General features: G+C 41.4%; 11 protein-coding genes across 19 annotated transcripts in view; 7 read left to right on the top strand and 4 right to left on the bottom strand.

Annotated features, from left to right (window-relative positions):
• The first annotated feature begins 39,880 nt into the window (after nucleotides 1-39,880).
• On the top strand, nucleotides 39,881-165,076 carry gpr179 (G protein-coupled receptor 179). 2 transcript variants are annotated; one of them, XR_015752478.1, is made up of 12 exons: nucleotides 39,881-41,076; nucleotides 66,259-66,367; nucleotides 85,090-85,192; nucleotides 85,973-86,202; nucleotides 88,654-88,722; nucleotides 93,874-93,983; nucleotides 140,137-140,375; nucleotides 147,233-147,371; nucleotides 155,402-155,507; nucleotides 156,787-156,933; nucleotides 158,416-162,992; nucleotides 164,549-165,076. XR_015752478.1 is itself a non-coding variant. In XM_087977740.1 (11 exons), exons 1-11 carry the CDS (start codon nucleotides 40,304-40,306, stop codon nucleotides 162,742-162,744), a joined length of 6,354 nt encoding a protein of 2,117 aa, XP_087833866.1. In that variant the 5' UTR covers nucleotides 39,881-40,303; the 3' UTR covers nucleotides 162,745-163,204. The 2 variants fall into 2 exon arrangements, 1 of the variants encoding a protein (XP_087833866.1); XM_087977740.1 differs by lacking the exon at nucleotides 164,549-165,076 and having other exon boundaries at nucleotides 158,416-163,204.
• Nucleotides 165,077-170,506: 5,430 nt separating this feature from the next.
• mrpl45 (mitochondrial ribosomal protein L45) lies at nucleotides 170,507-187,686 on the bottom strand. 2 transcript variants are annotated; one of them, XM_043674812.2, is made up of 8 exons: nucleotides 187,543-187,686; nucleotides 184,524-184,725; nucleotides 182,738-182,855; nucleotides 180,129-180,227; nucleotides 177,344-177,392; nucleotides 176,998-177,147; nucleotides 173,597-173,770; nucleotides 170,507-172,079 (listed from the first exon to the last, which is right to left on the bottom strand). In XM_043674812.2, exons 1-8 carry the CDS (start codon nucleotides 187,615-187,617, stop codon nucleotides 171,981-171,983), a joined length of 966 nt encoding a protein of 321 aa, XP_043530747.2. In that variant the 5' UTR covers nucleotides 187,618-187,686; the 3' UTR covers nucleotides 170,507-171,980. The 2 variants fall into 2 exon arrangements, with proteins under 2 accessions (XP_043530747.2, XP_087833868.1); XM_087977742.1 differs by lacking the exon at nucleotides 176,998-177,147.
• A 14,267-nt stretch (nucleotides 187,687-201,953) lies between these two features.
• On the top strand, nucleotides 201,954-211,765 carry LOC122539766 (G protein-coupled receptor 39-like). The gene is made up of 3 exons (XM_043674811.2): nucleotides 201,954-202,755; nucleotides 205,548-205,933; nucleotides 207,814-211,765. Exons 1-2 carry the CDS (start codon nucleotides 201,954-201,956, stop codon nucleotides 205,907-205,909), a joined length of 1,164 nt encoding a protein of 387 aa, XP_043530746.2. The 3' UTR covers nucleotides 205,910-205,933; nucleotides 207,814-211,765.
• Nucleotides 211,766-279,968: 68,203 nt separating this feature from the next.
• On the top strand, nucleotides 279,969-513,166 carry npepps (aminopeptidase puromycin sensitive). Its single transcript, XM_043674808.2, has 23 exons — nucleotides 279,969-280,290; nucleotides 381,120-381,204; nucleotides 393,455-393,532; nucleotides 395,911-396,032; nucleotides 396,957-397,064; nucleotides 408,649-408,849; nucleotides 410,472-410,568; nucleotides 411,623-411,656; nucleotides 428,134-428,248; nucleotides 441,573-441,737; nucleotides 444,897-445,001; nucleotides 448,332-448,392; nucleotides 450,279-450,388; nucleotides 458,980-459,043; nucleotides 464,067-464,206; nucleotides 468,735-468,869; nucleotides 476,497-476,716; nucleotides 481,673-481,815; nucleotides 494,249-494,305; nucleotides 498,061-498,168; nucleotides 502,306-502,461; nucleotides 507,481-507,528; nucleotides 511,999-513,166. Exons 1-23 carry the CDS (start codon nucleotides 279,991-279,993, stop codon nucleotides 512,149-512,151), a joined length of 2,805 nt encoding a protein of 934 aa, XP_043530743.1. The 5' UTR covers nucleotides 279,969-279,990; the 3' UTR covers nucleotides 512,152-513,166.
• A 20,512-nt stretch (nucleotides 513,167-533,678) lies between these two features.
• kpnb1 (karyopherin (importin) beta 1) lies at nucleotides 533,679-576,442 on the top strand. The gene is made up of 22 exons (XM_043674807.2): nucleotides 533,679-534,025; nucleotides 534,156-534,214; nucleotides 544,719-544,901; nucleotides 548,345-548,545; nucleotides 549,782-549,934; nucleotides 550,808-550,867; nucleotides 550,954-551,043; nucleotides 552,562-552,672; nucleotides 553,342-553,443; nucleotides 555,242-555,466; nucleotides 556,268-556,459; nucleotides 558,338-558,468; nucleotides 558,834-558,981; nucleotides 559,826-559,897; nucleotides 560,288-560,432; nucleotides 562,386-562,468; nucleotides 564,161-564,268; nucleotides 564,837-564,980; nucleotides 565,298-565,403; nucleotides 565,491-565,605; nucleotides 566,127-566,288; nucleotides 574,498-576,442. Coding segments are annotated over exons 1-22 (2,646 nt in total). The 5' UTR covers nucleotides 533,679-533,970; the 3' UTR covers nucleotides 574,499-576,442.
• A 10,339-nt stretch (nucleotides 576,443-586,781) lies between these two features.
• On the top strand, nucleotides 586,782-605,796 carry LOC122539761 (uncharacterized). Its single transcript, XM_043674806.2, has 10 exons — nucleotides 586,782-586,843; nucleotides 592,226-592,316; nucleotides 593,221-593,341; nucleotides 596,284-596,447; nucleotides 598,164-598,214; nucleotides 598,589-598,737; nucleotides 599,863-600,058; nucleotides 601,997-602,124; nucleotides 603,356-603,530; nucleotides 605,620-605,796. Exons 1-10 carry the CDS (start codon nucleotides 586,782-586,784, stop codon nucleotides 605,689-605,691), a joined length of 1,209 nt encoding a protein of 402 aa, XP_043530741.2. The 3' UTR covers nucleotides 605,692-605,796.
• A 5,544-nt stretch (nucleotides 605,797-611,340) lies between these two features.
• Nucleotides 611,341-787,003, bottom strand: igf2bp1 (insulin-like growth factor 2 mRNA binding protein 1). Of its 3 annotated transcripts, XM_087977738.1 has the most exons (15): nucleotides 786,540-787,003; nucleotides 785,211-785,271; nucleotides 667,223-667,271; nucleotides 665,095-665,146; nucleotides 655,144-655,207; nucleotides 651,174-651,440; nucleotides 649,026-649,160; nucleotides 647,121-647,243; nucleotides 636,486-636,621; nucleotides 635,917-636,039; nucleotides 635,267-635,386; nucleotides 625,270-625,344; nucleotides 623,494-623,625; nucleotides 619,863-619,976; nucleotides 611,341-618,742 (listed from the first exon to the last, which is right to left on the bottom strand). In XM_087977738.1, the coding sequence occupies exons 1-15, from the start codon at nucleotides 786,718-786,720 to the stop codon at nucleotides 618,647-618,649; spliced, it is 1,728 nt and encodes a 575-aa protein (XP_087833864.1). In that variant the 5' UTR covers nucleotides 786,721-787,003; the 3' UTR covers nucleotides 611,341-618,646. The 3 variants fall into 3 exon arrangements, with proteins under 3 accessions (XP_087833864.1, XP_087833865.1, XP_043530738.1); XM_087977739.1 differs by lacking the exons at nucleotides 785,211-785,271; nucleotides 786,540-787,003 and adding an exon at nucleotides 697,878-697,994; XM_043674803.2 differs by lacking the exons at nucleotides 785,211-785,271; nucleotides 786,540-787,003 and adding an exon at nucleotides 696,683-697,077.
• Nucleotides 787,004-804,020: 17,017 nt separating this feature from the next.
• On the bottom strand, nucleotides 804,021-830,883 carry LOC122539758 (transformer-2 protein homolog alpha-like). Of its 4 annotated transcripts, none has more exons than XM_043674800.2 (8): nucleotides 830,702-830,883; nucleotides 822,344-822,495; nucleotides 818,642-818,804; nucleotides 814,628-814,816; nucleotides 807,799-807,914; nucleotides 807,631-807,663; nucleotides 806,149-806,210; nucleotides 804,021-806,061 (listed from the first exon to the last, which is right to left on the bottom strand). In XM_043674800.2, the coding sequence occupies exons 1-8, from the start codon at nucleotides 830,735-830,737 to the stop codon at nucleotides 806,051-806,053; spliced, it is 762 nt and encodes a 253-aa protein (XP_043530735.1). In that variant the 5' UTR covers nucleotides 830,738-830,883; the 3' UTR covers nucleotides 804,021-806,050. The 4 variants fall into 4 exon arrangements, with proteins under 4 accessions (XP_043530735.1, XP_043530733.1, XP_043530734.1 ...); XM_043674798.2 differs by having other exon boundaries at nucleotides 807,631-807,699; nucleotides 830,702-830,882; XM_043674799.2 differs by having other exon boundaries at nucleotides 807,631-807,696; nucleotides 830,702-830,882.
• Nucleotides 830,884-848,712: 17,829 nt separating this feature from the next.
• Nucleotides 848,713-862,276, top strand: LOC148141542 (pro-glucagon-like). The gene is made up of 6 exons (XM_087977736.1): nucleotides 848,713-848,769; nucleotides 851,195-851,280; nucleotides 852,342-852,485; nucleotides 854,597-854,722; nucleotides 856,620-856,721; nucleotides 862,076-862,276. Exons 2-6 carry the CDS (start codon nucleotides 851,207-851,209, stop codon nucleotides 862,092-862,094), a joined length of 465 nt encoding a protein of 154 aa, XP_087833862.1. The 5' UTR covers nucleotides 848,713-848,769; nucleotides 851,195-851,206; the 3' UTR covers nucleotides 862,095-862,276.
• Nucleotides 862,277-866,861: 4,585 nt separating this feature from the next.
• snf8 (SNF8 subunit of ESCRT-II) lies at nucleotides 866,862-875,661 on the top strand. 2 transcript variants are annotated; one of them, XM_043674797.2, is made up of 8 exons: nucleotides 866,862-867,002; nucleotides 867,721-867,771; nucleotides 867,914-868,052; nucleotides 869,050-869,154; nucleotides 871,269-871,341; nucleotides 872,166-872,307; nucleotides 873,620-873,691; nucleotides 874,827-875,661. In XM_043674797.2, exons 1-8 carry the CDS (start codon nucleotides 866,949-866,951, stop codon nucleotides 874,962-874,964), a joined length of 774 nt encoding a protein of 257 aa, XP_043530732.1. In that variant the 5' UTR covers nucleotides 866,862-866,948; the 3' UTR covers nucleotides 874,965-875,661. The 2 variants fall into 2 exon arrangements, with proteins under 2 accessions (XP_043530732.1, XP_043530731.1); XM_043674796.2 differs by having other exon boundaries at nucleotides 873,617-873,691.
• Nucleotides 875,662-876,454: 793 nt separating this feature from the next.
• The window catches only part of ube2z (ubiquitin-conjugating enzyme E2Z), a 47,499-nt gene continuing 7,166 nt past the window's right edge, over nucleotides 876,455-916,787 (bottom strand). The window contains 6 exon segments of the mRNA XM_043674794.2: nucleotides 876,455-883,892; nucleotides 885,112-885,202; nucleotides 887,665-887,777; nucleotides 890,842-890,953; nucleotides 891,554-891,741; nucleotides 892,627-892,699. Of these exon segments, the coding sequence (XP_043530729.2) occupies nucleotides 883,722-883,892; nucleotides 885,112-885,202; nucleotides 887,665-887,777; nucleotides 890,842-890,953; nucleotides 891,554-891,741; nucleotides 892,627-892,699 (748 nt within the window). The 3' untranslated portion in view covers nucleotides 876,455-883,721.

The raw sequence follows: 916,787 nt of genomic DNA, 5'->3' as shown, positions 1-916,787 counted from the left end.
CCCCCACCCTCCCACCCCCTCTCCCTCTCTCCCCCCACTTCCTCTCCCACCCCCTCTCCCTCTCTCCCCCACCCTCCCACCCCCTCTCCCTCTCCCCCCCCCACCCCTCCCCACCCCCTCTCTCCCTCTCCCCCACCCTCCCACCCCCTCTCCCTCTCCCCCCACCCTCCCACCCCCTCTCCCTCTCCCCCCACCCTCCCTCCCCCTCTCCTCCTCTCCCCCCACACTCCCTCCCCCTCTCCCCTCTCCCCCCACCCTCCCCTCCCCCTCTCCCTCTCCCCCCACCCTCCTCCCCCTCCCCTCTCCCCCCCCACCCTCCCTCCCCCTCTCCTCTCCCCACCACCCTCCCTCTCCCCCCCACCCTCTCCTCCCCCCTCTCCCTCTCCCCCCATCCCTCCCACCCCCTCTCCCTCTCCCCCCACCCTCCCACCCCCTCTCCCTCTCCCCCCACCCTCCCCACCCCCTCTCGCTCTCCCCCCACCCTCCCACCCCCTCTCCTCTCCCCCCACCCTCCCACCCCCTCTCGCTCTCCCCCCACCCTCCCACCCCCTCTCCCTCTCCCCCCACCCTCCCACCCCCTCTCCCTCTCCCCCCACCCTCCCACCCCCTCTCCCTCTCCCCCACCCTCCCACCCCTCTCCCTCTCCCCCCACCCTCCCACCCCCTCTCCCTCTCCCCCCACCCTCCCACCCCCTCTCCCTCTCCCCCCACCCTCCCACCCCCTCTCCCTCTCCCCCCACCCTCCCACCCCCTCTCCCTCTCCCCCCACCCTCCCACCCCCTCTCCCTCTCCCCCCACCCTCCCACCCCCTCTCCCTCTCCCCCCACCCTCCCACCCCCCTCTCCCTCTCCCCCCACCCTCCCACCCCCTCTCCCTCTCCCCCCACCCTCCCACCCCCCTCTCCCTCTCCCCCCACCCTCCACCCCCCTCTCCCTCTCCCCCCACCCTCCCACCCCCCTCTCCCTCTCCCCCCACCCTCCCACCCCCTCTCCCTCTCCCCCCACCCTCCCACCCCCTCTCCCTCTCCCCCCACCCTCCCACCCCCTCTCCCTCTCCCCCACCCTCCCACCCCCTCTCCCTCTCCCCCCACCCTCCCACCCCCTCTCCCTCTCCCCCCACCCTCCCACCCCTCTCCCTCTCCCCCACCCTCCCACCCCCTCCCCTCCCTCTCCCCCCACCCTCCCACCCCCTCTCCCTCTCCCCCCACCCTCCCACCCCCTCTCCCTCTCCCCCCACCCTCCCACCCCCTCTCCCTCTCCCCCCCCACCCCTCCACCCCCTCTCCCTCTCCCCCCACCCTCCCACCCCCTCTCCCTCTCCCCCCACCCTCCCACCCCCTCTCCCTCTCCCCCCACCCTCCCACCCCCTCTCCCTCTCCCCCACCCTCCCACCCCCTCTCCCTCTCCCCCCACCCTCCCACCCCCTCTCCCTCTCCCCCCACCCTCCCACCCCCTCTCCCTCTCCCCCCACCCTCCCACCCCCTCTCCCTCCCCCCCACCCTCCCACCCCCCTCTCCCTCCCCCACCCTCCCACCCCCCTCTCCCTCTCCCCCACCCTCCACCCCCTCTCCCTCTCCCCCCACCCTCCCACCCCCTCTCCCTCTCCCCCCACCCTCCCACCCCACTCCCCCCACCCCCCACCCCCTCTCCCTCTCCCCCCACCCCCCCACCCCCTCTCCCTCTCCCCCCCCACCCCCCCACCCCCTCTCCCTCTCCCCCCACCCCCCCCACCCCCTCTCCCTCTCCCCCCACCCCCCCACCCCCTCTCCCTCTCCCCCCACCCCCCCACCCCCTCTCCCTCTCCCCCCACCCCCCCACCCCCTCTCCCTCTCCCCCCACCCCCCCACCCCCCTCTCCCTCTCCCCCCACCCCCCCACCCCCCCACACCCCTCTCCCTCCCCCCCACCCCCTCTCCCTCTCCCCCCCACGCCCCCCCACCCCTCTCCCCTCCCCCCACCCCCCCCAACCCCCCCACCCCTCTCCCTCTCCCCCCCCACCCCCCCACCCCTCTCCCTCTCCCCCCACCCCCCCCACCCCCTCTCCCACTCCCCCCCCACCCCCCCCACCCCCTCTCCCTCTCCCCCCACCCCCCCACCCCCCACCCCCTCTCCCCCCACCCCCCCACCCCCCCACCCCCTCTCCCTCTCCCCCCACCCCCCTCCCTCTCCCTCCCCCCCACCCCCCTCTCCCTCTCCCCCCCACCCCCCCACCCCCTCTCCCTCTCCCCCCACCCCCCACCCCCTCTCCCCTCCCCCCCACCCCCCCCCACACCCCCCCCCTCTCCCACGCCCCCCACCCCCCCAACCCCCTCTCCCTCTCCCCCCACCCCCCCACCCCCACTCCCTCTCCCCCAACCCCCCCACCCCCTCTCCCTCTCCCCCCACCCCCCCACCCCCTCTCCCTCTCCCCCACCCCCCCACCCCCTCTCCCTCTCCGCCCACCCCCCTCCCTCTCCCCCCACCCCCCCACCCCCTCTCCCCCCACCCCCCCCACCCCCTCTCCCTCTCCCCCCACCCCCCCACCCCCTCTCCCCCTCCCCCCCACCCCCCCACCCCCAACTCCCTCTCACCCACCCCCACCCACCCCCCCCACCCCCTCTCCCTCCCCCCCCACCCCCCCACCCCCCTCCCCCCCACCCCCCCACCCCCTCTCCCCTCCCCCCACCCCCCCACCCCCTCTCCCTCTCCCCCCCACCCCCCCCACCCCCCTCCCCTCACCCCCCCACCCCCCCACCCCCTCTCCCTCTCCCCCCCACCCCCCCACCCCCTCTCCCTCTCCCCCCACCCCCCCACCCCCTCTCCTCTCCCCCCACCCCCCCACCCCCTCTCCCTCTCCCCCCACCCCCCCACCCCCCTCTCCCTCTCCCCCCCACCCCCCCACCCCCCTCCCTCTCCCCCCACCCCCTCTCCCTCTCCCCCCACCCCCCCACCCCCTCTCCCTCTCCCCCCACCCCCCCACCCCCCCCCCCCACCCCCCCCCTCTCCCCACACCCCTCTCCCCTCTCCCCCCCCCACCCCCCCACCCCCCTCGCCCTCTCCCCCCACCCCCCCCACCCCCTCCCCTCCTCCCCCCACCCCCCCACCCCCCTCCCTCTCCCCCCACCCCCCCCACCCCCTCTCCCTCTCCCCCCACCCCCCCACCCCCTCTCCCTCTCCCCCCACCCCCCCCCACCCCCTCTCCCTCTCCCCCCACCCCCCCACCCCCTCTCCCCCTCCCCCCCACCCCCCCACCCCCCTCTCCCCCCCCCCCCACACCCCCACCCCCCCTCTCCCACCCCCCACCCCCCCCACCCCCCTCCCCTCTCCCCCCACCCCCCCCCACCCCCCACCCACTCCCCCCCCACCCCCCCCCCCACCCCCTCTCCCCCCCCCCACCCCCCCTCCCTCTCCCCCCACCCCCCCCCTCCCTCTCCCCCCACCCCCCCCTCCCCCACTCCCCCCACCCCCCCACCCCCTCTCCCCTGCCCCCACCCCCCCCAACCCCCCTCCCCTCTGCCCCCACCCCCCCACCCCCCTCTCCCCCTCCCCCCACCCCCCCACCCCCTCTCCCTCTCCCCCCACCCCCCCACCCCCCTCCCCCCCCCCCCCCACCCCCTCTCCCCCCAACCCCCCCCACCCCCTCTCCCCCCCACCCCCTCTCCCCCACCCCCCTCTCCCCTCCCCCCCACCCCCTCTCCCTCTCCCCCCACCCCCCCACCCCCTCTCCCTCCCCCCCACCCCCCCCACCCCCACTCCCTCTCCCCCCACCCCCCCCAACCCCCCTCCCCCCCCCCCCCACCCCCCCACCCCCCCCCCCACCCCCCCACCCCCCACCCCCACCCCCCACCCCCCCCACCCCCCCTCCCTCACCCCCCACCCCCCCACCCCCTCTCCCTCTCCCCCCACCCCCCCACCCCCTCTCCCTCACCCCCCACCCTCCCACCCCCTCTCCCTCACCCCCCACCCCCCCACCCCCTCTCCTCCCCCCACCACCCCCCACCCCCTCTCCCTCTCCCCCCACCCCCCCACCCCCTCTCCCTCTCCCCCCACCCCCCCACCCCCTCTCCCTCTCCCCCCACCCCCCCCACCCCCTCCCCTCTCCCCCCACCCCCCCCACCCCCTCTCCCTCTCCCCCCACCCCCCCACCCCCTCTCCCTCTCCCCCCACCCCCCCACCCCCCCCACCCCCTCTCCCCCCCCACCCCCTCTCCCTCTCCCCCCCACCCCCTCTCCCTCTCCCCCCACCCCCCACCCCCCCCCCTCTCCCTCTCCCCCCACCCCCCCCACCCCTCTCCCCCCACCCCCCCACCCCCCTCTCCCTCTCCCCCCACCCCCCCACCCCCTCTCCCTCTCCCCCCACCCCCCCACCCCCTCTCCCTCTCCCCCCACCCCCCCACCCCCTCTCCCTCTCCCCCCACCCCCCCACCCCCTCTCCCTCTCCCCCCACCCCCCCACCCCCTCTCCCTCTCCCCCCACCCCCCCACCCCCTCTCCCTCTCCCCCACCCCCCCACCCCCTCCCCCCACCCCCCCACCCCCTCTCCCTCTCCCCCCACCCCCCCACCCCCTCTCCCTCTCCCCCCACCCCCTCACCCCCTCTCCCTCTCCCCCCCACCCCCTCCCCCCACCCCCCCCACCCCCTCTCCCTCTCCCCCCACCCCCCCACCCCCTCTCCCTCTCCCCCCACCCCCCACCCCCTCTCCCTCTCCCCCCACCCCCCCACCCCCCCACCCCCTCTCCCTCTCCCCCCACCCCCCCACTCCCTCTCCCCCCACCCCCCCACCCCCCACCCCCTCTCCCTCTCCCCCCACCCCCCCACCCCCTTTCCCTCTCCCCCCACCCCCCCACCCCCTCTCCCTCTCCCCCCACCCCCCCACCCCCTCTCCCTCTCCCCCCACTCCCCCACCCCCCCACCCCCTCTCCCTCTCCCCCCACCCCCCCCACCCCTCTCCCCCCACCCCCCCACCCCTCTCCCCCCACCCCCCCACCCCTCTCCCCCCACCCCCCCCACCCCTCTCCCCCCACCCCCCCACCCCTCTCCCTCTCCCCCCACCCCCCCACCCCTCTCCCTCTCCCCCCACCCCCCCACCCCCTCTCCCTCGCCCCCACTCCCATCACCCCCACTCCCCTCGCCCCCACTCCCCTCGCCCCCACTCCCCTCGCCCCCACTCCCCTCGCCCCCACTCCCCTCGCCCCCACTCCCCTCGCCCCCACTCCCCTCGCCCCCCTACCCCCTCCCCTCGTCCCCCCTCCCCTCGTCCCCCCTCCCCTCGCCCCTCCCCTCGCCCCCCTCCCCTCGCCCCCCTCCCCTCGCCCCCCTCCCCTCGCCCCCCTCCCCTCGCCCCCCTCCCCTCGCCCCCCTCCCCTCGCCCCCCTCCCCTCGCCCCCCTCCCCTCGCCCCCCTCCCCTCGCCCCCCTCCCCCACGCCCCCCTCCCCCACGCCCCCCTCCCCCTCGCCCCCCTCCCCCTCGCCCCCCTCGCCCCCCTCCCCCTCGCCCCCTTCCCCCTATCCTCTCCCCCTCGCCCCCCTCCCCCTCGCCCCCCTCCCCCTCGCCCCCCTCCCCCTCGCCCCCCTCCCCCTCGCCCCCCTCCCCCTCGCCCCTCTCCCCCTTCCCCTCTCCCCCTTCCCCTCTCCCCCTTCCCCTCTCCCCCTTCCCCTCTCCCCCTTCCCCCTCCACCTCCCCCTCCCCCCACCCCTCCACCTCCCCCTCCCTCACCCCTCCTCCCCCTCCCCCTCCCTCTCCCTCTCCCCCTCCCCTCCCCCTCTCCACTCCCCTCCCCTCTCCCATACCCCTCCCCCTCTCCAATTCCCTCCCCCCTCTCCCCATACCCCTCCCCCTCCCTCTCTCCCCACCCTTCCCCCTCTTACGCTCTCCCTCTCTCCCCAACCCCTCCCCTTCCCCCTCTCCCCTTCCCCCTCTCCCCCTCCCCTCCACCCCCTCCCCTCCTCCCCTCCACCCCCTCCCCTCCGCCCCTCCACCCCCTCCCCTCCGCCCCTCCACCCCCTCCCCTCCTCCTTCCTCCCCTCCCCCCCTCCTTCCTCCCCTCCACCCCCTCCCCTCCTTCCTTCCCTCCACCCCCTCCCCTCCTCCTCACTCCCCTCCTCCCCTCCCCCCTCACTCCCCCCCCCCCCCCCCCCCCCCCCCCCCCCCCACTCCCGACTGTATCCATTATAATGTACAATTGCCAGCAAGATATCCGAGAACTGTAATAGATGGAGTGGATGGCAGAGGGAGAGGAGAAAGTGTGGAGAGAGAGGGACTGATAGGGAGAGGATATGACAGAGGGAGGAACTGAGAAGAGCGTGTGTGTGGTGGGGGGGGGGGTTTCAAGAGGGAGGGGGAATAGGGGAGAAGGTCAAGATGAGAGGGTATGGGGAATTGGGACGAAGGGGATAGGCAGGGGCAGGTGATGGTTAGAGTCAGGGAGAACCAGTCTCACCCTCATTTTAGAAACAATTTACATATCCACAATCCAACAATGTACAGGATGAGTGGATTGGCCATGCCAAATTGCCCATAGTGACCAGGGGTATGCAGGCTGGGTGGGTTAGCCACAGGAAATGCAAAGCTGCAATAGAGGACATTGGTGAGGCCACTTTTGGAATATGGCATGTAACTTTGGTCTCCTTTCTATCAAAAGGATATTGTGAAACATGTAAGGGTTTAGAAAAGATTTCCAAGGATGTTGCCAGGGTTGGAGGATTTGAGCTATAAGGCGATGCTGAATAGGCTGGGGCTGTTTTCCCTGTGGCATTGGAGGCTGAGGGGTGACCTCATAGAGGACATGGACAGGATAAATAGACAAGGTCTTTTTCCAGGTGTGAGGGAGTCCAGAACCAGAGGGCATAGATTTAGGAAGAGAGGGAAAGATATAAAAGGGACCTAAGGGGCAACGTTTTCACACAGAGGATGGTGTGCATATGGAATGAGCTGCCAGAGGAAGTGGTGGAGGCTAGTACAATCACAGCATTTAAAAGACATCTGGATGGGTATATGAATAGGTAGGGTTTAGAGGGATGTGGGCCAAGTCCTGGCAAATGGGACTAGATTAGGTTAGGATATCTGGTTGGCATGGATGAGTTGGAATGGAGGGTCTGTTTCCATATATCTCTGTACATCTGTACATCTCTATGACTCTGTGACTCTATGATAGGATTGGTGGTGGTGGTGATGGTGGTGGGGGTGCGGGTTGTGGGTCTGATTGGGATATTGTTCAGAAGATTGGTGTGGACTCAATTGGCAAAATGGCCTGCTTTCACATTGTAGAGATTCTATGATTCTATGTTGATCCAGCTGTTCTGCACTTTCAATCATTGTGTCCAATAGTGGGAGTTCAGTGCATCAGGCAATAGGAGCCTCCCAGCAGTTTCCCCTGAGATACACAGGACAAATGGAGTATCCAGGAGAGATTTAAAATGGGATGCAGAACAAACAGTGAAATTATAGGACAGTTCCGACACCTACAGTCAGACCCCAAAATCAGAGATATATTTCCCTGCCTACCCCTATCAGCATTCTGCAGAGTCCATTCCCTCCAATTCCTCCCTCATTAAGTACACGCCCTCTCTTCCACCCCCACGGCCCCCCTACCCCCTCCCCCACCAGCCCACCCTCCACTCTCAGACCTTTCCTTGCATCCATAAGAGATGTAAAACCTGTGCCCACACCTCCCCTCTCACCTCTGACCAAGATCCTACAGGATCTTTTCACATCCGGTAGAGACTTTTCTGCACATCCAAACACCTCATCTACTAGGTCCGTTGCTCCCATTGTGATCTCCTCTACACTGGGGAGACAGGACACCAACTTGTGGAATGTTTCAGGAAACATCTCAGGGACACACACACCAAACAACCCCAACGCCCTGTAGCCGACCACTTCAGCTCCCCGTCCCACTCCACCAAGGTCATGCAGGTCCTGGCCTCCTCTATCACCAAATTCAACCCACCCGACACCTGGAGGAAGAGCGCCTCATCTTCCGTCTTGGAACCCTCCAATCACACAGTATCAATGTGGAGTTCATCAGCTTTCTCATTTTTCCTCCCCCCACCTCACCGCAGATCAAAGTCTCCAACTCGGCACTGCCCTCTTGAACTGTCCTACCTGTTCATCTTCCTTCCCACTTATTGGCTCCACCCTCCCCTCTGACCTATCACCATCACCCCATACCTGCATCTACCTATCGCCTTCCCAGCTACCTTCCTCTCACCCCAGCTCCACTCCCCTCGTATTCATCTTTCAGCCCCCTTCCCTGCCCACATTCGAGATGAAGGGCTTATGCCTGAAACATTAACTCTCCTGCTCCTCAGATGCTGCCTGATCAGCTGTGTTTTTCCAGCACCACACTTTTTGACTCTGATCTCCAGCATCTGCATTGCTCACTTTTTTCCTGGATGTGTAAGATACCCTGTCCAAACATTGCTGATGTGTTTGATACTGTGACACACAACAAACTTGTGAGAAACCTTTCATCTCGTAGAATAAAAGAGACAGTAACAACATGGATACAAAATTGGCTGAGGGATAGGTAATAAAGTAGTGGTTAATGGATATTTTTCTAGCCAGAAGATGATCTGTAATGGAATTCCCCATGGTTGGTTTTGGGATGCATACTCTTCCTGACAAATGTTAATGATCTAAATCTTCGCATGGAGAGGACAATTTCCAAGTTTGTAGATGAGACTAATCTTGGAAGCATTGTAAACCGTGAGGAACACAGTGTCAAATTATTAAGGGACATTAACAAGTTGGTAGAGTGGGAAGATAAGTGACAAATAAAGTTCAATACAAAGATATGTTAGGTGATACACCTTTATACAAAGAACATGCAGATACAGTATAAAACAAAGGGTGTGCAGGAACAGAGAAACCTGGCTTCAGTGTAGGTCTCCATATACTTTGCTCCTAACTCCACCCATACTGTGATATTTATGATCAGTGAGGAGCAGCTCCATGTAACCACTGCAGGGATCCTAAAGCATTTACACAACAATTAGAACAGTTGGCTAAAACTTGGTCAAAGACGTAAGTTTTAAGGAGCTTCTCAAAAGCAGAGAAAGAGAAGTGGGAAGTTTAAAGAAGGAATTCCAGAGTATAGGTCTGACGTGGCGGATGGTGGGTAGATGGTGGGTTAAGCAAATTGGGGATCTGCGTGGGCCTAGGGATGGAGGAGTTCAGAGCTCTTAGGTTGTAGGACCATGGAAGGTTATGGAGCTGTGGAGGTGAAACTATGAAATACATTGAAAATAAGGATGAGATTTTTTTAAATGGAGATGTTGCTACATTGGGGACCTTATAGTTTCACCAGGAGAGGGAGTGAGGGATAAAGGCGAGTTGTGTGAATTAAGATACGGGCAGCAATATGTGTGGATTAGCTCATGTTTTATGTGACTAGTCTCTACCTGTCATACAAAGGCCCCTTAATTCACATCAACTCACTATCACAGAGTGCTCAAAACTGGATCAAAGGTTCCTGTTTCCCAGAAACATAATCCTGCCACCTTGATAGTTCCAATATTAGAGCAACATTATGAGAGGAAGAACATTCAGGTTGTTCAATGAAAGATGGATTATTTACATTTGGCAGCCTGACTGAGATGAGGATAAACTGATTGGCCACAATATTGCAAGCAGCCTGTATCCAGGGTGTTAAAGCCAGGGTTTCTGAGTTCTTCAGTCCCAGTGATGAAGGGCAATATCTAATCTTTATTGCCTCACTGCCCTTGTGAACAATAGACATGGGTTGAAGATTGTGAATGTGGCATTTGCCAACAAAACCCTTACCAGCATGAGTTGGAAATGAGGAGAAAGGTAGAGAGGGAGAGGGCCGTAGGAATAGCAGCAGGCCATTCAGGCCCCTGAGCCTTTTACATCACTCAATCAGATCATGGTGAGTCCATGAGCGACCATTTAATTAGGAGAATGTGAAAGCAAAGAAATGGGAATAGGGGAAGGTGTGGAAAGGGGAAGATAAAAATAGGGAATGGGATAGGAAGAGAAGGAAGGGATAGGGAGGAGACAGAATGTGTGGGGAGAGGAAGATGAGAAATGGAAGATGGGAAATATAGGGAGAGGAGGAAGAATTTTATAAGAAAAAATACATTAGGTTTAAGCAAAATCAAATTCTGTAAGAGGAGACTTAGAAATCTAACCAGGAGTTGTAAATAGCATCAAGCTTGTGTTCAGGGTTATCACATTTAATAAGCAAAAACGAGTATGTATCATAAATAGATGGTCCTACTTTCACGAAATTCACATCTATGAGGTTTGACATTTCCAATATTCTTTGTTTGTTATAAAATAATAAACTGAAATGAGAAATTTCAGTGAAAATGCAAACCATAAATTGCAGTGTGAAAAGTTGGAAAAATGCCCAAACTAACAAACTCCAAGAAGCAGATAACACAATAAAACATACTGTGCACAGGAAATTATGTCACAATCAATACCCAGTCCTGGAGGCTAAAACTCAACATTTCAGTCCAAGCATTTTATATCACAGGAAAGCAAAAACAAACTGGAAAAATAAACCTCAAAATCAGAGTTATTTGGTTTCACTTATATTGTAATGAAGAATTACTCACTTTCTTCCTTCCCTGAAGGTGTGAGGTCATACAGGGATGTTATTACCCTGGAGGCAGTGCCCGCTCCATCTCTCAATCAAGACCATTCATTACAACAAGGAGCAAGAGCGGGCCATGTGGACCCTCAAGCAATTCAGTTATGTTCTTTCATACTGTCATACCCCTACTTCCATTCTCCTGGTTTGCAGAAATCCCTGTCTGGAACATCAACAATGACAGCATCCATACTCCCCTGCAGTCAAGATTTGCAAAGTTTCTCTCTGAGTCCATATCTCAGCCCACAGTGGCTGACACCTCTGACAAAGCTGCTCCTTTAACAAGATTATGTTGTCCTTAGTATGTTTTTCCAGAGAGGTCGTAAAAGACACAGACTCCGAAAAGTCTAAGTTGAAGGAGTTTAAGGCCAATTTGATAATTGCTAACAGATACTGTCTCAGGCAACAGGCTTTCAAGTTTTTATATTAAAAAAACACTTGTATAATGAAAGGGAAGTGCTCAGTTCTCCAAGCTTAGCTTTTCTCTGGTTTGGTTTGGTTTTGGCCACCAGCCAGTTGAAAAAAAAGCTGCTGGACTCAAAAGAAGCCGGCTGATCCACCTCTCTCTCAGCCACCTCTCCTGTAAGACCCTGGTTTGATTCTACCTTTTGTGTCAAGAGGTATTTATGGGGATTGTTGTGAGTATTTGGAACAGCATCATCAAGTTGGGATGATCTGTTGGGTTTCGGATAGGTTAAGTTATTCTGTTGTCTTTTGTTTGTGTTTCATTCAGTAATCTTGTAAACACATTCTGTTTTCTTTTAAACTGAATGGTTTGACCAGCTGCATCACTCCTGGAATATCCGCGACACATCTGCTTAAAACAATGAGCAAAGTTAGAGTCTGGGCTACTTCCTTGAAATGCTATGAGTGGGTCTGGCCTGGTCCATAATACCCCTTAACTAAGACTTTGACTCATTGTTCCAGGTTCCTCAGTCAGGGGAAACATCTCATTAGTATCCATCTTGTCTAATCCCATAACAATTTTCCATGTTTCAGTGAGATCGCCTCTCATCCTATTAAACTCCTGGGTGGCACAGTGGGTCAGTGGTTAGCATTGCTGCCTCACAGCTCCAGGGTCCCAGGTTCAGTTCCAGCCTTGGGCAACTGTCTGTGTGGAGTTTGCACATTCTCCCCGTGTATGCGTGGGTTTCCTCCAGGTGCTCCGGTTTCCTCCCACAGTCCAAAGATATGCAGGTGAATTGGCCTCGCTAAATTGCCCGTAGTGCTAGTGCATTAGTCGGAGGGAAATCAGTCTCGGTGGGTTACTCTTTGGAGGGTCGCTGTGGACTGGTTTCCACACTGTAGGGCATCTAATCATAATATCAACCAAGTCCATTCAATCTGCCTTCAAATATCAATACCCTCATCTCCAGAATCAGACAAGTGAATCTTCATTGCACCCATTCCAGGAACATTCTTACTTGGGTAGGAAGATCAAAACTGGCCAAATCAGTACTTCAGATGTGGTTTCAGCAAGGCTGTGTGCAATTGTAGGATTAAGTCTAATTGAGTAAGATTTTGGGGAAGAGACAATAACAACTGGATCTAACACTGTTCTCACCCGACCTTCATGCATTTACAGGGAGGACAGTGGTGTAGTATTAATGTCACCAGGCTAGTAATCCAAACGCCCAGACTAATGTTTTGGGGACATTGGTTCCAATATCATGTGGTAGCTGATGGAACTTAAGTTCAATTAACAACATCTCGAATTAAAGTTAGTTTCATTAATTGTCCTTGAAAGCATCATCGACCTCTGTAAAAACCCATCTAGTTCAGGAATGTCTTTTAGGGAAGGAAATCTGTTATCCTTACCAGGTCTGGCTGACAGATGACTCCAGATCCACAGCAATATGGTTGACTCTTAACTGCCCTTTGAAATGGTGTGGTAATCCATTCAGTTCAAGGGGCAATTAGGGATGAGCGACAAATGCTGGCTTAGCACAATAAAAGCAAAAAGTAGAGATGAAAACTAACTCCAATCATTTGTGTTCCTCAACTTCTGACCTCTCACATGTTTCTGACTTCCTTCATCCAACTGGGGACCAAGCCTTTAGTCATCTAGCCATGGGTTTTGAAATGCATTCTACAAATCCCCTCGGTATCTCCAGCATTAAAATGCTCCTTAGAAATTACCACCTCCACCATTTGGGCACCTATCCAAAAGTCTCCTTCTTTGGCTCAGCATTAAATTGTTTATATATTATACTGCTGCAAAGTATTTTAAAGGTGCTATATAAATGCAAGCTGTAGCTATTTAAGGGTTTGTCCCATGCAATCGCAGAAGGTGTAACACGTGTCCATTTACTTCCTTCCTCCTCACTATCCAAGGTCCAAGAGAGACCTTCCAAGTGAAGCAGCTCTTTATCTGCACTTCACCCAATCTAGTCTATTGTAATCACTGCTCACAATGTGGTCTACTCCACACTGGGGAGACAAGACACAGACTGGGCAATTGTTTTGTGGAACACCCACATCACATTTGCAAAAAATGATCCTGAGCTTCTAGTTGCCTGCTACCTCAACACCCCACCCTGTTCCCTAGCCAACATCTCCGTCTCAGGCTTGCTGAAGCGCTCCAGTAAACTCAGTGCAAACTGGAAGAACAGCACCTCACTTTTCACCTGGGGATCCTTCAGTCTTTGGAACTCAATATCAGGTTCAATAATTTTCAGGCCTTAGCACTTTCTTCCATATCCTTTACCCAACCTCAAACCTCTGGCCCTGTCATCACATGGGCTCCTTTCACCACAGGCTACCCATTTTCACCACTAAAGGTCCCATTAGCAGCTTTTCTTTCTCCCCAGGGTCACCTTTCTCCATTCATTCATCTACCCAACAGCTGTGTTCTTTCTCTGGGTTCCATCTCCACTTATCATTTACTCCTTTAACCTCTCTGCTACCCTCTACCACGCCCTAACAAAACTGGAACCCAAAACATTAACTTTGCATTCTCCCAGTAGATGCTGCCAGACCTGCTGAGTTTCTCCAGGAATGTATGTGTCTGTGATGACAGTGAAGTTTCCCATGAGACTGAATATGAAACGTGTTCACCACTATTGGTCTCACTGTGTACATCGTCAGATTCTTGTGTACTGATCCTTCAGCTCTTTGGCTGTAAATCCTGATTTGTTTAAATGTTTAGACATATTTAAATTCTGCCATGTATGCTAAAGTCTGTCTGCAATGTCCAAACTTAATCTGTGGACAATCTGATAAAAGACCTCTTATATTCCCTTGTTTACCATCGATCCAGCATCCACTCTAATCACCTGCCTTGCATGGTCGCGTTAAAATGGCCCCAATAACGATTTATCTACTGTTCCCATTGCACATCAAGATTTGTTTCATATACTTTAATCTGGTTTAAGATTGTTATTTAATGGAGCTAGCCCTGTTCCAATGGATGAGGTGACTGTCTGTCCCTGTACCTGGCAGCAGCATTGCAACAGAAGGTGTAGGTGAACCCCAAGTCACCGTATTGAATTGCTGAACTGCATGATAACTGAGACAGGATGTGCCATGATGATGAGGCTGGCACTTGGCCCATGCCATCCTCCATGAACAGAGGGTCCAGGTGGTCACAGACTGGGGAGCTAATGTTGAGATATTGGGGAACGTTAGTCACAACGGAGAAAGCACCAGGGGGATCCCAGGTAACCACTTAGACTTTCAAATCAGAAACCTGTGTGGTCTAGTTTCTCCCTGCTGACTGGGAAAGTAGAAATGAGGTCAGACTGGGCAATTATGAGATGTTAGTGCATGCAACTTGGCCCCTCACCATTCACTGGATAGAATCTCATTTATCCGTTCAAAAATTAAGCAAAAATTTCTCCCATGATGTTGAGATTCTCTCTATTTTCATTCTCACTGTATTTTCTCGCTGTTGACCATGCCATTTAGAGGCTGTGAAAATTTCACTCTATCAAACCAAATAAGTCACTGGGATGACAGAAGGAGATTGAAGGACTGGTGACCAAAGGCTGATTAAAAAGGTTGTTTTAAACAGCATACTCAGGTAGGAAGCTTAGAGCCAGATAACTGAAGGTGTGGTTGTCATGGTGAAGTGATTAAAACTAGGGATATGCAGAGTTCAGAATTACAGGAACAAACAGGACTCTCATAGCAGTGGGGCTTGAGGATTTTATAGAGGTGATGCCAGAGAGGGATTTTAAATCTTGAGTTCTAATTTTAAAATCAAGGTGTTCTCAGAACAGCAGCGATACTCCAGTATTACAGCACTAACACTGGTCCTTGTCAGATGGGTTTTTATTATCATGTTGTTTATTTCTCTGTTGTATGATGTGAGCTGAATACAAACAAATCCAATCATCCCAGATACACTGAAGCTTCCCAGGCACCAGTCAAAGGGTTCAAATAGAAACATTGAAAATCAAACACAGATATAAGAGACAAAATCATTTTGTTCATTCAACTCCACATTGAAAATTGCTGAGCACTTCCAAATAAAACTTTCATCAAAATGCACTCCACTGAAGCAGCTCAAAGAGGAATGAAACCAGAAGAATCACCTGGAACTGACCCTTGCAGCAGCAATGACAAAAACAGCCCTGTCAACACTCCAAAGTCCTTCTTACTAACGTCTGGGGACTAATGCCAAAACTGAGAGAGTCGAGAGTGTGATGCTGGAAAAGCATAGCAGGTCAGGTAACATCCGAGGAGCAGGAGATTCGACATTTCAAGCATAAACCTTCATCGGAATGAGGCTTGTGAGCCAAGGGGGTGAAGAGATAAATTGGGGGGAGAGGACAGGGAGTGAGGCTGTGGGGAAGGTAGCTGAGAGTGCAATAGGTAGATGAAGGTGAAAGGTCAGAGAGGAGGGTGGAGCGGATAGATGGGAAGGAAGATAGACAGGTCATGAGGACAGTGCCAAGTTGGAAAGTTGGAACTGGGATAAGGTGAGGGGAAGGGGAAATGAGGAAACTGGTGAAATCCACATTAATCCTCTGTGGTTGGAGGGTTCGAAGTTGGAAGATGAGGCATCCTTCCTCCAGGTCTCTGATAGTTATGGTTTGGTTAAAGTCACCTTCTCCAAAACCAAGAGAGCTGTATCACAGACTAGTCATGCAACAGCATGACATAATCATACTCACAGAATCATACCTTATACCCAATGTTCCAGACTACACCATCACCATCCATCAGGGCAGAGCCAGTCAAGGTGAAGGCACACTGATATACAGTCAGGAGGGAGTGGGTCAGAATTGGGGATTTTTGCTGATGACTATAAGTCTTCAGCATCATTCATGAGTCCTCAGATATTGAAGTAGTTCCCTATTTAAATCCAACAAGACGTGGACAACATCCAGGCTTGGACTGACAAGTGGCAAGCAACATTCATGCCACACGGGTGCCAGGCATTGGCTATCTCCACAAGAGAGAATCTAAATATTACCTCTTCATATTCATTAGCATTAGCATCACCGAATCCCCACTATCAACATCCTGGGGTTACTATTGACCGGAAACTGAGCTGGACTAGCCATATACATATAGTCCTCACTTCTGTCTATATACATACAGTGGCTACAAGAGCAGTACTGGGGCTAGGAATCCTACAGTGCGTAACTCACCTCCCGACTCCCAAAGCCTGTCCACCATCTACAAGGCATTAGTCAAGAGTGTGATGGAATATTCTTCACTTGTCTGGCTGTGTGCAGCTCCAACAACACTTGAGAAGCTTGGCACCATCCAGGACAAAGCAACCCATTTGATCAGCACTACAAACATCCACTCCCTCTACGACCAATGCTCAGTCGCAGCAGTGTGTACCATCTACAAAATGCACTACAAAAATTCACAAAAGCTCCGTAGAGCCTGCCTTCCAAACACTTGACCTCCACATCAAGAAGGGCAAGGGTAGCAAATACAAGAGAACACCATCACCTGCACGTTCCCCTCCAAGTCATTGGCTATCCTGACTTGGAAATATATCACCAAATCTACTTGTCCAGTAATAACATCAGATGGGATGATAACCCACATTCCCTCTCATTTTTGCTGCTGCTACACAAACTTCTGAGGTCTGGAATTGGAAATCAATGGGTCTGGGCACTAATCAACACCCACTGGTCCTCAGCGAAAATTGATCATAAGAGGAATCAGGCTTGGGGTAAAAGCTGTAACATCATAAAACTGATTTCCCAACCTTTTCTTACTGTGGAGTGCACTAGGTCCATGTTTTTATCATTATTTTGAATGAATTCATTGAATAGTGTGGATTTTAGAAATGATTATCCCTGTGGGGAATCTCATTCACTGAGAGCAAATAGCAGAAAAATCACAGGCGCCACTCACCATTATTTTACATTCATTAAAATGAAGAACAGAAAATCTTCTAACGTTCTTGTTTCAACACAGAACTTTTAATTACGTTCATTAAAATGTAAACAAGTGAGATCTTAGAGCAGCTTCTTACATAATTTATGGTCAAAACCTGGCCAATTAGCTTATACATTGCTTTGAATTCTCTTTCGTTATTTACCAAATGTGGACACAGATTGATAGCTTCCTTTCATTTTAGTCATAAATTTCCTGTGACAGATCTTTTCAAATGCATTCTGAGGATCAGATATCTAATAACAATAACATTATATGCTTCCAATTCAATTCTAGCCTCAGAAGTATTCCATTAAATTTGTTAGACAGTAACCTGCTGTTCATAAGTTGATGTTGACTTGGAATGATTGCCTCAACTGTTGTTATGTTTTCAAATTCTCTTTAAATGATTCTCAGACTTTTGTTGTATTATTGATGTCGATCATATGGGCAGATAATTCTCAGGAATATATTGCTGACCTTTTTAAAAATGTTAATGCTTTTCTAATTGTTTAGGATGACTTAATGCATTTAATGAACTGAGAAAAGTTTTTAAATACATCTCCCTGGCTCTGCCTACCTTTTGTTAACTCGCCAGCAACTCAGCAATTCTCTTTTGGTAACGCCTCCCAAACCTGCAAACTCTGTCCCCAAGAAGGTAAAGGGCAACGGACACATGGGAACATCACTGTCATATTTCCCCAGATGACCACCATTGGCACTTGGTGGTATTTCCCACCTCCACCAGCATGTGGCGCCGAGTAAGAGTTGCTTGAGGTAGTTCACTGCTGTCTCCTCCTCTGTCTTGGGCCCAACTAGTGATTAGTAGTCGAGGATACACTATTGTAGAGTATCTACAGAGAAGGAGCATTGCTCTTATTTAGCAAGAAGAGCATATTAACAATAAGTGCAACTACATCTGGACAGGCAGAAGTACTTTGTCTTTAGGGAGCTGAAACAGATCCATCTGTTCCTTCCAAACGTTGGAGTGGAATGCAACCTCTATTCACAACATCACAAAAAGGGGATTAGCATCTCAAAGCTCTTCAAATCAAATTAAATACAGCCATAATGTAGAAAATGTTGCAACTGATTTGCCTGCAAAAATTGTTCATAAGCAAAAAAGCCGTAATGGCCAAATAATATGTTTTGAGCAATGTTTAGCGATAAATATTGATCAGAACACCTGAGAGAACTCCTCTTTTTGTCGAATAGTACCATATGATCTTTTACAGCTGCAGGAACAGCATAGTTAAAGTCTTTAACATAACAAAGTATCTAAAGACTTCAGGGGAGTGTTACTGCTTGATATTTTAATATATATTGTAATATTATTACCATCTTGACAGGTTGAACATCTCAAAATGCTTCTTTTTTTTTTACTTTGTAACATACATTGATGGTTTTGCTGTCACCCACATCTCAATGATATCAGCCACAGGGATCAGTGCTAGGGCATCAATTATGTACCATCAATATTCATAACTTGGAGGAGGGGCCAGAACACACAAAAATAAGGGATGGGGATGTTGTGATGAGTCATAGAGGACATAGGAACCTTGCAATGGGAGATAAATAGTTTGAGTAACTGGGCACAGCTTTGTTAGAAGGAGTTTAATAAAGACAATTGTGAGGTCATGCACATTGATCAGAAGTCAGGCGACTGTTTAAATGGAGAGAGACTCCAAAAAGGTGCATTTCAGGGGGAATCTGGGTATTCTTGTGTTTCAAACATAAAACATTAGGGTGCTCATGCAGCAAGGAATTAAGGAGACCAATGAAACTTTGGCCTTTTTTGCTCGGGGTCAGAGTTTATAAAAGGGAGTCTTGTTAAAACTGTACAGTGTGTTGATGAGGTCACACCTAGAGTACTGTGCACAGTTTTCATCATCATATTTCAGAAAGGATATATTGTCACTGGAGGCAGCACATAAGAGACTCATGAGGCTGACATAAAACAAAGAATTGCAGATGCTGGAGATCTGAAACAAGCAAAAACAGAAATTGCTGGAGAACCTCAGCAGGTCTGGCAGCATCACTGGACAGAAAAACAGAGTTAATGTTTCAAGTCCAGTAACCCTCCTTCTGAACCAGTGTGCAGACTGGACTGTTGTTATTGGGAACTCCAGACTGACAGTGGTTGTCTCTTTTTTGGACTGAGGCCTGGCCTACACTGGTTTCCGACATGGCCATTTGGTTGAATGAGTGCTTAGTGTGTTTACCAAGCAGACAGCTGGCACATTCTGTCGGCGTTAAATTGATGTCTAATGTGTGCCATGCAGTAAGATGTCCATCCACTTCATACATGTCCCCTACTTACAAGCAGCCTGTCTATGTGCCTGCACTAAAGAGGACTTCAATTCGACTGAACTGATAGCCTTTGACTCTCTCAGAAGCACCAAATTTGCTAACAGGCACTGCACAGCATGGCAAAGCAAGGATGCTGTGGGCATGCGCTGGGCACTAACAGAGCATGAAAGGAGCCCCGAGATGCAGGCTGGTCAATCCGTGAGCTGGGCATCAGTCTGTGTGCGCATAGTGACCGTGCAGTAGCCTTTCAATTTGAACTATTGGTGAGCCCTGAAATACAAGTCTGTGCTTTGTGAATGACCTGCAAGTGGATCAGAGAGATGCCATGATGGTTACATTAGATTAGCAGATGCCCAATACCAACATCCATGGATGAGGGCTACGTTCGCGTGGTGCCTGTGGATCGTACTGTTTGATCCCAAGCAACAGGGAGATCCTTCAGAGCAAGAGGCAATCTGAAGTTTCCAGGTACCTGTTGTGGTTTCCATGGCAAAAATGTTCGATGTATAATTTGATTGGCAATTTTGGTGAGACAGGAAGCTGCATATTAATGAGGTGAATTGGGCTGTTAGCAAGATGTTTAACAAACAAAAATCCTCTTTAATTGGCTGCTCATGGCTGTCTATTGAGAAGCATGCTGCTTGTGGAAAGCATAAAAGATGGAGCGAGGTGTTCCTATTGTCTATTGGGCCTCGCTGGTGTTTTTGTCTGATTCTCCCACAAATCTCGCCATACCCCATGTAGATCGGACCCTATAAGGTTCTGCCGTGACTGTCTATTATCATTTATTGTTTTTAGGAACTTGTAGTGTTCAAATTAACTGCTGTCATTTCCACATGGCATGTGTCAAAAAGTATTTCGTTGGTTATAAAGTGCTATGGAAATCTTGGAGTTCTAAACAATGTTTAAGTAGGCATAAATTTTTTTCTACCATCCTGTCTGATATTTTTGCAAATATTTATCAACCTTTGAGTTTATAGCATTTATCCCTGATGTCTGTTCTAAATATATTTCACTCTGGTTCAGATTTCAGTATCCTGCGTCCCAATCTGTACCATAAAATGCTGCTAAAATACACTGCTTGTTGCAGAGTTGCCTGAATGCACTGGGGACTGGTTTGACAGCAGCACCTTAATCTCACTGCTGACTCTGCACCATTCAGTACTTCAGTGTGACAGAGCTTTTCACTTGCCTGAGCTTCCCTCAAGAGACTGATTCCATTTCTAACTTTAGCAAAGAGCCAATTGCTTGGTCAGCTTCTTCCTAACACAAACAATAACCATTTACTGGTTGAAGGCACTGTATTCTGTCTCACTTTCTGTAAAAACTTTCTTCTTTGACTTTCATTCCGTTACATTTTAGTTTCCTCAACGTTTTCTTATGCTTGTTGTGCTCTGTAACACTCTTTGATCTTTCAAATTGATCTGAGGACTATATTTATTTTCAGTATCTAAAAGTAGCAACTTAGGATGAGGCATCTGTGAAGAGAAAGCAGGACCTTCTGAAGAAATATCACTGGACCTGAAACATTAACGCTGTTTTCTCTCCACAGATGCTGCCAGATCTGCTGAGGTTCTCCAGCAAATTCTCTTTGTATTTCAGATTTCCAGCCTCTGGAGTTCTTTGTTTTATTTTAATTTAAGCAGAGGATTAGCCTATTCAGGCCAGCCCCACCCTGTGCCTATTCAGCCATTAAATTACATTATGGTTGATCTGCAATTTGCCTGTACTTACCAACCTTGGTTTCAAAGCCTTTACCAAAAGCGGAAAGAGCTGGAGAAACTCAACAAGTCTTCTAGGGACTGGAGAGAGAGAAATGGAGTTAATGTTTTGAGTTTAAAAGGATCACTGGATCCAAAACGTTAATTCACCAACGATGCTGCCAGACATCAAGCTTCCCAAGTACTTTCTCCTTTTATTTCAGATTTCCCACATCTTCAATTCATTGTTTTTATTCCCAAATCATTAATTCCCTTGCCTCTTAACATTCTATCCATTTCAGGTTTGAAATGTTAAATTAACCCTCAGCCTCCATTGTTTTTTGGGGAGGGAAGAGTTCCAGATTTGAGGAGGTTCAGGGAAGGTGATGGTTTAGTAGTTATGTCACTGGACTAATAATCCAGAGCCCCAGGTCAATATTCTGTAGAACATGGGTTTGATGGTGACGGCAGATGGTGAAATCTCGACTCAATAATGCCTGGAATTAAAAACTGGTCTAATTGAGACAATTGATCCATCTGGATCTTTAATGTCCTTCAGGGAAGGAAATCTGCCAGCCTTACCTGGTCTGGCCAACATGCAATTCTACATATACAGCAATGTGGTTGACTTTTAACTGCCCTCTGAACAATGAGGGATGGGCAATAAACATTAACATTACAAGTGACACCCACATCCTGTGAATGAATTATTTAAAATATATGCTTCTTGAAACCATCCTGTGCCCACACACCCTTTTGTTCCCTGCTCCCCACTAAAGGGAAGTTTGAAAGTTTATACAGTCATAGAGCCATACAGCATGGAAACAGACCCTTCAGTCCAACGTGTCCACGCTGACCAAGTTTCCCAAAGTAAACTAATCCCACCTTCCTGCATTTCTTATTCGCGTCTTTTAAATGTTGTAACTTTACCAGCATCTACCACTTCCTCCAGCAGCTCATTCTACACATGAACCAGCCTCTGTTACCTCCAAGACTTTCCTTGTTCAGTAAATCCAATCCACTGTCCTGCCACGGGGAAGGAGGCAGGTCCTGGGTGTGCCCCAACTAGGACAGGGATTGAACGTCATGCTGTTACCACCAATCTGATCCACATCAATCATCCAACCAACAGCTTTCCCCGACACTGCTCAAAACATCCATCTTTACGTGCTGCCGCAGCCTGGGCTATGAACAGCAATGGCAAAGCACCAATTTCCTTCCCATCCACTTGGCTGATCAGGAACTGCTATTGGCACTGATTGAAAAGATACACAGTTTGATTATTAACCCGATTGGCTACATCCTTGCCATCAAGTCCTGAAGGGGGACTTGAACTTGCAACCTCTGGCTCTGGGGGCAGGGATGGAAAGTACTATGTCTCAAGACCTCATTACTCTATCATAACCACTCATTCAATTAGCTTAAATGCACCCAAAACCCACTGCTTAATCCTCAATACTCAAGGGAATACAATTGTAATCTATGCAACCTATCTTCATAATTTAACCCATTTTACTTTAGAATCATTCCTTGATTTCTTGCTATTAATTTGAAGCACCTTGGGACATCTTCCCATTTCAAAGGTGCTATATAAATATGTCATTTTTGTTATAGACTGTAAAGTTTTCTGTTGGGTATTTCTATGTTTAGTAATTTTGTTTTGATAAATGTTACAATAACTTTTGAAAACATTTTACTGACACACTTGAAAATAATGCAAATGGAGTAAATAACCAATTGAGATCTGTAGTTCAGCTTGAAAAAGTAAATTTGCAGCAAATGTCAGTTATAATTCCTGAGGGGAGTTTGCAGCTCACTCCATCACTTCCTTAAGATGTCAACTGTGCTATTGCGGCTGCCTGACCATTGTTTGCTCACATTCAGGGTCCAGAGATTGACAATTAACGAAGACAATTGCTGTGAGCAACACTCAAGAGAAAACCCTTAAAGTCTTTAAAAACTTATTACTTATTGTCAATTGCTTCAAACATTTTAACTTATTTACTGCAGAAATATTGGCGTTTAGGGCTCTTTTACCAAGAGGAGCATTTGGAGGCAGGGGTCAAAGAATGAAAATCCAGGAACATAAGCAGGATAGGCAAGGACTGATTAAGTGTGTGGGAAATTGTGTCTCACTAACTTAATTGAGTGTTTTGAAGAAGTAACAAATAGGGTTGATGAGGGCAGAGTAGTGGACATTGTACATATGGACTTCAGTAAGGCATTTGACAAAGTTCCTTATGGGAGACTGGTTAGCAAGATTAGCTCATTTGGAATACAGGGAGAACTAGCTATTTGGATACAAAGCTGGCTCAAAGGTAGTAGACAGAGGGTGGTGGTGGAGGGTTGCTTTTCAGACTGGAGGCCTGTGACCTGCGGTCTGCCACAAGAATCGGTGCTGGGTCCACTGCTTTTCATCATTTATGTAAATGATTTGTATGTGAACATAGGAGATACGGTTAGTAGGTTTGCAGGTGACACCAAAATTGGTGGTGTAGTGGATATGAAGAAGGTTATCTCAGATTACAACAGGATTCTGATCAGATGGGTTGATGGGCCTAGGAATGGCAGATGGAGTTTAATTCAGATAAATGTGAGGTGCTGCATTTTGGAAAGGCAAATCAGGCAAACCTAATAATTAGATCCTGGGGAATGTTGCTAAACAAAGAGACCTTGGAGTGCAGGTTCATAGCTCCTTGAAAATGGAGTCGCAGGTAGATAGGATAGTGAAGAAGGTATTTTGATATGCTTTCCTTTATTGGTCAAAGCATTGAGTACAGGAGTTGGGAGTCATGTTGCAGCTGTACAGGACATTGGTTAGGCCACTTTTGAAATACTGCATTCAATTGTGGTCTCCCTCCTATCTGAAGGATGTTGTGAAACTTGAAAGGGTGCAGAAAGGATTTACAAGGATGTTGTCAGGGTTGGAGGATTTGAGCTATAGGGAGAGGTTGAATAGGCTGGGGCTGTTTTCCCTGGGACATCGGAGGCTGAGGGGTGACCTTATAGAGGTTTACAAAATTATGAGGGGTATGGATAGTGTAAATAGCCAATGTCTTTTTCCCAGGGTGGGAGGAGTCCAAAACTAGAGGGCATAGGTTTAAGATGAGAGAGGAAAGATTTTAAAGGGACAAAAGGGTAACTTTTTCACACAGAAGGTGGTGTGTGTATGGAATAAGCTGCCACAGGAAGTGGTGGAGTCTGGTACAATTACAAAATTCAAAAGGCATCTGGATGGGTATATGAATAGGAAGGGTCTTGGTGATATAAGCCAAATGTTGGCAAATGAGATTAGATTAACTCAGGATATCTGGTCAGCATGGACGGGTTGGACTCAAGCGCCTGTTTCCATGCTGTACAGCTCTATGACTCTATGGCAACCTAAACCACACTCCATATCCATACTGCCCTCTAGTTTAATAACCTAAACGTAAATGAAAAGTAAAGCACTCTCGACACTATCCCCATCAGTTACTCCCAGGACAGGTACAGTGGGGGTTAGGTACAGAGTAAAGCTTCCTGTACTCGTTTAAACTGAAAGATCCTTCAACCGTGTCCCATCAAACACTCCCGGACCATTCTGTCTTCTAGACTATTCAGAGGTGCCTATTTGCAGTTAACAAGTGACTTAGAATGGAAACCAACCTAAAACTTCACTTACAGTGTTTAAAAGAAATTCTGTTGCAAAACGTACATTGTTTTAAAATTTTTGGTACCTGTGTTGTATGTATTTTTTCTAGATTGTTTCATTCTAGTCTTTTTTATGTTTCCAAAATTTCCCATCCCACGAGTCCCAACAGGCTCCTAGGAGTGTTAGAAATAAAGCACAACAGCTCAGAATGCAATGAGAAAACTTGGAGGCAATTTTGTCAGAAACATCACCTGATGCCAAATCACAAATCTGAGGCATTACTGTTAATGATTTCCTGCTCATTGCTCTCAAAATTACCTCTTTGCCTGACTCAATTTGCAATATTGGCTCTGAGAGCTATGAAATACACATAATTTTATTTGTTAGCTGTTTCTCAGAACAAAACTAGAAAATAATAAAATGAAGCATTCAGTCATCTAATTAAACAGAGGTATTCAACACTCACTAAGTTTGGATAGTAGAGTTTGTTTTCAAAATCATCAAATGCTAACTAACTAACCAGATCACACCTCGAAAACGTTAAGCAGTTTGTGCAGTACAATATATCCCAGCTCTTTCTCACACTGGAAATGGTACCTCTATGGCACCTCTGCTGGCACAAACTGGAAATGCAACTCACCAAAGATCAATCTACACTTAACAAAATGTGAAAAGATTAGATTCCATACAGTGTGGAAACAGGCCCTTCGGCCCAATCAGTCTACACCAACCCTCCGAAGAGTAACCCACCCAGACCCATTTCCCTCTGACTAATGCACCTAACACTATGGGCAATTTAATATGGCCAATTCACCTGACTCGCACATCTTTGGACTGCAGGAGGAAACCCACGCAGACATGGGAGGACGTGCAAACTCCACACAGACAGTCGCCCGAGGCTGGAATTGAACCTGGGACCCTGGCGCTATGAGGCATCCGTGCTAACCACTGAGCCACCATGCTGCCCTTCTTTTAAAATGCAACTTCTTTTAAAAATGGATTCTTTCCCTTCCAATTAATTTGGAGAAAAACATTCATTGTCTCGAAGTTTATACAGAACTGCAATTTTGCAACACCTTTAGCATTGCCAACCTTGGCTCTTCACAGAATACAGTATTCAATCTGATTCCATGTCATGCAGGAAGCATGTGACCAGTACAGCCTTGATTATCTGAATGACACGGGTGGGGAGTATTTTGTTTGGTTAATCAAATCTGGATAACACAAATTAACCAAATATCGGGACCTTGCAATCTTGCCAGATAATCCAAATTCAGATAATCGAGGTTCCTCTGTATTTGTAAGTGTTAGATTTTAAAGAAGTAGAGAGATTGTGAGAAGATTACAGAGATTAGGATGTCATCAGCTGAATCCACAGTAACTAATGGTGGAAAAATTAAAATTGAGATGTGCAAAAGATTAGGATCGAAGAAGCAGAGACTGCAGAGACTGGTGAAGTGAGTGAAGGTTACAGGGAGTTCAGGAAGGAACAAGACCATGGAAGAATTTAAAAACAGGGATGAGAATTTAAAATTACTGGACCAAAAGCCAAAATAGGTCACAGGATTGATGTTTGCAAGTCATGATATAAGGACATTAGAACATAAACAGTAGCAGCAGAGTTTTGGATGAGGTCATGTTTATTGTGGCTGCAAGATATAAGATCAGCCAGGAGTTTGTAGGAATAACAAAGGTATGAATGGATACTGAAGGGTAGATACAAGGTGGTAGAGTTGGCAGATAAAGTTCTGATGCAGAGAAGTGTGAGGTGATGACCTTAATAGGAAGAAGCAAGCAGGTGGGACTAGTTTTGATTAGGATTATGGTCGTCATAGATTGGTTGGATTGAAGGATCTGTTACCATGACTCCATGACTCCATGATAACATTGAAAAACAATACAAAATAGGGGGTACAATTCTAAGGGGGGGGGGGGGGTGCAGAAGCAGAGACATCTGGATGCATATGTGCACAGGTGGTTGAAAATGTTAGGACAGTAAAGAGACCAGTAAATAAAGCATACTTTATTAATGGGACATAGACAAAAGGAGGGAGTGATGCTGCAACAAAATCAGAAATTACTGGACAAACCCAGTAGGTCTGGCAGCATCTGTGAAGAGAAAGTAGAGTTAACCTTTCGAGTCCAGTGATTATTCTTCAGAATGAGGTGACATTGAACTTGTACAAGGCACTCATTGGACCTCAACTGGAGTATTGTGTACAGTTCTAGGCACTACATTATAGGAAGGATGTGAATATAAAAGAGCGATTGCAAAAGCAGTCCACAAGTATGGTTCCAATGAAGAGAAACTTCAGTTATTTGCCTAGATTGAAGAAGTTAGGACTGTTCTCCTTGAAGAGAAGAAGGCAAAGAGGAGATCCAAAGAAAATCATGAGAGGACTAGACAGACAGATGAGACAGACTGTTCCAATTATAAAAGGAACAAGAACATGAAGATGCAGATTTCAAGTGATCTGCAAAACAAACGAGAGTGAAGTGGGAAAAAACACTTTCACTCACCAAAAGTCGGCACTCACCAAATGAGGTGGCACAGTGGCTCAGTGGTTAGCACTAATGCTTCACAATGCCAGGGACCCAAGTTCGATTCCCCCTTTGGGCGACTGTATGGAGTTTGCACATTCTCCCCGTGTCTGCGTGGGTATGCTCTGGTTTCCTCCCACAATCCAAAGATGTGCAGGCCAGGTGAATAGGTCATGTTAAACTGCCCATAGTGATAGGTACATTGGTCAGGGGTAAATATAGGGTAGGGGAATGGGTCTGGGTGGGTTATTCTTTGGAGAGTCAGTGTGGACTTGTTGGGCTGAAGGGCCTGTTTCCATACTGTATGGAATTGAATGCACTGCTTGGGAATGTGGTGGAAGCAGGTTCAATTGTAGAATTCAAGAGGACATTGGATGATTATTTGGAAAGGAACAATGTGCAAAGGCATGGAGGAAGAAGCTGAAGATTGGCATGAGGTTGTGATGATCATTTAACAAGCCAGTGCAATAATATTGGGCTGAATTGCATCCTTCTGCACCATAATAACTCAGTATTTCTGTGAATGGGGTTTTCAGCAGTAAATACACTGAGGCCAGCAAGGGATGGTGATATTTTAGAGATGGAAAACTTCTTCCTCATAGTTCATTCAGTGCAGCTGGCTTTGATTCTAGGGTGAAGTCGTCTTAACCCCATGCTGAACTGAACACAGATCAGTGAAGAAGGAAAATGTTGTTGATGGTTCCTGATTTTAACGTTAACCTGATTCATCTGTTGGTCATTGACAGGCTTCAGGCTGAATGCAGCTATAATGGCTGCACTGTCTCTCCATTCACTCAGCTCTCACACATTGAATAGTCACCCAGTCAACATGCTGAATGGAACTAAGTCAACATTACCGAGGCAATGAGAAATGAACAATGGGGAATGTTGCCAGTTTGGGTGCAATTAGGAAATTCCACAGGAGCTCCAATAAAAATAATAACCACTATAGCATCTTCCATAATTAGTCCAAATGGAAATATTGTAAGTTTCTTTTCAATTGCAAGGCATTCTTTGGTGTATTTATGAGTGGTAGCTGGATGCAGTTTTATTAATGTGGGGATTGGAATGCAGGGATGCAGAGGGAATTGCAATAATTAAGATAGCAACTCTGTATTGGAGAGATGATAGAGCATGGAAGGGAATGGAGTAATAAGGGAGGAGCAACCATCCACAGGCAGCAGCAGCTAGAGGGGAAGGTGCACTGCTGTATTTACTTAATATGCCTGGGACTCAGGGACGTAAAGTGGATGATGAAGATCCCAATAGATGGTTGGATGAGGACTTGTGGAACTTCCAAGTTGAAGGAGTCGACAGTGAGAGTTACTGATAAGGAAATATTTATATTTGAGGGTTCAACAAAAGGCTGAGCTTGAGACTCATTGCTGGAGGAGTGACTGGTGTTTCCTTCATCGTGCTGTAAATAGCAAGGGCTGTCCACCCATATAGTACAGGAGAAACTCACCAAGACCAACACACAGCATGTGAACCTTAGCATTAGCCAGCTGTGACTATATCTTGTGCCATTATGAATCGATTCCACTAATGACTGTGCTGCTATAGGAATGCTTAAGAAGGGTTATACCTGAAACATCGACTTCTCCACCTCCTGATGCTGCCGGGCTTGCTGTGTTCTTCCAAGCTCCTGCTTGTCTAAATAGTAGTGCTTTAGGCAGATTGACTCAAGTTGTCAAAGTAACCAGCATCTGCCATTTACTCAGAGTGTGAACATGGTGCAGGAGCTGCTGTCTTCACTCTGTGGCCCATCGAACACCATGTGGCATTAAGGTGTGGCTGAGCCCTGTACCATCAATGTTGCTGTTGCAGATAGACAGACCTTCACTCACATAGCTGATGGAGAAAGATGAACAGAGTTTTACAAACATGAAAGTGAATTGCCATTGATGTGTCACCATGACACCTCAGCGGCCTCAGGAAGTCTCCTTTCAATGCCTTCTACTAGTTCCCAGTGCAGTCCTGGGTTCCACAGCTGGCGGTGTTTGTGTCTGGGGGGACCCAGACACACTGAGAGTGTCCTGCCTACAGGCAGGGGGCACACTCCTGGGCTTGATCTCCAACAGGCCTAAAGGTGGTAGGCAGAGTGGAAGTGGAAGGTCCAGCTATCTCCAGAGTATCATGGGAAGAGTCATTTGGTGGTTCTTCCCCATTGGCACCGCCCTTTTGCGAAAAGAGCATAACAGTGAAGTCATGAACCCTCATTCCCCTGTCACCTTGCCTTTGGTGCTGAGCTCCAATATCTAGAACAATGGAATGTGTGTCATGCACACAACCACCACTCTCTTAAAGTCTACGTAAGTGCAAGTTCTTGATATTGTATGTGGTTGAAATGTTAAACTGACTATGTTGAATGAAATTGTTCTCCCAAACTGTGCAGATCCTGAGCAGATGGTGTCAAAAACTTAAGAACAAAACCATAGAAACTAAGATTTGGACATAAATGTGTTCTACAATTTGTCAAAATAGTTAATCTTAGTCTTGTATGTGCTGAGATCAGCAATAAGTTAAGCTTGCATAAACAAAGATGTTTCATTTTTGTCAAAATTATTTTACAGTAAATTTCACAAGTCTGGTAAAAAAGAATGGATTCATTACATCATTTAGAATGTATTCTCTTCAGTCACTAACAAGAGTCTCAGAGCCTACAATCCTGGCAGATTTCCTCACTCAACTGCCTAAGGTGTTAAAAAAAGAAACACAATCCAAATCTTCACCTTGATACTGCATTTCCTGTGAGATTTTCTGTGTTTGCCGAGTAGACAAGTACAATTGTTGGGTGTCACAAAGACGTGAAAATGTATGCAAATACTATTCCAGCGCTCCCAGATAATGTTCACATTTTTTCTTTTGCATTGCTGTGTTTCTCCTAATGCTTCCTTGAGGCTTGTCAGCTCTGTTCAGTTAGCAGCACTTGTGCCTCTGAGTCATAGGACTTCTGGTTCAAACGCCACTCCAGGAAATTAAGCTCATAATCTAGGCTGACATTTCATCACTGTATTGAGGAAGTGTTACATTGTCAGAAGTGCAATCCTTCAGATGAAATATGTGTGCTGGTGATTCTAATGGACATCACCCTATCCCAAGGCACTCTAAGTATCCTAGCTGCCATTCTTCCCTCAGTTAAAACAGCCAACGAAAGAGCAAAACAGGGTAGTCCAACACTGATAGCCTTGAGTTCCAATATATAAGTGGAATTGTGACCTTGGACAGAAAGGTTCACTTGCATTGGTCTGAATCTATTATTTACATGGCTGACTACAGAATTCCCAAATTAATCCTTTGTAGCACAGTTGAGAGTTCACAGCTATAGTGGAGTGATGAAAAGTTATAATGGCACACCAAAAGACATCTTGAAATCTTTCAAAGCCCTTTTAATAGGAATTATACCCTTAGTTTGTAAATCAGTGCATTACTAAAGAAGGATGAGATCATAAGACTATGTAACCACGAGCCTATATTAACTGAGTCAAGAAGAAATGAGAATCATCTATCATTATGTTTGGATTGAATGAGCACATGAACAAATATGAACTGATCAGAGGTACACAACAAGCTGCTGTTAATGTTAGATCACATCTAAGTTAATTGAATCTTTTGACAAGGTAATTTAAAAGGCCGATAAGGGAGTGTCAATGATGCTATTAATATGGATTTGCAGAAAAAAATTCAATGAGCTTCTACACAAGAGATTATTATCAAAAATAAATACAGAATGTCCAGAAGACTTTAAAGCAGATCTGCATTATGCTGGAAGTCCTGGCTCCAATTAACCTCAGGCTCAAACTTTGTTTAACTTGAAGAATATTTAGTCTTGACTCCCTCTATGAATTAATGTATCGCTGTTGCTGGAAAGACCAGCATTTATTGCCTATCCCTCATTGTTCTTGCAAAGGTGGTGGTGAATACAGAGCTGAATAGCCTGTGGGGTCATTTCAGAAGGCAGTCAGAAGCCAACCCCTGTGATGAACAATGTGTTAATTATGTATGTATTAACATAATCTTTTGAATTTGGATATCAAAATAGCGGCAAATAGTTATTATTTACTGTTGTGAACATTTTGCTTGAGAAAACTGGGTCAGCGGTTTTAGAACGGTTTGGAGGAGACAACTGGGGTCAGAAGCAAATATAGTTTCTCTCCTAGAAGGGAGTTTTTCAGGGCAGTTAAGAGAATTAGTTACCTCAGTAGAAAAGCTTAATTCGTACAGATTCAAGACCAAAAGCATTTGCTTGTAAATATGGAGCTTGAAGCTAAGAAAGTCTAAGCTCTCAGTTTTGTGCAAATGCATTTAAGAAGACTACACAGTTCATAGGAAAGAAGCTTAAGAATTGGTTAAGTCCAATTAAAAAGGCAGTTAGAGAAAAGAAAGGGAAAGAGAAAAAATGAAAAAAATAGAGGAATAGAGCCACAGAAAAGAATGTGAAGAAAAGGAAAAGAGAATTGGAAATAAGCAATCTTAAACTGGAACCACTACAGTCTAGTGATCAGATATAGGACATAATTGACACCTGATTCCAATGAAGCTGATTTCAGTGGTAACTATTCATTGACTGTAAATTTGCTGCTGTTCTATCAGCCAGCAGTCCTTGTTTGTTCGCAGAAACAAATGTAATTGTTTTTTGTTTGTCTTTGTTCACTTTTCCTGTTGTTCAATAGAAGGGGCAGCACAGTGACTCAGTGGTTAGCACTGCTGCCTCATAGCACCAGGGACCTGGATTCAATTCCAGCCTCTAGCAACTGTCTCACATTCTCACTGCATCTGTGTGGGTTTCCTCTACGTGCTCCGGTTTCCTCCTACAGTCCAAAGATATGCAAGTTAGGGTGGATTGGCCATGCTAAATCTTCCCATAGTGTCCAGGGAGGTGCAGGCTGGGTGGATTAGCCATGGGAAATGCACGGTTACAGGGATAGGCTCAGGAGTTGTGTCTGGATGGGATGCTGTTTAGACGGTCAGTGTGGATTTGATAGGACAAATGGCCTGCTTCCACGGATTCTGTCATTCTATGAAGAGAAGTTAACATTTTCAACAGCTTGAAGGTGTTCTATCATGGGATGCTCTCACACTGAACAATGACAGGATGTTATGCTATGCTGGGTGTTAGAGAAAGAGAACCATGCCATCAGACATGGTAGCAACATACTATGTTGCGAAGGATGAGAGCCTATTTTGCTTAAATGTTGTAATCTTGCAGTTACAATGACAGTTGGACAGGTAATGATGAAAAATAGCAATGCATTTATAAATATGAGCTTCTATGAAATGTTAACCATGCCACCTACAAGTCCTCAGAAGTTGTTCTTTTTTATTTCCCTCCTACAACGTACACTGTGATGGACTGTTTGTTGCTGGTACTGATTGACCTGGTGCACAGTCAGACTTTAACTATGACATTGATGGTGGAAATTCTGGGAGGTCCTTATAGTAGTAAGTACCTCCATCGCTTGTGAATGCATGATAGCAGAAGAGTAGCAGCATAGATGCTTGGTGAACTGAGCAGCAGAGGATTGCCGGAGATAAACCACAAAAGCTCACAGACGGTAGCCCTCCATGAACTTCATAGAAATTTACATTTGACTAACTTTGGCAAAAATTAAGCTCGATGCTTCCAGAAACGTTTTTAATTTCCAAAATTAACCAAAGCATGTGATTATACCAAAAAAAAATTAAAGAGTGCTCAATAAGGAACAAAAGCTAGATCAGATAAGAAGGCCAGACTTCAAAGTTATTGTGTTGGGGATAACTTGTTCATGTTGTTATCCTGTTTCTAGAAATCATTCAAAATAAGGTTCACTGACCTTTTCAAATCAACAAGAAATTGAAAGTGCTCTTAACAATCGGGAAAATTAGCAAATGCACCATGTTGCTACATTAAAAAGATCTAATGCAGCAAGGATAGTCAGGAAAGAAGTATACTTATATTAGTGAAAGAAATAAGGATTGAATTTTTAAAATCAAGCAATCAGAGAATCAGGAAATGAAAATTCAAAAGGGGATCCTCCAGCAATCAGATTGGACAAAGTGGAGAGGCTTAAGATATTAAATAGCATGATAATATATCTTCCAGAAAACAATAAAACTGACTTACAAAGTCTATTACAGACTCATAAACCAATTTGTGAGAATAAACCAGGAAAAATATCTTTGGTTGTTCATTATGTTGGTGTGGTGATATGTTACCTATAAAACAAAATCCTTACAGACTCAATCCAAAGAAATTACCTCAAGTGAGGGAACAGATTAAGTTCATGATGGACAATGACATTATTGAACAGAGTCATAATGGATGTAACTCACCCATTATGATGCTGCTGAAACTGGATGGGTTGCAAAGATTCTATATTGATTATCACAAAGTCACCACAAGAACAAAAGCAGACTCATTACCAATTTCAAGATTGGAATATCGCATTTTAAAAACTGAACATGCACATGTCATCACCAAAATGTACTGAGGCACATAGAAACAGGATAGACCATTCAGCCCATTGAGCCTGCCCAACATTCAATACAATCGTGATTAATCGAACACTTCAATGCTTTTTACTCACCCCCATCCCCATAACTATGCATGCCACTGGCAACTAGAAATCTATCAACCTCTACCTTAAACATTTTCAAAGACTGAGCCGCCTCAGCCCTCTGTAATAGAGTAAAATAACATCTCCTCATCTAGGACCTAAGTGGAATCCCCCTTAATTTTAAATTGTTCCTCCAGGTTTGGACCGAGCTGGGGAAAAATCTTACCTGCATCTACCCTGTTTTTCCCTTTGAGTATTTTGAAGGTTTCAGTGAGATCACCCCTCTTTCTTCAAAACTCTAGAGAATAATTTTAGCACAATGTCTCTTGAAAGGACAGCCCCTCCATCTGGGAACAGGACTGATGAACTTACATTGCACTCACTCTATGGCAAGAATATCATTCTGAGATAAAAAAAATCTCACACAGTACTCCAGATGTGGCCTAACCAAGTTCTTATACAACTGAAGCTAGACTTACTACTCCTGTACACAAATTCTCTTCCAATAAAGGCTAACATTCCATTAGCCTTCCTCATAGCTTGCTGCACCTACACGTTAGCCTGCAGTGATTTATTGACAAGTACACCTATGCCCCTTTTTTTGCATCTATACTGTCCAATTTTTGTTATCATTTATGAAATGGTAAAATAATATTTGTAAATTACAATTGCTGATAAAGCCAGAGAAATATCAGATTTTGTAACATTAGATGAACTATATTGATGTGAAATCATGCCATTTGGAATAAAAGATGCACCAGTAATTTTCCAGTGATTAAACAGCAAAGTCATTAAAATGCATTATATGTAAAAAAGGTTAAGGAGAATCCAAAGTGATTTTATAAATATATTAAGGATAAAAGAGTAACTAAGGAGAGAATACCACCTCTCAAAGATCATCAAGGCAGCCTACATGTGGAACTACAAGAGATGGGGAAGATACTAAACGAGTATTTTGTATTAGTGTTTACTGTGGAGAAAGACATGGAAGGTAATGTGGGGAAATAGATGGCGACATCTTGAAAAATGTCCATATTACAGAGGAGGAGGTGCTGGATGTCTCAAAACGCAAAAAAGTGGGTAAATTCCCAGGACATGATCAGGTGTATCCTAGAACTCTGTAGGAAGCTAGGGAAGTGATTGCTGGGCCCCTTGCTGAGATATTTGTATCATCGATAATCACAGGTGAGGTACCAGAAGACTGGACGTTGGCTAACGTGGTGCCACTATTTAAGAAAGGTGGCAAGGAAAAGCCAGGGAATTATAGACTGGTGAGCCTGTCATCAGTGATGGGCCATTTGTTGGAGGGAATCCTGAGGGATAGGATTTACATGCTTTTGGAAAGGCTAAAACTGATTAGGGATAGTCAGCGTGGCTTTGTGCATGGGAAATCATCTCTCACGAACTTGAGAGTTTTTTGAAGAAGTAACAAAGAAGATTGATGAGGGCAGAGTGGTGGACATGATCTATATGGATTTCAGTGAGGCATTCTTCAAAGTTCCCCATGGGAGACTGGTTAGCAAGGTTAGATCTCATGAAATACAGAGACAACTAGCCATTTGGACACAGAACTGGCTTGAAGGTAGAAGACAAAGGATGATGGTGGAGGGTTGCTTTTCAGACTGAAGGCCTGAGGTAATGGTGTGCCACAACGATTGGTGTTGGGTCCACTGCTTTTCATCATTTACTTAAATGACTTGGGTGTGAACATAGAAGGTTTAGTTAGTAAGTTTGCAGATGACACCGAAATTGGAGTTGTAGTGAACAGCAAAGAAGGTTACCTCAGAGCACAATGGGATCTTGATCAGATGGGCCAATGGGCTGAGAAGTGGCAGATGGAGTTTAATTTAGATAAGTGTGAGGTGCTGCATTTTGGAAAGACAAATCAGAGCAGGACTTATACATTTAATGGTAAGGTCCTGGGCTGTGTTGCTGAACAAAGAGACCTTGGAGTGCAGGTTCATAGCTCCTTGAAAGTGGAGTCACAGGTAGATAGGATAGTGAAGAAGGCATTTGGTATGCTTTCCTTTATTGGTCAGAGCATTGAGTGTAGGAGTTGGGAGGTCATGTTGCAGCTGTACAGGACATTGGTTAGGCCATTTTTGGAATATTGCAGGCAATTCTCGTCTCCTTCCCATCAGAAGGATGTTGTGACACTTCAAAGGATTCAGAAGAGATTTACAAGGATCTTGCCAGGGTTAGAGGGTTTGAACAATTGGGAGAGGCTGAATTGGCTGAGTCTATTTTCCTTGGCACGTCGAAGGCTGAGGGGTGACCATTATAGAGGTTTATAAAATCAAGAGGGGCATGGATAGAGTAAATAGACAAGGTATTTTCCCTGGTGTAGGGGAGTCCAGAACTAGAGGGCATAGGTTTCGGGTGAGAGGGGAAAAATTTAAAAGGGACCTAAGGGGCAACTTTTTCACACAGAGGGTGGTATGTGTATGGAATGAGCTGCCAGAGGAAGTGGTGGAGGTTGGTACAATTACAACTTTTAAAAGGCATCTGGATGAGTATATGAATAGGAAGGGTTTAGAAGGATATGGGCCAAGCACTGGCAAATTGGATTAGATTAGATTAGGATATCTAGTCTGCATGGATGATTTGAACCGAAGGTCTGTTTCTGTGCTATATATCTCTATGACTCCAAGTTAAATATCAATACAGTATTGCTATTAATGTAACACAGAAATAATGTTAAAAAGAACCTTTTGATTGGAAATGAAAGTATCTAAAGACAAAGTTTTGTTCTTTTTTGGGGTAAGATCTGATTAAAGGTGAGTAATTTGTATATATAGATATAATTTTTAGTGTTTAGTTGTCAGGATAGTGGCATATGGGCATTAGTTTAACAAAAAAAAACTCAAACTAGACAGTTCTTCCAGAGCATTGACCTAATCTAGTTTGTGCCAGAGAGAACAGATAACTTCAAAACCTGGAGTGTTAATGGAGTAAGGTGATTATACTGTGGTGTTTGTGACAGGAAGCGTAATACATGAAAGCTATTAGTTTGTTTCTTTTCAAAATAATCAAGTATTAATTTTCATTTAGAAAAGCTAGAGATTGAATATTTTTAGGTTAGTTCAGAGGAAACCTGACTAGGGTGAGAAATAGGTTTAGTTCCTGTCCTAGAAAGATTTTTTTTCAGGTCAATCAAGGCAGAAGTTACCACAGTGAAAGTATTTAGTTTGTGCAGGTTTCAGACCAACAGTGTTTGTTTAGAAATCTCCAGGTTATTAAACGTTGAGAAAAAGTAAACTCTGTTTCATGAGTTCTTATGTAAGAAGTAATTACACTTCACTGGACCAAAACTGTGGAGAATGAGGTTAAAGATCACACAACACCAGGTTATAGTCCAACAGGTTTAATTGGAAACACTGGCTTTCAGAGTGCCACTCCTTCACCACCTGAGGAAGGAGCGTCACTCCGAAAGCTAGTGCTTCCAATTAAACCTGTTGGACTATAACCTGGTGTTGTGTGATTTTTAACTTTGTACACCCCAGTCCAACACCGGCATCTCCAAATTGAGAATGAGGTTGAATTTAAAGATTTGATAAAGCAGTGTGATATCCCTGGATCTGTATCTCTGTAAAGTGATATTATTGGGGCATATGTTGAAAATTTTGTTTTGCTGTGTGTTTTAAGATCTTTCTAACTGTGTTGTATATCCAAATAGCTTTTTGTTTGTTTTCATCTTTGTGTGATAAACTTTGTTCTTTGGTTGAAAAAACTCTGCAGTTTCATGTGACTATGTTTCAGGGCCTAGCCACCATGTTAAACACAATAGATTAAAAAAATATGATCTATCAAGCCAGTATTCACTCAGGGATCTGACTGATCCAGTAATTCTATCAGCTGGGAATTCTGGACTGAGTAAAGATGGTCCATTTCCTTCCATAAGAGCAAGTAGTGAAAAAGGTGGAGCTTTTCTCTTTAATCATAATCTTCCAGCTTCATGGTCACTGTTACTGATTTTGTTTCGTTTTAATTCCTGATTTATTTAATTCATTGATTTGATTTCCCCCACATAAAGTGGTAAGGTTCTGCTTCTTGCTAGATTATTAGTCTAGGGTTTGTGGATGACTAGTTCAGTGCTATAACCATCATAGCAACATACCCAAAATTAACTGGCTTACTTCGAAAGGGGAATTGTCAAACGGTGGTGATATGAAAACAAACATAAAGCTGACTTATGATCATACCATGTTTCACAAATATATACAAATATGACAATCCAGAGATTGCATCAGTTACCTTACAGAGGACAAGGATTCTTTTGTCTAAAAATCCAGACTTTGCCTTCAATTGCTTTTGAAATCTTGTAATTTTTCTTTAACGCCTTAAATATGTCAAAACACATCATCAGGAAAATCCCACCTTTTCAATTGGCTGCACACTATATAATCAGGAAAAGGTATAAACAACAGCTTTTAGCTTCTTGAATTCTCAAGTCGCCCTTCTCCTCAACCCAAAATTATCAGAGCTTCCATTAAATGATACGGAAACTGTGTCCCTGAACTAAGAAGCTTTCAGATGGGATTCTAAGTTTACACAGTGAGGGGAGACCAAATTCAAATAGAAAGATTCTTCCCTTTGAATTTAATTTCAATAGCTTGAAAATGCATTTCCTTGATATTAATTGAACAATCTCACTTAAAACAAATAAGTTTAAAGTAACATCCCCATATCTTAATAAAACAAAAAAATGTTGATGTTAGAAATCAGAAACTCAACAGGTCTGGCAGCATCTGTGGAGAGAGAGGGAGACTCACACAGAGTAAATCATAGAATCCCTGTAGTGTGGAGGCAGGCCATTCAGCCCATTGAGTCCAGATCGACCCTCCGAAGAGCATCTCACCCAAACCCTTTGCCCTACATTTCCCATGGCTAATCCACACATCCCTAGACATTATGAACAATTTCACCACCGCCATGGAACCTGCATTTCGTTGGATCGTGGGAGGAAACTCACGTATACACAATGTGCCAACTCCGCACAGGCAGTGCCTGAGGCAGGAGTGCTAACCCACTGAGCCACCATGCCACAGTGCTTCGAGTCCAGTGACCCTGATGAAAAGTTATCTCAGTTTCTCCCTCCTCAGATGCTGTCGAGCTTCTCCAGCAACTTCTGGTTTTGTTTCAGATCCCCGAATCTTCCCTGTCATCTGGATTGTAAATGCTAAAATCCAGCCAACCACCCGCTGTGCAGCGCTGATTACCCCATGAGATCGAATCCAGTGTTATTACAGGCATACGGTCTGCACAGTCCCTGCTCACAGTCCCAGGGGAACACACACACACACACCCCTCTTGTTCTCACCAAAACCTCTCCAAGGGACACTGTCCAACCGACTCCGTTATCTGAAGCCTCTCATCCCTGGAAGAATTCTGGACCCTCTTATCCTCACATTCCTTCCCAGAGACAAATATTCACACAACGGGAAGGTTTGCCTCAGACTGGGGGGAACTGCTCAACTCCGTGCTGTCCATGTGCTCGGTACTTTGTAGCAATCGGCCACAGCAACGGAATAATGTGGGGTGTTGGAGATCCGAAAGCAGAGCGATCAACAAAGAGCCTGGGGAAACGTGAGCAGAGGCTGGCGAGAGAGCCAGGTTTCCGGGCTTCACCCCAGTGACCTTCCCTCCGAATGAAGGCGGGCCACGTCGATGCTTCTAGCCTTTGGGAGCTGCTTCTGCCGCTCTGTGACCCTGCCCGAGGCTCGACCCTCAGCCTAAAGCCCTCACAACACACACACCCACACACAGGACACAAATCTGCCACTGGCTGCTCTTCCTGACACCATTTCTCCTCTTACCTCGTCAGAGGCGAGCGGTAAGAGCCTGGCCTCAGCGCTGGTGCATTTTCTGCTGCGCGCATTGTCTGCTTTGATTTACAAACAAGGATGGGTCACTTATTCGACTGAATGTGGTTTTTAAAAAGCTGCAAAGTAGGCTTTGGCACATGCAGAGTCCCATCTCCATTGGGAGGGGGAGGTGTGGGCTGGGGGCTTTGTGGGGGAGAGAGAGAGAGTGGATGAATCCTGAAATGTTGTTGCCCTGAAACAGTCAAATAAGCGACAGCACCTGAGTGCGCCCTCATTGACCATGCAGTGGTGTGTTAGAGCCGAGCAGGAGACTGGGAGGGCACAGTCAGTGTGGGGCCAAGCCCAGTGCCAGTCAGTGCTGTCTGACTGAGACTCTCACTCTCTCCCGGAGTCTCCCTGTTCATTCCGCCTTCATCTCCTGTCTCCCGTTGTCATGGTGAGCGATGTGCTTTCATCACCGAGAGGATGCACTATTTGAGAATGAAAAATGTCGAGTTTTTTTTTCCCATGCCCCTATTGAAATGGTCTTTCCCACTTTTTTTTCTCTCTAATGTCTGGGCTATTTTTGTCATTCGGCTGTAACGTGCCCGGATTAAAAGGCACCAGCCCCTGACCCAGGCAGCAGCAGCACGGGCCACGCCACTCCGAGCTCTGCCAGCTGCTGCATTTGAGAGGCGCCTACTCTGAGGGACAGGGCAACGGGCCAGCCTCCGTCCGGGGGTCACAATGGCCCGGGAAGCCGAGCCCTTCAGCAGGCGGGACCAGCCCTCACCAAGTCCGTGAGCAAGCCCCTTGCGGCTCGGGCTGGCCAGCGGGAAGGAGTCACATGGAGCTGACCAGGACTACGCTGCTGCTGCTCCTGGTCGCCCAGGTCGGGCTGTGTGCCAGCCTCGGCCCGGGGCTCGGGGGCAGTGGGAGGCCGCCTGCCGAGACAGCAGAAGCGGCCAGCTCCTTCCTGTTCTCCCGGGACCCTGCCACCCTGCTGCGGGTGAACTGCACTAAGCGGCTGGAGATCCGAGCTGGCAGCAATGGGCTACCAGGTGCCAGGGTCCAGTCTCTGGTCCAGGGGGCCATCGACACCTTGGTGCACGCCACCAACTTCCTCAACCTGGTCTTCCAGACCAATGACCTCCGGGAGTCCAGTGTAAAGGATGAGATGGAGTGGTACCATGCCCTGGTGAGGAGCATCGTAGAAGCCGATGCCAACATTGACAAGGCAATGCTCATCCTGGATGTGCCCACCATCCCCTCCAAATCCCAGCTGGTCCTCCAGGCTGCCAAGCGCCAGGACGCGATCTACCTGCGGGAACTCTCCTCGATCCCAGGGGATCCGGAGAACCAGACTGTGGGCAACAATTGGTTCAGCGCGATGAAACACGAAAAGACAGCGGATCTCAACAAGAGGATCTTAACCAATGACCTGAGGACACTGGACAGCCCGAAGTGGGGGCTCGGGCACAGCTACCTGACTGACAGAGGCCACATTCAGTGGTCTAGCCCGTTCTTAGATTGCGAAGATTATCAATTCATCCCCAAGTGGATGATGAGTTTGTCTTCTTCATTCTATGGACTGAAGCCAGATCTCAGTCCCGAGTTTAAGTAAGTTTAACACATTTCTTTAATTTGCTTTCTTCCAAACTAAACAACTGCGTTTTTTATTCATCGCAAAAGAATCGTTAAAAAAAACTCAAATCTGACTAGGAATATTTAATGTTTGTTTCCGAGAAATTCTCATCCATTAGGAGTCTGAAATTCAAACAGCTTCCTGCCTTTCACTTGCGGTTTTTTTTTGTTTGAACTCTACCTCTCTCTTGTTCTTTTTTCTTTCACCTCCTGCATTGCTTTCCTCCAGCTTTCACCTTCCTTCTGCTTTTTGGTTACTCCTTCAAATCTATAAGAATGAACCAGGTGGTGAACTGCTGTTTCCATTCGATTTGACCTTGTCGCTCAAAATGGAGAATCTTCCACTTTCACTCCAGAACTCCAAAGGCAGACATTGAGCTAAAATAAAGTGAGGGGAAGTTGCTGCATCCTCAGATCTAAGCTCTTCACGAGGTACAAAGGTCTACTGAATAGTATATTTATATCACCACATCTGGTGCTGTGGTTCTACTGTGAAATGATCTTTGAAAAAAAGGAGTGTAGCTGGCTTCCTATTTAACTTGCTTCATTCTGCACATTTATTGGACATTCAGAGAACAGACTTAAGACAGAGAACAGAATATGTTTCTGCTTCCTTAAAACAGGGAACCATGTTGGACACATTGTCTGGGATTTGTAAAGAGATCGAAACAGAAAATGCTGGAAATATTCGGCAGGTTTGGCAGCCTCTGTGGAGAGTCACCTTGTCAGTTCTGTGCAGGCACGGTGGCTCAGTGGTTAGCACTGCTGCCTCACAATGCTAGGGACTGGGGTTTGATTCTACCCTTGGGCGACTGTCTGTTTGGAGTTTGCACATTCTCACTGTGTCTGTGCAGATTCCTCCCGCACTGTAAGCATGTGCAGGTTTGGTGGATTCGTCATGCTAATACTAAGCTTGGACTTTTCTCTCTGGAGAGAAGGATGAAAAGTTGTGACCTGATCGAGGTATACAAGATAATTAGAGGAATAGATATAGTCAACAGCAAGAGACTTTTCCCCAGGGCAGGATTGACTGGCACAAGGGGTCATAGTTTTAAGATATTAGGAGAAAGATATAGAGGGATGTCAGAGGCAGGTTCTTTACACAGAGAGTTGTGAATGCATGTAACGCGTTGCCAGCGGTGGTGGTGGAAGCAGAGTCATTGGGGACATTTAAGTGACCGCTGGACATGAACATGGAGAGCAGTGAGTTGAGGGGTGTGTAGGTTAAGTAATTTTATTTTACATTAGGATTAATCCTTGACACAACATCGTGGGCCAAAGGGCCTGTTCTGGGAGGCACTTTTCTATGTTCTATGTTCTAAATTGTCTGTGGTGACTAGGGATGTATGGGTCAGCCATGGGGAATACAGGGACAGAGTAGGGGTTGGGTCTGAGAGGGATGCTGTTCAGAAGGTCAGTATGGGCTGAATGGCCTATTTCAACTCTGTCGGGATTCTATCTGTGTTTTCACTCCACTCTGCTGTCTGACCTGATTATTTTCAGTTTAGATTTGAGATTTTCAGCATCCACATTATTTTGCTTTCATTTGCTAAAATCTCTTCTGACAAGCCTGTGAAAGAAAAGGCAGTTTGTTTTGATGTGTACCATGGTCAACATCATGACATCACTGTGGAAGATCATGTAGACTTTTTCTCTGCAGCTATGTCTTCCTGGAAAGAGTTGCTGCTTTATGAAAGAAAGCGTGCGAGCAATATAGTCTGTGTGGAGATATGAACAGGAATTGACTGGTCAATCACATTGAGTCTGCTCCCCCATGTAAATAAGCTGAAACTTTATTGCTGGAACAGCACAGCAGGTCAGGCAGCATCCAGGGAACAGAAGATTCGACGTTTCGGGCACATGCCCTTCTTCAGGAATGAGCAGAGAGTGTTCAGCAGGAGAAGATAAAAGGTAGGGAGGAGGGACTTGGAGGAGGGGCGTTGGAAATGTGATAGGTGGAAAGAGGTCAAGGTGAGGGTGATAGGTCGGAGTAGGGTGGAGGCGGAGAGGTCAAGAAGAAGACTGCAGGTCAGGAAGGCGGTGCCGGGCTGGAGGGATTCGGCTGAGACAAGGTGGGGGGATGAAGAAACTGGTGAAGTCCAAGTTCATCCCCTGTGGTTGGAGGGTTCCCAGTCGGAAGATAAGACGCTCCTCCTCCGACCGTCGCGTTGTTGTGGTTTGGCGGTGGATGAGTCCAATGACCTGCATATCCTCGGTGGAGTGGGAGGGGGAGTTGAAATGCTGTGCACCCGGACGAACCAACCCAATCACCCTGTAGCACAGCATTTCAACTCCCCCTCCCACTCCACCGAGGATATGCAGGTCATTGGACTCATCCACCGCCAAACCACAACAACGCGACGGTCGGAGGAGGAGCGTCTTATCTTCCGACTGGGAACCCTCCAACCACAGGGGATGAACTTGGACTTCACCAGTTTCTTCATCCCCCCTCCCCCCACCTTGTCTCAGCCGAATCCCTCCAGCCCGGCACCGCCTTCCTGACCTGCAGTCTTCTTCTTGACCTCTCCGCCTCCACCCTACTCCGACCTATCACCCTCACCTTGACCTCTTTCCACCTATCACATTTCCAACGCCCCTCCTCCAAGTCCCTCCTCCCTACCTTTTATCTTCTCCTGCTGAACACTCTCTGCTCATTCCTGAAGAAGGGCATGTGCCCGAAACGTCGAATCTTCTGTTCCCTAGATGCTGCCTGACCTGCTGTGCTGTTCCAGCAATAAAGTTTCAGCTTTGATCTCCAGCGTCTGCAGACCTCACTTTCTCCCCCATGTAAATAAACCATGGTTAACCTATTGGCAGCTTTTGAGACGTATACTTCATCACCTTTACCCAACAAAGACCTGTCATCACAGTTTTGAATATTTCAGTGGACCTCCAAAATTCATGTGGAAAACACTGAGTGTTCCAAGGTACAGGATTAAGGATCCAGTAAAAAGGCTTGGATTTCAATCCAAGTTCCAGTTCTAGGCACTGAATTTTAGGAAGGATGTAAAGTTAATAGAGAGAGTTTAGCAAAGATTCATCACAGTGTTTATAATTACTTTAATCAACATGTTTGTATGTGCAGGAGCTGCTGCCACTGGATTTGACAGAGGTGTTCAAAATCATGAGAGCCCTGGACAGTGTATATAGGCAGAAACTGTTCTTGTCGTTAAAAGAGTTGAGAGTTAGAGATGACTGGTAAAAGAAACAACAAATTTCTCCCATTCTTGGTATGAAAATGCCTTCAATCTTCATTCCCGAGGCCGAGGCTTCATTTTATCTATTCTCTTGTGGACATGAGCATCCCTGGCTGAGCCAACATTTATTGCCCGTCCCTAGTTGCCCCTTGAGAAGGTGGGGGTGAGCTGCCTTCTTGAACTGCTGCAGTCCATGTGCTGTAGGTAGACTCACAATACCCTTAGGTAGGGAGTTTCAGGAGATTTTAAGAACATGTCTTATTTTAGATTCCTCCCACAGGAGGATATAGCTCCTCATTTTAATCTTTTTCACATCCTAAACAGCTCAATAAGATCACCCACCAACCTGTTAAATTCAAGAGAATACAATCCAGGTTCATTCAATTAGCCTTCAATATTTAATATTTCAAGTCCCCTGAAACACAGACACTGGATGGAAATCAGAAATAAATGTAACAATCCAGAAACACAAAGGATACGTGGTCACTCAGCTGAAACATTAACGCCATCTTCCTCTTTGTACAGCTGCTGCCTCGCATCTGCTGAGTTATTCCAGTAATTTCTGTTTACACTCTTTCCTGTAGAAAAGAGCTTTATGATAGAAAAAGAAATGAAAGCATTGAAAAATAATACAAGGAAGTTGAATTTTTAAAAATAAATGTCTTATTTTGTGGTAAGGGGCCAACACTGGAAAAGTCAAAGTTTCTTGCCCATTCCCTTGTGCTGAGTGGCTTGCTGGCCACTCAGAGGGTATTGCTGTTAGTCAACATGTAGCCCAGGCCGGATATGACCATCAGTGAACCAGACAGGATTTACAAGGATCAATGGTAGCTTCACTGTGACCATTCCTGAGCATAGCTTTCAATTCCAGATTTCACTAATTGGATCAACTGCCATGAAGAGACTTGAACCTGTGACCCCTGACCCTTAGCTTGGAGCATTCTGGGGTAGTAGCCAAACCACCACATGCCCTGATGTTTAAATGGGAGAAGTTACACTTAGTCCCCATGTAGCAAAAGAGGCTGGGGGTAATCTGATAGAGATGTTAATCATGACAAGCTTAAATAAATTAACAGAAATAACTGTTCTCATTAACTGATAGCACAAGGGTTTGGAGACTTTCTACAAGCGAAGATTTCTACTGGAAATGGGGTGAAAGATTGAAGGAAAAAACTTGTACAGCTACAGGGTATAGAGTTTATGCTTGGACTGACTGGATTGCTCTACTGAGAACTGACATGGAGTTGTTGGGCTGAATGGCCTCCTCCTGTGCAATAATGACTCTATAACTCCACGAGAATTACACTTAAATGACATTTAGTCCTGTGTGCTCTTCTCCTGGAAAAGCTGTTGTGACCACTGATCCTTTTCTGTTCTGTAATCAACAAGATGTTAAGATCTGTATGTGGGTGTGATGCTGAATTGTCACTCCAAGCATCAACCTATCTATAAACAGATGAATCATCCACTCTCATATCAAAATAATTTTTATATTGAATTAACATACTTGCTTTAATTGCTGTCAAGTTCATTTTCAGAGATGGGATTAATATTTGTTAAGTAATATTTGCATACATCATCATGTCCCTTAAGGTGGTAATCCTGTGATTTTTCATTCGGCGTGGGAGGAAGGGAGTCTGTTTCTAAAAAATAAGTCCCTCTTCATTGCTTTCAGCTTACATCTTATGGACAATACCTCGGGGTCTCTGGCAGATGGAGCTCTGGCAGTCATTCTGTGTAATTATGAACTCCTTCCTCCCATCTCCTCCTTGATCTTTATTCCAATATTTATTCCAAGAACTGATTGTCTTGCATTTCACCTCTGAGGGCATTAAAGACCAACGGGCACATGTTAGCAATGGGTGATAAGGTTCCTTCGTGAAGGATATTTGTGAAACAATTTAATTTGACAATTGGTTATGTTGAGATTTGGGCAAGATTTTTCCCGCAGGCATCAAGACCCTGATGCTAGAATACTGTTGTGGGGGGCACGAGTCCCTGAGGCCACAGCTACTGGCATCCAGACCAGCAGAGCTTTCCTCTTCCTAACTGGCTCATTCTGTGTTTGCTGACCTATTAAGGAAGGAGGGCAGAATCTTGCCTTTGCCAAGCCAATCAGGGGGTTACCAGTTCACGGGCAGTCCCACTGGGAGAGATGGGCATTGCTGAGACAGGTCAGAGATGGCCAGGCTGACTCAATGTGGAGGCATAAATTTAATCTAAAACTTCATGGGGCCAACCAGACAGTCAGAGTGGAGAGAAACCAGTGGTTGGACTACGTGTCTAACCCCATTTTTGAGGGTACAGGATTCTGGCTCTGTTTCCAGACTGTTGCTCAGTGGATGAGTCCATTAAACTGGCAATGGGCTGCTCTGTCACTAGCAAAAGGCATTGAATGTACAATCGGCTACCTGCCTCCACGCGGTTGATGTCTGTGCCTCCCTGACGATGAGAAAATGTTAGAAAGCTGTCCCATTGAGCCTTCACCCACCATCATTCCTGAATCGCAATTTCCAAACATGTTGCACAAGGTCTGGGAAAGTTCAGGGCTCATGCTCACAACCATTGGGCCTCTCATCCAACAACCTCTCCCCAAGCCTGAGAGCCCAGGCTGTCACAGGTAATCGACTGGTACCTAGCCCAAGGCGGGGTTCAGCCTTTAACAGAGCCTTCAGGCAAACCATCTCCCAGTCAAGGAAGCCTCACAGCCAAATCCATTCCCCCTCAGCTGACATCCAAATATTTAGCAGAGATCACTGGATCTCCATTAACAGAATCAGTCTGGGTTGATTTTTCCTTCCAGTTGTAACAGCCCACTACCCAGTTTTCACTGCGAAAGCAACATAGGAATTGTAAGATGCTGCAACAGCCAAGATGCTTCTGGTTTTGCCTTCTACAGTATGGTTAACCACAGCAATCAATCTCTGTCAATGGATCTAGAACAGAGCCAGATGTGGAGTGAAGAAATCTCTTGTAAAGCATAGATCCAAAGTAATCTCCTCTGCACCTTCCACCCATCCGGAGACTGGGCCTCAAATTACTCTTATGCCAATCACAAAATGTTCACCAACATGACACAGAGACAACATGGAAAGTCAGAGTTCCTCAGTTGAGACGAAGCTGGATAGGTACATGAGAGAGAAAGGAATGGAAGGGTTATGTTGACTGGGTGAGATAATGTAAAGTGTGGGAATAGTGCTGTGCATCATTAACACTGGCATGGACCAGTTGAATTTGTTGGTGTTTTGCAAAATTCCACTGAATTCTGTGTCACTGTTTTTACCAATGTGTAACATGGTGTAGCCTAGATCAATGCCTCACCCTCTGATTATTCTTTCTGCCAAGGCAGGGGGCTATCATTTTGTTAGGGCTGAGTGGTGGGAAGGGAGGTCTTGTATCATCTGATAGTACAACCAGCAATAGGAACATAGCAAATGGAATTTCATGCAAACTCCCATCCTACTAATTTCTGGTTCTACAATAAAATGCTTCATTGCATTAGAATTCAGTGACTTCAATACATTTGAGCCCTTTCCTTCTCATTTGGAAATACTCCTGGCATGATGGGTGGAATGCTATCTTCCTCTGTAGAAAATATCTATTGTTGTAATCATCATTTGATTCTACAAGATAACAAAAGAGACAGATATCGGGGAGAAGTGAGTCAACAGATGCATTCAGGCAAAATGTGCACTCACTGCCATGTCTTTCCACCATTGTCAATCTGACAAATTAATGTTAACTATTAAGATCAAAGTGGAGTTTAAAATCAAGTGGGCTTGTTCACAGGACTGACTCAATAATGACTAGGCTGTCACCTCATGGTGCTACCTCTCTGGTTGAATTCTGTCTCATCGTTATGACCATAACTTCAGCCATCACGGGTTTAACCTCTGGAATTCCCTCTGTAAATTGCTCCAAGCCCTCTCCTTCTTTAGATACTTTTTAATCCACCCGTTCAGAAATGTTATTACCCTCCTTTTGTGCAGGTGGGACTTGAACTCAGGCTTCCTGCCCCAGAGGAAGGGACAGTACTGCTGCATCAAAATAGCTCTGTCTGCTTTTTATAAAATAGTTTTTCAAGGAATAGTGTTAATTCCAATTTATCAGCATGAAGAGTGTACCATAGACCTGAGCATTATAGGTATTTTCTCTTCATCCTGATTAAGATTCCCCCACGTCTGTAGCAGATGGAACCTGAACCTGACCATCCATTTCACTTCTCCAGAAAAGCCCCATTTCTCTTTCTTTAACACTTTCTTTAGACATTACTTCACGAGTCCTATTGTCTCCTCCATTGGTTCAATCAGTTTTTGTCTGCTTTTTTTGTAGAATCCCGACAGTGAGTAACCCACCCAGACCTATTCCCTATCTTATCACTCTATATTTCCCCTGACTAATGCACCTAACCTACACATTCCTGACCACTGTGAACAATTTAGCATGGCCAATTTACCTAACCTGCACATCTTTGGACCATGGGAGGAAACCAGAACTGAAATATTAACAAAGTACAACAGATGCTGAAGATCTGGAATAAAAACAGCAAGTGCTGGAGAAACTCAGGAGGTCTGGCAGCATCAGTGGAGAGAGAAACAAAGATACATTTCGAGTCTGTTATGAATCTCCTTTGGAGCTCCTGTCTTGAAGGAGAGACATGGGAATCAGAACATTACCTCTGTTTTTCTCTCTCCACAGATGCTGCCAGACCTGCTGAGTTTCTCCAGCAATTTCTGTTTTATATTTTCTCTGATTACACTCCTGTGATGAATCTTGGGACTTTTTGCAATGTTAAAGGAATTATATAAATGTGTATTGTTGTCTTATCTACATCCAGGAAATCAGCTGATTTCAAAGAAGGGGCAGGGTCAATAGATTTATTTGCAATTTTCACCTCTGCACATAATACAAATTAGGGATGAGAGTTTCTACCCTTTGCCAGTGCTGGTCAGGATCTGATTAAAGTGTTTTTTGATATCATAATTTAGTTCCTAACATTCACAGTGCATAACTGTCCACAATGGCACAACTGATGAATGCAATCTGGGGTGCAAAAGCAAAATGTTGCAGTGAACACTTTGAACACACCATATTGAGGCTGCAGCTGAAGCATAGCTTTGACAGTGTAGAGGGAGCTTCACTCTGCATCGAACAGTGTTATTCAGGTCCTGGAACTGAGTGATGTACTCATAGGGCGGCTGAAATGAAACATGTCTATTCTCCACCCTGACAAACTCAATAAAAGCCTTAAAAGAAATAAATTAACCTGAAATATCTTTGGTTTACACGAAAGTGACAAGTATCAAATGAAGAATACTACATAATATTCAGTGCATGTTATACCATGTTCACTGTTTTTGAAAGGGTCACCGGACCCAAAACGTTAACTTGGATTTCTCTCCACAAATGCTGCAAGACCTGCTGAGATTTTGCAGCAATTTCTCTTTTTGTTTCACATTTGTTTTATTGATTCATGGTGAGTGTGAATTGCTGGCAGGACCATTGTTTATTGCCTATTGCTGTTGAGTAGGTGGTGGTGACCTGCCTTCTGGAACCACTGCAGTCCATTTAGTGTGGGTAGACCCACAATGCAGTTAGGGAGGGGATTCCAGTGATGGTGGAGGGACAGTGATATTCAGGCCATTCTGCCACAATACAACAGTTGTGTTCCACTGCAACTTAGTGCTATAGAAAATCGCGCTATGGAAAACCCCTCTAGAAAATTGCACTGTAGGACATCGCAAATAGAAATTTGTTATACTCGATCAGCAGAAAGTTTGCGTTATCCAAACAACATCCACAATTTGTCAGTTGCGTTATAGCCAATTTGTGCTGACAAAAGGAGCGTTTTGCAGAATGGCCTGTATTTCCTTGACAGGGTGGGGTGTAACTTGGAGGAGATGTTGCATGTGTTTCCATTCCATGTGTCCTTCGAGATAATTGTGGTCGTGGGTTTGGAAGGTAGTTCCTCAGGAACCTTTGTGAATCTCTACAGTGAGATCTCTTGTAAATGGTATGCAGATCCATTCTCATATTTTGTTAGTTCCTAGAGATTTATGTATTTGTCTTGAAATGGGATCAACTTGTTGCTGATGAACAGGAATGGGCTGGAGCACAAGTACAGCAGCTGAAGTGCTGTTTGATGCACAGAGAAAAGAAGAGGTCTTGAGTTCTCAGTTGACTGATCTGTGAGGTGCGAAACTGTCCACTTGATTGGAGTTGGAACTCGCAGTTATTTTATAGCAGCCCCAAGTGTAGAATACAATCACAGTGCAGAGAAGGAGGCTCTTTAGCCCATTGCTCCTGTGCCAGCTCTTTGAAATAGCTTTCCAATTAATCCTAATCCCTCAATACTTTCCTATAGCTTGGCAAATTTATCCGTCTGAAGTACATTTGAAATTCCTTTCAAAAGGTATAATTAAATCTGCTCTCAGAGCCACCCAGGCAATTTATTACATACTCAAACTTGCTGTGGAAACATAATTCTCTTCACCACCCCTTGCATTGTTTTCCTAAGAATCTCATATTTCTTTTCTCTGGTTATCAACTCTTAGTGAAAAACAGTTTGTCCCGATTTACTCCATCAAAGCTCTATATAAATTTTGTTAAAACTCCCCTTAGCTATCTCTGGTCGGAGGAGAACAATCCCAATTTCTTCATTCTCTCCAATAACTGGAGTCCTTCATCCTTGTACCATTCTAATAAATTTCCCCTGCAGCCAGTTCAAGATCTCGATAATGCCAACAGATCCAACTTGACCTTTATTTAGAGTTATAGAATCATAGAGATGTACAACATGAAAACAGACCCTTCAGTCCAACGCGTCCATGCTGATCAGATATCCTAAACTAATCTAGTCCCATTTTCTAGCACTTGGACCTTATCCCTCTATACCCTTCCTATTCATACACCCATCCAGATGCCTTTTAAATCTTGTAATTGCACCAGCCTCCACCACTTCCTCTGGCAGCTCATTCCATATACACACCACCCTTTGCGTGAAAAAGTTACCTCTTAGGTCCCTTTTAAATTTTTCCCCTCTCACCCTAAACCTCTAGTTCTGGACTGCCCCGCCCTAGGGAAAAGATTCATTTCAGTGATATTCCTTATCACTGTTTCCACAAGTCAATGAGCAAAGTTAGCAGAACATCATTGTGGGTTTAAACAGCATTGTGAGTCTACCCACAGCGCATGGACTGTAGTGGTTCATTAAGGCAGCTCACCACCACCTTCTCAAGGGCAACTATGGAGGGACACTAAATGTGGGCCCAGCTAGTGATGCCTAAGTCCCCCTCATGAATTTTTAAAATCACTCTGTATCATCGACCAACTCTGCACTCCCAAATCAAATATCTGTGTCTCCTGATCTGAAGTGGGAGGGGATATTGAGAGAGTATGTCTCCAATTCATATGTTTTTCTCACATCCATTGAGAATTTCAAACCACAATTGTAATAGAGTCTGACTGTGGCTTACTCATTCAAATGGAGCATCCATTTGTGGTGCTTGATATATCAGCTGTAGCTCAGCCAGCAGCATACGTATTTCTGAGTACAAAACCATTGGTTTCGAGGCTCACTCCAGTGATTTGAGGACAACATGAAGGCTGACACACTTGGTGTAGTCCTGAGGGAGTGCTGCAATATTAAATGTTCAGTCTTTCAGATACAGTCATAAAGCCACACACCATGGGAACAGACCCTTCCTTCCAACCAGTCCACAATGACCATGTTCCCAGTCCCACCTGCTTGTGCTTGACCCATATCCCTCCGAAACTTTCAAATTCATTGACTTATTCAAATATCTTTTAAACATTGTAACTGTACTAGCAGCCACCACTTTCTTTAGCATTTCATTCCACATATGAACCACTCTCTATGTATAAAAGTTGTCTCTCATGTCCTTTTTAAATCCTTTCCTCTCACTTGAAAGGTACGCCTCCTAGATTTGAACTCTCCCATTTATCCATGCCCCTCATGATTTTATAAACCTCAATAAGGTCACTCCTCAACCTCCTGCACTCCAGTGAAAAAGTCCCATTTTTTCCTGTCTATTTTTATGTCTTAAACCCTCCATTCATGGAACCTTCCTGGTAACTCTTATCTGAACCCTCACCAATTTAATAATCTCCTTCCAATAACAGGGCAACCAGAGCCATACACAGTACTCCAGAAGATGCCTCACCAATGTCCTGTACAACCTCAATGCAACATCCCTGAGGTGTTAACTGGGGTCCTATCTGCTCTGTTAGGTTGGTGTAATGTTTTTCATGGCAATATTAGAAGAACAGCAGAGGTCCTTCAGTGACCTCGGACAATATCTGATCTTTAACCAACATCACTGCAATAAATTTTCTGGTCATATTTATGTTGCAGTGTGTGGAGTTTGCTATGTACATATTACATAGCATGTATTACAACATTGCAAAAATGCTTCAATAACTGTAAAACACTGAGGTCATGAAAAGTGCAATAGAAATGCAAATCTTTCTTTGAAGCCATTGATTGTTATTGACTTTCCACAGAAATTTCAATATGCAATTGTATTATTGAAAAGCTGGCTTTTAGAGTAATTGTATTTATGAAATAATTATCTATTTAATCAAATCAATCAGTGTAAAAAGTGCTCGATATAGACATAAAATGATCGCATTAATACCTGTGATTTAAAGATTATTTATTTTCAGAACATTTATTTTGAAAACAGCAAATATAACTTGCACTTAAATATGTGCTTGTTGTGTCACTTAAAAAGGAATCAAGGCTTTTCACACTAATTCATTTTGGAGTGTAGTCATTGTTACTATGTAGAGGGGAGGCTGCTGGGGAGGGATAGGAAGTGCCCAAATATACCAAGAAAACAAATTATCTTTCAACTGTGATAAAGGTTTATAACATCTTATCATTATAATTATTTGGGAACTTGGCTTCAAAAGTGAAGGAAAAAGAAATTTTAGTTTTCAGTTGGGTGCAGATGACTTGATTCTTTTAACAAAGGTCAAACAGCCATTTTTAACAGTGAGTTCAAATATTATTTCCAAAAAAGTCTGTTACTTCAGTTCAGTAAGAAGGTAAACTATCTAGGAGTTAATGAATGAAATATTGATCAAGTTGAACTTTTATGGCATACAGAAAGGACAAAGCAGGGACTACAGTCAGGGGCCAGAGTAAGGCTGCAATTGAGAAGGACAATTTCTTACCTGCAGCAGGGCACTTTCAGACAAGTTTGTGTTGTACCTTTCCAGGCATATGCAAAAAAACATGGTTTAAAACAAATTCAGCCCTAGTCTGTGTGTGCCCGTGGCCTGCTATCCAATAGTGTGAACAGGTGTCTAAGTCTATAGCTTCGAGAATAGCCACTAACTACCCCTGCACTACAGGTGGAGAAGGGAAAACACTTTCACCAAGTGCCATCAGCCAATCTCTGTTAAGAAGAACGAGGCCAAAAGAATTTCAATCAACCTGCAAAACCAAGAATCCCAGGCTTGATTGTTCAGTAACTGATGTCAATGCTACCACAACGGCCCATTGTAGCAGACACAGGATACAACGTTATACCCTTCATGAATGACTCACAGACTGAAACATATACCTTTATAACTTAATCTTGTTTTTGGACTCACTACTTATTATTCATCTGTGTGCACATGTTGTTTATTATTTATTCTCATGTTTAGTAACTAATAATTTCAGTCTTTTATTCATTCAATGAAGTCTAGTTAAATTAGTTCTTTTTAAAACATAAATTTATTGGTTTGGGGAAAAATTAACCTTTTTGCAATCAACTATAGAAAGAGGTGAATAAAGAAGGGGAGCAGTTCTTCTCAGCTCGGCTGGGAGCTGACTGATTTAGTGTATCCTGTCTATAACTGCATCAAACTGAGGACCTTACCTGGGGAGTGATCATGATAGTTGGAAAGGCACTTTTCAGCATTGACAGAGGGCATTACCATCATTAAGGAGAGAGGCACCATTTTGTGAGTGAAGAAAATCTGGTTTATTTGATGAAGTTGGTTTATAGATGGACCCAGTGGCTTCAATAAAAGTCTTGTATGCCATGTTAATTATCATACTGCTGGATCCCTTAACCTTTCTCTTCCCACCACTTATTCTTTATCTTTATCTTATCCTTTATCTTGTTGATCCATTTTTGGGCAGAGGCCTGGAATTGTTGGAATTCTGTCTCCATGGCTTGGAATCTTGGGTTGTCACCTAAGGGAGAGCCTGATGGTTTTTGTTCCAGGAGCTCTCATGTTGATCATTTCCATCAATCCTAGCTGTGGTGTTGATCATCTTCAAACCCAGTGCTCTGGGTGCAAGGGACGATTCCAGCTGACTTTATTTGATTCCACTCTCCGGAAGTTAAGTTGGGTGAGTGGGGATTTTCCAGATTCGTTGTGAACTGCTTTTGGAATTCCTTTCTTTGGTCAGGGTGACAGACAACTTGGACGGAGGCCTGTGCAGTACATTCCAGGTTTTGGCAGACATACACAGCTTAGAGGGAATGTTGCTAAAAGGCCATCTTCTCAGCGGGCCTTAGATTGTGAGTTAAAAAAAGATTTTCATTTATATAGCCCCGTTCATGACCTCAATTGTTGGATCATCCTGAACCATTTAAATTGTCCCAAGATGAGAAGAGGAATGGAGATTATTTTGAATGAATTAAAAATAAATTTATAAAGATAAAAGGGAGCACATCTTTGCAAAAGTGAAAGAAAAACATTAGCTGCACACCTCAATTGTTGCTGGATGTTATAATGAGAAAGTCAGAGGGCTCTGAGAATGATAATCATTGACATCCCAATGCTTTCCCTGTGGTATTGTTATGGATCTAATTATGGATTTTCTACATACTGCTTTCACAGTTATTGTAACAAGGTGGTAGGTATTAACTTGTAATTATAGTTTTTCAATCATCACACCACACATCTGCAGCTCACCCCTTCTAATGAAGTTAGGTGTTAACATGCAGCATTACTTGAGGAGCAAAATTATATTTTGTTTAATTATTTTATTTGAAATATTGATCAAAGAATAATCTCAAATCACTGAAATGCAGAGAGTATTACATCTGTATTTTGTGTGGATTACAGATCATATCTGATCTTTGCTTTAACTCATTACCTGACAACATCCATTGATCTCAATCTTAATATTTAAATTAGATTAGATTAGATTAGATTACTTACAGTGTGGAAACAGGCCCTTCGGCCCAACAAGTCCACACCGCCCCTCCGAAGCGCAACCCACCCATACCCCTACATTTACCCCTTACCTAACACTACGGGCTATTTAGCATGGCCAATTCACCTAACCTGCACATCTTTGGACTGTGGGAGGAAACCGGAGCACCCGGAGGAAACCCACGCAGACACGGGGAGAATGTGCAAACTCCACACAGTCAGTCGCCAGAGGCGGGAATTGAACCCGGGTCTCTAGCGCTGTGAGGCAGCAGTGCTAACCACTGTGCCACCGTGCCGCCCAGTGTGCCACCGTGCCGCCCAGCTAAATGATGCTAGCAATGCCAGCTTTTGCAGATTTGCATTGCTTTTGAGGAAGTGATTCTCATTTTCACTCTCATACAGCTGCAAGGGGCTTTTGTGGTGCAGTGATGGTGTCCCTACCTCTCAGCTAGGAGGCCTGCATTCAAGTTGCACCTGCTCCAGGTGCGTGTTGTAATATTGCTGAGCAGATTGATTAGGAAACTGTCTGCACAGTTTAATTGCAACATGATGCAGCCTTACTCTCAGTTGCCTATCTTTCAAAACTGCATTTGTTGCTACTACAAGTGCACAGGTTCCACCCATCAGCCATACAGTTGCTGCTCGTGACCCCACAGATTAATGCTTGCTGCATTAACTCAGGGATGGCCAAAGCTTTTACAGTGTGAGTCTCTGATTGTTCATTAAGCAAACACAGAATATAAGCTGCACTGTTTTGTCATGAAGATTCTACATTCCAAATATCGAAGAAAGAAACACTTGCATCCTCTCGCTGTCCCAGTCAGCACTGTACTTGCTGCTGTGGTTAGGCTGGAGGTCTTGGCTGAGGGAGCTAATGAGAGGAGTAGGAATAGACTATCAATGTGTCTATGGGCACCAACTCCCTGGTTCCAGATGCACATCAATACACCAATAGTGCAGTGGCAGGAGAGATACTGACATAGAAATGTACAATAGCCAATCAGGAGTAGGCCATTCAGCCCTGCGAGGAAAAAGTGAGGACTGCAGATGCTGGAGATCAGAGACAGCAGTGGTGTTAGAAAAGTACAGAAGGTCAGGCAGCATCCGAGGAGCAGGAGAGGGGTTTTTGCCCGAAACGTCAATTCTCCTGCTCCTCGGATGTTTCCGGACCTGCTGTGCTTTTCCAGCGCCACACTCTACCCACATTCAGCCCTTCAAGACTACTCCACCATTCGTGATGATCACGGCTGATCATCCAACTCAGTGCCCTGTTCCTGCTTTCTCCCCATACCCTTTAATCCCTCTGCCCTGAAGAACTATGCCTGACTCCTTGTTGAAAACATTCAATATTTTGGCCTCAATCACTTTCTGCGGCAGAGAATCCCACAGGCTCCCACTCTCTGGGTGAAGACATTTCTCCTCAGCTCAGTCCTAAATGGCTTACCCCATATCCTTAGACTGTCACCCCCATCCTTGCATTGATCCTTTCCAGATCTGTTACACTTATAGAACATAAAGTATAGAATGTAGACCAGTACAGCACAAAACAGGCCCTTCAGCCCTTGATGTTGTGCCAACCTTTTATCCTACCCTAAAATCAAACTAACCTACCTACTCTTCCTGTTACTATCATCCATGTGCCTATCCAAGAGTCACTTAAATGTCCTGACTGTATCTGATTGTACTACCACTGCTGGTAGTGCATTCCACGCATTCACCACTCTGTGTGTAACGAAACTATCCCTGACATCTCCCCTAAGCTTCCTCCAAACACATTAAAATTATGCACTCTTGTGACAGCCATTTCTACCCTGGGAAAAAGTCTCTGATTATCCACTCTATCTATGCCTCTCATCATCTTGTACATCTCTATCATGTCATCTCTCATCCTTCTTCACTCCAATGAGAAAAGCCCTAGCTCCTCAATCTTTCTTCATAAGACATGCCCTCCAGTCCAGGCAGTATCCTGGTAAAGCTACTCTGCATCCTCTCTAAAGCTTCCACATCCTTCCTATAATGAGGTGACCAGAACTGAACACCATATTCTAAGTGTGGTCTAACCAGGGCTGTATAGAACTGCAGCATAACCTCGCAGCTCTTAAACTCAATCCCCCTGCTAATGAAAGCTAACACACCATACGACTTCTTAACAACCCTATCAACTTGGGTGGCAACTTTGAGGGATCTATAAACATAGACCCCAAGATCCCTCTGTTCCTCCACACTGCCAAGAATCCTGTATTAATCCTGTATTCTGTATTCAAATTTGACCTTCCATAGTGGATCACTTCACACTTTTCCAGGTTGAACTCCATCTGCCACTTATCAGCCCAGTTCTGCATCCTATCAATGTCCCATTGCAACCTACAACAGCCCTCCACACTATTCCACAACTCCACCAACCTTTGTGTCATTGGCAAACTTACTAATCCACCCTTCCATTTCCTCATCCACCCTTCCATTTCCTCATCCAAATCATTTATAAAAACCACAAAGAGCAGAGGTCCCAGAACAGATCCCTGCAGAACACCACTGGTCTCCAAGATCCAGACTTAATATTTTCCATCTACTAACACCTTCTGTTTTCTATGGGACAGCCAATTCTGTATCCAGATGGCCAAATTTCCCTGTATCCTATCCTCCTTACTTTCTGAATGAGCCTACCATGGGGAACCTTATCAAACCATTTGCTAAAATCCATATACACCACATTCACTGCTCTACCTTTATCAATATGTTTTGTCACATCCTCAAAGAATTCAGGAAGGCTTGTGAGACATGACCTGCCTGTCACAAAATCATGCTGACTAGCTCTAATCAAATTTTGGTTATCCAAGTAATCATAAATCCTGTCCCTCAGAATCCTCTCCAATAATCTGCCCACCATAGACGTAAGACCAACTGGTCTGTAATTCCCAGGATTATCCCTATTCCCTTTCTTGAACAAGGGAACAACATTTGGCACCCTCCAATCATCTGGCACTACTCCAGTGGACTACTCCTGGTTTCTATGAGATTCCCTTCAGTTTTCTAAACGCCAGTGAATATAGTTCTAACCAATGTTCACCCATCAGTCCTGCCGTCCTAGGAATCAGTCCGGTAAATCTTTGCTGCATTCCCTCCATTGCCAGAACATCCTTCCTTGGATAAGAAAACCAAAACTCCACATAACAATCTAGGTAGAAAATAGAACCAGGAGTAGTTTATCCAGCCCTTAAAGCCTGCTCCACCACTCAATATGGTCATAGCTGATCATCTTGTGGATCTCCTGACATTTGAACTATATATAAGCCTTGCAATATCATTGCACCACAATTTAACAGGCCACAATATTGCAGTGAGAGAAGTATTAAAAAAGGGAGAAACAGATGTGGGTCAGGTGTAAGTAGACAAACAGGAGGCTGTATGAACACAGTAAGCATCAGGAGGTGGAGAAGTCAACGTTTCAGTCCTGAAGAAGGATTATACCTGAAACGTTGACGTCTCCACCTCCTGATGCTGCCTGCCTTGCTGTGTTCCCCCAGCCTCCTGCTTGTCTACTTTGGATTCCAGCATCTGCAGTTTTTTTTTACCTCAGTAGGTCAGGTAGCAACTGTGGAGAGAAACAGAATTCTGATGAAAGATCACATCGACCTGAAATATTGATTCGGTTTTTCTCCATACATGGTGCCAAAACTGCTGAATGCTTCCAATATTTTCTGTTTTCCAACATCTGTGGCATCTTACTTTCACATAAAGAAAGACAGTCTAGCTTCCAATTAGTTTGCCCAGGATCAGTTGGTTAGGAAATGAGCTACAGAAGACACAGCAGTTAAACTTGTTGACAGTAACATTTTTGTATTAATTTGGCAAGACTAGCATGATCAAACTTCCCAAGGTGTTTCACAGAAGTGATCTGAAACAAAATTTGACTCAAAAACATAAAACTACAAAAATGTTACAATGCAGAAAGTGTTCATTTGACCCAGCTCCAGCTCACTGAATATTTTCACTTAATCTCAATCTCCTGCTCTTTCCACGTAATCCTGCTCATTGTTTCTATTTAAGTAATCAGCCAATGCCCTCTTGAATGCCTCGACTGAACCTACCTCCACCACACCCCTAGGCAGTGTATTCTAGACACTCTGATAAAGTGTTTTGCACTTTGTTTCTTTTGGGGCAGCATGGTGGCTTCAGTGGCTAACACTGCTACCTCACAGTACCAGGGACCCAGGTACGATTCCTACCTCGGGTGATCTGTCTGTGTGGAGTTTGATTTAGAGATGCCGGTGTTGGACTGGGGCGTACAAAGTTAAAAATCACACAACACTAGCTCCGAAAGCTAGTGTGCTTCCAATTAAACCTGTTGGACTATAACCTGGTGTTGTGTGATTTTTAACTGTGTGGAGTTTGCACATTCGCCCGTGTCTGTGTGGACTTCCTCCCACAATCCAAAGACCTGCAGGTCAGGTGAATTGGCCATGCTAAATTGCCCATAGTGTTAGGTGCATGAGTTAGAAGTAAATATAGGGTATGGGAATTGGTCTGGGTGTGTTACTGTTTGGAGGGTCAGTGTGGCCTTGTTGGGCCGAAGGGCCTATTTCCATACTGTAGAGAATCTAATCTGTAAGACAGTTGAAATCCGTGCCCTCTTTCTTGATCCTTTTATGAGCCAGAACAGTTTCTTCTGATCTACTCTGTCCAGTCCATTCATGATCTTGAAAAGTTCTATTAAATCTCTCTTAGTCTTCATTTCTTTAAGGAAAACATCCCCAATCCTTCAATCTTTCCTCATAACTCAAGTTTTTCATCCCTGGATCCTCTTCTGAATTCTCTCCAATGTGTTCTCACATTTTATGCTAAACTGTGGCACCCAAAATGTACAAATTACTCCAGCTGAGGTCTAATTAATGACTCATACAGGTTCAGCATATCCTCCCTCTCTTGCACTCTATGTTGCTAATGATGAAGCATAGAATACTGAATACTTTATTAACAGTTTGCTATATCTGTCCTGCCAGCTTTAATGACTCATACACATTTTTGTTTAATTCACTCATTGGACATAGGCTTCAATGGCTGGTGTGAGCATATATTGCCCATCCCGTGTTGCCCTTGAGAAGGTGGGGGTGAGCTGCCTTCTTGAACAGCTGCAGTCCATGTGCTATGGCTAGACCCACAAAGCCATTAGGAATTTGAACCAGTGATACTGCAGGAACACCAATACATTTCCAAGTCAAGATGGAGACACCCAGGTCTCTCTGCAATACTTTTCAGAATAGCATCCTTTATTTTACCCTGTCTCTCCATGATGTTTGCACTAAAGTGTATCACCACACACTTCTCCGCATTGAATTTCATTGGCCAACCATCTCCCATTTCACCAACTCATCGAGGTCCACTGAAGTCTTCCATTTTCCTCCTCAAAGATTTGGGGGTTATTAGGACAGGTGACCAAAAGCTTGGTTATAAAGCAATGTCTCAAGGAGAGGTGAGACAAGTGGAGAGGTTTTGGGACAGAATTCTGTTGTTTAACACTTAGACAGGTGAAGGTGTGGCCACCAATTGTGGCCCAATGGAAATCATAAATTCCTAGAACAACAGAATTGGAGAAGCACACATATCTCAGAGGACGTCTTTACAGATGGAGAAGATTACAGAGTTAGGGAGAATATAACCTTGGAAGGATATGAAATATGGATAAGAGGTGAATTAACAAAATAGAAAGTCTGTACAGACTGTTTGATGGAGGGTTCCTGTCAATATGGGGCATTCATCTCAGGTTGGATAGCTGGGAGTTGGCAATTCCTCTGGGATTGTCCTCAGGTCTCCAGGAATTGAAGGTTGCTCACCAGGACATTGCTGGGGCAAGTGAACAAACCGAAGACAATAATTATAGGAGCATTAACACACAGAGTCTTCCCCTTTTATTGATTATTTAGTTATAAAAATATGAGGTTATTCCATCAGTAACACACAGTTGTGTGTGAGCTCATACATTATAATGTTGTAAGGAGTGTCTAGTGTTCATAAACATGACTATATAAATGATATTGTTTTCTTTTAATGACTCTGGCTAAGGTTTGAGGTGTTTCCAGGCAGTTTTTGTACTGATCACTTCTTTCCAGTGACACCTAATGAAAACTGTATGTGTAACAACACAGTAGGGCCCAGCCGTGATGCCCCTTCATGTTAAATAGCTTGCTGTCACTCACCGCAAATATTGTCAGTGCCCAATTAACAAAACACTGAGAAAAGTGAAAGCCTTCAGGACTGATTTGTCAAAAAGCAGAAATAAAAATGACAACACGGAGAGAAAATAAACAGTTTGGTGAGAAGCAGTAAATGATGTGAGAGAGATGTGCTTCCGGAGATTTATAAAGAGCACAGAGTCCGCTGCCAAAAGTGTTCATTTGTTTTCTATATAATTAGTACATTATTAGATTCACATTAATTATATAAATCACGTTCGAGATGACAACTTTCATAACATGCAGTCAAATTTGTAAACAAATTCCTGTACTGGTTTCCTAATTAATAGTGTAATTAAAATTCCATTTTTAATTAAAGCCGTTGGAGCGTCTGGCTTGTAGTTGTTTCCTAATGGGCAGCATGAGTCGCTCTTGTGAATGGACTGGAACTTGTGCTAGAATTACTCCAAATTCTCCAATTTTGTAATGTCACCTTTTGTAAATCTAAATGTAAGACCCCCTTATTAGTTCCAGTGATATTTAGGGGTTTCTGAGGACTGAGTAAAACAGACATCCTCCGTTACCTGTGTTAGGTACTCACCAAGATCATCCTGAAATCTCCAGGATTTAAAGAACAAGTTCCTGCATTTTATTGTAAGTCAATGTCGGATAAAATTCATCAAAAAAGGCTTTTTTTTACTTGAACACATTTTATGTTTTTAAAAAAATGACCTTTCAGAGAGGGAGAATCTGGATAGGCTTTTTGGAGGAAAGAGACCATTTGATGAGACTGTGAAGATCTCCTCCAGCCCCAGTGAGGAGCCCAGAGACTGGTCCCTGTAGGACTGAGGTCTGTCTGCATTTGCACAGACTCAACCCGTCCTTTAGATTCCACCGCACTCTAACAGGTCATTAAGGGATCACAGAATTGGCAGGAGTGATGCAGGTGGGGAAACACATGACAGACATTTCGTTTTCTCAGCTAGTTACATGAACAAGGAGGAGAAAAGAATATTCTCTCCCTTGGTGGCTCAGTGGTTAGCACTGCTGCCTCACAGCCCAGGGACCTGGGTTCAATTCCAGCCTCGGGTGACTGTCTGTGTGGAGTTTGCACATTCTCCTCGTGTCTGCACAGGTTTCCTCCCACAATCCAAAAATGTGCAGGTCAAGTGAATTGGCCATGCTAAATTGCCCACAGTGTTAGGTGCATTTGTCAGAGGGAAATACAGGGTAGGGGAATGGGTATGGGTGGGTTACTCTTCAGAGTTTGATGTGGACTTGTGGGCCAGAAGAGCCTATTTCTATCCTGTAGGGAATTTAATCTAATCTTCAGGAATGAGGAAGGGCTTATTCCTGATGAAGGGCCCCGGCCCGAAATGTCGACTTTCCCTGCTCCTTGGATTCTGCCTGACCTGCTGTGCTATTCCAGCACCTCACTCTTGACTCATTCTCTCCCAAACACCCAACATCACCCCAGGACCTACCTGAGGGCAATGATCAACATAGTAACCACCCCAACCTGTGTGGGTTTGATGACAGGTCAGAGCCAAAAATGTTATTATTGTGGAAGCTCTTTGACAACACCTTCCAAACACTGCCCTCTATCCTCTAGAAGTGCAAGGACAGCATATACAGGGGAACACCACCACCTGCAAGATTCCCCTCCAAGCCACACATCGGGGGGGGGGGTTGGTAAGTAAGTCTTCAGCTGGCATGATGATTGGCCTGGTGGTTGACAGTGAGGAACAAGGTCTCAGTCACAGATTGGTTGGATGGATAGATCAATGGCGGGTGGAATTTAACCCTGATAAGTGTGAGGTGTTGCTCGTTTGGCAGAAGTAACAAGACAAGGGAATACTCACTGAATGGCAGAACACTAGGAAACTCAGAGAAACAGAGGGATCATGGGGTTTTGTCCACAGGTTTCTGAAGGCATCAGGGCAGATAAATAGGATGGTTAAGAAGGTGTATGGTTCACTTGCCTTTATCAGTCGAGGCATAGATTCCAAGAGCAGGGCGGTTATGCTGGAGCTGTACAGGACTTCGGTGAGGCCAGAGCTGGAGTACTGTGTGCATTCTGGTCACCTCATTACAGGAAGGATGTGATTGCATTGGAGAGGGTGTAGAGGAGATTCACCAGGATGGTGCCTGGGATGAGCCGTTTAGTTATGAAGGGAAGCCGGATAAGATTGGTTTGTTTTCTTTCGAGCATAAAAGGCAGAGAGGGGCCTGATTGAGATGTGTATAATTATGAGGGACATGGAAAGGGTGGATAGAGAGCAGCTGTTACCCTTTAGGTGAAGAATCAGTAACAAGGGGCATAATTTTAAAGGGAAAGACAGGAGGTTTTGGGGGGTTTTGAGGAAATAGTTTTTCACCCAGAGGGTGGTGAGAATCTGGAATGCAATGCCTGAAAGGATAGTTGATGCAGGAAACCTCATAACCTTTAAAAAGTACTTGGATGAGCACGTGAAATGTCAAAACATTCAATGTTCTGGGCAAAGTGCTGCAAAGTGGGATTAGAGTAGAATGAGAGTAATTTTTTTGTCATTGCAGACTGGATGGGCCAAAGTGCCTTTTCTGTGCTGTCGATTCTGTGACTGCAGCAGCTCACCAGCACCTTCTGAAGAGCTAATTAGGGATGGGTTTTAAATGTTAGACCAGCCAACAAAACCCACAGCTTATGTACAAATTTCTAAAATGGATCAATAGGGTAGAGGTCTGAGATAAGTGATCAAAGCTGTAAATAGGATTTGCAAGAGACTGAAGTAATTCATCAGTGGAGAATCAAAGAGAAATACCAGAGAAAAATGCCTGTTGGCTACAACTGGCCCATGTTCGCCAGAGTAAAATATTCATCACAATCCATTTCACTCTTCATTAGCTTCAGCCGCAATGTCTTGTCAGTCTTTCTGTTCCAATCCATGTACTCATTCATCACATCTATCTACTTCTCTGCAACATTAACTCCAGGCAATTCAAATCCCTTTGCAATCTCTAATCTGTTTACATTGTCCATCACATTAAAAATCCTATGAAAATCAATGATTACTTTTTAACAGGAACACATTTCCATGATTGGCTCTGTAGAAAATCCTTTTTTAATTTATAAAGTGTTGATTTCTCTGCTCCTTTATTCGTTTCTTTTCTCTCTAAATGTTTTCAATCATTTTGCATCTTCTCTGAATGTTCCTATTGTCACATGTTATTCTGCACTAACACTTTTTTAAATTAAAATCTTTTATCTGAGACAGCTGACCTCATAAGTGTGTATGAATGATCCTCTGCCACAGTCATGGGAAAGAACAATTGGTTTGCACAGCAAACTGCCACAAACAGCAGCAAGATGATCTGTCATTCAGTGATGCAAAAACAGAAATTACTGGAGAAACTCAGCAGGTCTGGCAACATTTGTGGGGAAGGAAATCAGAATTAATGTTTTGAGTCCAGTGCCACTTTTTCAAAACTCTGCAAATGTTTTAATTCCTTTTCTATCCTCACAAGATTGATTCCAGAGATGTCCAAAATTAAAAATCACAGAACATCGGCTTATAGTCCAACAGGTTTATTTGGAAGCACTAGCTTTCGAAGCGCTGCTCCTTCATCAGGTGCTTGTGGACTATAAGATCGCAGGACACAGAACGTACATCAAAAGTTTACCCCAGCCCAACACCGGCCCCTCCAAATTATGACTATAATCTACACCACTGACTGCTGGCTCAAAGTGGAGAGGATCTCCAAGAAGATCGCACCTATCGACACAGATATCACGTTTCTACACAAATGTAGGAAAGCAGGAAAAATCCCAAAAGGATTAGGGATCATGAACCCACTCAAGTCAACCTCCACTCCAAAAGATGAGAGATTAGTTTAAATGGTGCTGCTATTACACAGTTTTCGTATAACATGGGATTGCACGAGAATGGAACTACAGTGTTATAGCTGAACTGACTGTATATAAAGAAAAACGGTGCATCATTGTTTCTATCTCTTCAGCCAGCTTCAGTACTATTAACAGGATGACTGTTTTCATTGGGGATTAGCAGATTTGGAGGAGATTTGATCGAAGTGTTCTGGTCAAAGTAAATACATAGAAGTTAAAACAGAAATTGTTGAGAAAACTCGGCAGACTAGTGTAGAGAGAAAGCAGAATGACTATTTCAGGTCCTTCTTCAGGACTGTTTTTGTTTCTGATTTCCAACATCTGCAGGTTTTTGGTCTTTTTGTTAAATATGGAGAAACTATCTTATTGATGGAAGGATCCAGGACAAGGACGCACAGTTGTAAGGTAACTGATGAAACAACGTCAAATGGTAAATTAACTGAAAATTATTAAGATTGAGATGCATTGTCTGAGCGTCAGATGGAGGCACGTTCCTTTGACAATGCAAGTGGTAGTGGAAATTGGATTATTATCTTTAAAATGGAGAATGCACAGGATCATGGTAGAAGGCAGGAGAATGATTTTAGTTGAACTGTTCAGTCAGAGACCTGGTACCGACAAGGTGAGCAGAGTAGACTCCTTCAGTGCTGTAGCAATTCTGTGAATTCTTTTAACCAGGAATTTAACTGTTTGCCTTTATATTTGTGCTTGTTGCTTTCTATTTCAGAGGAGTGATCCGAATGGATGTTAGCCTGCAGAGTGTGGATATTGACCAGTGCTCGACTGAAGACAGTTGGTTTGCAGATTCCCATCAGTGTGACGTAAACAGCACGGAGGTAGGGATGGTTGGTCGACAGCTGAGTTTGAAGTCCTTTGGTTTTATGGCTATACAGAGGAACAGTTGATAGTCTGACCATTGGTTAAAAAAAAGCAAACTCTAAAACATGAGGTTTATCGTTGTACAGACTAAAATTATTTTACAGGTTGTGGTATATTAATAGTTTGTTTCAATGCTTATTTGGTTAATGCACCATTCTCTGTGGAACAAATTTCCTTTGACCTTGCGTACAAATTCCAATTTGTGTCACATTTATTGCCCATAGGGCAGTTAAGTGTCAACTACATTACTGTGGGACTGGAGTCACATGTAGTACAGACCAGGTAAGGATGGCAGATTCCTCCCCTAAAGGACATGTGTGAACCAGATGAGTTTTTCCTGACAATGGTTTCATTGTCATTAGATCACTAACTCCAGATATTTATTGAATTCAAATTCCATCACCTGCCATGACAGGATTTGAATCCAGGCCCACAGAACATTACCACTCGGCCATCACAGCCCCTGAAGTACAAGAGGCCACAATGGGGTGGAGCACAGATATCTTCAATGATTGTTGTATTTGATGTGGTTACAGACAGTCTCAACTTAAATATTCTCACTACTGCATTTAGATTCCTGTATAGCCTTCCTCTATCCTCAAACTCTCTGAGAACTTGATGTTCCTCCATGTGTAACTTTGAAAGCATTCCTGGCTGTCCTTAATTAACTACTGGTGCCTATCTCTTTCGTTCTCTCAGTCTTAAACTTTGGAACACACTGACTCTCTCTTTCTTAAGATTGTCCTCATTCCTGAAGAAGGGCTCATGCCCGAAACATCGATTCTCCTGCTCCTTGGATGCTGCCTCACCTGCTGCGCTTTTCCAGCAACACATTTTCAGTTCTGTCCTCATCCATGCCTAACTGTCTGATCTAACTTTTGCCAGCTGACCAAATATATCCTTATTTGGGCTTGGTCAAATTTTGTTGCTAACTTTCTAATGAGGCACTGTCAGATGTTCTGCAATATGTAAAGGTGCTATATAAATGCAACCGCTTGGTGTTCAGTGTGAGGGCCCTTGTATCATTCTGCAACAATACTAGGGGATGTTTAATATTCTCTGAGACAGAACGTACAGAATCCGCGATAGTAAAGGGAATTCAATCCTGTGAATAAAACAAAACCCTGTTTTAAAATTCACTCTGAAGCAGTTTTATTTTAACTGTCAAAGATAATTTTCATAGAAATACTTATTTTCTCTGGTAAAGCTGTTTTGAAATAAAGCATCACCTTCGCCCCTGCCCTGTCTTTCCATTTGACAAACATAATAAATTCCTTTCATAAACAGAAATTATTCACAAACTCAACATGTCCACACTCCAGCTCGTAGAAAATTAGCATAATTTGCTATTGCAATTGTGTCTATTCAACATTACTCATCTCATTATAACATTGTATTCAGCAATGCTTCGGGTAGAATCTGAGATTGGGAACATTCTGGAACATTGCAAAGACAGTCTCACACGTATACGTTCTGCGCTATGAAATGACAATGAATCTTTATTCATTCAGGGAATATGGGCCTCCTCCAACAGTGAGTGTGAAATCAGGAACTTGCTCAGAGTTTCAGTTTAGAAAAAGATCAAGCAATATTGAACCAACTAAATTTAATGGACAAAAAATACCAAAGGAGCAAATTCCCAATTTACACTCCCTCTGCTGGAGTTTCCACCCCTCGTTCTGTGCAATCCTGGAGGTCTCATTACATGACAGCTTGCTTCAAACAGCTCTGCCTGGAAGCTCCCACTATTGGTCCTTCTGCGAGGGACACATCACCCACCTGTGGTCAATTGGAAAGAGGAATCTTTCATTCCCAGTGACAATCCTCAAAGCTCTGTAACCCTCCCTGGATTGAACCAACTCCTCTACTGCAGGGAGTAGGGAAAAGGGTTGAGAAATTACTTGTTGTCCCCATCCTTTCTCTCAGAAAAAGATGGAGATAAAATCAGTCAGGTTTCCTGTTCCTGTTCCCTAACTACTGCATCGTCCTCAAAGGGATCTTATAGTCCTAACTCTTTCATTTAGTGGTTGACTCTTACTATCAGAGAGTAAAACATGATGATACATTACTTGAGGGCAATGCAGCCCCAGCAAGAATCAACACCTTTGGTAAAACCTGGACAGGAACTTAGTGGGGATCCAAAACAGTGGTTTAAATACTGCGGTACGAAGCTGGTGTATTTGCAATTACAGAAACACAAATTGTCAGCCATTAGTTTCAAGATGGAGAATGTAAATGGGCAGGGAATGAGAGAGCTGGGACACGTCTCAGTGATGTCGAGGACCTCATTAATAACAAGATGACGAACATGGCAGCTTGACACATCACCAGGTCCTCGGGGAAACAGGAGACAAATTAAAATGCAGCAGGCAGTTACATGAAGAGTTTTAATAGTGTAACCTCCCCAGGTTGGGTACAATACAGCTGGCAGCCTGATATCACCTGCAGAGATGGAGTGAACAGGAGGCACACATATGATAATAGGAAAGAAATCTGAATTCTGGGCCAGTTTCTTAGTTGCTTGACAGACTGTGTCCTTGAATCTTGTAGCATTTTTTAAAAGTTTTCCAAACAGCCTCTAATTACAATGTTGTTTGAAACTCTGAGGCTCAAACCCTAACTCTTCAACCGAGAGAAACTCTGGTACAGTACACCAAATTTTGACAAAGTGTTATTTTTGGCGAGTTTCACAGAAGGGGTGTCTTCTGGAGGCCTACCTGTTTTCTCGCACTATCGTCCCCACACTTGCGTCATTAACTACTTACTCCACCCCTGTAGCATTCTCCTTGTCCAATGCTAACCCATTTCTCTGACTCATTGTAGTTGGAAGTTCCCACCTCTGCCAGGATACTCTGGGACTTACCAACATTCCTGGTGGCATTCTGAAACCCCAGCCCACTGAGTATTGGAATCTGGAGTGGTACCTCATTGCCAACCTATTGGCACAGCAACTACAAACCAATGGCCCAAGTCCACACGGCTAACACTTCCTCAGACAAACAAGTGTATATTCCTACACCAATCACTGTTGCAGCAGCAGACCACACAGTTTCTCTGTCCTTAGCCACATCCCATTGTGCAATCCTCTTGAAATCATTGTCTCTCTTCCCCCAGTGCCCACAGTAGCCGAGTATTTTATTACTGTTCAATGTGGAACCACCTCCCACAGGAAGACCTCAGTCACATATAAAAAAAATCTTTATTTACAAACATCAAAAACATCTTTACTGTAAGCCCCTGACATTCACTCTGTTGAGGACCTGAGGGGTAATCTTTTCACGCAGAGGATGATGTGTGTATGGAATGAGCTGCCAGAGGAAGTGATGGAGGCTTGTACAATTCCAACATCTAAAAGGTGTCTGGGTGGTTATATGAATAGGAAGGGTTTAGAGGGATATGGACTAAATGCTGGCAAATGGGACAAGGTCAGATTGGGATGTCTGGTCGATGTAAATGAAGGGCTATTATGTCTCAGTGACTCTGTGATCCCCAAGGACTTACAGAGTTCCACGCCACCCCCACTACCACTCACCATTAACTCTGACTGACCAGATGCATGACCAATCTCTTTGGATCTCCCTGACTAATGCTCTGCTAATCCACTGGCTGGAGCTGCAGGAGTGATGGTGGCTTATTCCTGGATCCCCTGACCCAGACCAACCCAATAGGACATTATCCCACCCCCCAACCCCCCCCCCCCCCCCCCCCCCCCACTCTGGTTCTCATTGCTTCCACTGAGAGGATTACATTGCTTCCACTGAGAAACATGGCCATTTGGATGAAACCCCAATGCAGTGTGTAAGGTGTTAGCACATGGTGTGAGTATGAGATTGACACAGCACTGTGCCTTACTGCTACCAGTCCACCCCTTAACTGATCACTGCCCACCATGACAAGCTGCCTGGCTTTGTACAGCGAGGTAGGACAGAGCACTGTTGGTCTTTAAAATGCGGCTGAGGGGGAAAAACACTGAAAGGCAGTGAATCTCGGGGTTGGGGCTAAGCGAGTGAGCCCTCGGAAAGTAAGGGAGCAGCCCTTAGATGCTCCGGTTGAGTCCATAAACTGGGAGTCTATCTCTGCCACAATATCCTTGCAGCAGCATTGCAGTGAGAGATTTCAGTGTCCTCCAGTGCAGCATTACAGTGCAGAAACCTACTGTAAGTAGGTCAGAGATGTGCCATCATAGTGTAGAGAGGTAGATGTCAGTGCAGTCGCTGCTCGTTGGGTGTGCCCTTAGATGTTGGTGCTCAGTACCTGAGGCGCACCAGGCGCCCGCTCAGACTGCAATGTCAGGAATTTTCACCACCTAGTTGCTACCTGGCAGGTGATGGAATAGGAAACTACATATTAACAAGGCAGGATTAATTAATAATGGACGATGATCCCTGTTAATAGGCCTCTCACCACTGTCAAGCAAGAGGAGAAAGTGAGGACTGCAGATGCTGGAGATCAGAGTTGAGAGTGTGGTGCTGGAAAAGCACAGCAGATCAGGCAGTATCTGAGGAGCAGGAGAATTGATGTTTCGGGCATTCCTTCATCAGGAATGAGGCTCATTCTCCTGCTCCTCGGATGCTGCCTGGCCTGCTGTGCTCTATCAGCGCCATGCTCTTGACTCTCGAACAAGAACCTTGTCTCAACATCTGGAATTCAAATTCTCACACGATTCTCCCAAATTTCTCACACAATTCTCCCAAATTTCTCACCATTCCCCACATCAGGAAGATCTGACCCAAAGAAACTCAAATACAGCAAAACTCAGGAAATATTTTTATCAATAAGTAATTCCAAGGTCTAATGCACTTACAATGCAAACACAGCTGTCAAGAGAAACAATTCCCCATTCAGTGATCATATGAGCACTGCATTCATGAGGATCAGTAGAATTGTACATCAGTGAAAACCAATTCTTCCAGTTATGTTTGACTCTATTCATTACGTTTAGCACAAAGTATGAAACCAATTTCCTAACTCATTCTCACACCTTTTAGTTTGCTAGAATTGGTGCCACAAAACCAATCATTTCAAGCAAGTTATAGGGAGAGGAGAATCCTGCAAATGGAATGGTTTTTCAAAAGATGGAATCAATTTCAAGGCAGTCCCACAGCACTCTGAAATATTTTAAGTGCACTAATTGTCTTTTGAACTGGAGAGCTTGGGAGTAAATATTTCAATTAAGGTTCAGACCTAATTTGTTACTTTTAATGTCGTCAATGGGATACAGCACTAAAGTCATAGCAACGCTATGGAATTTTCAGATGTTCCTTCAATAACTATATGGTAATATATCAAATAACTGACAACTTAATTCCAGATTGCAGCAGTCAGGATTCTGAAAGATATTTGTGAATGGAAGCTGTTATCTGGATTGTTTGAAATATTCTATTGTTTCTTGTCAACAGCAACTTGCACTAAGATAGCACCTATGACACAGAGAAACATTGCACTCCAAATGTACAGCAAACCATAAACTAACTTGAAGTAATAGTCAGTTTCCATTTAGTAGGAAAATGAGAGGCATTTGACTGGTTAGGAAATGTTGACAATTGTCCATTTCGAAACAGTGAGTGTTTTTGCAATTAGTGAGGTGAATCTGGCTGCCCTTTACATTAAGGCCGGATTTGACAATGTGTGACATCTAGGATCCCTGTTATGGAGCAGGCCAGACCACTCAAAACATTTCGAGAAAGTAGCCCAGACCCTAACCTTGCTGGTTGCTTTAAGCAGGTGTAGAGTGGATATTCCAGGAGTGATGCAGCTGGTCCAAACACTTAGTTTCAAACAAAACAGGATTTATTTACAAGATTACCGAATGGAACACAAACAACAGAGAACAGAATACAGAATAACATAACCTATACGAAAACCCAACAGACTATCCCAATTCAATGATGCTGTTCCCAATACTTGCAACAATCCCCATAAACAGCCCTTGGCACAAAAGGTAAAATCAAACACAGGGTCTTCCAGAAGAGAAGTCAGAGAGAGGTCAGCAGGGACCTGCTTCCTTGGGGTCCAGCAGATTTTATTTCAATTCTACTGTGCTAACCAAACCAAACCAGAGAAAAACTGAGCTGGGAGAACTGACCACTCCGCTTTCATTGTACAACTGTTTTATTTAAACTTAAAAGCCTTTTGCTTGAGGCAGTATCTGTTAGCTATAATCAAACTGGCCCCTAAACCTTTCAAACTTAGACTTTTCAGAACCTGTGTCTTTTACAACCTCTCTGGAAAAAAAAGGCAAGGACAACATAACCTTGTTAAAGGAGCAGCTTCATCACACTGAGCAAAACTGGAATCAATGGGAATCAGAGAAAACTCCATCTGATGGCGAGAGTCATCTCTGGCACAACAGAAGACAGTTGTTGGAGGTCAGCCATCTCAGCTCCAGGACATCTCTGCAGGAGTTCCTCAGGACAGTTTTCTAGGCCCAACCACCTTCAGCTGCTTCACCAATGACCTTCCCTCTAGAAGGTCAGAAGTGGGGATATGAATTTATTGGTGCTGACTTTTGTGCCTTCAAATGCTGATGCAGTCCATGCCAAAATGCAGAAAGATTAGACAATAGCCAGTTTTGGGGTAGCAATTGACATTCATGCCACATTAGTGACAGACAATGACATCTCCCAAGAAGGAATCCAGCCATCATCCCTTGATATTCAATGGCATCACCGTCATTGGATCCCCCACTATCAACATCTTGAAGGTTACCATTGATTGGAAACTGTGCTGGACTAGCGATATAAATACTATAGTTACAGGAGCAGGCCAGAGACTTGGAATACTGCAGCAAGTAATTCACTTCCTGACTCCCCAAAGCCTGTTCACCATCAAGACACAAATCAGGAGTGTGAGAGTAATGCCTCCGTCACCTAGATGAATGCAGCTCCGATAACACTCAAGAAGCTTGAAGCCATGCAAAACAAAGCAGCCTGCTTGGTTAGCACCACATCCACTCCCTCCACCACCAACACTCAGTAGTAACAGTGTGTACCATTTGCAAGATGCACTGCAGAAATTCACCAAAGATGATTAGACAGTGCCTTCCATACCCATGACCATTTCCATCTAAAAGGACAAAGGTAGTAAATACAGGAGAATACCATCATCTGCAACGTCTCCTCCAAGCCACTCACCATCCTGACTTGGAAACATTTCCACATTTCTTCAGCATTGTTGGTGTCCCTGCAGCCTGAGACTGCAGCAGTTCAGAAAGGCAGCTCACTGCCGCTGACAAAGGGACACTAGACTCCAAGCATTAACTGTTTTTCTCTCCTCAGATGCTGCCAGATCTGTTGAGTTTCTGTTTTTGTTTCAGATTTCCTGCATGCATGGCTCTTTGTTTTATTTTAGCAGTCTAACTATTTTGTAATGAGTTTTTCATTTGAAATAAGCTGTTTAGTACAGGAACAAAGGGTTTAGGACCAGGCATTGGCTGTTTGTGCCCTTGAACCTGTTCTGCCATTCAATACGATCAGGGGGATCTGGGTGTGGTCTCTGCTCCACTTGCCTGTCTGCACCTCCTAACCCTTAACACTATTTTGGGATGGTAAGAATCCAATTGAATGCAAAATGCTCAGAGTTATAGTCTGTCACATTCTTCAAGTGGCTGAGAGTGGGATTCCCAGACTGGCAGTGCACAGGAGGGTAACAATGAAATGGATAGGGTTTCTTTTAGTCACATTGGTTACTATAGTCTGAGGTGAAGGGCAGGGATTATCTAACACTTTGACAGATTCTGTCCTTACAAAGGCTTGACTTACATTTACAATGTAGGTTTGGAGACTGAATTCTCAATTAGCTACAAGTGAGAGTGAATCTGAAATTACATGAATATTATCAACTCGCTCCCACAATCATCGGGTTAAGGTGATTGTAATTTTTATTATTTAGTTTTTGGTTTTTCAGGAAATCATTCAAAAATTCTGATTTTCTTCTGTAAAATCTCAAATAGCTTCTGTACCTTTTCTCCTTTCCTAGTGCATTTTTTTCCACTTTCACATCAAGAAAATATATTTTGGTTCTTCTTCATCCATGAGAATAGACAGTGAGGAGCAGGATTCATTCATTACCTCCATTGCTGACACTTCCCAGAGCTGTCATAGAGTCGTAGAGATGTACAGCACAGAAACAGACCCTTTGGTCCAACTCCTCCATGCCGACCAGATATCCGAACCTAATCTAGTCCCATTTGCCAGCACTTGACCCACATTTCTCTAAACCCTTCCTATTCATATTCCCTCCAGATGCCTTTTAAATGTTGCAATTGCACAAGCCTCCACCACTTCCTCTGGCAGCTCATTCCATACTGCACCATCCTCTATATGAAAAAGTTGCCCCTTGGGTCCCTTTTATATCTTTCCCCTCTCACCCTTAAACCTATGTCCTCTAGCTTTGGACTCACCCACCCCAGGGAAAAGACCTTGTCCATTTATCCTATTCGTGCCCCTCATGATTTTATAAACCTCCATAAGATCACCCCTCAGCCTTCGACGCTCCAGGGAAAACAGCCCCAGCCTATTTTAGCCTCTCCGTATAGCTCAAATCCTCCAACCCTGGCAACATCTTTGTAAATCTTTTCTGAATCCTTTCAAGTCTCACAATATATTTCCAATAGGAAGGAGACCAGAATTGCATGCAATATTCCAAAAGTGGCCTAACCAATGTCTTGTACAGCCGCAACATGACCTCCCGACTCCTGTACTCAATACTCTGACCAATAAAGGAAAGCATACGAAATGCCTTCTTCACTATCTAGCTACCTGCGACTCCACTTTCAAGGAGCTTTGAACCTGCACTCCAAGGTCTCTTTGTTCAGCAACACTCAACAGGACCTTCCTATTAAGTGCATAGGTCCTGCTCTGATTTGCCTTTCCAAAATGCAGCACCTCACATTCATCTGCCACTTCTCAGCTCATTGGTCCATCTGATCAAGATGCCGTTGTATTCTGAGGTAACCTTTTTTGATGTCCACTATACCTCCAATTTTGGTGTCACCTTCAAACTTACTAACTACACCTCTTATGTTCACATCCAAATCATTTATATGAATGAAGAAAAGAGTGGACCTAGCACCGATCCTTGTGACACTCCATTGGTCACAGGCCTCCAGTCTGAAAAACAAACCTCCACCACCACCCTCTGCCTTCTATTTTTGAGCCAGTGCTGTATCCCAATGGCGAGTTCTCCCTGTATTCCATGAGATCTAACTTTGTCCACCGGTCTCCCATGGGAACCCTTGTCAAATGCTTTACTGAAATCCATATAGATCACATCCAGCAATATGCCCTCATCAATCCTCTATGTTACTTCTTCAAAAACCTCAATCAAGTTTCTGAGACATGACTTCCCATGCACAAAGCCATGTTGACTATTCCTAATCAGTCCTTGCCTTGCCAAATGCATACAAATCCTTTCCTCAGTATTCGCATCAACAACTTGCCCACTAACGATGTCAGGCTTATTGGTCTATAGTTCCCTGGCTTGTCCTTACCACCCTTCTTAAACAGTGGCACCACGTTAGCCAACCTCCAGTCTTCCAGCACCTCACCTGTGATTATTGATGATACAAATATCTCAGCAAGAGGCCCAGTAATCACTTCTCTAGCTTCCCACAGAGTTCTAGGGTACACCTGATCAGATCCTGGGAATTTATCCACTTTTATGCATTTCAAGACATCCAACACCTCCTCCTCTGTAATATGGACATTTTTCAAGATGTCACCATCTATTTCCCTACATTCTATACCTTTCATGTCCTTCTCCACAGTAAACACTGATGCAAAATACTCGTTTAGTATCTCCATCATCTCCTGTGACTCCACACATAGGCTGCCGCTGATCTTTGAGGGGCACTATTCTCTCCCTGATTACCCTTTTGTCCTTAATGTATTTGTAAAAACCCTTTGCATTCTCCTTAACCCAATTTGCCAAAACTATCTCATGTCCCCTTTTGCCCTCCTGATTTCCCTCTTACGTATACTCCTACTGCCTTTATACTCTTCTAAGGAATCGCCTGATCTCTGCTGTCTCTCCCTAACATATATTTCCTTCTTTTTCTTAACCAAGCCCTCAGTTTCTCTCGCCATCCAGCATTCCCTACACCTATCAGCCTTTCCTGTCACCCTAACAGGAACATACTGTCTCTGGACTCTCGTTATCTCATTTCTGAAGCCTTCCCATTTACCAGACTTCCCTTTACCTGCGAACATCTGCCTCCAATTAGCTTTCGAAAGTTCTTGCCTAACATTGTCACAAGTTGCCATTTGAAATTCAGAATTTTAACTTTTAGATCTGGTCTATCCTTTTCCATCACTATTTTAGAACTAATAGCATTATGGTCACTGTCCCCAAAGTGCTTCCCCACTGACACCTCAGTCACCTGCCCTGCCTTATTTCCCAAGAATAGGTCAAGTTTTGCACCTTCTCTAAGAGGTACATCCACATACTGAGTCAGAAAATTTCCTTACACGCATTTAGCAAATTCGTCTCCATCCAGACCTTTAACACTATGGTAGTACCAATCTATGTTTGGAAAGTTAAAATCCCCTACCATAACCACCATACTATTCTTACAGATAACTGAAATTTCCTTTCAAATTTGTTTCTTAATTTCCCGCTGATGATTAGGGGATCTATAGTACAATCCCAATAAGATGATCCTCCCTTTCTTATTTCTCAGTTCCAACCAAATAACTTCCCTGGATATATTTCCAGGAATATCCTCCCTCAGTACAGATGTAATGCTATCCCTTATCAAAAACACCACCCTCCCTTCTCTCTTGCCTCTCTTTCTGTACTTCCTGAAGCATTTGTATCCTGGAACATTAAGCTGCCAGTCCTGTCCATCCATGAGCCACATTTCTGTAATTGCTATGATATCCCAGTCCCATGTTCCTAACCATGCCCTGAATTAATCTGCCTTCCCTGTTAGGCATCTTGCAATGAAGTAAATGCAGTTTAATTTATCAGTTCTACCTTGTTCTCTGCTTTGTTCCTGCCTGCCCTGACTGTTTGACTCACTCCTTTTCTCAACTGTATCAGTCTTAGATTGGTCTCTTTGTTCACTATCTCCCTGGATCCCACCTCCCCACATCTTACTAGTTTAAATCCTCTCGAGCAGCTCTAGCAAATCTCCCTGCCAGTATATTATTCCCCTTCCAATTCAGATGCAATCCATCCTTCTTGTACAGGTCACTTCTTCCCCAGAAGAGATTTCAATGATCCAAAAATATGAATCCTTCTTCCATACACCGGCTCCTCAGCCACACATTCATCTGCTCTATTCTCCTATTCCTATTCTCACTGTCTCATAGCACCGGGAGTAATCCAGATATTACAGTCCTCGAGGACCTCCTTTTTAAATTCTTGTCTGACTCTCCATATCTGTGCCTCCGACTATAGAGTCCCCTGTCACATGATCGATCGTTTGGAACCTGACGTACCCCTTATTACATTGGAGCCTATCTCGATACCAGAAACTTGGCTGTTCATGCTACATTCCCCTGAGAGTCCATCACCCCTAACTTTTTCCAAAATAGCATACTTGATTGAAATGGGGATAGCCACAGAGGACTCCTGCACTATTTGCCTACCCCTCCTATCCACCCATCCACCTGATTGTATCTGTGGCTTTTCTCCCTTCCCATAAATGTCATCCATCACACCGCCTAACTCTTGTAAATTCCTCATTGCCTCTAACTGCCACTCCAGCCGATCAATACGATATGATAGGATTAGCAACCAAAGACATTTACCACAGACATAATCCTCAGTAACAAGAAAACTCCCTCAACTTGTAATCATGATCTTCAATCATATTTACACTTCAAGGTGATGAAGCTAATTGTAGTAGATTTACTTTCACTTTGAGGAGAAAGCACAAAGTGACCAAGGAACATGAGACTGTCCTCTCTGTATAGTTCCTTATTTTAACCAGCATCTTATTTACCAATTTTTAAACCATGAGGAGAGCTCCAAGCTGGAGAAAGTTTGAAGAGTCAAATAAAGTACATGTCGAAGTTCTTTATATTCAGTTTCAGAAATAACTTGCTTCATGTAACTGGATTCATCTCACTCCTAAGTAATTTATGTTGAATTTACAGCACCGAAGCAGGTCCAATTAGGTCAGGTTTGTTCAAGTTTCACTCCAGATGTGAATCAAGTTAATATTTTAATGTAGGGCCGATATAAAGCTAGATTTTTGAAGGTGCTGTCATTTAGGCGCAATATTAACTGAGGCTGCATCTTCCCAAATTAGTTGTATGTGAAAACTCTCAGAACATGACTTTAAAAGGACAGGAATGTCTACTGGCAATTGTTCATCATAAAAAGGCTCTCTGGTCATCACATGTGGAAGCTTGCTGTGTGCAAGCATTCAATATTACAGCAATGGACTGCTCTTTGATAGTACCGTATGTCATTGGCTGCAAAGTGCTTTAGGACATCCTATAGTTTTAAAAGGCTCCATAGAAATGAAGATTTAAGTTGGTGAACAGGATTACAGTACAAATAAGATGGATTCTGAACACTTTGTTAAACATAAGGAAGTCAGATGAAAGTTGGACAGAAACTTCCTGGCAGATTAATATCCTACTTTGTGTGAAAGAGAATCTTTGCCTTTGCATCACAGTCCACAAGGTTTCAGTCGAACTAGAATTATCCTGGGTGCTGTTGAGATGGGAGGGGAGAAGCTTCAGTCAAACTGACTATCCCGATAGTCACCAATGATGACTGCTTAAGAATAAAACTGAAAGAATTGCGGATACTGTAAATCAGCGAAAAGCATAGAAATTGCTGTAAAAGCTCAGCAGGTATGGCAGCATCTGTGGAGAGAAATCAGAGTTAACGTTTCAGGTCGAGTGAAATCCTGAGGAAGGATTGCTTGACCCGAAACATTAACTCTGATTTCTCTCCCCAGATACTACCAGACCTGCTGAGCTTTTCCAGCAATTTCTATGAGTGATGGTTGTATTGATTATTTTAAATGAATAAAATGGTGCTCAGATCTGGTACCCTTCATTGTCTTATCAGCTCGCCCACCAGGCTTACACTGAGACAGGGCATTGAGTGCTGTTCGGACCCAGAGACAGTGTCCTTGGGAAGAGGTCAGAAAAATGAAATGAACAGGAGTGAATTGGGGATCATTCCTCTGGAGCTATCTGCTATTGTACAGCCTGAAAGGCCAGTGAGAGAAGTTCCAATGGAGGCAATTGATGATGCTTGAGGAAAATTGCAGGGTTTGCGGAAGAGCGGAGGAGTGGGATCAGGCTGGCTCCGTGCTGCACCATTCTGTTATATCCTCATTGCTACTGTTTGCTGCACTGAGTTAAACAAGTAGCTGGTTGCAGAATATCGCAGTCATTAATTTCATTTAATTTCTCCCAGTTATGAATTATGGCATCGGGACTTTCAATTAAATTCTTCCTGAGTGCAGTAATGCAGGTTAATATGAAGGCCATTAAAATGAATTAGTATAGAATGTGGCATTTACAAAATTATATCTGAGAAAATCATCAGTTCCTTTATTGCTGAAGATTTACCAGACGGACTAATATTTATTGTTTTGTTTTATTCCTACCTCGTGTCAGTGAATCGTTCCACAAATTCTGGTTATATTTTGTTCAAGGTGCAGTTATGACATTGTGTGGAGGTGCCGGTGTTGGGCTGGGATTGACAAGGGCAGAAGTCACATGACATCAGGTTATAGTCCAACAGATTTATTTGAAATCACAAGCAGAATTTCAAATAAACCTGTTGGAGTATAACCTGATGCTGTGTTCCTTCTGACACAGTTTTGACATTATCATTTAACACCGTCTGCTTCCACCTCCATTGTGTTACTGAACTCTATGGTCGTCTCATTCATCTGCCGAATCCTTCATCCACACCTTTGTGACCTTCAGACGTAACAATTCCAAGACTCTCCTCGCCAACCTCCCACATTCTACCCTCAGTAAATTTGGGATCTTCCACAACCCTGCTGCAATCGTAATTCTAACTTGGATCAATTCCCTTTCATCCATCAACTCTGTGCTCACGGAGCTCCACTGGTTAACAATGAATCAATATGTCAATTTAAAACTTCTCATCCTTGTTCTCATCCTCTTTAGCCTTGCCCCTCCCTGTTTGTGTCAATGTCTGGAAACCCAAAGCTCTCTGAGAGACCAGTACTCTATTCTTGTTTCTTGAACATGGTTGATTTCGGGGGAGTGCCTCCAGCTAGGTTCCCCTCTGCTTCTTCACTTCACTTTCCATCTTGAATATATATATATCTTTTAAAAACCCTCATTTACTCTAATAGCACCGTGATTTGGCATCAGGTTTTGAAGGCTATGGAGGATTTTAGGATGTTTTCTTACTCGTTCTAATCCATTTTGCCTTTGAATGTGTAAACTGATAGCGCTTTGAGTCAGGAAGTCATGAGTTCAAATCCCACTCATGGCTAAGGTCCTCAGTGAGGTACAGGGGAGGTTCTGCACTGTTGTATGTTTCTTTTGAACAAAATGATGATCTGAGATCCTCTCAGGTGGATATAAAACAAACTCACCGTGTTATTTCAAAGACAAACTGAGAGAATTATCCCTTTACTAAGTGAGTGGTTTGGTTTTATTAAAATTGCACAGGACACTCCCACAAGCACAAATTGGCTGCTGAATCTGAATGATAATACTTATGAGAATGGGAACATTAGTGCTGTAGAAATGAGAGTGTTTCCAGCATTTAACACAAAAACATCAGCAAAAGCAATTTACTAACAGGTAAAGCCCGAACTGAATATCGCTCCTCGAGTTTTCAGTGTTGTGTTTTCGGCTCAAACCTACTTTAAAACATAATTAATGTTTAGCAACAGGCATGACCAGCGTCACAAACTGGATCACTCAATCCTTCACCACATAAAAGACAGTTAACTGCCTTGTAACCATGACAACACCCCTTTCAGCTTCGGTTGCCAGTGCAGCCGTGATTTTCCAGAAACTGCATCGCTTATAAATAGTTTCTGCATTCGCTTATTTCTAAGTGTGTCATATCGACAAGTATTCAGTAAACCAGCACACTCTGAAACATTTGTAATGTCTCAGTTCAATCCCCGAACAGCTGAATCACTCGGTCACAATAGCCTCACTTCTGCTGGCAGTAAAGTAATTAACCCTTTCATCTCAAGATTTTCCGGACATTACAATTGTTTAACAATTCTGAAGTTATTCCCATCCACAAATAAGGATCTTGTTCCCAAATTAGCTTTCCATCTGGTTCTCGGTTAAACGGTGTGGAGGTGCCGGTGTTGGACTGGGGTGGACTAAGTCAGAACTCACACCACACCACGTTCTAGTCCAAAAGGTCTATTTGAAATCACAAACTTTCAGAGTGCTGCTCTTTCTTCAGAGGCTATGCTCCAAAAGCTTGTGATTTCAAATAAACCTGTTGTACCATAATCTGTTAATTGAAGCAATGTTTGATTGTATTTTATTTCAAATGTAGTTTGCTTTTTTTAATTTACCTCATGAAATAGCTTATTGCCACCCAAAGAAGCCATTCAGCCCATTGCTCGCCTGTGCCAGCTCTTTGGGAGAGCTATTCAATTTGCCCGAGTGCCCTGCTCTTTTCCTCCATTCCTGCACATTCCTAACTTTCACAATTCTATCCAATTGCCAGTTTAAAGTCATTATTCTCCACTGTTTCAGGCTGTGCATTCTGGGATTATAATAAATAGTTGTGCATAAAAACAACTTTGCCTCTGCTCTGGTTCTTTCACTCATGTTTTGTGCTCTGCTTACTGACCCTCCTGTCAGTGGAAATACTTTCTCCTCATTTAACTACTACATTTCAAATAAAGTAGGTGTGTGCCCTATTCAGAATGGTGCAAGGTCACGGGGTTCAGGAAGGTCTACATTTGACCCCGAAGCTAAATGTCTTCACAGTGCATTTGGAACCCACCTTGTGCCTTTTAACGTTGAGGCTAATTCTATCAAGTAACATTTTCCAATCTTGCACTTTCTAGCTTTTACTCAAGTGAAGCTGATTGCTTTTGTGGTGGATACTCTTGGGATAGTGAGAGGGGTGAACCAGCAGCAAGTGCAGGCACGATCATGTTGCTGGAAAGTTGTGCCGGGAATTGGTGACTCTCAGAGCAAGTGAGAGGGAAAGAGCTGTGCAGATGGCCATGTAAATGCAATGGTCTTTGGAGAGCTATTACTGAGACTGATCCCAGTCAGAGGCAATTTTAATGAAGTGGAAATTTTACAATGGTAGCATTAAGGTCCATTTAGGTTTTAAGGAGGATTTCCCATGTTTAATTTTGATTTCCTAATGGTTGTATCACTTATCCTGGGATTTCAATAATCTCTTTAAGTGATAATAGCTTTCAAAGTTCAACTTTAACAAAGAAAATCTTCCATCAAGTTCAAAGCAGAGTGATTAAAGAGAAAACATATCTCTCTGCAGGGATTCAGTTGATGATTGGCTCTGACCTCCACACACCATCACATTCATGAACTCAAGCCCTTTGGCCGAAGATCAAGGTCAACTCAAACTCAACCTAGATCACAATTTGCTTTGATACCCCTGGGCAAATGAGGAAGAAAAATTAGTTGTAGTTGCTGCTTTTGATTACAATAGTGTGTACTGTCTACCTGTTATAGTAACTCACCAAGACTCCCTTCAACAGCACCTTCCAAACCCGCCACCCAGAAGGACAAGGACAGCAGATATATCAGAACAGCACCGTCTGCAACATCCCCTCCAGGTCACACAAGACCCTTGACTTTGAAATATATCGCTGTTACTTCACTGTGCTGGGTCATTACCTTGGAGCTGCCTCCTCACTAACGGCCCTGGGTGTCCCTATCCCCAAGGACTACAACAGCAATTCAGGGAGACAGCCCATTGTCACCTTCCCCAGTATGGTTAGTCATGATTAATAAATTCTGACCTAGCCAATGATGCTCACATTCCAAGAAAGAATTTTTAAAGATCATAAATACAGAGTGAGGATATGCCTAACTCCACTGCGGTGCCCTCCACAGAAGAATAGACATCAAATCCATATCTGGATGGGCTGGAGACAGTGACAGATACTTCTAAAACAAGCAATCAAAACTTTCAAGAGCAAAAGGGAAAGGGTTAACAAACAGAATAGCTCATTTATAAAGCTATTTTAGAGATAGAGTTTGAACAGCTCGATGAGCTGCATTTCCAACACCCTCCAGCCTGGAAGGAACTGACTTGTCAACATCTGGCACGGAGATTAAAGAGAAATATTTGTGACAAACCATCACCCAATCCCGGTTTTAATTAATCATGAGTTGATTAACAGAAAGTAGCTTTTCTCTTGTCTAAATACAATGTGACCTTTCAAATAATTTCGACATCATGGCGAGTTTAGCTATAAAGCAGGTCACTGAACGTGACTCTATCAGCTCACTGCTGTGGATAGCACACTTCTGAAGAACTCAATACATCAACCCTGGGATGGCATTCTCAGCTATTTAATATTTATACATTAACCTTTCTGCTCTGATCCCTCCAGGCTTGCTGAGAAAATTTCAGTTGATATTTCTGAGGGCAGTGCTTCTCATATCCTGTTGAAAACTATGTGCTTTCACACATCTGTCAAAATCTTGGTGCAAACTATTGTATCTCCTTGTTGCTTATGTTCAGGTTGTGCAGCCGCGACATACACTGCCCAAAGAAACAGACCCAGGTACAATCCCCAGGTTGCAGTGAAATAACAGCACTCCAGTGTGATAACAGTAAGACAATAGCAACTGGCCTCAGCACCCTGTGGTATTGTGGGAGTTAGGTACTGATAATTTTGGGGTAATATGCCAACCTTTCCATTTTTGACTAGAACCCATGACCCCACTGGAAGTTGATGTGTTCTTAATTAACAAAAATGTTAAGTCCTGCATTTCTGCTGTGTCCCTCAAATCTTTGGAATGTCCCAAATTGCTTTACAATCAATCAAACAATTCACACAGCAAGATCCCACATTGAAATAAATGATTGTCATCTGTTTTAGTGACACCTACCGATCCAATGAACAGTATCAGATCATTATTGTCCATTGGAGAGAGCAGACAGGACATTAGATTAATATTTCATTTGAAAGACAACATTATTGAGAGTGCAGTGTTGAATTAAGCTATGAGCCAAGAGTTGACTGCTTAAGACATGGGGCTCTCACCCTTCTGACTCCAAGACATCTGTACTACCAACTGAGCCACAGTCAAGCTGGAGAAGGTCAGATTCCCCACCCATCACCTTCATAAAATCATCGAATGATAAGGCAGAGTGTGATGGCATTTGGCCAATGGTGCCAGTGCTGTCTGTATGCTAAATTTAACAATGAATATTATTAAGAAACAAACCACCCAATATGAGGCTCATGAGATTAAGAGTTTCAGACTCAATATGGTCAAGTGTTGTATCAGTGTTGATCATCAGAGTTCACGCAAGAGAACCAGATAGCTTTAGAACTCTACCACAAAACACCAACAGGGAGAAGAGTTTGAAAATTGTGAGAAATAAAATGTGGTTGTTTGCCTAAATTTTAGAGTTGCTTCCTTTAACAAACAGGGAATGATGTGAATCAATACAGACACACAGAGCTGCTGGAACTAGCCCCAGCTCCACTGGAATAAAAGGATAAATTAAAGTCACTTGACATCTCTTTCAATTCCAGTGCATTCCACTCAAAGGACAAGGGTTTCAACTGGGAGCCTATCAGTGTGTCTGTAAAGAAGGATATTACAACCCGAACCTTATCTCAACCAACGGCTTCAGCAGTAAGTATCCAATCCTCCACAAGAAACAGTTATGAAGATAAGAAAGCCAGGACTCAAGATGACTTATTGATCATGTATAATCTGCCCTTGATCCAACTCATTTAATGTTCAGAAAGAATATTTTGCAAAGCTTCTTTTTAATCCCCAAAGGTAAATCAGGTAGACTCAAGAACATATAACCTTTGACCAAATATCTCAATCAACATCTCAATGATGCCTGCTTCCTTCTGCTCACATTATTCCATTGAAAACAATACTCTTCTAATCTTGATCACATTCCTAATGAAAGAGTTGTCCAGTTTTAAGTTCTATCCAATATTAACTACTTTTGCTGGGAGTGTATCTGACACACCCACTCTTTCACATTGGAATCTAACCCTAGTCTTGGTTAAGACTTGTCAACATAATCATTTTGACCTCTAGCTTGAATGGCTTTTTGGATCTGTTAAAGCTAAGCCATTTACTAAAGATAAATGTAGGGTAATCAAAATTGGGTATTAACAATGGACTTGAGTTAATTATGGGGTTTGGGACATGGGTACATAGTTAGCTGTGATTCCCCCTCCCAGTCTGGCTTCCTGTAAGAGAGTGGGGTGAGTTTAAATTAAGATGAACATTAAAAAATAACTTTCTGACTTTGTATATTTTCATGATTTGTGAATTGTGTCAATTTAATTTAATCCTGTCTATTTTAAAATAACTTGTATCTAGAGAAGGATTCACTGCTTAGGCCAATCTGTACTGCAAGGTTCAGAGTTTCTCCTTTTGGTATGATTTCAGGGCAAGATGATAAACACATATCCTACTTCAGTCGCTATGCTGCTGGGGAGCCCCAGAGACTGTTTCAGTGTCTGCCATGCAAGGAAGGTTGTGGCTCATGTGTTAGTGATGCTCCATGTCTCACCCAGGTGGATGGTCATTTAAGACTTGCTGTCCTTATCTTCCAAGCTTTATGCATGCTATTGGCATTCATCAGTATGGTCATAGTCTATCGCTTCAGAAAAAATAAGGTAAGTCACCCCGTCATCTGATTTAGGCATGTGTTATATGAGTATGTATATTTTTGAGTCTGCACAGCTAAGAGCATTTGTATGTGTGTTGGTATGCATGTGTGTTAATGAGTGTATTTATAAGTGTTTGAATTTGTGCAAGCCTGTGGGTACCTCTGCTTGTCTGTGCACTTCAGTATATGTGTATATCTCTGTGTATGCCTCTGTGTGAAAACTTTTGAGTGTATATATGTGTGTGTGTGTGGGTGTGTGCTTGTGTGTGGGTGTGTCTGTGTGTGTTTGTATAAGTGTGTATGTGTCTGTGTGTGTCTATGTGTCTGGTATATATGTACTACAACATCATCAGGATTAAATGAGTCCAATACACATACTTAAAATGTGGAAAATACCCGAAAAGCTATATAAAAAAAATGCAAATATTAAATGGTTGAAGTCATCTTGACTTTTAAGGATACATTTTGAGGAGTAGAAGCTAGAGAGTCAGTATGGTTTCGAGGAAGAATTTCTGACCATAAGATCTAAATAATTAATTAAAGGCAAGGCTGTCAATGGGGTAGTGAGGGCAGAGTGTGTAACAAGGTGTACCATTTGAATTTGTTTTCAATGCTTTTCAAGGCAGCACATACCTGATCACAATAAGCTGCTGTGTATAAATAGAACTGCACCATCAAATCCTGGAGCCATACTCAAACTCACAGATGGCTGACATTGAATGTTTAGCTTTGGCAATCAAACAACATACGCAGTTAGGAAATGCAGTCCAGTCCCTGCGGCTTATTGGTTAATCGAGCTCCACTTAAAGGGAGATACTGAGTTATTTTTAAATCAACCTGTTCAGAAATGTTATGGCACACTTCTGGAGCAGGTGGGGCTTGTAGCCAAGCCTCTTGCACACAGCAAGATCCCACAAGCAGCAATGTGATATTGATGAGATCCTCTGTTTTCTAGCTGTTGGAAATGATAGGTGTTGGCCTCAGTACCAGGAAGAATTCCCCTGTACTTCTCCGAATAGTTTTAAGGATCTTGTACCTGAGGGAACAGACAGGTTCAAATTCTAAACAGGACCTCCTAGAGTGCAGCACTCCTGCATTCCTGTACCGAGCACCTGCCTGGATGATGGAGTACCTGCAAATCTCTGGAGTGAGAGCTGACTCCACGATTGACTCAAATGTGTGACTGACACCAGCAGCAACATATACTGCAGTTATTACTAATAGAGTTATACCCATTGTTGTCTGGCTCTGTAACAGTCTTTGAAAATGTATCAAAGCATACAAAAAAGAAAATGTCTGATTCTCATGCAAGACTGATCCTGCTCTGTGTTAAATTAAGTGATCTCAGTCATGAGGGAAGTTAAGCCTCAGTTGGACTACAATTGGTGTCAGTGGGAGAGAATCAGTCAGGATTGTGCTTATGATTGCAAGCCAATGACTCCTACTGGAGATGGTAAGTGTGCATCCACCGGGTGACAAGATAATTAATCTTGTCTGTGATTAACTCTCCACCTCGTGTGCTTGCTCTTCCCCTGCCATCAAGTCACCCTACTGACATTTACTGATGAGACTCCTATGTAACGAATGCCTTTGAGGATAGTAACATCAGAGAATTCTCAGTGTTAGAAGAGGAAGGAGAGCTGAACAATGGTGACAGGCTTAGCATCAGAGTGTAGACATTGGCACCAGGACCTTCAATAGAAACATCAGAGGTTTGAATGAGTTATCAAACCAGGCACTATTTCAAAGAAAAGGAGGGAAGTTCTTTCCCAAGTCCTACCAATATTTATCCCAGATCCAACTCCTGCAGACAGGTTATCTGTCTATTACCACATGGTTGTTTGTTTGTGGGATCTTACTTTGTGTAAATTAACTGCTCCCACAACATCTACACTTCAGGAGGACTTCATTGACTGGAAAGTGCTTTGGGACAACCTGAGATCACCAAGTGTGATCTAAGTACACGATAATGTTTCTTCGCATTCATAAGCTTAGAAGAGTCGCAGTTCAGTTTGTACGTCTCGTTCTGATCATTACCATAAAACATTTAGAGAAAAAAGTGCACCATTCCAAAATTAGGACTATAGGGCACAGATTCAGAATGTGGCTAAATGAGTTTCCATCAGTTTTCTTAGTATTTTATAGTATTGTACAGACAGAATGCAAACTGACTACACAACAAACTGGTTATCTACTTTGTAAATCCATTGAAAGTGGTGAAATATTCCACTGGTTTTATTTACACACTTTTATTTCCCTAATGATGTGTACATTTTAAGTTTTTGTTATAGTTTTGTAGGTTTTCTAAGCTCAGTGGACACTGGTCTAGAAGATGTGTTGGGCAGGGATTGGAAGGGAGCAGAATTGTTGTTTGAAATGTGAGAGCCACTTCTCAATATCACTCTGCTGAAGAGACCTGATCTAGTCAGAAAATGTAAACTTTACTTTTCCTTCACAGCGAATCAGAGCATCAGGATTGCTCCTGTTGGAGACCATTCTGGGTGGATCCATCCTGCTGTATTTTCCAGTAAGTACTGAATTAGCTGCTTGGTCAGGAAGACAGACTTAAGAATCCACACCACTCAGGTATGGACAGCCCCTGTTCCAGGTACACCATACTGAGCAGTACCCTGTCCAGGTACCTAACCACTGGGCAATACCTTTCCCAGGGACGTAACCACTGGGCTAAACCTGTCCCAGGTACCCAAGCCCTGGCCAGCATCCCTCCCAGATACCCCAATACTTGACAACAAATATCCCAGATACCCCTCACCACTGCCCTAGATACCCCAGAACTAACAATAACTGTCACAAATACCAAACACTGAACAATTGTCTCAAATACCCCCACATCTGGGCAACACCTGTCCCAAATTCTACTCTTGCCTCTGCCCACAACCTTAAAATTCTGGGGAAATCCCATATGTCTGTGTTTGTGTTCCACTGCACTCTGAGGGGGTCAGGAACACCAATTTTAATTATAGGATTGTACTGCAGAAGAGATCATTTAACCCATCATACGTATGCAAGCACTTTGTAAGAACCATCCAATTAATACACTCTCCACAGTTTCCCTGTAGCCCTCCAAATGTTCAAGTATGTATCAGATTCCTGCAATCTTCACGCACTCATACCAAAAACGTAAACAGACAGGAAAATGAGCCTGTAAATTCAAACTGTTGCCCTGTTTTCCCACCTCTGGCTAATGTCTCTTCAGCAGGAACTCTGAGTGACCCTGGTCCAGTCTGTTATTGACCATTTTTTGATCCTGAAAAACAGGCAGATTTCATCAAAGTGCATTGACAGTGTAATATCGAAGCCAGCAATTATGCTGCTGGTGAATCAGTGCCTCTGTGAGAGCTTTTCTTTGTAGATGGATGACAGATGGCTCATTCTAAATTTGGAAAGTGAATTTACATGTTTGACGCATCTAATGATAATTGCTCACTTTTGTCATCTCGTTCCTGATCAAGGATTAGTCATTTTTATTTTTAACTATTAAAGCTGTAATTCCAACAGTTCATGTTGAATTTGCCTCATGTTGGAATAATGGGAAGTTGGGCTGAGTGGTAATTGTATCTCTCTCCCTTTCTTCCAATTCATTTATGTTCTTTTTCTGAGCACAATATTTTGATCTTCAAGTTATGACTGGGATATGCCATTATGTAGCATTATCATGTCAGGTGTAGTATCGACTCAATGAAGAGTAAACCAGCCTCAATATTGTCCCAATAATGTTATGATTATTTTAAGCAAATGTAAACACAAGGCTTTTTCCTGTTATACTTGTGACTCTTGGTAAATTTAGCAATCTTAGACAATACACCTGATTTTACCTTTAAATTATTCATTCAAACAGTCTTTCACTGCTTCATCATGATCTTTCATGTTCCTAAGTAGTTGAGCACACACCATTTCTACAGTTCTACCTCACTCAAATTAAATTTGGTAATTTGGCAATGCAACAGATAGTCATTAACTTCCACACAAAACAACCTTTTACACAGTCAAAGGAGATATTGACACAGTCAAACAGAAAGGAGATGCTGAATTCATTGAGAAATCTTGATGATGCTCTGATTATTGAACTCAAGTCTTCTTCCAGTTATTCTACCCAACAGAAATCACAATACCGCATGGAGGACCCAAAATTCCAATCCCTTCAAAAGAAACAGAGAGTACATTTTTGAGTGGATTAATGAACCCACCACTTCAGTTTGCTCTGTAGAAAAAATCTATTGTCAGAGAATTGGGATATGTGGCACAGAATTTAAGTCTGACTGTGTTGTACGTTAATGAGACACTGTGTAGCAATCATCACAAGAAGTGGAGTGACGTCAATTGTACCAGCTCTCCCTTACAGCCTCACAGCAAGATGAAGCCAGGTTAAGAAGTTTCTTAAATGGACGTCATGTTTCCTTACCTCAGCAGACTTTGTAATTATTCCAGTAGCAGCACAGCAAGACCAAGAACATTATATAGAATCCCTACAGTGCAGAAAGAGGCCATTTGGCCCATCAAGTCTGCACCAATCCTCGAAAGAGTATCACAATCTGATTCAGGCCCCACCCTATCCCTGTAACCCTGCATTCCCCACAACTAATCCACCCAATCCGCACATCTCTCAACACTACAAGGCAACTTAGTATGGCCAATCCACCTGACCTGCACATCTTTGGACCGTGGGAGGAAACCGGAGCACCCAGAGGAATCCATGCAAACACGAGGAGAATGTGCGAACTTCACACAGACAGTCACCCGAGGCTGAAACAAACTCGGATCCCTGGTGACGTGAGGCAGCAGTGCTAACCACTGAGCCACCGTGCCACCCTAATTATAAATTTGTGCAAGTTCAACAATGGAAAGGAGGGTTTAATCTGTCAGACTAGAATTTGGATCCCAATAAAGAAGAAAAAAAATGCATTAAACATCTTCTGCAAACTCAGGATATCTGAAAGTAACTTTATGGTCAGTGAAATGCTGCCACAGTTATAATGTAGGAAACAGAGCAGCCAATTGACCTGCAGCAAGGTCCAACAGGCAGCAACACAATTACTATCATAACTTGTTTTTATTGACATTGGTTAGGGATGAATGTTGACCAAGGAAAGCAAAAAACTCATCTGTTCTTCCCAACAGTACCAGAGGACTTGTACATCCACCTGTGAGAGCAGATGGAGCCTCAGGATTATCTTTAGCCTCCTGTGTGACTGTGCAGCACTCCGACAGCGCTGGGGGCATCAGCTCCAATTCTCTTCTTAAGTCTGGGGTGTAGGACTGAACTCAGGAGCTTGCTAAGCTGTGAAATGAAAGTGCTACTGCAATGTCCACCCTCTGCCTCCCCCCGCCCCCATTTACGACCTCAGTCAGGAGCACTTCCTCAATACGGCACAAATTCAGAAGCCATTTCTAATGTGAAGCTTAAACAAAGGAAATAGAAGGAATTTAAAACAAATCAAAAGTGAAAATATTTCCACTGTTTGTTGGATAATTATAAGTGAGCTTTTCAATCCAATTTTGTTTGAAAGTGCACGTTGTTGTTGTGCCATTTCTGGTTTGTTGAGTGTCCCTGCTGCTCAGACAGCACCAGGAACACCCTGAGACCCCACCTCGACTCGGGAAGGTGCTGATTTTTAAAGGGTACACTTCGGGCCATCCTTCATTACTGCATCCGAGTGACCAATCTAAAGTGGTTGTGGTGTTATAAAATGCAACGGTTCTGAAAGAGTGAACACTGGGTGGATCTAGTGCTATCTCAATCAAATAATATCACATTTTTTTGGGTGGAGGAGGAGACAGACCTGGCACCTGATAGTCTTTAGAATTCTGCCTAATTAATCAATTTAACTTCTACTTATTGCTATTGTGCAAGAACCGATGCCTTGTTTATTACATGTGCCTCTCCTTGTGAAGACTCACTCTCCTGGACCAATGCTAATTAGACACGCCCTTAGATTCAGCATAATGTGAAGGATAGTGGCAGTGCGATAGTGTTTTTACCTCTGAGTCAGACACCTGGGTTCAAGTCGAACCTGCCCCTGAGTCTTTAAACAACGTTTCTGAGTAGGTTGCTTAGAAAAAGGCTAATTTTAAAATAAACTATATCTTGTGCGAGACAAGTGCATCTTCTCATTAAGGGTCCATCGTAGTTTATCCTCTACCAACACTAATTAGTCAGGCCCTTAGATTCAGCATAGTGGCACTGTGGTAGTGTCCCTACTTTTGAGCCAGGAGACCCAAGTTCATGGCACATCTGCTCCAAAGGTGTGTCATAACATTTCTGAACAGATTGGTTCAAAATATCTCTATGAAGGATTCTGTGTTTCTGATGCTGAGAAACACGGTGTGGGGAGGAGTAGAAAGATCCGAGACCCTCTCATGGCTATGGCCTCTGGATTTGGCCAAGGTAGACACTAACAGTTCAGGTAGTGCACTGTGGAGGGGCTTGGTGCAGCCAGTGGCTTGCATCTCTTCAGTGGCTACTCCTGCACTTGGTGAGGGTGCATGCATTGTCCACTGGTATACTTCAGGCCTTCCATGACCAGTGGGCACCACAGGGGCTAGAGATGCTTCACCTTCCCTCCCCCCAAGAAACATAATATTGTAAATACATTTATATGTTTCATTTGTTATTTCATTTTAGTTGTGATGCCCTTTAGTCAATTCTAATTTTGTTTAATTTGATTGACTGTTTTGTCAAAAACACTAGAAAGGAGAATTGGTGGAAACACTGTAACCCCAAACGCCAGTGATTGAAAACACAAATGTGTGAAAAATGGGATAAGTCAACCATGGATGAGAAGGATCGCAGACAGGTAGATTCTGTCCTCATCAACAAGAAGACTTCTCCGTTGGGCAGTAATAATTCCCTAGATGCTGTGGCCATGTGCCCTATAGTGTTCAGGATATGTAGGTTAGGTGCATTAGTCAGGGGTAAATGTAGAGTTAAAGGGTAAGGGAATAGGTCTGGGTGGGTGACTCTTCGGAGGGTCAGTGTGCACCTGTTGGGCCAAAGGGCCTGTTTCCACACTGTAGGGATTCTATGAAAACTTATGTATAAGCTGCTGACTCCGCACAGAGCTACAAAAGCTCCCTGTCTGTGCAGCCCCTTCATAGGCACATCTCCCACATTGGGAGAAGGGACACTCCCTGGGATTTAATTGAATTGACTTGGCTGCTTCTTCACTATAGCATACTATAGCACTGTTAATGTCACATTGTGAACTTTTGCTGTGTATAAAATACAGTAAAAGAGGTGCTATAGTATGCACAGAAGAAGGATTGGAAAACAAGCAATGTTCCATCACAATATCAGTGTACATTTCCTCTTACGCCAAAGGCATTGAACAGGATCTTAGCATTTAATGAGCACTTCAACAGAAATTCGTTAACCTTTTGTTTAATTCATTCAGGGATCTGGGTGTCATTGGCTAGACCAGCACTTATTGTCCAATCAAATTGTCTTTGATAAGGTGGTGGTGAGCTGCTGTCAGCAGCTCAATGGGTGAGGGTGTTAGGATAGATAAACCCACAGTGCAAATAGGAAAGGACTTGAAGGATTTTGACCCAGTGACAGGCTTTAGGGAGTTGGGAGGTGAGTGACTCACTACAAACCTGGGCATCTACCCAATTATTAAATCAATGTTAAAGTCTGCCTGTCTTTTTGTTCATCGAACAGGTATTTATCCTATACTTTCAACCTAGTGTTTTCCGATGTGTTCTTCTGCGTTGGGTGCGAACACTGGGATTTGCCATCATCTATGGAACAGTAACATTGAAGATTTACAGGTACCTTAGGCACAGAGTGACTGGGAATCACCAAGCTCACTTCTCCTTTACTGGTCAGGTTTCGTCAGCTGATCATCGTGTTGGACAGATGTTGCATCCTTGAGGTGGATCTGAGTATCTTCCATTTATAAATGAGTCTTTGTGGGAGTACTTTCATTGGAAGAAGTTATATGAAGAATAGAACATAGGCTGAGTCTATTAATAAACAATGGTTCCTCTGATAATACCATTGGCTACACAAGGCTCCTATCACTGTTCCCATGATAAATAACCATGTTCACTTTAATCACATCTTCCTGCCAGCAGAGGTAATGTACTGCTGCCAAAAGTGCTGGAGTCTCATTACAGTTTACTTACATGACGAGTTTACATAAGCAATTTCCATTATAAATATGGACATGGGAATTTATAATTATAAAATTAAGGGCTAAAGATCCTATTATAGAATAGACGTTGTATTATGTTTATTATTTCTGGTCTAATTATTTTCCCACCTCTGAAAGTAGCTAGTATTCCCTAAACAGAGATCTGGTTAGCCCTAGTTATAGCCAAACCATTTAAGTAATTTCTCTGAAATCTATATTTCTCTTTGGATCAGGAGAAACTAATTGTCAGCACTTGTCCTTGAAGGCCATTCAGGAGAAAAGCAACAAATTCACTGCAGTTGGCTGAAAATATGTTTCGGAACTGGGAATAGAATGCAGTGTTGTCATTCCTCAGTTAGTGCTGTTTAATTATTTATTCAGCAATTTGCTTTAGACCTGAGCCTTTTACAAGGGCTTTTGAAAAGAGTACAGTTTCAGTTAGATCACTTTACTTTTTAATTGTGCTGGGCTTCGATCAGCCTGTGAGTGACATTTGTAACTAACTGTGATGTACATAATCTCTAGCCTATTTCTGTGAAACCAATCTCAGCTTGCTTACTTGAAGAACCAAGTTTTGCCTGCTGTCTACTGTTAGAAATTTTAATATCTGGTTCCTCGTGACCAGTTTCAAGTTTAAGCCACACATCGTCTCTCTGTCCTTCCGTTAGGAACAGAAGGAGGCCATTCAGCCCACGATCCTAGTCTGTTATTCCATTAGAGTTTGCCTGATTTGTATCTTAACTCCATCTGCCCTCAATGGTTTCTCAAATCCAAACACAGTTCTTAACAAAACTCTTGAAATCTCTGTTTTGAAATTGTCAATTGACCCTGAACCTTCACAGATTTTTGAAGGAGAGCCCAGATTTCTACACTGCCTTGTGTAAAGATCCAATTTCTGACATCATTCCTTGAACCACTCAGCTCCAGACCCACAACAGGAAACATCCTTTCCACATCCACCCTTGATAACATCATTTGGAACTTTATAAATTTCAATTGAATTACTCTTTACTTTCCTAAAGCCCAGTCTGTCTAATCTACCCTAACACGACTTACTCAATCCATGAATCAACCTAGTAAACCTCCTCTGAACCACCCCCAACACTTTTACATTGTTCCTTTTAGCTGTTGAGTTGCGGTCTCACCAACCCTGTCTAACTGAAGCATCCTTCCTTTAATATTCAGTTGCTCTTGTAATAAAAGTTAGCATCCCGTTAACATTTCTGATTATGCACTGTACCTGTATAAACTATTTGTAGGTCAGGCACTAGCACATCTTGAAATTCTGCAGTCACACTCCATTTAATTAATTCTTCCTGCCAAAGGGAATAAGTACACATTTCACCACATTTTACTCCATCTGCCAGGTTTTTGCCTATTCACTCTACCTATCCATATCAGTCTGCAAATTCCTTATGGCCTCTTCGTAACATACATTCCTGTGTATCTTTTTGTCATCTGAAAATTTAGCTACCATGGATTTGCATCCCTCAATGGAAGTCATGGTATAAATGGTAAAAGTTGAGGTTCCAGCACAGACCCTAGTGAGAACCCACTTTTCATAATTGTCAATCAAAAAAAGATCCATTTACACAAACTTACTGTTTACTGCCAGCAGTCAATTTTCAATCCATGCTAGTATGTTACCTTTATACCTTGAGGTCATATTTTACACAATAACATTTTATGTGGCATCTTGTTAAATGCCTTCTAGAAATCCCAGTGTGATTTCTTTTTCCAACAGGCTCCCCCAATATCTACCATGCAAGTTGCTTCTCACCAGCTCAGGTGTGAGTGAATGAATATGCAGCAATGGCTACCATAACCAAACAGCCGATCAACGAGGCTCACATGACCAATGATCATTTACGCAAAGTGCAATCAGTTTACATTCTTGTACATTTTCTGTTAATCTCTCTGTTGTGTATCTGCTGTGTATCTGCTGTGTATCTGTTGTGTATCTGCTGTGTATCTGCTGTGTATCTGCTGTGTATCTGCTGTGTATCTGCTGTGTATCTGCTGTGTATCTGTTGTGTATCTGCTGTGTATCTGCTGTGTATCTGTTGTGTATTTGCTGTGTATCTGCTGTGTATCTGCTGTGTATCTGCTGTCTATCTGCTGTCTATCTGCTGTCTATCTGCTGTCTATCAGTTGTCTACCAGTTGTCTATCTGTTGCATATCTGTAGACTATCGGAAGACTATCGGTAGTCTATCTGTTGCATATCTGTAGTCTATCTGTTGTCTATCTGTTGTCTATCTGTTGTCTATCTGTAGTCTATCTGTTGCATATCTGTTGCATATCTGTTGCATATCTGTAGTCTATCTGTTGCATATCTGTAGTCTATCTGTAGCATATCTGTTGTCTATCTGTTGTCTATCTGTTGTCTATCTGTTGTCTATCTGTTCTCTATCTGTTGTCTATCTGTTTCATAGCTGTAGTCTATCTGTAGTCTATCTGTTGCATATCTGTAGTCTATCTGTAGCATATCTGTAGCATATCTGTTGTCTATCTGTTGTCTATCTGTTGTCTATCTGTTGTCTATCTGTAGTCTATCTGTTGTCTATCTGTTCTCTATCTGTTGTCTATCTGTTGCATATCTGTAGTCTATCTGTAGCATGTCTGTAGTCTATCTGTATTCTATCTGTAGTCTATCTGTAGTCTATCTGTTGTCTATCTGTAGCATATCTGTTGCATATCTGTAGTCTATCTGTTGCATATCTGTTGTCTATCTGTTGTCTATCTGTTGTCTATCTGTTGTCTATCTGTAGTCTATCTGTTGCATATCTGTTGCATATCTGTAGTCTATCTGTTGCATATCTGTAGTCTATCTGTAGCATATCTGTAGCATATCTGTAGCATATCTGTTGTCTATCTGTTGCATATCTGTTGTCTATCTGTAGTCTATCTGTTGTCTATCTGTTCTCTATCTGTTGTCTATCTGTTGCATATCTGTAGTCTATCTGTAGCATGTCTGTAGTCTATCTGTATTCTATCTGTAGTCTATCTGTAGTCTATCTATTGTCTATCTGTAGCATATCTGTTGCATATCTGTAGTCTATCTGTTGCATATCTGTAGTCTATCTGTTGTCTATCTGTTGTCTATCTGTTGTCTATCTGTAGTCTACCTGTAGTCTACCTGTAGTCTATCTGTTGCATATCTGTTGCATATCTGTAGTCTATCTGTAGTCTATCTGTTGCATATCTGTAGTCTATCTGTAGCATGTCTGTAGTCTATCTGTAGTCTATCTGTAGTCTATCTGTTGTCTATCTGTAGTCTATCTGTTGTCTACCTGTTGTCTATCTGTAGCATATCTGTTGCATATCTGTAGTCTATCTGTTGCATATCTGTTGTTCTCTGTAGTCTTTCTGTAGCCTTTCTGCAGCCTTTCTGTAGCCTTTCTGTAGTCTTTCTGTATTCTATCAGTTGTCTATCTGTAGCATATCTGTAGCATATCTGTAGTCTATCTGTAGCATATCTGTTGCATATCTGTTGCATATCTGTAGTCTATCTGTAGTCTATCTGTAGTCTATCTGTTGCATATCTGTAGTCTATCTGTTGCATATCTCTAGTCTATCTGTTGCATATCTGTTGCATATCTGTAGTCTATCTGTAGTCTATCTGTAGTCTATCTGTTGCATATCTGTTGCATATCTATTGTCTATCTGTTGTCTATCTGTTGCATATCTGTAATCTATCTGTTGCATATCTGTAATCTATCTGTTGCATATCTGTAGTCTATCTGTTGTCTATCTGTTGTCTATCTGTTGTCTATCTGTAGTCTATCTGTTGTCTATCTGTTGTCTATCTGTTGCATATCTGTTGCATATCTGTAGTCTATCTATAGTCTATCTGTTGCATATCTGTAGTCTATCTGTTGCATATCTGTAGTCTATCTGTTGCATATCTGTAGTCTATCTGTAGTCTATCTGTAGCATATCTGTTGTCTATCTGTAGTCTATCTGTAGTCTATCTGTAGTCTATCTGTAGCATATCTGTTGTCTATCTGTTGTCTATCTGTTGTCTATCTGTTGCATATCTGTAGTCTTTCTGTAGCATGTCTGTAGTCTATCTGTTGTCTATCTGTTGTCTATCTGTAGCATATCTGTTGCATATCTGTAGTCTATCAGTAGTCTATCGGTAGTCTATCTGTTGTCTATCTGTAGTCTATCTGTAGCATATCTGTTGCATATCTGTAGTCTATCTGTTGCATATCTGTAGTCTATCTGTTGTCAATCTTTTGTCTATCCGTTGCATATCTGTCGTCTATCTGTTGCATATCTGTTGTCTATCTGTTGTCTATCTGTAGTCTATCTGTAGCATATCTGTAGCATATCTGTAGCATATCTGTAGCATATCTGTAGTCTATCTGAAGTCTATCTGTAGTCTATCTGTTGTCTATCTGTTGCATATCTGTAGTCTATCTGTTGCATATCTGTAGTCTATCTGTAGTCTATCTGTTGCATAGGTTGTCTATCTGTTGTCTATCTGTAGTCTATCTGTAGCATATCTGTAGCATATCTGTAGTCTATCTGTAGTCTATCTGTAGTCTATCTGTAGTCTATCTGTTGTCTATCTGTAGTCTATCTGTAGTCTATCTGTTGCATATCTGTTGTCTATCTGTTGCATATCTGTAGTCTATCTGTAGCATGTCTGTAGTCTATCTGTAGTCTATCTGTTGTCTACCTGTAGTCTATCTGTAGTCTATCTGTATTTTATCTGTAGTCTATCTGTTGTATATATGTTGCATATCCATAGTCTATCTGTTGCATATCTGTAGTCAATCAGTTGTCTATCTGTTGCATATCTGTTGCATATCTGTAGTCTATCTGTAGTCTATCTGTAGTCTATCTGTAGTCTATCTGTAGTCTATCTGTAGTCGATCTGTAGTCTATCTGTAGTCGATCTGTAGTCGATCTGTAGTCGATCTGTTGTCGATCTGTTGTCTACCTGTTGTCGATCTGTAGTCTATCTGTATTTTATCTGTAGTCTATCTGTAGTCTATCTGTATTTTATCTATAGTCTATCTGTAGTCTATCTGCAGTCTATCTGCTTTTTATCTGTTGTCTATCTGTTGCATATCTGTTGTCTCTCTGTAGTCTTTCGGTATTCTATCAGTTGTCTATCTGTTATCTATCTGTTATCTATCTGCAGTCTATCTGCAGTCTATCTGTTGCATATCTGTTGTCTCTCTGTAGTCTTTCTGTAGCCTATCTGTAGCCTATCTGCAGTATATTTGTAGCATATCTGTTGTATATATGTTGCATATCCATAGTCTATCTGTTGCATATCTGTAGTCTATCAGTTGTCTATCTGTTATCTATCTGTAGCATATCTGTAGCATATCTGTAGCATATCCGCAGTCTATCTGCAGTCTATCTGCAGTCTATCTGCAGTCTATCTGCAGTCTATCTGCTGTCTATCTGCTGTCTATCTGTAGTCTTTCAGTAGTCTTTCTGTAGTCTTTCTGTATTCTATCAGTTGTCTATCTGCAGTCTATCTGCAGTCTATCTGCAGTCTATCTGCAGTCTATCTGCCTTCTATCTGTTGTCTATCTGTTGTCTATCTGCTGTCTATCTGCTGTCTATTTGTTGTCTATCTGTTGTCTATCTGCTGTCTATCTGTTGCATATCTGTAGTCTATCTGTTGCATATCTGTTGTCTCTCTGTAGTCTTTCTGTATTCTATCAGTTGTCTATCTGTTTCTATCTGTTATCTATCTGTAGCATATCTGCTGTCTATCTGCATTCTATCTGCAGTCTATCTATAGCCTATCTGCAGTCTATCTGCAGTATATCTGTAGTCTCTCTGTAATCTTTCTGTATTCTATCAATTGTCTATCTGTTATCTATCTGCAGTCTCTCTGCAGTCTCTCTGCAGTCTCTCTGCAGTCTATCTGCAGTCTATCTCCTGTCTATCTGTTGTCTATCTGTTGTCTATCAGTTGTCTATCAGTTGTCTATCTGTTGTCTATCTGTTGTCTATCAGTTGTCTATCTGTTGTCTATCTGTTGTCTATCTGCTGTCTATCTGCTGTCTATCTGTTGTCTATCTGTTGCATATCTGTTGCATATCTGTTGTCTCTCTGTAGTCTTTCAGTATTCTATCTGCTGTCTATCTGCTGTCCATCTGTAGTTTATCTGTAGTCTATCTGTAGTCTATCTGCAGTCTATCTGCAGTCTATCTGCTTTCTATCTGTTGCATATCTGTTGCATATCTGTTGTCTCTCTGTAGTCTTTCTGTAGCCTTTCTGTAGCCTTTCTGTAGCCTTTCTGTAGCCTTTCTGTAGTCTTTCTGTATTCTATCAGTTGTCTATCTGTAGCATATCTGTAGCATATCTGTAGCATATCTGTAGCATATCTGCAGTCTATCTGCAGTCGATCTGCAGTCTATCTACAGTCTATCTGCAGTCTATCTGTTGTCTATCTGCTGTCTATCTGTTGCATATCTGTTGCATATCTGTTGTCTTTCTGTATTCTATCTGCTGTCTATCTGCTGTCTATCTGCTGTCTATCTGCTGTTTATCTGTTGTCTATCTGTTGTCTATCTGTTGTCTATCTGTTGTCTATCTGTAGTCTATCTGCAGTCTATCTGCTGTCTATCGGCTTTCTATCTGTTGCATATCTGTTGCATATCTGTTGTCTCTCTGTAGTCTTTCTGTATTCTATCTGCTGTCTATCTGCTGTCTATCTGCTGTCTATCTGTTGTCTATCTGTAGTCTATCTGCAGTCTATCTGCTGTCTATCGGCTTTCTATCTGTTGTCTATCTGTTGCATATCTGTTGTCTCTCTGTAGTCTTTCTGTATTCTATCAGTTGTCTATCTGTAGTCTATCTGTTGTCTATCTGTTGCATATCTGTTGTCTTTCTGTATTCTATCAGTTGTCTCTCTGTTATCTATCTGTTATCTATCTGTGGTCTATCTGTGGTCTATCTGTGGTCTATCTGTGGTCTATCTGTAGTCTATCTGTAGCATATCTGTAGCATATCTGTAGTCTATCTGTATTTTATCTGTATTTTAACTGTAGTCTATGTGTAGTCTATCTGTAGTCTATCTGTATTTTATCTGTATTCTATCCGTTGTCTATCTGTAGTCTATCTTTGGTCTATCTGTTGTCTATCTGTAGTCTATCTGCAGTCTATCTGCTGTCTATCGGCTTTCTATCTGTTGCATATCTGTTGCATATCTGTTGTCTCTCTGTAGTCTTTCTGTATTCTATCTGCTGTCTATCTGCTGTCTATCTGCTGTCTATCTGCTGTCTATCTGCTGTCTATCTGTTGTCTATCTGTAGTCTATCTGCAGTCTATCTGCTGTCTATCGGCTTTCTATCTGTTGTCTATCTGTTGCATATCTGTTGTCTCTCTGTAGTCTTTCTGTATTCTATCAGTTGTCTATCTGTAGTCTATCTGTTGTCTATCTGTTGCATATCTGTTGTCTTTCTGTATTCTATCAGTTGTCTCTCTGTTATCTATCTGTTATCTATCTGTGGTCTATCTGTGGTCTATCTGTGGTCTATCTGTGGTCTATCTGTAGTCTATCTGTGGTCTATCTTTGGTCTATCTGTGGTCTATCTGTAGTCTATCTGTAGCATATCTGTAGCATATCTGTAGTCTATCTGTATTTTATCTGTATTTTATCTGTAGTCTATGTGTAGTCTATCTGTAGTCTATCTGTCTTTTATCTGTATTCTATCCGTTGTCTATCTGTAGTCTATCTGTAGTCTATCTGTAGTCTATCTGTAGTCTATCCGTAGTCTTTCCGTAGTCTTTCCGTAGTCTACCTGCAGTCTACCTGCAGTCTACCTGCAGTCTACCTGCAGTCTATCTGCTGTCTATCTGCTGTCTATCTGGAGTCTTTCTGTAGTCTTTCTGTAGTCTTTCTGTAGTCTTTCTGTATTCTATCAGTTGTCTATCTGTTATCTATCTGCAGTCTATCTGCAGTCTATCTGCAGTCTATCTGCAGTCTATCTGTAGTCTATCTGTAGTCTATCTGTTGCATATCTGTTGTCTCTCTGGAGTCTTTCTGTAGCCTTTCTGTAGCCTTTCTGTAGCCTTTCTGTAGTCTTTCTGTAGCCTTTCTGTAGTCTTTCTGTATTCTATCAGTTGTCTATCTGTTATCTATCTGTAGCATATCTGCATTCTATCTGCAGTCTATCTGCAGTCTATCTGCAGTCTATCTGTAGTCTATCTGTAGTCTATCTGCAGTCTATCTGCAGTCTATCTGCTGTCTATCTGTTGCATATCTGTTGCATATCTGTTGTCTCTCTATTGTCTTTCTGTATTCTATCTGCTGTCTATCTGCTGTCTATCTGTTGTCTATCTGTTGTCTATCTGTTGTCTATCTGTAGTCTATCTGTTATCTATCTGTTATCTATTTGTGGTCTATCTGTGGTCTATCTGTAGTCTATCTTTGGTCTATCTTTGGTCTATCTGTAGTCTATCTGTAGTCTATCTGTAGCAAAGCTGTAGTCTATCTGTATTTTATCTGTATTTTATCTGTAGTCTATGTGTAGTCTATCTGTAGTCTATCTGTCTTTTATCTGTATTCTATCCGTTGTCTATCTGTAGTCTATCTGTAGTCTATCTGTTATCTATCTGCAGTCTATCTGTAGTCTATCTGTAGCATATCTGTATTTTATCTGTAGTCTATCCGTAGTCTTTCCGTAGTCTTTCTGTAGTCTATCTGCAGTCTATCTGCAGTCTATCTGCAGTCTATCTGCAGTCTACCTGCAGTCTATCTGCTGTCTATCTGCTGTCTATCTGCTGTCTATCTGGAGTCTTTCTGTAGCCTTTCTGTAGTCTTTCTGTATTCTATCAGTTGTCTATCTGTTATCTATCTGCAGTCTATCTGCAGTCTATCTGCAGTCTATCTGTAGTCTATCTGTAGTCTATCTGCATTCTATCTGTTGCATATCTGTTGTCTCTCTGGAGTCTTTCTGTAGCCTTTCTGTAGCCTTTCTGTAGTCTTTCTGTAGCCTTTCTGCAGCCTTTCTGTAGCCTTTCTGTAGTCTTTCTGTATTCTATCAGTTGTCTATCAGTTGTCTATCTGTAGCATATCTGCAGTCTATCTGCAGTCTATCTGCAGTCTATCTGCTGTTTATCTGTTGTCTATCTGTTGTCTATCTGTTGCATATCTGTTGTCTATCTGTTGTCTATCTGTAGTCTATCTGCAGTCTATCTGCTGTCTATCGGCTTTCTATCTGTTGCATATCTGTTGCATATCTGTTGTCTCTCTGTAGTCTTTCTGTATTCTATCTGCTGTCTATCTGCTGTCTATCTGCTGTCTATCTGCTGTCTATCTGTTGTCTATCTGCAGTCTATCTGCAGTCTATCTGCTGTCTATCGGCTTTCTATCTGTTGTCTATCTGTTGCATACCTGTTGTCTATCTGTAGTCTTTCTGTATTCTATCAGTTGTCTATCTGTTATCTATCTGTAGTCTATCTGTTGTCTATCTGTTGCATATCTGTTGTCTCTCTGTAATCTTTCTGTATTCTATCAGTTGTCTATCTGTTATCTATCTGTTATCTATCTGTGGTCTATCTGTGGTCTATCTGTAGTCTATCTGTGGTCTATCTTTGGTCTATCTGTAGTCTATCTGTAGTCTATCTGTAGCATATCTGTAGCATATCTGTAGTCTATCTGTATTTTATCTGTATTTTATCTGTAGTCTATGTGTAGTCTATCTGTAGTCTATCTGTATTTTATCTGTATTCTATCCGTTGTCTATCTGTAGTCTATCTTTGGTCTATCTGTAGTCTATCTGTAGCATATCTGTAGTCTATCTGTATTTTATCTGTAGTCTATGTGTAGTCTATCTGTAGTCTATCTGTCTTTTATCTGTAGTCTATCTGTAGTCTATCTGTAGTCTATCTGTAGTCTATCTGTTATCTATCTGTTATCTATCTGTTATCTATCTGTTGCATATCTGTTTCATATCTGTTGCATATCTGTAGTCTATCTGTAGTCTATTTGTAGTCTACTGTTGCATATCTGTTGTCTATCTGTTGTCTATCTGTTGTCTATCTGTAGTCTATCTGTAGTCATCAGTTGTCTATCTGTAGCATATCTGTAGTCTATCTATCAGTTGTCTATCAGTTGTCTATCTGCTGTCTATCTGTTATCTATCTGTAGTCTATCTGTTGTCTATCTGTTGCATATCTGTTGTCTCTCTGGAGTCTTTCTGTAGCATTTCTGTAGCCTTTCTGTAGCCTTTCTGTAGTCTTTCTGTAGCCTTTCTGCAGCCTTTCTGTAGCCTTTCTGTAGTCTTTCTGTATTCTATCAGTTGTCTATCAGTTGTCTATCTGTAGCATATCTGCAGTCTATCTGCTGTTTATCTGTTGTCTATCTGTTGTCTATCTGTTGTCTATCTGTAGTCTATCTGCAGTCTATCTGCTGTCTATCGGCTTTCTATCTGTTGCATATCTGTTGCATATCTGTTGTCTCTCTGTAGTCTTTCTGTATTCTATCTGCTGTCTATCTGCTGTCTATCTGCTGTCTATCTGCTGTCTATCTGCTGTCTATCTGTTGTCTATCTGCAGTCTATCTGCAGTCTATCTGCTGTCTATCGGCTTTCTATCTGTTGTCTATCTGTTGTCTATCTGTTGTCTATCTGTAGTCTTTCTGTATTCTATCAGTTGTCTATCTGTTATCTATCTGTAGTCTATCTGTTGTCTATCTGTTGCATATCTGTTGTCTCTCTGTAGTCTTTCTGTATTCTATCAGTTGTCTATCTGTTATCTATCTGTTATCTATCTGTGGTCTATCTGTGGTCTATCTGTGGTCTATCTGTGGTCTATCTGTGGTCTATCTTTGGTCTATCTGTAGTCTATCTGTAGTCTATCTGTAGCATATCTGTAGTCTATCTGTATTTTATCTGTATTTTATCTGTATTTTATCTTTAGTCTATGTGTAGTCTATCTGTAGTCTATCTGTATTTTATCTGTATTCTATCCGTTGTCTATCTGTAGTCTATCTTTGGTCTATCTGTAGTCTATCTGTAGTCTATCTGTAGCATATCTGTAGTCTATCTGTATTTTATCTGTAGTCTATGTGTAATCTATCTGTAGTCTATCTGTCTTTTATCTGTATTCTATCCGTTGTCTATCTGTTATCTATCTGTAGTCTATCTGTAGTCTATCTGTAGTCTATCTGTAGCCTATCTGTATTTTATCTGTAGTCTATCCGTAGTCTTTCCGTAGTCTTTCCGTAGTCTATCTGCAGTCTATCTGCAGTCTACCTGCAGTCTACCTGCAGTCTACCTGCAGTCTATCTGCTGTCTATCTGCTGTCTATCTGGAGTCTTTCTGTAGTCTTTCTGTAGTCTTTCTGTATTCTATCAGTTGTCTATCTGTTATCTATCTGTAGCATATCTGCAGTCTATCTGCAGTCTATCTGCAGTCTATCTGCAGTCTATCTGTAGTCTATCTGCCTTCTATCTGTTGCATATCTGTTGTCTGTCTGTAGTCTTTCTGTAGCCTTTCTGTAGCCTTTCTGTAGCCTTTCTGTAGTCTTTCTGTAGTCTTTCTGTATTCTATCAGTTGTCTATCTGTTATCTATCTGTAGCATATCTGCAGTCCATCTGCAGTCTATCTGCAGTCTATCTGCAGTCTATCTGCAGTCTATCTGCAGTCTATCTGCAGTCTTTCTGTAGCCTTTCTGTAGCCTTTCTGTAGCCTATCTGTAGCCTTTCTGTAGTCTTTCTGTAGTCTTTCTGTATTCTATCAGTTGTCTATCTGTTATCTATCTGTAGCATATCTGCAGTCTATCTGCAGTCTATCTGTAGTCTATCTGCCTTCTATCTGTTGCATATCTGTTGTCTGTCTGTAGCCTTTCTGTAGCCTTTCTGTAGCCTTTCTGTAGTCTTTCTGTAGTATTTCTGTATTCTATCAGTTGTCTATCTGTTATCTATCTGTAGCATATCTGCAGTCCATCTGCAGTCTATCTGCAGTCTATCTGCAGTCTATCTGCAGTCTTTCTGTAGCCTTTCTGTAGCCTTTCTGTAGCCTATCAGTTGTCTATCTGTTATCTATCTGTAGCATATCTGCAGTCTATCCGCAGTCTATCTGCAGTCTATCTGCAGTCTATCTGCAGTCTATCTGCAGTCTACCTGCAGTCTACCTGCAGTCTACCTGCAGTCTATCTGCTGTCTATCTGCTGTCTATCTGGAGTCTTTCTGTAGTCTTTCTGTAGTCTTTCTGTATTCTATCAGTTGTCTATCTGTTATCTATCTGTAGCATATCTGCAGTCTATCTGCAGTCTATCTGCAGTCTATCTGCCTTCTATCTGTTGCATATCTGTTGTCTGTCTGTAGTCTTTCTGTAGCCTTTCTGTAGCCTTTCTGTAGCCTTTCTGTAGTCTTTCTGTAGTCTTTCTGTATTCTATCAGTTGTCTATCTGTTATCTATCTGTAGCATATCTGCAGTCCATCTGCAGTCTATCTGCAGTCTATCTGCAGTCTATCTGCAGTCTATCTGCAGTCTATCTGCAGTCTATCTGCAGTCTTTCTGTAGCCTTTCTGTAGCCTATCTGTAGCCTATCTGTAGCCTATCTGTAGCCTATCTGTAGCCTTTCTGTAGCCTTTCTGTATTCTATCAGTTGTCTATCTGTTATCTATCTGTAGCATATCTGCAGTCTATCTGCAGTCTATCTGCAGTCTATCTGCAGTCTATCTGCTTTCTATCTGTTGCATATATGTTGCATATCTGTTGTCTCTCTGTAGTCTTTCTGTAGCCTTTCTGTAGTCTTTCTGTATTCTATCAGTTGTCTATCTGTAGCATATCTGCTGTTTATCTGCTGTTTATCTGCTGTTTATCTGCTGTTTATCTGCTGTTTATCTGTTGTCTATCTGTTGTCTATCTGTTGTCTATCTGTAGTCTATCTGCAGTCTATCTGCTGTCTATCGGCTTACTATCTGTTGCAAATCTGTTGCATATCTGTTGTCTATCTGTAGTCTTTCTGTATTCTATCAGTTGTCTATCTGTTATCTATCTGTAGTCTATCTGTTGTCTATCTGTTGCATATCTGTTGTCTATCTGTAGTCTTTCTGTATTCTATCAGTTGTCTATCTGTTATCTATCTGTAGTCTATCTGTTGTCTATCTGTTGCATATCTGTTGTCTCTCTGTAGTCTTTCTGTATTCTATCAGTTGTCTATCTGTTATCTATCTGTTATCTATCTGTGGTCTATCTGTGGTCTATCTGTAGTCTATCTGTGGTCTATCTTTGGTCTATCTGTAGTCTATCTGTAGCATATCTGTAGCATATCTGTAGCATATCTGTAGTCTATCTGTATTTTATCTGTATTTTATCTGTATTCTATCCGTTGTCTATCTGTAGTCTATCTTTGGTCTATCTGTAGTCTATCTGTAGTCTATCTGTAGCATATCTGTAGTCTATCTGTATTTTATCTGTATTTTATCTGTAGTCTATGTGTAGTCTATCTTTAGTTCTATCTGTCTTTTATCTGTATTCTATCCGTAGTCTATCTGTAGTCTATCTGTAGTCTATCTGTAGTCTATCTGTAGTCTATCTGTTATCTTTCTGTTATCTATCTGTTATCTATCTGTTACCTATCTGTTATCTATCTGTTGCATATCTGTTGCATATCTGTAGTCTATCGTAGTCTATTTGTAGTCTACTGTTGCATATCTGTAGTCCATCTGTTTTCCATCTGTTTTCCATCTGTTGTCTATCTGTTGTCTATCTGTTGTCTATCTGTAGTCATCAGTTGTCTATCTGTAGCATATCTGTAGTCTATCTATCAGTTGTCTATCAGTTGTCTATCAGTTGTCTATCTGCTGTCTATCTGTTATCTATCTGTAGTCTATCTGTTGTCTATCTGTTGCATATCTGTTGTCTCTCTGTAGTCTTTCTGTATTCTATCAGTTGCCTATCTGTTATCTATCTGTTATCTATTTGTGGTCTATCTGTGGTCTATCTGTGGTCTATCTGTGGTCTATCTATAGTCTATCTGTAGTCTATCTTTGGTCTATCTGTAGTCTATCTGTAGTCTATCTGTAGCAAATCTGTAGTCTATCTGTCTTTTATCTGTATTCTATCCGTTGTCTATCTGTAGGCTATCTGTAGTCTATTTGTTATCTATCTGTAGTCTATCTGTAATCTATCTGTAGTCTATCTGTAGTCTATCTGTAGCCTATCTGTATTTTATCTGTAGTCTATCCGTAGTCTTTCCGTAGTCTTTCCGTAGTCTACCTGCAGTCTACCTGCAGTCTACCTGCAGTCTACCTGCAGTCTATCTGCTGTCTATCTGCTGTCTATCTGCTGTCTATCTGCTGTCTATCTGGAGTCTTTCTGTAGTCTTTCTGTAGTCTTTCTGTATTCTATCAGTTGTCTATCTGTTATCTATCTGTAGCATATCTGCAGTCTATCTGCAGTCTATCTGCAGTCTATCTGCAGTCTATCTGTAGTCTATCTGCCTTCTATCTGTTGCATATCTGTTGTCTCTCTGTAGTCTTTCTGTAGCCTTTCTGTAGCCTTTCTGTAGCCTTTCTGTAGTCTTTCTGTAGTCTTTCTGTAGTCTTTCTGTATTCTATCAGTGGTCTATCTGTTATATCTGTAGCATATCTGCAGTCTATCTGCAGTCTATCTGCAGTCTATCTGTAGCCTATCTGCAGTCTATCTGTAGCCTATCTGTAGCCTATCTGTAGCCTATCTGTAGCCTTTCTGTAGCCTTTCTGTAGCCTTTCTGTAGTCTTTCTGTGGTCTTTCTGTATTCTATCAGTTGTCAATCTGTTATCTATCTGTAGCATATCTGCAGTCTATCTGCAGTCTATCTGCAGTCTTTCTGTAGCCTTTCTGTAGCCTTTCTGTAGCCTATCTGTAGCCTATCTGTAGCCTTTCTGTAGCCTTTCTGTAGTCGTTCTGTAGTCGTTCTGTAGTCTTTCTGTATTCTATCAGTTGTCTATCTGTTATCTATCTGTAGCATATCTGCAGTCTATCTGCAGTCTATCTGCAGTCTATCTGCAGTCTTTCTGTAGCCTTTCTGTAGCCTTTCTGTAGTCTTTCTGCAGCCTTTCTGTAGCCTATCTGTAGCCTATCTGTAGCCTATCTGTAGCCTATCTGTAGCCTATCTGTAGCCTTTCTGTAGTCTTTCTGTAGTCTTTCTGTATTCTATCAGTTGTCTATCTGTTATCTATCTGTAGCATATCTGCAGTCTATCTGCAGTCTATCTGCAGTCTATCTGCAGTCTATCTGCTTTCTATCTGTTGCATATCTGTTGTCTCTCTGTAGCCTATCTGTAGCCTTTCTGTAGCCTTTCTGTAGCCTTTCTGTAGTCGTTCTGTAGTCGTTCTGTAGTCTATCAGTTGTCTATCTGTTATCTATCTGTAGCATATCTGCAGTCTATCTGCAGTCTGTCTGCAGTCTATCTGCAGTCTTTCTGTAGCCTTTCTGTAGCCTTTCTGTAGTCTTTCTGCAGCCTTTCTGTAGCCTATCTGTAGCCTATCTGTAGCCTATCTGTAGCCTTTCTGTAGTCTTTCTGTAGTCTTTCTGTATTCTATCAGTTGTCTATCTGTTATCTATCTGTAGCATATCTGCAGTCTATCTGCAGTCTATCTGCAGTCTATCTGCAGTCTATCTGCTTTCTATCTGTTGCATATCTGTTGTCTCTCTGTAGCCGATCTGTAGCCTATCTGTAGCCTATCTGTAGCCTATCTGTAGTCTTTCTGCAGTCTTTCTGTATTCTATCAGTTGTCTATCTGTAGCATATCTGCAGTCTATCTGCAGTCTATCTGCTGTCTATCTGTAGTCTATCTGTAGTCTATCTGTAGTCTATCTGTAGTCTATCTGTAGCCTATCTGTAGTCATCAGTTGTCTATCTATAGTCTATCGGTAGTCATCAGTTGTCTATCTGCAGTCTATCTGCAGTCTATCTGCAGTCTATCTGTTATCTATCTGTAGTCTATCTGCTGTCTATCTGCTGTCTATCTGCTGTCTATCTGCTGTCTATCTGCTTTCTATCTGCTTTCTATCTGTTGCATATCTGTTGCATATCTGTTGCATATCTGTTGTCTCTCTGTAGTCTTTCTGTATTCTATCAGTTGTCTATCTGTTATCTATCTGTAGTCTATCTGTAGTCTATCTGTAGTCTATCTGTTGTCTATCTGTTGCATATCTGTTGTCTCTCTGTAGTCTTTCTGTATTCTATCAGTTGTCTATCTGTTATCTATCTGTTATCTATCTGTGGTCTATCTGTGGTCTATCTGTAGTCTATCTGTAGTCTATCTGTAGCATATCTGTAGTCTATCTGTATTTTATCTGTATTTTATCTGTATTTTATCTGTAGTCTATGTGTAGTCTATCTATAGTCTATCTGTATTTTATCTGTATTCTATCCGTTGTCTATCTGTTATCTATCTGTTGCATATCTGTAGTCTATCTGTAGTCTATTTGTAGTCTACTGTTGCATATCTGTTGTCCATCTGTTGTCCATCTGTTGTCCATCTGTTGTCTATCTGTTGTCCATCTGTTGTCTATCTGCTGTCTATCTGCTGTCTATCTGTTGTCTATCTGTTGCATATCTGTTGCATATCTGTTGTCTCTCTGTATTCTATCTGTTGTCTATCTGTTGTCTATCTGTTATCTATCTGTAGTCTATCTGTAGTCTATCTGTAGTCTATCTGTAGCCTATCTGTATTTTATCTGTAGTCTATCTGTAGTCTTTCCGTAGTCTATCTGTATTTTATCTGCAGTCTACCTGCAGTCTACCTGCAGTCTACCTGCAGTCTACCTGCAGTCTACCTGCAGTGTATCTGCAGTCTATCTGCTGTCTATCTGCTGCATATCTGTAGTCTATCTGTAGTCTATCTGTAGTCTATCTGCTGTCTATCTGCTGTCTATCTGCTTTCTATCTGTTGCATATCTGTTGCATATCTGTTGAGTCTCTGTAGTCTTTCTGTATTCTGTCAGTTGTCTATCTGTTGCATATCTGTTGTCTATCTGTTGTCTATCTGTTGCATATCTGTTGTCTCTCTGTAGTCTTTCTGTATTCTGTCAGTTGTCTATCTGTTATCTATCTGTAGTCTATCTGTAGTCTATCTGTAGTCTATCTGTAGTCTATCTGTAGTCTATCTGTGGTCTATCTTTGGTCTATCTTTGGTCTATCTGTAGTCTATCTGTAGTCTATCTGTAGCATATCTGTAGCATATCTGTAGCATATCTGTAGCATATCTGTAGTCTATCTGTATTTTATCTGTATTTTATCTGTATTTTATCTGTAGTCTATGTGTAGTCTATCTGTAGTCTATCTGTATATTATCTGTATTCTATCCGTTGTCTATCTGTTATCTATCTGTTGCATATCTGTTGCATATCTGTTGCATATCTGTAGTCTATCTGTAGTCTATTTGTAGTCTTCTGTTGCATATCTGTTGTCCATCTGTTGTCCATCTGTTGTCTATCTGTTGTCCATCTGTTGTCTATAGTCTATCAGTTGTCTATCAGTTGTCTATCTGCTGTCTATCTGCTGTCTGTCTGTTGTCTATCTGTTGCATATCTGTTGTCTCTCTGTAGTCTTTCTGTATTCTATCAGTTGTCTATCTGTTATCTATCTGTAGTCTATCTGTAGCCTATCTGTATTTTATCTGTAGTCTATCTGTAGTCTTTCCGTAGTCTATCTGTATTTTATCTGCAGTCTACCTGCAGTCTACCTGCAGTCTACCTGCAGTCTACCTGCAGTCTATCTGCAGTCTATCTGCAGTCTATCTGCTGTCTATCTGCTGTCTATCTGCTGCATATGTGTAGTCTATCTGTAGCCTATCTGTAGCCTATCTGTAGTCATCAGTTGTCTATCTATAGTCTATCGGTAGTCATCAGTTGTCTATCTATAGTCTATCTGCAGTCTATCTGCAGTCTATCTGCAGTCTATCTGTAGTCTATCTGTCGTCTATCTGTAGTCTATCTGCTGTCTATCTGCTGTCTATCAGTTGTCTATCTGTTGCATATCTGTTGCATATCTGTTGTCTCTCTGTAGTCTTTCTGTATTCTATCAGTTGTCTATCAGTAGTCTATCAGTAGTCTATCAGTAGTCTATCTGTAGTCTATCTATAGTCTATCTGTTGCATATCTGTTGCATATCTGTTGCATATCTGTAGTGTATCTGTTGCATATCTGTTGCATATCTGTAGTCTATTTGTCGTCTATTTGTAGTCTATCTGTTGCATAACTGTTGCATATCTGTAGCATATCTGTAGTCTATCTGTAGTCTATCTGTTGCATATCAGTAGCCTATCAGTAGCCTATCAGTAGTCTATTTGTTGCATATCTGTTGCATATCTGTAGTCTATCTGTAGTCTATCTGTAGTCTATCTGTTGCATATCTGTTGCATATCTGTAGTCTATTTGTAGTCTATTTGTAGTCTATCTGTTGCATATCTGTTGCATATCTGTTGCATGTCTGTTGCATATCTGTTGCATATCTGTCGTCTATCTGTAGTCTATCTGTAGTCTATCTGTTGCCTATCAGTAGCCTATCAGTAGCCTATCAGTAGCCTATCTGTAGTCTATTTGTAGCATATCTGTTGCATATCTGTTGCATATCTGTTGCATATCTGTTGCATATCTGTTGCATATCTGCTGCATATCTGTTGCATATCTGTAGTCTATCTGTTGCATATCTGTTGCATATCTGTAGTCTATCTGTTGCATATCTGTTGCATATCTGTAGTCTATTTGTAGTCTATCTGTAGTCTATCTGTTACATATCTGTTGCATGTCTGTTGCATATCTGTTGCATATCTGTAGTCTATTTGTAGTCTATTTGTAGTCTATCTGTTGCATATCTGTTGCATGTCTGTTGCATATCTGTTGCATATCTGTAGTCTATTTGTAGTCTATCTGTTGCATATCTGTTGCATATCTGTAGTCTATTTGTAGTCTATCTGTTGCATATCTGTTGCATGTCTGTTGCATGTCTGTTGCATATCTGTTGCATATCTGTAGTCTATCTGTAGTCTATCTGTTGTCTATCTGTTGCATATCTGTTGCATATCAGTAGCCTATCAGTAGCCTATCAGTAGCCTATCAGTAGTCTATTTGTAGCATATCTGTTGCATATCTGTAGTCTATCTGCTGTCTATCTGCTGTCTATCTGTTGTCTATCTGTTGCATATCTGTTGTCTCTCTGTAGTCTTTCTGTATTCTATCTGTTGTCTATCTGTTATCTATCTGTAGTCTATCTGTAGTCTATCTGTAGTCTATCTGTAGCCTATCAGTTGTCTATCTGTTGCATATCTGTTGTCTATCTGCTGTCTATCTGCTGTCTATCTGTTGTCTATCTGTTGCATATCTGTTGCATATCTGTTGTCTCTCTGTAGTCTTTCTGTATTCTATCTGTTGTCTATCTGTTATCTATCTGTAGTCTATCTGTAGTCTATCTGTAGTCTATCAGTAGCCTATCAGTTGTCTATCTGTTGCATATCTGTTGTCTATCTGCTGTCTATCTGCTGTCTATCTGTTGTCTATCTGTTGCATATCTGTTGCATATCTGTTGTCTCTCTGTAGTCTTTCTGTATTCTATCTGTTGTCTATCTGTTATCTATCTGTAGTCTATCTGTAGTCTATCTGTAGTCTATCTGTAGCCTATCTGTATTTTATCTGTAGTCTATCTGTAGTCTATCTGTAGTCTTTCCGTAGTCCATCTGTATTTTATCTGCAGTCTACCTGCAGTCTACCTGCAGTCTACCTGCAGTCTATCTGCAGTGTATCTGCAGTCTATCTGCTGTCTATCTGCTGCATATCTGTAGTCTATCTGTAGTCTATCTGTAGTCTATCTGCTGTCTATCTGCTGTCTATCTGCTTTCTATCTGTTGCATATCTGTTGCATATCTGTTGCATATCTGTTGTCTCTCTGTCGTCTTTCTGTATTCTGTCAGTTGTCTATCTGTAGTCTATCTGTAGTCTATCTGTTGTCGATCTGTTGCATATCTGTTGTCTCTCTGTAGTCTTTCTGTATTCTGTCAGTTGTCTATCTGTTATCTATCTGTAGTCTATCTGTAGTCTATCTGTGGTCTATCTTTGGTCTATCTTTGGTCTATCTGTAGTCTATCTGTAGTCTATCTGTAGCATATCTGTAGCATATCTGTAGCATATCTGTAGTCTATCTGTATTTTATCTGTATTTTATCTGTAGTCTATGTGTAGTCTATCTGTATATTATCTGTATTCTATCCGTTGTCTATCTGTTATCTATCTGTTGCATATCTGTTGCATATCTGTTGCATATCTGTAGTCTATCTGTAGTCTATTTGTAGTCTTCTGTTGCATATCTGTTGTCCATCTGTTGTCCATCTGTTGTCTATCTGTTGTCCATCTGTTGTCTATAGTCTATCAGTTGTCTATCAGTTGTCTATCAGTTGTCTATCTGCTGTCTATCTGCTGTCTATCTGTTGTCTATCTGTTGCATATCTGTTGCATATCTGTTGTCTCTCTGTAGTCTTTCTGTATTCTATCAGTTGTCTATCTGTTATCTATCTGTAGTCTATCTGTAGCCTATCTGTATTTTATCTGTAGTCTATCTGTAGTCTTTCCGTAGTCTATCTGTATTTTATCTGCAGTCTACCTGCAGTCTACCTGCAGTCTATCTGCAGTCTATCTGCAGTCTATCTGCTGTCTATCTGCTGTCTATCTGCTGTCTATCTGCTGCATATGTGTAGTCTATCTGTAGCCTATCTGTAGTCATCAGTTGTCTATCTATAGTCTATCGGTAGTCATCAGTTGTCTATCTATAGTCTATCTGCAGTCTATCTGCAGTCTATCTGCAGTCTATCTGCAGTCTATCTGTAGTCTATCTGTAGTCTATCTGCTGTCTATCTGCTGTCTATCAGTTGTCTATCTGTAGTCTATCTGTTGCATATCTGTTGTCTCTCTGTAGTCTTTCTGTATTCTATCAGTTGTCTATCAGTAGTCTATCAGTAGTCTATCAGTAGTCTATCAGTAGTCTATCTGTAGTCTATCTATAGTCTATCTGTTGCATATCTGTTGCATATCTGTTGCATATCTGTAGTGTATCTGTTGCATATCTGTTGCATATCTGTAGTCTATTTGTAGTCTATCTGTTGCATATCTGTTGCATATCTGTTGCATATCTGTAGTCTATCTGTAGTCTATCTGTTGCATATCAGTAGCCTATCAGTAGTCTATTTGTTGCATATCTGTTGCATATCTGTAGTCTATCTGTAGTCTATCTGTAGTCTATCTGTTGCATATCTGTTGCATATCTGTAGTCTATTTGTAGTCTATTTGTAGTCTATCTGTTGCATATCTGTTGCATATCTGTTGCATGTCTGTTGCATATCTGTTGCATATCTGTAGTCTATCTGTAGTCTATCTGTAGTCTATCTGTTGCCTATCAGTAGCCTATCAGTAGCCTATCAGTAGCCTATCAGTAGCCTATCTGTAGTCTATTTGTAGCATATCTGTTGCATATCTGTAGTCTATCTGTAGTCTATCTGTTGCATATCTGTTGCATATCTGTTGCATATCTGTAGTCTATCTGTAGTCTATCTGTTGTATATCTGTTGCATATCTGTAGTCTATCTGTTGCATATCTGTAGTCTATTTGTAGTCTATCTGTTGCATATCTGTTGCATGTCTGTTGCATATCTGTTGCATATCTGTAGTCTATCTGTAGTCTATCTGTTGCATATCTGTTGCATATCTGTTGCATATCTGTTGCATATCTGTAGTCTATCTGTAGTCTATCTGTTGCATATCTGTTGCATATCTGTAGTGTATCTGTTGCATATCTGTTGCATATCTGTAGTCTATCTGTAGTCTATCTGTAGTCTATCTGTTGCATATCTGTTGCATATCTGTAGTCTATTTGTAGTCTATTTGTAGTCTATCTGTTGCATATCTGTTGCATATCTGTTGCATGTCTGTTGCATATCTGTTGCATATCTGTAGTCTATCTGTAGTCTATCTGTAGTCTATCTGTTGCCTATCAGTAGCCTATCAGTAGCCTATCAGTAGCCTATCAGTAGCCTATCTGTAGTCTATTTGTAGCATATCTGTTGCATATCTGTAGTCTATCTGTAGTCTATCTGTTGCATATCTGTTGCATATCTGTAGACTATCTGTTGCATATCTGTTGCATATCTGTAGTCTATTTGTAGTCTATCTGTTGCATATCTGTTGCATGTCTGTTGCATATCTGTTGCATATCTGTAGTCTATTTGTAGTCTATCTGTTGCATATCTGTAGTCTATTTGTAGTCTATTTATAGTCTATCTGTTACATATCTGTTGCATGTCTGTTGCATATCTGTTGCATATCTGTAGTCTATTTGTAGTCTATTTGTAGTCTATCTGTTGCATATCTGTTGCATGTCTGTTGCATATCTGTTGCATATCTGTAGTCTATTTGTAGTCTATCTGTTGCATATCTGTTGCATATCTGTAGTCTATTTGTAGTCTATCTGTTGCATATCTGTTGCATGTCTGTTGCATGTCTGTTGCATATCTGTTGCATATCTGTAGTCTATCTGTAGTCTATCTGTTGTCTATCTGTTGCATATCTGTTGCATATCAGTAGCCTATCAGTAGCCTATCAGTAGCCTATCAGTAGCCTATCAGTAGCCTATCAGTAGTCTATCAGTAGTCTATTTGTAGCATATCTGTAGTCTATCTGTTGCATATCTGTTGTCTATCTGTTGTCTATCTGTTGCATATCTGTTGCATATCTGTTGCATATCTGTAGTCTATTTGTAGTCTATTTGTAGTCTATCTGTTGCATATCTGTTGCATATCTGTAGTCTATTTGTAGTCTATTTGTAGTCTATCTGTTGCATATCTGTTGCATATCTGTAGTGTATCTGTTGCATATCTGTAGTCTATTTGTCGTCTATTTGTAGTCTATCTGTTGCATATCTGTTGCATATCTGTTGCATATCTGTAGTCTATCTGTAGTCTATCTGTTGCATATCAGTAGCCTATCAGTAGCCTATCAGTAGTCTATTTGTTGCATATCTGTTGCATATCTGTAGTCTATTTGTAGTCTATTTGTAGTCTATCTGTTGCATGTCTGTTGCATATCTGTTGCATATCTGTAGTCTATCTGTAGTCTATCTGTTGCCTATCAGAAGCCTATCAGTAGCCTATCAGTAGCCTATCTGTAGTCTATTTGTAGCATATCTGTTGCATATCTGTAGTCTATCTGTAGTCTATCTGTTGCATATCTGTTGCATATCTGTAGTCTATCTGTTGCATATCTGTTGCATATCTGTAGTCTATTTGTAGTCTATTTGTAGTCTATCTGTTACATATCTGTTGCATGTCTGTTGCATATCTGTTGCATATCTGTAGTCTATTTGTAGTCTATTTGTAGTCTATCTGTTGCATATCTGTTGCATGTCTGTTGCATATCTGTTGCATATCTGTAGTCTATTTGTAGTCTATCTGTTGCATATCTGTTGCATATCTGTAGTCTATTTGTAGTCTATCTGTTACATATCTGTTGCATGTCTGTTGCATGTCTGTTGCATATCTGTTGCATATCTGTAGTCTATCTGTAGTCTATCTGTTGTCTATCTGTTGCATATCTGTTGCATATCAGTAGCCTATCAGTAGCCTATCAGTAGCCTATCAGTAGCCTATCAGTAGTCTATCAGTAGTCTATTTGTAGCATATCTGTAGTCTATCTGTTGCATATCTGTTGTCTATCTGCTGTCTATCTGCTGTCTATCTGTTGTCTATCTGTTGCATATCTGTTGCATATCTGTATTCTATCTGTTGTCTATCTGTTATCTATCTGTAGTCTATCTGTAGTCTATCTGTAGTCTATCTGTAGCCTATCTGTATTTTATCTGTAGTCTATCTGTAGTCTTTCCGTAGTCTATCTGTATTTTATCTGCAGTCTACCTGCAGTCTACCTGCAGTCTATCTGCAGTCTATCTGCAGTCTATCTGCTGTCTATCTGCTGTCTATCTGCTGTCTATCTGCTGCATATGTGTAGTCTATCTGTAGCCTATCTGTAGCCTATCTGTAGTCATCAGTTGTCTATCTATAGTCTATCGGTAGTCATCAGTTGTCTATCTATAGTCTATCTGCAGTCTATCTGCAGTCTATCTGCAGTCTATCTGCAGTCTATCTGTAGTCTATCTGTAGTCTATCTGCTGTCTATCTGCTGTCTATCAGTTGTCTATCTGTAGTCTATCTGTTGCATATCTGTTGTCTCTCTGTAGTCTTTCTGTATTCTATCAGTTGTCTATCAGTAGTCTATCAGTAGTCTATCAGTAGTCTATCAGTAGTCTATCTGTAGTCTATCTATAGTCTATCTGTTGCATATCTGTTGCATATCTGTTGCATATCTGTAGTGTATCTGTTGCATATCTGTTGCATATCTGTAGTCTATTTGTAGTCTATCTGTTGCATATCTGTTGCATATCTGTTGCATATCTGTAGTCTATCTGTAGTCTATCTGTTGCATATCAGTAGCCTATCAGTAGCCTATCAGTAGTCTATTTGTTGCATATCTGTTGCATATCTGTAGTCTATCTGTAGTCTATCTGTAGTCTATCTGTTGCATATCTGTTGCATATCTGTAGTCTATTTGTAGTCTATTTGTAGTCTATCTGTTGCATATCTGTTGCATATCTGTTGCATGTCTGTTGCATATCTGTTGCATATCTGTAGTCTATCTGTAGTCTATCTGTAGTCTATCTGTTGCCTATCAGTAGCCTATCAGTAGCCTATCAGTAGCCTATCAGTAGCCTATCTGTAGTCTATTTGTAGCATATCTGTTGCATATCTGTAGTCTATCTGTAGTCTATCTGTTGCATATCTGTTGCATATCTGTTGCATATCTGTAGTCTATCTGTAGTCTATCTGTTGTATATCTGTTGCATATCTGTAGTCTATCTGTTGCATATCTGTTGCATATCTGTAGTCTATTTGTAGTCTATCTGTTGCATATCTGTTGCATGTCTGTTGCATATCTGTTGCATATCTGTAGTCTATCTGTAGTCTATCTGTTGCATATCTGTAGCATATCTGTAGCATATCTGTAGCATATCTGTAGTCTATCTGTATTTTATCTGTATTTTATCTGTAGTCTATGTGTAGTCTATCTGTATATTATCTGTATTCTATCCGTTGTCTATCTGTTATCTATCTGTTGCATATCTGTTGCATATCTGTTGCATATCTGTAGTCTATCTGTAGTCTATTTGTAGTCTTCTGTTGCATATCTGTTGTCCATCTGTTGTCCATCTGTTGTCCATCTGTTGTCTATCTGTTGTCCATCTGTTGTCTATAGTCTATCAGTTGTCTATCAGTTGTCTATCTGCTGTCTATCTGTTGTCTATCTGTTGCATATCTGTTGCATATCTGTTGTCTCTCTGTAGTCTTTCTGTATTCTATCAGTTGTCTATCTGTTATCTATCTGTAGTCTGTCTGTAGCCTATCTGTATTTTATCTGTAGTCTATCTGTAGTCTTTCCGTAGTCTATCTGTATTTTATCTGCAGTCTACCTGCAGTCTACCTGCAGTCTACCTGCAGTCTATCTGCAGTCTATCTGCAGTCTATCTGCTGTCTATCTGCTGTCTATCTGCTGTCTATCTGCTGCATATGTGTAGTCTATCTGTAGCCTATCTGTAGCCTATCTGTAGTCATCAGTTGTCTATCTATAGTCTATCGGTAGTCATCAGTTGTCTATCTATAGTCTATCTGCAGTCTATCTGCAGTCTATCTGCAGTCTATCTGTAGTCTATCTGTAGTCTATCTGCTGTCTATCTGCTGTCTATCAGTTGTCTATCTGTTGCATATCTGTTGCATATCTGTTGTCTCTCTGTAGTCTTTCTGTATTCTATCAGTAGTCTATCAGTAGTCTATCTGTAGTCTATCTGTAGTCTATCTATAGTCTATCTGTTGCATATCTGTTGCATATCTGTAGTGTATCTGTTGCATATCTGTTGCATATCTGTAGTCTATTTGTAGTCTATCTGTTGCATATCTGTTGCATATCTGTTGCATATCTGTAGTCTATCTGTAGTCTATCTGTTGCATATCAGTAGCCTATCAGTAGCCTATCAGTAGTCTATTTGTTGCATATCTGTTGCATATCTGTAGTCTATTTGTAGTCTATCTGTTGCATATCTGTTGCATATCTATTGCATGTCTGTTGCATATCTGTTGCATATCTGTAGTCTATCTGTAGTCTATCTGTAGTCTATCTGTTGCCTATCAGTAGCCTATCAGTAGCCTATCTGTAGTCTATTTGTAGCATATCTGTTGCATATCTGTAGTCTATCTGTAGTCTATCTGTTGCATATCTGTTGCATATCTGTAGTCTATCTGTTGCATATCTGTTGCATATCTGTAGTCTATTTGTAGTCTATTTATAGTCTATCTGTTACATATCTGTTGCATGTCTGTTGCATATCTGTTGCATATCTGTAGTCTATTTGTAGTCTATTTGTAGTCTATCTGTTGCATATCTGTTGCATGTCTGTTGCATATCTGTTGCATATCTGTAGTCTATTTGTAGTCTATCTGTTGCATATCTGTTGCATATCTGTAGTCTATTTGTAGTCTATCTGTTGCATATCTGTTGCATGTCTGTTGCATGTCTGTTGCATATCTGTTGCATATCTGTAGTCTATCTGTAGTCTATCTGTTGTCTATCTGTTGCATATCTGTTGCATATCAGTAGCCTATCAGTAGCCTATCAGTAGCCTATCAGTAGCCTATCAGTAGTCTATCAGTAGTCTATTTGTAGCATATCTGTAGTCTATCTGTTGCATATCTGTTGTCTATCTGTTGTTTATCTGTTGCATATCTGTTGCATATCTGTTGCATATCTGTAGTCTATTTGTAGTCTATTTGTAGTCTATCTGTTGCATATCTGTTGCATATCTGTAGTCTATTTGTAGTCTATTTGTAGTCTATCTGTTGCATATCTGTTGCATATCTGTTGCATATCTGTAGTGTATCTGTTGCATATCTGTAGTCTATTTGTCGTCTATTTGTAGTCTATCTGTTGCATATCTGTTGCATATCTGTTGCATATCTGTAGTCTATCTGTAGTCTATCTGTTGCATATCAGTAGCCTATCAGTAGCCTATCAGTAGTCTATTTGTTGCATATCTGTTGCATATCTGTAGTCTATCTGTAGTCTATCTGTTGCATATCTGTTGCATATCTGTAGTCTATTTGTAGTCTATTTGTAGTCTATCTGTTGCATATCTGTTGCATATCTGTTGCATGTCTGTTGCATATCTGTTGCATATCTGTAGTCTATCTGTAGTCTATCTGTAGTCTATCTGTTGCCTATCAGTAGCCTATCAGTAGCCTATCAGTAGCCTATCTGTAGTCTATTTGTAGCATATCTGTTGCATATCTGTAGTCTATCTGTAGTCTATCTGTTGCATATCTGTTGCATATCTGTAGTCTATCTGTAGTCTATCTGTTGTCTATCTGTTGCATATCTGTTGCATATCAGTAGCCTATCAGTAGCCTATCAGTAGCCTATCAGTAGTCTATCAGTAGTCTATTTGTAGCATATCTGTAGTCTATCTGTTGCATATCTGTTGTCTATCTGTTGCATATCTGTTGCATATCTGTTGCATATCTGTAGTCTATTTGTAGTCTATTTGTAGTCTATCTGTTGCATATCTGTTGCATATCTGTAGTCTATTTGTAGTCTATTTGTAGTCTATCTGTTGCATATCTGTTGCATATCTGTTGCATATCTGTTGCATATCTGTAGTGTATCTGTTGCATATCTGTAGTCTATTTGTCGTCTATTTGTAGTCTATCTGTTGCATATCTGTTGCATATCTGTTGCATATCTGTAGTCTATCTGTAGTCTATCTGTTGCATATCAGTAGCCTATCAGTAGCCTATCAGTAGTCTATTTGTTGCATATCTGTTGCATATCTGTAGTCTATCTGTAGTCTATCTGTAGTCTATCTGTTGCATATCTGTTGCATATCTGTAGTCTATTTGTAGTCTATCTGTTGCCTATCTGTTGCATATCTGCTGCATGTCTGTTGCATATCTGTTGCATATCTGTAGTCTATCTGTAGTCTATCTGTTGCCTATCAGTAGCCTATCAGTAGCCTATCAGTAGCCTATCAGTAGCCTATCTGTAGTCTATTTGTAGCATATCTGTTGCATATCTGTAGTCTATCTGTAGTCTATCTGTTGCATATCTGTTGCATACCTGTTGCATATCTGTAGTCTATTTGTAGTCTATCTGTTGCCTATCAGTAGCCTATCAGTAGCCTATCAGTAGCCTATCTGTAGTCTATTTGTAGCATATCTGTTGCATATCTGTAGTCTATCTGTAGTCTATCTGTTGCATATCTGTTGCATATCTGTAGTCTATCTGTAGTCTATCTGTTGTCTATCTGTTGCATATCTGTTGCATATCAGTAGCCTATCAGTAGCCTATCAGTAGCCTATCAGTAGTCTATCAGTAGTCTATTTGTAGCAGATCTGTAGTCTATCTGTTGCATATCTGTTGTCTATCTGTTGCATATCTGTTGCATATCTGTTGCATATCTGTAGTCTATTTGTAGTCTATTTGTAGTCTATCTGTTACATATCTGTTGCATGTCTGTTGCATATCTGTTGCATATCTGTAGTCTATTTGTAGTCTATTTGTAGTCTATCTGTTGCATATCTGTTGCATGTCTGTTGCATATCTGTTGCATATCTGTAGTCTATTTGTAGTCTATCTGTTGCATATCTGTTGCATATCTGTAGTCTATTTGTAGTCTATCTGTTACATATCTGTTGCATGTCTGTTGCATGTCTGTTGCATATCTGTTGCATATCTGTAGTCTATCTGTAGTCTATCTGTTGTCTATCTGTTGCATATCTGTTGCATATCAGTAGCCTATCAGTAGCCTATCAGTAGCCTATCAGTAGCCTATCAGTAGTCTATCAGTAGTCTATTTGTAGCATATCTGTAGTCTATCTGTTGCATATCTGTTGTCTATCTGCTGTCTATCTGCTGTCTATCTGTTGTCTATCTGTTGCATATCTGTTGCATATCTGTTGTCTCTCTGTAGTCTTTCTGTATTCTATCTGTTGTCTATCTGTTATCTATCTGTAGTCTATCTGTAGTCTATCTGTAGTCTATCTGTAGCCTATCTGTATTTTATCTGTAGTCTATCTGTAGTCTTTCCGTAGTCTATCTGTATTTTATCTGCAGTCTACCTGCAGTCTACCTGCAGTCTATCTGCAGTCTATCTGCAGTCTATCTGCTGTCTATCTGCTGTCTATCTGCTGTCTATCTGCTGCATATGTGTAGTCTATCTGTAGCCTATCTGTAGCCTATCTGTAGTCATCAGTTGTCTATCTATAGTCTATCGGTAGTCATCAGTTGTCTATCTATAGTCTATCTGCAGTCTATCTGCAGTCTATCTGCAGTCTATCTGCAGTCTATCTGTAGTCTATCTGTAGTCTATCTGCTGTCTATCTGCTGTCTATCAGTTGTCTATCTGTAGTCTATCTGTTGCATATCTGTTGTCTCTCTGTAGTCTTTCTGTATTCTATCAGTTGTCTATCAGTAGTCTATCAGTAGTCTATCAGTAGTCTATCAGTAGTCTATCTGTAGTCTATCTATAGTCTATCTGTTGCATATCTGTTGCATATCTGTTGCATATCTGTAGTGTATCTGTTGCATATCTGTTGCATATCTGTAGTCTATTTGTAGTCTATCTGTTGCATATCTGTTGCATATCTGTTGCATATCTGTAGTCTATCTGTAGTCTATCTGTTGCATATCAGTAGCCTATCAGTAGCCTATCAGTAGTCTATTTGTTGCATATCTGTTGCATATCTGTAGTCTATCTGTAGTCTATCTGTAGTCTATCTGTTGCATATCTGTTGCATATCTGTAGTCTATTTGTAGTCTATTTGTAGTCTATCTGTTGCATATCTGTTGCATATCTGTTGCATGTCTGTTGCATATCTGTTGCATATCTGTAGTCTATCTGTAGTCTATCTGTAGTCTATCTGTTGCCTATCAGTAGCCTATCAGTAGCCTATCAGTAGCCTATCAGTAGCCTATCTGTAGTCTATTTGTAGCATATCTGTTGCATATCTGTAGTCTATCTGTAGTCTATCTGTTGCATATCTGTTGCATATCTGTTGCATATCTGTTGCATATCTGTAGTCTATCTGTAGTCTATCTGTTGTATATCTGTTGCATATCTGTAGTCTATCTGTTGCATATCTGTTGCATATCTGTAGTCTATTTGTAGTCTATCTGTTGCATATCTGTTGCATGTCTGTTGCATATCTGTTGCATATCTGTAGTCTATCTGTAGTCTATCTGTTGCATATCTGTAGCATATCTGTAGCATATCTGTAGCATATCTGTAGTCTATCTGTATTTTATCTGTATTTTATCTGTAGTCTATGTGTAGTCTATCTGTATATTATCTGTATTCTATCCGTTGTCTATCTGTTATCTATCTGTTGCATATCTGTTGCATATCTGTTGCATATCTGTAGTCTATCTGTAGTCTATTTGTAGTCTTCTGTTGCATATCTGTTGTCCATCTGTTGTCCATCTGTTGTCCATCTGTTGTCTATCTGTTGTCCATCTGTTGTCTATAGTCTATCAGTTGTGTATCAGTTGTCTATCTGCTGTCTATCTGTTGTCTATCTGTTGCATATCTGTTGCATATCTGTTGTCTCTCTGTAGTCTTTCTGTATTCTATCAGTTGTCTATCTGTTATCTATCTGTAGTCTGTCTGTAGCCTATCTGTATTTTATCTGTAGTCTATCTGTAGTCTTTCCGTAGTCTATCTGTATTTTATCTGCAGTCTACCTGCAGTCTACCTGCAGTCTACCTGCAGTCTATCTGCAGTCTATCTGCAGTCTATCTGCAGTCTATCTGCTGTCTATCTGCTGTCTATCTGCTGTCTATCTGCTGCATATGTGTAGTCTATCTGTAGCCTATCTGTAGCCTATCTGTAGTCATCAGTTGTCTATCTATAGTCTATCGGTAGTCATCAGTTGTCTATCTATAGTCTATCTGCAGTCTATCTGCAGTCTATCTGCAGTCTATCTGTAGTCTATCTGTAGTCTATCTGCTGTCTATCTGCTGTCTATCAGTTGTCTATCTGTTGCATATCTGTTGCATATCTGTTGTCTCTCTGTAGTCTTTCTGTATTCTATCAGTAGTCTATCAGTAGTCTATCTGTAGTCTATCTGTAGTCTATCTATAGTCTATCTGTTGCATATCTGTTGCATATCTGTAGTGTATCTGTTGCATATCTGTTGCATATCTGTAGTCTATTTGTAGTCTATCTGTTGCATATCTGTTGCATATCTGTTGCATATCTGTAGTCTATCTGTAGTCTATCTGTTGCATATCAGTAGCCTATCAGTAGCCTATCAGTAGTCTATTTGTTGCATATCTGTTGCATATCTGTAGTCTATTTGTAGTCTATCTGTTGCATATCTGTTGCATATCTATTGCATGTCTGTTGCATATCTGTTGCATATCTGTAGTCTATCTGTAGTCTATCTGTAGTCTATCTGTTGCCTATCAGTAGCCTATCAGTAGCCTATCTGTAGTCTATTTGTAGCATATCTGTTGCATATCTGTAGTCTATCTGTAGTCTATCTGTTGCATATCTGTTGCATATCTGTAGTCTATCTGTTGCATATCTGTTGCATATCTGTAGTCTATTTGTAGTCTATTTATAGTCTATCTGTTACATATCTGTTGCATGTCTGTTGCATATCTGTTGCATATCTGTAGTCTATTTGTAGTCTATTTGTAGTCTATCTGTTGCATATCTGTTGCATGTCTGTTGCATATCTATTGCATATCTGTAGTCTATTTGTAGTCTATCTGTTGCATATCTGTTGCATATCTGTAGTCTATTTGTAGTCTATCTGTTGCATATCTGTTGCATGTCTGTTGCATGTCTGTTGCATATCTGTTGCATATCTGTAGTCTATCTGTAGTCTATCTGTTGTCTATCTGTTGCATATCTGTTGCATATCAGTAGCCTATCAGTAGCCTATCAGTAGCCTATCAGTAGCCTATCAGTAGTCTATCAGTAGTCTATTTGTAGCATATCTGTAGTCTATCTGTTGCATATCTGTTGTCTATCTGTTGTTTATCTGTTGCATATCTGTTGCATATCTGTTGCATATCTGTAGTCTATTTGTAGTCTATTTGTAGTCTATCTGTTGCATATCTGTTGCATATCTGTAGTCTATTTGTAGTCTATTTGTAGTCTATCTGTTGCATATCTGTTGCATATCTGTTGCATATCTGTAGTGTATCTGTTGCATATCTGTAGTCTATTTGTCGTCTATTTGTAGTCTATCTGTTGCATATCTGTTGCATATCTGTTGCATATCTGTAGTCTATCTGTAGTCTATCTGTTGCATATCAGTAGCCTATCAGTAGCCTATCAGTAGTCTATTTGTTGCATATCTGTTGCATATCTGTAGTCTATCTGTAGTCTATCTGTAGTCTATCTGTTGCATATCTGTTGCATATCTGTAGTCTATTTGTAGTCTATTTGTAGTCTATCTGTTGCATATCTGTTGCATATCTGTTGCATGTCTGTTGCATATCTGTTGCATATCTGTAGTCTATCTGTAGTCTATCTGTAGTCTATCTGTTGCCTATCAGTAGCCTATCAGTAGCCTATCAGTAGCCTATCTGTAGTCTATTTGTAGCATATCTGTTGCATATCTGTAGTCTATCTGTAGTCTATCTGTTGCATATCTGTTGCATATCTGTAGTCTATCTGTAGTCTATCTGTTGTCTATCTGTTGCATATCTGTTGCATATCAGTAGCCTATCAGTAGCCTATCAGTAGCCTATCAGTAGTCTATCAGTAGTCTATTTGTAGCATATCTGTAGTCTATCTGTTGCATATCTGTTGTCTATCTGTTGCATATCTGTTGCATATCTGTTGCATATCTGTAGTCTATTTGTAGTCTATTTGTAGTCTATCTGTTGCATATCTGTTGCATATCTGTAGTCTATTTGTAGTCTATTTGTAGTCTATCTGTTGCATATCTGTTGCATATCTGTTGCATATCTGTTGCATATCTGTAGTGTATCTGTTGCATATCTGTAGTCTATTTGTCGTCTATTTGTAGTCTATCTGTTGCATATCTGTTGCATATCTGTTGCATATCTGTAGTCTATCTGTAGTCTATCTGTTGCATATCAGTAGCCTATCAGTAGCCTATCAGTAGTCTATTTGTTGCATATCTGTTGCATATCTGTAGTCTATCTGTAGTCTATCTGTAGTCTATCTGTTGCATATCTGTTGCATATCTGTAGTCTATTTGTAGTCTATCCGTTGCCTATCTGTTGCATATCTGCTGCATGTCTGTTGCATATCTGTTGCATATCTGTAGTCTATCTGTAGTCTATCTGTTGCCTATCAGTAGCCTATCAGTAGCCTATCAGTAGCCTATCAGTAGCCTATCTGTAGTCTATTTGTAGCATATCTGTTGCATATCTGTAGTCTATCTGTAGTCTATCTGTTGCATATCTGTTGCATATCTGTTGCATATCTGTAGTCTATCTGTAGTCTATCTGTTGCATATCTGTTGCATATCTGTAGTCTATCTGTTGCATATCTGTTGCATATCTGTAGTCTATTTGTAGTCTATTTGTAGTCTATCTGTTACATATCTGTTGCATGTCTGTTGCATATCTGTTGCATATCTGTAGTCTATTTGTAGTCTATTTGTAGTCTACCTGTTGCATATCTGTTGCATGTCTGTTGCATATCTGTTGCATATCTGTAGTCTATTTGTAGTCTATCTGTTGCATATCTGTTGCATATCTGTAGTCTATTTGTAGTCTATCTGTTGCATATCTGTTGCATGTCTGTTGCATGTCTGTTGCATATCTGTTGCATATCTGTAGTCTATCTGTAGTCTATCTGTTGTCTATCTGTTGCATATCTGTTGCATATCAGTAGCCTATCAGTAGCCTATCAGTAGCCTATCAGTAGCCTATCAGTAGCCTATCAGTAGTCTATCAGTAGTCTATTTGTAGCATATCTGTAGTCTATCTGTTGCATATCTGTTGTCTATCTGTTGTCTATCTGTTGCATATCTGTTGCATATCTGTTGCATATCTGTAGTCTATTTGTAGTCTATTTGTAGTCTATCTGTTGCATATCTGTTGCATATCTGTAGTCTATTTGTAGTCTATTTGTAGTCTATCTGTTGCATATCTGTTGCATATCTGTTGCATATCTGTAGTGTATCTGTTGCATATCTGTAGTCTATTTGTCGTCTATTTGTAGTCTATCTGTTGCATATCTGTTGCATATCTGTTGCATATCTGTAGTCTATCTGTAGTCTATCTGTTGCATATCAGTAGCCTATCAGTAGTCTATTTGTTGCATATCTGTTGCATATCTGTAGTCTATTTGTAGTCTATTTGTAGTCTATCTGTTGCATATCTGTTGCATATCTGTTGCATGTCTGTTGCATATCTGTTGCATATCTGTAGTCTATCTGTAGTCTATCTGTTGCCTATCAGAAGCCTATCAGTAGCCTATCAGTAGCCTATCTGTAGTCTATTTGTAGCATATCTGTTGCATATCTGTAGTCTATCTGTAGTCTATCTGTTGCATATCTGTTGCATATCTGTAGTCTATCTGTTGCATATCTGTTGCATATCTGTAGTCTATTTGTAGTCTATTTGTAGTCTATCTGTTACATATCTGTTGCATGTCTGTTGCATATCTGTTGCATATCTGTAGTCTATTTGTAGTCTATTTGTAGTCTATCTGTTGCATATCTGTTGCATGTCTGTTGCATATCTGTTGCATATCTGTAGTCTATTTGTAGTCTATCTGTTGCATATCTGTTGCATATCTGTAGTCTATTTGTAGTCTATCTGTTGCATATCTGTTGCATGTCTGTTGCATGTCTGTTGCATATCTGTTGCATATCTGTAGTCTATCTGTAGTCTATCTGTTGTCTATCTGTTGCATATCTGTTGCATATCAGTAGCCTATCAGTAGCCTATCAGTAGCCTATCAGTAGCCTATCAGTAGTCTATCAGTAGTCTATTTGTAGCATATCTGTAGTCTATCTGTTGCATATCTGTTGTCTATCTGCTGTCTATCTGCTGTCTATCTGTTGTCTATCTGTTGCATATCTGTTGCATATCTGTTGTCTCTCTGTAGTCTTTCTGTATTCTATCTGTTGTCTATCTGTTATCTATCTGTAGTCTATCTGTAGTCTATCTGTAGTCTATCTGTAGCCTATCTGTATTTTATCTGTAGTCTATCTGTAGTCTATCTGTAATCTTTCCGTAGTCCATCTGTATTTTATCTGCAGTCTACCTGCAGTCTACCTGCAGTCTACCTGCAGTCTATCTGCAGTGTATCTGCAGTCTATCTGCTGTCTATCTGCTGCATATCTGTAGTCTATCTGTAGTCTATCTGTAGTCTATCTGCTGTCTATCTGCTGTCTATCTGCTTTCTATCTGTTGCATATCTGTTGCATATCTGTTGCATATCTGTTGTCTCTCTGTCGTCTTTCTGTATTCTGTCAGTTGTCTATCTGTAGTCTATCTGTAGTCTATCTGTTGTCTATCTGTTGCATATCTGTTGTCTCTCTGTAGTCTTTCTGTATTCTGTCAGTTGTCTATCTGTTATCTATCTGTAGTCTATCTGTAGTCTATCTGTGGTCTATCTTTGGTCTATCTGTAGTCTATCTGTAGTCTATCTGTAGCATATCTGTAGCATATCTGTAGCATATCTGTAGCATATCTGTAGTCTATCTGTATTTTATCTGTATTTTATCTGTAGTCTATGTGTAGTCTATCTGTATATTATCTGTATTCTATCCGTTGTCTATCTGTTATCTATCTGTTGCATATCTGTTGCATATCTGTTGCATATCTGTAGTCTATCTGTAGTCTATTTGTAGTCTTCTGTTGCATATCTGTTGTCCATCTGTTGTCCATCTGTTGTCCATCTGTTGTCTATCTGTTGTCCATCTGTTGTCTATAGTCTATCAGTTGTGTATCAGTTGTCTATCTGCTGTCTATCTGTTGTCTATCTGTTGCATATCTGTTGCATATCTGTTGTCTCTCTGTAGTCTTTCTGTATTCTATCAGTTGTCTATCTGTTATCTATCTGTAGTCTGTCTGTAGCCTATCTGTATTTTATCTGTAGTCTATCTGTAGTCTTTCCGTAGTCTATCTGTATTTTATCTGCAGTCTACCTGCAGTCTACCTGCAGTCTACCTGCAGTCTATCTGCAGTCTATCTGCAGTCTATCTGCTGTCTATCTGCTGTCTATCTGCTGTCTATCTGCTGCATATGTGTAGTCTATCTGTAGCCTATCTGTAGCCTATCTGTAGTCATCAGTTGTCTATCTATAGTCTATCGGTAGTCATCAGTTGTCTATCTATAGTCTATCTGCAGTCTATCTGCAGTCTATCTGCAGTCTATCTGTAGTCTATCTGTAGTCTATCTGCTGTCTATCTGCTGTCTATCAGTTGTCTATCTGTTGCATATCTGTTGCATATCTGTTGTCTCTCTGTAGTCTTTCTGTATTCTATCAGTAGTCTATCAGTAGTCTATCTGTAGTCTATCTGTAGTCTATCTATAGTCTATCTGTTGCATATCTGTTGCATATCTGTAGTGTATCTGTTGCATATCTGTTGCATATCTGTAGTCTATTTGTAGTCTATCTGTTGCATATCTGTTGCATATCTGTTGCATATCTGTAGTCTATCTGTAGTCTATCTGTTGCATATCAGTAGCCTATCAGTAGCCTATCAGTAGTCTATTTGTTGCATATCTGTTGCATATCTGTAGTCTATTTGTAGTCTATCTGTTGCATATCTGTTGCATATCTATTGCATGTCTGTTGCATATCTGTTGCATATCTGTAGTCTATCTGTAGTCTATCTGTAGTCTATCTGTTGCCTATCAGTAGCCTATCAGTAGCCTATCTGTAGTCTATTTGTAGCATATCTGTTGCATATCTGTAGTCTATCTGTAGTCTATCTGTTGCATATCTGTTGCATATCTGTAGTCTATCTGTTGCATATCTGTTGCATATCTGTAGTCTATTTGTAGTCTATTTATAGTCTATCTGTTACATATCTGTTGCATGTCTGTTGCATATCTGTTGCATATCTGTAGTCTATTTGTAGTCTATTTGTAGTCTATCTGTTGCATATCTGTTGCATGTCTGTTGCATATCTGTTGCATATCTGTAGTCTATTTGTAGTCTATCTGTTGCATATCTGTTGCATATCTGTAGTCTATTTGTAGTCTATCTGTTGCATATCTGTTGCATGTCTGTTGCATGTCTGTTGCATATCTGTTGCATATCTGTAGTCTATCTGTAGTCTATCTGTTGTCTATCTGTTGCATATCTGTTGCATATCAGTAGCCTATCAGTAGCCTATCAGTAGCCTATCAGTAGCCTATCAGTAGTCTATCAGTAGTCTATTTGTAGCATATCTGTAGTCTATCTGTTGCATATCTGTTGTCTATCTGTTGTTTATCTGTTGCATATCTGTTGCATATCTGTTGCATATCTGTAGTCTATTTGTAGTCTATTTGTAGTCTATCTGTTGCATATCTGTTGCATATCTGTAGTCTATTTGTAGTCTATTTGTAGTCTATCTGTTGCATATCTGTTGCATATCTGTTGCATATCTGTAGTGTATCTGTTGCATATCTGTAGTCTATTTGTCGTCTATTTGTAGTCTATCTGTTGCATATCTGTTGCATATCTGTTGCATATCTGTAGTCTATCTGTAGTCTATCTGTTGCATATCAGTAGCCTATCAGTAGCCTATCAGTAGTCTATTTGTTGCATATCTGTTGCATATCTGTAGTCTATCTGTAGTCTATCTGTAGTCTATCTGTTGCATATCTGTTGCATATCTGTAGTCTATTTGTAGTCTATTTGTAGTCTATCTGTTGCATATCTGTTGCATATCTGTTGCATGTCTGTTGCATATCTGTTGCATATCTGTAGTCTATCTGTAGTCTATCTGTAGTCTATCTGTTGCCTATCAGTAGCCTATCAGTAGCCTATCAGTAGCCTATCAGTAGCCTATCTGTAGTCTATTTGGAGCATATCTGTTGCATATCTGTAGTCTATCTGTAGTCTATCTGTTGCATATCTGTTGCATATCTGTTGCATATCTGTTGCATATCTGTAGTCTATCTGTAGTCTATCTGTTGTATATCTGTTGCATATCTGTAGTCTATCTGTTGCATATCTGTTGCATATCTGTAGTCTATTTGTAGTCTATCTGTTGCATATCTGTTGCATGTCTGTTGCATATCTGTTGCATATCTGTAGTCTATCTGTAGTCTATCTGTTGCATATCTGTAGCATATCTGTAGCATATCTGTAGCATATCTGTAGTCTATCTGTATTTTATCTGTATTTTATCTGTAGTCTATGTGTAGTCTATCTGTATATTATCTGTATTCTATCCGTTGTCTATCTGTTATCTATCTGTTGCATATCTGTTGCATATCTGTTGCATATCTGTAGTCTATCTGTAGTCTATTTGTAGTCTTCTGTTGCATATCTGTTGTCCATCTGTTGTCCATCTGTTGTCCATCTGTTGTCTATAGTCTATCAGTTGTGTATCAGTTGTCTATCTGCTGTCTATCTGTTGTCTATCTGTTGCATATCTGTTGCATATCTGTTGTCTCTCTGTAGTCTTTCTGTATTCTATCAGTTGTCTATCTGTTATCTATCTGTAGTCTGTCTGTAGCCTATCTGTATTTTATCTGTAGTCTATCTGTAGTCTTTCCGTAGTCTATCTGTATTTTATCTGCAGTCTACCTGCAGTCTACCTGCAGTCTACCTGCAGTCTATCTGCAGTCTATCTGCAGTCTATCTGCTGTCTATCTGCTGTCTATCTGCTGTCTATCTGCTGCATATGTGTAGTCTATCTGTAGCCTATCTGTAGCCTATCTGTAGTCATCAGTTGTCTATCTAGAGTCTATCGGTAGTCATCAGTTGTCTATCTATAGTCTATCTGCAGTCTATCTGCAGTCTATCTGCAGTCTATCTGTAGTCTATCTGTAGTCTATCTGCTGTCTATCTGCTGTCTATCAGTTGTCTATCTGTTGCATATCTGTTGCATATCTGTTGTCTCTCTGTAGTCTTTCTGTATTCTATCAGTAGTCTATCAGTAGTCTATCTGTAGTCTATCTGTAGTCTATCTATAGTCTATCTGTTGCATATCTGTTGCATATCTGTAGTGTATCTGTTGCATATCTGTTGCATATCTGTAGTCTATTTGTAGTCTATCTGTTGCATATCTGTTGCATATCTGTTGCATATCTGTAGTCTATCTGTAGTCTATCTGTTGCATATCAGTAGCCTATCAGTAGCCTATCAGTAGTCTATTTGTTGCATATCTGTTGCATATCTGTAGTCTATTTGTAGTCTATCTGTTGCATATCTGTTGCATATCTATTGCATGTCTGTTGCATATCTGTTGCATATCTGTAGTCTATCTGTAGTCTATCTGTAGTCTATCTGTTGCCTATCAGTAGCCTATCAGTAGCCTATCTGTAGTCTATTTGTAGCATATCTGTTGCATATCTGTAGTCTATCTGTAGTCTATCTGTTGCATATCTGTTGCATATCTGTAGTCTATCTGTTGCATATCTGTTGCATATCTGTAGTCTATTTGTAGTCTATTTATAGTCTATCTGTTACATATCTGTTGCATGTCTGTTGCATATCTGTTGCATATCTGTAGTCTATTTGTAGTCTATTTGTAGTCTATCTGTTGCATATCTGTTGCATGTCTGTTGCATATCTGTTGCATATCTGTAGTCTATTTGTAGTCTATCTGTTGCATATCTGTTGCATATCTGTAGTCTATTTGTAGTCTATCTGTTGCATATCTGTTGCATGTCTGTTGCATGTCTGTTGCATATCTGTTGCATATCTGTAGTCTATCTGTAGTCTATCTGTTGTCTATCTGTTGCATATCTGTTGCATATCAGTAGCCTATCAGTAGCCTATCAGTAGCCTATCAGTAGCCTATCAGTAGTCTATCAGTAGTCTATTTGTAGCATATCTGTAGTCTATCTGTTGCATATCTGTTGTCTATCTGTTGTTTATCTGTTGCATATCTGTTGCATATCTGTTGCATATCTGTAGTCTATTTGTAGTCTATTTGTAGTCTATCTGTTGCATATCTGTTGCATATCTGTAGTCTATTTGTAGTCTATTTGTAGTCTATCTGTTGCATATCTGTTGCATATCTGTTGCATATCTGTAGTGTATCTGTTGCATATCTGTAGTCTATTTGTCGTCTATTTGTAGTCTATCTGTTGCATATCTGTTGCATATCTGTTGCATATCTGTAGTCTATCTGTAGTCTATCTGTTGCATATCAGTAGCCTATCAGTAGCCTATCAGTAGTCTATTTGTTGCATATCTGTTGCATATCTGTAGTCTATCTGTAGTCTATCTGTAGTCTATCTGTTGCATATCTGTTGCATATCTGTAGTCTATTTGTAGTCTATTTGTAGTCTATCTGTTGCATATCTGTTGCATATCTGTTGCATGTCTGTTGCATATCTGTTGCATATCTGTAGTCTATCTGTAGTCTATCTGTAGTCTATCTGTTGCCTATCAGTAGCCTATCAGTAGCCTATCAGTAGCCTATCTGTAGTCTATTTGTAGCATATCTGTTGCATATCTGTAGTCTATCTGTAGTCTATCTGTTGCATATCTGTTGCATATCTGTAGTCTATCTGTAGTCTATCTGTTGTCTATCTGTTGCATATCTGTTGCATATCAGTAGCCTATCAGTAGCCTATCAGTAGCCTATCAGTAGTCTATCAGTAGTCTATTTGTAGCATATCTGTAGTCTATCTGTTGCATATCTGTTGTCTATCTGTTGCATATCTGTTGCATATCTGTTGCATATCTGTAGTCTATTTGTAGTCTATTTGTAGTCTATCTGTTGCATATCTGTTGCATATCTGTAGTCTATTTGTAGTCTATTTGTAGTCTATCTGTTGCATATCTGTTGCATATCTGTTGCATATCTGTTGCATATCTGTAGTGTATCTGTTGCATATCTGTAGTCTATTTGTCGTCTATTTGTAGTCTATCTGTTGCATATCTGTTGCATATCTGTTGCATATCTGTAGTCTATCTGTAGTCTATCTGTTGCATATCAGTAGCCTATCAGTAGCCTATCAGTAGTCTATTTGTTGCATATCTGTTGCATATCTGTAGTCTATCTGTAGTCTATCTGTAGTCTATCTGTTGCATATCTGTTGCATATCTGTAGTCTATTTGTAGTCTATCTGTTGCCTATCTGTTGCATATCTGCTGCATGTCTGTTGCATATCTGTTGCATATCTGTAGTCTATCTGTAGTCTATCTGTTGCCTATCAGTAGCCTATCAGTAGCCTATCAGTAGCCTATCAGTAGCCTATCTGTAGTCTATTTGTAGCATATCTGTTGCATATCTGTAGTCTATCTGTAGTCTATCTGTTGCATATCTGTTGCATATCTGTTGCATATCTGTAGTCTATCTGTAGTCTATCTGTTGCATATCTGTTGCATATCTGTAGTCTATCTGTTGCATATCTGTTGCATATCTGTAGTCTATTTGTAGTCTATTTGTAGTCTATCTGTTACATATCTGTTGCATGTCTGTTGCATATCTGTTGCATATCTGTAGTCTATTTGTAGTCTATTTGTAGTCTACCTGTTGCATATCTGTTGCATGTCTGTTGCATATCTGTTGCATATCTGTAGTCTATTTGTAGTCTATCTGTTGCATATCTGTTGCATATCTGTAGTCTATTTGTAGTCTATCTGTTGCATATCTGTTGCATGTCTGTTGCATGTCTGTTGCATATCTGTTGCATATCTGTAGTCTATCTGTTGTCTATCTGTTGCATATCTGTTGCATATCAGTAGCCTATCAGTAGCCTATCAGTAGCCTATCAGTAGTCTATCAGTAGTCTATTTGTAGCATATCTGTAGTCTATCTGTTGCATATCTGTTGTCTATCTGTTGTCTATCTGTTGCATATCTGTTGCATACCTGTTGCATATCTGTAGTCTATTTGTAGTCTATCTGTTGCCTATCAGTAGCCTATCAGTAGCCTATCAGTAGCCTATCTGTAGTCTATTTGTAGCATATCTGTTGCATATCTGTAGTCTATCTGTAGTCTATCTGTTGCATATCTGTTGCATATCTGTAGTCTATCTGTAGTCTATCTGTTGTCTATCTGTTGCATATCTGTTGCATATCAGTAGCCTATCAGTAGCCTATCAGTAGCCTATCAGTAGTCTATCAGTAGTCTATTTGTAGCATTTCTGTAGTCTATCTGTTGCATATCTGTTGTCTATCTGTTGCATATCTGTTGCATATCTGTTGCATATCTGTAGTCTATTTGTAGTCTATTTGTAGTCTATCTGTTGCATATCTGTTGCATATCTGTAGTCTATTTGTAGTCTATTTGTAGTCTATCTGTTGCATATCTGTTGCATATCTGTTGCATATCTGTTGCATATCTGTAGTGTATCTGTTGCATATCTGTAGTCTATTTGTCGTCTATTTGTAGTCTATCTGTTGCATATCTGTTGCATATCTGTAGTCTATCTGTAGTCTATCTGTTGCATATCAGTAGCCTATCAGTAGCCTATCAGTAGTCTATTTGTTGCATATCTGTTGCATATCTGTAGTCTATCTGTAGTCTATCTGTAGTCTATCTGTTGCATATCTGTTGCATATCTGTAGTCTATTTGTAGTCTATCTGTTGCCTATCTGTTGCATATCTGCTGCATGTCTGTTGCATATCTGTTGCATATCTGTAGTCTATCTGTAGTCTATCTGTTGCCTATCAGTAGCCTATCAGTAGCCTATCAGTAGCCTATCAGTAGCCTATCAGTAGCCTATCAGTAGCCTATCTGTAGTCTATTTGTAGCATATCTGTTGCATATCTGTAGTCTATCTGTAGTCTATCTGTTGCATATCTGTTGCATATCTGTTGCATATCTGTAGTCTATCTGTAGTCTATCTGTTGCATATCTGTTGCATATCTGTAGTCTATCTGTTGCATATCTGTTGCATATCTGTAGTCTATTTGTAGTCTATTTGTAGTCTATCTGTTACATATCTGTTGCATGTCTGTTGCATATCTGTTGCATATCTGTAGTCTATTTGTAGTCTATTTGTAGTCTATCTGTTGCATATCTGTTGCATGTCTGTTGCATATCTGTTGCATATCTGTAGTCTATTTGTAGTCTATCTGTTGCATATCTGTTGCATATCTGTAGTCTATTTGTAGTCTATCTGTTGCATATCTGTTGCATGTCTGTTGCATGTCTGTTGCATATCTGTTGCATATCTGTAGTCTATCTGTAGTCTATCTGTTGTCTATCTGTTGCATATCTGTTGCATATCAGTAGCCTATCAGTAGCCTATCAGTAGCCTATCAGTAGTCTATCAGTAGTCTATTTGTAGCATATCTGTAGTCTATCTGTTGCATATCTGTTGTCTATCTGTTGTCTATCTGTTGCATATCTGTTGCATACCTGTTGCATATCTGTAGTCTATTTGTAGTCTATTTGTAGTCTATCTGTTGCATATCTGTTGCATATCTGTAGTCTATTTGTAGTCTATTTGTAGTCTATCTGTTGCATATCTGTTGCATATCTGTTGCATATCTGTTGCATGTCTGTTGCATATCTGTTGCATATCTGTAGTCTATCTGTAGTCTATCTGTTGTCTGTCTGTTGCATATCAGTAGTCTATCAGTAGTCTATCAGTAGTCTATCAGTAGTCTATTTGTAGCATATCTGTTGCATATCTGTAGTCTATCTGTAGTCTATCTGTTGCATATCTGTTGCATATCTGTAGTCTATCTGTTGCATATCTTTTGCATATCTGTAGTCTATTTGTAGTCTATCTGTTGCATATCTGTTGCATATCTGTTGCATGTCTGTAGCCTATCAGTAGCCTATCAGTAGTCTATCAGTAGTCTATCAGTAGTCTATTTGTAGCATATCTGTAGTCTATCTGTTGCATATCTGTTGTCTATCTGTTGTCTATCTGTTGCATATCTGTTGCATATCTGTTGCATATCTGTTGTCTATCTGTCGTCTATCTGTCGTCTAACTGTCGTCTATCTGTCGTCTATCTGTCGTCTATCTGTCGTCTATCTGTCGTCTATCAGTTGTATATATGTTGTCTATCTGTTGCATATCTGCTGTCTGTTGTCCATCAGTTGTATATCTATTGTATTTCTGTGTCTTTATGTTGTCTATCCGTTGTCTATCTGTTGTCTATGTGTTGTATGTCTGTTGTAAATCTGTTGTATATCTATTGTATTTCTATGTCTTTATGTCATCTGTCTGTTGTCTGTCTGTTGCAGATCTGTTGTGTACCTATTGTCTATCTGTTATCTGTTGTATATCTTGTCTATCTGTCATCTAGCTGTTGTCTATCTCTGTATATCTATTGTCTTATCTGTTGTCTTATCTGTTGTCTATCTGTTGTCTTGTCTGTTGTCTTGTCTGTTGTCTATCTGTTGTCTATCTGTTGTCTATCTGTTGCATATCTGCTGTCTGTTGTCCATCAGTTGTATATCTATTGTATTTCTGTGTCTTTATGTTGTCTATCCATTATCTATCTGTCCATCTCCTGGCAACCATAGAAAATGTCTGTGATCAGGTCAACATTCCCCTGGAAGCGGAGGTTAAGGAGGCGGAAGAGGGTGGGTTGCTGATAGATTTTGAAAAAGGTTTTTTTATTAATAGAATCCCTATAGTGTGTGGTAGCAGGCCCTTCGGCCCAACAAGTCCACAATGACCCTCTGAATTGTAACCCAGCCAGACCCATTCCAGTAGTCATAGAGGTACTTCATGTAAGTCCAAAACTAAGGGACATAAATATCAGTGATACATTGAATAAGGAACACAGCAGAAATATGTTGAACCAGGAAATAGTGAGGCTAGGGAATTCACCATCACAGAGAGTAGATGAGGTGAGTAGCGTTGGTACACATATGGGAAGCTAGATAGGAGAGAAAAAGGGCTAGAAAGATACATTGATATGGTTCGATGAAAAGAGGTGGGACGAGGAGATGTGTGTGGAGCATGCTGGAACACCAGCATGAACCATTTGAGCCAAATGGCCTGTTTCTCTGCAATTAAATCAATAATTCCAAGGATTAGTGTTAAACTATCATTCTACATATAGATCAAGATTCACTTGAAGTCCAAAAGTGTGATTGTGTGTGTTGCAATTTCAATGGAGTGCCAAACGTCAATGTGACATTCTGAGAGTTAATGAGTTCTCCATCAGTTCCAGAATGCAATTGAAACTTAAATAAATAAAACTACTTGGATATGACAACAGAATTTGCTGTAGCAGCAATAGCTGGCACATTATTCAGTATGTGGAATGTTACCTAGAAAATATTTTGGATTCCTGATTGAACAAAATACAACTGTCTGCCATGAGGAATGAGAATAAGATGAGAATGTTGATAGAGCTACTCGTACCTGGTCTACTAATGATTATGAGCTAAATAACATTTCCCCAATTTACCTAGTACAGTCTTTCTTTATATCGAACTTATGAATAAATTAACTTCCAGAATTCTGTTGCTGGAAAACAGTTTGAGCTGGTTTCCTACGTTAAAGGTTCTATATAAATCATTATTTTTCTGTCCCTTCCAATTATATCTTTACCTCCTCCCTTTCCATTGCTCTATTTTTAATTTTTCTTATCTCTCCCTTTTACACTCTTTACCCTCCTTTTTTTGTCTCTGATGTTTTATTCCAGAGTATTGAAGGTGTTCCTATCCCGAACTGCCCAGCGGGTACCCTACATGACATGCTGCAGGGTACTGAAAATGTTGGCTGTCATTGTGCTAATGGTCTGTTGGTTCCTCATTGCGTGGACGGTGGCTGCCTGGGAGAACATGGACAGGAAGATCCCACTGGTCATTCAGTCACAAACACCAGATGGACAGTTCTTTAACATGTGCCAACTCGATCGGTGGGACTACATGATGGCCATTGGTAGCATTTACTGTTTTATTGTCTTGTGTTTATGAGTGTTTTTGGCAATTTCTAGGCACACTATTTCAAGAGAAACATTTTAGTTCAAAGTGCTATCCAATAGCCATGTTAAAAATGTATCTGGAAAATATCAATTGATTTATCTTGGGTCCAGTGACCAAGAATTTGCTGGGAATATAGTGGAAAGCTTGATAATAGTAAACTGTAAATTGTACAGCAATTTATGGAAAGGAAGAGTTATGGCATGAATTGAGAAATGATTCAATAATATACACTGCAGCCTTGTTAGTATCATGAAAATAGCAGTGCGTTTTCAACGTTGCCGACATTTTAAAAAAGACTTCTGCATGAATGCAGTTAAAGTGAACTACCATAAAGTTAAGGTTGGCACTGAACGATGTAAGGACCTTTTTTAATGACAAGATTCATGTTCCCATAACACAAACTCTACAACTCCAAAAAGAAACAATTGGAACAATGGAATCCAATTTCTGTAGATAGTAAAAGAGAAAATGCTGGAAAATTTCAGCAGGTCTAGAGATTTTCCAGCATTTTCTCTTTTGGTTTCAGATTCCAGCATCCGTAGTAATTTGCTTTTATTCTGTAGATAGTAACTTTTTCTAGACATTTCAAGACTTTTTATTGTTATGTTTATTATAGTAAAGCCTACTTTTCCTTTCTCTTTTTTCTCTAATCCAATCTTTATTTTTAATTCTATCTCTCTGTATCTAATTTGAGTCAAATTTATCCACTTCACTGAGTGGACATAAACTCTGGCATGGATTGGTTGGATTGAGTAGCTGGTTCTGTATCGTGTGTCCCAATATAATCCTACTTCTCTGTTTCTTTCTCTGTCCTTAAATCTCATTGCTGAAAGGGAGACTATTGGCCCACCATTCACTTAAGGTTCCACTGTTCTTTAAACCATCACCTGCATTTCAACAGAGTCTACACAGTATAGTATTTAATTGGTTGTAAAGTATTTTGGGAGATCCTGAATTTAGAAAGGTGCAAGTTTCAATTTTTAAAAAAATTGTTCATATTGCAACTCTATTAACCACTGTCGGGTGCAGCAGTATGATTGACAGTAATTTATTTAAAATCTTTTCTACTTCTAACTTTCATTTACGACCTTCATGCAATAAGGAAATTGCCTGTTGTTGTGTGATCTCGGCTATTTCAATGTAGTAAAGTTACTTTTACCATTGTCATGTACATTCATGTCCAATCAGTGCACTATCTCTCATTGTTAGTCTCTGGTTCCTAGGATGGAAAGATCTCTAACTTGTTCATTGCATTCATCAAATTCCAAAAAGAGGTGTCAAATAACAAGTGTCAAATGTCATAATGATCGTCTTCAGAGTTTGAGGTTGGGACAGGTTATTTGAGCAAGGTAGAGGAGGTTTTACTCTGTGTCAAACCACATCATATCTGATCTGACACTGACAGTGAGTACTCTCCTGCAGTGAGGTCCCCCGACCTTAGGAGTTAAAAATAAATTCATAAAAATAAAGCCAGCTCACAATCTGATCTAATGATGCATGCATTGAAATCAGATGTAAACCCATCAGTGACATTCACATCTCTCCCCAGAGAGAAGGATTCGCACAAACTGCCTATAAATCCCTTAAATAGTTTTTCCATTAGCCTTCCCTTTTTTCAGACAGCTGGTAACAAATAACGTGGGACCAGGTTTGATGACAAAAGCTGTAAGATATGATGAATTGATCCTGGTGCAGCCGAAGTCACTGCAAATTGCTTGGAGCTCTCCTGTCTATCTCCAGCTGTCTGTCAAAGACTCAGTGATGCCCCTTTTTTGAAGCATTGAAGTGGAACAAAGTATTGCTGCATAAACAATCTAACCAACTCTCATTAAAGCTGCAGTTTGCTCTGTGACGGTTCTGTGCTTCCTTTGTAATAGCCCCCAAGTCTAAACCACTCAATTTAATGAGAAAGTCCTGCTCAGCAACAGAAAGGGAAACGAGGCCATTAGGGAATATGATGTGACATATGTTACAGTGAGAAAGGCTCTAAACACGCATCCCAAGCAGAGCAGACCAGTTATAAGGAATGGAGGTCACCAACCCTTCAGCAGGATTGCCTTTGGCTTGATTTAAGGTCTGATCAACTCTGGAGGAAAATTATTGGTGTGCTTAAGAAAAACATGCCTCTTATTCCTTCATTTGCTCTGACAATTTGTTTGTTAATTATAAAATGTGGGTGATAGGCGAAAAGGTTGGGATAAGGCGTCTCCATTATGAATATTTTCAACCCGCATTAAGCTCAGGGGTGGAGTCAGTAGGAACTGATGAAACAGGGTTGATGTGATGAATCTGCTTATTCATTAATCTGGGATTATTCAATTAATTGTGAATCAAAATTCATAACATTTTAAATCTTGTTGTCAATGTAAACAATATGATCACATCCAAAGAAAGACTTGCGTTTATATAGTGCCTTTCACACCCTCAGAACTTCAAAAAGTTTTTTATATCATGTCCTCACACCCTGCGTCAGAATCCTGTAGACTCATCCAGAACCTTTTCATGAAGATTTTCCCGGGATACACTCTCACAGAGTCACAATGAATATATTTTCATGGCCTTCCCGCTGATAAACTCCACTTGGTTAAATCTTACATTAATTTTATATTAATGTTGTTGCAATATTATCATGACACAAACATAACAGATGAAACGAACACTAGCATTTATACAGCAGTTTACAATATTGAAACATCTCAAAATACTTCATGTAATGCATTACATTTGGAGTGTAGTCGCTGTCATAGCTACAATTTAAGTACTGTGAACATTATTCTGCACAACTAATTTTCCATACTGATTGTCCAATTTATCAAAACAAGTCACAATATTAAAGTTCACTTCATGTGAAACAGAATGAGATCTTTTGGAGGAGAGTCATAGAGTCGGAGACCTGTACAGGCCGGCAACAAACTCTTCCATCCAACTCGTCCAAGCTGACCAGATATCTTAAATTACTCTAGTCCCATTTGCCAGCATTTGGCCCATATCCCTCTAAACCCATCCTATTCATATCCAGATGTCTTTTAAATGTTGTAATTATACCAGCCTCCACCACTTCCCTTGGCAGCTCATTCCATAAACACACCACCCTCTGTGTGAAAAAGTTTCCCCTTAGGTCCCTTTTATATCTTTCCCCTCTCACTTCAACCTATGCCCTCTAGTTCTGGACTCTGCTACCCTGGGGAAAATACCTTGGCTATTCACCCTATCTATGCCAGTCATGATTTTATAAACCTCTATGAGGTCACCCCTCAGCCTCCAACCCTCTAGGGAAATAACATAATGCTGTACAAAAGCAATTCTGTAAGTTCCACCCCTCCCTTTTCTCATTCTATTTTATTTTTGATTTGCAACTTCACTTTTGCCCCTTATTTGCCCAAACTACAGCCTCCCAAAATAACATTCCTCTCTCCCCTGGTTCCCAGGGAATTTGCTGAGTATTTGGCTGGGAATGAGTTTTAAAGAGTAGCTTTTAAGACCTTACAAATCCAAACACCAATTCCATCATCTTTTTCTCTTCCCACATTTTGTAACATCTGATTCCGAGGTTGCCATTTGGATATATTCCTGGTGGCTCTGTCACATGATGTCTGAACTCCAGTTGCCTCGCCCAATCAAATATATGCATAACTAATAAAACAAATTCAAAGAAAATGTAAAAACGATGTATTTCAGCATCTTCACGATGTTCCTTCTCAGTTAGGTCCAGTGTCTGCACCATTAATCTTTAATTCCATCATATTTCAGAATGGTTGAACCACTCTCCTATTCTTTTCCCTGTATGTCTCTTAACTTGGAATATCTTCCAACCTCAAAGCACAAGTGCCTTAAAATCATATTGCCTATCAATATAAAACATGTTTTTAATTCATTCACTTTATGTGGGATATTATTGGCGACTTCAGAATTTAATACCCATCCCAAATTGCTCTGGAAGAGGTGGTGGTGAGCTGCCTTCTTGAACCGCTGTAGTCCTGGGGATGTGGGAATGCTGTCAGGAAGAGGGTTCCAGGATTTCAAGTCAGTTAGTTAGCTACTTAACTATGTATATGACAAACTAGTAATCTGAGTATATATGTAACTCACACTGCATATGTAACATCTGAGATGTTACATTTGTGTACATCAATAATTGTTAAAGGTAAAATCACCATTGTCTTATCAGACCATAAGACTGCTCCCTTATTAGAGAGAGATGAATGGTGGTGTCTTAACGTGTGGGTCGCTGCAACTCAGATGAGGGGAGAGGTTGAGAAGGAGGTTAACCTCAGTCAGATTGGGAATTGAGTCCACACTGCTGGCATCCCTTTGCATTGAAAAGCGGCCATCCAGCCAACTGACCAGATGGCATTGCTCAAGAATAGAGTACTTTCGAAAACTAGCCACCAGTATTTTGGCAATTTATATATGACTCAATACGAATCCAGCTCTCTCTGATATAGGTTACATTAGCTAACGTAGAGAAAATCACAAAGCACATCATTGATGTTTCCCTGCACGCCCTTCTCGGTGGTAGAAATTACAGGTTTGGATTGTGTTGTGGAAGGAAATTGTATGAAGTTCCTTTACGTGCTGCATTACCTGGGATGTTGACCGAGGATGAGAATAAATAGCAAATGGGAATTTCCTGCAAATGTGTGAAAGGCTGGCCCATATTTGCACAGTGTAATTTCATTACCAATTTCAAATACCAGAATCCTAGTGGATTCCTTTACTCAGGTTTTGTGGCATTGAGAGATCCTTAACCCTGTTAGATCAGAGGTAGGAATAGATAGCTGAGAAAAGACCAAAGTCTATCTAATGTTCCTTCTGCCATCCTGGTAGACATTTGATAGAAGAATCATGGAGTTGTTGACTGTGCACCTCAATCAGCCTTCATCAATGAGTCTACAGCAGACTTAGACCTGAGGGGAGGAAATCCCCAGTGGTGGACAACTTTGGGAACCATTGGTCCAAATTCACCTGTACTCCTGTCCAACCATGTGAAAATATTACACGTTTGTATGTTGCATGTTTTTAAAATGGATACTAATGAATCGTTTAGATGGTTAATGACAGGGTCAGATGGAGGGTGGACGGGTAAAGTTTCTCAGGTGACTAACCAACCCTTCACCCCACCCTCAACCTGGTCCCTACAATATAGCTCCAAGTGACAGCCTGCCTATCATTTTGAAAACAATTGTTAACAAGCAATTGAATTTTTTAATCAACCAGCTAACCCAAATATTAAAATAGAAATATCTTGAAGTCATGTCGGACTGGAAATGTTAACACTGTTTCTCTCGCCACAGAAACGGCCAAACCTGCTGGGTTTTTCCAGCACTTTCAGTTTTTTTTTTACCTAAACATTATGCTGCCAATGCCAGTTGACGTGGGCAGGTGGGATTGAACATGGTGTCCACAATTCATCATCTGGGGTGAAAATCTGGGAAGACAATGGGATGTATCTTTCGGGAGGGGGTGGTGGGATGATGTGCACATTGAGTGTACTCCCAAGATGAATATTCCTCCCCACTTTGTGCTTCCCCATTTGCCTTCCAAACCCACCTCGCCTTAACCCCCCACCCAACTTTGTGCCCAATCCCATGTGATCTTATATGTCCAGGACTTTCCCTAGTCTCAGGGCCTTGCAATACCACCGGGCATGCTGATGGCCTGATACAGTGTTCAAACCAACGTAGTGTACTGTTGCTGTGGGGCTGGGGGATCTTCTTGTTTAAGTTGGTTCATTTAGAACTGACTTTTGTAATGCAGGCAAGAGCATGTAATAGTATCTGCCCCACCCATAGAAAATTCAGCCCACTATATTCCAAAATATCATTTTCTGAAAGAGCCCTGCAATTTCCATTTGAATGTTACTGTACAAAATGTTGCTGCCATCTTCTTAGGAAATCTATTCTGTAGCTTGACCATTCAGACACTATAGCACTTCTCCCGTGAGGTTAATTTACCCCCAATAAATGCAGGCTGCATTCTCTGGCTATGCAATTCTGAACAAGGTGTAATATCTGGTCATGGCTCCTTATATAGATCCTTTTAGATTTGTTAAATTAACAGTCATAATCCCCTGGACTTTGTTTCCTGACAAATACCCCCTCTGCAATATTACAACTGGGAAGGAAGACAATCTGCCCAAAGTGCTTGTGCAAGCTTTTTAAGAGGTTCGTGATTGGTAAAGGGATCAGGATTATAGGGAGAAGGCAGGAGAATGGGGGTGAGAAACGTATCAGACATGATTCGTATCAGGCATGAGTGGAGCAAACTCAATGGGCTGAACAGTTTAGGTTTATACTCTCTGGAATTTGGAAGAATGAGAGGAGATCAAATTGAGGTATTCAAGATGATAAAAGGTAGGGATAAAATAGATGTGGAGTGGATGTTTCCTTTTGTGGGCATTCGAGGACAAGAGGTCATAGTCTTAGGCTAAGGGGTGGCAAATTTAAAACCAAGCTGAGGAGAATCTGTGGAATTCGCTACCCAAAGTGAGTACAGTGAGTAAATTTAAGGAGGAGTTAGACAGATTTTTAATTGGTAATGGGTTAAAGGGTTACGGAGAGAAGGCAGGAAAATGGGGGTGGGGAGCATATCCGCCATGATCGAATGGTGGAGCAGACCCAATGGGCCAAATGGCCTAATTCTGCTCCTATATCCTACGAACATGTGAACTTATGCTCATATGTCTTACTTACTCAGTGAACTTTCTCCTTTATTTTGTTCCTTCAAATCTCCCCTAACCTTTTCTTTGAACTTTAACCTATAGTTTCTATAGGTTACTAATGTCTTCCTGTATTTTCTATTCTGTCTTGGCAGCTGAGTTCCTCTTGCTGTGCTGGGGAAGCTATCTCTGCTATGCCGTGCGAACAGTACCATCCACCTATCATGAGCCACGTTTCATGGGTTTTGCCATTCACAATGAAATCCTGATGTCTGCTGCCTTCTATGGTGTCAGGTACAGTAATGCCCAGTTCTGCTGTCACTCTTAACTGCCTATTGTCAGCCATTCCATTGCTATCTGAAGTCAGTTGTGGCCCAGTTTGTAGCATACAGTCTGAAGAGTTCATGCTGCAGTCCAGATGCCTGGAGTCATCGCCCACACTGATCATCCCAGTGCTGCATTGAGGACTGGCTCCACTCTCCGAAGTGAAGTCCTCCAGATGAGGCATTAATCTAATGGCCTGTCTGTCTCTCACTTGAACATAAAATATTCCACAACACTGATGGACAATTCTTCTCATACGCTGGACGATACTTACTCCTCAGTCGATGGTTAGGTTGTTTACTTAATTGCTGTTTGGATGAGCTAACCGCGCAGAGATAATCACAGTCATAGGGTTATAGAGTTTTACAGCACAGAAAGAGGCCCTTTGGCCCATTACATCTGCATCAGTCATCGAGCACCTATCTATTCTAACCCCATTTTCCAGCATTTGGCCTGTAGCCTGGGAATGCTATGATGTTTCAAGGATTCCTCAAATGTCATCTAACACATTATAAAGGTTCCACCTTAGCGAGTTTTGAGAAGATTTGTAGCTCAGGTTGAGGATCTGGATATAGGTTTTCTTGCTGACCTGGAAAGTTCATTTCCAGACGTTTCGTCACCCTACTAGGTAACATCTTCAGTGGGCCTCCGGGCAAAGCACTGCTGATGATTCCTGTTTCTATTTATATGTTTGGGTTTCTTTGGGTTGGTGATGTCATTTCCTGTGGTTATGTCATTTCCTGTTCTTTTTCTCAGAGGGTGGTAAATGGGGTCTAACTTGATGTGTTTGTTGATAGAGTTCCGGGTGGAATGCCATGCTTCTAGGAATTCTCGTTCATGTCTCATGTGAGACACGCATGAGAATTCCTAGAAGCGTGGCATTCGAACCGGAGCTCTCTCACCAACACATCAAGTTAGACCCCATTTGCCACTCCCTGAGAAAAAGGACAGGAAATGACATCACCACAGGAAATGACATCACCAACCCAAAGAAACCCAAACATATAAATAGAAACAGTAATCATCAGCAGTGTTTTGCCTGGAGGCCCACTGAAGATGTTACCTAGTAGGGTGACGAAACGTCTGGAAATGAATCTTCCAGCTCAGTGAGCAAACCTATATCCAGGTTCCACCTCTATCACCCTTTCAGGCAGTTAATTCTAGATATTCACCATCCTCTGGTGAAAACAATTTTCCATAAATCTCCTCTAAATCTTCTGCTCTTTACTTTAATTCTATGCCTCTGGTAACTGTCCCCTTCACTAAGGGGAAAGGCTTATCCCAATCTCCCCTAGTTATGCCACTCAGAGCTTTGCATCAACAGGTCCACCCTCCTGTGTATCCAGATTCTCTTCATCACTAAAAGGCTCCATCCCAGGTAACATCCTGTTGAATCTCCTCTGCCCCTCCTCCAGTGCATCCACACTCTCCCTACAGTGTGTGGGGACCAGAATGCACATTGTGCTCCAGCCTAACTAATAGTGTACAACATCATCATATCTTTCCAGCTCTTGTCTGCAATGCTTTGACTACCATATTTCCTGGATTACAGTAACAACCACACTGGGAAAGACATAAAGTGCTTTAGAAAGTCCTCAGGATGTGATAGGCACTATATAAATGCTGCCTTTGCTGTCACTATAAGCTATAGCCAATACATTATCTGCTTATGCAGTGGCAGTGCCTGTGTCTTTACAACAACAGCAGTTTCAGAACCAAAGAACAGCAGCAAAACAAAGTAATTTGAACAAGGTTCAGCGGCACGACAACCTGGCTTTGTCTTAAGTATTCTCTCTGCCACGACGGAGGATTGCAGTTTTCTCAGAATTAATCCAGGGATTGGACCTTGCTCGCTAAGCCCTTCCCAACGCATGGTCACCCACTCCAGACCCCTCAGTGCATCCATCAAGCTCAGTCCCCAGGCCCTGCTTGAATGCTCTGTGTACCACACTCTGTAAGGATGGCAGTCAGCAAGGGGGTACCCTGGATGGGGAGGGATGTGGTGAGTAGGGGTAGGGGTAAGGTGAATGAGGAGGGGTGGGTAGTGAGTGAGGAGGTTGGGAAGTGAGTGAGGGTGTGGGGGTGAGTGAGTGAGGAGGTGGGGGTAGTGAGTGAAGAGGTGGGGGGACAGTGTAAGAGGGTAGAGGGGCGTGAGTAAGGGTGTTGAGGTAGTGAGTGAGTGGGGTGAGTGAGTGAGTGAGGGTGTGGGGGGTAGTGAGTGAGTGAGGGCGTGGGAGATAGTGAGTGAGGGAGTGAGGGGTAGTGAGTGAGGGCATGGCAGAGTGAGGTGGTGGGAGGAGCCTTTGTCTATTCGGCCCCTCATTCCTATTTCCCTCTTTCAATCAGATATGGCTCATCTCAAATGTATTTTATCCAGCTCTGTTCCATGATACTCTTACTGAGAAAAATTGATCTTTGCCTTAAAACTTTCAACTTCTAACTGCTTCTTAAATGGTCCAGTTCTAATTTTAAAGATCTTGGTATTTTGCTGTTTGGGTCCATCAGCAGAGGAACTAATTTCTATGAATTTACCCAGTGAAACCTCCTTAAACATCTAATTTTGATGAACCTAGAGTATTGTGTGCAGTTGTGAAATCTGTGTTCCAGGAGGGATGTGATTGCGTTGGAGAGGATGGAGGGGAGATTTACCAGGATGTTGCCTGGGCTGGAGTGTTTAGTTATGAGGAAAGACTGAGGCTGTTTTCCATGGAGCAGAGGAGGCTGAGGGACATATGGTTGAGATGTATAAAGTGTGAGGGGCATAGACAGAAGAAACTTGGTGGAAGGATCAATGAAAGGGGGAATAGATTTAAACTAAGGGGCAGCAGGTTTAGAGAGGGTGTGAGGAAACATTTTTTCACCCAGAGTCATAGAGTCAAACTCATCCATGCAGACCAGATATCCTAACCTAATCTAGTCCCATTTGCCAGCACTTGATCCATATTCCTCTAAACTCTTCCTATTCATATACCCATCCAGATGCCTTTTAAATGTTAAAAATCATACAACAACAGGTTATAGTCCAACAGGTTTATTTGGAAGCATCAGTTTACGGAACCCTGCTCCTTCATCAGGTGGTTGTGTTGTAATTGTACCAGCCTCCACCACTTCCTCTGGCAGCTCATTCCGTATATGCACCACCCTCTGTGTGAAAAAATTGCCTCTTAGGTCCCTTTTAAATTTTTCTCCTCTGACCCTAAACCTATGCCCTCTAGTTCTGGACTCCCCCACCCAGACAAAAGACCTTGTCTATTTACCCTATCCATGCCCCTATGATTTTATAAACCTCTATAAGCTCCGATGCGCCAGGGAAAACAGCACCAGCCTATTCAGCCTCTCCCCATAGCTCAAACCCTCCAACCCTGACAACATCCTCATAAATCTTTTCTGAACCCTTTCAAGTTTCACAACATCCTTCCGATAAGAGTGTGGAGGGAATCCAGAACCCACTGCCTGTAACCTGTAAGAAATATTTGTTGCAGTTGTGATGTCAAGACATAGAAAGCTACAAACCACATGCTGGAAAATGGGATTAGAATAACCTGGGGATTATTTTTGACCAGCACAGATTCAATGGGTCAAATGGCTTCTTTCTGTGCTGTAGACCTCAATGGCACAATGCCTCTATTTTAAACTCAAGAGATGACAAACCAGGTTTGGGCAATAACTTGACCATTTAGTCCCTGGAGCTTTTCTGCTAAATCTGCCTTTGTGAAGACTCCAGGATACTGAGGCAGGAAGCCCTGCCTCTGGCATTAGGCCCTAAACATCAGAAGGTGTTGAACAAAAAGTCCCAGCTATCTCCATGGGGTTTGCTCATCTTAGCCAGCTCTGCTACAATTGCCTCACTAATTGAGGATTATCAAAGAGAAAATACCAGCTACTTCCTTCCTGCTCCTTGTCACTAACAATGACAGGCCTCATCTGTGATTCAACACGCTATTGAATAGCTAGCTGCCGAGGATCTCACATGAAGCAAGGGATGGCTCTCAGAGTCTGAGGACCTGACATGTCCATCCAGACTTCCATCTCTGAACCCATCTACTTCTCTACTTTCTCACCTACCATAACAACAACATTTTATATTTCTATAGTGCCTTTTATAGGAATTATGTGAAACAAAGTATAATGCCGAGCCACATGATGAGTATAGAAATCAGGTGACCAAACAATTGTTCAAAATTGTGGGTTTTGAAAAGAGGATGTAAGGGAAGTGGAGAAGTACAGGGATTTGGGGAGGAATTTCCAAAACATAGGGCCTTGGCAACTGAAGACACAGACACCAATGATGGAGCGATTAAAACTGGGGACGCAGAAGAATCCAAACATCGATGAGTACCAATATCTTGGAGTGTTGTGAAGCTGGACGTGATTACACAGGTGCATGGATATGTACACATGGAATTTGAATTTGAAAAGACAGTTGAAAAGTTTAAAGTCAACGTGTCACTTGAACAGGTGCAATTAGTAGGTCAGCGAACACAGGGTTTATAGGGGAATGGGATTATCTGTGAGGTAAGATGTTAGCAGCTTGATTAGGTTGCCCTCAAATTTATGATTATAACGTGAGAGACCATAAGATGCAGGAGCATTCGGAGAGAAGTCCTGTAAATGGTTTGGAAGTGTGCTATGGTGCCAATGCCCCAGGAAGTGTTGATACCCAGTGTCCAAGATGGCACTTTTGATGGAGCAAGCAGGGAGCTGGAGTTAAAGCAAATATAAATTGCTGGAGAAACTCAGCAGGTCTGGCAGCATCTAAGGAGAGAGAAACAGAGTTAATGTTTCAGATTTGGTAACCATTCTTCAGAACTGATTGTGAGTGAGCTGGAGTTGCCAGGTATCACTCAGACTTTTGCATCACTAATTCTCAGTGTCTGTGAGCAGTATGGCAGGAAACCTTGGATTCATGAGGTTAGATTTGGAGTTAATTAGGTGATAAGAAGCAATAACTCCCTTAATAGACATCTGGCAAGAATTTCACCTTGACACCTGGAGTTCTGTTGGAAAATGCAACCTCTTGCTCCCAGTGATGAGACAGGCCATGTTGGACTTTACACAATTCTTTCTGATTTCTCACTTCATTAAGGGCTTTGTAAGATTCCATGGGTCTCTGCCCATGTCTTTTCTAGGTGAAAGAGATGGAAGGTTTAGAAGATGCTCCAGGCACTGTATAGTAGAAGGTACACACTGCAGCTAACGTGCATAGGTGGTGAAGGGAGTGAATGGGGTGCCAGTCAAGTGGCTGCTTTATCCTAGAGCAAAATACAGCAGATACTGGAAACACTCAGCATCTGTGGAGAGAGAAAAACAGAGTTCATGTTTTGAGGATGATATGACTCTTCTAAAGAAAGAGTTCTTTCCTTCTCTGAAGAAGGAATCATGCCAATCTTGAAGCATCAATTCTGTTTCTCTCTCCACAGATACTGATACAGTCATAGAGTCATAGAGATGTACAGCACGGTAACAGACCCTTCGATCCAACCTGTCTGTGCCAATCAGATACCTCAACCCAATTTAGTCCCACCTGCCAGCACCCGGCCCATATCCCTCTAAACCCTTGCTATTCATATACCCATCCAGATGCCTTTTAAATGTTGCAGTCGTACCAGCCTCTACCACTTCCTCTGGCAGCTCATTCCAAACATGCACCACCCTCTGTGTGAAAAAGTTGTCCCGTTAGGTCTCTTTTATATCTTTCCCCTCTCACCCTAAACCTATGCCCTCTAGTTCTGGACTCCCCTAGCCCAGGGAAGAGACTTTGTCTATTTACCCTATCCATGCCCCTCATAATTTTATAGATCTCTATAAGGTCACCCCTCAGTCTCTGACGCTCCTGAGAGATACTGCCAGACCTGCTGAGTTTCTCCAGCTTCTTCCATTTTTGCTGCTTTATCCTCAAGCTTCTTGAGTGCTGAGTACTTCACGCTGACTTGGTCCTTCAGTTCTTAAAAGGTTAAAGTGAAGTTCCTTCTGTTGTTTTTGACCCCTGGTCTTCATTGATTTTTTAAAAAAATTACGAGTGAGAAATATTTCCAAATGATTTAGCAGAAAGTGCAGTGAAGAGGAAGTTTCACAGCAAAGCCCTCAGGCTTTCTGACAGAGAGTCTGTTAAAACCCATCTCCTTTCAAAGCAGTCACTGATGCATCGATCGTAAAGTCTGATCTAAATATCAGTTGTTTTTCTCTGTAACTCACCTGGACCTGTGACACACATTGCCCGTTCAGACCATTTGCAATCCCCTATCGGGTAAAGCAATCACTGCTGCAATTGCAAATCAACGGGTGGAGAAAAGACAATGGGCCAAATGATCCTATATCTTATGGTCTTATGCTCAATGAATATACTTAACATTCGTGTCACCTGGTTTTAATAATGATTCAGCTGAGTTCAATGATTATAATAGTGAAAAGCATTTCAATTCCAAGTATGTACCAGAAACAACTCCAAACACTCTCATCTATTGATAACTGCTCCACTCCCTACATTCGATTCACCCTTCTGTCTCAAACGAGCAGAATTTCATTATTTCTGATTAAAATGAACAGCACGATAATTTTAATCTGCCACTATTCTTCAAACTCCCAGTGCTCCCTTTTCCAATTCCAGGTCAGGCTTCCAATTCTTTATAGCTCGTTGTCTAGGAATTGAAGAAAGGAGCAGGAATGGCTGGCTGCATCTGTAAAGGGTATTGGGAGTATTGTGTGCAGTCTCGGCCCCCTTATCTGAGGAAGGATGTTCTGGCTACGGAGGGAGTGCAAAGAAGGAGAGTCTCGAGCACAAGCCCCCTTGGCCCCTCCTCCTCCTTCCTGATGAAGGACTTATGCTCGAAACATTGACTCTCCTGCTCCTCAGATGCTGCCTGACCGGCTGTGCTTTTCCAGCACCACACTTTTTGACACAGATTCCTGAGTAACAAGTGGAGACGAGATCAGTTAGGACTGTATTCACTGGAGCTTAATTGAAGAATGAGAGGGACTCTTATAGAAACCTATACATTTCTAACAGGATTAGACAGGAAGAATGTTCCTGATGACAAGGGAGTCCAGAACCAGGGTCACAGTCTAAGGATACAGGGTAGGCCATTTAGGACAGGGAGGATGAGAAATGTCTGCACCCAGAGACGCCTGAGCTTGAGGAATTCACTACCACAGGAAATTGTTGATGCCAAAATATTGAAAACTTTCAAGAAGGATGGAAATATAGCTCTTAGAACTAAAGGAATCAGAAGATGTGGGGAGCAAGTGGGAATATAAGACCTTAAGATATTTGAGTTCGATGCTCAGTTATGATCATATTGACTGGCAGAGCAGGCTCAAAAGGCTAAAGGGCATACTCCTGCTCCAACATTGTATCTCTTTGTGTCTATGTTACCTTCGTCCAGCATTAGGCTGTTATTATGTTTATGATAGCCATTGTTTAACACCTCAATCTACCACCCTATCCTAGTTTCTGTCTGTCTAATGTCACACCTTCAACCTCAAGCCTATCATTCATCCAGCAATGTTCACATCTCCTTCACAATCACGTCTCAAGAAATCAATCCTAACCCTCTCCAATCTCTGCAACCAATGCTCTGACTCACAACTTCCCTATTAAGGTCTGGAGATGGTCATTATCCATCTCTCTCTTGCCCCAACAGCAGAAATTCTGATCTACTCTGTTATCACTTTAAGGCTTGATATCCCCAGTGTCACTCTCAAACCCCCAATCATCAAAACGGTGCAGCCCAAATCTTAAAGGAGAAGGAATCTCCACTCCTTCCTCTCCAAACCTCAATGCTTCTGTAAATCTCTCCATTTTATTTCATCTCTTGCATTGAATGTCCACATACAGACTCCTCTGCATGTGTTCTGCAAGCGGATTCAATCTATTTTTAATCCAATGTTATCTTATGAAAATCCCAAACTTCATTTGATGGTGTTCCATCCTTCCTATTTACCAAAGTGTTTCTGTCATTAATCTGTGATGATTTTAAAATAAAGTTCATTTCTTTCCCTAGGTTCACCATGGCAACAACTCTTCACCCTGATTGGATGTTACTGCTCTTCTTTGCTCACTCTCACCTAACGGTCACAATGACACTAATTCTGCTTTTCATCCCCAAGGTATGAATACCTTTTCTTGAAAACAGATATACAATGAGGCTAAATTCACCATATAATGGTGAGGGCACGGTTGCTCAGCGGTTAGCACTGCTGCCTCACGGTACCAGGGACCTGGGTTAAATTCCACCCCTGGGCAACTGTCTGGAACTTGCACATTTTCCCTGTGTCTGTGTGGGTTTCCTCCCCTACTCCAAAGATGTGCAGGTTAGGTAGATTGGCCATGCTAAATTGCCCATAGTGCTAGGTACATTAGTCAGAGGGAAATGGGTCTGGGTGTGTTACTCTTGGGAGGATCGGTGTGGACTGGCTAGGCCGAAGGGCCTGTTTTCACATTGTAAGGAATCTAATCTAAATTGCCCACATATCCAGGGATGTGTAGGTTAGTTGGATCAGCCATGGGAAATGCAGGAGGCGTGGGCTGGCGTAGGCCAAATGATCTGCTTCCATGCTGTAGGGGTTGTATGATTCTACCTGACTGTGTTTTAATGGAATGAGAATTGAGACAGGATTTAGCACTATAAGCTTATCTATTCAAATATTGAAGATGAAAATGCACTTTAACTTCATGGATAGATGATTGAATTCTGTTGAGTTGCATCAAGACGCAGAATAGGTTCCCCAATAAATAGAGTCACGTCGCATGAGTTCCAAGTTGAGCTGTGCCCTACTAAGCTGTGCCCCACTGAGCACAGCTTCCACTTTTACTTGGAGCAGTTCTGCTAGAGTGTGTGAGTGTGCAGTCACACCACAGTCCAAGGTAGCCCTGGGTTGAAAGGTACTGCAAAGACCTTGTTCCAGGATAAATAATAAGTGTTTGTACCCAAACAAAAAGCTTCAAATGAATTTTTGATAAAAATGGACATATGCCCAGCAACAACTATATTTCCAAGAGAATACTGACCCAGAAAGGAGTTCACTTGCACAATTGCTACCCTGTGGAGTATTCGAGTTGAACAATGTATTTAATTGCAGGCGAGATAAATAGATGAGGAAGGAAGATAGAAGCGAAAATCCTGTTTGAATACCTAAGGTCTGATGTTATGAGGCAGGTCATATGGAGCATAAACACCAGGAGTAGAACATTTGGGTAAAATGGCTCATTTCTCTGCTGTACATAATGTATAAGTTAGGGCCAGTCTTTTGACATTTTGAGTAAACAGGTACAATATTTCTGATAAATATAACCTTTGGAGCTGTTTAACAGAAAAATACTTTGGACGAGGGAATTATTAAGAATTTTTTCCCAATTAGTTGATTCTGAGCTCCTTTCTTCTTGCAGTTTCTCCATGTGGGAACTCCCCTGAGGGAGGACATCGTAGCCGAGGTATACGAGGATGAACTTGACATGCGTTTCTCTGGCTCCTATCTCAACAGCAGTATAACGTCTGCTTGGAGTGATCACAGCCTGGAACCAGATGATATCAGGGTGAGCAAAGAGAAAAAGCTTTGAAACTAGTTTGCTCTAATGCAGAAGATAAGTAGGTCACTTTTGCAAATAGGGCTGGAGGATTAAAAAAAATTTACTTGCCATTCTAGCCCCCGGGGAACAAGTAACCTTCAACCATTAGTGAGATTTGCAGATGCTGGAGATCAAAATAAAACCAGTACGTACTGGAGAAACTCAGCATCTGTGGAAAGAAAGAGTTAACATTTCGATTTTAGTGACTCTTCATTAGCAGTGGGGCAGCCAACCTGAACCCTAATAAAATTGTGGATCAGATGCTGATGGAAGTGCTGTGCTTGGTTATCAACTTTGGTTAAATGTATTTCTGGATGCTTCACTACAGATCTCTAACCATTGATCACCAATTCACTCACAGTCGCAATGTCCAATCTTCCCACAGCCAACTGACAAACAAAACTCCTCGCTACTCAGTCAGATACTTTGGAGGGAGCATGGTGGTTCATTGGTTAACACTGCTTCCATATGGTGCCAGGAACCCAGGTTCAATTCCAACCTTGGGTGACTGTGTGGAGTTTACACATTCTCCCTGTGTCCATTTGCGTTTCTGCTGGATGCTTTAGTTTCCTCCCACAGTCCAAAGATGTGCAAATTAGGTGGGTTAGCCATGCTAAATTATCCATAGCTTGCAGGGATCCAAGTGCTAGCTGGATTAGCCATGGTAGATATGGGGTTATACAGGGATAGGGTGGGATCTGGGTCTGGGTGAGATGTTGTTCAGGGGGTCAGTGCAGACATGATGGGCCAAATAGCCCCTTTCAGCACTAAGGGAATTCTATGATACTTGACTGTTAAATGAATTTTGTTTTTCCTCAAATTTTCAATAGTTTTTTAATAAATAGAAATGTTCTAAGAGCAGGCAAAAAGAAAACCTCAATTTTGAATTTGAGGACGTTGTGATTTTTTTCTCCTTTATTTAAGTGATGTCCTAGGGATTAATCTTCACTTCTTGGACACTCCTGTATCACATGATGAAAATTGTTTTCATTCAGAGAGTGATGAACATTGGAATTCACTGCCCACTTTGGTGGTTGATGTGAAAACCCTTAACTCGCTTCAAAGGTACCTGGATCGGCACCTGAAATGTTAGAACCTACAAGGCTTTGGACCGGGTGCTGCAAGATGGAACTAGAATGGGCCACTAAGTTTTCTTCCCCCTTCTTAGCTAGCCGACATGGCAGGCTGAATGGTCTCTTTCTGTACAGTAATATTTCAATGGTGCCTGGAGGGTTGGTGACACGAGCATTGAGGTCATAAAGGGTGCTTTTTATCGCCCCCCCCCCCCCCCCTCCGCATTGCAATTCCAAAAGAAATTCAGTCCCATTTTCCCACAGAAGGTGCACTTGGAGGAAAAGTGAGGGATCAAGCTGCAAAGGAGCATGTGCTTCTTTCAAGAAACATGTGGAAAATACTAACGCTTCATTGATTGTTGTTTCCTTTCTGCAGGATGAGCTGAAGAAGCTTTATGCCCAACTGGAAGTACATAAGACAAAGAAGATGACAGCCAACAACCCACACCTGCAGAAAAAGAGGAGCTCCCGAAGAGCCCTAGGTCGCTCCATCATTAAGCGGATAACGGAAATTCCGGAGTCAATGAGCAGACAGTGCAGCCGTGATGGATCCATAGCAGGCAGCAGCTATGCGGGCTCCTACCGGAAGAAGCTTCACGATTCTGCCAGCTCTAGCTTGAAAGTGAGAGAGGACTCCATAAAACATCGTGTCTTCTCAATTCGAAAATCTCACAGCACCTACGACCACGTGAGGGAGCACCGGGATGGCCACGTCAGCAGAGCCGATTCCTCCAGAGACCCTTCCCTGTTGGATTCACTCATGAGGAAGAAGCTGGCGAAGAAGGTCTCCGAGAGATCAGACGGTGACTCGTTAGATGACGCTCCTTTAGTCTGCAAGTCCGCCAGTGCACACAACCTCACCGTGGATATGAGCCCATTACATCCCACCATGGGAGGAACATTGCAAAAATCTCTTAGTGTTGTCAGCTGTGCGAGAGGGAAGTCTCTGATGCTCCCAAAAAAGAAAGAAGAGAACTCAAATCAGTTGGGAGAGCGAGTTCAAAGGAAGCCATCAACAAGGCAGACACCAACTATGTTACAGCCTCCCACAGCTCCAGCACAACCCGGAGAGACAAATAAAACATCCGACTCAGCGCAACAAGGAGTCAGTGAGGCCCCTCAAGAGACAACAAAGCCAGCGTTACAAGATGGTCACAATAAACCTCTGGTTTGTCCCTGGGACTTTCAGAACCTGCAACCTCCGCCTTCTGAGGTCAAGGTCAACAAACAAATCACCTACTCACCAAACAAGAGGAACAGTGTTGATAGCTCACTGGGAAAGCTGCAAGCAAACAGAAGAATATTCATGGATTTGGTGAGGAAGCATCGAAGTTTGCATCAAGATAGTATCAGTTGGGATGGGAAGGAGACATCAATCACTCAATCCCAAACTGCGGACATGCAACCTGGAGCCAATACATCGCCAAGAGTTGGAAAAACAGTCGAACATTCAAGGAAAGACAGCATTAATCCAACCGCCCGTTTTGTGTCACCCAAGGCTGACAAGACACGATTATCCTCTGAAAAGATTGATCAAGTGAAAACAGATGCTCCTGTAGGTGAGAGCAAGCGGGAAAAGTATATGACACTCATGAAACATGCATCGAGCAATAGCTCAATCATTTGTCCCTGGGACAATATCGCAGATGATGCATCATCAATGGATTCTTGTATAGATCCGAAGAAGGGAAGGTCTTTGTCAGTCTGTGTTGGCTCTCCAGAGCAGCTTATGCATGGCTCCCTGAAAGTAAAGGATGCAAGTGATCAAGTGAAGCATAATAAAGGTTTTGGACATTCTTTAAAACTTCTAATGGCACCAGGGAAAATGAAGGATAGCAAGAAAGAGAAGTCAAGGAAAGTAAGTGAGAAAGTCAAGAGCAGTACAGACAAGGAAAAAGAAAAGAAAACAGGATCAGCGACTTCATTGGATAAATCTACAGCTGCAGCTGATTGTCCCTGGGAAACAGGAGAGACCAAGAACCAGGAAGAAAAATCACAGTCAACTGTTAAATCTGAAGTGGCTGATGCCTCTCCACTGCGCAAAGTGGATACAGTGGACAAGCGGCAAAAATATATGACACTCATGAAACAAGCATCGAGCAATAGCTCAATCATTTGTCCCTGGGATAATATCGCAGATGATGCATCATCAATGGATTCTACCATAGATCCGAAGAAGGGAAGGTCTTTGTCAGTCTGTGTTGGTTCTCCAGAGCAGTTTATGCATGGCTCCCTGAAAGTAAAGGATATTAATGAACCACCAAAACAACCCAAAGGTTTTGGACAGTCTTTAAAACTTCTAATGGCACCAGGGAAAATGAAGGATAGCAAGAAAGAGAAGTCAAGGAAAGTAAGTGAGAAAGTCAAGAGCAGTACAGACAAGGATAAAGAAAAGAAAACAGGATCAGCGACTTCATTGGATAAATCTTCAGCTGCAGCTGTTTGTCCCTGGGAAACAGGAGAGACCAAGAACCAGGAAGAAAAATCACAGTCAACTGTTAAATCTGAAGTGGCTGATGCCTCTCCACTGCGCAAAGTGGACGCAGGGGATAAGCGGCAAAAATATGTGTCACTGTTAAAACAGGCATCAACAAGTGCTGCAATCGTTTGTCCCTGGGATGTCATCCTAGAAGAGGCATCAGGCAATAAGGCAGATCAGAAGAAAGGAAGATCTTTATCGCTTGGTGCTAATGTTCCAGCAACAATTGTGCATGGCACCTTGAAAACCAACGATGCAAATTATTCATTGCAGCAATCTCAACAATTAGCACTGTCACTCAAATTTATGATGGCACCAGGAAAGATGTGGGATAAAGAAAAAGGTGAAGAAAAATCAATGTCCATTGATAAATCTAAGATTGCAGATATCTGTCCCTGGGATACAACTGACACTGGGAACAAAGAGGAAACATCACTATCCATTGATAAATCTAAGATTGCAGATATCTGTCCCTGGGATACAGGAAACACAGGAAACAAAGAGGAAACATCACTATCCATTGATAAATCAAAAGTCACAGATATCTGTCCCTGGGATACATCTGACACTGGGAACAAAGAGGAAACATCACTATCCATTGATAAATCTAAGATTGCAGATATCTGTCCCTGGGATACAGGAAACACAGGGAACATAGAGGAAACATCACTATCCATTGATAAATCAAAAGTCACAGATATCTGTCCCTGGGATACAACTGACACTGGGAACAAAGAGGAAACATCACTATCCATTGATAAATCAAAAGTCACAGATATCTGTCCCTGGGATACAATTGACACTGGGAACAAAGAGGAAACATCACTATCCATTGATAAATCCAAGTTCACAGATATCTGTCCCTGGGATATAACTAACACTGGGAGCAAAGAGGAAACATCACTGTCCGTTGATAAATCAAAAGTCACAGATATCTGTCCCTGGGATACAACTAACACTGGGAGCAAAGAGGAAACATTACTGTCCATTGATAAATCAAAAGTCACAGATATCTGTCCCTGGGATACAACTGACACTGGGAACAAAGAGGAGACATCACTATCCATTGATAAATCCAAGGTCACAGATATTTGTCCCTGGGATACAACTGACACTGGGAACAAAGAGGAAACATCACTATCCATTGATAAATCAAAAGTCACAGATATCTGTCCCTGGGATACAGCTAACACTGGGAGCAAAGAGGAAACATCACTATCCATTGATAAATCAAAAGTCACAGATATCTGTCCCTGGGATACAACTGACACTGGGAACAAAGAGGAAACATCACTATCCATTGATAAATCAAAAGTCACAGATATCTGTCCCTGGGATACAGCTAACACTGGGAGCAAAGAGGAAACATCACTATCCATTGATAAATCAAAAGTCACAGATATCTGTCCCTGGGATACAACTGACACTGGGAACAAAGAGGAAACATCACTATCTATTGATAAATCAAAAGTCACAGATATCTGTCCCTGGGATACAGCTAACACTGGGAGCAAAGAGGAAACATCACTATCCATTGATAAATCAAAAGTCACAGATATCTGTCCCTGGGATACAACTGACACTGGGAGCAAAGAGGAAACATCACTATCCATTGATAAATCAAAAGTCACAGATATCTGTCCCTGGGATACAACTGACACTGGGAACAAAGAGGAAGCATCACTGTCCATTGATAAATCAAAAGTCACAGATATCTGTCCCTGGGATACAACTGACACTGGGAACAAAGAGGAAACATCACTATCTATTGATAAATCAAAAGTCACAGATATCTGTCCCTGGGATATAGAGAATGCAGTGGGCAGTGAACAAAAGACATTGCCTGGTGATAAGTTGAAGATTACAGTTATCTATCCCTCAAATACAGAAAATAATGGAGGGAAAAAGAAACCATCACTGTCCTTCGATAAATCCAATGTCTCAGGTAACTGTCTCTGGGATACTGAAGATTCTGGGTGCAATGAGGGATTATCGCTGCCCATTGATAAATCTAAAGTTCCAGATATTTATCTTTGGGAGACAGAACCATCAGCAACAGGAGAAATCCAAATGGGTACAAAACCTGAAAATAATTTTACTTCAATTGCTCCTTCTGACATTGAGGTGACAGCTACAAACCAACATGAAAATAAAGAAGCTGAAAAACCAAAAGATGCCGCAAAAGTTAACAAATCAAATGTGAGCTGTCCTGTGCATTTAGTATGAGTCAGTTGAGGTGCCAAAGCTAAAGATGAAGTGACTGTGATATTTTTATGTAAAGCTTTTCCAAGGTATGGGATAAAACAAAATTCATTGATGCCAGATTTCTGATGTAAATACAAAGTGTGCTACGTAATAAACACCTTCTTCCCAAAAGAAATGGCTGAAGATACGTGTGTTCAATTAAATATTCAACCCACTGCGATACCTGAGTAATCTCAGGCAGGATTATTCATACTACATTATGAAGTGAGGTAAGAGTAACTGTCCTTAACTTAAAAACTGCATTTGAACCCTATCAAACCTAGAGTCTGTGGAAATTATGGGGAAAATTTTCTGCCAGTTGGAATTACATGTGGCAAAAGAAGATGGCTATGGTTGTTGGAGGTCAGTTGTCTCAGGTTCAGGACATCTCTGCAAGAGTTCCTCAGGGTAGTGTCCTAGGTCCAAACATCTTCAGCTGCTTCATCAATGACCTTCCCTCCATCATTATGTCAGAAGTGAGGATATTTGCCAATGATTGCACAATGTTCAATACCAATTGCTGTTTATGAAGCAGTTCATGTCTAAATGCAGTTAGACCTGGTTTGGGTTTGTGTCATGATGCACTGGGCCACCAGGCTGGAAACTACCTGAATTTCAGACCCAGGCTGACAGAGGCACAGACCGGGTTTCTGTATTTAACGAGAATCACTATCTATTACAGGCAATCGGATTCTACTTATGGACAACAATTGAACTAAATTAAGTAAACTCTACAAAATAAAACTCTAACCACCTTAAAAACTCTCCCTTATACACACAAACATAATCAGTCAACAAAACAAAAAGGACATTTTGAAAACAGTTCTAGACTTGCTTCACATAACCTATTACATTGTTTTTTTGCAATAGAAATTATTCATAGAATCCCTACAGTGTGAAAACAGGCCATTCAACCCATCGAGTCCACACCAACACTCTGAAGAGCATCCCACCCAAACCCAATAGCCTATCCCTGCAGCCCTGCATTTACCACAGCCAATTCACCTAGCCTGCACATCCCTGAACACAAAAGGGCAATTTAGCATTGCAAATCCACCCTAACATGCACGTTTGGGCAATGGGTGGAAACACATGCAGGCACAGGGAGAATGTGCAAACTCCGCACAGTTGCCCAAGAGTGGAATTGAACCCGGGTCCCTGGCACTGTGAGGCAGCAGTGGTAACCACTGTGCGACTATGCCATCCTCTGCAGGTTTCTCTTTGACTTTCCTTTTTCCGGCAGCCTCCATTGGTTTGCAAGAGGACGGGGCAGCGGGTTCACTGCTGAAAGGTCTCTGACTTCTCCAGTTTAAAGTCATAACTTTCAGTATCTGCTGAAAGAAAGATAACTCTAAAATGACTTATGACTGAGAACTGAAAGTGAGTTTTTGGCTGTTAAATATCTGCTGGTTTCTCGTCTGATCTGACTAGCATCTCTCTAAGAACTATTCTGAAGGGTCACTGAACCTGAAACATTGGTTCTGCTTTCTCTCTGTGGGTGCTGCCAGACCTGCTGAGGTTTTTTAGCAACATCTGTTTTTTGTTTTTTTTTTAGCTTCTCGATCCTGCTCACAGACCAAGCTGTTTAGCTAGCCTTGTTGTCAGGCAATGGACCTTTGTCATTCATAACTGGTCACTAATCCACACTAATCAGCTTCATTTGTAACGTATCCCTCAACTCTAATACATCTACACAGGGTTCACAAAACCTATCAAATTCCTAACTTTCAACACATGTAGACATCTTTGTAATGCCTTGGTTCAAAACAGTTCTTTCTCATTTCAGTCCACAGCTTTGAAAAAGCACAAAAATAAAGAGAGACAGTCTTTGCAGCCAACAAGCAACAGGTGTGCCACTCAATGCCAAACAAAACAGAATCTAACCATCACTGCTTGACATTCAATGGTGTTCCTATCACTGAATGGCAACGTCAACTGCAGCAATTGTCTCCAATACTGGTGTGCCCGGTGCATGGAGTGGCAAAGGTGAAAAGGCCCAGCGGCAAAAGCTGACGCCTGAGGATCAGCAATTTCAACTGGGTCTGGCAAGGCAGTGGGGATGTAAGCCAGCTCAGAACTCATATGCAGATAGAATTCTCTTTAAGCTATATTGTTTCATTTTCTCTTCTTCTTAAACTATCAAAGTGGCACCATATTATGGCTTTTCACTGGTATTTTATTGTATTTCACTGTAAAATGCACATGACAATAAATCTTTCATTCATATTGACACCATTGACCAGAAACTGAACTGCACTCGCTATATTAATACAGTGGCTACAAGAACAGGTCATAGGCTGGGAGTCTGACAGCAAGTTACTTACAGCCTGAATCTCCACTGCTTGACCACCATCGATTAGACAGGAGTCAAGAGTGTGATAGAATACTCTCCACATCTGGATGAGTGCAGCTCCTACAAACTCAAAAGGTTTGACATCATCTAGGTCGAAGTATCCATTTGCTTGGTGCCACATCCACAAACATTCAGTTATTTCACCAATGTTCAGTGACAGTAGTGCACCATCTACAAGATGTACTGCAGAAATTTACCAAGGCTCTTTTGACAATACCTTCCAAACCCACAATCACCTCCAGGTGGAAGGGCAGGGGCAGCAGATACGGGAACACCAGCACCTGCAAGTTCCCCTTCAAGTCATTCATCATCCTGATTTGGAAATATATCACAGTACGGTTTGTGGCGCTGGATTAAGATCCTGGAACCCCCTCTTTAATGACATTGTGGGTCTACCTACACCAAATGGTCCACAATATTTCAAGAGGGACAATTTGAAGGCAACTAGGGATGAGGAAGAAATGCTAACCTCGTCAGAAATACCCACAGCCATGAAAAGGTATATATCAAATAATATATATTCATTTCTGCAACATAGGCATTGCTGGCTGGGCCAGCATTTATTGCCCGTCCCTAGAATATATGCAAACATTCCCAGAAATTGTGTTGCTGATAACTTTGAGAACATATGGACTAATATAAGAGGTACTTTAAAAAGGAATCTTAAGTAAAATTACATCTCATTGATTATAAACCAATAGAAGACATGCTTCTGTTTAAACAAACAAGGTCATTTTTCTTCCTATACATGTTTTTCCTATTTTTAATCATGCTTTTATTATGATATTCCCACACAAATTTAATCAATGTTCAATGAGAAAACTAGAGATGACAGGTTATTTTTATTTTCTTCCACATGGGATTAGATGGAGGACATGCTCTTTGTCCTGATGAATACAGATGCTTTGGGTATCTGCTCCAATTGGTCACGTGTAATACAGTTTAATCTATTTACCTAACCCACTTCCCAAATATAAAGCACATTGCATGAACAGATAAAAGCCAGCATACTGAGTTATTGACATGAGGGTAATTTATCTCAGCTTATCTGACAGAAGGATGTATGCTTTCTCCAGGATAGTAATTTGGTGGAAGATCCCTGGCTGATATATCTCTGGCCAAGGTATAGAGAGGCTGATAATAGCACTCCAGCGTCCCAGCTAATTTTGTTTTTATTTTGGTCATAGAGATGTATAGCAATGGAAACAGACCCTTCGGTCCAACCTGTCCACGCCGACCAGATAGCCCAACCCAATCTCGTCCCACCTGCCAGCACCAGGCCCATATCCCTCCAAACCATTCCTATTCATATTCCCATCCAGATGCCTTTTAAATGTTGCAATCATACTCGCCTCCACCACTTCCTCTGGCAGCTCATTCCATGCACGTACCACCCTCTGCATGAAACAATTGCCCCTTAGGTCTCTTTTATATCTTTCCCCTCCTACCCTAAACCCATGCCCTCCAGTTCTGGACTTCCCCATCCCAAGGGAAGAGACTTTGTCTATTTATCCTATTCTCATGATTTTGTAAACCTCTATAAGGTCACCCCTCAGCCTCCGACACTCCAGGGAAAAAAGCCCCAGCCTGTTCAGCCTCTCCCTATAGCTCAAATCCTCCAACTCTGGCAACATCCTTGAAAATCCTTTCTGAACCCTTTCAAGTTTCACAACATCCTTCCAATAGGAGGGAGACCAGAATTGCACGCAACATTCCAAAAGTGGCCAAACCAATGTCTTGTACAGCTACAACATGACCTCTCAACTCCTGTACTCAATACTCTGACCAATAAAGGAAAGCATACCAAACGCCTTCTTCACTATCCTATCTCCCTGTGACTCCACTTTCAAGGAGCTGTGAACCTGCACTTCAAGGTCTCTTTGTTCAGCAACACTCCCTCGGACCTTACCATTAAGTGTATAAATCCTGCTAAGACTGCTTTCCCAAAATGCAGCACCTCACATTTACCTAAATTAAACTCCACCAGCCACTTCTCAGCCCATTGGCCCATCTGATCAAGATCCCGTTGTAATCTGAGATAACTTTGTTCGCTGTCCACTACACTTCCAGTTTTGGTGTCATCTGCAAACTTACAAACTATACCTCTTATGCTCACATCCAAATCATTTATATAAATGACGAATAGTGGACCCAGCACCGATCCTTGTGGCACTCCACTGGTCACAGGCCTCCAGTCTGAAAAACAACCCTCCACTACCACCCTTGGTCTTCTATCTTTGAGCCAGTTCTGTATCCAAATGGCTAGTTCTCCCTGTATTCCAATGAGATCTAACTTTGCTAACCTGTCTCCCAGGGGGAACCTTGTCGAATGCCTTACTGAAGTCCATATAGATCACAACCACCACTCTGCCCTCATCAATCCTCTTCATTACTTCCTCAAAAGACTCGGTATTTGGATTTATCAAAACTATATTGATTGCCTTGCACTAAACATGTCAGCTCTATTGTTTTCTTTAAAGGTGGTTATGTAATTTGGACATGGAGTCACATTCAGACAGATTGTTTGGATAAATTTCCTTTGCTAATGTAACAGACACCAGGAATCAACCACGCATGCTATCAGCTCAAGTGGTTTATATGAAAATAGTGTCCTTTATTATTGTTATTGGCTCTCCGATCTGGACAACTAACTAGAAAAATGTAATCATAATAGATTTGTTGGAATTTATTTTCATAGCTTGCCATTGCAGGATTTGAACCAACAACCTTTGGTTGTCTTGTCTATCTTATCCCAAACATTTCTTCATGCCTGAGCAAATCCTAGTTCATGCTTCTAAACCAGTGAACTGAATGTTTAAATGGTTATTAAACAACTCATGATTCTGCAAGGTTCTGTAGGTGCTGTACCAAAGGGAAACAAAGTGAGTTATCAAAAATATTTCTTTGCTAGCTTCAGTTTATTTCCAATATGCCTCCTGTCATTAGCAGATCTCACTTATCTTGCTACTAGAACAACTCAAGAGAATAATTCACCACGTTTAGTGTCGCTTCTTTGATTAACTGGTTATCAGGACTCTGTGACACTTAAAACTTAATTCAAACCGTATCAAGGGTGATCACTTATTAATTTGCACTCTTTTTCTCAAGCCTGAGTGGCTTCGCCAATTTATTTAAAATATTTTCTTTGGTGACGACTATGCCATAACATCCTGACAATTACCTGATGCTGAACCATTGGTTTGCATTACATGTTGTGTCGGACCACATACTGACCACATCGCCAAGACTTCCCACTTTAGATTCCATAACATCACCTGACTCCACCTCTGTTTGCTCTTGTGGGCAAGTCTAGGATAACCCCAGAGGATAATCTCAACATATGGGGTTACAACTTTAAGGCATAAATGATGAGAATTTTTTTTTTCAGAGAGTTGTGAATCTGTGGAATTTCTTTTACCAGAGGGCCATAGAGGCTGGGTCATTAAGTATATTCAAGATTGAGACAGATTCTCTGAGTAAGAGAATCAGGGAAAAGGCTCAATATGGAGTCAAGGACTATTAGGACAACTATGATCTCATTGAATGGTGGAGCAGACTCAATGGGTTGAATGGGCTTCTTCTTCTCCCATGTCTTATGCTGCTGAAACCCTCATCAAGAGGGTTCTCTTCATACTTCCAGATTTGATTATTCCAATTTATCCCTGACTGGCCTCCAATTTTCCAACCGACAAATTCAAAAACATCTGCTCTCCACGTCCAAACTCAGAATAAGTCTCACTGACCATCACCCATATGTCCTCTGACCACTATTGTCTTCTGACTCATTAATGCCTTGATTTTAAAATTCTTATCATGGTTCTCTATTCCTTCACAGTTTAGTTCTTCCCTATCTTGGTGGTCTCCTTCAGCCAACAGCTATGAGATCTCTTTGCTCATGGTCTTTTGCACATCCCCAATTCGAACTGCACCTCTGTTGGCAGCCAATCTTTTAGCTGCCATATCCCAAGATCTGAATTCCCTCCTTAAACTTTCTACCCACTCTTTCCTAGACAAACCTAACTCTGGTACCATGTTTTGGGTCATTTCTGTTATATGCCTCAGTATTTTTTTTGTTTGATAGTAGTCCACCTCAAATATATTGGAGACTGAGTGTCACAAAATACATCAAACTAATTTGAATCGGTACAGAATATCTAGTGCAGAGCTAAGGGAGGATGCATCATCTTACAGCTAAAGGATAACATTTAGTTTAGCATAAATAATCTTTGCTATGGTTATGATCTTCATGACAAACAACAGTAACCACATGTCAAAATAACCTGGCAGCTATAAAACGCTCTGGAGAACTGGGGAAACAGGAACAAAGTTCTGTATCTCTCTTTGCTCTGCTAGATGTTGGATCTGAAATCCAGCCAAATGCTGTGATGCACAGAATCTCTCTCTGTCAGAGTCACACAGCATGGAAGCAGACTCTTTGGTCCAATCAGTCCATGCCAAACACAATCCAAAACTAAACTAGCCCCATCCACCTCCTCCTGGCCCACATCGCTCCAAACCTTTTGTATTCATTTTGGGTTTATAAAATTATAGAGTAACCATATCCTTGTGAACAGCTCTGAACTATTCACAATTCAATGTTACATACCTTATATAAAAAAAAAATCAATGAAATTCACCCTCACTATTGGGGATGAGAATTAATGAACATGATTGCGTTAGAAGCCATTTACTCAGTATCTGGCTTTTGTGATACGACCTGAGAATGATTCATGCTGCAAACGAATGCTGGAAATAAAACACTTCCACTTTGTACACAAACATTCAAGAGTAAAACACCTCTCCTAAAAGTATAAACTAAGCAAAATATTAACTGCATTAATATGGAGTTTCCAATCTCAAACTCCATCAGAAGGACAAATCTAACTTCACTCAGCACTAAGAAACAATTAAGATGGGTTGTCACTAGTCAGTTCCCTGTTAATAATAAAGGGCAGAAATATTGCAACTATGGAGTTGGTTACATGTGTATTGGCCATCTCAGTATCTGTGAAAAGGCACCTACAAATAATAGATGCAAAATTGGTCAAAATACCCAATACAAATATGATGCAGCACTGATATAGCCCAGGGCAATGAAGTTTGCAATACTGACATTGCTGCGCACAAAATATCTACGCTAACCTCACATTTTAGAGTTAGCAACATAATTAAACGTATACTATCACAATGCAATTCTCCCCACCTTCAGCCAGACTGCCCCATGTCAGTACCAAGGAACTGCTACACCATTTGGAGGTGCAATCTTTCAGAAGATATGTTAAAATGAGGTCGCATCTGTCCTCTCAGCTGCAAAATATGCTACTGCACTGTTGACAAAAAGCAAATGAGACTGGGAATAACGAGATAATAAGGCAGTGTGAAACTGGAAGCTCTCGGTGGAATGTGACTTATATTTTTGTTAATTGAGGAGAAGCTTTAATGAAATCAACAAAACAAATTATCTATTTGTTATAACACTGCCAGATACACAATTGGCAACTGCATTTCTATAACAGTAAACAAATGAAATAAAGTATTTGTTTTTTTTGGCACAAGGCGTTTGATAGGTGCACATTCTTCTTTCAGTTTAGTGCCCATAATACATGGTAATGAAGTCCTCCACGCATGTGCTCAAACAACTACTGGCTCACCCACCTTCCTTCCCCATAAGGAAGCACTAAGTCTCTGATTGACAGGTTGGAAACATCACATAGGAACCGATAGATGAGAGGTTGAATCCAAGCCTCATCATTCCACTTTACAGCTTACAGTCGACACTTACATGTATTAAACCTTGTGCTTTTTACACACAATACATATACTTAAGATTTTATTCATTATTAAAGAGAAACAGTAAACCTTGAACTCCAAATCAGAGCTCTTTACCATTATTTACAAATTGGAACCCTTCATTCGATCTGGAAGTCAATCCTAGGGAATAAGTTGCAAGACTGGCACCTGATCTGAAGGTTCACCTTATTCCCTAGATCACGTAAGGTCTCCCTGAAAACCTTGAAATTCTCCACCTTTAAACTTGGCCCATTAAGCCACAACTTCAGCACTCATCCTGAGAATTAATTACTCTACAGTGGATGCAGTGAAAACCAATCCAGAATTAATACTAGAGAATAGATTCCAAACAAAAACAGAAATTACTGGCAAAGCTCAGCTGGTCTGGCAGCATCTGTGGAGAGAAATCAGAGTTAACGTTTCGGGTCGGGTCATTAACTCTGATTTCTCTCCATAAATGCTGCCAGACCTGCTGAGCTTTTCCAGCAATTTCTGCTTTTGTTTCTGATTTACTGCAATCTGCAGTTCTTTTGGTTTTGGTTTAAGATAAATTCCATGTTCTTTGTTCTCTCCTTATATAGATGTTTGAATGTATCAGTGATAAATAACCAGGAGATTTCTCTAGGTCTTTATATAAGAAACAAGTTAAAACAGTATTCACTACAATTTTAAAATAAAGCTAAAAATGTGTGTATATCTCATGTTAAACCTAGCTTTCAGTAGCCAAAAATGTTTTAGGTTGGAGCAACTGCTCAGAAATAAATACTTGGGATAATAAAAACTGAAAGAAGCTCACTCTGAAATTAGACTGAGAAAAGGGAATTCTGGCACCGATTCCAGGTTTAAGTGATCTTAGGGCTGAAGGAAAACTGATGTGTTCTGACATACATTGACTCTTAGTGGAGGGGAATTTGCATTATCCAGAATTTCCTCGCAGACAAAAGCTCATGAACAAAGGACAATGTGGTGTGTAAAAATTCAACTCATGTCCACCGTATTGAATGAAACATGAAACCCCAGGGAAAGCAGTACAGCTCAAACACAATTTCCAGTCCCTCTCACACTGCGCTGCTCCTCACTTGCTCCATTGTATGGATTCAGGTTTGGGGATTTCAATATTCTTCACCTCAATCTCTTCCCATGGCTCGAGTTTGGGTGCAGGGATCATAATGGTCTAGAATTTAAAGATAAATCAAATTTAATATTTCTTTAAATAAGATGTTAGTTGTTCTTGCTGGAATACTGTACAACTGAAAAACAGGATTCATCAGTAAGTCCAGCCACAAATACCACACACACTGACACTCAGTGATACATTTAACGTGAACGTGGCCAGGCTTTTAAAAGAAATTCATCCTTGTCACATTGCCAGATATTTCTCTTTTAGAATTTTAACAAAATATTCTCCTGTTTTAACAGACAGCACCTCATTTTCCTTTCTAGGTGCTAAGGGTGCACCAATCTTGCGAGTTTGGGAATGATTTTGCAGCCTTTTTATTCAGATTCCACAGTTTTCTGTTGCTGTTAGTAAAATTGTGCATTTTCCAAACACAGTCTCCCTGAAGTGGCCACACAAGTAGGTAGGGTGGTAAGGAAGGCATATGGCATGCATGCCTTTATTGGTCAGGGAATTGAGTACAAGAGTCAGGATGTCACGTTGCAGCTTTATAAGACTTTGGTTTGGCCACACTTCGAGCACTGATTTCAACTCAGGTTGCCATGTTAAAGGAAGGTTTAGAGGCTTTGGAGAGGGTGCAAAAGGGGTTTACCAGGATGCTGCTTAGGTTAGAGGGTATGAGCTAAAAGGAGAGGCTAGAAAAACTTGGGTTGTTTTCTCTGGAGTTGCGGAGGCTAAGGGGAGATGATAGAAGTCTATGTATAGATAGGGTTGACAATCAGAATCTTTTTCCTAGAGTTGAAATGTCCAATATCAAGGGGCATGCATTTAAGGTGAGAGGGGAAAAGGTCAAAGGAGATGTGAGGGGCAAGTTTTTTAACACAGGAAGTGGTAGGAGTAGGAACACACTGCCGGGGAGATGGTGAAGGCAGATACGATAAGGGTGTTTAAGGGACTTTTAGATAAGCACATGGATATATCAGGAATGGAGTGATACGGACCAAGGGCAGGTAAAAGGGATTAGTTTAATTTAACATCATGTTTGGCATAACATTGTGGGCTGAAGGGTCTGTTCCTGTGCTGTACTGTTCTATGTTGTAGTTGTTGTCACTATTCTGAATCATTGGTGAAACTTCATGACTGCCTCTCATGATGATGATTAGGATGAATTAAACTTCATTCTGCCTGTCATGAAACTCAATAAATTGAAAGCTTTATTTAAAGTTATAAAAAAACCCAGTAATCCCCTCCCTTCCAGAAAAACAGGAGCAAATGAAGCAGATGCAATGAAAATTAGGTTATTCAGAGCTCAGCATAATACATATAGGCTTTCCAGAGGCTACACAGACACAGAAATTAAACACTGAGGCTATTATAAACTAATGATTTCTTAGGACAGAGCTCATGAAGGAGTCAAGCATAAATAACCATTAGGTGAAGTGGTGCTAGAGGGTAAGGAATAATTAGACAGAGCTGCATACAGTTCGGTGCCTGTTTTATGGTTAGACACTCAATCCTAACTTTTATATTAGCAAACGGAGAGAGATCAGGCCATCTGAAAACACACAAATTACCTTAATGATTGGGTCTTTGGGAGGAGCCCATGCAGGTACTATCTTTCCATGCATTCTCCACAAACCATAGGGATTAACTAAATGTCTCTCAAACACTACGTACTCCAGGACATCTTTCGGTAGATCTTCATTGCCATACATCAGATGACCAAATCGATCATAAATTGCCAAGGTCTGAGGGTAGAGATAGCAGTTTATGGTTTATCTACTGTGATGGTTAATGTCCTATCAATGTCAGATCTTTTCAACTTATTGAAGAATGGATATGTGAAGGCAATTTAATGACAAAACAGAAACAAATGGATAAGGATAAACTGAAAATAATGTCTGAAATCTATCACGGTTGTCACAACTCCATTCCTTTAAGGGATACATAACCCTTTCAAAAATTTTCAAAACATAGAACATATAGATAGCTAGAACAATGACTAGTATTTAGAAAGTCTTTTAATGTTGCAAACCATCCCCAATGCTTCACAGCTGCGCACAATTTATGAAGCAAGTTCGACAACAAGCTACCTAGATTGACAGATGGGCAAACATTCAGTTAAAAGAGCAGCTTAAAAGCAAGAAAGATGTTTAGATGGGGTGCTGCTTTCATAATGTACAGCCTTGGCAACCGAAGACGTGGCCATGAGTAGAGAAGTGATTCAGATTGTGATATTGAAGAGGCTAGAATTGTACAAGTTCAGATAATTTGGATATTTGTGGAGCTGCAGGACATTAGAGAGATAGGGAGGGATTTGAAAAAGAGGGTAGAGAAAAGTGAGAAAATAATGTTAATTTAAAATTCAGCCATGATCCGCACCCAATGGATTTGTTATACACACAGAGGTATAAAACTGAATACCCACATTATAAATAGATTGTGACAAATAACGTTTACAGTTGTAATAAACAGGACAACATTAGAACTTTGGAAATGATTCATAAGCAGTTACTGAAACAAATAATCAGGCTGAACCCATTTCAGCTCTCTTTGGGGAGCTAGAGACAAAGCAGTTCCCGAAGGGGAAGAAAATCTGTTCCTCAGCAAGAACAAAAGTGTCTTCTATTATAACACCTGCTCACTTAAGTTGCTCCAAAAAAAATAGGAACTTTATGATTTTTTCTTTTATGCACATTTGATCTGAAATGCAAAAAGTGGCAGGTGAGTGAGTAACCAAAGGGCACAGATTTGAAGTAATTGGTCAAAGAACTAGAACCCAAGCAGGGAGGTGAGGAGACTTTTTTCACACAGCTAGTTATGATATGGAATACACTGCCTGAAGGAGTAAACTCAAAAATGATTTGCAGAAGAGAACTGGACAATACCAGGTAGAGAAATATTTAGGGAAAGGGTCTAATTTTCAGAGAACCAGCACAGACACAATGTGCCTAGGTCCCTAATTCTTTGTTGCAACATGATTCTTACAGATCCTGACTTAGAGACAGTGCTGTCCTGTCCTGTTCATTTCAGCAAGATGAGCAAATGGTAAGACATCAAATGTATTATTTGTAATGTTTGTTCACATTTTTGCCTAGCAAGCATTAGTCTTGCAAGTCAGCAAAATAATATTTAACCATCTGGAAACACAAAGGCAGGGACTGTTTGATGTGAAAGGCAAATATATGGTTTCTAGGTGTGACAACTTTAAACCACAATTGGCATCTGGCACTATTTCTTCGCATGTTAGTTCAAAACATCTTTAGCTTAATGGATTTACTGCTGATCAAAAACAGAAGCCCTCTTTACTTGTAGTATGTTTTGGTTCCTTCAATTCCGGTCTGGACCAATGACCCAGACATTTGGTGGTGTCTTCAAATCATTTAGAAATGGAGTGAAAAGGAGGAGAAACTAGCTAGAAAATTCCACTCGTCACAGCAAAGATTCCAGCTCTAAGCATCAACAAATGATCTAATCTACCAATGGCATCACATCAGAAACCTTGTCTTGAATGTGTCTGTGATCTTAATAAGCAGTAACTGGCATATGCAAGACTTTTGTGTGTGAAGCTATGTTTGAGCGCTGGATTTATGGAATCATGAGTCTAAAACTTTAGAGTCATTAATGTAACATGGTCATCAATAACTTTGATAATAAACACAAGAAAATGTATTTAACCAGAATGTGGTTGAATGTGGATCTTGTTAATATATGGTGTGTTTGAGGGGATTAGTATCACTGCATTTAAGGGAAGCAATGATTTGGAGATGCCGGTGTTGGACTGGGGTGTACAAAGTTAAAAATCACACAACACCGGGTTATAATCCAACAGGCTTATTTGGAAGCACTAGCTTTCGGAGCGCTGCTCCTTTATCAGGTGGTTGTATTATCAGCGACCTGAGGAAGGAGCAGCACTCTGAAAGTTAGTGCTTCCAATTAAACCTGTTGGACTATAACCTGGGTGTTGTGTGATTTTTAACTAAGGGAAGCAAGATATATATATATATGAGAGAGAAAGGAACACAGGATATGGTGATAGGTAGAGATGAAGCGGGGTAGAAGGCTGGTGCAGAACATAAACACCAACATGGACTAGTTGGGCTGAACGGCCTGCTTCTGTCCTGCAAGTTCTATCAACATTAATAAGCGAGTCTGGACAGGTTACGGAAATTTCTCTTATTGCACAACAGTCATTCAGCTGCTAATCCTATAAAATCATAGAACAATACAACACAGGAAAAGGCCATTCTATCCATCGAGTCTTTTCTGGTTCTTTCAAAGAGCATTCAGCTCTTACCCCATATCCCTGCAATGCTCTTCCCTTTCAAGTAAGCATCCCATACTCTTTGGATAGCTAACACTGAATTTGCATCCAACACTGTATCAATCAGAGCGTTCTAAATTCTAACTATTCAATGAATTTAATTTTTTTAAAATGCTCTCATTGTCTCTGGTTCTTTAGTTTATCACCCTAAAATCTGACTTATGGAGTCACAGAAAAAGCCAGTACAGAAATAGACCCTCCGGTCTAACCAGTCCATGCTGACCATAATCACAAACTAAACTAGTCCCACCTGCCTGTGATTGGCCTATGCCCTACCAAACATTTCTTTTCATGAGATTATCCAAATGTTTTTCAAACGTTGTAATGGTACCGCATCCACCACTTCCACACATGAACCACTGTATAAAATAATTTTCCCTCATCTCTTTTTTAAATCTTTTTCCTCTCACCTTAAAAATATGCTCCAATCTTGAGATCCATCCCCTCCTGTAATATTTCAGCTATCAGAAACAGTTTATCTGGATTTACACCAACTGAACCCTTCAGGATTTTAAACATCTCTTGTCAAATCAATTTTTAAACACAGCTTCTAGGGAGAATAACCCTAGCTTCTCCTTATCTTTATTTTATGATTTTCTCATTCACTGGATTCTCCTACATTCAATGCAGAACACAGCTGAGTGATGATACCTGCTGAGTGTGAAATCTTACGGTAACCTGACCGTAGAGGTTTCCTTTGCTGACCATGTCAGGACATCGGACATGCACCAACTTCGGTGCTTCCAGCGACTGCAGAAACCTCCAGCGAATGGTCTTGTACCTGTTGCCACGCACCATATCCTGATGGGAACAGCAGTGACACTTGTTTTAGCTACTCAATGGAAAGAGGGAAGGTCAATCCAGGGGACTCCAAGATCTCCTTCCAATAATTTGGATCAATCTTCTCAAGCCAATGCAAAATTATTATTTTTTAAAATAAATACATCTTAAAAAGACCTTTAAAAGATAAAATCATTAGTATGAGAAATGTACTTACCGGATAACAGCGCTCGGTTACCAACTTGTGAAGTGATACTTTGTCAAAACTGTAAACATAAAATGATTTTTAAAAAAATTTATGTTTATAATTTCTCAGGGAAACAAATTACTGAGTTCCCATCAGTTACAGTTCAATGCAGCAGGAAATAAAATTAAGGGGAGATGATGGCCTAGTGGTATTATCACTCCTAGACGGTTAATCCAAAGACCCAGGTAATGATCTGGGGACCTGGGCTCAACGCCTGCCATGACAGATGGTGGAATTTAAACTCAAGTCTGAAATTGATGGCTTGAAGGGCAGAATGGCCTACTCCTGCACCTATTGTCTATTGAGTCTAATGATGACCATGAAACCACTGCCAATTATTGAAAAATTCATCTGACTCACTAAAGTCCTTTAGGGAATGAAATTGCTATCCTTACCCAGTCTGGCCTACATATGACTGCAGACCCACAGCAATGTGCTTGACTCTTAATTAGGGATGGGCAATAAACACGGGCCTGGTCGGTGATGTCCTCATCCTTTGAATGAATTATAAAGCTAGAATCATGAATCTCACAGCTATTTAGCCCGTTGCTCTTTTGTTGGTTTCTTGAAAGGTCTTTCCAATGAGTCCGTTTCTCTGTTCTTCATCCAGTTCCTCTTCAGGTATTTATCTAACTTCCTTTTCAAAGTTAATTTAGAATGTGCTTCCACCAACCTTTTTATAGTCTCTACTTAAAAACAATTTTCAACTCCGTTTGCATTATTTTGCCCCCTCCGTCTGGAGAATCATTTTCTTAATTGTTTTGTTAAAAAGTCTCCATCAATTTCAACACATCTATTAAATCTTCCCTTAATCTCCTCTGCCCTAAGGGAAATAATCCTAGCTTCACTATTGTCTCACAAAGCTGAGGCCCTTACTCCCTGGTGGAAATTTAGTAAGTGGAACCTACACAGATTTTTACAACATTTGCTGAGTGTTCAGGCTTCAGCAAAGCAAACTCTTGAAAAAGCACCCCACGCTAAAACCCAGGAAGCCACTGTAATAAACTGCGAGGTATTCTGAGGGGCTCTTAGCCAAATGGTCCGTAGTCTACCTCAATCTCTATCCAGTAACTGCAATGGTGTACAAACTGTCTCTGCTTCATGCAGTCGAAGCAGCTGCTGGAGCTCATTGTCAGCACTCACATAAGGACTGGGCGCAGCGTACATCCAGCCCACGCCCAGCCCAGCAAATACTCTTCTGACATATAAAATAATAGCTTTGGAGATCAGAAAATGAATTTGAGATCCAGCTGGAAAAATTCCACAAACCAGAACTCAAATAAAACTACAAAACTTTTCGAATTCTGAGGCAGGATGAGGTCAAAAGCAAACCACAGGAAGAAACGTTTGGAAACATCAGCCATTTGAATCATCAATTAGTCAATGTAAAAGAAGTAACATTCAATAAAAGATTGCATGTTTGTTTTCATGTATTCAGTCATAGAGTCAGAGTCAAATACATCATTTATCGTTTTTAAAAATTTGCTTTTATACAATCTCTGAATTTCCCAAAATGCTTCACACCAAACTTAAAGCCTTGTGAGTGTAGTCATTATTGCAATGTAGGAAATGGTGCACTCTAATTTCACACAGCAAGCTTCCACACACTGCAGTGATGTAAAGACCAGATGAGGTACTGCTGACTGGATAAATATTGGCCAGACAATGAGGTGCATTTCTCTGCTTTTACTTGAAGCATGGCCATGAAATTGTTCGCCCGAGAGAGGCCTCAGTTTAATGCTGCCTTGGAAATATAGATCTCACAATGCAGTGGCCCCTGTGTAACACACAGAGTAACGGTCCAAGGTTTGGACTCAAATATTCCAGTCTCTGTCTCAGAGGCACGGACCTTCCCACTTGTGTTATGGGTGGCACATAGACATCTGCTGAGCTTGGAGTCAGAGCAGGAAAACTGCAAAACATTGATCACTGAATTTACTGAACACATGTCTGGCACAGACTTGGAAGAACACATCACAAGCAGTTTCACCTCTGGAGGCATATAACTGAGAACCTAGCAGCATCAACAACAAATGTACTGTGGCCCAGAAAACCTGCTTTTCAGACTCAGGAGAAAGCCAACAATAGTGCAACTTAGATGACAAACCCCCACAAATTAAGGTCTCCTTTTCCAAGGAGCACATCTCAGAACACCCGGTTGAAAAGCTGCTGGGATGACTCAGCATTTTATCCAACATGATGCCCTTGCAATTGGTCACTAAGAGACACAAAATAGTGCTCTTACATTTCTTCTCCCTCTCCCCTACTCTGCAGAAACCTTCCCCAGCTACACAATCAAGACTGGGGCATCAACAACAAAGTATGTTGCCTTTAATGTAGACAAATGCTCCAACACCCTTCACAGGAGCATCATTCCCATTCACAGGAATTGACAGAGCCAATATTTGACACCAAGTCACCAAGCTACTGCAGATCACCCAAACTGGCAGATGTTAAGGAGCAATTTAAAGGAGAAGAAAGAGAGATAAGCAAGTTGGAAGAAGCAATTTCTTAGCTTAGGGCATACATATCTGAAGAGCAAGATGCAATGGCAAAAATCAGGAGATGCTTGAATGACCAGGATTGGAGTATCATACTGGTCTGACTGCACAGTCAAAATGGAGGATGTGCCAGAGATAGTGACTCGTTGAATTACCTAGTGGAACCCCTTGACCCACCATAGCAAGAATAAACAGAACAATGTTTTGAAAATGCTCAGTTACTTGAGTGAAGCTTCACTGGAAATGTTACTCACTTCACAAGGCAGTTGTGTGCCTCTATATAAATATCTTGGGCCTTTGAGGCAAAGTCCTTGGAGCGGAATTCTTGATCATGTTCTTTCACCTTTCGGATTCTGTTAAAAGAAAGTCTGTTGGTCACCATTACTGAGAACTGACTTCCTTGCTGCCCAAGGACAAGACACTAAGCTGGAATAAAGGTTAAATTCCAATAATCTCCTCAACCACAGCTCAACCACATCACACTATTGACTTATCCTGCCTGCTTTTACCCATGATGCTTCAACCTCATGAATTTCATGGGGATCAATAATCCTCCAGTATCTCTTTCAAGTATGATGTTGAGGTGGCGGTGTTGGACTGGGGTGCACAAAGTCAGAAGTCACATGACACCAGGTTATAATCCAATAGGGTCATTTGAAATCACAAGCTTTCGGAGTGCAGCCCCTTTGTCCAATGCAGTGCATCATACTGTGGGCAGCTCGCATTCAATGCCACTCAACTTCCAAGAGAAGGCCGCACACAGTCGATAGGAATGTTGGCAGGAGCCTCCTCTCCCTGACCTAAGGACATTGAGGAAAATTGGAAGCACTATCATCCAACCAGCAAGACTGAGAGCAGTTTCCTCAGTACTAACTTTGGTTATGGTGGTGGTAAGGGAGGAGACATAGACAAAGTGTCTCTCTTTCTGGCTTAATAAGACATGGCAATGTGTGTCGATGCAGCAACCTCAAAGAGGCTGGTACAATTACAGCATTTAAAAGGCATCTGGAGGGATGCATGAATAGGAAGGGTTTACAGGATATGGGCCAAATGTTGGCGAATGGGACTGGATTAATTCAGGATATCTGATCAGCACGGACAAGTTGGACTGAAGGGTCTGTTTCCATGCTGTACAATTCTACATCTATGACACTATAAGTCAATGAATAATTCCATCTTTTTATGTTTGTAAACACAGACTTAACCAGTTAAGTCACAGAGGGTGCAATTGACATTTACTTTGCATTCAATTAAAGCAGGTCGATGATTGCTCAGGTGAAAGCAGGCTCCCTCTCACCACTTACACTGAATCAGCGCAAGATTCTTATTCACTACAGGATTTTACCAAGTTACCTCACATTGAGTTTCTGAAATTAACATTGATTCATTGTGAAACTGGGACAGGTCCCTGGGGATTCAATCTTCCTTAACTTATTTCTGGTGAACATTAATAGCCAAGGAAGGGATTTTATCATGTTCTACTTGGCCCATTTTCATGCCCCACTTTCAGTGATAAAACTAAACTATTAGATGCTGCACAATTCAACTATTTCAGGTCTCTACTGTTCAGGTGGGAAACCATGCATTAATTACGGACTCAGATAGTTGCAGAGCCCCTCACAACCAATTATACAAGGCAAGATTCACCCTCATAGGAGTGTGATGACCGGCCACTAACATGGATTGAGGAAGAAGTATTTACCAGGAGATCAGCATCAGTGCACTTCTCATGTTTGAACAAGTGCACTGGAACTTTCCCACCCAGCTGACAGCACAGATGGGAGCCTGACTTATACTCACATCCAAGAGGTAGCACATTGACAGAGAGGGGCTCTCTTAGTGCTGCCTCTCAGCAAGTTCAACACTCCCTCATTACCAGATTCAATGCTCAAGACTCTGGACTGGGAAATGTTCCACAACCTTCTAACTCAGAGGCAGGATGCCATTGATGGAGCTACATGCTATGCTCCAACACATCTAATGTTTCCACGTTTCCTTTTATTTGTGGAATTTTAGAAGATATTGTAATGTACACGATTCAAATTTCAGCAGCCTCACTATCAAACATTTCATGAATTGCCTGGATATAAATCACCCTTCAGCATCTCTTGCAATTAGTCACTCTTCATGTACGAACACAGGCAATGAGTGCCAACTATGGGTCACATTCCTGCCAGGTCCAGTCCTGGATTCAACAAATCCACAACTTCTAGCAGCAGGCAGCATGTGGCAAACAAGAATCCTGCAGGTCACTCTTTGACTGGGGTCTCCCCTCCTCTAGCTATAGGGTGCAATACTCGATTCTCATGTCGGGCTTCAATAATTGCCAGGAGCCTTAAAGACTAAAACAGCATGAGAAGGTTAGCAAATGTGGCAGGACACACAAGTGAGCAACTGCCTATGAAACTGTGGTCAGGGTGAATTCATGGTTAAAAGTAAGCAGTGGCCTGGAGCCAGCTGCAGAGTGGATGAAACATCACACAAAGGATCTACATACTTTACTGTGAGAAGCAGGCACATCTATTTCATTTTTTAGATCAGAGTGTTGCTGGAAAAGCACAGCAGGTCAGGCAGCATCCAAGGAGCAGGAAAATCGACGTTTCAGGCAAAAGCCCATCATCATTCCTGATAAAGGGCTTTTGCCTGAAACGTCGATGTTCCTGCTCCTCGGACGCTGCCTGACCTGCTGTGCTTTTCCAGCAAAACTCTAATCTAAACTCTGGTTTCCAGCATCTGCAGTCCTTACTTTTGTCTATATCTATTTCATTGATATCTGTTTTCTCACAAGCACTAAAAAAAAACCCCAAAAACATTTGAGAAGCGGTGCTTTGTTACTCAGTCAGATTGCACAATGGTAACTTACGCAAGCTGTGAGGCTGCCCTTTGCTTGGTCTGCTCTAAACGTTGTTTAAATCCTGCCTTTGTTAGGGAGGACATGCGAGCATCACCTTCAGGTGGAACATATGGATCAAATATTCCAGCTACAGAAAAGACGTAACAATGTGGTTAACAGCCAAGATGAATAGCAAGATGACATCAATTGGCAATTCAAGCTGCCCACACTATAACAGCCAGGGTACCAATTCCCTCTAGTCTCACACCAGTCTTGTAATCTCCTGGGAAAGACAAAAACAAATCCACTGCAAAATGTCTCATCATACATCTCAGATGATAAAACCAGTGCGCACTAATTACATGTTATCTGTAAAGAATCTTGCTTGATATGATCTCAGCCCCTGTAAGAAACCAGTCCCTTCTTAACGGCAAGACACAGAGTCAGCATCTGTCATACCAGGCAGCAATTTGTGTTAAAACTGTATAAACTTTATCCTTTCAAAACGGATCTCATGACAAACACAATGTTTTTGCATCAAAAAAAATGCACGTTGCCAGTAAGAACTATTGGTTAGAAACAAAAAAAACTGCAGATGCTGGAATCCAAAATAGCCAGGCAGGAGGCTGGAAGAACACAGTAAGCCACACAGCATCAGTAGGTGGAGAAGTTGACATTTTGAGTGTAACCCTTCTTCAGGACTGGGAGTAGGTTAAGGGGGAGCTGCAGATAAAGGGGGTGGCAAGGGCAGGATGGTGAAGTGGGGATAGGTGAAGACAGGTGGAGGGTACGACCTGGTTGGTCAATGGGAGGAATTAATCCAGTTGGTGGTAGGGAGGAGTAAAGGGCTGGGAAGGGAGGGATAAGTAGCTGGGAAAGGAGGTTATTTGAAATTGGAGAACTCAATGCGGAGTCATCCAGGCTGTAGGCTGCCCAGGTGGAAGATGGGTGTTGTTTCTTCAATTTGCAGTGTGCTTCATTGCTGCAATGGAGGAGGCCAAGGATGGTCATGTCAGAAAGGGAGTGGGAAAGGGAATAAAAATGGGTGGAGACTGAGAGGTCCGGTAGGCCCCAATGGGACTGGCTGTGATGCTCAGTGAACCCTTCCCTAAGTTTACATTCGGTCTCTCCAATGTAGAGAAGACCACACCGGGAGCACCTACTACAGTAAACTAGGTTGGAAGAGAGGCAGGTGAACCTCTGTCTCACCTGGAAAGACTACTTGGGGCTCTAGATGGAGGTGAGGTGGGTAGTGTACCAGCAGGTTTTGCATCTTTTCCAGTTGTAGGGGAAGGAGTTGGCGGAAACTCCAACTAGACCCCACCACCAAGAACATCTTCCCCTCCCCACGCCTCTCTGCTTTCCGCAAGGACTGTTCCCTTCGACAGTCATTTCTCAATAAACAATGCATAAGACCATGTACATAGATGGTCGCTTACATGGAAGGTACTGAAGAGTATCCAGTACTGGTGGGACTCTGCAATAGTGAGGATTAATGTTGTTGGATGGGAGGCAAGGAGCAGGAAAGAAATAAGGTTAAAGTTGCATCACTTCCTCCAATTAAAAAAAATCTAAAACCAAACTGTCATGACAGCATCAATCGCTGTAAAATTATATAAATGTTTCCTTTTAAAAAGAATCTCATGATAAACAAGATGATTTTGCATCAAAAATAAAAAATGACCAACTGTACAGTAAAAATAGTTTTGTCAGGTCTGGATGGGAATCATTCACTAAGCTCTTCCAACACTATTTGGTTTCTTTTGAAACTTCATGCATTGCATGTTCTGTGCTGTTAAACGTAGAGCTCCTTTACCTGTACACGATATGTTGATGGGTCGTTCCAGGTATTGCTGCCGAATCACCAGTCCTGCAGCCCGAGCTGCTTTCTCCTGATCAACGGAGCTGTCCTGTTTACGTGGTGGAACATAATGTCTCTTCTTTGTTCTCACAGTAATGATGGCAGCAGAGGCACACAGCTTTACGGGACTAAGTAGTGCTTCCAGGCCTTGGCAAACCTGTCAGGCAGACAAACATTCTTTTGTGACTTAACATTATACTTGCAACTAGTTCACTAACTGACTCAATGAAACACTGTTTATAAATCTCTGCAGTCTACTCCTTAAACCTCTTCCACCCATATGCTGCTGCTTAACATGTATCACATTTTTTGTTATTTATCAGTAAAAGGGACAGTCTTTAATCTTCACATTCCTCCACTACAGAATTCCCTTCCTTAACCTTTCCCCTCCCTCCATCCCTCCCCAGCTTTAAAGATGTCTTCAAAGTCTGCATCTTTACTGTCACCTTCAGTTCCTTCAATCAATTCTTCCAAATCTTGCTTATGGGCTGAGTTCCCCTTTTTGTAATTCCTTCAGAGAAGGAGGAATCACTGGATAGTGCAGTTTTTATGGCCTAATTCTAATTGCCTTGGAAAGGCGGTGGTGAATTGCTTTCTTAAACTGCTGCAGTCCTTGGACATACAGGGACACCGACAATGCTGTCAAAGAAGGCAGTCCATGTGACAATACTCAGTGATAATAAAATAATGGCAATGTCCTTTCAAGTGAGGATGCTGAGCAGCTTAGAGGGAAACTTGCAGGTGGTGTTCCCATCTGTTGCTTGTGTTCTTCCAGATGGGAGAGCTCATGGGTTTTGGACAGTGCTGTCAGAGGAGCTTTGGTGAGTTGCTGCAGTGAACTATACTAGTGGCAGAAATGAAAATAGACTGCTGGTCTTAGTGACAGGAGAAATCTGATACAATGAGTCAAAAGCAGCACATAACTATGGTTTTCTTATAATGTTTTGTTTTGTCCATGTTCTTACTAAGAATCACATGATAAACAACTCCCTCATCAATATTTAGAAATATGATCAAGCAGAATCAGCATGGCTTCATGAAGGACAAATCATTTATTAAAATTCTTTGAGGAGGTAACGAACAAGTTAGATAAAGGGAGAAACCTGTGGATGAAATGTATTTGTCTTTTTGAAGGTGTTTGATAAGGCAGGACATTTAATAAGGAGTCAATGGTGTTGGAGGAAATATATTAGCATGGATAGAGGATTGGATTAACTAACAGAAGACAGAACATTGGGATAAATGGGGCATTTTTCAAGATAGCAACTGTAACTAGTGGAGTTCAACAAAGGAATTGTGCTGGGAGCCACACAATTACCTACAATATATATTAATGACTTGGATAAGGAAAGCAAATATATTATGACCAAGTTCATAGATGACATAAAAACAATTGGAAAGCCAAGTGGTGAAGATGACACAAAGAGTCTGCAAAGGAATATAGACAGGTTAATTGAGTGTACAAAATTTGGCAGATGAAATATAATGTAGAAAAATGTGAGGTTATGTACTTTGGCTGGAAAAATAGAGGAGTTCAATATTACTTAAATTTAGAAAGAGTAATAAAAGCTATTGCAGAGGGAGATGTGGGACTCCTCATTAAATAAATCATAAAAATGTTAGCAGATAAGTTCAGTGGGTAATTGTGAAATGAAATTGAATGTTGGCCTTTATTTCAAAGGCAATGGAATATAAAAACAGGGAGCTGTTCCTAAAACTATACAAGGTGCGAGTGAGACTATAGCTGGAATAACGTGAACGGTTTTGGGTGGGACCTTTATGTCAGGAAACATATACTGGAGGTAATCCAGAGAAGGTTCATTTGGCTGTTAAGCTGATCCCAAGTATGGAAGGACTGTTTTAAAAGGAAAGGTTGAATATGTTGGGACTATACAAATTTCACATTTAGAAAAACGAGTGGGAACCTTATTGAAACATGCAAGATTCTTAGGAGATTTGACAGAATAGATGTGGACATGGGCAATAATCTCAGAATAAGGGATTCCCATTTAAAACAGTTGTGAGGAAGAACTTATTTTTCTGAGGGTAAGGATTCTGTGGAAGTCTTGACAGAAAAGAGCTGTTGAGGCTATAATCATTAAATATATTCAAGGCGGAGACAGATTTTTAATGAATAAGAGATGTAAGATTTGTGGAGAAAAGTTAGGAAAGTGGAGTTGATAGACAAGGTCTTTTCCCTGGGGTGGGAGAGTCCAGAACTAGAGGACATAGGTTTAGGGTGAGAGAGGAAAAACTTAAAAGGGACACATTTTTCACACGGAGGGTGGTGTGTGTGTGTGTGTGTGGAATGAGCTGCCAGAGGAATTAGTGGAGACAAAAAAACTGCAGATGCTGGAATCCAAGGTAGACAGGCAGGAGGCTGGAAGAACACAGCAAGCAGGCAGCATCAGGAGGTGAAGTCAACGTTTCTGGTGTAACCCTTTTTCAGGGCTGGGGGTGGATGTAAGGGAAGCTGCAGATAAGGGGGTGGGGGGATGCAGTAGGGATCAGTGTAGTAGAGGCTGGTACAAATACAACATGTAAAAGGCATCTGGACGGGTATATGAATAGGAAGGGTTTGGAGGAATATGGGCCAAGTGCTGACTAATAGGACTAGATTAGGTTAGGATATATGGTTGGCATGGAATAGTTGGACCGAAGGGTCTGTTTCTGTGCTGTACATGTCTATGACTCTATGATTATCACATCAGATCAGATAAGATCTCACTGAATGGAGGAGCAGGGTCAATGGACCGAATGGCTTACTGCTTCTCCTATGTCTTATTGATCGGGTTCGCCTGTTGATGGTCCTTGCAGTTGAAAAGCGGGCCGTTAAGACAGAGGGTAAACCCCAGCCAGGAGAGAGCAAAGGGGCAATGTATTCACTGATAGCTGCCGCTGGCCGAGCTCCAAGGTGATGGCCGCGGGTTTTCGCTTCACCTTTAGCCAACCCCAGCACCCGAGGCCGCCCTACCTGCCGGTTGGCGCTCAGGCCCCTGCCCAGAGGCTGCTCCACAGCCTGCAGCAGCCTTCCAATGGACGCCGCCATCTTCGCACTCCCACAGCCTGACGGGATCAGGAGGACCAGGTCCTGGAGCGCCCTCTGTGCTGGGAGTGCAGCATTGCCGCACCTTGTTGAAGTGGAGAACCTGGGGGAGGCAGCAGCTTTAGAATCTGACACTGAACCAGGCTTATTCACATTTTTGCTAAAAAAAACTGTTGAAGAAATTGCACATCTATAACAATCCTATCTTTTCTCACAGATAATGTGGACTTTTTTATTTCAGATTTCCAAGCTTTTAGCTTCCCTATAAATACATTTGCAAGACGAAAGGGAAGAGAAAGTGCAGAATTATAAAAGCATCGCTGAATCCAATAAGAAATTCTGGAGCAACTTATTTATTCAGAGAGGGTTGAGAATGTGGAGAAATTGAGGTGAGGAACAGATCCATTGAAGTGGGAGCTAGATAAGTACATGAAGAAGAAAGATTGTGAAGATCATAAGATCATAGGATAAGTAGCAGAATTAGAACATTTGGTCTATTGGGTCTGTTCCACCATTTGATCATGGCTAATACGTTTCTCGACTGCATTCTCTCCCTTAATCCCCTCATCAATCCACTTACTAATGGTATATTGCTGGGGTGAGATGTAGGCTGAGAGTAGATTTGACTATACAACTGAATAGCCACATTCTGTGCTTATTTTTATTCATTTATGGAATGAGAGCATCACTGGCTGGGCAGCATTTATTGCCCATCCCTAACTGCCCAGAGACAGTTAAGAGTCATCACATTGATGTGGTTTTGGTGTCACATGTAAGCCGGACCAGGTAAGGATGGCAGATTCCTTCTCTAAAGGACATTAGCAAACCAGATGGGTTTTTCCAACAACTCACAATGGACTCATAGTCATCATAGACTCTTAAATCCAGATTTTTTATTGAGTTCACATTTCACCATCTTCCAAGGCAGGATTTGAACCCAGATCCCCAAAACGTTGCCTGGTTTTCTGGATTAATAGTCTAGCAATAATACCAGCAGGCAATTATCTTGACAAGTTGTAAACACTAGGCAAAAATGAGGACTGCAGATGCTGGAAATCAGAGTCTAGATTAGAGTGGTGCTGGAAAAGCACAGCAGGTCAGGCAGCATTGGAGGAGCAGGAAAATCGACGTTTCAGGCAAAAGCCCTTCATCAGGACAGTTGTAAACACTGTCATTCAGTACAGGTTGGTTAGTTGACACATTTCCACAATAACTTGTCTGACATCTATCCTCTTCGCAAGAAATTGTTTAGAATTTTTTGCAAGTACAAAATTATTTGTTCACTTTTCTAAAACACTAATAATGCTGAAGAGAGACAGATGTGGATTTATAGAGTCATAGAAATGTACAGCATGGAAACAGACCCTTCAGTCCAACCCATTCATGCTAACCAGATATCCCAACCCAATCTAGTCCCACCTTCCAGCACCTGGCCCATATCCCTCCAAACCCTTCCTATTCATATACCCATCCAGATGCCTTTTAAATGTTGCAATTGTATCAGCCTCCACCACTTCCTCTGGCAGCTCATTGCTGATTACTCATTCTGCCTCAAGTTATTATTCAGACAGGGTTATAAAATATAACATATAAAATTTAACAAATATATCTACAATAATATAACATTAATTGCCACTGTTCCATATAACTTAATATTTTAGTTTACATTGTCTTGAATTGGATGGATTTCACCGGTAAGGCCAGTACTCATTGCTTATCCCTAGTTGCTGTTGAAATGGTGGGGAGTCGCTTTCTTGACCCACTCTTGTGTGAATATTCTTTACACAGTGCTGGAGGAAAGAAAGTCCAGGATGTTAATCCTGCCACATTCCAGTACTAGACTCTGTCCTGTCTGAAAGAGATGGCATGAGTAAAAAATGAACTAAACTTGTTCTTGAGTCTATGTGAAGTCCAGATGGATTTTCACCTCAGGATCAGTTCCAGCTTGACTTAAAGCATAGACAAGTGGCAAAAATCTAATTCACAAATTCTATACATTCATTCTTAAGGTGAAAATAGCATCCACAGGAAGTATATCATCACTGTGTCACTTGAGGCCAAACTACACATACAATTTAAAGAAGATCTGAACAGAAACAGTGGCAAATACAAACCCAACTTTGTTCTAATTTTTTTATTAATTTAATCAAATGTAGCTGGTTGAAAGAAATGGCTAGAGAGTGAGACTAAGTATAAAGTTTTCTCAAATCTGACTTTGACACATGGCTCAATAGTGTCCTAAAATTCTATGTCTCTTCATTGCTAAATTTAAAGGAATGTATATGTCTCCTTTTTTCTTTTCTCACCTCTTACTTCAATATGTGAAATAAATTGAAACCTTCACCAGTAACGCTCTTTCAGTAAAGGCCAGGCCACAGAGAAACTAATTAGTTATTCAATATCATCTTATTACCATTAATGAGTCCTTGGCTCAATATTGGAAGGTTCTGTAGAAAAAGGGAAGATCATGTTCATGATGAAGTTGCTGTGCTTACATGAACAGTTAGGATTTGAAGAAGAGAAGACTTGAAACAGTGAGTTGCAGTTAGGGTTCTGTATATTATAATGTAACTTAAAAGTTCGAAGGATTTACTGAGGAGTGAAGGATGGTTACTCTATGAAAGAGGGAAGATACAGATGCAGTCAGAGCAGGAGCAGTCTAACGATATAGAGCAGCCTCAATCTGTACAGTATAGGCACACAATGCCAATGGAAATCCATGGTGATTGAATCTATAAAGGGACAATGTCACAGATTAAGTCTATGGAAGTATCACAATCCATACACAGACATAGAAGCATAAAGCACACTAACAACCATATTCATTCAAAGCTGGTTCCTGTCCTAATCCAGTTGAGTGAAGGGTTGTCTTTGATTTCTGAGATATATCCAGTGGGATGACAGTGGGTGTTAGTCAATCTTATTCATCATATGAGTTAGAATCATGGAGTCATGCAAGTCTACAGCCCAACATGCCCATGACATCAAGCTTTCACAATTTAATCTTGTCCCATTTGCCTGCATTTGATCCATATTCCTCCAAATCTATCCCATCCATGCGCCAGTTTCATTGTTTCTTAAATGACAAAATTGGATTTGCTTTCACCACTACTTCTGGCAGCCTATTCCAGACACTTATCACCCTCTGTGAAAAATATCCCCTCTGGACTCCTTTGTATCTTACCCCCTCCTCACCTTAAACCTATGCCCTTTAGTTTTAGACTCCCCTAACATAGAGAAAAGGTGCCGGTTATCTACCTTATCTATGCCTCTCTTGATTATCTAGACCTTAATAATGTCACCCCCTCAGTCTCCTACACTCCAGTGATAAAAGTCCCATCCTATGCAAACTCTCCATATAACTCTAAACTTTCAGTCCAGGTAGCATCCTGGTCAATCTTTTCTGCACTCTTTCTAGTTTAATAATATCTTTTCTATAGTTGTGGAAACCCACTACATGGAAATAAGTAAGAAAGAGCCTTTTAGGCAGGCTTTAAACTAGTTGTGTTGGAGGTTACTCTGAATAAACGTGGAAAACCTTTCACTATTTTCCAAAGGTAAACACCAAATTTATCACCACCATGGGAATGTGAATGGGGTGACTGAGTCTTGTTTGCCTTGGCTTGTTTGTGATGAAGATAAAATAAGAATTGGGATTGCAAAATCTCACCCTTAAATCTTGGAACAGTACTGAAGACCTGAATAGTTTCTTGCTGGTTGTTCTAACTTGCCCCTCCCCTCCCCAATTCTCCATTCATTTTTCAGGCCACCCAAACTCAACAGCCAACATAACCAAGGTCACACCAAAAATCAGAGTGTGAGCAACCAAAGCAATGTTTAAAATGCTAATTCAATCCAGCAGAGAGTGATGATGCAACGTGTATACTCGGCTTACAGAGGGAAACGTAAAATGATTTTATACGCTGTTCTGGAATGGACCTGCTGGAGATACACCCGTATACCTGAATTCTCAAGATTCTCAAAATGACCATTGTTTCCGACCACACCTGGGCTAATCACTGAGCACAACAACAACTTATAACTTTTTTAACATAAAACATCAGAAGGCGTTTCACAGAAGCGTAACACAAAATTTATTCTAAACCACATTGCCTATATTAGGTCAAATGATGGGAGGTCTTAAGTAGCATCTTGAAGCAGTAAAGACTGTAAAGATGTTTAAGGAGGAAATTTCAGAAATGAGAGCTCAGGAAGCTAAAGGCATGGTTAGCAATGGTGGAAATATGAAAAACAGAGTTGGTTAATAGGCCAGAATTAAAGAAGAAACAGATATCTTGTCAGGTTAGTGTTGGACAAGATTCCAGATTGGGTTGGGGTGGGTTGGGATGGGTGGAGGATTGGATAAATCAGAAAACAAGGCTGAGATGCTTAGCTTTTTCCCTGGATGTACAAAATTAAAGTTAGGATTAACACAGCAACGAGCTAACAATATAATAACCAGGGAATCTGATTTTAAATTATGTTGGTTGAGAGGTAAATGTTATTGAGGAGAAATTACTTCTGAGAAAGTGCAATGGAATCTTTCAGAAAATCTTCTCATTCACTGGAAAACAGTTAGTCATAGAGTCATAGAGATGTACAGCACGGAAAGAGACCCTTCGGTCCATCTCACCCATGCTGACTAGATAGCCTAACCTAATCTAGTCCCATTTGCCAGAACTTGGCCCATATCCCTCTAAACCCTTCCTATTCATATACCCATCCAGGTGCTTTTTAAATGTTGCAATTATACCAGCCTCCACCATTTCCCCGGCAGCTCATTCCACACACATACCACGCTCTGTGTACAAAGTTGCCCCTTAGGTCTCTTTTATATCTTTCCCCTCTCACCCTGAACCTATGCACTCTAGTTCTGGACTTCCCCATCTCAGTGAAAAGGCCTTGTCTATTTATACTATCCATGCCCCTCATGATTTTATAAACTTCTTTAAGATCACACCTCAGCCTCCAACGCTCCAAGCAATACACCCCTAGCCTATTCAACCTCTCCCTATAGCTCAAATCCTCCAACCCTGGCAACATCTTTGTAAATCTTTTCTGAACCCTTTCAAGTTTCACAACATCCTTTCCATAGGAAGGAGACCAGACTTGCATGCAATATTCAAACAGTGGCCTAACCAATGTCCTGTACAGCCGCAACATGACCTTCCAACTCCTGTACTCAATACTCTGACCAATAAAGGAAAGCATACTAAATGCGTTCTTCACTATCCTATCTACCTGCGACTCCACTTTCAAGGAACTATGAAGCTGCACTCCAAGGTCTCCTTGTTCAGCAACACTCCCCAGGACCTTATCATTAAGTGTATAAGTCCTGTTAAGATTTGCTTTACCAAGTCTTAGTTTAACATTTCATTTATACGATGGCATATATGACAGGACAGTCTTCATCTGATATTGCAATGCGACTGTAGGCATAGATTACGTTTTCAAGTCTTTGGTTTGGAACCTAGATTCACAGCCTTTTGCTTTGAGGTGTGAATGCTACTAATTAACTCCTGAAAGAGATACAGAGGTCTATTGTAGCAGATCCAGCTGAGATTCCTGCCTGGTAACTAACCTGCGACTAAAACTGAGACCTCATAGTTTCTTCAACTCAACATAAGTACAAGGTGTTGACCTAGTGTCCTGTTAGGGAAAGATTCTTACACACATCATCTGTGGCATAAATGAGCCATGATCAGATGTGTAGGTTTTAATTTTTTTAAAATTCCTATTTGCAAACTGCCAAGTGCAATAAATAGAAAAACTTTGCTAGCGAGTTGGACTGAAGAGTCTGTTTCTGTGCTCTATGACTCTATGATAAAAGAATGTTAGATTGGAAGCAGGGGCAATTGTCGGCAGTAAAAATAGAAATGGAATGCTGAGACTTTGTCTGGAGGTTGTAAAACAGAAGATATTTGTTGTATGTTGTGGAACCAACAACTGACATGTTTTAGTTGGGGAATATTGCTGTCACTAATTCTTCTTTCTATGTCAAGTCAAAGGACCTATTTGGTTCACAATGATAGAGTATGTGTCACTGAAGAGTCTTTGCAAGAAGAGGAATTTGTCTTAATAACACAATGTAGTTTATTGCATGAGAACAATAGGTACAAAATACACAGTATTAGATATAGTTGCTAAGACTGAGGGGTGACCTTATACAAGTTTATAAAATCATGAGGGGCATGGATAAGGTGAATAGTCAAAGTCTTTTCCCCATGGTCAGGGAGTCCAAAACTAGAGGACATAGGTTTAAGGTGAAGAGGGGAAGGGTTTAAAATGGACTGAAGGGGTAATTTTTTCACACAGAGGGTGGCGTGTGTATGGAATGTGCTGCCAGAGGAAGTGGTGGAGGCTAGTATGATTACAACATTTAAAAGGCATCCTAATGTGTATATGATTAGTAAGGGTTTAGAGGGTGTGGGCCAAATGCTGGCAAATGGAACCAAATTCATTTAGGATATCTGATCAGCATGGATACGTTGGACCGAAGGATCTATTTCCTTGGTGGACAGCTCTATGATTCTATGACCATCAGGAGTCAGGGATGACTATGCCTGACCCCGTCAAGAAATAAGAGTTTGATTCTGTGTTTCTTCACCCAGGACTATATGACATCATCAAATTAGGTAAAGCTCAATGCAATCTCCAACATTAATCCTTTCAAAACTCATCACCTTATCCAAAACTTTTCAACAGGCTTACGTTCCAATGGTAACTACACTGTGCAATTTCTTGCATGTACCTATCTTCAACTGGAGTTGGAATGATATAATTTGGAATGATGCAGTTAAGGGGTGATTGTGTTAGTCCCCATAATGGCAGATCAATTTTGGTCACTCAGGCTAGGTCATCAATCAATGACCAGATTCCCTGAAGCAGTGTGTGACCTAGTGAGGGGTCAACACAACCAGGAGAGGAAGACAGAGGCATTTTAGCAGAGGTTTGAATGAGTCTTAACTTCCTCCAGCTAAAAATTAGGAAGATTGAGAATGGAGATTTGATCTTTCTATTTCACAAGTTTGCTGATCACTGCCTTAAAGGTGAAGCAGATGAAACAAAGGGTTACTAATAAGGTGAAGGAATGGGGCTGACAGATGATGGATGACATTCAGTGTCAATCAGTACGATATTTAAACAAAAACAGCAATATGACTGGGAATAGACTTGGGGGACTGATTCACTGGACAACAACGAGCTAATAAGATAATTGAAAGATATTGATGCAGTTTTAAGTTTTATCTCATAACATACCAAAGTATAAAGTGAAAGTGACCCCTTTTGTTGTTGCTTCAGGAATAATATTGAGTTAATGTAGAAAGTCAATTCACTTGTACTCTATAAGAAATACAGAAAATGCTGGAAAAATCAACTCAGCAGACCTGTGGCAAGAGAAACAGAGTTAATGTGTGAACTCCAATATGACTCTTGTTAGGATGAGTAGTTGAAAGAAAAGTCATATTCAACTCAAAAGTGAAAATGAGGAAGAAAGGACTTTGATTTCTATAAAAACATTTTAAGTCCAACAAAACACTTTTGAAGTATAGACCTCTTGTTTTGTGGAAATGAAGTGGCTAATTTTGTGCAAAGCAAGTTCCCACAAACAGCGATGTGATAATGACTGGATCATCTGATCTAATGATGTTTAGTGAAGGATAAATTTTGGCAGAACATTGGGGAGAACTTATTTAAATACTGCCCTGGAATCTTTCACATTCACCTGAGAGGGCAGATGAGAAGAGCAGCACTCCCTCGGTACTGCACTGAAGTGTCAGCCTATATTTTTGTACTGAGATTGGGACTTGAGCTCACAACATTGGGACTCCAACTGACTCCACTGAGTGGAAAAACCATGTCAACATTCATAGTTAGTTTGAATAGTTGAAGGAAGGGAATGAGAATAAAGAAATATAGGAGCAGAGCCAGTAAATGTGATTAACTCTATTTGCTCAAATGAAGGGTGAAGACAATCACAGACTAGTTAGAAAAATATTGCAACTTCTATATAAATAATTGGCTTTTGTATTGATTGGCTCAGAAATGATAGTTATGCTACTAATCACTAGCCAGAGAAATCTGCTGGAACAGATCTCATTTTGGAGAATTGTGATAAAGAATCCATTCCTAAAACATTAGCTCACAATCAGCCAAATGGCGTCCATCTGTGCTGTAATCTCCATGGGGCTGTGCCATTTCCATTTCAGTCTGGTGGGTGACTGGCCAAGAGGGAACTGAAAGAATATTAGAGGGGAGTAGGTGGGCCTCCTCCTGTTCAACATGAATGATGCATTATATGATGTGGAAGAAACAGACACATGAGAGTTTTGCATATTTGACTTATAGAATTTGCAGCACATTCAAGGTATTTTTGATACATGAATGTAGTAATCCACACATTTGTGCTGCTTTTTAATTATCCTAGGTCAAGTTGGTTAATATAGATCCTAAAATATGTGAGACAGTCCATCATTCTCCCGGTGTCATGAACTGTTGAAGTGTATTCTTGTCACTGACTGTGTTAAAATGTCAGACCATTCCTCTCTGATGTATCAGCTCCCAACCAATCTGAAAGGCAGAGCTTTGAATGATTCATGTTTTAGTATCAACATGTGCAGCCTGTTAACCTTCACTGAGACATTCACAAGCCAGATCTTGTGGAACTGACTGACACAGTTATTTCACACGGGGAAAAAAAACAGACTAAATGGAAAAATGAATTAATTCATATTTCAGATTCCATTTAAATGTTTTACACTTCTTGTGTGTATGTGAATGGGAGAGATTTGCACACATTACTGATGAATTGAAGCTGGAAATGTTGGTAATCACTGAGACCTCACAGGATCAAGGATTATTCAACAGGAGTCAGAGTTAAGGGAATCAAAGGAGAGGACTTATTTCATCAGATTCTGCTTGAAGAATGGGTGCATTCTCCTTAGTGCCCTTTATTTCCTCAACCAACATCACTTAAAAAAAGGTTCATCTGATAATTTATTTTATTACTGTTTGTGGAGCTTCAAGCAGATGTCATGTTTCTACACGGGCCAGTCACCAGAGCACGACCATTCATCTGGCCCAAGAGCCAACACTCAAACATGGGAGATAACCACTTCTGGGAAGTCTTAGGAATCACATGTTGAATGTTGGGATAATCGTTGGTCAATTAACATCCTGTGCCAGCCCAAATTGAACAGCTCAATGTGCACAGGGTAAACATCTCCTGAAAGAATACTACCAGCAGACAGGTGGCAAGGCACTCCTACAGACAGAGAATCCTGAAAAATTAACCATGCTCCCCACTGTCTGAAATCCCACAGCCTCTTCACAACTTACGAACTGATGGTGAAATCCTAGGTTTCAACCTTCTGTGCGAATTCTGGAGACCCTCGACCAATTGGGGATGTGCCAGAGAAAATGTGGCCATTTTTTCCGACAGTGGAAGATGGACAATAGTTCAAATTGTGACAGTGGTCATCCCAGTCAGGTCAAGCACTGACAGTCAGGTTTCTGGTATCAAGACTGGCTCTAATGTAACAAGGGGTATGTCAGGTTCCAAGCAATCGACTGTGACAGGGAACTCTCTAGTCAGAGGCACAGACGGACGTTTCTGTGGCTGTAAACAAGAAATCAGAATGGTGTGTTGCCTCACTGATGCCAGGATCAAGGATATCTCATAGAGGGTCGAGGGTGTGGTGCTGGAAAAGCACAGCAGGTCAGGCAGCATCTGAGGAGCAGGAGAATCAATATTTCGGGCATAAGCCCTGCATCAGGAATGAAGCTTGTGGGCCAGGGGGCTGAGAGATGAATGGGAGAGGGGTGGGGTTGGGGGGAACGTAGCTGATAATGTGATAGGTCAATGAAGGTGGGGGAGAAGGTGATAGGTTAGAGAGGAGGGTGGAATGGATAGATGGGAAAGCTGATGGACAGGTCAAGAAGACGGTGCTGAGTTGGAGGCTTGGGACTGGGATAATGTGGGGGGATGGGAAATGAGGAAATTGTTGAAATCCACATTGATCCCATATGGTTGCAGGGTCCCAAGGCAGAATATGAGGCATTCTTCCTCCAAATGTTGGGTGGTAAGGGTTTGGCGATGGTGAAGGCCCAGGACCTGCAAATCCTTGGCAGAGTGAGAGCGGGAGTTGAAGTGTGCAGGGCCCCCGTGCCACACCCCCTCCCCACCAATTGTAAAGAGATCTCAGTTATCTGTAAGAATAATAGACTGGTTATGGTAGGGGATTTTGACTTTCCAAACATAGTCTAGAATAGCCATATTGTTAAAGCTGAAAATCACACAACACCAGGTTATAGTCCAACAGGTTTATTTGGAAGCACTAGCTTTCAGAGTGCCACTCCAAGTCATATTGCTAAGGGTTTGGATAGAGGCAAATTTGTTAAGTGTGTACAAGAAAATTTTTAGATTAGATTACATTACAGTGTGGAAACAGGCCCTTCGGCCCAACAAGTCCACACCGACCCGTAACCCACCCATACCCCTACATTTACCCCTTACCTAACGCTACGGGCAATTTAGCATAGCCAATTCACCTGACCTGCACATTTTTGGACTGTGGGAGGAAACCCACGCAGACACTGGGAGAATGTGCAAACTCCACACAGTCAGTTGCCTGAGGCGGGAATTGAACCCGGGTCTCTGGCACTGTGAGGCAGCAGTGCTAACCACTGTGCCACCGTGCCGCCCATATTCAGTATGTGGATGTACCTACTAGAGAAGGTGTAAAACATGATCTATTCTTGGGGAATAACTCAGGGCAGGTGACTGAGGTGTCAGTAGGGGAGCACTTTGGGGCCAGTGACCATAATTCTATTAGATTTTAAATATTGATGGAAAAGGATAGACCAGATTTGAAAGTTGAAGTTTTAATTTGGAAAAAGGCCAATGTTGATGGTATTAGGCAAGAACTTTCAAAAGCTGATTGGGGTCAGATGTTCACAGGTAAAAGGACTGCTGGAAAATGGGAATCCTTCAGAAATGAGATGAGAGTCCAGAGACAGCATATTCCTGTTAGGGTGAAAGGAAAGGCTGGTAGGTGTAGGGAATGCTGGATGACGAGAGAAATTGAGGGTTTGGTTATGAAAAAGAAGGAAGCATATGTCAGGGAGAGACACACTGGTTACAAAGGCCCAACAATGTCTCTTCTTGGCATGACGACGAATACCCTTGCCAACTTTTATAGGTGCACCATCGAGAGCATTCTGTCTGGATGTATAACTCCCTGGTATGGCAACTGTACCATTCAAGATCGGAAACAGTTGCAGAGAGTGGTGTACTTGGCCTGGACAATCACAAAGGCCAACCTCCCAACTATAGAATCCATCTACCAGGCCTGCTGTGAAGGAAAGGCTGCCAGAATTCTCAAGCATCCATCCCGTCCTGGCAATGTTTTTCTACAACCTCTACCATCGGGGAGAAGGTACAGAAGCCTAAACACACACACCAGCCGATTTTGAAACAGTTTCTTCCCTACTGATGTTAGAATACCGACTGGATTCACAAACTCTTAACATTCCCCTGTACCTGTGTTTTTGTTTTTGCTGCTGTTTCCCTATTATTTACTTATCTATGCTATTTAACTCTGTGATCTGCCTGTATTGCTCGCAAGACAAAGCTTTTCACAGTGCCTTGGTACACGTGACAATAAAGTCAATTCAATTCAATTACAACATTTAAAAGCCATATGAATAGGAAGTGTTTAGAGGGGTATGGGCCAAATGCTGGCAAATAGTACTAGATTTATTTAAGACATCTGGCCAGCATGCATGAGTTGGACTGAAGGGTCTGTTTCCGTGCTGTACATCCCTATGACTATGAGTATGATCACCGACAGACTGAGCTCTCAGCTTGAAGTATTCATTCCTGGTGGCATTACAATCAATCACACCGTGTCTGCTGAAATAGCTTGTTAACTTCATCCTCCATTTGTAACTGCTTCCTCTGCATTATTGATGTACGTAAAAAGTGACAATACTTCATAGGGACTTAACTGGATACAAAATCATTTTCAGTCATCCTAGATGTCTCTGGCGCTGTATAAATGCATATAAATCTTTATCTCCACCTTCTGTACAGAAAGCAATGTTTTGATGTGTTGTACAATTCTGCCTTGCGTTCTGTCCACCACAATTAGGGTTTTGATTTTAGCTTTAGCCCAACTACATGCAGGAAAATATCTGTAAATGTTGAAGTTGTTGTTTATTCCGATGTCATAGATTGAAAACAGAAAATATGCGGTTTCAAAACCTTAAGCTCCACATATACCTCGTTTACTCCCGACGGTGTTTATGTATTTTAAAGAGCAGGGTCCTTCACTCACACTGACCCAGCTCCCTCAGAGCCAGCTCTCAGAATGAACAGCATGTCTGACCCTCCTGTTTTTGTTTATTACCCCCCACACTTTAATTACCCCCGCCTAGCTGCGGTAGTGCTTATATTTCCTGAGTCAAGATTAGAGTGGTGCTGGAAAAACACAGCCGGTCAGGCAGCATCCGAGGAGCAGGAAAATCGACGTTTCGGGCAAAAGCCCTTCATCAGGAATGAGGCTGGGAGCCTCCAGGGTGGAGAGATAATATTTCCTGACGCTGCTTAATGTTGATCCTCGCTAGAGAGTGCTGTCTATGCAACTGACTTACAGCCAGATGAACCGGAGTTATACTGCAGACTACTCTGTCTGACAGGAGGCAAGTTGAGAACGCAACACCACTCACGTAGGTGAGTTCCCAGATGGATATCTCTGTAAGACTTTGAGAGTAAAGACTTCTCAAAAATCATGAGTGCGAGGGGAGGATAATTTCAGGACATGCCGAGTCTCCCGGACTCTTTGCGAACTAGAGAGATGTCTATTGGTTTTAAATAAAGCGTCCAGGTAATCTGGATGGTTTCACACTGCACTGGATTTATATCACACTTGGTGCATGAGAGACGGAAATTCCAGCCTGAGAAATGTCAGACTGCCCCACACGAGACTCCCACAGTCACCCTACACAGGGGGATCTCACCCTTCAGAGATAAACATGTCACTGTAGACCCATACCCTATAGTTTGGAAACAGAAGGAAATATTTGCATTTAAACCGAGCCTTTGTTTTCAGCAGGTGCCTCAACGTTGCTCAGGTCCCTGGAGTAATGCAGGAAATGCGGGATCCAATCTGTGCACAGAAAGCTCCCACAAACAGCAATCTGCTGATGACCAGATAAAATGTTTTTGTGAAGTTAATGTGTGTGTGTGTGTGGGGGGGGGGGGGGGGGTGTAAAGAATGGCCATGGGACCAGAAATTGGTGATTTTTCTTACTCCCAGCGGGCACCTCAGGGGCTGCTGTCCTCTGCCTGAGAGTTCCACCTGTTACAATAACTTCACAGGAGTTTCAGATGCGCGCCATTTGAAGAGGCTGAATGGAACAGCACCATCCAAAGATGCAGCACGGAGGGAGGCCATTCAGTCGGTCAGACCTGTACCAGCCCCACTCCCTGTTGTCGGAGCCTCGGCAATGGTCTTCCTTTCAAAAAGATTTATCGCATTCTCTTGATTAAACTGGCCCCAATAAAAGGGAAATTCGACCCCCTTTCCCTTGTTTTGCAATTATTGAATGGAGTTATACCGTAACTGCCAGGAGACACGTTCAGCATAGTTTTTACTCCGATGTTTTCTCTTTTATTAATGAAAGCGCCAATAAATCCGACAATTAAAACAAAAATATCGAGAGTCGTTACTATACCCTGCAAACATTTGAGATTATGCAGGAAAGCGAACTGAAAATCCTCCTGAAAATGCAGTCCCGGCAGCTCCGCCCTCAAACTCTCTCCCCTCCCTCAAAGTTCCCGACCCAGTGGATCCCAGTGACATCGAGGGATCGCACAGAACCCACTGGGACATAGCGGAGAGATTCCCAAGGATAGATCCAGAGGGGCAGGGATCCGCTGATTGAAGACAGAGGGATCGGTTGGGATCGGGATCCCCAAGATCCCAGAGACCTTGTGGAAGGGCGAGGATCCGGTGTCCCGGCAGAAAGGGATCTGGTGTCCCGGCTTCACCGAGAGCCTGAAACCGCCTGCATCGGGGAAGATCAGAGAAACTCCGCCTTTGCCCGAAACGTCGACTCTCCTGCTCCTCGGATGCTGCCCGACCTGCTGAGCTTTTCCAGCACCACACTCTGGACAAAGATCAGAGAAAGCCCGAGATCTCAGACAAACTGAGGCGGAGGAACCCGGACGGGGGGCGGGGGTGCAACTGAAGTTCACGAAGGGGCAGCGAGTCGACACTGGCGCTGAAAGGATTGCCATTGGCACTGCCAAGGCTGGTCTACAGTCTGGGAGAGGCATGAACAGTACAGGAGGTGGAGGAGGTCTCTACCCCACTGTGGGTACAGAGAGCCCCAGCCCCATTGTGATGAGCTTCGCCGCTAAAGTGGCGACTTCGGCCACATATGGCTCCATCTTAGTTTCGGGACTGATCGGGAACGTCCTGGTGATCTGGGTCATTGGGATCTTAAAGAGTAAAGGCTGCATACAGAGCTGCTTAAGGTGCCACATGGTCAGCATGGCTTGCTCAGACCTCCTCATCCTAACCCTGGGCCTACCCATTGAGTTGTATAGCATCATCTGGTGCCCGTATCCCTGGCCCATTGGGAACGTTGGCTGCAAAGGTTTCTACTTCCTCTGGGAAGTATGCAGCTACGCGACCATCTTCAATGTCTTGGCGTTTAGTTTGGAACGTTATCTGGCTATCTGTCACCCAGTGCAAGCCAAGGTCATGGCAACATCAAGAACCAAGAAGCTAATTGGTATGGTCTGGGGAATAGCTATTATCACAGGGCTCCCTGCTGCTTTTGCAATTGGTGTGGAAGATGCTTGGAAGCCCTTCACATCTGGAAGCCAACCCTTACCGCCCTTGTACATCTGCACCAACATTTCTGGACGAAAGGCCATCTTTGATCTGGTGATTTATGTCTCCTTTTCTCTCTACATCCTCGTTCTCCTGCTCGTTGCCTTTACCTGCAGACAGATGATTAAAACCCTCCTCAAACACCGACCCGTACCTGTTGCACTTAACAGAATAAACTCCACAGGAAGACTCCTGCCCACGTTTAAAGAGATCAGGAGGCAAAATGTGGTGCTGGTGGGTGAGTATTATGTCGAGAAATTTGCAATTCATGTTCGGAAATCTTGAGCGTTTTCTTGTGGAGGGTAGGGAGCAGAACGTCTTGAGAAAACGGAGGGGAGTCAGGAAGTAGTCATGTAGCTAATTACTTTGACTGATTCTTTGGACATTTGGCATATCGAGATTAATTGTGGCAAACGATTTAACAACAGAAATTTGCATTTACAAAGCGCCTTTACTGCGGTAACGTGTGCCATACTTGATCGCTGGCGGGTTATCAGACAATAATTCATATTGAGCCACCCAAGGACAGTGGACTTTGAGGGGTGTTCTAAAGGCTGAGAAAGAGATAGAGATGCTGCACTGTCAGAGATACTGTCTTTCAAACTAGGCGCCATCTGGTCTACGAGATGGACAAGGAAGAGCATATATGTCCTGAACAATATGTATCTCTGGACCAACATCACTAAAATGTCACTAAATCTGATCACTTATACAATCGCTATTTGTGGAATCTTGCTGTGCACAAATTGGTTGCTACAGTTTTTATATTACAGCAACGATCAGATTTAAAAATTAATTCAGTGATTGTAAAGTCTTTCGAAAGCGCTATACGAATACAAGTTTTACTTTAAGTACTTAGCCACCTTCGATGTCGTTGTTTAAGTTATATGGAATAACTAATGTTTGTTGTGACAGCTGAGGGGAGGTTGAGGTAGGACATCTGGAGAATAAGAAGTATTCTGATTACTTTTGTGGTAATAGCACCATCTTCTGGAGAAATGTTAATTTGGCGCATTTACCATTACATGGGCCCCCGATTTACCAACATCCGACTGACAAATAATCATATTTACGAAAGCGATCTCACACAGGGTATAATTTTATGGAACCGACCTATGAGTGTTTCCTGTACTTACGAACAGCTGTTTTACATTCTGATGAAGAGACATCGAGACACAAAACGTTAGCTTGCTCTATCTCCATGGATGCTGTCTGGCCCGCTGTGATCGCCTCCATTTGTTGTTTTCAGCTGCTTTCCATTATCTAAAACGTGTTCCCATCTTGCTGACAAAGCGCCTTGCCAACCCAGAATGGAGCCCATTCACAACCCAGGCACTGCCTGTACTATACTGCCAATTGATTTTAAAGTACTGAAAGCATGATAGCAAGATTAAGTCGGTTTTAATCTGGCTGCGCATTAACAACACCACTACTCTTAGTCAGATGGAGATGATGGTATGGAGGGATTGTCTTATGAGCAAAGGCTAAACAGCTTGGGACTCTACTGTTTGGACTTTAGAAAACTGAGAGATGATCTTATTGAAACATATAATTCTTGAGGGGCTTGACAGGGTCAGTACTGAGAGGATGTTTTCCTCATGGGAGAGTCTAGGACCAGAGGGCATAGTCTCAGAATAAAGGGGCACCAATTTAAGACTGATGAGGAGGAATTTCTTCTCTCAGAGGTTTGTGAGTCTTTGGAACTCCTTGCCACAGGGAGCTCTGGGGCAGAATCCTTGTGTATATTTAAGGTGGAGATAGATTCTCGATCAGTTGGGGAATCAAAGTTACAGGGAAAATGCAGGAAAGTGGATGGGAGGAATGTTGGATGAGCCATGATCCTGTTGAATGGCAGAAGAGGCTCAAGGGACTGAATGGCCTGCTCCTGTCCCTATTTCTCATAGTCTTAGATTAGATTAGATTAGATTACTTACAGTGTGGAAACAGGCCCTTCGGCCCAACAAGTCCATACCATCCCGCCGAAGTGCAACCCACCCATGATCCTACCTTTACCCCTTACCTAACACTACGGGCAATTTAGCATGGCCAATTCACCTGACCTGCACATTTTTGGACTGTGGGAGGAAACCGGAGCACCCGGAGGAAACCCACGCAGACACGGGGAGAATGTGCAAACTCCACACAGTCAGTCGCCTAAGGCGGGAATTGAACCCGGGTCTCTGGCACTGTGAGGCAGCAGTGCTAACCACTGTGCCAACTTGAGTAGTTTCTATATCAGTTATGCGCAGAGACCATTTGTGACTGAGATCATTTAACCACATTTCTATTGTGTTACTGTCCTCCACTCATTGCATTTTGCTGCAGAAATAATCCTGCTTTGATTGTGAGGTGCAGTTTCATAATGAGTTCTGTTTGTCTGGCACGAGAAACCATATGGCGTGAGTGGCATATCTGGCACCCAAGCATGAAGGCATCAACTCTAGCTCAGTGCACACGCAGCTTCCTGCTTGAGCTGCATAACCAGTGACATAGCTCACTAACACGGCTTTCACAAAGTCAGCCAAGCGTGGAGCTCAGGCAGCCATGTCTGGATCTGATCACTGAGAGGTCTCGAGTGAAGTACTGGGTAATGGTCTTTCCTTGCCTGCTGTGGGAAACATCTGCTATCCTCTTTAGGGCACTTCAATAGGACATTCTTAAGACAAGGGTAAGGATTCAAGTGCCAAAGATATTGACTATCTGGCCCTATAAGACAGCCCATCAGAACACCAACAGTCTGCATAACTGTTCTTTGATTTATAACACATTTATATAATTGAGTAATGAGTTGGTTTAATCAGGGCACAATCAGAATTAGTGGCTACAAAGTAACTTTTAAAAATTCAATGCAAGTTTCATACAGAAGCTCTTATAAGCAAAAATAAAGCAGAAATAAAATGCAAAAGTACAAAACTTAAAAGAAGTGATTGCAGGGTGTAAACCTAATCTGTTAGAAAAGACGGTTTAATGAAGAAGAGTCATTTAGGTTTGGCTGCACTTACTGTAACAATGTATCGCTTTTCTGTGCAGGATGTATCGTTGCAGCCTTGGCCATTTGTTGGCTTCCATTCCAAGCCCGGCGCATAATGACGGCAATGAAATCCAAAACCCAATGGACAGAATATTACTACAGATTATATCAGACCATGCAGCCCATTACCAACACTTTCTATTACCTCAGCTCTGCAATCAACCCTCTTCTTTACAACATGACCTCGAAACAGTTCCGCAAGGTGTTTGTGCAAGTACTGAGAAGCTGCTGTCGGTCCAGCTCAGTCTCATCAAAGCAGGAGAGGAACTCACAATTAGATTTGAAACAAATGTCCACCTCATTAAGTGGGAGGCATCCTTATCCAAGATTGAAAGATCTAAGAAATCGTCTCTCTGACTAATTCCAACTTTTTCTTTTGCATGAGGTAAAGATGTTCTAAGCTTATTTAAGATACATATAACAGGCAATAATGTGGCCAAATCACACCAAGGGCTCCGTTATTGGCACTTAGCTGATTAATCATACCTTTGCAGAAGACAAACTTCCAGCCATTTAGGGAGAATAAAAAGTAAAATCAATGATTGATTAACAATGATTGTTAGTTGAGGGGAAACATAATAATACAGAGTGGGGAAAGCAGGGGAGCAAGTTTCACTTTGTGGACCTCCTGATAAACCAAGTCATCATTGTGCATTGGCTCAGTCCATGCAGTTTGCTAATGGGGATTTTAAATGCCAATAGTGTGGTTTAAACCCAAAATACAGATTTAAAGGCCCATTTTAAAAATCAAAGTAATAATATTTGAGGTCCTGAATGAGGAAAATAAATCACTATTTGGATTGGGCATTGTTGGCTATGACTACATTTATTGTTCCACCTTAATGCCCTTGAGAAGATGGTGGTGGTATGATACCAGCTGGTGGTGTTACCAGATAAGTCAGATTTCACAGTGAAATAAAAACAAAAAATGCTGGAAATCACAGCAGGTCAAGCAGCGTCCATGAAGAGAGAGAAAGCCAATGTTTCGAGTCTAGCTGACTCTTCACCAGAACTGATGTGAAGTCTAGACTTGAAACGTTAGCTTGCTTTCTCTTCAACCATGCTGCCTGACCTACTATGATTTCCTACACTGTTGTTTTCAGTACAGCTTCCAGCAACTGCAGCAATTAGCTCCTTCAGAGTGAAATGGTTTGAAGACCATAAGTTTTGCATTGTGGGGGATACTCACTGAACATTATCACACAAAAAATGTCAATGCACCTTTAATAAAATAATGTACGTTTGTTACACAAACGATCAAAATCAAAGCTATATATATATTACAATTTTAAAATATTTTATCATAAACAATAAAAAGTTTTGACCCTTTTTCCCAGTAATATCCTGTACAGAAACTCAACCCCAGCAACGTATCACTCCTAGCTTCACTTTAAAAGTTCTCACTAAACTGACAAGGTCGTAAGTTTTCCTCTTGGCAACTTACCGCACATTACCAGATGTGAGTTTCGCTCTCACTGTCTCTTCAGGAGACACCCAAACAGGCAAATTCACAGATTTTTCTCTGACTGACTACTTTCAGGTTGCTCAAATTAAACTTGTTTCCATGTTTTCTGATGGCCTGAAGACACAAACTAAAAACTGCCCTTCTGCTGGAATGAATTTTTTCTTCTGAACTCAACCTGTTTGTGGCCCCTGGCCATCTGTTTTTGTGTAGGTTGTAAGAAGTCCACATGGAAAACGCCCAGCAATTGTCTACCCATTGGCTTTCTCAAAAAGGTTGTTTTAAACTCTCGGTTCAGAAAACAATTTTCTGTCCTTCTTTAAAAAAGCAAGTCATTTTCACAGAATGAAAAACCCATTATAACTCTGGTACATGTTCAATCTAGCAACACTGATTGTACAGCCAATGTATGTCCAGGTTAGGATGTTAGGACAACTTGCAGGTGGTGGTGTTTCCGTGTGTTTCAGATTTTAGAATTTAGTAGTACAAGGATACAGGAGTACAGTGAAAAGTGTAACAAGTCACTATACCTGGCACCACCTTATTTACAAAGGTACTTGGACACAAAATCTGAGATGCAAAGTAGAAAATAAAAAAGTTGAAAGTTAAACAACCTGTCCCTTCTTAGTATAAAGTAGAACAAACATAAAGAATTACAGTCTCCTTTAACCATGGGTCTCCAGATAGGCTGGACTGGGCTTCCCCGGAAGGGCTTGCTCTCCTCTGAGTTGTCCTTCTGGATGATAGGTGTGCAGGTTTGGAAAAGTAAGTTATTTGTTAATTTTTTTTCTTTCTTATTCCAGATCTGAGTGATCAAGAGGACGACGTCATCACCTGCTTTCAATTTTCCATCTTTTGCCCGGTGTCCATTCTCTGGCCCCGATGCTGTACAGAATCTCTTGTGCCCAAAAACATGTGCTTCTGGCTTAGAAATCATTTTAGTTACCAAGGGATTAATCCTGAAGAATCTACAAAACAAACTGCTCCCTCACATCCCTGCTCCTCCCAATAGGTCCGTAGTTAGAAGCTCCACCTACTGCAATACTGAGACAAAACGACCAGAAGCTCCCAGTTTCCAGTAATTATTCTGGAATGAGCTAGCTGATATCTGCTACTGTCTTATTGTCTTATTGGTTGATGCTGCTTCCCCTGAGTTAAAAGGTCATGGATCCAAATCCCACACCCACATTTGTGCACAAACTGTGGGCTGGCAATCCAGTGCAGTCCTGAGGCAGCGCTGCACTATCAAAGGTGCAGTGCTTCAGATGAGACATAAAACTGAGGCTCTCCTTGCTCTCTAGGGCAGACAAAATATCCAATGGAAATTTTCAAAGAGCAGGGAGGTTCTTTCTTATGTCTCAGCCAATCCTCATCCCTTAATGAAAATCACTTCTACGGGAGCTTGCTGTGCAAGGTGGCTGTTACATTAGAGATTACATTTCAGAAGTACAGTATTGAACTTGGCTGCAAATTTAAGATGTTCTGAGGTCATGGAGGGTGATGTAAAAATGCAAGTTCTTTCTTTCTCAAACTATGCAGCAGTATGATCCCCAACCCTGTGTTAGGTTGTGGAGCAGGCGATTCCTGTTGGAACATTGTGAGAGAAGTGAGCAGTGTTGTCTGATGGCTTCCATGATCATAGCACCTGATACCCTTCATTCAGCCACTTGGAAGAGGGGAGAAAGTTTGTACACTATCCATGTAATTCTATCAATAGAGACTCTTCCATTTTTGGATGGGGTGAGGAGGGAAGGAAAAGCATTGGTCATGTAATTGAATTGAATTGAATTTATTGTCAGAGTTAAGTAGCACAGATAAGTAAATAATAGGTAAACAGCAGCAAAAACAAAAACACAGGTACAGGCGAGTGTTAAGAGTTTGTGAGTCCATTCAGTATTCTAACAACAACGGGTAGAGACTGTTTCGAAACTGGCTGGTGCATGTGTTCAGGCTTCTGTACCTTCTCCCCAGTGGTAGAGGTTGTAGAAAAACATTGCCAGGGTGGGATGGATCTTTGAGAATGCTGGTGGCCTTTCCTTGACAGCGGGCCTGGTGGATGGATTCTGTAGATGGGAGGTTGGCTTTTGTGATTGTCCGGGCCGAGTTCACTACTCTCTCTGTAACATTCTCCGATCTTGAATGGTACAGTTGCCATACCAGATAGTGATACATCCAGAATGCTCTCGATGGCACATCTTTAAAAGTTGGCAAGGGTATTCGCCGACATGCCAAATTTCCTCAGCTGCCTGAGGAAGAAGAGACATTTTTGGGCTTTTGTAACCAGTTTTAATGTCTGCACTAAGCCCACATTGATTGGTCCCTGAGCAATGATTCCATCAGCTGCAACATTCCCTGGATGTAAGTTTAAGACAAATCTTGGAATATAGCCAGGAAACTGCAGGTCCAAAATGATCAGTCCAGGCAGGCTATCAAATCCTGCGCTTCTGGGTGAGAACCAGCAAAGATATTTAAACTGCTGAAAGGTTTGTCGTTGCCCATCTGTTGATCAGTTTGTATTTGATTCAGTCTTTAATCTGTGGGAGATGTGTGCATAGGAGCAGAAAGAATAAAGTGGCAGAGTGCTTCATGCAGCTGCTGTGAGTTCAGATTATGTCAACATGTGGTTTCCATAGCACAATGACTCAGTACATTTATCTACCAAATATCTCCCGACACAACGCCAACTTGCATTTATCTATCACCTTTGGTGTTGTAAAATGCCCCAGTGCACTTCATGAGGTCAATTCTCAAACAAATTTGGCATAAAAACAGCTATTAGGACAGATACCAAAAAGCTTGGATAAAATAGTAGATTTTGAGGAGCATCTTAAAAGATGAAAAGGCTGGATAGAGACACAGATGTTTAGGGAAGGGAGTTCAGAGTCTAGGGCAGAGGCAGCTCAGACCACAGTCTATTGATGGTAGAGTGATTAAAATCAGGAATGCTCAAGAAACCAGAATTAGAGGAGTGCAGAAATCATGGAGGTTGTAGAGCTGGTTGGGATCACCAAGATAGGAGCGAGACCACAGAAGAATCTGCACAGAGTCAGACAGCATAGAAACAGACCCTTTGGTCCAACTAGATCCCAAACTAAACTAGTCCCAATTGTCTGCATTTGGCTCATATCCTTCCAAATCTTTCTTATTCATGAACTTATCCAAATGTCTTTTAAATGTTGTAACTGTACCCACATCCACCACTTCCTCTGGCAGTTCATTCCACACACAAATCATTCTCTGTGTAAGAACGTTGCCCCTCACGTCCTTTTTAAAAATTTCTCCTCTCACATTAAAAGTATGCCCTCTAGCTTTGAACACCCCCCACCTCAGGGAAAAGACGTTATCTATGCCCCTCATGATTTTATAAACCTCTATAAGGTCACCTCTGAATCTCCAACAATCCAGTGAAAGAAGTTCCAGCCTATTTTTATAATTGAAATCTTTCATTCCTGGTAAATCTTTTCTGAAACCTCTCCAATTTAATAATATCCTTTCTATAGCAGGGTAAACAGAACTGGACAGAGGTCTGAGCAATGAAGGATGAAAATAAAAAATTTAAAACTGAGGCATTGCTGAACTGGGAACTAGTGTAGGTCAGCTAGCATGGGGTGAAGGATGAATGTGTTTTGGTGCATGTTTGAGCAGCAGACCTTTGACAGATAGGAAAGATTTAGAAGGATACGGGTCAAATGCTGGCAAGTGGAACTAGATCAGATTGGGATGTCTGATCGGCATAGATGAGTTGGACCAAAGGATCTGTTCCTGAGCTCCATGTAAAGTTTACAGATGATAGACTTGGGAGATCTGCTAGGAGAGTATCAGGATAATCAACTCTTGAGGTAACAAGAATGTGGTTTGTGTGGATGTGATTGATCCTAGGGCTCAATTTCAACGAGAGCAATTAATTGTAACTCAGATTCCTTCCTCAACTAGCAACACTCAAATTAGAGCCTCTTGTAAAATACGTGTTACCAGGATGTCAATTCAATGTAAAAAATCAATTCACTGTAAAGGACTCTGAAGTACATTGAAGCAATGTATTCATCATACAGCAATTAGCTTTTAACTTAATGGTGAGAGGTTTATTGGCAAATATTTTTCATCTTAGTTAATGTTTGTTCTGCAAATAGAGAAAATGCATTATTGTCACAATAACTATTCTCCCAAGGTCTTCTTCTGATGTTTTTATCTCCGGTAAAGGAGGATTGCATGGTCATGGAAATTTACAAAATGTTTCAGACTCGGCGAGTGAAGCAGAGTTCGTACAGAGAGGAAAGTGTTAATATTTCAGGCAGAGCCTTTCAATTCAGCCCATTTAATTACTACCACTGGCCAGTTCAATAGGAATAATACAGCTCATCAATACCATTGTGCAAAATAAATACTTACATTTATATAGCACCTTTCACAACCTTAGGATGTTGCCCAATCCTTGACAGTCCTTGGGATAGTTTTGAAACCTAGTCACTGTCGTACTGTGGAAAATGTGACAGACAATTTGTGCACTGCAAGCTCCCAGCAATCAGATAATGACCAAATGATCCATTTGTAGTAACATCAGTTGAAGAGTACCATATTGATCCAGGTCACCAGAGAAAACAATCCCATTCTTCAAAATCTTTTACACCGGTCTGAGAGGGTCAACAGGGCTTTTCTGAAAAGTAATCTTTTCTGAAACCTCTCCAATTTAATAATATCCTTTCTATAGCAGGGTAAACAGAACTGGACAGAGGTCTGAGCAATGAAGGATGAAAATAAAAAATTTAAAACTGAGGCATTGCTGAACTGGGAACTAGTGTAGGTCAGCTAGCATGGGGTGAAGGATGAATGTGTTTTGGTGCATGAAAGTAACATTATGTTACTGTACATTTATAAGACAACAGTTTCATGGCAAAGGTAGATTTCAATTATATTTTAACTGTCAGAATGTTTTGTGTGCACTGTAACCGCCAATGAAACAAATCTATAATTGCTGCAGTCTAAACAGAAACTACTCAGCACTTGGTTCAGTGTAAATGATTTGAGCAGAGAAGCTCATGGTTATCATCTATCATCAGTCTTGCTCTCCAGCATAACAAAAAAGCTTCTCCAAAAACAGAATAACACTGTAAAAATGCTTATAAATCATAAGCTGTCTTGCATTTCAGTAACATTATCAAGCTGAAAAATCACACAACACCTGGTTTATTTGGAAGTACTAGCTTTCGGAGGTTTATTTCCAAATAAACCTGTTGGACTATAACCTGGTGTTGTGTGATTTTTAACTTTGTACAGCCCAGTCCAACACCGGCACCTCCAAACCATTATCGAGGTTGAGATTGAGGTGATGTCATGTAACACATTCTCCTCTTTACAAAGCACACATTCCAGGCAGATGTTTAGTTTTTTAAAATAAGTACTATTATTTTCCTGCAATTTTCTTTCTTCGCAATATTCTCCTTGTTTTCAGGGTGATCTGCACACAACTGCGTGACATGCAGTTTGGGAAGGTGGAATGACGTTACTTAATTAATTGTTTTCACTGTTTCAGTATGACCCATCAAACACCACCAGGACAGTGACAGCACGGGGGTTAGATACAGAGTAGTACAGAGTAAACAGAGATACAGGGCGCATGCTCACTCTCTCGCGCATGCACACACAGTAAAGTCCTTCACTGCATAACATATCACGGAATTTTACTGTCCAGAAACAGACCATTTGAAGTTTATGATTTACATGAATTTCCTTCCGACTCACTATTGTAACCCTACTAATAATTCCTTATATTCCTTTGTTCCTCATGTATTTATTTAGTTTAGGGCGCATGGTATTGGGGGCAAAGTACTGACTTGAATTGAAAATTGGTTGGCTGACAGGAAACAAAGAGTAGTGATAAACGACTCCCTTTTGGAATGGCAGGCAGTGACCAGTGGGGTACCGCAGGGATCAGTGCTGGGAGCGCAGCTTTTTACAATATATATTAATGATATAGAAGATGGTATTAATAGTAACATTAGCAAATTTGCTGATGATACCGAGCTGGTGGCTGGGTGAAATGTGAGGAGGATGTTAGGAGATTACAGGGTGACCTGGACAGGTTAGGTGAGTGGACAGATGCATGGCAGATGCAGTTTAATGTGGATAAATGTATGGTTATCCACTTTGGTGGCAAGAACAGAAAGGCAGATTACCTAAATGGAGTCAAGTTAGGTAAAGGGGCAGTACAAAGAGATCTGGGTGTTCTTGTACACCAGTCAATGAAGAATTGACGTTTCGGGCATAAGCCCGAAACATCGATTCTCCTGCTCCTTGGATGCTGCCTGACCTGCTGCGCTTTTCCAGCAACACATTTTTCAGCTCTGATCTCCAGCATCTGCAGTCCTCACTTTCACCAGTCAATGAAGGCAAGCATGCAGGTACAGCAGGTAGTGAAGAAAGCTAATAGCATGCTGGCCTTCATAACAAGAGGGATTGAGTATAGAAGCAAAGAGGTTATTCTGCAGCTGTACAGGGCCCTGGTGAGACCACACCTGGAATATTGTGTGCAGTTCTGGACTCCAAATTTGAGGAAAGACATTCTGGCTACTGAGGAAGTGCAGCGTAGGTTCACGAGGTCAATTCCTGGAATGGCGGGACTATCTTATGTTGAAAGATTGGAGCAACTGGGCTTGTATACCCTTGAGTTGAGAAGACAGAGAGGGGATCTGATTGAGACATATAAGATTATTAAAGGATTGGACACTCCGGAGGCAGGAAACATGTTTCCGCTGATGGGTGAGTGCCGAACCAGAGGACACAGCTTAAAAACAAGGGGTAGGCCATTTAGGGCAGAGATGAGGAGAAACGTCTTCACCCAGAGAGTGATGGGTGTGTGGAATGCTCTGCCCCAGAAGGTAGTGGAGGCCCAGTCTCTGGATTCGTTTAAGAAAGAGTTGGATAGAGCTCTCAAAGATAGTGGAATCAAGGATTATGGAGATAAAGCAGGAACAGGATACTGATTGAGGATGATCAGCCATGATCATAATGAATGGTGGTGCAGGCTCGAAGGGCAGAATGGCCTACTCCTGCACCTATTGTGTATTGTCTATTGTCTATGAATCTATGCCATTCATCTCAAGTACTCTTTTGGTAATGAATTTCTGAGTAAAGTTTCTTCCTGATTTTTTTTATTCGATTCGTTTGTTACTCTCTTAGATACATGGCCTAGATTTGGAATTTCCCATATTTGAAACATCTTCTCAATGACGGCAAGGCAAGTATTTATTTCTCGTGTAACTGTGCTTCAGAAAGCTGAACTACTGTTGTCCAGGCGCTGAAAATTAGGGACCAACAATGACTAAAGGACAGACATCTATTTCCGCATCAATATCGTGACCTGAGGTGGTGCTGCACCTTTTTGTCCTTTTTCTTCCAAGGAGAGGGGCCTGCAGGTTTGGAAGGGGCAGTCAGTAAAGCCTTGGCAAGCTACTGCAGAACATCTTCTAGATGGTGCATTCCAGATCCACAGTCCACCAATGGTGAAAGAAATGAAGTTTTAATTTGGTGGAAGGGGTGTCCATCAATTTTAACAGGACAGTAAGACAGAACTGTGGGATTCTAGTGAGCGGAAAAGATTTGTAGCATCAGTTACCCACATCATGGCTCTGCAATCTCAATCAATTAGGAACTGAGTCAAAGGCGGAGGGAGAATGTCATCAGGACAGGAGAAAGCCACCTCTGGCCCTTCAAGTGATCAGCTATGTTACAATAAAAGCCCATAACTGGAGCAGACAGGGGAAAAGAAATGAAATGAACATGGAAGAGATCATTTGCATTTATATAGTACCGTTTGGACATCACAAAATACTTTGCAGATAATTAAGTCGTTTTGAATTGTAGACACTGTTATCATGTAGGAAATGTGGCAGTTAATTTATACACGGCAAGTCCATGAGCAGTAATGAGATAAGTGATTAGTTTTAATGTATGATGTCAGTTAAAAGATAATTTTCAGCAGGACACCATAGAGAGCACTTCAGCTTTTTTTTTGAAATAGTGCTTTTATACCCATCTCAGAGGGCAGATGAGGTCTCGGTTTAATCTCTCATCTAGGGACAGCGCCACTGACAGTGTAGCACTGTCTCAGTTCTGCAGGGCAATGTCAGTCAATATTGTGAGTTCTAATATTCTAGAGTGGAACTTGAACCCATAATCTTGTGACTGAGAAGTGGGAATACTTCCTAGTGTCACACCTTCAATTGAATTGAATTGAATTGAATTGAATTTATTGTCACGTGTACCGAGACACAGTGAAAAGCTTTGTCTTGTGAGCAACACAGGGCAGATCACATAGTTAAGTCGCATAGATAAGTAAATAATAGGTAAACAGCAGCAAAAACAAAAACACAGGTACGGGCGAGTGTTAAGAGTTTGTGAGTCCATTCAGTATTCTAGCAACAGTATGGTAGAAACTGTTACGAAACTGGCTGGTGCGTGTGTTTAGGCTTCTTTACCTTCTCCCTGATGGTAGAGGTTGTAAAAAAACATTGCCAGGGTGGGATGGATCTTTGAGAATGCTGGTGGCCTTTCCTTGACAGTGGGCCTGGTAGATGAATTCTATCGATGTTTCTATAGATTCTATAGATTCAATAAATTTTGTCCATCTTTCCCCTGTAATCTATCACCTTCTTTGTGTTGAAGTGTTTGGATGATGCTGATTTAGGAGTCATTTTAACCTCACAAATGGTTTGAAAATTAAAAGCAAGTCGAAAGCTTCATAATATTGGACAAACCTGAAACCACTGCTTCCGGTCCAAATGAATACGGGATGAGGGACAGATATACAGCCCATCTCTAGGAGCCATTTGGTTGGTCATTTAAACCTTTCAAGGAGCTTGCGTAACAATCCTCCTGTATTTATTTCGAGTTGGTTGAGTTTTCTGAACTTCTTCTTACCTGCTGTGTTAAAGGAAGTTGGAACTGTGAGGTAAATACCTTTACAGCATTTCTTGGTGGCCAGGAGAAGATGGGGAGTGTCTCTTAAAAGCTCCCCACAAACTCATCCCTGCCTACTTGCTATGTCTCTACCATCTCCCTTGGCTGCGATTGATTGCTCCCTGCAATCTTTTCCTTTCACTCCAGGCAATCATAGTCCCCTGCTCCCTGTGACCTTGACCTGCAGCTTCACCCAGTTGACAAGCCGGCAGTTTGTCAATCAAACAAACTGTTAGAAGGAAAACTGGAGAAACATATTTGACTCACCTGCTCTCGTGAAGATGTGCAGGATGATCTGGGAATCCATACCTTCAGGTTTTTCTGTCCAAACTCTGAACTCTCAAACCTCACTCTGAATGTGAGCTTGATCCTTTAGAGTCCACTGATGAAACCTTCAAACACTGTCTGTCTGCAGTGTCTCTGAGAACCACAAGGTGGCTCATAAGTATTTTCACTGTAATCAGCAGAGTGATGAACAAAATTCAAGTTAAATTCCAAGACATAAATTGATGAGGGGAACACAAGTAGATATTAATAAACTTGCAGGATGGCTGACAAATTAATTTCAATATAGAAATAAGAGCAGTTGTGTACTTTGGTAGGAAGAACAAAGAGGCCACATGCTCTGGGAAAATAAATACAGTGGAGAAGTAATGTGTTCCTGCAATAGACATACACAAATCATCAAAAGGAAAGAGGCAGGTTAATAAAGTCATAAAAATAACAAAACTTCACAGTTCATTTCTAGATGGATAGAACTGAAAAATATGAACCTGTGAGACCTGTGTAGTGATTGTAATGAGGTCATCTCGGTGGATCTCGTGGAATATGAGTTCCCTGATTGGGGCTGATAATCTCATTCAAACAGGGAGTCCAGGCTGACAGATATGAAGAGGAGTGTCAGAGGTTCTGTTTACTCTGAGAGCTGGCTCTGATGAATCTGGCTCAGTGTCAAGGCCTGTGTGGAGTTATTTCACTTTATAAAACCAGATTAGACCACAGCCAAGAATAACATGCACAGCAGATGGTGGTAATGTGGGAAACTGTGAAGTTGTTAACTTTGGCAGGTAGAATCAACAAAGCAGAGTATAACTAAATGGAAGACGACCAAAGAAGTCTAAAACATGCCAAGCTCAAAGGCACAAGAAAAAGTATGTAGAACAACACAGAATAAAGAAGACTAATTGGATGCAATTCCTTATTGTGAGAAGAATTGAACAACAAAGTAAGGATTTTATGTTTTAGTTAAACAGACATCGGTGAGATCACAACTCAAACATTCTGTGTAGCTTTGCTGTATTTATTTAGGAGGGTATAAAGGCATTAGAGGCAATTCAGAGGAGGTTTATCGATGCTTGGGATGAGTGGATTGTCTTATGAGGTAAAGTTGGACAGACCGAGCTTGTCCAGTTTAGAAAAGTAAGGGGTGACTGGATTGAAGTGTATAAAATTCTGAATGCTCTTCACAAAGTTGACATGGAGATAATGCTTCCTCTTGAGGGGAGTCCAGACTGGAGGTACAGTTTTAAAATTAGGGGTCACCAGAGGTGGTGGTGAGCTGACTTCCTGTACTGCTGTGATGTGGAGGTGCCGATGTTGGACTGGGGTGGACAAAGTTAAAAATCACACAACTCCAGATTATAATCCAATAGGTTTATTTGAAATCACAAGCTTTCAAAGGGCTACTCCTTCATCAGGGAGCTAGTGGGGCAGGCACATAGGACACAGACTTTATAGTAAAAGATCAAAGTGTCATACAACAGATGCGATGTATTAGACAAACCTACAGGGCTATTTAGTATTTAATCACTTAGAATGGGGATGCAGGTTTCAATTCATTAATAGGTAAATCCCAGAATTTCTTTGAAGTCACAGTAGGTAGATAACAATGCAGTTAGGAAGGGAATGTCTAGAAACAAGGAAACAGACCATTTGATCCAACTCATCCATGCTGACCAGATATCTTAAATTAATCTAATTCCATTTGGCAGCACTTGGTACATATTCCTCTGAGTTGAAAGTGTGTTGCTAGAAAAGCACAGCAGCTCAGGTAGCATCCGAGGAGCAGCAAAATCGACATTTCGGGCATAAGCCCTTCATCAGGAATGAGGGCTCCATGACATAAACCTGTATAGAGAGACAGGAAATGGTGCAAAGATCTACGTGGATGATACCACACTGAGAGGTCATTTCTGGCAGGAAATATTTAATGAACTAGTTATGAAGGAGAATCATACTGGACCTGAAACATTAACTATGTTTCTCTCTCCACAGATGCTCCAGACCTGTTGAGTTTCTCCAGCAATTTCTATTTTTATTTCAGTTCTCTGGCATCTAGAGAACTTTTGTAATATTTAAATGACTGTTGTTTTCTTCAGAGAACAGAGCGAGAGGAGATCTCACAGGGGTCTTTAAAGTGTGAAAGAATTTGGTAAAGTAGACATAGAGAAGACTTTTCAATGCTTAAGGGAGACCAAAACAAGGGTCCATAAATACTAGAGTCATAACTAAACCCTTACTGAATTCATGACAAATATCCTTATCGAGTGATTGGTGAGAACATGGAACTTGATATCACAGAAGTACTTGAGGTGACTGGCTTCAATTCAATTAAGGCCAAGTTGGATAAATACATATGGGTAAAAGGTAGAAGAATTTGCCAATTATACGAACTGAAGTTAGATAGGAGGAGAGTTGAGTGAGACATAAACATGTGCATGGATCTGATGGGCTGAATGGCCTACTCCTATGCTGTAACTGGATATTATGTTTTCCATTATTCACACAGGGAATAATTGTGAGGGTGCAGTTTGAACAATAGAGATAGTTTCTGCTCTGGATCCCATGCAGAGCAGGGATTAAGGGAGTCATTAAGGGCGTAGTCTCACTGTTGACTACTGCAGCTCGTGCAGTTAGTGACCAATGTTCTTTCGCCTCTCCAACATCAGGGGCCCTTAGCTGTGCCTTTGGAAGAAGGGATTGGGAATCTAGGTTGGCACTGGGCTCCACGCAATGGGTTTTTAATTATTTAGAGGTTGAGGTAGAGGGGAACTGCTGAATATTCTGGAATAAGGCCCCACTCACCACTATTTTAGGGATGTTCACTCATGAATAAATATTGGCCAGAACATCTGGATGATGGCAGGAGGGGGTGTGGGGTTTAGAGTCACACCTAAAAGACATCTCTGACAATGCAGCACTCCCTCTGTATTATACTGCAATGTCAGCCTGACTCAGTTATGAACAAGCTCCAGGCTGAACCATGGGCATTTGTCAGAAATACATGCTTCCCTTGTTTAAACTGGGTTTAATTTCTTAAATCTCTTTTTCCTTTTACTTTATTTTCCTACAACGAACCAATTCTCATCATGTTACAAGTTGTTTGTCAACTATTCAGGATTAGAATTAGTCATTTGTTAACTATTCAGAATTAGAATTAGATCAAAATTTCTTGTTTGCTCCCAAAAACAAAAAGCCAAGTTGCTGTTCTTTCTCCTCCACCCAAGCAATCATTCATTTATCAACTTCATCCAAACAAACTTCAACAGAAAACTTTTATTCAAAGCATACGTTTACACAAACCGATTACATTATTTAAGTTCGACAGCAGTATTTGTTAGTGATAAAGCCTGTGTTTACTAATTAATATTATTTGCTGTTATCATTGATTGTTTAACAAGTTAGTGCACAGCTGTCTGTTAAACTGTGATTTGTAAATCAGAATGAATTCCACTTTAGTCATTGGTCTGGATCACATTACCCTCATTTGTGCAATGATCTGAGTCACAAAATTCATCTGCAACCTCATTTCTGAAAATGTTTCGCATTTCCATTGCTTAAAATTTCCTGTGTAATTTTGTGGCCCAGTCAGTAGCACTTTCACATCTGGGCCAGACAATTGGGTGTTCAAAGTCCTCTCCAGAGATTTGAGCATATAATCCAGTCTGGTATTCAGTGCAGTACTGAGGAAGTGCTACATGGTTAGTGGAGCCATTTTTCAGCTGAATCTGCAAATTAAGACCTTATTCTGTCTGTCCTCTCACATGGATATAAATAATCCTAGAGCACAGAAAAGGAGATCTCTTCCCGCTGTCCTAATTAGTATTTATCCATCAACCAACAGCATGGAAAAACTGAACTGGTCATTAACACATTGTTGTTTGTGGATACTTCTGCTGTGTTCTGAAACAAAAAACAGAAATTGCTGCAAAACCTCAGCTGAAGAGTCACCAGACTCTAAATGTTAACTCTGTTTTCCACCAGATGCTGCCAGACTTGCTGAGCTTCTCCAGTATTTTCTGTTTTCATTCCAGCTCTCCATCATCCACAGTTGTTTTATTATGCTGTGTTCAAATTTACTGCTGTATTTCCTTCATTATGACATTGAGCATACTTGAAAAATACTTAATTGGCATTAAACCCCTTTGGAACATCTTCAGGAAACAAAATAATTTTTTTTAATATATGGGTAGAATCTATAGGGGCTTGGACAATGTGGGCTGTGCAGGAAATCATATGAGAGTCCAGTCAGGCCGATCTCCCAACTAAGTTCTGGGTGTAAAGGCAAGATTCATGCAAGGCAGCAGCAAGTAGCCATTGAAGGGGGATTATTAACCGCAGATCTAACCTCATTAATATGCATGATTTGGAAATGCTGGTGTTGGACTGGAGTGTAACACCAGGTTATAGTCCAACAGGTTTAATTGGAAGCACACTAGCTTTCGGAGTGCCGCTCCTTCATCATGTGGATGTCATTAATATGCAGCTGTCTGGTGTACCACCTGTGGTAAGCGAACTGGCCACAAAGGATTCCCAACAGAGAAGTCAGAGCGGGCACCTGGGGACTTCAGCTCACCACTTGGTCCCAGGGAACTCAATGCTGGACACCAGGCACCAATGTCTCAGGAGAGGCACCAGTCACATGCAACCCACATCCACAGACATTGGCATCCAACACGTGCCAGCCTCTAAAGACTCTGCTGATACATCACTGACTCACTTACAGCACACTTCTGCACTGCACATTGGAACACAAACCTATTTCAGAATGTTGCAGCAAGGACACAATGCTTACATGGACAAGCAGCCAGTTCATAGCCTGGACTATGCTGACCTGTTCGCTTGCTCTCGTAATGCCTACTCACTCTGAGAATACTTGAATGCTCACATCATCCCTGCCTTGCTTTGGCCTTAACTTGCCATGCCTTGCTTTTAGTACCTTGTCCCTCAGCCAAAGATACTATGCTTACAGTACTGTTGCATTGCCATTCTGTTTAGCACAGACACAAAACCAGGAAGGCTGTCAGAAGTCCTCAGTTAAGTCAACAGATATCTTTTGGTCAGGAGATCCCAGCATAGTAAGTAAAGTGCAGGCTCCGATAAGAGTCCAGGCACTTGGACACGGTTAGTCCATGCTTGAGGCAGTTGGAGTAACGATTTTCACGTAAAGGGTAAGGAACCAAATGTCAAGCACTCATCACCTCCCTTGACCCTTTCTGCCGTTTTGGGAGCTACTTTCCTCCTAGAGTGAGAGACAAGCAAGTATTCCAGCAGATGAAAGTAGGGGAATAGAGTTGTTACAGAGTTGTGAGGTGTCAGAGAGAAGGTGGTGGCACTAACACTGGGCAAGTGGTGAAGGTAATTTAAACTTGTTCCTACATTGCTGGGCATTCCTCCAAGGTAGTAATCATGCAGCAGGCTGGCATGGTCTGGTGTTTTGGCAGTCCTCTGCCAATCTTTGGATAAGATGATATCCGGGCTCTTCACCATTCCATCCAGCAGGACCTCCAGATCCTGCCTGCATTGTGGGATGCCAGTTTCCCCTGCCTGCCATGTCCGGGGCCAAATGTCAACAACCACGCTCCACGCGGTCAGTACTGTGGGTACACAACAGTCGTTTAAAGATGGTGCTGGCATACAAATTTTGGTCCATTTTGTGATTTCCTGGCCGTAGCAAATTCTCCAGGAATGGTGAATGGTAGAATGGAGCTAGAATCAGATGATAAGAGTGCCATTGGAGCAGGGTTGTTAGTTAATGAGATGAGCTCAGTTATATAGTGAGAAAGCTTGTGGAGAGAAACTCTTCATGAAACTTGAGAAATCTGAAACTCAGCCAAAAAATGTCTCGCCCCAAGTGTTTATTTTCACTAACTGAGAAGGCGATTTCCCTTCCTAATTTAGCATGTCAAAAGAGCCTTCACACCGCACTCCAGTGTTGGGCAGGGGATGGGAAACAAATGGATAGTTCTTTTAGAAAGAAGATAGAGGCTAGGGGGCCTGAGGGGTTTGGACAAAGTACATATGGAAAAGCTATTTCCTTTTATGACAGAAATTAGGACTGGGGGTCACTGTTTAAGCATGAGGGGTCTCCCATTCAAGGCAGAGGTAAGGTAGATAGCTTCCTGATAAGAGCTGAAAATGTGTTGCTGGAAAAGCGCAGCAGGTCAGGCAGCATCCAAGGAACAGGAGAATCGACATTTCGGGCATAAGCCCTTCTTCAGGAAAGCAAGAGGGTAAATGGTCATTGGCGGGGGGGGTGGAGAGGTGACAAGAATGTGGAGTAATCAGATCAATTATGATCCTATTGAATGGTGGATTAGGCTCAAGGGACTGAGTGATCTACTCCTGCTCCTAATGAATATGACTGTATGTTAGTAAATGGCCTTCTTCACACTGTAAAGTTCTACAACTGTTTTTCATCTCCAGTCATCAAGCCGTCCCTCAGAATAACTTATTAACACTTCAAATCACTATAGTAACCGGACTGATTCCAGGCTGCTGGCTTACAATTGAGAAGCAATACAGAGTGCAGCTTTGAGAATTAACCTTTTTCCTGCCAAATCTAGGAATACAGGAGTAGTAAGTCAAAAGGACCCATCACAGGCAAAAAAATCATTTCCACATTCATTCCAAATAAGACTTCGCTCATCAGCCAGATAAGGTAACATTTGAGCCAATGAGCCTTTACAGACGGCTGTTACATAGCTAAGCAACATGTTTGAGGTCCTGGGTTTTGGAAGAACATAAAAATCAGCTGTACAAACTGAGAAAGCAGAGTGCAAGAGCAGGGAGCAAATTTCTATTCAGGATGAAAGTAGCAATGGAGAAGCTCAGACCACCCAAACTGGATCTATTGGCGAATAGAGATGAGCAAATGGTGATTGAAAGTCTATCAATGATGGACGACTCCAATTTTGGTGCTACGTGTGATGACAACAAAGCTCAAAGATGGTTCCTCTCTCTGGTCTGTGGCTAAAGACTTAATTTGGATATTAAAATCTGAATGAGGGAACACTTCGAGGTCTTGTACATGAAAAATACAATAAATTGGAATCATTATTGGATTACTTTAACTTACTTTACCCTTGTAATATTAGATTCAATGGCAAAATGTTAACTGTCACGCGTGCATGCATGCAGTATTACTTCACAGTACTAAGCAAGGCAACCAGTTACTATAGTGATTTGAAATGTTAATAAGTTGTTCTGAGAAGGGTTGATATGTATAATCTTAAACATCTGGTGCTTTTGTGAGAAGATGACTCTTTGTGACAGCTGATGCTGTAGAAGTTGTTCTACTCTATTTACACAGCAGGGGGCTTGGCTGGGCAGAAACTTGGCAAATATCCCAGTCGCACATCAAAGGGCAGGCTCACACCTTAGGATGGCAATTTTGATTGACAGCCTTGTACTTCAAAATGTAAGGGACCAGTGTAGCTAAAACAGGCCTTTCTCTCCTCTCTGTCAGGGTACAGCATGATTACAGGAAGAGGATATCTGGATTTTAAAATCTGAATCAATTAAATTTAAGTAATTGAAATAGAAAGGAGAATAATTGTGCATTTAACAAACCCACAGAGTGTAGAAGAAGAAGTTATTCTCAAGGTGAAAACTGGCTCCAGTTCATTTATGCATTGGATGTAAGTAGATCAGTTACTGGTGTGAAGCTATAGGTTGTTCTACCTTGCCCTTAGTAAAGAGTGAATTACTTTGAGCCAAATGACGTTGCTCAATTGAAATTGCACAGTGTCAATTCTTTGTGGGTTACAGTAGAATGTAAACAAATATTGGCTCAAATATTTGATCAGTCACGGAGGCAGCAGCAGCAATGGCATTGGTGTCCAGAGTCCAGAGCATGGCAACAGCTGGCGCCCATGGGACTTTAACAGTCAGTGGAGGAGCAGCTGATGAGTCCCTATGGCATTCGGTGATGAATGGCTGGTACAATTGCAACATTTAAAAGGCATTGGATGGGTATATGAACAGAAAGGGTTTGGAGGGATATGGGCCGGGTGCTGGCAGGTGGGACTAGATTTGGTTGGGATATCTGGTCGGCATGGAGGTGTTGGACCAAAGGGTCTGCTTCCGTAATGTACATCTCTATGACTGTATGATTCTATGGCTGTGAGTCCGGATGGTGTTTGGGGATAAAGTGGCTGTGAGTCCGGATGGTGTTTGGGAATGGAGTGGCTGTGAGTCCGGGTGGTGTTTGGGAATGGAGCGGCTGTGAGTCCAGATGGTGTTTAGGGATGGAGTGTCTGTGAGTCCAGGTGGTATTTGGGGATGGAGCAGCTGTGACTCCGGATGGTGTTTGGGAATGAAGTGGCTGTGAGTCCGGATGGTGTTTGGGAATGGAGTGGCTGTGAGTCCGGGTGGTGTTTGGGAATGGAGCGGCTGTGAGTCCAGATGGTGTTTAGGGATGGAGTGTCTGTGAGTCCAGGTGGTGTTTGGGGATGGAGCAGCTGTGACTCCGGATGGTGTTTGGGAATGAAGTGGCTGTGAGTCCGGATGGTGTTTGTGGATGGAGTGGCTGTGAGTCCGGTTGGTGTTTGGGGATGGAGCGGCTGTGAGTCCAGATGGTGTTTGGGAATGGAGCGGCTGTGAGTCCGGATGGTGTTTGGGGATGGAGTGGCTGTGAGTCCGGATGGTGTTTGGGAATGAAGCAGCTGTGAGTCCGGATGGTGTTTGGGAATGGAGCAGCTGTGAGTCCGGATGGTGTTTGGGAATGAAGTGGCTGTGAGTCCGGATGGTGTTAGGGGATGAAGCGGCTGTGAGTCCGGATGGTGTTTGGGAATGAAGTGGCTATGAGTCCGGATGGTGTTTGGGAATGGAGCGGCTGTGAGTCCGGATGGTGTTTGGGGATGGAGTGGCTGTGAGTCCAGATGGTGTTTGGGAATGAAGCGGCTGTGAGTCCGGGTGGTGTTTGGGAATGAAGCAGCTGTGAGTCCGGATGGTGTTTGGGAATGGAGTGGCTGTGAGTCCGGATGGTGTTTGGGAATGGAGCAGCTGTGAGTCCGGATGGTGTTTGGGAATGGAGTGGCTGTGAGTCCGGATGGTGTTTGGGAATGGAGTGGCTGTGAGTCCGGATGGTGTTTGGGAATGGAGCAGCTGTGAGTCCAGATGGTGTTTGGGAATGGAGCAGCTGTGAGTCCGGATGGTGTTTGGGAATGGAGTGGCTGTGAGTCCGGATGGTGTTTGGGAATGGAGCAGCTGTGAGTCCAGATGGTGTTTGGGAATGGAGCAGCTGTGAGTCTGGAAGGTGTTTGGGAATGAAGCAGCTGTGAGTCCGGATGGTGTTTGGGAATGGAGCAGCTGTGAGTCCGGATGGTGTTTGGGAATGGAGCAGCTGTGAGTCTGGATGGTGTTTGGGAATGAAGCGGCTGTGAGTCCGGATGGTGTTTGGGAATGGAGCAGCTGTGAGTCCGGATGGCAGTGAGCAGTGAGGGGCTCCGCCCAGTGCGGGGGGGGGGGGCGGAGTGTGCTCTTGTGGGGAAACCCCAGTGTGAAGTGAGTGCGGCCCCATGCCTGTAGAAGGACTGTAATGTGGAACTTTTAACTTATTTACTTTTCTATTTTGTACCTAAGATGGCACCGGGAATGGTAATTTTGTTGTTTTCACTGTGCTCCTGCACTTCTGCACATGAGTACATGCGACAATAAATCTAATTCTGATTCTGAAGTTCCCCCCCTGTATTAGTGAGTTTCATACCCTCGCCATCTACAGATAAGGACATTCCTCCTGAATTCCGTGTGTGATCTATTGGAATGCCTTTATGGCCTTTAAATTTAGATTTCATGACAAATGGAAAGAATGTAGAGAATGTCAAGTCCAATTCTAGGGGGACTGGTTACACTAAGCCCAAGAAAATACCGAGCTTGAAACCTCTGCAATTGCTGCAGGCCAGGCAAGGTTTCCTGTGTTGAGACAAATTATTCCACCGTCTCGATTCATGGAAAAAAGAAAAGTTACGAAACAGAAAGAGGCTATAGAGCCTACTGTGTCTGTGCCAGTCAGTGCCTGCAGATCCCCAGTGAAATGTTCAGAACCATCAAATTCTTGAGGGTAGCCTTAGATCTGACTCTGGACTAAGTTTGGCCTCTGTGTAATGCCTGAGAATAGCTGTATATCAATTCAAATGTGGCAATGTAAGTGCATCCTTAACATAATCCCTAATCTATCACCCTAGCAGCAATACAGTGAATTGAGGGAACGATTGACCTCAGTTTTGAAAGCTCTAATTGTGTCAGCATCCACAGGAATTTGGCGAGAGAGCTCCAGATTTTATGACCTAAGTGCTGCCTGATATTTGATTTTGGATGTCCCAGCTCAACTGATGTCCTTTGTTCTAGATTTCCACAGCAAAGGAAGTAATTTCTTTGCATCAAATTTATACAATCATTCCAACATCTTAAACACCTTGATCAGATTACAGCTCAATCTTCTAAACTGAGTGGAATGCAAGCCAGACTTTTCACCCTGTCCTCAAACGTTAACCCCCTACCTCAGGAGTAACAAACAATATTTTGACCACTATGACATAATAATTTGTCCCTAACTATCCTCATCAGAAGCCCTAAAGATGATGACTAAGCATAAATCAAACTAGAAATGGCCATTTCTTCCCTGCTGATGTATAACCTTTAACATTATAGAATATCCCATGATCCTTTACTGCAACATACTCAAAGTTTGGCCCTGAGATAGTAGGAACGTGGTCAAAGATGTATGTTTTAAGTAGGATTTTAAAAGAGGACAGTGAGGCGCCATGGTTTAGGGAGAGAATTCTAGAGGTTCAGGCCCAGGTGTACCTTATATTTGACAGCAGCTAATGTAAGGCACAGTTGCCAATGGTGCAATGATGAAAATATTGGGGATACACAAAAGGCCACTATTGGAATAAGCAGAGTGTCATAGGCCTGGAATAGATTACAGATAATAGAGAAAGTCAAGACCATGGACAGCGTTGAAAACCAGGAATAGAATTTTAAAATTACAATGGAAGGCGGGATGCCAGTCCTCTTGTGGAAAGCTCTCTCAAACGTAGAGGTGGCAAAGAGGGGGGGAAACAATGAATAAAATAAAGGACTGCTAATTAATCAAGATTAATGAAATAATATCAGTCAAATGTTGCCTATCTGCAAGAAGCATAATGGCAGATCTTATTGGCTGAATCAGAAAGATGGAGAAACTGGTTGTGACCTGGCAAATGTAGGGTTAACTAGAGCCTTGTTAACTTATTTTGACCCATAGGTCAAATGACATCATTGATCAATTGTTCATGAATTAAGTTTCTTGGTAAATAAATTTTAAACAATCATGATTAGATTAAAAAGATGCTGACACATCTTGTCAGCATATTTGAGCACTCCTCCCCACCCCCCGCAATAACAATCAGCTGGACTGCAACGTAAGCAATCGTGTAGAGTGATGCTTCCCTCTGCTTCGTGTTCTGATGAAACAAAAGATTCTGTCAGCAATATTTAATGGAGGTGACATTTAAAGTGAAAGCTGTCACTTTGCCCACATTATCTTCTTTATAACCATCAGTGGCTTGTAGCCAGAGCCTTGCAACTGATATTAATAGGAAGATTACAGTAAGCCCAAGGACATTAGAGGTTCACAGAAGGATACAGAACGCCATTCAGCCTATCACACTGTGTCAGCTTTTTGAAAGAACCATCCAATGACTCCCATGTATCTGTTTTCTCTCCATAGTTCTATTACAGTTTCTGCCTTCAAGTGTTCATCTAGAACCAAATGAGAGTCATATTGGCCTCAAAACTTAACCCTGTTCTTCAGTCAACATAGATGCCACCAGACCCGCTGAGTATCTCCAGCACCTCCTGTTCATTTTTATCTCATTTCCCTTTGCAAATTTATTATTTAATCAGTTTTCACTGCCTTTTCAGGCAGGAGGCTGGAAGAACATGGCAAGCCAGGCAGCATCAGGAGGTGGAGAAGCTGACATTTTGGGTGTAACCCTTCTTCAGGACTGGAGGGGTGGGTGTAGGGGGAGCTGCAGATAAAGGGAGTGGCAGATGGTGAACTGGGGATAGGTGCAGACAGGTGGAGGGTACAACCTAGTTGGTCAATGAGAGGAATGAATCCAGTTGGTGGCAGGGAGCAGTGGAAGGGACGGGGAAGGGGAGGGGCTGGGAAGGAAGTGGGGAATGGGAAGGGAGGTTATTTGAAATTGGACAACTCAATGTTGAGTCCTCCGGGCTGTAGGTTCCCCAGGAGGAAGATGAGATGTTGTTCCTCCAGTTTGTGGTTTGGTTCGTTGTGGCAATGGAGGAGGCCAAGGATGGTCACATCAGAAAGGGAGTGGGAAGGGGAATAAAAATGGGCAGTGACTGGGAAGTCCGCTGGGCCTGGCTGTGATGATCAGTGAACTGTTCCCTAAGTTTACGTTTGGTCTCCCAGATGTAGAGAAGGCCACATCGGGAACACCTGATGCAGAAAACTAGATTGGAAAAGAAGCGAGTGAATCTCTGTTTCACCAGGAAGGACTCTTTGGGGCTCTGGATGGAGGTGAGGAGAGTGGTGTACTGGCAGATTTTGCACCTTTTACAGTTGCAGGGGAAGGTACCTGGGAGTTCAGGTGGGTTTGGGGAGAGAGCGGAGCAAACCAAGGACTGTGGAAGTGAACAGTCCTTGTGGAAGGCAGAGAGGGTTAGGGAGGGTAACATGTTTCTGGAGGTGGGGTATAGTTGGAGTTGGCGGAAGTGTTTAAGGATGATACTTTGGATGCGGAGACTGGTGCGGTGGTAGGTGAGGACTAGGGGGACTCTGTCTTTCTTGTGTTGGGGAGGTGGGGGGGAGTTTAGAGCTGTGGAATGGGGAGTGGAGATAGTACGCCAGAGGGTTGTCTGGATGATGGGGAAGGAAAAGCACGTTGTTCATACTAGGTGAACTTGGGGATCTAAGATGGCGGCGATCTGAGAAGATCACACTGCAGAGCTTCGCATCGCAGCAGGAGCAGGACGGTCCTTTAACCCACCCAACCCAGGTCATCAGGATTTCTTGGGGTGTTGGAAAGATTGTGGAGCCCCAAGAAACATTTAAAAATTGACTTATCTGTATTTTCAGCTGTCCAGAAATGCCTAAAAAGGGAGGAGGAGCTTCCGAGGCCGGGCCTGCAGCTCAGCCTGCAGCAGCCTCGGAACCAATTACTCTCCAGGACCTGGTGAACCAGCTCTCAAAATCTCGCGAGATTGGGGAAACAGATTGAAGATAAGTTGGCTCCAGTCTCTCTCATGCTGCATGAGCAGCAGTTGGGAGACCTGGAGAAGAGGACGGATGAGGTGGAGCACAGGGTCACAGTGGTGGAAGCTGATGCCAGTTCATTCAAGGAAGAGATCCAAGCCCTGAAGACGCAGGTTCATAATTTGCGTGACCAAGTGGATGATCTTGAAAACAGGGGCAGGAGAAAAAATATTCGGATCATCGGTCTGCCCGAGGGTAAGGAAGGTGAGCGGCCTGCGGAATTTGTTGAAGATTGGCTTCCAAAATTCCTTAACTTGGAGACTGGCATGAGAGGATTGAAGATAGAGAGGGCTCACTGGGTTGCAACACGGAGGTCGGGTCTGGGTCAATGCCCTCGTCCTTTCCTGGTGCAGTTCCATCATTACCGGGATAAGGAGACAGTCATGGAGGCTTCCAGACTACAGGGGAAGGATCCAAAGGCTCTAATTTACGAGGGGTCTAAGATCATGTTTTTTCAGGACTTTTCAGCGGCGGTGATCCAGAAACGAAAATCGTATGATGGTGTCAAGAGAAGACTGAAGGAGCTTGGGATTCAGTACTCCCTGAGATATCCGGCAGTGCTTCAGATCACCTTAGATGGATCCATGCATCTCTTTGACACATCGGAGAAGGCAAGAGACTTTGTGGACAAACTAACCTAAGTTAAACAATTGTAGTATGTATAAATATCGTTGCTTGGGTATGAGTTTATCATTCTGTAAAAGAAATGGAGGAAATCTGGTTGGAGCTTTGTTTTTCCCCTTTTTTTTCCTCTATTGATAATAATTTGGTTCAAACTATGTCTGGCGGTGGTTAAGATGTACATTTTAAATTTCTAAGTTAGGACATACCAAAGGATGGGTGGGGTATTTATTCCCCCTTTTTTAATAACAGAATTTTGTTTTATTCATATTGATATTCTATGGGGTGTTTATTCTTTTTAGCTTGTGCTTGCAATGCGGCTCTAGCTGGGAGAAGTGAAGGTGGTTGAGATGGTTAGATGCCTATTTATGGGCAGTTCGGGGACGGGTAGTTGCCCCCTCCGGGCAGGGGGTGAGTTCCCCTACTCAGCGCTATTGGCGCTTTATATGTTGGTTTGTTTTCTGGTTTTTGTTGTTTTTTATTTTTAATAATTTTGTATGTTTGTTAAATGTAGTGGTTTTAGTTTATGTAGCTTTTATATTTGGTGGATCATGCGAAACTAAGGCTCAGCAATTTGTGGTTCGGGTTCCTCCTCTCTGGAATTTAAATGTAATTGCAGAAGATTATGGCTAATGATTTGATTAAATGGTGTACCTGGAATATCAAGGGAAGTCACTCACCAATTAAGAGGAAGAAGGTACTCTTGAGTCTTAGAAAGAAGAAGGTGGATATTGCTTTGTTACAGGAGACACATTTGGATGACAAGGAGCATCTGAAATTACAGCAGAATGGCTTTGACCGAGTTTATTTCTCATCATTTAATACTAGACGTAGGGGAGTGGCTATATTGGTTAGGAAAAATCTCTCATTTAAATTGTTGGAATGTGTTAAAGACATATACGGGAGGTTTGTAATTCTTAAAGCCTTAATAAATGGGGAAGAATATGGCATTTTAAATGTTTATTGTCCCCCAGCTCATCCTCTTAAATTCTTGGTAGATGCTTTTTCTAAACTGATCAGTCTCAAGTTTCGGCACATCATTATAGGAGGAGATTTTAACTGCCTCATGGATCCCACAGTAGACAGGTTGCCTAAAGGTCCCTCGATACCCTCTGCACAAACTAAACAGTTGTTGGGTTTGTGTGGGGAATTAGGATTGGTGGACGTCTGGAGGTGTCTCCACCCTACAGGTAGGGATTTCACGTTTTTCTCCAATCCGCACAGATGTCACACGAGGATTGATTTTTTTTCTGACCCCTGCGGTAACCCTGGATCTGGTGGCATCCTGTACAATTGGTCATATTGCCATCTCTGATCATGCTCCAGTATACCTCATGGTTAAAATTAAGGATGTTACAGTAGATTCAAGGTACTGGCAAATGGACCCCTTTATTCTCATGGACAGCAAGTTTGTGGAGTATTTCTCTAGGGAATTTCGGGCATTCCTAGACATCAACATAGGCTCGGTTGATAGCTCATCTGTTCTCTGGGAAACTGCCAAAGCTTATGCCAGAGGGTTATTTATTTCATATTCCACAAGTAGGAAGCGGCAGAAGGGTGAGCAGCAACGTCTCCTTAAAGCACGGTTGAAGGCAGCCTAGAAGGCCCTCGTTGGTCAAACTACAGAGGATTACGGCACTGCGGTCTGCACTAAATTCCGTACTCACGCAGAAGGAGCTGGCTTTTGCAAAGCAAAGGTTATACGAGCATGGTGGCAAGCCAGGCAAATACTTAGTATACCTTGCCAGAAAGAGAAGTGCCCCACAAACCATTACAGTGATTAGGGAAGGGTCTAGGAACCTAATATGTGATTCTAAAAAGATTAATGTGGCGTTCCAAGATTCTACTCTAAATTATATCAGTCTGAGAATTGTGAGGAGGGGCAGGCCAAAATGGAATCCTTTTTTAGAGATCTGAAGCTCCCGGGTGTGACTCCCGAACAACAGTCCTTTCTCAATGCCCCATTATCAGAGCAAGAAGTGCAGGAAGCTGTGAGGCAGCTTCATACAGGCCCATCTCGCTCTTAAATGTGGACTTTAAGATCCTTTCTAAGGCTTTTGCGTTAAGGCTGGAGACTGTGTTATCTTCTATTATTAAAGAGGATCAGACGGGCTTCATAAAGGGTCGCAGATGCTCCAATAACGTTAGGAGGCTGCTTAACGTAATTCAAGCATGCCAACAGCAGTCAATACAGGGATTGGTGATTTCTTTAGATGCAGAGAAGGCATTTGACCGAGTTGAGTGGCCGTACCTTTTCTATACTCTAGACCGGTTTGGTCTGGGCGAAGTTTTCATAAGATAGGTAAAGATTCTCTATAGTGTACCTCTTGCTGTGGTAATTACTAACAGGGTACGATCAAGTAATTTTAATATTTCTAGGGGCAGCCGGCAGGGCTGTTCCCTTTCACCATTACTTTTTACGTTGGTGATTGAACCGTTGGCAGAGGCTATTCGTGGGGATCTCAATATATCAGCTCCAGAAGTGGGGTCAAAATTACATAAAATCTCGCTCTTTGCAGGTGATGTTCTAATTTTCTTGACAAATACAGCAGTTTCAGTGCCTTACCTGATACAATGCATTCATGCATTTGGCGCTTTTTCAGGGTATAAGATTAATTTTGCTAAATCAGAGGCTATGCCTATGGGTGGTCTTACGAAAGAGTTGGCTCTTGAGAGTGACTATAGATTCCCATTTAGGTGGTCACAGGCATATTCATTACTCCAGTTCTGGATTGGCTGTTCAAAGCCAATTTTACTCAATTATTTGAAAAAATTAAACAAGATCTCCAAAGATGGGAGGCACTTCCAGTCTCATGGTTAGGTCGGATAGCGCTTACTAAGATGAATATTCTCCCTCGTTTGCTATACCCTACACGGATGCTCCCCCTGATTTTCAATAAACAAACACTCAGGAGACTGAACAGTTGGTTCAGCTTCTTTATCTAGCACCGTAAACGGCCCCTCATTAAATTAGCCAAACTGCAGTTGCCTCACAGACTGGGGGGAGTAGACCTTCCGGAAATTAAAAATTACCAATTAAGCTCGCTTTAGACCTACATAAGTGATTGGGTTTGTGGGGACCCTCTTTCAATATGGCTAGATATCGAAGTCTCCCAGGCAAGGTGCCCCCTTTCCAGTTTGCTGTTTTTGGACAAGGTGAGGACAGTTAGGGAATATTGCCATAACCCAATAGTCATCAATACTGTTAAAGCATGGAGGGCAATTCAGCAGAGGGAAGGTAATATTGGCAAAACATCTTTGTTTACACCTTTAGTGGGTATGCCGAGGTATGATAGATTCAGGATTTAAACGTTGGGCAGCTAGGGGTATATCTTGCATGGGTGATTTATTTGAGGGAGATGTAATGATGTCCTTCGATCAGTTAGTACGGAAGTACGAGTTACTTAATAGAGGCCTCTTTTGTTTTCTTCAAGTTAGGGATTTTATTCAAAAAATGACCACACTTTTGACTGATCCCTACAAATCTGACATAGAAAGAGGGGTACTAAGGGCTAAGAGTACTCTCTCTGTCAGTACTCTATATCACAATTGGGGGGTGCCACCTCAGATGAGTCTGATCAACTCTGCAAGATGTGGGAGAGAGACCTGGGTGTTGAAGTTTCATCAGAGACATGGGAGGATATTTGGGAGAATGTAAGGAAGATATCAATTTGCAATAGGACCCATGCTTTACAGTTGAAGATTCTCCACAGGATCCACTTAGCCCCAGACCATTTGTCAACATTTAAACCAGGGGTATCTTCAGCATGCCCCAAGTGCAAGGTCTGTACGGGTACTCTTACCCATTGTCTTTGGTCTTGTGACAGGCTTCAAACATATTGGAGCGCTGTGGTGGGTGCAATGGAGAGGATTTTAGGTGTAGGGGTGGAGAAGGACCCTATTTCACTCCTTTTGGGCCTACCCATTGTATTTCCTGAAAACTCGCATAAGGCAAAACTTTTCAGTATTCTTACATTCTGTGCAAGGAAGAATATCTTGCTAGGTTGGATATCAGAAAACCCCCCCAGGCCTGTCGGGTTGGCGGAAGATTGTTATGGAGCATATTCCCCTGGATTTTCTCACAAATATGGTACACCACAAAACTGAGAATTTTTACAAGACATGGCAACCCTTTTTGAAATACCTAGACACAGATTTATCTGCCACACCAACAAGGGCTTTTATATAGCCATAATGATTGTGTTTCATGAGTCCAATATCCAGGGAGGAGGAACTGTGAATGTATGAGTGTTTTGTTTGGCTGGGCTGAGTTATTACTATTTATTTGTTTGTTGTTAGGTATTTATTTAGTTAGTTAAATAGCTAGTTTAGATTTTTTTTAAATTTTATACTTTTCTATATATGTTTATACATTCGTATAGGAGGATGGGTCGGGGAATTTTTTTATTATTTGGGTTTAGTTTTGTACTATTTTTGTACTGTTTTGAATTGCATTGTTTTGTATTTGTTGTAATATTTAAAAGTCTATTTTTTTTAATAAAAATATATTATAAAAAAACTAGATGAATATTTGGGAAGCTCCTGAATCGAATATCTCCTCATCAGAGCAGATGCGACAGAGGCGGAGGAATTGGAAGAATGGGATGAGATGTAGTCCAGGTAGTTATGCAGAGACTGCAGCAGTTCAAAAAGGCAGCTCACCACCACCTTCTCAAGGGTAACTAGATTTAGATTTAATTGCCATGTGTCCTCAAGTACAGGGTACAGGAGTACAGGGAAAAGTGTACAATGTTGCCACACAAAGTGCCATCTTAGGTACAATGTGCCTAGATACAAAATCTTACTTAACAGAAGTAGAAAAATGAAGAAATAAGCTAAAATGTCAAACCTTACAGTCCTTTCCTTAAGCCATGGACCTGCAGATGCTCCAAGCTCAGCTTTCCCCAAGCGGGCTCAATCTCCCCTGCACTGGGCATGGTGTCACCCAAGCTGGGCTAAGACCTACCTGTATTTGCCAGCCATTTCCACCACTGACTGCTGCTGTTATACTGACACTCGCCGGGCTACACTGACACTCGCTAGGCTTCGTCCCCAACTGCCACGTTGCCACAGCTACTGCCACCATCCTTTAGGACCGTCCATCACTGCCGCCATCCTTCACTGGTGACGTCTGGGGCCCAGCTGTTAACACGCTCTGTTGCCACGTTGGCTGCCTCGCTGCAGAGTCTTGTTCTGGTACTGCTCTAAAATCGCCAGAAAGAAGCCATGATGCCACCAACCGCACCCAGCCACCTTGAGAGAAGAAGAAAGAAAATCAGTCAGAATGGACGAGCTCTGGTGAGGAGCCCTACTCTGCCGCCATCTTGCTTTTATAGTGAAGGTGAGAGTTCATCCTGACGTGGGGAAGAAATGTGTCTCAGCCATTCTCCTTCATGGTTCACAGCTCCAAGACACGGAACACAAATTGCTTTGCAACGGATAAAAATGCTGGTCAGCCAGCAACCCCCATGTCCCAAATGTGAATTTTTAAAATCCCAATAATTGTCAAGTTGACAGCTAATCCAAACATTCACTTGATTAGTTTCTTCTGAGAATCCGCTGGCACCTGTGTGAAGTATCAAACCTTTTGACCTAGAATTGCATTGAGGCCATTAATAATGAAATTTGTGGCAGATCGCATTGCCTTATCTCATTTCAAGCATCCATTCCCTCCACCACCGATGCTCAGTAGCAGCAGTGTGTACCATTTACAAGATGCATTGCAGAAATTCATCAAAATCCTCAGACAGCACCTTTCAAACCCACAACCACTTCCACTGAGAAGGAAAAGGGCAGCAGATATATGCAAACACCACTACATTTAAGCTCCCCCAAAAGCTACTCACCATCCTGACTTGGAAATAAAACGCCATTCCTTCACTGTTGCTGGGTCAAAATCCTGGAATTCCCTCCCTATTGGCATTCTGTGTCAACCAACAGCAGCAGGATTGCAGTGTTCAGGAAGGTAGCTCACCCCCACCTTCTCAAGGGCAACCAGAGATGGGCAATAAATGCTGGCCTGGCCCAGCCTGTGACACCCACATCCCACAAAATGAATAAATAAAATTTTACTATAATGAGCTCAGTGCTGCAGTTCAGGCAGTAGGCTTTGCCAACAAAGCTGGCACACCCCCCCCCCAAGTGTAGGGTGCTATAGAAATACACAAGTTGCATTCAGTGTGCCATACAATAATACAGCTGACTTCATCAACAAAAACGATTCCATTCCATCAATGCTCTAACCATCTGTGATCATCAACATCATATCTTAGAAATCTGTGGTAGGTACCCTGGGAGGTACCAAGGTGCCTATATGCTTGAAAACTCTCCAGTTCTTGTTTTGTTTCAGGGACTGGGAACCTTATACAGAAATTCCCTGAGATACAAGGCTTCCCTCTACAATCAAGAATGATGACTCTATTATACAACCCCTGACTGAGGCTGAGCTTAGATACAATGCTGCCCAGTCTTCAACCAGGACGACAGTGGGTCATACTTGCTGAGAGTGAGATTCCACTGCTTGGATTGGTCTAGATTGTGCCTTCTGTCTGTCCACCCCAGACAGGAAGGGCCACATTATCCTGGCATGCTGTGCTCTCCACAGGGAAGCAAGAGGGAATGTGATGGACTCTGAAGAACTGGAAGAGCAAGTCTCTGAAGAGAAGGATTATGACATTGAGCAGGAGAAACATCACTTTCAGTATGAGAGAGCACAACAGCATCAGGGGTATCAAACCAGCTAGGACTTACTTGATTTTCAGTTCCAATAGACGTTGGTTGGGTGCAATGATCATGCATGGACTGTAAACGTGTTGCTCTTCAAAAGGCCAGCAGCTCATTTGTTCCCAAAAGCAAGTGCAGCTTTGTTTTTTTTTCTTCATTTTTGTGATGCTGAATAAAAGGAAGTCTTGCAACTGTTTAACGATTTCCAATGTGTGATGTGTCCAGATTGAACAACGAGAAGATGTTAGCTTATCCAGGGAATTGAGGAAAATGTAGCATTCCCTTAGACAAGGTCCTAATATGGGATGGCACTAAGGATGGGTTAACTGTGTAAGCTTGCTTCATAAATAGCAATACATTTCCAAACATAGGATGTTTTTGCCCCAGCTCTGCATTCTCCGAGGTATTTCTTTTTGTTTCTCCTCCCACTGTGAAGAGGAACTCCTGGCTGACAACACTTTACTTAGTGCATGGCTGTGCTTTAACAATGGTGTCAGTGGCTGGAATCCTTGGCAGTCCCAGCAGTGGCAAGTATTCCCATTTCTGGCCAGAAGGAAGATGGCATTAGCTGGGCATCACAGAGGAGTGGTGCATAGTTAATGAGGAGAGCTGTGGGAATAGTATAAGAAAACACTGAATGAAACTCACCAAAATTGACACGTAGGCTTAGATTATGATTTACATAACAATGAAAATAATCAATTTGTTTACACAATGGAATGTGCTATGTAGCCTGCTTTTATAAGAGGAGCTAGCAATAATGTTTTTTTTCCTGAAAAGAATTTGTTCACAGTGGGAAATAAATTAGTAAATTTGCATGTGAGATAGCCAATCCTTGATCTTGTCAGTGGAAGTTGGGTTAATAAAGCAGTTTTGGCCTAAGCTCGCAAATCTGGTAGTGATTATATTTCAACCATAATTACCAGAACTCTCTTCCTGTCCTTCTTTTCAAGTTGTTCTTCATGAGATCAAATAACAGCATTTCATTTAGAAATACAAGGAAAGTTGTTGCTGTTTTTTAAAAGTGGATTTTTTAACAAGGTTTTCATTGTCGTTAACATGTTCTCAAGAAACATTCTCTCATCTTCCACTTCAACCCAATCTGAGTCACACCAGAATAAGAGTCCTTAAATTGAGGAGCATAAATATTTAGATGCATTTCACTTTTAATTATTTGTAATGTCAAGGGCAAAACAATGCAATGAGGATCTGAAAGTAGAACTCCTGTTGAAAAAGTGAAACCCATTGGTCAGAATCCCTTCCTGATTGCACTGCATGAAAACAGTTAAACAAACTTGACAGTTTTCCAAGAGTTGGTAGTCTGAGATAAATGAGAAGTATCTACTGCTTGAAAATTCACACGGTCCTCCCTGGCTATGAGCAGGAGCAGATCAGAAGACTCCCCTATTACATCATGGGAATCAGGATCTCTTTCTTGTTGCTATAGTGCAATTGTACTGTCACAGTACATTGCAGAAACTCAGCTCACCATAGTAAAGAAGTTCTATTGAACCTGAGAACTCTGCTGTATTTGAACTAAACAGAAATCCCATTGCTTTTACTGATCATTGCTGACCTTACATGGTTAACCAAAGCTCAGTGGCTATCAGTCCTCTCTGAGTCATGAGGTTGTTGGCTAATAGTCCCATGCCAGAGAATTGAATACAGAAATCTAAACTCACAACGCAGACTAAGGTTGTACTGCTATATTTCAGATGATATGTTAAGCTGAGGCCTCATTTGCCTTCGCAAGAAGACATTAAAGATCCAATAGCACTATTCCCAAGTTGAGTGGGAGGGAAGTTTTCCGTTATATACTATCTAATATTTAACACCTCAATCCACGTCACTGTCTGCCAAATTTCCCTACATTTCAAATTGCCGACATTTGGAAAGGAATTTAGTTAGTTGTGAAACACTTTAGGACATCCTGAACATGAGGAGAAATGCACACTTTCATTATACATTATGTTTTTAACACTACAATATCATAAAGTGGGGATCTTCTGTTGCGGAAGGTTTAAACTAGTATGGCAGAGGAATGGGAACCAATGCAGGAAGTCAGAGGGAAGTAAAGTGGGGACAGAGAAAAAGACAGTAAGGGGAAAAGTGAAGGCAGAGAAACCAAAGACAAAAATCAAAAAGGGCACATTACATCATAATTCTAAAAGGGTAATAAATGTCAAACAAGAAGCCTGAAGGCTGTGTCTCAATGCGAGGAGCATTTACAATAAGGTGGATGACTTAACTGTGCAGACAGTTATTATTGAATATGATGGAATTGGGATCACAGAGACCTGGGTCCAGAGTAACCAAGGATAGGAAGTCAACATCCAGGTGTATTCCATTTTGAGGAAAGATAGATGGAAAGAAAGGAAGGTGGAGTTGCGTTGCGTTGCGTAAGGAGGACATTATCATGATAGTAAGGAATGAAATTAGCCTGGATGATTTGGAATCTGTATGGGTGGAACTGCAGAACACCAAAGGTGCAAAAAGATTTTAGTAGGAGTTGTATACAGACCACCAAACAGTCGTTGTGAGTTTGGGGATGGCATCAAACAGGATATTAGAGATGTGTGCAGTCAGGCTACAGCAGTTATTATGGGTGACTTTAACCTGCATATTGATTGGACTAACCAAACTGGTAGCAATAAGATGGAGGTGGATTTCCTGGAATATATGAAGGATGATTTCCTCAACCAATATGTTATGGAACCAACTAGAGACCAGGCCATCCTTGACTGGATATTGTGTAAAGAGAGAGGATTAATTAGCAAACTTATGGTGCAAGCTCCTCTGGGGAAGAATGACCATAATATGGTAGAATTCTTCATTAAGGTGTAGAGTGACACAGTTAAATCTGAGACTCGGGTCCTGAACTTAAAGAAAGTTAACTTTGATGGTCTGAGAAATGCATTCACTAGGATAAGCTGGCCAAGGACACTTAAAGGATTAACGGTGGATAGGCAATGGTAGACATTTAAAGAATACAGAGATGAACTTCAACAATTGTACATCCCTGTCTGGTGTAAGAGTAAAACAGGGAAGGTGGTTCAATCATGGTTAACAAGGGAAATCAGGAACATGTGTTAAAGCCAAAGAGGAGGTATATAAATTGAACAGTAAAGACAGCAAACCTGAGGAATGGAAGAAATTTAAAATTCAGCAAAGGAGGACAAAGGGTTTAATTCAGAAGGGGAAAATAAAATACGAGAATAAGATTGTGGAAAACATAAAAATTGACAACAAAAGCTTCTATATATATGTGAAGAGAAAAAAACTGTAAAGACAAATGTAGGTCCTTTACAGTTAGAAACAGATGAATTCACAATGGGCACCAAAGAGATAGCATTCCTAATGAAGGGCTTATGCCTGAAACATCAACTCTCCTGCTCCTCAGACGCTGCCTGACCAGCTGTGCTTTTCCAATGCCACTTTTTCAACAAAAAGATGGCAGACCAGTTGAACAAATATTTTGGATCTGTCTTCACGAAGGAGGACACAAACAACCCTTCTGGAAATGCTGGGACAGAGGGTCAAGCATGAAGGATGAATTGAAGGACATCCTTATTGGCCAGGAAATGGTATTGGGGAAATTGATGGGATTAAAACCCAATAAGTCCCCAGGGCCTGATGCTCTGCATCCCAGAGTACTTAAGGAAGTGGCGCTAGAAATATAGGATTAATTAGTGATCATTTTCCAGCATTCTATAGAATTTGGAAGAGTTCCAATGGGCTGGAAAACAGCTAATATAACCCTGCTTTTTAAAAAAGAAGAGAGAGAAAATGGGGAATTATAGGCCAGTTAGTCTAACATCGGTGGTGAGGAAAATGCTGGAGTCATTTATTAAGAATGTAGTAACTGAACATTTAGAAAGCAGTGACAGGATCGGTCCAAGTCAGCATGGATTCACCAAAGGGAGATCATGCTTGACAAATCTTCTGGAATATTTTGAGAATGCGACCAATAGTGTGGACAAGGGAGAATCAGTGAATGTTGTGTATCTGGACTTTCAAAAGGCTTTTGACAAGGTTCCACACAAGATATTAGTAAGGAATATTAAAGCTCCTGGTATCAGAGGTAATGTATTGACATGAATAGAGAACTGGTTGGCAGACAGGAAGCAGAGAGTTGGAATAAACGGTCCTTTTCAGTGTGGCAGGCAGTGACGAGTGGGGTTCTGTAGGTTCAGTGCTGGGACCCCAGCTGTTCACAATATACATTAACGATTTAGACAATGGAATTGAATGTCATTTCTTCAAGTTAGCAGGCGATGCTAAGCTGTGTGGCAGTGAGGAGGAAGCTGAGGGGCTGCAGCATGACTTGGACAAAGTGGGCATATACTTGGCAAATGCAATATAATATGTGTACATGTGAGATTATCCACTTTGGTGGCAAAACAGGAAGGCAGATTATTATCTGAATGGTGGCAGTTTAAGAAAAGGTCAGGTGCAATGAGCCCTGGGTCTCATGGTGGAACAGTCACTGAAGGTTGGCATGCAGGTGCAGCAGGTGGTGAGGAAAGCGAATAGCATGCTGGCCTTCATAGCGAGAGGACTCAAATAAAGGAATAGGGGTGGCTTGCTGCTGTATACTGGGGCTTGGTAAGGCCGTACCTTGAATATTGGGGGCAGTTTTCTCCTAGACTGAGGAAGCACATTCTTGCTATTGAAGGAGTCCAGCGAAGGTTCACCAGACTGATTCCTGGGATGGCAGGACTGACATATGAGGAAAGACTTGATCGACTGAGCTTGTATTCACTGAAATGTAGAAGAATGAGGGGAATCTCACAGAAATCTATAAAATCCTGATGGTACTGGACAGGCTAGATGTGGGAAGAATGTTCCTGATGTTTGGGAAGTCCAAAACTATGTCAAAGTCTAAGAATAAGGGATAAGCCATTCATGACAGAGATAAGGATTTTTTTTTCACTCAAGGAGTTGTAAATCTGTGGAATTCTCTCCCACAGAAAGCTGTTGGGGCCAGTTCATTAGATACATTCAAGAGGGAGCTGGACATGGCTCTTACAGCTTAAGGGATCAAAGGGTATGGAGAGAAAGTGGGAATGGAATACTGAGATTGCATGATCAGCCATGATCATGTCAAATGGTGGTGTAGGCTTGAAGGGCCAAATGGCCTACTCCTGCACTTATTTTCTACGCTTCTTTTACTGGATCAATATATGCAATAAAATTAGCTGAAACAGACTCTCATGCTGCTTAATTGATGGATCAAGGGACCAAATGGGAATTATATCTCGATCCAGTAATGCAATTTGAATAAGTTAGTACACAGTTCTGTTCCTGCTCATGACTGAAGCTGTGACTGAGCTCCACGTCTTCTTTTTGGTTATTGTTTGCTTTAAACTACCATTTTGCTTGCACCTCTTTTCCTCTAATTTCCACTCCCTAACCTTCCTTTCCTGAAGATAGTGCTCTGTATTAAGAGTGTGTCTCCATTTCTTGTTGTTGCTTAAGTCATATGTGAACTTAGACATTCGGAGAGCTCATTGATAACGGATAATACTGTCACTGAGCATATCCAACATCTGTTTATGGGACACTTTAAAAAATTCTGGCACTTGGAAAGTCAAATTATTTTTTATTTTTGCTTGCCTGGGAACATTAAAACCAATCTTATTGTGACAGGTGTCATGATCATCTGACTTACAACCTGCAACCTTCTTGATTAATACCCCTCTGCTACCTAAAACATTAATTCATTCCAATTTTAGTGCATCATAGCTATGGAATGCACTATCAATACAGATAATTCATCAAGGCTTCTTCAGCAGTATCTCCCAAACCTTTGTCATCCAGAATAACAGAGTAGGAGCCATATGGGAACATCACCACCTCCAATGTTCCCCTCCAGGTCACACACCATCTGGACGTGAACATACGTCACCATTCCTACATTGTCTTCAGTCAAAAGCTTAGATCTCACAATCTAACATAGGCAACACCTTCAACATATGTTATGTTCTGGTTCAGAAATAAGGCCAAACTTAAGAAGCAACAAAGGCTGGCTCTGCCAGTTAAATTTACATCCCAAGATATAATTTTTTGAAATCTCTAATTTCTTCTTAATTATTTCCACTCCTTTACATAAAATTGTAGTGATTGTAATGAGGTCAGCCAGATGGACCTCATAGAATATGAGTTCCCTGATTGGGTCTTTACTCTCATTCAATCAGAGTTATATCTGGCTGACAGATATAACATGACTGTCATATATCCTGACGTTCTAACAGTTGACTCTGACAAGGCTCTACCAGAGTCAAGGACTTTGCACATGCAAATTAAGTGCGACTTGATGACAAGATACTGGACTCTGTGGAGTTATTTCAAAAATGTTGATTTATGCTGTGATACAGGCACAAGGAGCCCTCCACAGATTACCTTTCTTCATGTGTAAGCCTTATGGTGAAATTAAAATGCTGTTTTATTTTGAAAGCAGTGTAGGTCAGCTTTGTTCTTTGCCCTTCTGATATCCAGACAAAGTCTGATATCACTGGAAAGCAATTAGTAGTGAGGATCTTGTCTGACTTTTATTTTCTCTCCTCTTTAGCCCCAGGGAGCCCAAGGCAACTGTAACACTTCCAAAAACATTATCCTGACTCAACACAATATATGGATCAATACCAGGCATCCTCTGTTCTGTGTGGCTTGGTACCAAACCACATAGTACATTGACACACTGAATAACAAAAGGCCATGAATAACACAGTTTATTTAAAGATGTTGGAATTCTGCCTTGAAAGCTGCTGCTGGTAAAACATTTAACTAGAACTTAAACAAAACTGAAGGCTTTTATTGTTTTTTTGGTCTATGATTTCATTGTCATAACTATTGCAACCATTATACAGATTACCATCTTCCTTAAGACCAACAATCTTGTAAAAACAATGTTGCAATGAAACGTTGGTAGAACATCAATAAATAACAAGTGAAAAAAATGCAAAATTGCTTTGTGTGTACTGACCCAAATTCTCCAATGACTTGCTTTTGTTCATTAGTCCTCACATTTTAATTAAATATGAAGGAAGTTTTAGGCTCTAGTGCAGTATTAGAAACATGCTGCTTTTGTGCTGTTTGTATGTGCACAATTTCATTTTTATCCAATTCAATGCTATTATTTTTCAGAGTAGAAGCAGAAACACATTATAGATAAAAAGAACAGCGTTGTGGAAGCTAATTGAACCTTCATCAAATGGTTTCTATAGTTGCTGAGCTTCACACCACACCATGACTGCCTGCTTTGTAATCCTGCCAACCTCACCTTCTCCACCCACATACATGTCAGTATCTTTCTGATTTATTTCTTTGAATCAGCTATTAACAGTGTTGGAATTCTCTACCATTGAAACAAAGCTTCCTTTGACAATCAAGCCTCATCACAGCAATGCAAATTGGCTGTTTAATTTTTCAGAGACTGCACCTTCAGCTGACTTGCACTTTAGTACTAAGATTGCTCAATATTCACAAACTTTTTTTGTTTCTCTATCTCTCTGTTCTCCATTAAGACACTCCTTAGAATTTATTTCGAACCAAACCCATCTTAATATCACTTTTTTGCTTCATGTGGAGAACTGTTTGATAATGCTCCTGAGATGTTCTTCGGATGTTGGGCAATGTTAAAGCTGCTACATAAATGTCAGTTCTTACTTGTTGTAGGATTGTGCCATTAAATTTAATTTCCTACTTGAACAAAAGCAATGGGTGGAATCATTCCAAGTGCTGAATGATGTGAGCATTGGTGAGGAAGTTGGAAAAATCACGAGGTCATCAGTGGGGTGATACTTGATGCCCAGAGCAAAACGTCCCATTTTCCAACAACAGAAAGACAAGATGCTTGCTAGTCTGAGTGGTAAGAGGCCTAGTTGTATACATCAGTATGTATAACATCTCATTATTAGTTAATCTCACCTCATTGATATGCAGTTTCACATCCTCTCAGCGCTGGGTAGAAACTGGATGGCAACAATTTTTGATGTGAAAGTCAGAACAATAACGCAGTGACATTGCTGCTTGCTCCTCCAGCACTCCAACTTGGACATCGATCATCAACATCTCAGGCATGCTCCATGTACAGCAACTGCACACAATTCTTATCCATCAAGTTTGGCATCATCCTCAATGCATGTCTCCAATTCACTTACAATATGGTCTTGCACATCAATGCTGCACCTCACAGTGCATACACACCTTTTATCGCAATACTGCTGCCAGGATGCTTTGCACACGGAAACAAGCACCCATCTCATGGATTTGACCAGGGTGTAACTCAGGGCTCCTCACATTCTGTCTTAGCACTCCATCACTTTGTGCTTTCTTGGATTCTCACTGCATCTCTGCCTTGTAATGTCTTGTCTTACCTTTTTTGTACTATTTCCCTTAGCCAGAGCTTAAATACTCACAGTACTTCTGCCTTGTCTTGTTGTTTAACACATTTTTAATGCCAGGCAGCTTGTCATGGAGGTCAGCATTGTTCAAACAAAGAATGGGCATGTTACTGTGTGTCATCATATTACATCAATCTCACACCTGGAGCATGTGCCTGCAGTTTATAAATACATTGCATGTGCATCAACCAAATGGCTATGTCTCAAAGTCTCAGGGATGCAGTCCTTCGTATAGTCAAGGAAGACAGTCCTTAGTCAGAGGATCCCAGCACAGTAAGTCATCATCCAATATCAGACTAGGGGTTCCTCATGGTCAGTCCAACGTTTGGGGCAGTCAGGGTCAGGATTTTCTCCTTGTCCTGGCTCTTTCTACCCTATTGTGGGTTGCTCTCTCCTGAATAAGACAAAGGAAGGAAATGAATCAGATGGAAGTGGCTGGCCCAGCTATTAATGCTGCCACAAGCAGGAAAGGGCATGAGTGAATGAGTAGGCAACACAGAGGTTATGCAGGGTTAATGGTTTGGGGAGATTGGGTGGGTGAGGGAGGTTATTACATATGATGGTGAGAGTGATAGACTGACAGCCTTGGTGGGAAGTGAGTGCATTGGAAGAAAGACAGTGCATGAAGTCACAGAGAGGGGATGGTGTGCTTATCCTTGCACAGTGCTAAATTATGCGGTATTGTCTGCTGGTCCTGAGGGAAGACAATGTTCTTCTTCCGCAACACTCTGTCCACCTTGATCTTCAAGACCCTATCAGCAAAGCTGGATGCCAAAGTTTTGTCCAACATGTCTGTGGAAATTGCCAGGAATCACAGGACAGCGCTTGACCTGGTGCAAGGATGGACTTTAAAGATGCCGCTGGTGACAGGAATCCTGGGAAGACCCAGTAATGTCAAGTAGCTCCACTTAAAGAGCGGTAGGATACAACAAGCGAGGTGTCAGGTGTATGGTGTATAAGTAATGAGGTAAGTTTGGGAAGACAGTGTGAGAAAACCTGCTGGCCCACAACAAGAAGCCCTCTATGAAACTCACCAACATTGACAATTCACCAATTTCTGGCAAAGTTTCGCCCAGTGATTCTGGAAGTGCAATGCCTTATCTAAAAGCCCCTTCTTCAGGTTGTATTCTAAAGATAAAGCTAAATTTCTCTCATGATTTGGTGTCTTCAAGGCAGGAAAAGAGAAAGTTCAAGCAAAAAGCACATTTTTTATTTGTTTGAGATATGCAGGCAAGCAAAAGAGCTTCGAACCTATCTGAATGTATTTGTTTAAACTGGAAAATATTCAAATAATGAGTGCAAGGGAGGATGTTAGAGGGAATGTATTAAATGGAAAATAGAGCAAAGGTAATGATTTCTGGCATATGAATAGAAAACATTATTTTATATTTAAACAAACAGACTTAATTTGGGCACAGCAAATTTTTGTGCCAATCTCTTCTAATGTAAGATCAGCAACTGAAACATTAACACTATCTCTTCATTGATGCCACCAAATGTGTGGGAGGCTGAGGGATGACCTTACAGAGGCTTATAAAATCATGAGGGGGTATGGATAGGATAAATAGACAAAGTCTTTTCCCTAGGTTTGGAGAGTCCAGAACTAGAGGGCATAGGTTTCGGGTGAGAGGGAAAAGATGTCAAAGAGACCTAAGGGGCAACTTTTTCACGCAGAGGGTGGTATGTGTATGGAATGAACTGCCAGAGGAAGTGGTGGAGGCTAGTACAATTGCAACATTTAAAAGGCACCTGGATTCGTGTATGAATAGGAAGAGTTGAAGGGATATGGGTCATGTGCTGGCAGGTGGGACGAGATTGGGTTGGGATATCTGGTCGACATGGATGAATAGGACCGAAGGGTCTGTTTCCATGCTGCATATCTCTATAACTCTATCTCCAGTAATTTTCTTTGTATTTAACTTCAGCAGTGTTTTGATTTTGTATTAAGGCTAATCATACTGTATTGCAAACTAATTGGTATTTAATGAGTTCCAGTAAGGCATTGATTTTAAATCTTGCAGCGTGTAATCTTAAATTAACTATTCACACGCAAATATTTGCAGTGTTCAAGGCCATATGGACTTTTATAATTAAGGCAAAGTGATTTGCCTACAATCTGTCATTACTTTTGAAAATGTCACTTATTTACTCCTTAATCAGTTCATTCTAGAGAAATGCAACAAATGACCTTGTCAATCCATTTGCTTTGCCCATTCATCAGAGAAGACTAAGGTCGGACATGATTGAGGGCTTTAAGGTTGTGACTGATAGGGTCATCTAGAGAAAATGCCTGTACTTTTGGTAAAAACAACACGAGGTGCCATAACAATAAAGTATTCAGGAATAGCTTCTTTACACAGAGATTGGCAAGAATGGAGAAGTCATTGCCATGTGTAGTAGATGAAGAAAGTAGTGTAGATACATTTAAGAGGAAGCTAGACAAAAAAGAGAAAGGTAGAAAAGTATATGTAGATTTGCAGTGACTTATGTGGAGCATAAATATCAATATAGGATAGTTGGGTCAATTTATCTATTTCTATGCCACATATTCTACATAATTACCTTTTCTGGTAACTTGTTCTATGATTCTATTCATTGCTGGTCAAATTACAATTTCTTTCAAAACAAACCAAAATAATGACAAACCAAGTTATTGATGTCAATATTAGAGATGAGCAACCCAATGACCGTTTCACATATGCATTGTTATTCGCATGGATGTGGAGTTTGCATGAATACAATCTTCTCTACTCTACATGACTTTATCTTCCACTTAAAAAATCACATGCTTCACAATTCTGAGCAATTTTCAGTTTCAGAAAATTTCAGAAAAATTAAAATAGCAAAACTAACAGTGAAACTTCCCCAATTGTGAGCAAACAAGTGAGCATTATTCTAACCCTGTTGGCTGGATGGCCTTTTGCAATGCAGAGTAATGCCATCAAGTTTAATTCAATTCCTGCACCAGCTGAAGTCACCATGAAGGATTCTCTTTCTCTTCCTCTCCCCTCGCCTGAGGTGTGGCGATGCTCAGGTTAAACTATCACCAATCATCTCTCTGTAATGAAACAGCAACCCTATGGTACGCTTGGATGATGGCGACTTTACCTTTTTTCTATGCCTCAGTGTTTGGTTTTGTTTGATAATCCTTCTGTGAAACACCTTGGGACATTTTACTATGCCCACATTGCTATATAAGTGCAAGTTGTTGTTGTGACTTAAGATTGTGATGAATTTGCATTTTGATGACACTGGCACTTCAACAGCTGTGAATTGCATAAACTCTTGGGATCCCAGAAAAGCAATAGCAGGATGACTAATTGTATTACACAGTGTATCGACATTCCTGGTAAAAGAAGTTCAGATGTCAGCACTTCTCTGTATTTCAGAATGCAAATGATGTTTTTTCATTATTTCCTGTAAGTGATGTCACTTTCTTTTGAGTCTGTACGTAGAAACAAATGATTAAGATCCTTAGTTCCTTCCACTGTGATATGCTGCCTTAGAAAAAGTAAAAAACAGATTCCTGTCATTTTGTCGCAATTCTGACTTGGGCCAAAACTTTATCTAAATGTATGTAGCAGTTGGGAGAGAATTGTGAGCACACATCATCAGCAATAAGGGAAATATGTTTAAAGATTTAAAATATTTTAGTTCAGAGTGGCACTGACGTAACATGAAAATGTCGAGCAAGTATTTTTGTCAGATGCTTGAAATAGTCATAACAAACAACAAAGGCATGCTTCTAAAATTGTTAGCATAATTAAGCAGCCAAGTTGCTTCAGAGTAAGTTATAGGGCCATCAAAAATGAAAATAAAGTATTAGGTTTATTTCTGAAAGAACAGAATTCAAAAACAAACCTAAGTTAAACTTGGATGGAAACTGTTTAAAAATAAGGAACCTCCCATTTTGGATAGAGATGAGGAGGAACTTTTCCCCTCAGAGGGTTGTAAGTATTGAACTCTCTTCCCCAGAGATAGGTAAACACAGAGATAGATAGAAACTCCTAACAAAGGAGTCAACTTTTTTTTGGGGGGATTGGTGGAATATGTAATTGAGGCCACATTCAGATCAGTCATTAATTTATTGAGTGGTGGAGCAAGCTACTCCTGATACTAATTTATCTTTAGAGTACTGTGACCAATTCTGATCTCCAAATTCCAAAAACAGTGTATGGGGACATTGGAGAAAGTTAAAAAAATATCTTGCAGAATTGAGAGATTGTGCTAAATCTCAAGTTTGTTGGCAGTGTGACAGTTATTTTTTTGGGCAGTTTTTTGCTGTGAAGCATAATGAGATTTCTTACCACATCTTTTCAAGCCTGCCTCATTAACTACCTAGCCCACCCTACAGCATCCATCTCATTTAATTCTATTCCCATCTTACCATATATTGTTCCTGGAACAAGTAACCAATCAATAGATATTTGCCAAAAGATTGTCACCTCTTGTGCTGTGCCATCTATAAAAAGCTGCTGCACTAGCCCAACATTGAACTCTCACCCACTTGTCCTCCCTGCCCGAAACCTTGACATTACACCTTAATGATGCCAGCTTTGGTCCACTAAACCCCCTAGTGAAGTCCTGGGTGATGGTCACTGCCAATAACACTCACCCTCAGCTATTCCATCCAATTCTGTTCTGTCCACCCCATACCATCTTTGTCTCCACCAGCTACACATGCCACTGCCTCCTCCCTAAAGCCCTGCCTTGACCCTCCAATTGCCTCTACAGTCCCCTTGCACACCCTCAACAATCAATGATGGACAGCCAACATCGTATTTACCCCAGACATCTGACTGACTTTCATAAGCAACCTCTAGACATGACTGACCAGATCTCTGACTGTTGTCCAGCAGGTCTCTGGAAGATGATTTACAGATCCCCTGATGGCTTGTGATGGTTCTACAGGACAGATTGCTGCCACTCCCCAGACTGTTTTCAGGCATATCCCCTGACCATATTTAGTCTGAGCAGATGACTGACTGTGGTCAAGTCACTGGACAGTGCCGGGACCCCCTGATCTTGTTGATCCCGCAACAGGAAGTCAGGCCATTGTTGATCCAGCAGCAGGACGTGTGGGAGCATTGAGCGGGAGGCTGTCGGAGACGTCACAAAGTTACAAATTTGGGAGGCTGCTTTACCTGAAACACTACTCGGGTAGTGTCTCCCACCCATCCTCTTCCTCTGACCAAACAAAATGTTCTGTGCATCAGTTGGTAAGATAATAATTTTTTTCTTTTGTGTTTCATTTTTTTCAGTGGTTTATTTGGGAATTTAGAATAGTGGGAATGGAGGTTAGGGCAGTTGAATGTTCCTCCTGTAGTATGTGGGAGGTAAGGGCCACCTCTAATGTCCCTGCTGACTTCATTTGTGGGAAGCGCATCCAACTCCTGCTCCTCGAGAACCGTGTTAGGGAACTGGAGCTGGAGCCGGAGCCAGATGAACTTCAGATCATTCGGGAGGCAGAGGGGGCTATTGAGAGGAGTTATAGGGAGGTAGTTACTCCACAGCCACATGAAGAAGTCAGGAGTAGGAAAGGGAACCGGCATGTAGTGCAGAAATTCTCCTGTGGTGGTTTCCCTCAACAATAAGTATACTGTTGGGGAGGATGACTTACCAGGGATAAGCAGTGGGGTACAGGTCTCTGGTGCAACGTCTGTCCCTGTTGTTCAGAGGGGAAGAGGGAAGTGGAATAGAGCTTTAGTCATTGGGGGCTCCATAGTTAGGGAGACAGATAGGAGGCTTTGTGGGAATGAGAGAGACTCACAAATGGTGTGTTCCCTCCCAAGTGCCAGGGTTCGTGATGTCTCTGATAATGTTTTCAGGATCCTTGAGGGGGAGGGGGAGCAGCCCCAAGTCATGGCCCACATAGGCACCAATGACATAGGTAGGAAGAAAGGTGGGGATCCAAGGCAGAAATCAGGGAGCTAGGGTGGAAGCTTAGAGCTTGAACAAACAGAGTTGTTATCTCTGGTTTATTGACTGTGCCATGTGCTAGTGAAGTAAGGAACAGGGAGAGAGCGGAGCTGAACATGTGGCTGCAGGGATAGTGCAAGAGGGAGGGTTTTGGATTCTTGGATAATTGGAGTTCTTTCTGGGGAAGGTGGGTACTCTCCAAACAGGATGGTCTTCACCTGTACCAGAGGGATACCAAGATCCTGTGGGGGAGATTTGCTACTGCTCTTCGGGGCAGTTTAAACTAATGCAGCAGGGGATGGGAGCCTGAATTGTAGTTCCAGTGTACAGGAGGTTGAGGGTAGTGAGGTCAGGGATAGGTTTACAAGGTCATGTGAGGACACTGGCAATCAGGATGTTGGTTTGAAATGTGTGCGCTTCAATGCCAGGAGCATCCGGAATAAGGTGGATGAACTTGCAACATGAGTTGGTAGCTGGGATTTCGATGTTGTGGCCATTTCAGAGACATGGCTAGAGGAGGGACAGGAATGGTTGTTGCAGATTCCAGGATTTAGATATTTCAGTAAGAACAGAAATGATGGTAAAAAGGGTGAGCGGGGGAGGGATGTGGCATTGTTAATCAAGGGTAGTATTACAGCAACTGAGATAATGTTTAAGGATTCATCCACTGAGGTAATTTGGCCTGAGGTTAGAAACAGGAAAGGAGCGGTCACCCTATTGGGAGTTTTCTATAGGACTCCGATTTGTTCCAGGGATGTAGAGGAAAGGATAGCAAAGATGATTCTAGGTAGGAGCAAGAGTAACAGGGTAGTTGTTAAGGGGGACTTTAACTTCCCCAATATTGACTGGGAATGCTATAGTTCAAGTAGCTTAGATAGGTCAGTTTTTATTCAGTGTGTGCAGGAGGGTTTTCTGACACAGTATGTAGACAGGCCAAACAAGGGGAGATGCCATATTGAATTGGTACTGGGGAATGAACCTGGCCAGATGTTAGATTTAGAGGTAGGTGAGCACTTTGGTGATAGTGACCATAATTTGGTTATGTTTACAATTACAATGGGCAGGGATAGGTATAAAATGCAGGGAAAGAGGTATAACTGGGAGGAAGGCAATTATGATGCGTTTAGCAAGAGTTAGGATGCATAGGATGGGGAAGAAAACTGCAGGGGATGGACAGACTTGAAATATGAAGCTTATTCAAGGAACAGCTACTGCAGGTCGTTGATAGGTATATACCTATCAGGCAGGGAAGTAGTTGTCGAGAGAGGGAGGTATGGTTTACTAAAGATGTTGAAACTCTTGTCAAGAAGAAGAAAGCCTATGTGAGGATGAGGCGTGAAGGCTCAGTTAGGGGGCGCAAGAGTTATATGCTAGCCAGAAAAGATCTAAAGAGAGGGCTGAGAAGAGCCAGGAGAGGATATGAAAAGTTGTTGGTGGATAGGATCAAGGAAAACTCTAAGGCCTTCTATAGGTATATCAGGAATAAAAGAATGACTATAGTAAGATTAGGGCCAATCAAAGATAGTAGTGGAAAGTTGTGCATGTGGAATCTGAGGACTTGGGGATGCGCTGAATGAATACTTTTCGTCAGTATTCACATTGGAAAAGGGCAATGAAAGTGAGAATATGGAGATACAGGCTACAGGATTAGATGGGATTGAGTTTGACAAAGAGGAGGTTTTAGCAATTTTGGAAGCTCTGAAAATAGATAAGACTCCAGGGCGGGGCAGAGGCTGGATGGGATGTATCCTCAGATTCTCTGGGAAGCTCGGGAGGAGATTGCAGAGCCTTTGGCTTTGATCTTTATGTTATCATTGTCAACAGGAGTAGTGCCAGAAGACTGGAGATAGCAAATGTTGTTCCCTTGTTTAAGAAGGGGAGTCAGGACAATCCTGGTAATTATAGGCCAATGAACCTTAATTCGGTTGTGGGTAAGATGTTGGAAAAGTTTATAAGAGATAGGATTTATATTCATCTGGAAAGGAATAATTTGATTAGGGATTGTGAAGGGTAAGTTGTGCCTCACTAACCTTATTGAGTTCTTCGAGAAGGTGACAAAACAGGTGGATGAAGGTAAAATGGTTGATGTGATGTATATGGACTTCAGTGAGGTGTTGATAAGATTCCATACGGTAGGGTATTGCACAAAATAGAGTTTCAGGATTGAAGGTGACTTAGTGGTGTGGATCAGAAATTGTCTAGTTGAAAGAAGACAGAGGATGGTGGTTGCTGGGAAAAGTGGTGTGCCACAAGGATCTGTTTTGGGGTCACTACTGTTTATAATTTTTATAAATGATTTGGATGTGGACATAGAAAGATGGGTTAGTAAATTTGCAGATGACACTAAAGTAGGCAGAGTTGCGGATAATGCCGAAGGATGTTGTGGGTTATGGAGTGACATAGACAACAGAGAACATAGAACATTACAGGGCAATACAGGCCCTTCGGCCCTCGATGTTGCGTCGCCCTGTCATACTAATCTGAAGCCCTTCCCACCTACACTATTCCATGTACATCCATAAGCCTGTCCAATGACAACTTAAATGCACTTAAACTTAAGATGCAGAACTGGGCTGAGAAGTGGCAAGTGGAGTTTAATGTGGAAAAGTGTGAGGTAGTTCATTTCAGAAGAAGTAACAGGAATGCAGAGTACTGGGCTAATGGTAAAATTCTTGGCAGTGTAGATGAACAGAGAGAGATCTTGGAGTCCTGGTGCATGAATCCCTGAAAGTTGCCACCCAGGTCGATAGGGTTGTTAAGAAGGCATATGGCGTGTTAGTGTTTATTGGTAGGGGATTGAGTTTCAGAGCCACGAGGTCATGCTTCAGCTGTACAAGACACTGGTAAGGCCGCACCTGGAGTATTGCATGCAGTTCTGGTCACCGCATTATAGGAAGGATGTGGAAGCTTTGGGAAAGGGTTCAGAGGAGACACACTCGGATGTTGCCTGGTATGGAAGGAAGGTCTTACAAGGAAAGACTGAGGGAACTGAGGCTGCTTTTATTGGAGAGAGGAAGGTTGAGTGGTGACTTACTCGAGAAGTATAAGATAATCAGAGGGTTAGATAGGGTGGGCATTGAGAGCATTTTTCCTCAGATGGTGAAGGTTAACACAAGGGGATAATAATGGAATGGTGTAAACTAGATGGGCATCAGATTATTTTCACAGGTCGGGGCAACATTGAGGGCCAAGGGGCCTGTACTGCGCTGTAACGTTCTATGTTCTATCTCTCCTTGAGCATACTGAGGACTAGCCTCCATCCACCTTCCAACATGGCCTTTTGATTGAATAATGTGCAAAGTGTGTTTACCTCACAGGCAGCCAACACATGCTATAGGTGTTAGATTGATATCTCGGTGTCTGCAGTAAGACTTTCCACAACGGCCAATCCCAGACACATCCCCACTTACAAGCATTACAAGCAGTCGGTCTGTGTGTTTGCACACCAGAGGACCTCAATTTTACAGCACTGAGAGTGGCTCTAACTGAAGCACCAAAACACTAATAGGCAGGAAAAGGCATGGCATGGAGCTGTAAACAAACTGGTAAGCATTAAGTGACTGGACACTAAACAAGTAAGTGAGCAGCCTGGAAATGTAGCTTGGCCCAATATATGAGCTGGGTCCTGTCATGAGATAGCAGCTTTTCAGTGCTAGTTACAAGTTGGTCTCAGCAAGGAAGGTCTGTGTCTCTTCAGTATCCTGCAAGTGGATCTGAAAGGTGCCATGAGGATCATGAGGGATTGGCAAATGTTGAAGGCCAGTGTCGTGACATGTGGTGCATATGGCTGGTTGCCCTGGATCTTACATTTTGGAAAGTCAAATAAAGGTAGGATTTTCATGGTGAATGGAAAGGCCTTAAGGAGCGCAGTGGAACAGAGGGATCTTGGAGTTCAGGTTCTCAGTTCTCTGAAAGTGGAGTCACAGGTAGACAGTGCAGTGAAGAAGGCTTTTGGCACACTGGCCTTGATCAGCCAGGGCACTGAGTATACAAGTTATACTGCAATTATACAGCATATTGGTGAGGTCGCACTTGGAGTATTGTGCTCAGGTTTGGTCACCTAGTTAAACTGGAAAGAGTGCAGAAGAAATTTACAAGAATGGTGCCTGGATTCAATGGTCTGAGCTATAGGGAGAAGTTGGACAAGCTAGGACTTTTGTCGTTAGAGTGTAGGAGACTGAGGGGTGACCTCATAGAGGTGTGTAAGATCATGAGAGGCATGAATAGGTTGAATGCACTCAGTCATTTTCCCAAGGTTGGGGAATCAAGGACTAGAGGGAATCAATGTAAGGTTAGAGGGGAAAGAATAAAAGGGAACATGAGGGGCAAGTTTTTTACACAGAGGGTAGTACGCATATGGAATGAGCTGCCAGTGGACGTGATTGAGACGGGTACATTAACAATATTTAAAAGATATTTAGACAAATACATGGATAGGAAAGGATTAGAAGGATGTGGGCCAAGTGCAGGGAAATGGGTTTGCATTGATGAACATTGACGTTGAGATAGGCCTTGGCAGACCTCTCATGATTCTACCACAAAGGTGGGAATGCAAAATTTAGCACACAAACAGATCAGCCACGATTTTCTTAATGGCAGAGCAGTTTTAAAGGACGAATTGTCTATTTCTGCTTCTAATTTGTATGCTGGCATGAGTGCGGAAGTAAAAAAATGTGAAGGGTTTCACCAGCAGTCAAGCTGATACTGGGACCAAGATAGCTAAAGTATCAGTAAAGTTTATAATCATTCCACAAAAAAAACAATGATCCTTTAAAAAAACAAGTTAAAGTAGTGCTTGGTTCTTCCTTTTATCTCAAAAGGAGGTGGAGGTCTTTGTCCATCTAGGTTAAATAGTTAGGTTTAAGTGACAATGTAAGTACAGAGTTCATGGACAAAATTGTTAAACTGAGCTTTTAGTATAGAATAATTAATTTCAATGTGATTTTGTTGTGGTTGCATGCTAAAACCAGCTAACAGTATTAGATGTGTGTCCAAACTGAGAGGACAGAACCAAAGATGCTTAATTGCTTGGAACTCAAAAGGTGAAGAAAGAGACAGAGATGAACTTTTTTTCCAATTGGAGAAATAGTTCAGAGAGAATATAAATCGGGTCTGTAGAATACTATAATGTAGATGTAAGTACCTAATCTTGACAAAAATATTTCAGTCAATGTGTTAACAAGCCAAGGATCGCAAGTTAAACAGTTCAAGTATCTATGATTAGAGTGGTGCTGGAAAAGCACAGCAGTCAGGCCCTTCCACCCTACCAATCTTCGCATAAACCAAACCATCCGTTGACATTTCTGCCACCTCCAAACAGACCCCACCACCAGGGATATATTTCCCTCCCCACTCCTTTCCCCTTCCACAAAGACCATTCCCTCCATGACTACCTGGTCAGGTCCATGCCCCCCTCCCCCTACAACCCACCCTCCCATCCTGCCACCGCAGGAATTGCAAAACCTGCGCCCACACCTCCTCCCTCACCTCCATCCAAGGCCCTAAAGGAGCCTTCCACATCCAACAAAGTTTTACCTGCACATCCACCAATATCATTTAGTGTACCCGATGCAATCTCTACATTGGGGAGACTGGACGCCTCCTAGCAGAGCGCTTTAGGGAACATCTCTGGGACACCCGCACCAATCAACAACACCGCCCTGTGGCCCAACATTTCAACTCCCCCTCCCACTCTGCTGAGGACATGGAGGTCCTGGGCCTCCTTCACCGCCGCTCCCTCACCACCAGACGCCTGGAGGAAGAACGCCTCATCTTCCACCTCAGAACACAGGGCATCAATGTGGACTTCAACAGTTTCCTCATTTCCCCTTCCCCAACTCACCCCAGTTCCAAACTTCCAGCTCAGCACTGTCCCCATGACTTGTCCTACCTGCCTATCTACTTTTCCACCTATCCACTCCACCTTCCCCCCCCCCCCCCCCCCCCACCCCTGGCCTATCACTTTCATCCCTCCCCCACTCATCTATTGTACTCTGTTACTTTTTCCCCATCCCCACCCTCCTCTCACTTATCTCTCCACCCTTCAGGCTCTCTGCCTCTATTCCTGATGAAGGGCTTTTGCCCGAAATGTCGATTTTACTGCTCCTCGGATGCTGCCTGAACTGCTGTGCTTTTCCAGCACCACTCTAATGTAGTTCAAGTATCTATGTCAATGCCCTCACTTCTATGCCTTGGAACGGGGCTGCAACATTCTACCATCTATTTTTTCACAAACAACCTAAACTTCTATTTTCTTTTTGGAGTTTGCAGATGACACGAAAATTGGAGGTGTAGTGGACAGCGAAGAGGGTTACCTCAGATTACAACAGGGTCTGGACTAGATGGGCCAATGGGCTGAGAAGTGGCAGATGGGAGTTTAATTCAGATAAATGCGAGGTGCTGCATTTTGGGAAAGCAAATCTTAGCAGGACTTATACACTTATTGGTAAAGTCCTAGGGAGTGTTTCTGAACAAAGAGACCTTGGAGTGCAGGATCATAGCTCCTTGAAAGTGGAGTCACAGGGAGATAGGATGGTGAAGAAGGCGTTTGGTATGCTTTTCTTTATGGGTCAGAGTATTGAGTACAGGGGTTGGGAGGTCATGTTGCGGCTGTACAGAACATTGGTTCAGCCACTGTTGGAATATTGCGTGCAATTCTGGTCTCCTTCCTATCGGAAAGATGTTGTGAAACTCGAAAGGATTCAGAAAAGATTTACAAGGATGTTGCCAGGGTTGGAGGATTTGAGCTACAGGGAGGGTCAGAACAGGCTGAGGCTGTTTTCCCTGAAGCGTTGGAGGCTGAGGGGTGACCTTACAGAGCTTTACAAAATCATGAGGGGCATGGATAGGATAAATAGACAAAGTCTCTTCCCTGGGGTTGGAGAGACCAGAACTAAAGGGCATAGATTTAGGGTGAGAGGGGAAAGATATAAGAGAGACATAAGGGGCAACTTTTTCACGCAGAGGGTGGTACGTGTATGGAATGAGTTGCCAGAGGATGTGGTGAAGGCTGGTACGATTGCAACATTTAAGAGGCATTTGGATGGGTATACGAATAGGAAAGGTTTAGAGGGATATGGGCAGGGTGCTGGCAGGTGGGACCAGATGGAGTTGGGATTTCTGGTCGGCATGGATGGGTTGGACCGAAGAGTCTGTTTCCATGCTGTACATCTCTATGACTCTATGACTGACTTCTTATTCCTCATCTGTGTGTATTGTGTTATTACTTTTTCTTGAATTTAATAACTCATATACTCACTCTTTTATTAACTCAAGAAACCTGGCTAAATTGACTCCTTTTAAAATGTAGTTGAATTTGGTCGGGGTGGAGGTGTGGGGAGGTATCAACAAAGGAAGGGATCCTTCTTAAATTAACCTTGTTGTAAGAAATTGAGGAGCTAGGGAATAAAGGAGAGGAGCCAATTCATTACTCCTCACCCAGGAACCTAATAGCTGGAGGTGTCCTATCTGGAACCATAAAGAAATTTGGGAACCTCACCCAGGGACTGGCTGAAACACCAATGAGTGCTTTAAGAACTTTTGTCAGTTTTGATGAGATTGCTTTTCATGCATTTAAGTTTTAGAAAATACAGGTCCTATCTTAGTTTCTCTTCATTGGACTGTCATGCCATTCCAGAATATCACAAATCACAGGATATCACAAATTTCCACTGCACTTCTTTCATGGATATTACATTCTTCCTTAGGTAAGGGATCAAAACTATATAAGTATTCCAGGTGTGGCCTCAAGAAGGTTTCATACAATTGGAGAAAGGCATCTTTACTATCTACTCAAATCTTTTTGCCTTCCTAAATACTTCAGGAATGTAATACCAGTATTTTACCCCTTATCCCATGCATTCTATTTCTTTCACTAACTTTGTGTGGAACATTTTCAAAATTCTTCTGAAAATCCAGATACACGAATCAACTTCTTTTCTAATCTGCTAGTGACATCCTCAAAAAAACTCTAAAGGATGCATCAAACTCGTTTTCTCTTTTGTAAGTCCATGTTGACTCTGCCCAATCAGATTATTGTTTTCTAAGTGCCCAATTCTCACATCCTTTATAATAGATTTTAATATTTTCAAGAATATCTTGAAGAACTTATGCCCGAAACATCAATTTTCCTGCTCCTCAGAGACTGCCCGACCGGCTGTGCTTTTCTAGCAACATACTTTTTGACTCTAATATTTTCCTAATTACTGGTGTCAGACTAACAGTCTGTAGTTCTCCATTTTCACCCAACCCACTTTCTCAAATAGTGATGTTACATTTGGTTTTATTACAATTTGTAGGTAATGTTCCCAAATCTATCGAATTTTGACAGAATAATCACCAATGCATCCACAATATTTACAGCCAACTCTTTTAATATTCCAGGATTTATATCATCAGATACTGGAGATTTGTCAACTTTCAGTCCATTATTTTCTTTAACACTACATTTTTCATTTCTTTCTGTTCCTCATTTTCACTAATCTCTTGCATCACTATTATTTCTGGGAGGTTTCTTGTATCTTCCTTTGCGAAGGCAGACATAAAGTAATTATTTAGTTTCTCTGCTACTATTCTAGTTTCCATTGTATATTTCTGCCTGTAAAGAACCCACAGTTGTTTTCATTAATCTCTTCCTTTTTCCATAAATAGAGAAGCTTATACAGTCCATTTTTGAGTTTCTTACTAGTTTACATTCATATTCCATTTTCCTTTTCTTTATAAATTTCTTGGTACTTCTTTGCTGAATTCCAAAATGCTCCCAGTCCCCAAGCTTATTACGATTTTTTTGGCAACATTCTAAGTCTCTTCCTTTGTTCTAATAGAAGTTAAATTCTTTTCTGAGACACAGTCAACTTATTTTTCTTGTTGGGTTTTATGTATTAAAGGAATGTATGTTTGTCATAAACCTTGAATTAGGTATTTAAATACAAGATATTATCCATCTACATTCATAGACTTGAATGTATTTTCCTAATCCACCATAGCTAACTTGCATCTCAAACCTTCATAGCTTTCTTTGTTTAGATTTAAGACAACTGATTTAGATTGAACCTCATTAATTTCAAAGTTAATGTAAAAGTATTTTGGTCAGTCTTCCATAAAGCTTAGGCTATTACAAGATTAGTAATTAGCCCTTTTCATTGCATTATATTAGGTCCAGAATAGCCTGGTTCCTCAACATGCTGCACCAGAAAATCATCTCATTCCAGGAATTTGCCTTTCACACATTAGCACATTCGAGTTACACCGTCTACATGTAAATTGAAATCACCCATGATTACTGCCTTACCCTGTTACATGCAGCACTAATTTTCATATCTATATCACGCCCAACATTACAACATAACTCCACTACTCTTCTTCAAACTAATGTTGTGGGATTTTTACATTAACCTAAACAAGCAGATAAGGCTTTGGTTTAACATCTCACTGAATGTATAGCTCATCTGACACTGCAGTCTTTCTTCCCCCATTAAACAATTTGATTGGTTCTGGCAAAACTGAAGCGGCAGTAGTAAAATTGTACAATTCCCAATACCTGTATATTGCACAGGAGTGTCAGCTTCTTTTGTTTTTGTGCTAAAGCTCTGGAGTTGGACTTGAATATGAAAACTTGTGAGAAGTGAGCATGCTACCCACTGAACCACACAGCAATTTTTGATATTAAAATGCAGACAGATGTAGTGCCTGCTTAGAGCAGTTGGGTGCCTTGTGATTTGATGAAAATAAGGGACCTATTGCATCAATAGATTTCAATTGCATTTTCACCAGAATCTGAGTGAGGGAACAGCCAAAGATTGGGTGATGTGTGGCTACAGCAGGTATGTGGACTATAAAAAGGTTTTCCAGAGTAAGTGTGGAACTAGGAGTAGGATTCTGAGATTGTGACATTCTCTCACTATGGCTGCCCCTACTGGTCATGTTGCCCTTCCCCTGTATCAAATTCACCCCCATCCCAAACCTCCAATTCTTCAGTTATCCACAGAAGTTGGTAAATTGCTAAAATGTCATCTGACCTTTTGTTGGCAGCAGCCACTCTGTTTTCTTTTCCCACTGGAACTTGGAACAGCTGTATTATGGAGAAAAATCAAAATAAGGATAATTGTTGACATAAGACAGCAATTAACAAATTCAATAAAGAATTCAAGATAAACCTCAATACTCAGGAAAATGTGAGAACGTCAAACACATTACTGCTGAAGTCAAGGTGATAGCGTCAATGTATTTAGAAGACTGATAAAAAAAATGTAGAGAAAGGAACAGCGGATATATGGATAGGATGAGATGAAGGAAACTGAGAAGTCACTCATATGAAGCATAAGCTCAAAATGGGCCGAATGGCACTTTCAATGATATAAATTCTAAGTAATTCTCTGTAAATGGAATCCAAAATCTAAATTACTTAGACTCTGAAATACTCAACCACTTTCTCCTGAAATCTACTTAAGATTAAAATCAACTTCCAGGTTTTGTTACAATAAACAGTCAGTCTCATTTTAAATTGCTGCATTCTCTACAATGATTAAAAACTATGCTTCAAAGGTCTCCAGTCAAATAAAGTGTCTGGTTGTTACTCTGATCTCAAAATGATTGGCTACATCTCAAAAATGGATTGTGGGATGTCAAGTAGCTGACTCAAATGAACATTTTTATAAAGTATGTTTAGAGCAGTCGTGAGTCTGCCAAATTCTTTCTGGAATGAGCCAGTAATACACTGAGTATTAGGATAATAGATTGTTCGTTTTGATTCTCTACAGGTTTCTGTGTTTTTCTGTTTTTTCCATACCGTTTCTCCCCTTCTGAAGATGTGATTGATCGTGCTTTCCGGTTGCTAATAATACTCTAGTAACTCACTCAGTCACCTTTTTCTTTTCCTTGTAATTTAATGAGATCTTGGTATTACTGGCAAGACCAGTATTTGTTATCCATCTCTGACTGGTCAACCAATTGTGCAAGTGAATGACTTACTTGGCCATTTCAGAGGGCATTTGAGGGTAAGCCACATTTCCATCGGTCTGGAATTATATGCAGGTCAAACCAGATAAGGATGGCAGATTCCCAGAGCGAAAGACGGATAAATAATGCGTAATATTTGGAAATGAACAATCCAGTAAGGCTGGTCCTCCATTTTGAAATATAAAAAAATGAATCAGACCAGAGTATTTCATTTGCCAGTTTTACTACATTTTCCTTGTAGATTTCCCTCCTTAAAGAAGGTTCAAGCATATTAAGGAATGAACTTTTTACAACAATCAGTTTAATGGTCATCATTATTGGGTCTAACTACCAACTCTAGATTTTATTAACTGAATTTAATTTCCATCAACAATGAAATTTGAACTCATGTTCCCAGAAAGTTGTTAGGTCTCTGGATTACTAATCCTGTGATACTGTACAATATCATCCTACTGTCCCATGATGAACAAGGGCATTTTAGGGATATTTTAAATTTTCTGCTAATCAAGCTGCAGTGAATCCTTAGCAAGATTTATTTCCATTTTCAATACCATTCATTTCTATCTGTTGAAAAAAAACCTTAATCCCTGCCTTGTTGAGTCTATAAATACAAACAAAATCTGGGAGGTCAGACAGGAACCATTAATTCACTTTGTAATCTTTAATCTAGTTGTCTATCAACACCTGTCTTGAGTCAGTTGCTAGAATGTACATAAAATGGTAAAGTTTCTCAAATTTCTGTAATTATTTTCTCTACATTTTGTTTATATAAAAGAATGTGTGGAGAATAGATCATGCCAAGATGCCTCTACTATTACAAACATGTTACTGCACCAATATATTGTTCTGCCACTCCAACTTGTTATCAAGAAATTAAAATTAAAATTCAGGAGACTCTATATGATCGAAAAGTTTAGTACCGTGCATAAGAAAACTCACTGTATCTGTCTGTTGGAAGACCAATGTGAGTTGGTTTACTCCCAGAAACATTCCCTATATCCCGACAATATTTTCTTCAATTATTTACTCAATTCCTTTTTGAAGGTCACTGTTGAATCTTTATCCATTATCCTGTGAGGCAGTGCATTCCAATTCTTAACAATGCATTGTGTAAGAAAGCTTTGTTTCCTGTTACCTACTATCCCCCTGAGGCCGAACGGTCTGTCCTTAGGAAAGGGCTCACAATCGTAGCCCTCCACCCCCACCTCAATGAATTCTGGACCCGCCATGATGTGGAGCTCTTCTTCTGCTACCTCTGCATCTTCTTCTTTGACAATAATGCCCAATCTCCCTCTGAGGACCCCTTCTCCCACCTCCAACCTTCCTCCCCAACTTGGTCACCCCCTGCTGGTCTTGGACCCACCCTAGATCTATTCAATGCAGACTGGCGACGTGACATCGACTGCCTCAATTTCACCAACCCCCCCCCCCCCCCCTCACCCACTCCAACCTCACCCCTTCCAAACATGCAGTTCTCCACTCTCTCCACACCAATCCCTGGTTCACTATCAAACCCGCTGACAAAGGCAGGGCAGTGGTAGTCAGGAGAATGGACCTCTATGTCACAGAGGCCAAATGCCAACTCTCTGACACCACGTCCTACTCCCCCCCACCCCTCCACCCCCCTTGCCTACAGCCCAACCACAACCCATCAGGCCAAAATCACCTGCGCTGTCCGTGCTCTCATTGCCTCCGGTGATCTCTTCCACACTGCCACCAAACTCACGTCTATAGTGTTGATAAAGTGCTGGGGACCGGGGAACTGGAAGTTACTGAAGTGTTGGAGGACATGGTTTGTGTTGCGGATGTGCCTGAACCAAGGGGGATAGGATGGAATTGAAGTAGGACGGGATGAGTTCAGTGGGGCAGGAGCATTCCAAGATGATGGGTCAACCAGGGTAGTTGGGCTTGTGGATCTTGGGGAGCAAGTAGAACTGGGCAGTGTAGGGCTGGGGGGCTATGAGTTTGGAGGCAATGGGGAGAAGATCACCGGAGGCAATGAGAGCACGAACAGTGCAGGTGGTTTTGGCCTGATGGGTTGTGGTCGTGTCATGGGCAAGCCGGGGTGGGGGGGTAGGCGGGAATCGAACGTGGTGTCAGAGAGTTGGCGTTTGGCCTCTGAGACATAGAGGTCCATTCTCCAGACTACCACCCCCCTCACCTCCATCCAGGGCCCCAAACAGTCCTTTCAGGTGAGACTTAGATTCACCTGCCTCTCTTCCAACATAGTCGACTGCATCAGGTGCTCCTGATGTGGCCTTCTCTACATTAGGGAGACCGAACTTAAACTTAGGGAACAGTGCACCGTGCATCTCAGCCAGGTCTGCAGAGGTCGACTGGACCTCCCAGTCACCATCCATTTTTATTCCCCTTCTCAGTCCCTTTGGACATGACCATCCTTGGCATCCTCCATTGCCACAATGAACCAAACTGCAAATTGGAGGAACAATACCTCATCTTCTGCCTAGGCAGCCTACAGTCCAGAGGAATTCTCCAATTTCAAATAATCCCTCTTCTCATCCACTGACTTCCTTCCCAACCTCTCCCTTCCACTCCTTCCTGCCACCAACTGGATTCATTCCTCCCATTGACCAATCAGCTTGTAGCCTTTACCTGTCTTCACCTATCCTCACTTCACCACCCTGCCCCTGTCACCCCCTTTATCTGCAGCTCCCTGTACACCTACCCCCAGTCCTGAAGAAGGATTACACCTGAAACATCGACTTTCCCACTTCCTGATGCTGCCTGCTTGCTGTGTTCTTCCAGCCTCCTGCTTGTCTGCTCTGGCTCTTTTGGCAATTGCCTTACATCTATACTTTCTTCTTATTAACCTTTAAGCCACAGGAAATCATTTATCTTTATTTATTTTCTTCATTATTTAAGCACATTTACTAAATGTCCTTACTGCTCTCTGCTCTTGTGATCAACACCTACTTTTCCAATCTATTCATATAAATGTACACATAACACCCCTCACCTCTGAAATCACTCTAGAAAGTTTATTTACTCTCTCCAAGGTCTTCATATCCTTCTGAAAGTGTGATGCCAAGAGAACACAGTGTTTTAGAAAAATAGCTAAATCTATTTCAATTATGTTGTTCGCATAGAAAATTAATCACCTCAACACATTTGTTTCCATTTATTGCTGCTTTTAGTTGGTATTTATAAGGCCCTGGGTTTGAGTTGAACACCTGAGCATTTGAATGAGACTGATATTCAAATATGAAATGATGTTGACATCCAATCTTTGAACATTCTAACTCATTTGACTGAGACTTTAAATTTAATTAGGTCTCATCCATCCCACAGCAATCAAGAGTTGAAAGTTCTCAGTACCCTTGCCAAAATTCCTTCCTCAATAAGCCCCACCAAAAATCAACCTGCACTTTACCTCACTACTGTTTCCTGAATGTTATTTGTAGAATGTCTTCCATGTTTTATTAATGAAATAATAGTGTGTGCACTCCAGAAGTAATGTTACTTAAAGCTTTGAGATGTTTTGAGAGTGCAACGAGGAGCAATGTAAATGTTTCTTTGACATCACAAATTATCAACAAAGGACACTATGAACAATGTAATTTACAATCATCTACTAACCATGTGTATAATTAATAAAACAAACAACTGTTTGAATTGGTGGGTAAAGGCCCCACAGAAATAACTCCGAACAATTACTATATAGATAAAGAATACATTAAATTCAAATGTAATTTTATGGGCTGTTACTACCAACTACTGAGCAAAATATATGTAATCTACGAAGAAATATTATGCTTGATCAAGATCATAAGTGCATCAAGATTTTCCACAAACTCTTAAACAAACTGCCATCTGCTGATTTTTCACGCCTAGATCATGTAATGCTTTATTCAGTAACTTCTTTCATCAAAAAACTATTTACACCCAAACTAATTTTCCTCCAAAGCTCTGCTGCTCTTTCAAGGCATCATTTGTCTTTAAGGGTGTATTTATTAATGAACAGAGCAGATGTTCCAATATTTCGTGGATAAAAGTGTTGCATATTGTGTTAAAGAACAGACAATTTAAGTTTGAAAGTCAGTTTGCTCTGACTTAGCCAAGGTGGAAAAGTTACATGAATAACCTCAGAGTTCATGGTTTAAGGAGTGATCCCATATTCAGCCTAAGTTCTTGAAAATTGTGAAGGACAGTTGTGGATACTGCTGATCAAACACTAAAACATGACAGGCTTTCCAAAGCTCATAACCAAAGAAAAGATTGTGATAAAGAACCTCAAGTTTAAATACAGCACATTTCTGGAACACTCACTGATAAACTCGCTGTAACTAAAGTACAGTATTAAAAAAATTTGAAACCATGCCCAATGTAACTTCTGACTCATTTTGTTTCAACTATTTGCTTGAAATCTAGGTTGTGCTTTCATATTCCTGTTTCATTGCTGCTCCCTCCCAATGTCATTGGTCCCATAACAATGCCACACAGTTTTTCAAATTACCTTATTTTCCTTTGATTAAAGAAAGTAAAATTTGCCAGGGTTCTTTGTGTTATGACTGAGGCTGGAGGAGTGCAGTATTGCTCTCGTCTCACTATTCCATAGATCATTACACAAAATAAATATTTATTTCTCAGTTACCAATGACCAATTAAATATCTTACCTTTATAAAGTTTTAAATAAAGTATCAATCACTAAGTTCCTTTAATAATAGCAATTATTGAGCTATTATGAAAGCAACCAATTCAATGAAGATGCAGTAACTTGTTAACATTGTATAAATGGTTGTTCCTCTCAGTAATCTAAACGACAAATACACAGTCTTCAGCAAAAGATAAAACAACAAGTTTTTTTGTTTCAGAGGGTCTCCTTAAAAAACAACACTTTCTGACTATTAGACTTCTTGTTGAAAGCAACAACGATGACATGTAGAATGCTCTGAAGTCTGTTGTTCTGATGCTCTGGCGGGTGTGATGGAGTCCCTAATTATGCATGATTGTCTCTGAAGTCTTGCCAGATATAGTTTGCGCAGAAAATATAAGTTTTTTGATCACTCTTCCAGAAGAAACCTGAACTCAACTTTTCAGGAATAGGAGAGATCAGTTGGGTAGCACTTATAAGCGAAAGTGAGGACTGCAGATGCTGGAGATCAGAGTCAAGATTAGAGTGGTGCTGGAAAAGCAGCATGTCAGGCAGCAAGGGAGCAGGAAAATCAACGTTTTGGGCAGGAGCCTGAAACGTCAATTTTCCTACTCCTCAGATGCTGCTTGACCTGCTGTGCTTCTCCAGCACCACTTTAATCTTGAGTAGCTCTTGTACACAGGCTTCTAGTTTTTCAACTAATTCTGGATACCAAAGCTCTGTGGTGGCACTTGCAATTTAATTTAGATAAATGTTGGTGTTGCATGTTGGTAAGGCAAATCAGGGCAGGATTTATATAGTTAATGGTTAAGGTCCTGGGGAGTGTTGCCAAACAAAGAGACCATGGGTGAAGGTTCATAATTCCTTGAAAGTGGAGTCGCAGATAGATAGGGTGGTGAAGAAGTTGTCTTCATTGGTCACTGCATTGAGTATAGGAATTGGAATGTCATGTTGCAGCTGTACAGGATATTGGTGAAGCCACTTCTAGAATACTGCATTCAATTTTGGTCTCCCTGCTATAGGAAAGATGTTGTTAAACTTGAAAGATTTCAGAAAGACTTACCAGAATATGGATGGGATTGGAGGGTTTGAGCTATAGAGAGAGGATGACAGTTTTTTTTCCTGGGAGTGTTGGAGGTGGAGGGGTGACCTTATAGAGGTTTATAAAATCACAAGAAGCATGGATAGGTTGAATAGCCAAGGTCTTTGTCTCAGGGTGGGCAAATCTAAACTAGAGGGCATAGGTTTAAGGTAAGAGAGGAAAGATTTAAAGGGGGCATAAGAGATAACTTTTTCATGCAGAGGGTGGTGTATGTATGGAACAAGCTGACAGAGGAAGCAGTGAAGGCAGGTACAATTACAACATCTGGGTGGGTATATGAATAGGAAAGGTTTACAGGGATATGGGCCAAATGCTGATAAATGGGATTAGATCAGTTTATGTGTTGGATGTATTGGACCGAAGGGTCTGTTTCCATGCTGTATAACTGTGACTTCATCTGTAGGTTAGTTGCATTTGACGACAACAGATATCTAGGTTGAGAAGGCCTAAGATGAGAACATGGGTAGAACAAGAGAACCTGGTATATAAGATTTAGCAGAGTGCTTCAATCAGTAATAACAGAATAAAAAATAAGGTGGGGATGGGGATGCAAACAAGGAGGAAAGGGGAAAGGGGAAGGAGATGGGGAGCAAGTGACAGGAATGATGAGTAGAGCAAACAAGGGAAAACAAGAAAGGGGAAGGGTGCCTTGGTGATGTAGAAGGTGAATATGCCTATTTTGGCGAGCTGACACCCAGCCTGCTCCAGTGCATGCGCTGGGGCTATTTTGACATTATAGATAATCACTCAAACATTTCATTTATTAACACCACAAGGGTCTGCTAGGCAGTTGGTTAAAGTCATTACTTCTTAACATAAATATATTTGGGTCACTATTCCAGAATAACTTTGACTATAAAAATAACACTTTTATTCTGAAACAGAACTAATCAAAATCTTTCTGCCTCTATTTTAAAATCACACTTCTAAAAAATGATATGTATTATATACTTATCATTAAAATATATATTTGAAAATAAAAGATCTTTTAGAGAGAGAACTGAGGAAGCAAGTCTTTTCTTTTTACTTTAGAAATCTATTAAGACCATTTGGTCATGAAGCTATTGCAAATTCTCGTGAGAGCTTCTAAAAAACTACCTGCTTGCTGCTAAAAATAATAAAATGTTAACCAGATTTGTAGTGAGGAGGCAGAGTACTGGGCATCTAATTTCTTGATCTGAATATAACTCTAAGAAGTCTCCATATTATAAATAGTCTCATAAAATCACAACAGCAGAATCTTATCAGCTGTGGGTAATGTTCTCACCTCTGAGTCAGGAGGTTCAACTTCTGCTCATGAAACTTGAGCATGTGATCAAAGCTGACACTAACAGTTTTATTATTTTCAGATAACATGTTAATCCAAGACCTGTCTCACCTCACTGATGGAAGTTAAATAAAAGCTCAACATTATTAAAAGAAACGATGGTGGGGTGGGGGGGGGGGGGGGGGGGGGTTGTTGTCCTGATGACCTGAACAATATCTAAAATGTGTTTCCCTACAATATAACAGCACTCCGTTTCAAAATGTACTTCATTAAGTGTAAAGTGCTTTCAGATGTCCTGTGGACTCAAAAGATGCTTCAGAAATTCAAATTTGTTTTATTTATTTCTAAGTTCAGTATCAAAGCCCAATGAATTGTCAATGAGCTCATATCTGTTATAAATATTGATAGCGTGGAAAAAAAGACCTTCAGCCCAACAAGTCCACACCAACCCTCCAAAGAGTAACCCACCCAGATCCCTTCCCCTACCCAATTACTCTACATTTACCCTGACTAATGCACTTAACCTACACCTCCCTGAACACTATGGGAAATTTAGCTTGGTGAATTTACCTAAACTGCACATCTTTGTACTGTGAGGGGAAAGCAGAGCACCCAGAGGAAACCCTGGCAGACACGAGGAGAATGTGCAAACTCCACACAGACAGTCACCCAAGGGTGGAATGGAACCCAGGTCCCTGGCACTGTGAGGCAGCAGTGCTAACCACTGAGCCACCATGCTGCCCCGAAATTATTGCTAAATATAATGCGGCTGATCCCCAAAATGTGCAGTGAATAGTTGGGATCTGAAATGCACTGCCTGAGAGTGTGGTGCAGGCAGAGGCAGAGTCAACCATGGCTTTCAAGAAGAAATTGTACAGTTATCTGAAGGGAAAGAAGTTGCTGTGTCATGACAGGATACTGGGACCATGTGAATTATTTTCACACGGAACTGGCAGAGACCTAACTGACTAAATACACTCCCACCCCACTTCTGTACTGTAACCATTCAATTCTAGGTTATTAGTAAACATTGCTTTGGAGGCAGATTATAGAAGGTTTATTAAATTGAATAGAATGAGCAGTCAATTTAAAGCAAAATACTGCAGGTGCTGGAGATTTGAAATAATAAGAGAAAATGCTGTAGAAACTCAATACAACTGGCAGCACCTGACAGACAGATACAGAGTTTATGTTTTGAATCCGATATGAATTCTTTGCAATTCTGTCCTCTCTTTTTCTCTCCACTGATACAGCTTGACATTCTGAGTTTCTCCAGCATGTTTTTGTTTTTATTGCTGGAATGAGCAGGATGTCTTATGAGGAGGAGTCAGACAAATTGGACTTGTTTCTCCATAGCCTTTAAAAGGGTGAGGGACAAATTGATTTGAACATATATGAACCGAAAGGGTCGAGACAAGGTAGATGCAGAAAAGGGCTGTCATGGAAAGACTGAATTCTGAACAAGGGGGCACTATTTAAAAGTTAAGTACTGCCCATCTAGGATACAGATGAGAATTTTTTCTTTCCCTCACATGACTGAACGACTTTGGAACTCTCTCATTCAGAAATTTGTGGAGTCAGGGTAATTGAGTAATTTTAGGCTGGAGGTAGATAGAATCTTATTAGACACACAATAAAAGGTTATTGGGGGTAGATGGAAATGTGGAATTTAAAATACAATCAGATCAGCCATGATCCATTGAGTACCTGAGTAAGTTCAAGGAGCTGCATGGCCTACTCATACTGGTGTTTGCAATTGCATAATAGATGTGGCTTACATTATATCAGGTCACAGCATTCTACCAAAACTAGTACAATACCTGCTAATTCTGGTCTATAGTTGTTAATAAATAGCACCATAGTATCAAAGGGCAGCTATGAAGTACAATAAGTCATCCATGAACACATGCAGCATGCTCATTTTGTAGTGCTGTATGATTTGAGAGAGATGTTTTAAGTGGCGTGGACTCTCTCATCAGAAATAACAGCCTGCCTGGGGTGAATGATCCAGAGGCATTAGAATGAACAAGCAGTAAATTTATACCAAAACCTGTTATTTTGTTTGTATTAACTGCCGTCTGTCAAAAGCAGCATGGCCTCAAATTGCTATCTATTCCACAAAATAGGTGATGATATACACAATGCAGTGGTGAGGTAATGACTTAAAATGTTATAAAACTGTAAAGAAAAATGTAATTGGCAAGGCTTCCAAATCACAAGAGAGAAAAGCGGTGAAAATACAAGTTCTGGATACCTAGTCTTTATATTATACAAATTTCCAGAACAGATTATGAGGGAACAAAACTGAACAAGTGTCAATGTTAGCAATAGCTTGATGATTTCAGGAATTAATGACCCAATACAGCAACACAAGTGCTAAGAGTCCAGAGATGTCATCAAAATATAGAAATGTAAGGTCAGTCCAGAATTTTACAGATGCCAATTCTATTCACTTCAGGACAGGTGGACATGACATTAATGGTTGCAACGTTGCACAAAAGAAATATATTTCTGCCAACAAGTGGGAACAGCTGGGATGTAATTTTCACATCATGTGTAAGTAATACCATGACTTCTATTTTCTCAACAGCATAGTCTTTTCTTCTGACTCACAGTACAATACATTTCCACTGATGCCATGAGCATCTTGTGTCTCACACAAATAGATTAGATTAGATTATTTTACAGTGTGGAAACAGGCCCTTCGGCCCAACAAGTCCACACCGACCCGCTGAAGCGCAACATAACCATATCCCTACATTTACACCTTACCTAACACTATGGACAATTTAGCCTGGCCAATTCACCTAACCTGCACATCTTTGGACTGTGGGAGGAAACCGGAGCACCCGGAGGAAACCCACGCAGACACGGGGAGGAGGTGCAAACTCCACACAGTCAGTCGCCTGAGGCGGGAACTGAACCCGGGTCTCTGGCGCTGCGAGGCAGCAATGCTAACCACTGGGCCACCATGCCACCCACAAATAGCTTGGGGGCTTTTACAGTGAATTCTGGTAGGTTATCCAACAATCAGGAGCCCTCTTCCATACTCACTGACACCCACTCATTCACTCAAACTGCAATCAGGCTCAAACACTGCATAGATTTTCTGCTCCCGAATCTTGGGTTCTTTAGTTAATTTAATGTTGCCTTGATTAAGATTAAAGCAAGGCACAGATTAGGGGTTGAATTTATTAGCTGGCAGGTACGACACTGGGCAAACTATCCAAAACATAGCCAAGTATGGAATGTTTTATCACAAAATATTCATTGCACAAACCACAATATTGAGCAATGCATTTGAGACCCTAGCCATTCACTTGTTTTTTGCAGGTTGCTTTGCTTCTTTTGGGAGAAAGTAAGGAGTGCAGATGCAGACTGGAGATCAGAGTCAAAAAGTGTGGTACTGGAAAAGCACAGTAAGTCAGGCAACATCCGAGGAGCAGGAGATTCGACGATTTGGGCATTCCTGACTCTGTCCAGAAATTTTCTTACCCTACAAAGAAAACAGCCTTAGATTCACCAATCTTACCATGTAACTGAGGCTCCTCATTCCTCAAACTGCTGTTGTGAATCCATTCTACACAGTTTAATGCCTTTACATCCTTCCAAAAGTGTGGTGCCTAGAACTGAATACAATACTCCAGTTGAGGCCAACCCTGCATTTTATACAATATATAAATTGAGATGCAAACTGAAATCTCAGATAATAAGTCATTCAGGTTGGAGCTGAGGAATGTTGTGAAAATTTTACATATATAAATATGTTACATATCAAAGAGAAAAATTTAGATTGGCTTTACAGAATAACCATTTGAAAAGAGAGACGAGAGTGGTGAGAAAAGTTATGATGCTCAAAGAAGATGACAGAGAAGAAGGAAAACAATCCAATGGGAAATTTGTGATTAGGCCACACTGTCACTATCTGAAAATGTGTTGCTGGAAAAGCGCAGCAGGTCGGGAAGCATCCAGGGAACAGGAGAATCGACGTTTCGGGCATAAGCCTGAAGATTCCTGAAGAAGGGCTTATGCCCAAAACGTCGATTCTCCTGTTCCCTGGATGCTGCCTGACCTGCTGCGCTTTTCCAGCAACACATTTTCAGCTCTGATCTCCAGCATCTGCAGACCTCACTTTCTCCACACTGTCACAATGACAATTTGGGCAGAACAATCACTGGAAGGTATAGCCTTGAGCATGTATGATGCATAACTGATAACAACAGCTCAAATAACAGCACTCATGCCTCTAAGGCAGACATTGAGTGTTACAACACAGCAGTGAACCCCTCATGTACAATCTGTAAATTAAAAGTCTGTAACATTTGACTCCAATGAAATAGTCTGATGTTCTTTAAATCGTTCCAGGAATATAAGAGGATTGCGATCCATGTACACAACCATCTCTGACACACTGTTCATCACATAAACATTAAAATGTTGTCAGGCTAGTACCAAACTCAGCAACTCATTTTTGATGGTAGAGTATTTTCTCTGGTGGGTGTTGAGTTTCTTTGAAAAGTAGCCAATTGGCCGTTCAATTCTATCATCATCTACCTGAAGCAGTACAACTCCAATTCCAATGTCGCTAGCATTGATTCAACTTTGAAGGGTTTCAAAAGGTTTGGTGTAGCTAAAACTGTTGTGGTGGTTAATACTGCTTTTAAATTGCCAAATACCTCCTGGCATTGTTCTGTCCACCAAAAGTTTGTGTTCTTCTTCAGCAGGTCAGAAACAGTGCAAATATGTTCATCTCTTAATATTAGAGACTGATTAGACCCTGTATCCCTCAAAATTATAACTTCTTTCACTTCTCCCCTGTTCTCTCTTTACCCACAGAGGCAAATTCTTTATAGAGATCAGGCACTAGCTCCATACCCAGTCCCTGCCTAGGCTGTGCATTCTCCTGTACTTTTCTTGGGGTTTCCTTTATTACTTTCATTAATGCCACTGGGTTAGCTTCTTTTACCACATCTTTTCCCACAGTGCCTTTCTTTAACAACCAGCACTGTGACTTTAACACAGTGGAAACACCTGAGGCCTTTCACCTCCTTTCCACCCTCTTGGGCTTCATTTTTAGCCTGTGGTAAACAATTACCAGTGTTCTCTACTCTGTTTTGTAGTATAAGATCTACCTTTCTCCCCATGTCTATCCCTCACAGGATGAAATTCTTGCTGGAAGCTAAACTTTGCCACCTGCACCAATGCATATTCATCTGCCATCTCTGCTGCTTTTCTCACTTCTTGAACTTACTGTTCATCCACATGAATTTGTATAACCCCTTGAAATTACAGTGGCTCAGTGGTTAGCACTGGTGCCTCACAGCATCAGGGTCCCAGGTTCAATTCCAGCCTTGGGTGACTGTCTGTGTGGAGTTTGCACATTCTCCCTGTGTTTGTGTGGGGTTTCCTCCCACAGGCCAGGTGAATTGGCCATTCTAAATTACCCATAGTGTTAGGTGCATCAGGCAGAAGGGAATGGTTCTGGGTGGGTTACTCTTCGGAGGGTCAGTGTGGACCTGTTGGGCCGAAGAGCCTGTTTCCACACTGTAGGGAATCTAATCTAAAATGATTTTTTAAACTCCTTCAGCAGAATAATCTCTCTTAGAGCCTCATAGGTCTTATCTATTTTTAAGGCCCGCTCCCATCTATCGTAATTACGATGTTTACTTCTTTCACACTCAACATAAGTCTGACCTGGTTCCTTCTTCATGTTTTTGAATCCCTGTCTACACGCTTCAGGTACCGATTCATAAGCACTAAAAATATCCTTTTTGACATCTTCATAATTTCTTGACCCCTCATCTGACAGTACTGCAAATACCTCACTAACTCTGCCTACCAGCTTAGTATGAACAAGAATTGGACACAGTACTCCAGTTGAGGTCAACCCTGCATTTTATACAATATATAAATTGAGATGCAAACTGAAATCGCAGAAAATAAGTCATTTAATTCAATTATCCACAAGTCCTCTGATCACTCCATCTGCCTAGCCAATTTTTAAAATGAAATAAAGAGGGCTTTGACAGCTTTCTCAAAATGTGGCAGTTTTAACATATTTGTGTATATCACTACTTTCTGTCTTCATCTCCATCTGTTGACTTGACTTTCCTACTAATTCCCACCTTCTGAAGTTCAAATTCTCCCTCCCTTTCTTTTTCTTCTCACTCTTTTTCTTCTTTCTCTATTTGCTCAGCTAAGAACCTTCTCTCCCTTTCTTTTTCATCTCTCACTTTCTCTCTCTCTTTCTTTAGCTTCTAACTCCATTTCTTCAATTTTAAGTTTTTCTAACTCTACTGCATTTGTCTGATTTTTTGACACACCTAATTTTGGAGTAACTCCCTTACAACTTCAACTTTACTTTTGTCCCTGGTTAAACCCAATTCTAACCTCTTTGCTAATTCTAAAATTATGGTCTTTTTCTGTCCTTCTAAACTTTCTTGGCAAATTTGGGAACCAACTTCAAACCTCAGAACCTCTGAAGCAATTTTAAGAGCTACTTCTCTCATTTGTAATTTAACCAACTACAAGTAACCGAAGCTAAACAAATTGTCTCACCTGTGTTTTATTTAAAGATCTAGGACACTAATCAGCAAGTGTTTAAATCTGCTGGAATCTTTCTTACCCCAAATCTTTTCAAATCTGTCCAAATCTCAGATTGGATCTGTCCAAACCTATCCAAATCCCAGACGAGCCTCCAAACTGTTATGATCCGGCAGTGAACTCCTCTGCTAATTAAACAAAACACCCAGAAAAGCTCACCTTGCCTCCTAATCTGTTAAAGTATGAGTGACAGAACTCCCAAATTCCATATTTTTTTAAAAAAATCAATATATTCTTTAAAAGTGAACATTAAACAACAACTGTTTACAACTCTAAGCCTCCTTTCTCCTGACTGCTTGTTTTCTGCCACCAACTCTATAACAATCTACTGTTCCAATAACTACCCGTATTAAAATTACATCAACTTAATTTTCAAAACCAGACAGCAGCGGTCGCCTCCAGTGTCCTCTTTCCTCTGGCTGTAGATCTCCCTGGGTTGTCTTTGGACTTTTGCTGCAAAGATGTTTCATAGACAAAAGGTACTTTTGATAGAAAGTGTTTTCCTTGCAGTTACTCTGTCGATGGCAGTTGATCGCTTTCTCTGGCTAACTCTCAAAATGCTGGCTTCTTTATACCCCAAATATCAGATCATCTCATTGGTTCGATGTTGGCAAAACAGTAAAATTCAAATATGATTGGATCTTAGTATCTTGGGGCATAATTTAAACTGATTGGTTAAATTCAAACTGTTATGAAAACATAGCAATCAAAACTCGGGTACTTGTTTCACAGCCAAATGTTACATATTTTCAATTTTGCAGTACACTCTAAGGCTGCTACTAAGTCACATGATAGGTACCTGCAAGCTCTCAGTGCAAAACCGCTTTCACTCTCTCTTAAAGGTACAGTACACACATTCAACTTCTTAACAGAGAGTTCCAAGTCTTATTGTATACTTGAATACATAACTGACACTGCAGGGCAATACTGTGGAAAGACAACAATGTTGAAGGTTCTGTTCTTTAGATAAGGCTACAGTAAAGGCTTGGTGATGTGACCTGCAAACCAAGATTGTATTGGGGTAACAATGCCATCATGCCCAAGGATATATATTTGCAAAGAACGGGCATGAGTAGAGATATATTGGAACATAGTAAAAGTTGTTGATCAACTGGGAGACTCCATGGGATTAATGATGATAAAGGTAAGCAAATTGGGAAGAAGCTTGATTGAATTAATTTAGCATAGAGCTGGCACAGAGGCAACTGGCTAAATGGCCTCCTTCTGTTCTGTAACCATTCTATTCTAAGCTGTTAAGAAACATTACTTTGGTGGCGGATTACACAAAGTTTATTAAATTGATATCTGTATTGAGGAACCAAATTAAAGCAAAATACTGCGGATGCTGGAGATCTGAAATAAAAAGCGAATATGCTGTAAAAACTCAGTAGATCTGACAGCACCTGTAGAGACAAAAAACAGAGAACTGAGTTCCAAAGAAGTTATTTTGAACTCAAAATATTAACTCTATTTTTTTCTCCTCAAATCCTGCTAGACCTTCTCAGATTCTCCAGCATGTTTTTGTTTATAATTCTGGAATGAGCAGGTTGTCTTATGAGGACAAACTGGACTTGTTTCCCTCAGACTTTGGAGGGGTGAGGGGCAAGTTGATTTAAACATATATGAACTTAAAGGGTCTTGACAGGGTGGATGTGTAAAGCCTCTTTAAAAATTATGAACTGCTCATTTAGGGATGAGTTGATAAATTTTATTTCCTCTCAGATGGTTGAACAACTTTGGAACTCTCTCATTCAGAAATATGTGGAGTCAGCGTCATTGATATTTTTAAGCTGGAGGTAGGTAGAATCTTGGAGAAAGTGAGGACTTTCCTGTAAGTCCCTTCCTGAAGAAGGGCTTATGCCCGAAACATCGATTCTCCTGCTCCTTGGATGCTGCCTGACCTGCTGCGCTTTTCCAGCAACACATTTTTCAGTAGATAGAATCTTGTTAGACATAGAATGAAAGGTTATTGGGGTAGATGGAAATGTAGAATTTTAAAACACAATCAGATCAGCCATGATCCATTGAATAGCTGAGCAAGTTGAAAAAGCTGCATGGTCTACTTTTGCTCCTAACTTGTATGTCTATACTGATATTTACAATTACCTAACAGATGTGGTTTAACATAATATCTAGTCATAGCATGACAACAAAATTTGTACATTATCTGCTATTCCTGGGCTACAGTTGTTAATAAATAGCACCATAGTAATAAAAAGCAGCTATGAAGTGGAATGAGTCATCCCTGAACATGTGCAGCATGCTCATTTTGTAGTGATTTGAGAGAGATGTTTTAAGTGGTGTCGACCATCTCAATGACATCAGAAATAATAGCCTGCCTGGGGTGAATGATCCAGAGGCATAAGAATGAACAGGCAGTAAATTTATACCAAAACCTGTTATTTTGTTTGTCGCTTGTCAAAAGCAGCATGGCCTCAAATTGCTATCTATTCCACAATATCAGTCATGATATAAATTATGCTGGGGGTGAGATAATGACTTAAAATGTTACAAAACTGTAAAAAAAAAACATGTAATTGGCAAGGCTTCCATATCATAAGAGAGTAAAACAGTGAAAATATAAGTTTGGGTATCTGGTCTTCATTTTATAAAAAATTCCAGAATAGATTATGAAGCAACAAAACTAGGCAAGTGTCAATGTTAGCAATAGTTTGATGATTTCAGGAATTAATGGCCCAATACAGCAATACAAATGCTAAGAATCCAGGGATGTCACCAAAATATAGAAATGTAAGGTCAGTCCAGAATTGTACAGATGTCAATTCTATTCACTTCAGGACAGGTGGACATGCTATTAATATGTTTCTGCCAACAAGTGGGAGCAGCTGGGGTGTAATTTTCACATCATGTGTAAGTAATACCATGACTTTTACCATACCATACCATACCATACCAAGACGATGGACAGGTCAAGAGAGCGGTGCCGAGTTGAAGGCTTGGGACTGGGATGGGGGGGGGGAAATGAGGAAACTGGTGAAATCCACATTAATCCTGTGTGGTTGCAGGGTCCCAAGACGGAAGATGAGGCTTCTTACTCTAGGTGTCGGGTGGTTAGGGTTTGGCGATGGAGGCGGCCCAGGTCCTGCATTTCCTTGACGGATGGGAGGGGTAGTAGTGGCCTCCTCTATTGTCAAACCATGAAGATCCTGGGCCTCCTCCATCGTCAAACGCTAACCATTCTTTGCCTGGAGGACGAATGCCTCATCTTCCGTCTTGGGACCCTGCAACCAGACGGGATTAATGTGGATTTCACCAGTTTCCTCATTTCCCCTCCTCCCCACCTTATCCCAGTGCCAAGCCTCCAACTCAGCATCACCCTCTTGACCTATCCATCGTCTTTCCCATCCATCCACTCCACCCTCCTATCACCTCCCCCACCTTCATCTCCCTATTGCGATCTCAATTACCTTCCCCAGCCCCTCCCATTTATGTCTCAGTCCACAAGCCTCATTCCTGATGAAGGGATTATGCCCTAAACATCGATTCTCCTGCTTCCTGAGCTGCTGTGCTTTTCCAGCACCACACTCTTCGACTCTGGTCTCCAACCCTCACTCATCCATGCTGACCAGGTTTCCCAAACTAAACTAGCCCCACTACTCTTCATCTGGCCCATATCCTCGAAACCCTTCCTACTAATGTACCTATCCAAATGTCTTTTAAATGTTGTAACTGTGTCAGTATGTTCTACTTCCTCTTGCAATTCACTTCATATACACGACCTTCTGTGTGAAAACACTTCCCCTCAGATCACTTTCAAATCTTCCCCCCTCATCCTAAAACTATGTCCTCGAGTTTTGAATTCACATACCTTAGGGAAAAGATCTCAACTATTCACCTTTTCTATGGCCCTCTACAAGGTCAACCATGCACCACACTATGCGTTAGCTTTCCAAGCAACCGTACCGTCTCCCTACACTCCATCTTTGCAAGTGTTTCCCCATTCAGATAATGATACAATTTTCCGTTTAAAGCCACTGTGCCTGCCTCCCATCAGGCTCTCAGTCACCCATTAGGCCTAGGCAATGGTTTCCATGACACCCACTTCTATCTCTCCCCCCGCCCACCCACAATCACGCGCACGTAAAGATCTGTGACGACATGCGTCGCCTTGCGGATTCTCGTGCTGCGAGTCACGTCCACTGATGTCGAGCGTATACCGGGTGGCGCGCAGGGTGACGGGCGGCCGTGGGGTGGCGCGCACGCACGGACTGGCGGACGGGAGGGGGCGGTCAGTTTGTCAGCTTCATTGATGTTGTTCGGCGGCGCCACCGCGGTCCTCGCTTTCCGCCGCCTGCTCACCGCCTCGAGCTGCTGGAGAGGCCGCGTCCCTCTCATCCTTCGAGTCAGTGCCCCGACACCCGCCATCGGCAAACGAGACGGCGCATCTAGGAGGCTCCTCGGCACCCGCCCTCACTGTCCAGACAAAATGCCGGCCAAGAGACCCTTCGAGCGGCTCCCCACCGACGTGACCCCGGAGAACTACTCGCTGTGCCTGAAGCCCGACCTCATCGACTTCACTTTCGAAGGGAAGCTGGAGGCCTCTGTGGAGGTGAGAAGCAGCCTACACAAAAGATATTTTTAAATAAAAAAAAATCACTCCGTAATTGAGTCCTGGGCTCGTGGGTCGGGATCTACTTTTAAAGGCCGCAAATTTACCTCAAAATAATAACCCCTGGGGCGCAGGTTTGCAGCCAATCCGGGTGCAGGCCTTCACCTGGACTTGTGATGGGGAGTGGTGCTTCTAATTCTTGATGGTGACCACTGTAACTCTGCAAAATGAAAGGAGGAGGAGGATTTGATATAGTTTTAAACCCTGATTCCTTAGTGTATAGTCATTTTACGAAGGGGGAGACCTAAGTTTTTTTTTAGCAATAAATGCAAGACCTCTTTAAGCTGAAATACTGAATACGATTTGTGCAGAAAGTCCACCGCTCCGTCCCGCCCCGCCCCCCTTAAAATGCAAGGCCAGAAATTTGGAGAAAGTGTTGCATAAAATATAAGCGTGTTTGGGGGGGGGAGGAGAAGAAGCGCACATTTTGAGAAATGTCGAATCTGTCGCTTAATATCCTTCTATGACCAGGGCGCAGGCGCCCTGTTCAGTCTGTTGCCATTGACAGCAGTAATCTTGAGTTTAATATCTTTTTAAAAAAAAACGTAACTTTTTTTTAACAGTTGTGCTTAGAATGGTATTTTTTAAAAAAAATCATCTGTGTCAGGGTACAACAAATCGCTTGTAGCGTTAATGATTTTATATATGAGACCATAAATCATTATCTTTTGGAATAAATCTTTTTTCTAAAAGAAACAGCTAACGTATTTCCGTGTTCACAGTATTGGATTACTGCCAATTTTTATAAACAAAACGATTAATGTACACTGAATAACTAGTGAATCTTAACTCGCGTTGCTCTGTCTCTTATATTTTTGTTTCTGTTGCATTGTGCAACTTTTACTACTGATCCGGCCATTTTATCTAAATCTGCGTTCTGATCTAACGTGCTCGAAAAATTGGCAGTGTTGATCATCTCTGCGTCAAAAAGTGTGGAGCTGGAAAAGCACAGCAAGACAGGCAGCATCCGAGGAGCAAAATGTCTGAAACGTCGCCTTGGATGCTGCCTGACTTGCTGTGTTTTTCCAGCTTCACACTTTTTGACTTTGATTCCCCAGCATCTGCAGCCCTCACTTTCTACTTGATAGTCTCTGCACCTTGTTTGCTTAAATGATTTTGGCAATGGTTAGGTATTATCATATCGTGGTCTTCTAATTCCCTCTGTATCTTGGGATTTATGGTTTATATTTTATTTGAATTTTTTTTATTATTTGGCCATTTTTATATTATCATTTATAAGTCCAGGATTTTAAGATATGCTTGGCAGTCCAGATTTTTAAAGTTATTTTTACATCCCCATCCATGCTTGTAGAAAGGGCACCATGGCTTCCTTTTCAATTTTTGAGAGCCCCACTTAGAGCTTTTGGTTTATTGCACTTTTTATTTTTGGTGGTGAAACTGTCCTAATTACTGTATATTTGATTTCAATCTGGGTTTCATGGCAATTACATTTTACAGAAGCCCATTTGTACACAGCATTCAGTTTCCTTCATTTGTGCTCTTCACAAAGTGTCTTGTAGAACATTGAATTTTTCAGGCACAGAAATGATTTTTAAATTGTGTGGCCGGAGCAATGCATTCAGCTGCCTTGGCCTGATCTCTGGAACCACCCCTCTAAATACTTTCCCATCAGGATCTGTTTTAAAAAGCCTTCTCAGCAATTAATTTTCCAACTTTTCATTCAGTTATCTGGTCTAATTTTCTCCTTAGATATTCATTTCTCCATCTCCTTTTCCTCCTCTGTAAATCATCTGTGATCTAGTAAATCAGATTAGATTAGATTACTTACAGTGTAGAAACAGGCCCTTCGGCCCAAGTCCACACCGACCCTCCGAAGATCAACCCACCCAAACCCATTCCCCTACATTTACCTTTTCATCTAACATTACGGGCAATTTAGCATGGCCAATTCACCTAATCTGCACATTTTTGGACTGTGGGAGAAAACCGGAGCACCCGGAGGAAACCCACGCAGAGACAGGGAGAATGTGCAAACTCCACACAGACAGTTGTGGTCTGTGAACAGACAGTTGAACCCGGGTCTCTGGCGCTGTGAGGCAGCAGTGCTAACCACTGTGTCACTGTGCCGCCCAAAAACTGGATCAGTTTTTGTCCAATGTGTACAGAAGGGTTTCCTGACACAGTATGTTGAAGGGCTGATAAGAGGGAAGGCCACACTGGATCTGGTGCTTGGTAATGACCCAGGCCAGGTGTTTGATTTAGTTGTAGGTGAGCACTTTGGAGAGAGTGACCATAATTCAGTTACGTTTAGTTTAGCAATGGAAAGGGATAGGTACATGCCACAGGTCATGAGTTATCGATGGGGCAAGGGCAATTATAATGCGATTAGGCAAGAATTAGGATGCATTGGATGGGGTAGCAAAATGCAGGGGATGCAGACGATGGAAATGTGGAGCTAATTTAAGGAACAGATATTACGTGTCCTTGATGGGTATGACCCTGTCAGACAGGGAGGAGGTGATAAGGAAAGGGAACCGTGGTTTACTACAGAAATTGCATCTCTTGTTAAGCGGAAGAAAGAGGCTTATGTGTTGATGAGACACGATGTTTCAGATGAGGTGATGAAGAGTTACAGATCAACTAGGAAGGATTTAAAGAGAGAGTTAAGAAGTGCAAAGAGAGGACATGAGCAGTCTTTAGAAAATAGAATAAAGGAGAACCCTAAAGCTTTCTATAGGTATATAAGGAGTAAAAGGATGACTACAGTAGGAATAGGCCCAGTTAAAGACTGAAGTGGGAAGTTGAGTGTGGACCCTGTGGAGATCGGAGAGGTGCTAAACGAACATTTCTCATCAGTTTTCACTCAGGAAAAGGAGAACATTGTAGAGGAGAAGAATGAGGTATGAGATATTAGACTAGAAAAGATCAAAGTTAGTTACAAAGAGGTGTTATCAATTCTAGAAGGAGTGAAAGTAGACAAGTCCCCTGGGCCGGATGGGATTTATCCAAGAATTCTCTGGCAAGCTAGGGAGGAGATAACAGAGCCTTTGGCTTTGATTTGAGTCGTCATTGTCTACAGGTTTAGTACCAGAGGACTGGAGGATTGCAAATGTTGTGCCTTTCAAGAAGGGCAGTAGAGATGACCAGGTAATTATAGACCAGTGAGTCTTACTTCTGTTGTTGGAAAGGATTATAAGAGATGAGATTTATAATCATCTTGCAAGCAACAATTTGATTTCAGATAGTCAACATGTTTTCATCAAGGGCAGGTCGTATCTCACAAACCTCATTCAGTTTTTTGAGAAGGTGATGAAGCACATAGAGTCATAGAGATGTACAGCATGGAAACAGAACCTTCAGTCCAACCCGTCCATGCCGACCAGATATCCCAACCTAATCTAGTCCCACCTGCCAGCACCCGGCCCATATCTCTCCAAACCCTTCCTATTCATATACCCATCCAAATGCCTCTTAAATGTTGCAATTGTACCAGCCTCCACCACATCCTCTAGCAGCTCATTCCATACACGTACTACCCTCTGCGTGAAAAAGTTGCCCCTTAGGTCTCTCTCATATCTTTCCCCTCTCACCCTAAACCTATGTCCTTTAGTTCTGGACTCCCCGACCCTAGGGAAAAGACTTTGTTTATTTATCCTATCCATGCCCCTGATAATTTTGTAAACCTCTATAAGGTCACCCCTCAGATTCCGACGCTCCAGGGAAAACAGCCCCAGCCTGGTCAGCCTCTCCCTGTAGCTCAGATCCTCCAACCCTGGCAACATCCATGTAAATCTTTTCTGAACCCTTTCAAGTTTCACAACATCTTTCCGATAGGAAGGAGACCAGAATTGCACGCAATATTCCAACAGTGGCCTAACCAATGTCCTGTACAGCCACAACATGACCTTCCAACTCCTGTACTCAATACTGTGACCAATAAAGGAAAGCATACCAAACGCCTTCTTCACTATCCTATCTCCCTGCGAATCCACTTTCAAGGAGCTATGAACCTGCACTTCAAGGTCTCTTTGTTCAGCAACACTCCCTAGGACCTTACCATTAAGTGTATAAGTCCTGCTAAAATTTGCTTTCCCAAAATGCAGCACCTCGCATTTATCTGAATTAAACTCCCATCTGCCACCTCTCAGCCCATTGGCCCATCTGGCCCACATCCTGTTGTAATCTGAGGTAACCCTCTTCGCTGTCCACTACACCTCCAATTTTGATGTTATCTGCAAACTTACTAACTGTATCTCTTATGCTCGCATCCAAATCATTTATGTAAATGACAAAAAGTAGAGGGCCCAGCACCGATCCTTGTGGCACTCCACTGGTCACAGGCCTCCAGTCTGAAAAACAACCCTCCACCACCACCCTCTGTCTTCTGCCTTTGAGCCAGCTATGTATCCAAATGGCTCCCTGTATTCCATGAAATCTAATCTAGCTAATCAGGCTCCCATGGGGAACCTTGTCTAATGCCTTACTGAAGTCCATATAGGTCACATCTGCTGCTCTGCCCTCATCAATCTTCTTTGTTACTTCAAAAAAACTCAAATCAAGTTTGTGAGACATGATTTCCCACGCAGAAAGCCATGTTGACTATCCCGAATCAGTCCTTGCCTTTCCAAATACATGCACATCCTGTCCCTCAGGACTTCCCTCCAACAACTTGCCAACCACCGAGGACAGGCTCACTAGTCTATAGTTCCCTGGCTTTACCGTCCTCCTTAAACAGTGGCACCACGTTTGCCAACCTCCAGTTTTCCGGCACCTCACCTGTGACTATCGATGATACAAATATCTCAGCAAGAGGCCCAGCAATCACTTCTCTAGCTTCCCACGCGTTCTCGGGTACACCTGATCAGGTCCTGGTGATTTATCCACCTTTAACCATTTCAAGACATCCAGCACTTCCTCCTCTGTAATTGGGACATTTTGCAAGATGTCACTATCTATTTCCCTACAGTCTATATCTTCTATATCCTTTTCCACAGTAAATACTGATGCAAAATATTCATTTAGTATCTCCCCCATTTTCTGTGGCTCCACACAAAGGCCGTCTTGTTGATCTTTGAGGGGCCCTATTCTCTCCCTGGTTACCCTTTTGTCCTTTAATATATGTAGGTGAGGGTAGGGCAGTTGACATGGTATGCATGGACTTTAATAAAGCCTTTGATAACGTTCCACATGTTAGGCTTTTGGAGAAATGCAGAGGCATGAGATTGTGGGTGATTTAGCAGTTTGGTTTAAAAATTGGCTTTCTGAAAGAAGGCAGCAAGTGGTGGTTGATGGAAAATATTCAGCCTGGAGTCTGGTTACTGGTGGTGTGCCACAAGGATCTGTTTTGGGACCACTGCTGTTTGTCATTTTTATAAATGGCTTAGGCACAAGCATAGGTGGATGAATTAATAAATTTACAGATGAGACAAGTTTGGTGGAGTAGTGGGAGTGGACAGTTTGGAAGAACGTTACAGGTTGCAAGGGGACTTGGATAAATTGCAGAATTGGGCTGAGGTGGCAAATGGAGTTCAATGCAGCTAAATCTGAGGTGATGCACTTGGGAAGAATAACAGGAAGGCAGAATATTGGGTCAATGGAAAGATTCTTGGTAGTGTGGATGTACAGAGGGATCTTGGAGTCCATGTGCATAGATCCCTGAAAGTTGCCACCCAGGTGAATAATGCTGTTAAGAAGGCATGTGGTGTGTTAGGTTTCATTGGTAGAGGGATTGAGTTGCAGAGCTGCAATATCATGCTGCAACTGTCAAAACGCTAGTGCGGCCGCACTTGGAATATTGTGCAGTTCTGGTCACCATATTTCGGGAATGACGTGGAAGCATTGGAAAAGGTGCAGAGGAGAATTACCAGGATGTTGCCTGGTCTGGAGGGAAGGTGTTATGTGGAAAAGCTGAGAGATTTGGGTCTGTTCTCATTGGAAAGAAGAAGGCTGAGAGGATTTGATAGAGACATACAAGATGATCAGAGGGTTAGATTGTGTAGACAGTGAAAGTCTTTTTCCTAGTACGAGGGGGCATAACTACAAATTGAGGGGTAATAGATTTAAGACAGATATCACAGGCAGGTTCTTTACGCAGAGAGTGGTAAGGACGTGGAATTCCCTGCCTGCCAGTGTAGTTAACTCAGCCACATTAGGTAGATTTAAACAATCCTTGGATAAGCACATGGATGACGATGGGATAATGCAGGGGGATGAACTGAGAATAGTTCACAGGTTGGCGCAACATTGAGGGCCGAAGGGCCTGTTCTGCGTTGTATTGTTCTATGTTCTACATTAAAAAAAGGAAACAGTGTAGAAAGAGGTGGATTCGGGCAATTGCCGTCATGATCTTGATTTTTAAATTATTCTTATATTTTGGAAATAATCCAAAATCTTCTTTCTTGCTTTGCTTTAGAGTATTGCTTAGTTCTGTGTCTCATGAAAACTACCTTTTCAATCCTATCGCATTTGCTTGATTTACAATACTGTCTAGCAGTGAGAACTGACTTCACCTGCTTTATAAATGATTATAAAGTTAAAGTGTTCAATAGGAGGAATTGTAGAGTGTGGAATTCTCAAAATGGTCTACCAATTCACTGGTAGCTGCTGAAAATTCTCTTAAATTTTCAGTATAAATCCTTAAGGCACATAGCAAAGGTCAATAATGCAACAGCCAATGATTAGCAATAGTATTATGCATCAGGTATTGAGGTATTACAACTATTTGAATTAGAAGTGGAGTGGGTGGTGTAGTGTGGGACAGTGGTTTGATTCCAACATTGGATAGCTGACTGCATAGAGTTTGCATGTTCTCCTCATGCCTGTGTGGGTGCCCCATGGTGTCCAGGGATGTGCAGGTCAGGTGGATTAGCCATTGGAAATAAAGTTAGAGGAATAGGGTAAGGGCGGGTGAGTTTGGGTGGGATACTCTTGGGAGGGTTGGTGCAATCTCAGTGGATTGAATGGCCTCTTTCTGCACTATAGGGATTCTGCGTTTTTATATTTAATGTGTACATGCAGCTATTAATATGTAATATAGAAAAGGGTTGGGGGTCCTTGATTGTACATCCCATCCTTCACACTGAAAGGCACAATGGCCTTAATGCAGGTGTTAAGAAAAGTTACTCCATGAGGAAATGCGATTCTAATTTTTAAAAGTAATTATTATTTTGTCCCAAATGTGTGCACCTGTCTAGAGTAGGTAGTAAATGGACTGAGATTGGTCTAAGTTTATTCATGTCTTTGGTTATGTAAAACCTGGGAATATTTTTGCACTTGACTATTAAGAATTAGTAAACCATCAAAAGCTCAAGGATCAGCATTAAAATCATTTTATTTACTATATAGTATCTTTATTAACATTTTGTGAGAAATGTTTCCATTCAGTGCATTGAGCTAAAATCTGGTCTCTTGTCCCCAGTTTTTAATTGCTGCATGATCAGTACCTGCTGTTGCCTAGGCCCCAAGCTCTGGAATGCTGGCTCTACATTTCTGTTTGTTTTTTCCTTTCAGATGCTTACAAACTATCTCTTGGAATAAACTTTTGGTTTTCTGACCTAATATCTCGTGATGTGGCTTATTGTCATTTTTTACTTTGTAGTAATCTTGAGGCATCTTGGGATATTTCATTATATTAAAGATGTTCTATGAATAGGATTAGTTGTGCATGTTTGGCCATGTAAATATAATCTAATAACTATGCTGGAAAAATTACTAGACAGATGACCAAATACTATGATTGTTGGAGAAATTGTTTCTATTTGAACCTATGAAAAAAAACATTTCCTCTGTGATTATTTGTCTTTTCTTGGTACTTCTGGGTACCAAACTATACATGTATTTAAAGCAGTGACATGAGCAATTTTAATGTTTAGTTTTCCGTAGAACTTTGTAAGATAACTGGTGGAGTTGTTATCCTGTCCAGTGAGTAATATGGTTGAGTCCACTGCCGTCTCAATTAGGGCATGCACTGCGAGAGAAAAATATCAATGCACTCTGACCATTCTTTCTGTATGGAGGCTATATGATGGAATCAGGGCATTATTATGATGCATTCTAAAGTTGAAGAATCTGCAAATATTATGTCTAGTCTCCTATATGAACTTTGAGTTGTCATTGAGTTTCAGTACTATTTCTAGTCTTGTTTCCCTGAGTGGGCTTTTTTCAAGTTCTCACTCGCTGTTTGTTTGTTAAAATATGACAGTAACAAGAATATAACAGCAAATCAAAAATCATTTTTGTAAACACTGTTATTGCAAATGCAACTTATTTTGGTGTCATATTTATCTGTAGATTCCTATTTGCACTATTTTTGTTGGATTGATCTCCTAAATTCAGAGCAAATTAAGAGATTTGATCAAAGTTAACATAATGAGTGGTTTTGTTAAGTAAATAATGAGAAGTTGCTTCCAGTGGCAGAATTGGTGATTCTCAGGGCACATAGATTCAACTGGGTCAAAACTTTGGACCACCACCATCTCTTCTCCCCCCACCCCCCCCGATGTTTTTGGTCGCGTTATCCTTCCTCAAGCTCAGTCCATAAAAATGACCCTGAGCTTCCAGTTGTCTGACACTTTAACATACCACCCTTTTTCCTGGCCAACATCTCTGTCTCAGGCTTGCTGCAGTGCTCCAGTGAAGCTCAGTGCGAGTTAGAAGAAAAGCACCTCATTTTCTGCTTAGAGACCCTGCAGCCTTCTGGACTCAATAACAATTTCAATAACTTTAGGGCTTGAGCTGTCCCATGTCCTTATCCCTACCCCAACACACCAGGCCTTGTTACCACACAGTGCTAATACACACAATCCGTGGTTAGCCAGTAACAATTCCTATTAATGTTGTGGTTCTGTTCGCCGAGCTGGAAATTTTTGTTGCAAACGTTTCGTCCCCTGTCTAGGTGACATCCTCAGTGCTTGGGAGCCTCATGTGAAGCGCTTCGGTGGTGTTTCCTCCAGCATTTATAGTGGCCTGTCCCTTCCGCTGTAGTGGCCGGTATATTGGGTCCAGGTCGATGTGTTTGTTGATGGAGTTTGTGGATGAGTGCCATGCTTCTAGGAATTCCCTGGCTGTTCTTTGTTTGGCTTGCCCTATAATGGTAGTGTTGTCCCAGTCGAATTCATTTTGCTTGTCGTCTGCGTGTGTGGCTACTAAGGATAGTTGGTCATGGCGTTTCGTGGCTAGTTGGTGTTCATGGATGCGGAACGTTAGGTGTCTTCCTGTTTGTCCTATATAGTGTTTTGTGCAGTCCTTGCATGGGATTTTGTACACTACATTGGTTTTGCTCATGCTGGGTATCGGGTCCTTCGTTCTGGTGAGTTGTTGTCTGAGGGTGGCTGTTGGTTTGTGTGCTGTTATAAGTCCTAGTGGTCGCAGTAGTCTGGCTGTCAGTTCAGAAATGTTTTTGATGTATGGTAGTGTGGCTAGTCCTTTGGGTTGTGGCATGTCCTCATTCCGTTGTCTTTCTCTTAGGCATCTGTTGATGAAATTGCGCAGGTATCCGTTTTTGGCGAATATCTTGTACAGGTGTTCCTCTTCCTCTTTTTGCAGTTCTGGTGTGCTGCAGTGTGTTGTGGCCCTTTTGAATAGTGTCTTGATGCAACTTCGTTTGTGTGTGTTGAGGTGGTTGCTTTCATAGTTCAGGACTTGGTCTGTGTCTGTGGCTTTCCTGTATACCTTTGTGGTGAATTCTCCGTTCGGTGTTCTCTGTACCATGTTGTCTAGGAATGGGAGTTGGTTATCCTTTTCTTCTTCTCTCGTGAATCGGATTCCTGTTAGTGTGGCGTTGATGATCCTGTGTGTGTTCTCTATTTCTGTGTTTTTAATGATTACAAAGGTGTCATCAACATATCTGACCCAGAGTTTGGGTTGAATTTGTGTTAAGACTGTTTGTTCTAACCTTTGCATTACTGCTTCTGCTATGAGTCCAGAGATCGGTGAGCCCATGGTTGTTCCGTTGATTTGTTCGTATATCTGGTTGTTGAATGTGTAGTGTGTTGTGAGGCACAAGTCCAGTAGTTTAAGTATGCCGTCTTTGTTGATAGGTTCAACGTCCTGTTGTCTGTTCTGTATGTCCAGCAGGTTGGCTATTGTTTCTCTGGCTAGGGTTTTGTCAATAGAGGTGAACAGTGCTGTTACGTCGAATGAGACCACAGTTTTTTCCTTGTCTATGTGTATATTTCTGATGATGTCCAAGAATTCCTGTGTTGATTGTATAGATTGTCTGGATCCGCTGATCAGGTGTTTCAGTTTCTGCTGTAGTTCTTTAGCCAGTTTGTGTGATGGTGTCCCTGGTAGTGATACTATGGGTCTGAGTGGGATGTCTGGTTTGTGCACTTTAGGTAGTCCATAGAATCTGGGGGTGTTGTTGCTTTCAGGTTTCATTCTTTGTAGGTCCGACCTGGTTATCTGTCCGTTTTTTTGTAGATTCCTCAGTGTGTTATTTATCCTATTGATGAGCTGTGGGGTGGGATCAAACTCGGTAGTATCACTACCAGGGACACCATCACACAAACTGGCTAAAGAACTACAGCAGAAACTGAAACACCTGATCAGCGGATCCAGACAATCTATACAATCAACACAGGAATTCTTGGACATCATCAGAAATATACACATAGACAAGGAAGAAACTATGGTCTCATTCGACGTAACAGCACTGTTCACCTCTATTGACAAAACCCTAGCCAGAGAAACAATAGCCAACCTGCTGGACATACAGAACAGACAACAGGACGTTGAACCTATCAACAAAGACGGCATACTTAAACTACTGGACTTGTGCCTCACAACACACTTCACATTCAACAACCAGATATACGAACAAATCAACGGAACAACCATGGGCTCACCGATCTCTGGACTCATAGCAGAAGCAGTAATGCAAAGGTTAGAAAAAACAGTCTTACCACAAATTCAACCCAAACTCTGGGTCAGATATGTTGATGACACCTTTGTAATCATTAAAAACAGAAATAGAGAAAACACACCGGATCATCAACGCCACACTAACAGGAATCCGATTCACGAGAGAAGAAAAGGATAACCAACTCCCATTCCTAGACGTGATGGTACAGAGAACACCGAACAGAGAATTCGCCACAAAGGTATACAGGAAAGCCACAGAAACAGACCAAGTCCTGAACTATGAAAGCAACCACCCCAACACACACAAACGAAGTTGCATCAAGATACTATTCAAAAGGGCCACAACACACTGCAGCACACCAGAACTGCAAAAAGAGGAAGAGGAACACCTGTACAAGATATTCGCCAAAAACGGATACCTGCGCAATTTCATCAACAGATGCCTAAGAGAAAGACAACGGAACGAGGACATGCCGCAACCTAAAGGACTAGCCACACTACCACACATCAGGAGCATTTCAGAGCTGACAGCCAGACTACTGCGACCACTAGGACTTATAACAGCACACAAACCAACAGCCACCCTCAGACAACAACTCACCAGAACGAAGGACCCGATACCCAGCATGAGCAAAACCAATGTAGTGTACAAAATCCCATGCAAGGACTGCACAAAACACTATATAGGACAAACAGGAAGACACCTAACGTTCCGCATCCATGAACACCAACTAGCCACGAAACGCCATGACCAACTATCCTTAGTAGCCACACACACAGACGACAAGCAACATGAATTCGACTGGGACAACACTACCATTATAGGGCAAGCCAAACAAAGAACAGCCAGGGAATTCCTAGAAGCATGGCACTCATCCACAAACTCCATCAACAAACACATCGACCTGGACCCAATATACCGGCCACTACAGCGGACAGCTGAAACTGACAACCGGAAGCGGCAGGGACAGGCCACTATAAATGCTGGAGGAAACACCACCGAAGCGCTTCACATGAGGCTCCCAAGCACTGAGGATGTCACCTAGACAGGGGACGAAACGTTTGCAACAAAAATTTCCAGCTCGGCGAACAGAACCACAACAACGAGCACCCAAGCTACAAATCTTCACCCAAACTTTGAATTCTTATTAATAGCTATTCACCACTCCCCAGCCAGATCATTATCCACTCCTTTGATCAACTGTTCTTCTCTCTCTTTGGGCTTTGTCCCCCACCAATCATTTACTCCTTAATCCTTGACCCCCCATCCTATCTTTTGCATGTAAACTGGCATTTTTCCTAGCTACCATCAGTTTTGAGGAAGGGTTACTTGACCCAAAACATTAACTCTGATTTCTCTGCACAGATGCTGCCAGACCTGCTGAGTTTTTCCAGCAATTTGGTATAGTATTTTGATCGCAGTCAAGTTTACATTTTGAGAATTGCACCAATAAGATATTAGACGATTGCAATAATCCTAAGTGTGGCGACTTGGTCGAACTCAATAGTCAGAAAGTGACTTGATGGAGGCAATTTAATCAGAACAAGTAACAGTGGTTACCTGCTTTGCAATTAATTTTCAAAGGAGATGTTCCTGTGTTGCCTACATCAGAGGATGGCCACCTACATTGTCTCATGTGGAAAGTATTTGGAACCCAATAACACTGGGGAGAGGTGATGAAGGCTTAGGTGCTCTAACTCTTTGTATGAGTTCAATAAAGTGGATGAACTAATCGTGCAGAAAGATGTAAACAGGTACAACATCGGGATTACAGAGACATGGCTGCAGGATGACCAGGGATGGGAACTTAATGTCCCAGGGTATTCAGTATTTAGGAAGGACAGGCAAAAAGGAAAAGGTAGTAGAGTGGCATTGCTGGATAAAGAGGAAGTTAACACAGTCGTGAGAAAGGATATTAGCTTTGACAATGTGGGGTTTGTATGGGTAGAGTTGAGAAATTGCAAGGGGAACAAAGTATGAGTGGGTGACATATATAGACCCCCAAACTGCAGTGGTGATGTTGGAAATGGCACTAAACAGGAAATTAGAGATGCATGTGATAAGGGAATGTCCATGATCATGGGTGATTTTAATCTGCATATAGATTGGGCATATCTAATTAACCACAATGTCATAGAGGAGGAATTCTGGAGTGTCAACAGGTTGGTTTTCTTGAATAATATATGGAGGAGCCAACGAGTGAGCAGACCATCTTGGGTTGGGTACTGTGTAATGAGAAGGGAATCATTCGCAGTCTAGCTAGGTAAGAGCCCTTGGGGATGAGCAATCATAACATAATAGACTTTTTAAAATCAAGATGGAGAAGAAGGTAGTTGGTTTGGAGATTAGGGTACTGAATCTTAATAAAGGAAACTATGAATATATGAGGCATGAATTAGCCTTGATAGATTGGGGTGAGTTAATTAAAGGGATGACAGTGGATAGGCAACAGCAAACGTTCCAGGAATGCCTGGTGGAACTGCAACAACTGTTTATTCCTGTCTGACACGAAAAGCAAAGTGGATAAGAGGGCCAATCCATGGCTTACAAAGGAAATAGTATCCAATTCAAGAAAGAAGCATACAGGTTGGCCAAGAAAAATAATAGGTCTGAGGATTGGGAACAGTTTAGAATTCAGCAAAAGAAGACCAAGGGATTAATTAAAAATGGGAAAGTACAGTGCAAAAGTAAGCTTGCAGGAAACATAAAGATTGACACAAAGCATTTCTATAGGTACGTGAAGAGAAAGAAATTGGTGAAGACAAATGTAGATCCCCTACAAACAAATAGGGGAATGTATAATATGGGACAAGGAAATGGCTGAGCAACTGAATACATACATTTGTTGTATCTTCACAAAAGAGGACACAAATCAGATATCAGAAATGTTGGAGAATGCAAGATTTAGTGAAAGGGAAGAACTGTGGGAAATCAATTAGAGAAATGGTGCTGAGAAAATTGATGGGATTGAAGGTGCATAAATCCCCAGGGCCTGATAATCGAGAGCCCGGAGTACTTAAGGAAGTTACTCTGGAAATAGTGGATGCAGTGGTGGTCATCTTCTAGGATTCTGTTGACTCTAGAACAGTCCCTGCAGATTGGAGCGTACCTAATGTCACTCCAATATTCAGAAAGGCAGGTGGAGAGAAAACAGGGAATTATAGACCAGTAAGCTTAATATCAGTAGTGGGGAAAATTCTTGAATCCATTACCAAGGACTTTACAATGGAGCATTTAGAAAGCAGTGGCAGGATGAGATTGAGTCAGCATGGATTTATGAAGGGGAAATCATTCTTGACAGATCTATTGTAATTCTATGAAAATATAACTAGCAGAGTTGACAGGGGAAACCAGTCAATCCAGTATATTTGGACTTTTTCTGAACTTGTTTGACAAAGTCCCGCATAAGAAATTATTGTGTACAATTAAAGTGCATGGGATTGGGGGAAGTGTATTGAGATGCATAGAAAACCGATTGTCAGAGAGGAAATGGAGCAGGCAGTAGCTAGTAGGATGCCACAGGGGTTGGTGTTGGGACCCCAGCTATTCAGAATAGAGATTAATGATTTGGATGAGGGAACAAAATGTAACATCTCAAAGTTTGCACTTGATACCAAATTGAGTGGGAGCGTGAACTGTGACGAGGATGCAGAGATCCTTCAGCATGATCTAGACAGGCTGGTTGAGTGGGCAAATCGATGGCAGATGTAGTATAATTTGGATAAGCGTGAGGTAATTCACTTTGGAAACAAAAACAAGAAGGCAGATTACTATCTGAATGGCTGTAAATTGGGAGAGAGGAGTGTGCAGCAGGACCTAGGTGTCCTGTGCATCAGTCGCTGAAGGTAAGCATGCAGATGCAACAGATGGTAAAGAAGGCAAGTGGCAGAATGGCCTTCATTGTGAGAGGTTTCTAGTACAGGAGTAGGGACGTGTTGCAGTTATGCAGGGGATTCGTGAGGCCACACCTAGAATACTGTGTGCAATTTGGTCTCCTTTTCTGAGGAAGGATGCTCTTGCTCTCAAGGGAGTGCAGCGAATGTTTACCAGGTTAATTCTGGGAATGGTGGGACTGATGTCCAGGGAGAGATTGACTAGGAGTAGTCCAGATGATGAGGGGGGATTTCATAGAGACTTATAAAATTCTAACAGGCGAGACAAGGTAATGCAGGGAGGATGTTCCTGATGATGGGTGTGTGCAGAACCTGGGGTCACAGTCTGAGTAGAATGGAGATGAGACATTTCTTCACGGAAAGAATGGTGCGTGTGTGGAATTCATTACCACAGGAAGTAGTTAATGCCAACACAATGAATTTATTTAAGAGGCGGCTAGATAGAGCACTTGAGGCATGTAGGATCAAAGGTTATAAGGAGAAAGCAGGGTTAGGCTATTGAGTTGGACAATCAGCCATGATCGTGATAAATGATAGTGTAGGCTCGAATGGCCTCCTATCTTAATTGTTTCTATGATGGAAGTGTGAAAGCGTCTATTTGCATAATTTCTTTGAAAAGTGAACTAAAGAAAGAAGTGGGAGGGTGTTATGATGTGTTTGGAGGGGCTTGTGGTTGGAAGTTGCAGAAAAGGCTGAAGATATGGTAAATATGGACCTTGACAAGGTAGTTGGTCTGGACTAAACTTTAAAGTTGTAAGGAGATTGAGTGACAGAAATTGAAAGAATAGTTGGATCTGGCCAAGGGCCTTTTTGACAATTTTATAGGAAAGCTAGTTTGACTTATTGGAGTAAATGTGACAGATATACAGTAAAACTAGATGTACAGAAGTTATGAGAGGATGCAGGATGGAAAGAGTCTTGGGGAGATGCTTCTTGAAGTACTTTAAGAATTAGTGATTTATATATCTGAAGAAATATATACAATTAGAACTAAATTAATATTAAGACCTATCCCCATCAAAACACGCAAGAGCAAAAGTTTAAAATAAGTTGAGCAGAATCTGTAGAAAGAATAACCGTTCATTTTATTGAATCTGATATATCTTTGGAACTGATGAGAGGTGGAAAAGTGATGGATTTTATGATGTTGAAAGGTGTACTCCTGTCCACCATTTTTCAACTGTGTACAATCAATCACTTTTTTCTTTGGGAATGAAGATTTGTGGAAGGGTCGTATTGGGCTCAAGATATTATCTTTTCTCTTTCAAATGCTGCCTGACCTTTTTCTCCAGCACTTCCCACTTTTATGTCACATCTCCAGCACCTGCAGTATTTTGCTTTTGTTTGAGTTTGTGGGATTGGGCTGGGGAGAAAGATGGATGTAAATCAATAAGTCTCAATTGTCCTTGGGAAAAGGAGCACTATAATTTTTACAATTTAAAAATGTACAGAGATTTGAGAGCTATTTGTTGTGCAGTATTCTGGATTTTATCGAGGTAACACTGTTCTTGCTGTTTGTGAACACGTTTTTCATTGATTGACAGATACATTTGTATTTGTCGAGGGAAGATGTTGCATCAATGTATGTTTCACTTAATGTCATTGTGACCCTTTTTCAAACCTATTTAACCATGTATATTATCAAATTGTTGTAATTAATCACACCTATAATTGTCTTTGAACTGCCTGCTTAGTGAAAGATTATGTATGTTGGAGAGGTGTTAGTAAATAAGTTCCTATTTTATGTTTTTGACTCTTGAACTGGAACTAAGCTTATAAATCATAATTAAAGCAAGTATTTTCTATTTTGACTAATATTTACTTGGTGCAATAAATAATAATTGAAAGTAATAATTCACTGAGAAGTAAAGCATCCCACAAATTGGTAGGTATCAATAAGTTGGAACTAAAACACCTTGAGGGACTGGGGGTCAGATACAGGCTTTAAATTAGCCTGGACCGATAAGATAAACTCTCCCAGTTGAAATCCATGAAGACACTGAAATGTCTCTAAGAATTATTTATTCTTTGTGCTATAGACTGTCGATCACTATGTTACCTATCTATGGTTCTGGATAAATAGTCAGGGCAGGATATGAATATGTGCATCCTAATCTAAGAGTGTAGGATTTTTAGGGGTTGGTGTGAATTAACAGACTTCAACCCTGAAGGTCAAATAACTTTATAATTAATGAATAAAGATACTGGGGACTGCCATTTTTAACTTTAGGATAGAACTAAAGGCAAAAAGTAGAATGGTTAATCAAAGGAAAATAATCATACTGTGATTCTTCCTTAGGATGAATCAGCGCAGAACGTTTTACTTCAGCATAATTTCCTACTTATACAGCCTCTTTCCATTTGCTTTTCAATAAGAAAATAATAGTCAAGGAAAAATGCCTTTGGCCTTTGAATGTGTGACCCTCTCTAAGTTTATTATTCACTCATCTTTTCACCCAGTGATCCTAATATCTGAACAATAGATGATTTATAAAGAAGTGAAATTTTTGCTACATGTTGTGTACATTCCAACAAGAGTGAAAGGGAGGTAGCTAAACTCAAGTTATTGGATGAGTATACAACAAGAGTCTGTATGATGCATGTTGGATGAATTCTTTCAGTGCCAGGCCAAATTCAAAATATTGAGTGGAAGTGAAAGAGAAACCATGACTGGTTAAGTGAGAATATGAAAATAGAATGGCAGGTATAACAAAAGGAACACCATTTTTGTGTACAATATAGTATTCAGGGAAGTAGGTGGTGGGGTGGGCTAATAAAGAGAAAAGAGCATGTGAAATTCCAGGGAGCACAAGACAAAGCTAGACTACTTAATGAACACTTTGCATTGGTGTTTGTTAAGGAAAAAGGTGCTGACAAAATATCAGAAGCAACAAAAATTGATCTGAAGGTTGGACTGAAAAGGTTGATTATGATAAGAGTGGAATTTGCATCCCATATTGCTTAAAGGAAGTGGGAATGCAGTTTGTAGAATGTCTTGCCGTAGTCTTCAAATCTTTGCTGTACTGGGTAAGTTCCTGAGGATAGGGAAATGTGACACCCTTACTCGAGGAAATACATTGGGTTGTCCTAGCAACTAAAGGCTGGCCAGTTTTAAAATCACGGAGTAAAGTTTTAGAAACAATTGTGGAAGAAAAATCAATAGGCACTTCTAGAAGCTTCAGTTAAATAATGAGCTCCAGCACGAATTCCTAAATGGCAGGTCATGCTTGACTAACCTGATTGAATATCTTGAAATAAGAGATGAAAGGGAAAGCAATGGATGTTGACTTTGTAGATTTTAAAAAAATTCTTAACAAAGCACTATGTAAAAGACTGGTTAGTCAGCATGGCCCTCCTTCTGTGCCTTGTGACTGTGAAGTTTTTGCACTCCACTAATTGACCTTTTGAGGTACTGTAATTCAAATGGTTTAATCTTACATATGCCTACACAATCTGTCTCATAGCTTAATCCTTACTATCACGTGTTTCAGCAATGCTTTTAATAACTACAACAGAAACATGGGCATTTGTATGTAAATATTTTCTTATTGCACTTGGTATAGCAAATATATCTCTCAGAATGCTTTTGGAGTCAGGTCCCCAATTTATTTCCAGAACAACTGATATTTCTATTCCTAAAAGTCAAGTTTCGATAATATGTAAATATGCAATAGTTGTAAATTTTGCAGTAACCTGTAACAGTTTATCTTCTGATTCGTCTTTTATGCTTTCTGACATCTTGAATTCAAGTTTTTAATTGAAGGCCTTAAAGTTGCTTTTTTTTTGCTGAGACCTTGTTCCTCACCTAACTTGGCAGTGTCTGCACTCTGAATATGTATAAGGTTCATTCATCTTTTGGATCTATCAAAGCCAATTACTGTTGAAATTCCAGCAGTTAGTTTTTTTTGAATGAAAGCTTTATGAATTGAATTTTGAAAGCAAGCAGATAATTGTTTTGTCAATGGTTAAAAAATGTAAATGTATTAATTACTATCAGGTGTAAAACAGTTCCATGTGCAAGGATCAAATGTTTTCTGCTAACCTCATGCTGGATCCAGGAATTTCTTGCAATTTCCAGCAAAGAAAAAAAGATGTAAAGGAATATGGGGATAGTGTGGGGAAATAATATTGAGGTGGAATTTCAGTTACGACCTAGTTGAATAGCAAAACAGGTGTGATGGACTAAATGGCTTATATCCCCCCTATTTCCTATGTTTCCCTCAACGTTGACAGGCATTAAAGATGTACCAGTGAATTAAACTAATTCCATCCACAAATTCCTGCAAGCATGTGGTCAACCCCAACAGTTCTGACAATCCTATCTCAATGGAGGTCCAAACAAAGGACACACAACTGTGTTTTTTTTAAACCCAGGAGCCCTTTTTTTTTGCTAAACCCTACCCTATTGTCTAATGCTAATGAAAGCTCACTGTTGTACTCCAGTGCTGCTAAATCTCACTCTGCTAACAGTATTGCTGACTAGCAATTTGAGAAGATTTGTAGCTGACTATTTGACATTTTCCTTCCAACTGATCGTCTTGTATTTCATCTTAGAGCTCATCTTTAGCTGTAAAAAGAAAAGGGATGAGGATTAATTATTTAAAGCAATATCCATGCCACACATTATGAATCTTCCATCTGCTTTCACTTCCCAACTTCTATTGTAAATTGTTATGCTCACATTTATAGTGAAACTAAAATCCCACTTAAGTTTTCATAAACATGTAGGTAGAGCTTAAACTTCTACCACCCTTGAACCCTTTGCTTTACTTTGGGATCTTCTCCGATGCTCGGTTTTCAATTTTATCAATGTGTGCTTACATTTTCTGAAATGTGGTGAATATATCCTAACATTTAAATGTTTTTACGAGTTCTTCATTTTCTTGACAGTGAATTTATTTCCATGCTTTTTAAATTACCCTCTTATGACTGTCTTCTGTTTTTCTTATGATATTTTCATTTGTGTACACCACATTTCTTTTGTTGATTGTTCATCCAGTTAGATGTTCTCTAAGTTGCTGACTTCACTTTCTGCTTCTAAGCTCTCAGTTTTAAGATTTGCATTATTGAACATGCTTGCAGTTGGTTTCTTCATTCCAATCATTTGATATATGTATGAATGATTTATTTACATGACAATTTTTCTGTCATAATCAAATGCTTTCTGCTTTGCACCAAAAATAAAGACATATTATAAATCCAGCCTAACCCTGTATAGACGTTAAACAGTCTTAAACACCCCCTATTCTTGAATTAGGGTTGAATGAAATAATTAACTATTGTGACTTATTTGAATTTTTTTCAAAGAAGTATTCAGATAAACCTTGCATGAAAAATTCCATATACTGAACTTCCTATTATTCCTTGAGTTCTAGCCCTGACACTTTGGCTCCTTATTGATTCACTGGCTAGTGGAAAAGCTAATTCACCTGCAGTTTGGTTTAATAATATTGTCATTTCTAATTCACATGGCTGTGGTGGGTTCAAATTCGGTTCCAAGACTTAAGCACATAATGCTTGGCTGACACTTCAGTACTATCTTTGCATGAGGTTAGAAAGCAAGGTCCTATTTTCCCCCCTCTGACATAATTTAAAGTGCATCCATAGAGGATTCTTGTGTCTTGGCACCCCTAAATCAACATCACTAAAATATGTTATTGAGCCATTATCTCATTGCTATTTCTGTGTCCTCACCATAGTCAAATTGGTTATAGAGTCAGAGTCATACAGCAGAGAAACAGACCCTTTGGTCCAACCAGTCTATGCTGACCATTATCCTAAACTAAGTGAATCCCACCTGCCTGCACTTAGCCTATGGCTCTCCAAACATCTCTTCTTCATTATTTATCTAAATGTCTTTTAAACGTTGTAACTATACCTGCACCTGACACTTGTTTTTTAAAAAAATTGCCCCATATGTCTTTTTTAAATCTTGCTCATTTCCTCTTAAAAATATGACCTCTAGTCTTGAAATCCCCCACCCTAGGAAACAATACTTGCCATTCCTGATGTGTATATGCCCATCCTTATTTTATAAACATCCAAAAGGTCATCTCTCAACCTCCTATGCTGCAAAGAAAAAAGTCCCAGCCTATCTAGCCTCTCCTTATGACTCAAACCTTCCATTCTTGGCAACATCCTGGTAAATCTCTTCTGAACCCTCTCCGGCTTGATAATGTCTTTCCTATTACAGGGTGACCAGAATTGGATGCACAACTGATTGTTGGACTTACCTTCTATGACAATGCTACTTCAGTTCAAAAGTAATTAAATTTTAATGAAACACTTTGGCACCTCCTGAATGAGCAAGAGATGTTAAATAAATATGTGGAGTCGATGGCCTAGGAACATTATTGCGAGACAATTAATCCAGGGAATCCGGTAATGCTCTGGGGAACTGGGTTCAAACTCCACCATGGCAGACGATGGAATTTCAATTCAAATAAGAAAACATCTGGAATTAAGAGTCTAATGATTATCTAATGATCATGAAGCCAATTCCAATACCGAACAACCCAGATGGCCTCCTCCAAAGACCGCAATTTCCCCTCAGACGTGGTTGACGATGCTCTCCACCGCATCTCCTCCATTTCCCGCTCCTCCGCCCTTGAACCCCGCCCCTCTAATCGCCACCAGGACAGAACCCCACTAGTCCTCACCTACCACCCCACCAACCTCCAGATACATCGGATCATCCTTCGTCATTTCCGCCACCTCCAAACAGACCCCACCACCAAGGATATATTTCCTTCCCCACCCCTATCAGCGTTCCGGAAAGACCACTCCCTCCGCGACTCCCTTGTCAGATCCACACCCCCCCACCAACCCAACGTCCACTCCCGGCACCTTCCCCTGCAACCGCAAAAAATGCAAAACTTGCGCCCATACCTCCCCCCTCACTTCCCTCCAAGGCCCCAAGGGATCCTTCAATATCCGTCAGAAATTCACCTGCATCTCCACACACACCATTTACTGCATCCGCTGCATTTGATGTGGCCTCCTATACATTGGGGAGACAGGCCGCCTACTTGCGGAACGTTTCAGAGACACCTCTGGGACACCCGCACCAACCAACCCAACCGCCCCGTGGCTGAACACTTTAACTCCCCCTCCCACTCCGCCAAGGACATGCAGGTCCTTGGCTTCCTCCATCGCCAGACCATGGCAACACGACGCCTGGAGGAGGAGCGACTCATCTTCCACCTAGGAACCCTCTAGCCACAAGGGATGAATGCGGATTTCTCCAGCTTCCTCATTTCTCCTCCCCCCACCTTTTCTCAGTCGCAGCCCTCCGACTCAGCACCACCTTCTTGACCTGCAATCTTCTTCCCGACCTCTCCGCCTCCACCCCCTCTCCGGCCTATCACCCTCACCTTAACCTCCTTCCACCTATCACATTCCCAACGCCCCTCCCCCAAGTCCCTCCTCCCTACCTTTTATCTTAGCCTGCGTGGCACACCCACCTCATTCCTGAAGAAGGGCTTATGCCCAAAACACGCTGCCTGACCTGCTGCACTTTTCCAGCAACACATTTTTAAGCTCTGATCTCCAGCATCTGCAGTCCTCACTTTCTCCCTGTCAGAAAATCCCATCTGGTTCACTAATGATCTTTAAAGAAGGAACCTGTCATCGTTCCTTGGTCTGGTCTGGATGTGACTACAGACCCATAGCAATGTAGTTGACTCATAACTATCCTCTATGCAATTAGGGATGGGCAATGAATACTGGCCTAGCTGGTGATGCCTACATCTCACTTTTAAAATAAATAAGTTTGCTCTCTTGTTTACACTTACTTACATTTTCAAAACTTTGTATATCCAGTTGAACCTGTTCTGTTGTGGGAAATGTATTCTTTAATGTAGAACATAGAACATTATAGCACATTATAGGCCCTTCGGCCCTCAAGTGAAACCAATCTGAAGCCCATCTAACCTACACTATCCTATTCTCATCCCTAGGCCTATTCAAAGATCATTTAAATGCCCTTAAAATTGGCAAGTCTTCTACTGTTGCAGGCAGTGCGTTCCACACCCCTGCTACTCTAAGTAAAGAAACCACCTCTGACATCTGTGCTATATCTATCACCCCTCAATTTAAAGTTATGACCTCTCGTGTTAATCATCGCCATCCGAGGAAAAAGGCTCTCCCTGTCCACCCTGTCTAACTCTCTGATTATCTTATATGTCTCAATTAAGTCACCTCTCAACATTCTTCTCTCGAACGAAAATAGCCTCAAGTCCCTCAGCCTTTCCTCATAAGACCTTCCCTCAAAACCAAGTTTTGATGTTTCTCATTGTAACTGATCTCCTTATCCCCGCTATTCCATAGTCCAAATGTGTATTCAATAAGAACAAAGAAAATTATAGCACAGGAGCAGACCTTTCAGCCCTCCTGTTAAGTTTTTTTTTCCCTGATGTTCCTGTACACTTGATGCAACTGCAACTCACCAACTTCTGTGAGCAAGCAAAATTTATTAAGCACAGTACAATACAAGCTTTGGAGAAACCCTGAACACTCTTCGCCATGCTTGCGAAGCGTGCCCAGGGAAGCTCTCTGAACAAAGGAAACAGTCCTTCCTTTATACAAAATCTTTACATCACAGTTAGTAATGCCCACAAGACAACCTCCAGTCACATACCACTCAAGACACAATGCAATGATGACATCACCTCCAGAAGCAATCTAATGCAAATCATTCCTTTAATGGCCAGATCTGATGTGAATTGTACTTTTCTTAAACTAGAGGGCATAGTCAGAATTCCAACTGTAATGTTGTTGTTGATTTCTGAATGGGGATGAAAATATAAATAGGAGATGACAATGTAAATAGCTTTGAATGACAAGGAAATGGCCATGTAAATGGCTCTGAATAATAGGAGATGATGATAATGTAATTTCTTACAAACGATCTGTAAGTCAGAGGCATCCTACCCTAGAATTTCCTGCAGGTCAGCAGGGTAAGTTAACTCTTTAATATCACATTCCCTCCTTTTATCGTTCCATGATAACTACCTAGGTGGCACTATCTGCTTTTCATAAGACTCTGACAGCCAGTATTTAAGCAAGCTATTGACACAGCATATAATGATTCTAACAGCAAAAATTACTAGTCTATGCAGTAGATAGGATCTGCAGGATCCTCCCAAATGGAAAAAAATGTTCACCAGTAAAGTTCTTAAGTCCACATTCCTTAATGACCACTCCACTCCCTCCATGTTGAGTAGAAACGAGCCAGTTATCCAAAATCTCCTTCAGTAATAATACCCTTACTGGCATAAAATTCACTAAAGAGGAGGAAAACAACAACAAACAGCCATTCCCAGATATCACAGTAGAATGAACAGCCAATGGGCAATTTCAAACCAGTGTCTACAGGAAAACAACACATACGGACCAAATACCGAACTACCAAAGCAATCATCCCAGCATCCACAAACTAAGCTACATGAGAATATTATTTCAAGGAGCCATCACAGTGCAGCACAGAGGAACTACAAAAAGCAGAAGAAAATCACCTATACGGCATATTCAAATAGAATGGATACCCAATGAACATAATTCACCAATTTCTCAGCAACAAACCCAGACAAGCAGACAAAATGCAACCAGAAACCTTAACCACGCTCCCCTACATCAAATACATCTCTGAAATAATTGCCAGACTACTCCGACCTCTTAGCATTATTGTAACCCACAAACACACCAAAACTCTATACAAACAACAAGCAAAAGCAATGTCATCTATAAAATACCTTGCAAGAACTGTAGCGAACACTACATTGGACAAATGGGCAGAAAACTAGCCATCAGGATGCATGAACATCAACTAGCCACAAAAAGACATGACTCACTCTTACTAGTATCCTTGTATACAGATGAGGAAGCACACCACTTTGACTGGGACAACACATCCATCCTAGGACAAGCCAAACAGACAGACAAGAATTCCTTGAAGCATGGCATTTCAACTGGAACCCTATCAACAAACACATTGATTTGGGCCCCATGTACCAACCCCTGAAAAAGGACAGAAATTATGTCACCAAACCCAAGGAAACTTACCCACATAAATAGAAAGTGGGTCACTAACACCACTGCTTCACCGGAGGTTCACCAATGTTACCTATAATGGTGACAAAATGTCTGAAAATGAACCTGCCAGCTCAGCGAGCAAACTTACATCTGAACTAGTATTTTAACAAAGCAAAATTTTTAAATATCAAACACTTTCAGTATCGCATAGTTTATATCGAAACTTCCTTTTTCGACCCAAGTATTAGTACAATCTTAATTTCAGTATTTCTCTTTTTTTTTGCATTCCCTCGATGAAATTACACTTCTAAAAAGAGAAAACCCTCTGAGCAGACCTCACAGTGCTGCAGTCCAAGCCACCCCCTCCCCCAGAAGAAAGACTCACCTAGTCGAGTCCACAGCCCAGAAACTGAGACCCTCAAGACAAAAACCCGGACAAAGCTTCCCCAGTAGTCAATGCACTTCACTGTTGGGATCCGAGCGGAGTGGCTCCACTTCTTTCCCGGTGACACCATGTTATCCTAAAAGTACTTCGAGGGAGAGGTGCAGGGGATAAAGGCGATAACTTTAAGTAGTACCAAATTTTATTTCAATGTTTTTCTTTCAAGTTCCTAATTTCTAACTTTTTTTTGTATGCACTCACATTGTGTTCCAGATCCTCAAACGTAGTGTCTGTAGTCTCCACACCTTTTTCAGGGTCTTGACCTTCGCATGGGGGATTTCCTCTCTTAACAACTGGTCTAAGACAGGATGATAGAGACAGACACAGGAGCTATACCCTCTATCTTTTCTCCTTGCAGTCTAAGTTCTGGACCTTCAAACCTCACCACTAGAGGATTTGAACCCCCTTTTACCTGGGGTACTTGAACTCCCTTTTACCTGGGGGGATCTGAACTCCTGAATTCCCAGCAACTTATGATTCTGAAAGCGAGCTTGTTGGCATGTAAGTGTGTAAGTTACTTCAGAGATTCCATCACTACAGATCCTAGGGGACAAAGGGTTGTCTGAGTGGTAGGTTAAGGAGAGAGATCAAGATAAATCTGACCTTGTGGGCCCATCTGTGTCTCGCAATCGGTACTCAGATGATCACTTATTCAGGTCACCTGGAAACCCTGTATATGTTGGAATTCCATCACTGCCACCAAATGTTAAGTTCTTTTCCCCCCTGAGATTCCTGTACACTTGATGCAACTGCAACATGCCAACTTGTGTGAGCAAGCAAAATTTATTAAGCACAGTGCAATACAAGCTTTGGAGAAACCCTGAACACTCTTTGCCATGCTTGCAAAGCATGTCCAGGGAAGCTCTCTGAACAAAGGAAACAGTCCTTCCTTTCCACAAAATCTTTACGTCACAGTTAGTAATGTCCACAAGACAACCTCCAGTCACTCCCTCACAGTCACATGCCACTCGAGACACAATGCAGTGACCTCATCATCTCCAGAAGCAATGTAATGCAAATCATCCCTTAATGGCCAGATCTGCTATGAATTGTATTTTTTTAACTGCAGGGAGTAGTCAGAATTCCAACTATAATGTTATTGATTTCTGAATAGGGAGTGAAAATGTAAATAGTGGGAGATGACAATATAAATGGCTCTGAATTGCAAGGAAATGGTCACGTAAAATGGCTCTTAAATGATGCTATTGTGCCTGCCTTTACCACCTCCGCTGGTAATGCGTTCCAGGTACCCACCACCCTCTGCATAAAGTAGCTTCTACATATGTCTCTCTTAAACTTTTTCCCTCTCACTTTGAACTCGTAACCCCTAGTAATTGAGTCCCCCACTCTGGGAAGAAGTTCTTGCTTTGCACTCTGTCTCTACCTCTTATGATTTTGTAGACCTAAATCAGTTCCCCCCCAACTTCCTGACTTTGTATTACCAATAGTTAGTGTTGATTCTGCACTATTTCCCACATTTTGTATTCAATTGACTTCCAAATCCATTGACAACTTTGCCACTTGGGTCTATTTCCAGCATTTTATTTTTCCCAAAACACATTTACATAATTTTGTATTTATGTGTCTCCTAGTCTGTTGATATCTTGAATATTTACACATAATTTACTATACTTCATACCCTTCCAAGACCCAATTTTGATACTGCCTCTGTATTCTGTTGGGGTAATTACTTACTGCACTTAATTCTTTTTGTATAACAATAGCATGGCAAAATTAAAATTTTCTACCTTATTGTATGTTTGTTTAAAATGAAGGGTTTTCTACAAATGCACTGTTTTTACTCTTTTATAATTCCAATAGCTTCCTCATCCACTCATTATTGAAAATATTTCCCAAATAAAATGCAGCAGTTTTAAATGAACATGAAATGTAGCCAGACCCTGATTTTGATGTTAACTTTGGCAACTTCCCAATAACTTCGTGTCCCATAAACTTTAAAGCATATTGATGCAACCTAGGCTCGCCTAAATATTTTGATGGGAAGTGGTAACAACTTCAGTTTGTTGTTTCTTTGTTTAAGTTGCAATTGCAAATATACAAAATGTAATCATTCTCTGCTAGAAAAAACTGTTACAAGAGAACCTGTTAATTTCTGTCAAAAGCAGATCAATTGTATATTAGTCCAGGCATAGATGAAACAAATTACCTGATCTTTTCTGAATTACAATTCTATATTTGCTTCATGCTGCAAAACAAAGTGCTTCCATCAAGGAACATTTCATTTAGTATGGTTAAATTACTGATTGTACTTAACCTAAATCCTAATTTTATTTTCTGTAGATTCAACATGCTTTCACTTATTTTGTACATAATTTGCATGATGGGAATTATGTCGGTTAAAATGGTGTAGACTTGTTGGGCCGAAGGGCCTGTTCCCACACTGTAAGTAATCTAATCATCTAATCTAATCAAAAAACAAGAACATAAAGAGCTGGAACTGGTGCCCGATTTTTTTTTTACCTCAACTCCATTGTCTTACCTAATCCACATATCTCTTGATTTCTTTGTGACTAACTAATAATCACAATGTAACAAATTCAGAGCACATTGGATTGATGATTAATTAGAGAGTGCAGATTAGAATGAATATAAATGGGTTATTCTCAGCTGGCTGACTGAGATCAGTGGGGTACGACAAAGATCAATGCTTGGTCCTCGGCTATTCATAATCCGTGCCACTGATTTAGATGGGGACTAAATACAGTGAGGTCTTATTTCTAAATTTGCTGAGACAATGATGAGATGGGGGTGATGGAAGAAGGCTTCAAGTGAATTTGAAGAGGAGAGTGAATGGGTAAGAAGATGAAAGATTGACACGACATGAAGTTATCCACTTTGGTCAGTGGGGTAGAGATGGAGCTTATTTCTTTAAAGGTGACACGTTGGAAAATATGGATGTCTGAAGGAGCCCGGCTGTCCTTGTTTATGAATTGCTGGTGCAATAATCAGTTAGAAAAGCATAAGTTTCTTTGCTAGAGGATTTGAGTGGAGGAGTAAAGATATCTTGCTTCAATTGTAGAGAACCTTGGTGTGACTGCACCTAGGGCGTTGTGTGTAGTTTGGACCCCTGACCAAAGAAATGGTATAATTTGCATATAGGGACTGTAGCAGAGGGTCACCAGACTAATGCCTGGGGTGGCAAGACTGTTCTGTGAGGAAAGACAGAGGAGACAGGATCTGTATTCAAAATAGTTTGGAAGAATGAATGGTGATCTCATTGAAACCTACAAAATTCTTGAAGGGATAGGCAGGGTAGATGTAGGAAGGATATTTCCCCTGGCTGTGGGAATTCTGAAGCCAGGGGATATAATTTAGAATAAGGAACTCCGTACAGGACAACCTCTGTTATCTGAACGTCAATTATCCGAATTTCACATTATCCGAGCAAGATCTCAAGGTCCCATTAAAAACATTGTTCGGATAACGGATAATCGGTTATCTGAACAAAATACTCCCTGTCTGTCTCGCTCGGATAATTGAGGTTGTTCTGTACTTGGATTGAGATGAGGAGAAATTTCCTGTGGTAACGTTTTCATGCAGAGGGTTGTTCGTGTATGGAATGAACTGCCAGAGAAAGCAGTCAGTAGATGTAGGCACAGTTGCAATATTCAAAAGACATTTTGGAATCTACATGAATAGAAAAGATTTAGGGGGATGTGGGCCAGAAGCGGGTCAACGGGACTTGTTTAGTTTATAACCTGGTCGGCATGGACAAGTTGAGCTGAACGGTCTGTTTGCATGCTCTTTGACTTTGACTTTGACTCTGACCCAGAGAGTAGTGAAGCAATGGAATTCCAGAGGAATTCAATCATTTGTGTTCAGAGCAGAGCACAATAGTTTCTAGACATCAACAAAATTGAGGCATTGGGGGGAAATGGCATTCAGGTAGATCGTCTGTGATCTAGAATAGTGAAGCAAACTCTAGGAGCTGATGTGTTATTCCTTCTCTGTTCTTATTTATCGGTCTCCGTCTTGAATACACTGAGCATGTGTAGACCTCCTGGGGTAGAAAATTCCAATAGTTCATAACACTGAGTTAAGAAATGTTCTCTTCATCTCAGCCTGTAATGGCCATCCTCTTATCCTACAATTACATCCCTGATTCTAGATTCTCCAGTCAGGTGAAGCCGCCTTCCAGGATTTACCTTGGAAAGATTTCAGAATCTTTATTCTTGAATGGGTGCACCTTTTATTCTTTTAAATACCAGAAAGTGTGTGCTCATTGTACTCAGTCTCTTCTCATGACACCACAGGAATGAATTCAGTGAACCTTTGTTGTAACCGCTCAAAGGTGGTTATATATTTGTTTAGGTATGTAGACCAAAACTGTGTAGTTTATTCTAGATGTGACCTCACTTGAAGCAATGTATACTTGCAACAAGACTTATTTGCTGTTATTTTCCAACTCCTTTGTTCTAAAGGCCAACACACTTTACCAGTTACTTGCTGTCCTGCATGCTAATTTTGTTTTTCTTGTCCAAGCATGCCAATTGTAACTGAGCACAACATTTAATCTCCCTTCATTAAAATGTTGTTTTTATTTCCTTGCTATCTAAGTGAATGACTTCATGTTCTTGCATTATATTCCATTTACCTTCCTCATCTGCATTCACCAAACTGTTAAAAATAGCTTCCTCCCTGGTTGATTCTGGGAAAGTGTCCAATGCATCTATAAACTTGTTCTCCAAATTACATGATGTACTGGATTAATTTAATAAGTTGAAAACTGAGACTTTTCTTTACGTAAACCGTCAGCCAATTTTTCCAAAGGGGTATTAAGTGGATGTGTTGCATGTTCATTAAATGGAATGTTCTGCAATTTGGTAAGATCACATCAGGGTGAGGTGCAAGGGAGTTAGGGTGCTACAGAATGGATTTGAGGCCCTTTTTTAAAAGGAGGAAAATTGACCCTCACCTGCATTTAGAAAACAATTTGGGCAGCAAAGCTGGTTATCTGCCAATGTTTGTGATTTAGTTTTTGGATTAGGGTTTGGAAATGGATAGGGAAAGTGAAAATGACAGGCAAGTTTGGAAAGATTTTGAAATAACTGCAGCACATTCCCAGATATTGGTTGGTTGTGCAGTCTAAAAGTAAAGTTTCAATAGTCCCAGAGGATTTGAGGGCTACTTTCTCATTAGAGAGAGACAACCTGTGATGAATTTCACCTGAGGAACACTACCTGTCAGACGAGGAGCAAGGTTGAGAAGGCAAGACTTTTACAGTAACTTCAGGCAATGGTGGAATTGAACCTACACTGTTGGTATCAATCTGCAGTGTGAGCTAACTGTTCGGCCAACTGAGCTAAAGGTGTTCATTGGGATTGATTTATGCTTGGGCCTAACCCTTTTGTGAAGACGTGTCTGTATATAATCCATGTCTTTATTTTAAGCTTAGGTTAATTGTCTTTTTATTTTTTATGCTACCTAAATCTTAGAGCCAAGTCAGCAAAGCAAATGTAAGTAATGTTCACTAAATATGCTATGAGCATTTATTTAAAATTTACAGTCCAATAAATCAGTGGTGCCATCATAGGATTTTCTTTTCCGGATTGCCACCACTGAGAAGTCCTGGAAGAACATGATTTTGGAGCCCTCATAAAGATCTTATCCTGGATTCTGGAAGTTTCCACAATTCTCTCCTTAACTCTATAGCAATGAAACTGCACCAAGACAGGACAAGGACGTTGATCCAGACCTGACTTCCGCACCGTAACCCGGTGAGCCCTCTCAATCTTTGAACTTCTCATTCCAGCCTCTAAGTTAAGGAATTTCGGCAACCAGTCCTCAATAAATTCCACTGGTCTCCTGCCCCTGTTCTCAAGCTCATCAACCTGGTCAAGCAAATTACGGACCTGCGTCTCCAGGGCCTCGTTCCTATTCTTTGAGGAATCGGTATCAGCTTCCACCACTGTGACCCTGCGTTCTACCTCATCCGTCCTTTTCTCGAGGTCTCCCAGCTGCTCTTCATGCTTCTGCAGTGTGATAGAGATCGGGGCTAGCTTCTCCTCAATCTGCTTGCCCAACATGACAAATAGAATTTGCGGATACACTCCCTTTTGTTCAAAAAGCACATAATCTGTAGGCAGTCTATATATTTTATAATTCTTATGACATTTTATAAATTTCTGCTTTGGAAATAGAATTAGTCTGACTCAAGATTGGGATACATTTAGACTCTAACCTCACATTTTTAATGCATTATCTGAGTTGAGAGGTCACTTCATTTAAAATAAAACCTTAAATTATCTCAGGAATGTGACTTGAAAGAAGATCTAGGAATTATGCTAATGAATTGAAACCTGCAATCCATTCTGAAAGACTTAACAGCAGTCTCGGTTTGTTCAATGTATCGCATCAGTGTATGACATGATGATCTTTTGCTATAAGTTGTGTCCTATGATCCTACTCCACTAGCTACCTGACAAAGGAGCAGCATTCCAAAAGTTTGTACTTCCAAATAAACCTGTTGGACTATAACCTGGTGTCATGTGATTTTTAACCTAATTACTCAAAAGGATGAGTTTGATGGTCAGAGCATCAAGTTGAGAGGTCATGTTGCAGCCATACAGGACATTGATTAGTCCACATTCAGAATGTTGTGTGCAATTCTGGTCTTCCTCCTATAGGAACGATGTTGTGAAACTTCAAAAGGTTCGGAAAAGATTTACCGGAAACTTGCCAAGGCTGGAAGGATTGTGCTATAGGGAGAGGCTGAATAGATTAGATTAGGTTCCTTACAGTGCGGAAACAGGTCCTTTGGCCCAACAAGTCCACACCGACCCTCCAAAGAGTAACCTACCCAGACCCATTCCCCTACACTTAGCCCTGACTAATGCACCTAACACAACGGGCAATTTAGCATGGCCAATTCACCTGACCTGCACATCTTTATGACTGTGGGAGGAATCCGGAGCACCCGGAGGAAACCCACGAATGTGCAAACTCCACACAGACAGTCACCCAAGGCTGGAATTGAACCTGGGACCCTGGTGATGTGAGGCAGCAGTGCTAACCACTGAGCCACCGTGCCGCCCCAAATAGGCTGGGTCTATTTTCCTTGGAGCGTCGGATGCTGAGGAGTGACCTTTTAAAGGTTTATAAAATCATGAGGGGCATGGATGCGGAAAATAGAGAAGTTTTTTTTACCTCGGGTGGGGAGTCCGTAACTAGAGGGCATAGATTTAGGGGAGGGGGAAAGGTTTAAAAGGGATCTAAGGGGCAACTTTTGCACACAAATGATGGTAGGTGTATGGAATGAGCTGCCAGAGGAAGTGGTGGAGGCTGGTACAATTACAACATTTAAAAGGCATCTGGATGGGTATATGAATAGGAAGGGTTTGGAGGGATATGGCCCAAGTGCTGACAAATCGGACTAGATTAATTTAGAATATTTGGTTGGTATGGATGCGTTGGATGAAAGGGTCTCTTTCAGTGCTGTGCATCTCTATGACTCTGTGACTTTAAGCAGTCAGTTAACTGTTAGCCTGCATTAGAATAATTATCCTTAAATACGTAACACCTTTTTAAAAATAAAAGCTTATTTTGATCCATGGTTGACTGCTTCCTCCTTTCTCCTTCCTGAGTAAAGAATGGCTGACTTTTTTCACATGCTATGTTCTCCATGTTGAAATTGCTAAGTAACAGCAACACCTATATTTATGTGGAATCCTTTAACACAGAAAACAATTGGACTGAATATAAGGACAAAATTGGTCTGAGCCAAAGAAGGAGGGATGACAACTTGGTGTAAAAGTTAGCCTTCAGTGGGGGAGTAAATAGAGTCAGAGTGGGATTGCCAATGTAGAATCTTTGCACCTAAAGTATAACTGCCTGTGGATAGAAAATGAGAAACTCACGTGAGACAAAGGTTGGAGGAAGGGACAGTTGGAATGATGTGGCGCAGTGTGTCAGAGCTGAAGGAGGATGCAGAGGGAGAGAGGCCAGGCATAGAAGGCATCAATTAAATAAAAGAATGAATTTGATGTTTTGGTGACCGGACAAGGGTGTAGTTCAAGGAAGGGTGGTGGGCACAGTCAGAATAGATGTGGACAGAAGAGTTGAGAGCACGAACATCTTTAGTGAGGAAAAGCTTTGGAATAGTCTGGTCTGTAGGAATGCTTAAAATTGCAATTTAGCAACAAATTAAAAGGTAATTGCCCCTTCAGATGCAGGAATTTTTTTTATCATTCTTCTTTTGAGGCATGGGCTGCGTTTTCTGTATGTGTATGAAGGGCTAGATTTTAATGAAGGGATTTATTCTGGGTTACCACTTTGAAAAGTTATTGTTAAAAAGTTAGAATGTTACTGACTTTCTGTTGAGACAAATTGCATAAAATGTTGGTTAGGCCACTGCTAGATTATTGTGTGCAATTCTAATATCCACATTATAAGAGGAACGCAGAGGGTGTAGAGGAGATTTACCAGGACATTGCGTGGGCTGGAGAGATTTAATAGACTGGGATTGTTTCTTTTGGAGCAGAGGAGACCTAGAGGGTGGGGGAATATCATTGAAATGCATAAAATTATGAGGGCCATAGATAGGGAAGACAGAAAGGAGCTTTCTCCTTGATAGTGACATGAATGATGAGGAGGCATAGATTTAAGGTAAGGGAAAGGAGTTTTAGAGGGGTTGAGAGGGGATGTGAAGAAATTATTTTCCCCCATCCAGAAGGTAGTGGGAATCTGGAACTCACTATCTGTAAAGCTGATAGAAGCAGAAACCCTCAACGTTTAAGAAGTATTTACATATGTACCTGTGATACAAAGGCATACAAGGCTTTGTTCCCAGTGTTGGAAAATGGGATTAGAATAATTGGGTGGTTTTTAAACGAGCGCAGACTTGTTGGGTGCAAAAGCCTTTTTCTGTGCTGTAGACTTCTTTAACTCCATACTTTATGGAGTCGTTGTGTGCCTGATTTAGTTAATGTTCTTGTGATTATTACTTTTTAAAATCAACACGAGTATTTCTAGAATTTTGTTGTCCTGAATTGAGTTCTGACTGTTAAATGCACCAGTCTTACTGAACAGTGTGTTCTGGAAGGAATGTCATTGCTTGTCCACTCTTAATATATTTTCAGAGGGCAGATATTTGGATTTTATAGTATTGACTTTGCACCATTTGACTTCCTTTATGTATTACCCTTTCACTACATGTTTGGAGTCAGTTTTTCTCAGCATCATCCTCTGCAGGAGTATGTAACTTTTTTACAGCTTGACAAGTTTACATAATGTGCATTAGGAAGATGGGCATAGTGGTTTATAGTGGTAATTTAGGAGAATAATTGATTTTAAAATGGACTGAATTATGTTTATGTTCTCTTGTGCAATTATTTGCGACCAGCATGGACCAGTACTTGAAATTCTGATGTGGCCATTTCAGAGGCTTGGATACCACAGGGGCAGCAATGTTTGTTGGATGTTCCAACGTCTAGATGTTTCAACGGGAATAGGGAGGGGAGGTAAAAGAGGTGGGGGAGTAGCATTGCTAATCAGGGATAGTATGACAACTGCAGAAAGGGAGGTTGTAGAAGAGGGATTGCCTACAGAGTCAGTATGGGTGGAAGTCAAACAGGAAAGGAGCACTAATGGTATTGGGAGTTTTTTTTACAGGCCCAACCCCCCACCCCCGCCCCCGCCCCCCAAAAGAAAAGCAAAACTGGGACCAGATTGGGGAGGGGGGAGGATTTTGGAATGATGCAGAAGTAACAGGGTTGTTGTCATGGATAACTTTAATTTTCCTAATATTAATTGTAGTCGAGATTGTGGTGCTGGAAAAGTACAGCAGTTCATGCAGCATCCGAGAAGCAGAAGAATCAATGTTTCAGGCATAAGCCCTTCATCAGGAATGAGGCTATGGGCTGGGGAGGTGGGGATGGGGATGGGGGAAGGTAGCTGAGAATATGATAGGTAGCTGGGTGTAGGGGTAATGGTAATAGATCAGGGAGGAGGGTAGGGCTGATCAGGAATAGTAAAGGGAACTTGTGCCTGGGGTCCGAGGAGATTGGGGAAGTCTTAATGAATACTTTGCTTCAGTATTCACTACTGAGAGGGACCTTGTCGTTTGTGAGGACAGTGTGAAGAAGGCTGATATGCTTGAACAGGTTGATGTTAAGGAGGATGTGCTGAAAAGTTTGAAAAACATGAGTATAGATAAGACTCCTGGGCCAGATGGGATATAACTAAGGTTACTACAAAAAGTGACGGAAGAGATTGCTGCACCTTTGGCGATGATCTTTGCATCCTCCCTGTTGGCTGGAGTAGTACCAGATGATTGGAGGGTGGCAAATGTTGTTCAGTTGTTCAAGAAAGGGAATAGGGATAATCTTGGGAATTTCGGACCAGTCAGTCTTATGTCTGAGGTGGGCAAATTATTGGAGAGGATTCTGAGAGACCGGATTTATGATTACTTGGAAAACCATAGGATAAGGATTTTCTCATTGGAGCAAAGAAGTGTGAGAGGTGACTTGATAGAGGTGTACAAGATGATGGGCATAGATAGAGACTTATTACCAGGGCAGAAATGGCTATCGTGAGGGGGCATAATTTTAAGGTGATTGGAGGAAACTTTAGGGGAGATATCAGAGGTAGGTACTTTACTACCACCATTAGCAGTGCATTCCATGCACCCACCACACTGAGTAGAGTTAGATACAATAGGGTCATTTAAGTGACTCTTGGATAGGCACATGGATGTTAGTAAAATGAAGGATATGGTAGGTTAGTTTTATCTTTGAGTAGGATAAAAGGTCGACACAACATTGAGGGCCGAAGGGCCTGTACTGTACTATTGTATATTCTATGTTCAGCACGTATCACTCAAAGACTGCACTATTTCTTAATTCTGTTTCTAAAATATTCTTGACAATGACAAGGCATAACTAATACCCTGTTTGTGGGATAGTTTTTTTTTATGGTGAGTAAAGCGTTTGCAAAGGACATTTTGGAAGGGGACTAATATACTGGCAGGGAAACTTGCTAGAACTACTTGGGAGGATTTAAACTAGTAAGGTGGTGGGGGGGGGGGGGGGGGAGGGTCACCTGCCCTGCCTACTCTTGGGAAATAAGGCAGGGCAGCAGGTGACTGAGGTGTCAGTGGGGGAGCACTTTGGGGCCAGCGACCATAATTCTATTCGTTTTAAAATAGTGATGGAAAAGGATAGACCAGATCTAAAAGTTGAAGTCCTAAATTGGAGAAAGGCCAATTTTGACGGTATTAGGCAAGACCTTTTGAAAGCTGATCGGAGGCAGATGTTTGCAGGTAAAGAGGTGGCTGGAAAATGGGAAGCCTTCAGAAATGAGATAACAAGAATCCAGAGAAAGTATATTCCTGTCAGGGTGAAAGGAAAGGCTGGTAGGTATAGGGAATGCTGGATGACTAAAGAAATTGAGGGTTTGGTTAAGAAAAAGAAGGAAGCATATGTCAGGTATAGACAGTATAGATCGAGTGAATCCTTACAATATAAAGAAAGTAGAAGTATATTTGTGTTGGCAAATAGAATTAAGGAGAATTCAAAGGGTTTTTACAAATATATTAAGGACAAAAGGGTAACAAGGGAGAGAATAGGGCCCCTCAAAGATCAGCCTTTGTGTGGAGCCACAGAAAATGGGGGAGATACTAAATGAATATTTTGCATCAGTATTTACTGTGGAAAAGGATATGGAAGATACAGACTATAGGGAAATAGATGGTGACATCTTGCAAAATGTCCAGATGACAGAGGAGGAAGTGCTGGATGCCTGGAAACAGCTAAAAGTGAAGCTCTAAATTGGAGAAAGGCCAATTTTGACGATATTAGGCAAGAACTTTCGAAAGCTGATTGGAGGCAGATGTTTGCAGGTAAAATCACCAGGACCTGATCAGGTGTAGCTGAGAACTCTGGGAAGCTGGAGAAGTGATTGCTGGGCCTCTTGCTGAGATATTTGTATCATTGATAGTCACAGGTGAGGTGCCGGAAGACTGGAGGTTGGCAAACGTGGTGCTACTGTTTAAGAAGGGTAGTAAAGGCATGCCAGGGAACGATAGACCGGTGAGCCTGACCTCGGTGGTGGGCAAGTTGTTGGAGGGAATCCTGAGGGACAGGATGTGCATGTATTTGGAAAGGCAAAGACTGATTCGGAATAGTCAGCATGGCTTTGTGCGTGGGAAATCATGTCTCACAAACTTGATTTGAGTTTTTTGAAGAAGTAACAAAGAAGATTGATGAGGGCAGAGCTGTAGATGTGATCTAAATGGATTTCAGTAAGGCGTTTGACAAGGTTCCCCATGGGAGTCAGATTAGCAAGGTTAGATCTCATGGAATACAGGGAGAACTAGCCATTTGGATACAGAACTCGCTCAAAGGTAGAAGACAGAGGGTGGTGGTGGAGGGTTGTTTTCAGACTGGAGGCCTGTGACCAGTGGAGTGCCACAAGGATCGGTGCTGAGCCTTCTACTTTTTGCCATTTACATAAATGATTTGGATGCGAGCATAAGAGGGAGAGTTAGTAAGTTTGCAGATAACACCAAAATTGGAGGTGTAGTGGACAGTGAAGAGGGTTACCTCAGATTACAACAGGATCTGGACCAGATGGGCCAATGGGCTGAGAAGTGACAGATGGAGTTTAATTCAGATAAATGCGAGGTGCTGCATTTTGGGAAAGCAAATCTTAGCAGGACTTATACACTTAATGGTAAGGTCCGAGGGAGTGTTGCTGAACAAAGAGACCTTGAAGTGCAGGTTCATAGCTCCTTGAAAGTGGAGTCGCAGGGAGATAGGATAGTGAAGAAGGTGTTTGGTATGCTTTCCTTTATTGGTCAGAGTATTGAATACAGGAGTTGGGAGGTCATGTTGTGGCTGTACAGAACATTGGTTAGGCCACTGTTGGAATATTGCATGCAATTCTGGTCTCCTTCCTATAGGAAAGATGTTGTGAAACTTGAAAGGGTTTGTTTTAAAAAATTCTCAAGGTCAGGTTCGTAGGAGAGTAGTCTGACACAGAACAAACGACCAAGAGGCGAGACTGCTAGAATATGGGCATTTTATTCCCCGCAGTGTCGCACAACGGGTCTGGTTTATGCTCACTCTACATGTTACAAAAACTGGGAGCCGTCAGTTCTTGTAGAGCGGTTGCCAACAACCCACGCTCGGCGGTTAAACGTAACCCCGGAGCAGACTCACCGAACTGGAGACTTTTCCAGCTTTTTATTCTTTTCCAGATATAAACATTCATGTGAACAGCAGAGCAAGGCTAAAAAACACATTCCATTCTGGTTACATACAGATAAGAAGATTCACACGGGACTAAGCAACACCTCCATTCCGGTTAGATTCACACATGTATTGGGACATAATTTTTTAACCGTTTCACCACATTCCACTGCTTGGAATTTTACACCACATTCCACTGCTTGGCCCAATACATGTGTTACATTATGCAATTCGTTTCAGTTAATTTCAGTTCAGTCAATTCAGTGTAGTTCAATTCAGCTCAGTTCAGGTCTGTTCAGTTCAATTCAATTGTGTTCAATTCAGTTCCGTCCATTTCAATTCAATTTAGCTCAGTTCCATTTTGTTCCGTTCAATTTGATTCACTTCAGTTCCACTCAGTTCAGTTCAGTTCAATCCCATTCAATTCTGTTAACTCCGCTTCAGCCTTTTGGACATGCCCACATCCTCCGCTGTACCCCAGGCAAGGGGTTCTTCGGCAGGACTGGGATCCTTTCTCAAACAAACTGCCACGTACATGCCCACATCCATGCCATCCCGGGACGGTCGGGACCTCCACAGTTTGTTCTTCTGGTTTCTTAGTCGTTTTCCAAAACATTGTTCTGTATCAAAATCTCTCCTCAATTGCGATTGACCCTGCTCGACTACGCCAAATGTTTTAAAAAATTCTCAAGGTCAGGTTCGTAGGAGAGTAGTCTGACACAGAACAAACGACCAAGAGGCGAGACTGCTAGAATATGGGCATTTTATTCCCCGCAGTGTCGCACAACGGGTCTGGTTTATGCTCACTCTACATGTTACAAAAACTGGGAGCCGTCAGTTCTTGTAGAGCGGTTGCCAACAACCCACGCTCGGCGGTTAAACGTAACCCCGGAGCAGACTCACCGAACTGGAGACTTTTCCAGCTTTTTATTCTTTTCCAGATATAAACATTCATGTGAACAGCAGAGCAAGGCTAAAAAACACATTCCATTCTGGTTACATACAGATAAGAAGATTCACACGGGACTAAGCAACACCTCCATTCCGGTTAGATTCACACATGTATTGGGACATAATTTTTTAACCGTTTCACCACATTCCACTGCTTGGAATTTTACACCACAGGGTTCAGAAAAGATTTATAAGGATGTTGCTAGGGTTGGAGGATCTGAGCTACAGGGAGAGGCTGAACAGGCTGGGGCTGTTTTCCCTGGAGCGTCAGAGGCTGAGGGGTGACCTTATAGACGTTTACAAAATTATGAGGGGCATAGATAGGATAAATAGACAAAGTCTTTTCCCTGGGTTCGGGGAGTCCAGAACTAAAGGGCATAGGTTTAGGGTGAGAGGGGAAAGATATAAAAGAGACCTAAGGGGCAACGTTTTCATGCAGGGGGTGTATGGAATGAGCTGCCAGAGGCAGTGGTGGAGGCTGGTACAATTGCAACATTTAAGAGGATTTGGATGGGTATATGAATAGGAGGGTTTGGAGGGATATGGGTTGGGTGCTGGCAGCTGGGACTAGATTGGGTTGGGATATCTGGTCGGCATGGACAGGTTGGAGTGAAGGATCTGTTTCCATGCTGTACATCTCTATGACTCTAAAAGATATATCTTCGTGCTACGAAAGCTATTTAGAATTGCATTGTAGTCTTTTTTTTTTGTTTCACTGACTGAGTATTACAGTTGAATTTGGAAAAATCCACTGATGGCTTTCTACTGGAAATTATATTCTTGATGTGGGATTTTGAACTGAAGTCTTTCCTACCTCATTTTATCAGTGTTAAAATCCCTAGCAAAAGCCCATTGCAGGTTTCAGGAATTAGTCTAGTATTCCTCTCTCAACCAATCCAAACAAAAAGAAATCACTTGTCATTTATCTTATTGCTGTTTGTGAGAATTTGTCCCTGTATTGCATTTGGCTGCCGTTTATTTGCATAGTGACTGACATTACGTAGAATGATTCTGTGTGGAATGATTTGAGATATTTCTGAGCAATGTGATGAAGCACTATCGATATTACCTTTTCAAGTAAGTGTCAAAACATATTTAAAATCATAGAAGAATGGTCACTTTAGCCACCCACCTAGTAGTGCATGTTGGCATACTCAATAGAAATGGTAAATGGTTTGTTAAAAAAAATAAACAATTCATTATTAGTCAAGAGTTATAATTGCTGTGATCATGAATAAAAAGTGATTTTGTGAAACTATAGTGGAGCTGCCTGTTGAATATTGAATTCATGGAATAGCTGTCCCTTATTTAACGTGAACAATATAATTTTCAGAATAGTATGGAGCAGTTCAAATGAATTAAATTTTGCATTTTGTAAAATGAGCAACAGGGCAAATTCTCAATAATATAATTCATGTATCTCAGTTTTGTGTAGTTAACTTAAACTGCCAACAAGACTATGGAAATAAGCATGTTCGGATTGATATATTGTAGTCATTCAAATTGTAAGACTGACAAACTGCAATGTCATCTGGCATTTGGAAGATTAAATAACTACTTTAACTGGGTTTGACATTTTTTGACTGCTCAGATTTATGTGTGCCACTGTTTTCTCTCTCATTTGGTGACTTTCTGCTGGAATAAATTTTGACTTCTGTTTAACCTTGTATGAATCATGATCTGATTTTGTTGAGCAACATTTATAGCATTGAGGTTTCTTTGTCATAATAGAGTAGTATAACTTGAATTCACTTTCATGTTTGTATATTCTGCATTTCATTTATTGCAGCTTTGTGTTCACAGTCCGCTTTTGATTTGGCATCATTGGGAATTTTAACTCTTGTTTGTCCATTGACAATTTCTAAATCTTTTATGTCACCATATAGCATGATGCTTGTTCATATTATGGTTGTATTTGTTAATTAATGATGAATGACTGAATGCATAGGACCAAATTGCTTTGGCTGAAGCAGTTGGATAATGCATTTTGTAACATTTTGTATCTCCTGTGTACTTCAGAGCTGCTCTGCATTTTCATAAATTGCATGCACAGTCAGTCTTTGAGGATGTATTTGATGACTAGGTGATGGCAAAGTGCTAATGTCATTGGACTAATAATCCAGAGTGCCAGAGCAATGTTCTGGGGTTATGGCAGCTGGTGAAATTTTAATTCAATAAAGAAAAGGCATCAAAAATAAAGCTAGTCGAATGGTAGCCATGTAACTATTGTCAATTGTCATAAAACCTGTCTGATTCGCTGATGTCCTTTTGGGGAGGAGGAGTTGGGACTGCAATCGTGACATGGTACGCCTTCCTGCCCATCTCCCAAGGGCATTTAGGTGAGTTATAAAACCTTTATAGTGAAATGATTGAAGATTGCTTTTTTAATATGTCTATGGCTCTGTACCAACCACTGTTCGAAGATAAGACAGCAGAAGTAGGCTATTTATCCTGTTGCTTGACTTGAAACAATAACTCTCTTTCTCCACAGATGCTGACAGACTTGCTGCGTTTTGCCAGCAATTTCTGCTTTTTAAGTATTTTAATTTGGTTAAGAAGATTAATGAAAGTTGTAATTTAGGCTTTACTACTTGAAGTCATAGAGGTGTGTGGCATGGAAACAGGCTTTTCGGCGCAACTTGCCCATGCTGACCAGATTTCCTAAACTGAACTCGTCGCATTTGGCTGTGCCTCTCTAAAACGTTCCTATCCACATACCTGTTCAAATCTTTTTTTACTTGTTAGAATTGCACCCATCTTTGCCATTTCCTCTAACAGCTTGTTCCATATATGCACCACCCTCTGTGTGAAAAAGGTGCCTCTTGGTCCCTTTCAAATCTTTGCTCTGTCACCATCAATGTATGCCCTCTAGTTTTGGACTCCCCTACTCTGGGGAGAATATCAGGGTATTTACCTTATCTATGCCCCTCGTGACTTTATAAACTTCTATCAGGTCACCCCTCAGCCTCCTATTCTCTGGAGGAGAAAAGTTCCAGCCTCTCCTTGTATCTCAAACCTTCAGGTCTCAGTGACCTGCCTGTAAATTATATCTACACCCTTTCCAGTTTAATAACATCCTTTACACAGCAAGGTGACTGGAATTGTACACAATATTCCACGTGTAGTGTTCCTAATGTTCTGTACGGTTGTAACATGAAGCCCAATTCCTATGCTCAATACTCTGACCAATTAAGCCAAATGTACCAAACTTTGTCTTCACCACCCTGTAGAGCAGTGACTTCACTTTCAAAGAACTATGTGCCTTCACCCAGAGATATCTGTTCGACAACAATCAGTCATAGAGATGTACACAATGGAAGCAGACTCTTCGGTCCAACAAGTCCATACTGACCAGATATTCTAACCGAATATAGTCCCATTTGCCAGGACTTGGCCCATATCCCTCTAAACCCTTCCTATTCATATAACCGTCCAGATGCCTTTTAAATATTGTAATTGTACTAGCCTCCACCACTTCCTCTGGCAGCTCATTCCATACATGCACCACCCTCTGTGTGAAAAAGCTGCCCCTTAGGTATCTTTTGTATCTTTGCCCCTCTCACCCTACACCTATGCCCTCTAGTCTGGACTCTCCCATCTCAGGGAAAAGACCATGTCTATTTATCCTATCCATGCCCCTCATGATTTTATAAACCTTGATAAGGTCACCCCTTAGCCTCCATGCTCCAGGGACCACAGCCACAGCCTATTCAGCCTCTCACTATATCTCAAATCTTCCAACCCTGGCAACATGCTTGTAAATCTTTTCTGAACCCTTTCAAGTTTCACATAATTCCGATAGGAAGGAGACCAGAATTACACGCAATATTCCAAAAGTGGTCCAACCAATGTCCCGTACAGCCGCAACATGACGACCTAACTCCTGTATTCAATACTCTGACCAATAAAGGAAAGCATACCAAATGCCACCTTCACTATCCTATCTACCTGTGACTACTTTCAAGGAGCTATGAATCTGCACTCCAAGGTCTCTTTGTTCAGCAACACTCCCTAGGACTTTACCATTTAGTGTATAAGTCCTGCTCTGGTTTGCTTTTCCAAAATGCAACACCTCACGTTTACCTAAATTAAACTCCATCTGCCACTCCTTAGCCCATTTGCCCATCTGGTCAAGATCCCATTGTACTCTGAGGTAACCTTCTTTGCTATCCACTACACATCCAATTTTGGTGTCACCTGCAAGCTTACTAACTATACCCCTTATGTTCACATCCAAATCATTTATATAAAATGACGAAAAGTAGAGAACTCAGCACCGATCTTTGTGGCACACCACTGGTCACAGGTCTCCTGTCAGAAAAGCAACCCTCCATCACCACCCTCTGTTTTCTATCTTTGAGCCAGTCTGTATCCAAATGGCTAGTTTTCCCTATATTCCATGAGATCTAACCTTGCAAACCAGTCTCCCATGAGGAACCTTGTCAAATGCCTTACTGAAGTCCATTTAGATCATGTTTATCGCTCTCCCCATATTCAATCCTCTTTGTTACTTCTTCAAACAACTCAGTCAAGTTTGTGAGACGTGATTTCCCATGCACCTGATTAAGGATTCAGATGATATGTCAAACTAGTGATTAAACAATCAATAGATACCTGGGGGGAAAAACTGTCTGATAAACACGGTGGCTCAGTGGTTAGCACTGCTGCCTCACAGCACCAGGGACCAGGGTTCAATTCCCGCCTTGGGCAACTGTCTGTGTGGAGTTTGCACATTCCCCCCATGTTTGCATAGGTTTCCTCCTGGTGCTCCGGTTTCCTCCCACAATCCAAAGATGCGCAGGATAGGTGAATTGGTCATGTTAAATTGCCCATAGTGTTAGGTGGATTAATCGGGTAAATGTAGGGTCTTCGGAGGGTCGGTGTGGACTTGTTGGGCTGGAGGGCCTGTTTCCACACTGTAGGGAATCTTTTTAAAAAAAAAAGCCATACTGACTATGCTTAATTGATCCTTGCCTTTCCAAATACATTCCCTCCCAACAACTTGCCCACCACCAACGACAGACTCACCAGTCTGTAGTTCCCCGGCTTTTCCTTACCATCTTTCTTAAATAGTGGCACCACATTAACCAACCTCTAGTCTTCTGACACCTTCACTTGTGACTATCGATGATACATATGTCTCAGCAAGGGGCCCTGCAATTACTTCCCTAGCTTCCTGCAGAGTTCTAGAGTACAGCTGATCAGGTCTTGGGGAATTTATCCATTTTTATGCGTTTTAAGACATCCAGCACCATCACCACTGCAATGTGGACATTTTTCAAGCTGTCACCATCTCTTTCTCCACATTGGTCTATAATATAATTCCAATAAGGTGATCATCCCTTTCTTATTTCTCACTTCCACCCAAATAACTTCCCTGGATGCATTCCCTAGGAATATCCTTTCAGTACAGCAGTAATGCTATCCCTTATCAAAAACACCAATCGCCCTCCTTTCTATCCTTCCTATAGCATTTGTATCCTGGAGCACTACATTGCCAGTCCTGTCCATCCGTTTCTATAATTGCTATGATCTCCCAGTCCCATGTTCATAACCATGCCCTGAGTTCATCTGCTTCCCTGTTGGCCCTCTTGCATTGCAGTAAATGCAGTTTAATTTATCAGACCTACCTTGTTCTCTGCTTTGTTCCTACCTGCCCTGACTGTTTGACTTGCTGTCTTTCTCAACTGTACCAGTCTCAGATTGATCTTTTTCCTCACTATTTCCCTGTCTCCCACCCCCTAATCTTACCACTTTAAATCCTCTTGAAGCAGCTTGAGCAAATCTCCCTGCCAGTATATTAGTCCCCTTCCAATTCAAGTGCAATCATTCCTTTTTGTACAGGTCACTTCTACCCCAGAAGAGATTCCAATGCTCCAAAAATGTGAACCCTCCTCCCCTGTGCTAGCTCCTCAGCCATGCATTCATGTGCTCTATCCTCCTATTCCTACCCTCACTAGCTCGTAGCAACAGGTGTACTCCAGATACTGCTAACCTCAACAACCTCCTTTTTAAATTCTTGCCTAACTTTCTATATCCTCCCTTCAGAATCTCATCCTTTTCACTTCCTATGTCATTAGTTCCAATGTGTGCAATGATCTCCTGCTGGTCCCTCTCCCCTTTGAGAGCATTCTGCAGTCTCTTTGAGAAATCGTTGATCCTGGCACCAGGGGGGCAACACAACATTTTGATTTTTTTCAGTGCTGGCCGCAGAAAGCTCTGTCTGTGCCTCTGACGAGAGATTCCCCTGTCACAATCGATCGCTTGGAACCCGACATACCCTTTATTACATTAGAGCCTGTCTTGATACCAGAAATGTGGCTGTTCGTGCTACATTCCCCTGAGAGTCCATCACCCTCTACATTTTCCAAAACAGCATACTTGATTGAAATGGGGATAGCCACAGAAGACTCCTGCACTACTTGCCTACCCCTCCTACCTTTCTTGGAGTTAGCCCATCCACCTGATTTGTATCTGCAGCTTTTCCCCCTTCCCATAAGTGCCATCAATCACACCCCCTAACTCTTGTAAATTCCTCATTGCCTCTAACTGCTACTCCAACCGATCTATACGATCTGATAGGATTAGCAACCAAAGACATTTCCTGCAGGCATAATCAGTAGCATGGAAACTCTCCCTAAACTCCCACATTCGACAGGCAGAGCATATCACTCTACTGAAGGCCATCTATGCAACTTCACAATCTACAGACCCAGAAAATGGCACTGTCGTTTGCGCTAAAATATGTGCTCCTGGCTAACTTAAGTACTTAGGGTTTATATTTTTAAAATTGAATCAAGAGGCCTATTGCAATAAAACATATAATCGAGAGAGCATCCCACTCTACTCACTACTGTAGACTTACTGCAAGGATACATATTAAGAACAGATATACAGAAATTACCCTTGAATCAATAACAATAAATATACTGTACATTTTGGAGACTCGATATGAATGCAAGTTTGGTCGTCTTTACATAATATCAGTAATTATGAGCAAATTTGAGGATTGGCTCTGTCACTACCAATTAAGTAGCAACCAACAGAGTTCCATGGCTGACTGACCAGCCTTATTTTTGAGAAACTGAATTCCACAAAGGCACTAAGATTGTTGTCCACCTGAACTTACTGAAATTGTATCAGTAAAGGTTGCATGAAAACTGTTACCCAAGTTTCAGTCTCTGGTTATTCTAGCTAAGACTTGAAGGTTTTCACTAATTAAGGTTAGGTGGGCCAGATGTTAAGGGGAGTGATGCTGAGCTGCATTTAAGATATTATGTAGAATCATCCATGTACAAGTGTTAAAGCATGTCTGCTTCCAAGCTTTGAAAGCTGCACCTTTCAAAACCCACAACCACATTGGTTAAATGTATGACTCATAAATTGGGAATGGTTGAAGGGATATTGTAGCTAGAGATGGAGATTACTGATGATAATCTAGAAGACAATAGAATTTAGCCGAACGTTTGTAAGAGAACAACTGTGGCACGTGAATTTAATAATGTATAGATTGTGCATTCAAATGAACTTGCTGAAATCTTTTGTTTGAGAACCACGTTACAGATTTTCAATATCTACTTGCAAAATGTAGATAAGGTTCAAAGGTCCTTAATTATTCGGCCATAATTTTATACCATTGGCCACTGCAATAGGAATCCACCTGTTCGCAGAACCCATGAGCAGAGCAATCACTGGGGCATTCATATTTATTGTCTAAGGGATAAATTCCATATGCATAGCATATTTCACAAATTAAATGACAATGATATATAGTCCAAGCATTTACAATATAGAGATTGTAGCTGAATTGTCACTTTGAATATAGAGGCCAAATAATTAATTTGTATCCTCAGTTGTCTTTTTTTGTGGTGGCTCGCATGTTGTGTTTGAAGAATATATACTGTGGATTGCTCTAATTCTTGAACATTTCATTAAGTTGGGATTGTACTTTCGCCTCTGGAGCTGTTAATATGTATTCTTCCTGGAGAGATGAAAAGAAAATACCTTTTCTCCAACTGTCAGGCTAGAACTGTCAGTTTGAAATTGCTGTCTTCTGGTAGTTGTTCAGATTTCCACTGCACAGCTTTATTTTAAAAGTGATCAACAAATTTGCACAATGTTGAAAGTAGAAGAATGATGACATGCCTTATGGAGCATGATTCTTCCACAGTGGGCCCAAGAGTGTAAACATTTGAAAATCTTAATTTTGGCCTGGTTTTATTTCCTCACTGCTGAAATGCAGATTTTTGTTGGAGAGTATAATTCCCTGTGATTTGTTGTCGTTATGGTCATGTTATGTGTGTACGTTTTATGTTGCTTAATCTGATCTAGTGACATTTAGGACTGGATGCAGTAGAAAATTTAATTTACTTGTAGTGTTTTTATAACGTATCCAGGAAATTAAATGAAAATTGACTTGGCATATGATCTAGGGCTGATGTCACAGAAGAAAATGAAGTATATTATAGAAAGCATAAAGGGCAGCAAGAAAATAGGTATAATAAGGAGATGATTATATGGAAATGGGGACAGCAATAGGCCATTCAGACCTTTAATCCTGTTACAGAATCTTAGAGATATACAGTATAGAAATAGACCCTTTGGTTCAACTTGTCCATGAAAATCAGATATCTTAAATGGTCCCATTTGTTAGCACATGACCCATATTCCTCTAAACACTTCCTATTCATATACCCATCCAGATGCCTTTTAAATGTTGTAATTGAACTAAGCCTCCACCAGTTCCTCTGGCAGCTCATTCCATACACGCACCACTCTCTGCATGAAAAAGCTGCCCCCTTAGGTCCCTTTCAAATCTTCCTGTCCCATCTTAAAATTATGCCCTCTAGTTTTGGACTCCCTTAACCTGGGGATAAAACCTTGGCTATTCACCCTATCCATTCTTTGTTTTTCTAAACCTCTATAATGTCATCCCTCAGCCTCCGACACTCCAGGGAGAAAAGTCCCAGCCTCTTCAGCTTCTCCCTAGAGCTTAAACCCTCCGACTTTGGAGACATGCTTGTAAACCTTTTTTAAACTCTTTTCACGTTTAACAACAAGCTGCTTATAGCAAGGAGGCCAGAATTGAATGCAGTATTCCAAAAGTGGCCTAACCAATGTCCTGTACAGCCTCAACATGACCACCCAACTCCTGTACTCAATGCATTAACCAATAAAAGCAAGCGTACTGCTGTCTACCTGCGACTCCACTTTCAAGTGAGAATGTGTATAGGGTATAAGCAGGTAGGGAAAGAATTAAGTTTTGAGTTTCGTGAAACTAGAGGTTCGGCTAAGCATGACTCAGATCAGATAACTTGCAGTTAACCATGGGGTGCTGGAAGCAAAGGTAATGGGTTAGCAAGGTGGAAAAGCATTCATTGTGTAGAGCCATTTAACAATATTGGAATCATTCAGTATATAAGGTCAGTTTAACAAGGTGAAAAGTATTCATTATGTGAAGCCAGTTAAGGTTAAGAACATTCATTATGTAACACCAGATCGCTTAATCTTTGCTATTGACACTCACTGATTGTAACGGTCACCCAATCAATATGCATGATGCCTCACCTGGCTGTTCTTCTCTGTAAAATGACTATATAATTCTTTGGAACTGCAGTTTCGTAATGAAGATAGAAAGCTCATGTCTCTGTGCACATGGGCAATTGTTCTTGCTCCCTCTAGGGCCTGGAATAAAGACAAAGAAGATAAAACTATACTGTCTCTCTGAGCGTTTTGCTTCGACTGAGGGGGAAACAGGAACACAAGGAACTATGAACCTGCACTCCAAGGTCTCTTTGTGCGCAGCACTCCCGAGGACCTTGCCATTTACGATGGGTCTGGACAGATGCATGAGTAGGTGGGGAACAGAGGGATACAAATGCTTAGGAATTGACCAACAGGTTTAGACAATACATTTGGATCGGGTCAGGCTTGAAGGGCCGAAGGGCCTGTTCCTGGGCTGTAAATTTTCTTCGTTCTTTGTTCTATTTATTTAAACATTTACTACAGTATCACAGTTACAGAGTAACAAGACACCTAGCCCTATTCTAAGTAGACGTTCAAAAACTTCAGCAGAGAAGAAGTACCGGCGCTTGCCAACCTCATGCTCTGTCAGACTACTTTGAAAATGGCACTCACAATTTTAGTATTTATACAATTTTTGCCAACTAAGCATGTCAATCAAACTCATGCTGATGAATATGATGTCCTCCCCACATTCCTGCTGTGCTTGTGATGAGCTTGTTAGTCTTTTGATCGCATTACTAGAATAGCGATGACGAAACTGCTCTTGTACTGACTCAGGTGATGACATTAAGTGTTTATATCATTTAAAGTTTGGTCACATACCCATTACCTCATGTCCTTTTTTTAAACCTGATTACTGACTTTTTTTAAGCTTGGTCAGTAAACTCTTTATTCAAACCCCTATCGTCTTTGCTCTTAGGTACTTGAAGTGAACTGTCAAAGGCTTTTGTTCCTCCTTAATAACTAATTAAGTTTCATAGCAGCCTAAATTTGTTCTTGTACAGAGCTGGACTTCCTGCTTCTCCCAGCAAAGTTAGCTTACTTAATACTTTTTCCTTTTGCTTTATTTCTAACATTCTTTGGGTTCTTTAATTTGATGTCCTTTGTGTCCTTTCTCAGTACATCCTCTTCTGTTAAAAAGTAGTTCACTGATTAAGCAGCTGAAGGTTGAGCCAAGAACATAATTCTGACGATATCTTATAGTGATGTCCTCTGACAAAGGAGGAGATGGAGATAAGCCAGGTACTTAGCGATCAATCTATCAGTGAACCATTGATGGTGCATGGATTTTTACAAGCTATAAATTGGATGAAATTAATTGCTGCTTGTACCTCTAAAGTCAACCAATATGGATTTGTAGATATTAAAGGAAATATTTGGCAGCATAGATAGGAAGTTGGTAAGGAAGCATAGTGGTACTTAATGGATATTTAGTATAGAAGAATGTAAGTACTGGTTCCTTCAAGGAATCATCATGGTTGAGATCATTGCTTGATTATAGAAAAACAATGCATACCGAAAATTGAAGACATGGAGGAAAAACTAGAGTGGTTAATTGTGGTAAGTTAAGATTAGGTAATTTGCTAATGAGGGCTGTCTAGCTATAGTTTGTGCTTTAAAGCTCTGGAATTGTGGGAATAGGATGGGTAGGACGCCTTATGACGGAGGTGGTGCTCCTGATGAAGGGCCTTTGCCCGAAATATAGATATTCGTGCTCTTTGGATGCTGCCTGACCTGTGCTTTTCCTGCGCTACTGTAATCGGGACACCTTATGGGTTTGGTGCATAGTTACTGAAAAGAGTTTGAGAAGATCGTGAGTTTTTCTCATTTTGTGGCTCTATGGAGAGAAACCTTCCATGAAAGTTGCTAAATATGACACTTAGCTAATTTCTGGTAAGGTTTAGTTTAGTTTGTAACTTCATCCCTAGCTCTTAAAATTCTGACCATGGGACTTGCTCTGTTTTTGTTGGTAGAGCAGACAGAAGCTGAACAACACTCATTCATTCCGATTAACATCTATTTCACCGATGTTGAACATCCTTTGTAAAGAGTGGATAATCAGCTTCCTGTCGATAAATGGGAACTTTGTTACTGTTGATTGTGGAAAGGATGGATAAGCTGGATCTTGCGCATGGTAACAATGAATGCAGGGGGAGTTTTTTAGGAGGTAATGAGCAAGTTAGACAAAGAAGAACCAGTGGAAGTGATTTATTTGAATTTCCAGAAGGCCTTTGACAAGGTAGCACAGAGGAGGCTGCTAAATAAGAGGTGTTAGGGGCAAGGTACAAACATGGATAGCGGATTAGCTGACTGGTAGAAAGCAGAGTCTGGGGATAAAGGAAGGTTGCCGGTAACTCATGGAGTTCTGTGGAGGTCTGTGTTTGGACCACACCTCTTCATATTATGTATTAAAAATCTGCACAAAGGAACTGAATGCATTGTTGGGAAGTTTGCAGATAAGTTGAAACTTTATTGCTGGAACAGCACAGCAGGTCAGGCAGCATCCAGGGAACAGGAGATTCGACGTTTCGGGCACAGGCCCTTCTTCAGGCCTGTGCCCGAAACGTCGAATCTCCTGTTCCCTGGATGCTGCCTGACCTGCTGTGCTGTTCCAGCAATAAAGTTTCAACTTTGATCTCCAGCATCTGCAGACCTCACTTTCTCCTCGAAGTTTGCAGATAACTCAAAAATAGGTGGCGAGACAGGTTATGAAGCGGGGATGCTGCAGAAGGACTTGAGTGGAATTGGGAGGTCATGTTGTGGTTGTACAGGACTTTAGTTAGGTCACTTTTGGAATATTGCATGTAATTCTGGTATCCTTGCTATAGGAAGGATGTTGTGAAATTTGAAAGGGTTCAGAAAAGATTTAAGAGGATGCTGCCAGGGTTGGAGGAGTTGAGTTACACGGAGAGGCTGAAGAGGTTGGGGCTGTTTTCCGTTGAACGTCAGAGGCTATGGGGTGACCTTAATGAGGTTTATAAAAGCATGAGGGGCATGGATAAGGTAAATAGCCAAGGTATTTTCCCTGGGGTGGGGGAGTCCAGAACTAGAGGGCATATGTTTGGGGTGAGAGGGGAAAAATTTAAACTGAGCTAATTTTTCATGCAGAGGGTGATGTTTATATGGAATGAGCTGCCAGAGGAAGTTGTGGAGGCTGATACAATTACAACATTTAAAAGGCATCTGGATGGGTATATGAATAGGAAGGGATTAGATGGATATGGGCCAAATACTGGCAAATGGAACTAGATTAGGTTAGGATATCTGGCGGTATGGATGTGTTGGACCAAAGGGCCTGTTTCCATGCTGTACATCTCTATGACTGTATGTAAAATTCAGCATTCTTAGCAAATAATCGTAAACTCAGTAGTACAGGGAAATTTTCTGCAGTTCATCTGGGGTAAATTGGAATTAAAGATTTGTGGTTCAGAATACTTGATCTTATGCTCTGGAATTTCTGATTACAGACCATTTGGTTTTAAAAGGTTTGAAGCTTTAAAATTTGATTTAGCAGTTTTGTAACATGTTTGCATTATTTACTGTTTTAAGTAAGTGTATGTTAGATGATTGATTAGCTTGTGATTCTGAATGCAGACTTTCCTTATTTTCATGTTAGCAGAGAGATTTGAATGAAGAAAGTCTTCAAGTAAGGAACAACCAGGAAAGAACTCCAGGCTGGTCGACTCTTTAGACTCCCAAAGAGCTGCATCACAGATTAAAGTGTTAATCAGGAAATACTGGAGGTGTGAAAGGGCACTATAATTGTCATGGATTATTTTAATCTGCATGTTGACTGAAGAAGTTAGATGGGCAAGGGGAATGTGGAAGAGAGTAATTTGTAAAGTGAGTCAGGGATGATTTCTTAGAGCAATGCATTGCTGACCCCACCCTGGATTTTAGTTATAGTATAGTTAAATTAGGGTAGGATTAATAAGAATTAAGGATCCTGGAGGTGGTAGTGGTTATAACTTAAAATTTCAAATTCAGTTTGAGGAAGAGCAACCTGGGTATCAAATCTGTGTCCTCAATTTGATTAATCCCCATTAGAGGTATGAAGAAAAAGTTGTTTAAAGTGGGCTGTGAAAATAGACCAAGGGTAAAGTCAGTAGATGAGCAGAGGCAGACATTTTAAGTAGATATTTCATAATGCATAGCAAAAATTTATTCTGATCATAAAAAAGAGAACTCAGTAAGAATGTTGAATGACATGTGACTAACAAAGACAGTCAAGGAGAGTATCCAGTCAAAAACTAAAACATACTAGTGATACGCCAAAGGATTGAGACATTTTTTAAATGCCAGCAGCAGATGACTAAGAAGCTAATAAAGAGGGAGAAAATTGATTTGTGAAAGTAAGTTTGCAAGAGCTAGAGGTCTTGCCATAACTTGGCAGGCTGTTGGTGAGGCTGCACCTGGAGTACTGTATACAGTTTCTATCCCTGTATTTAGAAAAGGGTTTATTGGCATTAGGATGATTCAATAGAGGTTCGCAAGGCTAATTCCTGGGGTGAAGGGATTGACTTATTTGGAACAGCTAAACCGATTAGGCCTTTATTCATTATTTTAGAAGAACAAGAAGTGATCTTATTGAAACATACGCGATTCTTTTGGGGACTTGTCAGGATAGATGCTGAGGAGCTGTTTCTGCTTATGGGTAATTTTGAACTAGGAACATTCATTTAAACTGAAATTTCTTCTCCCAGGGGTAGCAAATGACTGGGATTGTCTTCCCTAATGTGTTTGGAAGCTCAGTCATAGTGTTTGAAGAGGAGGTAGATAAGAGGAGGTTTTGAAATAACGGAGTTGAGGGCTGTGAGGAGCTGGCACAAATAATGAGTTGAGGTTTGTGGTGGGCAGATAAGCCTTAATCTTATTGAATGGTGGGGCAGGCTTGAGGGGACCAAAAGCCGATTCCTAGTTATTTTCTTCTGCCTTCCAGCTCTTTTAGTCTCATCCAACCAGAATACTAATGCAACAGCCTTCTAATTACAGTTTTTAACATCCAAATAAATGAGGAGGAGGTGACAGCTCAGTAGTATTAGCTCTGGACTGTTAATCTAGAGACCCAGATAATGTTCTGGGGGGCAGAGTTCAAATCCTACTACGGCAGATGGTTGTATTAGAATTCAATAAAAATCTGGAATTAAGAGTGCAATGATAATCATGAATCCACTTTTAAAAACTGACCATAGGAAAACTCATCTGATTCACTAATTCCTTTGAGTGAAGGAAATCTGCCATTCTTACCTGGTCTGGCTTACATGTGACTCCAGATTCACAGCAATGTGGTTGATTGTTAACTGCCTTCTGGCAAAATAGGGATGGATAATAAATGCTGCAATGATGCCCTTATCCTATAAATTAACTTCTTAAAAAAATATATCAGCAAGTAGGACCTCTGCTTAGTATCATTTGAAGTCAGCATCTTTGACAATGATGCAGATTTTCAGTATAAGACTGGAATGTTAGCCTCCATTGAATATTCACATCTAGTGTTGGGCTTAAACTGTGCAACCTAATGACCCACAGATGAATACACCATCAGCCTTGCCAAGCTGAAGCTTGCAGAATATGTACACTGTGCAGCTCAGGTTTATCAGAATCTTGACATTTTGCATTAAAATATTAAAGAATTAAATTTTATTTTTGATGTGATTAAATCAAGATTGTATAGGACAAGAGCGTATAACTTGACAACAACAGTTTTGTGACTCACTAAAAGTCCTATGTGTTATAATCTATACCATTGAACTGTGTGATTATCATTTGAGATAGAAGTTTCTATAGCACCTTAAAAGTATCTAAAGTTACAATTAAAAACAAAAATTACAATGCAATGGATGGAATCAGTGGTTTAAAATAGACAGCCAGATAGTTTATATAGTTTATCTACAAATTAATAGGGGTGACAATGATGTAGTTTGGCAGAGAACTGCAGAATGGTGTAAGTTGTCAAAGCTAAACTCCTGGCAGCATGCAATGGTAACCTGCACACTGGTTTTAAAGCAAGGCATTGTAATTGCTGCTGTAGTCACTTTTTATAGTGAATTTTGGCTTTCATTTCATGGCAGGCCGATTGTTCTGGCTGTACTCTATTTAGTAGCATTGTTGTTCAGGATTCTGAGTTGCCTTTTGATCAGTGTCCTTGATGTGTGATAATGTAAAAGGATTAATGGCAATGCCATTACCACAGATTGTAAAATAATCTCCTGTTAATAATGTGGATAGTGTCCAGTATGCACAATATTTTGCAATAAAAGTTCAAATTTTTTAAAGTTGCGAATATAAAATCTGCACTTCAGTTTTAGGCTGATGCAAGTGGTATTGCAGAAGCATAAAGTCTGATACTGATTATGCAGCAATTTCAGGGATTGTTATAAATCCTTCAAGAATTTTATAGATTTTTCAGACAAGGTGCTGCATGGCTGGAACGAGCTACCAGAGGACATGGTGGAACCTGGTGCAATTACAACATTTAAAGGCACCTGGTAGGCCTATGAATAGGAAGAGTTTAGATTAGATTCCCTACAGTGTGGAAATAGGCCCTTCAGCCCAACAGGTCCACACTGACTCTCCGAAGAGTAACCCACCCAAACCCCTTTTCCCTCTTGACTAGTGCACCTAATTGACAATTTAAGCATAGCCAATTCACCTAACCTGCACATCTTTGGACTGTGGGAGGAAACTGGAGCAGCCGGAGGAAACCCATGCAGACACTGGGAGAATGTACAAACTCCACACAGACAGTCATCCGAGGTTGGAATCGAACCCGGGACCCTGGTGCTGTGAGGCAGCAGTGCTAACCACTGAGCCACCATGCCGCCCCAAATTTAGAGGGAGATAGTCAAAATGCTGGTAAATGGGACTAGATTAATTTAGGATATCTGGTCAGCATGGACGAGTTGGACCTCTTTCCGTGCTGTACAACTGTCTATAACTGTTCAACATTTTGTCTGGGGATTTCTTTGTTTTTAGAACTGCCTTTGATAAAATAGTCGGTAGAATACTAGTCTACAGTCACTGGATGGAAGTTATGCATCTTGTGATAGATACAAAACTATATCTAGGCCAAACTTTGCAGTTGATGAAATTCTGCAAGTCGCATGATTTGTGTACCATATAGAAAATTATAGAACTCTGTCAATTGTTATTACATTGAGTGACCTTTTTATAAGGAAATTTCTCTCAGATTCTCAAGGAATCTTTAAAATTGCATTCTAATCAGGCCAGTTTGAGGATAATTATAGATGCAAGGAAAGTGGAATTTGCAAAATTTCCGTACCAACTCACATGGTTAAAATAAGCTACTTTAGTGTTATTTAAATGGAAATGAAAATTACTGCCACATAGGAAATAAATCCATGAGATAAACTAGCAGCTAGTGGATAATATAAAGGAATGCACAAAAAAGATAAAGATTATGGGTCAGGCCTTGTTATCTCTTTGACAGAGGAAGTACAAAGTCAGACTGATACTGTAAAGTTTATTTAACCAAGCTGCATGCACTTATTGCCTGGGTAGCTAAAAATTGGTGATCTGTCAATCCAGTTATTAAAGATGAACTTCGCTCTGTATATTTTGATCCAATATAATAGAGAGGAACTTCAGATTGAGAGTCTCTGTATTTCTTAAAACAAGATTCTAGTTAGTTGTGTGGCACATATTAGTTGTATATAGGATTTTGATGATTTTTAGTTGCAGTCAGTTGTCCAGTTGAAGACCAGGTATCTTTCATAACCATGGTTTCCTGCACACTGGTTGATAGGGCCCTCAACTGCATCTGACCTACCACCCATGCTTCTGCCCTTGCCCCTTCCCATCACTCAACAGCGTGATTAGGTCACCCTTGTCCTTACCTTTCATCCCACCAGCTTCCGCATTCAAAAGGATCATTCTCTGCCATTTCAAACAACTCCAGCAGAATGCCACCACCAAATATATGTTCCCCTCACTCCTGCCATCTGCATTTTGCAGGGATCATTCCCTCTGGGATACCTTAGTCCATTCCATGACCACCAACACTGGTCCCATCTCCCCACGGCACCTTCCCATGTTATAGCAGAAGGTGCAACACCTGGCCCCTTCACCACCTCCCTGCTCACCATCCAACAGTCTTGCCAGGTGAAGCAGCATTTCACTTGTACCACCTTCAATCTTGTGTATATTCGCTGCACCTAATGTGGGCTACTCTACATTGGAAAAACCAAATGCAGACTGGGTGACTGCTTTGCAGAACGCTGCAGTACTGTGTACAAGTGCAACCCCGACCTTCCTGTAGCCAGTCATTTCAACACAGAGCCCCGGCTTGCATGCCTACATATCTGTCCTCAGATGCACAAAGAGCAACATCTCCTCTTCAGACTAGGCATTTTACAGCCTCCTTGACTTAATATTGAGTTCAACACCTTCAAATTGTGACTCCCATTCTTCTGGCTTTACTTGTAACATTTTCTGCCAATGTGCGCCCCCCCCCCCCCCCCCACCACCCCCAGTGGGACTACCTTCTCTTTCAGGTCTGGCAGTTAGACATACCATTATTCTGCCATAGTTCAGATTACGTGAAAGGAATATAACAATCAACATCGTCTCTCCGTCAGCAATGTACATCCACCACCACCACACACAAGCCCCCCTTCACCACCACTGTGCCTCCTCCCCCCCTCCCCCCCCCCCCCCCCCAACTTGAGCATAAATGCTGCCCCCTTTGCACTTCACTTCAGCTCTGATGAAGAGTCATCTCGACTCAACGTTAGCTTGTTCACTCTCCTTGGATGCTATCTGACATGCTGTGATCTCAAGCATTTCTTGTTTTCAGGTATCCCTATCCATTTGTCCTACCAGTTGACAAACTCAGCATCTGATCTTGCACATGCACCAGTCTTCCCAGAACAATGAATGACAGGCATGGCATGTAGGGAAAGATCTGGGGCTGCTCTAAGTACAGAGCAATGGTTTATTCAACTGTAATTAATTCCTGACACTAATTGGCTAGATGTTGCTGAACATATACCTTGACTTGTGCATTTGTATCAGTACTGGCCAGGATAGCATTGTTTTTTATTTGTCCATCCCTAATTGTCCTTGAAGTTGGTGGTAAGCTGCTGCCTGAACAGCTGTAGTCCATGGTGTCATCACGTAATTAGTTTCTAAGCACACTCCGCCATGCTGTGCAGCTCTGGTTAGCAGCATTCCAGTCTACCTACCTCTATCATTGTCTGCAGCTTATCTGCTGCTGCCTATCTCCCTCCACACCTCTGATTAACCTTCTCCTGAGCCCACGTTGCCTCTTCCTTCAAGCCCATTCCACTATATAGCGCACTTCATGTGACATTCCAATTACTGGCTGTTGCCTACTGTTGTCTCCTGGGCTCCTTTGAACTCAGCCCGAGATGCTCCAACCTGGCAGAACCATTCCTTCATTCCAGTTTTTCCTAGATCTGTAAGCTCTGTATCTTCTCTGTGGTCATTTGACAGTGCTGCTTTGATGTCACAGGCTACTTCATATGTGGTAAGTGTGACTTTCAACGCTGCTGTTATCAAATTTGGTTTTGTACTGCTTATTGGTAATATTGCAGTTTCTTTCTGTTGGTTCAGGTCAAAGCAGTGCTATGTCACCAACTTAATATTTTATAGGGTGCGATTGGGACTAGTTCTTGATGTCTTGGAACCCATGTATAGGAGACATTACCCACTTTCGTTTCCTTCAGCATTTCTGGCTAAAAACACGTTGAGCTTGAGAGTAAGAAGCAAAATACATTTAAATGGATTTTTGCAGTCTTTACATTATATTAACTCTGAACAATTGGTTAAAAATTTAGGATTTGGGTGGTATGGTGACTCACTGGTTAGCACTGCTGCCTTAGTGCTCGGGGCCCAGGTTCGATTCCCAACTCAGGTGACTTTGGAGTTTGCCCATTCTCCTTGTGTTTGCGTAGGTATCCTCTTGGTGCTCTGGTTTTCTACCACAGTCCAAAGGTGTGCAGTTTAGGTGGGTTGGCCATGTTAAATTACCCAAAGTGTCCTGGAATGTGCAGGCTTGTTGGGTTAGCCATGGGAAATGCAGGGTAACATCGAAAGAGTGGGGTGGGATGCTCTTCAGGTCATTGTGGACTTGAATGGTCAAATGGCCTGCATCCATACTGTCGGGATTCTATTCTGTGATTTTTGAGAGACAAATCACAGTTTAGCCTTTAATGGAATTTAAGGTCCTTGGCAAGTTTCTGACAGACTGAACTTTGAAGCATTTTTGGTGTCTTTAGTTAAAGCAGGTGTGACTAAAAACTATTAACTATTAAATCTAAGTTTTCAGATCCATCTAACTTGACCATCTCAATTTCTTTTTACTTGTTTTGTCCTGTTCATATTTCAAGAGTTTTGTTTTAAAATATCACTCTTGCCTCATGGGTTAATATTTCAAAGTATACAAACTGTTTTAGATTATTTCCAATCAACATGTTGAGAAATGTTACTGCACACGTCTGGAGCATGTGGGACTTGAACCTGGGCTTGCTAGGCGAGTTGGAGGTACCATTGCAATACAAGAACCCCACATAAACTGCTTTATTGGCTTAAGGCAGGGTTTCCCAAAACAGGGTCATCAGCTGAAGTGTTGGGGCGGTGAACTCTAGCACAGTAATGAGTGTCCCCTTATACTCATAGGTGGTCTTCTCCCTTCATCACTCAGTGAGGTGTCATGACAATTATCAAGCCTCAAAAGTGAGTGATAGCTGCAAATATTTTGTGAAGCACAAGCTTAAGATATTTGCAAGCTGATGTTAGTTAATTTAAACTCTTGTGATCCATAGAATCATATGTATCACAAAACCTAGCATCATAGAATTCAGCAGTAGGTTACTTTTCTCATTCTGCTTGTCTCGCCTTTGTGTAAGAGTTGTGCATTTAATCCCATGTCCATACACCCACTTCCTTCACAGTATAAGATAAACACAAATAGGAATATATCCATTTATAATTCTTGAACCAACTCCACCTTTTAATAAGAACAAAGTATCTGTCAATACTGTCAATACCTTGAACACCCACGGGAATGGGTGGGTTACGCTTCGGCGGGTGGGTGTGGACTTGTTGGGCCGAAGGGCCTGTTTCCACACTGTAAGTAATCTAAAAAAAAAGATCAGCCATAATCTTATGTCCTCTTTCCTGATCTAAGAAGAAGGATCAGAGGAGGCCATTTGGCCCCTTGAGCCTGCCTGCGAGTCAGTATGATGAGGCTGATCTGTATCAACCCTGTTTTTGTGATAGTTCAGCATAGTTGTCAATACCTTGATACGTCAAACATCTCTCTACTTCACCCGTAAATATTTTGAGTGATCCAGCCTCCACGACTATCTGAAGAAGAGAACTTCAGACATTCACTAGCCTCCTGGAGAGAAAATTCCTTTGCATCTTGGTTTTAAATAATAGTCCAAATATTCTTAACCTATATTCCCTAATTCGAGATTTCACCATGAGTGGAAAAAATTTCTCAACATTTAGGCTATCAAACTCCTTCAGAATCTTGCATGTTTCATTAAGGTCACACATCATTTTTCTAAACTACTGAATAAAGGTGTCCTATTAACTGATCAGTCTTCATCCCAGGATTCAGCTTTGTAAATCTCTTTGTCACAGTTTCCAATGGTAGTAAATACTTATTTAAATACAGGGATACCAAAACTGTACATATCACTCCAGATGTGATCTCACAGATGCCCTGTAAGGTTATAACAGGAGTTGCCTGCTTTTGATCTGGCAGGAAAGGCCAAAACTCCATTTGCTACCTTAATTACTTGCTGCACTTGCATGCAAATGCTTTGTGTCTTATGCATACGAATACCTATATACCTCTGGGTGCTGCACGTTTTTTGGAGTTGCTTCTCGTGTGAATAATAGCTCACCTTTTGATTCATCCTACCAAAGTTCGTGACCTATGAATAGGAAGGGTTTGGAGGGATATGGGCTGGGTGCTGGCATGTGGGACTAGATTGGGTTGGGATATCTGGTCGGCATGGACGGGTTGGACCGAAGGGTCTGTTTCCATACTGTACATCTCTATGACCTAACATTGTGACATTTAAACTTCATCTGACAGACTAAGTACAGGTTGTTTTGTAAACGCAAATTCAATATAGACACGCTTAATGAATTGGGGACGCTTTTTCTAAAGTGTGAACTTTTAAACGTGTGTTGGCAGTAATGCAGTTGCATTATCAACACTAAGTGCTGTCTCTAAAGTGCAATTTTTCTATAACATGGGGCTCCGCAAGAACGTAACCATCGCATTATAGAAGAATGGCCTGTTAGTAGGCAAAAACCTATCTGTGTCTCCTTGCAGATTCCTTATATGTTCAACACAACATGCTCTCTCTACTTCTATGCTGTCAGCAAATTATGATACATTACACTTTGCCCTTCATCCAAGTCATTAATACAGATAGTAAATAATTGAGGCCATAAGACTGATCCTTGTGGCACTCAAAGAACAAAGAAAATTTACAGCCCAGGAACAGGCACTTCGGCCCTCCAAGCCTGAGCTGATCCAAATCCACTGTCTAAACCTGTTGTTCCTAAGCATCTGTATCCCTCTGCTCCCCACCTACTCTTGCATCTGTCCAGACGCATCTTAAGTGAATCTACCGTGCCTGCCTCTATTACCTCTGCTGGCAACGCGTTCCAGACACCCACCACCCTCTGTGTGAAGTACTTGCCACATGTATCCCCCTTAAATTTTTCACCTCTCACCTCGAAAGCGTGACCTCTCATTATTGAATCCTTCACTCTGGGGGAAAAAGCTATTCTCTATCCACCCTGTCTATACCCTTCAGGATTTTGTAAACCTCAAACGGGTCCCCCCTCAATCTCCTTTATTCTAATGAAAACAAACCTAACCTACTCAACCTCTCTTCATAGCTAGCACCTTCCATACTAGGCAACATCCTCGTAAACCTTCTTTGCACCCTCTCCAAAGTGTCCACATCCTATTGGTAATGTGGCGATCAGAACTGTACACAGTATTCTAAATGCTGCCGAACCAATATCTGTACAATTTTAACATGATTTGCCAGCTCTTATACTCAATACCCCTTCCAATGAAGGCAAGCATATTATATATGCCTTCTTGACCACTCTATCCACCTGTGCAGCAACCTTCAGGGTACAATGGACCTGTACTCCCAGGTCTCTCTGCCCATCAACTTTTCCCAAGGTTCTTCCATTCATGTATAATTCGCTCTAGAATTAGACTAGCCTAACATTTGTCTGGATTGAACTTCCATCTGCCACTTTTCCACCCAACTCTCCAGTCTATCTATATCCTCCTGTATTCTTTGACAGTCCCTTATGCTTTCTGAGACTCCACCAATCTTTGTGTCATCTGCAAACGTGCTGATGAACAGTGTCCTCTTCTAGATCATTTATCTAAATCACAAACAACAGTGGCCCAACACTGACCCCTGTGGAAGATCACTGGTCTCCTTTCTCCATTTCGAGAAACTCCCTTCAACTACTACTGTCTCCTGTTGCTCAGCCAGTTCTTTATCCACCTAGCTAGAACACCCTGCACACCATGTGACTTCACTTTCTCATATTAGTTTACCATGGGGAACCTTATCAAATGCCTTAAAGTCCATGTATATGACATCAACAGCCCTTCCCTCATCTATCAACTTGATCAATTCCTCAAAGAACTCTATTAACTCTATTAAGTTGGTAAGGCACGATCTCCCCCACACAAAACCTTGTTGCCTATCACCGATAAGCCCATTCTTCTCTAAATATAAATAGATCCTATCCCTCAGTACCTTCTCCAGCAACTTTCCCACCTTCACATCAGGCTCACTGGTCTGTAGTTATCTGGAGTATCCCTACTACCCTTCTTGTACAGGGGGACAACATGAGCAATCTTCCAGTCCTCCGGCACCTCACCAGTATTTAAGGATGCCACAACGATATCTGTCAGGGCCCCAGCTATTTCCCCTCTCACCTCCCTCAGCAACCTGGGAGAGATCCCATCCGGTCCTGGGGATTTGTCACCTTAATACCCTCTAGCCTACCCAACACATCTTCCCTACTTATGTCAACGTGATCTAGACTAATCAAACTTCTATCTCTAATCTCAACATTCATCATGTTCCTCTCCTCAGTGAACACTGATGCAAAGTAATCATTCAGTACTCCACTCCACTGGTTACATCTTTCTGATGTGAAAAAAGACCTATTAATCACATCAATGTCTTATGTGCATTAACTAATTGTCAGTCCATGTTAATACATTAATCGCAATACTAAGATCTCCAGTTTGTGCAAAACCTTTTACATGACTCCTTATCTAATACTTGCTGAAAATCCAAACATGCTACATCTACCAGTTCCCCTTTATCAACTCTGCTCATTATATTTTTAAAGAACTTCAAATTTGTCAAATGTAATTTCCCTTTCGCAAACCTGTGTTGATTCGGTTTTATTCTAAGTTTTTCTAAATACCCTTCTACTACTTTAATAATGCAATGTAGCATTTTTTCAAAGATATGTTAGGCTCACTGGTCTACAGTTTCCTGCTTTCTTACCCTTTTAGAATCCAATGAATTCTAGAATATTTAGACCAATGCCCCAAGTATCTGAGCAGCCATATCCTTTAGATGCAGGCCACGAATAATGGCAATATGCCTGTCTTTAATTCCATCAGCTTTTCAATACTTTATCCCTCATGATGAGATGATTACAAGATCTTTCCTTCCATTAGCACCTTGATTATCTGTTAGCTCTGGGGTATTTATGGTGTATTTCACCATGATGACTGATGCAAAATATTAAATTATCTGCCTGTTCCCTGTTAATTCCCTAGTTGTGACCTTCAAGGTTCCCCAATCACTTTAGCTCATCTCTTTTTATATACCCACAGGAGCTGTTGATATTTGCTTTTATATTTTCTTAGTAATTGACATCATTATCAATTTTTTGTCTTTGTTTAGCTTCTTAGTTATCCTCTGCTGGTTTGTAGAATAAAAAATTCCCAATCCTCTGGCAACCACTAGTTTTTCGTCACCTTATACACCTTAGTTTTTGATTAGATATTCTCTTTGAAGCACCTGTGGTTAACAAAGATAGTCATTCTCCTCAGAGTCCTTCATTTCGACTGGAATAAATTTTTGCTGCGAGTTATGAAAAATCTGCTTAAATGTTTACCCACTTTGTTGCCACTTGGTCTATTTTACCAGCCAATTTTAGAAATCTTTTTTCATACTACTTTAATTGTTGTTATTTATGTTGAGAACATTGTTTTGAGACCCAGGTTACTCTCCCTCAAACTGAATTTAAAATTCTGCTCAGACCATAAGATCTAGGAACAGAATTAAACCATTCCCATCTAATTTGCTGTGCCATTCTATCATGGCTGATATGTTTCTCAACCCCATTCTCTTTCCTTTTTCCTTTAACTCTTGAACCCCTTACTAATCAATAATTTATCTGTCTCTGTCTTAAATGCCATGCTGTGAATAAATTTCTCTTACTGTTGGTCTTGTATGATCAACCTCTTATACTACACCCACTTGATTCACCAGCCAGGGAAAACAACTTGTCTACTGTTGTCACCCCTGAATATCAGACATGTGAAAGTTTAACAAAATGTAGGCTGAGCACATGGAAACATAAGTCCAATCTACTGAACTTTTCTTTGTAGCACAACGCTCTACTAAATGTTCACTGCCCCATTTCCCAGGCAGGTATATCCTTCAACAAGTAGAATAAGACAGCACAGTATTTTAGGTGTGAACTCACCAATGACTTGTTTGATTGACACAAGTCTTCCTAATGCTTGTTCCCCAGCTCCATTGTGATGATATCATCTCGTTTCCACTTCACTCTGAGCAATATGCTCAGAGACGCAGTATGGTTTTATCTTCCTTTTATTGCAGGCCCAAGAGAGAGAGAGTGATTGCCCATGTGCACAGGGGCATGTGTTTTCTATCTTTTCGAACAGCAGTTTCTTAATGAACCATGTAGTCAATCTATTTGGATACTTACCCCACAAAGGCAGCAGCAGCAGTTTTGTTGGTGTCCAGTCCGGCTGCCCTGGAGAGGGGGCGGGGTGGATGGGGAGAGGAGGTGGGGGGAGGTGGGGTTGTGGGATGGGGCCAGTAATAGGCGGGGGATGGTGTTGGTGGAGGTCTTGCACGCTGTGTTCTGCTGCAGTCTTCTGAACAGGGAGCAGACTTTAAAAACTGAGTCCTAGAGAAAAGGCATTTAATCGATTAACCGAATAATCGATTATCCGAACAAAATAGTGCCTGTCCATCTCGTTCGGATAATTGAGGTTCCCCCGTACACGTTCTCAATGAAGGCTGTGCCATTTGCTATTCCAATTATCTCTGCCACTGAAAGTGGGCGCACATAAGGTTTTCACTTCCTTCGGACTACTTTCACTGCATGAAGTTAGTTATTCTGTGAATAATGTATGTAATAAGCTCAAAACATGAATTAGTTTTGTTTTGGTGAGGATCAATACTCAGAATGTTTAGTATTCATCCTAACTGGGAGACAGGATAGATTCACTTTACTTTGCAATGTTTTAGGTTTTTTACCCAGAATGCTGTAGATTGTCTTAACCGAAGTGGTGGAATTTGTTACATCTGTCAAGTGTGAGCAGAGTTTTCTGAGCAACTTGTTTGACTGTGGATTGGCCTGAAGATGCCTCGGTGAGATGTTTTTTCACTCCTGTCGTCACTGACATCAACCGGACAGGATAAAACCTCAAGAAGAGTAGCATAATTGTGATAATGTTGAGTTAACATGGTGGAAGTATTTGTTCTGTTGAAGTATTTGCTTCATTTCTTCTTTGTTGTACCTGTATGCTAACGTTTGTGTTTCTTGTAAAAGACACCAAAGTCTCTAAATATCAGTTTTTTAAAAGTTTTTAACCATAGTGATATGAAGATTTGCTGGGTGGTTGATAGTGAGGAAGGTCTCAGGTTGCAGGAGTAGATAAATGGATTGGAGCGTAGGTTGAGAGGCAATCTTATAGAATTTATAAAATAATGTGGGGTATAGATTAGAGTTAATGGCAGTGGTCTTTTCCCACAGGTGGGGTATTTCAAGATGAGGGGGCACATTTTTAAGGTGAGAGAATAAAGATAATTAAAAAAAATGTGACTGGCAAATGTTTTTACACAGAGAGTGGTTCACTGTGGAATGAACTTCCTGAGGAAGTGTTTGATATGGGTACAATTACAAATTTTAAAAGACATTTGGATAAGTACATGAATAGGAACAGTCTGGAGGGATATTGGCAAACTACTAGTTTAATTTGGGATTATATTTGGCTTGGACTGAAAGGTGTGTTTCCAAGCTATATGACTCTAAGTACTTGGATGAGCACTTGAAGACAATGGGCCAACTGCTGGAAAGATTGTGTTTTCTCGTTGGTGCAGATTCAATGGGCTCAAAGACCTCTTCTGTCCTGTATGATTCAGTGATTTCAAAAATGTTATTCTATTCCTACCAAAGTGAATAGTCTCTCATTCTCTCAGCATAGACCTGATTTAATTATTTCCTCTTGATATATCCTGTCTATATCCTTTTTTAGCCACTTGTTCAGCCTGTCTTCATAACTAAACTGTGTATACCAGGCAACATCCTGGTGAATCGCCTCTACAGCTCCTCCAGTGCAATCACATCCTTCTTATAGTGCAATGACCAGAACAGCATGCAGTACTCCAGCTTACTGACTTGGATAGTCCATTACCTTGTACCTTTTATAAAAGTCATTAATATTGATTGATTGTAAATAGCTGAAGCCCAAGTACTTTTCGCAGCATCCAGCTAAATGTACCTTAAATGTACCTAAGTAATATATTTTGGACCTACTTACTATAGTCTCTGATGATTACTCTGCCCTAACAATCGAACACTAAATTCCATATAGTTCACTGATCTGAGTGTGTTTGCTTATTTTAGCTCAATTTGTTTCTATGATTACTTTATAAATATGTATTTGAGAATAATAGCTCTAAGTGTGGTTCATAGCCTGTTGCAACTAAGGCTGGTGAGCTCTTTGCTCAAGTATTGGCAGAATTTAGTACCATTGGTATTTGCAGAAATGTGTTTTACAAGCACGTCCTTTGTTCAGTGCAAAACAGATTGAAAATATAGGTCAGTATTAGAAAAGTTAGCTATAGCAAGCCTGCCTTTCCCAGTTGTTTGTGATTAACCTAATATTTTTTCTTAATTTTCATATTGTGTTAGATCTTCTTGGTAGCCTCCTATTTAAGTTTAGATTAGAGTGGTGATGGAAAAGCACAGCAGTTCAGGCAGCATCCGAGGAGCAGTAAAGTCGACGTTTCGGTTCCTGATGAAGGGCTTTTGCCCGAAACGTCGATTTTACTGCTCCTCGGATGCTGCCTGAACTGCTGTGCTTTTCCAGCACCACTCTAATCTAAACTCTGGTTTCTAGCATCTGCAGTCATTGTTTTTACCTAGCCTCCTATTTAACCATGATTTTCTTCACTTCCTAATTTCTCCTCCTTTGGCTTGGTTCTTTTTTTTTGTCTAATGTTTTCGTGAGTTATATAGGAGTTATTTTTTCCTATGTTAAAGGTATTGCTGTACATAATGTGCTGAGATCAGAGTGGTGCTGGAAAAGCACAACAGGTCAGCCATCATCCGAGGAGCAGGGAAATTGACGTTTCAGGCAAAAGCCCTTCATCAGGAATGGCTACATAATGTGCTGTTAAGGCTTTCAAAAGAACAGATTTTAAAGGAAATACTATGCTAAAACTGTGTGTATTGGGGGATAGGAGTTGGTTAGCTCAGGTGGCTAGACTGCTGGTTTGTGAAGCAAGAGTGAGTAAGAAGAGTTTTGAGGAAATGGGCCAAATGATTATTTAGAATATCTGGTCGGCATGAATGAGTTGGACCAAAGGGTCTATTTTCGTGCTGTACATCTTTGTACAGATTTAAAAGGGACCCAGGAGGGCAACTTTATTTACACAGAAGGTGGTGTGTGTATGGAATGAGCTGCCAGAGGAAGTGGTGGAGGCTGGTACAATTGCAACATTTAAAAGGCATCTAGATGGGTATTATGAATAGGAAGGGTTTGGAGTGATGTGGGCTGGGTGCTGGCAGGTGGGACTAGATTGGGTTGGGATATCTGGTCGGCATGGACAGGTTGGACCAAAGGGTTTGTTTCTGTGACTCTATTTGGAACACCTTCATCAAGTTGGGATAATCTGTTGGGTTCATGGATTGGTTATGTTATTCTCTTGAGGAGAAAGTGAGGTCTGCAGATGCTGGAGATCAGAGCTGGAAATGTGTTGCTGGAAAAGCGCAGCAGGTCAGGCAGCATCCAGGGAACAGGAGAATCGACGTTTCGGGCATAAGCCTGATTCCTGAAGAAGGGCTTATGCCCGAAACGTCGATTCTCCTGTTCCCTGGATGCTGCCTGACCTGCTGCGCTTTTCCAGCAACACATTTCCAGCTATGTTATTCTCTTCTCTTCTGTTCATGTTTCATTCAGCAATCTTACAAATGAATTCAGTTTTGTTTGAAATTTTGTGGTTGAGCCAGTTGTATCACTCCTGGAATATCAACTCTCCACCTGCTTAAAACAACTCGCAAACTTAGGTCATGGTCTACTTTCCTGAAATGTTTTGAGGGGGTCTGGCCTGGTTCATTGTCATCCCATTCCAGACTCGAAGCAAAACCCTCAGGGACTCAATATAGTTTTACCTCCTTCATCTTTATTCCAGGTGCTGGAGGGAGAGAGATCAATCACCCATGTGCACAAGCATGAGTTCTTGGTCTCCTTTCGAACAGCAGTTTCTTCATGAATTATATAGTTATTTGCAGGGAGGAGCATCCATATAAGGCAACATACATATCAGTGAGTCTCCGTCATAAAGATTAAGCCATCTGCTGTTAAACAGTGAATGTTCTTAACCTCGTTAACTGGCTTTACATACTGAATGCTACTTCATCTTCTTAAATGGCTTTACATAATGAATACTTTTCCACCTTGCATTTAGAGTAAGTTCTTATTTGATCCCAATCATGCTTTCTGAACCTTTTTGTTTCACAAAACTCAAAACTTAATTCTTTCCCTACCTGCTTATACTTAATACATTTTCTAACCATAACAATCTTAATGAGTAAAACAAGACTTAAAAGAAGAATACTTCAGTATTTGTTCAGTTTTTGTATCATGGACGTTGTGGGGAATGTGTTGGCCCTCGAGCCAGAAATGACGTTGTTCACATCAAATCAACATCAACCTGGCCAAGGAAACACTGACTACACTATTAGAAGACCCAAAGACACATACTCTCCTTGCTGAAGTTGTGGTGTTTGGTGTATGTCAAGCTAGTGGACCTATCCCTTACCCCCTACTTCACCTTCGACAACAAAATCTACAGACAAACCAACTGAACACCCAATATCAGGGCTCTTAGCAGAGGCAGTAATGCAGAGAGTCAAACAAACAGCTCTGCCAACCATCCAACCTAAACTGTGGGTTTGCTACGTGCATGACACCTTTGTCATCACTAAGTGAAACAAATCAGAGGAAACCTTCAAAACCATCAATAATACCCTTACTGGCATAAAAGTCACTAAAGAGGAGGAAAACAACAACAAACTGCCATTCTTAGATGTCACAGTAGAGAGAACAGCCAGTGGGCAACTTCAAACCAGCATCTATAGGAAAACAACACATATGGACCAAATATTGAACTACAGAAGCAATTATCCCAACATCCACAAATGAAGCTGCATCAGAAAATTATTTCAATGACCTACCACACACTGCAGCACAAAGGAACTATGCAGACCAGAGGAAAATCGCCTATACAGTGTACTCAAGAAGAATAGGTGCCCAATGAACACAGTCTGCCGATTTCTCAGCAAAAAACCCAAACAAGCAGACGAAATGCATCCAGAAACTCTAGCCACTCTCTGCTACATCAAAGACATCTCTGAAATGTCTGCCAGACTATTCAGACCCCTTGGCATCATGGTAGCCCACAAACCCACCAACACACTAAAACAGCAGCTAATGAACTTGAATGACCCTATACAGACAACAAGCAAAACTTGTGATGGTGGTATAGTGGTGAGCATAGCTGCCTTCCAAGTGGTTGACCAGGATTCGATTCCCGGCCATTTGCAATGTTGTGGTTTGTAAACGGCCTTTTAAAGGAAAGGCACTGGGATAAATCGAGAAAATAAATCTTTCATTCTTGTGGACAGCGTGGTGGCACAGTGGTTAGCATTGCTGCCTCACAGCACCAGAGACCCGGGTTCAATTCCCGCCTCAGGCGACTGTGCAAACTCCACACAGACATTCTCCCCGTGTCTGCGTGGGTTTCCTCCAAGTGCTCTGGTTTCCTCCCACAGTCCAAAAAATGTGCAGGTTAGGTGAATTGGCCATACTAAATTGCCCATGGTGTTAGTGTACGCAAGAAGAATAGGTGCCCAATGAACACAGTCTGCCGATTTCTGGTGTCAGGGGCAGGGGTAAATGTAGGGGAATGGGTCTGTGTGGGTTGCGCTTTGGCGGGTCCATGTGGACTTGTTGGGCCGAAGGGTCTGTTTCCACACTAAGTAATCTAATGTCATTTACAAAACACTGTGCAAGAACTGTAACAAACACTACATTGGGCAAACGGGCAGAAAACTAGCCACCAGCATACATGAACATCAACTAGCCTCAAAAAGACATGACCCTGTCTCTCACTAGTATCCTTACATACAGATAAGGAAGGACACCACTTCGACTGGGACAACGCATCGATCCGAGGACAAGCCAAACAGAGACACGCACAAGAATTCCTAGAAGCATGGCTTTCTAACCGGAACTCTTATCAACAAACACATTGACTTGGACCCCAATTACCATCCCCTGAGAAAAAGAACAGGAAATGACATCACCAACCCAAAGAAACCCAAACATATAAATAGAAAGCAGGAATTATCAGCAGTGCTTCGTCCGGAGCATCACTGAAGATGTTACCTAGTATGGTGACGAAGCGTCTGGAAATGGGCCTTCCAGCTCAGCTAGCAAACCTACATCCAGAACCTTAATCAGAGTTGCAAATCTTCTCAAAACCTGCTAATGACATTGAAATAAAATTTTTACATTTTATAGCAAGCAGTATTCTGGAGTGTCCCATCCACTGCATTCAAACCAAAAAAAAATTAAGCTCAAGCTTTATTTATTTGTATGACATTACATTGTCTAAAGATATTCAGGTCTCTGTAACTTAAACAGATATAAAAGATGGGTGTTATAGAATCTAGGCAACAGGGAAAATCTCCTTGTTGATACAAATCTACTGGGTATAAATTTAAGCGAAATATTAGCTCTGATTTTTGGGAATTGCATTATGGATATTATTTCTCTTCCTGCCTTTGAATATGGTGAAATCTCTTGCACATAGTCATGGAGGAATTTATAGCTTTAAAGGAGGCCATTTGACCCATCAGATTTTTCTCAAAATACATAGAACATTTAATAAACATAATTGAGTTTGATCTCAAATGCATGGCAGTATTTATCACAAAGAGGACTCATTTATGTTTTTAAGCTGTTGTTTTATATTAATTTCCCAGATGTGGCTATCACAAACATAGCCAGCATTTTTTTTAGCTATCTCTTAACTGCTTTTGAGACAATGGAGAGTTTGCTAAATGGTTGCAAAGGGTATTTAAGGGTCAGTGATGTTGTGATTTGCCTGGAAATCATACAAACACAGCTAATTTGCTTAAAGAAAAGTTAGTGGCTTTTTTAGAACAATGTAGTAATTGCATGATTATCATTGATTGAACTTAGTTGCTATGCTGGGTTTCAAACTCAACTGTCAACCATGAGTCCAGGCCTCTGGATGACAAGTCCGTTGACATACCCATAATGGTTCTTTGCCTGGTATCCTTTCAAGAAAGGATATTCTTTTTGCGGAGGGTCTTGTGGCGCTGTGATAGTATCCTTGTCTTTGGGCCCTGCAATCTTCGGAAGGTCAGTGTGGACTTATTGGGCTGAAGGGCCTGTTTCTATACTGCAGGTAATCTAATCTAATCTTATGGGTGTGGTATTCAGGAAGAGCAAAGTGGAAGGACTGCAATAGAGCGTGGTAGATGGCAGGAGCGACCAACTAACAAAAGGTTTAATGGTGCAAAAACCAAAGAGGGTATAGTGTAGAATATCATTTATATATAAATGAGTATAGGAATGCAGTTATGATCAGTGAGGCACCAACGGCTATGCAGTCATCTGAGTGCAACATGAAGAGAAAAAGAAAGAAATAATCCAGCGTAACCATTCACAGGATGGAGAAAAAGGTTTACAGTCTAAACTTGTTGAATTTAAATTTGAGTTCAGAAGGTTCTCAAGTGTTGAGATGGAAGTTCTTTTAGATTGCATTGAACATCACTGGAAAGTTGCAACATTGTGTGGACAGAAAGGTCAGTGGGAGTAAGGTGGTGAAATTAAAGTGGCAAGGAACAGGAAGCTTAGGGTCATGCTTTCAGACTTGAGAGATGTTACACAAGAAATGGTTGTTCCAGTCTATAGTTGGTCTTCCTAATAAAAAGCAGTAGAAATTCCACCTCAGTCAGAGATTAATGGGTGAAATTATGAAGAAAGTTGTATGATTTTGATTTGTATTCTGTTGAGTTTAGGGTTGAGCTAACTGTGAAATATAAAATGAAAAAAGGCGTTAATAGAATAGCCACAAAGGACCACCTGCCAGGAAACGTCTGGGCAAAATCTTAAAATTCAAGGCAGGTATTTTAGAAGTGGAATTTCAAAACCTTTTCACTAAAAGGGTATCAGAAAATAGAACTCCTTCAACTTAATGAAGTGTTGAAATTTCCAAGACTAAGATTTTTGTTAATTAAGGTTATTGAACGATATCGAGGGTGAATCAGGATTGGAGAACTGAGAGGATTAGGATTTTTTTCTTTATTCTTAAACTGATCTCATGTTACAGTTTCCTGTCTAAAATAGTAAATTAACCACTAATAGACATTGTGCTCTTAAAAACAACTCCACCTTGACAGAATAATGTGTTGCACACTATCTATAGATTTTACATCTATAATTTCAAGTTTCAAAAAATGTGAGTTCCCTACTAAAAGTAATTTGCATAACAGCAAAGTTAAATAATTACTGCTTGAATTGAATAAAAAGAATTTGAATTAATTAACTTTGAATTAAGATCATTAAATTGCCTATGCTTTGACCTTTTGGGGAGGGGTGATGAAATGACTTGAGCGATACCATGGATGATGATCTGTGGCTTTAAATTGATGAAGTGGATTGTTGAAAGTTTACTTTTAAGTGCTTTCTTATGTAAAACCTGAGGGGGAAAGTGCACCTCTTGTAGAATAGATGGAAATGAGCCTTTTTTTTTGGTGCATCTATGAAACTATGCATATTTTGCCTAATGTGAAGACTGGTTCCTGTGGCATTTTTCACTTTAAAATGTTGCTATGCAACCCAGAAGTGCTTGATGGTAAACAATGGGTCAGGACTAGTGTGAGAGCTAGTATTTTGTTGCAGAACCCTTCATGTAACACAAATTTAAATCCCTGATCTGAAAAGTCTACACACTGCGTACTCCTACTTTTTGTTTGACTTCCTGACACGCACAGCATTTGAGAGCTGCTTGGATGAAACTATTGCCATACTTTGTTGCTGAATCTATAATCTTCTCTGGATATTCCATTTCGGTGACTCCATAGGTCTTGCCAGGAAAAATAAACCAAATGTTCCTGAGGTGGTTATTGATGAAATAGAAGACTACTTTGATCAAAATGGATGTTTTCAGATTCTTCTTTTGCTTGAGGCTTCTCAAATAAGTTAAAAAGTTGTTATGAAATTAAATTATATGATGGACATGTATTTTGTTGTAGGCATTATCAATGCACATTGCCAAATATGCAAGTTGGCAGTGTTTTCTACTGGCTTCTCTGTTCACTTCTGGGTCGGTTTTCAGAACTTGGCATAGTTCTAGTGTTGCACTCCTCACTCACTGTTAGGTAGGTTTCCATTTGCTCCAGCTCAGATTCAAATGGAATTTGTAGATTGCCTTCAGTATTAGTATAGTACCATGTTAAGATTTAAGTTACTTTCAGTTGATAAAAATTTGTGTAGTATCTTTTCAAGACATGTGTTTGCTGATTACTAACAGAACTCTTTGGTTGAAATGTTTTATGGAAAGGATTATGAACATAGTCTGGTCTAGATTAATATTAGCAAAATTGGATTATTAGTTTATTTCCAGTGAAAACAAATCTTCCAACTCCATGCCCCAACTTATTTCTCACCCTTTTTTATCCTGGAGGTACTGACTCATGCTGGATGACAGTTTGTAGAATGTTGACCACCCTCTAGCAGCTTGCCTGAGTAGATATGTTTTATGTGGGGAGGCAGTGGCCTGGTGGTTTATCGCTGGACTCTTAATGTTCTGGGGACTCTGGTTCAAATCCTACCACAACAGATGGTGCAATTAAAATTCAATAAAAATCTGAAATCATAAGCCTGTGATGACCAGGAATCTATTATTGATTGTTGTAAAAACCCACCTGGTTCACTAATATCCTTTAGGGAAGGAAACTGCTGTCCTTACCTGGTCTGACCTACATGTGACTCCAGACCCCATGTGGTTGACTCTTAACTACCTACATGGGCAATAAATGCTGGTTATCCAGTGACGTCCTTGGCCCATGAATGAGTATGAAAGAAAAGTAACGAGATTTGAGTATTGGCATGCCATTTGGCAATTTCAACAACTTGCTTTTAAGTTTAAGCACTCATCCACAGATTCAATCAATAAGCACATCGACCTGGACCCAATATACTGACCACTGTAACGGACAGCTGGAACTGACAACCAGAAGCGGCAGATTCAAACCACTATAAATGCCAGAGGAAACATCACAGAAGCGCTTCACAGGAAGCTCCCAAGTGCTGAGGATGTCACCTAGACAGGGAACGAAACGTCTGCAACACAAATTCCCAGCTCGGCGAACAGAACCACAACAACGAGCACGCGAGCTACAAATCTTCACACAAACTTTGAACTTGCTTTTAAATACATTTTAGCATAGAATAACCATCTCTTCAAAGAGATAGAAGAAGGGACAGTAGAAACTGAGCCAAATTAGAGAGTTGGAGTGGTGTTCAAAAGCTTGGGTAAAGAGATTTTAAGATTGTTTTCTTAACAATGGCGAAGCAAAGGAGTTTAAGGAGGGCATTTCAAAGTGATAACTTTGTGGATGAAGGCACAGCTGAGAATGGTGGAAGAAAGGTGAAGGAGTTGGTGGGTATATGACTAAGAACCAAACATTTTTGAATAACTGATCTCCTAAATAATCAATTCTCAAGACTAGTTTGTAACTTAAACAAAAGATCTAGCAATTTATTAATAATAATGAGTAAAATTGATCAATCATCTAATTGGTTTATGCTATAACCCAGAACCTAAATTTTCAATCCCATTCATACATAAGACAGACACAGACAAGCCAACAGTTAAGGGATAAATAAAGAACATAACAAAACTGGCCAGATTACTTAAAATGGTTTTCATGATCTATTGTTTCACAGGCATAGATGATGGCTTCTGGTTGATTTTCTAAAAATGTTGATCTGAGTCACCTTTACAGTTCGCTTGGATAAAAACAATATTTGTCCAGCAAACTTTGTTTTAACTTTTGTGAACAGGCACTTTCGATAAACTGGCGCAAATTATATACCTGAATATGAAATTCACTATATTATCATGATCTCTGCAATGTGTAAATAGTCAGTTGAGGGTGTGAGTGGGAAGGCTGTTGGCCAGTAAGTTTTATTTAATGCCAAGTTGCGTTATTATTTGAGATTTATGCCTGAAATAAAATGTAACAGTAATGTGTTACCCCTCGAGTTACTTTCCTTTTACTTGGTGTGTGTTTTTACATTGACTATGCAGACCTCTAGGTCAACCGGAATATTTGATCAACTGGCACACGCCTGATCCCATAGGCACCAGTTAATAGAAGGTTTACTGTAATTTAGTTTTCTGTTCTGTGCTTCCAATTGCTGCTCATGCTTATGCTGTAGTATCAACTGTCAAATTTGTCCTCTCTCTAAACACTGACCAAAGTCCAATTCCTGTTACCTGGCAGATTGACTGTCTCCTCCACAAGGTCCCAGTTACCTTTTAGCATCTGCCATCTGCTTGAGTATAATGTCTATTCCAAATTTGCTGGGATTGATTTCCAGGTATTAATCTCATTAGTAGCCAGTGTCTGCTATAATAATACACACTACCCGGTGAAGAAGTCTTATGATCAGGAAACAATCCACAATATAAAATAAAAATAATGAAAAATCATTGAGGGCTCAAACACAACCACCTGAAAGCTCTTGCCTGAATGGAAGCCTGAGAGGTTGTTGATTACTGTACTATGAAGCGAGGCTGGAGAGTGACTCATTGCAACTCACAGCTAGCAATTAAGCAGACAAATGATAAAATGCATTGTCATTGTGAAGAAGACTTCACGTGATTGAGATGTATTTCTAGGAATATGGTTCAAAATGAAAATTCAATGCACGAGGAAAGTGATACTTTAAGATATCATGCAATAAGCAGCCTGTTGAGTGAGTACTTTGAAAGGTGAGGAGTAAATTTTTTTTTATCTTTCAAGGTCTTTCAAAATTCTGTAGGTTTTGGAACCATTCCTATAGATTGGAGGGGTAGATTTTGTAACTTCATGATTTAAAAAAGAAGGTATCGAAAAGACTGGGTACGATAGACTGGTTAGTCTGACATTGATGATTGGAATTGTGCTAAAGTCCATTATGAAGGCTTTAATAACAGAGCACTTGGAAAGCAGTGACAGGATTGGACAGAATCAGCAGGGATTTATGTAAAGGAAGTCATTCTTAACTAATGTAATGGTAGAATTGATAAGGAGAACCATTGGATGAGAGTTACTTGGATTTTAAGAAAGATTATGGTAAGGTACCGCATGAGAGATGAGCTTGTAAAATGAAAGCAAATGGGATTGGACTAGTGGACTGACATGGATAGAGAAATGTTTGGCTGAGAGTTGAGACGATGTATGCCTTTGAGTGAATTGTCTGTCCTGGTTCTCTTGGGTTGGTGCTGGATCCACTTTTGTTTGTAATTTATGTAAACAATTTGGAATAGAATTTAGGAGGCATGGTTATTAAGTTTGCAGATGACAGCAAAATTGATGGTATATTTGACAGTGATCAATTGGGCCAATGGCTGAGGAGTGGCAGATGACATTTAATTTGGATAAACGCAAGGTGTTGACTTTTATAAAAACAAACAAGACTGGGTTTGTACAGTTAATGGTTGGGCCCTGGGTATTGTCAAACAGAGACCTCGGTGTTCAGGTAGATAGTTCTTTGAAAGTTGCATTATAGGTAGACAGTGTAGTTAAGGCATTTAGCACATTTGTCTTCATTGCTCAGACCATTGAGTATAAGAATTGGGTTGTCATGTTGAGGTTGTTCAGGACACTGGTGAGGCCACTTTTGGAAAACTGTGTACATTTCTGGTCACTCTGCTATAGGAAGGATATTATTAAACTGGAGAGGGTTCAGAAAAGATTTACTGAGATGTTGCCAGGACTGGAGCGTTTGAGTTATAAAGATAGGATGGAAAGGTTGGAACTTTTTTTCACTGGAGTACAGGTACAGGATAATGTTACATAGGTTTATAAAATCAAGATGGGTAGATAAAGTGGATAGGAATGGCCTTTTTTTTTCTAGGGTGGGGAGCTCATTTTTTTCACATAAAGAGTGGTTTATATGTGGAATGAACTGCTAGAAGCAGTTGTAGATGCAGGTACAGTTACCATATTGAAAAGACATTTGAATAGATAGATGAATAGGAAAGCTTTGGAGAGAAATGAGCCAAATGCAGGCAAGTGGAACTAGTCTAATTTGGGAAATTTGGTCAGCATGGGCAGGTTGGACGGAAAGGTTTGTTTCCGTGCTGTATGACTTTATGAAAGGGTCTTGCAAGCATTGTGCTGAGGAATCTGCTCCATGGAAAGTGGAATAAAGAAGCTTTGGGTTTTTTAAAAATTCGACAAAAGAAGCATGAGTATGTGGAATCTGGGTCAGGTGGAGTTACACAGACCCAGGGTTTTAGTTTTGTTTTTAGTTGTTCAAGTTGGGGTTTTTCGCAATGATGTCGCTAGATTTAGCGCTGTCTCTGCTACTGCAAAAGCTTGAGTATTCTCCGTGGTGCTAGATTCATTCTTTCGGCTTTTCCTTTCTCCTGAACTGGAGAAAATAGCAAATGAGGGAAATTTGTTTTGCTGAATTTGCCTTTGGCAACGGTCTTTGTGATGCTGCTATATTGGAACAGCTGATGAGTAATAGTTACATAATGTATTATTTGTTAAGTATTTCGATAGAGCTAAAGTTATGCTTTTTAATGTTTGTATTTTAACTGTGGTGTAAAATGAAAGTGTGTTTTGGTTAAAGCTTAATAGTTTAACCAATCAAATCACATCTGGAATGCAGTGCTTTACACTTGTCTTTTAAGTAAAATACGAGTTAGGGTCTAGGCTATCTTGAAATGTTTTGAGATTTGGTCTCGTCCATAACACAAGAAACAGGAATTAACAGGTATTTTTCTGAATGGCAACCAGTGACTAGTGGTGTCAGTGCTTGGACCCCAACTATTCATAATACATTCATGATTTAGGTGAGGGTACTAAATGTAATATCTGAGTTTGCAGATGAAATGAAACTGGGTGGGAGGGTTGAGCTATGATGAGGATACGGTGAGATTTAAACAAGTTGAGTGTGTGGTAAATGAGGTATAATGTGAATAAATGTGAGATTATCAATTTTGGTGCCAAAAACAGGAAGCCAGATTGTTATCTCGATGGTAGATTGGGAAAGTGGGAGGTGCCGCAAGACCTGGATATCCTTGTACACAAGTCACTGAAAATAAGTATCTTGTTGCGGCAGGCAGTGAAGAAGGCACGTGGTGTGTGCCCTCATTGTGAGAGGATTCAAGTCCAGGAGCAGAGGTATCTTGCTGCAGTTGAACAGGGCCTTGGTGAGACCATACCTCTGGTATTATGTGCACTTTTAGTCTCTCTATCTGAGGAAAGATCTGGCTGTGGCGGTAGTGTAACAAAGGCAAACCAGATTGACTTCTGGGGTTGCAGGACTGACTTTTGAAGAGAGACTGATTGGTTAGGGCAATCATAGTAAGTGACATTTGCATCCCTCAAATGCCAGGCAATAACTGTCTCCAATAAGAGGCCCATCTAACACTGCCCCTTCACATTCAAATTTCCACTATCAACATCCTTGGGGTTGCCATTGACCTGAAACTCAATTGGACATGCAACATAAGCGCAGTGGCAACAAGAGCAGGTCAGAGCATAGGAAGACCGGCGAGTTATTCACCACATAACTCCCAAAGCCTGTCCATCGTCTACAAGACTCCAGTCAGGTGTGTGTTAGAATACTCCCCACTTGCCTGGATGGATGCAGCTCCAACATATGTCAACAACCTTGACACCATCCAAGACAAAGCAGCCTGCTTGATTGGCATCACATTCACAAGCATCCACTCCCCCCTCCACCACTAATGCAATGCAGCAGTGTGTACTGTCTACAAGATGCACTGCAGAAATTTACCGATTCACCTTCCAACCCATGACCACTTCCATACAGAAGGACAAGGGCAGCAGATACATGAAAACACCACCACCTGCAAGTTCCCCTCCAAGCCCACACCATTCTGATTTGGGAACTGTTGCTGGGTCAAAATCCTGGAATTCTTTCTCTAAGGGCATTGTGGGTCAAATTGCGGCAGTTCAAGAAGGTGGCTCACTACTACCTTTTGTAAGGGCAGTTAGGGATGCTGGCCAGGCAGTGGTGCCCATGAATGTGTTAAACTACCTATTTGGGCCGGCTCAGGGATGAACTACTGATGGACCTGACCTGTAAGCATCTCTTGGTTCATCCTGGAGATCATATTGTGGTGGTCTGGAATATAAAACTTTTACCAACGGCATCAGTGTTACACTATAACACAGATACCTACAAGCCAGGCTTGAGCTAAGGTTCTTAAACCATTAGCAGTCTTCTCTAATGGTTTAAGCTCTTAAGATCTTACCCCTAAGAGCTCTCTCAGGCTACTCTCCTTATTGCTGCAAACAAGCTGTCTTTGGTGTTAAAATTACAAAATTTGGTGTTAAAATTACAAAAACACCACATGTCCTTAATCAGATAAGCAGCTATAAAATGGCAAAAGTTTATGGAGAAAGGGACACTCATTGACAGGTCTATGTGCGGTTGACTAATTAAGCTACATGCACATCAAAGTAGGAAAGCTAGATCAAGCCAGGCCCCAAATGGCCGATTGCTTTGGCTAGATAACCTTTACTTTTAACAGTACGTCATAACGAGGAACTAGTCTAAACTATGGGGAAAAGTCATGAGATAATCTTGCTCAGCTAACATGTCCAGTATCATTGTCCTACAAAATGGCTTTTTCTTTTAAAGTAGTTTTAGATTCCCAGAATACAAACTAAATTCATAACATTCCCGGATCTCAAGCTCCAGGGACCAACACACAAACATTCAATCCATGACAAGCCAGTGTTTAGTCAAATCAGGCCACAAAGATTAATCTTTCCACCAGCTTCCATCCTGTCTGTTCCCCCCCTCCCTCTCTCGCTCCCCTCCCTCTCTCGCTCCCCTCCCTCTCTCGCTCCCCTCCCTCTCTCGCTCCCCTCCCTCTCTCGCTCCCCTCCCTCTCTCGCTCCCCTCCCTCTCTCGCTCCCCTCCCTCTCTCGCTCCCCTCCCTCTTGCTCCCCCCACTGTGTCCCTTGAACCCTTCAGTCAATGAATGCAATTTACAGAAGAACATTTTCTTTCTTTGTCTCACTCACACATGAACATCCTCCAACTTTCTTACTATGTCAGTTTGCAGCCTTCATGTTTCCCTAGCCTGTAAGAGTAATGAGACATTCACATTCTAGAGCTGTGAAGATGAGGGAGCTGCTCTTCATAAATTCAAATTTGCTCAGTGTGGTATACATGAAAATGTATCAGGATTGTTCTATTATCTGCATATTCCACTCAGCTTATTAAATTACAAATTATTTTCTTATTGAGTATTTGTTTTTTTGAGTCTTCAACCAGAAGTTTTAGTTATCCAATATCCCATTGTGAAATATGCGCACCTCTAGCCCCCTGGAGAACAAAGTACTGCCACACATTCCACAAGTGAACAAATGTTATCGCCTTACACCGATCCATTTATACTAAGAACAGATGTCCCCAATTCTTAACAAATGGGCCACCCCGGCATGGTCAAGCGCTTTCCTAAAATTTCCTTAGCAGATATGTAACATCTAAGGCTACAAGCTTTCTCAAGTAAATAAAAAAAACCTTAAAAAAATGTGATGTATTTCATGAGAAACCTATAAACGTCTATCAGGACCAAATGAGATAAAAGCAGGAAAAACTTTGATAACCGGGGAATCTCTCACTAGTGGTCACATCTTAAGGGAGTGGGGTAGACCATGTTGGGTTGAGATGAGAAATTTCTTCACCCAGAGAGTGGTGAGCCTGTGGAATTCTCTGAAAGCGGTTGAGGCTAAAGCATCGAATTTTTCAGGAAGGAGTTGGATGTAGTTTTTGTAGCTGAAGGGTATGGGGAGAAAGTAGGAATAGGGTACTAAGTTGGATGATCAGCCATGGTCGTATTGAATGATGGAGAAGGCTCAAGAAGAGCTGAATCACATACCCATGCGACTATTTTACATTTTTCTATAAAAAGTAGAGCTTCAAAAATAACAATCTCTGGATTGCTACCTTAGCAACATGTAAATTGGCATAGGATGAATAAGGTTAGAGAAGTGAATGTATGGCTGAACGTCTGGAGTGGGCGAAGTGCAGTCCATTTGGCACTGGCACCAGCATTGGGCAAAGTAGGATGTATATTGTTGGGACAGTCTTTACCTGAACTGTAGAGTTCTGCTGTTCTGATGAACCATGTAACTAGAAAAATAGAAGAGACTTAAAAGGAACAAAGTGAGAGTGAGAGTTCAAATTTGGGTTAAATGTAACAAAACAAGGAATACAATAAAGACATAAATGAAAAATACATATGTGAAAACTGAATGTCAGAGAACAGCAAGAAAGGGCAGTGGGGAGAGAAAAAACTAACTATACATTAACAGTCAAGACTAAATGCTACCAAGCTAAACAAAAAAAAAAGCCAATATGATTTAATGTGATTATTGAGATGTGACTGCAGGATGACATCAGATTTTGAATATTGGGTGGTGTATGACAAATCAAGAATAAGAAGCTTGGTAAAGGCAGAGGGGCAGCAATGCTAATCAAAGATAATGTGCAATAATTAGAGGTGACTATGATTCAAGAGATCAGAATGTAGAATCAACTTGGGTGGAGGTTAGGAATAATTGGGGGAAAAGTCACGAGATTTACAGGGCTCCCTAAACAGTGATTGCAATGTGGAAAGAAGTATGTTAAAAATATTTGGTGCTTGTGGTAGAGGAGCAGCAATAATTGAGTAATTTTAATTGACATATAAATTGGTAAAATCGAATTGGTAATATAACCTTAATGAGTTCATGGAATGCTTTTGGGATAGTTCCAGAATGTGCTGCTCTAAGAAAATAACCAGAGAGAAGGCTATCCTGGGTATGGTTTTGTTAATGTGATTGGATTTTAAGCAAGATATTTCTAGGTCACACCGATCATATGATTGACTTTGACATCCACTTTGAAAGAGGGAAGAGTGGGCTTAATTTTAAGCTTAAAAAAGGACAACTATAGAAACTATAGATCAGAAACTCTAGGGCAAATCAAATGTCTGTCATGGGGAAAAGTTTAAAAAAATCAATCATGCAAGAGTTTATAACTGGGCATTTTGAAAGACTGAGGGTAATCTGGCAGAGTCATTGTGGTTCTATGAAAGTAAAACCAAATGAAGAAGGAGGTCTTAGGTTACAGGAGGATAAAGCTGGGCTAGTCAGATGGGCAGATCAGTGGCTGATGGGGTTTAACCCTGATATGTGTGAGCTGATGCACTTTGGAAGAAGTAGCAAGACAAGGGAGTACTCAATGAATGGCAGGACAGTAGGAAGCTGAGAGAAGCAAAGCAATCTTGGGGTGCTTGTCCACAGATCCTTGAAGGCGATAAGGCAGACTAATAAGGTAGTTAAGGCACACAAGACACTTTCCTTTCTCAATCATGGCATAGATTGTAAGGTCAGTGATGTTATGTCAGAGCTATACAAGAACTTGGTTTGCCACAGCTGGAGTATTGTGTACAATTCTGGCTACTACACTATTGTCTTAATGAATTCTTTGAGGAGGTGACCAAGCATGTGGATGAGGGTAGAGCAGTGAATGTAGTATACATGGATTTTAGTAAGGCATTTGATAAGGTTCCCCATGGTGGGCTTATGCGGAAAGTCAGGAGGCATGGGATAGAGGGAAATTTGGCCAATTGGATAGAAAACTGGCTAACCGGTCGAAGTCAGAGAGTGGTGGTAGATGGCAAATATTCAGCCTGGAGCCCAGTTACAAGTGGAGTTCCTCAGGGATCAGTTCTGGGTCCTCTGCTGTTTGTAATTTTTATTAATGACTTGGATGAGGGAGTCAAAGGGTGGGTCAGTAAATTTGCAGACGATACGAAGATTGGTGGAGTTGTGGATAGTGAGGAGGGCTGTTGTTGGCTGCAAAGAGACTTAGATATGATGTAGAGCTGGGCTGAGGAGTGGCAGATGGAGTTCAACCCTGCCAAGTGTGAGGTGGTCCATTTTGGAAAGACAAATAAGAATGCGGAATACAGGGTTAACAGTAGGGTTCTTAGTGAGGTGGGGGAACAGAGGGATCTTGGGGTCTATGTTCATAGATCTTTGAAAGTTGCCACTCAGGTGGATAGAGCTTGTAAGAAGGCCTATGGTGTATTAGCGTTTATTAGCAGAGGGATTGAATTCAAGAGTCGTGAAGTGATGTTGCAACTGTACAGGACTTTGGTTAGGCCACATTTGGAGTACTGTGTGCAGTTCTGGTCGCCTCACTTTAGGAAAGATGTGGAAACTTTGGAGAGGGTGCAGAGAAGATTTACCAGGATGTTGCCTGGAATGGAGAGGAAGTCGTACGAGGATAGGTTGAGAGTGCTAGGCCTTTTCTCGTTGGAACGGCGAAGGATGAGGGGTGACTTGATAGAGGTTTATAAGATGATCAGAGGAATAGATAGAATAGACAGTCAGAAACTTTTTCCCCGGGTGCAACAGAGTGTTACAAGGGGACATAAATTTAAGGTGAAGGGTGGGAAGATATAGGGGAGATGTCAGGGGTGGGTTCTTTACCACTCCCACAGGCAGCGCATTCCATGCCCCCACCACTCTCTGGGTAGAGTCAGAATCTTTGGTGACCTTTAAGCGGCAATTGGATAGGTACATGGATGGGTGCTTAAGCTAGGACAAATGTTCGGCACAACATCGTGGGCCGAAGGGCCTGTTCTGTGTTGTATTGTTCTATGTTCTATAAGAAGGATATGAGGTCTGAGTGCACCGGAGGACTGCAAATGAAATTCACCAGAATGTTGTCTGGAATGGCTCAGTTTAGTTATGAAGAGAGGCTGCATGAGCTTGGATTGATTTGAGCAGAGAAAGCTGAGAAGAGGGTCTGGGATGTATAAGATTGAGGGCATAGAAAGCAGCTGTTCCCCTTATTTGAAAGGTCAGTAACGATGGGACATAATTTTAAGGTGAAAGGTCAAAACTTTAGAGGGGATCTGCGGAAAACCTTTTTTCACCCAGGGATGATGGGAATTTGGAATGCCTCTGCCCACGAGGATAGTTGAGGTGAAAAACCTCGAGTCTCTTCTGTACTGTATGATTCTGTGTTTAACCAATTTATTGCAGTTTAAGTGCCATGCACTGAGAGTAAAGTAGAGCCGGATGACATTGGGCTCTTGGATTTCCAGAAGATGTTTTACAAGCTTCCACATAAAAGATTGTGTGAAATAGGAGCTCGAGATATGGCGAATAACATTATAACATGGATAGAACATTGGCTGGCTCGCAGAAAGCAGTACATGTAAAGGAGTCTTGTCTTGTTTTTAGGTTGGTAGGATATGTCTAGTGTAATTCTTATAAGTTTGTGCTGGGTCGCTGGTTTGCAATGCAGTATGGTGCTAACAGCATGGGTTCGATAATGGTTGATGTTACCATCAGATTGCCACATCTCAACTCTGGCCTTTGCCTGAGGCATGATGACCTCGATAACTTTGAATGCTTCCATGACTTTACTGATGATCAAGAGTAAATTGGGGTGGTAATTGACTGGGCTGGATGTTTCCCTGCTTTTTATGTACCGGGCGTACCTAGGAATTCTTTCTCTTTGCCTGGTAGGTGTCAGGGTTGTAGATGTATTAAAGCAGCTTGGCTAGGGATGGGAAAGTTATGGAGCACAGGTCTTCAGTACAAGTCAGAATGTTGTTAGGATCCATTGCTTTGCCACGTCCAGTGAATTCAGCCATTTCTTAATATCTCATGGAGATGTGGAATTGGCTGAAGACTTACTTTAGTGATACGGGTGTCTCTGGAGAGGTTGAAATGGATCATATATTTAGCACTTCTGGCTGAAGATTGTTGCAAATCTCCAGTCTTATATTTTGTGTTGATGTGCTAGGCTCTCTCTGATCATTGAGGATATTTGTGGAGCTGTCTCCTCCAGTGAGTAGTTTAATTGTCCTCCACAATTCTTGACTGGATGTTGCAGGACTGCAGAGACTAGATTTAACCTAGCTGTAGTAAAATGATTTAGCCCCCCTCTATCACTTGCTATTGATGCTGCTTGGTACTCAGAACCCCATGTTGTAGCTTTATAAGGTTGCTACCTTATTTTTAGGTGTGTCTGATGCTCGTCCTGGCATGACATATTATTCATTTGAATCAGGGTTAATCTTCTGGCTTGATGTTGATAGAGTGGGGAATATTGCTGAACCATAAGATTGCGCATTGTGTCAAAGTATAATTTTGCTGCTGTTGGTGACCTGTAGTTCCTAATGAAGAATGTCCAGACTTGAGTTGCTATATCTGTTTGAAATTTATGCCATTTAGTGGTTGAGTCACAAATTGCAACATAGGACATTCTCAATGTGAAGACTGGACTTTTCTCTCCACAAGGATGGTGCAGTGGTTGCACCTCTTAGTGTTGTTATGGAACAGGTGCATCTGTTGCTGACAGATTGGTGAGAAATTATGTTTCTCATTGGTTCCCTACCACCTGCTTGTAGACCCAGTATAGTGGCAATGTCCTTTACTTGAACAACTCAGTCAGTAGTAGTGCTGCCTATCCATTCTTGGTAATGGACATTGACAACACACCGAGTACATTTTGTACCCTTGCCACCCTCAGTGTTTTCCCCAAATAGTGTTTAGCATGGTGGAGTAATGAGAGGTTGGGTGGGTATGCCATGTGGTAGTCAGTGGGTTGACTTGCACATATTTGACCCTGATGCCATGAGACTTCATAGTGTCTGAAGTAATTGTTGAGGGCTTCCAGCACAACCTGTTTCTCAGGGTATACCAGTGTACAGCCATGCTTGCTAGATCTGCCCCATTGATGGGATAGGACAGGTTAGTGATGGTCGTAGTAATGTCTGGGGCATTGTCCATGAGTGCAATGACATAAGTATGACTGCTGGCTATTGCTTGACTATTCTGTAAGACTGCTGTCTCAAGTTTGGTACTTGCCGCCAGATGTTAGTAAGGAGGACTTTGCAGCATTGAGTTTGCTGTTAATGTTTTTTCAGCTTAGATCGATGCCAAGTAGTCTGCCTGGGTTCATTCTTTTGAAACGTTTTAGGAGTTTGATTTGAGTACATCATTTCAGAAGCAGTTAAGAATCAAAGCTATTCTGCGTCCTAAGTCAAATAGTGCACATCAGATTTTTAATTTGATTTCATCAATTGCTGTCACGTGTACCTAAGTACAGTGAAATGTTTTGTTTTTCAAGAAGAACGGGCAGATCATAGAGCACTTAATGCGAGATGTACAAGGTTATGGCTGCACAGGAGGTGCGCAAATCAAGATCAACATTAAATTTGAAACTAGAGCAGTCTGTTCAGTGTAATTCGGCAAGGAAGAAGCTGTTCATGATCCTGTTGGTGCGTGTGTTCAAGCTTCTGGATCTTCTGCCTGATGGAAGAGGTTGGAAGAAAGTTGTTCCGTGGTGGGAGGGGATCTTTAATGAGGTTGGCAACCTTTCCGTGGCAGCGAGAAGTTTAATGGAATCCATGGATAGGAGATTGGCTTTCATGCTGGTCTGGGCTGTGCATGCAACTTTCTGTTGTTTCTTACGGACCAGGGCAGAGCAGTTGCTGCACCAAACTGTTATGCACTCTTGTTCGAATGCTTTCTATGGTGCATCTGTGCCTGCCAAATGGGCCTGCCAAATTTCTTGAGCCACCTGAGGAAGAAAAGGCATTGTTTTGCTGCCTTGACCATCGCAGCGTAACAGAATTTCCAGTAAAAATGTTGATTGTGAAAAGAGAACTATTGAGTTGGGTCAGTTAGTGTGTTGCATATTGAGTGTGGTGCCTGTTAGTAGGAGTCGTCATTATTTGTTATGAGTGTGTTTGCTGTTGCTCATTGGAATGCAACTGTAATGGCAGTGACCTCTCCCGAAGTTGGAGACAAAAGCTTGTTTACATGCTTGTTTTGCCAACCTTACGTAACAACACATCTGAGATCATTAATGTTTTCGGCCTTCACTCCCTTTTTGTTGGCCCATGCCAAATGCATTATGCTCAGAGCTGACATTGATATAGCTTCTATCATCAACACTTTAGAATCTCTGATAAATAACTAACAGTCAGTTTCAGAGACAACGTTAAGTGAACTTTTATCTTAATAAGTGCAATTGATATATGCTATACAATGTAATGCTTTGAAGGTTTGAAAAAAATGGTTCATTTCCATATAGTTTCACTATATCTTTATTCACTGTCCTTAATTTTTAATTATGGAATGAATGAGTTTACTCTGAAAACTGTAAACAACGTTTTAGTCATGGTGAGGTTGTGGAATAATCCTTATGCCCAATAATTTCTATTCTTGCTTACAAATCTGCAATTATTTTTGCATTGGATAGATGTTTCCTTACTTTAAAAAAATTGTTTTGAAACAGAACAATGCTGCATGCTTGGTATTGCTGAATAATGTGTTGATGTTTTGATGCTGAGTTAGAATGCTGCAGGCTGCAAGTATAAGTATAATGGTTCAAATTGTGTTGGATTAAAGTCCCTGTGACTGTCCTGATCTCCCTATTTTCCATCTTTGAATCAAATTTTGCACTATGTCATGATACATGTAAACCATGATTCAGCAGTTGTATTTTATTTACAGAGATATAACTTTAAAAGTTGATGCAAGTTTTAAAATAGAATAATCTTTTTGTATGTGCTGATGTTCTGCCTCTCTACAAAGTAACAAAGACTTTTCAACTTCATCATGATGGGGTTAATTATTAGATCTGTTACAGTTGGCATTACTAATGTTTTGTTCTTTGTAGGGATAGATCGTTTATTTTCGTTTAATTACTTTTTTTTTTAGCTGGATTATTTTGGCATGATATGTGCCACCCAGATTTCTTTGTTTCAACCTGGCTTGAGTATTTGCTTCGAAATGTTGAGACAGACTGGAGCTTGCTTCTAGTGACAGTACTGCATCACAATGTGTGGTACACCTAGCACCAAATGAATATTTTAATCAGCATATGGTATGAATTATATACTTTTTTTAAAAAGTGTGTTCTGTTGAATCAGTGAAGAACAAGTACCTACTGTCTTTAGGACCCAAATTGTTTGCATCTATGAAACAAATATATATTCAAATAAATAATTAATACACAATCGTGTTTAAAAGGACCCACTGTTTCTAAGTACAGCAGTGCAGGGTGACAGTAAGCAGGTGTAATGTCTGTAATTCTTCGTATGTGATTTGCTCTTTGTTGAAAGCCACTGGCTTCCAGAAGTTGAAATAGCACATCAGCGTTTTGTTATAAAATTAAGGTTTAAAAATTAACACAACTCTAAGAGGGGAGTTGGAAGACAGTGGTACAGTTGTGGCAAAGCCAGAAATTATTGTTATTTAGTAGTTGACATATGAATATGGTTGCCTACTGGACTAAAAATCCCTAAAATGCTCGGACGTGGTCTCTGTGTACCCTTCCACGCAGGTTTTATCATTTTAGAAACTGGGAAGTTAAAAGATACTGTAGTGAATAATTTCTCAGCATTCCCTTATAGAACAAATTACTTTCAGGGAACCACTTTCCCATCAAAACATGCAAAACATGTTGCGCATACATGAATATTATAAAGTCACAGAGCTTTACAGCACAGAAGTAGACTCTTTGGTCCAACTCATCCATGCTAGATATCCTAAAATTATCAAGTCCCATTTGCCAGTACTTGACCCCTATCCCTCGAAACTACTCCTATTCATGTACCCATTCAGATCCCTTTTAAATATTATAATTGTATCCCCCTCCACCACTTCCTCCGGCAGCTTGTTCCATACATTCACCACCTCCTGTGTGGAAAAAGTTGTCCTTAGGTCCCTTTTAAATCTTTGCCCTCTCAACGTAAACCTGTGCCCTCCAGTTTTGGACTCCCTTATCCTGGGGAAAAGCCCTTGGCTATTTATCCTATTCATGCCCCTCATGATTTTATATATTTTGTAAGGTCACCCCTCAGCCTCTGATGCTCCAGGGAGTATAGCTACAGCCTATTCACCCTTTCTGTACAGCTCAAGACCTCCAGTCCCAGAGCATCCTTGTAAATCTTTTCTGAACCCTTTAAAGTTTCACAACATCCTTCCTATTGCAGAAGGACCAGAATTGAATGCCATTTTCTAAAAGTGGCCTAACTAATGTCCTGTACAGCCACAACATGACATCCCAGCTCCAACTATACTCACTGTGCTGATAGATGCAGGCAAATATGTCAAATGCTGCCCTCACCACCCTGTCTACCTGCAAGTCCACTTTCTGGGAACTGTACACTTGCACTCCTAGGTACCTTTGATCAACAACATTCCCCAGAGCCCTGCTATTAATTGTCTAAGTCCTGCCCTGATTTGCTTTACCAAAATGCAACCACTCACATTTGTCTGAATTAATCTCCATCTGCCACTCCTCGGCCCATTGGCCCATTTGATCAAGGTCCAGTTGTACTCTGAGATAACCATCTTCACTGTTCACTATACCATCAATTTTGGTGTCATCTGCAAACTTGCTAACAATATCTCCTATATGCACATCCAACTCATTTATATAAATGATGAAAAGCACAACTGACTTCAGCATGCTTTCATATAAAGGCACTATGGTATTTTAGATCGGTGGTTCTTACTACAGAACATAAATTTATCAGCTACTGCTCTGTTGCAACCTACAATCTTAAACCCTGAGGTTGAAATGGAAAGCCTTCCTGTAATTTACTATTTAAATCTTAAGTTTTTTTTAAATCACCACAGGATGTGATGCTATGATCACGATGTGACAGGTAGATGAGTGTCACAATTGTAAGTAATGTAAATACTGGAGGATTGCAACATCAATGTACAACAACATTTTATTTGAACATTTTGTTTCGTAGGTATTTCTGATCACTGAAGTATTTGACCATCAATTTTAGAAGAAATTGTATTGCTTTCCAAAGTTGTAATTTTTCCACAAATACTTTCCCACACAAAATTATTGCATATGAGCCTGTGTAGTGTTTGCTTTTCTGCAAACCTTTTTGTCTTGTGTTCTATTTTGATGTATTAATATAATGTATAGGTGTTGTTATCATTGAAAATATTTCAGTTACATATAATTTGTTGATCGCTTTCTTCCAACTTTTCTAATTTGGACATGACTAATTTACATGCATATGTACACCAAACAAGCAGAAACATAGCAAAACAGTTGGTTTGTTAAATACTGTTTCAAAACTATTCCCTATTAAAATGGAATAAAATTCCCCCATTCTCTAAATGTTTTTTTTAATGAGCATTGACCCCACATGCAAAACACATCCAATCTTGTGCTGCTGAAGGCTACCGACATACACCTGTGGATGGGTATTGTCACTATTGCGTGCTGGAAAAGGAACCAGAATATATTTCAGACAAGTGTGCATATCTGATTACCTTGAATCTTCAAGGTGAAATATTATATCTATAATAAAAATGCAATACTGCACATTCTGTAAATTTAAATAACATAGTGTGATAATCCAGAAAAAGCAATCATGGTTCAGTTTGAAGTGATTCTTTGGTTAGATAACTTCTCGGAATTTGCAGACAAGTATCTGTAATCACAACAAAGTTGTTAGGATGGAAAGCTTCCAGAAGACTATTGGCAGAACATCCTAAGCATGAATTAATCTAAGTATAGCCCATATTTCTGAGAATCTGATTGCAACCAAGATTTTATACATTTGACATAGGAGGTAAAATGCTATCTCCTGAGGTTGCAAATTAATTTCAAGTGGCAAGAAATTTCATTTGACTAATTATTGTGCACTTCTAGATTCCAGTCTGCATTTGGTCTGTTTTGACTCTTACATATTCAAGTTAGCAAATTACTCTGAATGTGTGTGCTTGTGACATTTTTCAAATTATGCTGAGGCAGCGCAATTTAATGTTAGGTTAAGAACCCATTTTACTTGCGTGAAAGTTTTGGAGCCTCAAATTTGGCAATTGTTGAAAATGTGTCCTGACGTAACTCTGCCAATATCTGTGACTAGGCAATTGCAACTTTCTGGAGGTTGGCAGTTGACAGTATTGATTGGCAAAATAACTAGGAAATGACTGATGTTTAAAAGTTGCTATCTGCATAGCTCTTCAGACCATTAGTTTTATTGATTTCCTATGCATTAAATTAAATGCCGTAGATGCAGCCAAAATAAATCAGTATTAATCTTGAGGGTTTTTGGATTGTTTTCCTTGATAATTTTCCAGTATACCATGTTTTCAGTGACTTACTCCTGAAACTGAAGCATGCTTAAACATTTTGAGAGAATATCAGTATTGGAGCACAATGTGGCCACTTTTTTCCTTTGCCCCTCAAACCCTCTGTATGAACTCTAGTTTCATCCCTACTGCACTTGGAGTTGTCGATGAACCTGAAGCTTTCTCTAGCTGTTGTCACTAAAGGAATTTACTCAGTATTGCTGGGTTACATTGCACCACTCTAAGATGCTTACTGAGGCAGAACCCATCAAGAGGTTGGCGTCCTGGGAAGAAATTACCATGGGGTCATCAGCAAAGGCAGAGGAATGATGGTAAGTCGCCACTTATGTGCCCTCATTTGGTGGGAATGGGTCGGTGGAGTTTGGACTTGATTTATTTGCTTAATTCTTAAGTAACTTAATTTCCATGTCTGAGCAAGGAAGGCTGGATTCAAGTCCCATCTGCTGTAGGAGTGAGTCATAACATCCATGGACAGATTAACTTTGAAAAAACAATATCTTAATTAACTTAATTCTGGTGGACAATACCCATCCACAGGTGTATGTCGGTAGCCTTCAGCAGCACAAGATTGGGGTTTAGTATGCCACCATCCTGCCTAGTTAAGTTCCCTTTCCAGATCTCCAAGTGCTGTCTCTGAGACAGAAAGATTTCACTCCGTGCTTCTCATTTATGTCCTCAATAGTTTACTCTTGCTTCAGTTTCTTTCCTTTCCTTTCCTCCACCCCCCCCACCATTGTCTCATTCTAGCACTGAAACTTCCTCTACATCAATGTTCACACCCCAGATTCTGTTATTCAAAGTTCACTCCAGTGTTTGTACACATGGATGTGCAAGGAGCAGAGTTTTGTATTATCATAACCTTGATTCACATCTTTCTCCTTTTCCTCTGCTAAAATTGTTCATTCCTGGAGCATTTGCTCGAGTCTGCACCTCAGCTTTATTTTCCCATCATTAACATTGATACCCTTATTAACGAAAATCTATTTAATTTCTCATGAATGCTTCACTGTCTTAGAATCCTGAGCCTTTTGGGATAGAGAGCGTTTCAAAATGTCATTATGCTTTCTGTAGAAAATTGCTTCCTGATAGAGGCTTAAATCTTAAAAGTTCAATGTTCTTTATTCATTCCACCAGAAAAAATAGTTGATTTGTATCTCCCTTATCAAAAGTTGCTAAGATTTAAAATACCTTAATCCAATCATCTCCAAACGTCTGTATAAAAGAGTACTATATAATTACTAACATTTTGCTGGTTTTAAATTTTTGAATTTTTTTGGTGAATGTAGTAACTGCACTGTGAAATTTGAATGGCCATATGCCTTCATGAATTGTTATTAATTTATAATTACATAATTCAGCTGTGCACCTTTTTAAAAAATAAATATATTCAGGTACTTGTATTTTGAAGGCTTGAAGTATTGTCCCTAACACCATTTACTGTATATGGCAATAAAACCAAACAGGCTATTCCCATAGTGCAGTGGCTACAAATCTTGTCAAAGAAAAGCATGAACAGTAAATTTAAATAAGAAATTTAGTGTTCTGTTCAGTGCACTTCTTTTTAGAAGGAAAAGGTGTACAGGAATCTGTAATGATTCTTCTAACAGGAACTAACATTTGGTCTGCAACATGCATTCCAATGCTAGTTGTGCATTCAGTATAAAATTAGCACTGACTCATGTAAATCTTACCTCCTAAAAACAGGCACCCACCATGAACTAGTTGTGTTACTCTTGCATAAATAATATATTCATAAAAACTACTTTACTTTGCCACATTTACTGAATGTAAACTTAACTTGAGTGAAATGTGGGTTTTTTGTATTGCTTCAGCTTATTTGGCCTTTATAACGTGTGACCCTGAACAATCAAGCTTTGTCTGTTTTCAGTAACTGGATACACTCTTAGATAGCAGCGTGCTACAAGAAGATGATTATTACTAAACTTTAGATAGCCTCCAGTTGAATTATTGCTCATAAACATCGACACTTTTGCCAAGTTCTTCAGTGTTTGTGTCCTTGAGTGAACAATTAAATGAGGCTTTAATACATCTAAGAGATTTCAAGTTGGCTATGTGCTTGCTTTAATCTGGGAAGTATATATGAGTTAATGCAAATGTACTAATAGTTTTTAGCTAGGCAAAGGAAATATCTTTTCTATCAGGAATTTAGTAAAGAATCAAAGTTTACGTGTCTGTTTTGGCTCTTTAGCAGTTTTTCTGCTGAGTCAGATTGTGGGCTCAAATGCTCCTCCAGAGCTTGAGCACCTCCTACATAAGAGTCATAGAGAAGTACAGCATGGAAACACACCCTTCAGTCCAACCTGTCCATGCCGACCAGATATCCCAACCCAATCTAGTCCTACCTGCCAGTACCTGACCCATATCCCTCCAAACCCTTCCTATTCATATACCCATCCAAGTGCCTCTTAAATGTTGCAATTGTACCAGCCTCCACCACATCCTCTGGCAACTCATTCCATACACGTACCACCCTCTGCGTGAAAAAGTTACCCCTTATGTCTCTCTCATATCTTTACCCTCTCACCCTAAACCTATGCCCTCTAGTTCTGGACTCCCTGACCCCAGAGAAAATACTTTGTCTATTTATCCTATCCATGCCTCTCATAATTTTGTAAACCTCTATAAGGTCACCCCTCAGCCTTCGACGCTCCAGGGAAAACAGCCCCAGCCTGTTCAGCCTCTCCCTGTAGCTCCAATCCTCCAACCCTGGCAACATCCTTGTAAATCTTTTCTGAACCCTTTCAAGTTTCACAACATCTTTCCGATAGGAAGGAGACCAGAATTGCACGCAGTATTCCAACAGTGGCCTAACCAATGTTGTGAACAGCCGCAACATGACCTCCCAACTCCTGTACTCAATACTCTGACCAATAAAGGAAAGCATACCAAACGCCGCCTTCACTATCCTATCTCCCTGCGACTCCACTTTCAAGGAGCTATGAACCTGCACTTCAAGGTCTCTTTGTTCAGCAACACTCCCTAGGACCTTACCATTAAGTGTATAAGTGCTGCTAAGATTTTCTTTCCCAAAATGCAGCAGCTCATATTTATCTGAATTAAACTCCATCTGCCACTTCTCAGCCCATTGGCCCATCTGGTCCAGATCCTGTTGTAATCTGAGGTAACCCTCTTTGCTGTCCACTACACCTCCAATTTTGGTGTCATTTGCAAACTTACTAACTGTACCTCTTATGCTCGCATCCAAATCATTTATGTAAATGACAAAAAGTAGAGTGCCCAGCACCTATCCTTGTGGCACTCCACTGGTCACAGGCCTCCAGTCTGAAAAACACAACCCTCCACCACCACCCTCTGTCTTCTACCTTTGAGCGAGTTCTGTATCCAAATGGCTAGTTCTCCCTATATTCCATGAGATCTAACCTTGCTAATCAATCTCCTATGGGGAACCTTGTCGACCGCCTTACTGAAGTCCATATAGATCACATCTACTGCTCTGTCCTCATCAATCTTTTTTTTTTTACTTCTTCAAAAAACTCAAATCAAGTTTGTGAGACATGATTTCCCATGCACAAAGCCATGTTGACTATCCAGAATCGGCCCTTGCCTTTCCAAATACATGTACATCCTGTCCCTCAGGATTCCCTCCAGCAACTTGCCCACCACCGAGGTCAGGCTCACCGGTCTTTAGTTCCCTGGCATGACTTTACCACCCTTCTTAAACAGTGGCACCACGTTTGCCAACCTCCAGTCTTCTGGCACCTCACCTGTGACTATCGATGATACAAATATCTCAGCAAGAGGCCCAGCAATCAGTTCTCTAGCTTCCCACAGCGTTCTCGGGTACACCTGATCAGGTCCTGGGTACTTTTCCACCTTTAACCTTTTCAAGACATCCAGCACTTCCTCCTCTGTAATCGGGACATTTTGCAAGATGTCACCATCTATTTCCTTACAGTCTGTATCTTCCATATCCTTTTCCACAGTAAATACTGATGCAAAATATTCATTTAGTATCTCCCCATTTTCTGTGGCTCCACACAAAGACTGCCTTGTTGATCTTTGAGGGGCCCTATTCTCTCCCTAGTTATCCTATTGTCCTTAATATATTTATAAAAACCCTTTGGATTCTCCTTAATTCTATTTGCCAAAGCTGTCTCATGTCCCCTTTTTGCCCTCCTTAGTTCCCTCTTAAGTGTACTCCTACTTTCTTTATACTCTTCTAAGGATTCACTCGATCTGTCCTGTCTATACCTGACATATGCTTCCTTCTTTTTCTTAACCAAACCCTCAATTTCTTTAGTTATCCAGCATTCCCTATACCTACCAGCCTTCCCTTTCACCCTCACAGGAATATACTTTCTCTGGATTCTTGTTATCTCATTTCTGAAGGATTCCCATTTTCCAGCCGTCCCTTTACCTGCGAACATCTGCCTCCAATCTGCTTTTGAAAGTTCTTGCCTAATACCGTCAAAATTGGCCTTTCTCCAATTTAGAACTTCAACTGTTAGACTGGTCTATCCTTTTCCATCACTATTTTAAAACGAATAGAATTATGGTTGCTGGCCCCAAAGTGCTCCCCTACTGACACCGCCATCACCTGCCCTGCCTTATTTCCCAAGAGTAGGTCAAGTTTTGCACCCTCTCTAGTAGGTACATCCACATACTGAATCAGAAAATTGTCTTGTACACACTTAAGAAATTCCTCTCCATCTAAACCTTTAACACTATGGCAGTCCCAGAGGATGTTTGGAAAGTTAAAATCCCCTACCATAACTATCCTATTATTCTTACGGATAGCTGAGATCTCCTTACAAGTTTGTTTCTCCATTTCCCTCTGACTATTGTGGGGGTCTATAATACAATCCCAATAAGGTGATCATCCCTTTCTTATTTCTCAGTTCCACCCAAATAACTTCCCTGGATGTATTTCCAGGAATATCCTCCCTCAGAACAGCTGTAATGCTATCCCTTATCAAAAATGCCAGTCCTGCCCATCCCTGAGCCATGTTTCTGTAATTGCTATGATATCCCAGTCCCATGTTCCTAACCATGCCGTGAGTTCATCTGCCTTCCCTGTTAGGCCCCTTGCATTGAAATAAATGCAGTTTAATTTATTAGTCCTACCTTGTTCCTGCCTGCCCTAACTGTTTGATTCACTTCTGTTCTCAGCTGTACCCGTCTCGGATGGATCTCTTTCCTCACTATCTCCCTGGGTGCCACCCCCCCCCCCCCCCCCCCTCCCCCGCCAACCCTCCACCCCCGCCAACCTTACTGTTTAAATCCTCCCAAGCAGTTCTAGCAAATTTCCCTGCCAGTATATTAGTTCCCTTCCAATTTAGGTGCAATCCGTCCTCCTTGTACAGATCACTTCTCCCCCAAAAGACATTCCAATGACCCAAAAATGTGAATCCTTCTCCCACACACCAGTTCCTCAGCCATGCATTCATCTGCTCTATCCTCCTATTCCTCGCCTCACTAGCTCGTAGCACTGGGAGTAATCCAGTTATTACTACCCTTGAGGACCTCCTTTTTAAATTTCTGCCTAACTCTCTGTAATCTCCCTTCAGAGTCTCAACCTTTTCCCTTCCAATGTCGTTGGTTCCAATGTGGACAATGACCTCCTGCTGGCCCCTCTCCCCCTTGAGAAAGATTCTGGACCCTCTCTGAGGCATCCTTCATCCTGGCACCAGGAAAACAACACACCATTCTGCTTTTCCTCTGCTGGCCACAGAAACGTCTGTCTGTACCTCTGACTACAGAATCCCTTAACACAATTGACCTCTTGGAAGCTGACATACCCCTCGTTGCATTAGTGCCAGTCTCAATACCAGAAACTTGGCTGTTCATGCTACGTTCCCCTGAGAATCCATCACCCCCTACATTTTCCAAAACAGTATACCTGTTTGAAATGGGTATATCCACAAAAGACTCCTGCCTGAGGTGCCGACCTCTCTCACCCTTCCTGGAGTTAACCCATCTATGTGACAGTATCTGAGACTTTCACCCCTTCCTATAACTGCCATCCATCACATGCTGTTGCAAATTCCTCATCGCTTCTATTTGTCTCTCTGACTGATCCACTCGATCTGATAAGATTCTGATCTGATTCTGATCTATTCCGATCTGATAAGAGATTGAACTTAGATTTTTTTTATTTGTGAATTGTTGCTGAAATGCCAGTATACTACAGTTGGAGTACTGCACGTGATAAAACAGCAAAATCCTGTGGCTGAATGAAGATTCAAAGCCAAATGCCATAACTTGAAAGATATCTCTTATTCCTGTTTTTAAAAGCAATCTTAAAATATGCCATCAAAGTCAGAGTTTCTTTACTGTTTCATGGGATATGGGTGTAGCTGGCATTTATCACCCATCCTTTGTTGCCTTTGAGAAGGTGATAGTGAGCTGCAATCTTGAACTGTTTGGAGTAGGTTTGGTAGAAATATATTCCACAGCACTTAGAAAGTCACATTGTGAAATATTTCCAAGTTAAGGATGATGTGAGACTTGGACACGAAGAGTCAAGGTCCTATGCATCCCTTACCTTTGTTCTTAAGGCAATAGAAATTCTGGGTACTTCAAGATATGAGACATTGCACGTTTCTGGTGAAGAAGAAAAATCTTCAATTCTTCAGAAGTTAGCATACTAGTGTTCTTTAAACTTTGACAAGATCAAGATAACTCCTCAAGCTTGCCAGTGTCCATCCTTATCCCTCTGCTTTTCCTTCTTGCTCCACCCTCACCCCCGAATTTTCCATTGCCGCCTGATTCATTCTGTCCTTGTTGGTTGAGCTGTTCGTTAGAATAGGATAATGCATAACTTTAATGTCATGTTGAGTCATAATTAGATTTTAAATCAGGCATTTGATTCATTACCAAGGCTTACAATTTGGCTTCAGTAGAAATTGTCCATCCTTTCCTCAATTCCAATGTCAAGAGGCGCATTTATTCACCTTCATTTCAGCTCAGCTTCACTATTACCTCTTTTGATATCTGAGCTGTACTCTATATAAAGCTACCAGTGTTTCTCTTGCTTCTTTCCTCTGTGCTCCAATTTTAGAATCTTTACCAGTCGCTACTCCATGGCCTTGCAAGCTGTACATTTTTTACATTCCTACAGTATAATTGATATACTCACTCTTATAATTGATATACTTTGAATTCCCCACTTGATGCTGAAGCTTCAACCATGCTGCTTACGCTAGAGACCGAGTTCCCTAAATGACACTAGCTTGTAATTTTTCAATCTATCGTCAAAGGCCTCCTCAACACCATTCCTTAGTCATTTCTGAATGATTCTGCATCCATTCACTACTTTAAGTAAAATGTTTGAATGCCCACTGATTAAGTGCAGTTTTGCTGAAGAAGTGTAATTTTTTAAAAAAGGAAAACCTATCACTTATTGGTTCAGCCATCTTGCTTCCTACACCCTGAGTCCAAACAGATCTTAGATGCACAATGCTAATTGTAGTGGTTGTTAACAGTGAAATGCCCAAAAGAGTTAGAAGGAATAACTCTTCATGAATCTTTACATTCCATTTAACTCCAGGGGAAATAATATCTGTGTCCATACTTCCTTGCCCCTTCCTAATCTTCCATGTTTCAACGAGATTGTGTCTCATTCTTCTAAATTCCAGGGAACATAGGATTTACTCAGTTTCCTCACAGGACAACCCTCTCACTATTGGGACCAATCTTGTGATAATTTGTTGCACTAATTCTAATTTTAGTATCGATTTCCAATATGGAGATTGAGGGGGCGACCTTGTAGAGTTTTATAAAATCATGAGCATGAGTGGGGTGAATAACTAAAGTCTTTTTCTCAGGTAAGGGGACAAAAGGGCATAGGTTTAAAGTGTGGGGGGTGGGGTGTGCAGGGGAGAGCTTTAAAATGGACCTTAGGGATAACTTTGTCATGCAGAGTGTGGTGCGTGTTTGAAATGAGCTACCAAAGAAATGGTGGGGCGGGTACAATTACAATATTCAAAAGGCACCCTGGATGGGTATATGAATTGGAAAGGTTTAGAGGAATATGACCTAAACGCCGGCAAATGGGAGTAAGTCAGATTGGGATGTCTGGTCGGCGCAGTTGGATTGGACCAAAGGATCTGTTTCTGTGCTGTCTGACTCTATGAAAGCTACTTTCTGAAGGTGAAAAATCTATTTCACATATCAAAGATGTCAGTTATTGTAGATTAAAACTATAAATTGAGTAACAGTAATTTGATAATTTTCAACAAAAGACTTGGAAAATCTATGATGATTAAATACAGAAGATCAAATACTTCTGTGACAAATTTAAGAAAATGTTTTATGCTATCCAGCTTATTCATACACGATGTGGAATTTAATGCATATTTTCTTTCAAAGTCTGTACTTCAACATATGTCTGCAGGTTTGCACAACATTTGATGGAAGTGTAGAAGATATTTTAACCACTGCATCATACAAATAAGTTGAAACTATAAAAGGGTGGTTTTGCAGTGGTAAAATAAGGGTTTATGCTGATTTACTCTCCCATATGTGATATTTTTGTTGTCAGCCCTTCCATGTAAAAGAGATGCTGCCTAGCATTTCCCCCAAGTCAGGAGAATCACTTATGCTAGGTTGTTCTTGTTCATCTTTACACAGTGAGCAGTCATGGATTGAGTTTCCTACTTCCCTTCTTGGTCATTGACTGAGAGATGAAAAATTGCTGAATTAAATTTCTAAAATTGGAGTGTAAGTTTGAAATGAGAGAGCATTCAAGACCAAATAAATTCATTAAATGAGATATAATCAAAAGTATTTTTCTAGTGATTGTAAAATGTATTTCTGTGTTTAGTGTTCTAACATTTAGACTTGTGGTATCTTTGCAGGTAAGACAAGCAACAAATCAGATTATGATGAACTGTGCTGATATAGACATCATAACAGCATCATACGTTCCTGAAGGTGGTGAAGGTAAGCATGATTTTCTTCTTTCCAGTTTTACTTTAAATTCCTAAAACTATAGCTCCCGTATTGGGCAAGAGCATGATTGCACGATGCCAGTTATATAATTTTACCAAACATTTAGTTGTCTATGTAACTTATGTAAAATTGAGCAGTTTTCCAATTTAAACAAACCTTATTGTATATTCAAAATCACCACCCTAGAACATTGAGCACGGCAGAGGATGTAATAAATAAAAACAACAGCAATTCACAAAGGATTTTTTGTCAGCTTTTTGCAAATCCATGACTTCTACCACCTAAAACAATAAAGGCAACAGTTGCATGGGAATTCCAATATCCGTGAGTTTTCTCCAATTTACGGATCATCCTGGCATAGAAAAATTATAACTACTTCGTTGTTTGGTCAAATTCCTGGATCTCCGTCCCTATCAGCCCTGTGGGTGTACCTACGCATGACTATAGTGGTTCCATAAGGTGGCTCATCCCATCACCTCAAGCTGTTAATGATAGCTAATAAATCTGAGATGCTCACACCCTAAGAACGAATGTAAAATAAAGTGCTCCATGCTCATCCAAGGTTTTACAAGCAGATAAACTTGCCCTTAAACCACCTGCCAATGAATGTCATTTTACGTTGCTTAACCTCTGCCAAACTATGCCAAAGGTAATTCATTACCTGGTGTACTTTGATATTTAGATCAGATGAGGTGCTATGTAAATTTAGACATTTCCTGCGATGTTACCCATGATGTTGAGTAGGCTTATAAACTTCAAATTAATTATTCAAACAGCAGTCAACAAGATTTACTGGACATATACATTTTATACTCTGCTTGGACAGCAGAAACAATTTCTTGTAATCTTTTGTCTTTCTGGCTGGAGAATTGTTTTACCTCTTCTCTTGAAGTTTTGTGATCCCAGCCAAGTAACTTGCTTCCAAGTATAGTTGTCATGCTTTTTTCTAATTTGCTTTTCAAATAACTGTGCTACGCCAAAACAAAGGTTTCACTCTGCAAGTCTGTCTCGTAACTCAGTGCTAATCTGGATCATATTTTTTGCATCTCCCTGAGCTATCTTGAATTCTGTGATGTGCCAGAGTGAATTTTTCCATATTCAAAATCTGTTTTTGTCAAGTGTTCAAAAAGATTTTTGATACAATTGCACCATGACTTGCACAAAGGCTGCCACAAACTCGTGTGTCAGCACATTTTAAGTAGCTTCATTGTAACAGCTAATAACGTTATCTGGTCTCTTTGATTATATAATCTCTGTCGTCGTCGTCTCATGTTCTACCATCACCATGCCTCCCCTCCCCAAGTCAATTGTTATACTGTGCTAGTTTACTATTCCTGTCCAATTGTCAGTGAAGCAGGTCCATTGTGTAAAACTGCTTTTGACTCCGCACTGACTGGCATAGGGCTCAACAATCCTAATCAAAAGTATCAAAAAAGCAACGTCCCCAGCTGAGTTGTTCTAACATAGCATTAGACAACACAATTTAAGGACAGTCCCAAATATGATACGGTGATAACTTAGATACAACATAAAGGTGTCAAAATAATTTCACCATTTTGAAGATATTAGGATGCTTGCAGCAGCACAGAAATTAAGTGCACATTTCATTAATATTCCAAGTGGATTTAGATACTGCAGTATAATGCAAAGAAACCTGTGCCAAATGGTTTACTTCAGCAATGACCAACTAGATTTGTTGGGTCAGTGTTAGTTAAAATTGTAACACACCTTTCTTTATCTGAGCTTGCATTGCCAAACAATTAATGTTTGGGAGACCAGCAAGAATGTTAACTGCTTCGGATATTCAAATGTGTTTGCGTACCCATTGTTTCCGTGAAAATGTAAAAATTAAGCAGCAGCTTTTACCCTTCTCATTTCACTTCAGATTCAATTTTGTTTGACTTCAGAAGTGGTCATCTTCAAAACAAGATTTGTCTCATCGAGTATCTCTATTTTGTACTGTTTTGAGCTAAATAGAACCGAGGAACCTTTTGTGACAAAGAAGACAAAAGAGGCGCTAAAAGAATTAGGAACTTAAATATTTGACCTCAAATTCATATTCCCTTTGTGGGAAAATCTAAAGCCAGACATCATAATCTTAGGAAAGGGGTCCCTTGTTTAAATCAAAGATAAGGAATTTCTTACGGAATTTCTTGTGATGTTTAAGAGTTTAAACATTAAATGTGTAAACTATGTATGTTACACATGTAAAAAAAAAAGTTATGATGAAACGTTGGCAAATGAAGTTAAGTGTGGAGAATTACGAAGTTTCTACTTTGGCAGGAAAAACAAAAATAGTGTGAATGATGAGAGGCCGTGAAGTTTCGGACTTCAAAGGGGCTTGTGTGTTACATGCAGGGACAACAAGCAATTGAGCAGGCAAATAGTATGATGGCCTCGTTGAAAGAGGATTTGCGTGCAGAGGAACCTCAATTATCTGGCATTTGATTATCCGAATATCGGATTATCCAGCAAGATTGCGAGGTCCTGATGCTTGGCTAAACTGTTATCCAGCTTTCAGTTATCCGGAATTTGATTATAAGAACACAATATTCCCCATCCATATCCTTCAGATAATTGTGGTTCCTCTGTATAGCAGTAAAGATGTCTTACTGCAATTATGTAGAGCGCATCTTTGTAGTTGGATGACATTTGGACTATTTTGTATAGTCTTTCTCCCTTATCTGCAGAAAGATTATACTTACCATAGAGAGTATGCAACAAAAGTTCAACAAACTAATTACAGAGACTGAGGGATTGTCTTATGAAGAATGCTGAAATACTCAAAGCTTTTTATTGTTTAGAGTTTAGAAGAATGAGAATTGATTTCATTCAAACACACAGAATTCTTGATGAGGCCTGACTGGGTAGGATTGCTGAAGCCAGGTGACAGTCTGTGAGGCACAGGCCATTTTTAATTGAGGTACGGAGACATTTCTTCACTTGGGTAGTGAAACTTTAAAATTCTCTGTCTCTGAAGGCTGACCTTCTACAGACTGGAATATTTTATGAATGTTGCTTTTTATTAATTACAAATTATAGAATCTCTACCGTGTGGAACCAGGCCATTCAGTCCATCGAGTCCACATCGACACTCTGAAAAGCATTCCATCCTGACCCACCCTCCAGTCCCTCCGTATTTCCCATGGTTAATCCACCTAGCCTGCAGAACCCTAGACACTATGGACATTTTAGCATAGCCAGTTTACCTAACCTGCACATCCTTAGACTGTGGGAGGAAACCAGAACACCCGGAGAAAACCCTCACAGACACAGCAAGAATGTGCAAGCTCCACACACAGTTGCCTGAGGCTGGAATTGAGCCCAAGTCCCTGGTGCTATGAGACAGCAGTGCTAACCACTGTGACACCATGCTGCCCCATGGAAATGGAAACTTAAATTGGATAAAGAGACTTTCAAAGGCATCAGAAGTATGCGCTCGACATTTTTTTTAATGACTTTCAACACTACAACCTGATAATTCATAGCATTAAGCAAATTCTATTGTCAATTGTAAGAGTACTAAAATGGTTAGTTCATAATCTCATTAAATGTAAAGCAGAAATCTTTGCCTTCTTTGGACATTTAAATTATAACAGTACCATTAATTTATGTATTGTGTTACTGTTTACATTTTCTTCAAATAAGCCCATAAAATATAGGAGCACAAGTAAGCCATAGCATCCACTGAAATCCCTCAACTCTGTTTTCTTCCCTTAATTCCTTAAACATTTTCCTTTTAAGGTAAGTGTGTCAGCAACCTAAATTGACCGCAATCGTCTTTGTTACCTTTTTAAAAAAAATCTAAAATGCAGGTTATGAAATCAAGCCAATTGCATTAGTTCAGCCACTTCCACTTTGTTTACTTGGGGGGGGGGGGGGGGGTGGCTGTCTAAAGTTAAAACCAAAAAAGAGTGCCTGTGTATTGCCATTATTTTCCATTCTAATAAAATGTCCAATATTTGTCATCTTTTGTTTACATCAAAGAAGTTCAGGATTTATTTTGTGAAAGTGAGTGAATAACTGTATAGTGAGAACCAAGAGTGTCCATTTATTTTCCATGTTTCATCTTCAGAAAGTGTTGCTAAGGGAGAATGATCATGAATCATATTGATTTTGAGCCCCCAGTTTGTCATACTGTTATGAAGGTGTAGAGGTGTGCTGTACCTTTGAGAGTTGAAGGACTTAGGAAACAGGGAGTGCTGGAGAATTTGCAGTGTAACATTTGGTCCAGCATCTAGTAGTGCTTGGGTTGTTATGAGACAAAAAAAACAAATTGGAAATTGGCCAATTAGTTTAAATTATGCCCCAAGATTCTAAACTCCAATCAAGTTTGAATTTGGTATTTTGACAATATTAAAACCAATCAAATGATCCGATGCTTTGGGGTATAAATAGTAAACAAATTGAGCAGTTGGAGGAGAACTACCAAGCCACCAACATATGCATACTGCCTGGAGAATAGCTCCCTTAAAGGTATCTTTATCTATCAATGACCCGTGAAACAGAAACCCTAAGAAGAAGACTGATGAAGATACAAAGAGAAGATTCAACAGCTGGCTGGTCTTGAAATTTGAATATTTTGGTAAATCTTAATCGGTTTTATTGGACCAGTATTATAGAAGAAAAAGTAAAAGATACATTAGAGAAAGGAGTTGTAAATAGTGATTAGTTAATATTCTATGTTAGACTTAAAGAACAAAATTCTTAAATTTTTTTGTACTTTAAATAGTGACTTTTGGGATAGTTCTTGGCCTTTCGAATTTTCACAGATTACCGCACGGGGTAAATCTTTTCTGTGTTGCTGGTTTAAATTGGTGGGGAGTTTACCCCATGTCGTAATGTTATGCTTGGTAACCTATTTATCTGAAAACTACATGCAAATTGTTCAGACTGGTCTATCAGATAACCCTTTTTAACTCTTGGTTGTTTACCGAGGCTGGATTCATAATTGTTGTTCCAGCAGTAGCAATCATTTACTGCACAGTGGGGCGTTGTGATTCAAATTCTGGTGTTATATTGTTTTCTCCTGCTATTGTGGAACACAAACTAAATTGTCATGGTGCAAAATGGAGACACCACCTGGTGATCTGGCTCAGCAACAGAGATTATACAACTAAATACAGTCTACTGTCACCGTGCTGTCAGCATTTGGGTTGTGTAAAGTGGAGACATGTTTTGAACAAAATACTAGAATGACTTCTGAAAACAAATGTTTACCCCCTCGTAATTTTCTCCAGATGAACATTAGGGAAGATTGAAATTGATAACTTTGCCTCTCCATCACCTATTGGTTTAAGTTAAACTTCATGGTTGGTAAGCTTGATATTCTGTTTAACTCTGCTGCTTTGAAAAAGAAAATGCAACCATTTCCAATTTCCTTATATCACGCATCTTTATTCTGTCTTAGCTCATCTAGTGGTGAAACCTGTCATCCAAGCTTTTGTCCCTCCAGGTATTCCAGAGCTATCCTAGTCAGCTTTCATCTGCAGCAGTTCTTGATCTGTCATTTTGTAATTCTCATGGTTTAAATCCCTTGGCAAACAACCTGTATAAACCATCTCTATAAACTCCTTAAGCTCTACAGTTCTCAGATTATGGGCAAATGAAACTTTGGTCTCATGTGTAACTGGCACACCATTTGGCCCATAATTGGTGGCCATTCATTTAATCAGCTAGATCCTAGACTCTAAGTTCTATTCAACATTAAGCAGTCAAAATTGTGAAACATATTGCAGGGGTAAATAGCATTAAATTCCATTTGTTTTTCGATGGTTGAATAATAGTTTCTGTTCTTGTGTATTCAAATGTTTCTGAAAGTACTTAATGGTACATTTAGAACATTTTGCAGAGAGAGCCATCTTTTATAAACTGTGAAACTTTTGTCAGAAAGAATTCTTTGGTCAGTTCTGTCTACATTAGTCACAACCATAGATGTGATTAGTTGGAACGAGTTTTTGTAGCAGATTTAACTTACTTGTGATTCTGACAAAAGTTCAGAAAGAGAAGGTCAAACTTAAAGTTCCTCTTGTACAGAACAAAGAGCTTATGGAGTTCCTGTAATGGCAAAAGGAAGCAGGAAAAACAAACTAGCCATTGCTGACATTGCCGTACAACGCACTTTTTAAAAAAAAATCTAATCTCCACTGGCTTGCAACCCTCTCGGATCCCTCAGCTCTTACAATTTTGGTCACTTGCACATGGTCAATTTTCATTGCTTTATCTTTAGCACTGTGCCTTTCGCTGCTTGGCCCTGAGCATGCCTTGCTCCTTTTAAGATGCTCTTTGAAAATTAGTTCATTGACCGTATATCTTGGCTTAGTATTTTCTGACATATTTTATGACAGATTGATATTGCTTCTGGACAACTCCTTGGAATGGTTTGTGACATTGAATATGGTATATAAATGTAAGTGTTGCTCAGCTTGATCAAAAGTTACAGAGAAGCTCCATGTGGGAGAGGGAAAGCATAGGTTTATGAGGCAAAAAGATATGGCAGCAATGCAGGGCAGCTATCAGGATACAAATACCTGGAGTGCATCAGAATATACAAATGTAGAAAAACAACGGCAGTAGAGTCTTAAGACCAAATGACCAAATTAATGCCTTTTTACTTAAATCCATGTTGTACTAAGGACAAACCAAATAAACTAACAACACAAATGGAGCTTAATGCTTTATAACCATTATGGAAACATGGTTACACAGGTCAAAACTGGAATATCCCTGAAGTAAATATTCAGAGATATGTTCATTCTCTAAAGAATAGGGTGATGGTTTAGCTTTGTTGGTGTGACGTGGAATAAGTATGGCAGCAAGAAATGAACTTAGATTGGAAGTTGCAGAATCCATGTAACAAGTAGAAAGGGATAACAAAAGGAAGAAATAGCAGTGGGTGCAGTCTAGAGCCCCCCAACAACATCTATACTGTATGGCAGAGAATAAATCAAGAGATGACAGGTTTAAAAAAGGTAGAACTTTTACCTGGCTATCATTAAGCCTCACTTAGATGGGGAAAATCAAATTGGCAACCAATGGTAGTCATGAGGAAGAATATAATTACTTGTTCTTTTGTCTCCCTCTTTTTTTTTGAATAGGGATGTTAAATTGACAGCTTTCCAATTCTCTCAACTTTTCCTGAATCAGTGGATTCTTAGAAGATTACTTCCAGTACATCCACTACAGTTATAGCTACTTTTAAAATCCTAGGATGTAATCCCATCAGGTCCAAGGGCAGCGTTCCTTTTAATGTTACTACCCAGCTGTACAGGCCTCCAAGATCTGTGATGGCAGTGACTTTCCAGAACCAGAAGGCAGTGCCATGGTCAGCATGCCATTGCCAGCTGCTGTGTGCGGAACGTCTGAGCAGCTGCACACGTATACAGTTTTGAGAGGATGTCATCTGGGTCACTTACCAACCTTTAGTGCTATTAGTTTCTTCAATATTTTTTGTGATTTTGCAATGTGTTCAGCCCTTCTGCCATTTCCTGGTTTCTCATTATTATTGTCCCATCCTCATTCACTTAAAAGGCCATAAGTTCACTTGAATCTCTCTTGTCTTTTTTATATATTTAAAGAAGCTCTTACTCAATTTTTATTACATGCTGGTTTACTTACATAGTTCATTTTCTCCCTCATTAAATTGTGGTCATCTTTTATGTTGGCTATTGCAACTTTCCCAATCCTATGGTTTGCCACTAACCTTGACCACGTTGTATATTTTTCTTTAAAGTTGGTACTGTCCTTAACTCCCTTGGTTAACTATGGTTGGTTTATCCCCTTCCTGGAATCCTCCTTCCTCACTGGGTGATATCTTTGCTGAGTCTTGAACTGTTTTGTTAGGTGTTTGCCATTGTTCCTTAACCATCTTTTCTGCTAAACTCCTTTCCCTGTCCACTTAAGGAATCTCCTGCTGTCAATACCCCCATTAGTTTCGTGCAGTTGTTTCCAAACTAAGTTTCCTACTCTCAAACTAAATGCTAAATTGTATCACCTTATGGTTAATGTTTCCTAGGGCATCTTTTATCTGATAGCATTTCTTAAGCCTGCCCATTACACTTAGTCATAGAGATGTATAGCATGGAAATAGACCCTTTGGTCCAACTTGTCCATGCCGACCAGATATCCCAACCTAATCTAGTCCCATTTGCCAGCACTTGGCCCATATCCCTCCAAATCCTTCCTATTCAAATACCCATCCAGATGCCTTTAAAATTTTGCAATTGTACCAGTCTCCTCCACTTCCTCTGGCAGCTCTTTTATTACACGCACCATCCTCTGTGTGAAACAGTTGCGCCTTAGGTCATTTTTATCTTTCCCCTCTCATCCTAAACCTATGCCTTCCTGTTCTGGACTCTCCCGCCCCAGGGAAAAAGACTTTATGTATTTATCCTATCCATGCCCCTTATGATTTTATAAACCTCCATGAGGTCACCCCTCAGCTTTCGACACTCCAGGGAAAACAGCCCAGGCCTATTCAGCCTATCCCTTTTTTTAAATCATCCAACCCTGGTAACATCCATGTAAATTTTTTCTGAACCCTTTCAAGTTTCACAACATCCTTCCAACAGGGAAGAGACCAAAATTGCACACAATATTCAAAAAGTGGCCTAACCGGCGTCCTGTATAGCTGCAACATGACCTCCCAACTTCTATACTCAATGCTCTGACCAATAGAGGAAAGCATACCAAGTGCCATCTTCACTATCCTATCTCCCTGCGACTTGATCAGATCCAAATAGTCTGATCGTTCCATTGTTAGTATTGCCTTGATTCTTTTGTTTCTCACTTGGCTGCAATAATTCTTCAGAATGTATCCTTCATTTGCTGGATTACTTTGCATCAGCTTCTCAAATTTGAATTGCTGCTCCTGGTATGTTACTTGATGCTACCAATGCTCTGCTCCATCAGTGTTTCCAAAAGATTTTCCCCACTGTGTGCCCATTTCAACACTTTGATGAAGGTGACTGGTTCTGCTGAATAAAAGGCTTGGTTTTCCAGCTGGGAGAAGCTCACCTCTCTTATGAACTGAACTGAACTCATGAGCCTTCTGAACTAAACGCAAAGCTAAAACTAACAGCTTTTTGGCCTGTTGTAAACTCAGCTGTATAAATATTCCATTCATTTTACACTGCAGTGATTCTGCCAATCAATTGACTGAAATCATATGCTGCTATGTCTGGATCACCGTAACAAATGATTTTCTGATCTATTTTTTAAAAAATTGCATTCACAGAACAGACTCATGTCCAGTTGCTTCTATTTTAAAATCAAAATTCCAAATTATCATACATATATTAGACATCTCTTTATACCACTTTGGATGGTGGACGATTTGCTTCTGCTTGGGTTCTATGGGTTCTGAGATATCTGATAACCCCAAAAGGTGATCTGTAAACTCACCACATCTAGAACAGGTGGACCTCAAAATGTGGGACAGATAAGGTGTTTAGATTTGTGCATTTTCTCTGACATCTCAATTTGCTCTGTGGATATCTCTTTTATGTATTCTGTATCTTCCCAGGTAAACCTCCTCCATTATGTTTAGTCACAAACTTAAGGGTTTCCATGAGTTGGCGGGGATGTTTGTTCTCTTCAAGGATGCTTCAGGGATATTCCTAAAGCACTTCTGTTCTGGGAGATTCCTGTTATGACCTAGTTCAGTGTAGAAAGGTTGTTTGAGGAGTCTGATGTCAGACCTATGAATTGTGTGTTCTGCCCAGTGATTTTTGATGAAGTAGGTCCTCTTTATTATAGACTGGTTATCGGATCATTAGTCACCAACCCTTCGCAAGTGCCTCCAGATTATTTTTCACTCATTTGCAAGACACTGGCATGAGACTTATTCTGTGTGAATTTAGCTATTCATCCCCCAGATTTTACTCTCAACTAAATCAAGCTCTATCAGATTTATCTGTGTAAAAGCCAGCTACTTTCAAGGCTGTATCTGGATAATCTTGCTCTTTTGACAACTCGTGCATCCTGTCTCCACTTGACTTACTTTCTTGCCCTTGCTAGACTGACATTGGAATCATTCTAATTTCGAGGCATCTCTATTTCCTGTTTTCTCTGCTTTGTTTAATAGGCTGTGTTTCTCGAATTCTATCAACCCAGATACATGTCAGCTAATGCTTTTGTCACAATCCTGTGAGACTGACCATTTTCCTTTTGGCTCTGTGGCATAATGTGGAGGTCCGTCTCCACCCCCCTCCCCCCGGTCGCCACAGTGGTTTGCTGTTCCAATAAATAGAAGTCCCACTAATATAACAAAACAGAATTTAGGCTCTTAAAATTATAACCAGGTTATGGGCCTTCCAGAATGTTTTCTCTCGCTCTCACTTGTTCTGGGGTCTCTGTCCAGCTGACCCCTTATATATCTATGATGACATAACAATGTTTCTTGCGGTGGATTGGTCTTATGTTGTCAAAACAATCAGATTTAAATTTAATAGGTTTTTGGTATATAACTGCCTGGTTCAAATTGATTGGCTAAATTCAAAACCCATTGTCTTGGCAAAAACTGCTTGGCCTGCTCACTGTCTGGCCTTTCAATATGGATGTTTTAGTATGGGCTGTCTGTGCACCCGCTCTTAGACATACATTTTAAAATCTCTAAGCAGCAAAGAAACATAATATTTTAAAGGGATCACACAATGCTTTTTCCCCCCCCCAGCATTTTACAATTTTACACACTTCAAATTCTAACGTCATGTCTCCCAATCTACAATTGCTCTACCCAACTGTGAAACACTGAAACGTCACCTTGAGCCCATTGTATTAAACGTGCTATGCAAATAAAAGTTAAAGTACTATCAATTTTAAACACTTTCAAAACTTCTCTCTTTTGCTATCATGTTTTAATGTATTTGAACTTGCCCCATGATTTCTAGTGCTTCTCCAGAGCTGCTAATACTGTAAGACATAATTGCAGCTTTGAGGTTAAAGTCTCAGATCCAGGCTTATTTCATTGCTGCTAATTGAGGATGCACATTGTCTCATGCATTAAATTTTGGGCTACAATCTACTGGGGATATTTTTGTTCAGTGGATCAGTTGGCTGGAAGCTAGCAGTGCCAACAATGGGAGTTCACTTCATGCACCGGCTGAGGTTATCATGAAGGACTCTCCTTCTCAAACTGTCTCGTCATCTGAGGCATGGTGATCCTCCGGTTAAGCCACCATCAATCATGTCTGCTTAATGGGAGAGCACCCCTATGGTCCAGTGGTACAATGACAACTTGACTTTACGTTGAATTTTGTTCAGGGGGTAGGTTCTCAATCATGAAGTGTTTCTGCAGAAACAGAGCACAGGACTCATCTTCCAGTTAGTTTTTTTAAGCTGTATGTACTTTACGTATTGCTGTAAATGCAGAGATGGCTTGCGTTCAAAATGTTACAGTTGTCTTTTAATGTGAGCAGGAACTGCTGCAGATAACTGCCATGAGTTCTTGCTTGTATTTGTGTTGTTAATTCTTTACTTATAGTAGGAACTGGGAGCCAATGAGCATATTGTTCTGCTCAGTTTGCATTATAAGTAGTCATTGATGAGGAGAAAACAAGCGTATAATCTTTATATTCTTCGGTTAAGGAGGAAGAACATCCGGCAAAGGCCTGGCTCCTGCTCGCCACCATCAGTGTAGGTGCGGCAACCTCGTAGAGAGCATATTGATTTGTGATACTGTTCACAGTCAAACAGTTCATTTGCACTCACTGTTGGTACCTAATGGCCAGTCTGGCAAGATACTCCAGGCCTCTGTGGGAACTGTATCATGGTGAAGGATCGGGATGTCAATAAGGGGAGAAAACTGCAAGAGGGGAAATGAAGATGTCGTTTTGAAACTTTACATAAACTTCAATAGCAGAGGTATCTGGTTGTGATCAAAAAATAAGCAGCAGCCAACTTGTCCTGTTTGAAGGCAGTCTGCTCCACATGTTTCAATTGGTAGTTCATTGTTGTTCTAGTACTTAAGTTTTTCTTTTGTCCAGTTATTGAAAGCTGTGACATGGCACATTTAAAACTGAACAGTCATTCATGTCTGTCCCTTTTAGGTTGTCAAACATTTCTTGACAATGAATACCAATCTGTTTAACAGGAAGGCAGAAGACCCTTGCAAATAAATAAACTGCATCATATAGTTGGTCCAAATTGTTTTGTCCTCCTTGTGGATCAGTGCACTACATAAATATAAAGGTATAATTATTAGTTTGTTTGTTTATTTTAATAAATGTATGCCTTTCTACAGAAATAAATGCAACAGGATTCAACTATCAAAATGAAGATGAGAAAGTAACACTCTCATTCCCTAGTGCTCTACAGAAAGGTAACATTACAAGTTTAATTTGGTTTGCACAACCTTTTGGTTCACTTCTGATACCTGCATTAGAGGGGAGAATAAATCTCATGTCTCTGAATTTTCCAGTCTCTTTGGTTTCTCCATTTAGAGTCAGAGATGTACAGCACGGAAACAGACCTTTTGGTCCAAATTGTCCATGCTGACCAGATATCCTAACCTCATCTCGTCCCATTTGCCAGTACTTGGCCCATGTTACTCTCAACCCTTCCTATTCATATACCCATCCAGATGCCTTTTAAATGTTGTAATTGTGCCCATTTACGGGTTGAAATTCTGATGTATGACCATTTTGATATGTGCCAGGAGTCAAAATTACAATTGTGATCTTCTGGCTATGGTTTTCTAAACGTTAACTTCAATGGATGGAAACGTGTGGGCTCAGACTTTGTGAATGGATTGTTCAAAGTGATGCGTTGGAACTTTTTTATCTAGTTTCTACTTGAGCTTAGAAAATCCACCTATTATGGCATTACACTAATTCTTAAATTATTCAGGGTATTGTCTCTAAGAGCCCATTCCATGTGTTGATTTATGTATGTGTCTGAAGAATGTCTTGATCAACTATTAAAAATTGAAGGCGCCCATGCCTAGTCTGTTGTGTGGATAATTGCATTTTGTTGGATTTTAAAAAAAAAAATTCTAGGTTACAGTGAAAATAATTTTTAGTGTATGCATAATTAATTTGTTTCTTAAGCTGTCCTTAATTTGTTTTTAATTTTGAGTAGATCAGTCATTTTAACTGTGTAATTGTCAGTTCACTTGGTTGTCAATTGGTGAAAGAATGCTGTAGTTAAAACACAACATTGGCAGCAATTCAGTGGGTCTTTGTGATAAGTTGTCACATTATGGGAGGAGCAGTGGGCTCAGTTAACTTGTAATTGGGACTGAAACGTACCCACAGTTAGACCAAGGAAATAAACAGTGGAAGGGAATAGGTTGTTACAGGGGCACAAAGGATGGCAATCGACGGTCAAGGATAAAGTTGCACAGCAAAAAAAAAAGCTCCTTTAGAAGTAGGTAGTTCAGGAGTCATCTTATACTTTTGGCACTTGTCTTCATACCTGTTATAATCAAAATGGCATTTGTTTTCACTGGAAAAGAACCAAGTATTGTTGTGAAATGACTTAAGTTTTAAATCACATCATTTGGTAGGAATGAATTATGTAATTCTAACTTATCCCTTGAAAAAGGGATTCCAGGGAATGAAAATAAGACCTTCCAACTGATAACCTATCAAATTATTGAAGAGGGGATACATCTATCGTGAATTTTACAATTGAAGATTTTGCTAATTGATCTATTAGAGCATTTTTCAGTCATGTGTGCTACACTGATGATAGGAATGACAAGAGCTAAACAATATCCTCACCCAGAAACTGAAAGGTACTTTGTCCATTAAAGGTCACAAGTCAGGAATTATGAGTGGGTCCTCAAAATACTTTTTGGTTCAAGGGATGGAATTGGGAGATGAAAACAGAATAAACCTTGAATGTTGGACATAAAGGTGAACCTTTGCTATTGTGCAACAGATCTGTCAATATTTGAAAGAAGGATGAATCATAATGTGGTCAAAGTAAGCAGTCTAATAGGCTAATTCAGTGCACATTTGAAGAGTCAGTCACATTTAGGGTGGCAAGAGTGCAGTTTCATCTTTTGGAGTATATAACCGCTATTATTTCTACTATTATGGAAGATGATATGCAGTATACATATGGTAACAGTGGAAAGTGTGCTAACTGCACAATTTGGAGCAGTTGCAGGAAGAATTCAATGATAAAGCAGTCTATAGTTTTGCTCAATTTTTAAGAGAAAGACACTTTCCTTTGGTCCTTTAATCAAAATATGTCATATTTACTGAAAGCTGGGTGGTGTATTAATGCCCTGACTGACCTAGTTTTAAATTTGGATTGTTCGTATGGTATGTTCTTGTCTTATTGGATGAAATTACCTTTGGCAGTTCATCTCTTAAAATTACATGCCCATAGTATTAGAAGTATCCAGTTTTGCAGCCAAGGGAAACCCAAGAGAAATGTGTTTTTTGATGTTGGATGTGAAGATAATTACAATGATTCTTCTGAGATGGCTTTTGGGTTCATTATTGGAATAGACCAAAAGCATCTGTTACTATGTATTTGGCTTTGCTGTGCATGTTAATTCCATTTCCAGCATTTATACCCAAACAAAAAAGTTAATGCAAAAAGTAGTATTAAAATCTTACACTCAGGAAGCTGAACTGATATCCTCAGTGCTTAATAAAGAAAGTCATTTCTGTCAGCTGTATAGTCCATTTGTAAATATTAATAAAACATACTTTTTTCATTAATTATAGCATTATTTTGTAACAGGTCGTGGCATGTTGAAGATTGATTTTGTTGGTGAGCTCAATGACAAAATGAAGGGATTTTACAGAAGCAAGTATACAACACCATCGGGAGAAACTCACTATGCTGCCGTGTCTCAATTTGAGGTTAGAAAATAAAACTTCAGTGTAGTGAAGTCCTGTTGAATCCTTAATGCATTTCTGATAAAACTTGAGGTATAGGGCTAGGTTTTGAAAGTGTAGCAGTTTATTGGTATTGGATTTCTGGAGATAGAAAAATGGTGGTGCAGAGTGTGGCTCTCGTTCTTTACCAACCTGTTGGATGTCACTTTGTGAGCTTTTAAGAAGCTCCATCTGCTGGAGGAGAAAACAAAGAGCAACAAAGGCCATATCTTAAACAGCTTCCACTGAGCTTGAGAAGTGCTTAATTTTTAAAGTTACTTGACTTTGAAATTCTGCTTTTGTCTCAAACGAAATAGACGGGTAGAGGTTTTGGAACAGCAACTCTGGGATTGAACCTGTGCTAATTTCAGATCTTACTGGTTTTCACCTTGGGCTATTCATGTTGGAAGAATGGGGCTTAATGAGTCAAGAGTTGCTCGGATCCCTTGGAGTTTGGGGGAAGATGGACATAGAATCTGATAACTAGTTCATGTGCCACTACACAAGTAGAGCACATAACAAATTATTTTATTCAGCTAATAATTCACTTAGTAACTCGATTTTAAAATGTCTACATTGCAAATCACCAGTTTTGGATTGATGGATTTGAGGCATTGAGCCAGTATTAGTCTTTAGTTGAAACAGTATTATACATTTAAACCCATGTCATTATTCCACAGACAGAAAGCATTGCCCACATTTATCCTCTGCAGTTTTAATTATCTGGTTTGACTTATAGATAATTCTTGTAAAGTTTCTCTTGTCTATGTAGTGTATAGAATACAAACTATGTACACTATTTGAATCAAACTACTTTTCTTCTTTCACTCCTTATCCTTTTTTATCCGTCTTTTGATTCCATTGCTGTTCGCCCTCTTTACCCATTGTTTGTTTTTTCTCTCTCTCCAGCCTACAGATGCACGGAGAGCATTTCCATGTTGGGATGAACCTGCCATAAAAGCAACGTTTGACATCACGCTAATTGTTCCGAAGGACAGAGTTGCCTTATCGAATATGGTAAGTTTTAATGTGTACTTTGTTTCCATGTGTGATCCTGTAAAAGGAGGTACTGGTGGAATAAAAAAGGATGAAAGCTGTTCAAAAGTTTATATGGAATAAATTGCAAAAAATGATTCATAGCTAAGTTATTAAAATGAAGAAGGCAAGAATTGTCTTATCTGCAGAATAAGTAAATGTAATTACTGTGCATTTTGTCTAATCACCATTTATCTCAAACAAATAGTTTGGATTCTGTTTTTTTTCCTTTTGGTCAGGTTTGCTGGCGGGGCCAGCATTTATTATCCAGCCCTGTTGCCACTTAGGTGATGTGACCTGCTTTCTTGATCCATTGCAATTCATTTGGTGTTAGGGAGGATGTTCCAGGGTTTCAACCCAGTGACAGTAAAAGAGTAGCAATATATTTCTAAGTCTCACAAGTGAGTGGCTTAAACAGGAACAGGCAGAAGCTGGTGTCTTGTGTATTTGTTGCCTTTGTCCTTTAAGATAGTGGTGATTTTGGGTTTGTAGATTGCTGTCCAAGGAACATTAATGAATTTCTGCAGTACATTTTGTAAATGATTCACACTGCTGCTATTGTGTGTGTCAGTATTTGAGGGAGTGAACTTTTATCAGTGTGGTGCCAATAAGCAGGCTGTTTTGTCCTGGATGGTATCAAGCTGCTTGAGTTTTGTTGGAGTTCCATTATCTAATGTGGGACAAGTAAGGAGTATTCCATCACGTACTTGTCATTTGTGGGCAGGCTATGTGAAGTTAGGAGGTGAGTTACTCGTGGTTTTCTGAAGCCTCTGACCTATTCTTGTAACCACATTAATATGGCTAGTCCAGTTCAATTTCTGGTCAATGGTTAACCCCAAAAATGATGTTAGCGGCAATTCAGTGACGTTTCAGTTCCTTCTTGATGGAGATCATCATTATCTGTCAAGTGTCTGGCACAGACATTCGTTCCCACTTAACAGCACAAACCAGGTTTTGCTATATTTGGACATGACTGCTTTACTATGTGAGGAATTGCAAATGGTGCTGAATACTTAGCAATTATTAGCAAATATCCCCATTTCTGATCTTATTATTGGGGGTGGGAGGGGAGGTCATTGCAGCAGCTAAAGATGGTTGGACCAATGGCACCACGCCAGGGATGTACTCGAGCTGAGATGACTGACCTCCCACAACCTCAACTGTCTTCCTTTGTGCTAGGTGTAACACCAACCAGTGGAGAGTTTTCCTCCTGATTCCCATTGACTTCAATTTTGCCAGGGCTCATTGATGCCACAGTAAGTCAAACGTAGCCTTGATGGTAAGGACAGTTGCTCTCCTCTCCTCTCTGGGTTTCAGGCATTTAACCAGTATTAGTTTTCAGTTGAAACAGTTTTATGCTTTTAAGCAAATGTCATTATTCCACAAACAAAAGCCATTTCCCACATTTATCTTATGCAGTGTTGATGGCATATACATTATGTGGTTGGACTTTTAGATAATTCTTGTAAAGTTTCTCATGTATAGAAATATAGTTTTCACTCTATAGTCTGTGTTCTAAGGCTAAAATGAGTGCAGGAGCTAAATGGTTCTGGTATAATCGAAGCTGAGCATTAGTGAGTAGGTTATCGCAAACCAAGTGCGGCTGGATAACACTGATGACACCTTCCATCACTTTACTGATTATTGAGAGTAGATTGATTGATTGGATGTCACTTACCGGGTTAGATTTTTTTTGTGCAGGACACACCAAGACAATTTTCCATATTATTGGATAGATACCAGTGTTCTAACTTTATTGAATAGCTTGGTAGAGACGTAGAAGTTCTGGAACACAAGTCTTCAGCACTATTGCCCAAATGTTGTCGGGATCCATAGCCTTTACCATATCCACTGTCTTCATCTATTTCTTGTTAATATGTGATGTGAATCAGATTGACTGAAGACAGTCATCTGTGTCACTGGGGAACTCTGGAGGTGGTTGACATATATCATCCACTCAGCAATTCTAGCTGGAGATTGTTGCATATGCTTCAGCCTTTTATGTTCATGTGCTGAGCTCCCCAGTCACATTGAGCATGGGGATATGTGGAGCTGCCTCCTCCAGTGAGTAGTTTAGGTGTCAATTCATGATTGGTTAAGGCAGGACTGCAGAGTTCAGATCTGATCCATGTGGAATCACTTAGCCCTGTCCATAATTTGCTGTTTGGAATTCAAAGATTCCTGTGTTGTAGCATCACCAGGTTGATACCTTATTTTTAGGTATACTTGGTGCCACTCCTGCTGTGCCATTCTGCACTTTATTTTTGAACCAAGGTTGATCCTGTGTCTGAATAGCAATGGTAGAGTTGGAAGGATACTGGACCATGCGATTGTAGTTTGTGTTTGAGAACAATTCTGCTGTTGCTGATGACCCACAGCATCTTCTGGATGATCAGTTTAGTTGCTATATCTGTTTGGAATCTGTTTCATTTATCACTATTACTACCACACACTGCAAGGGAAGGTATCTTAATGTGAAGACAGGACTTTGTCTTTATCAAGGCTGATGGTGTCATGGACAGATGCACCTGTGGCAGCAGATTGGTGAGGCTGTGCCCAAGAATGGTTTTCAAAATTATTGCTTGCTTCACCATTGGAGACAGACCCAGTCTATCAGCTATGTCCTTTTAGTACACGGTCAGCTTAGTCAGTAACAATGCTGGTCAGTCAGGTTTTGTTACTTTTTGTTGGAGTTTTTATTCACCGTTTGATACAACTGAATAACTTGCTAAGGCCATTTCAGAGAGCAACCACAGTGCTGTGAGCCTGGAGTCACATGTCGATGAGGCCAAGTAGGATAGCAGATTGCCTTTCATAAAGAATATAAGTGAACCAGATGGGTTTTTGGTCCAAGCAACAATGGTCATCATTCGAGTTTTGTTTCAAGATTTTAAAATAAAATTTCAATATCACTATCAGCCATGGCAGGAATCTATCCAGGTTAGGATTACCCAAGACTCTAGTCTATTAGTCCAGCGAATGCCACTATGCCTGCAGCTCCATATTAGCATAGTCACTATGTAGTTAGATATTGTACTTTTCTGCTTGAATAAAAACTGATTAAATTCTCAGAGAAAACTGTGATGGACCATAACTCATTTAATTTCCTCATTACAGATCCAGGTAAGTGACCATGGTGAGATGTGTAACCTTCACTGTTACAGTGACTTGCTGTCAGCTTTCTCAGAGAGCATTTCTTACAACACCAGTGGGAAGTTTTGAATTGCTGACATCTTTATGGATACTTGGAAAACTTGTCTGTTTTCCTACTGAATTCAGCGACTGCAAAAAATGTTCAATGTACAGAAAGAGTGTCTTGTGAGCAAAGGCTAAGCAGGTTGGGACTTTACTCACTGGAGTTTAGAAGAATGATAGGTGGTCTCACTGAGACGTAAATCCCTTAAAGAACTTGACAGGGTAAATGCTGAGAGGATGTTTCACTTTATGGGAGAGTCTAGGACCAGTCGGCATTGTCCCATAATAAAGGAATTCCAATTTAAGATATGGCAGGAGGAATTTTCTCTTGGAGGATTGAATGTCTTTGGAACTCCTTGCCTTGTGAGGGTAGAGTCCTTGTATATATTTAAAGTGGAGATACCGTATATACTCAAAAGTCAAATTTTTTTGGACTATTTTTAAAGGTTCAAATTATAGGGTTGACTATTACACGGGCAGTAGTTTTGAGGGGCTGAAATTCATGCTGCAGTTCGAAATACCATATTATTGGCAGAAGTTGATTTGATTGCTCAACTAATCCCTGGTTTAAAAAAAAAGAACAACACAATGAATTACGGTAAAGGTAATTACCAGATTAAAAACAAGAGAAACAAGAATGAATTTCTGGTAGTAAATTTTATTTATACATACCGGTATGAAAATTTAACACATCAAAGATTCATTGAAATCTTGCAAAATCACGCTGTTCAACATAGTCACGGCCTGGTGTAATGGCACACTTAAAATGAAACATTTATTAAATTCTGAATGTGTAAACATCTTGAACTTTCCCACCAAATTCTTTCATTTCCCTCCCATTTACTCTCGTATGTAATGAACCTCAGCAACATTAACAAATTTGTCAAGAAATTAAAGATATATGTAGGTAATATGTCTCACTTTTATTCAGATAGAATGGCACAATTAAAATGATTAACTTTTTAATAACTTTTGGATGTATAGTGAACAAAGTGCAATAAGTACTGATAGACTTGGTACTGGTCTGAATGAGTGAATGAATCAAAACATGCTGTAGTAAACCAAGTTGGCTAAATAGAGTTCTGAAAGAATGAATAGAGACTCAATATAGTAAACAAAGAGCGATGAGTAGTTACTGGTATGAATGAATGCAAATTTGTTTAAGTGGGTTAATGGGAACATGCAGTTTCTTTTGTAGGAGGTTTATAATGCAATATAGTAGGGTCAACTTTTACGTGAGATATATGGAAAATATAAGATATTTGGCCAAATATAAGGGGTCGACCTTTCGATGAGATCGACTTTTACATACTTATATATGGTAGATGGACTTTTGATTGGGAGAATTATGGGGAAAAAGCAGAAAGGTGGACATGAGGCATGTTGGACCAGCTGTGATTGTGTTGAATGGCAGATCAGGTTTAAGGAGCTCAGTGACCTAATCCTGTTTCTATTTCTCATGATCTTATGTAGAATTCTGAATGAGAGGGGTCTTTGAACCTTATAGTGTGTACTAGCTAGTTTTTGAAGTGAAGAAAAAGCAGCTTAGTCCACTGTATTACATTTTAAAAGGTCATTTATATTTTCCATAGTTACGTGTGTGGATGGGCCCATAATCATCATCCTGTTATGATAATCTTAACTCCACATGTCCTCAGTTCTGAAAGTTGAATTCATGCACTGCCATGTCTGCCTTCAAAAAACATAGGTTTGTTTTCAGAGTCTAATGTTCTTTTGCTTTCATTTCTTGGCTTTAAAAATATTTTATAAAGTTTTATGAAGTATTTTATAATCTCATTCATAACCTGGAATACTGCGCCCATATTGGAGGAGGCTGTGCACCAATAATATGGTAAGAGGATAAGAAACTCGTCCCTCTTCACTGACCCCAAGCTCCTTTATGATTTTCATTGGTGTTTGCTGTCACTGTCTTCTGATGTTACTGAAGGATTGTTCATGTTTTCTTTTCTTGCAAGTTTGAAATGTCAGCAATTTTGTATGAAGTACATTCTTATTTATGCTGTAACTCATTCTCTTTGAACTGTAAGCATTGAAATTTCCCCACTTAAATTTCTCCTCAAGCTGCAGCCTAATGCCTTCTAAAATACAAACATGGCAATATGTAACTTACCTCATCTCTTTTTTGTTTTTCCTATCCTTTGGTAGGATATGTCAAACATCGCCGCACAGATACATTTGCTGTTGGCCCTTACCTGGCTTCCTTAATTATAATGTACTCAAGTTTATGAGGTGCTCATCATCATCATATGTCAGTAATTGCTGTGTATAACTGTTACTTAGAGATTAGGACACCGAGGTTACAATCCCATTTTTCAGGTGAATTTCTGATTCAATGTAGTAAAGAACATTTGTAACCCTATCAAAACTTCAGCTAGGTAGCACTGTTGAAAGGAGCTGTAAGTGTATTTGAAAGTTCACACTGGGAATTATTCTTGTCAGATTGGGAGTGAGGCTTATTGTTTTCTGATTTACGCACATCTGGTGCAGCTATTAATTTAAACGAAAGCTATAGCACCTGGACTGATAGTGCTTTGAGTAACTGACAAACTTTTTACCATGTTTAAGCTTTGACATGTCTTCTGTTGCTATTCCTTGATCATTTTATGCAGGAAATGTTAATAGAACATAGAAATATAGAATAGTACAGCACAGTACAAGCCCTTTGGCCCTCAATGTTGTGCTGACTTTTTATCCTATTAACTTACTTACCCTTCATTTTACTATCATCCATGTGCCTATCCAAGAGTCGCTTAAATGTTCCTGATGTATCTGATTCTGCAACCACTGCTGGCAGTGCATTCCATGCACCCACCACTTTGTGTAAAGAACCTATCTCTGACATCGCCTCTAAAACTTCCTTCAATCACCTTAAAATTATGCCTCCTCAGAATAGCCGTTTGCACCCTGGTTAAAAAGTCTCTGGCCTCCACTCTATCTATGCCTCATCATGTTGTACACCCCTATCGAGTCACCACTCATCCGTTTTCACGCCAATGAGAAAAGCTCCCTCAACCTTTCTTCGTAAGACATGCCCTCCAGTCCAGGCAGCATCCTGGTAAATCTCCTCTTCACCTTCTCTAAAACTTCCTATAATGAGGCGACCAGAACTGAACGCAGTATTGCAGGTGTGGTAAAACCAGGACTTATAGAGATGCAACATAACCTCATGGCTCTAAAACTCAAGCCCCCTGCTTATGAAAGCCAACACACATTATGTCGTCTTCACAATCTTATTAACTTGAGTGGCAACTTTGAGGGAATCCGTGGATGTGGACCCCAAGATTCTTCTGTTTCTTCACACTGCCAAGAATCTTGACTTTAACCCTGTATTCTGCATTTAGATTTGATCTTCCAGAGTGAATCACTTCAGACATTTCCAGCTTGAATGCCATCTGCCATTTTGCAGCCCATTTCTGCATCTTGGCAGTGTCTCGTTGCAACCTACAACAGCCCTCCATAATATCCACAAACCCACCAACCTTCATGTCATTGGTAAACTTACTAATCCACCCTTCCACTTCCTCATCCAAGTCAATTATAAAAATCATAGAGCTGAGGTCCCAGAACAGATCACTGTGGAACACCACTGGTCACCAAACTTCAGGCTGAATATTTTCCATCTATTACCACCCCCTCTCTTTTAAGGGCCAGCCAATTCTGTATCCAGACGGCCAAATTTCCCTTTATCCCATACCTCCTTACTCTCTGAGCCAAGACGCCTTGCTAAAATTCATGTTCACCACGTCCACTGCCTACTTTCATCAGTGTGTTTTGTCACATCCTCAAAGAATTCAGCAAGGTTTGTGAGACATAACCTGCCCCTCTCAAACTCATGCTGACTATCTCTAATCAAACTATGGTCTTCCAAGTAATCATAAATCCTGTCTCTCCGAATCTTCTCCAATAATTTGCCCATCTGGTAAGATTGACTGGTCTGTAATTCCCAGGATTATCCCCAATCCTTTTCTTAAACAAGGGAATAACATTTGCCACCCTACAATCATCTGGTACTACAACCAGTACCTACAACAAATCCGAAGCCTGACCTGCTGCGCTTTTCCAGCAACACATTTTCAGCTCTGATCTCCAGCATCAGTAGTCCTCACTTTCTCCTCCATGATGCTGCAAAGCCTACCATTTGCCCACCAGGCTGGTCTTTTTGAAGGTATGCTAGTTAATACGCTAGGATAGTTAGGTACATCAGTTATGGCACAAATCTTTAGGCATGTTCAGTTATCTGATGAGAAGGATCATTACTACAGAGATGTCGTTGAGGGACATGATGGGAAGTTGCACAGTTGATAGAGTAGTAAAGCTCTTTACAATTGTGATTGCATTTCATGAGGCAGTAACTGTGCTCAAAGCCTGTATCTGTAATGATTAACAGGAAGTTGATTTGAAAGAGGTTGAAGGTGCAGTTTTGAGTTATGAGTGAAAAGGAGATTCTATTAGAACATTTAGAGTAGGAAGCGATTATGTGCAGTAAGCTAAAGAATGTGTAATTGATACAGGCAATGAATGTTAAGGTCTAAACATTTAACTGTTTATGAGGATAACTAGCATTCATATTAATTACTGTTTGCTGTTTCAGGCTGTAATTTTATCTTGAAATTAGTACAGGAAATAAAATTATTCATTTTTATTTTGAGTTGGAAGGAATAGTAAACTTTCTGTTGCTGTAAAACTAATGTTAGTTTAATGTTAGTGCTGTAAGCTCTTAAAAATTTGATAATCTATTGCCATTAGCATAAGCTGTGATCTGATGGTGTATGTTGTGGAGCTTCCCAAAATTAGGGAGGGCAAGATCGACCACACTAGTTAAATCAAAGCAATCCTCATTGATATATTTGTTATTTTTCCTGTGCACTTGCTTTGATGTTGACACAGGCACAATGTAAAGACACAGTCTGTTTTGTAGGTAACCATGGCTTGTTTGCATCACTAATTCTTATCATGGGGATCCATGAAGATCTGAAGTTCAATTCCTTCAGATGCAACAGCTGGGCTCATAAAATTGTGAATCTGCATTCAGAGGCTTTGTTGCCCTCTTGGTGAAATAAACTGATATTAGAAACTTGTGAATGTTGAAAAGGAAATGGCTCTAGGTTTTAATTCTTTGTTTCTTGTAATCAGGTGCTAAGAATGGATTCGGATTAGCTTCAGTTAGACAAATCTGAGAGAACGAATTTACAAAATAACTGGTGTTCTTATGTTCATTTATTTTGTTTTTTTTATTGTTTGAAATGTGAAGTTACTTCTCATTGGTTCTAAACTAGTCTGTCCAGGTTTGCCTGAAATTAGATTCCAAATGTTAAATAAAGATCACGCAAACTTCAGCCACAATTTTGTTTTCATAAACTTACACCATTTACTGATTGTGTTTTGACTGTAATATTAGTAAATCTACCAGTCCCAACATTCAGGTTTCTGTATCCGTTGCGTTTGACAGAAGTGTTGAATTTTGTAGAATTCAGCCTTTATTTACAACTGCTGCTGAAGACTGGTTGTAGTATTGTGTATAATCTAGCAGATCTGAAATATTACTTACGACAAATAACAATTCCAGCATCTCTTTCTGACCAGTTCTTGTTCATTTTGAACTTACTTGCTTTTGGAAACTGTGTGCCTTTTTCAAGAGAAGAAACAAGAAGACTAATCCAAAACCTCAAATTCCCACTGTTTTACCAGTTGCAAAGTTTTTTGCAATAACCTTCGTAGATGGTTGATCTCTTGGATCTGTGAATTATAATTGGGGAAATCAAGAAAAATTCTCAATTTTTGAGCCACTGTACATCAGTGCAACGCCCTACCTGTTTACAGCCATGTGCCCAGATTTTTGTCAAAATTCACCTCTAGTTGAGTAATATTTTGTTTATTCTTGATTGTAAATTCGTCATCCTTGGGACAACTTCTAATGTGCGCAGCAGTCCAAAAATCATGACCATCTGGGTTTGATTTTTGGGAAAAAAATAAATGGCTTCTGGAAAAATTTCTGTTTCTTTTAATACTAACCGTGCAGATTCATACCATTAGTGAAACTACTACAATTGCTTTTTTTTTGGAATGAGCCTCCTTCCCCAATCTGCGTTCAAAAAAACCCTCCAAATACAGTATGTAGGTGTGGAACAGCTTGGGTGAAATAGGTTGGTCCGCAAAGAAGACAAAACAGAAAAAGAAATGTTATTTACTTCTGTGAAGATAGTCTGTACGTGACCCAGGCTGTGCAAACTAATATGAAGTTCTCACTCTTGGTGTACTGTCATCATAGATGGGCTGACCTGAAAAAATATCTCAACTGCAGTTGAAGACGACTGTGGCACCTCCAGCTGAAGCAAAATTAATGGAACTTGGAAACCACCAGAGTATTGTAATTTTCTGCAGGTTTCCTGCTAAACCATTGACAGTGAGATATCATACAAGATTCTTGCATTTTTCAACCCCTTCCCTCTGTTGGTTGCAAAAATGCCATTGGCCTATCTAGCCTTTAACATCTAAGATTCTTCCGAGTTGTGATTTTCCCAATAACATTTACTCCTGATTAAACAATCTGTGGAAAAAAAAACTCAGATGCTACACTGAATTTAGCTTGATGAAAACCAGAGAAATTTGGATGGTTTAGGGAAGAAGATGACCCTATTCCTCCCTGCTGTCCTATTGGATTTGCTCACGTGTGTATTGGTTGAATACAAAATAGGTTATAACTGTGATAGCTTCCAAAGTTGCACAGAGATCTAAGAGTTACTATATGACCATTTATTGAATTGTTGGAATGTTGTTAACATTGGTGCATTCCAACCCAAGAACTGAGAAAATTCTTGGCTTGTAATGTGGGCTGTAACTGAAGTAATTGTAAAGAAAGTTTATTTACTCAGATAAATGGAAGGAAATTGCTCTGATTGAGATTACTTGAAGAACCATGACACATGCTTGTTGGTTTTTGTTTTTCTATGATCAAGAGTTTGTTCTGTCAGTATTGGCATGTTATTAAGTCTGATCTTTTTTCCATTCATCAGTGACTTGTTTCTTTGGAAAATGCATGTCTCAAAACTTGTCAATCTGAAGAGATGTCATGTTTAAAGCTGATAAAGAGAAAAATTGATGTGTAATTTCTTTTGACATTTTAATACTTTTGACTGGTAGAGAAAAGAAACTTGCTAAGTGGAGGAGGGTGAAATGTTCACAGAAGGAACATGAGGTTGACATGATCGTGCTGCGTAAATGTTTCAGGATGTCCTAGGGATATTAATAACTTAAAAATAATTACTTATAGTCACTGTTCTAATTGAGGTCATTTGGCACACAACCAATTTATGCTCAAAGGGTCACTCAATCAACTTTGAGGTGGTTTGCTCTAAGTATGTTTGTTGTGGGATTATATTTAGGCAGGCCCCCAAGAGTACTGCACTACTCTTTTTCCGATAGTGCCATGAAATCTTTACTTCCAGCTGAATGGCAGATGGGGCCTTAATTTGTTTGATCAAAGATACAGAGTGAAACTTGAAACCTTGACTTTCTGCCTCAGAGAGGAGTCAGAGTCATAGAGACATGCAGCACAGAACCAGACCCTTTGGCCCAACTCGTCCATGCCAATCAGATATCCCAACCCAATCTAGTCCCACCTGCCAACACCTGGCCCATATCCCTTCAAACCCTTCCTATTCATATATCCAGCCAGATGCCTTTTAAATGCTGTAATTGTACCAGCCTCCACCACTTCCTCTGGCAGCCCATTCCAGCATGCACCACCTTTTGCGTGAAAACGTTGCCCCTTAGGTCTCTTTTATATCTTGCCCCTCTGACCCTAAACCTATGCCCTCCAGTTCTAGACTCACTCACTCCAGGGAAAAGACCTTGGCTATTAATCCTATCCATGCCCCTCATGATTTTATAAACCTCTATAAGGTCACCCATCAGCCTCTGACGCACCAGGGAAAACAGCCCTAGCCTATTCAACCTCTCCCTATAACTCAAATCCTCCAACCCTGGCAACATCCTTGTAAATCTTTTCTGAACCCTTTCAAGTTTCACAACATCCTTCTGACAGATCACAAGACTGGTAGGGAATACAATCCTACATCTGCTCTAACTTAATGGTAAACACAACAATTAAAATGAGTGCTGGTTTATAAGATTTACTTCAGTGATGTTTCCTTTTGTGACAACTTTGATTATTTCAACCACTGCTGATACAGGGATTTTTTAAATTTGATTTTTATTTAACCTTTCCAGTTTATTTTAGTACAGAATTCTTCATATTGTTGTTACAATACAGAATTGGATATTTCCAGGTGAAGCGTGTTACTAATGCATTCTGCAATTTCTAATCTGAGTTCTGCCTTCAATGTTACAGAACGTGACTGAGCGTAACCCATATCCTGACGACGAAGACATGGTTGAAGTCAAGTTTGCCAAATCGCCGATAATGTCCACGTACTTGGTGGCATTTGTGGTTGGTGAATATGACTTTGTGGAAACCAGGTCATCAGATGGCATTCTAGTCCGTGTCTACACACCCATTGGAAAAGCGGATCAAGGAAAATTTGCTCTCGAGGTTGTTGTTGTTTTTGTGTCCTTTTGTATAGTGTATCCTTAAAAAGAAACGGAGGGAGAGGAGGAACTGCCCTCGTTTCTTGAATCCAAGATATCATTTGTACTCCGGTTCTCTGAATGAAACTTTAAAGTTATCTGATCCCTTAAGAAGACAGTTAAAGGGTAAATTCAAAATGGGCTCTTGTGCCATTAACTTTTACTTATTAATCCTTTACTGTTTGAACACCACATGGTGATCCAGCACTACATGACACTATGTACTCCAGCATGCTATGCTAGTGAGCACACATTGGTGACTTTCAGATTTCTAAAGCAATGAATTCCTAGCTGCATGAGACTTAAAGCAAAACTCTGTGTTTCATCAAAGTTCAGATAACTTGACATGCAAGTCCTTTTGACCAACCTAGTGGCCTTTGTGGTAATGATGAGGACAGAGGACTAGGAATGATTTGTCTTGGAGTTATGTTGGAAATGCCATTGGAGGAATCTGGAGGACAGAACAGGGGAGGGGAGTTAGTGGGGGCAGTGAGAAATCACAAACACAGCTCATAGCTTGAAAAATATTTCAATTAAAAGAAATTAATACCAGTATGCTTAGAACTTAAACCAAGGGCATTGTCAAAAGAATTAGGTTTTTGCATGTCATAAATTTAGTAAATGATATGTAGGACACTTTCTTTGGTGAATAGCAGTGCCATTCACAACAGGAAGACCTTGGGATTTCTATAGTTGGTTTCCAACCTTTGGGTTAGGGAAGCTGAAGCCATCTGCTGTTCTCATCGGTGACTGCCATCCAGAAACCTTCCTGTAACTTCTGTGTGGGAACATCAGGTGAGAACCAGATTTGTCTGCGAAGAGTCTCACTGTTTGAACTCTCAGTTGATGATGACTGGTAATTTGGATGAAGTAATGTAGGATGATTGCCTGATGTTCAGGTAACAGTGTCCTAGCAAAGAGTCAGCACTTTCAGGAAGGTAATTGGTGGAGAGTGATGGGAGGGAGACATGCAAATCCTTCAATGAGAATCCTCGGTGAAATATTTTGGATCATGTGCTACTGTGTTGTGTATAAATCAACTTTGTAACCCTACTGTTTTTCTCCATATTAGCAGTGACATTGCTCATCCTCCTGCTGTAACTGCTGACTCATAGGGGCCAGGTTTCCAGGTAAAAAAAAAAGGCTCTCTGGGGAAAAAATTATATCTAGATATTGGGCTGAAAATAATCTTCCTAAATAGATACTAGTACAGTCTTTTGCATTTTGCAATCATGTTAGGTTTAAATGTAACTTTTAAAAATGCATTTTAAATGAGGAAATTAGGACATTATGAAACTGATTCCCTGCAGACCCATCAGGAAGAAGGAATGTCACTGTCCATTGCAATTTAGAGAATGATTCCCATTTTAAAAAAACAAAAAAAAAAATCCATTTTGGAATATATTTCCCATTTTTTATACCATAAGCATCTCACATTCTAGATTTTTTTTAATTGCTTTAGTGAGATCTTAAAGGAATCAACTCTGTTCCCTGTTTGTATGGAACAGAAATAGACATTTATAGCTGAGCAGATAAATGCAGTTTTATGTTCAATAGTAATAAAAGCTCTGCTTTTCTCTTCACTAGGTTGCTGCCAAGACACTACCTTTTTATAAAGAATATTTTAATGTTCCGTATCCTCTTCCAAAAATTGACCTGATAGCCATTGCAGATTTTGCAGCAGGTTGGTACATTAAGGATGTCACTGCTTTTCAAATTAATGTTAGTCATTTTGTACTTGCTAGCCTATGTTTACTACTATTTACGCCATGCCTTGGTTTTGAAATTCTTGTTTGTGCTTTTGAATCCCTCCATTACCTCTCCCCTCCTCACTTTGTAATTGCTTTTAGCCACAACCCTCAGTTATATGTACTAGTTTAATTCTGAATTGTTGAGCATTGATGATTTTAATCACCTGACCACTAATGGCTATACTGTCAACTGCTAAGACGATAGCACTGAAATTTCCCCTCTATACCTCTCTGCCTTACTCCATCTTGTGGAAGTGACACCAGGTTATAGTCCAACAGGTTTATTTGAAAGATCAAGCTTTCAAAGTGCTCCAAAAGCTTGTACTTTCAAATGAACCTGTTGGACTATAACCTGGTATCATGTCATTTTTAACTTTATCCATCTTGTTTTCCTTTAAGATATTCCTTCCAACCTCCCACTTTGACCAAACGTGATTTGGTGTGATAATTTATTTTGCAATATTCATTTAAATTGCTTGGGGATATTATATCACATGGAGCTTTATAAATACAATTCTTGCAGAGGTGGTGATTTGAGACACTCTGAAATTCATGATAAAAATGCAACTATTTAATCCGTAACTTTTTCTGAACAAAAATATGCCTATTTTCATCTTCCTAATGAAATAATTTATTCAGAAATTGTGCCATTTTTGACAGTAACGTTGTGAAAAATTGTGCAATTAATTCTTGTCATCTATTGTCTTTTTTTCCGATTGCCATTCCTCTGTTCAGCTTGGTGACTTCCCAATATGTCACTCAATAATTGGCTACTGAAAATTTGTTGAGTTCCAAAATTGATGGCCTATTATTTGTAATCTCTACCTGCACAATTCCATCCCTTCTCACACCTACATTCCTCATGATTGCCAAAGGAGAGGATGACTTCTACTCGTCATCTCTCTTACTTATCTTTCTTTGAGAGCCGTATGTTGTCATCCTTTGCCGCAAATTTGCCATCCCTCATGGTGTTGTTTTTATTCACAGGTGCCATGGAAAACTGGGGCCTTGTAACATACAGGTATTTGCTGAAATGTGTTTATATTTGTATAACTCTATGCAATGTGGACCTTAAAAAAGCAGTTGGTTTGTAATGGTGAATGCTGGTTCTCTGGGAAATAATTTCAGCAGTTATGTTAAAACTAAAAATTAGACAGATCTTGAGTCTAATTTCTAGCAGAGTAAAATTTCAGTTGGACTACAGAAATGCTCGCCTCAATGTTAAGTAACGTCTCGGGCTTCACAGAGAGAGAGCTGCAAACTGGGACTGGAATCTTGCTTCCATAACGAGAGAACAGGTAGCCCCTCTGATCATTACAGCCATCTGTGATTGTATGGGTTCTTTTTTTAAAGTCTTTTGAAAATCCCTCTACCCATACTTTTAAAATTGTCCTTTTCAAAACAAGGTGAATGGTGGAACAATGTGTATGCTGTATTCTTTTTCCTTCAATAAGTTTTGTCTGTCCAGGCATGGACTAGCCTATTTTATATTGCTGAGCCTATCCTCTGTGTAAAAGATGAAGGCAGGTACTTTGCAGATTATGTGCCAGATGAACAGGAGGGAGCTGAAAAGTGTGTGCCAGTCTGTATAAAGTAACCATTCTAATTTTGTTTTATTACGTGCTGCCACGTAGTTCATAAATGGTCAGAAATTTATATGTAGTCTCGTAAATGCAAGGTAAGTTTTTTTTTTAATATATTCTAAGCTGTTCTGCCTTTGGCCTCCTGTTTGTAATGATTTTTGCTGGTCACAATTCCATGGGCAAAGGTGGTCTTCCATTGAACCATCCAAGAGGTCACTTCAGAGGAATCTCGATTATCCGAAGAACATGGGCGGGGAATGTTTCGGTTGGATAATCGAATGCCAGATAACATAGTTTAACCAAGCATCAGGACTTTGCGATCTTGCCAGAAATTCTGATATTCAATTAATTCAATGCCAGATAATTGAAGTTCCTCTGTAATTATATTGCTTAGAAGGATAACTATCTACACTTATTTAGTCCTCTTCAAATATAAACATTCCAGAAGAGAGAAATTAAAAGCAAAAGTGCTGTACAATTTTCTCGTGGCCTGTAAGGGTCCTTTAAATAGTTTAAACTGCTTTTACTATATTAATTTTGTTGAAGTGGGAGGCTTGTAAAATATGTGCTTCATTAATTTGTCACCTTTCAAATTTAATCAGCATCCTTTTCTCTTTAATCAAATCAGAGTGTTAAAAGACCGGAGCTAGTCTGTACCACAGTCTTTCTCCACATGGCTACATCCAGTCTCCTGCCCATTTCTTGTCCCTTTCATATTTTTCAAGTAACTAATTTGCCTGAAAAATTTTCTAAAAATTCTCCACTCCCAGGATTTGTTGCTGAAAATTTAATTCTTTAATTGTCTTTTTTTATTGAGTTTTTTGTACTCCCCTTTTAATTTATTCTATTATCTCAAATATTGTTCTTTTCCTTCACCATCCTTTCAACCAATAATCATCATTGTTATCAAGCTAAGTTAGTCATAGCCTAGTGGGAAGCACTCTCACGCGTGAGTCACAAAGTTCCAAGTTCAAAACCTGCTCCGGGGCCTGACCACAAAGGTCAAAGCTGTCGAAGGAGTACTGTACTGATGGAGCTGCCATGTTTCAGACAAGAAGTTAAATTGGAGCCCTTGCTCAATTGAATGTGAAAGACCCATCTCTATTTTCTTCCTAGCCAATATTTATCTCATAATATTAATTGGGATAGTTTTAGAATTAAATGAATCAAGAGATCAGAATTATTAAGGTACATACAAAAGAACTTTTTGTTGTAGTATATAGCAAGTCCAACAAGCTAAGATGCAGTTCTGGACTCTTGACAGGTGGAAGGAGTAGCAGTAGGAGGACATTTTGGTGATCATGTTCATAATTCTACTAGTTTACCAAAATTACAGTAAAGCACAATGATAGAACAGGTCTTGGAGTTCTAAACTGGAGCAAGGACAATTTTCCTAAGCTGAGGAATGATTTTGCAAAAGTGAACTGTAAGCAGCTACTTGAAGGTAAATCAGTGTCAGAGTAGTTGCATGCATTTAAAGGGGAAATTCAGGTGTTCTTAAAGTGAAAGTCTTCACACAAAGGAAGGAAGGTGTACAGACACTCTAGAGCCCCCTGGATATCAAGAAGCTTACATGATGAGATAAGGCAAGAAAAAAGAACGCTTATGCCTGACATTAAGAATCCAAAAGCCAAGAGGCGGATAGAAGGTTGAGCGATAAAGTCAAAAAGTACAATAAGAAAGCAGTGACATGACTATGGCTAATGAGAAAAATCCAGAATAATGTTAGATCAAGGAAGGGGCATACATATTGTCCAAAAAATGTAGCAGACCTGAAGATAGGGAGCAGTTTAGATTTCAGCAAAGGAGGATGAAAGGATTAAGAGGAGGAAAATAAGAGTATGAGAGCAAGTTTTTGGGAACGTATAAACTGATTGCACAAGTTTGTGTGTGTGTGAAGAAAAGGTAGGTCTCCTGCATTCAGAAACAAGTGAAATTATAATGGGGATCAAAGAAGTGGCAGACCAAATACCCAGGGCCTGATAACCTACAAGTAGAGAAAGTCGCCTTAGAAATAGCAGATGCGTTGACGGCCATGTTTCAGAATTCTGTAGCCTCTGGAACAGCTGTTATTGATTGGAGGTTGCTAACGTAATACCACTTTTAAAAAATGGAGGTAGAGAGAGAACAGGGAATTATAGATCTCTTAATTTGACATTAGAAGTGGGGAAAATGCCACAGTTCGTTGTAAAAAGGTTTATTAGCAGGGTACTTCGAAAGCAGTGGCAGGTTTGGGCAGAGTCCAATATAGATTTACAAAAAGAAATGGAATTTTTTGAAGTTGTAACTAGTAGAGTTGATGAGGGGGAGCCAGTGGGTAGCTTTACTTCGATTTTTAGGAGGCTTTTGATAAGGTTCCATGTAAGAAATCAGCATGTAAAATGAAAGCACATTGGATTGGAGATTGTATACAATCATGGATAGAGAACTATTTGGGAAACTGCAAGTACTGTAGGAAGTAAATGAGTCTTTTTTTTTAGTAGCAGCCAGTGGTACTGCAGGGATCACAATAATGTTAATGATTTATATGAGGGAGCTAAGCTAATTCTGAATTCGGAGACCGTGCTAAACTGGATGGGAGGGGGAGCTGTGGGAACAATGCAAAGATGCTTCAGTGTGATTTAGACAAGTTGGACAAATGTATGGCAGATGAAGTATAAATGAATAAGTGTGAGCTTATCCAGTTTGGTAGCAAAAACAGGAAGGCAGATTCAAATCAACCAAATATCAATTTTAGCAATACATTCAGTGTCGGGGTAATTAAGGAAAGTACCACCAATAAAAGAATCTAATCTATGTGTAATTGCAGAAGATTTTAAGCCTGTCTTCTTTGTTTTTTTTTTAAAATGTAGATGTAGTTGAGGAGGCAGAGAATGAAGTATTGCACATGATAAACACAGGGGGTGTGGAATTATAATGGCATTAACATTCTTGAAAGTGGATAAATAGCTAGGGCTAGTTTAAATGTACTTCATGCTGTTAAAAGAATCCAGGAAGAAAAATGTAGAAATTATGACTATCATTTTCCAATCCTCACTTGATGGAAGTTTGATGTTGGTGGTTTAGAGGACTGCTAATTTTGGGCTTTTTGTTTTAAAAGGGAGCAAGGGAAAAGTCCGTATAAATTTCAGACCCATAGACTATCCTCGGTAGTGGGCAAATCGGAAACAATTCAGAATCACAAATAATTGTCATGGATTTGTTGAGGGAAGATTATGGCTGACTAATGATATAAATTTTTTGAGGAAGTAATTAGGATTGAAGATAATGCACTTGATGTGATCTAGATGAACGAGCAAGATCCCACATGGCAGGCTGGTTTTGAAAAGAAGCCCATGGGATTCAACATAATGTTGCAGGCTGTTTACAAAATTAACTCAGTGGCAAGAAACTAGTTGACAAATACTTTTGCAATTGGAAAGCTGCCTTTTTGGGCTAGCTCACTGCTTGGTCCCCAGCTTTTGGTGGCACATATTACTAATTTGAACAAAGAGAACGTGATTGGGTAATTTGCAGATGATACCACAATTAGCTGCAAGATTGATAATGAGAAAATTAGTTATAGATTGCAGTAATATATCAATGAATTGATCAGATGGGCAGAGAAGTGTGAAATGTAATTCAACCTGGAGAAGTACTAGATCATTTGGGCAAATCAAAGTAATATACAATAAACAAGAAAATATTGAGAGCTGTCGAGGAAGTGAGGGACTTTAGTGTGAATGTTCAAAAGTCCCTGAACTTACTTTTCTGATAGGAGTAACTATGAACCTCTTAATTGGATCCTGTAAGAGAGCCAGCTCTGGCTAGTTTCTTTCTGAAGAGGTTTAATTGGTTTCATAGCTTCAGTGACAAATTGTGTGTCCCTGTTGGCCTAAAAACAATACTGCACATAGTTGGCTATTGTTGGCTGAAGCATTCCAAAATAAAAAGTAGGAGATCCGCATTGATCGGATGCTTAGCCTTAGGATGGTATCAACTGAAAGAGAGTGGAAGGGCCTTATGACCCACAAAAGTCCACTGGGAAATATCCTGGACAAACAACCTCCTTATGATTGCATCTATAGCGCTGGTCTATAAAACAAAAAAAGCTAATGCTACCTAAATTACAGCCCTGAACCTGCCAAATTTAGTAAACGATCCTCTTTCACGTGGATCAGAGGCCCACTAGACTCTTTACTTTCCAAGTCTAGGAGTCATTCCAGATGTGTCGGTAGCGCAGTAGACAGTGACTATGTAATAGAAAAGCCTAAGCAGCTGTCCATTCACTAAAAAGGCAATCTACACAGAAATACAAACCTACGACAAAAAGTACAAAAATTCAATGGAGGAAAGGGGAGCACATCAGAGAAGGTTGCCAAAACATTAAGCTGTGAAATATCTGAAACATGTGACCTATATTCAAGGAATCACAATGTGGTTGAATTTTTGCATGAGAAGTAGTGATCACCAGTTGGTTGTTCTGCATGCTTTGTGGCTGCCATCTCCTGACAGTAGGCCTGTTTTGCTGACGGGCAACAGATAGACCATTTAGAATAAGGGTGGAGAATATCACTCAACAGCCTGCCACTATGTGAAATGTAGCAGCAGAATGCTACCTAACCAAACCAGCACAGTTTGCTTGAACTAAGTTCATAAATGAGATTGGCTTTGATCAGCATGAAATGTCAGGCAGGATTATGTGACATGAAGCATCATAGGCTGAAGAACTCATGGACATCTAGGGTGATCCCGATATCAGGGCCATTGGCATTGAGCTAATGGAGAGCATCACTGAACTATCATAGAATTTCTACAGCATGGAGGTAGGCCATTCAACCCAGAGTTCACAGAGCATCCAACTGAGGCCCACACCCAATCCTTGTAACCCTGCATTTCCAATGCCAATCCACCTAACCTGCACATCTTTGGATTGTAGGAAGAAGCCCACACAGACACTGGGAGAACGTGAAAACTTCCCACAGACAGATGCCTGAGGCTGGAATTGAACCCAGGTCCCTGGCACTGAGAGGTAGCAGTGCTAACCACTGAGCCACCATGCCGGCAACTATTAATGACTAGGAGGGTCTTAAGGCAATGAAAGAACAGCAAAGAATGATAAGATCTATACTTGAACAGTACCATAATGGTGGAAAAGTGGAGAACTAAGTCATTCCAATAAAAATAGAGGAGGGAATAAAACACGACAGCCCACTCTTACCAACACTCTTTTCAATATTGCATTGGCTGTTTTGGTGTACTCCCTAAAAAGGGCCACCTAAGAAGCTTCCATGCTCCTGGGAAGGCAGAAGAATCAACTGCTCTGCTTTGGTCTTTGCGGACAACATAATTCTCCTTGGCAACTCCCGTGACGAATGGAACAGAATATTAATCTGGATCATTGAGTAGACATAAAATGACTATTGTCAAAGTACAAGACTTAACATCAACACTGCAAAATCAAAAGGCTTTCACTTCACCCATAAGGGGACAAACGTCTTCACAATCGCAACAAGAACTGGATGATTAAGGGTGAATCCAAATCCTGCATCCCACTGAGAAGTACTTGGCAGGAGAAGCTTGAGGGCTGGATGGCAGGCCTAAGAGAAGCTGTTCTCTGATCACGCAAAATTAGGATCCTGAACACTGTTGTTATCCTTAGGTTGTACTCCCATTGGATCCTGTCAGAAATGTTGAACTTCTCAAACTTGGTCAAATCATCAAAAATCCTATTGAACAGATCCAATACCTTCCACCGCATACAACTGATGGTCTTCTGTACTCCAACAATAGGAATGGTGCGCTCAGCCTATTAAAGCCTGAAGTACAAATTCCAGCTGTGATTATTTGAAAGCACATGGCACATCCAGACAATAGATTCATCAAGTATTATCCCAAATCTGGGAAAAATGCAAGACAGGTGATATAAAGAGACTGCAAGTGCTTGAAATCAAGCTCCCACAGAACCAGGATTTTAGTTTTAGCTTTTAGCACTTGCTGGAGTCTTGAAGCTGGATGTGGAAGTTGTTATTCTGCTCTCTGTTACAAATAAAAAATTGGGTCTGTTTCCAGCTGCTAGTGATGAGACTATCTATTTTACTGAATTTGCCTTTGCCAAGTGTGTTTATAGAATCCTATAATCCCTACAGTGTGGAAGCAGGCCATTCAGCCCATCGAGTCATCACCAAGCCCCAGAGCAGCCCACCAGACCTGCCCACTTACCTGGGTCCCTGGTGCTGTGAGCCACTGTGCTGCCTTATGTTTATGGGATATTATTATCTTGGAACAGCTAATCAGTGGTGGTTAACATATGTAGTCTTGTTAAATATTTCAATAGAGTTACAATTGAGCTAATTTTTTAATTCTTACTTTGTCTGCATTTAACTATACTGTAAGAATAGTGTGTTTTGCTTCAAGTCTGGTAGTTTGGCCACTTGAATTACATCCAGAACATAACGCCTTATACTTTTTTAAAAATAAAAAAAAGTTGGGTTCTAGGTTATCTTCTTAATATATGTTAAGGGGCTTTAGTTTGGTCTATAACTAATTGGGGTCTCTTGTTGGGATCAACATCTCTAATTCTAGGTTGGGTTTAGGATTATAGAACTAACACTTTTTTTTTCAGATGTTGTTTGGTTAATTTAAATAGAATGTGCACTGTGTTGAAATGGCTCTTTCAGTCACTAAGAGTTTCTATGACTCTGACTCCTGGGATGGAAGAAGTCACTTGTGGAGTTGTACAGAAAGTTAGCAAAGCAAAGCTTTTGGAGTTGGCAGACGACCTGTGGTTGCTTTTATCCATGTGAAAAGGAGAGGAAATTGCAGCAATAGCTCGACATTTACAATTGTGAGAAATGTCTTTGGAATCTTTGGATGTGGCTAAACTTCAATTGCAAACGAAGCAACTTGAACATGTAATTTAAACTGTTTCATTTCCTTTTCAATTGAAAGCAAAGGAAAAAGAAACAGAAAGGAAGGTCCTAGTAGAAGAATGGAAAGAGTTTTCGAACTTCGGAGGTTGGAACTGAAAGCTCAAAGTTGCCTGAAAATGGTGGAGTCAAGATTAGAGTGATGCTGGGAAAGCACAGCAGGTCAGGCAGCATCCGAAGAGCAGGAAAATCAACATTTTGGACAAATGCCCTTCAACATTCCTGATGAAGAGCTTTTGCTCGAAGTGTCAATTTTCCTGCTCCTCGGATGCTGCCTGATTTGCGCTTTTCCAGCACCACTCTAATTTTGACTCTAATCTCCAGCATCTGCAGTACCAGTTCTGCGTTGAAAATGGTGGAGGTAGAGGTGAAGGTAGGAGTAGTGGTGAGGACAGTGATGGAGAGCAATCCCATCATAGCCAAAGGCCTGTTGGGGATCTGTTTAAGTATGTCCAAGCATTGTCTAAGTTCAATGCGAAGGATGTAAAAGCCTTTTTCATTTCATTTGAGAAAGTGGCTAGATAAATGAAATGGCTATTAATCATGTGGATATTGTTGATCCAAACAAGGTTAGTAGGTAGAGATAGTGAGTTATTTACATTACTGTCAGAGGTGGTATCTGGGAAGTATGGTGAGATGAAAAAAGTAATCTTAAGTGCGAATGAGCTAGTGCCAGAAGCCTATAGGCAATGTTTAAGAAATCTAAAAAGGGAACTTAGTCAGACGTACATAGAGTTTGAAAGAATCAAATGAAATAACTTTGAATAAATGCCTAGAAAATTTACCAAACATACAACACTCTTAGAGAACTATTTTGAAGGAGTTCAAAAATTTTCTTCCTGAAGTTGTGAGCACTTGTGTGCAAGAGCAGAGGGTTAAGACTGCAAGATTAGCAGCAGAAATGCCAGATGAATATGAATTGGTTCATAAATCAAAATTTGGCTTTCAACATCAATTTCAATCCATGAGGAATAGAAACTGAGGAAAAGAGAAATCCTCAAGTGTTAAGGGAAAAGGAGATCTCATTGTACATAGTAAAGGTAGTTTGCCACAGGGTAAAAAGGAAACTCGTAAAGGGGAAAGAGAAATAAAAATGCTCAGTGTATTCACAGTAATAAAGTAGGCCACTGGGAAGACAGATGTGGGAAAACAGGATAAGCCAGTGAGTTTTGTTAAAGTGGTAAAGGAAAACACAGTGGAAGCTATAAAGCCAAAAGTATGTACAATCTGGTTAAGAGTTTGTTGAGAAGAAAGTGCCAAATCTTTTTAAAGAGTTTACTTGCGTTGGTAAGATTTAACTCATGTACTAGGAGAGCAGGTAAAGGAATAAGTCCGTCTTTGGTGAGAGATAAGGAGATACATAATTTGGGAGGTGTATTTCTAGAAAAAGTGGTAATATGTGAGAAGAGCAGTGTTCCATTATATAAAGTGAGATTGGGGAGTCCAGCGAAAAGTGGAGTAATAGAGAAGTTCTGTGTTCCAGAAATAGTTTATTCTTTGTATTGATGTAGCTGGTTTACAGGTGGGAGTTGAAAAGCCAGTGGAAAATCAGGAAACTGAGGTGATAAAGGAAGTATCTTGTGGGATTTTTCCTGACTCTGGTAACAAGGTCACAAAGCCACAAGTGAACAGGAGGAGAAATCGTAGAATAAAGATAAAGTTGAAGTTCAATTTATCAGAAACCATGTTTGAGCAAATGGTTAGAGAAAAACAGGTGGAGGACAACGTGGATATTTTTAGTTCAGAGAAGTTAACTGAATTGCAACAAAGATGAAAAACTAAAGCAGTTGTATCAAAAAGTGTACACCGAAAAAGAATCTGTGTACCTCAGAATGTTACAATCTTAGAAATTGTCTTGGTGAGAAAATGGAGACCATCACACATTCAGGCAGATGAAAAATCGGCAGAAGTTCAAGTTGTATTACCGGTAAGTTATAAAAAGGAGATATTGTGGCTTGCACATGAATTACCAATAAGAAGTCATTTGAGAGCAAAGAAAATTTAAGTCAAAATGCAAAAACATATTTTTTGGCTTGGATTACATAAGGATGTCGTTGATTTTTGCTGGACGTGTCATATGTCACCTAATTGGAAAACGTCAGTCAGTGATAACACCAGCACCCTTAATACCTATTCCTGTATTTGAGGAACCTTTTACGTAGGACCTCTACCCCTACCTGAAACAAAAATTGGGAAACTATATTTGTTGTCCATAACAAATGTGTCTACTAACTTAGTGGGGGCCGTTCCATTATGCAGCATCACAGCTAAAAGGATTGTAGAAGAGTCACTCAAATGTTTTACTAAATGTGGACTACCCACAGAGATACAATTGGTTCAAGAGTTATTCAAGGAAGTTTTGGATAGAAATAAAATCCACTGCATACCATCCAGAATTGCAAAGAACATTGAACAGTGGTATCAAACTTAAAAGACCATGTTGACAACTTACAGTCAAGACTATCCAGAGGATTGGGATATAGGAGTTCCATTTGCCTTTTTTACAGTTAGGCATGTACATAATGAATCAATTTTGGGCATTAGGTAAGTGGATCGCTGAAATCATTTCAAGAGAAATTGGCAAGTCAGTTCAGAGACCACATGTTTAGACCAAATCAAATTTTAGGGAAAGATTAAATAGAGTAGGTGAGTTGACGAGACAGCATTTAAAAGTAGCAAAACATATGATGTTGCAGGAAGCAGACAAGAAATCAAAAATTTGCAACTTTGCTCGTGGAGATAATGTTAGTGTTACTGCTAGTGGTCAGTGAACCTTATAAAGGAAAGGTTTGGTGGCCTTATTAAATCGAAAGGAAATTGAATGAGCTGAATTATTTAATAAGAATGCCAGATAGAAAGAAATCAGTGTGTCAGGTGAATATGTTCAAAAGGTATTTTGATAGGGAAGATAAAGCAAAAGGAGAATGTGTTATTCGTTGCAACAGTCTGAAGAACCAATGATTGTTGTAAATTTGGCATTCCTCCAGTTAAACTGGACAATGAGGAAGTTCTCAAATTGGGCTAAGTTATGGAGTTCCCCTCCAGAGGAAAATTGAAATGACCTGAAAGGATTATTACAATCACATGGTGGGAATAAGCTGGGAAGTAATTACGCATCAATTAGAATATTGTCATGTGCACTCAAATGAGTGCAGTGAAAAGTTCGTAATGTCACTGCTTTGGCACAGAGTACCTAGGTACAGATACTTTGTGTTTGTTACAGAATTGAAAGAGTAAAAAGAAAGCCTAGTGAAGGAATACAAAGCTTTAAGAAAACTCAAATTACAGTCCTTGACCTATTTCACTGAATCAGTGCCTACCAGGCTTCAGAACACAGGGCCTAACTGCCTCCACGTGCTGGGCTGTGGCCCACGACTCACCTCCAGGACTCTGACTGCCTCCTACCCCAGGCTCCAGCCCACAATTTGCTTCCAGTGCTGTCATGATGTAGATCTAGGAATTGCTGTTTGAATTAAACAGTATCGTTATAAACGTAACCCTCTAAAGTTGGCACAGGTTCAGAAAGAGATTGGAAGCACACTTATTGGTAAGGACCTTATCTGAAAGAGTGAAGGAAATTTCTGATTACATGACACCGAATGGACTGTACCAGTTTAATGTTATGTAATTTGGTATGAAGAATGCATCAGCCACATTTCAAAGAATAACCAATAGTCATTTCAGGATTACCCTGTTGTGTTGTGTACATGGATGGTCTGGTGAGATGTGGAAGGAGTATTTGGAAGGTCTGTTGAATTGTTCAGCTAACTTCAGGAAGCAGGCTTGGTGATAAACTTCCTAAGAGGGAATTTGCAAAAGCCCAAGTCATACTCCTGGGTTATGTTATTGGTCATGGACGAATGACTGCACAGGATATAAAAACAAAGTTTATTTAGAACTTTCCCATCACACTGAAGAGGGAAATACTACAGTTCCTGGGACTGAATGGTTTTTATTTAAAGTTCATACCAAAATTTAGCAGTGTGCTTATTCCACTGACTGTCCTGTTGACAAGGTGCAGAAAATTTCCATGGTAGCAAGAGCGTCAAAAGGCATGTGACAACCTGAAAGCTGTTAACCACTGCCCTCGTGTTAGTCACACCTAACTACAAAGCCATTCAAGGTGGCTATCAGTACAAATGCAAGTGGGTGTTGGTGCTGTACTCTTGCAAGAAGACTACGAGAAAATAGTGTTGCTGAGTATTCATCAACAGAAATATTCCACAATTGAAAAGGAGGCCATGTGTTTGCTGTTAGCATTGCAACATTTCAACATTTATGTTGCCAGTACTGTGTCTGAAACAATTGTATATGCTGATCATAACCACTTAAAGCTTTGGGAAAAAATTTAAGGATAAAAACTTCAGACAGTTTAGATGGAGCTTATTATTTGTAGCCATTCAATTTGAAAATTATGCATGTGGCAGAACAAGAGAAGATAATTACCAGCACATTGTCGAGACTGTGAAGGAAGACTGAGATGTTCTGTGGCAGGAAAAAATTGATTAAAATGGACTGTAGTATTCACTGTAAGCATGCAAACATTCGTTGAAATGTGTATATAATGTATATATATTGTAATGTATTAGTAACATAAGACTAAAGGTTTTTATAAATGAAGTTATCTTTGTATATTGATCATTTTTATAAAGTGGAGGGGAAAGTTGTGTTGATATTTTGGCTTTAAGAGGAGTATTTTGTCCTGGTTCTTCTATAAAGAGAGAGTGAGACAGAAGTGATGAGCAGTATGTTCCAAGTGAATAGCTTGAGGCTTTGGAGTGTATTTTTAAAAGCTGAAACAATAGCAGCAGTGTGAAGGGATGGGGTCAAGCTCCCAGAGAGCCAGTTCAAATATTTTGGCTTTGTACTAGGCACAAAAAGCAGGTGGCTTGAGAGAAATAACTAACTAATGCGAATCCGAAAGATCCAGAGATAGAAATCATTCGCCCAGCAAGTATTGAGACTAACAATATCCCCGACACCAGAGTTAATGCAAATCTTCAATGCCAGATGAATTGGCCATATTACCTGCACAGCTGGAGTTGATGAACACTGGCCCTATGTGCTAGGGTATGGTGCTGTGTCTGACGACATGCAATGTAGACATCATCTCCGTGTTCAAGCAGGATTTGATTATTAATGGAGTTAATCTGTATAGTGGTAGGTTATTCATGCAACAGTAAAATATAGTCAAATTGAATTATAGTAATGTCAATGTTGGACAACTAGCCAGAACAACACTCAGTCCCTTGATTCTCCTGGCATAAATCATTACATTTGGTAACTTGGAAGCATCATTTGACTCAGTGTGGCATGAGACCTCGTCTTCTGCTCAACATTAGTGCAGTTATGCTAAAAGAGGTATTTCCCCACAAGCAATATGCTTGGAAGAGGGAATCGCTGGTGTTCGAACAAATTGATAAGGTGATTCCAAAATGTGTATAGAATCCTTTCTTTTATTAGCTGTGGTACAAAATGTAAGAATAGGGAGGTTATGCTGGAACTGTATAAATCATAACTTTGGCCACCAATTAAGTACTGTGTACAGTCCTGGTTGTTATAATACAGAGGACGTAATTGGCGAGGGAGAGTGTAGAAGAGATTTATGGTGATGTTACAAGGTTGGAAATAGCAGGAAGATTTGATAGGTTGGGATTGTTATGCTTGGAGCAGGGGATTCTGAGGGTAAGTTTGATTGAGATGTGTAAAATTCTGGACAGAGTGAATGGAAAGACCTGCTTGCTTTGACAGAATCACAGATGAGAAGGCATAGATTTAAAGTGAAGGTGGAAGAATTAGATTAGATTACTTAGTGTGGAAACAGGCCCTTCGGCCCAACAAGTCCACACCGACCCGCCGAAGCGTATACCACCCAGACCCATATTCCTACATTTACCCCTTCACCTAACACTACGGGCAATTTAGCATGGCCAATTCACCTAACCTGCACATTTTTGGACTGTGGGAGGAAACCGGAGCACCCGGAGGAAACCCACGCAGACACTGGGAGAATGTGCAAACTCCACACAGTGAGTCGCCTGAGGCGGGAGTTGAACCCGAGTCTCTGGCGCTGTGAGGCAGCAGTGCTAACCACTGTGCCACCGTGCCGCCCACAATTAGAGGGGAGATGAGGAAAAATGGTTTTCAACCAATGAGTGTCTGGTTTGCTTCTCACTCACTGGAAAGCTAGTAGAGGCAGAAACCTTCAGTTTTGTTTATAAATTGCCTGGAGTACAAACCAATTGCTGGAAAGTGGAATTAATCTACAATGCTCAATGTTCAGCTAGCACCAATACAAATGACCAAATAGTCTTTTTCTGTGTCCTAAACGTTTATGACTTCTACGAATCACTCAACATAACAAAAAGATAATGATCTGGGCATTAGTACAATGTTGTTGTGGGAACTAGCTATCAGTGGCTACTCTTCAAAAATACTTCCTTTTTAGTGAAACCTTTGAGATGTCCGGTAGTCATGAAAAGTCCAGTAAAATGCAAGACTTGTGCTTTTAGCTGCCTATCCTGCTTTTCAATCTGTAACCTTCTGTAGTTTCTAGTGGTCCTAGACACAATCTCCCATATTCTCAATTTGGCATCATCTTGGATTTACTTTGCTCCTCATCCCTCATTTTTATATTTAGTAACAGAATAGTCCACCAAAGAGACCCCTACATCTTTCCATTATGAAAAGTTTGTTCTTTCCCTACCTACTCTTTTCCTTCTACCTCTAATAAGCTTTCTTTCTGCAGTCTAATATTCCTAATTTCTAAATGTATTAATATAAATTCTCTATTCAGGATTATGTTTGGTCAGCTACGCTTGATAACCAAGCTTAAAAAACAATGCAGCGTTGGCCGTTAAGTAACTATTTGTTAAAAAGTTGGTTTAAAGTGTTTTCAATTAATATTTATATTTCACCTCCCTCATCCTCCAGCTCCCTGAGAAGAAAATATGCAAACTCTATTTGCCACCTTTCTCGAAATATCCTACTTGATTTTGAGGTCCAAAAAATCTTCCTGAAATGCTTCTGTAATTTCTAGGAGCTAGTTAACAGACAGCTATTTTATTTAATTGATCTTTTATAAAAGGACATTCATGAAAGTTATCAATGGTTCACGAAAATTTAGTTACACTGCAGTAGTTCAAATAATTCTCCACATGTGTCGCAAACTGGATCTATGCTAAGTTGATATACACTGACAGTGCTACAATGCACCACTAAGCATCTAAGTAGTAGGAAGAGGAATCTTCCATACTCGTACTCCACATACCGAATTGAAATCAATCAAATAAGATATCTGAGAACCTACTTCTAAAAATTTCAGAAGTCTTCATCGAGATATTTCTGCACTTTAAGAAGCTTTTGTACTTTGGTACAATTCATTCTTATGACATGTTCTTCGAACTGATCAAAACCCTTGGAAGAACCAATTGTAAATTAGAACATTTTTCTTGACAAGTTATCATTAAGTCAAATACGAACCACAATTGGTTTCAAGTCTATTGCACTTGTGAACATTTTAAGCAGTTTATTATCCCATTGCTCATAACATTTAAAATGCTGCAATTCTTAAATGTGTCCAAAGCTTTAAATATTGCCACAACTTAAATGGGAAGTGTGTGTTGATAATTCTGTCCTAATGTCCAATAAGCTGTCACCTGATTTCTACCAGCTTTGACAATAAAAAAAGACTCTTTATTGTATCAGACTTAACTTCAGCAAAAAGAATTTCTAATTTATTGCTATACAACTTAGTGTACCCCTTCTAACAACCCACATACACACACATATTCAATTTTCCAGACACAACACAAATTGATACCACACATTAAAAAACATTGGCAGGGTAAAGATTAAAAATCTAGACACAAGGTGTAGAAAGTTATTTTCTATCAGTTCTTTTGATTTTAGCAATAATAAATGGTGTTGGCTATAGGGTGGCTGTCATCCTTCAGCGGTTGATCAGGTGGATTTAAGTCTTCAAAATGTTTTGGCATTTTCTGTCTTTTTCCCACATGGACAGAGAGAGGGAGAGATGGATGCTTTCTGTCTGCAGGCTCTGGATGTTTCCTTGCCTCTGCTGCCCTAGCACTTATAACATTTTAATACTCGATGTCAACCAAAGCCGTTTGGCACCACTCTGTCTCACATGTTTCTCCTCACAATTCAGAAATCAACACTCTGAATTGAACAGCATTTGGTTTTGGTATCCAATTACTAATAATAGCTCAAAATGGAAAAGTAGGCACCTGTAAGAACCCAGAATCCTACTTTGTTTTCCCCTCCCTCGGGCACAGCATCCATACTTTTGCTCTAACTGCCATCAGTATCTCAAACAAACAACAAAAATTGCGAGAAAAACTCAGGAGAGATGGCAGCATCTGTGCAGAAAAAACAGTTAATGTTTCAAGTTCAGTGACCCTTCTTCAGAACTTAGTTCTCAAAGTTGGAGTGAGACCAGGCTAGCCGTATGATTCGGTTATTCAAGCTTAATGGCCAAAACTACCAGGAGTTCCATTCACTTTAAATTTTAGGGTCAGTGAGATTGAATTTTACAATTTAGAATTTAGATCTGGGTGGGAACTTAATTTTTCAGTCAGAACTAAATGTACAACTTAATGTGAAGTACACTTTTGAACTCCATTAATGTGTTTTGAGGATTCTAACAAACTTAGACAACTGAATTGTCCTTTTATTAAGGACATGCTCTGGTACTGCAATATACTAGTAGATCAGTATTGAGATGAGTGAAGTGGATGGACTGTGTGTTTCGTTCTTGAACATCATTCCACACTGTTTGAATTCTGGAATTAATGTGATGGAAACAGCACTGACAGCACAGATCCTGACATACAAGACCTTGGTGTAATTACAAAGTGGAGTAAGCAAAAAATACTCTGTAAATTTACCCTGAAATATCTTTAGAAGCTCTATAGGTTTAATTATTTACCTTCAAAATGCTCTTCTCACTTCCTGAAATATATCTCTTATTTTTCATTTCCTCCAGAGAAACGGCTCTCCTAATTGATCCCAAAAACTCCTGTGCTTCATCAAAACAGTGGGTCGCTTTGGTAGTTGGCCATGAACTTGCTCATCAGTGGTTTGGAAATCTAGTCACCATGGTAATATTCACATTTTTGTAAAATAAGGCTGTATTTGTTAAAACTCAGCTCATATCTTACTGAAAACAGAACAAAGATGTGTCTCCAGGCAAACTCCTGCAGGCGACACAGAATTTCAGTGTATCAGTGAACCACTGTTCAGGGTAATTCATGGTTCAGTCACAATTGCAAAGTCTGATTCAAGCTAAAAACAATCGGTGTTACAGATTTCAGAAGGTCTCATACTACAAAAGGTAGTAGATTTCATTTCTCTGAAGTCTTTCTTTTTAGGTTGTATGTGTTACTGAGTTTCTAACTACCTCATTTACTTTTTTTGCTAGTATATTTTAACAGCAATGGAATTACCTGGTGTGTGTCTGACAAAAGGTGGTAAAATTTCTTTCTTACCTCCATAAAATGTTATTGTAAATTTTATTCCCCACAAGGAGCTTCTAAGTTGAAACCTTTTATACTTCCTACCCTTTTCCAGAATAGAATGAAAACAGCGAATGCTAGAAACATGCAGCCTGTCAGGTAGGCTATGTGGCTAGAGAAACAGTTAGCATCTGTGACTTATCAGAACAGACCAACATCACTATGTCATCATATAAATCAGATTTTTAATGGTATTCAACCTGAAAAGTTAACTGTTTCTCTATCCCACAGATGCTGCCTAACATACTGATCATTTGTTTGTATTTTGTATATCCAACATGAGAATAGTTTTCAGATATTGTGGTTATGTCAGTCAGTATTAAAAATGTGTACCAGTGCATATTGTCTCATGTTTGAAGCAAAACTGGCATGCTTGATACACAAGTTGTACTTGTATATCTGTGTATGTTGTCTGCTGACCCAAGGAGTTGAAATTATGCAAGTACTTAAGTATAGGCAGCAACATTAGAGTTTGAATATTGTCATTCCACTGCCAGATCACACTTTCACGAGACATCTATAAAAGTAAGTCCATTAAGGTTTAGTGTGAATTCAGCAGCACTTTTTTCGGATTTTCATGCAACATTTGATTATAACAGTGTGAATATACTGTATAAATATCAATATAATATGCACAACAATTTACAGGTACACAATCTTTTATCCGAAATGCTCAGGTCCAGCTGGGTTTTGGAATTCAGAATTTTTTGAATTTCAGAATAAGTGACAGTTTGGTAAAATTGTTTTAAAAAAAACTCTTTCCAAAGAACAGACTGACTTGAGTAAAACGGGCCCTGAAACAAAGTTGAGGCCTGCCAGTGCTGGACCATGCCCCTGCATGTTGCATCTGAGTGACATGCATCGAGTGGGTGTGGACCTGAGTTAACTGTTTGCACGCCAAACAACCTTATTAATGAGAAAATAATTAGCAAAAAAACCTTTAGACTTTGGAGCTTTTGGGATTTCAGATAAAGGGTTGTCTTCCTGTACTTTATTCTGTTGGACTTGATATGGAAAGCCTATTGTCAACATTTTAATACTCGCTGAATATGTTGTTGGGCTCCATTTTATTAGGTTCCAATTGGGAAATTAGGAACTGGTGGAAAATTCAGCACAGTGAGCTTGCTGTGCCATTATATCATGACTGATCTGTGGCCAAACTTGATATGCCTACCGTTGGCTATATTCGTTAATACTTCCATTTGTCAAAAACTTATCTATTTCAGACTTAAAACTAACAACTGATCAACTGCCATTTGTCATAGAGAGTTCCAAACCTCAACCACACTTTGTATACAAAACTGCTTCTGACATTTTGCCTCAAAGTCCAAGCCCTAAGTCTCAGACTATGCCCTCTAGTTCAAGAATCTCCAACTAGTGGAAATATTTTATTTATCTATCCTTTCTCTTCCTGTTAATGTTTTGAAGACTTCAATCCGATCGCACCTTAACTTACAGAATTCTAGAGAAAACAGGCCTAATTTGTATAATCTGTCCTCATAACTTAACCCTGAAGCCCAGGTAACTTTTGTGTAAATCTGCATAATATTCCTTCCAAGGCCAATATATCCTTCCTCAGATGTGGTGCCCAAACATGCTTGCAGTACTCTAGTGGGGTCTAACTAGCATTTTATATAGCTGTCACATAACTTTAAATCTTTATATTGCAGTCCTTTAGATATAAACACCAGCATTCCATTAGCTATTTGATTATTTTTTGCAGCTGTTTGTGGCACTTTCAAGATTTATGCACCTGAACCTCTTCCCCCCCCCCCCCAAATCTTCCTGAACTTCGACGATATTTAACTTCATACCATCTAAAAAGTACCCAAATCTATCCTTTTCTCAGTCTAAGTTGAATAACCTCTCAATTATTATATTGAACTCAATCTGCCACAGCTTTGCCCATGCACCTTGTCTATCAGTATCCTTCTGTAATTTAATGCTATCATCTACATAGTCTACAAAGCTGCCTAAGTTTGTGTCATCAGCAAGTTTGGATCTATGACTTTGTGCCATTACCCAAGTCATTATAAATAAGGTGAATAATTGGGGCCCCAACATAGATCCTGTTGGACATCAGTGGTCACATCTGCCAATTTGAGTACTTACCCATTCTACCTAAATTCTGTAACCTGCCACTCAACTGAGTTCCCAGCCATGTCAGTAATTTGTCCTCAATTCCGTGGGCTTTAACCTTAGCAACAGCCTCTTATATGGGACTTCATCACACCTCTTTGGAAGTCCATATACATGACATCCATGAACATTACATAAAGGGAGGTAATGGCCTATTAGTATTATCACCAGACTGTTAATCCAGAAACCCAGGTAATGTTCTGTGCACCTGAGTTTAAATGCAGCAATGGCAGATGAATTTAGTAAAAATCTGGCATTAAGAGTCTAATGATCATGAATCCAAAATCAATTGTCAGGAAAAACCCATCTGGTACACTAATGTTCTTTAGGGAAGGAAACTGCTGACCTTACCCGGTCTGACCTACTTGTGACTTCAGAGCCGCAGCAGTGTGTTTGACTTCTGGAATGGGCAATAAGTGCTGTCCCAGCCCATGATGCCATCAACCTGTGAAGTTTTTTTTAATTCCCTGTCCACCAATTAAGTCACTTGCTTAAAAAAAGTACAATGAAATTTGTCAGGCATGACCTGCCTGTTACGAATCCACACTGACTCTCCCTGATTAAAATTTTTCAAGGTGTTCAGTTACCCTATCCTTGATTATAGACTGCAACAATTTCCTGATACAGAAGTTAGGCTAACTCCTTTTTTAACTTCCCTGTCTTTCCTGTTACTTCATTCTCAAAAAGCAAAGTGGCATGAAATTTTCCAATCCAAATTACTGGGCGGCACGGTGGCCCAGTGGTTAGCACTGCTGCCTCACAGCGCCAGAGACCCGGGTTCAATTCCCGACTCAGGCGACTGACTGTGTGGAGTTTGCACGTTCTCCCCGTGTCTGCATGGGTTTCCTCCGGGTGCTCCGGTTTCCTCCCACAGTCCAAAGATGTGCAGGGCCAGGTGAATTGGCTATACTAAATTGCCCGTAGTGTTAGGTAAGGGGTAAATGTAGGGGTATGGGTGGGTTGCGCTTCGGTGGGTCGGTGTGGACTTGTTGGGCCGAAGGGCCTGTTTCCACACTATAATGTAATGTAATCTAATCTAATCAAACAAACCGCTTCTTTATCCAGGGAACTCTGAATGATTATAGTTAGGTCATCTGCACTGTGATCCCCTCTACTATTTTAACACCCTCGGATGAAAACTGCCAAGTCAGGGTTTGTCACACTTAAGTTCTGTTAATTTCCTCATTCTCAGTGTTTTACTTATGTTAGTTTTATTCACTTTCTGTTCCTGATCCACTATTTCCTCAGGATTTACTCAAGCTATCCTCCTTTTGCTACTGTAAGTATTAAGGCAAAATAATTATTCAGCATACAAACCAAAGAATTGCAGATGCTGGAATTCAGAAACAAACAGAAATTATCAGAAAAACTCAGCATTCTGGCAGCATAAGTAGAGAGAAAGCAGAGTTAACATTTCTGGTCTGGCGAAGAAGCGTCACTGGACCCAAAATGTTCAGTCGTCTTTCTCTCCATAGATGCTCCATAATTCTACTTAGCTTTACCAGCAACTTCTGTAATTATTTTACATGTCTGCCATTTCCCCAAAGTTAGATTAGATTACTTACAGTGTGGAAACAGGCCCTTCGGCCCAACAAGTCCACACCGACCCGCCGAAGCGCAACCCACCCATACCCCTACATTTACCCCTTACCTAACACTAGGGACAATTTAGCATGGCCAATTCACCTGACCTGCACATCTTTGGACTGTGGGAGGAAACCGGAGCACCCGAAGGAAACCCACGCAGACACTGGGAGAACGTGCAAACTCCACACAGTCAGTCGCCTGAGGCGGGAATTGAACCCGGGTCTCTGACGCTGTTATTGACCATGTCCTCATTTTCAGTCTTTAGTGGGCCAGTTTTGCTCCTGACCACCCACTTTCCCTTTGTAACTATAAAATGTATTCTTATTCAATGTGATAACCCTTGCAAGTTTCCTTTATTATAATAATTTTTAGTAGCTGTTTTCAACTGCTTTATGGCCATTTGTTCACCTTGCTATCTTTCTCAGTCGGCAGATCTGTGCTCCTTTTTGCATTTTTGTAAGCCCTTTTTAGTTTGTGCCATCCTTACCTCTTTGTAGAGGAAACATTATCTTTCTGAATGCTGAAATGACTTGGGATGAAAAGACAGCTATTGCCAGTGTGAATGTCAAAGAACAAAGAAACTTATAGCAGAGGAACAGGCTCTTTGGCCCTTCAAGCCTGTGCTGGTCCAGAACCTCTATCTAAATCTGCCTATTTTCGAAGGATCGGTATCCCTCTGCTCCCTGCCCATTTGTGTACCTCTCTAGATACATCCTAAATGACGCTATCGTGCCCGCCTCTACTACCTCTGCTGGCGACGCGTTCCAGGTACTGTTATGACACTGCAGTGAACCCTCTGCTAATTAAATGAAACACCAAGAAAAGCACACTTCTCCTCGTAATATGTTAAAATGTGTGACATAGAACTGCCAAATTTCACTATTTAAAGAAAATAATGTCAATTTATTCCTTAACTCTAAAAGTGAACATTAAACATCAACTATTTACAACTCTAAGCCTCCTTTCTCTTAAATATTTGTTATCTACTTCTAACTCTATAACAACATGCTGTTCCAATAAAAACCTGTATTAAAATTACATCAATTTAATTTCAAAACTACACAGCAGCTGTAGTCCCTGGTGTCCTGCTTCATTCGGCTGAAGATCTCCCTGCGTGTCTTCTATCTTTTATTGCAAAGATGTTTCATGTGAAAAAGGTACCTTTGATAGAGAGTGATATGAATGGCAGTCTCTCAATTGTGCTTTACTCTGTCTAATTTTCAAAATGCCTGCTGCTTTATACCCCAAACATCAGGTTGACAAAAACAACAAACTCAAACTAGATTGGGTTTTATTTTCCTGGGTCATAATTTAAACTGATTAGCTAAATTCGAATTGTTGTCAACAGGTATCCATTTCATAGCCAAATATTACATATTACATATTTTCAATTTTTCAGTACACTCTGAGACTGTTAGCTAGTCATATGACAGGTTCGTGTAAGCTCTGTAAGCTTCGTAAGTGCAAAACAGCATTCATCCTTAAAGGTACAGTACACGCCTTCGACTTCATAACACCTCTCTTCCCCCCCCCCCCCCCCCCCCCCCCCCCTCCCCCCAAGAACAAAATGAAGATGGCTTCATTTTTTGTCTAATTAACCCCATTACTGTGATATACAGTATCTAAGCTCATATTAATTTGTGCACATATATATATGTATCTGTTCAATCTTATCAATATTTTATGCTTTAAATCTGATAATGCATCTGCTATCATATTTTTATGACCTGCAACATGTACAGTTTGTTCATTAAAAGTCTGTAACATAAGACTACAATGAAATAGTCTTCTATTCTTGTCTGAGTGTAAGAGGATTATGATTCATGTATACAACTGTCTGTGACATGTTGTTCTTCTCAAACGTTAAAATGTTGCAAGGCCAGTACCAAACTCAATAATTCCTTTTCGATGGTAGAGTATTTTCTCTGGTGGATGTTGAGTTTCTTTGAAAAGTAGCTAATTGGCTGTTCAATTCCATTATCATCATCCTGTAGCAGAACAGCTCCAACTCCTATATCACGAGCGTCAACTGCAACTTTGAATGGTGTGAAAGTTTTTGAAAAAATATTTTTCAAAAGTTTTTTGTAGTTAAGACTGATGTGGTTAATAGTACTTTTAAATTGTCAAATACCTCCTGGCACAATTCTGTCCACAGAAGTTTTTTGTACTTAAGTAAACCTGTTAGCGTGTCATGATGCTTCTGAAGTTTGGAACAAACTTCCAGTAGAATCCACTTAGTCCCAAAAATCGAAGCACCTCTTTCATCAAGGTTAGTAGAAATTTCTTGAAACCTTCGTCTTTGCGTTCCTTGGGGTCAACCTTCCATGATCAATATTATGGTCATAGAGTCATGGAGATGTACAACATGGAAACAGACCCTTCGGTCCAACCCATCCATGCCGACCAGATATCCCAACCCAATCTAGTCCCACCTGCCAACACCTGGCCCATATCCCTCCAAACCCTTCCTATTCATATACCCATCCAAATACCTCTTAAATGTTGCAATTGTACCAGCCTCTACCACATCCTCTGGCAGCTCATTCCATACACGTACCACCCTCTAAGTGAAAAGGTTGCCCCTTAGGTCTCTTTTATATTTTTCCCCTCTCACCCTAAACCTATGCCCTGTAGTTCTGGACTCCCTGACCCCAGGGAAAAGACTTTGCCTATTTATCCTATCCATGCCCCTCATAATTTTGTAAACCTCTATAAGGTCACCCCTCAGCCTCCGATGCTCCAGGGAAAACAACCCCAGCCTATTCAGCCTCTCCCTGTAGCTCAGATCCTCCAACCCTAGCAACATCCTTGTAAATCTTTTCTGAACCCTTTCAAGCTTCACAACATCTTTCCGATAGGAAGGAGACCAGAATTGCACACAATATTCCAAAAGTGGCCTAATGATGCAAGAACGTCAGCTCTGCCTTTGCAGATTCTGTTTTCTTTAAGAGAAGCAAAACTGGTAATAAACTTAATCGTTTAAAGACCTCTGCCAACTGTACCGTGTGATCTTACCATGACTCATGTACCATCACTACATCATCCAGATAGACCATGCAGGTTGTTAACCCAGCCACAACTCTGTTCATGAGTCTTTGGAATGTAGCTGGTGTGTTCTTCATTCCAGATGACATCATTTTAAATTGATGTAGCCCATTTGGAGTTACAAATACAAAACTTCTTTCATATTCTCTGATAAAGTTGCCTGCCAATAATCATGCAGTAAGTCCAACTTTGTGATGTAACTGGCTTGTCCAACATTCTCTATACAGTCCTTCAATCTTGGTACTGGCTATGAGTCCGATTTTTGTTACAACATCGACCTTCCAATAGTTCACATAAAATCATTGAGTCCTGAGAGGTTTGGGAACTAACGACCAGCGAACTCTACTCACTCTGATTCGGTTCGATGATAACTTCGTTGAGCATCGCATCCACTTTCTTCTGGTCCTGTGGCTTTGAAAGGATTAAGCCTGTAGGGGTGTTGTTTTATTTGAACAGCATTTCCTACTTCTATCTCATGCACAATAGCATTAGTCCTCCCCATCTTAACCTTTCAACTGCGTTCTTTGCTTCCAAGACAGTTCACTAACTTAGACCCACTCCTCCATGTTGTTTAACGTATTTTGAGGCACATCACACTTCATGACACCTGGATTTGATTCCTCACTCTGCGGGACAGTAATTAACACTTGTTTCTCTAGTTCCCTGTCTCTCTTATAATGTTTCGACATATTCACATGACACACCCAATACAGCTTTTTCCGAAACGGCGTCTTTACCAGATAGTTTACCTGATTCAATTTTTTCTCAATTTGATAGGGAACACTAAGCCTGGCTTTGAAGGGATCTCCTATCACTGGTACCAATACTGATATGTCATCCCTTTGGTAAAACGTCCAAATTTTAGAGTTTTTATTTGCCACCTGCTTCATTCTATGCTGTGCCCTCTTTAGGTGTTGTTTAGCGCACTCACCTCCCGATTTGATCTCTCCTTCACCTCCGATACATAATCCAAGTGTTAGATCTCCGACTTCGGTCCTGTCAATTTCTCTTTAATTAATTTCAAAGGCCCACTTATTTCATGTCCGACTACTAACTGAAAGCGAGTAAACTGAGTAGATTCATTTGGGTAATCCTGACAGTATGCTCTTAACATGTTCTTCACAGTCTGATGCCACCTTTCCAAAGCTCCCTGGAATTTAGGATGGTACACACATGATTTAAAGTGCTGCCTGCCTAAGCTATCCATGGCTTACTTAAACAGCTGAGCAGTAAAATTAAACCCTTGGTCTGATTGAATCTCTCTGGGTAGCCCATACTGCGTGAAGAAAGTTATTAACTTCTCTACCACCTTTTTTGCTTTAATACTCTGGAAATCTGGTAGACACATCCATTATAGTTAGCAAGTACTGGTTCTCATTTATAGTTTTCGGGAGGGGACGGACACAATCCATCATAACCCACGTGAAAGATTTGTTGAATGCAGAATTAGCAACAAAGGTGCTGGTTTTATTACTGCCTATGGCTTTGTGGATAGGTTTACACAGATCCAGTCTGTGATTTGGACATATTTGAACAGATTTGGTGTATGAAAGATCCAGCAGAATTAAACACATGCCGATTCATGTCCTAGATCTTTAAATGAAACGTAGGTTACTTGTGGTTGATTAAATTAAAAATGAGAGAAATCGTTCTTCAGATTGTGACAAGTCCTGGGTTCAAATCCCGGATGAGCCCCCACTGTAATGACACAGTGGCGAACCCTTCTGCTAATTAAATGAAACACCAAGAAAAGCTCACCTTGCCTCATAATCTGTTAAAATATGAGTGGCAGAATACCCACATTCCACTATTTAAAGGAAGTAATATCAATTTATTCCTGAACTCTAAAAATGAACATTATACAACAACTATTTACAACTCTAAGCCTCCTTCGTCTTAAATGTTTCTAACAGCCTCTTAACTGTGTAACAATATACTGTTCTAATAAAAAACCCATATTAAAATTGCTTCAACTTAATTTCAAAACTACACTGCGGCTGTCGTCTCTGGTGTCCTCCTTTCAGCTGAAGATTTCCCTGGGTCATCTTCTGTCTTTTACTGCAATGATGTTACATATGAGAAGGGTACCTTTTGATAGAGAGTATTTTGAATGGCACTCTCTCTCAATGGCAGTATACTCTGTCTAACTTTCAAAATGCCTGCTGCCTTATACCCCAAATATCAAATCATATCATTGAATCAAAAGTTGACAAAAACAATAAATTCAAACTCTATTGGGTTTTAGTATCCTGGGTCATAATTTAAACTTGCTAAATTTGAAATGTTGACAGAACAGCAACCAAAACTTGGGTATCAATTTCACAGCCAAATGTTACATATTTTCAATTTTCCAGTACACTGAGACTGCTAGCTAGTCATATATGACAGGTGCAAAACAGCATTCACTTTCTTTTAAAGGTACAGTATGTATCTTCAACTTTGTAATAGTACCCACCACCCTCTATGTGAAGTACTTTGTGCGCATATTTCCCTTAAACTTTTCCCCTCTCAACTTGAATTAAGTTCCCCACTCTCAGGAAAAACTTCTTGCTATCCACTCTCTATATCTCTCATGATTTTGTAGATCTCTGTAATGAATTGATAAATACAAATATGTCGAGAGTTAAATTTCACTCTTGAGGGCTAAATGGAGTGTTGCTATTTAAGCTCTAAAATGGTTGTACTTGTATAGTAGAGTCATACAGCCTGGAAATAGCCCCTTCAGTCCAACTCGTTCATGCTGGCCAAGTTTTCTAAACTAACTTAGCCTTCACTTCACAGAATAGAATGTAAAAGCGCGCTATTTGGCCCATTGATGAAGAGCATCCTACCCAGAACCAACCACCTACCCTATCCCCTGTAACCTTGCATTTCCCAACCAATGTGGCCTAACCAATGTCTTGAACAGCTGCAACATGACCTCCCAACTCCTGTACTCAATACTCCGACCAATAAAGGAAAGCATACCAAATGCCGCCTTCTCTATCCTATCTACCTGCGACTCCACTTTCAAGGAGCTATGAACCTGCACTCCAAGGTCTCTTTGTTCAGCAACACTCTCTAGGACCTTACCATTAAGTGTATAAGTCCTGTTAAGATTTGCTTTCCCAAAATGCAGCACCTTGCATTTAACTGAATTAAACTCCATCTGTCACTTCTCAGCCCATTGGCCCATCTGGTCCAGATCCTGTTGTAATCTGAGGTAACCCTCTTCGCTGTTCTTAATTTGTGCCAAATTGAGTTATTTGCATGGAGAGTCACCTGAGAAGAAAAAGTTGCAATTTTAAAACACGTTTTGCTTTATACCTTTCATTACTGATTCAGCTGTGGATATCAGAGGTGTGAGCAATGTGCAAAATTGTTGTTGTGGACCTGACCATTCTATGATTAAATATTTGAATTATCTTTCACTATATTGATGTCTGTATTGTAATCCTTGAATTCCAGCAACAACTCTTTCCTTCTGGAATCACTATGCACATGATAACTTGCTTTTGTTTATCCATTTAAATTAAAATATTAATTTTAACTTCAGAGTTCTGAAGAAGGGTTTCAAAATGTTGACTCTACTTTCTCTCCACAAATGGCGACAGACCTGCTGAGGTTCTCCCAGGAATTTCTGTTTTTGCATCTGCAGTTCATAATCTTAGATCACTGATAATCATTTATTTGCTTTCAAATGTCATGGCCTTTGATATCATTACAGTCGACACATGGGAAAATTTGCTCCAGTAAGGATTTTCCAACATTTAATTATTCTCATAGGTATCAGTGCTTGCTTGCTTCACTGGTTTGCTGTTTTCATTAAATATTAAACATTTGCCGTTCCAAGTTGTTGTTCTTTCAAGCACATTTCACTAACACAAATTTGCTATAACACAATTAATGAATTGGGGACACTCTCAAAAGCATGAAGTTTTAAAGCGTGTTGGTTTTAATGTGATTCTGGCCCCATTAGTTTAAATGGTGCGGGTATTACACGATTTTCTTATAACATGGGATTGCATGAGTACGGAACTACCGCGTTATAGCAGAACTGACTGTAAAGCCAAAAGATTAAGATCGATCTTGTAAACAATACCTTATATAAATAATATACAATTATTGCTCTTATAGTAGAAAACTGCACCAGTTGGAACATGCAGTCTCATTTAAGGTGTTGCTGGAATCAAGATGTTGTTGATTTCTGGTTGCAAGAAAACCAGAGAGAGAACTAGCGGAGGGGTGTTTAGATGTTTGTATAGTGCCACTTAAGCAAAATCTAGCACAGTAAAAGAGAAGTGTCAAAGCTGTCATTTGAAAGCCTGTTTTCTTTCTGCTTTATAAATTCAATATTATATTTCTATAATTGGACACTGGAATCCTCAATAAGTTATGATCTTTTGCATTTATCAAGTTAATGTGTACATTCCCAAAAGCCAAATCAAGCAATTATCTTTAATTAATATTTAAAAAATTAAAGTTGATGTATTGACTTAATCTTAATGATTTGAAACCTTCTTCTGGTGAAACTAGTTATGAATCAGTTGTGTATTTTTTATCTGCATTTGTGCCCATTTAAAATAGGGTTGAGTCTTCTCATGCTCCTCTTTGTGTATGATTGCTTCGATCTATCATTATCTGGAGAAGTTAATCTAATCGATTGGGGTTAACAAGATCTTGGTCCAAAGCTGCATGGCTCATGCAGCAACCAGGCTGTATGCTTACAGATGACACATTAGCCTCTGCAGTTTTGACTGAATGAATGAAGTGCAGTTAGGATTATAGAAACAGAAATTGATGGGAAAATAGGCAGGTGTTGCAGCATCTGTCTCAAGAAAGCAAAGGCAACATTCAGTTCTTAAGAAGGGTCACTGGACCCAAAATGTTAGCTCTGCTTTCTCTCCATAGGTGCTGCCAGACCTGCTGAGTTTTTCCAGCAACTTTTGCTTCATGTTTCTGACTTCCAACATACAAGTCATAGTATTGTAAAGCACGGAAACAAACTCTTCAGCCTAACTCATCCATGCCAACCAGATATCCTAAATTAATCTATTCCTGCAGTTTGTTTTTGTTTACTGCAGACAGGATTATGTTATAAGTCCTTCTTACAAGGAGAACTGAGAACTTATTATTAGCAATAACTTTTTCAGAGAAGATGTAATGTATTAGTGGAAAGTAGGGAAGATGTCTGTTTGGATGGATTCAATCACAACATTGGAGTGCTTCGATGTCTTGGGACTTGTGTTAAAGCAAAATCTATGTTGAAAGAACTAAGAAACAGGATTGCAAATGATATTGTTCTGTGTGTATTGCAGACCACTAGGGTGAAACAGATGAGAAGTTCAGTGAAATCTGAAGAAGCCTTTTGGATAATCTCTATAGGATAATACCTAGCAATGCTTCTGAGACTAAAGTGTTTTGAAATCTAGCAAGGCGATACGTAATGTTTGATTTAGGTTTTTGGAAATGAACTGGTGAGAGTAGTAGACACATCAAAACTAATAATCATTAAAAAAAAAACCAAATATGAGAAATAAACTCCTGATCCTTTGCTTTGTCAATGAAAGAATTAATTACTTTGGAACATTTTAAAATCCACACCTGGTTCTGATTTGGAGACGCTGGTGTTGGACTGGGATGAACAAAATTAAAAATTTCACAACACCAGGTTATAATCCAATAGGTTTATTTGAAAACACTAGCTTTCGGAGCGCTGCTCCTTCATCAGGTGGTTGTGAAGAATAAGATTGTAAGACGCAGAATTTATAGCAAAAGTTTTGGTATAATGTTTAAATGCTTATTCGGAACTGCTGACTCTGGTGGATAAACATTTTGAGAGCATGATTTTTTTCTGTTTTTCAGAACCTCTAGAAATATTTGCTGAAGTGATTTATTCTGGAAAGTTTGAGTACTCTGGATTTTTAAACCCAGATTTCTTCGTGTCTGAGCCAAAGGCTCAGGCTTTATCAAAGAGTCCTCATGTTGTTTGGTTTTAGTCTATGCAAAGTCCTGCAGATTTCAAAATACTTTCACAATGAAATCAAAAATAGAAGTCTAGCAGCCATAATTTCATCCTTGGGATGACTATTTAAATATTTGTACCGTATTTTAAAGTAAAAATGTTAAATTTGTTCAATTGTAATGTTTATGATTGCAGGAATGGTGGACCCATCTGTGGTTGAATGAGGGCTTTGCTTCCTGGATTGAGTATCTCTGTGTTGACCACTGCTTCCCAGAATATGACATCTGGACCCAGTTTGTATCTGCTGACTACACACGAGCTCTGGAACTTGATGCTCTTGACAGCAGTCATCCAATTGAGGTAGGCTAATTCCACCCCCCTGAGTCCTTGGATGTTATGTGGAGATGCACGGATGCTTTTAAATTGAATCCTGTGCCGAACCAGGACCTGTCATCAATTGTAGGATCTGTGTTTTAATTAAGAACAGTTGTCAGAACGTCAACCTTTATAGCTTAATTCTGTTTAAGAGCTCCATAAGAGTAATGGTTTTGTGGTTACAGTATTCAGAAGTTCTGTCAATGTTTTTGTTTCTTTCCTGACAATTTCTGTCTCCTGTCCCATCTGTGATAAAGGTGCTGACTTTTATGGCAAGCTCCCATAGGCAACAGCTGCCATACAGTATGTTGCCTAACTAGTAAATTCAGGAAATCTGTTTAAGTGGGCAGGTTGTCTGATTGTACCTTCTCCTGGACTTATTGACAGTAACATATATGTGTACTTGCTAACGAAGATCAAGTGGTGATCAGGTTTGAGAACTCTGACTAAAAGTTCCCAGTCCAGGGATACTGAGCCTAGTTGTTTTTTTTTCAATTGTCTGACAAAGATAGATATGAGATTTTGCTCAAATTTTCTCTGTTATTTGGTTCAGTTACTATTAAGTATAGTACTCAAAGTTGAGTGCACCTTCACACTTTTGCTTTGGCCATGTAGTGTCACAAATATTAATTGCAATGTAAATGTTTTAGACAGTGATTCCATGATTAAGATTTAATATGGGAAACTGTTTATATTCATGTTTTGGCCTTTTTTGCATATCCACTGCACATTGGTTCCAATCCTATGAATTAAGTTATTTTTCATTGCGAAATCAGTTTCTTTGCTGAAAGACCATCAAATAAGCAGAATAAGGTAATTTTGAGCACATCAATGAACCCAATACACATCACCACTGAAAAATAAACTGCAAGATTCTGCTGAGAAGAGTATTTGCTCTTGAAATATTTTATCACCAGTAAGTCAAACTAGTATTTTAATCACCATTAAAATTTCAAAAAAAAACCAAATTTAAAAAATGAAATTGGTCATGCGGCAATTGTGAAAAGAACAGTAGACATTTCAGGTTGATCAACTTCCATCAGAGTTAGAGTTTTTAATCCAGTAGACAAAGAAGCAATCAGAAAGACAAAGGAGAAGGTATGACTTATTCCTCACTCTTCCCTTTGACTTAGTTTGTGTCCAGAGAATTAGCAACAATGTTCACAACATAACCCACAGCCTGTTACAGCTACCTTGACTACATTTCCTCACAAACCGCTTCCTGTAAAAACGTCATTCCATCTCCATCGCATTTTTTCCAATAATGCTATCTTCCACAGCAGTGCCTCTGACATTTCTTCTGTTTTCCTCCCACCCCCCCACCTCCACCCCAATTAGTTTAAAAATCCTGATGGAAAGTCATCAACCTGGATCTCTCATTTATCTCCACAGTTGCAGTATGACCTGCTGAGCATTTCTAGAATTTTTCTTGCTAGGTTGTTCTTTTTTTTAATGTGTATTTCATTTGAATGGTACTTATGGAGCAATTCATGCCTCATTTAGACATATCTGTTGTTTCTTCACTATGTCCATTGCAACACTTCTTGATTGTCGCATTATGAAATCTCCAACCTATCTCAGACCTTCTCATTTGTTTTTCCTTTCCCCTCCCCTTCCCATGAGCCTAAAAACCTTTGCATTTCTCTCTCTCTCTTAGGAACTCTTGCTTCTCTCTACATGTGTTGCCTCACCTAAATATTTCTAGCATTTTTCTTGTTTCAAATCTCAGAAACTGGAAGGGTATGAGATCAGGCGATGGAGACATGATCCAAGCCTTTGCATGAAAGTAATTTATTCTCTCCTAACTTTTAAAATTCTATTTTAAATCTTTGTGCCCAGATTTATAAACAGAAATGTCGACGTAGGATCTTGACTTCCATGTATTTGACATCTTGGTTTATTAACTGGTAGACCCATATACCGATCACCTACCATTAAAAACACAATAAGGTTGGTTGTTAGGAATACTCATATGCAGAGTTCCAACCACACAGCAGCAGGTTGGTGAAATGACGGACTTTTATTTCAAGGTCCAGGAAGATTTTCTTGAATTTCCTTTCATCCCAAGTTGTTAACACCACCTGTAAAACCAGTTTCAAAAGTTAAACATCTTTCTCAACCAGCATGAGATATTCATGTAATCCTAGTAATTTACAGAATCTGGAATCCCTGAACTTCAGGTTAAATTAAAACTTGGGCATTGCTTTATCTTTGGTTAAAGTTGAAGGTAACACTTTTAAACAATTTTCATCTCTGAATTGAAGCTAACTTCCCTTGAATCCACACAATAGACATTAAAAAGTCTGTTCAAACTTCCTGCTATGTTACATTGTTAAATTGAAGTAAATATTATTTTAAGGAGAGATAGTAGTATGTTGACATTATTTAAGGCACGCTGGGTCATATACTAACTTTAGAAACCTACGATTGTCTTATCACAGCATCAAACTGTTGTTGAATGAATTGAGAATTTACCTTATCCAGGAGTCTATCCCATGCAGTACTCTAAGTTCCAACATGCAATAGTGCTGGATGTGTCCTTTACCCATTTATATTTATCCTCTTGTCTTTCATTTACGCTTTAATTTAAAATAGTGTTCCAAGTGTATTTTATATTTAAATATATTATGTGTCTCCTATGGTGTTTCCTCTCTTAAGGATTTGATCTCCTTTAAAGATTGAAGAGTAAAAGTTGTCAAATTTATCTCCATGTTTCAGTCTTCTGACATAAATCAGTATTATGGTTTTCTCATACCCCCACTTCCTGAGCTCTGATTTGGTGTGACTTCTTCTGATGTAATATTATTGTGTCCTAGAAGTGGCCATAATTTATGACGCAGCATGACATCATTTGTCAGATCTTGAGATGTTTCTAGTGAGCAATTTTGGAGAACGATATACAGCAGCTGAGAAACTGATGTCTAACAAATATAGTTTCTTCCTTTCTACATATTTATGATTCTTTAAATTACCTCCAAAAAGCATTTGATTTGATGTGATCAATCCATGGTGTAAGTATACCTAAGCACTTTTTTATAGCGAGCATACTTGCATAAGCATACACTGTTTAGGCTGCTCCCGTTATGGCTCAATGTTTAAAGGTTGCAAACAAAAAGCATTAAAAGTACAATGTATTTTTTAAAGGTCACAGTAGGACATCCTGCAGAAGTGGATGAAATATTTGATGCAATTTCTTATAGTAAAGGAGCATCAGTAATTCGAATGCTGCACAATTATATTGGGGATGAGGTAAGACTTCTAAAATACAAATTAATGGTGTATGTGGTACTAGCACTGTGATCTAATGAGAATCAGTGTTTAGGAAGCTTTCAAATGTATACAATTTGAACTTGTTCAAAAATGTAGCTTGTTTTGATTGTATGGAAATTCTACATTGGTTCTAAAACACAAATATCTATCACTAACAATACAATGTATACCATGGGAGAAAGTAAGAACTGCAGATGCTGGAGATCAGAGTCAAAAGGTGTGGTGATGGAAAAGCGCAGCCGGTCAGTCAGCACCTGAGGAGCAGGAAAGTCGACTTTTCGAGCATAAGCTATTCATCTTGATGAAGAGCTTATGCTCGAAACGTCGAGTCTTCTGCTCTTCGAATGCCATCTGACTGGCTGTGCTTTTCCAGCAGCACACTTTTTGACAATGTATACTGGAGCCCCATTTCCTAATGGACTGTTGCAGGGAGGCAGTTATCAATAATTATCTTTACCCCGTACTCCAATTTCAGGTTCAACTGTGGCTCAGTGGGTAGCGCCTTTGCCTCTGACTTAGATAGTGTGTTATTAAGTCCCACTCTGGATACCTGAGTATGGAATCTGGGTTAGCTTTCTGTTGCAATCCTGAGAGAAAGCTGCACTGTCAGATTTCTCACACCTGGAACAAAATGATATATCTGCCTTTAGATAGACATCCAAGATTCCTTGGTGTGATGCAGAGAAGAGTAGGAAAACTTTCTGAACTGATGAACATTTACAACTCAAAGCAGCAACTAAAACATGATCTGGTTATTTAACACTCTACTATGATTAGGACCTTGCTGTGCACAATTGAACTGTTGTTTCCTCATGACAACATTGACGACACTTCAAAATTAGCCAATTGACTGTGAGGTACTTTAAAATGAAGACCTGAAAGACGTTATATGAATCTAATTTTTAAAAATGTTAAAGCAAAGAACAAATATGCAAATACAGTGTGTTCTGGAGCTACTTAGTGCAACAGTCATTTATCTTCAGAGGAAAAGCAAGTTAATGTTTTGGATTTATGCTGTTCACCAGAACTGAATTCTGCTGAAAGGATTGTGTCTGCAACACAAACTTCCTTTTCCTATTTATTGAGTACTTTGCCATGTGTTTTGTTTTTATATGACTTCAGGTTTAAGTTCATAACTGTAGTAAGGGTTGAACACCCATTCATTGAGCTGCCCTACATCCAAACAAATCCTCTTGTCTAATTTTAAAATGTATATCTGTTTTGAGGGCATGGGTTGAATGTGAATGAGAGATCCCGGGAGGTGATCAGAAGGCTGTCATCTAGTCAGGACCTAATGTCATGAGGGAAGTCAAACAGTTACCAATGCATCAAAATGCCTCAATCCAACAAGAACCTTAATTTTCCCCTGACCTAGACACAATTTACTTTTCTTGTGAGATTTTAGTTTGTTTTTAAGCAGAAGTATTAGCTGTTGGGATCTTCTGTTATTGCATTCAAGCTACAGCATTGATCCAAATGAAATCATTGCAAAGTTATTTTCAAATAATTTGCAATTGATAATATTTAGTGATTCCACCAAATGGGCAAGTTTATCTTAGCACCTTATGTTGTTACTATATTTGTCTGTCTTGAACAGATCTCTGGAGTTTTAAACCATTCTTGTTTACCTGATTTGTGAGGCAAAGATAATTAAAATAAGAGATCTCTTACATTCATTGCCACACTTTTGACTGCTGTGATTTTACACAAACCATATTTACAGGACGAGACTGTTTAATCATAGGCCTTTTTACACAGCACGTGCAAAGAGTAAAATGCGGAAAAGCTATGATTCTAGTGCATGAAGATGTGGGGCATTTGAGTGGGCAGACAAAAGGAAGGAGCTTGTAATCTGGTGATTATCATCTGCATTTCTGGAGAATTCCAAGAAATAATGAATAAATATCACTTATCAGAATTCCTTAGAACTAGCAAGGTTTTTTTCGAAAACAACAACTATTCTGCAACCTGTTGTTACATTGCACAATTGTAATGAAAGATAAAGTACAGATCCTCCCCTTTGTCCTTTATCACTTGTGGACATCAAGCTATATGATGAGTTATTTGAACCTGAAAGTTTCGTAATAAGATCTTCATGTCCTACTTCACGTAGGTGGGCCCAGTTGCATCAGGCCTTGTGCAGGAGTTCATACAACTCGTAGTTTATCTGCAAGTCATGGCAGTGGGCTGAGGAAAAAAATAAACCCTTCAAGGTCAAGTTACAATTCTTTCCACTTTCCTTAGTTGTTTTTGCAGAATTTTAAAAGAAAGCATTTTGAACCATTAAATTTAAGAATATTCTCTCTCATTTTTAAAAACTTAATAAATTATATATTCTTGCCATAAAATGGTGAGCTCCTAATTGGGATAAGTAGCTTACCGGGCTGTGTATTGAAACATATTTGGATTCTACCTTGCCTCCTTTTTTCCGCATTAGCCTAGAAATTACTGACTGCGATGTTAGTGTAAAATTGTGTAACAAGTTTGTTTGACACTTCTCCATCTGTCTGATTTTAATGAAGAAATTAACTCTTTCAGAATAGATGAAAAAAATGTCTCACAAGTACATCAATAATATTTGTACACTAAAATTGCATACAATATTTCTAGGCTAATCTAAGCATAGTGGAAAGTGGCTTGGTTGGTCACTGAGGTTGAGCGCAGAAGCATCTTGTTTCAGCACTCAGCCTTGTAAACGCTAAGATTTAAGAATTTGGGGGATGGTTTTTATCCTTGCCCCTTCAAAAATCAAGATGGACATGGTTCTTGTGGAACCATATCATGCATTATTCTTTTAAAGCAAAAATATTTTGACATGTCGAGATTCTGATGCTTAAATAAAAGTGCCAATGTCCAGTCTCTTTTTTTCTTCCACTATCAAAATTGTTTTTAAATCCTCAAAATTTAACACTCAATAGTTGGATCTTGTATATGGAATTTTTAGAAATTTTGTACAATACTGTCATTTTATCCCATGAATATTGATATTTGATATGCAATTGATATGTCACAGTAAGTGATGGGTATAACTGGGGTTATTTTTGGATTGTCTTTGTTAGAAGGCATCTGGCTGATGTACATGTAATCTAATGTTTTATGGAAGAGGGAAGCGAGACTGGAATTTGGATGTCAACTGAATGTTTTATAGTTGGTGCCTCTTCTATTTGAATTGATCAAACTGATTTTAAAAGGAATAACTTGTCAAACTTTTATTTCAGTTTTACTTTAGTTTTAGCTAGGATGCTATTTTGTATTTGCTGCCATAATTGATTTGCTCATTTTATTTTTAAAAATTGTCCTTTTTTACAGGATTTCAGAAAAGGAATGAACTTGTACTTGACAAAGTTTCAAAATAAAAATGCTGCAACAGGTAATTCAAGTTAATTAGAATTGAATAAATTATTTCTGGTAGTTATTCCAGCAGTGGGAATTGTTAGAGTCTTGTCAACATTCTTTTTTTATTAAAAGCAAATTATCCAGTTATTCCTCTGTTTGCAGGACCTGACTGAACAAATTAATAAAACCGTACAGTAAGCACTAAATGGTCATAAATGCTTTAGACTAAGACTCAGGTTGTTTTTGTAATTGGGGTAAGTCTTTGTAAAAAGTTGTCTATTCTGATATCAATGGAAGGGTCTGTTTCCATGCTGTACATCTCTATGACTCTAACTGTTTAAGTGTAGTCATATAGTGCTGGTCATGAAAACCATCAACCAACTGGATTTTTAGCATAATCTAAACAGTGGAGTGCTTTCTCAATCTTTGACACCAGCCTATTTCTTTATGCACTGAGATTTCTGCCTACAGTGAAACAAATGGAATTGTTCTAGAATGTAGGTAGCATTATAACTGACATTATTGGAGAGCTGAGTGAAAATTACAAAGTAAGGTCATATTTGTAAATGATCAATCTCTGTACTTTTAAAATTGCAACATTTAGTTTATCACTGAAAGGGAACTGTGTTCTTAAAGTTGTTTCTCTTACACTCATCAGGGCAGATGCGACAATGCTACATTTTTGAAATGCAGCACAGTGGAATCTGGCTCTGAAACATGAAAAGTTAGCAAGCAGGTGCAAAAAGGAGTTAAGGCAAAACAGAATTTTGGCCTTTATAATTAAGAGGGTTGGGGTAGACTTTGGAGAAGTCTTGTTATAACATTGAGGGCACTGGTGAGGGCACACCTGAGAAAATGTGTGCAGCTTTGGACTGCATATTTAAGAAAGGATATACTGGTAATGAAGGCCAAAGTGAAAAAGAGATTCAGTCAGCTGAATGAAGGGGTTGAGTTACTGCGAACAGCTAAAAGCCCTAGAGTTCAGAAGAATTATGTGTCATCTTATTAAAACCTGCAGAATTCTGAAGGGCTTGGTAGGGTAGGCGTTGAAGATATTTTCACTAGTTCGGGAATTTTTAACTAGGGTGTTGTTACAGAATAAGGGGACACCCTATTTGCAGTGCAGCCTCACAGTGCCAAGGACCCGGGTTTAATTCCAGCCTCGGGTAACTATCTGTGTGGAGTTTGCACATTCTTCCTGTGTCTGCATAGGTTTCCTCCGGGTACTCCAATTTCCTCCCACAGTCCAAACATGTGCAAGTTGGGTAGATTAGCCATGTTAAATTGCCCCTAGTGTCTAGGGATGTGCAGTCTAGGTGGGTTATCCATAATAAATGCAGAGTTACAGAGATAGGGTAAAGGGGTGGTCTAGGTGTGATGCTCTTTGGAGGGTCGGTGTGGACTAAATGGACCAAAGGGACTGTTTCCACACTGTAGGAATTCTATCTGATGATAAAACTGCGATGTGAAGAATTTCTTAACATAGAGACTAATGGATGTCTGGAATTCTTTATCCCAGAGAGTTGTGGTGGCTATATCACAAACTATTTCAAGAGGGGATAGAAGTTTGAAGTATCGAGGAGTTGATGGCTATGAGCTCACACAAAAGATTTGAGGTCTGAGCCAGTTCAGTTCTTATAGAATAGTGGGGAGGGGGGGTGGTGTTAAATGGCCTACTCCTCTTTCTTATGCTCTTATTTCAAAGGGATCAACAATTCAAGATTCAGTCCAGCTTGCAGTTTAGCTCACTTGTAATTACTGGACTCTACCTGTTATTATATACAGTCATCTGAATTCTGCAAGCAGAAATTTGTCTAGATATTGCTCCTTTCTGGAATTAAACTAAAATAGATAGTGGGAGGATGGAATATTGGAGGTTGAGGTACTTTTGATCTTTTGGTTTAATTTTTTTTCCCTCAGAGGACCTGTGGAACTGTTTGGAACAAGCTAGTGGAAAGCCTATTAATGCTGTGATGAGTTCATGGACAAAACAAATGGGATTTCCGCTCATTTATGTTGAAGAAAAACAGGTGTGTTGCTCGACCAGTCATAATGTTAATATCTTAAACAATGTTTGTTCTGAGCAAGTCAGATTCCAAAATGGAATCTGGCTTCATAGATTTTCTTTTAATTTAAAGTGGCAGTCATTTACTGACATATCACACAAAGCTGTAGATTTAATTTGATTAATAAAATGTATTACATAAAATAAATAAAAAAACCAAACCAAGCTCTCGAAATATTTTTTTTAAATGAAAAATTTTAAATACGCAGCAAAACAAAACCCCATATATTCCCCAACACCATCACTTTCTCTCTCTCTCTCTCTCTCTCTCTCCCCCTCTCTCTCCCTCTCCCCCTCCCTCCCTCTCTGACTTTGCTGCTGCTTCTCCATCCCATTTCTGAGAGCTGTGAAGCCTTTTCCTTTGACCACTGTCACAACTGAGAGCCTACTTCCATCTAACTTTAGTCAGGCCCTTTCAAAACAAAACTTTTCAACTACATTAGATTCCCAACAGGCCCTTCAGCCCAACAAGTCCACACCGACCCTCCGAAGAGTAACCCACTCAGTCCCATTTCCCTCTGACTAATGCACCTAACACTACGGGCAATTTATCATGGCCAATTCACCTGACCTGCACATCTTTGGACTGTGGGGAAAAAAACCGGAGCACCTGAAGGAAACCCACGCAGACACTGGGAGAATGTGTAGACTCTACACAGACAGTTGCCCGAGGACAGAATCGAACATGGGACCCTGGTGCTAACCACTGAGCCACCATGCTGCCCTCGATATTCCTCGATACTTCGAAATTCTATCTCGTCTTGAAATAGTTTGTGATACGACCACCACAACTCTCTGGGATAAAGAATTCCAGACATCTACTAGGCTCTATGAGAAAAAATTCCTCACAAGTCAGTTAAATCAAAAACTTTTGCCCATAAATTCTGCTGAGCTAATGACTTGTTATTTTCCCTCTGCGGCTGTAAATCCAAATAGTATAAGTAAACGTCCATTAACACGCCAAGAACCACATACTGGTTTAGAAGCATCATTCTGGATTGTTAATTTTTAAACCCCTTCATAAAAATAGACCAATGTCATATGCCACTGAGTTAAAATCCAAACTCTGGAGAAAAAGGTTTTAATATCTGAACATGTATATGGCAGAGTTGAAATAGACTCAGCGAATCATAAAACATTTGCAGAAAAGAAAGAAGTCAGTCACCCTGTCCTAGTTGTGGTTGTTAAACAGAAGTTCAAGCAGAAATATTTTACACCCATTTCAATTAATTGAGCTCCTGCAATGGCTCGTGTGTTTTCTCTCTCTCTCGTGCGCGTGCTCTCGTTCTCTCTCTCGCGCGCGTTCTCTCTCTCTCGCTCTCTCGCGCGCGCTCGCTTGCGTTGCTACTTCTGTCTCTTTTGATGCTCCTTCTGTCTCTCTTTTGCTGCTCCTCCCCCCCCCCCCCCCACTGCTCTTCCTTTCTTTCTTGCCACTCCTCCCTCTCTCGCTTCTCCTCTCTATCTCCCCCTCTCTTGCTGTTCCTCTTTCTCAAGCTGCACCTTCTCTCTCTCTCGCTGCTCCTCCTCCTCTCTGGCTGCTGCTCCTCTCACTCACTGCTCCTTCTCTCTCTGTCGCTGTTGCTCCATCTCTCACTCGCACGCTCTCTCTCTCGCGCTCGCACGCTCTCTCTCTCTCTCTCTCGCTCGCACGCTCTCTCTCTCTCTCTCTCTCTCTCTCTCTCGCTCGCTCGCACGCTCTCTCTCTCTCGCGCTCGCACGCTCTCTCTCTCGCGCTCGCACGCTCTCTCTCTCTCGCGCTCGCACGCTCTCTCTCTCTCGCGCTCGCACGCTCTCTCTCTCTCGCGCTCGCACGCTCTCTCTCTCTCGCGCTCGCACGCTCTCTCTCTCTCGCGCTCGCACGCTCTCTCTCTCTCGCGCTCGCACGCTGTCTCTCTCGCGCTCGCACGCTGTCTCTCTCGCGCTCGCACGCTGTCTCTCTCGCGCTCGCACGCTGTCTCTCTCTCGCGCTCGCACGCTGTCTCTCTCTCTCGCGCTCGCACGCTGTCTCTCTCTCGCGCTCGCACGCTGTCTCTCTCTCGCGCTCGCACGCTGTCTCTCTCTCGCGCTCGCACGCTGTCTCTCTCTCGCGCTCGCACGCTGTCTCTCTCTCGCGCTCGCACGCTGTCTCTCTCGCGCTCGCACGCTCTCTCTCGCGCTCGCACGCTCTCTCTCTCGCGCTCGCACGCTCTCTCTCTCTCGCGCTCGCACGCTCTCTCTCTCTCGCGCTCGCACGCTCTCTCTCTCGCGCTCGCACGCTCTCTCTCTCGCGCTCGCACGCTCTCTCGCGCTCGCACGCTCTCTCTCTCTCTTGCGCTCGCACGCTCTCTCTCTCTCTTGCGCTCGCACGCTCTCTCTCTCTCTCTCTCTCTCTCTCGCGCTCGCACGCTCTCTCTCTCGCGCTCGCACGCTCTCTCTCTCTCTCTCTCCCGCGCTCGCACGCTCTCTCTCACGCTCGCACGCTCTCTCTCTCTCACGCTCGCACGCTCTCTCTCTCTCACGCTCGCACGCTCTCTCTCTCTCTCACGCTCGCACGCTCTCTCTCTCTCGCGCTCGCACGCTCTCTCTCTCTCGCGCTCGCACGCTCTCTCTCTCTCGCGCTCGCACGCTCTCTCTCTCTCGCGCTCGCACGCTCTCTCTCTCTCTCTCTCTCTCGCGCTCGCACGCTCTCTCTCACGCTCGCACGCTCTCTCTCTCTCGCGCTCGCACGCTCTCTCTCTCTCGCGCTCGCACGCTCTCTCTCTCTCGCGCTCGCACGCTCTCTCTCGCGCTCGCACGCTCTCTCGCACGCTCTCTCTCGCGCTCGCACGCTCTCTCTCGCGCTCGCACGCTCTCTCTCTCTCGCGCTCGCACGCTCTCTCTCTCTCGCGCTCGCACGCTCTCTCTCTCTCGCGCTCGCACGCTCGCTCGCACGCTCTCTCTCGCGCTCGCACGCTCTCTCTCGCGCTCGCACGCTCTCTCTCTCTCGCGCTCGCACGCTCTCTCTCTCGCGCTCGCACGCTCTCTCTCTCTCTCACGCGCTCGCACGCTCTCTCTGTCTCGCGCTCGCACGCTCTCTCTGTCTCGCGCTCGCACGCTCTCTCTGTCTCGCGCTCGCACGCTCTCTCTGTCTCGCGCTCGCACGCTCTCTCTGTCTCGCGCTCGCACGCTCTCTCTCGCGCTCGCACGCTCTCTCTCTCTCGCGCTCGCACGCTCTCTCTCGCGCTCGCACGCTCTCTCTCTCTCGCGCTCGCACGCTCTCTCTCTCTCGCGCTCGCACGCTCTCTCTCTCTCGCGCTCGCACGCTCTCTCTCTCTCGCGCTCGCACGCTCTCTCTCTCGCGCTCGCACGCGCTCTCTCTCTCGCGCTCGCACGCGCTCTCTCTCTCTCTCTCGCGCTCGCACGCGCTCTCTCTCTCTCTCTCGCGCTCGCACGCGCTCTCTCTCTCTCTCTCGCGCTCGCACGCGCTCTCTCTCTCTCTCTCGCGCTCGCACGCGCTCTCTCTCTCTCTCTCGCGCTCGCACGCGCTCTCTCTCTTTCTCTCGCGCTCGCACGCGCTCTCTCTCTCTCTCTCGCGCTCGCACGCGCTCTCTCTCTCTCTCTCGCGCTCGCACGCGCTCTCTCTCTCTCTCTCGCGCTCGCACGCTCTCTCGCGCGCTCGCACGCTCTCTCTCTCTCTCGCGCTCGCACGCTCTCTCTCTCTCGCGCTCGCACGCTCTCTCTCTCTCGCGCTCGCACGCTCTCTCTCTCTCTCACGCTCGCACGCTCTCTCTCTCGCGCTCGCACGCTCTCTCTCTCTCGCGCGCTCGCACGCTCTCTCTCTCGCGCGCTCGCACGCTCTCTCTCTCGCGCGCTCGCACGCTCTCTCTCTCGCGCGCTCGCACGCTCTCTCTCTCGCGCGCTCGCACGCTCTCTCTCTCTCGCACGCTCTCTCTCTCTCTCGCACGCTCTCTCGCGCTCGCACGCTCTCTCGCGCTCGCACGCTCTCTCGCGCTCGCACGCTCTCTCTCTCTCTCGCGCTCGCACGCTCTCTCTCTCTCGCGCTCGCACGCTCTCTCTCTCTCTCACGCTCGCACGCTCTCTCTCGCGCTCGCACGCTCTCTCTCTCTCTCACGCTCGCACGCTCTCTCTCTCACGCTCGCACGCTCTCTCTCTCGCGCTCGCACGCTCTCTCTCTCTCTCGCGCGCTCGCACGCTCTCTCTCTCGCGCGCTCGCACGCTCTCTCTCTCGCGCGCTCGCACGCTCTCTCTCTCGCGCGCTCGCACGCTCTCTCTCTCTCGCGCGCTCGCACGCTCTCTCTCTCTCTCTCGCACGCTCTCTCGCGCTCGCACGCTCTCTCGCGCTCGCACGCTCTCTCGCGCGCTCGCACGCTCTCTCTCTCTCTCGCGCTCGCACGCTCTCTCTCTCTCGCGCTCGCACGCTCTCTCTCTCTCTCTCACGCTCGCACGCTCTCTCTCTCGCGCTCGCACGCTCTCGCACGCTCTCTCTCTCTCGCGCGCTCGCACGCTCTCTCTCTCGCGCGCTCGCACGCTCTCTCTCTCGCGCGCTCGCACGCTCTCTCTCTCGCGCGCTCGCACGCTCTCTCTCTCGCGCGCTCGCACGCTCTCTCTCTCGCGCGCTCGCACGCTCTCTCTCTCTCGCGCGCTCGCACGCTCTCTCTCTCTCTCTCGCGCGCTCGCACGCTCTCTCGCGCTCGCACGCTCTCTCGCGCTTGCACGCTCTCTCGCGCTCGCACGCTCTCTCTCTCGCGCTCGCACGCGCTCTCTCTCTCGCGCTCGCACGCGCTCTCTCTCGCGCTCGCACGCGCTCTCTCTCGCGCTCGCACGCTCTCTCTCGCGCGCGCTCGCACGCTCTCTCTCGCGCGCGCTCGCACGCTCTCTCTCGCGCGCGCTCGCACGCTCTCTCTCGCGCGCGCTCGCACGCTCTCTCTCTCGCTCGCTCGCTCGCACGCTCTCTCGCGCTCGCACGCTCTCTCTCTCTCTCGCGCTCGCACGCTCTCTCTCTCGCGCTCGCACGCTCTCTCTCTCGCGCTCGCACGCTCTCTCTCTCGCGCGCTCGCACGCTCTCTCTCTCGCGCGCGCTCGCACGCTCTCTCTCTCTCTCGCGCTCGCACGCGCTCTCTCTCTCGCGCTCGCACGCGCTCTCTCTCGCGCTCGCACGCTCTCTCTCGCGCTCGCACGCTCTCTCTCGCGCTCGCACGCTCTCTCTCGCGCTCGCACGCTCTCTCTCGCGCGCGCTCGCACGCTCTCTCTCTCTCGCTCGCTCGCTCGCACGCTCTCTCGCGCTCGCACGCTCTCTCTCTCTCGCTCGCACGCTCTCTCTCTCTCTCTCTCGCGCTCGCACGCTCTCTCTCTCTCGCGCTCGCACGCTCTCTCTCTCGCGCGCTCGCACGCTCTCTCTCTCGCGCGCTCGCACGCTCTCTCTCTCGCGCGCTCGCACGCTCTCTCTCTCGCGCGCTCGCACGCTCTCTCTCTCGCGCGCGCTCGCACGCTCTCTCTCTCGCGCGCGCTCGCACGCTCTCTCTCTCGCGCGCGCTCGCACGCTCTCTCTCTCGCGCGCGCTCGCACGCTCTCTCTCTCGCGCGCTCGCACGCTCTCTCTCTCTCGCGCTCGCACGCTCTCTCTCTCTCGCGCGCTCGCACGCTCTCTCTCGCGCTCGCACGCTCTCTCTCGCGCTCGCACGCTCTCTCTCGCGCTCGCACGCTCTCTCTCTCTCGCGCTCGCACGCTCTCCCTCTCTCGCGCTCGCACGCTGTCCCTCTCTCGCGCTCGCACGCTGTCCCTCTCTCGCGCTCGCACGCTGCCCCTCTCTCGCGCTCGCACGCTGCCCCTCTCTCGCGCTCGCACGCTGCCCCTCTCTCGCGCTCGCACGCTGCCCCTCTCTCGCGCTCGCACGCTGCCCCTCTCTCGCGCTCGCACGCTGCCCCTCTCTCGCGCTCGCACGCTGCCCCTCTCTCGCGCTCGCACGCTGCCCCTCTCTCGCGCTCGCACGCTGCCCCTCTCTCGCGCTCGCACGCTGCCCCTCTCTCGCGCTCGCACGCTGCCCCTCTCTCGCGCTCGCACGCTGCCCCTCTCTCGCGCTCGCACGCTGCCCCTCTCTCGCGCTCGCACGCTGCCCCTCTCTCGCGCTCGCACGCTGCCCCTCTCTCGCGCTCGCACGCTGCCCCTCTCTCGCGCTCGCACGCTGCCCCTCTCTCGCGCTCGCACGCTGCCCCTCTCTCGCGCTCGCACGCTGCCCCTCTCTCGCGCTCGCACGCTGCCCCTCTCTCGCGCTCGCACGCTGCCCCTCTCTCGCGCTCGCACGCTGCCCCTCTCTCGCGCTCGCACGCTGCCCCTCTCTCGCGCTCGCACGCTGCCCCTCTCTCGCGCTCGCACGCTGCCCCTCTCTCGCGCTCGCACGCTGCCCCTCTCTCGCGCTCGCACGCTGCCCCTCTCTCGCGCTCGCACGCTGCCCCTCTCTCGCGCTCGCACGCTGCCCCTCTCTCGCGCTCGCACGCTGCCCCTCTCTCGCGCTCGCACGCTGCCCCTCTCTCGCGCTCGCACGCTGCCCCTCTCTCGCGCTCGCACGCTGCCCCTCTCTCGCGCTCGCACGCTGCCCCTCTCTCGCGCTCGCACGCTGCCCCTCTCTCGCGCTCGCACGCTGCCCCTCTCTCGCGCTCGCACGCTGCCCCTCTCTCGCGCTCGCACGCTGCCCCTCTCTCGCGCTCGCACGCTGCCCCTCTCTCGCGCTCGCACGCTGCCCCTCTCTCGCGCTCGCACGCTGCCCCTCTCTCGCGCTCGCACGCTGCCCCTCTCTCGCGCTCGCACGCTGCCCCTCTCTCGCGCTCGCACGCTGCCCCTCTCTCGCGCTCGCACGCTGCCCCTCTCTCGCGCTCGCACGCTGCCCCTCTCTCGCGCTCGCACGCTGCCCCTCTCTCGCGCTCGCACGCTGCCCCTCTCTCGCGCTCGCACGCTGCCCCTCTCTCGCGCTCGCACGCTGCCCCTCTCTCGCGCTCGCACGCTGCCCCTCTCTCGCGCTCGCACGCTGCCCCTCTCTCGCGCTCGCACGCTGCCCCTCTCTCGCGCTCGCACGCTGCCCCTCTCTCGCGCTCGCACGCTGCCCCTCTCTCGCGCTCGCACGCTGCCCCTCTCTCGCGCTCGCACGCTGCCCCTCTCTCGCGCTCGCACGCTGCCCCTCTCTCGCGCTCGCACGCTGCCCCTCTCTCGCGCTCGCACGCTGCCCCTCTCTCGCGCTCGCACGCTGCCCCTCTCTCGCGCTCGCACGCTGCCCCTCTCTCGCGCTCGCACGCTGCCCCTCTCTCGCGCTCGCACGCTGCCCCTCTCTCGCGCTCGCACGCTGCCCCTCTCTCGCGCTCGCACGCTGCCCCTCTCTCGCGCTCGCACGCTGCCCCTCTCTCGCGCTCGCACGCTGCCCCTCTCTCGCGCTCGCACGCTGCCCCTCTCTCGCGCTCGCACGCTGCCCCTCTCTCGCGCTCGCACGCTGCCCCTCTCTCGCGCTCGCACGCTGCCCCTCTCTCGCGCTCGCACGCTGCCCCTCTCTCGCGCTCGCACGCTGCCCCTCTCTCGCGCTCGCACGCTGCCCCTCTCTCGCGCTCGCACGCTGCCCCTCTCTCGCGCTCGCACGCTGCCCCTCTCTCGCGCTCGCACGCTGCCCCTCTCTCTCGCGCTCGCACGCTGCCCCTCTCTCTCGCGCGCTCGCACGCTGCCCCTCTCTCTCGCGCGCTCGCACGCTCTCTCTCTCTCTCGCGCGCTCGCACGCTCTCTCTCTCTCTCGCGCGCTCGCACGCTCTCTCTCTCTCGCGCGCTCGCACGCTCTCTCTCTCTCGCGCGCTCGCACGCTCTCTCTCTCTCGCGCGCTCGCACGCTCTCTCTCTCTCGCGCGCTCGCACGCTCTCTCTCTCTCTCGCGCGCTCGCACGCTCTCTCTCTCTCTCGCGCGCTCGCACGCTCTCTCTCTCTCTCGCGCGCTCGCACGCTCTCTCTCTCTCGCGCGCTCGCACGCTCTCTCTCTCTCTCGCGCGCTCGCACGCTCTCTCTCTCTCTCTCGCGCGCTCGCACGCTCTCTCTCTCTCTCTCGCGCGCTCGCACGCTCTCTCTCTCTCTCGCGCGCTCGCACGCTCTCTCTCTCTCTCGCGCGCTCGCACGCTCTCTCTCTCTCGCGCGCTCGCACGCTCTCTCTCTCTCTCGCGCGCTCGCACGCTCTCTCTCTCTCTCGCGCGCTCTCTCTCGCTTTCTCGCTCTTCAAAATATGATGTATCTATTAACATTACTTTAGTAATGCAGTGCTGTTGTACAATTAAGTAACCTTTGAAAGGGAAACTTTGAGCTTTATGCTCTCAGCTCCCCTCTGTGTAAATGCCAATTCGTTTTAAGCATTTGAAATATATTTGGCATTGCATGCCATGCTCAAAATATTTTATAGCTCTTCCATGTCTAAGTTCCACTTAAATATACTTTTTAATTGTCAGTTGCAACCTTTTAAATACAGAAGCCTTTTGAGAACAAAGCCATCAGGCTTAATATTAATTTCATGTACAAGGCATATGCTGTTTTCAGATACTACAGTAGTCTATGTTTTTCAGCAAGGGGACAACCGAATATTGAAGATTTCCCAGAAGAAATTCTGCGCCAGTGGACCATTTACTGGTAAGTGCAAATTAAATAACTGATGCTATATTGTATGTATTTATAATTTAGCCCTGAGAGTACTGCATAATATCTGCAAACCTTTAGAATATGATCTTTTCTCATCATGAAGCTTCTACAAAGATGATGATTGTTGAGTGTGAATGAATATTGCAAAACGGATTTAATTATCTTAATGCAATCCTTGAAGGTTGCACTTGCAAAATTGCTTTTATATGTCTAAAGCAGATACTACTTTAAAGTAAAATAGTTTAACATTTTTGTAATTATACGCTTAAGATCTTGGAACATCGCCCCAGCATCTAGAAATCTTAGCAAGGGAGTAACATGTACCAACTTCTAATCCTTCCACCCAAAAAAATCCACTCTCCTGCTACCCTGCCCCATGGAGTTCTTTAATGCCTATTTCTTATGTTCTGCTGAAAGCAAATGATTCAGCATCACAATTAGCAACTGCATTTGCACAGGTTTACATTTCACACACATAGCTATCCTTGTGATGTTGAAGTGAGGTTTTGAGTTTCACGAGATTTTCATATTGAATTATAGTTTTCTGCCAAATCCTCACTGAAGACTCAGAAGGTTAAAACAACAACATTTTCAATCAATGTGCCACCTAGATTACCTTTCCTTTAAATATATTATTTACAACGTATCTTCCAAAAATTTGAATTTTTTATAATTCTCTGTTCTTGGAATGTTTCTTAATGAGTATTGTAATATATCTCAATGTTAAAACACTGACAGGGTTACAAACCTGAGTTTTGATCTAAGCTTTTGGGAAAGTGTGCTTCTCACAAGAGACATGGAGGCTGTTTGGAAGGCATCAATTAATGGGAAAGGTCATACAAAATTGGGAGAGGCCCCCAGTAAATGGGAAACTGGGAAGGAGCCCAATAATTGAGTGAAGTTACTAGGTAGTCGATGAATGTTGGAGGATGCCAGTAGATGGGGAATTGAAAGAGAACCACAGTAAATAGATGATTAGGGGACAACAGAAGTTGGATGATTTGGCCAATAGATGGGCTATTTTTTCCAATAAAAGAAAGGCAGATCACTTGGATCCATAAAACTGTGAAGGACACCGGTGAGGTGTAGAGGAAATGTTTCCATCTGTGGGTGAAGGGGAGGAATTAGTTCAATAAGAATTCTGAAGGAATTTTTTTACCTTCAAAATGGTGATCAAGTAAAACACACTGCCACATGAAATGGTTGGAACAGCTGACCAAGTGCTTAGTCAGCAGGTGGGTTTTTTAAAGGTTAGTCTGAAGAACAAGTGAGATAACAGTTTAGCAAGGAAGCTTCAGCATCAGTTACCCAAACTGATGAAGGCATAACTGCCAATAGTAAAGGAGCTCAGGAATGTGCTAGTTGCCAAGAGTTGGAAGAACAGTTTGGTCTCAAACGCCTGGAGGAGCTCACAGATACTGATAGGGGAGAGGCCGTGGATATTAAACATGAGAATGAGAATTTATAAATTCAGTCTAAGCACCAGGAGCCATTGTGGGATTGGTAAATAGGTCTTGGTATGATTTGGAATACAGACAGCAAACTTCAGATGAGTTCAAGTTTATGAAGGGTGGGCGATGGTTAGAAGGGAAATCGGACTAGTCGAACCTGGAGTCAGCAAAAACGTAAAGGATTTGGGTCGGGAGTATTAGCAGTTGAGAGGCAATGGATACTCAGTTCAAAATCAAGTAGGTCATCTACATTGTGAATAATCTGGTTCAGATCAAGCAATAGTTGATGAGACTATTGGAATTGGTGATTTAGGAGTGGAGTTAATGGCCGAAGGGAAGATCATGGCTTCAGTCTCTCCAACATTAAATTGAAGGAAACTTTCAGGGCTGGATGTTGCATGAGCAGTCTTGACAATACCAAGGCAGTAGAGGGATCAGCAGAGATTGCAGTCAAGTAAAGTTGGGTGCCATTGGCATCCATGTGGAAAATTATGTTTCAGGTGATGTGCTGAGGGTTGCATTTAAACAAAAAGTAGAAAATGGGATCAAGGATGGGGGCTTCCAGTGCAGGATTGGGAAGAGAAACCAGTTTAAGAAATAAAAAATAAATTGTTGGAAAAACTCATCAAGTCTGGCAATATCTGTGGAGAGAAAGCAGAGTTAATGTTTCAGTTCCAGTGACTCTTTAGAGATTCTTTGACTGTGTAAAGACAGTAGGAGTATAACCAAATAAAATGAGTCTCACCAAGCTAGACCACAGGGGAAACACCTTGGAGGAATTTGTAGGATCACCCATACCTCATTACTGGTCTGTGCTAATTAGATGATCTCGACTGAAATAGTCATAGGCTACTGCAATTGAACATTTTGTTCTTGAATAAGGAAGGGGAGCAAGAAACATTTCCGTCTGTAGCCACTGTATTATTAGATGTGGATGAACACTGCCTCTGCTTTGATTCTTCATGTGGTCAGATTCTCTGATGGCTATTAATGCTTAAATTGTGGATGATCAAGCCTGTGGGGTGAGGAGCTAGTTGGCAACCAAAACCTGTGAATAATCTTGTAACACGATTCAGTTTCCAGGAAAATCAGAAAATTGGGAGGGGATGAAATGAATGCAACTAGTTATTATTTGTTATATTTATCAGTAAGATTCTTTTTTTTTTAAATTGCCAAGTATCAGAAAATAAACATTTCACCAGGTTTCACTCATGTAGGTGAGTTATTTTGGCTGTGAACTGATTTAAATGGTAAACAGTCACCTTTGAACATTTTACTTCAGAGATAAGTCAATCTGTGCAAAACCATTTTACTATACGTAATCATTTGTTTAACTTGCAGTCAGACAAACGAGTATTTTTTTTAAATGATGGTACTGGCATCATAACAGCACAGATCAGGGATTGATGAAGACTGTGTGCCTCATATGCCTCAGTGTCTTTTAAATACTTGGCAGTGACCAAAAGCTCTAAACTGTTATGAGTTGACTGTTGTGTTGGAACAGTCCAAGATGAATCCTATGAAGGATTTTTCCAAAAAAAAAGTATTGTTCTTAATTCAAAATTATTAGTGGCACAGCTGGTTTTTTTTATGAATCAGAATTTGATTGGAATTTGAAGTCGTCCTCTAGTTAGTTAAGTATTGTAGCAGATTGATTCAGTTTTTTTCAGCAGCATTCCTTTGTGCTGTTCTCCTGTCCTTCAAAATTTTAAGACTTTTCAAAAGATGCTGAGAATCTGCAGCAATCCAACCATACAGGCAACTGCTCCCAGTCTCTTCTCCCTTTTTTTATATTTCCTTCTTTGAGAAAATATGTTTTAAAAGAAAGGTGAACCATTCATGACAGAGGAGGTTAAAGATAATAATTTGGAAGAGAAGGGGTGTACAGTATTATAAAGATTAATTAAAGGCTAAACAATTCATAAAATCCTTGGAAAAAATGTGACTTTAAAAGAGGAAGGAAATAAATTAAGTAGCAAGAAATAACAGCTTTGCCAAGTGTACAAGAATGAAGAGAGTATCAAAAGTTAATTGTGACGCCTTGGGACATTGGACTGGGGAATTAATAATGGAATATTAAGAGATTACAGAGATTTGGATCAAGTGCCTCAAACTCATTTGTTTCACAAAAAGAGGTATCCGTGTAAATGGAACTAATGAAATTCTCTTGAAGTTCTGTACCTCAGAGTTGTGGAAGCTGAATCATGATAGGCAGATTCTTCAGATAGTCTGAACTGCAGGCACTCAAAGGTTATGGGGAACAGGCAGCAAAATGGAGTTGAGGTCAGGATCAGATCAACCATGATTTTAAGTGTAAGAGCAGGCTGAAGGGGCTAAATGGCCTACTCCTCCTTTCTGTTTTGTTCTAATGTGCGTAAGAGCTAGTCGCTCCCAAAATCTTTCCTTTGGGTAACCTGTTGTGGATATTGAGCACTTAGCTATATTATTTCAAATTCACATGCAGGCAATTTACTTTTATCTGAAACAGTTAAATTAGCCACTTTACAGCATGTAAAATTTCTAAGTCACTGTTATCATTCATGAAACCATAATCATTCAAAAGTCCTATCTTGCTGAAATCTCAATTTTCTTATAACAATGAAATATGTGAAGGAATACCTTTATTAAACTTTCTGGTGGCTTTGGCATAACCAATAGAATAGGCATTATCCTTTCTCCTTTGTTATAGCTGGATTGAGTCATAGAGTTGGCGGAGGAATTAAAAGCCCCCTTTTTAGGGGCTCACCTTATTGATGACATCATTGATTAAGTCATCCTGGCTTTTAAAAATTAATGATTCAGTTCAAATAGACCAAATTAATACCATGGAAGAACTGTTGAACTGAATTTGGAGAGCGGGGAGTGTACAAAGCCTGTAAAAAGGGAGTAAAATGATTGATTGAAATTTGATTTTTTAATGTCTACAGTTCTTGATGACATTTTGGTCTTTTTGAAAATGTTGAAAGGATCAGTAGCATGTTTACCATTCAATTATACTCATCTGTCACAAACTGGAGAGTGGAGCCCAAAAAGATCAACTCGAGATTAGTTTTAAATCCATATCTATTTATTTCATTTATGTCTTCCTCTGCCGACTGATGCTGGAGTAGAGCTCTCGGAGGCACAAGCGGTGTCAAGGACTACACTTGAGTCCTCCTCATTTGAGTTTGGTTCCACAAAAAACTTAATGGCCTGATACATATGTGCAAGCATTCTATTGGATGGTGATCAAGATTTTAAAGGTTTTACTCAATTTTCCCCATCCCACTTCCTGGGGACTGCAAGATCAAATCCCAGCACACCTTTTAGCGTCCCTGCTGCATTATAAAATTCACCTGAGCCATTGATCAAATTTAGATTTTCTGGGAAGGAAGTAGGAGTCCTGTGCCACAACAATCAGTGCATCTACCCTCAAAGCTGTCTGGGAACTTTGTTTTATTTCTTATAAATGACATGCATTCTGTGCCTACGTCTGTCCATGGAGGGAAAATGGAGTCAGTCTTCTCAGGGCTCTACTACTTAAATCCATTCATGTATAAGTACACCTCTCCTATGTTTCCCAGGTAGTGACTGTCCTCACTGGATGGTCCCTATTAGTATCTGCACCAGTGAAGATGTAAGCTGTGATAGTATGAAGGTGTTACTGGACCAGCCAGAGACGACTATCACTGTGAAGAATGTGAAAGCGCACCAATGGATAAAGGTAGGTCACCGGAGAGCTTCACAAGTAGATTAGGCTATGTATTCTTTCTACCTTTCAGTTAAATAGACTTTTGATCTACCTTTTTGGGTCCAGACAAAATGGTGAGCAGGCAGTCTACTCTGAAGCCTCTTCCAGCATTGCTCATTAATTAGTTTTAAGGTGCATGAGGAAAACCAAATAATTAACTTAACACCCTGCTTCCAAGCTGTTGAGGTTCAGCTTCCACTATTGTCTTTATTTGAAGGGATTCTGATTTGGTGCAGAATTCTTTGTCAGTAGTTCTTTGGTGTAGTGCTTTGGAGTCCCAGTGTGCTGCTCTTTGGAGTTCGTAAATCCAATTGTCAGGAAACTGTCAGTTTGATCTTAATCGTTTGTTGGTTTGGGAAATGTACTGACTGGAGAGCCGGCATAACCAGAGTTCAGCAGCACTGAACAAAAGAAAGAAATTCTTTTCAAAAAGAGGAACTTCCAGCAATTTAGGTTTTTACTTCTATTATTTTTTTTGTTAAAGACCAAATATAAAGTTATACCAACTGGGTTTCAGATTCTGGCCTCTTGGGTTGAGATTTCATCTCCATTTGCTTTTTTCCTGATAGAAATCACAATGCATGTTTGGAATTTGTCCAACAGTGTGTCAGCCCTACATCTACAATTCTTCTTGTCGATTGTTCTTTAATGTCCTCTGCTGTAGAAGAGTTGAGAAAGAAGTAAAAACATTTATTAAAAGTTGTAGAAATCTTTTTTAAAACTTTAGCAAATGCTGGATATGGCAAGCAAGGCAGTCAACATCTGTAAAGTGAAAAGGTTGGGTGAAATTTTCAGTTGTGTTTTAATCATCATTTTCTCTTTACAGACAGTGATATGATGGGTATGTCCAGTACTTTTTACTCTTAATCACAGTATGAAAGTATTTTAAGTCCCCTGCACCACAAGGTTCTATTGTTGATAGAGCCACTTAAGGAGCTATGTGTGCAGAGACTACCTGGTCCTCACAAGGCACAGCACAGGTAGAAAGGTTATTTGTTTATTCTCGATCTTTCTCTTGTGGAATCTCTTCAAATTTAATCACCATTTAAATGGCTAATTATAGACTCCATCTTCTTGGATGTCAACTACAAGTCGTACAAATTCTTGGCAAGAAAGACATACATCCCTTTAGATTTTGAAAGATTAGGTGAACATAATGAATAAAAGAAATTATGCTGTCAGAGGAGTAATTTGACAGTCTTAAATTGGACATTGAGTACAGACGATACACAGTATTTGATCGTAAACTTCCCAAGTATTGCTTATTTTAGAATGTAATTACCCTTCACATTTTGTCAATTATTGTATTTGCATTCTTTCAGCTTTGTAGTTTGCTTCTTTTGCTACATCTTAAATTCATCAAGTTATAAAGCCTGTTAATTCAGAATATAAATCTTGGCCTTTCCAACCATTCATGTGCCTCTCTTTGGACATCTGCATCCACCTCTTTCTGTTTTGTGCCTGTTTGTGTCTTTCTTTCTATGTTGCTGTGACACCCTGCCTCTCTTGAACCTTGACTCTCTTGTATACTCTTCTCCCTTTCTTTTCTTCCCTCCCCTTCCCCCTCATCCCGTTCTTCCCTTCCTCTCCCGCCTTCCCTGCCTCCACATCCTCTGACCCTGTTCATTCACACTCATTTGCTCTCTCTCAGACCCTTTGCTCACTTTCTTTTCCAGTCTGCATGTCCCCTTTATGTAATTTTTCTCCATTAATTTTTTAATTATACTTGGTTTGTTGTCTTTTGCCCCTCTCTGGCTTCATATTTCACTCCTCTACTCCTTGTCTGTTTCTGTCTTTTTGTCTCAGTTGTACTCATTCTTCATCTATTGCATCTGAGATCACAATGCTCAAGTTGTTAGAAACAGTAAATAAGTAGGTGTTGCTCTATCCTCCAAACCTTACCAACTACTCTCCAGCTACTGCCAAGTGGACTTTCAAAAATATATTGTATAGCTTAAGAACAAAGAGAACAAAGAAAATCTACAGCCCAGGTACAGGCCCTTCAGCTCTCCAAGCCTGAACCAATCCAAATGTACTGTCTAAACCTGTCAGTCAATTCCTAAGCATTTGTATCCCTCTGCTCCCCACCTACTCATGCATCTGTCCAGACGCATCTTAAATGAATCTACCATGCCTGTCTCTATCACCTCTGCTGGCAATGCGCTCCAAAAGCCCACCACCCTCTGTGTGAAGTACTTGCCGCGTGTACCCCCCTTAAACTTTTCACCTCTCACCTTGAAAGCATGACCTCTCGTTATTGAATCCTTCACCCTGGGGGAAAAAGCTTGTCTCTATCCACCCTGTCTATGCCCTTCATGATTTTGTAAATCTCAATCAGCCCCCCTCAATCTCCTTTTTTTTCTAGTGAAAATACACCTAACCTACTCAACCTCTCTTCATAGCTAGCACCTTCCATACCAGGCAACATCCTCATAAACCTTCTCTGCACCCTCTCCAAAGCATCCACATCCTTTTGGTAATGTGGCGATCAGAACAGTATTCTAAATGCGACCGAACCAATGTCTGTACAGTTTTAACATATGCTCAGTGCATATCCAAAGTCCTTTTTTATATAAATGTATGTAAAACTAGTTTGCTTCATGAGTTTGTTGACAGCCATAATATGTTATTTATTTGGATGAAATTTGGTGAAATGTCAAATAGACTTACTAATATTGTCCTTCAATAGAAGGAATGCATTTGGGATTTTAGTTAGGTATTATTTGGGATCTTAATTTTCTGGTAAAGTTAAACTTCTTTATTTTTAAGCAGGGTCATTATTAACTGATTTATCTTGGGATCAGAAACTGATCTGTTGCGATATGTAATAATTTGGTTATTGATAATGGAGAGATACAAGTTTAAAAACCACATGTATGAAGAGACCATTGGTTCATATCCACTCTGGTCATAACTTTAGCTTTAAACATATTATAAGATCATCTATCTTCCCAGTTCTGTTTGTGAAAATCTGGCAACAGTCTAAAATCCCATTTTTATGGTGCGCTGATCTATTTTTTAAGAAAAGAGCAGCAAACAGTTACGTTTATAGTTCTGAGCTGATTTGTGTATGCACATGAGGGTTGCACCCAAATGTACAAATCCTTTCAAACCAAAATCTTCTGTTGGCTATCCAGTACTCCTATCACAGGTGTTCAGATCCAGCTGATTAATCTGGCTTCTAGCATTGGCTCCTTCAAGCTCATGGCCTTACTTATACTTGAGAATTAAATGCCTAACTTTGTTGTAACTTACTTTGCCTTCATCAAGCTAGGCTATAATCTAGCACAATAATTTACTCCTTGTTTGTATTATTCAGTGCTGCACTTCAATTTATAGCTTTGTTACTCAAATAATGTATATTCGGCACAATTGCAAAATCTGACAAATCTAGAATAATCATTTATAAAATGTACAAGGAATCTCACATACAAGAGGCATAATATGTACGATTGAGGTGTTCATGATCCCCACATATTCTCCTCAGAGCTATTGAGGGGAAAAACTGAAGTAGGGCCAGGAGACATGATTTGCATTGCATGGTCTCCAAAACAATTGCTGCACAACTTCGTATTTACAGATGAATCTGAATATTTTGTAGCCCAACCAATGCATAAATCCATCCATTAGTTGTTGATAATCAACTAAACGTGATAGTCTATTAATGTGTGTGTATAAACTGAGACAGTGAAGAGAACAGTGAATTAAAAGGGATGACTACTTCCATAGTTCTGATCTTGATGGCTAGCTCATCTATAAATCTGGTCATTCCCAAACCTCTGTTCAATGAGTGGGGATACAACTGTTGCAGAACTCGTACTGCCATTGTAACAGATTCTTCTAAAGATTTGATGTAGGTGAGTTTTTGAAACCAATCATTCGGGTCAGGTTCCCTTCTCTATTCACATTGGAATTAAACTGAGTTTTAAAAAAGGGGTTTTTTTTCCTCCCGCCTTTCTGCACAAGGGTCTCATTTCTCTCTTTTACTGGGATTTGAGTAATTATCTTGGTACAGCTGAATGTTAATGGATGTGCACCTCCCTGTGTCATTCAAATCTATAAATTTGAAACTAGAGTAATCTGGTGTGATCTATATATATAATAATCTGATCTCTGAAGTCTACTTGAGTTATGTTCATTCATTCCCCACAGTTTCCAAACTGAGCAAAGCCTCTTTCCCACAGAGCCGTTTGAAGTCAGTTGATGGGATTGAGAGCATAAAACATGAGAGGTGGTGCTATTACATTGACATTTTCAGAACACCTGAAGTAACTTAGCTGTTTCATTGCAGAATTTAGTGATTTGATTCGATTGATATTATTCAAACGATGCATGCATTCACTAGGTATTACTTATACTGGTCCCGGGTAGTTATATATAAATCTATCTAATGAAGTGCACTGCCGACTCCAGAATGGATGTTCTAGACAAGTGAATAGATGTACATCAAGATCTCCATACGAGTGTGCATGAATCATATTTTGTGTTTTTTTAACTTTAGTTGAACCCAGGAACTGTGGGATTCTGCCGCATTCAGTACAGTCCAACAATGCTCGAGAGTTTACTACCAAGTATCCGGAACCTTACACTCCCTCCTGTAGACCGGCTAGGGCTTCAAAATGACTTGTTTTCACTGGTAAGTGGGAAGTGAGTTGGAAAACATCCACAGTAGAATATGTTGTTTGTGTTATTGAAAATTTGAGCTACAGGAGATTTGTGAAGCATTTCTTGCAGAAGCCCAAAGATATAAATTCCTTCAAAATAATCTGTTTTGTGATCAAAATTCACTTTACTTCTGAAAAAGTTGAACAAGTACAAATTGATTCTGAATATCCATGTGGTTCAGGTTCTTTACACATAGAGATGAATAGCTGGGGGTAAGTCATAAATTCAAATGAAGTTATTTGAGTAGTCTGAGTGCTCTGAATGAATTGTTGATTCAAGTAATAATTTGATCCTACGTGGCTTTCTGTAGGTTATGTTGTTCAAGTTCAGCTGTTATGTTAATCGTGATGATCTCCCTATGGTTTGAAATTTTCTATGGAAACTGAAGTTGCACCACTTCAGTGGATGGCAGCCTCTGTGATGGTGTTTTGTGTGTAGTGGCCAATTATCAGGCTTCTGCTCAAGTAGGGGTCAAGAAGCTCAGTAGCCTCAGCCCCACCATCCCCAGCAGTGACTACTGTGTTCAAGTGTTGTAGCGGGAAGGAGACCAGGGTGTAATTGTGCTGCAATAGTGCTTATCTGGGGAAGCAATCATTTCTTAACAGATCAGTTCTGGATTTTTCACTTGTCCAGTGGGCGGCCACCCCACTGAGTTTCCCACTGTTGACAATATTTCATGACAGTAATGGGATGTGGGGGTCCTCTCTTGATGTAGCAAGAAATACATTGCCAGCCTTCCTGCCAACAAGTTGGGAAGATTCGGTTCCATACCATTGAATAATAATGTCTACAGTGTTAGATTAATAATTGAGCTGCCAGTATTAGGAATTTAGCATGTCATGAAGAAATTTTAACCTATAGTAATAATTTATCCACATAAATAAATAAATAAAGATTTACACTAAACGCCTCCATTTCAAAGTATCAAAACTTAATCAAAGTTTTTAGGCTATTTGTTTACATAATGTAAGATATGAGGTCACTCTAGTCAATATAAAGGAAGCTTAGTGTTCCTGTCAGGTTCCTAAGTTTTCTGTAGCGAATATGCATGTACTTTGTGATTTCTTTAGCATGTTTTAGAAGTTGTACAATTTAGTTCTCCTTCTCTTGGACAGAAAGCAGAAAAAGACTGCATGAAGTTGCTTACAACTTGTAACGATGCTAAACCTTTTGACATGTCCAGTACAGACAATAGCAAAAAAAGGCAGTTTAATATTTTTTACTTTGAGAGGCAAGCATTTAATCTCCAGATTTGTCTCTCTTGTGATATATTGAGGTTGAAAAAATTAACAACTTATTAATGTATCTACTGGAATATAAATAAGTGTGACGTTCACTTTTGGTAGAAAAACAAAGGCAGAATGTTTTTTAAATAGCAAGAAGTTGAGAAGTGCAAGTGTCCTAAAGGATCTGGTTATTCTTTTCCATGAGTCACTGAAGGTTAGGCAATTAGAAAGGTAGATATGACACTGACATTCATTTCAAATAAGTTGTTTGTGGAAGTAAAGTTGGCTTGCTGTAGTTGTGTAGAGTCTTGGCAAGACCTCATCTGGAATTCTATGTACAGTTTTTGTCTACTCTCTTAAGGAAGGATATGCTTGCAATAGCAAGTGTGCAAAGGAGGTTCACTAAGTTAATTCCTCAATTGGGCAGCTTGCCCTCAGAGCAGAGATTGAGGAAATGGTATCTATTATTTCGATTTTTGAAGTATGACAGGTGATCTCACTGAAACTTAAAAAAATTCTTAAAGGGCACGCTGGGGACTATCGATAGGATGCTTTCTATATCTGGTGACTGTAGAATCAGCAAATAAAATCCCCAAGACAAGGGCAGACCACATAAGACTGAGTGAAGAAATTCATAATCATCTCAGATTGGTGAATCTTTTGAATTCTAAACCCGAAAGCTATGGAAGCTCAATTATTGCGTAGTCTCCAGGCAGAAATCAATAGGTTTCTGGTAACAAATGTCATTTAAGGATATGGAAATAGTGTAGGAAACGGCATTGAGAGATGATCGGTCATGATCTAGAAATGGCGAGGCCACCTTGATATTTCGAATGACTCCTTTTTCCTTTCTGCAAGATCTATTTGCTTGAAAATCTCATTTTTAAATATTTGTAATATTTTCAATCTTAAAAAGCTTGAAGTGTAACTTTTTGAACTCTGGCAGTCAAGGAATATGGGGATTAGGTAGAAAAAGTAGACTTGAGGTTGTGGTTCAACTATAATCGTAACAAATAGCAGAACAGACTCCAAGTGACAACTGGCCTACTCATTTCTTAAATTCATATGATTTAGATTAAACCATTCAGTGCTTACGTACTTAAAGCCTACAATAAATGTTGTTCAATAACGTAATGGATCATAATAACTGGATTATTAGACTTGATGTTGAGAATCTAAAAGAAAATGATCCTATGTTGATAAAATATTTGTATTTTATGTTTCCTTTTGGACATCTAACTTAAACATTTGTTCACTGAGTATTATTTCACGCTCCAGCTTTTAAGGCAGGTTCTACTAAAGAACTTTTGGGAGTCCAACTCCATTTTACCAAATTTGGCAGGGAATACAGGACCTATGATTACAAACTTAAAGAGCTCCGTTCCCAACTTCAGATTGTCTTTTCATTTTGTTTCCATTGTCCTGCCTGCATATTTTCAGATATTAATCAGTCTTGTGAGAAGTAGTATTTCTGTCTTCTATTCTGAACTTATTCCTTTTAGCTGGACTTTTACACATTTCTTCTTAACATGCAGTTATGGTCTAACTTGTAGTATTGGAGATGAATTTTCTATTTCATTTAATTCATGTCTGTTCAGTGCTGAAAAATGCAAGTTTTACAGACAAATCTTTAGAACAGTGATCTGACACTAGAAATTACCCTTATGGCCCTTCTCTTTAACAACTCAAAAGCTTGATTGTTTCTTGTTCTTTGACCACTGCTGAACGGACTATTAAAGATCCAGCCTGGTTTTTCTAGGTCCTCCCATAATCTCATGATGTTTACATTACACAATATCACTGTGATGACCTCAAATTTAATCTGATAATCTAATTGATAATTCTGTTTGATTTGCGAGCTGCTACTCTGCAATTACCAAACAGCTGTCAAATCTTTTAACATCTCTACACCCCTATAATTGTTAATCCAACTGACAGCACAGTGTCATATGCATCCACTGAATATAACTATCCCGCACAATTGATGTGCATAATGTAATGTCAAGTTTGTGGAAAAGGTTGTTTTTTCTTCTCTGGTCCAGCTTCTTGGGAATACCTTGTTTTGGTGTAAATCTTATCCATTACTTCACACTGGGACATTCATGGTGATGCATTGTTTTCTACCTAAACTATGACCTTCGAAATCACCCAGGAATACATCCTTGGGCTTCATCCATACTCAGTCACATGGAATCATAGGGTTAGTTTCCAACAGTTCAGTAATGTTACAGTCTACATCGCCACAGTCTCTGCTTCTGTGTTATCAAACTGCTTATCCAGGTACAGTTGCCTTCAGCTAAATATTGGGACAATTGAAATGATTGCTGGAAGTCTCGACCACAAATTCCATATTTATTGGGGAGGTGTGGTTTTGTTAGTCAAGGATAATATAATGGCTGAAAGAACTTTTGACGAGGACTCGTCTACTGAGGTGGTATGGGCTGAGGTTAGAAACAGGAGAGGTCACACTGCTGGGAGATTCTTTTCTAGGCCTCCGCAAAGTTCCAGGAATGTGGAGAAGAGGATTGGCAAAATGATTCTGGGCAGGAGTGAAAGGAACAGTGTGGTCATTATAAGGGACTTTAACTTTCCCAACATTGACTGGAAATGTTATAACTCTGGTTCGTCGGATGGCTCAGTTTTTGTCCAGTGTGTACAGGAGGGTTTCCTGACACAATATGTCGAAGGGCAGACAAGACGGGAGGTCACACTGGATCTGGTACTTTATAATGAACCATGCCAGATGTTTGATTTAGTGGTAGGTGAGCACTTTGGAGAGAGTGACCATAATTTGGTTGCATTTAGTTTAGTGATGGAAAGGGATAGGTACATGCCACAGGGCAAGAGTTATAGATGGGGGAAGGGGAATTATAATGCGATTTAGGCAAGACTTAGGAGGCATAGAATGGGGTAGCAAAATGCAGGGGATAGGTACAGTCGAAATATGGAACTGGTTTAAGGAACAGATATTGCATGTCCTTGATAGGTATGCTCCTGTCAGGCAGGGGGGAAAGTGATAAGATAAGGGAACCGTGGTTTACTAAAGAAATTATGTCTTTTGTTAACTGGAAGAGGGTGCCTTATGTTACGTTGAGGTCAGATGGTCCAGATGAGGCAATGGAGAGTTACAAATTAGGGAGGAAGGATTTAAAGAGAGTGTTGAGAACAAGGAGGGAGCATGAGGAGTCTTTAGCAGGTAGAATAAAGGGGAAAAACCTAAAGCTTTCTATAGGTATGTGAGGAATAAAAGGATGACTAGGGAGGAATAGCCAGTCAAAGACAGAAATGGAAAGTTGTGTGTGGACCCTGTGGAGATTGGAGAGGTGCTAAACGTAGTGATCTCCTCTACATTGGGGAGACAGGGCGCCTACTTGTGGATTGATTCAGAGAACAACTCCTGGGACACCTGCACCAACCAACACCACCGCCTCATGGCTGAACACTTCAACTCCCCCTCCCACTCCATCAAGGACATGCAGCTCCTGGGCCACCTCCATTGCCAAACCGTTATCACCCAGTGCCTGGAGGAAAAATGCCTCATTCTACCTTGGGACTCTGCAACCACACGGGATCTGTATGGATTTCAACAGTTTCCTCATTCCCCACCCCCACCCCAGTCCCAAGGCTCCAACTTGGCACCGCCCTCCTGACCCGTCCATCACCTTTCCCATCCATCTGTTCCCCCCCCCCCGACCTATCACCTTCTCCCTCACCTTCATCTACCTATCGCAATCTCAGCTACCTTTCTCTCCCCCCTCCCCCCCCCCAACCCAACACTCCTCCCATTTATCTCTCAGCCCCCTAGCCAACAAGACTCATTGCTGATAAAGAGCTTTTGCCTGAAACATCAATTTTCCTGCTCCTCTGAAGCTGCCTGACCTGCTCTCCTTTTCCAACACCACACTCTGTTTAAATCTCTGCTTCCCTTGCTACCTGTTGAAAGGGTGAATCTGTTTATTTGTGTTGTATGGAACAGCCTTCAGGTCTAAAATGGAGAAGTATCTTGTTATTCAAAGACTTTGGCATACTTGAATCATATGATTATTTCACTTATGTAGAAGATGTTTTAAATTGCTGTCTTGTGACGAGCATACTGATGAGTTATTTGAGAGATAATTGCCAGGTTAACCAAATAGCAACTCTGGCTCATGTCCAAATGAATGTCGTAGTGTTCGCAACCTGGATGTGAAGCAAATTTGTGTAATGGATACAAAGCATTCGAGTACAGTGGAAGACATTAGATAAAATGCTCATGGTTGCCCTGGTGACAAAGCACTATGACTTTCTGCTCTGCCAGAGACCGCTCTTACATTTACTGCCATCCACTGAGTTTGATTTTGCCATTTTAAGGAGGCAAAAGCTGGGGTAAGAGGATAAAATCTATACTCTCAGGGAAAAAAAATCTTTTTTTTTGTATTTAAAACAACAATATTGATCAAATTTTAACTAAAGATTTGACACAAAATTTAAACTTACTGAATGATCTTCAGTTCTGAAGTGCTTTGGGATATCCTTAGAATATGAAATGTACGATGTGAACATTCTGTCGCAGCATGATGGAAAGAACTTGAAATTAAAATGCTGGAGAAACTCAGTAGGTCTTGAACATCTATGGAGAGAGAAGCAGAGTTAATGTCTTGAGTCTTGTTTGGGACTCATTATTTGAATTTAGTTCAAATCCAGATTGTGAACACTACAACATCCATTTGGAGAATTGCTCCAGAAAGAAGGAAGTTAACTTATTTGAAGTTGTCTTTCAGACTCAAATGTGGGATATTTGGCATATAGTCTGATAGCAAGGCATGCTCAAATGATGGACAAATACAAATCCTTTATCAAACCTATACATCTAAGGAAATTACATATGTATGATCTTGTAACTTGACATACTAGGTTTGGTCTGTATACATGAATGAGTTTTGAGTGAGGTAAAATCTTTCCAATTTTGTTGTAAATATTTTCAATGCCATCTTTCCTCAAATGGCAGCAAACATTGTAAGATGAATTTCCAAAAGTGATAGTTGGTGCAGATGTAAAATGCGGAGCTCTGACAAGTTCATATTTATACATTAAAAATGGATAAGCCATCATCAAATCACACACAATTGGCATGGAATGTATTTAAGCTTTTTGAAAGTTTTGGTAAAACTACAAGTGAAATAGTGGATTGGCAATTTTAAACCCTTATTTACTTAATTAACTTTTACGAGGCAGCTAATTCACTAAGTAGACATTACATCCTTACTGAGACAACTAGTAGAAGAGGCGATTCATCAGTGCAGGAGGATGGTGACTGTTGGATGTGCAGATTTTGAAATGATAATTCTTTGGTTTGCATCTCAGACAGAAATTGACTTCAATTCTGAGTCTTTTCAGTGTTATCTCAATGCATTTTTGGGTAACCCAAATGTGTATTTGGATTAAACAAATTTAGTTTGCCAATTTGACATTCTCCACAGTTCAAATTAAGGCTGAGATTTGTCATTCTTTGGAAATATCATTTCAAGGTCTGTACGATACTGGCGTATCCATTTGGGTTAATGGATCAAAATGTCAGTAATGCTAACTTGGGTTCAAAATTGAGCTGGTATTCGATGTTAAAGTTGTATAATTGCAAGTTGTTGTCGTTATACCATCATTGACTATGTAGATACAAATTCTCATTAATAAAACCAATTTAAAACTCGTACAGATTTTGCTGAAATTCCATTATTCATTTGTCCTTAACTTACTAAATCCCAATTGGCACTGTTCACAGTTAACTGACAATATTAGCAGCAAAGCTCTTCATCAGTTACTTCGATTCTGGATCAGTGGTGCTGGAAGAGCACAGCAATTCAGGCAGCATCCGAGGACAGGCAAAATCGACGTTTCGGGCAAAAGCCCTTCCTGATGAAGGGCTTTTGCCCGAAACGTCGATTTTGCCTGTCCTCGGATGCTGCCTGAATTGCTGTGCTCTTCCAGCACCACTGATCCAGAATCTGGTTTCCAGCATCTGCAGTCATTGTTTTTACCTTTTTACCTTTATCAGTTACTTCGAGCCAAGCCGCACAATACAAATGGGAATCTGCTAGTAATGGCTGTCATTTGTGAAATAGCCAATTCTACTATAGTTGGATTTTAATTATTACAGAAATGGTTACATTTTAACAGTACTTCATTGACTGTGAAACCCTTTCAGATATCCTGCTATTGCAAAAAGTGCTATGTAAATACATGTTTCTTCTTCAGTTGAGTTCTTGGAAATTTGATTATTCACCCTGTAGTATTTTGCAACAATGTGCTATGTTACAATCAATTGATAGTAGCCAGCTGATGAAATTTTTGATTTTAACAAATGATCTACTGAGTTATCTTTTTTGTATTTTTCAGGCTCGAGCTGGCATTATTGGCACAGTGGAAGTTTTAAAAGTCATGGAGGCTTTTGTGAATGAGCCAAATTACACAGTATGGAGTGATTTAAGCTGCAATCTGGGGACACTTTCTACCTTAATGTCCCACACGGATTTTCATGAAGAAATGCAAGAGTTTATTGTTGACCTGTTCTTGAACATTGGGCAGAAGCTTGGCTGGGACCCAAAACATAATGAGGGTATGATTTTAAACCATAATGATTTCCAAGTGATCTCCAGTTAAAGCAACCATCTTATTCTTTGGTGGTTGTTCTCCCTGTTTCAATTGAATCCAGTTTCAGAAGAATGTGGAACACTTGAGTTTACAACCTGGAGTCACCTTTACACTTGGGGAGAGCCATGCAATACCAAGTTGCTTCCTTCCTTTGATATGTTAGGGTCTTTGGAGAAAAAGTGAGAAAAGTGACCCTTCATGTCTGCTTTCAATATTTTGTCCTACTAGATCAGAATTGATTATTGGGCAAGTCTGAGAGTCTCATTCTTCCAATTAGAGACGGCTTGTCTGTGCATGATCTGCACATATGAAGAGTTTAAAAAAAAAAAGCATCACCAATTATATGACTATTCACCACAGACCATAGGATACTGGCATCAGTTTTAAACGTTAGTATTCAAGTGAAAAACTGATACTGTAGTGTACCAGCCAAAGATGAAGATCAAGGCTTGTTGATGTTACGGCTACAGGTAGTGATGTCTCTGGTTTTGAAGGAGTGGCTGGTCTGGTTCAGCTGGGTGTACAGATATAGGTGATAAGGAGAAGGATCTTTGGAAAAGATGATTTTGCTGCAAAACGATGCTGCATTGTGTGCAACCAGCAGAGAGATTATCACCAGTATCAAAGAAATTAACGATGTAATCATGTCCAACTAAGAGTTAGTTTATAAGAAACCTTTGAGACAGTGAAATGTTAATTTTAGAACCTAAAGATGTGCCTGACTTGATTAATAATGGAGGGACATTAAATGTTCACATTGGAGAGGGCTGCTGCCTATGTTACTCTGTTGAAGAACATCATATGGAGATAAGCACCCTTATGGATTTAAGGTGATTATCAGGCACTGGGGAATTTTTGATTGAAAATATTCACAAATATTCTCAAAACTCACTAATAATAAAATGATAACACAGGAGGAGGGTATCCAGCGATCAGATATGTATTAGCTTTGTTTAAGAATAAACTCATTGTTCTGCCTACTCCAGGAAATTGGAGATGTAGGATTTATTTTATGATCAGTTTGATATACTGAGATGTTCTTCTGGCTTGCATGAAGGAATAAAATGGTATATCTAATTTTGACAAGGTCACTTAGAAATATGTTATGTAGGTGGTACGCAGAAGTTACAAAAAGGCGCACATACACTAAGAGAGTTTGCAAATTTATGACTAATAGAATTTTAGATTAGATTCCCTACAGTATGGAAACAGGCTCTTTGGCCCAACAAGTCCACACCAACCCTCCAAGGAGTAACCAACCCAAAACCCATTCCCCTACATTTACCCCTGACTAATGCACTAAACACTATGGGCAATTTAGTATGGCCAATTCATCTGACCTGCACATCTTTGGATCATGGGAGGAAACCGGAGCACCCAGAGGAAACCCATGCAGACATGGGGAGAATGTGCAAACTCCACACAGACAGTCACCTGAGGCTGGAATCGAACCTGGGTCACTGGTGCTTTGAGGCAGCAGTGCTAACTGATGTGGGAAAGTGAGAGTCTCCACTTTAGAACAAAAAATGATAATCAGAATATTTTCATAATGGCAAGGGATTAAGAACAAAAAAGGAGCAGGGGTTTAGGTACAAATTTGTGATAGATAGCATACTATATATAAAGGTAGTTAAAAAGATTAATGGAATGTTCCCTTCAAAGTTTGTGAAAAGATTTGTAGCTCAGGTGCTCGTTGTTGTGGTTCTGTTCGCCGAGCTGGGAATTTGTGTTGCAGACGTTTCGTCCCCTGTCTAGGTGACATCCTCAGTGCTTGGGAGCCTCCTGTGAAGCGCTTCTGTGAACTTTCCTCCAGCATTTGTAGTGGTTTGAATCTGCCGCTTCCGGTTGTCAGTTCCAGCTGTCCGTTGCAGTGGCCGGAAAATTGGGTCCAGGTCGATGTTCTTATTGATTGAATCTGTGGATGAGTGCCATGCCCCTAGGAATTCCCTGGCTGTTCTCTGTTTGGCTTGTCCTATAATAGTAGTGTTGTCCCAGTCGAATTCATGTTGCTTGTCATCTGCGTGTGTGGTTACTAAGGGCTGGGAAAAGGGTTGCATCGGTTGACAATAAGAATTATGTTGGGTAGGGTCAGGAGCAAGACAGTTGCATGGAGCAGACTTGGGAATAGGGTTGCTTGAAGTGGAGCCAGCTGTGTGGAGAAGAAAGTAGATGTCAAATACCGCAGATAGTGGATTGGAAGGATGACAGCTAAAGGAATACAGATCAGCAAAAGCCTTTGAAATGTTTACAGAAGGAGTAAGGTTGTGGGAAGACCTAACTATGGACAGAGAGTTTGTGTTGTGAGGCATTGAGCTGCTGTAGGTCATGGGTGATTAGAGTTATACATCAGTAGGACAGGATGCTGTCAACAGCATTTCAGGTGAGTTGGGAACAGCAGAAAGTTGGTTCTATAAGTGAGAGTTGGAAAGTGGTTTTGGAGCAGTGGCAGAAGAATAAAAATAGTTTACACTGGTGAAGGAGGGAAATGACTGTCTTGGCTATGAATAGGATTTCAAGCTAGTTCAGAGTTGAATGGGACTGGCCACCATTTAAACAAAAAAAAGAAAGAATATGCGGATGCTGAAAATCAGAAACAAAAACAGAAATTGCTGGAAAAACTCAGGCTAGCAATACCTGTGGAGAGAAAGTAGAGTTGACGTTTCGGTCCAGTGACCCTTCCTCAGAACAAGCTAACCACCATTTAATTCGGTCAGCCAAAACACGCAAGTCCAAGGTACTGAAGCTTTCAATCAAGAGCTAAATAAAATGGATTCTAAAATAGTTTTAATTTGTTTAACACCTTTTTAATATAGATTAGATTACATTACAATGTGGAAACAGGCCCTTCGGTCCAACAAGTCCACACCGACCCGCCGAAGCACAACCCACCCATACCCCTACATTTACCCCTTACCTAACACTACGGGCAATTTAGCATGGCCAATTCACCTTACCTGCACATCTTTGGACTGTGGGAGGAAACCGGAACACCCGGAGGAAACCCACGCAGACACGGGGAGAACGTGCAAACTCCACACAGTCAGTCGCCTGAGGCGGGAATTGAACCCGAGTCTCTGGCGCTGTGAGGCAACAGTGCTAATCACTGTGCCACCGTGCCGCCCCGTTAATGTCAGAAAACGTCAGAACTGTTCGTTAAGGCACTAGGATAAAATAGTCTCCAAGCCAAATAAAAGAGGTATTTGGAGAGCATCCCAGACATTTGGACAAAGAACTGTACTTTGAGGAAGGCTGTAGTGGATTTTCAGCAGACTGTGGCTCAGGCAGCTGAAGGCGCAGTTGTCGTTGGTCAATAAAAGAGGGTGGTAAATTCACAAGAAGTTGGATCTAAGAATATTAATCAAAGATGCAACTCTAAACAAAATTAATGAATTACTGTTGATGAGACGTGACATGTCCATCTTATTCTACTGTTAATCCTTAATAATTAAGGCAAGTGATGTAGTATTTTGAGACATTCCTTGACACATTCTCTCAATTTCTGCATTTCACAGACCATGAACAAATTGTTGCCAAAATATTGCAGTCTTCCCCAAAAGGTTTTGATTGTAAAATACTGAATCATTTACTCTTGAATCCAATTGTTTGTCTTTGCTGTAATAAAATTTTTGTTGAACCATGCAGTGAGGTATGGTTCAAAGAGACTTCTGCAGAGAGATTGGAGAATATTAGCAATGTACTGGATGCAAGGCTCTGTTGACAGACACTATCATTAACAATCTTGGAACTAGTAATATGACTCCTTGCGGTGAATAAGTCTGAACAGAATTCCTGGGAATGATCAAGTTCATGTCTGTGGTGTGTTTTTGTCCTTGCTTTGCCTACCAATATTAAATTTATAAATATCTCAGCATATGTTGTAATGGATTTTGTATGTTCTGTAATGCAAGTCACATGATACTCTGTCAAGGAAGGCTAGTCATATGTAAAAGTCCTGGCCAAATATTGACCCAGATTTTCTGGTAGTCTGACAGTTTTATTGCAGCATAGATAGGAGTTGCATGTATGGACCTTGCAAAATCTCCATCATAGCAAACTCCAAAGGAATTGTCTGTGAATTTGAAGATTTCACTGGGCAATTCCCAGCTGCCGAGAACTCTCCAAAAATCTCTATTTAAATCAGGGAAATTTGGAGAGTTGTGATGAAATTAGATAAAATAACTACTAAAGAAAAGTTGTACTATTAAATACATAGTGGAATTCGACTCACCCTATACTTAGCTCTCACTCTCAACTATATCTCCCTCAGAGCATTTACAACCTCCAGGTCCCAAATCACTCTATTCAGAAGATGCGATTGCCACTCCTCAAACATTTAACCCATTATTCCACTGTGCTTTACATATATAGGAATTTTACAGAGAGGTTATACAGTGGGTTATGGTAATCTAGATAATATGCTCCTGGAAAGATAATCTGGAGGTTGTGGTTTCAGATTCCACTATAGCATTTGTGACTTTTGAAATCAGTCACAGTAACTTGAGGACTGCGCTAAAAAAAAAATATTGTTGTAAAAGGGCAGCTGTGCTACGGAGAAAAGCCAGTGTGCTATCCACCTCCTGTCAGTCTGGCCAGACATGACTCCAATCTTAGAAAATGTAATTGACTCTTTAATGATCCAAAGTCAATTAGCTCAGAGATGAAGAGGGAATTCATCTCTGGTGACAGCCCAAGTAAGGTTTAAAAACGGATTTTTTTTCCTTCCTCAACTCAACCCAGTCCCATTGCATTCTCTACGAATTTTGTTGATATGGGTGCAGTATTTTTGGTATGTGGTGTTTATATTTGCATATAATAAGCTTAACGTCTCAGTTGATATGAAGATAATTTGGATATCTATGGTCAGGTTCATTTTTTTTAAAAAACCCCATTAATGGGCTCCTGTTTTAAATTTCTGTCTCAGGTCACCTAGATGCACTCCTGAGAGGCTTAGTCCTTGGAAAGTTGGGAAAAGCTGGGCACCAGCCAACCATAGACGAAGCAAGACGTAGGTTTAAGGATCATGTTGAAGGAAAACAAATCTTGTCTGCTGATCTACGAAGTCCTGTAAGTTTGGGTTCATTTAATACTTGAAGTTGCTTTTATACAGTGTTTCTTTTGCCTTATTTAGGGGGGGCAGATGAACGTATTAAAAGTTGAAAAGATTTTACCTAGGACTACTTTTGGTATCAATTTCTTGAATTTTGGTTTGGGAAATAAGTTTTAAAATGTTTCACTCAGCAAAATCGTATGCCTCCTTAATTTGATAAATTATGATAATATTTGGTTGATTGCTCGGCAGTTGCTGAGAACCATAGCCAAACAGTTCAAATGGTTTTCTGAGTTGGAGCTGTTCCTTTATTCTGTTGTCTGTTTTGGAGCCATTTGTTAGCTTCCTCTTAAAACATTGAGTTTTTTTCTGGGGCTATCAAGCAGCAGTCTGTTGGTTTTATTTGATGTGGAGGTGCCTGTGTTGGACTGGGGTGGACAAAGTTTAAAAAACACACAACACCAGGTTACAGTCCAACAGGTTTGTTGCTCCACTAGCTACCTGACAAAAGAGCAGCGTTCTAAAAGCTTGTACTTCAAAATAAACCTATTGGACTATAACCTGGTGGTGATTTTTAGTTTTATTTGTAATTTCCAAAACATGCTGGTTTGACGAATCTACTGCTTTGATGAAAAAGAGGAAACTGTGTTAAAAAATAATTAAGATCCAGCTATCATTGAAGTTCTGAAAGTTTTTTGTCAGTTATATCAAAAAACAAATTCAGCCTGATACCTGCTGAAAATATTGATACCTTACTGGTTCCTTAAGATAGGAGCAAGATTGGTCTGCAGGGATTCGAGAAGGCAGCTCACCAAGAAGCAGAGGAACAGAATAGGCCATTAAGTTATTCAGGTTTGCTTTGGTATTAAGTGAGATCATGGCAGATCTGTTAATCCTCAAGTCCACTTCATTTCTTTAGTGTCTTTTTAATTCTTCACAGGACATGAACATTTGCTGGTTAGGCCAGCTTTTATTGCCTCCCTACTTTTTACAGAGGGCAGTTAAAGTCTACCACATTGTTGTGGGTCACGTGTCGACCAGCCCAATAAGGACAGCAGTTTCCTTCCCTAATGGACATGAGTGAACCAGATGTATTTTTTCTGACAATCAACAATGATTTCACTGTTGTCATCAGACCCTTAATTGCAGATTTTTTTTCTTTATTAAAAAAGATTATTTAATTCAAATTCCACCATCTGCTTTAGTGGGATTTGATTAAAAGTCTGTCATTCATAGTTTTTAATACACTTTAAAAAAAAAACAGCCTCTATTATACTCCACACTAAGGAATTACAGAATCACCAGGAAAGATGAATTCCCTCTTCATCTCTGAGCTAATTGGGTGACCCCTTACTCTGAGATTGTCTTCTGGTCCTGGACTTTCCCACAAGTGGAAACAACCTCATTATCTACCCTGTCCTCTAGAATCTCAATGGATGTTTGGCTAACCAGATAATGGGTAATCAGGCATTTACCCCAACCTGCCACATTTTCGCCTACTTACTTATCCTGGTCAAATTCCTCTGTAGATTTATTTTTATCATCCTCACCATTTGCTTTTCCACTTAGTTTTGTGTCACCTGCAAAGTTGGCAATATTGCATTCACCTACCTCATCCAAGTCAAGAATGTATTCTGTAATTATGTAGCCCCAACACTGATCCCTGTAGCATTCCAAGAGTTGCAGGTTGCCACCCTGAAACTGTCCCCCTCCCCAACCTCCAATCCCAATCTTCTGTCTTCCATTAACTAGCTAATCCTGTACATATATTAATATATTACCCTAACACTGTGGGCTATTAAGTAGCCTCCTGTGCAGTACCTTATCATGTTTTGGAAATGCAAACCTAATCCATCTACTGATTCCCTTTTGCCTATTCTGCTTGTAACCTCCTCAAATAATTCAAATAAATTTGGGAAATTATGCTTGACAATCATAAAGTCTTGCTTATTTTGTTTGATTATATTACAAATTTCTAAATGCTTTGCTATTGCATCCTTTTATAATAGGCTCCAGCATTTCCCAATGACAAATGTTAAGACGATCTATAGCTGACAGTTTTTGTCTCCTTCCCTTTGAGTTAAGGGTGTTACATTCGTAGTTATTCAATCGTCCAGGACTTTTTGAGAATTTGAGGATTCTTGGAAGATTATTATTGGTGCCTTCACTGTTTCTGTAGCTAGTTCTTTTCATATCCTAGGAAACAGCTCATCAAATCCAGCAGACTTGAGCCCTGTTACTTTAGTAGTTTAGTTCCTGGTATTTTTTTCTCTAGTGGTATTTATTACATTCATTACCTCTACCCTTTCTGACCCTTGATTATTCATTACTTTTGGAATGGCATTAGTGTCTTCTCCCTGAAAACTAATGCAAAGTATTTATTCAACTCCCCTGCCATTTCCTGGTTCCCCATTATAACTTCTCCAGCCCAATACTCTATATAACAGATGTTCATTTGGCCCTTGTCTTTTTATATATTTAATGAAGTTCTTGCTGTCTTTTTTTTGATGATCATTTACCCTCAAAGTTTCATTTTAAAACTTTTCAAATCCTCTGACTTATCACTGACTGTTTCCATACTGTTTGTTTTTTTTCCTTTCAATTTGATGCTACCCTTAACCTTCTGGATTAACCACGAACCACTTCCTCAAATTCTTCCTCAGTGGACTATGTCTTTGAGTCATGAACTATTTTCTTACATGTCTGCCCCTGTTGGCATGCTGTCTGTTCGGCTAATCTCGTCTCCTAATCAACTGCAGCTACCTCTGCCCTTATTGCTTTTTAATTACCCTTATTTAAGTTTAGCATAGTTATTTCCAATCCAGGTTTCTCACACTCATCTGAATGCTAAATTCTACTGTGTTATGGTTACTGCTACCTCGGCGATCTTTTATACTTAAAATGCCTCATTGCACATTACCAGATTCAAAAGATCCTGTTCCTGTTTGCTTGGATCCACAGTATATTCTGAGAATAATCCTGAACATACACTATGAAATTTTCCTTGTGGCTATCTCTGCTGTTTTGATTTTCCCAATTCTCATGAAGATTAAAGTCACCCGTGATTAATGTACTGCTTTGTTATTTACGTGCCCTCATTAGATCCTGATTTATTCTGTCCTCCAGCATAGTTACTTCTAGACAGCTTATAACCTACTTTCACCTATGTCATCTACCCCTTTTTATTTCTTACCTCCAACCATATTGTTTTTATATCTTCTAATCCAGATTACTTCTTGCTGTCATACCTTTTTCATCTCGTAGTAACAAAGCTACCCTGTCCTTCTACCTGTCTTTTTGAAAAATCTCATAATCCAAATATTTAGTTCCCAGATTAGAGTTCCATGTAACTCTGTCTCTGTAATGGCTAGCACATCATACCCATTATTTTCTATTTGTACTATTAATTCATTTATTTAGTTAAAATACTACAAGGGTTTAAAAACCACTAATTGGCCCTTTTAACATTTTTCCCCCTTTGACCATATTTGCTGTTATTTTTCTATGTTTGTACAGTCTGTCCCCCTCTGGGTTTCATGATCCAAATAGCCACAATGCTGCTTCCGATTTCACTCTCCCGAACAGCCGCATTGCCTAGTCATCCATGAGCACTTACACGCACTCATTGAAAGCCCCAGTTGCTCAATTCATCAGGGTACTCATCCCAGGACAACTCAAGTGAAGCCCATTACACTGGAACAGCTCCTTTCCACCCCAGCTATTGCCCCATGAACTGAAATCCATTCTTTATGCACCAGTCTTTGAGCCATGCATTTCATTCCCTGACTTTATTTATGATTTGGAGGTGCCGGTGTTGGATTGGAGTGTACAAAGTTAAAAATTGCAATACCAGGTTATAGTCCAACAGGCTAATTTGGAAGTACTAGCTTTCGGAGCGCTGCATTAAAGTCACTGCAATTATAACCAGAGACTGAGTTAATGATCAACTGTTATTTTCCAAATGATCACTGAGTGTTGAGGATTGGTGAAAGACAGGTAATGTCTGACTAATCTGATTCTGTTTTTGTTTTGAGTTAACTTTTTATTTTCTATTTGTTCGTGGGCTACGACAAAGCAAGCATTTAGTGCCGATCCCTAATTGCCCATGAGAAGTTGATTGTGGTCACGTTCTTGAATCATTGTCATTGTGTTGGTGGAATGTGTATGAATGTTGTCTATGAGGACTTCCAAAAGGCATCTAATACAGTTCAACACAAATTAGGAGCATAAATTAGCATGTACAGAATTGAAGAGAACCTTAAGAAATGGGTTAGTATTTGTTTCGGAGGCAAGAAACAAATCAATGTTGGTTTTTCCAGCAAGCACCAGGACTTCAGTGTTAGCTTCATAGTGGGATCTCAGGGCCCATGTGGAGATTTCCAGCCCACCAAAGTCATCGGCGTGCCTATTGTTGCCATCTTCTGAGAGACAGTGTCCTATTGCCCAGCACCTTACATGCAACCCATTAAAGGTAGCAAGTTCCCAAGGATAAAAGCCTGTTGAGTGACAGGCATATCGGGCTGAAAGCCCCCAAGGAGAGTTGGACAGTGCACATGGACACCTCAGAATTCATATATAAAGGCCAGAGCTGGCAGGACAATCACAGTGGAAATAATCAGTGTTGCGGAAGTAATTATGGTTACACTCTATATGGTTCCACCATTGGGCATGGAGCATATGCCTTCAATAACCACCCAGTCTTCTACTGGAGTTTGTTTTGGGATTGAGGGGTAGCAGGGCTGGCACCTCTATTGAGCTGGCATCTCCACACATGGTAGGAGGGTTTTGCTGGAGGGGTGATGTACATGTACTGTTGATTGTGTCTGCTGAAAGCTAAATTAGGCGAGTAAACAAGTTGCCTAGCAAACTGACACTTGGCAGGTAGATCTCTTCAAATTTGTTTAGGAATGGGAGATATGCTGCCATTTATGTCATTGTCTGTGTTGACCCAGGTTTTCAAGTTAATTCTGCAAGATTTTTAGTTCCCTTTACTTTGTCGTCTTAGCATTTCTTCTGATGATCTTTATTATATCCAATTAACAAATTATTGGGAATTATATAATCAGGCAGCAGAGCAACACGTCCAGACACCTACTTGACTCCTGAATAATACTATAATATCATTTTAAAACACAAAAGGGCTAAAGTTCAAATGTTTGTGGTCAGCTTATTCTCATGGTGTCTGAGATAAGCGTTATCAATTTTGAGATTGATGATTTGTATTTCTCAGTTTTAATTTAAGAGGTCAGATACTCAAAATCCAGGAAGCCCAGATAACTCTCCTGGGATACAAAAGTAACATAATATTCTGTTTAAGTTAGGGACATTTGCAAAATCCCTCTGGAAGAAACTGTTTTAAAATCTGAGAAATAACCAGTCAATCTTGCCAATTTGATATTCCTAAACAAGAACAAATAAACTGTTGTTTGCAAAGAATTAGTTTAGTTCTTAGAATTGTGATATTTTTAGTATTCTGTCTACTTGCAGTTACATTCTATTACGACTGTTTCTCATGTGTGTTCATTTTTATTAACAGATCAATTCACTTCTTATTTTAAACTTAAAACAAGATCTCATGTGATGCTCTATTGCTTTCAAGGACTGGAATGAGATCTTATGAAGGCCTAAGTCCAGTAGCTAAAAGCAATTTCCAGACAGGGTTTGCTCTGCGTTTCCCAGGTGCATTACCGAAAGCTTACCTAGATCTCGCGGCAAGGGAAGACACTCTCAAAGGTATGAGAAGTTGGGTCTCACCCATGAGAGTGGTCCAAGCTGCAGTAGAGAGTTTTATTTAAATAAAAAAGTCCCAAAGATGTACCTGCTTAAATAAAGTTGTTGGACAGCTAACATCTAAAACAAGGTTTGCTCTGGTGTTATGCTGCACCTTCTGAAGAGCAGGAGGATCCTGTGGAGGTGTGGGATAGAATCATTTGATTAAATAATCTAAAAAGGGTCTTCATTATCTTTTGCACAAACTTCAATATTTTACCTAGATATCAAGTTGTGCAATAACTGAAGGGCACAGGGAGATGGCATTTGTCATGGGAGAATTTAAAATAGAAAACAAAATCTGAAATGGAATGGATTTGAATCATTGACTTCAAAAACCTCATCTTCAATGCCTCCAGTTGTCCTTCTTCTGTTCAGTATCTGTTTTTGCCTCTAAAGCAATATGACATTTAGTGTGTTTAAGTGCTATATAAATGCAATTTACTTTGTCCAGCTCTTGTTCAAACTGTGCTCCAGTAAAATTGTCAACCTTAGCAGTAAAAGTATTCATAATCTTCAGGGGGCTGGGACTGTTCTCATTTACAGCAATGAAGATTAATGGGAGATTTAATTAAGGTCTTCAAAATTATGAAAGGTTTTATTCGAATAATTAGGAAAAATACTTCCATGACTCGGAAGGGAATCATTAACCGGAAACACTGATTTCAGATTAAAGGCCAACAGAGGCGTAGCTGTATTAGAGGGATTTTTTTTACAAGCTAGGTACTGGAATGAACAACTTGAAAGGTTGATGGAAGCACATTTTCAATAATGAATAAGGTAAATGCCTGAAGGAGAAAGCATTGCAAATCTTTGGACAACTAATTGACTTTGTCTTTTCAAGGGATAAGGCTGGCTAACTGATTTTTTTTCTGGAAGACTCTACAATCTTCTGTTCAACGGGAGCATATTCCTGTTGCTGGTGTTAGTGAGAGTTAATGAAAGCTGTGATTTTCCAATTTGTGAACACTGCTTCATTTAATCTCTTGTGTACTACTGAGAGCACCAAAGGTGTTAAAGTTGTTTGTGATGTCTATAGTGGAAGCTTATAGAACTAAGTTTTTGCTCATAAGAAACTTTTATATTCAGAATATATGATAGAGGATTCAATAAACTGATCACCTTAATAAAGAGTCAGAAAAGCATGCACCAGGATAATTATCAAGATCAGTGTCTTGATAGAGCCTAGTTAGGTCTGTCTGCAGTATTGCAGAAAATGAGTTGGGCCCATTTGTGCTTCAAGGGATTAAAGTTTGCATCACTTTAAGGTGAATACGAGATGAATCAGAAATGAAGCACTCCCGTTCTCATCAGGGAAGCATTTTATTTTACCTAGCCTGATCTTCCACCATTACAGTACATTATGTATTGCTATGTCATTTCTTGCACTGTTGTAGAAAAGAATCAGAAAATTTCAACAAGATTCTGTCCTATTATTCCCAATTAGTATTGATGGTTTCCTATCAACGTGGTAACAATTTAATGAAAGAATGTGCAAAATTCAGCTGAATTCACTAAAAACCTCTTTTTTTTTTTCCCCCCCCTGCTGTATCTTTCCCAAGGGAGTTTTGTTGCAGTTCCTTCTAAGCAGGTATTTGTTCAGTGCATTGTAAATGAAAATGATTCAATTTTGAGTTGCAACACCCACATTTTTAGAAAGAAAAAGTAGTGCCTTGTCTAATAAGTACCATTTTCCACAGGACTGCATTGACATATTTAATAGTGCAATTCCTGTAGGTTATAGTGGTTGGTTACTTGGTACAGAAAAAGTTTTCTGGTAATGCTTTGTCGTCAATGTGGGAATTCAGTTCGGAGAAAGGAACCGTTTGCTTCAGCTTTGTTTGAAGTGTAGATTAAATATAGATGCAAAGTAAAGCTTGCCTGTAACTCCCTGACAATGTACTAAACTAAATCTTTAACACAGTAGTTAGTACACCAGATATCCTTGTGACCTTCACAATTTCAAACATTTTTGTTCTGTTCTGCTGCCCTATCTCACATACTCATGCAGTGTGGCCCTGCTTTAATGGTAACTGTTGATGGTGAATCCAAGCCCATATTTTACTCCTTCACTGTGTGGTATCCTTTCTCCACAGATTCCAGGGATATTTGCTTAAATCCCACTCCCCATAAAACAATCGTATCACTTCATTAAACAAAAAAAGGCTGATGGTATTAATTCTGTAATCTGCACAGACTATCAGGGTGAAGTTGTGATTAGATTGTGTGAATTTCATTTATTCAAGCAAATAAGAGTTGCAAAATATATTTATGCTGCAGTACTACCAATACATGTTGAGGCAGTGTCTAACAGCAAGGTTATTATAAAAATGTAATGGTTGACCACACAGGATGGAAGCCCTCAGTGATGGTTTAGCAGTGGCTAATACTAACCACTATGCCATCTCATATCGAGAGAGTGCTGCACAGTTGAGGATGGTGAATGAGGTATCTGCTCTCTCCAATGAAGACAAAATATCTCTCAGCACGATTTGGAAACTGAGGAGGAGTGTTCTTCTTGGTGCTTTTTTCATATTCACTCATGGGATGTGGGTGTAGCTGGCTGGCCAGCCAGCACTATTTCACCATCCCTAATTGTCCTTGTGAAGACAGTGTTGTGCTGGCCAGTGCTTCGATGCTTAACCAACAGAGATGATCTGGTCTTTGTCATTGGGATGTTTATGGGATCCTGCTGTGCACAAATTAACTATCTTGTTTTTCCTGCTCTATAACAGAGACAACACTTCAACAGTGTTTCATTGACTGTAAAGCACCTTAGGGTGTCTTATGATTGTGAAAGAAACTTGATCACAAATGTAAATTGGAAGCAGCTATGCACTTGTAATCTTGCAAAGGAATAGTTACTGGTGTGGCCATCTGTGCTCTGAAATGTACTCTATTCTGGGGAGAGGTGTCGAAGCACAATATGACAGATCTCCAGAAATCATTCTGTCGGAATGTAATATGATGTGTAGGAATGTTCTTGTTGCCTACTACATTCTTGATGGAAGTGTAACTCAATAGATATTTCATTCCCACAGTAGCCTTTTAGAACAGGATTTTTAACTTACGAGCTTTGGACGTATCGTATTTAATTGAAATTCATTCTTTTTCTTGCCTTCCTGCAGCAACCAGTTCCTATATCATTATAAGTGGGACTGAATTCAAATGTTTGAAGGTCACCAAAGTGCTAGTTGTAGCACTGAACTGAGGCATTGAGCTGCATAGTTCTTTTTATGACCTTCAGAAAATAATGCACATTTCAGGTGTAACTTTGAATCCTTTTTTGTAAAACTTGTGTAAACAATTATGTTTATTACACTCAGCTGACCTGTGTAAGGACAGTCTTGGCAATATCACAAATTACATGAGGTGAAAGAAAAGAAAATCAGTGACTAATGACAATCCAGTGGATCAGTGGTGAACATTGAGGAGGATAGGTTGAGGGTATCCCATGTACTTGGGTAGCCTGCAGACATTGATGCATGCGGGGGCACCATATTGAAACATATCTAGCACTTGGGAATAATAGCAAATCAAAATCCTCTAGGTAGGAGGGTTTTTTTCCTTTTCTCTATACAGTGGTGCATCACTTACCAGTGTTTATCTTTCCTTCTCTTTGCCCCAACCAAGTTTGTATCAATTGACCTGAACAGAGGAGCATTTGGTTAACTCATTTGGTTGGATGCTAGTAGGAAAGTAGTTGGCAAGGAGCAACCCATAACTCTAACCTAGAGAAGGGAATATCTGCAGCATTTACTGGTATCTTACGGAGATTGATAAAACTTTATCTTAAAGTGTTCTCAATTTGTGGAACAGTGGAGAGGTTAGCCAGAATGGCTGGATATGCCATGTTACAAACATTTTGTTGTATAATTAGTGAAAAAACTACTATTTTAATGGATACCTTGCAGAGGGGTACAGCCTGTGTTCCAGTGTTATGAACTATGTGAAACATTTGTTCAGTTGTTATCTTAAACACTTTCGTTGTGATCATTATAGTAAGTTGTATTCAGGGTCTTGGGTGAGCAGCAACTGTTGATATAGATGGCAACTGTGTACCACCTCAATGCAGGATCAGCTTCACACTAAGTACTTGCTTATAGTATCAAATTTGTTAATTGATCCAGATTTTATCTGGCTGATCAAAAAGTGTATGTATAGAACTAAAGAAAACATTTTTAAGTATTCATTGTTTTCCCCCAAAATGTTAATTTGTATAAACCATTAACGCATCAGAGCTGAATGGTATTTTTTAAAAATATTTATGAAGAGAGGAAAGTGCCCATTTTCTCTCCATAACTCTGATATTCCTAGCAGAGTAGATAAGCAGCTTTGAATCTGCAAAAAGCACCAATCTCTGTTCTTAGCCTTTAGCTTACCTCAGAATCCGTTTAGGTCAATTCCCCACAAGGGCTTTCAAAGAGGCAGGCCAGTTAGTGTCTAAATATTAAATACTTCAAATTGAGAACCACAGTGCACAATGCCTGTTATTAATATATTGTATTTTCTTTATTCTAATTATGAGTAAAGATTACAGTAAACTATTGAAGGCTTATTCATCTCTCAGATTATCAACTCTGCCTTAAGTCCTCTTGAATGTAGGTCAGTGCTGTGCCTAGTAGTTAATCGAACAACATAATTGCTTTAATGCTAAGTCACATGAATTTTTCTAGTATTCTGAATGGCAATGTTTAAGTTTTCATTTAGATCTATATAGGTCATGATTAGAAGATGTGATATTATTTTCAAAAACGTTTGTAAATTTATTCATAGTTTTTCTCTAATGTCAAAATGTAGTACCATCTTATAACCCCAACAGGAAGTTGATTTAAAATTAGTTTTTAATTTCAAGTATAAATTGGGACAACCTGCATTTATAACATGGTAAAACCTCCCAAGGCACATCCCAGGAGTGTGTTCAAAGTAGGTTTGATCACCCATTAGGAGACATTAGGTTAAATGTTTAGTAAGGAGGTAAGTTTTAAGTAGAGTTTTAAAGGGGCTAAGAGGTTTAGAGAGAAAATTCCAAAGTTTTGGACTTTGACATCTGAAGCCACATTCACCTAGGGCGGAGTGATTAAAACCAAGGATGCTCAAAAGACCAGAGTTAGAGGAATCTGAAGAAATAGGAGCAGACATAACTGGGGAGTGTTGCCAAACAAAGAGAGCTCGGAGTGCAGATGCATAGTTCCTTGAAAGTGGAGTTGCAGGAAGACAGTGGTGAAGAAAGTGTATGCCTTCATTGGTCAGAACATTGAGTATAGGAGTTGGGATATTATTTTATGGTTGTACAAGACATTGGTGTGGCCACCTTTTAGAATACTATGTACAATTCTGGTCACTCTATAGGAAAGGTGTTGTTAAACCTGAGATGGTGCAGAAAAGATTTACAAGGATGTTGCCAGGACTGGGGTGTTTGAGCTATGGGGGAGGTGGATCAGGCTGGAGCTTATTTTACTGCAGTGTTGGAGACTGACACATGACATTATAGAGGTTTATAAAATCATGAGGGGCATGAATAGGGTGAATAGCCAAAGTCTTTTTCCTAGGGTGGAGCAGTCCAAAACAAGAGGGTATAGGTGAGAGGGAAAAGATTTAAAAGGGATCTGAAGGGTAAATTTTTCATGTAGAGGGTAGTGCTTGTATAGAATGGGCTGCCAGAGGAAGTGGTGGAGGCTAGTACAATTACAACATTTAAAAAACATCTGGATAGGTATATGAATAGGAGGGGTTTAGTGGGATATGGGCCAAATGCTGGCAAATGGGACTAGATCAGATTGGAATGTCTGGTCAATGTGGATGAATTGGACTAAAGGGTCTGGTTCTGTGCTTTATGATGCTATCTATGAGCCTGCTGCACCTTCAATACGATTGCAGCTGATGTTTTATCTCATTCCACTTTCCCAATTTCCAACCCATCTGTTTCCCTGAAAAACCAAAAAATTAATCTTTCAGCCTGATGTGGTTGCCATTTGAGTTTCTACAACGGTCTGTGAGAAAAGATTCCAAATATTCACAGCTCTCAGCTTTAAATGATCAATCCCTTTTGAAGCTGGAGGAGACTGTAAAGATAATGATGCATTTGGCCATGGACAAATTTGAAAAGACAAAATTAAAATTCAGATTTCTCAGACTGTAACATAGCTGCAAAGCATTTCACGACATGTGGGATACATCTCAAATTCTGCAATCTGATAAAGTAAAAGCATTCTTAACCAAGTTCTGCAGTTTTACTTAAATCCTTTCAACCATCTTTGATCATCTATTTCAATATCTGAACAAACGTCTTGGGGAAAAACAAACTTGCATTTATGTAGTGCCAAAGCACTTTACAGCCAATGGAGTAATGTTTAATATATATATATTTTATCCTTTCAAATGTACTTTTACTTCACCAATGCAAAACTCACTAATTCTTTGTTACAAACAACTTGTGTTTATATGTGCTTAGCTCTGCCTGAAATTTACAGTACTGTCTGATCTGTTAGAACTGTATTCTGCAACCGGGGCTTTGGAATCCCTGCTATTCAAAAATCTACCAGGGAGTCCCTTTGTTATGGCTAATAATCAAGGTTCCACTCTAAATAGGAAGTCGTTATGATTGTGTCCTTTTCCAACAATAAGGAGAACTTGTATTTGTTCCAACTGGAAATCATCTGTTTTCTGTTTTCTCCTCAGGTATATTTAACAGTTCTGAAACATGGAGACTCTACAACGCTAGATACAATGTTAAAGGTAAGTGGCTGCTTCTATACCTAAAATGTTATCCAAGTTTTATAATTAGTTTTCTCTTTTAGCATTTTAGTATAGCTGTAAACAGAAAAAAGATAGTGATGACAAGTCGCAGTTTTCTCCAAAGCAATACAGAGCTGGAAGATCCCTCTTAGGATTCACCTTTTATGCTGAGCTAATTAACCTTAATCAGATCAGCATTAGAAACAGCCAGCAGTGCCTGAAGTGCCTAAGAGGAGTATTGACGATGGTTTAGGTCACTGATCACTGTCCAGTGGTTCTCACTGGAAGGTTAGGATATATTTTTAATCTCCCTGTTCAGTGCTTTTGTGATACACTATTGGAGCAGATGGGACTTGATCCTGGGTCACAACCTGTAATGGAGTTGATGTTTTAAACAAAGGAAGGAAGTTTGGAATGATCTTTTGAAGTTAAAATGTTTTCAGTGAATTTTTAGTTCTAGGATTCATTTAAAGTTTTGTGTGGCCTTGTAGAAAAGGTGAAATGGTGTCCCTTTTTAACTTTCGGTTGTGGCTCTTGTTGAATTTGTCTAGCTATAAGTTTTCATTCCAAAGTTTTCCTGCAGAATCTGGTCACTTACAGCCTAGCTGCCGTCTTATTGAGACTGCCTAACTGATTAGATTAGATTAGATTAGATTACTTACAGTGTGGAAACAGGCCCTTAAGCCCAACAAGTCCACACCGCCCCGTCGAAGCGCAACCCACCCATACCCCTACATTTACCCCTTACCTAACACTACGGGCAATTTAGCATGGCCAATTCACCTGACCTGCACATCTTTGGACTGTGGGAGGAAACCGGAGCACCCGGAGGAAACCCACGCAGACACGGGGAGAACATGCAAACTCCACACAGTCAGTTGCCTCAGGCGGGAATTGAACCCGGGTCTCTGGCGCTGTGAGGCAGCAGTGCTAACCACTGTGCCACCGTGCCGCCCACAACTGCTGGGAATAGATTGTAACTGAAGTAGTTAAGGCCACTGTGTTTGCTTTATCACATAAATATCAGAGGTCGTTGTGATGTAAAATTCCATTGCTGCAAAAGCCTTCACCACATGTTGTTAATAACCACTCTGTATAATTATAAAATAAATTAGGACTTAAAGTGATTGGCTTACACAGCACAGAAATATACCCTTTGGTTCAACTTGCCTGCGCCAACCAAACATCCCAATCTGGCCTAGTCTCATGTGCCAGCATTTGGCATACATCCCTGTAAGCCCTTCCTATTCATATATGCACCCAGGGACCTCTTAAATGTTGTAATTGTATCCACCTCCACCACTTCCTCTAGAAGCTCATTCCATACAGACACCACCCTCTGCGTTAAATAGTTATCCCTCCTGCCATTTTTAAATCTTTCCCCGCTCTGCTTAAACTAATGCCCTCTAGTTTTTTTTACTCCCCCATTCTAGGAAAAAGACCTTGGCTATTCGCCCTATCCATGCCCCTTGTGATTTTATAAACCTCTATGAGGTCATCTCTCAGACATAATTAGTATTTCCAAAGACATTTCCTGAAAGTGGACTTTTCAGCTTCCATCCTGAAAGATATACAAAGAAAGACTTTGTAGAGATTCTCAATGAAATAGAAGAGCTCAATGCTAATTCTGAATTGGAAATTGAAATTCACTGATCAAATAACATCAAGACCACAGTCATGGATCATATATTTTACAGGTACAGAAGTACGACAAACTTTTTGACCATCGCATGCATGGTTCCATTTTATATAAATGGTTGGAAAAATGTGTTGCTGGAAAAGCGCAGCAGGTCAGGCAGCATCCAAGGAGCAGGAGAATCGATATTTCGGGCATGTGCCCTTCAGGAATGAGGAAAGTGTGCCAAGCAGGCTAAGATAAAAGGTAGGGAGGAGGGACTTGGGGGAGGGGCATTGAAAATGCAATAGGTGGAAGGAGATTAAGGTGAGGTTGATAGGCCGAAGTGGGGGTGGGTGCGGAGAGGTCAGGAAGAAGATTGCAGGTTTGGAAGGTGGTGCTGAGTTCGAGGTTGAGACTGAGACAAGGTGGGGGGAGGGGAAATGAGGAAAATGGAGAAATCTAAGTTCATCCCCTTTCCAACGCCCCTCCTCCCTACCTTTTATCTTAGCCTGCTTGACACACTTTCCTCATTCCTGAAGAAGGGCTCATACCCGAAACGTCGATTCTCCTGCTCCTTGGATGCTGCTTGACCTGCTGCGCTTTTCCAGCAACACATTTTCAGCTCTGATCTCCAGCATCTGCAGTCCTCACTTTCTCCTAGTTCATTTTTAAAGCGTTTGGTGTTTGCACATGCTCCATGCAAAATTGCTACATGTTTTCTGACTGCCTGACGGTATACAGGGTTATAGTGCCACCCATAGGACAGGGTTGTTATTACAGAGTGCCTGTGCAGCTCAAATGATCAAACTTTGACAGACACACCATATGTATGGTGTGTGGAGAAGGGTGGCATAAGGGGAGATCAATCAGAATTTGTAGAGAGAAAAGTTAGAATTCTGGAAGAATCCTTCAGGAAGAAAAATGCTTTTGTTATTGTATTCTGTACTGCAAAATATCTTTCATGGCCTCAATGTCTAATGAAGATGAGCTTGTGTTTATAAACTATTTGTCAAGTTCTTAGGAACTCTTCCAATCCGTCACGATGTTTTGATGTACAGTTGCTATTTTATAGTAGAATCTGATCTGTGCAGTACAATTGCCCATAAACAGCAGTGAGATAAATGGCCCTATGTGTTTTAATGTTTTTTATTGAGTGATAAATATTGGCTGTTCCATTCGAAAGATTTCTCCTCCTTTCTTTTTGAAGTATTGTCATTGTCCATTTCAGGTTGGCCATGTCTAATGTTTAATTTGTAAGATGGGGCCTTCAAAAGTGAATGGCTCTCTCAGCAGGTCACAAGTATTAACCTGTATTTTATGTTCAATTCTGGAATAGAGTTTGAACTCACAAGGTTTTGATTAATTTATAATGTTGCCCTGAACCAAGACTGGCATTAAATAAGCCATTGTGAATTTTAGAATCATGACCAACCAAAATTGTTATCACTGATGCTTGGTGTGAGCCGAGGACTGAGTACCTCACCTCAAAAAAAAGCCTCGAGCTTCCATCAGTTAGTATGGTGAGATAAGTAAACTGATCATTTTTTCTACTTGAACATGGAAAGTTAAGAGATGATGTGATGGGAGTAATCAAGATGGAGATTCAGTAAACTAAATCAGAAAGAGCTATATCCACTGTTTGGTGAATCGGTAACTAGAAGGCATAATAATGTCATCAAAAGAACAAAGGAAGAAGTCAGAGGAAATTTTCTTGCTCAAAAGATTATTAGTGCATAGATTTGATATGAGAAATAGTGATAGATACATAATATATAATAGTTTTCAAAGGAAAGTGGGTAAATACTTGAAAAAGGAAAATTTAATAAAGTGAGTGGTAAGGTCAGGCAATTGACATTAGAGATGGCTATTTGAGAATTGAGACAGTTGCAGTGTGCAAAATAGCCACAACCTGGGTCGTACAATCAGTGATTCTAAATTTCAGTATCTTGGATGGTGATTATAGAGGATAAATTTGAAAATGAGGTGGAAATTCAAAAATCTCATGTTGGTTCTTGGTCATGTTGAAGATGACTGCGTGAACAAAAATCCATTTGGTGACAGGAAATTGCATAGAATGTAATTAAATGCATGTTTTTAAAGGCTATTTAGGCTGATCAAACTCCCTTCCTTTTTACAGCTACATAATCAAGCAGATCTACAAGAAGAGAAGGTCCGAATTGAAAGGTTATTGGGTGCTATCTCTCACCCTGACCTCATTCAGAAGGTTTTGACCTTTGCTATGTCGGTATGTTACTTCTTACTATCCACCACATGATTGCCCAGGTTACTTCCATTGCAGTTTCCTGTTGTGCATTTAATTGCAAGTCAGACTAAAGTGCACAATGGAAAGGTCACAGGAAGATCTTCATCTCTCCCCTACCTGCATGCGTTTCTGTCAAATGAAATTCACTTGCTTAAGACGACCCTTCAGGACTTCATTGTGTAACTTGTAACAACTTCCCACAAATACCGTCATATCTGAAAACAAATACCTTCACAGTTAGTACTTCCTTCACTGGACTGTGTGCTAGTCTTATTTTATGACTATCTCCAGTACTTAATATTCATTTTAAAGTGAAAATTTTAATTTTAATTCACGTGTTATCTTTTGGCAGTTCAAGGATTGTTTTTATATCTTTAGAAATGAATTAATCGATTTGTAGTGCCTGATCCTTTTGTTGCTTTTCCTTCATTCTCTCAATCAGCTCAGCAGAATTTCTGCCGCAAGCATAACGAATGTTTCATTTGAACTTTACTGTGATGTGGCACTGATACAAGGGGATTTACCCATCCATAAAGTTTAATTAGTAAACCATCATTAATTCCTGTCCTTCCTCTTTCCGTTTTTCTATATGGATCTCAAACTGCACACTTCTTTCATAGAGGACATCACTGTACATAGACACTTCTCCAACCTCTATCCCACTTTTTATTTGCAGAATCATTACATCAAGTTCCAAAAGAACAAGTATGGCACCACAGACAATACAAGATCTAGTCCTGATTTGAGCCACTCATGAAACCACCTACAACCATCGTTGTTTGTTATTTAACCAATTGTTGGGTGTAAAGTCAAGTTTATCAACGCTTTAACTAAGAAATGCTCATGGCTACTTGTAAATGAAAATGGTGAAAAGAACTAAACTTATATTAGCATTCCTCTTCCCACCTTTCAAACTAGTGCATACCAACTTTGAGAAAAGGGCTTAGTTTATGGATGCTAGCAGTGGTTAGCATAGCTGACGACTTAAACTTTTCCCCATCATGGTCCCCCCTTCTGTCCCACCTACTAAGCAGCAGGAAGTTTCTAACATCTTATTGATATGGGTCCTTAAGAATGAAAACTCAAGATCAGAAATTAGTGCTAATTGCAAATACTACTTTGATAATATACAGTTATATTGCTGATGTAATTTCACTTGAACTTTATCATAGTTGTTAATATTAAGCTTGAAACACCCCCAATAATCTAGCATCAGGAAATATTCTGTTAAATTTAAACTTAAAAGTTACCAGTTGGTTTCTGTGCTGCATTTCTCTGAGCACATACTAAGCTGAAGTGCCCCATGGAAGGTTCAGTCCTGCCATTGTTGAGGAATATTTTTGAACTTATTTAGAGAAATGTGTTGGTTTCAGACTCCCTTTTCAGGATGTTTAGGAGTAGAAAATAACCCAAGCTTCCAAATCCACCAAAAACTTCCCTTATAATAACTGTCAGACCCATGTCTGTGCCATTTCCCCTGATGCGCACTCTTCTAACTGGCTGGTCTGCTCAGGGGCCTAAACCACAGGTTTTCTGTCACTCTTTTTCCCTGCAGGATCTGCTCACCACCAGCTGGGAGGGCGCGACATTCTCAGCCACGGTATTCTCCATGAATGAACCACCGAGATGAGATGATCCACTAACAGGAGATGCGCTTATAGGGGGTGTGAGCAGACTACGCTTTGAAAAGAGTAAATCAAAGAAAAAAGTGTTGTTGGAAACTTGACTGATGCAATAACCTTCAAATTTGTGTTTTACTTTCTTAGTTACATTAGTATAAACATGCTGGAAAAACTTTACTGTACATGGTACATTCTGTTCTTTTCATTAAGCTGGACTTCAGTGGGATTTATAGTCTGTTTTCATTTGCAGCTGTATTGTGCAAAAATAAAATGCCCTAGAGATTTAGCCCTTGTTTGCCATATTAACAGCTTAAATAGTGGGTTTTAAGTTAAGGTAGATCAGTTAACTATAGCTTCCTGCCCCTGGTAAATGGTAATGGATTCTTCTGCCCAGTGCAGTCAGTGCACAAACTAGAACAACTGAGACCACTGCCCTGCTGCATGAGCTTACCTGCCCTTACTGCTGTTGCTTGAAAATTATATTTGATTTTATGCTTATCTTTGCATGCACAGAGACTTAGTGGATGTATATGTGTAGATTTATATCTGTAATGTATTGAAGTCGCGTTTGTTATCACGTTTTACCTGACATTTTCACTATTACTTTTCATCACTAATATAAAGCATCATTATCTTGAAACAATTTAATAGGCAATGTTGCTTGTACACCAATGGTTTTGCATATAGTGCCTGGATCTCCCTTGTTCCCCTACCTGTAATACTTTCCCATTTGCACCTTGCTAATTGGATCCCTATTGCTCTTAAAAGGTGTAGCCTCCAAATTTTCATGGATTTGCATCTACTTACATTTCCTGCCAACTTGTTCATTTATAAACTTTGAAACCCACGTTTATAGTGCATTTGCCTTACCCAAGCCAGTTTCCTACAGAATATTTGACTTCTCTAAGGTGATTAAATTATTTCTATACGTCCTAGTTTAATTATCCACTGCAACCTGAACCCTGCTTGATCCAAGGTCTGATTGCGTAAATGCAAGCCACTGAAGACTGACAAGGTTTGAATTGGTAGTTATGGACCTGACGACTTTGATAAGATTGAAGGCTGTAGAAATCCTTACTTAGGTGGAATTACAGATACTTTGCAGAAGAATAAGCCATTTTGCCCAAATGATCTATTTGTCATTTAAGCTCCATGCAAGCCTACCTCCTTTTAGCTAATTCTATCAATATAACCTACTATTTCTTTCTACCTCATGTTTGTCTAGTTTTCCCTTAAATGCATCTATACTATTCGCCTCCACTACTTCCCACAGTCTTTTTCCTTTTTACATCTACAGGATTTTGAAAACTAAGTGAAGTGTTACCTAACCCACTTCAAATCTTTTGTTTTAACTTGGGTGATGTTCAGCATGTGGGTAAAGCTACTGGTTTTTCTTAATTGTTGCAGAGAAATATTCAGAATTTCAGATACCGAAAGCAATTCTAAGCAATAACAGTGGAATTTGAACTGATTTTACATTGTCAAGTACTGGTCCTGATTATGGGGATTAGCAAAATCTTGCATATTATGTTCTTTCTTCACAGAAACTAAAAACATAGCAGAATTCAAACCCCAAGGAATTGGTTTTACAAAAGGTCTTGAACATTGTATAAGAAAGTTAAACATTTCTTGCCTTGAACCAGAGGTTCTGTCTTTGTTCTTCTACTTTTAAGCTAAGTGCTGGTTGAGTCAGAGAGGAAAGCTGGGAGACAATCAGCATGAAGGCAACTATCATTCATTCTTTGCTCCCCCTTTCTCGAACACCACCTCCCTGACCACATAAAAAACAAATTCTCGTCTTCATGCAATATGTCCTAACTTTTATTCTTTATAGCTACCAGACAGATGGACAAGTTTAATCACGTGTCCTGTGTTTCATGTTTATTTCTGATCCTGAAAATTATGAAGTAAAATTGGAAGTCAATGCACCCTGATACTTGGTGGTTAACGCACTGTCAAACCATGTGAAGGAGATCTAGTTAACGAGCCCTGTTTGTATGTTGTTTGGCTCATTTTCAGGAAAAGCAGCTTTGAGGGACCAGAGTCCTCCAAGATAGGGAAGACGAATGAAATGGGAAAACCACTTGTGTTACCCACTTTTTCCCTTTCTGGTGACGCTGGCTGCTGCCGTAGTGTGTATTGCTGCAAAGTCTGTAGATATCGGCTGAATACCATCAGCAATGATATCCCACTACAACTGAACGAACCGCCACCAATTATTGTCTAGACAGGGACAAGTGGCTCACTGGATAAGGTTACACCAGTCTGCTGTAGGTTATGAGGACCATACCTCAGCAAAAGTCATTACCTTTAGTGAAGGAATTGAAAAAATGAAGAGGTGTTTAAGCCTATAAGCTATAAATACATTGTTTGGTTTCATTTCTGCATACAGTGCTTTAGCCTTCGTGGAACTGATGCACAGCAAAGGAAGAAAAATGTTTGCAAAAATAAAAAGATTTTTTTTGTGTTAACCACAGTGCTTTTGTTGTTCTTGTAGGAAGAGGTTCGTCCCCAGGACACGGTTTTTGTACTCGGTGGCGTATCAGGTGGAAGTTTAATGGGTAGGAAAGCTGCCTGGAAATTTGTAAAAGATAACTGGGAAGAACTGTACAATCGCTATCAAGGAGGCTTTTTAATAGCACGATTAATCAAGGTAAACACAGAAAATGTTCTCAACTGCCCTGAGTCCATTATGCCTTTACTTTCAATTCAAGGACTCAATATTGCTTCCTTCAGCAGGAATATCTAGCTATTCAAACCACTTCACAATGATGAGTCGAGTACTTAATGTGATTGAATTGGCCTCATAGAGAAGGATAACTAAAATGATGTCCTGCCACATCCAAGTATGGCAGTTTGATAGTTATCATGTTCCATTCCTGAACTATTATAAATCTATATGCAGCATTATTCTACTTTTCTTTCTGCTGCAAGTGTCCTATAATAAGAGCTGTGAAACATAGCTGAAATGTAGATTCCCAAATTGAGCTTGCTGCAGATTATTGGAATACTTGTGTTTCCATTCATGGTATTATTGAACTGTCTGCCAAGATAGTCTTGAGCAGAAAAGGAACAGAAAAATCTGGAATTTCATCAACTCGGATGGAACAGGGAATTCAAGATGTCTTTTACAAGGATTTCTCAAGTTCTTTGGTCATGATTTCAAGGAATGTTTTTTTTAAAAGCTCCATCAAAATAATTTAATATTACAATGCAATAACCTACAGACTCCCAAGATTAAAAAGAAAACTCAAAGAATATCTGAACAGACAGACAGCATGATGGGTTATTTTGCTCACCTTCAGGGAGCAAGTCCCCTAGCAGGTTACCCAAGCATGAAAATTATCTTCTGTCTGAGAATTCATGGAATTCAGGTTGGAATCCTCCTCCAGCTTGCACCCTTTCTTAGCCCCTGCGACTGCTTCCGTAGTTGCATTGAACTGATTTAGGTTTATTGTCACATGTACTCACATGAGTACAATGAAAAGTTTACAAGTCCCAACTTACGGCGCCAACTTAGGAACAAAGGTATCTTGATACAAAGCAGAAAAATAAATCAAAGTTTAAAAAGTTAAACCTTACAGTCTGTCTTACTAAAAAGTAGAAAAACAAAGAAACACAGTTAACACTGATTGAGTTGAGCATGGATCTAGATTCATATAGTACCTGCAAATAGCTAGCATTCCAAATGTTCTTTGAAGCAGAAAATAAAGCAATGTACTGAGGCACTTAATACAGTTTAAGGAAAGGGAATGTTGTTTGCAGATGGATCAGAGTTTGCTTATGGGTAAGTTCCTGGGGATGATGGACATTGAAAAGGTGTTTGGGTAGGTTGGGCCAGAATTGCTGAAGGCACTGCTTACTTTTGATGGAGCAAAGTGCAGGGATCAATGCAGATCAGACCCCACAGACTATGGAGGAAGTTACAAAAATAGCAACAGCCAGCACAATTGGAAGACTCTTTAGGTTAAGTCAATGATTTTTAATTTAATTTAGAAATAGGAGTCCAACACAAGCATGGCAGGTCAAACATTTTTGATGCCTTTTACCCATTCCATCCAATCCAATAAGCCATGTATGCCACTGGTGGTCAGGAATTTATCAATCTCTGTCTTAAACATACTAAAAGACTGAACATCTTAGCCCACTGTAATAGAGAATTCTAAAGGTTCACAACCTTCTGAGTAAAACGTTTCTCCTCATCTCAGACCCAAGTAGCATCTCCCTTTTTTTTAATTGTACTCCTTATTTTTCGACTTCCCAACCAGGGGAAACTTCTTACTTGCATCTACCCTGTCTAACCCTTTTAAGTACTCTACAAGCTTCAATAAGATTACCTCTCATTCTTCGAAACTCTAGAAAATACAGACTCAGTTTGCCCAATCTCTCTCCATACGACAGTGCCACCACCCCATAAACAAGTTTGGTGAGTATTTGCACTCCGTTGATAGCGATAATATGTTTCATGAGATAGACACCAAATTGCACACACTACTCCAGGTTCAGTTTAACCAAGTTCCTATACAACTGAAGCAAGACTTAACTACTCCTGTGCTCAAATCCTCTTGTGTTAAAGGCTAATATTCCATTAACCTTTCTAATAGCTTACTGCATCTGCATGTTAGCCTGCAGTGATTTTTCAACAAGGATATCTTGGTCCCTTTGTACATCTGCAGTTTCCAACTACCTCTTATTTAAGAATTACTCTGCACATCTGTTTCTCCTACTAAAGTGTAAAACCTTACATTTTATACATTATATCCCAACGGCTGTATTTTTGTCCATTCACCAAGCCTGTAGAAATCCTCCTGAAGCTTTTTGTAGGTTCTTCACAACATAATTCCTCTTAACTTGGTATCATCCCAAATTTGGAAGTAATGTATTTTGATCCCCACTTCCAAATCATTCATATACTGAACAGCTGGGGCCCAAATGCTGATCCTTACGGTAAAGATGTTGTGAAACTTGAAAGGGTTCAAAAAAGATTTACAAGGATGTTGCCAGCGTTGGAGGATTTGAACTATAGGGAGAGGCTGAACAAGCTGGGGCTGTTTTCCCTTAAGCGTCGGAGGCTGAGGGGTGACCTTATAGAGGTTTACAAAATTATGAGGGGCAGGGAAAGGGTAAATAGGCAAAGTCTTTTCCCTGGGGTTGGGGAGTCCAGAACTAGAGGGCATAGGTTTAGGGTGAGAGGTGACAGATATAAAAGAGACCTAAGGGGCAACTTTTTCACCCAGAGGGTGGTACGTGTGTGGAATGAGCTGCCAGAGGAAGTGGTAGAGGCTGGTACAATTGCAACATTTTAAAAGGCATTTGGATGGGTATATAAATAGGAAGGGTTTGGAGAGATATGGGCCCGGGTGTTGGCAGGTTGAACTAGATTGGGTTGGGATATCTGGTCGGCATGGTCTGCTTCCATGCTTTACATCTCTGACTCTACTCCATTCATCACAGCCAGCCAATGCAAGAATGACCTATTTATTTCTACTGTTTTATGTCTGTTGACCAGTCGTTAATACATGCCAGTACTCTTACTTCCTATTCTGTGTGCTTTAATTTTTCTAATCTTCCTGTGGTGGAAAATTATTAAAACCATATCCTATGAAAAAATATTTTTAAAGAGACATAGATGGATAGGATATGGTGTGGATGATGACATTTAGAATTTATTTTCATTTGAGTTTTGATTTTAGATGAACAGTCAAGCAGTATACTGCCCCGTAGAGTTGAGAGTCTTAAAATCATAGAACCACATTGACCCATCAAGTCCACACCGACCCTCCAAAGAGCATTCCACCCAGACCCACCCTGTCTCTGTAACCTGCATTTCACATGGCTAACCCACCGAGCCCGCACAATCCTGAACACCATGGGCAAGTTAGCATTGCTAATTCACCCAACCTGCATGCCTTTGAACTGTGGGAGAAAACCGGCGCACACAGAGGAAAGCAACGCAGACACGATGAGAATGTGCAAACTCCACACAGTCACCCAAGCATGGAATCAAACCTGGGTCCCTGGCACCGTGAGGTAGCACTGCTAACCACTGAGCTACCATGTTGCCCTGATGGAGAGATTTTACTGGGGTCTCCATTATCTCCAGGGAATATACTGCAATTGGGCAACACATCAAAAGAAACCTAGGAGCACTCCTAAACAATGAGCTGCATTTGTAAAGCAAAATTGACGAGCAACAAATAGGAGCAAATTACTGCAGATGCTGTAATCTACTGAAGACCACAAATGCTGGAGATCACAAGGGGTCAGACAGCATCTGTGGAGACAGAGCAAGCTAATGTTTCAATTCTATCTGACTGTTCGTCAGTGTCTTTGTGAAGAGTCATCTAGACTCAATGTTAGCTTGCTCGCGCTCTCTGCATGGATGCTGTCTGACCCGCTGTGATCTCCAGCATTTCTTGACAAGGAGAAACATCACAAGGCACTTCGCAGATGTGTATTCTTAAAGTACTGAATCAAAATAAGATATTAGGTGTTGTAACCACAAGCTTTGTCAAAGTGATAGGCTTTAAGGAGATTCTGAAAATAGAGAAGAAAGGTTTAAAGAAGGATTTCTAGGGAGCAGTCAAAGGCACAGCTGTCAATGGAAGCAGGTAAAATGGGGGCATGAGCAAAGGGTAAGAGATGTAGCAACTAAGTGTTCTTGGATGAACATTACAAAAAAGTGAGATGGTGCTTAATATGCTGCAATCAGATCTGATAATTGTGTGGTGATTATGCTATACCTGAGGGAATAAAGATGGCAACTATACCATCTTCCTGGATAAGAGACAGTTAAATCTTTTGTTAGTAACAAGAGTATCAAAGGTAGAGGTGAGGGAGTGGTTGAGAAAGGATTGTCGTGTACAGCAGCTAAACTGGTGATGTTTGCAAGTAACTCTAATTGACGATTAGTAAACATAAAGCTAAGCGGGGGTGCGTTCTCCTTTCTTTCTGAAGTCAATGATCAGTTCTTTTGTTTTGCTGACATTGAGAGAGAGGTTGTTATCTTGTGCCAAGACACCAAGCCCTCCATCTCCTTTCCGTTTTCTGACTCATTGTTTGATATTTGTCCTACTACAGTGGTATCATCAGCAAACTTGGCATTTGTTTGGATTTTGGCTACACAGTTGTGGGTGTATAGGGAGTACTGTCGGGGGCTGAGAACACATCCTTGGGGGCTCTTGAGGATTATTGGAGGAGCTGCAGGCTTCACCTTGATGTGATAGTCTGTTATAGTGATGTTGGCCGAGAGATTGAAGTTGGCTTGGAAGCTCCCCTACTCTCCTTCAAATTGTGACACAGGATTTTGCGTGTCAGTATGAAAGTGCAGTACTGTGTTAGCATTGTACTAGAGCATCAGCTTAGATATTATGTTTAAGTCTTTAGAATAGTAATTGAAGCCACAGTCTCTTGAGTTTAGAGTGCTGCTAACTAAGCCATGGCTAACACTACCCTATCTCCAGAAGACTACTCAGAAGAATTCCCCTATTAAGTTATTCTGGTAGTTGTAAGGTTGTACCACTTTTAATAAAATGAAGATTAGATTTTTGCATTACATCCAGAGTATAAAAGACCAAAATTAATATCTCTACTAAATATTGATTCTTTTTTCTTGAATAGAAAGATATTTTGTCATCTATTTACTGACTGATCTTTTACCTCTCAAATTTAGCTAACAGTCGAAGGTTTTGCTGGTGACAAGATGGCTGCTGACATAAAGGTAAAAGTAAATTCTCAATTATTTACATGTAATTTTTTTTTCAGTTTTTAGGCTTAGCTGTAAATGTTCCACAATTCCAGTACCATTAATGTTCACCAGCTTTGTGCCAGTTTCATCATTCTCAAATGTAGAATTTTTGGTGGGGAAAGAGGAATGAAATGGAAAAGTTAGTTGCATACCATTACAGTAACAGTTTGTTACCATCATACCTGTTTTCCTACTGTGAGTTTGACGACAGTATGCCATCGTTTTAGGTGTCTCCTCTTCATTCCAAGGCAAAACCAGGGCATTGCTGACTGACCTGGCTTTAGCAACTTAGAGAATGCTCATGCCTGCCAGTATCACTCTGAAGTACAAAGTGATCCATTGGTGAATCATGGATGGATCCCCAAGCAATGGATTTGAAATCCCCAGGGTGGGGTTGGGGGAGCCCTTGGAACTACATCAGTTGTGTAATGGGGGAAACTCTGAGACCATGCCTGTATTAGCAGGCAAATAGCCAGGAAGCTACATTGTTGTTTGTAGGCAACATGCAGGATTGTTTCAATATTTTCCATGGGATCCAAGACTGTATGCCAATGAGTGTGCAGATCTGCCATTTGTAAACCACCTTATTTAAAAGAAACTGACCTGAAGAGGGATGAGAAATGGCTTGGGAGAAGGACTTATACAGTTTAGGTGTTTCTGCTTCCATCCAGTAACTGCAGGTGATTGTGAAGGATTAATTGGGTGAAGAGGGTGTGGTGTACAGATTTGCTATAATTTGATCAATGCTTTTGCTGCTATGAAGCATTAAAACATGCAGTTACTGTTCAATCATCGCAGCCTTGTGCAGTTTGCTATTTACTTTCATGTACTGAGAGTTCTAACCAGTTGTAAAACGGTGCAACTATCTCATTATCTTGTAATGGAATTAATTGTCTCAACTGAAGGAGAATTACTGAGACTGGAAAGTGATTAATGGTTCCATCAATTGCTTATTGATTTTTTTTTCAGAGTTTCCCACAGGCAGTTTTCATGAAATGTTTCTCTTGCTGCTGTAAAATTTTGTTGAGAAAACCTTTAGTGTAAAATCTACTTTTAAAATGACTCAGCAGCTGACCAGAGTTGTCTAAATTTCTGAGCACAATGTGCAAATAGTTCAATTCGTGTGAGAGGCTGACCAGACTGCAGAAAGTTGTGTTGTCGCTGACCATTATACTAACTCTGATTATGCTCCATTCATGTTTTGGTTGTTAGTATATACATTTTTTTTTACTGGATACTAATACCCTTGATCCAGCAGGTTTCAATAAGCTACGTGGGGGTCAAATATTTTAAGTCTCACTGTAAATGTGTTTAAATGATTATGAACAGCACCTGATCGCTGCTACACTCAAACCAAAGAATAGAAGTGCAGGAATAGGATATACCATAAATGATACTTCTCAAGTTGCAAAGTGAAAAGCTAGGGCTTTCTTTTAAGCAAGGAAACATTTGGTGGAGCTGCCATCAGTTATCAGTGTGCACTAAAATGTATCACCTGCAACATAATTTTTGAAAATCATACATAATATATTATGTCCTAAGGATGTGGAATCCCTCAGTCGGGTCAATTTACTATCAATAACCAGAGTATATAGTTTTTCTGGAAATCCTCATTTTCTTTTCCTCTCTGCAAGCAAAGCCCTCATTTTGATTTGGCAATGTTGAGTTCCTTATCTTGGTCTTTCTGCTGAGAGAGCAGAATTGAGTAGAGGACAGGTCAATTTTTTTCAACACCATTTTAGAAAAGAAAGAACAAAAGTTGAAAAATCAAATGAAAACTGATGACTGTTTCTGTCCCACGTTCGACAATTGCAAATACTCTCAGCTATTTCTACTGTCTGCAGAACATTCAGAAATGAGAAGATTTGCAGACCCACCCTCCTAAGACAGTGTAGGTTCTCCATTTACATCACCCACTAACTTTGATCTAAACTAAAAATAACTCAGTGAGGTGTGATGGTGCTGAGCCATGATGGGATAGATTTTCCCAGTGCGATTGGATTGTTTGACTGCTTCAACTACAGATAGTTTAATCGAGGAGGAACAGGCACTTCGTTACTCACCCAAATATCAATCGTTTCAAATACCTCATATTGACAATGCTGTCTGAGAGATCTTGCAGCGAACTCATAGCTACATTTACTAGCACGGACAAGAGAGAGAAATTAACTAAATTTTTCTTCCTGTTTTAGCCATACCTAAAATGTTTATTTTAATTTTCGTATCACTTTTTTCCTTTCTAAATATAAGCAGTGGTGTGTTTACTTAGATCCTTTTTAATTTAAAAACGACCCACAGAAAATTCTTCAGGGTTAAACCAAAGGAATGTTTATCAGTGCTTTGAAAACAGAGGAATGGTTCAAGCTACATTGTTTTCCGTGTATCCAATAAAGAAAGAAGAGACGATCAAAGGTGATAGAATCATGAGGGGCATTGGTAGGGTGAACAGCCGAGGTCTTTTCCCCAGGGTAGGGGAGTCCAAAACTAGAGGGCATAGGTTTAAGATGAGAGGGGAAAGATTTAAAAGGGACCTGAGGGGTAACTTACATGCAGATGGTGGTGCGTGTATGAATTGAGCTGCCAGAGGAAGTAGTGGAGGCTAGTACAATTACAAGATTTAAAAGTCATCTGGATGGGTGCATGAATGGGAATGTTTAGAAGGTTAGGGCCAAATGCAGGCAAATGGGAATAGATTAATTTAGGCTTTCTGGTCGGCATGGATGAGTTAAACTGAAGGGTCTGTTTCTATGCTGTACATCTGTGATCTTGTATCAGAACTAGTTTATGTGAATTAGAAAGGCCAGTAAGGACGTTGCAGCTGAGGATCTTTCAGTTGATTATACACCAGTATCTTTTATAGGAGTTCAGTGCAGTTGACTTGTTGATGAAGGTGTCATAGTTGTAAGCGTGAAATTGGTTTACTTTGCAGGCGATCCACAGGTTTCTTTTCAGGATTCAGACTTTTGAGAGAAGAGGCAGGTATTTAGCGAAGCCTGGAGCTGGTTACCTTTCAGATGTTACTAACAGACTGACAACAGACAAAACTGTAAAGTTAAAGCTGAATGAAAGAAACCAATTTCAATCATACCATTTAAAAACAAAGTGCTAGAAAAACTTAATACATCAGAACTGAAGAGTTGTATCAAACTCTTAACATTAACTGTTGTTTGTATGTCCACACATGCTGCAAGACCTGCTGAGTTTCTTTGTCTTGTTCTAAATTTCCAGCATCCAAAGTATTTTGCTTTAATATCAGTTAGGGCATTGAGTTGAGACTTTCAGCAAGCAGTTTTGGATTTTTATGTCCTATTGTCAAAAACCATTGCTTTTTCTTTGCAGTGGACAATTGTGGAGTGATTGGCATTACATCAAATATTTGATTGTTTCGTTTGTTCAGAGCTGGCTGAGTTAAATGTCTGGTCTACTAGTCACTTGTGTTTACTTGGCTGAAATGTTAATGCAATGTAAGAAGCGTAACATTCCAATAGGTGATGAATTTGTTTTTGTCCTGTTAAATGCTAAGTGTTTCTGGAAGCAGTCAACTTCCTCATTCGATATTTGATAGCAGCCATTTTAAAATCTGACCTGAGTCCATTACACAAATAAACTAGAGTCATAGAGATGTACAGCATGGAAACACCCTTCGGTACAACCTGTCCATGCCGACCACATGCCAGCACCTGGTCCATATCCCTCCAAACCCTTCCTATTCATATACCCATCCAAATGCCTCTTAAATGTTGCAATTGTACTAGCATCCACCACTTCCTCTGGCAGCTCATTCCATACACGTACCGCTCTCTGCGTGAAAAAGTTGCCCCTTAGGTCTCTTTTATATCTTTCCCCACTCACCCTAAATCTACACCCTCTAGTTCTGGACTCCCCGACCCCAGGGAAAAGATTTTGTCTATTTATCCTATCCATGCCCCTCATAATTTTGTAAGCCTCTATAAGGTCACCCCTCAGCCTCCGACGCTCCAGGGAAAACAGCCACAGCCTGTTCAGCCTCTCCCTATAGCTCAAATCCTCCAACCCTGGCAACATCCTTGTAAATCTTTTCTGAACCCTTTCAAGTTTCACAACATCTTTCCGATAGGAAGGAGACCAGAATTGCATGCAATAGTCCAACAGTGGCCTAACCAGTGTCGTATACAGCTAGATAATATAGTTTCTTCTAAAAAAGAATTACAAGGTAGAATCTCTCTATTCCTGTCCTCTGGGAATTACAGTGCCAAAACACACATTATTGCAATTGAAAACTGGTGGTAAATTTGAAGCTCTTTCAAAAATTTGAGCGTTGGTGCTCTAAGATAAAAGCTACACTGTACCCATTTTGTGAACCACCAAGTGTTGGGCTCAGTACTGATTTAATTTTTCACCAGTGAAAATTGTCTTTGTTCAAGTTGATCTATCTTTTTCATCACCTTGTCTCTTGTATTTCAGAGCTTTTTTGAGACTCATCCTGCCCCTGCCGCAGAGCGGACCATCCAACAGTCATGTGAGAATGTCCTGCTGAACGGAGCCTGGCTAAAGCGTGATGCAGAAGCCATCCAGCAATTTTTGATGCAACGTAGAGGGGCACACCCCACAGTGTGATCAAAATACCCCATGAGCCACCATCACCCCACTGCCTTGCCATGGGGAGGGGAGTTTGAAAGTATATTTCACAGCCAGAGCCTGTCACCTATTAACTTTGGTTGAAAATGAATGTAGTTAATACCTCATTTTAATAAGAGAGAACAGAAAGCTACTGGCAGCTGATATGAAATGTGTTGTTTGGAGTGACTTGTGTGTACAGACAGTGACATGGCAAGATGCAGTCTTAATATGACATTGGATTGGTGACAACTTAGAACACTGAAGCAAGCCTGCTGGTTATATTGTGGTAATGTCATTCCTTCCCTCCTCTCTGGCCAAGGCCAGTTAATTCTTATTTAATTATTTCTAGGCCTCAGTTTAACCGTTGATGTCCTTCATAAAGAGGAAGAAACATCTCAGTAGCAGCCACATTGAATAAAAATAGGAGATATAAATAAGAAAAAAGTATTAGAGCTTTCATTTTTAAAAAAAAATGGGTTAGGGACCTTTATGAGAATAGGATGCATGATTTTTTTTTTTGGTGTGTATACCCGGGGCCATTTTCACTGTTAATTTGCAATTTAGCACATAAATTGTTTTAAAGAAAAGATATAACTTTAATACTTGAAAACAAGAGTTAAAGCCCCCTTACCTGGGAACACCACTAGAGAATAGCAACAAAAGTCAGTCCTGATTCCTGTGCTACGTGTATCCATATGTGAAAGCCTTAAAACTGATTCAAACTGGCATGTAACTGGGGGGAGGGGGGGATGGTGTTGGGGGTTGAGAGTGGGGAAAAAACGATGTAAATGGTAGACTTAACCTGAGAGTGGGAGAGCCAAGATGTACTAACCCTGCAAAATAAAGAGGAATGGACTGTACCTCATTTTAACATAAATCCAATATTTAGTGTGGCTTCAGTTCATTTGGAGAAGGTCATCGAACTAATTGTCAAACTGCTTCCCTGAAATACTCGTTGTGCTTTTTGTTTTAAGATACAGTTGGTGTTAATAAAAAAAAGAATTGTCAGTGATATGTCTCTTGCTTTTTCTGTGCATTGTGATATCAGATGGTGGTTATGTATTCAAAGTCTGGGTGTGAATAAAGCCAGGGTTTAATTTTAAGATTCAGATCATACTACACATCATGTGTAATATATTCTAATCCTTCGTTTCACTGTAGCCTGGACCAGTTACTAATCTGATCTATGGACTGAGGAAGGTATGGATGGCAGTTTGTTAATTATTTATATTGGAAAACATTTGTTTATTAATTTAATGCAGTTGTGGATCACTTCCAGTGTTTCTAGGATTATAATTGATGGGGAAGAATGCTGGATATTGGGTGGGGGCGGGGCGTGCGGTAGTGGGGGGAGGACGGTGAAAGACTTGTGTGTATCGAAAGCAACAGGATGAAGTTGGAAAGCTGTTTTGAAAATGAGCAAGTACATTGGATTCTTTACTTTATTAGTTAACACTTCATACAAAAATAGAGAGGATATCCTTGAATCCTATGTAAATCACTGTTCGGCCTTAGCTGGAGCATTTATGTTCAATTCTTTGCACAACACGTCTTCCTAAAATTGGACAGGAGATAGGTGAGGTTTACAAACATTATATCAGCAATGATAGATTACAGTTTCTCTGGAGAGAAAGACTGGAGAAGTGGGGATTTATGTTCTTAGAGCATAAGTGATTTGATAGAGGTGTTCAAAATCATGATGAGAATAAATAGAGGGGTTTCCAGTACAGAACATTGGTAACTAGAAAAGTCAGATTTAAGGCAAAAAGAGTCTATGGCAATGGGAAATATTTCCATTCCACAGCCAATTACGATGATTTGAAATGCATTGTCAAAAAGAATGATGGAAGAAGATGCATTAGCAGCTTTCCAAAGGGAATCGATTACATGCTTGAAGGAGCAATTTGCCAGATTATGGGCAAGCAAGACCATTTGGAAAGCTGTGTCAAAAATCTGGCACAGGTTGTGTACACTTAGGCATTTAGTTAATGGTGATATTCCACAGGATGGAAATAATTACAAGGGAACTGGCAGTATAGTGATGTTTCACCCATAGAGCCAAAACATACTTGTCTGCTGGCAATCTATTTGTTGATGCTCAGCCCCTTTCGACCTTACCTGGTCTCCATTAGCTTTGTATTTTATAAAAAGACAATTACCTTAGGCCTGAATTGGTAATCCTGGAATGGACTGTATTGTAGGGGTGTTGGCGGGCTCAGAACCAGTTGTGGAGACCCTCCAATGTCGAGCAGAGCACAAGAGGGAGGAAGTTGAACTCTTTTTATATTTAAGTCTTAATTTCAGCCTTAATATCTTCGAAAAGTCATAAGGTGCCAGAGCATGGTAACATTACACTTGTCACTGTGTATACAAATATACACACAAGTGACGAATCATTCCATTCAATTCAGTTGAATGCATCCCCTGAAGTACACCTACAGTTTATACCTTGCACTTTCTCTCTTGGTTCCTGCTGTATTCATCTTGAAGTTCATTTTCTGCTAAGACCTCAACTACCACTCCAGGATGAAAGAAAACAAATTTGCATGTATAGGGCATTCTCCACAACATGCAAACGACTTCACTTGTCAATTATATACTTCTGAAGGGCTGTCATTGTTGTAATGCACTTCCAAAGTCTCCAATTTTCATGCTGTACATCTCTATTGCTCTCTAACTCCATAATATGTTATTTTGGTGAATTACATAAACCTGCGGTTTGCTACACCTAGAATCATAAAGATGTACAACACAGAAACAGACCCTTTGGTCCAACTTGTCCATACCAACCAAAACTCAATTAATCTAGTCCCATTTGCCAGCATTTGGCCCTTATTCATCTATTCATGTTTCCATTTAGATGCCTTTTAAATGTTGTAATTGTACCAGCCTCCTCTTCCTCTGAAAGCTTATTCCATATGCACACAATCCTCTGCATGAAAAAGTTGCCCCTTAGGTCTCTCAAAATTTCTGGCCCCCTTCACTTTAAATCTGTGCCCTCTGGTTTGGACTCCCCAACAATGGGAGAAGACCTTGTCTAATTACCCTATCCATGCCCCTATCCATATGATTTTATAAATTTCTATAAGATCACCCCATAGCCTCCAATGCTCCAGGGAAAATAACCCCAGTCTATTCAGCTTCCCCCTATGACTCAAGCCCTCCAACCTTAGCAATATTCTTGTAAATCTTTTTTGAACCCTTTCAATTTTCACAATATCTTTCCTATAGCAGGGGGACCAGATTTGCGTGCACTATTCCAAAAGTGGCCTAACCAATGTCCACTACAGCCACAACATGACATCCCAGCTCCTATACTAGTGCACTGACCAATAAAGGCAGGTGTACCAGATGCCACCTTCACCCTGTGACTTCACTTTCAAGGAACTATAAACTTGCACCCTATGGTCTATCTTTGGCAACAATCCCCAGGACCTTAATCGTTAAACGTATAAACACTGCTCCACCAAAATGTAGCCTCACATTTCTCTAAATTAGACTCCATCTGCCACTCCTCGGCTCATCTGACCAATGTCCCATTGTATTCTGTGGTAGCCTTCTTCGTTGTCCACTATACTACCAATTTTGGTGTCATCTGCAAACTTAGTAATCATACCTCCTGTATTCACATCCGAATCATTTACACAAATGACAAAAAGTGGACCCAGTACTACTACTTGTGATACAGCACTGCTCACAAGCCTCCTGTCTGAAAAGTAACATTCTACCACCACCCTCCGTTACCTACTTTGGAGCCAAGGTTGGTATATTTAACATTGATCAGTGTCTAAAGAGATTTTTTTGACAGTAACCTGTCCAGTGCACTATGGTTACAATGGTGAATTAATGTGCTGACGTCTGCAAACTGCCTCTATTGCACACTGGCAACAATTATTAAGCTAACAAATCCATACTGATTTTCTCTTCCCTACCCTGGGTGCGGCCCTTGTTGATAATTGTTACACTCTCACCGAGATCAAATGTCACTACTCTTTTTCCGTAAATTTGCTGAACTATTGGGAAGCAGTTATGGAGGGAAATTTACAAGTCTTGTAAAAACAATCTGCGTCAGAATAGCCATGTCTGTTAAAGTGCTAGTCACAATGTCTCCTGTCATTGTTGTGATTAGCCTGACATACGATAGTATAGTACACAAAATGTCTGCGAGCATTCACAAAATGGTAGCCGTGTGCTCTTGTACCAATTTTATTTGCTCAATGGATAAACTTAAAAATTAACTGGGAGTGATCATATAGAATGCTGAAGTCTAATTCTGGTCAAGTATATAGTATTGCTACTTTAAGTTTGTGTTTTCATACATTCTGGTAACCAAGATGGCACTGGAGAATAATGACTTCGTACACGTCACTGTCCTCTTGTATTCTTAAACTTGAGAACATGTGACAGCAAAATCTAATTCTAAATACTAGCACAATGTAAAATTAATCATGAGATGAAGTAAAGGCCATTGTTCAAGATGTTCATAGTCATAGAGATGTACAGCATGGAAACAGACCCTTCGGTCCAACCCGTCCATGCCGACCAGATATCCCAACCCAATCTCGTCCCACCTGCCAGCACCCGGCCCATATCCTTCCAAACCTTTCCCATTCATATACCTATCCAAATGCCTCTTAAATGTTGCAATTGTACTGGCCTCCACTACTTCCTCTGGCAGCTCATTCCATACACGTACCACCCTCTGCGTGAAAAAGTTGCCCCTTCGGTCTCTTTTATATCTTTCCCCTCTCACCCTAAACCTGTAGTTAATTTCTGACAACTGTTTCTCCTTAAAAGCATAATGCACTGCAAATTGTCAAATTCATAAAACCAAATGGATTGATATATTAAATATACAATTCAATTTATTTGCTGCAATTAGGGGGAACTAGCCATTTGGATACAGAACTGGCTCAAAGGTAGTTTGTAGTTTGTACCCTGTAGTTCTGGACTCCCTGACCCCAGGGAAAAGACTTTGCCTATTTACCCTATCCATGCCCCTCATAATTTTGTAAACCTCTATAAGGTCACACCTCCGCCTCTGATCCTCCAGGGAAAACAGTTCCAGCCTGTTCAGCCTCTCCCTATTGCTCAAATCCTCCAACCCTGGCAACATCCTTGTAAATCTTTTCTGAACCCTTTCGAGTTTCACAACATCTTTCCGATAGGAAGGAGACCAGAATTGCACGCAGTATTCCAACAGTGGCCTAACCAATGTTGTGTATAGCCGCAACATGACCTCCCAACTCCTGTACTCAATACTCTGACCAATAACGGAAAGCATACCAAACACCGCCTTCACTATCCTAATCCAGCTGCGACTCCACTTTCAAGGAGCTATGAACCTGCACTCCAAGATCTCTTTGTTCAGCAACACTCCCTAGGACCTTACCATTAAGTGTATAAGTCCTGCTAAGATTTGCTTTCCCAAAATGCAGCACCTTGCATTTATCCGAATTAAACTCCATCTGCCACTTCTCATCCCATTGGCCCATCTGGTCCAGATCCTGTTGTAACCTGAGGTAACCCTCTTCGCTGTCCATTACACCTCCAATTTTGGTATCATCTGCAAACTTACTAACTGTACCTCTTATGCTCGCATCCAAATCATTTATGTAAATGACAAAAAGTAGAGGACCCAGCACCAATCCTTGTGGCACTCCACTGGTCACAGGTCTCCAGTCTGAAAAACAACCCTCCACCACCACCCTCTGTCTTCTACCTTTGAGCCAGTTCTGTATCCAAATGGCTAGTTCTCCCTAATTGCAGCAAATAAATTGAATTGTATATTTAATATATCAATCCATTTGGTTTTATGAATTTGACAATTTGCAGTGCATTATGCTTTTAAGGAGAAACAGTTGTCAGAAATTAACTTGATAGAATTCTTGCGTTCTTCCTTATACACACTGGTTGTCAAGATTAGATTACTTACAGTGTGGAAACAGGCCCTTCGGCCCAACAAGTCCACATCGCCCCGCCGAAGCGCAACCCACCCATATCCCTACCTTTACCCCTTATCTAACACTACGGGCAATTTAGCATAGCCAATTCACCTGGCCTGCACATCTTTGGACTGTGGGAGGAAACCGGAGCACCCAGAGAAAACCCACGCAGATACAGGGAGAATGTGCGAACTCCACACAGTCAGTCGCCTGAGGTGGGAATTGAACCCGGGTCTCTGGCGCTGTGAGGCAGCAGTGCTAACCACTGTGCCACCATGCCGCCCACAAAACTTGCTGTGTAGATTATAAAGGAACCTGTGGTAATGGTTAAACTTTAAACTTAATTCTTTCAGTAAGATTACTAACATTGCAAAAAAAAGTGAGAGTGAATGCCCATGGCATAAAACCAGTATTGCAAAATGAGGTTAGTTGATAAATCTTCTAATTTAATAAATGTTAATTCACTTCACTCTTGCCAGGGAAGCTGTTAAAAAGCACTAGCCGCGCTTCCAGAACTGGAGTCTGTTCATGGCTAGCTACCACCTTAGTGTATGGAGGTAGGTTATTTTGTAATGGGGTCATTGTAATTGAGCCCAGATCTACCCTTGTCTTACATTCCCTTCCAGTTAAAATTTCAACTGTTTAGTTAGGCCACAGGTAAAGTGCCAGGAATGATTCTGGTGCTCCATTATTGGAAAATGTGATCACAGATGTAGATGAGATTTCTAAGAATATTACCAGTAAAGAGATTTACGTATGTGGAAAGTTTTGAGAAGCTGGTCTTTTTTTTGAGTACAGGGGTTTGGGAGGAAGAATTAGCCAACGTTTTGATTGAGAATTTGAGCAATTGACCAAGTGTATTCCGTTTACAAAAGGCAGGACAAATCCAATTTGGCCAATTACCATCCCAATAGCTGACTTTTATAAAAAGGTGTTATCGATTCCCACTTGCCGCCAACAACATAACTCTCCAATACTTTGTATTCCACAGCTCCATTCAGCTGCAGATTTTGATTACAACTTAGGTCCAAACATAAGCAAAGGAACTGAATTCCAGACACAAGGAGAGAATGATTGCCCATTATAAAAAGCAAACATTTGATTTGAGGTTGACATCAAGGAACTCTCTATGATGCCAGCTAACACCAGTTGTCAGACTCCAGAGTCAAACCTGGCTTGATAGACTATAAGGTTCATTTTATAATTTGGTATGTGGTGGTCAGTCACAACATTAGTTACAAAAGAGCCAAAGAACTGTGGATGTTTTAAAACCCGGAACAAGAACAAAAATCGGTGCCGTGGGTGGTACAGTTGTTATCTGACGTACTGACCTCTAAGTTGTGGAGGCTGAGTGCAAGCTCTCTAAATTTACTCATGGATTATGATCCCACCACTGAACATCAGTGGCTAATCTCATTTCATCTGGTGATCTCCCCCCAAGCTCACAGTGCCCAACCCCACGCAGTCTGCTTCTACCTTCCATAAACAGAACTGCCCTGCAGATTTATTGTTTCCGCCTGCTCCTCCCCACAGAACTCATCTCTTCCTACCTCGACTCTTCTTTTTGCCTCTTGTCCAGTTCCTTCCCACTTACATTCATGATTTTGATGCTTTCAGTTTCAGAATTTTGAGTGTGCCGGCTCTAACCACCACCTCTTCGCCAGGGATGTGCAATCCTTTTATAGGTCTATCCCCCCATCAGGGTGTTTGCAGGACTGTCCACTTCTATCTGGAGAAAAGGCCTGAAAAGTCCTCACTTTGAACAACAACTTCTTTAATGCCTCTCACTTTCTTCAGGTCAAAGGTGTGCCCATAGGTACCTGCATGGGCCCCGTTATGTCAGTTCTTTGTGGGATAAGTGGATTATTTTTTGTCCCAACTCCTACCCACAACTCTTCCTCCGGTACATCAATTACATCATCCATGCTGCTTCCCTTTCTCATCCGAATTGGAAAAGTTTATTAATTTTGCTTCCAATTTTCACCCTTCTCTCATCTACACGCTAGACCATCTCTGATTCCTCCTTCCCCTCCTCAACGTCTCTATTTTCATTTCTGGTGATAGGCTGACCACCAACATTCACTACAAACCCACCAACTCCCACAATTACCATGACTGTGCATCTTCACAACTCCCCTTTCTGTAAAGCATCTATTCCATGCTCCCAGTTTCTCCGTCTCAGCTGCTTCTGTTCTGATTTGACAAGCAGGCCTCCAAAATATCCATCTCCTTCCTCAACCAGGGATTACCCACCACTGTGTTTCACGGGGCCCTTATCAATGTCTGACCCATCTCCCATGTTTTGGCCCTCACCCCATCTCTTTCCTCCCACAACAGCATTGTAGTCCCCTCGTCCTCACTTAATATCCCACCAGTACTAGCTGTCATTAATGCCGTGTCCAACATGACGCCACCACAAGACACTCATTCCCCTCTCCTCCCTTGTCAGCCTTCTGCAGGAATCATTTCCTCTGGGACACCCTAGTCCACTCCACTCCCGACACCACTTTATACCCTACAGCAACTTCCCTTGTAATCGCACAATCTTTAACACGTGCCTGTTACTTCCTCCCTACTTAATCCAGGTAAAGCAGATTTACCTACACATCACTCAATCTAGTCTACTGTATTTGCTACTCACTAAGTGGTGTCCTCTACATTGGGGAAACAACACAGACTGGTGACTACTTCGTGAGAACACCTATGTTCTGTTAGCAAAAATGAGCCTGAGCTTCCTGTACCCTGGTGAACATCTCTGTCTCAGTCTTGCTGCAGTGCTCCAGTGAAGCTGTGGAGAACAGCACCTCATTTTTCGTTTTGGGATCCTGCAACCTTCAGGACTCCATATTGAGCTCAATAATTTTAAGGTCTTATTTTACACCTTTCCATTTCCTTATTCCCAACCCCAGACCTTGACATCACATGGGCTGCTACCACAACCAACCCACTGTCAACTACTAATGGTCCCAATTATCAGCTTCAGATTTCCCTATTTACCTATTCATTTACCTGCCCAACTGTTGTTCATCTCTACCTATCACTTCCTCCTCCCCTCTTATTCATACATATACACACACACAAGCCAACTATTTCCTAACTGTTCTGAGTCAATTGACCTGAAACATTAAAAGCTTTCTCTCCACAGATGCTGCTAGCTCTGCTGAGGTTTTCTAGCAATTCCTGCTTTTGATTGGCAGCCTTGTGAATATATTCAATGTACTTCTTCACATTAATGTTTTATTACATTCAAAAGGTATAAACTGGTTTACAACATGCAAGAGCTAACTAAAAAGGTCTTATTACAAATACTGAAAATAAAGATTTTAATGACTTCTGAGACGATTTGGAGTTCTCCTCCTGAATTGCCTAGAAAAAGTCTTCGATTATTGGAAAGCAAATGTGGATAGATTCTTGTTAAGTGAGTAGTTGAAAGGTTAGCAGCAAGGATAGGTGGGCATGCAGATCTGAGGTTAAAATCAGATTATCCACAATATTATTGTATAGGGAAGCAGGTTGAGGTTCTGGATGTAGGTTTGCTCGCTGAGCTGAAATGTTTGTTTTCAGATGTTTCATCACCATACTAGGTAACATTTTCAGTAAGCCTCCGAACGAAGCACTGATGGTGTAGCCTGCTTTCTATTTATATGTTTGGGTTTCCTTAGGTTGGTGATGTCATTTCCTGTAGTGACATCATTTCTTGTTCTTTTTCTCACGGGGTGGTAAATGGGATCCAAGTTGATGTGTTTGGTGTTCGTCAACACTGACTTGGATCCCATTTCCCACCCCCTGAGAAAAAGAACAGGAAATGATGTCACCACAGAAATGACATCAACCCAAGGAAACCCAAACATAGAAAGCAGGCTACACCACCAGTGCTTCATCCAGAGGCTCACTGAAGATGTTACCTAGTATGGTGACGAAACATCTGAAAACAAACCTTCCCACTCAGCGAGCAAACCTACATCTAAAGATTTTTACCTTTACCTCAGCAACTTCACAGATATTCAAGTCTCCGTGGAATCAGGATGACCCTTCATTTGAAAGTTCTTTGTTCACATGTTTTCATCTTTAGTTTATGTCTCTTTTTGAGACTCTTAAACTGCTAACAGCTCACTTCTCATAAAGCTCCTTAAAGTCGTCTTGTACAGCCTTCAGTTTCTGGAATTTTTTCTGAGGGACATTAAATCCCATCAGAACTTGCTTTATTCTGCCCTGACTCTTCGGGGAACCACTAAAATGCACTGCTGCTCTTGTGTCCTTTCTCCCTGAAGGACACACTTCAATTTGAAAAACGTCTGTATGCTCACTGTCTTTACGGATAGTCCTCCCTTTCTAAAGGGAAACTCTCACTGTGTCATGGGAGACTTTGTTCCTAGGCAACAGCCCAATTTACTTTTTCATTTCCTAAAGCAATTAACTATTTAAGATGACAGGTTTTTAAAAGCCTCATTTAAATGCATGTAAAGACATTTTCAGTCAACCTAGTTTCATTTTGGAGTTCTGAGTGCTGAAAAGCCCTTTCCTCCTCGATGCACGTATAGCGTCATGAATCTTTGGAGTTCTCCTCCTGAATTGCCTAGAAAAAGTCTTTGATTATTGGAAAGCAAATGTGGATAGATTCTTGTTAAGTGAGTAGTTGAAAGGTTAGCAGCAAGGATAGGTGGGCATGCAGATCTGAGGTTAAAATCAGATTATCCACAATATTATTGTATAGGGAAGCAGGTTAAATACTCCACCAACTTAGTGTGTTCGATTTTTCAACATCAAATATTAGACACATTTAATTTCTTAGAAAAATAACTAACTGTTTGACCCCCCATCTCCACTTCCTGCAGCAGTACAGCCTCAATACTGACATCAACAGCCAGTTTAATTTGCTTCTCATAATTTGGTGCTGCTAAAACATGTCTGGTTGTAAGCACAACTTTCCATTTATCAAAGGCACTCTGACCTTTGAATTTGTCTAGTCAAATTTCTTGCCTTTCTTTAAACAGATTCATTAGGTGAGCCACGACAGTAATAAAATTTGAAACAAATATTTGATTAAATTCACGCATGCAAATGCATCACAGATTTCTGTATTTTGTCTGGCATTGGAGAAAATCCAAGATGACCCTTATTTTTGGTTCACTCGATGCAACTTGGTCTTGTTCCACAGCGTGGTCAAATAACTCCATTTTGCTTTGATAAATTTAGTTTTGGTAAAACATATGACCAATTTGGCTGATTGTAACTAATCAAAGTCATTCAAGTTGTATGTAAATGTTCTTTCCAGGTTTGTTGAACACATTCAAATTATTGATATAGATTTAAAAAGTTGTATGATCCTTGAATAACCTTACTGGTTTGTCATCAAAACGTTAATGGTGCATTTTGATCTGCTTGTATTTCTTTAAGCCATTCATATCTTGTAAAAAGAAATGGACTAATGTTTTCACTTATTTTTATTGTAATTTTTCCCAAAGGTACTTCCTCACGAAATAGAAACGTGAAAAATAGCAGGAATAGGCTATTTAGGCCCTTCAGCCTACTCTGCTGTTCAATAAGATCATGGATGATCATCCAACTCAGTATCCTGTTACCATATGCTTTAATTAATTCTCCATATGCTTTGATTAATTCTCAGAACTATATATAACTCCTTGAAAACATTCAATTTTTTTTAGCCTCAACCACTTGCTGCAGCAGAGAATTCCACAAGCCCGCCATTCTCTGAAGCATGTTTTCCTCCTCTCACTCTGATCCCATATCCCAATGTGAAGAAAGTGAGGACTGCAGATGCTGGAGATGAGAGCTGAAAATGTGTTGCTGGAAAAGCGCAGCAGGTCAGGCAGCATCCAAGGAACAGGAGAATTGACGTTTCGGGCATAAGCCCTTCTTCAGGAATGAGGAAAGTGTGTCCAGCAGGTTAAGACAAAAGGTAGGGAGGAGGGACTTGGGGGAGGGGCGTTGGAAATGCGATAGGTGGAAGGAGGTCAAGGTGAGGGTGATAGGCCGGAGTGGGGTGGGGGCGGAGAGGTCAGGAAGATGATTGCAGGTTAGGAAGGCAGTGCTGAGTTTGAGGGATTTGACTGAGACAAGGTAGGGGGAGGGGAAATGAGGAAACTGGAAAAATCGGAGTTCATCCCTTGTGGTTGGAGGGTTCCTAGGCAGAAGATGAGGCGATCTTCCTCCAACCGTCGTGTTGCTATGATCTGGCGATGGAAGAGTCCAAGGACTTGCATGTCCTTGGTGGAGTGGGAGGGGGAGTTGAAGTGTTGAGCAACGGGGTGGTTGGTCCGGGTGTCCCAGAGGTGTTCTCTGAAACGTTCCGCAAGTAGGCGGCCTGTCTCCCCAATGTAGAGGAGGCCACATCGGGTGCAGCGGATGCAATAGATGATGTGTGTGGAGGTGCAGGTGAATTTGAGGCGGATATGGAAGTATCCCTTGGGGCCTTGGAGGGAAGTAAGGGGGGAGGTGTGGGCGCAAGTTTTGCATTTCTTGCGGTTGCAGGGGAAGGTGCTGCGAGTGGAGGTTGGGTTGGTGGGGGGTGTGGACCCGACGAGGGAGTCACGGAGGGAGTGGTCTTTTCAGAACACTGATAGGGGAGGGGAGGGAAATATATTCCTGGTGGTGGGGTCCGTTTGAAGGTGGCGGAAATGACGGCGGTTGACAGCGGCCCCCACGCCCAACCCCGCCCCCCCTCCCAAACCCTCTGGGACACCCGGACAAACCAACCCAACCAATTGCAGCAAGATATCCTTGCTCCTGTACGTGGATTCTCCCGCAATGAAGGCCATCATACCATTTGCCTTTGTTACCACCTGCTGCACCTGAATGCTTACCTGCAACAACTGTTGTACAAGGACACCCAGATGTTATTGCACCACGTCCTTCCCCAATCTATCTCCATTCAGATTGTCAAACAACCATGATTATTAATTAATTCCCACTGATTCTGCCTATTACTTTTGGGCAGGGGTCATACACAAGCTGGCAAGATCCTGTTAATGAGTGCTTTGAAAGCTGATATCAGAATTAAAGATGAAGGTTTACTTGATGGTTTGTGTTTTTTCATTACCTGAAATGCCATGTCTGCCAGAATTTCTCCATATCTTCATGTATTCCAAGCCACTAACAACATTTTAGACATTTCCTGATACTCAAGTAGCCTCTGTCCTGAACCTAGTTGATGGTCCAACTGGCCAAATCAGATCTCAGAATGAAACCTGGCTTAATAGATTTTTTTTAAACTTTCGTTAATGTGGTGGTCATTAACTGAAACAGGCAGCAGAGTTTCTTCAACAAGAGGTTTATTACACAAAAAAATCAATTACATAAATATAGAATACAGTTTGAAAGCCTTAAAATACAGTTAAAGTTTCATTATTTTTGCTGACATCATCCATTGCAGACACTCAAAACTGGAGAAATTATCCCTATGCACCTGACCTTTCGATTCAACTTAACAGATTCTCCCCACTTCTTTCATATGAATGCCAGAATCTTTTTCCAAATTACTCACAAAACCAAGAGCTTAAATTTTCTGAACTTCTAATAATCTGCAGACATTTCTGGTCTGGACATTGTAAAAACTAAACTTTTATATTGAGATAATTATTAGCTACTAGATCATGAGTTTCATTTTTGCATCGATCGCTATGGTGGTTTGTCAATCTTCAGCAGTCAGTCCAATGCGACGTTATAAATTCCTACTTCTGAAACGGACTAAAGGTTGGGACACAGACAGACTCTAACCTCACACCTTTAATGCTTTGTCTGAGCTGAGATGTCACTTTCTTTTAATAAAACCTGAAGTTATCTCGGGACTGTGACTTGAAAGTAGTTCTGGGATTTACATATTAATCAATTGAAACCTGCATCCCCACTCTAAATGATTAAAGACTTGACAGCAATCTAGGTTTGTTCAATACATCACATCATGACACACTGATCTTTTACTGTAAATTCTGTATCCTATGATCTTGCCCCACTAGCTACTTGCAGAAGGAGCAACACTCCGAAAGCTAGTACTGCCAAATAAACCTGTTGGACTATGACCTGACGCTGTGTGATTTTGAACTCTCTAACAAGAGAAACAGTAATCACCTCCCAATGTTTAAATGCACTTTTGTTGTGATATTCCACCATCAACATCTAGAGAGACTCCACTGAACTAGAAACATAACTGAACCAACCACATAAGTATTGGTAATGAGAGTAAGTCACAGATAGTGTGTTCTGCAGCTATTCACTCATATCCTGACCTCCCCAATTTTTTATAGATAACAAGGTCAGGTGTGTGATCCAATACTGTCCACTTGCTTAGAAAGGTACGGCTCAGCTAATCCAAGCATAGTAGCATTCCATCCACCATACTTACTGTGTCAACTAGAGTGGTTTCAGTGTGTGCCACCTCCAAGAATTTCCCCCAGTTCTTCTACAGGATCTCCCATACCCACAATTTCTAGTGTATAGGGCTAGATGAGCTAGTACATCAGGACCCATGAACTATAACGTTCCTTCCTCGTAAATATTGAGGAAAGAGATGAATCTGAGACTGGTACAACTGGGACAAAGTGCGAATCAAACAATCAGGACAGACAGGAACAAACCATAGAACAAGGTAGGACTGATGAATTAAACTGCATTTATTTCAATGCAAGGGGCCTAACAGGGGAGGCAGATAAACTCAGGGCATGGTTAAGAATGGAACTGGGATGTCACAGCAACTCCAGAAACATGGCTCAGGGGCAGACAGGGCTGGCAGCTTAATATTCCAGGATACAAATGCTATTGGGGGGGGGGGGGCAAGAAAAGAGCGGGAGTAGTGTTTTTGTTCAGGGATAGCATTACAGCTATAGTTAGGGAGGATATTCTTGGGAATACGTTGGGGGAAGTTATTTGGGTGGAACTGAGAAATAGGAAAAGAATGATCACCTTATTGAGATTGTATGATAGACCCCCTAATAGTCAGAGGGAAATTGAGAAACAAATTTGTAAGCAGATCTCCGTTATCTGTAAGAATATCAGGGTGGTTATGGTAGGGGATTTTAACTTTCCAAACATAGACTGGGGCTCTCATAGTGTGAAGGGTTTCGATGGAGAGGAATTTGTTAAATGTGTACAACAAAAATTTCTGATTCAGTATGTGAATGTACCTACTGGAGAAGGTGCAAAACTTGACCTACTCTTGGGAAATAAAGGCAGGGCAGGTGACTGAGGTGTCAGTGGGAGATCACTTTGGGGCCAGCAACCATAATGCTATTTGTTTTAAAATAGTGATGGAACAGGATAGAGCAGATCTAAAAGTTGAACTTCTAAATTGGAGGAAGGCCAACTTTGACAGTATTAGGTAAGAACTTTCAAAAGTGGATTGGGGGCAGATGTTCACAGTTAAAGGGACAGCGGGAAAATGGGAAGCCTTCAGAAGTTAAATAACGAGAAACCAGAGACAGTATGTTCCTGTTAGGGTGAAAGGAAAGGCTGGTAGGTGTAGGGAATGCTGGATGACCAGAGAAATTGAGGTTTTAGTTAAGAAAAAGGAAGCATATGTCAGGTATAGACAAGATAGATCAAGTGAATCCTTAAAGGCAGTAGGAGTTGACTTAAGAGGGAAATCAGGAGGGCAAAAAGGGGACATGAGATAGCTTTGGCAAACAGAATTAAGGAGAATCCAAAGGGATTTTATAAATATATTAAGGACAAAGGGCAACTAGGGAGAGGATAGGGGCCCTCAAAGATCAGCAAGATAGCCCATGTGTGGAATCACAGGAGATGGGGACATACTAAACGAGTATTTTGCATCAGTGTTTACTGTGGAGAAGAACATGGAAGATATAGAATGTAGGGAAATAGATGGTGACATCTTGAAAAGTGTCTATATTACGGAGGAGGTGGTGATGCATGTCTGAAAATGGATAAAAGTGAATAAATCCCCAGGACCTGATCAGGTGTAGCCTAGAATTCTGTAAGAAGCTAGGGAGGTGATTGCTGGACCCCCTGCTGAGATACTTGCATCATCGATAGTCACTGGTGAGGTGCCCAGACTGGAGGTTGGCTAACGTGGTGCCATTATTTAAGAAGGGTGGTAAGGAAAAGCCAGGGAACAATAGACCAGTGAGCCTGATGTCAGTGGTGGGCAAGCTATTGGGGGGAGTCCTGAGGGACAGGATTTACATATATTTGGAAAGGTAAGAACTGATTAGGGATAGTCAACATGACTGTGTGTGTGGGATATCTCACAAATTTGATTGAGTTTTTTGAGGAAGTAACGAAGAGGATTGATGAGGGCAAAGTGGTGAACGTGATCTAAATGGACTTCAGTAAGGCGTTCGACAAGGTTCCTCATAGTAGACTGGTTAGCAAAGTTAGATCTCATGGAATACAGGGAGAACTAGCTATTTGGAAAGAAGGTAGAAGACAGAGGGTGTTGGTGAAGGGTAGCCTTTCAGTCTGGAGACCTGTGACTAGTGGTGAGCCACAAGGATTGGTGCTGGATCCACTGCTTTTCATCATGTATATAAATGATTTGGATGTGAAAATAGGAGGTATAGTTAGTAAGTCTGCATATGACACCAAAATTGGAGGTGCAGTGGACAGTGAAGAAGGTTACCTCACAGTACAACAGGATCTTGACCAGATGGGCCAATGGGATGAGAAGTGGCAGATGGAGTTTAATTCAGATAAATGCGAGGTGCTGCATTTTGGGAAGGCAAATCTTAGCAAGACTTATACACTTAATGGTAAGGTCTGAGGGAGTGTTGCTGAACAAAGAGACCTTGGAGTCCAGGTTCATAGCTCCTTGAAAGTAGAGTCGCAGATAAATTGGGTAGTGAAGGCGGCATTTGGTATGCTTTCCTTTATTGGACAGAGCATTGAGTATAGGAGTTGGGAGGTCATGTTGTGGCTGTACAGGACATTGGTTAGATGATTTTTGGAATATCGTGTGCAATTTTGGTCTCCGTCCAATCAGAAGGAAGTTGTGAAATTTGAAAGGGTTCAGAAAAAATTTACAAAGATCTTGCCAGGTTTGGAGGATTTGAGCTATAGGGAGAGGCTGAATAGGCTGGGGCTATTTTCCCTGGAGCATCAGAGGCTGAGGGGTGACCTTATAAAATTTAAAATCATGAGGAGCATGGATAGGGTAAATAGAGAAGGTCTTTTCCCAGGGGTGGGGGAGTCCAGAACTAGAAGTAATGGTTTTGTGGCAAGAGGAGAAAAAATTAAAAAGGAACTAAAGGACAACGTTTTCACACAGAGTGGAATGTTTATGGAATGAGCTGCCAGAGGCAGTGGTGGAGGCTGATACAAGCATAACATTTAAAAGGTATCTGGATCGGTATATAAATAGGAAGGGTTTAAAGGGATATGGGCTGGGTGCTGGCAGGTGGGACTAGATTGGGTTGGGATATCTGGTCAGCATGGACAGGTTGGACCGAAGGGTCTGTTTCCATGCTGTGCATCTCTATGACTCTATAACACACCATCTTGACCTCGAAATATATCACTGTTGCTTCATCACATGTCAAAATCCTAGAAACTCCCTAACCGTAGTGAGAATACCTCCACAACAATGACTGATGGTTCAAGGTGTCTCACTATTATCTGCTCAAGGGCCATTAGGGATAAGTGAACACACCCATGCCCTGTGATATTTACAAAGTTAGATTTAACTGGTGTGTAAGATTGAAGAGTCTCGATCAAGAGGACTATATATTTTAGAAATTAATAACACTGGGTATAGATTTAGCTTGGGGGGAATTTATCATAAGAATATAAAAAATAGGAACAGGAGTTGGCCATTCAGCCCCTCAAGCCTGCTGCACCGTTTAACAAGACTTTTTTTTTTCCCCACCTAAAGAATGATAACTGGACCTGGGAAGGTGGGAGCAGAAATTCTCATTGCACATAAAAAGTATTTGGACATTCACTTAAAGTGCTGTTCCTATAAGGCTATGGACCAAAATCTAGAAAATCAATTGACAGCTTTTTTCTAGCTACCAATTATAATGCATTAACTAGCCATCTTCTGTGTAGTAACTGTTTGTAATTTTTCCTTCTTTACTCAGTAAAGAGACACTCTATGGAGCCCTTATTGCCCAGCACACCAGGTTTTAGGATAGACTCTGAAAAAAAGCAATAGTGTTACAGGAAGGAAGATTTTCAAAAAGAAAGAGTTGCACCTATATAATGCATTTCACAACTTGGAACGAAAGAGTAAAGGATACAGAAATCTACAGAGGACTAGACACATGGAGAGTATTAATCACATGCCTGACTTGTTTTCTGTAAGTGATGTAAAGAATGGAAGATTCAGGAGGTCAGTCAATTGCCGGAGAATACACCACTTGCTCTTATAGTGAGTATTTGTGTTGCAGGTCAACTATTATGATGTTTCGGATCCAGTGAAATTTCTTCAGCACACAAGAGTCACCAGACTAGAATCATTCACTCTGCTTTGTCTCAATAATGCCCCAGCAATTTCTGTTTTTTGTTACTGTCAAATATTGCCTTTACTTGTGCAGATCTTAAGCTAAAGAATTCCATTTCCACTAACCAGTGCCTTAAAATCTACCACACAGACCAAGATTTTCATCACTTGTTTGGCATCCCCTTTGAATCAGCATCAAATGTGTCTGATGATGCTCCTATGAAATGCCATGGGGTGTTCTACCAGCATTAAAAATGCTGTTAAAATAGCAAATAAAAACCAAAAGAACTGCGGATGCTGTTAATCAGAAACTGTTCTGGGGAAGGGTCATTCAGCCCACAACATTAACTCTGATTTCTTGCCACAGATGCTGCCAGACCTACTGAGCTTTTCCAGCAATTTCGGTTTTTGTTGTTAAAATGTCAATGGATGGTATTACAATAAATCTTTTTTTAAATTTTCTCAAATCCAACATGGCATCAGTAAATTTAATCATCTCTGAAAAAATACATCCATTTTAGCTTTTAAGAAGCTGATTGTTTAAAGGAATCCCATTCACTGATCCCAATACGTCTATATCACAGCAGTTCTGCAACTGGAGCCAAATTCATTAATTTTATGAAATGTTGTGCCAAAATGTAACAAATCTAGAAACTAGTGAATGAGACAAGGGGAGGAAAAAACTCAATCATTTGTGTAGTGCTTCACCCTTCCAATCAGAAGGGGAAAATCAGCCAGGCTTTTTTGTGACTCAAATCTCAATGCGTTGTTTTTTAAAAAAATTCTCCAAAGCAGGGTCATGACTTGTAGCAGCAACTAGAATCATAGAATGATACAGCACACAGGAAGGCCATTTGATCCACTGTGTCATGCAAATTCTTTAATGATTCTCCAACTAAATTAATTCTCCATATTTTTCTTCATTTAAGTATGTTCCATAAGGTATTATTAGAACTGCTGCCACCATCTTTGCATAGAATGATGGATACCTGTATTAAAAAGTTGGCACATATGTAGTTGTACTTCTACTACACTTGTATGAGGGCATTAAAACATAAATTCACAGCACAAAAGGCAGCTATTCAGTACAAGTTGACCACATCTAGAATATTTTGAACAGATTTGAACCCCTTACGTAAGGGAAGATCATGAAGTAAAACCTATATCTCAGCCACGAATGTATTAGTAAGGTAATCAAGGGAACAAGTTATCCCAAGAATCCACCTCCACTGTCCTTCTCCTTCTGCTGCTATAGCATTAAAGGCATCTTGTGAAGCAGCTCAAAGAAGGACGCTAATAGGAGGAAATGTTTGCAATAATTTGTGGTTTCAGGAGGCAGCATTGCAATGCTGAGCAGATCTGTTTTGGACAGAGGTTGGCAACGGTGGCCATGGTCAATACATGTTTGGAATATTGCATGTGGTTCTGGTCTCCTTCCTATCAGAAGGATTTGTGAAATTTGAAAGGGTTCAGAAAAGATTTACAAGGATAGTGCCAGGGTTGGAGAAATTTAGCTATAGGGAGAGGCTGAGGCTATTTTCTCTAGAGTATCAGAGGCTGAGGGGTGACTTTATACAGTTTATAAAATTATGACAGGCATGGATAAGATAAATAGACAAAGTTTTTTTCCCTGAGTTGGGAAGTCCAGAACTATAGGGAATAGGTTTAAGGTGAGAGGGGAAAGATATAAAAGGGATCTATGGGACAACTTTTTCTACATAGAGGGTGTGTATGGAATGAGCTGCCAGAAAAGTGGTAGAGGCTGGTACAATTACATTTAAATGACATCTGGATGGGTATATGAATAGGAAGGGTTTGGAGGGATATGGACCAAATGAGACTAGATTAAGTTAGAATATCTTGTCGGCAGGGACGAGTTAGACCAAAGGATCTGTTTCTATGCTGTACATTTCTACGTTGGTAATGGGGATCCATGGTCAATGGAAGTCGGTAATGGGGATCCATAGTCAGTAGAAGCTGCTGCTGCTGCCCCCTCCCTGGAAACGGCGGGAAATACAAACTGGAACCGCCTCACTCACCAACAACAGCCGCGTCTCCCTCCGCCTCCTCAAAGTAGTGCCCTCAAATTTTACACTCGTCAACCGCACCCTATGTTAATTTAGGCCGCGAAGGTAAACCACACGTACTGAAAAAAAAGAACGATTTTCTCCGGACACCTTTCGTGGAGAAACTCTTTACGATTCGCTCCCGGAGTGGTCGGTCTGATTCGCAGAGAAAATGTTCCAGAGTTCAGGGCAGGCGGTAAAGTTGGATTAAGGTTGGAGGCAGCCCCAGGGCGGGGGAAGTAAGAAAAGGGGTTGGAGAGAGAGACATAACCCTCCCTGGAAACAGCCTCAAGGTCGGAGCGGGCAATATTCGAAATTCGGCCGAGAGCAAAGACAAGAGCGGCTCAGCCAATCAGGGGTCACCTTGAATAACATCAGGCGGCGGCCGGTGAAGAGCTGTAACGTCCCAGGCCACTGGCGCACGCGCTTAACCAATCAGGAGTCTATTTAGATAGGCAGTAGGGATGTAACGGCAGTGGGCATTGACTGACGCGAAAGACGAGTCGGAGGTCGTGTAAGATAACGCCCAGCTGCCGTTGACGGGCTGTGATACGCACGGTTAGTGGCAAACGCCATCCACCAATCGGAAATGGCAATGGATAGATTACAGTGCCCTGGCGTCACAAACCAATGAGAGATCGTGTTAGTTAAGACAACCGTTTGGCGGTATATGATGACATACACCAATCGAGGAATGCGTTGGATATCCGCGCTACTGACTAATGAAAAACCGCATTAGATAGAGTCGGGAAGTAGTGGCGGGCCAGTAGGAAAGCGGAACAAGCGCGCTCGCGCTGCGCCTGGCGACATCCGCCAATCCGATCGGGCGTTGGATTGCCTGGGCATTTACGGGCCAATGGGAGGTCACATTAGATAGAGTGGTTGATTGCGTGAGTGGAGCAGGACGTGGGGGGCGTGGTGCTGTCTGGCCACTTGGCGACGGCTTTGTGCGACTGACGTATAGACGAGCCAATCAGGCGGAACCGACTGCGCGTGTGGACCGGCCAATGGGGAGGCGCGTTACGGGGAGCGGCGGTTTGCGACTGGAAAGGAGGGGGAGGGGAGAGGCGCGCGCGCGGCCGGTGCTATATCGCTCCGCCGCCGGCAGCACTCGGCTTTTGCGCAGCTGCGGAGCCGGGTAAAGGCGTGAGAGAAGCTTGCGCTCTTTGAAGGAGCGAGTGCGAAAGAGAAAACAGCCAATAAAATATAACACCTCTCCATAATAAATCCCCTCCGTTTATCTATCTATCGTTCTTTTTAACCCCCCCCCCCCCCCGCCCTCCTTCCCCGCCGTGTGTGTGTACATCATATTTTCTGAAAGGAAGCAGAATCTGAGTGACCCAGAACCATTTATGGCCGTTTCTGCCTGAGAAAAATCCTCGTTGTTTCCCACATGAGATTCGTTAACATGGAGCTTATCACAATTTTAGAGAAAACCGTCTCACCAGGTAAGGGGCCTGATGGTGGAGGGAAGGGGGTATTATTTTCTTTTTCTCTCTCTCTTCCGTGTTATTTTAAACTATTCCTTTTTTTCCCGCCCGCCCTTCTCTCTCTTTCTCCCCCCCCTTTCCTCCCCAGATCGTAATGAGCTGGAAGCAGCGCAGAAGTTTCTGGAACAGGCGGCTGTTGAGAATTTGGTCAGTATTGGATTCTGTTTTAATTTTTTTTTGAATGGACGAAGGGGGCGATGGTTTGATCTAAATCTTCGGTTTTACAAAAAAAATGTCGTGCGTGGGTTGATGGGGGAGTGTTGTTGGTTTTTAATTTTTTTAGACAATAATAAATCTATTCATTTTAAAGGGGGGGGGAAACCAAGGGCCTTCATTGAGAAAAGGTTCCCCCCCCCGCCCCCCAATTTTCCCCACCTCCCGCCCGCACGGGCGGGGGAGAGGGGAAACTGGAGTGAAAAAAATGGACAACCGAACTTGTTGGCAGGAATTGACCCGGTGATTGGCAAGGCGTACGAGCCAATTGGCGCACGCTAATGGCTGGTGGGCTTGCCCGCTGGCCAATGAGGACACGCCGAAGGGGCCGGGTTTCCGCTCTGCGCAAGTTTGGTTGATGGGAAGGGAAGCTGGGAGTCGAGGCCTGAACGCATGTTGCCGGCTCAGCCTCCTCTCCCTGTGTGTGTCTGAGAGAGAGAGAGCAGCCTAGCCCCTGTACAGAGCGGTGGGGGAGGCCGCGAACCATTATAACGCATGATAAACTTATCACCTTTACATAATCAGAGCATTATTCCTTTCTCAATAATATTTGAAGATCTGCTCAATTTAGGGCTTGACATCATGCGTGTGATTTCCTCCTGTGGTGCTATCGTATAATCTTTTAATTTAGTTAAAGTGGGTTGGGAGCTTCTATTTCTTACTCAGTATTCGTATCAATTGATCAATTTGTAATACATCGAGAGATAAGTTTGAAGTGACAACAGCTGTTCAGCCCACCAGGTTTGAACCAAACGAAAAATGGCCACTCGCCCGCATCCTAATCTTGGTCTACGTAGATTACAGCATTTTGGATGCAAATTAGCTTTTGCGTTTTATTTGCTATCGCCTTACATGTGCGAGATTCCTACTTGGGTCCTTTGATGAAAGGCAATTCTTGTCAACCTTTCCTTAATTCTTTTGTCAATTGTTTCAAATCTATCTTTCTAATGGAAATACCTTCCTTCCTGCTGTCCAGGTGTCTTAATGGACTTCAGTTAAATCTTTCATCTGTCTTTTATATTAGAAACATGGATAATAGGAACAGGTATAGGCCCATCAGTCCTTTGAGCGTGCCTCACCATTCAGTATGTTTGTGGCTGATTGTTCAACTTGGTACTCTGTTCCTGCTTTCTCCACTTTTTTTGATCCTAGAATAACTACCTTCTGAAAACGTTCAATATTTTGGCCTCAGTTGCTTTATGTGACAGAATTTCACAGGCTCACCACTTTCTGGACAAATAAATTTAGAGCCGAAGATATAGATGCAGAATTTAGCCATTTTGGCCCTTCGAGTCCGACCTGAGAGATTTCTCAATCCCATTCTTCCCTCTCTCTAACCCTTGATCCCCTTATTAATCAAGAACCTATCTATATGTCTTAAATACAATCAATGACTTGGCCTTTACAACCTTCTGTGGCCAGAAATTTCTTCTCCTCAGTTCTAAATGGTCAACTCCTTAAATTCTTAAACTGTGACCATTGATTTTGCATTCCCCAGTTGTTGGCAGTATCCTGAATTTACCCTGTCTAGACCTGTTGGAATCTTTTAGGTTAACTAGTGTTGCAAACTTAATATATTGCATTTGATAGAACATCTGGTTTTAAGATTTTAAAATCCAAGTGCAACTGTTACTATAGCAGGGTCATGGGCTGTATTTTGAGCTTTTTTTAAAAAAAAAGATTGCATTCTGTTGAAGGTTATTGATGCTTTTTTGGTTTAAGTGGCTTGGCATGTTTTTTCATGATGAATTCTCAATTATTTTGTTTTAAACAAGGTTACTTGAATAATATATGTAAAAGAGTAGGTCAATCTGTTAGTTGACCTCTTTAACACCCAAGAATCTTGGAAGCAAAGCAGTAAGTATCATTGGCTTTCTTGAAACAATCTCGTTAGAGCTCCTAGCAAGAAAGGAAAAGTGAATGGAAAATTAGTTAGGCGGATTGACACTAGTCAGGAATCCAAATCCATGGTTATTTTCCTAATGGAAATGCAAGTACATTGTGAGGGCAGATTTGGCTTTCATTGGGCAAGTAACAAGTGCATTGAGGCAGCATTTGATTATTTGACATTAGGTATGGATCCTATAGACACCTGTGAGCTCCTCACAGAAAATGGGATTGTAGAGTGAACATTGAAGATGGGGATATTAAGCTTTTTAAAATTCAGATAGTCATCTGGACAGCTATTTTTGAACTTGCATATCACTTATTTGCCACTAATTTGTCTGCACTGTTTCCCTTTTGTCATAGTTATTGTTCACCTGAAGACTCTTAATATAATTCTACAGCTAGCCTGTCAGTACTGCACTCAAATGTGAGTCTATATCATGTACATCAGCCTTACACTGCATTCCCTTTAAGCATTGGCTCATGGAATAAGAATGAAAAGCAGAGGTTGCAGCTGACTTGTTTTTTGTCATCAGCTGATTCAACATCCTGCATTCAAACCTGCTGTCATTTTGGTCTGAATGGCACCAAGCTCCAGTGAGTGGAGCCTTTGGCTAGTAAATCACCAGGAAACCTTTCTGACCAAGAAGGCATATGCCATGACCAGGCTTGTGTGGCTATAGGCGCCTGAAATTGAATGTATTCAAGCAACGTCTTGCTCCCCATTACTTGTATGTGTAAAAACTTGATTTGTGTTCAAAAACATGGCTGCCAGCCGTTGTTATTGTGTGGTGCATATGGACGATAGACCAGTGTGCCCCTCCATTCTGCTACGAGGACATTTGTCCTGTTTCCACTGGTTTGGGGGCAAATAATTTCTTCATATTTCAAGTTGATATTTTCAATTCTGCTAAAGTGGAGGTTTTGCCTATGAATTATTGCACTGTAGAAATTCAGTTTGGGAAAGTTGGTCCTGTACTACATTTAACTGAGACCCTTAATCTGTCCAAGGATATCTGATTAACCTAATAGTTTGGTGTACTACAAATATGCTATTGATTTTATAGGATGCTACTAAATTAAAAAGGTAGAGTTTTCAGGTGACTGAGCAATAGGTACATGCAGGGCTACAATTCCAGCTAGGAAACTGGAATAGTTCTTTAATAATGTAAGTTGATTTGCTGTATGTCAGGGCTGCTTCAAACTTAAATTGATGTCTTATCTTGAAAATATCAATTTCACCTGAATGTTTCCAATGTTTTCCTTCAATGCTCATTTCCTGCACAGTTCTATTTCTGCTTTTAAATGGTGCCATTAATGTCAAAGTGGTCATAATCAGTAAAATAAAATAAAGAACTAACAGTACTGGAAATCTGAAACAAAAACAAATCGCTGGAAAATTCAGGTCTGGCAGCAACATTGATAAAGACAGCAGAATTAACAATCCAAATCTGTTGACTTTTTATCAGAGCAGTTCAGAAGAGTTCTGATGAAGTCCCCAGACTTGAATCAGGTCTGAAGGGAGCAAGCTTTAGTTTCTCCAGTTTCTGTTTTGATCGTAAACAGTACTGCATAAACCTCTCATAAACTATCTTTAGATTTTATCCTGAGTGATATGAGAACGAGTTTCAAGTACTTTTGAGACTTGACTGCAGTTTTAAATATTTAATCCTATCTAATGGGCGGCACAGTGATTAGCACTGCTATGTCTCAGTACCAGGGATCAGATCGCTTTGTAGGGGTGGTGCAGGCTTGATGGATCTCAATTGGTCTCTGTGTACACTGTAAGGATTCTGAGTCAACACCCGTTTCATTTTGTACTTTTAAGCATCTCTTATTTCCATGCTGCTTCAGACCTTTTATTTACTTGTCCCACAACCAGTTGTTTATTTTGGCCTTACAGTATGGACCCCTTTCTCTTTGTCAAGGTCATGATTATCCTGACCTAATCTAATGGTAGGTATCTTAATTGAAAGGCCACAACCTGTAAAGCAAGCGCTTTCTCTCTGCAAGAATGCTGTACATTGGTGCTTCCAGCAAATTTTTTTCTATAGTTCCAACATCTGCAGTAGTTTGCAGTATGATATTTCATATCATTCTGCCATGGGCAGCTTTTTGGTATCTCAATGTGTGGGTAACTGAATATGAATCTTCTGATGGGTCTCAGGGTTTCCTGAATTAAAGGCCATAACGAATGGTGATTTTTGATTAGTTCACATTAAAGTGTGGCTTCAATTTTTCACTGATCCCAGGGAGAACATATTTGTAGCTGTCTTTGTCTCCTTGATAATATGTCTGCATTTGCACTAGTGGAGGCAGCTTGAATACAGAATCCCTGTAGAATTCTCCAACTGTATCATGAACGGGGAGAATTACTGCCCACTAACCCTTCTACCTCTGGGACAGAATGAGTCCTACCAAAAAATGAAATATATGAAATATAACAATACGTCACCAAAAAATGGATAGTTCTATTTTAAATAAAATATTTCTGAATAGTTGATTTTCCTTTAATATTTGTATAAATTCCATGCAAATTAAATGCAGTTTTGTGTTGGCACAATATTTCTGCAGATCAGAAATCTGGCCACTTGAATTGAGCAAATTAATAATGTTTTGAGGAAGAGTCACTTGACCTGCAACATTAACTGATTTCTCTCTAAAGATGCTGCCAGACCTGCTGTGCTTTTTCAGCAATCTTTGTTTCTGATTTACAGCATCTGCAGTTCTTTCGATTTAAATTAATACATTAGTTGTTGTAATTTAAGGTAGTTGGGCTCTTAGATTTTTATAGAGATTGTAGATGCCCCCCCACACTCCGAACCTTTTCAGTATAATACTTATTTCACTGTCCTGTGCTGCCTCTGCAATCTCATTCTGATAGCAGCGATTAGAGGTTGGACCGTGCAGTTGGTTAGAATGAGTTTCTATAGTTTTGATGCTTGTTCCAATAATCGTGTAAATGCATGGCATAAGATATTTTAATAATCCAACCAGTTTTTTAAATGTTAATACACTTGTATTTTAAATTGATGACACCATCATTATCCCTTAAGTTCTGTCCCATCAAGACCCCAATGAGACCTCATCAATGGAAGTGAGGATACACAATTGGGAAGCTGAAAGCTAATACATTGGCATGTCGATCAGTGTGCAGAACCTTCAAATAGCTTTGCAGCTTTTAAGAACATGGTCAATAGTGGTGTCCCTCTGTAAAGTCCTAAATCATGTAGCTGCTAGACTGGCTCTGCAACAGGTGGCAAGGAAATTAATGAGCAGAAAAAAGTGTTTCAGCAACACTGAAGAAATTAAGCAGATCGGATCACACCTTGAGAGACACAAATAGTTAACATTGATTCTAGTGACTTTTCAAAGAATTAGTGTTTCAGGGCAGTAAGTAGCCTGTTGCAGTGCTGTATGTGTGGAGCTGCCCAAGAAAGTGATATATAATTGTAAACATTGTCTCAACCTTTCCTTATCAGCTGTTCCCAGGGATGCCCCCTAACAGGGGGTAATGTGAGTAGCTCTTTTGAAAGGAAACTTTGCATTTGAGTTGTGTACAGGTTAGAGACAAGAGTTGTACTTTTTTTTTGATAGATTTTCAATTGATACGTGAAACAGGATAAGAGTAGGTCATTTGGCTCCATGAATCTGTTCTTCCATTCAGTGTAATCTTGGCTGGTCTGCAACCCAAGTCCACAAATCCTGTGACACACCTTTTCGCCAACTCCTTAGTTTTTTGCCTAACTTTCATCAACCTTGATTACTACTTGCAGGAGTGAGTTCCAAACTCGTACCAACCTTTGGATACAGCTCTATTTCCCACTGAAAGGGCTAGTTATAATATTCTACAGTGTAGTAAAATATGCATATTATGTTACATGTTTAAAAGTGTTTCTGATATTTAGTGGGAAATCTTGCAAGACAGACCGTATTTTCTGAAATTTCTGCAGCTGGCTTGTTAAAAGTATGGCAGTTGAGTAAACAAACCTCAACAGAAGTTCATCCCCATTGACTTTCATTGTTCCATGCTGTCTTTACTTGCAGCATACATTTTTAAAGCTTAAGAGGTGATGGGAAAGGAGAATGGTAACGTGGTGATGTCTCAGGGCCAAGTCTTCTATTCACTCATGAGAGTTGGGCACTTTTTTTGCCTGTATGTCAAGAAAATGGCAGTGGGCACTGTTGCCTTGAACTGCTGCAGTCCATGTGCTGCAAGTAGACCCACATTGCCACTGGGGAAGGAATTCTATGACTTTGAAGCAGTGATACTGAAAGAACAGTGATATATTTCCTAGTCAGGATGATGAATGACTTGGAGTGAAACTTGCATCTAGTGATTTGTGTATGAGCTGGCCTGACATTCCAGCAACCTTAGCTCATGCAAATCTACCATAGATGGATTTCATTTTGCTGAATAAAGCACTCTAATGACATGCAACCAGTATTGATTTTTTTAAAAAGTCCTGTTCACTGAAGTGGGCAACATTGAAGGAAAGTCTGGCCTATATGTGACTCCAGATCCACTGTTTCATGGTTGACTCATAACTGCCTTCTGAGATGTATCAAATTATGACAGTCTGATTTTTAAAAGTGAAACTGGGCAGACCATCTGGCACTGACCAAGGTGCCTAGAATATGTACAACCCTGTTGACCCTGCAGAGTGCTCACTAATGTAACATCTGGGGTCTTGTACCATAATTGGGAGAACGCTCCCACAAGCTAGCCAAGCAACAAGCTGATGTAGTTGTTTCCATGGAGTCAAACTTGCAGGCAATCTCCTGGCAGTTGCCATCACTGTACCTATGTTGTATCCCACTGACAGGACTGACTCTGGTGGTGGTGTATGTAAGGATGCCAGGAATTGGCATGCCAGTCAGTGCACATGGAACCCATAAGAATGCTGCTGAGGAGCACCACTATTGGCCAAATCCTAAAACAATTAGCTTCTGACTGGGTGTGCAGTAGGTAGTGAAGAATCGACTCGTGCAAAATGCTAAAAGAAATTGAGTGGGTCTGGCCAAGTTTTATGAAAAGAAACAGTTAACGTTTTAAATCCAGTTACACTTAAGTTCTAAAGAGACATTGGACTTGGTGTTAACTTAGTCTTTCCAGATATACTGCTAGATCTGCAAAATTTTTTCAATTTGTGGATTTATTTCTGTTCCAATGTATAATATTAGTTTTATTTGAAGGAAATGCATACTCGCTCATGCTTGTTCATCTACTTGTCATAGATGCATCTGTCCTTGGCCATGTTAATGACAGACGTTGTCCTTGTGGAGATAAAGTCCTATGTTCAAATTGAGCATGCCTTCCAATGGGTTGTGTGGCATATTGAATTGGTATAAATTTCTAGCACCTCAACATGATGCATTATGGGTTTTCAGAATTGTGTTCAACTGCAATCTATTACTAATGAATCCTCAACTCTGCCATTGCTACGAGCCAGAAGATAACTCTTGCTCAATGAAGAGTGTGGGAGTGATTGGTTGTAGCAGCACCAGAATAGTCTAAAAATGGTATCAACCTGGATAAGCTACTATTCAGGAATGAATTACTACAGATGCTGGGACGGTGGCACAGTGGTTAGCACTGCTGCCTCACAGCGCCAGAGACCTGGGTTCAATTCCCGCCTCAGGCGACTGACTGTGTGGAGTTTTAATGTTCTCCCCGTGTCTGCGTGGGTTTCCTCCGGGTGCTCCGGTTTCCTCCCACAGTCCAAAGATATGCAGGTTAAGTGAATTGGCCATGCTAAATTGCCCGTAGTGTTAGATAAGGGGTAAATATAGGGGTATGGGTGGGTTGTGCTTCGACAGGTCGGTGTGGACTTGTTGGGCCGAAGGGCCTGTTTCCACACTGTAATCTAATCTAACAACAAATGCTGAAGATCGCAGTAGGTCAGGCAACATTTGTGGAGATAGACCTGAAATGTTAGCCTGCTCTAAATGACTCTTCAGAGCTGAAGTGTGAAGGGGGATGCATTTATGCTTGGGGCTGAGGGGGTGGTTTGGGTGTAGAATGCTGGGGAGCAGAAAGGTGATGTTGATAGTTACCATTCAGGATTGCTTGAGTTTCAAGCAGCATAGCTACACTCAGCTAAGCCATCCCATGACTGATGGATCTGAAGTCCCATTGCATCCAGTCATGGTAGGCAATTAAACAACTTATTGGAGGAGGAGAAGGCTGTACAAATAACCCCATCCTTAACAATGAATTTTATGACCAGCTCGTGGTTATACTGAGCTTTGTCATTCATATGCGTGCCAAATGTCTTAAAGCTGCAACGCTACACCTCTCACCTGTACCTTAATTTGCTGACCATTCAGCTGAGGCTTAATGTTATCCAGCATTGACAAGTTTCGTGTTTGGTAAAGCAAAAATAATTTGTGTACAGAGAAAATTAGTGTTCTGGAATTTTCATACCATTGGGGCTGGCTTCGAAGGCAGAATTTGACCTGATCCCGTTTATAAAGCTAATCCAGAGGATATTTTGGTCTAGTATGAGTTATTAACAATTCAGTAACACTGTTGTTGATTGTTGATTTAGTTTCTCAGCACATTGCGGAGCCCACAGGCAGATGATATTTTACTGTATTTTGTGGATACCAGGATGTTGCGGTGGATTTCTAATTGTAATGTTGAATACTTTCCAGTAAACTAAAATGCTGGAAAGCGATCAGCAGGGCAACAGAGCTTACTAGTGTCATTGCTTGAACTGAATCATTCGAGTCAGTTTACTAGGTCGTAGTGAAAATTTTTGAAATCAGAATAGTATTTGACCTGTGACTGTTGGTGCCATTGTCCTTGAAATTTTGAAGTCAGCTCGTCAACAACAGAATGAAGACACATCCTGCTCCTGGTAAATGCTTCAGGTGGTATATGAGGGCATTTCCCTATGGCCTTGCCCCTTAGTTTGGTCTACCAATGCATGCTGTCCAGCCTCATGCTTGAACAATAATGTTCAGAAAGATACAGCTTTCACATTAGTTAATCGCCTTGTTTCTCAGAAATGCGTCATGTCTTGAACCTGTTTCTGCAGTCTAACAAGTAGAAGCTCCCTTAACTAACTGCCGACTCAAACCCCCTCCCTGGTAACTGAGGCTTAACTAGGCTGTTCACAACCATGCTAACTTGTTTGATCTTGAACTAAATTCATTTTATGTTGCTAACATTATAGAGTTGATTGGCTTTGTCTTACTCAAATGCTTCTGCTGTTAAAATACTCAGCTCTGTCTTTGTTACCTATGGCTTGAATTGTTACCTGTTGCTGTCCTGCATAGTAATTTATGTAAATGTAAGGTTATCCAAAATTCAGCCTGTGACTAGAGTCCCAACAAACTCTGTTCAGTACCATCCTGTACCTGCTGATCTACATTGGTTCTTCAGGCAAAATCTGTTTTAAAATTCTCACCCTCTTCATTTCGCTCCATGGTCTCACCCTCCCCACCTCAATATCTTCCAGCTCCACAGCAGAGATATGTTCCTCTTGTATATTCCCAAACTTTAGTCACTCCTTTTTTTTTAATGGCTGTGGCTTTATTTGGCTGGGCCTTAAATTCTAGAATCCACTTCCTAAAGTCTCAGCCTCTCTAGTTCTTTTCGGTTTTGAGTTGCTGCATAAAGCCTATGTATTTGCCCTAATGTGACTGTTGCAATTTTGTTAGCATTCCTGCAGAATGCTTTGGGAAGGTGTTTTACCATGTTAAGTACATTTTATAAGTTATTTGCTTTTGTTAGCTCATGCACTAACTTTCCAACTTTTATTTGTCGCTTGGAACTCTGTAGTTGCGCTTGCACTTTCAAGTGACTGGCGATGACTTTGGATGGAACAAGTTTGTTTTAAGTCTCTTGCATTGTTGACTAGTGTAGTGTTCAGGGCTCTTACCTCTGCATCTAAAGGTTGTAAATTCAAACTGCAGGCTAAGCTTGAACACCACAACTTAAAGTGACTTGGCTATCAAAGATGCTGGTTTTTTTAGTAGCCTGTGAACTCCTGAAGTAGCTTGGTTAAATTTTTTTTCTCTATACCTTTTACCTTCTGTAGTATGGATCTCTATCATGGTGGCAGAAGCTACCCAGACATAACTTCTCTTTTGATTGAAAGGTCTCTGATCAGTTCATCAGAGTTTTCTTAAAGACTTGAATCTGATACTGCTTTCTGGTTCTGAGCATTAATGCTGAAGTTCGTTGTCATCCAATTATCCGAACTACTTTGTAAAGATAACTGTAGACTTGCATTCCTGAAGAAGGGCTTATGTCCGAAACGCCGATTCTCCTGTTCCCTGGATGCTGCCTGAACTGCGCTTTTCCAGCAACACATTTTCAGCTCTGATCTCCAGCATCTGCAGACCTCACTTTCTCCTAACTGTAGACTTATACATTTGGTAAAATGGCAGTGGACAAGTTGGAAATCTTTAATGTATGACTCAAGTACAAACTATAGACTATTATCCAAGATGTCTAGGGTTCTGGGTGAAATGTGTTTGTAAGCATTAAACTAAAACTGCTATACATGAAATTAATTCTTCTATATTTCTATTAATCTAGCCTACCTTCTTGGTGGAACTCTCAAAAGTGCTAGCAAATCCAGGAAACAGTCAAGTTGCTCGAATTGCAGCTGGTCTACAAATCAAGAATTCCCTGACATCTAAGGATCTCGATGTCAAAACACAATACCAACAAAGGTGGCTTGCAATCGACACCAATGCCCGACGAGAAATCAAAACCTTTGTAAGTTGTCACTGCAGTGATAACCTTTTAAATAAATTCTAATATTAAAAATGTATTTACTACTTGGGAGAATGAGGCTTTATGCCTTTCAAACATTATTTTACACTTGCCAAAATAAAAATCTAACTGATCGTGAAAAGGGAGTAGTCCTTCACATTTTTGACTTGGTCAACTTCAATGTGGATTAAGTAGTGTTTTTCTTTGGATAACAACAATTATTTGTCTGTAGGTGAGTATAGCTTTACAGCAGATAACAGGGGTTAACCTCTTTGCCCATGGTGTGTAGTTTTGCGTGCATGACTAATGTCCAAAAGCTATACTTCAGAGCAAAGTTTTATTGAAAAGAAAATTAAATCCTGATTTTGAAGTATGTTTGGGCAGTCTCTAGCTCCTAGTAAGCTGGGAAAATAAAATAAACCTGATTTAAAAATTTGTTCTGTTCACTATATTTAAATCTGGTGGTGTTTGGGGGTCTAAGCAAATACAATGGATTATTAATAATGGCTTATCAAAAATAGCTTGCAGCTTAGCTACTAACCAGTAATGTAAATACATAAGTGACATGACCTATATCTAGTTTTAAATCTTTGCTTCTTCCAGGCGTCCCCAAATCACTGTCCATCTTTAGGCAATTTCATTCACTGCAAATGATATCTAGAAATGGCTGGTGCACTAGATACTTTACAAAAGAACTATGGGCCCTTGTGACATTTTGGCAATAGTCCTGAGACTTTCAGCTCCAGAACTTGCCACACCCCTAAGTCCAACTATTTCAATGCAGTAGCATTATTAGTATTTGGCCAACAAAATGTGGGAAATTGTCCAGCTATGTCCTGTGTGCGCACAGTAGGACAAATCCAACAATCATTTACTGTCTCTTATTTGTATAATCAACCATAAATAGTGATGGAAGATGTCATCAAAAATAGGGGTTCCTCAGGATGGTATCCTGGGTCCAACCATTTTCAGATGCTTAGTGAATCATCTTTGTTCCGTAAAGTCAAACGTGGGGTGTGTTCACCAATACTTGTTACTGAACATAGTACAATCATAATGGAAGATTGGGAGCAGGCCATGTGATCCTTCCAGGTTGCTCTGTCATTCAGTATGATCATGGCTGATCTGTATCTCGTGCATTTCTCTACATGACTTTGTGTTTTTCATATCAAAAATGCGTCTAACTCTCTTGTGTTTGCTCAATGACCTGTCATTGGTACGAAATTACATGCTTTGAAGAAATGCTTACTCACTGCACGGTGGCTCAGTTGTTAGCACTGCTGTCTCACAGCACCAGGGACCCAGTTTCAATTCCCACCTCTGGCGACTGTCTGTGTGGAGTTTGCACATTTTCCCAGTGTCTGCGTGGGTTTCCTCCGGGTACTCCAGTTTACTCCCAACAGTCCAAAGATATGCAGGTCAGAAGAATCAGCCATAGTGTTGGATGCCTTAGTCAGGGGGATTGAGTCTGGGTCGATTACTCTGGGAGGATCGGTGTGGACTTGTTGGGCTGAAGGGCCTGTTTCCATACTGTAAATAATCTAATCTAATCTCTTTGCTAAATTGGCCACTCTAGTCAAGAGACTGTGACCTCTGATTCCAGGTTCCCCAACCAAACTCCATGCATCTAGTCTGCCTTGTAGTGTTGGAATATTCTGAATTGAATTGTCTAGATCCCTTGAAAGCTAATGAATGCAGGTTCAAGGATCAGAAAATGAACTGGACTGACCTTTACTTGAGATGACAAGAACCAATCAGAGGCTAGAGATCTTGCAGCAATTAATTCGTTGCCTGGCTCCCCAAAGCTTTCCCACCATCTAAAAGGCACAAGTGAGGAGTGTGATGGAATACTCCCTGTTCTTGAATGCATGCAGCTCCACTAACAGTTAAACTTTACACCAAAGTAGCTTGCTTGATTGGCACCATTTTCACTCTGTCCACACAAACACAGAACTAGCCATGTGAACCTTTAAATGTGAATTGCAGAAATTTACCGAGGTTCCTTATATAACACGTTCTAAACCAATGACCCCTACTGACACAAAGAAGCAGGGCATTTTCTCAGCAACTACAATAGGAAATAATTGCTGGTTCACCACATGTGTTCTGAAGGATAATGGAATAGGAGGTCCAAGGAAGGTATTAGTGAGGATATGGTGCATCACAACTGGACAGATTGTGTATTAATGTTTCTTGCAAGTTAAACTCCCTTTTGGTCACTTTATTTTCAAGTCCCAAATTTTGATGTTATGACAAAGTTATTTATCAGTGCAGTTAATGAATATTTGAGTATGTTTGTATAATATTGAGTTGTATAACTCAGTGTACACATACTACTAATGTAAGATTGAAAACTCACTGGAAGATTTATCTATGTAAGAACTTTTCAGACCTGTTTGCAACAGTGGCAAATCTATTATGTAAATCTGTCCGTACATTTCAGAAAATGTCTGCTTAATGCCATCTTAATCTTTGTTTTTATTTTGCATGTGCACTGGCTGTGGTACTGATCAAAAATATCCCAATATTATGCATGAATACACGAGAAACTAATTTGCTTGCCCCTTCATGCTTCCTTCTGTTTATTGTTTAACATAAAGCCATAGTGTCACTTCTGAAATAAGATAATGTCTGAAGTGTAAATTTTCAATTCTTAGTGATGACTTGATCTTTTCATTTTTTTGACTTTGATATGCACACCTGTGGTGACTTTGCTAAATACAGATTTTAGCTTCAATACCATAATCTGAACCAAAGCAGTTAGTCTTTGCTATTTATTTCTGATCTCTGCTGTTAAAACAATGAACTGTTTAAAACAGTGCTATTACGATAATAGATTAAGAGCCCAAGTTCAGTTTGTGATGTCTGTTTTCTAACTTCACTGGCAGCTCCAAATCTTGTTGGACTGGGGTGAACAAAGTTAAAAATCGCACAACACCAGGTTATAGTCCAACAGGTTTATTTGGATGCACTAGCTTTTGAGGTGCTGCCTCTTCATCAGGTGGTTGATGAAGAGGCAGTGCCTTGAAAGCTAGTGCTTCCAAATAAACCTGTTGGACTATAAGCTGGTGTTTTGTTTTGAAATTAGAAGTTAAAACTCGCAATGTGGTGCAAGATCTGACCTACATAGTATGTGTATGTTTTAGTAGGCTCTTGGGAATCAACCATTCATATCGTTCTGGTACAAATAATTTTTTTAAAGTTTCCTATGATCTGAATTTGCTTTCTTTACTGGTGGAAGTATTTTTCTTTTCTGCATCTGTTTGTTTTATGTATCTATAAAGTGGCCAGTTTGAAGCTTAATCTATTCTAACCTAACCTAATTATATCACTCTAGACCTTTCCTGATCTTTTAGCTTCATGATTTTTTTGTGATGGAAATGTTGCAAATACTGTTGCTTATCTTTGAAGAAAGATCTTGATTTAAATTTTAACTTCTCCCACAGGTCCTGCAAACTCTGGGCACAGAGACCTACAGGCCCAGCTCAGCATCCCAATGCGTTGCAGGAATTGCATGTGCAGAGATCCCCGTTGTTCAATGGCCTGAGCTCATTCCTCACTTGGTTGCAAATGTTACAAACCCCAATAGCACTGAACATATGAAAGAGGCTACTTTGGAAGCTATTGGTTATATATGCCAGGATATAGTGAGTATTTTCTTCGTTATCCTCAAATACAGTATTGATGCAGTTAAGCTTGCTTTCGTCTTTACGACCAATGACTTTTTGCAACTGTCATTGAATATTAACTTTCATTTTGAATTGTGAATGCCACTGTTGCTTGTGAATTGCATATTGATCTGAGAGCCTGCCTAGCACTGCATACTTAAATTGCCATTTATTTCATTTTTCCATCAATTGCAATTTACACTGAAGAACTGATGCTGATATCAATTTTAGTACTTAAATTTATATGTACTTGCCGTATAATATGGGCTAGCTTGTATTGTGCAAGAATGCATTCAGCAGCAATGCACTTGATTGCATTTGAATTTCAGCTTGGTTTGGATGATTCTGTTGTGAAGGAAGATTCAAACGCCAGCAATTTGTATGGCTTCATATAGTGGTGGATGCAGCTTCATGGTTGTTAATATTCCTCTCAACCAATTATTATCAATTATGAATTTGAGGTATTGTCTGCAGCTTATTTGCCATCAATGCACGTAGCCCTACAAAATAAAAGGAGCTGTAGATTTAATTTGAATATTGAATGTTGGTTTGGATTATAAACCTGTTCCTGAATACTGATAATACCGAAATATTGTTTAGGAATATTCTATCTACAAAGACATATTATCCACTATGAAGTGTTTGATTGTAGCTAAGGATTGGCTGACTTATGTATCACGGTAGTACGTGATTTTCTTTGCTCGTCAAGCCTATTAACCTTGCATGAATTGCATATCTTTACCTGTTAGAAAAGGAAGGAGTCATACTGGGTAGAACTTCCAATCTTTTGGCTGACTTAATTTTGCTCAGATGGTAACTTGATATTTTGTGTGCCCATTTACACCTTCATCTGATGCAAAGAGGTTATTATTTCTCTCGAGGTTTTTAGACCAGTGGGTTATCTCAATTCCTAGCAGCTGAGTGTCTCCTAAGTTACATGAGGGAACTTTGCATTAAATGAAATTAATTTTAAAATGCAAGTTTGAAGATGAACTGAACATTTTTAGATTAAAATTGCAAACAGTTTAAAACTAGTGAGCTGACTTAGTGAAAATGAAAAAAAAGCTGAACTTCTTCAAATAACCACTAATTCTTGTGATTCTGCCTTGAGAATTTGGCATGTTAGAGCATTGTATAATCTTTAAAGAATATGTCTAGCAAGGTCAAAGTGAAGAGGAAAGTGCAAAAGCTGAATAACACTTATGCTTTTTGAAGGACCCTGAGCAACTACAGGACAAATCAAATGAAATCCTGACTGCAATTATTCAAGGAATGCGGAAGGAGGAGCCCAGTAACAACGTGAAATTGGCTGCAACAAATGCACTGTTGAACTCATTGGAATTCACCAAAGCTAATTTTGACAAAGAGGTAATCTACCATGCCTTTGTATTAACATTTAACATTGTTTGAGAGATTCCTCTATCTGGATGCAACCTGGCAGAAAACGTCAAAGCAAGCCAATCAGATTCTGTGTGACAAAGCAATATTTAGGAATGTAGGTGTATTGGGGTTCTCCTCTATCTTCCTCTTTCTTTCCCCTCTCTTCTCCCCCTCCTCCTCCTTGCTCCTCCCAAAAAATTAGTCAGCTTAGCATTATAGTTCTTTGGTCAGAAGTCTATGATGAGAAATCATGCACCACGCTGCAATGCACCTGATGAAACAATGAAATTAAAACTGAGACTTGTTGACCATGCTTCTAGTAAAATGTTCTGCTATTGAAAATGATGTAGTGTTTGTTTCACACTGTAAACCCCATCTTTCTGATCATTTGGTACCTCAACTGAAAATTAATTTCGATGCAGTGTTAATGTACTTTCCAAATGGAAAAAAAGCTGCAAGGTTAAAGAATTATAAAAAAAGTTTAATAAAGAGTAAATGTTCTCAGCAGAATAGAATTGCCTCAAAGTTCTAAATATTCAAAGTATCAAACATACTGTGCTGCCTACAAGTTGACCCTATTCAATAGAATTCCTTCAGCGATCACCAAGTAGTTTTGCTGTTTAGTGACAACACTACTTGATTTTACACTGTTTGGTGTTAATTTACAAACAAAAGTGCAAGAACAAATCAAGGCAGATTTGCCAATGGCTTTGAGAAAATTCAGTGGACTGCCATACTCTCTGGAGCCCACTATAACAATGTCCTTTCCTGGTTGTCTACATAAGTATTGCCAAGCATTCATTGATAAGGGGTAGTGAGGTTAAATTTTAATGCATCTCTGCATACATTTTTATTTTGCAGTCTGAAAGGCACTTTATTATGCAAGTAGTCTGTGAAGCAACCCAGTGTCCTGATACAAGAGTAAGTAGCATTAAATTCCCTAAACTAAAAACGTTCACAAGAAATTTACCATCACTTTTAATTGAACAATTGTTTCAACCTAACAGGTCCGAGTTGCTGCCTTGCAAAACTTGGTGAAGATTATGTCTCTTTACTACCAATATATGGAAACATACATGGGTCCTGCTCTTTTCGCTGTAAGCATAATTTGTTTGTATCTACTCTATTGCCCTGTTTAGGGGACATGAGGTTTTGTTGCAAAATGATTCTTCATACTACGTATAAACATCCAAATCAGCTACTAATGTAAATCTTTTACGTACAGGTTAGAATTTGAAACTTTTGAGAAGACTTTGATCTGGGTAGATGCTTTCTGTAATTTGATATGGTTAAGTGTCACTTTTAGCCCTATGGTATTTAGTCAGAAAATTGTGGATGCAAAATACAATTTGGAGATTAGAGCATGTAACTTTATCCAGTACTGAGGAAGTGCAATATTGTTGGAAATGCTATCTTTTTGAGATGAGTTAACTGAGATTTGCTTTACACACTTATGTGCAAATAGAGAAAGTAAAGCACTGCTGCCTCACAGCGTTAGTGACCAGATTTCGAATCCCATCTCGGGTGATTGTCTGTGTGGAGTATGTACATTCTCCCCCGATCTGTGTGGGTTTCCTTTCACAATTCAGATGTGCAGGTTAGGTGAATTGGCCATTCTAAATGGCCCATAGTGTTCAGGGATGTGTAGGTTAGATGCATTAGTCAGGGTAAATATAGGACAATAGGGTAAGGGAATGGGTCTGGGTGCATTACTCTATGGAGCGTCAGTGTGGACGTGGGCCAAAAGACCTGTTTCCATCCACACTGTCGGGATTCTATGAAAAGAGTGACCTTGCCAGCCTCATTAATGCAATTTCTGGCAGTTTATCTCATTGCTGTTTGAGATTTTGATGCGTAAAAATTTAGTACTGTAGCTAAACTATAAAAGAGCCAACTCTTACATTGGATGTAGATGCTAAGGTTAATGAAAGTATTAATAAGTGCATCTTCAACAAACTAAGATGCCACACCGCTGCCTTTCACAGTTATGAAGCACAGTGCAGTAGTGAATTAACTTGACATGCTACTGAAAAATTTCATTCTAAGCAAATTACTTGTCCTGTTGCTAGTTTCGATTCTGATGGCACAGTGCGCCATGCCCCCTGCAGACTGAATCATTATGCTGTGGTGATTTGTATTCTAATCATAGATTTTCCAAATAAACAATTAGATGTCTCCCAAAAAGCTGACAGCATTTAATTTATGCCTTTGCTGTCAGAAGATGATTTAGATTTTGTATCATTGGAAAGCTGCAATAAATAGTGATATGGTGCAAGTAATGAAGTTAGTACCATTGTTTAACCTTAATACGGTTAATCAATTATAAACACAAGTTTTAATTTGAGGTGGCACCATTCAGGAGTTGTAAATAATATAATGGAGTGGCTTTCTGAATGACCAGTATCTTGCTAAAGTAATTCTGAACATTGGGTGACCACTTAATAATCATGATCAGTGTTTGCAAAGCACTAATTTGAAGATTTCAATATTACTTTTAATTTAGGCCTGTTTTAAGGACTGTATTACTAGTGTCAGTGATCAATCCTTGAGCAAATAGTATTTAATGTGTGCACATTTAACAGTAACTTTTTGTTTTGGGGGTAAAACCTTTCAAGATTACCATTGAAGCTATGAAGAGTGATATTGATGAAGTGGCCCTACAAGGAATTGAATTTTGGTCCAATGTTTGTGATGAGGAAATGGATCTTGCTATTGAAGCTTCAGAGGTATACTTTTTAAAATATATCTTGCAATATTTTAAGCTTTTTTAAAAAAATTCAGGTCACTGGATATATCTAATTTAATTCTGTTTCTGCTTGTTGGGCTTTACTGTACATGGAGGAAAGAACCTTTGTCTCTGTGTGAGTCCCAGATTAATGCTAGAAAGCTTTACTTTTTTAAAAAAAAATTATATGGTGCCTTTCAAGTGTAAACTTTCAATATCTATTCTGACATTATTTTACTCTTGAGGTAAATAGCTCTAGTAGGGAGTTTATATATTTAAATTCAGTAGAACCATATCTTATGATGGTGCTCCATGTGTGCACCAAGTTGGCAATTAGTCTGTGATGAAAAAACATGCACCACGCTGAAATTGTTCAGTTGATGGATATATTGAAACAAAGTTGAGACTTAATTTGCCAAGTTTTGAAGAATATTTGAAGTTTAGGTTTAATGTTATGTAGTTAGTTGACCAGGTTAATCTTGGAATTCCTTTTCTAACAGTCTTGTAGGTTTCCTACATGAATTAGACTGTAGTAGTTCAAAAAAACAGTTTCCTTCATAAGGGCAGTTAGGGATGAGGACAGGATAAGGCCTTGCCAGCAAGGCCAAAATCCCCTTAATGTTTTTAAATTATTCTATTTTAATAAGTACTTTATACTTGGTCTTTATAGGCAGCAGAACAGGGAAGACCACCTGAGCACACCAGCAAATTCTATGCCAAGGGAGCACTCCAGTACTTAGTACCCATTCTTACCCAGACACTGACTAAACAGGTAAGATGACAACTTCAATGATGTTTAATTATCTTTCTATGCTGTTGTGAATTCATGATGAACAGCACAGCGTTTTTGTTACAAGTTGTTCCTGTAATATTTACTTGTTATTTCTGATGATCATGAAGCAAATTTAAGAATATGAAGTAATATTACTGGAGCTGTGGAATATTGCATTGTGCTTTCTGTTCTGAAGTACAGCTTTGTACAACTTGGTGTCCCTTTTAAGGCTAAGAGCTGTATTTACTGAATGTTAATAAGAACATGTATGAACCTTCTCAATTAGAGGTGAGGTTTTTGTCAAAACAACTGAAAATTACTTTGTAGTGCAAGCAAATTTTCTGCCTCCAAAGCTGATTTGTTAATAAGTGGATTTATAATGTCAAGACTAAAGTTCTAAGCACATGACTGCCTCAATTGTTTGTTGTAGTGTACTGTATTCATGGTAGGTGAGATATTATGCAGTTTTCATTGTTATCTAATAGATTAGGCGATTCACTTAAAGCCATAATTCTAGGTATAAGCGATGGGAGGGGCTTTTCCTGCCATACCTGTTGTACATCTATTGTGTATAGAAATTATTTCCAAGTATCATGCTTGTGATCACAGCTGAGCTCGTCTATTTGCTTCCCTTGCCTGATTGTTTAATTGCATGTCATTGCCTGTAAAATGCTTGGAGGTACTTTGAGGTTGTGAATAGTGCTGCATAAAAGTTTTTTTTTCTCCACAAGTAAAATTGAGTTCCTGCTTTGAGACTTTACGGTTCTATCTGTAGACAGGTTCTCCAGATCATCATTGGTTTCGGAACAAATTAATCTTGTACCACAAAACAGTCTGTCCCAACCTGCTAATTTTAAAATATAACTTGTTACAGTTGTATAATCATAATATAAGGACAGGTGTTTGTAGGTGGATTCATCTGACTTGAAACCTTATTACTTTGGTAACAGATAATGTATCATCCAACTCTTAGAACTTGGCATATTCGTATCCATAGATGTATCTGACTGTCAAAAATTCACCAATTAGGACTTCCTCCCCCATATAATTGAATTGAATTTGTCACGTGTACCAAGGCACAGTGGAAAGCGTTGTCTTGCAAGCAATACACGCAGATCATAGTTAAGTTGCATAGATAGTAAGTAATAAGTAATATTCATTAAAAGAAGCAATCTGTTTTGTGAAGTAGCTTCAATTAGAATTTTTAAACTGATCACTAAATAAGCCAAGGCCTCTGAACTTTACAGGGAATATACTGGGGTGAGGAGTATTGTTACTGTACTTGAATTTACAGTGTTAGGTGAGCTAAATTCTAGAAAGTTTCTAATGTATTCTAGATTTTTACTGTTCAAAACAATTTTTTGTTGATTTAAAGTGTGGTGTTAACTAGGACAAAAGTGAAATTTCAGTATCTGAACAAGTCTTTGAAATACATTTCCATATTCTTGTACCTTCTGAAGAAGCAACACCCTGCATCCCTTTCGAGTGTAACTTCTGACAGATGACCTGCTTGAATGCAGAACAAGATAGCTAAGATCAAAATATATTTAAGATTTTAAGCTTCAATGTGCGGCATGTCTAACCATAATAGTCTGTATTTTTTTAGTCCCCAGCTCCCCTGTTTCCAGTCTTCTGATTAGTATCAACAAGTTAATACCAAAATTCCCCTTTTTGTGCCCATGTTCACTGAGAAAAACCGAGTTAGCATAAAATGTTGATTTGTATATGGTCAGTTGATTCTTGACAATTGCTGGAATGCAATATCTTTATTTTAAATCGTTCACCCTTTCACTATTAGGATGAAAACGATGATGATGATGACTGGAATCCATGCAAAGCTGCTGGTGTTTGTCTCATGCTGCTGGCAACATGCTGTGAGGATGACATTGTTCCACACATACTTCCATTTATCAAGGAACATATCAAAAATCCGGACTGGAGGTACAGAGATGCAGCAGTGATGGCATTTGGCTCTATTCTGGAAGGACCTGAACCCAATCAACTGAAACCACTAGTGATACAGGTAAACATATAATCTACTGGAGTTTGTCACTGCTTATACAGCTACTAGACAATGTGTTCCAAATATTCCAACCATTCAGATGTCACTTTATGGATTTGAATAACGGTAAATGTTTTGTTGGAGCACCTCTTCAAAATGGTTATGTACTTAGGCTGTGATTTTTATATTCCTGTGCTGCTCCTTTCAGCTATGTGGCTAGGAGCTGCCTTAAAAAAAACAATGTTGATCTGAAAGATGGCTATGTTTCTAAATTACTGCTGTAGTAAACTTAGATTTTAATGCTTGGTCAGTCGTTTTCCTGACCTTTTTGATTCTTTAGAGGTGGGCAATAAATGCAAACCAAGCCACCAAAGCCACATCCCTTTATAATACGTGTAAATCAATTAGCTTGTGAAGCTTAGTTTAAATGATTTGTTTTCCCTTTTTGAAACATGGGTTGCTGACTCCTGCAAGGCATTTTGCCTTGATATGAAGTGTCCAGATAGTTAGTCATGCTTGAGATCATAGGGAATTGTAATTTTTGTATTCATGCTGAAGCTTTCAAGAATTGGGCAAATCCAAAAACGGTTAAAATAGTCTCAGACATAATTGTTTTAAGTCCCGTAATTTCACTAACGAAAACAAACTGTTGGAAAAGCTCAGCAGGTCTGGCAGCATCTATGAAGAGAAATCAGTTAACATTTTGGGTCTGGTGATACTTTCTCAGATCTGGTCATTTCACTGTAGGCTTAATGATGTGTTGTCTATCATTGTGACTATTTTAGTAGTTATCATTGTTTCTAAACGAATTTCTAATTGCAGGCAATGCCTACATTGATAGACCTAATGAAGGATCCTAGTGTAGTGGTTAGGGATACTACAGCTTGGACAGTGGGTCGAATCTGTGAGTTGCTTCCTGAGGCTGCCATCAATGACATGTACTTGACTCCTCTGCTGCAATGTCTCATTGAAGGTCTGGGAGCTGAACCTAGAGTGGCTTCAAATGTTTGTTGGGTAAGTTGTTTGTTGCAATTACAGCAACCTGGAATTTTTAAACTTCTGTTTGTTCTTAACCTATACTGATGTGATTTATTAAAATAGAAATTCTAATCAAGCAATGAGTTGACAATGCCTTTAGATTCTTTAATGACTTTAGTTACCTCTGACTCACTACTTGGTGCCTTTGTTGTCAAATCTGCAAAAAATAAATGTCCTCCAAGTGATAAAAAGGGGGACATGAAGCTTTTTAAATTGATTTTGCTTTCTAATGCCACTGTACATTTTGAACTAATGTGTATAAAAAGTTTTAAAATATTTACAAATAAATATTTACAAATACTTTTAAGAAATTCAGGCAGTTATACTAAATTTTTTGAGTATTTAAATTAGAAGTGGAGCACTTTTGGCTGGGAGCTGAAGAGCTGTCACATTTGGCAGTAAGTTTAAATGTTAACCATGAGGGATTATTGAAACATCTGACAGATAGTGGGGACTTTGTGACCTGATAACCTTTTGGGCATATGAGAAGGAAAAGTATGGCTTGCTAGGGCATAAGTTTCAAGTAAAATATCTTGATTATCTTATTACCTACCAGAAAGTAGTCCATACTGGTCATAGGTCCATCAGTCATATTGGAGTTCCACCGCCAACCTAGTGATGCCCTGCTTGATGTGTGGTAATTCTTTTTAAGAGGATCCCAAGTTCTGCACCTGAACAGAGTCCTGAAGCAAAATCCAGTTGCAAATTTGTAATAGTTTGTAATTTCTTCAAGGAAAAATACATTAGAGGTTAAAACCTCTGCTCTGGTGCCTTGTAATCCTAAAGGGTGCAGTCCAAGATTATGAATACTGCATGGCCACTGGATCTGATATAGGGGTACATAGTGCTGATGATCTAAAAACCAGACAGGACCCCTTCTAAATATATTAAGAAAGTAGCCTTGACCCAACGTTTGGAAGGTGTTGTGTTGCAGATGCAATTCGATTGGTCAAACTACTCAACAATAAGCAAAACATTTTATTCCAAAACTACAGTTAAAACAAAGCGAAACTTGGAATAACAGCTCTGTTGCAGTACATAAAGAATAATTATTTTACTACTAAAAACAGTAACTGTTCCAAAATAGTAATATCCCATAAACACACCCTTGGCAAAAGGCAAATTCAGAAAACAGATTCATGTGCAACTCCTGTAGCAGGCAGACAATCCCCATCTTTTGGCTGTAACGAAGAAAGGAGGAAAATAGCTTTCACTTCTTCCAGCCCCCAACAGTAACTTCTGAAAGTGAAACTAAAAACCCTGGTTCTGTGGGAGTTCTATTGCTGCTGTTTTTATTGTTCCAAAGTCTGTCTTTTCTTTGTTTTAAAAAAAAAAGACCTCACAAGCTGTTTGCTTTCTTACAGACTGCATACTACCTCTTGTTTAATATCTCTCTAAAATCTAGGACAAAATAACCTTAAAGTCACAGCATCATCACATGGCTATTTTAAATAGATGGTCAGTACTTGGGAGAGGGGTGAGAAGCAGCAATCCTTTAAATGTTTTTTCCAATTGTGCGTGCCTCTGAGGTCCATGTGTAGCAGTGACTTCCAGAATTGGCAGAACTAGCATGCCAATTGGTGCAGAACCTCAGTAACCATGCACTTAAGGGACCACTTATGTGAATATGGAATTTGGGGTTTAGGTGAGAAATGTTAATGACTGAACTGGAACTTAATGCCATGAGCACTTCTATCTCTCTGCCTGTAGTTCTTCTTTGTACTGATCTCTATAATCTTCTCTGCTTCTGTGTTTCATTTGGTAAAATTAACTAGACTGTCACAATTGTAGCAATTAAATTGTAAATCCTAATTATACTTAAAAATGCTAAGTATGCTATCACTATTTTTGCAGGCATTCTCAAGTTTAGCAGAAGCTGCTTATGAAGCTGCAGATGTGGCAGATGATCAGGAAGAACCTGCAACATATTGCTTGTCGTCATCGTTTGAATTGATAGTTCAGAAGCTATTAGAAACTACTGACCGGTAGGAGAAGTACCTTGCACCTTTGCTTGATGTATGTCGGCTCTTGCCAATCTAGGCATCTGCTATTAAATTAAACTTGTAACTTGTTTGCAATTTCTTTTATCACTGAACTATATTTCATTAGAACAGCATTTGGTTCATTTGCCACAAATATTCACTTCTCATTCTTAATATGTAGCTGCTCATAGCTCATAGTTTGCAGTTGTCGTTTGACAACTGAGATACCCATTTGTCTTCACAGTCAAATATCGTGCAACTAAATGAGTCATTTTTGGTTGGGTTGTTGAATCATGCAATATCTTAGTGCTGTGGTTAAAAGTTCTGAAGATGTAGATTTGATGTAGTTGAATAAAATGTCTTTTTAGGCCTGATGGGCATCAAAATAACTTGCGGAGTGCTGCATATGAGGCACTGATGGAGATAGTCAAGAACAGCGCCAAGGACTGCTATCCAGCAGTGCAGAAAACAACTCTGGTCATCATGGAAAGGCTACAACAAGTGTTGCAAATGGAGGTATGTAGATTATGTATGTGATGGGTACCTGGTATTTAATATTCTGTTTTTTGGTTTTAAATAGCCATTCTGACTCAAATGTGAATGTGGAAATATTGAAAGTATTTCAGTGGAGTATGTAAGTGGATTGACTATGCAAACTCTTTGACAGTCACACTTGTGATCAGTTTGTTTAGTTTTATTTCTTTGCTACGGGCAGCAAATGTTTTCCTACAATATAACAATTATCAGTGCAACCCAAGTGTCAGTATGCTAACTGAATGCCCAAACTGGATACGCCTTTTGGTAAATTTAATCTGTCCAAACTAGTAAAATTGGTTAAATTCTTTGGAAAAAGTGCCTTTGTGTTTGAGCTACTTGGGGCACCAGTGTGTACTTTGCAGTTGAGATGTTGCCATGAAGTGATGTAGCATTAATGTAGATAGAAAGTATGCATTGAAATGGAGAAGTGATTAAATACAGGATATAGTGGAGTTCAGCATTTGGCCTACACATTTACTGATCACTTCAGTAATAACTCTGCTTTTCCTCTATGGCAAATAAGCAGCAAAAAGATATGAAAAGTGACAGACGTGAAAAGACTACCAGTTCCTTGCAGTCATGATGCAACAAAACGTTTTCATCCATTCCCTTTTATCAGCAGCAACTTAGTCTGAAAGAGACAATTAAAAGGAACAAAAATTTTAGATCAGTTCAGAAAATAGCAAAATTCCTTCAGATCAAAAGATGTTACATTGTATATCTTGTTTCCAGCTGCCACAATGGTCCATGTACCACCTTTATATACTGTTATTTTCATGAAAGTTGTGGAAATCCCTTCAAATGTTTTCCTTGTTCCATCTAGTCTCACATTCAAAGTACCTCAGACAGAATTCAGTACAATGATCTTCAGTCTCTGCTGTGTGCTACCCTACAGGTAGGTAATTTTTTTTCTCTTATCTTTTATGTTCTGGTGAGAGCTTGATTTTTGTGCTGGATAGTGCTACTCTGTTCTGTTTTGTCAGGCTCCCTGTGCGTTTTATTAGCATGTTTTCATTACTTGCAAGGTGCCCCCTGCTTTCTAGTTTAAAGCTATTTTACTGCTGCAGGCTAAAAACATATGAAAAATAGTAGAGCTTTTAAGTAGAATATCCATGTCCATTAATTGAGGCAGTTATTGAGTTGGATTTATGTGATGTTTTCTTGCATAGAATGTCTGACAAGCTCATGCACTATACAGAAATAGTGATTATGAATGAATCTGAATGTGTTTAGGTTTTCATAACAAATTTATAGATTTACTACAAAAAATTGGTCTTGCCCTTAGAATGTATTGCGGAAGGTGCAGCATCAGGATGCACTACAGATTTCTGATGTGGTGATGGCATCACTGCTAAGGATGTTCCAGAGCACTGCTGGCTCCGGAGGTGTGCAGGAAGATGCCCTCATGGCTGTCAGCACTCTAGTTGAAGGTATGCTTCATCATTTAAGAGTGCAGTGGAAGAACTGTACAAATGTGAAGTGTAGTTTCATTTTAATATTCTATTATTTGGGAAGTGCCTAACCCACCTTCTTCCCAAGACCAATTATTCTTGATATTTTTGCTTTTCCATCAAGATTAACATTGGAACAAAAATTTCAATTGGTTTCAATCAAGGAATGGGTGATCAAAATTAATCTGATTTAAATTCTATCCTTCCTGTGCAGAATTGAATTTTTGAGTTCTCAAATTAGTGACAACCAAACTCTGGGCAGAAGGTGGCTCAATGGTTAGCACTGCCTCACAGCACCAGGGATCCATGTTCAATTCTACCTTCTGGCGACCTTGAGTTTGCATGTTCTCCCCATTATTGCATGGGTTTCTTTGGGTGCTCCTGTTTCCTCCCACAGTTCAAAGATGAGACTAGGTGGATTGAGCATGCTAAATTCCTCATACACTCCAGGGTTGTAGATTAGCCATGGGGAATGCAGGTTACAGGGATAGAGTAGGGGTGGGTCTGGGTGGGATGCTTTTTGAAGGGTTGGTGCTCGCCCAATGTTACAAATGGCCTGCTTCCACACTGGGATTCTACCATTAAAAGTATGAACAGTTGTATTGTTATCTTTCAAAGATCAACAACTTATAATAGTACTGTGGGCTTAATTCAACTTAGTTTGCATCCCTCCTTGAAATGGGTCGTTTTTAATACTTTAAGTGCAAACTTTGCACTGTGTGTACCCTTGAATAATTGGATCACTTACATCAAAATGAATGAGTTGATTCTATATCCCACAAATAGAAATTGAGTCCCTAAATGATTGAATTGTGTTGAAATTTAAATATCCATTAAGTAATTTGCTAATTCATATATGTAGGAAGATATCTGGAATGTACTAAGCCTTATTTAATAAGTCCATTCAGTTACATACTAAATTATCATCACTGAATCACTATCTGTATACTTGGGATTACCATTAATCAGAAATTGGAGCACCGTATAAATGGAGTGGCTAGGAACCCTGCTGTTACTAACTCAGCTCCTGGCTTGCCAATTTAGGAGTGAGTGTACTTCTCACTTGCCTGGGTGAGGGCAGATCCAACAACCCTTGAAGTTTGGCACCATTTAGAACAATGCAGTCTGCTGGATTTGGCACTGCATACACAACTCCCACCCACCACACACTTACCCTCAGGCAGAGCAATGTGCACCACCTACAAGATGCAGTGCAGAAATTCACAACTCCTTACACAGTACCTTCCAAGCCTATAACCATTCCCAGATAGAAGGGAAAGGGCAGATATCATAAAACATGGAATTCCTACAATATAGAAGCAGATCATTTGGCCCATCCAGTCTACACTGATCGATCCTCCAAAGAGCGACCCACACTCTACTCCTTTTTTGCCCCATTCCCCCTGTGACCCTACATTTGCTGTGGCTAATCCACTTAGCACATTCCTGGACACTGGATAATCGAGCATTGTCAGTCCATCTAACCAACACATCTCTAAACTGTGGAGGAAACCGGAGCACCCGGGGGAAGTCTACACCGATGATGGGGAGAATCTGCAAAATCTACATAGTCACCAGAGGATAGGGTTTGATCCGGGACCCTGGCGCTGACAGGTAGCAGTGCTAATCAGTGTGCCATCATCACTGTGGGAATACCACCAAATTGCTCCTCCTCCTCACATGGAAATGTACTGCTGTCCCTTCAGTGTTGTGGGATCAAAATCCAGGAGCTCCTTCCCCAAACTTTAAAATTAGCTATTACTAGCTACCGGAGTCTGCTATTGATCCATTTTAGTATGGATGAATAACTGGTGTGTTGAGTTGTGCAAGATTAAAATGCTGTTGCTTTAATTATCCAGTTTACATTTTTGAGCAACTAATTTTCTTCCTTACACTTAGAAAATGATGAGTATCAATCTCCTTTTTCTATAGTACTAGGTTCAGAGTTTTTGAAGTACATGGATGCCTTCAAACCCTATCTAGGGATTGGACTAAAGAATTATGCAGAATATCAGGTAAGAATGCCTTTTTTTTTTGCGGATGGGTGGGAAGTGGGAGGAGATCCTGATGGTAGGTTTACTAGGTAATTTCCATCTGCTCTGAAACACTTGCAGACGAGGCATCATCTAAGTAGGCTTTTAATCTTTACTTTCTGTATCTTTCCCTTCCTATTCAACATCCTTTCCCCCAAAACATGCCCCAACTACTTGTCTTTACCTGATCTTGAATGTAATTTTTTAAAATGATCTTCTGTTGTACCTTTTCACATTCTTGCAATACTTCACAAGGCATGAATTAGTTGTGAAGTGGAGTCACTATTCTGCAGCAATCCCAAGTGCCTACTTTTTCTCCTTTTTTAGCCTCAGATGATGGAAGAAGAAACCAAAATACAATCTGGAACATTCAAAAGCTCCCAGTGCAGCCATTAAGGATAAATAATCCACCTTTTTTTTTGGTTATGCTGAATGGTGACAAAATAGCAAAACTTGTTTGTTTAGATCAAATGTCCACTAGCACAGGCAGAGGGAATCTCTTGACGATGTACTTCAGTCTATCATACAGTTTCTTTGAAGCTCAACCTGGCCCACAACATTTTTGCTATTTTAAAGGCATGATATAAATGTGGATTAATAGTTTAGTTTATTTGCCGAGTACTTTGGTCAGACCACATTTGGAGTATTGTGCGCAATTTTCGACGCTATATCTCAGTAAGAATGTGCTGGCCCAGGAGCATATTCAGAGGTGGTTCACGAGAATGGTCCCAGGAATGATAAGCTTAACGTATGGGGAACATTTCAGGATTCTGGGCTGATACTCGATGGAGATTAGAAGGATAAGGGGAGTATGAATTGAAAAATAAAAAATACTGAATGGCCTGGACAGAGTAGATGTTGGGAAGATGCTTCCATTGGTAGCAAAGGCTAGGACCTAAAGGTGCGTCTTTAGAGTGAAGGGAAGAAGTTTTCGGACAGAGATAAGGAGAAACTACTTCAGCCGGAGAGTGGTGAAATCTATGGAATTCATTGCCACAGAAGGCTAGGGAGGCCAGGTGACTGAATATACCTAAGACTGAGGTGTTCTTGAGAATCTAGGGTTGTGAGGAGAAAATGGGAGAATGGAGTTGAGAAGTTTTATCAGCTATGATTAAATGACAGTAGACTTGGTGAGCTGAATGGCCCAATTTCTGCTCCTATGTGTTATGGTCTAAGATGGTTTAATGAATAAGAGACCCAAGGAACCTGCAATATTTTTCAGAACTTTTCAGTAACTTGACAATTAACTATCGGCTTGTAATTACTTTGAGAACATAGCATGAGCAATCTCTGCATCTTTTTCAGGAGCAAATTAAAGTCAGTAACGCTGGTGCTCACTTAGTTTTGTGTGATAGAGAAAAATAGTTGTATATGGCTTATTTATCGGCACATATTTCACATTGCCTAGGCTTTAACCTGTGCATTGATTGATGAAATGGATCAAATTAGAATTTTCTTTCAGTGGAAATTAGCTTGGTGAGGCTTGATACCAAATAGAATTGCAACCTTTGGTGCTAAGATTTTATATGGGAAATTTGTATGGGTGAAGTTCCATTCTTGTAATACCGCAGAGAAGTACCATCACTGACTGGGATATTGGGCTAGCTATAATTATTAAATATAACCTGGTTTGTCAAAGTTGGCCTACTATTTTAAATACTAATGTTTTTGAAGGTGTGTCTTGCGGCAGTGGGCCTAGTTGGAGACCTGTGCAGAGCCCTTCAATCTAATATGCTACCTTTCTGTGACGAAATGATGCAACTTTTGCTAGAGAATCTGGGGGTAAGTTGGCATCTAAAATATCAGATTTAATTTCTTGATTAACATCTAGAAAGCTTTGTGTTTGTTCAAACTACTATGACTTAATTATAAATTTTCAATTTATGCTGAAGTGGTGATTGAGACAATTTGCTTTATTGATTAAAGGTTTTCCTGAAGTACAGCAAATGCTTTATTTGCTGGTACATTTGGAATTGGGAGTGTCAGTTGATCAAGTGTTTGGGTTGATTACATGGACCTCCTTCAATGTAAAAAGACTATACAAAGTAATAGCATAATACAGGGGATATACGCACTACTGTTATACTTCATTTGCAACATAAATCACTTAATGCAATGTTTCCTTAAATAAAACCAAACTTTTTCACTCCCCCTCAACTGACTATTCAGACATTGCGGAGATTGTGATAATACAATAAACTTCCAGTGTTGTATCACTTTTGCCGGTTCATGTGGCACTGGTTAAAACAAAATTTGCTGTATGTTTGTATTATCTAAAATTGGGTTCTAGCTATTGTAGGATTTTTAAATATTTTCTTAGAACATTGGATGTAATTTCCTTTTCTTTCAGAATGAAAACGTCCATCGATCTGTTAAGCCACAGATTCTGTCTGTGTTTGGGGATATTGCCCTTGCTATTGCAGGAGAATTTAAGAAGTATCTAGATATTGTCCTGGATACCCTCCAACAGGCATCACAAGCTCAAGTAGACAAAGTAAGTCCAACTCAAAGCATTTAAACCCCACTGCAACACAATTTGACTTCTCGTTTGAAAAAGTGTAGTTAACTTGATAATATGATGAACTAATTCATATCTTTATAATTTTTATTATCGTGACCTTGTACACCAGATAAATTCTGTTTTATATAATTGTAGACCATCAGTAAATTAAGCAAGTTTTTTAATTGCGAAGACTTGGTTTCTTACACTTGATTTTTATAAAGATCCTGTTTAATAAATTTAGGTTGTACCTGAACTATGCATGTATTTGCACTTCAGTCAGCTGTGCTAAGGTTCTTACTTATTTTTAGACAGATTATGATATGGTGGATTACCTGAACGAACTAAGAGAAGGTTGTTTGGAGGCATATACTGGTATTATTCAAGGTCTGAAGGGTGACCAAGAGAATGTGCATCGTAAGTTTAATTGTTCAAAGATAATGAATCTAATTTTTGAAATTTGGATGTAGTTAGTTTTAAAACTACTTGCATTTGCTTCTGCAGCTGATGTGATGTTGGTGCAACCAAGAGTAGAATTCATTCTCTCTTTTATCGATCACATTGCACGAGATGAAGATCACACAGATGGGGTAGTTGCCTGTGCTGCTGGACTGATAGGGTAAGCGTCTTTAGATAAGGGAAATGATTTTTTTTTTACAGCTGTTAATGAGAGGTCACCCATTTACAACTTCAGTAGTTTTCCACTTTTTCAACACTGGCACAGTGGTTAGCGCTGCTGCCTCACAGCACCAGGGACCTGGGTTTGATTCCAGACTCAGGTGAGTGTGAAGTTTGCACATTCTCTCTGCATGGATTTCTGCTGGGTGCTCAGTTTTCCTCCCACAGTTCAAAGATATGCAGGTCATGTGGATTGGCTGTGCGAAATTACCCAGTAATTTCCAGGGATGTGTAGGCTAGATGGACTAGCCATGGGAAATGTGGGGTTATAGGGATAGTGTGAGGGCTATTGTAGGATTCTGATTCTAATATGCTTTCCAAGTAAGTAAATGCATGGCCTTGTTCATACATTCTTTCTGGAGGTGTGTATATTCTCTAGAAATTCAAAACTGATTATGTGCGAGGCCAGGGAGTTTATTTTTAAAGACCTGTTCATTTTATGATTCTTGAATTGTTTTTCAGAGACTTGTGTACAGCATTTGGGAAGGATGTACTGAAATTAGTTGAAGCCAGGCCTATGATTCATGAATTATTGACTGAAGGAAGACGATCAAAAACGAACAAAACTAAAACTTTGGCAACATGGGCTACTAAAGAGCTTCGAAAACTGAAAAATCAAGCTTGGTAAGACATCTGTGTTGCCTAGGATGCTTATTATACTGGTTATCTTCAGTGGCTTTGTTCTTGTTTTTATAACAAGTTTTAAAATAAGTAAACTTAATGGGCAATTTTTTGAATTCTATGCATTTTGCACTCGTTTAACTAGATTTTTAAAAAAATTTTAATGGCCCATTCTCTAATTATGATCCCACTGAGAAGGGAGAACAAAGTGTTTTTAAAATTTTAAATCTGGAAGTATGTGTTAACACCAGAGACCACATTGAGACTCTATTCCTTTGTTTATTTTCCCCATTGTATTTAAAAGTCAGGTGACATATTTGGAAATCCAAAATGCAGTTCAGAGGAGAACTAACCACATTAACACTGGGAAGGAAAAGGAATTGACTTCTGGCTAGTTTTTATTCTCTCCTGGAGTACAGTGATTTTGGATAGAGTTAACAATCTTGGGCAGGTCTCAACTTTATAAAAGCCTTTATTGAGAACACTTGTGCTCCTGGAGGAGAATTTATTAGATGGAGATGATGTGGAGGTTCGAGGTCATGTGAAGTCAAGATTGTTGAATGAAGGGCTGGGGGCTTCTGAAGCATTTTCACATGGTAAATCTTGTGGAAACAGTTTATTTGGAAGCATTTAAAGGAATCCTTCACTGATTTCAGGGCATCAGTGAGGAATTTTGATGGCGACACAGTGGTTAGCACTGCTACCTCAGCGCCAGTGACCTGGGTTCAATTCCCGCCTCAGGCAACTTTGTGGAGTTTGCACATTCTCCCTGTGTTTGCAAGGGTTTCCTCCCACAGTCCAAAAATGTGCAGGTTAGGTGAATTGGCCATACTAAATTGCCCGTAGTGTTAGATGAAGGGGTAAGTGTAGGTGAATGGGTCTGGGTGGGTTGCTCTTCGGAGGGTCGGTGTGGGCTTGTTGGGTTGAAGGGCCTGTTTCCACATTGTAAGTAATGAATCTAGTAATGAGTCTATTCCTTTAAATCCATAACACTATCTCACTAAAATTTCCTGAAGAAGGGCCTGTGCCCGAAACGTCAAATCTCCTGTTCCCTGGATGCTGCCTGACCTGCTGTGCTGTTCCAGCAATAAAGTTTCAACTTTGATCTCCAGCATCTGCAGACCTCACTTTCTCCATGAATCTAGTAATCTAAAGTCCAGACCCTCCTGAAGTTTTTTCATTCATTTGTCCACAATTATTTTCTTTACCGTGTATTATTGTTGACTGTCAATGTAGTTGCCAAATCTTCAAAACATAATACAGAAATGCTCTTTCCTTGATCCTATTCCTTTAAATCCATAACACTATCTCACTAAAATTTCTTGCCAAGAACAGACTCCCTATCATCTACAAGTGTACTTTGCTAACTTGTGCAGATCTATTTTGAATTTATTGCACTCCCATTCCTTATTCCTGCCTGCAAAACATGTATCATTTACCATGTTCAGGTTATTCTGTGCTTCATTGACTTAAGTTTATTTCACTAATGAAGTTGTTGATTCCAGCTGTTTTAATAACGAATAATTGCAACAAATTCCTTAAATTGTCCTGATCATTTCTACTCCATTTAGGTGACATTTTAGTCAATCCATTTCCCTCACAAGGACAAATAGTCAGGATGGTAGGGTAACTTTGTTCGTATAAGTTGAAATGTGTTAGCAAGAAATGACCTTGGATCCTGATAATGTACAATCTGAATGGATAGAATTTCAAACATTACATGAAGATACGTCTGGGATTAGACAACGCACCCTTCCAAACAGCAGCTCTAATGTACAACACAAAATAAATCAGGAGATAATGGCATGCCTGAAGAAAAGGCAGTTCATTAATCATGGACAACTTTAATGTTGATCGGAGACCATTAAATGGGCAGAAGTGGCCACGAGGAAGATATTGTATTTGGACTGTTTCCTGAAAGTGTTCTGGATCCAACTGTAGATCAGGCTAAAATGAAAAGAAAAATGCAATGCTAGAAATCTGAAACCTAAACAAAGAGGAGAAATGTAGGTCTGGCAACATTGATGGAGAGCAAGGAGAAAGTGAGGACTGCAAATGCTGGAGATCAGTCAAAAAGTATGGTGCCGGAAAAGCACAGGTCAGGCAGCATCCGAGGAGCAGGAGAGTCAACATTTCAAGCATAAGCCCTTCAGGAATGCAGGGTGGGGAGCTGAAGAGGGCTAAGAGATAAATGGAGGGTGGTGGGGCTGGGGGAGGGTAGCATGGAAGGTGATAATTAGATTGAGGGGCGGGTGATGGTGATAGGTCAGAGCAGAGGGTGGAACAGATAGATGGGCAGGAAGATGGACCAGTAGGACCGTTCAAGAGGACAGTGCTGAGTTGGAAGGTTGGATCTGGAATAAGGTGTGGGCCGGCAAGATGAGGAAACTGTGAAATGGACTGATTCCAAGGCAGAAGATGAAGTGTCCTTCCTCCAGGTGTTAGGTGGGTTGGATTTCGCAGTGGAGGCAACCCGGGACTTGCACGTCTATGAAGTGGTCGGCCACAGGGCATTGGGGGTTTTGGGTGCATGTGTCCCAGAGATGTTCTCTGAGCTGTTCTGCAAGTTGGCATCCAGTCTCCACAATGTAGAGGAGACCACATCGAGAGCAGCAGCGGATACATAGGTGAGGTGTTTAGATGTGCAGGAAAATCTCTGCCAGGTGTGGAATGATCCTGTTGGGCCTTACATGGAGGTGAGGGGAGGTTCCGGTGCAGGTTTTGTGCCTCTTGCAGTGGCAAGGAAGGGTGCCAGGAGTGGAGGGTGGGTTGGTGGTGGCATGGACCTAATGAAGGGGTCACAGAGGGAATGGTCTCTGTGGAATGCTGATTGGGGAGGGAAACGGATCTGACTCTAGTTGGTGGAAATGGCAGAGGATGGTTGTGTCCAGAAATTGGTGGGGTTTCTATTCTTGTTGAGGGGTGGGGTTCAAGGGCAGAGGTGCACATGAACTGGAGATGATGTGCTGGAGGGCATCCGCTCTGACATATCACCTTCTTCCCCCCCCCCCCCCCCCCCCCACCCCCCACCTTCATCTCTCTATCGCCCTCCAAGCAACCTTCCTGCCCTACCCCCCCCCACACACACACACACTTCCATAAAATCCCTGAGGAAGGACTTATGCCTGAAACGTTGACTCTTCAGCTTTTTGGCTGCTTTTTCAGCGCCACGCTTTTTCTCTTTATGGAGGGAAAGCAGAATTAACCTTTTGTCTGGTGACTTTTTAGAACTCTGGAAAATACAGGTACTGCCAGACTTGAATTTTACAGCTATTTTTCTATTCTCTTTTATGGCTCAGACTATTTTTGATCCAGTAATGTGTAATCTAATGTAAAATAAACAGGTTTAAAGTCCACTAGAGAACAGTGACTGTAATATAGAATTATGCATTTAGTTTAAGAAACGTGTCAAACAACTGAGGATATTTATATGGCAATGAGGGCTTAGGTGGACCGGGAAAGGAGTTTAGCAGAAAAAATGGTTGAACAACCGATCACCTTTTAAAACCTTACTAGAAAAATTGAAAGTACTAGGGAAACTAATGGGACTAAAGGCTGACAAGTTCTCCAGATCTGATAGGTTGCATCCTTTTGATTTTAAAGGAAGTAGCTCAAGCAATAGTGGAAGCACTGGTAGTAATCTTGCCAGAATTCTTAGATTCTGGAAAAGTCTCAGGTTTGGGAAAGTGTTTGTTGAAAAAGGGATGGAGCCAACAAAAAGTGACTAGGGTAGTTAACTTTAACATGTCATTGAGAAAATATTGCATTTATTAGAAAGCAGTTAAGGATTATCAGATCAGTTACTATCTCATCGAATGGCAAAGCAGACTTGATGGGCAGAATGGCTGCCTTATGGTACACATGAATCTACTGTCTCAATACTGCACAATTGAGAGACTAGGTAGCCAATAAATTTTTGCTAAACTGAAAATGCTTGTGACCAATACAATGCCCCTTTTTTTATGATCTTTATCCACCATATCCTTTCTCTGCGTCCTCCATTTCAGTTTAATTTTGAATACACTGGAGTTTGGGGCATTTCACTGTTTAGTGGTACTTTGATTTACACCTAAAATTGCACCCTAAGCATTTCTGGAGTTTGTTTGCTTATTGCAAATCCCAAATTAAAATTATCAGTAGCATTTCTGTCCTGATTTCTGTTAACTACAGTTCTCCTTCTGTAATGTCACCTACTGCCAGTATGTAGCAGGTCTCACCAATTAGCATTGTGCCCTCCCTTTTCTTGTCATATGTCAATTTGACCTTTTGTTATGAATGTTGCTGGGAAGGAAAGTTTTTTTTTTGTCGGAATTGAGCATTTGATATTTGTTCTAGTGTATGTTTATTCACAAATTTTAACTCCAGTCGAAACTAGAAGGCCATACTTTATATTTTGGAATAGTCCAAAATTTGTGTGCACAGATTGGGAAATTTCAAAATCCAATTTATGCGGTGTTGCATATAATCTGCTGAATTATGTAAACTTCCATAGTATGATCTTCCACCTTTCCAAATTTCAGTCTGACCTCACCCCTCAAGCTGTTTTCAGATATCATTGTGATAAGTTTTATCAATGCAAGTCCAAATATTCATCAGTGTTCAAATGATCTGAATCCAATCCACCTCCCACCCCCACCCCGGATAATCTTTCTTTTCTTTGGGACAGACCTCTGTCCTCAATTACACCCAGAAACTCCTATCATTGTTGCTCTACTGTCTTCCCCATTAGGCTTTGCTTCCAGTCGATTTTCATCAGTTCCTTGAATCAAGGGAAAGGGAAAGCGACAGGGAGTATGGAGTCAAGTAGAAAGATAAGCAGCAGGTTAGCTTGTGTGCAGGGTTTAAGTTCAAGGTAGACTACGAATGAAGCAAAAAGGAAGGATAACTTAGGATATATTACTAGAGATGTTGGAAATCAGAGGATAATAAAATTAGCATTAAGGTGCTAATGCTCGTAGTATTCGTAACAAAGATTAATGGTGCAAATCATCGTGAATGATTATGATATGGTAGGCATCACAGACATAGTTGCAGGGGCTTCAGGACTGGCATTTAAACATCCAAGGATTTACAACATATCAAAGACAGAGGTGGGTAGAGGGGGTGGGGTTGCCTTGTTAGTTAAGAATGAAATTAAATCTGTGGCACTGAATGACAGGGTCAGATGATGTGGAGTCTGTGGGTGGAGTTGAGGAACGACAAAGACAAAAAAAACCATAATGGGAGTTATGTACAGACCTCCCAGCAGTGGTCAGGGCCAGGGGTACAGGATGTATCCGGAGATAGGGCTTGTCAGAAAGGCAAGGTCATTGTGATCATGTGAGACTTCAATATGGCAGTAGACTGGGTGAATAATGTTGCTGGTGGATCCAAGGAAGGGGAATTCATGGAATACTTACAGGAATGGCTTTTTGGATCAGCTTGTGATGGAGCCCACAAGGGAGCAGGCTATTCTGCACTTAGTGCTATGTAATGAGCCAGACTTTTATAAAAATCTTAAAAGTAAGGGAACACTTAGGAGGCAGCGGTCATAATATAGTAGAGTTTCGCCTGCAGTTTAAAAGAGAAGGCAAAATCGGGTGTAATAGTGTTATAGTTAAACAAAGGTATTTGCAGGGGCATGAGAGGAACTGATGCAAATCGACTGGAAGCAGAGCCTAGCGGGAAGACGGTAGAGCAATCATGGCAGGAACTTCTGGGTGTAATGGAGGACACAGTACAGAGGTTCACCCCAAAGAAAAGATTATTCGGCAGGGTGGGGGAGTTAGACAGCCATGGCTGGCAAAGGAAGTCAAGAAATGTATCAAAGAGAGAGCCTATAAAGTGGTCAAAATCACTGGGAGATCAGAAGATTAGGAAGACTGCAAAAACAGGATAACAGAGATAAGGAGACGAAAAAAACATGAAGGTAAGCTAGCCGGTAGTATTAGAAATGATAGCAAAAGTTTCTTTCAATACATAAGAAACAAAAGTGAGGCCAAAGTAGAAATTGGGCCACTCCAAATTAATGCAGGACGGCTAATGCTGGAAGATAAGGAAATAGCTGAAAACTTAAATACTTTCCGTCAGTCTTCACAGTGGAAGACATGAGTAATATCCTAACAGTTAAGGAGAGTCGTGGGCTTAGTTGAGTATGGCAGCCATTACAAAAGAGTGCTAGAAAAGCTAAAAGGTCTAAAAATAGATAAATCTCCTGGCCCCGATGAACTACATCCTAGAGTTCTGAGGGAGGTGGCTGAGGAAAAAGCGGAGGCGTTGGTTGTGATCTTTCAAAAGTCACTGAAGTCAGGGAATGTCTCAGGTGATGGGAAAATCGCTATTCTAACCCCCTTGTTCAAGAAAGGATCAAGACAAAATATGGAAAACTTTAGGCCCATTAGCCTAACCTCTGGTTGGAGGTAAAATTCTAGAATCCATTGTTAAGGATGCGATTTCTAAATTCTTGGATATGCAGTGTCAGATTAGACTAAGTCAGCATGGATTTAGTATGGGGATGTCATGCCTGACAAACCTGTTTTGAATTCTTTGAAGAGATAACAAGTAGGTCAGACCAGGGAAAGCCAGCAATCTGTCTGGACATCGAAAAGGAAGGACGTACTGACACTGGAGCATGTCCAGCAGAGATTCACATGGATGATCCCTGGAATGGTGGGCCTAACATACGATTAATGGCTGAGGATCCTGGGATTGTATTCATTAGAGTTTAGAAGGTTGAGGGGAGATCTAATAGAAACTTACAGAATAATGCATGGCTGAGAAAGGGTGGACGCTGGAAATTTGTTTGTTAGGTGGAGAGATTAGAGCCCATGGACACAGCCTTAGAATTAGTGTTTAGAATGGAAATGAGACATTTCTTCAGCCAGAGCGTGGTGGGCTGGCTGGGCCATTAATCTCCTCTTTGAAGACTTTTAATAAATTCTTGATCTCAGAAATTAAAGGCTATGGGGAGAGTGCTGGTAAGTGGAGTTGAAATGCCTGTCAGCCATAATTAAGTGCTGCAGTGGAGTCACTGGGCCTTACTTTCACTCCTGTGTCTTATGGTTTTAATTCTGAAAAAACTTGACCTTGCAGAAACAAGATAAGCAATGGAAGTACCAAGGCTTGATTGGTCTTTGATCAAAGAAGTAACCCAGCTACATTTGTTCACTGAAAGGCTCACTCTCAGAATATGGGTGGGTAATCCTATCCCAAACTTTACATTGGCAGTAGAGGATGGCTAAATCAATGTTATACTCCAAAAGGTAATTCTTTTAAACTGAATTCAAGCCTATACTTTAAGACCATGAGACCATAAGAAATGGGAACCTCCCACATCTGAGCAAATGCTCTTTCCCACTTAGCCTGTATCACACCTTGGTTGAAATTCACTAGAGGAACAGGACTGACTGAGTTGCTGTCTTCTGTAGCAGTGAAATTTCTCTTGTATTATATGGGATTATATAATGCAGTCATGACAAGTTGGTGTTGCTGCATGTAATCAAATATATTTACACAAGCACCACATCTGATTTAAAACTAGACCATTGGCCCTTTTGAGCCTGCTCCACCATTCAATAGGATTGACACTCATCCAGTTTCCTGCCCTTCTGCCATAACTCTTGATTCCACTAGGGATCAAGAATTAGATCAGCCTTAAATATGAGAGTTTTGTTTCCATTAGCTACACTCCTTAAAGCACTTGCCCCTTTATTTGTTAACTCTGCATATTTATACCACAGTTCAGGTCCAATTAACACTAATGCTGTTCCCTCATTCCATTTGGCCTCAGGCATTCCTACCAATCATATAACAATAATAAGTGGGACAATGGTGCAACTAGAATTGACAGATTCAACCAAGACTAGGGTTGATGTTTGAGAGTTAATATTTTCCACACTGAGGCAAGACTTGCAAAGATTCTAATTCAAGGTTGTAGAATGAAAGAAAGTGAAAAAGATTGGATGTAGGATAGTTTACAGTGGAGCAGATGTTCAGAAGATCAGAGCTTCAGGGAATGCAGCTGACTTCCAAAGTCTTCCCCCTCTAAATGAGCCATTGTCTGGCTCAATGCCCACCAAACAATAGATTAGCGTTGGATAACTGAGCAGCTGTACTGACCTCTCGCATTTTCTAAAATAATTAATTTGAACTAGATGGTAGTGCCAAACAAGAGCATCCTGGGGTTTGAGAGCTGCACTGGGGAATTTTCAGCTGGTATCTTTTTTTGTTCCAGATTCTGACAGCATTGGGATGAGGAAGACACCTGAGGCCCCACTGGAATTCTCAAATCTTTGGAACAGAAGTGAGGAGTGTGCAAGGATGTTGAATGTTTGAGAATGTGAGAATGAGTGAGTGAGGTTTGCATCACACCACCTGATCCAGCAGTATCTTGGACTGAACGCCGAAACAGAGGCCAACATAACCTGCAACAAAGAACGAGAAGAAATCCCTTTCTCTCAAACAGCGGGAGTGTTTTAAGAAAATAAATTCAAAGGATTATGGACATTGCTGCTGGGAGGAAAATTGAATCCTCAGCCTGGCTGATGTAATCGTACTATGTGGAAATTCGTGCATGAATAATGAGGTTGAGGTTCTTGGTCAGGGATGAGTGTGTGTGAGTGAGAAGGCATACACTTTCTCTACTTCAGATACATTACAATTTACTTAAATGGTTAGCATTTGCATTAAAGAGTTGAATCTACTGAAGCAGCACAAAAGAATTGAATGAGAGTTGCTCTTATTGGGAAACACTGATGAATGTTCAGAGCTTCCTTGTGCGAAGCTTTAGTTAGTCTTCAGCCTAGTTTAAGGAGATGGTATCCCCTTTCTAAATAGCTTGCATTGGCTATATTTTCATCCACTGAATCAGATCCAAACAACATGCCATTTAACCTATTCCAACTATTTTTGAAAATATCCATATAGTTTCTCAAATGCAGCAAAATTTTGTATAGACCTTTAATTAAAGGTGGCCTATTTTTAGCAGTGTTACTGCCATTTGCTTTGAAAAATAACGATGCGTTGTGTTTTACAAGAACGCTGGGATAGATAGATAAATGGTGTGTTTAGATGTTTTATTTCCATACCTCTAAATTCAGTGCATGTAGGTTAACAAAGGGATCGTGGTCAAGCAAATCTGGTGATCAGTGACAGGTATTTGGAAATAACCATAATAGTGCTGTATGGTCAAGGTGGCAACTATATCCCCACTGTTGTATCTTGCCATCATTGTCATACCACCACTTTTGCCTACCAGGTATTTTTGAATTGATGGCCATGTTGGCTGAGGGCTTGTTGCTTTCTCTTCACATCATGAAGGATACTATCTCTTTAAAAGAAAAAAAAAGAAGCCTTTCTTCCCCTGTAATGAGAAATAAAACTGTGAAAAAGTGTAAATGATGCAGAGGGATTTGAAAAGGTTCAAGAAATCAAAATGAAAATGCATCATGCCCTAATCTGCCGGATAGCACTTTGGAACCCCCCCCTTTCCCCTCCACAATTTGTACTGTAGCAGCTGAAACAACATAGAGTGCCAAAGATTTATTAATTGTATTCAGGTCATGCTTTGGATTTCTAAAGAGTTTGGAGGAAAACAAAATCAAATTTCATATTGAAAGTAGGCATGTAGGATGCCATTCAAACGACTTGGTGATCTATCTTGCTTTTATTTGATTAGGAAAATAAAGAAAAATTGTGGTATTGATGTCTCGCTGCTCTTGATATCAGACGCTAACTAGACCAGAGACACTTGTAAAACAAAAGTGGCATATTTTTCCAACAAAGTCTGAATTTAAAAAGTGTCAAAACATTCCCCAGCACAACTTGTACTTAGTCTTACATTGTGATTCTGAAACAACTATACTTCCACACAATAATGTAACAACTGTATACAGGGTATTGGATATGTGCCTTAGTGTCAGGTGAATACAGTTTGGTGCTGTTTTCATCCCACTTCACTGCAGGCTGAGAGTTGAGGCACCATGTATTTACACTGGCAAAAGGGTGTTTTATCCAGTTAATAATTGCAAACTGGGAAAGGTCTGGGCCTTTTCATGCCTTTATTTTGTACTTTGGAGATCGTACTGATGGGGAATTCTGATCATTCCTCAGTGCTACCTGTTGCTGTCCTGTGGGCTTTCAGCTGTAGAAAACAGGATAATAAAGTACACTGAGAAATAGTAAGTGTTCTTTGTGTCTTTATTGATCTTCAGTAGTTTTTATTCACTATTTAGTTGCTTCTTCCAGAATAGTGAACAACAACCCTTTATGCATTCAAGTAGCATGTAAAAAAGCATGTTTGGATTAACTTGACCTTTCATAGACTGAGTCTTCCAAGATTAGAGTCTACTGAGCTATCAACTGAAACTGTGTTTCAAGCCTGTGCAAATGTTATCTTCTCACTTTGATGCTCACCCTATTAAATATAATTAACTCAGTGCTGTGGGTTTGATTTGAAATTCCATTCAGTCACTACTTCTAAAACAAGTGAAGCTATCCAAACTAAATGGACCTTCAAATTTAAATTTTTGTCTGTGGTACCTTAAAATGGTTCAAGATTGTGGTAGTTATTTGGGGAAAAATAATTAAACAAAACCCACGCATTTGCAGCTATAACTCGTCAATGTTATAGCACTGTAGAGTCGTGATAAAACTGCCAATGACTGTTTAGAAATAGCTTTTCTCAGATGTATTGTCTTTAGCAGTCCCTTGGGATTAAAGATGGTGTGCTTTCCCCTCTCACTTAATGGGTTATGAGATTGATAACATTTTCAGTGCATCTCCAGATCAGCTCTGGTCTGAAGTCAAGCAGCTGCTATTTAGAGTTAACACTTGAACAAAAGAACATGTAGTTATCTTTGAAATTTTTGCTAGTGAGACTGGACAGTGGACAAAGTCAATCTTTCTGTTTAAGCTGTCCTCAGTTTGTGGAATTTGTCACTTAATGCTGACACTTGCATGGACAACTGATGTAAACCTTTTGGACTATCAAAGGTCCAATAAAATGAAATGTTCATGTATTGCTTTTGATAGAAAAATGGCACTATGATAGAAATTGTACTGGATCCTGAGAGAACTACCCAGCTGGGACTATTCTCCAACCCTATCTCTGGTCTTCTGAATTCAGCAGTATCAAATATGTATCCAACTCTGTTCTGAACCTGCCACCTATGGAATCCATTTATACCCCTATCTTATGCAGTGCATTCCAAATCACAACTGATTAAGGAAGTTTCTCATCATCTAGCTCGCTGTGATTATCTTGGAGTTGTGACCACTAGTTAGATTTAGATTTTATTGTCATGTGCACTCTAGTACGGTGAAGTGTGTAATGTTGCCAGAGTGCCATCTTGGGTACAAGGGTACCTAGGAATAAAATTACCGACTCGTGAAAACAACATATCCTCGTTTGCCATGTTAAAATTGTTAGGAACATTGTAAACTTCATGATCATACTTAATTCCTGCTGTAAGGAGAATAAGCCCAATTTCTCTGCTTTTATCTAAAATCCCTCATTCCCAAGTATCATTCTAATAAATTCCATTCTACAGGAGGGAATAACTTCGACTGAAGTCATAACAAAATGCGTGACCAAAGATTTTTATGTCCCAATACAAAGGGGGTGAGAATTATGAAGTGCAAACACCAGTAAGGGTGGATTGAATGAACAAAGGTGTCAAATAAGTGATATGTGGCATTTTGGGGATAATTGTATGGCTGAAGTATGTTAGACAATTGATGTACTAAAATGAGTTAGTTTGGAAATATGGTGACTTAAGATGAATGAGTGAACCTCTGCTGTTGAGATTATCTGGTACCCTGAGATTTGGATCAACAATGCTACTTGAGACCAATGATGGCTAGGATGTGAAATTTGTCTAAGTAAAAGCAAAATACTGCTAGGGTCATTAAGCTCAAAGTTGCTACTAGAACTGATGTGTTTTTCCAGCTGTTTTTATTTCATGAAAATTGTCACAGGTGGGCAGGATATCTTGATTCGAAGGGCAGCAGCAGTACTTTAGTTAACAAATGTTCTATTCTCTCTGCCTCGCACTGTATTCCATTTAGAACTTTACTGATACAAAAAAATGCAATCAACAACTAAAATATATTTGTAACTTTGAGTGAAGAGTTGATTTAGTTTCCATGTAATCATTATTCCTTAGCCTTCACCCTACTTGTGCTGTCCGTCCTACCTTTCCATTTTTTATGAAATCCTTGGATGCTGCAAGACATTTTGAGGCATCTACATGTTTGAATAACAATTTTTTTTGTACACTTGAAGACAACTTTCATACTCTTTCCAGGAATTTACTCACCTCCCAGTCTATTCCTGATAATGAGATTAGTCATCTTATTGAATGGGAGAGAAGACTCAAAAGCCCAAGTGACCTTATTCTCATGTTATAGGTATCTACAGTTGTATAACTAGGTTTCTGCTTGGTTATACTGAAACAGACCTAACCAAAATCGCCACTGGTTGTTTTTCAGACTTGAGGCCTGTGACCAGTGGAGTTCCACAGTGCTACTTTTCATCATTTTATATAAAATGATTTGGATATGAGCATAAGAGGTATAGTTAGTAATTTTGCAGATGACACCAAAATTGGAGGTGTCGTGGAGAGCGCAGAAGGTTACCTCCAATTACAATAAGATCTTTCTCAGATGGGCCAATGGGCTGAAGAGTGGCAGGTGGAGTTTAATTTAGATAAATGTGAGGTGCTGCATTTTGGGAAAGCAAATCTTTGCAGGACATGTACACTTAATGGTAAAGTCCTGGGGAGTGTTGCTGAACAGAGAGACCTTGGACTACAAGTTTGTAGCTCCTTGAAAGTGGAGTCACAGGTAGATAGGATAGTGAAGAAGGTGTTTGGTGTGCTTTCCATTATCGGTAAGAGTATTGAGTACAGGAGTTGGGAGGTCATGTTGCAGCTGTACAGGACATAGGCCACTTTTGGAATATTGCATGCAATTCTGGTGTCTTTCCTATAGGAAGGATGTTGTGAAACTTGAAAGGGTTCAGAAAAGATTTATAAGGATATTTCCAGTGTTGGAGGATTTGAGCTAGAGGGAGACATTGAATAGGCTGGGGCTTTTTTCCCTGGAGCATTGGAGGCTGAGGGGTGACCTTATAGAGGTTTATAAAATCATGAGGTATATGGCTAGGATAAGTAGACAAAGTCTTTTCCCTGGGGTGGGGGAGTCCAGAACTAGAGGGCATAGTTTTAGGGGTGATAGGGGAAAGATATGAGACCTAAGGGGCAACTTTTTCATGCTGACAGTGATACATGTATGGAATGAGCTGCCAGAGGAAGTGGTGGAGGCTAGTACGATTGCAACATTTAAAAGGCATTTAGATGGGTATATGAGTAGGAAAGGTTTAGAGAGATCTCGGCTGGGTGCTGGCAAATGGGACTAGATTAGGTTGGGATAGCTGGTCAGCATGGACGAGTTGGACCGAAGGGTCTGTTTCTGTGCTGTACATCTATGATTGATTTATAGTTCTCTCCCTCACTGCTTTTTACGCAATGAAATAAATCATCCTTATGTCTAATTGTAATCCTGCATTGATTTGATTCTCTTGCCAATACAGTTGTATCTAGAGTATCTCTTGTTATTGCCCCCAACTATATGGTGATGGTAAATGGAAGAACTGGAGTCAGTTTATGTATACACAATTCGGACATCCAACTCCACCTTTCTACTGCCCCTCTTTTTTTATTTTTATAAATTAAAGGCAGTGATTCTGTATTCATTGAAGCTAGTGAGGTGGTTCAGTGATAGTTTCTCATCAGTGATCCAGAATTCATCTGTTGCAGGTGCTTCATAACATCCAAACAAGTGAAAGTTTGAGAACAATGAAAATTGACAATTAACAGGTGGCTCTGTTTGCTTTTTCCATGTGTTGGAATAAAAGGTACCAGGTCATTTTGACAAACGTTTTCTGTATTTTTAAAAATGTAATTTTCAACAAATAGGGACACTGGAAAATGTTTATTTTAAAGGTTGTGGCACTCCCTGATCATTACTTTTACTTCAACATTAAAACAGATTATCTGATTACAGCTGTTTATGGGAATGTAGAGTCATAGTCGTACACCACAGACACAGTCTCTTTGGTCCAATCAAACTAGTCACTCCTGCCTGCTCCTGGTCCATATCGCTCCAAAACCTTTCACATTTGTATACTTGTACAAGTGTTTCAAACATAATGTACCCATATAATTTCCAAAGTTCATTCCACACGTGTCTTTTTAAAAAAAAAAGGCAATGTTTTTTAAAAGTCTTTATTTAGGTGAAAGGACAATGTGTTCTGAAGTGTTGAAATCCCCTATCCTATGGGAAAGACGACTACCATTAACACTATTTATACCCCTCATTATTTTATCACCTCTCCTATGCTCTAGTGGAAAAAAGTCCCAGCCTATCCAGCATTTCTTTATAACTCAAACCTCCATTACCAGAAACAGCCTGGTAACTCTCTTCTGAAACCTCTCCACTTAGTAATATCAACCAGAGCTGAACAGTGTTCCAGAAGAGGCCTTACTAATGTCCTGTACAACCTCAACATGATTTGCTGACTCAGCAATTGAGGCAAGTGTGATAAACACCCTTTTAACCACCCTGTCTACATGTGACAAACTTCAAAGCATTATGTACCTGCACCTCTATTCCACAACACTACCGAAAGCCCTACCCTTGCATGTTGTACCAAAATGCAATACCTTGTGTTTATCCAGATTGAATTCCATCTTCCATTTTTCAACCCATTGACCGATTTGATTAAGATCCCTTTGTAATCTTAGAAAACCTTCTTTGTGGTCTATTATACAACCAATTTTGATGTCGTCTACAAACTTATTACCCATGCTTTCTATGCTCTCATCCAAATCATTAATATAAATGACACGCAATAGATGATGCAGAAATGATCCCTGTGGAACACTGCTCGTGACAGGCTTCCGGTCCAGAAAGGAACTCTCCACCACCACTCTCTGCTTCCTGACATTAAGCCAATTGTGTGTTGTACTGGCAAGCTTACTGTGAATCCCATGTGACCTAACTTTACTAATTAGTCGATCATGTGGAGGCTTTACGAAACTGCATCTACTGCTCTGCACATATCAATCTTTTCAGTAACTCCCTCACAAAACTCAATCAAGTTTGAGAGGTATGATTTTCCTTGCACAAAACCATACTGACTATCCCTAATCAATTTGTGCCTCTCTAAATATCCATACATCCTAAGTTTTATGATCCCCTCCAACAATTTTCCCCCCACTGAAGTCAGACTCAGTCTATAGTTCCCTGATTCCTCTTTACAGCCTTTCTTAAACAAAGGTGCAACATTTGCCACCCTCTAGTCATCAGGCACCTCACCTGTATGTGTAGATGATGTAAATATTTCTCAAAGAACTCTCACAATTTCCCCCTTTATTTTTCTCAATATTCTGGTAATACATTAGATCAGATCCTGGAAATTTATCCATTTTTTATATTCACTAAGACTTCCCAAACCTTCTCTTCTATAATGCTAACTTCTTAAAACATCAAAATTTATTTCTCTGCAGTCTCAAGACTCTATTTCTCTCTCCACAGTATAAATTGACATGAAATATTCATTTAGTATCTCTCCCATCTCTTGTGGTCAACACAAAGATGATTCCTACTTGACATGCCTTAATAAGCTTTTTACTTCCTGCATTATGCCATTGTCCATGTGTTAGAATGTACTCAAGGACAAAATACCGTACTAGAGCAGCGATATCAAACTTTCAAGACCACATTGAAGGCTTATAGTCCACATTATCAGAGGAGTGGGATAAAGTAATTCCACTTGTACTTTTTGCAAATGGGATGCACCTAATGAACCAACTACATTCAGTCCATTTGAATGAGTTTTTGGGCATGAGCTGAGAGGACCACTGAAAGTACTTAAGGAGAAATTGGTGAGTCTGAGTTTGGAGACTATATATTTGAATGATGTGTCAAATTTTATGGGGATTAAATAGGGTGGGTGAATTGGCTGGACAGCATTTAAAAGTAGCACAGCATGTGATGAAACAGGAGGCAGACTAGAAATCAAAAATTTGCAGTTTTGCTTGTGGAGATAAAGTGTCAGTATTGCTACCAGTTAAAGGCAAGTTTTAGTGAGCCTCAGCAAGTGAAAAGGAAATTGAGTGAGGTGCATTTCTTGATAAGAATGACACATAGGAATAAATCTCACTTTGTGTTATGTGAATATGCTCAAAAAGTATTTTGATAGGGAAAGAAGGCCAAAAGGGAATATGTTACTGGTGACAACACAAAGTAAAGAACCAAGTTCAGATGATTCTGAATTAGATAGTCCTCAAATTAAATTGGACAATGAGGAAGTTTTCAAAAATTGTCATCTTCCAGGGGAAAATCAAAATGATCTGACAGTTATTACAATCACATTGGGAGATATGTGGGAACAAGCTGGGAAATATTAATCTAATTATGCATGATGCAGATCTAGGAAATGCTGTTCTAATTAAGCAATATCCCTCTAGATTTAACCCTCTAAAGTTGGCACTGGTTCAAAAAGAGATTGAAAGCATGCACAGAGATGACATAATCAAAATGAGTTGTAGCAAATGGAGCTCACCCATAGTAATGGTGCCAAGACCAGATGGTACCCAACTATTAAGTGAGAACTATCAGTTACAAAATCTGATTCACGTTTGGAAGACTATATTGAGAAGGTGGGACTTACTCAGAGGATGCTAACAAGTACCTTTATTCAAAACAACAAAGGAAATTTGGATTTTGTGACACCAAATGCACTGTAACAGTTTAAAGTCATGCTATTTGGTATGAAAAATGTGCCAGCCACATTTCAAAGACTAATCAAAAAGTGGAGCAATAGAAGCATCATGAAGGGGTGGGGTCAAGCTCCCACAAAATCAAGATTTTAGTTTAATTTTGTAATTAGTTTAACTCAGTAGTTGCTGGGCTCTTGAAGCTAGATGTTGAAGCTGTTATCCCGTCCTCTCCTCCAGATAAAAGCTTGGATCCCCTTCCTACTGCTAGAATGGGAAGTGAGATAATCTATTTTACTGAATTGCCTTTATCAATCATCTATTTATGGGATGTTATTATAATGAAACAGTTGTTGTTAAGTAATCAATTATTCTGATAAGCTTTCCAGTAGAATTAAGTTGATTGCAATTCTTCTTTCTTTTGTTTGTATTTTAACTGTAGTTTAAGAATGAAGTTTGACCAATCAAATTGCATCCAGAACACAATGCCTGACACTTTCCTTTAAAATAAGAAAAAGTTGGGATCTAGTTTATTTTCCTAATCTATTTTGAGGGGGTTTAGTCTGGTGCCTAACATGCAAAATTGTATATTTTCCCAGGACTGGATGAGATGTATCCCAGGCTGCTGTGGAGACAAGGGGGAGATTGCCAGGGCTCTGAAATTAATTTCAAATTCTCTCTGGCCACAGGAAGAGTGCAAGAGGACTTCAGTGCAGAAAGTGAGGTGCCACTATTCAAGAAGTGCTGCAGATTCTAATTTCTGTGTTAGGGAAACCATTGGTAAAATCCTGAGGGGCAAAATTAATCTCCACTTGGAGAGGCATGGATGAATTTAGAATAGCCAACATGGTTTGTCAAGATTCGGAGATGCCGGTGTTGGACTGGGGTGTACAAAGTTAAAAATCACACAACACCAGGTTATAGTCCAACAGGTTTAATTGGAAGCACACTAGCTTTCGGAGCGACGCTCCTTCATCAGGTGATCCTTCATCTGATGAAGGAGTGTCGCTCCGAAAGCTAGTGTGCTTCCAATTAAACCTGTTGGACTATAACCTGGTGTTGTGTGATTTTTAACTATAGTTTGTCAAGGGGAGATCATGCCTAGCAAATTAGATCCAGTTTTACAAGGAAGTGACTAGGTGTGCATATGAGGGTAGCGCAGTTGTTGGCATATCCATGGACTTCAGTAAGTCTTTGACAAGGTCTTCTGTGGGAGACTGGTCAAGAAAGGTTGAGCCCATGGGATGCAGGGCAATTAGGCACCAGGTAGAGGACATTGGTTGAAGGTTGCTTTGTGTCCAGTGGTATGCTGGGTTCTTTGCTATTTGTAACATATGTTAATGATCTGGACATAAATATAGGAGTGATGTTCAGCAGATGATATGGTACATAGTTAGGAGTAAAGCCTTAGACTAAAGGATTATATGGATAGGCCTGTCATGTGGGCAGAAAAGTCATAGAGTCATAGAGACGTACAGCATGGAAACAGACCCTTTTGGTCCAACTCGTCCATGCCAACCGTTATCCCAACCTAATCTCGACCCATTTGCCAGCACTTAGCCCATATCCCTCTAAACCCTTCCTATTCATATGCCCATCCAGATGCCTTTTACTGCACACAGTATTCCATCTTTGGCTTAACTAATGTTTTATAAAATTGCAACAGGACTTCCATGATCCTATATACAATGCCCCAGTTAATGAAGGCAAACATCTCATATGCCATATTCACTACACTGCCTACCTGTGCTAACACCTTAAGGGATCAATGGACTTGTCCTGAGGTCCCTTTGTTCATCAGTACTCCCTAGTGACCTGGGTACATGATATTACGCATGATAGAGGGAAGTAGGAGAGATGGTGCTATTGCATTATTAATAAAAGAAACTATCATTGCAGTAATAAAGGAGGACATTCCAGAAATCACTGCAAATGTATGTGGGGCATGAAGTGGCATAGAAGCAACAGAGGGTAAAGTGACAAATATATTTTAATCCTGAAAAGTGTGAGAATGCATTTTTTTGGGAGGATGAACAAGGCAAGGGAATGCAAAATGATTGGGAATACCCTTGTAAGTACAGAGGATCAGAGAAAACTTAGTGTGCATGTTCATAGATTTTTGAAAGCAGCAGGACAGGTGATTAAGAAGGTATATAGAATAGTTAGCTGTTTTCATCAAGGTTTTGAATACAAGAGCAAGGAAGCTACGATAGAGCTGTACATAATATTATTTAGGCCACAGCTGGAAGATTGTGTGCAGTTCTAGTCACCACACTTTAGGAAGGATGTGATTGTAGTAGAGAAAGTGCACAGGAGCTTCACAAGGATGTTGCCTAGGCTGGCGTGATTTCTCTATGAAGAGAGAATAGATAGGCTTCAGTTTTGTTTCAAGCAGAGAAAGCTGAGGAAAGGAAACCTGATTGAGGAGTACAATTCCTGAGGGACATAGAAAGGGTAGTTAGCAAGAAGATTTTCCCCTTCATAGAAGTGACAGTAGCCAGGGGATATAGATTTAGCATAAGGGCAGGAGGTTCAGAGGGAATATTAGGAAATAAAACATATCACCCAGAGTATGAGATTTTAAAGATCTACCAGGATGTTGCTGGGAAGGGAAGGTTTGAGTTAAGGGGAGAGGCTGGGTAAGCTGGGACTTTTTTCAATAAAGTGTAGGAGGTTGAGGGCATTACCTTAGAGAGGTTTATAAAATCATGAAAGGTATAGATAAGGTGAATGGCAGGCATTTTTCCCTAGGGTGGTGGATTTCAAGACTAGGGGGCATATTTTTAAGGTGAGTGGAGAAAGATTTTAAAAATATACGAGGGGCATTTTTTTGACACAGAGTGGTTCATGTGTGGAATGAACTTCCAGAGCAAGTGGTGGATGTGGGTACAGTTACAACATTTAAAAGACATTTAGGTAAGTACATGAATGAGGATGCACCGAAAGGTCTGTTTCCATGCTGTATGACTCGTATCTGGAATTAATTTCATCGTAGAAGATTCAAAGAATCCCTGCAGTGTGGAAGCTCCCCATTTGGCCCATCAAATCCACCTACACCCACCCCATCTATGTTACCCTGCATTCCCTGGTTAATCCACCTGAACTGTAAATCCCAGGACGCTCTGGGCAATTTATCATGAACAATCCACCCTAGCCTGCACATCCTTGGACTGTGGGAGGAAAGCAGAACATTCAGAGGAAACCCATATAGACACTCGCATAACTCCCCAAAGACAGTCATCTAAGGCTGGAATTGAACCCAAGTCCCTGGTGCTATGAGGCAGCAGTGCTAACCACTAAGTCACCAAGTTAATAATAAAGGAAAATACAAAGTTCCCAAAAGTGGGGTAGAAGCAGGAACCCTCACAACATTTGCAAATTATTTAGACGAATACTTGCAGTGTCACTTGGGAATGGGTCAAGTGCTGGAAACTGAGACTATATCGTAGTCTGCTGGTACATGGGTGACCAGTACAGACATGATGGGCTGAAGGGCCACTTTATGCTGATGTTGTCCTTCTCTGATGAAAATTTCAGCATTTATTCGGAGGCAGTAACCAACAGCACCTTCTCAGCCGGAAAGCGCTCTGTGAAACGGGGGATGCAGTATTTGTTTTTGTGTTGAATTTAGTCGACTTACCGCTGGGGGCCATCGCGCCTTTAAGAGCCTGGCCTAACCGCGCCTTTAAAATGACGCCGAGCTCTGTGACAGCCAATAGCAGACGGTGTTGGTGTGATGCTCCAGTTTGAAATGGCCGAGAGGGATGGAGGTGAAACGTTGGTGGATAAGGCGAGAGAGTAAGTACGGTCCGGTGCACCGGAGCCTCCTCCCCGGGGAGAGGGACACAGCCCGCGGCAGCTCCCGCTCGGATACATCGCCCTGTTACTGTATCCACTTTGTATCCACATTGTATCCGCGTGGGAGCTCGCGCATCCCTCTCAGCGCTGGCAGCTTCTGGTTCGAGTCAGGGTTCCCCGCCCCGTCCTGCTGTCGTTCAGGGCTCGGGAAACTGTTCCTTCCATGTCAGGAGCATGTCCTTCGCAATTTTGATTTGTTTTGATTTATTTATTTACTTATTGTTTCTAAGTGCAGTGAAAAGCTTTGTTTGCGAGCAGTGCAGGCAGACCATAGGAAGCAAGGACATACAGATCTTCGAGTGAAGAAAAAACTGAGGCATATAGGTTACACCACACAGGACGTGTGCTAGACAAGATGAAGATGAACAAGATCAAGATCAGCATAATTTGAAGTTGGAGAGACCATTCATCAGTCTATTAAGGGCTGGGAAGAAGCTGTGTTTGAACCTGTTGGTGCCTGTTCAAGCTTCTGTATCTGCTGCCTGACGGAAGAGGTTGTAGGAAAGCATAACTGGGGTGCAATGGGTCTTTGATGATGTTGACAACCTTTCCACAACACCAAGATGTGTAAATGGACTCCATGGATGGAAGGCTGGCTGTTGTGATAGCCTGGGCTGTGCACACAACCTTCTATTTTGGCAATTTCTTATGTTTGAAAGGAAAATAAAATAACCATTGTAGATTCTTTGCCCATTTCAAAGCTGTCTTTTGGCATTGTTTCCCTGTGAACAGAAATCAACATTAAGTCTTTCAGGGAATACTTAAATTTGAGTAGGAGCAGGGCAATTGGCCTTTCCAGCCTATTTTGCCATTCAATATGATGGCTGGTCATCTTACTCAGTGTCCTGTTCTTGATTTCTTCCCCCATACTCTTTGATCCCTTTAGCCCTAAGAACTGTATTTAATTCCTGCTTGAAAGCATTAAACGTGTTAGCCTAAACCACTTCCAGTGGCAGCAAATTCCACCGGCTCACCACTCTCTGGGTGAAGAAATTTACCCTCATCTCAGTACCTGTATCTCTTTTCAACTCAGTCTGTGTATACTTCAACTGGTGCTGGACTCCCCAGTCATCAGGAAAATTGTTCCTGTGTTTAAGCTGTCAAATGTGGTAGATTTCAAAAGAGCAAATTGCTGGTTAATTTTGAATTATATTTTGTTCTAATGATTCAGATAATGAAGCTGAAATGAATGTTCTGGGTTGGAAATGCACATTGATAGAGCTCTATTCGCTTTCATCTAGATCAGGAAATTTGTTTTGATCTGGATTGAATTTGCCAGAGCATGTTGTAATTGGCTTGTCAGCATGTTTCCACTTCTGGGACCATTTAGAAGTTATTTAAAAAATAAAGTGTTGAGCTCAACTGAGTTGTGCTCTTGGTAGGTAAGATCATAGAATCCCTAAAGTGTGGAATCAGGCCATTCGGTTCAACAGGTCCACACTGAACCTCTGAAGAATAACCCACCCAGACCCATTCCCCTACCCTATTACTCTACACTTACCCCTGATTGTGGGAGGAAACCTGGAACTCCCTCCCTAACAGCACTGTAAACACATCTTCACAACTGACTGCAACTTTTCAAGAAAGCAGTAGGAGTGGGAGTTGCCCTTCCAGCCTGCTTCGCCATTCAATATGATCGTGGCTGGTCATCTTACTCAGTGTCGCATGCAGACACAGAGAGAATGTGCAAACTTCACACAGACAGGGGCTGGAATTGAACCCGGGTCCCTGGTGCCGTGAGGCAGCAGTGGTAACCGCTGAGCCACCTTGCTGCCCAGCACAACAACTTGTATGTCAGCACCCAATCCGCTATCTTCGATTATTTATTTCCTCCATCACTGGCAGCAATGTGTAGCATCTACAAGATGCCCCACTGCAGTAACTCATACAAAGCTCCTTCCAAACATTGACCTCCTGTTTTAAAAAATTCTCAAGGTCAAGGACCAGGCTCGCAGGAAAGTAGTCTGACACAGAACAAACAGCCAAGAGGCGAGTCTGCTAGAATATAAGTGTTTTATTCCCCGCAGCGTCGCCACAACCAGGTCTCGTACTTACAACGGGTCTGGTTTATACTCACTCTACGTGTTACGGGAACTGGGAGCCGTCAGTTCTCGTAGAGTGGTTGCCAACAACCCACGCTCGGCGGTTAAACGCAACCCCGGAGCAGACTCTACCGAACTGGAGACTTTTCCAGCTGATATACTCTTTTCGAGATCTAAACATTCATGTGAACAGCAGAGCAAGGCTGAAAAACACATTCCATTCTGGTCACATACAGATAAGAAGATTCACACGGGAAGGTGTGTAATAAGATTCACACGGGACTAAGCGACACCTTCCATTTTCGGTTAGATTCACACATGTATTGGGACACAATTTTAACCCTTTCACCACATTCCACTGCTTGGCCCAATACATGTGTTACATTATGATTCACACATGTATTGGGACATAATTTTACACCACACCTCCACTGGAAAGGTGCAGCAGGCACATAGGAACACCACCACCTCCCTTCTAAAGGGATGCACTATCCTGTCACAAATCTGGTCCTTTTTTTAAACTAAAAACTCTTCCTTGGCTAAAGGATACTCTGTCCTTGATTTTTGTCAGAGGGGTAATGAACTGGGGCAGGCTCCAATCAGTCTGGTTTGGTACAGAGATGAAAAGCATTTTGAGACGCCTTTTGTTTATATGTAAACAGATGAGACTTCAGGCCTAAGTGGTCATGTTTTAGAAGTGACCTTTATAAAGAAAACTGAGTGGTCAGCTCTCCAGCTAACTGAGCTGAGCAGTTTTAGTTCAGTCTTGAACTGGTCGGAAGTTCAACAGGGAGCTGTGTGGAAACTCACTCTCTCTCGTTTCTACCCTTCAACTTCAACCTGTAAGCATGTGTTCCATTTGTACTGGTTTTTAAAGGGAATTTGCTTATTGGGACTGTTGTGTATATTCTGAACAGCATAATTAGGCCTAGTTGGATAGGCTGAGTTCTGTATTTTCTTTGTGTTTCATAGAAACATTTATTCACAAAATTACACAATTTTTAAAATCTAATAGTCAACCAAGCTAATATATTCCGGGTAATTCTCACTGTATACTTACCAAAACAAATTGGAAAGTTATGGTCTGAGCTGCCTGCTTAAGAATGGTTTGAGTAGTCTGGCTTAGTTCATAATGATCATAACTTGGAAGCACGTCACTGTTCCTTTATTGTCGCTGGGTCAAAAACCTGGAACTCCCTCCCAAACAGCGCTGTAAACACATCTTCACAACTGACTGCAACTTTTCAAGAGCAATTGGGGATGGGCAATAAATACTAATTCAGTTAGCAACAACAAGCATTGATGAATGAATAAAGAGAAAATTTATCTTTCAAAGCATTTACCCACAGAAGCTCTGTCAAAAGACAGTTGGAAAATACTCATAATGCAGGTCAGGCAGCATCTGTGGAAAGAAAACAGAGTTAACTTTTCCAGTCCAGTCATCTTTGTTCAGGACTGATTGTAGCTCAAAAAAGTTTGGCATATATGCTGAAGATGCGGTGGGGAGGAGTAACTGATAGCTGGAGATGGAACCCTGAAAGAGAGAGAAACATTTAATGTTGGTTGCGAGATGAATATTAACCTGGACAATCTTGCTGCTGTTCAGAATAATGGTGTGAGATTCTTTGCATCCACTGAGCTTGAGAGCCTGAATTAAATGTTTTATCTGAAAGATGGCCCCCTCAGTGGTGCAATACTTTTTCATAGTGCTATGCAGTCTCGGCCTCAATCTGCGCGCAAGCCTCTAGAATAGGGCTTAAAGACATAACCTTTTGACTTAGGCAATTGTGCTATTAACTGAGACGTAGTCTTTGTTGCATTTAAGATATGGCCCTGTCTGCTTCACAGGGGTGTTTATCAGATTGACAAATTACTGAGGGAAATAAATGAAGTTTGAGACATTTTAGAAGCGAATTAAAATTAATATTAAGAGGTGTGGGCATGGAAGTAGAGAATGACAGAGCTGCTTCCCAAGTGAATCACTGTTGACTGTTGTGCTCGTTTATAGCAGCCAATCTGACAGCGTCAGTCACAATTGGCTGGTAAGGTACCAGGAGGACCAGTTCCAATACCAAACAACCCAGATGGCGTCCTTCTTCAAAGACCACAATTTCCCCCCAGACGTGATCGATGATGCTCTCCACCGCATCTCCTCCACTTCCCGTTCCTCCGCCCTTGAGCCCCGCCCCTCCAATCGCCACCAGGACAGAACCCCACTGGTCACCTACCACCCCACCAACCTCCATATACATCAAAGCATCCGTCGTCATTTCCGCCACCTCCAAACGGACCCCACCACCAGGGATATATTTCCCTCCCCTCCCCTCCCCAATCAGCGTTCCGAAAAGACCACTCCCTCGTGACTCCCTCGTGAGGTCCACACCCCCCACCAACCCAACCTCCACTCCCGGCACCTTCCCCTGCAACCGCAAGAAATGCAAAACTTGCGCCCACACCTCCCCCCTTACTTCCCTCCAAGGCCCCAAGGGATCCTTCCATATCCACCACAAATTCACCTGCATCTCCACACATCATTTATTGCATCAGATGTGGCCGCCTCTATATTGGGGAGGCAGGCCGTCTACTTGCGGAACGTTTCAGAGAACACCTCTGGGACACCCGGACCAACCAACCCAACACCCCGTGGCTCAACACTTCAACTCCCCCTCCCACTCCACCAAGGACATGCAGATCCTTGGACTCCTCCATCGCCAGACCATAGCAACACGACGACTGGAGGAAGAGCGCCTCATCTTCCGCCTAGGAACCCTCTAACCACAAGGGTTGAACTCCGATTTCTCCAGTTTCCTCATTTCCTCTCCCCCCACCTTGTCTCAGTCCCAACCCTCGAACTCAGCACCACCTTCCTGACCTGCAATCTTCTTCCTGACCTCTCCGTGCCCACCCCCACTCCGGCCTATCACCCTCACCTTAACCTCCTTCCACCTATCACATTTCCAACGTCCCTCCCCCAAGTCCCTCCTCCCTACCTTTTATCTTAGCCTGCTTGGCACACTCTCCTCATTCCTGAAGAAGGGCTCATGCCCGAAACGTTGATTCTCCTGCTCCTTGTATGCTGCCTGACCTGCTGCGCTTTTCCAGCAACACATTTTCAGCTCTGATCTCCAGCAGCTGCAGTCCTCACTTTCACCATTGCTTTATCTCCTGGTTTGTATTTATGGGGAATGTCTTGTAAAGGAGGTCCGTCTAAAGTATGACGTTTTATGGTCTCTGACCAGCCACTATGGGGAAAATAACTTAACTTTTTCTTCCATTGTAGTCTCCTTAAGGAAGCAGAGGCTGTGAGAAGAATCCATGCCGATAATGAATCTTTATCAGAGGAGGGTGCTGCAGTCGTTCAGCATGCGATTGTGAGTTGCAAATTAATTGTGTCTTTTATTTGCATTCGTGTGAATGCTAAGTCCAAGGGTCAGGTTGAAGGGAGAGTAGAAAATAAGACTAGCGTCAAAAGACAAGCCACGTAAGAAGGTATCAGGAAAGATGACAAAACTTGGGCAGAGACAGAGGCCTTCTAGCAAGAAGGAGGGTTTATTAAGAGAGTTCCAGAGCATCGGGGCAAATCAGCTGAAGTGGGGTAGAGAGTGCTGATACTGTAGGATGGTCCACCAAGAAGAATTAAAAAGTGCAGTTATTCCCGAGGTTTTTTGGGCTTCGAGGCGATTACAGAGAGAGTAAGTGTCACATTGAGGAAATGGAAAATGAAGATAAGAATTTTAAACTCGACGTTGTTCAACCAGGAGTCAGTGTTGTTCAGCAAGCACAATGGTTTTTGGGTGAATAGGGACTGGTGCACACAAGGGCATGACAGCAGAGATTTGGATCACCTCTGCTTTTTAGAAGGTCGAATGTGAGAAACTAGTCAGCAATACATTGAAATAGTCTATTCTAGAGGTAACAACGACATAGATGAGAGTCAAGATCCTTGGCAGTATTTGAAGAAGACCATTGAGTTTATCCAAACTCTGGGACAGCATTTTTCTCTAACCAGTGCCAGCAGAATTGTTCATTGATTGACTCATCATGTCATTGTAGTTTTCAAAGGCTCGCCATGTAAAATTGACTGATATTTATCCACTTGCAGCCATTTATTGCAGTTGTTTATTATATTTGAAACATTTTGAGATCTTTGTCTGTAGGCAAATCATTAGATATAAAGCTACTGTACTGACTGAGGTTCTTCATGCTGCGTTACACTTTATAATTTGTTAGAGATTGTATTTACAATACAGGGACTTTTTTTTTTTACTGTTTCAGGGTTTCCGGAGGAACCAGAAGATGATGTTTCGGCAGCTGAAAACTTGTGCTTTGTTCCTGGACATGGTGAAAACTAATGATGCCAAGGAAATTAAAGAAAGTAACCAGCAGCAAGATATCCGTGAGTCACCATGATTGGGAATAGCCAGAGAAAGGCTGTCCAGTTAAAATGTAGTGATGCCACCTTTTGGGTCTGAAATGTAGTTCTACTGGAGATTTTGTGGGGCCGCCATTATCTGAACGTTCACTGCTGGAGGGGAAAAGTTCCTATAAGTTGTATGTGAGCTTGGCATAGACTTATGGCCAAAAAAGCAAATTTTTTCCCTAACTTAAGTAAAATTCTCTTCTTTATATTCACATCTCTCCATGATCTTGCTGCTCTCTAGTTCTATAACCTCCAGTACTACAACTTCAAAGACCCCTGGCTCCTCCAATTCTTGCTGCTTGCAATTCTCCCAGTTTTCATCATGTTGCCTTCAACCTCAGTTTCCTCCTTTACAACAGCCTTTAAAACTATCTTCTTTCACCAGGTTTTTTTGTCACCTATCCTAATGCTACCTCATTTTCTAAGTCAGGTTTATTTTGCTAATGGCATTCCTGTAAAGTACTTTGGGATGTTTAGGATGAAGGTGTTATATAATTGCGAATTATTGTTGCTTTATAAGTAATGTTTAATAGATTGGTAACAGCTGGGCCAGCCAACGTGCAGCCATGTGTCTTTGTTCACTGACCAGCAGTAGGGTGTACTGCTCTTCAGTCAGTAGGAAATTCTCTTTCCTGCTCCCAGTACAGCGTTCGGCTCACTTTCATTTCCAGCAACTCCTATGTCACTGACACCAGGTAAAACTTGGCAGTTCACCACACTGACTACCTGTATTTTGAACTTTACTGAGGCTGTGGCATATCACTGGGTTAGTCATCCAGAACCCCAGATTCATGTTCTCGGCACCTGAGTTTGAATCCCACCATGATGTGATGAAATTTAAATGCAGTAAAAATCTGGAATGGAAACACTTTTTTTAATCAGCCTGTTCAGATGTCGTATGACACATGTGTGGAGCAAGTGAGTCTTGAAGCCTAGTCTCCCTACTCAGATAGTGTCCCTATCATTTTTGCATGAGAGGCTGAAAATCTGAAATATAAAGCTGTCCTAACAATCAGCAATTAGGGGTGCTATGTTATGCCATCATCCCATGAACAAAAAAAATTGCTTGAGTCAGTCTCTCGGTAGTTTTCTTAATAGATGCTTTTATTGAATTTGCTTATTCACAGAGTGAGCCTTTGTGAATTTCTTTGGGAGGTTGGTGAAGATAGTTTAAGATTCTGCTTCATTTTTTAACAACTCTTAGTGAAATGTAATTTTGTATTTTGGTTGCTTTAGGCTTTTTATGTCAGCGAAATAACCCAAAGCAGTTGGAGGGAGAATGGACACTGAGTGAGACATAGGAAGATTTTAAAAAGGGCATGGTCAGAAAGTCGATTTTAAAGTAATCCATGAAACTGAAAGAGCCTGGACAATACTGGACGGCAATTCTATGTTCCAGCTGAGAACTTTACGTTCATTGTTGTCACAGCGATGGCGGGTCAGCACAGAGCGAGAAATTGGTGGTTGTAGCTCAGTGCTGCTCTGGGTCTGAGGGAGAAAGCAAAGATGGGATGGATGAGCACAAACAAGTTCTTAAGTCCCAAGTTGTTGGGATGAGTGAAAGAAAGTACGGGCAGACCCTCAGTATGGAGTTGGAAGCAAATGGTGGAGGTTGGAGTTACATTGATGGCAATCATTGGTAAAATAGAGCCTGCTGTGACCAGAACATAGCAACACCTGTAAAATGGAAAGGGATATGGCCAATGTTAGAGATGATGGGATTAAAAACTGACGATGAAAAGCTCAGATTGACCATTTTAAAATTTTTACCCTTGTGTTCAAATCCCTCCATGGTCTTGCCTGCACGTCCTTCAGTCTGCCCCCCTACAGTTTTAGAACCCTCGGATTTCAGCATTTTTCTGGCTCTAAACATGCTGATTTTCATGGTCACAGCTATCTAATACAGGTAGTCAATCATTTGTAAGCAATTTTCACATAGGTTACTGAGTTTGTTATGAAGTAAAGCTTAGATATAATGTAATTGTAAATAAGATAAAGTGGGGCAATATATGAGCTGTAACATTGAGAAAGATTCTGAAGCCATTCTGTAGAATGGGGGAGCAGTGGTGGTGGATTTGAAGTGGGGAGGTGTGTAACCCTTACGCTGTGCAATCTCTGGTGGCAATGGTCTTCGTTCTTCCCATGGGCAATGTAGGGAACTCCTGCTCCCTCTCGCTGTCCCTCTCACTCTCCCATTAATATACCTTATTTTGGGAGCTGGTAATCACTGCTGGTTTAATCACCTCTCCGCCAATGACCATGGGCAGCTAGTCAAGATGCCAGGATGACTGTTGCCCCCTTGCCCTCCCTCATCCAAGGGTTAGTTCACCATTCTTTGTGAGAACAAATTTGTTTTATTTCCCCGAACAATGCATTGATCAGAGGGTACATACGGCACTAATTCAATGGCGCACCATGACCCTAGTAATTCTTGACACCTTTCCATTTGCCTTCATGTTGTAGAAGTTTGGAAAGTTAGTTACTGCTGTAATAACTATTAAATGAAATCTCATGCTATACAGTAAATGTGAAGAAAATTCGGTTTTAAAGGGACCCCAATTTCCAACAGACTCTTGAGGTCTCCTGATTTCCTTTGGCCCTTTGTTGTGGGTTGTGACTTCAGCTGCCTGGGCTCTAAACCTGGAATTGCCTCCTTGAACCTCTCTATCTCTCACTGTTCTTATGAGATGCTGCTTAAAACCAATCTCTTTGACCAAGCTGTTAATCACCTTATGTAAGATCTTTTGTAATAATGCTGCTGTAAGGTTCCCTGGGGTGGCATTTTACTGCCTGAAGTTGAATGAGAGGCTGTGCAAGTTATCAGAAGAATGTTGATCCGTTGAATTGGCATGATATTTGGGATAGTGGGTAAGCGGAAGTTGAAATATTTATGTTTGAGAGTTTGTTTCTTTAAACAGAGAAGAAACTGAATGAAATGAGGCAAAAGTGGAAGAGCTTGAAAGCAGAATGTCGAGTGCAGGATGAAGAGCTGCAAAACATCTCGACCATCTTGTGGAAATTCCAGGCGCTAGAGGCAAAGCAGCAAGCTCTGAGGGAAGCCATGAAGTTGTATGAAGCAAAGGTAATCAGAGATTGTTTTACAGGAACAGATCTAGGGGTTTTTAATGTTGGCTGTGGGTAGTTGATGAGTCAGGAGGTCAGTCCAGAGAGTCGAGCACTGAATCTAGGCTGACACGCCCAGGACCTGGATCTCACTGATGACAGTGCTGCACCACCAGACCTAGTTCAAGTTAAATTTCAAAATGAAGCCCTTTTAGCCATGTAGGTTGACATAACTAACCCAATGGAGCAATTTTATAGAAAATAAGAGAGTTTTCCCTGGTGTCTCCACCAATATTAATCACTCGAGCAATATCACTTTTCAAAAAAGAGAGTTCCGATCATGCAATTTCTGGGATCTTGCTGGGTGCGAAGTGACTGTCCCATTTTTCTACTTTGCGACTGTGACTGCATTTCAAAATCACTTCATTGGCTGTAAAATAGTTTGAAACATCCTGTGGTCATGGAGTGATGGTGTCAGGATAGCTGTCCTAAACATATCGCTACAACTGTAACAACTTGTCGTTCCAAAAGATTGTCTTGGAAATTGTGCTGACTATCCTGCCCCATCTCCAATTTACCATGTGGCACCTCGATACTCACTTTGCAGAAATATATCAATGTTAGGAGCTACCCTCCCTTGTTGAGATTCTCTATGAATATCTTTTAAAGTAGTCACTTCACAGGAGCATGATCAGACGTAATTTGACATTGAGCTGCGCAAGGAGAAATTTGGTTGGGTGACTGAAGAGCTTTAGGAAGTTAGTTCTGGAGTTTCAAGGCAGTTTAGGTCAGCCAGTGCCGGAGTGACCTTCCTGTGGGAAGGTGTCTGGCTGTCTGTTTCCAGTTTGAAATCAGATTCCCAGAACCACAAGCTCACATCCCAGTCATATGACTGGTTCCTGATGAAAAGGTTCTGTAGACATGGTCATTGTGTTTAAACTGAGCAGAAGTGTGCCATTCACCATGTCAGTGCCCAAGAATTGGTTCCAGCAAGTTTTGAATAGACCTACTAGTCAAGCAGTTGGCAGATGCTGAAAAGTAACTGGGACCTCACGGAAGAGGCAGTCAGTGTCTCATGCAGTAGTCAGAGTTGGAATTGGATTTTCGTCTGTGTTTTCTGTAATAGAAACACTGACATACTACAGCGTGAAGATTTGAAAGCACCCTGCCAATGCTCAGAGGTAAGAAAACCAAGTTATAAATATGAGTCTTTATGTGAGTGAACTGTAAGTTGACCCTGATTGTTTCTTAGCTGACTTTCTGAAGAAGTCAATCATCTATGCCTGTGAAATAATGCATCATGAAAACCTCTTAAATAGTCTGGCCAGTTCAATTTTTTTTTATTAATCCGGTCACTGCGTTTGTCTGTCTTTTGTGTGAATGGAGCATAAAGCGTAGACCACTTAGATTATTTTGTTGAATTTTTGTTCTGCTGAAGTTATTGTATTGTTAATAAATTGATAAATCTTCTGTTTAAACTACACCCAGTGTGGAGACTTGATTATTTGCAAAATCTGGCATTAAGTTTTCCAATCAGAAATCTACTTAGGAACTATTGAGGTCACTTTTAGGAGTTTTTGAAAGTTTTAACTTTACTGTGTTGCAAATGCAGAGGTAGAAATGCTGATTTGGTTCCACTTGTCTATCATGTGGTGTAACAATGTGCAATGCATTGTGTAATCTGAGCAGCTCAACAGAGATTGCTAATTCATTGTTGTTATCCTTCCTGAAACAGAAGCAGCAGTTGGAAGAGGCTCTTCAACAGAGGAAATTGCAACTTCAGGAGGTATGTTTGTGGAAAATTAGTAGCAGTCTTATATAATTTATACGTGTTCCCTGAAAGGCATTTGGGTGATTAGGACACTCTGGTATTCTTTTCCTAAAATTACTTGGTGTCAGTGCAGAAATGATCAAATTTATTGAATTAAATTTGCTTTATGATGAGATTTGAACTCGCAGCCTCTGGATTGTTAGTCTGTTAACTGTAACTGCTAGGCATGTGCTCCAAGCCTTCGTCTCAGTCTCTGTCAGTTCTGCTGAGAGTTATTAGGAGTTATAACAAACTGAGAAGTCAGAATGGCGTTCAAGCCCCGGTGTTTGTAATTGGAACAAGTGACGTTGTTGCCAATCTTCAAACTCACCTTCTTATTTTATGTCCAGGAACGAAAACTCACTTTGGCAGAAGAGAAAATTAAAATCCAACAGGCAATCGAGGAGTGTTCTTCGTGCATAAGTAGGTGTCACACTTCAATCCAACAGGCAGAACAAGCAATTCAACTCTTGGCTAAGGAAGGAGCTTACAATGAGGGGTGAGAAACATTACATACATTATTCCAATGGTAGGGATTTTGCACAAAATTATGGCTGATACTCCAGTGCAAAACCAATTGAGTGCTGCACTTTTGGCAGTGCCATCTTTCAGATGAGATATTGAAATGAGGCAGTCTGCCTCGTCAGGTTTACATGAAAGATAGCATGATGGTATTTCAAAGAAGCGCAGGGGGTTTAACCCTGTTGCCAATAATTCTCCATCAATCACATGTTATTTAGTCATCATCGCATTGCTGTTTGTAAGAGTTTGCTGCATGCAAATTGACAGCTTTACTTCCTACAATATAGTAGAGGTCACATTACAAAAAGCGATGCCTGTGAACAGTGTTGTAGAAATTCAGGGTCTGTATTATTGATTGGTGCTGATATAATTGGTTATAGTGCAAGTACTAGTTCTGTGGGAGGTGTATCTCACTCAACAAGTGCAGATAGGTTTATAGAGAATCCCAGCAGTGAGGTGGTTTCTGACACTGATATGTTTCTGCAAAGTGGATTTTAATTGTCTGTGGGTTCCCGATAAGTTGGAGATAATGTATCAAGCACAATTTACAGAAGGTATTCTGCTTCACAGCAAAAAAAACTCTTCAACTCAAAATATAACAAATAGGAATCGTCACTAAAACACCAAAGCAAGGTTACTTTTGCAACAAAATGCAGTAAAAGGACCTCAATTAAATAAATTATACCCATAACATCAATCTTAGTCACTTAAAGCAGTAGGGTCTCTAGGTGTGACTGGTAGGATAATTTCACATTCTGATCATGATTGGTGATGTCACTGTATACATAGAAACACAAAGAGCAACAGTAGACCATTCAACCCTTTGACACCTGCTCCTCCAAATGATCATGACTGATATTCTATTGTAACACCACCTCTAACTGATTTTGGAAAAGGTTGAGTTACAGTTGGGTTGTCAGTGAGTTACCATTGTTTCAGTGAGGTAGGATTAACAGTACAGAGTCAAGGAGGTTTCAACAGATCTCCATACTTGGAATTCATAATTCATTAGATCCAATTGAGATTGACAATTTCAGACCATTCGGCTGTAACTATTTCTCTCACAACTCATCCTGCTATGTTTTTGTCTTTAATTTTCAAGTGTGCGCCCCTGTGATTTTCACACACTGTCACGGTTCTATGAGACTGTCAGAAAGCAGTCTGGTATGAAAGTCCTTTCAGTCGCTGAAAACCAAATAATGCTGCAATTTGATCCTCAAGTGTTGATTCCAAAGACCCAACTCTCCCCTCTTGTGCTGACAGTAACCTGGACTACGGACAGGAGAGTTAAGCTTGAGGTGAGCAGATTATTCATTGCTTTGGCCTTTTCCTCCTCGTTTTGTTAAACTAGCTGTGTGTGTGCTGCTACCTTAAACTTCATTGAGGTCTTGGATAGGAATGAGGAAAGGAGAGGGGTGGGGGTGTCAGCTCCAGTTTACATTTCCAATCCTTCTGCTTCACTCAGCTCTCTGATCTGGTGCTGTCATTATTTCTGAGCCCAACACTGAGAATGTGGGTTGACTTCCTCCCTCGCCTCCTTTCATTTCCCTTCTGTCCCTCTCAAGCCCTTGATGTGAGTTAGGATTTGATTGCATTATGTGGCTCTAACAGATTCTGTAACCTGGAGGGAGCACTCCTTCCCTCCCTTCTCTGAGCCAGTCTAGTATAGAGACAGGCCAGACAAATCTTTTTTCTGAGGGAGAGACTGCCTTGTACAAATGGTGGTATTGCTTCTGATAGTGCTTCTGCCTCTTTGAAAGAACAACTTATTACCACCATTGCTATGGCAACTAGGGATGGGCAACAAATGCTGGCCCAGCCAGCGGCACCCACATCCTGTAAATTAATAGAATAAAAGGTGTGTTTATTCCCAAATCCCGTTTGCTTGTAATCTCATTCTCAAATACCTCTGTAAATTAACTCCCTTTTAAAATAATTAATGAAGCTTCCAGCAACTTTTAAGCAAAATGATGCTGATCCCAACTGCATGCTGGCAGAAAACCACACAATGATTTTAAATCTCGGATGCTTGGTTCCTAATCCATTCATCAAACGAAGCATTTTTTTCTCTATCAGTTAGAACAGTTCAGTGTAACGTGAATCAGGGCCAGAGCAGTGTCTCACTCTAATTTTGATAAAAGAGGTTGGCTTGGACCATCTTGAGCTTTTCCCACAGTTGACCTGTGTTTTTAAATTTGAAAGGGTGTGGAAAACAATTTACCAGACGTTGCTGGGTTTTGAAGGTTTGAGCTACAGGTAAACGCTGAATAGGCTGGGACTATTTTCTGTGGAGTGTCAAAGGTGGAGGGTGACCTTGTAGAGGTTTATAAAACTTAGAGGGGCATGAATAAGGGGAACAGCCAAGGTCCTTTCTCAGGGTAGGGAAATCCAAAATTACAGGGCATAGGTTTAGGGTGAGAGGGGAAAGATTCAAAAGGGACCTAAAGGGCAACCTTTTCATGCAGAGAGTGGTGTGTGTATGGAATGAGCTGCCAGAGGAAGTGGTGGAGGCTGGTATAATTCCAACATTTAAAAAGCATCTGGATAGGTGCATGAATAGGAAGTGTTTAGAGGGATATGGGCCGGGTGCTGGCAAATAAAACTTGATTAATTTAGGATATCTGGTCAGCATGGACAAGTTGGACTGAAGGGTCTATTTCCATGCTGTACAACTTTATGACTTTATCAGTAACTATCATATAGCTCAGCTAATCCATATGCAATTAGATTTTCCCTTAATAAGTGAGAATTTAATGCAATACCTTCAAATAAATGGTTGGCATCACAGGAAAAGAGTAGGCCATTCAGCCCATTGAACTTGCTGCACCATCCAATTAGACCAGGGCTCATTATTTACAGCTGCCATTTTTCTGCTCCACCTCCAGATCCCATGATGTCACTAGTCTCCAGAAAACAATAAAATTCCTGTCTTGAAGATGCTCAATGATTGAACATCCACAGCCCTCTGAGATAGAGAATTCCAAAGAATCACCTCTCCCTGAGTAAATAAGTTCCTCCTCCTCTTGATCCCAGTTCTTAAATGGCTGAGCTCTTATCACGAGATTGTGTCCATTGGTTTTAGACTCAACCAGTCAGGGCACACATGCCCACATCTACACTTTATATTTTGAAGGTATCTTGTCATGAGTAAACCCAATAAACTTCCGTTTATGATCAGGCAAATATACTGTAATTTTAATCTCTATAAGCAGCTCTTACCACCTCCTTTCTCCCAGACTAACTGTGCCTTCCTGGACCTATGTGAAATGGATACTGTTGACCTACCAAACCTTACAGCTGAAATCTGGAAACGTTACATGAGTCAAGCCGAACTTTGGGGTGAAATCCAGCAACTGCAGAACAGGTGAGTTCAGACTGTGTTTAAAAAAAAATCAATAGGTCATGAACTGATTAATGTTTGACAGAGCTATTGGATTAGTCCCACTCCAACTGCTGTTTTCCCCATAGCCATGGTGGTTTCTCCCTCAAATGTTTACTCGATTCCCTTTTTAATCGTTAATGTTAAATCCTCATCCATCACCTTATAAGATCTGTGCACCTCCTAATTTCCATATCTTTCCCCGCTCTATAGCCTGTGTCCCCGCTTTCTGTCTCTCTGTTAATTCCCCATTATTGTCCAAATGTTTGGTGAGGTTTATTTATTCTTTCTATTTCATGGGATGTCAGCGTTGGTGGTAAGGCCAGCAATTGTTTTCCATCTATAACTGTCTTTAATTAAATGGTTTGCCGGACCATTTCTGACAATCCAGACACAGCCACATTGCGCTGGTTCTGGAAAAATGCTCGAAAATATTCCATGGTTGACCTTCCTTCTGAAGAAAGACCATATTCTGAAATGTTAACTTTTTGGTTGCTGTTTCTACAGATTCTACCAGACCTGATGAAGAGTTCCAGCATTTTTTTGCTTTTATTTCAGACTTCCAGTATCTGTAGAATTTTGCTTTCGTAATTAAAATAGTGACTCTTGATCCCAGTTTTAAGTTAATGAACTTGCATTTGTAAAGTACCTTTCACAATCTCTATGTCCCAAAACTGGTTGCATCCAAGGACTTGCTATTGAAATGTTGTTGCTGTTACAACATAGCAAGTAGTTTTCCCAGAGCAACCTCCCATAAGCAGTGACGGTGATGAAGACCGGCGTATCTGATTCACTGATGTTGCTTGAGTTCGAGCAGGATATTGGGAGCTCCAGCAGTCTTAATGTACCATGGCAGGAACGAAAATATTTATTTCATTGTCTTTCCCATTAACTCTGTACTCAATGTATACTACCCCCTTCAACTTTCCAGCTATATACCTGAGGCTGAGGTTGGTGCTAATTGGATAGTTCTTTCAAAGGGTCAAAACGGGCATGATGGGTCGAATGGCCTCTTTCTGTTCTGCATGCTTCTAATCAGGGACACTGAAGATTGCACTGAGACCCCCAAGTCCAGCATGAAACAGACAGTGATTCTCCCAATTAAACCTTTGGAATAAAATAATTCATTTTAACCTTTGCATTTTACTCATGAATTTGTGCCATACTTCTGTCCTAACCACTGAATTCCTAGCAAAGGTTTCTGGCTTGTTTCTAGGTATGCCATCGATTGGCTGGAGGACGAACGAAAACTTAAGTTCTTGCAGTTGATTGCTGGCAGTTCCTCAAATATTGTTTGCACATTGTACGTCGAGCATGGTTACCCAGGCAACGGTGAAGTCAAGCTTAGCTCCATTCAAGAAAATAATAAACCTATTGATACAGTAATTAAGGTGAGGATGTACAAGCTAATTCAACTTTTGGTAAACATTAATGATTTGCTTGTTGAACCAATATTCTCCCTCACTCGTACAGGAGCTAATCTCTTGAGAGAGTGGTGCTCTTCATTGCAGTGGCCTTAAGGAATGTTTGTTTTGTCTCTCTGAGGGGTGCGAGTCATATGATTAGAGGAGTTGGTGAAAGTAAGTGTTTCGTGAGTGTGTTTCACCCTCTATACACATACAAGTCTGTTCCTACCTACAAATTTTCTAAGATTAATGAAGGTTATTATTTTATTAATGCTATGATGTAGAGTGTGTGTGATTTCATATTTTCAATGTAATTTATTTTGAATGGATGTTTGCATTTTGAATTGGTGACATATAGGTTTGTGTGTATCTGGGGAGTGTAATGACTAACTTCTAGGTAAATATTCTGTGGACATGGTGAATTCTTTAACAACATCTTGATGGCATAGCTTTCAGAGCTAATGACTGTGTTTTACTTTAGGAGGGTTTATGATTGAATAAGGTAAACAATGATTTCTGTTAGAAAATTCTAGAATTTCTTTTTGAGATTAAGGGTAACACCCATTCCCATCATTTCCAGCTTTGGGGTAGTTCTGCAGAAGTCCTTAGATGAAGATCAATTGTAAAGTAGTACTTATGCTCAAGGAAGATGATTAAACTAGTTTACTTTAGAGGAAGGTGTTTAATTAGTTCCAGACCAGAAGTGTTTGGGAAGAATTATTTGAAGCTGACAGTGTTTTAAACTCAGATGTATGAAAGCTCCAGGAAAAATAAGGCTGTTGGATATTTCATACTGAGTTCGAATCACAGTTAACTTAAGCCCATTGAAGTGTTAGAAAAAGAGATTTTTCAATGGTGTAAGTACTGTACAAGATGTGCTTTTGGGTATTATCAAAGGTGTTTTTCAAGGGATCTGTAAAGGAGTGTTCAGATTAATGGGATTATATCTCTACTGTGTTTTACAAATAAATAGTGTGGTCTATTCTATTTTATTTTCATTTCTTTTTCCTTTTTTATTTTACTAAAATCAAACCTGCAGCATTGTGTGCTTTGTTTCGGAAGAAACCAATTTGTTAGTGAAAACAAAACAAAAATGATCTACCAGGCTGGATTTCGGTCTGGGATTCACTTGTCCAATAGTAATATCATCTGGGATCATAATACTAGTTATTCTGAATTGTACGTTTGCTACAAGCTACATTGTGGTTTAAGGTACATTTAAATCTCCTGGAACCCTCTTCCTGAGGTGTAAGATTTTTATGGATAAATAATGAATGAACAGGTTGTGCCACTGCCACCCCAAGGTTAGAGTTTGGATGATCCTTCCTGATCCAAGCTTTAAAGGCTTTTCTAGACAAGTTCTCACAAGGAACCTAGAGACCGAAACTGAGCATAAACTTGGGAATGTCGTTTGATAGCGTGGGTGTGGGTTTCCTCAAACAGTCTAAAGATGTGCAAGTTAGGTGAACTGGCCATCCTAAATTGCCCATAGTGTTCAGGAATGTGTAGGCTAGTGCCTTTGTCAGGGGAAATGCAGTGTAATAGGATAAGGTCTGGGTGGATTACTATTCGGAGAGTCAGTGTGGACTTGTTAGGCCAAATGGCCTATTTCCACACTCTGTAGGGATTCGATGATTCTATGAATTCCTTTGCTGGTACAACATGGAGTCAAAATGGACCAGGAAGGTCCCACGTTCTGTTCAGCCCTTGCTTCATATGTTAACTATTTGTGAGCCAGAGATTGGTGTGGGGTAACACTGAAATCAGTGTCTCTGAAGGAGAATGATGAAGACACTACCTTCCCAACTCTGCAACTGTGTAGACTGGACAGCTGGATGGGATTGGTCCTGCTTCTTTAAACACCCTTCGCTGCTTAGTATCTGTGTCACAGACAGCAGCTGTAATTCTTAAGGACTGTCCTCACTCTCAGGACCAGAAACACAAGAGAGGTGGGTGAAGAAGCTGCAACACCCGTTTTTCCCCATGCAGAGCCAGAACATTTGTCAGCACCTCTAAGATTTTTTTTTCTCCCTGCTTTGATTTCCGGAGTTGACTTTGTTTATTTCTTCCTCAGCCTCCACAGGACAAGCCCTCGCTATCTAACTGGTTGGAATATCTTAACACCTTGGAGTGTTGGAAAGGTTAAAGTCTCTTTTTTGTTCTTTATTTGAATTTTTATCTGGACTCTGTGAACTCTTGTTAGTTCTCTCGCTCTCATTTTCATTTGTTTCTAATAAATTTTTGTTTATGATTTGTAGTGAATTATTTATTGTTGTGCCCTAATTTTTTAATCTATTCAAGGACCATTTGGTGTCATTGCCTATCCCCACTTGCTGTTGTGAAGGTGATTCCAACATTTAATCTAATGATAACAAAGGAACAGCCAAGGTATTTCCAAGTCGGGAATAGGCGACCTTGGTGAGCATGCAGTGCAGAATGCAAGTGTGTGCTTCCTGAAGATAGTAGTCTCAATCTGGCCTTTACCATCGCCCATAAGCTGGACCACAAGGCTGAGCATACTGAAGCTTGATGAAACATTGGTTATCAGCCTCCAGATTGGAAGCAATCATGCATGTTAAAATGGAAAGATCTTTTAATTTAAATATATTTGAATCCCAAGATATATATTACACATTTTCCAGGATGAGGATTGAGTTTCCATTCTAGTTCTGATTGATTGATTATTGTCAGAAACCACGTAGACCTGTTCAGAACAGTGTGGCATGGCCTGTGCTGTGTGACAGAGTCCATGTTATATATGGCTCGTAGTGTGTGATGGGAACAATGTCAAGGCCATGGCAAGACTGAATCTCAAACAAGAGCGGAAAGAAGATACATCTTTCAGACAATTCAAAGTACTTCCCAACCAACAAAATTGTGTTATTTGAAAAATGTTGCGTTCTATAATGTAGGAACGAAACAGCAATTTTGTACACAGCAGGACTTGACAAGGAACACAATAGATGATAAATTAAACTGTTTTAGGTAACCTTGGTTGAATGTTAGCTTGGATGTTGACAGTAGAAGTGTTCCTCAGGGATCGATGCTGAGTCCACTTCTGTTATCATTTATAAAAATTATTTAGATGATCCTATTAGAAGGCATGGTTAGTAAGTTTGTGGATGACACCAAAATTGGTGGTGTAGTGGACAGTGAAGATGATTATCTAAGGTTATAAAGAGATCTTGATCAATTGGGTCAATGGGCTGATTGGCAGATGCATTTATCCAAATTAAACTATAAGTTATTGCATTTTGGTAAAACAAACAAGGACAGCTCTTATACAATTAAAAGTAGGCCCTTGGGTAGTGTTGTAGAACAGAGACATAGGGGTTCAAGTACATAATTTTTTGAAGTTTGTGCCACATGGTGGTTAAGAAGGCACTTAGCATACTTGTCTTCATTGCTCAGTCCTTTGAGTTTAGGGGTCTGGATGTCATGTTGAGGTTGTCCAGGGTGTTGATGAAGTCTCTTCTGGTATACTGTGTATAGTTCTGGTTACCCTGTTATAGGAAGGATATTTTTAAGTGGGGGAGTGGGTTCAGAAAAAAATTAGCAGCATGTTGCTGGAAATGGAGTGTTTTGAGTTATAAGGAGAGACTGGATAGGTTGGGACTTTTTTCATTGGATCATAGGAGGTTGAGGACTTTTATAGAGGTTTATAAAATAATAAGTGGTATAGATAAGGTGAGAGGTAGGTGCCTTTTCCCTAGGGTGGGAAATTTCAAGACTTAAGGTGAGAGGAGAAATATTTTAAAAAGATGAGGGACAATTTCTTTTTACAGACTGGTCCCTGTGTGGAATGAACTCCGAGGAAGAGGTGGATGCGATACAGTTACAATGTTTAAAAGGCATTTAGATAAGTACATGAATAAGAAATGCTTGGAGGGATATGATCCAAGTGGGTCGAGTTTAGTGGGGGATTAGGGTCAGCGTGAACTGTTGGGTCTGTTTCCATATTGTATGATTCTGTGACTCAAAGTTCCACATTGTTAGACTAATCCTAACTTAATCAAGGAAAACAGGAAAGAGAAAGTGAATAGACAGCAAATTATGCTCAGACATGGGAGGGAAGGATAGAGGTTTGAGATGTGAGGAGCAAGTTTAAGACCGACAATCACTGATTGATTGTGTTACTCAAAGGATAATAAACAGCTACCATGAGGTTCCAGAGCTGTCGAAAGTTGAGCAGATTGCTGGACATAGACTGCTCAATTTTATGTGGTGTAGTGGTATGTCACTGAACAAATGATCCAGTAGCTGGATCTCACCAATTTAAATTTGATTACTTAGTAAATCTGGAATATAAAGCTAGTCTCCGTTACTAAAGCTATCGTCAATTATTGTTCACAAATATTTTTTAGAGAAGGAAATCTGTCCTTTCCCTGGTCCTGCCTATATGTGACTCCACACCCACAGCCATGAGGTTGACCTTGAAATGGCCTCGGAAATCAAAGGCACTTGGAGGTGAACAGCATGTGCCAGCATTCTCACTGACCTCCCATAGAGGAAAACAATAAGAAGAGAAATTACATGGAGTTTGGTGTTTTCACAGGGTAAAGGTGAATCTGTATTGAATGAACACAGGAAAACATAAAACAAAAGCGAGAACCAGAATATATTTCTGAAATTCACCAAAGGAAATGTACACCATATATACCAGTACAGGAAATAAATTTATTTTGTAATGAAACATTTGAGTATAGCTGTTTGGTGACAAAAAAAAGGAATTAGTTGGATGAAAATTGAGCCAAGTAATTGAAATGACAGCTTCTTTCAGTCTCTTTAGCAAACTTAACACATTGACTGGCCTCAATAATAAAGAAGCTTCAAATAGAAGGGAAAAGTAGAAAGGTTTTTTTTAAAACGGTCTCAAAAGTAACAGGATTCTATGCACAAACTTAAGCACATCGCATGGTAAAACACAAGTTTTAACAGCAGTCAACAAAAAAATTGATCAAGAACGGCATTCAAAGAAATAGAACTAATAAATGTAATTTCAATAGGCAGTGTAAGACTGGCAGGGAATTTTAAATTTCATTTCTTTTCTTCCCCCATTCTTGCCTCTTTTTTTTTAAATTTCTCACTCTATTTCCCCAACTCCCTCCCACCCCCATTCTTTAAACATTTCTTTGGCCCGGGTTCATCTTGATTTTTAATGTAATGATTTCTAAACGGACCAGCTCTCTGCTGGCACGACGCTAGAATCTACTGGTAGTCCTGCTAAATATAGTTATTCGCAGACGATCAAACTAAGTAAGCACTGGGTTAAGGTAGTTAGAAAATCTGAACCTTGGGCTCCATTCAGTTGTTCCCCTCATTGATACACCTTGTAACATTTTCCTTTACCCCATACCTCTGACTGAGCAGATATCATGACTTCTGGCCCATTTTTCAGTTGGGTGGCTGAGTCTTGTTGAAGGGACTCTATTTCTAAAGCTGATGATATGATCAAAGTTAGCAATGTTCTGAAGTTTGGATCTACTTCTTACAAGAGGGGCACCTCAGACAGCAATAACTGTCAACATAACTTAAAAGTCTGACTCCCTGCCTTTAATTTTTATTTCCCATACTTTTTAATACACGTCAAAACCAAATTGATGAGCTTGCGTCGTTTGAGACCTACTTTAGCAAAGAGACTGTTGAGGCTTTTCATGCAAATTGTTTACATTTGGAAAATAAGTTTCCAAGACAAAAATTACAATCCCAGGTCAATATTTGGAAAAGAAACCAAGTTAGTCACACCAGGAGAATGAAGGATGTGACTGCCTGCAGTTATTCAGTGTCAGGAAAACTCTCAATGATGAGATATGGCAAGAGAGTACATTCCTCACACTACACAATACATTCCGCAGGGCTTGGAAATGCCAACGTTCAAACTAATGCATTAAAAACTGTATGTGGCTAGCCAAGACCCAGAGCTGGGGCAAAACCATGTGAACTTCCCCCTGCCCTCATTTTCCCTCTGCAAAACGTGCTTTGCAGAAAAACTTTACATCACAGTTACAATGGGGTGTGAGTCATTTCTGTCCCTGCTTCACTTTAGAAATCTGACCTGCAAAAACAGTGTAAAAATGTCTCTCAATGCAGAGAAGGGCTCTGTTTTAGATAGTTTGTAATACATGGGGAGTCCTGGGTCATGGTCTTAAACATTTGAATTGGTAACATATAAACCAAACTCAAGTTTAAACAAGCAATTGTCAGAGTTACTTCCAAAGAGATTAATGGGACTGTTTTTAATCCTGCAGTGGTTTCCCAATGGGATAGCAGTGAGTAAGGATCAATGATAATGTTGTATTAATGCAGTGTCATGGACATGATTGGATGGGGAGCTCAGAATTTTGGACCTGCGTCCTCATTCCTGATATTGAGGGAACACAGTAATATATCCAGCTTAATTCAGAATTCGGGATCATCTAAAGGTTAACCGATACCTTGCTGCTGATGTGCACAAAGCTGGAATGGGTGCACTGCCTGTGAACATACTGCTCACAATATACATTTGTAACGCAACGCAAAACATTAGTCTAACAAGACCAGACAATCTGCATGATCCTGCAGAAAATGCAAGTCTTGATCCCCTTCTGTGAGTGAAGAAGAATATACTTTCCTAAAATCCCAATCCCCAAAATGAAAGTCATTTCTGCATGAATTTATGGTGGCACACTGATGAGTCTTTCTGTATCTAACGTATGAGGCCAAATGCCCTTTTGTTGCTTGTCTAACAGATGAGGGACAGAAACAATTCCACACCTGTGAGGTGACCACTCTCAATAGAACCACTGTCTGTTAAAGCCAAACATAAACAAACCTCTCCCCACCCCATCATCCCTCAGCAAAACCTTTAGCAATTTTACTCATGGATAAAATTTCATCAGATCAGCTCCTGGAGTAGAGCGTAGCTTGGTAAACAGAAGTGCAATGAGACCCTACACTTCAATGGATTTTCTGAGAGGGATGTGACACTGTGACAGAGTCTGCAGGGTGTGGATCCTTTGACAAGGAGAAGCAGGTATTCGTTTGTGACACCTTCTTTAAATCGCGAAAGTGCTGGCAGCTAGCAACAACTGTAACCATAGCAACTCTTACCCAAGTAAGCTCTGCAAGCAACAAAAAAACTGCAAAATACTCCCACCAGATTATTTTTAACATGTTTGCCACAATAAACAGCGCAGGTTCCATGCAAGTACAATACTGCACAGGAAGGTGATAAGCACAACCCCACTCAGGATGGAGCCTGGGTTCAGATCATTATGGGATAATGTTGCTTGATTGCTCCCAAAGTAGTATCCTCTCATAACTACATTATAAACCTGCCTTCCTGTTCCCACATCTCTACATTGCCTTGCTACATTAAAGGCCCCATACAAACGCGAGTGTTTTTCTTGGAGACTAGACTGTAACCAATAGGTATTCTATAGGGGAATGTCTGCAGGTTAAAGCTTCCCCAGCAACCTCAGCTGGAGAAAATAAAATTGTACAGTTTGTTTCCTGATCTTTTTTAAAACAAAGTATCTAGTCAAGAACAAGTGTCAGGGAAAAGAAAAATGAAGTGAAAAAAAACACCAATTCACTCAACAAATTCCTATAGTAAAAATCTTTGGGAGGAAAACAAAAGGACTTTAGCCTAAACTACAGAATGTGGAGATGCCACTACCATTTTTTTTCGTCCTAATTGCTAAGAGGTAGATGAAAAAAAAATTAAACGGTTATACAGGTCTTGTTCCCTTCCCCGATTTCCCCCCCCAACCCCACCCAAACCCCTCCCTCCCCCAATTTGAATGCAGTGCAGGTATTGATGAAGCAAACCCGCATGCAAGTACACACCAATGCAAGGTTAGCAAGGCTAAGAACGAGCTTTGCGTCGGAGCAGAGGTAACAGAGTAACTCGTAATTCAACATTTTGTTTCACATGGTAAACCTTTTGAGGTAGTTACTGTCTTGGATATACATGAGTTTATTCCAAGCACCTCAGCACAGTTCAAAAATAGAAATATTAAGAAAAAAAGGCAATGTCCAACTGTCTTTGTGGGGGGAGGTGGAATACTGATGATCTTGTTTTCAGTGAAGACTGGTCTGTTGCTGGATTCACATCACCCGAAATATCTTTGTTGTGCTGAAGGTTGCGGTGATGAATCCGTTAGTGTCAAAATGATTAACCTGGCTCAGATGGAATTTCACTCCTGTGCGGAGTTCACCAGGGGTAATTAGAGTGAGGAACCCTCCGAAACTGGCCTCAAACTGCTTCCAACATCTTCAAAATAGAACCTCTGATCTATCACTGCTACACAGTAACATTCATTAGCAAGTATGGGAGTGAATATCAAGCAAGGAGGGGATTAGATTTGTCTTGATGTTTTTCACTGTCAAATAGTCGTCAAAGTTCAACTGCATTGGCTGGTTGAACAAGTCAGGTATGTGTAGGTTGGGTGCATTAGTCAGGGGTTAAATGGAAGGGAATGGGTTTGGTGGGTTACTCTTCAGAGGATTGGTGTGGACTTGTTGGGCCGTAGGGTTTGTATTCACACTCAGGATTCTATGATTCTAAGATACTCATAAGTACCAGATCCTGGGGATTTGTACCCTAGTATGAATCATCATCAAGAAACAGAAATGAGTGATTGGCTGAATGCTGATCTAAGCTACCTGGAAGCCAGAGAGTCTTTTATAATAACTAGAGTCAACCACTATGTGATGGTCATGTTGATTACCCCCAGACAGCAGCCATATTGCAGGAGCAGCAGATAGAATCCAAACAGGATCTTTTGGCGCACAAGGGCAAATGGAACAGCAGTTTGTATAAGAACCCTTCAAAAACTGTCAGGGCAAGAAAGCCTTTGAGAAGCTCAAGGGAACCTCTGTCTTAAAATGTTCCATGTTTCATTGCCATACAGAAATTCAGATTAAGAAATCGGAATCTGCAGCCTGTGGATCAACTGAGGCTTAAAGGTTAACAGCTTAACCTACATTAACCACATCATTTGGACATTGCCTTTTAAAAAAACCAAGCTGGCAATTCTTGGTTGATATGTCATATATTCATGTTTTAAATTGGCCCAATTCTATGGACAATTACAAATCTTTACAATTATGAGTTAAACTCTGGTGCCACTCAAAGGCCAGGCCACAAGTTGGATAATCAACTTCTAATTGCCCTCCAAACAGCCCGACAAGCGATATTAGTTTTAAACAAATGCTCCGTGTAAACTCATTCTTTTCTTTAAATTCAAATTGAAGTATTAAGAATCTTAAACACTGTCCTGCCATAGGAAATGTCTCCTGCCGATTGTGATCTGGTTGTCTTTCTGTTTAAAATAATATGTGCCAGAGTGAACACTTTATTTAATAACACTAATTTAATTTCTCACTCTCTGCGCTACTCACCGCCACCATTAACGAAACCATAAACTCACCACTGGTTGTTTTGGGTCTAAATGGAAGTGAGCAAACCTGGCCTTCATGAGGCTGTCCATTTAGTGGTTTTAAAGATTTTGAAAGAGGTGGTTGTGCTATAAAAATATTCATGAATGGAGCAGTTCATTGAACACAAGCCATTCATTGCCTACACAGACAAAATCAGAGCCTCATAGCCAACAAAGTTATGGCCTTCAGACTGGACAACATGCAATCTTAGGCTGAGGGCAATGGGCAGGATTTAAGCTAAGCATGTCAGAGCTAGTTTAGGTATCTGAATGGTTCCATTTCACACTGTAGAGTTCTACGGCAGGTTGCGCCTGCTTTGCAGACTCAATCATTCCAGCTTAGACCTGTAATTGTTCACATGAAATCTGTAATGGAAAATCAAAGCACTGTTTGGAATCTAAGGCTCTCCAGTGGGAATTGACATGCACTTTGATGTGTACAAACACCAATTCATTAGCCAATCTCATATAAACTCTAAACTCTAATCAACATGTGGAGCTAAACTTTTGGCATTAAATTTTACCACAGACCACTAATTTCAAAGCAATTCCACTCTACGACATAATGGTTAATCTAGTTCCCTCTTCCTTTCCTAGTGTCTGTTACAGACGATCAAAGCACAATGGGAAAGATTACAAAGGCTACAAATTGGAAATTCAAAGTGGAAACCCAGGGCAAATTCTCCATTTTTCTGGAAGCCAATAACTGAATAAAAATCCTTCATCAAAATTGGGAATGAAAAATGGACAAGGTCCCCAAGACACAAACCCTTGTCATTATAGAAATCTACTCTATTTCCCTGGTGTACTTCAATATGCACAACATTCAACTGCACATTTTTCTAGTTGGCTGCTGACATTCTGCCTTGTATATCTAGAATTTTCTGTCTGTATTTGTGCATTGGAGCTTTGTCATGTGCACTTGCCCCTAAAGTAATGTTTCTAACTGGCACTTTGCTGACCTTTAAATTCATTAATTCCCTAAACTTCATTAAACTCCCTAATATTATGGTTCTTCAAACATGTATATTCCAAAAGAGAAGCTTTCTAACTCATAATTTCTCCAACAATTTCTGTTCTTGTTTCAGTTAACATGCAGCTCTGCGGGAGGAGACAATCAAACCGCAGTATCCAGGCAGACAGTGTCTATGGCAGGACTGTCAATAGCAATAAGCAATCTACCACTGCAAGTGTCGATTGCCAGCACTGTAGCTTCAAGATATAAAAAGGCTCAAACACGTGTCGGTGAGATGATGCTTGCTGTAGGGTCAAAAAAAATATATAGGCCGAAGTCTGAATAGGCTGTTTCACAATTTAAGCAAATAAAAGGAAAAGTTGTATAGAGGACAATGCCTTAACCTGAAAACAAAATACAGCAATGGTTGAATGGGCGTTGCACAAATGTAGCCACTTTCAGAATCTAGTCTTTTGCTCCCACATGAAGTATTTAACAAAAGCAGGTGGCATGTGCAAAAAACTTGGATTTTTCCCAGATTGTTATACAAAGAAATAAAATTGAAAGCACTTTTGTTTTAAAGAGACTGGATGCATGTACAAACACAGCTCTGTGTGTCTATGTAGAGGTCATTTTGTGTAAGGACCTGGGTTGTGGGCATCAGGAGAGACTTAAGGATTTGCAACCAGGGGAGACAGTCCATGCTTATAAAGAAGGCATAAGAATTAGACTTATTTTCCGCATGTGGCCCAGCTGCTTATTTTTGTTTATGAGATGGAGATATTACTGCCAAGGCCAGAATTTATTGTCCATTCCCACTTACCCTGAAGTGAAGCTTATCTCACTGTTTCAACACTTCACCCTCACCAGAAGCTGCAACCGAGATTTTATAGTCATGCAAACTGTTTTTCTTGACGTGATATTCCTGTGAACATGAAAATGGCAATATTGAGGCAGAAGATCGAGTGCTCCAAACTGTTACTCTTTCCTGTAATAAGGCCATGAACACCTACTAGCCTACATTGCCCTTTCCCCAGTTGTTTTGGAATCATCCATCTCAGTTATTGGGAGGAGTTTAGAGGAAAGTTTCACCGCTTGGCAGCTTTCAGACAAATTCTTTCTTTTGCATTTTCACTGTTGTGGAAAACTGACTGTCGGAAGATTAGAAAGTAAGAGTTAATTTTCATGAAGTACTAAGTATTTTTGTTTTTAAGATTAACCTCTTAACCAGAAGCTCAAAGTGTAGAGCTTCAAATAGTGAAGCTCTGAAAGTTTCCAGCTTTGAAGCCTTGTTTTAGAAATAAATACATCGAGAAGAATAATGGCAGGTGGAGTGAGGAGCAGGAAGTAGAAATAGAAGATAGACATAAAGTGACAAAAGACGGCATGAATTCCACTCAAATATTCTGTCATGTTGAGATGCTAATTGTGTGCATAGCAAGTCACAACAGGAGCAATAATGGAACAGGGATGAAGAGAGAATTAGGGAGATTGAAGTTAAGCTCTGAATTACTAATCCAGGGCTCACAGAGGTCAATCAGTCCTATTTTAAATGTGTGCATGTTTCCCAGATATAGAAAGGTATACTTTCAGATTGACATAATTTTCAAGGCTTGCTCTCATTATAAACATGGACAGAGGAAACATTGTGTGCAGAGATAAAATCTTTCACACGTTACAGGGTTATTAATTATGTATACTGAAAGTAGCTAACACAACAATAGTGACAAAACTAAAGAATTTGAGTAAGTGTAGGAAATCCAAGCTTTTTACACATCACTAACTGAAAATCACATCTAATGATTTTTTCAATGTCTAAAAATAGAAAAATGTGGCATTTAGCTGCATCATCACAACTGCCTTTAAGTACATAAAAATGCAAATTGTTCCCAATGTGGCACCTCTGTACCTCAGATCTGAGGCAATTGCTGCAATTTTCAATTTTTTTTTAAAATTATTTAAACACTTCCAACGACTAGAAGCAGGGGCAAAACTAACAGCCCACTCCACACATTTCCCGGCTGTTGTACGTAACTCAGCAAATTTTACTTTCTTTTATTAAAAAAATAAAATATTCAAGACTATCAGCTTTATAAGTATATAAAATACCAGCAAGCAAAAAAGGAACAAATGTTGAGGTACTAAACGCCTGAGGTAGTCTAGTAAAAGCACACAGTGATGCCCTGGGCCATCACCGGTGAATATACTTCCTTCGGTGTTCCTTAGCAGTGTCATGTTTTCTCTTTCTCTTTCAATTTTATTTTTCACAACTCAATTAATTAAAAAAAAACACATCTTTCCTAGAAAAGGGACTGGACCAGATGTCAAAGTTGTTATCACTCTTTCTTCCAATGATTCACTTATTTTTAATCTCTTTCAGTTAATACCATACTCCTCACATGTGGGACTCTTAGTTTCATTCCACTTTCTTTCCTTACTACAAATTCAAGGGTTGGAGAAAAAATGAGAAGATAAAACAGATTTGTGTCCACCATGCAAAGTTCCAATTGTAACTCTGTTTGGCCCAGGAAGGTGACATGATCGTTGTGGGGAAAACACCACACTAAAATCTTGGCCACTTGGAAGGAATTATTTCATAAGTTTAGTTCAAGAAAGCGGAATAAATTTTAAGTTAATACCACACATGGTTGGCATTACCTTATCAATCATCACAGTTCATTTAAGATTTGGCAAGAATACACAATTTTCTAGCATTTTAACACTGTGGAAGGCTTAGTATGAAAGAATAAACTTAGACAAATCAAGAATCATTTTAACTCAAATGAAGGTTGCTTTTTTTCTCCGTGTCCCAATTTTATTCCAAAGATGGTGTCCATCACAAAGATATACTCAGCCAATGATCAAAGCTCAGCTGGCTCATGGTATCTTATCAATAGATTGATGGAAGTGGTAGAGGAAAAAGAATGCAATGTCCTTTTGTGTGCATTGTCACCTAATCCCAAAACCCCTTTTAAAGACTTTGAATAATAATTATCTGTAGGAAGCATTTGTAAAGATTGTGTCTTAAATAATTTTCCAACATCTTTTAGAAGATTCCATTAATGTCAAACATTTACAATGGACAAGAAAGCAAGGGTAAGACTCCCAAGACTTTATTGCGTTTTCTTTTAAAACACGATTCCAGAGTTTGACTCAATGAAAGATTAACTCTACTCCAACTGAAATACAACAGGGCCTTAATTTTCCATTCATGGGATGTTGCTAGCAGTATACACCAGCTGACACACTGCACTCAAACTATCCATCTACCTCCTAACTCAGCTAGCAGGCCTGAAACTAGCATAGGTAACAACCTTTCAGACTCTTCCATAGATCTAGTGGTCTACTGTTTGGCATTTTGACTTTAATTTTGATTCAAAGTTCAATTCTTGGAATCTTTTTGATGTGGACAACAAAGTGTTAGGAACTCACATAAAGTTCAGCAGGGTACAACACCTTCACTTTGCAAAGCCATTCCAGCTTTGTTTTTGTTCTGCTGCTCCTTATCTCATGCATTATGTGTCTCGCTATTATGATTTGACCTAAATGGAAACTTTCTATCTATTGTGAGAATATTTCTAATCTACTTCAAAGATCCATAAACAAGCTTTTACTTGTGCATCTCTTATGTTGTGTCGACTGACCACAACTTAATGGTACCTGACACAGACATGTTTATATTATCCCTACACTGAATGATGTGACTTTTTAAAAGAAATGAATGCTATATTAACAAGCACTGTGTTTCAGACCTGTCAGATTAGCGAAAGTTAATCAAATGCTTTGGGGCCATGACTTAAAGGTTTGGAATGTCCTTCAATTTGCTTCAATTATCAACTACCTAAGAAAAAAAATATACTGACCTGCATTCAGTGACAAAGCTGGAAGTCTACAACTATATCCGATTGGATAGATCTGATGGCCATTACATGTCCTTTTATGGCTATGAGGTAGATTGCCTTCTTAACCGAATTTTCACTTGATATATTTTTCTCTCTTGACTTCCCACATCCCATACTCAGTCTTGCCTTTTGTTTGTCATTGACAAGTAATAGAATATTTTTATGTTGGAATCCAATTTTGCTATTGTCCATAGTCTACAAACCCAACCATATTCACCACATCACCTTGTCAATAATCTGGCCAGCATGACATGGTCTCCCTGTAACCAACTGTCAGAAATAAGAGTGAGAGTACAATGGTGGGTTTTAGGTAGGGCAGAAGAGAAGAATCCACTCATTGTAGAGGAATCAAATTGGGGGGATCCTTCTCAAAAAAATTTTAATAGCGGAAGTTGCTAGTGTAGTCATTCTCCTATTAAATAACGAACAATTTATCATCAGAAATAAGTCACAAACCCAAAATTGGTAAGAATCAACCTGTAACAGGATGACCAGTATAGCTCTAAGTGGAAATGGATTCCAGGCCTATATAAGTAACAGCTTCTCCAGTCTCCCAGATGACATATTGTCTGTATCCAGAGAGAACGTTTGGCCTGTCCCCCACATGGAATTGAGGCTCTGCTAGTCTAAATTTTCTTTTACATACTTCAAGTAGAGAAAAAGAAGTCTTAAATTACATCAAATTATTATAATTTCTTTCCACAATGTTTACTTAGCCTTCCACAGTTTAAAAAGTGAACAAAAAGTTGATCTAAATACAGCCACTCTTTGGCCTGGCATCTGTCTTCATTGTTGGGACGTGTCTGGAGTATTTTGGTGTTTTCACTTCCTCCGAGGCTGGGACTGGTTGCTTTGTACCTTCTGCTGTTGCTGATGTTTGACTTGAGCTAATATTTCCCTGATCTTTCTTTGTGCTAGCTGTGGGACAAATAGACATATCAGTTTTGTATTTCAGATAAAAGTTGTGGGAATTAACAAACACAAACCTTTGTCAGGAGTTCAATACTGGGGAGAGTGTTAAAGAAAAGTGCAAACCTGTTAACTGTCAATTATTATAACTAATATCTAGTTAATATATTAATCAACTCATGTCATAATAAGGGCTGAAATCTGGATACAAATACAGTCTTGGCTATTTAAATCAGAGACATTTAACACAAACTGGTCACTATATCAACCAGGGAAAATAGTACTATTACTTGTTTGCATTAATGACAATTTCAAAAGTTACTAGTTTTAAATTTAGAACTTATTTCAAGCAAAAACTAGTGTTTGCTCACTACATAAATGCAGGGATATCTACTTCTTTAGATATATTGAAGCCAAACTAAAATTAAACTTGACTGAGTGAAGGTATTGCAGAAATATGAACGCTGCAATTGTGCAAAACACCAATTTTGTTATCGTCATTAGTACATTCAAGGACAGCGAAGAACTGACAAAAAAATTACATCTTGCAAAACACTACTAGACTCATGAAAAGTCTTAATTCAATTGTATGCCAAATTATTTTAAAAGTGTTTGCAATAAGAGTTTTAATTCTATGAACATAGCCATTGCTTAGAGCGAGTAAATCAAGTTTGGACACATGCCTGTTACAGACTGTGGAAGCTGTGTTTTTTCTTTAACACTCTGTCAGTGAAGTAATAATATAGATTCTGCAAGTTCTAGAGCCACATAACTTGGAAAGTCTTTCAGGGTGTTTCAGAGCAAGAAAACAATGCTTACTTACCCCCATGCTCACATTTCCAGTCAATACAAAACTTCTCAACACATCAGGGAGAGAGGGGTTATTTCTATTTCCCATTATAAAGGTTAAAGAAATTTGGATTTGAACCTGTGGTTATGTTCCTGAGCATTAATCCTGCTACATTCCACACCAACTACAGGGAATAGATAGGAGAGTGGGACTTGGCGAATTGTGTTTCCAGTGACCTGACTCAGATATGATGGGACAGATGGTGTCCTTCTGCACTGTAACCATTCCATAACTCAAATAGCCCTGGAACTCCCTGGAGGCAGGTGAATGGGTGCCTACCTGACTTGCATAAAAATGACCAATGATCTTGACGACGACTTGGTCATTCTCATCTGGGACCTGATCTCGAGGCACTACAACCTCAGCACTGGACAGATTCTGCAGCTCATTCACCTACAGCAAAGGAAGCAGAGAATGAGTGTGAGGATGAATCATATTGCAATGAGTTCTTAACAATCACAGTCAGTACAACTTGCTAATTATTAACATGATTTGGAGATGCCGGTGTTGGACTGGGATGTACAAAGTTAAAAATCACACTACGCCAGGTTATAGTCCAACAGGTTTAATTGGAAGCACACTAGCTTTCGGAGCGCCGCTCCTTCATCAGGTGATTGTGGAGGACACAATTCTAAGGCACAGAATTTATAGCAAAAATTTACAGTGTGATGTAACTGAAATTATACATTGAAAAATACCTTGATTGTCTGTTGAGTATTTCATCTGTTTGATTTCCATGATAGTTTCACTTCTTTCATGTGTAAATCACAAAACCTTTTTTTAAAAGTTGCATTCTCAGGTTAGTTGTAACAATGGGTGTTAGCTAGACAATACACTGAAGATCTTGGTGAGGAGCACCTCGCCAAGACCTTCCCCACACCTCCACTGCTTGCCTTTAAACAACCGCCAAACCTCAAAAAAAATCATTGTTCATAGTAAGCTGCCCGGTTTTCAGGACAACTCCATACAACCCTGTCACGGTTGGCGCTGCAAGACATATCAGAGTGTGGACATGGATACCACCATTACACATGGGGACATCTCCCACCATGTACGTGGCAGGTACTCATGTGACTCAGACCAACGTTGTCTATCCTTGTTGCAGGCAAGGATGCCCTGAGGCATGGTACATGGGGAAACCGAGCAAAGGCTACGACAATGGATGAATGGGCACCGCACAACAATCAACAGACAGGAGTGTTCCCTCCCAGTTGGGAAACACTTCAGGGGTCCAGGACATTCGACCTCGGGCTTTCGGGTGACCATCCTCCAAGGCGGACTTTGGGACAGACAGCAGCGAAAAGTGGCCGAGCAGAGGCTGATAGCTAAGTTCGGTATCCATAGGGAGGGCCTCAACCTTGGGTTTATGTCACATTACAGGTGACCACTATTGCACTATACACACACACACAGACACTCCTACACACACACACTCCTATACACACACATAACACGGACACACACCCTTACAGACACACACACTCCCACACTCACACAGGCATCCTTTCAGAGACTTAGACCACTCTACACTCACTGCACACACATATACACTCTCTCTCACACTCACAACCCCCAACCCAGATAGACACACACACAGACAGACAAAGACCCACATGCACACATATATTTTGTGGGGTGAATTTGTACTTGCAGAGTTACATTGTACTTTGCTCAAAAACTGCATGAATTCATGTAAAACTCTGTTATCTCACTTTTTACATTAGAATCAATCTAAACATCATGGCATAGACAGAGAACACAGGGGGCTAACACCTTCAACATATTGTCTAGCTAACACCCATTGTTACAGCTAACCTGAGAATGCAACTTTTAAAAAAAGGTTTTGTGATTTACACATGAAAGAAGTGAAACTATCATGGTATTCGAATAGATGAAAGACTCAACAGACAATCAAGATATTTTTCAATGTATAATTTCAGTAACATCACACTGTAAATTTTTGCTATAAATTCTGTGTCTTAGAATTGTGTCCTCCACATCCACATGATGAAGGAGCGGCGCTCCAAATGCTAGTGTGCTTCCAATTAAACTTGGTTGGACTATAACCTGGTGTTGTGTGATTTTTAATTATTAACACACAGACATCAACACACAATAAATGGCAAGGACACCTGGGTCAGGCACAGGATTGGAAAACAGCAGCTTGTACTTATTCTGCACCTTTAGTGCAATAAAATATCCCAAAGCATGTGGCAGGGGTGTCTTCAGCAAAGTTTGACACTGAGCCACATAAGAAGATATTAGAGCAGATAACTACAGGCTTCGTCAAGTATCTCAAAGAAGGAAAGAGGTGGAATGGCAGAGGTTAAGGGAGAGAAATCCAGAGCTCAGACCTGAAGGTCTGAACACAGCAAGTGGCCATATATTTTCTTGTTTAGGATTATAAACTAGTTTTCAGATATACAGGGAAATACCAGGGGATTGTTGAAAATTAAAAATCAACTGCTGCATATTTTTGAATTGCTTGATATAATGTTGTTTTCTGAAGCAGTGAGGAAGAGACTTCAAGACCCAGGGATACCAAGAGTCTCTTGAGTTCAGGAAATTCTATCTGCCACCAGCCCTCTGATTGGTCAAACGGCAGAGATTTAAAAGCATTAAAACAAACAACCGAAGCCTCCAAACAGAGAACATCCATCGCTTCCTGTCCTTGTGGGAAAAAGACAGAAAAACCAACAGAGCTTAAAACCAGAGTTCTAAACCAAGAAAAGACCTGGGTCTATTTGACCAACTACTGAATCAAGGAAAAAGTGTCACTCTACTGAAAATCACATGTATTATTACCAAAATAAAAAGGATGGTGAGAAAATAACTTTCCACCTTATGGTCTGAACTTTAGATCTTTGGGAGTTAGTTTATATTGTCTATATTCTTTTTCCACCCATAGTACATAATAAACTGTTTGTCTTTTGACTGTCTTAACCATGATTAAGTGGGGGGTCCACTTAGATGTTTTGAAGGGACATAGTTTGAGCTATGTAGCAATAGATTAGAAACCCTTTCTTTCCTCTGTCCTTTACAAAAGTTAAGGGGATTACAATAAATGGAGTTACTTTACAGTTAACAATGTTCATTTTCAACAGGCTTTATTACAAGCACATGTAGCTACTGCTGTTGGAAAAGCTACTTCAAGTTTAATGACCTCTGACCCTGTTTCCTATTTAGGACTCTATTCCCTGGATTCCTGAAGGAACTGAATTCTTCTCACGGAAATTTATTAAATGCTTAAGAAGCCTGATAGGGCTGGAGAATCTAGAACAAGGAGCTGCAGTCTCTGAGTAAGAGGTCAGGACTGAGATGAAGACAAATTTCCTCTCACAGTGGGTTCTGGGTCTTTGTGATTCTCCACCCCAGAGAGTTATGAGTATTTAGCAATCAAGTACACTCGGGGGAGGCAGAGGGCGATAGGTTTCTAGATGCAATGTGAATCAAGGATGAAGATGATGGTGAAGGAAACAGATTTTTAAGATCAGCCGCAATCTCATTAAATGGCAGAGCAGGTTTGAAATGAAGGCTGAATGCTGTAATTCTGCTCCTTACAGTGAAATAAAGCAAACTACTGCAAATGCTAGGGATCCGAAACAATAACGAAAAGTGCTGCAGAAACTCAGCAGTTCTGGCAGCACCTGAGGAGAGAGAAACAGAGTCCAATATGACTCGTCCTCAGAACACCAGTCACATTGGACTCAAAACATTCACTCTGTTTGTCTCAGCTGCCAGACCTGCAGAGTTTCTCCAGCAATTTCCGTACGGTCTTACATTCCTCTTCCGACTTGGCGGTGAACTGACCCATTCTAAGGATCGCATCAGACAGCTTCTGTCTGCTTCATCTGTTCTCCCCCTTTTCAAAACCAAGCTCAAAAAGCAACAAACCATCACTGGCCCTTACAGTTTTTCCTCCCTTTCCTATCACTCTGCCAGCTGCTGAGGCAGCAACTTTAATATGCGTCTCAAGTTTCACTTCTTCCTTGGGTCCAAAGAAATTTTCCTCTTTAAGCTTCCCGTGGATCCTGCCCTGGACCTGGGGGGAGGAGAGAACAAAAATATGTCATTCAAATGATTCTATGTGTCCTTGCCCTACCTCTCCTGTTGCTGCTGACTGACATTTGTAGAATGTGCTGGTAACTCTCAAACGTGACTGTTCTCTGTGTGTAACAACGGGAAACCTAACCATGACTGTATGGGACTTCAATCCTGTCCTCAGCTGTTGTTCACACCAATGGAAGGCAGAGCATAGAATCCCTACAGTGTGCAAGCAGGCCCTTTGAGTCCATTCCCACCCTCTGAAGAGCATCCTACCCAGATCCAACCCCCCTACCCTATCCCTGTAACCTTGCAATTCCCATGGCTAATCCACCTAGCCTGCATATCCCTGGACACTATGGGGCAATTTAGTAAGACCAATCCACCCTAAGCTGCATATGTTTGAGCTGTGGGAGGATACCCACACAGAAATGGGGAGAACATACAAACTCCACACAGACCATCACCCAAGGGTGGAATTGAACCCAGGTCCCTGGCGCTGTGGGGCAGCAATGCTAACCACTGAGCCAATGTGCCACTCCTTGGTAATAATCTCATGCCTCATCAACCACTGGTACAAAGACTCTAATCTACAGGAGCTTGCCAGTTTTGTTGATTCTTGCCACTTTAAGCAACTGAAGTCCATGTGGAATCCTTACAGCTACAGAGATGGGGAGGAGTGGTGATGAGAGAAGAGAAGAACAGGGAGGAAGCAAGAAAGAGTGAAAGAGAGAGGGAGACAGGGAAGTGAACGAGTACAAATAGTAATCCCATTTAAAAATAAAGGATTTCCATTTAAGGCAGAGATGTGGAGGATGTTTGTTTTCCCTTTCAGAGGGTTATCAATCTGTGAATTCTCTTCCCCAGAGCATGGTGAAGGCTGGGTTATTGAACATCCTTATGGCAGGTTAGAAAGGTTCCTGATTGATAAGGGAGTCCGAGGTTAGCGAAGAGTTTAGGCCATAACCTTATCTTATTTTTGAGAATCTTATTAAATAGCAGTCTCAGCTCAAAGGGCTGAATGGCCTCTTCCTGCTCCCAAATCATATGTTAGTAAGTGGGATAGGGAAAAGGTCAGATAGTGAGGAAGATGGGAGAAAGAAAGGAAAGAGAGAAGGAGAGAAAAAGAAGAAGAGAAAACAAGTGAAAGAAACATTTCAGAATGGGAACAACAATTGAAGATAGTTTACATTAATCCTACACCCAGGCTCCTTGCTGTAAAATAATTATATCTTCAAAAGCAGGAGGGGGGCCATTCAACCTATCAGATATGTACCAGCCCTCCATTTAGTCCCATTCAGCCCATTTAGCCCTCCATTCATCTGTCATTTCTCCACAGCCTGATGTTAAAGATGTTATCTTTGAAATGGTTTTACACCTTCCTTATAAAAGTGATTAGAGATTCTGCCTCCACCACTGTTACTGACCCAGCATTCAATGCCCTGTCACCCCACTATTCAAAAATCTCCAAACCTTTAACTAATTGGTCAGGATAGGATGGGTTTCAAGCAGAAAACCCAATTTCCATTTCAGATGGCGAGATGAATTTTAGCCCGTTTTCAGGTAGCACTCACACATTAAGCTCGCATTTCTGCAAGAATTATCTTTTCTCTTTCTAATGGAGTTGTCTCTTTTTTTTTACCTTAAACTGAGCCTCTGGCAGTCCTGTAATGATCACCATGCGCTGTTTGGTGTCCGGACTTTCTGCTGGAGCGATCTGCAATGACAGATATTAAGAAATTACACCAAGCATGAAGTTACAGTGAGGGCACTTCCATTCTGTGACAATGCAGTACCTTGCTTTTACATAGCACCTGCCACATCATAAAGGCAGCACTTGGTGTTTCATTGGAATGTAACTGCCAATGTTTGGCATCAATCGTGTAGTAAATGATTTGGCTAAACAGTGAGCTTTAAAGGAGCATCTCCAAGGAAATGAGACTGACAGCGAGGTCTGCACAGGAAATTCCAGAGATTACGTGGAGGCTGTGAGGCTCCCTTACAGAGTTAGGGAGCGGCAAGGCCATGGAGGGGTTTGAAAACAGGGGTGCGAATCTTAAAAACTAGTTGCAGGATGTGGGAGCCCCAGGATACCAGTGTCATTGAGAACATCCACGTCCTTGTCATTTCAGGCAGTGCATTCCAGACCATAACAACCGGCTCTGCAAAAATTAAATTCTCATCACACTGTAGTTCTTTCACCAATGATATCATCCGGTTACTGACACTTCTGCCAATGGCATATTTCTCCATATTTCCTCAACAAAATCTCCTTATAACTCTGAACATCTCTATAATACTCTTCACAATCTGAGGCTGTGTGCAAAGCTATTTAACTCTAACAAGGTTCCTTTTATTTACCAATAAAGCATATAAAGGAAGTGAAGCCAAGACAGATGAAATGGGATTAAGTAGAGTTGTTTTTAATTGTCATTTCTCCCATATACAACTGATACAGTAAAACGAGACAACGTCCCTCCAGGACAGAGGGTGCTACATGGACAGCACAAACTATACAATCGGACACGGCATAAAGTGCATAGGAAGTGCAAAACACGCAAATAACAGTGTAATAGAAGAATGATGAATAACAGAAGCAGCAATACAAAAGTATTTCAGATGGGAAGGAGTCCGATTATACTGTGTTAAGGAGCCTGTTGGTTTGGGGGAAGAAACTGTTGCATGGTCTGGCCGTGAGAGACCAAATGCTCTGGTATCTTCAGCCAAATGGCAGGAGGGGGAAGAGTTTGAATGAGGGGTGCGTGGGTTCTTCCACAATGCTCTTAGACTTTCGGATGCAGTGTGTAGTTTAATTGTCTGTAATGGAGGGAAGAGAGACCCTGATGATCTTCTCAGCTGTCCTCATTATCCATTGCAAGGTCATACGATCCAACACAGTGCAATTCCTGAATCAGGCAGTGATGCAGCAGCTCAGGGTACTCTCAATGAACCCTCTGTAGAACATGGTGAGGATGGGGGGAGGGTTAGGAAGTGGGCTTTCCTCAGCCTGCGCAGGAAGTAGAGATGCTGCCGGGCTTTCTTGGCTATGGAGCTGGTGTTGAGGGCCCAGGTAAGATTCTCTGCCAGGTGTACGCCAAGAGACTTGGTGCTCTTCACGATCTCCACAAGGGAGCCATCGATGTCCAGCTGGGAGTGGTCACTCTGTACCTTCCTGAAGTCAATGACCATCTCTTTTGTCTTGAGACAGGTTGTTGGCTCTGCATCAGTCTGTTAGCTGCTGCACCTCCTCTGGTCGTTCCTGCTGATGAGATCCGCTACAGTCGTGTCATTAGCGAACTGGATGGTGTGATTCGACCTGTGCATTGCTGATAAGGCAAGGAAACCGTGTCTCATAAACTTGATTTGGGTTTTTTTGAAGAGGTGACCAAGAAGATAGATGAAGGCAGAGCTGTCAACATTGTCTACATGGACCTCAGCAGGGCCTTCAACAAGGTTTTGCATGGTCGACTGGTTAGCAAGGTTAGATCACATGGAATCCAGGGGGAGCTGCATAGAAAATTGGCTTGATAGTAGGAGACAGAGGTGGTAGAGTTGTTGTCCAGATTGGAGGCCTCTGACCAGTGGTGTGCCAAAAGGATCAGGGCTGGAGCCACTGTTGTTCAAAATTTATATAAACAATTTGTATGAGAATATAGGAGGCATGGTTTGTAAGTTTGTGGATGACACCAAAATTGGTGATATTGTGGACAGTGAAGAAGGTTATCAAAAGGTACAATGGGATCTTGATCAATTGGGCCAGTGGGCAGAGGATTGGCAGATGGAGGTTAATTCAGATGAATGTGAGGTGTTACATTTTGTTAAGACAAACCAGAGTAGGACTTATGCAGTTAATGTTAGGGCCCTGGAGAGTGTTGTCGAACAGAGAGACCTCGTGGTGCACGAACAGAGTTCCTTGAAAGTGGTGTCACAGGTAGAAGAAAGTGTTTGACAAGCTTGTCTCCATCGGTCAGACCATTGAGTACAGGTGTTGGGACGTCATGGTATAAGTGCACAAGACATTGGTAAGAGCACATTTCGAGTACCGTATATAATTCTGTTCACCCAGCTTTAGGAAGGATGTTCTTAAACTGGAAAGTATACAAAAAAGATTTACAAGGATGTTATCAAGACTGGAAGGTTTGCGTTATAAGGAGAGGTTGGATAGGCTGGGACTTTTTGTCTGTGGTGTGTAAGAGTACTGAGGGGTGACCTTATAGAGGGTTGTAAAATCATGAGGGGCATTAAATAACTCCACGGAGGCCAGTATCCTATCACCAGGTTACCCTTTATTTACACGGGGAGAGTCCTTGACACTGATCCAGCTCTCAAGAGTGAACAGCATGCCTGACACTTCTGTTAATATCTGTCATCCAGGGCTCCCTGATTGAGGCTGGTAATCTTGTCTAATCAGGAAACTCATATTTTATGAGGTCCACCTGGCTGACCTTGTTACAATCACCACATTCCTCCCCGTCTGAGTCTGGGGACATAGGCTGGGTCTTTCTTTTTGTAGCTTCCCCCGGGGCATTTATGCACCAGGTCAGGTTCTGCCAACTCTGCCTCTGACACAGGTGGCATGCAACGCACAGTAACTCACCTTTTACGCCCGGCGTGTGTCAGATGAAGTTCATTCTCCTCTTCAGGCAGCAAAGGAGTTGAGGCTGCAACATCGGCCATGGGTCCATCTCAAATTCCCTGGGCATTTTCAACACTTGTTGGACAGGGAGAACCCATGGGTTCTAGAACAGGTGGAAAGGCAGTCGAGGAGGCGGGCATGTTTTCCTCCTGCACTGTTTGCCAGTTTGCTACTTTCATTTGGTCCTCATGCTAGTGCAGGACCATCACACCGACACCAAACTTCATCTCCTAAAGTAAACTGTTCTCTCTCACTTAGCAGAGTCTTGTATTCGGCATTGGTGTCCCTGATGCCCTTTCACCCTGTCCCCAGATCCAGGTCCAGGAAGATCAAATTTAACTGTGTGGGTTTCCTCCAGGTGTTCCGGTTTCCTCCCACAGTCCAAAGATGTGCAGGTTAGGTGAATTGGCCATGCTAAATTGTCCGTAGTGTTAGGTGCATTAGTCAGGGTAAATATAGGGGGATTGGGTCTAGGTGGGTTGCTTTTCAGTGTGGTGTGGACTTGTTGGGCCGAAGGGCCTGTTTCCACACTGTAGGGAATCTAATCCTATAAACCTGGTGCGGAATCTTCTTCTGGATTAGTGGTGCTGGAAGAGCACACCAGTTCAGGCAGCATCCGAGGAGCAGTAAAATCGATGTTTCGGGCAAAAGCCCTTCATCAGGAATAAAGGCAGAGCCTGAAGGTTGGAGAGATAAACTAGAGGAGAGTGGGGGTGGGGAGAAAGCAGCATAGAGTACAATAGGTGAGTGGGGGAAGGGATGAAGGTGATAGGTCAGGGAGGAGGGTGGAGTGGATAGGTGGGAAAGAAGATAGGCAGGTAGAACAAGTCATGGGGACAGTGCTGAGCTGGAAGTTTGGAACTAGAGTGAGGTGGGGGAAGGAGAAATGAGGAAACTGTTGAAGTCCACATTGATGCCCTGGGGTTGAAGTGTTCCGAGGCGGAAGATGAGGCGTTCTTCCTCCAGGCGTCTGGTGGTGAGGGAGCGGCAGTGAAGGAGGCCCAGGACCTCCATGTCCTCGGCAGAGTGGGAGGGGGAGTTGAAATGTTGGGCCACAGGGCGGTGTGGGTGATTGGTGTGGGTATCCCCCCAGAGATGTTCCCTAAAGCGCTCTGCTAGGAGGCATCCAGTCTCCCCAATGTAGAGGAGACCGCATCGGGAGCAACGGATACAATAAATGATATTGGTGGATGTGCAGGTAAAACTTTGACGGATGTGGAAGGCTCCTTTAGGGTCTTGGATGGAGGTGAGGGAGGAGGTGTGGGCGCAGGTTTTACAATTCCTGGGAGGGTGGGTTGTAGGGGGGCGTGGACCTGACCAGGTAGTCACGGAGGGAACGGTCTGTGCGGAAGGCGGAAAGGGGTGGGGAGGGAAATATATCTCTGGTGGTGGGGTCTTTTTGGAGGTGGCGGAAATGTCAGCAGATGATTTGGTTTATGCGAAGGTTGGTAGGGTGGAAGGTGAGCACCAGGGACGTTCTGTCCTTGTTACGGTTGGAGGGGTGGGGTCTGAGGGCGGAGGTGCGGGATGTGGATGAGATGCATTGGAGGGCATCTTTAACCACGTGAGAAGGGAAATTGCGGCCTCTAAAGAAGGAGGCCATCTGGTGTGTTCTGTGGTAGAACTGGTCCTCCTGGGAGCAGATACGGTGGAGGCGGAGGAATTGGGAATACGGGATGGCATTTTTGCAAGAGGTTGGGTGGGAAGAGATGTAATCCAGGTAGCTGTGGGAGTCGGTGGGTTTGTAAAAAATGTCAGTGTCAAGTCAGTCATCATTAATGGAGATGGAGAGGTCCAGGAAGGGGAGGGAGGTGTCAGAGATAGTCCAGGTAAATTTAAGGTCAGGATGGAATGTGTTGGTGAAGTTGATGAATTGCTCAACCTCCTCGCGAGAGCACGAGGTGGCGCCAATGCAGTCATCAATGTAGCGGAGGAAGAGGTGGGGAGTGGTGCCGGTGTAATTACAGAAGATCGACTGTTCTATGTAGCCAACAAAGAGACAGGCATAGCTGGGCCCCATACGTGTGCCCATGGCTACCCTTTTGGTCTGGAGGAAGTGGGAGGATTCGAAGGAGAAATAGTTAAAGGTGAGGACCAGTTCGGCCAAACAAATGAGAGTGTCGGTAGAAGGGTACTGTTGGGGATGTCGGGAGAGGAAAAAACGGAGGGCTTGGAAGCCCTGGTCATGGCGGAGGTGTAGAGGGATTGGATATCCATGGTGAAGATGAGGCGTTGGGGACCAGGGAATCGGAAGTCTTGAAGGAGGTGGAGGGCATGGGTGGTGTCTCGAACGTATGTGGGGAGTTCCTGGACTAGGGGGGATAGGACAGTGTCGAGGTAGGTAGAAATGAGTTCAGTGGGGCAGAAGCATCCCGAGACAATGGGTCGGCCAGGGTAGTCAGGATTGTGGATCTTGGGAAGGAGGTAGAAACGGGCAGTGCGGGGTTCCCGGACTACGAGATTGGAAGCTGTGGGTGGGAGATCTCCTGAGGTGATGAGGTTCTGTATGGTCTGGGAGATGATGGTTTGGTGATGGGGGTGGGGTCATGATCGAGGGGGCGGTAGGAAGAGGTGTCCTCGAGTTAGCGTTTGACTTCAGCGGTGTAGAGGTCAGTGTGTCAGACTACAGCTGCGGCCCCTTTATCTGCTGGCTTGATGGGGAGGTTGGGATTGGAGCAGAGGGATTGAAGGGCTGCGCATTGTGAGGGTGAGAGGTTGAGTGGGGGAGGGGGGTAGACAGGTTGAGGCGGTTAATGTCCCGGTGGCAGTTGGAAATGAAGAGGTCGAGGGCAGGTAATAGGCCAGCGCGGGGTGTCCAGGTGGATGCAGTGTGTTGGAGGTGGGCGAAGGGGTCCTCGGAAGGTGGGCGGGAGTCCTGATTGTGAAAGCAAGCTCGGAGGCGGAGGCAGCGGAAGAAGTGTTCGACGTCATGGCTTGTATTAAATTCATTGATGTGTGGACAGAGGGGGATGAAGGTGAGTCCTTTGCTGAGGTCTGATCGCTCATCCTCAGTGAGGGGAAGGTCTGGAGGGATGGTGAAAACTCGGCAGGGCTGGGAGCTGGGATCTAGTGTGGGTGTAGAGCTGGGAGTGTGGGCGGAACCTGTAACTGGAGTGGGTGTGATGGTGGGGGGAATGGGGGTGGAGTCATGAACAGGGGTGGTGTTCCCCTCAGGGTTCTGGGGGCCGGGAATGGTGACAGTGGGATCTGTGGGGGGCGTGTCAGCAGAATGCAAGTGAGTGGCGTTGGTGGGGGCAGAAGTGGTGGCAGACACGGCAGTGGGGTGGCAGAAGTCACTGAGCATGTGACATCAGCAATGATGTGAGCTGCGGAAGTGATGTCACGTGTGATGCATGAGGAATTGTGAGGGGTGGAAGTGGCCGTGGGAGTGGCCATGATGGGGGCGGAAGTAACATCATCAATCAGCGTGGGGGGAGGGGGAATCTTCTCCCCATTAGCAACTTTGCTGGAGCTAGCCCTGTGGTTACATAAGGGGTGGGCTGATAATCAAATAGAAACCAGGATAGTTTGGTACCAAGTGAAGCTGTAGGCTGTTTCTTTAAGCCTGCGTTCAAAGTTCAGACTGCTGTTTCTGCCAGACCATTGGATGATGGGTGGTATGGGGCTTCCTTATATATTGAATGCCATTTGACTTTAGGAAATACTCAAATTCCCTGCTGGAAAATGATGGCCTGTTTCCTGTGAGCAACACTTCTGGGAGTACATGCATTGCAAAAGATGTGCGTAGCTTTTCTGTCGTCATCCCTATATTTGACAAATGAACTCTGCCCATGTCCAGCCATTGTGAATGGGCGTCCACAATGACTAATAACATTGAGCCCATGAAAGGACCTGCATAGTTGATGTGTAACCTGAGTCCAGGGTTACCCAGCGATTCCCATGAATGTGTGGGAGCTGCCGGTGATAAGTTTTGTCTTTGTTGGCATTCTGTGCACGGCCCAGCAACACAGCTATGTCTGCATCCAACCCTGGCCACCTGACATAACTTCTCACCAACATCTTCATTTTGGGAACCCCTGGATGACCCTGGTGGAGTTCAGCCAGGTGACCTTTGCTCGGGACAGTCACTCTTCCTCCCCATATTAATATGCCATCCTCTACTGTGATCTGGTCTCTCCAAGTCCAGAAACATTTCAATTCTGGTTGTTATGGTCCTTTGGTATCCCCATCACCACCAGCTGTTTCAGTTTTGCCAGGACCAGATCTTCCTGCATCCAAAGTCTGATATTGTCAGCTGTGACTGTAAGTGTGTCCAGAAAATTTAAAACCAGAACGGAATCTTCCAGTGACAGTATCACTGGTGGTATACCTGCCTGTGGAAGGAGGCTCAAGGCATCCACATTTGTTACTTGGCCTCCAGGATGATGTTCCAACCTGTAATTATATGCACTTAGTATTAGAGTTCACTGCTGAATTCGGCCTGAAGCTATGGGCAAGCACTACCAGGGGTTTGTGGTCCGTTATTATTAAAAGTTTACATCCGTAAAGGTACTGTTGGAACTTCCTGACTCCAAATATGACCACCAAACCTTCCTTCTCTACCTGAGCGTATTTACGCTCTGTTTTAGCCAAAGTCCTGAGGATGATATGCTATTGAGTGTTTCTTTCCATTGGCCCACCTATAAGCTAATACTACTCCATCGTACAGAGAGGTATCACATGTCAATACCAAATCTCACTTGGGATGATGGTGTGACAGCACCTTAGAGGATGAGAACTGTTTCTTCACTTCTCTAAAAGCTATGGCTTGGCTCCAAGGCTAACCCTTGTTTAGAAGTTGATGCAAAGTTGCTGGGATGGAGGGCAGGTTGTCTATGAACGTTTTACAACAATTCACCAGCCCAAGGAAAGAGCTAACCTCCGGTACAGACTGGGGAACTGGGGCACCTTTGATTGATCTCATTTCATTCTCCAATGGGTCACTTGGGGTGTCTGGAACACACATTTTCTAAGGTATACATCTGCCTGGGAGGAACATCTAAGGACTACGTCCAAATTCTCTATGTGCTCCTTACTGGTCTTCCCTGTTATTAGCATGTCATCTAGATAAATGGCTACCTGGGGTAGATCTTGTAAAATGTTCTCCATCGTCCGCCGAAAAATTGCACAGGCTGGCAGTACCCCAAATGACAGTTTTGTATTTTGGTACAAACTCTTATGAATATTAACTGAAGCATACATCTCGAAACCTCATCTAACCGCAATTGCAAATATGCATGGCTCATGTTCAGCTTCATGAAGGACAGTCCCCTGCCAGGTTTTGCATTTAAACCCTCTATATGGGGGATTTGATATTTATCCAGCTGCAAAAGGCGATTTACCACTTGTTAAAAATCCCCACAAAAACAAACCGATCCATTGGGCATCAGAATCAGTGCAACTGGTCTGCCCATTCTGCAAATTGGACTTGTTTGATGATTCCTTCACTTTCCAGCCTTTTGATTTCTTCCTCTAACATAAGGCAAATGGCACTGGTGGAGGCTGGTACAATTGCAGCATTTAAAAGACATCTGGATGGGTATATGAATAGGCATATGCCAAATGCTGGCAAATGGAACTAGATTGGTTTGGGATATCTGGTCGGCATGGACGATTTGGAGTGAGGGGTCTGTTTCCGTATTGTACATCTCTATGACCCAATGTCCTGAGGAAGGGAGCCTGGCTACATTTGCCAACTCTGACTGGATGTAGTGCTGGAGTATTCGTTATGTGACTTCAAATGAACTGATCCAAAACTTCCTCCAATACTTATGCAATTAAAAAAAGGGAAATTGTCTCAGAAATTAAAATTAATTCATCAGTGGCTGTTGCTCGCGGCAATGCCCAGGAGATGAATACTTGGAGACTCTAGGGCATTGCTTGAGAATTGGCAACCAGGTGGCAAGGACTCAAAAATTGCAAAAAGTACATGAGGAGTCTATAAAGAGATATGGATGGGTTAAATAAATGGGCAGTAACATAGGCAGATGGAGTAAGACGTAAGGAAAACATGAGGTTTTGAGAGAGATTGCAGAGCTTTAAGGTTAGGGTTAGGGTTAGGGTTAGGGTTAGGGTTAGGGTTAGGGTTAGGGTTAGGGTTAGGGTTAGGGTTCTGGGAGTGCCGGAAATGAATCACAGAGACAGATACAGCAGGGAAAGGAAATATTATTGTTTACTGCAAGGAGCATGGAATATAAAAGGGAGAGAAGTTGTGCTACAGCTGTCCTGGGCTTTGGTGAGACCACATCTGGAGTACTATACACTGAAAAGACATAATTCATTGGAAGCAATGCAGAAAAGGCTTATACAACTAATTCCTAGGATGAAGGCATATAATGAAAGGTTGGACTGGTTGGACCTGTATCCATTGGAATTTAGAAAAATGAGGTGATCCCTTGGAACACACTGAAGATCCTGAGGGTAGGTTACAGAATGGATGCTGAGAGGATGTTTCCCGTTGTGGGACTGTCTGGATTTAATTCAATTTAAAAATAAGGAATCTCCCATTGAGGGGGGATAGAGATTTTTCTCTTGGAGAAGGGGTAGGGGTTAATTTGATCTGTAGAATGCTCTTTCCCAGACAGCAGGAGAGGCTGTGTCATTGAATGTTCAGAAGATGGACTTGGACAGATTCTGATTAACAAGGCAATTACAGGCGATAGACAGATAGACATAATCAGATCAGCAATGATCTTAGCAAATGGCAGAGCAGGCATGAAGGGTCAAATGGCCTCTTCCAGCTCTTAGGTAAAAACAATGACTGCAGATGCTGGAAACCAGATTCTGGATTAGGGGTGCAGGAAGAGCACAGCAGTTCAGGCAGCATCCGAGGAGCAGTAGCTCTTAGTTTGTATGTTGATAATTATTATTCTGGCCCAAGTATAACCCCAGTCCCCATAATTTAACTGACACCTAATGCCATCCCAACTCACTTGCTAACAAAGCCTTTAAGAAAACTCATCATCATCTTAGAGAATCAATGAAAAGAAGCAAATGTACTTACCTTGATCGAAGCCTCCGCACATCGGGAAAGCTGCTTGATGTGTTGCCCTTTCTTTCCAATAATGGCACCCACAGCCTGGGCTGGGATGAATACATGGACTGTTTCAGGATCAGAGGTTTGCTGCAGAAATCAAACGCATTGTCATCACTGGCCAAGGCTCAGCATTATCCCTTAAACAGACTTCCCACTGGCTTAATCTTAACAAGAACACCCGAAAAAGGATGAAAAAGTACCCTCTGATTTGCATCTTCCAAAATCCAGCTGAGGAAGTCATAGTGCCTGACTGTGATATTGACATAATCACACATGGCAGGTAACTCTGGAGGTTAATTTCCATTGATTCAATAGGTATGAACACCGGGAGGTGCATTGCTTTATCAATGCTGCTCATGTGGACTCAATCCCATCTTAAAAATGACCTCTGAGCAGAAACGGAGGCCTTGCAGCCTACAATACGTTTGCTGTCTATTTAGAAGTCCTGCTCCCCACTCTTTCCTTCATTCTTCTGACTTTGTAATTAAAGTTCCAATTCCCTTTTGAAAGTTCTTCCCTGACAATCTACAATCCTCCCAGTTTTGTATTGATCAAAGATCTCAGGTCTCACTCCTAAGCAAAGTGGCTACATGTGAAAATCGCAGTGAATGACTCACCATGTAGGGACCGTAAGGTGTTGCTGGTGCTACTCCGACAGGATGAGGTGGGATGGTGGATGAGGAAGGTGGGAACAAGCCCAGAGCATTCAGATTGAGACCAGGAATCAAGTTTGCCTGGAGCTGAAAAAGAACAGTAAATGAATTAGCACTTTAGAGACACAGGAGTGTTACACCTGTGCAGGTATTCCCAGGGAGATACAGCAGTGTTACACCTGGGCAGGTATTCTCAGGGAGATACAGGAATGTTGCACCTGGGCAACCACATCTCTAATGGTACATGAGCTTTAGATAATGAAGAGAAAGGGAGAACTGAAACAGCTAAAATAAACAGGGTGACAGAACACAGTGAAAGAGAAATATAGACAGTGGAAGAGAGGATGAAGTAGGAAGCAATAAATCCATGCAGAGAAATATGTAGGGAGAGAATGGGGTAGACAGAAAAACAGAAAGAGGGTGAATATATGAAATGAAATTAGAAACTACAAGCCCAATAAAGTGAAAAGCAAATTAGAAAGTATGTCTCAATGGAGGGGAAGATATTACATTTTTGTGACATTTAAACTTACATTCATAGCAGCAATGTCATTCTCATAGGCTTCTCTCACTTTTTTCATGATATCTTCCTCAGCCTTACAACAAGCTTCGATGGAACCTTTCACTGTGATGGTTCTCTCTGGGTTATAAAGTGTTAGGTCCTGCAAGCTGGCACAGCAAGTGAAAACTTGATAAATTTAGGTATAGTATAGCAAGTCTTTGAAAAAAAAATTTTTTTAAAGAAAGCTATTGTTTGATGTATCTTCCAGTAATTCAATTTGCAAATCTCACAGTAAATGAAAACATATTGCAACAAGCTGCCTGAGTAGCATCATAGAATGTTTAACACAGGATGAAACCTTTGAGCTCATCATGTATACACCAATTTTTAAAGAGTTATCTAATTAATCCCATTCACTGCCCTTTCACCATAAAAATACTTTCCCTGTGAAGGGGGTCGTTAGGGCCGACTGCCTGCCCCTCTTCCACGGTTACGTTAGGGCCCGGGTGTCCTTGGAGAAGGAGCACGCGGTCTCCACCAACACCCTGGAGTTGTTCAGGGAGAGGTGGGCGCCGCATCATTTCTCCCTCCAACTCTATTTTGATTTAATCCCTGCCCTCCCCTTCACTGTTTGATCACACAGCATTGCCCTTTTGTGAAGGGCACTGCTTGTCACTGGCCACTCGGGTGTTTTCCTATCTTCCTGGTGGTGGAACTTGAATAAAAATTCGTACACCTTGTGTCTCTCACTGTGTCTCACACCTGCACACACACAACATGGGTGCTGGGGAAAAAATAACCACTACCGCAGTTAGGCCAAACTGCGGTAGTTTGGGAAAAGGAAAAAAAAGAAAAAGAAAAAAAAATAATTTCCCCTTCAAATGCTTTTCCAATCGCCTATCTGAAAGTTATTATTGAATCTGTTTCCACTGCTCTTTAATGCATTGCATTCCAGATATAACTTGCCCTGTCAGAAAAATCTCCTTATTCCCACCCCACCTCCCTCCACCAGCTATTCATACTTCTGACTTTGGAAAGCATTTCTCCCTATTTAAGGGCGGCATGGTGGCACAGTGGTTAGCACAGTGCCAGAGACCCGAGTTCATTTCCCGCCTCAGGCGACTGTCTGTGTGGAGTTTGCACGTTCTCCCCGTGTATGCGTGGGTTTCCTCCAGGTACTCCGGTTTCTTCCCACAGTCCAAAGATGTGCAGGTCAGGTGAATTGGCCATGCTAAATTGCCCGTAGTGTTAGGTAAGGCGTAAATGTAGGGGTATGGGTGGGTCGGTGTGGACTTGTTGGGCCGAAGGGCCTGTTTCTACACTGTAATGTAATCTAATCTTATCATTTCAAGTGTTCAATGACTTTGAAAGTCTCCATCAAATGTTCCCATGGCATTGTTTGTTCTAAAGAGAACAATCTCAGCTTTTCCACTTTCATCACACAGCTAAGAGAGATAAGATAGGTTGGAGCTGGTTTCCTTGCAATAGACAGAGCTGAGGGGGAGCTGACTGCAGTGCAGAAAGTTATGAGGAGCATATATAGGTTAGATAGAGAGAACCTTTTCCCTTTCGTGGAGAAGTCAATAGTCAGGGGACACAGTTTTAAAGGTAAGGAGGAGCTTTAGAAGAAAGACTTTTTTCATCCAGAGGGTGAAGGGGATCTGGAACTCACTGCCTTAAAGGACAATGGAAGCAGGAATCATTACAACATTTGAGAAGTATTTAGATAAGCACTTGAAATGCCATGGGATACGACACTATGGGCCAAGTGCTGGAAAAGGTGATTAAAGCACTCAGAACAAAAGCAGAAATTGCTGGAAAAGCTCAGCAGGTCTGGCAGCATCTGTGGAGAGAAATCAGAGTTAACGTTTCATGTCAAGTGACCCTACCTGAGAACGGCAAAACGTAGATGGATGCTACATAAGCAGCATGGAGACAATGGGCTGACGGTCCTTCTTTTGTGTTGTAAGCACTCTGACTCTATGATGACTAAATCCCTTATTAATTGATTAATGTATAAAGGCAGAAGGAACTTACATTTTTCTAACCACTTCAAGGTTCTTTGGGGATGAAGGACTTTTGGATCCCATGAGAGTGAATGGGCATTTTCTTCGCTTTAGAGACAAGCATTTTTATTTCAGGTTTCTGTTCTGAGGAAGGATCACTAAACTCAAAATACTAACTGATTTCTAAGTTTGTGCGAAGATTTGTAGCTCGGGTGCTCGTTGCTGTGGTTCTGTTCGCCGAGCTGGAAGTTTTTGTTGCAAAAACTAGGCGACATCATCAGTGCTTGGGAGCCTCCTGCGAAGCGCTTCTTTGATGTTTCCTCCGGTGTTTATAGTGGTCTGTCCCTGCCGCTTCCGGTTGTCAGTTTCAGCTGTCCGCTGTAGTGGTTAGTATATTGGGTCCAGGTCGATGTGTTTGTTAATGGAGTTTGTGGATGAATGCCATGCCTCTAGGAATTCCCTGGCTGTTCTCTGTCTGGCTTGCCCTATGATAGTAGTGTTGTCCCAGTCAAATTCATGTTGCTTGTTGTCTGCGGAGAATTCACTACAAGGGTATACAGGAAAGCCACACACACAGACCAAGTCCTAACTATGAAAGTAACCACCCCAACACACACAAACGAAGCTGCATCAGGACACTATTCAAAAGGGCCACAACACACTGCAGTACACCAGAACTGCAAAAAGAAGAAGAGGAACACCTATACAAGGTATTCGCCAAAAACGGATACCCGCGCAACTTCATCAACAGATGCCTAAGAGAAAGACAACGGAACAAGGACATACCACAACCAAAAGGACTAGCCACACTACCATACATCAGGAGCATCTCGGAACTGACAGCCAGACTACTGCGACCCCTAGGACTCATAACGGCACACAAACCAACAGCCACGCTCCGACAACAACTCACCAGAACGAAGGACCCGATAGCCAACATGAGCAAAACTAATGTAGTGTACAAAATACCATGCAAGGACTGCACAAAACACTATATAGGACAAACAGGAAGACAGCTAACTATCCGCATACATGAACATCAACTAGCCACAAAATGACACGACCAGCTATCCTTAGTAGCCACACACGCAGACAACAAGCAACATGAATTTGACTGGGACAACACTACTATCATAGGGCAAACCAGACAGAGAACAGCCAGGGAATTCCTAGAGGCATGGCATTCATCCACAAACTCCATCAACAAACACATCGACCTGGACCCAGTATACCAACCACTACAGCGGACAGCTGAAACTGACAACCGGAAGCGGCAGGGACAGACCACTATAAACACCGGAGGAAACATCAAAGAAGCGCTTCGCAGGAGGCTCCCAAGCACTGATGATGTCGCCTAGCCAGGGGACGAAACGTCTGCAACAAAAACTTCCAGCTCGGCGAACAGAACCACAGCAACTAACTGATTTCTCTCCAAAGATGCTGCCAGACCTGCTGAGCTTTGTCTGCACCTTCTGGGTTTTGTTACTTTTGGTTTCTTCTGGCTGATTGCTGCTACGATCATGGCAGGAGCCTTTTGGTGGCACTGCACCCAACAGTGAGCACAATGTTAACAAGAAGCTTGTAGACCAGGCTAGGGTGATGCCTCAGGGAGATGGTAGGCATGTTGTGCCTCAATGAGATGTCAATGGTGCTTCAACCTTGTACAGAGTGAGAAGATTTTGGGATTTACCCAACCCAAATTGCTCTGAGGAAGGTGGTCTGGGATTGACTCTTTGAGCCACTGCAGTCATTGGAGCGTAGGGAGATACAGTGATGTTAGGGAGGAAGTTTGAGCCAACAATAGGAAGGAATGGGGATATATTTCCAAGTCAGGATGGTGCCTGGCTTGGAGGGAAGCTTCCAGGGGGTGGTGTTCCCCTCTGTTGGCTGCCCATGTCCATTTTAGTGAGTGGGTTTGGAAGATGCTGTTGAATATCCTGTTGTGGGCAATGTTCTGGTCTCAGTCATAGTTACTGCAATTGATCTTGGTATCCCTGAGACAGGGAAGCATGCTGAAATTAGCCAATAAACTGTGGCTATGATTCGTGCTGACTGCAAACAGCCCCTCCCTAACATAACCTTGGGTGTACCAACACTAAATGACTGCATCGACTCAACAAAGCAGTTCACCATCACCTCCTCAAGGGGTTTGAATCCTGCCATGGCAGATGGTGGAATTTGAATTTAGTTTTTAAAAATCTGGAATTAAGAGTCTAATGATGACCATCAATCCATTGTCAATTGTTAGAAAAACGCATCTAGTTCACTAATGCCCTTTAGGGATAGAAATTGCCATCCTTACCTGGTCTGGCTTACACATGACTCCAGACCCACAGCAACGTGTTTGACTCTTAACTGCCCTCTGGACAATTAAGGAAGAACAATAAATGCTGGCCTATCCAGCAATATTCAAATCACATGAGCGAATAAAGGAAAAAAGCAAATGAGGAAGAGCAGGATTTATTGGCTCATGGTTAATGTTCACTCCATTAAATTTACAGTGGTAATAAATTCATATATCACTGTCGGGCCTTTAGCCCCCACTGACTGAGGTTAATGGTAACAATACAAAGGTGGGTCCTTGAGGCTGAAATGAGGACAGAGAGCAGTACCAGCCTGTGGAATTGCTGTGCAGCCAGCAGCAGGGGATTCCCAATCCTCCCAGCTCTGCACTAAGGTCATGTTTCAAAATAAAACCTGAACATCTTGTTGGGGGTGATTGTCGAGACTGCAGCCAACTCCTGGAAGCCAGAGTGAAGCTGGAAGAACATATGGAAACAATTCAGGAGGAGCTGGAAAGAAACACAAAGGAGAAAGGGATAAAATGCTATGGGGGTAAGATAAGGGAGTTGGGGGAAGTTTGCGTGGATTATAAATGCCAGTTGGGCCCAAACGATCTGTTTCCACACTCTTTGTGCTTCGGCTCTCATTGTCACATTCAAGAGGCCTGTGTTTGAAGGCTGCTCTGGAACACATAATATTGTCCCAATTTCAAAGAAGCACTGAATGTAATCAGTCATGCTTGGCATAAGGAAGCAGCCACAAAACTTTGAGCTTTTTTTGCTCACCAAGTTACGAATGAGGAGCAGGAGAAGGCCATTCAGCCTCTCAGGTTTTGCCTCCTTGTTCAATAAGAGCATGGCTCACCTGATTGCAACCTCAGAATCCACATTCCTTCCTATCCCTGATAACCTTTCAATCCCCTTGCTTTACAAGAACCTATTCACCTCAGCCTTAAAAATACTCAGGGACTCTGATGCCTCCACCTTTTCAGGAAGGGAGCTTGAAAAACTCTCAATACTCTGGCAGAAAAAAAAAGCCCAACCTCTGTTTTAATTGAATGACCCCTGATTTTTAACCATTACCCATATGTTCTACATTCTTCCATAAAAAGAAACATCTTTTCAACATCCATTGTTTCAAAGTCTCCTTCAGGATCTTATGCTTTAGTCAAGTCACATCTTCTTCTCCTCAACTCAAGCAGGTATGAGCTCAACCTGTTCAAACCTTCCTCATAAGTGAATCCATGGATTTCACATAATGGGCTATTGCCTCTAGAGAAAAGATCAATTTCCACCCCATGTTTCCTCAGTAACTACAAGACAGAATAACTTTGAATTCTATAACGCCCTTCTCAAATTCAGGACATCACTCAGTATTCCACAGCCGGTGAGGTCCAGCTGTTTGAAGCTAGTCATTATTGTAATTGAGGAAACAGGACTAACAACTGCTGCACATCAAGATCCCACAAACAATGACATAATAATGACCTTATCATCTGTTTTCACTCTGTTGGACAAGGGACAAATACTGGCAAAATGGGGACAACTCTCCGTCTCTTCACCTGGACAGTACCACAGGATTTTGTTTTACTCCATACTAAAACAGCAGATGGGGTACTGCTTTACAAAATCAGCTGAAAGATGACAATTCTGACAGTGCAGCACTGCCAGGGATTTTAGAAACATAGAAAATAGGATTCAATAAGATCATTCAACTCAATACCCTGTTCCCACATGCTCTTTGATCCCTTTAGCCTGAAGAACTATATCTAACTCCTTCTCGAAAACATTCAATGGTTTGGCCCTGAGCTGTTTTTTGGGACAGAGAATTCCACAGGCTGATATTCTCTGGGGGAAAAGGTATTTCCTCATCTCAAACCCTTGGAAAAGGACCTGCATCACTAACCTTCTGACAGGGAGGAGGTAGACCACTGATCCAAGATGGATGCCTTGGGGCCTATAGTCAGGGTGAAAGCTGAGGAAGGTTGTGCATGGTCAGAGAGATCACACCCAGATTGAGACACAGCCTGAGTGAATATACGGTTCAGAGAACTTGGAGTCAGGGTGGGAGTTTGGTGCAGAGCGGAAAAGGTTTCTTTTGCTTATTTGGTTGGCTTATGGTTTGTAAGGTCTTTTTAGCCAGGATCAGAGGCCCTGCGCAGAAGAAAGGGAGGCTTCACAGGTACACTGTAAGTCCATTGGTTGGCAGTAGCCACTAATTTGACTAAATAGGTTACTTTCAGATTGAAGGTATATAGGGGAAATGTTTACAGGTTACAAACTAAAAGGTCAATAGAAAACTTTTAGAAATCAAATTAAGAATTATATAAATAAAATGCAGGCCCAGATGATATGTTGAAATTGTATGGTGTGGGAGCTGGTGGATCCCAGCATGGTTCATGGTGACCACATTTGTAGCAAGTATTGGTTGCTTGAGGAACTCCAGGTTAGAGTTGCTCAGCTGGAGTCTGAGCTTTGAACATTGCGACACATCAGGGAGGGGGAAGAGATACCTGGACACTGTGTTTCTGGAGGCGGTCACACCCTTTACATTAACTAACTTGAATTTGGTCAGTGGTCAGGAACAGGAGGGTGTGATTATGAAAAAGGCAAGTAGAGAAATCCCGGAGGAAGCCTCAGCCCTTGAGCTTGTCTAACAGGTTTGAGGTTCTTGCCCCTTGTGTGGACGAGAGTGGGGACTGTAGTAAGGATGAGCAAACTGACCACAGCACGGTGGTAGAGGAAACTATTCAAGAGAGGAGGGAAACGAGAAATCGGGATTGTATAGCCAGGGGAACAGACACTGTTCTCCGGTGTAGGATCAAGAGTCCTGAAGGCTGTGTTACCTGCCTGGTGTCCATGTTCAGGATCTCTCATCTGGGCTGCAGAGGAACTTGGAGTGGGAGGGGGAAGAACCAGTTGTCGTGGTCCATGTAGGTACCACAGATAGATAGTAGAACGAGGAAATTCCTGAGGGTACATAAGCAATTAGGGGCTGAATTAGAAAGGAGAATCAGAAAGGTAATAATGTCTGGATTAATACCTAAGCAATGAGCGAGTAAGCACCAGGTTAACAACAATCAAGAGGTAAACGTGTGGCTCAAAGATTGGTGTGGGAGAAACAGGTCGGAGTTCATGGGACACTGACACCAGTACTGGGAAAGGAGGGAGTTGTTCTGATGGGCAGGCTCCATCTGAATCATGCTGGTGAATTGCACAACTAGGGCTGTGGATACGGCTTTAAACTAAATAGTTGGGGCTAGGGTGGGTTCAATTGCATGGAAAATTATAGAAAATGTAAAGGGTGGGGGGAGGACTCAACAGTGGGGTTGTCACAGTTCCAGAACAAGTAATAAGACAGAGAGTATGGAAAAGGATCTGAAATCTAACTGCAGGCAATGCAAGTAAGAGGACAACAATGGGAAAGTGGGGAGTCAACACAGAACTGAGGGTTTTTACTTAACTTCACGGAGCGTATGATAGAAGGTAAATGAGCTTCAGTGCAGATTAAAATATTTTGGGTACCACAGAGATGTGCATGCAAAGGGATCAGACTGGGAACTAAATATCCAAGGATACACATCCTATCAAAAGGACAGGCAAACGGGCAGAGGGGCCAGAGTTGATAGTAAGAAATTAAATTGATAGCAAGAAGTGATATAGAGTTGGAAGGTGTGAAATCTACTGGGGTAGAGTTGAGGAACCGCAAAGGAGAAACGACTCTGATAGGAGTTGAGTACAGGCCCTGGGCAGTAGTCAGGATGTGAGAAAGAAATAAATCAGGAGATAGTGCCTTCTTTACATGCCTTTCTATCACAAAACTCACAAAGGGGCGGCACGATGGCTTAGTGGTTAGCACCGCTGCCTCACAACACCAGGAACCTGGGTTCGATTCCTACCTCACCTGACTGTGTGGGTTTCCTCCCACAATCCAAAGATATGCAGCTCTGGTGAATTAGCCATACTAAACTGTTTATAGTGTTAGGTGCATTAGGCAGGGGTAATATAGGGTAGGGCAATGGGTCTGGGTGGGTTACTCTTTGGAGCTTGTGGACTTGGTGGGCCAAAGGGCCTGTTTCCATACTGTAGGGAATCGAATCTAAATATGCAGGTTGACTGGGGAAAATTAGGTTGGTAGTGGATCTCAAGAAAAGGAAGGTGTGGAATGTCTATGAGTTTGTGGTAGAGTTCATTAGAAATAGGCAATTCTGGATTCGGTGATGTGTGATAGAGCAAACTTGATTAGGGAGCTTAAGGTGAAGGAACCCGTAGGGGGCAGTGGCCATAATATGATCGAATTCACCCTGCAGTTTGAGAGGGAGAAGCTCGAATCAGATGTAATGGTACTATAGTTGAGTCAAGGTAACTGAAAGACATGAGGGAGTAGCTGGCCAGAGTTGAATGGAAGAGAACCTTAGCAGGGAAGACAGCAGTGCAGCAATGGCAGGAGTTTCTGGGGGTAATTTGAGAGGAACAGCAAAAATTCATCCCGAAGAAGAAACATACTAAGGGGAGGATGAGGCAACCATGGCTGAGAGGAGAAGTCAGGGACAGTAAAAATAAAAGAAAAAGCACACAATATAGAGAAGTGGGAAGACAAAAGGATTGGGAAGCCTTTAAAAACCAGCAGACAACAGCTAAAAATGCACTAAAGGGGGAGAAGATGAAATACGAGGGTAAGCTAGCTAGTAATATAAAAGAGGTTTGTAAGGGTATTTTTATATTTTCATATTTTAATTTTAGAAACGTAAGAGACAATCCAGAGTGGACATGGGAATGTGGAACAAAGAAATGTTGGAGGAACTAAATAGTTACTCTGTACCAGTCTTCATGGCAGAAGACACAAGCAGCATACCAGAACCTCTGGAGAGTTAGGGAGCAGAGGTGAGAGAGAAGATGCTGCAGAAGCTGAAAGTTCTGAAGGTGGATAAAGTTGTGAAGATGGACTACACCCCAGAGTTCTGAAGGAAATAACTGAGGAGATTATAGAGGCATTGGTGGTGATCTTTCAGAAATTACCAGTCAGTGAGGGTCCCAGAGGACTGGAAAATGGCTAACGTAACCTCCTTGTTTAAGGGAATAAGGCAGAAGACAGGAAATTATAGGCTTATTAACCAGACTTCGGTCATTGGTAAGATTTTACAGTTCATGATTAAAGATGAGATTGCAGAGTGCTTGGAAGTGCATGGTAAAATAGAGCTGAGTCAGCATGGCTTCGTCAAGAGGTGATCATGCCTGACAAATCTATTAGAATTCTTGAGGAGGCAATGAACAAGTTAGACAAAGGAGAGTCAGTGGACATGATCTATGTGGATTTCCAGAAGGCCTTTGACAAGGTGCCACACAAGAGGCTGCTAAATAAGATAAGAGCCCATGGTGTTGGAGGCAAGGTACAGGCATTAATAGTTCAGGATTCTCTTCAGGTTAACTTGCAGGTTCAGTTGGCCGTTAGGAAGACAAATGCAATGTTATATTTCATTTCAAGAGGCCAAGAATACAAGAGCAGAGACGTACAGCTCAGGCTGTCTTAGGCTCTGGTCAGACCACATCTGGAATATTATGAGCAGTTTTGGGCCCCATGTGTAGGAAAGGATGCTGACTTTGGAAAGGGTCCAGAGAAGGTTTAGAAGAATGGCCCCAGGGATGAAGGGCTCAACATAAGAGGAGTGGTTGAGGATTCTGGTCTGTACTCGATAGATTTTAGAAAGACATGGGGGAAACTCACTGAAACTTACAGATTACAGACATAGCTGGATAGAGTGGGTGGAGAGAAGATGTTTCCACCATTAGGAGAGACTAGGACCCAAGGGACTAGGCTCAGAGTGAAGGATGGCCCTTAAGAACTGAGATGAGGAGAAAATCATCAGCCAGAGGGTGGGGAATTGTAGAACTCATTGTTGCAAGAGGGCTGTGAAGGCCAAATTATTGACTGTACTTAAGGTAGAGACAGATAGTTTCTTCATGAGTAGGCTCATCAGAGGTTACAGGGAGAAGGTAGGAGAATGGCGTTGAGAAACGTATCAGCCATGATTGAACGGTGGAGCAGAATCAATGGGTGGAAAGGCCTAATTCTGCTCCTATATCTTATGGTTCTTTGACAGCAGGATAATTTTAACAACAGGGGATTGCCTCCTTCCACTTCCCAAGTTGTGGATAGCAACAGTTGAATCTTCCTCATAGCTACAGGATTTCTGTTGCTACATTTATTACAGAATATATGAAATGGTGGCGTACGCCTAAGGTCATTCAGCCCCTCAAGACCGCCTCCCCATTCAACAATATTTTGACTGATTGCCCCAGATCTTTGTTCACGTCAGCTCATCATCATCAAAAATCTCAATTCAAGTTTCTAAGTGGAGACATCTCATTTTGTCTTACGGAGAGATCGTGATTTTTGTTTCGGTATCCTGTTCCACTTTCTTCAGATTTCGGCCTTCCTTCCCAATCAGCCTGCCGACGAAGTTATTGTGTGCCAGTATCTTCAGTGGAACCTCTTCAGCTCTGTGGAAACCAGGTTGGCATTAGACTAACGCAAGAAAATGCAGCCAGAAAATATGCACTACAAGAAAGTGGGGTACATCAGTGTGTTATAGTGAGGGGTGTGGGGGACATCAGTGTGTTACAGTGAGGGGTGTGGGGTGTATCACAGTGTTACAGTGAGGAGTATGGGGTATATCAGAGTATTACAGTGGAGGGTGTGGGGTCTATCAGAGTGTTACAGTGAAGGGTGTGGGGTCTATCAGAGTGTTATAGTGAGGGGTATGGAGTATATCAGTATGTTGCAATGAGGGGTGAGGGGTCTATCAGAGTGTTACAGTAAGGGGTGTGGGGTCTATCAGAGTGTTACAGTGAAGGGTATGGGATATATCAGAGTGTTACAGTGAGGGGTGTGGGGTGCATCAGAGTGTTACAGTGAGGGGTGTGGGGTATATCAATGTGTGACAGTGAGGGGTATGGGGTATATCAGTGTGTTATAGTGAGGGGTACTGGGTACATCAGTGTGTTACAGTAAGGTGTGTGGGGTATATCAGTGTGTGACAGTGTGAGGGGTACAGGGTACATCAGTGTGTTACAGTGAGGTGTGGGGTATATCAGTGTATGACAGTGTGAGGGGTACAGGGTACATCAGTGTGTTACAGTGAGGGGTGTGGGGTATATGAGTGTGTGACAGTGAGGGGTACAGGGTAAATCAGTGTGTTATAGTGAGGGGTGTGGGCTATATCAGAGTGTTACAGTGAGGGGTGTGGGGTATATCACAGTGTTACAGTGAGAGGTGTGGGGTCGATCAGAGTGTTACAGTGAGGGGTGTGGGGTGTATCAGTGTGTTATAGTGAGGGGTGTGGGCTATATCAGAGTGTTACAGTGAGGGGTATGGGGTATATCAGTGTGTTACAGTGAGGGGTGTGGACTATATCAGAGTGTCACAGTGAGGGGTGTGGGGTATATCACAGTGTTACAGTGAGGGGTGTTGGGTCCATCAGAGTGTTACAGTGAGGGGTGTGGGGTATATCAGAGTGTTACAGTGAGGGGTGTGAGGTATATCAGAGTGTCACAGTGAGGGGTGTGGTGTATATCAGTGTGTTACAGTGAGGGGTGTGGGGTATATCACAGTGTTACAGTGAGGGGTGTGGGGTGTATCAGTGTGTTATAGTGAGGGGTGTGGGCTATATCAGAGTGTTACAGTGAGGGGTATGGGGTATATCAGTGTGTTACAGTGAGGGGTGTGGACTATATCAGAGTGTCACAGTGAGGGGTGTGGGGTATATCACAGTGTTACAGTGAGAGGTGTGGGGTCGATCAGAGTGTTACAGTGAGGGGTGTGGGGTGTATCAGTGTGTTATAGTGAGGGGTGTGGGCTATATCAGAGTGTTACAGTGAGGGGTATGGGGTATATCAGTGTGTTACAGTGAGGGGTGTGGACTATATCAGAGTGTCACAGTGAGGGGTGTGGGGTATATCACAGTGTTACAGTGAGGGGTGTTGGGTCCATCAGAGTGTTACAGTGAGGGGTGTGGGGTATATCAGAGTGTTACAGTGAGGGGTGTGAGGTATATCAGAGTGTCACAGTGAGGGGTGTGGTGTATATCAGTGTGTTACAGTGAGGGGTGTGGGGTATATCAGTGAGTTACAGTGAAGGATGTGGTGTATATCAGTGTGTTACAGTGAGGGGTGTGGTGTATATCAGTGTGTTACAGTGGGGGGTGTGGAGTATACCAGAGTGTCACAGTGAGGGACTCATTGCTTGTTCCTGCTAGTTGCCATGGCCGTTGCCAAGTTACCTACGTTTTGGTTGCCTGTGCTTCCTGGTGCATAATCTCCAGGATCATCTTACATGCTGCCGAGCAACCCTCTGCCGTCGAGTGAATGCTGATTGGCTTCTCTGCTGCTCCCGCATTCTCTTTCCGATGGACATCAATCCTGAAGAGAGATAGATGATGTGTTATCACTTTTCTCTCTTTCTCTCCTGCAAATCCTGTTCTTTTTCTCAGTCACTTATTAATCTGTCACCCCTCTGCCTCTTACCTTCCCCTCACACAGTCTTGTCACTGTTTCCAACTCTCTCTCTTCCCTTCCTTTCTGTCTCACTCTTTTCTCCTACCTTCTTTTTGTCTCCAACTCCATCCAAACTGGGCCTCTCTATTTTGAATTCTCAACACCCAATCTTCACTACATACGGCCATTGGAAGTGAGATGACCACTTCGATCAGCAACAATAGTTTATAACATTCCAAAATAGATCATTGCTCATTAATAACACAGAGAGTGATAGGAGTAGGACATAAAGTTCCTTGGGACTTCAATATTTGTTCATGGCTGGTCTGTATCTCAACTCTGCTCTCTATCTGTTGCTCGCTATCCCTTAATACCAGCACCAACAAAAACAAAAACCTGACTATGAAGCTCCTGTGACATTGTTTCCCAGCTAAGTGATCATCACTCCCCATCAATCACTCCACCTCTCTCAGATGCTATAAACCTCAAAGTGTAACCCAAGATGGTTCAGACCGAGTCAGAGAAACCACAGTGAATATCAGATATTACACAATGTCGTGTCACCTGGAGAAAGTGAGTTTCTCAGTTCAACCACTAACTCAGAGAACTCCATAATGATGGATTGGCTGAAATTACAACTGACCTGTGGTCACCAATTTGACTTCGGATGCAGTTCCACAAGTGACCATTTACTCATGTCCATTAGATAACACCATCCATCTCATTGGCAATCAGTAACAGCTAATCCTGCGATCAGAACAGCCAATCACAGGTACCACACGGCCTGTTGTGGTGCTAAAATTCCTAGAGGAATCATGTGCCTTTCCCACCTGAAATTCACCCATTGTCAGACAAGAGGTGAAATATACCTTCTTCTTAAGTTGACTTTCCATCCAATGCAAGTGGGAACATAGGACATGGGAACAAGAGTAGGTCATCTGATCCTATAAGCCTAATCCATCATTCAATAAGATCGTGCCTGATCAGCTCAGCTGGTCTTTCCTGTCTGCTCACCATCACTTTTGAATCCCTTGTCTTTCAAGAATCTAGGAAATGTAAAACCTTGATTACATTTAAATACCCAGCCTCCACTACTTTTGGGGAAGAGAATTCCATACTCCTTATTTCTATCTTTAAAAGGACACCTTTTATTCTTAAGCCATGCTCCCTAGTTTTAGTCACCCCCCAAAAGAGGAAACATCCTCCAGGTATCTACCCCTCAAGTCCCCTCAAGACCTTCTATGTTTCAACAAGATCACCGTCATTCTTCGAAACTCCAATGGAGAGAGGCCCAACCTTTTTAAACTTTCTTTATCAGGCAAGACATTAATCCTGGGAATGAGTTAGAACCCAGGGCTTACCTAGTGAATATAATGCCTCTTTGATGACTGTGAGATTGTTAGCCCTGAGGCTGCAACATTGTGCACTGCCCTAAGAGAAACTGACTCCTAGGGAGCACCTCCTCATCCGAGGATAAACAAATTTCTTGTAAGTCAGATAAAAATCTTCCTCTGCCTTTTCTGGGCAAATTATTAGGAATTCAGTAGATATTGTTACAAAGCATGGGGGTTGCTACGCAAGGAACAAAGTTCACCTGTAATACTGCCTGGGCTCAGTGCAGGGGATAGACTCGGGTCTGAATTGTTAACCTACTGTTTGGGATTGTTCCATGTAGAAGCATTGAGATGCCTTGATGTTTGAGGATAGAGCTTCTATTCCATTCTACAAAAACAACGACAACTACGCTGTGTAAATATTAATCACTTTACATTCTTAACTGGACATCGTAACCTGATGAAGAGTCAAATTGGATGCGGAATATTAATTCTGTTTCTCCTTCCACAAATGCTGCAGAGTTTCTCCAGCATGTTCTACTCTTTTATTTCAGGTTCCCAGCATCAGCAGGACTTTGTTTCATTCTAAGAGCTGGAAACTTACTTGGATTGTGTTTGCTTGGTGATATTCCGAATGGTAGCTCCTTCTTTTCCAATAATAGCTCCCACGAACTGGGTGGGCACCAGGATGCGCAGGGGAATGTCAAACTGCTGCTTTGTGGGTGTGGCCGAGCCCTGCGGAGTGGGGCCTCTGCTGCTGTAGCCCCTGCGACCCGTCTCCTGACCCTGCTGTCCTGCCTGTTCATCTGGGATGTAGGTGACTGTCAGGCTGTAGTTCTCCAGCTGGTAGCCATTCAGCTTGGTTATTGCTCTGAGGGAAGGAAACAAAAATTGCATTTTTATTTTTGCCCAATTTACGTAGAGATCATAACACATTCAGCACCACCCGATATGAGTCTCCTACCACGACATCATGCACAATCTGCAAGTCGTTCCATTGCTTTCTCCCTGAGGTGATTTCCTTGTTTCCCCCTAAATCTCCTGAGACTATTTTTTTCAACCACTCACTATGGTACTGATTTCTGCATAACAATCAGTCTCTGGGATCCCCCCAGATTCCCTCCTAGATTTAGTAATGGCTATTGTATAACTGCTTGGGTTGGTCTTTCTCACAAGTGCAAACATCTCCACTGCATTTACCCTTCAGATATTTAAGACCTTTATTAAGTTACCCTCTCAGCCATCTCTTTCCTGGAAAGACAGTTTGTTCTGTCTTTCATTGGCTGCCCCTTGACTCAGGGCATTGACAGCTACTCAGGATCATGAATTTCCGCTTAGCTTCATCATTTGACTGAACAAGCCAATTCTCAGCTCGCTGATCTTTGGACACATGGATCAGGATATGCCCGGAGGGTAGTTCGTTCCAGAGAGAAGGATTTCCCTCCCTTTCTTTCTCTGCCTGTGCAGTTGCATCTCAATGCGCATGGAAAAGTTATAGAAACCCTATTATCTGGAAGCAAGCCATTCAGCACATCGTACCTACACAAACCTGCCCCTATCCCATCTCTGTAACCCTGCATTTCCCATGGCTAGTCCACCTAATCTACACATCAAGGCGCAATATAGCATGGCCAATTCACCAACCCGCACATTTTGGACGATGGGAGGATACCAGAGCACCCGGAGGAAACTCACACAGACACAGGGATAATATGCAAACTCCACACAGATAGTTGCCTGAGGGTGGATTTGAACCCGGCTCCCCAGCGCTGGGAGGCAGCAGTGCTAACCACTGAGCCACTGTGCCTGCCCCATTCTGAACAACTGGTAGCGAGCTCCTCACAGTCATTAATGTCAATGGTGCTGTGCTTAAAGAAAAGCTTTAGAAAGCCTTCAAAGTGTTTTCTTAAGCTCAGAATGTTGGCCATTTGACAGTTGACAAAGCAGGACAAAATAGAAGAGGTTTTACAGAGTCAGGGAGCTGTACAGCATGGAAACAGACTCTTCGGTGCAACTTGTCCATGCTGACCAGATAACCTAAATGACATAATATCCAGCCGACATAATATCCAGCCAATCAAAAATGGGGTGCTGTCTAGGGTCTTGTGCACCTGGCTTTGAAAAAAACACTTTCCTTTGTTCAAAGTTAATTGCAATGGACCTGGAGGAAGTGATGGAGGCTTTACCAAGTGTATTACTTGAATGCTTTAATGTATCTCCCAGAAACTCTCTGAAGGTCAACTCACCACTAAACATTTCCACCACCAGGTGGGGCAGTCCACGGAGACACAGCTTACCAGGCTGCTTTGGTTATGGATAGTTTAAATTTCAACCTTTTTCAGCGATGTTATTACATACCTCTGGAGCAGGCAGGAATTAAGCCTAGGCCTCCTGGGTCAGAGGTAAAGACACTGCCTCTACACCTCAAGAGCCCTTCTTGTTTATGAAGACAAATTATTAAGTCCACAATTAATGCCTAGATGGCTGGAATGAGGCATCTGATTGCCAGACCTGTTTACTTGATTAGCCCCCTCCTGCACACTGACCAAGGACTGAACAGACAACAGCAAGCTCAATGAGTGATGCCTACACTTGAACAGTCCAAATTTAGAGATAGACAACAACAAAGATGAGTGACAGCAAGGATGAATTACAATAAAATTTGATATGGCGATGGAAAGAAAGATTCAACTAACAAAGAGGATATAAAAAGGGAAAAGTGACTAAACAAAATGTCTAGTAATGATCTACTACCTGTCAGATTGAGACTCCACTGTTCAGCCATTCCCTTTCTGGGCCAGAGAGGTTGAGTAGAATTGCATGAATATCAATCTTGTCATTAAAATAGACCTTAAGATTAACCTGCTCTAACTGTTCACCAATTCATGGCAAAAGTCTAAATGCAGCAATGTCCAGAGGTTAAAGGCAAACTCCCATTTTTGAGAGACTGTTGGCAGAGCTTTGTAGGTACAGTCGACTCTGCTATAACGTGCGTTTCTACAACACGAATTGACGATAACACGATTGAAACATTTACACCGTTATTTGTAGAATGCGAACTTTTCTTACCTGTATTGGCTACAACGTGATTACGGTCCCATTGGTTTAAATGGTGCTGCTATTATGCAATTTTCTTATAACACAAGATCACACAGGAACAGAACTATCGTGTTATATCAGAACAGACTATACTCAAAATAATTCTGATAATTATACCCTTATCATCTCCCCGACAACAAATCAATGTATCACTTTTCCAAAAATAAGTAGCCAATATACTCAACAGACTTTTACAGCACTCGGTCTTCTGTGCCAATGACTTCGACTCTGTAATTAACCTTCAGGATAGCATTTGTTAATCCTCAAGGATTGCCCAGGGATTATGGATTAATCTCCTAAATGCTGCTGGGAACAATGCCCAAGAGTAAAATCATCAGCATTTTAAAAAAATTTTCAAAAAGCATTTCAATGAACTCTGAGTCACAAAAATGTCGGATATGGAGTGGGCTCTGGAGGTAAGGACAACACCACTGGTAATTACTGACAACTCAAGCATGTAATGACATGCCTTTGACTGCTTTCCAATTGGCTGAGAGAGAAAGAATACTGAGAGAATGAGCATGTCAAATGACCAGTAGGAGGAGAGTGAAGGTGGGGTGTCCCCTATCACCCCATGATTGACCATCAAACCAGTTGACTCTAAAATATGGCAATTCTATGCAGTAATGAGTCCAGAGCCATTTCTCTGAATGATCATCTGAAAGCAGAGGGATTGCTGACCACAGCACAGATAGAACTTGTTCATTATCATTTCATCTGGCTGTGGTTGGATTAACCTCCACTTGGTTTAAGCTCCATGGGTTATGGATTTGTTAAACTGGACAATGGTGAGGTCCAAATACAAGACCCTCATAATCCCGTCCCAAGATGTTGGGTTTCAGGTCCATAGAAAGGATACAGAGCAGATTTACTGGAATCATACTGGGCAAGTTGGACTCCAGCTACCAGAAGCTAGGTTTGTCTCTCCCATGTGAAAAAAGTAAAGGGGAGATTTAATCGTGAAATTTTGATGGAATAAATTTAAGGGGAACTGTTTCCAGAAACTGTTCCTGTTAGACAGTTGGTAAGCAGAAAATTTAACTTAAATTCCATTCAATTACAATTTAAAATACGGTAATTAGCAAAATACTTAGGTTGTAATGAGGATAATGACAATCAGATCATCTACGATTTTGTTGATATTAATAATAATGTTAGTAAAGATGGAGCAAAAGGCCTCCTTAAGCACAATCCTGTGGTTCTGTGATTGGCAGAGCCAGGCATAAGGGGCCAATTCATATAGTCAGAAGGAGTTGTCGGATTTGAAAATTCACTTCCTGAAGGATTGGTGGAAGCAGATTCAGTCATAACTTTCCAAAGAAAGATGGTTAATTACTCAAAAGGGGAAAGAAATTGGAAGGCTAAGGGGGAAGAGCAGATGAGTGAGACTGATCGAATAACTTTTTCAGAAAGCTAGCACAGGTGGGATGGGTTGAATGGTCTCCTTCTGTGCTGTACCATTCTATGGTACTTACTGTCTGGCTTGGTCCTTTGTTCCGTATGTAACATTCACCACTGCTGACTCAGTTTCTGTATTAACTGGAGATAAAGAGTAAGGCAAACATTAGTCAAGACTCTTCCATTACCTCAAGAGGTCTGTCTTGATACAACACAGAGCTCCCTCCACAGCACAAACCCCTGCACCCAGCTTTCAGGCAAGACATTTAATTGACATGGTCTGCTCTGCCATTAAGTATAATTCAATGAAGGGCAGAGTGTTCTCCCTGGCAACCTGGCCAATATTCACCCCGATTTCATATCACAAAAATATATTACGTGGCCATTTATCGCAGTTGTTTGTGGGAGCTTTCTGTGCTTGAACTGCTTGCCGTGTTTCTAACATTAGTAATGACACTTCAAGAAAGTACTTCATTGGCTGCATGTAGATGTGTTGGATCAGCGTGCATCTTATCAAAATGTTAAACCGATTCCCCTCCTCTTCCTGATAACTCAAATTCAGGTCACACTATGCAATCATTTAAATCAGTTCAGATTTCTTATCAAAGGTAGGAATTTTCCCTTCTCTTCATTCAACTCAATGTCAGAATTTCTGGATGTTTGCCAGTCCCAGCTGCAGTATTACTGGGTTCAGTGGCTTGTGGTTAGGATCTGGCTCCAGGTTCAATGAGCTATAGTCAGTCTGGGTCAAAGCCAGAAAATTGGTTACTTGACTTGGATACTCATTCCTGGGTTGCAGTCAAGTATCTCAGCAGCTGAACTCAACCAGCTGCTTTTTCCAGCCCGGCCGTGATTAATACAACACAGCGAAACCAAGTTACGTTGTGTTTTCATGCCATCCGGACTGGGGGCAGATACTACCCTCTGTGGGGGTATCACTGGGATGTAGCTCTCACACACTGCAGATTGCCAAAACAACAGACAACTTCCTGCTTCGAAATACTGTCCCTGCAGCTGAGTAAGTCACAGAGTCATAGAGATGTACAGCACGGAAACAGACCCTTCGGTCCAACCAGTCCATGCCGACCAGATATCCCAACCCAATCTAGCCCCACCTGCCAGCACCCGGCCCATATCCCTCAAAACCCTTCCTATTCATATATCCATCCAAATGCCTCTTAAATGTTGCAATTGTACCATCTCCCACCACATCCTCTGGCAGCTCATCCCATACCCGTACCACCCTCTGTGTGAAAACGTTGCCCCTTAGGTCTCTTTTATATCTTTCCCCTCTCACCCTAAACCTATGCCCTCTAGTTCTGGACTTCCCGACCCCAGGGAAAAAACTTTGTCTATTTATCCTATCCATGCCCCTCATAATTTTGTAAACCTCTATAAGGTCACCCCTCAGCCTCCGATGCTCCAGGGAAAACAGCCCCAGCCTGTTCAGCCTCTCTGTGTAGCTCAGATCCTCCAACCCTAGCAACATCCTTGTAAATCTTTTCTGAACCTTTTTGAATTTCACAACATCTTTCCGATAGGAAGGAATCCAGAATTGCACACAATATTCCAACAGTGGCCTAACCAATGTCCTGTACAGCTGCAAAATGACCTCCCAACTCTTGTACTCAATACTCTGACCAATAAAGGAAAGCATACCAAACGCCTTCTTCACTATCTTATCTACCTGCGACTCCACTTTCAAGGAGCTATGAGCCTGCACTCCAAGGTCTCTTTGTTCAGCAACACTCCCTAGGACCTTACCATTAAGCGTGTAAGTCCTGCTAAGATTTGCTTTCCCAAAATGCAGCACCTCGCATTTATCTGAATTAAACTCCATCTGCCACTTCTCAGCCCATTGGCCCAACTGGTCCAGATCCTGTTGTAATCTGAGGTAACCCTCTTCGCTGTCCACTACACCTCCAATTTTGGTGTCATCTGCAAACTTATTAACTGTACCTCTTATGCTCGCATCCAAATCATTTATGTAAATGACAAAAAGTAGAGGGCCCAGCACCGATCCTTGTGGCACTCCACTGGTCACAGGCCTCCAGTCTGAAAAACAACCCTCCACCACCACCCTCTGTCTTCTACCTTTGAACCAGTTATGTATCCAAATGGCTAGTTCTCCCTGTATTCCATGAGATCTAACCTTGTTAATCAGTCTCCCATGGGGAACCTTGTCGAACGCCTTACTGAAGTCCATATAGATCACATCTACTGCTCTGCCCTCATCAATCTTCTTTGTTACTTCTTCAAAAAAATTAATCAAGTTTGTGAGACATGATTTCCCATGCACAAAGCCATGTTGACTGTCCCTAATCAGTCCTTGCCTTTCCAAATGCACGTACATCCTGTCCTTCAGGATTCCCTCCAACAACTTGCCCACCACCGAGGTCAGGCTCACCGGTCTATAGTTCCCTGGCTTGACTTTACCACCCTTCTTAAACAGTGGCACCACGTTTGCCAACCTCCATCTTCCGGCACCTCACCTGTGACTATCGATGATACAAATATCTCAGCAAGAGGCCCAACAATCACTTCTCTAGCTTTCCACAGAGTTCTTGGGTACACCTGATCAGGTTCTGGAGATTTATCCACCTTTAACTGTTTCAAGGCATCCAGCACTTCCTCCTCTGTAATCTGGACATTTTGCAAGATGTCACCATCTATTTCCCTACAGTCTGTATCTTCCATATCTTTTTCCACAGTAAATACTGATGCAAAATATTCATTTAGTATCTCCCCCAATTTCTGTGGCTCCACACAAAGGCTGCCTTGCTGATCTTTGAGGGGCCCTATTCTCTCCCTAGTTACCCTTTTGTCCTTAATATATTTGTAAAAACCCTTTGGATTCTCCTTAATTCTATTTGCCAAAGCTATCTCATGTCCCCGTTTTGCCCTCCTGATTTCCCTCTTAAGTATACTTCTACTTTCTTTATACTCTAAGGATTCACTCGATCTATCCTGCCTGTACCTCACATATGCTTCCTTCTTTTTCTTAACCAAACCCTCAATTTCTTTAGTCATCCAGCATTCCCTATACCTACCAGCCTTCCCTTTCACCCTCACAGGAATATACTTTCTCTGGATTCTTGTTATCTCATTTCTGAAAGCTTCCCACTTTCCAGCTGTCCCTTTACCTGCGAACATCTGCCTCCAATCAGCTTTTGAAAGTTCTTGCCTAATACCGTCAAAATTGGCCTTTCTCCAATTTAGGACTTCAACTTTTAGATCTGGTCTATCCTTTTCCATCACTATTTTAAAACGAATAGAATTATGGTCGCTGGCCCCAAAGTGCTCCCCCACTGACACCTCAGTCACCTGCCTGCCTTATTTCCCAAGAGTAGGTCAAGTTTTGCACCTTCTCTAGTAGGTACATCCACATACCGAATCAGAAAATTGTCTTGTGCACACTTAAGAAATTCCTCTCCATCTAAACCTTTAACACTATGGCAGTCCCAGTCGATGTTTGGAAAGTTAAAATCCCCTACCATAACTACCCTATTATTCTTACAGATAGCTGAGATCTCCTTACAAGTTTGTTTCTCAATTTCGCTCTGACTATTAGGGGGTCTATAATACAATCCCAATAAGGTGATCATCCCTTTCTTATTTCTCAGTTCCACCCAAATAATTTCCCTGGATGTATTTCCGGGAATATCCTCCCTCAGCGCAGCTGTAATGCTATCCCTTATCAAAAATGCCACTCCCCCTCCTCTCTTGCCTCCCTTTCTATCCTTCCTGTAGCATTTGTATCCTGGAACATTAAGCTGCCAGTCCTGCTCGTCCATGAGCCATGTTTCCGTAATTGCTATGATATCCCAGTCCCATGTTCCTTACCATGCCCGGAGTTCATCTGCCTTCCCTGTTAGGCCCCTTGCATTGAAATAAATGCAATTTAATTCATTAGTCCTACCTTGTCCCTGCCTGCCCTGACTGTTCGACTCACTTCTGTTCTCAGCTGTACCCATCTCAGATCGATCTCTTTCCTCACTATCTCCCTAGGTCCCAACCCCCCACCTTACTAGTTTAAAACCTCCCAAGCAGTTCTAGCAAATTTCCCTGCCAGTATATTAGTCCCCTTCCAATTTAAGTGCAATCCGTCCTTCTTGTACAGGTCACTTCTACCCCAAAATAGATTCCAATGATCCAAAAATGTGAATCCTTCTTCCATACACCAGCTCCTCAGCCATGCATTCATCTGCTCTATCCTCCTATTCCTCGCCTCACTAGCTCGTAGCACTGGGAGTAATCCAGATATTACTACTCTCGAGGACCTCCTTTTTAAATTTCTGCCTAACTCTCTGTAATCTCCCTTCAGAGTCTCAACCTTTTCCCTTCCAATATCATTGGTTCCAATGTGGACAATGACCTCTTGCTGGCCCCTCTCCCCCTTGAGAACATTCTGCACCCTCTCTGGGACATCCTTGATCCTGGCACCAGGGAAACAACACACCATTCTGCTTTTTCTCTGCTGGCCACAGAAACATCTGTCTGTACCTCTGACTACAGAATCCCCGAACACAATGACCTCTTGGAAGCCGACATACCCCTCGTTGCATTACAGCCAGTCTCAGTACCAGAAACTTGGCTGTTCATGCTACATTCCCCTGAGAATCCATCACCCCCTACATTTTTCAAAGCAGCATACCTGTTTGAATTGAGTATATCCACAAAAGACTCCTGCACTAGCTGCCTACCTCTCTCACCCTTCCTGGAGTTAACCCGTCTATGTGACTGTATCTGAGACTTTGCCCCCTTCCTATAACTGCCATCCATAACATACTGCTGCTGTTGCAAATTCCTCATCACTTCTGTCTCTCCAACCGATCCACTCGATCTGATAAGATTCGCATCCAACAGCATTTATGGCAGATATAATCCGCAGTAACCCTTAAACTCTCTTTAAACCCCCACATCTGACAAGAAGTACATATCACTGCAAAGGCCATTTTTTCTCCTTCACAATCTACAGACCCAGAAAATAACACCGTCTTATTCCTCTACAAACACTGCCCCAGGTTAAATTAATAGCTATGGCTTATATTTTAAGTTTAATCAAGAGACCTATTTCCGAAAACGTATGATCAAGAAAGAATCCACTATACTCACTACTGCAGTCTTTCTCTTGGACAGACTTAAAACAACAATTAATTTATCTGATTCTGTGCTGTGAACTTCGCCCAACAGTTCCTCCAAGATTAGTTGTGAATTTCAAGTGCTTAGACCTTGGTCAAATATTTGATCATTCTAAACCGCGATAGATCCATGTTTGAAGACCCCACCCGAGGGGCAATTCTAACCCTTATCTGCTTGTCAAGAGACTGCCGAGATCGGGTTAAACTCTGGTTTTATTGACTATCCAACTTTTCCTCTCCATTGGAAGCCATTAGTAATTGAATATTGGGTTGTGTGTGTAAACCAGCATTTTACCCAATTCCACGACCTTCTCCCCTGGTGAGTTAGTCAAAGATCATGCCCCATCCTCCCCAATCATCATCTTGGCTCACACAGATAGCATGAGTCTAACTACTGAAGAACTCCCACTCAGCCAGAAGTGAGAGACTAGAGGAAGGAGAAACAATTTAGCTGCTGGAGATTGAGTGCTAAATCTGGAATCAAGATAGACATGCTCAGATTCAGAGAAACGAGGCAGAGTGGGGAGAGGATTTTAAATCACAAACTGTAAACCATAATACTTTAATTTAGATAAGCAGGAGGATGGAAGAACTCACTCCTCTTTGTCTACCTTGGATTCCAGCGTCTGCAGTTTTTTTTGTCTCTATAATAATCAATGGGCTGAATGGCCTCCTTCATGCCAATAATAACTTCACCACAATGGGACGGATAAATAGGACGATGTTTGTAAGGTTCACTATTTGGATAAACTCAGCTCTGGGGAAGAAGCAAAATATTCTCTGCCTGATTTTGGAAAATATGAAAATCGCGCGATTTGAGGAAGGATTTGATCTAATTAAATGTCATTGTATCAGGCAGACCAAAGTGATTGAGGATGGAAATTTGGTGGATTTTGTCCAACTTATATGTGGTGCTCACTAACAGATCATATTTACATCAGTTTATTTTTCTGTTCAGCCGCATCTCCCACGGCCAAAAGGTACTGACAGAATGAGCTGTCTATAAGCACTCCGTGTTCCTGGTGTCTTGTCCAAATATTTGTACATAACAGAGGGGCTGACAATTTGGGCATTGGGTTTTAAATTTCTTAGAGTCAGGGATCTTTCCATTTGATTGGAAAATAGCAATTGCGACTCCATTACCCAAACATTACATCCCTTTCAAAACACACGACTGTGCCTAATTACCTTGAATGTAGTTAAGTGCCGTGCTATAACACTTTTAATAATAACTTCTAATTTTTTTCTCCATGACTCTTAAGGTAACTGGCCTGTAGTTTCCTGTCTCTCTTCCTTTTGTGTAAAAATCCAAGGAGTTTAGAAGGGTAAAATATTCCCTGACCCAAACATATAAAGATTCTGAGCGGCTGAGACAGCCTACAGAAAGAAAGGATGTGTCCCATTGTGGGAGAATCTAGAACCACAGGCCACAGTTTAGAAATAACCCAATTCAAGACAGAGAAAAGGAGAAGTTATTCTCTCTGAACATTCAGCATCTTTGGAAATCTCTTTGTCCAAAGATAGAAGTAGCAGAGCCTTTAAGTATTTTAATGTAGAGGTGGATGGGTTCTCGATAAGCAAGAGAGTGAAAGATTGTCAAATGTAGGTTGAAGTGTGCAGTAATCAGAATTAGCCATGATCTGACTGAATGGAGGAACAGTATCACGGGGCCAAGTGGCCTACTCTTGCTCCACATTTGGCTGTTCCTAACAGTTGACTCTGATCATATACACGTCCCCACCCAAATTAATCTGAAATTCATAGCCACTCACATTCATTCAAACACACACCTACACTCATACGCACAGCCACATTCACACACGTTGAAGCACGCATACATTCGTTCAGCAGTCATCATCTCATATACAGCCATACTCACTCACAGTAACATCATCACTCACAGTCGCACTCATATACACACACACACTCTCACTCACAGCCACACACACACACACACACACTCTCACTCAGTCGCACTTGCACACACTCTCACTCACAACCACTCATACACACACTCTCACTCAGTCACGCTCATACACACACACACACTCACAGCCACACTTGTACACAAACACTCTCACTCACAGCCACGCTCGTACACACACACTCTCACTCACAGCCACACTCGTACACACATATTCTCTTTCACAGCCACACTCGTACACACACATTCTCTTTCACAGCCACACTCGTACACACACACTCTCTCACAGTTGCATTCGTACACACACTCTCACTCACAGTCGCACTCGTACACACACACTCTCACTCACAGCCACACTCGTACACACAAACTCTCATTCACAGTCGCACAAGTACACACACACTCTCACTCACAGTCACACTTGTACACACACACTCACTCACAGTCACACTCGTACACACGCACTCTCACTCATAGTTGCACTCGTACACACACACTCTCATTCACAGTCGCACAAGTACACACACACTCTCACTCACAGCCGCACTCATACTCACACACACTCACACCCGCACTCGTACACACACCCTCTCACTCACAGCTACACTCGTACACACGCACTCTCACTCACAGCCACACTTGTACAAACACACACACACACTCTCACTCACAGCTTCACCACATGAACACTCACTCATGCAGCCACTGACACACCCACTCTCATACACACACGGGAAGGATACAGACACAAAACCATATTCAGAAATAAAGATAGATGCAGTCTCATATGCTCACACTACATATAGATTTGTGTGTCCGTACAGACTGGACTCACTTTTTCCAAAGAAGGGGCACTCAAAGGCCACAAGCCTTGCTGATTTACCTCTCTGTCTGCAAACATATGAAGCCAATTCAAACAGCTCTCACCAGAGAAGGTAGGGCCAATCAGGGATAGCGTAGGGAACTTGTGCGTGGAGTCTGAGCAGATGGGGAAGCCCTAAATGAGTTTTTTGCTTCAGTTTTCACCAAGGAAAGAGAACTTTTTGTAAATGAAATCTTTGAGGAGCTGAGATACAGTCTTGACCAGATCAAGATTGATGAAGTTGACGTGCTGGAAATTTTGGAAAATATTAAGATTGATAAATCCCCAGGGCCAGACCAGATTTTTCCTAGGCTGCTCCGGGAAGCAAGGAAGGAGGTTGCCAAGCTGCTGGCAAAGATATTTCCCTCCTCACTCTCCACAGGAGTCATACCAGAGGATTGGAAGGAGACGAATGTTGTTCCTCTTTTCAAGGAGGGTAATAGGGAAATCCCTGGAAATTACAGACCAGTCAGTTTTACATCCGTGGTCAGCAAAGTTTTAGAAAGAATTCTGAGGGAAAGGATTTAGGACTATTTGGCAAAGCATAGTGTGATTAAAGGCAGTCAGTATGGCTTTGTGAGGGGCAGGTCATGCCTCACAAATCTTATTGAGTTCTTTAAGGAGGTGTCAAGACAGGTCGACAAAGGTCGAGCAGTGGATGTGGTGTACATGGATTTCAGCAAGGCATTTGATAAGGTTCCCCATGGTAGGTTCTTTCATAAAGTCAGGAAGTATGGGATAAAGGGAAATTTAGCTATCTGGATCCAGAATTGGCTGGCTGATAGAAGGCAGAGAGTGGTTGTAGATGGAAAGTATTCTGCCTGGAGGTCTGTGGTGTGTGGTGGCCCACAGGGCTCTGTTCTTGGGCCTCTGCACTTTGCACATTTTATAAATGACTTGGATGAGGAGGTTGAGAGGTGAGCTAGTAAACTTGCAGATGACACAAAGATTGGAGGTGCCGTTGATAGTATCGAGGGCTACTGCAGGCTGCAGCGTGACATAGACAGGATGCAGAGCTGGGCTGAGAAATGGCAGATGGAGTTCAACCTGGATAAATCTGAAGTGATGCATTTTGGAAGGTCGAACTCGAATGCTGAATATAGGATTAAAATCAGGATTTTTGGCAGTGTGGGGGAACAGAGGGTTCTGGGTGTGCAAGTACACAGATCCCTCAGAGTTGCCACAAAGTGGATAGGGTTGTTAAGAAAGTATATGGTATTTTGGCTTTCATTAACAGGGGGATTGAGTTTAAGAGCCGCAAGGTTTTGCTGCAATTCTACAAGTCCCTGGTGAGACCACACTTGGAATATTGTGTCCAGTTCTCGTCACCCCACTATAGGAAAGATACTGAGGCTTTGGAGAGGGTGCAAAGAAGGTTTACCAGGATGTTGCCTGGACTGGAGGGCTTGCCTTATGAAGCAAGGTTGAATAAGCTCGGACTTTTCTCTCTGGAGAGAAGAAGGAAGAGAGGAGACCTGATCGAGGTATACAAGATAATGAGAGGAATAGATAGAGTCAATAGCCAGAGACTTTTTCCCAGGGCAGGATTGACTGGTACAAGGAGTCATAGTTTGAAGATATTAGGAGGAAGGTATAAAGGAGATGTCAGAGGTAGATTCTTTACGCAGAGAGTTGTGAATGCATGGAATGTGTTGCCAGCGGTGGTGGTGGAAGCAGTGGCCCTGGGGACATTTAAGCAACTGCTGGACATGCAATGGATAGCAGTGAATTGAGGGGTGCATAGGTTAAGTTACTGTATTTTACTTTAGGATTAAACCTCTGCACAACATCGTGGGCCAAAGGGCCTGTTCCGTGCTGTACTTTTCTATGTTCTATGTTCTAAGCCTGCTTAATTCAGTCACACTCTAGCAAATGCAACCTATCTCAGAAACTGCAATGGGGTGAAATGAAGAGTGTGTCTGAGCTGAGAGATCTTACCAGGAGAGAAAGGGACACAATGTGTTCAACTCTTCAGTGACCTCATTATTGTTATTCTGCACTAACCCAGACTCAGAGTCTCAGATCAGGACCAGCAGCTGAAACAGGGCTGAGTGTGGATGGTGAGTTCATTTGTTCACTATTAAAGGAAGTGACCGCATACCTTGCTCGCAGTTTTCCACAGCTCCGTGTTGGGCTAGCAATCCATCCAATACCTGCACAACAGACACACCAGCAGTTAGTAAGAGTAGAGTGAAGGTGAGAGAAAACTAACCAACTGCACCCCAAAACCTTATTAGAAACATCACAATTTCCAAGCAGCAGGATGGTATTCAGCCCATCATGCCTATACTAGCTCTTTGAAATGATTTCAGCTAGAATAGGCGTCTGTCTGTGTTTCTGCATGTGTGTATGTACGTGTGCATGCAGGTTTATGAGCGTGTTTTATACAGCTCAACATTTGGAAGGGTGAAAAAGCCTCATAGTAATTATGTGCCTGTACATTTATGACTGTTCAGCATGTTTCAGGGTGTGCATATCTATCTGTGTGCATGTGTAAACGGGGGGAAAGGAGAGAGGGAAAGATAAAGAGAGAAAAGCTGGGTGGCACATTAAGAATTCCAGGATGGATTGTGCCCACTGGGTGGTAGGAAGAAGTTGATTGTGGTTTTGTCTGCACCATATAAAAGGGACACTGTTTGCAAAGTTATCAATGAGGGTGAGCCCAAGGGCAGCTCATTGAGTGTAACAAATGCATGACTTGCCTCTCGAGTTTTAAGGGAAGAGAGGAAGGGTACGTGCAACAACACGTAGTCTATGGGGAACATACTTGTCATAATTGGGCTCAGGTCTCTCAATGTAAACAGGCAATACCATCAGCTCAATTCACAGCATTTAATCATTGCTCAGGACTTCGCTTCTGCGAACTGAATTCAGGGGTTTATGTTGTTAAATCCTTTGTCCCAAGAAAATAGAAGCAAGATCTACAAACATAGAAAATACAGCAGCCACGCAGCCGGAGAGAAAAGGAAAAGACAGCTTCGGCTTGCTCAAGGCATAACCCCACTCCCTCTCACCCCTCCCCACAACAATGCAAATAGAAACTGTGTGCATTTACTTCTATCATAACAAAGAGAGAAACTGCTGGAGAAACTCAGCAGGTCTGGCAGCATCTGTAGGAAGAAAGCAGAGTTAATGTTTCAAGTCCAGAGACTGTTGAGTTCTGATGAAGAGTCACTGGACTCAAAATGTGTCTCCCCACAGATGTTGGCAGCCTTGCTAGGTTTCTCCAGCAATTTCTGTTTTTGTTTCAGAGGTCTTTTACTTAATGAAATTGTGCTATGTTCACCCAGTCTCTGGACTTGGCATGTTTGAGTGTAGCCACTTGACAACCATTGGAAAACCCAAGTCCTCTGAATGTTATATTTCAGAGATTACCAGCTCCTACATACATCAGATAGGTACAACAAGAAAGAAGAATTCATCACACCTCCATTATATCAAACAGCTCAATGTTATAAAAGATTGTCAGGGAGAGATAACATTGCCCATCTGCACACTGTGTATTGGCAAAGGAAGCTTGGGTTAGCAAAACCAAGTGATATTCTTCTAGATCACAAATGAAATAGCCCCAGTAATAAAAGAAAGTCTTAAACTAAAACAGAACATAGAACATAACAGCGCTCAATGTTGCGCAGACATAGGATTAGCTGAGGGTTTTCTTTCATCATATTAATTATTACATTAGTTCTCTTCTGCAGGTCATTTTACTGTTATAATTCAGTCCTTAACATACATTCACCTCCAAGTCTTTCATACTTACCTGACTTTGCAGATGGAACACAAAATGGGCCTGGCACCCTCTGGTGGCTAACAGCAAGTTTAATCAGTAAATAGGTAAAAGCTCCAGGTTCTACCACAGTAACTTAACTTAACTAGGATGATGGATTCTCGTGTGGCAATGATAGCACCCTGGCCTCTGAACTGGTAGGCCTGGGTTCAAGTCCCACATGCGTCAAGAAAAATATTTAACCAGGAGGGTGGTAAGGCCACTTAACTTTGACTCATTGCTATCCATGTCCTGGATGTTTGCTGAGGACAGTATGGAGAGAGCTATACTTTCAGTTTAAAAGAATAGAGGGAGTTTTATTCTGTATCTAACCCTGTGCTGTCCCTGTCCTTGATGAGGACAATGCAGAGGAAATGGAAAGGCAGAAAAGAAGCTAATGGAAGAAGACATTTAAACAAAAAGTTCCAAATAAAATAAGAAAATACATTATTTGGTTTCTTACCTCCCATTGCATATGTGGTGGAATATTCCGGATCTGGATCTTGCGACTTCTGTTAATGAAACAAATTCAATGGATGAATAAACACAATCCACTGCATGCTGGTAAGTGAACGGCAAAAATATGTGTCTGCTGATATCCACTGTCCACCTGAATATTAATAAATCCATTTAGATAATGAAGAAGTGACTTGCATTAATTGCAAAATATCCAACAGAACTGTACATTATAATTGTCCAATTTAGTGTGTTCAACTGCCCAGTGGCCCATTGATCCACTTTCTCCAAAAATATACTCTATTCATAAAATTTGCAAAAGTACATCCAAAATGTTTCAAACGTAATTTCAAAGTGCAATAAAATTCAATGTTTCTCTGTACAACATGTTACACTCTTGAGGAATCCCAATACAATTGCAATATTCCTGATGTTAAGAAGGTACATGCCGTATCAGCCATTCAACCCGAGGGGTCCTACATTCACAGGCTGACCTAGACTCCAGATTGGGTCGTGGTCCATGTGCCTGCATCAGTAGCTGAGCATCCCAAATCCCTTTACAGGGGTAAGACTTCAGACTTTAAGATCTGGACGTTTTCTTACCTTTTGGCTCTTTTTTGTTGTCTTTTTCAATTCTGATTTTGTAATCAATATGGCGCCAGATAATGGCAAGTACACTTTTCATCACATTCCTAAACTTGAGTACGCAGGACAATAAAATCTAATCCCAATTGTAATTCCTGCCCCTCAGATGTTCATTGTGCCTTTACTTGTTGTTTACAAAAATACGCTTCATTCATATAATTGGTAAAAATTCAGTACAAAACATTTGAGCTTGAATATTACAATATTTGCAAGAAAATTCAACTTGTGCCTGTAAAGCATGTTGCATTTGATACTATTGTATTGGACTTACTATTTACAACATACATTCCAAGTTAGGTATATAGCCCAAAGGTGAACATACTTTAAAATTGGAAATTACAAAATGTGCAATAGACATAAACACGTCTGTTCACCACATTTCACTCAAAGGTGCCTCAGTACAGGAAAGGTGGATTGTCCATGCTAAATTGACCACACCTTCTCTTGGTTCAGAAGATTGCCCAGGGACATGTAGGTTAGGTGGAATAGCCATGGGAAATGCAGGGTTACAGGGATAGGGTAAGGCGGGGTGGGGGGGTTGTGTGGAATCTAGGTGGGATACTCCTCGGATGGTCGGTGTGGGCTTGAAAGGCTGAAAGGCCAGCTTTCACACTGTAGGGATTCTACAATTCTATGAAAATAGCTGCCCATCTATAGGACATTACGTTCATATTTAGTGCTCAAGAAACTCTGTTAAACACAATACTTTTACAAAGAATCAATGTAGTATTGTTGATTTCAGGTGGAATTCTTCTGCATGCAATTGATGTGGCAAGTCCATTTGGGAAAATAACAAATATAAAAATGTATCAAATTGCATTTCAAGGTGGGACGGGTGGGCTGAGCTTAGCAGAAAGACCATCCGGTTAAAAAAAAATCTGAGAGATCCAGAGTTGAAGCTTCTGGTTGTGAATTGTGACAAGAGTTGAAAACTGCTCAGCCTTCAGACCTTGTCAGAAATGGTTAATCCATCAGAATTACTGGTTAACTGGTTCAGAATGGTAGGAAGGCAGGCTGCTTGGTCGTAGCTGATTCCATTCTTTCTCGTTCATGTCAGGGAGTGTGTGGGCAAGTCAGCCAAAACAAAGCATTCAAAGAACCCGCACTTCAGCCACAAAAGAACTGCATGTGGCTCAGGGGACTCCAGCAGGACTCCCTGGGTCCCGCATATTGATACCAATAGGCAAAATAAAACCTGTGGTGGCACTAGCAGCTTAGTTTAACTCTTCAGCTCACTACGTTACAACATCATTTAATTGGCTGGAAATTGCTTCAGAATGCCTGGAGGTTGTAATCAGTGTAAGGAAAAGCAAGTCTTTCTTTGTTTCTGGTTAAGAACATACCAATATTTTCTAGGATACAGGAACATACATAAAGAAATAACTAGTTCCAGAATTGTGCCCTTCACCACCTCAGGATATCCTAAAGTACTTGAAAGAATTTTTGAAGTATGTGGTCATTGCTGTAATGTAGGAAATGGTTTCAGAGATTTGAGCACTCCCACAGTTGGTAATATTACGAACAGATCATAATGTTTAATTGTTGATTGAGAGATATTTATCAGACAGGATACCAAGGAGAATACCATGGTTTCTTCAAGATAGCACCAAAGGATCTTTTGTTTCATCTCAAAGAGAACAGGAAGAACCTCAGTTTAACATCTCCTCAAATAGACCATATCTCCCACAGTGTAGCCCTCCCTCAGTACTGCATTAACCTAGATTTTATACTCAAGTCTCCACAGTGGGACTTGAACCTACAATCTTCTGAACCAAGAGAAGGTGTGGTACAGCTGATCCAGAACAATACTGTCCCTAAAAACCAAACAATTGCGGAAATCAGAAACAAAATCAGAAGTTGCTGGAAAAACTCAGGAGGTCTGGCAGCACCTGTGGAGAGAAAGCAGGAGTTAACAGCGAGTTTCAAGAAGATTTGTAGCTCGGATTGAGGTTCTGGATGTAAGTTTGCTCATTGAGCTGGAAGGTTCATTTTCAGACATTTCATCACCATACCAGGTAACATCATCAGTGAGCCCCTGGTAAAGCCTTCAAAACATCTGAAAATGAACCTTTCAACTCAGCAAGCAAACTTACATCCAGCAGAGTTAACTTTTGGGATCCAGTGACCTTTCTGCTTTCTCTGCACAGATGCTGCCAGATCTGCTGAGTTTTTCCAGACTTTTATGATTTTGTTTTAAAACTGTTCCTACTCTGGCGTGATCTTCTTATTCCAAATTATTGGAAAAGATGTATATACAGCCAGGTTCAAATCTCAGGCAATGGCTAAAGTCACCTTGTTGCAGAATGTGTTTGTGTGAATGCGTGAGTATGAGTGTATGTAGGAATCTGTGTATGTGTGCCTGTGTGTGAGAGAGGGAGTATGTGTGTGTGAACGTATGAGAGAGTCAGAGTACGTGTGTGAGAATGAGTGAGATATGCATTTATGTGTTTGTGCATGCGTGTGCGAATGTAAGAGTGTGAGTATCTGCGAGTGTATGTCTGTGATTGTGTGAGAGTGTGCGCGGGTGCACGCTTGTGGGGTATCCATGTGCATGTATGTATGTGAGAGTATGTCAGTATGTTGTACATCTGTGTTTGTATGTCTTTCTATGTGTTTGTGGAAGTGTATCTGTGTGTTGTGTTGTGTTTGTCTTTTGTGTGTGTGAATGTGTTGTGTGTGGATGTATGTGGACATTCCAATCTCAAGTTTTCTGATCGAGTTCCTCCATTTACAATGGGATTTCCGCCAAGTGTTTAATTAAGTGGAGAAGGCTGTGAGTCGCATTGTTTTATTTATTGATTTTTTTTACCCTTACTAATACAGTTCCTCCTGAATCCAGTTAAAGGAGGCAACACAAGCTATGTAAAAACCTCGTCTAGTCATCAGCACTGACTGAGCACTGAACCCAAGAGCTCTGTGGTCTCTTATGCTTTAATACCAGATCACTGAGTCATGAATGTGGGCATCAACTGCTCCATGAACCCTGCACTGTTAACATTAACCCTATTTCCAATGGCCATGGAGTTCTCCCCAGGAATCTGGCCAATGCTTATCCCAAACCAACACCTAAAACCAGATTGCTAAGTCATTGTGTTTATGAGATCTTGCTATGCACAACTGGGCTGCAATGTTGCCTACTTCTCCACAGTAACTACACTTCAACCAGTACTAAATTGGTCTTAGAGCCAAAGACTTTCTGACATATCACTAGAGAATGCCAATGTCTCGCAAGGAGAACCTGATTTTATAGACAATGATGTACCATGTTTAAAGGTGTTAAATAAAGGTAAAAACATGTTCAGGTACTGCTCAGGAACATTATCAAACAAAAATTGACTCTGAACCATGACTGTACTTGCTAGACAATGGCACTCTCGGGTGATATGTCAGAAAGACTTTGGCTTGCTCTTTTTGCTGAGGATAATTAAACAACTTCCCATCTGAACATATCATTAACTGCCTGTTAGTGATGCAAGCTGTCAGTGGGACAACGATGCTGGGTATTGACTAAGGAAGGACTTGCAAATATATAACATCTGTCATGACCTTGGGCCTTCACAATCCACCTTATGTCAGTTAAATACTGCTTGAAGTGTAGTTACTGTGGAAACGTAGGAAACACAGCAGCCCATTTGTACACAGCAAGATCTTATAAACAACAACAACTGAGCACTCTGTTTTCAGGTCTCACACTTGAAGCATGGCATGCTACTGGACACAACTGTGAAAGCTACTGCTGCCCTTTGTAAACTCAGTTTAGTTTTTGCCCAGATATTTAAATGACTGTGAATGTAATATTTCTATATAATAGCATTCTATAGTTAACATCAGTTGGAGTCTTTAATGCACAATATCCACACTCAATTTCTTATGTTAGGGGAGCTAACATCAGTGTTGCCACATTAGTGAAAATACCCTGTCGAAGGTAAAATTACATCATGGCTAACATCATGGATGCCATCAATAAAGAAAACTCCAATATCCCGATGGCCCACAACTGGAGGACTGCATACCGAGGAAGTCAATCCGGGTATTCCCCAACAGGAAACCCTGGATGAATCAGGACATACAGAACCTGCTAAAAACCAGGCATGAGGCCTTCAGATCAGGAGACCCACTCAAATATAAGGAATTCAAGTATGACCATCGCAGAGCCATTAAGACAGCCAAGGACCAATTCCGATCCAAACTGCAGACCTCGACAGACACCCAGCGACTATGGCAAGGACTGAATGACATCACAGGTTCTAAAAAGAGACAGTGCAAGATAGCAGACAATGACACACCCCTTCCAGATCATCTCAACGCCTTCTATGCTCACTTTGAGCAGAATTTTGGCAGAGAGATAACACCTATTTCAACAAGTCCTGACGAACCTATCCCAACAGTCACTGCATCAGAGGTCAGATCAGTTTTCCTTCATGTGAATCCAAGGAAAGTGATGGGACCAGACGGCGTACCAAGCCGCGCACTCAGAGCATGCACAGATCAACTGGCAGAGGTCTTCTCGGACATCTTCAACCTCTCCCTGCAGCAGGCCACTTTCCCTGCCTGTTTCAAGAGGCCAACATCATCCCTGTGCCTAAGAAGGCTCATGTGGCATGTCTCAATGACTACCGCCCAGTGACCCTAACTTTGGTGGTCATGAAGTGCTTTGAAAGGTTGGTCATGGCATTAATCAACTCTAGCCTCCCCACTACTCTTGACCCACTCCAATTTGTCTATCGGACCAACAGATCCACATCAGATGCCATATCACTTGTCCTTCACTCCTCCCTAGAACATCTTGACACCAAGAACAGCTACGTAAGAATCCTACTCACTAACTACAGTTCAGCCTTCAACATTATTATCCCCTTGAGACTGATTATTAAACTTAGTGATCTCGGACTAAGCCCCACTCTCTGCAACTGGATCCTCAGTTTCCTGAACCACAGGCCACAATCAGTGAAGACTGGGGACAATATTTCATCCTCACTAACATCCAACACTGGAACCCCCCCACGGGTGCGTATTCAGCCCCCTATTGTACTCACTGTATACCCATGACTGCGTCGTCAAATACTGGACTAATGCAATTTACAACTTCGCTGATGACATCACCATAGTCAGTTAAATCTCAGATGGTGACGAAACAGACTACAGACAGGAGGTGGAAGCCCTGAAAAAATAGTGCACTGAGAATAACCTAGCTCTCAATGTCGGCAAAACCAAGGTACTCATTATTGACTTCAGGCAGGATGTTACTCATACTCCTCTATACATTAATAGCATAGAGGTGGAACGAATAGAGAGTGTCAAGTTCCTGGGAGTCGTCATCAACAACAAGCTTTCTTGGATTCTTCATGTGGACGGTCAATTAACAACTACCAGATAAATTTCTTCAGATCCATTTACTCTGCTCACAGAGTTCATACTAATCCAGAGAAAATCAAGAACGTTAAACAGATGCCCACACCACAGGTTTTTCAATTTCCTCTCACGGGATACTCACAGCTTCATAGACAAGCTATCTCTGCGGAGAAATTTGCTCAAGGAGGATGTCTCAATGGATGGCAAGACTACCACCAAGTTATTTTTTATTTCCTTAAAGAGGTTCTGTCAGCAAAATCTTACCAACTGCAATACCAAGGCCTCAGAAAAGTCATGATTCTCAAACTAAATGCATTACAATAAGACTCAGTTGTGGTTCTATCGCAAGCTGAGAAACCTACTGTTTTTCATTTGAAAACCTTGCCACCTGGATATGGCAACAATTCCAATATAGACCACGAGGCATCAGCTCTGGTATTTGGCATCAGTTGATTTCATATGTACTTATTTGGCAAGAAATTATTATTGAAACCGATCATAAGCCGTTGGAAATGTTAACAAGTGCACCCACTGTGTTTTTATCATTTTCTTGTCAAGGTGGAAGGATGTGACTTTGGAATGGAATCAAAGCCAGATACCAAGGTGATTCTGCCTGACACAGGCAGCAAACTACTCAACCCACATGAAGATCAGGATATTTCTTTCGATCTGCAAGTTGAGGCTATAGACCCTGAAGCTGAAGGCCTGCTCACAGTTGATCGGTTACACTTAGGTACGAGTCAGAGTGCACGGTTGTAATCAGCAACTGCTGAGATGAGCAACTGGAAGAGATGCAAAAATATCATTATTGAGCTACAGCCTGACAGCATTGAATAAAGCTACCTGAGCAGGTGTGCTCAGGTCTGCCTTACACAAATAGACTTTTGGTACATCACAACAAGCCAACGAGTGCTAATATCAAAAGCTTTACACCAAGATAATGTATCCAAGTTACACTAGGGACACATGGGTATTGAACACACAAGACAGATAACATGAGAGTCTTGAGTACTGGCCAGAGAGGAATGATGATATTCAACACCTTATGAACACAGGTGAACTAAGCCTGGTGTCTCAGCTCCTGCACTGGAGGAGGTTTCTTCTTTCAAACGATGTCCCATCTATTCCTTGGACAAATGCAGTGACAGACCTTTTCACAGTACATGGGAAGATTACAGCCAATCAGCACACAATCAGCACGACTATCGCTGACATGATCACTGCTATGTTCAGCTTATTTAGCGCCCCAAACTGACAGAAAATGGGCCGCAGTTTACTGACAAACTATTTCAAGGAGAGTGTGGAGTGAACCACATCACATCATCCCCCCTGCTATCTATGCTCAAACTGTCTGTGAAGACATATGGTACACATTATCAAATCAATGATCGTTAAATGTGGAGCAACAAAGCAAACATTTTTGCATTGCATTGTTGCATTTTTTGTGCAACATCGTTGGAGATGGGATTACCATCTTGAGCACAACTTGTGCTTGGAAGGTAAGTGCGGGCAACCTTACCCACAATTAATTGCTTAACTATTCTGAGCCACAGGATAATCTTCTTCAAAGACAGAGGTAGAGAAGAGATACACAATAAGCAAATAGCAAGAGTCAAAAAGTGCGGTGCTGGAAAAGCACAGCCAGTCAGGCATCATCTGAGGAGCAGAAGAGTTGACATTTCAAGCATAAGCTCTTCATCAAAAATGATGAAGAACCTATGTTCAAAACGTCGACTCTCCTGCTCCTTGGATGCTGCCTGACCGGCTGTGCTTTTCCAGCACCGCACTTTTTGACCCTGATCTCCAGCATCTGCAGTCCTCACTTTCTCCTAGCAAGCAGAAAGACAACCACCAAAAGTAAGTGCTGTTCAGAGATTTTAAGTTAGAAATCCAAAGACATTTACTTGGGGGTACTAGCATGGATTTCCAAGATATCTAACTAGCCCAGATCTTGCAATGTCATTGTTGATGAAGGTGCTGTATTTTGAAGGAACAGAAGCCAGCTCAGACCAATGTATCAATCATGCGTAAAGAGTGAACAGGACACTCTGATGATGATTGTGCGATAAAGTTGAGTAATGGCAACCAGCAGCAAGACAACCAATCTGTCAACAAGTGCAACAGAGGATATCGTCTACCTCTCTGGATGAGTAGACAACTAGATTCTAACAAGTTGTCAAGCCTCCCAAGCATTATACTGAAGTTTAATACTGTCATCTGAAATGTTTATCTGAAATGTGTTTTATCTGCTTATATAATTATCAAATTGACAATATGTACTGATGTATAATGTACACTTCCGTTTGGACTAAGTTTCCACCTTCGGACAAGGGGGATGCTGTGATCTTATGATAATGGAAACCTAAGTGAGCAATGCCTCATCAGGTACAAAGAACTTGTTGGTGAAAAAAAAATCAGTGTGTGCTCTTTAGGGGCTTACATAGTTTAATTTGTACAAGGGGTAACCATTTTCTATCTAACTAGAACAGAGTTGTGGAGCAACAGGATGTAATTATTTACAGGGTACCAGAATTGCCCATACATTACTACAGAGACCATTGGATGCTGTAGCCTTAAATCCATGATGGAAATGTGTTGCTGGAAAAGCGCAGCAGGTCAGGCAGCATCTAGGGAACAGGAGAATCGACGTTTCGGGCATTAGCCAATGCCCGAAACGTCGATTCTCCTGTTCCCTAGATGCTGCCTGACCTGCTGCGCTTTTCCAGCAACACATTTCCATCTCTGATCTCCAGCATCTGCAGACCTCACTTTCGCCTTAAATCCATGTCCCATCAAGACCTCATGACATCATCGCACTGGGGTAGTTATTGAATTCTGTAAGACAATAAGATATAGGAGCAAAATTAGGCCATTTGGCCCATAGTGTCTGCTCCACCATTCAATCATGGCTGACATGTTTCCCAACCCCATTCTCCTTCCTTCTCCCCGTAACCTTTGATCCCCTTACTAATTGAGAACAATTCTACCTCTATCTCAAATATATTCAAAGACTTGGCCTTCACAACTTCCTGCAGCAATGAGTTCCACAGATTAACAACCCTGTGGCTGAAACAATTCCTCTTCCGTCTCAATTCTAAAGGGTCATCCCTTCACTCAGGCTGAGTCCTCAAGCTCCAGACTGCCCTACTTTTCCTTATTACTCATTCACAGGATGTGGGTGTCACTGGCTAGGTCAGCATCCATTGCCCATCCTGAATTGCCCAGAGGGCAGCTTACAGTCAACCACATTGCTGTGGGCTTGGAGTTACGTGTAGGCCAGACCAGGTAAGGAAGGCAGTTTCCTTCTGTAAAAGCCATTAGTGAACTGGTTGGGTTTTTCCTGACAATCAACAATGGTTTAATGGTCATCAGTCGACTTTTAGTTCTTTTATTGAATTCAAATTCCACTAGTTGCCATGGTGTGATTCAATCCCAGGTCCCCAGAACATTACCTGTATCGTCATATTAATAGTCTAGCAAAATACCACTAGGGCACCATTTTCCCTGTGCAAAGGAAAATCCCAATCTTGGAAACAACATCGCCATGTCCACTCTATCCAAGCCCCTCAGTATTGTATAAGTTTCAATCAGATTCCCCTCTCATCCTTCTAAGTTTCATCGAGTGCAGATCCAGAAAGTCCTCAACCATTCCTCATATGACAAGACCTTCATCTCTGGGAGCGTTCTTGTAAACCTCCTCAGAACCCCCTCCAAGGTCAGCACATCCTTCCTGAAATATGGGACCCAAAATTGCTCACAATATTCCAAATGAGGTCTGACCAGAGTCTTATACAGTCTCTACAATACATCTCTGCTCTTGTACTCTACGCCTCTCAAAATAAATGTTAACATTGCATTTACCTTCCTAACTATTAAGTGAATCTGTACATTAACTTTAAGAGAATCCTGAACTAGGATTCCCAAGCCCTTTTGTGCTTCAGATTGATAAAGATTTCCCCCATTTAGAAAATAGTCTACACCACGCTTCTTCCCAAAGTGCAGAACCTCACCCATACCCACACTATATTCCATCTGCATCTTCTTTGCCCAGTTCCCTAGTCTGACAAAGTCCCTCTTCAGCCTCACTTCCTCAACACTACCTGTCCCTCGACCTACCTTTGTGACATCTGTAAACTAGCAACAGTGCCCTCAGTTCTTTCATCAATTATGCAATTTCAAACGGTTGTCAGACTAGAGGTTAGAGGGTTAGGGAGGAAATAGAACCTGGAAGAATGTGAAAATAAGGATAGGAATTTCACCTAATCCTTTCAATAATCACCACTCTGAATCCCTGAGACTAACTGAGAGTCATAGAACCGTACAGCATGGAAACAAACCCTTTGGTTCAACTCGTCCATGCTGACCAGATTTCCTAACTTAGTCCAATCCCACTTGCCAGCATTTGGCTCATATCCCTCTAAACCCTTCCTATTCATGTACCCATTCAGATGCCTTTTAAATGTAATTGTACCAGCCTCTACCACTTCCTCCGGCAGTTTATTCCAAAGACACACCACTCGCTGCATGAAAATGTTGCCCCACGGGTCCCTTTTAAATCTTTCCCCTCTCACCTTAACCCTATTCCCTCTAGTTTTGGACTCCCCAACCCTGGAGAAAAGTCTTCGATTATTGCCCCTATCCATGCCCCTCATGATTTTATAAACTTCCATAAGGTCACCCCTCAGCCTCCAACACTCCAGGGAAAATAGCCCAAGCCTATTAACCCTTTGTCTATAGCTCAAACCGTCCAACCCTAGCAACATCCTTGTAAATCTCTTCTGAACCTTTCAAGTTTCACAACATCCTTCCTATGGCAGGGAGTCCAGAATTACACAAAATATTCCAACGGTGGAATATTCTAACCAATGTCCTGCCCAGCTGCAACATGACCTCCCAACTCCTATACTCAACGCACTGACCAATAAAGGCAAGTATACCACACACCTTCTTCACTACCCTGTCTCCCTGTGACTCCACTTTTAAAGAAATATGAACATGCACTCCAGGGTCTCTTTGTTCAGCAACACTCCCCAGGACCTTAGCATTAAGTGTAAAGACCCTGCCCTGATTTGCCTTTCCAAAATACAGTACCTCACATTTATCTGAATTAAACTCCATTTGCCACTCCTCAGCCCATTGGCCCATCTGATCAAGATCCCATTGTACTCTAAGGTAACCCTCTTCGCTGTCCACTACACCTCCAATTTTGGTGTCATCTGCAAGCTTACTAACTATACCTCTGATGTTCAGATCCATATCCATAAATGATGAAAAGCAGTGGACCCAGCACCGATACTTGAGGCACTCTATTGGTCACAGGCCTCCAGTCTGAAAAACAACCCTCCACCAGCACCCTCTATCTTCTACCTTCAAGCCAGTTCTGTACACAAATGGCTAGTTCTCCCTATATTCCATGTAATCTAATCTTGCTAACCAGTCTACTATGAGGAATCTTGTTGAATGCCTTACTGAAGTCCATATAGATCACATCCAGCGCTCTGCCCTCATCAATCCTCTTTGTTACTTCCTCAAAAAACTCAAGTTTGTGAGACACAATTTCCCACGCACAAAGCCAGTTTGACTTGTTGGGCTGAAAGGCCTGTTTCCACACTGTAGGGATTCTATATACAAAAACATTACTCCAGATGCTAACCACTCACTGTGTGAAAAGTCGATATGATATAGAAACTAGAAGAGCATGCCATTCAGTCTGTTGATTCTGTTCTGCCATTCAATAGGATCATCTCCCCATATCCTGTGATGCCCTTAAAAATCCAGAAATATATCTATATCTTTATTGAATGTATTCAGTACCTTGTCCTCCGCAGCCTTCTGAAGTGCAAAATTCCATAGGTTCAATACTCTCCGAGTGAACAAAAGTTCCCTCATCGCAGTCCTAAATGGTCTATTCTGTAAGTCGAGGCAGTGTCCCCAGTCCTCCATTCCCCACCAGGGAAATCATTCTCCCTGCATCTAATCTGTCCAGTCCTGTTAGACCTTTATACATTTTAATCACATCCCTTCTCATCACTCTCGTGAATACAGTATTCAGGGACTCATTTGTAACGTGACCCTACCACTGACCCTACTGGCATGGTGGCTCAGTGGTTAGCACTGCTGCCTCACAGCGCCAGGTTCAATTCCAACCTCGGGCGACTGTCTGTATGGAGTTTGCACATTCTCCCCATGTCTGCGTGGGTTTGCTCCGGTTTCCTCCCACAGTGCAAAGATGTGCAGGTCAGGTGAATTGGTCATGTTAAATTACCCATAGTGTTAGGTGCATTAGTCAGAGGGAAATGGGGTTTGGGTGGGTAACTCTTCAGAGGGTCGGTGTGGACTTGTTGGGCCAAAGGGCCTGTTTCCACACTGTAGGGAATCTAATCTGGTGAACAAAGGACACAGACAACTAAATATCTCAAAGTAATATCTCACACTGAATTTCTCAGCTTTGTATCCTTAAACTTATACTCCCCGGAAGGCCTTCCAGTGTCAACCACTTAGCCATTTTGTCTAACAGAAACCAATGAAACGAGGTCTGTTAATGTGCCCACTATTTTAGGGCAGTGGTATTACAAAGATCAGTTTTCTTGTGGACTCATTTTGTTCCTTTGAAAATGTTTCTGGAATGTAATGTTAGATTGGTGGGTGCACTCTGCGTGGGTGATTCTGGCCCAGGATATAGACCCAACCACTAATAAGCAAGGCCAAACCCAGTTTTAGAGTGAATCACTGCTGCCTGATGTCTGTTGATCCTTGTTTGTTCACTAAGTATCGTGAGAGTTTCTAACAACTGACCGCTTTGGTTCCAACCAACCGAGAACCAACAGTGGGATATGTAGCATGGTGGGAGTGTTGCTGGACTGGAAATCCAGAAATAATAAAATCAGAAAGTGTTGGCAACATTCAGCAGGTGTGGCAGTTTCTTGCTTTCTGAACTGGAATCAGATTGGTCTCGAACTGTTAACTGTTTTTCTCTCTCCACAGGTGCTGCCAGTCTTGCACAGTCTCTGGATTGATTCCTGTTTTTACTTAAAATCTCCAAAATCTGAGAGCGTTTGGCTTTTATTTTAGTAACCCACAGGCCTGGAGTAATGACACAAGTTCAAATCCTCCCACCACAATTGTGGAACTTTATTGCAATAATTTGGATTTTAAAACCTATATCAGTAACAAAGACCAAGTAACGATGTGATAATTGTTAAAAACCTCATCAGATTCATTAATCCCCTTCAGGAAAGGAAATCTTCTGTCCTTTCCTAGCCTGGTCTGTACGTGGTTTCAGACACACAGAAATGTGGTTGACTTTTGACTGCTTTCTCAATGTCATATAGATTAATTTCAAGAATGACTACTTCTTAGGGGCAATTAGGGTTAGGCAATAAATGTTAACTTTACTAGTGATGCCACGTCCCATGAATAAATGTAGATAAACCAAGTGAAAAGTGCAACCGACTAAATAGTTTTGGAACCTTATGAAGGTTATGTACTTCATTCATAAAATGTTGTAAAAGCACAATACATAGCAGTTTAGATTTGATAGTTATAGAGCTGTCCAAACCGCCCATGCCGACCAGATATCGCAACCTAATCTGGTCCCATTTGCCAGCACTTGGCCCATATCCCTCCAAACCCTTCTTATTCATGTCCCCATCCAGATGTCTTTTAAATGTTGTAATTTACCAGTTTCCACCACTTCCTCTGGCAGCTCATTCCATACACGTTTGAAAAAGTTGCCCCTTAGTTCCCTTTTAAATCTTTAATTGTTCCCTTCTCACCTTAAATCTATAGGTTTATAGGTTTGGATTCCCCCCACCCAGGATAAAGACCTTGTCTATTTCCCCTATCCATGCCCCTAATGATTTTATAAACCTTTATAAGGTCACCCCTTGGGCCTCCAGAGCGCGAGGAAAAATGTGTAATAATGTATGTGGCTCTTTGATAATTGTCCACATACACAATTATTTTACATATTATGTTAACTGCTCTTGGATGTACATAGCCCAAAAGTTTGCACATGGGTTCCCAGCTGTATAACAAACCACAGCAAGAGGGCATTTCCCTAAGGAACCTTTACAGCAATGGCCCCAAGTCTCATGTCACTCAAACAGCATGTCATCCTGAACATTGTGGCATTGGTCACATATAGATCTATGCCCTGGAAGACCCAGTGGTTTTGGGAAGATTAAAGAGCACCTTGCATTGAGTCAATGGCCTTCTAAAAACAGGTTGGATGCTTCTCTTGTGTGTGTTACTCTGGGGTCAGGCTGTGCAGTAGACTGCCATCTTGTGGAACTGATGGGGATGAACCTCGACAAAAAAAAGTCGGCATCTCTCTCCAGGCTCCCTGTCCAGAGGAACTTTCCAGAAGGAGACAAGTGATGGGGTCTTTTTGCCACACCCAGCCACCTTGACACAGTACACAATGATGCTGAACCACTGGCTGTGAGGGAATGATCTGCAGGAGAGGTCCCCTCACTCCACCAGCCAAATTACACCTTGGTGCATGTTTGAAAGTTCTGGTGATGAGGTGCACTATTTTTCCCGCAGGGCCTCAAGGATGATGAGTGCAAACCATTGTCTACCTAACAGACTTGTAATCAAAGTTGTTTCGCTGTCATCGAAGATTCAAGTCTCTAAGCTCACATCGTGATTCCACAGCCTTTAGAATCGTGGGTAGAGAACTCACTGAGACACAGCTGATGCCTTTCCCATGATGGGGATATTGATCCATGCGGGAAGCTAACAGACATGGCTCACCCGTGGATCAAATGTTACAGTGCAAAAGCACCTAAAGATTTGCTTGTATCAGGAGTTTGCTAACGTCAGATTTACATATATATGAGCTCTCCTTTAATCTCCTGCAGCCCAACGTATCAAGGCAGCTGTAAATGCCTCAGCCTTTGTTTCCTGGCCTGTCACTCTGGTCCAATGAAAGCATTCAGCGACACCAGAAGCAACATTTAAGAAATCAGGAATGCAAGGAATGTCTTTAGTAAGGGAGGGTCTCACAGAACGTATAGATATTCATGTGATTCATTAGGGCCATTCCATCCTCTCCACAGGCAAACAAAAGACTCCTGCCTCAGCCACACAACATGGAGGAAAGCCCCCTCCCCCCACCTTTCCTGGAAGATTGGATCCGTGAAAAAAAAGTGTTTAAATTTGCAAAGTTGAATTGGAACATTCAGGGGAAAACATTTACAGGGTTAAGCAAAAAAAGGGCATGTCCCATGGACTAAATTGGAAGCTTTTCCAAGACGTAGAGGTATATTGGGCTGAAGGGTTTCTGTCTATGTTGTATTATTCTATGATTCTGTTACAACAGCTTTCTTCCTCTTCTGCATTCAATCTACATCCTTTGTTGTGGATTTTCACTCCATTTAACATTTCCAGTAAGGTTATTGTGATATCAGCCATGACTTATTGGGAAACACCTTCACCTCTGATTTAGAAAAAATATCACTTTAATCCCACTCCAGAGATTTGAGCAGGACTATCTAGGTTGATACTCAATGCTGAGGGAATATTGCACGGTTAAAATTGCTGGCTTTCCAATGAAAAAAAGCCAAACTAAATCCTGGCCTGCCCTATCAGGTGGACTGTAAATAATCTGATGGTTCTATTCAGTGAAGGGCAGGAGTGTTCTCCTTTATGTCCTGGCCAATACTGCTAAAATAGCAGTAACCAATGTGTATGTGAGATCTTGCTGTGCACAGTATTGGTTACTGCAGGACAGCAGTTACTACATTTTCAAGAAGTACTTAATTGGTGATGAAGTATTTTGCGATATCTCGAAGGAATATAAATGCAAGTCTTTCAATAATGCCAATATGTATTCATAAAGCACCATCAACATGGCAAACCATTCCAAATGTGTTACCAAAAACTGGACATCAAGCCACCTGTGGAGACGTTGGAACAGATGTTGCTGATGGTCCGGGTGTTGACAAATGGACAAGGAATTCAATCTCACCCAGAATCTCGCAATGATGGTTGGAAGCCATTCAACCCATCACATCACTGCCAGCTAAGACAATGCTATTCAACCTCATTCCACTGTTCAGCTCTTGGTCTATAGCTTTGTTGGTCAAGGCAATTCTAAATCAGTAGAGGTGAAATTAGTAAACAAATAATAGACAAAGTAATTGGATGGGACTTGTGATCTTAATGCTCATACATGTATTTTTGAGCTATATTAGTCAGTGATTTCTATAGTATGAAAATCAACACCATGCCCAATTTTTTTATATTCTCAACAAGACACCTGCAGGGCCATTTTCACATTCCAGGATTGTGCATACCCGAGGGACATTATCACTCTGCTCCCACTGAGTTATACTGAGACCTGGAAAGGTATAACAATGACTGTGTGTACACTTCAGCTAAAAGCCAAAACCCAAGTCTCACAAAGTCAAATCAATTCATTGTTTTACTGAAATGTGCTGGACTAACCTCCCATTAGTGACTGGGATTGCATAACAGGTCAATTGGAGAGTTAATCCGATGGGGCACAAGGTTTCCCATTAGTTTATTGCATAATAGTGTACTAACTGAGATTGATTAGAGTTAAGATTTAGAGTGGTGCTGGAAAAGCACAGCAGGTCAGGCGGCACCCGAGGAGCAGCTTGACTGGTTCTGCTTTTCCAGCACCACTCTAATCTTGACTCTGATCTCCAGCATCTGCAGCCCTCACTTTTGCCTGAGACTGGGGTGGGCTATGTTAGGAAATTATCAGAATACCTTAAGTAAGAACTTGCATTTATATGGCACATTTCATGACTTCAGGACACTGCAAAGTGTTTTACAAGGATTGAAGGATTTGTGAAGTGTGTTCATGGTCTTAACTAGGGATGGATAATTTGTTTGCCAGAGATTCTCACATCCCTTAAAAGATGGTGTTCCCGTGTATTTGTTGTTCTCATCCTTATAGATGGAAGTGGTATGGGCTTTGGAGGTGTTTTCTAAGGTGCCTTGTGAATTTCTGCAGCAGTGTGTACTAAGCGTTGGTGGTAGAGTGAGTAGATGTTTGTGGATGTTGGACATACTTAACAGGTTTGGCAGCATCTATGGTGACAGAAACAAGAATTAATGTTTCAAGCTGATGGTTATTCACTTCTTCGGGTGTGGAATTAGAAAGCAATTTCCAACACATAGAGCAACAGAAATCTGGATCCCAGTGACACAGAAAGACTGCAGATCAACTGAAATGTTTGAAATGTTTTTAGGGTTGAGCAATGAAGTCAACAATGGAAATGAGGGGAATGGCCTTGTGGAATTGAATAGCTTGAGGGTCATGACTTGCTAGGAGAAAGTGAGGACCGCAGATGCTGGAGATCAGAGTTAAGGGTGTGGTGCTGGAAAAGCACAGCAGGCCAGGTAACATCCGAGGAGCAGGAGAATTGACGTTTCAGGCATAAGCCCTTCATCAGGAAGACCATGGCTTGCTCCCAATCATACAAACATTGGTCGACCATTTGGTCCCTCAAGCCTATTCTGCTATTCAATAAGATCATGGGTGACCCATTTGTAACCCTGGAATGCCTATTTAAATGGGCGGCTGTAAATTGACAACCAGATATCTCCACTGAGGCACTATGAACTAAAAGAAGCCTGGTGATGCACAGATGGCCTTTGTGCGCTTGTTTGTTGTAAATGTGAATGAATCGATCCTTTACAAATATCGGGTGAAGAAACATCACGAGTGCATTCACACACCCTCAATGGTGCATCACTTTAGTCTGTCCTGAGGAATGCTCCCTATTGTTTAGGGAGCTCTGGCTGTTTTCTTCAACTGTGCCCAATCGCACCGCAGCCACCCACCTCCAGCAGTCCAGCCTGTGACTGGGTTGCAATCAACCTCCAGGAATGAACATACAGATGTGACCAATTTCCTTGCCTTCGAGGCACACAGTCCACCTAATCATATGTTATTCAGAAGTGTTATTGTCGGGGCAATTTAAATGTAAAACCAAGAGACAAAACTTTTCCTGGGCTGCAGCTGGTTTCATGAGACTCATACAGAGATCAGCATCGCCAGGCCAAAACAAATTTGGTCTTTCGGTTTTTACTCAAAACAAATTCAAGGCCATTTTTCCTTCCCAAACACACTCATTGATCAGGGTCTATCTTTCAGGAGGCGTGTACTAGCTTTCAATCCCCTACCATCAACATTGACCAGAAACTGTAAGTGCCATACAAATACCATGTATACGTTAGCACAGCTAGGAGTTCAGCAGTAACTCACCTCCAGGCTCCCCAAAGTCTGTCCACCATCAGTTGTGAGGAAGGGTCACTTGACCCGAAACATTAACTCTGATTTCTCTCCAGAGATGCTGAGCTTTTCCAGCAATCTCTGTTTTTGTTTCTGTCCACCATCTACAAGGCACAAATCAGGAGTGTGGTGGAATACTCCTCACTTGCCTGGATGGGTGCAGCTCCAACAACACTCAAGAAGCTCAACACCCCATCAAGGACAAAGCAATCTGCTTGATTGGCACCACATCCACAAACATCTATTCACTCTACCACCAATACTTAGTACACACTGCTGCAGAAATTCACAAGGCACCTTAGAAAACACCTCCAAAGAGCCCATACTACTTCCATCTATAAGGCTGAGAATAACAAATACATAGGAACACCATCTTTTAAGGGATGTGGGAATCTCTGGCAAACAAATTATCCATCCCTAGTTATCCTTGATCAGATTGGCTTACTGTGGAAGTGATGCATATTGGTGTGAGTGGATGCAACAGTGCGTGGACGCAATATTGATGAGCTCCTTTGGTGACTAAATTCTTACTGTTGCTTATTTATTATTCTCTTGACTGCTGATCCTTCCTGAATGAATTAAGGAAATATGCTATCTCTTTGGTGTTACTCAGGATAACCACAATGTACTCCCTGTTGGCCCAGCTGTGGACTCATAGAATTTCAGTTTTCATAATTTGACTGGTTTCTCTCCACATTTTAATTATCAGTTAGTCATTGCAAAGTCATTAACCAGAATATTAGTCATATGTAAATCTTAACATTTCATTATTCATCAGAAATCCACCCTGGTGAAGGTCTTTGTCTGAGTGGCTCTTTTTCTCTTTGCACTTAAATGCTCTGATTCCCCATCTCTGAACCACTGCAGCTCCTCACCCACCTGACCCTCTCTGACATCACTGTGTTGATTTGCTGGATATTGCCCATCCAATGCGACAAAGTGAACCAATCAACAGACCTGATTGGTCACACATGACAACAGAAGAACAAGTCAGGCAAAGGTGATTGCTCAGGAGGATGCCAGACTGTGGTGGTGGTGGTGAATGAAACAAGTGTTTCTATTGGTTATTGTTTGTGGATCTCTGACCTAAGTGACCCAGTGCCACACAGGGGTAAAGATATCCCCTGGAATGGAATTACCAACAAGTTTAGTGTTTGAGGTTTGTGATTTTTCTTACTCACTGACCCAGAATTTCCTTTTCCAAATGGATTGGAACAAACTCAGAAAATGATGGAGAAACTGAAGAAGAGACTCATAGGACCTGGAAACATTAATTTAATTTCTCTCTCTACAGACCTGCTGAGTTTCTTGAGCATTCAGTGTGTTTTCCTAAGTTTTAAATGCTCAGCTGACCAGGACTCAAGGATTTGAATTCTCTCCTTAAATTTCTTTGACTCTGTACCTCTCTCTTCACCTTTTAAGCTGTTCTTCAAAGTATCCATTATTTAATGGAGAAATAGCGGTGGACTAGTAATCCAGAGACCAAAAATTTGTCTCATTCACAAATATCCTTTAAAGAACGAAATCTGTGTTTGTACCCAGATTGGCTTACAAGTGACATCTCTAAAAATAATACTATTTCCAATTATCAGTTAAAGTTGGTGGGGTTAACTAACATATGTCTAGATTTAAGTCAGTCAAATAATCAATAGCTTTACTCATTTGAAGATATAACTATCACTAACATGATGAAATATTTCTTCTCATGAAAGAACTTGTTGAATGCCCCAAAGCTGATGCTTTGGACCAGACTTTCACAGGTGAGGCAGTAGCTCAATGTTTCCCAACACCGTACACTTGCCTTGTTAGACTTGTCAAAAGACCTCATCACATCCAATTCTTCCTCTGGGGAGGTGGCACAAGGGACGTAGGACAGGGGAACAGGTCAACCTTCCGGGTTGTGGATGGGGCTGAGGGTAGGTGATTGCCAAGGCCTCTATTGAGCCTGTCTTGGTCCTCTGTGACTCTGACCCAAGTGTCATTGGGCTATTAAGTCTTATGGTCCTTGCCCACGTATGGAAACTCATATCCCCTTCTACCTCATGCCTAACATCCACCCCATGCCCTCCCACCCCATGCCACCTCATCAATAATAAGTAATGTCTTCACCCACCATATCCACTCATACCCCACGCCCCTTATATCTTTCTCATGCCACTTCCAAAGCCAATTAACCAATTTCTACAATCACTATACCTCAGGGTCTATCTGAAAGTAAAGACAGTAAACTACAAACAATCTTATACAACTGTCCCTAATACACACTCAATCGTGAAAAACACTCGTTCATGAATTCCATTAAAGTTTTAAAATCTCAAATGGTTAATCTCAAACAAATACATTCCTATTTAGACTGCACATCAAAGACAGCTAAACATTGAATACCCTGTTGAAACTGTTAATCAAACTGTGAACTGAATATCCACTGCTGGGGTATTTGAAGCATTTGAAACTCAGCCATGCATTCATAGTGGCATAATAACAATGCTCCGGAAATGTCAATGCCTTCACATTTCCTTTCATTTATAAGGAGCATGGGATTTAAAAGAATTTCAAATGTTTATACTTCAACTGTATTCACTCTTCAAGAGAGAGTATCCATCCATTTAATTGAGTCATGACACCCACCCCACATGTTAAAGCCTATGTAACAGCCACAAGGGGGTCTTCTGAATTCAACACTGGGTTCAATGAGCCAGCTGAGTTCAGGTTCCCTCGGCCTGACCTCCAACTTACCACTGTGAGCAGAAATTGAAACTATCACATATGCAGCCAGGATCTCTGCACCTGGATCCAATCATTTTTAAAGATCAGTGCAGTCTACTTAATTCTGGAAAAATCTGGTCCTTTCTGTCTGAATTGATGCTGAAATTGATTGTTTAGCCCTTAAAAAACTGCAACTTGAACTCCACCAAACTGAAGATTGACCGGTTAAGAGGCAGTTCATGCCATCGTGTTTGTGTTTAATCTCTGCAGGAACAACTCCCCTTCACGTTCCACATAAACAGGATTTATTCCACTTCAGATAATGATCCTATTCACTGAATCTGTCTCACAGAGGGAATCCTTCCAGATCCTATCCGCTCACTGTGTAAAAACTATTATCCTTAATGTTACTTCTTTGATAGCCAAGTCCGGTACCCATGACGATGTCCTCACCCGGGACATTGGGTTCATGTAACACGACAGGTGACCCCACTACACTATACACACTCACACACTAACACAGATCCTCTCTCATACGCACACACATACACCCTCCACACTCACACCCATGCACGTACCCTCTCACAGGCGTATACCCCATCACACTCACACATATACTTTACCAAGCTTACACACACCCATACGCACACTCTCACACATGCACACACACCCACATGCACACACTCACATACAAACACTCACTCTCTCTCCTACACAAGACACACATATATAGGTTTATGGGGTGAATCTGTATTTGCAGAATTATATTTTAGGTTGCTCAAAAAATGCATAACCTACAGTCAGGCCATGTAAGATTCTGTAAATCCGACTTTAGAAATAGAACCAGCCTGATTCAAGATTGATACACAGACAGACTTTAACCTCACACCTTTAATACATTGTCTGAGCTGAGATGACACATTTTGTTAGAAAACCTGAAGTTATCTTGAGGTCATCAAGTGGTTGAAGGAACAGTGCTCCGAAAGCTAGTGCTTCCAAAAAAACCTGTTGCACCACAACCTGATGTTGTGTGATTTTTAAGTTCTTTTAACAATCACCTTTAATCAGTATCCTCTGGTCCTCATAGAAACATAGAAAATAGGAGCAGGAGAAGGCCATTCAGCCCTTCAAGACTCCACATGATTGATCATCCAACTCCATACTCTGAATGCTTCTGCCAAAGGGGAACATCTGTTCTCTGCCTATTCTTGTTTCAACTTCCTCACAAGCAGTACAATTGATGGCTGGCTAAGGCACTTCGGAGGGCCGCTAATGTCAAACACATTGATCTGGAGTCACACATACGCCAGACCAGATATTGATGGCAAATTCCCTTCCCTAAAGGACATTAACAAACCAGATGGCTTTTCCCCATCAATCAGCAATGGTTTCATGGTCACCACTGATTTTTCATTCCTGATATCTATTGAATTCAAAATCCAACATGTGCCCTGGTGGGATTTGAACCCAGATTCCCAGAACATTAGCCAAGTTTCTGAATTAATACCACCGGGCCAATGTCTCCTGGAATCCCCACTCAAATGGCACTGTGGGTCTATCCATTAGTTGATGATTCAAGAGTGCAGCTCACCACCACTTTTTCAAGGTGCAACTAGGCTTGGGCAATAAATGTTGGCCAAACCTATAACACTCATGGCTCATTAGTGAATTTAAAAACAAAAGAGATTCCATCCAGGCTCCTCGTGATTTTGAACATATTAAGTTTAAAAAAGATATAAATGTTTTTTTGTGTACAGGACTTTTACAAAAGATATTGTTGCAGGTGTTCAGTCAAATTTTAAATAACACAAGGAGGGGTGGGTGGGGGAATTCTGAAATGAAAGGTTGAGATTTCCATTCCCCTCCCCCCAGTTAAGATCGGAAAGTTTGTTCACATTTTGGGCTGTGGTCACTGATCTCAACCAGGGATAGTCTCAGTCTGTCTGGGTGAGAGGGAGGGGAAAATACCCAGCCTTTGTTTCTGCTCCTCATCATTATCCTGTGACCCCTGCTGTAGCATTGGGGAGAAAAAGGAATTGGTGAAATCAGGCTTAGGTATTGCTATTGTAGTCAAATAGCACATTGTTGGGGAGGATAGCAGAGAGGTGTCAATATCTATGCAACTGTAACCAGAATAGAGCAAATAACAGCACCCCACCACATGGGGTCACCGCATATGAGCATGGACCAGATGTTTAAGAGAATAGCTCAGTGTGTAACACTTTTGACACTGTTGTTAGAAGGTTCAAATTTAAATCAGAAACCTATGCTTTAAATCTGGCCAGACACTCCAGTGCAATACTGAGGGAGCGCTGCACTGTCAGAGATGTTGTTTTTCAGAGTGGACGTCAGACTGAGGCTCTGTCTCCCCTCCCTTAAATTGTACAGCGTTGAAACAGACCTTTGATCCAACCAGTCTTCATCAACCATAATCCCAAACTAAACCAGTCCCACCTACCTACACTTGGCCCATAACCCTCCAGACATTTTTATTCACGTACTTGTCCGAATGTCTTTTAAATGTTGTAACTGTAACCGCATCCACCACTTCCTCTGGCAGTTTATTCCACACACAATCTTCTCTCATGTCAATGTGATGGCTTTCCCAACATTATTTTTTTAAATTCATTCAAAGGATTGTGGGTGCCCCTTGCTAGGTCAGCATTCATTGCCCATCCCTAATTGCTTAGACGGCTGTTAACATTCAACCACATTGCTGTGGGTCGAGAGTCACATGTAGACCAGACAGTGGCAGTTTCCTTACCGAAAGGACATTAGTGAACCAGATAGATTTTTCCTGACAGTCGACCACAATTTCATGGGTAGCATGAGACCCTAAATTCGAGTTTATCTTTAATTGAATTACAATTCACCAAGTGCCATGGCAGGATTTGAATCCAGGTCTCCAGAACATTACCTGAGCCTCTGGATTAATAATCTGGCAATAATTCCAAAGAACCATCGGCTCCTCAATTCCCTTTCATAACCTAATTTGAATCTGCCTGAATTGGGCTCAAAGAGCAGTAAGACAGTGAGGCCCAACGGTCAATATTCAAATTACAACCAAACACATTAAAGACAGATTAAAAGCCTCAGTGGGTAGACAAGCAGGAGGCCTAAGGAACACAGCAAGCCAGGCAGCATCCCCTAACCCCCTTCCTAGCCCCTCCCCCTCCTTTCCACTCCTCTCAGCCTCTAGAGTCATAGAGATGTACAGCATGGAAACAGACCCTTCAGTCCAACCCGTCCATGCTGACCAGGCATCCCAACCCAATCTGGTCCCACCTGTCAGCACCCGGCCCATATCCCTCCAAACCCTTCCTATTCAAAAACCCATCCGAATGCCTTTTAAATGTTGCAATTGTACCAGCCTCCACCACTTCCTCTGGCACCTCATTCCATACACGTACCACTATCTGCGTGAAAAAGTTGCCCCTTAGCTCTCTTTTATATCTTTTCCCCTTCACCCTTAAACCTATGCTCTCTAGTTCTGAACTCCCCCACCCAAGGAAAAGACTTAGTCTATTTATTCTATCCATACCCCTTGATTTTGTAAATCTCTATAAGGTCACCCCTCAGCCTCCGACGCTCCAGAGAAAACACCCCTAGCCTATTTAGTCTCTCCCTACAGCTCAAATCCTCCCTAATCAGATTCAGTCCTCCCACGGACCAACCAGGTCATACCCTCTGCCTGTCTTTACCTATACCCACTTCACCACCCTGCCCCCACCAGCCCCTTTACAGCAGCTCCCCTGACACCCACCTCCAGTTCTGAGAAGGGTTACATGCAAAATGTTGACTTCTGCACCTCCTGATGCTGCCTGGCTAACTGTGTTCTTCGAATCTCCTGATAGTCTACCTTGGATTCCAGCATCTGCAGTGTTGTTTATCTTGAAGGAAAACTGTAGCAGTTCAGGCAGCATCTGTGGAGAGAAATCAGAATTTAACATTTCATGTCCAGTGAACCGGTTCTGAAGAAGGGTCACTAAACCTAAAATGTTAACTCTGTTTGCTCTCCACAATTGCTGCCAGATCAGCTGAGTTTTTCCAGCAATTTCAGTTTTCTTTTCTGATTTCCAGTATCCGCAGTTCTTTCAGTTTTTTTTGATTAAGGACAGACTATCTCTTCATTGTCATATTGGCATTTGTTGGGAATTTGCTGTGCACAAATTGGCTACTGCATTTCCAACATCAAACGGGGAGACAACATCAAATAGGAAGCCAACACTTCACACAAATCATTCACTGATTGTAAAGCTCTTTGGGGCATTTGGATGATGGATGCTACATAAATGCAAATTTTTTGTTCCTTTGAAAAGAGTTTTCTGCCTTCTATTGTTTACATCCTAGCCTCTTTATCCCTGCCCTCAGCTCCCAGTGAAGTGAGGCCTTAATGAAGTGAATGATCTTGTGAAAATAAGAGTGTGTGGATTTTACTATGCGTGTGGCGAGGTAGCGGCACAGGGGAATCGAGCCAATAATACTTCATGAAATACTCGGTGGATTTGAGGAAGCAATGCAGCTACTTTAGAACACAAGCAAACACTGGCAGCCACCAGAAAAGGCCCGGGTCAGAGGTCACACAGGACGTAAGTGCACGTCGGGTGAAAAGGATGCTGAAGAAATTTTTGGACTGCAGTTTCCTGTCACTATTGGGGTCTGAAAGCAGATCTTAATTTCCTCAAGCTTTTCTCTCAGGAGGCTGCACCACACTCACAAACTAGTTCAGGAAATGAATGCTCTGAGACACTGGTCATTGGCGGGAAGCTGGGTATTCATTCACAAGTACAAAGCTTGCCCTTGAAGGTGTCAGCTTTGGGTGACTGGCGAGTGAGCTCTCTACTTTAACTTGGAAGGTTGAAGATTCAAGCCACACCCTATAGCTTTTTGGGCTGTGTAGCCGGTTGCAGTTCCAATACCGGGGAGGGCTGCACTGTCTGAGTATCTGTCTTTCAAATGAGATCCTGTCTCCCCTCTCAGGTGAGTGGGAAAATCCCAAGGCATTATTTTGAAGAAGAGCAATAGAGTTCCAACATCTTGGCCAATATTTATCCCAGAGTCAACACTATAAACACATTTTCTGCTAATTATCCCATGGTTGCTTGTAGGAGCTTGCTGTTTGCAAATTGACTTTCACATAATCCTCAACGCAACATCATTGGCTCTAAAGTGTTTTGGATTAATGAGTGAAGCAGGAAAAATATTCTTCTCTTTCAGCACTATTGGGTATTTTGTTAAATTGGAGAAACCTTGGTATCAGTCAAGGCCCACTTTAAGACTCAACCTGGCTCAACATACAAGCTACGTAGAACATACAGTACAGAAATAAGCCATTCGGCCCAATTGGTTGATCTTTACTTTCAGTGTGAGCCTTCTCCTGCCTCTTCTCATCTCTGCCAATGAAGCTATCATTCTATTCCTTTCTTCCTTGCTTACTTATCCAGCCTCCCCTTAAATACAACCTTACAATTTGTGAACCATTAAATGTAGTGGCAAGTTCCACATTTTACAACTCTCTGGGTAAGCCCATATTTTCCTACCTTTTACTGGAAGAATATAGAACACAGTACATAGAACATTACAGTGCAGTACGGGCCCTTCGGCCCTCAATGTTGGAGCGACCTGTGGAACCAATCTGAAGCCCATCTATCCTACGCTATTCTATTTTCATCCATTTGTTTATCCAATGACCATTTAAATGCCCTTAAGTTGGTGAGTCTACTACTGTTGCAGGCAGGGCATTCCACGTCCCTACTACTCTCTAAGTAGAGAACCTACCTCTGACATTTGTCCTATATCTATCACCCCTCAATTTAAAGCTATATCTCCTCATGCTAGCCATCACCATCTGAGGAAAAAAGCTCTCACTGTCCACTCTATCTAACCCTCTGATTATCTTATATGTCTCATTTAGGTCACCTCTCAATCTTCTTCTCTCTAATGAAAACATACTCAAGTCCCTTCGCCTTTCCTCATAAGACCTTCCCTCCATATCAGGCAACATCCTAGTAAATCACCTCTGAACCCTTTCCAAAGCTTCCACATCCTTCCTATCATGCAGTGACCAGAACTGTACGCAATACTCCAAGTGTGGCCGCACCAGAGTTTTGTACAGCTGCAACATGACCTAGTCCCTCAATCCATCTACCAATAAAGGCTAACACACCATAAGTCTTCTTAACAACCCTATCAATCTGAGTAGCAATTTTCAGGGATCTATGTACATGGACACCGAGATCTCTCTGCTGGTGTACACTGCCCAGAATCTTACCAATACTCTTTATTCCTGTTACTCCTTCCAAAGTGAATCACCTCACACCTTTCTGCATTAAACACCATTTGCCATCTCTCAGCCCAGCTCTGCAGCTTCTCTAGGTCCCTCTGCAACCTGCAACATCCTTCGGCACTATCCAAAATTCCACCGACCTTAGTGTCATCTGCAAATTTACTGACTCATCCTTTTACACCCTCATTCAGGTCATTTATAAAAATGAAAAGCAGCTGTGGACCCAAAACAGATTTATTAATGACTTATACCTGATATTTATGGCCTAATAATTTTATTGCATGGAGTACAGCAAAGGCAACAGTAACCAACAATATCCTGCGTGTCGTGCCATAGACTCATGGTCCAAAGCCAAACTGCTCCAGTACAGCCAAAACACTGGCATGCATCCAGTAAAGTGGACAACTGTCCAGGTATGTTCTATCCACAAATGGAAGAGCAAATCCAATCTGGCTAAATCCGGCTATCTCAGTCTATTCTAAATCATCAGCATGATGACCCACGATGCTCAAAAGGCATATGCAGTTATAAAACAATACAAATGTCAAATCCTGCCCAGGAGAAAGCATGGAACAAAGCGTTTTGCCATTATGGAGATGCTGGTGCTTTACAGTGAAGATAAAACAAGAAAGCTTTGCATTTATATATATTTTTGTGACCTTTTTGGGAAGGGTTGTGGGACTAGGGATGCTGTATTAGTGATGTGAATGCTAAGCCAGTAGAATAACATGAAGCGTTTGGATGCTGTGGTTATGAAAACATTTTTCTGAGTAAACTGGCAAAACCTGTCATAGAGCTGGAGGCAGAGTCAAGCGAAGGGATAAAAGAATTGATTGTAGCTCTGTACATGGGACAGTCAGCTGGAACCAAACCCGGGGTGATCGGGTGGGAAGTACAGCAAAGGCTTCTACTATTGCCATCGCTCTTTAATACCTGTGTGGAAATCCTATGACATGACTAGCTGAAGTACAGAAAGTTGGTAGATTCGGAGGCCAATTGGTGAAGATAGTGAGAAGTTGTAGATGAGCAGATCTTCACAAGCAGAAGATCCCCAACAGAAACAAATGCATAAAGTGAATGAAGTGACAAAAGTGTACAGAATGAAAATTTAATGCAAAAAGGGATGAATTTGGAAGAAATAATGGCAGGAAAATAGAGATTGTGGCCAAAACTGGAATGAGTATCACGATTTTCAGAACCTGGGAAATGTCTTGTCAGCAGATGGTTACTTTCCGAAAGAAATGAAAGCTAGAAGAGCAATAGCAAAGATATAAAAGAGACCTAAGAGGCAACTTTTTTACACCGAGGGTGGTACATGTATGGAATGAGCTGCCAGAGGAAGTGGTGGAGGCTGGTACAATTGCAACATTTAAGAGACATTTGGATGGGTATATGAATAGGAAGGGTTTAGAGGGATGGGGTCGGGTGCTGGCAGGTGGGACTAGATTGGGTTGGGATATCTGGTCGGCATGGATGGGTTGGACCGAAGGGTCTGTTTCCATGCTGTACATCTCTATGAATGTTCAATATTAGGAATGAATAGAAATCTCAAGAAAAGCTTCATTGAGATTGTAATTTGGCATGTTTTTGCTGTTACGGTCGGAAATGTGTACTTTGGGCAAAGTGGTTCTGGGGAAGGACAGGGCTGGTCAACTGAAGAGCAATGAAGAAGTTCCCATGTGATTGGATGAGGAAAGGTCAGTTGCGGAATTCAAAAGGGTGGCAACAATTCTGAGGCACGAGAACTTACTGAAGAAGGTGGTTGAAGGAAGATTAGAGGGGCTTAGACCAAGAGGAAAATACAAGAAGATGCTGTTAGATGAACTGCAATTGATAATGGGATGCTTCCAGGAGCAACTAAAGAGGAAGACACAACTGTCCTGTGTGGAAACAGGAGCAGAGGCAGATCACTTTATACATCTCAATGCATTTATAAAACACATGTGAATACTGTACAGGGATGACTGAACATCACAATGTTCTTACAACCAACTAATTACTTTTGAAGTGTAGCCACATTGTCGGAAATGTGGTAACCAACGTGCACGAGCAAATGGCCCATAATGTGATAATGACCAGATAATCTGCTTTCGTGTTGTAATCTTTGAGAAGTATATATTGCTCAGGACACTGCAGCTAATTTCCTTTTTGCTCTTCAAAATCCTGTCATGGGGTCTCCAACATCCACCTGAAAGGACAGACAGTACCTTGGTTTAATCTTTCGTTCAAAAGGCGATACCTCCATGTTCACTCTAAGTCACTCACTGGAATCGCAGCCTGGAGGAAAATGAATTGGAAATCCCTCCCCGACCGAACATCCAGCAGCAGCACATTGCTCACGATGGAGAGTGGCAGTCCATTTCAGTGATTTTGAACTTGACTCAGCTACAAATTATGATTGGCCACTCGGGTGAGATACTAGGCTTCAAACTGTTCCTGTATCCACTAAACAGCTGCTGGAGATCTGACACAAAACAGCTCAAAGAAAAAATACCTTGCAACCAAAACCTCCAAGGAATCCAATACTAAGCGGGCTTTTGTTAAGTTTTTTTTGAGCAAGACATCGCAATGATATCGAAGTTCAACTTCCAGTTTCCAATGGCCTCTTGCCAGGGCTGACTCACGTACAAAATTGAGTGTGCAGAAAAATAAACAGGAAGCAAGAGAGAGAACACGGGGGCAGGACAAGTCAATGTAGAACAGGAGGCTGGCACATGAGCAGTACATAGCAACACAGATGAAGACAGAGTGACATATATTCCTTCATGTCATTCGATTAAACTCCTGGAATTCCATTCTGTTCCTGTGGGTGTACATACATCACACACACTGCAGCAAGCACATTCTCTACAGGAATTACGAATGGCTAACAAATGTTGAACTTGCCAGCAATGCCAACATCCTGTGAAAGATTAATGTACAGTACATGCCAACACAGAAGACTGGCACACATGGCTTAGATGTGAGCAGAGATGCGACACAAACAAATATACAATACATGGAATAGGAGGCTGACCCAACATGCAGCGATTTCACGTGGAGGATTGGCCACATTGAAAAACCTTACTTTTGGGGAGAAACCCAGATTATTATCCATATTACTAAAACCTCATTAGGTTAACACTTTTAACTGTACCACCGAATACTTGTCAATGTAAAGAAAAACATTAAGGAATTGCATCTTATTATGTTATCCTCTTACTTGTATGGTTAGACAAACAAATGGAAATGAAAACATCGAGCCAAACATAACCAAAGCAATTTCAGGCACAATTTCACAATTAAGCCTGAAGCAGAAAGGCTACTTCTTTATAACTACAGAGCAATGTCACAAATAGGCTGTGTCACAAAAAAGGATGTGTACAGTAAGTGGTATGAATGGTTTGAATTAGTCATACTTACCCCATTCTTTAGCTGTAATCCTGAACATTTCTCTTAAGTCATAGAGTCACAAAGTTATACAGCACAGAAACAGATCCTTTGGACAGCCTCATAGTCCCATTTGCCAGTATTTGGCCCATATCCCTCTAAACCCTTCCTATTCATATACCATCCAGAAACCACTGAATTTATGTCCAATCCCCTTTTCAAATCACAACATGTTTCTGCAATATTCTACTTATCTGTTCTCCAGTCCTTGAGCTCGTTGTGGTAATGTAAATCAGTATTCCACCTCCCTCCCCCACCCGCCTCTCTAGTGACACTATAAAGGAAGTGACCTCCACCCGTTCCCCTCCCCCTCAAATCCTGCCATTCACCTCTGAGGATGATAGGGGAAGACCGTTGAGGTGGAGACTGCAGTGTTACTCAAGAGGACACTTTCCAAAGCTGCAAATTCTGAATGTTATTGTTCAATCCTCCCATTCTACTGATGAGGAAAAAAGGAAATGGAGGTCCAGAATTAGAGGTGCACTGAGATCTCTGAGGTGGAGGGGTGAGACATGGAGGGATTTGAACAGAAAGATGCCTTCTTTAAAAATTAAATTGAGTATTTGCCAAACCAGAAGCCAGTGCAATATGGGTGAGCCCAGTGCATAACCACAGTACATGAGGAGGTAGCAGCACCAGAGGGTGAGTGGGGAGGTGGGGGCTGAAAGGCTGGGGAGGCTGGATAGCAAGCAATAAATCTCCAAATGAGAGACTTGCCAACAACTGAAATCGGAAATAAAGTCCTTGAAGCGAACCCACCCACGGTTTTAATTCCAAATTACAAAAATCTAAAGAAAGAATTTGTACTCTGATCTTTATCCCTGGCCTAATGGAGTATACCACAGTTGAGGCCTGAGTTAATTATTAGTTACTAGCTGCATGAAAGCTGATAGAAGTTTTTTTTTGGATGTTTAGCTGAGAACAGTCAAGGTTCCTCAACTGGTGTTTAAATTAGCCGCTGCTACCAAGCCAGAGAGAACAATAGCAGATTGTCAGCCCTGCAATATAAATCGCTTTAACCCCTTGTTATTGGCTCGGCTTGCTAATAAATCAGGAGGCAGCAGGGGATCTGAGGAGTCTGGGCCTGCTGTGCGGACTTTTCCACATTAACTGACTCACATTTTAGTGATTACCCCCCAAACTTTTTGAAGCTATTGAGGCTGTGATTTTTTTGTTTGGTCAACTCAACCAGTCCCTTCTGTCACAGTCATTGAATTCCCAGCATCCAGGCTGACTGGCAAGCAACAACAACAGTCTGTATTTGTATGATGCCTTTAATGCAGTGATAGGTCAGAGTGTTAAATCAGGGAAGATTTGATCGATGCCAGTGGGGTGTCCAACAAGAGCCAGAAGACTTTTCACAGCCCACAGTTTGGCCCACTTGCTCTCAGGGTGCCAGACAATTACATAAGAAAGTAGTCATGATTTGGAAAGACAACACAGATTTCATCCACCCTGGGGTTTATAAAGGCAACACGAGTCTCCTCCCACTCCACTTCATCCCACCCTATTGAAATATCCTCTAATCCTTGGTGGCTCTTGTGGCAGCATCTTTACTGCTTCATCCTAAAAGCCCTATGTTCAAGTCCCACCTGCTCCATTGGTGTACAGCATCATCTCTGTATGGGTTAGTCATGTGTTTTTCTAGCTTGCCCACTAAAATCCATCTGCACAATTCAACTACTGTGGAGTACTTCCACTTTCTCACTACTCTCTGATTAAAGAAGTTTCTTCTGAATTTCCAATGGGACATGTCATTGTCAGTGACTTACCTTATTTCTACAACACCAAGTTAAAAATCACATAACAGCAGGTTATAGTCCAACAGGTTTAATTGGAAGCACACTAGTTTTCGGAGCGACGCTCCTTCATCAGGTGGTTGTGGAGGACACAACTATAAGGCACAGAATTTATAGCAAAAGTTTACAGTGTGATGTAACTGAAATTATACATTGAAAAATACCTTTATAAAGTACAATTATACATTGTACTTTGCTCAAAAACTGCATGAATTCATGTAAAACTCTGTTATCTCACTTTTTAGATTAGAATGAATCTAAACATCATGGCACAGACAGAGAACACAGGGGGCTAACACCTTCAACATATTGTCTAGCTAACACCCATTGTTAGTTAACCTGAGAATGCAACTTTTAAAAAAAGGTTTTGTGATTTACACATGAAAGAAGTGAAACTATCATGGTATTCGAACAGATGAAAGACTCAACAGACAATCAAGGTATTTTTCAATGTATAATTTCAGTTACATCACACTGTAAACTTTTGCTATAAATTCTGAGCCTTATAATTGTGTCCTCCACAACCACCTGATGAAGGAGCAGTGCTCCGAAAACTAGTGTGCTTCCAATTAAACCTATTGGACTATAACCTGGTATTGTGTGATTTTTAACTTTGTACACCCCAGTCCAACACCGGCATCTCCAAATCATGTCTACAACACCAGTGATGGATTCTTACAGAGATGAAGATGCCTTCTCTACTTTTGTTGTGTTAAATCCTTTCGTAATTTTAAATATCTCCATTTTATTTTAATATGCTTCAGCCTATTCAATCTTTCCTGACAGTTATCGTGCCTCACCCTTGAGGAAGAACCTGCATTTATATCGCACATTTAGGGCTCTTGTGATACAGTGGTTTCACCCCCACCTCTGGGCCAGGAAGCCAATTTCAAGTCTCACCTTCTCCAGATGCACGTCATAACATGTCTGCAGAGGCTGACTTTATTCCTGATGAAGGGCTTTTGCCCGAAACGTTGATTTTACTGCTCATCGGATGCTGCCTGAATTGCTGTGCTCTTCCAGCACCACTGATCCAGAATCTGGAAATATCTGTAATATTTCACGGACCCAAACTTTTGCAAAGCACTGCATAAACAATGGTTCTGGGTCATTTCTCCCTCCACAACAACTTCCATTTGCATAGTTAAAAATCACACAACACCAGGTTATAGTCCAACAGGTTTATTTGGAAATTCCTGATGAAGGGCTTATGCTCAAATCATTGATTCTCCTGCTCCTTGAATGCTGCCTGACCTGCTATGCTTTTCCAGCAACACATTCTGGATTCTGATCTCCAGCATCTGCGGTCCTTACTTTCTCCTTTGTGATATTACGGTGGATCAAGGTGATAAGATTTTAAAGGAGGCAAATAAGGCTTATCGTCATCCCACCCCAGCCAATTCAACACTTTAGATATCTCTCTCCACCTCCTAATGCTGGTGTCAGACCGTAGTTAGAACTCTCCCTTGTATATTGTGCATTTCTTTCTCTCTGCTCTCTCAATTGCAGTGCCAAACTGACTGATATACTCCTTACTGCACTGCGGACCATGTGCAGGCAGATGGGATTAGTTTAGAATGGTATCACAGTCAGCACAGACATGGTGGGCTGAAGGGCCTGTTCCTGTGGTGTATAGTTCTATGTTCTATGTGCACTGATTGGCTTCTCCCCTCCTCCCTCTTACTACAGGGACACCCAAGGATAGGATTAGGGCAAGTCAGAAGCTATCCTTTAACCCTGGAGTGCCTCTAAATGCTGAGGATTGCTCTAACCTCCTCCACGAGAGCTGGTGCAATAGTGGTAATATCACTGGACTCTTAATCCTAGAACTCTGAAACTACTGCTCGAGGAAACAAAGTGTTGAATCCTAATTGTGACAGATGGTGAAATTTGAATTTTAAAAAAAGCTAATCTAATAGCATCTATGCCTATTAATTGTAGCAAAACCCATTGGGGTCATGAAGGAAATCTGCCATCCTGGTCTGGTCTGGTCTGGTCTAGCCTGCATGTGACTCCAGATCTACCGCAATGTTGCTGACTCACTATTGCTGCCTGCTGAGCAACTCCCATGAAAATATAAATAAATCCTCATCCACCCTTGGTAATATTAATAATGTGTTCCAGCCACCGCATCCTCTTACCTCTGAAATGCCTGCCACCTCTACACCCTACCCATCCTCCATCTACACAATCATCTGATATCTCTGTAACCTCCATCAGCCTTAATCCTTCCCCAATTCTGGTCTCTTGTCAATTGCTCCACAATTGGAGGAGTCTTCAGCTATCTGGGTTGCACACTCTGGAAACCCCTCCTTCAACCTTGTGTTATTCACTTACATCTTTCCTCAGATTGTCTCTTTTACCTAAAATTCATTCATTGGCTTGATGTCAACATTTGTCTGCCGATGCCTTTGTGAATTGCCTCAGGATGTTCTACCCCATTAAAGGCACTCTAAGTCCAATGATTGTTGCATCTTCAGGGAGGAGAAGAGGAGGAACTCAGGTCACATTAGATTCCCAAACATTTGTCCCATCCAGTGCAAAGCAGCCCGTAATACTGACACCTCATCCACCACCTTGAACATTCGCTCCCTTTTTCAATAGTTCACAGTAGCAGCAATGTGTACCATCTACAAGATGACTGTACCAATTCATCAAGTTTCCTTCATCAGCACCTTCCAAACCCACAACCATTACCATCTAGAAGGACAAGAGTAGCAGGCCCATGGGAACATCACCACCTGCAAATTCCTCTCTATTCACATTCTCACTTGAAAATATATCATCATTCATCCACTGTCACTGGGTCAAAATCCTAGAACTCCCTAGAAATCCTAGTACACTTCACCTGGCCAAAGGGCTATGCTTTGAAAGCTTGTGATTTCAAATACACCTGTTGGATTCTGACTGCATCCCTTCTGTACTGCACTCTCAGTAACCCTGCATTCAAGGACTGTAGTGGTTCAAGAAAGCAGTACACCAACACCTTCTCTAGAGCAAAGTTAAAAATCACACAACACCAAGTTATAGTCCAACAGGTTTAATTGGAAGCACACTAGCTTTCGAAGCGACGCTCCTTCATCAAGTGATTGTCACAATCACCTGATGAAGGAGCGTCGCTCCGAAAGCTAGTGTGCTTCCAATTAAACCTGTTGGACTATAACCTGGTGTTGTGTGATTTTTAACTTTGTACACCCCAGTCCAACACCGGCATCTCCAAATCTTCTCTAGAGCAAGTAGAGATGAACAATAAATGCTAGTCTAGACAGTGTTGTCAACTTCCTATGAACAAATAAAAACAAAATCTGTGTGTGGTGTCCTGTCACACACTGAAACCTCAGACCAATCTGCCAGTCCAGACAAAGCCTGGTTCTGAAAAACTGATGTTTCTGAGATACTTATCATGGGCTAACTCTAATCAGCAGTGAGCAGGTCAATCAATGGTTACATTGATTATCCAAAATATTTTTTGAACATGAGTGCTATATTTTAATCTCCAAATTCAGTCAGTTTTTGTATGTTTATTGTGTCCAAGGAACTTGCAGGAAATCAGTCTTCATCAACAGGTTCACGTATGATACAACCCCAGCATACATTTCGCAGTCTGTCACTGAAATCTCTACCCTCACCCAAACTTTACAATGCCACAGGATTTTAAATTCTGCTCCTCATGCAGATCAGGTACCAATCAAAATAATATTAAAATACACCCACTCACATGGACATATACACTCTCAGTTGAAACTTTATTGCTGGAACAGCACAGCAGGTCAGGCAGCATCCAGGGAACAGGAGATTCGACGTTTCGGGCACAGGACACTCTCACACATATACACACACTCTCCCATAAACACGCACATATTCACACTCTCTCACACACTTACATATATACCCACACTCTCTCACACACATACCAACACACACATACATAGACAGACATGCCCACTCACGTATACATAGGCACACCACCTCGACACACAGCTCTCATTTCAGTAACTCTGCCACAGCTTGCAATACCACTATTCTCCCCTTTTCCTTTGCCTGCACACCCCTATCTTGCCGTCCAATCAAACCCAGGATTTATAAGAACAGGAAGAGGCCATTCGGCCTCACACTGCTATTCACCTCAGCATTTAGCTCCATATCTGAAACCACACACTCAACAAAAGAAGTTGGCTCATTTCAGTCTTGAAAGCTCTAATTGAATCAGTTCGCAATTTTATTCTTGCGCTCCAGGTTTTCACCCCAGTTTATGTGAGAAAAGTGACTCCTTAACAACCTGTAACATTACGGTTCCTATCTTTCTGGTTTCATAATAATATGGATTGGATGATTTGCATAATCTGATTGTAGTCAGTGTGTTCGTGGGTCTGACATGCAAGCAGCTGTGGTGTTGTTCGGGAGGGGTGGGGACGCAGGGCTGGGTGGCGTGGATGGGAAGATGTCAAGTCGAGTCAGGCAGAGCCTCTGTCTCTCTTTCTAACCCTATTCACACGGCGCCAGGCTGCACACAATGATTCTGAGGCCCCTTTCTTTCTGTGCTGCCCAGGAGCCTGCAGTTCAGCAGCAGAAACAAAGCAGATGTTGTACAATGACCATTAAAAAAAAGCGCAATTTCTAGGTGCTGAAACCACGAGCAGTAAAAAAAGCCATTGCATTACGTAGCAGAAACATTACGAGGAGCTTCATAAGATTGATCAAACAAAATTGTTGATACTGAACCACACAAGGAGCTGTTAATGTCGGTACTAGAAGCTTGGTCAGTGAGTGAACTTTAAGGAACATCTTACGGGAGGAAGAGCTGGAGGAAATCACAAAGCTTACGGCCTCTCTAAGCAGCTGAAAGCAAGACACACATAGGTGGAAGGATCAAAATCAGAGGCGAACAGAGACCACGAAGGGTTGTACGTCTAGGGTGAAACATAATTCTGAGGCTTCCAGTCGTCATGGATAAACAGGCAAATGTGGGGAGTGATGTACTATACATACCAGGATGAAGCCCACAACCTCATGTAACCAGAAATGGATTTGAGCCTAGCTGGTTCCACTTTACGTGAATGATCTTGTATTTACACTGTACCTTTAACAGCCTCAGAAGAACTTAAAAACTACTGACAAATCAATTTAAAAAGTTTTTTTTAAAATAAAGGTGCTGTCATGTAGCAAACGTGACAGTGTATTTGCACACAGCAAGCTCCCACAAACAATTAATGCAATAACTGTCATATTGTCTGTTTTCTTTTAATGACATTAGTTGAAGGATAAATTTTGACCAGAATGCCCTGCTTTTCTCCCTGTATGTTATACAAACTTTCACATCTGCCTGGGTGGGTAGATGTGACCTGAATTTAACATCTCATTCAGAATGCTGCACAAACTCCCTATAACTGGTGAGAGATTACGTTGGAATTTTATGAAAGTTGGTAAATGGGAAGTGATTTAAACAATTGGAATTCCATAATGTGGGAGTGGACTGGAAGTGATTCGGTCCATTGGAATTCTTTACATGAAGTTGTTGGAGGATCTATCAAACCAGTGCCATCATTCTTACTTTCCCTTTTATTTTTTAATTGTCGGTCACAGTTGGAGCAGAGTTAAAGTTCAGTAGGTAGTGCTTTTGCATCTGAGTCAGACAGTCGTGGGTTCAAATCCGACTCCTTAGCATGGGCATAAATGTCCCTACCATAGAATCCTCACAGGCCCTTCGGCCTAACAAGTGCACACCAACCCTCCGAAGAGTATCCCACCCAAACCCATTCCCCTACCCTACATTTACCCCTAACTAACACATCCCTGAACACTATGGGCAATTTAGCATGGCAATTCACCTAACCTGAAGGCCTATCACTGTCCAGTACTATATTGAAGGGCCACTTTTCAGATGAGGTATTAAATTCTGCCCTTTCAGTTGGCAATAAAAGATCACAAAGTATTATTTTGAAGCAGACCTTTTATGTTGGGCTATGGTGGGTTGGCCAGTTGATCCTGGTGGAGCTGCTGGTGGCAATCCCAGTAACTGGCAGAAAAACTGCCTGGCACCCCTTCAATGACCTGTGACCTCTCTCCTGGGAAACTGAGTCAGAGACGGGTCAGATGCAAATGAGGGCCAGTTTGAAAAGCACTCAATAACTTGTGGACCACTCAATCTTCACCAGAAAACAGGGGGTGCAAAAATACTGACAGAGAAAAAGCTACACAAGCAAACACTTCGTGCTGTCGCACTGTCACTTTGATGAGCTGTTTACAGCACCAGCATTCTGGAATAACATCTGTATTACACCGAGATTACTCAAGACGTTAGTGTAGCTTGGGAAGTGATTCCCTTCACTCCACTGAGCTCAAGATTTCACCAACTCCACCTATACTCACTGTTCCAGTCTGTGTAGAAGTTACAACATGGAACCAACCGGTGCTGATGTAAACAGTTAGTTCAACCATAAATTCTTGTGAATTGCAGCTTTGTAACTGACAGACCCCGAGACCCGTCCCTGTAACACACTGAAAGACCCCACACCCCTGACTGTAACACCAGCATATAGCCGACACCCCTCACTATAATACTGCAGCCTTTGATGAAACAGGCAATTTTCTTTGTGACTCCTATATTAACAGCGAAGCCACACAAACCACCCTCTGAAAGCACATCCCACTGCAGCTGTCTGAATGTAAATGGCTTGTAGAGCAGCAGCTCGGATGCTCCAGAGCACTTAAGTGAAAATTACCATTATTAAACACAGGCAATTGACTGCTAAAGTGTGTTAAATTAATTATTCTGTTTTTAACATTTCCATTTGTCTCCTGCATGTGCCTCACACGCGTACATCAAAACGGCTGTTTCTGTTTCTGTGCAGCGTAGCTGAACATTCTCGATGAATGATTCAAGTTCACACGCCGTGTTTTTATTTAGACCCCTCCCTTGACTTGGGAACACTCCGTGGGGCTTGTCCAATATGTTATGCAGATGACTCTATGTTACACACAATCCATTTATATTATTAATATAATTATGAATCTTCTGCCGGGTACATCTTGCCCATCACGCTTTGGGTGGCATGGTCTATATAGATGCAAATTAATGCCACATTTCCATGTGATTGGATCATGCTTAACACACGCCAGATGAAAGAAAAGAACAAGTCACAGCAGAGCATGTCAGTACCAAACCAATCAGAAAAGGGGAAGAGTCAACCAATCCGGAACTGACAAGGACTCAAGAAAATGACAAATCAAGCCGAGGCACCAAATCAAGATCAGCTAATAAGAAAATATCTGCCTTAAAATCCTGAAAAATAGTCTGATTACTTGTTTTTCAACAAAATACAACCATACGTTGTGGTGAGAATCAAATAGGTGTCAAAATAAATTCATGAAATGCAAATCTAAGAACAAAAGGAATGGGAGCAGCCAGAACCTTAAACCTGCACTTTCACTCACTGCAGGATTTCTGCTCTTTTCCCTTCCGACCCCAGGCCACTCAGTTCATATAGTGATCCCCTCCCCAACAAAAAAAACACTTTTGATCTCTGATCTCAATCTTGAGTACACTCATTAACCGGTTACCCACACAGCTTGCTGCTGTGCAGGGTTCCAAAGATTTACAGCTCACAGTAAGCATTCTCCTCATTGTGGGCCTAAATGGAACATGTGTTATTCAGAGACTCTGGCCCCATTCCTTGACTCTTGAGCTATGGGGAAGAGCTTTCTTAGGAACCTTTTTTATGTAAAGTATCATTTCTCATGCTTCTAAAGGCTATAGACCCATTTTAGTCAATCTCTCATCATAGAACTGCCATCTGAGACCAGGAATCCATCTGGTGAACCCACCACCAGGGATATATTTCCCTCCCCACCCCTTTCCGCCTTCTGCAAAGACCATTCCCTCTGTGACTACCTGGTCAGGTCCACGCCCTCCTACAACCCACCCTCCTGTTCTGGCATCTTCCCCTGCCATCACAGGAATTGCAAAACCTGCGCCCACACCTCCTCCCTCACCTCCATCCAAGGCCCTAAAGGAGCCTTCCACATCCATCAAAAGTTTTACCTGCACATCCACCAATATCATTTATTGTATCCGTTGCTCCCGATGCGGTCTCCTCTGCATTGGGGAGACTGGACGCCTCCTAGCAGAGCGCTTTAGGGAACATCTCTGGGACACCCGCATCAATCAACCACACCGCCCTGTGGCCCAACATTTCAACTCCCCCTCCCACTCAGCCGAGCACATGGAGGTTCTGGGCCTCCTTCATCGCCGCTCCCTCACCACCCAACGCCTGGAGGAAGAATGCCTCATCTTCCCCCTCGGAACACTTCAATCCCAGGGCATCAATATGGACTTCACCAGTTTCCTCATTTCCCCTTTCCCCACTTCACCCCAGTTCCAAACTTCCAGCTCAGCACCGTCCCCATGACTTGTCCTACCTGCCTATCTTCTTTTCCACCTATCCACTCCACCCTCCTCTCTGACCTATCACCTTCATCCCACTCCAATCCACCCATTGTACTCTTTGCTACCTTCCCTCACCCCCCTCCCTTACCTATCACCTTAATCCCCACCCCACTCACCTATTGTACTCTATGCTACTTTCTCCCCACCCCCACCCTCCTCTCATTTATCTCTCCACCTTTCAGGCTCTCTGCCTGTATTCCTGATGAAGGGCTTTTGCCCGAAACGTCGATTTTCCTGCTCCTCAGATGCTGCCTGAACTCCTGTGCTTTTTCAGCACCACTCTACTCCAGAATCTGGTTTCCAGCATCTGCAGCCATTGTTTTTACCTGGTTTTTAGTCTCAGGAGAGTACATTTCTTGGATAAGCAGATCAAAACTGTGCACAGTACTCCAGGTATGATCTCACTGAAGTCATGTATAGTTGTAGCAATACTTGGAGTGACATAGTGACTCGGTGGTTAGCACTGCAACCTCACAGCACCAGGGACCTGGATTTGATTCCTGCCTCGGGCAACTGTGTAGAGTTTTCACATTGTCCCTGTGTCTGTGTGGGTTTCCTCCCACAATCCAAAGATGTGCTGGTCAGTTGAATTGGCTATGCTAAATTGCCCATAGTGTTAGGTGCATTAGTCAGGGGTAAATAAAGGGTAGGGGAATGGGTCTGGGTGGGTTACTCTTTGGACGGTTGGTGTGGACTTGTTGGGCCGAATGGCCAGTTTCCATGCTGTAAGGAATCTGATCTACTTCCTTATTTTTGTATTGAAATCCCCTTGCAATTAAACCTAACATACCATTTGGTTTTCTAATTGTTTACTGGTGCTGTTTTTAAAAAATGTGTTCACGACCTGTTATCAAATTGGACCATTTGAGCTTTTGGTTACAAGTTTCAACTCCTTTACCTGTGAAACTCAAGAGTATATAGACCAAGATTTCTTTATCCTACAACACTGGCGTGAAATGAGAGTGTTGCTGTATGGGTCAGCATTTATTGCCCATCACTAATTATCTTTGAGAAAATGGTGAAGAGTTATCTCCTTGAACCATTGCAGTTCATTTGGTGTAGGTGGACCCACAGAGTCATTAAGAGGGGGCTTCCAAACTTTGACCCGGCAATATAGAAAATTGCCAACATATGCCTTATACACAAAATGCTAGATAAATCCAACCTGACCAATTATTGGCCCATCAATTTACTTAATCATCAGTAAAGTGATGGAAGGTGTAAGCAATAGCACTAACAAGCAACACCTGCTTAGCAGTAACCTTTTCTCCTTGGCTCAAATGTGGGTAAAAGTGATGAAAATCTGAGGGAGGTTGAGATACCAAGGAGCCTTAGCAAATCTAGAATCATCATCTCCATCACTGTCTCCAGAAAGTGAATTCAGCCAGTTATAACTGATCCAGTGTTCACAGCGTGTGTGCAAAGTGATTTTTTTCTTCTTGAATTCAACAGATGTTTAACCGAAGTACTTCTAAGAATATGCTACAACATTTTAAAAAAAGATTTGGAAGTTGTGTGTGTTATTTTTCAAGAGGATAGTTATATATATTTGTACAGTTTAAATCCTTTGGCTGACTTATTTCTGGTATTGAGCTAAATACAGTTTGATATGTATCTATCATTGACAATATCACCTTCCTTTCCAAATTTTGTTGTGATCACTGCAGGAGTGATGTAATGCAAGGAATTAGTCCATTGCTCCTAACTCAATTGCAACACCTTTCTGAGATGAGAGTCCAAAAGAGCGCACAATACCCCAGTCTCACCAAGGCTCTACACAAATGCAGAAAGACATCCTTATTCCTTCACTCAAATCTCCTTGTGATGAATGCAGTGACACTACACTAGCTATACTAACTCATTACATAAAATGTGTCACATCATTCCAAATTGTGATAATAGGTTTGATACAAACGTAACTTCCTTTTCATCAGAACATGTTGACAACACTTCACATATTTGCTTTTCTGAGGACCATGTTATTATTTAATCATAGCTTCCAGCATTTTCGGGTGAACTGACTTGTTCTTTGTTTACTTCTGCCTTTGATTTGATTCTTGAGGGTGCTATGAGCTAGTGAGGGCAGGAATAGGAGGATAGAGCAGATGAATGCATGACTGAGGAGCTGGTATTTAGGAGAAGGATTCACATTTTTGGATCATTGGAATTTCTTTTGGGGTAGAAGTGACCTGCACAAGAAGGACGGATTGCATCTAAATTAGAAGGGGAGGAATATACTGGCAGGGAGATTTGCTAGAGCTGCTCATGAGGATTTAAACTAGTTACAGTGGTGGTGGGTGGGGGGAGGGAGGACCCAGGGAGATAGTGAGGAAAGATATCAATCTGAAATTGGTACAGTTGAGATCAGAAGAGAGTCAAACAGTCAGGGCAGGCAGGGACAAGGTAGGACTAATAAATTAACATGCATTTATTTCAATGCAAGGGTCCTAATGGGGAAGGCAGATGAACTCAGGACATGGTTAGGAACATGGGACTGGGATATCATAGCAATTACGGAAACATGGCTCAGGGACGGGCAGGACTGGCAGCTTAATGTTCCAGGATACAAATGCTACAGGGAGGCAAGAGAGGAGGGGGAGTGGCATTTTTGATAAGGGATAGCATTACAGCTGTGATGAGGGAGGATATTCCTGGAAATACATCCAGAGAAGTTATTTGAGAAATAAGAAAGGGATGATCACCTTGTTGGGATTGTATTATAGACTCCCTAATAGTCAAATGGAAATTAAGAAACAAACTTGTAAGGAGATCTCAGCTTTCTGTAAGAATAATAGGGTGGTTATGGTAAGGGATTTTAACTTTCCAAACTGTGGTTATATAGTTGAGCTAAACTTGACATACATCGACTGGGACTGCCATAGTGTTAACGGTTTAGATGGAGAGGAATTTGTTGAGTGTGTACAAGAAAACTTTCTGATTCAGTATGTGGATGTACCTACTAGAGAAGGTCCAAAACTTGACCTACTCTTGGAAAATAAGGCAGGGCAGGTGAATGAGGTGTCAGTGGGAGAGCACTTTGTGGCCAGCGACCATAATTCCATTAGATTTAAAATAGTGATGGAAAAAGATAGACCAGATCTAAAAGTTCTAAACTGGAGAAAGGCTAATTTTGACAGTATTAGGCAAGAACTTTCAAAAGCTGATTGGGGGCAGATGTTCTCAGGTAAAGGGATGGTAGGAAAATAGGAAGCCTTCAGGAATGAGATAACGAGAATCCAGAGAAAGTATATTCCTGTTAGGGTGAAAGGGAAGGCTGGTAACTATACGGAATGCTGGATGACTAAAGAAATTGATGGTTTGGTTAAGAAAAAGAAGGAAGCATATGAAAGGTATAGATCATGTGAATCGTTAGAAGAGTATAAAGGAAGTAGGTGTATACTTAAGAGGGAAATCAGGAGGGTAAAGAGGAGACATGAGATAGCTTTGGCAAATAGAATTAAGGAGAATCCAAAAGGCTTTTCCAAATACATTAAGAATAAAAGGGTAACTAGGGAGAGAATACAGCCCCTCAAAGTTCAGGAAGGCGGCCTTTGTGTGAAGCAGCAGAAAATGGGGGAGATATTAGATGAGTATTTTGCATCAGTAATTACTGTGAAAAAGAATATGGGAGATATAGAATGTAGGGAAATAGATGATGACATTTTACAGAGGAGGAAGTGCTGGATGTCTTGAAATGCATAATGGTGGATAAATACCCAGGACCTGAACAGGTGTATCCTAGAACTCTGTGGGAAGCTAGAGAAGTGGTTACTGGGCCTCTTGCTGAGATATTTGTATCATCAATAGTCACAGGTGAGGTGCTGGAAGACTGGAGGTTGGCTAACGCGGTGCCACAGTTTAAGAAGTTTGGTAAGGACAAGCCAGGGAAATATAGACCAGTGAGCGTGACCTCGGTGGTGGGCAAGTTGTATCTTAAGGGACAGGATGTACATGTATTTGTAAAGGCAAGGACTGATTAGGGATAATCAACATGGCTTTGTGCGTGGGAAATCATTTCTCACAAACTTGATTGAGTTTTTTGAAGAAGTAACAAAGAGGATTGATGAGGGCAGAGCAGTAGATGTGATCTATCTGGACTTCAGTAAGGCGTTCGACAAGGTTCCCCATGGGAGATTGGTTAGCAAGGTTAGATCTCACGGAATATAGGGAGAACTAGCCATTTGGATACAGAACTGTCTCAAAGGTAGGAAGACAAAGTGTGGTGATGGAGGGTTGTTTTTCAGACTGGAGGCCTGTGACCAGTGGAGTGCCACAAGGATTGGTCCACTACTTTTTGTCATTTGCATAAATAATTTGGATGTGAGCATAAGTGGTACAGTTAGTAAGTTTAAAGATGACACCAAAATTTGAGGTGTAGGGGATAGTGAAGAGGGTTATCTCAGATTACAGCAGGATCTTGACCAGATGGGCCAATGGGCTGAGAAGTGGCAGATGGAGTTTAATTCAGATAAATGCAAACTGCTGCATTTTGGGAAAGCAAATCTTAGCAGGACTTATACACTTAATGGTAAGGTCCTAGGGAGTGTTGCTGAACAAAGAGACCTTGGAGTGCAGGTTCATAGCTCCTTGAAAGTGGAGTCACAGGTAGATAGGATAGTGAAGGCGGCTTTTGGTATGCTTTCCTTTATTGGTCAGAGTATTGAGTACAGGAGTTGGGAGATCATGTTGCGGCTGTACAGGACATTGGTTAGGCCACTGTTGGAATATTGCATGCAATTCTGGTCTCCTTCCTATCGGAAAGATGTTGTGAAACTTGAAAGGGTTCAGAAAAGATTTACAAGGATGTTGCCAAGGTTGGAGGATTTGAGATATAGGAAGAGGCTGAACAGGTTGGGGCTGTTTTCCCTGGAGTGTCAGAGGCTGAGGGGTGACCTTATAGAGGTTTACAAAATCATGAGGGGCATGGATAGGATAAATAGACAAAGTCTTTTCCCTGGGGTTGGGGAGTCCAGAACTAGAGGGCATAAGTTTAGGGTGAGAGGGGAAAGATATAAAAGAGACTAAGGGGAAACTTTTTCACACAGAGGGTGGTACGTGTATGGAATGAGCTGCCAGAGGAAATAGTGGAGGCTGGTACAATTGCAACATCTAAAAGGCATTTAGATGGGTATATGAATAGGAAGGGTTTGGAGGGGTATGGGCCGAGTGCTGGCAAGTGGAACTAGATTGGGTTGGGATATCTGGTCGGCATGGACGGGTTGGACCGAAGGGTCTGTTTCCATGCTGTACATCTCTATGACTCTATGATTGCGGAGGATCCCTGATTTATGAACTCAAACTTACAAACGCAATCTTGTATAGTCATGTAATTTTAAAGATCTGAAATATGAATGTTTCCTGTACTTAGGAACAGCTGCTTTATATTGTCCTGCATTGTGTTCTGACTTGCAAATGGACTTGAACAGAATCAATTAACACCCTGGGGACTACCTGCTCAGAAACCCATGACTGTGCAATTGCTTAGATCTGACAGACTTACTTGGCGCCCCAAATGAACTGATGATAGGAAGAGAGAGAGAGAAGAGTTTGTAGAGGGAATTTCAGAGTTTAAGGCAGCTGAAAGCTTAGTTGCTAACAGTGGATTGATGAAAACTGGAAATGTCCAAGGAACCAGAAATTGAGGAGTGCAGAAATCTTGAAGTATTCTGGTGATAGAGGATTCCTGATGAAGGGCTTATGCCCGAAACATTGACTCTCCTGCTCCTCGGATGCTGCCTGACCTGCTGTGCTTTTCCAGTGCCACACTTTACAACACTGATGTTAGAGGAGGTCAAACAACTAATATGACTGTAGATCCCATAAAATTACCCTGATTGGAAGTTGAGGGGAATTGGGGTGCACCAAAAAAATGATTAATCTGAAGAAAGATTGACTTCATCGTTTAAAGTCATAGAGTCACAGAAATGTACAGCACGGAAATAGACCCTTTGATCCAACTCATCCATGCCAACCAGATATCATAACCTAATCAGTTCCATTTGCCAGCACTTGAGAAAAGAGAGGACTGCAGATGCTGGAAAATTAGAGATGGAAAGTGTGGCATTAGAAAAGCACAGCAGATCAGGCAGCATCCGAGAAGTGGGAGAATCGATGTTTCGGGCATTAAGCCCTTCATCAGGAATGGCTTATGAAGGGCTTATGCCCAAAACATCAACTCTCCTACTCCTTGGATGCTGCCTGACCTGCTGTTTTTTCCAGCACCACCCTTTTCGATTCTTCATCACTTAATTGGAACAATTGGTTGCTGTGTCAAGATTTATTTTTAAACCAAATATATCAGAACTGTGTTCACATATCATAATTCACAGGTCATCAACTCAGTTCCTCTGCCCACAGGTGCTGTCTGATCTGAAGAGTGTTTCCAGTACTTTACCTTTTATATATTTCAAAAGGCACTTGCTTATGTGACAGAAGCCTTTCGAGGTTTAGAATGTGGTTGTCATTTTAAAATACTCCAAAATATTTCTGCTTATAGCCCTGTTTGTAATACAACTGAATTCAGCACAACAACAGAATGAATCCTGAGTCAAAATGTGTGGTGCTGGAAAAGCACAGCAAGTCAGCCAGCATCCAAGGAGCAGGAGAGTCAACGTCTCGGGCATAAGCCCTTCATCAGGAATGTGGGGGATCCTGAGGGGGGAAGGTAACTTGGCAGGCAATGGGTAGATGAAGGTGGAGGGTGATGGTGATAGATCAGAGTCCTGCTAACTCATTAGAAAACTTCCTGCCCCTTGGTTTTTATTGAGTCACGTGTGGTGCTGGAACCTGTGATCAAGGTGGCCTCTAATTCAGCAACAAGTTGAATTTTATATAGTGCCTTTAACACATTACAAACTTTCCAAACATGGGGATGCAGTGGTATAATATCAATGGACCTGTAATCCAGAACACCAGGCTAATTTTCAGGGGAAACAAAAACAGAGAATGATTGGAGAAACACATTAGGTCTGGCAGCATCTGAAGAGAGAAAGCAGAGTTAACACATTGAGTCCTATGACCCTTCTAAGGGCTTGAATCTAACCATGGCAGACGGTGAAATTTGAATTCAATGAAAATCTTGTATGAAAAGCTAGTCTAATGATGATCATGGTTGATGGATGGTTATGAAAATTCCTCCGATTCACTAATGTCCTTCAGGGAAGGAAATATGCCACCCTTACCTGGTCTGTGACGACTACATGTGACTCCAGGTTCACACCAAAGCTGTTGCCATCTGGGCAAAATCTTTAGTCAGCAATACCACTTCCAAAGATGTATTTGAAAATTTCCCCAGGGACTGTTTCAAACAAGGTTTGGGATGGAATTGTGTAACTTTATTAAAAGGGTTAATTTTTAAGGAACAACTTGACAATCCAGATACCCCAGCTGTCTGAGTAGCTACAATCATTAACATGTTCCCTCAAAGTTAATAGAACATAGAACAGTACAGCACAGGAACAGGCACTTCAGCCCATAATGTTGTGCCGAACATGATGCTAAATTAAACTAATCCCTTCTGCCTGCCCTTGGTCCATATCCCTCCATTTCTTGCATATTCATGTGCTTATCTAAAAGTCCCTTAAACACCCCTATTGGATCTGCCTCCAACAACCCCCCCAACAGTCTGTCCCAGATTCTTACCATTCTGTGTAAAAAACTTGCCTCTCACATCTCCTTTGAACATTCCCCCCTCTCACCTTAAATACATGCTCCATTGGTATTAGGCACTTCAACTCTAGGAGAAAGAATCTAACCATCAACCCGACCTATGCATCTCATGATTTTATAAACTTCTATCAAGTCTCCGCTCAGTCTCAGCTACTCCGGAGAAAACAACCTGAGGTTTTCTCGCCTCTCCTTATAGCTCATACCCTCTAAACCAGGCAGCATCCTGGTAAGCTCTTCGACACTCTCTCCAAATCTCCACATCCTTTCTGTAATGTGGCAACCAGAATTGAATGCAGTTGACAAATGACAATGAATCAAACAATTTAGACAGAGCGAGGAGGGTTGCGATCCTCTGTTGTGAAGAATTACCTCCCAACTACTCCTTTCCACTCCTCAGGAGCTAATATGGAGGCAGACAGGCAGTAAACACCGTTCTAAATCTGAGAGGATGGACCCTGCCATAGTGGGGAATGGCAATGAACACAAACCCCAACATACCCATAGCTGTCTGATTTCGTTTCGCAAACTGCAAAATAAAATAACACTTACAAATCCTTTCTCCTAAAAGTAATCTGTTGAGACTGAGAGCTATTTGAAAATTCCACAGCTGAGTCTAATAGATATTTGTTCAGCAAGGGTTACAAAACCAAGGATGTTAAGACTTTGTGCATACAGTCAGCTAAATTCTAACTGAAGAGCAGAAGAGGCTTGATGGTCAGAGTGGCATCCTCTTTCATTTACCTGGCCTCTTCATCAGGAGGCAGGAGGGGGCTTACTAACTCCTACTTAATGTTTGTGTTTCTGACTTCTTTAAAAAGCTTCTCCTACAGGGATTACAGAAGCTTTCCATCCTCAGTTATCCTCTGAATACATAGATATGGTGAAGAAATCACTCAATGTTTGGATCTCTAAAACAATTAACCATTGAATACTGTAATTATCATTTGCCTGCCTGATTCATAAATCAACATGGAGCTGCCCAGAGAAGCCAATGATCTATGGCTAGCATTAACTACATAAGAAAACACACAGTGAAATGTAGCTTGCAACAAACTCCTTTTCTGCAAAAGAAAAATGTACAAACTATCCACCGAACTGTGAAACAATTATTGTTTTCAATTTTCATTTCATCATGCCTTTATGTTGTAAGACATGGCAAGCTTTTCAGGAGTTATCCAGCAAGATTTCACACTGTACATGAGACATATCAGGACAGGTGAGGGATAGGTCGAAAAGGTAAGTTTTAAGGAGAACTAATTGCATGGTGGTTGGAGAACTTTAATGAGTGGAACACTAGAACTTGGAGATATAGTAGCTGAAGGCACAGCACCCATTGCTGGCCAGTTAAAATTAGGGATATACAAGATGCCAGAATTAAATTTGGTTTGATTTATTGCTGTCACATGTACCTAAGTACAGTGAAAAATTTTGTTTTGTCAACAATACAGGCAAATCATAGCAAACAACGGCATACAAATCATAGGGTGCTTAGACAGAGCGAGGCATATGAGGTTATGACTGTACTGTTATGACCTTGCACAAAAGCAAGGTCTATATTGATTTGGAGATGCCGGTGTTGGACCGGGTGTACAAAGTTAAAAATCATACAACACCAGGTTATAGTCCAACAGGTTTAATTGGAAGCACTAGCTTTCCGAGTGCTGCTCCTTCATCAGGTGGTTGATCACCTGATGAAGGAGCAGTGCTCCGAAAGCTAGTGCTTCCAATTAAACCTGTTGGACTATAACCTGGTGTTGTGTGATTTTTCTTTTAACCAAGGTCTATATTAGATTTGAAATTAGAGAGGCCCATTCAGCAGTCCTGATAGCAGCAGGAAAGAAGCTGTTGGTGCGTGTGCTTACGTTTCTGTATCTTCTGCCTGATGGAAAAGGTTGTAGCAGAACATTACCAGGGTGGGAGGGATCTTTGATAATATTGGTAGCATTTCTGCAGCAATAAGAGGTGTAAATGGAATCCATGGATGAGAGGTTGGCCTCCATGATGGTCTGGGCACACAGCTTTCTGTAGTTTCTTTTGGTCCAGGGCAGAAGAGTTGCAATCCCAAGTCATTATGCACTAAGTAGAATGCTTTCTGTTGTGTTGGTGAAGGTCCTTATTGAAGAAGCACAAAGCTCTCAGGGTATTATAAGGATGATCTGAACACATGAATGAGAATTGTAAAATCACAATGTTGCTGGACTGGGAGCCAATGTAGAAACAAAGTTCCTCTCACAACCACCAGATGTCCCAAAGCTTTACAACCAATGAAGTGTAGTCACCGCACAGCAAATGTGACAACCAATTTGTTCACAGTAAGCTCCCACAAATAACAATGCGAAATGACCAGCTCTTCCATTGTTGTTGATGGAGAAATCAAACCTATCAATAATTCTCATTCTTCAACATTGTGTCATGGGATGGTTCATGGCAACCTGACAGAGCAAACGGGCCTCGGTTTAATGTCTCATGCAAAAGACTTCACCTGGAGCAGTGAGGCAGTCCCTCCATCCTGGACTGGAATGTCAGGCTAGATTGTATGCTCAAGTCCTGACATGGTGCTTGAATCCACTATCTGCTCACTCAGCTTCCACCTGAGCAGGGACTTGCTCAAGCAGCCAAAACTCCTGCTCCTATTTTCCATGTCTCCACATCATTAATCAAAGTGCAAGACAGGTTACTTTTATTAAATGGGTTGGAATCAATTTTACTGCAGTTCTAACCACAAATGGTAAAGTTCAATGTTTATAGGTCATAGGGCAGGAAGTATTAATGTTGCAGTGGTTCTAAGAAGCAGTAAATCCTCATGTATACTCACAGCTAAAATAAATTCTCTCTAATCATGAATGGGGTAGGGACTGAACTTTGGTTTGATTGATGCTGGAGTTGATGTTCAGTGGGTAGCACTGGAGTCAGAAGGTTGTAGGTTCAAGACCCACTCTGGAAACTTTTCTTAAAAGGTGAGACTGATGAGGTCTATCCTGGATTTATGGAGGGATTTTCTTATGAGGAGAAGTTTGAACAGAGTGGCTCTTCTAAACTCATTGGAGTTTAGAAGAGTGAGAGGGGACCTTATTGAAACATGGAATAAGGGGCTTGACAGGGTAGATGCAGAGAAGTTGATTAGATTCCCTACGGTGTGGAAACAGGCCCTTCATCCCAACTAGTCCATATCGACCCTCCAAAGAGTAACTCACCCAGACCCATTCCCCCTCACTAAATGGGCAATTTAGCATGACCACCGGAGCACCTGGAGGAAACCCGCGCAGACACGAGGAGAATGTGAAAACTCCACACAGACAGTCACCCAAGAGTGGGATCAAACCCAGGTCCCTGGTGCTGTGAGGCAGCAATGCTAACTACTAAGCCACCCATGCATCCCATATTGTTTCCTCTTGTGGAAGAGTCTAATGCCAGAGGACAGCATTTCAGCATAAGGAGTCACCTACTTACAACAGAGACAAGGAGGAATTTCCTCTCTCAGAGGTTTGTGAAAGTGCGGAATTCTTTTACGCAAAGGGCTGTCGAGGTTGTGTTGTTACGTACATTCAATGCTAAGGTGGACAGATTTATCATCAGTAAGGGAATCAAGGGTAAAATAAAACAAAAACATTTATTGTCACGTGTACAGTGAAATGTTTACAATGTTGCCTCACATGGCACTATCTTAGTTGCAAAGTACCTAGGTGCAAATCCAAGATATAAAATAGAGAAATGGAGAAAAAAAAAGTTGCATTACCTTACAGTTATTCATAGTATATGTTAGGAAAATAAGAAATAAAGTCAAAAAGGTAAACATTACAGTCTTCACATTTTACATATTGCATCTAAATAGCTGTCACAGACTTAACAGTCAGGAGAGCTTCAATAAAATCAGTTTTGTTACACTCTGCAGCCAACAACTTTGCTATTCCAAAGTGTCTGAAAGTGTTTATTCACTTCTATTTTAAAAATTATTATTAGTTCAGCTTTCACCACAATTCCTGTTGTTCCACATGTCCTGCTAACTGCTTTGTAAAAAAATGTTTCCTCAACTCTTCCCATCATTCTTTTGGTAATGATCCTCCCTCCCCTTCCTGGACCTGTCTATCTCTATTTCCAGAAACTGACTCAACACGGACATCCATTACACTTCCACAACTACCTCGACTACAACTCCTCCCACCCTGCCTCCTGTAGAAATGCTATCTCTTATTCCCAATTCCTCCGCCTCCGCCACATCTGCTCCCAGGAGGACCAATTCCACTATAGAATATCCCAGGTGGCCTCCTTCTTTAAAAATCACAATTTCCCCACCCACGTGGTCGATGATGCCATCCAGCACATCTCCTCCACTTCCTGCACCTCTACCCTTGGACCCTGCACCTCCAATCGCAACAAAGACAGAGCCGCCCGGGTCCTCACCTTCAACCCCACCAACCTCCATATACATTGCACCATCTTCCACCATTTCCACCACCTACAAACAGACCCCACCACCAGAAGTATATTTCCCTCCCCACCCCATCTGATTCTCGAGACCATTCCCTCCGCGACTCCCTTGTCAGGTTCATGCCTCCCCCACCCCCAACACCTTCCATTGCCACTGCAAGAAGTGCAAAACCAATGCTCACACCTCCCCCTTTACCTCTGTCCGAGGCCCCTAAGGATCCTTGCACATCTGACAAAAATTTACTTGTACTTCCACACAAGTCATCTACTGTGTCCGTTGCTCCCAATGTAGCTCTTCTACATTGGGGAGAAAGGACACCAACTTGCGGAACATTGGGATATATGCATTAAACAACCCCACCCTGTGGCTGAACGCTTTAACTCCCCTCCCACTCCACCAAGGACATAAAAGTCCTGGGCCTCCTCCACCGCCAAACTCTAGCCACCTGAAGTCTGGAAGAACAATGCCTCATCTTCCACCTTGGGACCCTCCAACCACACAGGATTTCACCAGTTACACCATTTCCCCTCCCCCCACCTTATCCCAGATTCGACCTTCCAACTCGGCACCTCCCTCTTGACCTGTCCTACCTGTCCATCTTCCTTCCCACCTGTCCGCTCCACCCTCCTCTCGGACCTACTAGCTTCACACCTACATCCATCCACCTTTGGCATTCCCAGCTACCTTCCCCGCCGGTTCCATACCCCTCCATTTATCTCTCAGCCTCCCCGGGGCCACAAGCCTCATTCCTGATGAAGGGTTTATGCTCAAAATGTCGATTCTCCTGTTCCTCGAATGTTGCCTGACCGGCTGTGCTTTTCCAGCACCACACTCTTCAACTAATGATCCTCCATAGACAGTCTCCAGTTATGGATTCACCAAATACTTAATACCTTCTCAGGACATTGAAAAATATTTTATGTCTGAACAGTTCTTGTGACTGCAGTTGCTGCTGTTTCAAAGGTAAGAAAGTCTGTTCATAGCACACAGTGAGTTACCTGAGATAATCTGAAGCCTCGTCTAATGGAGGTGTTTCAGAACGTTAAAGTCGGTTTGGTAAGGGGTAGATACGCAGAAACTCCGATGGAAGAATCCGGAAAAGAGGGGAGTAATCTTAAAGTTAGGAATACTGTGTGTGAAACCTGCAAGCACTTCTGCCACACAAAGGGGAGTAGGAATCTGGACTTTACTGGGAGACAGATTACAGGCTTTCAGAAACATCACAGCCCAGAAGGAAGTCTTTCAGCTCATCATATCTGCACCACCTCTCCACATGAGCATCTTACCTGGTGCCAGCCTCCTGCCTTCTTCCTGTAATCCTACACATTGTTCCTTTGCAAATAACCATCTAATTCTCTCAATTGAACCATACTCTCAGGATATGATTCCAGACCCAAACCACATGTTGCCTGAAAATGGTTCTCCGCACAAGACTTTTGCTCCTTTTATTTATCGCTTTAAAATCTATGCCCTCTCATTACCGATGAAGATGTGATAAAAACTGGGGATGGATAAAAGGCCAGAACTTTTGTTTTATACATTCATAGGATGTGGGCATCGCTAGCTGAGCCAACATTTATTTCCCGTCCCTAGTTGCCCTTGAGAAAGTTGTCGTGAGCTGTCTTCTTAAACCACTGCAGTCCATGTGCTGTAGATAGACCAATAATGCCATTAGGAAGAGAATTGCAGGAACTTGAACCAGCAACTCTAAAGGAACAGTATATATTTCCAAATCAGGATGGCGAATGGCTTGGAGGGGAACTTGCAGGTGGTGGTGTTCTCATGTATCTGCTGCCCTTGTCCTTCTACATGAAAGTTTGTTTAAGGAGTGTTGGTGAAATTCTACAGTGGATCTTGTGGGTAATACATGCTGCTGCTACTGAGCACTGGTGAGGGAGGAAGTGGATGAATTGGAGGAGTAATAAATATAAATGCAAGTGGTTGCTGTTTGATTTGGAAAATCTGCAGAGTTTAGGGCACATGCCAGTTACACCACTAGGTTCACAATGGAATCAATGCCCACTGAGGCAAGTTGGGTTGCACTCTTTGAAACCCCTCTACATCATATAATCCCCTCCCTGTCTATCCTCCCAATTTCAGTGATTAGCAAGAATCATTCTGGCTGTGTTTGAATCCAAGCCTCCACATAGCAACTTTGCATTTTACAGTTCTGTGGTTTGATCGTTGATAAGAAGTAACAATTGGAACTATTAAAGGCACTAAACCAGGCAGCTAAACAGCAATGGTAGCTCAATTCTGACAGCTAACAGCTCACTTTATTAAAAGCCCATCTTCAAAAGTTCAGAATTCTCAATTTATTCTGTAAATTGAGTTTAGGACCAAGAACAATGCACCCAAGACTGATGTATTTTCATGAGCAATGAGTGCTGTATTTCACAGATGAAAAGCTTAAGAATTTTGTTCTCCCAGTTTCCTCAACAATAGCAACCTACATTTACATTTCACCTTTGACACTGAAATACCTAGAGGTACTTTTCTGAGTCGTGCAAAACTGAAAAATAATTGACACCAGGGAAAAGGAGGAAGACACTGGCACAAGTCACCAAAAACATGGTTTGAAGAGGTAGGTTTTAAGGTTATATTAAAGGAAGAAAGAGTGGGAAGGGTTTAGAAATGGAATTCTGGTGTTCAAATCCTTAACTAGGGTCAAAATGCTGGAGCTCCCCCAATCACCAGCACTACTGGGAATCCCGACATTCTTTGTACTGCCATGGTTCTGAACCACATCTTCTGAAGTGCAATTAGGGTTAGGCAAAAAAGATGCTGGCCTCTTGTTTAGATTAGATTACATAACAGTGTGGAAACAGGCCCTTCGCCCCAACAAGTCCACACCGACCCGCTGAAGCACAACCCACCCATACCCCTACATTAACCCCTTACCTAACACTACGGGCAATTTAGCTTGGCCAATTCACCTGACCTGCACATCTTTGAACTGTGGGAGGAAACCAGAGCACCCGGAGGAAACCCACACAGACACGGGGAGAATGTGCAAACTCCACACAGTCAGTCGCCTGAGGCAGGAATTGAACCCGGGTCTCTGGCGCTGTGAGGCAGCAGAGCTAACCACTGTGCCATGTTGTAAAAGAATGAAAAATAAAAGAAATCACAAAAGGGAAGGATGCATGAAGGGAGCTCAGCAATGCACAAGAGGCCAGAACTGGAGGAATGAAGAGATCTGGGAGAGTTGTAGAACCAGAGGAAGTTATACAGGTAGATTGGAGTAGAACCATGAAAGTTAGAAATCGCACAACACCAGGTTATAGTCCAACAGGTTTATTTGGGAGCACTGGCTTTCGGAGCGCTGCTCCTTCATCAGGTGGTTGTACAGTATAAGATCGTAAGACACAGAATTTATAGCAAAAGTTTACACTGTGATGTAATGGAAATTATATATATATAATATATATAAAATTATAATAATATATATATAATGGAAATTATATATTGAAAAAGACCTGGATTGTTTGTTAAGTCTCTCATCTTTTAGAATGAACATGTTGGTTCTTTCGTATGTAAATCGCAGAACGTTTTTTAAGTTACATTCTCAAGTGAACTTTAACAATTGGTGTCATGTCGGCCTAGATAATGCATTTAAGGTGTGAGGTGCCCTGTGTGAGGCTGGCTGTGCCACAATGTTCAGACTGATTCTAAACTAAAAAATGGATTGACAGAACCGTACATGGATTCATGCAGTTATTGAGCAAAATAAAATGTGATTCTGCAAGTACAAACTCACCCCACAAACTTATATGTGGGTGTGTGTGCTTGTGAGTGTGTGTGGTGGGGGATCTTGAAAACCATTGTACAGGGGGGACCCCCAGCTTCTGTCTCGACACTACAGATTTCTTCCTGAAACACAGTGCCCACGCACCAGTCGAACCAGGAACATTCCTTGTCACAATGGACATTTCAGCACTCTACACCAGCATCCCCCAAAATGTTAAAAGTCACAAAACACCAGGCTATAGTCCAACATGTTTAATTGGAAGCACTAGCTTTCGGACCGCTGCTCCTTCATCATGTGGTTGTGATAACCATGTTCTTCACAGCCTGCAACACATTATCAATGAGGATGAGCACCTCACCAAGACCTTCCCCACACCTCCACTTCTCAACTTTAAACAATCACCAAACCTCAAATAAATGATTGTTCATAGCAAACTGCCCAGTTTTCAGGACAACACCATACAGTCCTATCACGTAGACGCTGCAGGACGTGTCAGAGTGTCGACATGGATACCACCATTACGTGTGGAGACACCTCCCACCATATACATGGCAGATACTCATGTGATTCAGCCAACGTTATATATCTCATACGCAGTAGGCAAGGATGCCCTGAGGCATGGTACATTGGCGAGACCGAGCAGAGGCTATGGCAATAGATGAATGGGCACCGCACAACAATCAACAAAAAGGAGTGTTCCCTCCCAGTCAGAAAACATTTCAGCGGTCTGGGACATTCGACCTTGGATCTTCAGGTGACCGTCCTCCAAGGCGGACTTCGGGACAGGCAACAACAAAATGTGGCCAAGTAGAGGCTGAAAGCCAAATTTGGTACCCATGGAGATGGCCTCAATCAGGACCTAAGGTTCATGTCACACTACAGGTGACCCCACTGCACTACACACACAGACACTCCTACACACACACACACACTCCTACAGACCCATAAACTCACACAGACCCTCTCTCATACACAAACTATCTCTCATATACTCATACATACACTCACACACTCACACACACCCTATCACAGACACTCACAAGCAGCCCCTCCACACAAACACCCACACGCACACACACACACACACACACACACATGTTTTGTGGGGTGAATTTGTACTTGCAGAATTACGTTTTATTTTGCTCAAAAACTGCATGGATCCATTAAGATTCTGTAAATCCGTTTTTTAGAGTAGAATCAGTTTGACCGTTGTGGCACAAACAGCCTCACACCAGGCACCCCACACCTTAAAAGCATTATCTAGGCTGACATTACACCAATTGTTAAAGTTCACTTGAGAATGTAACTTTTAAAAAGTTGTGTGGTTTACATATGAAAGAACTGAAACCAACATGTTCATCCTAAAAGCTGAGAGACTTAACAAACAATCCAGGTCTTTTTCAATACTGTATATATCTTCAGTTACATCACCCTGTAAACTTTTGCTATAAATTCTGTGTCTTACGATCTTATACTGCACCTGATGAGAGCAGCGCTCCAAAAGCTAGTGCTTCCAAATAAACCTATTGGACTATAACCTGGTGTCGTGTGATTTTTAACTTTGTATACCCCAGTCCAACACCGGCATCTCCAAATCATGACTTAATGGAAGTTAGGGTACAGAGAGTAGAACGTTTTGAAGAGCTGAAATTTTATGAGGGTGGGAGTCCAGCTATTGTCATGTTGAGATAAGTACAGTAAAGCATTGATGAACTGCAGTGTGCCCAATTACATCCATTTTTATTGCGTCTTTTGCCTTAATAAAACATCCCAAGACACAAAAGTGTCTCTCATATAGCTGCCCTACAAAATGTTCTGGGAGTCTCCAGGAATTTAAGAATCATCTCATGGAAATGAGCAGCACCCTGGTGAAGGATCGTTGGCATGCTGTGGTGTTTTTTTGAAAGACCTTACCTTTCTAACTGATAAACAAATTATTCAAAGAATTGGAAATGGGTGGAAAAAAGCTACTTTACTGGGTGTGGCCTATACATTAGTTGCATCGAATTTCATCCGCCGAATTTCTGCCTACTCACAAACGCTGTCAAGTCCTTTGGTAGTTTCTTTGCTGCTTCCTCAAAGCTGCCTGTCCCCTCCCCCATCTAATGTAGCCAGAGAGGGATGTAAAGAATGACACTGGATGTGTGGCCGGGGGAGGGGAGAATGTATCGTATACTGGGGAGGAGATAATAAAGAGCTCAGGGTTCACTCCTACGGTTCATGAAATGCTCAGTGAGATTACATTGTGCTGACTGACACCCATCTATTCTACCTCAGTGAATACTGCAGGCCTGACTACAATAGTCTCTCGCCGTATTCAATCCATGCAAATTCAGCTGTGCTATCTTTTTTAAATTCATGATTATTGCAGCTTCAACCCCATCAGCATTACAGAAAGTACCCAGATTAGAGTGAGGATAAAGCAATCACTGAATCAGAGGGTTCAGATAATCTCATAAACTAACACCAGTTTCACTCATTTGGCCAAAGTCCTTCAAGCTCCTTGTATAAATTGTTACAGTTAAGATTCCAGACATTTTCCTACTGTGTCCACATGAATGATGACGAAGTTCAAATCTACCTTTGTAACCTGAGAACCTATACATCCTCAGGGTTAAGGATTGGTGGGTACAGACAACTTTCTCCCATGGGTGAGCAGAAATGAGTGTAAACTGGTATTGGTGGGAGTAAGCGCAAAGCGCCCACCTGATTGGCACCCCATCCCACATCCTTTAACCATCCACACCAATGCACAATGGCTGCAGTGTGTACCTTCTGCACTGCAGCACCTCACCAAGACTTCTTAGACAGCGGCTTCCAAATCTGTGACCTCTGCCATCTAGAAGGACAAAGGCAGCAAATGGCACCCGGCTGCATGTTACCCTCCACGTCACTCACCATCCTGATATTGCTGGTTGCTTTAATGTCCCTGTGTCAAAAATCCTGGAACTTTCTCTACATCAGCACTGTGGGTGTAACCATGCCACTTGTACTGTGACAGCTCACCACCACCTCCAGGACAATTAGAACTGGGCAACAAATGCTGGTCTCGTCAGCGATAACCACAACCTGTGAGATAAGTTTTTAAATCTGCTATTAAAGGATATGACCAGATATCGGTGGTGGCAGCAGTGAGTCTAGTTTTAAGGTCACAGAATCATCATGGCACAAAAGAAGGCCATTCAGTCCATCAAGACCATGTTAGCCACTTTGTAAAGCAATCCAGGTTGACCCATTCTTTTGCTCTATTCCTATAGATTTTAGGAGGTAATTTACTCAATTGGACCATCCAATTTTCTTCTGAAATTGTTTTGCTTTCATCACCCTCATCGTTAATTAAAAAGCGGGTATTGAGAGAGGGACACATGTGACACAGATGTGCAATGGCAGTGGGACACACATGAGCCTGTGTGTGTGTGCTTACGGGATATAAACTGACTTGGTCTGCTTTCTTTACATTAGCATGTCTAAGTGGAAACAGACTGGAAGATACAATACTGGGGATCAGGGCTGCACGGTGGCACAGTGGTTAGCACTGCTGCCTCACAGCGCCAGAGACCTGGGTTCAATTCCCACCTGTGTGGAGTTTGCACATTCTCCCCGTGTCTGTGTGGGTTTCCTCCGGGTGCCTCCCACAGTCCAAAAATGTGCAGGTCAGATGAATTGGCCATGCTAAATTGCCTGTAGTGTTAGGTGAAGAGGTAAATGTAGGGGAACGGGTCTGGGTCGATTGCTCTTTGGAGGGTCAGTGTGGATTTGTTGGGCCGAAGGGCCTGTTTCCACACTGTAAGTAATCTAATCTAAACCTCTTGATTCAGTTTACATTCTGTGACATCTGAATCAGATATTACCCAAAATTCTGGGACAGGAAAAGGCTGTGCTGATACTGAGCAGAATGCAGGGGTTTGGTGGGCTCATAGCCATAATCGGAAGCTGGATTTAGGCAGGTGCTGGGCCCACTCCAAGCTCCAATTGTACCAGTAACCAGGGAAACGGATGGCTACAAAACACAGTACATTCAAATGGCTTTGACTTCTCCCCGCCTAACACTAATCATCATCTTTCTGACGCTGCATTTAAAGAGCAAACACCACCAAAGGATAATGAGCCCCCTCAGCTCAGTGCCCACCTTATTGCTCACAACATCTGGATAGCGAGATAAATAAAATATTTATGCAATAATGAACAGGAATGGAGGGATAAAGCAGCTCTCAAAATTTTGCACTGAGATGTATGTTGTGCTGTAACAAGTGTTGATTTGGAGCGGTGGCACTGCAGGTCACAATGATTTCACAGCAGGAGATGCTGGAAAGATGGAGTTGTTTGTCTTTGAAGTTATTGCTCAAAGGAGCATATTTCAAGTCAAACGTCCCAAATATCTCCTCGTAATTCAATGGCATTATTGAATCTGTCACTATCAACATCCTAGGGTTACCATTGACCAGAAGCTGAATGGGTAAAATCAATGACTGCAGATGCTGGAAACCAGATTTTGGATTAGTGACCTGGGGTAGACCATGTAAAATATTCTCCATTGTCTGCTGATAAAATGCACAGGTAGACGATATTTCAAAAGGCAGTCTCGTATATAGGCACAACTCCTGATGGGTATTAATTGTAGCATACTTCTGGGAATCCTCATCTAACCACAATTGCAGGTATGCCACAATATTGATATGGCTGATCCCATTCAGCTTCTGGATTAGTGGTGCTGCAAGAGCACAGCAGTTCAGGCAGCATTTGAGGAGCAGCAAAATCGACGCTTCGGGCAAAAGCCCTTCATCGGGAATAAAAGCCTTGGATTGGTGAATTATTACGGAAAGCTCTTACGTAACCTGGCTTCCATTCTGGCATCTTTACATCTGTTATTGAGAAAATGTCAGCCTTGGAAATTGTCTCGTAGCCAAGGCATAGCCTTTAGGGAAGTGAAGAAAAGCTGTAGGCTGTTTCTTAAAAGCTGTGGTCTATCTAGACTTTCAAAAGGCCTATGATAAGGTGCCACACGGGAGGCTGCTGAGCAAGGTGAGGGCCCATGGTGTTCGAGGTGAGCTGCTGGGATGGATTGAGGATTGGCTGTCTAACAGAAGGCAGAGTTGGGATAAAAGGTTCTTTTTCAGAATGGCAGCCGGTGACGAGCAGTGTCCCGCAGGCTTCGGTGCTGGGGCCACAGCTGTTCGCATTATATATTAATGATTTGGATGAGGGAACCGGGGGCATTCTAGCGAAGTTTGCCGATGATACGAAGTTAGGTGGACAGGCAGGTAGTACTGAGGAAGTGGGGAGGCTGCAGAAGGATCTTGACAGGTTGGGAGAGTGGTCCAGGAAATGGCTGATGGAATTTAACGGGAGCAAGTGCGAGGTCTTGCACTTTGGCAAAAAGAATAAAAGCATAGACTACTTTCTAAATGGTGAGAAAATTAATAAAGCCAAAGCACAAAGGGATCTGGGAGTGCTAGTCCAGGATTCTCTAAAGGTAAACATGCAGGTTGAGTCCGTGATTAAGAAAGCGAATGCAATGTTGTCTCTTATCTCAAGAGGGTTGGAATATAAAAGCAGAGATGTACTACTAAGACTTTATAAAGCTCTGGTTAGGCCCCATTTGGAGTACTGTGTCCAGTTTTGGTCCCCACACCTCAGGAAGGACATACTGGCACTGGAACGTGTCCAGCGGAGATTCACACGGATGATCCCTGGAATGACAGGTCTAACATATGAGGAACGGCTGAGGATACTGGGATTGTATTCGTTGGAGTTTAGAAGATTAAGGGGAGACTTAATAGAGACGTACAAAATAATACATGGCTTGGAAAAGGTGGATGCTAGGAAATTGTTTCAGTTAAACGAGGAGACTAGGACCCGTGGACACAGCCTTAGAATTAGAGGGGGTCATTTCAGAACAGAAATGCGGAGGCATTTCTTCAGCCAGAGAGTGGTGGGCCTGTGGAATTCATTGCCACGGAGTGCAGTGGAAGCCGGGACGCTAAATGTCTTCAAGGCCGAGATTGATAGATTCTTGTTGTCTCGAGGAATTAAGGGCTACGGGGAGAACGCTGGTAAGTGGAGCTGAAATGCGCATCAGCCATGATTGAATGGCGGAGTGGACTTGATGGGCCGAATGGCCTTACTTCCACTCCTATGTCTTATGGTCTTATGGTCTTATGGTCTGCCTTCAAAGTTCAGACTGCTCTTTCTGCCAGACCATTGGATGATGGGTGGTATGGGGCTGTCCTTATATGTTGAATGCCATTTGACTTTAGGAAATACTCAAATTTCCTGCTGGAAAACTATGTGAACAACACCTCCGGGAATCTGTGTATTGCAAAAGATGCACATAGCTATTCTGTCATCGTCCCTAATTTTGACAAATGAACTCTGCCTACACCCAGCCATTTTGAATGGGTGTCCACAATGGCTAATAACATTGAGCCCATGAAGGGACCTGCATAGTTGATGTGTAACCTGTGCCCAGGGTTACCCAGCCATTCCCATGAATGTGGGGGAAGCTGCCAGTGATAACCTTTGCCCTTGTTAGTATTCTGTGCACGGCTCAGCAATACAGCTATGTCTGCATCCAACCCTGGCCACCTAACATAACATCTTGCCAACGGTTGCACAGTGGCTAGCATTACTGCTTCACAACGCCAGAGACCCCGGTTCAATTCCCGCCTCAGGTAACTGTGTGGAGTTTGCACATTCTCTCCGTGTCTGTGTGGGTTTCCTCCGGGTGCTCCAATTTCCTCCCACAGTCCAAAAATGTGCGGGTTAGGTGAATTGGCCATGCTAAAAGTGCTCTGTATTGGTCTTCCCAGTTATTAGCACTTCATCTGAATAAATGGTGACCTGGGGTAGACCATGTAAAATATTCTCCATTGTCTGCTGGTAAAATGCACAGGTAGACGATATTTCAAAAGGCAGTCTCATATATAGGCACAAATCCTGATGGGTATTAATTGTAGCATAGCGTAGTGTTAGGTGAAGGTGTAAATGTAAGGGAATGGGTCTGGGTGGGTTGCTCTTCGGAGGGTCGGTGTGGACTTGTTGGGCCGAAAGGCCTGTTTCCACACTGTAAGTAATCTAATCTAATTCAAAACATCTTCATTTTGGAAACCCCCTGGATGACCCTGGTGGAGTTCAGCCAGTATCTGGTGGTGACCTTTGCTCAGAACAATCACTCTTGCTCTCCATAAAAAATGCCATTCTTTGTGGTGATCTGGTCTCACCAGGTCCAGAAAGATGTCCATTCTGGTCGTGATGGCCCTCTTGTTTCCCCCATTATCACCAGCTAATTCAGTTTTGTCCACCTTCTGATATTGTCAGCTGTGACTGGAAGGATGTCCAGATAGTTAAAAACTAGAATAGACTTTTGCAGGGGAGGCACCACTGGTGGTCTATCTGCCAATGGGAGAACATAAGAAATAGGAGCAGGATTTGACCACCTCGCCCCTTGAGCCTGTTCCACGATCAATAAGATCATGGCTGATCTTTCAGCTCCACTCATATGCCTGCTCACCATAAATCTTCATTCTTTTACTGTTCAAAAATCTACCTATCTTTGCCTTAAAAACATTCAACAAGGTAACCTCGATTGTTTCACTGGGCAGTGAATTTCACAGATTCACAACCCTTTGGGTGAGCAAATTCCTCCTCAACTCAGTCCTAAATCTGCTCCCCCTTATTTTAAGGCTCTGCCCCCTTGTACTAGTTTCACACTCCAGTGGAAACATCCTCTCTACTTCTATCTTATCTATTCCCTTCATAATTTTATATAGAGTCATAGTCATAGGGATGTACAGCATGGAAACAGACCCTTCAGTCCAACTCGTCCATGCTGACCAAATATCCTAAATTAATGTAGCCCCATTTGCCAGCCCTCAGCCCAAATTCCTCTAAACCCTTCCTACTCATATACCCATCCAGATGTCTTTTAAATGTTGTAATTGTACTAGCCTCCACCACTTTCTCTGGCAAGTTATTCTATACACACTCCACCATCTGTGTGAAAAAGTTCCCCTTAGGTCCCTTTTAATTTTTTCCCCTCTCACCCTAAACTTATGCTCTCTAGTTCTAGACTACCCCACCCCAGGTAGAAGACCTTGTCTATTTACCCTATCCATGTCCCTCATGATTTTATAAACCTCAACCTCCAATGCTCCAGGGAAATTATGTTTCAATAAGATCCCCCTCATTCTTCAACATTCCAATGAGTGTAGTCCCAGTCTAATCAACCTCTTCCTCATAAACCAACCCTCTCATTCTGGAATCAACCTAGTGAACCTCCTCTGCACCCCCTTTCGTGCCAGTACATCCTTTTTCAAGTAAGGAGATCAAAACTGTACACAGTACTCCAGGTGTGGCCTCACCAGCACTCTATACAGCTGCAGCATAACTTCCCAGTTTTTAGACTCCATCCCTCTAGCAATGAGGAACAATATTCCATTTGCCACCTTAATTGACTGTTGCGCTTGCAAACCAACATTTTGTGATTCATGCACAAGGGCACCCAGGTCCCTCTACACAGCAGCGTGCTGCAATGATACACCATTTAAATAATAGTCCATTTTGCTGTTATTCTTACCAAAGTGGATGTCCCCACATTTGCCAACATTGTACTCCACCTGCCAGATCCTTGTCAACTCACTTAATCTCTATCCTCCTGCGGACTTTCCGTGTCCTCTGCACACTTTGCTCCACTTGCTTTACTGTCATTTGAGAACTTTGATACACTACACTTGGTCCCCAACTCTAAATCATCTGTGCAAATTGAAAACCATTACGGTCCCAACACTGATCCCTGACGCACATCACTAGCCACTGATCTCCAATCAGACAAACACCCATTTATCCCTCGTTTTTGCTTCCTGTTGGTTAACCAATCCTCTATCAATGCTTATACATTATTCGTCACACCATGCATTTTTATCCTATGCAGCACCTTGTTGAGGGCCTTCTGGAAAGCCAGATACACCACAAAGCAGCTCAAGGCATCCACATTTGCTATTTGGTCTCCGGAATGGTGTTCCAAATTGTAATTGTATGCAGTTAGAATGAGAGCTCACCGCTGAGTTCGACATGTAGCTATGGGTGGCACACCCTTGTCTTCTTTGAAGAGCCCTTTCAGTGGTGATTTGTTACTATTACAAATTGATGTCCTTAAAGACATTCACACCAAAGATGACTGCAAACTTTCCTTCTCTATCTGGGTGTATTTGTGTTCTACATCATCCTAAGTCCGGGAAACATATGCTATTGCATGTTCCTCATGATTGGGTCATCTACCCTGATACCATGCGGAGAGGCATCACATGTTAGCACTAGGTCTCACTTGGGATCATAATGTGCCAACACTTTTGACGATACCAAACTGTCCTGGTTTCTATTTGATTATTGGACCACCCCTCTTGCTACTATGGATATATCTCCTGCAGAGATGGGGAGAAGACTCCACACCAGGTTAAATCTGATCTTCCCAGACCTGGGGTGGTGGGAGAGTGAAATGGCATCAGGAACACCAATGCTAAATAGCAAGAGAGACAATTAACTTCAGGGGATGAAGCTTGGTGCCGAAACCACAGCAACGTCCCTGTATTGGTAAGAGTCATGGTCGAGGGGAGACCAGGTCCCGTGATATACAAAATAGGGTAGGTGAGACGGTCCCGAACAAGCATGTGGACCACATGAAAATTGTAAACTCGCAAACGGGACAGGAGCAAAATATACCCATTCCCTCAGAACAGCCAGAAAGGTTGTCAGAACCCGTGGGTTCTCCCCCTCCATCCAGTGTGGAAGAAACCTTGGCGAAGATGGACACGTGGATGTCGCAACCTCATTGCGTGAAGAGGAGGATGAATTCCTTTCGAGATGCTCTGGGTGCAAAAGGCCAGCTACAAGCCAGTACATCGCCGTATCCAAGGCTGAGTTGGAGGAACCAAACCTGGGACAAAAATGTCCCAGGAGATGTTACAAGAATCAGAACAGACCTAGACCTCAGAATATAGGAGGGGGGGGGGGGGGGGGGGGGGGGGGATGTTGTGATTGTGACGAGATCAGCCAGGTGGATCTCATAGAAAATGAGTTCCCTGATTGGATCAGGTGAACAGCCCCAATCAGGGAGCCCTGGCTGACAGATATAAACAGGAGTGTCTGTTCACTCTAAGAGCTGGCTCTGAGGGAGCTGGATCAGTGACAAGTACTATGCCAATGTAAATAAAGGGTGACTTGATGACTGGATATTGGCCTCTGTGGAGTTATTTTAAATGGAATACTCAACACTTGCCTAGATGAGTGCAGCTCCAACAATACTCAAGAGGCTCGAATCATCCAGTCCAAAGCAGCCCCATTTATTGGCACCTCATGCAGAAACACTCATTCCCTCCACCACTAACACTCAGAAGCAACAGTGTGCACCATCTGCAAGATACACAGTTGAAATTTGCCGAAGATTCTTAGCCAGCACCTCCCAAACCAATGGTCACTTCCAACTCTAAGGGCAAGGGCAGCAAATGCATGCGAACACCACCCCATGCAAATTCCCCTCCAGACTACTCTCCATTCTGACCTGGAAATATATTGGTGTCCCTTTAGAGTTGATGGTTCAAATTCCTGGATCTCCATCCCCAAACGATACTGTGGGTCTACCTACACAAAATGGACTTCAGGTTCAATAAGGCAACTCATCAGCACCTTCTTAAGGGCAACTAGAGATGGGCAATGGATGCTGGACCAGACAGTGAGACCCACATCCCGTGACTGAATTTTAAAAAGGCATCGCGCGAATATGAAACAATTAAAATAATGAACCAAGTGCCTTTCTGGGCAGTGGGCACTTCTTTGAACCCACATTGTATATCTGCAACTATCTTCCTGTCTCTAAAGTGTCTTCAGATTAAATACTTTGGCACTACAGTATTTTAGAGTAGGAGAGTTCCTTGGATTCCTAAACGATGCTTAATTTCTCAACCAACATTACTAAGTCAGACCAATAACTATTGACCACAACATTATCTGCTGGAACTTACTGTATTCAAACTGGATGCTGTATTTCCAACATTATAAGTGTGATCCCCTTTGAAAAGTTCATCATTGGTTGTAAAATACTTTGGAATCTCCTGAGGATGTGCAAGATGCTAGAAAAATGTAATTTATTCTTCTTTCTTTAGAGGCCTCTTGGCCAAATTCATTGTACATGTGAAACAATTGAAAAAAAAATCTGCATTTATATGGTGTCTTTCGCCATCTCAGGGTATCCCTAGGAGAATAGGCAAATGTGTAGTTTTGAAATGAAGTCACTAGCATCATGTAGAAGTCTTCCCAGATACCTAGCCATGTTGTGTTTGCTCAATCATGGATACATCTTCCTTACCCTCAGCAAACAATTTGCAATCATCCATTCCTTCACCATTACCAAATCTAATTCTGTAACTCCCTCCTATGTGAGCATATCCACATATATAAACATGAAGGCACCTTGCCACCATCTTCTCAAGGGTAATTAGGGTCAGGCATTAAATGACAATCCAGTCAGTAATTCCCACACCCACAAGAAAAGTAAATTTAACAAAATTGCTTTGGTGCTGACTCCCAATCATCTTCAAAGCAACTTGGACTGGAAAACTACTTGTGCAGATATTGAACTCTGATGCCTTTCATGATCGAATAGCCAACTGACGCTCACTCGTTGAGCTCAAACAAGAATCTTGGGCAGTTGGGTAGGTTATTGGAGGCCATAAATGTTCAACACAAATTCATAACTTCAGGAATGTAAGGAGTGCCAATCAGAATACAAACTATTTCTATGGGATAGGATATCCATGAGATGTAAAAGTCTTGAGATACAGTGGTAAATAGGAAGGACATTATGTAATTATTTGCAAGGATTCACAATAGCTCACTGATCTATTCTTAGTTGGTCAAGAGAAACATGCTCAACAATGGAACAGAACACAATCAGGGAAATTAAAGGGTCAATTGAATAAGAGCCAGGGTAAGAGAGACCCTCCTGATCATGTTCACACAGTGGAGAAAACCGGAAACGATAATGTAAGGATCCAGAGAGGCAAAGATAGAGAAGCTTGGTGACCAAAAGCTACAAGAAAATAAGTCAGAAAAAGAAAATAGAAATTGCTGGACAAGCTCAGCAGGTCTGGCAGCATCTGTGAAGCGAAATCAGAGCTAACGTTTTATGTCCAAAACTTTAACTCTGATTTCTCTTCACAGATGCTGCCAGACCTTTTGAGCTTTTCGAGCAGTTTCTGTTTTTGTTTCTGATTTATATGGCATCTGCAATTCTTTCAGTTTTTATAAAGAAAATGAGTCATCCTGTGTTTCCTGGTCAGAATGATACAAGAAATATAGTCGGTGATAGACTGTAAATCACTGTCCATATTTATTGCTATACTTTAGCCAAAAATGAAATTAATGAACTTTTTCTAACTTTATCTCATTAAACCATTCTCATAACTGAACTGCTAGTCACTCCATTCCCATAACAATTAGGGACCAAAATCCCTATTAGAAAACCACAGGGGAGGGGGACCACAATGCGAACACAGGCAGGAGAGTTTATAGCAGCATGTGATACCAGTTCCCATAGCACCAGGTGGACAGGCTTGGAGGCAAGGCAGGGAGACAGAATAGACGGCACTGAGCTAGCTTCACAGTGTCTGTTCCCACCATCTGTCTTGCAAGCTACATCTCAGGTTTCAACAGATGTAGGGGTGACTGTGACTGCTGTTTGGAGGAATAAGTATTACACTGGGTCTTGGAAATGTGTATCTCTAACCAGCTCTTTGTCTGCAGCAGATAGCTCACTTTTTGTTCTAAACTCATTGTGTCCTCAGATGCAGTGAAATCTATTTCCCAAATACAACTCCCTCCAGCACAGACACCAATCCACTACACACTCCATGCTTTCCTCACTCATTTCTTCCCTCTTACACTGCTCTCCTAACCCTGCCTTGTCATCAGCTGTGGCTTAGTTGGTTGCCCTTGACTAATCAGGTTATACCCTCTACCTGGCTTCACCTATCCCTACCTCACCCCTTCCCCACCCAAAACCCTCCCCACACCCCCTTTTATCTGCAGCTCCCCTTACACACACCCAGTCCTGAAGAAGAGTTACACCCTAAACATTGACTTCTCCACCTCCTGATGCTGCCTGGCTTGCTGTGTTCTTCCAGCCTCCTGCTTATCTACCTTGGATTCCAGCAACTACAGTTTTTGTCTCTTTAATTCACAACATTCAACGCTGAAAGCCCTACTTCAGGTCTTGAACACAAAAATCAAGGGACTGAGGGAATGTTGCACGGTCAGCGATGCTGTCTTTTAGATGAGATGTCAAAGCCATGGAGCTATCTATCTACTCAATGAGTGGAGGAAAAGCACTATATCACTCTGTTGAAGAGGAGTAAGGAACTGGACTATTGCAGGGAAAAAGAAACATATTTTGTTGAATTTTTTTGTTTTGCATTCACCAGGACACTTCAATATTTCTCCTTCAATCAATACTGAAACATCAAATTATCCAATCCTTGTGGGAGCTTGCTGTGTGTAAACTGGCTGCCTGGTTTCCTACATTACAACAATGGCAATATTTCAAAAATGCATCATTGGCTGTAACACTTTAAAACATTTGGTTGTCATGAAAAATTCTATTTCATAAAACCCCAACAGTGTGGAAGCAGGCCATTCGGCCCATCAAGTACACACCAACCTGCCAAAGAGCATTTCACCCAGACCCATTCCCTGCCCTGTAACCTTGCAATCACCATGGCTAACTCACTTAGCCTGCACATTCCTGGACACTATGGGTCAATTTAGCTTGGCCAATCCGCCTAATCTGCACATCGTTGGACTGTGGAAGGAAACCGGAGCACCGAGAGGAAACCTACGCAGACACGGGGAGAATGTGCAAACTCCACACAGACAGTCGCCTGAGGGTGGAATTGAACTTGGGTCCCTGGCACTGTGAAATGGATGGAATTCAGGAAATGCAGGAAGTGTAACAGCACCTGTACCATCAAAGCCAGTGATGTCCTAGGCAGCTGCCCCACCACAGATAACAGTAACAAAGAAAAATATGTTCTTTCTGTCAGGAATGTAGGTTAACATTTGGTAGCAACAATGTACATGCTGTGCTGACATTTTGGATTTCAAAACACCCATGTGTTTTAATAGTGGCTGTGTCTTTTTGTCCAGGCAATGTTAACCTAATGCACTACTGGGGAATATAAAACCATAAGACACAGGAGCAGAAAGTAGGCCATTCAGCCCATCAAGTCTGCTCCGCCAACCAATCATGGCTGATAAGTTTCTCAACCCCATTCTCCCACCTTCTCCTGTAACCTTTGATCCCCTTAACAATCAAGAACCTATCTATCTCAGTCTTAAGTATACTCAATGACCCAATCTCCACAGCTTTCTGTGGCAATGAATTCCATTGATTCACCACTCTCTGGCTTAAGAAGTTTCTCCTCATCTCTACTTTAAAGGGTCTTCCCTTTACTTTAAGATTGTGTCCTAGGATCCTCATCTCACCTGTAAATTGAAACATCTTCCCAATGTCCACTTTATCCAGGACATTCAGTCTTCTGTAAGTTTCAATTAGATCCTCCCCTCATCCTTCTGAACTCCATCAAGTATGGACCCAAAGTTGTCAAATACTCCTCACATGCGAAGCCTTTCATTCCTGTGATTATTCTTGTGCACCTCCTGTGGACACGCTCCAGGGCCAATACATCCTTCCAGAGATATGGGGCCCCAAATTGCTCACAAAACTCTAAATGTGGTCTGACCAGAGCCTTATAGAACCTCAGAAGTGCATCCCTGCTTTTATACTCTAGTTCCCTCAAAATAAATGCCAACATTATATTTGCCTTCCTAACTACTGACTCAACCTGCAAGTTTACCTTGAGAGAATCCTGGACTAGGACTCCCAGGTTCCTTTTCACTTCAAATTTCTGAACTTTCTCACCATTTAGAAAATAGTCTATGCCTCTATTTTTCCTCCAAAAGTGCATGACCTCACACTTTCCCACATTGTATTCCCCCTGCCATTTCTTTGGCCACTCTCATAACCTGGCTAATCCTTCTGCAGCCTCTCTGCCTTCTCAATACTACCTGCCCCTCCACCTATCTTTGTATCATCTGCAAACTTAGCCAGAATGCCCTCAGTTCCTTCATCCAGATGATTATTGCATAAAGTGAAAAGTTATGGTCCCAACACTGACCCTTGCAGAATACCATTAGTTACCATCTGCCATCCTGAGAAGGACCCTTTTATCCTCACTCTCTGCCTTCTGCCAGACTCCCTCTAACACCATGGGCCCTTATCTTACTCAGCAGCCGCCTGTGCAGTACCTTGTCAAAGGCCTTTTTGAAGTCCAGGTAGGTAACATCCATTGGCTCTCCTTGGTCTAATCTGTTTATTACCTCCTCAAAGAGTTCTAACAGATTTGTAAGGCATAACCTCCCCTTGATGAAACCATACTGACTTTGCCCTATTTTACCATACACTTCCAAGTATTCAGAAATCTCATCCTTCATAATGGACTCAAAAATCTAACCAACCACCAAGGTCAGGATAATTGACCTATGATTTCCTGCGTTTTCCTTACTCCTTTCTTAAATTTGGGGGGACTGGTTACAATAGCAATTTTCCAGTCCTCTGGGACTCTCCCGGACCCCAGTGATTCCTGAAAGATCAACTCCACAGCTCTTCAGTTACCTCCTTTAGCTGTTATACTGTTAAAGCACAGCCCCTCCAGGTTTGTAATAGAGAGGAGGGAAAGTAAGTCTCTGCCAAGTTAGAGAGGCAGTTACTCCATTCTGCAGGACAGAGCCCCATTGACTAAAATCACAACTGTCAGGATTCCTTCAATAAATCCTTCTCCTGTGTGCCGTCCCCCTCCCTCAAAGCTCCTGACCCCACCCTTCCTTCAATCTTAACAGATAGCCCAGCCCTTGCGCTTTTCCCTCAAATATATCGCTGCCCTCCCCCTCCCCTCTCCCCCTCAGGCATCACTGACCTGCCCCTTCCCCCTGACATCGCTGCCCCCCTCCCCTCTGCCCCACAGACAGACATTGCTGCCTCCCTTCCGCTCTCCCCCTCAGACAGACATCGCTACCCCCCCTCCCCTTTCCCCCTCAGACAGACATTGCTGCCTCCCTCTACTCTCCCCCTCAGACATTCATTGACTTGCTCTCCATTTCCCATCCTAGGGCTCAGCAAATCACTGAGTTCCTATCAAGAGACTTGAGAGAAAAGAACAAAATTTTGTCAACTACCAAACAAACCAGCAATCGATTTCCTATATTAGTCATTCTTGTTTCACAAAACCTGTTGACGTTTGTGAATGCCCTTGCAAACAATTAAAGCTGGAAAGATTCACATGGTCAGATCAAGGAGTCTTTCTGTCACTTTCCCCTTTCCCAGACACTTGTGTTTTCTGACACAGGGGACAATGCCTATAGTTCGAGCATCACAAATCCAGCATCTGCCTGAAAAGACGGTGCCAGGATTAAACATGCAGTATGTCCGAGAGTAACATTTCAGACCCTCTGAAACTCTTTTGAAGTGAGCTGGGGGATTTAGTCCAGTTATCATAATGATGGCAGATCAAACATTCATTTGAAAAATCTGATATTGAACTGAATTGAAGGTGTCCCTGCTAACAATTCATTCTTTCAAACGTTTTCCCATTGCTACAGTGATTTCACTGCACAGAATCAAACCAATCAGCCCAGTGTTTATGCTAAACCTACTTCACCTCACTCCATTGAGGATTATTCTTCTAAACCCTTCACCCCCAAGTATTTATTAAGCTCTGTCTGAAACATAAGAATGAGGAGTAGGAGTAGACTATTCAATCCCTCAAGCCTGCTCCTCCATTCAATCAGCCACGGCTAATCTCACTCACCCTCAACTCCACTCTCCTGCCCACTTTCTATAACCCTTCGACCCGTTACTAATTAAAAACATGCCTCTCTCCTCCTTACATTTACCCAATGTCCCAGCACCCACTGTCCTCTGGGGTAGTGATGTTCACAGATTCACAATCCATTGACAAAAGTAATTGCTCCTCAGCTCTGTTACTGTCTTCTCCTAAGATTATGATGTCACATTCTAGATTGCTCCAAACATGAGGAGATATCCACTCTATGCCAGCTTTGTCAAACCCCTTTAGCATTTTACATGCTTCAGTTAGATCTCCTCTCATTCTTCTAAACTCTCGATCATATCAGCTGAAACTACTCAATCTGTCTTCATAAAGCAAACCCCATATCGTTGAAATCAATCTAGTGAACCTTCTCTGAACTGCCTCCAATGCAACTACAGTGCAACCTCGATTATCTGAACAACACAGGCAGGGATAATCGAATGTTCAGATAACACGGTTTACCCAAGCATCGGGACCTGGAGATCTTGTTCGGATAATCCGAAATTCGGATAATCGATGTTCAGGTAACTGAGGTTGTTCTGTATATCCCTCCTCAGGTAAGGGGGGGCAATTCCTGTATAATGCAGCAGCACTTCCCAACTTTTACACTCCATTCCCTTAGCCATTCATGCCAAAACTCCATTTGCCTTCCTTATTACCTGCTGTACCTGCATATTGGTTTTCTATGCACAAGGAGACCCAGATCCCCTTGCACAGAAAACACACTGAAGTTTCTCTCCATTTAGATAATAAGTTGCCTTTCTATTCCTCCAAATCAAAATAGACAGTTCACATTTATCCAAATTAAGCGTCACCTGCCAAATTGTAACCCATTCACCAAACTTATCTGTATCCATCTGTAAGATTTTATTTCTTGATTGCAACTTACTTTCTCACCTATTTTTGTGCCATTTCCAAATTTGACTATTATCCCTTCCATCCCTGCATCCAAGTCATTAATATCAATGGTAAATATTTGGGGGCAAGGACTGAGCCCTATGGCGCTCCCTCTTGTTATATCTTGCTGACCAGAAAAAGGTCTCAATTTTGGTTAGCCAATCTTTTATCCAAGCTAATAAATTATCCCAAACCGCATGTGATCTTCCTTTGTATAACAATCTTTTGTGCAGCACCCTTATCAAATGCATCAAAGCACATATCAAACACATCTATGTTAGTCTTCTCAACTAATTGTGCTAGGTTGTTCCCAAGCAGTAAGCAGTTTCTCCTGAACTTCATTCTGGAATTTATGAATATTCACAGGCTGCCACTAGAAACAGACAACCACCTGATGAAGGGGCAGCGCTCTGAAAGTTAGTACTTTCAAATAAACCTGTTGGACTATAACCTGGTATTGTATGATTTTTCATTAGAAACAGAAATGTCATCTTTACATGAGAGAAAGAGTCGAAAAGTGGGCACTAGAAAAGGGACAGTCAATGTTTTAGGCATAAACCCTTCATCAGCGATGCCCAAAATGTCAACTCTCCTGCTCCTCAGATGCTGTCTGACCTGCTGTGCTTTTTCCAGCGCTACACTTTATAAACTCTAACTCTTCAGCATCTGTAGTCCTCACTTTCCCCTTCTCTAGAGAAAGGTCTGTTCAATCTTTCCTGCCACAATCTCTCAGTTCTGGTTTTCTGGTTTCAACACTGTAAATCTCGTTTTGTGCTTTCCCCGTGCCTCTTTATCCTCTTCATATAACATGAAGACCAAGCAAATATTCGTTCATGTTTTTGTTTATTAGTCTTCCATAGAGACTTGCCCAATGAACAAGGGTCTCCGACTAGCAATGTATAAGCTGCAGTTATCGCACTGTTGGGATGATTTAAATGTAAATGGGTAGAGTGAAAGATTTCAGTTTGTTTCAAATTTAGTGTCCAACACCTGTGGAAATCTATCACTGTGATTAACCCACAAACCAAACAGTTGAGCAGTGCCGTTTCAAAGCTGTTTGCCTGACTAATGCGTGCTCTCTCTCTCTCCCCATAGAATCATGGGATCTAGCAGCACAGAGCTGGCCATTCAGCCCATCCCACCTGTGCTAGAAGGGTCATTAACATGGGTTGGTCCGCTACTTTTTACTTGATGTAACTTAAAATAATTCCTAAAGTAAAACCTATTGGGAACATCAAGCAAAAGTTCAGTATTTCTAAACCAAAATTTGCCAAATTTGCAGATTGTCAAATGTCTCTGGTCAAATGCATATTTTGCATATATAATCAGCACATGCATTGAATTGGTATATTAAGTGTTGTGAATACATATCTATATTTATGGTCTATGTGAAAATCTTGAAGATATTGAATTGCTTGGTCACTTCCTGGATTTTACAGGAGAGTCTTTTTTCAACCAAGGGTTTGATGAGAACTCGTGGTTTGTTGGAGTTTAATGTGCCTTTAAGAGAGATGTGTTCTGTGTTGTTTCTCTTGCAGAAAGGTGTTGCCACAGTGGTACAGGAACGTCTCCTTCAGACAGGCATCTGGTAAACAGCTTTTGAGTTCTCTCTCTTTTTTAAAAAATGAGACAGGGTCAGGCCTCACACAGACCGAGGAAGGTTTTTGCTTTTGCTTTCAGATAGATGAAGGTTACTGCTGGCTGCTGAAGCTAAAAGCTCGAGCTCTCTGCTGCTAGAGTCTTGGATAGTGAAGCATTCTCTTAAAAAGAAAGGGGCAGATTGTTTCTTTCTTCTGGACTGGAGAGGGATAGCATGTGAGAACTGTAACTGTTTTGCTGGATTGCATTTTTGCCAAAGGGTGTGTTTGTGAATTACTGCCTATATTGAAACAGTTGATGATTCGTGGTTAAATCATATATTATTTCAATAGAGTTAAAGAAAGCCTGTTCTTTTTGTTTGAATTTCAACTGCTTTGTAAGAATAAAGTGTGTTTTGTATAAAGCCTAAGGGTGGACCAATCAAATCACACCTCGAGTCTAACACCTTATACTTGCCTTTAAATAAATATAAAAGTTAGGATCTAGGTATCTCCCTACTATATTTTGGGGTGGTGTCTGTTCTGGTCCACAACAAAGTGGACAGTGATCCATTTGCGGATTCCATTTGCGGATTCCAGAAGATTCAGTCATTTTAGAAACATAGCCAAGCAAAGCCTTTCGGGATGGGATGTAATGCCTTTAATTGCTGGAAAACCTGATATTGGAAGAGACAATTGTGTTCCAATGTTGTTGGCCGCTTGACAACCTTTTCCAGATTTGGTTTCTGTTTCACAAACTTAGGGAATCGAAAGGAAGACAATCTCCAAATCTCTGGTAAGGCTGCATGTCTCTCTCTCTCTCTCTCTCTCCCGCCGTTGAAGTGCTTGGGAACCCGATAAAGTTTCCACAGCTCAGTACTTTGACTGCATCCTAAACCCTAAGAAGCTGAACACTGTCTGAAGTCTTGCATCTGGCTTGATTTCCATCAGAATTGAAGCCTTATTTGAAAGATCTTCCACTGGTCTGTGGCGGTCAGCAATTCAATTTCATCAATAAGAAACCCAATGAACGTGAGAAGTCACTGACTTCTACTATTCCTTTTTCAGACTAATGGCCCGTAACGGTGTTGACCTTTTCGAAGAATCATCTCTGCAGAGTCTTCATTCTCCTTTGTGTTGTGTGAAGAAGGGTCACTGGACCCGAAATGTTAACTCTGCTTTCTCTCCACAGATGCTCTCAGACCTGCTGAGTTTTTCCAGCAATTTCAGTTTTTCTATCTATTTTGGGATTGGAAGTGAATACTGTTCTAATTCCAGATTATAGTTTAGATTATAGTCTTGCTGCTTGTTTTTAGGAATGAGTTTTGTTTTACAATCAACAGAATATTTTAAGCTCATTAAAGGTTCTTTTCTTCTGGAAAGCAGCACGAAAGGGAAACAATTGGCCATTTTGGAGATTGAATCAAAACATTTATACCAATGGTATGACTCATGGAGAGGAGCATCTTGATTACCAGTGCATTCCTCCCGTTACAGTCATAACACAAAGAAAAACATCAAAATCAAAATCAACCTAACTTTGAATTATCAGCATCAAGACTTTTCCCTTTTACTACTATGTGTTTTTTAAAAAAACTTTCACTTAAGATGCATAGAGTCGAGACAATTTTGTTTAGCTAGCAAACTTTATGGTAAAGAAAGCTTCTAGTATCATATTTGGAATATTTACTATCTCAAAATAATAATTATTCCTTCCAAGATATCTAAGGAAGATCACTTCCTCAAATCATAGTTTAGTTAAGCCACTTGAAAAGGTTTATTTAGAGTACAATAGTGTTGTTCATACTGGCAACCATAAAATGTAGCATAACACTTAGCTTTTTATTCCAACAATAAAAACAGAGCTCTTACCCTTCTTGACTTCATTTTTGAAACTTTTCTTGTACCAGTGTGATTTCATTTGAAAAACATTAGGAGGTAAAAATAAAATGTTGAAGACACATACACACACTGCACATCTCCTACATTACAAAAGGAATTATATTTTAAAAAGACATAATAAACTACAAATCACCTGACAAAATCACATTACTTTAAAAGTACTACATATATACAAGTTGTTATGGTACTTGTCAGAGATTAAGAGGAGAGCAGGTTCTTTTTTTAAACCTAGATTCGAACACTAAAGACCAGACTCCACTCAGGAAGAGTCCAAATTCAATGAGTCATATTGAAGGTTTGTTCATATTCCATAAATAAACTGATTGATTTTGCCATCTGCCTTTTTTAATAACATGTTGTTATGTTATCAAAATATGCGTAACAGCGGTCAGTAATCCCCACACCCCAAACATAAACACTGACACCACACAAACGCAGTTGCAGTTTCTGATACAACACAACCACGATATGAACGCAACACTAATGTCATGAAAGAAACACAATCCAAAAGCATGTGAAAGCTCATTCTGAATGAGAACACTGACAGTTTATTCCAAGGCTATATTTGTAGCATTTCCACCTAGCTGCCTTGAAGATCTTATTGCACTGTGTGCAGAATTCCACAGGTGACAGAAACCCTTGTTACCTTACTGTGTGTCTGCATTTCTCTGAGATTTGCCACTAAACAACAATACTGTTCCGAGCAGTTTACATCTACTGAGAATTAAATCAAACTAATACAAGCAAATCTGTCAAATTCAACAGCATTTATACACCATGCTATTGTCAATGGAAGCCAACGGAGATTAGAACTTGCCCATTCTATGTTGCAGCTCACCACCACAAGAACTGTACATTCAGCATTCCTGACTGATCCTGGGATAGGGTATCTTCACTTCTGCAATAGGCATTCCAAAGCCAGTGTGTCCAAAGGCTTATATCAATAAACTTATTGATGATGTGCAATTAAGGCACAGGTTGAAGTTTTAAAGTCTACACTTGCATGGAGATCACTCGTCCGATAGCAGCAGAGTATTTACAACGCTTCGGGGTTGGAATGAGGGTTCCTGCTCTGGATTGGCAGCTGAACACACCATTCAGAATTGTGTGGGCATTAGGACAATTGTACAAGGACAGAATTGGATTTGAATTGAAAAATCCCTTCAACTCTGACACTGTTTTGATTCCCTGCAAATGTTAATGTTTAGGCACACGCATGGAAAAATAATTTTGGTCAGGATGACACATTGAAGTGGTTTGTAGGGCTCCGGAATTCTGTGTAACAGATTGAATGGGAAGTGATTCGATACACTGGAATTCTATATTGTAGAGCCAGTTGAATTTCCTTGCAGTCACACTGCACAGGCATCAACATATCAGAAAGCAATATTAATATTTGTTAAAATGTGCCATGTATGCAAAGTTAGATTCTACTGCAATTCTTTTTTGTACACTTTCCCTTTCCTCCTTTTAGTATCAATTAATCTTCTCCCATCGATAGTGTTCCCCCCACCCCAATCTTTCACAAAAGCACAAACAGACAGAAAACTGACACTAAACCACAGATACGAAAAACAAAGACACATGCCTAAAAGTCTAGTCAAAGAACTTGGTTTTACAGAGCACAGACAACACAGAAGCGGAGAGATTTAGGAAAGAAATTTCAGAGTTTTAAAGTTGTCTCATTAAACAGAGACAGCGGGTGGTTCATTTGATCTAAGGGTCACCACACCCTCAGGTGAGAATGTGCAATCTTCATGGTGACCTCAGCCATTACAGGAATTGAACTGACACTTTTGGACTTCTCTCTATCGCAAATAAACCATCCAGTCAACTGAAGTAATTGAACCAGGCAGCTAAAGATGGAGACAGTAACGGTGAAACAGAAGAAGTAAGAATGCAGAAGTGGCAAAAGAGAATTAGATGAGTGTGGAGATTTCAGAGGGTTGTGGAGTTGGAGGAGGTTGCAGTGATAGGCAGAATCTGGGCACACAGATGACTGTTTGAGACAGGTTGATGAACTGAATAGGAGTGGGCCAATTTAATGGCATAGAGCATGACAGTCAGTATCGCCAAAGTGGAGAGGAGCTATCAGCCAGTTCACATTCCTGATCCTTCCACAATAATTTCCAAAGGAAATCGCAGGCTTGAGAATATCTTGGTGAAGATCTGATCATGTAGCTGAAATTCTCATACAGCCTCTTGAGTGTACAATCTCACATGGAGGATTAGCACTCAACTTCACAGACTCAGAGAATCATTACTGCACAGGAGGAGGCCATTCAACCCCTCATGCCATTGAGATTGTGAGGTGCATGGAAACCCTCTCCCAATGAGAGTCAACACCTTCATCAGGAAAGGAGGAATCAGAAGGACAAACAAAACAACTTTGCAAATCAGCGGAAATGAATTTCACTCTGTCAGCCTACTGGAAATAATTATGAATAAATTTTCAATAGTTTAAAAACTATTAAATAGCTATAATTATCTACAGAGATATATACCTCAATAAATGATATGAGATGTAAAAGATCTCAAGGTGCTAGTTCATGAAAGTGTAGGGGAGTTCTACCCAACAACATTATACAGGTTTAGAGTTTTACAGCAGAGAAACAGGCCCTTCAGCCCAACCTGACTGTGCCCACAGATTTCACAATTAACATAGTCCCATTCACCTGCGTTTGGTCCATATCCTTCATTCTCTCTAAGATCCATGTCCGACAGCAGTTTCTGGAAGTCAGCCCCAATCTGCATGCCATTGTTTCCTCTATTACAACAGGGACAACGCTTCAGAACTACTTCATTGGTTGTCAAATGCTCTTCGACAACCCCAGGTTGTAAATGGCACTGTCAAAATTCCATTCTTTATTTTTATAATAAGGGATGTCACAGATTGTCCGTGATCTCAATGAATGGAGGAAAGGTGTAAGCAGCTGAACAGCTCCCTTCATATCCTGATGGTCTTTGTTGAGATATATTTCACAGAACTTTTTAAACGATGGATTTTCTTAATGGATTAATGCTGATTACAGAATAAATGATAAAATTATGCAACTGACATGTCATATTCATGTCACCTCTCTAAGAATTTTTCAATTAATCCCACTTGCCTAACTTTTTCCCCATTATTCTGTCAATATTTTCTCTTTAGGTTCTCCAGGTAAAATTCCCTTTGAAAACCATGATTGAATCTGCTCCCACCACTCTCTCAGATTCTAAATCCCAAAGCCGACCAATCTCTGTGTAAAAATTACAACATGTCCATTATTCAACATTTCCTAGATGCCTATGGTCCTTTGTGGTCTACAGCTAATTTCCTAATACCTAATTATCCCAATTAACAATGGTTGCAATTCCAGCTATCCCTCTCCTTTCAGACATCTGTGTCCAAATACCTCTGTGATAGTGCAGGCTCATTCACAATGTAAACAAATCATTTTGTGCACAAAAGTACTGGAGAAACTCAGCAGGTCTGTGTGCATCGGTGGATGTGGAGGTGCTGGTGTTGGACTGGGCAGGGCAAAGTTAAAAATCACATAACACCAGGTTATAGTCCAACAGTTTTATTTCGAAGCAGTAGCTTTTGGAGCGCTGCTCCTTTGTCGGGTAGCTAGTGGAGCAGCATCATGGGACACAGAATTTATTCCATTCTATTCTGAATGATATGGTTCCTCCTTTGTCTGTTGGTTTAATGACAACGTTGCAATTGGGTTTGACAGCATGGATGGCATTGTTTTATGATCAGGTGATGTTTGTACTACCTTGTGAGTGTGGCTAATGAATCTGGCAGACCTGACAAAGGAACAGCGCACCGAAAGCTAGTGCTTCCAAATAAACCTGTTGGACTATAACCTGGTGTTTTGTGATTTTTAATTTTGTCCACCCCAGTCAAACACCAGCACGTCCACATCACCTGGAATGGGAGAGAGGTGGGCAATAAGGGAGATGCAGGTGTATGGACCAGCTGTTACTTTTGGTGCCAGTGGGGAGTGATGAGGCAGTGCACAGGTTGTGTAGGGTTAGTAGGGTTGGAGATTGGATTGAGTGACAACAAGTGAGGGAAGATGTTACAAGCAATAATGAGAATGAGGCATGGTGGGAGGTTGGCACAGTAGTAGAGATAGTGTGTGGTATTGGAGAGAACTGATGGCACTTATGGTGGTGGAGTGGGGAAGGTCATTGTCCTTCTTCCTGCTAATACTGTACTGTACTTCAGATGGTGAGACTCCTTTCACTCAGGTGGCAACCATGGAGCAGGTTGGCAAGGGCTGGTGTTGTGACCTCCACTGCTAGTCCTGGGAGAGGAAATAGTCCTGTGTTTGTATGCCCTGTCCGTGAGGTGCTGAGGTGCAGAGCAACTGTGGACTGATACAGCTTGTCTGGATGCACAATGGGCTTTTAAAGATGGTGCAGGTGCAAGGAATGCCAGTCTATCCCAGGACACCTGGTAAGTGGTACATTGTTCTAGGAATGGCATGTGGTAAGATGGGGTGGGAAACAGCTGCAAGTGTTGTCATAGGAGCAGGATAAATGGTGAATGAGGCAAATTTGGTAAAATACAATGAGACAACTCAGGCTGAGCCAAAACTCATAAGGGTCAGCCCACATTTCAATAATAGCTGTATGTTTCTATGACTCTATGATTATAATAACTTACATGTCTTTTCTTCCAAATCAACTATTTTGAACTGAAACTCTACATCACCCTACTTTCCCAACTCCTGAAAATCAAAGATCATAGATCACTCTATATTTAAAAGGCATTTGGACAAATACATGGATAGGAAAGTATGTGGACCAATTGCAGGGAATGGGGTTAGCGTGGATATTGGTCAGTATGGACCAATAATGAATGTGCATCCATTATTTGTGCAATTTGTTCTTCATGCTCTTGTGTATTTATACATGAATATCTGAATCAACCATGCTATCCTGTGCTCCTGGTTTAATGCTGTTCAAGCACATGTTCACTTGTCAGTTTTGGTTATCAATACACCAATCTACATATGGCTCGGATAATAATGTGATTTACCATGATAGCAGATCTCCTCATACGAGGGATTTAAGAGCAGTATTCTGTAGTTTATATCCTTTGAGATCTTGTTCTCTAATTTAGCTCCAAATGGGACTTTGTTACCACTTTGGTATCCTTTCAAGTTATGTTCAGATATCTCTAATCCTGGCAGCAGGAAGGCAACACACTACGTGGAACTCTTGATTCTGCCATTATTATTGAACTTTGAATTATTGAGTGTAAGCTCGCTACCTATCGAAGAAGCAGCACGCCGAGAGCTTGTACTTCCAAGTAAACCTGTTGGACTATAACCTGGGGTTGTGTGATTTTTAACAGCATCAGTGGAGAGAGAGAAACACTGTTAATGTTTCAAGTCTTAAAATGTTGACCTGAAATGAATGAATTAATTATTATCAATACATCTTTGAAGGTCCAGTGGAATATATTTTGTTGCCACAGTCCGGCACCACTTCAAGTTACAAAAAGGTTAAAACAAAATTACCTAAATAAGAGTCCTTCACATTGGGGTGTCAGACACCACTTCAGGGCTTCTGCAAGGTTTACTGGTTCTCAAGGTGTCCTGCTCTGGGAACAGCAATGACAATTCCAATGCCCCAGGAGACCCCAGCTCTGCTGTCACAACCACTTTGCCAACATCACCACCACTGGGAATCCAGCTCCAGGCTTGGCCAGGAGTCCCCATCCATGTCATTGACGCTGTAGCTACTGCCCCAGTGAAGGGGTTCCAATCTTCAAGATAAAGAAAAAAGACAGAAGAAAAGAAAAATGCCAAAAAGTACAAAGAGGAAATGATGCCTCCAGCCTAGAGCAGATGGGCTCCCATGAGCATAGAGTCATCAAGTCATAGAGACATACAGCACGGAAACAGATCCTTCAGTCCAACTCGTCCAAGCCAACTAGATATCCCAAGCCAATCTAGTCCCACTTGCCAGCACCCAGCCCATATCCCACCCAACCCTTCTTTGTCTCTCTCTTCACTGATGCTTGTTGAGTTTCTCCAGTATTTTTTTTTTAATTTTAGATCTTCAGCATCTTTGGCATCTTCAATTTCTCTCCAAGTTCATTGGCTGAGCAGATGAGAAATTCAGAGCAAAGAGAAGTTCCAGGTCTCCAGTGATTTCACCCGAGGGAGGGACACAATGGTCCTCAGGTGTCATTGAGTCATAGAGCCTTATAGCACGAAGACAGGCCCTGCTGCCCAAATTGGTCCATACTGACCAATATCCACGCTAACCCCATTCCCTGCAATTGGTCCACATACTTTCCTATCCATGTATTTGTCCAAATTCCTTTTAAATATAGAGTGATCTATGATCTTTGATTTTCAGGAGTTGGGAAAGTAGGGTGATGTAGAGTTTCAGTTCAAAATAGTTGATTTGGAACTGCATTTGCTCAGACCCCTTTTGATGATACTTAGTGTTCAAGATGGAAGGGTTGAACATGATGTCTCTTTTTATTCAGCAACACTCAAATTCCTTAATACCAAGTGACTGTCTTGTGTTGCTTCAACTCAGCCTGTCTCATGTCCCTGTCTTTAGGTGTCAGTTGTAGCTCTGTAGATTGCACCCCATTGTGTCTGTAAGCTGTAGGAACAGATCTCACCCCAGAGTTTTGAAAAGAAAACACAGAACAACACTCAGGGAGTGCTACACCTTTAAAATAAATATCCTTTGGATGCAGTGTTCATCTGCTCTCTCAAGTGGATTTAATTAATCCCACAGCATAATTTTGAACAATAGGGAGGTCTCCTCATGAATGCTGATCCTAATATCACAAAGGTGGCTCACGTTGTGATTGTAGAAGCTTGCTGTATGCAATTTGGTAACCACTTTTTTGACATTGCAGTAGCCTTCCTTTCTTGTCTGATAGTTTAATGGTACCAATCTTTATTAAACAAAGCCCAATGATGACAATAAACCATGGATCAAACTGCATCAGTGTACAAAACGCTTCACGTATTGGAAATACTTAATTAAAAACTAATTGTCACAGTATTAATGAACAGTTTTTATTTCCAGAATAAAATGAGTAAAATTAGAATATCAGATATTTTCATCAAGGAATAATAAAGGAATGCAAAGGAGAGATTAATATAGTCATGTGCTACTCCCCTCCAGGGGCCATCTAGTGTTCAGTTAACACCATGCAAATATACACCATGAATAACTGTGCAACAAAACTCATGTCAATTGTTGGACAGTCATTGTTTTATTAGTTATAGATGTTGTGCTCAGATTTTAACTGATGTGACACAAAGCTATTTCTTCCAATTTGGAAATCTCTCTCTTCCCTCAGCTCAGGTTAAAAAAAATCAGATTTTAAAGGTAAATGGATAGATATTGATCAGAATATAATCCTCAGGGATCATTCAGGGTGTCACGGTAACGTAGTGGCTAGCACTGCTATCTCACAGCGCCAGGGACCTGGGTTCAATTCTAACCTCAGGCAATTGCCTGCATGGGCTTCATATGGACGCTCTGGTTTCCTCCCACAGTCCAATGATGTACAGGTTAGGTGGATAGGCCATGCCAAATTACCCATAGTATCCAGGAATGTCTTGGTTAAATGGATTAGCCATGGGAAAACACAGGAATAGTGTCAGGGTGAGTTTTGGTGATGCTGTTTGGAGAGTTGGTGTGGACTTGTTGAGCTGAATGGACTATTTCCATAAGTTAGGGATTCTATTCTATGGTCCTCTGTAATAAGATTTACATCCACCCAAACAATGGTGGCTTCAGCTGATAGATATCTCATCCACAAGAAATCACTTTCAGCAATGTAACGCCTCCTTCACCTAAATTTTCTGCTCAAGTCTTTGAAGTGGGATTTAAAGTAAAAGTGTTAACCCATTGATCCATGGTTGACCCTGGTTTTATAAGGAAATTACCAACTTCAAACAAGATATGCTTCCTTGTCATATTTGCACCAAAGGGTCTGTTTCCGTGCTGTACATCTCTACGACTCTAAAATGTTAAATTTATAAACGCTTCTCATTCTAATATAAGATCGTTGATCTGTAAGGTTAATTATGTTTCTCTCTTAACAGATTTTGTCCAGAATGTTTGGTTTATAATTACTTATACAATAGGACAGCTCAAGAGAAGACCTTCATCCCATTGAGTAAACACCAATATTTTTGAATGTCCTGAAAATGAATAGATTTATGGGAAGCATTTAGAGGGGACATGATGTTCATGTCGAATAATAGCACATTACATGTTATAACCAAGATGCTAAGAAGCAAAAACTGCATAATTTTGAAATATACACAGAACCACTTGACTTAATTGCTGTTGATTTACTACACACTGCCTGGCATCCATACTATGAAATCAATACTTTATTCCTGCCTTTTAAATGTTGTAATGATCCAGTAATCTATCATTAATTTTTTTTGTAATATTATTATATCGGCTTCACTAGCAATTAATTATTAACAACATACAAAACAAAAGGATTGGGATTTATATTTCACAACCTTTCACCACCTCAGGTTATTTTTAAACCCAATAAAGTGCCAAGTTCCTTGCTGTAATGTAGGCAACATGGCATCCAATTTATGTTCAAGATCCCATAAACAACAACCTGATAATAGTCAGATAATTTCAGTGATGTTTGTTGAGGGATAAATATTATTTTTAATAATAGCTAGGACCCCAGCAAGCACAATTCTATTCTTCAGATTGTACCATGGGATCCTTTTATGTCCACGTGGCACATGGAACATTGGTTTAACATTTCATCTGAAACATGGGACCTCAGACTAAGTAGCATTCCCCCAGTTACCACATGAGATAATTTAATTTGGTTCTGACATGCTATGATATATGTTCAAGGCACATGGGACTTGAATCTGGATCTTCTAGCTCAGAGGCAGGGAAATTAAATTGGAAACCTAGATTAATGAGCCACAATTGGCATCTAGTGGTTTCATTACACCAGCATTACAAGAGAAAGCAAGCATTGGTAAAAATGACAGACAGCAAAGTTCTTCTTTGGCTACAGAGATAGTGCATGCATTGGTTGTAATTTTGCATAAATCCTTGGATTCAGGAGAAGGACCAGAGGATGAGAAAACTGCCAATGTGACAACTCATTTCAAACAAAGAAGAAGGCAAAAAGCAACTAACTACAGGCTGATTAGCTTTACATCTAATGCTGGAAAAAATGCTGGAATCAATGATAAAGAAAGTGGTGGCAGCACATTTGGAAAATCATAAACTATTCAAGCAGAGAATCATGGCTTCATGAAAGGGAAATTGTGTCTGATTAATTTATTAGAGTTTTTCAAGGAAGTTTCAACCAGAGTGAATGAAGGTGAATCTGTAGATGACTAGACTAGATTCCCTACAGTGTGGAAACAGTCCCTTCAGCCAACAAGTACACACCGACCCTCCTAAGAGCAACCCACCCAGATCCATTCCCCTACATTTACCCCTGACTAATGCACCTAACACTACGGGCAATTTTGCATGGCCAATTCATCAAATTTGCACATCTTTGGACTGTGAGAGGAAACCAGAGCACCCGGAGGAAACCCATGCAGACACGGGGAGAATATGCAAACTCCACACAGACAGTTGCACGAGGCAGGAATTGAACCAGGATCCCTGGCGCTGTGAGGCAGCAGTGCTAATCACTGTGCCACCATGCCACCCCATGTGTTGTATTTGTATCCTTCTTTCAGAAGGCATTCGACATGGTACATCACAAAGGTTAACTCATAAGATCAGAGGCCATGGTATTGGAGGTAGGATATTGGCATGGATAGAGAATTGACCTATGGGTAGGAAACAACAAGTGGGATAAGAGGTTATTTTTCAGGTTGGTGACCTGTGACCAATGGGGTTCCACAGGAATCAGTGCTGTGACTGCTACTGTTTACAATATGTATGAATGACTTGGAGGAAGAAAACAAATGTACTGCAGGCAAATTTGCAAAGGCAAGTTGTGAAGGGGTACAAACAGGTTACAGAGAGATATTGATAGAATAAATAGGAGGGCAAAAACTTGGCAAATGCAGTATGAAGGGGGGAAATGTGAAGTTATTCATTTTGGCAGGAAGAACAAAAGAACAGAGTATTACTTAAATGGAGGAAAGCTGCAACACAAAGGGAATGGGGGAGTGGGCAAAGGCTTGTGCACGAGACAGAGAAAGCTAGCACACAGCTGCAGCCGGTAATCAGGAAGGCTAATGGAATGTTGACCCTTATTTCAATGGGGTTAGAGTATAAGAGTAGAGAAGATGTACTGCAACTGTACAAAGCGCTGGGGAGATCACATCTGGAGCACTATGAGCAGATTTAGTTTCCTTACATAAGGAACGATATCATCTAATTGGAGGCAGTTCAAAGAAAGTTGTGTAGGATGGTCCCTGCTGTGGAGGCATTAGTTTATGAGGAAAGGTGAGACAGGTTGCGACTCTACTCACTGGAGTTTAGAAGAATGAGAGGTGATCCTCTTAAAACATATAGGATTCTTAAGGAGCTGAACAGGGGAAATGCTGAGACAATATTTCTCCTCCTGGGATAGTCACAGACCAGAGGGCACAGTCTCAGAATAACAGGACACCAATTTAAGACGGAGATGAGGAAGAATTTCTTCTCTCAGAGGATTGAGTGTATTTGGAACACCTTGCCACAGAGAGCTGTGGGGGCAGAGTCCTTGTGTATATTTAAAGCTCAGATAGGTAAATTCTTGATCAATCAGGGAATCAAGGGTTACAGGGAAAAGGCAGGAAAGTGAACATGGAGTGTTGGATCAGCCATAATCCTATTGAATGGTGGTGCAGGTCGAGGGGTCAAATGGACTACTCCTGCTTCTATTTCTCATGGTCTTATGCTAAATAAGCACAAGTACTATTCACAAATTCCAGCACTAGCGCTTAAAATTAATTCCAATTAACCATAAACCATGGCCAGTTAACTCCGAATATACAGCAAGCTTCTATGCTTGAATGCTGAAAGCCAGGTTTAACACAATGTAACAAATCTACATGCGATGTAAGAACTAGGCTAGATAGAATATCACACTACATTCAAAAGCACAGTGAAGAAACCAAAATAACACTCAAAATTACAAAAGAGTAACACTGTTACTCTTACAATATAATAATTATATTAGAAACAATATAGCAACACCAGTGGATACTACATAATTGCACTCAATAATTCAAAGTTCAATAATAATGGCAGAATCAAGAGTTCCACGTAGTGTGTTGCCTTCCTGCTGCCAGGATTAGAGATATCTGAACATAACTTGAAAGGATACCAAAGTGGTAACAAAGTCCCATTTAGAGCTAAATTAGAGAACAAGATCTCAAAGGATATAAACTACAAAACACTGCTCATAAATCCCTCGTACGAAGAGATCTGCTGTCATGGTATATCACATTATTATCCGAGCCATATGCAGATTGGTGTATTGATAACCAAAACTGACAAGTGAACATGTGCTTGAACAGCATTAAACCAGGAGCACAGGATAGCATGGTTGATTCAAATATTAATGTATAAATACACAAAGCAGGAAGAACAAATTGCACAAATAATAGATACATTCAATTCGGAAGATAAGGCATGTGAGTTATTATAATCATAAAGTCATAGAATCATACAGCTATTTTTGGAATGTGGGCCGACCCGTATGGGTTTTGGCTCAGCCTAAGTTGTGTCAACTTTCTTTGGAGGGATAGCAATTTTCTCATTGTATTTTATCAAATTTGCTTCATTCACCATTTATCCTACTCCTGTGACATCCCTTGCAACTGTTTCCACCCCATCTTACCACACGCCATTCCAAAACAATGTGTCACTTACCAGGTGTCCTGGGATAGACTGGCATTCCTTGCACCTGCAGCATCTTTAAAAGCCCATTGTGCATCTGGACAAGCTGTATCAGTCCACAGTTGCTCTGCACCTCAGCACCTCACGGACAGGGCATACAAACACAGGACTATTTCCTCTCCCAGGACTAGCAGTGGAGGTCACAACACCAGCCCTTGCCAACCTGCTCCATGGTTGCCACCTGGGTTAAAGGAATGTCAACCATCTGGAGTACAGTAGAGTATTAGCAGGAAGAAGGACAATGACCTTCCCTACTCCAGCACCATAAATGCTATCAGTTCTCTCCAATACCACACACTATCTCTACTACTGTGCCAACCTCCCACCATGCCTCATTTTCACTATTGCCTGTAACATCTTCCCCCACTTGTTGTCACTCAGTCCAATCTCCAACCCCATTAACCCTACACAACCTGCGCACTGCCTCATCACTCCCTAAACAGCCCCACTTGTACCAAAAGTAACAGCTGGGCCATACATCTGCATCTCCTTTATTACCTGCCTCTCTCTCATTCCAGGTGGATAGCAGAAAGCTGAATATTAATGAGTGTGTTGGGCTGTCAACAAGACAGTTCGCAAACAACACATATAGTCATAGGGTCATGCAGATACACAGCATGGAAACAGAACCTTCATCTTCCTTCTGTCTGGAAAATGACCCCAACCTCCCAGTTGCTTGCCATTTCAACAAAGCATCTTGCTCTCATGTAAATATTTCCATTCTGTACTAATTGCTATGTTGCAAGGAAGCTCAACACAAGTTGGAGGAACACCACCTCAATCTACACTTTGGCAGTGAAGTAAATCTGATTTATTACTTAAAACTAAATAAAATATGAAATACCATCTCATTGGCTGGAGAACTTGTTGCTGCAGACAATTATTCCAGATGCACTCAAGAAATTCATGACCAATCTGACATGTGCTAGTCCACTTTTTTCAATCCAGACTACAGTTAAAAAACCCAATTAAGTACACCCTGTTTTTGTTACACGTGTATCTAATCTCTAAATTTCCAACTGCTACCAAGGTGTCTAAGCACATCTCCTATGATGATCATCTATATCTTGAAATCTACCCACAAAGTTTTCACTATCTGTTCACTTTCTCATATGCTCATGAAAATAATATCTTGTTTTATCATTTCCACTAGTTTTCTGTAGCTAATCTAAACTGGTATGTTCTGTTCAAGCCATGAGCAGAATCTTATGGAGTCTGACTAACGTGGGCCATGATGAGATTTGGATATGAAGTCTAGTGAAGTCTATCTCAATGTTTGAGCATTTCCCTTCATCCTTCATGCTTTACACAGGAGTCTTGGAAAGATTCTTGCTAGACAGTGGTGACTTGGCAGTTAGGTGGGATTTTTGCTTGTTAAGTTAAACCAAAATTGCTTGAGATACTCAACAGGTCTAGCAGTATCAGTGGAGATAGAAAGAGGACTCTACTCACTAGAATTTAGAAGAATGACAGGTGATCTCAATGGAACATATAGGATCCTTAAGGGGTTTGACAGGGTCAATGTTGGGAGGATGTTTCATTCATGGGAGAGTCTTGGACCAAAGGACATAGCCTCAGAATAAATGGGCACACTTTAAGACAGAGCTGGAGGAGTTTCTTCTTTTGGAGGTTTATGAATCTTTGGAACCCCTTGCCAGAGAGATCTGTGGAGGAGAGCCCTTGTGTATACTTAAAGCTCAGATAGATAGATTTTTGATTTTCAGGATCTCCTCCACAGATCTCTCTGGCAAGGGGTTCCAAAGATTCATAAACCTCCAAAAGAAGAAACTCCTCCAGCTCTGTCTTAAAGTGTGCCCATTTATTCTGAGGCTATGTCCTTTGGTCCAAGACTCTCCCATGAATGAAACATCCTCCCAACATTGACCCTGTCAAACCCCTTAAGGATCCTATATGTTCCATTGAGATCACCTGTCATTCTTCTAAATTCTAGTGAGTAGAGTCCTCTTTCTATCTCCACTGATACTGCTAGACCTGTTGAGTATCTCAAGCAATTTTGGTTTAACTTAACAAGCAAAAATCCCACCTAACTGCCAAGTCACCACTGTCTAGCAAGAATCTTTCCAAGACTCCTGTGTAAAGCATGAAGGATGAAGGGAAATGCTCAAACATTGAGATAGACTTCACTAGACTTCATATCCAAATCTCATCATGGCCCACGTTAGTCAGACTCCATAAGATTCTGCTCATGGCTTGAACAGAACATACCAGTTTAGATTAGCTACAGAAAACTAGTGGAAATGATAAAACAAGATATTATTTTCATGAGCATATGAGAAAGTGAACAGATAGTGAAAACTTTGTGGGTAGATTTCAAGATATAGATGATCATCATAGGAGATGTGCTTAGACACCTTGGTAGCAGTTGGAAATTTAGAGATTAGATACACGTGTAACAAAAACAGGGTGTACTTAATTGGGTTTTTTAACTGTAGTCTGGATTGAAAAAAGTGGACTAGCACATGTCAGATTGGTCATGAATTTCTTGAGTGCATCTGGAATAATTGTCTGCAGCAACAAGTTCTCCAGCCAATGAGATGGTATTTCATATTTTATTTAGTTTTAAGTAATAAATCAGATTTACTTCACTGCCTGATGGCATATGATCACTGGTCAAAAAATATATTTAAAAAATGTAGTTGGTAGCATCCTTGTCCCTTTATCATAAGGTTCTGCTTTTCAATTCTATTCCAAGACCTGAGTAGAAATTCAAGGCAGACAGTATTGAAGGAAAATAGCACTCTTAGAGCTCCATCTTTCTGATGAAGCATTAAACAAAGGCTCTACCTGGTCTCTATGGTAGATGGAAAAGAAGATTTTCTGGCTGTATTTTGATGAGTGGAGAGAGGTGTTAATTCCTAGGGTACTGCCCACTATTTATCATTCAGTTAGAGTCATAGAGCTGTACAGTAGAGAAATAGACCCTTTGGTTCAACTTGTTCATGCCGTCCAGACATCCCAATCTGACCTAATCCCATTTGCCAGCATTTGGCCCATGCCCCTCTATACCCTTCCTATTCATATACCCATCCAGATGCCTTTTAAATGTTGCAATTGTACCACCTTCACACTTCCTCTGGCAACTGATTCCATACACCCACCACCCTCAGCATGAAAACATTGCCCCTAGGTCCCGTTTAAATCTTTCCCCTGTCACCTTAAACCTATTCCCTCCAGTTTTGGATTCCTCTACCCTGGGGAAAAGATGTCAGCTATTCACCCTCTCCATGCCCCTCATGATTTTATAAACTTCTATAAGGTCATCCCTCAGCCTCCAATACTCCAGGGAAAATAGCCCCGGCCTATTCAGCCTCTCTCTGTAGCCGGAATTTAGGTGACAAATAGAATGGATGGTCATTATCATATTGCTTTCACGTGAACTTGCTGTGTGCAAATTGGCTGCTGCAATTCCCACATTCCAATAGTGACTACACTTCAAAGAATACTTCATTGTCTGTAAAACACTTGGAGGTAGCTGGTGGTCACAAAAACTTCAACATGATTGTAAGTTTTTCATAAGAGTCTCTACAAGTATGGAAGCAGGCCAATCAACCCACCGAGTCCATACTGACCCTTCAAAGAGCATCCCACCCAGACCCAACCCCTATTTATCCCTGAAACCCTGTATTCCCCAAGGTTAATCCACCTACCTGCACAACCCCGGACACTATGGACAATTTTAGCATGGCCAATTCACCTAACCTCCATATCTTTGGAGCATAGGAGGAAACTGGAACACCTGGAGGAAACCCACACAGACACAGGGAGAATGTGCAAACACAACACAGACAGTCACCTGAGGGCGGAATCAAACCTGGGTCCCTGGTGCTGTGAGGCAACGGTGCTAACCATTGAGCCACCATACCACCGCTTTTTTTTAAAAAAGTGATCATAGTATGGTCAAGTTCAAAGTATGTTTGAAAGAGAGAAACATGAAACTTCGATTTCAAGTTTACTTCAGACTGGCTTCAATGGGATAAGACAGAACTTGTCCACAATAAATGGAACAAATCAAGTAACAGGTAGAAACAACAGAAAATTAGTGGGAGGTGTTTAAAAAAATTGTGAAACAGAGCCAATTTTTGGAGCTTCAAAGAGGCTTGGGATCCAAGTACATTGATCATTCAAGTGTCGAGAATGGGGTACAGAGAATAATTTATAAAAGGCAGTGGAATTCCTACAGTTCCTATCTAGAGACTAGAATGTAAGGGGTAGAAGTCATATACTTCAGCTGTCCTGAAGAAGGGTTACAACTGAAACGCTGACTTCTCCACCTCCTGATGCTGCCTACATTGCTGTGTTCTTCCAGCCTCCTGCCTGTCTACCATTTATTGATTCTTGTCAGCCTAAGATATCAAGAAATAGGGGACAAATATGGGATATGGAGTTAGGTTGCAGATTTTGTTGAATGGCACAGAACAAATGAAAAGATTAATATGCTTGCTATTGTTTCTAAGTCACTCTCCTAGATAGAATATAGCAATAATTTGGACACAATACAGCCACATTCCTGGATACAATATAGAAGCATCATTACATACAATGTACAACACTGATAGATACAATAAAGCAACACCATTACATCCAATAAAGCAACATTCCAAGATTTAACAAATTAGCATTCTACATTTTTGCAGCATCCCTACTATTGAAAAATATCACAATGTACTTTACAAACAATTATCAAGTAAAATTTGACAGAGAGACATCTAAGCAGATATTACAGTGTCTAGAAGCGTTGTGAAAGAGGTAGATTTTAAAGAGCACCATAAAGAAAGATAGAAATGTATTGATAATTTTGTAACATTCTTAGATGGAATAAAGCTATAGTATTAATATATGAACAACACTAATAAATACTGTTCGATAGAAAGAACCTTAAATCTGAAATGATTGAAAATAATATCCTAAACTCGTCATATGAATCTAAGTCCACAAATCTAAGTTCTTACATTATTAAAATTTCCCAAATATGATATGAATCCTACTGGATACAACATAACAACATTGCTATAGATATAAAGTACCATGAGATACTATAGACTGAGATTGTTAGATACAACATAGCAACACTATTAGATACAATTTAGAAACACAGAGTCAAACAACTTTTTGATACAATATTGAAACATAGTTAGAAATAATATACCAATACTGCTAGATACAGTAGAGCTCTAAAAATGCAATAAAACACATTTTAAGATAAGTTATAACTTTAAATAAATGAAGATTAAATCCTGAAATCACCCACCAAATTTTGATATGGTTTAACAACGGCCAAAACATTAGAGCAATATTTTTTAATTCAAAAAATTGTTCTAATATATCTGTACTGCTAGTTACAACATAATATATAAAAACTGGATGACATTGTAAATCAACATTGCTTTGATCAAAATCATGCTACTATTAGATAGAATGTGGATACATTTTCAGACAAAATGTAACAATGCTGCTTATTTCAATGTAGCAAATCCTTATGATACATGATCGTTGTGCATCATGATACAAAATAGCAATGTTCCCTGATACAACAAAGATTGCAGTGCTTAGGGATACGACGTAGGGATATTGCTAAATAGAAATTATAAAATTAATAAGCATTGAGAGTAAAGTTCAGAACAAGGCTAGGAACACAGACAATGTAAACAATTGGTTACAAATACAGGTGTAGAACAGAAGTATAAAAGGACTGTTAAAGAAACAGAAAAGAAACAACTGTTAAAATCACTTAAACTTCCTGTACAACCATGTATATAGCACCCAAACCAAAACAGGGACTGAAGGCACCAATTAGAATTATTGTAATCAGAATAACCAAAACATCATGACATAAATACAAGCCTAGCAACTAAATATTGTAGATTATACATCATCAGAAAGAACCGGGAATGAAATAGGGATGGGTAGCTGTTCTGATTAGAAATAGCATAAACAGTAGTAGAGAAAAAAGGACATATCTAACAGAGAAGCAAAATCCATGCGGATTGAAATGACAAGAGATCAATCATCATAGGGGGGATGTGACAGACTACCCAATAATGGTAGTGGAGGAAGACCTATGTAAATGAATACATGAAATGAATAAATATTATAGAAAATGAAGGAGATTTTAACAACATCGAAATAAACTGATAAGAGGGAGCAATAAGAATCCAGGAAATTGAATTATTGCAATGTGTGCATTGCCCAGTTTCTTAGCCAGTGTAAGGAGTTCAATAAGATGACCTAGTAGTTGGAAATGGACCAGAATGGTTAAGAGGAAACATGTAGGCAACTGAAGTAACAGTGTAATAAGTTTTACAAGAAAGTACTAAGCGAGTCAAAGACCAAAGCAGTACTATGGAAAACTTAATTTAACCAGATAAGAATGGAGCCAGTAAAAACAAACTGGAAAAATTCATATACAATTGGGAAAAAGAGAACAGCGATGAGGGATATTTAAAATAAAATTAAGAAGAAATATATCAATCAACAAGCAGAAACAAAGTAATTAGGATGAATAAAGAAGTTTAAACTAAATAGGCTGAATGTAGTAAGTACTGAGACAACAAAGGACTGGGTAGCATAAGGGAATATGTAAAGAAATCAATGAAAACATCAGCAAAGGCAAAGCAAGATGATGAACATTAAATTATGAATAGATATAAACAGAAATAATATTCTACAACAATGAAAGGAAAAGATAAAAACGTATTATGATTAAAAATGAGATAATAGACACATTAATAAAAGTTAGAGGATAAAACTTCACCATTTTTTTCCATGCACATTAACCATCATTATAGAAGCAATAGTAAGAATAATATTACACATGTAAAATACATTTGTGAAGCAAATAATGACAGAAAGTTGGTGGGCATGTGATTCCTATACATAATAAGTGAAGAACAAGTGCAGGGAACAATATAATTAACATCAGTGGTAGGAAAAGGATAGACCAGATCTAAAAGTTGAAGTTCTAAATTGGAGAAAGGCCAATTTTGACGGTATTAGGCAAGAACTTTCAAAAGCTGATTGGAAGCAGATGTTCGCAGGTAAAGGGACGGCTGGAAAATGGGAAGCCTTCAGAAATGAGATAACAAGAATCCAGAGAAAGTATATTCCTGTCAGGGTGAAAGGGAAGGCTGGTAACTATACAGAATGCCGGATGACTAAAGAAATTGAGGGTTTGGTTAAGAAAAAGAAGGAAGCATATGTCAGGTACAGGCAGGATAGATCGAGTGAATCCTTAGAAGAGTATAAAGAAAGTAAGAGTATACTTAAGAGGGAAATCAGGAGGGCAAAACGGGGACATGAGATAGCTTTGGCAAATAGAATTAAGGAGAATCCAAAGAGGTTTTACAAATATATTAAGGACAAAAGGGTAACTAGGGAGAGAATAGAGCCCCTCAAAGATCAGCAAGACGGCCTTTGTGTGGAGCCACAGAGAATGGGGAAGATACTAAATGAATATTTTGCATCGGTATTTACTGTGGAAAAGGATATGGAAGATATAGACTGTAGGGAAGTAGATGGTGACATCTTGCAAAATGTCCAGATTACAGAGGAGGAAGTGCTGGATGTCTTGAAATGGTTAAAGGTGGATAAGTCCCAGGACCTGATCTGGTGTACCCTAGAACTCTGTGGGAAGCTAGAGAAGTGATTGCTGGGCCTCTTGCTGAGATATTTTTATTATCGATAGTCACAGGTGAGGTGCCAGAAGACTGGAGGTTGACAAACATGGTGCCACTGTTTAAGAAGGGAGGTAAAGACAAGCCAGGGAACTATAGACCGGTGAGCCTGACCTCGGTGGTGGGCAAGTTGTTGGAGGGAATCCTGCAGGACAGGATGTACATGTATTTGGAAAGGCAAGGACTGATTAGGGATAGTCAACATGGCTTTGTCCTTGGGAAGGAGAAAGTGAGGTCTGCAGATGCTGGAGATCAAAGTTGAAACTTTATTGCTGGAACAGCACAGCAGGTCAGGCAGCATCCAGGGAACAGGAGATTCGACGTTTCGGGCACAGGCCCTTCCTGAAGAAGGGCCTGTGCCCAAAACGTCGAATCTCCTGTTCCCTGGATGCTGCCTGACCTGCTGTGCTGTTCCAGCAATAAAGTTTCAACTTTGTCCTTGGGAAATCATGCCTCACAAACTTGATTGAGTTTTTTGATGAAGTAACAAAGAGGGCAGAGCAGTAGATGTGATCTATATGGACTTCAGTAAGGCGTTCGACAAGGTTCCCCATGGGAGACTGATTAGCAAGGTTAGATCTCATGGAATACAGGGAGAACTAGCCATTTGGATACATAACTGGCTCAAAGGCAGAAGACAGAGGGTGGTGGTGGAGGGTTGTTTTTCAGACTGGAGGCCTGTGACCATTGGAGTGCCACAAGAATCGATGCTGGGCCCTCTACTTTTTGTCATTTACATAAATGATTTGGATGCGAACATAAGAGGAACTGTTAGTAAGTTTGCAGATGATACCAAAATTGGAGGTGTAGTGGACAGTGAAGAGGTTTACCTCAGATTACAACAGGATCTTGACCAGATGGGCCAATGGGCTGAGAAGTGACAGATGGAGTTTAATTCAGATAAATGCGAGGTGCTCAATTTTGGGAAAGCAAATCTTAGCAGGACTTATACACTTAATGGTAATGTCCCAGGGAGTGTTGCTGAACAAAGAGACCTTGGAGTGCAGGTTCATAGCTCCTTGAAAGTGGAGTCACAGATAGATAGGATAGTGAAGAAGGCGTTTGGCATGCTTTCCTTTATTGGTCAGAGTATTGAGTACAGAAGTTGGGAGGGCATGTTGGAATATTGCATGCAATTCTGGCCTCCTTCCTATTGGAAAGATGTTGTGAAACTTGAAAGAGTTCAGAAAAGATTTACAAGGATGTTGCCAGGGTTGGAGGATCTGAGCTATAGAGAGAGGCTGAACAGGCTGGGGCTGTTTTCCCTGGAGCATCGGAGGCTGAGGGGTGACCTTATAGAGGTTTACAAAATTATGAGGGGCATGAATAGGATAAACAGGCAAAGTCTTTTCCATGGGGTCGGGGAGTCCACAACTAGAGGGCATAGGTTTAGGGTGAGAGGGGAAAGATATAAAAGAGACCTAAGGGGCAACTTTTTCATGCAGCGGGTGGTACATGTATGGAATGAACTGCCAGAGGATGTGGTGGAGGTTGGTACAATTGCAACATTTAAGGGGCATTTGGATAGGTATATGAATAGGAAAGGTTTGGAGGGATATGGGCCGGGTGCTGGCAGGTGGGACTAGATTGGGTTGGGATATCTGGTCGGCATGGACGGGTTGGACTGAAGGGTCTGTTTCCGTGCTGTACATCTCTATGACTCTATGACCCAAACTTATAAATTATATGCTGAGGAAACAGAAAGAATAGATAGTGGTATTGCAATAAACTCTGTCCATTTGCATTTTCTCAAAGCCTTCAGCCATGGAACTGCATAGTTGATTAATGATTGAAGGCAATATAGAGTCAGGGGACAAGTAACAGAATGGATTTTGAACTGGCTAGAAAATGGAAAACAGAGATTAAGGGCAAAAAGCAAAGTTAAGGGTAAAAAGAAAGATTGGCAAACAATAGGAAATGATGTCCTGCTGAGACACTGTTCACCATTTTACACAAGTCATTTGCACTCCAGAATCAGAAATACAATTGCAAAATTTGTCAATGTGCTTATACAGGAGAATAAACTACTGGAAGACATTGATAAGTATACAAAATGGAGGCATAACTGGCAATTTAACTTTAACATAGTTAAATGCATGAGACAGAACATTTTAAACAGAAGGTACAGAAGAATACTAGAATCTGGAGGTATTGAGAGACAACTCATAAAAAGGTGTGGATTCAAATTATTATGGTTATAAAAAGCAAACAACCAAAGCAGTGGAGCTCAAATCTAAAGGATCAGAATTAAAAATCAGAAATGTACTTTTGAGCTTGCAAGGAACTATTGTTGACACTATTTGAACTATGACAACAATCCCAGTCTCCATATTATAAAATAAAAGATAAGGAGGAATTGGTGGAGATTCAAAAATGATTTACTGGAATGAACTGTAAGTCATACCATCAGGCAAAATTGAATAGCCTGGCGCTCAGGAAAAGAAAATGGAATCATGTCCTTATAGGGGTTTTTAAGATTATTGTTTTAATAGGGTAAACATAGAAAACATGCTTCCACTTGTTGGTGAGACCAGAACGAGGGTCAAGAAATATGAATATATTCAGTAACAAATCCAGAAAAAAAGCATATTGATGGGATTAGATGAAGAAAAGTAGCCTCGTGTTCTTGTGGAACATGAACACAGGTGTGAACCTGTTGGGCTAAATGACCTATTTGTGTGCAGTACTTTGGAGATGTATTGTTTCAGATGTCATGTTATATTTAATAATGATGCACTATTGTATTTATCAGTGTTACTAAATTATATCTCAACATATTGCTTTATTTCAATTGAACTATCTTCTAATAGTTTGCTATATTCAAACAGACTGGCTATTTTGCATCTAACAGTGTTGCTGTATAGAAATGGAAACAATGCTGGATGTCATACAGGAAAACAGCAATATAGTAACACTATTACAAAATTTACCCACGTTGCCAACTTGTTAACCAAATCCATGCCCAAGTTTGTGATGTGCACTTATATTGGTCAATTTCTCATACCCATATCAATTTGTATTTACTTATACAGAAGCAAGACACTGTGGATGTTGGAAATCTGAAATATTGGTATTTATATGCTGCCTCTTACATTATAAAAGATCCCACAATGCTTCAGAAGAGTGCTTTCAAGCAAAGTTTGACACCAAACCACATAAGGAGATATTATGGGAAGATGACTGCAAGTTTGGCAAAAATAGGTGGTTTCAAAAAGCACATTAAAGAAGTTCAGCAAAGATGGGGAGAAGTTTGGGGGCTGGGGAAATTGGGGGAGTGGAATTCCAAAGGTGAGGGCTCAAGCAGCTAAAGAAATGACCATGAACAGTGAAGTAAACAAATCAGGGCTGCTCAAGTGGCCAAAAATAAAAGGGTACAGATATCTCATGGGGTGGTGAAGCTGGAAAAGCTTACAAAGATAGGCACAGATGAGGACATGGAGGGATTGTAAATCAAGAATGGATATTTTCTAAATTGAGGAGTTACTTAACTCAGTGTCAATATAAATCAGTTCGATAGTAAGAGACTTAGTAATATATTTTTATGGTTAATCAAACTTTGTAGATACAACAAAGCACATGAACACTGAAATAAAGCAAAATTGATACCAATGAGACAACACTATTAAAAGGAAAATAGCTACACTTCTTGATACAATACAGCAACACTGCTAGAATTTCAAACAACGTATTTAAAGTGATAGATGCAACACTGCAACATTGTTAGATACAATTGTTAGCTGCAAAGCAGAAATTGCTGGAAAAGCCCAGCAGTTCTGGCAGCATTTGTGAAGAGAAACCAGACTTAATGTTAACTCTGATTTCTCTTCATAGATGCTGCCAGACCTGCTGAGCTTTTCCAGCAATTTATCTTTTTGTTTCTGATATAAACAGCATCCACAGTTCTTTCAATTTTTAAAAATATAATGCAGTATTACTGATGCAATAAAACATGAAACAGATGAACATAAAATCTTACACTCTGTGCCTAATTTCATAGCCAAGAGCCAAATCCCTACATCATGATTCTTAATTAATGATATTTACCCTAACCTATCAACTGTTACATACAATTTAACACTTGCTACATGGATATCATAATATTAGATAAAATTCAATTTCTGGGTACAGCAAAACATTGTTAGATAGAAGAATATTGTTCAACATTGGACTAATGTGAAATTCTGAACTGTATGCCCAATTTAATGATATTCCAAGTCCCTATATCATTGTTCTTAATTAATAGAAATTTACCCCAACCTATTAATAATGCTGAATATAATTTGACTATGTTTTACAGATACCTGAAATTACACTGCTAGATACAGAGAGTTTGGAAAAACAACACTGCTATATATAACATAAAATCATTATTAGACACAATATAACAATAAAGCTAGATATAATGCTCTACTTGATGCAATAACATGCAACTTAAAGAACACTTTTAAAAGCTTTAATTAATGAAAATAAAATCTCCTCAGCTATGCCTGTTATAGGCTTGTATGGCCAGACACCCAAATCATGAATCTTAATTTATGAAACTTGCCCTAATATATAAATCCTACTAAGTACAACAACAACACTTTGAGAACAATATAGGAACAATCTAGATGCAGCATTATAAAATAGACTTGGAAAAAATAATAGATGCAACATTTCAATCACTAGATGCCGCCTTGTGATGCACTGGCAATGTCCCTGTCTCTGTAAAAAGGAGGCCCAGCTTTAAGTCTCACCTACTTGCTCCAAGTGTATTATAAATTCTACCAGGTTGACCTACAGCAACATGGTTAGATACAGTGTCAATATTTAGAAACAACCTATCTGTTCTGCTAGCTGTAGCGTAACAGTTCTGTAAAACAACATTGCTTAATACTAAATAGGTGTACCAAAACCGGACAGACTTCCAGATAACTTATGAACAACACTTTAGATACAAAAACAGTGAAATATAAACATAACACTGGTAGGAAAACGAAAATGCAATTGTTAAATCATAAACTATTAAAATACATTAAAGTACAGCAGAATAAACAATATACCTACACTGTTGTGTACACAGCAATCTATATCTTATTAAAATAAATAACTGAATGATGAAAATCTGAAGACAGACTGAAAAGTTGGAAACATGCAGCAGGTCCTCAAGTCAGCACATAAAAACAAAAGTGCTGATGTCTGTTCTTTGAATCATTTCCTGTCATCTCCACCAATTCAAAGTTTACCTAATCAGAACAGGTAAATGACTAACTTATTGCACTTTGTTTTAATCATTTTCTGTTTTAAATACTAGATACAATACAGCGGAACAGTGCAACACAATAAACCTTATTGACTGAACTCATCGTAGCATGCTCTTCCTTTATGGGGTATACAAAGCTAAAAATCACACAGAACCAGGTTATAGTCCAACAGGTTTATTTGGAAGCACTAGCTTTCGGAGTGCTGCTTCTTTGGATGAGAACCTAGTGTTGTGTGATTTTTAACTTTGTACACCCCAGTCCAACACAAAATCTGTAAATTTTGGGAGGTGATGGCCTGGTGGGATTATTGCTGGACTGTAAATCCAGAAACCCAGGTAATGTTCTGGGGACCCAGGTTAAATCCTGCCACAGCAGATGATGGAATTTAAGTTTAAATATCTGGAATTAAAAGTCAAACAATATCTATAAAACCATTGCTGATTGTCAAGAAGAAGCCTTCTGGTTCACTAATGTCCTTTAGGGAAGGGAACTAACATCCTTACCTTGTCTGGCCGACATGTGACTCCAGATCCACAGCAATGTGCTGACATTTAACTGCCCTCTGGGCAATTAAGGATGGACAATAAATGCTGGGCTAGCCAGCAATGCCCACATCTCATGAATGAATAAAGAAAAATACATGACCATGGTTGATCCTCCATGTTACTGCTATACTCCCATTCTCTGTCCTTGCCCTTGATACCTTCAGCCTCCAGAAATCTAACAATTTCTCTTCAACATATATTCAGGAACATAACCTCCAGAGACTTCTATACTAGAGAATTTCACTGGTTCACCACCCTCTGAGTGGAGACATTTCTCTTCATCTTAGTCTAAAACTGTTTACCACATATCCTGAAACTGTGACCCCTTGTTTCCCAGCCAGGGGGGAACATTATCCTTGTATCCAGACTGTCCAAACCTGTCATTCCTTTTATATGTGATTCCCCTTTCATTCTTCTAAACTCCGATTGATCCAATCACTCCTTGGACAACAAACCTAACATCTCAGGAATCTATTTGGTGAAGCTTTGCCACATTCTCGTTATGGTAAGTACATATTTTCTGAAGTAATGAGACCAGAACTACAGACAATTTCAGGTGTAGCCTCACCAAGGCCCGATGCAGCTGCAGAAAGACTTCCTTACTCCTGTATCATTTGCCTTCTAACTGCTTGTTGCATCCTCAAGCTTGCTTTCAGTGACCAGTGTACAAGGACGCCTAGGCTCCCTTGCACATTAACAATTTTCAACCTAACACCATTTTAACAATACTCTGCCATTTTGTTTATCCTACTGAAGTGGGGAACTTCACGTTTACCCATGAAACACTTCATCTGCCATGTATTTGCTCATTCACTCAAACTGAGTTGAAAAGTGTGGTGCTGGAAAAACACAGCAGGCCAGGCAGCAACCGAGGAGCAGGAGAATCGATGTTTCAGGCATAAGCCCTTCTTCAGGAATGAGAATTTCACTGGTTCACCACCCTCTGAGTGAAGACATTTCTCTTCATCTTAGTCTAAAACTGTTTACCACATATCCTGAAACTGTGACCTCTTGTTTCCCAGCCAGGTGGGAACATTATCCTTGTATCCAGACTGTCCAAACCTGTCATTCATTTTATATGTGATTCCCCTTTCATTCTTCTAAACTCCGATTGATCCAATCACTCCTTGGACAACAAACCTAACATCTCAGGAATCTATCTGGTGAAGCTTTGCCGCATTCACTCAAACTGTCTAAATCACCTTGAAGCTAGTTTACCACTCACAATCCCAATTAGGTTTATGTAATCAAATTTGGAAATACTACATTTGATTCCTTATCCAAGTAACTGATATATATTGTGAATAGCTAAGGCCAAGCACTGATCTTTTAGTGCTGAAAATGTGTTGCTGGAAAAGCGCAGCAGGTCAGGCAGCATCCAAGGAGCAGGAGAATCGACGTTTCGGGCATAAGCCCTTCCTGAAGAAGGGCTTGTGGGCGGCACGGTGGCACAGTGGTTAGCACTGCTGCCTCACAGCGCCAGAGACCCAGGTTCAATTCCCGCCTCAGGCGACTGACTGTGTGGAGTTTGCACGTTCTCCCCGTGTCTGCGTGGGTTTCCTCCGGGTGCTCCGGTTTCCTCCCACATCACAAAGATGTGCAGGGTCAGGTGAATTGGCCATACTAAATTGCCCGTAGTGTTAGGTAAGGGGTAAATGTAGGGGTATGGGTGGGTTTCGCTTCGGCGGGTCGGTGTGGACTTGTTGGGCCGAAGGGCCTGTTTCCACACTGTAATCTAATCTAATCTAATCTAATCTGCAGCCCTCACTTTCTCTCACTGATCTTTTAATATCCACTTGTCACCACCTTCCAATCCAAGGTGGATTTTCCTAAGTACAAACCAATTCTCACTCCATTCCAGTATATATCCACCAATCCCATGTGTTCTTTTTAATTTTGCTCAATAACCTCTTATATGGGATTTTATAAAAAGATTTCCTGAAAATCAAGATGGACCACCATACTACAAATTCCCTATTATCCATTCTCCTAGTTACATCCTCAAAAAACTCCAGTAGATTACTCAAACATGATTTCCCTTTCATAAATCCATCTTGACCTTGTGTAAGCCTGCTGGTATTTTCTAAATATTCTGTTATCACATGCTTTCCAACAGATTCCAGCATTTTCCCTCCTATTAATGTCAGGCTAACCGATATGTAATTCTTGACATGCAATTCAGTTTCTCCCTTCTTCCTTTTCTAAATGGTAGGGTTACATTTGCCTTCTCAAGTCTCTCAGAACTATTACCGAATTTAGGAAGATAGCAACTAACACTCCGTTTTGGACCCTGGGATATAGATTATCAGCTTCTGATGATCATATTACTGATGTAATGCTCTTGACGCCATGTGGATATACTGGGAAATCACCATCATCCACAAGCTTCTCTTTGCAGTCCAATTCACAAAATAAAACAGGAAGACTACTAAACCTAATGAGCCAGATTTACCAACAGATAATTATCAGCACGAACTGGTTACTAGTTAGGAAATCAAGGCCAATATACCCAACAGTATTAGATAAAAATTAGTGAAGAAATTTCTCATGATCTCATCAGCAACCTCTTATCCCAGCAGAGTAAACTTCTTCCCAGTGTCCACCCCGTCAGGCCTCTTCAGAATTATATATTTCTTGCAGGAAGCCACCAAAACTGCACACAGTGCTCCAGACATGGTTTCAACAAGTGCCCTATCAAACTGCAGTAAGACATTCTTTACCCTAATATTTCAACTCCTTTGTACATAAGCCTAATATATCATTTGCTTTCCTAATTGCCTGCTGTAAATGCATATTACATTTCTACAATTCACTTACAAGGACATCCAGATTTCTATGAAACGTTCACCAATTCCCAGTCTCTCATCATTGAAAAAGATCCTACTTTTCTACGCTCCCTATTAAACTAAGGTACACTTTTTCACATTATATTACATCGACCATATTCTCTTTCACCCTCTTAACCCACATACAACCGTCTGTGGCTTGTTTATGTCCTCCTCACAGCTTATTCTTCCATACAACTTCACAAGGTAAACTATAGGATGTACCTCTACAATCTGACTGCCTTAGCACTGGGTCTTTGCCAGGCCATGGGAAATCACATGTTGCAGCCAGGACAGGAGTTTTTTTTACAATACATTTAAATAGAATGGTGCAACATAAAATTAGATGCAATGCAGTTGGTTTAGCAAATTTAGATGATGCTTTCAGTCATCAGTACAATTCCAGAAAAACAGAAGAACTATGAGTTTTTCTGGAAATTGAAAGTCCTGATGAGTGCATGCCAGCAGAACATAACAGTTTACCAGGCCAGCGATTACAGATTAGGGAGATACAACCTGTACAAGAGGATGACAATACCACAGAACAACGGTTTTAAATACAATTCTGTAACATATATCAGATAACACAAGGCAACAGATCTAGATACCATTTAGCAACTCTATTTAAGGGAAAGCAAAGGATTAGGTACAAACACCTTTTGTAACGAAATATCGCAAGCACTTTGCAAGAGCACTGCAAAATAAAATATGACACTGAGTCACATAAAGACAGATTAGATCAAATTACCAAAAGCTCAGTCAAAGAGGAAGGATTTAAGGAATGTCTTAAGAAGGAAAGCAAATTAGAGAGGTTTTGGGAGGTTATTCAACAGTTTGACACCCACAAAACTGAAGATACTAACACCAGTTGTGTAGCAATTAAAATTGGGACTATACACCAGCCTAGAATTAGTGGAACTAGTTACCTTTAAGAAATGTGGAATTGGAAGTGATACAGAGATAGGGATGGTTGTAAGACAAAGGGAGGTGACAGATATAGTGGGGGAAGGGATTTTCAAATTAAGACTTTGCTTGTCTCTGAGCCATACAGGTCACAAAGCACAGGAGGAATAGGGGAATCAATTTGTTTAAATGTGGAAAACAGTTTGGATGACACAGAGAGCAGAATCTAGGAGACCAGCCAGGAGTACAGTGGAATAATCAAATCTAGGAATAATGATGGCAAGAATGAGGGATTCAACAACTGATAAGCTAAGAGAGAACAGTGTAGAATGTTATGTAGGTGGAAATAGGCAACATGAGTGGTGATACCAGTAGGAGATTAGGAGATCATCTCAGAATAAATGTGACATCCAGGCTGTGCTAACCTAATCTCAGACTATTACCCAGAAATGAGATGGAGCTGGTAGCTATGGAATAGATTTTAGATCAAGACCAAAAACAATGGCTTCACTGTTCCAATATGTAACTGGAGGAAATTTCTGTCCATCAAGTATTGGATGCCAGAGAAACAGCCTAATAATTTAACAGCAGTGGTGCCTTTGGAGGATGTCACTAAATGTGGAAATGATAGACAAAGGAGTAGGAGACAACTGAAAAATACTGTTAGATATAATGGGGCTGAATTCCTCAGAATAACAAGAGTCATCCACAACTTGCTATTATTTTACATACAAAACTTAACAATAGTTTGCAATTACAAAATAATTAGAGGTTCCTACTCAAGTAGCATAGCTTTGTCATTACTTTCAAGAAAGCAGCAACTATCTGCTTAACCACTAACATATATTTGACATCATAAAGGTATTCTAAGTATTGATTACTTTCAGTCAACCTCTCCAGCACTGAAAGGTAGCTACTGCAAGTTAGTAGTGATAGCCCTTTTCAGTTGTTATAAGGGTTAGGGATTATCCTCTCTTTGTCTGCCTCATTTAATATTGAATTTATTAATTTTAGTTTACATTTTCATTTCAGGCCACATGGTATAATTTCAAATTAAGACTTTGCTTGTCTCTGAGCCATACAGGTCACAAAGCACAAGAGGAATAGGGGAATAGGATTTGTTTAAATGTGGAAATCAGAGTTTTGGATGACATGGAGAGCAGAATCTAGGAGACCAGCCTGGAGTATAGTGGAATAATCAAATCTAGGAATAATGAGGGCCACATGAGCCTCAGTGTCATTCACTACAATATCATTAGCTCATAATTTCAGCAACTGCCATGCAAAACTTTCAATACAAAAATGCAAAGGTAAGTCAATTAACAAGTCACACTTATGTGTTCTACTGCAACAAGCTATGGTCCATATTCTTGCAAAATTAGAGACAGTATGAGAACACTATTAGGAATAAAATAGTAGCACTTCTAGGTACTTTGTAGCAATACCTTTAGATATAATGTAGGCACTCTACATCATACCTAAAGCAACAGCAACAAACTTAAACACAATAAAGGAACACTACAAGATATGAGAGTAACATTGGTAGATGTAATATAGCAACACCATTTGACATGATAAATAGCAACAGTAGGTTAAAATTTGCAATACTGGCCATTGCAAAATTGTATCATCTGGAGACAATACAATAGCATTGTCAACTAAAATGTATTGCCATTAATATATAAAATTAAGCAACACCATTAAACATGACATACTAATATTGCTAGATTTTTAAAAATGCAACATTCCAAAAAGCAAATCTCATCAAACCAACAAAATACAAAACTATCATGTTCTGGACATAAAATTGTAACTCAATTTTTTTCAAAATTATGCAACAAATAAGAATAAAATTACAGAGCTTGTACACGCATTTTAGAAAATCTGCTAGATGAAATATAGCAACACTTAGATACAGCATAGCAACAATAGTGGGTACAAAATTTCCAGCATTGAATAATGCAGAATTGCATTTAGATGCAATACACCAACACTCATTGATTAAATGTACTAACATTGTTAGATCTAATATAGTAACCTTTTAGTTAATATGTAGCAACATAGTTAGCTGGTGTAGCAACATTTTTGGACACAATATATTAATACTATTGATGCATAATTTCAATATTCAATACCGAAAATTTCATTTAATCAATAAAATAACAAAAATACAGAGCCACCACAACTTTAGATATAAAATTGTAAAATTGATGTATTTAAAATTATAAAATATTAATGTAAAACTCTGGTAAATATAATTTAGCAACATGCCTAGATACAATATAACAGCCCTGTTAAACACAACATAGCAACAGCGGTAGACACAAAATTGCAACACTGAATAATGCAAAATTGTAACATTTAGATACAATACAGTAACATTGTTGGATAAAATATACTATCTCTGCTGTACAATATGACAATTTTTTTAGACAAATGGCAACAACTACTACATTATTATAATACACTTAACATATTAAACCCTCCTAAATTGCTTCAGAGAGATAAAATGCAGTAATGTTTTTCGATACAATATAGCAACATTGTTAGCTAAAGCCTAATAGCACTGGTAGATAAAATGTAGTTACTTGTTGGGCACAAATTTCAACAATCAATATAGCAAACCCCATCAAATGACAATGTAACAAAGATATGTAAAACTTTCACAATTTGTATCCAAAAATACACTACTGCTGTACATTAAAAGTATGAAAACACCAAGATTCCAATATCAGTACTGACAGATAAAGTATAGCAGTACAATTAGGTAGGATATAAAAACACTGGTGGATTTTAAAAAAGCGGGACAGCAATAGTAGATGCAGTATATGCAATATTGCAATATTAGTAGATGCAATATGGCAATACTATTAGGTACAAAATAGGGCCATTGTTAGATACAATTTTGCAATATTGTTGGTACAGTATGGTAACAAAGAAAATGTTAACAGTATTACATATATTTTATTTGGTATAAAATTACAACACTATTATACAAATTTACAAAACCTTCACAAACCAAAACTACAATACTTTTAGATATTAAGTGTAAATGTTGTGAAGTAGAATACTGCTACATTATTAGTTAGTAGATGACAACATTGGTAGATATGAAATAGTTGTATTTTAGATGTTTAAAACTCTTAGTTTATAAATAAAATATTTATGGCTACAACATGACCCTAGAACCAATGTTACAGCATTGGTATGTCAAATACAAGGTAAAACTGCAAAGAATAACACACCATCAAACTAACAACGTATTACATCTTAAAAATTAAACTATCTGCATTACAATGTAGCTATATAAAGTATAGGTGCATATAGTCCTATTGTCTTTATTATACAACTAATTGATTTTAAATGATTGTAATTAATAACCTCATGTTTTACAGATAAAGTGTTACAGTTTTGCTTATCTGTTGAACGACATCATCTTAACTACTCAATTAAATTAGTTTCATAAAATTGCTCCTGTCTTATTAACAGAGCAAAAATAATTTTATAATCACTATGTTGTATGTTCAATGCTCAGGAAAGAGGGCATTTTCCTCTCTTTTGGCCCACTCTTGGCAGTAGTCAATCCCAGAGAAGGCACTACATGGTTTGAATAGAAATGAGAATATAGAATCACACTATTTTTCATCTAGGTCCTGCTTGTAGTGCCAATTTGGTTATTTTTATCAAAAGAAAGGGAAAGCTTACTTTTTCCCAGAAATACTCAGAGTCCCAGCTTTAGGAGAACAATAACCACAATCAGACTGCCTTGAGAGCTCCGCTGTTTAATGGCAGCTTATAGTTTGCAACACATCTTCCCAAATGAAAACCTGTGATACGAATCCCCAAATTCACATACCACCCCTTTAAACAAGGGAATGAGGAGTTTTTCCTAATAACCAATGGGATGGATTCAATCTAATTTGAATCTATGGGTTACTACAATGAATATATTGCAGCATTTTTAAAATGGTGTTCATATGCCTTGGGTCATCTGAATGGAGCTAAGGTGGTGTAACAAATTAAGAAGTAATAGCAAAGAAAGAAATATACACTTGAAGCCCTGCTACTTATGGTACCTATATGGTGTTGTAAAAAATAATTAGCAGGAGTTATCTATACATTCTATACTATGAATGGGATCCATTGCAATGTCAGCTTACTGAAGTTTTCACTGTTGTTAAAAAAAGCAAATTTGTTGATCTGGTTCATTGTCCTTGTTATTTCTAACTCTTTTCCCAATCTAACACAGAACATTTCATTTATTTTCCACACAGGAATCTTGAGTAAAAGTTAATACATATTTTAATGTCCAGAAGTTAAAAAGTATTTGAGCCCTTAACCCAAAATGCTAGTTATGTACAATTCCAGTGTGATCATTTTTTTTCCTTAAAAGGGTTTCAATGTGCTTCAATTTTAGTTATTAACAATGTATACTGGAATCCTGTATTACAACAGTGGCTGTACTTCATTAGTTGTTTTGAGATATTCAGTGATCATGACAACTGCTATATAAATGAAAGCTTTCTTTCTAATTTTATCCTGAATTTGTTTATGATTTAGTAATATCTCCAGGATTTTGGTACAATATGTTGATGGGTAATAGGGGGTTTAATACACTGTCCCATGGAGCTGTGACAAAAGCTCAGCTGTGCAAAAAAAAACTTTATACTTTCAAAAATCAGCTATATTGAGAAATACATTTTTATCTGTGTAACACTAGAGTGAGTTAAGGGGGGTACAAGTTTATCACAGATCCTTAAGCTGATAGATTGTAACATAGAATATATTGGTTGAAATTGTGTAATCAATTAAAATCAAAAGCTTTTTATAAAAAAAAGAGTTAAGGTTCTAGAAGTAATGTTATAAATGGTTTTAACAGAATAAAAAGGCAACTAGCTTACAGGGTCTCATGGAAAAATGTATGGAATTGTGGAATCTAATCCCAAAACACTGGTAAGAATTTCCTGAAACCTATGTAATAAAATTAATGTGAACTTATTCAGTACTTGAAACCAGTGATCACCCAACAAATTCCTACTCATTGCAATACTTGAAAAAACAGAGACTCCAATTTTTGATCAATGCCTTAAAGAAGTTCAAGGTAGTTCTATATCCTCCTGCTCTGCCTCCAGCACTCTCCTACCTCATCTCATCAACGTTCCTACTGTCCGGTAATCTTAAAGGGAATGCTGGCCCAACTGAAAACAATTTCTTAAAACTATTACCAATGACAAACAAAATGCAGGCATATGTTTGAAATTTTGCAAAAAGCAAAGTCAGGAAAGGCTGTCCAGCATCCCCCTGTCCCCACCTCAGTAAACATCAATGTGGATCTTCTGTATTGTAGGGGGAGCAATCCTTGCCACTCACTTCACACTGATCTGTGCAAATTATTTATTTTCCTTCTTTTCTTGCACCAAGCTTTTCTGAATTATTTCAAGAGAGCCTCTGAATTGTACAATCTGAGGCAGATCTGCCTCACGATTGTTGTGATTGGTCTACGAAATTCTGCCATTACTTTTGAAGAAATTAAACTGGAAATGCATTCAAAACTAAGAAACTGTCTCAAGGCATTCAAGGGTCTGCACTGGGATAACTAAAGGTTTGTGCAAGCTATGTGGTCTCACAACCAGGAACCTAACTGGACCTCCCAATTAGTAATGCACCTTCAGAGTTGATATTAAATCGTTCTTGGTTTCTCTCCTTCCTCTGCTTAACCCCACTCCCCACTGAAGAAACTAACGTACAACTGTAACGCGAAATGTCAATTCAGTGTGCAACCCTCAAAGGTTATTCTGTTTGAACAGTGGACATTTCCACCACTAGCAGCATTTTTTTTAGGAGATAAAAACTTGAATCTTTATTACATGTGGTCTAAGAATTTTAACCAAAGCAAATGTCTTCCTTTCTATTGCCTCCCTCCTCCACCCCCACCGGACTGATCCACTGGGCTCAATTAGACTATATGACAGTCCTAACACCACCTCTTGACCTTCTCTTGTGTGATGAGCATATAGATTAGGAATGCTCTACTTATTGAACTTAAAAGGCCTAAGGGTGAGGGGTGCAAACGGGAGGGAAACTGCAAATTACAATGAGGGGAGAGGGGGCGGGGAAGCGAAAGACACACACAAGTGTGCACATGGAAAAAGGAAAACTTCAAAGGCCTTTTCAGATTCAAACAGCTTCTTCCCCCTCCCCCACAACACACGCATTTCAGTATTTAAGAAATGTGTAACATTATTAATTTTCTGCAGGTTTTCAGTGAAAGGGAGAGAGGGGTTCAATAACGCAGCTCTGGAATCCATTTAGCAGTATAGGGTATGTGCTTCCAGTCTGGGTCAAAGGTCATGCTTTGCTCAGTAATGACCTATGCAGAAATGAGAAAAGGCTTCTGCCACCATTTTGTGTGGCAACTTAGCAGAAGGATTTGTTTTCAAAAATGGATCTTCATTTTTTTTAAAAAGAACACCTATTCTGTAATTTAGGAAAATTCAATAAAGTCATTCGCTCCACCTTGTTAAACAAAAGAAAAGCAAGTTTGAATCACACAGTTTATAACACCAATGGGGATCCTTTCCATTCATAAAGTCAACGAACTACTACAGCTTGGCAAGAGATTCTTAGCCACAAACAACTACTACCACTACGTGAGTTGTTTATACGCAATCTACAAAATGCCTCAGCACCAACGTTGCACAATTTCACATAACTCAAGAGATTTTCTAAATTCTGCATAAGATTTTAGTTTCGTTGAAACTGCAAATTGCCGTAAAATGTCGAAATAAATCTTTGTTTTAAAAGTGGAAGCTAACAGAAGTTGCTTTTTTTTTGTTATTTTGGAGGGAGGAATTTTGCTGGTAGTGTTCTCCCTACTTTGCTTGGTTAAGGTTCAGTAGATGCTGGGTGATATTAGGACCCTCATTCAAGGAATTATTTAATTTGTAACTTAACGTTGTCTCTAAGTGTTGGCAATGTAATCACCCATTGAGGACACCATATCTAAATCCAATTGTGATTTAACCCAGTGGCCAGACATTCATCCTTCCAGGACGGGGTACTGGTTATCAAGCAGAAATGAGAATCCTCGTCAACTTTCCTCTTAAGGATACGAAGGCCAATTGTGCAGCTCTCCACCACACCCTCTTCACTCGACTGGCTGAGACTAGCCAACTCAGCATAAATCAGGAGTGGAATTTGTTCCTGATCTGTTTATCTCAGCTATTCTGGATAAAATCATTGAGCTCTTATCAAACCATTTCTGGAAATTCATGAAAGCATTATTGCTTGCTGGATTTTAAAATTTTTTAATCTCTTGCTAACTGCAGCATTACAACAGCCTAAACAACTTGGAATTTTTCAACCTATTTTCATCCATTTGTGTTAATCATGGGAACTTGCCAAACATTCAAAAAACTTAAGCTACTTAAAATTGCAAATGAAGACATCAACCATTTCCATTGCAAATTATACAGATCTTTTTTCTCTAGCAAATGCATTGATTACTTTGATCTTTAATTGTCTTTTGCTGTAATATTTTCCCTGTTTTAATACTGAATTTCAAAACTGGAATAAAACTTTCTCCATAATAATATGTTATAGGAATGACAGTCATTTCAGGATCTACAAATTATATTAATTAAACATTGCACAATAAAATACATCTGCCATTTCTACTTTATTGACTTTAGGATAAATTGTGCCAGATTGCTTAAAGTTATATTGTTACCTTAAAAAGTCTTTGTTTGATATTGCAAAATATTTTAAAATGTAGCCTATGGAGTTGAATTCTTTTCAAAGTTTATTTTAAAATTAAACTATTTTCCCTAAATTTCAATAACTAATTCATTTTTTAAAATGGTGTTCTAAACTTGATTATGAAAATGATTTCTCTAAACTTATTTTCATTTTATTTAAAGAAATTAACGTTTACCTTTCTGTAATTGTAAAAATTATGGTAAAGAGAGATAGAGTCACTGTTTGTATTTGAATGGGCTGTAGTCAAATTAATGTTTCAAGCACCCTCAATGTTAACCTGTCTCTTCCCTTTTCAGATGCTGACAGAGTTTCTGCATGTTTCTGTATTTTCTGGGGCAGCGAGGATGGATTGATCAAAGCTGAATTATTCTTTATCCAAAATGCTAACCTATGTTTTCCCTTTTCTGAAGTCAATGCTTTGAAAGTAATTTCAAAAAATTCAGATTTTAAACACAAGTTTCCAGCATTTTAATCTTTACAACAGTTGCGAGTGTTTGTGACAATTATTTTTTATTAGGTTTTATACAGTTAAACATGAAGTTGTTTTTGTTCATGTATGTGAGGGTGTAAAGTAATTTTGAGTGGGTGCTATATTTCATTAATGTTTTTGTCCAGTTTATTTATTTTAAAGTAAAAGATATTAGAATGATAAACAAACACCCAATACTTATTTTATTTACTGAACAAAATCTCTCTAGATTCAATGCAACACAAATATTTCTTTCTAGTCACATCTGAGGAAAAATAATTCACTCAGTATAAAAAGATATAAAAGTAATTACAGAATTTTGTAAAATTATTTGTTTGATCAATGCTAAACATGCTCATATGTATAAAATGACCAGTTTCAATACTTCTATTACTGAACTCTTATTGGGTTATATGAGATCATTTGTAACAATTGAAAACACACTTGAAGCAATACATTTGTACTTTTTTAAAAAAAATATTCTCATGAAATACAATAAGATGTCAGTTTTTCTATTGACTGATTGAAAGCAAACACAACAAAGTTAATTTCACTAAATGTATTACAAAATTTTATTTTATCTGCCTTCAAGATTTCAACAATGTCTCATTTCAGTAAAAATAGGATCATTGAACCAACCATGTATACACACACAATACTCCATTGAATGACAACATCATTTCATTTGAACTTTTACTTAGGTTTCCATATTGATCTATTTTGTAGCTATTTTCACAATTTTAAAAAGGACTAAAACTCCATCGGATATTACCACAAATGTTGCATTTTGGAACTTCAGAATTTTGTGCAAAATTTCCACAAAAACAATTCAAGTGCTTTTTTAAAACAAAATAAAAGAATTACATCTCTTTCAAGATAAGAAGTTGTTATTATTTCATAAGCAAAGTCTTTAAATTTTGCAACTTTAAACACAGGAGAATATTTTAAATAAAGCAGAAAGGAATATGGACAGTTCACTGCCACCATAGAATTGGATGGTAACTGCTGAATGTTTCTTTTAACTGAATTGAGCAGCAAAAACAACAAATTGTGTTTGCAATCTACACATGTAGTGTTTACTCATCATTCCTTCCAAACCAGGTTAATCAAAACAGAAAAAGGGAAAATTTTATTAATTAATTTTTTTATGTTCAGTTTTTTTTAACCATTGATTATAACTGTAACAACTGATTTTAAATTTTGTTTTCCTGAATGTTTTAACTACTTTTCAAAACTTTCGAATTGTCTGATTCAAACTTCATCTTCAGACTTTTGAAAATATAGAGGGGGGCATAGTTTGGTTTACAAACTTTCCTGGATTATTTTAAACATTACAGTTGGGTTGCAAAGCAAATATCTAGTTAGAATGATAACATGGAGGACAATAGCTACAGCTAAACTGAACCAATAACTTCCTCTCTCTGCAATATCATTTTAAATAGATAATAATATGAATTGATATCAAGTCATTGTTCTTAATCCAGTGCTTAACTTGTTTTCTGGTATTTTCTGAACCAGCACTTTTAGACATTTTACCACAAGCACCATCCAGTTTATCAGATTAAGCCAAAATACACATGCACCAAATACTTTAAAGCAAGAACAAGTAAATACTTTAACAGGTATATTAGCAACCCATCCAAGGTTCCATACTGAATAGCCATCATATTAGATTCTGGGTCAAGGTTTTAACTTTGGTTTCTGAATGTGAACTCAATCAAACTTTCTTAATTGGAGTGTGCATCGCGTTTTCAAAAAGGTTATGCCTGGAAAAACATATCCAACAACTCGTTGCACTATTGACACAGAGCAATATAGGTACATGAAAATGCCAACGTATTCGCAGTCCTGATGCAAATAATCCTTAGTTTCAAGACAACGCGTCCCTTAGCGATTCAAAGCGAACATGGAAAGGGTGGAAAAGAAATTCGGAAGGTTGATCGCACCCCTCCCCCCTCCAACTCGTTTCTTGCCAGCTCTCTCCCGTAGGTCGAGGCGTTCCCGGAATCGGCTTTGGAGTCAAATGAGATTTGAACCCAAAGTAAGGCTTCTATGTTTGAGACGTGATCCTACTTGAGCGGTTTACACAAGGTGGTGGGGGGAGGTTGGTGCATCGCTAACCGTCCACGCTTACCCCAGTCTCAAACCGCGACCTTTTAAATTTCTGAGCAGAAAGCGGGAAGAGCTCTTTAAAGCTAAAAGAAAAATCGCTAGATCCATCTCCTCGACACTGAACCTATTTTCCCATCCGTCGCTTCAAAGCTCCCGAAAAACACATTGCAGTTGCAGCCATGGGATTGCTGCCTACAATTGCTACACTACTTCGCCTCAATTCGAGATTGTAATAACATCATATAGATCGAGGAAACAACTAATTTCAAATCTATTCCATGCTGCAGCACAGCATAATCACAGCTTTTTAAAAAAAAAACCACTGAAGAGCTTCACAACTTTGTACGTCTTTTTTTTTTAAATCTCACACACTTGCAAACAGAAACCAGAAACAAATGACCAATTCACTTCTTACAACTCTCTAGGATATCTCCAGATAAATATTCAATGCAAAACAAGTATTGAAATGGCTAATACCTCTGCCTCTTGGGTACTGAGTGTTCCACTTCTATGTGTCTCCCATGGAGTTCCACTTTACCTGTAAACAATTTCGATTTGTATTTAATTTAGTAAAATGCTGTTTCACCTTCTTCATCTCTGCTTTTACAAACACACTGGGTGAAATGAACCACTGTTATTAACAGGATGGATTGTCTTTTTTCTTATGTGTGTGAGGGTTGAAATCTGTTTTTATGCATAATTGAGGATTAATATCCTTACTGAGTTACTGAGAAACTTCAGGATGGAGCTGCTGATATGTATATCCAACGCACATGGAAACACATTATATATCAGACCTGAAAGCTGTATTTTATCTGGTTAGGATGGGGTTTTTCGCTCTAGACATTTGCACGCTTGCAGTCCTGTAGTATTTTCACAATCAGTATGGCCGACCTCGGCTCAGTGTGTGCCCCCATAACAGGCTGAGTGTTCAATTTCAGGAAACATTCAGAGAGCTGGGTGCGACCCGCATTCACTTAGAGCTGCCGTTTTGGGTTGGGGGCCAGCCGGAGCAAGGAGGGGGGTAAATCTTACCCGGACTGGTCGCCTGAGGAAGGGGAGGCCGTGGGAGGGGGGGGGGGGGGGGGGCTGAAGAGACGAGATACAGGATTAAAACTGCTAACGTGGTATTATTACGGAGCTTACAAATGACGGCCTACTATCAGTAAGGGGAAGGAGTAACAGCCATCGAGCCATTCTCTCCAAGAGACACCCTGATCCAAAGGAAGGAAGGCAGGGAGGGAGGGGGTGGAGGAGAAGGTGGGAACCAGATCCCACAGCAGATCCAGAGATCTGACCCAACTGGGTTTCCTAATCTGCGATTTCTTCCCAAAGGACGGAATGGCAATCCGATTCTCCTTTCGTTTTTTTGATCGAACGCCGCGAGTGTTGAGTGTAATTGACTAAAAAAAACAAGAACCTGCTGGTTTACAGAAACATAACCCCCCACCCCCCTCACGTACAGGAGGAATTGCGCGCCATCACCCCCCACCCCAACCCCCCACCCCTTCCAATCTTTATAATAAAATATCTATCATGTGTCTATCTTTCTATAGAATCAGGGTCCCACGCTTTTTGGGGAGGGAGGGGGGGCTCACATCATTAACGTGTTGGTCAGAAATTTAAAAAAGGGACCAATGCAACTCTCTCCAGAGCAGAGAGCCCTTTGCTAGCCTGGAGGAGTGGGAGCTAGGTAGGCCATTGCTAGGAACTGGGTAGGAAATCAGAATCTCGCCGAGTGAACGGCGTTCTCAAGAAGGCTTCAGTTCTCCCCTTGCGTTTTGGATATCGGTTGAAATCGCTTACCGGATAAGGTATCGATCGCTTTCATTGCCCAGCTCTCATCTGGACAATCTACAAAGGCATAGCCCGCTTTGAGTAGAAATTGCCCAGAAAAAGGAATCTTCCAGTCGTTGAAGATAGTTTCTAACTCTGGCACAGTCACGCTTTCACTCAGATTCCCGATGTACAGCTTGTTCATTGTCATTCTTAGGGCTTCTCTCTTTTTGGGGGGGGGTGGGGGGGGGGGAAGAAGGGAGGGTGTAAAATTATAACAGCACCTTCGAAATAATGATATATCCAACAACACACAAAAAAAACCCACCAGCAGCAGCAACTGAAATGGTAAAACGGTTGTTGCAAAGGGAGGAGAGAGAGGGAGAAAAAAAAACACAAAACGGCCAAAGAAAAAGTGTTAGCCGGAAACAGGGAGTTATGAAACGGTATGGCGGGCTGTGAAAGTCTGTCTGCTACCCCCAAACCCCGTTGAGTCAAACTGAAAATGTCACAGGACGTTGCTGGTGGCACCGCCTCCAAATAAAATCGACCTTAAAAAATGAGTGAAATATTTGCCTGGGAGAGGTCCACGTGGTTACACACGGCCGGCCCCTCACGTGGAAGATCGCGTCAGTTTCACCACCCCCCTCCACCATCACCCCAACACACACACACACACACACAACTCCCTTTTGTTTACTACACAACATCACCCCGGCTGCTCCTCCCTTTTCACCACCCCCCACTTGCAGAGCTCTTTACGCCAGTCCCATAATAACGTGGGTTTGTTCAACAGCGTTGTAACAGCGCCCAGCTCTCGCCGGATGCAAGAGGATGTTTACTCAGGAGGGATTTTTTTTGAATGAAAATCTCCTGGGTGGTGACACTTTTTTTCTCAATGAGCTATGGTGATCTGGCGCCAAAGGTTTTTTTAAGTTGGTGCAGTCCAGGAGGTTTTGGGGGAGGGTGGGGAAGGAGAGAGAGGGGCTCCGTTTGTTAATTCTTATAACATTTCGAGTTTCGCTGAAAGAGCTACTGGTTGGACCTTTCACCGCGCCACTTCTCAATGTTTTTCCTCTCTTCAGTACCCATCTGCCACCCATCTCCATCAGCCAACGCAGAACTCCTTCAGGAGCGATCAGTTACAGCTCCCAATAAAATAATATATTCATATCGAAAATTACCCATTGACCTTCGACAGGAAATGCATCTTCACAGAGACTCTCAATTGGAACGAATTGCTCACTCTCACCAAGAGTTCCCGAGTGCCCTGCCATTCTCAAACTATTCCTTGGAAGGGGCAGCGGGAAAGGGCATCAAATGAGGCGAATGTTCCCGGTGTCTTAATGTATGTTAAATATGATGAGAAATATAATGTCTTTCATCTCTACAATCATTGTCGATCTATTGTTGCTCGGTAAGTTAAGAGTTCATTGGTTCATCACATACAACAAGAAAAAAGCCTTGTGAAAGAAACGGGATAGAATTCATTTCATCTCCTACTAATTGGTTCTGGTGTTGTAAATGAGCGGGCTGCTCTAAACCCACACCGTTCGAGTTGATTTCTTGTGGTATGGGTTTCAGTAGATGTGTTCTGATCAGGAGTTACAGCCCGTGCAACCGTCTCAATGGGTCAAACCATAAAGACACACCAGAGAGCAGGGGCTGCAATATTAGTCCCTTGTGCTGAACCGATTCAGCAATGTTTGAACAGACCGCCTCTGGGCATCCTGGTAAAACGCTGTAAAATAATGTTTCAATGGGAGAGATTCTAATTTTGAATGATTTTATCAAGGAGGTTGTACCCCATTTAAAAAAATTCTCCCCCAAAAAAATCCCTCTGACCACCCACACCACCTATCCTTCCTGCCACACCCACACCTCCCCCAATCCACCCCAGCACTACCACCTACCCCATCCAACTACACCTCTTCTCCCCGCCTCCAGCCATTTGGGACCCAGTAAATATTGGAACTTTCCCCATATTCTCTGGGGAGGGCGTTCACCATAGAGTTTAGAATGCAAATCTCCGACGGAATATTAAGGCAAGTTCGTTGATAAATCATTCATGAACTTTCGTGTATTTTTTCTCTCACTCAAACATACTCAACAAATGTGTCCAATATTCCCAAGGCCAGAATCCAGAAGAACGTCAAACAAACACAAATATTACGGATGCTGGAAATCAGGAACAAAAACAGCAATTACTGGAGAAATTCAACAGGTCTGGCAGTATCTGTGCAGAGAAAGCAGAGTTAACGTTTCGTTAACAAAAAGCAAAGCAGTTTTGAGGAAGGGTCACTGGACCCGAAGCGTTAACTCTGCTTTCTCTCCACAGATGCTGGCAGACCTGCTGAGTTTTTTCAGCACGTTCTGAAGAACGTGTTTTGCAGGAACTACCCATTAATTTGGTTGGAAACAGAACTGTCAACATCGAATATCGAGAGAAGTTTATTCCAGATAAAAATTACAGGACCTGTCTAAGGACGCTGTTCTGTCGAGTTAATTACACAGATGTATATAATTTTAATATACAAGCGGCTATTTTGTAACATTCCCGTTATTCGCATTAAACAAAGGAGTCCCACGTGTTCAGCAATTCATTACTGAAGATATGTTGGGGCAGTGGGAAATGTAATCTCACACTGAGTGGGGGGAGGGATCAAGGAGATGTGTAGTTTCAGTTGAGCTGCAGGTTAACTATACTCTGATTGTAGGAGGAGCACGTGCGAGGGGCCGAGCGGCCTCTTCTTGTCCAATGTGGCCGCCCATTGTCCCCTGTTCCTCGCCCCCCAAGCCCAGTTTCTGATTACCTACTGTCCTGTGAATAACGAAAAATAACACAAGGGACCAGGTGAGGCATCGCTCTAACCGGTCAAACTCAAACCAGGAACTAAATCTCAGTAGATTACAAGGTACAACTCTCCCCATACCAATAGATCAAATGTGCAAATTCGGTATGGATAAATGTTGGACCACAATCTTTATCGAAAAAGAAAGAACCGCGGATGCTGTAAATCAGGGACAAAAAAACAGTAATTGCTGGAAAAGCTCAGCAGGTCTGGCAGTATCCTGTGGACAAGGAAATCAGAGTTGAAATCTCGGGTCGAGTAACCCTTTGTCAGAAATTGCTGGAAAACCTCACGAAGAGTTACTCGACCGAAACGTTAACTCTGCTTTCTCTCCACACATGCTGCCAGACCTGCTGAGATTTTCCAGCAATTTCTGTTTTTGCCCCGTAGAGCTTTCCTGCGTTCTCCAGCCTAGCCTCTGGCCAGGACACGTCTACTCACTCCCCGACTGTAATTATATGTTCAGTCCTGTCTCGGACGATTCATGCTTGAGTATGAATCTGCAGAATTCCGCTAGATATTACTTGCACTCCGCACCGATGGTTAAACTTCTCACCTCAGGAGATCTCCCGTTCAAGTTAGATATTGAGTCAGCCCTTAGCCTCTGTTATTCCTTTCAGCTCCACAACCTATAGTCATTCTCACATTCCGATCACTTGATCTGAACATTTTATCCCGCAGCACCATTCCCACACCTCAACTCTCGCATAAATGCTGCCCGCCACCCCCCCCCCCCCCACACACACACACACACACACACACAACCTCTGATGAAGAGTCATTTAGATTCGAAACGTTAACTCGCTATCTCTCCGTGGATGATGACTGGCCCGCTGTGATCTCCAGCATTTGTTGTTTTCACTATAGACAGGCGTCGGTTTCAGAGTGAAATGAGGAATGTTAAAATTCCGCTGTGTTTCCTGCAAAGTCAGAGCGGAATTGTTTTGTACCTGTGCTTGCTTATAGATAATTTAGAAATAATGTATATTTATAAAATAATAAAAAGTTTGCACCGTTGAGATTCTAATAGTCCCAATATTTCTATATTGAACCTTTGGATATCAGCCAGAAGGGAGCAAGGCAGTTCTGAGGAAGGATCACTGGATCCGAAATGTTCCCTCTGCTTTCTCTCCACAGATGCTGCCAGACTTGCTGAGATTTTCCAGCAATTTCTGAAGACCTTCGTAGGTCCTGCTCATTAGCGTTGTTGGAAACAAAATTGTCAACATCGAATACCGAGAGAAGCTTATTCCAGAGAGAGAAGGAAATCACACAGCAGCGGGCATGGGCCATTCGGCCCTCCAGACTTGTGTTACTCTTCAATAAGAACATGTCAGCTCAGTCCTATCCTCCTGTATTATCCCCGGATCCCTTCCTTCTAATCGTATCCAATAAGGTACGACATTCTCACATTCGGTAGTAAACTGTGTTTTTCTCTAATATGTTGCCCCGCTGAGTGAGGGTGGCAGTTTATTGGAGCCCAGTTTTTAATTGTCCCGCCTCTCCTCCTAACAGGAATATTGATTTCAGAACCTTGAGGACCCATGTCCGGCTGAACGTTTTATACATTAACGCAATCACCCTTTGGATTAGTCACTGGAATAGACAGACCCACGGAGGCCCGTCCACACTTCACGCCATCTCTGAAGAATCATCTACTCTCGAAACGTTAACCTGGCGTATCTCCATGGATGCTGTCTGACCCACTGTGACCTCCAGCAGGTTTTGTTTCCAGTACAGATTATAGCAGCTGTAATTATTTGCTGTTTGTGGAATCTTGCTGTGCGCGACTGGACTAAGAACGGCGTCAAGATTAGAGTGGTGCTGGAAAAGCACAGCAGGTCAGGCAGCATCCGAGGAGCAGGAAAACCGAAGCCCTGATGAAGATCCTTTGCCCGAAACGTCGATTTTCCTGCTCCTCGGATGCTGCCCGACCTGCTGTGCTTTTCCAGCACCACTCTAATCTTGACTCTCATCTCCAGCATCTGTAGTACCCACCTCCACTTAAGTTAGAACGGCGGCTACACTTGAAACGGTACGTCATTGGCTCTGGGTCACTTTGAGGGGACTTGATGTTGCGACAGGTGCTTTAAAAATGTCAGTTCTCCCTTAAATAAAGATGCGTCTCATATTCGCCACATCCTCCGGCCAGTCCAAATTTGCCCAGTCGTTCCACAGTTTCTGGTGGGGGGTGGAATTTATCCGGCGAGAATCAACTACCGCCGGACATTGAGAGTCAGTGAGATGTACCTTATATAGGATGCCATCTTGGCCCATTTGGCCTGAGCTTTGTTCCCAATGTGTACTGACATGTTTGCATCACGTAATTACGTAAGGAATTAATTTGTGGATGAAATTATGATGGCCCCGATCGCTGGACCTGTACGGGAACCATAGGTTGTTGCGTTGTGATTAGAGCTCTGGACTATGTGCTGTGGTCATTATTTCGGTAAATTTTTTTTTGTGTGGTTGTCATGGGGGCGGGAGATCGAGTTGAAAACTCCTTCGAGATCTACAGTTCCGCTCTCTGCGCTCTTGGCGATCCTGAGGACCATAGGTTGGGAAAGTGAATAGAAAGAACTTTACACTTGTTAAAGGTTGCAGGAACTTCGGAAATCAGACTGAATGTTAGGATGGAGAGTATAGTGCTGGAAAAGCACAGCAGGTCAGGCAGCTTCCGAGGAGCAGGACAATCGTTCTTTTGGACATAAGCCCTTCATCAGGAATGCAATGTGTGTGTGTGGGGGGGGGGGGGGGGGGAGGGGAGGGGGGGTAGCATGAGAGATAAATGGGAGGGATGGGGCTGGGGGAGGGTCGCTGAGATTGCGATAGGTAGATGAAGGTGGTGAGAAGGTGATAGGTCGGAGAGGATGGTGGAGGGGATAGATGGGAAAGGTGATGGACAGTTCAAAAGGGCAGTGCCCAGTTTGAGACTTCGGACTGGGATAATGTGGGGGGGGGGGGGGGGGGGGGTGCGAATGAGGAAACTGGTGAAATCCACATTGATCCCGTGTGGTTGCAGCGTCCTAAGGCGGAAGATGAGGCATTCTTCCTTCAGGTATGGAGTAGTTAGGGTTTGGTGGAGTGGGAGGGGGTGTTAAAGTGTTCAGCCACAGGGTGGTGGGGTTGGTTGGTGCGGGTGTCCTGGAAATGTTCTCTGAAACGAACTGTGGGAGTCCTATCTCACCGATGTAGAGGAGACCACATCAGGGTGCAACGGATACAGTAGATGGCCTTTGTCGAAGTACAGGTAAATTTCTGTCGGATGTAGTCACTTTCTGTGACTTTCGCCTAGTTGATTTATCTGCAGTCCTCACTTTCTCCTCCTGAATGTTCAGATGAGAGGACTGGAGGCAAGGCTGGGGACAGAAAAGGTTTGACATCCTCATCTTATATCTACATATCCCTCTGATCAGTTTAAGCACACACCTTATATATGAATGGGTCTGTGCCAGCTCGGGAACAGGAACTGATGCCGCTGAGTCAGTATCGAAATAGTTTGATTGTTATTTGGAGTCACAGCTGCTTTTTGATTAAACTGAACCAAATAAAACCGTTCGGAGGAAAGTCTTAATTATTGTTAACAAATTGACATGTAAAACCGCCAGTGTGTAACTTGTCTGGAAAAGACAGTTACAGAACAAGAGATTTTACAAGAAAAAAACAGTTCTGAAGAAGGGTCACTGGATCCGAAGTGTTAATTCTACTTTCTCTCCACAGACGCTGCCAGATCTACTGAGTTTTTCCCAGCAATTTCTGATATTGTTTCTAGACACTTTAGTTGCTTCGAATTGGAATTCGGAATCATTTCGTCAGGATAAGCATACACGAGAGGATGCTTAGATAGTGCGTAGATAGGGCGTCTAAGAAGGACTTGCTCAGATCACTCAGATGATGATCACTTCGTAAATTCCTCAGAGTATTCTACCCCGGGTTGTCTTTGGACTAAAGATCACACTCGGAGACCTTGCACCTCAGCTTTAGAAATATCGTTGACTTCTAACTGACTAAGTGGAAACGTTTCAGTGCACCACCGTAAAAGACACCACGCTCAGAAATCTAGATAATAGGAAGAGATGGGGACATTCACTTAGTGACAATAAATCTGTCAATGGAAAACATTTGTTTAAAACGATTGTTCGATGTCAAATTTAAAATATTATAAAGGAACACAGCAGATGTCAAAAAACCTCAACAAAGGGGCATTGACTTTTGCTACGTTCATTTCAAGAGTACATAGTTTTTAAGCGCTAGTACAGATCTGACCACTGAAACAATTACATGTACTTGTCATGTTGCTCTTTAATGGCAGCTTGCTGTGTGCGATTTTGCTGCCGCTTTTACCACAGCAGCGACTATACTTACATCGACAGTAAAGTGTATTTGGATTCCGCGAGACCGTGAAAATGTCGATGCTGGAAAAGCATAGCAGGTCGGGCAGCATCTGAGGAGCAGGAGAATCGACGTTTCAGGCAAAAGACCTTCATCAGGAATCAGTGAAAGTGTCAGATGAGTCTTTGTTTCACTCTTCCCAAGTTTCCGTCAACTCCATGTTTTAATTCTGCTAACTCACATCCACACGGTTTTCCAAAAAAAAAATTACCCTTCTGTAGACCCAGACTCCGAAGCAGGGCCACAGTTTGTGTTGACTCCAATTTGGAAAGGACCATCCTTTTTAAACCAAATGCAAGAAACATTAAGCTCTGGTCGTATAATCCATTGCAAACCAGGTTAAAACATCACTTTGAAAACAGTTTTGGGATGTAAGAAGTGTGAATGAGGGTGGGAATCTGACAGAGTGAGGTATTAATCACAGCAAAAAAGGTTTTCCGAAGTAGAGAATTTGGATTCGAAGTCTCTGATTCTCTCTCCACAGATGCTGCCGGACATGTTGAGTTTCTCCTGCACTTTGACTTTATAGATTCCCAGTGTCTGCTGTATTTTGCTTTTAACAAAGGCATTTTGTTATAACAGAGCACAACTCTATGTCATTTATTTCTGTCATTCCGTCTCCCCACTCCCAGCTCGGGAAGGTACTCACCGCCTCTTTCAGATCAATCCTCTCAGCTCTTAGGAGCAGGTTTTGTTTGATAGGAGTTTGAAATTGTCAGGGGACACGGGTAGCGAGGATCCAAATATTCCATTTTTGGAAGTTAAATCTGGTTTTCAAATCAATTCATAATCAAAGAGGTTCGGAGAGTGTCTCGATAGCCATCAGTATTACACCATGCCGGGCTCTCTCCTATTCCATTAACTCAGAAACTAATATACTATAGGAGCAGGAGTAGGCTATTCGACCCCTCAAGCCTGTCTGGCTCTTCCAGAAGATAATGGCTGATCTGCTCCACGTCTCAATTCTTCTTTTGTACCATCCCTCAACTCTTGGGACATTTCCAAAATTTATAAGTTCATCTTTATATATCTTCAGAGATCTTCCACGTCTCTATGGGATCGAATGATCCAGACATTTGCTGCCATCAAAGAAATTCCTCTGCCTCTCAGTTTTAAACAAGTGCTCCCTTATTCTGTAACTGTGTTCCCTAACTCGAGATTCCCCGCGATTGGAAACATCCTCTCAATATTTAGCCTATCAAACCCCATCAGAATCTTTAATGTTTCAATAAAATCATTCCCATTCTTCAAAACTCTAATGAATAAAGGCCCAACCTGATTACAAAAACAAAAATTCTGAAAAAAGGACACTGGACTCCAAACTTTTAACTGTTTTTCGATCCACATGTCAGACCTGCTGGGTTCTCCACCAATTTTGGTCTTTGTTTCAGATCTCCATCGTCTGCAGTTCTTTATTTTATTTTAATCTAAGCTGGCTGATCTTGATCAGTCAACCCCTTCACCGAGGCATCTGCCTTATGAATCTTTTTTAAACAGCCTCTAATATCAGTGTATCCTCTTAGATATGGAACCAAAACTGTACATAACACTCTTAGTATATATTGTCCGATTAAGAGTTTCCTATTTTTAAATTCCAAATCACAAAAAACAAACGCCAAAATATTTGCTTTAATTACTTGCTGCACTTGCATGTTTTTTTGCGTTTCATGCACACGAATCATCCAGATTCCTTTATGCTATACTTTCCACTTCAATACTCTACCTATTGATTCTTCCTACCAAACTGTAATGGCTCAGCTTCAAACTGAAATCAGAAAAAAACAGACTGGGATTTTACTGATCAGAAGAAAATTGAGCACATAATGGAACGTAATATCGGAAAACGTGAAGTAATGCACTTGGGTAGGAAAAAAAAGAGTTGAACATTTAAACAGAGAAAGACTGCAGAAAGCTACAGCACGGAGGACTTTGGGATCCAAATGAATAAATAATAGAGCATACAGGTAATAAGAAAGGGAAGTGGAATGTTGGCCTTTATTTCAAAGAGAATGGAGTATAAAAATAAATTAACACACTAGTCAGAGGACACCCAGAATACTGTGAACAATTCTGGGTCCTTTCTCTAAGGAACAATATACAGACATTGGAGACAGCCTCCTTGTTATGGAGGGACTGTTTTATGAGGTGAAGTTGATTAGGTTGTACTCATTGGAATTTGGAAGAACAAAAAGCAACATTATTGAAAACTACAAGATTCTTAGAGGACTTGATAGGACAATTGTGGAAAGTTTGTTCACTCTTCTAGGAGTGTCTAAGACAAGAGGGTATAACAGAATAAGGAGTCATCTATTTAACAGAGAGATGAGGAGGAATTTCTTCTCTCGGAGGGCAATACATCGGCATAGTTCCTGACTGCAGAGGACTGTTGAGGATGAGATCTTAAGTATATTCAAGGCTGAGATAGCATATTTTAATCATTTAGGAAAACAAAGGTTATGAGGAAAAGACAAGAAATTGGAATTGAAGATTATCAGATTAGCTATGACATCAATGAATGGTAGAACACATTCCATGGTATCCATGATGTGGAGATGCCAGTGGTTGGACAAGGTCAAAAATTACACAACACCAGGTTATAGCCCCAACAAGTTTATTTAAAAACACAAGCTTTCAGAGCTTCACTCCTTCTTCAGGTGCTAGTGAGAGAGGGAGACCTTACACACAGAATTTATAAGTAAAAGATCAAGGGGTCATACAACTGTTGCAAACAAATTGAACACACCTAACACTGCCCTGAGATAACTTAAGGTTTTATCAGTATAAAAGAGGTGACATCTCAGGTCAGACAATGCAGTTTAGGCCTGAGGTCTTGTTTAGAGTCTGTCTATGTCTTAACCTGAGTCAGAATGGTTTCATTTCCAAATTAGGAATTTATAAAATGTTACATTGACTGTTTACAAATTGTGCACTTTTCAAACAAAATAGAATGCATCTGCAAATACAAATTCACTCCATAGATTTGTGTGTGCGCACGTGAGTGTGTGAGAGAAAAGAGAGAGAGAGAATGAGTATGTGGAAGTATACATTTGTGACAGAGTGCATACGCACATACGTGTGAGACACTCTGTAGTGGGGTCACCTATAGTGCAACATGAACCCAAGATCCCAGTTGAGGCTGTCCTCATAGGTACTGAGCTTGACTATCAGCCTCTGCTTGGTGATTCTGCGTTGTGTATCCTGAAGTCCACCTTGGAGGATGTTCTCCCAAAAATCCGATGCTGAATGCCCTTGACCACTGAAGTGTTCTCCCAGTGGGAGGGAATATCCCTGTTTGGCAATGGTTGCGCAGTGTCCATTTACCCATTGTTGTAGCATCTGCTTGATTTTGTCAATGTACTATGCCTGGGGGCAACAGGATATGAGAGACAACATTGGCCAAGTCACCAGTATCTGCTGTGCACTTGGTGGGTGATGTGTCCACACTTAATGGTTGTATCCATGTCCTTGCTCTGACATGTCTTGCAGAGGCTGACCGGGTTGTATTGTCCATGTTGTCCTAAAGGCTGGATAGTTTTATGCAAACACTCTAACTGATTAAAGTTTTAACAGCCATCTTAGATGCATCTAAATCTTTGCATCAGTTGTATGACCCTTTGATCTTTTACTTTCAATTGTGTCTAAGATCTCCCTCTCTCACTAGCACTTGAAGTAGTATGCCATGGTACAAATAGCCTATATCTGCTTCTCCATCTCATGACTAGCTAATTTTTAGCCTATCATAACACAGAATTCTCAGTATATCTAGTGTCATGTATCATTATTGGTAAACAGGTTCGAGATATAGTTTAGGAGAAAGTGAGGACTGTAGATGCTGGACATCAGAGTCAAAAGCGTGGTGCTGGAAAAGCACAGCAGGTCAGGCAGCATCCGAGTAGGAGGGGTGAAGGGCTTTTGCCCGAAACGTCGACTCTCTAGCTCCTCGGATGCTGCCTGACCTGCTGTGCTTTTCCAACACCACACACTCAATTCGAATGATAGTTTAGTCAATTGAATGCAGAAATAGGTTTGGTGAACTTAATTTTCTTAGACAAGTTGAATGCTACAGCATTGTACATTATATATTTTAATCCTCACCCTCTCAAACATTTCAAATTTTTAACCGTTGTCGTTCCTGGTCTGGGAATTCAGTTTTATCTCAAATGGCTCTGCTGTCAGCGATCTTGAACATTCCTTTCAAACTCCCTGCCTTTGGACCGAAACCTAATCCCTGGTTGAGGCTCCCAGAGCTGAAGGTACCCAGAAATAACACCAGTGGCAACAGCGTGATGTTTCCAGAATAGTTAACCAAATGCAAGCTCTTCCGATTTCACAAAGTACACGTGGGAGAAGTGGATATGGCGATGGCAGCGAGAGGCTTGTGAAGATCAGTCGGTCCGAATGGGCAGCTTTGATGCTGTCTGATTCCAATTATGATTTACACTACCCTTCTGCCCGACCGCTGCTAAAAAAGCAATTAGCACGATTGAAGCCGCCCATCGCCTAGCATTGGTCAGTTTTTTGTTGTATTTGCAAAGCTAAGATACTGTATATTGCAATAAAGCGAGGTGGCGCTTATTACTTGACGTGCGAGCCCAGGGATCCTTTCTGGGGGTTCCATACTCACGCAAATGGTCCCTGGCTTCTCAAAAACTATGGAGACCACGTTACGTAATGAGAAGACTAAAAACGCCCCATAAGCATATTAAAGGATTGTCATCTGTGCCAAACTGCAGGTAACTATTTTTACGATGATTGAGCTGGGTAGAATGAGGAAGACCCTAAAAAAGTCAAGATAATTCATATTAAACACGGAAGAAACAAAACCAGTTCCCGCTGGTAGTAATAAGTGGACTGGGAGGGATAATTGATGCAGCTTCAGTGGTACAGTAAACGGAACAGGAAACTCAACTAATTATGAGGCCCATTCATTCCTTTCCCAGAAGGAGGATTAAAACACCCAAACATCTGAACCATTGCAAAAGCTACCTCCAGAAAAGTGCCTTTCACTCTTCGATTACGATTCCCAAATTTATTTATGACCTCTCCTACCAGTTTAACCTCTTTGTTACAATGTTCTGAAGATGCTGATGCCTTGCGAGGTTGCACTAAGCCCTTGCTACCTAAATATTGTTCTTTTCACTTAATATACTGCTCAGTCATTAGCTTGATTGGTAATGATAGCCTGCATAACAGAGACAGATGATTCAAGAATTCCACATTGAAGCATTGTTCAGCTGTTGTCAAGTTACAGTTCGTGTCTCTCTCTTTAGCTCTGAGGGAAAAGGAATCAGTCAGTCTGTAGTCTTTGATTAGGTAAAAAAAACAATGACTGCAGATGCTGGAAAACAGATTCTGGATTAGTGGTGCTGGAAGAACACAGCACTTCAGGCAGCATCCGAGGGGTGGTAAAATCGACGTTTCGGGCAAAAGCCCTTCATCAGGAATAAAGGCGGAGAGCCTGAAGCATGGAGAGATAAGCTAGAGGAGGGTGGGGAGAAAGTAGCATAGAGTACAATAGGTGAGTGGGGGAGGGGATGAAGGTGATAGGTGGAAAAGAAGATAGGCAGGTAGGACAAGTCATGGGGACAGTGCTGAGCTGGATGTTTGGAACTAGGGTGAGGTGGGGGAAGGGGAAATGAGGAAACTGTTGGAAGTCCACATTGATGCCCTGGGGTTGAAGTGTTCCGAGGCAGAAGATGAGGCGTTCTTCCTCCAAGCGTCTGGTGGTGAGGGAGTGGCAGTGAAGGAGGCCCAGGACCTCCATGTCCTTGGCAGAATGGGAGGGGGGAGTTGAAATGTTGGGCCACAGGGCGGTGTGGTTGATTGGTGTGGATGTCCCAGCGATGTTCCCTAAAGCGCTCTGCTAGGGGGTGTCCAGTCTTCCCAATGTAGAGGAGACCGCATTGGGAGCAACAGATACAATAAATGATATTAGTGGATGTGCAGGTATAACTTTGATGGATGTGGAAGGGAAGGTTCCTTTAGAGCCTTGGATGGAGGTGAGGGAGGTGGTGTGGGCACAGGTTTTGCAATTCCTGCAGTGGCAGGGGAAGGTGCCAGGATGGCAGGGGGGTGGGTTGTAGGGGGGGGGATGGACCTGACCAGGTAGTCAGAGGGAACGGTCTTTGTGGAAGGCAGAAAGGGGTGGGGAGGGAAATATATCCCTGGTGGTGGGGTCTTTTTGGAGGTGGTGGAAATGTCGGCAGATGATTTGATTTATGCAAAGGTTGGCAGGGTGGAAGGTGAGCACCAGGGGTGTCCTGTCCTTGTTACGGTTGGAGGGGTGGTGTCTGAGGGCGGAGGTGCGGGATGTGGACAAGACGCAGTGGAGGGCATCTTTAACCACGTGGGAAGGGAAATTGCGGTCTCTAAAGGCAGCCATCTGGTGTGTTCTGTGGTGGAACTGGTCCTCCTGGGAGCAGATACAGCGGAGACGAAGGAATTGGGAATACGGGATGGCATTTTTGCAAGAGGTAGGGTGGGAAGAGGTGTAATCCAGGTAGCTGTGGGAGTCGGTGGGTTTGTAAAAAAATGTCAGTGTCAGAGTTGGTCAGGGTAAATTTAAGGTCAGGTTGGAATGTGTTGAAGTTGATGAATTGCTCAACCTCCTCACGGGAGCACGAGGTGGCACCAATGCAGTCATCAATGTAGCGGAGGAAGGGGTGGGGAGTGGTGCCAGTGTAATTATGGAAGATCGACTGTTCTACCTAACCAAAGAGACAGGCATAGCTGGGGCCCATATTTGTGCCCATGGCTACCCCTTTGGTCTGGAGGAAATGGGAGGATTTGAAGGAGAAATTGTTAATAGTGAGGACCAGTTCGGCCAAACGAATGAGTGTCGGTGGAAGGGTACTGTTGGGGACGTCGGGAGAGGAAAAAACGGAGGGCTTGGAGGCCCTGGTCATGGCGGATGGAGGTGTTGAGGGATTGGATATCCATGGTGAAGATGAGGTATTGGGGGCCAGGGAAATGGAAGTCTTGAAGGAGGTGGAGGGCGTGGGTGATGTCTTGAACGTATGTGGGGAGTTCCTGGACTAGGGGGGGGAATAGGACAGTGTCAAAGTGGGTAGAGATGAGTTCAGTGGGGCAGGAGCATGCTGTGACAGGGTGGTCAGGCTTGTGGATCTTGGGAAGGAGGTAGAACCAGGCAGTGCAGGGTTCCCAGACTATGAGGTTGGAAGCTGTGGGTGGGAGATCTCCTGAGGTTCTGTATGGTCTGGGATATGATGGTTTGGTGATGGGGTCATGGTCAAAGGGGCAGTAGGAAAAGGTGTCAAGTTGGCATTTGGCTTCAGCGGTGTAGAGGTCAGTGCGCCAGACTACCACTGCGCCCCTTTATCTGCTGGCTTGATGGTGTGGTTGGGATTAGAGCAGAGGGATTGGAGAGCTGCGTGTTGGCTTGATGGTGAGGTCTGGCAGGAAGAGGTTCAGCTTGGAGGTTTGCAATGAAATATGCTAACATGCTATAATCATTCTTCATGAACATACAGCAAATTACTGGACCACAAGTGGATTTTTGAACAATGTCCATGATCAAGTCAGGACTTTTAGAAGAGGAGAAACTTAAAAGGCCTAGTTAAATACTTACACTTACTACAAGAATGAGAAATGAAATAAAACTAGCCTCTTTGCCCTCCAAGTACGAATTCCAAAATATTTCCTTGCATAGGCATCAGCACTTCACTATATCCCATCCCCCACCTCCCCAAGTCTAGATGTGTCTCTATAGAATAACAAACCTGTGCAACAACCCACATCTTCCTCCAATTGTTTAGATAGTCTTTAGCTTTGACAGTCCGTGTTGGTAGAGCACTGCAAAGACTAAAGAAATTAGTTACTTTTGCCCTATTTAGATTAGATTACTTACATTAGATTAGATTACTTACAGTGTGGAAACAGGCCCTTCGGCCCAACAAGTCCACACCGACCTGAAGCGTAACCCACCCATTCCCGTACATTTACCCCTTTACCTAACACTACAGGCAATTTAGCATGGCCAATTCACCTGACCCTGGACATTAGCACAGAAGCATTTGATCCTCTCTCTGGACATGCACTTAATTGGTTTATGATCATGAACATAATTGTGAATTACAATCAACAGCAGAAAGCCAGATTGATATCCTCTCATGCCAAACAGTAGAAATTATAGCATGCCAATCACTCCCAACAGATCAAAGAATTCAGCAGGCATGAGTCAAACTTGATACTTTCTAGTCCAGGTGCTTCAGAGCTACACCAATGTGTTACTCACTGATTCTAACTGACGATATTTCTTATTTTGTACATTGATCTAAATGCTCCATTGATCTAAATGCTCCATTGATCTATATTGATGTTAGTTGAAGAAAAACCCTATTTCATGAGGATAACTAAACAATATCACTAGATTATTAATCCAGACACCCAATTTAACGTTCACTAACATAGGTTCAAACCCCACCACAACAGTGGGATGAACTTGGAACTTTAAGCTTGACATCTAGTGTCAACAATGATGGCCAAACTGCCACTATTACCTGGAAGGAAATTAGCCAGCCTTACCTGGTCTGACATACATGACTCCAGATCCACAGAAATATGGGTGACTCTTAACTACCCGCTGAAGTAACTTAGGCCACCGTGACTTTGCCAGCAACACCCAGAAAATATTTAGAACTGTTTTTAATATATATATATTTACTGGTGTCCCTGATGCAGTGGCTCAGTGATAGCATTTTTGCCAAATAAGATCAGGTGAGTAGCCTCAATCCAGAATCAGCATATTTAGTTTGACAGTGCAGCACTGTCAGGTGTCCTGAGCAATATATGTAATTCACATCAACATCACAAACATCTAATTGCTTGTGGGACCTTGTGCATAATTGCTTTCCACATTTCTTCAAATGCAATTGAGACTCAAAAGTACTTCATTGTGAAAGCTGAAGCATTTCACAGCCAATGTCAGGACATTATCTTATACATAGAAGCCATTCATCAACATTGCAAGCTTCACAGAAATAGAAATGACCCAGATATGTAATAAGAATCAAGGGCCACCTCAAATTAATCAGAATAGGTTCATATGCCATTTTAGTGCTAGTAAAAAGATACAACAGTAGTTAACTGCTCAAAATGAACATAACTCAGTTGATTACTTTTCAATCACCTGTAGTTTTAAACATGTGAATATGAAACACTGGTTCAATAATTGGTAAAGTATCAAAATGGCCTTCATTAAAATTTATGAAATTATTCAATGTAAAATTGAGGTTTTACCTCCAGTCATTTCCTCATTGATGCTCACTCCTCCTTCCTTTACATGACTTAGTACTTTGTGTCCTGATTATAGTATTTGCTAAGATTCCAGTCCTGACTTTCAGCCCCCAAATATTTTTTTTTCGTCTATTTTACATATTTCTCACTGACGGATATAATTACACAAATTGAAGTTCCAATCAAAGGGTGGTGCATGCATGGAATGAGCAGCCAGAGGAAGTGGTGGAGGCTGGTACATTTACAACAACATTTAAAAGTCATCCAGACGGAAACATGAATAGGAAGGATTGAGGGATATTGACCAAGTGCTGGCAAATGGGATTGGATTAGTATATCTGATCGGCATGGATGGGTTGACCAAAGGGTCTGTTTCCATGCTGTATATCTCTATAGACCTAATTGTCTGTCCACTGTTTCTCATTTGAGATATTCACATTTCAACCATATAAATGCTTCATAAACAGCATTCCCACAATAGATTAGCAGCACGCATGAAGGATCAGTCCTTTATCAAGTCCTTCCCACCATAGTTTAGCGGTGCATTGCACAGTATAAATGAACATAGAGGTTCAAACTCAAACAAATGCATAATAGCTTCAGAAAAATTAAAGGAACAATTAATTTGGATCCTGTTCCATTTGAGCCAGTTATATGGTAGAATTCTTCAGAACTTCAGAATAAAGCTTCCATTGAATGCCAGTGCATGATTAAAGTAGTTGGAGCTTGGTCTTATAATACAAATGTAATTTAATCAAAAACTGCAACTGGGACAGTCAACTTTCATCTTAGACATCAATTCATGCTGGTCATGATCATATAAGGGGCCCTCCCATTCTTTGCCTGTGTTCTTTCATGTTCCTTGGGCAGTCTACCCTACAATAAACATGGGTGAGTCCAATCATGACCTCGCCTAACCTACAAATGGGTGTCCAACTATTAAGTGTGTCAGCATATTTGTATTGTTAAATAGAGACTATTTTGTACGATTAAGGCACCGTGAATTCACAACTGCATGTTCCATAATTTCAGCTTTAGTTTTACAAATCATTAAGAGACACATACTTTCCAACCAGGACAGAGGAAGAAAATTGAACCCTGGCAAAGAATCTGTTCATAGCACAGTACAAATAGGTTATTTAAAAAGGTGAAAAACATTAGTAACAATTATACACTTCAATCATTCATGAAATCATACTTTTCAGTTGTCCTAAGCTGCAGACTCTTATTGAGTAGGTTAGCTTGTGTCAGTGGATTTCTTGAGCCAAAGTTTTAACGCACTGTAGATCAAAACATGCCTATAAATTCATCTGATCTTCATGTCTTAAAGATCAGCACATACAGGTAAAGTAATACACATTATGACTTTTGGACAGAAGTCAACAATCACCTTATAAATGTCACATGCCATGTTGGTGACAGATAACATTAACACTAAAAGTTTGCATTCTAAACAAAGTGACAGTCACATCTTCTGATAAAAAATATTGGACTTGGGTTGCCAAATTAAAGCTTTTCAATGTTTTTTTTCTTATTAGATCCACAGGAGTAAATGTCAAGTTTTTAAAAACATGTACAAAATAAAAACAATTTGATCTAAATGGCCTACAGCATTCATTCATACTTCACATGACATTTCCCCTACTACCATATCACATTTATACTTATCTAGCTCCCTTTTAAAAAGTACTTTTGTCAATCACTTGACTGCTGTGTGGTAGTAAGTTTCACATATTATCCACTAAGCAAGCAGCTTCATAATTCCTTCCTTGGATTTATGAATGAGACATCAAATTTTGGATACTTCCAAAAGTGGAATCATCTTAACAGGTAATGTATAGTACCTTAAGTATTTTAAAATATCTTTTCAAGCAAGCAATGTCAGAGCCTTAAATTTTTATTCTATATCACCAATCTACATCTAATGATTTGTCTCAAACATTCGATTCTTACATTTAAAGTCAAAATAAATGATTGCTTAATTTTCCCATTCTTTTTCAATACTGTATGAAATCATTTAATCATGCAGTTTCATTTGCAGCTCTTGCTAATTCTTTCCCTTCTTCTCCATGACAGATACCCAATGCTTTCCCAAGTTGCCATTGACAGGTGGGTTATTACAAATTCATCCAAGTCCGGTTCCTTTCATCCCAAACCTCAACACCAGAGACTCCAGCTGAGGATGCTGGATAGACAGGAGGAAAGTCTTTTGCAGATTTCCCATCCCATTACCACACAACCTTTAAACTAGTGACATTAAGGAGTTATTTAAATTTTCACCCCAGCTCAAGTCTACAGAAGATATTTACTCTGGGACCTTCTTGGTCTAAGGCACTCAGCTATTTGGACAAAAACTACAGACCGGTGAAGGGTTGGGGAGGTGCAGCCAGACATTTTGGATTAGACATTTGAAATTTATACAAAATATTTCAACACATTATGATAACTCCTCTCCATTCTGTCCACTGTTGATCAACTGAACAGCGAATGGTATGAAGATTGCATGACAGGTTTGTCTTGCACAAATGCCATACTGGCACTTTCAGCAAGCTGCAACACCACAGCCACCTATTCAGCATAAGGAAATCAGGTCATACATTCTGTGTCTAAGACATTTATTGCATGTCATTACTTCTTCCATAAAGCAGCTTTACAACTGAATCTTTCCTTATAAAGTATGCCAAATTAAACAATGTGCACAAAAAGTCATGACACCTTGCTTAATATCCCAAAGTACATAGGTACCAAAAATTATATGACTGCAATAACATTTAACGCAACACAATACTGCTGTAGGTCTCCCATTAAAAAGACAGACTCCCACTCACCATGAAAGCAAAACAATTCAGTGAGGCATCAGAAAACTAAATCTTAAAACGAGAGACTACTTCGGATTATAGGGCTTTGCTTAAAATAATTAAAAAGTGTTTTAAAAAAGCACTACAATGCCCAATAATTCTCATTTCAGTTTAAAAAACTCCCTGTAGGTTTGAAAAAGTTCCCATCCATCTTAAACTGGTAGGAAATACTTGGTAAGTGCCATCAGTAGCGACCTGCAAAAATAAAATAAACATGACATCAAAATCTGTGGATTAGAAAACAACTTAAGGTAGGAAGAAATCATAGGTGGCAACACTTACGGGGTGTGTAAGAACGAGATCGAGATCTGTATCTTCTGTAATAGGGTGAAGGAGAACGTTTCCTAGGAAAGATGCAAACATTATAAGAAACCTAAAATACAGCTAGGAATTTAATTATGATCAGCACAATTTCATACATACCAAATGCAAAAGACAGCAAAGCTTCAAACAAAACTACCCACATCCATTTTAGCTCAAAGTTTAAAGATATTAATTACTGCATAGTGACAATACAATTATGCTAAATGATCTTTAATGGTGTGCATGTGACTTTTTTCATACAGGATAATTCAGCAATTACAAAGAACATCCACAGGCCTGATTTGATTGCAGTTAAGTACTTATTTCCAAGTTAAAATAGTGCAAAGGTGTGTGAAGGTTTGTGTGCATAATTTAACATGCACCCAGAAGTTCACTTAATTATCACAAGGTTAAAACCAACATACATGGTATCATATTGCATTAAAGTTCTTTTTGAAAGAATAAGCCACCATGAGCAACTTCAACTTGCATTTATAAGATGCTTGCTTTTAATGCAGATTCAGGCCCAGATTCTATTGTACCAAACTAAAACAGCAATCAATCCAAATAAAGAGAAATTAGGAGAGGGTCAAAGAATTGATAAGAGCTGTTACATGAGGCATTTAAAGGAAACAGGGAAGAATTTGCAGGATGGGAATTTCTGGACTGTGGAGCCTCAGAGCCAAAGACACTGCTTCTCATGGTGGGGGAAAAAAAGAGAACAAATTAGACACCAAACAAGTGCTCCAGCAGAATTTCAAAGCTAAAGGAAGAGTGCCATGAAGTATGAAAACTTTCAAATTGAGATATTGCAGATCAAAAGCAATACAGGTCAGTGACAATTTCCAAAGTACAGGGTGTGGTAAAAAGTGTGGCTAATGTTTTAAAGTACAATAACCAACATTTGTTCAAATCAGAGGTAGATAATTATATAGATGTCTAAAATGCTTTGTTAAAGAGTTAGCTTTGAGGACAGTTTTAAAGAAAGAATGGTAGAAAGCACAAGAACAGAAAGCAGGATTGTAGCAAAGGATTAAATTCTAAACGCTGCTGCCCATAAAGGTTTTGATTTGCTGAGAATAGAGGCTAGAAGATTGGGAGGAATAGCATGAGAATTACAGTCCAGACAGAGAAGTCAAAAATAGTTGACAGTTGGACAATATAGCAGTCCAATTCCCACATTCCCTTCAAATCAATATTTGCTTGAACATGCATATAAACAGCACTTTCAATGTGGATCTTTACTGATGAGATAAATTGTTGGGTACTAGGAATCAGTTAATTAGAAGGGTTGGGAGATTGCTGTCAAAAGTATTGGCAAAGAGACAGATTTTTAAAGATGGTAAGGGAATCAACTGAGAAAGGGAATTTAGGTGGATGCAGTAGAAAGGTCAGTCAGAATAGTTAAAAATTTGTGGTACTATCCATGAAATAACCAAATCCAATATAATCAAACATTACCTGTAGCTGTAATCCCGATCATCATATCGGTCACTGTAATAGTCATTGTAATGAGAAGAACCAACACTGCTGAAAAATGTCAAAAAATGGGGGCACATACCCAATTCAATAAATGCAAAATAAGAAAAGTACTGTGCAAAAATATATTTTATGAAAAACTGAGCTCACGTTGTTGGCCTGCCCATGTAGATCCCTGGAGTTGGAGTGTGGGGTCTTTTTGTAATGGAGTAATCTACCCTAATGCGTCGGCCATCAAGCTCCATTCCATTAGCACGTTCTTTTGCCTGAAGGGGAAAAAAAACAACTGAATGCCATTATTTGTGGCTTGCAAAAAGTGTAAATTCCAACTAAATGAAATATTTATAACTTCCGCAAAGATAATTTGTCTTGAGCTTTAGATTACGATGTGTTTATAAGGCAATATGAATAGAAATAAATGTGCATGTGAAATGCTTTCCTAGTACTATACTTGAAACTGATGCCCACATGGCTTAACTTCACTGCTGTCACATCCAATTAAAAAATGCTCAGGCTGGCCAATTCACACATTTATTTGCAGTCAATTCAATAGTGTGTAGAATCTCTAATTTTGCATTTTAACTACTGGGAGTGATATTCTGAACTGGCAAATTATCTTCATTCCTGAAGGGTTTATGCCCGAAACGTCGATTCTCCTGTTCCTCAGATGCTGCCTGACCTGTCTTTTTAGCACCACACTCAAATTATCTTGTCAGAGAACTGCAACTGCATGTGGTAGTATAGATAGGGCGCTGTGAATGCAACTGATCTGCAGCTAATATATTTCTAATCAGTTAGGATGAACAATAAACAAAATGTTTAAAGCACAGATGAAGTGCAAAAGTAAAATAACAATTTCACTTTAGAAAGCTATCAAACTTACATGAGCTACAATGGCCCAAATAATATTTTTTATACACAAAACAGACTTCAGTTTCACTATTAGTCCAGTTGTAAAATATAAAATTTGCTGAACTATATTGACACAAAGGGACTTCACAAAATGGAAATTTAAGAATAAGGTCATTTATTTACTCGAAGTGAAAAACCAGGAACAGTTTAATTAAACCAGACTGCTCTTTCCCATAAAAATTAAGGGAAAGGGTGGAGAAGAGGTGGGAGAAATAAAATACATTCAGCAACTTTAAAGTTTATTGTTTACACATCAGAAATTAATGCAAACCAGGCTGGAGTTTCAAATACCACTTACATTACAAAAAGGCTGATCACGGAGGTCTACCTCTACTTCCAAAAATAAGCAATTTCAAATTATGCAAAACAAGCAGTACAGCAGACCGAGTCTAATCTGGAATTTTATATTTTACCTACTGTATTAGAAGGTTTACTGAGTTTGAACTTTAAAATGCTGGTCTCACATTTAAGAAATCATCCAGTCACCTAAATATATACTTCTGATTAGATATGGAAGTCTCGATTGCCATCAGTCGGATTGAAACGGTTTAGCAATCTATCCACAAAGAGTTAAAAAACGGAAATGCTGAAAATGTTGCCAACTACAATGTTCCAAAATCAGACACCAGAAAAATAAACCACTACTTTTTGTTTACGTGGATATTTTCTTCTGACATCAAATATCTCGATCAATATTTTCCAATAAGATGGTGACATTTAAAAAAGTGAATCTACCAAAATCTTAACACCTATTTGTCCCTTATCAAAGGGAAAGACCTGCTATATACGTAACTTGATGAAAATCTGGGTCCTTTTCAGAACCAGATTTTTAAAAAACCAAAACTCGCCTTTCAATGCTTTCCTCTAAAACCACATGGCCTGCTACTTGCTTCTCGGTTTCCGCTTGTTTCTTTCCTGTCTTCGCTTGAAAACGATTCATCTTTGTCCGGTTATAAAAAAGGTTGATAATCTCAGCAAATTAGTTACGCGTCATTGCACAAGTGCAAATTGCCGCAATTCACTCCCTCCACCCCACAGACCAACTACTCTAGGTGCAATTTGTATTTTATATTAACAAATTCCAAACTTGGTTAAGAGTTTATGAAGCCAACTGCTGCTCATATGTGAAATTTAAAGCACGAAGACTCGAGGAGAACTGGACAACACCTTACAGAAAAACTCAATCGACACTCAACATGTGCAACAGATAGCTATCTAGCTATTGTGAGATGCTCGGTCAGTGCTTTGCTGTTTGTCCTCTCTAGAGGGCGAGCCACGCCACCTCAGCCCAAGCATCCGCCGCGATCTGGAATGGTTACAAAGAGCTGCACGCGCACCACTAACAAATAAAATTCAGCCACGCTATCCAATCAAAGCTCCACTTTGCAACAATCCAGGCGAACCTCCCTCCAATCAGACTCTCGCTCCGGCGATCACGTGTACTAGATTTGCAACGGTTATGACAAATATTTAAAAGCTTGGACCAATCGCATCAATTTCAAATTCTTTACAAACCGTTTGCAAGGCTGTTTTTGCCTAAATGGGAAGTATATTCCAGGCCGTTGCATTAATTCGACAGGGTTAAACATTTACCTATGCGCGATGGAGGAACATTTGCACTTCACACCATTTTTAGGCCTTCCTGTTTGGCCAGGCAGGTAACATTGACGTAGAACCTGCTACAACAAATAGTTAGCCCCCAGCTTTTAGTTTGAGAATAAAAGCCTATTTAATCGGTGTTCAGTATTTCATGAAGGTTGGGCATTCAAAATGTACTTACTCTAATCCGACTGTTGTACATTACAGACCCAACTTGCTACAAGCTGCTTTTATGATGCCTACATTTAGCATCTTTGTATTATTAAATCTAATGTTAAAACAATCAACCTTATAGAGTTTCCTCACCTAGGTCAGCAAGAGTGCAATGCTGCAAAATTTTTAATTTATTAAACTGCTCAAAATCAAATTACGGCATTTTAAATTAACCTTTTAATGAGTTTCACCATAATTTCAGGAATTGACTCAACAGTAAACATAGAACATAGTAGCACAGCACAGGAACAAGCCCTTCGGCCCATGAAGTTTGCAGAACGTGATGCTAAATTAAACTAATCCCTTCTGTCCGCTGTTGGTCTATATCCCTCCACACCTTGCATATTTTGAACTTCCCCCTCATCTTAAATGCACATCCCCAATTATATCTGGGCATATTTAGGCATAATGATTTTGCCATTTATGACCTGGCTTAAATATAGCATAACATCTATGTTTTCAAAGTTCTGAAAAGATGGGGGGGGGGGGGGGATTGGCAACTTTGCTACATGAAACAATCACAACACAAGAGGACAAACATCACTAAAACAGCTGAAGGGCCAAAGGCAAGACAGTTTGTGGTTCGAATTAAGAAATAGAGAAGCTGTTTGATGTATTGGTCACCTAATTATGAAAGATGTAATAACTATGAGTAGCGAGACAATCTTCAATTATCCTAATATAAACTGCCAAAAGTAACAATGTAAAGAGCACAGAGGAAATTAAATGCATACATAACTTCTTGGTCTTGTATTTCAAGCTCTAATTCAGGGAGCTGTGTCAGATCTAGCTCTGGTGAATAAAGTGGGACACAAATGGAATGTTGGATGGGATAACATTTGGAAAAGTGATTGTACTATCAGGTTTAGGACATTTAGCATAATATATTGTGCAATCAAGTGTAAGAAGTCTTTACCAGTCAAGAGCCAACCTTTGAACCAAAAATCAGTAAGCAAAACTAACTGAATAATGGAGACCTTTGAAAAGATGTGGGCACAGAATAGACATAATTAAATGTAAGAAATATAGTAAGCCTTCAGCCCTTTAAGCCCAAACCTCCATTCAATGAGATGCTGCTGTATTTCTACTTCAACATCATTTTCCTGCACTATCCCAGTATTCCTTGATGCTTTTTATAGAAATCGGTCTCAATCTTGAACAAACCCAACAGAATTTCTACAGCCCTACAGAGAGGACTTCATAGATCTATCATCCAGAGAAGACATTTCTCATCTTAATTCAAAATGTATTGAGACTGCATCTCTGGCTCCATATCTCCCAGCTAGGGAAGCATCCTTTCTATATCCACTCTGTTGATTCCTAGAAGAATTTTGCACATTCAAATGAGTATCACTTTTTCTAAAATCGATATATACTATTCCATGAAACAACCATGACGCTAAAGGACAAACATCACTGATGTAGTTGAAGGGCAAAAGACGGTCTGTAGTTTGAATTAAGGACTAGAGGAGCTGTTTGACATATTACTGAGTTATCTAGATAGTGCAGCAAACTTGCAAACAAATTATGAGAAGTTGCGTGAACTACAGAGTAATGAGACAGTCTTCAATTATCCTAATATAAACTGTCAAAAGTAAACCTTTCCTCAGAAGAATGCTCCATCCCAAAAAGTGTTTGATAAACCTTCATTGCACTCTATGGCATTTATATCTTTCCTTATGACCAAAACTACCCACTATACTCCAAGCATGGGCTCTCAGATTCTATAATTAGAGATATCTTCTTTACTCAAACCCTCTTAAGGCCAACCTGCCATTGCCTTAATTGCTTACCTACACTAAACTTTCAGTAACATGTTAACAAAGACATCCAAGTGCCTTTTAAGTTGAATACTTCCCAGCCCCTCACTAAAGACAGACTGCAATTCTGACTTTCCTACCAAGGCTCTGCATTTCCATTTTTCCTGAGACATTCCAAAAAGTAGAAAGAAAGGGCAACCACATCTAGAGCTTCTTGAATGACTGAAGACAGAACTCAAAATAAGATAAAAGGAAGCTTAATACATGGTTAACAGCAGAAAGAAAAAAAGTAGATCATACAGCCCAATCAGCATGCTTTGCCATTCAATATAAAACTGGCTGATCTTGGGTTTTAATGTCTCTTTTTTTGCCCACTCCCCATTTCCCATGATTAGAGACCACAAATATGACTAGCCCGCCCTTAAATGCATTTAGTGATAGAGACTGCATAATCCTACAAGTCAAAATTTCCAAGATTCACAACCCTTAGGATGAAAAAATTTCTCCTCATCGCAGTCCTAAATGATTTGCCTCTTAGCTGCTTTTGTGCCATGTCTACCACATTCTGCCCCGTGACACTCCATTAGGATCTTGCACATTTCATGCCCACACTTTGTTCACTGAACAATTGTCCATCCTTGCCAGTGTATCATCTCCAACTCCATGAATCTTCATCTTGCCTATTAACCTTCTGCGGGACCCTAATGAATGCCTTTTGAAATTCTAAGTACATTACATCTGTTGATTTCTCCTTTTCACTTGTTACAACCTGAAAAAAACTTCAAGTTTGTCAAGCAGGATTTTCCTTTAGTTAATGTTGACTTGTTTTAGTCATACTATGCTTTTCTAAATGCATTACCAAGATTACCTCATCTAATCCTCGCATTAACAGAAGATTCCAGCTTTTCCCAACAATCACTGTCAAGCAAACTAGTCTGTAGTTCCAATTTTTCCTCCTCTTTTCTTGGAAAATGAATAACATATCAAATTTGGATTGTTAAAGTTTGGTCTCAAATATCTCCAACACACTTTCGTTGCTGATACCAATCTCCAATTTCCTATTTTAGCTCGTTTATTGTCTATTTCAGGAATGAAATTCGTTTTCTACTGGAAAGATCTGTCAATAAAAGAGAACTAGGATATCTTGGAAGTAAACAAAAGATCTAAAGGAAGGACAAAAAAGGCAACAGATCAGTAGCAAATTCAAAAAGTCCTTTATAAACACAGTAAGAGGTTAGTTAGGGAAAGCTGTGGTTGATCAATGCCAAAAAAAGGTTCTGAATAAATAACTTTAGTAATTTTTGACTAAGTGGCTGTACAACTTACATGATGTTCAGCCAGGCAAGGATATTACTTAGCGCTGTACCAAATTATAAAGGCTTAATTCCTCACCTTCCTAATTACTTGCTGTAGCTGAATGCTAACTTTCTGCATATCTTGCATGAGTAACCCAAGTCTCTTTGATCATGTAGAAGTTTCACATCTTCAGAAAAAATCCACTTTCATATTACAACCAAAGTGAATAACCTCACCCTTCCCCTATATCATAATCCATTATCCACCTCGCTACCCACAACCTCTTTACATCATGTGTCCTCTCCATGGCTTACTTTTCCATCTAGATTTGTATTAGCAAACTTAAATACATTACGAAGACTACCATTAAAATTATCATTTCAAAGTCACTTCTGTCACAGACAGAACCACTATAGTTAGCCTGAAGGGCAAAGCTCCCATTAAGCTGGATGAGTTTATGGCCACACAACAATCTAATATACTGATTTGCACAACAAATACGTTGCACACAACCGATATTCCCTTTAAGATACATGTGTACATAAGTGTGCACTTACCTTTAAAAAGAACCGTGTGGTACCAATGGACTCAAATTATAGGGAGTAGTGTTCCACTGAGGTTCAGCTGTGGCACACTATAACCCAACTAAATCTTTGTTTAAGACAGGGAGAAGTCACTTGGGTGAAGAACTGTAGTCACCAGTGGAAATGTACTTCAAGCATGTCTTAAGCAAAGGACGGAAAAAGTGGAATACTTAAAATTTTTTTTCTTAAAAATAGTTCTGCTACCAATTAATCTCCGTCACAGCAAGATTTCCATATACTGGAGCGCCAGTTACTTGATGTTATCCTATTTTAAATTATTTGTGGAAAGTAGAAAAACAGGAAAAGGAAGTTTTGACTAATTGTTAAATATACAAGTTGGTTTACCTCGAGGTTGTAAACAAATTGTAGCAATAGATCTGATATTTATTGCTCTTTCAAGGTTATCAATTGTGTACCAGATTTAACTATCCTATTCACAGCAAAACCAAGGGAAAGGCAACATATTTAACTTTCTGATGGGACTGCATTTAGGACAGAAATTACATGTCAGATTGGATTGTCAGCAAAGCAAGAATTTGTTATTTCTGACTGAACAGTGGTAACAAAAACACAGATTTCCCCTAATGGGTACAACAGACTGTTATTCAAACATACTTCTTTAGAGTCTTCAACATTTTCAAAGTAGACAAAAGCAAATCCTCTTGATCTTCCTGTCCGTTGATCATAGACAACATTGATTCCAGCAAGTGGTCCATATCGGGAAAATACTTCACGTAGTTCCCGTTCGGTGGTGTACAAGCTCAGGCCAAACACACCTAGGCAATTATTAGGGTTTGGATTGCTCTAGAAATGAAACCAAAACAACAGATCAATTACAGCATTCAGATTTCATTTCATGGGAGAATAATGACATTAACATTTAAAATATAAAATGCTCCCTCTGTAAATGCATCTGAAATTGTGGATAATGAAATGTTTACTAGCTTGGAGATATTCACGTCTCCTTTCAGCTACAAGGCCATCTACAGAACAATAAGCCTCTGACTTTTGGTTTCATCTGCAATGTGGCACATTAACATTAAGGTTGAATTTAGATACCTGACCCAAAATATAATCCGTATCATTGCGTACACAATGGTAAAATTAACAGAAAGCACCTTCCACCTAAGTTGGAGTTTGTTTTCCATTATATCAGGTTGTCTCTTTTCAGAAGCTGGTTTTAAATTTTAAACCACAATCAAAATTATTGCTCATGAATAAAATCAAAGCAGTGAAAAGAACAGCTTAAGAATAAGTTTGATAAACCTACAGTTGTTGAATAGAGTCATGCAGCACAGAAAGAGACCCTTTGGTCCAACCATGCCAACCTTGCTCCCAAACTAAACTAGACCCACCTGCCTGCAGTTGGCCCATATCCTTCCAAACCCCTTTCCTATTCATGAGTTCATCCAAATTGTCTTTTGGACGTTGTAACTGTACCTGCATCCACCACTTCCTCTGGCAGTTCATTCTACACATTTACCACTGTATAAAATGTTGCTCCCCATGTCCTTTTAAAATCTTGTTCCACTCACCTTAAAAAAGGCCCTAGTTTTGAATTTCCCCCACCCCCAAATCTTAGGGAAAGGCCTTTGTTATTCCCCTTATCTATGCCCCTATTGATTTTCTAAACCTCTAAAAGGACACCTCTCATTTTCAATGCTCCAGTGAAAAAGGTCCCAGCCTATCCGAAAACATTTCCGCATACCTCAACACTGTCCTGTCACCCTTAGTCCAAGAACTCTCCACCTACATTCGGGACACCACCCACCTCCTCCATGATTTTCACTTCCCCAGCCCCCAATGCCTTATCTTCACGATGGACATCCAGTTCCTATACACTTCCATCCGCCATCACGAAGGCCCCCAAGCCCTCCACTTCTTCCTCTCCCACCGACCCAACCAGTACCCTTCCACTGACACCCTCCTTCAACTGACTGAACTGATCCTCACTCAACTTCTCCTTTCAATCCTCCCACTTCCCAAAACAAAGGAGTAGCCATGGGCCCCAGTTATGCCTGTCTCTTCGTCAGATATGTGGAACAGTCCATCTTCCGCAGCTACACTGGCACCACCCCTACCTTTTCCTCCGCTACATCGATGATTGTATTGCCGCTACCTCATGCTCCCACGAGGTTGAACAGTTCACCCACTTTAACACCTTCCACCCCAACCTCAAATTTACCTGGACCATCTCAGACTACTCCCTCCCCTTCCTACACCCTACATTTCTATATCGGGCGACCGACTCAACACAGACATTTACTACAAACCGACCGACTGTTACCTCGATTACACCTCCTCCCACCCTGCCCCCTGTAAAAACGCCATCCCATATTCACAATTCCTTCGCCTCCGCCGCATCTGCTCCCAGGAGGACCAACTCCACTACCGAACAACTCAAATGGTCTCCTTCTTCAAAGACTGCAACTTTCCCTCCGACGTGGTCGATGATGCTCTCCACCGCATCTCTGCCACTTCCCGCACCTCCGACCTTGAACCCCGCCCCGCCAATCGCCACCAGGACAGAACCCCACTGGTCCTCACCTTCCACCAACCTCCGGATACATCGTATCATCCTCCGTCATTTCCACTACCTCCAAACAGACCCCACCCCTATCAGCGTTCCGGAGAGACCATTCCCTCCGCGACTCCCTCGTCAGGTCCACACCCCCACTCCCAGCACCTTCCCCTGCAACTGCAAGTGAAAAACTTGCGCCCATACCTCTCCACGCACCTCCCTCCAAGGCCCCAATGGATCCTTCCATATCCATCTCAAATTCACCTGCACCACCACACACATCATTTACTGTATCCACTGCACCCGATGTGGTCTCCTCTACTTGCGGAACGTTTCAGGGAACACCTCTGGGACACCCACACCAACCAACCCAACCGCCCCGTGGCTGAACACTAACTCCCCCTTCTACTCCGCCAAGGACACGCAGGTCCTTGGCCTCCTCCATCGCCAGACCCTGGCCACATGACGCCTGGAGGAAGAGCATCTCATCTTCCACCTAGGAACCCTCCAACCACACGGGATGAGTGTAGATTTCTCCAGCTTCCTCATTTCCCTCCCCCAACCTTATTTCAGTCCCAACCCCCAGATTCAGCACCGTCCTCTTCACCTGCAATCTTCTTCCCGACCTCTCCGCCCTCACCGGGGTATCACCCTCACCTCCTTCCACCTATCGTATTCCCAGCACCCCTCCCCCAAATTCTCTCTTGCCCCCCCCCCACCTTTTATCTCAGCCCGCTTGGCACACCAGCCTAATTCCTGAAGGGCTTATGCCCGAAACATCGATTTTCTCCTGCCTCAGATGCTGCCTGGCCTGCTGCGCTTTTCCAGCACCACACTTGTCAACCCTGGTCTCCAGCATCTGCAGTCCTCACTTTCTCCCAGCCTATCCAGCCTATTTTCATCACTCAAACCTTCCATTCCTGGCAACATTCTGGTAGATTTTTTCGAAACTCTCTCCGTCTTCATAATATGCTTCCTATAACATGGTGACTAGAACTGCACAGTACTCTGGAAGAGGCCTCACCTGCGTCCTTTACAAGCTCAACATGATATCCCAATTCCTATTCTGAAATGTCTGAGCAATGAAAGCAAGTGCGTTAACACCTTCTTAACCACCCTATGACAAATCTCAAAGAATTATGTACCGGAACCCCCAAGTCTGTTTTACACTATAGAAAAAGCAAGGAATTCTCTCTTTCACAGTCTCCTGCAATTCTTACAACTCCTAAAGGAATTGTGCTTGCTGGAGCAATGTTCTACCATCAGACATCAGTAAGTATTTGCCACATTACTCAAGTGGTCTAATAAGGGTACCAACATTCATTCCAGTAATTCAGTTTTAGGAACTTTGGAAGGATATGCACAATCCTTGCCACAAATTTGAATTTTGAATCTCAATTCACTAACCTCCCTCCCTCTTTGTGCACCTATCAGTAATCTGTGGTGAATCAACATTAGAAGACATTAAAGAGAGGCTTCTGTCCCATTCATTAAGAGTCTACACATGGTGCAAATTGGCTTTAAAAAACTAATCAACAGCAAAATACAATCATATGAAAGTGTCAAAGCGGAACAGCACTAAATTTATATATCCAACCAAGTCAAAGGTCTTGCACTACAGCAGAAAACTAGCTGAAAGACATTTAAATTGTCAAGGACTGTGGTTTGCTGCACATCTTTCATGGCACTGACTGGTCACTGATATACAGCTCTATTTCTGGTCATGGCTCCACAAGTCAAAATTTGTATCTTATGTCTTTCCTTAAAAAAGGTATAAGTAGAGACTTAAGGAATAAGTGATCTGGGACCACATTTTCTCCTATAGCTGACTCAAGATATAGCCTGATTGATAGGCGATCTAATGAATTTCTCTTATTCTGTTGGAGGTCCAAACTACATAGTTAGGACCACAGATAAATGAGATCTTGAATTGCTAACCTACAACAATATATTGTTGTAACCTGCTCCTGTACAATTGTGTTGCTGAGAGACAATGATGCAGCACTCAAGATCCATGTTTATTGGTTGAGAAATGAATTTCTAAACAGCAACTTTCCTGCAATTTACACTTTACAGATTGTTTAAAAACAGTGACAATATATACTGACCCTGTTTCCAATATGACGTCGTCTTCTCGATATAGGAGAATGGCTGTTGCTTCGCCGCCGTCTGTACACAGGCGAGTAGGATCGGCTCCTGTGCCTCCTCCTGTAGGACCGAGTGTGAGATCTAGATCTTGAATAGTATTTGGAGCGACGTCGAGAGCATGACCTGTTAAAATAATAGATGTTCTATTAGAGTTGCTTATATAATGGATTAACATTTATTTCATACATTATAGTAGTGACTACACTTAAGGATAGTGCATTGGCTACACAGTGCATTAAAGTAACAAGGCTGTGTGCAAGACACTATATTAATGCAATTCTTACTTTAAATGCAAGAATAGACCTCATTTTCACAGACAGCTCGTGATTGTAAACTAGAATGAGGTTGAAGAGTTTCCCTCATTAGCTTACAACATAAGTCTACAAGTAACGCAGCTAGGCAAAAGTGAGGACTGCAGATGCTGGAAATCAGTCTAGATTAGAGTGGTGCTGGAAAAGCACAGCAGGTCAGGCAGCATCTGATCTGCCCGCTTTTCCAGCACCACACTAATCTAGCCCCTACAAGTAATGCAGCACTGAGCAAGGAACATATTGGGTTTAGAGAGAGAATGTACAACTCATCACCAGATTGCAGTTTAGGCAAATAGTACAGAAGCATTTATTGGAAACTCAGACCAGAGAGCGAGAGATTTTATTTGGGCATATCTGGCTGACCAGCATTTATCTCCTGTCCCTAGATGCCCTTGAAGTGGTATTGAGCAGTCTTGAACTGTTGCTGTGTACTGTAGGTAGATCCACATTGCTGTTAAGGAGGGACTTCCAGGATTTTCACTCAGTAAAGTGAAGGAAAAGCCAATATATTTCCAAGTTAAGACAGCAAGTGTCTTAGAGGGGAACTTACAGGTAGCGGTGTTTCCATGTATTGTGCCCATGTCCTTTTAGATGGAAGCGGTCATCAGTTTTAAATTTGCAGTCTAAGGATCTTTGGCAAAAATTTCTGCACTGCATCTTGTAAATAGTACTCAATGCTGCTGGTGAGTGTGGATGTGGTGAGATCAAGTGGGCTCTGTCCTGAATGATGTCAAGCTGAAGTATTGTTGGCACTGCACTTTTCCAGGCCAGTGGGGAACATTCCATCACACTACTATCATGTGCCTTGCACATGGTTGATAGGGTCTCATGAATTTTTTATTGGTGGGGGAGGGGGGGTGAGAATTACTTGCTGCAGTATTTTTAGCCTCTGACTTGCTCTTATTGCCAATGAATTTATATAGTGTTTTCAGGTTCTGATAACGGTAACTTGCAGCATCTTGATAGTGGGGAATTTAAAGATGATAACGCCATTGAAGGTCAAGGAGTGATAGTTAAAATGGTCTCTTCTTGGAGACACAGTAATAACCTGGCATTTACGGAGCTTGAATGTTTCCTGTTCAGTGCCTGAGTTGAGAGTTGGTGCTGAACAGTAGACAATCTTCAGTGAACATCCCCATTTTTGACCTTACAATAGAGGGAAGGTTAATAATGAAGTAGCTGAAATTGACGGCCTCAGAACCTATCCTGAGGAACTCCTGTAGAGTTGCTCTGGAGCAGAGATGACCGATCAACAACCACAACCACCTTCCACAACCGTGCCAGGTATGACTAAACAGTGGAGGGTTTTCCCAATGAATCTCATTGGTTCCAGTTTTGCTAGGTAAAAACAATGACTGCAGATGCTGGAAACCAGATTCGAAGCTCCTTGGATGCTGCCTGAACTGCTGTGCTCTTCCAGCACCACTAAGCCAGAATCCGGTTTTGCTAGGTCTCCTCGATGCCATGCTTAGTCAAATGAGGGCGTAACATCAAGGGCTGTCAATCTCACGTCAAGTAGGAAAGACAAATGGGGGCGCAAATGGAACACAATCACTGATTGGTTGGGGTTATTTCTGTGGAGTACTATTTATTAATCTGTGTAATGTGTTGTGCAAGTCACAGTACAGTGAATTAGTGGTTTGGGAGCTACAAACAGTCATAGCGCTGTTCCTAAACAGGAGGCATTTGCTACAGACTAAGTTTGAATCAAAATTCACAATGAAATATCATACATTTTAAAACAAGCTTAAAACAGATTTAAAACATGCTGTTTTTATTACGTTATCAAAAGAAAGCTTGGAAAGTAAGTTATTAACAAGATTGGTGGCTTTAAAGTGATTAAGAACAGTTTTTCTTCTAATGCCAGAAAGCTTCTATATGTGCAACTGAATTAAATGGACAAGATTCCAGTTTTGAATCTGAGCTAAGTTAACTGATTCAATGTGGAGCAACAGTAATTGTGCAACAATTGCCCTCCGGTTTTGATCATGAAGAAAACTAGTTTGCATGTCACCCAAGGACAGCATCAGGCGGATATATCCGATGGGACTCAGGCTTCAGGTTCACGTGTCGAATGTTAACTATCAGAAAGATATTGAAAGGATGTTTACCTTAATCATCTAGACCTTCTAAAGAATGGCAAGGGAAAGAGCGAATCAACATTTGAAGCATTAAAAATGTCAACTGAATATAAAATCAAGGGTGTAAGAAAATGAATAAACACAATTACATTAAAGGTTTAAATTCTTAAATATCTTATTTTAGTGAAAATAAACTGGTGTGGAGAAAATTGGTGACAACAGCATTCCCTCACAGATCTAAGTTTAAATTCTAGTCTCAACTCAATTGAATGGCAGAATAGATAAACCTCATTGATGCATACAAAATTCTTAAATGGTTTGAAAAGAGAGATGCAAGTATCTTGTTTTCCACAGCTGGGGAGTAAATAACTTGTTTAAAATCTTATGGGACTGCCCACCCTTGGGCTCAGATAAGAAATTGCCATCCAAGAGGATTCAATACTTTTGACATTCTCTACCACAGATTACAAGAGTATATTCAAGTTGGAGATTAGATATTTTTGTATACTAAAGAAATCTAGGGATTTGTATGAAGTGTGGATTGATGTAGCTTAGTTAGAAGATCAGGCTCATGGCCAATTTTGCCTACTTCCTGTTTTTTGTCTACTACCTTGAACACTATCTTGTTGTGAAGACATTCCTTTGGTAGGTGGAAGAGGAAGAAAGGAGCAAGGTAAGACTAATTCACATTACCCTGTTATTTGAAGTCACCCAGAAATTAAGTTGTATTTAAGAGTTCAAATAGTATATATGAATTATGAATCGTTCTCCCACCATTAGAATCATATAGCAAGGAAACAGATCCTTTGGTCCAAACAGTGCATGCCAATCACAATTCAAAATTAAATCAGTTCCACTGCTTGCGATTGGCCCATATCCCTCCAAACATTTCTTACTCATGTACATTTCTAAATGTCTTAACATTGTAACTGTACCTGCATCCAGCACTTCCTGCAGAAGTTCATCCCACACATGAACCACACAGTGAAGCAAAATTCCTTGCAGAATACCACACACCCTTTGCCAATTTCAATCTCAGGAAGTGCCTTATTCCCTAGTCCATTTGTCCAGTGTGATAGTCAACTTGCTATGTATTCTGCCTTTTATAAGGTCAGTAGCAAAAATATAGGCTTAACATTACACCTAGATAGATGACAGACTGAATTAAAAGACATGCAAATTCTAAGATTGTAAACTTCACACTAATTCAGAAATTTTCATTATACGCACTTAAAAGGTATACAAGTACTTCTGTTGCACTTTCACTCACCGCGACCTGGACCTTGATCGTGATCTAGAGAATGATGTCCGTGATCCTGACAGGTTTGATGCCCTTGATATAGAACGAGACTCAGATCGACTTCTGGACTTGGCACGTTCAGCTGTACTCCTGCTCCGTGATCGTGATGTTGACCTTCCATTCTAGAGCATTGGAACATTTTATTAGCATGCAGAAAACATGTAAAACTCCAACTCCAGCCTAATCAGGCAAATATCTTATTCTCAACTACAACACTTAATTTCTCCTCAACCACCTCCCTAATAACCCAAACCCCAATTAACCTAGCTAGAATGTTAAAATTTCCCTAAAATCATTTGTACCATTTTTTTCTACAAATCCATCTGATTATTAATTTTAGCATGCAATTTATACTACAACTGTAGCATACAGACACAAATAGACTATATACATTACTTGGCCTAGGTATCTTTTCTCCAGACACCTTCTTTTAAATTTACTTCACTTGCTTTTACTTTTTTTCTTTTCTTCATTCTTCATTTTTCAGTTTTCTCACACCGAGTATTCTTCACCTTCCAAACCACTTAATGCCTTACACCATGCATGCTCTTCTATCTGACCATTCTTCGCTCTCATTTCAGCTTCAAATTTATTTGACTGATCTGCAATACTTGTGTGTATAGTCATTATCTTGATTATCTTCCATTATTCCACCTTCTTCATGTATATTAACCTTAATGGAAAAAGAATATTCAGCATGATGAGGTATATGGGTTCAGATTAAAACGTGTAAATCTTAATTTCCCATTAAACTTGCTCCGTCAATTTTTATGATTTTGGTTTTTGAATTGTTTATTAGGCTAAGGATAAGCAAATTAACTTTTATTTTCTAGAAATCAGGGATAGCATGGATGTTTTTTGGCTCATGACAAAATGAAGCACTCTAGTGAAGTAACTTGCGGCTTTAACAAAAGCTGTGTAGTACACCTTTTGTTTAAGAAGCACTGCAACTAAAAATTTAAGGAACCATACTGATCATCCATTTTATTTCCACAGGTTTTAATACCCTACAGAATACATTACAAATGGGTAACATGATCACACTATCCTTTAATTTGATGTAAGATTAATTTCAACATCTAGCTGATATGTTAATAGCCTCCTCCTCTTACTGCTTTAAGGGCTTCTTTATGAAATTAAATCATTCCAACAATTTTTTAAAAATTCAAACTCTTATTGAGGTCAAGACTGCACTTACACTACAACTGTAGCACTGTTTCACATTGAAGTCAAATTTGACCAAGACTCCTATGTACATTATAATTTCACTGCCAGGACAAAGCAAAATCATTCTGCAACACTGCTACAGTTGTAAAGTAAAAGCTGTTTGAGTGACTATGAGAAAACGGTTTTATTTCCCTATACTAACATCCCTGCCTCAAACCGAATGAGCACAAAGAAAAATATCAAAAAATACAATGGAATAAACCAGCTTTTACTTCCCATTACGTACACAAACTGATTGGGAACCAAGGGCAGCATATGGGACTATAGAGATCAGCATTCTCTTTTACTGTATTATTCTGTATCACAAGTCCCAAGAACTTCTCACTCTGGAATGTTCATGATTTTAATAATCACAAATCTCTGCATTGTCACAATTTCTCAAACTGAAACATGGGTAATTTAAAATAGGACAACCACTTTAGGATTAGGACAGCACTTCTAAATTGATCAATTAGAAACAGTGGCACCAAGTCAATCATGCAACTATAAGAGAAATTCTAAGAATCTTGCAAGTGTTCTCAAAGAGTTAATAATCAGTGATTTTAGGAAAGAAAAATGCTAATGCTAAAATGGCTGGGGGGTGGGGTGCAGAAACTAGGTCTCTTTTGAACCCATATTTAATCCTTTTGAGAGAAAGGACTCTGTTTGGGGCGGGGGCGGGGGGGGAGGGGAGAGGAGGAGGATGTGGTGTAGTTAAATGACTGATCTGGCATTGTTAGATTCTGGTGTTTTTTGATTTGGAAGTCAACAAGGCTGAGGAAAGTAACACCAGAGAGCCAAACTCAAAAATATCACTGATTATTAGAATTAACATTTCTCTGCAAAGTTGGTGCTTTGACACTACAGTGATTGTTAGGTTAGGTCAAATTGTGTGTTAGGTGCACAGATTCTCTGCCTGGTATATGCAGAAAGCGATCTGTAAAATCCAAAACATTATCTCCAGAAAAAGATCCCAGGAAGGGAAGATTTTTAAGTTGTCAGCTAAATACAATCACATACCATCAAGACATCCAGGTTTCAAAGTCAAACCAAAAAAGCCAAAACCAGGTACCAGCACCAGTGAATCTGTCCAGGAGCAGAGGATCCAGAAGAAATGGGTGGTCACTTTAAGGATGGGGGGGGGGGGGGGTTCATGATTAACTTTGTTCAAGAGGCTAACACTATCTCCTCAAAAATGATTTGTGATTTGGAGATGCTGGTGTTGGACTGGGATGTACAAAGTTAAAAATCACAGCTCCAGGTTATAGTCCAACAGGTTTAATTAGAAGCACTAGCTTTCGGAGCGCTGCTCCTTCATCAGGTGGTTGTGAGATTTTTAACTTTGTACTCCCCATAAAAAAGTAGTCACCACTTCATGAGATATAGCTTAATGAGATTGCAACCACAACAGAGACTTTATAATCTAGTCATTAGGCTTACTATTTAATGCTCTAACTTTGCCAGCTAATTAATGAGTCGAAACCAAAATGCATTTCTCCGATTTCTATCAACTTAAGCACTAATCACAACTTCCTAATCGGAAAGCAGTTAATATTGATTTACTGTGAGATAAGTGAACTGTCTTTGCAACCTCTCCTTTACCAACTACTACGTATATACTTAAAATGTTTACTTTTAAGCACTAATTATTATTTTACACTGAATAACCAAATGTCAGTCTGAGTTTTTTTCAGACTTTGGACAACTGTCAAGAAAAGTTAATTAATTCACTCAGTTAGTGAGGCGCCTGATTTAGTGGGATAAATTAACTGGCTCCTTTAAGAAAAATTAAGCAGCATAACTTAGGTGTAAATAATTGGTAATTACAAAACTGTTTCTTGACAAAAAAATAGTTTAGGATTTGACTAGTGTTCTTGAATAGCATTTTTGTTAGTGTATCAATCTCAGTGTTCTCACACACTAGAATATCTCAAAAATCAATAAGGGCTTTGGAAGATTGGTAATGCTATTAGATAGGTTATCTTCGGAACAAGCTTTTACATTCTTTCATATGATTCAATGGTACAGTCCAGAAGTAAAACCTAAAACAATGCAAGAAGAGTTAATATACACAGTAGACATTCATGACTATGAAACCATGCCAAAATCATTTAACATGTTGATTATGTCAGCTGGTCTTTTTCTCAATTTCACAGAGGGCTCTGCACTTCAATAATAATTTCTATTCAGCACTGCTTCAGTCCCAGGTCTTGCCTCTCCAGTCCCAATGTTCAATAAATCAAAATGCATTAAGACAGGGACAGAAGTAGATCAGTCAAAGGACTATTCTGCTGTTCAAAGATTAAGGCTCACCTATATCTTAATTGCTTTGGCTTCACATCCCATAAAACCTTTGGCTATCAATAATGTATCCACCTTGGATTTCAATTATTATTTAAACTATATCTATGGGATGTACATATCTACAGTTTATGGGAAGATGTTTCACACTTCTGCAACCTTTGATGAAAATGTTATTTAAGGTCTCTTGAAAAGTGTGACATTCATTTCAAGGTTATATTCACTTATCCTAGACTCTCAGCATAACATATTTCTTGCTATCGACTCTACCAATGCCTTTAAAAATCTTAATTTGAATCAAATCACCTGTAACCTATATTTCAGAATTTAAGCCTGATTTATGTTAGAGCTTTTCAAAATTTAAGCCAGTTACATTCTTGTTCCATTGCTTGAAGACCAATACCATCCCTCCAAGTATGTACTCTAATCATGGTCCATCCAGGCTTTGTAAACCTGTGGTATAGGCACCTCAGCATATTGTGAACATTCTAACATTTATGATTAGTTTTGTTAGATCTTATGTATTGATAACTACATTTCAGTGATGTATACAGATATCCATCTTGTTCATTTGAAATATAATTACTATAATCTGAAATCAAACTTAATTTTTAAAAAAGGCCTAAAATCTACAGATTATCCTGTAATAGCTTCCTGAGAAAACAGTTCAGGAGATGCCTCCCAAGTGCTTAAAACTGGAATTTCAAAATCTGAAAATGTTAATCATGTGACAACGTACTTGAAACTGCATAGTTGACTTTAATGGCAAAATTTCTAAGCACATTGTTCAGAGATTGAAGGTGCTTTAGTTTTCAAAAATATCACTAGTAAATTCTCATGATAGCTTCCCTCAAAGCTGAGATTCTATTGATAGATGTCAAAATTCAATTGCTCGTTAAATTAAGGGTTATGTTGATGAGCACAATGCATCATGTTCAACACACTCCCTTCACCCCAGGCACACGATAACTACAGAATGAACCATCTATGCAGCAACTCACCAAAACTCCTTAGGCAGCAACTTCCAATATCCATCTACCACCTAAAAGGACAAGGTCAGCAGGCACATGGTAATCTAAGATTGCAGATTTCACACAAGTTAAACATCTATTTTTATGGTTACTTTCATTCTATCCAAGCAATCTGGATTGCAATAGTTCTTCATGAAAGCAAAGATGCCTTCCTGGAAATGTTTGCACAAAACACTGAAGATCTGAGCTAGCTACATACAATGCATACATATTCTGTGAACTCCCTAACTATATAGATATAGGAGCAGAATTAGGCCATTCAGCCCATTGTGCGCCCTCTGGCATACAATTCTGGCCAATATGTTTCTCAACCCCATTCTTCTGCCTTCTCCCTGTAACCTTTGATTCAATTACTAAACAAGAACCTATATGTCTGTCTTAAGTACAGAATGATTTGCCACAAAGTTTTGCAGGCCACGAGTTCCACAGATTCACCAATGGCTGAAGAAATTCCTCTCATCTCAGTACTAAAAGGTTGTGTCTTTACTGAGGCTGTGTTCTTGGTCTTGATTTTTACTAGTGAAAATATCATTTCCACTTTATCAAGGCCTCCCAGTATTTTGAGAGAGTTTCAGTAAAAACTGATCTCATCCTTCTAAACTCCACTGAGTACAGACCCAGAGCCCTCAACCATTCCTTATAAGACAAGCTCATCCCCAAGATCATGTTTATAAACTTCCTCTGGAACCCCTCCAAAAACTGTATATTCTTCCTCAATGCTTTGATCCAGCATAAAATAATAAAATTCTTTCTCTAAAGCCTATACAAGCATTGTTGGACCCTATAAATTGGTTTGAAAGAATAAAAATGTTGAACAACTAAAACAGTTGACTGCACCAGTTAAATGGATTAAGATATGGCAGTTCACTCGATGATGACTCAATGGAAGTTAACACTAACTGGTGGTACCAAGCTGGAAAGACCATTATAAGTTTAGGCAAAAAGATTATGGCTGCCACAGAGATAAACTAAATAGACCTTTTGTTCAAATAAGACCAACTAACCCTTTTTGAAGTACTAATGTACCATTGATAGTTGGGAGGTCAGAATTCAAAAAGGAAACAGGAAATGCCATGGCATAAGAGATTAGTATTTTGTGTTGATAAATTTTCAGATCCTAGAATAGGAATCACATGATCCTCCTCTTTTAGATAGCTCAATATCACAAGATTGAGCACATGGACAAGTATTCGGGAATAAAACTTGGAACTTCTAACTCATCCCATTATCCTACAAAATGTCTTCTAACATTATTTAAGTTTATACGTATGTATTTTTTACATCTGTTTCATGACATGTCTGCAACTTGATTTTCATTGCAAATTGGTTTTGATTAGAAATGTTTAATTTTTTTTCAATTGTTCATTAAGTTTGAAGTACAAAAGTAATCAAAACAATTTTAATCCAACATCTGTGCTATGAAAGCACATCACAAACTTGGTCCTATAATTGGTTCTTGGGCTGGGGTCCCAGTTGGTAGTTTTCTCCTTAACATTTTTAACTATTCTATTCCATGGTACAAGAATGCAGCTCACCATTTTTTTTGCAAAGGCAAATAGGGACAGGCACAAACCGTTGACCTTATTAGCAACACAATTCATGAAACAAAAATGACTAGAAGTGTTTTTAAAAATTAAAAATATTTTTATTTTCACTGTAAAGTGTCACTCTCCTAAAAAAGGAGATCTCAATTTCAGTGGACGTGTGCATTTCCAGTGGCAGTTGCTGGGTGGCAGGCAGGAGCAAGGACTATTGTACCAATTGTAATTCCCTTGTTGCTAACTTAAAGAACTGATCAGGTCTAGGTCACTTCAGGTCTGCAGGGTTTAGAATCACATTTGCAGATTTCCCTTAATACTTTTAAGCAGCAAACATGAAAATGAAATAAGTCACTGTCCTCAACATGGAAGTGTAATAAACTACGATTTGCAAGCTATAGCTTATGCATATTACACTATTATGTATTACTGATCTTGATATTTTAAAATTAGAAGTCCTAAATACAATATACTGAAAAAAGCACAGGGGAGGAAACAAACTAGTTATGTTAGAAATGTTGGGCTACATATTTTACTTCACATAGCTCACTAACACCCTGTAGCGTGAAAAGAAATCATAAGATGCACCACCTTGGGAGACTTTTTTATAATTGCTATGACTTATCTAATCGAGGGCAATGCTAACAAACCAACTTTCAATAAATGGACGTATGACTGACAGTGGTTCACTCAGTCTTCACTGAGAACTTTCCAAATAAAACCAAAAAATATTTAAAAAGTGTGTTACAATATGTGGTGAAAGGGTTAAAATTATGTCCCAATACATGTGTGAAGCTTATTATGAATATGTTACCGGAATGGAAGGTGTTGCTTAGTCTTGCCCTGTTGTTCGCATGAATATGTTACCGGAATGGAAGGTGTTGCTTAGTCTTGCCCTGTTGTTCGCATGAATGTTTAGATCTCGAAAGAGTATATAAGCTGGGAAAGTCCCCAGTTCGGTAGAGTCTGCTCCGGGTTACGTTTAACCGCCGAGCGTGGGTTGTTGGCAACCGCTCTACGAGAACTGACGGCTCCCAGTTCCGGTAACACGTAGAGTGAGTATAAACCAGACCCGTTGTAAGTACGAGACCTGGTTGAGGCAACGCTGCGGGGAATAAAGTACTCATTCTAGCAAACTCGTCTCTTAGTTCTTTTCTCCTGTTCTGTGTCAGACTACTTTCCTGCGAGCCTGATCCTTGAAAATTCTTTAAACACAATAGGAGCCTCAGAAATGCAACACTTCCAGCCTATCCAAACAGCCATAACAGAACCATAATTTCAAACAAGGATTAGCACCAAATATCATTTTACTGGGAATTACAGACAACTACAATATACTCTTTCACAAATGTGTCACTCTAGAAAATATAACATGACAAAGGGAATAGTAAACAATCACAACACTACTTGAAAAGCAGTGCATTCAGTGAAAACATCAATTAAATTCACTCATTAGTGATGTATCTGCACTAACAGGATGACTGGGCAGGCATCAGGATCAGATCAGACTCTGGCTGTCTGTTCTCATACCTACGTCATCTACCAAGGTAGACAAGGAGGCTGAAAGAACACAGCAAGCCTGCCAATATCAGAAGGTGGAGAAGTCAATATTTCAGTTATAACCCTTCCTCAGGGTTGGGGTACCTTGGCCAATTTGGGTGACCCAACTCCTAACTGACATCAGCTAACTCAATGTAAATCTGTAATCTAAATCAGAAATTTCTTATCTGAATCAGATACAGTAATATCAAACTAGCCATCAGGAAGGCAGCAATGACAAACATCAAGCCGAGTTCCTAAACTCCCAAGCACTGGAAACTGCAAAAAAACTTCAAAAAATCTTTCTTAGGAACTAAAAATTACAGAAGTTGGTGCCTTGAAAGCAGAATTAAAGGCACCTTGCAAAGATGGCTGACAATAATAAATAAACCTACCGTCTGCTTTCATTTGAGGCTAGAAATAAAATATTGCAGCGAAAGGGAGTGAGGATTGGGGAAAGAGATGAATTTTGTTTTCGAAAAAAAGCTAATTCATCTTCTTAAAAATGAAGCGAGTATATAGTAATTTTTAAGATATGCGCCTCCATAGTCATACAATGACAATAAACCTACTTCATACCTAGGGCCTTGTCTGGAATAAAATAGGAATTATTTACGGATAAGATTTTAAGAGATCAAAGAAACCCTAGAATGTGAAATCCTCAAGCGGCTGCGCTGCAAACCTAGACTCTTCATTGCACCATTTCTACTCACCCTCTCCTCATCAGTCAAGTCTTCCGTGTCACTCATTTTAACAAACGCAAACAAAAGGAACACACACACGAAAATACGAACAAAAACAACAAAAAAATACGTTTTTCAAACCCAATAGAAATAAAGACAAACTTTTAGCAACCAACCCACAACTAAACCAAACAACCGACAGCTGACAAAATGGCGTCCTGACAACCGGGCAGCCTTTTATAGCGCGTCAACCCCGACAGCTAGCGGAAGTGACGGTGGGGATAATGCCGATTGATGTCTTTATGGACCAATAAACTTTCGGTATTGTACCACAGCCTCGCCCCTTTCGGCGGTAGGGGTGGGGCTTCCCGGCTGTCAAGTCGTGGAGAGGCAGCGCGGCCGGGGGGGTGGAGGGTGACAGAAAGTTGACGTATTAATGAGTGAAGTTGTGATCTCGGTTCAAAGGAAATCTTTGGCATCCAGAGTCTGGAAACAAAGTGACAACTGGAGTAACCAGGGAATTGCTTTCCCCCATCATGCATGAGAGAGGAGTCATAGAGGTCGACTGCACACAAAAAGGCACTTGAAGGACTCATTGAATCCATGCTGATCAAAACTTACCACTTCATTATTAGGATGTACACGTCTTTGGAAAGGCAAGGACTGATTAGGGACAGTCAACATGGCTTTGTGCATGGGAAATCATGTCTCACAAACTTGATTAATTTTTTTGAAGAAGTAACAACATTGATGAGGGCAGAGCAGTAGATGTGATCTATATGGACTTCAGTATGGCGTTTGACAAGGTTCCCCATGGGAGACTGATTAGCAAGGTTAGATCTCATGGAATAAAGGAAGAACTAGCCATTTGGAAACAGAACTGGCTCAAAGGTAGAAGACAGAGGGTGGTGGTTGAGGGTTGTTTTTCAGACTGGAGGCCTGTGACCAGTGGAGTGCCACAAGGATCGGTGCTGGGTCCTCTACTTTTTGTCATTTACATAAATGATTTGGATGCGAGCATAAGAGGTACAGTTATTAAGTTTGCAGATGACACCAAAATTGGAGGTGTAGTGGACAGCGAAGAGGGTTACCTCAGATTACAACAGGATCTTGACCAGATGGGCCAATGGGCTGAGAAGTGGCAGATGAAGTTTAATTCAGATAAATGCGAGGTGCTGCATTTTGGGAAAGCAAATCTTAGCAGGACTTACACGCTTAATGGTAAGGTCCTAGGGAGTGTTGCTGAACAAAGAGACCTTGGAGTGCAGGTTCATAACTCCTTGAAAGTGGAGTCGCAGGTAGATAGGATAGTGAAGAAGGCGTTTGGTATGCTTTCTTTTATTGGTCAGAGTATTGAGTACAGGAGTTGGGAGGTCATGTTGCGGCTGTACAGGACATTAGTTAGGCCACTGTTGGAATATTGCATGCAATTCTGGTCTCCTTCCTATTGGAAAGATGTTGTGAAATTTGAAAGGGTTCAGAAAAGATTTCCAAGGATGTTGCCAGGGTTGGAGGATTTGAGCTATAGGGAAAGGTTGAATCGGCTCTGTCTGTTTTCTTTGGAGCGTCGGAGGCTGCGGGGTGACCTTAAAGAGGTTTATAAAATCATTAGGGGCATGGATAGGATAAATATACAAAGTCTTGTTCAGCAACACTCCCTAGAACCTTACCATTAAGCGTGTAAGTCCTGCTAAGATTTGCTTTCCCAAAATGCAGCACCTCGCATTTATCTGAATTAAACTTCATCTGCCACTTCTCAGCCCATTGGCCCATCTGGTCAAGATCCTGTTGTAATCTGAGGTAACCCTCTTCGCTGTCCACTACACCTCCAATTTTGGTGTCATCTGCAAACTTAATAACTGTACCTCTTATGCTCGCATCCAAATCATTTATGTAAATGACAAAAAGTAGAGGACCCAGCACCGATCCTTGTGGCACTCCACTGGTCACAGGCCTCCAGTCTGAAAAACAACCCTCAACCACCACCCTCTGTCTTCTACCTTTGAGCCAGTTCTGTTTCCAAATGGCTGGTTCTCCCTATATTCCATGAGATCTAACCTTGCTAATCAGTCTCCCATGGGGAACCTTGTCGAATGCCTTAATGAGGCCCATATAGATCACGTCTACCGCTCTGCCCTCATCAATGTTGTTACTTCTTCAAAAAAATTAATCAAGTTTGTGAGACATGATTTCCCACGCACAAAGCCATGTTGACTGTCCCTAATCAGTCCTTGCCTTTCCAAATACATGTACATCCTGTCCCTCAGGATTCTCTCCAGCAACCTGCCCACCACCCAGGTCAGGCTCATTGGTCTATAGTTCCCTGGCTTGTCTTTATTACCCTTCTTAAACAGTGGCACCACGTTTGCCAACCTCCAGTCTTCCGGCACCTCAACTGTGACTATCGATGATACAAACTTTGGCTGGGCTTTTCTGCAAAGGAGGCTGTGGCCAGCCTAGGGATGCCAACTCATGATGGTTGCAATTCTGGGAGTTTCATTATCTGATCTCACATTTAGAAATACCCATTTTCTACTTACCCACCATTGTTTGACCTTTAGGTGCACTTTCTGCGCGACTCCAATTAGAATGGCAACATGGCAGACATGGATTAATGTTGATTAGATTAGATTAGATTACTTACAGTGTGGAAACAGGCCCTTCGGCCCAACAAGTCCACACCGCCCTGCCGAAGCGCAACCCACCCATACCCCTAACCTAACACTACGGGCAATTTAGCATGGCCAATTCACCTGACCTGCACATCTTTGGACTGTGGGAGGAAACTGGAGCACCCGGAGGAAACCCACGCAGACACGGGGAGAACGTGCAAACTCCACACAGTCAGTCGCCTGAGGTGGGAATTGAACCCAGGTCTCTGGCGCTGTGAGGCAGCAGTGCTAACCACCGTGCCACCGTGCCGTTGATGTTGCTTAAATCATCATTGTAACTAATAAATTTAAAATGTTCAAAGAACATTAAAAATTCTCTTCTTTTATTATTGCAATGTATTTTTTCTTGGGTTTGCTTGCACCTGTGAACCTGGGGATTGATCTTCGAATTCCAGGAGACACCAGGACAATCCTGGAAAGTTAACAATCAAGTTATTCTTTCACCCAGGATGCAGATGTTTCAGATTGAAGCTCCTTGTCAATCAAATTGGAGTCGTAGAGATGTACAGCATAGAAACAAAACCTCCGCTCCAACTCATTCATGCTGACCAGATAGTCTAAATAAATCTCGCCCCATTTGCCAGCATTTGGTCCATATCCTTCTAAATCCTTCTTATTCATATACCCATCCAGATGCCTTTTAAATGTTGGAAGTGTACCACTTCCTCTGTATGAGAAAGGTGCTCCTGATGTCCCTTTTAAATCTTTCTCCTCTCACCTTAAACCTATGCCCTCTAGTTTTGGATTCCCCCATCCTGTGGAAAAAAACCTTGATATTCACCTGGTCCATGTTTCCCATGATTTTATAAACCTCTATAAAATCACTCCTTAGCCTCCAACACTCCAGGGAAAATAGCCCAGTCTATTCAGCCTCTCCCTATAGCTCAAACTCTCCAATGCTGGCAATGTCCTTGTAAATCTTTTCTGAACTTTTCAAGTTTCACAACATCCTTCCTATAGTAGGAAGACCAGAATTGCACACAATATTCCAAAAGTGTCCTGACCAATGTCCTGTACAGCCTCAACATGATCTCCCAACTCCTATACTCAATGCACTGAACAATAAAAGCAAGCATACTGAACGCCTTCTTCACTACCCTAGAGACAAAAAAACTGCAGATGCTGGAATCCAAGATATACAAGCAGGAGGCTGGAAGAACACAGCAAGTCAGACAACATCAAGAGGTGGATAAGTCAATGTTTCGGGTGTAACCCTTCTTCAGGACTAGGGGCGGGTGTAAGGGGAGCATTCTTCACTATCCTATCTACCCGCAACTTCACTTTCAAGGAGTTATGAACCTGCACTCCAAGGTCTCTTTGCTCAGCAACACTCCCCAGGACCTTACCATTATGAGCAGGAATGGAAAACTCCCTTGTCCATGAGTCCTGACTGCAACATCTGCCTACAGCTCGAGGTAAAATGAACAGACCAATAAACCAACTGAATCAGAGTTGAGTCAGTATTGTACTGGGCAATGAGCCATCTGGATCAACTGTTAATAACTCTTAACTCATAAATCACAAAAATCTTTGTACTCTAAATATTTGTATGGACCGATTTCTGCATTTAATACCATTAATTTGTTTATATGTTATACAATATTGTGGTGGTTCTCAGTCATAGTTTATGAATGATAAAAGTGTACTTTGACTTACTTAACTTCATGGAATAATCAATAACTATTGACTTGGTCATAACCTTTATGTGGAGCAAAGTAATATAGGATTATAATGTTACTTAAGTCATTTAAAGGCAACTTTGTTTTATGCTTCTATATATAACAATTAAAAATATACAACTACAATGACAAGGTGCCAGACTCAGTTCACATTCTGGATCAAATTATCTTACATTTGACTAAGTACAACAGAGTAATGCATCCAAAGCATTTCACTGGAGCACAATAAGACAAAAATTGACATAGTCAGCCAAAGGAGACATTAAGCTAAGTGAGTAAAGGCATCACTTCAGGAAGGTACATTTTTAAAAGTGTCTTAATGAGGCGGGAGAAACAGAAAAGTTGAAAGCTCAGTGAGGAAATTCTAAAGTTAACGGTATAGGCAGCTCTTGTGATTAGAAATCAGACTTTCATTCATAGGATATGGGAGTCACGAGCTGGCCAGCATTTATTGAGAAAGTGGTGATGAGTTGCCTTCTAGAATTGCTGCAGTCAAATGCCGTTAGGGAGGGAATTCCAGGATTTTGACCCAGCGACATTGAAGGAATGGGTATATATTTGCAAGTCAGGAGGGAAACTTGCAGGTAGTGGTTTTCCCATGTATCTGTTTGCCTTGTCCCTCTCGACTGAAATAGTCATGGGTTTGGAAGGTGCTGTCTGAGGATCTTTGGTGAATTTCTGCAGTGCACGTTGTAGATAGTACACACTACTGCATCTGGCATCACTAGTGGAGGGAATGGATGTTTGTGGATGTGGTGCCAATCAAGTGGACTGCTTTGTCCTGGATGATGCCAAGCTTCTTGAATGTTGTTGGAGTTAACCCATCCAGGCAAGTGGGGAATATTCCATCACACTTCTGACCTGTGCGTTGTAGATGATGGACAGGTTTTGGGGAGTCAGGAGGTGAGTTACTTACAGTAGTATTCCTAGCCTCTGACCTGATCTTGTACTGTGTTTATGTGGTGAGTCCTGTTGAGTTTCTGGTTAATGATAACCCCCAGTATCTTGATAGTTAGGGATTCAGCGATGGTAACACTATTGAATGTCAAGGGGTGGTGATTAGATTGTCTCTTATTGATAATGATCATAGCCTGGCATTTGTTTGGGGCAAATTTTATTTGTCACTTGTCATCCCAAGCCTGAATATTGTCCAGACCTTATTTCATTTGAATATGGACTGCTTCAGTATCTGAGGAGTTGCGAATAGTGCTGAACATTGTGCATCAGCAAACAACCTCACTTCTGAACTTATTATGGAGGGAAGGTCATTTATGAAGCAGCTGAAGATGATTGGTCGCAAGACACTACTCTGAGGAACTCCTGCAGAGATGTCCTGGAACTGAGATGACTGACCTCCAACAACCACGACCATTTTCCAATGTGCCAAGTATGACTCCAACCAATGGGGAATTTGCCTCCTGATAATTAATTGATTCTAGTTTTGCTAGGGCTTCTTGATTCCACACATAGTCAATGCAGCTTTGATGTCAAGGGCTGTCACTCTCCCCTCACCTCTGGAGTTCAGCTCTTTTGTCCATTAGGTGAGGAGCTGAGTAGCCCTGGCAGAACCCAAACCAGGTGTCACTAAGCAGGTTCTGCTGATGACACATTCCAACTCTTTACTGATGATCAAGAGTAGTTTAACGGGGCAATAACTGGTTGAGTTGGATTTGTCCTGCTTTTTGTGTACAGGATATATCTGGGCAATTCTCCACATTGTTAGGTAGATGCCAGTGTTGTAACTGTAGTGGAAGAGCTTGGCTAGAGGAGCAGCAAGTTCTGGGGCACTATTGCCAGAGTGTTGTCAGGAACAATAGCCTTTGCAGTATCCAGTATCTCCTATTTTTTCTTGATATCATGTGGAGTGAATCAAGTTGGCTGAGGATTAGTATTTGTAATGCTGGGTACCATTGGAGGAGGCTGAGATGGACCATCCACTCAGCACTTCTGGCTGAAGATTGCTGCAAAAGCTTCAGTCTTACCTTTTGCACTGATGTGCTGTGCTCTTCTCTCATTGAGGACAGGAATATTTATGGACCTTCCTCCTTCATTGTGTTGTTTAATTGCCCACCACCATTCATAAGTGGATGTGGCAGGACTGCAGAACTTAGATCAGATCAGTTAGTTATGGGCTGGCTTAACTCAGTCTATCACTTGCTTCCTAACTGTTTGATATGCAAATAGTCCTGTTTGGTAGCTTCACCAGGTTGACACCTCAATTTTAGGAATACTTGATGCTGCTCTTGGCATGCCCTCCTGCAATCTCCATTGAACCAGGGTTGATCCCCTGGCTTGATGTTAATGGTTGAACAGTGGATATGCTGGACCAAGAGATTACAGATTGTGCTGGAGTACAATTCTGCTGCTTTTGATGGCCCGCATCATCTTATGAATGCCCAGTTTTGAGTTGCTAGATCTGTTCAAAGTCTGTTCCATTTAGCATGGTGATAGTGCCAGACAACACAATGAGGTTATTCTCAATGTGAACGCAGGACTTTGTTTCCACAAGGACTGTGCGGTTGTCACTCTTACTGATTCTGTCATGGACAGATGCATCTGCAGCCAGCAGATTGGTAAGGATGAGGTCAACTATGTTTTTCCCTCTTGTTGCATCCCTCACCACCTGCTGCAGACTCAGTCTAGCATCTACAGGTAGTTCTTCCGTAACACGATGGTTGCATTCTTATGCTACCACACATTATAGGAAACTCATACTTTAGAAACAGCACTTAAGGTGTTGGTGATGTAATCGCAATATGGCCAACACACACTTGCACTTCCTGAAGAAGGGCCTGTGCCCGAAACGTCGAATCTCCTGTTCCCTGGATGCTGCCTGACCTGCTGTGCTGTTCCAGCAATAAAGTTTCAACTTTGATCTCCAGCATCTGCAGACCTCACTTTCTCCTTGAGAGAAATGTCCCCAATTTGTCAATCGCGTTACAGCAAATTTGCATTACCGAAATGCACCTTATAGTAGAACAAACTGTATGTCCTTTAGGACCCGTCCAGTTCAATCAGTAGTGTTGCTGCTGAGCCACTCTTACTGGTGGATATTGAACTCCACCACAAAGAATACATGTTATTCCCTTGCTTCTGCCAAGTTTTGTTCAATGTGGAGGAGTACCGGTTCATCAGCAGAGGAAAGATGGTATGTGGTAACCAGCAGGAGATTTTCTTGCCCATGTTTAACCTGAAGCCATGAGATTTCATGGGGTCTGGAGTCAATGTTGAGAACTCGCAGGGCAACTCCCTCATGAGTGTATGCCACTGTGCCACCATCTCTGTTGAGTCTGTCCTGCTGGTGGGACTGGACATATCCAGTGATGGTGATGGTGGTGTCTGAGACATTGTAAGGTATGATTTTATGAGTATGAATATAGGCTGTTCTTGACTAATCTGTGAGACAGCTTTCCCAATTTTGGCACTAGCCCCCGAATATTAGTAAGGAGGATTTTGCAGGGATTGACAGAGCTGTTTCTGCCGTTGTCTTCTCCAATGCATGAGTCAATGTCAGGTGGTCTGCATGGTTTTGTTTCTTTGAAATTTTAAACCTATTGATACAACTGAGTGACTTGCTGGGCCATTTTAGAGGGCAGTTGAGAGTCAACCATATTATGGATCTCGAGTCACATGTAGGTCAAACCAGGTGAGGACACCAGATTTCCTTCCTGGAAGGACATTATTGAATCAGATGGGTTATTCCAACAATCAATGGTCGTTTCATGGTAATCAGGAAATTTTTAACTCCAGTTTTTTAAATTGAATTTTGTCATGTTGGGATTCAAACCAGATCCCAGAATATTAGCTGAGTTTCTGGGTTAATGATCCAGCGATAATACCATGAGCCCATCACCTCTCAAACTTGGAGGAGTGCAGAGATCTTCGAGAGTTACAAGGAGAGAATAAGTTGTAGCGTAAGAGAGAGTAACAGCTATAAAGGGAATTGAGCACAATAATGAGAAGCTTATATCAAACATTACTGGATCCAGTCTAAAAGCCTGTAAAGACTAGGGTGGGAGGTGAATGGAGCTTCGTCTTGTTCTGAAGGCATCCAGTTAGCTACTAAATGAAGGCAGTCCACGGCCCAGACTCTAGCCCAGAATAAGCTCTGATGAACCATCAAGCTGAACTGCAGACAATAATAAATTTAAAATCAAACATGTATCAAAAAACAGACTGCAGTATTCAGCCTAATCGGTCCATGCCATCATTGATGCTTCACTCAAGCATCTTGCCCTCTTTCTTCACCTAAATCTGTCAGAGTAAGCACACCCCATTTCCTTGTCCCTCATATTGCTGGGATAGTGGAAAATGGAGAAGGTTATCTGAGAGTACAACAAGATCTTGATCAGATGAACCAATGGGCCAAGAAGTGGCAAATGGAGTTTAATTTGGATAAATGTGAGGTGTTGCATTTTGGTAAGACAATCTAAGGCAGGACTTACAGAGTTAATGGAAGGGTCCTGGGGAGTGTTATCAAACAGAGAGATCCTGTTCCTTGAAAGTGACATCACAAATAGACAGGATGATGAAGAATTGAGAGTGTGTTGCTCGAAAAACACAGCAGGTCAGGCAGCATCCAAGGAGCAGGAAAATCCATGTTTCGGGCGGGAGCCCTTCATCAGGAATCCTCAACTCTGATCTCTAGCATCTGCAGACCTCACTGTCTCCAGGATGGTGAGGAAGACATTTGGAATGCTTGCCTTCATTGGTCAGAGCATTGAGTATGGAATAACATGTTGCAATTGTACAATGCATTGGTGAGACCACCTTTAGAGTACTGCGCACAATTCTGGTGTAAAGGAAGGATATTATAAACTGGAAAGGATGCAGAAAAGATATACAAGGATGTTACCAAAATTGGAGGGTTTGAGTTATAAGGAGAGGCTGGGACTTTTTTCCTAGAGCATAGGAGGCCGAGGGGTGATCTTATAGAGGTTTATAAAATCATGAGGGACATAGATAGGATGAATAGCCAAGATATTTTCCTTTGGTAGGGGAGTCCAAAACTAGAAGTCAAAGCTTTAAGGTGACAAGGGAAAGATTTAAAAGGGACCTGAGGGGCATTTGTTTTACACAGAGAGTGGTGTATATATGGAACAAGCTGCCAGATGAAGTGATAAAGGTGGGTACAGTTATGACATTTAAAAGACATTTAGACAGATACGTGAACAAGAAACTTTTAGACAGATATGGGTCAAAGGCAGGCAATGGGACTACTTCAGTTTAGGCAACCTGGTCAGCATGGAGGAGTTGGATCGAAGGGCCTGTTTCTGTGTTTTATGACTCTGTGACTCTCTGATTCTATTCTTGTTTAGCTTACCCCTTAACTACTCACTTGAATCACTCTGATGGTATTGAGTTTCATATGATTAAGTATAGAAAAATACAACGCAGTACAGGCCCTTTGGCCCTCGATGTTGTGCCAATCCAAGCCCACCTAACCTACACTAGCCCACTATCCTCCATATGCCTATCCAATGCCTGTTTAAATGCCCATAAAGAGGGAGAGTCCACCACTGCTACTGGCAGGGCATTCCATGAACTCACGACTCGCTGAGTAAAGAATCTACCCCTAACATCTGTCCGATACCTACCACCCCTTAATTTAAAGCTATGCCCCCTTGTAATAGCTGACTCCATACGTGGAAAAAGGTTCTCATGGTCAACCCTATCTAAACACCTAATCATCTTGTACACCTCTATCAAGTCACCCCTAAACCTTCTTTTCTCCAAGGAAAACAGCCCCAAGTGCATCAGCCTTTCCTCATACGATCTTCCTACCATACCAGACAACATCCTGGTAAACTCCTCTGCATCCGTTCCAGTGCCTCCACATCCTTCCTATAGTATGGCGACCAAAACTGCACACAATACTCCAGATGCGGCCGCACCAGAGTCTTATACAACTGCAACATGACCTCAGGGCTCCGGAACTCAATTCCTCTACCAATAAAAGCCAGTACGCCATATGCCTTCTTCACCGCACTATTTACCTGGGTGGCAACTTTCAGAGATCTGTGTACATGGACACCAAGATCCCTCTGCTCATCCACACTACCGAGTATCCGACCATTAACCCAGTACCCCGTCTTTTTGTTACTCTTACCAAAGTGAATCACCTCACGCTTACCTACATTGAACTCCATTTGCCACCTTTCTGCCCAGTTCTGCAGCTTATCTATATCCCGCTGTAACCTGACACATCCTTCCTCACTGTCAACAACTCCACCGACTTTCGTATCATCCACAAACTTGCTCATCCAACCTTCTAGCCCCTCCTCCAGGTCATTTATAAAAATGACAAACAGCAATGGTCCCAAAACAGATCCTTGTGGAACACCGCTAGTAACTGCACTCCAAGATGAACCTTTACCATCAACTACTACCCTCTGTTTTCTTCCAGCCAGCCAATTCTTAATCCAAACCTCCAACTCACCCTCAATGCCATACCTCCGTATTTTTTGCAGTAGCCTACCATGGGGAACCTTATCAAACGCCTTATTAAAATCCATATACACCACATCTACCGCTTTACCCTCGTCTACCTCCTTAGTCACCTTCTCAAAGAATTCAATAAGGTTTGTGAGGCACGACCTGCCCTTCACAAAACCATGCTGACTATCCTTGATCACATTATTCCTGTCCAGATGTTCATAAATCCTATCCCTTACAATTCTCTCTAAGACTTTGCCCACAACAGAAGTGAGACTCACCAGCCTATAGTTACTAGGGTTATCCCTACTCCCCTTCTTGAACAAGGGAACCACATTTGCTATCCTCCAGTCTACTGGCACTATTCCTGTAGACAACGAGGACATAAAAATCAAGGCCAATGGCTCTGCAATCTCCTCCCTTGCTTCCCAGAGAATACTAGAATAAATGCCATCAGGCCGAGGGGACTTATCTATTTTCACCCTTTCCAGAATTTCCAACACCTCTTCCCTACATACCTCAAAGCCGTCCATTCTAATTAATTGTGACTCAATACTCACCTCGGCAACAATGTCCTGTTCCTGATTGAATACTGATGAAAAGTATTCATTCAGTGTCTCCCCAATCTCTTCAGCCTCCACACGCAACTTCCCACTACTATCCTTGACTGGACCTATTCCTACCCTAGTCATTCTTTTATTCCTGACATACCTATAGAAAGCCTTAGGGTTTTCCCTAATCCTACCAACTAAGGACTTTTCATGTCCCCTCCTTGCTGCTCTTAGCTCTCTCTTCAGATCCTTCCTGGCTACCTTATAACTCTCAATCGCCCCAATTGAACCTTCACGCCTCATCTTTACATAGGCCGCCTTCTTCCATTTAACAAGGGATTCCACGGCTTAACAAGGGATTATTAAACCACGGCTCCCTCACACGACCCTTTCCTCCCTGCCTGACAGGTACATACTTATCAAGGACACTCAATAGTTGCTCCTTGAACAAGCTCCACATATCAATTGTGCCCATGCCTGGAAGCCTACTTTTCCAGCCACGCATCCTAGGTCGTGCCTCACCGCATCATAATTTCCCTGCCCCCAGCTATAACTCTTGCCCTGCAGTGCACACTTATCCCTCTCCATCACTAGAGTAAAAGTCACCGAATTGTGGTCACTGTCCCCAAAGTGCTCACTACCTCCAATTCTAACACCTGGCCTGGTTCGTTACCCAGAACCAAATCCAGTATGGCCTCTCCTCTTGTTGGCCTGTCTACATATTGTGTCAGGAAACCCTCCTGCACACATTGGACAAACACCGACCCATCTAATGAACTCGAGCTATAACTTTCCCAGTCAATATCTGGAAAGTTAAAGTCCCCCATAACAACCAGCCTATTACTTTCACCCTTCTCCTGAATCATCCTCGCAATCCTTTCTTCTACATCTCTAGGACTATTAGGAGGCCTGTAGAAAACTCCTAACAGGGTGACCTCACCTTTCCTATTCCTAACCTCAGCCCAAACTACCTCAGATGGTGAGTCGTCATCCATCGTCCTTTCCACTACTGTAATACTATCTTTAACAAGCAATGCCACACCTCCCCCTCTTTTACCCCCACCTCTGACCCTACTAAAACATTTAAACCCTGGAACCTGCAACAGCCAATCCTGTCCCTGTTCTATTCATGTCTCCGTAATAGCCACAACATCGAAGTCCCAGGTACCAACCCACGCTGCAAGTTCACCTACCTTATTTCGTATACTTCTTGCATTGAAGTATACACACTTTAAGCCACTTTCCTGTTTACAGACACCCTCCTTTGAGATTGATGCCATGGTCCTAACCTCCCTACACTCCAGGTCCTGCACCCTAAAGCTACAGTCTAGGTTCCCATGCCCCTGCAGAGTTAGTTTAACCCCCTCCCAAGAGCACTAGCAAACCTCCCACCAAGGATACTGGTGCCCCTCAGGTTCAGGTGTAGACCATCCTGTTCATTAAAAAGTAATGAAGTAATCCTTCATTACTTTTTAATTCTATTCTTTGAGAAATAAAACATAGTACTTGGTTCGTTTCTTTGTGGCCTTGCTACCTTGTGGTACAATTTTTAGTCTTTAATGTATTGAAAGAATCCAATAATTCTCTACTCAATTAGACTCAGATGTTCTAAGTAATAAATGACCTCTATTCCTCCTATAAAAATGTACTATTTCACATTTATCTTTATTAAACTTCATTTCCCAGGATGGTCCCACCTTCCCCAGAAAGAACCCCAGTTATCCAGATACTGGAATCCTTCCCTCCTGCACCATCCCTGTAGCCACGCATTTAACTGTTCTCTCTCCCTATTCCTCGACTCTCTATCATGTGGCACCGGTAACAAACCAGAGATAACAACTCTGTTTGTTCTAATTCTGAGCTTCCAACCTAGCTCCCTGAAAGCCTGCCTAACATCCTCAGCCCTCCTCCTACCTATGTCGTTGGTGCCAATGTGGACCACAACTTCGGGCTGCTCCCCCTCCCCCTTAAGGACCCGGAAAACATGATCAGAGATGTCACGTACCCTTGCACCAGGGAGGCAACATACCAAACGTGAGTCTCTCTCACCCCCACAGAAGCGCCTATCTGTGCCCCGAACTATCGAGTCCCCAATAACTATTGCTCTGCTCTTCTCCACCCTTCCCTTCTGAGCAACGGGGACAGGCTCCGTGCCAGAGGCCTGAACCCCATTGCTTACCCCTGGTAAGTCACCCCCCCACAAGTATCCAAAACGGTATACTTGTTCTTGAGGGGAACGGTCGCAGGGAGACCCTGCACTGGCTGCTTCCTTCCAGTCCCCCTCACTGTCACCCATCTGTCTGCAATCTTTGGAGCTACTACTTCCCGAAAGCTCCAATCTATGACCCCCTCTGCCTCCCAAATGATCCTAAGTTCATCCAACTCCAGCTCCAGTTCCCTAACACGGTCTTGGAGGAGCTGGAGATGGGTATCTAGCTTACATGGACGGCTTCTAGTTACACTCTTTCCCCAAGACCAAAAATCTTTCATTATTTTAAAGATCTCTAAAAGGTCACCCCTCAGCCTCCCGTTTTCAGACCTTCCTAGCTCATCATTCTCACATTTTTATTATCATCCCTGTAACTTGCCTTGGCATTCCTTCAAAATATGATGATCAGGTATGTGCAAGACTCCAGGTGAAGTCTAACCAAAGTTCAATACTGGTCTACATCAACTTCATTACTTTTTAATTCTATTCTTTGAGAAATAAAATATAGTACTTGGTTTGTTTCTTTGTGGCCTTGCTACCTTGTGGTACAATTTTTAGTCTTTAATGTATTGAAAGAATCCAATAATTCTCTACTCAATTAGACTCAGATGTTCTAAGTAATAAATGACCTCTATTCCTCCTATAAAAATGTACTATTTCACATTTATCTTTATTAAACTTCATTTGCCAATTATTTGTCCATTCTTCAGACTGAATTTTACCAGCAATCAGTGAAGTGTTGATCTTAGTGAGTTTTGTGGAGGGTTTCTCTCCATGAGCCCCGGTGAGTCTACTCATGCTATCTTCCTAGATGTGCCTCATTACCTCACACATGCTCTTATTGTGCAATGCTCATCTTTTTCTTCCATTTTCTGCAGGTTGAACTATTGCTCACTGTCAGAACAACTCCCCGAGGACTTTTGGCATCATTTTTGATTCCCAACCATTCACCTTGTTAAGAGCTGGCAATCAACAGATGACCAGAATGATGCCTATCAATTTTGTCAGACATCTCAGGGTGAGGGAAGAAAGCACCCTGCTTTGCTGATGGGCACCCAGAGGTCCTGGTGTATGGGAAGCGTATGTGGTTGCTTTACTACAGTGAAAACACATGAGCTTTGTTACTTCTCTTCCTCCTTCATGGGTTTTCTTTTTAACCTGTGGTAAACCAGCTCTACTATCTACAATGAGATCTTCTTTTTCCTTTCCACCTGAAGGTTTCTGTTTTCCCAGTTTCTATCTCTCACAGATTGAAATTGATATCAGAAGTCAAATTTTGATTTATGAACCAACTCATAAACATCCATGATTTCAGCTGTTAACCTTGTAGTCTTAACTCTCTGCTCTTCCACATGAGTGCTCACTACTTCAGGAATTGAATTTTCGAACTCCTCCAAAATAATTGTCTCTCTAAAAATGTCCTATGTTTGATATATTTTCAATGCCCTCGTCCGTTGATCAAAATTACTTTGTTTGAACTCAATGTACATTGATCAGGGTCCCTCCTTAGAGGGACCTCCTTTTGTAGACTTCTGGTTCTAGCTGATATGTACTTAAGATGCTTTTATTCACCTCATTACACTCCTCAGCTACCTCCTCTGAGAGTGATGCAAATACCTTACTGGCTTTACCTAACAACTTTGTTTGGATCATCAATATCCACATGGTCACTGGCCATTTAATTGGTTTAACCACTTTCTCAAATGAAATAAAAAAGGCTTCTCATCAAACTTAGGCAATGCTTGGACATATTTAAACAGACCCCACTGGGCCTTTGGCTACAATGGATTGCTCTCCACCACTGTCCTCATCACTGCTCCTGCCTTTCACATCTATCTCCGCCATTTTAAATTAACTTTGTGTTTTCAATTCCAACCTTGAAGTTCAAAAACTCTCTCTTTCTCCCTTTCTTTTTTCTCTGATTTTAATTATAATTCAAACTGTTTCATTTTCTTTTCTCTACCTGTTTGTTCTGCCAGGGCTATTCTTTCTTTTTTCTCCCCCCTTACTATTGCCTCTCATTCAAGCTGCTTCATTTGCAATTGAATTTTAGCGATCTCCAATGGTTCTGATTATATTCCTAGCAGTTGTAAATGTTGGGCTATTGCTGCAATTATTTCCCTTGCCTCACTGAGACAGACAACTCCAACTTTAATTTGCCAACTCTGAAAGCTGTGCTTTGCTCACTTTCTGTACAACACCAAAGCGACTTCTTCCACTTAGGAAACTCTAAATGTCTGGAAGTGACATTATTACACAAGGCACACCCTGTTTAAACCATCTGAATGCAACACCTGAAATTTAAAAAAACCCACCAACACTCACCACTCACTGCCTTTGAATCTAATAACCTAAACCCAACCTGGAATTAGAGATTTTAATCCCGACAAGAGTCCCCAGTTTGTTATGGACCCCACCAAACCCCCTCAGAATATATTAAGAAGATAGCCTAGACCTTACCGTTTACATATTTCAAAGGTATGTGTAAGGTATTGCATTCCAGATACAATTCAATTGGACAAACTATTCACCCTCAAGCAAAGCACATTATACTTTTACACTACAGTTAAAATACAGACAAAATAAAAATAAAGGAATCAGCTTAACTGTAACTCTATCAAAATAGTACATATATTAGCTACCACTAATTAACTGTTCCAATAATAGTAACATAGCATAAACACACTCTTGGCAAAGGCAAATTCAACAAAATAGATTTGTTGCACATGCAACTCTAACAGCAGGAAGAGAACCCCAGCTTTTAACAGAGAGGGAATAAAAGCTTCCGCATCTAGCTTCCCAGCAACTACTGAAAGCTAAAACAAAAGTCCTGGTTGTGAGAGAGCTTGACACCACCCATTCAGGCTGCTTCTATTGTTACAACTTTAAACAAAACACAAGGCCTCACAAGCTATTTACGTTCCTGGCTTTCAGCAGACTACTCTGTACCTCTGTCCCAACCTTACTTCATAAAAAAAGACAAAATACACATTGTAAAGATATGGTATTTCCATACTATCCCAGCTTTCTGTTTTTAAAATATTTGTTAATATATGTATTAATTTGTATATATTAATATTTAATATAGTATAAATAATTATATGTATTTTAATACCTTTGCTGAATAAAGATTTATCTGTCTCTGATTTAAAAGTGACTTGCTACTGATCCAGCATTAACTGCCATTTGGGGAAGAGAGTTCCAAATATCTACTACCCTTTGTGTGTCGTCATGCTTCCTAACATCTCTCCGAGACAGTCTGGCCTGAATTCTCACATTACGCCCCTTGTTCTAGAACCCCAAACCAGTGGAAATAATTTATCCTTATGCGCCCTGTCTTTGACAGTTCATATCTTGAAGACTTCATTCAGATCATCTGCTTGTAAAATATTTTATTTTTGTTTAATGCTTCTTAATATTTAATTTCATAATTCCTCCTTTGCCTTTTGAACTTTCTCCAAATCTCGACATCTTCTCTTTTATCCTGCATTCCTCAGCAATCTGTGGACTTAATGAGTGCTAACCTGTAACTGCTCCTTTTTGTCTTTGTTCATTCAAGGTGTCTCATCAGTGTTTAATTTTTCCTTTCCTTCGAGTGGAATAAATTTTTCCTGAAACCATTTTAAATGATTCTTCTATATCATATGCCATTACTGTTGGCCATTTTATCTTCCCAAGTTCTATTCTCAGCTTTTCTCAAATCTAGTAACCCGTGCTTTTTTTCTGTCATATGTATTTCCTTCTCTATTGTCTATTGTCTCTTATTTTATGGTCACTATTACCTACATGTTCCCCTATTTTTACTTACCTGCTCTGGTTCATTCCCCATACCTTGAACCCATAATGAATCATCCATTGCTGGGAATTTTACGTACTGTGTTTAAATGGAATCCTGTATATATTGTAGTAATTCCATTTCTTTATCCTCTTTACCCATATGTTCTGTCCAATTAGTAATGGTGATTAATAGTGAATACTGTTCTATGGATTTTATTCATTTCCCTAATTTCTCTGGATATTTCCTCTACTACCTTCCTTCCATTATTTAGTGGGCTGTTGACTTCATTTATTATTGTAATTGATGCTTTATTACCTTTTATCTGTATCCACTCTATTTCTTATTTTTGCACTAGATGGTTTAATGTTACTTAATGGTTACTTAATGCATCATTTTCCTGTACATAATACATATGAAAATTAATTTAAAGCACAGCTAATACTGAAACAGCATTTCTAGGTAGCTGCTGTAAATATCAGAAGGCTGATTTGACCATTAATTAGCACTTTTAATGCAGAAATGTAGATGCCAATTGTTAATAAGCAGATTTATGAGTTCATTGTGCTCATTAGCTGAATGTCATAACTAAAGTACATTCATTACACAGTTGCTTATCTGTAATTTTCTTTTTAAGAAGGTGAATTATTTCCTGCAAATGCAGGCCAATTACACACTGTGACTGTATAAAAAGAGCTGATTTTCACCTTTGAATACAGACCAGGTGCAGGATTCATTCCAAAGAACAGGTGGAAGTCAAGTGAAGAATCTACAAAGGTAATGAAGTTCTGCTTCTCTGCTTCTACATCTAATCTAAGATAATATTCTCTTCCCCTTATCTGTGGGGTGATTTACCAGAGACTTTTTATGTTATGAAGGGTTTTGAAAGGGTTGCTGTAAAGAAGATGGTTTCACTTGTAGGAATCCCAAAATTAGAGGTGACACCTATACGTTGGTCAGGGGTCATGCCCAAAACATTGACTCTCCCGCTCCCTGGATACTGCCTGGCCTGCTGTACTTTTCCAGCACCACCCTTTTTGACTCATTAATACGTCCAGTAGAAGAATCAGGAAAAAATACTTTACTCAGAAATTGGTGAGAATATGGAACTTGCAATGACATGGAGTGCTTGAGGTGAATAACATAGATGCGGTTAAAGAGAAGCAAGATGAATTCATGAAGGACAAAGGAATAAAAGCTATGATACTTTTGGTTGGGTGAGATGATTTAAATTGGAAGGAGATTCGCATAGAGCACCAACATCAGAGTTGACCATCTTGCTAAATTGCCTGTAATCTTGCTGTGTAACCACTTTCTGAAGGTGCTAGCTCAAGCTACTGTTTGATCCTTCAACAAGTTTATTTTACCTAAGTGTCTGTTTTTTTGCAATTGACTGTAGTGAGCAAGCATTGGTCATGTATTGATTATGAATAGCATTTGACAGCAGGGACACTAGGTTTGATCAAGAGTGGGATATCGGTCTGATTTATCACTTCTTTAGCCCAGAAACCCTGAGGACAGTTGATTGGCCTCCAACTTCTGCTGTAAAGAGAGCAAGTAGCTCAAGTTAAAGCTAAATTTATACTGAAGGAATAGGATAATGGAAGCATGGTTTTGAATCTACAATAGAATTGGTAATTTAAGAACTGGTATCTGAGACCAAAATAAAGAATATTCAGCATGTGAAACATGATGTGATTGTGCAGACAGAAATTATGGCATTTGCTCAATTGGGATTATTAGAATTAATTTAGATGGGTGAATTAAGGTAGGGTGAGTGCCTCCTTCATAATTATTCTAAAAACAGATTTAAAAATGAACTAAGAGCTTCTGATTGAGTGGTGTGAAGCAATGCTATTACCTATTTTCCTATGGATACTGTTTTAAATGAAATGTATTTTGAGGACTTTGTAATAAGAACACTGAATTCAATGCACTATTAATGGTAAAAAATTTACAATTCTAAATTAATTAGTTCAATGTTGCAGGAATCAACTGTTGGTCTCAATAGATAAAATGCAGGAGAGATAAAATGTTCCAATGTTATTCTATCCTTCAACAACCTTGTGTGAAGTTTTGCAGTATACAATTTAAGATTAGTACGCTGGTGTCCTCTAGTGGAGAATAATGATTGCACCAGATTTTATTACTCATGATATTAGTTCTTTTTGGCTTTTGTTAATAAATTTTAATTGGCACATTAACTATAACATTTCATTATTGGACATGTTCAACAAAAAATGACAATAAATACATAAATTTTGAAATTGTGAAACTGTATTGGATCTTTTCAGTCTCAAGCACAGCTGACTAATAAACTAGACTGAATTCGATATTACAAATGGTTTAATGCTTAAATGTGTCACTACTATGAAGTTGGCATATTATATGATAATAAAGAACAACGAGACTCTGGTTTGTTACACAGTCTGTGCCCAGTTATTTTGGGTATTAGGGAAGGTATTGCAATTTGACTCTGAGTCAGACAGGCAAAAATAATAAAAGTAAATCAGTGTGGATTGCTGCTACTCCTGATGACTGTCCATGGACTCTCAAACTGATGGCATTGAGTTTAACTGTGTGTGGCCATTCTACTGGAATAGCCTACAATACACACATGAAGCATGAAAGAGGTACCATTGTGTGACTAGTGCTTGTGGTAACATAAATCACAATTGGCACACTCACAAGAGCAAGGCATATAATTAGGAGTAAGAAAGACATTATAAAGAGCTGCTATTACACATAAACTTTCCTTCCTTTTTATAATAAATCACAGATCATTGATGTTTAATTGGATTTGCTCCAAATTAACAGTATAAAATCTGCCTGCAAGAAAGAGAATTTCATAATTTTAGACTTTAATCCATTTAATGTTTTTTGCAGGTTCCCTCCTTTTTTTAGTGTCATAACTGGGGAGAGTGACACATAAGGGAGGAGGGGTGTGAAATCGAGTGGTATTGGGGTAGAATGAGATGGAGAAAGAGTGACACGGTGGTGTTGGGTGGGCAAGAGTTGCACACTAGGTGAACAGGGGTAGAGTGACAGAGGGTGGGATGGTTGTGGAGGGGGTGGGGTGGAAGAGTGACACACTGTTGGGGGGAGGGGATGTGTGACATAGGGTGGAATCAGTTGGGTGGTGGAAAAGTGAAACAAAGTTGAACAAGTATTGTGAATTTGTCTGAAAACTCTGTATTTCCAGGAACCACCAAAGATGCTTGCTCCAATATTGCTTGTGCTTCTGTCCACCCTCGTGGGATCAATTTGGGCAAATGAGAGTGAAAGCAGGTAATGAGAAGCCTGAGCTCCAATAGATGAGCTAGCATTTATAAAACAGGAGCAGTTTATATGTTCAGTGATTCTGTTGGTTCAGTTAGCACATTTCCGAGGCTTGGGTTCCCCGATTCAAACCCAGGTCTGAACTCAGTTAACTGCTTTTGGTGTTCTCAGAGAAAGAAATGTGTTGCATTTATATATCCCCTGCATTCACTCAGAGCATCCTGAAGAATTTTACAGCCAGTGATTTTTGAATTGCATTTCTCAGTATAATAAATAAACTGGCTGTAAAACACTGAGATGTCAGTTGATTATGGAAGGTACTATATAATGCATGTATTCATTTTTGCAGTTATAGTTCTAATGTTGCAAATACAACAGATAATTTGGACACAACAATGTTGCGTAGTCAGCATTCTCCAGAGCAATTAGAGGTGGGCAATAAATGCTGACCTAGCAATGCCCACATCCCCTTGAACAAACACATAAAGGACAAATGATCAGATTATCCGTTACATTGATGTTAGTTGAGGAATAAATGTTGACCAGGACACCGGGGAGTTTTCTTCTGCTTTTCTTTAAAATAGTACTGTGGGAGTGTTCACAGCCACTAGGAAGGTAGATAGGGCTTTTTGTTAATGGTTTATTAAAAGATGGCACCTCCAGCAGTGCAGCACTCTCTCCTGTGACAGTATGACTACTCATTCAAATCTCTGGAATGAGACTATAACCCACAATCTACCAAATCATGGACAAGTGGGACACATTTTAGGTGAGCGAAAATGAACCATGCCTCCCACCCTGGATCATTAAGGCTTCTCCTCAAACTTTGCATTGCTGACTTTGTGCAAGGATAAGCTTGGGATGGACTGATATGGTTACAGTTGATCAGAGTGCAGATACTGGTGAGGCTCACATCTGAGGAATTCTATTGAGGTAGTAATGTACCGATGGGTGCTATGTGAGAAATAAGACAACAACATAAGGAGTGGAGGAAAGAAAATTGAGGGGAAGAAATTAAAATCCTATTAACAACTACAATAAAACCGTTCATGTTTCATGTTGAACTACAGCCATTCGATTCTGGATGTAAAGCCGACAGAGAAGCGGTACTCAGAAGCTATTTTAGCCAGTGACTACAGTAAATATGTTGACACCATGATGACCAAAAACTTTGTCGATTGGTTAATCGCAGCCAAACGGACCAGTAGAAATGGGTGAGCAACTTCATTGATTAAAATATTCACAATAGTAAGAACTCCTTCATTGGTGAGAACATAAAGCTTGTGAATTTAATCCTAACATTTATACAAATGCAATTGTTACCTATATTTGTCATGCACATGAGTTTGGTATTTTGTCCCTGCCACATTAATGATTCATCTGGAACTGGGAGACTTTGCATGACCTGACTCTCCATTCTTTAAAAATATATGGCTTTAAGATGAAATCAGAAGCTGATTCATACTACATCAGGTATGGAATTGTTGCAATACCTGTGGTAGCAGCATTAATAAAAATTATATTCTGACTAAATGAATGCAGGAAAGGTAAATAGAATTATTTGGACTATACATCACACAAAAAGGTCATTCAGTCCAACTGTTCTGTGTTGGTGTTGATACTTTACACAAGTCACCTCCAATCACATCTATCATTTGACATATTTTTCTATTCCCTCTTCTATTATGTAGTCACCTTGATTCCTTCTGAAAGCTTTGGAGTTGTTCATCTCAACTACTTACCGTGGTTGTGAATTTTACATTCTAATCATTTCCTGAGTATTATAAATTGTCCTCATTTCTCTGCTCAATTTGTTAGTAATTAAGTTTTCTGTGTAAAAATCTGAACTCCCCTCAAAGAATCTAATACTCCAAAATTATTCAGCTCTTGGAAATTGATCCTTTGTCTGTAGAACTCTTCCAGTACCTCTGAGTCTGCACCTGTATGATAAGGAAGATAAGATTAAACTCCTCCTTGGTTAAGCTCAGTCGAGGCAACAGGAACTATCTCATATTTGCAGCCCCTGATTTTTGACTTTTTCCAAGTCTGCACTGTCAAATCAATATTATAAAGACCTCTTCAGGTCTTCTCCAAGTCTGCTTCTGCTGTGGTCTAGTGGCTTAATAGGGAAAGACCCTGTCACTGAGCCAGAAACTCTAAGGCCAGGATGCAGTTCAAACAGATTATCCTTCAAATAACATAAAACACACAACTCTGGGAGCTGAAGATCTGATACAAAAACAGAAGTGCTGGAGAAACTCAGCAGGTCTGGCAGCATCTGTGGAGAGAAAGCAGTTGACGTTTTGAGTCCAGCTCTGAAAAAGGATTGCTGGGCTTGCAATATTAACTCATCATCCTTCCAACACTTTCCTCTTCTTCATAAAGAGGAAAGAAATGTGGGTGTGAAGATAAAAAATAAACAATCCTTCTCTTTTCTAAATAATCAGTTTAGCCTAGGAATGGCATCACACCTGATGGTCCTGTATCAGGTATCCTTGTAGTTGCATTTTCCAGCAAGTGATTACTGCATAGTGATCAAGAGCAGGACATATATTCACACCTGTGGCTCTTCATCTCCTCCCCAGCCCAGACATTATTAAAGTAATTTTAGAGCATTCACTGCAACCTGAGTTAAGCTGAATAATTTGCAATTGAATCGAGGATCTTTCTCATCTTAACAGTATAGATAGAGCTGTGGCAGGGAGCTGGAGATACAAGATTGATGTTTATGTGGGTTGGATGGACTTGGTATATTAGGACTCTTTGAGGGGCAGCAATTCTTGACACAGAACAAGAGGCTCAACTGCTTCAGCAGTGTTAGTAGGTGGCTTTCATTTGGGATCAGAGGTGATGCTAAGGCCAAAAAGGTTAATAGCTGAGAGGGTTGGGGTGGAGCCATTGAAGGTCAGAGGTAAAAGCGGCTGATTTTTTATAAAAGCTAATGTTATTGGGTGTTGATGGCAAGATCAGCATTTATTACCTGTCCTTGATTGCTTTCCAAATGAATGGCTTGCTAGACCATTTCAGAGGGCATTTAAGAATCAACCACATTGCTGTGGGTTTGGAGATGTAGAGCAGACAGGGAAAGGGGGGAAGTTTAGACCCTGTGAGACTGATGAAGATGCTATGGATATGATTTACACTTTATAATATCCTTTATAACAGAAAGGAGTTAAATGAGTAGTTAACCTCCGAGTCAATCACTCCACCTGGAACCATTGAGAATTGATCTGAGAATTTATAGCGGTGGTAAGAATACCTGCCTGAATCCAACACTTTATGGATTCTATTTAACTTCTTCCATTTTGGGTTGTTTATTTTCTAGCGAATCTACTGAAGGTGTGAAGAGAGATATAAATGTGGTGCCCACCACACCTCCTTCTCCCAACTCAGAGCTTCAATCAACTAAAAACTTCCAGATCTGGCTCTTAAAACACCAAGGAAAGAGAAGGTGAGTTGTAGTTTCCAGGATGGTAAAATGAAGAAGAAATTAAGTGGTCAGATAATAATAACTCCAAGGGACAACTGTGACTATTTAAAGACCTTGCTTTCGCTTTGAAAAAAAGCCTACATTTACATAATACCCTCAAGACCTCCGATGTCCCAAAGCCTGTTCCAGTCAATAAGTTACATTTGAAGGGTCGTCACTATAATTCAAGTAGGAAATGTATGGCAGCGATGTATACAGCAAGCTCCCTTAAATAGCATTGCTATGATAATGGAAAAATATTTATCCCAGGACAAGGAAAAGCACTTTGCTTTTCTTCAAATAGTGTTGTTGCAACTTTTAAGTCCCCCTCAGACTGCAGTGAAGCCTGGGTTTAATGTTTGATCAAAAAGATGGTTCCTCTGACAGTACAGCACTCCCTCAGTACTGCGCTGCAATTTCACCTGCGATGGTGTGGGACTCTGAAGTGGGACTTGAATGCGCAACTTTCTGAGATTAGGCAAGAGGAATAACGTTGAATCCTGTGAAAGCAATGAAGTGAAATGTTGACCTGTTTGTATTCTTCAGTTTGTTACCAAGAACTTGCTAATTTTTTTTTCAGTGATGGTTCTAGAGGTTTCTAATTGTTCAGGATTGTCCTGGAGTCTCAGGAATCAAAGATAATTTGGCTTATTACATTCCTCTGAAGTGTCTTAGGATGTTTTATTCACAGTCTAAATTGTTGTTATTAATCCCATGAACCATACCTTAGCAATTATAGAATCATAGATACATATAGCACAGAAACCGACCGTCTGGTCCGACCCATTCATGCCAACCAGACATCCCAATCTGAGCTAGTCCCATTTGTCAACATTTGGCCCATATTCCTCTAAACCCGTCCTATTTTATACCCATCCAAATTTCTTTAAATAAAAATAGTGATGGGCATTAAAGACATCTTTTCTTTCTAAATCTCTTTAAGGATCTTTGTTTATTTGCTATAAGAATATTGGAGATGGGGAAAGTAGTCTGTTTGACAGGGTTAAAAACAGCATGGTGACATGACAAAAATTAGCTAATCCTTTTCAGAATAGGAAGAGAACAGGGAAAGTTGGACTGAATTTCTGAATAAGTGCTCCACTGTGTTTCAACACCAGGGGTCACTTGTCACTTACCAGTCAGGAACCAGCAGCTGGGAGTTTGGAAGGGATACTGAGTGCTACCATAGGTAAAAAGATAGAAACTTACATTTATATAGTGCTTTTCACAACCTCAGGATATCACAAAACACTTCACAATAATGTGTAAATAGAATGTACAATCTGAAATCTTTAATGATAAATACTCCTTTTGAAATTCTGTTATCTTGAAATTGTATTAACGTTATTGATTCATTATTGTATTATGTATTGTAACATTATTGATTCTCTTGTACACACTACCATCACAATGACGGAACTTTCAGATATATACCTTTCACATACTTAAAATGTTCCAAAGTACTTTACAGCAGTAATACTTTAGAAGCGTGTTCACTGCTGCAATGTCAGAAAAACAGAGACCAACTGCAAATGCAATAATAATTGCAAACAACTACCTTTCATTGTGATGTTCATTGATTTAAGGAATAGATATTGGCTTAGGACATCAGGGAAAACTCCTCTACTTTACTTCACATAAAGCCATAGGATCTTTTCCCTGCATCAGTAACAGTAGATGGGGCCTTGGGTAGAGAAGTGATCTGACAGAATAGTGCTGAGCAGTCATCCTGAGTAAAGATGACAATGCTAATTCTTAATCCTCTTTGATCACATTGTCCCTTTAAGTGGGAGATATAAATTGGAACCTAAAATGTGTTCTTGATTTACTTTTATCTAATGATTTATTTTGATGATTTCCACAATGTTTTCTATTCTAGTTGTACTCGATCTGTGGATCCTCTTTCTTCTCTCCTGGGAGATCAACTTATCCAGGAGTTGCTGGACAGAATTCATATTGCCACTGAGGTCATCAACCAAAGGTAAGCTGCTCAAATGACTCCCTGAAATAGGAGGCAGTGTCATTATATAGTGTTAGGGCCCACATGATGGACATATTCCAACATGGAAGCTCAACGTAAGCTTGTGTCCTAATCTGCACCAAGTCCCAATCACCCATCATCCCTGTGCTCACTGACATACATAGGCTCCCAGTCTGGCAACACCCTGTGTTTTGAATTCAGTCTTTGCCTTCCATTTGCTTCATGGCTCTGCACTTCATTAAATGTCCTACATAAATATAATCGATTAATGTTGTTGTTTGAGGAAAAGCACTTCATCTTTCTACTAAACATGTTACAGCCTTCTGGCCTCAACATTGGTACAAAAATTCCAGATCATAAATACCGTATTCCCACCCCTTTCCTCAGCCTGCAGCAATGGAACCATTCTGATTGCTAGCTTTGGTGTGCTGCCTGTATTGGTGATCTCCAGTGGTACATGGCATGTTGTAATCTCCTCATCATTTATTGCTAAAGTTTGGGGGCCTGTCCTCTTTGCCAAATTTTCTACACATTCCTCCCTCTCTGCTAGTCTGAAAAATGTGTTGCTGGAAAAGCACAGCAGGTCAGGCAGCATCCAAGGAGTAGGAGAATCGACGTTTCAGGTATAAGCCCTTCTTCAGGAATTCCTCATTCCTGAAGAAAGGCTTATGCCCAAAACGTCGATTCTCCTGCTCCTTGGATGCTGCCTGACCTGTTGCACTTTTCCAGCAACACATTTTTCAGCTCTGATCTCCAGCATCTGCAGTCCTCACTTTCTCCTCTCTGCTAGTCTGCTCAGGACCAATTATACATCACCTTCTGTTCTCATATTTCACCATTGTAAATATAAGAAATTCCCATAAACTGTGATCTGGAAGTGACCAGATAACTTATTAGCTGTGTTTGGTGAAAGATAATTATTGGTCAGGACACCAAGGAGAACTATTCTTCTTTGAATTGATTCCAATTAAATCTAGCTAAGAGAATAAACAGAACCGCAATTTAATTTCTCATCTAAAAGATGCCACGTCTGACAATGCAGCACATCCTCAGTACAGCACAGGGGTTTTTACAGGAGCATATCGCACAAAATAAGGACATCCATTCAGTCCATCAATTCTATACCAGCTATTTGGTTCTATTTCCCAGACTTTACCCTTTAGGCCCGATTTTGTTTTACCTTTGAAGTTTTAAAATCTCCTTTAGGAAGTTTTTATTGAATCAGTTTCAATCTCTTTTTGGTGGTGCTTTACATATCATAACAGCTTGATCCATAAAAAGGTCACTTCATCTCATCTCTGGCTCTTTTGCCAATTATTTTTGATCTGTGTCCTCTCATTACATTTCTATCCTGGAAATGTTTCCCCTTGTTACTTAAAATTCTTCATTATTTCAAATGCCTCCAATAAATCATCCCTTAACTTCCTCTGTTTTAAAGGGTAAAAGCTTCTCTGGACTCTCCTGAACTTCCTCATCATTACCATCGTCTTAATAAATACATGCTGCCTTCTGTTTAAGGTCTTAAGAACATAAGGTGTAGGAGCAGTAATAGTAGGCCATTCAACCCATCAGGTTTGCTCTGCAATTCAATGAGATCGTGGCTGATCTAATATTTGTCAACTCCATTTTCATGCCTTTCTGCCACAATGCTTGATCTCCTTACTGACTAAAATTCTATTTCAGCCTTGAAGATACTTAACAACCCAGCCTCAGCAGACCTCTGCAGGAAAGAATCCCACAGATTCAATATCCTCTCAGAGAAGAAATTTCTCCTCCATCTCTATCTTAAATGTGTGAACCCCTTATTCTGACACTATGCCCTCTGGTTATAGACTCTCCTACAAGGTGAAACAACCTTTCCACAACTACCCTGTGAATTCCTGTAAGAATTGTGTTATTTTCAATAAGGTTGCCTCTTATTCTTCTATTTTCCTACGAGTACAGCCCAATCTACTCAACCTCTCCTCATTATACAGTCCCTCCAAACCTGGTTTCAGTCTAGTGAAACATCTTTGACCTGTTTGCAATGCCAGTATACCTTACCTTAGAAAAGGGGCCCAAAACAGATCACAGTATTCCTGTCGTGGTCTGGCTAGTACCTTGTATGGTTTTTAGTTAAATCTCTACTTTTATACTCCATTTCCTTTGAAATAAAAGCCAACATTCACAGGACATAGAATGTTACAATGCAGTACAGGCCCTTCAGCCCTTGATGTTGTGCTGAACTGTGGTACCAATCTGAAGCCCATCTATTCTACACTATTCCATTTTCATTGATATGCTTATCCAATGACCATTTAAATGCCTGTAAAGTTGGCGAGTCTACCACTGTTGCAGACAGAGCGTTCACGCCCCTACTACTCTGAGTAAAGAAACTACCTCTGACATCTGTCATAGGAAAGATGTGGAAGCTTTGGAGAGGGTGCAGAGAAGATTTACCAGGATGTTGCCTGGAATGGAGAGGAAGTCGTACGAGGATAGGTTGAGAGTTCTCGGTCTTTTCTCGTTGGAACGGCGAAGGATGAGGGGTGACTTGATAGAGGTTTATAAGATGATCAGAGGAATAGATAGAGTAGACAGTCAGAAACTTTTTCCCCAGGTACAACAGAGTGTTACAAGGGGACATAAATTTAAGGTGAAGGGTGGAAGGTATAGGGGAGATGTCAGGGGTGGGTGCTTTACCCAGAGAGTGGTGGGGGCATGGAATGCGCTGCCCGTGGGAGTGGTGGAGTCGGAATCATTGGCGACCTTTAAGCGGCATTTGGATAGGTACATGGATGGGTACTTAATCTAGGTTAGAAGTTCGGCACAACATCGTGGGCCGAAGGACCTGTTCTGTGCTGTATTGTTCTATGTTCTATGTTCTATATGTATCACCTCTCCATTTAAAGCTATGTCCCCTCGTGCTAGCCATCATCATCCAAGGAAAAAGGCTCTCACTGTCCACCCTATCTAACCCTCTGATTATCTTCTATGTCTCAGGGGCGGCACGGTGGCACAGTGGTTAGCACTGCTGCCTCACAGCGCCAGAGACCTGGGTTCAATTCCCGACTCAGGCGACTGACTGTGTGGAGTTTGCACGTTCTCCCCGTGTCTGCGTGGGTTTCCTCCGGGTGCTCCGGTTTCCTCCCACCATCCAAAGATGTGCAGGGTCAGGTGAATTGGCCATACTAAATTGCCTGTAGTGTTAGGTAAGGGGTAAATGTAGGGGTATGGGTGGGTTTCGCTTCAGCGGGTCGGTGTGGACTTGTTGGGCCGAAGGGCCTGTTTCCACACTGTAATCTAATCTAATCTAAACAAGGCAGTGTTGTCTCAATTAAGTAATCTCTCAACCTTCTTCTCTCTAAGGAAAACAGCCTCAAGTTCCTCTGCCTTTTCTCATAAGACCTTCCTTCCATTCCATGCAACATCCTAGTAAATCTCCTCTGAACCCTTTCCAAAGCTTCCACATCCTTCCTATAATGAGGTGACCAGAACTGTACACAAAACTGCAAGTGCGGCGCACCAGAGTTTTGTACAGCTGCAGCATGACCTAATGGCTCTGAAACTCAAACCGTCTATTAATAAAAGCTAACACACTGTATGCCTTTTTAACAACCCTATCAACCTGGGTGGCAACTTTCAGGGATCTATGTACATGGACACCGAGATCTCTCTGTTCTTCTACACTGTCAAGAATCTTACCATTAGCCCAGTACTCTGTATTCCTGTTGCTCCTTTCAAAGTGAATCACCTCACACTTTTCCACATTAAACTCCATTTGCCACCTCTCAGCCCAGCTCTGCAGCTGATCTATGTCCCTCTGTAATCTGCAACATCCTTCAGCACTATTCACAACTCCACCGACCTTAGTGTCATCCGCAAATATACTAACCCATCCTTCTAACTGCAAATTTACTAACCCATTCTATTTCCCTTCACTACTATCTGCTGAATTTGGTTGCTAGCTTTTTGTAATTCAGGGACAAGGGTTCCCAAATCTCTCATTTCCACAACTTTCTGCAATCTCCATTTAAGTAATATTCAGCTTCTCTATTCTTCCTTCAAAGTGCATAACCTGACATTTTCCCAGGGAGTTATATTCCATCTGCTAACCTTTTGCCCATTTGCTTAACTTGTCTTTATCCCTCTGTAAACTCATGTCATCCTCATAACTTGCCTTTTCACTTATTTTTGTCATCCGCAAACTTAGCTACAGTACATTAACTTTACTGATACAAGTCATTAATATATATCATAAATAATATTTCTGTCACATGATGCCCAGAAAGGAGCTCAATCCTCCATCTGGGGTCTAACCAATGATCTTTGAAGGGTTAGATTGCTTGTCAGCTATGATGCTGTGACCAATCATCTGGGGATGGGGTTTGAACCTTCTGATCAGACGTGAGAATCACACCAACTAAATCAAGACTGACAATCAGGTCCAATGTGTAGGCCTAGTTACCAGTCTGAACATCAGTTGTGGGCTTTAGCTAAATTGCTCTGAAAATGATGATGAGGAGTTCAACTTTAGATGGGACAAGCTCAACTTTTTCTCAGCTTGCTATTACTATTTTTCTTTATTGTGAGAAGTATAATAAAGAACTTCCCATGTATTGCACAGAAACAGACCATTTTCACATGTGAATGCGCTGACATTTAAGCTTTACTTGAACGTTCTCCCATTTTTCCTCCTTCAATGATATCATTCTAACCCTCTATTCCATTCTCTCTTATACACATCTATCTTGATGTTAAATGCATCTGTCACATTCACCTCAGTTATTCCTTGTAGTGAGTTCCAGATTCTTCCCATTCTCTGAGTAAAGGAGTTTCCTTGAATTCCCTGTTTGATTTTCTGGTGACTCTGTTATATCAATGGGTTCTTTCTGCCCTTCTGCACAGTGGAAACAAGTGTCTATGCAGTGGAAGCAGGCCCTTCGGCCCATCAAGTCTACACTGATCCTTCAAAAAGCATCCCACCTTGACCCACATCAGCCTTATAAACTTTCATTTCCCATGGCTACTCTCACCTCGTCTGCATATACCTGGACAATTTAGCATGGCCAATCCACTTAACCTGCACATCTTTGGATTGTGGGATGAAACCAGAGCACCCAGAAAAATTCCACGCCGACATGGCGACAAAGTGCAAACTCCGCACAGTCACCTGAGGCTGGAATCAAACCCAGGTCCCTGGCTCTGTGAGGCAGCACTGCTAACCACTGAGCCACCATGTTGGCTTTCAAGCTTTCAGTAGTTGTTCTGACGTTGAAGTGTGGAGGAATTAAAGGTGTGAATCTGTGACCTGAGGCAATATTGAACAGATAATATCAGCGGTTCATCCTCTTACACATGTGTGTTTCTTACAGGAACCATGGTCACCAGTGACGTGATCGCTTGAAACCCACCAATCACTGGAGTGGAATCGCAGTACTAATTAATGTTTGTCTTAGCAATTCTATAAAATTTTGAAAAAAAATGTGAAGGTGATCAGTAAATCAATAAAAACGAACTCAGTGCACAATTTTATTAATCACTCATTTTCTTTAATAAAAGTAAAATGCAGTGGATGTTGGAAAACTCATTTGCTTTCACTTTCTTAGTTCTTATGAGCTTCTCAGTATTACCATTCACCATCTTAAACATTCATTCACTCCACTAATGGCACACTCAATGCTGTGTGTATAGAATACGCTGCAACCGCCACCATATGGGGCAGCTAATGCATGGGAACACCACTACCCACGAGCTCCCCATGAGCTACCTAACATCCTGCTTGAAAATGTATCACCATTCCTTCATGTTTTTATTCACTTGTGGGACATAGAATCCCTACAGTGTGGGAGCAGGCCATTTAGCCCATCAAGTCTGACTGTGTGGAATTTGCACATTCTCCCTGAGTCTGCTTGGGTTTCCTCCCACAGTTCAAAGATGTGCAGGTTAAACAAAGAACAAAGAACATTACAGCACAAGAACAGGCCCTTCGGCCCTCCAAGCCCGCGCTGATCCAGATCCTCTATCTAAAACTGCCGTCTGTATCCCTTTGCTCCCTGCCCATTCATATATCTGTCCAGATGCATCTTAAATGACGCTATTGTTCCTGCCCCTACCACTTCTGCTGGCAAAACATTCCAGGCCCCACCACCCTCTGCATAAAGAACTTTCCACGCATATCTCCCCTAAACCTTTCCCCCTCACTTTGAACTCATGCCCCTAGTAATTTGAGTCCCCCACTCTGGGAAAAAAGTTTCTTGCTATCCACCTTGTCCACACCTCTCATGATTTTGTAGACCTCAATCAGATCCCCCCTCAACCTCCATCTTTCTAATGAAAATAATTCTAATTTATTCAACCTCTCTTCATAGCCAGTACCTTCCATACCAGGCAACATCCTGGTAAACCTTCTCTGCACCCTCTCCAAAACATCCACATCCTTTTGACAATGTGGTAATAGATCTGTACACAGTATTCCAAATGTGGCCGAACCAAAGTCCTATACACCTGTAACATGACCTGCCAACTCTTGTACTCAACATCCTGTCCGATGAAGGAAAGCATGCCCTTTGCCTTCTTGACCACTTTACTGACCTGCGTTGCCACCTTCAGGGAACAATGGACCTGAACATCCATATCTCTCTGTATATCAATTTTCCCCAGTACTTTTCCATTTAATGTATAGTTCACTTTTGAATTGGATTTGCCCAGATTGAACTCCATCTGCCATTTCTCTGCCCATCTCTCCAATCTATCTATATTCTGCTGTATTCTCTGACAATCCCCTTCACTATTTGCTTCTCCACCAATCTTAGTGTCATGTGCAAACATGCTAAACAGCCAACTAATACTTTCTGCCAAATTATTTATATAAATATCACAAACAACAGTGATCCCAGAACAGATCTCTGTGGAACACCATTCGTCACAGGTCTCCATTTTGAGATGCTCCCTTCCACTACTACTCTCTGTCTCCTGTTGCCCAGCCAAATCTCTATCCATCTAACTAGAACACCCAGGACCCCATGCGACTTCACCTCCTCCATCAGCCTACCATATGGAACCTTATCAAACGCCTTACTAAAGTTCATGTATATGACATCAACAGCCCTACTCCCATCAATCAAGTTTGTCACTGCCTCAAATAATTCTATTAGGTTTGGAAGACATGACCTTCCCCGTACAAAACCATGCTGCCCATTACTGATAAGCCCATTTTCTTATAAATGGGAATAGATCCTATCCCTCAGTAGGTTCTCCGGCAGCTTCCCTGCCACTGACATCAGGCTCACTGATCTATAATTACCTGCTACCCTTCTTAAACAAGGGGACAACTTTGCAATTCTCCAGTACTCTGGGACCTCACCCAATGTTCAAGGATGCTGCAAAGATATCTGTTAAAGCCCCAGCTATTTCCCCTCTCACTTCCCTCAGTAACCTGAGGTAGATCCCATCCAGACCTGGGGACTTGTCTACCTTAATGCATTTAGATTTACCCAAAACTTCTTCCCTCCTTATGCTGACTTGACCTAGTGTACTCAAAAGTCTATCCCTATCCTCAGCATCCATCATGTCCCTCTCCTCGGTGAATACTGATGCAAAGTACTCATTAAGAATCTCATCCATTTTCTCTGACTCCACATATAACTTTCCTCCTTTGTCCTTGAGAGTGGGCCAATCCTTTCTCTAGTTACCCTCTTGCTCCTTTTAGATGAGAAAAAGGCTTTGGGATTTTCCTTAACCCTGTTTGGTTAGGTGAATTCTTAGAATGATAGAATCCCTACAGTGTGGAAACAGGCCCTTCGGCCCAACAAGTCCACACCGACCCTCCAAAGAGTCTCCATCCCAAACCCATTATTCTATGTTTATCCCTGACTAATGCACCTAACCTACATGTCCCTGAACACTATGGGCAGTTTAGCATGGCCAATTTACCTAACCTGCACATCTTTTGGATTGTGGGACAAACCTAGAGTACCCAGAGGAAACCCATGCTGACACAGGGAGAATATGCAAACTTCAAATAGATAGTCACCCAAGGCTGGAATCAAACCCAGGTCCCTGGAGCTGTGAGGCAGCAGTGCTAACCACTGCTGGTCACAATTGGTCATTCTAAATTGCCCATAGTGTTCAGTGATACGTAGGTTAGGTGTATTGTTCAGGGGGAAATGTAGACTAATAGGGTTGGGGAATGGGTCAGGATGGGTGACTCTTCAGAGGGTTGGTTTGGACTTGTTGGGCCAGAGTCTGTTTCCACACTGTAGGAATTTTAGGATTGTAGAAGTCAACACAGCACCCTTCAGAAGAGCATCCCATCTGAACCCAGATCCCCCTACCCTATAACCCAGCATTTCCCAAGGCCAATCCACCGATCCTGCATGTTTTTGACTGTGGGAGCAAACCAGAGCACCCAGAGGAAACCTACGCAGACACGGGGAGAATATGCAAACCCCACACATATGGTCACCTGAGGCTAGAATTGAACCTTGCCAATGGCTGTCTAGCATTTATTCCCCATCCCAAGTTGCCCTTAAAAAGGGGCTGGGTAGCTGACATCTCGAAATGCTGCAGTCTATACACTGTAGGTTCACCCACAATGCCCTTCAGGAGGAAATACAAGGATTTTGAACCAGCGACAGTGAAAAAAGTGTTAGGATGGAGACTGGCTTGGAGAGGAACTCACAGGGAATGGTGCTCTCATGTATCTGCCACCCTTGTCCTTCTAGGTGGAGGTGGTTGAGTTTGGAAGATGCTGTCTGAGGATCTTTGATGAATTTGTGCAGCGCATCTTGTAGATAGTACACACTGTTGCTACTGACTGCCAGTAGGAAAAGGAGTGGATGTATGTGGACGTCGTGGGCTGCTTTGTCCTGGATGGTGTCAAGGTTCTTGCATGTTTTTGGAACTGCACCCACTCAGGCAAGTGCGGAGTATTCCATCACACTCTTGACTTGTGCCCTGTAGATGGTGGATAGGCTTTGGGGAGTCAGGAAATGAGTTACCCACTGAAGTATTCCTAGCCTCTGACCTGCTCTTGTAGCCACTGTGTTTATGTGGTGAGTCCAGTTGAGTTTCTGGTCAATGACAACTCCCAGGATGTTGATAGTGAGGAATTCAATAACGGTAACACCATTGAATGTCAAGGGATGGTGATAAGATTTGTCTCTTCGTGGAGATTATAATTGCTGCTGGAATAAATTTTGGAAACCCATCCCCCTCCTCGTTAACAGCCCCTTGGCTGTACCTGCACTAAATGGCGTAGAATGGTTTAAGGGGGTGGCTCAATATCATTGTCACAAGGGCGATCATTGGCAATAAATGCAAATGTTTAAAACTTGAGATTCTAAACCATGAAATAAAACTTGGTTATTTAGCTTTTTAAAATTTTTATAAGATTAATTTTTTGCAAAGTCTAATCACATGCAATTGTTACTGGACCCTTAACCCATCTATTAAGAAAGAAACTAAATATAGACATGAAGGAGATCACAAAATACCTATTCAAAGTTCCTCTTTAGCTGTAAAGTACTTTGGATCCATGAATCATGAAAAGCACTTCAGAAAATGCAAGTCTGTCTTTGTTTTCTTTCTTATTCTGTTCATGGTATTTATAGTCCAACAGGTTTATTTGGAAGCACTAGCAACCTGGTGTTGTGTGATTTTTAACTTTGTCCACCCCAGTCCAACACTGGCTCCTCCACAACATGGAGGTGGCAAGGAAATACCAACAAAAGGAAATTAATTACTGCAGTTGCTGGAATCTGTACTGGAAAGAGTCATTTAGACTCCAAGTGTTAACTTGCTGGTGCTGTCTGGCCCGCTGTGATTCCCAGCATAAACAGTAGCAGAGACAATGTCCTCAGCGGAGACACCCCGACAGTAACAATTAAGGAAGTGGATGAGACAAAAGCGGAGGGAGGATGGGAAATGTAGTTTAATGTAGAGCGGAAAGGCTGGTGCTTAAATAATGCTGGGGAGAGGTTCGAGTCAAGAGGTTGGGGATGTGTTTATAATATAGTAACAAGGAAACTGTAACAGGTAACAATATGAGGAGTTACTGTAACGGTAGAAGAAGAATCGCGACTTGACAAGCTCCTGACATTGCTGCTTCCGTGTGGCAGGCGGATGGGGTCAGCGCTGAACCGGGAATAAGGCGGAGCTGGACGAGCTGCAGTCAGTGAATTGGGTTCCTCGTCCCCGATCTCTTTCTTGCAGTGAAAAATAAAGCAGGCCCAGAGACCCGCAAAGATGCACCGCAGGGGAGTTGGAGCCGGCGCCATCGCCAAGAAGAAACTCGCAGAAGTAAGTTACAATGTGCTGTGGTTTTCCTCTCCGGCTACAATCCATTAACACCTCCCAGCCCCAATATTTTGTCCACCTTCTCCATTGACAGTCAGTTTTGCTTTTCCTTAGTCTATCAGCCTTTTCTCCCAGTCACTATCCTGTTCCCCTCCTCCTCTCTCTCCACCCCCTGGATGATGGGGCGGGCTCGATTGGCTGAATGGCCTATTCTTGTTTCTATGAGGAGAGACACTGCTAACTAAGGACTAGTATCTTTCAAGAAAATAAAACCACGTTGCACCTGTCTATGGGTAGGATTCCCATCTGAATTAGAAGGCCATGCACTCTGCTCCTGAGCATCATTATCATCTCATCAGTTCTGGAACTAAGAACAAACCACTGTGTGAAATCTTGAAATATAACTTCTGATGGAACTATTGTGTAAAAGACCCAATTGAGTTATGTCCAGTGTTCTTGTCCAATATTTGTCCTTCAGGCAATGCTACTGAAAACAGACCAGCTGGTTAGTACCATGTTGTTTACAGAATCTTGTCATATATAAATTGTTTCCTACATTAAAACAGTGGATTAATTTTCAAAGTTCTTCTTTAGCTGTAAAGTACTTTGGATCCATGAATCATGAAAAACACTTCAGAAAATGCAAGTCTGTCTTTGTTTTCTTTCTTATTCTGTTAATGGTATTTTGCTGCTTAATGTTTGCTTACTTAATTTTCTTTAGGCTAAGTATAAAGAGCGAGGAACAGTGATGGCTGAGGATCAGCTGGTTCAGGTGAGTAACTATGAACTCAAACCCATTTAATTAATCTTTATTACTGTCTGAAATTGACACTTTTGGTTTCAGCTATGCCTTGTAAAGAAGATCAATGGTCTGTCCTATCGAAAGATTTCTGAATTTTTCTTGATCTTTACAGATGTCAAAGCAGCTGGAAATGTTCAAGACCCATCTGGAGGAATTTGCCAGCAAACACAAACAAGAGATTCGGAAAAGCTCAGAGTTTCGTGTTCAGTTTCAGGATATGTGTGCAACAATTGGAGTGGACCCTCTTGCCTGTAATCCTGTTCAGTCACCTCTCTCCAGTTTCATTTTGAATTCACATCTTCCCTGATCTTGAAATATTATCTTCATTGTAGAGAGAGTTTTATTCTATCTGACTCCATGCTGTACCTGTCCTGGGATTATTTGTTGGGACAGTGTTGAGGAAGTAAAAGAGTAGAGAAAGCTTTACTCAATATTTAATCTTGTGCTGTCCCTGTCTTGTGTGTGTGTTTGATGGGAATAGGAGCTTTACTTTCAGTCTAAAGGTGTAAATGGAGCTTTACACTATCTAACCCTGCACTGTCCCTGTCCTGGGAGTGTTTGATGGGGACAGTGTTGGAAGAACTTTACTTAGTTTATTTTCAGTTTAAAAGAGTAGAGGCTAACCCTCTACTGTAGCTAACTACTAGCTAACTACTCTAATGTAGCTAACCCTGTGCTGACCCTATCATGGGGACAGTGTAGAGAGAGCTTTACTCTATCTAACCCCATACTGTACCTGTCCTGGACTGTATTTATGGAGAGAATATCAAGGCACATTTACTTTGTTTAAAAAAAGTAGAGAGAAGTTTATTTTGTCTAAGCCCATGCTGTACCCATAGAGGGAGTGTTTAATAGGGCAAGTGTAGAGGAAGGTTCACCTTCAGTTTAAAAGCGTATAGAGAGCTTTGCTTTCAATGTAAGAGTAGGGAGAGCTTTACATCCTGGAGATTAGATTCAGAATATCTCTCTTGGGAGAATTTGATGGTGAGTGTGTTGAGGAAATTTTACTCTATATCTATCACCCACCCTAGTGCTGTACCTGTCCTGGAGTATTTGATGGGGCAGTGCAGAGGAAGCTTTACTTCCTGTTTAAGAGTAAAGTTCGCTCTGTACCTAACTTTGTGCTGTACCTGCCCTGGGAGTGTTTGATGTTGTGATGTGTGAGAAATTGATGAGACTTCTGTGCCCTTGCACTGATGAACAAAAATTGTCACATACACATAAGTTTACTTAATTTCCTCCTTGCAGCTGGCAAAGGATTCTGGTCAGAGATGCTGGGTGTCGGTGACTTCTACTACGAACTGGGAGTGCAAATTATTGAAGTGTGTCTGGCTCTGAAACACAGAAATGGAGGTGAATCTCTCATTATTCATGTTAAGTGAGTGAGATGGTTTGCATGAGACAGTGATTATGAGTGGCAATTTAAAACATACTTTCATCCAGGTTAGAAGCTTGCTTATGGAATGAAGATGGTTGAAGGATTTGAAAGTGCTGAACTTTAAAGTGTATGGGAGATGATACATCCACACAGTCCTCTGTGCAACAACAAATTCAATGTAGATATTTGCATAAAAGGGAATCCAAAAGGGCCAATTAGGGATCAAAAAAGGTGGCATGGATCATGGATCATGGATGAGCCATTAAGTAAGTATTTTGCATCTGTCTGTACCAAGGGAAATGTTGTTATCCAGGCCAGTTTTACAGAGGAGGAAGCCTAATCATTAGGAAGAAATGAAATGAAATGAAAAATTGATAGAGGAAATATTTGATGAGCTGATGGCACTGAGAGTTAACAAGGCACGAGGACTGGATGAAATGCAAGGAAGAAAGAGTGGACATTGCAGAGACACTGGCAGGAAACTTCCACCCCTTCCCTGGATTCAGGGATGGGGTGGAAGATTGGAGAATTTAAACTTCTCTTTTGAAGAAAGGTGTAATTTTGTAAGTATAACAATTACAAACTACTCAGTTTAACGTCATTGAGACAGGGAAACTTCTGGAAACACTAATTTGGAATAGATTTAATAGCCACATGGATTTATTAAAGACCAAAAAGCACTTAGTACAATGCCACACAACAGATTTGTGGAATAAAAGGATCAGTAACAAATTGGATATAAAACTGGCATGGTGATAGGAAGCAGTGAGTACTGTTTAATGGATATTATTCCAACTGGTGGGAAGTTTGTCGTGGAGTTTTACAGGGGTCTATGCTGGGATCCTTGCCATTCCGAACTTATGTAAATCTAGATCATGAAGTGCAGCGGACAATTTCAAAATTTGTAGATGACACAGAACTTTGAAGCATTGTAAATTGTGAGGATAACAGTGTAAAACTTCAAAAGGACATTGATAGGTCAGTGGATATGTGGCAGATGATGTTTAATGCTGATAAGTGTGAGGTGATACATTTTAGTAGAAAGAATGTAGAGAGACAGTATAAAATATGGTATTCTAAAGGCTGTGCAAGAGCAGACCTGGCTGTGTATGTGCACATATAGGTCAGATAGCTAGAGCATGGTTAATAAAACAAAGTAAACCCAAGCTTTATTAATGGGGGCATAGAGTACAACAGCAGGAGATTAAATGGAACCATAATAAGACACTAGTTCAACCTCAGCTAGAAAATAGTCTACATTTCTGCACGCCACACTTTAGGAAGGATGTGAATGTACTGGGGACGGTGCAGAAAAGACTAACAAGAATGGTTCTAGGATAATACACAATAAAGACAGTTAGAAGTTGGTACTGTTTCCCATGGAAACAAGAAGGCTAGGAGGAGATTTGACTAAAGTTTTGAAACTCCTCAAAGCTCTGGGCAGCAGAAAGGATGTAGAAGGAGAGGTTACAGATTTAAAGTGTTCAGAAAAGAAGTAAAAATGATGTGGTTCGAGTCTGGAAATGCACTCATAGGAATTGTGGTGGTGATGGGTTCAATCGAGGCATTCAAGAGGACATTGGATAATAACGCTCATTATTTATCAAGAAAAGGCAGGAGAATGATAATAAATCATGCCTATTCAGAGAGCTGGTGCAGACATGATGGGCTGAATGGGTTCCTGCACCATAATAGTTCTGTGATATAGCACTGAGTAAATCTGACATTGAGTTACATGAGAAATTAGGTCAGTTGACCAAACTGCTTAATTGGAAAACTAAGTTTTTTTTTTAATGTATGTCTTAAAGGAGGGATCGGATAGAGATAGAGAATTTAGAGAGGACATTCGTGGTTACAAATGATGGAGAAATGAAAGTTGAGATGTGCAAGAGTCACATTAGGAGGGTGGTGGGTTTTGATGTTACACAGAGAGAGTGGGGTGCAATCACGGTAAAACTATTAAGAATTGTGAAGCTGAAGCAAACCCAGTTAGCAAGCATGCAGGCGATGGATGAACAGAACTTGGTGTGAAAATGATCCCAACAAATGAGAAAAGCAACTTATGACGTACCTTTTAACTTCTTTGTAGGTCTGATCACATTGGACGAGCTGCACCAGCGTGTACTGAAAGGTCGAGGCAAGTTTGCCCAGGATGTCAGTCAGTGAGTAAAACAGGCAACTCCTAATGAAGGGGATCAATAATTGATTTAAGTCTGATCCTACCTTTATTTGCTTGAGTCTAGCTGTCTATCGTTCACTATGCAACACTTCATAGAATCAAAGCAATTTGGAGTACACAAGGGGGCCATTTGGCCCATGATGCTGGTTCTTTTAAAGAGCAATGATGCTGATGGTGATAATGATTGGAACTCCCTTCTGCAAATGGCAGTTAATCAAGCAATAGATATTAAATCTGAGATTGAAAAATTTGTGTTAACCAAATATCATAAGGGATTTGGTCTATAGGCAGGAATATGATGTTAGTTGACAGATCAGCCAAGTTGGAACTGGCTTCAGGTCTCCTCCTGTTCCTATGAAAAAAAAACTTTGGGGTGGGGGAAAAAACCTAGACCCAGGGTCCAAGACCTTCAAATTAAGTTTCTCAATGGCAGTCTCTAGAGGTATTACATCATATGAAAGAAAGTAGAAATCTAAAACTCAATTCCCTCCACGTTAAAAAAACTGTTGAGGCTGAGAATCCATTGAAAATGTCTGAATAACATGTAGCAAAATCCATTTAGATAATAATGTTAAAGGATTATGGAACCAAGGTGAAAAAGATACAGATTAGCCAAGGTCTAATTCAATAATGGAACAGGCTTGAGGGCTGAGTGGTCTCCTCTAATGTAGACATTGACTGATTTTTGTTTTTCTTTTATGGTATTTCATTTGCCCTTTAAATTAGTCACAGTAACCAATGACTTCTCCCTTTTGTTTCCTCTCCACTGGACACCCAACCACAACTCCACTTACCTTCCCTTCTCAGGGACGATCTCATTCGGGCCATCAAAAAACTGAAATCCTTGGGTAATGGTTTCAGTATAATCCCAATGGGAGGCGGATACCTGGTGCAGTCTGTCCCCGCAGAGCTGAATATGGATCATACAGTGGTGCTGCAGATTGCAGAGGTAGGTGACATCACTCAGTTTTGAGACACAGCTGGCGGACTGAGGGAACATTTGATAATAACCTGCAGCTTTTTATATAATCAAAACTCCCATAGCATGAAACAGAAGCAACTGTCAAACAAACTTCAACACTGAACCACATACAGAAGTATTGAGATAGGTGGTCAACGGTTTGTTCAGAGGCTAATAAGAAGCATCTTAAAAAGGGAGGAAGAGAGGTGTTGAAGTTCCAGAAAGCTGAAGGTACAATCATTAATGGTGGATAGTCTAAAATTGTGGATGTCTGACCAGGTGTGTGTATGTGGGAGATGCCCTGCTGTCAGATTTTACAAGTTGATTTATGACAACTGTTCATGTTCTGAGCTTCCCATGTCTTCCTATTACCACATATTTCAGCTCACTCTTGTTTGTAGACACCCTCTCGGTTTTTCTGGGATTTTAAAAAATTCACTTGTGGAATGTGGATGTCGCTAGCTAGATCAACATTTATTGCCTAATCACTATTTATCCTGGAGGAGGTGGTAGTGAGCTGACTTCTTGAATTGGTCTTTTAGCAGCAGGAAGGAGATATACCAGCACAACTCTTTCAGGATTTTGACTTCCTGATAATAAAGGAACAGCAATTTAATTCCAAGTCAGTGTGTATAGTTTGGAGAGGAACTTTGCAGTTGATGGTGTTTCTGTGTGTCTGCTGCCCTTGTCCTTTTGGGTGGAGGAGGTTGCAGATTTGGAAGGTGCCAGTAAAAGGGGTGATGCTGAGTTAGTGTTGGGTACTGCAGTAAAGAAAAAACATCTTAAAATATCTAGGAGCAAATAAGCTTCTCCACAAAGCCTTAACAACGTTTGGCTGTTAACTACTTCACAGGATGGTCCAAAGTTTTTTTTGAAGTGTAGTCAATGTTGTAACATAGAAATTCAAAAGCAAATGAGCACACTGCAATCTACCACAATCAGCAATGTGACAATGGCCAGATTTGAATTGTTGACTTTGGGACAATTACTGGTCACTAGGGAGAATTCACCTACTGTTCACAATCCTACTGTGGGATTGTTCACATCCACCTGGGGTGCAAACTGGACCTTTGTTTAATAAAGTCTTATTACCAGCATCTGTGCAGCACTCCCTCAGGTGTTGCACTAGGCATGTCAGCCTAGATTCTTGAACAGACTGAGACTGAAGTTAGTTTCCCCTCTAGTAAGTGACCAGATAAAGGGCATGAATGAGAAACTGGGATAATTAGGGATAAAACTGACAACTGTCTTATGATAGGGAGAGAGAGATTAAACTCAGCCATTTTGTGTCTTTCAGAAGAATGGGTATGTAACAGTCAGTGAAATTAAGTCCAGCCTGAAGTGGGATGCTGAACGTACTAACCAAGTACTGGTATGTATACCTACCATCTCCAGTCTCTCCTTCTTAGAACAGACTAGGCTGTCTGCTGAGACTGACATCATATTTTCCATAGTCTGACAGAACAAAGGAATGGTAAAACTGGAGTCAGGCACAGGCAAAAACATTGATTCTATACTTCTATCAAATATGGATGTCATTTTTGAAATATTGCTTTCTTCAAATAAGGAAAACTGCTAATAAAGACAGCCCATGTAAGCTAATAGAGCTGAAACAGAATGCTTCCAATAAATGACTGGACTTTTGTGATTGTATGTTAGGGTTATTTGGGAAACCAAAGAATGAAAACATAGACAAACAGCTGGTAAAACCTTCTCTGTGATTTTGCACATCTAGACTAATGTGGATGGCAAATATGAAGATGTCAAGAAACACATTAATTATTTGCATTTTTAAAAAATCTTCATGATACATTACATTCCTTTGGTTCCCCATTAAATGTTAGTGTTCAACATTTTCATATTTTAAACTTCTGTGACATTGTCACCTTTCAGTGGTTTATTTAAAATTACAGCAACAAGCTTTTTCCCAGGGTGAAGGATTCAATAACGAGAGGTCATGCTTTCAAGAAAGGTGGAAAGTTTAAGGGAGATACACGCGGCAAGTACTTCACACAGAGGGTGATGGGCATTTGGAATGTGTTACCAGCAGATGTGGTAGAGTCAGACATGGTAGCATCATTTAAGATGCATCTGGACAGATGCATGAGTAGGTGGGGAGCAGAGGGATACCAATGCTTAGGAATTGACCGACAGGTTTAGATAGTATATTTGGATCGGCTCAGGCTTGGAGGGCCGAAGGGCCTGTTCCTGGATTGTAAATTTTCTTTGTTCTTTTCTTTGTTCAAATCCATTCAAGTGATTATATTCCCACTCTACTTTATTCTCATTCTACTAATATATCATTTCTCGATGTTTACCTAATTTGCCATCTGCATGAGTCACCAGCTGTTCCTCCCACTAGCAACTTGGTTATTCTCACTGCTCTGCAAAGAATTTGTTTTCTTTTCATTACAGCGGGGGAGGATGGGGATTTAGCTGTGAATAAGGCGTTAACAATTTAGATGAGAATCTGTGTCAAAAACTCTTGCCGTTGTAACCTCTTTCAGGAACATTTGTTGAAAGAAGGCTTGGCGTGGATAGATAAACAAGCTCCTGAAGAGCCTCAATACTGGTTACCTGCACTCTTTTCCGATCTATACTCCCAAGATGTCACTCCTGAAGAAGCTGATGCAAGTTTGCTGTGAGGAAAAATTAATACTTCAGTCCAGAGAGTGAATAGACTCCATCCACCTTGATGGTTCTGACACCAGAATGAAAGACTGGATGTTCAAGTTCTGGATACACAAATCTTTTTGTAGCAGGCAACTTCCAGTATCCCTGCATATGATACTTGCACAATTAAATGGCATTTCTCAGCCTTTAACCACTGGAAACTAACCCAAGGTATTGTACTGCTACACACAGGGTTTGGATTTTGAAGAAAAAGTCATTTGACACATCTGTCCAAACATTTTAAAATTGCCGTTGAAGTGGTGTTGCTGCAGATCAAGAGTTGGGAGCAGAATATTTGACCTGCAGAATTGTCTGGATAAGTCGACTGAAATACTAATCTCCCGCTAAAGCTTGTAATTTTGCTGGTGATGAAGATATACAAAATATTGGTCAGAAAAACAACAACTGGGTCAGTTGTGCCTGTCTTGCTCTCATAATGATGACTTCTTATTCTTCCCCTGACCCCAAATCTTTGACTGAGAAGTTACCACTTGAAGGCAAACCTTGGCATTGGCAAGGTTTTGTATTACAAAACTCAATTCAATTTAATTTTGTCAAAAGAAACCATGTAATGGAGAGTTTAATTTTGCACCAAACATTCACTGATTTAAAAGTTTCCAGCAGTGCACACATCACTTTCCTATGATTCATTAAAAGCAGCTTGCTGAATGCCAGTTTTTATGATTGAATCCAAATGCAGATGAATACTGACTGACGATTAAGATTTTCTTTTCCTTCTGCTAGTCAGGATGTCCCCGTGCCCTGAAGCAGTTGGCAGTTACATAAACTGCACGTACTCAAAAGCCAGTTAAGTAGTTAAACTGACCCGTTCGATCAGCCCCCGAATATAATCTTCCTACCTCTAGGGCAGGTCCTGACTCGACTTTCGTCTCTGTCTTCACAAACCACACACTGTAATGGTTCATTGTACAAACGACAAACTGACAGCTTAGATATGAAGCTGTGTTTCCATGTTGCTGGAGGGAAAGGAGACAGGCACTTTGAATAAAAGTATGAGAGTCCTTAAATCACCTCCATCTTTCTGTCCCCTTGTGGAAAGTGGAGGAAAAGATTTTGAAAAGTTGCGATGATTGGACTACAGTGGTTCTAGGTGGGGGGGTGGGAGAGACGATACAGACTCAGAACTACAAATCCTGTGAACAATAAGTATTTTGTCAGTAGAAGGTTTCTGCCTATTTGGTAGTCAGAGGAGTCAGTTTTAAAATAGTGGTAAAGGAACTGAGAGGCTGTTGGGAAGATGAAAAGTTATTTACATACTAACAGCTATAGGGAAAGAAGGGGGAAATTGGGATGAATGTAAAGTTGGTACAGATATGATGCGCATATGGCCTCTATGTGCTAAGTTTGCTTTCATTCAACTAATAACCACAATAAGCCCACTGACTCTTTCCCAGTGTAGCTCTAAGCAGAATAAATTAAGTGAATCATGCAATTTAGTAGATTTTGTCATCAGCAAATTTTATTGCACCAAAAATTTGAATTGTCACTTATATACAATATGAAACAATATAAACATCAGTGCTTTTTCCTAGTTTGCATATTAGTTGTTAACCATGATTAGACAATCTTTAACCACGTGCATCTATTAAATTGGTGTCATAGCTGAACCCAACCAGCAGTACCAGATTGGCAATTCAATGGGGCTTTACCTTCACTCTTGTTACCTTGAAATGAAGTACCAGCGAGCTAATAGATGTGTATATAATCCACAGCAAGTAATCCAATAGAAAATTATATCCATTTCAGATGTGTCCAAACCAGCGGGTGAATGAATTATCACTTAACAGGTATGGGAGGCCCTTGTCAGAAGACACTCCCCAATACACAGATTGTTTATCTTGTAAGGCATCATAACTGAGGTGTAAGTAACATGAGAAACCAAGGCAGTGAAAAGACACACTTTTTAAATTTCCAAAAGGAGCTGTTTTTTACACAAACTCTCACCTCATGCAATATTGTCTTTTTCTTACGTTGAGGTGTAAGTCAAAGATACCACAGTCCATATCCAGTACCTCCTGCAAACGACCACTGCTTAACCTTCAATACTAGCATTGTGTTTGACAAAGAACATCATGAGTCACTGGTTTGAGACTGCCTGATACACAAGCACTTTTCCCACAAGAAATGCCAGAGAGCGACTGGAGATGGAAAGGCAAGCTGAGAACTGAGGCCAATTGCCAGTAACTCCACTCAAACCATGCGTGACAGAGAATATTCTGCTCCATATGGTCCAGTGACATCTTACTTTTACATCCGAAGATGGAGCAGATACTGAATGTTGGAAAACATTATAATGAAGTTTCTGTACCTGAGTATAGAAGTGAAAGGTAATGTCTCAGTGGTACATAGTAGAGAGGGGTGTTTATCAGTTTGCCAATGGATGGCAATGAATACTGTGCTGAGGGATGGAGGAAGTGCCTCAGCAATCTAACTGAAACATGTCATGATGGTTGTGGAAGGAGCTCGGATTACCAGGCCTTTCAAAAAATGAGCATACCTTTTAAACAAGAAACATTTCTCACATTAACTATACTTCACAGCTCTAGGCAAATTGCTCTTCTCTGAAATGCTGCTTTAAGCAGCTTTAATCCTCATTGTACTCCCATCATCTCTGGCCTTGGGAATATTACCCTATGTCAATGTTTTGCCTGGCATGGGAATCGGAAATAATTGTGCAGCCAAGTTTAAGGTGAGGCCCAAAAGTGAAACAAACATGTTACCATCAACAATATTAAACGCAGAACAGATAACTGATATACTGAATGTCTCTCCCCTGGGTAAATTGCAGCAGTTCAATTATAGATTTAAAAAAAATAACGCAGCAGGTTGTAGGTAATGGATTAAGTTCTGACCAATATGTTTTGACATTAGCCTGATGGATACACCACAGACCATAGCTGTTGACTCTTTCAACTTTCTCTTCCACTGTAACCCCTAGGCTTAAGATTCTATTGAATATCAGGCTTCTAAGGTTAAGTCCTTCCAATGTAGTGCTGGTTACCCTGCAAAAGATGTTGCATGTCCATGGACAATACTCCAAGCCTTTTAGTTACAAGCGTAACTGACCTGCATCCTGCTTTCTAAATACTTCCTTCAATGCATTTGAAGTAAAATAAAGTTCCTGTTTGATAAGCTGTTTCCTCAAAATAAATGGATCAACCACCCTCAATCACAATTCAGTAAAAACTGGAGTACAATTTTTTTATCCTGTCATGGCAGTGCAAGAATCCTTAGAAATCATTAGAATTCCATGGAACTGGTCGAGTAATTGAATATCTAACCAATCATATAAAAATGGATCTTGTTAAATACACTTGTTCCAACATAGCAACAGGACTTTGCGGTGCGGGGGGGGGGGGGGGAACTTGTTTTAAGGCATACTTGGTTTCAGATTGAAAGGACAAACATTGTTTGAAAGCAGGAAACAGAGCTGGTTCAATTCTGAACGTAAGTCAGTAAATAAATTAAATGAAGAACTGTTCTGGGTGTAGTAAACCATTTCTATTGCAGATGACATTAACTGTGAAAGGGATTCTGCTGTGTTGCAACAAGCTTGGATTTAGATATATGTAACATAAACTAGGTTACCAAATGGAAGTGATCTCATATCCCTGTGTTCCTTTACTGGACGATCTTTCTGTTTCATTGTACGTGGTTGGAAGCCCGAATGGTGACAATACATTGTAATTATAAGATTAAAAATAAATTGCAAAAACAGGTCTTGTGATGGCATTAATGAAAATGTGAATTTGCCTTAAAATAGTGGCTATCATCCTAACTGAAATTGCAAATGGGGCTGCTAAAGTGATCTGACATCAGTTCAAACTCTTAGGGGTGCCCAATCAGGAATGTAACACAAGAATCCAAAATCTGAAATAACAAGCAATTTTTAAAATCTGTATATATTTATACATTTCAGGGAAAACCTACATGAGCCTTTGCCATTAATTGGAGTGTTTTGTTTAACACTGATTATGAAGCATCACAAATATAGATGTAATCTCTGATGTGGCTTCATTTTAGGGAATTTACATTTATTTTGTAAAACATGCACTCAATCCTCCCCACCCTCACCTTGAAAGCAACAAACTTTTGCTGATATGGTTGCCAAAAGCAGACGGTCCTTTTGTACCATCCCTAAAATGTCTTTCTTAATGAGCAAACTGTACACTGCTTGACTATGGAGTGTATCACATCTTAACCTGACTGTAATTCAACAAGTGTGCATATTCCAGCAAAGGCTTCTGAACACCGGTCAGGGCAGAAACAGTGGCTGATTTTTACACCTACAATTTGCCCACAAATGCTGAGGTCAACAAAAGCAGTCTAAATGTTGCACTGGTATTAGCAAACTTGCTACACTGAGGAATTGGATTGGTGACAGCTCTGGTTTTTATGATGAGCGCTGCAGTGGCAAGCACATTCACCAACTCAACTGCACAGGGGAGCTAATCAAACCATTTTAGATTAGTGGGAGATTATCAGTGACAGAGAAAGAAATTTTGGTAACTCTCAATATGCACACTTTCAAGTTATCTGCCACAATCTTTAGATTGAACTAGGATTCTATTATCAACATATTCAAGGTTATTATACATTTATGGATGCCTGTAGAATAAACTTCCATTATTTTGAGTAAACACTCAAGGCAAGTTTAGAATCATTGTCAAAGATGGCAGTAAGTGTAATACTGATCACCAAGTAACCCCATAACAAAGGATTCAAATCTCATTCTTTATGATCAAGTGATGAACATAGGTGCCAAACATAGAAACCGTCTGTCCCATTTGGATAACCTGAAATTTTGTGGTTAGGAAGCCAATGATAAGCTTGATCTGTATGATACTATATGGTAAGTGATATCCTTCAACTGGAGATATCTAACAGGGCTGAGTGATCTCTTGCTGGTAGTTCCTCCGTTTGCCCCTGTTCCTTACCTGTATGCAATTCCTCAATAAGGTCTCATACTCGATTTACTTTGGGTTTTGTAGCTGCACCCAATCTCTGTACTTACAATGATGTTCATGTTCCATCAATGCAGACTGCTCCAGGATCAGAACCATTGTCCTGTTGGTTCCAATTCCAGGCAGGAGAAAGGGATGTTGAGACCAACTATAGCACCAAGATCACCTTATAATTAACACTGGTCAGTGACTGTCCCAGCGCTGTGTCAAAAAGCAAGGTCAGTGGAATGAGAAGTTGTAAATGAGAAATTTCGCAGCTAGCTCATCAGCAACTCCATCACAAATTCTCTCCAGTAATACACTGAGTTACAATTCAACCTGAAAAAAGTTCCACTGTTTACTTTTGCAATGCAATCACAAGATGTGCAGAGATGGCTTATAACATCAATATACAAAGCAGCAGCTAAACACCCAGCACTAGGTTGTATCTCACTCTACTCCAAGGCCTGAGAATACTTTTTCAGCTAACTGTGCTGAAATATTGAAAGTAAATGTTTATTCAATTCCATGAAAAGGGAACCAAATGTTTAGACTATTTACACACAAGAAAAATCTTTACAGTTTCCACCAGACATTGCACAGAATTGCTCAATTATTAGTATTTTCACATGGCTTGTGAGTGAATGATGGCACCACTTTGACATGGTAACAAATGGGCTATTCATCATTAATAGAATCTGGCATTAGAAAACTGCCAAGTACTTAAGAGATGAATAAACCCATTGCTCTAATCTGGGTAGCAACGGGTTAAACTTTTTTTTAAAAAACATTAAAAGCAATAATGCAATTAAGGAGGTTCCAGAAACATAAACAAGGTGTAACAGTTACTCAACTTATTAAAAGACAGGAGATTTAAAGCCATTATTACTACTTCTAAGTCAATGGCTTGGGCTGAATTATTTCAAAATTTATTTTAGATTACTTGACCAATGGCAATATTTTGCTTTAGATCATAAGTTGCAAGAGTTGGGAGCTGTTTAACTGTTAACACCTCAGAAGCAAAAAAACCAAAAATCAGTGACTTTCCTTAACTCTAAATAAACAATGTCTCCGGCACAGGTCAAGTAACATGAAAGACAGGGGGTTAACTGAGGTGTCTCTGAACTTGCTGTAAATTGCATCAGTGGAAATGAGGTGATGAGATCAGTCACTCTCATTTGTATCTTCTGAAACATCTCACAAGGGTAGCCACAACACATAACAGTCTCATGGCTGCAATATGTACAGTATGTTCAGCAGACAGGGTTTTTTTTTTGGGGGGGAGCAAAAAAGAGAAATACTCTTGTCTGCAAGAAATTCTTATCTAGTAGTTTGGTTCACCCAGGATGAAGCGCCCTGAACCAAGCTGCTTCACATACATACAATCTTTGTATCAAATGGTTTCTTTAAAACTTGTTTGACTGTACAATAAAGTAACAGTAGCTGGGTTATGGGAATAATGTAAAGTCACATCACAGCACAAATACATCAGGTACCATGTTCCAGGTATCCCACGTTAATTGGGATTTAGCTGTCAGGACCATGGCCAGAGGAACTGGGAGCAGGATTTGGGGAGACTTTCAATGTAAGGGAAGAAGAAAACAGGAATTTTCATCATCAAGGGAGGGTGAGGATTTTGCTGTCAGTGATTCCCCACTTTCTGAACTTTTCCACGTATATCTAATTGATCCAATAACATGCCTGTTGTATTGGAGGAGGCATGATCTTGAAACTATTGGTATTCATAAACCTTGGACAAACAAACAAAATTGAAACTGGGACAAAGCTGCAATGGACTGAATGGAATCTCTGAATGAAACAACAATGTCCCAAATTCAGATTACCAGCATTTCACTTCCATCAGATATCCCAACAGCTGCTATTCTGTCAAATGATAAGGTCAGAGCGTACTGACTGGTCCAGCTTTCCAGCCTTCCATTGAACAGACAGAAAGCAAAATCAGGCTGTCCTCCTGGGAGTCATCAAAGGAAGGCTTACAAAATTTGTTTTAAAAATTAACAGCTTCTAAAAACACTCTCCTTTATAAAGGAAGTTGGGGGGGGGGGGGGTTCATTAAATCTTTAAGAGTAGTACTAAGAATTATTTATGATGACATCAGGTTTTGTCCAAGCAGAATCCAGAGTCACATTTTAAAATTTTATCTGTGATCACAAACAATTTTATATCATTCACCTGACCAGCAAATCCTCAATGGATTAGAAGTCAAACAGGTCGGAAAGATTAGATCAGACTGAAGCTATAAAAATTGCACCTTTGCAGCCTCTTGGACTATATCTGAACCTGCATTTGGGAGAGCAGAAGGAATGCTCAGAACGCAGTGATGAAGTCAAAGAGTAGGGGGAGCAAAGACACATTGATACAGTATGCACAGAAAACTATTGGAAAAAAGATTTATATTTACCTCAATACTGAAGTTACTTAAACAAATTTGAACAGTGCTTTGACCAACCAGAGGTGCACTTGCTATGACCAGAAATCACCTCCAAACCTCTGCCCTATCCATACAACAAAGACTTTGAGACAACTGGTCAAGAGGATATTTTTAGCAGATATTTCTCTCTGGTAATCCAAGTTGCACTTAGTTGAATTTTCATCATGTCCCCATTTATTTTCTACAGCTCAACATCCCCTTACAAGCTTTCTAACAGGGGCAACAGATTTCAGAACAGATTACCAATGTGCAAAGTTTTCAGCCACCATGCATGCAAATAGAGCAGACTGTGATGAACTCAGGACATTTGCCAATTTGTGGATTGAACATCAGATCAAGTCTCTCCTAAATGGATGACTGGTTTATATAGTACATAGACATCTCTCTCTAAAATATATGCATCTTTGGGAAGCCAATAAAAGGGGTTATAATGACAGTCACTTTTCCTTTAACGTTGGTACTCTGCTACAAGAGAAATCCAGTATCAATACAGCTATGTGGTGCCATAGATCAGTACAGGGCTTGCTTGGTGAGATTTATAGAAACCCTCCACAAAAGAGAAACATGAAAAAAATCCATGTTTGACCCATCTGAATTAAACATGAAACAGCCCTTAAGTAAACAGCTTTTCCGTCACTTGCCACACATTTAACAAAAGTGTGTTGGATTCTGTTTGAAAGATTGAACGGATTAAAACAGGTACATGTATCAATTTGCAACAGATTCAACACCATATCAGGAAATGTCATTGTTAAATGAAGTAAATTAATTCTGTGGATTTTGTAGTTAACATTTAAACACAGTTGTCAGACACCAGCCTCAGAATACCCATTGTATGGTGCTGTTGCAAGACGACTGGACATGTAATCCATGAATACCTGAACAGTCTCATCATACCAGAGATCGTCTCCAGAGATGTTCTCATATAGATCTCAGTATATTTAAAAAAAAACATCCACACTGTCTCCTACAGGTGGCTATACTGATGAAGCAAGAGGCTAAACCTTGTGGGTAACAATGGACATTACAGAGCAATGTTTTACAGTGAAAATATTGCCCTGCAAAAAAATAAGTATAGATTGGAGAGCTAAAACTTTAAAAAATTATAATCAAGAGATTCTTACCCAAGCCAATTCTCTCCTTTTACCATTACAAAGCCAAAGCTGAGTAAAAAACAGGCTTCCACAAAGATACCAGATCCTTGGTCTATATACAAAACCACGTGAGAGGTCTCACTCCTGGATGCCTGAGCTTTAGCCCAGCTTCCCTGGATCCTCACCATTACATACACGGGCTGTCCCAGTGTTCGTATTCTAAGGGTGAGAAGTGCCTTGACTGTCTTGTTCGGTTCCTGAAGAGCTGCTGTCAGAGTCTGCCTCTATTGCTTCTTCTTCATTTTTCTTTTTCAACCTCTGTCTTATGGCTTGCAGGCGATTCAGTAAGGTCTGGTAATCAAAATGACCTCGCCTCTCCCCAAAAGGATCCTGTGAGAGAAAGAAGAACATGCCCATGTATTTTACTGCAAAGTTTTAAATCAAATTTTGCAAAATATCTTTAACATTTGCAATCATTTTGTTTCTATGAAAACGAATAATACTCTGAAGAAAAAATACTCCTGACATTTTCTTTTCTCTAACTGTACCCTAACTTTCTCAACGGCAAATAGTTGTATTATACCAAAAAAAACTGATTTCAGCTTTTAATAATTTTATGATCCTGATTAGCAAAAACACAATTGTTTACTTTAATTATGCAATTTACAGACACTACTCAAGTGATAGTTATGTACATAGATAAATGCACACACACAAAGACTGTTAACATTTTATAGAACACAGGTCGGAATAGGCAGAAGTGCTTGAAAGCTGGGACAGGAAGAAACTGGTGAAGAGGCCATACGGGATTTCTAAATGACTATATAAATTTGAATGTTCTGGGGAAATGAAATTTCAAAACAAGGTCAGAGGTAGCTTCTTACCATGATTTAGTAAACATGAACTTAAAGCAAAGATCTGCAGGAATGCTAGAACTAAACAAAAGGAGGAAAAGTGAAATCACTCACAACAGTTTGGTTTGTGGAGAGATGACTTAAGTGCTGCTCCTATAGTTAGGGATTTTGGGCATTTGGCTGAATGCATTGTGGTACAGGAAGGGCTTTGGGAAGTAACAAAAAAAACCCAAAGAACTGCGGATGATGTAAATCAGAAACAAAAATAGATATTGCGGGAAAAGCTCAGCAGGTCTGGCAGTTTGTGAACAGAAATCAGAGTTAACATTTTTGTTTGAGTGACCCTTCCTCAGAACTGGTACATAGAACCTGACCTTCAACTTTTGACTAATGTCACAGAAGCTGTGAAGTGGAAATAAACCTTGAGGAACACCAAAACAGTCCCTCCCAAAAATTTACAATCTCATTGCGAGGCTTCAAAATTGTCACAATCCTTCGAGTGGTCAGAGCGGGAGGACAGCTGTGGAGCTGTTCTAACTTGGACAGAGCTCTATGGAAGCCATTACTAGTGTCAGAGTTTGGGGACCCCATTGGGATCCTGACCCTCACCTAGAAAACCCTGCACCAGAAATTTGGAGCAGCATTTGTACGGAATACAGTTGCTACCTCAGGACAGGTAAGGTGGTGGTGCAGTACTTGATCACACCACGCTAGAGCAAGTGCAGAAGAGATGATGTTGATGATGATGATGATACCTGCATGGTTTGTCCCTGTAGATGAAGTCGGTCCTTACAAGACAGTTCATAGAAATCATAGAATTCCAGGAAAGATTTCTCCATCACACTTCTGAGTAGACAGCAAACATCACAACAGTTAACATTCATTAGATTTAACTGGTGAATATCTCAGCTTTGTCCATCAACTTTGAAATAAATTTTAACTTATGACAGTAAAATGCATCTTTCAGGTTTTATATTTTGAAACTTTTAGCCATATAGCAAATCTGACCACGTGAAAATGCTACTAACAGAAATGTTTAATAATTGATAATGGCCTTGTACTAAATCTTTTGAATAAGTCAGATAGAATCTTGCATTTTAATCCATTCTATTCAAAATTACAGATTTTAAATCTGCAATCACACTTTTCTGGTTATCAGTCAGAAGCCAGAATGAGCCATTTTTCACCAACTTCCTTTTCTCTAAATTAACTCAACCACAAGAGTCCAGAAAAGATTCATTGTGTTTTTGACTCCTACTCCCATGTAATAATAATGTAGTACCATTTGAGCTGAGGATCTAGATTATCCTCAACTTTCATTATTCATCACGAGTCCTCTAATATGCCAGAAACAGTTATGATGGTTGAAATCAGATATATGGTTTTGCTTACTTAACTTCATTTCGCAGATGATAAAGAAAGAAACACAACAAATAGAGATCATTTCACATTGATAAACTGCTTTTATCCCACCAAAATGCTTTATAATTGGTCTTCATACCTGTATGAAAGTAGGTGGGAGAATCCTGGAGGTTGTCAAGGTACAACTGTAGTTGCATTCTTTTGAAATACCTCTAAAACAGAGGAAGGATGTTGCGAGATATAGGAAAGGATTTGAGGTGGGTGCCAGTATCTGGAAGAGTTAGGAGCTTACTATGTAGGTACTATGCTGAAGATTATAGAGAGGTGCATTAGAAAAGCAGAGAGCATAAGCAGTGGAATGGGTTAGGAATGGAGTTGAATGATATTTCAGGAACTGGAAATGGACAGTTTCATTGTTAACTGTATTACGTGAAGTATAGCTTGTTGCTCACCTGGTGCTCAGGCTGGATACAGACCAATGCTTCGGCTGTTAAATTCCAGTCAGCGCATTTACATATAAAGGACAAAATTTGAGAATGGACATTTTATCTGTTCTATTCAACCGTGTTTGATATTCCTTTGAGACCTTAAATGGAAGGCAAGGATAGTGAAAGTTTGCTTTATCTAGTGTGAGGTTTAAAAATAGTGAAGATCTTCTCAAAACAGCCAGGGACTGCTTGCAGAAGGATGCCGATATCAAGAACATCTGCAAGAGCAATTGGCAGTCTGCTCATGAACAGGAGTGGGAAAAAAGTCAGAGATAAAAACCTCCTTCAATGAGCAATGCTAAAACCTTTCACTGATGGTTGAAACTTACTCTAAATCTTTTCTCCGGTGTACTGAATGCAAGCAGTTGGCTATTGACAAATTAGACATGCTATATTCTCTTTATAAACAGGCAAAATGTGTATTATATTGGAAATCATGTGTAATGTACAGCATCCTGCTTTTTGATTGTAATGTCAGTTACACTCAGTCAGTTATGCTCTCATACGAGCCAGAAGATTGTGCTCAAGTCACACCCAGACCGTTGAGCATAAAATCTAAGCTGACAACACAATATAGCGTTGAGAGAATTTACTGCATTATTTGAGAAGTCACTTTTCAGGCAGCACACTAAGCAAGGCAACAATATATTCAGATGGATGTCAAAGAGCTAGTAATCCAAGTCAAACAATAGGAGGTTTTCACTAGTGATCTGGCCAAAATTGATTGCTTCAACATCAATAGAGACCAAGGTAAGGCAGTTTTGTTGGATCTTGCTGTGCAAACTGACTGCCACATTAGCTTGTGTCACAGTGTCTGCACTTCTGATGTAATCAACAATGAAGACTTGAGATGCAAAGGCTGTGATACTAAGGGGCATTTTTTAAGGCGAGGGGGAAAGATTTAAAAGGGACCTGGGAGGCAATGTTTTCATACAGAGGGTGGTTCACATATGGAATGAATTGTCAGATGAAGTGGTGGATGCAGGTACAGTTACAATGTTTAAAAAACATTTGACAGGTAAATGAATAGGAAAGGTATAGAGGGCTATAGGCCAAACACTGGCAGGTGGACTAGTTTAGTTTCGGAAACTTGGTTGGCATGGATGAATTGGACTGAAGGATCTATTTCTGTGCTGTATGACTCTAAGTTATTCCACCTTGTCAAAACTAACCAGAATGCTAGTTAGAGATTGAAAACATTAAAATGTTGTTTTTTATTTAGACAGTTTGCCCATATTAACTGTCTGCCAAACTGCCCCTGGTTTAAATACAGCTGGCAATTCACTGGAAAAGTGCCTTTATAATGAGGGTTCAGTTATTCTCTACATCTACCTTCACCCATAACAACTATCCATAAACAACTCCTTCAGCAAGTAATTGAGAATTCTGAAAGGTTTCAGTGGGAAAGTGACAATATACCACAATAGTTAACAACTCATAATGCAATATGTGATTTACCTTAGTGCATCAGGACACAGACACTTGCCATCTAACATGTCGCAAACAGCTACTCTGATGGATTCATGCCTTATGCATTCGTTGTAATTTTTACTATCTCCAGGATGCCTCTCCTAAACAGTAAATAAAGTTTTATTTTACAATTTTATAAATGTGCACATATATATTTTAAAATATTTGTTGCACAGCACATAACCTCTGCATCTTGACATGGAATGAATTCTACCAGGTAGGATTTCAAAGGAGCCATTCCATACTGAGTCTTGTGACATATCTTCTGGTCAGTGAGTGCTGCTAGTCTTTTCAGTCACAGGACCAAAGTCATGGATTGTGGTCCTGTTCACTCTCCAAAGGGACAGTGTCAGCAGGAAGCATTCAGGATTACAATCTTTACCTTTTCCTCGGCAAATTGAGGCCAAGTGACATGTTCCTTCAGATAAAGGCTGGTTCGTAATCAAGAAAGTGCAAGCGTGGGCAAAGGTATGTAGATTAGAACAAAAAGTGTCCCTGTGTTTTGTGAATGGAAATGCATGCATCAACACTGGGAGAGATGTTGTTAAGGAAATGCTAGAAATCTCTCATGTGAATGACCAGTGAAACTAAGCCCATAAATGATAAACAGGATTTTCTTTGGCCTATTCTTGTGAAGACGTTAAGCATTTGAGAGAACACTTCTCAAACAGCTGCCCAAAGTTCCTTATCCACATGGTTACTTTTGACTTGAATCTAAAATCAGAGAGGTTATTCTTAAATTATATAGGACTTTGGTGAGCTTGCACTGTACAAAATAGATTGTGTACAGTATCAGCCTGCTTATTTAAGGAAGGGTGTAAGTGCATTGGAAACAATTCAGAGAAGGCAAAGGAGACTAATTCTGACTGGTTGTCTTAAGAGGCAAGACTCTAGGGTTCACTGGGGTTTATGAGATAATTTAACTAAAAATAGAAAAGATCCTGCGAGGTCTTGACTGGTAGATGCGGAAAGGATGCTTCCCCTCATGGAAGATTCTAGAACTATGGTGGCACAGTGAATAGCACTGCTGCCTCGTAGCACCAGGGATCTGGGTTCGATTCCCGCCTTGGGCAACTGTCTGTGTGGAGTTTGCACATTCTCCCTGTGTCTGCGTGGGTTTCCTCCGGGTGCTCCGGTTTCTTCCCACAATCCAAAGACGTGCAGGTCAGGTGAATTGGTCATGCTAAATTGCCCATAGTGTTAGGTGCATTAGTCAGGGGGAAATGGGTCTGGATGGAACCCTCCTTCGGAGACTCGGTGTGGACTTGTTGGGCAGAAGGGTCTGTTTCCACACTGTAGGAAATCTAATCTAAACTAAGGGTCACTTTAAAAATAAGGTTACCCCATTTAAGTGGAGAAGGGACATTTTCTTTCAAAGGATCATGAGTCTTTGGAAATCGCCTCAAATGGCGGTGCAAACAGAGTCCTTGAATCTTTTTAAGAAGTTAGTAAATTCTTGATTAGCAAGAGGCTGAAATGGGTAGGCAGAGTAATCAGATCAGTCACAATCTTACTGAATTGCAGTGTCAGATGTAAGAGTCTGAGTGGGCTACCCTGTTGCTAATTTGCAAGTTCATGAGAGCTCTGATAGTAGGTGATGATAGTATGATGTAAACTGACATATATTGCTAATTTACTGTAAGTCTGAGTTTCTGGTTTTTATAGAGTCATAGAGATACGGCATTTGACTTAGTAATCTGAGTTCTGCATGCATCTGAAGTCAGCAATTAATTTGTAAGTAATTCTGCAGCCACTTCTTTCAAATGTTTTTGAAATCAGACTTTGAGTGAATGGATTTGTGTGCTATACAAATTGTTTTTATTTTACCACTCAGCAATGTAAATAATGGGGCTTCAAGGCTTGTTAAAGTCTTTGGAACTTGTAAGCTTAAGGGAAACATCCATACTTTGGAGAGGGAGCCTTCAAGTTTCGGTTTTCACTGAGTTTTGAGCAGTCTGCAAAGTGCTTGTAATAGGATGCCATATAAACCAGTGTTGCTCAGAAGGAAAGGATACCTAGTGAATTACATTATTTTAGAGTGAAGAGGTAGTATTAGTCCCAGACCAAAATTAGTGAGATTGAAACCCCGAAGAAGCTACTTAAAGCTGAGTACATGTAAGCTCAGGTGTATGTTTGCTCCAGGAGGAAGCTGTGATTTCAGTCTAAAGGTTGAAGCCACAAGTGACTTAATCATACCAAAATGTTCGACTCAGGGACTCTGGTCCAAGCATTACATGAGTAGTACATTAGATACTGTACCAGCCATGTGTTTTGTGTACAATACAAAAGCTGCTTTGTTCCTTTCCAATTTATAGAGCAGTATTTTGGGATTAATTTGATTATATTTTCATTGTGGATTTAAAAATCTTTGTATCTGTATTATAAATTGATGGTTAGGTTTATTCTACCTATCTTCATGTCTTTTGTTAATAAACTTGTTGTTTACTGTCAAAGCAAAATCTGCAGCATTGTGTGCTTATGTTTCAGTAACAGACCACTGTTAAATCCAAAAGAAAACATGATCTATTAAGCCAAGTTTCAGTCAGGGATCTGATTGTCCAGCAATAATATCAGCTGAGATCACAACAACAGCTGTTTAACTTTAAGAGGTGCCACTTCATAAAATCATATCTTAAACTTGTGGGTGTTTCCTATGATATCACTGCATAGTGACTCAAACCATGAGGCTCTTTGCCAAACCAGAATATTAAGGCTAGAAACCATGTTGATCGGCATGAGGAGCTGTCACATCCTCTATGTTTCAATACAACATTAATACAATTACAGACACAGAATGTTTCAAAACTGCAGATTAGTTCTGAAGCTCAGATAGACAAAAATGTTTTATTCAAAGTTTGTCAAGCATACAGCTGCATTCCTTTGACACATCCCAGTTCCATGGAGATTACCAAGAATTCCTGAACACATAGCATTTGTGTTACACACAGCAGAGGAAAAATCCATTTCGCCCAAATGATTTATTGTCCACACAAACCTGTTTCTACTCTTCTTTATCTAACCTTGTCAGCAGTTCCTTAAGTTCTTTCTTCCTCGTGTACTTATCCACTTCCCCTCGCAAGCAAAAAGCTTTACTTGTAAAATCAAAACCACAACTGCAAAAGCACATCTCAAAGTTCACCAATATTAACAAGTACTTCAGCTCACCTGTTCAAAACCTGGTTCATTGTGATATGGGTTCTCAGTCATAAGGGACTGAATGGATATGAGTACAGAAGAGATGCTTTGGGCTGGGCTCCAGGCAGGCCCTGTCCACGTGCTTCAAAAAAAAATATCGCCTTAGAACAGAGCAGAACTTAGTACAGCAACAGACTAATGATAATTCCAATCCATCCCAATATATGAAATGAACATTCATTTCACTTTTCAGTCACACATACAAAACATAGGATTTCTTAAGTCGTCACCTCTTAAAAATGCATGGGCTTGAATGGGTACTCCATGTAGATTTAACCTAAACATCATTGCCTGTACACACACAGATCATGACACTGCTAAGATATCCTGAATAGGACTAAGATGTAATTGCACATTCATTCATTAAAATGCATAAAGCTTTAAAGAAGTTTGCACCTGTGATGCACAAGTTTTTGCACTGTGCTTGTGAAATTATACAGCTTGCATAATAGCAGTGTCTCTGCATATCCCAGTCTCCCAATACATTTCTTTGAAACATCAAAAAGCTTTTTATAATTTGACACAAAATTAGAGATGGGTTTCATGAGGAGGGGAGGGGAGGGCAACATGAATCATGACTTTTGCCTTTATTCGTAGTTTATAGGCCAGCCCAGAAATTAACCCACAAACCATTAGTTTATATGTACGGCACAACCCAGGTTATGATTTAATCTGTGCATACCCAAGGATGCTGAGGCAAACTTTGCCATTCCGGTAGAAGTTTGGGTTAAACCGCACAGTGTTGTTTCCAGTTGTCATGAGCTTGACCCTTGGTGGATGGATTGGATAGTCAGGAGGACAGCGAAAGAGAAAAAGGAAAAACCCTCCTTCGTAAGGTGTATCAAAGGGTCCTGTAATTAGTGCGTGAATCTGTAGGGGGAAAAGAAAAAAGAAGAAAACAAACAGCTTCAATCAGAAACTTCTACAGACCTTACCTGGCCTGCAGGTCAAAGTTCAAGTGTACAACAGCAGTGCAGTGGCAGTGTCCCTACTTCTGGGCCAGAAGCTCCATGTTCAAGCCCCAATTGCTCCTGACATGTCCTACTGTATCTGAACACACTGATTAAACATACCGATTAGAGTGGAATACACTAAACTGTGCCAATCAAGCCAGTTTCTTATTGCACAATTGGGCATTCAAATTTCTATAACCTTAATTGTTGACCTTGCTATGCATTTTACAAATAATTGACTGGAGCACGTTAGGATAAAGCAGGAAGGATAAGGGCTCAATTCTGCTATTTCAAGACCTCGGGCCTTGGAATTGCTGGGGAAAATAAGGGAAGAAGGGAGAGGAACTGGATATCAGCTCGGATTCCACCCCCAAAAATTTTTTCATAAGTGATTTGCTTATTGGGGAAATTCTACATTCAAACATCTATACAAGCATACATACAAGTTAGGAGCAAAAACAAACCATGCAAAACCTTTAAGCCTGCTTCGTTCAGTAAGATTAAGGCTGTTAGTGTTTTGAATCCCCATCTACCCTCAATAACCTGATTCCCCCGCCTAACAAGAATCTATTCCCCTCAGCCTTAAGAACATTCAATGATATTGCCTCCACCACCTTCTGCAGCAGAATGTTCCAAAAATATGTAACTCAGGAAACTTTTTGCATCTTTGCTCTGTAATGGGCAAATTAAAACAATGCCCACTTGTTCAGAACTCACCCACAAAAGGAAACATCCTCTCCAAGTTCATCTTGTCAAGACTATTCAGGATCTTATCTAATTAGGTACTACTCTTCAGTCTCACCTTAGTCATATCTTGTGGGTCTGGGACAACAAACATCCCGGGCGGAGGTTCTTTGTAAATAGACATGATATCCCTGAAAGACAAAATGAAGCACAATATTAAAATATGTTCAGTATTAAACTTGCAATAAAATGGAAGCAAATTACAACTTGCTCAAACATTCCAATAAAATTCCAAACTCTTGATCACTACCATCTAGAGGGATTAGGGATAGTAGATACATGACCTGCAAGTTCCTCTCAAGCCACTCTGGTGAAGCAAATCCTGACTAGAAATATACTGTCATTTGTTCAGTATTGTAGGGTCAAAATCCTGGAACTGCCTTCCTAACAGCAGAGCCAAGTGCTGAGGGTCTACCTAAAGCACATTGATCATAGCCAATCAAGAAGGTCACTCCCCACCTCCTTCATCAGCACAGGCTCAGGCATTAAATGTTAGCCAAGCTCATGACACCCATCGCCTACAAGTGAATTAAAAAATTACACAGAGGCGTAAGAAGAATGGATGTAGAGATGGAATTTCCACTTCACCTCTCCTGAAGACCTTGACTTGAAGCACAATTCTGAGGCTCCTGCAGTCCCCTACGTGATGGTTTTTGCGACCATTCTTATATTAGCGCGAAATGCCTATTCCACTGTGGGAGGCACATAATCAGGTCTCATCTTAGTGTGATCAGGTGATTATACATGCAATTGCCAACATGTCAATCACTTGCTAAGCAAGCCATTCTAGTGAGCCAGAGAGAAGTTCATTTGGATGCAATTAAAAATCCATAACCATTTAGCAAACTATTGATTAGGCAGTACTAGAGTGGAGTCATCAAATCAATTGACAAAGTCATCATTATTTAATTATATACACTGAAAATTCTGAAGATCTATCCTAGTTCATTTCCCTGCCTAGGAAGACAGCACACCTTTAAAGTCATAATTTAATAGAAATTGGAAAAATAAATCAAGAGAGTTAACAATTGTATAAAGCTGAATGTAGAAATGTCCAAAAGTCAATTCAAAGGAATCAAAGGGTATGGGGAGAAGGTGGGAACACAGTACTGAGTTCAATGATCAGCTGTGATCATAATTAATGGTGGAACAAGCTCAAATGATGAACTCCTACTCCTATTTTGTATGTTCCATACCCCAGACAACTTCAGAGACTCTTGACCTACAGGTCAGAACATAACACTGCTAAATTTTTAATTAAAGCAAACTACAATTGGAAATGATTGTGGAATCTTCAGGGGCCCATTTCCGTGCCCATGTTTCGAATTTACAGTGTACAGAGGTTAAGAGACATGTTGGATTATAGCCAGGTAAGTGCAAAGTTCGTACATTTTCAGAGGACCATTGCAGGTGGCGTCAGTCCAAATGAGTCATAGAGATGTACAGCATGGAAACAGACACTTCGGTCCAACCTGTCCACGCCGACCAGATATCCCAACCCAATCTAGTCCCACCTGTCAGCACCCGGCCCATATCCCTCCAAACCCTTCCTATTCATATACCCATCCAAATGCCTCTTAAATGTTGCAATTGTAGCAGCCTCCACCACTTCGTCTGGCAGCTCATTCCATATACATATCATCCTATGCGTGAAAAAGTTGCCCCTTAGGTCTCTTTTATATCTTTCCCCTCTCACCCTAAACCTATGCCCTTTAGTTCTGGACTCCCCGACTCCAGGGAAAAGACTTTGCCTACTTACCCTTTCCATGCCCCTCATAATTTTGAAAACCTCTATGAGGTCACCCCCCAGCCTCTGACGCTCCAGGGGAAACAGCCCCAGCCTGTTCAGCTTCTCCCTATAGCTCAAATCCTTCAACCCTGGCAACATCCTTGTAAATCTTTTCTGAACACTTTCTAGTATCTTTCAGATAGGAAGGAGACCAGAATTGCACGCAATATTCCAACAGTGGCCTAACCAATGTCCTGTACAGCGCAACATGACCTCCCAACTCCTGTATTCAATACTCTGACCAATAAAGGAAAGCTTACCAAATGCCTTCTTCACTATCCTATCTACCTGCGACTCCACTTTCAAGGAGCTATGAACCTGCACTCCAAGGTCTCTTTGTTCAGCAACACTCCCTCAGACCTTACCATTAAGTGTATAAGTCCTGCTAAGATTTGCTTTCCCAAAATCCAGCACCTTGCATTTATCTGAATTAAAGCTGAAAATGTGTTGTTGGAAAAGCGCAGCAGGTCAGGCAGCAACCAGGGAACAGGAGAATCGACGTTTCGGGCATAAGCCCTTCTTCAGGATTAAACTCCATCTGTCACCTCTCAGCCCTTTGGACCATTTGGTTGAGATCCTGTTGTAATCTGAGGTAACCCTCTTTGCTGTCCATTACACCTCCAATTTTGGTGTCATCTGCAAACTTACTAAGTTTCTTTACTTTACTTACCATGGGGCTTCTCTCACTCATCACCCAAGGACTAGTAACTCAGTAGACAAGTTGCTGCTGTTGAAAGTTAGTAAATCAAAGGTTGGGAGCACTGTGCAGCTTCAGGCACCTTATGAAAGGAGCGGTCAAGCCTTTGGACATGTTAAGTCCCTGTTTTTTTTTTACTGTTCAGTGATTTTTGCTGCTATTATATTCCATGATGCATTCTGTTTCTCAAAAGCAGAAGAACCATTTTTCCTCAAGTTGCAAATTCTGTGCTTCTCTTGAGACAGAAAAAATTTGAATATAGATACAAACCAGGAGGCGCAGACACACCATCCTCGAGTCTGCCCAATAAATAAGACTGTGATTAATCTGAGTGTAAGGTCAACTCCATATTCCAGACTACTCCATTAACCTGCTCACCCTTTGTTTATTAAGAATCTAAGAACGTTCAAAGACTTTTCTTTCATCACATTTTGACAAATGGAGCTCTAAAGATTCATAACCCGGAGAAAAGATTCCTCATCTCTCTCTTTAATGGACAACCCCCTTTTATAAAAAAGAACCCCAGTTTAAGATTCTTCCACAAGAGAAAACCTGTTAAGATAGACTCCTGATCTAAATATCCCAACTTATTTTATCAGAACACATTGATTAGTGGAACTCCCTAATCAGGCAGGCTGTGGCTGCCACCATTTTCTTAAGCTCAGTGGAGGTGTGGGGAGTGGGGCTTGTCAAGTCTCAAGAGTGCAGCTCCCCATCGCTTCAACTCTGCTTGCCCCAGTTCAGCGTTCAGTTGACCTTGCTGGTGCTGCCTTTAAGAATTTAATGCTTTTCAGTGGGACATTTCTCATTCGTCAAGAACATAGGTTTATTCTATGCGATATCGCCACTAAAATCAGTCCTCTCACCCTTAAGGAATAAGGGTCCAGGTGCAGTTTCACCAAGGCCATGAAGAATTTTAACAATGCGCCCTATTGTACATTGGCTCGCACCCCTGTCACAAAACAGGACAACACATAGTACTTGCCTTCTTAATTGCTTGCTGTAAATGTTTGCTCACTTCCTGTAGGAACATAAAATCACCCAAAATTCCTGTATTTACAAGTCTCTCACTGTTTTAAAGCAGAATTCTGCTTTTCTGTCCAGCCCAACAAGGTGGATAATTTCACACCTTCACACAGTTTTCCCAGCTAACTGCTCCATATGCCTTTAGAGCTTGTGTGTGTCCTCCACGTAGCTTTATTTATCATTGTAGCACATTTTCTCTCTGCCAGAAGGTTGTGGGTTCAAGGTAATTCAAGATGGAGGACAGGAAAAAATATGTGGTTGCAAGAGCTGCTCCTTTATTGGAGGTATTTTCAGTGTTGGAGCTGATTTCCTCGAATTCTAAGAGTAGAAATTATTGCATTGTAAGCTGATGCATTGTTTTGGAACTTTGGAAAAAAAATTAAAACAATGGCAATGTAATAAGGAGGAAGATAGACAAAAGCAGTGACCACATGGGGAGTGAACCTGCACTGCTGTCTGAACTAACAGTAACCTGCACAGGTAACTGCCTCTGCTGTCTGGTTTCAAGTATCTCTGGACATCAGAGTTTGTCAGAGAAAAATTAACAAACAGTGAAATTCACAGCTGACCTTGGAGAAATTGGTGTATGAGAGCTCACAGGAGGACAGCAGCTAAATGGCTTTTTAACATGTAACCGAACTGTTTATTTGTAAATATACATTAGCGAGTAGCGTGGGCCTTTTATTTGACTATATGTTTATTGAGATCGGTCTCTTGATTAAACTTTAAAAATATAAAACACAAGTATCAAGTTAGTCTGGAGGAGTGTTTTTTTTTAAGAGCAGTAGGACTGTGTTATTTTCTGGGTCTGTAAATTGTTAAGGTGCAAAGATAGCCTTTAGTAGAGTGATGTGCTCTTCCTGTCGGAAGTGGGACATTAGAGAAAGTTTCCACATTACTGATGATTATGTCTGCAGGAAGATTGGTTGGTTCTGTATCATATCAGATCACGGATCAGTTGGTGCAGCAGTTAAAGGCAATGAAGAATTCACAGGAGCTAGGGGGTGTGTTAGATGGCGGTTGCAGGTAGGTGATAAATCACAGATACAGTCAGGTAGATGGGTTACCTCCAGGCAAGATAGAAGAGGGAGACAGGTCTTTCAGGAATCTCTTGTGGCTTTCCCTACCTCAAAGAAGTATGCTATTTTGGAAAATGCATAAAGTTAAAAATCACACAACACCAGATTACAGTCCAACAGATTTATTTGGAAGAACTAGCTGTCGGAGCTCCTTCATCAGGTAGTTGTGGAGTATAAGATCGTAAGACACAATTTATAGCAAAAGTTTACAGTGTGATGCAACTGGAATTATATAGAGTCAGAGAGTCATAGAGATGTACAGCATGCAAACAGACCCTTCGGTCCAACTCATCCATGCCGACCAGATATCCCAACTCAATTACACCCACCAGTCAGCACCCGGCCCATATCCCTCCAAACTCTTCCTATTCATATACCCATCCAGATACCTTTTAAATGTTGCAATTGTACCAGACGCCACCTCTTCCTCTGGCAGCTCATTCCATACACGTACCTCCTGAGTGAAAATGTTGCCCCTTAGGTCTCTTTTATATCTTTCCCCTCTCATCCTAAACCTATGACCTCTAGTTCTGGACACCCCCACCCAGGGAAAAGACTTTGTCTATTTATCCCATCCATGCCCCTCATGATTTTATAAACCTCTATAAGGTCACACCTCAGCCTCCGACGCTCCAGGGAAAACAGCCCCAGCCTATTCAGCCTCTCCCTATAGCTCAAATCCTCCAACCCAGGCAACATCCTTGTAAGCCTTTTCTGAATCCTTTCAAGTTTCACAACATCCTTCCGGTAAGGAGACCAGATTTGCATGCAATATTCCAACAGTGGCCTAACCAATGTCTTGTTTAGCTACAACATGACCTCCCAACTCCTGTACTCAATACTCTGACCAATAAAGGAAAGCATAGCAAACGCCTTCTTCACTATCCTATTTATCTGCAACTCCACTTTCAAGGAGCTATGAACCTGCACTCCAAGGTCTCTTTGTTCAGCAACACTCCCTAGGACCTTACCATTAAGTGTATAAGTCCTGCTAAAATTTGCTTTCCCAAAATGCAGCACCTCGCATTTATCTGAATTAAACTCCATCTGCCACTTCTCAGCCCATTGGCCCATCTGGTCAAGATCCTGTTGTAATCTGAGGTAACCTTCTTTGTTGTCCACTACACCTCCAATTTTGGTGTCAGCAAACTTACTAACTAGACCTCTTATGCTCACATCCAAATCATTTATATAAATGATAAAAAGTAGTGGACCCAGCACCGATCCTTGTGGCACTCCACTGGTCACATGCTTCCAGTTTGTAAAACAAGCCTCCACCACCACCCTGTGTCTTCTATCTTTGAGCCAGTTCTGTTTCCAAATGGCTAGTTCTCACTGTATTCCATGAGATTTAACCTTGCTAACCAGTTTCCTATGGGGAACCTTATCAAATGCCTGACTGAAGTCCATTTAGATTACATCCACTGCTCTGCCCTTATCAATCCTCTTTGTTACTTCTTCAAAAAACTCAATCAAGTTTGTGAGACATGATTTCCCATGCACAAAGCCATGCTGACTATCGCTAATCAGTCCTTGCCTTTTGAAATACATGTACATCCTGTCCTGCAGGATTCCCAAAGATTCGCCAAAGTGGCACGGTGGCACAGTGGTTAGCACTGCTGCCTCACAGCGCCAGAGACCCGGGTTCATTTCCCGCCTCAGGCGACTGACTGTGTGGAGTTTGCACGTTCTCCCCGTGTCTGCGTGGGTTTCCTCCGGGTGCTCCGGTTTCCTCCCACAGTCCAAAGATGTGCAGGGTCAGGTGAATTGGCCGTACTAAATTGCCCGTAGTGTTAGGTAAGGGGTAAATGTAGGGGTATGAGTGGGTTTCGCTTCGGCGGGTCGGTGTGGACTTGTTGGGCCGAAGGGCCTGTTTCCACACTGTAATCTAATCTAATCTAATTTCAGAAGTGTGTTAGTTATTGGGGACTCAATAGTCAGAGGCTCAGATAAAAGACTTGTTGGGAACGAACGATACTCGCGGTTGGTGTGTTGACTCCCAGGTGCCATGGTCCGTGATGTCTCGGATCATATCTTTGGGGTCCTGAAGAGAGAGGGTGACCAGCCGCAAGTCGTGGTCCATGTAGGTACCAAAGACATAGGTAGAAAGAGGGACAGGGATGTAAGGCAGGATTTCAGGGAGCTAGGGTGGAAGCTGTTGCTAAAACAAACAGATATTATCTCTGGTTTATTACCCGTGCCATGTGATAGCGAGGCAAGGAATAGGGAGAGATATCAGCTGAACATGTGGCTGCAAAGATGGTGCAGGAGGGAGGGTTTCAGGTACTTGGATAATTGGGGCTCATTCTGGGGAAGGTGGGACCTGTATAAACACGACGGTCTTCACTTGAACCAGAGGGGTACTAATATCCTGGGTGGGAAATTTGCTGGTGCTATTCGGGTGGGTTTAAACTAGCTCAGCAGGGGAATGGGAACCAGAGGTGCAGTTGCAGTGCACAGGAGGATGAGAGTAGGAAGGACAGGGACAGGATTTCAGGGTCATAGGAATGTGCTGGCAGACAACAAACTGTTTGAAGTGTGTCTACTTCAACGCCAGAAGTATCCGAAATAAGTTAGATGAGCATGGATAGGTACCTGGGACCAGCATGGATAGGTACCTAGGACTTCGATGTTCTGGCCATTTCGGAGACATGGATAGAGCAAGGTGAGGAATGGATGTTGCAGGTTCCAGGGTTTAGATCTTTCATTAAGAACAGGCAAGGCGATAAAAGAGGGGGAGGTGTGGCCTTCTTAGTCAAGGATAGTATAATGGTGGCTGAGAGAACTTTTGGCGAGGACTTGTCGACTGAGGTAGTGTGGGCTGAGGTTAGAAACAGGAGAGGAGAAGTCACACTGCTTGGAGTTTTTTTATAGGCCTCTGCAGAGTTCCAGGGAGGTGGAAGAGAGGATTAGTAAAATTATTCTGGGTAGGAGCGAAAGGAACAGGGTGGTCATTATGGGGGACTTTAACTTCCCCAATATTGACTGGAAATGCCATAACTCTAGTACGTCGGATAGATCAGTTTTTGTCCAATCTGTACAGGAGGGTTTCCTGACACAGTATGTCGAAGGGCCGACAAGAGGGGAGGGCATACTGGATCTGGTGCTTGGTAATGAACCAGGCCAGGTGTTTGATTTAGTTATAGGTGAGCACTTTGGAGAGTGACCATAATTGAGTTATGTTCAGTTTAGTGATGGAAAGGGATTGGTACATGCCACAGGTCAAGAGTTATCGATGGGGTGAGGGCAATTATAATACGATTAGGCAAGAATTAGGATGCATTCAATGAGGTAGCAAAATGCAGGGGATGCAGACACTGGAAATGTGGAGCTGGTTTAAGGAACAGATATTGCATGTCCTTGATAGCTATGTCCCTGTCAGGAAGGGAGGAAGTGATAAGATAAGGGAACCGTGATTTACTACAGAAATTGCATCTCGTGTTAAGCAGAAGAAGGAGGCTTATGTGTTGATGAGGCAAGATGGTTCAGATGAGGTCATGGAGAGTTACAGATCAGCTAGGAAGGATTTAAAGAGAGAGTTAAGAGCAAAGAGAGGACACAAGCAGCCTTTAGCAAACAGAATAAAGGAGAACCCTAAAGCTTTCTATAGGTATGTGAGGAATAAAAGGATGATTGGGGTAGGAATATGCCCAGTTAAAGACAGAAGTGGGAAGTTGAGTGTGGACCCTGTGGAGATTGGAGAGGTGCTAAACGAACATTTCTCATCAGTTTTCACTCAGGAAAAGGAGAACATTGTAGAGGAGAAGAATGAGGTATGAGATATTAGACTAGAAAAGATTGAGGTTAGTTACGAACAGGTGTTATCAATTCTAGGAGTGAAAGTAGACAAGTCCCCTGGGCCAGATGGGATTTATCTGAGGATTCTCTGGGTCACTAGGGAGGAGATAGCAGAGCCTTTGGCTTTGATATTTGAGTCGTCATTGTCTACAGGTTTAGTACCAGAGGACTGGAGGATTGCAAATGTTGTGCCCTTGTTCAAGAAGGGCAGTAGAAATGACCCAGGTAATTATAGACCAGTGAGCCTTACTTCTGCTGTAGGAAAGGTTTTGGAAAGGATTATAAGAGATAGGATTTATAATAATCTAGCAAGCAACAATTTGATTTCAGATAGTCAACATGGTTTCATCAAAGGCAGGTCGTGTCTCACAAACCTCTGAGTTTTTTTGAGAAGGTGACCAAGCACGTAGATGAGGGTAGGGCAGTTGACATCGTATACATGGACTTCAGCAAAGCCTTTGATGAGGTTCCACATGGTAGGCTGTTGGAGAAAATGCAGAGGCATGGAATTGAGAGTGATTCAGCATTTTGGATTAGAAACTGGCTTTCTGAAAGAAGACAGTGAGTGGTGGTGGATGGAAAATATTCAGCCTGGAGTCCGGTTACTAGTGGTGTGCCACAAAGATCTGTTTTGGGACCACTGCTGTTTGTCATTTTTATAAATGACTTAGACGAAGGCATAGGTGGGTGGATTAGAACATTTGCAGACGACACTAAAGTCGGTGGAGTAGTGGACAGTTTGGAAGAACGTTATAGGTTGCAGGGGGATTTGGATAAACTGCAGAATTGGGCTGAGAGGTGGCAAATGGAGTTCAATGCAGCTAAATGTGAGGTGATGCATTTTGGGAAGTATAATAGGAAGGCAGACTACTGGGTCAATGGAAAGATTCTTGGTAGTGTGGATGTGCAGCGGGATCTTGGAGTCCATGTACACAGATTCCTGAAAGTTGCCACCCATGTGGATAGTGCTGTTATGAAGGCATACTGTGTTAGGTTTCACTCGTATAGGGATTTCTGGAACTGCAATATCAGGCTACAACTATACAAAACGCTGGTGCGGCCACACTTGGAATATTGTGTACAGTTCTGGTCCCCATATTTCAGGAAGGATGTGGAAGCATTGGAAAAGATGCAGTGGGGGCTTACCAGGATGTTGTCTGGTCTGGATGGACGGTCTTATGAGGAAAGGCTGAGAGACTTGGGTCTGTTCTCATTGGAAAGAAGGCGGCTAAGAGGGGATTTGATAGAGACATACAAGATGATCAAAAGATTAGATAGGGTAGACAGTGAAAGTCTTTTTCCTAGGATGATGACATCAGCGTGTACAAGGGGGCGTAACTACAAATTGAGGGGTGATAGATTTAAGACAGATGTCAGAGGCAGGTTCTTTACGCAGAGAGTGGCAAGGGTGTGGAATTGCCCTACCTGCTAATGTAGTCAACTCAGCCACATTAGGGAGATTTAAACAATCCTTAGATAAGCACATGGATGATAGCATAGGGGGACGAGCTGAGAATAGTTCACAGGTTGGCGCGACATCGAGGGCCCAAGGGCCTGTTCTGCGCTATGTTCTAACTTGCCCACCACGGATGTCAGGCTCTTTGGTCTATAGTTCCCTGGCTTGTCCTTACCACCCTTCTTGAACAGTGGCACCACGTTAGCCAACCTCCAATCTTCCAGCACTTCACCTGTGACTATTGATGATACAAATATCTTAGCAAGGGGTCCAGCAATCACTTCCCTAGCTTCTCAGAGTTTTAGAGTACATCTAGTATTGAAAAAGACCTGGATTTTCAATATATAATTTCTGTTGCATCACACTGTAAACTTTTGCTATAAATTCTCTTACGATCTTAACTCCACAACCATCTGATGAAGGAGCAGCGCTCTGAAAGCTAGTGCCTCCAAATAAACCTGTTGGTCGATAACCTGGTGCTGTGTGATTTTTAACTTTGTACACCCCAGTCCAACACCGGCACCTCCAAATCTTGGAAAATGTAGGGGGTGATGGTCTCTCAGGGGAATGGAGCACTGATAGCCAGGTTTCTGGTACTGAGACTGGGGTTCGTCAGGTTCCAAGCAATCAATTGTCACAGAGGACTCTCTAGTCAGAGGCACAGACAGATGTGTCTGCGGCTGACAGCGATACATCGGAAGGGTGCATTGCCTCCTGGAGCCAGGATCGAGGATATCTTGAAGAGGGTGCAGAGTATTCTCAACGGGAGAGGGATGAGCAGGGAGTCATTGTACACATTGGAACTGATGACATAGGAAGAGAAAAGGATGAGGTTCTGAGGAGAATATAGCAAAGCAGTTAGAAATTTAAAAAGGAGGTCCTCGAGGGTTTTAATATCTAGATTACTCCCAGTGCCATGGGATAGTTAGGGTAGGAATAGTAGGATAGACCAGATGAATGCGTGACTGAGGAGCTGGTGCAGGGGAGAAGGGTTGACATTTTTGGATCATTGGAATTTCCTCTGGGGTAGAGGTGACCTGTATAAGGAGGACAGATTGTACCTGAATTGGAAGGGAACTAATATGCTGGTAGGGAGATTTGCTAAAGCTGCTCAAGAGGATTTAAACTAGTTTGACTGTTGGGGGGATGGGTGGTGGTTTTGGGGGGAGGTTGCAATCCAGGAAGATAGTGAGGAAAGACTTCAGTCTGACACGGTACAGTTGAGAAAAGCAAGTCAGTCAGGAACAAACGAGGTAGGAGTGATAAATTAAACTGCATTTATTTCAATTCAAGAGGCCGAACAAATAAGGTAGATGAACTCAGGGCATGGTTGGGAACGAGAGACTGGGATATCATAGCAATTACTGAGATGTAGCTCAGGGACGGACTGGACTAGCAGCTTAATGTTCCAGGGTATAGATGCTATAGGAAGGATAGACAGGGAGACGAGAGAGAAAGGGGAGTGACCTTTTTGATTAGAGATAACATGCGGCTGTACTTAGGGAGGATATTCCTGGGAATACATCCAAGGAAGTTTTTTGTGTTGAACTGAGACGTATGAAAGAGATGATCACCTTACTGGGATTGTACTATAGACCCCGCAATAGACAGCAGGAAACTGAGAAACAAATTTGTAAGTAGATCCCAGTTATATAAATAATAGGGTGGTTATGGTAGGGGATCTTAACTTACCAAACATAGTCCAGGACTGCCATAGTGTTAAGGGCTTGGATGAAGAAGAATTTGTTAAGTGTACACAAGAACATCTTCTGATTCAGTATATTGCTGTACTTACTAGAAAAGGTTCCAAACTTGTCCTACTCTTGAGAAATACAGCAGGGCAGTGACTGAGGTGTCAGTGGGGGAGCACTTTGAGGCCAGTGACCATAACTCTATTAGTTTCAAAATAGTGATAGAAAAGGATAGACAGGATCTAAAAGTTAAAACTCTAAATTGGGCGAAGGCCAAGTTTGATGGTATTAGGCAAGAATGTTCAAAAGTTGATTGAGGGCAGATGTTTGCAGGTAAAGGGATGGCTGGAAAGTGGGAAGCCTTCAAAAATGAGATGAGAGTCCAGAGACAGTATGTTCCTATTAAAGTGAAGGGCAAGGCTGGTAGGTGTAGGGAATGCTGGATGATTAGAGAAATTGAGATTTTAGTCAAAACAAAAAAGGAAGCATATGTTAGATAGTTAGCAGAGATCGCGTGAATCCCTAGAAGAGTATAAAAGGCAGTAGGAGAATACTTAAGAGGGAAATCAGGAAGGCAAAAAGGGGACATGAGATATCTTTGGCAAATAAGATTAAGGAGAATCTAAAGGGATTGTACAAATACATTAGGGAAAAAGGGTAACTAGGGAGAGAATTTGGATCATTAAAGATCAGGAAGACTGTCCGAGACCGCAGAAGATGGGGGAGAAAGTAAACATCAGTGTTTACTGTGGAGAAGGATATGGAAGACATAGAACATGGGAGGAAAAAGCGACACCTTGAGAAAATGTCCATATTACAGAGGTGGTGGTGCTTAAAACGCATAAAGATGAATAAATCACTGGGACCTGACCAGGCCTACCCTAGAACTTTGTGGGAAGCTAGGGAAGTGATTTCTGGGCCCCTTGCTGAGTATTTGTATCATCAAATGACACCAAAATTGGAGGCGTAGTTGACAGTAATGAAAGTTACTTCACAGTACAAAAGGGATTTTGATCAAATAGGCCAATGAGCTGAGGAATAGGAGATGGAGTTTAATTTAGATAAATGTGAGGTGCTGCATTTTGGAAATCAAATCAGAGCAAAACCTTTGTATGATCCAGGGAGAGTTGCTGAACAAAGAGACCTTGGACAGCAGGTTCATAATTCCTTGAAAGTGGAGATGCAGGTCGATAGGATAGTGAAGGCAGCTTTTGGGAGGCTTGCCTTTATTGGTCAGTGCAGTTGAGACGTCATGTTGCAGCTGTACAGAACATGGGTTAGGCCACTTTTGGAATATTGCATACAATTCTGGTCTGTGAAACTGCAAATGGTTCAGAAAAGATTTCCAAGGATATGGCCAAGGTTGGAGGGTTTGAGCTATAGGGAGAGGCTGAAAAGGCTGGGGCCATTTTCCCTGGAGCATCAGAGGCTGAGCTCATATAGAAGTTCATAAAATCATGGATATGGTAAATGTTAAATAATGGATATGGGGCATGGATATGGTAAATAAACAAAGTCTTTTCCCTGGGCTGGGAGAGTCCAAAGCTAGTGGGCATAGATTGAAGGTAAGGGGGAAAGATTCAAAAAGGACATAAGGGGCAACTTTTTCCACAGAGTGGGTAGTGCATGTATGGAATTAATTGCCAGACAAAGTGATGGAAGCTGGTACAATTACAACATTTAAAAGGCATCTGGATGGGTATATGAATAGGAAGAATTTAGAGGGATATGGGCCAAATGCTGGCAATTGGGATTAGATTTATTTGGATATCTGGTTAGCAAGGCCAAGAAGAACAAAGAAAATTTACAGCCCAGGAACAGGGTCTTCAGCCCTCCAAGCCTGAGCTGATCCAAATCCAATGTCTAAACCTATCGCCCAATTCCCAAGCATCTGTATCCCTCTGCTCCCCACCTACTCATGCAACTGTCCAGATGCACCTTAATCTACCGTACCTGCCTCTACTACCTCTGCCAGCAACACTTTCCAGGCACCTACCACCCTCTGTGTAAACTACTTGCCACATATATCCCCCTTAAACGTTCCACCACTCACCTTGAACACGTGACATCTCGTTATTGAATCCCTCACCCTGGGAAAAAGCTTATCTCTATCTACCCTGTCTATACCTTTCATGATTTTGTAGACCTCAATCAGGTCCCCCCTCAATCTCCTTTTTTCTAATGAAAACAATCCTAACCTACTCAACCCCTCTTCACAGCTAGCACCTTCCAAACCAGGCAACATCCTCGTAAGCCTTCTCTGCACCCTCTCCAAAGCGTCCACATCATTTTGGTAATGTGGCGACCAGAACTGTACAGTATTCTAAATGCGGCCGAACCAAAGTCTTGTACAATTTTAACATGACCTGCCAGCTCTTATATTCAATACCCTGAGTAAGGCAATCATACCATATGCCTTCTTGACCACTCTATCCATCTGTGCAGCAACTTTCAGGGTACAATGGACCTGAACTCCCAGATCTCTCTGCTCATCAACTTTTCCCAAGGCTCTTCCGTTTACAGTACAGTTCGCTCTAGAATTAATTTCCCAAAATGCTTACCTCACATTGGCCTGCATTGAACTCCATCTGCCACTTCTCCGCCCAACTCTCCAGTCTATCTATATGCTCCTGTATTCTTTGACAGTGCCCTATGCTTTCTACTATTCCACCAATCTTCGTGTCATCTGTAAACTTATTGATCAGACCAACAATGCCCTCTTCCAGATCATTTATGTATATAACAAATAACTGTGGCCCCAGCACTCATCCCTGTACAACACCACTGATCACCTTTCTCCATTTCGAGAAACTCCCTGCAACTACTACTCTGTCTCCTGTTGCTCAACCAGTTCTTTATCCACCTAGCTAGAACACCCTGCACACCATCTGACTTCACTTTCCCCATTAGTTTACTGTGGGGAACCTTATCAATACCTTACTAAAGTCCATGTATATGACATCTACAGCCCTTCCTTCATCTCTCAACTTGTTGTGGTTCTGTTCGCCGAGCTGGGAATTTGTCTTGCAAATGTTTTGTCCCCTGTCTAGGTGACATCCTCAGTGCTTGGGAGCCTCCTGTGAAGCGCTTCTGTGATCTTTCCTCCGGCATTTATAGTGGCCTGTCTCTGCCGCTTCCGGTTGTCAGTTCCAGCTGTCCACTGCAGTGGCCGGTATTTTGGGTCCAGGTCGATGTGTTTGTTGATAGAGTCTGTGGATGAGTGCCATGCCTCTAGGAATTCCCTGGCTGTTCTCTGTTTGGCTTGCCCTATAATGGTAGTGTTGTCCCAGTTGAATTCATGTTGCTTGTCATCTGCGTGTGTGGCTACTAAGGATAGCTGGTCGTGTTGTTTCGTGGCTAGTTGGTGTTCATGGATACGGATCGTTAGCTGTCTTCCTGTTTGTCCTATGTAATGTTTTGTGCAGTCCTTGCATGGGATTTTGTACACTACATTGGTTTTGCTCATGTTGGGTATCGGGTCCTTCGTTCTGGTGAGTTGTTGCCTGAGAGTGGCTGTTGGTTTGTGTGCTGTTATGAGTCCTAGTGGTCGCAGTAGTCTGGCTGTCTGTTCGGGAATGCTCCTGATGTATCGTAGTGTGGCTAGTCCTTTGGGTTGCGGCATGTCCTCGTTCCGTTGTCAGATGACACACGCAGATGACAAGCAACATGAATTCAACTGGGACAACACTACCATTATAGGGCAAGCCAAACAGAGAACAGCCAGGGAATTCCTAGAGGCATGGCACTCATCCACAGACTATCAACAAACACATCGACCTGGACCCAAAATACCGGCCACTGCAGTGGACAGCTGGAACTGACAACGGAAGCGGCAGGGACAGACCACTATAAATGCCGGAGGAAACACCACAGAAGCGCTTCACAGGAGGCTCCCAAGCACTGGGGACGAAACGTTTGCAAGACAAATTCCCAGCTCGGCGAACAGAACCTCAACAACGAGCACCCGAGCTACAAATCTTCTCCCAAACTTTGAATCTCTCAACTTGGTCACTTCCTCAAAGAACTCTATTAAGCTGGTAAGGCATGATCTACCCTGCACCAAACCATGTTGCCTATCACTGACAAGCCCATTCTTTTCCAAACATAAATAGATTCTATCCCTCAGTACCTTCTTCAGCAACTTTCCCCCCACTGGTCTGTAGTTAGCTGGAATATCCCTACTGCCCTTCTTGTAAAGGAGGACAACATGAGCAACCTTCCAGCACCTCAACCTGTGTTTAGGAATGCTACAAAGATATCCATCAGAGCCCCAGCCATTTCCTCTCTCGTCTCCCACAGCAACCTGGGATAGATCCCATCTGGTCCTGGGCATTTGTCCACCTTAATATCCTTTAGCCTACCCAACACATCTTCCCTCCTTATGTTAATATGATCCAGAGTAAACAAACTTCTATCTCTAATCTCAGCATTCATCACCTTCCGTTCCTCAGTTTACACCGATTGAAAGTAATCATTGAGAATCTCACCCATTTTCTTAGGTTTGACACACAACCTTCCTTCCTTATCCTTTAGTGGATTAACCCTTTCTCTGGTTACCCTCTTGCTTCTTATAAGAATAAAAGGCCTGGGAATTCTCCCAAATTCTGCTTGCCAAAGTTATTTCATGACTCTTTTCGCCTACTTGATTCCTCATTTAAGATTGGTCCTACTCTTCTGATATTCCTCCAAGGCCCATTGTGTTCTTAGCTACCTGGGTCTAATGTATACTTCCCTTTTCCTCTTGGCTAGTCCATGATTTCTCCTGTCATCCACGGTTCATGGGATTTGCCTATTCTATCCTTTGTTTTCAAAGGGACATGCCTATCCTGCACTACCTTTAACCTATCTTTGAAAGCCTCCCACACATCAAATGTGTAGTATCCTTCAAATAGCTGTGTCCATTCCCCATTTCCCAGCTCCTGCCTAATTTTGATATAATTGGCCTTGGCCCAATTTAGTATTCATCCTTTCGGGCCACGCTCATCTTTGTCTACTAGTATTCTAAAACTTACAGAATTGTGGTCAAGTTGGACTGAAGGGTCTGTTTCCATCTTTACACCTTTATGACTCCAAGTCCCAATTCAAGAGTTAAGCACAAATTTCACGGTTGATACTCTAGAACAGCACGTGATTTTGCTATAAATTCTGTGTCTTACAATTTCTCCACAGCAACCTGAAGGAGCAGCAGTCCGAAAGCTAGTGCTTCCAATTAAAAGGGCAGTGAAGTTCTCTGACACAATTTTTAAAGGTAGAGGAATTCACTGCAGTGCCCTGGGCAATATCAGTCAACATCACAAACAAAAGCCAGCTTTGTATGGTCATTGCTATATTGCCATCTGAGGAAGTCTGCTGCATGAAAGTCATTAAAACAATAGCAAGACCAAGTAGTAACTATTTGGCACCTCAAGTGGTTGCGAAACATTTAAATGTCAGTTGTTTATTTCTGGTCAACAAACTTCATTATTCTTGGTCCTCTTGTCTGAATATTATTAAACAATCTGTTTGGAGATATTATTACAAAGCTCTGGAGCAGGTCGGACATAAATCCAGGCCTCCTGACTCAGAGCTAGAGATACTACCAATGCATCAAGAAAGGTCCTGGGTTCATCAAAATGTTTTTCAAATTTTGTTTAACCTAGTTTTCTAATCAACCTGTTTAGAGAAATTATTACATACCCCTGGAGCAGATGGGCTTTGAACCAAGGCCTCCCAGTCCAGAGGTAGGGACACTGTGTGCCATGAGGGGCCTGGTCTTGTCATCGATTTCTTAAAATTTAACCTACTTTTTCTGATCAACCTATTCAGAGATGTTGATACATATCTATAAAGCAGGTAGGACTTAAAACCGGGTCTCCTGGTCCAGGATACTATCACTGCCACAAGAGACGTTGGTCTCTTCATCTAAGTAATTAATGTAGATTGTACATAGCGGAAGCCTTCAACCTAATGGCACACCACCGGTTACACCTCTGCTTTCCCAAAAATGACCCATTTTCTGCCTGTTAACTAATCTCATGAGACCAAATCTTGGTGCACCATGTTCTGTTGCTGACTAATTGCATTCACAGTTCATACTCAAAGCAATGATACTGCAGTGATCTTTTAACCACAACCGTATAGAGACTAGTGCCCTTGTAGTACTGGCTGGTCAGAAATTATGAACAGTAATCACACTAGGTGGATTTGCATAAACATCAATTTGCAACAAGGCATTTCAGTTATCCTATGAACTTCAGAGAGAGGAAACTTCAGTAGATATATCGCCAAAAAACTGCAATTCCTCATGGCCTTGTTTTTGTAAAAAAACAGCTTTTTACAATTCTCTCCTTGGCAACAAGAGGAAAAGATTTTCATAAAGCAAGTGGTTGAGAGCTGGAATGCACTGCCCGAGAGTGTGGCCACTGAAGAGGAAACTAAATTGTTATCTGCAAAGGAAGAACATGTAGGATTACACGGGCAGTGGCACTAGGTGAACTGTTCACTGAGACAGCCTATACAGATATAATGGGCTGAGCAGCCTTCTTCAAAGCTGTAAAAATTCTATGATATAACTTTGTGTGTCATTTATTGGCGTCACAACAGTAATCCCACAGAATATTCAAATGAGTCATTACGATATCTCTGTTCCAAAGTTCTCCTTCTGGTACTGGGCCTTACCCCTGTTGATCTCTGTAACCACCGCCAGCCCTACAGTGAGTTCATTGTGCTCCTTCAATTCTGGGAGATTTCCTTCAATCCACCACTGTCTGTACTTTCAAACGAATAGCTGAGCTATGCTCTCCTCCTCCAGTAGGCTTCTTAAAACCCACCTCTTTGGCCACGTTTTGAGTCACCAAAGTGGCTTGTTGTCACACTTTATTGGATGACACTGCTGTGAAGTGTATTGGGATATTTGCTACATTAAACAAGACTGTTGCTATTATTGTTGCTATCTCTATTTTGCTCCAAGTGACCTTAGCGCTCATTTAGATTTACGCCTTTTGAATCTATTTCCCCAGTTCTAATAATATTTGGCCTTCAGAGGACCTCACTGTGTTATCGCGTTAATACAGTAATTGTTCCTGCACTGACAGCCCAATCTAGTGGCTGGTTAAATGGAATTCCTTGTCCAACTCGCTCAATCTGCCAACAGAATCAGAATAGCTCAACTGGCAGTTAAAGTGAATTGTGAAGAAATTCTAAAACAGAACTTTGTTTACATTCTGCCATTTAAATTTCATTTGATCATGAAGGACAGCAAATTGGCTGCCATCTCTCCTCCAACATAACAGTGACTACACTTCAAAAATAGTGTGTTTGTTAAACAGTATTTTGGGCTGTTCTGAGGACGCAAAAGGTACTATATAAATGCAGGGTTTAGTATGGCTGATTTGATTAAGATGGAATATGCTACTCAGCCTCCTGAACCACACTGCTCATATTCTAGAAAGTTCTACAGTTGTTGGCAATGATCGAGAGACATATTGTTTGAAACATTCAACAGAATATTAAAAATCCTTCAAATTGTTGACATTACCTTGGCCACCAATCAACAATTATGAATCCCAACTTCTGGGAATTTAAAAGGGAGTGTCGGAGAGGAAGAGATCCCCATACCTGCAGCCGAGGATGACCTGAAACCAGAAGTCCCTCACATTCAACACAAGAAAAGCAAAAGTCAGGGGAAATGACTGAACCATGACCCCCCAATCCTGGAGGAAAGGTGAGGACTAAAGGTCAGTTAATTACACTATTGGGCAGAGTGAATGGAATAAAAAGTTAATTACATTTCTTTGGAAGTGGGTGGGAAATCTAAGAAATTAAGATGCAATACTTGCTGGGGAGGATTGGGTTTGAAATGGGTGTGATTGCGGTTAGAGGCTGAAATGGAAGAACTCCTTCCTTCTCTGCCTCAGATTCCTTGATACACCCCCAGTTTCTGCTCCATCAGTCACCTGGCACCAGTCTCCTCCCCTCCCAGTCAGTTACATTCTCTGGTTTCTTGACCTGCAATCTTCTTCCTGACCTCTCCGCCCCCACCTCCTCTCCGGCCTATCACCCTCACCTTAACCTCCTTCCACCTATCACATTCCCAACGGCCGTCCCCCAAGTCCCTGTTCCCTACCTTTTATCTTAGCCTGCTTGGCACAACCTCCTCATTCCTGAAGGGCTTATGCCCGAAACGTCGATTCTCCTGCTCCTTGGATGCTGCCTGACCTGCTGCGCTTTTCCAGCAACACACTTTTCAGTTACATTCTCTGGTTCCAGCTTTCAAATCTTCCTCCACATTTAACTAAACATTCAATTTCAAAGATTTGCATCTCTCGATACAGAAGTAAAAAAGACTTACAGAAATTGCACAGGGCTCAGCTGAGACTATGCCCAGAGAAGCATGAACCAATTTTACTCTCTTAGCTTCCTATCAGGAAATGGAATGAATGTTTACTAGACTGAGAGTAGGAGACTGTTCTTTAAGAGATGGTATGCCTTCACACACTACAACAATATAAAATGCTTAAGGAAGGTGCTGAATAGTTATTGCCACCTGGTTGAAGGGTAGACCTGACGGCGCGTGTATCAGGATAAGGCATTATAAATCATTTCAGATTGTGAGGAGGAGAAAATTTGGATTGTGAATCTTTGAAATTATCAAACAGAGAGAACTGTGGATGCTCAGCTATTGTGATTTATTAAGATTCATTAGTAGATGGTTGGGCATGAAGGGAAAGTCCAGGATGGCAGAGTGAAAGTAGGGGAACACCTTCCACTTCCTCTTATTTTCCCTCCTCATTCTTCCATCTCCTCACCTTTCATCCTTTTGCCCCCATTCTTTTTTTTAATCATCCCTCTCTCTTCTACCTCCAACAAGATCTTTTCTCCTCCCCAAATCCTCCCTCCATCTCCCCACCTTACTCCCTCTCTCCACCTATTCCCTCCCTATTCACCTTCCTCCTCCAACTCGTCTTTTCCCCATTCTCCTCACACTTCTCCCCAACCATACCTTCTCCTATCTCACTCCACACGTCCTTATACTCTGCCCTCTCACACATCCTTCCTGACCCTAACCATTTCCTCCATCATCTTCCCTACCCCTCTCTCTCTGCTCCCTCAACACTCCCCCATAAAAACATTGAAGTTAGGAGTAGAGCCCCTTGAGCCTGTTCTGCCATTCAGTTTGATCAGCTGAGAACACTGAGCTCAACACTCTAATCCGTCCCTCTCCACATTTTCCTTTGATCCTTTTAGCCACAAGAGATATTTCTACATCCTGTTTGAAAACACAATGTTTTGACCTCAACTGTATTTTCAGGTAGTGAATTCCACAGACTTACTGCTCTCTGGGTGTAATGTCTCCTCACTCAATGGTTAGCACTGCTGCCTCACAGCACCAGAGTCCCAAGTTCGATTCCAGCTTCAGGCAACTGTCTGTATGGAGTTTGCACATTCTCCCCGTGTCTGTGTGGGTTTCCTTCGGGTGCTCCGGTTTCCTCCCACAGTCCAAAGATGTGCAGGTCAGGTGAATTGGCCATGCTAAATCGCCCATAGTGTTAGGTGCATTAGTCAGGGAGAAATGCATCTGGGTGGGTTATTCTTCGGAGGGTCAGTTTGGACTCGTTGAGCCAAAGGGCCTATTTCCACACTGTAGAGAATCTAACCTAATCTCAGTCCAAAAACGTTTACTCCTAAACAATGACACTTGGTTCTGGAGTCCCCTATTGTTGAGAACATCCTTCCTGCATCTAACTTATCCCTTCCTGTCAATTTTACACAGGCCATTTGGCCCATCATGTCCACACTGATCCTGCTGAGAGCACTCCATGCATACCAACTCCCCCTCCCCCCCCATTCTATCCTTGCATTCCCCATGGCTAACCCAATTAAGCCTGCACATCCTGGACACTAGGGACAATTTAGCATGGTCAATCCACCTAACCTGCACATCTTTGGACTGTGGGAGCACCCAGAAGAAACCCACGTAGACACAGGGAAAACGTGCAAACTCCACAAAGACAGTCGCCCAAGACTGGAATTAAACCCAGGTCCCTCGCACTGTGAGGCAGCAGTACCAACCACTCAGCCACTTGACATTCTTCTAACCTCCAGTGAATACTATCATAACTGACTCAATCTCATACAGAATGGAAACAGATCCTTCGGTCCAACTCGTCCATGCCAACCAACATCCCAATTGTCAGCACTTGGTCCATATCCCTCCAAACTCTTCCTATTCATATACCCATCCAGATGCTGTAACTGTACCAGCTTCCATCACTTCCTCTGGCAGCTCACTCCACACACACATCACCCACTGCGTGAAAAAGTTACCCATCAGTTCCTTTTTAAATTTTTCTCCTCTCACTTAGACCTGTGCCCTCTAATTTTACATTTCCCCACCATAGGAAAAAGACCTTGGCTATTCACCCTATCAATACCCCTCACGATTTTATAAACCTCTCCAAGGTCAACCCTCAGCCTAAAACACTTTAGGGATAAAAGCCCCAGCCTATTCAACCTTTTCCTAAAGCTCAAAGCCTCCCAGCAACATCCCTTTTTTTTGTTGGAATGGTAGGTATTGAATCATCTTGGTCAACGTTTGCTGCACCTTTTTATAGCACTCCTGTTCAGTTAAGGAAACCAAAACTATCCACAACATTCCAGGTGTGGCCTCACCAAAGCCTACATAATTATAACAAAACATTTTTGCTCTGTACACCAATCCTTTTGCGGTGCAGGCCAACATACAGTTTGCCTCTTTACTGCCGGCTTATTTTCAATGAATGGTTCACAATGACACCGAGATCTTGTTGAGAATTCCTTCCCCCTACTCAAATAACAATCTGCCTTCCTATTTTTGCCACATAGGTGGATAACCTCACATTTATCCACATTATACTGCATCTGCCATGCATTTACCCTCTCACTCAACTTGTCCAAATCACACTGCAATCCCTCCATCCTCCTCAAACACCTATTTAGCTCCCTTAGCCCATCCCGCTCACCCATCTGCTTCTCTCTCTCCCCCCCCACCTCCCTCTCTTTCTTTACCTTACATCCACTTTTCTTCTTTCCTTCCACGCTTGCACCTCCCTCCTCTTCCTTCTGTCTCCTTCGTTCCTCTATCCCCTCCCTTACTCCTCCGCCCTTTCCGCCCCCACTCACTCTCCCTTCTCCTCCTTCTCTCCTCCGCCTCCCTCCTCTTCCTCCCCTCCCACCTCCCCTACCCTCTTCCTCTCCCCTACACTCCTCCTCTCCCCATCCCCCCTCCTCGCCTCCCCACCCCCCCTCCTCTCCTCGCCTCCCCATCCCCCCTCCTCGCCTCCCCACCCCCCCTCCTCTCCTCGCCTCCCCACCCCCCCTCCTCTCCTCGCCTCCCCACCCCCCCTCCTCTCCTCGCCTCCCCACCCCCCCTCCTCTCCTCGCCTCCCCACCCCCCCTCCTCTCCTCGCCTCCCCACCCCCTCTCCTCTCCTCGCCTCCCCACCCCCTCTCCTCTCCTCGCCTCCCCACCCCCTCTCCTCTCCTCGCCTCCCCACCCCCTCTCCTCTCCTCGCCTCCCCACCCCCTCTCCTCTCCTCCCCACCCCCTCTCCTCGCCTCCCCACCCCCTCTCCTCTCCTCGCCTCCCCACCCCCCCTCCTCTCCTCGCCTCCCCACCCCCCCTCCTCTCCTCGCCTCCCCACCCCCCCTCCTCTCCTCCCCATTCCCCCCTCCTCGCCCCCCCATCCCCCCTCCTCTCCTTGACCCCATCCCCCCCGCCTCTCCTCGCCTCCCCATCCTCCCTCCTCTCCTCGCCTCCCCATCCCCCCCCTCCTCTCCTCGCCTCCCCACCCCCCCTCCTCTCCTCGCCTCCCCATCCCCCCTCCTCTCCTCGCCTCCCCATCCACCCTCCTCTCCTCGCCTCCCCATCCCCCCCTCCTCTCCTCGCCTCCAAATCCCCCCTCCTCGCCTCCCCATCCCCCCCGCCTCTCCTCGCCTCCCCATCCCCCCCTCCTCTCCTCGCCTCCCCATTCCCCCCTCCTCTCCTCTCCTACCCATCCCCCCCATCTCTACTCTCCTCCCCTCTCCTCCTCCCCTTCCTCCTCTCCTCCCCTCCTCCCCATTCCCTCCTCTCCCCCTCCCCCCCCTCCCCCCTCCCCCCCTCCTCTCCCCCCCTCTCCCCCTCCCCCCTCCTCTCCCCCCTCCTCTCCCCCTCCCCCCTCCTCCTCCCCTTCCCCCCTCCTTCTCCCCACCCCTTCCCCTTCTCCTCACCTCCCCCCTTCCCCCTCTCCCATCCCCCTCTCCCCCCGCCTCCCAACACCCCTCCTCCCCCCCACCCCTCCCCTTCTTCCCCTCCCTCCCTCCCCTCTCTCTCTTCCTCCACTCCCTCCAACCTCTCTCCCCTCTCCCTCCACTCCCCTCCTCTCTTCCTCCTATCCCTCCCTCCCCTCTCCTTCCCCCCTCTCTTCCTCCCCTCCCTCCCTCCCCTCTCTTCCCCCCTCTCTTCCTCCCCTCCCTCCCTCTCTTCCTCCCCTCCCTCCCTCTCTTCCTCCCCTCCCTCCCTCTCTTCCTCCTCTCCCTCCCTCCCTCTCTTCCTCCTCTCCCTCCCTCCCTCTCTTCCTCCCCTCCCTCCCTCTCTTCCTCCTCTCCCTCCCTCTCTTCCTCCTCTCCCTCCCTCTCCTCCCTCTCTTCCTCCTCTCCCTCCCTCTCTTCCTCCTCTCCTCCTCTC

Source organism: Chiloscyllium plagiosum, unplaced genomic scaffold (genome assembly GCF_037043375.1).
Source record: "Chiloscyllium plagiosum isolate Xiang-an unplaced genomic scaffold, Cpla_swu_hap1 HiC_scaffold_32, whole genome shotgun sequence".
In the NCBI taxonomy this organism is placed as follows: Eukaryota; Metazoa; Chordata; class Chondrichthyes; order Orectolobiformes; family Hemiscylliidae; genus Chiloscyllium; species Chiloscyllium plagiosum.
The sequence above is the reverse complement of the archived record's forward strand: the minus strand, read 5'-3'. Positions and strand labels throughout refer to the sequence as shown.

Bases quoted from the DNA above. Each gene is read 5' to 3' on its own strand.
- gpr179 (XM_087977740.1), top strand. From the start codon at position 40,304: ATGGAGCTGACCAGGACTACGCTGCTGCTGCTCCTGGTCGCCCAGGTC. The intron at 88,723-93,873 runs GTAAGTACTGAA...TTCATCGAACAG, and splicing joins CCATCCTGCTGTATTTTCCA to GTATTTATCCTATACTTTCA. The intron at 155,508-156,786 runs GTATGAATACCT...TTCTTCTTGCAG, and splicing joins TTCTGCTTTTCATCCCCAAG to TTTCTCCATGTGGGAACTCC.
- mrpl45 (XM_043674812.2), bottom strand. From the start codon at position 187,617: ATGGCGGCGTCCATTGGAAGGCTGCTGCAGGCTGTGGAGCAGCCTCTG. The intron at 180,228-182,737 runs GTAAGTTACCAT...TTCTTTTAACAG, and splicing joins AGGGCAGCCTCACAGCTTGC to AATCCGAAAGGTGAAAGAAC. The intron at 177,393-180,128 runs GTGAGTAACATT...TTATGTTTACAG, and splicing joins GCACACAACTGCCTTGTGAA to TTTTGACAAAGTATCACTTC.
- LOC122539766 (XM_043674811.2), top strand. From the start codon at position 201,954: ATGAACAGTACAGGAGGTGGAGGAGGTCTCTACCCCACTGTGGGTACA. The intron at 202,756-205,547 runs GTGAGTATTATG...TTTTCTGTGCAG, and splicing joins GCAAAATGTGGTGCTGGTGG to GATGTATCGTTGCAGCCTTG.
- npepps (XM_043674808.2), top strand. From the start codon at position 279,991: ATGTTGTTCGGCGGCGCCACCGCGGTCCTCGCTTTCCGCCGCCTGCTC. The intron at 459,044-464,066 runs GTAAGTGCAAAT...TATGTTTCCCAG, and splicing joins CGCCAGTGGACCATTTACTG to GTAGTGACTGTCCTCACTGG. The intron at 507,529-511,998 runs GTAAAAGTAAAT...CTTGTATTTCAG, and splicing joins AGATGGCTGCTGACATAAAG to AGCTTTTTTGAGACTCATCC.
- kpnb1 (XM_043674807.2), top strand. From the start codon at position 533,971: ATGAGATTCGTTAACATGGAGCTTATCACAATTTTAGAGAAAACCGTC. The intron at 559,898-560,287 runs GTAGGTAATTTT...TCTTGCCCTTAG, and splicing joins TGCTGTGTGCTACCCTACAG to AATGTATTGCGGAAGGTGCA. The intron at 565,606-566,126 runs GTAAGCGTCTTT...ATTGTTTTTCAG, and splicing joins TGTGCTGCTGGACTGATAGG to AGACTTGTGTACAGCATTTG.
- LOC122539761 (XM_043674806.2), top strand. From the start codon at position 586,782: ATGCTCCAGTTTGAAATGGCCGAGAGGGATGGAGGTGAAACGTTGGTG. The intron at 592,317-593,220 runs GTGAGTTGCAAA...TTACTGTTTCAG, and splicing joins CAGTCGTTCAGCATGCGATT to GGTTTCCGGAGGAACCAGAA. The intron at 598,215-598,588 runs GTATGTTTGTGG...TTTTATGTCCAG, and splicing joins GGAAATTGCAACTTCAGGAG to GAACGAAAACTCACTTTGGC.
- igf2bp1 (XM_087977738.1), bottom strand. From the start codon at position 786,720: ATGACAATGAACAAGCTGTACATCGGGAATCTGAGTGAAAGCGTGACT. The intron at 785,272-786,539 runs GTAAGCGATTTC...AATTGTTTACAG, and splicing joins AGCGATCGATACCTTATCCG to GTAAAGTGGAACTCCATGGG. The intron at 619,977-623,493 runs GTAAGGGCCAGT...CCTTTGCTGTAG, and splicing joins TAGGAAAGGGAGGAAAAACT to GTGAATGAGCTGCAGAATCT.
- LOC122539758 (XM_043674798.2), bottom strand. From the start codon at position 830,737: ATGAGTGACACGGAAGACTTGACTGATGAGGAGAGG. The intron at 822,496-830,701 runs GTGAGTAGAAAT...CCAATGCTCTAG, and splicing joins ACTTGACTGATGAGGAGAGG to AATGGAAGGTCAACATCACG. The intron at 806,211-807,630 runs GTAATGTTTGAT...CATCTTTCCTAG, and splicing joins GATCGGGATTACAGCTACAG to GAAACGTTCTCCTTCACCCT.
- LOC148141542 (XM_087977736.1), top strand. From the start codon at position 851,207: ATGCTTGCTCCAATATTGCTTGTGCTTCTGTCCACCCTCGTGGGATCA. The intron at 851,281-852,341 runs GTAATGAGAAGC...GTTGAACTACAG, and splicing joins GCAAATGAGAGTGAAAGCAG to CCATTCGATTCTGGATGTAA. The intron at 852,486-854,596 runs GTGAGCAACTTC...TTTATTTTCTAG, and splicing joins AAACGGACCAGTAGAAATGG to CGAATCTACTGAAGGTGTGA.
- snf8 (XM_043674796.2), top strand. From the start codon at position 866,949: ATGCACCGCAGGGGAGTTGGAGCCGGCGCCATCGCCAAGAAGAAACTC. The intron at 867,003-867,720 runs GTAAGTTACAAT...AATTTTCTTTAG, and splicing joins CCAAGAAGAAACTCGCAGAA to GCTAAGTATAAAGAGCGAGG. The intron at 867,772-867,913 runs GTGAGTAACTAT...TGATCTTTACAG, and splicing joins CTGAGGATCAGCTGGTTCAG to ATGTCAAAGCAGCTGGAAAT.